The sequence below is a fragment of the Lissotriton helveticus genome, chromosome 2_1 (genome assembly GCF_964261635.1).
Source record: "Lissotriton helveticus chromosome 2_1, aLisHel1.1, whole genome shotgun sequence".
NCBI lineage: Eukaryota > Metazoa > Chordata > Amphibia > Caudata > Salamandridae > Lissotriton > Lissotriton helveticus.
The window spans coordinates 395,431,998-396,585,430 of record NC_136059.1 but is presented as its reverse complement, the minus strand read 5'-3'; the positions used below and the strand labels follow the sequence as shown (position 1 = coordinate 396,585,430).

General features: G+C 45.6%; 2 protein-coding genes and 1 pseudogene across 3 annotated transcripts; 2 read left to right on the top strand and 1 right to left on the bottom strand.

Moving 5' to 3' along the window:
- Positions 1-222,578: 222,578 nt before the first annotated feature.
- SELENOP (selenoprotein P) lies at positions 222,579-248,448 on the top strand. Its single transcript, XM_078675027.1, has 5 exons — positions 222,579-222,673; positions 229,525-229,748; positions 238,417-238,629; positions 239,231-239,348; positions 246,378-248,448. Exons 2-5 carry the CDS (start codon positions 229,543-229,545, stop codon positions 246,972-246,974), a joined length of 1,134 nt encoding a protein of 377 aa, XP_078531153.1. The 5' UTR covers positions 222,579-222,673; positions 229,525-229,542; the 3' UTR covers positions 246,975-248,448.
- On the bottom strand, positions 246,562-1,127,323 carry CCDC152 (coiled-coil domain containing 152). 2 transcript variants are annotated; one of them, XM_078675028.1, is made up of 9 exons: positions 1,127,222-1,127,323; positions 1,115,029-1,115,132; positions 947,797-947,902; positions 946,285-946,353; positions 656,706-656,770; positions 619,956-620,058; positions 528,815-528,942; positions 399,272-399,358; positions 246,562-248,658 (listed from the first exon to the last, which is right to left on the bottom strand). In XM_078675028.1, exons 1-9 carry the CDS (start codon positions 1,127,298-1,127,300, stop codon positions 248,536-248,538), a joined length of 864 nt encoding a protein of 287 aa, XP_078531154.1. In that variant the 5' UTR covers positions 1,127,301-1,127,323; the 3' UTR covers positions 246,562-248,535. The 2 variants fall into 2 exon arrangements, with proteins under 2 accessions (XP_078531154.1, XP_078531155.1); XM_078675029.1 differs by lacking the exons at positions 619,956-620,058; positions 656,706-656,770.
- Positions 391,419-398,690, top strand: LOC144819095 (death-associated protein 1 pseudogene; annotated as a pseudogene).
- Positions 1,127,324-1,153,433: the final 26,110 nt, after the last annotated feature.

The window sequence follows — 1,153,433 nt, the reverse complement described above, 5'->3', positions numbered from 1 at the left end:
GGAGTTGTCATTGTAAACTTGTGTTGTATAATATTCTGTGCGCCACAGATTGAAGTGGCAGTCTCTTGAGAACCTACCTGTGTGGTACTTCTTAGATAACTGTGCTTAGCTGCAGCTAATAAAACTACTTTTCTACGCCAAACAGAGTGTCCCGTGTCTCTGTCGGTCGAGGCAGGTGAACTCGGAGATTTTAGGCGTGCCCTGCGCCGCCTGGCCCATAAGGCCGGGTTCTCCAATTGGCGGCCCAACGTGTGGGCGACTTCAGCGGTAGTAGTTTTGCCCGAGAGTCGTGAGGAGCTTCGCAAGAAAATTCCGGAGGATTTCGCGAACCACGTGAGCGACCCCTGCATGTCGAAGTGGACCAAAGGTCTTTTGAAGCGTGGCTACTCCTTCCCGACGGCTGCTGACGACTGCTGCCCTGACTGTCGCCCTGCCTTGGCCCTTTGGTGATGATTGGTATCGCGAGACGATAGACGGACATCTGTTGGCGTGAGAAAAGCATTTAGATAAGAATTTGTGGGTAGCGCCCACTCTCTTTGTTTTTGTATTTTGTTATTCGATTAGTGCGCTAACCGAAGCCAAGGGGTAAGTACGTTTGTGCTGTGACTCTATTGTCTGAAAAATCCCTTGCCGTTTGTAAGAAAGTCCAGTTTGTTACGAAATGCCTGGATTTAGTAAGTTTAAGAAATTTTGTTGTTTTGGTTGTTCTAGGGATTCCCGACTAGAAGATTCTTGTCCAATTCCTCCAGTTGGAACTCCTACTTACGAACTTTACTCAAAGCACGGTCTGGGTCCTATTGTTTTTAACGTCACATGGATCCGATACACTAAGAAAGACGCTGTTTTACAGTGGCCACAAAATGGGTCCTTTGAGTCAGATATATTAGATAATTTGGAAACAATTTTATTCAAGAGAAAAGCCCGGCCGGCAATGTTTGACTCCTTTCGCCTATGGCGCAAGGAAGCCAAACAGAAAGAAATTAAGCAAATGAAGAAAGATAAGAAAGAGCAGAGCATGTCGATTCTACAGGCTGCACAACAATTTAAAAATGACGAAGCTGATCAGGTGATTGAGGTGTCAGAAAGACAACATCGTATAACAATAGATAGATGCTATCCTGTATTAGCTACCGTATCAAAGAGTAAAAGTCCTGATGACGATTCTTTTATGTCCCATTTGTTGACATTACCTCCGCCTTATGTGTTAGGTGCTAATGCACCGCCATTACAGCCTGTTGTTAATCCAGTTGCTGTAATTCCTGCACAGTTGCCTGTCCCTGTGATTCTGCCTCCACCCCCTTTGCCAGCGACATCGGTACCCCAATCTCCTGTGCCTCAGCCTTCTCCATCTGTCGTTTCATTTGCTACAGATGCTTCGCCTATTTTACAGAATACATTGTCCCCCGTTTTAGTGTCAGATTCCCCTGCAGCTCGACAACGTTTAGTCAACACTGTTTCAGGTCTTTTGTCGCCTTTTTTTGGACCTCTTTTCTTCTCTCCTGCCTCGTCTAGGAGGCAATCGCGTAGTCAGTTTCCAGATTTGGAAGAACGAACTAAATTAGATTCCCTTGCTTATAATTGGATCACGAGTCGCGTACAGTATAGTACACGTGATATTTTAGATACTTTCCTTCAATGGAACGCGCCCACACAGAGATACGTATTTGACGTTATGTGCAATACTCTGATTAAAGAATGGGGAGACGTAGATCTAGACTCACCTCCTCAGGATTTATTTGAAATACAGGATCAATTTGATAAGGGACTTATTGTGGGTCCTGCTGTAGAGCATGCTGTTCAGAAACTTGTTGCTTTTCGATCTACCCTTTTCTCTCAAAATTCTCTTGAGCCTGATCCCGCGGTTCGTCGTAAGACGGCACAATATCCTATGCGAGAAGTTCCTCCGATATGGAGAGATGAGGTTCCTCAAGCAGGTGCTAATCCAGGTATTCCTGCTCACTTTCAGCGTATATGGGTACATGACCCTTGGAAGAGATCTGAAGTATTGGCACTTAAACAGTCTTTACCGGACCCTCGTAAGAATCCTGCTGGGTATTATAAAGAGCTGTCTCAGACTGTTGACGCCTGTATTATGAATTTGGCAGATGTTGACTTACTTATGGGGAATATAGTCCCACAAGCAATATGGACCAAGATTCGTAGACAGGATCATGCGGCGGCTTTAGGTGGTGATTGGGCTGCCATTACAGCTGCAGATGCAGGACAAGTAGGCGGTGCCAAACCGGATGTTTTGATTACGGAATTACCTGGAAAAATTTGATGAAAACTTTGATGCCTGCGGTGCGCGTTAACTGGGATAAGTTAGCAGCGTGTAAACAAAAGACAGATGAAAGTGTCTCCGACTTCTTTACTCGGTTCAAGGAGACTTTCATCGACCATAGTGGGCAAGATATGAGTACTGAAGGTGGACAGCGATTATTCGTAGACAAATTTGTTTTTAATTTACTTCCAGAGTTGTCACATAAATTGAAGCAATCGGAGAGTTCTTGGGCTGTCTCTTCCACTGCTCAGATATTGCCTACTGCCCAATATTATGAGAATAGGGATAAGGAAGATAAGGAGAAAGCGGAGAAAAAGACTAAAGACTTAAAAATGAAAGTCCTTCTGCAACAAGCTTATCCCCCTCGTTCTGCTCAACCCCCATTTCCACAGCCTCCACAGTTTCAGAGGTTGTTGCAGAAGCCAGTACCCTCAGTTCCACGAGCTCCATTGGGCCCTAACCAGTGTGCTTATTGTAAGGAAGATGGTCATTTTAAGAATACTTGTCCAATTTTATTACAGCGGTATGGTGGATCATTAGCGCCACGGGGTCATGGTGATTCTCGATCCATATCCAGAGGTAGGGGTCGTGGTGCGTCGACTCAGGAACGACGTCCCTCTCCCCCTCAGGATTCTATAAATTACTTTGATCAGCAGAATTCTCAATCTGCACAATACTACAATGATGACTATTGTTTCGATAATGAGGATGTTGCTTTTCATACTAGCTAGGACAGCCATAGGCAAAGTAAGGGAGTCGTATCAGTTCCAGTAGATCAGGAAGGACCTTATGTTAATGTTATGGCATTAGGTGTTACAGAACCATTTCTCTTGGATACTGGTGCTATGAGAAGTTCCATAATGCATTCTAAACTCCCTGGGGCACCTTTGTCTGGCTTAACAAATGTTTCTGTGGGATTCTCTGGCGCCCCAGTTTCAAATCCTATCTCTTGTCCTTTGCCCATTTCTGTTGGTCCATACGATTTGGAAGCTCCACTCCTTTTAACGACAGGATGCGGAGAAAATTTATTGGGTTTGGACCTGCTGAAACGTTTACATGCTACCCTGTACTGTTCACCCTCTGGTGTGCACCTCATTTTAGGTGATAAGTTGGCTTCTCCGATGTATTTATCTAAAGAACAGTTACCACCCGAGTTGCGTTCACTTCCTGCTACACTTTGGGCTGTGGGTCCAAATGATGTTGGCTTATTGCAAATTCCGCCATATGTGATTACTGTTAAAGACAATGTTAAGATGCCACGTGTTCCCCAATATAAAATATCCAGTGATGGTGAGAGAGCCTTGTTGGCCATTGTTCATGATTTGGTTCAGAAGGGTGTGGTTGAAGAGACTAGAGGGAATGTTTGCAATAGTCCTGTTTTGCCTATTCTTAAACGTACTGATCCCTCTCAGCCACCTGTGTACCGTTTTGTAATTGATCTTCGAGAGGTCAACAAAATTGTTGTCCCTCAATTCCCTGTTGTGCCAGATATAACAGCTTTGCTTACTATGATTCCTGCTTCGGCAGTTTGGTTTTCGGTTATCGATCTTAAAAATGCTTTCTTTAGCATTCCTATTGCTGAGGAAAGTAGGGATCTTTTCGGCTTCTCTCTCGGAGGCCGAAGCTTCCGGTTTAAGCGTGCACCCCAAGGCTATTGTGAAAGTCCTTCAATATACAGTCAAGCTTTAAAATCTCAACTTGACACCTTTTCTTTGCCCTCAGGTGCCACTCTTATCCAATATGTGGATGATGACTCAGAAAATGTTTGTAAAGCAGCAACTGTATCACTCTTACGACATTTGTCTGATTTACATCATAAAGTATCGTCCTCCAAGTTACAATATTGCCGACAAGAAGTTACCTATTTAGGTCATCTCTTGTCGAAGGAGGGAAGGCGATTGACTCCAGAACGTATTCATGCAATTGCACGAATGCCTGTACCGTCCACACAAAGAGAAGTGCGTGCTTTCTTAGGCATTACCTCTTACTGTAGACAGTGGATTCCAAATTTTTCCCATTTTGCTAAACCTCTGTTGGCACTTACACTTAAAGATACGCCCCAGCCTCTGCCTTGGACTGATGAATGTCAAAAGAGTTTTTCGGATTTACGTACTGCCTTGTGTTCTGCTCCTGTGTTAGGTACTCCAGATTACAGTAAACCTTTCACACTCTATGTCCATGAAAGGGAAGGTTGCGCATTATCAGTACTGACGCAATAATTCGGCGACAAACAAAGGCCGTGTGCCTATTTTTCTGCAACATTAGATCCGGTAGCTAAGGCATTACCTAGTTGCCTTAGAGCAACAGCAGCAGCGGTAATTTCCATTTGTCAATCCGCTGGACTGGTGCTAGATCATACTCTTAATGTTATGGTGCCACATGCAGTAGATACTCTTCTTAACAGGACGAAAACTCAGCATTTAACGAGTGCTCGCTTGTCTGGATATGAGTTGACACTTTTAGCTAGTCACATACACATAAAAAGATGTAATGTTCTGAATCCAGCAACATTGTTGCCTGCTTTGGATGTTAATCATGTTCAAGATCAGCATGATTGTTTTCTTCGCACTGAAGAAGAAACGAAGGGTCGAATAGACCTCAAGGATACACCTCTTGTGGATCTGGATGGGATCCTATGGGTAGATGGGTCTTGTTTCAAGCTTCCTAATGGCGAAACGACAGCTGCTTATGCAGTAACGACTTTGTACACAGTGGTAGAAACTGCACGCATTCCGCACAACTCAGCGCAAGCTGCAGAATTGATTGCGTTGACAAGAGCATGTGTGTTGGCGAAAGGGAAAAGAGTGACTGTCTATACTGACAGCCAGTATGCATTTTGCATCGCCCATAGTTTTGGTCGTTTGTGGAGGGAAAGAGGATTCTTTACCTCCCACGGCACCAAGATACAGCATGGTCAGTTGGTAACTGACCTTCTTGAATCACTTGCCCTTCCTACTCAAATAGCGATTGTGAAGTGCAGCGCACACAAAAAGATTACTGATGACGTGGGTCGAGGAAATGCCTTCGCAGATGAGATAGCGAAGGAAACAGCGAGGAATGTTGAAAGTCGCATGTATGTTGCGGGCCCTGCTAGATGTGTTGCAGAAGCTGGTATGTGTGAAGACACAGTGGAAAGTGTGAAAGCGATCCAGAAGGAGGCCACTGAGAAAGAATTGAGTACGTGGAGAGAAAGTACGGGAATGTTGGATAGTATGGGATGTTGGACGGAATTGTCAGAACATCAACGATGGTTACTACCAGATGCGTATGTACTGCCTGCAGTTACTATGGCTCATGGACCAGCCCATATTAATGCACAGGGTATATGTAAGCTTTTAGCTCCGGTAGGACAGAATGATGGTATCCCTAAATGTGCAGAAAATGTGGTGAAACATTGTATTGTCTGTTTGATGCACAATCCAGGAAAGGGAACTCCAACTCCAGCAGGTCATTTTGTACCCCCTACGTACCCATTCGAGGTACTGCAAATAGACTACATCCATATGAAACACTTTAATAATCTCAAGTACGTCCTGGTGGTGGCTTGTGCCTTTTCCAGATGGATAGAGGCCTACCCCCTAAAGGACAATACTGCCCTGTTTACTGCAAAAATACTTTTGAAAGAATTCTTCCCGAGGTTTGGTTTGCCGCGCATTGTCTGGAGTGACAATGGAAGTGAATTTGTAGGTCAAATTATGCAAAAGGTGTGTGTGGGTTTAGGCATTAGACAGAAATTCCATTCGGCAAACCATCCTCAGTCAGCAGGTCTGGTAGAGTGCTATAATGGCACTCTCAAACTTAAGTTAGCAAAAATTCAGGCCAGCACGGGCCTTTCTTGGCCCGATACTTTGCCTCTAGCACTCCTTTCTACTAGAACTACTGTTCATTCTCGTTTGGGGCTTTGCCTATACGAGATTGTGTTCGGACCCAAAAAGTACTCAGATATTCCATACCCACTGTTGGTTGATTATTTGCATGATCTCACCACTAAATTGCATGTTATTCGTCAACAGGTCCAAAACGCTTTACCAAAGGCCTCTTCAGATCCCAGACACACCATCCAGCCTGGGGAGTGGGTGTGCCTGAAAAACTTCCAGAGGAAAAAGAACTTGGAACCTCGCTGGGGGCCTCCGAGACAAGTCCTGCTTACGACTCGTACAGCTGTCAAAGTCCTGGGAAAGAAACACTGGATCCACGGTGTGCACTGCAAAAGGGTACCATTGCCTTTACCTTATGACCAGTGGGTCCGAGAAGGTAGTGAGTGTGAGAAGGTACCCAGTTTCGTGTGCTGTTCAGCAGTGCACACCTGGATTGGACTAGCTCAGAGAAAGAGGACGATGATTTCTTACAGGAAGCTGTACCCGTTCATTTGAGACTCAACACCACAGATCCCGACCATTTATTTAAGGACGAGACAACGCCTGGAAAGAGATGATATAATTTGAGGAAAAGATCCCCTAAAGACAATTAATTTTGACTTTCTTTTAATTTTGTTAATAAAGAAAAGTTTTTTTTTCCTTCCCTTATCCATCAAGTTGCAGGGTCACGGTAGGAGTCTTGAGCTGTGACCTGAATAGTGACTAGGTCAACAGGACTTGCAGTGTCATGGGACGGCTAACAATCACAGCCAAGTGATTAAGGAAGATTATCGTGAGCAACGCCTTTAGAGTAATGGATAGTACAGGGAAAGGAAGTGATATTAAAATAATGAAGAGAGCTCATTATAAGAAATTATTATTTGGTCGTTGTGGCGTAGCACTATGTGTTTTAGTATGTTTAAGTAGTTTATTAGCATGCATAGGATGGCTTATTCACTTCCTGCAGTTAATACCTGTTCCCGCTTCTGTCCCTCTAACTCCCTCTACTACTGTTTCACCGCATAAATTTTACTCACTCCCAGATCCCGAGCAAATGAGAAGAATGGAATATCTTAACAATTCGTTCATTCAACTGTTACACCAGCATCAACTGATAGTAAATGTTACTGATTGTTGGGTATGTGGTCTCATACCACATAATACACAAAGAGGAATGCCGTATCTAGTCCTCCCCTTTTCATATGAAGGTTCTGCTTGGGCCTATCTGGCTATGTTTTCCAATGCATTCCAGAACTTACTTCGATACCCTTCTGGTGGATCCTATAATGGTGGAGTGGATTTCAGTCACAGTTCCTTGATAAAGGGCATTGTGACTATGGCAAAGATTGCTGACATCATCAAGATTCCCAAAGACGAAAAGAGAGCGTATGATGGGTGGAATATAACTCGTTATACTCTCAGTCTCACTGACAAACTCAAGCAACAGAGTTCTACACCGATTTGGGTACTACCCCAAAGAGGTCGTTTGTGCTTACAAATAAATGGCCAGAATACCAAAACTAAGCCTGAGAGGAGCAACTGTTCCCATACCTATGTCTATGCTCCTTCTACACCTGCACCATTGGTGGCGTCACAAGGTACATATTTCATCTGTCATGACAAAGCTTATACATGGCTTCCCACACACTCTCGGGAACGTGTTATATAGCTTTTCTCCTTCCTCCTACATACACTGCTCCTGCTGATTATCAGAGAAAGAGAGTTGCTAGAGGAGTTATAGACTCGGGAGATACAGCAGGGCAAGAAGGAGGGGATTTCCTGAAAGGATTTCTTCCCTTTTGGGGTACGATGGCCAATAGCAAAAATATCAGACAGTTGATCCGTGTGGTTGATGCCACAATCAATGTAACTTCTGGAGCATTAAAGAATTTGACTGCTGAGCTTCAGGCGGATTGACTTATGACTTTACAGAATAGAATGGTTTTAGATATAATACTTGCAGATAAAGGAGGGGTTTGTAAACTGATTGGGTCTAGTTGTTGCATTTACATTCCTGACAATGCCCCTACAGTATACCAAGCCATCTCTAAGCTACATGTCATCTCTGAGTCTATTCACCAAGATACTGGAGATTGGTCTGTGATGGGATGGTTTTGGGGACTACTGTCCACTTGGGGATGGAAAGTGCTAACTTTCCTTGGAATGATTTTAGCACTCGTCTTTTCTTGTTGTCTTTGTCTACAGTGTGGTCCAGCCATTTGTGGACTCTGTGCCACAATTTGTGTCTCCAAACCAGTAGCACAGCAGACAGAACACATTAAGATGATGGTGCAACAACATCTCAGTGACCTCATGACCATCGATATTGACTCAGACTAACATGGGTTCCTTTGTGCATTGCCTGAGTATGGCAAAAGGAGGGTCTGAGGTTACGTAGTGTTCGGCCCCGCTTCGCTACAGCCGCCATTTTGCGCTTAGTCGCCATTTTATGTTGCCACACTCAGGCAGCACGGCTAACGCGGTAAAATGGTCTTTCTGCCGTTTTCAACTGCTTCATGTTTTTCTCGCTAAAAAACAAACTTCGTCCTTGTGTGCGATACTGATGTCAGGGTCTGGCCGAGTTCGCAAAGCCATGTCTAGACTGATTAATCCATGACTTACTCCACTGTTTGGGTCCCACCATTCTTCTCTACCTTATCTTATTTAACTGGCCTTCACTATTCTCTTTGTGTGTTCTCTTGTTACATAGCCCTTCTTTTGAAGCATTCTACACATGTTTTGCCACCTGCAAATTGAATTACGGGCACTAGTGTTGATTAACCTGATGGGAGGAGAGCACACGGGGTCTGAAAGGAGGGTGTGTTTTAGACATCTGATAGCTTGTTTTCGAACTATTCCTATTTGTCAGTTTTGTGTATATTGGGAGTTGTCATTGTAAACTTGTGTTGTATAATAGACTGTGCGCCACAGATTGAAGTGGCAGTCTCTTGAGAACCTACCTGTGTGGTACTTCTCAGATAACTGTGCTTAGCTGCAGCTAATAAAACTACTTTTCTACGCCAACAGAGTGTCCCGTGTCTCTGTCGGTCGAGGCAGGTGAACTCGGAGATTTTAGGCGTGCCCTGCGCCGCCTGGCCCATAAGGCCGGGTTCTCCAGGGGTGGGGGTCCTGTAGATTTATGTACCGTGCTTATAAAATATGTTTTTATAAGTCGTATTGCTGGAAAAATGGCCCAAGTCACTTTTCCCATTGCAAATCCCATGCCATAGGTTAACATTGGAAAAGGTTATTAGATAATAACTGGAGAAAGAAAAGCCATAAAACTAGGATTGAAGGACTCAGAAGAATGGTAATGATAAATCCAACAATATGGTATTGTTAAATTTATTGTAAAATGTACAGACAAGAAGTTATAAGACTTTTTTTGTCCGTAAGACAACATTCAACCCTGTACTGCTCTACCCTGATTGGTCAGAGATAAGTGGGTGAGCCTGGCTGCTTTGAAGAGGTGATAAATTACCCCTGGGGTTAGGAAGCCTCTCGGGGAGGAGAGGTTGCCGGGCATAGGAATGCCAAAGCAGGGGGAGGAGTCATAAACCATGGACTTCAAGCGAAGGGTAGGACCCCCTCCAGCCAGATGCTAGGATTAAGGAAGGAATGAGAAGATGCAAGGGGGAGGGACTATGGTAAATAGCCATCCATGGGGTCTGTCTAGCCAGGTCTTCTCTCCCTGCTGAAAATTCTGACATATTCAATTTTGGAAGAATAGTGGTTTCTGGGTTATCAGTTTGCCACACTCTGCAGGAAGTGGTCAGACCTTTGGGTGGAACCCTGCAGCTCATTGGACAGGAGTACCCTCCTGCTTGACCCCAGAGGACACTGAATAAGTATCTGAGAGGGGCGATGCCTCTCAGATCTGCTGCTTGAAACTTAAGAGAATCAGAAGGGTCTGTGCTGAAGAGTTTGATGTGTATTTCCAAAGACCTTCACTCTGAAGTTTGCGCCTTTTTGCACCATTTGAACCTTCAGCCCTGTGGATCAAACCTTCTTCAAAAGGACTAAAGAGTGGAGTCCCTGCAAGCTACAGGTTACCAGAGGTCACCTGGAACATCACCAAAAGAATCCCCAGCCTGGAGTACTACCAGTGGATTTTTAAGGGTTTTTGTCAAGTGGAGTGTGAGAATTGAAATCTCACACTTTCAAAAACCCTCTTGAAGATTCCAGAACCTTGGATTGTGTGTTGGGTACTTTGGGACACGCAAGAAAAACTTCTGGAAGAAGTTCTAACTGGACCCAGCCTACTGGAGGGGGCTGCACAAGAGTGGTGAGAGATCCTCAAGAACAATTGCTAAAGGTGAATGTGTCCCTGTCAGAGGCCACAAAATGACTAATAGGGGCACTGTTGGTTCTTAAGCACTAGAAAGTGACTAATCTTTAAAAATTAATATCTCTAGTTCCCTACAATGGATTTTCTTTTCGTTTTGGTGTCATTTAAAAGATAAGAATATTTACTATTTTTATAAATTGGTTTGGGATTTTTATTTTGTGTTGTGTGTTAATTATTTACTAAATTGGTGTTTTTAAATGCTTTACATACCTGTCTTTGAAGTTAAGCCTGCCTGCTCGCAGCCACGTTACCAAGGGTTGAGCATAGGAATAATTTTCTAAGACCTATTCTGAGCCCTATACTGTGTTAGTGGCCTTATTGCCAGTGGCAGACCAACATTTGCCCCTCCCAATAATCAACTTTCCAACAGTATCCATTTCCAACAACTTGCCGTTGGTGGTGGGGAGGTTCGACCAGTGCATGTCCATCATTATCTGCTGGATGGAGGATAATTCCCTGAAGATTAATGCAGAAAATACTGAAGTGCTCATATTTGGCTCTCAAAACTCCATTTGGTCAAGCGCATGGTGGCACGAGAGGTGCGAACCTCTCCCCACCCCGTCAGATCAGCCAAAAATTTCTGGGTCATCTCTGCTAACTATCTGAGTTTTGATGCACAGGTTAGTCGCACTGTCAGCATTTGTTTTTACATCATTAGGACCCATCGGATTTGCACCAGACAGTCATTGTAGCTCTTGTCACATCACGGTTGGACTACTGCAATGCTCTTTACCTGAACATCAAAAGTTCCTACTTGAATAAACTTCAAGTTGTACAGAATGCAGCAGCTCCTGTGAAAAACCTGACTTAATAATGACCACTATAGTATCAGACCATATATCATCATCAGCCTTAAGTGCATCTGTGGACAACTTACCAAATGTATATACTGTAGTGAATTTAGAACATTTTTTAAATACTTATTTTCATCACAATGTAGTTTTCTTTTCTCTTGTGATGCAGACTTTTTTCCCCGCTATTCTCCCACGTAATTTTTTTAAGCCTTGTACCCTTTTACTGATTTAGAGCAGAGTGGTGTATTGGAAGGTCTACCTTTAAATAGTACAAACTGGGGTTTCCTGGTTGAAAAATGAGATGCCATTGTGGTTATTCTCTCCATTCTCTCTGCATTCTCTGCATTCTAACCCATTGACACGGGCTAGTTGAATGCTCTCTTTGAAAGTTGTGTTCAATCTTTCAACTGCACCATTTGTTTCGGGATGATAAGTGGATGAAACACAGCTTATGTTTAAAACAACATATTCCTAACTGTTTTTCAAATTTACTTGAAATAAACTGAGGATCATTATCTGTTAATGGAGAATTAGGACAACTTTACCTTTTAAAAACCTCCTTTACAAATGTAACTACATAGAGGAATTGATACCCTGTACACAAGTTACTTCCACCCTTCTGGAATGCTGATCCAATAACACAATCAGATAAGGGGTCTGATCACCTCTGATGGGCCCTACAATATTCATTCAATGGATGATTAGGTAACCTTTGGCACACCAAGGGAATTTGCCTAGTAACCAAAGCTTGTCACTGTTATTGCATTCAATACGATCTCACACACATCTTTTCCATGCCAAGAGTAACAAGCACACAATCTTTGCGTAGTCTTCACAATACTCATGTTACCTTTATGAGGGAAATCAATCAATTTATATCTAAGAGATTCTGGAGCTATCAAACGAGTACTTCTCATCAATATTCCATTATCAATCGATAGTTCTTCTACAATCCTCCAATGTTTTCTTAAAATGCCTATGTTTTCAGTTTAAATTGCACTCAACACTTTAGACAAATCACTATCTTTCATCAGTTCTTTTTTCACCTCAGTCTCATCCACCACTCCTTCCGTGATTTCACAAACCATCAAGTCTTCTTCATCCACCCCTTCTAGAACATCTTCAATATTGTTCTCTTCACCACCTACCTTGAAGAAACAAGAGACACAGTCTGCTGAAATGCTCCTTATCCCAGGTATGTATTCCAACTCATACCAAATTCTTGCAATGAAATTACCCATCTTTTAATCCTCGCAGAGATAGAATCTGAAGCCTTCTTTTTTGGGAGGGTTGTGATCAGTTAGATTGTGAGAGGAGTACCCCAAATAAAATTCTGACATTTTCTCCAAGCTCAGTGTATGGTAAAAGCTTTTTTTTTCTTGACAGAATTGTTCAATTCAGAGGTTTTCAAACTTTGTGATGCACACAAGACCAACTATTCCACTTGTTAGATCTAGGGGTCTCTAGTTGGCAGAGGTAGGTACCAATGTCCAAATAGAGACCCTTGCTTCTAGTCAGGGTAAGGGTGATACACTCTTTAGGTAACCCCTGCTCACCCCCTCGGTAGCTTGGCACGAGCAGACAGGCTTATCAAAGGCAATGTGTAAAGTATTTGTACCAACACTCACAGTAACACAGTGAAAACACCACAAATGGACTCCACACCAGTTTAGAAAAATAAAGTTATTTAATCTAAACTACACAAGACCAAAATGACAAACATCCAATATACACAGTTCAAGAATATGCTTGCAAAAGAGCTCTAGGTTTGCGTCAAAATAATCCACAGTTGCGTCACGTTTAGCCAAAAGTACCTTTAGATGTGACAAAAGTTCCAAGTGGGGAGGCAATGCGACAACTCCGCTGGACGCAGCAGGCGTGTTGCGACGAATCCGGTCTGTATGAGGAGGGAGGCAATACCTTGTATGGATTCCGGTGCGCAGGTTCGTAGGAAGCGTCTCTCAAAGGCACGATGCGACCATCTTCGTGGCGGCGGGAATTTCCTCGCACTGTCGGGGATGCGCTCCGCGAGCGAGCGGTGCGTGAAAATTTGCAGATTGTCTTAGTTTTTCCGTGTCCAGCTTTCCAAACAACAGGTACAACTTCCAGAGGCAACACAACTGGACCAAGGAAGGACAGAACTCTCTCAGTAGGGTTCAGGGGAGAAGCTGGGGGTGAAGTCCTTTTGTTCCTGGGACTTCTTAACAGAGAGCTAGCTCTACTCAGGCTCTTGGAGATCTCTTCAAGCAAGGGGACACAGCACAAAGCAAAGTCCTTCCCCTCTCCTTGGCAGCAAAGCAACTGCAGGTCAGCCCACAAGTACACAGCAGGACAGTCCTTCCTCTTCCGTCTTCCAGCTTTCTCCTTGGCAGAGGTTCCTTCTTGATTCCAGGATGATCTCATTATCTGTAGTCTGGGGTCCTATACTTATACCCCTAAAAGGCTTTGTTCCCTTTGTGCAGGAGGGCTCTGGGCCCTGTCTGAACCAGTTCTGGGTGTTCCTTGAGCACTTTGTTTTCCTGGCCTCTCCTTTCCTTTCACAGAGAGGGGCAGGGTCGTCAGCCACCCAGCAGGAGGTGGAGCCAGCATTGTGGTAGGCAGGCACAGCCCTATTCAGGCCCAGGTGCTACCCCCTCCCACCACTTTAGATGCAGTTGGAGCTATGCAGTCAATTCACAAACAGGCCAAGGCACACAAAAAGGTCAGACAAAAGAACAGCAACTTTCTAAAAGTGCTGTTCTCAAACACAGGATTTAAAAAACACCTTTCCTAAAAGATGTGTTATTAAATTCTGAGTTCAGGGATACCAGACTTTTATGTCCTATCTTGCTCCTATTCGAAGATATGCAGGTAACCACTGTACACAGCATTCCCCATGATAGCCTATGGGCAAGATAGCCTTTCAATAGTGAAAAACTAAAATGGCTGTAATTCACTACCAGAGTATGTCACCTGCACTAGTACATGCTCTACCTTTCACATACACTGCATCCTGCCCAAGGGGGTACATTGGGCTTTCCATAGGGGTTACCAATGTGTACAGAAAGGGAAGGGTTAGGCCTGGTCAGTGAGGGCACTGGCCAGGTTGACATGGCAGTTCACAGACTGCCCACAGGCACTGCGGTGGCAGGCCTGAAAGTCCATTTTAGGGCTACTCATGTGGGTGGCACTATCAGTGCTGCAGGCCCACTAGTAGCATTTGTATCACCAGCCCTGGCACACTCATTGCACTTTACTAGGGACTTCTTGGTAATACAAATATGCCAATCATGGATAACCAATTACAATAACAATTTACTCAGGGAGCACTTGCACTTTGACACTGATCAGCAGTAGCAAAGTGCCCAAAGCATCTAAACCGGCAAAAATGAACTCCAGCACAGAATCAAAAATACAGGAGGTAGAAGCAAAAAGATAGGGGAAACCACGCCAAAGATGCCAGGTCTAACACTCCTCCTACCTCCTTTTGTAAAAGCACTACAGGCAGTGCTTAATTTGTGCCGGTGCTTGCCGGTGCTTAGCACCGGCACTTATTTTTCAGGGCCGGGTCTACACGCATTTGCTGTGCACGTCACATATAACATTGATGATATTGATGAATGTAATTGACCTCACTACTAGACTCTGCGCAGCCGCAGAGTGTTGTTCTCCTCTCCTGAGTGAGTCACGCATAAGAGTGTTGCGGCTGTGAGACTGAGCCTGCCCTGAGCCAAGAGGAGATTCATATGATAACACGGCCCTTAGTTCAGTGTTGCGGTGGGCGGGACACTGTTTAGGGCTGAATTGTGGTTCTACGGGGGTATGGGCTGTGCAGCAGATTTATTTTATTTGCCACGCCCCAGCATGCCCGCGCAGCTCACCACGAGTCATTGTTTCAGTCAGCCCGACCCGACGATGACGTTGAGGGCAGCAGGCAGCAACCAGTACAGGTAAAAAGCAGCACCAGGCCAAATCAGTTAAAAAGGCAGTGCAGTGTGTCCCGGTCGCCCGGCCCACCGCGAGTAACCGTACGTCTGTTAACTACTAAGTAATAGCCTGTAGCCATGCCAATAATATATGCCATGCCAAACCAACGCTGCTTTTTTTGGGAGGGGCGTGGTGGCGTGACGGTCATCAGATCACCGTGGTGGTAGCTCGCCTCCGGCTCCACAAGATTCGATGATTCACTGACTGCCTGGTCTAGTAACCGTCGTGCCCGCCCGCCGTACACTTCTATCTCGATAGGGCCTGTCGGGGTTAAGTTAAAGCCAGGGCCCTGCCCATCCAGCCCCTGACTTTTCAAAATATGGCGCGCGCCGCACACAAATTTGGTTCCCCAACTAAACGTGGTTTCTCAGGTGTGGTCTCTTACTCTCAAGAACAAACGGTTGGGTACCGGGCATGCATGCTCCCAGTAACCCCGTGTGTAAAAGAAAGGCAAGCGGCATTCACTCTTCGATCAGGGTACAATTATGTATGTGATTTTGTTGCTCACAGAAGGTCATGAGCTAATGGTCCAGTCCCGTAAAATAAAACGCCGTACATAAAGGATTTTGAGGCGTCAAAAATCTTGACTGGAAAAAGTAAATCCAGCGCATGGCATGCGCTCCAAAACTATTTTTTTCAACAGGTCTTTGGGCTCACTCGCCCAAATGCTTAGCGGGATCTACCATACAAGCCCTACTGAACGACCCTTTCCTAGATTTATTCAGGCTTCTTTAAAGTTGAAACCTTGTGCACGTATGGGTCGGGAATTACAGTCTCGTACCCACGTGCAGCCAGTGCTTCATAGCAAATGAATTGTGATTGAGGGGGAGTTGGTTATCCCCCCATCTCTCCTATACCAGCTTTATTTCCATAATTAAAAAGTGGCAATAGAAAAGAGAGGACAGGTCTAAATTTAACTGTCATTAACAGACACCGCTGTACATTTCAAAATCAATCAAATTAAGGTAAATTCCTTTCCTTTTTGTTTTTCTTTTTCAAACAATTGTAAACCAATTTAGGTATTTGTACTACATTGTGTTTCTGCATGCTGGACAGTTGTAGAATATATACTAATGTCACCCCAGTAACTTGAGATGGGGAAATACCACTGTGAATATTCACCAGTTATCCTTCAGATTCTGTGCTGACGTTCCAAATCCAGTGCTCTTTACCTAACCACCAGCGAGGGAGGATGCGTGGAGAGGAGGGGATATATTAGTACCTCTTTTGGATTCAAGCTGCCCACGTCTTTTTATAGCTTAACAAGGCCTATTAAAGGCCAGTGTGGTTCCCACGTGTATAATTGACGCCTCCTTAATGAAGTTCAAGGCTGCATTGTCTTCAATCCACCTCATGCCTTTTTCATTCAACACCAGACACTGCCCCGTTATCTCACACTTTAAGTTTGTTTTCAGGATCAGAAGTAGGGCTTCTAAAAAGTAGTTTCATAATAAAGCTGCATATATTTGCTTGTTTATTACTGTTTGAAGCCCTGGTGAACGCAGTTTTTTCATGTTATGCCATAAAAAGAGTATTAATTGGGGGTTTGCACAGTTGATTCTATTTTGTCACCATTTGCACTGATGGGACAAAACAAAGGAATCCACTAGTAGCACGCCTATTACGTCATAGGTGTGTCACCCTAGGCACAAGTGTAAGCGAGCTGGAACATCCAGCTAATTTTCAACTGTATCAAATATTCAATCATGCTCTTCAAACAAACGTTCAATTCTGCAAAGTTAAATTTATTCTTGTGATAACATGTTTATTCACATCTTTCCTTTGTCAATTCATATTAGGCGTTATTTAAATTCATTCCTTGTTCCAATGAATTTCGGTGCATAATGCACCTTCGTCAGGGAACGCCTGAAAATTAAACAAATAAAACACTCTTAAGTTGTGATATTCCTCACTCACTCATGCCTTAACTAATTTAATTTACGCGCCGTTTAAGTTGATTGCGCGCAATTTCTATGTGCGATATAACCATCTGTAGAATGTTCATCATGTGCTTCTATCTGGGCTTCTGTAGCACTAAAATTCTTGCTCTTAGCCGCTGTTGAGACGCTGCCTGTTTCCCTCATGTGTGTTTCGATGACCGTTATTCTGTCAGTTAACTATCTATCACTGCTACCTACAAAGGCTTGCTATGTCTTGTGCTCGCGTTCGGCTGACAGTTCTAACTGCTTCGTTTAAGTTGCTGCGCCAAGCATATGCGTCTCACCTTAATCCCAGACTTTTGAGTTTTTAGTTTCTCTGCTACGCGAAGCCTTTCTCCGCTCCGCTCGCTACGGGGATGTTAATTCAAACGCGTCTCCTCGCGCATGCGTATTATGGGTAGTTCACGGCATTTTTTATATGCTGCTCGGAGCTAGCTTTATTGACGCTCTAAGCTGAACAGGCTCTACGGGGACACAGAATCTGTACTAGGCACTAGTGGGGAATCAATCTGCGAACCATGCTATATGAGGAGCACTAAGTGCTCATGCATTAACCCATAATGTATTCACAATATTACCAATAATGTTTGTCAGCTATGTTCAACAGATAAACCAACATGGCAATTATTACTCAATTCATTAAAGATAGCAAGTGAATTCAGTCTGTTCGTTTAGCCTGTTCGGCTTAAGGCTGCACAAATGGTAAATCCAATAGTTCTCCCTCTTTAAAAGGTTTTTCTTATTCAGGGGTCCTTCTTTTTTGGGAACAATCTCCAAAACGCAAGCCCTCAATTGGCTCACATTGTGCTGTTTATCCAAAAAGTGCGCTGCCACTGTAGATTTCAAGGAGCCCGTTCTAATGTTACTTTTATGTTCATTCAAGCGGGTCTTGAGTTTCCTTTCCGTGTGGCCTACATATACACATCCGCATGGGCATTTCAACAGATATACAATGTTTGTTGTGTCGCATGTTGCATTGAGGTTTAAGGGAATTTTATATCCTTTCATCGGGTGGTTGACATTCGCACCCTTCATAATGTTATGGCAATTGCCGCAGTTTAAACAAGGCACTGTACCTTTGAAAATCTGTTTGTTGATCATTTGTTTAGGAGTTTTTAACAATTCACCCACATTTTTGCCTCTTGTAAATGCGAACATCGGTTCCTTATTGAATATGCCTTTAAAATCTGGCTCCAATTTGACTATCTACCAATTTTTGTGGATTATCCTTTTGAAATTAGCACTCACCTTTGAATATTTGCTCACACAGGTGATCCGTTGTTCCTTGGATTTTGGTTTAACAGTTAGTAATTCGGTTCTCGTTTTTCTTTGTGCTCTCTCCCTTGATTTTTTAATGATCTCTTCAGGGTAAACTCGAGATTCAAACCTTTTGGCCATTATATTTAACTGTTGTTGACAAGTTTCGTCTTCAGATACCAACCTTTTGACCCTAAGAAATTGAGAGTAAGGTAAATGGGTTTTAAGTGATTGAGGATGGTGACTTTTGTACTGTAAAAGGTTATTTCTGTCGGTTGGTTTACGGTATAGGTCGGTGTTAAATCCTTTGCCAGCTCTTGTCACCTCTACATCCAGAAATTGTATGATGTTGTTACTTATGTTCCATGTGAATCCTATCCTGTCATTTTTAGTGTCCAGAATCTCTAGCTGTTGTTTTAAAGACTCCTCTGAGCCCTTCCATATTAAAAAAATGTCATCAATAAACCTCACATACATGAGGAGGTTTGTCGCCCATTCTTCATTATGGTAAATATGTTGTTCTTCGAACGCTGTCATAAACAGATTGGCATACGCCGGTGCGGCGCAATTACCCATCGAGGTACCATTTAGTTGCATAAACCATCTGTCGTTATAAGAAAAATAGCTGTTCAGTAATGTGAACTCCATGAGCTCCATTAGAAAAACCTGTAAATCTTGGGGATATGTGCTTTGCAACAAAGAGCTTTCTATGGCTTCTAGGACTTCTTTATGTGGTATCAAAGTATACAATGCTTTTACATCGATCGTGGCCATCACTATGTCCTCTTCCACTACCACGTGTTGTAATTTCACCAAAAAATCTGTTGTATCTTTAATATGTGATAGGCTCTTGTAAACCAAAGGCTGCAAGTGTTTATCTATGTATTTCCCCACTGGCTCGTGGATGCTCATTTTTGTTGAAACAATTGGACGACAAGGTGGTTTATATAAGTCTTTGTGTACCTTAGGTACCATGTACATTGATGGACTCTTTGGGTTGTCCTGCGTGAGGTATTTTTTAGATTTTTCGCTAATTGTGCCATTTTCCACTGCTTTCCTGAGTATGACTTGTAAAGTCTTTCTAATTTCTTCCGTAGGGTTAGCTGGGATCTCCATGTATAAATTTGTGTCCTCTAGATGTTCTTTAACTGTGTTCTCGTAAAATTCTGTGTTAAGTATCACCATCGCCCCTCCCTTGTCTGCTTTCTGACATATTATTTTCTCATTCCTTGCTATGCTTTCTATAACTCCAAACTCTTTGCTGGACATGTTCTGTTGTTTGCTTTTTTTGTTGGTGTTGATTTTACTTATCTCCTGTTTACATAAGTTTTCAAACAGATCTATGGTCTTATGAGAGATTGGTGGCATGTATGTGCTTGTAGTTTTCAATCCTCGCAACTCATCTTCCGGCTTAGGTTCGGGATCTGTGACCACATTCTCAAAAAAAATTCGAAGTCTCATTTTCCGAGTCAGCTTAAAGAGGCTGACCTCTAGTTCCAACTGGTTGGTGCGCGCGGTGGGTACAAATGACAACCCTCGTTGTAGTGTTTCTATTTGAATTACATTCAAATGTTGATCTGAGATGTTTATAACCAGGTTTTCTTTATCAGTCAGTGATTTTTCTTTTTGTCCTTCTTTGAAGTCACGTTCCTCGTTTGAGGCGGAGGCTTTTCTTTTAGTTTTGTTACGTCCCCTCCGGGGTCTTCTGTTTCTTCTGGGCCTTCGACTAAAAAAGTCTCCGATGTAGATGGTCTTTCCTTATTTTGGGGTTTGTGTGTTCTCGAGGTACTTCGTGTTTCAGTAGTGGGTTTTTCACTGTCTGTTGAGGACGTGTCAGTTTGTGATGTATATGATTTGGTCTGGCGCCGTTTTGCATAAATTTCAGCCCAGGTATAAACTTCTTGCAGTTTATAATCCAAGGTGTCCCTTTTATATTTTCTAAGTTTCCTCTCATTTACTTCCTGGGTATGTCGAGTCAGTTGACTATTGATATCCTCTAGTATTTTCTTTAATTCATCTTCTGAGACTCCTTTTTTGAGCTCTTCTGTGGTTATTTCGATTTCTTGTCTCAAATCCTCCAGAATTTTGGCTAATTCTTCTATAATTAGCAATATTAAATCTAAACTACATTTATTGAGTATTGCAAACCATCGGTCGGTAAAGGGTTTGAAGTTTTTGCACAAAGATGGTCTTAGGGCAATGCGGAGACCTCTGGGAATTCGCTGAGCCTTATGATATTTCACCATGGTGCTCGCATGAAGCCGCTGATTGATCTCTTTTCTTGTGAGGTAAAGTAAGTGTTTAATTTGTTGTTCCTTATTCCTAGTATACGTGTGTTCAGTGATTTCCGTTTGAATTAATGAATACATTCTTTCACTGGCCTCTGCCGTGAATGCGAAGGTATCCGCTCTTATGTCTGTCGAGTGAGTTATATCTTCATACTGCATCTTTTCTGTTAGGCGTGCTACTTCCCTGTGGGGGGAATTTGCATTCAGCTTCTAGGAAATGGGTTGTGCACCGCCTTTGTTTTAATCCGTTTCAAACCCCAGAGCACAGTTTGAAACGGATTAAAAAAAAGGCGGTGCACAACCCATTTCCTAGAAACAAAACAAAGGAAGCCACTTGGAAGGGTGTTCCTGGGGTTGCAGTCATCTGTCACCAGCCAAGAACACTAGAGGTGGATAATGAAAAGCCCAGCTCTTATTACCTTGGATAGCACATCAAAGAGTAATGGCAATATTTTCCATACGAGAATGCCTGTTTTTCTCTATCACATACACGGTGCTGTGTAAAGGAAAGTGCTATGTTACCAGACTGATTTTCTATAATATCATATATAGGGGTGAAGGGAAATGCTATATTACTCACAAAACACACATACAGAATTTTGCAAATGTTTGTTCAGTCACCTAATCAAGTATGCAATATAAGGCCTGTACTATCAAAAGTTAACTATGAGTAATGCTCCTTTGCTGATATTCAGATCGGTTATTACATATGACGTTTAGCAGTCAGTGATAGTTGAGGATGTGGTAGAGCTAATAGGGTAAGTGGGTGGGCCAGTGGAGGAAATGGGTGGAGCCGGGTAAAAGTAGGTGTGGCCTCCAACAAACATTTGAGCACCTGCTCTTCATATTTTACAAATTAAGCACTGACTACACCTAACCTTTTAACTCTGGAACCGTTTACTATAAAAGTATCTTCTCCAAGCACATATGCTTGCAAACAAGGTGCACTTTTTAGATAATTCTTGATGATATTAAACTCTCTCTTACACTGTTCACTTCAAACAAATTTCCCTTTCCCTCCCAAAAGCACTCTTAGGCATACCAAAATGTATGGCAAATTTCTTATAAACTTACTGTAATATTCAACCGCTCCTAAAAAGGAAGTCAATTCCTTCGTGCTCACTGGACTTTTCAAATCTGCAGTAGTGTCCACTAGCTCATTTTTTGATCTGATACCTGAACCATATATCTGGTAACCAAGTTAATTGACCTTTTCAACCCCAAACTTAAATTTTTCTCTTTCTAATATGAAACCAGTCTGTGGCAATTCTACCAACACCCGACATATTCTTTGATCATGTTCTTCTATATTCTGACCAAAGATTAACAAGTCATTCTGATAACATCTTACACATTTTAGTCGTAGTAAAATCTTAGTTATTGCCCTTTGAAAAACTGAGGCTATTGAGATAAGTCCAAGGGACCTTCTCTTGAACCTGTAAGCACCCATGGGATTAATGAATGGAGTCAAATCCTGTGAACACTCAGCCAGCTCCATCGGATGAAAGGCTGAAGTTAGGTCTACTGTGAAATATATTTTAGCCCCGGCCAATGGTTTTATAATTTCCTCAATATTTGGTAACTGAAATTTATCGACCGTTACCCCATGATTCAAAGCTCTTAGATCACAATACAAGCTAATGTCTCTTCCAGCCTTCGAGGTATGTCTCCATGGCCTCTACTGCTACAGACAACCCCAACTCCACCAATTTGTCCAACTCTACATTGACACTGTCTTGCATACTAGGTGGAATCCTCCTTACTTTGGCCACTACTGAAGTGCCATTGTCTTGTAGTTTAATTTAATGTTTGTACCCCACCAAACATCCTATTTGCTCCGCAACACATTTTAAATCATAGATGGTAAACCAGTAACAATAGTTAATTTATTTTCTTATCTTCGGGTCACTTTTGATTCGCAGGGTTCCAAGTTGGCTTGTGTATCCAGGGCAAGAACTCGTTTTCTTAATTGTATTGAGTTAATCTCTAACCTGACTCCTTTCATTGGTAAGAAACCCATTGCTTCTTATTTAGATGTTTATAGGAGGAAAGGTCTCCTGGTTTTAACTTATGGCTCGAGCATGTGAGGATAACCTCAAAGCGGAGGAAAACAGATTAAGCAGAAGGATTGTAGGCCTCCTGCCAAGCATCCAAAGTTTTATATTGCATGAGGAGCTCAGCTTGAAGTATGTTGAGGATCCATTCATTTGGCTCCACTCCTACGGTGTTGCTCTGTATGGAGCAATCTTCAAGCACTGCTTAATAGTGATATCATCAAGGACTGTTTATCTTACAACATGGGTCTCCAAACTCTATGGTTTGCTTACATAAAGGGCATGTGTTGTTTATTGGGTAAGCCGAATTGCTTCCTTGGGCCCGAAGGGCTGCACAAGGACAACAGATCTCAGTTGAAATAATTGTTTCTTGAAATTAGACAGCAAGAAAGGAAAGCTGGAGAATTAGGATTATATTTTAATCCAAAACACTGTAGGGCTCTAGCCATAGCTGCTGTTACTTAGGACATGATTTTTTTAACTAGATTTAGGCTTGGGTATATTAAATAGCAGCTATGTTTTCCCATTTAGGCAATATGAATCATTTTCTATATTTGTTTGATCATGGAAGGAAAGTTCTCCTCAGAACTTGTTGCATTTCATGTTTTTCTGTAGGTTTCTGTAGTGTTTTACAAGACACGTTCTAATCCAGCATTGAGGGGTTCAGGAATAACCAAATGTAGACCTGCCCTGTTGTACTTACAGATATTTAGCTCACCACTGATTTGTTTTACTGTTAGCACATTTCTTAAAAGCACATTTATTTGAACCTGTGGACAGGCATTTGGGTCAAGCTTAATACCAAGAAGTTTCTAATAAGACATCCAATAAAGTTATCACCTTTACATGAAACATAGACTTGTCATCACAACTGTGAGATCTTAGCTTCATTTTTTAATTAAAGTAACCCAACATTTTGAGTGAAACCCCACCATATCCTCCAGAATTTACATCCATATTCAATAATAGCACACTTCCTTTGTATTTATCCATTAATCCTCAAACACCTTCTTTGAAATTATTGTTGAATGAACAAGAATTAAATCTCAATAAAACTTTATGTCGATTGATTTTGACCTTCTCAGAGGATGAGCATAGTATGTGTTTTCCTTTTTTCCCTTACAAACAATATTACATATGTCATCAACTTGGAGAAGCGTGGCTCAGTGGTTAGAGGCGGCAGACCCGGAACCTGAGATCGGCCGTGGACCAGGGTTCGATTCCACGCCTCGGCGGGTCTCGGGCTCAAAAATTCCACGGACTCGACAATTCTCGCTCCGGTGCCTACTCGACTCACGGGGTCACACTCTGCGACTCTGGGCAATAGCTTGCTTAATCTCCACTACGGCCCCTCGCGGCGGGGTGCCTGGCTTTCACCTTGTGGATACCCTGCCGGGGTATCTCACAGGGGAATACCAGGACGGGTTCCCTAAGCAAGCGCCTTGATACCTTCGGGTGATACGTGCGCTATATAAGTCGCAATACATTTACATTTACATATAACTTCATGAGACACCTCTTGAACCCTTTTACTTCTCTTTTTCTTTATATAGCTTCTGCAACAGTTCCCTACATGCCCTTTGCTCCCAAAAACAATTCAATTAGAATGTAAAGCTGAACAGTCGCTTATAATAGCCTTATGACAAGATCTCCCACGTCTAAAACCTCTACATTTGAACTTCAATGCTTCCTCTTAGCCTACAACCTCATTTTTCTAATCAAACAAATCTCTTCTTTTTTTTGGCTGATTGACTCTTTTGTTTGCCACTGCTGCTCAATTCAGCAACACATTTGACCATATGCCCTACTCCCTTCGTAGAATTAATCACTTCTTCTGGAAGTGGTTCAATGTTCAACCATAACTCCTCCATGATCTTATCGCTAACTGCATTTCACTACAAGCTGATTCTTTCAACTGTGCCACTAATTTACAGGCCACTGCTAACTTTCTTAAGCTGGCTATATAATACTCCACTGACTCATCTTTTCCTTGTTCCCTTATACTAAAGTGACATCTTTCCCTGATAGTACTAATTCGTAGTAAATGGTGATGGTCTTATTTAAACATACACACCTCATACTCATTGAGATTCATTTGCTATTCCATACTCAGTTCTGATACGTTTTCAAGTACTTCTTGCCCCTCCCCTCCCAAACAGTGTAATAAAAGTGAGTATTTCCTATCTGCACTCAGGTTTGTGACACAAACCCTTGCATATATTATGAATATTTTCTTCCATTTGTTCGATTTTATTGGAGTGTTCCCTGGACTGGACAAGAAAAATAGAGGAGGTGTCACATTCTGCATTTTTCACAGTATTACGGTATGCTTTCCTAATAGAACCAACAACTGAAAATAAAATTCACAAGAGTCTTCCTAGGTATGCCAGTCACTGACAGTGCAGGCAAAACCTCAATATATATTATCTCTGTATGTATATTCCAAGTGTGCCTGACACTGATAAATCAGGCACAAACTCTAGGTGCAAACTATGTGAACTCCTTTTCCTCTCAAAGTGTGCCTGTCACTGATAAGCATACAATTCTTCAAACTCCTTATCCTCCTAAAGTGTGAATATAACTGATAGATAAGTATATAGATTTTCACCTTTCTTTCTTTATATACGTATCTCCATTGTTTAATTATTCTATCTTCATATCCCCAATGTCACCTTCACTGTTGCACATCAAATGGCATAAGCAAACTCTCAATACTTCCTCTGCACCGTGTTATCTTTTCCAGCTTCTGCAACTGGCCATTTTCACTATTACACTCCTCCCAAGATGGCCCCCAACACCATTCACTGTTGTTTTTACAGTTGTTTCCTCATTCAACTGAACCTCCTAGGTGTTTCACTCCCAAAATGGCTGTCAACATCACTGAATGTCTACCAACATCTGTTTCAGGCAATTGGCCTTGTTCCTCCCTCTACAGCCAAACTCCACCACAATGTCTTATCCAACATGCTTGCTTCACACAATCGTTTCATCCACTTCTTCTCTCCAGCTTTGTTGATACAGCTACACCTCTTCACCACAACCAATGCTTTTATTGTCCAAGCTCTTGCAAATGTGTGGTATGTTTTAGTATTTTTCCCACAACGTCAATACATCTACATCGCCACTGCAGTGTTCTGTTTCTCACCTTCCTGTGCACGCTTGTCACCAGTGTAGGCAGACAAGAATGACTTCTACACATGAATAGATAACTTTGATGAGAAAATTCAATAAGAACACATCAGCCAGACACTGTTCTCAGATGAAACTGCCAAAACATTTTCATTCCAACATACTACTCCCAATATGCTCATTTGCATAGAACCTTGACTTAAGGGTTCCAATCTACTCAATCCAGAGCATTATATTTATGATACCAATTTGTAGAACATCACACCACAACTGTTCAAAAAGATGCTGCCATGTCTTTGCATGCATGAAAACAGAAGCTGCTGAGCTAGTTGAGTGTACTACACTTATTCTTTATTATCAATGTCCTCTCTACCACACTTATCCCTCTACTACTGGAGCAACTGGACCTCATCCATGGTCTCCCTACTCTATCCCTTGCTAGAATGCTGTTCTCCTCCACACAGTTCTTGTTCAGTTCCAGGGACAGGAAATTGTGTCTAGTGACCTGTGAGAACTGGATCTTGTAGGTTCCTAGCCGCCTCAACGCATGATATCTCCCCTCCTTAAAGAAAGACCACACATGTACAACACAACTTCTCATGACATCTCCCCACTTCATAAAGGATGTCTACACAACATTATTTCATATGGAGAATTTCCTCTTTGTCTTTGCCCACATTTCATTGAGTGAGTGTCGTGATGTCACTCCCAGTTATTTCCAGAATGTTGATGGAATCTGGGAGTAGAATGTACTCAGGGTTCTAGCTGGGTGTTCGAGGCTCTGGCAGTTATTCCGGAGACCTCTGAAGCAGCTGGGTGTGTCGGGATTGTGCTGTGTGACAATTGAATAAAGAAGACTTCTTCTCTCCTCCTACTGCTGTGATTCATTTATGAAGAACCTATCTAACAGTGAGCTTGGCATTCATTGTGTCAGTCTACTTGCTTCTGTTGCTGGGGATCGCATTTGGTCATGTTTTTGCATGGCTGCAGGGGGTGTGAGCTGTTGAGTTGTTTAGCTGGTGGTTGCACCAGATCACCGGAAGACAGTGTACTGCTTTCAGAATGGAGTAGATCCTCTGACTCAGTGTATTTGGTTGGTTGTTTGTAAAGACGTTTTCATGCCCCCTAACAGGGTGACCATACACTTTAGGCAAATAACAGGCATGGCAAGAGGATGTCCCACTTATGCCTCAAGTGCTATGACAGGCCCATAATCATGCCTTTGAGGTTACCCCACACACTTCATGTATGCTGACAGGAAGTTGGTGCCCTCAACAGACACAACAGACACAACCTCCCTGTGGAAATCCACCAGGATAACTATCTCCATCAGTGCCAGGGCTTCTTAGAGGTATGGCCTGAGGGTACCCTGTGGCATGGCCCACCAAGACAATGATAATCTGTAGCACAGGGCTGGCTTGGGTTCCAGAGGCCCCACTGTGTTGATGCCCACCCTCTTACAAAGGGTTCCCATGACAGGGAAGGAAAGCCGAGGAGCGCTCCCCTTTACCCCTCACTTCCCATTGGCCTGGAAGGTAATACTGAACCTATAGACCACATATGTTGTCACTCTCATCTGAAGAAAATAAAAGTGGGCAACCATCCATGCAAAGGTTTGGCCTGCCCCAGATGCCCTGCCAGGGTACATCATGAGCCAGCTCCATTGGAAAGGCCGGTAGCCATGGGAGACCCCCAACACATGGTTGTCCCAGGGACCTTGGACTCGCTTTACAGGACACCATTCTCCCAGTGGATGAGGTGAATACTAGAGATGTCTCCATTTGCCTGGGTGTTGATCTTCTGCCGTCGGCCCTCTAAAGTGGGGCACTCCTTCTGTGTCTGGCAGGACTCTGCCCAGCAAGGGCCTCCTTCAGCTTGTCATCCTGGTAATTCAGGTAGGTCTTCCTAGACAGCAATGTCCTCTCCTGTAGGTTCCCGGGCTTCACCCTCAGGATTAGGTTCCTCCTGGACCGTACACTTGCAATCACAAGGATGGGTCCACTGGTGGGTGGCTGCGTCCCGCGGTGACGGATGGCACCCTCCTTTAAGTGCTCATACAGATAGCACTCATGGCATGTGGGCTCGAAGTGGCCCTTTGGTTTCTACTGGAAAACACCTCTTTTTTCTGATCACAGTTTGACCAGAACTCCCTCCTTTGGAAATATGTTTGGGGGCCTTTAGAAAATTCCCTTGGTTTTTCCCTGCCTGTTTACCCTCTCTTTTTACTGGAGGGTACTCTGTCCATCCTTCTTGTGGTCTCCCCTAGGGACCCACAAAAAAGCATGAAAGCTTCTGGCTTTCCCTGAACTTTGACTTGTACTTCTCAGGAGTCACACCATCTTTCCTGACAAGGGCATCTACAAGAAATTATACTTCATCATGTCGCCATTCCCTACAGCCAACAGAGAATCCATCCTTTTAGTAGGGTTATGGCTCAAGAGACTGATCCCCATATCCTACCTAGAGGCTCCATGCATCTCTAGAGCTGCCTCATAGACCTCAAACACTTGTCTATGTTGTTTCCCACCACACAGCTAGTCACCAGGTCCTTGGGTATGGAGATCCTTTTGTCTCCATTGGACACTGGATTGTCACTGCAACCACTGCTGCTCGACTTTGAGAGTTGTTTGACTTTAAAGTCCATCTCCTTCTGACTCATTTCATCCGCCAGCAATATTTTCTTTTCTTTCAAAGCTAGATTCCTTTATTTCTAGGCCCCAGTAGCCTCCCCCTTATTCTCTGTAAGGTTCTTTCTGTCTCAGCCTTTTTCTCCTCTGTACCTGCTTTCCTTTATTCCACCACAGTGTAGCTTTCAATGTTGCTGAGGTCTCCCTCTATTCTTGCAAAGTTTCACAGGTGCAAAAACATAAGGCAGGAATTCAATTTAAAAAAGGAAAAAAGTGGCCAATCAAAAACAAAGAAGGTTTTCAAATAATTGATTCTGATGTCAGATTATAAGGGATTTTTAGTTGTACACAAATCATTGAGTGGAACTGTACAAACACAAGAACTGGATCCACCACTGAACCTGATGCAAGGAACTGGGTTATTAGTGAGTATGGACGAAATTTGCGAATTTGCGGTCTGCGAAATTGCACGAAAGCGAATTCGCAATCCGCAGAATTTGCGAATTCGTGCGAATTTGCGATTTTTTTTGCGTGTTTGCGGGGTTTTTTGCTTATTTGAGGACCGCCTGCAGCGCACCGACCGCGAGGTTGCCCATGCGGTGGTACATGGGCGCGGCCATCTTGTGCGCGTTGCGTATTTCCATTTCCGGGCGCTATTGGCAATGTCGCGTTGTGTGCAGCGCGCTATTACAAGTTCACGCGTGTTTTTGCGTGCTCGCGGGGAAAATATCGCGCAAACTTACCCACACGGTCCTCAATGGGCGCGGCCATCTTGTTTTTCATTCATTGCTATGGGCCTGTGCATGCTTTTTGAATCCTGCTTGAATCTTTGCCATCCTTTCTTTCTTTGAACTTTTTTTTGCTCTTTTTTGCTCATTATCTATCTCTCTATTTGTCTAGATCTATATTTTGTGTTTTTTTCAACTTTTTGTTACTTTATAACTAGTTTTTTGGTTTAGCTCTCTCTTTCATTTTTTTTTCTTTCTTCCCCCTATTCTTCTCTTCTTTCGGCCAGGACCATGGCAAAGGGAATCAGCAAATCAAAGGGGAAGGGTCCCGCACCCCGTAGCCGGCTCCCTTGCGGGCGATTGAGGGGAGTTGATGTAGTGGCCAGGGAGGTTTTTCCACGGTGGAGGTGGCCGCCCTGATTTTTTTTGTTCTGCGCCACCTCCCTAAGACCGTGGCAGCAAGGGGCAGGCCCGGTCAAGGGTATGGCCTGCGGAAGCGTCGGCAGCGGTAGGATAAGGTGTGCCGGGCCATGCGGAGGGAGTTGGGGGTCCGGCGCACCTATGACCAGGCGACGCACCGGTGGGCTGACCTCCTCGACCGGGAGCGAGACCTGCTCGACCTGCTAGGCGTGGAGATCCCTGGCCTTGGTGAGTAGCTATTTAATAACTACTTTGTTTTCTTCTGCTCTGTGTTATATTGCTAATATATGTTTTTCCCGAAGAGCAAGAATGCTGCAGATTCGATTACATTGCAGGTAAAATAATGTTTAAATAGCTTCTGCGATTGCAGGTGCTCGCCTCCTCAGTGGCGTTGCAACTATGCTTACTTGTTTGCAACTTTGTGCTCATCTGGCCTGAATATGTATGAGTGTAGTACTTTTCAGAACTGCGTAATGCTAGAGAGACTAGAGACTCAAGTCTAGTCCTTCCTTTGTACTCCTGCTGCCACTAAGAAGAAGATATAGTGATGGATTGATAGGTTGAGTATATTATGACTTGTTACTAGTACTAGTAGGACATTTTTTTGTGCTCTGCAATCATGATGATGGACTGTGTCTGTCACGTCGCGTGCTGCTGAGTGCTGGCAGTCGTAGTAGAACCTTTTTGTTGTTGGTTTAGTTGGTGATTTACATAACTTTCCAAGTAGACGGTCTGCGAATCCAGCAATACTGTACTAGTAGTATCCTCTTAGTTGACCAGATCAGATAGGTTAATACATGTAGTGCAATTGTTGCTAATTTGTTTCCCCGAGATCATTTTAGATTGTGGTCAAAGAAATGAAAGGTTTGAAAAAAACAATCATCCATGTTGTGTTTCTTTATTTCATGATCATCAGCACCTCCCGGGGCAAGGCGACTAGCAGCACCATTGAGACTCCAGTGGAAGAAGGTGGACAGTCACAGCAGTCCCATGCAGGGTCTTCTGCTGGCCTCAGTAAGTTGTTCTATTGTTATATTAATACTTATACTTCCCTAACTTTTACAGCTCCTATTCATTACCAACTGTTTCCTAATTCTATTTTTTACAAAATATTCTTTGATCTTCTTCTAATCTAGACTACTTTCTACATTCTTATCCTGCCTCTACCATCACTCTCTGTGCTACTACTATGTACGATTATGAGTCAGTCTGTGTAGGTAGTTAAGCTTGCCCAGTCGGGAAACGGTGTCAAACAAAACTCTGATCCAGCAATAGCTCTAGGCACCGAGTGCAGTCATCTGGGTTGCCCTTGCTGTCTATTCCAGTCTTCTTAATGTAAGTGCTTTGAAAATTTCCAACAACAAAATGTCAATGTTTAGACCAAGAAAAAGGTAGCAGTTGCCTTTTTGATTTGCTAGGAGCACATACCATACTGCTAGTGTTTCAGGGACTATTCTGCACATAAAGAAGTATGGACAACAGAAATAGGACATTATTGATGATAGGTGCAGTTCGACTTTCGACATACCTCAGTCCGAACAGAATTTGAACCCCCAATCCCCTGACCGACTATCTAGTGTGTCTGACCAATGATTTTACGACCCAGAAGAACAGAAGAAGACTACCGCCGAGTACCGGCCTATCTGAGTCACAGAAACATGACTGCCAAGTGCAGTAGTTCAAACCCTTCCGCTCACTCACTCGTGAACAAAAACCACACAGTGTTTGTTAGTTTTAAAGTTTTATTTTCAATTAAGAAATGAAAAAAAAAAGCTTTATTTTTAATAGCGTAGTATTCGGAGCGAGCACTGCTGATAGATGACGTTAAAGTTTAAACAACATTCCCATGAATCAAATTACTTTAACGTAATAGTTAACAGACACATGAAATTATTAGAAAAACTGTGCGGGAGCCACCACCTTCTTTAAAGTAAATAATGATAGACGTACTTTGGAAGCCTGGATGTTATCTTCTTTTTCCTCATCGATAGCAGATGTAGTAGAGCAGACGATGAGTGGATAAAGATTGTTACTTTGAACAGCATGTCCGTGCCAGAGTAACAAAGCTGAGGAAATCCAAATACTAGAATTTGTGATTGATCACAAATACTCCCTGCCTTGACTAACAGTACAGTACTTTACTTTCAAAGCGCAGCATCTATTGTGTATGGATTGTATAGTTGACATTATATCAAGTCAAGTTCCTTCCTCCACCAATTATGGGTTCCACACTCACTCCCTATGTAATAATTTTATTTCAGCTGTGTCATGGGTGGACTATCGCTGTAGTTCACTCAATCTATCAAAACAAAACACCTAAAGGCATCCATCATATAACCAAAGATCATGTGATCGGCAGGATAATGATATATGATCAGAATTGAATAATCTTCATTCTTCTTTTGTTGTAGTAAAGGCCCGGGGGGGCAGTGCGAAAGATATCATTACATTGAGCAGTAGCCCTTGATGTAACCGAGTATGGCCAGTGGCAGAGCCACCCCTATAGAAAAGTAAGAGCTTCCTATCCCCACCTGCATGTACTGCTTAAAGTACTGCAAGTCTGCATCATCATGTCTTGTGTCTGTTTTTCTTGGGTGCAAGCTGAGTGAGCTGCCATGCCGGCTACCACAAGTTCACGTACCACTAATTTCTTTTGCAAAACAAGAGAAAAAAACAGAAGACTTTTTTAGTACTCTCTGACTATGTATGTATTAGTGAGTCCATCCATAGTCCTGCTAGTGGAATTCCTTAAACTCCCAGTAATGTCACAGGCCTACAAAGACAGCGGAAAGATACATGGCAAAATGTTATACTGTGTTTGCTACTTGCTGGTGTTACTGAGAGTCAACTTTCAGTAAAATTATTTTGACTTTATGTTGAAGACTATTGGCTACAGTATTTTTCTTTCTTTCTTCATATAGATGCTACTCCAACAAAGCTCACCAGAAAGGAGATGGCTGTTATGTTATGTTATGTTATGGAGAGATTTATATAGCGCTCAGCTACTCCGTGGAGTGTCCCGGCGCTTAAAACCCTCGGCGGTACAGGAGACGGGGAGCAAAAGAGTATCTACTGAACAAAGAGCAGAGATTTAAGGTCCTTCCTAAAAGCTAAAAGATTACCATTGGTCCTAAGAGACAGAGGCAGAGCGTTTCATAACTGAGGAGCCAAGCGTTTGAAAGATCGTCCGCCGCACCGGGTACGCCGAATCGCTGGTACAGCGGCCAAGGCCAGAGTGGAAGACCTAAGCGCTCTAGATGGCTCATAAAACATCACCCGTTTCCGGATGTACACGGCACCTGTGCCATGAAGTGCCTTAAAAGACATCGTCAGTGCCTTGAAAACAATGCGCTTTCTGATTGGGAGCCAGTGGAGGGTGTTAAGAAGATGGCTGGCACTGGCTCTCCGATTGAGGCCAAAGATAGCACGTGCAGCAGAGTTCTGGATAATTTGCAAGCGCGTAAGGAGGAATTCCTGGAGGCCCAGATACAGAACATTGGCATAATCCAGGCGAGAGCCTATCAGCGCCTGCACAATGATTCTTCTGTGGTCCAGCGAAAGTAGGGGCAGAAATTACCTGATCATCTTTAGAAGACCAAAACGTTTGCCCACAAGTACCAGAACCTGAGGTTTAAGAGAGAGGCCGTTGTCAACCTGCACTCCGAGATTTTTTGCGACCACTGAGTCGCTGGAGGGGGAAAACATAGCCGCCGGCCACCATGACTTCCACCTAGAATCCGGAGGGCAGCCAAAGAACAACACCTCTGATTTATCGGAGTTGCACTTGAGGCTGTTCCGCTGAAACCAGTCAAAAACAGCCTCAAGGCAGCCCCTAATGATCTCACCATCAAAGTCGGAGCCTCTGTTACACGAGAAGAGGAGCTGGGTGTCGTCGGCATATGACGCGATCTGAGCTCCATGGGCCTCCGCCAGTGCCGCCAAAGGGGCCAAATAGATGTTAAAGAGAGTTGGGCTCAAAATTGAGCCCTGAGGAACTCCCCCCTCCAGTGGCGGCATTGTGACGGAGAACGGGGGGGCCCAGACCGGTTGTTGGCGGTCAGCTAGAAAAGACTCAAACCAACTGTACACCGACCCCCTCAGGCCAATCTCCCGGAGTCTGAAAAGGAGACGGCCATGGGGGACGGTGTCAAAGGCCGCCGAGAGATCCAGCATCACCAACATCGCTTTGCCCCCGGAGTCCAAGGTTTCTTTGATGGCCTCGGTGACTTCTAGCAGAGCTGTCTCAGTGCTCATGTTGGATCGGAAACCTGACTGCGACTGGTGAAGAATATTATGCGTCTCCAGAAAATTGGCAAGAGTTAGATGGACATGCTTCTCCACAATTTTCGCAAATGCTGGCTTCCCGCCGCCTGCGTGCGGCCACGCCCCCTTTTCCTTCTGTGCCCTCCCTGCTCCCGCCTCCCAGCTGCTCCTCCCTCCCTCACACTTCGCCATAAATGGCGACCGTGCGTACGCGCAGCGGGCGCGCCGATTGTGCGCCGAAGGCGCGCCAAAGGTAAGCCCGTCGGCGCCCGTCCGCGCCTGGACCGCGCCCAGTGCCAGGACCCCTGGCCCCCACCAGCGGAAGCAGACCCGACGGACCTATGACACCACTGAACTCATCGCACTCAACACCGGCGGGATCCCTGGATGCTACCGAGCCACTCCGAGGCGCACCCATGGACCCTTCAGCTGCCACTCCTGCAAGTTCTCCTGCATTCGGACCTGCACCGCACCCGCACCCACCAAGCCAAGAACCAGCAGCAACCACCTGAAGTGCATCCTGCTCAACACCCGCTCCGTCCACAGACACGCCGTCGAGCTTTGGAACCTCCTCGACACAACATCACCAGACGTCGCCTTCCTCACGGAAACATGGATGAACGCCTCCTCAGCGCCCGACATCGCCATCGCCATCCGAGACGGTTACAAGATCATCCGGAGGGACCGCGGAAACCAGACTGGAGGAGGCATCGCCATCATCCACAGGAACACCATCCGCATCACAACCAACACCGGCGACACCCTCACAACCGCCGAACACCTGCACTTCCAGATCCACACCGACCCCAAGACCACCCTCAGAGGCACCCTCATCTACAGACCCCCGGGACCACGCACACAATTCAGCGAAGACATCGCCGACCTCATCAGCCCGCACGCTCTCCCCTCCGCTGACTAAATCCTCCTCGGGGACCTCAACTTCCACCTGGAGAACAACAACGACCGCAACACCACCACCCTGCTGGACAACCTCGCCACCCTCGGTCTCAAGCAGCTGGTGACCACCCCCACCCACTACGCCGGACACACACTCGACCCCGTCTTCTCCTCCAGCAAGGACATCTCCTTCAGCCACGCCACCGGACTCCACTGGACGGACCACAGCTGCATCCACTTCAGCTACAAAAAGAACACGATACACCACCACCAGCAACAGGTTGCACGCAGAAGATGGAACAAGATCTCGGCCGACCAGCTCGCCGCTTCCCTGAGCCAGGACCCCCCCACAAGCTCAGCAAACCCCAGCCAGGCCGCCAACAACCTCACGAAGTGGATCAGCAACTGCGCAGACGACCTCGCACCACTGAGGACCCCGCCCAGCAGACCCGGCAGTAAGAAAGCACCATGGTTCACCGACGAACTCAAGAGCTCGAAGAGGAACTGCCGTGCCCTCGAGAGAGCCTGGCGCAGAGACCCAACACCAGACAGCATGTCCACCCTCAAGCTCGCCACTCGAAAACACCACCAACTGATCCACACCACCAAGAAAACCGCATTCAAGGAACGACTGGACAACAGCGCCCACAACAGTAAGGAACTCTTCAACATCGTCAAAGAGCTCTCCAACCCCAGCGCCGGAAGCAACGCCATCACGCCATCACAAGACCTCTGCAACTCCCTTGCCTCCTACTTCCACAACAAGATCGCAGACATATACAACAGCTTCAGCACAGAGCCGACGCACCCCACGACAGCACCTGCACCCCCCACCACCACCCTCCGCACCTGGACCCCGATCAACACCGAGGAAACCCTACGCATGATGAACTCCATCCACTCCGGATCTCCAACCGACCCCTGCCCTCACCACGTCTTCAACAAGGCCGACTCCGTCATCGCACCCCACCTACGGGACATCATCAACACCTCCTTCGACACAGCGACCTTCCCGGAGAGCTGAAAACATGCCGAACTCAGCGCTCTACTCAAGAAACCTTCAGCTGACCCCACCGAACTCAAAAACTACCGCCCCATCTCGCTCCTCCCGTTTCCGGCCAAAGTCATCGAGGAGACCGCCAACAAGCAGCTGGCCGCCTTCCTCGAGACAAATGGATCCCTCGACCACTCGCAGTCCGGCTTCCGGGCCAACCACAGCACCGAGACCGCCCTCATCGCTGCAACTGATGACATCCGAGCCCTGCTCGACAACGGGGAAACAGCGGCCCTCATCCTCCTGGACCTTTCCGCAGCTTTCGACACTGTCTGCCACCGCACCCTAGAGCAGCGCCTCAGCAACGTCGGAATCCAAGAGAAGGCACTAGACTGGATCATCTCCTTCCTCGCCGGTAGGACTCAGAGAGTCCGCCTCCCCCCCTTCAGATCAGAAGCAACCGTAGTCATCTGCGGCGTTCCTCAAGGCTCCTCGCTCAGCCCCACCCTCTTCAATGTCTACATGAGCCCCCTTGCGGCCATCGCACGCCAACACAACCTCAACACCATCTCTTACGCCGATGACACCCAGCTGATCCTCTCCCTCACCAAAGACCCCGCCACCGCCAGAGCCAGCCTACACGAGGGGATGAAAGACGTAGCCGAGTGGATGAAGAACAGCCACCTGAAACTGAACTCAGACAAGACGGAAGTCCTCATCCTGGGATCTTCGCCCTCCGCCTGGGACGACTCCTGGTGGCCCCCCGCCCTGGGCAGCGCACCTAAACCAACAGACCACGCATGCAACCTGGGCTTCATCCTGGACTCCTCCCTCTCCATGACCAGACAAGTCAACGCCGTCTCCTCGTCATGCTTCAACATCCTGCGCATGCTACGTAAGATCTTCCGGTGGATCCCCACCGAGACCAGGAAGATGGTCACCCAGGCCCTCGTCACCAGCCGACTGGACTACGGCAACTCCCTCTACACCGGAACCACTGCCAGACTCCAGAAGAGACTCCAGCGAATCCAGAACGCCTCAGCAAGACTCATCCTGGACATCCCCCGACACAGCCACATCTCCGGACACCTGAGAGACCTGCACTGGCTCCCGGTCAACAAGAGAATCACGTTCCGACTCCTCACCCACGCACACAAAGCCCTACACAACCAAAGCCCAAGATACCTCAACAGCCGCCTCAACTTCTACACTCCCACATGCCAGTTTCGATCCACCAACCACGCCCTCGCCGCCGTCCCCCGCACCCGAAGAGCCACCACAGGAGGAAGATCCTTCTCCTACCTCGCCGCCAAGACGTGGAACTCCCTCCCGACCCACCTCCGCCTGACCCAAGACCACCTCGCCTTCAGGAAGCAGCTCAAGACCTGGCTGTTCGAACAGTAGCGGACCCCTCCTCCCCAAGCGCCTTGAGACCCTCCGGGTGAGTAGCACGCTATATAAATGCTATGATTGATTGAAAGGGAGATGGGTCTGTAGTTTGCGTAAACCGTGGGATCTAGATTCGATTTTTTTAAAAGTGGCAGAATGAGTGCCTGTTTCCAGAGATGTGGCACCCTCCCTGTGCTAAGGGAAAGATTAAGCACCGGATTCACTAAGGGGTTAATCACATGAGCAACTTTGGCGAGAAATTTCGCAGGGCAGGGGTCTAGAGGGGAGCCTGATTTTAATTTCATCAGAAGGTCCAAGGAGGCCTAAGAAGTAAGAGGCAGAAAGTCCAAAAGGAGAGGGCCGTCGGCGTCTAAAGCTGGTAGGGATGAAGGCGCTTCCTGTGCAGTGGCCGCCCCGGCAGCAGAGAAAGAGGCCTGGATGGATTTGATTTTATTGGCAAAGAAATTGGCTAGCTCAGTAATCCAAAGCTCGGAGTGCACGCTTTTGGGGGCACACCAAGAGGGAGAGGTAAAATCATTCACTATCCTAAATATTTCTTTGCAAGAGTTGGCGACTGCCTCGATTCTTTTAGCAAAGTATGATTTTTTTCTCTGCAGTGTGTCATGATGGTATTCTCTGATCGAGTCTCTGTATGCCTCCTTGGATATAGAGTCATACTGTCTGCGCCATGCTTTTTCTGCTTTTTTACATTGCCTCCGTTTTTCTGCCAGAGCAGAGGAATACCAAGGGGCCGATGTTCGAGAAGAGTGTATACGATCTGCATGAAGACGGGCCAGTTCATCAGATTGCTGGAGAAGCCAGGTCTGCAGGTGCTCTAGATCAGTGTCCAGGACGCCTGTCCACTGGCACGGGTGGGTGAGTAGGGCCTGCGCCAGCATGTCAGGAGAGACACGATGGAAGGCTCTGACATTTTGAGCTTGGTGGGCCTGCCCATTGGAAGAGACTTTTCCAGAAAGAGTGATCTGAAAGTCCACTAAATAGTGGTCCGACCAGAGAACTGGTACGGGAGTGGAGATATCAATCGGGATGGTAGGAAACACTTGGTCAAGTATGTGACCTTTGCTATGTGTGGGGGCCGAAAGATAAGGAAAGAGCCCTAATGAGGAGGTAGTATCACTCAACTTGATGTTATCTGTGTCGTCCACAGTGTCCATGTGGATATTAATTAAAGTCACCTAGGAGCAAGCAGTGTTTTGATCTTAGGCATAGCGCTGAGATTGCGGAGTAGAGCTCCTCGTGAAAGGAGCCCATTGGGCCTGGAGGTCTATAAACCAGGAGCCCTGAGCACGATTGGTGTGGAGACAGGGAAAACGAGAATCCCAGAGTCTCGCATCCCTGAATGTCATCCGTGTTTATGATTTAACAAGCAAAGCGCTTGTCCACCACCATGGCGACTCCGCCACCCTGGCCACTGGCTCTGTCTTTCCTGAGGATAACGTAGCTGGGGGGGATTGCTGTAGCTATATCCGGACCCGAACCATCTCCCAGCCACGTTTCAGTCAGAAAGAGACAGGTGGGCTTTATATCTGTCAACAGATTAAAAACGTCCAGTGCATGCTTCCCTAAGGATCTGGTGTTTAGTAATAGACAATTAATCTTAGTAGGTATGGGCTTAGAGGTAGAAATGGCACCATTGCCTGGTAGCCAGCTGCACCCAGGGCAGCGTCTATTACCTTTGGGAGGTTTAGGGAAGACCGTACAGCAGTTGTTCCTGTAGTCCCTAAGAGCTAGCAGCTCATCCTGGGTGTATTTTATCATTCTGGCCTTCTCACCCAACCCTGCTCGCACCCGTCCGCCTCCGGGACACCTCCGGGACGCTGACGGGCGCAGACGGGCTTTCCTTTGGCGCTCCTTAGGTGCGTGGGAGGCGCGTCCGCTGCTCGCGTCCGCCAGGGCCCATAAGCTGAAGGCTATTTGTGCCGAGTATCGGCGGCTGTGGGCTCGGGAGCAGGAGGAGGAGACAGCAACCACTGCATCCTCCTCCAGTGCCCCCGTGTCCACCAGCCAGAAGTCTCCAGCCAAATGGAGCCGTGGCCCGACAGCCTCCCGCCGCTGCACAGCAGCAACACGATCAGCTGCCCCCCCCCCAGATCCTGGATGGTACGTCAGCGCTGCCTCCGTAAGAGAGTGGAGTACCTGGAGCGGATGGCCGAAAAACATCAGCGCCAGCTCCAGGACCTCCGCAAAGAGCTGCGGAACGTGCAGCAACAGCTGTCCACACTACGCCACCGGAGGAAGTGACTGTCCCTTGCCCCTTTTTTAAAGACTGTTGGGGGGTTGGGAATTAGGTGTTTGGGAAAGGGGACTTTTGGACTTTTGGACATTGGTTGGGGTTAGGTAGGGGGGTGAGTTGGGTTAATTAATTTTATTTTTGTACTACATAGATATATTTCTTAATAATTATTTTTCATACCAAAACATAGTATACGCGTTCATATTATTTTGTGTGGGGTTGGGCGGTGGTTACAGGACGTTTGGTTTCTTCCAACTTACCAGAATGAATTAAACATCTAGTCCTGAAATGTACCAAAGTGCCAGTAACCGAGTTAGTGAAATCAGTAGCCCTACTAGTACTTTACTAGTAGTACTGCCAGTCTCTGCTCTCCTCCCAGTCCTAGCCCATTATTCTACCTTTCCAAAATGCTTATCTTATCTGTGATTCGTGTTTCAGAATAGGGGTAGCCACAGGGCTGCCTGCATGGCAAATGTTGATTATGGTTGGTAGTTGACATGTATCCTCGACGGATGAAATATCATTGTTGTGCTGGTAGTAGTAGTAGTAGTACACACTGGCAGTAGCAGCATAGAAAAAAAAGCAAATGAAACATTGAGTGGCCTGAGCGTAGCATTAGAAACAGTACGATAGATGGTACGCTACAGAACAGTGCCATAAATTGTAGCCTAAGCAGTGCTAAAGTATTCTAAATATAACTTTACTAGTTTTGTGGACTACGGGTACTATAAGAAATATTATGAAGGCAAAGAATACTTAAACATAAGAATTAACCATTTGATTAGTCATGTGTACGAGCATGATGTTTGATGCTTAATTCACGATGTTGCACATGAAATTCCATTTTCCAACATGTTTCTGGTGCTGCTTAGACCTTATCCTCCCCTGCAAGTGTGTGGAATTTCTTGTTGTCATAGTCATACCTCAATGAAAAACCACACAGCCCGGGGGAAGAGGCTTTAGGGTTTTTGAAGATTGGATGGGAATGGGGTTTTTTGGGAAAAGTTTTGTGGAGAAAATAAAATAAAAACACTGCATGGACAAACAACAAATGAAGAGAAACTAATTTTTGGATTCAAAGATATCCATAAATCTTTTACGGGACATAAAGGTAGTGCACTACTGCATAAAAATAGCAAAGAAATGTATGAAATAGCTGGAGAGATGACTTTGAAGCAGAGAACAAAGAAACACACCTAGTCACATTCGTAGAAGTTCAAGTTTTTTACAACAATAACATTTAGAAGATAAGGAGAAGTTAAGAGAGAATACTGTATCTTTATGTTGTAGTTGTCCTGTTGACTTGGTGAAGTTGCATGCATACTGCCATTCCTCTTATTCGTGATATACTCCTCCATTCCATCTTACGCTCCGTCGATGAATATTGGTGACCAGACACACTGTCCACTGGCTGCCTGATGAGTAATTGCGGATTGCGCCTGAGTTCAGCATTTGTTCCATGGCACATAGTAAAAGCCGTCCTGTAATTTTTGATGGGAAAAAACAGTAAGTGAACCAGTTAAAAAAATATAAGTTACGCTGTGTAGTGCAAAAATCGAGTCGACAGTATTACAAAACATACAAGCATCATTTCGAAAGTGCGTACTCTGAGTCTCCTTTTCAAGGATAAATAAGTGTGGGCGAAATTTGCGGATCTTTCCCGCAAGCTAGGTGTAAAGTGTAAACTGTGATTTTAGTACCCTAATCCTAACCCTAGGCCCTAACCCCCCTTTTTCACCATGGATTTTCTCCAAACCACTTGCACCCGATATTAGACCTTTTCCAGCAATGCCCCAAGACCCGCCAACCCACCCGCAAAAAAGCAGAACCCCCCCAAACAGGCAAAAATGCAAAAACTCATACTTATAATATTTTTGGCCTCGTTCCCAAATCACTCCATGCGCGCTCTGCAGCTAGGCCCTAACTCCCCTTTCCAACCATGGATTTTCTTTTTTTTTTTATAGAAATAGAGCTTAATTTTATAAATAAAACAAGACCAAAATGACAAGGATCCAATAGGCAGAACTGGAGTTATTAATTTTTGAAGAATAAACTGTAAAATATTGCTTAAAAGCATAATGCACCAACAGGAGATATCATGTCAAGCTGGACTAAATCAAATTCAAACGTTCAGGCCAAATGCAATGGAGTGGGGTTGGATACAATTCCAGATAAATCCCACTGTAAGATTTACCTTGTCATGTTTTGTGCCAAGAGTCACTTTCACGGGAGAAATGTTTGCCGGGAGCAAGGATAGTGTCACTGACCCATGGGTATCAAGGGACAAACGGGACGTTGTATTATAAAGGAAGAGTGGTCCTGGTCGCTGATCAAGACATACAACAATAATATTACAACATGGATAAGATGATGCCTATATATGTTGTCCAATAGACAGTTTTAAATCATGTATTTGCATACATATCAGACAAATAGGTGGGTGAAAAAGCATAAACAAAAAAACTGTCAAAATTACTTAATAGACTCAAGCACTTGCACGAGACAAAAATAACAAAATGGGTAAGTCACAATTCAACAGTTATACTACCCTTATGTACATTACCATCTACATTACTGTAGGGTCAAAATACAGGAGTCAAAGACGTTTTGATCCTTACAATGTCATAGAATCATCATCGGGACTTTAGAGAACACATGCCCCATGATTGGTTACACAATGCAAAACAAACATATACTAGAAAGGAAAGATAGGAAAAGGGGAAGGGAAGGGAGGAAGAAAGAAGACAATTAGTTTTTTTTTTTTTTTTTTTTTTTTCTCTCCCCCAACTGAGCCCAGAACTCCCCTCAATGCCCACCCCCCCGTGTCTCTGCCCGTATCCCCAACCGTAAAAAGAAACAAGTTAATCCTGCCCCGCGTCCCGCCACCCTGTTTGGAATCGCCCCCCCCTCCCCAGAATCCGTCCCAGTGTGTGTCTGTGAGATCGCTAATAGCTAAGCCCAGGCAAGGGTCCGAGCCCCGTTCCTACCACTCGGGCCACATCGTACTGCATCCTCGGGAGGAGTTTCACTTTGTTAATGGACCCCTGCCGGAGTGCCCCTCACCCTCTTCAACCCCCCATTCCCTGAGCTCTCCCCCCGCCTTCCCGTTGAGTGCTGTCCACCCCGTGTCCCGCCTACCCCAGGGGTTCATGCCGAAGCACAGTGAGGGTCTGGCATTAATTCGTGGTCAGCGTTATCTGTGGGATTCGTTTCGTCAGTTTGTCGTCTCTGTATGTATGTGTTGTACAGGGCCCAGAAGTTTTTCGGCCGGCTCTTTGGGGGTAGAAGGTCACTGTACACGTCCGTCTGTGTGCTGCAGTATAGCATGTCTCGGGCCCAGCCAGCTTTGGTCGGCAGGGGGCCTCGCATCCAGCATCGCGCCACCAGTTTCCTGGCTATTAGCATCCCCATGTCAGTAAGTTTACGGATCGCTACCGGGAGCCTCCTCGAGTTACCAATAAGAGCTAGCCCCGGGTCGACCTCCAAGTCGACCTCCAGAATGTTAGTCATTTCAGCAAAGATTTCGCGCCAAAACGCCTGAATCCCCGGGCAGTTCCAAGACAGGTGGAGAAAGTCAGCGTCTGCTGCTCTGCAACGTTCACAGTGAGCCTCCGGGCGCAGGCCATAACGGTGGAGCCGCGCCGGGGTGTAGTACACCCTCTGTAGGAATTTAAAATGTACGAGCCGGTGTTTCCCATTAAGGGAGATACGCTTGGTGTTTTCGCAGCAATAGCGCCATGTCACGTCGTCCAGCGTGATTGCCAGGTCGCTCTGCCACTGCAGACGGGCCTTCGAGAGTTGGTGTGCTGCATGGGACCGTGCCGTACAGTAGAGATTAGACAGAAGTTTTTTGGGGTCTTTGTGTTTAATGACGTACGATAATTCCGGGACTTCCGGCGGCTCCGCCATGTCCGGGCCTAGGAGTTCCGAAAGGGCACGCCGGGTCCTATGAAAGTGGAATCGCTGGAGTAGTGGAGGGTCAGCGTTGTCTCCCCGGGTCTGGACCCAGGTTTTGGCAACGCCATCCTGGAACAGGTCACCCGCCTTGCACCACCCCAGTTTGTTCAGCTCACGCGTGGTGGCTGTGTCCGTCATCGGCGAAAGCCATCGCATCCACTCAATCGGCATTTCTGGGGAATAAAGCAACGCTCCGCCTTGGCGGAAGAGGAGTGAGTGCCACGCGTGGTTGGTAGCTGAGATGGAGTCCAGAATTCCCGTCCGGCGATCTTGCGGTTGGCAGATCGTTGCCGGGAGAGGGAGCGGGCGGGCGAAGAGCTGCTCCATCCTGACGTGGGGAATGAGTGCGTCCCCGTGGACCCAGGTGTGGAGGTGTGACGCTTGGGCTACTCTATAGTACAATTCCAGATCCGGTGCCGCCAATCCCCCCAGGGCGTACGGAAGGGTGAGCGTAGCCCATTTGACTCGCGGCTGCTTCCCAGCCCACGCCAATTTTATCATTAGGCTATTTAAGCGGTGAAAGAAAGCCTTGGATAGCACAATAGGCAACGCCTGAAAAAGGAATAAAAATTGGGGCAAAACTACCATTTTCATGATTGCTATGCGGCCCATTAGCGTAAGGGGTAGTTTGCACCATATGTCGATATCGTCCTCCAGCTTGCTGACCGCCCTACCGTAGTTCTGGCTAATCAGTTGGTCCGGGTCCGTGTGGATCTGGATCCCTAAGTACCTTATCGGGTCGTCTGTCCACTGAATAGGGTACTCCGTCTCCACACGTGTGGTCACTGGGGTGAGCGGTAGCGCCACCGATTTTGCCCAATTGATTCGGAGCTCCGAAAGTGCCCCGAAGCGGACTACCTCTCTCAGGAGAGGGGGGAGCGTGTTTGCGGGGTCGTGGGCATACAGCAGCGTGTCGTCTGCGTACATGGACACCACAATTTTATACGTAGGGAAACGGATTCCCTCGTGGCTATGGTACTCTCGAAGAGCACAGGCCAGAGGTTCTGCGGCGAGGGCATACAAGAGAGGGGATAAGGGGCAGCCCTGACGGGTGCCGCGCCCTATGTAAAGAGGGCTGGAGATTGCATTTCCGACTCGGACCCTCGCCGAGGGGCCGTCGTAAAGAGCGCCAATCATCTGGACGAAGGGCTCACCGATTCCCATACGGCGCAATACCTGCAGCAGGAACGGCCATTCGACGGAGTCGAATGCTTTCTCCATGTCTAGAAAGAGCGCCACCGCTGATGTGTCCTGTTTCACATGTTGGATTGTCCCCAGCACCGTCCTAATGTTGTAGGACAGGTTCCTGGACGGGATAAAACCCGCTTGCTCTGGAGCCACGAGGGAAGGAGCCAGTAGCGCCAGTCTATTCGCGAGCACCTTGGCGTATAGTTTGGTATCGACGTTGAGCAGCGAGATTGGGCGGTACGAACTGCAATCGTCTTGCGGCTTACCCGGCTTCAAAATCGTCACTATCATCGCTTCCCGCATTGAACCGGGCATCGTACCTTGCTCAATGATACAGTCAAACAGGGTGCGGACGTGTGGCATCAGCTGTTCCTGGAACGCCTTATAGAATTCGACCGATAGGCCGTCAATTCCCGGCGCACTGCCCGAACTCATGGAGGCTAACGCATCCCTTATTTCGTCCAGCTGTATAGGGCACATCAGGAACTCCCTGTCAGAGTTCGAGAGAAACGGTAATCGGACATGTTCCAGATAATCCAAAATGGCGGCCGACATGTCGTCGCTTTTGGAGGAATAGAGCTCCGAATAGTAGTCTCGGAAAGCCCCGGCGATACTCGTGTCGTCCGTCACCCGAACTCCGTCCGGGGTCTGTACCTCAGGGATTAGCGCCTTCCTCCTCTGGCCCTTGACAATGTTCGCCAGGACGGAGCTCGGCCTCTCCCCCTCGCCGTAAGTCCGGGCCGTGGCATATTTGCCCAGGTGTTGTACTTCCCTATCCGCGGCTTCGTGGTATTCCACCAGAAGGCGCTTAATTTCCCCCTCAGTGGCCTCATCTGGGTCAGCCCTACTCTGCGCTTCTAACGTTTGGAGTCGTAGCTCAAGATCGGCCAAGGTGGCTCTGACGGATTTTAGGACACTGGAATGCTTGGAGATCGCTATACCTCTGATATACACTTTAAAGGCCTCCCAAACCGTCTGGAAGTCTTCCACCGAGCCCACATTCTTCTCAAAGAACACTTCGAGTGCCTCCGCTAGTTCTCCGCGGAAGAGCGGGTCCAACAAAGAGTAAGGCGGGAAGCGCCACGTGAACGGCGCATGCCCCTGCGTCTTGGTGTCTAAAGAGAGAAGAATAGGGGAGTGGTCTGAGAGAGTGCGTGGCAGGACTATGCATTGCTTAATGGCGCCGTCTAGGCCCGTGGAGACGAACCAGTAGTCTATCCTGGTGTGTATATTATGAAAAGCGGAATAATGTGTGAACCCGCCCTTTCCGTCGTTCCTACCCCTCCACACATCCACCAAGTCTAGCATCACTAGTTTCGCCGCGAGCAATTGTGCAGCAGCGGAAGGGCGTCGGGGGGGCCCAGATGACCTGTCCAAGTCCGGGTTAAGCGTCAAGTTGAAATCCCCACCCCAAACCATGGATTTTCTTCAAACTACTTGCAACCACAATTAGGCATGCCCAGCATTGCTCAAAGACCCCCCAACCTCCCCAAACATCAGGAACCCCCCAAACAGCCCCCCAAAAACAGGCAAGTGAGCAAAAACGGAAAAACTTTTTCACCATGGATTTTATCCAAACCACTTGATTCCGATATTAGACCTTCCCAGCAATGCCCCAAGACCTGCCAACCCACCCGCAAAAAAGCAGAACCCCCCCCCAAACAGGCAAAAAGCAAAAATGCAAAAACTCATACTTAGAATATTTTCGGCCTAGTTCCCAAATCACTCCATGCACGCTCTGCAGCTAGGCCATAACTCCCCTTTTCCACCATGGATTTCCTTAAAAACAAATGCAATCAAAATTAGACTGTGCCAGCAGTGCTCCCAGACCCCAAACCCCACCCCCAAACACCAGGAACCCCCCAAACAGCCCCCCAAAACAGGCAAGTGAGCAAAAACGGAAAAACTTTTTTACCATGGATTTTGTCCAAACCACTTGATTCCGATATTAGACCTTCCCAGCAATGCCCCAAGAACCGCCAACCCACCCGCAAAAAAGCAGAACCCCCCCAAACAGGCAAAAAGCAAATATGCAAAAACTCATACTTAGAATATTTTCGGCCTAGTTCCCAAATCACTCCATGCACGCTCTGCAGCTAGGCCATAACTCCCCTTTTCCACCATGGATTTCCTTAAAACCCCTTGCAACCAAAATTAGGCATGCCTAGCATTGCTCAAAGACCCCCCAAACACCAGGAACCCCCCAATTTCAGAAGTAAGTCTGTCAACAATCAGCAAGCATGTAGTCAGTCAGTAATTTCAGTCCCACTTGAGGGGACTCGTCTACGAAGACAAAGTTTTTTTATTCTCCATAATCCATCCATCTGCCTTGAGGGAAATGGATAGGGGGAGTATGGAGGAGGAGGATAGAGGAGCATAATTGAGTTGTGAACTTGTGAACCTCAGGAATGCAGACTGCGGCACCTTCACATCAATAAGGAAAATAAGATGAAGACAGTGCTGATGATGGACTTGTTGTGATTAGGTGATTAGAGTTTTGTTGTGGTAAAAGTTGCAAAACAAAGAAAGACACACAGGAATAAAAGTGAATAAGGACGAGAAAAAAGGAAGTAATTTTCAGGGCTCGGTGTCAGGGAAGTAGAGCTCATCCTCAAAGTCTATGAATTGAGATGGGAGTAGGTCAGGTAATAGAGAAGAACTTCCGTCGGCGTCACCTAAGTCTCTGTCCTCTTCTTCCTGTGTGCATTCACGTATTTTGTGTTCGGTTGGTATGAAGTGCTGATTCATCTTGATTATTGTTAACCTCTCCACATTTTTGGGTGAGAGGCGGGTCCTTTTTGAAGTTACAATGGCACCAGCAGCACTGAAAACACGTTCAGAAGACACGCTTGCGAGTGGGCAAGACAAATAATTTAGAGCCAGGTTGGTGATCAGTCGCCATACAGGCCTTTTCATATACCAACACAGCAATGGGTTCTCATTAAGACAACCCTCGGTTGGGTCATCCAGATAGGCCTGCACCATCGACTCAAGGTTCTCCAGGGTTGCTCCACTTTGCGTACCATCTGTGGCCTTTGCAACAGTGGACCGAGCAAACCCTTGCTGAGTTAGCCAATCCGCTTCCGACAATATTTTTTTGGGGCCTGGTGCAGGTGAGGATGATGACACGGTTGCTGGTGTCGTTAACGGCTGTGAGGGAAAGTGACTCCCTTCGGCCACGGATTCAGAAGTGGAACTTGACGCCGGATGGCCTGCTGATTCAGTTGTACTTGTGCTGCCTCCTTGAAATTTCTGCCGCTCTTTTTTTAACCGAGTGGCTGACACAGCGAGACAATGTTTGTACTTTGAAACATCTGCTTCATCAAAAGGAATGAATGCTTTGCGGCCACTGCCTTTTTGTACCGTGGATCCAGAATAGTGGCACAAATGTAATGTTGTTCTGTATGTATGTTTTTAAGCCTTTCATTGTGAAGTAGGCGCCTTAATAACTTCTCCGCCAAATCATATGCTTCTTGCTTTTCAGCATCATCTCTGAACGTTGAAGACACTTCCTTCAGTTGGTGCTCTAGCATGACCAACAATGGGATAGCTTTGCCCAAAGAACAGTCCTCCCTGCTGACTTCACGCGTGAAGATCTCAAAAGGACGAAGCATGTCTGACAGGCTTGCAATTAGCTTCCATTCCTCCAACTCTAGCCTCATGTCTTTCTGAGTAGAACCCAGTTTATAGACATACTCATTTATTACCCCCACCGCTCAGACAGACGCTCAAACATGTAAAAGGTTGAGTTCCAACGTGTTGCCACCTCCTGGATTAGTCCTTTGACTGGCAGTTTACGTTCATGTTGAATGCTCCTCAGCTGCTTCCGGGCCTTAAAAGAATGGCTGAAATGTGTGCAGATTCTTCGGCAGATGGTCAGTAATTTGATGACTGTGTCTTCTTTTTTCAAGAATTCTTGCACCACGATGTTAATACTGTGCGCCAAACACGGCACTCTGAAATATTCACCATCAGACATGGCCCTAACTATATTACTGCCATTATCCGTGGAAACATAACCAACTATGCGATTTCTTGGATGCAGCCAGTCATTGACCTTCCTGTTAAACTCCTCCAAAAGATTAGCTGCAGTGTGACATTTCTCCATGGCAAACATGCCTACTGTTGCATGTTTGCGAGTAGCTTGAAAAACTGTGTCCGTGTCAACACCTGCTTGTTTTAACTTTTGTTTGAACCCTGCAAAAGAGACCCAGTGTGCAGTGATGCACATGTAATCAAGGGCTTGGCAACTGGTCTACATGTCTGTTGTCATGTGGATAGTGTGAACAGCACTCTTCAGAATAGCTGCGCCAATCACCTCCAGCACATCTTGATGTAGTGCTGGAACAGCAACCCTGGAAAAATAGGACCGGCTAGGAACCTTCCATTTAGGGCAGACTGTTGCCACAAATTCAAGAAAACCCACCCCTTCCATGAAAGAGAAAAGGTCCAGCACTAGCATTTTAGCCTGCTTTGCGTTATTCAGACGTACCGTTGGGTGGTTGCGTTCAAATGGCGCATCCGACCAAAACATGCTGCTAATGGTGGCTGGACCGTTTTACGTGATGATGATGATGATGATGCAGACTTCACACCAGTTAGGCTCATTGATTTAGTTTTTTGCATTGGTGTCTGTCCCAGACTCTTAGTGTGCCTCATACATGTTGCAGGGGTAGAGGGTGTGGGCGCTACCACTGCAGTGCTGCTGCCAGGGGTACTGGGTGTACCAGAAAAAATGTTGGTCGGTTCTTGACTTCCCCCCTGCACAATCAGCCCCTCTTCAGCATCAGATGCAATGTGAATGGATACATTTGGATCAGTTCTACTTTGGACTTCCTGGATCTTACTTAAGTACGCATACCACTGGATAGGGTGGTGTTTTTTGAGATGACCTCTCTGGCCTCCGGTACCATAGTTGGTACCAAGCTTACCCCAACTAACTGATACTTTACAAATCGAACAAACGACCATGTTTTCCACCTTTTGGCTAACAGTAAAGAAGTCCCAAACTGGGGACTGGAGATGTCTGCTGGTGGTGGAGGTGCTACTTTGACTTTCAATGCCAGATGAAGTGGAGGATGGGCGTGGCTGAATTTGTTTCTGTTGTTCACTTACAGCACCACTACTTAAGGTAATGGAGGTCGAGCTGGATGGAGGTCCCTTTTGACTAAAAAAGATGGAAGCCCTAGGTCGTGTTGGTGTTGTAGTTAACTGCGTTGGTGGTGGTACCAGTGCAACGCCGCCCACATCCCGCTCAGCAGCCATTCGAGATAGGGTGAAAATGTCAGTCTGCTGCATGCCCGCTGGGGCTGGAGTGACGTCTGTGATGACTGGGTCATCGTCAGACTGTTCATCAGCAGCAGAAGACACCACTTCTTGTTCGTCGTCATCACACATAAGTCGAAGCCTTGCGGGAACCTTCCTTTTAGGCTTAGCTACCTTTGTCGGCTCATGGCGTGCCTCACTCTCAGACTGCATTTGTGGGTTCCAATCAGGATCAAGGTCATCAGAATGAAGGGGGCTTGAAGAAGAACTTGTAGTAGTAGTAGCCCTCCTTGACCTTTTTCTTGCTGGGGATCTGGAAGACAATGGATCATCCTCAGGAGGAGTGGGTTCCTCGGATGATACCTCCGCTTGAATATCAATTTCCTGATGTGCCCCTACTTCTGGAGGAACAAGCGTTGTAGGCGGTTGTGCTGCTCCATGAACTTCTAGTTGCACCTCTCCATGCACCTCTCCATGCGCCTCTCCATGCGCCTCTCCTTGCACCTCTCCATGCGCCTCTCCTTGCGCCTCTCCTTGCGCCTCTCCTAGTGCCTCTCCTTGCGCCTCTCCTTGCGCCTCTCCTTGCGCCTCTCCTTGCGCCTCTCCTTGCGCATGTACTTGCGCTTGTACTAGTTGCACCTGTGGTTGTCGTTGCACCTGTGGTTGTTGAACTCTCGTCAGCTGAGTTACACCCGGCGCTGATTGGATGGTACTTTCTTGTGATGAGCCAACATCACTGGTGGATGGTGATTGAACAAGCAAAGTGGCTGCCGCAGCAGCACTCATGGTCTTGGACCTAACTTGGCGTGGTGGCACTGAGCCCAATGAAGCGGAGGTGCTGCTTCCAGCTTGGTCCCCGGCGGACACCGCTGCTGCTGCAGGCGTAGTTTTTTTCCCCAAAAAAGGTGTCGGTGGGCCCACCAGTGTCCTTGGTAGGTGGTGCCACTTGCTTCTTCTGCTCCTTCTTACTGGCAGTGACACTGGCAACTTTTTTCGCTGAGGCGCTATGGCCACCTTTCTTTGGGCCCATCTTCTTCAGATGTCAGAACAGCAGGCAACAGTTGCACAAGTTGCAGAGTTGTCTTGTCTGTGGACGTTATAAAAATGAAGGAGGACCCCACACAGACTTATAGGGGACTGGGGGGAAAAATAGTTTTCAAAGAAGAAATGTCCCCACAGAAAATGGACAAATTGAGGGTGTCCAATTTCAATGAGTATTCACTCGAGTAGACCTGTTATCTAAAGGACAGCACGCCATCAATTGGGCGGGAAAGGCAAAGGTACAAGGCTTTGTGTTAAACTTATCACAATATGTTCAAACTGGACAACTAAAAAGTTATTACTCAAATACTACTGTGTTTGATGGAAACCAAAATTAAAAATTGAAGATTGAAAAAGAGAGATGATCCCCACACTATGCGTTTGGTAAAAACTCTGTTAAGATTTATTCTAATACAATTTTTTTTTCCATTATCACAATATTAAAAACACGTCATACATTTTATTAAAAAATACAATTAAAAACACAAAGAATCAAAAAAGTCGACGCGGCGTTTCGGTATTCTGATAGTAGACCTTCTTCAGGACTGATTCTAAATAAATTTAAAAAACACAGAGTTACCATTCTTTTTTTGGTGCAGATTCAACATACATCTCACTTTTCTCAAAATCATGTCTTCATCTCATGCTTGGAATTCGACCCCTTATTTATTAATCTTGTGCTGCCTTCTTCTATACACTAGTTCCTCTTAACACATTAAGGTACTACACATTATGTAGATCCAGTTTGTGTAGCATTTTATGTACATATCATCACTCTAATAAATATATTGATCACTATACCTCCACATAACTACACTTATAACAAAACTAACGATGTTTACCTTTCCCTTGGACTTATTGTCCAATGCCCAATGGGACAGACGCGGCGAACTAGGCTGCCACTGTTTTATCTACCCTCTGTGTTTCTAGACTCGCAGTTTAGCTGATTAATAGCTTTTATCGCGGCTCCTCCGCATTTACTTGTGTTTATGTTTTTAAAACTGTGTTTCACGTTATAAATAGCTATTGGCACTTGTTGTTTCATGTGAGCATTCTCACCTGTTCTCCTCGCTCCTGACCCCGTTCCGCCCCGGCTGAGTGCCGTTTGCGCGGAGGGTCGAACTGGTGAGCGCCATTCCCCGCCTTCCTTGCTCCACTTCCGCCCTGCCGCCCTCAGCGCAGGTTAGCGGGCTAGTGGTTTTTGACCATTGAGTATTTAGTGGGAGCCTTAAGCGGGACACAGTTGACAGACGCGGCGAACTAGGCTGCCACTGTTTTATCTACCCTCTGTGTTTCTAGACTCGCAGTTTAGCTGATTAATAGCTTTTATCGCGGCTCCTCCGCATTTACTTGTGTTTATGTTTTTAAAACTGTGTTTCACGTTATAAATAGCTATTGGCACTTGTTGTTTCATGTGAGCATTCTCACCTGTTCTCCTCGCTCCTGACCCCGTTCCGCCCCGGCTGAGTGCCGTTTGCGCGGAGGGTCGAACTGGTGAGCGCCATTCCCCGCCTTCCTTGCTCCACTTCCGCCCTGCCGCCCTCAGCGCAGGTTAGCGGGCTAGTGGTTTTTGACCATTGAGTATTTAGTGGGAGCCTTAAGCGGGACACAGTTGACAGACGCGGCGAACTAGGCTGCCACTGTTTTATCTACCCTCTGTGTTTCTAGACTCGCAGTTTAGCTGATTAATAGCTTTTATCGCGGCTCCTCCGCATTTACTTGTGTTTATGTTTTTAAAACTGTGTTTCACGTTATAAATAGCTATTGGCACTTGTTGTTTCATGTGAGCATTCTCACCTGTTCTCCTCGCTCCTGACCCCGTTCCGCCCCGGCTGAGTGCCGTTTGCGCGGAGGGTCGAACTGGTGAGCGCCATTCCCCGCCTTCCTTGCTCCACTTCCGCCCTGCCGCCCTCAGCGCAGGTTAGCGGGCTAGTGGTTTTACGTCTCTACACATATTATGACGGCATGGCGGAAGCGCAGCGGACGAGCGCAGCGGGAGCGCCGATGTCGCGCCGAAGTCAAGCCAAAGTCCTGCCCGTCTGCGCTCGTCCGCGGCCGACCGCGACCAGCGGCCGTCCTCCTTGCTAAAAAACTCACCTATTCTTTTCTGGATCTACACTCTTTTAGCCACTCTGTCCCTTTGCCGCCTGAGGCTATTAGAAGAGCCCAGGCCTGCGGCATCGCTCGTTTTCCTAGCATGTCCCCCGCCCCTCTGTCCTGCCCTACCCCATCACCCGCCCCTCTTACACCTGTGTCTTGCACTTTGTCCATTCGTTATTTAAACACACGCTCCCTGGTGAGACACCAATTGGACATTTATCGTCTATTAGATGATACAGACACAGATATTCTGTTTCTGTCTGAGACATGGCTTACCGAGGACTCAGTGCCCGATATTTTAGCCGCTACCCCTAACGGGTATTATATCTTACATGTTAACCGTCCCACAGGGCAAGTTGGTGGCGGAGTTGCAGCCATTATTCGCAAGGAATATGTCTTTACCATCTTAGATTGCACCCCCATTCCCGATACTCAAACTCTTGTCATACAGCTTCGCTCTGTTACTACTTCCCTTACCTGTGCGCTCATGTACAGACCCCCTTCTTATATGCCTTCCTTCCCTCAGTCAGTTGGGGAGATGGTCTCCCAGCTTCTTATTAATCACTCTAGGATTCTTATCCTGGGCGATTTTAATTATTGGCCCAATGACCCTCAAGAAAGTCGACTGTCTGAACGGTTCTCTGAAACCCTCACCAGTCTGAACTGCCAGCAAATGATTTCAAGTCCAACTCACTGTAAGGGTCATATACTTGATCAGGTTTGGTCGGCCAATCTTGATATCGACCCTCCTCTGATCACTCCATGCACCTGGTCGGACCACTATATTATCTCTTTCTCAGTTGACCTTCCCAGTTTTCACCGTCCCCCGCGGTCAGCGAACATCACGGCCCGGAATTGGAAGAATGCCAACCTGCCGAAACTTCATTCTCTTTTGGCAGCCTCTGCCCCTTCAGATTTTGAATCTGTGTCGCACCAAGCCTCCTCTTTGGAGTGCTGGCTGAAGGATGCAGCCGATTCCGTAGCCCCCTTAAAGATCATAAAAGTCCAGCGCCCCCACGATGCCCAGCGCTGGTTTAACGACCAGCTTAAATCTGACAAACTCGCTCTTCGCCAGGCTGAACGTCGCTGGCGCCGCAAGTACGATCCCTCACTTAAGATAGAGTTTACCACTCTACTGAAAAAATACAAATCTTCAATACTTGAGGCTAAAACATCCTATTTTTCTAGGAAAATTTTGGAGTCGGCTTCTAAAACAAAAGACATTTTTTCAATTGTCAATGAGCTCTCCCTCCCTGACCGCATCACTCTTCCCCTGGTGCCTACCCAGGCTCTGTGTGATGAGCTCAATACCTTCTTTCAAGAAAAAATTTCCATCATCAAAACCAACATCTCTCCCCCCTCTCCCTCTCAATCCTTCCCCCTTTCCCCGGTAAACCCTCAGGAATTCTCTTCTTTCCCTCCGATTTCTATTTCCGATTTTCACAGCCTTCTTCATAAAGTCTGCTCTGGCTCTCCTAGGGATTGCTGCCCCCCTCACATACTGAAGGAAATTTTTACGGCCTGTCCCGGTCCTGCCTTGGCCCTCCTCAACTCCTCCTTAACATCGGGAGTTGTTCCAGAGACCTTTAAGCAGGCCGTGGTACTTCCTATTCTAAAGAAGCCCGGCGCAGATCCACTTGTGCTGAGCAATTACAGGCCTATCTCTCTCCTTCCTTTCCTGGGAAAGATCCTAGAAACTTATGTCACCAGGTGCCTGAGCACGTTTGTGGAGACCTCTCTTTTCTTGGACCCCCAGCAGGCGGGCTTTCGCCCCCTCCATTCCACCGAGATGGTGATTGCGGCCGTCATGGACACCCTTAGAGCTGGCGCCGACAATAACCTCTCTCAAGCCCTGGTATTGTTGGATCTTTCGGCGGCATTTGACACGGTCGATCATACTATTTTGATCGACCGTGTCAGAAATGCCAGCATCCAGGGCATCGCCCTGGACTGGGTGCGGTCCTTTCTGCAGGGCCGATCGCAGGCAGTTCACCTGTCGACCTTCACTGCTTCTTTCTCCCCCCTCACTTGCGGTGTCCCCCAGGGTTCTGCTCTCTCTCCCCTCCTTTTTAATTTATATTTGCAACCACTTATGGTTTCCCTTCGTCACTACCCTGCCACTATTTACAATTATGCAGATGACCTTCAGTTGGTCTTTCCCTTGGACACTTCACCTTCCTCCAAACTTAATTTTCAAAACACTATGTTGTTCATCTCTGATTGGATGGCTCACAGCCAGCTCAAGCTGAATCCGTCAAAGACGGAACTTGTCCTGGTGGGTGGCCCCACTAATCCTTGGGATGACAGCTATTGGCCCCCCTCTCTTGGTTCCTCCCCTCGTCCGGTCAGCACGGTGAAAAGCCTTGGAGTGGTCATTTCTGCGGATCTGTCCATGAAACCCCAGATCTCGGCTGTGACATCATCCTGCTTTTTTCAACTACGCAGGATCCGTAAGATCTGTCGTTTTCTCACCCGTGAGGCACTTATTCTAGTCTTACTGGCTCTGGTCATCTCGAGGGTTGACTTCGCCAATCTCCTGTACGCGGGGATTCCTGCTTATCAGCTCCAAAAACTCCAGTTAATTCAGAACCAGGCGGCTCGTCTGGTGTTTCATCAACCCAAACACCAGCATGTTTCCCCTCTCCTGAGGAGCCTTCATTGGCTCCCAGTAGCCCAACGGTGCTCATTTAAACTCGGATGCACCGTTTTCAAATCCCTTCACAACTGCGCCCCTGAATTTGTGTCCTCCAAACTAAAGAGATATCTTCCTACCCGCAATCTTAGATCATCGGCTGATAATCTCCTTTGCACTCCATCTCACCGCCGAAAAAAGCATGGCGGATTGCGTTTTTCTTTTCTTGGCCCTTTCTTTTGGAATTCCCTCCCCTCTTCTTTTCGTCACTGTCCCACTTATGAGTCATTTAGGAAAACCCTGAAAACCTTTCTCTTTAAAGCAGCTGCAGTATGATATCCTTGCTCTTACTCGCCATGTCTGTTATGAGCGCCAAGAAACCGCTTCGGTGTATGTGCGCGGTATAAGAATTTTAACATAACATAACATAACATAATGCTGTTGACCCCTCGCTTAGGCATATTGCGAACATATTTATGGTGTTCTTATCATGACGCATACCTTATTCCAGATGGATTTCATATCTCTACTGGGCAATGTTGTTTCTTTCATAAAAATCCTAAGAGCTTCGGAGTGATAGACCTGTCCCAGGATTCTCTACGCACTTTTCAATTTATGGTGTCACTGAATGGAATAAACATTTTTTAATTCTTTATTTATTCCAAGATCCTTCAGTGATATTTTTCTTTATCTCAAAGAAATTTTATCGGGAACTAACTGTTTTGCATACCTTGTTGGATGAAGAAATATTCTCAACGTTTCTTTGGGTTGTCGTATATATTGTTATTTCTCCTGCTCGACAAGTGTCTCTCTGCTATATGGACCAAAATGAATAAAAACTTATTTTTGTAGCTAACATTTCTCTTATTGCCTTATTCATTTAGTACTTGTTATTAATTAATGTACCTGTCTTTATTGCATGGATTTGTAGAGTATTTAACCACCAGGAGGAGCCACTGTTTTGTTGGTCGTAGTTGCCGTATTTTTACCTATTCAATTTAGGTGACGGATGTACTTTCTTTAGACCCTTGAATCCAATACGGTCCGTTCTCAATTCGGTCCGTTCTGTATTTTGGCGAAAAAAAGACAAACGAGAATAAGGGGTGTCTTATTCTTATTCCTAATGATCTGTTTCACAATTTATTTTATCCACCTCTTTCTATTTCTATTTTTTACTTAAAGGGTGTTTTCAGGGGTTTAAATACTTCCACCCCAATCCCTCCTTTAATTATTATGGACGGGAGTCGGAGCTCAGCCCACATTGCAGTGGGGCTTCGACATTGCTAGTTTAACTCGGGCATGCCCTGGCTTTGCTTTTCTCTTACCAGCGAGCTTGTCTGTGGACACACGTGACGTCATGTGACGTTGTGCTGCACACACCGCTGCAGGACTTCTTCCTGGCACTGGTGGTTGTCTTGTGCACCTAAAAACAATGGAAGCCAGAGGAACATCAGTTAAACACCCCCAAAAGTCGAAAAACACACAAAAATCACCAGAATCTAATGCCACCCATGCCCTCAATGATGTTTAAATTCAAGAAACCCCACAGAAAGACTTGGTCCATGCATAACTGTGTACCCCTGGGCCTAACGGAAGAAAGCAAGGCAAGCTGGGTGCAGGCCTGAGCACACTGCCTGGCTTCAAAATGACCCCTTGTCCCCCAGCCACATGGCCAGGCCCCAACACCACCCCAAAAAGTCGAAAAACACACAAAAATCACCACAATCCAATGCCATCCATGCCCTCAATGATGTTTAAATTCAAGACACCCCACAGAAAGACTTGGTCCATGCACCACTGACTACCCCTGGGCCTAATGGAAGATAGCAAGGCAAACTGGGTGCAGGCCTGAGCACACTGCCTGGCTTCAAAATTGGCCCTTGACCCCAGCTACATGGCCAGGCCCTGCCTGGACCAGGCCTCAAAATGACCCCCACCCACATGGCCAGGCCCCAACACCACCCCAAAAAGTCGAAAAACACACACACAAATCACCACAATCCAATGCCATCCATGCCCTCAATGATGTTTAAATTCAAGACACCCCACAGAAAGACTAGGTCCATGCACCACTGACTACCCCTGGGCATAATGGTTGAAAGCAAGGCAAATTGGGTGCAGGGCTGAGCACACTGCCTGGCTTCAAAATGGGCCCTTGACCCCCAGCTACATGGCCAGGCCCTGCCTGGACCAGGCCTCAAAATGGCCCCCATACACATGGCCGGGCCCCAACACCACCCCAAAAAGTCAAACAACACACACAAATCACCACAATCCAATGCCATCCATGCCCTCAATGATGTTTAAATTCAAGACACCCCACAGGAAGACTTGGTCCATGCACCACTGAGTACCTGTGGGCCTAATGGATGAAAGCAAGGCAACCTGGGTGCAGGCCTGAGCACACTGCCTGGCTTCAAAATGGCCCCTTGACCTCCACCACATGGCCAGGCCCTGCCTGGACCAGGCCTCAAAATGGCCCCCACACACATGGCGCCGCATCTAAGTGTTCGGCATTGTTTACTCCCGCGATGCGTGATCGCGGGACCTTATGATGTACTCGCGTTGTCAAACTCTCGCTGTGCAGGACGGCAGACCGCGATGACGTAATTGCGGTCGAAAAACTCACGTGCGATCAAGCAGCAAGATACAAAATGGCGCAGCACACGCAAACCGGGAGAAAAACAACTCGGCGGACTTAAAATCACGGTAAGTCAACGCCGCGCGCGCGCGATATTGTATCTTTCAAGCGCGACCAAGCAAAAAAATCCGCAGCTTGCGAATTTGCCCATTTTTGGGCAAATTTGCTCGATTCGTGGATAGTGAATTTGCCAAAAAAACGCAAATTCCAGGAACGAAACGGATTTTACGCCCACGCTTAGTTATTAGTTGAGAGGGGTGAGAGCCCCACCCTCAAAATAAACATAATCCTTGTCAGTGTGAACCACATGTCACTAAATAAACCTGTGCTTAACTCTCTGGTAGCTTGATACAAAGGTGTCGTGCATAACTTAGAGGCAATGGTTAAAGTATTTATGCAGCACTTAAACAGTAATAAAGTGAAAACCCAAACCAATTTAGAGTAAATTATAACAAATAAAATGACACTAAAATAAAACAAATCCAATAAGTGGAACTGGAGCTACAAATGTTTTAAGGTTCAGGTGAAGATTGCGTCGAAAAGCACACCCTGCCATTCGTGGTTATCTGGATGCATCAGACAGGGTCAAAGTTTAGGCCGACCCGCGATGGAATACTGGTCAGATATAGGGACCGGGACCAATTCAAGTCCACGTGACGAGCCCCAGTCTGAGCCTCATGTCAGCGGGATCCATTAAAATATCATTGTTGGCATGAAGAGCAGGTCATTGCAGGAGTTTTGTGCCTGAGGGAGACGCAGGCAGTCATTGTTGGCACAAAGAGTTGGTTTTAATCTGAACTTCAAGCTGTCCAAAGATTTGGCGTTCGTAGCTGAAGCGAATAATCTGCTCGCTGTTGCAAAGTGCCCAAAAGTTCAGGATTTTCACCTGTAGCTCAGTCTTTGCAATTTGGAAGACGGAGAAGTACATTCTGATGCTAGCCAAGTCTCCAGGACCTGGTTGGACACCTCTTGAAGATAAGGATTCACTCCAGCAGAGACCAACCACAGGGCTCAGGCAGGCCCAATAGGTGCTGATCAGCTGGGCAGTTGCAAGGCTGGCCTCGGAAAAGGTTGTTCCTATAGCTCTAACAGGAGGTCAGCTAACTGACCCTTCGAGTCACTTCTGGGGGCGTGGCTTCAAGGTCCAGTTTTCCTTCTTCAGACAGTCGGGCTGTCTTTCTTCTTAACCTTTCACAGGTGCAGGAGTGTTCTGATAAGAGTTTTTGAGCGAGCAACTTTTATACCCAGTGATAGGCTGTAGATGGGGGTCGCTCTCTTTGTCTGCCCCTAAACTAGTTCTGGTCAATTCTGCCCCTTTTCTGGGGTTTGACCCCAAACTGTCTAGGGTGACAAAGGGCTGGCAGATCCAGGTGGCAACTGCATTTGCCAGTGACATGGCAGGCAGCTTTAGATGTCAGAAGGGGATGGACGCAGCCCTCAGGCTATCCATTTAAACCCCAGGAAGGCTGAGTACAACCCCCCAGGCCATCCTGCGCTGGAGAGTAACACTTTTCCTCACACCCAAGGTCCTTTTGTTCCCTTTCAGGAAGAAATACAGATCACACCACAGGAGAGCCATTATAGTCATGTGACCCTGGACACTGGCAGAAGCACACTTTCGGTTTAGGCAGGAAAATACCAACTTTGTAAAGGTGTAACAAACAACAACGTCACAACAGGCAAAATTTGTAGGCAAGTATGTTAAGTATAAACACCAATTATATCAGAAAGGAAACCAAGAGACATCAATAGTTTATGAAAATTTTATAGAGCGGTCTGTATTTAGAAAATAATTAATACAATGTGGATATCAGCACTATTGGCTTCCTTTCTGCTGTAATTGTTGTGTACACTTTACATAATTGCCTACAAATATTACCTGTTGAGACGCTGTTGTTTGTTACACATTAACTACCGGGTCTCAACTGGCTTCATGGTTTACCTCCTGTGGGTGTTTTTCTGTAGCTTTGTAAAAGTGGCATTTTCAGGACAGTAACTTAAAATACAACTTTACCATTAAAGAAGATTTTAGATTACCATTTGAATGAGTGGAAGAAGTATTTTTTTATCTGCTCCCAAACTGAAGTTATTGTTTATTAAGTGTAATAAGGTAACACAGTGTTAGTCTATGGGAGAGGCAGCCTTGCTACAGTAAAAAACAACTTTAGAGTTTCTCACTGTCTAGACATGTAGTACTAAAATACACATGTCCTATTTTGAAATAGCATGCACCCTGCCTATGAGTGTATAGCACCTATCTTAGGGGTGACTTGTATGTATAAAAAAGAGGGTTTAGGCCTGGCAAAATATTTATGTTACCAGGTCCAAATGGTAGTTTACGACTGCACTACAGGCTGCTCGCAAATAGTAAAGTTTGATTTACAGGCCCTCTGCACATATGGTACCATTTCCTAGGGACTTAGAAGTAAATTAAATATGCCAATTAGGTGCATACCAATTTTACCATGCTTTTGAGAGAGTGTGCAAGCCCTTTACCAGTGGTTTTGCTCCCTGTGGATCTGTAAACTGGGTGGATCTCTGCCGGATATCAGAATTGCCAGCTGTTAAACTTCATAGTGGGTCCTTATTAGGCTCAATATTCTTATCTGTCTCTTTACTGTCAAAAACACTGATCTATTACTCCACAAAGACTGTCAAAATCCTTTTTCCCCAGAACGAACACCTCGACCATGGCAGTATTTTCATGACTTCCCCCATTGAATGGGGGATCTATTACTGTGGGGTTGGAGGAAAAAATGTGATAATAAAGTGATATAATAACCGGAATTTTTAACACAATTTTACATCAACTTCCACTCTAGTCCTGCACTTTTATAAAGCACATTTCTCCGCTGCATGAGGAATGAGTGTAAAGCCTGAATGCACTTTTTCCTCATGTTGTCTTCGGTATTAACCCCTTCGATGCTGATGACGGAGCGGTTCCGTCATCAGCATCAGTTGGGCTGTGCTGATGACGGAAACACTGTTTCCTCTCCCCTGATGTCCCAATGCAGGGCATTCCTGGTTCAGGATCGCGCACAGCGTCGCGATCCTGCACCAGTAATGCCCCACTAGACACCAGGGATGTTTTTTTGTTGAAAAGGAAGCGACCCCTTGGGCAAGGGTCGCTTCCTGGGGCCATAATATTGCAGGTCAGACTTTTCTGCCCCCCCCCTGGGTCGAGATCGGTCGTTTTAGCGAGCGATCTCGACCCAGGGGGGGCAGAAAAGCCCACTAGACACCAGGGATTATTTATTTTGATAAAAAGAAGCGACCCCTTGGGAAAGGGTCGCTTCCTAGGGCATTTATTATTTGTTTAGACTTTTCTGCCCCCCCTAGGGGCAGATCGACCGTTTTATTCGGGAATCTGGACCCAGGGGGGCAGGGAAGCCCACTAGACACCAGGGATTGTGTTTTTATTAGTAAAGGAAGCAACCCCTTGGGCAAGGGTCGCTTCCAGGGCCATAGAAATGTAGTGTAGACTTTTCTGCCCCCCCTGGGGGCAGATCGCCCATGTTAGCGCGTGATCTGGACCCAGGGGGGGCAGAAAAGCCCACTAGACACCAGGGATTTGTTTATAATTGTAAAGGAAGCGACCCCTTGGGGAAGGGTCGCTTCCTAGTGGCCCATCATTTTTTTTAGACTTGTCTGCCCCCCTGGGGGCAGATCAGCCGTTTTTTGGGCCACATCTGGACCCAGGGGGGTAGAAAAGCCCACTAGACACCAGGGATTTTAGTATATTTATAAAGGAAGCGACCCATTGGGCAAGGGTCGCTTCCAGGGGGCATTATAAATATTGTAGACTATTCTGCCCCCCCCCTGGGGGCGGAGTGGCTGTTTTTTTTACAGTTTCTGGTCCCAGGGGGGGGGATAGAAAAGCCCACTATCCAGGGGGGGGGGATAGAAAAGCCCACTATACTCCAGGTTTTTGTTTTTTATAGGGAGCGACCCCTTGGCCAAGGGTTGCTTCCTTGGGCCCATTTGTTTTCAGTATGTTCTGCCGTGTCTTTATTTGGCCTCTCTGCCCTCCGTAGGGTTGCTTCCAGGGGGCCCACGTTTATAATGATTTATAATCTTCCCCCCTTGGGGACAGACACCCCATTTGTGACATACCCTGTGACATAGCCTGTTGTAATGTGTGTTGTTTTTGTTTCTTCTAATGTGTATTGTTTTTTTTTCTCTTTAGATTGTTGCAGTGTGCGGTTCCGTTACTGGTGGTTCTGTTGTTCTGCTGTTTCTGTAGTTGCATGTGTTTGGTAAGAGACCTTTTTTTTGTTCAATTGTAATGTAATTGTTTATTTTGCAAAGTGTGTAGTAATATGAGTATGTTTGGTTTCTGTTTGTTGTGATTGTAAAACATGTTTTGCATTTGTTTTTGATGTGTCCTTCTGTAGATGTAAGTTTTTTTTTCTTCTTTCTAGTGGGATATCGTTGCCTATTTGCTGTGTCTTTGCAGAGTAGGTGCTGGTGAGTGTAGTTGTGTCTTGTAAGTGAATTGTATATTTTTTCTAAATATAGTTTTTTGTGAAAAAGTCTTACATTTTTTATCTTACTTTGCGCAGTGTTGGCGTTGTTGAGTTGTTTGTGCAGACTCCTTTATTTGTAAGGATAATGGCTAGCCGCCGGATTACTGCTCAGCAAGTTGTTGGAATGCTTTTTGATTCTTCCTCTGACCATGGTCCAGAGTCTGACTCTGATTCTGAGCCAGAGGTGGGAGGTGAAGATTCAGGTAGTGAGTTTTCCCTACACATGGCTTCATCTGATGATGAAGACACTTTGAGTGCTGATGAAGCTACTTTTGGTGTGGATGATGTGCCTGTGGTTGGGGAGGACATTGCTGTGCTTGTGGTTGAGGAGGACATTGCTGTGCCTGTGGTTGCGGAGGACATTGCTGTGCCAATAGTGTGGCAAGAGACATCTGGGCTGCAGCCTGGGGCTGCTAGACTTCCAGTTGGTGTAGTGAGACAAGAGGCAGCTGGGCGGCAGCCTGCGGCTGCAAGACTTGACGATGAAAGTTCTGACCTCTGGGTTGCACCAGGCATGGTGCAGCCGGCATTACCTGAATTTACTGGTGTTCCAGGGTGTAGGGTGAACACTGAAAACTTTTTGCCTATTGATTTTTTCAAGTTGTTTATGGATGATGTGTTTTTGGCAGAGATTGTAGAGCAGACTAATTTGTATGCTGAAATTTTTTTGAGGGTAAACAGTGCCAGCCTTAAGCCCCACGCTAGAGCTACCCGGTGGACTCCCACAAATTTGGAGGAGATGAAAAAGTTTTTGGGTTTAACTTTTTTGATGGGCTTGCTTAGGAAACCATCAATGGCTTCATATTGGTCTACTAGTCCCTTGATGGCAACAGCTATATTTCCGGCAGTCATGAGTCGTGATAGGTATTTGCTTCTGCTGCGGATGATGCATTTTGTTGACAATAGTCTTGCTTTGCCACGAGATCACCCTGATTGTGACCGTCTTTTCAAGATTCGGCCTGTCATTGATCATTTGGTTGATCTATTTTCTGAGATCTTTTATCCTGGGAAAGAAATTGCAGTGGATGAGTCTTTGCTGTTGTTCAAGGGCCGCTTGGTATTTCGGCAATACATTCCTAGTAAGAGGGCACGCTATGGAATCAAACTGTATATGCTGTGTGACAGTGAGACTGGATATGTCTCTAATTTCAGGGTGTACACTGGTAAGGAATCCAGGATTAACCCCCCTGGTTGTCCGTCGACTTTTGGAGTGACTGAGAAAATTGTGTGGGAACTTGGTCGTGGATTGTTTAACAAAGGCCATCATTTGTATGTCGATAACTTCTACACTGGTGTGCGGTTGTTCAGGGAATTGGCCAAAGTGGACACTGTTGCTTGTGGCACAATCCGCTCAAACCGTAAAGGTTTCCCAAAAGAACTTGTTTGTCGAAAGCTTGCTCGGGGACAGTGCAGTGCATTGCGTTGTGAGGAGCTTCTAGCTGTGAAGTTTTCAGACAGGAGAGATGTCTACATGTTGACTACAATACATGATGAAAGCACTGAACCGGTGACTGTTTGGGGTCAGGTTGCAGAAGTGCGCAAACCTGTGTGCATAATGGACTATAATAGGCACATGGGTGGTGTTGACAGAGTAGATCAGAGGTTGGAACCGTATGCTGCTCTTCGTAAGGCTTACATTTGGTACAAGAAGTTGGCTATTCATCTTTTCCACTTGGCAACCTTTAATGCTTTTGTTGTGTTCCAGAAATCTTGTCCCCAGTCAAAGATGACTTTTGTAAAGTTTCAGGAGTCTGTAATAGGCAGCCTTGTTTTAGTGGAACAGGCAAGTGTTCCTAGAGTTGGAGTGGTGGAGGATGTTGCCAGATTGAAAGATCGCCACTTTCCTGATACAATTCCTCCTACAACCTCAAAAGACTTTCCCAGTCGAAGATGTAGAGTCTGTTGGCGAAGAGGTTTGCGGAAGGAGGTTCGTATGTACTGCCCCGACTGCCCTTCAAACCCCGGGCTGTGTGTACCTGCTTGTTTTAGATTGTACCACACGCAAAAGAATTTTTGGGAGTATCAATGAGTGGTCAAGTGAACTGGTTGGTCTTTATTCTGTAAAACTTATTGTTCAGTTTCAAAGTTTGTATTTGTGTAGTCTTTTTAGATTTAGTTGTCGAGTTAGTAGATTTGTATCAATTTGCAATTTGTTTTTGTTTCTCTTTTATTTAAAAAAAAAACTAAAGTATGATGTTGGTTTGTGTGTAGTGTCCATTGTCTGAATGTGTGCATGGTTTGGCACTTGGCTGCCGGTGTCTGTGGACTGGTGCTTGTCTGGCAGTGTCTGCGGACTGGTGCTTGACTGGCGGTGTGCGTGGTCTGGTGTTTGGTTGGCGGTGTGCGTGCTCTTGCGCTTGCCTGGTGTTGTGTTTGGATTTGTCTTTGGCTGGTGGTGTTCGTGGAGTGGTGCTTGGCTGGCGGTGTGTGTGAAGTTGCGCTTGGCTGGTGGTGTGTGTGGAGTGGCGCTTGGCTGGTGGTGTGCGTGGAGTGGTACTTGGCTGTCTGTGCACGGAGTGGTGCTTGGCTGGTGTTGTGTTTGTGGAGTGGTGCTTAGCTGGTGTTGTGTTTGTGGAGTGGCGCTTGGGCGGTGGTGTGTGTGGAGGGGCACTTGGCTGGTGGTGTGCATGGAGTGGTACTTGGCTGTCTGTGCACGGAGTGGTGCTTGGCTGGCGGTGTGTGTGGAGTGGCGCTTTGCTGGATGGTGTGCGTGGAGTGGTACTTGGCTGTCTGTGTACGGAGTGGTGCTTGGCTGGTGTTGTGTTTGTGGAGTGGCGCTTGGCTGATGGTGTGTGTGTAGGGGCGCTTGGCTGGTGGTGTACGTGGAGTGGTACTTGGCTGTCTGTGCACGGAGTGGTGTTTGGCTTGCGGTGTGTGTGGAGTGGCGCTTGGCTTGCGGTGTGGGTGGAGTGATGCTTGGCTGGTGGTGGGTGTGTGGAGTGGTACTTGGCTGTCGGTGTGTGCTGAGTGGTGTTTGGCTGGCGGTGTGCATGGTCTGGTGCTTGGATGGTGGTGTGCATGGAGTGGCGCTTGGCTGGCAGTGTGTGTGGAGTGGCGCTTGGCTGGATGGTGTGCGTGGAGTGGTACTTGGCTGTCTGTGCACAGAGTGGTGCTTGGCTGGTGTTGTGTTTGTGGAGTGGCGCTTGGCTGGTGGTGTGCGTGGAGTGATGCTTGGCTGGTGGTGTGTGTGGAGTGGTACTTGGCTGTCGGTGTGCGCTGAGTGGTGTTTGGCTGGCGGTGTGAATGGTCTGGTGCTTGGATGGTGGTGTGGGTGGACTGGCGCTCGGCAGGTGGTGTGTGAGTAGTTACTTTCTGTTGGTCACTACACACACTGCTAGTTGAGTGACACTCCACACAGTCCATCATTTTGTGTAGTTGCAGTGTCAGAAATGTCGGCGAGTGAAAGTGATGGGCACTTGAATGGCGCTGTTTGCTGGTGTGAGTGTTGAAATGTGATGGGTCCGCGGCTGGCGGTGTGAATGTTTTTTATGTGTCACGCGTACGAAAGGTGTATGAATGGCCTGTAAAGAGGTTGGTGCCTTGACGTGACTTTACAGCTCACGAGCTGTGAGTCAGTGGTTCAGTTTATCATACTTTCAATTATACGCAGTGTATTTCATTTTTGTGAAATTACTTGCGAATACAATTGTATGTACTGAATCATCACTCACCCTCGTGCCAAATCCAACCAGTATGTGTGTGTGCTTGCGGATTAGATGGGTGTGCAGTAATAATTGGTTTTTTTCTCTTTCTGCAGTAGGGTGTACCTTGTCCCTTATTGTGATTGTTGTTATGTGATGCTTTTCCATTCGGATGGTGTCAATGGTCTGGTTTGTATCAGTTATGAAAGGTGCGTGAATGGCCTGTAAAACGGTTGGTGCCTTGTCGTGGCTTTACAGCTCACGAGTTGCGAGTCACTGGTTCGGTTTTTATGCATTTATTTATTGACAGAGCATTTCATTTTTTTGAAATATCTTGTTAATAAAATTCTATGTACTGAACCATCACTCGCCCTCGTGCCAAATCCAACCTGTATGTGTGTGTCTTTGAGGAATAGATAGCCGTGCTTGAATGTTTGACTTTTGAGTAACTCTGTTAAGGTGTGGTATCATTTTACTTGGGAGAACAAGGGGAACGCTGGGTGGTAGGACATTTTTGCCGGCACGGCGATCGCACGCCAAAAAGTTTGGAAAAGTGCTATTTTTACCTAATTTTAAGGTTTGCAAGGAGTTCTGGGTAGGAAAACATTAGGGGACCCACGCATGCCATACCTCCCTGGACTCCCCCGGGTGTCTAGTTTTCAGAACTGTTTGGGTTTGCTACTTTCCAAAGAATACCACCGAGCCCCGGGCCAAAAACTCAGGTGCCCCCCCCCCCCAAAATCAAAGTTATATTGCTTCAGGGTTTTTTTAATTCACCACCGTACGATTTGGACCTTTTCCTGTTGCTGCCACTATGGCTACCCACGCAAGTGAGGTACCGTTTTTATCGGGAGACCTGGGGGAACGCTGGGTGGGAGGTCATTTGTGTGAGCCCAGTGATGCCACGCTTTCCCACACTAAAACGTGTGAAAAAATTGATTTTTTTCTGCTAAAATTGAGGTTTGCAAGGGATTCTGGGTAATGGAACGTTGGAGGATCCACGCAAGCCATACCTCCTTGGAAGCCCCCGGGTGTCTACTTTTTTAGAAATGTGTGGGTTTGGTAGGTTTCCATAGATGGCAGTCTAGCACAGGGCCAGAAACCCAGGTAACCCCTCTTGCAAAAGCTGGTGAATTTGACAATGTCAAGTCCACCAGCTTTTGCAAGAGGGGTTACCCGGGTTTTTGGCCCCGTGCGAGACAGCCATCTAGGGAAACCTACCAAACCCACACATTTCTGAAAAGTAGACACCCGGGGGCTTCCAAGGAGGTATGGCTTGCGTGGATCCTCCAACGTTCCTTTACCCAAAATCCCTTGCAAACCTCATTTTTAGCTGGAAAAAATCATTTTTTTCACACGTTTTAGTGTGGGAAAGCGTGGCATCACTGGGCTCACACAAATTACCTCCCACCCAGCGTTCCCCAAGGTCTCCCGATAAAAATGGTACCTCACTTGCGTGGGTAGGCATAGTGGCTGCTTTAGAAAAAGGCCCAATTCTTACTGTGGAGACCAAAAAATTACCTTTAGCCAAACAATCTTATTTTTTGAGGGGGTCGCCTGAGCTTTTGGCCCGGGGCTTGGCGGGCATCTTTGGAAACTACCAAACCCAAACAGTTCTGAGAACTAGACAGCCGGGGGAGTCCAGGGAGGTATGGCATGCGTGGGTCCCCCAATGTTTTCCTACCCAGAAACCCCTGCAAACCTTACATTTTTGTCAAAAAACCCACTTTTCCGTACTTTTTTGGGTGGGATCTCGCTGCCGGCATAAATGTCCTACGACCCAGCGTTTCCCTTGTTCTCCCGAGTAAAATGATACCTCACTTGTGTGGGTGGGCCCAAGGCATGTGACTCAGGCTGGGGGGCTTAATTTGTAAAACTTAAATACTACTTTTTTCAAAATTCATTTTTGGCGTGTTCTGCTTTGGGGCACCCACACAAGTGAGGTATCCTTTTACTCGGGAGAACAAGGGGAACGCTGGGTGGTAGGACATTTTTGCCGGCACGGCAATCCCACGCCAAAAAGTTTGGAAAAGTGCTATTTTTACCTAATTTTAAGGTTTGCAAGGAGTTCTGGGTAGGAAAACATTGGGGGACCCACGCATGCCATACCTCCCTGGACTCCCCCGGGTGTCTAGTTTTCAGAACTGTTTGGGTTTGCTACTTTACAAAGAATACCACCGAGCCCCGGGCCACAAACTCAGATCCCCCCCCCAAAATCAAGGTAGTTTTGCAATAGGGTATTGTAAATTCACCACCGTATGATTTGAACCGTTTCCTGTTGCAGCCACTATGTCTATCCACGCAAGTGAGGTACCATTTTTTTCAGGAGACCTAGGGGAACGCTGGGTGGGTGGAAATGTGTGGATCCACGCAGATTCCAGAACTTTCCACCACAGAAATGTGAGGAAAATTTGGTTTTTTTTGTCAAATTTTTCGGTTTGCAAGGGATTCTGGGTAACAGAACCTGGTGGGAGGCAGTCGAGTCACCCCATCCTGAATTCCCCTGGCTGTCTAGTTTTCAAAAATGTATAGGTTTGCTAGGTTTCCCTAGGTGCTGGCAGAGCTACGGCGCAAAAACAAAAGGTAGTCTTTTTGTCCAAAACGTGCTAGATTTCACTGGGAAATTGAGGTGCGACCATGTTGCGTTTTGCGCTGTTTCATGTCGCAGCCACTATGCCTACCCACGCAAGTGAGGTACCATTTTTTTCAGGAGACCTAGGGGAACGCTGGATGGGTGGAAATTTGTTGATCCACGCAGATTCCAGAACTTTCCACCACAGAAATGTGAGGAAAATGTGGGTTTTTTGGCCAAATTTTTAGATTTGCAAGGGACTCTGGGTAACAAAACCTGGGGGTAGGCAGACGAGTCACCCCATCCTGAATTCCCCTGGGTGTCTAGTTTTAAAAAATGTATAGGTTTGCTAGGTTTCCCTAGGTGCTGGCAGAGCTACGGCGCAAAAACAAAAGGTAGTCTTTTTGTCCAAAACGTGCTAGATTTCACTGGGAAATTGAGGTGCAACCATGTTGCGTTTTGCGCTGTTTCATGTCGCAGCCACTATGCCTACCCACGCAAGTGAGGTACCATCTTTTTCGGGAGACCTGGGGGAACGCTGGGTGGGTGGAAATTTTTTGATCCACGCAGATTCCAGAACTTTCCACCACAGAAATGTGAGGAAAATGTGTTTTTTTGTCAAATTTTTAGGTTTGCAAGGGACTCTGGGTAACAAAACCTGGGGGTAGGCAGACGAGTCACCCCATCCTGAATTCCCCTGGGTGTCTAGTTTTCAAAAATGTATAGGTTTGCTAGGTTTCCCTAGGTGCTGGCAGAGCTACGGCGCAAAAACAAAAGGTAGTCTTTTTGTCCGAAAAGTGCAAGATTTTACTGGGAAATTGAGGTGCGACCATGTTGCGTTTTGCGCTGTTTCATGTCGCAGCCACTATGCCTACCCACGCAAGTGAGGTACCATTTTTATCGGGAGACCTAGGGGCACGCTGGGTGGGTGGAAATTTGTTGATACACACAGATTCCAGAACTTTCCACCACAGAAATGTGAGGAAAATGTGTTTTGTTTGTCAAATTTTTAGGTTTGCAAGGGATTCTGGGTAACAAAACCTGGGGGTAGGCAGACGAGTCACCCCATCCTGAATTCCCCTGGGTGTCTAGTTTTCATAAATGTATAGGTGTGCTAGGTTTCCCTAGGTGCTGGCAGAGCTACGGCGCAAAAACAAAAGGTAGTCTTTTTGTCCAAAACGTGCTAGATTTCACTGGGAAATTGAGGTGCGACCATGCTGCGTTTTGCGCTGTTTCATGTCGCAGCCACTATGCCTACCCACGCAAGTGAGGTACCATTTTTATCGGGAGACCTAGGGGCACGCTGGGTGGGTGGAAATTTGTTGATCCACGCAGATTCCAGAACTTTCCACCACAGAAATGTGAGGAAAATGTGTTTTGTTTGTCAAATTTTTAGGTTTGCAAGGGATTCTGGGTAACAAAACCTGGGGGTAGGCAGACGAGTCACCCCATCCTGAATTCCCCTGGGTGTCTAGTTTTCATAAATGTATAGGTGTGCTAGGTTTCCCTAGGTGCTGGCAGAGCTACGGCGCAAAAACAAAAGGTAGTCTTTTTGTCCAAAACGTGCTAGATTTCACTGGGAAATTGAGGTGCGACCATGCTGCGTTTTGCGCTGTTTCATGTCGCAGCCACTATGCCTACCCACGCAAGTGAGGTACCATTTTTATCGGGAGACCTAGGGGCACGCTGGGTGGGTGGAAATTTGTTGATCCACGCAGATTCCAGAACTTTCCACCACAGAAATGTGAGGGAAATGTGTTTTGTTTGTCAAATTTTTAGGTTTGCAAGGGATTCTGGGTAACAAAACCTGGGGGTAGGCAGACGAGTCACCCCATCCTGAATTCCCCTGGGTGTCTAGTTTTTAAAAATGTATAGGTTTGCTAGGTTTCCCCAGGTGCTGGCAGAGCTACGGCGCAAAAACAAAAGGTAGTCTTTTTGTCCAAAAAGTGCTAGATTTCACTGTGAAATTGAGGTGCAACCATGTTGTGTTTTGCGCTGTTTCATGTCACAGCCACTATGCCTAACCACGCAAGTGAGGTACCATTTTTTTCAGGAGACCTGGGGGCACGCTGGGTGGGTGGGAATTTGTTGATCCACGCAGATTCCAGAACTTTCCACCACATAAATGTGAGGAAAATGTGTTTTTTTTGTCAAATTTTTAGGTTTGCAAGGGATTCTGGGTAACAAAACCTGGGGGTAGGCAGACGAGTCACCCCATCCAGAATTTCCCTGGGTGTCTAGTTTTCAAAAATGTATAGGTGTGCTAGGTTTCCCTAGGTGCTGGCAGAGCTACGGCGCAAAAACAAAAGGTAGTCTTTTTGTCCAAAACGTGCTAGATTTCACTGGGAAATTGAGGTGCGACCATGTTGCGTTTTGCGCTGTTTCGTGTCGCAGCCACTATGCCTACCCACGCAAGTGAGGTACCGTTTTTATCGGGAGACCTGGGGGAACGATGGGTGGGTGGAAATTTGTTGATCCACGCAGATTCCAGAACTTTCCACCACAGAAATGTGAGGAAAATGTGTTTTTTTTGTCAAATTCTTAGCTTTGCAAGGGATTCTGGGTAACAAAACCTGGTGATAGGCAGTCGAGTCACCCCATCCTGAATTCCCCTGGGTGTCTACTTTTCAAAAATATATAGGTTTGCTAGGTTTCCCTAGGTGCTGGCAGAGCTAGGGCTCAAAAACAAAAGGTAGTCTCTTTGTCCAAAGAGCGCAAGATTTCACTGGGAAATTGAGGTGCGACCACGTTGCATTTTGCGCCATTTCCTGTCGCAGGCACAAGGCCGACCCACACAAGTGAGGTACCGTTTTTATTGGGAGACCTGGGGGAACGCTGGGTGGGTGGAAATTTGTTGATCCACGCAGATTCCAGAACTTTCCAGCACAGAAATGTGAGGAAAATGTGTTTTTTTTGTCAAAATCTTAGCTTTGCAAGGGATTCTGGGTAACGAAATCTGGTGGTGGGCAGTCGAGTCACCCCATCCTGAATTTCCCTGGGTGTCTACATCTCAAAAATGTATAGGTTTGCTAGGTTTCCCTAGGTGCCCGCAGAGCTAGGGTGCAAAAACTACAGGTAGGCACTTTGCCAAAAAAGGGTCAATTTGTAACTGCAAAATTTAGGTGTGACCACGTTGCATTTTGTGCCGTTTCCTGTCGCAGGCACAAGACCGACCCACACAAGTGAGGTACCGTTTTTATTGGGACACTTGGGGTAACTCAGATTTGTAAATCAACTGTTATTACCAATTGAGCTTTTATGCATTTCTCCCTTTCAATGAAAGACATTGTGTAAAAAAAAATCTTTTTGAAAAATGACCAATAATTCTCATGCTAGTATGAGAATTCCAAATTTTGAAAATGTGCAATTATATACTGTTTCTGAACTCTATAATTTGTACCCAATTCAGAAATACATAGGTGTCTTTCATACAGATTATTCCATGTATACATTTTCCAAGACAAATTGCTCTATACCCAGTAAATGAAAAAATACCATTGCAAGTTGCTGCTCAGTTTTTGGATCTGGGTTCGTCGTGTTCTTGGTGAAACTACAAGTCCTATATATCCCCACAACCAGGAAGGTCTAACGGATGTAACGGTATATTGATTTCCAAGAGCTGTCAAAAATAGAAAAAGTTAAAGGTGAAAACGTTGAGACAAAAGGCTGTTTTTTTCAACAAATTTTCAATTATTCCAATATCTAACTGTTAGTTTCTATAACGAAACCTTCGTGGATTTAGACAAATGACCCCTTTCTGAATTCAGAATTTTGTCTACTTTTCGAAAATGTTAAGCTTTCCAGGATCCATTATTGCTTTCAAACTCATTTCTACCATTAACTGGAAGGAGGTGGAAAGCTCTAAAAATAGCAAAAATAGGCTATGTCCCAGAAAAATGCCAAAACTGAGTGAAAAATTTCGGTTCTCTGATAAAAGACTGTCATTCCCTAAAAGCTGAGAAAATTGAGATTTCAGCCCCACAAACCCTTTTTTGATAACATTTTCAGGGAAAAACCCAGAGGCTTTCATTTGTAGCCCATTTTTCTGAAAAAAACAAAAAAATCACTATATTTTGGTTAATTTCTGCGACCCCTCCAAGGGAATCCACAAACCCTGGGCGCCTTTAGAATCCACATGATATTGGAAGAAAAGGACGCAAATTTGGCGTGGATACCTTATGTGGTCAAAAAGTTACAAGGGCCTAAGCGCGCACTACTCCAAAACGCCAAAAAAAGCCTTAGCACAGGAGGGAAAAAGGCCTGGCAGCGAAGGGGTTAACACATTTTATCTGACTATAAGGGAGGCTTTTGGTACTTAGCCCTGGTACTCTCCAAGTAGGCATGGATGTTTCTAATAATACCTTCAGCTTCCAGGTATTCAGAAACCACTGGCAGCAAAGCAACACTGTCAGTCAGCAGAGCAATCAATCGCCCACTGTCAGTCAGAAGAAAGAACGATCTATTTCCCACTGTCAGTCAGCAGAGCGATCTATGGCCCACTGTCAGTCAGCAGAGCGATCTATCGTCCACTGTCAGTCAGCAGAGCGATCAATCGCCCACTACCAGTCAACAGAGCAATCAATCGCTCACTGTCAGTCAGCAGAGCGATCTATCGCCCACTACCAGTCAGCAGAGCAATCAATTGCTCACTGTCAGTCAGAAGAACAATCTATCGCCCACTGTCAGGCAGCAGAACGATCAATCGCCCACTGCCAGTCAGCAGAGCGATCTATCATCCACTGTCAGTCAGAAGACCGATCTATCACCCACTACCAGTCAGCAGAGCAATTAATTGCTCACTGTCAGTCAGCAGATCGATCTATCGCCCACTGTCAGTCAGCAGAGTGATCTATCGCCCACTGTCAGTCAGCAGAGCGATCAATCTCCCCTGTCAGTCAGCAGACCAGTCTATCATCCACTGTCAGTCAGCAGAGAGATCTACTCACAGTCAGTCAGAAGAGTGATCTATTGCTAACTGTCAGCAGAGCGATCTATCACCAACTGCCAGTCAGCAGAGCGATCGATCACCCAATATCCATTAGCACATGTTTTTTACTGATCTTTCTAGATTTTATAATATAACTGCCATACATTGTCGGTATTTGACTAGCGGTTTGTACCTTGAGCATGCAGTATATTTTGCGATTTGATGAACTAAAATAAGTCTTGTGACAATAATACAATATGAATTAAAAAGCAACAGAGTGCGCGTAAATATCAATCATTCCTAAACAAATATAAGAAAAGAACTGAAACTTGTAAGCAGATTGTCTGATTTACATTATTCATCAATCATCTGGCGGGTAATGGGGGAGTTTGCTCCTTCTTTGTTCTAGATGTGTGGGTTATGCTGGGCATGTGAGCACTCAACCAGTTGCCGGGTATTGCGATGTGCTACTGTATTCGTCGTGTACTTACATTGTTTGCGATAATGGTGGCCTATCTTCTGACTTGGGTTCTATGGAATGTATCAGAAAATCCCACTATAATGCACCAGCATTTCTACCTGCTTTAATACAATAGCTCCGCTTGCCTCTGTCTGCACTACTTTGTTTACATTTCTTGACATTGGTATTTTTGATGTTTTTTCATTTCATGCCTATACTTCTTTTTCCTAGTATCATGACTAAGTTGCAGTTGGATTTGTCTGCTTTTGGTGTGGGCATTAATCTGAGCAGGCATGCTTTGTGATTGCAGAGTGTAATTGAACTGTGGTAACTACAGCCCGGTGTTTTCAGTACCCTAGCTACATGCTGCGGGATTACATTCCACTGCCTGCTGGTTATTTCCTCACCTCAGTCCTTTTCCCACCCGCCTCTCAAGGGATCTAATTTTCATTGTATTTACTTAATGGATCTACATGATGTAGTAATTTCAGTTTATCTAGTCCTGTTCTCCAGATTAATTCTCAAAGCAACATGTTTATCTCCCTAAAGAGGGAGCTCCAATGATGTAACTGAAAAACAATATAACTCATACAGAAGTAAGATAATTTTACAAACAGTCAATCGGCCAAGCAGCAAAAGTGGCAGTGGCTTCAAGAAAGCTACAGGCATCGTGGCCAACATCAGTGCCTCGTGGAGATTTCCAAATATTACATCCGCTGGCGCTTTGTACACTAGCCCCAAGACATCTAAACATGTGCCTTTCAAGAGGTAGGCTGTATGAATCCGCAGATTCCAAGACCATTGCCCCGCGTTCTGTCAGCAAAAACAGACAGTATTTCACTTTATTGGCTCAGAACAATCTAATTCCTATTATGTGAAAAGGATTCCATGAGTAAGAAAGTAAGTAAATCTTTATTGCTTGATTAATAAAAATCTTAGCACACAGCTGCATAATAAAACACTTATATAAGTTACAGTGATTTCTTAAAATACAGAAATATAAAACTTACATATAGTAACAAAGATGAAATTATTATTATGTGTATTATGTTAGGCGACAATGTCAGCTGGGAGACCATCTTCCTGGGAATTTGCCTCAGTTCAGATGTCTATGAAATTAGGTATAAAATCCTTACCAGGTTAGTAATGAGTCTAAAATAATCATTTCCAGTGAGTAAGAACCAGTAAATAACCTGCAGCCTGGATTGCTAGCCAGTTTGTTGATAGGCTGCCAAGATTAATTTTGTTTTTACTACGTTCATGAAGCGAACAAAGCTGCAAGCTAGCCGGACATTGTCCCCCTCGAAGCAAGCCTTCACCGCCTGTCTGCATGTTCGTATCTGATTTACATTCAGGCGCGGCTTTAGGAACTGTCTTCATTTCAGATCTATACTCCTACAAACGCACAGTAGTTGTAATACGTCCTCATGGGGTTCCCGCATAATCTGAAGTGGTTAGTTGGATGTGTGCGTTTCCATGGCGGAAAGTGCGGTTTTACCGGTAAAATTCCCAGCCTCATCGCCAAAAGGCTTTCCTTCATACTTCTCGAGCAGCTTCTACCTAAATATGGCTGTGGTGTACATGGTTCACTGACAGAATATTGAAGCGCTTAATATCGAGCTGCCAGAATATCAATGAAAAAATCTCGCGTGACAGAATATCGAATTCCCATCTACATACAGGCAAGTACAAAAATATTGAATCCTAAATATCATTGTAAATAATATAGTTTGCTAAAATATCAACTTTTTTAAATGTCTTAAAAGTAATATCATATTAATTAAATAATAAATATAATTAAGTAAAACACTTAAAAATATTTTTAAAATGTTAAAATTAATAACAAATATAATGTAAACATGCATTCTTATTTTTTATTATACATATTATCTTAATAATATAAAAAATAATTAATATTTTTAATTATCAAATGTAACAAACATAATTTTAAATATAATTACATATATATTTAAATCTATAATATGAATATATAAAATGAAATATGATAAGGATAAAACATTCAAAGATTTTTTTTTTTTCAAATAATGGGGCCAATTCCGATCCGGTAAAATCCCCCACAAATCGCAGTACGAAGTGTTTTTCCCATACGATTCGTACACCTACAACGTCCCCGTAAGTACGATCAAGTACGATCCTAACCCAAAGCATATCTACATACGATTCGTACCAAACATCAAACGAACGAAAAATACATACGATACATATCTGGGTCACGCGCCGTCCGTACGTAAATAGGCAGCAGTTTTCGGCACAGCAAGTACGATTCGTCTCGGCGACACTCCGTACGACCCTATTGCTACGGGAGCCGTAAAAGCAGAGTCCGGCCCGAACAGCACCCCGCTACGCGACAGACACGCCATGAACCCCACGACCGTGTCATCCCAGTCCTGTAGCCTACGACCTGGTGCATAGAAACAGACGCCGGCGCAGATGGTGAGAACAACATACCGCAACAACGAAAGTGTACATGTACGGTGCGTCACACGCTCGCGTATATCACCATTGCAATAGCGATACAAGCCGCACACACGCCGTGAATGTAGGGGTACGGTGCGTCAAACACTCGCGTATATCACCATTGCAATAGTGATACGAGCCGCACACACGCCGTGAATGTTGGTGTACGGTGCGTCACACGCTCACGTATATCACCATTGCAATAGTGATATGAGCCGCACACACGCCATTTATGTTGGTGTACGGTGCGTCACATCTGAGGGGTGTGTGAGTCCCAGCAGTGCCCAGACATAGAAGGGGTGGGTGCACAGGACTCCCACCAGTGCCCAGACATAGGAGGGGGGTGTGGATATGACTCCCAGCAAAGGCCAACAGTATGGGGGTGGGTGGATATGACTCCCAGCAGTGCCCAAACATAGGAGGGATGGCTGGATATGACTCCCAGCAGTGCCCAGACATAGGAGGGGGCTGTGGATATGACTCCCAGCAGTGCCCAGACATAGGATGGGTGTGTGGATATGACACCCAGCCGTGCCCAGACATAGGAGGGGGGTGTGGATATGACTCCCAGCAGTGCCCAGACATAGGAGGGGTGGGTGCACAGGACTCCCAGCAGCGCCCAGACATAGGGGGGGGGTGGATATGACTCCCAGCAAAGACCAACAGTATGGGGGTGGGTGGATATGACTCCCAGCAGTGCCCAGACATAGGAGGGGTGGCTGGATTTGACTCCCAACAGTGCCCAGACATAGGAGGTGGTTGTGGATATGACTCCCCGCAGTGCCCAGACATAGGAGGGGGGTGTGGATATGACTCCACGCAGTGCCCAGACATAGGAGGGGGTGTGGATATGACTCCCAGCAGTGCCCAGACATAGGAGGGGTGGGTGCACAGGACTCCCAGCAGTGCCCACACATAGGATGGGTGGCTGGATATGACTCCCAGCAGTGCCCATACATAGGAGGGGGGTGTGGATAGGACTCCCAGCAGTGCCCAGACATAGGAGGGGTGGCTGGGTATGACTCCCAGCAGTGCCCAAACATAGGAGGGGGGTTTGGATATGACTCCCAGCAGTGCCCAGACATAGGAGGGGTGGGTGCACAGGACTCCCAGCAGGGCCCAGACATAGGAGGGGTGGCTGGATATGACTCCCAGCAGTGCCCAGACATAGGAGGGGGGTGTGGATATGATACCCGCAGTGCCCAGACATAGGAGGGGGTGTGGATATGACTCCCAGCAGTGCCCAGACATAGGAGGGGTGGGTGCACAGGACTCCCAGCAGTGCCCAGACATAGGAGGGGTGTGTGGATATGACTCCCAGCAGTGCGCAGACATAGGAGGGGTGGCTGGATATGACTCCCAGCAGTGCCCAGACATAGGAGGGGGTGTGGATATGACTCCCAGCAGTGCCCAGACATAGGACTGGTGGCTGGATATGACTCCCAGCAGTGCCAGACATAGGAGGGGGGGTGGAAATGACTCCCAGCAGTGCCCAGACATAGGAGGGGTGGGTGCACAGGACTCCCTGCAGTGCCCAGACATAGGAGGGGTGGCTGGATATGACTCCCCGCAGTGCCCAACATAGGAGGGGTGGCTGGATATGACTCCCAGCAGTGCCCAGACATAGGAGGGGGTGTGGATATGACTCCCAGCAGTGCCCAGACATAGGAGGTGGTTGTGGATATGACTCCCCGCAGTGCTCAGACACAGGAGGGGTGTGTGGATATGACTCCCAGCAGTGCCCAGACATAGGAGGGGTGTGTGGATATGACTCCCAGCAGTGCCCAGACATAGAAGGGGTGGGTGGACAGGACTCCCAGCAGTGCCCAGACATAGAAGGGGTGGCTGGATATGACTCCCAGCAGTGCCCAGACATACGAGGAGTGGGTGCACAGGACTCCCAGCAGTGCCCAGACATAGGAGGGGGGTGTGGATATGACTCCCAGCAGTGCCCAGACATAGGAGGGGTGGCTGGATATGACTCCCAGCAGTGCCCAGACATAGGAGGGGGGTGTGGATATGACTCCCAGCAGTGCCCAGACATAGGGGGGGGGTGGATATGACTCCCAGCAGTGCCCAGACATAGGAGGGGTGGCTGGATAAGACTCCCAGCAGTGCCCAGACATAGGAAGGGGGTGTGGATATGACTCCAAGCAGTGCCCAGACGAAGGAGGGGGTGTGGATATGACTCCCAGCAGTGCCCAGGCATAGGAGGTGGTTGTGTATATGACACCCTGCAGTGTTATGTTATGTTAAGAGTGGTCTTATAAAGCGCTCAGCTACTCGGGCAGAGTGTCCCGGCGCTATAAGGACCTGCTGGGGCTGAGCAAAAGGAAGCACGAGAAGCTACTGTCCAAACAACCAGGTCTTGAGCTCCTTCCTAAAGGAGAACAGGTTATCTAGCTTCCTGAGGGATAGTGACAGTTTGTTCCACAATTGAGGCGCCAAGAGTCTATATGAGCGTCCCCCAATGCGGGCTCGTTTAGTTACAGGGACAATAGCCAGCGCTTGTGCAGCAGAGCGCAAGGATCGAGCAGGAAAATAGAAACGCACTCTTCTCCTTAGATAAAAGGCCCCGATGCCATGAAGAGATTTAAACACTGTGATAAGTGTCTTAAAATAAATGCGTTTGCGCACCGGGAGCCAATGGGGCGAGTTTAAAAGAGCAGAGGTGCTGGACCTTCGGCTAAGGCCAAAAATGGCCCTTGCTGCCGAATTTTGGATGGATTACAGGCGGGTCAGTAAATATTCCGGGAGGCCTAGATAGAGTATGTTGGCATAATCCAGCCGGGAGCCAATCAAAGCCTGAACAATGATCGTCCTATGGGCATGTGAAAGAAGGGGAAGAAATTTCCTAAGAGTTTTCAGAAGGCCATAGCATTGGCCTACTACACTAAGAATATGGGGTTTGAAGGTGAGACCATTGTCAATTCTGACACCCAGATTTTTCGCCACAGAAGTAGCCGACGATGGAGGATACATATCAGAAGGCCACCAGGATTTCCAGTTGGTGTCGGGGAGGCAGCCGAAAAAGAGGACCTCTGAGTTACATCTAAGCTGATTCAATTGGAACCAAGAAAAAACAGCTGCGAGGCAGCTCATGATGTTGTCGCCGGAAAAGTCAGTGTTCTTATCGCAAGTAAATAAAAGCTGCAAATCATCGGCATAAGAGATAATCTGGGCTCCGTAGGACTCGACCAAAGTAGCCAAGGGGGACATATATATATTAAAAAGAGTTGGACTTAGGATCGAGCCCTGAGGGACCCCAACCTCCAGCGGTGGAATGGAAGCTGTGAACAGGGGAGCCCAGATTGATTGTTGGCAGCCAGATAAAAAGGACTCGAACCAGCTGAATACCGTCCCTCTCATACCGATCTCCTGGAGTTTTAAAAGAAGACGGTTGTGGGGGATGGTATCAAATGACGCAGAAAGGTCGAGTAAAACCAGCATCGCCTTCCCTCCGTTGTCCAGAACCTCCTTAATGGACTCAGTGACTTCAAGCAGAGCCGTCTCGGTGCTCAGATTAAAGCGGAACCCAGATTGAGTGTTATGAAGGATATCATGGGTTTCAAGAAAATTCGAGAGGGAAGTATGGACATGTTTTTCCACAATCTTGCCAAAAGCAGGGAGCAGCAGATAGGTCTATAACTGGAATGGGCAAGGGGATCCAAATTAGGTTTTTTGAGTAAGGGAAGAATATGAGCCTTTTTCCATGCACTAGGAACAATACCCGTTTTAAGAGAGGAGTTGAGTACAGGATTAATAATGGGATTGATGATATGTGCCATCTTGGCAAGAAACTTCGCAGAGCATGGATCCGACGGGGAGCCGGACTTTAACTTTAATAATAGTTCCAATGATACTTGTAGGGAAAGCGGAGGAAAAATCGAGAGCGTATGGCTCTCAGGAAGGGAAGGAGGTACAGGGAAGTTAAGGTCAGAATCACCTAATGAACAAATTGGTGTGAATGAGGCCTGAATGCTTTTAATTTTATTCGCAAAAAAACTGGCCAATTGTTCAATCCAGAGTTCCGAAGGAGAAAATTTAGATATTTGAGTAGTGGGGGAGGAGAATTCCTTAACTATTGTAAAAATGTCCTTACTGATATTAGCAGCCGATTCAATTCTTTTGGCGAAATAGGCTTTTTTCTCGATGGTAATGTCTTTACGGTAGGTTTTTATGAGTTCCCTATATAAAGCTTTTGACGAAGCATCATAACTTTTACGCCAGGCTCTCTCTGCTTTCTTACAGAGCCTTCTACTATCGTGCAATGCAGGAGTAAACCATGGCGCAGAGGCACAAGAGTTTCTTTTAGAGCGGGTAGAGAGAGGTGCAAGCTCCTCCAAACGTTGCGTGAGCCAGGACTGAAAGAGAGCTAAGTCGTCGGCCAAATCACCTGTTAGCTGACAAGGGTGCATGGCGAGCGAATGGGCTAGCATATCGCAAGAGACAAGATTGTAGGAGCGAATGGCAGTTGACTGCGGGCCAGAGCCAGAAGTGGCCGCTTTGGTCACACGCAAGATGTCAAAATTCAATAAATATTGATCCGACCACACCAAAGGGAGAGGGGGAGAGGTGATGATGGAATTCGTCGAAAAGATTTGATCCAGTGCCCAGACATAGGAGGGGGGTGTGGATATGACTCCCAGCAGTGGCCAGTTATAGGGTGGGGCATCATCATCACCATAAAACAACTACATGAGTGTATGTTTACAGCCCTAACCTGTGACAGTCGTGATAGTGCCATAGCAACACATCACTTACAGCAGTGTCCCACTCCATGGAGGATGGATTTCTGTCAAACACTTCGTGACACACCACATGTGTGTGTGATGTCAGATCCCTCATGCATATCCACCCATGGAGTTTGCAGGCAACCTACACACCCTCCCATCCTTACTTTATGGTGTATAGTCATGAAATTGCCCCACAAAGAAATACACCAAAACGGAAAAACACACTGTCATGTATATTCTGGGCCTGATATGAATGTCCAGGTGGTGAAACGTGTACTCTTCCGTGGAAGGAACAGTGCTGAAAGCCCTTAGATACAAAGCACTACATTGTGAGTCGTCTGCACAAATACCCTGTATAAGAAATCCAAACATTAGGTTAAGGCTGTGATCATACATCAGCATATTGTGTAAAAGGCTGATGGTGTCCATGAAGGAATTACTACATACTACAACCACAAGTACAGTGAGTAGCATGGATGGCACAGACTAATGAGCAGAACTCATTTGTGAGCAGGCATGGCCATTGTTGAAGAGAATGTTTTTTTAAAAAAAGAAGGAAATGTGCACCAAAGTAACCACAAATATTGTGCAACTGTCTGTACATAAGATCGCGTGTGTCACTGAGGAAGTTACACTCTTTTGGACAATGTCTGTAGGCAAACTGAACACACACAAATGAAGATAGTTACCTTCTACATTGTGATGGCACATAGATACCATGGTCCACCTCATTACCATTACAAAATACACATCTTTCACAATACCAAAACGTTACCATGACACCAACTCCAAGCACACAGCACCTAAACCAAGTACCTGAAATGCAATAGTTTGGAATGAAAAATAAAATGCTTTATTCAGCACCAAAAAGACATTTTTTTCATAAATGAGTCCAGGCTCAAATGAAGGCCAATGTCCAGTCCAGAATAAAGTGTTTTTCTGTAGCTGTAATCTTGTGAAGGTTGTCACCCCAAAACTTGCCTGCACATGATGATATTAAAGGTTTGTGGACCCATGGGGGGGGATTATCTGGGTCACTGTCCGGCACCGCAGGGACATCAGAGGGAAGGGTAGGTGTTGTGGGTGCAGGGGGGAGGAATACTCCTCAGCGGCAAAGCTGGAAATATATTCCGCGCTGCACACTGCTGCCAGGTCCGCCAGACCACAACCTGCACCCTGGGACACAATGGGAGTGTAGGTAGAGGGCTCTGAGTCTTGCGGACTGTGTATGTGTCTGCGTGTCTGCCATCTGACCCCAGTCCCTGTGGGAGTGCCTGCATCCCCCTGAGATTGGGTGCCTGGTGATCTGCGCATAGACTTCCGTGGTGGTGTCCTGGGTGGGTCTGTTGGGGTGTGGGATCTTATGTGTCTGCATGTTCTGGGGACAGGTATGGGTGAGGGGGTTGTGGGTGGGTCTGAAGGAGTGGGTGGGACGGGCCGCTGCAGGAGGGCAAGTGCTGCCGTCAGTGAGGAGTCTATGGACGATAGACTCCGACATTGGTCAGACATGTTAGCTGACATGCCCTCCATGAATGACAACAACTGTGACAAGATCTGAGTTTGGCCATGGAGGACAGTCAGCATTGATGTCTAACCAACATGAATCTGCCGGAGTAGGTCCACAGACTCAGCACTGAGGGCAGCAGGGGAGACAGGGGCAGGGGCTGCGGCGCCGGGGACGAAGGAGACATGGGGGGCAGCACGGACGGAAGGGACCCTAGCAACTGGGAGGGTGGAGATGGGTCTGGAAGAGGTGGGGACAGACACAGTGGTGGAAGAAGCTGTCCCCGCATATTCCCCCTCCTCCTGGGAGTCAGAAGCTGAGCTGTCCGCATGATACGAAGTGTCCCCTTTAAAAGGTCCGGCTGCCTGACTCCCCTCACCCTCCGTGCCACTGGCTCCCTCCAACTCCTCAGCGCTGGTGGCACTGCGGCTGGGTCCCCCCTCCTGGTCCGTGCTTATGTCTCCTTCTGTGTCGGTTGATGATGCTGTTGGCAAGGAGAATAAACAAAAATGCATCAGTCACCTGTACACATCTGACACATGAACACCATTTTATTTGGGCACATTGCAAATCATGGCATGCATCATGTGTAACAGCAACATAACTCTGCACATATTTAAGAGTAGAACTGCACAGTTGGTATAGACACAATGCTACTTCCACACAAGGATCCAAATAATAGACCAGGCCACGACTTGAGTGAGAGTCAGACTGAGGAGGTTTGGTTTGTTCACATGAGAGCTGATCTATACAATGAAGTTCTGCCACCTGAAGTTCTCAAAAAATAAACAGTTGTGTTTCCCCTCATGGCAAAGTAACACACCTCACTACCCAAGGTATACACCACTCCCAGAGCCCATGAGGTAGTGTTTTGTGAAAAGTAATGTCATAAAATCTTTGCATCTTCGGACTCTGCATACTTCACAGAATTAACTTGTATAGCCTCTGAAAAATATCCATCTTGTGTACATAACACGTATGTGCCAGCATGAAAGAGCTCTCACAAGGAAATCCACACAAACAACATACACAATGTTATTGAGACAGCTTGCACAATTCAATATGAAACACTGTAAGAAATAAATGGCGTGGACCATATACCATATACATGGTCCAACGGAGTTCTTGTTGTATTGACACACATCAGTCTGTACAATGGACAGCAAAGGAGTCACAAGCACTCAAGACCACTGTGGGGACATGTTGATGTCGATGAAGGCACACCATTAACTACTAACACTGGCCTCATTCTAAACCTGCCTGCTTATTCAACAACATTGCACATGTTGTGTGGTGTGCACTACCTTGTGAGCCAACTATAATGCAGACCCATAAGTGTAACGTACACATTTTGTCATATGTACACATTCCAAACATTAACTAGTTTCAACAAGGATTGGGAGTGCTTAGGGACATTCATCAATGTGACATCACTTCAAATGTGTCACTCCTCACAGGGGCATCTATCACCAGATCATACAGTTGTTACCACATAACACACACTCGCTGTCATGTGAAGTGGACCACATGTCCTAAATCTGGACAATGCTTAAGCTAATGTGACTACAATTGCGAAGATCAAAATCATTGCTGCATAAAAAGACACACCCTTAACCACATGGGAAATGTGAGCACTGTAGTCTGCGCACTAGGACAAAACAGCGTTGCACCGCAACTACATACATGTATCCAAAAATCTTTGAGGTACAATCATCTCTGTAAGCAAACAACATAGACTGTAAAGAGCCCAATGACAGCACTGTCCAGCATCACAGGTGACGTGCATGCTGATAACTATAACTCACAAATGACATCCACAGTTCACAACTGACAAGGGCAAACAGGCAGGCCCACCCCACCTCTCCTGCGCAAGACCCCCATCACTCCATTAATGTGTTTGAAACTGCTCAATAAGTTAACCATCAGAATCAGGGTAGCAAAAACGGAGCAGCATCTTTTTAAAATGTACAGCAAGATCACCTCTTGTGGCTGGCAATCCATATTAGTCACAAACAATCAGCAACAGATTATTGAGAATAGGCACACAGGCAATGCCCAGTGTGAGTATGCACAAGCTAAATCTTGTATCCATGGGCAGTGTGCAGATATAGCTAACACATGATAAAAACAAAGTATGGCAGGGACCAAGGCCATTGAGGCACACCCATGCTGAACCCATATAGAATGGGCACAGTGTTGGATGACACACATGATTAGAATGCCGGGGTTTTTCAGGGTACTGTGGTGGGCACACTGATCTGTGTGTCAAGAAATCAATCAATCAATCAATCAATGGCATTTATATAGCGCGCTACATACCCGTAGGGTCTCAAGGCGCTGGGGGAGGGTGGGTGCCACTACTGCTCGAACAGCCAGGTCTTCAGCTTCTTCCTGAAGGAGAGGTGGTCTCGGGTCAGGCGCAGGTCGGTCGGGAGGGAGTTCCAGGTCTTGGCGGCCAGGTAGGAGAAGGACCTTCCTCCTGTGGTCGCTCTTCGGATGCGGGGGACGGCGGCGAGGGCGTGGTTGGCTGATCGGAGGTGGCGTTTGGGAGCGTAGAAGTTGATCCGGTTGTTGAGGTAGCTCGGGCCTTGGTCGTGTAGGGCTTTGTGTGCGTGGGTGAGGAGGCGGAAGGTGATTCTTTTGTTGACGGGGAGCCAGTGGAGGTCTCTCAGGTGTCCGGAGATGTGGCTGGTTCGTGGGATGTCGAGGATGAGTCTGGCTGAGGCGTTCTGGATCCGCTGGAGTCTCTTCTGGAGCTTGGCGGTGGTACCGGCGTAGAGGGCGTTGCCGTAGTCCAGTCGGCTGGTGACGAGGGCCTGGGTGACGGTCTTCCTGGTCTCGGTGGGGATCCACCAGAAGATCTTCCTTAGCATGCGCAGGATGTTGAAGCATGACGAGGAGACGGCGTTGACTTGTCTGGTCATGGAGAGGGAGGAGTCCAGGATGAAGCCCAGGTTGCGTGCATGGTCTGTCGGTTTGGGTGCGGTGCCCAGGGCGGGAGGCCACCAGGAGTCGTCCCAGGCGGAGGGTGAAGAGCCCAGGATGAGGACCTCCGTCTTGTCAGAGTTCAGTTTCAGGCGGCTGGTCGTCATCCACTCGGCTACTTCTTTCATCCCTTCGTGCAGGTTGGCTCTGGCGGCGGCGGGGTCGTTGGTCAGGGAGAGGATCAGCTGGGTGTCGTCGGCGTAGGAGATTGCAGACTGTCTCATGAATAACCGTCTTGTCACTATGCATATTTTGAAAATGATGTCCATCATGTATGAGTATGAAACATGGCTCATGCATGCTGGTAGGATGTGAATCAAATAAATTGCACTACTATGTTGCTACTCATGATCAGTGCAAACAAATATGAATGCCAAACACAGTGCACAGGTCGTGGCACAGGCAAGGTCACAACACATGTCACAGACCTCCCTCCCACATGATGCGTAAAATAATGTGCTGTCTAATTACCTTGCACCCTAGAAGTACATGTTCAAAATTTTAAACACACAAACCAGGGGTAACATGTTGAGGAGGGGAAGGGATGGAAAAGAGCAGCAGATGAATATGGTGATTTTAAAATACAATGCACAAATAACCTGTCTGACCAGACCCCCCAACTGTGGGAGTGTTCACAGGCTTCAGACCACCTCAAGTACCATGTGACACACAACACTACAAACAGACATGTACCTACCCCCTCCTTGCGGCTGTTCGTCCTGCAACTGCCTACGGAGTTCTGGAAAGATCACTTCCAGGGCCCGGAGCATGTGGGGGGTGAGGGGACGGCTGCCGCCATGCCGGCGTGGAGCTTCCAGCTTCAGCTGGACCCGGGCAATACGGCGGGTCCAGCACCGGATGTCCTGCCACCTCTTCCTGATGTTCATAAGCCGACGGCGAGGGCCCCCCACAGACCTGACAGCCCTGACAATTTCCAACCAGATCTCCCCCTTCTCATAGGCAGTTACCTGTCAGGAAGACAAAGTTAATCAAAATCACTACACCTGCTGCATGTCCCTGAGACACACACGTGCACTACATTGATGATGTGAACAGGGCATAGGATGCTGAGGGGACTTGCATCATTGTCCATCTGATTTTTCTCAGTGGGCACACACGAATGCACTACATGCCTTTGAAAGGCAACAGATGGCATAAGGGGTTCAACACACTCACTGATCATGGCACACACTGTACAACACATGCAACTGCAGAATGTTGGACAGCACCTGATATGCTGCCACATATCCCACTACACCTACGAAACCTCATCAGACCACACATACACACCCTGGCACAGATCCCTTGCCTGCTTTTCTCAACATTGTATACAACCCTCACTTTGCACATGTCACACTTGACAAAGAGGTGACACAGGTGTTGGGCTAACTGTGCAAGTCATGCACATAACACTGCATACTTGTCTCATCAGATGGCTACATCTGATGCATATGCAATGCAGCTGTGTCACAAAACATCACATACACACTCAGCCAGGTGACAAGGAACATTCACACTCTTCAATGTACATGACTCCAAACACAGCATATGTAGAAAATCTCCACAGATCCCAAAAAACCATAAACATCAGTGAGTACATTCAGCTGTCACTCTGGGGTGAACACTATTACAGCTCAATAAATCATGTCAAAAAACCCTGCACGGTGTGGCACAGCAGAATGCGTAAATCAGTATGCTTCGAATGTCACAGTTACCATAATGCAAGTAAGGAGTAAACACACTTTTACCACAACATGCTCTGCAAGGGAGACACCACAATGTACACACCCTGCAAACACAGAGAAACCACATTGCATGTCTGATCCACAAATACACAATGGCTGTAGTGACACTCACACAACAGGGGCACAGTCAAAGCTAGTGCAGTCATCACTCACCTGCTCCCCTGGTCTCCTATACAGCTTGCTGTAGTTTGGTAGGAGGGCATCCAGCAGGGCCTGGTTCTCCTCCTCACTGAATGCAGGTGGCCTCTCCATGGTCAGCAAAATCAGAGTCCAGGGAATGCAGAGACAGCAGCAGTGTTGTCCACTCCAATGTTGTTCAGGCAAGTGCCCTCTCACAGCCACATGCAGCCTTAAATCAGTGCTGTTGAGGGGCTTTCAGTATCAGGAGTACAGTGTGATAGGCCACTTACTTAGCATCCTACGTTTCATCCAATCACTTCCAACATAAGGCCCTGACACACATTTGCATGGTTCACAATTTGAGCTTGAGCTCCACAACAACATTGCAACATTGTATAGTTTTGCCCAACTGACTTTTGCAGGACACCTGTAGCACACACTCAAATCTCGGTATCCATGACAACCAGCCTGCATTCTGGTACTACTACTCATAGCCTAGGTATCCCCTATGTATTTTTTGTGATCCACAAACAAGTACAGTGTGTTTCACGTCGCGTATGCCACTTTTTTAATAGTGAAACGAGGCGCACACACGCACGTAATGTAGGTGTACGGTTCAATTGCGTATGGCCCGATTTCAATAGTGGAACGTCCCGCACACACGCACGTAATGTAGGTGTACGGTGCAATCCCGTATGGCCCGATTTCAATAGTGCAACGTCCCACACACACGCACGTAAGGTAGGTGTAGGGTTCAATCACGTATGGCCCGATTCCAAGAGTGAAACATCCTGCACACACGCACGTAAGGTAGGTGTATGGTTCAATCACGTATGGCCCGATTTCAATAGTGGAACGTCCCGCACACACGCACGTAATGTAGGTGTACGGTTCAATCGCGTATGGCCCAATTTCAATAGTGGAACATTCCCCACACACGCACGTAAGGTAGGTGTACGGTTCAATCACGTATGGCCCGATTTCAATAGTGGAACGTCCCGCATAAACGCTCGTAAGGTAGGTGTACGGTTCAATCACGTATGGCCCGATTTCAATAGTGGAACGTCCCGCACACATGCACGTAATGTAGGCGTACGGTTCAATTGCGTATGGCCCAATTTCAATAGTGCAATGTCCTGCACACACGCACGTAATGTAGGTGTACAGTTCAATCGTGCATGTCCCGATTCCAATAGTGAAACGTCCCGCACACACGCACGTAAGGTAGGTGTACGGTTCAATCGCGTATGGCACCATTACAATAGTGATACGTGGTGCAGGGATGTAGCAGTATGGTTAACGCTAGAATGTCTATCATGTTCGTTTCATTGCATACTTACATGAGCATGCCCTAAGTATGCCAGGCACTGATATAGCAGAGGATATCAGTTTATGTTGCACAATTCATGTGTGATGACCTGTTGACACATGTGATGTGCGATGGGGCACTATGTGGTACACATCACATTTCCACTTGAAGCATTCGTATCATCATGCACATGTTGTCATGCACATAAACACTGGGCTGGCACAGTCATCACTTCCGGAACCTGTGTCATGATGCCAGGGACCGTGGCACTTTTTCACTTGTCAATTTGACGTTCATCATGTCCTTAAGTAATAATGTTATGTGTGTAATTTTACAGATTGAATTTACTGTTTGGGTTCCATAAAATGCATGTGTTTTTGGCGCATCTATAATGTGTCTGTGTTGTGACTGAAATGGTTTTACATGTACGCACACCATGGCACATGTGCCTTATCAATGGCTTTTGGGTCTGATTGCATCATACATCATTGATAACCATGCAAACATGTGTGCATCGTGACAATTCCTGTGGTGTTGCGTTGTCACATACACATCCTCATTAGCAAGTTGGATGATATGTACACTAGACATTCCATGGGACCTGGGTCTGTACCTTGCAGTCAGCTGTCTGTATGGGATGACAACCTTCTAATGCAGGTCTGGTGGTGTGTGTCACTCCAGTGATATCTTGCTGTGCTCACTCAGAGCAGCCCAGCAGTTGTTTTTGTGTGCATGTAATGTGTTTTTAAAAAGACTACAGATGTATCTTGGTTAATTTTTTAAGTGCCAGGAAGCTGGCATATGTGTCCAGGATGTATTGCTGACACCAGACCCCATAGTACCTTGATGTGTAGTAGCAGTGTTGCATGTGCTATCTGCATTGGAATACTATTTGGATGACAGTTGTTCTGCATTCTTCCCAAATATGTCCAGCAGGGCACCGCCTCCACCAAGGCCTTTTCCTGACTTGGAGAGCTGAGGGAATGTGTTTGCATCCGACGTTACAGATTCACTCGAGAGTTGATTCAGGACTTGACAGACAGGCTGGAACCACATCTACAACCGCGACACAGGTATCCAACTGCGCTGACACCAAAGCTAAAGGTGATGGCAGCCTTATATTTTTTTGTCACAGGTACGTTTCAATTTACCATTGCAGATGTGGGGGGTATGTCCGAAACCATGTTCAGTCGTGTCCTATGTGATGTCTTAGCTGCCATGTTAGAGCACATTGATGAATTCATAAAATGTCCAAATCCTGAAGAGTTGAGAGATGTCAAGGGTGAATTCTATGGCCTGGGAGGGATGCCACATGTCATTTGGTCCATTGATGGTACACATGTGGCTTTGGTGCCACCACAGGCTCAGGAGCAGGCATATCGCAATAGGAAGCATTACCACTCAATCAATGCCCTTGTGGTGTGTCTTGCTAACATGCTGATATCCCATGTTTGGCACATTTTCCAGGATCGTGCCATGATGCATTCATCATGAAGCGTAGCAGGGTACCACAGATGATGCTGCAGCTGCGCAACAATCGGGCATGTCTTGTTGCTGGGTATACTGTTTGTCCTGTATGTATAATTTGTTGTTTGCTGTGACGAAATTTGCTTTAGCTCAAATTCAACACGCTGTATATTTGTAGGAGACGCAGGATATCCCAACATGCCATGGCTCATGACACCGCTCCGCAACCCGAGGACAGCAGCAGACCACCGGTACAACAATGCACACGGGCAGACCAGGCGCGTGATTGAGCAAACGTTTGGACTCCTGAAGAGCCGATTCCAGTGCCTTGATAAGACCGGCGGATACCTCCCATACGCCACGGTCAAGGTGTGTAACATCTTCATTGTGTGCTGCATGCTGCACGACATGGCAGTTGAGACGGCCGTGCCACTCATCCTGGATCCTGATGAGCTGGAACATCCACCCGTTGAGGATGAAGGGCTTGGGCACGATGAAAGTGAAGAGGAGGAGGAGGATGATTTCCGAAGTCAGGTCATATGCAACTTCTTCTCTTAATGGTGAGTGACTGGGTAGTTGTGTGCAAACTGGTGGCATGGAGTGGCATGTGTTGCATACTGTGTGTCCAGCTGACTGTATGTGAAAACACTTTGATGTTTGTTGTGATGTCTCACACAAATGATGATGTCACGACACACGCATATGTGCAATGAGTGAATTTGTAATGTACATGTGTACTACATTGTGATGTATTTTCACATGTCCATGTCTGTATGCAAATCTTATTAATGTGTCCCCTTGTGTGCCTGTCATTCACAGGTCGCTCTGCCATGTGTCGAATCAGCGTTCCATGCACAGACATGTGGAAATGTCACTTTGGGTAAGATATCTAAACATGTTTTTTTGGGTTGTATGCTTTGTGAATGTGTGGGAGCTGTTTCTGTGCCTGTTGTTGAAGCATACATACATGTGTAATTAACATGGATCAAGATGCCTGTTGCAACAGTCCCATGACTGGACAGTCACCCTTCTTGTCACTCATCTGTTGTTGATTGATGGCTCTGGTTAATACACATTGCGGATGTCACCGGTTTACATTGTGTCTGACATCACTACCACAGGCTCTGTGTGGATTTGAAACCTCACTGTGTACAGCAGGATGTGTTTGGCTCATCACATTTATGTTCTGGCCCAGTACAGTTTGGTTTACCTATTGACATGTTGTGAAAGTGTGGACCACTGTGTGTCCCACATGTTCTGACAACTGTCCAGTGAGTCTGTATGTATGGATGCATTGCCCCCTATGCCAGTTTGTAATGTTACTTTCTGGTCGCTACCTCAGTGCCGGTGGAGAACACAGCTTTGCAAGCCTTCTTGGTAACTTTATGTCAACTTTCTATTCCCATGATTGCAGGAATGTTGCACTGATGACGTAGCAACGTAGTGGTATTGCTAATGTAAACACTTCCGTTACACCAGTTGATTGACGTGAATCGTAGCTAACTTTTGTGCCTTGCTGCATAGCCTTGTCACGGTAGGGGTGGTTTACTGGGTTTGTTCCTCATTGCTCTCAGTAGAGTTTGGTCACACCTGCTTGTCATGTTTGGCATTGTAAGGCACATGATTGGCTCTTGCTAGGCTTCCTTGTGTTAAAATAATCCCCTTACTCGTTGCATTAGCTAAGTACTGCTATAGCTGGTGATGTGTATCTTACATTCATGACCCTCACTGATTCCCAGGGCTGACTACAGGTATTTGATTTGTGTGAGTAGCACTGCTACACATTCAATTCACTGTATTTTATGAGCCACATTCATACACTGTGAGTAAGTTTGTGTGCGCATGGTTCTAATTGCATTGAAGCAGCCTGGTGGGCGTTAGACCCCCTTCATTTATGAGACAGACTCTGCAATCCTTTTATGTGTCCATGTTAAAACCTCAGCTGTTGTATCATTTCACAACCTGTGCTGACAAAATTGATACAGTGGCTGTGGTTAAAGTACACAGGTGTAACTGTTACAGTATACATCATGAGTATAATGTTATTCAGTGCCAAGAAGTCTTGAATTGTGAAGCTTGTTTACCTTTGTTTCAGATCTCCCTCCATGCTGTTCCCATCCTCTCCTTCCCTCGCCTGATCACCCTTTAGAGTCTGTAATTCATACTCAAACCAAGGGGCTATCTGGAGATGGACCCCTTTCAGCATTGCACAAATTTGAGGATCAAAGGTACCAACTGTCCCTGGCTGTCGTGTGGAAATAGTTTCATGCGCATTACAGGTACCCCTATTGTATTACAGTTATTTCCTTCTGAGCAATGCCACAGGCCATGTACATTGTCTAATGCAGCATGGCCTCAGAACAAACTTGATGCATGTATGTGGTTAAAGTATTCCTAAGTGTACATTGTGCCACATTACTGTCACCACAGATGTCTTTCCAGTGTGCATGCCTCATCTATGGCATACTTTACAATGATTGTGGTTATGTGTAGTGGGGGAACATGCATGGTGTTTGTAATACGTCATGGTCCATTATGTGATTAACAAATATGCCTGTGTATGTATTGTTTTAGCTTAATACCCACAACGGTCATGCAACACATGCTGATGCTGTTTGTCCTCAGCCCCGCTTGTGCTGTTGGTGCCTGATTCTGTGACCATCATACTTAGTGATTGGTTACCCATTTCTTAGCAGTAACCCATGAGTAACTAGACACTCCTTCCTTTCCAAACACATGTAACATGTTGCTATGCAAATATCCTTGACTTTGTGTCCCACTTTTCCATGGTGTCTCACACCTTCTGCCATCATGTTTTCAGACATTACAGATGCTGCATCCCCAGTGACACCGCAACACCCAGTGCCCAGATTCGGTGACACACACGCCTCCAATATGCTCAAACATCCATCAGTCCATTCTTAAGGCAGACCGCAGATTGTACGTGCCACAGTTGCACCACATCCATGACAAAGGCAGGCCTGTCAGCATCTGCAACGTGCACAGTGCACAGTGCACAGTGCAAGGCCCTGTGGTCATTCAGTGACACAGGTTACACTACAGACTCATGCTCCTGCCACCTTCCACACAGTGAACACCACACAATCATGCACCTGGTATCAGGCAACTCTTAAAAGCACACATGACAGTTCCGCAGGCTGTGTGTGCAACTCATACTGCCAACTCCGCACTGCCACACATAACAGTGCATGTCCGTACAAGCAGGTCATGTGCGTCGTTCTGCACACATGCTACTTACATCAACACAACAGCACAAGACATGACCACAATTACTGTGACCTGGTTGTACATAAGGCCAGCACACTACTTCTACATTGCCATCACAGATGGATACTAGACCACCCGCAAGGACGAAAACAACTTTCCAGGAGTATAATTGTCAAAACTTTATGAGGTACACCCCCAGAGTGACATACAACCCCAAGGAGCATTTGTGGTGATGCTCAAATTTAGCAGCTCTGACTGGATTTTAGTTGATTAGAATCAGAAGATCCTCAGCATATGATATCATTTAGACTCCAGACAGCGTGGTAAGTTAAATATTACCAAAGTCTGCATGCTCTGAGCAGAGCCCTGCGGCATTCCCCACTTCTGTGTTTTGATTAAGGAGTCGATGTAGTAGGTACGGACCTGATGTGTGCAGTCAGATAGTTAGGACAATATCCAGTACAGCACTGAGGACCACACACCTATGGTCTTCATGGGGTTCTGAAGATTGTGATGGTTTACGGTGTCAAATGCTGTAGACATGTCGAACAGCACCAACGCCGCCTTGTAACCTCCATCGACCTCCCAGCGTATACAGTCTGCCATTTGTATGAGGGCCACCTGTGGGATGGAAGCTGGATTGTAAGTCATGAAGGAGGCTACTATCTTCAACAAAGTGAATCTGTTTCTTCCATTATAATTTCACATAAATCTCTGCCAGGATTGATAGATAGATCTTGGTGTATGATTGGAAGCTTAAACAGGATCTGTGTTACCTTTACTTAAGATGTGCAGAAGGAACGTGTGTTTCTACACATCCGGGTTTGCGACCAATCTGAGGAAAAGGGTTCCACATGACGTTTCAGTGTTGATAGTGAATCTTTGCAAGGATGTTGTGGTGGTTTGTGGGCAGGGGGTCAGTAGGGGAAGTGGATTAACATATGGTAATTGAGCTGAGAGGCTTCCACATAAATTGTGTAAAAATCTTAAACCACTGGGCTGCTACACAACTTTCCAGATTGCTCCTCAGACATTGGACTAGAACTTCAGTATGCAGGCCCACAGCTAAACATGAAAAAAAAGGATCAGCGTTAAAGCAACTCCTGCCTGGAGGACAAACACACCACCATCCTGCAATGGGACAACAATGTTTGCATCTAGTTCACCAAATCCACACCATCGCTAACTCATGATGCAAGTCCATCCACATGCTGGAACATAACTTCACATAGATCCACTCCTAGTCAAGACAGACAGCCACCCAGGTCCACAACAACAGCCAGCTCAACTATGTCAACAACCTCTCCACAGGAAGAAGAGCCAGACTCCAGGACATGTGCACACCCAGGGCGCATGCGCACACCTCATCATCAACATCCCCTGCCAGAGCCGCATGACCGTCCACCTGAGATACCTACTACAGCCATGAGTGACCTTTGAACCTGCTTGCAGGCCAGGTTGCCCCCCTGCCACCAAACAGCTCCACCTGTTCCCTGCCCGCTACTGCATGAAGCGTGACTTTACACCTGCTGTGCCCACCGTTCCACTGTGCAGTTGTGGTTGCCTACTGCACTTTCCCCGGTGATTTGTGACTTGTATTATCTTTCTTATCTGTGTATGCTGTGCTCTGTTTTTCCATTGTAGCCGCTAAGGCGCGCTCATGCAATTTTTTTCACCCACCCGCCCCCTTGCTTTTGCACACCCCTTTCCGCCTCTGCCCCGGACTCAACGACCCCTACCCACCACGCTCCAGCCTCCCAGATGCAACTCCCTCCACACTTTCAAATTGCAGAGTGTGTGCGGGTGCGCAGCAGACTTGCACAGCGTGTGCGCCACTGGCGCACCAAAGGTGCACCAAATGCAAGTCCATCTGCGCCCGTCTGCGCCTAGACCGCGCCCAGCGCAAGAACCCCTGGACCCCAAAGCTACCACAACAACAGCCGGCATTACGACTCCAGCACCCTTCATGCACGCAACCCCGGACATAATGACTCCTGCTACCGGGCAACCACAAAGCACAAGCAATGGACCGTCACCTGCCGGAACTGCAGCCTCAACTGCATCCAGCTGGCAAAACCATCAAACAGATAATCCACCACCTCCAATGCATCCTCCTCAACACCCGCTCCACTTGCACGGACGCCATTGAACTCTGGGACCTCCTAGACTCAACCACCCCGACGTCACCTCGGCACCAGACATCGCCATTGCCATCCAAGAGGGCTAGCAAAACTCACGCAGAGACTGCACCAACAGAGTGGGAGGGGGAATGGCCATCATCCACAAGGACTCACTCAGAGTCACTAACAACACCAATGACACCCTCAACACTGCCAAGCATATGCACTTCCAGATCCACACCGACCCCAACACCACCTTCAGAGTGACTCCTGTCTACAGACCAGCCAGACACCCACCACAGTTCAGCGACACCATCGCCAACCTCATCATCCCCCACTCCCTTGCATACACAGACTACATCCTCCTCGTAGACCAGAACTTCCAACTCAAAAACAACAACGACGCAAACTCCACCGCCCTGATCGCCAACAGTGCCAACCGCAGACTCAAACAGCTTGTGACAACACCCACACACGCCACTGGACACACACTGGACACCATGTCTCTGTCAACCACACCACCAAACATTACTGGACTGACCACAGATGCGTCCAATTCACCTTCAGGAAGCACAACAAACACCACCGCACCCAACAGTTGCCACGCCGCAGCTAGGGCAAGGTCATCAAGGACCAATTGACTACCACCCTCGCCCTGGTACCACCCACCGCCACCGCACACCCCAACACCACCACCATCAACATTAAACAGTGAATCAACAACTGCGCAGACACCCTTTCCCCACTCAAGACCTCCGCAACCAATGACACCAACAAGAAAGCCAATTGGTTCACCAAAGACCTCCGGGCCTCCAAACGCACCTGTTGGAAACTAGAGAAGAACTGGCTCTGCAACTGAACACCAGACTGCTACACAGCCCACAAGAACGCCACCCGCAAACACCACCAACTCATCAGGACTACCAAGAGGACCGCCTTCAAGGACCGCCTACACAACAACACACACAACACCAAAGAGCTCTTCAACATTGTGAAAGACCTCGACAACCCCAGCTCCAACACCAATGACATTCCATCATCACAAGACCTTTGCAAATCACTGGCCACCTTCTTTCACTGCAAGACCACCGACATCCACGACAGCTTCAACACCGACACCCTCTCATCCACCACCAAGACCACCACCCCTGTGACCCCCACACGCACCAGTCGCCTGACCGCCTGGACCAACGTCAGCGACGAAGACACCATCAAGACCATGAACTCCATCCACTCAGGATCCCCATCTTACCCATGCCCTCAACACTTTTTCAACAAAGCAAGCACATCCATCGCACACCATCTCCCAAAAAAATCAACATCTCCTTCAAGACAGCAACCTTTACGGAGAGCTGGAAGCAAGCCGAGATCAACACCCTACTGAATGAACACAAGGCAGACCACAATTACCTGAATAAGTTCCAGAACATCTCCTTGCTCATTTTCCCCGCAAAAGTCATGGAGAAGATTGTCAACAGACAGCTGACCCGCTACCTAGTAGACACCAACAGTCTGGACCCATCCCAGTCCGGCTTTTGCAGCAACCACAGCACCGAGACCGCCCTCATCACCACCACCAACAACATCTGGATCCTGATGAGCAAAGGAGAACCAACCACACTCATCCTTCTGGACCTATCAGCAGCCTTGAACACGGTCTGCCACTGCTCCCTAACAGCACGCCTCCATGACGCTGGAATCCAAGAGATGTCCATAGCCTGGACAACATCCTTCATCTCCGGCAGTACCCCGAAGGTCCGCATCACACCCTTCCGCTCCAAGACCAACAAGATCATCTGCAGCATCCCACTGGGATCATCCCACAGCCCAGCACAGTTCAATATTTACATGGCACCACTCGCCCACGTCGCTCAACAACACAGCCTCAACATCATCTCCTACGCCAACTACACCCAAATCATCATATCCGTCATCACAGACCACCACAACACCAAAGCCTACGTCCACAGGGGAATGAAGGCCGTTGCAGTATGGAAGATGGACAGCTGGCTGATGCTGAATGAAGACAAGACGGAGGTCCTCATCCTCAGCACCACCCCATCAGCCTGGGACGACTCCTGGTGGCCAACATTGCTAGGAACAGGCCCAGCACCCACAGACCACGCACACAACCTGGGGGTCATCCTCAACTCCGCCCTCTCCATAACCAAGCAAGTCAACGCCCTCTCCGCGTCATGCTTCAACACCCTGCGAATGCTCCGTCGGAACTTGAAATGTATCCCCTCCAACACAAGAATAAACCGTCACCCAGGTCCACGTCACCAGCAGCCTGTACTGCGGTAACACCCTCTACGCAGGAACATCAACCAAGCTCCTGAGACGGCTGCAACACATTCAGAATGCCCGGCACAACAGATCCTCGACGCCCCCCAACGTAGTCACATCACACCCCACCTGAGAGGCCTGCATTGGCTCACCGTCAACAAGAGGATCACCTTCAAACTCCTCACCTACGCATACAAAGCCCTCCACAACACCGTACCAGCATACCTCAATGACCGACTCATCTTCTACACCCCCACCCGCAGCCTCACCCTCGCCAACGTTCAACACATCCAGAAATCCACCGCCGGCAGAGAATCCTTCTCCCACCTCGCCACCAAGACCTGGTACACTCTCCCAACCAACCTACATCAGACCCAGGAGCTGCTGCCCTTCACAAAACCCATAAATACCTGGCTCTTCGATCAGTAGCAGCCCCCTCCCCTACACCCAGCACCTTGAAACCATCACGGGTATGTAGCGCACTTTATCCTCATGTTTGATTTATTGTTTGCGAGTCCCACTGTCAACTGCAGGCAGACCTTCATACTCCTCAGCCACACTCAGTAGGCACTCCACAACCACAACCATTAAACAAATATGGACGTCTCCCATCCCACACCACGTTGCCTGTAGTCCGTCCATTCACCCTTGCCCTGGGCAACATTCATCACTTTCACAGTACAACTGCATGCGGGTGATAGTTATTCCACATCAAGAAACAGACCTGGAAATTCCCTCCCTGGACACCAACACATTACCCATGACCTGTACACCTTCATGAGACTCGTCCGTAACTGTCTGTCAGAGTAGTATGGCAACCCCTCCCCCCTCAGCATATAGTAACCATCAAGTCTGAGCATTTACCACATTGGATGTAGTTGATCATACATTGTGACCTATGTGTGTCCACAACCAGAATCAGTTCCCAGTGTATGGATGGCTTGTGTTTGTTCAACACTCTGGCATACTTTGACATATCCCAACACGTATGTTGGAAAAAATACTTCATCATCAATACGTATTGTGTCTGTGATTTTTTATTCTCCATCTTGTGAGTGAAATGTGAGTAGGTGTAAGGTGCTGTACAAAAATGTGCGGAATCCAAAGTTCACAGAAGGAGATGTGATGCCTTGCAGTTTCAGTCAACAGAGTCCAGAGCACAGTGTTTGGCATCATTGGTTACACTGCGACCAGCAAGTCCATGTGGGAGAGTGTGACAGTCAATAAGGTGATGCTGTTGCACACAAAGGCAAGATGCCATACCAGGTGACCTGTGAGATGTGCATGGCCCTCTGCCTCTCAACGTCTTCTCCGTGGACGACCCACCTTCCTTGGGGGACCCTCATATGCAGGCCTTGACGATGCATGGGACTCCCCGTCGGATGGTTCCACTACCTCCTCCTCCCTCCCTGTGCCTGTAGGCAGTCTTTGCCTGGATGTTTCTGGCCTAGTGATACAGGGAGGGTGCTGCATGTTGTCAGCAATCCAACGGAGTGACTGGCTTATGTCCCTCTGCACCGCCAAGAGCTCAGCCAGTCTTGCCTCCATCCGTCCTTGGTGTCGTCATTGACTGGCGTGTTGCTCGGACTGTTGGTCTTTTACAGTGATGAGGGCTCCCACTCCCTGGCTGAACTCCCTGGTATCCCGCCGGTATCCCTCCATGATGTTTCTGAGTTCAGACATATCGGGCCCGTCAGCTTGCTGGTCAGGTTCTCGCCTCCGCCTTGTGCCACTCCCACCACCCTTGCCCACACGAGCACGGCCTGCTGTTGTGGGCACATCGGGTCAACGGGACCCCTGAGGGTTGACAGTGGTGGGGTTGGCTGCCTCCTCCTGGGTGTCTGACAAATCTTGTCCCTCATTGTCAGACTGGCTCAGTTGTGTATTGTGGGCAGGGCTACGAGCTGTCTGCTGGGATATGGCAGGAATGGGTGTGGTGGTTGGCACAGATGCCCCTGATCCAGCTGCTGCAAGGGTTTGGGATCCAGAGGTGCCAGGTTGGTCTGTGTCATCCATGGAGTGATGAGAGGCGTCGCTGTTGGTGGGATCAGGGTCCTGTTAATGCCATTTAAAGCAAATATTTTTTTAAATATACATTGTCGTTATCACTGTTACACCAGCTTTGTATTTTTCACACTGTTCACTTGTGGTGTCAGATTGATCTGTGTTGAGTACACATTTTTATGTGAGGGTCCATTTACAATGAATGGCACAGCCAGGCATATCAGCAGTGATTTGGCAGTCATTGTGCACCACACCTATGCTAGAATGGATGCAACACTTTTACACTGTGTATCACCATAGTGTGGTAACAGTACAGCTGCTTCCCGCATCTGTGCCATGGAAGTGGCACATTGCTTGAGTTGCGTTGCTGCTGCAACACAGATCCAACAATGCTCTGTGCGGCCCTATCTGCACAATGCTGTGTCAACCCTTACGTCAGCTTCAGACATGCACAGTTTTTTGAGGCAGCATGTTCATAAAAGTGGTTGAGTGAAATTTTTAAGATTTCAATCAGCCACTTTTGGGAGGTGTTGCTGTGCCGTGACGGGCTGCCACCACACACCACAACACGAAAACACCATGACCAGTCCACATACTTCTGCCGCAGGGCTTTAGGACGTGACAGATCTCCCAGGTGCATCACCTTGTCAATACCCAGCACCATTGCAGTAATATGTGTGCGTCCGCTGCGTCAGTAAGGTGTAGCGACGGCAATCGCGGTATAAGTGCTAGTGTCTTGTGAATTAGGCCTGTGCATTTCTGGCTTAAATGCTTACTCAGATCGGTATTTGTAGTGTTACATGACAGTTGTGACAGTGGGCCAATCCATTGCCTGTCCCAGCTGGCTATGTTAATGTAAGGGGTGTGTGTGACAGGCCATGCTGGGAGTTTGAGTGTGCGTTGGAACTGGGCCTCACTCATGGTGTGGCTGTCCCCCATGGAGCATGCTACCATGAGCATGGTTGTGAGTTCTGGGTTATGTTATCTGACCTTGTTGTCCTGATGTTAGTGTTTGCACTGGTCACAGGATGACCTTATGCGGCATACACCATGGCCCAGTGTCAGCTATGTTGTCAGTACTTTCTCACTCCCTGAACATTGAGCATGGTCCATGGGTGTGTACCTGGACCATATGGGATGATTGCAATTGGGCTTGTACGTCCACAGTAGTGGTGATAGTGTTGTCCAAAGTTTAACCCTCTTCACCATCCCCCTTGCAGCCTTCAGGCCCTAAGCCTTGCACCCACCCCCATGCTGTTGAACACTGCTGGGAGTCATATCCACATCCCCCTCCTATGTCTGGGAACTGCTGGTAGTCATATCCACACACCCCCTCATATGTCTGGGCACTACTGGGAGTCATATCCACCCACCGCCATCCTGTTGACCTATGCTGGGAGTCATATCCAGCCACCCCTCCTATGTCTGGGCACTGCTGGGAGTCATATCCACACCCCCCTCCTATGTCTGGGCACTGCTGGTAGTCATAGCCACACCCCCTCCTATGTCTGGGCACTGCTGGTAGTCATATCCACCCACCCCTATACTGTTGGCCTATGCTGGGAGTCATATCCACCCCCCTCCTATGTCTGGCACTGCTGGTAGTCATATCCACCCACCCCCATACTGTTGGCCTATGCTGGGAGTCATATCCACCCCCCCTCTTATGTCTGGGCACTGCTGGTAGTCATATCCACCCACGCCCACACTGTTGGCCTATGCTGGAGTCATATCCACACCCCCCTCCTATGTCTGGGCACTGCTGGTAGTCATATCCACACCCCCCTCCTATGTCTGGGCACTGCTGGGAGTCATATCCACCCACCCCCATACTGTTGGCCTATGCTGGGAGTCATATCCACACCCCCCTCCTATGTCTGAGCACTGCTGGTAGTCATATCCACACACCCCCATACTGTTGGCCTATGCTGGGAGTCATATCCAGCCACCCCTCCTATGTCTGGGGACTGCTGGGAGTCATATCCACCTGCCCCCATACTGTTGGCCTATGCTATGAGTCATATCCACACCCCTCTCCTATGTCTGGGCACTGCTGGTAGTCATATCCACACCCCCATACTGTTGGCCTATGCTGGGAGTCATATCCACACCCCCTCCCATGTCTGGGCACTGCTGGTAGTCATATCCACACACCCCCATACTGTTGGCCTATGCTGGGAGTCATATCCACACCCCCTCCTATGTCTGGGCACAGCTGGTAGTTATATCCACACCCCCTCCTATGTCTGGGCACTGCTGGGAGTCATATCCACCCACCCCCATACTGTTGGTCTATGCTGGGAGTCATATCCACCCCCCCTCCTATGTCTGGGCACTGCTGGTAGTCATATCCACACCCCCCCATACTGTTGGCCTATGCTGGGAGTCATATCCACACCCCCCTCCTATGTCTGGGCACTGCTGGTAGTCATATCCACACCCCCCTCCTATGTCTGGGCACTGCTGGTAGTCATATCCACCCACCCCCATACTGTTGGCCTATGCTGGGAGTCATATCCACCCACCCCCTCCTATGTCTGGGTACTGCTGGGAGTCCTGTGCACCCACTCCTCTTATGTCTGGCGAATGTTGGGAGTCCCCCATGTGACATGAGTTGTTTGTATACTCACCAGGCTCTACGACTCCATCAATTCCATGTACTCCCACCGGTGGTAGCAGGGCCATGACCTTCTCCTCCCAGGGCTGGAACTGTACTAGTCTGCGGGGACCACCACCTCCAGTGTATTGGCTATTGGCTTGGTCCTCATCCATCTTGCGTTTGACCATCCTCCGCAGATCGTACCACCTGGCCTGGCAATCCCTCCTGGTGCGCCTGATGAGTGCAATAGCATTGACCTTATTCACGATCCTCTCCCACAGCCGTGTTTTGTCAGCTATGCTGGTCTGTCTGACCAATGCGCCAAACAGCTGTGGCTCTACTCTGATGACTTCATCTGCAAGGATCACCATCTCCTGGTTTGTGAACTTTGGATTCTTTGGTGCAGACATGTTGTGGGGTGAATGTGATTGGGAGGGTGAGGGTGTGTATGGATGGGGGGTTGTGGGTCTAAATGTGAAGGGGGTGTGTGGGTCTGAATATGATTGTGGGCATGTGTGAAGGTGGATGTGTGCAGTTGTTGGTGTGTTGTCAGTCTCTGTAGGTAAATGTGTATGTTGCAAAGAATGCTGGTTTGTGTGTGTGGGCCCTTTTTATTGGTCCATTTGTGGGTGCGGCTTAATTTGAATTTTTGGGTGGGTGTGTTATAAGGGGTGGGTCTGAGTTGGGCCCTCTGTTTGCCACTTTGAATTTGTCCAGGACATTGTTTTGCAATGGTTTGTACACAGGAGATATGTTTTGAGGTGTTGTGCGACTCTTTTGCACACTCCGTGTGCTGTTTTTGGGGTACGCATGTGTTTTTTGAGGGGGGGTTCGTCTCGTACTTTGCTGTGTAGCTTTCTCATACGCGACGTATTTTCGGGGTACGCGTGTGCTTCGTTGAGGGGGGTTCGTCTCGTACTTTCTTGTGTAGCTTTCTCATATGCGACGGATTTACGGGGTATGCGTGCACTTCGTTGAGGGGGGTTTGACGCGTACTTTGTTGTGTAGCTTTCTCATACGCGACGTATTTACGGGGTACGCGTGCGCTTCGTTGAGGGGGTTTGTCGTGTACTTTGTTGTGTAGCTTTCTCATACGCAACGTATTTGCGGGTACGAGCGCGCTTCGTTCAGGGGGTTCATTTTTTATTACATTGTGCGGCTCGCTCATACGTGATGTTTTCCGTACAAATTGCTGTTCATACGCGGGTCTTGGCGGGTCGTACGGCATGTTTACAAATCGTACGGTTCACTAGTCGAGTCCGTATCGTACGGTTCTTTGCTAGTTTTTCGTAAGGTTTGTAAAAATTTGGACGGAATCTTTGTAAACGGATCGTACTACGCAATTCGGACGGCTTTGTACGAATCGTACGGAAACGGCTACAAATACGAATCATCCGACGGTTTTCTTACTGGAATCGTAATCGACCTCAATATGTTACACTACATTAAATATAACAATACTAAATACGTTGCATAGATACAATTATTATTTCCACTCCAACAAGTGGTACAGTAGGGAAAGTGTTGGATAGCGGGTGGGTAAAAATTACTAATCCCACTCCAGCGAGTGCAACAGTAGGGAAAGTGTTGGATAGCGGGAGGGTAAAAATTAAGATTCCCACTCCAGCGAGTGCAACAGTAGGGAAAGTGTTGGATAGCGGGTGGGTAAAAATTATTATTCCCACTCCAGCGAGTGCAACAGTAGGGAAAGTGTTGGATAGCGGTTGGGTAAAAATACTATTCCCACTCCAGTGAGTGCAACAGTAGGGAAAGTGTTGGATAGCGGGAGGGTAAAAATTACTATTCCCACTCCAGTGAGTGCAACAGTAGGGAAAGTGTTGGATAGCGGGAGGGTAAAAATTACTATTCCCACTCCAGCAAATGCAACAGTAGGGTAAGTGTTGGATAGCGGGTGGGAATAATTTAATATTCCCACTCCACAAAGTGTAACAGCAGGGAAAGTGTTGGATAGCGTAGGGGAATAATTTAGTATACCCACTTCTGCAATATAATTAACATTAATTAACAAGTAATTTGTTTTTCAAAATGTATTTACTTCCCACCATTTTCCCCTATAAATGTCAGCTGCAATATTGTAAAATATTAATACATTAACATAATTAATTAACAATTAATTAGTTAACTAAAACCATTAACAATACAATTAATAACTAACAGATCTAAATTAATTCACACAATTATCACAATAAAATTACTTTTAATAAATATAATAAAAAAAATAAAATAAAATTACATTGAAACTAAATTACTTCCTACCCTACTCCCCTATCAACCCTCAATCCACTCCTTAAAAACAAATTAATTATTAATAATGAATATCTAAACAATTACTAATTAATAAAAAACACAATTAACATAATTACCAATTAAGTATTAATTGTTAATAATCAATTTCTAAGTAATAATTAAAAATGTAATAATGCTGTTAATATAAATTATTAAATACTAAATTATTAATTAATGAATTAATTAATTACAATTACATTACTTCCCACCCTATTCCCCTACAAACCCACAACCCAAAAAGTAATTATTATATAATGAATTACATTTATTTAATTCTTTAAAAATATATTAAAATTAAATTACTTCCCACCCTATTCCCCTATAAACCCACAACCCGCTACAGAATTAAATTACGCAAAAATTAATTCACATAAAATTCCTTACTTTAAAAAAATTCCAACATATATTACAAAAAAATACATACTTTTAACAAATATACTAACACTTAAAACACTAAAATAAAATTAGATATTTTTAACAACTATATTATGACTGTCGATATTACTAACTTCGATTATGACAATCGATATTTCTTACTTGCATTTCGATATTCTGCACCACTACATTTTTGACAGTCGATATTCTGTCCACTCGATATTTTAAACTCAATATTATGCCATAACGATATTTAAAATTCGATAATATGACTGTTCACCCGTATACATCTCGAATAGCTCTGAATCACAAACCAGCTGTAAACCCTCTTCTTTAGGTCTGCTTTATCTTCTTCGAGGGAAACAATCTTTACCGATTTGTTTACCAAGGCCTTAAAGCAGTTATAAGGAAGAACGGATTTCCACAAATCCTGTAAAGCGAGCAACCTTATTCCTGACTGAAGGTAAACCATAGCAGGACAGTCGTTTTTCCTTGTCATTTCCTTCAACAAATATGAGTTTAATGAACCAGACTTAGCACTATTTATTTTATACCAGCATTTGACATAGAAGCCCTTCCGTGCTATTTGCTGCTTTTGTAGTCCGAGTTCCAGCCTTATTTGTGCTGGAGAGGTGTATTGTGGGAGATTGAATATTATTCTAGCGGCTTTTGGAAACCACCTTATCCAAAATTATTTCATCTTTCCCTCTCATTGATTCACTACCATACGTAATTGTTGTTAGAAGCTTTGCTCGAAGTACTTCAAATAGAGGCATAAGATTAAGGCCAGTCATTTTGTGCTTGATATTTTTTAGTGTAACAGCCAATAGGGTCCCTCTACCTTAGATGGCCACTTTTTGTTTGTGGTACGTACCCATACTGTCAAAGATTATTCCCAAATATTAGTACTTTTTAACCTTCTCCAGCTGCCTACCCCCCAGCAGCCATCTAAATTAGTTCTTGGGCTCCGCTGATTGAATACCATAATTTTAGACTTCTCAAGGTTTATACTTAATCCATTATTTTTGGCAAAATTGCTTGTGACATTTATCAGATGCTGCAGGCCAACTGGGGTTCGGCTAATCAGTATCAGGTCGTCGGTGTATTGTAAGTTTGATAGTGTCAGATCACCCATATTCGGGGCGTGGTGATGGCAATTATCCAACTCAGTTCAGAGGTCTGACACAAAAAGGTTAAAGAAGGTTGGAGCATGAACACAGCCCTGGTTTAACCCTTTAGTGGTTGGGATCCACCTTGACACACTGTTGTTGGTCCCCAGCTTAATTTGGACCCATGTCTTAGAGTGGCGTAAGATTAGCTGGTTCAAAAGGGTTGGGGCTATTTTCCACCCAGCTAGCTTAGCCCACAATTTCCCTCTATTAATACTATCAAAAGCAGCTTTGTGGTCAATAAAACAGACAAATAGTGGTTTATTGATGGTTTTTGTAGCATCAATTAAAAGCGAAAGAGCGAGAATATTTGTAGTTGTCCCCAGGTTTTTTTGGAAGCCTGTTTAGTTGATTGGGATTAGAGCTTTTCCCCTACCCACTCTGTAAGTTCTGCCAATCATAGGCCGGCATAATATTTGGCCTCAATGTCAATGAGTGCTATGAGCCTATAGTTATTCGGTTCGCGATAGCTACCTTTCTTATAGATAGGTGAAATGATCGATCCCTTCCAAGAATCTGAGATTCTTCTGGTTTCCAGAATATTGTTAAAAAGTGGTAATAATGCTCCAGCCCAGTAGATTGGGTCTTGCTTATATATAATTGGTGGAAGGTCGTTAGGTCCAGACATTCCTTCATTTCCACTTTTGGAAATTCTATTCACAATCGTTTTAATTGAAAAGAGGCTCTGGACCTTGATGTTTTAGGAACTGTCACTCACTCTGACATACCGCTACGTCTTGTGTGTTTTCACCAGATTCCGGGTTGAAATGACTCTGTAAGTATTTTACCCAGGCGTCTATCGTTATATATGAGTTGATTCCTGGTGCTGTTGGGTTTTCTATACTCTTGACTGAGTGCCAAAACCTGGTGCTGTTGTTTGATTTTGCATCATATAACAGTTTTGCCCTTGGTTTTTCGGCGGGTTCCTTTTTCGCTGGCCAGATGATCTTATTTTTATGGGCCCTGTGCTTCCTTAGTTCCAGCTGTGTGTTGTCGGCGAGGCAATTTTGACGGAGGATACGCATTGCTCTATTTACTTCTTCACTTATTTGTCTTAATTTGGCGTGATGGGTTGCCGATAGATGAATTCTTTGATTGCTTGCTGGCCTGCTAAGTAGTTGCTGTTGGGTTTTTTGCTCTGCTTTCGTTAAGTTCGCTTTAGGGCTAGATGGGCCAAAGCTTTCAGTAAAGCTTTCCCAAGCTGTTAAGATGTTACCATGCAGTAGTTTGTTTTTCTCCCACAGTTTTTTTGATACTGCCAAGAGTTTTCCTGAGTCACGTGTGTTACATTTTATTCTCCTGTGATTAAATGTGACCTTTGTGAATGAGTTAACATTTGAGTAAGTGAGTGCTGTTACTTGCATGGCAAGTATGAACTCTTGCAGTTGATGATCACTATAATCTAGCATGCCGATCGTGACATCTTTTATTAAATGTTAAAGTGGTAAGGATAAAAAAGTATAGTCTATTGCTGTGTCAACAAACACACTGTGGAAAGTTGCAGCTTTGGGACGATCCCCCATCGTTCGACCGTTTGGCGCTACCAAGGACAAGCTTTCTAGATCGTTCAACAGATCTTTAGAGATTTTAGATGGCTTGCCCCACTTACACTTGTCCTGAAGTGGGATCCCCCATGCTGATTGTTGGTCTTCCGCCAGTCAGTCGGAGTCTTTAGGACCAGCTATTTCCAGCTGAATTGTTTTTATCTCATTTGTTGGAGTACTTTTACTTGTTAGTTCCCTAGCAGTTGTTGTGGTTTAAATCGAGGCATTAGTCGTGAGGCCTCCTTTAAAATGGCCACAATTTGAATTTATAGTTGCTGGAAGGTGATATGATTTAAAACCTAGTAGGTGGAGTGGATTTTCCAACCACATTTCTTGAAGCAGAATTAGGTCGAATTGTTGAAAATACATCAGTAAAGCACTGTCCATGGTTTTAGTTCCAAGGCCGTTTATCTTCCAGGAGCATAATTTTAAGTGTGAAGTATTTGCTTCCTGTTCTGATCTCTGTCAAGGGGTCTCCGATTTTGTGTCTATGGTTTTTGCTATGAAGGACCAGTCGTTTAATGTGTCGATTCCTCCTTGACCACGTATGTCCTGGTTGAGGGAACTATTTCTCTCTGATGTCTCTGCAGAGGTACTATATGCCCCCTTGAGCACGTAATTAACAGGCCCAGAACCTCTCATTCTGCTTGGTCTACTGTTGTTGGGCTCTTAACGCTGACAGAGTAGTGGGTCTGGATATCCGACTGCTTGATGGAAATGCAGTCGGACCCCCAAGTTTCTAATTGATTCTTCCTTGAGGATTTTCTCCACTATTTCTCCAGTTGCCCAAACTGTCTTAGTGGCTTTGTTGCTCCGAAAGGTGTTTAAACATTTCTAATTCTACTGATTCCAAATCTTGTGAGCTGATCCCTGCTAGACTGCTAATAGCAGTTAGTATTCAGAGAATATTACCTCTGTTTAGAGTGTCTCCTCGTCCTTTAGATTTATACTCCGGAATAAACAGAATTGACTTGGGGATCTCCCGTCGGGGCTCATTCGGAGGAGTTCCACTATGTAGGGATTTGCCACTTCCCCCTGTGCATAAGAGTATCACGTTTTGTTGTTCTACCATTTCTGTGCAGTCCGGGGTATGTTGTTTTTCCATGCACCGTTCACTGACGCTTTGCTGTTTCACTGGCCTCATTCTTTTTGCTGTTTCCACTTTTAATTGTGCATACCTTTTTTTTAGTTGTTCGATATGTGCCATTAAGGGTATCGCATTTTGTTGTTCTACCCTTTCTGCAGAGTCCGGGCTTTGCTCTTTTTCGGTGCTCCATCCACTGATGCTTTGCTGTTTCACTGGCATTGTTATATTTGCTGTTTCCACTTTTGATTTGGCATCCCTTGTTTTTAGCTGTTCGATATGTGCCATTAAGGGTATCGCATTTTGTTGTTCTACCCTTTCTGCAGAGTCCGGGCGTTGCTCTTTTTTGGTGCTCCATCCACTGACGCTATGCTGTTTCACTGGCCTTGTTCTATTTGCTGTTTCCACTTTTGATTTGGCATTCCTTGTTTTTAGTTGTTCTGTATGTGCCAATCCAATTGCTGTTACCACAGGGGCATCTTCACCTACAATTATAGTTTCCAGTTGATTTTCGGCGTGCTCATTTAAGTTGGTGAGTCCGACGTAATTATGCTCGCTTATATTCACCTCTCCTGCTTGTTCCATCCCTGTTGGGCAGGGGGCTCCGATGGCGTTTGGCTCAGGCTGCGTGCTTGTTGGTCCCCCGCTTGCATTTCGTACTCGCTGATTTTCACTCGGGGATTTTGGTGCGACTTGAAAGAAGTTTTTTATAGATGGATTCTTGTTCCTCCCTTTTCTCCTCTGGTCCGACGCTGTTTGAATGATTGCCATTTATTCGACTGGGCGTCCCCCTCGACTGATTGGCTTATCTGCTTGTTGCTGCTGCTGGCGGTCTGCACCACCGATTGGCGTTCAGGGGAAACTAAAGGCCCTGAGGGGTCGGTGCTCGAAAGCTTATTTTCTTTAGCTCTTCCTTTAGTTCTCGGTTCCTTGTGTTGTTTTGACTCTGAGAGCACGCCTTTGCCTGGCCCGTTGTCTTTCCCAACCGGAGGCGGTGACCAATGTATTTCCATACTTGTCAGACTCGGATCGGGCGATGTCATTTCCTTATAATGATCTTTTTCTAGTTTAATTTTGCTAATTTCAGGCTTGCCAATATTTGAATATGTACTTTTTAAATCCATGAGAAGATCACCCATCACTGTAGGCAGTGTTGCGAGTTTCTCTGCAATTAAATGGCAGGTGCAGCTTGGAGGGATTATTACAGTTTCAGTTTGAGCTCTTTGAATGAAGTTGTTCATTTCCAACAACTTGCTGTCAATGCTTGTGACATGCAGGGCTAGACAGTTAAGGAGGGCAAGTTGAATGTCCATCTTGTCCGAGTGTTATTCCAGAGCCTTTGTTGAACACTGCATGGTGTTTAAGAGAGAGGCCCATATTTTGTTTTCTCCTGTTGGTATGTCCTCCTGACTCCCCTTCATAGCCATTCCGGTGCCTTGAGGGGCTTTTTCTCCTTTGTACTCGGTAGAATATGTGGTGACCAAATTTTCCCATTCTTCAGTTGTAAGTAAAGACGTATTTCTGACCACGTAGTTCAGGGGGTCTTCTTGTTGGCCCCCTGTTTTTCTCCTCTGTCCCATGGCAATGGGGGGGGGGGGGGGGTGTTCTGACTGCAGTCCAGGGAAGGGTGGATTTGGTGACTTGACTTTTGTTTTAATGCCAATGTTAGTGTTATTTACTATCTTTCCCGGGATCTCACTGAACTGAATCTTTGCTGTCAACGCTGTGGTCTTCGCTGTGATCTTCCCGTTAGTGTTGTTAATGTCTTCGAGATCAAGGTCAGTGAGATCCGGACTCAATTGTGGGTGTCTTTCTCCCACTGCTTTAATTAGCATTTCATCTAGAGTAGAGGTAGCTGCAGTGCCCGCAGTTATAGAAGCTTCTGGCACTGAGAGTGCTGGGAGAGCTGCAGCTCCATAGGTCATTACGTTCTGACACGTCCATATTTTAATATCTGGCTCCAATGGTATTCTTGATGGTAATCTTGAACCTCCAAAATAGTGGGGAAGGGCAGGTTTCCTGTGCATTGTGTGGTTTCTTCATTCTCTTTCCCAGAATTTTTATCGGTATGCTTTGCATTTTGCTGAGTTATGAGGGCTACCTGTGGATCAGCAGTCTCTTTTGTTACTCCTTCAATTGTCGAGCTGGGTAGAGCCGTACTACATGCTCCTGAATTGCCAGTTTGGCTGATATGCCTTTGCCTATTGAGTCTTCTGCATGTAGTGGGGAAGGGAGAACCAGTTGTTTGTTATTACTGAGATTTAACACTGTGCCAGCATCTTTCACAAAGGAAAATTTTGAGTATATTTTAGGTTCAAAGTTCTTCTTTCCCAAATTTGCTGGTGGCTACGCTGGTCTGTCTGCCACTCCGCCCCCATCTATATCTTCCAGCATGCTCACTAGGATTCCAGAGTCCTCGTAGGCAATTACCTCTGCTGTTGCCACTGCTGAGGCAGACGCGATGTTAATGTGGAACAGTGACGTTCGGTTTCTCTTCTTAGGATCTTGTTTTTCTTTTTTCTGTTGTTAATAACATTTGTTACAGACCGCCTCTCCTTGCCAGACCTCATCGTCACCTATACAGTATCAGTGTCAGTTTTTTGTTGTTGTTACTAATGTTGTTGCTGTTGTTGTTGTTATTATTATTTTTTTTCTTTAACTTTGATTAACAGTTGTCAATGATGATTAGTTAGTTTTTTGGTTAGTTTGTACTATTACTGTTGCTGTTGCACATATCGAACAACTAAAAACAAGGGATGCCAAGTTAACTGTTGCTGTTGGCTCTGGTCGGTGCTGTTAGCTATTAGATTCCGGAGCTGGACAGTGGGTGTAGACTGAATGAATGACAGTCTTATAAACGCGCAACTTAACCCCAAAAGGCATCAAGGCGCCCAAAATATGGTATAGACTGAGCTCTAATGTCAGCTTTAATGTCATCAGCAACTAGACAGTTCTCAGTTACTGCTCCCCAGGTTAGCGCACCTTAGGCAGATTAATTTAGCTGATGTCCCCCGCTGGGATCCCAATCCAGAGGAGGGGGGGTTCTCCCAGGTGGGGGGTCAGCAGGTGTACTGACAGCACAGCAAGTTACGGCCTCACCAGACTTTAATCCGGATCTCCCTCACTCGTCCCTGTAACAGCCGTGTTGCATTGCTAGAGGACCAACATTCGAGGTGAGTGGGGCTCACAGAGGGACCGCAAGCCGCAGCCACAGCCGACCTGGTCAGGTCGCCTCTGCAGTCTCCTCCCAGGGCTCTCTCTCCGTAGCCGCCCCCTAATGATGGCTACACTCACACACTGTTTACTGTCCTCGCGTCCATGCTGAAGCTCTGAGTCTAGGACTGCCGGTACCCGGTTAGGCTCCCCGCCTCAATTTCCAGTACACTTCGTGGCGTTCAGCCGGTGGCGGTGGGGACTTGGCAGTGGGGATTTGGATCAGCTTGGATGCCAGCTACTTGCTGCTTGTTGCTTGCTCGTCGCACTCACACTTTCCGATCAGCAAGATGTGTGAGATACTCCAAGCCCCAGCCCCAATGCAGTCCTCAGCTTTCACACCCAAAGTCGCACCTTAGAACAGGGTGGAGAAACAGAGAACCGGGCACACACGAAAGCAGCACTGGGAGCAGCAGGCTGGCCACTGGAGTGCCAAATTGCACCGGGGAGCAGAGTGGTGATCAGGGGGGAGAACAGAAAACTGCGCACACTGAGAGCAGCACTGAGAGCAGAGGCCGGCCACTGGAGGTCAATGGCGGCCGATGGTGGCTGTGATCCCTTTCTCGCCCTTACCCTCTGCTTCTTGCGGCTGCTTCTGCCGCTGTTTCTACCCTCAAAGGTCCTCCGGGTCCCGAAGTTCCAAAGTCGTCATGCTGTATGTCTCCACCGGCACCGTGGTGCGCGAGCTGTCAGCACCCGGCTCCCGGTTTGCAGCCACCACTCGCTGCTCGTGGCTTGTGTCTCGCCTCACCCACTCGGCTACAGCATCTGCTTCGGCTTCCACTCCTCTTGCCAGTGCAGGTGATGTGTCAAAAAGAGAAAGGGGGAGCCCTTGAGAAGGGGATCCTTGGCAGTGAAGAAAAATCCCTGGCTGTCCCTTGGAAGCATGGGGAAGGCAGCCAGACCTTCCTCAGAGAAAACTGCATGTGGTACATATGCAACAAAAGCAAAACAACATTAAAGTTTAAATAATGTATTTAAAAATCCCAAGAAGATTAAATTAAAAGGTGTAAAATTCAATTATCAACTTGCCCCCAAAATCAAAACAATCATATGTGGGAAATAGGATTTCTCAACTTCTAGGCAGATTCAACTTCTTCTGTCACCAGGACCTTATGTGCTCTGCCTTGTCAGGAGTAACGTTTCAAAAATCAAGCAAGAGCTAATCCCAGAACCCCAAAGTCAATTTTCCAAACAAACTGTCTTCACTTTAGAAGGTACCAACGTTTTAAGGCAAGATCCCTTGACAGACAAGGCAGACATTTACCCAAGCACCATCTTTGTAGATAGCTGCACAGGCATGGAGATTAGGCAAGGTCAAAATAACTTATTACAGTCTTGCGTCAGAACACGCCAGCATCCTAAAAAGCCCAAAAGAGAGGTAACAATAAGATGGTAACCTGTCTTACCCATGTAACGTAATTAAACATTATCTTTGGACTGCCCATATCATAATCTCCATTATAAACTTTTTCAGGCAGTGCAATCCAAGAAGGAAAATAATTGAATTACTAATTCATTCTCATGCAGGAATAGTAATTCAGGGATAACTCCTCACTTTAAGGAGTCCATATAAATAAAACTGGACTTTCATACTATAAGTACCCTAAAGTACTTTGTAGAGATTTTTCAATTCAATAAACCTGAAGCATTCAACAATCAGCTTGTACCTAAAAAAGAGCATTTCAAACCTGCCCTTCCTTAATGGATAAACACCTCTGGCAACTGAGTAAATATTGGTAGGATCAGTGTTGGACTTGGCCCTTCTGGCAGGTTCACCCCGAAACTTTTTGCTTATGAATGTGAATTGGTGGTAGTGATTTTTGGTTTCTGTGCACTTTTTCCCAGTGTCCCAGGGTAAAGTGCTTGCGTGTAGTGAGGCTGGCCTGCCCTCCCATAGGAATGCATGGGGAATGTGAGTGACCATGTTAGTTCCTGATGCGTGGGGAGTGCAGGTGCGAGTTTGGTATGTGCGGACTCATGTGATTAAATGCTGCGCAATGATGTATGCGGCATGATTGTGTTTAGTGTGGAAGTGCCACTTCTAGAAGTTGGCATGTTTGTGTAATTCGTGTCTGGCGTGTGATTGGCTGGAGCTGGCTGGTGAGCCAGGCTCCAGGAGTCAGGATGGGTCTGCCCCAGTGGTGAATGGGAGATCTGCAAGTGTGATGGCTGGGGAGGAGTGCACCTGGGACCTGAATAGGGCTGGGCTTTCCCCACACAATGCTGGCTCCGCCCCCTGTGGTGCGACTGATGACCCTAGCCTAACTAGTGAATTTGAAGGATGGCTGAGCACATCACAGTGCTCCAAAACCAGCTGCGACTGGTTTTTCCCCCCACCCTGCACACAGACAAAGAGATTTACTGTATAAAAAGGGGCTGTGTCCCCTTGCAAAATGTTCTCTACCTGATCCTGATCTGGAGGGGGGCCTGCTGCTGCGGGGCGCCAGGAGGACCGCCACTAGGACTGACTCCCTGCCTGGAGGGAACAGTGAGCTGGCCCCTGGGCCCAGCCTGCCCCCCCTGCCCTCCTAGGGACTTGGTACTTGAACTTTCCCCTAGCGCTTGGGAGCGCTTTATTTTGTCCCTACAGCGCTGACTAATCGAGGAGGCTGTAATCCCTATCCCAAGGGATCCCCCGTGTTTTGCTTGTTCTCAAAGCAGGTGCCCACCCTGCTTACTTGCCGCCATTTGTGCCCTTTTTATAAGTAATCTGAGCAGGTGCCCGTTTTATTTATTTATTTCGAGGGAGCCCACCCCTCATCTTTTGTTAGGGAAATCACCGCCGCCGGCCTGGGCCACCAAGGAAATCGAAATCGCAAGTCAGGCTGAGGAGTGCCTGAGGTGGGGCGGGACTTCCAGCTGTCTGGAGGAAGCCCCGCGCCCACGTGATCGGCCCGGAAGCAAACAGAGACCGGCTGGAAAGCCTCGCCGTGCAGCCCAGGAGCAGAGAAGTGCTGCGGTCGCTGGCAGGGCTCCCGTGTGGTGGAGAGAGCCCCCGCAGCCCAGGAGAAGAGCCGCCGGAAGAGTAGCCCCCGCCACAGGTTACGGTGAGTGGGGCTCCGGTGTTCAATTGGGAAGAGGAGGGCGTCAGGGCACATTGCCGGTGCCCCCCCCCCCTCCAGCGGGTGCTGTTATCGCGTTGGGCCCCCTTGCCTTCACGAGGGCTCCGGTGTCCATTTTCTTTTGAGTCCCCAGTGAGGGGCTCCCACGTGGCATTTCTGTGGGCTAGTGGAGCGGCCCCGGAACTCCCTGCTAACCTCAGTCCCCCGGGGGAATTATTTTAGTTAGAGTGCACGAGAGGCTCCAGGCGGCAATGTTTAGTCCGAGTCCCCCGAGAGGGACTCCACCGAAGAGGGGGCATTTCCTCAGAGTCCACGAGGGACTCCAACGTTTGGAGGCATCATTTTGTATTTAGAGCCCGAGAGGCTCCCGCTCCCCCAGTGTGGGGCACATTTTTATACCGAGCCTGCCAGGCTCACACGTAATTTGGGCCCCCCTTGTCTCTTTACAAGCCCAGAGGAGATCACCAGCTGCCCAGCACTCAGTGGGCAGCTGCTACGTTTAGGCTTGGTTCTTTGGCGCATTTCTTCTTTGGCTGCCTGCGCAGCCTGCCCTGACATTGGGACACAGGGCGTTTCAGCCCCAGAGAGGCCAGTTGGCCTGGGGACAGTCACAGGTTGTAGCCTATGTGATTTCTGAGCAATTGTTCATTGCTGCACCTCTGAATGTGTTTTTAATGCGTCATGTGCTTTTCCCTACACCGCTGAATGTATGTTTATGCATCATGTGTTTTTCCCTACACCACTGAATGTTGTGATGCTTCATGTGTAATGTTTTCATGCCTATACCCCTAAATGTATAGTGATACTTAGGTGGTTGTTCTTTCTAGTACAGGTGTTGCTAGTGAGGTCCTGGTTCCCTGCGTGGCATTCTCCTAAGGTGGTTAGGGTTGCGTAGGTGGTACTTACCTGTTACCAGTGATTACTGGTTGTGTGCTCTATTTTCTATTTTTGTGCTACAGTGATTATTATTCTATGTACCAAGCGCTATTTCCAACAAGTATTCTAAACCTAAAAGTGCATATTCCTGTCAGTGGTCCATGTGGCCCTGTCGTGTACATATCCCCTGTAAATTCTGCCCGTGCCTGTTGGCACAGTGTAAAGTGAGTGTTCTTTATCTAATGTGTTGGTTGTAATACGAAGGCTATTTTTATACATAATCTTGTGTGGAGTTTCCTTTGTGGTGGGCCTTGGGTGTTGTTGCTGGTGGTGTGTGCGCAAACACTTAACTTACATAGCCTCCGGGATAAGCCTTACTGCTCGCGCCACGTTGCCTAGAGGGTGAGCAGGGGTTATCTTTGGCGTGTAACTCCCTTGCCTTGACGTAGGAATGGTGGTTTCTGCCTGACTTTGGCGCAAGCCTTAGCCAACCGGAAATCCCATTTCTAACAATCAGGTTATATTCAGTGTGTGGAACCAAAGACTCAGGCTAAATTAACATCTTTTTCATATGTGTTCTAAACAACATGCTCATGAAGTTCAATTGCTGCAGCGGTTTAATGCAGCCTACCAAAGATACTGGTACATCAACATCCTGGTTTAAATAACTACACCCAACGCCCAAAGTTTGATTATTCGCAAGCACTAGTTTGGTGTTTGGTATATTCTTTTGTAAGGTTAGAATTTCATTGCATCACGGATATTATTTTATTTCCAATCACCCACAATTTTGGGAGATAAAGGAATTGTTGGAAAACTGTTTTTCAAGGGCTACAACTATCAAGCTAAATGGCAAAGCTGATATAAGTACTACCAGCAGCCGACTTACAAACGAATTTTTTTTATCCTGGATAAAATAATGTGCTGGTTTAAGTAAAAGTGCTGCACTTCCAAAGGTAAGTTATGGGTATGCACTGTTTTGGTTTTGTAGAACCTATTTTATCATTTGTGTCACTCCTGCATATATTATCATTTTTCAAACTACTCGAAATTGTAGGGAATAAGGAAACTGGTGCAAACTTGTTTGCCCAGAGTTACATCAGCAAGGCAGGGGGGTCACGTGTTATAGTTCTACAGCTGACAACTAAAACAACTCTCTGACTACAGCATGAAAAGAATGAATACTGCCCTCCCATGAAGAGATTCAGTAAATAGTATATTCCAAAGCTAATCCCTTCAATTGTATGTAGGAAAACAAGGACCCCCCACCTTAACCTGCCTACAGCGAGTCCATGCATATGTACAGAGTAAAACCTCATTTGTTATAATTCCACATCTGCAACACACACACACACACTCTCTGTCTCTCTCACTCTCTCTCTCTCTCTTTTTTAAACAGATTTTATTGGCATTTAATATCAAGCTGTGTCATTATACATCATGAAACAAAAATATTCTGGCCTTTTTCAATTGGCAATCTATCCCATTACCCAGCTCATGGCTCTTTTCCATTTGTCGTCCGTTTTTCTGTTGTCTCCTCTCGGCGCCCAAATATGAAATGCTGCATATGTTTCATTAGCCCTCTCTCCTCCCCAACCCAACTAAACAATTAAATAGGTCCCCCCCTCCAGAGATCCGAATGGTACCCCCTCGTGTCAGACCGTGTGTGAAAGTCCGCCGCAGGTATCCCCTGGTCAGTGGTTACCTTTCCCTGAAAGCAGGGTATATGTTTATCCCCAGTCTGGATCCCTCGTGCACTCTCTCCCTGTCTCCGCCACTAGCGAAGTTCCCATTGTGCTGGCCTCTCAGGGTTAGAAGTGGCCGATACCTGCCCATCCCGCTGTATGTCGTTCAGCAACGCCTCCCAAGCCCTGGCTCTCTCCTCCCTGCCTATCCCTCGCTGCGCATTCCTCAGAAGGACCCTGCTCTCACAGCCCGCCCATTTTACTTGCTTCTGCTTCCACCCCTGCACATTGGGGCCCCTTGGATCTTTCCAGTCACGGGTAATTTCCTGCTTTGCCAGGACAAAGGCGAGGTCCTGGAACCTGTCTGTGGTTTTAGTTTTGGCCGTGTGTGGAAATAAACCCAACAGTACATGTGTCGGTGTGCATGGAATTACCTTCTCCATGACCCTAGCCATCTCCTGCACCACTTCTGTCCAGTAATGTGCTAATGAAGGGCAGCTCCACAACATGTGGAAGTATGTAGCTCCCACCAATTACACCTCGGGCATCGGGTGTCCTACCTGGCAAAATACCTATTAATACGCACCGGGAACTCTCTCTTTCTCTCATTCACTCTATCTTACTCCAATGTGGGAAGGGCATGGTCATTGCTATCTTCAACAAACAGGAAACTGCACTTAAGGGCACTGGAGTGATCTTCATTCATTTATTTACCTTGATTCTGCAGACTCTCTTAGAGTTGCAAATGTTCGACCAGTGAGTCTCATGAACTCAGCCCTTTCAGATGCTTTAAATGGCTTTTTTCCATTGCTCAATTTGTAACGCATGCTAGATTTCTGCTGATTTTTACATGGCCTGATGATGACTCTGAAGAATTAGCTTAAATTGGAGTCAAAATGTCAACACTTTTATCACTTTGTACTGTCTTACTCATCTTCTGAAAATGATCCCCAGGAGAAATTCAGTTGACTCACTCTGAATGGATGAATGAATGAATCTACATTTCTAAAGCGCACGGCTACCAGAAGGCCTCCCAGCGCTAGGAGCAGAGTTATCATAGAACTACAGATGGTCTTCAAGAAAAACAGAAAAGTTTTAAGAAGTTTTCGAAAAGATAAATAGTTATCCTCAAGACGAATATGATTAGGTAGGTGGTTCCACAATTTCTCAGCATTGTAGGAGAACAGACGTTCACTAACCAGGGACCTTTTCATCCTGGGAACTACTGCAAGATGCTTATTCCCGGAGCGCAGGGACCTCTTGGGACAGTAGGGCGAGATATTAGACCAAAGAATAGGTGGACCCTTGGAAGACATAGTCTTATGGGCGATGCACAATGCTTTAAACTGAACTCTTTCCGCGACCGGGAGCCAATGGAGGGTGACGATAGACTGCCTTGCAGATTCCCAATTGGGGCCCTGCATTAGGAGGCCTGTAGCACAGTTTTGTACAGTCTTTAATTTCAAGAAAGAATCAACGCTTGAACCAACAGTCTCCTGGCATTGGAAGGAAGACGGTCACCCAGGCCCTCGTCACCAGCCGACTGGACTACGGAAACACCCTCTACGCCGGAACCACAGCCAAGCTACAGAAAAGACTCCAACGCATCCAGAACACCTCCGCCCAACTCATCCTGGACATCCCCGGACGCAGCCATATCTCCGGCCATCTGAGGGACCTGCACTGGCTCCCCGTCAACAAGAGGATCACGTTCAGGCTCCTCACCCACGCACACAAGTCTCTCCACGACCTGGGCCCCAAGTACCTCAACGACCGCCTGACCTTCTACACGCCCACCCGCCAGCTACGGTCTACTAGCCTCGCCCTCGCCGCCGTACAGCGCATCCGAAGAGCCACCGCCGGAGGCAGATCCTTCTCCTACCTGTTGGCCAAGACATGGAACTCCCTCCCCACCCACCTTCGGCTGACCCAGGACCACCTCACCTTCAGGAGACAACTCAAGACCTGGCTGTTCTGTGGAAAAGTAAATTCTGCCATGTTCTGTGTCCCTACGCGTTCTCCATCATATGTTATGTGTGCATGATTAATATGCATATGTATTCCCCATGTTCGGTTAAAGACGCAATTATAGTTGTGTCCACCTCTAGTATGCCTGTTTCCAGTTCTCGTGAAAACTACGAATATCAGGCCTATGTAAAGTTACGTTGCCACGTTTCTCAGTGTGCACGTTATTTCTTTGTAAAGTCCCCGTTCCTAGGCCTCAAAAGGGCCCGGACGCCAGATTCAGCTCCTGTCTCCTGAGCCCTCGCTGAGGAGCGATACAGCCCCCACCTGTATCCCTGACCCTTCACTTACTTCCTGCCTCGCAGTGCCCGGTTCAGCCTGGCTCTGCCTCTGAGTCTGCCAAGAGTATGTTATGATTCTAGTTATCAGTTCAGCCCTCCTTCTCTGCATTCCTAAAGCTACTGAAACGCATCAATAGTTTCCGTCATTGTCTAGCTTTTACGTCTCCATGTAAGAGAAATACTGTATTTAATGGTCATTTAATATTCTTCATCACGCACTACATGTAGAATAATGCATGCACCAGTCTTAGAGTCTGTTAGCCTTTACCCCGATAGCCTTTGGATTCTATCAACATGTTCTCTAAACATCAGATACTAGATACTGTTTAGGTACATGTCGCCCTGACTCTCCAGACTTCAGTCTCTGCTCCTAGCACAGAGTTCATAGCCCCCAGCTTCTCCTAGTAACACGTCATTGCCAGTTTGCGCGCACCATTAGGTTAGAGGTCCCGGCTCCTTAGGTAGCCCCCTCCATGTTTCCGCCCCATTCATGACATATTCTGTTACGTTTGCATCACATGTCTATGTATACGCCCTGTTACACCTACTTTCACCCTTATCTTTCGCGACTGCTACGCGTCACACCCTTTGCTCCACCCACTGCTCCGCCTATCATATGTACTGTAATGCAACTGTTTTACTATATATATGCCTGTGTATTGTTATTAAATGTTACGCCAGTCCTTTCTCCAGAGCGCGCTCATCCCAGATCCAGCCCCGGCAGCTGCCGGGCCCTGCCATCCTATTCTTATGCAGGTTGTCCTGTTCCTGTCCTTTATGCTGTAATAAACCTGCGAAACTCCTACTACCTCGAATCTTGACTCTTATTTATTGAGCTATCTGTTATTGCTATGCCTAGACAAAAATAGATCCGGTATTATTTATTTATATACCACATAATGGCGCCCGAATAGGGACTTGCCCTTTCCCCACGCGCCGGTGAAGCCACGCCGGCCCCCTGACCCTCTGCAGCCGTGACGGAACCATACCGTGCACCGGCAGATATTTCTGCTTCAAGTATCCCTCAGGCCCACGGAGGAGACGGAGGTGGCGGTCCAGCATCCAGACGAGGCGGTGGAGGAACGCGGCGAGTCCCGACCAGAGCCCAAGCCGAGAGTCCAAGGTCCGAGGTATCCGGAGGCCCACCCGTAACAGAAGTCCGAAGTTCGTCCGTCCGGCGTCGAAGCAGTCCCGTCCAGTCTGAGGCCTTCCGTTCTTGCTGCCCGGTGAGTACCGATGCTGGGGTAGTATCTAGACAGGGTCAATCTAATTGACTCTGGTCCGTGGGTTGGTGGTACACAGACCCACAAAACGAAGTGTCCACTTCGGTGGATACGGGTCCTGACGTGTCTCTTTATGAGACCGGTAAGTTTAGTACTGTTTTAGCAGTGCATCTAGTTCCTGTTCTAGTCAGTTCTGTTCTCGAGAAAATTCATGTATTCTGTTTTCCGTATTCTAGGTAGTATTCTGTTCGAACTGTTATTTTAAATGTTCTTCATGTACTTTAATGTCGTGGTATGAGTGTGAAGTAATTATCGTGTTTATTGTGTATTGTATTGTGTCCAAATTATAGTTCAGTCATGCCGTTATTTTCAAAACTGCGTCAGTTAAAAACCAGAAAGGGTCTGCTAGAAGAAGCAGTTCCTGTCCCGCCTAGGGACAGTCCAGGTCATTTCATGTATCAGAAGCATGGCATAAGTGCCATATTATATCTAGATTTATGGGTAGAGTATACCAAAGAGTTAGAGGAAAAGTATAGATGGCCCGTATCAGGTACGTGGAATGCCGAGTGCATCATGAGAGTAGAAGAGGCATTATGGAAAAAGAAAGCCAGACAGTCACAGAAAGACGCCATCGAGTTATGGCGCAAGGAATCTCATAAAAGAACCGAAAAAGAAATCAGAAAGTCTGAATTAAGTAGAGAATCCTTAGAGCGAGCACAAGAAAAAGAATTAATCGAGATAGGTGAACGAGTTAAAGCCGAACAGTCAGACAGACAGAGGCATGCTCTTATTAAGGGTATGTATCCTCTTCTTGCCGAGGGCTTGCCAAAAGCGACCCCGGAGGCATTCAGTAATTTTCCGCCACCCTTAGTTCCGACCAAGCTACGTCACAAACCGACCGCAGCTGATATTTTCATTTCGTCCTATTTGGACGACACAGTCCCAGAATATGCAAATCCCGCTCCGCCAGTCCCTGTAAATCAGGCACTTCCCGCTCCTCCAGACACCGGAGTACCTGTTACGGTACCCCCGGTCCAGCCCGCCATACAAGTCCAGCCTGCATTTCCATTTCCCACTCTGCCAGGACGAAGAGCATCAGTAGACGACTCTAGTTTAGGGGCCGCAGGGGGAGGTCCTCCAGGAACCCCGCCGCCACACAAGCGTTTAACGTTAGCCGAATTACATGCACAAGCGTCACAGCGTACGCCCAGGTATCAGTCTGTTGCAGAAATAAGAAAAGCCCTTAACGAATGTGGCTATGATCCAGTCCCAGGCGAGGATAATATGGTTCTATATTCATTACGCGTGAGAAAGGTGACCGAGTATCTAGTCACCCTACCAGATATGAAAGGAGATCTAGACAGAATATATTGTTTCATCCGTACAGGGGATGATCCAGAAAGTATTAGTGAAGTCATGTCTCAAAGAAAAGTTGAAGTCCAGCTCATGCTATTAAAGTTTCTGATTAATTGTCTAATAAGAGAACAAGATTATCCGACCAAAGATCAAGCCGAAATGAGAATCCTGACAAAGTGGAGTGATAATATAGCCGAGGGTAAGCACAAGACTATCAGTAGTATAGAGAGTATGTACAAGAAAATTCGTAAGGAAATAATAAGGTTACATGATCAACGTAAGGCAGCACAAGTAAGCGAAAAAGAAAATGACTCTGCGGAAGAGGTAGAGGACGAGAATCCCGCCAGAATAGCGTATGTAGGAAAATCTAGATTTCCAGATCGCCATTTACGCCTAGAACACAAGTCAACTTTCCATCACCCGGCACCAGAACAAGGTTCTCTAGAACAAGTATTTCAAGCTACCGATCACATTCTGAAATCACGAATCGGTTATAACGAGTTAAGTACTATGCATGAACAAGAACTAGTCCGATCAGCAGTCCGATGGATTACTGATTCTACCACTTTTCCAGACGAAATAGTGGCACAAATGTTTCTGAAATTGCCCCCAGCCGAGCAACGACTGGTGGGTATGTATATGATCCAGCACCTCATTACTCTGTATGAGGGTCAACATTCTGATCCAGGTCCGTTACATGATGTCCTGAACGAGTTACTCCAGTATAAATGGAAAGGTTTAGGTACCGATTTGATTAGTGTCATTCTAGAACAGCGCCACAAATATAGTATGTTCTTGAACCCGCATTTTGTTCATGTCTCACCTCCAGAAAATAAGCCCTTTTACATAGACAGACAGAATCCGTTACGAGAAGTGCATCCAGTTAAGACAGACGGTGGTGAAATGCAACGAGTGTTTGTTTACACCCCGATTACAAAGATGGAACTCTTAGAGATGAAAAAGTTAATTCCCTGTCATGATAAAGATCCAGCAGGGTTCCACCGAGAATTAAAAGACATGCTCCGTATGGGAGAATACACGTATCCAGATATCATTAAAATGTTAAAAGTCTTGTTGCCCGCAGGGGTATATGAGAAACTCAAGGAAAAGGAATGGGAGGTGGGAGAGAAAAAGATCGATTGGACAGTTCTAGAAGCTGAAGACAAGATACGAGTACCAGGTACCGGTCTTGGAGACAAATGTAAAGAATTACCAGAATTATTGATTCAAGTTTTGCCCAGATTATTGACAACTAGAAAAGAAGTCTGGGATGCAATCTCAGCCTGTAAACAGAAACAAGACGAAGACACTAGTGATTTTTATTCTAGATTTGAGAAATGTTTTAGTATAAACAGTGGCCTCAAGACAAGTAGTGAGTCATACCCTCATCTTTTTGTTACCAAATTAGTCGAGAATTCAAGTCCACAAGTTAAAAACCGAGTTTTGAAAGTCGAAAGTACCTGGCAAGCTAATACCCCGTCCCAGATGTTACAGATGCTTCAATATCACCAGAATAGAATCAGAGAAGAGCAAGAACACGAGAGAAAACGTATGAAAGACACGAAAATGAAAGTACTAGTTGCACAATCTGTTCCTCAAGACAGTCAGAAGAGGGGTCCGAATCAAGCCAGTCATCCTACAGCTCCCGTTAAAGGGAACTGCAATTATTGTAAACAGCCAGGTCATTTTATAAACGAGTGTGCAGTTCTGAAACACAACATAGCTACCGGTAAGACTAAAGAAAGACCACGTCCGCCTAGACAAGAGCAAGTTTCACAGACTTCTCAGCCACAGAATGCACCACAGACAGTTACTGTACCGCAGCCCATCGCTGCAACACAGCATGTTACACAGCAGATGTACCAGTATGCACAGTCCGAGTATCCAGAGTATCAGCCATATTCATGAAACAGCCTAGAGAGGGAGGTAGGCTTGCCTCTCATCGAGATACCTGTAGATCAAGAAGGTCCCTATGTTCACAGTCAAGTACTAGGGAAAGACAGAAAGTTTCTGATTGATACAGGGGCAAGTAGGACCACCATCAGTCACGCCGAAGTTCCAGGGGCTCCGCTCTCAGGCTCTAGAAATGTTTCCCTTGGATTTTCAGGAAAACCTATCGTAAATGAAATTTCAAAGCCAGTTACTCTAGAAGTAGGTCCACTGTCCCGCACTACTGATCTGTTACTTACGAAGTCATGTCCAGAAAATTTATTAGGCATTAAGACACTGAAAGAGTTAGGGGCAGTTATATGCTGTTCCCCAGAGGGAATACGATTGTTCCTACGTGACTTCAAGGGTCACTATGTATTACGAGATTTTGATCCGAGATTGTCTAATGTTCCGCAGCATCTATGGGCGCGAGGTCCAACTGATGTTGGCTATATGCAAATCACACCCCATCGTGTGACTCTTAAGCCAGGTGTAGTCCTGCCACGAATCAGACAGTACAGATTGCCACCTGAGGCTGTAGCAGCCTTATCCAAAATTATTGACGAGCTCATGGCTCAAGGAGTAGTTGTAGAAACTGACTCCAATATATGTAATTCTCCGATCATTCCTGTCATGAAACGTACTGATCCAAATGCACCTCCAGTATATCGATTAGTGATTGACCTTCGAGAACTTAATAAATGTATTATTCCCCAGTACCCAGTTGTCCCAGATATCTCTTCCCTATTGACAGCCATTGATTCCGAAGCCTCATTTTTTACTGTCATAGACCTCAAGAACGCGTTTTTCAGTGTCCCCATTCATCCAGACAGCCAGTTTCTTTTCGGATTTTGTTTAAATGGAAGGAGCTATATGTTCACACGCGCTCCTCAAGGTTTCACAGAAAGTCCTAGTATTTACAGTCAAGCACTCAAGAGACAACTAGACAACATTCACATGCCAACTGACACTGCCCTGCTCCAGTATGTCGATGATCTACTGATCACAGCCCGTTCTGAACGTGCTTGCGAGCAAGCATCCCTTACAGTCTTGTATTTCCTAGCCGAGATGGGGCACAAGGTGTCCCCTTCGAAGCTTCAATTCTGTGTCCAGCAAGTGATCTACTTAGGCCACTTGCTGTCCAAGTGGGGTAGGCAGTTGACACCAGATCGTATCCAGTTAATAGCGAGTCTTCCTCAGCCCAAGACCCAGAAGGAGGTACGTGCTTTTATCGGCCTTACTTCTTATTGCAGACAATGGATTCCTCAGTATGCATTTCTAGCTAAGCCACTGATACAGTTAACGACACAGGAGGCAGCCGTATCGACTGTCCTCCCTTGGACATCTGAACATACACTTAGTTTCAATGAGTTAAAGAAAGCCCTATGCCAAGCTCCAGTCCTAGCTACACCGAACTACAGTAAGCCTTTTACACTTTTCGTTACAGAACGTGAAGGTACAGCATTATCTGTTCTCACACAAGATCAAGCAGGACAATACAAGCCTTGTGCTTATTTTTCGAGCACATTAGATCCTGTAGCCCAGGCTCTGCCTGCGTGCCTCAAGTCAGTTGCAGCCACAGCACTAGCTATCAGACAAAGTGATTCCATAGTCTTAGGACACTCCCTGACCGTACAAGTTCCACACTCCGTGGAAGTTCTTTTAAACCGAACACAAACTCAGCACTTGACAATTGCACGTTTAACAGATTATGAATTGACACTGTTCCAGCCACACATAGAAATCAGACGCTGCAACGTTTTAAATCCTGCTACACTGTTACCATCAGTTAATCCAAATCCTGCCACACACGACTGTGTGGAAGTAGTTAATATTACGACAAAGCCAAGACAAGATCTGACAGATATTCCATTACCAGATCCCGACCTGACACTTTATGTGGATGGTTCATGCATGAGAACAAGTACAGGAGAACTAGTAGCCGCGTATGCAGTGACTACTGACACTGAAGTTATAGAGACACACCGTATTGACACCCTGTCTGCTCAAGCAGCAGAGCTAGTTGCTCTGACTCAAGCCTGCATACACGCCAAGAACCTAAAAGTTAATGTTTACACAGATTCACGTTACGCATTTGGAGTCGTACACGACTTCGGAGTGCTCTGGCAGGAGAGAGGTTTCATGACTTCTCATGGAACCAAGATTCAGCATGGTCTCCTTATTCAAGCTCTGTTAGATGCCATACACTTACCGACATCCATTGCTATCATGAAATGTAAAGCACATACGAAAGTTACTGACACTATTTCCCAGGGTAATGATCTAGCAGATCGCACAGCCAAGCTTACAGCACAGACTCCAGACATTCCAGTTAACCCAACACGGACACATACTCCAGATCCGACTACATGTATGACAGTTAAGGACCCTACTCAAGATGTCATAGATATCCAGTTACATGCTACTCCTGAAGAAATCAAGAAATGGTCCGAACAAGGAGGGGTCCAGACAGATCAAGGATGGTTGACGAAGGGTAGAGCCACATGGTTTCTCCCCGACTCTATGGTTCAAGTCATTATCAATACCGCACATAGTCCAGCACATTTAGGAGAAAAAGCAATGTTAGACAGTATCCAGAACATTTGGTTCAACAAGCATTTACGAGCTGCAGCCAAGCAGAAAGTCCGTACCTGTATGATATGTTGCCAGTTTAATCTAGGTAAAAGTGTCCCGGTGGAACAAGGTGGATTCCAGCCTCCCGACCACCCTTTTGAAGTCCTCCAGATGGATTACATTCAGATGGAGCGATGTCGAGGTTTCAAGTATGTCCTCGTAGTTGTATGCGCTTTGTCCAGGTGGACAGAGGCATATCCAGTCCCAGATTACACAGCCACGACTACTGCCAAGCAGTTGGTTCGTGAGTTCTTCCCCCGTTATGGACTCCCTAGAGTCGTATATTCTGATAACGGCCAGCCATTCTCATCTGAGTTGATGAAACATGTTTCCCTTTTGTTAGGGTACCAGTGGAAGTTCCATTGTGTACGCCATCCTGAAGCAGCCGGTCTCGTAGAGAGACATAATCAGACCCTGAAAATTCGAATTGCAAAAGTTTGTCAAGAGAAAGGCGTGGACTGGCTAATAGCTCTGCCAGTTGCTTTGTTTTATATGCGCATGGTCGCACATTCCAGATCAGGTCTGTCCCCGTATGAGGTCGTTTTCGGCCGCCCCCCTAACATGTGGGGTACTCCTAGACCCCGAAGTATTACCGATGTTTCAAGTAATATGCTGACAGATTACCTAGCTTCCTTGATGTCTGCCCTCAACTCTTGTCGTTCACAGGTTGCCGCCGCCTTTCCAGACAATACCGAGGTGGCACCGCATGAAATCGTTCCCGGATCCATGGTCCTAGTGCGAAATTTCGATCGTTCAAGTCCGCTGGAGCCTCGCTGGAAGGAGCCCCGACAGGTCCTCCTGGCCACCCGTACAGCCGTGAAGTTGGAGGGACGCAAAGGCTGGGTGCATCTATCACACATCAAGAGGTTTTATGGATTGAAACCAGTTTCAAAGAACATTTCCGAGGATTTAAAGGACTGCCAAAGTACTATTCTTAAGGACTGTCCCGCAAAAGACAATGTTACCGCACCCTCCCTGTTAGAGACAACTCCGCAACAGGAGTATAAGAAAAAGTTAAGGTCTAGTAAAATAAGTCAGCCAGTTTGATTGCCTAAGTCCTCCCCTAGGTGAAACGGTTAGACCGGTTTCTGACATGTATAAAATAGACCCCCATAGTGAGAGAGTTAGTCAAATCTCAATCCGATGTATCGTTTTTCTAAGTTTCATATTATTTCTCAGCATTATGATTTCCTGCACCAGTTATGCATTTTTCCTGTATTTTCCAGTTTCTCATGTAAATAAGTCTTCTAATGTTACAGTAGAGCACACGTTTAGTGATCTGCCTCCTCATGAACTCTCTTACCGCCTCGCTATGCGTAACAATTCTTTTATCCGCATGTTACACTACTCACACCAGACCAGCAATGCCACTAATTGTTGGGTGTGTGGTCGACTCCCCCCTTTCCAGACCCCGAAGGGAGTTCTGCCACTCTTTCCTTATCCATTTTCACATAATGGTTCGTGTGGAGCATGGTCCACGTTAACGTCATCCTTAACAGATATGTCTTCTCTTAACAGTACATGTTTCCCAGACAAGCAAGGTCTTCCCCACAGAACAGGGTTAGATCTAGAAAATGAAGTTTACAATTTAGGTAATTATTCTTCGAATTTCATGGTCCTGAATGTTTAGTCTGATACTACTCTAGACTTACCTGCTATTTCAGTACTACCAGTCAAAGGCGAATTATGTGTCCGAAATAATGGTTCCGTACATGTAGGGCATAGTGATTGTACTACTATTGTCAAGTATAGTGACAGTGGGAAATCTATTTTCAAAACCTCACGTCATTCTTATTTTATTTGTGGTCAAACCGCATATGTTCGTCTGCCCCTCGATTGGGAGGGAACCTGTTACATTGCCTTCCTACTGCCACCTGTTTTCCTAGCCCCATCCGATTATCATAGAAATACACATCTAGTACACATTAGACATAAAAGGGAGATCGAGTCCCCGATTGTCGATTATACTGAAACTGCTCTAGAACAGTATACAGATTTCAATAGAGGTTTCTTCTTCTTTATAGGACCTGTCCAGAATAGCAAGCTAATCCGTAGGTTAACCAGAACCCTTGAAGCAGTAGTAAATGAGACTGCCTCTGCTCTAGGTAACTTAACCGAAGAGCAATCTGCTATGAGATTTGTCGTGCTCCAGAATCGTCTCGTCCTTGACGTCATATTGGCCGATAGGGGCGGGGCCTGTAGAGTCATCGGATCTAGTTGCTGCATTTTCATTCCTAATAACGCGCCGTCTGTTTATTCAGCTATAACCAGACTCCATAAAATTGCCCATCTGTTACACCAAGATCCAGGCACCTGGACATGGTCCGGTTGGTTCTGGAATATAATTTCCGCTTGGGGATGGAAAGTCTTGTCCTTTCTAGGTATTGCAGTAGCGATCATATTCAGTTGCTGCCTCTGTATACAATGTGGCCCTGCGATTTGCGGCATTTGTGCTACCTCTTGTATTCCTAGTCCCAAGTCCCGTTCTAAATCCCGTTCCAAGACAATTCAAGACGAGCAAATGATACTGCATGAAATGATAGATGGTATCATGAATATTGATGTTTCCTGATGGAAACGTAGTGACAAGGAGGGAATGTGGAAAAGTAAATTCTGCCATGTTCTGTGTCCCTACGCGTTCTCCATCATATGTTATGTGTGCATGATTAATATGCATATGTATTCCCCATGTTCGATTAAAGACGCAATTATAGTTGTGTCCACCTCTAGTATGCCTGTTTCCAGTTCTCGTGAAAACTACGAATATCAGGCCTATGTAAAGTTACGTTGCCACGTTTCTCAGTGTGCACGTTATTTCATTGTAAAGTCCCCGTTCCTAGGCCTCAAAAGGGCCCGGACGCCAGATTCAGCTCCTGTCTCCTGAGCCCTCGCTGAGGAGCGATACAGCCCCCACCTGTATCCCTGACCCTTCACTTACTTCCTGCCTCGCAGTGCCCGGTTCAGCCTGGCTCTGCCTCTGAGTCTGCCAAGAGTATGTTATGATTCTAGTTATCAGTTCAGCCCTCCTTCTCTGCATTCCTAAAGCTACTGAACCGCATCAATAGTTTCCGTCATTGTCTAGCTTTTACGTCTCCATGTAAGAGAAATACTGTATTTAATGGTCATTTAATATTCTTCATCACGCACTACATGTAGAATAATGCATGCACCAGTCTTAGAGTCTGTTAGCCTTTACCCCGATAGCCTTTGGATTCTATCAACATGTTCTCTAAACATCAGATACTAGATACTGTTTAGGTACATGTCGCCCTGACTCTCCAGACTTCAGTCTCTGCTCCTAGCACAGAGTTCATAGCCCCCAGCTTCTCCTAGTAACACGTCATTGCCAGTTTGCGCGCACCATTAGGTTAGAGGTCCCGGCTCCTTAGGTAGCCCCCTCCATGTTTCCGCCCCATTCATGACATATTCTGTTACGTTTGCATCACATGTCTATGTATACGCCCTGTTACACCTACTTTCACCCTTATCTTTCGCGACTGCTACGCGTCACACCCTTTGCTCCACCCACTGCTCCGCCTATCATATGTACTGTAATGCAACTGTTTTACTATATATATGCCTGTGTATTGTTATTAAATGTTACGCCAGTCCTTTCTCCAGAGCGCGCTCATCCCAGATCCAGCCCCGGCAGCTGCCGGGCCCTGCCATCCTATTCTTATGCAGGTTGTCCTGTTCCTGTCCTTTATGCTGTAATAAACCTGCGAAACTCCTACTACCTCGAATCTTGACTCTTATTTATTGAGCTATCTGTTATTGCTATGCCTAGACAAAAATAGATCCGGTATTATTTATTTATATACCACAGTTCGAGCAGTAGCGGATCCCTTCCCCCAAGCGCCTTGAGACTCTTCCGGGTGAGTAGTGCGCTATACAAGTGTTATGATTGATTGATTGATTGATTGATTGAAAGGCAGCAGCGAGAGGATTTTCCTTATCTTCTTAAAAATCCCATAACAACTCCCTGCCACCTTCCGTGCTTGCTCCTTAAAGTTTAGATTGTGATCCAGCCAAAAACCAAGGCTCTTGATCTTCTCTTTAAGAGGGGGCATTGTGCCCAGACACCCTTATCTCCGGGCATTTACCTTCTAATGAAAACCATTGCACTTTTATGTTTGATTCACATGAACACCACACTGTCACTCTAATGACTCATATCACCTTTATACTCTTAGATTAATATGTTGTTGTTACCTAAATGCTGATTTTCATACATTTACTTATTGTGCTTCCTTTGTTTGTATTAAGCAATTCATTTTATACTTGTGGTTGATGTGTATATATGGTGGAACCGTTTTAGGTCCATTGTTTGTAGTTAATGCATCCCTCGACTTGAATTAAATGAGATTTATTGCCCTATGGAGCAATTGTGGCGTTCACGGTTGCAGCTAAAACACTGCAGCTCAAATATTGCTGTACCCATGTCAGAGAAAAGAGCTAGGCCATGTAAGAACTTCTACATTTAAAGCTTTGTGCTGAATGAATACAGGTAGAGCATGTTAAATATTTAAAAAAAGTATTATTCTATAATGAAAAGCTACACAATTATGTTTAAACTGTACCGGTAAAGTTCATATTTTCTTTGAAGAGACCGTGATGTGACTAAATGCTAAAACGTTCATTTAAAGTTCTTTTTGCATTTTTAGCAAAATCTAGTTCCACAATGAAGGTGGATTTTTTGTAATTATCTTGAAAGGCAACTTTTAAAAATCAAACTCTATGATGCCTGCTAGCTCCACTGTAAAATAATTCATTTCTATTGGGCTTACCTTCTGAGAGTGATTAAGCCTTGATGAGGTGTGAAAAGTTTTGTAAACATATTTTGGCTGTAGAACAATAGAGCTATATCAGAGAGTAAAAAGGCTGTGACGGGTCAGTTGTTGATAATGTATCTGGGGGTATACATCTGGGAGTAAATTGGTTCCATGGGCCAAACAAACGACCCTGCATAAGCCTGTTTTTATACATGGTTATACCATGAGAAGGCTTAGATGGCAGAGGACATAACCCTCTCAAACATTCTCCTTGCTCTCAAAATAGAAGAACCATCATTTTCATAGAGCTTGACCTATAAAAGGACTAGGAGCTGATGAGATGGAAGACTGACTCCTCCTGTTATGAGTGAAAGGTTTCAAGAATAGTCTGGAGGCAATCAAGGCAGAAAGTTTTACAAATATGGTGTGGTTGGCATTTTTGGACTTAAAGGAAAAGGCATAACTCAAGTTGTTATCCTACCTAACGATTTTTCTACCATTTTTATTTATCAGCATTTTCTTGATTTTTATACATTGCTTTTGCAATTTTAACATATTTTCTTGACTTAATGTTTCTTGTGAGATTACCAGGATTTTTTAGTGCCTTATAAAGTTGGGGGTCATCCACTTCTAAATTAACAATTTACTTTCCCACTATTGTGATAAGTATTTAGAGGTTCAATATGACACAAAGTTCTCTTGAGAGCTGTTCTTTTTGGCTAAAAACACATAATATTGTTTGGGAGTTTGGCTCTAACAATCATGGCAGTAAGGACTCTCCATGTAAAGGTCGTGCCCTTGCTACCATAGAAAAGAGTCCTGGCTACTAGAACATCAAAGCCAACCTGATAAAATTGAAAGAAATAACTGAATGAATCTATCAAATTCATTAGATACAACTCATGTCTAAAACCAGGATAGGCAAATCATTGAACATCATCCACAAGTGTGTTTGTTGTGCTCTGCTGTGCCGTGTTCACTGCTGACTAGGATCTGCACCGAAGAGGAAAATATTCTATATCCTATTTTTTTGGAATGGCCGAAACAGCTGATTCTTAAAGTTGACAATGGAGACTCCATGATGTCATTACCACCATTTAAAAAATGCCTGGAAGTTAAACTTAATAAAATATCAGGAAAGACAGGCTTTACCAGTATTGATAGTGTTAGGGGGACCGCTTCCTTCAGCTCATTATGGAAAGTGTTTCCAGTGCTGAGGTTTTGTGTGATTATCTAATGCATTCTGGTATTTGTAGTCCTGCATCATTTTCAATAACTCCCTCAACGTTACTTCCTCCTCCTCAATGCCACACGGGCTCCAACTAAAAATCTCCCCTCAGCTTGTTTCGATGGCACACTCACTGTCTCACTTTACAAAAACGGCAAAGTCTTGATCCAAGCCAAAAGACACTTATCTCTCTCTTTCGCCCACCTATTCCATCCCTGATATTCCATTCCCTGCAGACTCCTTATCTAACTCCTCCCTCAATTCTCTCTCGCCTCCCCTTATCCACTGGAACACCATTTCGGAGTCTTCATCTAACTCCTCCCTCAATTCTCTCGCACCTCACCTTACCTTTCAGGACTTCAGTTCGCAGTCCTCCCTTGAGGCACATCTTTCCTCCCTGGAAGGCCCGTTTCCCTCATTCACACCTTGACCTTGACATTTTGTGCAACACTGCTATGTGCACACTTCCAATCTTAGACCCCTATTCTGATGCTAGCGACCTGATAACACAATGTCTCACCAGTCTATCAGTTGCAATTGATAATGTTGCTGGCTGTCAACTCATCAACTAATTCTGAACCCTTCTAAAACAGTTTTCTTTCTCCTCTCGACCTCACTATCTTCTCCTCCTATCCAATCTTGAATGAACAATCTGAACATTCTCAACAACAAACATATCACCTACCTTCAAAAGGGAAAGATTTATGGTTCAGTCCTTCTCTGGTAATGTGACCAGAATCTGTGTTTTCTACATTCAAAATCGAATCATTGTAGTCAATGATATCCTCTGGTGCTCTTTCTTTTGAACATAATTTTGCTCCACGTCGAGTGTGCTTTCGTGTCCCTGGCTTGTGTGCGCTACTCACAAATAAACGTAAACAATTATTCCTGGTGAGTTTTACAAAGGTACTTATGCCACTATTATTAATTCAAAAAGCCTAGTTTTTCTGAAACCTATATTTTTTCTGTTTCTAAAAAACGTTGTGGTCTAAGCTGAATCAAGTTCCATTATAGGAAAGAATAATTATTATTTCTCCTCTTCAAATGTCAGTCAGCCTTTCCTAAATTTCCATCCTCTGTAGACACACTTAAATCTCTTCATTTAATTCCAAGGTACCTTCCACAAAGATTTTGCTATGGGACACCATGACAGGTTCAATCAGAACAGAGTGAACCCAAAGCTCATATATTAGCCACCCCCTTGAACACGTGAGATGACTTAGTTAAATAACCTATTCAGAATGGAATTATTATTTTTTTCTCTATTAGATCTATTGTTCCCCTCAGGCAACGGTGGTGTCCCTGTGATTACTTTGAGACCTAAATAAGAGAACATATACACGCCGTCTGCTCTCACCTGCCCCGATTGTCAGGCTCATCATCCTATCTCTCAAAACATCCGAGTGGGAGGCACTGGAGCATAACAGAAACTCTGCCATGGCCCCAAAGCGGCATGGCTGATGTAATTAAGGGTGTGGCTTAAAAACACATATGCTAAAAATCTGTGCTTAACTAAGTGTGCTGCCCAACTGGTGTTTTACTGCTTCTGTCCTTGCATCCAGAGATATAATACAACAAGAAACATTACACCTACAATAAACCAGGACAGTTGCCTTTGTCCATGGTTGTTAGTTGCATAAGGTAAATAAGCAACAATTATGGCTTCTTGTATATATTATTGAAAGAGCTATAACGAGTCTCTTTAACGTTACATCAAAGGCTGTAAAGGGTGGCACTGCTGCAGGGTTCAGATTTATTTGTCACCCTGAGGGTGAGGGCAAAAATGGAGAGCCCGATAGGGACTCATTTCAGTTCCTGCTTATAAGAATTGCTGGTGCTGAGCACTGGCAGGACCCAGCCCACTTAAAGCCCTGAGTATAAGGCACATTAAGTTCACAGTTCACCTTCTATCTGGTAAATTGTTATAATCTATGCGTAACACCAGATTGTATTTATTTTATTCACCATGGCCCCCAAATAAAACGTGTAAATAAAGCTGGTACAAACATTCGCCCAAAACGCCTGCTTGTACATGCGGCTGCACCGTCCATTCAAATGTTAATGTCAAACGCACAATTACTTTAATTCACTTAAAAAAGGATCTACAGTAAAAAACAAAAAAAGTGTACTTTCTCTGGTCCACATTTAAAGCGCACCTATACCTTGAGCTTGAGTTTGCGCTATTTGCACCTGCCCCAAAAAATGCTGCTCAAAGCCCCTAACACCAAGTAATTTCACTGCACACTATACCACATAATGCCTCTACACATGGCATACATCCACTCCACTCCAGAACACATAGATAAAAAACATTTACAACAGCAATAGCTCTAAATCTCACAAATGCAATACATATTGTATTGAAAATGCTTGTTTTGTTTGTACATGCCAAGAAGCTATACCTTCTGGCATTTGTTGTCCAGAATAAAGTAAATAGACACTAAATGCACGCTGGGCTAAAGATTCTGGCTGTCACACCAACTGCGTCATGGCAATTTACTTGTTTTGTGTCAGGTTATCATGACCTGGGCCAAGGTGGCAGTCTGCGTTTTTGATTATCTGTTCAAGGGACAGAGTATCCACACAGTATCAGCAATTAAGCTCATTCTATTTCAATAGCTCCATTACTTTTTGCCCAGCATCAAAAAGTCGGGTTTACACTATGGCCCAGATTTACAAAACTCTCATACAAGGCAGCACCTCACCCAGAGCTGCTGCACTGCATGGAGGAAGCAAGGACTATGCCACTTCTACAGAGATATGGCACTATCCTCCTCTCTTCCTAGCACTGGTGCAGAATTTTGCTGCCGAATGATAAGCACACATCTTTGTGCCATAGTGCAAAGGTTTCTGTACAAGTCTAGTATAGGTTTTGTACTGGTGTTAAATCGCAGTTTACAAACGTGAACATCACCGGCGCCATTTTGCCTAACAAGAGCCATTGTCCGCACGTAAACGGCATCCATTTTAGGTGCCTCGGCCATCTCGCACTTTGCAACTCACCCACGATTCACCCTGACCTCGCAACCATCCCCGGTGCCCTGATTCAGCATGACCAAATGCACTAAGGTCATAAAACCTTGTCCTCGTGACAAGACCCTGGAGCCACTTCCCGCCCTAAACACGTTTGTCCTTTCATCCTTCACACTCGAGCAGGCCCTTCTGATAACCCCCAACTGCACCTGGCCACTCAATCCAGTCCCAGGCTGTAAACCAAGCCCTGCGGACGTAGTTTATTGCCCCCACACAGCAGGACTTGTTGCACGAACAGAAATGCTTGATCTTATCACTTGCATAACCCTTAGATGTGACTGATCACACACATTTACAGATCCTGTTGGAATGTCCAGCTGCGAGATATCAATCACTAATTAAGACCCGGGTGGGGGACGACAAACTGTTGGGACTCTGTGAGAACCTGCTGGGGGCGGGAATTCCTAGGATGTTTGACCACCAATAAAGTTACTGTAAATTGTATAAAAAGGAGAGCAGCAGAGAAGTTGTTAGAACACCTCCTGAAGACATCCCTTGTGTCAGACCCGACGTGTTCTCCTCTAGAGCAATAAACTTGTTCTTGCTTTCCAGTTCCCAGCGCCGGCCTCTTTATTTTGGTAACTATCGATATTGGGAATTAGAGGCGTCTTGCACCAAACAGACTGGGTGTTCGTTAGAGGTCGGCTTTTTTCCACAAATTGGCATCCCAACGAGGGGCCCATCAGCGACACGAGGTCTGGTAGAGAGGTCCTAACGACGGAGTGAACTAATGCAACGATCGGGAAAGTGCACCTGCCTGAAAGAAACCCTCGTCTAGCAGCCGATCATCCGAACTTCCCCGGTACCGAACGGACCTCTCTCGAGTGACTTACGGTCCTGACTGGGATCCCACAGGAGTGCCGCGGCTAATACGGAGAAAAGAGGACGACCGGGCGCTGGAAGTGGAAGACGAAGAACTGTCCAAGCGGTCCGGGTAAGGTCGTGAAAACGACTGCTGTCGAATGATTGATTGTATTGGAATTGTTTGGATGGAATACTAGTATTGCGCTTCATTGGTTCGTTTAACTTGTTAGCTATTTGGTACGTTGGTTCTTTTTGAGATATTCTCTGTTTGCAAACAACAAACAATAGGAATGTTCTCTCTCTCTTTGCAGGCAGCGAAGGATAGGTAGTGCCGACCTTTGTCCACAATTGTTTGAGATCTTTATTTGTCCGATTATACGTCATGCCTATCTTCTCCCCACTGATTGGTAATTGGTTCAGCCCGGACCGTTTATTAGAGGTCAGTCATCCGGCTCCACCGGAGGGCACCCCTAATAAGGACATGTATATAAAATATGGAATAGTCGCTGTAGCTTATAGCAAACTATGGCACAAGCACACTAAGAAAGATCGAGAAAATCAGTGGCCACTGACGGGATCTTTTGATCCTGCTAAAATAGAAACGCTAGAAATAGCCTTACGCGAAAAGAAAACCACCCCGACTATGCTTGACAGCTTCGGCTTATGGCGAAAAGAAACAACACAGCGAAAGAAAAGAGATGAAGCGAGAATAGAAAGAGAACTACGAAAATCAGCTCACCTAGCTGGCAAAAAGTTAGAAGAGGAAGTTAAAGAAAGAGAAAAAGCTAGGAAGGAGCGAGAGGCAGAGATCTCAGGTCAATACCCGGTTAGAGCTCCCTTAACTCTTTACCCTGAGCTCCCATCGAAAAAAGGGTAGACGACGATCTACTCCTAGGTCCACCGATTATCTACATGCCACCTCCCTATGCCCCTATCCATCCTCTAGTGCAACAACAAGGATCTCAGAATACAACTGAAGATAGCGCCAGGGCCTCGGTATCCACGGCCTCTGCGCCGACCGAGCCTCTCACGACTAATGCCTTGCCAGACAACACATCAGAAAGAATCGAAGTGAAAGGGCTGGTGAGAATGCCACGATTAAGTAAAAATGAGCGAGCAGGCATCGATAGGAGAATTAAAACCCTATTAGACAGGAAAGAAACAGAGGAATACATAACGGATATATGTAACTCCTACACCGACAACCGCAAACAACACTTTGTTGTGCGCTTTTGTTATTACACACTCACAGCGTATGAGGAAAAGTATAGGAATAAAGGGCCCGACCGACTCGTGACTCTGTACAGAAAGGTAGATACGGGAGACGAGAGTGAATGCGATGTAGCGGAACTTTTTTCCTATACATTAGAAGTCTTCCGTCACCTCATGGAGCAAGGGCAGGTAGACAATAATGCAACATCTGCAAGGATAGAACCCCCGATAGAGAGAATAGATAACATGATGCCCATTAAGGAAGCTGCCCCCTATTGGGTCCCCCCTAGAGGACAAGGAACTCACGATGACATAAATCACCAAGACGCTAAGGGAAGGGTGGTCTATAATTGGGTATATCAGCCATGGGCTAGACAGGACATCCTGACGTTCCGAAAATTCCTGCAGGACTTACGAAAGAATCCTACCGCATTTTACACGGAGTTAGGTACAGCCCTAGGGTTTACAATTATGACGCTAGCCGACATCGATTTGTTCTTTGGGCTATGTCTGCCAGCCGATGTGTGGAAGCAGATCAGAAAAGTAGACCACACAGCCTGTTCGGTCATACCTGGGGACAACTCGATGGGCTGGATAAACAGCGAAACCCTGGACAGAAATCCTTGAAAGCCATACTAGACCTCCCTGACAAAATAGTGCAGAAGGTAAAGACCCTGATTCCCAAGAAAAAGATAGATTGGTCTATCGTAACAGTTTGCCGCCAGAAACCTTAAGAAGATGTTTCAGAATTCTTCTCCCGGAAGATGTTTCAGAATTCTTCTCCCGGTTCAAGACAGTGTTCTCCGATTATAGTGGACAAGACATGTCCACTTCGACCGGACACCACTTGTTCGTACAGAACTATGTCAAGGGTCTGTTGCCAGAAGTCTCACAGAAACTACAGACCAGTGAGAGCAGTTGGGCGGCCTCTAAACCAGCGGCCATCCTCCAGATGGCCCAGTACTATGAACTATGAAGAAGGCTCTGGACTACCAAAGTCTAAACACGGTGCACAGCTTAAAGGACAACAGTATGTTGTCTCCCCATTTTTCTACAAGATTTTTTGACAATAAACTAAATTGATTCCAGTATTCATTCAAAACTTTGTTCATTATTTATATGAAAATTTCAACAAAGAAACATAATTAATACATGTTCATGAATAATAAACAATTTAGGCACAAAAGTGTCTGGTGTGTTTCATTAAATTTTAAAGTACCGTTAAACAACAGTACAACGAGGTAAATACTGATTAGAATAAACCACAATCCCAATGCATTTCGGGTTCCAACATATGAACCCTTCGTCAGGGGAAAAGTTAAATAAACAATATTCAAAAAATCAGCAAAATCCTCCAATTATATCATCCGCAGGAAACCCGCAACACAAAAGTTCACATCTATCAGCTCTCAGCTGTATACATTATGATACACAAAACCTTCACCTGTTACAAACTTGTGAAATAGAATTTGCACTCATGGGATGTGTAGAACATGCAAGAAAATAAGGAAACGGAAAGAGAAAAACGACTGGAAAATGTGTGGGGAAACCCAAAGGGTGAATAATAGTGTATTGCATGTGCAGAACACTTATGATACCGAATGCGAGGTGATAATAGTGCATGATTTCCATGCTAATGCCTATATGCTGTGAATGTGCGAGCATGGTTGTAAAACAACAAAAGAGTGTTGTGAGAGAAGTGTGTAAGCACTAGACACAGAGAAGAAATCTCCCTGAAGAAGTCACAGTGGAAATCAGCGGGGTTTTTTTAGGAAGCCCTCACTCACCACCCTGGGTGGTGACATGCTTCATCATCGGGCCCACCAGGAGAAGCCGAATGCCTCCCTGGTGTGCTACAACGCCAGATTACTGCGGAGCAGGTTCTTTGTGGCAAAAGTGTCAAAAAGAAATGTGAATTAAAAATGTCAGAAACTGTACCATACGGAAAAAAATGTATTCAATGGTCAGTTTGACATAAGTAAAATATGTGTGGGAAACTTACCAGTTAATGACTCGGTTGTTTCCACTTAAAGTGGGGTCAACATGTTTCTGCCCGTCTATGTGTCATTTACTGGGCTTTCATCAGGACCGTCAGGTGGTGTACCTCGGCGGTATGGGCACTCTAAGGCCCACCCTTACCAAAGGACGTGAAAGTTAAAAACAAGTGTGTAAAATAAAGTGCAAAAACCAAACAAAAGGGATGGGAAACCTTCAATTTGAGGTCCCTGTACTGTCTGAAAGAAAAGGACATACATACACAAAAGACAAACAACACACAGTTAGTGCGATCCATCTCAAGCGTTTTTTGCACCATATGAGGGCTGAGGGAGGGAGGAGCAGCTGGGAGGCGGGAGTGGGGTGGCAAATGGGAGTGGCGGGGGGCGGGGCCACAGGGAGCAGCGGCAGGAAACGAGGGTGAGGCAGGAGGGCACAGAGGGCAAGGGGAAGCGAGGGGAAGCGCAAATGACAACAAAAAACAATTACACAAGGCTGAATGGAAGTGGAAGGCTAGGGGAGTGAGGGCAAACTAATGGGACAGTGCAGAGGGGTAAAAACGGCGAACCCACAGCGTTAGACAAGCTAAATGGAAGCGGAAGGCAAGGGAAGGAGGGGAGACTAATGGACAGGGCAGAGGGGTAAAAACGGCAAACACACAGCGGGGTGAAAAACGGCAAGCACAGAGAGCGTAGCACACAGCACACGGCACGAGGAGGACTGCGCGGTGGCTAGGGGGGGCGACATGCCTGGTGACAGGGTCAACGGTCGCTCCCTTTACCACCGTGCGTCCTCCATATGAGGGGCTGAGGGAAGGAGGAGCAGCTGGGAGGCGGGAGCGGGGTGGCGAATGGGAGCAGCGGGGGGCGGGGCCGCAGGGAGCAGTGGCGGGAAACGAGGGCGAGGCGGGAGGGTACAGAGGGCAAGGGGGAGCGAGGGAAAGCGCAAATGACAACAAAAAACAATTACACAAGGCTGAATGGAAGCGGAAGGCAAGGGGAGCGAGGGGAAACTAATGGGACAGCGCAGAGGGGTAAAAACGGCGAACCCACAGCGTTAGACAAGCTAAACAGAAGCGGAAGGCAACGGGAGTGAGGGGAGACTAATGGGACAGCGCAGAGGGGTAAAAACGGCGAACACACAGCGGGGTGAAAAATGGCGAGCACAGAGAGCATAGCACACAGCACACGGCACGAGGAGGACTGCGCGGTGGCTAGGGGGGCAACCTGCCTGGTGACAGGGTCAACGGTGGCTCAGAGCACTCACAGACATCATTCAATCACTCGTAGAAGCAGGGGTGGTAGAAGAAGTAGTGAGCAACATTTGTAACAGTCCTATTCTGCCGATCATAAAGAAACAGGGAGAGGGAGACGGAAAAGCCTACCGCTTTATCATTGACCAAAGGGAGGTAAACAAGATCGTAGTGCCCCAATATCCAGTCGTTTCCAACATTACCACCATCCTGACCCTCATCCCATCCACTGCCACCATTTTCACTGTTATAGATCTCAAAAATGCATTTTTTTCTATACCCATTCATGAGGACAGCTGCTATCTTTTTGGGTTTACACTCAGATCCCGCTCATTTAGATTTTGTAGAGCACCCCAGGGGTACACAGAAAATCAGTGCCTGATCTATAGTCAGGCACTCAAAAGACAGCTGGATGCCATACAATTGCCAGACGGAGTAGCACTGATACAATACGTAGACGACATCTTGCTAGCAGCAGACACCACTCCAATAGCGGTCACTGCCACCATTCAGTTACTTCATTTCCTCGCCAAGAATGGTCACAAGGTCTCCCGCAAGAAACTGCAATTCTGCCAACCACAAGTGACGTATTTAGGACACCTTTTGTCAAAGGAAGGGAGAATGCTCACACCAGACAGGATCCAGACCATTCTAGACACTCCTGTCCCCAAAAACCAGAGACTAGTCCGTTCACTGATAGGCCTCACCTCATTCTGTCGACAATGGTTACCAAACTTCAGCCTCATCGTCAAACCCCTTCTCTCCCTCCTAGCCAAAGACACACCCTTTCCACTCCCTTGGACACCCGAATGCCAGTCAGCATTCAAGGAATTACGAGATGCCCTTTGTTCAGCACCTGTTCTAGGGACACCAGACTACTCCAAACCATTTTCCCTCTACACACACGAAAGGGAGGGATGTGCATTATCTGTCCTGACACAATCAATTGGCCACAAACAACGCCCCTGTGCGTATTTCTCTGCCACCCTCGACCCAGTAGCTAGAGCTGTAGCAGCTGCAGTAGTCTCCATACGACAGAGCGAGGGAATAGTGCTCTCCAACCCCATCACAGTGCTTGTACCACATGCAGTCGACACATTGCTAAACCAGACTAAGACGCAACATTTGAGGAGTGCCCCACTGACTGGATACAAACTGACCCTGTTAGCACCACACATTACGATGAAACGATGTTCCACCCTCAATCCAGCCACATTGCAGCCTCTTCCAGAAAACGACCCTAATACAATCTCGCTACACGACTGCGTAACCCTCACTGATGAACGGACTAAAAGTAGGGTTGATCTCCGAGACGGGAACTATGGGTAGACGGCTCATGCCTCAAGCTCCCTGATGGCATTACCTCAGCAGCGTATGCCGTGACCACAGCTCAAACTGTCCTAGAAACTGCCCGCATTGCCCAATGATCTGCCCAAGCAGCTGAGCTCATTGCCCTTACACGAGCATGCATCCTAGCGGCTGGCACGTCAGTCAACATATACACCGATAGCCAGTACGCCTTTGGGGTACTTCATCATTTCGGACTCCTTTGGAGGGAAAGAGGGTTCCTGACGTCACACGGCACACCCATCTTGCACGGAGACCTAGTCTCCGCATTGACAGAAGCAGTCCTCCTCCCCAAGCAGCTAGCAGTAATTAAGTGTCAGGCTCATAAGAAGGTGACCGATCTCATTGGGCAGGGAAATGCACTAGCAGACATTACTGCCCGAACCACAGCACAAGACAGAACCACGACACGCATGTATGTGACCTGGTCACAAGCAGAACACTGGACTGATGCTAGGGCGACTGTAAGGGACATACAGACGACAGGCACACAGAGCGAACTGACTGAATGGGCGCAGGTGGGACTGAAAGATGAGGAAGGCAGCTGGAGGACAAAAGACGGTGACAAATGGCTGTTACCAGACGCCTATCTGATCCCCATATTGACCATGGCACACTTACCCGCACATATAGGATCCGCCCCCATGACCGAACTAATCACGAGGGTATGGCATAACGGCAAGATTGCAGACTCAGAAAGACGTTTAGTACAGCAATGCATGGTGTGCTTGCAACACAACCCAGGGAAGGGGACATCAGTACCACGGGGAGGGTTTGGGGTCCCGGATCACCCCTTTGAAATCCTCCAAATGGATTATATACAATTAGAAAGGTGCCATGGTCTCAATACGTCTTAGTCATTGTGTGCGCTTTCAGCAAATGGGTGGAAGCATACCCCACTCGTGACAATACTGCCACAGCTACTGCTAAGGTGTTGCTAAAAGAATTCTTCCCTAGATACGGCCTTTGTCGAATTTTATGGAGCGACAGTGGCCCCCATTTCGTAGCAGAAGTGATTCAAAACATTCTGAAGGGCTTAGGGGTGAAGCAAAAGTTCCACACCGTCTTTCACCCCCAATCAGTGGGCCTGGTGGAATGACACAATGCCACACTAAAATTAAAATTGGCAAAGATAGTCGCCACCACTGGGCTGAAATGGCCCGACGCACTCCCACTAGCATTGCTATCGATGTGTTCCACCCCAACCAAGCACAGACTGACCCCATACGAAGTAGTCTTTGGCAGGCTCATGAACATTTGGGCGGTACCGAAACCAACCACCATTAATGATGTCCAGGACATACTAATGTCTGATTATCTGTACAAGTTAATGAATGAATTAACGCTTATCCACCAACAGGTGCTGCATGCCATTCCGGACGTGTCCAGGGGCCCAGGACATGATATCAGACCTGGGGATTTCGTCTTGATCAGAAATTTACAGAGGTCGAAGAGTCTGGAACCCAGGTGGACGGGCCCCTGGCAAGTCCTCATCACCACCCGAACTGCCCTTCGAGTGGAAGGAAAGAAAAATTGGCTGCACGCCAACCACTGTCGGAAGATGTCACCAACCCTAACAACCAGCAAGGAAGCGGACGTCCAAGAAGAGCTCCTGACCAAAGATCGACCAGCCTCGAACTGCTACCCACAGACAGAGACTCTAGAACTGGCAGAGTATCCCGACCCTACTGTACCATCCAAGAAAGGGTACAACCTGAGGTCGACAAAAGGAGGGCGTCTCGACACGCAGACCACTAACTAAGTCAAAAGTCTCAGATCGGTATCCAAACACTACAAAGGCTACCAGGAGATACGCTAGACGAAGTATGTGGTCCTGTGAGTCATCGAGTCCCTTGAAAATGATGGAAGATCCCGGACGATCGAAGAACCACCGCAACGACGCCAAGATTGCTAAAATTCGCACAGTAAAGACAATCGCACTCATAGCAGTATCTCTCACCAGCTTCTTGCTAATGGTCGCAATCTGGATCATCGAAGAGAGTGCTCCTGCTTATCGAACATTGCTGCCTACTGTGCAACCCACCACTGAAAAAGAACACTATCTGGTATCACTGTCACCACGCCTCCGAGAACGACGCAGAGAGTTCTGGAATAACTCTTTCGTCCAACTGTTGCTCCAGCACAATCTTGTTGCAAGTGCTACGAACGGTTGGGTCTGTGGGCTACTACCACATGCCACTGAATATTCTATTCCTTTCATCCCTTCATGTTTCTCTGGTCATGGGTCCTGCCTTGCTTGGTTAATGCTCCTACAAGAAAGTTACAAAGACAATCCCACATCCGATGGGACAATAAAACAATTCTATAACGAGTTCTGGCTGAACACAACTGGAAGAACGGCTGCTCCCTTTTGTCCTCTCACTTCAAATGCGACCTTCCCAATGAACATTCCTGCAAAAGAGCGAGTGGAAATGCAAGTGTTCAATGATCCAGCCAGACCCACTTTCTCCTTTCTAAAGAAAAGAACAGCTGCAACCATAACTGTGGCCCTATCTGTGGTGAACGTCTCAGGTCTTGTCTGCATCGAAGGACATGGGATGAATATCGTGGGCCACAGTACTTGTCACATCACCAGGACTCTACACACTGCCGACCCCCTTTCATTTGTTGCATCACCCAATATGCACTTCATCTGTGGTACTAAAGCCTACACCTGGCTCCCAAAAGGCTGGGGGGGCTCGTGCTACGTTGCCTTTGTTCTGCCTCCGACCTACACTGCACCTACTGGACATCACCGAGAAAAGCGGTCCGGAGACACAGACCAAGCAGATTCTACTGCATCCCAGTTTCTTGATGCAGTTAAAGGCCTTGTTCCACTTTGGGGTCAGATGGCAAACAGCCGGGCCATTCGACACCTGTCTCAAGTAGTAGAGTCAGCTTTGAACGTAACAGCTGGCATCCTCACCAACAACACTGCCGAGCTTCAAGCGGTCCGCCTGATGACTTTGCAAAACCGTCTTGTTTTAGACGTGGTACTAGCAGACCGTGGAGGAGCATGCCGCATCATCGGTGCCAGCTGTTGTACCTTTGTCCCTGACAGCTCGCCTTCTGTCTATAAGGCGATTGAACATTTGCACAGACTGGCATCGGAGATCCATCAAGAACAAGAGACTTGGACACTTGGTAGCTGGTTTTGGGGCATATTAAAAGAATGGGGGTGGAAAATATTGATGGTCCTCTTGGTTCCGATTTTTATAAAATGTGGCTGCTGTTTGGGGATACACTGCATACCACCCTTGTGTTCTCTATGTTTGAACTCTTTGTGCCCAAAGACTGTAGATTCTCGCATAGAACGAATTAATGTAATACATGACACAGAGATACAGAACATTATGGGGATCGAAATAGATTAGCAAGATGTCTTGGGAATGTTCAAAGGGAGGACTGTTAAATCGCAGTTTACAAACGCGAACATCACCGGCGCGATCTTGCCTAACAGGAGCCATTGTCCGCACGTAAACGGCATCCATTTTAGGTGCCTCGGCCATCTCGCACTTTGCAAGTTACCCACGATTCACCCTGACCTCGCAACCATCCCCGGTACCCTGATTCAGCATGACCAAATGCACTAAGGTCATAAAACCTTGTCCTCGTGACAAGACCCTGGAGCCACTTCCCGCCCTAAACACGTTTGTCCTTTCATCCTCCACACTCGAGCAGGCCCTTCTGATAACCCCCAACTGCACCTGGCCACTCAACCCAGTCCCAGGCTGTAAACCAAGCCCTGCGGACGTAGTTTATTGCCCCCACACAGCAGGACTTGCTGCACGAACATAAATGCTTGATCTTATCACTTGCATAACCCTTAGATGTGACTGATCACACACATTTACAGATCCTGTCGGAATGTCCAGCTGCGAGATATCAATCACTAATTAAGACCCGGGTGGAGGACGACAAACTGTTGGGACTCTGTGAGAACCTGCTGAGGGCGGGAATTCCTAGGATGTTTGACCACCAATAAAGTTACTGTAAATTGTATAAAAAGGAGAGCAGCAGAGAAGTTGTTAGAACACCTCCTGAAGACATCCCTTGTGTCAGACCCGACGTGTTCTCCTCTAGAGAAATACACTTGTTCTTGCTTTCCAGTTTCCAGCACCGGCCTCTTTATTTTGGTAACTATCGATATTGGGAATTAGAGGTGTCTTGCGCCAAACAGCCTGGGTGTTGGTTAGAGGTCGGCTGTTTTTCCACACTGGGAGTGCGCCCTTCTAATACAAAATACTATACTAAGACTGACTTTACAACGTTTCCTACATTGTATTTTTGCTGCACAGTGCAGCACACATGCAAAGTGGGAAAACAAAGGAGAAATGAAAGCATTCTCCCATTAACGCCTGCCTTCAAGTGGTGTTCATTTTTTACACAAAATCATGGGGCATATTTACAAGCCCCTATCGCCACAGGAACGTCACATTTTGTGACATTCCTGCGGCGATAGGGGTTTCATCTTACTTACAATGCAGCGTTAAGGCACTTAACATGGCTTAATGCTGCCTTGTAAATAAGTCCCCCTTTTACGCTATACTTAGCGTGAAAGGGGCGGTCAATGGGTGTTGCGGTGTACGTTCCACCACAACACCCACTGATTTTGAAGCTACCCCCTATTTACGAGGCTTGTGTAAATAGGAGGCAGGCCAAAATTAAGACCAGGGAAAATCTGGTCTTAACATGGCAAAATGAGGAAAGTGCTTTATTTCTCCTCGTTTTTGCTGTTTCTGTGTGTGCTGCAAATTGCCATGAATTATATGTTCTGTGCAGGAAGGTGTCCCTTCCTGCACATAAATAATCATTTAAAAAAATGAGGATTTGCAACTTCTATATGTGCTGCTCAATGCAGCACACATAGGAGTTGCAAATCGACATTGTGCATTGTGCATTGCTTATGCACAGGAAGGGACCCCTTCCTGCACCTAAACATTCATACCCTCAACACAGGCACCCTTGCACTTAGGTGCTGGCAGCTGAATTTAGTGCCAGTGCAGAGTGATTCGGAGGGGTGTGCAGTATTATTGTAAGTACGGCACATCCCTACATTTCTAAAGTGACGGAGCGTGCCGTTAGCAATTTTGGAGCTAACCCACGGTCCACAACTTTTTGGTAAATATGCCCCCATGTCTACTATTGTTAGTAGATACGTTTTTGAGTCAAAAACCATGGGTGGTATCACGGCAAATTCCATGTACCACTAATGCAAATCTTCTCTGCCGCAGAATATAGCATTGGAACAATTTGCGCTGGTTTGCATTACTCTTTCTTACAAACCAATGTAAATACCGATTTGCATTGTTTGTAAATCACCAAAAAGACTGTGTCGGTCTGCATTAAAAAAGTAACGCAAACCGAACCGAAAACCTCTGTAAATCGGGGCCTGTGACTTCCTAGGATTACAGTCTCAAGTGAACATTGGGTTTAATGGTTGCCAGTTTTATAGCGACTCAGACAAAACCACACTGAAAACATGCGGTCAGCTTGTTTAGACTGCATTTTACAGCCTGACATGTTGACAGGAAAGCCTTCGACAGTTCTCACTTATCAAGCTTCCCCTTTTAAGCCAAAACAGCGGATCGCTTAAAGTCACAATTAAAGCATGAGACCGAGGGCTACCGACTGTATCACACTAGTACCTAAAACACGAAGTTTACTAAAGAAAGCGAGATGCACAAATACATTTCAGTACCTAACTAAGAGAGGACAGTCTTGCATACTATATTGTTTGCTACTTTGGACTTTAAGCTATTTAAATGCGGATTTGGAGTTGTGACATTTTTCATACCTATCTAAAAGTGTATGTGTAGCTGTCCATAATTATGTTTCATAATAGACAAAATGTATTTGTATGCTTTCCATTATTTTTATTATATGCCAGGGCAAAAAAGGAATATGGAAAGAGTCAGCCAGCGGTGGCCAGCACGGATTGGAGGCAGGAAGGCGGGGGCAGGGACAGGAGGGGGGAGGAGGCGGGGCAGGCGGTAGCAAAATATAAAATAAACTTATCTTCTCACCGCTTCCTCGCTGTGTCTCTCCTCCGTATTCCTTCCTCAGTGACCGGAAAAGAAAGCACACTCAGGCTCCCAGTCACCCAATCACAATGCTGCTTTAGCAGCACTGTGATTGGTCTGAGTGCCGTGGTTCGGCGCTCATACGCTGACTGGAAGCTTGGGCATGTTCTCCAAGCAGGCTGTGACGCAGCCTGCATGGAGAACATGCGAAGTGCGCAAGACTGTTTTGGGCGACCCGAGAGGGCTGGCCAAGCAGTCGTTGTGCACTTAGGAGGGTGCTACTACTCCTCCCTTGCCCCGCCCCATCACGCAAAGCTGCAGAAGTAAGAGAAAATAAAATGATAATAACCCAAGTTATTATCATTTTATTCTCTCTTTATTTTGCTGCTAAAAAGCAGTGGGGCGAGCCGCCACTGGCTTTGTATACAGTGCGCATTGCATATTTATCTCATTCTAGTTGCTTAATTAATTCCTAAGGATGGTAGAAAGCGGCTCATTTCAACGGCCACTAATTTTGCGAGGAAAAGCATGCTAGACATTTCACAGCACACTACGATTGTCACTTTTTCTGCTACAGTGCTTTGCATATTATGTAAGGTGTGTGCGTCACATCCTTATTGTTCTCCCAGCACTGTGCAAAGGTCTACTGCAAACGCACATACGACTGGAATGCGTGTTAAATCATTCTTCAATCGTGGTTTGTTTCAATTCAACCAATTCGACTAAAGCTAAAAACAGTTTTTCATGAAAGGAAACCCCGGCAGGGGCGTAACCCAGGCCCCTGCAGACCCTGCTGTGCAAGGAGGTACCAGCCTTTAAGGAGGGGCCCAAATCTTTAATGGGACACCCCATTCAGCCCAAGGTCAATGAATATCTGTGATATATGCAAGACTCAGGGGCCTCTCATCAGATTATGCAGCAGTGGCGACTCCTCCGCTAAGGCGGAGAAGTGTTGCCCCACTGCTATAAGAGCAGTGCAGCTGAAAAATAAAATGATAATAACCTGGACAGGACGGGTTAGGGTTATGGGGGTGGAGTGGTTAGTCTACTCCAAGTGCACATTACTGCTTGGCCGGCCCTCTTGGGCCGGCCAAACAGTCCTGCACACTTTGCATCTTTCCCACTAGGCTTCCTTTACAAAGCCTGGTGAGGCACATGCAAACCCTCACAGTCCCCGTCTCAGCGCCAAACCACGGCACTCAAACCAATTACAGTGCTGCATTGCAGCATTGTGATTGGCTTGTGGGAGGGAGCCTGTGTGCTTCCTGGATCCTTCCGCTACGGAAGCAGAGGGGAAGGCGGCTGAAGGGACCGAAGAGAAGAGACGTACGCTGGCCGGCTGGCAGCAAACTGTAAGCGGATTTTTAAAAACATTTTTGTCTCCCCGCCTCGCCACCTCCGTCCCCTGCCAGCCGCCACTGTTATACAGGGAAGGGAGTGGGAAGAGACACTGAAGCACTTGACTGGAAATATTGTGTCTTGATGTCACTTGGTAATCCTACGAATGCAAGCCTTCCAGTCAAGAGCTTTGGCCACTATGGACTCGATTTCAAAAGAATCACAAAAAATACGCAAATCAATTCATCGCAGGATTCCTCCTAAGATTGCCATTTGATTTCGCCTTTAGTGGACAGAAGTCCACAGCAGTTGTTGTGTCCTGAGATCCCCCCAGTCTGCACATCGTTTCCTGAGTTCATAGTGTTTCAACCTTGTATTTAATGGATAGGCTATCCTCAACTCAGGTATAAATGGAGAGCACAAACAGCGCTGGGGCACAGTAATGGAGCAATCAAGCACTTCATACGTGAGGGTGGATAAACATCTAATGTACAGGTCATTAAAAAAAATAACTTACTGTTGTCTCGGTGTTCGAATAGTTTTATTCAAAAAGCTACTTAAATGCCATCAACATTAAAGACAACAAGCCTCTTGGTACGTTTAGCTTGCTTCATATGATTCTTGCTGGGAAGTTGTCAATGTTGACTAGCCCTCTTTTAATAACCCGAGTTCTAAATTAATTATGTGTTTTAATGTGCATAAACAGACTTCTCATATTGTCAAGTGAGCACCATGTGGTGATCGTCTGTGCGCCTAAGTAAATATGTTGACTGTGTGGACTGGCATATCTCCATATCTTTACATAGTCTCTTGAAATAATTATGGATGGGTATATGCAAAATCCAGTGCACTACTGGTGATACTGAACACCCGAGTTTTAGAAAAAGCGATCATTTTGTGCAGAAGCTCGAATGCTGCCAGAGGAACTCAGTAGCTGTCTTTCTAAAAAAGACTCCTAAATATTAAAATAACGTTGGTTGTCAACATGTACCAGGTTCCAGACAATGCCTAAGAGAGGTTAGGACTCATGTATATGATGAATCCTCCAATTCAACTCCTCTGATTACAACTCATCCATGTCTTTAAGGTCTCTGTGCAGGGGTGCATTCTCACAGATGCAGAGAAGTAGGTGCTGGAGCTTGTTCTTGACGTGGACATGCAAAGTATGCATGTCCCTTCCTAATAGACGTAGGTGCCTCGATTCACATCAATACGGACACTATGTTTGCTCAACTTAGAAACAGACAGTCTATGTTTCAAGAAAATCACTGGAGTGTAAAGGGTGTTTTCAAACTCATCTCGAACATGGCAATCTTGCTGATGATTATGGCATCAATGTCCTCAAAATGGCTACTTTCTTAGTTTCACGTCCCCTAACAGCATGAGTGTTTTCAAAATGCTGCCAAAAACGTACCATACTATATAAAAGTCAGCTAGTTTATCTGACTCAAATGTTCCCTGATCTCTGCAAGGCTTTCGGAAACTAAATACAGGTGCATTCACCTTCACATTGACAACACGGTTCCTTTTATGGTTCAAACTTTTAGAGGCATGCCCTTAGATATGAAAGAGCAAGCGAAGGAGTAAATAACAAACACTACTACAGCAAGACATAATTAAGTCTGTTGAGGGCCCACCCCTTGGGTGCCCCTATTTTACCTGTTTCCAAACACCATCCCAGTTTCTAAACACAATGGGGAGGGCAAGATTGACATCTGTGTGAAAATATTCCACCACAATGTAGCAATAAATCATAAAGACACACTGCTCCTCTAAATAAAGACATGATTCATTAACTAAGCACTCAAATCTAGAACTAAACAAAGGATACCACCAACTTTAAATTGCTGAAGAATCTTGCTATATCACTACTGTGAGAACTGGGGCTGTTGGTTGACTGGGGTGTGAAGCCTGGTCAATCAACTATCACAATCCCTTGCAGGGTGAACCACCAAAAGTCAATGAATTAACCTGTGCTTAACCCTGGGTAGCTGGGCACACAAGCAGTCAGGCTTAACTTAGAGGCAATGAATAGAGCATACAACCAGTAATAGAGTGAAAACACAACACAAGAAAAATTCTGTACAAATTTAGAAAACAAGATTTTAATAAATCATTTGACACAGAAATGACAGAAATCCAATGAGGTAACCAGAGATATTGATTTTTAAAGAATCAAGAGAAAATAGTGCCAAAAAGGACAAAGCACCAACAAAGGCTATCTGGTTACATTGTGCCGGGGTTCAGGTGAGCCGCGATGGAGGGCTGACTGGCTACAGGCACCAGGCTTGGCTCACTGAGCAAAAGTACCTTAGCCCAGGTTGTGTCAACATTGAGGAGCGCAGACAAGGTGATGCGTCGGTGTGGATCCACGCAGTGGTGGCAATGCACTTGTCCTAGTAGCGCAGCAGCGACGATGCATCAGCTCCAATGAGCGGGTTGCTGCGTTGCGGACTTTCAGCATCGGTATTGACGGGGATGCAAGGACCTTGCTTTGAGTAATGTCGTGCAGCAGTGGTTCTGAAGGCGACGTGGCATCTCTGTCCCATGCAACAGCAGAGATGCACTGGTTCTGATCCACGTAACAGGGGAGATGTGCCGTTCCGATCCTCAGATCAGCTGCAATGCGTGGTGCTGACCCACGCAGTGATGGCAATGGACCGGTTCTGTTCTCTGCAGTGGCAGTGATGTGTTGGTTCTGCTAGAGCAAATATCTTAAGCCCACTTACAAGGGTCCAGGACTGGGTTGGCACCACTTGATAGGGTAGTTTCACGGATTGTAGAGTCCATATGAAGCGGCAGAATAGCTGGAAGTCTTTTATGTCCATGAGACCTCAGATTAGGAGACCAGCCAACAACCCCTTGTAGTCACTCTGGATTCTGGGGACAAGCAATGCAGGTCCAACCTTCCTGACCAGGCAAGGAGGGCAGCAGGCAGCAGGTCAACACAGCAAGGCAGCAGTTCTTCCAGAGCAGCAGTCCAGTAGAGTGACAGTCCTTCAGCATCAGAGCAGTCCTTCTTCTTGGCAGAGTATCCACAGGTCAAGAAGTGTACTGAATTGGTAGGATCTGAGGTCCAGTTCTGATATCCAGCGGTGCCTTTGAAGTGGAGGTCCACTATTCCTGCCCTGGCTCCAGACTCACTATAGGGGGGGTATGCAGGCCTTTGTGTGGGGACTGGACACAGCGTATTCAGGTGTAAGTGTGAGGCTTTGCCCAGCTCCTCCCTCTCATCCTCCCAGGATGGCCCATCAAGGAATCCCCAACGTTAATCTATGAGAGGGTAGGCCTCTCTGTACTGAAAAACAAATTTGGGAGTTTTGCACTACCAGGACATGTAGGTCCTGCCTTTTACTTACACAGCACCCTGCCCCATGGGCTACCTATTTTCTACCTCAGGGGTGACTTATGTAATAAAAGGGAGTTTAAGGCTTGGCAAGGGGTCTTAAATGCTGAGTCGACATGGTAGTGTGGAACTGCCTTCAGGCTGTCTGGGTCAAGTTTTGGAGAGTTGCTTAGGTGTGTGGCACAACAAGTACTGCAGGCCCACTAGTAGCATTTCATTTACAGGCCCTGGGTATATAGTATAAGTCTGTACAAGGGACTTATAAGTAAACTAAATATGCCAATTAGAAACAGGCGAATCAAACCATGTTTAGAGGAGTGAGCACAAGCACTTTAGCACTGGTTAGCTGTGGTAATGTGCACAGAGTCCCAAGACCAACAAAAACGAATTCAGCAAAATTAGAGGCAAGCAGGCAAAACATGTGGGAGACCACCCTATGCCTGACAGGTGTAACAACTACGTTTGTCACACACTGTGGTCTTTTTCATTAAATGTGCCTATGGTTTGGCAGTTGATTTGCTGTTGAATCTTCTGAAGAACAAATTTGCAATGTTTTCCAGGGCATTCCAAACTGTTTGCATTCCAGAAGTAATATAGTCATCTTTAGAAAATCATAGGAAGAACACACCACAGCTTTGATAAATCTGCCAAGAACTCCAAGCTGGAAACTTCACATTAAAAAAATGTGACATTGCCAAGACCTCCTAAAGGTTTTAGGCCATCTTTTCTCAAGGATGTTATGTACTCTAATCCCAATAAGGTGGTTGTGTTGGTATGTGCGCTGGTGCCCGATAACACGTCAAGTCTCAGATCCTTCTGGGATTAGTGAACTACTGCACTTGTCATTGATTATGTGCCCATGAGAGATCGCATGAACACCGGCTGTCCTTATGACTATACCCAGGATTGCCAATCTGCTTTTGACAGTGAATGACAGAAGATCTCACCTGCGGAGAATATAGATTTATATTATCCCTTCTGCACACTGAAGTAATTGTAGATGGCAGAATTGTAACCCTATAATCTATGCAGAGAGAATTTAACCATAATGTGCCTCGCTTTATCATAGCTTATTCCAGTGGAAGCCTCAGCAAGATGTAGTCGGCCTGTTCTAAAACAGAGAAGGAGAGCCTAGCTATTGTCTGTACCTGTGAGCATTTACATGTTTCTCTTGGAAAACATTTATGGTTGTCACTTATTATTAAGCTTGTCTATCACTATTTGACAAACCAAAACGAAAATGGCTCCTAGAATAGAGAGATTGGGCAATTGTTTGCAGGACTACACAGTCACAATTGTAAACAGGCATCATGGAAAAGACAACAACTCTGTAGACTGTATGTCCAGCTTCCCCCTGATGAATATCAATCCAGAACTATATTTGTGACTGAGGAATATTTGAGGTATGCCATTAAACAATTTGAACCTTGAAGGCTATCCACAAAAGCTCTCATCTAAGTGTCTTTAAATGACCTAGCAAGCTCTCAGCAAGCCCTATTTGAACTGATCGAAATCCAATGATGAAGAGAACTGTAATGTTTTGACAAACGACACAAGCATAGTCAAATACTGGATCTCCTGTCTTTTAGGCTTGTTCAGCTTACACTGGCCAAGGGCCATCTTGGGCTTATCCTCAGTAGCACATGCTTCGTAACTTATACCTCATGTACTCCAGAGACACATTCTAGAGCTAGCAAGTGAAAACCACCAAAGAGTAGTAGCCACTAACTGGCCACTCAATCAAAAGGTACTGGTTCCAGCTCTTGATGTATTGCTGAAGAATACTGTGAGCGAATGCCATATATGGAATTAATCAAAAAAATGAAAAAGGACACTTGTAACACTTCTCAACCATTGGTTAGGAAAAGTGGTTAGAATACCCTCAAAAACTCAATGTTGTTTGGAATGCGGTATATATGTTTCATCCGCCCCACATTGAAGTTATGGCAGTTATCATAGGGTGTTCCAATTTGTGTTGAATGCCAGCCTCAGCCAGAGGCACCTCTAGTCTCGAGTGCAGTGTCCAGAGATAGAGGGTTTTCCCCACAAAGGTGTGAAACCAAATTTTATGAAAAAAGGAAAAAATTGTTAAAAAGGGAAGAAACACCCAGATTTTTTAATGAGGGGTGAGTTTCCGCTGGTGTAAAATATGCTGATACTTTGGAAAGATCGAGTTACTGGATCTAGTAGTATTATAAAAAAATTGTCGACATGTTTCAGCTCCTTAGGCCCGAGGGGTCTGTGGAGCTTTCGTCAGGACTAACACACATAAATTAATACTCACACGACTTGTGCAGTATTTTTCAAAATGGTCGATTTTTTCTCATTTTGTTAGAAAAATCAGCTCTCCAGATTCTGTGTTGGTAGAACTCGATTCTTCATCGGGGTTCCGCTAGATCCGGAGATCCGGGGGCAGAGTCAGCACCAGTCCGACAAGAGTTCACCACGCGGCTCTGTGCTAAATCTAGCGGAACCCTCGATGAAGAATCGAGTTCTACCAACACTGAATCTGGAGAGCTGATTTTGCTAACAAAATGAGAAAAAATCGACCATTTTGAAAAATACTGCACAAGTCGTGTGAGTATTAATTTATGTGTGTTAGTCCTGACGAAAGCTCCACAGACCCCTCGGGCCTAAGGAGCTGAAACATGTCGACAATTTTTTTATAATACTACTAGATCCAGTAACTCGATCTTTCCAAAGTATCAGCATATTTTACACCAGCGGAAACTCACCCCTCATTAAAAAATCTGGGTGTTTCTTCCCTTTTTAACAATTTTTTCCTTTTTTCATAAAATTTGGTTTCACACCTTTGTGGGGAAAACCCTCTATCTCTGGACACTGCACTCGAGACTAGAGGTGCCTCTGGCTGAGGCTGGCATTCAACACAAATTGGAACACCCTATGATAACTGCCATAACTTCAATGTGGGGCGGATGAAACATATATACCGCATTCCAAACAACATTGAGTTTTTGAGGGTATTCTAACCACTTTTCCTAACCAATGGTTGAGAAGTGTTACAAGTGTCCTTTTTCATTTTTTTGATTAATTCCAGTTCTTACCTAGGGGAAAGAAACGGACACATTGATTCCTCATCCCTCCCTGTTGATTAATTATCGAATGCCATATATGTCAAACACCGAGCTGAGACAATGCACCTGAACCAATCAAAATATATTCTCTACCAACCTACATAAGGGACAAGGTTGCTGCCAACTTATGTGGCCCCCATACCAGAGGTGAAGGCTGTGCCCAGCACAGCTGCCGCAGTGGTTGAGTCTAATGCAAAAAGAACAATTGATGGACAGAATTCTGATCAGTGTCAAACATTCACCCTAGTGCTGAGATCTGGGCCTAAAGGGAGGACCTGGCTTGGCAGTTCGGGATGGACTGTTCCCATGAGGAACAGGGTCAAGACTGATTTGTATATCGCTGGGTCTAAACTGGGGTGGCATGGTGAGCAAAAGAACAATGGATTTAATGCAGATCTCTTGACTGGGGGTGGATGTTTGATTTGTTCTGCATTCTGTCCATCATCTGTGAGTCTTTCGCAGTGGTTGTGCCAGCACTGAACCAAGTGTTGTCTTCTTTTGATATTGCCACACAGGCCCCTTTCAATGGCTAAACCTTGTTTGGCAGCAGACACATGGAGTGGCGGAAAGATTCCTGGCTACATTGAGGAAGGCAATGCAGGTTGCAGAACTTACCAAGGCATCCATCTCTGAAGCACTGAGCCAAAAACGGCGCAATTATGGAAACACACCACACACTATTTCCTACATGGATATAGAAAGCCGTACATCACTGTTTGTTTATTGGGATTCTCTAACATCTTTGGACCATCAGCAAGAGCAACTGGCCAAAGCAGACATACATAATGCCTGTCCATATTGGCACGGATAATCAATATGTAAATAATGTGTGTGATAATAGGCAATGGAGGTTTCAGTCTCCAGCTATTAAACCCACCCGATTTAATACTCGGTTTTAATGACCCTCTGGATAGAATTTGAAATCCTACAGATCTCTGGAATCTGGATAACATTACACAATCATTCTGCAATATTTATGGAAGGCATTTCTGCTTTTTCTGGCTCGTGACAAAAAATCCCCCGCCTAAAAGTGACTAACAAATCCGATTTGACATTCTGAACAAAATATTGCAATATAAGAGCAAAGCAGAACTCTGTTATTCTTGTTGGTTCAAACCCATCTCCTGTCGAATCGACTCTGCAGAAGGACCTCTTGGAAAGCTGAGAAAGTAGTTCCCTAATCTGCCAAATCAACTATTATGGCCAGAACATATGCACCAAATAATAGTGGCACCTCTATTTTTAAATAATATGCTTGGAGGAAAGGAGGTAAAAGAGTGCCTTCGTGAGTAATACTTATCCTTATTTGAAAAGGTATCTTTAAAACATTTAGCAAACATTTATTTAAGAAAAATGGGTTTCTATACTCATATTCCCAATCGGACAAAAAAGAGCAGGGTAGCGAAGTTGACATCACATAATGTAGTTCTTAAATAAATCACTACGCTGATCTCAAGGACTCTAGGTTGGTAACTTCTTTATATTGCTGCTCAGGAGTATTCACAAAAGTAAATGACAAGCTTGATCAAACATGCATGAATATACACAACTTATGACTCAGTGGATATTCTATTAAATTAACCCAGAAAATGCTTCAGTTATCCTTGCTGACAATTAATCAATAGATCATCTGGATTTGTAGTAGATGTACTTTATTCGATAACAAATTTCATCATAAAAGTATGCAATTTATACAATACAATTAAAGATAAAAAACAAGAACCCACCAATCCTTGTATACATACAACATTACATACTACCCAATTATAAAATCATTAAAATATACATTAAAAACGAATACAAGAAAGCCATAAAAAAACTTCCTACCAGGGGGCCAACTGGCAGTTCGGTTATAATGGGGTGGGCTTGACCCTCCTCATACGTGTCTGCCATGCACTACTCAAATATTTAGCTACCCCACACACCATGGCAGTAGAAGATGTGTCAGTGCAGAGGATCCGTAGGGCCATTTTATGGCATCTGAGGCCCAACCCCTTGCATAATGGTTTTAACCTTATCTTCCTGGCAACCCTATATGCCGGGCAGGCGAAAAGAAAATGCGCCACAGACTCGTTAGGGGCTGCACAGCCGGGGCAGGCTTTCGATAGACCACCAAGATTATTCCACCCGGAGGTGAAATCATTCACCGAGAGGGTCCCGAACCTAAATTTTAAGCAAAGTGATCTGTCCAAAGGTTTCCCTATGAAGTCTAGAAAGGGTTCAAATTTCCCTGTCCATTTGGTCTCGAGAAACCGCTCAGAAAGAGCACCCCCTGCACCTCTGCATATGGCCACCTCCTGTGCCCAGTCCCAGTAGAGCTTCTTAATCACTAACTTGGGAGGCGGTGTTTGGCTTATTCATGATTCACTCAAGCCCAATTGCACAACCAACTGCCTCAAATTACACAGCCACTTGATCTTATTACCCGCATTAAGCAGAATAAGTTCATCTAAAACTGCTGCATAATTATGGAGCTCCCGGGTCCTTCTCAGTCGCACCCAAAAAAGTAGTGGGCGCAAGCGCACTATGGGCCCGATGTAGGAGCCCTAATACAGGTCGGAAACGGCCGAATTCGGCCGTTTCCGACCGGTATTACGGTTTTCTAATGTAGGGGGCTACATAAGTACAGATTCGGTAATTTTACCGATTCTGTACATTTACAGATTCGGTAAAATACCGAATCGGTAAATGTACAGAATCGGTAAATAGAGATGTAGGTGGCACTCTGAAGAGTGCCACAGGCCTTCAAGAGTCGGTATTTTACCACCCAATCCAATTGGGTGGTAAAATACCGAATCCAGGTGTGCATGCACATCTGTGCATGCACACCTGTGCCATGTGACACACAGACATGCCCTTAGGGCATGTCTGTGTGCCACATGGCACACAACAAGCCTGTAATTGGGGTGCTAGAGGGTGTCAAAGTGACACCCCCTGCACCCTTGCAAGAATAGGTAATTACCGAATCGGTAAATACCGATTCAGTATTCCACATTGATTCCTATGGGCTTCAAGGCCCATAGGAATCAATGGGGGACCCGATTTGGTATTTACAGAATCGGTAAATACCGAATCTTACAGATTCGGTATTTACCGAATCAGATTTACCTACATTTCCCCCCCTCTAATTTACCACTTCTTAAATACCGAATCGGTATGATTCGGTATTTTAGAAGTGGTAAATTAGATTTACCTACATCGGGCCCTATGTCTTTAAGGGGTAGCCTACCCAAATCTAGCCGTAGTGGGATCAGCGGAGTAGAAGCTGGGAGGGCCACCAAATCTCTCATAAACTTGTTTTCGGATCTAACTAGATCCGTTGTGTTCTCGAACCCCCACAGCTCGGATCCGTATAGGGCAGCCGGTAATACTTGGCCTTCATAGATTGCGAGAGTCGGTGCCACGGGTTTAGTCATCGACTCCCGCTGTTCCCCCAAAACCACCCCTGAGACTCTTTTGTGATTTAATAACATTTTGGCCAGGTGATCTTTCCAATTCATCCGGCTATTTACCCTAACACCCAAATAGTCGAAGGAATCTACCATCTCCAAGGGGACACCATTAAGCGAAACATTATTCCTAAATCTCTTGGATGGTGAGATGGCCATAAGCTTTGTTTTAGAGGTGTTGATGGTGAGGCCTCTATCAGTGCAGAACACACTAAAACGGTCCAAGAGCTTTTGAAGGCCCATAGGGGATTTGGAGATCAAGATGGTATCATCCGCGAAGAGTAGGGTAGGTGTTTTTTCCTCCGCCAGGGATGGCGCATCTGCCGCTTCCTCCCTCAGATGGTCCACCACACCATTCACAAAGAGGGAGAACAAAGTCGGCGCCATAACACATCCCTGGCGGACTCCACTCCTCACGGGCACCCTCTCTGTCAGAAGTCCCTGGGTGTCCCATCTAATCCTCGCATAATTCCCCTCATGGAACTTCACAATAAATGCCAAAAGTGGCCCTGGGAAACCCATCTCTTCCAGGATATCCCACAGCCTTGCACGAGGGACCAGGTCGAACGCCATTTTGAGATCTATGAATGTCAGGTAAAGACTACCCTTGTTAATGGTCACAGCCTTCCAATAGATCGCAAAACAACGGAAGACCTGGTACATCATGCCCACCTTCTGTCGGAACCCTGCTTGGAAATGAGAAAGGACATGCTCCTCTTACATCCATACACCCACCCTGGAGATGATGACCCTGCCAACCACCTTCTGGATCACGTCTATCAGACTGATCGGTCTGTAATTGGCAGGGTCATCTCTGGCGCCCTTTTTATACACAGTTACCACCTCTGCTCCCTTCCACGAGTCTGGCACAGGGTAGCCCTTGGAGATCAAATTCATTATTAATGCAATGAGTCTAGCCCAGGCTACAGGTTCGTCCAAAAGTAGTTCCCCTGGTATCCCATCAGGGCCAGCTGCCTTCCTCGGGGTTAGATGTCTAATGGCCAATAATACCTCAGAGGGCTGAAATGGTTCCTCAAACACCAATGGAGATTGGTCCCTAATATCGGAGTCTGAGGGAGGTGGAGATCTCACTTCTATCCCGCCATACTGTGCAGAGAAGTGGGAATACCATTGTTGTTCTGTTATGTGGTTGGCGATAGGTGGCGTGGTTTGCTGCCTAACCTTGTTCATCAATTCCCAGAACAGCGTGACATTCTTCTTATTGGCTACGGATTTAAGATCCTGCCAATGTTTTTCCTCCCACTCTCGTTTGGCCAACACTAATGCCCTCGCATAATCCTTCCTAGCCGCTCTAACTTGTGAGGGATTCTTTTTAAGCAGGGCAACTGTTAACTCCTTCCTTTTTGCCTTGCACTGATCCGAATACCATGGGTTACTGGATTTGGCCAGGTTGCTATTCCCTCTACCCCTTTTACCCTAGATTGAAAAATATTGTCCTACTTCCTGTATAGCGTTTTTATACGCCAAGGAGAAAGACGGCCCTTTGACACTACCATTTTCCAGTTCGAGATCTTCCAGCTCTACGGTCAGATCTACTACGTGCGCCCTAATCCTCTCAAGATTCCCTTCCTGGAATTGAATCTTGTCCCATTTCAGCCTGCGATTGCCATTATAGGGGACGACCTCATTGGTTGTCCTCAAGGGGGCTTTAATCCCGCTTCCCTTGGATTTACCCCACCTTAGCTTCATACATAAGGGATTGTGGTCGCTATCCTGCGAAGGTATTACCTCCATGTCTATTAGGTCGCGCCACAGTGTAACATTCAATAAGATGTAGTCTATTCTTGACGGGCCATTAAGCCGGTTAAAGGTCATCGCTCCAGCGCAGTCAGAGGTTGTCCTGCCAATTAGCGCTCTTAAATTGAATTCCATGGTCAGGGCATTGATCTGAATTGCCCTTGCTGACCATTTTCTAATTGGGGCTAGTGACAGGGCTGGGATAGACCATCTATAATCCTCCTCCTCTATGCCTAGGGGATCATCCCTACTTAGGGGTTCAAATGTACAATTAAAATCCCCTCCCACTATAATTTTAGATGTTGGGGGGCATTTGGCTAATGCCTGTTCTAAGGTCTCCAATGTGCATGAGGTTAGATCACCTGGAGTCCCTCTAGAATAAATATTAAATAGATCTATCCTGCTACCCTTAATGTGCCCTGCGAATGAAACGTGTAAAATATCCCTACTCGCAGAATTGTGGGTGGTGACATCCCAATTCAATCCAATTTTTACCCATACATGTAAGCCTCCCGCCGGTCTGCCCTTCCCGCAGCTTAATGCGGGGAGGAAAAAGGTTGCATAACTGGATTTGTGCACTGGGAGCAGGCTCCAGGTTTCTTGGAACATGCATACATCGAACTCCTCGATAAACACACATTCCATTCTGGTAGGGCCATCTTTTTTTCTAATCCAGCCACATTCCAAGATAGCAAATGGATAACCCTATGACCTGTAGCGAGCCGGTCAGGGGTAGCCCCATTATTACCACCCTGCGTACAGGAAATAGGCTCGTCAATAGCTTCTAGAGAGCCAGCTAAATTCGGGGGTAAACTGCTATCATCATTGCCCCCCAGGGACTTTTTTTGTGTGGTAGTTATGATCCCACTGCTATCAAAATTGCTGGCAGATATAAAATCCACTTTCCCATTATCAGGGTTAGTAGCAGCTATAGGAACCACTTTCCCCTTACTTAAGAGACTTGATGATTTTGAATGTCAATCGACCATATCCAGGCAGCTACACCTGTTTATGGTCGGAAAGCCACCCCAATTATCCCTAGAAGCTGGCTCTGTGATTTGGTGCTCCTCCCACGGCCCCATTCCTGACCCCAAACTCGATGGCCTGCTCTATACCATTTTCTATCAACTACATGGTGCCGAGTGAGGCCACTCCTAGGGGGGTAAAAGAAGGAGAGTCGCCTAGAAGCTACACCCTCTAACCTATCTTGGGTATCCCATGAACAAACATGGGCAGCAAAATTAATCAGCACACAATCACCCTGAACAGTTTTCCTCTGATGGCCCAACCATGACACCCTCCGCACAGTCAAAATCTTACTTGGACGGTGCGGGGGTAAAGGCCGGTTTTGGTTAAGCCAATGTCGAACCTTATTGAGTAACGACCAATTAGCTTCCTCCCCGGGAACCTCCAATTCCGGGACCCCCGTCATAACCACCACATAGGGTGTGGCCTCTGGTGGGAAGTTCACCACTCTTCCTCTTGCCGGGTCTCCGCCATTTTTATTTCCCTTTGGTTGCGTGATGTGTGCCCTGGGTGGAGTAGCCCCCTCACCAGGTGGGTTGGCAGATGTGTTAATTTTATCATTCTTTTCAGCTGTCTTCACAGTGACTGTGGCTGGTTTGGGGTTGGTGTTCACCACGAGTGGTGGAGGATTTTTGGGAGTTTGTACTGTAGGTTTGTTACTGTTTGGTTTGGATCCCCCTGTTTTTTGGACCCCAGGTGGTCTTTGGTTTTTAGACATGGTGCAGAGATCAGCTGATTGTTTTCCAATGTAGGATAGTTTTTCCTCGATAGGAGAGAGATAAGATTTAAAAAGCTCTTCTATCTTCGTTAAGAGTTGGGTGTCAGCCGCCTCCCCACTGGCACTTTCCCTAACCAGGCTAATTAAACCTTCTAAGTTCCCTATACTCCCAGCCTCTATTATAACATCTTTATCCTAGGGTCGTGATCTATATGTGGTTTTTGTGCGCGGGCCCTAATTATCTTTTTCTGATGCCGACCCCTTCCCCTCGCTTTTTTTTGTCTTCCGTACTTTGGGGATAGCGCCCTCCCTCCTGCCCCTCAATACGGTGGTGCTCTGGTCTTCCCAGGTGATACTGGTAACTAATTCTGGCGTTTTTTCCAAGTCGGTACTTATTTGAGTATCACATGATAGGTGGGACACTGAAAGGTCTACCGTATTGGGGAGACTACATCTATTGACATGAACATCTGCCTGAATATCTATAGGACCCACAGCCCTAGATTGTTCGGGGGTCTTAGCCGTTGCAAGGTGGCCCAAAGACGATCTTTTTTTTGCCAAGGCAAGGTCTTGGGACACCCTGCGCTCCATTAATGTGATCCCTTGGTCTATAAAAGTATTGGCCCTTATGATAAAGTTGTCCAAGGTGCCCGTTGAGAGGATCCCCCCCGCCGCTGTTTTACTTCTATTCCCACGGGTAGACATTATTTTCCAAATAAGGTCACTAAGCTATACAATGAGTGACTGTATCCAAATGTATATTATAAAATGTACATACATGCAGCCACTCAGCCAACCGGGGGTTAGAGTAGGAGTTGGAGAGGGGGCCCGGCCCGGGCTCAAACGGTCTCTAACGGGCTACAACGGGCCCGCCCTTGGCAAGGGCTTCTCCCCGGTCTTTGTCCCGCGCGCGTCCCGCGTGCCACGTGCTGGGGCTTGGTTATATAGGGAGTTGGTGAAAGAAGGGGGCGGGAAGAGACCCAGGTGCGGGCGATGTCCTGCCGCACAGACACATGGTCCTCGCAGTCCCGCTGCTGTAGCAAGGCAGCCGGTCCTCCGCAATTAAAAAGCCCAAGTCGGCGTAGATTCCAGGAAAGGTTTCCAGAGAAATGATTGTCCCGTTAATGATCCAAAAGGTCACAGGGTCAAGAGTTCGATCGCCTCCACAGCTCCGAGTGGATTTGTATAGCACACTCTTCACCCAGAGAATATCCAGGCGCTGAATCCAGGCTGCTCAATGGTCTCAATCGATAAGCCAGGTCTTGAGACCCCTTCTGAATTCCTGGAGGGAGGGATATGTCCTCAGTTGGATGGGGAGGCTGTTCCAAGATTTTGTGGTAAGGTACGAGAAGGAACAACTCCACTATTGCTGTGGCAGATGCTGAGAGTGTGGCTAAGGTACAGAGAAGTGGAGCACAGGAGTTTGGAGGGTCGGTGGAAGTTCATGCGGTGGTTGATGTATGCTGGTCCTTGGTTGTGCAGTGCTTTGTAGGCATGTGTCAGAATCTTGAATTGGCATCTCTTGTATATGGGGATCCAGCAGAGTTTCTTCAGGTGTGGGGTGATGTGGGCTGTGGGTCCATCTGGGGAGGTCAAGGATGAGTCGGGCCTCTGAGTTCTGGATGGCCTGAAGTCTCTTCAGGAGGTATGATGTGATTCTGGTGTAGAGAGCATTGCAGTAGTCCAGGCAGCTGGTGACGAGTGCTTGAGTAATGGTACATACTGGTGGATCTATAAAGCCATTTGAAGATCTTACATACCATGCAGAGGACGAGGAAGCATGCAGAGGAGACTACGTTGATCTTTGTCTTCATAGTGAGTTTGCAGCACAGGATGATTACAAGGTTCCTGGCTTGGTCCATGGGAGTGCAGGGGGTCCCAGGTCGGCAGGCCACCAGTAGTCGGCCCATGGTGGGGTGGTGCTGCCAAAGATTAGGACTTGTGTCTTGTCTGTGTTGAGTTTGAGGTAGTTGTTTTGTATCGAGTTAACGATGCTGGTCCTGCAGAGGTAGAAGTTTTCCTTCGTGGTCTTCAGAGAGCAAGAGAACGAGCTGGGTGTTGTCCGGATACGCAATGAGGTTTAGTTTGTGATTTCTGATGCTGGTGGTCAGGGTAGTCTTGAAGGTGTTGAAAAGTGTGGTACTGAGTGGTGATTATTGAGGGACACCGCATATGATGTTTTTGGGCTATAAGGTGAAGGGAGGAAGGTGGACTCTGAGTTCTTCCTGAGAGGAAGAATGCAATACATCTTAGGGTGTCATCTTGGATGCAGATCTGATGGAACCTTTTGATCAGTGTGTGGTGGGAGATGGTGTTAAAAGCCACCGAGAGGTAGAGGAGGAATAGGGCAGCCTAATTTCTTCTGTCCAGGTGGGCTCTGATGTCCTCCATGGCAGCAATCTGGACAGTTTCTGTGCTGTGGTTGGAGCGGAATATAGATTGGGATGTGTCTAGAAGGTTGTTGTTATCTAGGTATTCCGTGAATTGCTGGTTAATGACCTTTTTTGAGGACTTTGGCAGGAAATGGGAGCAGGGAGATTGGTCAGTAGTTTTTTAGCTCGTTGGGGTTGGCAGAAGCTTTCTTGAGGAGAGGTTTGATCTCAGGGTGATCCAGTCATCTGGGAAGGTGGCTGAAGTGATGAACTTGTTGAAGATGTCTGTGAGTTTGCTGCTGATGGTGCTGTTGCCAAGGTTGGACATGTGGTGTGGGCCGGCGTCTGTGGGAGATCCAGAGTGGACAAAACGCATGGTGTCAGTGGTGGTCTGTGTGGTGAGCTGACTCCAGGTTGTAATCCTGTGTTCAGTGGGGGAGTCTGTGGGGTCTAGCAGGCTGAGGGTGTCTGTGGTGGTGGGTTGGGGTTCGGAATGTTCATAGATGGTGGAGAGTTTGTCATGGAAGAAGTCGGCTACAGTGTAGCTGAGTACCTGGAAGTGGATGATGATATTTTCAGTCACTGAAGGGTTTGAGAACTCATTGGTGATGCTGAAAAGTTCTTTACTGTGGTTGTTGCTGGCTTCAATGTCGTTAGCTAAGGCATTCCTTATGGTGTCTTTCAGGAGCTTGTGGTACTGGCTGAGCAAAATCTTGAATGTGGTTTGGTCAGTGTGCTCCTTCGTGGTGCGCCATCTCCACTCCAGTTAATTACAGTTGGGTTTGGAGGTTCTCAGTTCTGGGGTGTACCAGTCGGCTTGTCTTGAGGGTCTGTTCGGTTGGGAGGGCTTGCTGGGGGCTACTCTGTTGGAAAGCCAGGCTGTGAAGTTTTTGACTGGTTGGTCAACGTTTGAGGAGGTGTCAAAGGGAGAGTTGAGGACATCAGTCCATTGGCTCTTGGATACTCTGTTCCAGCTGTGGTGGGAGGTGCTTAGCAGTTGGGTGGCATGGCTGGGGGCTTTTGTTTAGGTGAAGTGGACAACTGCATGGTCTGAACAGGTGAGCTCAGACGTGTGGCTTTATTTTACTCTGTTGCTAGTGGGGAAGATGAGATCTAGGGTGTGTCCAGTGCAGTGCTTAATTTGTGCCGGTGCTTAGCACCGGCACTTACTTATCAGGGCCGGGTCTACATGCAGAGGCATCTGCATATCACATATTGGCATTAATGATAAGACTGGCAAGACTGCTTTATTGCACAGACGCAGAGTGTTGTTCTTCTCGTGACTCGTCCCCTGACAGAGTCCTGGTGAAGAGTGTTGCAGCTGTGAGAGCTCCCTAAGCCCAGATTCATATTATATGATGCCGGACGCGTCCCTTGGTTAAGTTAGTGTTGGAACATTGATGGACTGGAATCTGGATAGATTTGTTTCTGGGGGCTGCATGCGCAGATTTTTTTCAGATTGTCACGTGACTCGTGTGGCCGCACCCCACCTATGAGTAAAAGTCAGCCTGACGGTAGTTGCGGACCAGAGGCACAGCAGGCCTGTGGCCTGCTATACTACACCCCCCACCACGAGTAAACCGTAAGTATGCCTTTGCCCTACCAATGCTACTTTTTCATTTTTAGGTTTCGGCTACCGTCCCACTGCATGAGCAGTGGGTGGGCGGAGCCGAAATCTTATGTCTCTACATATGGTGCTTTGGTCCCGCCTTGTCTTCCATTGGCTAGCTCCATAAATGGAGGCTAGCCATTGGAAGAGATTGGCTGTCAATCACGCTTTCCTCTGAAAACGCGATTCGGGGGCGTTTCTGTGTCTTTTTTTAAGTCCCGCCCTCTCCTCTTCCCATTGGCTGGAATTTTACCTTCCAGCCAATGGGAAGGGGAGAGCGCGAAAAACACGCCCCCGAATCTGCCGGCCGGGACACCCCCGTGACGTCATTCCCCGGGCCGCGCTGTGATTGGCTGCCGCCCGGGACTGACTTGTTTTTCTTGCGCATCCATTTCGGTGCTCAAACGAGGTCTGATTGTTTTTATTATCCATTAAGCACACCACTCGATTGATCCCTGTATTTATACGGTCCTGGCATACGCTTGGGGGTAGGGTGCATTCTTTGCTGGGTTTACCGCTTTAAATACCGATTTTAGCAGACTGCGCTGAGATGCCCAATCCGAAAAAAAGCATTTGCGGCCAACTGTCCCGCAGGAGGGGAAGCTCTTTCATGGCATGCGTGGGTGGCCTGGGGGCTGACCGTATACACCACTTTGTTCTAGGGGAGGAGCAGACAGGTAAAGCTTCAATTCTAGGCCGGGGACTCGCCGCCTTGTGAGCACCACTGTCCTTGGGTCAGATTTGGAGATGGCGCACTCTGCCGGGCTCGGTGCGGCCATCACTGGAGTTTACATGTATGTTGGGTTGGGGCGTCGCTCTGTGCGTCCAGCAGCTCATGGTCGGGGCAGCCTTCTGTAGAACGAGAGTCTTTCCCAGCAGCGCAGTCCCGACTTCCCTGCTAGCACCTCCGGACGGGAGACCGGACGACTGACATTTCTGCAGGGTGGCAGCCTCCTGCTGGCGGCTCATGTTGAGCTGTAAGCGCTTGGAAGCCACGCTGCTCGGAGCCAGGTGTGCTGGGTACCCGCTCAGACTGTCCAAAAGTGACACTTTCCATCCCAGCTCATGTCAGGTCATAAAACCAGCATTGTTTGGTCTTCTGGAGCACATCTTTGGGCCGTGTCACATCTTGATAGTGTAAACCGTTTTGTTGTAAAAATGAGTTTGGTCACTTCGCCATGCAAGCCTTGTCAGTGTAAGCACTATGTGTTCAAAGGACGTTTGCAAATTGTGTTTTTATTCCCGTACTGTGCAGATCGTGTAACTGCGGGTAAACTGTTATGATTATTTGTTTACATTTTCAAAATGAATAAAAAGTGAAACTTTGCACTGCTTTTTTTGGGATCCGAGTCTGAGCACAGTAAAAACGCCTCATTGTAATGGTTTGTTGAAATGCACTACACCCATCACATGTCAGTTCTTGTATGTCTAGTCCGTTGAGCCTTTTCACTGGTGTTCCAAATACCCCTGTCCGCCTCTTTACCCCAAAGCTCCCTTTACACTGGTGTTCCAAATACCACTGTCCGCCTCTTTACCCCAAAGCTCCCTTTACACTGGTGTTCCAAATACCACTGTCCGCCTCTTTACCCCAAAGCTCCCTTTACACTGGTGTTCCAAATACCCCTGTCCTCCACTTTACCCCATAGCTCCCTTTACACTTGTGTGTTCCAAATACCCCGTCTGCCTCTTTACCCCATAGCTCCCTTTACACTTGTGTGTTCCAAATACCCCGTCTGCCTCTTTACCCCATAGCTCCCTTTAACCATGTGTGTTCCAAATACCCCTGTCCTCCACTTTACCCCATAGCTCCCTTTAACCATGTGTGTTCCAAATACCCCTGTCCTCCACTTTACCCCATAGCTCCCTTTAACCATGTGTGTTCCAAATACCCCGTCTGCCTCTTTACCCCATAGCTCCCTTTAACCATGTGTGTTCCAAATACCCCTGTCCTCCACTTTACCCCATAGCTCCCTTTAACCATGTGTGTTCCAAATACCCCTGTCCTCCACTTTACCCCATAGCTCCCTTTAACCATGTGTGTTCCAAATACCCCGTCTGCCTCTTTACCCCATAGCTCCCTTTAACCATGTGTGTTCCAAATACCCCTGTCCTCCACTTTACCCCATAGCTCCCTTTAACCATGTGTGTTCCAAATACCCCTGTCCTCCACTTTACCCCATAGCTCCCTTTACACTTGTGTGTTCCAAATACCCCTGTCCGCCTCTTTACCCCGTTGCTCCCTTTAACCATGTGTGTTCCAAATACCCCGTCTGCCTCTTTACCCCATAGCTCCCTTTACACTTGTGTGTTCCAAATACCCCTGTCCTCCACTTTACCCCATAGCTCCCTTTACACTTGTGTGTTCCAAATACCCCGTCTGCCTCTTTACCCCAAAGCTCCCTTTACACTGGTGTTCCAAATACCACTGTCCGCCTCTTTACCCCATAGCTCCCTTTAACCATGTGTGTTCCAAATACCCCTGTCCTCCACTTTACCCCATAGCTCCCTTTACACTTGTGTGTTCCAAATACCCCTGTCCTCCACTTTACCCCATAGCTCCCTTTAACCATGTGTGTTCCAAATACCCCTGTCCTCCACTTTACCCCATAGCTCCCTTTAACCATGTGTGTTCCAAATACCCCTGTCCGCCTCTTTACCCCAAAGCTCCCTTTACACTGGTGTTCCAAATACCCCTGTCCTCCACTTTACCCCATAGCTCCCTTTACACTTGTGTGTTCCAAAATACCCCTGTCCTCCACTTTACCCCATAGCTCCCTTTACACTTGTGTGTTCCAAATACCCCTGTCCGCCTCTTTACCCCGTAGCTCCCTTTAACCATGTGTGTTCCAAATACCCCCTCTGCCTCTTTACCCCATAGCTCCCTTTACACTTGTGTGTTCCAAATACCCCTGTCCTCCACTTTACCCCATAGCTCCCTTTAACCATGTGTGTTCCAAATACCCCTGTCCTCCACTTTACCCCATAGCTCCCTTTAACCATGTGTGTTCCAAATACCCCTGTCCTCCACTTTACCCCATAGCTCCCTTTACACTTGTGTGTTCCAAATACCCCGTCTGCCTCTTTACCTCATAGCTCCCTTTAACCATGTGTGTTCCAAATACCCCTGTCCTCCACTTTACCCCATAGCTCCCTTTAACCATGTGTGTTCCAAATACCCCTGTCCTCCACTTTACCCCATAGCTCCCTTTAACCATATGTGTTCCAAATACCCCTGTCCTCCACTTTACCCCATAGCTCCCTTTACACTTGTGTGTTCCAAATACCCCGTCTGCCTCTTTACCCCATAGCTCCCTTTATACTTGTGTGTTCTAAATGCCTCGTCCACCTCTTCACCCCATAGCTCCCTTTACACTTGTGTGTTAAAAATGCCCCCGTCCGCCTCGTTACCCCATAGCACCCTTTACACTTGTGTGTTCCAAATGCCTCCAACCGCATCTTTACTCCTGAGCTCCACGCCCTGCCTCGCCACAGTCCACAGCACTCTTCATCCTTTCTGCCTTGACTGTGGAATCCTTTGCCGGGTAGCACCACAGACTATGCTTCCTCGCCATGCCTGTGACTAGGCTGCTGTTCTGTGTCCGGCGCACCCGCCTGCTTACACTGCCTGTCCCAAATGTGTACACAGTTCACTGCTTATAAGTCTATGCTCGAGGCACCCACCTGCTTTCAATGGCTGTCTCATATACATACACAGTTCACTGCTTGTAACTCAAGTCATTTTATTCAGAAGACACACAAACGGAGGCTCATCCGCTTCTAAAAGTGTGGCTGGTCCCATTCAGCTACAATTCCCACAGCCCGCTGCTTCCAGCTAGAGTATCACCTCTGAGTTCATACACATTAATGAAAAATATTCAATCTCATTACTGTGTCTGGTCCCTTTAAAATAGCTTGTCTGCAACCTCATGTCTGTGAAGTCAGTGATTATAGCAGCAGGAAAGCATTACAGAAACACTAACAAGTAGAATTAAAAACACTTCTGTCGCTAATTGGTAGCAAATTCTTTTGGAGTTCATCGTCTATTAGCTTATTCCAAACATTTAAAGGCTCATGGCGCCTGTATTTTGCAACTGGATAACTCACCAGTGGCGGCTGCCATCTATTGGGGTGGGGGCAGGGGAAGGGGGCTTCACTTACTCTCAACCCAGCTGTCTTAAGACAACTGGACTGAGCAGGTTAAAGTGCGCATGTGTGGCTGGCCGTCACAAGACGACCGACCAAAAAGATATGTACACTTTAAACAGTGCATTAGACAGCCCACCCTCGTATCTGCTGCTGTCAGTCAGGAGCGGCACCGCCCCCCTCTTGACGCTCGGCTCGGGACGGGGGATGATAAATAAAATGGTAATGAACTACCATTTTAGGTTTCATCTCTGGGGTTTGGGGGTATTTAAAGCGAGGCGAAGCTCCTCCGCTCCAATGGAGGAGCCGCCCAGTAACTCACTGGACATCAGTTCCATCAAACAGGTTGTTACCAATCAGCTACATTAAGCAGTTTCAGCGCCACAGTGACAGCCGGCTTATCTCAGGAAGAGGGCGTTTGAGCTGTAAATAGGGATTGAAAATAATTGTACAGACAGGATTAGGTAACGTGATACTCGGACAGAGATGTCTGCCAAAGGGAGCTTAATAAATGTACTCTGTATGAACTTCGCTCGGCAAGAGCGTGGTAAAATTGTTACCTTTTAGTACTTTGGATCGTTTGAGTAATTGCCGACATACAGAATGACAATATCTCCCATCCATCGTGACCCGTGAACACCAGAGTGAGATGTCATCTGCCGGTAAATTCTGGAAGTTTAGGTACTTGCTCTTAATTTGTGGTCTTATTGATAGTGCCATAGAACACAGCAATGCAGAATATTCAAATGTTTTTAATTATTCAGGACATTTAGGAGCAAGTATATCGTTAAAATATCTACGTAAGGACATTCACGATGTACTAATGTGTAAAGTGTAGACAGGTAAAGATCCTCCGCACTCAAGATTATGAGGCAAGGGCATACAGAGATACAAAAGTATAGTGTATATATATTACAGTGCGCATTACTGCTTTGCAAAGGCTTATCATATTTGTTTTATACTGTCCTGCTTTTGGACTGCTGCATGTGATAATGGGCAGCGTAATGCGCTGTTAAGGTAGTTGAAGAGCAAAACAGTTAAACCATCTAGTAGGGCGCTGGAGTTTTGAGCCATTTAAACTACATAGCATTGCGTACCAATAGAGTGTAAAGTTGCTAAAAATTATACTATTGAAAACAATTACCTAATCAAGCCTATGTCATTCAAAGCTGCATCAGCTCTAACGCTAGTTTAAACATTTTTGAACTATCATAAAGTTGTTAATGAAGGTAAAGAACATAACAGAACAGGGTGCTGGTAACCTGAAGAAGCTACAGAGTAAGGAAACTGTTGCACACTTCATATCCTCTTACAAAGATGGGGATTACTGAGGAAAAAACGATTAATTGTGTACTTCCATCAGAGAAAGTAGTCTGCCAAACCAAATGCTGATACTTCATGCCACCAAATACTGTTACTTAGTATGTAATATAATAAAACCTCTTTCTCAGTCAGTGACGTAGCAAGCCCTTAGCCGGCCATGACAGCCGTTAAGTTTTCTGCAGCAGCAGGAATGTAAGAGAGGGGGGTAGGCGGACGATCACCTCCCCCAAAACTTTTGCCGCCCCGGGGCAGACCATCCCCATGCTACGCCACTTTTCCCAGTTTCTTCAGCCTGCAACAGCCTACTACTGTGCTCTTGAAATCCAGAACTGGAACCCACAACGCATTCCTGAAATCTTGCTCCACCATGTTCACTTTCTCCATATTGTTATTTTGGAAAGCCCAAACAGGCACATGGGAATCATTCCACAATATAGAAAGCACCCTACCCATGGCAGGGCTCGCAAGCTTCTCTGTGATTTACAATGACACCATAATATATAGGAGTGGGAAAAAGGATTCAAAATCTCTACTACATTCCAGACTCTCCAACCTTAGACACATGGCCCTCATGAAAATGGGCACATATACAACAGACTACCTTTCCTCCATGAAAGGTCTTAATGCATGGCAAGAAAACAATTATTCCAGTCTTCAACAGAACAATGCTGTAGAAGATCTAATGGGGGAGTAGGAAACACAATTTTACAGAAAGCACAAAACATTTGCACCAATCAGTTCAGTTCAGTCCAGTCCAAAGACAGTCATGCTTCGGGCTAATAAAACCTTTTCTTTCATTCCTAAATTACCAAGAATAACCACCTTAATTCAATTTACTCAACATTTCTTTATCTGTTTTCAAAACCAACACATACATACAAATGTTGTCATTTACAATGCCAATAGCTCTAACTTCTCCAAAGGCGAAACCGTTGCATTGTAAATGCTTGTTTAAGCTTGGTGGTAGCTCCGACTCCACAAGATTCCATGGATGCACTGCAGTGCCCGCCCTGGCCCAGTAGCAGCCAGCAGCCGCCGGAGTACACATTATAATTTAGGGCCAGGGTTAAGTTAAAGGCCCTGCCCGGCCCGGCCTCTGCCCTGAAAAGCATAATGTTGTAGTGGTTGTAACGTGCGGCAGACAGCGCGCGTAAAATGTTCATGTATTGCTAACCAAGTTAATTTCCCATTTCGTGCGAGTTTTACATTGAAATGTTCCTTCAAGGACCTTATTCTACTCTTCTCACCACCCGGGCCTTTTGACTTTGAAAATATATGCAGCATAAGTATTTGTGTGTTCACGGATGTGACGGTTTCGTTTCTGTTCTCTGAACTCTTTTTTTAGCATGCCTGTGTTTGTACAGTGCCTCAAACAAGCTCTTTGAAGCATTCGCAAGTATGAATGTTGCTACTATACACAACAAAATATACATAATAACGTGAATTAAAAAAAATCCGGTTTCTGTTATGTATCCAGTAAAATTGACCAGGTTTTAAAGAACCATTGCTAGAATCTATGTATATTTTAGATTTACAGGTGCCACGCTTTGCAACGCTACTTTAGACTTTCACATATACTGTTTACCTGTAGAGAGCAAGTCAAGTTAGAAGAAGGTAATAAAACTCAGTGCGCAATAGTGGTGAAGGGACTTATTCTGAGTGTTGTGCAGCAGGGCTCTAAATGGGATGAAATAACCCAGGGGACTCTCTTAGGGGCATGGATGATGTAATTAAGGGCGTTGCTTAAAACCCCCTAAGCTAAAAATCTGTCCATGGCATAGTGTGCCGCCCGACTGGTATTTTGCTGCTTCTGCCAGTGCACCCAGATATAACATAACAAGTAACATCACACCTACAATAAACCAGGACTACAGACTTTGTCAAGGACTGTTATTTGCATATGCAAAATAAGCAACTTCTATGGCTTCTTTGTATACAGTATTGAAAATGCTTCAGTAGTGAAATTATGAGACAGTGAAACATCTATAACGGTATCTTTGATTTTGCATCAAAGGCAGTTAAGGATGGAACTGCTACAGAGTTAAAAAAATAATAATAATAAAATTTCACCCCGAGGATGAGGGTAAAAATGGAGAGCCCAATAGGGCCCCATCTAAACACCTGATTTTTAGAACTGCCTGTGCTAAGTACATCAAGACCCATCCCACTTAAAGCCCTGTTGTGCAGGAGAGGTCATGGACAGGGTAAGATATCAAGGTGGGAGATGAGCTATTTCGTCACTGGGGGTGTAAAGGCTTGAGTATGTAAGGCAGGTCTTTGTCGGTAATTGTGTGCTTCCTTTATTATCAACTACATGACTGATGTGGATTGTTTGATATGTGGGAGAATGATGTTTCAGTTTCTGGCTCATACATTGAGGTGGTTTTCCTCTTGTATCTTTTGTTTTGCATTTCTTGATTTTGAGTCTAGCTGTGTTGTGACTCCGTCCGTGGCACTGATATCTTGAGATATGATTTGATTACTGAGAGCTTTCAACCAGATAACAAGGATAAGCAGAACCTTACACTGCAACAAACCAAGTATACCTTTTTTTTAAATTATTGATGGCACATTTGGTTAGCAACACCCCTAAACCAATGAGCTCCTCCTTTGGGACTGTTGAGCATATTTAACAGGTTAGCATAGTTAGCTTGCAAACACATGTTCGATGCCTTCAGAATATTCCATGTGGTGCTTTTTCTTACAATCAATTTAATTGTAGGGTTGTGTGTTTTGCTGTTAAAGTTATGAATATGTACAGCATTTCTTGAATCCTTATCTTGCCTGTGTCTCATGTTTAGATTGCCTTGACAAATGCTCCTTTTCTACAGCATGTAAAATACAAAACAGGCAGCAGAGAAGTTTGCAGCAAACATTTAAAGCAACCTTTCAAAGTTTGCACTAGGTTGCCTCTTCTCTTCACAAGGTGTGCTTGTCACATTCACTGGAGAGGTTTAGAATGCCCCAATACCTGCAACAAGCACACATTTAAAAGGAACACATCTGTGGTGTACCTGCATTGAGATTAAGAATCATATAGGGTTTTGATATGCACCTGATCATTACTGAGAGTGCCAGTGGCAGAAATACGCTCCAGGCTGCAGTGGCACCTGGACCCGGGGTGAAGGGGCTAGTGACTGATCCATTTGTCATACTTTTACTGGTGACCTTTGCAGTATTGTAATGCAACTGATATGTTCTCCACTTGCTCGCTGCCATAGTGGGGTTTTCACTACACAGCAAGTTGTCTTTTATATATTTCATCTGAATTTGTCGAGGAACAGAGGTCTCAATACAGTCTGTTTAACCCCTCATCTATTTTGTGAGAAGTGTCTGTGTGTGTGACGGATGAAATCTCTCTTGTTATGTTACTTCCTCCAGATTTCAGACAATACAAATAAAATGGCAAATCCCATAGTTAGCAAGCACTATCAAGACAAGTTATCATGTTTTATGGTTCTAATACTTAAACCAGTCATGTAATAACAATACATGAGGTTAATTGCCTATGTGCAGATGTTATTCACTTATTTGCTTCACAGTCGAAAGGCTCCCTTGCTGAAATTCAGATCGGGTATTTCATCTGCCAGTTGAAGATGTAGGTGGGGTCAATAGAGTAAGTGGGTGGAGCCAGTGTAGTATGTGGGTGGAGCCGGGCAAAGTGGATGTGGCCTCTGACACACATTTGAGCACCTGGACTTCATATTTTACAAATTAAGCACTGGTCCAGTGATGCATGTGGGGTCAGTGACTATCTGGGTAAGGCGGATGTTGTTCATGCTGTCCAGAAGGTTGATGTGTCGGCATCGTTGAAGACTTTGAGGTGGAAATTGAGGTCTCCGAGGAATATGTAGTGTTCATTGTCAATGGTATGAGGAGCGTGATGAAACCGATGATGGCGTCGTAGAAGTCAGGTCCTGGAGGTCTGTAGGCAAGGGTGCCTTTGATGGTGGTTTAGACATCTATTCTGAGCTGGAAGTTGAGGTTTTTCATGATAGGGGTGTGTTTGACTGTGGCGGAGGTGCAATGCATGTATTTCTTGTGGATGATGGCAATTTCGCCTCCTTGCTTGTCGATGCGGTCGCGGTGATCAATCTTGTAGCCGAAAGGAAGGCCGTGGCAGCATCAGGTATGGATGCAGGGTTGAGCTAGGTCTCAGTGAGGAAGACTATGTCAGGAGTGAGGGTAGTGATGGTGTCCCATATCTCATTTGCGTACTTGCAGAGGGATCGGACATTAAGCGGGAGGCAAAGGAGTTGTCAGGGTGCAGTCATTGGCAGTGGGGTGGTGGCGGTGGGGTGCACTGCTGTGCCGGTGTGGCAGGAGAAGCCGCAACAGGTGAAAGATCCAGCTGTCGAGCGAGGAGACGTGTGGTAGCAATTCTTGTTGTGTGGTCTGGAGTTGAGGGCAGTGAGATCGGCTCTGGAGTAGTGGTGAATGATGGGAGATCCATGGTTCCTTGGGCTGGATGTGGACTAGGTGCGGACGGCACAGACCGACTCACCTTATGTGTGCCAGTGATTCAGCCGTGCTGCAGCCTCCATTTAAGTTGGTCCAGGGAGGAGAGCAGGGCAGACAGGTATATGGCAGAAGGATACCAGTAGGACCAAGATATTGTACATCAGTATGGACAAAGACAGTCCTGACAAAAGATGCTGGAACACAAGGGGAGGCTTATCACAAACATGGAGGAGCAGCGAAGGGGAGCTGATGTGGGAACCTGCGGCACTGCATCCTCCTTTAAGTAGGTCCAGGAAGGAGCACAGGAGAGGAGGGAAGCATGTGGCAGGAATGGCGAGTGAGTGAGGAGTATCGCTGTACAAAGAAGGGCACATAAGGCACGTAGCTCAAACGGTCACAGGACAACTAAGAAGCCAAAGGACAAAATAAACAAAGATAGTCCGAAACAAAGACAGTGGCGCACAATACGAATGCACACAAACATCTAAGAACCCAAAAGGACAAAAATGAGCAAAGACAGTCCTAAACAAAGACACAGGCACACAGCACAAATGCGCACAAAGAGTTAAGCTACCAGTAGGACAGAATGAATAAAGACAGTCCTGACAAAAGGTGCTGGCACACAAGAGGAGGTTAATCACAGACACAGAGGAGCAGCGAGGGGTAGCTGGTGTGGAGAACACACTTCCTTATATACTATATGGATTTATTTATGGAACCTATGTAGAACTGTTCATGATAAGCAGGCACAATTTCAATTTATTTCACTTATATAATTTAGAATTGGAAAGCCTCCAAGCCATACGATCAGAGGATAGTTTTAAGCTGCTCGCCTGCTGATAACTAGCAAACCTCAGCCCAATACCTGATTGGCATTTACCTGTACATCATCTCACTTAGATGAAAAGGCAAAGAGGAAGTCTCCATTGGTGAGAGCCCTGAGATCATCACCAGGAGCCCCTGAAGATACGGAGCTCTGGGGTCAATTTACCCTATATCACTCATATTGTTGCTCATAATCAGGGGCAGCTCCTCCGCCAAGGTGGAGGAGCGTTGCCCCACTGCCTTTCAGCACAGCAAAAAATAAAAAAATAAAATTATGATAATGCAATGTTATTATCATTTTTTTTCCGTGCTGGGGCCATTTTGTGGGGTGGACTGGGCTGGGCAGCGCAGGGAGGAGGAGTGGTGGCACCCTCTTACGTGCGCATGAATGTTTGGCCAGCCCTTTTTGAACATGCAAAGTGTGCATGAAAGGGCCGGCCATACTTTCATGCGCACTTTGCATGTTCTCCACCGAGGCTGACTCACTGCACTCAGACCAATCAGAACACTGCATTGCAGCGTTGTAATTGTCTTAGGGGAGCCTGGGTGCGTCTTGCTCCAACAGAAGTCAGGAAGAAGACAAAGAGGATGGAAGAGAGGCGGTAGACGTCCGGCAGGTAAGTGATTTAAAATTGATTTTTTTTTAGCTAATTTAGCACAGAACATGGAAAGTTCACTAAGAATATCCTCTGTTTATTTGACCTGGATTATTTCAAGTTGTAGAAATGCCTTTCACAATGCTTTCAGAACATAAGGCTGGAGTGATTTATGTACAACTTGCATCCTTATTTCAGGCTTTTTTTTTTTAGCACTGAGTGTAGATGCACAATTTGGAGGCAAAATGTATTATGAAGGTTTATAAATACCTCAAATTTAACAGTTGTAAGGTTGCTCCTTACCTTCCAAATAGCCAGGCCTCCTCCACAACATCTGTGTGCCTGCCTATAATCCTAAATGTGGTTAAAACCTTCCTTTTTGCAGATTTTCCTTAGTTTTAAGTTACATGCCGGCAGGCGACAGAACGAACCTCATTCTGTGAGCTGGACCCGATCCTGTAATGAATGCTTAATTGAATTAAAGAATTATGATCTAAATAATACATTTTTCCACAAAGGGAAACACAAGGACCTACCTTCAAACCGAAGCTGCAGTTATGATTCTTTCAAAAAATGAAAGTTGATGGGAAAAAGCTTTCACAGTCTAAACCGCTAGCAATCACTCTGGGTAGCATTCCAACACACTGTTTTTCGCCAACTGTTCCACCCCAGCAATAGACCCCGCCTTATGAAAATCGGGACTGACCCTGCTACTCATAGGAACAGTCCATCCTGAACTGCCAAGCAAGGCCCTCTCCACAAGGGAAAGCAGACAGTCCCTTAGAGATTTCAGCGCCATTAGGTGTCGTCAGGGAGGTATAGCTTGGATTCTATGACACATCGAGCATGGGATTTAGCTATGGACGCTAAAAAACACAGTCAAACCATGTTTTCAGCATCAGGGCTCACATCTAGTGATGACATTTTAGCAGTCAGAGTCTTGTAGGTTAGATGACTTGCCAGTGATATTCTACTTCAGTAGGTAGAGCTCACAAGCAGGCCAAATAAAGGCTATGTTCTGAAAATGGAGGTTTAGCTGACGCTTATGCTACATGAACTGGAAGAGTAGATTTTTGGCTGAATGAATGGGAAAATTCACCTGCATGACTGAGTCCCCCATAAGCTACCAAAGTTTCTTTAATTCTCTTTGGATAAGTCTAATGCGCAGCCCGGATCATTCCCGACATTGATTAATAGGGGTGAGTTAACTTTTCTGCGTGTACGACCTCAAGTTTCTGTACTTACAGTATGTTATCAAACACACCTAGTATTTCTAGAGAAAACCATGGCTCGTAAATGAGTGTCTGAACACCAGAAATGCTACAATAGCCAGTATGTCGCTTCTTTTGCTTGAATATGCTGTCAAATACAAATCAAGGAAATACCATTTAATGGTAAAACACCATAAAACCCTCAATCAAAAAATATCCTTGGAGCAAATGTTCTAGTTAGATGCCTCCTTCGGGTTAAAGAGTTCTTGTACATGCTTATGTAGCATTATTTTGTACATTTTTTTGTTCTTGTGAAGAAGCGTTGCCTCCCCCGCCAGCAGCAGTAGCTGCAAAACTTGAAAAAAACGGTAATAAAGCATGCTTATTATCATTTTATTTTTCTGAGGGAGAGCGGGGGTGGTACTGTTATCAGTGCGCATGAAGGTTTGGCCAGCCGTCTCAAGCCGGCCAAACCGCCATGTGCATGGATACTGTCTCCGACCCAGCTCAGTTGCCGGGTTGGGGACAGCAAGCACAGGCTCCCAGTCTCCCTGGTAGTGCAAAACGAGGGTGCTCAGGCCAATCCTGGCGCTGCTCTCATGCTGTGAGAGCAGCGTCAGGATTGGCAGCAGGGCAGTCTTGGAGCCTGTGCCTGCAGTGGAACCAGAAGAGTGCTGATGCGGCAGGATTCAGGTAAAAAAAGAAATGTTGTTTGTTTTTTGTTTGTCCCCCCTCCTCAAACCCCACGAGCTTGCCCTGACACCAGCCACGACTGTGTGGAAGGACCCTGCGCCGCACATCACAAGGGCCACTTAGTAGTGATGGAGCAGGATTTCGCTAAAAGAAACCTGCTCTAATGAATACTCCCACAATACATACTAATAGTAAGTAGTAATAGAAAACTAGCATGCACCTTACATAACCACAAGGAAACAGCCTTGCGCATGTATGCAGTAACGTGAAATAATATATGAAAAGAACTAAAACCGTATTTACATTGTGCATTGAAAGAAACAAGAAATAATACATGACTAAGCCGCATGCCCATTTCGTAGTTTGCATGTTGCATCTTGCTTTGAAATAATAAATAATGCCACTTTTGCTTAAGGCTATGCTAGGAAAAACAATAACAGGGAATAGTGCAAAGGTGGGTGGTAAATAGTGAAAAGTGCATTATCACATAATTAATGAATGTTCGTGTTCCATTTGCTATAGTGAGCTGGGTGAGACGCCATTTCCCTTAACTTAGCCGGATAAAGGAGGGGCTGTAATAAGAACGAGAATGTCATGATAGAGCAGCCAGGAGTGCTGTGTGCTGCAAAGAAAGAATAAAAGGTTCAATGCCAATACGCTGAAAGAAAATATTGAGTGCCCGCCAAAGGATGTGATTGACCGTGGGACCAAAGACTCTTTTCGTGGACATTACTGAATAGTATGAATACAAATGTTTAAATGTGTCATATGTCAAAATCGTGAGAACGAGTCAAGAATTAGGCTATGGGAATGGATGTAGAACAATGAATATGCCCAAACTCTGAATGAAGTCACCGTGGTGTGACAGACCACCTCCTAAGTCCACCAGTCATCTGTCAGCTTACATGAAATGCTTCAACTGATGTGGGACGGACATGTAGGTTTTAGGGTATAACTGGGGTGCCTTTAGGGGTGTTGTTAAGGCTTGCAGGGAGGAAGAGAAGAAGGGTGAATGCTTTGCTGTTAGTCGGTTTTCAGAGAGGCCTAGCTGTTCCTGTCCCTGTCCTGCTCCTGCGTTCTGAAATCTTTGTTCCCTGATTCTATTTTAGGGAACCCGCCATCACCTTGGCCAGGGATGTGGTTTTCCACACACCTTTAGGTTGGTAATATTCTGACACGTTCTTGCAAAGTTACTTGCAAATGTATTTTGTCTTTGAAACTTTTGTCTCTTCACCTATCCACTCCGTCATAGGCATACTGACAATATTATTTATTTATAAAGTTTTATTTAGATGAAAATATTGTCTCTTCATCTATCCCCTCAGTTGGATGTATTTTGTTTCGCATGTAGTTTTTGCTGAAACTGATGTCTCTTAATCTATCCACTCCTTCATGCACAATGTCATATTTGTAAGATGAGTTTGTCTCTATTTGAAGTCTCGCATTTGTGAGTTTTATGGTTTGCATTTGTGACCGTGTGGTTTGAGCATTTTATCATTTAATTTGAGTTAAAGCTTTATTAACTTTACCGAGAGTCTGTGATTATTTAGCTGACGGAATAGTTAGTTAGATTGTAATATAATTGCCATCAACTATTCAACTAATTGGTTCATCAACCAAGTAGAAGGAAAGTTGATGTATAAGCTAGATTAGTATTTTGTGATGTCACACATGGATAATAAAAGGAAAAGAATTGAACGTATATAAATTGACCCCAGCGCATCAGGGATTTGGGTGAATGTGTATGGGCCATTGTTCTGTGAGTATTGATCTCTGATCAGGTATTGGCCTTGCCCTCGATCAGTACCTATGCACATGGCTGGGAATGTAAACAAATAGATTTTGTTTTAATAACAATTTGACATGTTCCTATTTTACTGCTTTAAACTTTTCTGTTTTTTTGGTGTCCTGTATTCTGACAGGACACCATACATAAAGGACCCCCGAACCCTACTCAGCCAGTTAGTAGCCCTGGTCTATTGCAAGACCTAGATTATGAATATGGTATTTGTGTGCATATATTTCGAGTCTGGCCCTCTTTAACAAAAGATTCAAACCTTTAAACATACACTTAAACTTAAGGAGTACGCTACTGTGTTTCTTAATTCATATTACAGTGAGCTTCTTGATTAGAACACTGTTGTTCTGTTGCTTTTTAGTCAAACTATGTTTTGCCCCATACACGGTGGCAGACCTGGGGATTTTCCAAGCCTCTTTTTGGAGGGGATTTCCCTAGTTTTAGATATGTCCTAAGGGAGGGGTGTAGTCCAATTGATAATTGCGGTCTGGACGGAGTACCTTATATATACGTTTTTTTTGTTTTTTTTAATCATTCAGCTGAGATTATTTTGCTTTAGTATCACTATATTCCAATGTTCGTAACAAAGGGTGTCATGCAATAAATTACTATAGTGGAATATGACAAAGATAACTGAGACTCTCTGAGGCTTTTCACCCTTGAGCTTGGCACTACCTGACCTACCTAAAGGATTACTGTAAAGAATGTATTATATTCCAGTGCTAAAACAATACGATTCACTGGCAAAGCCTGTCTCACCACGCCACTACTTGTTTGCTGCTTGTTTTGGCTTTGCCAAGGAATGTCTCATTGCAGGGCTGGTGCTGGAAGCGTGAGACCGTGATGGCCACCTGACAAGTATACACAATAACAATTCAAGCTGGCAGTAGGCCACCACGGGCATTGTCAAGGCTTGCACTTAAATTCTACAAGCACTAGCAAAGTCAAGACCGGAGTAACAAACAAGAATTGGGAAAGAGAAGCCGACTGACTTTGCCAGTGCTTTTGTTGTTAACCCCCTCTCGTAAACATACCTTTTTTAGGTGGAAGATGTGTCCTTCCACCTCCATTATAACACGAGGCAAGTCTGTGAGCGGCACATTGCAAAAACATCAGAACAGTCTTCATCAATCGCTTTCATGCTGTGCAATATTTTCAGAACTCTTATGTAACCTGGCAGTGATCCCCCTGTTTGCTTTAACAATCATGTTGAAATAATTGAGTTAGCTCTCAAATACATTTTATGTGGTGTCTTCATGCATTTGCTATTTGAGCTTTATATTTAAAAAAAAGAATACTCCTGGATTTCACTGATTTTTCCATTTTTGATGGCAGGGACATATATGTCGTGTGGCAGTCTTGGGGTCATGCAGGACCACGCCTGGGCTTATCGGGCAAGCGCAGGGGTGGGAACGCGCTAGCAGGCACACAATAACCACACCGGTGGTATGGTCGGAAGTGACCAGCCCCGAGCGGCCGCCTTCCCTTCATTAACTCCCCGCAGGCCACGCCTGGCCTGCGGATGTGGTGGATAGCTGGATAGCGACACCTACACCGCCAACTATTACATCCCTATCCAACTCAGTTCTTTTGTCAAAACATTTTCAACATATTTACACAAAATCACATTTCAAACATTCAGTCCAGTCCATGGCTGTGGTACTTGCGTGAGTCTCCGCTGGTGAGATCCAGGTCTTCATCAGGTATAGTCTTTCAGCCGCTGGCTCGGGTGGGGGTTAGGCCTTAGGCTGTACCTTTGAGTGCCAGTCCGCCATCCTGCTGAGCTCCGGCCGGAGTCATTGGAGCAAACCCCACGTTGTGGCGAGGGGCTTATCACTGGGGCTTCCCCCATCGGATCATTCACCAAATCATCGGCCTGTTCTTCAGGTTCTCCCGTGGCCACGGGACTTGGGGGACTGCTAGCAGTCTCCTGGTGTTGTTCTGGTGGGACTTCTTTGAACCACGAGATGTTTCGGGACACTTCCTCCGCCCCTCTGCGTGCCGTTACCATGGAGCCGTGATTGGCGGTGACACTCCAGGTGCCCGGCTCGTAGGCTGTCTGGAATTTTCCTCCCTGGTGCCGACTCCGTAGGATGACTGTCGCCCCTTGGCTAACGCTTCGCTGGGTGGCTCGGCGTCGAACACTTGCGTCCTGGTTCTGTCGCACCCTCCTCTGTTGTACTTCCTCAACGTCCAGTTGAGGTGGGGACCACCCCGGACAGGTGGGGAGAAGGTCACATCGGGGGCTCTAGAGCATGAGAGCCCCCGGGCTTCGCTGAGTGGTGCAGTGAGGGGTGCTCTGATACTCTCTTAAAAATTCATGGAGCCTCTGTTCAGGGTCTACTTGCTCCACCACTGCTATACGGAACATTTTGTTCAGAGTTCGCATGAAAAGTTCGGCGTCCCCGTTAGCTTGGGGCCATTGTGGGGTGATGCGTCGATGCGAAATGCCTCGTTGTCGGAGGAATGTAGCAAACTCGGCCCCTTGGAATGGGGGACCGTTGTCACTGTGGATTTCTTGAGGGAAACCAAACATGGCGAATATTTTCTCCAACACTGGTCCCACATGGTTGAAGGCCGTCGACATGATGGGTTCGACTACGGGATACTTGGAGTAGGCATCTACGATGACCAGGGTGTGTTTCCCTCCTGGGAAGCTTCCAAAATCCACACTTACTTTGGACCATGGGACAGTGCAGGCCTCTTCTGTGATGATCGGGAGAGGCTTCTCTGGGCCGCTTGTTAATTGGCACAATGAGCACCGTCGAACATACTCCTCTACCATGTCTTCCAGTTCTGGGAACCAGACTTTCTCTCGCATCCGTGCCTTCATCTTGGTTATGCCCAGGTGTCCTCCATGGGTTAATTGAACGGCCCATTGCTTGAGTCTCTGCGGGATCACCAGCCGGGGTCCTCTCAGCAGGATACCACTGCCGGTGGCGCTGAGTTCATGATGGACCCGCCACCTTTTTGTTAGGATCTCGCGATCTTCCGGGGTCCATGAAATGGACTGGTGGAGGTAGTCGTCCACGAACCTTGTTGCACGGCGGCTAGAGTCCTGGCATATACGGCATCCGTGGCAGCCGCTTCTCGTACCTCGTCTAGGGACATGCTCTGGGGGCATGATGCTAGGGCTACCAGGTGGGCATACTCTACGACGTCGTCCCCTTCTTTCTGTTCCGCAGGCTGAACTGGGTGTCGTGAGAGGAAGTCTGCTGGGTTCTTGGACCCTGGGCGGTACACCACTTCCATCTCATATGGCTGTAGCTGGACAGCCCAGCGTTTGATCCGCGGGGGTGGATGCGGTACGGTTCCTTTGAAGAGGGGGACTAGTGGCTGATGGTCGGTGACCATCGGGAACGGATGGCCGTGGATGTACAGATGGAAATTACTACAGGCCCACTTGATCGCGAGCACTTCGCGCTCGATTTGGGCATACCTTGCTTCTGTGGAGCCGAGCGACTTTCTGGCGAACTTCAGGGTGACCCACTGGCCTGGTTCACGCTCCTGGGCCAACACGGCACCTAGCCCTACCGGGCTGGCATCGACCAGCACCTCCGTCCGCTTCCGGGGATCGAAGTAAGCGAGTGTGGCCTCTCCTAGGAGGGCGTCCTTTATTCCATGGAATGCTTCTTCCTCTTTTGTGCCCCAGTGCCAGGTTGCGTCAGCTTTTGTAAGTGCCCTCAGTGGCTCGCTTTGGATGGCCAGCCCTGGTAGAACCGCCCACAGTATGTGGCCATTCCCAGGAAGCTCCGTACCTCTGTCTGTGTCATCGGTGCGGGGGCACACTTGATGGCTTGCGACTTCCTCGGGTCTACCTGTATGCCTTCCTGGTTGAAAACATATCCGAAGAACTCAAGGGAGGGTTGGAAGAATTGGCACTTGTCCTTATGCAGGGTGGCTCCGTGCTCGCTGAGGCGTTTCAATGTGTCGCGGAGGTGTTTATGGTGGTCTGCAGCTGCTGCGGAGTGAATGAGAATATCATCGCTCACGTTCAATACTCCTGGCAGCCCCGACAGTAGTTCTCGTATTGCGTTCTGGAAAACCTCAGCTGCCGAGGAGATCCCAAAGTTCAAACGCTTGTACCTCCTGAGCCCTAGGTGGGTGCTGAAGGTGGTGATGAACCTGCTTTCCTCTGACAGGGGTAGCTGGTGATATCCTGCGTTCAAGTCAATTTTTGAGAACCACTTGGATCCGTTGACATCCGCAATGATGTCATCCATCGTTGGTGTCATGTGGCGTTCTCTTTTAATCGCTTTGTTGGGCAGTCCCATATCAATGCACAGGCGTATGGCTCCCGGGTGTTTGGCTCCCGGCTGTTTGGGCTTTTCCGCATTGACCATCGGGGATACCCATGGAGTTGGTCCTGTTACCTTTTCAATGACCCCTTATTCTTCTAACGCTTCCAGCTCCTTCTCGACGAGTGGTCGTAGGTGGAAAGGAACTCTCCTGTGCCGCAAGGCAACCGGGGTGACCGATTTGTCAATGTGTAGCTTGATGGGATCACACTTGATGCACCCAAGGGCTTTGAACATATCGGGGAACTGTCCCAAGAGCTCCTCGATCTGGTACGCCCGGATCCGCCTCGCGAAAGCGATGAGCTTCAGATCTTCAGCAGTGTGGCTGCTCAGAAGGGTGTCTGCTTCTCTGTCGATGACGTGGATTGTGGCCATCACTTCAAGGTCATCTGCCTTGATGAGTACCGAGATCTTTCCTTTCAGCGGTAGGGGTGTGTCTGCTCCATATGCGTAGATCCTTGTTTTGGATGGTACCACTGGAGGGCGAGGGTGTAGGCTCCGGTATAGTTGTAGGCCCATGACATTCACCATCGCCCCGGTGTCGATGACTGCTTTCACTTCAGTTCCAGCAACCTGCACGATGCACGTGGGCTGTGGTCGGCGGCGTTGCTCGAGCTCCCTTTCAAAAGACACGATGTATACCTCTTCATCGTTGTCTTCTGAGGAGTCTTCTATGGTTGGTAGGTGCCTGGCGGGTCGCTGTGCTTGGTCAGGTGGCGCGGTGTCTGTTACCGACAGCTGCCGAATGGCTCTCGTTGGGGGCTTTTGCCCTCGGCCTTCTCGGTTTCTGTTACGCCTCCTACAGACCGATGCGAAATGGTTGGGTATTCCGCAATTGGTGCCGGTTTTCCCTTGGGCGGGACAGTCTTTAGCCGTGTGCGGCTCGTGGCCACAGTATCCACATATTGACTTGGGGCTTCTCCTTTCGGTCCTCCCTACATATCTCCCCTGGGCTTTGTCCTTACGGCATCGGCTCGCTCTGTCTTGATGGAGACTGGCTTGGCATGGGGCTTGGTCAGGGCTTGGTCCATTTTGTTCGCTCTGGCTGCGGACAAGTCGTGAGATCTGGCCAGTATCAGTATGTCTTCCAGTGTGATTCTTGGTTTGCGCAGTATGAGGCCTCTCAGGGTCTTGTCGCGGCACCCTCGGATGGGCTGTCTCCTAATTTCTGTTGGCTGATCTTCGTCTGTGCATGTGCTGGCCAGCTCTCGAAGTCGTGCGTAGAATGCGTCCATGAATTCTCCTTCCCTCTGACGGGCTTGTCCGAGTTTAAAAACCTCAAAATCAGGATTTAGTTGCGGGTTAAAATGGCCGTTAAGCGCAGCCACTGCCGCGGTGTAGTCGTTCGCAGCCCCGGTGTTGGGCGGGTGTTTGAAGAGTTTGAAGATTTCATCCCCGGCGTAGTGTAGTAGCAGGGACCTCTTTACCTCCTCATCTGTTTCCCTGGTCGCGACAAATTAGTTGTTGAGGAATTCTATCCATGTTCTCCACCAGGGGGAGGCGTCGCGGGATCTTCCAGTGCACTAAAAGGGGGTAGGACCCCTGATGCTGCATGCTGGAAGGGGAAGCGGGCTGGTGCAACTGCGTTATTCTGGTCCACCATGGCGCCTGGTGGTGAGGGTGCCGGTACATTCGGAATGGATCAAGGAACAAAATGGTGTCGGGAGCTGCGCGTGGTGCTGCGTCGCAGTGTTTTCCCACTCCCTGGGCACTCCAGTACTTGGCTCCCCCGCTGTCTCCTTACTTGGCTTGTTGGCCGTCTTGGTACACCATCTGTGTAGTCCTGTTCTCTGTCTGTCCTTTGGTGGTTGTTTTCCTCTGTTTTCTCCCTTTTTTTTTCTTCTTGGAGGTGCCAATGCTTGATGATTTTTTTGTCTCTTGTAGCTGCCAATGCTTCATGACTTTTGTCTCTTCACCCTTTCTTCCTCCTCCTTTGCAGTGTTCAAAACTGGAGGGGCAGCAGGAGGGGCAGTTCGCGGTGGCCGAGGCAGGCAGTGCTGGTGAGGCCCCTACAGCAGCCCGAGCGTTAGGCCAAAAGATCAGAGGCCAGGTGAAGAGGCAGGGCAGGAGTTCACGTGGGCAGCCCGACTCAGGCACTCCACAATGTCAGCAGCCGGTAATTTTTCCCACGGCAGGGAGGGGTCGCGTTACTTCACACGCGGCCGCCAGAGATGCAGGGGGCGCGTGTGAGCACCGCAGACACGCGGCAGCTCAGGCATACCCGTGGCGCACCCCTGCGGTGCCGCATACGGGGGACAGATGTTCTCTTGAGCCGGGCGAGGTGTGAGCGAGGGTTGGGCCCCCTCCGCTCATCGCCAGTGTCGTGTGCCGGTCTTGGGGTCATGCAGGACCACGCCTGGGCTTACCGGGCTAGCGCAGGGGTGGGAACGCACTAGCAGGCACACAATAACCACACCGGTGGTATGGTCGGAAGTGACCAGCCCCGAGCGGCCGCCTGCCCTTTATTAACTCCCCGCAGGCCACGTGGTGGATAGCTGGATAGCGACCACTAGACCGCCAACTATTACAATATACATAAAGGCTAGGCGGGCGGAGGGGGTGCGCCTCCGCTGTGTCCGTGTGGACGACCACTCGGAGAGAGACCTTGCAAGATGGGATGAGATGGTGGACCGAGTGAGAAGTGACCCTAGGGTGGCGCAGAGGACTCCCCTGAGGATCTCCTCCCCTGAGTGTCCATAGATTCCACCTCCCTCACATGACCGAATCATAGACCAACTGACGCACTGGAAGGCCTATGCCCCCGGAGCCAAGTGTACAGTTAGCAGTAATTACCTCCACGTCAGACCTCCCCGTCACAGTCATTACCATATGAGCAATAGCTCCTCCCCAGAACTTCCAAGCAAAACTCATTAGCTCATATAACCCTTAACCCAAGGAAGCACATCCTGTTGTTTTTTTCTGCGAACTACTCCTTGCAAGACTTCATACTGTTTACAGGTGAGTGTGCGGCAGTCTGCTCTAGCGTTCGTTGTGTGGGTGTTAGGGGTCAAGTTCCTGCTATAGTGGGACTTGCTGTAATTTACTGCCTCTTGCCCTTGTAGTTCTTTTTTGGTTTCCTAGGGTTTCAGGTGGTTATGGATTCCCTCTTCCAGGTTCGATCCCCAACTGTAGCAGGGACTGCCTGGAAGTGTGGGGGTTTTGTGGTGCGCATTGCCGCGCTTTCACGGCACGCCTGGGGTGTTGCGAGACAGCCCCTCCTCTGACGAGAGCGGGCTTTGGTTTCGGAGCGCGTATCCCAGCAGTAGCGGGTTTGCGCTGGCTCTGTACTTTCAATTCTGGCTTACTGCCGGTACCTGCGGAGCAAGGCACCGATGTGTTGCCTACAGCTTCCTTACCGCAGCCGGTTTCTGATCTGGTCCACAGAAGGCGATGGTACTCGCTGGGAGTACATGATTGGGCATTTCAGCAATCCCCCTGTCATGGACAGAGGGTATGCATTACCTTGGACTGAATCCCTGTGGCCCAGTGGTTGTGTGGTTGTAGTCTCTGACAATTTCTGGGTTTTTCAGTAGTTATTGGTTTCCGAGTAGTCACAGTTGCCTCATGTTTAGGGTCACAGACTGGTTCCCTATAGGTTGTGGGTTCAAATCCTGGTGTTTCACTGAATGGTGTGCTTAGATTTGGCTTATGGTACTTTCTACACTATCTCGCATTCTCTAGAACAATATGGGTCGTTAGTTTTGGCGTCCCAAGTGATGCGCTCTACTGTTTCAGATGGTTTCACTGGGGTCTGCCTGTGTTTGGCCCTTGCAGAGTCGTGTTTTGATTGGTATAAATACGTCAGTGTGTGCTCCTCTGGCCATTGGTCTCCATGGATGGGAAGCGGTCAGAGGGTTTGGGCTCCAGAAGGAGGAGGGGGTGGTTGCTGCACCTTCCTTGTCGGAGTTGCAGCATATGTTTGAAGCCTCGGTGGCGGAGGCCTTTCTAGCTGGGAGTTCCAAGGGGCCTATGAGGCAGTAATTGGATGCTCCGGCTGTCCCGGATCCTGATGGAGGTCGGATGTGGAGGTGAAGGGTCTGTTTGTCCAGGGGGCTGCCCTCCATATTATTCTGCAGCTTGAGCTGGACAATCTGGGATTCCTCGTTCACTCAGAAGGTGTTGAGTTAGAGGACTGATTTTGGCCTATTGTCTGGGTCAGGTGCCTGAGGGCCTTCCCATTCTTAATTCTGTGAGGAATGTATTGGGAGGAGAGTGGAGGATTTTGTCTCACATACTTTTCCCTGGTTTGCTGGCTGTGAGGTATCCTTTGCAAGGGTTCTCAGAGGGGTCTCCAGCTGGGGTGATGGTGGATTCCGTGCTGGCAGGTCTTGCATCTCAGAGCCTAGTGGTTTTCGAGTATGCGATTCCCTCTGATCCTTGGGAATGGATGGTTGAAGGGCTTTGTAGTGGTCCTTTGCAGCCTCTGGCCTGGTTGTTCGTTCTGCGGCTTTCACTTGCTACCTGGTTCAGTCTCTTCTGTGGGCTTTCAGGGTATTCAGTACGTGTCTTACAGGATGGGGTCCCCTCTGAGTCTTTGGCTATGTTGGAACTGCTGTTGCGCTTCCTGGCTGATTTATCCTTCGATTCCCTTAGTGCTGCGGCTGCAATGGCAAGAGCCTCGGGTGCGGCTCGGAGACAGTTGTGTCTTAGACCTCGGAAAGCAGAGGCGGCTCAGCAGCAGCTGTCCTCATGGAATTTCCTTTCACGAGTTCTGTATTAATTTGGGGATCCGTAGGGGATCTTGCTTGAAAAGACGGCGGAGGGCAGTAAGTTGTTGACTCCGGCCCTCTCTTCACAGACGGGGAGGTTGCTGATTATGGGAAGTCTTTGGGCCGGCATTTCAATATGCATTTGCCACCCAGCCCTTTCGTGGTGGGGGACGTGGCCAGGGTGCCCCTTCCTTCCACTAGTCCTGGGGTCTGCGAGGAGCCTCCCTTCTTCGGGGCCTTCCAGATCGTGTCTTTGTGAGGGGTTCAGTTGAGACGCCGGTTGAGGGTTGCTTCAAGACTTATTTCCGGTCTGGGAAGAGTTTGTTTGGGATCAGCGGGTCCTGCGGATTGTTGCGCTGGGTTGTCAGGTCGGATTTAGGTTTCCACCAGTGAATGTGTTCTGAGCTACCCTTGTTGTCGGATCTCAGTCTAATGTCGGGCTCTGTTGGGAGGGATTCTGGACCTGGTTTCCACAGAGTCTGTGGTGAGGGTTTCTGTGTGTCAACTGGGCTGGGGGGTTCCTCATTCCTGTTTCTGATCCAATCAACCAAATGGGGACTTCCGTCCTGTACTGGATCTGAAGGCGGTGAATTGTGCCTCCCTCATCGGTCCTTCAACGTGGTGTTGCTGCAGATGTCTCTGTCCTTCCTGTCCGTGAGGCATTCCTGGCTTCTCTGGTTCTCGGGACACCTATTTCATGTGCAGGTTCCTGTAGCTTCCCAGATGTTTCTGTGGTTCTGTGTGGGTGTCGATCGTTACCTGTTCCGAGTACTGCCGTTGGGCTGTCTGCCTCGCCTGTGTTGTTTACAAATGTGTTGGCACCCAAACCTTGGTGGGGTTGTTGCATGCTCAGGGGTTCTATGTGTTTTCCTTCCTTGGCTGACTGGTTGCTCTATTCCTCTTTTTCCTTGAGGCTCAAGAACTTACCCTGGGGGTTTGCCGGCTGCTTCAGCAGTTCGGGTGGTTTCGGACCTTGCAGGAGTCCCGTCTATGCCCCCCCTCAGGAACTGCTGTTCATTGGGGGATCTTACACACCAAGATGGGGACGGTTTTCCTGTCAGGGCCTCACACACTGTCTCCAGTGTGCGGGCTACGGATGGTGTGGTAGCCCAGTCTTCCACCATTCGACAGTGGTTGTGGGTTCGGGGGTTCATGTCTGCTGCTGTGTTGATTGTTCCTTTTGCCTGGTTGCGCTTGTGTCCCCTGGTGACTCATGTTCTGGAGCGGACGGTTGTTCCGGGGGGGGTTTATTTGTCCTGGTGGCTGGAGCTTCAGTCCCTCTTGCTGGGCTCTCCCTTTCTGTCCCAGGTGAGATTGGTGCTGACTACGGGGGCCTGCAAACGGGGTTGGGGCCTGTGTTGGCCTAGGCATCTGTTCCAGGGACTGGTCGGTGCAGGAGGCAGAGATGTCCTCGATTGGGAGTGGGTTGAGGGCGATGCTCTTGTCTTTGACTCGCTATCTTCCTTGGGTCCTGCGGCGGGATGTGCTGGGGCGGTCAGACGGCTCAGTGTGGTGTATTATGTCACTCGCCGAGGAATGCGTGAGTGTCTTCCCTCTCCTTGTTTGCGCTGCAGATTTTCTAGTGGGCAGAGTTGAACTTGCTGTCTTTGGTACCGTTGCATCTACTGTGTGTTTTGTTCTCGGAGACGGTTTGCCTGTGCAGGTTGTTTCCCTCCCTGTCCATCATGTGCCTGTCACAGATGTTTGGGGGCCTGTTGGAGAGGTTCGGGAGCCCGGTGGTGGACCTGTTTGCTGCCCCGGGGTCCTCCTTGTGGGAGTTGCTCTCTGGTTCGGTTGGACTCAGTTTGGAGGGTGGATGTGTTGTCCTTTCGATGGGAGGGGGACTGATGCATGCCCTTTCCCCACTTGCCTTGCTTCCATGGGGCCTGCTACACGCATGTTGGTTCGGGTCTCATTTGTCCTGGTGGCTCCTGCTTGGTCTTGGTGGCCTTGGTTCCCGCTGTTGTTGAGGTTGGCGGTGGGTCCTTGCTGGTGGTTGCCTGTGGTACGTTTGTCCAGCGGTCCTGGCGCCCTTCACTCTGAAATCCTATGCGTGGCATTACATTTCGTTTCAGGGTTGGTGTGCAGCTCAGGGTTGGTCTGCTTTGGTGGTTGATCCTGTGCGTGTCTTGAATTCCTGAAGGATGGACTCGACTTGGGTCTGGCTGAGTCCTCATTGTGGGCTCAGTGGGCGGCTGTGTGGGCCTTTAGAAGGTTCGGCTTGTAAGCCTGGGGCTCTGTTCGTGTCCCGGTTGTTGCTAAGTTGTTTCCTCCAGTTGCCCATGTTTGCGACCTTGGCGCCTGGTTGAGGTCTTCCGTTGGTGCTGTGGGCTTTGCGGTTGGCTCCCTTTGAGCCTCTGGGTGAGGTGCCTCTATGTTTTTTGGTGATCGAGGTGGTTTTTCTTGTCGCTGTTGCCTCGGCCCAGTGGGTTTGAGAGTTGTGTTCCTTCCTTTGTTCCCAAAGTTTCTTCCTCTTTTCACTCCCCGGGGTTCTGGTTGTGCCCTTGTTCTGTACTGTTCCTCTTTTGGAGGTTTGGGTGTGGCTGCACTGTTTGGACATTTTTGTAAGGTGGTTTAACGTTTTATGACCTTTGGCCTGGCTGGGCTGGGTCTGTAGCCTTCTGATACTGCTCTCAGTTGGTGGCTGTAGTGGGCTGTGGGGGCGGCCTATGAGGCATGTGGAGTGATGGCGTCTGGGTCGGTGCTGGGGTGCTCCACACAGGGTGTGGCTTCTTCGAGGGCTTGTTTTCAGGGGGCATCTATGGCTGAGGATTGCTCTGTTGCTTTTTGGAGTGCTTCTCACACCTTTATGTCCCATTGTCGTTTGGGGGTGTGGGACTGGCTCGGCTGGGTTTGGGGACGCTGTCTTGTGTTCTACTCAGGTGGGGTGACTTTCTGCCTGTGTTCATAAAGTCGGTTTCATGCTATCTGTGAAGCCGATTCTTGCTTTGGTATCTGCTCATATGGTACTGACTGTGACGGGGAGGTCTGATGAGGAGGTAATGACCGGTTGCTTACCAGTAATATTCATTACCCCGAGTCATAGACCTCCCCGTCACAGTCCAGGTTCTCATCCCTCCCTCCCTGTTCGGATTCTTGTGCTTGGGGGGTACAGGATGTGCTTCCTTGGGTCAAGGGTTATATGCCACAGAATGTGGGAGTGGCTTGGGGTTAGGGATGGGCTAAAGAGTTTTGCTTGGAAGTTCTGGGCAGGAGGTATTGCTAATATGGTAATGACTGTCACAGGGAGGTCCATGACTCGGATTAATGAATATTACCGGCACGTAAGCCGTCATAATGTGTGATGTGGAGGTGAGTTAGTGAGGCGGGGTTGAGACGTTGGATCTCCGCCCTGCTTTGCAGTGTTTGGAACTGTGTCATCCCCCCAGCCCCACCCTTGCCCTTATTCTTAGACTCTCCTACAGGATGTACAAAGTACCCCTGTTTGGATATCCCTGAAGTACGGCAGCTCCTTTCCCTATATCCCCACCGTTCCGTGACTGAATGATGCCGCAGTCCGGTGGTAAGGCAAAATGGGCTAGTATCTGGAGCCCAAATAATTTGTGAAATTCAAAGATAGAAAAACAAAATTGATGCGGGACTTTAGGACACTAACATAGCCTGCATCACCTGTGAAATGTAAATGCTGGGCAGACTTGCACAGCTGCAAGACCGATTCAAATCAGAAACCAACCAACACAGAGGTGAGTAACAAAGGAGATCACTGAGGAGAGAGTGTGACTATGGCAACTATTTTAGTACGTGTGGAGTTATTTTGTAGGCAGGCAGCCTATCAATACTATGGCAATGTCACGAGCCAGTAATGGGCAGAATCAGACTTTCAGTGGAGCACCCTCAACAGAATGCTTTCTGTGACGGTATCATGGGTGGGCACTGTGCGCAACTCACTATACTGATGCTGACAAGAGCCAACAGCAAAACAGCACATTCACTACCCCGACTCCAGGCCAAAATTCTCAGCCAGGAAGTCGGCAGTGAAAACTGCAACAGGTATCAAAAATATCAGCAAAGGAAAGTAAACTCCCTGGTACTCATTTTATCAACCTCTGCAGGATGGAATGCTTAGTGGTCCTGTCACAATTTGAAGCTGTGACCATGAGATCAAACTCAGATAGAGCCCTGGTGCATGCATTAGTCCATAAAGCCCCCAGACCAACAATCCCAAGTGCCAAACACGATGCGCCTGCAAAACATGCAAATACCAGCTACAAGGAAACAGACAAAAAAAATCCGACCATCAGCGAGGAGTAGACCCAGAACCCACTCTAAGTATATGTGAAAGTAATGGTTATATTGGTGCCCTATAGTGAGATCGCAAAAATAACTAATACTGTACAAATCATGTAGTGATTAAAAAAACTCAATACTTGAAGTGTGACATTTACCCTCGAACAATCAGAAAACCGGCAGTTCCAATTCAAGAATCCCCACTAAACTTAAAAAAAAGAAATGACAAAGCCAAAAGATCTAGGTTTTTAATAAGTGGTTTGTATTTTTAATCAGTAAATACATTTAACACTTTTCAAAGTGTAGTTATGTGAACTCCTATGTCTGTGAAGCAAGCATGGGTACATGGTTGGAAGACAGAATCAATTAGTTAGTGTATGGATGGGATGAATGAGCATATAGATAGAAAACTACATGGATGGATACATTAGTGAATACATGGGCTAATGAATATGAGCCTCTGACTGACTGAATGCATGGAATCCAGGGTGAATACGATTAAACATTTTTACATAGCCTGGGGTTGTGGCGTGCCATCAACAAGATAAGATGCAATGAGCCTCTGTTCCTGAACCTTTCAAGTATTGTTCCAAGCCACCATACACAGCTTTATTTGCAAGCACCTAGTAGTGGATGCCCACAATAGGCCAAACAATGCCAATACAGTGCCAACACAATGCCAGGGCTAGCATTTGGCAGAAGTCACTGCTATCATATCAAGGATGATAAGGCCAGAATTACGCTATAGGCTGGCATCATTATGAAAAGGATGCCCACTGTGAACAAATTACCAGCATTTTGCTAAGGGTCAACATTAGCCAGAACTGCCTGCCTCATACCATAATGACAAGATTATATCAGAAAATAACACTATTACACCATCATGATTCAGTGTGAGCCCATGATATGTCAAGAATTACTACCATGAAGCCAGATTCAACATTATGGCGAAAATTGGTGTTTCTATACCTGTGGTGTTCACTGTATGCCAAGAATCACCAATATTATACCAGGGCCTGTAACATATTAAGGGTGGTCATCTTCTTCCATGGATGCCACATGATTTAAATAATAAATCAGGTTTTGTAAAGCGCTGTTAATTGCCAAATAGGATACCCAGGCGTTCCAAGTCCCAAAGGCTCATTTGAACAGATAGGTGTAGAGGGCCCTACAGAATTCCAGAAGCGAGGCGATGGCCTGGAGTTGCTTTGGGAGGCTGTTCCGGGTCTTTGCTGCGATGTGGGAGAAAGTGCGTCCTCCACTTCTGCTTCGGTAGATGTGGGGAGTGTTTGTAATTGAAAGGAAGGCAGCTCAAAGTTTTCTTGATGGTTAGTGGAAGTTCAGGCAGTGGTTAATATAGACGGGTCCTTGTTGTGTAGAGCCTTGTGTGCGTGGGTCAGCAGCTTGAATTGGCTTCTCTTCAGTACAGGGAGCCAGTGGAGTTCCCTGAGGTGGGGTGTGATGTGAGTTCACTGGGGAAGGTCAAGGACGAGTCTGGCTGCAGCGTTCTGTATGGTTTGAAGTCTCTGTAGGAGGTGTGCTGCGATTCCTAAGTAGAGGGCATTGCCGTAGTCTAGTCAGCTGGTGATGAGGGCCTGTGTCCTGGTGCATCTCATATGCAGGGGTAGCCACTTGAAGATATTACATAGCTTGTGAGTAAGGAAGCAGGCGGAGGAGACGGTGTTGATCTGTGATTTCATGGTGAGCTTGTTGTTAATGATGTTTCCTAGGTTCCTCGCGTGGTTGGAGACAGTGGGTGCAGGTCCTAGGTCTGAAGGCCACAAGGAGCCATTCCTTGTGTTGCTGTTGTTGCCTAAGATCAGTACTTCAGTCCTGTGTACATTTAGCCGCAGGCAGTTGTTCTTTAACCAGTCGGCGACACTTGCCTTGCATCTGTAGGAGTAGGTCCTGGTGGTGGTAAAGTCAGCGGTGAGTGAGAGGATGAGTTTGGTGTTGTCTGAATTGGAAATTATATTGAGACCATGGAATCTGACTCCAATGGGGTCATATATGCATAAAAAAGCATAGGGCCTGAGGGATGAGCCCTGGGGACAATGCAGGTGATATCTTTGGGTTCGGAGGTGAAAGTTGGTAGGTGGATCCTCTCGGTTCTTCCAGTAACGAAGAAGGTGATCCATCTGAGCGCGTTCCCTTGGATGCTGATGTGGTGGAGTGTTTTGATCAGAGGGTGGTGGGATATCCTCTTGAAGGCTGCAGAGAGGTTGAGGAGGATCAGAGCTGCTGTTTTTCCTCGGCTGAGAATGGTTCAGATGTCATTGGTGGCTGCGATCAGGGTGGTCTTGGTGCTGTGATTGCTGCGGAAGCCGGATTGGAAACTGCTGAGGAGTTCGTTCTGCTCCAGGTGTGTCAAGACTTGTTTGTTGATGATCTTTTCCAGTACTTCGCTGGGAATGGGAACAGGGAGATTGGCCAGTAGTTTCTGAGTTCACTGGGGTTGTCAGAGTGTTTTTTGAGTAGTGGTCTGACTTTGGCATGCTTCCAGTTGTCGGGAAACATTGCAGTGGTGATAAAGATGTTGAGCAGGGTGGTGAGTTCCTCGCCGAATTCTTTGGTTTTCGGAGATTGAAGATGTGGTGCAGGCATGGATCTGTAGAAGCTCCTGAGTGGATGGATTTCATGATGGAGGTGGTGTCCTGGGCGGAGAGGAGGTCCAGGTGGTCTGTCTGTGGTTCTTGTCAGTTGCGGGCTGGCATATCTGTTGAGAAAGTCTTTAGGTGGAGGGTGGGGTTCAAGTTTCTGTATATGGTTGGGATCTTGTCATGGAAGAAGTCGGTGAGGTTGTCACACATTTCTTCGAGGGAGTGATTTTGTTTTCGCTGGCCGCTGGGCTAGAGAATTCCTTAACGATGTTGAAAAGCTCATTGGTGCTGTTGGGACTGGTTTCGATGCATGCGACTAGGGCTGTCTTCTTTGTTGCCCTGTCAGAGGTGTCCTTGCTGGTGCGCCTTCTTCTCTCCAGCTGTTTTATGTCTTGTTCTGCTGTTCTGAGTTCTAGGTTGTACCAGCTGGGCTTTTTGGAGGATTTTCTCTGATTGGTGCTCTTGATGGGAATAATGCTGTTGGTTCAACTAGTGATCCAGGTGTTGAAGTTCTTAATTCCCTGTTCGAGGTTGGTAGCAGTAGCGGGGCTGGAGGTGTTGAGGGCGTCCATCCAGCTGGTCTATGAATTTTTTTTCCACCTGCGGTAGAGGATGCTGGTCATCTTGGGGGTGGCGGTGCAGGGGCTGGAGATGCTGAAGTGGACAATGGAGTGGTTGGTCCATGTGAGTTCTGTGATGTGACTGTATTTGACGTGGTTGCTGGAGGAGAAGATGGGGTCCAGTGCAATATTCCCTCTAATTCGTTTCCACTGTGTGCGGCTGTGTAAGATCTCTGTGCACTGCAGACAAGTCTATGTGCACCAAGGAACTGATGATGCATGTAAATGCTATGCTCAGCTATATAAATATGTAGCAATACTCTAAACCTTTGTTTATAACAATTGTGAAAACAGGTGTAGTTCACATATACACCTACATTTAATAAGGTCTTGAGACAGTTTTGTAATGTCAATACACTTCGTCATGACATTTATTGTTTACTCTAGTGGCCCCTGCACCCCAGGTTTAGAAAAGGATAGGACTCAGAAGGACATACCATCATAAGATGTTGTTGAAGGTAAAGTGGTGTCCTGTGACAATGACCAGGAAGGGTTAGAGCTAATTAATGCAGCCTTTATGGACCCAGAAGAGGGAGTTGAGGTTAGTGGTATTTGCTACAGCGATACGATTGAAAACATCCTCCAAAGCAATCCTAATGGCGAACAAGTCATAAGTGACTAACAAAGAGAGTGGTGGTCATCTTACCTGCAACAGTGTGAGCCATTTCTCCATGGAGTTCTGAATCATCAGGGTGATTATGGCCCGGTAGGAGTATGGGGTCTTGGCATGACGTCTGTTGTTTTTCTTCTGCTATACTTTCTCCTTCTTGCCTTGCTTCCCTCGAGACTCTTCCACTTCGGCCCCTGAGCCCCCCTTCCCAGGCACTCCTTCTCAGAATCCAGGACCTCCACAGGTGTTAGGTCTGTGGACTTTGAACTTCACATTATCTACTTATTAAATCTGACAAGCAATAATATCAGCGTCCCCTCACTCCTTGACAGACCCACTATACTACTCCCCTCAGTGGCATTGCTATCTGCTGATCCACCATGAAGCTGGGATCGAAAGTGAAATTATTTTTGTCACCATACTGGTGAAAAACAAATAGGGCAAATTGTGTCTGTGATTTTGAACAATTTTCAGAACTGCTTGACTCCGGCTAACAAAGTTGAGTTCAAACAGGTACTGGCCACAGAGTGTGACATTGAGAACCTTTGCTTGGAATTCTTGAAGCTAAAAAATGGCTGTCTCTAATTCACAGACACAGGGGATATTCACAAGGACTCATCTCTGATTTATCCCCACCTTAACGCATCAAAAGTGGAGAAAGATTCAACACTCCATTCACAAGCTGGTGCAAACTGCAGACATCGCCTGTATTCCCGCGATAACTGCTCCAAAATTAATCACCACCGTGGACACAATCAACTAACCCTAATGAGATACTGAGTAGGCGTTCCCGTGCAAAAACACACTAAAAAAACACACCACTTTCACAAAAAACGGCCAGATCTGCAATGCAAACCAAAAACAGGCGACTACCTGCAGCATAAAAAGTAGCCCAACCAAGAGCCACACCTGAAGACCCATAGATGCCATGGAGACAATGATCATGCACTGCCAATACCCCTATGCCATAGCTGGATTCCCTCACATGTCAGGGACAAACAACTGCACACATGTACCCCAGTGCCCCCTGCACACACTACACACTACTTCCTCAACAGAAAACACACACATACCATGAATGTGCAGGCAATAGTGGACCACCCGGGACTCCTCAACAATGTCATGGCCAACTCCCTAGGCAGAGTGCATGATACTCACATCACCCAGCGCTCCCAGGATGGCACACATGGAAATGCAGTGCCTGTTGTTAAGTCCAAAATAAACACACCACACACCTCCAGCCCACAGTCATGCAACTCACAGCACTGTCAATGTGCACGCAGCACATGCCAACCGACCACACACGACAACACAACTCCATTGGGAATCCGGCCTTGCCATGCCCACAACCACAGACACACAATAGCAGGATGTGAGGAGGGGCAAGGAGCAGGCATGTGCGAGAGCGCAAGTGACTAATGAATGTGAACCTACCCAATGTCAGGTGTGGCGTGGAGGTGCCGGACGGACCACAGAGTGCAAACCACGGAAATGGCCATGTGGAGACCAACTGCTGATGCATGGAGTGTAGTGGCCAGTGGATGCTACCATGTCCCCACAGGCTGTGGGGCAGAACGTGGAAATGTCACACATTACTTCCCCCCTGCATGCGCGTGTGTAGTGGGTTGGACCTGCGTACACCAGACCTGCGTAGGGATGGGAACAAAAAGCCCTCGCACTGGTCTTGGTTCTCATTCGGATTGGACAACACGTCTGCCAGGACGGCGCCTCTCAGTCCGCCATGAGTCCTGCTCGAGTGCGCCGAGGCCTGCGTGCATGTGCGCCTACTGCACCCAGGGCTGCTGGTCCCCAAACCCACCATGGCTGCCCCAGTGCACCAACGAGGCTCCGCTCACCTGCCTACACTGGCGTGTGTCAAAGAGGCCCCACCACGTGCAGGTGCAAGCTCCAAGCACCAGTCCCGTGACCTCTGCAGCCTCCGCAGACCATCGCTGGCCCCCCAGACACTGGCCCACATTACTCCTTTCTCATTTACATACTCCACCAGCGTCCTCTTCGGCCCAGTAGGTTACACATGTGGAACTGTATCTTGAGTAAGATGTGGAGGAGTCCACACCATTGGACACGCCTCAACGAAGGTGGTATCCCTTAACAGCACTGGTACCACTAACTCTGTGCGCAATGAGTCATGGGCACTATCTGGTTGGACCTTGGCGGCGTCTGAGTCCATGGCCTGGTGGTTTCTTGCATCTTCATCTGGCTGGACCGGACTTTGTGTCCGACATTGTCTGTTCCATTCATCTCCACCATAGTGACTGTTTCAGCGTGGTCCTGCCCTCTGCATCATGCCCTGGGGTACACCTTCCACTGTCCATCGAGACACTCCGCAACAACCTCCTTTTACATCTACGGAAACCTGCTCTGCACTTGTGACCCTGCCCAAGTGCCCCGTAAGTCAGTGGCCCATGGCGGTAGGCCTGTGCAGGACGCTATGCATCCGGGGCCACTAACTCTGTGCAGCACATGTCATGGGCCTTTATGGTTGAATTGTTTTGTCCTTTTACGATGTACACTGTTGTCGATTTCTGACTGCACCAATCAGCCCTTGCCGGCTGGTGTGCACACACCCCACACACATCCAACACAGGTGTCACTCGGTATGTGTGCCTGCTAATAAATGTGGCCGTACGCAAGTGCCCGTAGCCATTCACAACATCTGAGCAAGTGTGTCCGTGTGGTCATTGTGTGAGCATGAAGGGCACGGGCCCTGCAACATCACAGTCTGCTGTCTTCAACGGACGTTTACATGTCACCTCAGTGTTGGCAGTGACCCTGGACATGTAGCTGCACATACACCCCCCCTGCATGCTCAAGCGGTGTGTGCTGGTCCAGCATACGTCAGGTCAGCGCAGCCGTGTGCTGATTCGGCAGGTGGAGCAGGGTGTGACTCGGACCTGGCCTTGGGCAGGTAGTGCGGTAAGTGTGTCTCTGTGTTGGGGTGTAGTTGCCACCAGTGCCACAGTAGTCGATGTTGCAATGTAGCATGCACCAGGAGGGCGGGCCTGCACGTACGGGGGCATTAAGGAGCACAAAACCGCTCGGGGTCTTGGCACATGCATGCCAAGTGTCATGTGTATCAGCCCTGCGGATGCACGAGTCAGTTGCCTGGCCTCATTTGCAGTGCGATCATAGCCAGCCATGGGCTGTACACCTGTGTCTGCCCTGTCCGGTCCATTGGCCTACACTCACGTGGCTGCACACCTTCAAAGGCCAGCGTCACGGTGTTCCCAGGGTCACAGACATTCCACCACACCCACGACCGACCTCTGTACATCTCCTGTACGCATGCAGATGGCGAAGTTACTGTAGGGATGAAAGGTCCTTTGTCTGAACTATCAGGCAGTAGAACATCTACAGCTCCGAGCAGGAACTTGCATGTGGCCGGCACCCCCTGACAGATACGATAGCATTTGCTTGCGACTCACATACTAAGCACTGCCTAAAGTGAGACCAGCGTGTACACATCCCACACGCAGAAGTCCTTGGTCATAGTTAGCGTGCATGAAATAACCTTCACACATACTCCCACCCCACCCCAGGCCTGCACCCGTTGCACACAAACACTGCTCATTGCACCGAGCTGTGCCATTTCATCCACAGGACTGGCACAGGTCAAGCATGTGCCGCTTCTAGCAGAGCACTGATACAATGGCAGACCATCCCGGACACATGCTCGAATCCAGTCACGTGGACCTGTACCGTGCATGTCTGCTACATGTACTGGGGGCACAGCCGTTGGCTGTCTTGCGGATCAGTTACCGGCTGAGCTTCCGCCTTGCAGACGTCACCTGCGTTCAGCCTGTGTTGCATTGTCGCTCGAGCATATTTGAGTGGTCTATGGATGTCTGTCTCTCCAACGTAATGGTAGCTGACCTGGATTACGACGTGTGTGAAGCCCCCTGTTGGCCCATGACCTGGAGTGTCACTGGGATGCCCATTTATGGCATGCATGGATGTTTGGCATGCAGGCTGGAAACTGGACCTGGGAGATTGCACAAGTCCTCCTGTGCAGTGAGCACATTGAGCCACTACCCGATTGGGCTTTGGTGCACATTGGGGCCAGTGGTGGAGTCAGCACATCTGTCCAGGTCAGCTGATTGATTATGCCGACGACATGTCAGATGTGGTGAACAACGGTCGCTCATCGGAGATGTTGGCCTACGCAGCTGCTATCGCGTTCATAGACGAGTGACAAGGTACCTGCAGCCACAACTGGATGTGACCCATTGCATTTGTCCCGACGCCTGGTTGCATGTTGTGAATCTGGTCACATGTTCCAAGACGACAGTGGACATGGCTGCATTGGCCTCGACTCATGCTCCATGCGCGGGTTGGCACTGACTTGTGTTGGTGATGGACTCCCCGAGGTGGAAATGGGTGCTTTCCTACGTTACTCATTTAGACATGCTGCTGCATTGGTCTGCATATTGGGGCACTTCTCTTGGCCGTACTGACATGCACTTGTTGATAAAGTTTCTGCACTTTCACTTGTCTCCAACTGTGTTGTGTCTTGATTTGCTTTTGAATTAGGTACACTTGCTTTCGTCACTAGATCCAAGGCAGGATACGGTGTAACAACCAACATGCGTTTTCCCTGCGACAGTGCCCGTTCCTTCAGAATTGCCATCTGCACTGCAGTCAAAACTTTTTCCACAGTGGAAAACCGGATTTCAGCCGAAGTGTACCAGTGTGACTTGTAAGCTATAGGTACTGTGTCACCCTCATTAAAAGTCAGGTACGTGAAACCAACTGGGCCTGGCACGATTCTTATCACCAGGCTTGTATGGTTGTCACGAGTCAGTAAGAATTTAGATTCAAGAAGATCAGACTGCAAATATCGAAAAATTGCAGAATGTTCAGGCAGCCAGCAAGTTTTGGTAAAAGTAGGTAGTACCAAGGCATCAAGCGGCTTGATACGCTGGGCATATTCGGGAATGTAGGTACAGCCAAAATTCAAAAAACCCAGCAGAGATTGTAGTTTTTTCAGAGTTGTCGGAGCGCGCAGCAGTGCGCATTTCTCCAGGAAGTGAGGTGCTAAACCTCGACCTTCACTGTTGAGCTCATAGCCCAGGAACAACACTGTGTACCCAGCAATGTGTGACTTTGCAAAGTTAAATTTGTAACCGAAGTCCGCAAACATACAAATGATGCGGTCAACCCGACACAGATGCGGCCATAATTCGTCGTCTGTGAGATAAATGTCATCAACATACGAACACGCATCAGGGTCTAGTGTCTCCAAAAGAGAGACAATGCGGGCGGCAAAGATGCCGGGACTGTTCTTATAGACCATTGCTAATCTTCTGAGCTGTTTTTGTTTACCGCCACAGGTGAACGCTGTCCATTGACAACTAAGAGAGGACAGGTTTTGGCTAACAAAAGCCATTGGATATGTCAAGTGTGGTTTTAAAACGCTTACGCACAAGACTATCCACAAGGGCTGAACTGTGAGTAATTTGTACTGTGCAGGTCCGACAATGAGAGTTCAAGTGCTTGTAATCCAAAACCAAATGGTACGAGCCATCAGGCTTAGTTACAGTAAAAAGAGGATTATTCATCAGAGACACACGTTTCAATCACACCTTGATATTCCAATTGTTCAAGGATTTCTGCCACGGGAGCTTTCGCTTCACGTTGCATGGGATATTGGGGTGGCATAGACCACAATGGTATCTCATGTCTGGGAGAAAATTTGTCCCATCCACATTGAGTACGGTATAACGCCAGTGCAAGCACCTTAGCCCACTCTTCTGCAAAATTCAGGGCCTGCTCCTTCGGCACTTTGTATGCAAAAACAGGGAGGATCACCTCTTCCCCTTGCGGAGCAGACAGAATGAGGGGTGGGGGCCAAGCAGCCTCCGCTAACAAAATGTCGTAGGTAGCAGTAAGATTTTCCCAACATACCCCTTTTATAGTACGTTTATAGTATGTTGTATGTCACCTTCAATTATAAGGACTACTTCATAAAGTCTTTCAGGGGGAGCCACTTTAGTGTCAGCTGTCTCAACAGTAACAAACGTGTCAGTTGCTGTCACCTTCAGAAATGGACGCAATGCTTCCCGCACTACTGTAATTTCCGCCGCGCTGTCTAACAGAGGCAGCGCCCATGTCAGGTTCCGGAGCTGTGTTTTCACTATCCGTGGCATACCTTGCTGTTAAAGCGGCAACTTTCTTCTTCTGAAACTGGGGTCTCTGACGTAGTGAGTCGACCTTTGCCGCGATCTCCTCCACTGGTGGGAGAGATTAATGTATCCTGCAAAGAGCGAGGTGAACGTTCATCAAGAACCTGAAAACGATCAGGTGACCTAATACTAGCACGGTTGTGCAAATCATATGTGCGCTCAGTAGACTCAGGTATTTTCCCTGTTTTTTTATTCTTATTCCAATTCTGCTTTGGAAAAGAGGGCGTTCATCTTTATCAGAAAATGCCACCTTAGTTTGCTTCTGCGCTGCTGTTTTAGCAAAAGGCTTAACACCCAAACTATTGCAGCCAATGGTTTTATAAGCATCAGCATTGATTTTCGGTAACTGTCTGGGTTTATCTGACTGACTGACTGACTGAATTATTTATTAAGCGCACTTATGCCGAGGCGTCTTGGCGCTGTAGGAGGAATGTGACGGAACTACCAATTAGACCATAGAGAAGAGCCAGGTTTTCAAAGCTTTTCTAAATCGGGTCTTGTTTGTATCAAAACGTAGCACAGTGGGCAGGGTGTTCCATAGTTTCTCTGCCTGGTAGGAAAAAGACTTGCCACCCCACCGGACTCTCTTTGTTCTAGGCAGGCAAATCAGGCCCACACTACCCGATCTTAATGTGTGCGACGGCACATAGGGAGAAAAAAGGTTTGTCATGTCCTCCGCCCCCCTTCCATTGAGGGTTTTGTGGACTAGACAGAGGGCCTTAAATTGCACCCTTCGCCTAACAGGGAGCCAATGAAGTTGTCGAATGGCGTCAGATGTCGGGTGACGCTTGGAGAGATCTAGCAATACTCTGGCTGCCGCATTTTGTAGTAACTGGAGTTTTGCAATCTGTTTTTCCCCAACTCCTAAATACATAGCATTACAGTAGTCAATGCGGGACAGTACCAGGGCTCCAACTACTGTTTTCCTCAATGTAAAAGGTATAAATGGTAGGATTTTCCTAAGGACCTTGATTACAAAAAAGCAGGCCGATGTAACTTGACTGATTTGTGAGGTACATGTTAGTTCTTTATCAATCATGAAACCTAAGTTCTTAACTTTTTGTGCCGGGACGGGACAGGTGCCAGCTTCTGGAGGCCACCATAGATGACTCCAGATAGAGGGTTTTTGTCCAAACTCAATCACCTCAGTTTTTTCGGTGTTGAGCTTCAAAAAGTTCTTATTCACCCAGCTCTTTACACTTAGGAGACAGTTACGAAAACGTTCCGCTGTGACTTCCACCGTCTGAGAGAGTGACACCATTGAGTGTCATCAGTGTGAGACACTAATCGCAGGCCATGGGATTTTATAAGTTTTGCCAATGGGGTCACGGACAGATTAAACAAAGTAGGGGAGAGCGCTGATCCCTGGGGGACACCACACGGGAGAAAAAACTCTCCAGACTGAAAACCCTCCCAGTGGATTTGCTGTACTCGGGCTTCTAAGAAGGACCTTAGTAGGGTTAAAGCAGTATCAGTGATGCATACAGCTCTAAGCTTATCTAATAGGACCCCGTGATTGACGGTATCGAAAGCTGCCATCAGGTCCAGCAGTATTAGAACAGGTCTGCCTCCTTCGTCCATGGTCCTGTGAATTTCCTCGGTGGCCATTATTAAAGCGGATTCCGTAGAATGACATGACCTAAAGCCATGCTGGGTGGGGTCTAAGATGTTATTATTAATGTCCACAAATTCCATTAGTTCCTGGTTCATTGCTTTTTCGAGTATCTTAGATGGTAAAGGGAGGCAGGATATTGGACGATAGTGCTTGGTCTCCAATGGGTCCAGAGATTCCTTTTTCAGGATGGGTCCTATGCAGGCCTTTTTCCATCTTTGAGGGAAAACTCCAGACCTTATTATCTCATTGAGTAGAGGGGTCAAAGTAGAGCTAATTACTTCGGGGCCAGGTGAAGTATATAAGGGGGACAAGGGTCCAGGGGTTAGTCTGAATTAACAGGTTTGTGACCAGGTTATCATTTAGGGAGGAAAATTGGGAAAGATGATTCACAGGGGTTTCTGTTCCCTGTGGTCAGTTCCTATTGTTGCTGACAAGTTGTGAAGTTCAAATAAACACAAGAAGAGAGGTTGAAATATCAAAAAAGCCACATAGATGGAGCGAAACAACTAGTGGAACTCACACCCTATTTGGGTGGAGAAGAAAGCCCTCACACACCGACCTAGTCAGTGTCATGCTTCATCATTGGGCCCCACCAAAGAGGCCGAGTGCCTCTTTGGTGTGCTGCGACGCCAGAAGACTGGAAAAGCTAGAAATGCACCGGAATCGGAGTTAGACTTAGCTCGAAAAAGTAGTTCATGTCCGGTCATCCTGGTGAAGTTACTCACGCCCTCAGCGCTCGCTGCCCACTTGAACATCTAGTATTCCCTCAAACCGGACCCCGACGATGGAGAGCGGGGCCGTTAAATGAGTTTAAATGCTCGTTTCTTCCCCTCGGCGCTCTTCCGGGTGGGCGTGGCCTCGCGGAAGCGAGGCCAGGGAGCGCGCCACTCCGAAGATGGGGCGGAGTGCATCTCCACAGCGAGGCTTGGATTCTATAGCCTATGGGAGGGCTGGCTCCTAAACTTGTAAACAGAAGTAAAGTCAAGCAGCAAAACGAAGCCTGCATTCAGAGATCGTTTCGAGATCTTAAAGCATGTGTGTTTCAAGTTAATTCAATACAGATAGTAGACAGAGTGGAGTTATTCACTCGAGTGAATATATGCTGTTACAAACCTTAACTATATATCATTAATGCTAGGAAGAATTCCAGTCTCCATCGGAGTTACTACTATCGAGAATTAAAATTCAGAATGCAATGTCATGTCGCATTTCTTTACAAATGTCAAAGATATCCAAGTCACTAGGTGTAAGAGAGAAGTATAGGTAATACACAGGTAGGGACTATCAACACAGAACCGTATTCCACGGAATATCATCATTGAGCCCAATGATGTTGGTCCCCAAACGATACACCCAGCGCTGCTCTTTTTCAAAAAGCCTGTTGGCGACATTTGTGGTACCATTGATTATCTCAATTATTGTCCATTTCATATCAGTTGTGAAGTTTGTCATAAACAGCTTGTACTTTTTGTTGGAAAAACAGGGCCAAATTATCCACAAAATTTTGATCCGGGTCAAAAATTGTGTCTTGAGGGCACTTCGCTAGTTTAGAGACGGTTTTGAACAATTCCTTTGAGGAATCTGTGGCCTCTTGAATTTTTTGTTGGTAAAGAAGGCCGATTTGGCCTGTTTTATCTTTATTTTATAATCATGTAGGGCACTAGAGTATTCTTTCCTGCGTTGAATGCTGTAGTTGGTTCTCCAGATCCGTTCGTGGCGTCGGCATTTAAGTTTAATGAGTTTAACATCAGCTGTATACCATGGTGAGGTGACTAATCGTCTCCTTGGTTTCTTTATTTCCTCGGGCCAGCTCATTTATCGCCTGGTTAATCCATACATTGAATTTATTGTCCCCTCCATTGCTATCATCTATTGAGGGGGCATTTCTGGACAGGATTTCAGTTAACTGATTTCCTAGAATGTTCTTCCAGGATCGCGTTTTGGCTGGAAGGGAGTGATCCCTTCGGCGAGTGATATGGGAGTTGGTTTTTATATTAAAAGAGATGGCTGCGTCGTCCGACCATGGAACTGGCTGGACCGATGTTACCTCAATGTGGTCATTGTTAGTGAAAATGCCATCGAGCGTATGGCCCGCTTGATGCGTGGGTTTTGATACTATCTGTTCCATCCCAAATCCCTGAAAGTTATCAATAAGGGCGGAGGCGTCAGTATCATTATTTTCCTCTAAATGGAAATAAAATTACCTAGCACTGTAAAAGTGGCTGTGTCTAGGCAAGATTCTAGGAAGGTTTGAAGTGCTCTGATAAAAGGGGCTCTAGGTCCAGGTGGCCTGTACATCAATAGGCCTGACAGAATTTCTTGGTTCTTGTCCTTGACGCTAAAAGTCATAGTCTCAGCCTCCAGGCCAGATTGTGGAAGGACATTTACTTTGAAATGTGAGCGATATATTAATGTGATTCCTCCCCCTGCTGCTCCTATCCTGTCTACCTGAGCCACTGAGTATCCAGTAGGAACAGCAATGTTCCAATCTGGTCCTGATGTATGAGACACCCATGTTTCAGTGAGGAAGACCAGATCGGCAGAGTTATCTGATATTAGGGTTTCTAACTCATACTTGTGCTTGGGCATGGATCTGGTATTTAATAGGATACTTTTTTATTATTTTATGAGAGTGGTCGCCAGATTGGGGGTTGTAGTATTAGTCTTGCACCCGGCAGTGTTTATATGCTGAGGGCCGTCACTTGCATGTACTGATGGATTCATAAGCAATAAGCCACAGGATGGACAACCGTTGGGGTCGGTAGCAAAGTGGTCAGGCATAATGGTAGGATTTAAACAGTTACCAGTATTTAACTCCAGCAGTTCCTCACAGGAGAGGCTAACTTTTGGAAAATGGGCAGGGGTAGTGGCACTGGGCACAGTACCGGCGCGGACGGGCGCAGACGGGCTTGTCTTTGGCGCGCCTTTGGTGCGCCCACTGCGCGGCCAGCTGAGCATTGGGCTAAGTAGGCTCTCCCCGGAAGTAGCGGCAGCTAGAGCGCGTCCCCACGTCTCCCAAGATGGCGGCTATGATCACTCCGAAGACCCGGAGTAACCCTGCTCTCCCTCCGCACAAACGGGACTTCCCGCGGCAGACCAGGGAGACGGGCGATAAGGTGCAGTACAATTCTAATCACATTTACAGCGCATTAGGAATACTTTTAAAATACTTGGTAATCTCGTGAAAGATTTCAAATAGCAGCAACTTTCAAATAGCAGCAATCACTCTTAAAACTCTTAAAAGCTGTAAGCATTAAAATGAGTAGTCATCTGAGCTAGCAGTGTTCAAATGTCAATTCTTTCCTCCTAATGCTGCGCGTCCGGCTGAGCCCTGCCTAAGTAGGCTCTCCCCGAAAGTAGCGACAGCTAGAGCGTGTCCCCACCTCTCCCAAGATGGCGACTATGCTCACTCCGAAGACCCGGAGTAACCCTGCTCTCCCTCCGCATAAACGGGACTTCCCGCGGCAGACCAGAGAGACGGGCGATAAGGTGCAGTACAATTCTAATCACATTTACAGCGCATTAGGAATACTTTTAAAATACGTGGTAGTCCCGTGAAAGATTTCAAATAGCAGCAATTTTCAAATAGCAGCATTCACTCTTAAAACTCTTAAAAGCTGTAAGCATTAAAATGAGTAGTCATCTGAGCTAGCAGTGTTCAAATGTCAATTCTTTCCTCCTAATCGGCATTGAGGACTTCGCGCAAAGCATTAGACACTTGGAAGTTCACCGCATCTCCCTTAACATTAGCAAGTACGAGATCGGAAACAACCTCAAACGCTCCAACAAGTCTCTTTCCCAATTCAACAGCCGCCTCCACCCCGTGTTCATCTTGGACATGCTTAATGACGGAAGGTAGGACAGCCATAGACGGAGTGCCGAAGCACTTAGTATAGACCGTCGCAAATATCTTACCCCAGGTCTCACAATCAGCAACCTCTGGTATTAAGTCTTTCTGCAAACTAATCGTTAGAATCCTGTGTTTCTCAACAGGAGTCGTATTAGGAAATACTGCTTTCAGCTGGTCAAATTTCTCAGCATGCCAAAAAGGTAAATCATCCTTTTCTTGGGGCCGCTTGACCATGACGGGATTCATTTTCATCCCGGCCAGTCCAGCTGGTTGCCCCACAGCGCCAGGCGGCCCTGCCTGGACGTGGTGAGAGACGTATTGCACTAGAGCCCGGTGCACTACGACCAAAGAGGTATAGAGCACAAGCAACTCTTCTATAGTGACTTTTATTTGACGCGGATGTGGCATGTAACCAGCCAAGACCGGCCACGTGGCCCCGGGAATGAACAAAGGGCCCAACCGAACCACCGTCACCAATTGGGGAATGGTGCTATTAAACCAAATGCGATGCTGCCATGCTGAAATAGGAATCTCCAGGGTCCTATATGGGATGTAGTTTAGAGGCATACCCGTTTGAGTTTAGAATAACTCAAACGGGTATGCCGCTTCAGCACTCACCACGAAAACTATTGCCGTGCCATCCACAGTGACGCCATACGTCTTCAAGTGAGTGCGGACGGCCATCCTATTATGTTGGGGAATCTCGACGTCACACATAGCGACACAGGAGATTAAAAGTACAATGTAAAATAAATGTAGCACAAAGGGTGGCAACTCTAGTAAGAACCTTTTTAAATGATCAAACTTGAAAGAACCTATGTAACTATAGGTAGGTTAAACCGTCACCAATATCAACCGGAAACAATAGTGAGGGTGTCGTGGACTGTTATAAGCACTACTCGAGTGTCTCAAAAATAAGACCACTAAGTTAGGTGCGTGATGTTGCAGGGATTCTGCTCATACACAGATCTGTGCACAGAGACCCAGGGCATCAGTGAATTGTGGTGGACCAAAAAACTCACCTCAGTACCTAGAACCCCTAACCGACTAGCATCAGTGTCACATTAGCTCTTCGTCCTATAGCAAAGGTACCAATGATTAGATGACCCAGAACATGTGACTTAGGTTACTCTCAGGAATGGTGGGAATCAAGAACATTCTTTTGTTATATTCTCATACCAGTCCACAACATTGGTAATGAAAGAGACACAATAAAGTTTAAAATATTTATTTTAACAACGTGCTCTAAGATGCAGTATTATTGCGAGCATAAGCAGCCATATGATTAGAAATAATACGATCAGCATTGTTACAATTCCATAAAACACAAAAGGAGAAATCATATTATAATGATGGTGGGAACAGGTTATATAGCACCTTGTATGCCACCCTCCCTAGCTAGGAACTATGTTTTATAAAACATAGAAGGTCTCTTAGGCTTGAATGGGGAACCCCAGACCTCCAAGATCAGCAGAAGTGAATCACATCAGGATCTGCAATAGCTCTCTATCTCTCTGGAAACAGGCATTCTTCAGAGTGTCTAATTCATGCATGCAGTGTGATATTAAAGACGCCAGAATTTTAGCTAGCCGCAGCTGTGTGCATGTTATGTCTAGCGCATGAGCCGATCAGCCCGAACAACACCTAACATTGTTTTGATAACCTTAGAGGCTTCAGCACTCACTGTGCAGACTAAGGTCGAGCTGTAAGTCTAGGGACGTTGAAAACATGCCCTTCTCATGTGAAGCAATTCACGCAGCCTAACTTACAACACAGTTACATATAGTGTCGTGTGCAAAAGCAGCAAAAAGGTAAAATGGCGTTTAAACTTCTAATAAACCTAAGCTAACATAGCAATGTGGGCAAATAAAGCTCTGCCTTCACTAAAGAGCATCCACCCGTTACACATTGACGGTGTCCCACTGCCTATACTTAGAGGTATTTGCAGGCATTTGGGCTTTCGGCGCTGTCTCATTATCCTGCAGGAACAATAGGGTCACTTCTGTCTTGTCCTCAAAGTTAACTGGGACTTCCTCCTCCCCAAGCTGTACACTCGCCAACTCAGATGTCTGCCCACCAGCGGGGGCTCTGCCTTCCTGGGACATTTGGAGTCTTCCTTGGAGTGCCCATATTTGTAACACTCAGTACATTGGGGGACACATTTCCCCATCTGTTTTTTTTTAAAGAATCCCTTCTTCTTAGGTTCAGACTGTGACTGGTTACCACTGTTTCCTTGGGAATTATTTTGGGCGCCTGTTGAGAAATTCTTACTTTTATGTTTTTCTACCCCTTCTTTCTTCTGGTGAGACTCCTGACTGCCCTTTTGAGAGCCCCCCAGATGCCTGTTTTTGACACTCTGGTGCTGACCCATTTGTTGTCCTCCTCAGCAAGCTTCTTGTAATCGGTCAGTTTGCTGTCCACTAGGTGCTGGCGCAACTCTGTAAATAAAAGATTGAGCATGTGCTCCCTGAGAATCAAGGTCTACAGTCCATTATAATCATTTACCTTGCTGCCCCTCAACTCTAGCCCTTCAGTGCCTTGCTGGAGTAGTCCAAGAAATCCACCTGAACTGATTTGGGAGCTTGTTGTTTCGCCTGAACCTCTGGTGATTCTTTTCTGAGGTCAGCCCAAATTTACCTAGCAGGATGGCTTTCATTCATGGGGGTGTACCTATGTTGGCCCTCTACTTCTAGGGTCGGAAGATTGTCCCTCCCCACTGGAGGAATATGCTTACACAGATCACCCTCCTAGTGCTCCTCTGGGATTTTGCATACTCTCAGGGTGACATCATAAGCTGAAAAATAATTTATCAATTTTATCTGCCACCACATAACTGAGAATTAGGTTTTTAGGTATGTGGACCTTTTTATTCCCTTCAAACACCTATGACATTGCTGCTGGAATCTGCCTACTTTGTTATGTTATGTTATGTTATAAAATGCTTATAAAGCGCTCGAATGCCGAGGCGTCTTGGCGCTGTAGTGTGTAAGTGAAGCAGAGCAGGAAGATAGGCTAACAGCTACCCGGCATTAAACAGCCAGGATTGTAAGATTTTCCTGAACGATGAAAGGTTCGGCTGAAATTTGGGCCGCACAGCAGAAAAATAGACAACCAACCCCCCCCCAATCTGGTTCAACTGTACCTAGGAACACAAATCAGGCCAAGATTGGCCGAGCGTAGGTCTCACGAGGGTGTATAGAGCCTAAACCTATTCTGACAGTCTTCTGAGCCACTCCCATACCGTGCTTTATGCACCAAGCAGAGTGCTTTGAACTCAATTCTCTGCTGAACTTTGCTTTCAGTTCCAGCTCTTTAAGGCTTCTTTCATGAGCCAGCCGCTCCAAAGAAGTTTATCCTGCATCCTGAGTTTCTTTCCCTGAAGTTCCAGTATCTTCTCCATTTTTAATTTGGCCTTGTGCAGCTTAAACGCCCTCTCTGCCTTCCTGTCCGTCAGCTCCTTTGAGGTCAGGCCATTTGAGGATACACTGCTTCTTGCTTTGGCAGGGAGCTCCAATTCAGGAGAGAGGTCATTCTGCTCCACTGAAGGCTGCATTTCAGGGCTGATGTCCAGATCATCCTGTTCCCCTGTCGCTGTTGTGAACTGGTGACCTTTGTACAGGCACTTAGAGCTATCTGCAGCTCAAACATTTTCGTGCCCTTCTTCATTGCTAGTCCCCTTTCTTTTCAGAACTGGTTAAGCCACAGTGTAGCTTTCCAAGTAGTCCAGCTCAAACATCATTACTGCAGGTATGGTTTCAGACAGTCCAGTAATAGGAATGAAGGTAGATTTAGAAAAGCAAAAGTAGCCAATTAAGGAGAATTTCAAAACTCTCATTAGTCTTACATTATTTATGTGGGATGAAAGTGTACTACAAAGGTCCAAATCCCATTGCTGCCACCAGTGTAAGAAATTGGGTTACTGGGAGAGGGGGCATAACCATTCTCAAACAGCAACCAAAATTCTTCTCAGGGTAAAGTCACTAGCAAAAAACGTAACTTAACATGCTCAACACTCGAGTAGCTTGGCACAGAGCAGTCAGGCTTAACTCAGAGGCAATGTGTAAAGTATGTATGCAGCACTTCTTCAAACAGTAATACATGGACAACATAACACAAGAAAAAGTCCACATCAGTATAGAAAAATAGTCAAATTTTAAATGACAAAAATTCAATCAATAGAACTGGAGATATTGGGGCAGATTTATGAAGGCCTTGCGCCGCCGATGCGTCATTTTTAACATGGGAAAAAGTGACGCACCGGCGGCGCAAGGCCTTCATAAATCTGCTCCATGGAATTTTAAGGATTTACATGAAAATAAAAGCATAAATTGCTAACTGTGGTTATAACACCAATAATATCAACATGTATTTTTGGTGCTAGCCAAATTGAGCAGCCACGGCCCGTGGAGGGAGTTTCGGTGGAGCGGAGGCGCGGGTGGGGGAGGGGCAGGGTGGGGGGTTCTAAAAACTGGAGTATGGATAATTGAAGGTAAGTAAACAATTAAATTAATAAAACGAATTTTGTAGCGCGCCCTGCATCGCAAAATGCCGAAACTCCCTTCACGGGCCGTGGCTGAAATTGAGATCCTGTGGCATTTCTGACTCTGCATTGGCATGGATTACATCCTATCTGTCAAATAGGAAGCAGGTTGTCTCTTTAGGATCCTTTCTCTCATCGGAACGTACCGTCACCACGGGTGTCCCACAGGGGCTTCTCTTAGTCCACTTCTATTTAATATATATATGGCCCCACTTATCTCGCTGATCTCGGCTTTTGGGATCGAAATTACATCTTACGCTGATGATACTCAGCTGATCCTGTCATTGGAAAAGAACTCCACGGAAGCCGAGGAAAATCTTAAAGCTTGTTTTACGGCATCATCAAATGGATGAAAGATAACCTTCTCTGCTGTAATACTGATAAGACGGAAATCCTACCGATTGGAAAAAACAATCCTTCCCAACCAAAGGATTGGTGGCCGGATGATACTGTGTCCCCCCATCAACGGTGGAGGTTGCAAAAAATCTGGAAGTATGGTTTGACTCCTCTCTCTCTTTCAAAACCCATGTTAACAGGTACTTGTTTTGACCTTATTAAAACTCTGAAAAAATGATTTCATCTGATCCCGCTTGCTGCTATTAAAACAGTGGCAGTGGCTCTTATACTATCACGGCTGGACTACTGTACTAGCCTTCTTGCAGGGATTAACAAAGCTACCCTGAGGACACTGCAGGTAGTACAGCATGCAGCAGCCAGATTGGTCCCTGGGCTTCCTTGTAGAGCGTCTGCCTCTGCCGCCCTGAGGACCCTTCACTGGCTCCCAGTACATAAAAGAATTTTGTTTAAACTACTGTTGACGACCTTCAGAGCAATCCGCCGGTTGGGTCTGTATACCTTTCAACAAGAGTCAAACCATACACTACAGTGAGGACACTCAGATCTAATGCTGCAAACCTGCTCAAGCCGCCTGGCTTCAATTTGATAACTAGAGAAGGGAAATTGGCTACGGTACTAGGGGCATAGGCCTGGAATTGCATGCCAAAGGTACTTAGAATAAAGGAACAAGAAGATCAGTTAAGAAAGGCTCAAAAGAGATAGATCTTTGAAACATCTGTTGCCAGCTGCCTAGCATTAATCTACGTTATAATCTAATACAGCTGATCTCTGATTTTTACAGCGGCAGGAAATTCCGTTAGGACTGGCAGTTGCGCTATATAAGCATCACATTTCATTTTATTAAGGGAGAACTTCCAGTCCTTAAAATTGAGTCAATAGCACACCTTTGCTCTATGTCTCAGGCAGCATAAAGTTGAACAGCACATGGAAAGAACAGACTGCAATATTTTTTTCAATAGGGCATTTCTGCTGCTTACAGGTGATATAACACAGGGTAACAACGTATCTTGATCCACAGTGTTGGACCACTTATCTGGATTTAATAACCTACATGTGCAAGGTAGAAAGAGTTAAGAACAAGCTACATTTGATATTTTATTACCTATGATGATGTATAACTTACTCCTTGACTCAAAGATGAATACATACAAAATGATGGTGCGGCGTTGCAGCACAAAGAACATATTTAATTTACGTACACATCAATGGTTAACAATAAAAGGTACAAATCTATGTCAAGTCAAGTGAATGTATATAAAACAATCATCAAATAAAGCTAAGGGTTGAGGCTTAGGAAAACAAGTACTATATTAATAAAAAAAATATCACATGAAAACAGTAACATTGCCTGACAAGATGCATGCAGAACTAATAGAGTCAGAACAAAGAACATGCTCCTTGCCCTCTAATGTATATGTTTATGAGGTACTGACATACATTTATAAAAATGAAATAGAAAGAATCCGATAAGGACAATATGTAAAGACATTATTTAAAATACATAACACAGCTACAAAGTTTAACAAATCCTTTAATCTTAATCACTCAACAATAACCAAAGGAGCACTCTTTAAATAATGATTTGCCTCCTCAAGTTTACTCGCTACAAGAACATAAATATATCACGGTATACACCCGTTACAACGGATCTTTTACTCCGCACTACCATTACAACGCGACCATTACTCCGCATACCATTACAACGCATTGCGCTGGGGGGCGCTCTAGGATAGGGAATAAGTATAATTTACTATCCAACACCTTCCCTAGGGTCCACGGGGACTGGAGTTTGAATAGTAAATTATACTTACCACTATCCAGCGCCCCAAGGCGCTATGCGTTGTAACGGTATGCGAAGTAAAAGTCGCGTTGTAATGGTCTGCGGAGTAAAAGTATGCGTTATAACGTCATACATCCATATATCACACACCCAATTTAGAATATGTACCTTTTGAAATGTACACTTTAGCCTAGTAACAGCAGGACTCATGAGTAAGAAATTATGACAAATACAATAAACAACCAGTGTAGGGAATGCTATATGTACATTCAAATACCTCTTGCCAGAAAGGATAACGATAATAACTTGACGAAAGTGAAAATTTAATAAATTATGATTTATTCTGTAATCAAGCAAACCTTCCTCGATAGTAACCAATAAAACATTGTAATTCATATCCTTGAAATATTATTATCATGTCATAAAAGATTGCATTGTTGCTTGGAATGATAACATACTGTAGTCAATACATATCTATGTAATGGCATACATTTGACAAATTCCAAAGTTATCCAAAGAAATATTGAAACTGTAAAGGAAAAAACATATTATGGTGAGAGGAAAAACATCCAAGTGCCTGTAGGCAGTAAAAGCATGATTATAATGCAACAAGGTTTTATTTAACACTTACACTGGGTGATGTCTCCAGGTTATCAGTGTCTGTCATTTTAAGATCAAAGAAGAATGAATCACGTGTCAGTAAACCAGTGTCTCACAGGATTGTATTGGAGACCCTCAACCACAGAACCACTCTGTGCGGTATATCTTGATTCTCCGCCAATGTGGTTAGGTGGATGGTATCATCATAGGGCATATCACTTGAGTGTTCCGTTCTCCAAGTGACCTACTGTCCTTCACCTGGAGGGAGACTGGCTAGGTAGCGACAGTCGTGAACAGAGGTTAAAATATGTATTTTCCTGTGAATGGTGATTTATTGAACAGAAAAATGATAAGGTTAAAAAAGATGGCGGTGTTGAAGTGGGTGAGTTAGTGATCCACAACACCTACTGGGCGGTCAACATGTTTCGTCCCAGGGTGGCCCCTACAGGTCGTGTGGTCTACATCAGCACCAATTAGGACGAGGTCTGAAGTTTCAGAGCTCTACAAGCATGAGTGAGGTAAGTAATCTCACTTACCACTCTTCGTTATGTAAGCACAAACTTGGCCAAAAACGTAAAACAAAGGGGCCATGTTTTCTGTGAGGTGCAGGAAGAAAATATATTCCTTTGTGTAGATCATCTCTGCCAGCACTGCTGTAGTTCTCCTGCCTTAAAATCTTCTTTGAATTTAAAATTACAAATCATTGGAAGCTGAATGAATCTCTGCTTCTTTCTCCCTTTTCACTGAAATATAGCAGTGTTAGTACGCTCGACTCCAGCAACCAACTTGGTTGAAATGAGTGATGCCATCATCTCCTCCTTGGGGATCAATTCCGCCCAGAGTTCTAGTCCTCCTCCTCAGTCTTTGCAACTTTCAGATTCTTGCCCAGTTTCTCCTCAGTGCTGCACTTATAGTAAATCATGCCACAGTGGCGGCTGGCATGACTCGTGGGTAGTGGGGCAGGGCAGGAGTGGGCCAGGCGTGGGGGAAGCAGGAGGTTTAACAACGTAAAAGAATAAAAAATTACACACTTACCTTGCCGCCGGGTTCTGCGTCCCTGCTCCTGCTTTCCTCGTGGGAAAGGAAGCCAGGAACAGCCAGGCTTCCCTGACCAATCACAATGCTGCAATGCAGCATTGTGATTGGTAGGCACACAGGCGCCCCTGACCAACCGCAATGCTGCATTGCAGCGTTGTGATTGGTTTTGAGTGTCCTGGTTTGACGCTCAACCAGGGAAGGGGGGTCTGGGCTTGTTCTCCATGCAGGCTGCAAAGCAGCCTGGATGGAGAACGGAGAAAGTGCTCAAGACTGGTTGGGTGGCCAGAAAGGGCCGACCAAACAGTCATTGCTCACTTAGGAGTGAGCAAACCACTCCTCCCCTTCTCCATGAGCAGAGCAGCCCCGCCCACCTGCCCGCCCGCAAAGAAAACATAAAATGATAACTTAAAGTTATCATTTTATATTTAATTTCCTTTCCACTGCTTGAAAGAAGTGGAGGAGCCACCATTGTCATGCCACCTTTTTTGCACTCAATTACAGTCCTGTTTGTTGGTGCTACACTATTAATTATGTTCGCTATTGCTTGCCACAAAGCAATCTTCTTAGAAAAGGGTAATTTGCAGGTGACAAAGAAATATTTTTTTTTGTCACCTCTGAAATCAAATTCGGTCTTACCTCTTCTGTAAAGCTGAGTTTCTTTTTCTGCCATCCTCCACGACAGCACCTCTATCCTTGCTAGAACCTTCCTGGCTTGCAGCAGAATTATTGTTGGCTATTTAAAAGTGGGTAAACAATACATGAAACTGTGTCCCATTTTGTGCAGATGTGCAACACAATTCCTTCTTGCATCACACAAATCTGCCTTACGTTTTGCAACTCTGCTTTACGGCACATGAGCATGAGGTGCGTTGCGGCGCATTGCACCACTACAACAACTTTGTGGCTTCTTTACAAACCCCTTGCAACAATTTTGCGCTGCAGTTGCAGCACTTTTTGTGACGCAGTGGCAGCATAAACAATGCTCCAGGTTGCACCTATGTCCAAAGTGACGCATCCAGACAGATGTGTCACCTTGTAAACCCCTGCGCTACATTATACTGGCGTCAGGTATAATGTATGCATGATGGGCATTCACACGCCAGAAAGCCTCGTAGAAGTGATGCAGTGAAATCTACAAGATTTTACTGCGCTACTTCTAGGACGCCACTGCATCAAAACCTTGTAAGGAGTGAAGAAGTGCAATAAGAATAGGCCTCCCCCATGCATTGCTGGAGTTGCGTCAGGCTTACGACACATCTCCAGCAATGCATGGGTTTTGTGCAGATACATCAGAATTTCTGAAGCATCTGTCAATCCCCACACCATGGTACGCTGTAAGGCGCATCCATGGTGGTGAAAGGGTTTCGCTCGCAGGCGCAAGGAAACCAGCGCATCGCTGCTTTAACGCAGCAATGCGTCAGTTTGCTGTAAATACGCCCCTTTGTATCTGCGATGCATCGAGCTTGTGTCGTGATGTGCCGTATTGAAAATATGGCACATCCATGAAGCAAAAAAGGGCACAACTTTTTTTCCTGCAAAGCAGCATTGCCAGAGTCTTAGTAAACCTAGGCCTAAACCTATAACCCTTATTGAAGAGCCTCATAACCCAGTTGTCTTGACTGTGGCTCGCTGACACAAAGAAGCAGAACCAGGGGAATAATGTTGAGGGAGCAGCATTAAAACAATGTTGGTTTGATGCACCAAGTATCGTTTTAGTTAGAAGGCTCGCAGGATTATATAACACTGTTAGGTTTAACTTTAGTCATGAGCGATTATCTGATTATGGTTGGATCCAATGCTGACGAGAACGTTTAAAAGTCCCAGAGTTTGGAATCTGCAGTTTTAAGTTTTTGCTCTTCTAATACAGTTTAGCAAATGCTATCAAAAATAACTTCTGTTTTACTGCAGTATTGGCAATGCCAGTCAGAGCTTTTAACTCCAAGATAAGACAAACAAAGGCACGTCTCAGCTGTGAATCAAACAAGAGATAAACGAAACAAGAGAAAAGCCTAACACAGCAATCAGGCTTCCAAGTTCACGTGAACAACTTAAGAATGCGAGGACCTCCCTTCCCCTACCGGGCTGTACCAATAACTGCTGCAGAACGGGTGACAACAGGGGCGGAACATTCCTACGAATTCAACTATTTTTGTGTTTGGTAACGCGTTAACTGTTCCAGTCAGTTTAAAACCTGCATAAATAGGTAACAACGTTTTTTTTATAAGCTGTCTACTAAAGATAAAGTAAGTGCTTCGCTTGCAAGGTCATGCCAAATAAAACTGCTGAACTTTGTCTCCCACTCGACTCTGAAAAACAAGCACAGTATAAATAGGACGGGGCAGCTGTTCTCCGCGTGTTTACTGCAGCAGAAGCGAGAGGGGAACGAAGTACAGAAGTGAGTACTGATGTATTCATCTACTGCTGCGCGCTATTCATCTAATTTCTTAACAATGAATTGTACTGGGAGTGTTTAATTATGTCATGCTGTACTTGACGAAGCGATACTGCAAAATCCCAGAAAACCATGATACCTTTCTGCAAAGGTAGCACACGGGTTGCAGCGTTTGCAATGAGCCATCGGACAAGACAGGTTCACGTGCTTATTAGTATGTTTAAAAACGCTATGCATATGGTTTTAAAAAAGTGTTTTGTCGCTAATTTGCTTAGAGAGTTTTTTGGTAAATATAGGTAAAGAAAGACTGTTTGCAGTACATGATGTGGCCAGAACTGCTAGATCGGATAACGTAATCTAATATCGTATGTATTTTTTTTTTTTAAGAATTTTTTAAAGAGTGAGACTGAATCGACTCTGACCTTGTACTGCAGTGGGCATGAGTGCTTTACACGGAGCCTAACGCCTGTTTTCTTGTGTTTGAGTAGGTGTATTTACTTTAAAAAAAAACAAGCATTTGCAATGCAATAGGTCTCGCATTTACACGAGTTTAAGCTGTTGGCATTGTAAATGGCAATGCCTTTTATTTATGTTTTAAAGCGAAAACAAAAATAAATGGCTTTGTTATTTGCAATGTCAATAGCTCAAACTCAGGCGTAAATGCGAGACCAATTGCATTGCAAAGACTTGTTAGATTAGTGAGTAGAAGCGCTCCCTTTTGGCCCTTGTGGCAAATTAATTAAATAAACAAGCGTGGCCGCTAAAGTGAAAGCGTACCGCGCTGCAAATAAAAACAATCATTTGCAATGCATTAGGTATCGCCTTTGGGACCTTATATGTATTTAGCTATACAGCACATTAGCCTGGGCGCTGAAACATCTACTGTTCTTTAACATAGAGGGAAAGTAAGCACCAAACTGCATGACACACCAGGTATGGGAACACATGGAGAGATTATTGCCTTTCAGTGGGAAATGATATGGTCCAAAGCTCTGTTTTTAATATAAAAGCAGGGCCTTCAGTGGTCATATCACTGAAAATACAACATTTGAAAAAAATATTATTGTCTACGGGGGCTTGTGGAAGACAATTTCCATGGACTGGAATCTACAGAATGCTAAAGTGATTCTGGTATTTTACTAACCTCTGTTGGTCGTTTTCTATCAAGAAATTTAAATAGAGGTAGTTGCCAACATTTTTTTTTTAAAAAGAAAGTCCCTGAGCAGAAAGTAATTCTGGTATTTTACTGATCTCTGCTGATCATTTTCTATCAAGACAGTTTAATAGAGGCAGTTGGACAGATAAAAAAAGTCCCTAAGCGGAAGCAGACAAGTCCCAGGGCTGATCTCCAGAACCCACAAAGTACATACACATATAAGTATATACTAAAGTATTTATACTAAAGTATATACAAGAGATCTTGAATGCTCGACCTAAAAAGTTTAAGATAATGTGCCCAAGAAAGGTTTTAAGGAAAAAAAGACTCCAAAAACTGAACCCTGGGCGGTGCCTATTGAATTAATTCAGCTGGTCTGTCTGATGTAGAAACCAGATCATGAGGGATATAGTTGTCAACATTACGCTAGTTGTATCACATGAGTCACAGAGGTCCAGACAGTTGAGGATAATGGATTGGTGCCTGTTGTGGGCCTAGATTATAAACCTAAAGGTCTGCACAACACCATGCAATGGAGAGGTTGCTGGAGTGAAGTACATAGAGAGTTGAGGTAGACGATTTGAGAAAATTAGTCACAGATTCATTCTGAGTTTAAGCACATATTTACAGTACCATACCCCTTCACTTGAGAGGTAATCCTTCAAGTCCAGGCAAAGAGGTGATGTGCTGAAAGACTGATCTAACTTGTGGTGAGGGGAAAGGTGCTGGAGGGGCAAGGAAAAGAAAATCTATACTGTCAACAATGCGAGATACACCGAACACCATAGCGGGTAGCAGTTACTGGGGTGTTTGCAGAGAACCAGCAACAATGGATTTTCTATAGTGGGCCAACAAAGAAATCCAGGCTGCAAGAGCTGTGCAAAGTGCTCAAGCCTGAGATGAGGGAGGGTTGACGAAGAGGTTAGGATAACAATTCTGTGTTTGGGTGGGAGATTAATAATGGGAGTGGGTGGCAGAATAGCCCAGGCTGGAGTGGTTTGCCAAAAGGGTCAAACTGGGCTGATCTACAGAAAGGTGCAGGTTGAGTGCTAACAGAAGTATCTGAGCCAATATTTGCAGACACCAGTGGATGCACTTTACAGAGATGATCAAACGTATATTATATCGAAAAGCCATGACAAGGCTGCCTATTGAGAGCACCTGAGCAGAAGTCTTAGACCAAGGGGGCCGGGGTGGGATAGATGATACCCAATGGAGTTGCCCTTGCAAACCAGACAATGACAGAGTACAAGGCAGTGGAAGATCGAGTGTTTTATGTGGGGGCTTTGCAGAAGTGGTAAAAGGGTAGCTTGCAAAGGGGAGACTATTATGCACCAAGTCCTAGTTAGAGAAATGTAGTGTATACGGGCTGCTTTTGGATCTAGGACTCTGCCCAGGCCCAGAGAAGTGGTGGGCTACCCTTGCAGGCAAGAGACTGTTTGCACAGAGTCATAGAACGACAGTGCTCTGGGGCAGTGGGTTCTGCTTAGATCCGAAGATGGACAAAGGGACTTCTTGCTAACAGGGCAATCAAATATTATTATGCAGGAACATCAGGGTAGGTGGGGTGACACGTCTACGGGCTGCAGGGGGACACTCCAGTCACAGATATTGCGGGAGCCAAGGTCCCATACAAACAAGGCAGGGAGATGAAAATACTTTTGTTCAGAGCCCCAGGCAAAGAGAGCGAACCTGCTGGTTGACTGGCAACCAGCAGTTAGGTGAGGGGGGCGGGCTCTGTCCAGTCCTAGACAAGGAGACCAAAGCCAGTCTGTCCAGAAAGCCGGCCAGGAAAAGAGAGATGCCCGTGAGGCCCTGACAGCCTCGGGGTAGCCTAGGGCTCTGTCCAGGTTCAAGGTGCTTATTGCAGACCTATCCGTTCTCCCCACACAAAGCCCGGGACGTGAAAAGCCTCCGAGCTGGCTCACCTTCGGGCGCTAATGGTCCATCCGTAGCCCTTGTACCCCTTGGCTTCAGGCCGATCCAGGGCCACAGAACAACACCTCCACCGTTCACGGTTGCCTTCGCGCACATACCGGAAGTGTTGCACAGCAGCCAGGCCGCCGCCTTGCGACAGCCCTGCCTTAAAGCGGAGAGGAAGGAATCTGGGTAATAAGGAGAACTCCGTCGACACAAAAGAAGGACTAAGTTGGCTATACTACCTCCAACCGTGTACTTCACCGCGGCCATCGTCAGCTCAAGCAAAGCGTCCTTACTCTCCCCTGGCAGGAAACTTGGCCTGATTGTGCCTTACCATTTGATGTCCAGCACACGGACCACAGCAGATGCGCCATGTTCTGTCAATAAAGTGGTGGTCATCTTTAAAAGTTGTGCTTCACCTACAGGATCAGTGCCATGGGAAGGTCTAGTGGTCAGCATTGTTGGTTCGCGATAAAAAAATTTCACTACTTACGGCTAGGACAAATCACTAAATCTCCCAGTGTCTACCAAAAACAAGCATTTGCAATGAAATAGGACTCACATTTACGCGAGATCTATTGCTTTGAAAACGGGAGTGCGGGCGGAGGGCAGGGAGAAAGAAGGCATGAACAATGAGAGTGGTGGGGCGAGAACGCACGGACTGCGGGAGGAGGGCATTGGGGGAGAAGGCATGGGAGGAAAATAGTTACAGTGCAACACTCGAAGTAAATTGGCCAGTAGCCTTGGAAGGATACAAATGAAGACATGGTCTTCATGAGGAGGGACTAACAAGCCTAAAACCAATCTGAAGAAAGCATTTAGGGCCTAAGCCAATGAAAAAGATGGGTGAAGAGTGGGAGGAGCTTCCACACTACACTGAATACTGCATGCCTCACAAAGCGACAGCGCATGCGCTGCAACGCTAGGCTCGACCAAAAAAAATAATGCTTACCGACTTATGAAGGAAACCGTGTAACACCACAAGTAAAAGATCCACTCGAAGTAAATTGGCCAGTAGCCTTGGAAGGATACAAATGAAGACATGGTCCTCATGAGGAGGGACTAACAAGCCTAAAACCAATCGGAAGAAAGCATTTAGGGCCTAAGCCAATGAAAAAGATGGGTGAAGAGTGGGAGGAGCTTCCACACTATACTGAATACTGCATGCCTCACAAAGCGACAGCGCATGCGCTGCAACGCTAGGCTCGACCTAAAAAAATAATGCTTACCGACTTATGAAGGAAACCGTGTAACACCACAAGTAAAAGATCCAGTCCTCATGGGAGGTAACAAATGGGGAGAGGGCGGTAACAAGGTGGGACTAACAATCCTCATTATCAATCAGAAGCCAGCATTTACCAAGGACAATGACACCAGCCAATCAAATATATGGGCGGAGAGAAGGCAAGTCTTCCAAAGCATACTTAATTACTGCATGCCTTGCAGAACGAGCAGTGCATGCGCGCTGCCGCTGGGCCCGACCTAAAAAAGGGAGAGAGCCATCTCTTTCCCTCCTAGCGCCCGTGCACAACTGGGATGCTTAGCACCACACACACAACTTTAAAACTGAAAATTTAATTCACGAACTTTAGAAAGAACAAGTAGGAAACACAGTCACTCCCTGCTTACTTTTTTTTACTTGTTCGGTTGAAAGTTCAGGCATTAACTCTAAGAAACTCCCACTATGGCGAAGGAGCGTTGCTCCCCACCTCAAAACAGCAGAAAAGGAAAAATTAAACGATAATAAACACGTTTTGTTATCGTTTTATTTTTCCTTTCCTGCCGAGTCTTGGGGGATGACATGCACATGGGAAGTGGTAGTGCACTGTTGTCAGTGGGCATGACGGTTTGCCTGGCTGTCTCAGGCTGGTCAAACCGTCATGCGTACTAAAGTTTTCTCCAACCCAGCTGCGTTGCTGGGTTGGAGACAGCTGGCAAAGGCTCCCAGTCTTCCTGGGAGTGCAAATTCAGAGCGCTCAGGTCAATCCTGATGCTGCTTTTTCAATCATGAGAACAGTATCAGGATTGGCCGCGGGGGAGGCTTGGAGCCTGTGCCTGCGAGGAAAGGAGCCGAACAGCAAGACGCGGGCGGCTGCAGGGAAGTTTTTTAAACCAAAATTAATTCATTTTTTATTTTGTCCCGTGCCCACTCCTACACAACACCGGCCCACTTTTGTGCACCCACAAATCAAAACGTTGTTTCTCTTTTGCATTTAATCACCAAAAAAAGGCACATGACATCTTATATTTCAGCTGCAGAAAATGTACTTCAAGACCACTTCTAATGTAACGAGCACATTGCTGATTAAATCGTCAAGTGTGAGGGGCGCTCTTACTAAGCAGTACTTCGACTGTTGAAGTGGCAATAGTGCAAATAGTATAAACTCCAGAGCCTGACGTAGGAAGAACTGGGTATTTTCTTATTTGTTCTCTTACAATTTCGACATGGCCACGATTTCTATTTCAACACTTAATTCTGTAATGGTGGGAGGTTTGTGTCTCTGTTTTAGTGTTGTCGAACTAGCAAAATTGTTGGTGTTTATCTTATAGTTGAAGTCCTTCAAAACGTTTTTTGCTGATATTTCACAGTAGAGCGGAATACGCAGTATTCGTCCCTTATACAATGTTGCCACCGTGTGGAACTTTTAATTCGAAATTTAAACATCGACTCAAGCTAGTCTTGAACTGTCTTGTTACAAAAAGTCTACTTTTTAAACGTGTTCATTGTTTCAATGACAACTGCTAACATTATAAATTAAGTGAAAGACAAACGTTGTTGAAACTAAAATACACTATTAGACACCAATAACCAAGTTCCAAGTTTCAGCGGAATCAACTGGAATTAAAACCACACGAGTGTATTAGATACCCAAACAAAAGAAGCAGTAGATGGCCCAAAAATGCCTTAGGATTCACTGACTCTATTAGTGTTTTCTTTTCAAAGAAAGTACAATCATTACAACAGGTTTACAAAGAGTACTTGTTATATTACTCCCAACATTAAAAAAGTAAACGGAGTTGAGATAACTTCATTCAAAATCTGCAAACGCTTTTGTAAAACAAACTGTATTGTTTAAAAACGTGCCTAGGGTCCAAATTGCATAGCCATTTGTGCACCTTAGTTTAGCACGTGTGTATAAGACATGCTTTAGGAATACAAATGTAAAAAAAAATGTATTCACAAAACATGAATTAATACTCCTTAATTAATTTACTCACATGTAATATTACACTTGTGTCTTGTAATGGCATGTAAATAATATGTGGGATAAGCTCAACCATTCAATAGGCACTAACACATTTTAATCGCTAATCAACCGGGACACTGTTGGAGATGTGGATGTGTCAAGGGCAGGGATTAAATCCCCATCCACAGTGGGAATGGGGAGAAACACCTCCAAATGTGTGGGGTTTTAGTGCAGAGTTTCTGAACATAGAAGAAAAGTTTTCCCACGCTATAGAGAAAACAGAATGTGTAAATGCATGCTTGCCCAACATTAACAAATTCATATTAGCACAATCACTTACATTTGTGAATGTGTAAATGCTATACATGAGAGTTCTCGTGTAATTTTGTGACAAAACAAATTGTAAAGCTACTGGAGTACATACAAATGTTTGTTTGCATGGTCGGATTCGTAATCGTAGAATTCTAACATTCATTCCTTAGTAACTGACCGACTGGCTTAATAACAAAACACATTGAAGAATCGTTCTATATCTGTGAATCGTGCACTGCAATGTTATGAAATATTCTAATATTTCTTCTCTTGTGCAGGTTCAACGAGCCCCCACAATGTGGGGAGGAGGGCTGGGGATCATCCTGGCTCTCTGTCTCCTCCCAGGTGGAGGAGCAGAGAGTCAGGGTGACAACCCCCACTGCAAAAAGCCCCCAGACTGGTCTGTTGGGGAGCGGAGTCCGATGCTGGATTCTGCTGGGTCGGTGACAGTGGTGGCTCTTCTGCAGGCTAGCTGATATCTGTGCGTGCTGCAGGCTTCCAGGTATGGTTGGTGAATATTGTGGTATTGCAACTCATGAAACAAAAGAGTACCCCCAGAAGAATCCCTTCAGGTTCGGGAAAGGGGGAAAAAACAACAATGATAAATAGTAACACTTCCCGCTTAATCTATATAAATGTATCAAAGGACTTGAATCCCATGTGTAAAGGCCTAGACAGGGCTTTAAGTAGGCCGGGACCTGCCAGTGCTCAGCACCAGCAGTTCTAAAAAGCAGGTGCTGAGACGGGTCCCTATCGGGCTCTCCATTTTTGCTCTCACCCTCGGGGTGAAAAAAAAAATCTTAACTCTGCAGCAGTGCCACTCTTCACTGCCTTGGATGTAACTTCGAAGAGACTCTTATACTTCTTTCACAGTCTCATCATTTCAGAACTGAAGCATTTTCAAATGCTATGCAACAAAGCCATAGTTGTTGCTTATTATGCAACTAATACCCATTGGCAAGCCAATAGTCCTGTCTTGTTGTAGGTATAATGTTACTTGCTGTATTATATATCTGGATGCAATGACAGAAACAGTAAAATACCAGTCAGACGACACATTATGCTACGCAGAGGATTTTAGAGGTGTTTTTATGCCATGCCCTTAATTACACATGCCACGCCCCTCTGAGAAACTCCCTCCCCCCACCCCGTTTTTTTTTACCCAACTTAAAGCCCTGGGCCTAGAGAAACTCTTCACTTGTTCATTTACTTTAGTATGATTTATTTTATATCAATTTTACATATTACAACAAAACCTGTGTATTAATTTAAAAAAAATATATATATATATATATATATATATACAGCACTTAAAATGTGTACATGAATTTGCCATACTATAACAATAAATGAAAATTCGTTATAATATGATACACAACAAATGAAAATTCGTTATAATATGATACACAACAATCCAAAAAGAGATCACCCTACTCAGTCAAATAATTTGTATTCGACCAATGATAGGTCATAAAAGAAAAAGACTTGAAAACACTGTAAAAAAAAACTATACATTATTTTAAAATCACTAAAAGCATACAATACAATTTCAGAAAAGTGGCAACGCCACCGCAAAGAACAGCAACTTCCATGGCTAGATAATTCATGAACCATATCAAGCTGAGCAAGAAAATGGTCTTCTTTAAACATTTTAAAACATTTACAGAGCCTAGTAGTGTGCGTACGAATTTCAACGAATTTCTAGCTCTTACAGCATGTTTAAGAAAAGTGCTAACCAGAAGGCATGCATCAGGGCAGTTCAGTAGTTGCAAAGGTAACAAAGCTTCTCTTTACTCACACACTCTAACATGCACACTATATTCTCATCCTCCAAAACTCAGAACAGCGAATATTGTACATTGATGCCATGGAGACCATTCCTCTTTAGACTTCCATTGGTGTGTAGTGAACTGAGTTTGCAACAATTTGGTCAATGCACGTTTCGCTGAACCTCAAATATTTTTGACCACCTTCTTCAGAACTTAACACTTTTTGAAATTTTTAATTTACCCAGATCGACAAGCGGGGGTATCCCTATAAAGTAAAAACATAGGGTCATAACCACATTTATGATTGAGGATAGCTTCAAAAAAGAAATTTGCTATCAGTGCTCTAGACCAAACAGCATCAGTGCTCCAAAAATGGGAACAACTATGTGGAACATTGAAAAAAGATAAGTTATCGTTTTAGAACCTAACAACCTCAGAAAGATATGGAAACAAGTAGAGAGTGCTATTTCCACCTCCTGCACGCCCACATGCTAAAAATATCCGTTGGTGGTGCCTTTCATACAGGAATAACCACCGGCATCACTCGAACCCAACAAGCTTTCCAAAAAGGTGCGCAATGTTTGACTCACTGATTTCGGAGTCTATTCTTTGTAGGCACAACTCCAGCCTTCAAAACATGAATATTAACCCACAACCCGGGGAATGGATAAGGCGGAGATAGAGATAGAATACAGACACATTATATCTCACGCCTCTTATTTAGTCCATAAGCCATCAATGTTCTGCCTGCAAGAGCAGGACGTGTTATTCTTTATCATTTATTCGTTTATTGTGGTACTACATACATCTTTATGACACACACCCTAAAACACAACACACTGAAAGGACTGAGACACGCAGTGTCCACAGCACTGGGTTAATGATGCATCATAGCTAGCTATACGTTATAATTAATTCAGAAAACACACAATGATAGAATGGTACTTCTTCTAAGAAAGGTATGCTTTCAACAAAACAATACTTACATCAAGAACACAAAGTAAGTGCCGGAGAGTTACTCTAACGTCCATTTAGGATGTAGGAAACAAAAGTGAACGGAGGGGTGAGTACAGCTTTTTAGTCATTTATATTTTATATGGTGATACTACCACCTAATCGTCCCTGCACTATAGAGATCTAATGGGCAGAAATAAAAGTAGCAAAAGAATAGTTTTCGTATGGTGCACACGATTAGCTTAACTAACTTTACGTACATATAATCCAATTTGAAAAATAAACGCAACAAACTATTTGTAAACAAAAAATATGAAACATATTTGCTGTACATGCAGTGATTTGTACATTTTAATGTGGATCTATTCATCTATGTTAAAATACACCTGTGACACTTTGACTAAGGGCCTCAGGGGTGCTTGCCTTTACATAACCGGGTCAATTTGGTATTGCAGAAGCTACCGATGCTAGAGAAGAGAACCCCTTCTGTAGCCCACGCGCAGGTAGAGCAGTGCAAACTCTAGGCGGTGTCACCCCATCAATGAGGAAGCAGGTTGCTTCTGTGCTCGTGCCAGATTACAGGCATGAAAAGAGAACTTGTCACCCAGCCTTCTCTGGTGCTGCCCCTAACATATGGAACGCTCTTCCTCTGGATGTACGCAGACTCGCCTCGACGACTGCTTTCAAACTGGAAGCAAAAAGATTCTTAATGAGCAAATTCCTACCATAAGGGGTTGTGGCACTCATAAGGCGGCTGTCTCTTTGTTGCTAGCTCCATGGCACAACTAACAGTCACGGACCGTATCGTCTGCATAATATTATACCTTTTATGTGTACCATTGCTTACTGTTTTTAATTGTTTTTTTTCTTCTTTTTTTTTTCTTTCCACAATTGCTGTGTATATATAATTTTGTCCTCTCTGCCAAATTATTGTAAAGCGCTCTGATATCCTTCGGGATCTTGTTCGCGCTATATAAAACTTTATAAATAAAATAAATAAATAAACACGTGGGCAAAAGAGTTGTCAGGAGGTGCAGTGACTGTGTGCCATCTAGCCAGTGCGCCCTCACCCACCAAAGGAGTCCTAGGTAATGGGGAAGAAGGTGCCAACCGCGGCATCCACGGGCATCTGCCTGCAGACCAGAGCTGGGCACTGCTGGCCGAGTTGCCACCTGCACAGTGAAAGGCAGACCGATGCTTTCACATGGCCGTACACCCCCAGCAAGCTTCCAGGGCGGGTGCTAGTTTACATCTGCGCTAGGGGAGGGCATTAACTGTGATATTACACACTGTCAAAGCCTGTGCCTGGCGCACCCATGAAAAGTTGTGCTGGGCATGAACAGGGCCTGTGCTGTCTATAGGTAAAGCAGGTTATCCCTAATCGTTAACCAGTGGTCTAGGCTCAACAGCATTTGCCTAGCACAAGGTACACAACTCAATGTGCACCCAGAGTCCTCTCCTTGCTCACTCCTTTGAGGAAGTTCATCGCCTCCGTCACAGCAGTTGCATACACGAGGGAAACGGGGCCTAACCTGACATGATGGCAGCACATTGCTGGCACACAGCTAGGAAGAGCTCCTAGGATCAGGATTACACTTCACCACAGTCTTAGAAATCTCTAATTATAAAGTAGCCCTTGAGCATCAGTGTTGTACAGCAGGGGAAAAGGACGCGTAAAACTCCATTTGCCTTCTCTATTTCAAACTCCTCTGAAGCCAGTCGCTGTGTTGTACAGTCGGCTCCATTACCACAGTACCCCCATTAAAATCATTACTCCCTTCCATGTCCTTCAGTACTGTGCGTTCCTAACTGGTTGAAAATAATAATCAAAAACAAATAATAGATGTCAAAGAACAATGAGCACACGCGCAATGGAGCACAAGTTACCCTTCCTGCACCCCAGCAGTGTGGCAGCCATCTCGGAATGTGTACCAATGTTACTTTGTAAACTGATTGCTGTAAGATGGCTTAATTATTTATTTATGCGATTTTATATAGCGCGGACTTTACCCGAAGGTGTCAGAGCGCTTCACAAAAGGAACAGTAATGATACATAAGGAGAAAAATTACAAGTGAACAAGTTACATGAATCAAAAGTGACAATAGTGAGCAACCAAAGTACATGAGGTAGCAATCGGTACATTACAGGAGGAAAAAGTGATATGTGTGCAGGTTACAAAAGCGTACAAAGTACAAGTAGAGGTATAATACTCCAATAAATGGCAGACACTCCAGCACAAGAACAAACGTTACGTAGGCATTGGTGGCACTTGTGCAAGTATCTAAAGCAAACAAAAAGTGAGAGGTAGCATACAGTGTATTACAAGAGAAAAGTGACGTGTGCAAGTTACAAAAGGGTACCATACACAGGTACAAGGATAATACTGCAATAAATGGTAAACACTCAAACTGCCAGAACACACTGGGAAGGCACTTCCATAGTCATGGACAATAGAATTTTCAATAATGGGAGGTCTTCCTTCAGATGATAGAGAGGGCGTGAATTAGATTTCGAGGTGTCTTTGGAGGAGGAGAACTTTTAGGTCCATTTTGAAGGCCTGGGAGGAGGAGGTGGTCCGGAGCTGAGGCGGAAGTGAGTTCCAGATTCTCACTGCGTTGCCTGAAAAGGATTGGGCTATCGATCTTTCCTTCTTGAAAGTGGGGGGTTCAAGCAGTAGATTTTCTGCATTACGAGATGGTCTAAAGCCTCCAGACAGTTTCAGTTTATTCGACAGGTAGCGGGGAGAGGAGGAGTGCAAGGCTTTGTGGGTGATACAGGCAGTCTTGTAGATAGCTCTAGCCTCGATTGGAAGCCAGCGAAGGGTGGATAACAACGTTGTGATGTGGTCGCTTCTTTTGGCCCCACAAATTAAACGGGCTGCTGAGTGGAGGACAGATTTAAGGGGTGACAGGTGGGATTTGGGGAGGCCAGTAAGAGGAGAATTGCAGTAGTCCAGTCTGGAGAGGACCAGCGATTGCACCAGTGTTTTAAGGTCTTGTTCAGGGAAAAAGTGACGAATTACCCAAAGAAGGCGCAGTTGGTATCGTGCAGATTTTGCAATGGAGTTGATGTGGGGGATTAGATTGAGTTTGTTGTTGAGTATGACACCAAGGGATTTTGCGCTGTCGACAATGATGGGTTTATTGTTAAGTAGAGTCATCTGATCCATCCATGATTGAACCGGGGCAGGAGAAAGTGAGGAAGAGAGCAGGAGGAATTCAGTTTTGGAGGGATTCAGAATCAGTTGATGAGTTGACATCCAGTTTTGAATGGAGTCGAGAGTCGAGCTTAGGATGTCGAGATCATGAGTGGAGGCAACCTTGAGGTAGATTTGAGTGTCATCTGCGTAGAGATGATAGTGGATCCCGGATTTACTTAGATTTCCCATTGGTTCTAGGTAGAGATTGAACAATGTGGGTGCAAGTATAGAGCCTTGAGGAACACCTTGACCTACTGCCAAAGGAGATGAAAGACTGTTCGCTATTTTGATCATTTGGGATCTATCAGAGAGGAAGGAAGCAAACCATTTAAGCACAGTTCCCTCCATGCCCATTCTCTGTTGCAGAGTGTTGAGGAGAGTGTCGTGATTGACAGTGTCAAAGGCTGCAGAAAGGTCGAGGAGAATTAGAAGACAGGACCCCCAGAGTTGAGTATCCTCAGCGCGTCATCAACCACTTGCAATAGGGCTGTTTCAGTGCTGCAGTTTTGGATGAAGCCGGACTGACAATTGTCAAGAAGATCATTGTCCTTGATATGACGAGAGAGTTGTTTTGCTACACATCTTTCTGTGATCTTCGCAAGAAAGGGTAGGTTAGTGATGGGACGGAAGTTGTTGAGGTCATTCGCATCAACAGTGGGTTTTTTAAGCAGAGGGGTGACCTGCCCAGTTTTGAAGGAGACAGGAAGGGAGCCTTGACAGAGGGAGAGATTGACCAGAGTGGTCCAATAGGAAAGAGAATGGGAATAGAAGTCAATGGCAATGGCACTGGTGATGGGGTCAAGAGAATGGTTGGAGGGCTTTGTTTCGAGGATGCACTTGAGGAGGGCATCTTCAGAGATGGGGTCAAAGTTCTGCCAGATGGCTAAGGATTTGCGCTCCTCTGGAGGGGTAGGATGAGCGACCTGAGCCACAAGGGATTTCACTTTTTCGTCAAAGAATATCCGCTGCTTTCTTTGTAGAATCCTCCAGCTTGGAGGTTGGGGGAGAGCGGTTAGGAGCCTTGATGAGATTGAATAGTTTTTTGGGTCTATTTTTGGCAGAGTCAAGGAGGGTTCTGAGGTGCGACGCTTTCCCAAGGAAGATGTTCTTATGGTACTTGGATCTTGCTGAACGAAGCGTGGCCAGATTATCATTGGAGGGCGCTTGTCTCCATTGTTTCTCCAGGAATCTTAGTTGCTTTCTTTCTTCATAGAGGGATTTGTTGAACCAGGGTGCTGAGGGAGTGGGCCTTATCCTTTTGCTTTTGAGTGGAGCGACGTTATTGATTTCGACTGCAAGGACTGTGAGGCATTGGGAGGTGAGTTTGTCAACATCTAGGTTCGGGTCTAGCCTTGGAAGGGATAACAAAGCTGATTCACAGAGGGAAACAACGTCAATATTTTTAGCATCACGGAACCAGGAGGTAGCCCTCTTAGGTTGTCCAAGAGTTATAGAGTGTGATAGGTGAAGAGAGAATGGGATGAGGAGGTGGTCAGACCAGTCTACATGAATAGGGGTAGTGATAGAATGCATGTCTGCTTTAGAAATGACAAGGTCCAGGATTGAGCCCTTAGAGTGTGTTGACTCTGTGCAGTGTTGGATAATATCGTTAGCAGAGAGGAAGGTGGCCAGCGAGTTCGCAGAAGAGTCTTGCGGTGAGCCCCAGTGGAGATTGTAGTCACCCACGAAGGTCTGATTGTCACTTTGCGAGTATTGGTCACTGATGAAGTCAGTGAGTTCCTCCATAAACGAAAGGGCCGCTACCCGGCGGGCGGTAAATGACATGGAATCTGATGGGAGAGCGGTGGTGCAATTGTAGCTCAAGAGAAAGGCATTCAAAAGTGCGGAAGGAGCTGAAAGGAAAAGCCTTCAGTTGATGGGAGTTCCTAAAGATGACTGCAACACCTCCTTCAACACTGTCAGTTCTGTCATTCCTAAGTAAAGAATAGCCTGTGGGTAGTAGGAGATCAAAGATAGAGTGAGAGGGATCGTTGAACCAGGTCTCTGTGAGGATGAGCATGTCTATATTTTGAAAGGTGATGGTATCGGAGATTTCAAGTTTGTGTTTTACTGCAGATCTGCAGTTGTGGAGCAGACAGCGCAGCTCTGTCAAGACTGTTTTGGTGACGGGGGCACCTGGGCTCTGAAGGGTGATCGGGATATTGTGTTTATACGAGGGTGCTCGGGAGGGTTTAGGTGGATGCTTGGTTCTGACAGAGGAGATGGTCGGAATAGAGTAGATAGTAGGGTTACTGGGAGGTGCAGGTTGCAGAAGGGAGGCATTCAAAGGCTTGTGTGAGTTGACGATGTGTGAGTTGACGATGGCTGTGCGGCAGCATCCAGAAGCAACATCACAACCAACTTGTAAGTATATTAAATACCATTCAAGCTGGCAGGACACTGCTTTTGCCATTTCCAGCGCAGGCGCAGTTCTTCAAGCATTGGTAAAGTCAATAGCATGATGCGGACGGATGGTAGAGAGGCATGGGACAAACACTAAGCCGCAGCACTGCTCGGTGTCGGTGGGGGTGGGGGGAGGAGGCTGGGGCAGAGGACGGTCGAGAGGAACAGAACTTGCACTTCTAATGTGTACCAAAGCTCAAATGGTAGAAAAACACAAAAAGAAACAGCTCCCACCTCATCAGCACTGGAAGGCTACACACGCGCAATCAATCAGAACAGGAACTGAGAATTAACATAGACAGGAAAGCCATTCAATCCTGAACAACGAGCACGCCAACACCACATTTTAAGGATATATTAAAGTATTGCTTCTAATGCTGTCTGCAACAGACCGCTAAAGCTGGCTCTGGAGAAGCCTCAACAACACAGTCTTTTTTAAACATGAAACTATTGATTATCATTAAACCACTATCTATTTGTTGGAAATCTGAACACCATTGACATCTTGCAATGTACAGAATAATGCTCTCACCTATAGATTATTAGGACGTTCACAAATTGCTTTGGCGTTCTTTACGTGCATAAAGCACTAAACTCCTTCGTGACGTGTAATTATGAAGGTTTATTACTGCATGTATCATTGGTATTTTTAACTGTGCTTTTCTGCATAGTTAAACTAATTCGGTTCCTGGTCACACCCTGAGAAATGTGTCTCAAGTACAATTATGCCACGTGGTACAAATAAAAACATTGCTAAAAACCGTTTCGTCAGAGAGGTAGTAGCACAAACTAAAACACTTTGGAAAATTTCTACAAGTGTAGCAATTATCTTTTCTATGTCTAGATTGGAAGAACTGCGCTTGAAGTTGGAGAAGGATGGCCTGGTGAACATTTCATTCGTTGTCGTGAATCACCAAGGAAAGCCCTCTCAACTAAAATACCATCTTTTGAAAGAGAGAGTCTCAGAATCCATTTCTGTGTACCAGCAGGATGAAACTCAGCCTGACATTTGGAGCCTTCTAAAGGGAAACAAGGATGATTTTCTGATTTATGACAGGTATGTGGTGTCTCCAAGATACACCCAATAATGGCACTTCGATTATGCTTCATGTAACAGTGGATCTCTAAGCACTATGCCATTTGTACACAACCGCTTCTTTACATTTCTCATCACTGTGACAGATTAAATATGTTTGGAAGACATGTGAAGAATGGTACATGCAAAATATATGTTGTATGTTCATGGCAGTTAATCTCTTTCCACCTCTGTAATGTATTATTTTATTTTAAGGACATTGGCTTTCCCTCTTACACCTGTTGCCACACCCGAGGGCCTTTCAAAAAGGCCCGTTCACCCAAGAGGTCTTATTGGCATCTCGCATCTTAATCGTACTGGCCCAATTTGCTTGATTTTACTGGTCATTATGAAGTTTCACCCTTCCTGCTCCCCTCTGACTAAAGTATTCAGGCCACATTCATCACACAGTCGAATACGAATTAAAATTCATGTGCAAGTGTTGAACTTTTCTTATTTTATAGAAGTCTCCCAGGGCCGTTATGAAGTGCATGTAGGTATGGTGGTGGTCTTTCTAGTATTTTGTACCTCAATAATGTCAATATTGTTTACTTCTTAATGTACCTTCTTGTCTCGTCATTAGGTGCGGCCGCCTTGTATCTCACCTGAGTTTGCCGTACACCTTTCTCTCATTTCCATACGTTGAGGAATCCATAAGAATCGCATACTGTGAAAACAAATGTGGCATCTGCAAAAATACGGTACTTTCATGCCCTAGTTATATTAATATTAAGATACAGTAAAGCAGAAGTGTCCTTTAAATGACACAATAATGAAACACGTGATTGATTTAATCCGTCTTAAAATTATTTTTGCTTCATTGTCCTTAAATATGCCATGCAGACCATAAACAGAGGGCACATTTGCGATGCTGTTTAACAGAGATTTTAGAACACAGTAAAAGCAGTCTTTTCACATTTATTTTGAATTTCAAAATGTATAACAGGGGCTTATTTATGAGAACCCTGCGTCACCTTTGCCCCACGTAAAGAGGTACAGGCCTGACGCAGGGTTCTCAATCCAATTTATGAAGCCATGCAAAGCCACCCTGCATGGCTTTGAGTGGCCTCCTAAATCTTGAGTAAGGCAACTCAGTGCAAATCGCTGTTCAGATGGAGGCAAGATGACTTATACTGAGAGTTGGGGGAAACGCCTAGACGCTGAAGTGAGGAAAGAGGAGGCAAACTTCCCTTATAAATTAAATGCAGTCCTTTTGCTGTAGAGAGCTGTTGATTAGTCTCCCTGAATACTGCAGTTTGGTGGATGTAAAGGTAAAGGGCGGGATTGCAGTTTCTGTGGTAAACAGTGTGAAAGGTCTTTTAGAATGGGATCAGCCGTTTATCTCTCTTCCTGATGACGGCCAGGTGTGACTGTGATAGCCGAGTGCAGAATGTTCATGACTTGTTGTGCCTCTGTTGTGGGTGCTATTGCCTGGATATGCCCCTGCTGTGAAGAACATCACCGTAGACAAAGACTGAGTCTGGAAAAAAGCTTGTGAAGGACACATGAAAGAAAAACGAACCCAAACTGGTTCTAAAAGACAGACAGGTACATCTCCTGTTTGCAGAACTCATATATGAGTGGGAGCTGTTGACCCACATGTTCTCCTTGGCCATGGTGGGGGGTCGCTACAGAAAACCCAGAGAAGATTTGAGCAGCAATGGCTGATATCTGCCTGACAGACAGCTTCTAGGAGGTAAGGAGCTTCACCTGGAGTGTGAACTGAAAGAAGAGCTTTCCCCTAGATATACAATGCCTGGAGCATCTTGACTGGAAGAAGAGAAGGAATGAGCCAACCCTACAGGAGGAGTGGACTACTGTTGTGGGCAAATGCAGATGACAATGGTGCTGTGTGCATCTGATAGACTAGTGGAAGCATGACATGCATGCTCCACACTCTGAGCTGGTCATCATTTTGCACTGGCAAAGTGTGTCTGAGCTGGTTGATGTGCCATCCTTGCTGTCGCAGCCATAAAACCTTGCTTCTAAATGTGACCAGTCTGTGTATCTGAAGAGGAGACAATTGCTAAATCGCAGCACTCACCAAATATGCCTCAAGTGGCTTTTCTATCAAAGTTTTAGCATTTGACCCATGTGTGCCCGAGCGTCCTGCTCCACTGAAGAAGAAACCCATGTACTGTGGCACTTGCTTCAAGTGTGCCCAAACAGATCTATATCATGGCTAGCCTTATGGCACGTACCCAAACCTGTGCCGAAACAAGACTACACCGCTTGAAGTGAGCTACTGACTTGAGGCACTAGTCACTGGGTGCCCAAGTGACTGTATGGGTGCCGAAGTGCTGACCAGAAGTGTGCCAGACCAGACACAACAACCACTGCTGCACTAAATTGGCTTGAAGTGAATCAGCTGTCATCCCTAGACCTGTGACCAGAAGCGGACCATGTCGCCGCCTCAGCAAAGGAGGACCAAACCATTAAAAATGACTCACCTTGTCCTAGAGGGAGGAGGTCCTGGTGCAACCTGATGGTCCATCCACTACCAACACCGAGTTCCAGGAAGAGCAGTACAGACTAAACACAGCAGTCGCACTAAAACACCTGCAGCCGATGCATGTTCCTAGACCGCAGATGGAGCATGACTGAGAGGACAGATTTAGGCCTAATACAAACCCCTATTTCAGCTGAGACGAAAGTTGAGAGCTTGAGTGCTTGCTAGTGCCTACCAGACCAAAAGAAGGGGAGGAGGGGTGCTACATCTGTGCTGAAACCTACACTGCGGTACCTTAGTCAAAGGGAGCTAGAAAAGAGGGCATCCTCAAGGGAGGCAATGGTCTTTTTTTTTTTTTTGGCAGAGTTTTATATAGCGCGAACTAGACCCGAACCGAATTGGGTATCAGAGCGCTTTACATAGCACCAGTTACGTTACATTAGGACACACATTCATTTTTGTTAGGTACGCGGAGATTAAGTGATTTGCCCAGAATCACAGGAAGTTTGGCGTCGTTACCAAGACTCGAACCCAGTTCCTCCAGGTCCGAGGTCGAGCGCCCTAGCCGTTAGGCCAACTCCTCTCCTTCATAAGAGACTGCGAGTACATGACACTTTAGTGTAGTGTGTAGCATTGCGTTTACCTTGTATTAAAGTACTGGTTGTCTGTTGAATGCTGAGCCTGTCATACTCCTACACTAACCTCCCTGAGAAGCTGTTGACTGACTGCCATTGCTACCACTGAGGGTAAAGTGCTGAAAGGGTTGTACTTGGATCAGTTTGCAGATTTATAGTAGAAATGACCCGGGTCCATCAGAGGCAAAGAGCCCCAGCCCCCACAACTGTCACCAAATAGCCCCTGCTTACACAGGGCACTTCCTACCCCCGAAGGGGGTCCATTATATAACACAGGTTTTAAGTCAACTTTAGCAAAAAATATGAGTGCCAATTCAGTCATAAAGGATCCCTGAAAGAAGTTGGAAAGTTGTTGTGTTGGATTTCTCACACATTGGGAACAATGTTTTGAGTCTTTAGAACTTTACTGAAAATGTATAAAGTGTTCAAGGAGTACTCACTAGATTAACAATTTCCAGCAAACAATTGGCACTACTATCAGGAAGCAGCTGCAACAGGTCCTACTACCAATAGACGTTAGACAACCTTTATAGTAAAATTAATTAGAAGTTCTGATGTTGGAATATACTGTAAAGCTCTTTTGACAAATGGAGACGTCTTTCAATAAGATGGTCAACTCAGTTTTTGTGGGGGATACATCTTTTGTGTGTCTTCTGACCTTAAATCTTTTGAAGAAGATCATGAAGCTTCAGAGCAATTCCATATTTACTTGGTTATTCCATTTCAAAACACATGCCAGCCAATAAGTTTTATTCCTGTAACATACGCTCTTTTTAAGGGCTATAAACTCTCGTATGCACTAGTTCTCCAGTTACAATTGTAGCTTCATAGAAAAATGCCTTTTAAATTATTATATCTTACATGTAGAATGTTACTTCATTTCATAGTTTTAAATAAAATTAATGTCTGCTGGTGTTATACTCTCTACAGTCTGCAGAAGATTCCTGGAATGTTTGGTTTCTTTTATAACGTCTTCTTTTGAATGTTGTACATTTTCCAAACTGACTCGTACTCAGCATAGTATCCTGGGCTGTCAGTCAGCTCGTTGCCCCTCCTGACTTGTACTCAATCCAGAATGAGTTCAAATGAGAAAGGACAATGAGCTGTCTGATTAACCATTTTCGTTTTTTATGTCTCACTATTGTGAAAACATTGTCCTCATGTAGAAACCCCATCCACATAAACGTAACCGATTTCCGGTTTACTCATGACCTATTTTCAACATGAAATCCCATTTACTCCTGACAGCAGTACATTTGCACACATTTCAGCACATGAACCTACTTGTAAATATTTGGTGAATAGCACATCCTATTTGCAAGGGTAAAACCTCACTATTCCCTGATTCTGTGAATCATGAAATGGATTTTGCCACTGCAAATTAATTTTATGGCGCAACACTGAATTTAATTACACAAAAAGCTTCTGTGAATGCGGTCTATAATGTCCAAAATAAGGAAATGCCTATGACGTTAAGACTGTAACAACTAGGTCCTACCAACGGTAAAAGTAGCATTTATACCTCAAAGGAGACAAACGAGGAATAGTATCAAAGGAACAATTAGATGCAAATAAAGTACCCACATACAGCGCAAATTCAGGTCTCATTCAAGTCTTTAACAGTAGCAAGATGTTTAGAAATTGTTGGCTTTATTTTAGGTTACAAAGACAACACATTGCTCTCTTGGTGTGCCCTTCTTAACTTTCATTTGGGTGTAAAAATGCTGCGATATCATGAGCACAGTAACACAGAGTTACCCTTTGAAGTTTACAGGTTTAAGGTCTCTCCTGAAGTAAAAGTAAATTAGCATAACATTGGAGTACAGAAGGAATGCATGAAGCACCATACATTGTACCTCCTCACTTGGTATCGAACATTTTTATTTGCACCGCTTAACACAACATTTTACATCAGGAAAAATGTAAAAAGCTGAACATCCCCTAGTTGCTCTTAAACCAACTAATTATTCTGCACAGCGAGACATGGGTGCAAGTCAAATTAGGCTCTGGCGAATACCTAACAAGGAAGATCTCAACAAGCACAGGGGTAGAACAGGGCTGCGTACTCGCTCTAACACTTTTTAATCTTTTCATGGTAGAGCTATCCACGCTGCTAAATGAAAGTAACTCGCACGCACCAAAGCTCGGGGGCTCCCAGCTGTCAAACCTCTTTTGCGCAGACGACCTGTTACTTACTAGCCGGACCCCCGTAGGCCTACAGTAGCTACTGGACATTACAACAATATATTCTGCAGCTAATAGGCTTAGCATCAACAGCGAAAAATCTAAAGTTATGTGCATTAATCTCCCCAAAAAGAAAATAACACAGAATTAGCTCTTGGCATCAAGGAAGCTTGAAAACGATCTGTGAATATAGATACCTGGGGTCATCATAGACCGAAAGGGCAACTTCAAGCCGCAATGTGATGCCATAAAAAGGAAAGGGCTAATGGATGCGGTGGTACTTAGTACCTTAAAAAACATGGTCTCTGGTCCAAGCCTATTACCCGTATAAAGGTGATCCAGGCAAAATTAATCCCAGCCATCACTTACGACAGTAAAGCAATGAGGGGGAGGGATGCTGCTTCAGTAGATGGAACGGTAGCAAAGGTGCTACTCATGATCTTTGCCTTCCTAGGTACACATCGTCCGCTCAGATGAGACTAGAACTTGGGCTACCAAAAGAAGAGCTGGCGCGTAAAGGAACCTACATAAAAAGCTGGCACAAAGTAAGCAGGGGAGATCCGAAAACATTAAATGCTCTCCTATGGAAGGAACTTCAAGATAAAGAAACATTCCCGGCAATGCTGTACTTGGAGGCCGCTATCGATCAACTCAGCTTACGGCAACTATGGGAACTCCCAGGCTCTCCAGCAGGCTATAAATAGTTGGTTAATAAGACAGTCTGAAAAGAATCATTGTTGCAGGACAAAGCCGCCTTGACAGAGCGTGCTCATGGCTGGCTTACAATTCAATTGTACATCAAGCCCTCGCCCCAAGCTTATATACAGACAGGCTTCTCTAAAAAAACAAAAGAGAAGTTCCTGAAATTTCGCCTAGGGTTACTGCCATCAGCGGCCCACCTACCACTGTGGTTACGCCCGCAGCTACCAATAACATGCCGGCTTTGTGGGAACGGCAAAGAGAACACAGTACATCTCATTGCCATCTGCAGTGAACTCATTCAAGAACGTCGGTTCCTCTTGAGGCCACTTTTTAACAACCGCAGGATACGTCCCTGCAGGCAAGCGGTGCTGGCTTGCTTCAATGGCGACGACATCCAATTGAGCTGCAGAATGGTAAAACTCCTTGAAAAGGTGGAAACCCGTTTCAAAAGGCTGAAGGATAGCTAAAAACCTAGCAGCACTGCGAAGGGTGAGAGGATCAAACCACTCTAACCTCAAAAATTAAGCCCCAACTGGCACTGGCAAAGGAATAGGTGACATTATGTCGGCATGAGGTGCGTCCAAATAATCCTAAGCGTCTACAAACCAACTCCAGGAGAGTGTGGCCCCGGCAGGGAATCCGACAGACACCAACGTTTATCGCTTTAACCATCAGGAAAGACAATAGTAGCACTGAGAGAGAGGAACATACTAGCAGCCCACCTAGGATGCAAGCGGATATTGACCCAACAGATGGACCATCCAGTCTCTGCCATACCATCTGCTGAAGAACACCGCACTGTACTTAATCGCATCAACCCCTTGAGTATCGAGATCCAAAGCGTGCTTGCACTAAGGTCTAGCCTGCGCCAGACATTTGGCGAAGACGAATAACATGCTGCATCTCTTGGTCTAATTCAAGCAGAAGTGCCATAATTAAGGCCCGTGAATTTTACCCAAACCTCATGTTGTCACCCGCCAAGCCTTGATTTTTACTAGGTGGAGGTCAATGCTGAAAGCAAATAGCCACTTTGAACTATACTGAATAACACTGACCACATTACAGGGATAGCATGAACTGTCAAAATAACTAATCACCTTTTCTTTTTTAACACAAATATGTTTTTATTGAAGTGGCACTTTCTAAAATGCTCTTATTGCACTGGCACTTTACCATATCGCCCCTCTGCTGGCAACAAGGGTCAACTTACAGCACAACTTACTATGACAAATAGGCTGTCTAACGGAACTCATACTTTATTTTAACTTTGATGCTTCTGCCTTAGTATGTTTTTTACTGAATGATTTATTGTCCTAATATGTACAAACTTGAACTATGTTTTATTAATCAAACTCTTTTCTACATTGTAAAGGTTTTAAATAACCATGCACAATAAAGCATTACTTACTTACATCAGGATTTGTGCAGTTAGGATATGCCCTTCCAATGTTAATATGCAGCAAGCTGCTTTTTTAGATTAACACACATTGTGTGGGATAATCCACACATTTTAATGTGGTTTAAGACTACAGTGTGCAGAAAACCATTTTCAACATCTTTATTCATGCCCATCCAAATTGTATCATACATAATGCATGCAAACCGTTTTAATAGAAATACATAGTAGGAAAAAACTATTGAGATAAGAAACTTGAAGTAGAAAGCTCTTTATTTGTTCAGTTTTATAAATATTTTCATGTTTGTTATAATGTATTTAAATGTCAGTTAATCATTTTCGCTCTGCTATGTATTTTTTGTAGCCACAAATAGCTGATGACGTGTGTAGCACTGCTTTGAAGGTACCAGCAGAAGGTCCAACTGAGGAACTTCAACCTGAGGAGCCCCCCAAAATGAACAACGCTCGCCCGCATGACCCAACTGAACATAGAGGTCACGGACACAGGCGTCACCATCACCACCATGAAGGTGACCGCCTTTCAGAAGACAAGAATCCACAGGGTTTGGTTCATGAGCTAATGCCACACTCTCACAATCGTAACAGGGTAGTGGGTCAAAACAGGCAAGGGCAACAAAGTGGCCAGCAGGTTGTAAATATTTTTCCACAAAAAGATCTGATGGGATCCCCACCACAAAGGGAAATGAAAATTCCGACCCGCATTAGACCTTGAAATAAACAAAAGAGCTGACAAAAGCAGTTATTATGAGACTGGCAAGAAGTGTCAGGGTTAACTTCGTCGAGTTGATGCTGACACTGACGGCAGCTGTCATTGGCCGAGTCATCCAGGGGGATCACCTGACAGTGTAACAGTGGGCTTCCATCTTCCTGTAAATGACAGGAACTGCTGTCAGAGAGTGCCTCTGAATCTTGACAGTGACGTTTGCCCCCAGCTGCTTGACAATCAATAGCTACAGACCAACTAGATGAACAGTTGCCCAGTGAGTCAGAACCCGCTGTTGCTTGAAAGTGACCAGAAGCAACAGGCTCTTGACAATGACAGGTAGTCACAAAGTAAACATGCAAAGTGCACACAGTAATTGGCATGCGTTATTTTAGAATCAAATTAATATGTTTACCACTGGTAAATGCGAAGGCATTTAGTCTTTGGTTGAATGTATTCAAAATAACAAAGCGACGACTGTCAAGCACTGTTCAATTTAGGAGCAGCTAGTGTCCATAATTTACTATTGCTCTTGTGCTTATCTCCTAAAGCATTGTTTGCACTAATGATGACAGAAGCATAAACTATGACCTAGGGGCTTCTGTTTGATACTTAGCAGGCAATCATGGGTGGAAGCCAGAGAATACTCCTTGACCACTTTTTATATCCTACTAGAGTCTTCTCCAAAAGACAATGTTTATTGCCATTAAAAAATATGATGTCTTTGTTTTCGTCCTCCACATCAATGAATGACACCGTTTTTTTAATTTAAATTCACCTATTTAATAGCATCACCCGTTCCTGTTCCAAAAAACCATTACGGGCATAGTGATTTCATCAAGGTCTACTGAAATAATGAACAAGGACAGTTTTTTTGGGGGTAGAATAGCAGGATTTGGTGGAGCACCTTTCACATACTTAAGATGAACATCTGATTACACGTTTACACAAATGAAAGTAAACGAAATAGTGTAAGAATTTATACCAGATAGCTGACAGTATTTAACAAATATATCAGGTAAACACATTATGTTACCTCTTTAAGTGCCCATGCCTCTTAGGACTTAACAAAGAACCTCCACAATTCACAGAAAGAAAAAAAATGTGAACGCTTAAAGGAATATCACAAACCTTATGTATGAAATACATACAGTATCTAAATGGAAGATAGGGTGAAAAAGAAAAAAAGGACCCGAAGCAGATAATAAGGGTTTCTTTATTAATGTAATAACTGTACTTCATGAATGTATTTTCCAAACAAGAATTTAGTCTAGTAATTTGTAAACAAGTACTTTTGTAAGTGGTGTTTGACTTCATCTACAACAAATGACAAAACTGCAGTTGCGTTGTCTGAATGTATCTATTCCTTGGCTTACTTTTTCCCATGTATGAAACACGTCTCTTTTCTATACACAATATAAATAACAGAACCTTCCTGTTCACCTACTTTACTAAACATATGTATGTGTTTTCAACTAGATAAAATGCTGTACCTCTTTCATAAATGGCTTAAAAGAAGAACGTGAATTGATGCTTTTACAGTATTTTCCATATTCAATGATGGTTTGTAGGAAAATCACCCCTCCTAGAAAACTTGAAAAATCATATGGTGAATGCAAAGAAGTACGAGAGATGAAAGGAAAGCAGAATGGCCCTTTTTGACTGAGTCACTTAGTAGTCCTCTAATAAAACATAACATATAAACCTGTAATGTATTGTTTTCACTTTATTTATATTTTGATTTATTTTTAATGTACTGTCACAATTCTTTACAAATAGAGTGGAAAATGATGATTGATTAGAAACGTTTACGTTTTAACTGTGAATCTTGGCAGATGCTAAGTTGCTGTTGCAAATTTTTAATAGAGTTTCGTAGACTTTCAATTTCCTTGTTTTTTTCATCTTGCAAATGTTGCAGTTTCTAGAAAAACGCAAAGGTTACTTTTCTTTACAGATATTGATAAACATCCTCATTTATATAATATTACAAGACATATTGTAAACCTTTATTCAGGATTTTTATAGCATTATATTCTTGAGCTGGCAATAACCTAAGGCTTTAAACAAAAAGTATGCTTCAGCGTTGATGATGCCACGTCTTAGAACTTCCACTATGCTCATAAAATAAAGGAGGCTGCAGATTAGAGAGAAATACAAGACTAGGGGCCAGATGTAAGACCTGCAAAAAAGCGCATTGCAAATTGCGAGTATTTGCGTCTCGCAATTTGCGAGGCACTATTTTGCATGTACAACAGTGTGTTTAACACTGTTTGCGATTCCCAATGGGGTCACAAATTGCGAGTCTCATAAATATTAAGGAGCCTCTCGCAATTTGCGATCCCATTGGGAATGACAGGCCCTCCCAGGGATGGTGGCCTGCTGGGCTCAGCAGACCACAATGTCTGGGACTGCTTTTTTAATGAAGCAGTATTTTTTTGTTTTTTTTTAAATGCAGCCCGTTTTCCTTGAAGGAAAATGGGATGCATTTAAAAAAGAAAAATGAAACTTTTAAGTTTTGTTTTATTAAGGGCAGGCTGCTCTAAAAAAATATTTTCCAACATACTCACAAAGGGACAACATTTCACAGGTGGTGGAGTATAGACTGCGCAATATGATGCACCTGGATGTAGCTACACAATAATTTCAGTTCCCTCATGTATGAGAGTGCTCAGAAAAGTATTAAACAGCGACCACCCAACGGTGTTAGATGAGAGCAGACACTGTCTACACACATATGACATATAACACAGAATCAATGTTCTGAGCACCGCTCATATATTTACGCCAACAATAAATTCTCCCGTATTCTTCTTGTTGCTTTATTTTGCCAGATCTTGTCAGGTGAGTACTTTAGTTCTAATTTTCTTTTCAACAACAGATAGCCACAAAGCTAGCGGCCGGGCGAGCCCGGATTGGTCTTGGTCTGATAAATGCACGCATCCCAGGAGGTCAGCGCTCGTCGGCATGTATTAGCTCTAGAATTACCACAGTTATCCAAGTAACAGATGGAGCGATCAAAGGAACCATAACTGATTTAATGAGCCATTCGTAGTTTCATTGTACCGGCCGTGTGTACTTACACGTGCATGGCTTAATCTTTGAGACACACATATGCGGGTTGATCCTGAATGTAGCATATGCTTGTCTCAGTGTTCCTTTGATCGCTCCATCTGTTACTTGGATAACTGTGGTAATTCTAGAGCTAATACATGCAGACGAGCGCTGACCTCCCGGGATGCGTGCCTTTATCAGACCAAGACCAATCCAGGCTCGCCCAGGCTCTGGCTTTGTGGCTATCTGTTGTTGAAAAGAAAATAAGAACTGAAGTACTCACCTGACAAGATCTGGCAAAATAAATCAACAAGAAGAATACGGGAGAAGACCACTGTGTGAATTTATTGTTGGTGTTAATATATGAGCGAGGCTCAGGACATTGATTCTGTATTATACTCACAAAGGGAAGGGGTCCTCTGGGTACTCCTTCCCCTTAGCGAGTGGTTTACCACTTACTTGAAGAGTGTTTTGCGGCCGGAAAAGCTGTCGCAAAACACTAATACATAGCATGTTGACTTGCTATTAGAAAGAGACGCCCCTTCATAATAGCGTGAGTCGCAAATGCTATTAACCTTTTTTTTGCGGCCGCAAACGGGAGGTTCTCCCATTTGCGGCCGCAAAAAAGGGTCGTACATCTGACCCTAAGTATTAAGGCAGCATGGGACCAGACAGAAAACAAGCAGTAGCAAACCCACAAGTCTGGCTTTGTCTACAGTGCATACACATGGTGTCAACACTACAGCCAAATCAATGCACACTCAGAACATCCAAGAAGGCAGCACATGTAGTCACACATATAAGCACACAAGTGCACAGAGGGTTGCCTGTGTGTGCATGGGCATCTGTATGCGCTGTGTATTGCCTGTATGCATGCTGTATGGGAGCCTTTGGTGTCGGTGTGTGTTATAAGTGTGCTTGGGTGACTGTACGTGTTTCCTTTGTGTACATTTTCCCTGCTCACATCTGTACATTGTATGATGGCACTATTTCTGCACCTCTGAAGTGCTTGGGATGCAGCTCATGTGAAACGCATACGCTTCCAGAAAGTTTGACAGCTATTCCTTTACCCTGGCTGTTTTTCCCCCCCCTTACACTAAAAGTAGGAATGGGGCACATATTACATAGCACAATGCCCGTGAAAGGGAGGGGCAACATCCGTTACAACGCAACTTTTACAACGCACTACTATTACGATGCAACTTTTACAACGCAAGTTATTACAACGCATTGCGCTGGGGGGCGCTCTAGGATAGGGAATAGTTTTAATTTACTATCCAACACCTTCCCTACTATCCACGGGGACTGGAGTTGGAATAGTAAATTAAACTATTCACTATCCACCACCCCCAACGCAAGTCGTTGTAACGACTTGCGTTGTAAAACCTGCGTCGTAATGGCATGCGTTGTAAAAGCATGCGTTGAAATGTCATACATGCGAAAGGGAGCTAGATGTAACTCAATGCAACGAATGTTCGAACAGTCGTGATGTACTAACATAGGCAGCAGCCAAATTCAAGTAAATATACAATGCAAACAGGCCATATGAAGGGGGGAATATATTATAATGTTAAAATACAAAATGCCCCAAGGAATGCAGCCTACTGGTATGGTGAGAGCAGGAAATAATGCCCCAGAGGAATCTGAAGAACATAATGCACTGGAAGAAGATGGGAAACACTATGCACTGATGAAGTGGGGTCACAATTCACTAAAATAGAGCATTAACATGCATTAGAATGTGAGGGGATGCCATTTTCAGGGAAGGTACCCCTTCCTGCACTAAAACAATCCTGCTCGTAACACAGGAACCCTTGCAGCAAGGTGCCAGGATGTCTGCCTTGGCGCTAGGCAGCCTCAAATGCGCCAGCGCAAGGAAGGAGCAGACGTTGCACATTTTTGCTCTTTAGCGGTATAATGCAGGCAAAACTTTACAGAGAACTGTACTATATTCATTGTGTTACTCTGCAGTGGCAATAGGCAGGAAAATCAAATGGCAATTGATGCTAAGAGACATTCAGAGATGCGTTGACGTTCAGGAGGAGGCCAGAGACACGTTGATGCTCAGAAGGGGGCGGAGCAAGGCCCTGCAAGGCGGTGGTCGGTGGACCGGAGGGTGCCGAGTCATGAGTGGGAGGTGCCCTGGTGGTCTCCTGTGTTCTCCCCCTCCCCCCGCCACTGTCGCCGTCATCAGCTGCAGCTATCTTGGGAAGAAACCACTGCGGCAGCTGATTTCTCATGAGAGGCATCATCGCAGACAGGCAAATGTCGACGTAACCCAGTAACCACCGGAAGGAAGGTGAGTTAAGGAGCCCGCTGAGCCTGATGTGCTCCTGGCATAGTGCACTCCATCTCACCTCCCGTGTCCCTACAAGGACTGTGTTCAAACCTTCAAACCTGTGTTGGTGGTGCAGGCGTGGGGAGGGGGAGCGTGTTAAGCACTACAGCGCTGGTAGCCCATTGTGCTGAGGTAACCTCTCTAGAAAGCAGGTGTGGCTTGTGTTTGCGGGACACAGCCCGTATTCCCCCCTCCCAGCTACTTTGGTCTTACTACCCCAGTGATTGCTGGTTCTGGTATCCTTGCTGTTATCTACCAGTGCTGTTTCCACAAGGAATTTCACTTCTACGAGGGCTGTGTTAGCATACTGACTGGAGGCGCTGCCAGCTAAGGCAACAGTAAAGTAACAGAAATATAATTTTTGCAAGTGTTAGAACCACTGGAACCTTTGGAATTATTGGAATTGTCAGAAAACAGTGAGTGAGGAAAGATGTTGTCCCTGGCAAAACCTATAGGGGCATATTCACAAGGAGCTATCGCCAAATTAACGGCACTTTAGCGCAGCCAAAGTCGTGATACATTTACCCCCCATTCACAAGCTGCTGCTAACAGCCCACAGCACCAGTTTACCCGCGATAGCAGCTTCAAAAAACATTGTCACAGAGGACCTCTGCAACTATCGCTAATGAGATGCAGAGTAGGCGTTCCCATGCCATAAGACACGACAACACCACACCACAACATTCACAGCGACCAGACAGAACTGCGATAAGAACACAAAACAGAATTGGAGGCGTGGCTAGCTGCCGGCAATGGTGGCTGCTTGAGCAAAGGGCTCCGAGTCTGAGCCAACAGTTATCCTGAAGATGCCCTGCCTGGCCCCCCCCCTGCTGGACCGCGGATCCTAGCTCGGGGTACACCGGGAGAGCCAAGAGGAGCAGATTGAGGACGATCCAGGGTGCTGAGATGCGCCGGGCAATATGGCGTCCGCGACCCGAGTGAGGATTCCCTGAAGCTGACCTGACTCCTGAGGTGGCAGTAGCGGTGAAGTGCACGGAGGCGGATGCACGAAGCGGAGAGGTGCGGACTGACAGGGGAGGAGCGGAGAGCCTGCTGATCAGCGCTGGGCTGCGGCGGAGGTCTCGGAGCGGGGGAGGGGCACCTGAGCCTGGCTACGTAGGTGAAGGAGCTTGCAGCTGGGAGCAACAACACCGATACATGGATCCGCAATGGAGATCCCCCGCTGCATGATGATCACGGAGAGTGCTCCCTGGCAACACAGAGGCGCATGACCGGCCGGATTGAGAGTCAGCGGGGCGGCGAGAGCCTGGATCGCTTACTAACGCGCACGCCTGAGATAACGGAAGTGCGCTGAGGGCACCGAGGAGCCCGGAGTAAGAGCGGACTGTCTCTGGAGGCCCTCGGAAGCCGGATTGACCTGCCGGCTTTGCCAATTGAACGCGGGGCCAACCAGCGGAGGCTACCGGCTGGAGACCACACGCTTATGGATGAGGCAGCCAGGAGGGTTGTGAGGAGGCGGTGCAATCGCTGATGGCTCGGGGCATGCCTGGAGATATACGGGGAGTGCAGACCCACACGAATGGAGGGTTGTGACCTGCAGGGCAAGGGGGCTGCTGACGTGGGGCATTGAGGAACAAGATGAGAGCTGGCCAGGTGAGGAGGTGATCCTGGACCCGCGTTTGCGGTGGTAGTCTGGTGTACCCCCTGGGAGGCCACCGGACAGACATTGAGGGGCTTGGGGAACACACAGCTGGACTGTGAAACTGAGTCACACTGCCACGAGGAGACCCCCTAAATAGAGTGGGGGGGGGGGGGTAAAGGCACACTGACCGACACTAATTTAGGGTAGAAGTGGCGCAGACTGGCAAGTGGTGGCTTGAGACCCAGATTGCTTGAGCTGCAGCTGCGAGCTGGGAACCCTGAGGCCTGCTGGTGGCACCCTTTGAGTTATTGACTGGGGTGCTGCCCTTCCCTTGTACCTTACCTGGCGGCTGGAGCTGACTGGTATTGACTGGCTTCTGAGAGCTGGGAGGACAGCGCTCTGAAAGGCACAGCCTAGCGAGGGATTAATCGTTGATCGCCCCCACAGTGCCCACTGCTCCGTGAGAGGTGCCCTGGGCCACCACGTAGCTGCCCGATGATGGGGAAACTGAGAGGTCCAAAGAGTGGCGCCCCGCTGCCAGCAGAAGATGACGCACAGGAGCAGGGGGAGCAGAGGGAGGCCGCGCAGGTACGAAACCCCCAGCTACAGCAGCAATTAGATAAAATCCTGCTGGCGATAACAGATACTCGCACAGCGCTCCGGCAAGATATCGCGCAAGTGGCCACGGGATTGGGTTTGTTGCATGCCGACCACGGGAAACTAGCAGATAGAGTCACTGAAGCAGAGAGCGCAACCTGGACCATAGAACCGACGCAGCGGGCCTTGAAGGTCACCCTAGACAATGCACTGGATCTGGGTGCCCTAGAAAGGAGAGCGGAGGATGCCGAGGGCCGCAATCGGCGGAACAACATACGTGTAGTGGGTCTGCCGGAGAAAATTGAGGGAACGGACATGGTCCAATATCTGGAATCCTGGCTCAAATCAGCAGTAGTCTCAGAGGGATTATCTATCTTCTACACGTTGGAGCGAGCACACAGATTGCCGGCCCGGCCGCCCCAGCAGGGTCGCCCCCCTTGTCCGGTGGTGGCCAGGCTGCTGCACTTCCGGGATCGCGACTTGATCCTACAGAATGGACCCTACTAGGTGGAAAACAGCAGCGTCAATATCTTTCCAGACTACACGTATGAAACCCAGCGCTGTCGGTCTTCCTTCTTGGCTGTCAAAAGGGAGTTACGCACGGAAGGACTACAATATTCGCTCTTATATCCGGCCAGACTGAGGGTCATTGTTGACGGCAAAACGTGGTTCTTTGATACCGCAGATGATGCCTGCGCCTGTCTGGAGACCTACAGAGCTGGAAAAGATGGTGGCGAAAGAGCACTACAAGCTGCCATAGAGGGTTTGCCGCAGCGGATATCGCGACGATTGCGGAACAGGCAGCGGGGACTGAGAGGTCCCTCCTCGTTTCAAGCGGCTGAAGAACGACTGGGAGCAGTAGCGGCGGTGTCCACGATATAGTTGACGCTGGAGAATCCATCAGTGGGCGACACGGAATCGGAGAGAGACAATGACAAATCCGATTCTGAACGATCTGACACAAACAGCATCCAATTGCCACAGGTGACACCAAAGACGGCAGAGGGCATGCTGGACGAAGGATAGATGGGGCCGTGAGGAGGACTGGCTGAAGCATTTGAACTGCGATGGACTCCCGGACAGACCTTGCAAAGGGAGGTTGGCTGTGGTGAAGATGATGGGGGGGTGGGGAGGGAGGAGACGTCATTATCCATTAGGGCTCATGGGCTGGGGAGGATTCCTGGAGTGCTAGACCACTGTTTGGCAGCTGGCCCCCTCTCATTGCCCTTAAGGCATGCCCACAGTGACTACTGTCGGGCTTAGTGATGTGTTGAATGTTATGTCAGTTTGGATGGGAGCTAGAAGGTTGTTGCTAGGTCTTGTTCTGGGGCGGGAGGGAACAAGAGGCTGTTTGGCAAGGGAGAGGGGGGTTTATCTCTCTGCAGATATGTTGAGTAGTTGGGGAGGGGCCATCGCCGACGCGGCAGTGATAATTTATGTTGGTTCGCACGGGATGCTATGGGATAATGGCTGATTCAACTAACTTGAAATGTATGACCTGGAATGTGAGGGGGCTTCACACTATGGCTAGAAGACATAAAGTCCATGCTTACCTGGTCCGTACGGGGGTACACGTTGCGCTGCTCCAGGAAACACACTTAACGAAGGCAGAGGGAATCGCGCTGCAGCGTAGATGGAGAGGCCAAGTGTATAACAACACGTATTCTGCATTTGCTAGGGGGACAATAATTTGGATTAGGGCGGGTGTTCCATTCCAGCTGACTAAGCAAACAGTAGACCCTGAGGGTAGGTTCGTAGCTATTGAGGGGAAATTGAGAGGCAGGGATATCGCTTTTTGCAGTCTATACGCACCCAACGTGGATCAATTGGGTTTCCTGGTGCGGGTATCTGGAGCTCTGGCGCAGTATCTGGCGAGTCCTCTATTACTGGGGGGGGATTTCAATTCCGTTGCGAATGTTGTTCAGGACTGGTCACACCCGCCGCTAGCGGATTCTCCGACACACCGTTTATCCAAAGGCAGACTAGATTGGCAGATGCGTTGGGGATTAATAGATGCCTGGCGAGCACAGCACCCGGGCGACCGCGATTACTCTTACTTCTCTAGTATGCATGAGCTGCATGTGCGCTTAGATGAGGTGCTTTGTTCCCCGGCAGTAATGCCCGCTATTGTTCGAACGGAATATTTAACTAGAACAATATCGGACCACAACCCACTCCTGGTTTCTATGGATTGGATGACCGAGATTTCGTGCGTCCCCACCTGGAAGTTGCATCCCGAAACGTTAGCCGACCCGCTATTTCATGCCGCGGTAGAGGAGGGTATAATGCAGTATTTTGCTGAAAATGCTGGTACGACCGCGACAAGGGCGACAGAATGGGATGCATTTAAAGTGGTCGTCAGGGGCCTCTGCATTGGTAAATATGCAGGAGTACGGAAAGTGCTCTTAGGGGATCTGGAGAAAGCAGAATCTAAGCTTCGAGAGGCAGAAAGGGCGAGACCTGGTCACCCGGAATTACAAGAAGAGGTTGGCACAGCTAGAGAGGCAGTAGCGGCTGAGGTAGAACGGTTGCGTAGCTTCGACCTTAAGACATACACGATGAGAGTACATGCAGACGGCGGCAAAGCGGGAACGCTATTGGCTTGGTTGGCCAAACCTGCAAAGAGGAGCTCCCCTATTCTGGCTTTGAAAACGGGGGAGGGAGACACGGTTTATACTCAAAATGGAATCTTGCAAGGTTTTCATCTCTACTATGAGGCACTTTATAAGAGCAACCTGGAGGTCGGTAATCCCGATGTTGATACCTTTTTGGACGACCTGAATCTACCGGGGCTAGATGATGAACAAGCGAAAGACCTGGGTAGAGACATAGAACTGGGGGAAATCCGAGGAGCCATTAAACGCATGGCCCACAATAAAACTCCAGGGTTAGATGGCTTACCCATAGAATTTTATGGGAAATATGTCGATCTACTAGCGCTGCGACTCCAGGAAGTCTATAAGGAGGCTAGGGAGGCAGGGCATTTGCCCCAATCGATGCATGAAGTGCTGGTGATCCCGCTGCTTAAACCAGGGAGAGCCAGTGACAACACGGCGTCATACAGACTGCTCTCGATGTTAACCACCGACTATAAGATACTGAGCAGCATACTGGCGGCCCGCTTACTACCTCATATGACCACATTGGTCCATGAGGACCAGGCTGGTTTTATACCAACACGAAACACCACTGTGAACGTCAGGAGGTTAGTGCGCTTAATGGAAAGTGACCAATTGGCGGCACGTAAACCAATGATACTGTCAGTAGATATCGAGAAAGCTTTCGATAGTCTCGAATGGGAGTATCTGTATAAAGTCATGAGACGGTTTGGCCTGGGAGAGGGCTATTTACGCTAGACGAAGATATTATATATGTCTGCGGTGGCCAGGATGAGACTGGGATCTTTAATTTCATCACAATACCCTGTGGAGCGAGGGACGAGACAGGGATGCTCATTGTCCCCACTACTGTTCGCCTTGGCGATAGAGCCTCTGGCGATTGACCTCAGAACAGGGAGGCATTACCAAGGCTTGGAAAGCAGAAACGAGCGACATTTTGTGTCACTTTATGTGGACGACCTGTTGCTCTTTCTATAGGATGCTGACAGAGGATGGTTGGGAGCGGAGTGTTTGCTCTCGAAGTTTGGGGAGATCTCGGGCCTGAAGGTTAATTGGTCCAAGACATGTTTGTTTCCGGTACGGCAGGGGGAGACCAGCCCGCACTTGACCCGGGCGGTGAGCTGGGAGCCTGATTGCCTGAAATACTTGGGGGTACACATTTATAACACGGCGGCGGACCTGCCGGAGGGGAACGTGGGCCGTGGCGTGAGAGCACTGAAGGGAAGCATGGCCTTTTGGGCCACACTCCCGTTATCGGTAATGGGCCGCATCTCTCTATTAAAAATGGTGTCACTTCCCCGTTTTCTATACTATTTCCGTACGCTACCTGTATGGATACCTAGTTCCACCTTCAAATTGCTGAAGTCTTTAATAGTGTCTTTTCTCTGGGGCAAGGGCAGACGTAGGGTAGCACAGGCGACGCTTGTACGCCCCAAGGTTGAGGGTGGACTGGCGGTCCCAGACTTTGAAATATGTTATCTAGCGGCTCAGCTGCAAGTCTACACACAGGAGATAGCACGGGAATTCAGGGGACCGGAGCACAAGAGAGGCATGGGAACGCCACGCCACGTCCTGTCTTATATAGCTCGAACGCTCCGTCCATCATCCCCTTTTGTATCGCTTTATATAGCGCTGCAGCAGAAACTAGACCTCAGGGACCTTCTCTTTGAGGAGAAAACGTTTAGACTCTGCTGGAATCGCACTCAACGTAGAGCAGGAGTGTTGCACCCGTATGCTCCCGAGATTCCGCTTGGGATGATTACGGCGCTGCCACATGGTGGGGACTGGTCATGGCTACAGGACTGGGAAGACGCAGGGGTGCAAGTGTTAGGTGATATGTTTGCAGATGGGACAATGCTGCCTTATCAGGCCCTCCAAGAGAGGTTTGACTTACCGGGTGGAGATTTCTTATTGCACATGGCAGTGACTAGAGCGATACAGGCACACTGGAAAGAAGGTTTAATGGAACCCAAGACCTCCATGGCCTGTCAGTACACTATGATGGCAGCAGGGACCTTTAAAGCAGTCACATGCTTGTACTCTAGAATGCTCAATGGAGGCCTTCCACCCTTAGAGGCACTGAAAGGGAAATGGGAGGATGATCTAGGCAGGGACATCCCTGAGACGGCCTGGAAGCAGTTAGTGCGGCGAGTGTGGAAGAGCACGAGGAATGCCAGATTCCAACTGGTGCATTTCTATATACTTCATAGAGCGTACCTGACACCGGGGAAAATCCGGAAATACTTTGGGGTCGAGGAGGCAGCATGCCCCAGGTGCACGAGGATGGGGGTGGGACTGGACCACATGCTCTGGTCCTGCCCGGCGATAAAGCTTTACTGGAAGGAGGTGGGTGACACTCTAAACACAATAACAGAGAGGGGGTTGGAGTTTGACAGAGCTCAATGCGTGTTGCATTGGTTCCCCCATACCTCCAAGAATAAAACAACAAGTACATTTATAGATATGGGTCTCCTTCTGGCTAAACAAGAGATCACGAGACACTGGAAGGCAGTGGTGGGTCCCACTAGTCGTAGATGGAAGGGCGAATTCCTGAAGTGGGCCTCCAGGGAAAGTATGCTGAAATATCAACTAGCGCGTAGGCAAAACAACGACAAGGGGTTAGAGGCGGCAGCAGAATGGGAAGCGTCAGTGCAGGCGCTACGAGACACTGACAATGATGGTGACTGAGGGGAGCAGATTGCCGATGAAGGAGAGCCCAGGTCATACCAGGTGCAATGTACGAGCACACACATAGCCATTCCTAGCAACGACAGTCCATTGGGAATTTGTACGAGGAACCGCGTCTGGGCTGGGAGGTTGGGGGGGAGGGCAGTTGTAGTCGTTGGTGGATCAAGAACAGAGCTATGTTGCAGGAGGTTTTATTGCATTTGAGGCATTGATGGCGTGATCCTATTATAAAGTCAATTGATGTTTTGCTCCATTGTTGGGGGGGGGCTTTCTTTGTGGGATTTCTCTGCGATGTGATGACAGCTATTGTATATTGTTTATGTCTGTCTTGAATAAAACCAATAAACTACGTTAAAAAAAAAAAGCACACAAAACATGCGATAAGGCACGTTAGCAGCAGGAAATTAACACCTGCTCTGACCTCATGTAAAGTCAGACCACAGTCTGCACCATAAAAAGGAGCACAGCCCAGAGCCACACATGAAGAACAACAGATGCTCCCGAGCAACTGAACATGCAGCACAGACCTAAAGAGGGCCACAACACCCACCTTCACTGGGAGGGTGTGTGTGGAGGGAGGGAGGGAGGCCTGCACTAACTACTACCACCATTCCCCCGGCCCACACCCCAGCAGCATGGAGGCCTCCCCCACCCACGAGCAACTGTCAGCCATTGCACTGTTTAACAAACAGACTTACAGGTTGGTAGCCATCTTGTATTGGAGCACTGTTTTGGGGTGAGAGGCCAGTCTCGCTGCTCCCACCATTCTCCCTGGCCCACACCCCAGCAGCATGGAGGCCTCCCCCACCCAGGAGCAACTGTGAGCCACTGCACCCTGCACACTCACCTAACAGGTACGTACCTACCGTAATTCTTCATGAAGTGTGTGTGGGGGACCTGCATCTAGAAAACCAACAACAATTGCACGCAATGCATTGACATTCAACATGTATGACTCCATGTGGTCCCTCTGCACTATGAAATGTTACACGGTGTTGCCATGAATTGTACTACTGATGACTTCATATATAACTAGTGTACAGAGATGATGATATGCAGATGACACAAACACTGACCACTCCCCATCTACTCCACAGGTGATGAAGAACTCACTGCTGAGGACCACACAAACGACCAGCAGAGCCAGTCTCCACCCCCGGCACATGGACTCTCAGATGTGGACTCCGAGGACAGTTTGGATGATGAGCTCCAGCCCGGCCCATCTGGTGTGCCACAGACCCAGAGGTCCCAGGCCCCCATCCTCCCCACCACCACCTCTGCTGCAACAACAACGCAGCAGACCCCTGCTATCACGGCCTCTGCCTCCACCACAAACACCACCGCCACCACCGCCACTGCCACCAACACCACCAGTACCACCAGTACCACCTGCAGCACCCTCCCTGTCCCTAGGGATGGCCATCCCACAGCAACACCTGTGGAGGGCAGGGAGAGAGTGCGTGGCCCCCCAGTGGCGAGGGAAGATGTCCGTGGCAGCAGAGCAGGTGGGAGGGGCAGGGTCACCACCAGACCTCGGGAGGAGTGGACACCATCCCTGGACCACTTCACCAGAGTTGTGCAGGCCCATCAAGAGGTCCAGGGACAAAGTGGCCGGTCTGATGAACTATTAAGGGAGCTCATCCTGCTGATGGAGGTCCATCGATAACCGCCTGGGACAGATGGTTGACCTCATGGGCCAGCAAGTGGCGTTGCAGAGGGAAAGGCCTGTGTCCCAACCACCACCTCCGTCCCCTCCTGTTGTGCCGCAGGATGACAATGCACCATCCTCCCCTGCGCCAACAGAGAGGGGCGAGTCCTCTGACGCCGCTGGCCATTCAGCAGGCCCCCCACCACCAAAAAGATCTAGGGGGCGTCCAAAGAAGAGCCCGGGAGTCTCTGGAGGCAAAGCACCTGCCACATGCCAGTCACGGAGCCAGCCGTGAAGACAACCCTCTCCCCAACTGCATTCACTGTTTGGACTGTCTTTCCCCACATTGCCTTGGCAATGGCACCTCTCTGTTGGACTGGGTCACCACATCCATGTGGTGTCTACTCTTGCATATCTGAGACCGTGACTGTCAACTCACTGCTCATTCCCACCCTTCATGTAAATATTCCCGCACAATTCACATGTCCACTCCCAAAATAAAATACCTGACACTCCAGGTTTTGTGTAGTGAATTCTTTAGTGCAGTATTTACATTGTTGATAATGTCCATGATGTGTAAAAAAAATGATGTACAGTATGCAGGGCAGGAACACTCTGTAGCACCTAGGGAGACACAACAGAACAACAGTCACTGGTCTCATTGTGGCAACACACACAGATCACTGCGCAAAAAATATCCAAGACATCACAGGCATACTTCACAATGTCTAGCAGATGTGCACAAATACGGTCCAGCATACATCTCCGTAAGGAACATCAATTTCACCAGTACCACACATAGGTGACAGAACATGTGCCTATCGGTTACATCCGCGCATAGCCATTCACAACAAAAGCAACCACGCCAGACAATGTACACGTTGTACTTCGTCACCCACCTTCAAGTGAAGTAGCGTTCGATGAGCTGCTGGCGCAGGTCAACTCCTTCCTCCTCTCCACTGTCCTCATCACTGGATTCAGGTCCCTGAGCAGGTGGTGGCCTTGGTTCCTCACCATTGTCCAGGAGCAGGGGGATCCCCTTGTGGATGGCCAGGTTGTGCAGCATACAGCATGTCATAACGATCTTGCACACCTTCCCAGGCGAGTATGCCAGTGCGCCTCCGGTCCTGTCAAGGCACATTAACCTTGACTTCAGCAGCCCGAAAGTCTGCTCGATTACCCGTCGGGTCCTGCCATGGGCCTCATTGTAGCGGATGTCTGCTGGTGTCCGGGGATTCCAGAGTGGAGTCAACAGGCATGGCCGACTGGGATATGCTGAGTCACCTGTGAATGACAAACACACATTGCAATGTTGTACAGCCAGAGTGCAGCAAATGACACACAGCACGCCATAGCAGTAGTAAAACTCATCCACAATCCAGGCACGTTCGGGATGCAGATTCTCCATCATCCGTGGCACCATGTTGTTCCTCATGATGTACGAATCATGGGCCGAACCGGGATACTTTGCACACACATGTGATATGGTCATGTCCGCAAGGCACACCACCTGCACATTCATGGAGTGGTAGTGTTTGCGGTTCCGATAAATGTGCTCCGTCGCCTGCGGTGGCAACAGACCTACATGGGTGCAATCGATGTCACCGACTACATGTGGGATGCGCCCAAGGGGATAGAAGTCATCCTTCAAAGCAGCCAATTCACGCCCCCTGGGGAAATGTATGTAGCGATTGCGATATAGCATCATGGCCGCAAGACCATCCCTCAGCACCATGCTGAACATGGGCTGCGACATCCCCCCAGCGTTAGCCACGGTCTCCTGGAAGGAACCAGTTGCAAAAAAGTGGAGTGCTGCCATCACCTTGTAGGTGGTTGTGAATGCCGTAGGATAGTGACAGCGAGGCTGCAGGTGGGGCTCCAATAGATCACATACGATCTTCAATGTTGGTCTGTCCAGCCTGAATTTCCTGATGATTGCCTCATTCTCCATGTCCTGCAGCACTGTCAGGTGACGTAGGAGATTCGGCCTCCTCCTAGTTGAGGAGTGAAATGAATATGTCAGTGACAAGCATCATGAGATGGGCATAGCACAAAGCATCAATGATGTAATGGGAAAACAACGAGTGCCAGAGAGATGCATAGCACATCAGGTTACATGGCTTGCCAATAGCTACACATAGAGGGCACGCCTCTCCAGTGACAATACACAAGTGCCACAAACACATCTGGGACTGTGAATGTGGATATAATGGATGAACAATTCACATGTGCAGACAAGGTGCAGCAAGACCCGCCAATGTATTGTGACTTACCATTTTTATCATACCCATCTGCTGTACCTGCCACACCTCAATGCATCATGTAAAGTCGGAACACATTCATCAACACAATGATCACAGTAGCAGGGACACTTCCGGTTGTGTGCATGAGCAGTTGTGAATGCACAAGTCTGGTCCGATACAATGCAGTGACACCAGCCAGGTCAAGGTCTGCACTGACCCACAACACATTAAACGTCACAACATCATTTACACCAGCTGAAGTCTGTCAATCATCATCAGCCATCAAATTTCTTACTAAAATGGCTGAACCACAGGCCAAAGTGTTTCACACTGAACATGCGTCCACCTGTGGATGACATGGCTGTGTGGCATTGTGTGTTCAATGATGTGCCCTTCACCATGTTGCTGCAGGGTGCTGATACAGTGTCCTTGATTGACATACACAGCAATGTGTACGAAAACGGCAGTACCTACCGCCGGTCCCCTGCGGTGTGACCACAGCACCACCATCTACCCAGCCAAGGTAGCCATTGGCATATGGACATGTGTATATGGCGGTGGGTATGCTCTGCCGCATGAGTCGCGGTACCTACCGCCGGTCCCCTGCGGTGTGACCCCAGCACCACCATCTACCCAGCCAAGGTAGCCATTGGCATATGGACATGTGTATATGGCAGTGGGTATGCTACGCCGCATGAGTCGCGGTACCTACCGCCGGTCCCCTGCGGTGTGACCCCAACATCACCCGCTTCACAAGTGCGGTAGCCATTGGCATATGGACATGTGTATATGGCGGTGGGTATGCTCCGCCGCATGAGTCGCGGTACCTACCGCCGGTCCCCTGCGGTGTGACCCCAGCACCACCCCCTTCACAAGTACGGTAGCCATTGGCTAAATGGACATGTGTATATGGCGGTGGGTATGCTCCGCCGCATGAGTCGCAGTACCTACCGCCGGTCCCCTGCGGTGTGACCCCAGTACCACCATCTACCCAGCCAAGCTAGCCATTGGCATATAGACATGTGTATATGGCGGTGTATATGCTCGGCCGCATGCGTCGCGGTACCTACCGCCGGTCCCCTGCGGTGTGACCCCAGCACCACCATCTACCCAGCCAAGGTAGCCATTGGCATATGGACATGTGTATATGGCGGTGGGTATGCTCCGCCACATGAGTCGCGGTACCTACCGCCGGTCCCCTGCGGTGTGACCCCAGCACCACCATCTACCCAGCCAAGGTAGCCATTGGCATATGGACATGTGTATATGGCGGTGTGTATGCTCCGCCGCATGGGTCGCGGTACCTACCACCGGTCCCCTGCGGTGTGACCCCAGCACCACCCCGTTCACAAGTGCGGTAGCCATTGGCATATGGACATGTGTATATGGCGGTGGGTATGCTCCGCCGCATGGGTCGCGGTACCTACCGCCTGGCCCCGGCGGTGCATCCCTGCCATGGGGCATTGCATTCGACCAATGGCATCGATGATCGCGGTGGCATGATGCAGATTTGAAAATCGCGGAAGGTGTGCTCCGCTACCGCGGAGGCGGTCATTTGATGCTTTTGAATGATGCACCATCGTGGTAGCGCACCCCAGGCACCCGCGATGCGTCACAGCCGTGGAGCATTGCATACAGCCAATGGCAGCGATGATCGCGGTGGCATGATGCAGATTTGAAAATCGCGGAAGGTGTGCTCCGCTACCGCGGAGGCGGTCATTGGATGCTTTTGAATAAGACAGACCCGGACAACCAATTGTAGCAGCTTTTAAGCTTCCTAACGACCCCAGGGGGCTATAACTCTGTGGGAGTGAGCCTCACATTTCCACTGCTCACAGAGCTGCTGCCTGGGATCATCTCCTGCTGCCTCAAGAGCCTGCTTCCTGGGACCCTGTCCTGCTGCTTCAAGAGCCTGCTGCCTGGGACCCTGCCCTGCTGCTTCAAGAGCCTGCTGCCTGGGACCCTGTCCTGCTGCTGCCCCAAGAGCCTGCTGCCTGGGACCCTGTCCTGCTGCTTCAAGAGCCTGCTGCCTGGGACCCTGTCCTGCTGCTTCAAGAGCCTGCTGCCTGGGACCCTGTCCCAAGAGCCTGCTGCCTGGGACCCTGTCCTGCTGCTTCAAGAGCCTGCTGCCTGGGACCCTGTCCTGCTGCTTCAAGAGCCTGCTGCCTGGGACTCTGTCCTGCTGCTGCCCCAAGAGCCTGCTGCCTGGGACCCCTCACAACTCACTTCCGCCACAGGTCTGCCATATCCACAGGGATGTCAAGAACAGATCCATTCATGAGTGAGGAGCTGGCTGTCCTTGTGGACGAGGTGCTGGCACAGTAACCATGGCTGTTTGGTGGTCCCAATGTTGTGGTAAGTCACCATGAAGGGAGCTGTAGGGCAGGGTGGTGTCAGATTTGTAGTCGTGATGCTGCAGTATATGCTTGGGGATGTGGGGTGATGACATACACTGACAGACAAGCTGTTTCCAGGTCGAGGGAGTGTGTGTGTTGCAATGTGACTCTTTCCTAGGCCTGTACTCATATGTGTGAGTGGGGTGTGTTACATTGCCGGGCATACAGAACCAACGGTTGTTAGCCTTTTAGATGCCAGGACAGTGAACGCTTGTGAGGACATTTCAGGGTGCCCCTGTAGTCAGAGTCAGTGTGACCCACAGAGTAGGTTCAGTGCCTGCACAGCCAAACGTTGAACATCAGCCAACTTACATGCTACAGTTGCTTCACACTGATTAGTAGATATGCCCCATCAGTGCCCTGTACAATTTCTGAATTACACACTGCTGTCAATGCATTTGTGTTGAGGCATCATGCATTTGTGTGAATATCATGGGGACTAGGAACCACAATGTGTGCATGCATTCACTAATGTTTATGCCATGCAGAGTGCCCTTGTGAGGGTACCCCCAGTTCGGGAGGGAGGGAGGTTACTGTGAGTCCTGAGTCAGTGTCTGGCTGCTGTACTGATAGATGCTGACATCTGACATTGTGTAATTGTTCATTTGCCCTTCTTTACTCTCATACCTGCAGCTCAAGGTACACCAACGTAAGGCCGTGTGGAGGGCCATAGCAGCAAAGGTGCGAGCCCTGGGGGTATCAAACAGACGACACACACACTGTCACAAGAGGTGGGACGACATCAGCCGGCTGGCTAAGCAAGTGGCAGAGATGACCTTGGGGATGGTACCACGCACAGGGCGTTTGGCACGGCGCACCATGACTCCGCTGATGGGACGCTTACTGGCAGTGACCAATCCAGACCTGGATGCACGTCTGAAGGGGCATCAGCAGCAAGACAGAGATGGTGAGTATCTGGGGAGGGAGAGTTTGTCTGGGAGTAGATGCATGTGTACAGGGCCAGTGGCAGCGGTGACACATGTGATGTGTGTGTGTTGCCATGCTGTGATATGTGAAGTGAGTGGCGACTGTGATGTGTGCCTGTATGAGGCATTGGGCCACCATGGCCTTACTGTTCTGCTCCTGCATGCAGTTCTCAGTCCTTGACAGATTTTTTGTGTACCCATGGTCACTCTTCTTTGTGATGGTGTGGGGAGTCCATATTGTGCCGAACTGCAGTGTCCACTTAATGAGTGTGAGACCATGTCTGTCTACTTTGCATGCACCATGATGGTTGAGGCCCACACATCCGACGACAATGTGAAGCCTGATTGGCACATGGTGATTGCTATGGCCTAGTTGGCATTGTGGCATGTGTAGTCAATACAGGTGTGTGTGGTCCCCTCTGGTTCCCTGTAGGGCTGTAAGCGGTGATGTGTGTTGTGGCTACATCATGTCCATGGGGCAGGTCAATGTAGGTTGGGGTAACACCATCCATGGGCAGGGTGTAGTGCTGTGTGGCATGGACATGCCTCACTCATGACAGTTTGTCTGCATGACAGGCACTGTTGTGGTCTATATAGGGTGTAGCTGCACAGTGATTGCAGGGTGTGGTGGTTACCATGTAGCTCTAGGCCTCTACTGTGCTGCATTGATCTGAAATCGTGTGACCAGTTGATGACACTTACACAACCCTGTTTCTCTCACTAATGCAGATTCGCAAGACCCCACGGCGGTACATGATCCTGAAACAAGTGGTGGCGAGACCAGCACGACAGCGGCAGCGGAGGCAAGTGAGACTGAGCCAAGTGACACTGAGCACACCAGCGCTCCTGAGGGTGACAGGAGTGTGCATGAGGAATCTGTGGCTGAGACACAGAGTACCACTTCATCTGATGCCAGCGGGGATGCGTCCCTATTAGCAGGCACAGGGGATGGGGAGTCTGCTGCAGCATCTGACACCCAGCAGCCACTGCCTAGCCTCCCATCCACTTCCTCTGGTGCTGGCCGTATCCGTGTTACTAAAAGGGGACGTGTAACATTCACACATGGCATCGCTGCCCCTGCACCTGTCCCCCCTGCTGCCCTCAGTGCAGAGTGCGTAGAGCTACTGCGCCAACTTTGCGTGGGCCAGACCGCCCTGCTCAATGCCTTCAGTGCCCACGAGAACAAATTAGGCCAGGTTCTAGCATTCATGGAGGGCATACACTCTGACGTGGGTGGGCTACACCGTACAGTCCAGTCATTGTCAGCCACAGTCATGTCAGCCCTCCAACAGGCACATGCTCCCATTGCAGCTCAGGTGCCTGTGACGTCCACCCATTGTTATTGTAATTGTTATTGGGTTTTTGTAAAGCGCCTGAATCACCCGGGGGCATCTCCGCGCTGCCTAGTCCTTTTTTTTTCCTGAAAGCGAGAGATAAGGGTACCAAGGTGGATCAGCCATAGAGGAAGGCTTTAAGATGTTTCCTGAAAGTCAAGTAAGAGGGAGACTTTCGCAGCTCTTCGGGCAGGGAGTTCCAATATTTGGGGCCTACATACGAGAAGGCTTTAGCTCCCAGACAATTACGGTAGATTTGTGGGATCACTAGTAGGGCTTTACTATTTGACCCCAGATTGCAGGCTGATGTCCACCTGCAGATTTTGGCTTGTAGATATTTTTGGGCCAGTTTCCCTCATGGCTTTAAAGACCAGGCAGCAGGTCTTAAAAAAAGCTCTTTTCTTTACCGGCAACCAGTGTAGTTCCTTGAGTAAGGGGAGTGAAGGGGTACCCGGTGGACGATTCAGGACCATCCTTGCTGACGTATTTTTAATCACTTGGAGCTTTGCGAGCTGTGTGGTTCCTACTTCAGCCAGCAGTGCATTCCAATAGGCAATCCTACTGATTACCAGGGCTTGCACCACTGTTCTACGATGGATCAGGGGTAAGTATGGAATGATTTTCCGCAGCAGTCGTAGGCTGTAGTAGCATGAGCTTACAATGTTACTCACATTTTTTTTCATGGACAGGTCCTCGTCAAGCTGTATGCCTAAGCTTTTCACAGAGTTTGAAGGGACTGGAGCGGCCCCCAATTCGGCTGGCCACCAGTCCTCTAGCAAAATTTCCTGTCTTTTTCCAAGAAACATCAGCTCTGTTTTCTCCGGATTTAGTTGGAGACAGGACTCAGCCATCCAGCTAGCGATAGCCAGCATTCCTTGGGCAAAGCGCGTTCTTTCTTCTTCCAGATTTTTCCCGATTGGGTGTCGTCTGCATATGAGACGACCTCAAACCCATAATGCCGCACTATTCTCGCTAATGGGGCCATATATATATTGAAGAGGGTCGGACTTAAACAAGAGCCCTGTGGGACCCCTCTCTCCAATAGGTATTTTGATGATTTAAAAGGACCCATGATGACCTGTTGCTTCCTATCCGACAGGAAGTGGACCAACCACTTCAGTGCCAGGTCCCCGATCCCGCAGTCCTGGAGCCTCTCCGCCAGCAGTCGATGGGACACCGTATCGAATGCTGCGGAGAGGTCCAGTAGAATGAGCATCACCGATCTCCCTTCATCCAGTGTACGCCTGATGGAATCCGTGACAGCCAGAATAGCTGTCTCTGTGCTAAAGCCCGGCCGGAAGCCGGACTGCGATATGTCCAGAATGTTGTTGGACTCCAGATACTGGCTCACTTGGCTGTTAATGTGAGCCTCCAGTATCTTTGCCAGCAAAGGGAGTAGTGATATGGGTCTGTAATTACTTAATTCTGCTGGATCGGCTGAGGGTTTTTTGAGGATTGCGCGTACATGGGCCTCCTTCCATGTCATGGGAATGTAGCCGCTGACCATTGAGGAGTTCAGAATCTCCTGAATGTGCGGCGCACAACTGGACGCAATCATGGCCATGACATAAGGCGGACAGACGTCACTCGGAGAACCGGATTTAGCCATTTGCAGGTGTCGGATGACTTCCTGCCGTGAAATGGGCTCAAACTGGTTGAGACCCATGGCTGGCTTGCCGTTGGAGGTACCCGGTATGGCCGCGCGAGGACAATTGTTTTTTGGGAAGTTCTCATATATTCGGACAATCTTCTCATGAAAATAGGTAGCTAATGCTTCACACAGCTCCTGTATTTCCACTGGCTGTTGTTTACATACCTGCGGAGAGGAGAAGCTCTATATATATCGAACAGTGTCTTTATGGAGTTCCCTGCCTGTTCAATTTGGGTCTGAATAAAGGTGCATCTAGCCCCTTTAATATTGTGATGGTAATTTGCTAACGCCTTTTTATATTTTATTTTGTCATTCTCATGTTTAGTCCTTCTCCATTTCCTTTCTAAGGTTTTGCAGGCGGACTTTTCCATTTTTAGGGTCCCTGAGTACCAAGGAGCTGAGTCTCGTCTCGGCCCCTGCTTACTAGCTTTTTCCGGGATCATTACGTCCAGTGTCTGAGTCAGAGCCTGGTTAAACTTAGCTACCATTCCTATTCCACCTGGCTGGCGACCTGCACGCTGCTCGCTGCTTTGCCTGACAGCGCCTTGCGCTTTTTAAGGAAAACGTTCGTTTTTGCTTTCTTGTTTAATTTGATAGCGCGCTGCGCTTTCTAGGAAAAACGCTCGCTTTTGGATTTAGTTTGAATTTTACTTAGCGCGTCCCTGTTTTTAACAGGGCACTGGCCCCTACCTTGCACGTTAATAGTTGTACCACCGCTGCTTAGCGGGTCCGGGATCTGGGGGCTCTCAGCCTGTTGCTGCATTTGCGCCGCCATCTTGGGTGTGGGTGCGACGCTGTGGACGCGCCGGACCGAGCGCTCCAGCTCTCTGGGCCTCCTCCGCCCGCCCCACTTAAGGCTGGCCTTGAGCGGGTCAGCCCGACCTACCATTCCTATTCCACCTGGCTGGCGACCTGCACGCTGCTCGCTGCTTTGCCTGACAGCGCCTTGCGCTTTTTAAGGAAAACGTTCGTTTTTGCTTTCTTGTTTAATTTGATAGCGCGCTGCGCTTTCTAGGAAAACGCTCGCTTTTGGATTTAGTTTGAATTTTACTTAGCGCGTCCCTGTTTTTAACAGGGCACTGGCCCCTACCTTGCACGTTAATAGTTGTACCACCGCTGCTTAGCGGGTCCGGGATCTGGGGGCTCTCAGCCTGTTGCTGCATTTGCGCCGCCATCTTGGGTGTGGGTGCGACGCTGTGGACGCGCCGGACCGAGCGCTCTAGTTCTCTGGGCCTCCTCCGCCCGCCCCACTTAAGGCTGGCCTTGAGCGGGTCAGCCCGACCTACCATTCCTATTCCACCTGGCTGGCGACCTGCACGCTGCTCGCTGCTTTGCCTGACAGCGCCTTGCGCTTTTTAAGGAAAACTTTCGTTTTTGCTTTCTTGTTTAATTTGATAGCGCGCTGCGCTTTCTAGGAAAAACGCTCGCTTTTGGATTTAGTTTGAATTTTACTTAGCGCGTCCCTGTTTTTAACAGGGCACTGGCCCCTACCTTGCACGTTAATAGTTGTACCACCGCTGCTTAGCGGGTCCGGGATCTGGGGGCTCTCAGCCTGTTGCTGCATTTGCGCCGCCATCTTGGGTGTGGGTGCGACGCTGTGGACGCGCCGGACCGAGCGCTCTAGCTCTCTGGGCCTCCTCCGCCCGCCCCACTTAACACTCCCCTTCAGCGCGCAGCGGTGACGCGCAGCGGGCGCGCCTTCACTGCGCCTGAGTCGTGCCAGAGTCCTGCCCGTCTGCGCCCGTCCGCGCCAGGAGGCGTCGGGGCGGCGGGAGACTCTGGCCTGGCTTTACACGGGCAGCAATGATTTGCTATTCCTCTGCGTCATTGCGGGATCTGCAGGTCACTTCTCGCTCCTGTTGTTCCGTTTTTCCGGGTCGGTTTAGGGGCAAATGTGGATGGACGCCTGCTTGGACGTGCACTGTCGTACCCCGTCCGGCAACTACCGGCGCGAAGCATCTCTGCCTGCTGTTGAACGCGAGGTCGGTAGGCCGCCATGCCCTGCATATCCACGACCTCTTGGTCGCAGAAAATCCCCTGTGTCTGCTTTTAACGGAAACGTGGCTGGGAGAGGCCTCCAACCCGGACGTCTTCTCTGCCATTCCCCCGCTGTATAACATCTTCCGGGTGGACAGAGCGAGGGGCAGGGGAGGGGGAGTAGCGGTGGTGGTGAAAAAGAGTGTTTCATGCTCAGTGCTTCCCCTGAACTCTATTGGGAATGCCGAGTCGCTGGCCTTCACGATTAGACTGTCACCGGGCCAGGCCCTGAAGGGCTTGTTGGTTTATAGGCCACCAGGCCCGGTGGGCACTTTTTTTGAGGATCTGCAGACGGCCGCCTCTGAGCTGGCATTGACCACACAGCACTGCATTGTGGCCGGTGATTTTAATTTCCATCTGGATGTGGCAGGTGACTCGGATGCAGCCAAATTGTTGGATGTAACATCTCCGCTTGGGCTTGTGCCTTGCGTGTCGGGGCCAACACATGAGAAGGGGCATACCCTGGATCAAGTGTTTTCATCTGTTCCACCTACAGAGGTCACTACCCGGCAGATGCTCTGGACTGACCACCGGTTGATCAGCTTTTCGGTGATGGAAGCAGCGCGCCTGGAGTATAGAGCGCCCACTTTGCTCAGACCAGCTTCGCGTGCACTGTATAGAGTGACACCTGATTTACTCGAGCAGGCGCTGCTGGATCACCCTTGTCATCTTTCGGGTGATTTAGACAGCGATGTGGAGTCTCTGCAGCGCTGGCTTACCGACAGGCTTGATGATCTAGCTCCTAAGGCTGCCCCCCGGTCCACGGTGGCTCGGCAATCGGCCCCGTGGTTTACGGAGGTGCTCCGTGTGGCCCGTAGTCAGTGCAAGATGGCTGAGAGGGTATGGCGCCGTATGTACGATGGGGAGGCAAAGCTTGCCTATAAGGCGGCTGTTAAGGCCTACCATCGGGACATCCTTGGGGCCAAGAGGGATTATCTGGCAAGGAGGATAGAGGCAGCGGCGAACTCCTGTAAGGAGATCTTTAATATTGTGAAGGAGTTTACCATCCCCAGCTCCCATCCGCCCCCGCCAGCTTCAGCGGATGTTTGGGCACGTGATCTTGCTGGCTTCTTCACAAGTAAGATCAAGGCCATTCAGGCCACCTTTGTGGAGGGACCGGATAGAGGCAATGGTGATAGGGTGGACTGTAGTCCTCCGCAGATGTCTGCGGGGACGCTCTCCGATTTCCCTACTATTGCCTGTGATGTCTCTCAGACGTTACTGGCTAATCTTAAATCTGGCTCGCCACTTGACCCCTGCCCTGCCAAATTTTTGGCCGGGATGGCGGCGGTGGTGAATCCTCTGGTCAACTCTGTCCTCAACACCTCCTTGAGGGAGGGAAGGGTCCCCAGCTCCTGGAAAAGAGCGATGGTGATCCCCCTCCTAAAAAAACCGGGTCTTGACACCGAGGTTTTGGCGAACTATAGGCCCATCTCGCTTTTACCTGCACTGGCGAAGATCACGGAAAAACATGCCCACGGTGTCCTGTCGAGCTTTTTGGAAGCTAACAATCTGCTCCATTCATCTCAATCGGGTTTCCGTCCTAATTTTAGCACGGAAACGGCTCTGTTGGAGGTTACTGAGATTATTAGGGAGCTCTGGACGTCGGCGGTAGGGCCATGCTGGTCATGTTAGATCTGTCGGCGGCCTTCGACACCGTCCCCCACAAGGCGCTTTTAGCGAGGCTTTATGACATCGGCCTCAGGGGGACGGTGCTCAGGTGGTTTACCTCCTTCCTGGAAGACCGCCGCCAGACGGTCTGGGTTTCTCAGAGCTCCGCCGAGATGCCGCCACTGGGAGTTGGGGTTCCACAGGGTTCTGTGTTGAGCCCCACGCTATTCAACATCTTTATGTCCCCTTTGGCGGACTTGGTGGAGGCTTACGGGGCCCAGATCGTCTCCTATGCCGACGACACGCAACTCCTCTTCACCTGCGGGAAAGATCAAGAGTTTGATGGAGAGAGAATCCGGGACTGCCTTGCGCTGGTCTTCGACTGGTTCCAACGGAACAGTCTGAGGGCCAACTCGGGCAAGTCTGAGATTTTATTTTTTGGTTGCGTCGTCGAGCCGGATTGGCAGCATTGGTGGCCGTCCGACATGAATCCTCCCGCTCAGTCCTCCCAGGTCGCTAAAAATCTGGGCGTCAAGTTAGACAACCAGTTGGCACTGCGAACCCACATTCTTGGCCTGGCCGGTACCTGTTACGGAATCCTGAAGATGCTCCGCAAATTTTTGCCTCTGTTGTCGGAGGAGCACAGGAGGATTACCGTTCAGGCTCTTATCGGTTCAAGGCTGGACTATGTCAACGCTCTCTTTCTTGGCCTCCCCGATTACCTGGTCCAGCGTCTCCAGGTGGTGCAGAACTCTGCAGCCCGGGCAATCTTCGGTCTTGGTAGGCGAGCCCGTGCCTCGGGCTTGCTTCAGAAGCTTCACTGGCTTCCTATTAGGAAGCGGATCTTGTTTAAATCCCTGACCCTGATGCACAAAGCTCTGCACGGATCAGGGGCGGGATATTTGCAGCAGAGGCTGAACTTTTATCATCCAGTTCGTTCTCTCCGCTCGGAATCCCTCTTCAAAGCTGTGGTCCCACGGGTAAGGAAGGCTCGTGTTGGAGGGCGATCCTTTAGCTGTCGAGCTCCCCAGGTGTGGAATTCGCTTCCGCTTGCGTTGCGTAGTACTGCCAGTCTGCTTCAGTTTAGGAGGAGCCTGAAGACGTGGCTTTTTAACTCCTAGTCTGTTTTTTCTATTAAATGGTTATTCTCATTTCCTTTTAGGTTTTTGCTTTTAACTGTGTTGTGTTACTTTTTATCAGCCACTGGTGGAAAAAGCGTCGGGACACTCCTGTTCGAGTAGCCGTACGCTATACAAAAACAACGTAACATAACATAACATAACATAGTAATGACTCTATGTCGGCCTCCCCTGTTTCCTTGGCCTGCTTATCGAGGCTAGGAAACATTCCTGCAAAAGCTTCTATGTCAAGCTTCTGCCAAGGTCTGGATTTTGTTTTTTTTTGTTTAAATCTATATGGACGCTCCCTTTCCAAATTCACTGCTTCAGGGCAGCAGAAGGAGATCAGATAATGATCAGTCCATGTCAGGGGCCAGGAGTCCCTGAATAACAGGTTTTCGTTATTTGAAAAAATCAAGTCCAATGTATGGCCAGCTGTGTGTGTAGGGCCCTGTACAAATTGACCCAGACCCATGTCTGCCAGTCCTGACAACAGCTGCCCCACCTCCGGGTCTTGGGTGGCTTCTCCATGATAATTAAAGTCCCCCAGTAGTAAAAAACTCCTGCAAGCCACAACCTGTGCAGCAATGAGCTCAGTTATCGTGTTTACAAAGTTCACGTTTGAATTTGGTGGGCGGTACAGGAGTGCGCCCTCCCAGGTCGCGACCACTGGATTACTGACCCTAAACAGGCCAATCTCTAACTGCTCATTACTAAGCGAGTCTAGCCATTGGATTTTTATACTTTCTTTGAATACAACTGCTATCCCCCCTCCCACTTTTCCCCGTCTGTCCAGATGAATTATTTTATATCCCTCCGGAATCGCAATCTTAATTGCTGGTAGGCTAGATGGAGATAGCCACGTTTCCGTCATGAAGCATATATCGGGGGTAAGTGAGGATAACATGTCCCATATTGGGATAGCGTGCTTGATCAAAGAGCGGACGTTACATAGAAGATAGCTCGGTGCTAGTTGTGGGATATTTAAGCCAGTCTCTTCTAATACCCATTGATTCTTGCAAACCCTACAGCCTACTGGCCCTTCCACCGTCATAGGTGGTAATGTGGGGCAGATAGTGCAGGTCATGAGATTTATCGATGAGCTATTCTTAATACTGTGAAGCTTAGCACTCGTATACCTCAGGATCGGTGCATTCTGGGGTGTAATGCCCGATCTACCTACGCTCCCCGACCCCCGGCGAGTCCCGGCGCGGACGGGCGCAGACGGGCTTACCTTTGGCGCACCTTCGGCGAGCCCGCTGCGCGCGCGCGCTGCGCGTCCGAGGGGAGGGTACCATTTTATCCCGGAAGTCAGGTGTCGCGTCTGTCCAATGCGTGGCCTGCTAACCCCACCTTCCACAAAGATGGCGCCCACTAATCGTGCTAGTGCCAGCAAGTACAGCAAATGTTCCCCAAAGTGGCAGAGAGCTAGTAAGTCTGCCCTGCCCCCGAGTTTCGAACACAAGTTTTACGTAAGTGATTCAAATTTACAGAAAAAATAATAGTGCGATTTTTAAAAGCAGTGCGATTTTTAAAAGCAGTTTTTTAAAGCGTCTGCGTTCCCGGCTGCTCGCCTCAGGAATCGGAACTAGGAGTGACGCGGGAAGCCCTCAACTCGGCTTTTATCCCGGAAGTCAGGTGTCGCGTCTGTCCAATGCGTGGCCTGCTAACCCCACCTTCCACAAAGATGGCGCCCACTAATCGCGCTAGTGCTAGCAAGTACAGCAAATGTTCCCCAAAGCGGCAGAGAGCAAGTAAGTCTGCCCTGCCCCCAAGTTTCGAACACAAGTTTTACGTAAGTGATTCAAATTTACAGACAAAATAATAGTGCGATTTTTAAAAGCAGTGCGATTTTTAAAAGCAGTTTTTTAAAGCGTCTGTGTTCCCGGCTGCTCGCCTCAGGAATCAGAACTATTCATCTGATGTGGCCATTCAGTGGCCACATCAGATGACAGTGACCACTTGGGACCTACGTCAACTAAACGATACAACACTAGGAGCACAGGTCAGACCCAAACCAAACAATCCCGTCCACAGACTCCAACCCCAAAGAAGAGCAGGGCCCCCCAATATGCACAGACAAGGTGAAGTCACAGAAGAGCAAGGCCAGAAGATCATTATGGCAGACATCAGGCTCACATGCTGCAGAGGCATCACCAGAAATGGACTCACCTATGCCCACAGAGGATGTGTGGCATGTCATGGCTACACCTGGGGAGAGCACAGGGACACAACCACCCACCACATCAACCGCAAAACAAAGTACATCGAGGCAGGTGGAGGAGAGCCCTGTTGTGACCAGCCCAGTCATTGAGGTAGAGGGGAGCCCTGTTGTGACCAGCCCAGTCATTGAGGCAGAGGAGAGCCCTGTTGTGACCAGCCCAGTCATTGAGGCAGAGGAGAGCCCTGTTGTGACCAGCCCAGTGATTCGGGAAAAGGAGGGCAGTGTTGTGTCCAGGCCAGTGATTCAGGAAATGGAGGGCAGTGTTGTGACCAGCCCTGGCAAGAAGGGACAGGAGGGCACTGTAGACACCACCCCTGGGGGAAGTGGGAAGGTGGGCAATGTAGGGGGTACACCTTCCAGAGAGGGTAAGGTGGTCCGGAGGCGTAGCCAGCCCATGCGTTCTTCATGGATCAAGCACATCACCAGAGGGAGTGCCAGTGTCTGCCCCTGATGTGGGACAGTTGGTGTGTGTGCCTGTTGTGTCACCAACACTTCCCATCAACCCCAAGACAGGGAAGCCATTTCATGTTCTCAAAAAGTGGAAGGGCACCCCTCCAACCTCTCCCACCCACACTGTGTCAGGGGTGTGCATGACTCCACCTCCACGTGCCACGGTGCCACCTGGTCCACACAGCCCTCCACCTTGCAGGTCCTCTGTTATTACCACATCACATGGGCCTCTGTCACACCAGTCAAGTGGGCCTGCTGTCCCTGGCACACAGCCAGGTCCCAGTCCGCATGACAGCCAGGAGTGAGTTGTCAACACCCTCATACGCCTATGCCCCACACAGGTGTGCTAGTCAAGACCATTGTTTGCGACCTGGGTGTGTTGCTGACCCTGTTGCTCTGATGTGCTGTACTCTCCGCCAAGGACTCTGGGCCTGTTGCTCTGATGTGCTGTACTCTCCCCTGCCAAGGACTCTGGGCCTGTTGCTCTGATGCGCTATACTCTCCCCTGCCAAGGACTCTGGGCCTGTTGCTCTGATGTGCTGTACTCTCCCCTGCCAAGGACTCTGGGCCTGTTGCTCTGATGTGCTGTACTCTCTCCTGTGCAGCCTCTCATGTACTTGCTGTCTCCCCTGCCAAGGACTCTGGGCCTGTTGCTCTCATGTGCTGTACTCTCCCCTGCCAAGGACTCTGGGCCTGTTGCTCTGATGTGCTGTACTCTCCTCTGCCAAGGACTCTGGGCCTGTTGCTCTGATGTGCTGTACTCTCCCCTGCGATACAGAAAAGGATTCAAGCAAGCCGGGCCGAAGACGCCTGAAATGGCAGAAACCGGTCCCCGGAAGCTTGTTTCCTTCCCAGTGTAAGAATTGGCTTTTGTAGTCTGGTCTGCCCTGTTCCCATGATGCACTGGGCCAGGGACAGACTCATTTGCATACAGCCAGGTTCTGAAACTGGGATGGTGCAATGAGCTAAAAAACGGTGTTGGATCTAGCCCTGATCTCTTGACTGGGTGAGAGTACTCTACTTAATTCAGAGACTCTGTCCATCACCACCCCTTGTTGTAAATTATTTTGTCCACCCTAAGCGTGGAAGGGTATACTCAGATGTGAGTCCCTTGCTCATTGCACCATCAGGATTCAAGCAAGCCGGGCCGAAGACGCCTGAAATGGCAGAAACCGGTCCCCGGAAGCTTGTTTCCTTCCCAGTGTAAGAATTGGCTTTTGTAGTCTGGTCTGCCCTGTTCCCATGATGCACTGGGCCAGGGACAGACTAATTTGCATACAGCCAGGTTCTGAAACTGGGATGGTGCAATGAGCTAAAAAACGGTGTTGGATCTAGCCCTGATCTCTTGACTGGGTGAGAGTACTCTACTTAATTCAGAGACTCTGTCCATCACCACCCCTTGTTGTAAATTATTTTGTCCACCCTAAGCGTGGAAGGGTATACTCAGATGTGAGTCCCTTGCTCATTGCACCATCAGGATTCAAGCAAGCCGGGCCGAAGACGCCTGAAATGGCAGAAACCGGTCCCCGGAAGCTTGTTTCCTTCCCAGTGTAAGAATTGGCTTTTGTAGTCTGGTCTGCCCTGTTCCCATGATGCACTGGGCCAGGGACAGACTAATTTGCATACAGCCAGGTTCTGAAACTGGGATGGTGCAATGAGCTAAAAAACGGTGTTGGATCTAGCCCTGATCTCTTGACTGGGTGAGAGTACTCTACTTAATTCAGAGACTCTGTCCATCACCACCCCTTGTTGTAAATTATTTTGTCCACCCTAAGCGTGGCAGGGTATACTCAGATGTGAGTCCCTTGCTCATTGCACCATCAGGATTCAAGCAAGCCGGGCCGAAGACGCCTGAAATGGCAGAAACCGGTCCCCGGAAGCTTGTTTCCTTCCCAGTGTAAGAATTGGCTTTTGTAGTCTGGTCTGCCCTGTTCCCATGATGCACTGGGCCAGGGACAGACTAATTTGCATACAGCCAGGTTCTGAAACTGGGATGGTGCAATGAGCTAAAAAACGGTGTTGGATCTAGCCCTGATCTCTTGACTGGGTGAGAGTACTCTACTTAATTCAGAGACTCTGTCCATCACCACCCCTTGTTGTAAATTATTTTGTCCACCCTAAGCGTGGAAGGGTATACTCAGATGTGAGTCCCTTGCTCATTGCACCATCAGGATTCAAGCAAGCCGGGCCGAAGACGCCTGAAATGGCAGAAACCGGTCCCCGGAAGCTTGTTTCCTTCCCAGTGTAAGAATTGGCTTTTGTAGTCTGGTCTGCCCTGTTCCCATGATGCACTGGGCCAGGGACAGACTAATTTGCATACAGCCAGGTTCTGAAACTGGGATGGTGCAATGAGCTAAAAAACGGTGTTGGATCTAGCCCTGATCTCTTGACTGGGTGAGAGTACTCTACTTAATTCAGAGACTCTGTCCATCACCACCCCTTGTTGTAAATTATTTTGTCCACCCTAAGCGTGGAAGGGTATACTCAGATGTGAGTCCCTTGCTCATTGCACCATCAGGATTCAAGCAAGCCGGGCCGAAGACGCCTGAAATGGCAGAAACCGTTCCCCGGAAGCTTGTTTCCTTCCCAGTGTAAGAATTGGCTTTTGTAGTCTGGTCTGCCCTGTTCCCATGATGCACTGGGCCAGGGACAGACTAATTTGCATACAGCCAGGTTCTGAAACTGGGATGGTGCAATGAGCTAAAAAACGGTGTTGGATCTAGCCCTGATCTCTTGACTGGGTGAGAGTACTCTTCTTAATTCAGAGACTCTGTCCATCACCACCCCTTGTTGTAAATTATTTTGTCCACCCTAAGCGTGGAAGGGTATACTCAGATGTGAGTCCCTTGCTCATTGCACCATCAGGATTCAAGCAAGCCGGGCCGAAGACGCCTGAAATGGCAGAAACCGGTCCCCGGAAGCTTGTTTCCTTCCCAGTGTAAGAATTGGCTTTTGTAGTCTGGCCTGCCCTGTTCCCATGATGCACTGGGCCAGGGACAGACTAATTTGCATACAGCCAGGTTCTGAAACTGGGATGGTGCAATGAGCTAAAAAACGGTGTTGGATCTAGCCCTGATCTCTTGACTGGGTGAGAGTACTCTACTTAATTCAGAGACTCTGTCCATCACCAGCCCTTGTTGTAAATTATTTTGTCCACCCTAAGCGTGGAAGGGTATACTCAGATGTGAGTCCCTTGCTCATTGCACCATCAGGATTCAAGCAAGCCGGGCCGAAGACGCCTGAAATGGCAGAAACCGGTCCCCGGAAGCTTGTTTCCTTCCCAGTGTAAGAATTGGCTTTTGTAGTCTGGTCTGCCCTGTTCCCATGATGCACTGGGCCAGGGACAGACTAATTTGCATACAGCCAGGTTCTGAAACTGGGATGGTGCAATGAGCTAAAAAACGGTGTTGGATCTAGCCCTGATCTCTTGACTGGGTGAGAGTACTCTACTTAATTCAGAGACTCTGTCCATCACCACCCCTTGTTGTAAATTATTTTGTCCACCCTAAGCGTGGAAGGGTATACTCAGATGTGAGTCCCTTGCTCATTGCACCATCAGGATTCAAGCAAGCCAGGCCGAAGATGCCTGAAATGGCAGAAACCGGTCCCCGGAAGCTTGTTTCCTTCCCAGTGTAAGAATTGGCTTTTGTAGTCTGGTCTGCCCTGTTCCCATGATGCACTGGGCCAGGGACAGACTCATTTGCATACAGCCAGGTTCTGAAACTGGGATGGTGCAATGAGCTAAAAAACGGTGTTGGATCTAGCCCTGATCTCTTGACTGGGTGAGAGTACTCTACTTAATTCAGAGACTCTGTCCATCACCACCCCTTGTTGTAAATTATTTTGTCCACCCTAAGCGTGGAAGGGTATACTCAGATGTGAGTCCCTTGCTCATTGCACCATCAGGATTCAAGCAAGCCGGGCCGAAGACGCCTGAAATGGCAGAAACCGGTCCCCGGAAGCTTGTTTCCTTCCCAGTGTAAGAATTGGCTTTTGTAGTCTGGTCTGCCCTGTTCCCATGATGCACTGGGCCAGGGACAGACTAATTTGCATACAGCCAGGTTCTGAAACTGGGATGGTGCAATGAGCTAAAAAACGGTGTTGGATCTAGCCCTGATCTCTTGACTGGGTGAGAGTACTCTACTTAATTCAGAGACTCTGTCCATCACCACCCCTTGTTGTAAATTATTTTGTCCACCCTAAGCGTGGAAGGGTATACTCAGATGTGAGTCCCTTGCTCATTGCACCATCAGGATTCAAGCAAGCCGGGCCGAAGACGCCTGAAATGGCAGAAACCGGTCCCCGGAAGCTTGTTTCCTTCCCAGTGTAAGAATTGGCTTTTGTAGTCTGGTCTGCCCTGTTCCCATGATGCACTGGGCCAGGGACAGACTAATTTGCATACAGCCAGGTTCTGAAACTGGGATGCTGCAATGAGCTAAAAAACGGTGTTGGATCTAGCCCTGATCTCTTGACTGGGTGAGAGTACTCTACTTAATTCAGAGACTCTGTCCATCACCACCCCTTGTTGTAAATTATTTTGTCCACCCTAAGCGTGGAAGGGTATACTCAGATGTGAGTCCCTTGCTCATTGCACCCTCAGGATTCAAGCAAGCCGGGCCGAAGACGCCTGAAATGGCAGAAACCGGTCCCCGGAAGCTTGTTTCCTTCCCAGTGTAAGAATTGGCTTTTGTAGTCTGGTCTGCCCTGTTCCCATGATGCACTGGGCCAGGGACAGACTAATTTGCATACAGCCAGGTTCTGAAACTGGGATGGTGCAATGAGCTAAAAAACTGTGTTGGATCTAGCCCTGATCTCTTGACTGGGTGAGAGTACTCTACTTAATTCAGAGACTCTGTCCATCACCACCCCTTGTTGTAAATTATTTTGTCCACCCTAAGCGTGGAAGGGTATACTCAGATGTGAGTCCCTTGCTCATTGCACCATCAGGATTCAAGCAAGCCGGGCCGAAGATGCCTGAAATGGCAGAAACCGGTCCCCGGAAGCTTGTTTCCTTCCCAGTGTAAGAATTGGCTTTTGTAGTCTGGTCTGCCCTGTTCCCATGATGCACTGGGCCAGGGACAGACTAATTTGCATACAGCCAGGTTCTGAAACTGGGATGGTGCAATGAGCTAAAAAACGGTGTTGGATCTAGCCCTGATCTCTTGACTGGGTGAGAGTACTCTACTTAATTCAGAGACTCTGTCCATCACCACCCCTTGTTGTAAATTATTTTGTCCACCCTAAGCGTGGAAGGGTATACTCAGATGTGAGTCCCTTGCTCATTGCACCAGCAGGATTCAAGCAAGCCGGGCCGAAGACGCCTGAAATGGCAGAAACCGGTCCCCGGAAGCTTGTTTCCTTCCCAGTGTAAGAATTGGCTTTTGTAGTCTGGTCTGCCCTGTTCCCATGATGCACTGGGCCAGGGACAGACTAATTTGCATACAGCCAGGTTCTGAAACTGGGATGGTGCAATGAGCTAAAAAACTGTGTTGGATCTAGCCCTGATCTCTTGACTGGGTGAGAGTACTCTACTTAATTCAGAGACTCTGTCCATCACCACCCCTTGTTGTAAATTATTTTGTCCACCCTAAGCGTGGAAGGGTATACTCAGATGTGAGTCCCTTGCTCATTGCACCATCAGGATTCAAGCAAGCCGGGCCGAAGACGCCTGAAATGGCAGAAACCGGTCCCCGGAAGCTTGTTTCCTTCCCAGTGTAAGAATTGGCTTTTGTAGTCTGGTCTGCCCTGTTCCCATGATGCACTGGGCCAGGGACAGAATAATTTGCATACAGCCAGGTTCTGAAACTGGGATGGTGCAATGAGCTAAAAAACGGTGTTGGATCTAGCCCTGATCTCTTGACTGGGTGAGAGTACTCTACTTAATTCAGAGACTCTGTCCATCACCACCCCTTGTTGTAAATTAGTACTCTCCCCTGTGCAGCCTCTCATGTACTTGCTGTCTCCCCTGCCAAGGACTCTGGGCCTGATGCTCTCATGTGTTGTACTCCCCCCTGCCAAGGACTCTGGGCCTGTTGCTCTGATGTGCTGTACTCTCCGCCAAGGACTCTGGGCCTGTTGCTCTGATGTGCTGTACTCTCCCCTGCCAAGGACTCTGGGCCTGTTGCTCTGATGTGCTGTACTCTCCCCTGCCAAGGACTCTGGGCCTGTTGCTCTGATGTGCTGTACTCTCCCCTGTGCAGCCTCTCATGTACTTGCTGTCTCCCCTGCCAAGGACTCTGGGCCTGATGCTCTCATGTGCTGTACTCTCCCCTGCCAATGCCTCTGGGCCTGTTGCTCTGATGCGCTATACTCTCCCCTGCCAAGGACTCTGGGCCTGTTGCTCTGATGTGCTGTACTCTCCCCTGCCAAGGACTCTGGGCCTGTTGCTCTGATGTGCTGTACTCTCTCCTGTGCAGCCTCTCATGTACTTGCTGTCTCCCCTGCCAAGGACTCTGGGCCTGTTGCTCTCATGTGCTGTACTCTCCCCTGCCGAGGACTCTGGGCCTGTTGCTCTGATGTGCTGTACTCTCCTCTGCCAAGGACTCTGGGCCTGTTGCTCTGATGTGCTGTACTCTCCCCTGTGCAGCCTCTCATGTACTTGCTGTCTCCCCTACCAAGGACTCTGGGCCTGATGCTCTGATGTGCTGTACTCTCCCCTGCCAACCCCTGCCAAGGACTCTGGGCCTGTTGCTCTCATGTGCTGTACTCTCCCCTGTTCAGCCTCTCATGTACTTGCTGTGTCACCTGCCATGGACTCTGGCCTTCCTGTTTGTGTTGCACCTGTGCATAGTCTCTACCATTTGTACATGATTTTGTGGCTTGCTGTTGTCTACTAATGTTGTATTGCTACATCTGTGCAATATCTGAATAAATACAGTTACTTCTGGTGTGTGTTTTATCAGTCTCCTTGCTGATTAAAGTCCTTTTCTTGTTTGCATTTGCTTGACTGTGTACCTTGCTCTATTTTTCAGTTCACCATTGCAAGGATCTTTGTGGCCATCTGATTTTTAGACAGGGGTGACAGGGTCTTCAGTCCATTCTGGCCCTGCTGATGTTGTACTCTGTGATGGCTATTTTACAGGCCATGCAGTTTTCTTTTTGGTGATTTGCTATTGATGCATACACTGTTCACAGGTCACCTTGGGGTACACTGGCAGCACAGGGTGTGCAGCTGTTCAGAGGTTTTGTAGCTGTCTGTGATGTCATGAGGTATGTGTGTGTTTTCCTTTCTGTGTGCCCAGGTGTGTATTTGTATGGTCATCTTGTGTTGGCCCTTAATCCTGGTGGCATGGCTTACATGGCATGTGTGGTGTTGGGTGTAGCAGAGGTGTGCAGTGTGAAGGGTGTTAGTTTGTAGTGTATGTATGTGTGCCCCTGTATGGTGTGAGACACACATGTGTCAGCCAGGAGTTGTATGCCTGTTGTTTGTTTTGTCCTGGCCTGTGTGGATGATTGTATGCAATTGTGTGGGCTGTGGGGAGTGCACTGGTGTTGTGTGTTCCTTGTCAGCCAATCCTGCAGTGCCTGTGTCCCTGGTTGTGTGTTGTGTGTTGCAGTGTGTGTGTATTGTGCTTGTTCTTACAGTGCTTGTTGGTGTGCATGGGGGTGCACGGGATAAGCACCTGGCCTGTGGCTAGCTCGGGTGGGGTGCAGTGTGGTTTGGGGTGGTGTGACCCTGTGATGTTAGTGCCCTGCCCGTGCCTTGGTGTGGCCCTGCCTTCTGCATAGTGCGCATGTGTTGACCGCGGCAGTGACGTGACCGTGGCCGGAACGTTGCTGCTGGTTGGCGGACGTTGTGTGTTCGGATGCTGTGGGGTGCCTTGTTGTGAGGTGGGTGATATGTGGGTGCCCATTTGGATGTGTTGTGTCCCCCAGCAGGATGCCAGTGTGGTGCTTGGGCCCTGTGTCCGCATGTATGTTGTGTGGTGCATATGTGTAGTGGCGTACCTGCGGCGGCGTCCGCGGCGGCCCATCTGGCGATAGTGTTGCAGCAGGTACATGACCGGATGCATGTGGAGGGCTGGGTCCATGGGGTTCATGTCGGGTCTCGGCGTTCGTGCTCCGCTGTCGACTTTCCGCCTGCTTCAGCTGTGCGGTGTCTCCGCTGCGGTGCGTCTGCTTGTTTGGGCCATCCTAATTTGTCGAGCGGGGCAGACGTCATCGGGCGCGGCGGAGGGTCTCGATTGGCTCCCGCCGCAGCGGTGGCGGGCGCACTTTGATGGCGGTGCGCGGCGCTCAGCGGCGGACGGGAAATGACCTGTGTTAACCTATCCTAATGTTGCGGACGTGAGTTCCGCTGCTCGCGGGCGGAAAAAGCTGTTTTTCCGCCCCGCCACCACCGCAGTGGTGCCAGCGCCCGACATCCTAATGGACCCCTAAGTATTTGCCTTTGAAAGCTAAAAAATAAATCAAGAGTGAACGCATGCATTAATTCAAAGTCCCGCATTGGTCGCGTATTTAAAAAGAAGAAAGTATAGCAGTGGAGCCAAATGGATCATCATCTTACCTCCGGCGTGTGAATATGCCTCGCTACGTTCTAGCCAAGCCTGCGCTCCAGTGGGGATCTCCGGAAAAGCGCATGCCTTAATTCCTAAATCTAAACCAGGGAGCGAGGTAGATTTCGCGCACTTGCTCAAAAAGGCGAATAAAGTGGTTTACATTCTCCCAATTATCTCTATTGTTAAACCCAAAAGAGGAACCAATCCATTTCTTATGTTCACAAGATATGTGTTCAAATGAAAAAACATTGTTTGTGTCAGTGGCTGATAACAGAACTATTCATGAGAGCTCTACTCCCAATACTTCACTGTGTACATTCTACATGTAAATCCGTATCTTTAAACAATGTTACCTTTACACATATTAGTTGTTAGTCAATGTGTTATCAGCAGCAGTCATATATATGCAATATTTTTTCATTTCTGTGCACACTGAAGTGTCTACTATCATGAAGTGTTAATAAAAAAAATATATATATATGCAATTATTTACATTTGATGTAGACACAAACAAATTATATTAAGTACATTGTATCAAAGCATATTCTGATGTTATTATCACATTGGGGACAATCTTTATATATGTTTATATATATGGCTCTTGATGAGCAATGAGACCAAAGGAGTAGCCATGGGGGCTGGATTTGCTCCAGGTATAGCAAATCTATACATGGACAACTATGAGGATAAGAACATCTACACTCCCGATAACCCTTTCACAGAGAATAAACAATTCAGAAACTTTGACGATACATATTTAACTCCTTGGCTGCGGGGCCGATTCCCCCGCTGTGCTGGGGGGAGGGTGGCACGCACAGCGCCCCAGTGCTCATGACGAGCTCAGCTCATCATGAGCCACGTTTCTCGTGTGCTCATGACGAGCTGAGCTAGTCATGACCACGCCTGTTCCTTAGAACGCCCAGCACAGTAGGGGAATTAGCCCCGCACCTGAGCGTTCTAACGGTTATGACGAGCTCAGCTCGTCATGAGCACACGAGAACCGTGGCTAATGACGAGCTGAGCTCGTCATGAGCGTGGGAGGGGTTAAAACACTTCACACATTGTTTTAATGTAATGTTTGGGTTTATAATGATGTGTTATTTGTGTATTGTGTTGTGATATATATATATATATATATATATATATATGTAATTTTGTGTGTTCACTTCACTTCATTTGGATGTAATTGTACAGTGTTTATCTGTGTGTGTGTGTGTATATATATATTTGTTCATTTTTTGATTACATGATTTACATACATTTTCTAGAAATCTCTAAGAACCACAGGTTTTCTTTTCGATTTTATATTTGATTTGGATGTAATTAACTGACATTAGTATTTTTATTCAATGTTAGCCCTACTAAGAGAGAGGGACACTAATTGAATATAAGCTAGATGCTCCTTTGAAGCTATTTAAGTGGCAGAACCACTCTTCCCTTAAAGTTGAGCAGAATGAAAGCCATGCTTTTACAGCAAACCGTGCCGTTAACCTCCGCTCGAGAAACCTTTGAACTAAAAATTGCAAGGACCTCCACAAAGATACAGGCACTAATCCGCACCAATTGCCCCCTAAATTTTGTAGAAATGGTGGGACGTATCTTTAACATGTCTGATACGAGTGGCATTATACACCTATTTAAGACCATGGGGTTCGGATTCCTTAGCACTTTCCAAAAAATCCTCGGAGTTATTTTGAGGATAACTTCATACACTCCGTGTTTGGGAGCTTTTTTTGGGCTCTACCTCTGATACTGATTGCTGTAGCTGTAATCCTGATTGTCGTTTACCTGCTTCGCAATGGATGAACCATCCGCCAGCGAGATTGCAAGCGATCTCCAGGAAAGATATTACCGTGAGCACATGGTACAGCATCTGGGTGCACCTCGCCTACTGGAACAAAGTGCTTCTTGGTTCCTATCCTTCAGACCAGTCTTTGCCACCTGTTCCTGTAGCGCCGGGACACCTCCTAGGAGGTAGCTGTTCGCGCTTTACAAATTACAGTACTATTATTATTATTATTTGAGGACTGCGTCGTACCTGTCTTCCGATGCCTGTTCTGCGAAAGTGAATGCGAGTTGGACATCTGTCTGACACCTCTGATGGAGACTTATGACAATGGAGCGACCCAAAACCCACTGGGCTTGGGTAGATAATGGTACAAAAGGATTATGTCCCAGTGGAAATAAAATTAAACAGAAAAATCGATAAAGCATATTAATCAATAGAATCTAATCAAAGTCAAACACTACCAATAATTCCTTCCAAGCAATGGGTCTACTGTAATTGAATCATAGTATTTGAATAAATCGATTATGCAATGGAACACAAATCCTAAATGGATATATTCTTTAAAAACAGGTGGACAGAGGAGTGAAGTGATAGGTGTATAGGAAGGATTGTGAAAAAGGACAGTGGTACATCAATCAGATAATTGTACACTATCCCGTCCAATCATTAAATGTCAAGTCATAACATATTTACAGGTAAACATTCGCTGTCATATATGTCTGACATTAGAATACAGAAGTGTCGATGTTTCGACCCCTAAACGGAACAGCCAATTTCACACATTGTGGGCGGGGTCTTCATCAGGACAAATATGAGGGTGGGGAGGGGTTTTGGTACCAGTAGAAATAGCTCAATTGCTTCGGGCTGTATTTGAGAAATGCTGGGCTCGTAGGCTCTCAGACTTCTTAAAGATGATCGAGGTATTCCAAGTAAGGGCCCAGGTTGATGAGTAACCTGTGGCTCCCGGCTGTTGGCAAGAACGGTGATCAGCTGATCACCATTCTCTAATGTTGCCAAAACCCCTCCCCGCCCTCACCTTTGTCCTGATGAAGACCCCGGCAGCAACAATGTTATGTCTCCCAGCCAGGACATTTAATCTGAATCTGGCTCACCATGTGCTGGGAACAAATATGGAACTTTTCCTTTCCCTTCGTTTACTATCGAAATCATTTTTTTCCCTCAAATTGACACTTTCTATCTCAGTGCATGGCCTTCTAAGTATGCTTAATGTAGTTCAACTTGTATGATCAAACTCATTTAAAAATGTGAAGCACTGTGAAACACTACCAAAGAAACTTTTTCCTTGATTTTTAAACTGCTTTTAAATGAAAATGTTAACGTTCTTAAACATTTATAATTTTATGCACTGACACTGATATCAATGTGTATTTTGAAAATGTGTATTATTATTGTTAAGTATTAGGTGGAGTGTGTGTTATATATCATATCAGTACCCTAACATAGATCCAGGGAACATTGTACACTTTTCCAGCATCAGCTCCTGTCATTTCATATGAACGAGCCTTATAAGGACAGAACTTCAAATAAGGAAAGACTAACTTGCATGGACATACTGCCTTACAAGGTCTGCAGCCTTTTATGGACTAAACTTTCACCTAGTTCATGACGAGGGTGGATTCTGCCCGATTGATACTGCTAAGACGTCATCCCTAGCACATATGAATAATTAATGAGTACACTTTCCAGGGGGTACACTTCACCTTTCCCACCGACGCACAGGGTATAATCCCCAAACGTCATTCTCCTACTGAACAATGGGTAACACACATACATAGAATGTACAAATACAGCACCTCTTGCTATCAGTAAGCAGGAGGGACCTGAGACTTCAAGGCTGACACACTGACCAGAGACTCTGCGGCTCCAGCATGACATCACTCCAGCTAACAGTGGTCTGACGATCCATTGTGGGGCCGAAGTTCCACACTCTCACTATTCAGGTATGGGGGTTTGACTAAAGCCTAGCGGGATTCTTGGCTCTTAGGCTTAGGCTGTATAGCACCTGCTTGGATGTATGACGTTACAACGCATACTTTTAGCACGCATACCATTACAGCGCAATTTTTACAACGCAGGATCCATTACAACGAACTACCATTACAACGCATTTTTTTACATCGCAGATGCCTTTACAACGCATACCATTAAAACGTAAGTATTGGTAAGTATATATTATTTTAAAAAATGTAAGTAATTAAAATTAATATTATTTAATTTAATTTTAATTTACTTTTATTTAAAACCCAAACCTAGCCCTGAACCCTAAAAATACCCCTTTACCCAAAAACCCAAACCTAGCCCTGAACAGTAAAAATACCCCTTTACCCAAAAACCCAAACCTAGCCCTGAACCCTAAAAATACCCCTTTACCCAAAAACCCAAACCTAGCCCTGAACCCTAAAAATACCCCTGTACCCAAAAACCCAAACCTAGCCCTGAACCCTAAAAATACCCCGGTACCCAAAAACCCAAACCTAGCCCTGAACCCTAAAAATACCCCTTTACCCAAAAACCCAAACCTAGCCAGGAACCCTAAAAATACCCCTGTACCCAAAAACCCAAACCTAGCCCTGAACCCTAAAAATACCCCTGTACCCAAAAACCCAAACCTAGCCCTGAACCCTAAAAATACCCCTGTACCCAAAAACCCAAACCTAGCCCTGAACCCTAAAAATACCCCTTTACCCAAAAACCAAAACCTAGCCCTGAACAGTAAAAATACCCCTTTACCCAAAAACCCAAACCTAGCCCTGAACCCTAAAAATACCCCTTTACCCAAAAACCCAAACCTAGCCCTGAACCCAAAAATACCCCTGTACCCAAAAACCCAAACCTAGCCCTGAACCCTAAAAATACCCCTTTACCCAAAAACCCAAACCTAGCCCTGAACCCTAAAAATACCCCGGTACCCAAAAACCCAAACCTAGCCCTGAACCCTAAAAATACCCCTTTACCCAAAAACCCAAACCTAGCCAGGAACCCTAAAAATACCCCTGTACCCAAAAACCCAAACCTAGCCCTGAATCCTAAAAATACCCCTTTACCCAAAAACCCAAACCTTGCCCTGAACCCTAAAAATACCCCTTTACCCAAAAACCCAAACCTAGCCCTGAACCCTAAAAAATACCCCTGTACCCAAAAACCCAAACCTAGCCCTGAACCCTAAAAATACCCCTTTACCCAAAAACCCAAACCTAGCCCTGAACCCTAAAAATACCCCTGTACCCAAAAACCCAAAACTAGCCCTGAACCCTAAAAATACCCCTTTACCCAAAAACCCAAACCTCGCCCTGAACCCTAAAAATACCCCTGTACCCAAAAACCCAAACCTAACCCTGAACCCTAAAAATACCCCTGTACCCAAAAACCCAAACCTAGCCCTGAACCCTAAAAATACCCCTGTACCCAAAAACCCAAACCTAGCCCTGAACCCTAAAAATACCCCTTTACCCAAAAACCCAAACCTACCCTGAACCCTAAAAATACCCCTTTACCCAAAAACCCAAAACTAGCCCTGAACCCTAAAAATACCCCTTTACCCAAAAACCCAAACCTAGCCCTGAACCCTAAAAATACCCCTTTACCCAAAAACCCAAACCTAGCCCTGAACCCTAAAAATACCCCTGTACCCAAAAACCCAAACCTAGCCCTGAACCCTAAAAATACCCCTTTACCTAAAAACCCAAACCTAGCCCTGAACCCTAAAAATACCCCTGTACCCAAAAACCCAAACCTAGCCCTGAACCCTAAAAATACCCCTTTACCCAAAAACTCAAACCTAGCCAGGAACCCTAAAAATACCCCTGTACCCAAAAACCCAAACCTAGCCCTGAACCCTAAAAATACCCCTTTACCCAAAAACCCAAACCTAGCCCTGAACCCTAAAAATACCCTTTACCCAAAAACCCAAACCTAGCCCTGAACCCTAAAAATACCCCTGTACCCAAAAACCCAAACGTAGCCCTGAACCCTAAAAATACCCCTTTACCCAAAAACCCAAACCTAGCCCTGAACCCTAAAAATACCCCTGTACCCAAAAACCCAAACCTAGCCCTGAACCCTAAAAATACCCCTTTACCCAAAAACCCAAACCTAGCCCTGAACCCTAAAAATACCCCTGTACCCAAAAACCCAAAACTAGCCCTGAACCCTAAAAATACCCCTTTACCCAATAACCCAAACCTAGCCCTGAACCCTAAAAATACCCCTTTACCCAAAAACCCAAACCTAGCCCTGAACCCTAACAATACCCCTGTACCCAAAAACCCAAACCTAACCCTGAACCCTAAAAATACCCCTGTACCCAAAAACCCAAACCTAGCCCTGAACCCTAAAAATACCCCTGTACCCAAAAACCCAAACCTAGCCCTGAACCCTAAAAATACCCCTTTACCCAAAAACCCAAACCTAGCCCTGAACCCTCAAAATACCCCTTTACCCAAAAACCCAAACCTAGCCCTGAACCCTAAAAATACCCCTGTACCCAAAAACCCAAACCTAGCCCTGAACCCTAAAAATACCCCTGTACCCAAAAACCCAAACCTAGCCCTGAACCCTAAAAATACCCCTTTACCCAAAAACGCAAACCTAGCCCTGAACCCTAAAAATACCCCTGTACCCAAAAACCAAACCTAGCCCTGAACCCTAAAAATACCCCTTTACCCAAAAACCCAAACCTAGCCCTGAACCCTAAAAATACCCCTGTACCCAAAAACCCAAACCTAGCCCTGAACCCTAAAAATACCCCTTTACCCAAAAACCCAAACCTAGCCGTGAACCCTAAAAATAACCCTTTACCCAAAAACCCAAACCTAGCCTTGAACCCTAAAAATACCCCTGTACCCAAAAACCCAAACCTATAACATTTTTAATATAATTATATACTTACCAATACTTACGTTGTAATGGCATGCGTTGTAAAGGCATCTGCGATGTAAAAAAATGCGTTGTAATGGTAGTTCGTTGTAATGGATCCTGCGTTGTAAAAGTTGCGTTGTAAAAGTAGTCCGTAGTAATAGTTGCGTTGTAACGGTTGTTTACCCACCTGCTCACATGTTAGGTACACTTGGGTACATCTAGTCAGGCATCTTAGGAGTACGCACGCACTCTATTTTATAAATGCATTCTATATTCATGTATAGGTTCATGACTGTTGCAAAATGGTAGAACAATACTATACCTTTTTATTCACTGTACTGCCAGTTCTATATATCTATTACTGTGTTACAGTCGCAACAGAACACTTATTCCACATGAGAAGAACTATTGTACAATAAATTCTTATTGTAAACACGTTCAACTGTTTCTTCTCTATATCTCTCTGAGAGCAAAAACAAGCAAGCAAGAGCGATTGGTTTCCACAAGTCTGAGGTTATTGTGTTCTAAAGGTGCAAAAACAAATCTCTCTGATAACAGGAGATTCTAGTGGCACTGCGAGCTAGCTAATGCGAACCATAGGCTAATATATGTGCGAGGGCTGTACAGAGTCAGTCTGCCACCAGACCCACAGAATATGTTATCCGTAATCGTCGTAGGTCCTGCATGACAGGGTACTTTTTGGGACTACAATACACCACTTGTCCTCCAGATCCTGCTGTAGAGAACGCATTCGGAGCCTGACATTGGGGACCAGTAAAATGCAGGACGCCATTGACCCTAAAAGGGAGGCAATCCGACGAACCAACAGCATTCTGTTGTCCAGAACAAAGCTCTAGGCATTGCATGGAATGACTGTAGGGAGAGGGACCCTTCAACAGCCTGTCATCTAGGTACGGGTACACGAAGATGCCTCTACGGCACAGTGAGGCTGCCACTACCGCCATGCACTTCGTGAATATTCAGGGAGCTGACTTCAACCCGAAGGCATAGTACCTTGAACTGGTAGTGAGAAGATCTCACCAGGAATCTCAGGTATTGTCTGTGATGCTGACTGACCAGAACGTGAAAGTATGCATCTTGTAGATCCAGCGAACACATCCAATCTCCCTGCCTGACATGTGGATATATTTGATGGAGAGCCAACATGCAAAACTTCTTCTTCCTGATCGATTTGTTGAGTGTTCGCAGATCCAGAATGGGTCTGTATTCTGCTTTTTGACCCTTCTTCTTTACCAAGAAGTATCTTGAGTGGACCCCTCTCCCTCTTCGAGATATTGGCACCTTCTCCATGGCTGATTTTTGCAGAAAGATGGTAACTTCGCTCCCCAATATTTTGACCTGTTGACATGATGATTGAGCCGAAGGGATTGAGGGAGGATGGCGTTGAACACGTAGAGAGTACCCATTCTGCAGCGTAGCTAACACCCACTGGTCCTTTGTGATAGCTCGCCACTCTTCGAGATGATTTGCAATACTTCCCCCACTGGAGGGGTGAACGGCGATGGGGGAAGTGGGCACTCATTGTTTGGTCTGCGTCTTGGCGGGGGTGTTAGCCTGACGCTGGTTTCCTCTACCTCTAAAGGAACGCCTGCCTTGATATTGAGACCTTTGTTGACCTTGCTGATCCTGTTTTTTCTGCCAATGAGGGGTTTGAACCCTCTGTTGGAAGGATCGCCGATTGTAATGCCTGAATCATTTGCGGAATTCTTTCTTTTTCACTAGCCCCACGGCCTTTAGTGTGTTTTAGCTCCGCCTTCAACCAGGACATTTCCTCATCCATGTGAGCCCCGAACAGAGATGATCCGGAGAAGGGAAGATTCAGGATAAGCGACTGTGCCTCTGGTTTGAGCACTGTGAGTCAGAGCCAGGAGGTTCTTCTAGCGCATATTACACGTGCATAGGCATGGCCGAAAGAGTAGCTCCATCAGCTCCAGTGCTGATAACTTGGTTAGCAACCAAGCTACCTACATGCAAGATCTCCTCAAAGTCCTTGCGATCTTTCTGGGGTACATTTTCTGTGAATCTTTGCAGGGAGTTCCACAGAGACCTGCCATACTGGCCCAAAAGAGACAATACACTCGAAACCTTCCTCATGAATCCTGTGTCTTACTTTCCTTAACTGGTGGAACAGTAGAGGAGGAAGCAATAGCATCAGTCTTTTTTGCTGCAGCGATTATCACAGAATCCGGAGGGAGGTCAGATTTAAGGAAAAGTGGACCCTCTTCGGGAGAACGATATTTCTTCAAAATTCTTGCCGGTGTGGGCTTAAGTGTCCATCACTGGTTCTCTGAGGCCCGGTACCAATGGTAGCAGAGGTCTAGATGCTGCCCTTTGGTGTAAAGTCTCAAAGATAACAGAGGACGAGCTCTGTCGAGTCGGCATAGGGATGTTTAGTTTCGTTGTCCCTCTGCCAAGAACGTCCTGAAAAGTGGTAACGTCATCCACCAGAGACACCCTCGATGGTGGGCTGTCCGTAAGAGTAGGTGAATAGTCTCTGTGTGACGTGCAAGTGGATGTGGAGGAAGGTGTTGGCCATCTGTGCCTTCTCTTCCTATTTCTAGACCTAGATTTCCTTCTGTGAGAGTGCGTAGGAGAGTGGCTGCAATCTCTGGCTCTTGATGGAGTACGTTCTCTATCCACCGCCTGTACCAGTCAAGCCAATGGAGACCTGTGAAGGGCCTCGAGTAATGCTGTGCCCTTGTGGCTGGAGTTGCGGCCCATTGATGCAAGAGTCTGTTCCATCTTGGCGAAAGATGGATGGAAAGTGATCTTTGCCCTTCTCGCCCCTCAGGAGAATGTGTAGGAGGAGGAGAGTTCTCCCTTTCTTGTGCAGGCCTGGTCGGCGAATCTTGGTGTCCCCTGGACACTGGACTGCTGGACGTTAAGATCACGATCTCCGGAGATCTTGGCGTTGAATCTCTGTGAGAGCTGGGAGAACCTTTTCTCAACGTTGGTGATGATGATATGGACAGGCTTACCGGACATGAGGCCTCTTTGGATTGGTGCCTCGACGTTGATCTGGAACGCCTCTGTATAGGCTGCCTCCTCGACATCAACCTTTGTCTCGGTGACTGAGACGCCTGCCTCAACGTCGACTTTCTCTTCTTAGACTGAGGGCTCAATCTTGCCGTTGACCGGCCTCTCTACGTCGAACGTCTACTTGACGCCAATAGAGTACCATGCTTCAACATCAGCTGCGTCTGTTCTGAAGACTGGTGACTCAATGTTGACCGGCGGTGTGCTGCCGTCGACAGAGATTTCTGCCTTGACGTTGAAGGCGGCGGAGGGATGTGCCTCGACGTCGAAGATCTTTGGACTGACTTTGACGGAGACTTCTGCCTCAACGTCAGTGATGGATTCTTACGCCTTGACATCGAAGATCTTTGGACTGACCTCGACGGAGACCTTTGCCTGGACGTCGATCTCCGTTGACGTGGCGACGACGGAGTGATGTATCTCAATGTCGATCGCCTAGCCAGTGTCGACGGAGACTTGCCCCTCGACGTTGATCGTCACCTGGTTGACGACAACAGAGGGCCCCTGTTACCTTCGTTGACGTTGAGATCAGTGTTGATTTCTTAGAAGAATGATGCGCTGGAACCACCGTAGTCTTTGACGCCGATTTCTTCGTCATCGGCAGCTTCAACGTCGATCCAGACTCCAATGGAGAACAGGTCGGGACCTTGCCTCTTGACGTCGACCGAGTTCTCTTTTTCTGCTGCCTCACTGGAGACCTACCTCCTTCAGAGAGGCCATAAAGTTGAATTCTCTCCCTGTCTTTGATAGTCCTTCTCGACAACTTCTTACAATGAGAAGCACAAGAAGAGGGTTGAGGCAAAAGTCTTCAACTGTCACTGCAAGTGGCTAACTAGTATTGGTGATGGTGCTAAGAAACCAGGAATCGCACCCCTCTACACTTCCTATTAGGGAAGAGCCACAAAGACAAAGAAAATGGAATCAGCTCCCATCAATTTAGATTGTTGATAAAAGTTCAAAATAGCATCAAGTGTCCATGATGATTTGAAGAAATCCGCAATGTCCAAACGTTGTCTTTGTTATTCAAAAAATGTTTCCTTTTTTGATCAGTGGTCATTTATAATCCAATGATGCCAAATTTCATTAACCCATCTAGTCAATGCGTTTCGTCTCATAGGAGACTTCTTTAGGGCTCTAAGTTGTATTCTTTTCAAAATCCAATCCTATTCAAAAGGAGTTTTATACAAACAAATGAACTTCTAATGACACACTATTAGTCTTAATGTGACGTTGGTTAAATATGCATCATCAGTAAGTGGCAGGGTGGCCAGCAGCAGTAATCTCGGTGTATGTTCGCGAAACCAATGAAGTTTCGCAAACATACCCCGAGACCAATGATCAATAAAGAAAACATTTTTTGGATAACAAAGACAACATTTGGACCTTGCGAATTTCTTCAAATCATCATGGACACTTGATGCTATTTTGAACTTTTATCAACAATCTAAAATGATGGGTGCTGATTCCTTTTTCTTTGTCGTCAACTTCATACAATGATGAAAGTTGGTAGAAGAGTAAGAATCAGGGAGGCAGAGGATACACACAGGGTGTGTGTCTGATCTAGCCGTCTTCTTGCCACAGGCAGGGTGAGGATCATATAAAGAAAGCATTTCTGACAGAAATCTTTTATGGAACTCAAAAAGGTGTCACTCTCATTCTAAGGCACAAAGACGTCGAGTGAAAGTAAAAAATCTTCAAAAATATCATATATTTTTTGACAGAAAATCAAAAAAAGGAAGAGCTGTCAATCCAGGGTCCTGACTGAAGGAGCCGGAAAGAACAACTGACCTAACTGTCACCCCTGAGGCATGATTGGAAGCTAGGGGTCATGGCTGCCTTAATGGCACGGTGCCAGTTTTGTATGAACATGCTTTAATTTTCTATGCTATTGGTTTAAAATGCAGCCTGTAGGCTAACAATGTCTGCTTTATTTGCAGTTTTTCTTCATGAGGTTTACTCAGTAAAAACAGAGTTGAAGTGCTACTTGCCCTCTTATGATTTTATATATATATATATATATATATATGTTATGTATTTTGCAAAAGCAGTTGATGTGTTTTATTACATTGTTTAGCCTCCTAGATGGGAGCTGCATTGGTATGAGAAAAAATTACATATGTATATATATTACCTACTGGCGGTCGCCAGTAGGTAGTTATAGTGGGAAACAACCATTACAACGCAACTTTTACAACGCACTACCATTACAACAAAACTTTTACAACGCAAAAACCATTACAACGCATGTATTTACAACGCATGTTTTTACAACGCAGGTACCTTTACAACGCATACCATTACAACGTAAGTATTGGTAAGTATATAATTATATTTTAAATTTTATATGTTTGGTTTTTTTTAAAGGGTATTTTTAGGGTTCAGGGTCAGTTTTCAGTTTTTGGGTAAAGGGGCATTTTTAGGGTTCAGGGTCAGTTTTCAGTTTTTGGGTAAAGGGGCATTTTTAGGGTTCAGGGTCAGTTTTCAGTTTTTGGGTAAAGGGGTATTTTTAGGGTTCAGGGTCAGTTTTCAGTTTTTGGGTAAAGGGGTATTTTTAGGGTTCAGGGTCAGTTTTCAGTTTTTGGGTAAAGGGGCATTTTTAGGGTTCAGGGTCAGTTTTCATTTTTTGGGTAAAGGGGCATTTTTAGGGTTCAGGGTCAGTTTTCAGTTTTTGGGTAAAGGGGCATTTTTAGGGTTCAGGGTCAGTTTTCAGTTTTTGGGTAAAGGGGCATTTTTAGGGTTCAGGGTCAGTTTTCAGTTTTTGGGTAAAGGGGCATTTTTAGGGTTCAGGGTCAGTTTTTAGTTTTTGGGTAAAGGGGTATTTTTAGGGTTCAGGGTCAGTTTTCAGTTTTTTGGTAAAGGGGTATTTTTAGGGTTCAGGGTCAGTTTGGGGTTTTTGGGTAAAGGGGCATTTTTAGTGTTCAGGGTCAGTTTGGGGTTTTTGGGTAAAGGGGTATTTTTAGGGTTCAGGGTCAGTTTTGGGTTTTTGGGGTACAGGGGTATTTTTAGGGTTCAGGGTCAGTTTTGGGTTTTTGGGTAAAGGGGTATTTTTAGGGTTCGGGGTCAGTTTTGGGTTTTTGGGGTACAAGGGTATTTTTAGGGTTCAGGGTCAGTTTGGGGTTTTTGGGGTACAGGGGTATTTTTAGGGTTCAGGGTCAGTTTTGGGTTTTTGGGGTACAGGGGTATAAGGTAAAAATAAAATAAAATTAAATTTAAATTAAATCAATTAAATAAAATAAAATTAAATTAAATTAAATTAAATTAAATTATTTTCAATTATTTTAAATAAAAAAATAATAATATATACTTACCAATACTTACGTTGTAATGGTATGCGTTGTAAAGGTACCTGCGTTGTAAAAACATGCGTTGTAAATACATGCGTTGTAAAAGTATTTGCGTTGTAAAAAATTCGTTGTAATGGCATGCGTTGTAAAAGTATGAGTTGTAACGTCATACATCCAGTTATAGTTAGGATTGTTTTCCATAGGAAATCCGCAACATTCTATTGGGAATAACTTTGGCGCTGGTGGACAAATCTTCGCGAATGTCTCAAAGAAGATGGCCTGCTCCGCTCTGCTCCTTCCCTGAAAGTTTGGGGGGGATTCGTGAAGCGGGGGCCGAGATAAAAGGGGGGTCCCAAAATGTGTTTTCTCCATGTTAATTTCCATAGGGCGGTTGGACTCATTTTTAGCCCGAACGGCTGAATGGATTTCCACCAAACTTGGCAAAATTGTAGGGACTGGTAGCCCGATGTGCCTTTGCTATGTCTCAAGATATGTGCTCCAGTGGATTTTGAGTATTTTAGGTTCAAAAAAATATATATATCTATATGCGCGCCTGGGTACGCGCACCGGGGCGCGCACCTGGCGCGTAACGTGAGTTCGCGAGAGGAAAGCTGATTGGCTCTCGGGTGTCTGTCAACATTCTAAACAGTCCGGAGCGGCCGTTATTTTGTGTCTCGGTAGGATCGAGACACAAGAGGTGGCAAAAACAAAGGGGGAAATGACTAAAAGGGGTTAGGGTAGACCCCCTAGGTTTGATGTGGGGGCCATAAAAGGGCCCCGCGGGGCAAAAAACCCCCAAAAATTCGATTTTCGCGGGGGGAGCGCCCGGTACGCGCACCGGGGAGCGTACCTTGGGGAAAAGCCAGTGAAACAGTAAAATAATAATTTAAAGTGCTTAGAGGTAGGGTAGTTGTGAATAGAGTTGTTGTGTTGTGTGGGTGATTTAAGTACCAACATGTAGGTACCAATGCAGAGTCTTAAATTCAATGTACACCGTCTCCTCTGTAGATATCTTGCATGTTGTTACAGAAGTTATTGTGGTATATGGAATCCATACCATAGTCTGTGGAGTTCTGGACTTTTTGGTTCCGTCCAGAGGTGTCAGGGAAAACACCCGAAGACCCCGGAGTTCAACCTGTCTCGGTGCACAAACAAACAGAAACACGGGCTTCTCGATGGTGGCGTCAAAGACCAAAGGTTTATTACTGCAGGGACACAGAAGTCACAGAAACTGCACATGGGCAGTGTCTAGGAGCCTGTTCAATTTGTACAAAGAGGGTTGTTCCTTATATACTAAATATTCTGCTCGGGGCAAATTCTTTACATGTTACCACAGTTCTAAACATTCGTGTCTTAAACAATAAATATTTGGCGTTGCACAGGAATCGTCAACAGTATCTGATGTCAAAACATTACGAATGAGGGGTTCCCACTATTCCATCATAATCCCATGTCAATTTCTCATTCAAGACCCGGACCGCCTCATCGTAAATTTCGTTACCTCCCCCTAATAAAGGCCCAGAAGGAAAGGAGCAGAGCCAGGTGTGGAAGATAGAAAGACAGGATAAGAGATGTTTGTGGGTCGTAAATGGGCACGGTTACCAGCTTCGGCCGCCTAATCATGATCAGGCCAACGAACATAAGAACCAGTATAGCAGGACTGGCCTCAGGCTGGGGAGGCAGTTCTTGCCGAGTCATGCTGCCACAGCGTTGCTGGCCTAAGGTGCACGTGTCACTAGCAAGGTGAATCCCCGGTTAAAGCCTACGTGTCCTTTAGATGAAAAAGAGGTCATTGCGTGTCCATTGACTATGTGAGGGCAAGGAATACAAAATGGCTTCCGTGTTCTAAGATGGATGCCATGGGTAGAACAGAAATGTGTTTGTAACAGGAGTGCTCTTGCTCGTAGCATAGCGAAAACACCAGGATATACTAAATAGATCATTTGCGGTTCACTGATACCAAAATTATGTATTTACGACAATGTTACAAACACGAGTAAAAAAATCGTCACGGAACCTCAGACCCTCCTTTTGCCCTTACATAGGCAATTACTCAGTCTATATCAGAGTCAGAGTCTAATTCTATGCTCATTAGGTCAGTGACATGTTGTTGTATCATCATCCTGTCTCGTGCCTTTTCTCCTAATGCAGGTGGTTTTCTGAAACAGGTTGCAGCACAGAGACTACACAGAGCGGGACCACATTGGATAATAAGACAGCACGAGAACAGAAATACTAGGATGACACCAATGACCATCAGAACCTTCCATCCCCACGCTGATACCAGAGTCCAAAACCACTCCATGAAGGACCAGTTTCCCTTATCAACGTGTATAGAGTCGGAAATCTTGTGTAGCTTAGAGATCGCTTCATAGACTGTTGGAGCATTATTTGGAATAAAGACACAGCAGCTCGATTGGATCATTCTGCATACCCCACCTCGATCTGCAAGTATTACGTCTAGAACCATTCGGTTCTGCAACGTCATGAGACGATCCGCCTGAAGCTCAGCTGTTAAGTTACTAAGGGCACCAGCAGTTTCTGTAATAGTAGATTCAACTACTCGTGTTAGTTGACGTAGATTTCTACTATTGGCCATAGGCCCCCAAAACGGAAGGAAACCTTTGAAGAAGTCTCCAGCTTCCTGACCAGCGGTATCTTCCTTGCTGAAGACACCTCTTGCTACTCTGGTCTTGTGATAATCTGAAGAAGCAGTGTATGTCGGAGGTAACAATCGAGCAATATAACATGAACCTGAAAAGTCAGCAGGCAGCCATGTATATGCTCTGTCCTGACAGATGAAGTAGGTACCCCTAGCAGTCAGAAAGGCAGGGGAGGAGTTAGACGGAAATACGTAAGTCTCAACGCACTCACTCCTCCCTAGCTGAGCTCTCGGATTTCTCCCATTTCCTTGCAAACAGATTTGACCTCGGTGAGGCACGACCCAGACTGAAGTGGAGCTTTTACGCTTGCTTTCTCCCAAACTAAGGCGATACTCTGTAGAGTTCCAACTCAAATACACCCGTAATTCATCTCTAGGGTAAGATGGAGTATTATTGACGTCTTTAATCATGTCAATAATTCCCTGGACTAAAGCTTTGTTGGCTGAGTTGTATTTAGTGGACCGTGGTGGACGCGGAGGATAGGTCTCAAGGGCATATGAAAAAATGGTCTGAAAGGCCTGAAATGATCCATTGTAGCTAAAAGGCAAGACTAGATAGGGAATGCCTTTATCCATAGTGTGAGGTATCAAGCCACACACCCAGCAGTCTGTAGTATTAACTACCAGTTGGTGTTGATGCAAGAGCTGTACAAATGTATTGTTAATAAATTCTGAGCGTCGAGCTTGTTCGTGTTCAGGAAATGAGTGAAAAGAATGCATAGAAGAAACCGTAGAAGTAGTAGGATCAAGGGGAGGTACTGTAGTTACTGGCATAAAAATCAAATGTACACCAAAGACGATTCCACCCACCAACGTTATCAAAACAATTAAAAATGTAACTGCACATTGCATTAGAAAGCATTTGCTGTGAAGTATTCTGTACAGTCTATTTCTGCGAACATAAATTACATTTTCTCGTTGCAGCTCAGGAAGCTCCATCTTCTACGACCGTTCGCGACCACTGATGATGTGTACGTAGATGAAAATGCCTCTATCAGCCCTGGGAGTTCCCAGAACTAACAGAAAGATCGACCTTGTGTCTGACCCCCGCAGATTCAACTAGGCACACAGCCACGACCCTACGGCTACCCAGACGGCAAGGCAATTTTAAAACAAAAAGAAACAATACAAAGTATTAGCAAACTTCCTGGCTGGAGGCAATGTATAGAAAATTCAAATCTGAAAATAGGCAGTTTCCTGCTTTATTTGTCCATATTGCGAGAACGTAAGTTGTATCTCAGTTTTGCAGGAGCTGTCTGATCTGGAAACAATGTATTTTCAGCTGACGTTGCAATGTTCACGTTCGCAGATGGCAAATGTTCTTTGGGTGTGGATGACAAATGTTCAGGGTTTAAAAGAGCAGTTTCAGGAGGAGAGTCAGAATTTGGTGAATCCGTGATCAGTTCTGCATCGCTGAAAGGTATGAACCTGGGGATTTGTTCCGTTTCAGAGGCACCGATTCCTTTCTTTACCCAGTTGTCGTAAGGAAGTGGCAGAGGCACACGTTTGGCATGTGTCGTATGGATCCAGTTCTTCCTTCCGGCCACACGAATAGCAGTTCTCGTTGCTAGTAGGACTTGGAAAGGGCCAATGAATCTGGGTTGAAGATTTTTCGTTCTTGCAAAATTTCTAATGACCACCTGGTCACCTGGTTTCAGCTGATGGCCTGGACTCTCCGGTGGCTTTGGCAATGCATCGAAAACCTGTTGGTGAATAAGACTCAATTTAGCAGTCAAGTCGAAAAGGTAATCAATTAACATTGGGTATTCCAGCTGCTTGAATTCTTTTGGTCTAGGTACCCCCCAAACATTTGCAGGACGACCAAAAACTATTTCATAAGGACTAAGCCCTACTCTAGAATGTACAGTTGCTCTTGTTGATAGCAAAGCCAAAGGCAATGCGTCTGGCCAGGACAAACCCGTGGATGCTTGTATCTTAGCAAGTTTCAGTTTAAGGGTGCCATTGTAACCCTCGACTAAACCCGCGGACTGGGGATGATTCGCACTATGAAACTTCTGTCTAATCCCTAGGCCGGCACACACACTCTGCATAACTTTCCCTACGAACTCACTTCCGTTATCTGACCATACAATCCGTGGCATTCCGTATCTGGGGAAGTATTCTTTAAGAAGAATTTTGGCAGTGGATAAGGCAGTATTGTCCTTTAGCGGGTATGCTTCGATCCATCTGGAGAAAGCACAAACTACCACTAGGACGTACTTTAGGTTATTACAACGATCCATGTGAATGAAGTCTAGCTGGATCACTTCGAAGGGGCAGGAAGGAGGAGCGAAGTGACCTGCAGGTGTGGGGATTCCCTTGCCAGGATTATGCATCAAGCATACCATACAATTTCTCACCACTCTCTCTGCACACTTACTAATCCCATCATTCTTCCAGACCGGAGCCAACATCTTACGAATCCCTTTTGAACTGATGTGCGCTGTTCCATGTGCCATCGTTACTACTGCAAGCACATACGCATCAGGCAACATCCAACGCTGTTGTTCCGACAAGTCAATCCAACACCCACTCGAGTCCAATTTACCCGTGCTCTCTCTCCATGCAAGTTTTTCCTCCTCAGTCGCCTCTTTCTGAATTTCTTTCACGCTTTCCACTGTGTCTTCACACATTCCAGACTCAGAAATCCATCTTGCAGACGTTGAAACATACATTCTACTCATCATATTTCTAGCTGTCTGTTTTGCAGTCTCATCAGCAAAAGCATTCCCACGACCAACATCATCCGTGATTGCTTTATGAGCACTGCATTTCACAATCGCAACTTCAGTCGGCAAGGTTAGAGATTCCAACAAGTCATTAACTAGCTGACCATGTTGAATCTTAGTCCCATGGGACGTAATGAAACCTCTCTCTTTCCACAAACGGCCAAAACTATGGGCCACGCCGAACGCGTACTGACTATCTGTGAACACATTCACTCTCTTTCCCTTAGCTAAAACGCACGCTCTTGTTAGCGCGATCAATTCTGCAGCCTGGGCAGAATTCTGACTCACTCTCGCAGTCTCCACAATCGTACTCAAAGTCGTTACTGCATAGGCAGCAGTCACATCACCATTCTCTAATTTGAAGCAAGACCCATCAACATACAGCGTGCCATCTGGATCTGATAACGGAGTGTCTTTTAGATCAATTCGTCCTTTTGTTTCTTCCTCAGTTTTGAAATAACAGTCGTGTGGTTCGGAATCACTCGACTCTTGACTAGTCGGCAACAATGTTGCTGGATTCAATACATTGCATCTTTTGATCTGAATATGACTAGCTAACAGTGTCAGTTCATAACCTGATAATCTAGCACTGGTAAGGTGTTGCGTCTTGGTTCGGTTCATGAGTGTATCCACCGCATGAGGAACCATAACCACTAGCATGTTGTTCATTACTAAACCAGCAGATTGTCGAATGGAAGCTGCAGCTGCGGCTGTAGCTCTCAAGCAACTAGGCAACGCTCTAGCTACTGGATCTAATGTTGATGAAAAATACGCACAAGGGCGTTGTTTATCACCAACTTTCTGCGTCAAAACACTCAATGCACAACCTTCTCTCTCGTGGACATAGAGCGTGAATGGCTTACTGTAGTCGGGTGTACCCAATACAGGTGCTGAACACAGTGCATTTCGTAACTCAGAAAAACTCTGCTGACATTCTGCAGACCATGGTACCGGACTCGGAACATTTTTCCCAGTCAAGGCTACCAATGGTTTTGCTAAAAGAGAAAAATTTGGGATCCATTGCCTACAACATGAGGTAATACCTAAAAAGGCACGTACTTCTCTCTGCGTGCTAGGAACATTCATCTGTGTAATTGCTTTTATTCTCTCTGGGGTCAACTTCCTTCCCTCCTTTGACAAGAGATGACCTAGGTAGGTCACTTCTTGGCAGCAGTATTGCATTTTTGAAGGTGACACCTTGTGATTCAAATTTGACAAATGATGCAATAAAGAAATCGTAGCTGTTTTGCAAGTTTCCTTGTCATCAGCAGCTACTAGAAGATCATCGACATATTGTACTAAAGCAGAACCAAGAGGAAGTACGAAGGAATCTAACTGGCTTTTTAATGCTTGACTGTAAATGGATGGGCTTTCACAATAGCCTTGTGGAGCGCGTTTAAACCTGAAGCTTCGTCCTCCTAGAGAGAAACCGAAGATATCTCTGCTTTCTTTGGCTATCGGAATGCTGAAAAAGGCATTTTTCAAGTCGACAACCGAAAACCATGCTGCTGTAGCAGGAATCAACGTTAACAATGCAGTAATGTCTGGAACCACAGGAAACTGTGGAATCACAATTTTATTAACCTCTCTAAGATCAATTACAAACCTATATATTGGAGGTTTTGTAGGGTCAGTTCGTTTCAAAATAGGCAGTACAGGACTATTACAGACATTACCTCTAGTTTCTTCTATAACGTCTTTCTCAATCAGATCATGCACTATCAGTAGGAGCGCACGCTCACCTTCACTAGAGATTCTGTATTGTGGAATTCGTGGAAGTTTGACATTTGCTTTCAAAGTTACTACATAGGGTGGAATTTCCAATAGACCTACATCATTAGGACCGGTCGCCCACAGAGTATCAGGGAGTGAACGCAGCTCTGGTGGGAGCGCATCCATCGACAAGTACATCGGAGAGATTATTCTTTTACCCAACGTAAGCTGTACTCCTTCTGGAGAACAGTACAATGTCGCGTACAGGCGTTTTAACAAGTCTAAACCAAGCAGATTTTCGTTACAACCTGTCGTCAAAATCAGGGGTGCTTTCAATTGACAGGGTCCAACAGAAATAGACAAAGGACCAGAAACAGGGTTATGAACAGGGGCGCCCGAAAAACCTACTGAAACGTTTGTTAAGCCAGACAAAGGTGCGCCAGGGAGTTTCGCATAAATGATAGAACTTTATGCTGCACCAGTATCCAACAGAAACGGTTCGACTATACCTGATGTTGCTACTGCGACATAAGGCCCACTTTGATCTACTGGAACTGATACTACTCCCTCTCTTTGTCCATGGCTGTCCTAGTACTCACTTTGCTGACCTTCCTCACTAGCTTCATAATAGTCTTCAACATGATACTGTGGAGACCTATTCTGTTGGGCAGATTGTCCATTTCGCTGGTCGAAATAATTAGAAGGGCGATCACTCGTCTGCGGAGGCATAGCACCCCGTCCTCGACCTCTAGAGTTTTGCATAGAACTACCACGACCTCTCTGAGCTGCCGCAGCATTATTTTGTGCCCGAACTGGACACTCATTTTTGTAATGACCTTCCACTTTGCAATAAGCACATTGATTCCATTGGTATTGTGGCCTTTGAAAATTATAATCCGTTCTTTGATATGACCCTTGCTGCATATTAGTCTGATTCGTGCGAGGCGGATAAGCTTGCTGTAAAAGTACTTTAGTTTTTAAATCTTTCGTCTTTTTATCTGATTTTTCCTTCTCTTCTTTATCCCTATTTTCATAGTACTGGGCAGTCGCAAGTATTTGCGCAGTCGTAGAGACAGCCCACGCACTTTCAGAATTCTTTAATTTACCACTAAGTTCTGGCAACAGATTGTGCACAAATTTATCAACAAATAATCTCTGGCCTCCTTCTGTGCTCATATCCTGACCACTATGATCCACGAAAGTCTCCTCGAATCTTGTGAAAAAGTCGGAGACGCTTTCGTCTTTCTTCTGTTTGCACGCGGACAATTTGTCCCAGTTAACGCGCAATGCTGGCATTAGAGTTTTCATTAAATCGATTATTCTACCAGGCAAATTAGCAATTAGGGGTTCCGGTTTGGAACCACCTATTTGTTGACCATCCGCTGCAATTATAGCTGCCCAGTCACCACCTAGGGCAACTGGATGATTCTCTTTACGAATTTTAGCCCAAATTGGTTGCGGTACTACATTACCAAATAGCAGATCTATGTCAGCAAGATTCATTACACAAGCGTCAACTGTTTGAGCCAACTCTTTGTAGTACCCTGCAGGATTTTTACGCGGATCTGGCAAGGTCTGTTTCACTGCTAATACTTCAGCTCGCTTCCATGGAATATGTATCCAGACTCTCTGGAATTGGGCCGGAGCGGCTGCAATACCAAGGTTTGCGTTAGCTTGCACAGCTTCACGCCAAATTGGTGGAACCTCTCTCATTGGGTATTGACGATTTTGTTTCGTACTACGTTTCTCTAACTCTCTCGGTGAACGAAGGGATGAGTCGGTCCTATAACTTAGAACCAGTTCCATCGCTTCTTTTATATTTTGTCCAACTATCATACCTGCAGCAAACTCTTTCTGAACATTAATTAATTCTTCTAGATTTGATTCAGGGTCATCCTCTTCCAATTCCTCACGTAGAAGGAAACACATTTCATCGAACACATATCGTTGTGTCGGTTCATTCCATTGCATAAATGTATCTAATACATTTTGTACATTATATCTTCCAACTTTTGAAACCCATCTAAGAGCAGTGGAATCTAATATTCCTCTTTCTTCAGTACTGGGAAGCTGGCTACACCTCTGCACAGAGTCAGAGGTAGGAGTCTTAATCAGAGTTTTATAGAAGGGAGATAGAATATTGGAGACAGAATCAGTGATTCTCCGACGAACAGAAAGTGGAGTCATAATATTAGCAGAGGCAGTAAATAGAGTAGCAGTTGGAACAGATAGATTAGGAACAGTAGGAGTAGCAGGCAAAATAGCTTGTGAACTAGCAGGTGTGAGCGACACAGGCATAGGTAAAGAAGCCGGCAACCCTGGAAGAGGGGTTGTCGAAGGAACATTAATATTGACCACATGAGGTACAGGAACTTGATTCAGGGGAGCGGGAACAGGGGCACCAGGTTGTCCAGCAACCGGTAATTGAACATTCGGTATAGGTGGAGCCGTAGCACCCTGTGCATACGGTGGGGGTGATCGTAACAAGTAAGACAACAGGGGATCCTTTTCAGGGTCCTCTACTATCTTAGCTGTACTCGATGGCAAAGCAGGATAGCATTTGTCTATCGCTAAATTACGCTCTCTATTGGCCGCCTCCATTGCCTTCTCAGACTCGTTGAGTTGCAGCTGCTTAGCAGACTGTTCTAAAGTCAACTCTTGCTCTTTTTGTTCTTTCTTCAACTTTTTAATTTCTCTCTGTTTAGATTCTTTTCGCCAATAACGGAAAGAATCAAACATTGCCGGCCGGGCTTTCTTCTTAAACAACCTTCTTTCTAGATTATCGAGAACTTCAGGTTCAAAACTACCATGTAGTGGCCAACTAAGGACACCATCTTTCTCTGTGAAGCGGATCCATACCTCGTTATAAGAGATAGGGCCCACACCAAATTTGCAATATAGATCATAAAGGGGAGTTCCAATCGGAGGAACCAAACACGAGTCCTCCAACTGGGAATCACTGTTGCAACTGAAACAAGACAACATACAATTTTTCCGACTTACCATTTTATAATCCGGAACACAAAACAAACAAGACACAAACAGAAAAGATGCGCACTCGAACCAAGAACTTAGGCCTACCAGAACTGACAAATGTATCGATACCTGAACTGAACAGAATGATTATCGTAACCAGAATAACCAGTGATAATCTTACAGAACTGAACTGAACTGAGAACTAAAAGGATTATCCAAACAGGAGCAACCCTCACAAAATACTTAACTGAGGTACTGAAGACGTCACCAAGGAGAAACCCGTCACGTTTCGCCGTACTAAGGACTGCACCTCGGGTCCAAGACAGGGCGACGGTCAAGGCAACGGACCACTGCAGCCGTCTGAACGGGAACCCTCGTGGAAGAGAACGTCGGGGCCACTTTTGCGATATGCCGGGATCGATGAAGTGGGGCGCCTCCCTCTGAAATCTTCACACGAAGCTCCTCGAACTCTTCAGGCTTTTGGACCGGTACCGAATGACGTCGCCCCACGTTGGGCGCCAATTGGAGTTCTGGACTTTTTGGTTCCGTCCAGAGGTGTCAGGGAAAACACCCGAAGACCCCGGAGTTCAACCTGTCTCGGTGCACAAACAAACAGAAACACGGGCTTCTCGATGGTGGCGTCAAAGACCAAAGGTTTATTACTGCAGGGACACAGAAGTCACAGAAACTGCACACGGGCAGTGTCTAGGAGCCTGTTCAATTTGTACAAAGAGGGTTGTTCCTTATATACTAAATATTCTGCTCGGGGCAAATTCTTTACATGTTACCACAGTTCTAAACATTCGTGTCTTAAACAATAAATATTTGGCGTTGCACAGGAATCGTCAACAGTATCTGATGTCAAAACATTACGAATGAGGGGTTCCCACTATTCCATCATAATCCCATGTCAATTTCTCATTCAAGACCCGGACCGCCTCATCGTAAATTTCGTTACCTCCCCCTAATAAAGGCCCAGAAGGAAAGGAGCAGAGCCAGGTGTGGAAGATAGAAAGACAGGATAAGAGATGTTTGTGGGTCGTAAATGGGCACGGTTACCAGCTTCGGCCGCCTAATCATGATCAGGCCAACGAACATAAGAACCAGTATAGCAGGACTGGCCTCAGGCTGGGGAGGCAGTTCTTGCCGAGTCATGCTGCCACAGCGTTGCTGGCCTAAGGTGCACGTGTCACTAGCAAGGTGAATCCCCGGTTAAAGCCTACGTGTCCTTTAGATGAAAAATAGGTCATTGCGTGTCCATTGACTATGTGAGGGCAAGGAATACAAAATGGCTTCCGTGTTCTAAGATGGATGCCATGGGTAGAACAGAAATGTGTTTGTAACAGGAGTGCTCTTGCTCGTAGCATAGCGAAAACACCAGGATATACTAAATAGATCATTTGCGGTTCACTGATACCAAAATTATGTATTTACGACAATGTTACAAACACGAGTAAAAAAATCGTCACGGAACCTCATCTGTCAGGAAAGCAGAAACAGATCTTTTAAGCACTCCTTGAGAAAGCCTATGGGATTATGGGTAGTCTACCCTGGTCCCTTATGATGTTTTGAAGTATTACATTTTACTCTCTTCTGAATCTACACAAAATTGGTGGTGATATTGTGCATTAGAGACAGACAGTGAGAGAAAGGAGGCTGGAGATCAAAAAGATGTCAAATACACATTCAAGATAATATAGTGGGAGAAAGGAAGTAACTATGAGCAAACTTACTATGTAACACAAAAAAGTTGCGCAGTATACTGTAAGTCTCACTTTATATTATAATCATTTTGGTACTACTTCATGAATTACATATACAAATGAATAATGTCTCAAACAATTTTTAATTATTAAATATACATTTATTGTTCTGAATTTTCATAATTTAATAACACTTGCAACATTTCATTATCCGGAATCTCCTCCAAATTTGTATTGCATGATTCCATATTATCTAAACAGTCAATGAATTATTGGTCAAGAGACTCATCCAGGAAGTCAAGAAAATCTTCTTGAAGAATTTCCTCATCGGTAATTTCGAAAAGAATCTCCTCATTAGTAATTTCGAAAGAAATATTGATGGTCTGTGGTGTATCTTCCACTTTCTTGCTGTAAATTGCATAAAAATAACTATATCAGTAGAGTTAGGGCACTGTTGGGTTTAAGTTCAGACAGGTACTTCTGAGTTTTTAACAGTGAAGTTATCTTTGGGCAGTGTATGGTATCAGGCAGGAAGTAGAAATATAAAAAAGTGTATGTGAAGAAGCCTAAGTAAATTCATAATTATACCAGAGAAGCCTAACTCAATCTATAACTATAACAGAGAAGCCTATCTTAATCTGTAACTATAACAGAGGGACAGTAAATAACTATCAGAAAACGTTTTTACAAATTAACTTAAAGTGCCCCTTACAAATTAACAACTTACCTTATAGAAAAGTGATGAAGATAAATGAGAAAATCCTTTAAAGATGTACCTCAGGTAGTTGTAGTCAAAATGGCCGTGTTTCACTCTCATTTTTCATTCATATTCATGTACATAACCAATCAAATGTCAGGAAATAAAAATAGAAAATGAAAGTAACAATTTAATTGGTTGTAAATTCTAACACTTCATATGTGTTTTTGTCATGTAATTTACCTAAGGATATTTAGACAGGGCTACAGCCCAAATGGCTCAATGGTATTCCACCAAATTTGGGAATATGGTAGGGACTGGTATGTAGTAGGGCCTATTCTATATTTGGTGAAAGTCTCTCCAGTGGTTTTTATCTAAATGAACTTTTAAAAAAATTTGGGAGCGCTTACCGGTGCGCGCCCCGGTACGCGTACCAGCAGCGCTACGGGAGTCCTCCATCTTGTGTTTCGGTAGATTTTAGACACAAGATGGAGGACAAACAACGTTGGGAATGGGTAAAAGGGGGGGGGCGCGTACCGGGGAGCGCACTTTGGTGAAAAACAGTGAAAAAAGTTAGAGTAAAGTAATCATTTTGAGTGATCAGAGGTAGGGTAGCCCTGAAAAGAGCTTTTGGGTTCTGTGGCTGATTTAGGTACCTACAAGTAGGTTCCAATGCACAGTCTTAAATTTAGGAGGAATATTCTATTCCCCTCATCTGAGAAGTGCACACCATCTCCTCTGTAGATATCTTGCATGTTGTAACGCAAGTTGTTGTTGTATATTGAACCCATTCCATAGTCTCTCATGTAAGCAGAAACAGATTTATTCACATGTTTCTGTGCTTTCTCAAATTGTGGACAAAATTTGTTGGACCACTTCCATTTCTGTCTTTGGCATATATTGGAATATACCATGGCAGTTTGTGGAAAAAGTGTCATCAATTGCCCAAAGGTGTCTTTTAAAAGCATTTCCAGAACTACCCCAGTCAAAGTGATGAAGCAAAGCTTCGCATATTTTGCGGCTTGCCGAAGTCAAGAACCTCGTTTATGTGTAATAAGGTAACAAAACGTGTGTTTTACTAACATTTATTTTTGTTTAGGCAAAGTTCCCGAAGCTTGCCTATGTGTATTTCTAATGAATTTAATCCGTGTTCTTTAATATGGCCGCCGCTTGTATTTTAGTTACTGCGCATGCGTCAGCCACACTCACGTGTCCTGACGCGTCTGCAGAAGTGGAGGGAAAGTTATGCGCATGCGTAATTCATAGCTGTGCTTATCATGTGGTACTGCTCGTGCCACTGCTCTTGTGATTGTGTCAATGTAGCTAACATTTAATGCAATAGTTTTATTTCTTGATGATGAGTTAAAAGTACAAACCCTATGATGTATTTTCATAATGACATTATTATGTATTAACTTGTTTTCGCTTACTTTTCATGTACCGCGGGGAATGGGGGTCCAAACTGATTGGGAGCCATATTGACGGTCTCTTCTGCGCATGACCAGGGAGCATTGAAAGGTGGCCACTTTGGACAGTGGAACTCAGCCAGCTGGCAGCCACAGTCAAGATGCGCCTGGGAAAGCCACCTCTGCGCTACGAGAACGGCGAATGTTGCTCCTCATGTGTTACAATGTTAATTTTCACTCGTATTTCTGCACAGTTCTCATGAGAACCCCAAACCTGCTAGGCGGTACCCAAGTATGTTAATGAAGGCTTCAAATCTTGTATTGTGATTGGTGTGTTACCCAAATCCTACCTTAGGACCAATCGAAATTGAGGGATTCTGACACTTTGCAACATTGGGGGGTGGTACACTGTCCCCAAACTGTATATCTACCCTGGGTTCACCTAGTGAACCGTCCGACTTGTCTGGTTTAGCTGACCTGTCACTGACCCAACGCACTCAATAGGTGACTGAAGATACAGAGCGCTGCGAAGCACTCTGTCCGAATTTGACCATAGACTAAGGTTCTACTGAGCCTTAAAGTGCTGGCAAGCACTTAGCTGGGAGTTCGCTGACCCAATCGGGGTCTTGATCGATAGCTGCAGAGCGGGTGGAGCGCAGGCGTTGCTTCCGAACTGTGGGTTCCGGTCCTGTCCTGAAGAGGGTCCTGTCCTGAGGGTTTGCTGTCCTGTCCTGAGGGTCCTGTCCTGATTCCTATTCCGAGGGTATCCTGTCCTGTCCTGGGTGTCCATTCTGCACCTGCTGTCCTTTGAGGGGTATCCTTCCTTGAGGGTTTCCTGTCCTTAACTGACCCGTGGCCAGGGTTTGGTTTCCACACCTTTCTAGGTAAATATTGCTCTGAAAACTCTTTAAATCTTGCACCTTCTAAATTTCTGACTTTTGCTTTAATAAAGTTCATCATTGCATATGTTATATTTTCCATGCCTTTCCGCAACTATTGAAAGTCAATTACATATTTTTCCATAAGTTTGTTCCTATGTCTTCTCACTTGTTAGAAATTATATTTTGCATTGCAGTCTGTAATTTTATGATATGGTCTAGAACTTCATTGCCTAGATTGTTCAAAGGCCCATTCACCTTAAGTGAAGCGTGCTACTCTTTATAGGCCCTCCCATAGTTAATCATGCATAAAATGTCCATGCTTAAACATTTCTGAGATTTTATAATATTTCCCATCTGCATTTCATATTACATTTGAATGATTACCCTGTCATTATTTCTTTATGCCTATGTGATTTACGTTATCTTGGTTATTGACTGCCTTATTTTACTGTACCTCATGCAAGAAAATATTGAATTTAGATAAACATTTTAAAACTTCCAGTTGTCCGTGGTCATTTAAACAGTATTTGAATGTTATTGGTTGGGTTTGTATTTTGCTGCCTTTCCTTTACAGCTAGCTCCCTGATTCATTGTGGTCATTAGGCACCCGCATCGGTGGATGGTAAGTCGGGTGCACCGAAAATTGGTAGCAGGGAACACACACACATCAACTTGGTAGAGCTCGTGAAGTCACCCGATCGATGTATATGGTGATTTGAAAAGTATATGGGCCCTGAAGCCGGAAACGGCGAAAACTATTGGTCGGGTGGCCTCGCGCGCTCTATCAGTTTTCTGGTAGCTAGAGGATGGTTAGGGACTAGTTGAGAGTAAGGCAGGGATTAGTTGGACTAGTTGAGTCGGAAGCTGCTATTATATTGATGCTGCTGGAAGAGCGGCTGTTCTAAGAGACCTGATCATTCTCTTGTGAATACGCTGCTGAAACTCATGATTTTTTGCATTGTTTTTATTCTTGTTCTTATATTGCTATATGTACTAATCCATGCATTTGTAAACCGTATCGTTTCGTGTTGTCCGAACTCCCCGGGGAATTGAAAGGGCAAGTGGTGAATAGAATCCATTGTCCTGAGGTCACAGGTTCGAGGAAAGTTAGGTGCAGGTTAGGATAACCGGGAAGCACTAACTAGGGTTTTCTGAATACATGTGTGAATAAATGACAGTAACGGGGTTCATTGGCAAAATTCCCATAGTGGCGTAACCTAGTAAGGGTCACATCGGAAGAGTAGCAGGTTCCTCGGAGCTAGTGTGAAAGCAGAGGGGTCCGCTGAGAAACCTTAAAACTCGGAATATATCCCGGAAAGAAGTGGATGAGTTTAGGGGAATAACAGGTTCACCGATGCTAGAGTGAAGGGTAGGCGGAAGAGATCTGCCCGTAGCAAGTGAAAAGTAAATGGAAGTAGTTTACTTGCAGTAAAACGATTCTTTCTCTGTCTAGACACTTGAACACTGTGGCGAATGTGTATTTGTTGTAAAATAACCAAGCACTGAGCACTTTAAAAGAAAGAAAGTTTCCGTTACCTTGTGAAGGGAGGGAGTCAGTCGCGAAGCGCCTCTGACGTCACTTTGTGCCGCGCTGGGATTGGTTGAAGCAGCGGGCGGGTAGTGGAGCTGGAATTGTAAAGGAGGGGTGAGCGCCGGAGCGTGGGAACTGTCTCACGAAGGGGCCGCGCACCCATTGGCGGAGCTTATTTAGTATCGCGCACCCATTGGTTGCACGGATTTCAGAAGCGCGTTCCGATTGGAGGTAGTTTGTAAACAAAGTTTAGTGTAGAAGTCGTATGTGGCACTCGCAGACTACAGGAACTCGACCTGATCCAAGGCACCTAGGGTTTGAAAGGGATCAGTGGAAGACTAATAGATACGATATTATGTACGGAACCAAGAGAAAAATGTCCCTTGTAAGTAAGGTGAAAAATTATTTCAAAACGGACAAACCGATAAAATCTAGAGAAGGTGTTCTTGTCCCAGCACCCAATACTCCCGCCTCATTCATGATGTTTGACCGAGGGTACAATACCTGTGTGTGGTTGGAGAATTGGGTGAAATACACAAAAGATGACGGAGTATTGGCTTTTCCGTTAGATGGTACTTTCAATGGTAGGATCTTATTTAATTTAAGAACCCGAATGAATGAACTGCATCCCAGACCGAGACTAACGCAGTATGAGGCATTAGAGGAATGGGAGATTGAGGCTTTTGAAAGAGAAAGACCCCGAATGGACAAGGGTTTGACCAAGTGGTACCCCAGGCAGAAACAGGAATCCAGGGATAAAAGGATGAAACAGTGGAGGCAGAGCATGATTGTTGAGGGTCTGTTTCCCATGATGCCGGCATGTCATAACATTGGAGCAGGTGAGAAAAGTACTGAAAAATGTAAGCATTGGGGGGCCCTGGGGGAATCAGATGATGAACTAATAGATGACATCTGTACCAGAAGTCCGCCACCTTACAATGAGGGAACCCGACCTTCCAGTGTAGGAGATGTTCCCCGACGCCACTTCCTAAAGGAAGAAGACAGGTCCCTGGGACTGGGAGGGGGTGGTCAAGTATTGCCCTATCCTGAAAAACCCGAACCGACGGAAACAAGGGATATATATCCCAAAGTGCCCGCAAGCCAGGAAGAAAAATATTCACGTACGAAAATCTTTTTTCCCAGACCCTTGTATGAAAGCGAAGAGAAACCATCGAATTCAGGACTGCCTTTTGTTCAACCTCCATATGGGGAAGAGCGCAGGTCCTTTAATACTGGAACTTTATTCCCGAAACCAAATTATGGGGGAGGACCAAGTGAAACGCATCCTACTGCCCCGAGTTTTACTCCTCCGTTGACCCCACAGATATTACATGACACAACTTTAAGAAGGGTACTAGTGGAAAAGGAACAAGAGGCTCTAGCTAGACAAAGGACAGAAATAATTCAGAAAATTTCCCAGTTAAATACCAGTCCTGAGGCATTGACTATTCCAGTAACTATTGGACCGGTGGTCCCGTTATACGGAAATGGTCAGGGAAATCCGATTACTCCAGTTATGACCCCAGGCATGGCAACCCCGAGACAGGAACCGATCATCATAGATGATCAGTCCAGTGAGTGCGAGTCTGAAGTTGCGTTCTTGGAATTGCCAAACAAACAGACTGGAAAGGGAATACAGCAGAGGCATAACCCTTTTAATACAAAAGAAATTAAATTAGAGACAGCAACAGGTACTAGGAATGTCTCTCTGGTAACTCCGGATGAAATTGAGAGTTGGAGTCGTGAATTAGAGAAGCAGACTCCGCAAACAAAACCTTTAGACCTCTACAAGCTGAGGGTCGAAATAGAAGAATTAATGGCAGGAAATGTGGGGTTGGATCGATTGAATACCTACTCTGAAGAAGAATTGTCGTTCATATGTAAAAGCTTTACAAGGAACACCAGAGTGCTCCACGAAAAACTGACCGAAACAGCAGTTAGTATGGGGGTAGATATCTCAAAATCCAAGCCCTTACAGAAACCATATAGAGCAGACTTCTCAGACAAGGATATAGAACACCTGAATGTGGCAGGGAAGAAGTTGCAGATTAAAGAATTAATGGGGGTACTGCAGAAATGGGGAGATGTGGAAAGATGGAGAACCAGGTGGGCGAAAAAGAGAGAAGAGGTTCGCTCCCGACAAGTGACTCCTGAGTTTGCTTTAAGAGAGGTAGAAAAGCCTGAGCAGTTATGCCCCATGCGCGAAGTTCCAGGAGGGAAATATGTGCATGTCCCCTGGTCTAGGCAGGATATTGTGTCCTTCACGAACGATTTTCCAAAATTACGAGAGAAACCAGTTGACTGGTACAGGCAGGTGGAAAGGTTCGTGAAGGTACAGAAATGTCTGTGGAAAGACCTGGATGGGTTTTTCGACATTGTGGTTCCAGTAGATTTATGGACCCAGTGTAAAATAAACATAGACTGGCCCAGTGAGGAGTACCCCAGAAACAAGGAAACTGGAGAGCCATCAAAGGATGTCATGCGAAAATATGAGCAGGTAATTCAGCATTTGAAAGAAAAGGTGCCCGCAAAGGAAACTGATTGGACAAAAATAGATAGAACAACACAGGAAAGGGACGAGACAGTGCACTCCTTCTATGAGAGGTTATTGCAGGTATTTAAAACATACAGTGGTATTGATAACATCGACTTGAAGGATATGACGCACTTTATTTACAGGTTTGTAAATGGTTTAAGACCTGAAATTTGTCAGTGGATAAAAGATAATAAAATCTGTTGGCATACTAAGAAAATGGATGAGGTCCTGCGGTACGCTAAGTACTGCGAGGACGAGATGGCAGAGAAGAAAAAGGCCCTTAAGGAAAAGGTGATGTGGGCTCAGGTGAAGCTCGCAGAACAGCAGGAAAAACAATTGAGTAACATGGTTAAAAATGCTGAGAACAAAGGTCCTGGGGGAGGGGGTGGAGGAAAGCCCCGGCCCAAATTTAGCAGGGAAGAGGCTATGAAGAAATTTCCCTGCCATCAGTGCGGCGAAATTGGACACTGGCGAAACGAGTGTCCCCAATTAGTCGATGTTAATGAAAAAACTCCTGATTTAACTCCACAGACGCAGAAAGAAAGACCAAGAAAGACTCAACCCCAGGTAAAAACAGTTCAGGTGCCTCGAGCACCCAAGCAGGTATACAGGGGAAGACAGGCAGAAGATGAAGAGATAGAGGTTTGGGAAAGCGGGGAGAACAGAAATACAGCAACTTCGCAGTATCTGCTAAATGATACCTTCCTTTGTAATGATCAGGACTGACGGGGCCTGAGAGGGGAGGACGAGGAGTGCGTACTTGGCGCTTCCTTGCCGGTAGACCAGTCTGGACCATATATTGAAGGAAGGGTTGACGGAAATGATGTCACCTTTCTGTTGGACACTGGCGCTACCCGTTCTACTGTAAGAACAGTGGACGTTCCAAACCTACCCCTCTCGGGAGAAAATATCCAAGTAGTGGGTGTATCTAATCAATTGATTAGTACTCCTGTTACCGAACCAATGGAGATTTCAATTGGAAATTTTAAACAGATGCATAGATTTGTCGTCTGTGACACCAGTCCAGTGAATCTACTGGGTCGTGATTTGCTGTGCAAAATGAACTGTACCATCTTTTGCACACCAAAAGGTGTTGAAATACAGACCCCAGATGAAGATGGCATTTATAAACTATTGTTACTTAAACCTGACTCAGAAATTAAAAGATTGACCCTGCAGGATTTGCCCCAAGAACTCCAGGAAGCAGTAAAACCGGAGGCGTGGGATTTTACTGGAAAAGATGTGGGGTTGATGAAAGATGTGGACCCCATACAGATAGCCATCAAGGACAATGCAGTATATCCTAACACTAGGCCCTACCGAATGAATGCTGAAGTGAAAGCAGGTGTCACTCTAGAAATACAAAAATTATTAGAAGGAGACATCATACAGGAAGTGATGAGCAGCCCATGCAACTCACCGATTATGGGCGTCAAAAAGCCTAGTGGCAAGTATAGGGTAGTGCAGGACCTGAGAAAGGTTAACAAAATTGTAGTTCCTTGCTGCCCTATTGTCCCAAACCCTGCAGTGATATTGTACCAGATTCCTTGGGATGCTGAATGGTTCACTGTGATTGATTTATGTCATGCATTTTTTTCGATACCCCTGCACCCCGACAGCAAATTTCTTTTCTCATTTGCCTTCGAGGGTCACGTGTATTGTTGGAACAGGGTCCCTCAAGGGTATACAGAGAGTCCCTCTATCTTTAATCAGATCTTGAAAAAATGTCTAGAGACTTTGACCTTACCTGGGAACTCTGTGTTAGTGCAGTACATAGACGACCTTCTACTGGCGTCTAAAAGTCACAGGGACTGTGTAGTTGACACCATTGCCCTCCTAAATCATCTGTGTGAGAAAGGGCATAAAGTGGCCCCTGACAAACTACAGTTCTGTGCGAAATCAGTAAAATATCTAGGACACCAGATAGAAAAGGGTGTCAGAAAAGTCACATCAGAAAGAGTGAGAATAATTCAAAAGATGCAGTTGCCCCGTACTCAAAAAGATGTCAGAATGTTCCTGGGGGTATTAGGGTACTGCAGACAGTGGATTCTGGGATTTGCAGCCTTAGCCAGGCCCTTGATAAAAATGACCACGAGAGGAATGCCAGATGTTGTAGAGTGGGACGATGAAAGTCTAATGGCTTTCACAAGACTGAAAAACTGTCTGTGTACGGCCCCTGCGTTGGGAATGCCAGATTATTCCAAAGAGTTTGCCCTATTCTGTGACACTCGCGATAATTGCGCATTGTCAGTCCTGACTCAAGAACATGGCACGACCAGAAGGCCTGTGGCCTATTTCTCTGCCACTTTGGACCCAGTAGCTGCTGGGTTACCAGGCTGTCTGAAAGCAGTAGCTGCTACCTGTGCAAGTTTGGAACAGAGTGAGTCCATTGTCATGGGACATCCTGTGACCGTGTATGTTTCACATTGAGTGGTAATTCTATTGACCAGAACTAAAACACAGTATCTCACTCCTAGTCGGCTGACTAAATACGAGAGGATTCTTGTGGGTGCAGCAAATGTAAGCATTGTTAGGTGCGGTATTCTGAACCCTGCCACTTTACTCCCCGACCCCTTGGAAATAGAAGGTGGGGATGATGATGAACATGATTGTATTGACCTGACAGAGTTCAGTACTAAGCCACGCCCAGACATAAAAGAAGTGCCATTGCCTGAACATGATAAAGAACTATTTGTGGATGGTTCCTGTCTAAGACATGAACTAGGAGGCCTGAGTGCTGCTTATGCAGTAGTGTCTTTCACAAAAATTGAAGAAGCAGGTTACCTATATAACATCAAGTCTGCACAAGTAGCCGAATTGATAGCCATGATAAAGGCTTGCAAAATTGGGAAGGACTTACGCATAACAGTGTATACTGACAGTCAGTACTGTTATGGAGTTGTGCATGACTTTGGCCAATTGTGGCTGCAGAGAGAATTCATGACTTCCTCAGGTACTCCCATTCGGAATGCAAAGGTTGTTCATGACCTTTTAGAGGCCATCCAGTTGCCCAAAGAACTGGCAGTGGTAAAATGTGCTGCTCATAAAAAGAGCATGGACAAAGTATCACTGGGAAACGATTATGCTGATCGAGTGGCCCAATGGTGTGCCAAAGATCGGTATATTGTAAATCCAAAACGAGGGGGGCCAGGAACCAGCTGCCAGCTTCAGGTGTTTGAAGAAGTGCCTACGTGGGATGAAGTGAGAGAGTGGCAGGAATCGGCTCCTTGGCAAGAAAGAGAGAAATGGAAGGAGGATGGGTGTAGACCGAGACGTGTGGATGGTGTGATTTTGGGCCCAACTGGTATGCCTGTGTTACCCCGACACTTGCTTGGCACAATGGCAAGATTAATACATGAAGGATCACACATTGGTAGGGATGCCATGATTCTGGTATTTCAACAGACTTGGTACAGTAAGAAGTTCAGGAAGGTAGCAGAGTCCCTCTGCCAGAGGTGCCTGTCATGTCAACAGATGAACCCAGGCAAGAGGACAATGGTTGAACTGAGCAAGATTGGGAGATCAGGGGGTCCCTTTGTAAGGATACAGATTGATTTCATCACCATGCCCCGTTGTGAAGGGAAACGATATGTCCTTGTCATTGTTTGCGTATTTTCAAAATGGGTGGAAGCTTACCCTACTCCCCAAAGTGACGCACTGACAGTAGCGAAGTGTTTACTAAAAGAACTGATACCTAGATTCGGAATACCATACATTATTGAATCAGATAAAGGTGGTCATTTCCAGAATGAAATACTGGCTGAACTCTGTAAGGCCTTTGGAATAAGGCAGAAACTTCATTGTGCATACCACCCAGAGGCTTCTGGAATAGTGGAACAAGTAAATGGAACTATCAAAAACAGACTAGCAAAGCTGACAGATGCTACTGGCATGACCTGGGTGAAGGCCCTGCCTCTGGTCCTAATGGGACTGAGAAGTGTTCCTGACCGCAAGACAGGCCTAAGTCCCCATGAAATCATTATGGGAAGAGTGATGAGACAAGCATGGGTGCCAGGAAGCAAACTGTTGAGTATTACTGATGATTTAGTGCTTGAATACTGCAGAAGATTGGGTGACCAAGTGCGTTCTATCTCTCGCCAGATTGGAGACGACGGCATCCTCAATCCAACGACTCCTCTCCACAGCTTGGTTCCAGGAGACTGGGTCAAAATAAAGAAGCACACTCGATCTAATTGTCTGGCACCAAGGTGGGGAAAGAAACGCCAAGTAATCCTGGTAACAACAACTGCAGTGAAGGTCGCAGGTGTTCCCCAGTGGATCCACGCTGGACACACCCAGAAGGTATTACCAGACAAAGAATTTGCAGAAGAAGGGCAACCAGCAGAGGACCCTGCAGGAGCCGGTCCAGAAGCAGCTGACAACGAGCAGCCCAGCACCAGTCAGGTTGCAGGAACAGCAGACGTTGGCCCAGGAGTAGTTGACTACGAACTGCCAAGAATCCAGCCTGCTGAAGAGGTCCAGGAAACTGAGCCAGGAGTAGCTGAAGACGAGCTGCCAAGCATATGGCCAGAAGAATGGATACCGATGATTGATCTGACCGAAGATCCTATCAGAACAAGAGAGCGACTTAGTGAAGGTAGAGAGTGGACTAGTCAGGAAAAGCAAGGCACAGGCGAAGAACCTCAGCCGCTTGAGATTCACATCAAAACTGAGGAAGGAGAAGGTCAGACAGGGACAGAGCAGGTGTTCGATACACCACCGCTAACACCTGATGCAGATAAGGGAGAGACTAGAAATAGAGTGATAGTTCGAGCAGAAGAAAATCAAGAGATCGAAGTGCTTGAACAGGATCAGAGAGGGTTAAAAGAACGGGTTCAGGAAACAGAAACAGAAACAGAGACAATCGAAAGCCAAAAACAAAATATTCCTGAACAAGGCCAGATTAGCAACCAGGCAGAAGAATTTGATGCTAGCCCTGGAACTAGCCAGATAGGGGAAGTAGGAGAAGAAAGTGGAGAAGAATTACCACAAGATAAAGAGAACAAGAGAATAAGAAAAGAAAGTGAAGTCCAAGTACCGACTAAGAGACTAAAGAAAAGAAACAACCTTGAGCCTAGGTTTGTAAAAAGATTGAGACTAAGGATAAAGACAGTGGAAGAAAAACGTGCAGAAGCAAGAAGAAGTGCTCGGATAGCAGAGCAAGAAGAAGACTCTTCCAAAAGAAGGAGTGAACGAATAAAAAGACAAAACAAAAAGTACAAGTCTCCTGAATGGACACTGGTTTTGGAAGAACTTGAAGATCTTGATATAACTGACGTGAGCGACGGAGAGCCCGTCCCTGAGTACTCAGCTGAAGAAGAAGACGAACCACCGTGAATTTGCACAAAGTAAGCTAGTTGTGTAAAGCCAAAAAGAGGGGTTCGAGAAACTCCTTCTGAGCCAAAATGTCTGATTCAACAGTGAATGGTAGACCTAGTTGCAGCCGTTTTAAGACGTGTTGCAAGGTGTGTATATGTAGTGTAGTAGTACTGATAGTTATCTGGATAGGATTAACAATTTTCATTCCCTTTGCTGTAAGTAAAGATACTAACATTGTCCCTACTGAAGTTGTAAATACTGACAATGAGGAGCTAACAACACAGAGTGTAGCACGACATGAAAGAGCTTTGAGACAAACAAAACAGAACTTAGAAGCATCAGATGAGGGAGGACTACATTATCATGGAGTTAAGAACAAGACACACTTAAATGTTTTCGCAAACTTATTAATACACTATGTAGAGACTATGGAAATTGAAGATTGCTATGTCTGCATGAAGCTACCTACTTCTGTGGCTGAAGGCGTGACATACCATCACCTGCCATTGACATATGGAATCTCCTGTAGCATTTTAGCTAGTTTATTTTACAAAAGGGGACCGTTACAGTATTATTATTCTAACAATGACGTGATCTTTTCTGAACTTCCTATACGTGGGAACTTGAATCCTGTACATACCAAAACTGACACCATAAGATATATGGGAGACTACTTTCTGACTATAGGTAACATTGACATAGCAGACGCACACAGAGATAACTTGACTTGTTCTTTGCGTGAGCAGGAAAAGATGTTCCTGAACATGGCAGAGAAAAGGAGAATTAAAATTCAAAAAAAGGCTAATGACGAAAGTCAGAAAAAGCCAAAGTGGGCAGAGAACATGGAAGGCACCTCATCTGGTGGAGCGGGTCCTGCTCTGTTGCTGGATTTTGAAAAGAAAGGCAAGCTATGTCTTCACCGCGAGAAGACTAGCTATTATAATAATGTTTTCATTGGTTCCAGTGAATGCGAACATAATTACAAGGTAATTGGAGGTTGGGGTTTCAAAAATGGGTCAGAGCCTGTGTTTCCTGGAATTTATTATATTTGTGGGGACAAGGCTTATTTCAAATTGCCGGATCACTGGTATGGAAGCTGCTACTTTGGCATTGTCTTCCCGAAAATATACCATGTGAATGGAAAAGCTGGAAGCAATGAAGATACTAATGGCTTAGTGCGTAGTAAAAGAGAAAGTATAGGTGAAATTATGGGTAGTATTTTCAGTGCGCTGATACCTGGAGTGGGAGTGGTTCTGAACACTCACAGAATTTGCAAATTGTCTACTATAGTAGATGTGCTGTCTACTGAAACAGCTCATGGATTTCTGCTGGTCAATACCGAAATGGTTGCGATCAGATCAATGGTTTTACAAAATCGACTTGCTCTTGACACCTTATTAGCGAAAGAGGGCGGAGTCTGCCGGATGTTGAAGGCGCAACATTGTTGCACTTATATTCCGGATAAAAGTGTACAGATCAAAAGATATGTGAAAAACATTACTAATTTGGCAAAGGAACTCAAACCACTCGAGGTTGATAGTGCCTGGAAGAGACTGGTAGATGGTCTCTCAAATGTAGGTCATTGGCTTGCTAGCATAGGTAAAAGCTTATTATTCAAAATTCTGATGCCAATTGGTATTATAGGTCTTATTATACTTTCCATTTTCTTATGCTGTAAATGCCGCAAGCGCACCAAAAAGCACGAGGTAAATGCAAGAGGAGTGAAACGAAGTGTGGATGAGATTGAATTAGAGGAAGTGAATGATCAGATATACAAAAAGGTGAAGACTTCTCACCCTGCTAAAACTGAGAGAGAAAAGTTAGAACGGTTGCTGGAAGAAATAGAACTTTATAAAGTATGAAAGAAAGTTGGCATCTGGTTCCATTATAATTTGTGATGATAGTAAATATCATCAAAGAGGGGATTGATGAAGCAAAGCTTCGCATATTTTGCGGCTTGCCGAAGTCAAGAACCTCGTTTATGTGTAATAAGGTAACAAAACGTGTGTTTTACTAACATTTATTTTTGTTTAGGCAAAGTTCCCGAAGCTTGCCTATGTGTATTTCTAATGAATTTAATCCGTGTTCTTTAATATGGCCGCCGCTTGTATTTTAGTTACTGCGCATGCGTCAGCCACACTCACGTGTTCTGACGCGTCTGCAGAAGTGGAGGGAAAGTTATGCGCATGCGTAATTCATAGCTGTGCTTATCATGTGGTACTGCTCGTGCCACTGCTCTTGTGATTGTGTCAATGTAGCTAACATTTAATGCAATAGTTTTATTTCTTGATGATGAGTTAAAAGTACAAACCCTATGATGTATTTTCATAATGACATTATTATGTATTAACTTGTTTTCGCTTACTTTTCATGTACCGCGGGGAATGGGGGTCCAAACTGATTGGGAGCCATATTGACGGTCTCTTCTGCGCATGACCAGGGAGCATTGAAAGGTGGCCACTTTGGACAGTGGAACTCAGCCAGCTGGCAGCCACAGTCAAGATGCGCCTGGGAAAGCCACCTCTGCGCTACGAGAACGGCGAATGTTGCTCCTCATGTGTTACAATGTTAATTTTCACTCGTATTTCTGCACAGTTCTCATGAGAACCCCAAACCTGCTAGGCGGTACCCAAGTATGTTAATGAAGGCTTCAAATCTTGTATTGTGATTGGTGTGTTACCCAAATCCTACCTTAGGACCAATCGAAATTGAGGGATTCTGACACTTTGCAACATTGGGGGGTGGTACACTGTCCCCAAACTGTATATCTACCCTGGGTTCACCTAGTGAACCGTCCGACTTGTCTGGTTTAGCTGACCTGTCACTGACCCAACGCACTCAATAGGTGACTGAAGATACAGAGCGCTGCGAAGCACTCTGTCCGAATTTGACCATAGACTAAGGTTCTACTGAGCCTTAAAGTGCTGGCAAGCACTTAGCTGGGAGTTCGCTGACCCAATCGGGGTCTTGATCGATAGCTGCAGAGCGGGTGGAGCGCAGGCGTTGCTTCCGAACTGTGGGTTCCGGTCCTGTCCTGAAGAGGGTCCTGTCCTGAGGGTTTGCTGTCCTGTCCTGAGGGTCCTGTCCTGATTCCTATTCCGAGGGTATCCTGTCCTGTCCTGGGTGTCCATTCTGCACCTGCTGTCCTTTGAGGGGTATCCTTCCTTGAGGGTTTCCTGTCCTTAACTGACCCGTGGCCAGGGTTTGGTTTCCACACCTTTCTAGGTAAATATTGCTCTGAAAACTCTTTAAATCTTGCACCTTCTAAATTTCTGACTTTTGCTTTAATAAAGTTCATCATTGCATATGTTATATTTTCCATGCCTTTCCGCAACTATTGAAAGTCAATTACATATTTTTCCATAAGTTTGTTCCTATGTCTTCTCACTTGTTAGAAATTATATTTTGCATTGCAGTCTGTAATTTTATGATATGGTCTAGAACTTCATTGCCTAGATTGTTCAAAGGCCCATTCACCTTAAGTGAAGCGTGCTACTCTTTATAGGCCCTCCCATAGTTAATCATGCATAAAATGTCCATGCTTAAACATTTCTGAGATTTTATAATATTTCCCATCTGCATTTCATATTACATTTGAATGATTACCCTGTCATTATTTCTTTATGCCTATGTGATTTACGTTATCTTGGTTATTGACTGCCTTATTTTACTGTACCTCATGCAAGAAAATATTGAATTTAGATAAACATTTTAAAACTTCCAGTTGTCCGTGGTCATTTAAACAGTATTTGAATGTTATTGGTTGGGTTTGTATTTTGCTGCCTTTCCTTTACAGCTAGCTCCCTGATTCATTGTGGTCATTAGGCACCCGCATCGGTGGATGGTAAGTCGGGTGCACCGAAAATTGGTAGCAGGGAACACACACACATCAACTTGGTAGAGCTCGTGAAGTCACCCGATCGATGTATATGGTGATTTGAAAAGTATATGGGCCCTAAAGCCGGAAACGGCGAAAACTATTGGTCGGGTGGCCTCGCGCGCTCTATCAAAAGTGCCTAGGTCATTTCCACCACAGTGCAAAATTATGAGGTCAGGGTGTGGCAGATGGTAAAAGGTTTTCACCAATGGTATCAATTGATGACATTTCAATCCTCTCTGGCCAATCCACTTGATGTCTACATTTGGTAAATCAAGGTTGTGAAAATTTCTGATAGCTGCATACCTTTGAGCCCAGTGGATGTAGCTATGTCCAATAATCCAGACAGAATACATGGTGAGAGGAGGTTCTGGTGCAGTCAGATGAAGTGTAGGAATGAAATGGCAGTTGGAACAGTAGGAGTTTGCAATAAAATCTGTGGAGTTTCAGTGCTCTTGAATCACAAGCAATGATTGGTGGATTCAGATAGTCGAAAACTGAAAGTTAGGGTGCATGCTTCTGTTCTGTGAAAGAAGTAATTTGAATGGTTAAGAAAAAGTAATTTAAAGAAACATAGCACCGGATTAGCTGGTGTATTGAGAGGTCAAACATCCTTGCTGAGTTCATTTGCAACATTGTAGAATAAACTTTTAAACCTGAGAGTTCAGTGAGGAGGGAGTTGCTATGGTAACAGGTAGAAAGGGCTGAGGGGGGGAAGGGTGTTGGTTTGAAAATAGAGAGGGAAGAGTTTTATTTGGTTAACATGAGGGATATGTGTGTAGAATTAGAGGTTTTCTGTGCCATTCATGGTTGCAGTGCCTGGAGTACATACCTTTTGCTCTGCTAAAGAAATATTGGTGTGTGTGTCTGACACTGTTCTCAATCTCCCAAAGCATTTGTAAAGGTGAGTAATGATTCATTTAATATTGATAGAGACTTGTATACTCTATGGAGAAGATTTGGAAGCAAAATGTGGTTTTTTAATGTTGCTTTGTGTCATGTTTTTTGATAATGCTTGGTAAAAAGTTTTTGCTGCATAGAGGAATTGTATTTTATAAAATTGTGAAGTTTCAGTAGTGACATGGAATGCTTGTACATAGGACCTGTGCTGTGTTACTTAAATGTTATTTAAAAAACGATTTTGGGGCAAATGAATGGCTTTTACATTTTTGAGAAGGAATAAATAGTGTCTACATGATTAAATAAATATATTTGAACCTTTTACAATCATGTCACCTGTGTTACCTCAGATTAGGAAGCAGATTGAGCTTCTTGCTTGTTGGTTTCTGTCATGTTTTTTGATAATGCTTGGTATCAACATTTGCAAGATAGAGGAATTGTATTTTATGAAATTGTAAGGTTTCAGTAGTGAAATTGAATCCTTGTACATAGGACCTGCGGTCTGCTTCTAAAATGTTATTTAAAAAACGATTTTGGTGCAAATGAATGGGTTTTACATTTTTGAGAAGGAATAAATAGTGTCTGCATGATTAAATAAATATATTTGAACCTTTCACAATCATGTCACCTGTGTTACTTCAGATTAGGAAGCAGATTGAGCTTGTTTCTTGTTGGTTTGTGTCATTTTTTTTATAAAGCTTGGTATCAACATTTGCAAGATAGAGGAATTGTATTTTGTAAAATAGTAATGTTTCACTAGTGAAATTAAATGCTTGTACATAGGATCTGCGCACTGTTTATTAAATGTTATTTAAAAAACGGTTTTGGGGCAAATGAATGGCTTTTACATTTTTGAGAAGGAATAAATAGTGTCTGCATGATTAAATAAATATATTTGAAGCTTTCACAATTATGTCACCGGTCTTACTTCAGATTATGAAGCAGATTGAGCTTTTTTCTTGTTGAATTGTGTCATGGTTTTCTATAATGCTTGGTATCAATGTTTGCAAGAGAGAGGAAATGCATTTTGTAAAATAGTGAGGTTTCAGTAGTGAAATGGAATGCTTGTACATAGGACCTGCGCTCTGTTTCTTAAATCTTATTTGAAAAACGATTTTTGGGCAAATGAATAGCTTTTACATTTTTGACTAGGAATAAATAGTGTGTGCATGATTAAATAAATATATTTGCAGTTTTCACAATTATGTCACTTGTGTTACTCTAGATTAGGGAGCAGATTGACCTTTTTTCTTCTTGCTTTTTGTTAAGTTTAATAATAATGTTTGGTATCAACATTTCCTAGATAGAAGAATTGTATTTTGAAAAACAGTGAGGTTTCAGTAGTGAAATGGAATGCTTGTACATATGACCTGCGCTCTGTTTCGTAAATGTTATTGGAAACACGATTTTGGAGCAAATGAATGGCTTTTACATTTTTGAGAAGGAATAGTGTCTGCAAGATTAAATAAATATATTTGAACCTTTTACAATCATGTCACCTGTGTTTCCTCAGATTAGGAAGTAGATTGTGCAGATGAGGTGAGGCATATCCAGGGGTGCAAAGGAGGTGAGGCCTATGTCCATGAGTGCAGTGTAGAGGACTCACATCCTCTGACTCTTGGACAAGACTCATCTCCTCTGTGTCCCCTGGACAGGCCTCAATGTATTGGGTATAATTGATGGTAACAGGGTGCAGATGAGGTGAGGCGTGTCCAGGGGTGTAGATGAGCTGAGGCCTGTGTAGGGGTGCAGATGAGGTGAGGTCTGTTCAGGGTTGCAGATGAGGTGAGGATTGTCCAGGGGTGCAGAGGAGGTGAGGCCTGTGTTCAAGAGTGTAGTGGGAGAGAAGCCTGTCCAGGGGTGCAAAGGAGGTGAGGCCTGTGTCTAAGAGTGCAGTGGGGGAGAGGTTTCATGAAGTCCATTCCACTGCCCTCTTAGACACAGGCCTCAACACCTCTGCTCCCCTGGACAGACCTCACCTCATCTGCACTCCTGGTTAGGCCTCACCTTATCTGCATCCTGTTACCATCAATTATACCCAATACATTGAGGCCTGTCCAGGGTGCACGGAGGAGGTGAGGCTTGTTCAAGGGTCAGAGGAGGTGAGTCCTGTCCAATGCACTCTTCGACACAGGCCTTACCTCCTCTGCACCCCTGGACAAGCCTCACCTCATGTGCACAATGCACTTACTAATCTGAGAAAACACAGGTGACATGATTGTGAAAGGTTCAAATATATCTATTTAATCTTGCGGACACTATTTATTCCTTCTCAAAAATGTAAAAGCTATTCATTTGCCCCAAAATCGTTTTTCCAATAACATTCAAGAAACAGAGCGCTCGTCCTATGTACAAGCATTCGATTTGTAAGCATATTGTGCAGATGAGGTGAGGCCTGTCCAGGGGTGCAGATGAGGTAACTCCTGTCCACAGCACTCTTGGACACAGGACTTATCTCCTCTGCACCCCTGTACAGGCCTCACCTCATCTGCACAATCTTCTTACTAATCTGAGGAAACACAGGTGACATGATTGTGAAATGTGTTAATATATTTTATTTTAATCATGCAGATACTATCTAATCCTTGTCAATAATGTAAAACCAATTCATGTACCCCAAATCATTTTTGAAATAACATTTACAAAACAGAGCACAGGTCGTATCTATAAGAATTTCATTACACTACTGAAACCTCACTCATTTAGAAAATACAATTCCTTTATGCACCAACATTTATTTAAGAAGCATTATCAACAATGTATTAGTCTCTATTATATTCTCTTCCTGACTTACTCTATTTTTCCACCTGTCCCCTTCTAAAACCCTCTCTCTGACTTATTCCTTTTTACATCCTGACTCTGTGTTACACTCTCTTACACTCTCTCTTTGACTTACTTTCTCATAAACCCTGTCTCTAATTTATTCCCTCTCTCTCTTTTTTACAGCAATTTGTAAGTCATACTTTTTCTTACATCCTCTTCCTGATTTACTCCGTCTTACAACCTTTCTCTTTGTTTTCTGTTTTTGTTTGTTTGGTTATAAACTTTTATTCGTCATCAGTGCACACACACAGCTTTTCGCCTACAACCCTGGGGCCGGCAGCAAAAATAAGGCAATGTCAATACTGAGAATAGTGTCAATACATAAAGGCAAGTTGCCATCGATCCGAGGGTCCGGCAAAACATGTCCCGGGGAAACCATCCCTGTCTGTCCTCAAAAATTGTCGGCGACCCCTCACCCCACACCTCCCACCCTGAGCAAACAAGGAAGTGATGTCTACTGTTCCGCCAGGGAGCATTCAGTGAAGTGTGCGTGTACGCAAACCTAACCTTAAGTATAACCTATCTCTCGTAACAAACCCGCCCAACCACCCCCCTCCCTGCCTGCCTATGTGCCACCCACCACTGCTGCTCTACCGAATCAGCTCCCTGCGCCACCGTACCTAATGCTGCGCTGCTTCAGTTCAATTCACTAGCCTTCTACCTGCTCCAGCCTGGCCACCCTTCTCTTCACTCGCTCCTTGCCCGTGTCACCTATGTATGTCTCGTGCCCCCCTTGCATCCCCTGTGTCCCACACGCTTTGCCCGCTATCCCACCTGAACTACGGGGTGCTCTGTATCAAAGCCTCAATACCTTCCTCCCCGTCCCGCTGCTCCTCGCTCTCCTCCTGAGCTGCCTCCGCGGCGTCCTTGTTAGACCTGAAAGTCAGGTACAGGTCCCAGAAATTTTTTGGTCTGCTAACAGGGGGCAGGAGTTCGCTATAGTACTGCGATTGGGTGCAGCTATACAGCATGTCCCTGGCCCATCGGCGCTTAGTTGGAAATGGGCCGCGCATCCAGCATTGCGCCACAGCGCGTCGTGCCATAAGTAGCCCCATATCTGCCAGACGACGCGACGCCGGTGGAAGTATCCTGGTGTGTCCCAGCAACGCAAGTGCCGGGTCAACCGGGAGCTCCAATTCAAGCACTAATCCCAGTTCTTGAAAAACGTCCTCCCAGAATTTGTTGATTACCGGGCAGGCCCACGCCAGATGCATGAAGTCCGCCACTGGTGCATGGCAGCGTTCACACTCCGGCGTTTGTCTGAGTCCGTATCTGTGTAGACGTTCTGGGGTGTAATAAATTCTTTGCAGAAATTTAAAGTGAATGAGTCTGTGCCTGGCATTGAGCGACACTTTCTTAGTATTTTGGCAGCAGTATTTCCACATTGAATCGTCTATTGGTGTATCCAGGTCCCGCTGCCACGCCAATCGGGCTTTCAAGGAAGGCTGTTCCGCTTTGTGCTGCCCTGCCTTGTATAATCGTGAGATCAAGTTGCTGGGTGAGGGCGTCTTTATGACATAATTTAGCTCCGGGATTTCGGGCGGTTCTGCCATGTCTGGTCCCAGCAGCTCACGAAGTGCTGCACGGACCCTGTGGAGATGAAAACGGTGCAGCAACGATATCGAGGTCTGGGAGGTGTCAACCTGCTCCCAGGTGACCACCACTCCATCCCTGAAAAGGTCTCCCAATGTCCGTATTCCTAGTCGATCCAGGGTACGTGTGACCCCTTTCTCCCGTAGCGGCGCCAGCCACAAGGCCCAGTCAATTGGCACTAGAGGGGAGTATAGTAACACATTGTCCCGGCTCCTGGCCAAAGAGTGCCATGCGTGATTCGTCGTGGCGATTGAGTCCAGCATCCCAACCCGACGTGTGGCTGGCTCGAATACAGTAGCCTGTGGAGGGAGTGGGCCCGTGAACAAGGTCTCCAGTATCACATGTGGGATATTGCGTTCCCCATGTATCCATGTGTGCAAATGTGTCGCTTGCGCCACCCTGTAATACCTCTTCATATCAGAAGCAGCTAGGCCACCTTGTTCATATGGGAGCATCAGAACTTGCCACTGGACTCGTGGTTGCTTACCTCCCCACGCAAGCCGCGTGAGGGCTTGTGTCATTGTTTTAAAAAAGGCTTTAGAGATGATCACCGGGATATTGGTGAAGAGAAACAGAAACCTCGGGAGCACAATCATTTTCATTAATGCAATACGGCCCGTCAGGGACAGCGGTAATTTACACCATCTGTCTATGTCCTCAGTCAGTTTGGTATAGGCGACTCCGTAATTTTCCCTCACTAAGATGTCCAGATTAGGATGTAGCTGTATGCCCAAGTATCTAACCGGGTCTTCTGACCACTGTAGTGGGTAATCCATAACAAATTTTCAGGTCACCGGGGTCAGTGGGAATGCCACCGACTTCTTCCAGTTCACCTGCAGGCCAGACAGCGCCCCGAATTGGACTACTTCCCTCAGTACGGAGGAGAGGTTCAGTTCTGGGTCTCGAATATACAGGAGCGTGTCATCCGCGTACGTGGAGATACAAATCTTGTAAGTTGGGAAACTAATGCCCTCATGACTGTGGTATTCCCGTAGCGCACACGCTAGTGGTTCTGCCACCAGGGCGTACAACAACGGCGAGAGGGGGCAGCCCTGCCTGGTTCCTCTGCAGATTTCAAACGCTTCCGTGACCCTATCTCCTATTCGGAGTCTGGCAGTTGGTTTGTAGTACAAGGCACCGATCATTTGTAGGAAGGGCTCGCCCAGCCCCAGCTTTCTAAGCACTCTCGACATGAAGGGCCACTCCACGGAGTCGAACGTCTTCTCCATATCGAGGAAGACCGCCAATGCCTTGTTCTCTGGCTTTACGTGCTGCATTGTCCCTAATACAGTGCGGATGTTGTACGTGAGGTTCCTTGAGGGGATAAACCCAGCCTGTTCTGGGGCGACTAGTTCCGGGACGAGTAATGCGAGACGGGTCGCCAGTACTTTGGCGTACAACTTCGCATCGACATTGATCAGAGACAGAGGTCTGTATGAGCCGCACTCAGAGGTGGGCTTCGCCGGCTTCAGGAGTGTGATAACGAGAGCTTCTCTCATAGTGGCAGGCATGCACCCTTCCATGCAAATGTAATCAAAGAGCGTGGAGAGGTAGGGCACCAATTGATCTTTAAAGGCCTTATAGAAGCTCACCGTCAGCCCGTCAGCTCCTGGGGCACTACCGGACCGCATGCCATCGAGGGCCTCCACTATTTCCTCTTTTTGGATGGGCATCATGAGAAATTCTCTCTGTGAGTTTGACAGTTGCGGCATTCGGATATAGCTCAGGTAGTCGTCTATCGCCTCCTCCATACCAGACGACCTAGACTTGTACAAAGAGGAGTAGTACTGTCGAAATTCCCCTAAGATCTGCTCTTCTTCCGTGAGGATCTCACCCGAGCTCGACGCCAGCTCGCCCACTCTCAGTTGACGCCTTTCGTTCCGAACTATCTTGGCCAAAAGGGAGCCAGGTCTCTCACCTTCGCCATATGTGCGGGCGGAGGCGTATTTGCCCATATGCTTCACTTCCCTGTCCGCTTCTGCATTAAACTCCGACACCAGTTGTTTGATTTTGGGCAGAGCATCACCCTCGGGCTCCTCCCTCTGTTTTGCTTCTAATTCTGAGAGCTGATTCTCGAGAAGTTGGAGTCTTTGCCTAATCGATTTCAGGACACCGGAGTGTTTAGCCATGGCTATCCCGCGGACATAGACCTTAAATGCCTCCCAAAGCGTCTGGAAGCTGTCAACTGAACCCACATTGTTCTCAAAGAAGTTATCTATTTCCTCAGCAATTTCTCCCCGGAAAACCTCATCTAGCAGGGAGTACGGAGGAAATCGCCACGTAAAGGGGGGATCTTGTGCACCGGTTTCTCGGGGGGGCCCCGCCGACCTATCTAGGTCTGGATCTAAAATTAAGTTAAAATCCCCTCCCCAGAGCACGTTCGTGTAGGCATACGACTTGCTTTTCCGGGCTAACCCTGTGTAAAAATCAGGGGAGTCATAGTTCGGACCATATACATTCACCACTAACAAATCATGCCCCTTTCCCCGAAACCTACATATTACATAGCGACCTTCGGGGTCTGCCTCTAGCAGCGTCAATGTGAGTTTGGAGCTTGGGTTGACCCATGTGAGCGTCCCCCTTGAGTGAGTCGTAAAGCCTGCCGCCACACTACAGCCCGCCACGCCTCTATGTGTCAGCATTTTACTGTTAAGGGGTAAGTGAGTCTCCTGAAGAAGAGCAAGGTCTATGTAGTGCCTACTCAAATAACTCAGAACGTTACGCAGTTTTCTAAAGTCATTAAGGCCCCTAGCATTAATTCAAAGTCCCGCATTGGTCGCGTATTTAAAAAGAAGAAAGTATAGCAGTGGAGCCAAATGGATCATCATCTTACCTCCGGCGTGTGAATATGCCTCGCTACGTTCTAGCCAAGCCTGCGCTCCAGTGGGGATCTCCGGAAAAGAGCGTGCCTTAATTCCTAAATCTAAACCAGGGAGCGAGGTAGATTTCGAGCACTTGCTCAAAAAGGCGAATAAAGTGGTTTACATTCTCCCAATTATCTCTATTGTTAAACCCAAAAGAGGAACCAATCCATTTCTTATGTTCACAAGATATGTGTTCAAATGAAAAAACATTGTTTGTGTCAGTGGCTGATAACAGAACTATTCATGAGAGCTCTACTCCCAATACTTCACTGTGTACATTCTACATGTCAATCCGTATCTTTAAACAATGTTACCTTTACACATATTAGTTGTTAGTCAATGTGTTATCAGCAGCAGTCATATATATGCAATATTTTTTCATTTCTGTGCACACTGAAGTGTCTACTATCATGAAGTGTTAATAAAAAAATATATATATATGCAATTATTTACATTTGATGTAGACACATACAAATTATATTAAATACATTGTATCAAAGCATATTCTGATGTTATTATCACATTGGGGACATTGGGGACAATCTTTATATATGTCTATATATATGTCTCTTGATGAGCAATGAGACCAAAGGAGTAGCCATGGGGGCTGGATTTGCTCCAGGTATAGCAAATCTATACATGGACAACTATGAGGATAAGAACATCTACACTCCCGATAACCCTTTCACAGAGAATAAACAATTCAGAAACTTTGACGATACATATTTAACTCCTTGGCTGCGGGGCCGATTCCCCACTGTGCTGGGGGGAGGGTGGCACGCACAGCGCCCCAGTGCTCATGACGAGCTCAGCTCGTCATGAGCCACGTTTCTCGTGTGCTCATGACGAGCTGAGCTAGTCATGACCACGCCCGTTCCTTAGAACGCCCAGCACAGTAGGGGAATTAGCCCCGCACCTGAGCGTTCTAACGGTTATGACGAGCTCAGCTCGTCATGAGCACACGAGAACCGTGGCTAATGGCGAGCTGAGCTCGTCATGAGTGTGGGAGGGGTTAAAACACTTCACACATTGTTTTAATGTAATGTGTGGGTTTATAATGATGTGTTATTTGTGTATTGTGTTGTGATATATATATATATATGTCATTTTGTGTGTTCACTTCACGTCATTTGGATGTAATTGTACAGTGTTTATCTGTGTGTGTGTGTGTGTGTGTATATATATATTTGTTCATTTTTTGATTACATGATTTACATACATTTTCTAGAAATCTCTAAGAACCACAGGTTTTCTTTTCGATTTTATATTTGATTTGGATGTAATTAACTGACATTAGTATTTTTATTAAATGTTAGCCCTACTAAGAGAGAGGGACACTAATTGAATATAAGCTAGATGCTCCTTTGAAGCTATTTAAGTGGCAGAACCACTCTTCCCTTACAGTTGAGCAGAATGAAAGCCATGCTTTTACAGCAAACCGTGCCGTTAACCTCCGATCGAGAAACCTTTGAACTGAAAATTGCAAGGACCTCCACAAAGATACAGGCACTAATCCGCACCAATTGCCCCCTACATTTTGTAGAAATGGTGGGACGTATCTTTAACATGTCTGATACGAGTGGCATTATACACCTATTTAAGACCATGGGGTTCGGATTCCTTAGCACTTTCCAAACAATCCTCGGAGTTATTTTGAGGATAACTTCATACACTCCGTGTTTGGGAGCATTTTTTGGGCTCTACCTCTGATACTGCTTGCTGTAGCTGTAATCCTGATTGTCGTTTACCTGCTTTGCAATGGATGAACCATCCGCCAGCGAGATTGCAAGCGCTCTCCTGGAAAGATATTACCGTGAGCACATGGTACAGCATCTGGGTGCACCTCGCCTACGGGAACAAAGTGCTTCTTGGTTCCTATCCTTCAGACCAGTCTTTGCCACCTGTTCCTGTAGTGCCGGGACACCTCCTAGGAGGTAGCTGTTCGCGCTTTACAAATTACAGTACTATTATTATTATTATTTGAGGACTGCGTCGTACCTGTCTTCCGATGCCTGTTCTGCGAAAGTGAATGCGAGTTGGACATCTGTCTGACACCTCTGATGGAGACTTATGACAATGGAGCGACCCAAAACCCACTGGGCTTGGGTAGATAATGGTACAAAAGGATTATGTCCCAGTGGAAATAAAATTAAACAGAAAAATCGATAAAGCATATTAATCAATAGAATCTAATCAAAGTCAAACACTACCAATAATTCCTTCCAAGCAATGGGTCTACTTTAATTGAATCATAGTATTTGAATAAATCGATTATGCAATGGAACACAAATCCTAAATGGATATATTATTTAAAAACAGGTGGACAGAGGAGTGAAGTGATAGGTGTATAGGAAGGATTGTGAAAAAGGACAGTGGTACATCAATCAGATAATTGTACACTATCCCGTCCAATCATTAAATGTCAAGTCATAACATATTTACTGGTAAACATTCGCTGTCATATATGTCTGACATTAGAATACAGAAGTGTCGATGTTTCGACCCCTAAACGGAACAGCCAATTTCACACATTGTGGGCGGGGTCTTCATCAGGACAAATATGAGGGTGGGGAGGGGTTTTGGTACCAGTAGAAACAGCTCTATTGCTTCGGGCTGTATTTGAGAAATGCTGGGCTCGTAGGCTCTCAGACTTCTTAAAGATGATGGAGGTATTCCAAGTAAGGGCCCAGGTTGATGAGTAACCTGTGGCTCCCGGCTGTTGGCAAGAACGGTGATCAGCTGATCACCGTTCTCTAATGTTGCCAAAACCCCTCCCCGCCCTCACCTTTGTCCTGATGAAGACCCCGGCAGCAACAATGTTATGTCTCCCAGCCAGGACATTTAATCTGAATCTGGCTCACCATGTGCTGGGAACAAATATGGAACTTTTCCTTTCCCTTCGTTTAAATCGAAATAATTTTTTTCCCCCAAATTGACACTTTCTCTCTCAGTGCATGGCCTTCTAAGTATGCTTAATGTAGTTCAACTTGTATGATCAAACTCATTTAAAACTGTAATTTGTGGAACTTTACCACAATATCAAACACTACCAAAGAAACTTTTTCCTTGATTTTTAAACTGTTTTTAAATGAAAATGTTAACGTTCTTAAACATTTATAATTTTATGCACTGACACTGATATCAATGTGTATTTTGAAAATGTGTATTATTATTGTTAAGTATTAGGTGGAGTGGGTGTTATATATCATATCAGTACCCTAATATAGGTCCAGGGAACATTGTACACTTTTCCAGCATCAGCTCCTGTCATTTCATATGAACGAGCCTTATAAGGACAGAACTTCAAATAAGGAAAGACTAACTTGCATGGACATACTGCCTTACAAGGTCTGCAGCCTTTTATGGACTAAACCTTTCACCTAGTTCATGACGAGGGTGGATTCTGCCCGATTGATACTGCTAAGACGTCATCCCTAGCACATATGAATAATTAATGAGTACACTTTCCAGGAGGTACACTTCACCTTTCCCACCGACGCACAGGGTATAATCCCCAAACGTCATTCTCCTACGGAACAATGGGTAACACATATACATAGAATGTATAAATACAGCACCTCTTGCTATCAGTAAGCAGGAGGGACCTGAGACTTCAAGGCTGACACACTGACCAGAGACTCTGCGGCTCCAGCATGACATCACTCCAGCTAACAGTGGTCTGACGATCCATTGTGGGGCCGAAGTTCCACACTCTCACTATTCAGGTATGGGGGTTTGACTAAAGCCTAGCGGGATTCTTGGCTCTTAGGCTTAGGCTGTATAGCACCTGCTTGGATGTATGACGTTACAACGCATACTTTTAGCACGCATACCATTACAACGCAATTTTTACAACGCAGGATCCATTACAACGAACTACCATTACAACGCATTTTTTTACATAGCAGATGCCTTTACAACGCATACCATTACAACGTAAGTATTGGTAAGTATATAATATTTTAAAAAATGTAAGTAAATAAAATTTATATTATTTAATTTAATTTTAATTTAATTTTATTTAAAACCCAAACCTAGCCCTGAACCCTAAAAATACCCCTGTACCCAAAAACCCAAACCTAGCCCTGAACCCTAAAAATACCCCTTTACCCAAAACCCAAACCTAGCCCTGAACCCTAAAAATACCCCTTTACCCAAAAACCCAAACCTAGCCCTGAACCCTAAAAATACCCCTGTACCCAAAAACCCAATCCTAGCCCTGAACCCTAAAAATACCCCTTTACCCAAAAACCCAAACCTAGCCCTGAACCCTAAAAATACCCCTGTACCCAAAAACCCAAACCTAGCCCTGAACCCTAAAAATACCCCTGTACCCAAAAACCCAAACCTAGCCCTGAACCCTAAAAATACCCCTGTACCCAAAAACCCAAACCTAGCCCTGAACCCTAAAAATACCCCTTTACCCTAAAACCCAAACCTAGCCCCGAACCCTAAAAATACCCCTTTACCCAAAAACCCAAACCTAGCCCTGAACCCTAAAAATTAACCCTGGGCGCCCGAATCGGCTACGCCCACGGAGTAGGCGTAGTGTTGCCTCCTACGCATTTTGCGTAGGCAGCGTAGCCGGCAACACTACGCCCACTCGGTGTGTGTAGCCGAGTCGGCCGCCACCCGCCTCCCTCCCGCCCTCCCCTACATACATTATCTAAGCAAAATACCCTTATTAAAGCGATTTTAAAGCACTTACCGTGTCCGGGGCTCGTCCGGGGCTCCCTCTTGGAATAGCGTCCCTTCACAGATACCAATGCGCATGCGCGGCCGCCCGCGCATGCGCATTGGTATCCATGATGACGCGATTCCAAGAGGGAGCCCCGGATGTTATCCGTAATCGTCGTAGGTCCTGCATGACAGGGTACTTTTTGGGACTACAATACACCACTTGTCCTCCAGATCCTGCTGTAGAGAACGCATTCGGAGCCTGACATTGGGGACCAGTAAAATGCAGGACACCATTGACCCTAACAGGGAGGCAATCCGACGAACCAACAGCATTCTGTTGTCCAGAACAAAGCTCTAGGCATTGGGAGAGGGACCCTTCAACAGCCTGTCATCTAGGTACGGGTACACGAAGATGCCTCTACGGCACAGTGAGGCTGCCACTACCGCCATGCACTTCGTGAATATTCAGGGAGCTGACTTCAACCCGAAGGCATAGTACCTTGAACTGGTAGTGAGAAGATCTCACCAGGAATCTCAGGTATTGTCTGTGATGCTGACTGACCAGAACGTGAAAGTATGCATCTTGTAGATCCAGCGAACACATCCAATCTCCCTGCCTGATATGTGGATATATTTGATGGAGAGCCAACATGCAAAACTTCTTCTTCCAGATCGATTTGTTGAGTGTTCGCAGATCCAGAATGGGTCTGTATTCTGCTTTTTGACCCTTCTTCTTTACCAAGAAGTATCTTGAGTGGACCCCTCTCCCTCTTCGAGATATTGGCACCTTCTCCATGGCTGATTTTTGCAGAAAGATGGTAACTTCGCTCCCCAATATTTTGAGCTGTTGACATGATGATTCAGCCGAAGGGATTGAGGGAGGATGGCGTTGAACACGTAGAGAGTACCCATTCTGCAGCGTAGCTAACACCCACTGGTCCTTTGTGATAGCTCGCCACTCTTCGAGATGATTTGCAATACTTCCCCCACTGGAGGGGTGAACGGCGATGGGGGAAGTGGGCACTCATTGATTGGTTTCCTCTACCTCTAAAGGAACGCCTGCCTTGATATTGAGACCTTTGTTAACCTTGCTGATCCTGTTTTTTCTGCCAATGAGGGGTTTGAACCCTCTGTTGGAAGGATCGCCGATTGTAATGCCTGAATCATTTGCGGAATTCTTTCTTTTTCTCTAGCCCCACGGCCTTTAGTGTGTTTTAGCTCCGCCTTCAACCAGGACATTTCCTCATCTATGTGAGCCTCGAACAGAGATGATCCGGAGAAGGGAAGATTCAGGATAAGCGACTGTGCCTCTGGTTTGAGCACTGTGAGTCAGAGCCAGGAGGTTCTTCTAGCGCATATTCCACGCGCATAGGCATGGCCGAAAGAGTAGCTCCATCAGCTCCAGTGCTGATAACTTGGTTAGCCACCAAGCTGCCTACATGCAAGATCTCCTCAAAGTCCTTGCGATCTTTCTGGGGGAAATTTTCTGTGAATCTTTGCAGGGAGTTCCACAGAGACCTGCCATACTGGCCCAAAAGAGACAATACACTCGAAACCTTCCTCATGAATCCTGTGTCTTACTTTCCTTAACTGGTGGAACAGTAGAGGAGGAAGCAATAGCATGAGTCTTTTTTGCTGCAGCGATTATCACAGAATCCGGAGGGGGGTCAGATTTAAGGAAAAGCGGGCCCTCTTCGGGAGAACGATATTTCTTCAAAATTCTTGCCGGTGTGGGCTTAAGTGTCCATCACTGGTTCTCTGAGGCCCGGTACCAATGGTAGCAGAGGTCTAGATGCTGCCCTTTGGTGTAAAGTCTCAAAGATAACAGAGGACGAGTTCTGTCGAGTCGGCATAGGGATGTTTAGTTTCGTTGTCCCTCTGCCAAGAACGTCCTGAAAAGTGGTAACGTCATCCACCAGAGACACCCACGATGGTGGGCTGTCCGTAAGAGTAGGTGAATAGTCTCTGTGTGATGTGCAAGTGGATGTGGAGGAAGGTGTTGGCCATCTGTGCCTTCTCTTCCTATTTCTAGACCTAGATTTCCTTCTGTGAGAGTGCGTAGGAGAGTGGCTGCAATCTCTGGCTCTTGATGGAGTACGTTCTCTATCCACCGACTGTACCAGTCAAGCCAATGGAGACCTGTGAAGGGCCTCGAGTAATGCTGTGCCCTTGTGGCTAGAGTTGCGGCCCATTGATGCAAGAGTCTGTTCCATCTTGGCGAAAGATGGATGGAAAGTGATCTTTGCCCTTCTCGCCCCTCAGGAGAATGTGTAGGAGGAGGAGAGTTCTCCCTTTCTTGTGCAGGCCTGGTCGGCGAATCTTGGTGTCCCCTGGACACTGGACTACTGGACGTTAAGATCACGATCTCCGGAGATCTTGACGTTGAATCTCTGTGAGAGCTGGGAGAACCTTTTCTCAACGTTGGTGATGATGATATGGACAGGCTTACCGGACATGAGGCCTCTTTGGATTGGTGCCTCGACGTTGATCTGGAACGCCTCTGTATAGGCTGCCTCCTCGACATCAACCGTTGTCTCGGTGACTGAGACGCCTGCCTCGACGGCGACTTTCTCTTCTTAGACTGAGGGCTCAATCTTGCCGTTGACCGGCCTCTCTACGTCGAACGTCTACTTGACGCCAATGGAGTACCATGCTTCAACATCAGCTGCGTCTGTTCTGAAGACTGGTGACTCAATGTTGACTGGCGGTGTGCTGCCGTCGACAGAGATTTCTGCCTTGACGTTGAGGATCTTTGCAGTGTTCTCAACGGAGACTTCTGCCTCGACGTCGGCGACGGAGGGATGTGCCTCGACGTCGAAGATCTTTGGACTGACTTTGACAGAGACTTCTGCCTCAACGTCAGTGACGGATTCTTACACCTTGACATCGAAGATCTTTGGACTGACCTCGACGGAGACCTTTGCCTGGACGTCGATCTCCATTGACGTGGCGACGACGGAGTGATGTATCTCAATGTCGATCGCCTAGCCAGTGTTGACGGAGACTTGCTCCTCGACGTTGATCGTCACCTGGTTGACGACAACAGAGGGCCCCTGTTACCTTCGTTGACGTTGAGATCAGTGTTGATTTCTTAGAAGAATGATGCGCTGGAACCACCGTAGTCTTTGACGCCGATTTCTTCGTCATCGGCAGCTTCGACGTCGATCCAGACTCCAATGGAGAACAGGTCGGGAACTTGCCTCTTGACGTCGACCGAGTTCTCTTTTTCTGCTGCCTCACTGGAGACCTACCTCCTTCAGAGAGGCCATAAAGTTGAATTCTCTCCCTGTCTTTGATAGTCCTTCTCGACAACTTCTTACAATGAGAAGCACAAGAAGAGGGTTGAGGCAAAAGTCTTCAACTGTCACTGCAAGTGGCTAACTAGTATTGGTGATGGTGCTAAGAAACCAGGAATCGCACCCCTCTACACTTCCTATTAGGGAAGAGCCACAAAGACAAAGAAAATGGAATCAGCTCCCATCAATTTAGATTGTTGATAAAAGTTCAAAATAGCATCAAGTGTCCATGATGATTTGAAGAAATCCGCAATGTCCAAACGTTGTCTTTGTTATTCAAAAAATGTTTCCTTTATTGATCAGTGGTCATTTATAATCCAATAATGACAAATTTCATTAACCCATCTAGTCAATGCGTTTCGTCTCATAGGAGACTTCTTCAGGACTCTAAGTTGTATTCTTTTCAAAATCCAATCCTATTCAAAAGGAGTTTTATACAAACAAATGAACTTCTAATGACACACTATTAGTCTTAAAGTGACGTTGGTTAAATATGCATCATCAGTAAGTGGCAGGGTGGCCAGCAGCAGTGATCTCGGCGTATGTTCGCGAAACCAATGAAGTTTCGCAAACATACCCCGAGACCATTGATCAATACAGAAAAGAATTTTGGGATAACAAAGACAACATTTGGACCTTGCGAATTTCTTCAAATCATCATGGACACTTGATGCTATTTTGAACTTTTATCAACAATCTAAATTGATGGGTGCTGATTCCATTTTCTTTGTCGTCAACTTCATACAATGATGAAAGTTGGTAGAAGAGTAAGAATCAGGGAGGCAGAGGATACACACAGGGTGTGTGTCTGATCTAGCCGTCTTCTTGCCACAGGCAGGGTGAGGATCATATAAAGAAGGCATTTCTGACAGAAATCTTTTATGGAACTCAAAAAGGTGTCACTCTCATTCTAAGGCACAAAGACGTCGAGTGAAAGTAAAAAATCTTCAAAAATATCATATATTTTTTGACAGAAAGTCAAAAAAAGGAAGAGCTGTCAATCCAGGGTCCTGACTGAAGGAGCCGGAAAGAACAACTGACCTAACTGTCACCCCTGAGGCATGATTGGAAGCTAGGGGTCATGGCACGGTGCCAGTTTTGTATGAACATGCTTTAATTTTCTATGCTATTGGTTTAAAATGCAGCCTGTAGGCTAACAATGTCTGCTTTATTTGCAGTTTTTCTTCATGAGCCTTACTCATTAAAAACAGAGTTGAAGTGCTACTTGCCCTCTTATGATTTTATATATATATATATATATATGTTATGTATTTTGCAAAAGCAGTTGATGTGTTTTATTACATTGTTTAGCCTCCTAGATGGGAGCTGCATTGGCATGAGAAAAAAATTACATATGTATATATATTACCTACTGGCGGTCGCCAGTAGGTAGTTATAGTTAGGATTGTTTTCCATAGGAAATCTGCAACATTCTATTGGGAATAACTTTGGCGCTGGTGGACGAATCTTCGCGAATGTCTCAAAGAAGATGGCCTGCTCCGCTCTGCTCCTTCCCTGAAAGTTTGGGGGGGATTCGTGAAGCGGGGGCCGAGATAAAAGGGGGGTCCCAAAATGTGTTTTCTCCATGTTAATTTCCATAGGGCGGTTGGACTCATTTTTAGCCCGAACGGCTGAATGGATTTTCACCAAACTTGGCAAAATTGTAGGGAGTGGTAGCCCGATGTGCCTTTGCTATGTCTCAAGATATGTGCTCCAGTGCATTTTGAGTAATTTAGGTTCAAAAAAATATATATATCTATATGCGCGCCCCGGTACGCGCACCGGGGGGCGCACCTGGCGCGTAACGCGAGTGGAAAGCTGATTGGCTCTCGGGTGTCTGTCAACATTCTAAACAGTCCGGAGCGGCCGTTATTTTGTGTCTCGGTAGGATCGAGACACAACAGGTGGCAAAAACAAAGGGGGAAATGACTAAAAGGGGGTAGGGTAGACCTCCTGACCCCCTAGGTTTGATGTGGGGGGAGTGCCCGGTACGCGCACCGGGGAGCGTACCTTGGGGAAAAGCCAGTGAAACAGTAAAATAATAATTTAAAGTGCTTAGAGGTAGGGTAGTTGTGAATAGAGTTGTTGTGTTGTGTGGGTGATTTAAGTACCAACATGTAGGTACCAATGCAGAGTCTTAAATTCAATGTACACCGTCTCCTCTGTAGATATCTTGCATGTTGTTACATAAGTTATTGTGGTATATGGAATCCATACCATAGTCTGTCAGGAAAGCAGAAACAGATCTTTTAAGCACTCCTTGAGAAAGCCTATGGGATTATGGGTAGTCTACCCTGGTCCCTTATGATGTTTTGAAGTATTACATTTTACTCTCTTCTGAATCTACACAAAATTGGTGGTGACATTGTGCATTAGAGACAGACAGTGAGAGAAAGGAGGCTGGAGATCAAAAAGATGTCAAATACACATTCGAGATAATATAGTGGGAGAAAGGAAGTAACTATGAGCAAACTTACTATGTAACACAAAAAAGTTGCGCAGTATACTGTAAGTCTCACTTTATATTATAATCATTTTGGTACTACTTCATGAATTACATATAAAAATGAATAATGTCTCAAACAATTTTTAATTATTAAATATACATTTATTGTTCTGAATTTTCATAATTTAATAACACTTGCAACATTTCATTATCCGGAATCTCCTCCAAATTTGTATTGCATGATTCCATATTATCTAAACAGTCAATGAATTGTTGGTCAAGAGACTCATCCAGGAAGTCAAGAAAATCTTCTTGAAGAATTTCCTCATCGGTAATTTCGAAAAGAATCTCCTCATTAGTAATTTCGAAAGAAATATTGATGGTCTGTGGTGTATCTTCCATTATCTTGCTGTAAATTGCATAAAAAATAACTATATCAGTAGAGTTAGGGCACTGTTGGGTTTAAGTTCAGACAGGTACTTCTGAGTTTTTAACAGTGAAGTTATCTTTGGGCAGTGTATGGTATCAGGCAGGAAGTAGAAATATAAAAAAGTGTATGTGAAGAAGCCTAAGTAAATTCATATTTATACCAGAGAAGCCTAACTCAATCTATAACTATAACAGAGAAGCCTATCTTAATCTATAACTATAACAGAGGGACAGTAAATAACTATCAGAAAACGTTTTTACAAATTAACTTAAAGTGCCCCTTACAAATTAACAACTTACCTTATAGAAAAGTGATGAAGATAAATGAGAAAATCCTTTAAAGATGTACCTCAGGTAGTTGTAGTCAAAATGGCCGTGTTTCCCTCTCATTTTTCATTTATATTCATGTACATAACCAATAAAATGTCAGGAAATAAAAATAGAAAATGAAAGTAACATTTTAATTGGTTGTAAATTCTAACACTTCATATGTGTTTTTGTCATGTAATTTACCTAAGGATATTTAGACAGGGCTACAGCCCAAATGGCTCAATGGTATTCCACCAAATTTGGGAAAATGGTAGGGACTGGTATGTAGTAGGGCCTATTCTATATTTGGTGAAAGTCTCTCCGGTGCTTTTTATGTAAATTAACTTTAAAAAAAATTTGGGAGCGCTTACCGGTGCGCGCCCCGGTACGCGTACCAGCAGCGCTACGGGAGTCCTCCATCTTGTGTTTCGGTAGATTTTAGACAAAAGATGGAGGACAAACAATGTTGGGAATGGGTAAAAGGGGGCCCGGTAAACACCCCCTGAACCCCTAGGTTTTCTGAGGGGGGCTTAGGAGGCCCATATAGGCCCAAATAAAATATATATTTTTTTAAACTTTTTCGCTTTGGTGAAAAACAGTGAAAAAAGTTAGAGTAAAGTAATCATTTTGAGTGATCAGAGGTAGGGTAGCCCTGAAAAGAGCTTTTGGGTTCTGTGGCTGATTTAGGTACCTACAAGTAGGTTCCAATGCACAGTCTTAAATTTAGGAGGAATATTCTATTCCCCTCATCTGAGAAGTGCACACCATCTCCTCTGTAGATATCTTGCATGTTGTAACGCAAGTTGTTGTTGTATATTGAACCCATTCCATAGTCTCTCATGTAAGCAGAAACAGATTTATTCACATGTTTCAGTGCTTTCTCAAATTGTGGACAAAATTTGTTGGACCACTTCCATTTCTGTCTTTGGCATATATTGGAATATACCATGGCAGTTTGTGGAAAAAGTGTCATCAATTGCCCAAAGGTGTCCTTTAAAAGCATTTCCAGACCTACCCCAGTCAAAGTGCCTAGCTCATTTCCACCACAGTGCAAAATTATGAGGTCAGGGTGTGGCAGATGGTAAAATGTTTTCACCAATGGTATCAATTGATGACATTTCAATCCTCTCTGGCCAATCCACTTGATGTCTACATTTGGTAAATCAAGGTTGTGAAAATTTCTGATAGCTGCATACCTTTGAGCTCAGTGGATGTAGCTATGTCCAATAATCCAGACAGAATACATGGTGAGAGGAGGTTCTGGTGCAGTCAGATGAAGTGTAGGAATGAAATGGCAGTTGGAACAGTAGGAGTTGGCAAAAACAAACTGTGGCATTTCAGTGCAATGATTGGTGGATTCAGATAGTCGAAAACTGAAAGTTAGGGTGCATGCTTCTGTTCTGTGAAAGAAGTAATTTGAATGGTTAAGAAAAAGTCATTTAAAGAAACATAGCACTGGATAAGCTGGTGTATTGAGAGGTCAAACATCCTTGCTGAGTTCATTTGCAACATTGTAGAATAAACTTTTAAACCTGAGAGTTCAGTGAGGAGGGAGTTGCTATGATAACAGGTAGAAAGGGCTGAGGGGGGCAAGGGTGTTGGTTTGAAAATAGAGAGGGAAGAGTTTTAATTGGTTAACATGAGGGATATGTGTGTAGAATTAGAGGTTTTCTGTGCCATTCATGGTTTCAGTGCCTGGAGTACATAACTTTTGCTCTGCTAAAGAAATATTGGTGTGTGTGTCTGACACTGTTCTCAATCTCCCAAAGCATTTGTAAAGGTGAGTAATGATTCATTTAATGTAGATAGAGACTTGTATACTCTATGGAGAAGATTTGGAAGCAAAATGTGGTTTTTTAATGTTGCTTTGTGTCATGTTTTTTGATAATGCTTGGTAAAAAGTTTTTGCTGCATAGAGGAATTGTATTTTATAAAATTGTGAAGTTTCAGTAGTGACATGGCATGCTTGTACATAGGACCTGTGCTGTGTTTCTTAAATGTTATTTAAAAAACGATTTTGGGGCAAATGAATGGCTTTTACATTTTTGAGAAGGAATAAATAGTGTCTGCATGATTAAATAAATATATTTGAATCTTTCACAATCATGTCACCTGTGTTACCTCAGATTAGGAAGCAGAATGAGCTTCTTTCTTGTTGGTTTGTGTCATGTTTTTTGATAATGCTTGGTATGAACATTTGCAAGATAGAGGATTTGTATTTTGTGAAATAGTGAGGTTTCAGTAGTGAAATTGAATGCTTGTACATAGGACCTGCGCTCTGTTTCTAAAATGTTATTTAAAAAACGATTTTGGGGAAATGAATGGCTTTTACATTTTTGAGAAGGAATAAATAGTGTCTGCATGATTAAATAAATATATTTGAACCTTTTAAAATCATGTCACCTGTGTTACCTCAGATTAGGAAGCAGATTGAGCTTCTTTCTTGTTGGTTTCTGTCATGTTTTTTGATAATGCTTGGTATCAACATTTGCAAGATAGAGGAATTGTATTTTATGAAATTGTAAGGTTTCAGTAGTGAAATTGAATCCTTGTACATAGGACCTGCGGTCTGCTTCTAAAATGTTATTAAAAAACGATTTTGGGGCAAATGAATGGGTTTTACATTTTTGAGAAGGAATAAATAGTGTCTGCATGATTAAATAAATATATTTGAACCTTTCACAATCATGTCACCTGTGTTACCCCAGATTAGGAAGAAGATTGAGCTTGTTTCTTGTTGGTTTGTGTCATGTTTTTTGATAAGATAAAAAGATAGAGGATTTGTATTTTGTGAAATAGTGAGGTTTCAGTAGTGAAATTGAATGCTTGTACATAGGACCTGCGCTCTGTTTCTAAAATGTTATTTAAAAAACGATTTTGGGGCAAATGAATGGCTTTTACATTTTTGAGAAGGAATAAATAGTGTCTGCATGATTAAATAAATATATTTAAACTTTTCACAATCATGTCACCTGTGTTACCTCACATTAGGAAGCAGATTGAGCTTCTTTCTTGTTGGTTTGAGTCATGTTTCTTGATAATGTTTGGTACCAACATTTGCAAGATAGAGGAATTGTATTTCGTGAAATAGTAAGGTTTCAGTAGTGAAATTGAATTCTTGTACATAGGACCTGCGGTCTGCTATAAAATGTTATTTAAAAAACGATTTTGGGGCAAATGAATGGCTTTTACATTTTTGAGAAGGAATAAATAGTGTCTGCATGATTAAATAAATATATTTGAACCTTTCACAATCATGTCACCTGTGTTACTTCAGATTAGGAAGCAGATTGAGCTTGTTTCTTGTTGGTTTGTGTCATTTTTTTTATAAAGCTTGGTATCAACATTTGCAAGATAGAGGAATTGTATTTTGTAAAATAGTAATGTTTCACTAGTGAAATTGAATGCTTGTACATAGGACCTGTGCTGTGTTTCTTAAATGTTATTTAAAAAACGATTTTGGGGCAAATGAATGGCTTTTACATTTTTGAGAAGGAATAAATAGTGTCTGCATGATTAAATAAATATATTTGAAGCTTTCACAATGATGTCACCGGTCTTACTTCAGATTATGAAGCAGATTGAGCTTTTTTCTTGTTGAATTGTCTCATGGTTTTCGATAATGCTTGGTATCAATGTTTGCAAGAGAGAGTAAATGTATTTTGTAAAATAGTGAGGTTTCAGTAGTGAAATGGAATGCTTGTACATAGGACCTGCGCTCTGTTTCTTAAATCTTATTTGAAAAACGATTTTTGGGCAAATGAATAGCTTTTACATTTTTGACTAGGAATAAATAGTGTGTGCATGATTAAATAAATATATTTGCAGTTTTCACAATCATGTCACTTTTGTTACTCTAGATTAGGGAGCAGATTGACCTTTTTTCTTCTTGCTTTTTGTTAAGTTTAATAATAATGTTTGGTATCAACATTTCCTAGATAGAAGAATTGTATTTTGAAAAATAGTGAGGTTTCAGTAGTGAAATGGAATGCTTGTACATATGACCTGCGCTCTGTTTCGTAAATGTTATTGGAAACACGATTTTGGAGCAAATGAATGGCTTTTACATTTTTGAGAAGGAATAAATAGTGTCTGCAAGATTAAATAAATATATATATATTTATCATGTCACCATGAGTGCAGTGTAGAGGACTCACGTCCTCTGACTCCTGGACAAGACTCATCTCCTCTGTGTCCCCTGGACAGGCCTCAATGTATTGGGTATAATTGATGGTAACAGGGTGCAGATGAGGTGAGGCGTGTCCAAGGGTGTAGATGAGCTGAGGCCTGTCTAGGGGTGCAGATGAGGTGAGGTCTGTTCAGGGTTGCAGATGAGGTGAGGATTGTCCAGGGGTGCAGAGGAGGTGAGGCCTGTGTTCAAGAGTGTAGTGGGAGAGAAGCCTGTCCAGGGGTGCAAAGGAGGTGAGGCCTGTGTCTAAGAGTGCAGTGGGGGAGAGGTTTCATGAAGTCCATTCCACTGCCCTCTTAGACACAGGCCTCAACACCTCTGCTCCCCTGGACAGGCCTCACCTCATCTGCACTCTTGGTTAGGCCTCACCTTATCTGCATCCTGTTACCATCAATTATACCCAATACATTGAGGCCTGTCCAGGGTGCACGGAGGAGGTGAGGCTTGTTCAAGGGTCAGAGGAGGTGAGTCCTGTCCAATGCACTCTTCGACACAGGCCTTACCTCCTCTGCACCCCTGGACAAGCCTCACCTCATGTGCACAATGTACTTACTAATCTGAGAAAACACAGGTGACATGATTGTGAAAGGTTCAAATATATCTATTTAATCTTGCGGACACTATTTATTCCTTCTCAAAAATGTAAAAGCTATTCATTTGCCCCAAAATCGTTTTTCCAATAACATTCAAGAAACAGAGCGCTCGTCCTATGTACAAGCATTCGATTTGTAAGCATATTGTGCAGATGAGGTGAGGCCTGTCCAGGGGTGCAGAGGAGGTAACTCCTGTCCACAGCACTCTTGGACACAGGACTTATCTCCTCTGCACCCCTGTACAGGCCTCACCTCATCTGCACAATATTCTTACTAATCTGAGGAAACACAGGTGACATGATTGTGAAATGTGCTAATATATTTTTTTAATCATGCAGATACTATCTAATCCTTGTCAATAATGTAAAACCAATTCATGTGCCAGAAATCATTTTTTAAATAACATTTACAAAACAGAGCACATGTCGTATCTATAAGCAATTCATTACACTACTGAAACCTCACTCATTTAGAAAATACAATTCCTTTATGCACCAACATTTCTTTAAGAAGCATTATCAACAATGTATTAGTCTCTATTATATTCTCTTCCTGACTTACTCTATTTTTCCACCTGTCCCCTTCTAACACCCTCTTTCTGACTTATTCCTTTTTACACCCTGACTCTGTGTTACACTCTCTTACACTCTCTCTTTGACTTACTTTCTCTTACACCCTGTCTCTAATTTATTCCCTCTCTCTCTTTTTTACAGCAATTTGTAAGTCATACTTTCTCTTACATCCTCTTCCTGATTTACTCCGTCTTACAACCTTTCTCTTTGTTTTTTGTTTTTGTTTGTTTGGTTATAAACTTTTATTCGTCATCAGTGCACACACACAGCTTTTCGCCTACAACCCTGGGGCCGGCAGCAAAAATAAGGCAATGTCAATACTGAGAATAGTGTCAATACATAAAGGCAAGTCGCCATCGATCCGAGGGTCCGGCAAAACATGTCCCGGGGAAACCATCCCTGTCTGTCCTCAAAAATTGTCGGCGACCCCTCACCCCACACCTCCTACCCTGAGCAAACAAGGAGTGATGTCTACTGTTCCGCCAGGGAGCATTCAGTGAAGTGTGCGTGTACGCAAACCTAACCTTAAGTATAACCTATCTCTCGTAACAAACCCGCCCAACCGCCCCCCTCCCTGCCTGCCTATGTGCCACCCACCACTGCTGCTCTACCGAATCAGCTCACTGCACCACCGTACATAATACTGCGCTGCTTCAGTTCAATTCACTAGCCTTCTACCTGCTCCAGCCTGGCCACCCTTCTCTTCACTCGCTCCTTGCCCGTGTCACCTATGTATGTCTCGTGCCCCCCTTGCATCCCCTGTGTCCCACATGCTTTGCCCGCTATCCCACCTGAACTACGGGGTGCTCTGTATCAAAGCCTCAATACCTTCCTCCCCGTCCCGCTGCTCCTCGCTCTCCTCCTGAGCTGCCTCCGCGGCGTCCTTGTTAGACCTGAAAGTCAGGTACAGGTCCCAGAAATTTTTTGGTCTGCTAACAAGGGGCAGGAGTTCGCTATAGTACTGCGATTGGGTGCAGCTATACAGCATGTCCCTGGCCCATCGGCGCTTAGTTGGAAATGGGCCGCGCATCCAGCATTGCGCCACAGCGCGTCGTGCCATAAGTAGCCCCATATCTGCCAGACGACGCGACGCCGGTGGAAGTATCCTGGTGTGTCCCAGCAACGCAAGTGCCGGGTCAACCGGGAGCTCCAATTCAAGCACTAATCCCAGTTCTTGAAAAACGTCCTCCCAGAATTTGTTGATTCCCGGGCAGGCCCACGCCAGATGCATGAAGTCCGCCACTGGTGCATGGCAGCGTTCACACTCCGGCGTTTGTCGGAGTCCGTATCTGTGTAGACGTTCTGGGGTGTAATACATTCTTTGCAGAAATTTAAAGTGAATGAGTCTGTGCCTGGCATTGAGCGACACTTTCTTAGTATTTTGGCAGCAGTATTTCCACATTGAATCATCGATTGGTGTATCCAGGTCCGCTGCCACGCCAATCGGGCTTTCAAGGAAGGCTGTTCCGCTTTGTGCTGCCCTGCCTTGTATAATCGTGAGATCAAGTTGCTGGGTGAGGGCGTCTTTATGACATAAGTTAGCTCCGGGATTTCGGGTGGTTCTGCCATGTCTGGTCCCAGCAGCTCACGAAGTGCTGCACGGACCCTGTGGAGATGAAAATGGTGCAGCAACGATATCGAGGTCTGGGAGGTGTCAACCTGCTCCCAGGTGACCACCACTCCATCCCTGAACAGGTCTCCCAATGTCTGTATTCCTAGTCGTTCCAGGGTACGTGTGACCCCTTTCTCCCGTAGCGGCGCCAGCCACAAGGCCCAGTCAATTGGCACTAGAGGGGAGTATAGTAACACATTGTCCCGGCTCCTGGCCAAAGAGTGCCATGCGTGATTCATCGTGGCGATTGAGTCCAGCATCCCAACCCGACGTGTGGCTGGCTCGAATACAGTAGCCTGTGGAGGGAGTGGGCCCGTGAACAAGGTCTCCAGTATCACATGTGGGATATTGCGTTCCCCATGTATCCATGTGTGCAAATGTGTCGCTTGCGCCACCCTGTTATACCTCTCCATATCAGGAGCAGCTAGGCCACCTTGTTCATATGGGAGCGTCAGAACTTGCCACTGGACCCGTGGTTGCTTACCTCCCCACGCAAGCCGCGTGAGGGCTTGTGTCATTGTTTTAAAAAAGGCTTTAGAGAGGATCACCGGCATATTGGTGAAGAGAAACAGAAACCTCGGGAGCACAATCATTTTCATTAATGCAATACGGCCCGTCAGGGACAGCGGTAATTTACGCCATCTGTCTATGTCCTCAGTCAGTTTGGTATAGGCGACTCCGTAATTTTCCCTCACTAAGATGTCCGGATTCGGATGTAGCTGTATGCCCAAGTATCTAACCGGGTCTTCTGACCACTGTAGTGGGTAATCCATAACAAATTTTCGGGTCACCGGGGTCAGTGGGAATGCCACCGACTTCTTCCAGTTCACCTGCAGGCCAGACAGCGCCCCAAATTGGACTACTTCCCTCAGTACGGAGGAGAGGTTCAGTTCTGGGTCTCGAATATACAGGAGCGTGTCATCCGCATACATGGAGATACAAATCTTGTAAGTTGGGAAACTAATGCCCTCATGACTGTGGTATTCCCGTAGCGCACACGCTAGTGGTTCTGCCACCAGGGCGTACAACAACGGCGAGAGGGGGCAGCCCTGCCTGGTTCCTCTGCAGATTTCAAACGCTTCCGTGACCCTATCTCCTATTCGGAGTCTAGCAGTTGGTTTGTAGTACAAGGCACCGATCATTTGTAGGAAGGGCTCGCCCAGCCCCAGCTTTCTAAGCACTCTCGACATGAAGGGCCACTCCACGGAGTCGAACGCCTTCTCCATATCGAGGAAGACCGCCAATGCCTTGATCTCTGGCTTTACGTGCTGCATCGTCCCTAATACAGTGCGGATGTTGTACGTGAGGTTCCTTGAGGGGATAAACTCAGCCTGTTCTGGGGTGACTAGTTCCGGGACGAGTAATGCGAGTACTTTGGCATACAACTTCGCATCAACATTGATCAGAGACAGAGGTCTGTATGAGCCGCACTCAGTGGTGGGCTTCCCCGGCTTCAGGAGTGTGATAACAGGAGCCTCTCTCATAGTGGCAGGCATGCTGCCTTCCATGCAAATGTCATCAAAGAGCGTGGAGAGGTAGGGCACCAATTGATCTTTAAAGGCCTTATAGAAGCTCACCGTCAGCCCGTCAGCTCCTGGGGCACTACCGGACCGCATGCCATCGAGGGCCTCCACTATTTCCTCTTTTTGGATGGACATCATGAGAAATTCTCTCTGTGAGTTTGACAGTTGCGGCATTCGGATATAGCTCAGGTAGTCGTCTATCGCCTCCTCCATACCAGACGACCTAGACTTGTACAAAGAGGAGTAGTACTGTCGAAATTCCCCTAAGATCTGCTCTTCTTCCGTGAGGATCTCACCCGAGCTCGACGCCAGCTCGCCCACTCTCAGTTGACGCCTTTCGTTCCGAACTATCTTGGCCAAAAGGGAGCCAGGTCTCTCACCTTCGCCATATGTGCGGGCGGAGGCGTATTTGCCCATATGCTTCACTTCCCTGTCCGCTTCTGCATTAAACTCCGACACCAGTTGTTTGATTTTGGGCAGAGCATCACCCTCGGGCTCCTCCCTCTGTTTTGCTTCTAATTCTGAGAGCTGATTCTCGAGAAGTTGGAGTCTTTGCCTAATCGATTTCAGGACACCGGAGTGTTTAGCCATGGCTATCCCACGGACATAGACCTTAAATGCCTCCCAAAGCGTCTGGAAGCTGTCAACTGAACCCACATTGTTCTCAAAGAAGTTATCTATTTCCTCAGCAATTTCTCCCCGGAAAACCTCATCTAGCAGGGAGTACGGAGGAAATCGCCACGTAAAGGGGGGGATCTTGTGCACCGGCGTCTCCAGAATCAGGAGGAGAGGAAAATGATCTGACAGCGTGCGCGGCAGAATCAGGCAGTCCCTAATACTGTTGCAGAGCTGTTGGGAAGCCAGCCAGTAATCTATTCTAGTGTGTAATGCATAATATGCTGAGTAGTGAGTGTACCCCCTTCTGGAGTGATGTCGGCTGCGCCACACATCCTGAAGATCTAATTGTACCAGTTCAGACTGGACCACCGCAGCGGCAGCCGAAAGGCTCCGGGGGGGCCCCGCCGACCTATCTAGGTCTGGATCTAAAATTAAGTTAAAATCCCCTCCCCAGAGCACATTCGTGTAGGCATACGACTTGCTTTTCCGGGCTAACCCTGTGTAAAAATCAGGGGAGTCATAGTTCGGACCATATACATTCACCACTAACAAATCGTGCCCCTTTCCCCGACACCTACATATTACATAGCGACCTTCGGGGTCTGCCTCTAGCAGCGTCAATGTGAGTTTGGAGCGTGGGTTGACCCATGTGAGCGTCCCCCTTGAGTGAGTCGTAAAGCCCGCCGCCACATACAGCCCGCCACGCCTCTATGTGTCAGCATTTTACTGTTAAGGGGTAAGTGAGTCTCCTGAAGAAGAGCAAGGTCTATGTGGTGCCTACGCAAATAAATGAGAACCTTACGCAGTTTTCTAAAGTCATTAGGGCCCCTAACATTCCATGTCAGTGCCCTTAGGTGATCTGGTGCAGTGCCCACTTGTGGCATAGAGGGATCAGCCATAACCCTGTCGGTTAGTGTAGGTGTTGCAATGATCGTGAAAGGGTCTCGGGCGACCCGAAGGGACGCAAACGAACAGGTTATGTGACATGTAAGTAGCAGCAGTGTTCAAAGCGGAACCAAACCAAAAGTCAGCAAGAAGCACAATCGCAGGCAAACAAAACAACAATATGCACCCAGCCCCAATCCCCAACATTCCACCCACCACCCACAGCAGACCCACCCCAAATTGGCCTTGCAGATCCCCATCCCTCCCACCCCTCCCTAGAAACAAATTCAACAGTCCCATTTGCATTACGCTCGGGGCAAAGGTAGCAAGCAACTCGTATTCTGCGCTCAACTCTCGATTCTGGCGCCCAGCTCCCTTCCCCCCGCCCCGCACCACCAGTCATGTGACATAGCATCAATATGCAAACCGCAATGATATTTCACTTCGTTTTACCTTAGTTACCCCGTCTCCCCCCGCTACCCCCCGGGTGACCACCATAGTCAATCAGCCCATATATGCGTCAGGGGCACCCAGTTAACGAGTTCAGAAGAGTTCAAGATATGGGGTGGATCAACCATTGTCCCACACCCCGGTCCCACTTATCTGTCACATCGTCCCAATGGATTTCTTCTCCAGTGCCAGTTTCTTCACAACGCCAGGTTATTGAGGTCTTCTTCCTGAGATCTCCGTGCACCATGCGCCGGACCTCCGCTTCATTCCTGTTCGTCCAGTTGGCTGTCATCCACCTCCTTCTGATTATCAGCTTGGCCATCTTTCTTCTCCCTAGCCCATGTTTTCAGGGCTTTCTGCAACTCTGCTGGGTCCGTGAAAAAATGAGAGTGTCCTTGTCTGTTTACTTGCAATTTGGCAGGATACAACATTGCATAATCGAGGCCCATGTCTCTGAGACGCTTCTTGTGAGGGGCGAAATGTTTCCGTGCCTCCTGCACTCTGGCCGTGAAATCCGGAAAGATGGAAATCGCGGACCCCTCGTATTGCAGGTCCCCCTTGGTGCATGCCAACCTGAGCGCCGTGTCTCTGTCTCGATAGTTTAGCAGCTTTGCTATTACTGGTCGGGGAGGGAGGCCTGGGTTAGGTTTTGGGCCAAGCGTGCGATGTGCGCGCTCCACGACAAACATTGCAGAGAACACTCCGTCGCCCAGCAGGGTAGTGAGCAGTCGTTCTATGAACAGTTCCATCTTCCCCGTCTGGGTGGTCTCTGGAAGGCCTGTGATGCGTAGGTTGCAGCGACGGGACCTCGCCTCTAAGTCCTCTGTCTTGTCCTGGAGCGTTCTTATGAGTGTCTCCCCCCGCCGTCGTGCTGTGTCCAGCTCCGTTTGGGCCTCCTCCACCTCCGTGATCCGCCGGTCAGCCATGTCGTGCCGCTCCGTGTGCTTGTCGAGACGTTCCGCCATGCGATCCATTCTGTAGGACATGGCGTCCATCTTGGATCCCAGCGCCGCTATATTCGTCTGAATATTTTGTTCCATGGAGCGGAGCATTGTCTTTATATCGGAGTCTTCGGGGTGCATCTCTCCTGTCCGCGCCTCCTCATCGCGCTGCGCTGTGGGGCTTTGCACTGGCAATCGCCTCTGCGAGAAGGAGAGCTTACTCTGTGTCCTGTCCCCTTTGCCCATGTTCGGTAGTGCCACGTGGTTCGCTGCGCGCCACCGGGAAGTTCGCACAAATGCCAAAGGGACTGTAGCAGTACCGTCGGGCACCACGTCTTCAGAGCGCTACTCACTTTGCCCAGCGTGGAGGGATTAGGGGTAAGGTCTCTCCCCACTCGCCCCCTCACTCTCTCGATGTCTTGGAGAAGGAGTTCGTCTGCCCAGGTCCGGCTGAGGGGCGCCCCACCACGCGGTAGTGCTGTCCTCCTGTAAAAGCGAGGGTAACGCTGGCCTACTCCCCACAAAAAGTGTCACTTGTATATGGACCAGGCGTTCTGGACAGGGAAGCGGGCTGCTGCAGGGGTCGCTTTCACCCCCGACGCGTAACAATTGGATGTAGCCTGGCACAATGTCCTCGTCCCGCCTGGGTTACAGTAATGGAGGGAGGGGGAGGGTGGCCACACCAGTCTCGGGGGTCCGTCGTACCTTCTGTCTACAGAGGCGTGGGGCTCCTGATCCGATCGAGTGCGCCGCAGCCTCCCCTGCTCACCGCGTTGTTTGCAGCAAGAAATGGCGCCGTGAGTCACCTCGATCCCGGCGGACCTGACCTGCGGGAGCCGCCGTCAGCTGGTCGCAGCACCCGCTACCTGCCGCCAGGTCCGCGGCAGCCTGGAGCTGAGTTGGGACCCACCAGGGAGATTGTCCCGCTCGGCGGCCGCACGCCCCCTTACGTAAGCCCGGTCGAGGGATCACCGGAGGCCGCGGTCTGCAGGCCCACTCGGCGCTCAGGAGAGCGAGTCCTCCGCCGCAGTGCGATCCGTTGTGTGCACCTCCCAGCCGGATCGGATCGGTCCCTGGAGGTTCCGCCAGTACCGAGGGTGTCGGTAGTGACTATGAATGCTCGTCGATGCATGATAGTGCAGGATTATGTCGGCGGTGCCTGCGGAGCCCGGGAACTACGCGGCCATTCCTGTCGCCTGCTAGCTCCGCCCCCCAGTAAACCTTTCTCTTTGTAACATTCTCTCCCAGACTTACTCCCTATTACACCTTTTGTCTGTTTTACACCTTCTCTCCCTCTTTCTGACTTTTTTATTCTCTTCCTCTCTTCCTGTTACACCCTCTGTCTGACTTACTCCTTGTTACATCCTCTCTCTGATTTACTTCCTCTTACACCCTCTCTCAAACTTACTGTCTCTCTCTCCCTTTTACAGCCTCTCTGTTTTAGTCTCTTTTACATACTCTCCCCTTCTAACACCCTCTCTCTGTCTTACATCCTCTTACACCCTCTCTCTGTCTTACACCGTGTAACATCCTTTTTCTGACTTACTCCCTTTGTCCCTTTCTTTGACTGACTCCCTCTCCCTATTACATCCTTTTTCTGTCTTACAACATATTATACACTTTTTCTGTCTTACTCCTTCTCTATGTTTTACTTCCTCTACCTGTTTCTTTGTCTGACTCTCTCTGTCTTTTTGTGTTAGTTCCTCTAGTTCTTTTTCTCTGTCTTAATCCTAGTTACATAGTTGCTGTGATATAAACTTAGATATGTTGTAAACTAGTGTTATATTGTTTGCTTATTGTCATTGCTTTGTTGTTTGGTAACAGTGGTCTAAAATGTGTTATTTTTTTCAAGATTTCAATAGTAAGGAAATATGCCCTCAAGGCAGAGGAGAAGAAAAGATGCCAAGCGGAAAAAATCAAAAACAGCAACGGAATTAAAGCACTCGTCTACAACAAATACTTCAAAAAACAGGAAAAAAGCTCCTGCTAAGACAACTAAGTCTTTATTTCGGAACATATGTAGATAAAAAAAAAATGTTGATAAGGATGTGAATATACAGAAGGAGAGAGCAAATTTGAAAAGGAAGGGAGGCCCCCTAAAAATGTTACTACTGGACCAGGAGAGAATAATATGTATAGGAATAGAAGGCAAAACCAATTTAGGGACATTCGTAAACGAATATTTCGCAATAGGGTGGTTTTAAATTTGTTAAAAAATATTTAAAAAAGTAAACAGAGAGCTGCTTTTTATAAGAAAAAGAAAAGTGTAGAGAAGATTGTTGATCAGGCTTTTGAACTTAAGAAAAAATTATTTATTTTAGTAATCAATAGAATTAGGAAACTTAACAAGACAATTGATGTTTTCAAATCAAAGAGTAGATGCAAAAGAGTAATTAATCGGACTAATTTTTGTAAAGTTTTTTCTGGAGAATGGATGCATAGTTCAAGTTGTGAGCCATTTTTTAATGAGGAGAGTTACTTCCAGGAGAATGATTTGGTGCATGCAGTTGACTCCAGTGGTCGAGCATATGAGGTGAAAGACGGTTGTCCGATTGAAAAAGAGAAACTTGTGTCTAGAAATGCAGAAGAGGTGTTAACTGATGAAGTTTTAGGGAGACGTACTAAGGGTCCAGTGTACACTTGGAAGTGTAGTAGTATTTGTAGTGTGCGACAGGATTCAATCGATTTGCTTCGTAATTTCTTACGTACATATAGTAAGAAAAGTCTAAAACAGAAAATGAAGATGTTGCAAGACTTAGATCCTTGCAGAGTGAGAGAAAACCCAGGTTTGCAAGGGCATTCACTGGCTTGTCTTTCTAGAAAAGTATGTCAGAGTGTTTTTCATCATTTCAGGATGTTAGCAGTGCATCATAACAAAATGAGGAAATTAGTGAGAATGTTGTATTATGCAAAAAGTCCAGCACTTAAGCTTAAACAGTTAAACAGTGCTCTTTTGCATGGAACTGAATTAGATGTGAAGAAGATTTGTGAAGATATTGAGATTTGTTACTTTGGTGAAAAAGAGGACAGTGTAGAAATTGACACAGTAATATAAGGTAATGTGGAAGACACTGTACACATTTCAAGTACAGAAAAGTTTGACCAAGAAATTACCAAGTTTAAGGTGAAATCAAGTGAAAGGCCTAATTTTACTTGTGTGTGTTGTCGACGGACTCATTATAAGATTCAGACTAGGTTAGTTGATTTATGTGCAGAAAGTGCAAATGGAAAATAATAGTGAATGGAAGAATTTTGCAACTTTTTTGTTGGTGGAGAATTCTTTTGATTTGAGTTCTGATCAGCGTATTTGTAAATATTGTTATAATAAATTAAACGAAAACAGAATGCCTGCTAGAGCTGTTCATAATAATCTTGAGTTGGTAGACATTCCTCCTGAATTGATGGATTTAAATACATATGAATCTATTTTGATTCAATGTGTCCATCCTTTTCAGGCTATTGTTCGCATGGAGCCTAAGATAGGGAAATTGCCTCCTTCAGATTTACAGAGAGGATTAAAGGGAAGAGTTGTTTATTTGCCTCTAGATTTCAAGAACAATATTGATACAATTGGTGTAGAGAAAGTGGAAGAGGAACCTCTGGTTATTCTAGTTAATGGGGTTCCGACAAAGAGTAAGAATATCTGGCAAGATTTAGTGGATGTTAGGAAAGTCAAAAAGGCAACGTTGTATTTGGTCAAAAACAATGAGTACTACAAAGATGTATGTGTTGGAGCAGAGGAAACAGCTGCAGAAGAAGGCAGTGATTGTTCAGCCGGCCAAATTGAAAAAGTTGATGTGTCTAGAAGTAAAGAAATATATGAACATTATACTGTTCATCCTTTGCATTCCAAAGAAGTAATGGGGAATGCAATTGACTTGTTTCAAATGAAAGCAGCAAAAGAAAGTCCCATTAGTGTATGGGAAGAAAGTTTGGAAGCTCGTTGTTTTCCACAGCTATTTCTAACAGGTCGAGGTGGAAGATATGACGATCGACCACTTCAAATTCCTGCATCTGAATACCGAACTTTAAGATTATATGCTGAAGATCCAAGGTTTCGTCAATGCATCCTGTTAGACCTGTCTGGATTTTTTGCGCAGTCCCTCCTCATTATTCTTTATTTTGTCCCCTTTTTGCCCCTCATACCCTTAATATTTTTCTGTCTACTATTTTTTATAGGTGTTGGTCAAGGGGATAGGTGTTCTTTCTCCCCCCCCATAATCTTTTACCTCAGGCCTAGAGGCCTGTTCTGACAGGAAAGTTGGCACCACCTAAAATGGTGGCCACCAACTGCCCCAACTGTCGCACTCAGAACTTGGCCATAGCCTAACATAGGGCATTCCAGAACCTTCTGGTCCATGCTGGACCATTGAAGGGCAGCCTATAAAAGGCGGAATGCTGGACAGCCATTTTGTCTGTCAGTGAGGAACAGCTAGAGTGAAGGCTGAGGTCTGGTAAGGGTAGGGTCCTGAAGGGTGGTTTACTCCACAAGGGTTGCCCTCTATCTAGGTACTTCCCCCCCCCAGGCCTGTTGTCCTAGCCGAGTTAGTTTTGTCCTGCTGACCCTGGACAGCAAGGAGCCTCCAGTCAAATGAAGGGGTTAATCCCAGTGGGCTGAGGAGCTGCAAGTGGCCCTGCGCTGAGAACTGATCTGGGTGCCCCCCTTTCATTTGCCCCTGTCCAGTACAGAGCGCTAGCAGATCTGTGAGGATTAAGAAGAACTGGGAGCTTTATAAGGGATAAACCAGCTCTACCTCCCATCTGTGTGGTGGAAGCAGGTTCTTGTCCTGCGTGAAGCGGAGTCCCGTGTCCCTGCCTCTTACCGGAGTCTGGACCTACTGAGCGAGGCCGAGTGGAGTGAGAGGGTTAATTGCAGTCCCATTGCAGCCCTGATCCTTCGTGAGCCGGCCCCTCTGGGGTCTCGTCTGTGCCCCTGAGACAGCGCTGTCCGAGTGAGAGGGGAGACTCCGGGAACTGTGGCCAGCGCTACTGCGCATTCTCCCATTTGACCCGCTATTCTCTCAGGAGGGGCCTAGGGTCGAGCAGGCCCACTGCGGAGCCACTACCAGCGCCCTGCCGTCAGAGCAGGCCCCGGAGGCGGTCCGCTACTCTCCCGCGCATGCGTGTTGCGCTCCCCGAAGTAAGAATCCAGTCAGCAGACGGCGAGGGGACCTGCGTAGGAACAGCGGCCAGGAATCGTGTTTCCCGCTCAAGCGTGGGAAGCGACTTCAACCCGGACCCCTGTTCCCCTAAGGAGAAAGGGAGCGGGGCGGTCCGGTTAGCAGGGAAAGCTTAAGCCGAGCGGTTCTGTCCCTTGCCTCCGCATTATCAAAGCGGGAGGTCAAGAGACCACGGAGTTGAGCGGGGGCAGGAGGAGCAAAGGTGTCATCAGCCCTGATTTCCCTTCACTCGAGTGCCACGCTAAGGAGCTAGCTCGAGTGAGGGTCTCGCCGGCCTGATTCCCTGACCCCCCTTTTTGTCAGCTGTCCCCCTAAAAACCGGGTGCAAGACAAATCCAGCCATGACATACAAGTAAGGAGGAGTTCTAAAAGGGGGAGAGTGACGCTGACAACTAACTGAAGGATAACTTATTTAATGGTCATTTCTCCACAGTTGTGCAGCTTACAGTGGGGAGGAACTGGAAGAAATCCTCAATGACTGTGTTTTATAAGTATAGTGAACCACTAGTGGGGCTTAACTGAATGCTGAATTAAGTAGATCTAACCCCATGGTATTTAAATAAATATTAGAAGACCTGTAATGTTTTTCTGCAAATGAAAGTGTTGCTTTGATCTGATTAAGTGCTGTTACTGCCAAATCTTAAAGTGATACTGTACTCAAAGGTAATATAAAGTAAGCTGAATACAGTAATTGCATAATTGAGTTGTAGAGGAGTAAGAGTTTTCTGCCAAATGTATAAGTGAATTATCTATTTTACAAGTGTTGATTGTTCTTATGTCTTAGAATTGAACAGTATTCCTGATATACATTCCACACAAATTGAAGTGTAATTTAATGGTGAATCCTAAAAGTAAAAATACAAAGAAATTATTTTTATAAACCAGAGCGTATTTTTACAACAAATTGGTGTAGTGTCCTTTTTAAGTGCTATTGCGTGGTTTTACTTTTGGGTGGTCTGCAACCTTCACACTGTGCCGCTGTAGTATATGTCTTGCCCTAGGCCAGGCTACCCCAGTTCCAACATTTGGTGCCTAGCGGTGGGATAACTGACTTGGTTGCAGCTACTCACTAGTAAAACAACGCAATACACTAAACCTACACCAGGAGTTTTCTCCTTGCGGCCCTCCTAATTTACATTTTTGTTTTTTCTAAATTTATTTCTGGTGGTGGGTGGAGGTTGACCCTAGGACACTTTCGGTTTCCTCCTGTGTGAAAAGTTTATACTCTAGCAAAAATGGAGATAAATGTGGAAGAGCTGGATAACTATACTGTGACCCAACTAAAGGACTGGTGTCAGCAGCAGGGTGTGTTTTTCAACAAGGGTGCCAAGAAAGGCGAGCTGCAGACCAGCATACGGGCATGGGTGGAGGCTCATTCCGGGGAGGTACCAGTGTCAGAGGGGAGTGACAGGGACACTGTCGTTGAGACTGCAATGCTGTACCAAGCGGAGGGGGGAAATCTACTGACAGGTTCCAAGACACCTCCCAGGGCAGGCAGCAGCGTCTCAGAGAAGGGTTTAACTGAAGCCGAGCTAGAAGATAGGAGGGAGGAGAGGAGAATGAGGCTGGAGTTAGCTAGGATGGATATGCAAAGGGAGGAAAGGAGGTTAGCTCATGAGCGAACCCTCAAGGAGATGGACCTACAGGTCCTAATACGAAGGCCTCCCACTCCAGACAATGGTGGCAGCGAAAAGAAAGTAGACACCAGGGAATCCAGACCCTACTTACCTAAAGATGTCATCGCTAGTTACACCTCAGGTGATGACATTGCCAAATGGTTAGCCGCCTACGAAGTTTCTTTAAGGGCTCATGGGATCCTAGAAACTCACTGGGGAGGTGGGTTGTACAAATACATGCCACCTGCTGGCAGGGACACTTTGTTGGCTCTGGAGCAGAATGAGCAAACCCACTACCCTGCCATGAAGGTGGCACTGGTGAAAAAGTTTGGACTTACCCCTGAAAGATACAGACAAAAATTCAGGGGAAGTCACAAAATGAGTAACCAGAATTGGGTAGACTTTCTAGACTACGCCAAGAAAGCTTTGGAGGGTTGGGTCAAGGGCAGCGAGGTAAAAGATTATGAGGGGCTGTACAATCTATTTTTGAAAGAACACCTCCTCGAGAAATGTTTTCCCGAGTTGCGCCAACACCTGGTGGACAGCAAGCTGACCGATCCCCGGAAGCTTGCAGAGGAGGCGGACACTTGGGCAAGTACCCGGGTGTCCTCCAAGGGGACTGGAGGGGATTCTCAAAAAGCCGGACAGGGCGCCCCCCAGAAGAAAGAGGGAGGAGATAAAAAAAGGGAGTTCTCCAAAGGTCCCCAAAATAATTTCCAAGGTAAAGGAGCAGGTTTCACCCCTAGGGCAAACCCGCCCAGAAACCCTAATCCTGGCCAAAGCCAGCAGCCAAGGGTTCTCCACTGTTTTGAATGCGGTGGTGTTGGACATTATAAGGGAGATGTCAAATGCCCAAAGAGACCACCCCCTCCCACCGGAGGAAAGTCACCGGGAGTAGCTAGTGTAGCGCTCGGGGAGGAGTTGCCCTTAGATAAGGGGGGTGAGTGGGCGGGTGTCACCTTAGTGTCCCTGGGAGAGCGGGAGATGGTGCCAAAGATCCAGGTGCCCCCAAATACTATCAAGTATGGGCAATGGGTTACCATCAATGGCCAAAGAGGGGAGGCTCTGAGAGATACAGGAGCCAGTATGACTATGGTGAGAAGTCAACTGGTGTCTCCAGAGCAGGTTGTTCCTAATGTACTCCACCCCGCCGCGATGGCTGACGGCAGAATGGGCCACTATCCAGTGGCTGAGGTTCCCTTTGAGTGGGAAGGGGTTGCAGGTTCACTTCGAGTTGCCGTAAGCCCTGCCGTGCCAGTTGATTGTCTGTTGGGGAATGACATGGAGCACAACACTTGGAGAGAGGTGGAATACCGGACGCATTCTGCGATGCTGGGTACACCTGACTGGGCCTGTGTAAGCACACGGTCTGCGACTGCCCGGAGAGGGAGTTCGCCTGGGTTGGAGCCTGGAACAATGGCCCAACCCGCTGCCAAAAAGGGTCAGAAACGGAGACAGGGACAGCCTGCTTCGGCTTCCACGCCCCATGAGACAGATCGGCCACCTGCAGTGGTAGGCCAGGAGTCCGTGGAGGGGGGAGTAGACTCTCTGGAGGATTTACCCATCCCTGCTGCATGGCATGTGGAGGGAGGTCCTACCAGAGAGGAGTTCTGTAAGGGGCAAAGAGAGTGCCCTACCCTTGAGGGACTGAGGCGTCAGGCCGAAGCCCAGGCAGCAGGTGATGCTACGGGACACCACCATATTTACTGGGAGGATGGCCTCCTTTACAGTGAACCTAGGGTACCTCTACCTGGCTCATCTAGGGCCTTGGTGGTCCCGCAGCAATACCGAGCCTTTCTGCTGGAATTGGCTCATGCGATACCACTGGCAGGACACTTAGGCCAGGACAAGACCTTTGCACGGCTTGTTCTCCACTTTTACTGGCCTCAGATGAAAGTGGCGTCCAACACATACTGTAGGACATGTGTATCCTGCCAGGCCAGTGGGAAGACAGGGGTGAAGCTAAAGGCTCCCCTGGAACCACTTCCTGTCGTTAGCACCCCCTTTGAAAGGGTGGGCATCGACATTGTAGGGCCATTGGATCCACCAACAACAGCTGGTCACAGGTTCATCCTGGTTCTGGTGGATCATGCCACACGGTACCCAGAGGCCATCCCTCTGAGGACTGTTACTGCACCTGTGGTAGCTAGGGCCCTGATGGGAATCTTTACTAGGGTAGGATTCCCGAAGGAGGTTGTGTCTGACAGGGGGACTAACTTCCTGTCTGCTTACATGCGGACCATGTGGAAGGAGTGTGGGGTGACCTACCGGTTCACCACTCCCTATCACCCCCAGTCCAATGGACTGGTTGAGAGGTTCAATAAGACCCTGAAGGGCATGATAAGAAGTCTGCCAGAGAGCTTACGGAGGAAGTGGGACGTCCTCCTACCTTGCTTACTGTTCTCCTACAGGGAGGTGCCACAGAAAGGAGTGGGCTTCAGCCCGTTCGAGTTGTTGTATGGGCACCCAGTGCGTGGGCCTCTCAGTCTGGTGAAGGAAGGATGGGAGAAGTCTCCCAGAAAACCTCCCCAGGATGTGGTGAGCTACATGCTGGCCTTCAGAAGCCAGATGGCCAAGTTGTGGAAGCAGGCTGCTGACAACTTGGAGGCCAGTCAGGCAGTCATGAAGGAATGGTATGATCAGAATGCTCACCCGGTGGAGTTGGAGCCTGGCCAGAAAGTCTGGGTGATGGAGCCTGGAGAGCTAAGTGCCCTTCAGGATCGTTGGACAGGCCCCTTTGAGGTGTTGGAGAAAAAGGGTAAGGCCACTTACTTGGTGGATCTTAAGACCCCGAGGCAGCCCCTCCGGGTGCTGCATGCCAATCGCCTCAAACCCCACCATGAGAGGCCATAGGTCATCCTGATGATGGTGACTGATGGTGCTCAGGAAGCAGAAAGCGAGCCTCTCCCAGACCTCTTTTCATGTCAAGAGAAGGATGGGTCGGTGGAGGGAGTAATTCTCTCCCCATCTCTCACTCCTGAGCAACGAGAGGATTGCCGACAGGTATTGGGGCAGTACTCTTCACTGTTTTCCCTTGTCCCGGGAAGAACCCACCTTTGTACCCATGATGTGGACACAGGAGACAGCCCCCCAGTGAAATCCAAGACCTATAGGCTGTCGGACAAGGTGAAGGCTAGCATCCATGGCGAAGTTGCCAAGATGTTAGAGCTAGGAGTGATAGAACCGTCCAGCAGCCCTTGGTCCAGTCCGGTGGTGCTAGTCCCAAAAGCCGCCCCACCGGGTACCACACCAGAACTGAGGTTCTGTGTGGATTACCGAGGACTGAACTCAGTTACCAAAACTGATGCTCATCCAATCCCCAGGGCGGATGAGTTAATTGACCGGCTAGGAGCTGCCCAATACCTAAGTACCTTTGACCTCACTTCAGGGTACTGGCAGATCTCCTTGACAGATGGAGCAAAGGAAAGGTCAGCCTTCTCCACGCCTGAGGGACACTTCCAGTTCTGCGTGATGCCCTTTGGGCTCAAGAACGCCCCTGCCACATTTCAGCGACTGGTGAACCAGGTCCTCTCTGGAATGGAGGGTTTCTCGGCTGCTTACTTGGATGACATTGCTGTCTTCAGTAGCAGTTGGGAGGACCACTTGCAACATTTGCAAGCAGTTCTCCAGGCGCTGAAACAAGCTGGATTGACCATCAAAGCCAGCAAATGCCAGATTGGGCAGGGGTCGGTTGTGTACCTGGGACACTTGGTGGGTAGGGGGTCAGTGCAACCCCTGCAGGCAAAGATTGAGGCAATCATGGCCTGGGAACCCCCCAAGACACAGACTGAGGTCCGAGCTTTCCTGGGCCTCACAGGTTACTACCGTCGCTTTGTGAAGGGGTATGGCACTATTGTAGCGCCCCTCACAGAGCTGACCTCAAGGAAACAACCTCGACGGGTAGTTTGGACAAAGGCTTGTCAGCAAGCCTTTGAAAAGTTGAAGCAGGCAATGTGTGAAGCACCGGTCTTGAAGGCTCCCAATTTCTCCAAGGAGTTAATTGTGCAAACAGATGCATCCGAACATGGCATTGGGGCAGTGTTATCGCAACTAAATGAAGAGGGCCTGGATCAGCCTGTAGTCTTCCTATCCAGGAGACTGCTTCCCCGGGAACGGAAGTGGAGTGCAATTGAGAGGGAAGCTTTTGCGGTGGTGTGGGCTCTGAAGAAGCTGCGGCCATACCTCTTTGGCTCGCACTTCCTGGTTCAGACTGACCACCGCCCCCTTCGTTGGCTGATGCAAATGAAGGGGGAAAATCCCAAGCTGTTGAGGTGGTCCATCTCCCTACAGGGAATGGACTTCCGGGTGGAACATCGGCCTGGAGTGGACCACGCAAACGCAGACGGTCTCTCCAGGTATTTCCGCCTTAGTGAAGAGGACTCCCAAGGGGTTGGGTAGTTCTCCCCACTTTCAGCTGGGGGGGACGCGTGTTAGACCTTTCTGGATTTTTTGCGCAGTCCCTCCTCATTATTCTTTATTTTGTCCCCTTTTTGCCCCTCATACCCTTAATATTTTTCTGTCTACTATTTTTTATAGGTGTTGGTCAAGGGGATAGGTGTTCTTTCTCCCCCCCCCATAATCTTTTACCTCAGGCCTAGAGGCCTGTTCTGACAGGAAAGTTGGCACCACCTAAAATGGTGGCCACCAACTGCCCCAACTGTCGCACTCAGAACTTGCACTTGTAGTAGTTGATGCACAGCTAGTGTTTTCCTCAAAGTTTTAACTGAATTTATAAGATTGTTTTTAATGTTCGTTGGTGCTCTACCAGGAGGCGTCGCGGGTCCTACCGACGTCAAATAAACATTATAACGTGATGCTAGAGCAACTCTAGTATCATCCCTGAGTAGGCACACATTGATTGTCGACCTCCCTTAAATGAAGAAAAGACGACTTAAATGTAGTTTCTTATGTTTCTTGGTTTTATTTTCTTTCTCAAAGTATTCTTGTTTCAAAATTTCTTTAAAGTACGGCAGATTCATATAACTGAAAATTAAGTCATTTTTCAGCGTTACAGTTCAGGCGTTGTCTAATGAGTGTGTCCAATGCATTTCGGGCATATAGAAACCTGCCCTTCATCAGGGACTTGACACTAGGAGCAAAAAATAAATATAAACATAATTAAGTAATTTTATGGTGATGGGATAGACAAACATATACGATTGTTAGCATTATATCCTAAAAACATTTTGTCCACAAGAAGGATTAAACAGCAAACAATATGCAACACGGTCAACATTACAGTTGATGCAAAGTTATGTTTCTGACCGTTGGGGCAGAGTTATACATGTGACAAAAAAAGTAGCTCGATGTATCACTTACATGCCTTTGTTAAAGATGTTGGATGAAACCTACAAAAACAAAGGTTGTAGGAAAGCGGGATTAGGACCACTGCGCTAGATGTGAAGCGGTTCAAGGTGGGTTGTTTAAACTAACAAAGGGATATGAACTAACCTGTTTAAGATCGGTAAATGCTTTGAGTCCGGTACTCGTCTCCGCCAAAACGCCGGCTGAACACTTAGGTTTGCCGCGTTCATTAAATTCAAAACAGCTAGGTCATGTGGCCAGTCACATGGGTCTCGAGACACTGTGAAAAGACTATGGTGTTGGGAAAGTCTGCTCGTATTGCAAGAAAAACTCGCGTATGGAGTTTATCTTTAAAAGAGGAAATGTGGACTGACTGCTGGGTTACTAATATATGTTAAATCCTATTGTCGAGAAACTGAACAGCAGACATATAAATTAATCGTTTGTTGTAAAAGTAAAAAAATGTATGAGACTAGGGGAAGGTTCGAACTGCGGTAAAAGCAGTCAGGGGTCCTGTGCACTATTGATAGAGCCATGAGGATGGTACTGGGAATCGGGTTAAAAATCGTGTCAGTGTGTGTGGTGATGGGAAACAAACACAATGACAACAAGGAGGTATTCAGAGCAATACAATCATAAATCATAAATAACATGAGAATTCAATCCTCTCGTTGAGTCCTGTAGGTTTCTGGGTTGATAATTTATGAATCCAGTAGTTCTCTCTTTGGAGCAAAAACTTGTTATTGTCTCTGCCTTCAATTTTCAACACAGTTTCAAGAACTATAAACTTGACTTGGGAGACATTATGGTGGGACTCCACAAAATGTGCAGATAAAGCTGATTTTAAGTTTTTCAGGCGGATGTTTGATTTGTGTTCTGTTAGGCGTACTTTCAACTTGCGTTCAGTTTTTCCTACATACAGCTTACCACAGGGACACTTAATGCCGTAGATCAAATTGCTAGAATCACAGGTTGCACTGACTTTCAGTTTGATAGGATATCCTTGTGTAGGATGATTAATGATATTTCCTTTAATGGTGTTATTACAGTTGCCACAGTTTAAACACGGCTTTGTTCCAGAAAATGAACCTGTCTGTCTTGGTTTGTATTGAACTAGTTCTCCGAGGTTCTTGGCCCTGGTAAATGCAAAAATCGGTGGCTGACAAAATGAATTTTTGAAATCTGGCTCCATATTGAGGATAGCCCAATGTTTGTTGATGATGCGCTTGAATTTTTTACTGCTAGTTGAGTATTTAGAAACAACTACTGTTCGTGTTTGTTCTTTTTTGATGGTAGGTGTTAGGAGCTGGGCTCTATCCATATTTTCAATTCTCTTTTTAGTAGTTTCAACTAGGGTCTTGGGGTAACCTCTGTTGGTGAATTTGGTTGACATTTCTAAAAGTCTCTGTTGGAGGGTGGTTGAATCTGAGGTGATCCTTTTCACTCTTGCCATCTGTGAATATGGCAAGTTACGTATCAAATTTGTTTCGTGAAAGCTGGAATAAAGAAGCATGTTATTCCTATCTGTTGGCTTGACATATAGATCGGTGATGAATCCTTGTGAAGTTACTGTGATTCTAGTATCAAGAAAGTTGACTGAGGTATCCGATATGTTCCAGGTTAGCTGAATCCGTGGATCAATTGCATTAAAGTTGTTCAGTTCTTTTTTTAATGATTCCTCCGAGTCCGTCCAAATGATGAAAAAATCATCAATATATCTTGCAATCATTTTTAGATGTTTGGTCCAGTTGATGTTCTTGAGAATATGTTGATTTTCATACCATTCCATGAAGATATTAGCGTATACGGGGGCTGCTGAGTTTCCCATAGCCATCCCGGTAAGCTGTTGGTACCATTCATTTTTGACCTTAAAATAGCTATGGTACAGAGTATAGTACATGAGTTCCATAAGGAATAGTTGAAATCGTTGGTCTAAATCTGTTTTCAGTAACGCTGATTCAATAGCCTCAATCCCCATGTCATGGGGTATACTTGTGTATAAACTACAAACGTCTGCGGTGCATAGAAGTACTTTTTCTGTGATGTTAAAAGGTATTTTCTGTAGTTTCAATAAAAAGTCTGAAGTATCCTTGATGTAGGTTTGTGCTGCTTGTACTGACGGTTGTAAGTATTTGTCAATAAGTTGACCAATAGGTTGGTGGAAACTCCCTTTGGTGGAAACTATTGGTCTCATGGGCGGATTTTGAATATCCTTGTGTATTTTAGGCGTCATTCTTAAAGAAGGGCTTTTAGGATTTGTAGTGGTTAAGAAAGTTTTGGTTCTTTCAGTAATGGTACCTTCTTTGTGAGCGCGCTCAATGATGTCTTTCCACGTTGAAAGACATCATTGAGCGCGCTCACAAAGAAGGTACCATTACTGAAAGAACCAAAACTTTCTTAACCACTACAAATCCTAAAAGCCCTTCTTTAAGAATGACGCCTAAAATACACAAGGATATTCAAAATCCGCCCATGAGACCAATAGTTTCCACCAAAGGGAGTTTCCACCAACCTATTGGTCAACTTATTGACAAATACTTACAACCGTCAGTACAAGCAGCACAAACCTACATCAAGGATACTTCAGACTTTTTATTGAAACTACAGAAAATACCTTTTAACATCACAGAAAAAGTACTTCTATGCACCGCAGACGTTTGTAGTTTATACACAAGTATACCCCATGACATGGGGATTGAGGCTATTGAATCAGCGTTACTGAAAACAGATTTAGACCAACGATTTCAACTATTCCTTATGGAACTCATGTACTATACTCTGTACCATAGCTATTTTAAGGTCAAAAATGAATGGTACCAACAGCTTACCGGGATGGCTATGGGAAACTCAGCAGCCCCCGTATACGCTAATATCTTCATGGAATGGTATGAAAATCAACATATTCTCAAGAACATCAACTGGACCAAACATCTAAAAATGATTGCAAGATATATTGATGATTTTTTCATCATTTGGACGGACTCGGAGGAATCATTAAAAAAAGAACTGAACAACTTTAATGCAATTGATCCACGGATTCAGCTAACCTGGAACATATCGGATACCTCAGTCAACTTTCTTGATACTAGAATCACAGTAACTTCACAAGGATTCATCACCGATCTATATGTCAAGCCAACAGATAGGAATAACATGCTTCTTTATTCCAGCTTTCACGAAACAAATTTGATACGTAACTTGCCATATTCACAGATGGCAAGAGTGAAAAGGATCACCTCAGATTCAACCACCCTCCAACAGAGACTTTTAGAAATGTCAACCAAATTCACCAACAGAGGTTACCCCAAGACCCTAGTTGAAACTACTAAAAAGAGAATTGAAAATATGGATAGAGCCCAGCTCCTAACACCTACCATCAAAAAAGAACAAACACGAACAGTAGTTGTTTCTAAATACTCAACTAGCAGTAAAAAATTCAAGCGCATCATCAACAAACATTGGGCTATCCTCAATATGGAGCCAGATTTCAAAAATTCATTTTGTCAGCCACCGATTTTTGCATTTACCAGGGCCAAGAACCTCGGAGAACTAGTTCAATACAAACCAAGACAGACAGGTTCATTTTCTGGAACAAAGCCGTGTTTAAACTGTGGCAACTGTAATAACACCATTAAAGGAAATATCATTAATCATCCTACACAAGGATATCCTATCAAACTGAAAGTCAGTGCAACCTGTGATTCTAGCAATTTGATCTACGGCATTAAGTGTCCCTGTGGTAAGCTGTATGTAGGAAAAACGGAACGCAAGTTGAAAGTACGCCTAACAGAACACAAATCAAACATCCGCCTGAAAAACTTAAAATCAGCTTTATCTGCACATTTTGTGGAGTCCCACCATAATGTCTCCCAAGTCAAGTTTATAGTTCTTGAAACTGTGTTGAAAATTGAAGGCAGAGACAATAACAAGTTTTTGCTCCAAAGAGAGAACTACTGGATTCATAAATTATCAACCCAGAAACCTACAGGACTCAACGAGAGGATTGAATTCTCATGTTATTTATGATTTATGATTGTATTGCTCTGAATACCTCCTTGTTGTCATTGTGTTTGTTTCCCATCACCACACACACTGACACGATTTTTAACCCGATTCCCAGTACCATCCTCATGGCTCTATCAATAGTGCACAGGACCCCTGACTGCTTTTACCGCAGTTCGAACCTTCCCCTAGTCTCATACATTTTTTTACTTTTACAACAAACGATTAATTTATATGTCTGCTGTTCAGTTTCTCGACAATAGGATTTAACATATATTAGTAACCCAGCAGTCAGTCCACATTTCCTCTTTTAAAGATAAACTCCATACGCGAGTTTTTCTTGCAATACGAGCAGACTTTCCCAACACCATAGTCTTTTCACAGTGTCTCGAGACCCATGTGACTGGCCACATGACCTAGCTGTTTTGAATTTAATGAACGCGGCAAACCTAAGTGTTCAGCCGGCGTTTTGGCGGAGACGAGTACCGGACTCAAAGCATTTACCGATCTTAAACAGGTTAGTTCATATCCCTTTGTTAGTTTAAACAACCCACCTTGAACCGCTTCACATCTAGCGCAGTGGTCCTAATCCCGCTTTCCTACAACCTTTGTTTTTGTAGGTTTCATCCAACATCTTTAACAAAGGCATGTAAGTGATACATCGAGCTACTTTTTTTGTCACATGTATAACTCTGCCCCAACGGTCAGAAACATAACTTTGCATCAACTGTAATGTTGACCGTGTTGCATATTGTTTGCTGTTTAATCCTTCTTGTGGACAAAATGTTTTTAGGATATAATGCTAACAATCGTATATGTTTGTCTATCCCATCACCATAAAATTACTTAATTATGTTTATATTTATTTTTTGCTCCTAGTGTCAAGTCCCTGATGAAGGGCAGGTTTCTATATGCCCGAAATGCATTGGACACACTCATTAGACAACGCCTGAACTGTAACGCTGAAAAATGACTTAATTTTCAGTTATATGAATCTGCCGTACTTTAAAGAAATTTTGAAACAAGAATACTTTGAGAAAGAAAATAAAACCAAGAAACATAAGAAACTACATTTAAGTCGTCTTTTCTTCATTTAAGGGAGGTCGACAATCAATGTGTGCCTACTCAGGGATGATACTAGAGTTGCTCTAGCATCACGTTATAATGCACTCAGAACTTGGCCATAGCCTAACATAGGGCATTCCAGAACCTTCTGGTCCATGCTGGACCATTGAAGGGCAGCCTATAAAAGGCGGAATACTGGACAGCCATTTTGTCTGTCAGTGAGGAACAGCTAGAGTGAAGGCTGAGGTCTGGTAAGGGTAGGGTCCTGAAGGGTGGTTTACTCCACAAGGGTTGCCCTCTATCTAGGTACTTCCCCCCCCCAGGCCTGTTGTCCTAGCCGAGTTAGTTTTGTCCTGCTGACCCTGGACAGCAAGGAGCCTCCAGTCAAGTGAAGGGGTTAATCCCAGTGGGCTGAGGAGCTGCAAGTGGCCCTGCGCTGAGAACTGATCTGGGTGCCCCCCCTTTCATTTGCCCCTGTCCAGTACAGAGCGCTAGCAGATCTATGAGGATTAAGAAGAACTGGGAGCTTTATAAGGGGTAAACCAGCTCTACCTCCCATCTGTGTGGTGGAAGCAGGTTCTTGTCCTGCGTGAAGCGGAGTCCCGTGTCCCTGCCTCTTACCGGAGTCTGGACCTACTGAGCGAGGCCGAGTGGAGTGAGAGGGTTAATTGCAGTCCCATTGCAGCCCTGATCCTTCGTGAGCCGGCCCCTCTGGGGTCTCGTCTGTGCCCCTGAGACAGCGCTGTCCGAGTGAGAGGGGAGACTCCGGGAACTGTGGCCAGCGCTACTGCGCATTCTCCCATTTGACCCGCTATTCTCTCAGGAGGGGCCTAGGGTCGAGCAGGCCCACTGCGGAGCCACTACCAGCGCCCTGCCGTCAGAGCAGGCCCCGGAGGCGGTCCGCTACTCTCCCGCGCATGCGTGTTGCGCTCCCCGAAGTAAGAATCCAGTCAGCAGACGGCGAGGGGACCTGCGTAGGAACAGCGGCCAGGAATAGTGTTTCCCGCTCAAGCGTGGGAAGCGACTTCAACCCGGACCCCTGTTCCCCTAAGGAGAAAGGGAGCGGGGCGGTCCGGTTAGCAGGGAAAGCTTAAGCCGAGCGGTTCTGTCCCTTGCCTCCGCATTATCAAAGCGGGAGGTCAAGAGACCACGGAGTTGAGCGGGGGCAGGAGGAGCAAAGGTGTCATCAGCCCTGATTTCCCTTCACTCGAGTGCCACGCTAAGGAGCTAGCTCGAGTGAGGGTCTCGCCGGCCTGATTCCCTGACCCCCCTTTTTGTCAGCTGTCCCCCTAAAAGCCGGGTGCAAGACAAATCCAGCCATGACATACAAGTAAGGAGGAGTTCTAAAAGGGGGAGAGTGACGCTGACAACTAACTGAAGGATAACTTATTTAATGGTCATTTCTCCACAGTTGTGCAGCTTACAGTGGGGAGGAACTGGAAGAAATCCTCAATGACTGTGTTTTATAAGTATAGTGAACCACTAGTGGGGCTTAACTGAATGCTGAATTAAGTAGATCTAACCCCATGGTATTTAAATAAATATTAGAAGACCTGTAATGTTTTTCTGCAAATGAAAGTGTTGCTTTGATCTGATTAAGTGCTGTTACTGCCAAATCTTAAAGTGATACTGTACTCAAAGGTAATATAAAGTAAGCTGAATACAGTAATTGCATAATTGAGTTGTAGAGGAGTAAGAGTTTTCTGCCAAATGTATAAGTGAATTATCTATTTTACAAGTGTTGATTGTTCTTATGTCTTAGAATTGAACAGTATTCCTGATATACATTCCACACAAATTGAAGTGTAATTTAATGGTGAATCCTAAAAGTAAAAATACAAAGAAATTATTTTTATAAACCAGAGCGTATTTTTACAACAAATTGGTGTAGTGTCCTTTTTAAGTGCTATTGCGTGGTTTTACTTTTGGGTGGTCTGCAACCTTCACACTGTGCCTCTGTAGTATATGTCTTGCCCTAGGCCAGGCTACCCCAGTTCCAACACATCCCATATTTGTTTCATCTACTGTATGAAAGTGACTTGTCTGGGCTTTCTTGTGCAGTAAACCATATACTGAAAAGTGGAGCACATCTGCAAAATGTTTCGGCGAGGGACTTTATGGAGAAAGTCACTCAGCAAGACAATATTTTGGAATCTCATCTAATCAATCTCATGGCATGTCAGCGTGGTACAAACGAGTATTGGTACCGTCGTCATGGGGAATTGAAATGTATGCTAAGAAACTTAGGAACTCCTACATGGTTCCTCACGCTTAGCTGTGCTGAGTATGCATGGGACGACTTACTTCAATTTCTACGAGAGGCAAATGCAAACATGCAAAATATAGAATTCAAAACACCTGGAGAACTGTGTTCTTTGGATCCAGTGAATGTATGCAGATATTTCAATCATAGATTTGAAGCTATGATGTCTTTCATTACCAACAAAAAAAATCCTCCCCTTGGAGAGGTTTTGGATTTCTTTGGAGAAAGGAGTATCAAGCGAGAGGTGCTCCTCACATACATATGTTGTTATGGATTAAAGATGCACCCAAATTTGGACCAGATTCGGATGACACAGTGATGAGTTTCATTGAAGAGTATTCAACATGTGCTGTTCCGAAAACTACCAAAGAAAACAGTTTAAGGCAACAAGTTTTACGCTTTCAATCCCATCGTTGTGGAAAATACTGTCGTCAAAAATTCAGAAACAAGGACAAGTTCTACACAAAATGTCGTTTCGGGTTTCCACGACCAGTGATTTCTAAAGGAAGAGTAAATAATTTGATGTCTTCTCTGCGACATACTGTGACGAGGAAATCACCAAAAACTACATACAATTTAAAAAGAAAAGAAGAGTCCAAGTACATCAACGACTACAACCCAGTGATTTTGTCCATGTGGAATGCTAACATGGCTATTCAGTTCGTTGCTGACAACTCTATTGCTGTGGCTTGATATGTGACGTCTTACATCACAAAAAAAGAAAATACAGAACTGAAGGAAATGTGGGAGGACAGTTCACATGAAAAGAGTATAAGTAAAAAATTATAGTTTCAGTTTGAAGATGTTGTCGCATCGAGAAATTGGAGCATATGAATGTTCTGATCGGTTATCATCAGCAAGTCTCTACGCCAAGTCTAGAACAATTATTTGGGTGAGTCTAGGTCTTGCTGCAACACGAAACCGAGTTTTGAAATCTGTACAAGAAATTGAGTATTTGGCGGAGAAAGAACCAAACAGTACAGATATTTTGAAGACAAACATGTTGGATACATACTATCCAAATAGAAGTAGTCATCTTGAGAACAGTTGTTTGTATGAAGTTCTGCAAAACTATATTTATAAGAGGACCATCAGAGAAGATATCAATAATGGAATATATGCTATCATTGGGTGTGAAGGATGTCTAGTGAAGCAGAGAAAAGGCCATTTGATTAATCATCGAAAATTGAGTTGCGAAAATCCAGAGAAAAGGGAATTTTACTATTTAGCTCTTTTGCAACTCTTTAAGCCATGGCGTACAGAAGAGGAACTACTTGGAGATTTTCTCTGTTACGAAGATTCTTTTAATGCAACCAAGGATACCATAGAATGTCCTGATTTTCCAAATTATCTGCAAATGTTGAACGAAGAAATAGAGCAAGAAGCCACAATTGCTGTAGAGATTGCTAGAGACAGTTCTCAAGACAGTCAGAGTTCTGCTTCATTGAGTCAGGATCCACTAGGAGGACCAATTATCCAAAATGAAGCTGCCACTGCCATGGATGAGGTGGAAGAGGCGTTTTTTTTTTTTCTTTAATGCAAAAATCCTTCCTGTGAAACTCACCAGAGTATTGATCAGTGGACTACATATCTCTCCTGCTAGCCATACCCAGAGCTCCCACTGGGGTGTGTATTGTGGTTTTATTAATCCACAGCCTTTCCTAGTGCCCTCAAGTATGTAGGTGGACCCCCATACTCCATTGGAAGTGCCTGCTCCACTCTGTGGCCAGTAGTGCCATCCACTGTGCACTTCCCTTAACCCCAGCCCCTTCTGATTCCGCTGGGGGATTTCTGCGTGTTCGGTTCCCGGGGATTTTAAGAGGGGCTGTGTGACCCCCTGTAGGTCTCTTTGAGAATTCCCCCACTCTCCTCCTTCGCTTTCTGCCCTATCGGGTCTAATGAAATCGGCACCAGCCTCTCATCACTGATCGGGTGTCCCACCAATTATTGGCAGCACTATTAGTGATCTGTCATAACAATCGCCACAAAACGCTGGCGCTACCCTTGCTCATTTGCTGTCAAGCCTTTAGCCTGTTCGCTGTCAGAGCCTTGGCCAAAGGGCGGGTGGCACCTATGTACTTGGCGGAATCCTTAAGCAGCCACTGCCATGTTACAATTCTTGCAGGCCACTGCGGCTATCCTTCACTATTCGTTATAAGCGCTTTTGCACAATGCCCGAGTATCCAGCGCACTGTCGGTGACCCGGTCAAAGGGAGCCCCCAGAGGCCTGGCAGTGGCTCATCCTGCCAAACTATTCTGGTCCGGTGAACCCGAAGATATTTGGCCCGGGGGGTGGCGGTGCCCAGGGACAGAACCTAATTCTGTTCCCGCACCAATGCCCCTCTTTTTTTTGGACTGACACCAAGAGGTGGTACAGTCATATTCGTAATTGAGGCACACGAATATCGGCAGACAGAGGTATTCTATTCATGGATAAACTTTCCAGCAGCAAACGCTGTAACAAAGGACTTCCACTATTACAAAATAGAGGAACCTCCTAGTGAGTACACTCCTTTCGAGGAAGTGGAAATACCACTCAAATTCCAAGAGCACCTGCTCTTGTTTCATGGCGCCCTAAACATAATAATCACATCACCAGGCTCGGTCCACTAGGTAGACCAGGAGCAACGTGGCCGGTCCTAGCCGGATACACACCACATCCAGACATTGAAGTAATGACTGCACCAGAGCTTTTAACACAGCTAAAACAATTAATAAAAATACATAGACAATTAGTCCAATATGTAATGCGGACTTCAACAATCCAACCAGCAATTAAAATTCCACAGCTGACCAGTCATCAGGGGAACACAAATAAAATTACACCTCAGAACATACAGTCCTGTCTAGGTAAAGTACCCGCAAAACGGGAACAAATTCCTTTCTGGCTAGCACAAAAAATCACTCAAATAGAGGCGGTGTTTCCAGATACCACCCCTGTTGAGAAACATAGGATTCTGACTATCTGTCTCCCAATGGGAATCGCACCACATGTGGAGGACTGTGACACTTGGGGAACAGTCTTTGCTTCCATTTACACAAAAACACATGGTGTACCATCCATGTCAGTAATACCAGATGTACTAAAACAGATTCAAGATGAATACGGTCCAGAACCCGCTTTAACTCTCGGTATGAAACTACTGAAAGATTTCAAGCAGGTCTCGGCAATATTATTAGCCAACATAAAGAGAGAAGCAGCAAATGTGGCGATTCGCCAGAGGTTAAAAGAGACAAATATAGCAGACCAACCATCTGAAATTGCCAGAATCATAGAAAAATCCTATGAAGAACTAGGAAGAGATAGTTTGGGTGGAATATCAGTGAAACCCCAACTAGTTGAAAGTCCTGAAAAGGTATTTATAAAAAATAATTTAAACAATCAAAAAAAGAGCTGGGATGGAAATAAGCAATCCAATTCTAAAGAAAAAAGATTCCAGTCCAGAGGAAGGTCTCCTTGGCAGAGAGAAAGATCTCCCGACCAAGGACGCAAGTCTCCCCAACGGGAGCCCTCTGTGAAAAAACTACAACCTTAGAAATAGGGATAATATAAAGAAACCTGATAGATATCAAGATATTGATACACGTCCCTCTAAATCTTTTCAGACTTCCTCGCAGAAATCGGAAAGAAGAGGACGATCAGAACAAAGGGAAGAGCACGTCAAGTCCAAAGACAAAGAACCTGCTCATCTGAATAAAAAATTACAATTTCCAAAAAAGAAGGTAGCCAGTATTAAAGTAATCAACAATGCCGAGAATACTGAGGACACAGATGAAAAACGGAGAATGGGCTCAGACAATGCTAGACAGCGCAGCAGAAGTGAGCATAGCTCGCAAAGTCCTTATGAATCATCTGGAGACAGTGGACACGAATCAATACATTCAGGTGGAAACTGCAGATACCAGAGTTAGCAAACCTCATAAAATATATGAAATAACATTGCGTATAGAGGGGGATAAGACTAGAAAAATAAGGGGACTATTTTGTGATAATCTGTCCAAGGGCTATGACATCCTCCTAGCTGAACAAGACTGGCCTCCAGAGTTTGTCAGGGAGTGCCCACATGGCGAAGAAATAATTATGCCTGCCTTCTCAAACCATATTCCAATTCATAAAAAATATACACTTGCAAGAAAGTGGGCAGTAGCTCAAGCCCCTGCCTTATATAAAAATCATGTGGGATGGGATGAGGACTCTCCTCCTCACAAAATCCAGTTAAAATCACAACCTACTGCACAGAGGCAGTACCCGATTAAGCAAGAAGCTAAAAAACAGGTAAAAGAGATCCTAGATCAACTTGAATACCAGGGGGTGATTGAAACTTGCACCTCACAAATGAACAACCCTTTTTTCCTGTCTCCAAGCCAGACAATTCATATCGTCTTGTTTTGGACTACAGACACCTTAACTCATGTTGCAAAACATTTGCAGTACAAAACTCGCACAGTGCTGCACTAATGAATAACATAGTGCACAAAAAATACAAAACAATCTTAGACATTTCTAATGGATTCTTTTGTCAAAATATAGCACCAGAGAGCAGATATTTGACGGCGTTCTCAATAAATGGCACGCAAAAGAATTTCTGTCGTTTGCCCCAGGGGTTCAAGAACAGCCCAGGGTTATTCTCAGCGAGGGTAACAGAGTTACTACAAACCTATGATGACGAGGCATTATCTTATGTCGACGACATCTATCTAACAGATGATGACTTGGATACTCACTTGAAGAGAGTGAACACCATAATACTTGGGTTCGCTGCAGAGGGTTACAAATTTAACTTTAAAAAGTCAAGAATTGCCCATCTAACAGTCCTGTTTTTAGGATATGAACTATCAAGTGAAGGCAAAAGCCTGGCTGACAATTTCCTAGAGAAATGTGCTGTAATCCAAGCACCAAGAACACTAAAAAACCTACAATCAATTCTAGGCTTCCTGAATTTCGGAAGAACTTATATTATAAATTATGCAGAAAGGGTCAAACTCCTTTATGATCTAATAAAACCAGATTTTAAAAGAATCAATTGGACTCAAAAACATACAGAAATTTTGAGATCTTTACAAACAGACATGCTAATTAAAACAAAATTACAAACACGTGACAACACACGCAACCTTGTGATTCGAGTCATCCCAGGAAGATGCGGATTCACATACCTGACCTCTAATGAGGGAGAGAAGGTACCAATAGCATACAAATCACATTTGTACACAGAAGCTGAAAAAAGGTTCAGCATTAAGGAAAACATTGTTCATGCGGTTCAAACAGCTGTAGAAAAAGAAAAATACCAAGCAGACGGTAGACAGGTTACAGTCAGAACAGCAGAATCAGCTTTTGAGGCATTAACAACACCATGTAATTTACCGACAACTGCACTAAATCCAGAAAGGATACAATGGGTAAATTCTGTTGCTACAGACAAAGTAAAATACTATTTTGACCTGGAAATGAAAGAATTAAAATATCTAGAATATGAGAAAGAATACCCTCTGCCAATCGACATTCTGCCTTTACGACAGTACGCCTGTGTAATACATACAGACGGGCATGCTCAACCCTCAGTTTGGGGAGAGCTGGCTTACAAGGCCACATGCGAAATTATAAAAGAAGTGTGGCGCGGAGGTAAATTAAGACCTCTACTTACAAAAACACACTCAGTGGAAAATAATTCAGAACAACAAACGGAAATAATTTCATTAAAAATGGCGCTAGATAATGCCGATCGCGAATTCCCGACACTTATTGTGTGCGATTCGTATTACTGCGTCAAAACATACAATAACGATTTGAAGAAATGGATTCAAAACGGTTACAAAGATGACACAGGTGCAACAATAAAGCAAAAAGTGCTTTGGGAACAAGTAGTTCTTTTACAGAAAGAACTACCAAAAACTCACGTGATACATTCACTGAGTCATCAGCGTGATGGCGTTCACGTTGCAGGGAATTCATTGGCTGAGACAGCCACAGCGGGAGCAACTAAACCGGCTTCCGTAGCTACAAAGAAGCGTGCAGTAAAATACATTGACGGTGAAACTGTGCTGGCGGTGAAAACTTCATCAAAAGGCGACTGTTCAGCACTACCGATCAATTATCCACTCAATTATACATACATAATCGATGCAAACTCAGTCCCTTTTGCTCGAATCCCTGGAGTGGGGGATAGAGTGATTCCAAACACGGACAGGAGAGGCTTGTTAATAGCAGACGCACATATGGGTGAGGGTCTCAGACACCTTAAGCTAAAAGATTCTCTGGAAGAATTACAATCAGTGTACTGGTGGCCAGGCATGAGCCTGCATCATCACATTTTTGTAAAAAACTGCCCAGACTGTAACAGAGATCGCAGTGGCGAGCAAGGAGGACTATTGCCATGGCATTTCACTCCAGATAAACAACAACAATAAGAAAGTACCCATCATGAAAATCCGTCGTATTAACATAAAAAGACTAATTTACACTTATAATGTAGACCCCAGCGCTCGGCTGACGTCTGGACTGTTATAAAAGGATTTGCGAGTCTATAATGGCATATACGCTAGGAGCATGCTACGTTTGACTAATGTATTCCTTTTAGCCTTCAAGCTTATGGGGAAGCATGGCCAAATGAGCATAGCATAGCGGGACTCTTCTCACTTCCTTCCTAAGGGATACGGGATGGTGTAAAGAAAAAACCAAGACATAAAGCAATCTATAACGGAAAAGGTATTAGGTTCGGGTGCTGGGTGCTGGGTGGGTCAAACATCTAATAAGTGTCCAACGTAGTCTAAATAACCTGCCAAGGAATTCTCTGAAAGGGTTCAGTCCGTACGAACTATTGTTCGGGACTAGAATGATGATCCAAGATCTTGATAGTCAGACTTCAGTGGTTAAAGACAAAAGCTTTGATATCAAAGATCGTTTGGCTATTTTACAGGACTTAAATGAAACAAGAAAAGACCTGAGCAACATAAAGTTGAAACAACAGCCAACAACCACTGAAGAGAAACCACCTGTCCCAGCAAGGCCTGTCTGGATTCCAAAAGTCGGGGATCTAGTCAGAGAGAAGATCGCGGTAAAGAAGGAATTTGGGCCTTCTTACAGAAAAGCAGTTCCTGTCTTGTCTGTCAACGGGACAAGATCAGTAGTACTACCGCCCCTTGCTGGTAAAAAGGAGAACCGAGTTGTATCCATCGACCTGGTTAAACCACAATCATGTGGCCGATAACAAACAGTAGGCCAAGTGGACTCCCAAGAAGTAGCAGAACACCAATGTTTGCTACAAATACAGAGGCTCAAACTGGAAGACTGATCACATTTGGAAAATCTACAGTGAATCAACAAGGACTATGCAACAAAGCAATGGAACTTGAACCTCTTAAAACCCAAATTAAATCTTTTCATCAAGAAACAACAACCTATGATGATGTAACTGCAGACTCTGCTAATGAAACAAGGCAAAATCCAAAAACAATTGGAGCAATTGACAGAACAGCATCCGGCTACTTCATCAACTTCGATGATTCATCTGAAGACCTGAGTGAAGCAAAGAAACAGCCATCAACAAAAACTTTTAAAGACAAAGCTAAGGAACTTTTTCAACAGCTGAAAGAAACATATCTGATCTCTCCATGGATTGAATTTTGGGTGGCCTTCGGTGCATTTATCCTCGTTCTTTGGCTCATCTTAGTACTATGTTTGGGACATTTTATTGAAGGGAAATATGCTAAAATGGACACAGCAAGCCAGAAAATCAACTTGGTCCTTAAACCACACACATCTTCACACATCGAGAAAAGAGAACTTTCTTCAGTAAACTTCACAGCCAATCCTATACCAGGCGGTGTAGCATGGGACAAAACTGATTATGAAATATATGGTCCGGTTGAAATCCTGAAGTATCCACACCAATTCAAGATCTCATTGAGTGACTTTGTAAAACCAAGCTCATTTGCGGATGATTGGGACTTTGAAAGTATTAATGACATGATGTCTGATCTTGTGATGTCTGCTAAATTCACAGAACATGATTATTTACAGGGTTCGTCTAATTATGATCAGATGTTCTGCTATAACCACTATGGTAACCATTATCTACATAAATCAGCTCAACCTAGAAATGTTTTAAATTATAACCAATGGGAACATTGTGCTACTCCTCCAAAAGATAGCTCAAAAACATTTTATGATAAATATTCATACTTTTCAGGGTTTAACACAAGCAATGCAGAAACATTTTATTTCAAATTGTCAAATAAGACAGGTATGAAGACCATGCTTACAAACACAAAATTGATATATTCCGATTCATTCTTTGAACAAATGAATACATTTGGGTTTGATTTCTGGAACAATAATATTGAAACAAAAACTGTTTGGGGTACAAGAGATTGGCAAGTACAAGGTATAGAATCATTGTTTAGAGCCTGCATGATCCCAGAACAAATTATATTTTTGAACGACACTATTCAACAAACTACCTGTCTTGGCTTAGCCAAAATCAAAGATTTGAACAAACCGTCTATTCCAAAGCCAACAGTGAACAGTAATAGCTCTATAGATGTTGAGATAGACGTAAACCATATATTAAACCAAAACAGAACACATCCTGAATGGAAAAAATGGTTGATCTGGCCCACAGATACAAATAACTGTCAAGACAGATTCCTGAACAAAGAACAGGGGCTCACATTGACTAGGCCAGACCCTAGATATTCCCAAAGACAACATCCAGGGATAGTAACAACCTACAGCGTGGGCAAGCTCTGCCTTCAATGGCTACAAACGTCCACACTGGCTGAAATTAAGCAACACCTAACTTTACTTACAGAAGGTGCTGACTTGCGTGATTTCATATTGGGACCACGCAAACAGCGTCAAAAACGTTTCATAGCGGCCTCTATATATGCAGCTTATAACGAAGTCTGGAAAGTAACTCAAATTGAGACAGCAGAAAAAATACGGGAAATTGACCGTATTAATTTGGAAAAATCACTTTCTGTGGTGGACAATGGGTTAATGACTCTGTCCTCCAGAATATATTCTCTGGACAGCATTGTGTCTTCAGCAATCGATATAATATCGCAAGACTTACTGATGTTACAACACGGTCAGTCCCAATTGCGTTCTATTGTACAGCTTGGCTGGACGTTACAAAATTTGCGTTCTGGCTATGTGCCCTGGCGTTTAATCAACACAACGTCATTATTTAATATCTTTAACCTCACTGATAAACAAATCAGTTTGGCACAGAAGGGTGCTGACTATACAATTCTGAGCATTAAAAAACTTGAGAGATTACCATTGACAATGTCAGAACGACCTGTCATTGAATGGATAATACATGGGATAATAAATATTCCGATAACTACTTTCCAGTTTCAATTCTGTCAAAAATATATACAGGCAGGCCAGTATGAAATTTTGGGTAAAGGATACATTAAGTCAATATGGAACTTGCCCTATACACACGAATGTGTCAGCAATAAAGGCCAGAAAGTGTTTCTCAGTGGCGATAATTGTGCAAGATCACTGAGCGGTACACTTCTGTGTCAGGGTATTAGTTTGCACGGAGCCTGTGAAGGGACTTCAAATAACCTTTCATGTTACCAGCTAGGCACACCTGCAACACGAATAGAACCATTCTTTAGGAGACTCTCGAACGGGAGTTACATTCTAATAGTAAATCGCAGATGTTGTAGTTTGCTGCCCGGAAAACCTTATCTCATAACTGTGACTAGGAAGGTCATGTGCTGTGAACATGTATTGTTCCCCAGCGATTCTCCAGACAGGGAGGCAAGGTTATGGCCCGATTTGAAAATTGCTTCTATTCGAATAGATACTTTAAGCAGAATGAAGACTGTGCTCCTACAGACGCCGACAAGGCTCACGTCATCAAAAGAAACGTATGATCTCCAAGTTGCAAGGACAACAGAAGAGATTCATTCATTATTATCAACTAATTCCCCCATACATTTCGCAGAAATACTGAACGAAATATTAAATATTTCTGATACCACTGGTATCTCCAGTGTATTTAAAGCAGTGTTTTCGGGTGCTTTAACTCCATTCAAAGCCATCCTGGGTATTTTTCCAGACTTTGTCCATTCCATTTTTGGCGGACTTCCACTCCTTTTGGGACTAGTAGCGGGTATTCTATTTTTGATCCTGTTATTTCGCTATGGCAAACCATGTCACAGACAAAACACCTGCGACAAGGGAAGAAATGATCCTAGCCACTGGCTACCGGGACCGGGTAACTAAAATCCTTGGACTATCCCGGCTCAAAGACCTGAACATGACTTGGTTTCTTTCATTTAGACCAATGTGGCAAAGTGGTGTTATGCCTGTATTAAGCTGCTTGCTATGCGGCGAAGAATGCGTGTTGGACACCTGTCTGGCACTACAATCGGATGTGCCAATGGACGCAGATACCTTGTTGGGTCCGGTAACGGCTCATGCATTGTGCTGTCCCCAGCGGCTACCAATCCTGATGACGGCATTCGTGGAGTCTTCACCACTACGATTAAGGGGTAGTGAAGTACAAGATGAAAGCAGCATCGATCAGGTACGACCTTCAGTCAGCTATGCTGATCCAAACATCAATGGAGGCAAACATGCTCAGGCTCATGAATGCATGGTAACAACCTTTTCCGAATTAGTGGAACTTACGCAAGAAGCTGTTGACAGTTTTTTCAACAGTCTAAATAATATGATGTTTTCACCAGAGCAGCAGGAATAACTTTGAGCAAACTAGCACTTGGAGTTCCCTACATGCTGAATTTGGCCTTCAACTTTTTGAAGAAAAGCGATATGAAAAAAATGTTTCTCATAATTTTTTTTCAGACTGCAAGAACTTTTTCCCCAATTCCACAATATTTACGATTTTTGGGACACTTATCTTCTGCTTAAAGTAGACGTTATTCTTAGAGAACTAAATTTCTATTTTTAGGTAGTCACAAGACATTCGCTATGCTAGCACTGTTATACATAAATTTACGATTGTGATGAAATGGTCTCGCACCTTTTTTCTGTATTAAGAGCCATTTCATGTGTGGTTTTCGCATTTAGATTATGCTGAATTTTTAACATATGAGTAGCATTATTAGACTGCTTGTACTTATAGTATACGTGACAGTACATGTGATTGTGTTTCGTATATTTTATAAAAACCAATTTTCGGAATGCATATAAATGTATTTTGGGGTGGTACGGTATACACAAACGCTACTGATATTCACTATGCCTAGATTTGTAAATATGGACATAGTCTACGTGGAGTGGGTGTTATGTATTCCTATAGGTACTGTATCGATTCCCCTATTCCTGACCCTGGTTTGGTTAATAATTAGCTAGCAGCCATCCAACGGTGCAAAAACCGTTATCTGATTAAGCCACACCACGGCACAGAAGCGCGTTATCTGATTAGGTCATAACGCATGCCATCTAATTAGACAAGCGATATTCCTCCAGCCCCTGATAAGGCATACGGAGTTCTCAAAACAAATCAAACCTACAGCGACCTGGGAAATTCCCATAGCCATTGTTTTTATTTCACCGAGAACTTCAGCAAAAGAATGTGCGAACGAGCCCGTTCATATGACATCCTTATTGACGTATATATGTCCATCCTTACGTCAATCTCGGCACCTTTCAGGTATAAATATTACCGACATTGCCTTAAGCAAACACATGCGGTGGTGACGAGATCGGAGCAGCGAGACGTGCTGAGGAGCCCAGCAGAGAGCGAAGCCCACAGACGCTGCCCCGCCTTCCTGACGCGCTGAGAACGAGACGCTGCCTTTCTCCTGCCGAGAAATCCAGCTCCGGCGCTTCCAAGCAGCCCTCGCAGGCAGCTGGAATATCAAGACCTGGGATAAGAGATACCAGCCCTCCATCATTCTAGATCTCAGGTACAGAACTGAATAACCCCTTGCAGAGAATTCTCGAATCAGTCCCTTGGCAAAACAAACCTAACTTAAACTGCTACTTATTTACTCCCGCCCACGTATTAGGCTTAGGTCAGGTACACTGGGGTAGGCGTGGTTAGAAGCACCAGTTGAGTATGATTAGTCAAATGTATATATGTATGTATCTATTTTAGCCATTTTAAAGTATGATATGGCTCAGAAACCATATCAATGCTTTTACAGTATTATTTTATAATTCTGTCTCTACTGTATGCACTTTACTTAACTACAAGTATTGCAATAATAGCGATTCATTTCTCTTGTATGAGAAAAGAGACTGATCAATAAATAACATCTTTTATTGAACCACGCCCATCTCTTATTTCTCTACAAACTGGTGAAACTAAGAATGCACGTACTGACTGAGTAAAATAAGTTGTCTATTGTTTTCACACGACTCTAGAGATACACTCTTGATTAGGGGAGAGCAAAGTTGTCATGTTCTATGGTTGTCAGAAACTAAAGCCCTTCTTGTCTATCCAGGGAGGTTAAAATCCTCCTTGCCTATTCGAGAAAGTTTCTAGTGAACTCTGAGCTAGCTGGCAAACACAAAACTTTAAGTCTAATATCGTCGGTAGAAGACCTAGTTAACCTCTGCCCTAGGTCTATACTATTGAAGATATTATTCCAATGCGCAGAGCCTATTGGGATAATAGGAACTACACTACACCTTCACCACCACCACCATCTCCACCCTCCCTGCTGCTACCAGTTATAGTGTCCGTGGCTGCTCCCGTGTCAGGGGCAAACTATCATTTGGGCCAGGCACCTCACTCCCTGCGCCTGTCTCCCCTGCTGCCCTCAGTGTAGAGACCAATGGCCTCCTGAGGCAGATCTCTATAGGGCAGACATCAATGCTGAGTGTCCTCCATGCACACACAACTCTTTTGACAGACATGTCATCGTACATGGAGGGCATTCACTCAAACATGTCTGCCCTACAGAGATCAAATCAGGCTATGGCCTCAACACTGACAGCAGCACTATCTGTCTTCCAGCAGTACCTCCCTCCTCCTACCTCTTCCTCATCCACCATCCCAACTACCCTCCCAGACCCAAGCACATGCAAACACACACATTCACTCACTGCAACATCCACACACAGCACACAAACACACAGACCAAAGTCACAAGCCACCACCGCACACACTCATGCTACAGACAGCACACTCACACCAAAGGAAGTGACAGTACCCTGCACACAGGCATCCAGTGACACTCGCATACCTCACAACCCTCTGCCTCCATAACCCCTACCCTTTCCTCTCCTGTACCCACTTCAGCCCAGGCTCCCCACCTTGTTCCCGTTGAATTCTTCCCTCCACAAACATGCACCTCCCCTAAGAAGAGGCAGTACCTACAGGATGTCACACCTGTAGCATCTGCTAGCCCCACCCCGCCAAGGAACAGAAGCCATCAACTCCCCCATAGAAAATCCCCCAGGTCCCAATCCAAAGCATCCACTCCTATATCCCACAAATCCCCAGACAAGTCCAGTATATCTAAATTGGCTAAAATGCCCACAAAAAAGACACATCCCCTCCCCATTTAAGACTCAGCCCTCAAAAAATGTAAGATCCCTAAATTAGCTAAGGCCACCCTATCCTAAGCTCCAACTGCCCATCCCACTACAGCTGCACCCCCCTCACAATGAGTGCCAACCACTGCAGAGTCCCACACCCTGCCATCAGATCCTACCACTGCAGTGGACCGTGACTCCCCTCCTGCTCCCATCCCTCCCAAAACACAACTCAGTCCACAATAGTTTTTCCCCTTTGGGGCCTGGCATGCCCCCAAGATGCCCCTCTCAGGGGAGGTGTCCCCTTGCAGGTATTGTGCTGGCAAGAATATATGGGCCTGATGTTCAAAGGTATTATGAACAGTGATGGACTGGCCAATGGCCTTTTGACATTGATAAATAATATATTTGTAAGCTGAATAAAGCATTTTTTTTAACTTAAAAACATTGGTATCCAACAACGTGTTTCAGAGTTAAATGTATGATAAGTGGAATTGGTTGTTTATATGTACAATGATGTTAGTGTGGCATGGATTGAATATGTTACATGAAGTGTGGGCACTTTGACAGAATGCATTTTAAAATGTGGGGTCTGCATTTCATGACTGTTATTGGCAACTTAAGTTTTTTTGGATCAGAGTGAGAAATGAAGTTACACACCTTTGCATTTTTGAGTACACTTACACATAGGTAATGCTTTCAGTTGTCTACATATTGCAAGTGTCTCAATGTGCAACAGTGTAGGCGAAGCATGCTGAATATGTTTGTGATGGGCATATAGGCACCTGTCTCATCTATCAAGCTAGCTACATAGGGCTGTTGACTCCATGGCTGTGACTTAGCACACATCCAGGTACACAGATTGATTTCAATAGAATTGTATATGACTTAAAGGTGGTGAATCAATGTCTGTGTCTTCTGCGGATCTTGCAGAATAGTGGCAAGGTCAACCTTGCTTAATGTGTGATGCCACTGTGATCAAAAAGCATTCATGGCTGAGAACACATCTTGTGTATTTACTGAGCACATGATGAGTGTAAGCTGAGCAGTATTTTCCTAGTCTTCCAACCATCTGCTCCTACTTGACTCAAATAATTGCATGTTGTTTTTGTTAGGCAAGGATGTTTTTTCTTTGTCGTCTATTGATCACTCATTTAGCTGATGTTCGTGCCATCCTGATTTTGGTATGTGAAATTGCAAATATATTGTGTATGCATCGTTTCAGCTTGGATTGCATTTAGCGTCCACACACAAGTCGTGGTTGAGCATTTGAATTCTGTCACATGTATTTTGAGAATGACTGACAAGGGTGCTGATATGAGCTAAATTGATGCTGTTCCATTTCACACCAAGCTGTATTATGAGTGCTGTGATGTCAGTTGACTTTGAATGTGGTACATGTGGTGAGGCATGTGTACAGTGAGTGAACAGAAACATATGTGTCTGTTTGCTGTGCAGATACTTCCCAATCTTGAGTCTCCACCATGCTCTTAGTTGCCACATATGGAAAGATGTGTTGATGGAAATAAGTGTTTGTTCAGTCTCCTTGATGTTTCAATGGATTGTTTGTGACATTGTTTCAGTGCCAAATGTGGACAACGCAGACTTAATTCTGCACATCCTTCATCCTCACAATGCTCACGTCTCCTGGATTCCTGGTGACTAAGTCACTTGTGTTTTTGATCCACAGATTTAGTCACCACTCCAGCATCCTCACCCATGCTGGCAGCTTATCTTACTCAATGAGCTGGGCATTGGCCACACCAACACTGTTTGTGGATACTATGTCATGTGACTCATGCATACTCATACTCCTATACAGGACACAATCTGCACATTCAAAATGTGATTAACAATTTCAGGCATACACTGTGGATTGAGGTGTTAGATGGATAATGTCTGCAAATGACATTCACAAAAGAGGTCAAAAGACACATGCATTGTGATTTGAGTTTGCGTGACCAGTCCACACAGGGGGACAGTATCCTCCATTTATGTTGGCCCATGCTTCTTTCATAAACAAGAATGTTTATGTCTATGGATATTTCCATGACATTAGTGACACAACCACTTCTATGTTGTTGTTGTTGGAAACACTGAACGCAGTACTGGGTGGCTGTGTCTGTGGACATGTGTCTTATCTGTGCTGATATCCTCTGTGCTTTACTGTACACAGATGCATCACAATGTCTTACTTTTGTTATTACATTGGAGTGGTGTTGTTCTGCAATGTTTGTTTGTGTGTTGTGGTGGACGTATGCATTCACTGTGTGATGGCACATATGGCTGTTTATTCTAATTTCTGGTCTAGCATTAAATGTGCTATTCCCCTAGAATTTAGCGTGCAGAATGTAACTACCTGATGATGAAATTCCCTCAATCTACGTACCCGACATGCTATAGATCCATGTTCTGATTGTGATCACAATGATGCGCAGGCACTCAGAAAGTAATTGCCATACAATCTGTGATCATCTCTTGAACATGGCATCTGTGTATTTACTGGGCAAAGGTTTTGTAGTGAAGTGATCAATGCTGCAGATCAAGGTTGTGGTATGTAGGTAAGACTGTCCAGTTGTGACTTGCCTCCCTGCAAGGACCCTACATTGGATGCCAAATACCTGCACATGAAAGTGAATTTAGTGTGTTTGACATGACACTACCTCTGTAAATGCATGAAAGGCAGTGCACCACGGTGGTTCTGAAGCCTGTCCCCCAGTCTCTATTCAAAGAACAGATGGTGATCCACAGAAATTGTGATCTAATGTTGCATTGTCCTGGTGTGGACTGCGTAAGTGTGTGAGTCCATTGGTGTGGTCTAGGAAGGCCCACATAACCATGGTCCGCAGGTGACCCTGGTGCACCTGCATCTCCACTCTACCCATTCCTCAAAGTTGGCATTTGCTTTTGCTGTAACAGTGTGGGAATACATTTCATTGCAATGACCTGTGAGATTGTTTATGTGAACATTCTGGCAGCATGTACTCTAAATGTCAGTACAAAATATATTTTTTGATCAGAAGTTACATTGTTCAAGTAAATGTTTTGAGCTTTATTTTCCACCCCAACCGAGGATATGCATCTTCATGTATAGGGGTGTTTACCCCCAAACAACCAGATATGCATCTTCATGTATAGGGGTGTTATCAATATCAATATCAAAAAACGCTTTTAAAACATAAAACCGACTTCTTTTCTGCAAAAATCTTAAACTCCTTGAATAAATCTAAGCAGATCTTTGAAATCATAAATGATCTCTGCAATGATGATAGGACAACTCTTCCTATCACTCCGACTCAAAAACTGTGTGATACACTGAATGATTTCTTTCAGGATAAAATTATCAATATTAAACAAAATATCACCAGCTCTCCTATTTTAAGTCCATTAAATTACATATTCTCCAACCCCCAAGCACTGGTTAACATCCCTCCTATTGACCTAAAAATTCTTTCGGAACTCATGGTCCGGGTGAAATCGGGTTCCCCCGATGACATCTGCCCCCCTCATATTTTTAAAGAAATAGGACTTGCTATCCCGCAAAGCATCCTCTTTTTATTAAATGATTCACTTGCCCAGGGTAAAGTACCCAGCAGTTTTAAACAAGCCCTGTTGATTCCTCTGATAAAAACAACGGGTTTGGACCCACATGACCCTGCCAATTACAGGCCAATTTCTTTGCTGCCCTATCTGTCCAAAATTTTGGAGGCTCATGTATCCAACTGTGTCTCGAGTTTTATTGAATCCACTGATTATTTAGAACCGAATCAGGCAGGCTTCCGTCCAGGCCACTCTACCGAGACAGTGATATTAGCGGTCCAGAATACCTTGAGATCCAACGCAGACAGAGAGGTCCATCAAGCTCTGGTGCTCCTTGATTTGTCGGCTGCGTTCGACACTGTTGACCTCACCATTCTTGTCAACCGTGTCGAGCAAGCCGGCATCAGGGGCACGGCTCTGAGCTGGCTAGAGTCTTTCATTTCTGAACGTACTCAGTCAGTCAGACTAGGGTCATTTACAGCTCCAAAAATTGTTTCCACCTGTGGTGTCCCTCAGGGATCATCCCTTTCCCCACTCCTTTTTAATTTATACTTACGCCCTCTACTGTACTCCCTGAAAAACCATAAAGTCACAATCTTCAATTATGCAGATGACCTGCAATTGGTCTTTGCACTAGACTCCCCTAATGCTGTGGCAGACTTTCAGGACACCATGTCTCATATCCAGAAATGGATGAATTTAAACTATCTCAAACTCAACCCGGGCAAGACGGAACTAATCCTGCCCGGGAAGAGTGAAATTAGTTGGGGTCCCCATTTCTGGCCACCTAACATGGGTATTCCACCGATTAAGTCCCACACAGTTAAGAGTTCAGGGGTGACTCTCAGTGAGGATCTCTCACTAAAAAATCATATAGGGACGGTAGTTTCAACGTGTTTCTTTCAACTGAGAAAGATAAAGAAAATATCTCAATTTCTAACTCACTCTGCCTTGATTCAGGCAATTGCTGCTTTAATTTTATCACGGATTGACTTCTCCAATAGCCTGTATCTTGGCCTCCCAGTAGGGCAGTTGAAGAGACTGCAATACGCCCAAAATCAGGCAGCCAGGCTTATTTTTAAACAACCTAAATGGCAATCCATTAGATCAGGGTTGGAAAACTCCACTGGCTACCAGTGGCTCAGAGAGCTAGCTTCAAAGCAGGCTGCATCATTTTTAAAGCCTTACAGGGCAAAGGTCCGAAATTTATCCGGAATTTAGTTTGTAAATACATCCCTCCACGAAACCTTCGATCCGCTCAACAAGAGCTACTGATGATCCCAGCATACAGGAAGAAGCGTCAGGGCGGTAGTAGCTTCCACTATCTTGCCTCTTCCCTATGGAACTCTCTGCCGTTAACCCTGAAACAGAGTGGGGATCTTCTTGACTTTAGGCAGGCATTTAAAACTCTGCTCTTTAGACAAGCTTATTGCAACTAAACTAGGATATGATTTACTCCTGCTTAAGTACCCAAAGCTGTGTTGTGTTCTAAAGATTCAATAGCGCCATGAAGCCTGCGGGCGTACGAGCGCTCTATAAATAAAAAATTAACATAACATAACATAACCCCAAACCCCAGATATGCATCTTCATGTATAGGGGTGTTTACCAAAAACCCCTGATATGCATCTTCATGTATAGGGGTATTTACCCCAAACCCCAGATATGCATCTTCATGTATAGGGGTATTTACCCCAGATATGCATCTTCATGTACAGGGGTATTTACCCCAAACCACAGATATGCATCTTCATGTATAGAGGTATTTATCCCAAACCCAAGATATGCATCTTCCGATTTCCAATTGTTTGGATTTGCTACTACGACCGGATCTTGGATCATGCGGAGTTCACTAAATAAGAAATGTATTCTTCCTCTCTGCATTGAGAGGGCAATTGATTTACATCTATTGCTTAAATCAGCGAACTGAAGACTTCTACCCTGAGAACTTTAGTTTCCTCTTAATTATTAAATCAAGGGGTCAAGAAATTTCACATGATCCACCTTTGTCCTGAAGATGGTCTCACTGATTTGATGCACAGAGACCGACACATCGACGCCTAAACCATCCTTCTTTCTTTAGCTATTATTAATTGTCTTGGCTTGAGTTCTGAATCCTATGTATAGGACAGAATTATTATGAAGATGGTTTCTATACATTGAGAACCAGGATATTTTTGTATGTCTAATTTATATGTTCTCTGTTGTGAATGTATGTTTTCATTTGATAAATGTTATTTCTGTACCCCTATTTTCTTGTTGTTGGAATGTAAAATGTATTATTTTTTTGATACACCCGGCTGTAATGGGTGTCATTAGATGTCATCATATCTAATATAAAGTCATTTTGAAGTATAATCCCTTGTAGGCACCTTTACCTTCTTAATTTATTACCCAACCTCACAAGGGTTGTCTGGGATACGCATTATCTTGCTATCTTTCTAAAAGTGAAATTTCTCAAACAGTAATGATAATTCAACTTTGCCAGCAAATATGATTTAGCAATACCATTCCCATGATATGAAACATGAGAGGGCTACACCTTCTCAATGAGGAATTACAACTTATAAGTGTTATAGGGAATTCCCATTGTCAACCTATGAGGGTGGTAGGCCAGGATGCACAGAATTTAAAAGTACATGTTCTACCTATTAGTTACACAGTACCCTGCCCTAGGGGCTCCTTAAGGCCTAGGTTAGGGGTGACATATGTAGTAAAAGAGGAATTTAAGGCTTGGCAAGGCATTTTAAATGCCACGTCGACAAGGCAGTAAAACTGCAACTACAGGCTCTACAGTGGCAGGGCTGAGACATGTTTAAGCTGCTACTGGTGTGTGTGGCACAATCAATGCTGCAGGCCCACTAGTAGTATTTAATTTACAGGCCCTGGGCACATGTAGTGCACTATACCAGGGACTTATAAGTAAATTAAACATGCCAATTGTAAACAAATCAATCAAACCAGGTTTTAGGGGATAAGCACAGGCACTTTAGCACGGGTCAGGAGAGGTAAAGTGTTTAAAGTCCTATGGTCAACAAAAAGAAATCAACAAAAAGGTGAGGCAAGTAGGCAAAAGGTTTGGGGAAGACCACCTTAACGCTGTCTTGACAATGAGAAACACCAGAGGGTCCACATGGTGTGACTGTTAAGCCCATTGTGTCGAAGTATTGTAAGGAAAGGAAATATGGTCAGCCCCTCTACCCATACAATGGGCTGCAAGATTTACCAAAACAGACAAAGTTACTGTCTGCCGACAGTGATATGCAAACATTGAAAAACTTAAGTCATGGAAGCTGGGCATCGAACCTCTATAGTTGTGGGACCTTCCCACACGGCCTGTCCTCTCCTTTAAAATCAATAATGAAGTGTCAATTAAAGAAATAGCGGTTCGGATTGATCCCACTGTTGGCATACAAATATGGGCGAGGCTACAAAGAGTCTGTAGCTACTAAGCATCTGTGAGAGACTGCGCCCGCTGAGAATATACTGGCCCCGCCCAGTCTGGCGTATTTTACATATACGGACATGTCAAGCTGCCCTAGTCGAGTGCATGAAAGGCGAATCAGTGCAGCTGGCGGCACGCTTCTTGAAATATCTGATGGCAGTAAAGGCAGTTCTGGACACCGACCATCGCACAGAACTATAATTCATAATGCTATGTCAAGTTTTTAATTTCCTTTCTTAAGGCGTCATGTTTATAGTTGCTTAAGCAGTGTTTTAGACTTTTTAGAATTTTTGTGCAACCAACTGAAATAACTCTTTTTACACCCTGTTATAATATTATAACATATGCACTTTATATTGTCGTTTTATATGTGTCCTCATTGCAATGTTTTATTGTGCAATAGAAATTATCTTATCTTATCTAAGGCTGTCAGGTGTCAGCTGTCAATGTTGAATGTATTCAATTGGAAATGTGTCTCTTTTGCTTTATTCTATTTTATTAAATGTATGAAATACTTTATTTAGAACCCCTAAAGAGAGTGTGATTTCTTGATGTGATGGGGAGAACTCTTTCCACTCACTTTAGAAGGCTAACCTGATATTCCCATTTTTAATACTCTGCATTTAGATGATATGAACTTTGGTGAATTCTTGATTGATTCCATACTTTCAATGAGCTCTGCACTTTGATTTATGGACTCTGATTTATGGACTTGACTATTTTGAATGCACTCTTGTATTCTTAAAGTTCTTAAAACAAAACACTTAAGGTTGAGAGTTCATTGTCTGTCGTTCATGTAGAGACAAAGGTGGTCTACATTACTGTTATTTGTAATGGTCACCTTTGATTTAGGTAGCTGGAGAGTGCTGATGTGTTCTATAGCTACTAGATAGATCCATCGGCACACGCAGCAGCTGGCAGCATTCTTCACCCCCCAAGGAGAAAGCAGAGACCAAAGCCGGGCACTCACCAGCGGTGAAGGCTGGCGGCATGCAAATTGTTCAGAAGCATCCACACACCGTTGATTCCAAAGAAGAGAAAGAAAAGGATGATGAAGATTTGGAAACCGGCACCAGCCCACCAAAACCAACGCTGTTCATCTCTGGTGCAGTAGCAAGGGGGAATAAAGACTTCCCTCCAGCTGCAGCTCAGGTGGCTCACCAGAAGCCTAATCCAAGTGTGGAAAAGCTTCCTCCTGCACACCAGGTCAATCAGCACATCCATCAACCCGCAAGTGAAGACTCCGTTATGAATGGCAGGGAAAGGGGAAACAATTGACAATTGTTAAAAATAGCAATGAGGAGGGACTGCACCGCTCACGGTCCATCATGTTGCGACCTGTAGAAAGGTTGAATGGGGTGTGTGCGTCGTCACTAGTTGCCATAAAAAGTTCCAAACTCATAACAACATTTAAACATCGTAGCTAAGATAAACTAGACAATTGCAGTGCTTAGCCCACTCCCCCGTTCGATCTATGGATAGCAGGAAAGAGTAGAAGCATATAAAGTGGTTCTGTCACTACATTGTTTGCCACCATTCCTCTCCACTCTCTGGAAGCATGTACGAAGGGTGAAAGATGGGTGCTGCATTTTGCCTTGTCTCTGCAGTGGTTATGCGTGGTGCCTGTCTACTTTTTAGACTATTAACTCCTTCAAAGATACAGGATACCATACACAATAAATGGTCTCACTTTTCTTTTTTACACAGAGCATGCACCTAATCTTCTCACGTGTTCCTTACATATGTTCCTTCGATAGCAAGTAGAACACATGTTGTCCATAACCATGGACTCTAAAAGAGAATTTCAATTTGCACCAAAAAGTAATCAAATTGAAAAATGTAATTAAATAATACATTACCATCCTGTAGATATGCTGAGGTAAAACAGGCGTGTCTGGGTACGATTTTGTTGATTTACTCTTCTGCCTTGATAGCTTTGCATTAAACTGCAGTAAATTAAAACAAATAATTGTAATTATTGAATGACAACAATACTGATTTTGGTTATTATATTTAAGATAATGTTATTCTTTAAAAGGATTATCTAGAATAACTGAATGGAAAAACAAGATTTTGGTAAAGACACAGAATATGCTTGTAACATGTATACTGCTTGCCACTCTTGCACAATCGAATCTATAAGCTTAGATCCCAAAACACTCAAAAGAATGTCTGTATTGCTTCTAGGTTCAACCTCTTATTTGCTACTAAAAAAGACCTTAGATGGATACTAGCTAAAACACACTCTACCCACAACCAATGACTCCAATTAAGCACTCATCTATTCATCGTACTACAGTTGTTTGCCCCTCTCTTACTCTTTTAGAGGGGAGGCTATTGACTAGTCAGCAAGCTCGAGTATGTATAATGTGAAGTACCAAAACGAGGAGATCCTTTACGAGAGGTACCGACGGGATAACTGATGTTCAAATATTCCCTGTCCAGGGCTTCCCATCATTGGTGTGCTGAAGAAAAAGATAGAAAGGTGTATGTCAACCGTCCGTTTTAGTAGGTAGTGTACCTGGCCTGCTCATCATTAATCATCAAAAGTCTGGCCTTCGTAGAACTTAACTTGTAAAAACACCACCTACTCTTTTGTACTCCATCCTATTCTAAATGCAAGCGGAGTTCCTATCCATTGTAGGTGTCTAGGTCGTCTATCTCATTTAGAGTGTGCTGAAACTGTCACAGTGAAAACCTAAATAAGTGTCTATGGTGTTTATTGGGGGTTTACTTTATTCAGGTAACTCTCCTAGCAAATGATTAAAAGCAAGAGGCATGTTTCGATCTGTATTTAAGGAAGGCTAACATGTTTCACTGCCTGAGAAGTCTGGAAGAGTCTTTAGAATCAGAAGGGTGAGGTGTTAAACAGGTGTCACACATGCCATTTACTGAACCTGCTGTTTCCTCTAACAGGAATGCATCTCTGTGAGTAACAGTGTAACAAGTCCAGTAGAGGAAGTTACTTACCTTTGGTAACGCTCTTTCAGGTAGAGGCTCAGATCTAGCCGCAGATTCCTCATCTTTTGAATATTTGCCAGGCAGAAAGCCTACAAGACGCCAGGGCAAGTTTGGTGGGTTCTACCTGACACCCGGGATTTTGACTTTGATGCAAAAGAAAGTGGTGCAGGTGTTGTACTCTGGCCACACCCCACCCCAAAAGGAAAGGGATAAACCCGCCCTGGCCCCCCCTCCACCCCTCCGGGCATACAGGAGGTGTGGGGCCCCTGGGGGGCAGAAGTCCCACTATATAGCAGGAATATGTATTTTTTAATAAAATAATGGGATGGGTCTTGCCCATCCTAACATCAGGCCCACCCACACCCCTAAAACATCAACAGTCTTTCTACTCCCCTGCAGACTAAAGCATTCCATCCCAATGGCAAGCAAAAGGGCATTTGGGGCCATATGTATCAAGCTAATTTTTAGTCGCAAACGCTGCGAATCGCAAAAAACAAAGTTTGCGAATAAAAATTTGCTATTTTCAATGTATGAAGCAAAATCGCATCGCAAAATGAGAAATCGCAAAAATTGTGATTCCTTACATTGCAAGACCCAGAATTCTGCGAATTATCTAGCGATTCCTTTTTTTACGATTTCTCAGTTAGCGAAATTCGCAAACGGGAAATCGCAAATTAAGAAATCGCTATGGTATGTATGAAAAAATCGCAATTTGCGAATTTACGAAAATCGCAATTTAGAGAATCGCAATTACCACCAAGTAGGAGCAGGTGGTAACCAGGTGCAAACTATTTAAGGAGTCCCAGAATGCAACAGACTCTTTACACAATGGCTGGGCTGTACGTGATAGCCAGGAGGCTGCGACTCAGAGCTGCTGCACAGAGGAGGAGACGCCAGAAGAGGATATTCCGTGCGCGCATTACCATGTTCCAGCGCACTGAGGAGGACATCTATACACACTACAGACTGGATGAAGAGAGTATCCTTGATTTAATTGAGGAACTCAAACCCTTCCTTGAACACCCCACACGCAGCACACACTCCATCCCCACCCACATCCAGATCCTGTGCTCACTGAACCTCTTGGCATCAGGTAGTTTCCAGGGGGTGATAGCCTCAGATGGAGGGGTGTCACAAAGTGCACTTTCGCGCTTTTTCCACACGTTCCTTGATGCCATGGTACAGAGGCTGCATCACCACATTCACTTCCCAAGCACCCCACAGGCACTAGACCAGACCAAGCAGGACTTCTATCAAATAGCCCAATTTCCACACGTCATATGATGCATAGATGGGACACATGTTGCAATATCCCCTCCCTCCCAGAATGAGTATGTGTACAGGAATCGCAAATGCTACCATTCCCTGAGCATACAGGTGGTGTGTGAAGCCAAACACATCATCACGGACATTGTCGCTAAATACCCAGGCAGCACGCACAATGCTTTCATCTTCCGTCACAGTGGGATACACCATAGACTCACAAGTGGGGAGTTTGGCGAGGGATATATACTAGGTAAATGCATTTGAACAGAGGCCACACTTGTTAAGACTAGCATGTGCAGGACAGTGTTTAACCATATCCATCCCACCCCACAGGTGACAGTGCATATGCGGTCCGGGACTTCATACTGACGCCCTACCTGAATCCAGCCAACACTGGGGAGCGGGGGTACAACAGCGCCCACATAGCAACCAGAGGCACCATTGGGGGTACATTCGGGATACTCAAGAGTAGATTCAGATGCCTACACAAGAGTGGAGGGGCACTACAATACAGCCCCCAGACCTGTTGCAAGATAGTGGGAGCATGTGCCATGCTGCACAACATCGCCACCAGGAAAGGCACACCGGTGGAGCTCAGTGAATCGGATTCATCAGATGTGGAGGGGCCTGCCCCAGGGCGTATGCCAGCTGGTGCAGCTGCTGGGCGCCAGAGGCGAGATGAGATTACACACAACTATTTCTAGGTAAGAAAATATGACACAATGCTAGATATCATTTGTGAGACTGTGTTTTATTCCTTAACTTCAGGATGAATGATATCACACAGCCTGAATGACACCCAATGTCTCTCCCAATGTCCAGAACATGTCATTGTCACAGTGCAAGTCTTGAACAGGAGCAAGTGTACTAGTAAAGTGGGTAGCTGCAACCATCCAGTGGTAACATTCGGTGCACCTCAAATGCGGCGCTGTCGTGAGGAAGTCCCTGTTTGGGGTTGCACAGTGCCTTCCTCACTTGGGCCACTAGGCCTACCGGTACGGCCACTACGGTGCCTATTCATGGTGGGCCGAAGGGGGAGGGTGATGATGATCCTTCCTGACTGTGCATCCTCATCTGTGGGAGTCAGGACTCCAGGCCCATTAGTGTGAACTGCCCGAAGCTCGTCTACTGCTGATGTAATTTGAACCAGTGCCCTTACAATGTCCTGGCTGTTGTGTGCCACCTTGCGCTTTATGAAGATGCTGCGCCTTATAGAACATTGGTGGCAGAGGACAGGCGGTTCACCGCCCGTGTGTACAGGTCCAGGCGCAGCATCTCTCTGCACCTAGCAGCACGGTCAGCCTTGAGTTCTGCACAGAGTGCCTCCAGGGCACCGTCATGCCCCTGAAGCCTTCGCTCACTTCCCTCTGTAATGCTTTGATACTTTTTGCTTGCAGGCGTTGTACGTGCAACATGTGCATCTTCAGGCCGCCAAAGACTGTTTCATCCCCTGGATCTGCAGCACTGCTGGATGTGCGCGACCTGCGCCTGGTTGGGACTGGTGGGATTGGGTCAGCACGTGCACGTTGTTGTCACTGTGGCTGTGTTGGCTCAGGGTGCACATCGCCATTGCTGTCCTTGCCCTCGTCCTCCAATGGGGGTAGTGGTGGGATTACATGTCTCCTGTGGCGCTTTGGAGGGTTGACGGGGCTGTCCTCCTCCTCTGTGTCCTCCTCTTGCCCTGCTGCTTCTATGTTTGGGTAATCGCCCTGTCTTCCACTGCCTGTAGGCTGTGTTCCAGATGGTGCTGTGGACGTAAATGCACACATTTATTAACTGTTCTCACTTGCACTTGACAATTATTAAATATCACTGTTTGGGATTACATGTGTCTTGTATTTGCCTTTCCTGAAGTGTTTAAAAGGACATAAAGGCGTCCCCACCGAGAATGGACCGATGATCAATGTCCAGTAGCAAGAGTCATCACTCAAGTGGAAACTAATTATCTTTAACACAGCATGCCATCAATTGGGCGGAAAAGGTAAAGTTACAATGTTGTATCTTAAGTTTCTTGTGGGAGATGTGCAAACTGTGCCAGTATAATCAGGGGCGATAAAATTACAGCTAATGACAAAACCATCAACATCAAAAGCTTCATGAATTGCAGAACAAAGAACGCCATTTATCTTATTCAATGTCCTTGCAGAAAATATTATGTAGGGGAAACATCCAGAGAATTTAGGATTCGCCTTAATGAACATCGTTCAGCCCTAAGAACGAACAAAGTAGGTGCACCCCTTACGGAACATTGGAGGGCGGCCAACCATACGATTAATGATCTGAAATGGTGTGGTCTGGAGAAAATAACGAGTAGTATCAGAGGCGGCAACCAGGACAATAAAAGGAAGCGTAGGGAACAATTCTTTATGTCCACTCTGAATAGTGTGAGGTGTGGCCTAAACTCAAGAGAGGATTGGGAAAGGGTCATTAGATGAGAAACACCCTAGGTCATATTTGGTACTAGCCTTAGAATAATTTCCCCAAGAATGTAAAGTGATGGGGACTTTATGATCATAAGGAAATAAGACATGAGCAGAAATGAGTATTCCCGTGTACTCCACTAAGGAATAGAGGCGGAGAGGGGATGTAACTACACGGTGGTAGTGGCCTCATCACAATTCTACAATGGTGTAATGATGTTTGGAATCTTGTGAGGAGCTGCTCTCAGTGTGTATTCACATTTCCGATCGGGAAAAGAACGCGGTGCTGAACTTAAACGCGTCAAATCGCCATAGTAACACCCAGGTGATTGGACATTATTTCACCAATGAGGGATTAGAGAGGCACCAATGAGAACGAGTCCGCGAGAATGTGATAGCGGAGGTTATAACAACGCAGCACTGAAAACGCGTTCAATCGCTATAGCAACAGCAAGGTGATTGGCTAGTTTCCAACCAATGAGGGACTAGTACACGACGAACCAATGAGAGAGGGCCTTGTATAAAATGACGAGTAAAATCAAAAGCCGGCGTCTTCTAAACTCAGGATAAGCTGACTGTATACCACACGGACGGACTGCCAGGAGAGAAAGGAGCGGGGAGGCCGATTCGAAGGCTTTGGGTGAGTGATAAGACTAAGCCAGGCTATGCAATATTACGAAGAGCGGCATCCCGAGCGCTCAGGTGATCGGGTGAAACTTTTTCAACAACAAGAGTTAGGAATGGCCAGAAAGGTTTTCTTAAAACAAGGGGGAGGTAATAGATAAACCCCAAGAACCTTGTATATATGGGTAACCTTAAGAGAAGGGAAAGACCAGATCGTGATGGTAATGAACTAATATGCATAAAAAATAGCTCATTGGTGGTCATCTGCTTTCTATTTGTTTAGAGCATGAAAACGGACCGAATTTAAAACGGATCCTTGCACTGATCCTGAACCCATACTCAACACCCAAATCATAAAGGGAAAGAGACAGCAACCAGTAATCTGAAAACGGTGGCTCCTCCTGGTAGTCAAAGATACGGCATACTTAATAATAAAACCAGGTACATTAAGAGATCAGAGATGTGAACTATCATAACAGTAGCAAATGAATAGGCCGGAAAAATGGGTTTCAGTTTACATATATATATATTTTTTTATCCTACTCAACAGAAAGATACGTGCTGAGTGGAAGAATGGAGGGTAAAACCAACTACTTCATGGAAGTTTGAGTAAATCTCCCCTACTATAGAGGTAGACTCTTTTGTATCATAGAGTGTAAAAACAGTAACTCTACAAAATCAGAAAACGATATGCAACAATTAAATTTAGATATTGTTTACCCTACACAGGAACAGTATAATCTTACCTGGTGTAACACGGTCTATGATCCCAAAACCCACAATTGATAGATGGGAAGGCAATATGACCATTTATTGAAGGAATAACATCTTCAATGAATAAGGTATTTAAGAACACGAGATCTTTATATACTATGGGTTAGTAAAATGTTAACAGCAGTGGGCATGATGTCCAAGGAAAAGGTAAACTCTGTTAGTTTTGTAACAGGAATATGAATAGGGTTATAGAATGTTGATATGTTGTTTAGATAACTTCATGAGAAAATACTAAGTCTTTCCATAAAATGTACAGTACAGTGTTCAAAATAGTACAGAATAAATGAGAGGAGACCATAGTATATTAAGCAACATGTAAATAGAGGTATGACAATATTTGAGGATAATAGAGATGTATGTTTATCCTATACCCATAAAAGTATGGTAACGCTATGTTTTTTTTAAATTGATTTAGAATCAGTCCTGAGGAAGGTCTACCATCAAAAATACCGAAACGCCGCGTCGACTGTTTTGATTCTTTGTTTTTTTTTAAAAAAGATGAACTTTTTAAATGTGTGATCATGTGATTTTAATATTGTAAAATTATGAAATAAATGTGATGTAATAAAGTGCAATATATATTTTTACAAGACATAGCGTGGAAAATACATCTCTCTCTCTCTCTTTTGAATTTATGCATGCTTTTTTGATATACAAAGTTTTTCCTCTAGCTTTTTAGAAATTGAATTCTATTAGTTTGAAGTTCACTCTTGAAATGTGTATTAGACTATTGCAAGCAATGTGAGTGTGTTCCTAGGGATCTGTAAAAACTTTGAATCTCCCACAAGAAACTTAAGATACAACATTGTAACTTTACCTTTTCCGCCCAATTGATGGCATGCTGTGTTAAAGATAATTAGTTTCCACTTGAGTGATGACTCTTGCTACTGGACATTGATCATCGGTCCATTCTCGGTGGGGACGCCTTTATGTCCTTTTAAACGTTTTTTCCCCCCCAGTCCCCTACAAGTCTGAGCGGGGTCCTCCTTCACTTTATGACCTTTCCTGAAGTGCACATGCTATTGGGGACTGGCTGGGTGTAAATGTACCACTGTAATGTGCATGAGACTAGATCTCCCATAATGCATTGCAGTGTGTGCTTGTGTACCTGCACTGGACTACTAATTTTGTCCTGCCCCTGGGTCACTGCTGGGGGTGTGCGGGGGAAGTGGGGGGTGTCAGGGGTGTGATGGCATGCTTCTTACCTGGTCCTGGTACCGGGTGCTCGGAGCTGCCTATGTCAGCCACGCCCATTACACTTTCAGGTAGCAGGGTCCCCTCCACCAGTTCCTCAAGAGGTGCGGGGTCAGTGGCTGTGGAGGTCCCTCCACCGGTCTTCCTGGACTGCTCCAACCTAGCAGCCACCTTCTCCTTAAGCGCTGGCGCATATCATACCAGTGCTATCTTAGGTCTTCCACACTCCTGTGTGTCACACCAACAGCATTCACTTTCTGCTGGATTTCTGCCCATATGCGCAGCTTGCGTGTCTCAGGCGCCCTGAGTGATTTTTTTCCAAATAGTTACTCATGGCTGACCACCATTTCTTGGATTAGCACCTCCAACTCTGCCTCAGAAAAGTTTTGCTTTCTCTTCCTCTGGCCTTCCCCCTGCTGCTGCTGTGGTTCCTGGCTGGCTGTGTCTGCCATTCCGTTCACCACTGCAGAGTTCCCTCTCCACCACTCCTTCTCTCTGACTGTGATTCAGCAACTCAGGTGCAGCAAGGGTAGTCACACTTCCTGGTTGTGATGTCATCAAGCTGCAACTGAGTTTCCAATTAGCAGATTAGCGAAAAATCGCAAATTCAGAATCGCAAAAGGATAGCTTGATACATATGGCCCTTGATTCTTTTGGGTATTGTTTTTACATATGGTCCAGGAGAGTGTGGCTAACTCCCAAAACTGTCCCACTTGCAATAGTGAATGGCTGTACTTTGTGGGCGTGGGTATGCTGCCACCTGGAAAACCTACTAGACCCAGAAAACTAGACATTCAGGGTAGTCCAGGGAGGTCTGCTTCGTATACATCCCACGCCATTTTCCCATCAACAATAAGCACATTTGCCTCACATTTCCGTGAGGAAAACTTCATGAATCTGTGGGGAACCATACATTTCCTACCACACAGCATTTCCCTAAGTCTCCGGATAAAAATGGTACCTCACTTGTGTGGCTTGGCCAGGAGACCTTGACACAAAGGGCCCTAAAGTGCTATGTGGAGACATCAGCAATAGGGGTAGCTGCACATGGGTGGGGGCCGTGCTCGGCCGCCACCCATGAAAACCTCGCAACCACAGATATTTTTGAAAACTAGACAACCAGGGGGCTCCAGGGAGCTCCAGCGAGGTGTGCCTTGCATTAATCCCACAGGGTTTTCTTACACACAATGCCCTGCAAACCTCAAACTTTGCCTGAAATCACACATTTTCCTTACATTTCTGTGTTGGAAACTTCTGCAATCCACAGGAATCCGCAAAATTCCTCCCACTTAGCATTGCCCCACTTGTGCCGATGAAAACACTGTGCAACTTGTGTGGATTGGTCCAGTGTGCGTGGAGGAACAAATCAAACCGTGGTCAATGGGAGTCCTCTCGCAAGGGTTCCCATTGGACTTTGGGTTCATTGACCCGCAGTAGCTCGTGGCCGGACCCCAGAAACCACAGTCATACCTGGTGGGGATCGGTCACAGGCATTTGTTTGCAACAGTCCTACAGGGCTTAAAATCTGTTGTTTTTGGAGGTGCACACTGAAGAAAATTTCAAAGTACATGTCTCTGAGGACACAAAGGGAGCTCAGAATCCAAGTCATACCAAGGTACTGCTGAAAAAAATCTGGATCCAGTCTGGTACCTGTGGACTATACAAAAGGTGAGGAATTTGCAGATAGAAGTCTCTATAAAGCAGCATAATGCAATCCAGACATAGTGCTCCACTGGCATGCATCCAGCACACGCCACACGAGCCACCTGTCAATACGGGTAGTCCCAATGGTTCAGGATATATGTCAACCCTCAATCCTCAGAAGGAAGTTACAGGGTGAGTTTACATCTCTTGACTATCAGGTCACTCACGCTAGGCACATCGTCGTTTTATGGGAAAAAAGGAAATTAACTTTTTTCATGCTTAAAATATGTCTATTGACCTGAACGATTTTTCATCATGAAAAAAACATTTGTTTCCATTGTACACTTGTAACAGTCAGCCGCCTTTGGAATTCAAGCCTTTCAGCTATATTATTCCTTTGAGGTCTTGCCTCTGAGCTAAATAACCCCTTTTACTATATTATCTTTGAAACGTGGATAAGGAGTAGAATTTGATGGAATTGTAGTTTGCGTCTCTGGGATCCGTGGCAAAGGGTGTATCTGCAAATACAGAATCCTGTGACCTGTCCGCTTTTCAGCCCTTCATCCCTTCATGTCCTGGACAGGGCTGAGAACTAAAGCCCTCCCACCATCCAGCTCCACCAAATATCTTCAAGGGTACATGCCATCTATTCTTGCGTGCAAGGCCTACTATCCTGCCCCCTCCACTGGTTTTCAAGTGAGCTGTTTTTTATGATTATGAGTGAAGCGTGGCAACAGCACTCAGGTGAACTGCGCTCTTACCTCCATTAGAGACAACAGCTCTCATGCTTCCTGGTGAATTGCACTCAATCTTCTGAATAAAGGGTGTCCCTAGTGAACTGTACCCTATGCACCTCACATGTCAGTGAACGGCATGCTTTGCACACTGCTAATCTGTGCCATGTAATTCATTAAATTATGTTTTTGCCCACCGGAGTACTGAACTGTGCTCTACATTTGAGTTAACAGTGCCCCAGTTCTAAGCGGGATTCCACACTTCATTCAAGTTAACTGTGTCCCAACACCTTTTTTAACTGATACAACAAGTGGGGTTTTTAGTGTTTCAGAAAAAGTTGGGCGCACTGCATAGTGAGAACGTTAATGTGTACTGATTGCTAAGTTAAGGCGTGGTGCGGAAAGGCGAGCGGATAAGACCCCTTAACCGCTCTAAAGTAGGTCAGTCACCTAACCTACGGGACAATATAGAACAGCAATGCCCTCGCGCAAAACAATCGCGGTATTTCAACAGTGGTTAAGAAGTTTACAACATTCTATGCATAGAACCAAAATTTAAGACAATTGCAATCCTGTTCGGTTTCTTAGGTAATGGATGTTGTGTGCGAGGGCATTGCTGTTCTACCTTTTTTAACTGAATTTTCCTCCTTTGCTGGCATTTCAATTAGGCCCATGCACCCATTTTATCTATACCACTGCAACCTGTAGAACTCAACTGCGCCCTGAATTTATTGAATGCCATCACGGTACCACAGTGGCCTGTTCCTTGCTGTAAGGACAGCATTTGGCAGCTGTTGTTAATAGTTATCCAACCGCACATTTATTTAGGTTTGGTATTAGCCAAGACCTATTAACTTTACTAAGATTGTATGTATAATTTACTTAAAGGGAATTTCGGCCAGCTCTCTTCATTAATTAATCTTTTGTTGTGTTATTCACATTTATTTAGACCCACTACAGCGTAAAGCATGGAGCAGTGGATCAGCCTGCTTCGGCCACTGGCTAACTTCATTGTGAGTGGCACCATTATCCCCTTTCACAAAAAGCACATCCGCACACAAAGTAATTCCCTTTCTGCCAATGTCAATGTTGCTTAATAATTATTTTAGTGTTACCTTTTCTTTCTACGTTCAGATCCTGATGTGAAAGCAGAAACTGTCTACCAGCTCTTCGTGCTGTTTTTGATGTAGGAGAAGGAGCATTCCAACAATCACATCCTGTCTGCTACTAATGCTGTTGTAATTCCTTTTGGAGAGGCCTGTATTTTATTGCTGCTATTTCACAGCATATCAGCTTGTGTCCATTTGAAACTGTTCTGTATTAGGTTGTTATATTTTTAGCATCTAGTGAAGCACAACTCAATCTATTCAGATGGGTGTGGAAATCAATCTATCTATCTATCTATCTATCTATCTATCTATCTATCTATCTATCTATCTATCTATCTATCTATCTATCTATCTATCTATCTGTCTATGCAGCTCTATCTATCTATCTTTGAAAATCTATTGATTATCTATCTATGCTAAATCTATTGATTATCTATCTATGCAACCCACAATATATATGTAAAACATGTTTCAGATTCCATATGTTCTCGTCATTTACTTTGACAGCCTTATGAAACAACTTGACAACTCAGTATATATCAGAAAACTTGGAAGGCAATGGAGTTTTAGAACCACCTATCCAACCTTAAAGTTATGAAAAGCAACAGCCTTTTTTGCACCATACTTTATCTTGAAAACAGTTACATATGTTTCTTCCTTTCTCATCCCATTTTCACTTTTCCATTGGTACTGTAGCCCTGCCCCCACAACATCATTCCTGGCCTGGCCTGGTCAATCCCGTGTGTAAATCTATAAGCACATAAGAACCTCAATAAACCATCTACCCAATTTCTCCCCACACTGGTCTCTAATTGTATGCATTCCTTGATTGCTCTATAGAGTCTCTCTAAATGGCCATTTCCTTCCAGATTGTACTAAGCTTCTAACTTCTAACTTCCTATTTTTAATCTTGCCGAGCTTAAAAATTCGTCCATCTCCTTAGAAACAAATTGAGACCCATTGTCAGTCAGATTGCAGTTAGGAAATCCATCTTGAGAAAAACCTTTCTCAAGAAATCTGTGACCTTTTTTGTTTCAATGCTAACTACAATACCAACCTCAATCCTCCAAGGGAATTGATCTAGTAAAACCAATAGGTAAAAGCTCAACCTCTCCAACAGCAAGGAACCCACAATATCCACAGCAATATCCTCCCAGCACTTATTGGGCAATGTTTCACACTCCATTGGTAGATTTATTATTTTGAAAATGTTGTCAATACTCATGCATTCACTACAGTTCCTCACAAATATTTCAATTTGAGGGTCTATGCCTAGCCATGACCCTCACAAGCCATCAGCATAACATTTTTCTCTATCAGTATTAAACCATCATCCAGTGACAGCTCATCTCTCATTCTGCAATGAGCCCCTAATTCCAGCAATCTCTTCTCATGCGATCCTCCTTTATGAACATACTTTATGAATGCTACATCACCTTCAAGTGCTTCCTACTATTCGTTTTGTGAGACAACTCCATTGGTAATTGAGCATACTTTCACTTGTTCCTCATCATCCAAATCTGCAAGAATGTAATCTTGACAGACAATATGCCATTGTTACATGAACCTTTAAAATACATTCCTCTAAATTTATAGTGATTCTGCTAATGTGCATGGGTACAGCATCCAACCCCGTTCTCATTAATACTTCGACCAAAAGTTAATGTTCTGTACAACCATACATTTCTTTCCCCAAATTAAATACCTCAACTTCCATATGGCCCAAAAACACTCTAAACTCCTCTCTCGATTGTTAAATAGTCTGACTCTGCTCCACATAAAGATCAAGAACTCTGAGCCTGATAAAGATCAATTCAAAATGGTCAGGCGGCTTCAGTAGAAGTTTCCTAAGTTAAATTTGCCCGGCGTAAAACGCCTCTAATACCATACGAGGTTATTCAATAAAGAGGCAGGCGCTGGAGACAGGAAGACAGGAAACAAGTTTTATTCCGACGGAGTAGAACACATCAGATCGGACAACAAGGTATCGTCTCGAGGTGCTCTCTCAGCCTCTCTGAGACCTGGTCTTTTATACACTGGTTTAAGACATGTGAGCGTCCTTTATTACAACAGGGACATTGTGAAGCATGAGAACGACATCACCGGCACCCCCCCAGTTCCGGCCCCTTCCAACACATGACAACAGTAGGGGCTCTTTCTCCTCATATGATTGGGAGGGGCTATCACGCAGCTGAATGTTCTGCCGATTCCTTTGGAATGTGTGCGCCTGATCGAATCTCAGGGGATGGGGAGGTCGTGATCAATAGTGGCTCCTTTCAGGAAAGGCGAGTGCATACAGTAATGGGCAATAAACTGTATCCTCGGGCTAAAGGATGACCAGCGGTTCGTACAGGCAGTCGGGCTCAGAGGAAGGGGTCATCAAAGGAGGGGTATTCATGGACGGAAAGGAGGTGTTGGTCAGGCGCGGGGTGTGATTCCCTGAGACAGAGTCATGGGAGGGGAGGGTTCATGACTTGTGCATGTGAGTGCGGGGGCAGCCAGGGTGCGCGGGGAAGGCTTGCAAGGTCAGGGAAGTGTGCTGACGGGGCGATCGTGAACAGGGAGACCATGGTACCTAAAATGGCTGTCGTGTATGTTCGTACGTGAATCTGCAAGATGGCGTAGATGATGTTCAGTACATGAACTAAAATTCCACAGTCCTCCCTTTAACATGTCTCGCCAGCTTGTCAGTTTGGATCAATCCCCATGAGACCACGCACCTCTATTTCGTATAGTGGACTCATGTGCTCAGGTTTAAAGTTCAAAGTCTTTGGGCACATACAGTTGGAAATGAGTGCACATAAAGGTGGTAAACATTGAATACCTAAACAACACCCACACAGTATCATGATTGGTATCAATATAAACGTAAACAGTCTCCATCCCCAGTTCTTCAAAGTGTCCCAGAACCAGCCTCCAAGCGACCATCCTTCCTGCTCCTGGTGAACCTCTGAGGACAGTCTGTGGAGGTGTTTGATTGCTTTGTAGACTGAAGGTGAGTTATCTGGCACGTAGGTGCAACAGCTGGAGCCGATGATGCGGCATGCACCTCCACGGTCGGCCAGAACCACATCTAGAACAAGACGGTTTTGAAGAGCCACCAGGCGGACTGCCTGAAGCTCAGCCGTGTTGTTGGCAAGGATGCCAGCGGTGATGTTAATTGTTGTTTCTACTGCCTGAGTCAGGTGTCGGATAGCGCGGCTATTTGCCATTGGTCCCCACAGAGGAACAAGTCCCTTTGCTGCATCCAGGAACTGTGCTCCGGTGGAGTCGGCTTGTTCAACATCTCCGGCGCGCTTTTGCCGGTGGTGGTTGGCTGGAGCCACATACGTGGGAGGAAGAATGAAGGCGATGTAGCACGTACCCCTCCAGCCTTTTGGGAGCCAGGTGTAAGCTTTGGTGCCACAAACAAAGTACATATTCGGGGAAGCAACAAAGGAGGGGGGTCAGCTGAGACCAATGTTTTGGTGATGCGACAAGAACTGTGACCCACCAGCTGCGTTCCTTGTCCTTTGAGGCATATGAGTCCTGTGACATTGATGACAGACAGGGCCACGGTCAGGGTGGCAGCCGTTTGTTTCCGCAGGTGGGAGAAGGTGGGTCTGGCTGGATTGTGGAGCACTTGCATTTCGACCCTTTCTTTGGCAGGGATGTTCGTAATGAAGGTTGAACCTGAAATTGCAGGACAAAAGGGTTTTCCTGTTTTGTTCAGCCAGAACCCATAGTAGAAGTGCGACACTGTCTGACCAGAAGTGGCGTTGTCCTTGTGGCTTTCCTGCATGAGGATCAACCAGGCGAGGCAGGAGCCGTGAACTGAGAAAGGAGAAGGGATGAAGGGGATGGAGTGTCCGGTAGCATGTGGGAGCAACCCACAGATCCAGCAGTTCGTGGCATTCGCAGCAAGGTTGTGCTGGTGCAACAGTTGTACGAAGGAATTGTTCCAGAACTCCCTACGCCTTTCTCGGAGCTGAGGTGAAAGGGTGATCAGGTGGTGCTCTTTCATGGTGGTTGGCTGGACAGTGGTTGGCAACATTTGGTGAGCGGGTGTGCTTTCCTCCAAGATCCAGAAGGAAGTCATGAGGAGGAGGCAAAAGAGGAAGACAATGAAGAAAGCGATTGTCTTTGATTTGTGCAAATTGTCAGTCTTTGGATTCTTGTAGTGGGTATTTCCTGTTGCTTCCGACGTCTTCCTATCTGGCGCTTCCATCATCTTCTTATCTGGCGCTTCCATCATCTTCATCTTCAAGGTGCTCGGTAGTGGGCAGAACCACAGACTTTGTTTAGCTTCTCTCCGGGTAACCCTTGGTTGCTTTGGGTCACCGTTCTGAGATTTTTAACTTAGTCAGTGGCCTACTTAGCCGAAGCTCCCTCCTTTCGACGCAGGAAATACCCTTCTCGAGATGGCACAGTGGGATCAGAGTGTTTTGCAAGTTCAAGTGCCTCGGTAACAGGATAGCAGTTCAGTGATGGTCGGTCTTTGTTCAGGAGCTCTTCTTGGGTGCTGACGTTGTCTGGTGTGGCCAGGGTCGAGGAAACCTTCTTGCAGTGGTGCGCATGTAGCCAATTCTTTTTCCCCTCCACTCGAAGAGCCATCCGAGTGGTGATCAGTACTTGCCAGGGGCCCGTCCACCGGGGTTCCAGACTCTTCGCTCGTTGAAAGTTCCGGATCAGGATGTAGTCCCCCGGTTGGATATCGTGACCGGGACCCCTGGAAGCATCCGGGATGGCCTGCTGCACCTGTTGATGAATGACAGACAATGTTTTAGTTAACTTGTATAAATAATCTGACAGCAGGACGTCGGAGACGTCGTGAATGGAGGTCGGTTTGGGCGCAGTCCAGAGGTTCATAGGCCGCCCAAACACAACTTCGTAGGGGGTCAAGTGATGCTTAGTGGGAGTGGAGCGCATCGACAGTAATGCCAGTGGAAGGGCATCTGGCCACTTAAGTCCTGTGGTGGCCACTATTTTTGACAGTTTCAGTTTCAGTGTAGCGTTGTGTCGTTCAACCAGGTGAGCGGATTGGGGGTGGAAGACCGCATGGAACCGTTGTTTTACCCCCAACCCCTTCAGGATTAATTGGATAACTTCAGCTATGAAGTGGGGGCCATTGTCGCTCCATAAAATTCGACAAAGGCCGTAGCGAGGGAAAAACTCTTTCAGTAGTACTTTGGCAGTAGTCATGGCAGTGTTATCACGGGTCGGATAGGCTTCCACCCATTTGCTGAAGGCACATACAATGACCAATACGTACTTCAAGCCTTGGCACCTCTCTAATTGGATGTAATCCATCTGGAGGACCTCAAAGGGGTGGTCGGGGATCCCAAACCCTCCCCGGGGTACCACAGTTCCTTTCCTGGGGTTGTGTTGTAAGCAGATAAGGCACTGCTGGACTAGGCGTTTGGCCGAGTTGGGGATCTTGCTGTTGTGCCAGACTTTGGAAATGAGTTCAATCATGGGGGCAGAGCCTATGTGTGCAGGGGAGTGTGCCATTGTCAATATGGGGATCAAGTATGCATCAGGCAGCAACCATTTGTTCGCGTCTTTTGTCCGCCAGCAGCCTTCATCATCCCTTAGACCCACCCGTGCCCACTCAGTCAATTCGTGTGGTGTGCTGGCCGATTGGATGTCCCTGATCGTTTCCCTAGCGTCAGTCCATTTTTCTGCTTGCGACCTGGTCACATATATGTGTGTCGTTGTCCTATTCTCAGCTGTGGTTCGGGCAGTGATGTCGGCTAGTGCGTTTCCCTGTCCAACTAAATCTGTCACCTTCTTGTGTGCCTGGCATTTGATCACTGCTAATCGTTTGGGGAGAAGAACTGCTTCAATCAGGGCGGAGACTAAATCTCCGTGAAGGATGGGCGTACCGTGGGACGTCAGGAATCCCCTTTCCCTCCACAGGAGCCCAAAATGATGAACCACCCCGAAGGCGTACTGGCTGTCCGTGTAAATGTTTGCCGTGGTTCCTGCTGCTATGATACATGCTCGTGTGAGGGCAATTAGTTCTGCTGCCTGTGCGGATCGTTGTGTGATGCAAGCTGTTTCAACTACTGTTCGAGCTGTCGTCACCGCATAGGCAGCAGAAGTGGTGCCGTCTGGGAGTTTGATACAAGAGCCATCTACCCATAGCTCTCCATCAGGATCTGTAAAAGCAATGTCTCGGAGGTCAATTCTACTCCTAGTCTGTTCGTCCGTGAGAGTCACACAGTCGTTTTCGGGCAAGGGTAACAGTGTAGCAGGGTTCAATGTCGTGCATCTCTTCAGGGTGATGTGGGGTGCAAGTAGAGTCAATTCGTACCCTGTCAGTCATGCACTAGTCAGGTGTTGAGTCTTGGTCTGGTTCAAAAGGGTGTCAACTGCATGGGGCACTAATACCGTGAGAGAGTTTGAAAGTACAATTCCCTCACTCTGGCGGATAGAGACAGCAGCAGCGGCTACTGCTCGAAGGCAGGCAGGTAGAGCTCTGGCGACTGGATCAAGAGTGGCAGAGAAGTAGGCACAAGGGCGCTGTTTGGCGCCGATGGGCTGGGTTAGAACAGACAATGCGCATCCCTCCCTTTCGTGAGTGAAGAGGGAGAAGGGCTTGGAGTAATCTGGTGTTCCTAGAACGGGTGCCGAGCAAAGGGCATCCCGCAACTCCTTAAAGGATGCTTGGCATTCGGGAGTCCACGGGAGTGGGAACGGAACATCTTTGGCCAACAGGGAAAGTAGGGGTTTTATAATGAGACTGAAATTTGGTAACCATTGTCGGCAGAAAGAAGTGAGGCCCACTAATGAACGGACTTGCTTCTGTGTTTTTGGAATGGGGGTGTCTAGGATGGTTTGGATTCGGTCGGGCGTAAGTTTCCTCCCTTCTTTGGACAGGAGGTGTCCTAGGTATGTTACTTGGGGCTGACAGAACTGCAGTTTCTTTTTGGAGACTTTGTGGCCATTCTCCGCGAGAAAGTGCAAGAGTTGGATAGTGGCTGTGATTGCAAGTGGAGTGGTGTCGGCCGCCAAAAGGATATCGTCAACATATTGGATCAACACCACTCCATCTGGTAGCTGGACGGCGTCCAGCTGTCTTTTGAGGGCCTGGCTGTAAATGCTGGGACTTTCAGTGTAGCCCTGGGGAGCTCTACAAAATCGGTATGAACGTTTTTTTAAAGTGAAGCCGAAGAGATAACGGCTGTCTGGATGGATGGGGATAGAGAAAAATGCATTTTTAAGATCAATAACGGTGAAGGTGGTGGCAGTGGACGGGATGAGAGTCAGAATGGTGGCGATGTCTGAGACTACGGGGTACTGTGGCACCACCACTTTGTGGACTTCTCGCAGGTCGATGATGAAGCGGTACGCTTTCTCATCTCCCTCACCTTGCTTCTTAACAATGGGTAGGATAGGGCTATTGCAGACATTACTAACCACTTCCTCTACCACTCCTGCATCCACCAAGGACTGAATAATCGCTACCAATGCCTTCTCGCCTTCGGGCGATATCCGGTACTGTGGGAGTTTCGGGAGTATTGCATCTGGTCGAACAGTTATGTGTACAGGATCGATCATCATTCGTCCTACATCCGAGTCGTTTCTGGCCCATAGGTACAGGGGTAGGGTATCGAGCAAGGATAGGTCAGCATCTGCTATGGCGTACATATGTCGTGCGGGGTAGGGTCTGGACATGCTCGGGTTGTCGTACAGGATGACTCGGACTCCATCCGGGGAACACCTAATAGTAGCTCGGAAATGTTTCAGTAAATCAATACCCATAATGGCGTCAGGGGAGTTGGAGGAGAGCAGAAACGTGGTGTCAGTGGGATTGTTTCCTAGGTCAAAGGAGAGAGGTACAGACAGGGGATTAGTGGAGGGCGTTCCATCGAAACCTATCGAGGTAATGTGTGAGCCAGACAAGGGTGCCCTTGGAATCAGTCGTTTTGATAATACACTACGTGTCGCTCCAGTGTCTACCAAAAATTGAGACTTTGTACCCAGGACCTTAGCAGTGACGTAAGGACCTTGCTGGTCAACACAGAGCTCGACTGGATCCCTCCCTTGCCCCTGGCAGTCCTATGCAGAGTCGTGAGCATTGTCGCAGTCGGATTGTTGGCACTGATTCTGTCGGGGACGGTCAAATGTGTTTGGTCTGCCAGATCGGTCATTGGTGGTGTCGCGGGTCTGCCCTCGTCCCTGCCCTCCAGTTTTGGAGCCATTTGTCAAGTCCCTTGTCTCTTTATTTTTAATCAATTCACGGAGGGCCAGGCATTGAGACTTCCAATGTCCAAATTCTTTGCAAAATGCACACTGGTTCTCATCGAGGTCGGTTCGTGGAGCGCCAGGTGTGGAGTTTCGGTCTCTAGGGGCCGAATTCCTAGGGGCATTCGACTGGTAGTTTCCCCTATATAGTTCCCTTCCTGTAGTTACTTCATGCAATTGGGCAATCATCACTCGTTCCTTTAAGTCCTTTTTCTTTTTCTCATTCGCCCTTTCGTTCTCGTTCTTTTGGTGTTCGTAATACTGAGCCATCTGAAGGATAGCTGCAGGTTTGGAGGCTCCCCAACTACTCTCACTCGTCTGTAACTTTTGGAAGACCTCTTGTGATAGCCCTTTTACGTAGTTTTGCACGAATAGGTGTTGTCCGGTTGCGGTGGTCATATCTTGGCCACTGTAGTCGGAGAACACTGTTTCAAATCGGGAGAAATATTCTGATACATCTTCCTGAGGTTTCTGACGACAAGCCGTGACTATCGACCAGTCTACCTTCTTTTCTGGGATTAACGTCTTTAGCTTCTGTACTACTTTGTCGGGGAGTTCCAGTATGTCTTTTACCGGTTTCTTTCCGGGCTCTCGCTGCCTATCTAGTTCATCGAGTTTTGTCCAGGTGTGTCCGAACAGATCTGTGTGGTCGGCTTTCCGGATTTGCTTCCACACATCAGCCGGCAGACACAACCCGAAAAACAAATCCATGTCCGCTAGAGTCATTATGGTTGAGCCCAAGGCTGTGCCTAGTTCGGTATAAAATGCTGTAGGGTTCTTTCGTAAATCGGGCAGGGTTTGTCTAAAAGTTAAAATATCTTGCCGATCCCATGGTTGGTAAACCCAGTTGTACACAACCCTCCCTTTTGCATCTGCGTGGTTGATATCATCGTTTGTTCCCTGACCTCTTGGGGGAACCCAATAGGGGGCGGCTTCTCTGATAGGCATCATAGTGTTGGTTGCTCCTAATGAGGGCTCAATCGTCTCAGAGACTGTGATCTTGACCTCTGGTTTCTGTTCCGCGAGGTGGCGGAAGACCTCAAGCGTTTGCATGAAGAGGTCCGTCACATCGCTCTCAGTCCCATCTCCAACATCGACCCTTCTATATAGAGTCGTCAGTTTTGCAGGACCCTTATTCTGGTACCTATCCTCATATGCGTTCAGGGTGTGGTAGCTGAACCGTAAAATGAAATGCCGTCTGTGACTTCCGGCATGTGAATTGTGCATATTCATCGTATATTCCTCGCTCTCCTTCCGTTCTACCAATGTTTTTGCTATTTTGTCGATTCCATCCCGCTCATCTTTGCTCAACCTATTTGGTCTGGCTGTTAGGTGCCTGCTAGTCTCATGTTCATCTGCTGTTGTTACCAATGCGGCTGGTGTGAAGGCCGTAAGAGCCGGGGCACTAGCGCTAGAGTCACCCACACCGGCACTCTGAACTGGTGAATGTTGTGCTAGAGGCTGGCTGGGAGCATAAGGAGGAGGCATGTAGATAATTGGAAGACCGAGTAGTAACTCGTCATTTGCCCGCTGTTTGGAGGGCATCTCCGGGTAGAGCGCAGAGGTGGTCCTGACAGGGCATTGGCCTGCCAGTCCTGATTCTTGCGTTTGTTTAACTTCCTCTCTTCTTCTTATTTCTTCGTCTAGTTCTTTTGCGGCCAGATGGGCTGCTTTTCGTAATTCTTTCACTGTTTTCGCTTCCTCTCTTTTCCTGCGATGTTCTGCTTCTTTGCGCCACATGCCAATACTATCAAGCATAGTGGGCGTTACCTTATTTATTTTTACAGCTGCTTCTAGTGTTTTTATTTTTTTTTCGTCAAAAGAACCTATCAGTGGCCACTGACTTTTAGGATCCTTTTTTGTATATTTATGCCATAACTTACTATAAGCTATAGCGACTAGTCCTTGCTTAGTAAACATGTCCTTATTAGGGGTGCCTTCCAGTGGAGCTGGATGGTTCATCTCTAATAAGCGGTCCGGGTTGACCCAAGTATGAACCAATGGGGAGAAGATAGGCATGACGGGTTACAATGGGGGGCAAAAGCCTGCACTACCTATCTTTTCACTATTTGCAAAGAATGGACAGAATATTCTATTCTACGCTATTTGCAAACAGAGAATACCTCCAAAAAGAACCAATTCCAAACAGTCAATGTTCGGACAATCAATCAATCAATGAGGAATGAAATAGGTACGACGTGTTAAAGGTTTGCGTTACCTACCCTTCACTACCGGCAGAGGGAGGGAGAATATTCCTATTCTTCCCCGTTTGCGGGCAGAGAAGATCCTTCAGAGAACCAACTTCGAACAATTCAATGCTCGATTCAATCAATCAATCAATGAGGAGAAAAGTAGGCACGACGTGTTAAAGTTTTGCGTTGCCTACCCTTCACTATCTGCAAAGACTAAACAGAATATGGCAATTCTGTGCTTGTTTGCAAATAGAGAATTTCTCAAAAACAGTCAATAAGTAATACTAGTATTTTCAAACAATCAATCAATCAATTTCGCAATTTTGTCTTGTGTCACAACCTTACCCGGACCGTATGGACAGTTTCTCGTCTTCCGCTTCCAGCGCCCGATCGTCCTCTACTTTCTGTTGCTATCGTGGCACTCCTGGTGGTTCCCAGTCAGGACCGTAGATCACTCGGGAGAGGTCTGCTCGGAATCAGTGAAGTTCAGATGATCGGCTGTCAGACGAGGGTCTATCAGACAGGAGCTCTTCCGATCGTTGCAGTCGTTCACTCTGTCGTTGGGACCTCTCCCACTGGATCCACGTGTCGCTGATGGGCCCCGCGTTTGGGACGCCAATTGATAAAGATCAATTCAAAATGGTCAGGCGGCTTCAGTAGAAGTTTCCTAAGTTAAATTTGCCCGGCGTAAAACGCCTCTAATACCATACGAGGTTAATCAATAAAGAGGCAGGCGCTGGAGACAGGAAGACAGGAAACAAGTTTTATTCCGACGGAGTAGAACACATCAGATCGGACAACAAGGTATCGTCTTGAGGTGCTCTCTCAGCCTCTCTGAGACCTGGTCTTTTATACACTGGTTTAAGACATGTGAACGTCCTTTATTACAACAGGGACATTGTGAAGCATGAGAACGACATCACCGGCACCCCCCCAGTTCCGGCCCCTTCCAACACATGACAACAGTAGGGGCTCTTTCCCCTCATATGATTGGGAGGGGCTATCACGCAGCTGAATGTTCTGCCGATTCCTTTGGAATGTGTGCGCCTGATCGAATCTCAGGGGATGGGGAGGTCGTGATCAATAGTGGCTCCTTTCAGGAAAGGAGAGTGCATACAGTAATGGGCAATAAACTGTATCCTCGGGCTAAAGGATGACCAGCGGTTCGTACAGGCAGTCGGGCTCAGAGGAAGGGGTCATCAAAGGAGGGGTATTCATGGACGGAAAGGAGGTGTTGGTCAGGCGCGGGGTGTGATTCCCTGAGACAGAGTCATGGGAGGGGAGGGTTCATGACTTGTGCATGTGAGTGCGGGGGCAGCCAGGGTGCGCGGGGAAGGCTTGCAAGGTCAGGGAAGTGTGCTGACGGGGCGATCGTGAACAGGGAGACCATGGTACCTAAAATGGCTGTCGTGTATGTTCGTACGTGAATCTGCAAGATGGCGTAGATGATGTTCAGTACATGAACTAAAATTCCACAGAGCCATGGTCCTATCTCCTTCATCTTCCTTCCAGTAACAGAATGGCACCATCCCTACAGCACTGGCATCCGTCACTATAAAGCAGTCTTGAACAGAACCAAATCTTATTGGTAGTGTTCACAAGAACATTTTTTACACACTTAGATTCTCTCTCCCACTCTTCTTTTTTAAATTTTTATTTATAATATCACAGCAGCAAGATTACATAAATCCATATATAATTCATGAACCATAGATACATAGAAGTTAACAAAACAAATACGTGAAGGCAACTTAGATCATAACCTTCAATCACAATACAGAGGAAGAGAAATAAAAATTAACAATTGTTGGACAAAAACTCAATTCATCCCACTTTTTAAGAATAAACCTCCTAATAATCACGGAAAGCTCCCCATATATTTATACCCATCATTCGCTTCCTGGAACCTTTAACCGAAAATAAGCCCCATTCAAATTTATATAAATGATACATTTTTGCTCGCCAGTGCTCAAATGCCAGCGGCTTTTCCTGCAGCCATTCCGTTGCAATACACAGGCGAGCTACCGTCATAGAAAAAAAAATGGTGTGATATATGCGTCATGACGCATATATTCCACCATTAAATCCGAGGAACTACTAAGTGTGTTGTCAGTTGATACAAGTTGCACCAAATTTGATTCTAATCGGATTAATACTTTATGATGGTTTTCAATTGATTCCTTTTCCTTCTTTCTGTCTCTTATGTACAAATTTGATTATATTATGTATAATCTTTGAGGAGATTTTGTTTTTATAATATTATAAATTTGTGATATTTATGCGCCTTTTTTAATATATGATGTTATAACTGTATAATAAATTCACAAACTAACTCAACATACATTAATTTCTGTTATTTACACCATTTATGATATGTTTGGGTTGGGAGGATTCTGATTTGTGACACTGGAGTGAATGAAGTGTGTTTGTATCTAATATACTATCAGTGTGTAAAATGTTTTTCTCAAGGGGCCCCTCCTTTGTTGATTGCTATCATATCCTATACCAGAACCTTCGTTGAGTTTGGGCATTTTCTCAACAGCCGAAGTGCTATTGCACACCTCCCGGTTTGATGATCCACTGGTACATATCCAAAGATTGCCGTGCTGTTCCTAAGAAGGAGAAGAGGTGAATACAGTCTGTGATGCGAATGGTAATGGGGAGGTGACTCGAAGTTAACCCTGGGGATCCATTTTGTTGGATTTAATGCCCTCACACACCCTTTCAGGTGTCATGCTTCATCATTTGGGCCTGCTCCTCCTTGGGTCGGCGGTGCAATACCCAACGGGCAACACCTCATAGAGGGGCTCTTTAGCGGAGATCTTTTCCCAACAGCGTATAGATGAAGTGCGGGTATGGGGCCAGACTAGAGGGTAGACGTTGAGTAGTGTGTTAAAATAAAGCTAGGGGTACCGGGAACAATTTATTCAGAAGGTCCGCTGCTTTAATTAAAAACGGATTTCTAGAGGAGAGTGCAGGAATATTATGGTTCCAAATATCCTCCAGATCTTATTATTGTCTGGTCAACATGTTTCTTGCTGGCGTTATTTTAAGAAGCGATTCTTCAGGACCTAAATGACTATTTAACAAAAGTTTAAATGTGAAAAAAACTGTCTACTCTAATTCCCTAATGTGTGATGTGTGTACACTAGTTGGGGTACTACAAAAATTTAGGGATGAAGGGGGAACATTCCTATATTACCCTTCTTCTATGTGAACTGTGTTAAACTGTCCATACCTGTTAGGGAGAGAGGAAGAGCATATCACAATTCGTTTATTAACATTCGCATGGGTGACTGTATTCCTTGTGTGTATTGCATGCCAGTCGTACATTCAACAGGTGTGTAACTTCACCTTAACACAAGTGTACATGCACTCTCAAAGGTGGGAACTCGGTGAGAGTGGTGTAAGTGAAACATTAAAATTTATTTCCAGAGAAACATTAAAACATATGGTTAGCAGCAAATTATCCAAACTCACCTAAAATATATAACAGTCAGATAACAACAGTATCCAGCGGGTAAAGCTTCAGGTTTGATCTTCCACCACATGGCTATATATAGGGAGAGATCTTAGTGCCTCATAAACAGTAAGCGGTGATTGATCTGATAGCATTTTTTTGTGGGAAATCTAGTGTATATGCCTCAATCTAGTATTTATTGCCAAAATATTCTAGCACTTAATGTGACGTAAGAGTCGTGAGATATAAGTATTGGGCGTGTAAAAATTAGTAATCGTGCCAATTGCGGGGTCAGCAATGTTGTAATGCCCGGTAAGGACCACAGAAATGTTTTGTGATGATTAAATGAGGAAAGCTTAATCCGCTAATGTGAACACGCATAGCGAGTTAGAGAAAATACAGAGACTCCTGATTATAGCAGGGACACTCGTTGTTGTGTAGGATGCTCTGCGAGTTGTCTGACCCGGTAGAGGTCAATAATGGTTCCAGTAGGAATGTAAGAACCGTTGTTGTAACAAGGCATGGAAAATTAGTATCGCTCACAAGACTCCTCATTTTCAAAGGGCCACCCGCTGAAGTGTATGTCGCTATGCGAGTCGAGAACAGATAACTTTACGAAGAATCCCGTGTTTATGTGCCCGCTAAAATGTCAACATCCTTATTTTAGAATTTCGGGACCAATTGTTGGTTAATGATCACCCCGGATATGTTAATCTAGATAATGTCTAGTCAGGGTTATCTTGTAGACACAATCGGTTGATCGTATCGATGTACATGGTAACGCTGTAATATGTTAACACGGACGAAAAACCAGTTTTCGTTTCTGTATATACAGTAACGCTATCGCTGACTTACTTGGGAGTTCCTGAGCTGCACTGCTCGCGCCTACCCCTCGCCGCTGGATCCGGGTGGAGGTCAGAGGCGGGGTTGCGGCCGGATATAAAGGGGAGGAAATTACCTTCAAGAAGGCGCCGTTCAAGCGGGGGCCATCTTGTAGTGTCAAATATAGAGTATGTAGTGTGGCGATCTCGGGATTAACAACCACTATGAGGTGGGGACCCCCAGTGAGGGGCATGATGACAAAACTCGAATAGTATATGCCAGCATTGCGTGTGCAGGTTTGGAATCAAGGCAAGATAGTGTTGGGTCTGATCTACTAATGCATTAGTGGCGGACATCTTTGAATGGTGCACTAGGATTCCCGGTTATTGTGTGCTTGATAACCCAAACAATAATGGTAGATTTGAGGTATTACAATAATCACCCATACTCCTGAGATGAGTAGCTTCTAGGTATAGAGGGCTAGGGTTTTGGACGGGGAATAATCAAACACTGGTAATCACTCAGAGAACTGACTTAACGGTGGAGTGTTAGGTGAAATATTATGTAAGGTCAATCAGAGGCTGGTCCAGGGGATGTCTTCATTTAGGCCAAGGCTGTCAGAAGACAATCTGTGGATCCATCGTTGTTCTTTGAAGAACAAGCACAGTTTGGATATTTTCTGATTAGCCTCAAGGATGAGCCATTGCAAGGAATCTGGGGTGTGGTTCATTTCGAGGAAATGCCTGCACATTTTTGTATTGTTTTTCTTGCACCTAAAGTTACTTCGGTGCTCCTAAATCCTTGTTTTCATATTTCGGGTCGTCATGCCAATGTAATAGAGATTACAAGAGCATATGATCAGATATATATAGTTCGTGCTATTACAGTTTGTATGGCCTCTCATTTCCCACGTAAAAGAGTCCGTTAGGGTGATACTTTTGTGTTTTTTAGTGAATGGGCACGCTGCGCATCCCCCACAGGAATAGTGGCCAGTCACTGCTGGTAGATTCCACAACGTTGTTTGGTGATTAGTTTTATTGGCCTTTTTAGGTCTGGTATGTATCAAGATGTTTTTGATATTTTTGGATCTCTTGAATGCGAACCTCGGTAGGTTTAGTGCAAGTGATCCTGTGTTGAGTATGGACCAGTGACGTCTCACAATTCTTCTCAAGTGGTTTGATGCCGGTGTGAAAGTAGTCACACAGGTCATAGGTTGAGTAGTCAGGGGGTCTCTTACTTTTGGTTCTAACAAACCCTCCCTGTTGTTGTTCTGTGCTCTCTTTCTACAATTTCTGATCTCTCTGGTAGGATAGCCTCTTTCTCTGAGGTTCCTTGACAGTATAGAGGACTCTGTCTTGTAATTGGCCATTGTACTACAATTACGTCGTATCCTGAGGAATTGTCCGAAAGGGAGATTAGATCGTAAGGCTTTAGGATGATGGCTGGTGTAATGTAACAGACTATTACGATCTGTGCTTTTTTTATATAAAGTAGTACCTAGGGATCCCCCTTCGATACTTCTCTTTAGGTCCAGAAATGCTATGTCGCTATTAGACGCTGTGATCGTAAATCGTAAGTATGGGTTGATGTTATTGATCCACATGAAAAACTCTGTGTAAGAGTCCTTGTTGCCTTCCCAGAAGATCAAAATATCGTCTATGAACCGTTTCCATAGTTTTATGTTGCCATGATAAGGATTTGTCAATGACGATATATGATTCTCTTTAAAATTTGCCATGTAAAGGCAGGCTACACTAGGAGCTACCGTGCTTCCCATACAGGTTCCTTGTGTCTGATGGTAGTGGGTGCCTTTAAACTCGAAGTAGTTTTCGGTGAGGACCTTCTCTGCACATTCCATCACGAAAGTAATTGGTGTATGTGATGACCATTCTGTCTTATTGAGTGCTTCCTCGGAGGACAGACCGTTGAATTGCAGAAATTCTTCAGGAAAATCAGGTTGCATGCCTTCTTTGATGGCAGACCGCAGGAAATTTGTGAAGACTCTGGGTTACACAACCCCTCGACCTTTATCCCTCACAGTGGCTTGGTACCTAGTGAGATCCTCACGTTTGAACAAGCTGTATTGAAAGATATCAACAACCTTACTGACCTTTCACACTACAGCAACATTTCCAAGGTTGAGAGAAATATCCTTGACACACTGGCTAATGACCCGTCCTTAACGATCAAACAGGCAGACAAGGGGGGTGCGACTGTACTTATGGACACCAAAGACTACGACATAGAGTGTCAAAGACAACTAGATGACACTCGATACTACAAGGAAATCGCACAAAACCCCACAGAACGCCTTACACTGTCCATCTCAAGCATGGTGGAATCAGCTGAATGTCATGGCTGGTTGAGTAAAAAAGAGGCAGACTTTCTAGTGAAAAAGAACCCTAGGGTTCCGTATTTCTATACGCTGCCTAAGATACGCAAAGGTGTGACACCAGTCCCAGGGCGACCTATCGTCTCTGGCATTGACTCAGTGTTAGAACCGTTGTCACAGTTCTGTGATCATTTTCTGCAGCCCCTGGTTAAGGAAATTCCTTCTTATATCCAGGACACGACAGATTTGCTGCGCCTACTTCAGGACTATGAAGGGGCCCAATCAATCGATTTCCTGATAACCCTAGACGTTGAAGCCCTCTATACTAACATCCCCCAGAGGGCCTCCCTAGGTGTGATCGAGGAAGCACTCAATAAGACAGAATGGTCATCACATACACCAATTACTTTCGTGATGGAATGTGCAGAGAAGGTCCTCACCGAAAACTACTTCGAGTTTAAAGGCACCCACTACCATCAGACACAAGGAACCTATATGGGAAGCACGATAGCTCCTAGTGTAGCCTGCCTTTACATGGCAAATTTTGAAGAGAATCATATATTGTCATTGACAAATCCTTATCATGGCAACATAAAACTATGGAAACGGTTCATAGACGATATTTTGATCTTCTGGGCAGGCAACAAGGACTCTTACACAGAGTTTTTCATGTGGATCAATAACATCAACCCATACTTACGATTTACGATCACAGCGTCTAATAGTGACATAGCATTTCTGGACCTAAAGATAAGTATCGAAGGGGGATCCCTAGGTACTACTTTATATAAAAAAAAGCACAGATCGTAATAGTCTGTTACATTACACCAGCCATCATCCTAAAGCCTTACGATCTAATCTCCCTTTCGGAAAATTCCTCAGGATACGACGTAATTGTAGTACAATGGCCAATTACAAGACAGAGTCCTCTATCCTGTCAAGGAACCTCAGAGAAAGAGGCTATCCTACCAGAGAGATCAGAAATTGTAGAAAGAGAGCACAGAAGAACAACAGGGAGGGTTTGTTAGAACCAAAAGTAAGAGAGCCCCTGACTACTCAACCTATGACCTGTGTGACTACTTTCACACCGGCATCAAACCACTTGAGAAGAATTGTGAGACGTCACTGGTCCATACTCAACACAGGGTCACTTGCACTAAACATACCGAGGTTCGCATTCAAGAGATCCAAAAATATCAAAAACATCTTGATACATACCAGACCTAAAAAGGACAATAAAACTAATCACCAAACAACGTTGTGGAATCTACCAGCAGTGACTGGCCACTATCCCTGTGGGGGATGCGCAGCGTGCCCATTCACTAAAAAACACAAAAGTATCACCCTAACGGACTCTTTTACGTGGGAAATGAGAGGCCATACAAACTGTAATAGCACGAACTGTATATATCTGATCATATGCCCTTGTAATCTCTATTACATTGGCATGACGACCCGAAATATGAAAACAAGGATTTCGGAGCACCGAAGTAACTTTAGGTGCAAGAAAAACAATACAAAAATGTGCAGGCATTTCCTCGAAATGAACCACACCCCAGATTCCTTGCAATGGCTCATCCTTGAGGCTAATCAGAAAATATCCAAACAGTGCTTGTTCTTCAAAGAACAACGATGGATCCACAGATTGTCTTCTGACAGCCTTGGCCTAAATGAAGACATCCCCTGGACCAGCCTCTGATTGACCTTACATAACATTTCACCTAACACTCCACCGTTAAGTCAGTTCTCTGAGTGATTACCAGTGTTTAATTATTCCCTGTCCAAAACCCTAGCCCTCTATACCTAGAAGCTACTCATCTCAGGAGTATGGGTGATTATTGTAATACCTCAAATCTACCATTATTGTTTGGGTTATCAAGCACACAATAACCGGGAATCCCAGTGCACCATTCAAAGATGGCCGCCACTAATGCATTAGTAGATCAGACCCAACACGATCTTGCCTTGATTCCAAACCTGCACACGCAATGCTGGCATATACTATTGGAGTTTTGTCATCATGCCACTCACTGGGGGTCCCCACCTCATAGTGGTTGTTAATCCCGAGATCGCCACACTACATACTCTATATTTGACACTACAAGATGGCCCCCGCTTGAACGGCGCCTTCTTGAAGGTAATTTCCTCCCCTTTATATCCGGCCACAACCCCGCCTCTGACCTCCACCCGGATCCAGCGGCAAGGGGTAGGCGCGAGCAGTGCAGCTCAGGAACTCCCAAGTAAGTCAGCGATAGCGTTACTGTATATACAGAAACGAAAACTGGTTTTTCGTCCGTGTTTACATATTACAGCGTTACCATGTACATCGATACGATCAACCGATTGTGTCTACAAGACAACCCTGACTAGACATTATCTAGATTAACATATCCGGGGTGATCATTAACCAACAATTGGTCCCGAAATTCTAAAATAAGGATGTCGACATTTTAGCGGGCACATAAACACGGGATTCTTCGTAAAGTTATCTGTTCTCGACTCGCATAGCGACATACACTTCAGCGGGTGGCCCTTTGAAAATGAGGAGTCTTGTGAGCGATACTAATTTTCCATGCCTTGTTACAACAACGGTTCTTACATTCCTACTGGAACCATTATTGACCTCTACCGGGTCAGACAACTCGCAGAGCATCCTACACGACAACGAGTGTCCCTGCTATAATCAGGAGTCTCTGTATTTTCTCTAACTCGCTATGCGAGTTCACATTAGCGGATTTAGCTTTCCTCATGTAATCATCACAAAACATTTCTGTGGTCCTTACAGGGCATTACAACATTGCTGACCCCGCAATTGGCACGATTACTAATTTTTACACGCCCAATACTTATATCTCACGACTCTTACGTCACATTAAGTGCTAGAATATTTTGGCAATAAATACTAGATTGAGGCACATACACTAGATTTCCCACAAAAAATGCTATCAGATCAATCACCGCTTACTATTTATGAGGCACTAAGATCTCTCCCTATACATAGCCATGTGGTGGAAGATCTAACCTGAAGCTTTACCCGCTGGATACTGTTGTTATCCGACTGTTACATATTTTAGGTGAGTTTGGATAATTTGCTGCTAACCATATGTTTTATTGTTTCTCTGGAAATAAGTTTTAATGTTTCACTTACACCACTCTCACCGAGTTCCCACTTTTGAGAGTGCATGTACACTTGTGTTAAGGTGCAGTTACACACCTGTTGAATGTACGACTGTCATGCAATACACACAAGGAATACAGTCACCCATGCGAATGTTAATAAACGAATTGTGATATGCTCTTCCTCTCTCCCTAACAGGTATGGACAGTTTAACACAGTTCACATAGAAGAAGGGTAATATAGAAATGTTCTCCCTTCATCCCTAAATTGTTGTAGTACCCCAACTAGTGTACACACATCACACATTAGGGAATTAGAGTAGACAGTTTTTTTCACATTTAAACTTTTGTTAAATAGTCATTTAGGTCCTGAAGAATCGCTTGTTAAAATAACGCCAGCGAGAAACATGTTGACCAGACAATAATAAGATCTGGAGGATATTTGGAACCATCATATTCCTGCACTCTCCTCTAGAAATCTGATTTTAATTAAAGCAGCGGACCTTCTGAATAAATTGTTCCCGGTACCCCTAGCTTAATTTTAACACACTACTCAACGTCTACCCTCTATTCTGGCCCCATACCCGCACTTCATCTATACGGTTGTTGGAAAAAAATCTCGGCTAAAGAGCCCCTCTATGAGGTGTTGCCCTTGGGTATTGCACCGCCGACCCAACGAGGAGCAGGCCCAAATGATGAAGCATGACACCTGAAAGGGTGTGTGAGGGCATTAAATCCAACAAAATGGATCCCCAGGGTTAACTTCGAGTCACCTCCCCATTACCATTCGCATCACAGACTGTATTCACCTCTTCTCCTTCTTAGGAACAGCACGGCAATCTTTCGATATACATATCTCTTTGGGGCACGCTGTAGCTGGACCTTCTACTTATGTTTTAGTAGTAATCGCCCCCCCCCTTTACTCCTTCTTCTTGACAACAGATCCACTGGTACAGCCTTTAATTATTTCCCCAATATATCTCTACTGAATCACAATCATCTCCACATAATATGCGGTGTACTTACTGAGTTCAACCTGAAACTCCATACAATTATATCAATCAAACATACCTCAGCCTTGAAAAAGTCCAGTGTCAGCTGTTTTTTTTACCCAACTGGAGGATGACATATTAAAACCACAGGAGGGTTTACTAAACCATGAACTGTCATGGCATTACTATTTTGAATTGCACCATAATACTATTTGAAGCATGTGCTCCAATATCTTTGCTATATTGTTTGTGGTGAAAACGTGTTAGCACTCATATTACACCCAAGGGTAGCAGGTTGTCTGATATTGTTGTTTCATTAATATTAAGCATGAGCGCAAAATCCGCTCCGATCGCGGATTTTGCGGATTTTCGGTAAATCCGCGATCCGCGAACTCTCGCGAATTTACCGAGAATCCGCAATCCGCAATCGGAGCGGATTTTGTGGTCAAAAGTTCAAACCTAAATAATTTACGATGGCGCCGGCAAGCTGCCAGCGCCATCCTCAAATGGTTACTTAATTAGCTTCGACAGGAAGCTCTAACAGATAAGATAAAGCAGGGGCTCGAGCGCCTGCTTTATTTTATCAGTTGGAGCTTCCTGTTGAAGCTAATTAAGTAACTTTTGCAGGATGGCGCTGGCAGCTTGCCGGCGCCATCGTAAATTAGTTACATGGTGTGTCTTTCTTCGTGAATAAATATGTGCCCTAGTTGAAGCTTAAATTCAGTGACTCATTCATCAGCCCAAAAATAATCACGTGGCTTTCACGTGCGCAATCCCCGTGCTGTTCCTGTGACCAGGGGCTTCTGTCTCTTAATCTGCTGCTCTGATCGGTCTCTGACCTTTTGTATTCACACAAGGGGCATGTGCGCTCGCATGGAAGCCCCGTCCGTTTGGCCCCGCCCACACACTCGAGGTGTGCACCCACCCGTCTTCCCGCCATTTACCCACTATGATGGACATTTCACTCAAGGGACCCCCCCTGCGCACTTCGGCGCGATTGCATAGTAACACACACTTGGTCGCTGGAACTAGTTGAAGCGCAAATGCAGTGACTCATTCATCAGCCCAAAAAAAATCGTGAGCGTTGGGAGGCTGGGCAGATGTGCCTTCTTCCCAAATATACCATCGGAAATCCGCTGTGATGCTGCCCAGAGGCATTTGCATCTTTGGCTTTCACGTGCGCAATCCCCGTGCTGTGACCAGGGGCGTCTGTCTCTTAATCTGCTGCTCTGATCGGTCTCTGACCTTTTGTATTCACACAAGGGGCATGTGCGCTCGCATGGAAGCCCCGTCCGTTTGGCCCCGCCCACACACTCGAGGAAGCCCCGCCCCCAAATCCGCCAATCCGCAAAATCCGCGGATTTTGCGGATCCACGATCCGTGAATCCGCAAATTCGTGAATCGTGGATCCGCAAAATCCGCCCATGCTTAATTAATATACATTACCCTAGACTATAATTGAGGATGTGCAGTACATGTTTTGACCACTGCTACCTTTGCAACCCTTTATTTCTTACACTGACCACTATGAGAATGTCGTATGCATATTTATATACTATTTATATTTACATGTTCCAAGTAGACTGAGTACATCAATTGGATTCCTGGACCTAAATCAATACTTCAATCAAATCAGAAGGAACACTGTTTTTCATGTATGTTAGTAAAGCTCAATATAATCATGTCACCAAGCAAAATCCAAGACGATTATCACTACCAATACCACTACCAATACAGACAATGTACTGCTGCATTTATCTATGAGGCTATTTTAGAAGCAACACTGTGCGGCTTCTCTTTGTAAACTTTGAATAGGACTGGTTAATTTATCAAATAATGCAGGATAGAATAATGGTGCTCGAAGATTGTCAAAACAAAATAAGACCAGAGAAGAGGATATGTGAATTGAGAAGACCAGAGAAGAGGATATGAAAAGAGTAACACTATTAAAAAACAGTACATAAACGTCGGAATAGCCAATAGATCTCGCCTTTTGATGGCAATAACCATCGGTTTGGACTGCCACTGCTGTTCTGAGTCGAAAAAAGAAAGAAATATTATTTGCAGATGCAAAACAGCAAAAACAAAACAAACAGTGCGAAGAGGTGTATGCACATTAATGCATCATGACGCTTTGTCAGCCACTGCATCATCAATCATGAGCATGCACATGTCATGATGCTGCAAGGATTTTGCCTCTTTTTTTTTTATTTAGAGTTACTGAATTGCAGACCGCCATCTTGGAGTGGTAATATAAAAAAGTATAAAAAATAATAATAAATAATAAAACCATTTATAAAGCGCCTGGTTACACAAAGAACTGTGTGTCCCCGCGCTGTGAATGCTGGTAACCCCCAAGTAGCAGTTAACATAAGCTGAGAGAAATAGCAAATTCCAGCTAAAGATAATTAAATACATGGGAAAAGGTAGGTTTTAAGTTTCAGGCGGAATCTCACTTTTGAAGGTTCCATGCGGAAATGTGCCATATTACTTTTTTGCTTTTAGAAAGGATGGGCTCAGCAGCAAATTGCCGCTCCCAAGCCCTCCAACAAGGTATTTAAACAAGGTATTTAAAAATAAAACAAGATGGGGAAAATGGTGGAGCAAGCGGGACAAGCAGGGAGAATTGTAAACGCCAATGAGTGAGCGAGCCTTTGAGAAAGTGGGTGTAGGGAGCTGGCTCTGTATATATCAGACCAAAATGAGGTATAGTGTGCACGGAGTCCAGTGGAACCCCAAGGTAGGCAGATGTAAAGTTAGATAGCACCTCACTCTCTATTTGTGGTAGTGTGGTCAAGCTGTAAGGCAATATCAGAGGGCAGTGGCAAGCATTTGTTGTACACACTCAGTCAGCAAATGAATTCACACACTCACAGACTGAACTTCAGACCAATTGTTTTTGTATAAAAATATTCTTTTAGTTATTTTATTTTTCTAGAACCAAGCCATGCCTGGCACAGGTAAGCAATAAATACTTTACAGCAGTAATGCAGTTTGTAAACAGTTTGAATTGTAATTGCATATGCACTCTGTTTTGACTTACAGTATGGTTGCAGAGAAATGCAATACTTTGTAAGTACAGTAGATAGACTTGAATGGGCTTTTCAGTAAAATACCAGGCAAGTTAATTTTTGGATTACTTTTCTTACTCAGAGTAGTATATCTAGATACTACTCTGGGACATTTCCTGTAAACTGGTAAGTAAAATAGTTTTTGTTAGTGCAATTTAAAGAATTTCTTTAGGTTTTCAAACTCCACACTTGGACACTTTTCACATAAAAACAGTCAATGTTATCCTATGGAGGAAAATAGTGTTATTGGTTTTGAGGTAGGTATTTGGTAGTGGAGTTAAGGTTCTGGGGGTAGACTCAGGGGTCCTCCAGGGTCAAGGATGCACTCTTGTTACACCCTCAGCAGCACTAGGGCAGCTGGGTTCAGAGTTCTGAGGCCCAATGTTATACAATAGGGGATAGGGGGCCTCCAGTTGGTGGCTGCTGATGAGCAGGCCACTGGGCTGTGGGAGCAAAGCTCCTGGACTTAGCTCAGGGCAAATGGGGGTTTAGGCCAGCACAAAATGTGCATCTCAGCGGCACTGGAGCACCTGGGTGCTGAGTGCTGTTTTAGCATCAGAAGCACTGTAGCTTTCAATGCGGAGTCTCCGGTTTGCAAAAGCACTGCAGGCTCGGGGACGAAGGTCTTCTGGGTGCAACCACCACTTCGAGAGGTAAGTCGGGAAGTTGGGGGTTGGTTAGGCAGCAGCGGTTTGGCCAACCATTGCCATGGGGCGTCGGGTGCAGGGATGCCTTTTGGGGTTGGATCTTCTTACCAGCTCCTGGTTGCGGTTGGGGGACATTCTGAATTTAGGCTGCAGGCGTTGGCTGGAGGCTTGAGGCAGGTCAGGGGTGGCCGGATCTCGGGGCCAGATCCCGGGTCAGGATCACTGGGGTGACCTTTTCGTGGTGTTTCCCGCTTAGGCCGTGGACGGGGGGTGCAGAGTGGTGCGGATTTGCGGTTTCCGGCCAGAGGTTGTAGATGAAGAAATCGGGTGTTCACGGGAGACAAAGTCTTTGTGCTTGAAGGCAGGCAGGTCCTCCAGGGTTTTTGAGGTTGCTGTCTGCAGGACACACCAGGATTTCACAGGAGAAGGTTCGAGGCGGAGACAGGCCGGTAGGGCTGGGGCCAAGTCAGTGGGCGTCTTCCTCTTGTTAGCTGCACTGGCGTAACCAAAAGCGAGGGGGCCCCCCTGCACGCGTACTCAGAGGGGCCCCCTCTGGGCTCAATCAGGAGCTCTCTGGCCACATTGCAGTGCCGAGGGGGCCCCTTGGCGCTAGAGGCCCCCCCTGCGCCACGGGGGCTGCGTGGGCCTGTTTTTCGCCCCTGGTTAGCTGCTGCACGGCTGTTCGGTCCTTCTTCTTCTTCTTCAGGGATGCCCCTAAATACTAGATATGGGGTATTACAGGTAGGTAAAAGGTAGTGACCAATGGGTCCCTTCCCAGGGGTGGGTGCACCCCTATTATGCCACCCTCCAGTGGGAGGGGGCATGAGCCTGTCCCTCATTGGCTGAGTCTCCCCATCGGCAAAATGGCGTGGAGTTAGAGTTGTCCGTCACCTCGCCTTCTCCACCTACGGAGTGGAGTTGTCAGAGGTGGGGACACCTCTCTTCCTTACTTGTTTTTCCCGCCAGTTCTCCTGCCCAAAGTGGGGGTCAGAACCAGTGGGGACCAGTTGCTGAGAGCAGCAAGTGACTGGGCAAGCACACAAAGGCGCCAAGACTTTAAAGCTTCCCCTTCGTGAACCCTGCCCATCCTGGGGGGAGTGGCTTGGCACCACGTCCTAGGATGTGCATTGTTTCAGGCCCCAGAGAGAAGCAGGCTCTTGACCCAGGGGTCCAGAAACATGTCTCGTGGTGGCAGCTGAAAGCAGCCACTCAGCCTGGACACTAGTGGTAGGTTAGTTTTCAGGGGGCATCTCTAAAATCCCCTCTGTGTGCATTTTTCATTAAATCCCACACTGGCATCAATGTGGGTTTAATGTGCTGAGAAGTTTGATACCAAATTTCTCAGTTTTCAGTGTAGCCATTATGGTGCTGTGGAGTTCGCAATGACAAACTCCCAGCACCATATTCTCTTAATGGCAGCAGTGCACTTACAATGTCAAAGAATAGACTTAGACACTGTAGGGGTACAGGGCTCATGTACCTGTACCCTCACCACTGGTATAGTACACCCAGCTAGAGGGGTGACTGGCCTATGCCAGGGCAGTGGGTTATAGGCATGGCACACAGAGATGTGTGCCATGTCTAATCTTCACTTTGTTCTGTACCAAAACACGCAGCCTGCAAAGGTAGTGTACACGTGTAATGGTACAGGACCTCCAAGGGTGGCACAACACATGCTGCAATCCTTAGAGGCCTTCTCTGGTCACAGTGGCCTGGGTACCTATGGTACCATTTACCAGGGGTTAACCTGTGGCCAGAGATGCCAATTGGGTTTAGGCTTCAATGCTGTTTTAGGGAAAGAACATAGGCCCTGGGTACCTGATTAGCAGGAGCCCAGGGCACACTCAGTTAAAGCACATAAGCAATTCAGCAAAAAGTGGGGGCAAACATGCAGAAAGAGGGCAAGTTCTCACACAACCCCCCTCACACCAAATGAAAGAGGATTAGGCTACCCTTTCCCTAGAGAGTCTTCATTTTCTAAGTGGAAGATCCTGGAAGTCCATCTGCATTGGCATGGGCAGTCCCAGGTCTGTGTTCCACTACAAAGTCCATTGCCTGAAGGAAGATGAACCACCTCAACAGTTTAGGATTCTCACCTTTCATTAGCATTACCCATCTGAGAGGTATTTGATCAGTTTGAACTAGGAAGTGAGTACCAAACAAGTACGGTCTCAGCTTCTCCAGGGACCAAACCACAACAAAGGCCTCCCTCTCAACGGCACTCCAAAGCTGCTCCCTGGGGAGAAGCCTTCTGCTTATAAAAGCAATAGGTTGGTCTTGGCCTTCATCATTGGTCTGGAATAGGACCCCTCTTATCCCTAGCTCAGAGGCATCAGTCTGCACAATGAACTGGTTGGCATAGTCTGGAGCTTTGCGAATTGGTGCTGAGCACATAGCCTCGTTCAGGGTGTCAAAAGCTTTTTGACAACTAACTGTCCAGTTTACCTTTTGGGGCATCTTCTTGGAGGTGTGGTCTGTGGGAGGAGCCACAATGGACCCATATCCCTTCACAAACATTCTGTAGTACCCAGTGAAGCCAAGAAATGCCCTGACTTGATTCTGGGTTGTTGGAGCTGCCCTGGATCTTGTACCGGGCCTCCACCAACAAGGAGTCCCAAGTACACCACAGTTCCCTGACCTATCTGGCATTTGATACTTTGGTCTGCAGTTTGCAGGGCATTTAAAACCTTCCCAAGGTGGATCAGGTGATCCTGCCAGGTGGAGCTAAAGACAGCAATACCATCTATTTAAGCTGCACTAAAGGACTCGGAACCAGCAAGGACTTGGTTCACCAACCTCATCTAGATAAACTGCACTAAAGGACTCCGAACCAGCAAGGACTTGGTTCACCAACCTCTGGAAGGGGGCAGGGGCATTCTTTAAACCAAAGGGCATACAGTAAACTGATAATGCCCATCAGATGTGGAGAATGTTGTCTTTTCTTTTCCTCCTGGGGCCATGCCAATTTGCTAGTACCCTGCAGTTAAGTCAAAGGTACTTACAAATTTGCCTGCACCCAATTTGTCTATAGAGACATCTCCTCTTGGGATAGGGAGAGCATCTGTCTTGGTGACAGAGTTGAGTCCTCTATACTCCACACAGAACCTAATTTCTCTCTTTCCACCCTGCGCTTACGATGCTTAGCCCACCACAAAACTTCATGTATATATGATAACTTTCACCCTAGCCATACCACCAATATGGCTACACCATTTGCCGCTTATTTATCGTCTACACAGCACTATAGATATCGGCAATCAAACTGCTTTGTGAATATGTTACCATACTAAGACTCTCCCCTGTATGTGTGTTTTGACATACTTGTTGTATGTCCAGTAATGCTCTAAGAGGGAATCCCCCTCACACATGTAAAGCACCTTAGCGAGTGCTACACATTTTTCAAAATCACACAATCACTTAAAATCAAGAAAATTGCACCTACACACTTTGGTCCTGAGGAAAGTCAGTTTTAATCATAAAGGCCTGGCTGAAACATGTAGACCACACCTGGATGTAGGAGACCCTAATTAACACTCCTATAACATCCAACAGCCTTTCTTTAACAGTGACCCAGTTATTAAAATATAATTTACCCTCGGGTACTGGGACCCCTGTATAGCTTTTAAATTTTCACCTTCACGTCACTACACTGCACACTCAGAAACATACCTGCTCCGCTGTATTCAGGCGTCGAACCACACCCGGGACACACTCGATGTCACTGGGTGGGCCCGATGATGAAGCATGCCACCAACCAGGTTGGTGGGTGAGGGCTTCATGAACAAACAAAGGGTTTGTATCCTGTCTTACAGTCTTGAGTCTATGTAAATTCACAAATAGGCTGGTCCTTAGCATTGCCAGCTTTTGTTTGGTGGGATTGCACCCCTTCGTTATGTTTTTAAGTTTGCATAGGGACAAGTGAAGGTACGGGGTGAGGTCAAACTCCTCCACCATGTCCTCTATTGCATTGTGGTTATTTTCACTAACAGCTGGGTTCTTGTTTTGAGACATTGTTAAAAAAAACTTTTAACCCCTCTAACCCTAGTTAAAGTGACTTTTTATTTTCTCAGAAATTCTAAGGGGACTTACCCAATCCCCTAACAAGACTTTTAGTAATTTTGTAAAAATTGACAATTTGAAAAAATCTGAATTTTGAAGACAATTTATGAGGTCTGTTGTGTGATCAGGTTGTAACCAAGTAAATGTAAAGTTGTATATCCCACCGCTGATCCACCACTGTAGGAAGCTGGCTCTGTATATATTAAACCAAAGTGAGGTACAGTTGGCACAGAGTTCAGTGGAACCCCAAAGGTAGGCAGAGGTAAAGTTAGATAGCAACTCACTCTCTCTTTGTGGTAGTGTGATCGAGCAGTTAGGCAATATCAGAGGACAGTGTTAAGCATTTGTTGTACACACTCAGTCAGCAAATGAATTCACACACTCACAGATTGAACTTCAAACCAATTGTTTTTGTATAAAAATATGTTTTAAGTTATTTTATTTTCTAGAACCAAGCAAGCCTGGCACAGGTAATTGATAAGTACTTTGCAGTAAATATACAGTTGTAATACAGTTTGGATTTGTAACAGTATATGCTCTTTGTTTTGACTTACAGTATGGTTTCAAATACTTTGTAAATACAGTACATAGACTTGAATGGGCTTTTCAATAAAATTACAGGTAAGTTACTGTTGAGATTACTTTTCTCATTCAGAGTAGTATACCTGGATACTACTCTGGGACATTTCCTGTAAACAGGTAAGTAAAATTGTTTTTGTTAGTTAGTGCGATTTTAAAGAATTTCTTTAGGTTTTCAAACTCCACACTTGAAATTTTTTCACAGAAAAACAGTCAATGTTATCCTATGGAGGAAAATAGTGTTATTGGTTTTGAAGTAAGTATTTGGTAGTGGGAGTTGAAGTTCTGGGGGTAGACTCAGGGGTCCCCCAGGGTCAAGGAAGCACTCTTGTTACACCCTCAGCGGCACTAGGACAGCCAGGTGCAAAGTGCTGAGGCCCAATGTTATCCAATAGGGGATAAGGGGCCTCCAGTTCATGGCTGCTGATGAGCAGGCCACTGGGTTGTTGGAGCAAAGCTCCTGGACTTAAGCTCAGGGCAAATGGGGTTTTAGGCCAGCACAAAAGTTGCACGCTCAGCGGCACTGGGGCGGCAGGGTGCAGAGTGCTGTTTTGGCGTCTGCAGCTCTGTAGCTTTCAATGGGGAGTCTCCGGTTTGCAAAAGCACTGCAGGCTCGGAGACAAAGTTTTCTTGGTGTGACCCCACCTTCAAGAGGTAAGTTGGAAAGTTGGGGGTTGGTCAGGCATCGTTGGTTTGGCCACCTATGGCCGTGGGGCATCAGGTGCAGGGATGCCTTTTGGGGTCGGATCTTCTTACCAGCTCCTGGTCGCGGTTGGGGGGACCTTATGGATTTAGGCTGCAGGCGTCGGCTGCAGGCTTGAGGCAGGTCAGGGGTGGCCGGATCTCGGGTCTGGATCACCGGGATGACCTTCTCGTTGTGTTTGCCCACTAGAGCTCGGGCTGTTGACAGCGGGTGCAGAGTGGTGCAATTTCCAGCCGGAGGTTGCAGATGAACAAATCCGGTGTTCACGTGAGAGAAAGTCTTTGTGGTTGAAGGCATGCAGATCCTCCAGGGTTTTCGTGGTTGGTGGCTGCAAAACATACTGGGATTTCGCAGGAGCAGGTTCGAGGGCGAGACAGGCGTCAGTGGGTGTCTTCCTCTTGTTAGCTGCTGCATGGCTGTTCGGTCCTTCTTCTTCTTCTTCTTCTTGTCTCAGGAAGTAAGGTTCAGGGATGCCCCTAAATACTTGATTTAGGGGCGTTACAATGGGTCCCTTCCCTGGGGTGGGTACATCCCCTATTATGCCACCCTCCAGTGAGAGGGGGGCATGAGCCTGTGCCTCGTTAGCTGAGTCTCCCCACATGCAAGATAGCATGGACTGAGAGTTGTGCTTCACCTCGCCTCCCCCACCTGAGGGGTGGAGTTGGCAGAGGTGGGCACACCTCTCTGTCTCACTTGTTTTTCCAGCCGGTTCTCCCACCCAAAGTGAGGATCAGAACCAGTGGGGAACAGTTGCTGAGAGCAGCAAGTGGCCTGGGGAAGCTCCAAAGGGAGCAAGCCTTTGAAGCTTCCTCTTCGTGAACCCTGCCCATCCTGGGACGGGGAGTTTTGGCACCTTGTCCCAGGATGTGCATTGTTGCAGGCCCCTGAGAGCAGCAGGCTCTCAACCCAGGGTCCAGAAACATCTCTGGTGGTGGTAGCAGAAATATTTATATATATATATATGAATTTGGCATTATTTGCATATGATTCTATATTGTTGCCCTTTATGAACTGAAATAAAGGAAATGATTATCTCTATTTCCTGATTTCTTGTTGTTTAACGCCTTATTCAATTGTCAGTAGTTTATGAGTCAAAACTCTGTCACTAAACATTCATATTTTTAACATTTAGGCCATGCGGTAGTGACTAATATACCACTAGTGTTACAGAACACACATACGCCTTCCTTCTTTGTTCACACAAATTAAAATCAAAGATATGAATGCATATTTCAAATGCTTAACTATAATGACCCAATAAAGAATTAAAGTAGAAAAAACTTAAAAGATTTGTTATCAGCTTAGGCCTCATCCTTGTCTTTACAAATGTAATTTGTGCAGTAATAAGAAAGGGACACCATATTTCTGATGCCCTCCTGACAGCTCTCTTCTGCCTCAGTGAAATGTTCTGGACATATACCAACACTGATGGACAGCACTCTTGGCCAATGACTTCAGGTAGCTCAATACAATAGCTAACATCAACTGTCTAAAAGCCCCTTTCTGAATATTTATGTATGTGTAAGCATCCATATGTATTTTATAGGTGTTTAGAGTATGATGACATGAGCTTTCGCGAGACATCCATAGTTGGCTTAACGGGAAGACCGAAAATCCCACGAGAAATCAAAAAGCCATATGGAGGCATGGTACATCCAGGAGATCAAAAAGTAAATAAGCAAAATTTAAATGATAAAATAGATTTCATACAGATGATTAAAGAAGGGACTTAACTGAAAATAGAGAATAAAGAGAAAGAGCTAAACAAAGGCAGCGGAGGTTATTTAAATGTGATGAAACCTACACTTAAAGTAAACATTAAGGAGTATGGGATAAAAAAGAGGTTTTTCCAAGTAAGTTTACAAAACTGACAAGACGTTTTAGGCTGTGCGGCAGTGTGATATTACAAATAGTGTTTTTCTGTAGTACACAATTGTGTGGAGCTCTAATAATGTGTCTTTTAGATATGAATAGATAAGAGCACATTTTCTGTTTTGTAGAATCACTAATACCACAAGTTAGTTTCAGAAGATTCAGGAAGCCGACTTGAAATTTGGAATGAGGAAATAGAAATCTCAATGTTTATGTAGCATAGGTTGTCATTCTGGATGTATCACAGTTCGGCTTTAGGCCGGCTCACGGCACGGAAACTGCATTGGTCGCCGTGCTGGACGATCTAAGGGCGCGAGTCGACATGGGCAAATCAGCATTTTTAGTGCTGCTCGACATGTCGGCCGCGTTCGACACGGTGGACCATGCAGTATTGCTGAGCCGTCTACAGATGGCAGGAGTCACTGGCCTGGCCTTGAGCTGGATCACATCTTATCTTAGTGACAGACAGCAGGCAGTGACTTTACCACCTTATCAATCTGCCACTCATCGTGTGGAACAAGGCGTCCCTCAGGGCTCGGCGATCAGCCCTATTTTATTCAACTTGTACCTCCAACCTCTGGTCGCCTTGATAAAGTCATTCGGCATATCGGTCATCAACTATGCCGATGACACTCAGTTGATTTTTTCATTCGAGGGCGCCAAAAACTTTTCTCTTGGTACTGTGCCACTAGATCATTAAGATCCTCCTCTGCGTTCCTAGTGACGGTCCCAAGGATAAACAGAGCGAGGATGGGCGGCCGGGCGTTCGGCTTCACGGACGCTACACTTTGGAACTCACTCCCGTTGACACTGAGGAGCAGACAGGATCTCCCTTCCTTTAAAAAAGACCTGAAAACGTTTTTGTTCCCAAGGAAAATGTAAGGACAGATCGGTTGTAAACACGGACGCAGTCTTAGCGCCAGGATACCCTCTGGGTGGCAGTTGCGCTTAATTAAGTAAATAAATACATACATAAATACATTCTCTGTGTGGCTCAGGCCTACTTTTGGAGACTAATCAATTACATTCATGAACATTACCTGTTCTGAGATCTAGGATAAGAGTAATAGCTATGTCATTTCTGGAAACCAGAATGAGAGGTTGTACAACAGATGTGAAGCAAGAATAGAAGCCAGTATAGAACCTTGTATTAAAAGCAATCTTTCAACTAAGGTTGTATTAAAAAACAGACATGCAAAGAGGTTTCTCCTGCGCAGATCTAAGTACTTCAGCTTAAGGAATTCCCCAAAAATAAAAATCATATACCTCCTTAGTAACTGGATCTGATTAAAAATATCTTCTTCTTGATAATGTCCTACTGTGAGTAGTGCTGCATACATATCTATATAAGCCCTGCCCTTAACGTTCTTACTACAGGCTAGTTGTGCCATCACTAGTCACCTGTAATAAGAAAATGAATTCGCTGCTCTGGAATGTCTTTGTAACCTGCAGTATTCTTGTAATGTACAGCAGTAGTACCTTCTCATTATTGGATGACATCTATCACATACTACACCAGGAATATTACTTCCTACTTGAATTACTCCTCTTGTCAGCAAAATCTGACATGGTCGATATTCTCAGGCTGTTAAATTGTTACAAAATAGAATGGGTTTTTGCAACCAGATTCTGAACTTGTTCTTTTGCCTTTTCCTCTGTAGACAATTACTGAAAACTGGAAACCAAACATTGTTATTTCCACCTATCAACTTTGCCCCTCAGTGTTCCATATTATCACGAGAATTATTTAATACCTGCCTAGAACCCTTCTGCTTTTTTATAAAGGCCTCTGCAGTGGTCATTCAGCAAAAGGTTGATGACACACTGCTATGTTTACAGAACTTGGGCATTAATGGCATCATAATTGTAGGAATGTAGGATCTGTCTTCATGAAGGCAGGGTGATGGGTTGTAAGTGTGAGGGTGCATCTACAGGAGCAGCGCGCCCCTGCAAACCCAGGAGTAGATTATTGTGCGGTCATCCATTTTTTAGACATATAGTGGCCATTCGTCATTATGCGATGGCTAACTATATTGTGGCTGTGCCGAACCTGGGCATGTTTGGTATCAAACATGTTGGATCAGACCCCAGCACCGTCACCGGTGTTGGGGTATGATTCAATGCACTTGAGGGCTCCTCCAGGAAGCCCCCAGTACTCCCAGTAATAGCCTTTAAGGGTCTGCTAGCAAGCTAGTGCTTCTGCCGACCACACACGTGATTCTGCCCTCGGGCTTCTGACCTGAGCTTGAGCAGGGGAAGGTAGAACAATAGGATTCCTGTCACAGGGAGGTGTGACCACCTCCCAAGACAGGACTTAGTGTATTGGGCTGGGGTGGGGGCGCTTGCCAGCACCACCAGACTGCTTTAGAGGGCACATTTGGTGCCCTTCTTGCGTACTCCAGTTTGAGCCAGATCAGGGAGCCCTTGGCTCCCTGAACTGGCTCAAGGACATGGAAGTATCCTCCCCTTGTCCAGCACATCCTCCGGGAGGGACCCCTGAGTCGGCCTAACCGCTTTCTTAGGGTATAAAAGGGCTTACCTGTGGGTTCGTCATGGGATAAGACTCAAGCCAGAAACCACCCCACTCGTCTACCGTCTGGGCACTTGGAATTTGCTGTTCTGCAAGTCTTCATCATCGTCTGTGTCTCTGCTTCTTCAAGGATCTTCAACAGACCTGTGGGCATCAAGGACACTTGAAGTAATTTCCCTTGGAGTGAAGGAGTCACTACCCTGCATCTGCAGGCACTGCAATGCAGATGACCGGTCTGCTGCTCCTGGCACCCCACGGACTACGAAAGGCTCAGCAACACCGGTGGTGGTTCTATGACTTCCTCGAGACCTGACCTGCAATTTTGAGGCCAGTATCCCTCGTCGGAACCACTGGGACCAATCCCCTGTGACCCATTTTGACTTGCTGTTGCCAAGGTTTGTTTGCTCTGCACTCAAGAGATCTTCAGGCCACAAGAAGCTCCAGCCTCCAGCATCTCTTCCTGCCAAGATCTTTGTCCTCACCGCATCCTCTGCACCGTGGGTCTTCATCTTTGGTGCGCTGCTTGAGGCTCTCTTGCTATTCCTATGCCTTTGGCCTGTGGGTGCTCTAGAGGCTCTTCTCTTGCATCAGTGGGCTCCCCTGCATGCTCAGGCCTACTCTGACTCTCCTGCAGTTGGTGAGTCCCTTGGACCTTGCTGGTCCCAAAGTTGCTCCTTCATCATTTTCCATGTCAGTTGCTGCTGCCAAGGCTTATTGGTGCCTCCGCCAGATACCAACCCCCTGGTTTTCGACTTCCGACATGAGACAGCTCGTGCACAGTTCCTGGTCTTCCTCAGTGGTGCCTGGTCCTCACAGCTGCAATGATCAGGTAATCGTTAACACCCCTGCATCCACCAACATCAGTGGGCATTGCTCTTCCGTGTGTCCTTGTCACCTCCGAGTGGCATAGGCTCTGACCCCTCTGCTTGCAGGGTTTTCTCTTCAAGAATCTACCTTTCGATTCCACTGAACTCTTTCACCGTCTTCGCCAGCAGCATTTTCACTGTAGTCCTTTATTGTGGTGTTCGGCGGTTTCTGACGTCATTTTGCACTTATGCACCCGGCTTCCCTGTTGTAGGTATCCTGGTTCCTGAGGTATCCAGCTGATTGCATCTGTGAGTGTTCTCCCGTCATTTAATTTCTTTGTAGGTGGCTTGCCACCACCTTTTTCGGGAGGTACCTGGCTCCCGGACCTGAGTGGGAGACAGCTTGGAGGGACTAATTTCCAGTTTTATTCATTTTATGTGTTTGTGCTTTCTCACTGTTTAATTTAAATCTCACTGTTTAATTTAATTTGTTTTCCCTTGCCAGTCGTTTCTTATCTCCAGGGGAGCCTGGGACAAAGAGCAGGGGTTGCTGGACCCTGGTTATCTACACCTTTACTTTATCCATGCATTTTTAATTATCTGACTGAAAGATTAGCACGATCCTAGCCACGCCCTTCGCCTCACCTTCTGATCCATGGCAGGCTATTTAGTTAGACGCACAGCGCGTCCGAGCAGCTGATTGCTGCTGTGAGTGTTCTCCTGTCATTTCATTTCTTTGTAGGTGGCTTGCCACCACCTTTTTTGGGAGGTGCGTGGCTCCCGGACCTGAGCAGGAGACAACTTGGAGGGACTAAGTTATAGTTTTATTCATTTTATGTGTTTATGATTTCTCATGTTTAATTTGTTTTCCTTTGCCAGTAGCTTCTTGTCTCCAGGGGAGCCCGTGACAAGAAGCAGGGGTTGCTGGACCTTGGTTATCTGCACCTTTACTTTATCTACGCATTTGTAAATCTCGCACTGAGTGATCAGCGCAATCCTAGCCATGCTCTTTGCCTCGCCTCCTGATCCATAGTGGGCTATTTAGTTAGACACATAGCTCATCCGCGCTGCTGATTGCTAATGTGAGTGTTCTGCCGTCATTTCATTTCCTTGTAGGTGGGTTGCCATCACCCTTTTTGGGAGGTGCCTGGCTCCCGGACCTGAGCAGGAGACATCTTGGAGGGACTAAGTTCCCGTTGTATTCATTTTATGTGTTTGTGCCTCCTCACTGTTTAATGTATTTTGTTTTCCTTTACACGCGCAATCCTAGCAATGCCCTTTGCCTCGCCTACTGATCCATGGTGGGCTATTTAGTAATATGCATAGCCCATCTGCGCCAGTCCGCGTCCGGAACGCGGCCAGCGCTAGCCACTATTTCCGTTTTGTTACCGAAGGTCCCCTGAGATTGACTTATTCCCATGAATCCTTACTACATACGGCTTGATCCCTGTTGCAATCATCTACCTGGCATTGGCCAGAAACAACGGCCTTCTACCATGAATGGTAAGCTCATCTACCAACTGCTGGCGTCATCTGGTTGCTCTGTTAAGGTGTTAGTGCAGGATGCTACCATAGACTCCTGAGACGTGAGCCGGGAGTGTAACCCTAGCGTTTGGCACAATCTATTGCCTGCTAATATTTAAAGCATTTTTGCACATTTAAGTGCCGGTTTTTAGAAAGTATCTTTGTCCATATGAAATTGTCTTACATTGCCTAAACTATTTAAATATCTTAAACTGCTATTTTAATTAGCTTCAGTATACTTACTTTTGCTGCTCTGTGAAGGCTACTGTGTAGGGGCAAACGTCTGCAGTACGCTCCGTGATCACAGGAGTGGGACCGCCATTTTGGGGGTACTGTAGGTCAGCGGGCTAGCTCTCATACCCCTGACACTACATATGGAGGCGATAACGCGATCGCACATTACCATAGACTCCTGAGGCGTAAGCCGGGAGTGTAACCTTAGCGTTTGGCACAATCTATTGCCTGCTAATATTTACAGCAGTTTTGCACATTTAATTGCCGGTTTTTAGAAAGTATCTTTGTCCATATGAAATTGTCCTACTTTGCCTAAACTATTTAAATATCTTAAACTTCTATTTGGATTCTCTTCAGTATACTTACTTTTGCTGCTCTGTGTAGGCTGCTGTGTGGGGGAAAAAGTATGCGGTACGCTCCGTGATCACGGGAGCGGGACCGCCATTTTGGGGGAACTGTAGGTCAGCGGGCTAGCTCACATACCCCTGACACTACATATGGAGGAGATAAAGCGACCGCGCGCAGCGGGCACGCCGCCTGCGTGCCGAAGGTGCACCTAAGGCAAGCCCGTCTGCACCTGTCCGCGCCGGGTCGCTGCCAGACGCCAGTCCTCCTTCCCAATTTACAGCTGCCCAAATCAGGTATTCTCGCACCAAACTTTTGTCGTTGGACATAAAATGCCCTATTTCGACTCGGGCTCCCCCGGCTGATTCCTTTAAGTGCCAGCATTGCTCTTTCCAATTTCAAATAGGTCAATTAGAGCCTTTTCCTTCTGGCCTTACTGAGTTTAAGTTTTTTAGTCTTAGTAACTGTTGGTCGTTTGTGAAGCACCACAGGAAGGACTTTGACCTACTATTGGATGAGACTCCAGATGTACTATTCTTAACGGAGACGTGGCTTACGCAGGTCTCTACTGCGGAATCCTGGCTGGCTCTCCCACAAGGTTTTATTATGAATCAAGTTAATAGATCAGAAAGCAGAGGGGGTGGCATTGCAGTAATTTTTAAGGAGACATATCACTGCAGTTTTATTAAGGAGGATATCCCAGACTGTGAAAGTACCTTTTTTAAAATAACGTTAAATCACAACCTTACTATAACTGGTTTTCTTATCTATCGACCTCCAGGGCCGTCTAAAATATTCAGAGAAGAATTGCTGAATAAAGTCACTCTCTTTGCTAGTAAAGCAGCAAATTTTACGATCTTAGGCGACCTTAATGTACGTGTTGATAATGTTGGCAACTCAGAGATTGCCTGTTTTCTGGCTAGTTTAGAGGCTTGTCAGCTGGCCCAATGCGTTCCTAAGAGCACACACGTCGCAGGTCACTTTTTGGACCCTATATTCTCCAGCCTGGGTTCCTTAAAGGTTGTATCACCAATCCCCATGGCCTGGACAGACAATTTTCTTATTTTGTTTCTCCTTGTGGTGGCTAGGAGGACAGGTTTTGAACTGCCCCACATCAGTCTTAAAACGTCCCTGGCATAAGCTAGACACCAATTACTTCTTGGCTGCATTGTCAAGTCTTAAGCCCCAGTTACCACCTGACATTGAGGATGCACATTTGCGATTTCAAAACTGGCTAACACTAGCTTTAGACAGTTGCATCTCAGCTAAACTGAGTGTAAGAAAAAGAGGGCAATCTAATCCTTGGTTCAATGATTCGCTGATTAAAGCTAAAAAACACTGCAAACAACTGGAGCGCGCCAAGGTGCACTTATGATGTGGAAGCAAAAAACAAACATGGGGCATCTATTAAGCTCTATCATAAACTGGCCTGGAGAGCCAAGGCAGAGTTTATAGCGGAAAAAATCTCGATGAGTAACAACCCCTCTAAAACCGTCTTCACCCTGCTCAAGGTTATGCAGAGTTCGGGGTCGAAGGTGGACTTGGCCATCGTCTCTAATTCAGTGTGATGACTTGGCCTGCTATTTCGTGAACAAGGTGGAAAAGATTTATAAGAGCCTCCCTCTGGCCACTGGCACCACAGTTCCATTGGAAAGGCACGGGAACACTGGATCCACTGGGATCAGTGTTCTCTCATCTTTTCCCTTACTGCCCCTCTTTGATTTTCAGTCCCTCTGTCTGAAAATAAAATCAGGCTCTCCAGCCGATCCTTTGACACCTGCTCATTTTAGGCAGTATGACACTCTTATTGAGCCAGTGAGCAGGGATTTGGTCAATTTATCTCTAACCACTGCGTCGGTACCAACTGCTTGGAAACACGCCAAAGTCATACCCCTTCTGAAGAAACCGTCCTTGGACCCAGCAGAGCTGGGTAACTACCATCCTATTTCTCAGCTGCCCTTTCTTACTAAGACGGTAGAATCTCACGTAAATACCATCCTTTCTGAGTTTATCGAGAGAAATGATATTCTAGACTCCTCACAAAATGGTTTGAGGACCCGCCACAGTACCGAATCAGCTCTGTTGTCAGTGATGGAAGAAATCCGTGGTGACCTTGATGTCGGAAACTCTGTGGCCTTGGTTCTTTTGGACCTAAGTGCCGCCTTCGACACTGTCTCCCACGTGATACTTTTAAATCGCCTCCAGGAAATAGGAATTAGGGGATCGGCCTTGGCCCGGTTGCGTTCTTTCTTGGAGGGCAGATCTTTCCAGGTCCTGGTGTCCCCTTTTTGCTCTCGGGTTTATGCCTTTCAACAGGGGGTGCCCCAGGGCTCAATTTTGAGCCTATTACTTTTTAATATATATGTTCAACCTCTAGCTGCGGTGGCTAAAAGCAGAGGGTTATCGTTGGTGTCGTACGTCGACGACATCCAAATGGTTATTGCCTTTTCAAAGAAAAGTAACCACACCCTTTTGAAATTTAAGGAGGACTTGATGGTGATTGCGGACTGGATGGCTTCAAAATATTTACAGCTGAAAGCCAGTAAGTCTGAAATTCTGCTGTTTGGGAGGGACCAGAATATGTGGTCTGAGCAATAATGACCAGTTCAACTAAAACCAGCACCCTCACCGAAAGAGGCAGTTAAGAATTTCAATGTGTGATTTGACAGTGGTCTCTCCTTTGATACCCAATCAAAGTCAGTAGTAGGGACCTGTTTTGGGCTCCTGCGAGGACTAAAACCCCTACTTGGCTTCTTTGATTCTAAAATTCGTCAGACCATTGTGCAGGCAACACTCTTATCTAGATTGGACTATGGCAACCCTCTTTATTTAGGCACCAATAAATCCAGCACTCGACGTTTGCAGAGAATACAGAACGCAGCAGCCTGTATTCTCTTGGCAGTCCCCAAATCCTGTTCTGTGTCTACATTTTTACCCAAACTCCATTGGTTACCAGTGGGGCAAAGAGTTCAGTTCAAGACACTATGTGTGGCCCACAGGATTCTAACTCCACAAGCACCTCCAGGATTTGCTGACCTATAGACTCTTTATGTTCCTCGACGTTTTTTACGCTCAGCTGACCAAGGGCTGGAGTTTGTTCCCTGATTTTTAAAAACCAGTGCTGGTGGCAACTTTTTTAGAGTGCTTGCGGCCAGACTATGGAATTCACTTCCTGCCTCAATCAGAGGGATCCAGAATCATCTTGCCTTTCGCAGAGCCATAAAGACCTGGCTTTTTCCAACCTAAATCCCCTTCAATCTGCTACAACCTTGAGTCTTTGGTTGTGCTGGGACGCCCCGTTGCTGGGGCAGCCATGCGCACTACAGATCCGACAATATTAATAATAATAATGTGCAGGACACCACTATTCCTAGGCTAAATGGTTCCACTGTGTCTCAAACCCCCATAGAATCACATCTGCCTTGCCTACTTTTAAAAACACGCTCTCTAATAAAGCACCATGTTGAATGTGTGGTTCTTTTACATTTAACCTACACTACATGATTAGATCTGATACAACAAACTGCTTAACACTCTATCTGGACTAAGCCTGAATGCTGCCCTCCACAGCTACCACTTAGAGAGCTCTAAGGATGCCTAAGACCACTAAAATCACCATAAGGGTTGTCTGGATTAGTGAAAGGTGCTTCACTTAAATAAGTGTGCAACATATACTAAGCCAGCGTCCTACAATAATCCACAAGTCATGCGTAAATAAATAAATAAACAAACAACAAATGTCAACCTTCCTTCTGCTAAATCTAAAAAAAAAAACGACATTTATAATAACTTGTTCAAGACAAAGAAGAAAACAAGTTACTTACCTGTAACTTTGGTTCTCCAGTATTGGTACCTTTAATAGATTCCCATAGCTTGTATCATTCCCCGTCGTCGGAATGGGAGCCTCGGTAAATAAAAAAATAACATAGCAGTAGGAACAAAAGATTTTGTAGCATATCTACCTCTTTTTGCAAAAGAGACCAAAACATTAAACAGCCAATCAGATTAGCCTCACCCCATAGAACCCTCCTGAGAGAACCTCAGAGCCTCAGATTTTCGTAGCCGTTGTGTATCAGTAACCACATCTGTTGAAGGCTGAGCTTTCCCAGGGGAGGAGGGTGGGCGCATGGGAATGTATGAAAGTTACCAATACAGGAGAACCAAAGTTACAGGGAAGTAACTTGTTTTCTTACTCCAGCATTGGAACTTTCATAGATTCCCATAGCTTGTATCAGAGTAGCTAGCAGTTAGCAACAAAGCACATTTTGTGAAACAAATACTGGAATACCTCTGAACCCATATTTTCACAAGAAATAAACAGATATTGAAACATTAGTTAGTCGAATTACCAGATACAAAATGTGCAATAACAGGATGAAGGGATAGAAGGGAAAGCTCACCGCTTACTGGAAGTGGTTCCTCAGTACTACTTGTTCCATTGCCGCCTCACTCTGTGTGGAAGAGTCCAAGCAGTAGTGCTTTGTGAAAGTATGGGCACTGCTCCATGTAGCTGCCCTACAATTGTCCTTGATAGGAACTCCAGCGAAAAGAGCAGCAGACAATGATACTGATTGTGTAGTGAGCCCAGACACGTCCTTCTAGTGGCTTACCCGCCAGCTGGTGACAATAGTAAATTGCGCTGGCAAGCCAAAGAGAAATCCCTTGTTTTGAAAGGAGAAAACCTTTTCAAGGAGCACTAAAAGCGACAAAGAGTTGGGTAGATTTCCCGAAATACTTGGTGTATTTGAGGGTTTTTGAGGTTGCTGTCTGCAGGACACACCAGGATTTCACAGGAGAAAGTTCGAGGCGGAGACAGGCCGGTAGGGCTGGGGCCAAGTCAGTGGGCGTCTTCCTCTTGTTAGCTGCACTGGCGTAACCAAAAGCGAGGGGGCCCCCCTGCACGCGTACTCAGAGGGGCCCCCTCTGGGCTCAATCAGGAGCTCTCTGGCCACATTGCAGTGCCGAGGGGGCCCCTTGGCGCTAGAGGCCCCCCCTGCGCCACGGGGGCTGCGTGGGCCTGTTTTTCGCCCCTGGTTAGCTGCTGCACGGCTGTTCGGTCCTTCTTCTTCTTCTTCAGGGATGCCCCTAAATACTAGATATGGGGTATTACAGGTAGGTAAAAGGTAGTGACCAATGGGTCCCTTCCCAGGGGTGGGTGCACCCCTATTATGCCACCCTCCAGTGGGAGGGGGGCATGAGCCTGTCCCTCATTGGCTGAGTCTCCCCATCTGCAAAATGGCGTGGAGTTAGAGTTGTCCGTCACCTCGCCTTCTCCACCTACGGAGTGGAGTTGTCAGAGGTGGGGACACCTCTCTTCCTTACTTGTTTTTCCCGCCAGTTCTCCTGCCCAAAGTGGGGGTCAGAACCAGTGGGGACCAGTTGCTGAGAGCAGCAAGTGACTGGGGAAGCTCACAAAGGCGCCAAGACTTTAAAGCTTCCCCTTCGTGAACCCTGCCCATCCTGGGGGGAGTGGCTTGGCACCACGTCCTAGGATGTGCATTGTTTCAGGCCCCAGAGAGAAGCAGGCTCTTGACCCAGGGGTCCAGAAACATGTCTCGTGGTGGCAGCTGAAAGCAGCCACTCAGCCTGGACACTAGTGGTAGGTTAGTTTTCAGGGGGCATCTCTAAAATCCCCTCTGTGTGCATTTTTCATTAAATCCCACACTGGCATCAATGTGGGTTTAATGTGCTGAGAAGTTTGATACCAAATTTCTCAGTTTTCAGTGTAGCCATTATGGTGCTGTGGAGTTCGCAATGACAAACTCCCAGCACCATATTCTCTTAATGGCAGCAGTGCACTTACAATGTCAAAGAATAGACTTAGACACTGTAGGGGTACAGGGCTCATGTACCTGTACCCTCACCACTGGTATAGTACACCCAGCTAGAGGGGTGACTGGCCTATGCCAGGGCAGTGGGTTATAGGCATGGCACACAGAGATGTGTGCCATGTCTAATCTTCACTTTGTTCTGTACCAAAACACGCAGCCTGCAAAGGTAGTGTACACGTGTAATGGTACAGGACCTCCAAGGGTGGCACAACACATGCTGCAATCCTTAGAGGCCTTCTCTGGTCACAGTGGCCTGGGTACCTATGGTACCATTTACCAGGGGTTAACCTGTGGCCAGAGATGCCAATTGGGTTTAGGCTTCAATGCTGTTTTAGGGAAAGAACATAGGCCCTGGGTACCTGATTAGCAGGAGCCCAGGGCACACTCAGTTAAAGCACATAAGCAATTCAGCAAAAAGTGGGGGCAACCATGCAGAAAGAGGGCAAGTTCTCACACAACCCCCCTCACACCAAATGAAAGAGGATTAGGCTACCCTTTCCCTAGAGAGTCTTCATTTTCTAAGTGGAAGATCCTGGAAGTCCATCTGCATTGGCATGGGCAGTCCCAGGTCTGTGTTCCACTACAAAGTCCATTGCCTGAAGGAAGATGAACCACCTCAACAGTTTAGGATTCTCACCTTTCATTAGCATTACCCATCTGAGAGGTCTTTGATCAGTTTGAACTAGGAAGTGAGTACCAAACAAGTACGGTCTCAGCTTCTCCAGGGACCAAACCACAACAAAGGCCTCCCTCTCAACGGCACTCCAAAGCTGCTCCCTGGGGAGAAGCCTTCTGCTTATAAAAGCAATAGGTTGGTCTTGGCCTTCATCATTGGTCTGGAATAGGACCCCTCTTATCCCTAGCTCAGAGGCATCAGTCTGCACAATGAACTGGTTGGCATAGTCTGGAGCTTTGCGAATTGGTGCTGAGCACATAGCCTCGTTCAGGGTGTCAAAAGCTTTTTGACAACTAACTGTCCAGTTTACCTTTTGGGGCATCTTCTTGGAGGTGTGGTCTGTGGGAGGAGCCACAATGGACCCATATCCCTTCACAAACATTCTGTAGTACCCAGTGAAGCCAAGAAATGCCCTGACTTGATTCTGGGTTGTTGGAGCTGCCCTGGATCTTGTACCGGGCCTCCACCAACAAGGAGTCCCAAGTACACCACAGTTCCCTGACCTATCTGGCATTTGATACTTTGGTCTGCAGTTTGCAGGGCATTTAAAACCTTCCCAAGGTGGATCAGGTGATCCTGCCAGGTGGAGCTAAAGACAGCAATACCATCTATTTAAGCTGCACTAAAGGACTCGGAACCAGCAAGGACTTGGTTCACCAACCTCATCTAGATAAACTGCACTAAAGGACTCCGAACCAGCAAGGACTTGGTTCACCAACCTCTGGAAGGGGGCAGGGGCATTCTTTAAACCAAAGGGCATACAGTAAACTGATAATGCCCATCAGATGTGGAGAATGTTGTCTTTTCTTTTCCTCCTGGGGCCATGCCAATTTGCTAGTACCCTGCAGTTAAGTCAAAGGTACTTACAAATTTGCCTGCACCCAATTTGTCTATAGAGACATCTCCTCTTGGGATAGGGAGAGCATCTGTCTTGGTGACAGAGTTGAGTCCTCTATACTCCACACAGAACCTAATTTCTCTCTTTCCACCCTGCGCTTACGATGCTTAGCCCACCACAAAACTTCATGTATATATGATAACTTTCACCCTAGCCATACCACCAATATGGCTACACCATTTGCCGCTTATTTATCGTCTACACAGCACTATAGATATCGGCAATCAAACTGCTTTGTGAATATGTTACCATACTAAGACTCTCCCCTGTATGTGTGTTTTGACATACTTGTTGTATGTCCAGTAATGCTCTAAGAGGGAATGCCCCTCACACATGTAAAGCACCTTAGCGAGTGCTACACATTTTTCAAAATCACACAATCACTTAAAATCAAGAAAATTGCACCTACACACTTTGGTCCTGAGGAAAGTCAGTTTTAATCATAAAGGCCTGGCTGAAACATGTAGACCACACCTGGATGTAGGAGACCCTAATTAACACTCCTATAACATCCAACAGCCTTTCTTTAACAGTGACCCAGTTATTAAAATATAATTTACCCTCGGGTACTGGGACCCCTGTATAGCTTTTAAATTTTCACCTTCACGTCACTACACTGCACACTCAGAAACATACCTGCTCCGCTGTATTCAGGCGTCGAACCACACCCGTGACACACTCGATGTCACTGGGTGGGCCCGATGATGAAGCATGCCACCAACCAGGTTGGTGGGTGAGGGCTTCATGAACAAACAAAGGGTTTGTATCCTGTCTTACAGTCTTGAGTCTATGTAAATTCACAAATAGGCTGGTCCTTAGCATTGCCAGCTTTTGTTTGGTGGGATTGCACCCCTTCGTTATGTTTTTAAGTTTGCATAGGGACAAGTGAAGGTACGGGGTGAGGTCAAACTCCTCCACCATGTCCTCTATTGCATTGTGGTTATTTTCACTAACAGCTGGGTTCTTGTTTTGAGACATTGTTAAAAAAAAACTTTTAACCCCTCTAACCCTAGTTAAAGTGACTTTTTATTTTCTCAGAAATTCTAAGGGGACTTACCCAATCCCCTAACAAGACTTTTAGTAATTTTGTAAAAATTGACAATTTGAAAATATCTGAATTTTGAAGACAATTTATGAGGTCTGTTGTGTGATCAGGTTGTAACCAAGTAAATGTAAAGTTGTATATCCCACCGCTGATCCACCACTGTAGGAAGCTGGCTCTGTATATATTAAACCAAAGTGAGGTACAGTTGGCACAGAGTTCAGTGGAACCCCAAAGGTAGGCAGAGGTAAAGTTAGATAGCAACTCACTCTCTCTTTGTGGTAGTGTGATCGAGCTGTTAGGCAATATCAGAGGACAGTGTTAAGCATTTGTTGTACACACTCAGTCAGCAAATGAATTCACACACTCACAGATTGAACTTCAAACCAATTGTTTTTGTATAAAAATATGTTTTAAGTTATTTTATTTTCTAGAACCAAGCAAGCCTGGCACAGGTAATTGATAAGTACTTTGCAGTAAATATACAGTTGTAATACAGTTTGGATTTGTAACAGTATATGCTCTTTGTTTTGACTTACAGTATGGTTTCAGAGAAATACAATACTTTGTAAATACAGTACATAGACTTGAATGGGCTTTTCAATAAAATTACAGGTAAGTTACTGTTGAGATTACTTTTCTCATTCAGAGTAGTATACCTGGATACTACTCTGGGACATTTCCTGTAAACAGATAAGTAAAATTGTTTTTGTTAGTTAGTGCGATTTTAAAGAATTTCTTTAGGTTTTCAAACTCCACACTTGAAATTTTTTCACAGAAAAACAGTCAATGTTATCCTATGGAGGAAAATAGTGTTATTGGTTTTGAAGTAAGTATTTGGTAGTGGGAGTTGAAGTTCTGGGGGTAGACTCAGGGGTCCCCCAGGGTCAAGGAAGCTCTCTTGTTACACCCTCAGCGGCACTAGGACAGCCAGGTGCAAAGTGCTGAGGCCCAATGTTATCCAATAGGGGATAAGGGGCCTCCAGTTCATGGCTGCTGATGAGCAGGCCACTGGGTTGTTGGAGCAAAGCTCCTGGACTTAAGCTCAGGGCAAATGGGGTTTTAGGCCAGCACAAAAGTTGCACGCTCAGCGGCACTGGGGCGGCAGGGTGCAGAGTGCTGTTTTGGCGTCTGCAGCTCTGTAGCTTTCAATGGGGAGTCTCCGGTTTGCAAAAGCACTGCAGGCTCGGAGACAAAGTTTTCTTGGTGTGACCCCACCTTCAAGAGGTAAGTTGGAAAGTTGGGGGTTGGTCAGGCATCGTTGGTTTGGCCACCTATGGCCGTGGGGCATCAGGTGCAGGGATGCCTTTTGGGGTCGGATCTTCTTACCAGCTCCTGGTCGCGGTTGGGGGGACCTTATGGATTTAGGCTGCAGGCGTCGGCTGCAGGCTTGAGGCAGGTCAGGGGTGGCCGGATCTCGGGTCTGGATCACCGGGATGACCTTCTCGTTGTGTTTGCCCACTAGAGCTCGGGCTGTTGACAGCGGGTGCAGAGTGGTGCAATTTCCAGCCGGAGGTTGCAGATGAACAAATCCGGTGTTCACGTGAGAGAAAGTCTTTGTGGTTGAAGGCATGCAGATCCTCCAGGGTTTTCGTGGTTGGTGGCTGCAAAACATACTGGGATTTCGCAGGAGCAGGTTCGAGGGCGAGACAGGCGTCAGTGGGTGTCTTCCTCTTGTTAGCTGCTGCATGGCTGTTCGGTCCTTCTTCTTCTTCTTCTTCTTGTCTCAGGAAGTAAGGTTCAGGGATGCCCCTAAATACTTGATTTAGGGGCGTTACAATGGGTCCCTTCCCTGGGGTGGGTACATCCCCTATTATGCCACCCTCCAGTGAGAGGGGGGCATGAGCCTGTGCCTCGTTAGCTGAGTCTCCCCACATGCAAGATAGCATGGACTGAGAGTTGTGCTTCACCTCGCCTCCCCCACCTGAGGGGTGGAGTTGGCAGAGGTGGGCACACCTCTCTGTCTCACTTGTTTTTCCAGCCGGTTCTCCCACCCAAAGTGAGGATCAGAACCAGTGGGGAACAGTTGCTGAGAGCAGCAAGTGGCCTGGGGAAGCTCCAAAGGGAGCAAGCCTTTGAAGCTTCCTCTTCGTGAACCCTGCCCATCCTGGGACGGGGAGTTTTGGCACCTTGTCCCAGGATGTGCATTGTTGCAGGCCCCTGAGAGCAGCAGGCTCTCAACCCAGGGTCCAGAAACATCTCTGGTGGTGGTAGCAGAAATATTTATATATATATATGAATTTGGCATTATTTGCATATGATTCTATATTGTTGCCCTTTATGAACTGAAATAAAGGAAATGATTATCTCTATTTCCTGATTTCTTGTTGTTTAACGCCTTATTCAATTGTCAGTAGTTTATGAGTCAAAACTCTGTCACTAAACATTCATATTTTTAACATTTAGGCCATGCGGTAGTGACTAATATACCACTAGTGTCACAGAACACACATACGCCTTCCTTCTTTGTTCACACAAATTAAAATCAAAGATATGAATGCATATTTCAAATGCTTAACTATAATGACCCAATAAAGAATTAAAGTAGAAAAAACTTAAAAGATTTGTTATCAGCTTAGGCCTCATCCTTGTCTTTACAAATGTAATTTGTGCAGTAATAAGAAAGGGACACCATATTTCTGATGCCCTCCTGACAGCTCTCTTCTGCCTCAGTGAAATGTTCTGGACATATACCAACACTGATGGACAGCACTCTTGGCCAATGACTTCAGGTAGCTCAATACAATAGCTAACATCAACTGTCTAAAAGCCCCTTTCTGAATATTTATGTATGTGTAAGCATCCATATGTATTTTATAGGTGTTTAGAGTATGATGACATGAGCTTTCGCGAGACATCCATAGTTGGCTTAACGGGAAGACCGAAAATCCCACGAGAAATCAAAAAGCCATATGGAGGCATGGTACATCCAGGAGATCAAAAAGTAAATAAGCAAAATTTAAATGATAAAATAGATTTCATACAGATGATTAAAGAAGGGACTTAACTGAAAATAGAGAATAAAGAGAAAGAGCTAAACAAAGGCAGCGGAGGTTATTTAAATGTGATGAAACCTACACTTAAAGTAAACATTAAGGAGTATGGGATAAAAAAGAGGTTTTTCCAAGTAAGTTTACAAAACTGACAAGACGTTTTAGGCTGTGCGGCAGTGTGATATTACAAATAGTGTTTTTCTGTAGTACACAATTGTGTGGAGCTCTAATAATGTGTCTTTTAGATATGAATAGATAAGAGCACATTTTCTGTTTTGTAGAATCACTAATACCACAAGTTAGTTTCAGAAGATTCAGGAAGCCGACTTGAAATTTGGAATGAGGAAATAGAAATCTCAATGTTTATGTAGCATAGGTTGTCATTCTGGATGTATCACAGTTCGGCTTTAGGCCGGCTCACGGCACGGAAACTGCATTGGTCGCTGTGCTGGACGATCTAAGGGCGCGAGTCGACATGGGCAAATCAGCATTTTTAGTGCTGCTCGACATGTCGGCCGCGTTCGACACGGTGGACCATGCAGTATTGCTGAGCCGTCTACAGATGGCAGGAGTCACTGGCCTGGCCTTGAGCTGGATCACATCTTATCTTAGTGACAGACAGCAGGCAGTGGCTTTACCACCTTATCAATCTGCCACTCATCGTGTGGAACAAGGCGTCCCTCAGGGCTCGGCGATCAGCCCTATTTTATTCAACTTGTACCTCCAACCTCTGGTCGCCTTGATAAAGTCATTCGGCATATCGGTCATCAACTATGCCGATGACACTCAGTTGATTTTTTCATTCGAGGGCGCCATGGCAGTATCAATGGACACATTTCATCGCTGTATGTCGGCTACGGCCGAGTGGCTGGGTGCGAACTCGCTACAATTTAACAGCTTAAAAACGGAAGTGGTCCACTGCTCCTTGGATCGTACACCGCGCCCGCTCCCGGTCGATTTTTGGCCTGCATCTATTCCTGGCACGGTAGAGGCAGCAAAGTCGGTACGGAATCTAGGAGTTCTGTTTGAATCCAACCTGCAGCTTGATGCGTCAGTAAACAGAACCGCAGCGACTTGTATGGGCCTACTTCGGGCCTTACGCAAGATTTTACCTCTTCTCCCTGAAAATGCTAGAACGGAAGTAGTGCGCAGTTCTATCCTTAGCCGGTTAGATTACTGCAATGCACTACTTCTGGGGGCCCCTAAACTCCTAATCTTAAAACTACAGAGGATACAAAATATGGCGGCCAAATTGGCCCTAGCGCGTCCTCGATCGGCCTCTTCCACCGGAGCACTGGCTGATCTTCACTGGCTACCTGTCCAGCAGAGAATATTGTTCAAGGCAGCTTGTCTTGTTTTTAAGGCCCTGCATGGACAGGGGCCAATGCCGATCCAAAAACTTTTCTCTTGGTACTGTGCCACTAGATCATTAAGATCCTCCTCTGCGTTCCTAGTGACGGTCCCAAGGATAAACAGAGCGAGGATGGGCGGCCGGGCGTTCGGCTTCACGGACGCTACACTTTGGAACTCACTCCCGTTGACACTGAGGAGCAGACAGGATCTCCCTTCCTTTAAAAAAGACCTGAAAACGTTTTTGTTCCCAAGGAAAATGTAAGGACAGATCGGTTGTAAACACGGACGCAGTCTCAGCGCCAGGATACCCTCTGGGTGGCAGTTGCGCTTAATTAAGTAAATAAATACATACATAAATACATTCTCTGTGTGGCTCAGGCCTACTTTTGGAGACTAATCAATTACATTCATGAACATTACCTGTTCTGAGATCTAGGATAAGCGTAATAGCTATGTCATTTCTGGAAACCAGAATGAGAGGTTGTACAACAGATGTGAAGCAAGAATAGAAGCCAGTATAGAACCTTGTATTAAAAGCAATCTTTCAACTAAGGTTGTATTAAAAAACAGACATGCAAAGAGGTTTCTCCTGCGCAGATCTAAGTACTTCAGCTTAAGGAATTCCCCAAAAATAAAAATCATATACCTCATTAGTAACTGGATCTGATTAAAAATATCTTCTTCTTGATAATGTCCTACTGTGAGTAGTGCTGCATACATATCTATATAAGCCCTGCCCTTAACGTTCTTACTACAGGCTAGTTGTGCCATCACTAGTCACCTGTAATAAGAAAATGAATTCGCTGCTCTGGAATGTCTTTGTAACCTGCAGTATTCTTGTAATGTACAGCAGTAGTACCTTCTCATTATTGGATGACATCTATCACATACTACACCAGGAATATTACTTCCTACTTGAATTACTCCTCTTGTCAGCAAAATCTGACATGGTCGATATTCTCAGGCTGTTAAATTGTTACAAAATAGAATGGGTTTTTGCAACCAGATTCTGAACTTGTTCTTTTGCCTTTTCCTCTGTAGACAATTACTGAAAACTGGAAACCAAACATTGTTATTTCCACCTATCAACTTTGCCCCTCAGTGTTCCATATTATCACGAGAATTATTTAATACCTGCCTAGAACCCTTCTGCTTTTTTATAAAGGCCTCTGCAGTGGTCATTCAGCAAAAGGTTGATGACACACTGCTATGTTTACAGAACTTGGGCATTAATGGCATCATAATTGTAGGAATGTAGGATCTGTCTTCATGAAGGCAGGGTGATGGGTTGTAAGTGTGAGGGTGCATCTACAGGAGCAGTGCGCCCCTGCAAACCCAGGAGTAGATTATTGTGCGGTCATCCATTTTTTAGACATATAGTGGCCATTCGTCATTATGCGATGGCTAACTATATTGTGGCTGTGCCGAACCTGGGCATGTTTGGTATCAAACATGTTGGATCAGACCCCAGCACCGTCACCGGTGTTGGGGTATGATTCAATGCACTTGAGGGCTCCTCCAGGAAGCCCCCAGTACTCCCAGTAATAGCCTTTAAGGGTCTGCTAGCAAGCTAGTGCTTCTGCCGACCACACACATGATTCTGCCCTCGGGCTTCTGACCTGAGCTTGAGCAGGGGAAGGTAGAACAATAGGATTCCTGTCACAGGGAGGTGTGACCACCTCCCAAGACAGGACTTAGTGTATTGGGCTGGGGTGGGGGCGCTTGCCAGCACCACCAGACTGCTTTAGAGGGCACATTTGGTGCCCTTCTTGCGTACTCCAGTTTGAGCCAGATCAGGGAGCCCTTGGCTCCCTGAACTGGCTCAAGTACATGGAAGTATCCTCCCCTTGTCCAGCACATCCTCCGGGAGGGACCCCTGAGTCGGCCTAACCGCTTTCTTAGGGTATAAAAGGGCTTACCTGTGGGTTCGTCATGGGATAAGACTCAAGCCAGAAACCACCCCACTCGTCTACCGTCTGGGCACTTGGAATTTGCTGTTCTGCAAGTCTTCATCATCGTCTGTGTCTCTGCTTCTTCAAGGATCTTCAACAGACCTGTGGGCATCAAGGACACTTGAAGTAATTTCCCTTGGAGTGAAGGAGTCACTACCCTGCATCTGCAGGCACTGCAATGCAGATGACCGGTCTGCTGCTCCTGGCACCCCACGGACTACGAAAGGCTCAGCAACACCGGTGGTGGTTCTATAACTTCCTCGAGACCTGACCTGCAATTTTGAGGCCAGTATCCCTCGTCGGAACCACTGGGACCAATCCCCTGTGACCCATTTTGACTTGCTGTTGCCAAGGTTTGTTTGCTCTGCACTCAAGAGATCTTCAGGCCACAAGAAGCTCCAGCCTCCAGCATCTCTTCCTGCCAAGATCTTTGTCCTCACCGCATCCTCTGCACCGTGGGTCTTCATCTTTGGTGCGCTGCTTGAGGCTCTCTTGCTATTCCTATGCCTTTGGCCTGTGGGTGCTCTAGAGGCTCTTCTCTTGCATCAGTGGGCTCCCCTGCATGCTCAGGCCTACTCTGACTCTCCTGCAGTTGGTGAGTCCCTTGGACCTTGCTGGTCCCAAAGTTGCTCCTTCATCATTTTCCATGTCAGTTGCTGCTGCCAAGGCTTATTGGTGCCTCCGCCAGATACCAACCCCCTGGTTTTCGACTTCCGACATGAGACAGCTCGTGCACAGTTCCTGGTCTTCCTCAGTGGTGCCTGGTCCTCACAGCTGCAATGATCAGGTAATCGTTAACACCCCTGCATCCACCAACATCAGTGGGCATTGCTCTTCCGTGTGTCCTTGTCACCTCCGAGTGGCATAGGCTCTGACCCCTCTGCTTGCAGGGTTTTCTCTTCAAGAATCTACCTTTCGATTCCACTGAACTCTTTCACCGTCTTCGCCAGCAGCATTTTCACTGTAGTCCTTTATTGTGGTGTTCGGCGGTTTCTGACGTCATTTTGCACTTATGCACCCGGCTTCCCTGTTGTAGGTATCCTGGTTCCTGAGGTATCCAGCTGATTGCATCTGTGAGTGTTCTCCCGTCATTTAATTTCTTTGTAGGTGGCTTGCCACCACCTTTTTCGGGAGGTACCTGGCTCCCGGACCTGAGTGGGAGACAGCGTGGAGGGACTAAGTTCCCGTTTTATTCATTTTATGTGTTTGTGCTTTCTCACTGTTTAATTTAAATCTCACTGTTTAATTTAATTTGTTTTCCCTTGCCAGTCGTTTCTTATCTCCAGGGGAGCCTGGGACAAAGAGCAGGGGTTGCTGGACCCTGGTTATCTACACCTTTACTTTATCCATGCATTTTTAATTATCTGACTGAAAGATTAGCACGATCCTAGCCACGCCCTTCGCCTCACCTTCTGATCCATGGCAGGCTATTTAGTTAGACGCACAGCGCGTCCGAGCAGCTGATTGCTGCTGTGAGTGTTCTCCTGTCATTTCATTTCTTTGTAGGTGGCTTGCCACCACCTTTTTTGGGAGGTGCGTGGCTCCCGGACCTGAGCAGGAGACAACTTGGAGGGACTAAGTTATAGTTTTATTCATTTTATGTGTTTATGATTTCTCATGTTTAATTTGTTTTCCTTTGCCAGTAGCTTCTTGTCTCCAGGGGAGCCCGTGACAAGAAGCAGGGGTTGCTGGACCTTGGTTATCTGCACCTTTACTTTATCTACGCATTTGTAAATCTCGCACTGAGTGATCAGCGCAATCCTAGCCATGCTCTTTGCCTCGCCTCCTGATCCATAGTGGGCTATTTAGTTAGACACATAGCTCATCCGCGTTGCTGATTGCTAATGTGAGTGTTCTGCCGTCATTTCATTTCCTTGTAGGTGGGTTGCCATCACCCTTTTTGGGAGGTGCCTGGCTCCCGGACCTGAGCAGGAGACATCTTGGAGGGACTAAGTTCCCGTTGTATTCATTTTATGTGTTTGTGCCTCCTCACTGTTTAATGTATTTTGTTTTCCTTTACACGCGCAATCCTAGCAATGCCCTTTGCCTCGCCTACTGATCCATGGTGGGCTATTTAGTAATATGCATAGCCCATCTGCGCCAGTCCGCGTCCGGAACGCGGCCAGCGCTAGCCACTATTTCCGTTTTGTTACCGAAGGTCCCCTGAGATTGACTTATTCCCATGAATCCTTACTACATACGGCTTGATCCCTGTTGCAATCATCTACCTGGCATTGGCCAGAAACAACGGCCTTCTACCATGAATGGTAAGCTCATCTACCAACTGCTGGCGTCATCTGGTTGCTCTGTTAAGGTGTTAGTGCAGGATGCTACCATAGACTCCTGAGACGTGAGCCGGGAGTGTAACCCTAGCGTTTGGCACAATCTATTGCCTGCTAATATTTAAAGCATTTTTGCACATTTAAGTGCCGGTTTTTAGAAAGTATCTTTGTCCATATGAAATTGTCTTACATTGCCTAAACTATTTAAATATCTTAAACTGCTATTTTAATTAGCTTCAGTATACTTACTTTTGCTGCTCTGTGAAGGCTGCTGTGTAGGGGCAAACGTCTGCAGTACGCTCCGTGATCACAGGAGTGGGACCGCCATTTTGGGGGTACTGTAGGTCAGCGGGCTAGCTCTCATACCCCTGACACTACATATGGAGGCGATAACGCGATCGCACATTACCATAGACTCCTGAGGCGTAAGCCGGGAGTGTAACCTTAGCGTTTGGCACAATCTATTGCCTGCTAATATTTACAGCAGTTTTGCACATTTAATTGCCGGTTTTTAGAAAGTATCTTTGTCCATATGAAATTGTCCTACTTTGCCTAAACTATTTAAATATCTTAAACTTCTATTTGGATTCTCTTCAGTATACTTACTTTTGCTGCTCTGTGTAGGCTGCTGTGTGGGGGAAAAAGTATGCGGTACGCTCCGTGATCACGGGAGCGGGACCGCCATTTTGGGGGAACTGTAGGTCAGCGGGCTAGCTCACATACCCCTGACACTACATATGGAGGAGATAAAGCGACCGCGCGCAGCGGGCACGCCGCCTGCGTGCCGAAGGTGCACCTAAGGCAAGCCCGTCTGCACCTGTCCGCGCCGGGTCGCTGCCAGACGCCAGTCCTCCTTCCCAATTTACAGCTGCCCAAATCAGGTATTCTCGCACCAAACTTTTGTCGTTGGACATAAAATGCCCGATTTCGACTCGGGCTCCCCCGGCTGATTCCTTTAAGTGCCAGCATTGCTCTTTCCAATTTCAAATAGGTCAATTAGAGCCTTTTCCTTCTGGCCTTACTGAGTTTAAGTTTTTTAGTCTTAGTAACTGTTGGTCGTTTGTGAAGCACCACAGGAAGGACTTTGACCTACTATTGGATGAGACTCCAGATGTACTATTCTTAACGGAGACGTGGCTTACGCAGGTCTCTACTGCGGAATCCTGGCTGGCTCTCCCACAAGGTTTTATTATGAATCAAGTTAATAGATCAGAAAGCAGAGGGGGTGGCATTGCAGTAATTTTTAAGGAGACATATCACTGCAGTTTTATTAAGGAGGATATCCCAGACTGTGAAAGTACCTTTTTTAAAATAACGTTAAATCACAACCTTACTATAACTGGTTTTCTTATCTATCGACCTCCAGGGCCGTCTAAAATATTCAGAGAAGAATTGCTGAATAAAGTCACTCTCTTCGCTAGTAAAGCAGCAAATTTTACGATCTTAGGCGACCTTAATGTACGTGTTGATAATGTTGGCAACTCAGAGATTGCCTGTTTTCTGGATAGTTTAGAGGCTTGTCAGCTGGCCCAATGCGTTCCTAAGAGCACACACGTCGCAGGTCACTTTTTGGACCCTATATTCTCCAGCCTGGGTTCCTTAAAGGTTGTATCACCAATCCCCATGGCCTGGACGGACAATTTTCTTATTTTGTTTCTCCTTGTGGTGGCTAGGAGGACAGGTTTTGAACTGCCCCACATCAGTCTTAAAACGTCCCTGGCATAAGCTAGACACCAATTACTTCTTGGCTGCATTGTCAAGTCTTAAGCCCCAGTTACCACCTGACATTGAGGATGCACATTTGCGATTTCAAAACTGGCTAACACTAGCTTTAGACAGTTGCATCTCAGCTAAACTGAGTGTAAGAAAAAGAGGGCAATCTAATCCTTGGTTCAATGATTCGCTGATTAAAGCTAAAAAACACTGCAAACAACTGGAGCGCGCCAAGGTGCACTTATGATGTGGAAGCAAAAAACAAACATGGGGCATCTATTAAGCTCTATCATAAACTGGCCTGGAGAGCCAAGGCAGAGTTTATAGCGGAAAAAATCTCGATGAGTAACAACCCCTCTAAAACCGTCTTCACCCTGCTCAAGGTTATGCAGAGTTCGGGGTCGAAGGTGGACTTGGCCATCGTCTCTAATTCAGTGTGATGACTTGGCCTGCTATTTCGTGAACAAGGTGGAAAAGATTTATAAGAGCCTCCCTCTGGCCACTGGCACCACAGTTCCATTGGAAAGGCACGGGAACACTGGATCCACTGGGATCAGTGTTCTCTCATCTTTTCCCTTACTGCCCCTCTTTGATTTTCAGTCCCTCTGTCTGAAAATAAAATCAGGCTCTCCAGCCGATCCTTTGACACCTGCTCATTTTAGGCAGTATGACACTCTTATTGAGCCAGTGAGCAGGGATTTGGTCAATTTATCTCTAACCACTGCGTCGGTACCAACTGCTTGGAAACACGCCAAAGTCATACCCCTTCTGAAGAAACCGTCCTTGGACCCAGCAGAGCTGGGTAACTACCATCCTATTTCTCAGCTGCCCTTTCTTACTAAGACGGTAGAATCTCACGTAAATACCATCCTTTCTGAGTTTATCGAGAGAAATGATATTCTAGACTCCTCACAAAATGGTTTGAGGACCCGCCACAGTACCGAATCAGCTCTGTTGTCAGTGATGGAAGAAATCCGTGGTGACCTTGATGTCGGAAACTCTGTGGCCTTGGTTCTTTTGGACCTAAGTGCCGCCTTCGACACTGTCTCCCACGTGATACTTTTAAATCGCCTCCAGGAAATAGGAATTAGGGGATCGGCCTTGGCCTGGTTGCGTTCTTTCTTGGAGGGCAGATCTTTCCAGGTCCTGGTGTCCCCTTTTTGCTCTCGGGTTTATGCCTTTCAACAGGGGGTGCCCCAGGGCTCAATTTTGAGCCTATTACTTTTTAATATATATGTTCAACCTCTAGCTGCGGTGGCTAAAAGCAGAGGGTTATCGTTGGTGTCGTACGTCGACGACATCCAAATGGTTATTGCCTTTTCAAAGAAAAGTAACCACACCCTTTTGAAATTTAAGGAGGACTTGATGGTGATTGCGGACTGGATGGCTTCAAAATATTTACAGCTGAAAGCCAGTAAGTCTGAAATTCTGCTGTTTGGGAGGGACCAGAATATGTGGTCTGAGCAATAATGACCAGTTCAACTAAAACCAGCACCCTCACCGAAAGAGGCAGTTAAGAATTTCAATGTGTGATTTGACAGTGGTCTCTCCTTTGATACCCAATCAAAGTCAGTAGTAGGGACCTGTTTTGAGCTCCTGCGAGGACTAAAACCCCTACTTGGCTTCTTTGATTCTAAAATTCGTCAGACCATTGTGCAGGCAACACTCTTATCTAGATTAGACTATGGCAACCCTCTTTATTTAGGCACCAATAAATCCAGCACTCGACGTTTGCAGAGAATACAGAACGCAGCAGCCTGTATTCTCTTGGCAGTCCCCAAATCCTGTTCTGTGTCTACATTTTTACCCAAACTCCATTGGTTACCAGTGGGGCAAAGAGTTCAGTTCAAGACACTATGTGTGGCCCACAGGATTCTAACTCCACAAGCACCTCCAGGATTTGCTGACCTATAGACTCTTTATGTTCCTCGACGTTTTTTACGCTCAGCTGACCAAGGGCTGGAGTTTGTTCCCTGATTTTTAAAAACCAGTGCTGGTGGCAACTTTTTTAGAGTGCTTGCGGCCAGACTATGGAATTCACTTCCTGCCTCAATCAGAGGGATCCAGAATCATCTTGCCTTTCGCAGAGCCATAAAGACCTGGCTTTTTCCAACCTAAATCCCCTTCAATCTGCTACAACCTTGAGTCTTTGGTTGTGCTGGGACGCCCCGTTGCTGGGGCAGCCATGCGCACTACAGATCCGACAATATTAATAATAATAATGTGCAGGACACCACTATTCCTAGGCTAAATGGTTCCACTGTGTCTCAAACCCCCATAGAATCACATCTGCCTTGCCTACTTTTAAAAACACGCTCTCTAATAAAGCACCATGTTGAATGTGTGGTTCTTTTACATTTAACCTACACTACATGATTAGATCTGATACAACAAACTGCTTAACACTCTATCTGGACTAAGCCTGAATGCTGCCCTCCACAGCTACCACTTAGAGAGCTCTAAGGATGCCTAAGACCACTAAAATCACCATAAGGGTTGTCTGGATTAGTGAAAGGTGCTTCACTTAAATAAGTGTGCAACATATACTAAGCCAGCGTCCTACAATAATCCACAAGTCATGCGTAAATAAATAAATAAACAAACAACAAATGTCAACCTTCCTTCTGCTAAATCTAAAAAAAAAACGACATTTATAATAACTTGTTCAAGACAAAGAAGAAAACAAGTTACTTACCTGTAACTTTGGTTCTCCAGTATTGGTACCTTTAATAGATTCCCATAGCTTGTATCATTCCCCGTCGTCGGAATGGGAGCCTCGGTAAATAAAAAAATAACATAGCAGTAGGAACAAAAGATTTTGTAGCATATCCACCTCTTTTTGCAAAAGAGACCAAAACATTCAACAGCCAATCAGATTAGCCTCACCCCATAGAACCCTCCTGAGAGAACCTCAGAGCCTCAGATTTTCGTAGCCGTTGTGTAACAGTAACCACATCTGTTGAAGGCTGAGCTTTCCCAGGGGAGGAGGGTGGGCGCATGGGAATGTATGAAAGTTACCAATACAGGAGAACCAAAGTTACAGGGAAGTAACTTGTTTTCTTACTCCAGCATTGGAACTTTCATAGATTCCCATAGCTTGTATCAGAGTAGCTAGCAGTTAGCAACAAAGCACATTTTGTGAAACAAATACTGGAATACCTCTGAACCCATATTTTCACAAGAAATAAACAGATATTGAAACATTAGTTAGTCGAATTATCAGATACAAAATGTGCAATAACAGGATGAAGGGATAGAAGGGAAAGCTCACCGCTTACTGGAAGTGGTTCCTCAGTACTACTTGTTCCATTGCCGCCTCACTCTGTGTGGAAGAGTCCAAGCAGTAGTGCTTTGTAAAAGTATGGGCACTGCTCCATGTAGCTGCCCTACAATTGTCCTTGATAGGAACTCCAGCGAAAAGAGCAGCAGACAATGATACTGATTGTGTAGTGAGCCCAGACACGTCCTTCTAGTGGCTTACCCGCCAGCTGGTGACAATAGTAAATTGCGCTGGCAAGCCAAAGAGAAATCCCTTGTTTTGAAAGGAGAAAACCTTTTCAAGGAGCACTAAAAGCGACAAAGAGTTGGGTAGATTTCCCGAAATACTTGGTGTATTTGAGGGTTTTTGAGGTTGCTGTCTGCAGGACACACCAGGATTTCACAGGAGAAAGTTCGAGGCGGAGACAGGCCGGTAGGGCTGGGGCCAAGTCAGTGGGCGTCTTCCTCTTGTTAGCTGCACTGGCGTAACCAAAAGCGAGGGGGCCCCCCTGCACGCGTACTCAGAGGGGCCCCCTCTGGGCTCAATCAGGAGCTCTCTGGCCACATTGCAGTGCCGAGGGGGCCCCTTGGCGCTAGAGGCCCCCCCTGCGCCACGGGGGCTGCGTGGGCCTGTTTTTCGCCCCTGGTTAGCTGCTGCACGGCTGTTCGGTCCTTCTTCTTCTTCTTCAGGGATGCCCCTAAATACTAGATATGGGGTATTACAGGTAGGTAAAAGGTAGTGACCAATGGGTCCCTTCCCAGGGGTGGGTGCACCCCTATTATGCCACCCTCCAGTGGGAGGGGGGCATGAGCCTGTCCCTCATTGGCTGAGTCTCCCCATCTGCAAAATGGCGTGGAGTTAGAGTTGTCCGTCACCTCGCCTTCTCCACCTACGGAGTGGAGTTGTCAGAGGTGGGGACACCTCTCTTCCTTACTTGTTTTTCCCGCCAGTTCTCCTGCCCAAAGTGGGGGTCAGAACCAGTGGGGACCAGTTGCTGAGAGCAGCAAGTGACTGGGGAAGCTCACAAAGGCGCCAAGACTTTAAAGCTTCCCCTTCGTGAACCCTGCCCATCCTGGGGGGAGTGGCTTGGCACCACGTCCTAGGATGTGCATTGTTTCAGGCCCCAGAGAGAAGCAGGCTCTTGACCCAGGGGTCCAGAAACATGTCTCGTGGTGGCAGCTGAAAGCAGCCACTCAGCCTGGACACTAGTGGTAGGTTAGTTTTCAGGGGGCATCTCTAAAATCCCCTCTGTGTGCATTTTTCATTAAATCCCACACTGGCATCAATGTGGGTTTAATGTGCTGAGAAGTTTGATACCAAATTTCTCAGTTTTCAGTGTAGCCATTATGGTGCTGTGGAGTTCGCAATGACAAACTCCCAGCACCATATTCTCTTAATGGCAGCAGTGCACTTACAATGTCAAAGAATAGACTTAGACACTGTAGGGGTACAGGGCTCATGTACCTGTACCCTCACCACTGGTATAGTACACCCAGCTAGAGGGGTGACTGGCCTATGCCAGGGCAGTGGGTTATAGGCATGGCACACAGAGATGTGTGCCATGTCTAATCTTCACTTTGTTCTGTACCAAAACACGCAGCCTGCAAAGGTAGTGTACACGTGTAATGGTACAGGACCTCCAAGGGTGGCACAACACATGCTGCAATCCTTAGAGGCCTTCTCTGGTCACAGTGGCCTGGGTACCTATGGTACCATTTACCAGGGGTTAACCTGTGGCCAGAGATGCCAATTGGGTTTAGGCTTCAATGCTGTTTTAGGGAAAGAACATAGGCCCTGGGTACCTGATTAGCAGGAGCCCAGGGCACACTCAGTTAAAGCACATAAGCAATTCAGCAAAAAGTGGGGGCAACCATGCAGAAAGAGGGCAAGTTCTCACACAACCCCCCTCACACCAAATGAAAGAGGATTAGGCTACCCTTTCCCTAGAGAGTCTTCATTTTCTAAGTGGAAGATCCTGGAAGTCCATCTGCATTGGCATGGGCAGTCCCAGGTCTGTGTTCCACTACAAAGTCCATTGCCTGAAGGAAGATGAACCACCTCAACAGTTTAGGATTCTCACCTTTCATTAGCATTACCCATCTGAGAGGTATTTGATCAGTTTGAACTAGGAAGTGAGTACCAAACAAGTACGGTCTCAGCTTCTCCAGGGACCAAACCACAACAAAGGCCTCCCTCTCAACGGCACTCCAAAGCTGTTCCCTGGGGAGAAGCCTTCTGCTTATAAAAGCAATAGGTTGGTCTTGGCCTTCATCATTGGTCTGGAATAGGACCCCTCTTATCCCTAGCTCAGAGGCATCAGTCTGCACAATGAACTGGTTGGCATAGTCTGGAGCTTTGCGAATTGGTGCTGAGCACATAGCCTCGTTCAGGGTGTCAAAAGCTTTTTGACAACTAACTGTCCAGTTTACCTTTTGGGGCATCTTCTTGGAGGTGTGGTCTGTGGGAGGAGCCACAATGGACCCATATCCCTTCACAAACATTCTGTAGTACCCAGTGAAGCCAAGAAATGCCCTGACTTGATTCTGGGTTGTTGGAGCTGCCCTGGATCTTGTACCGGGCCTCCACCAACAAGGAGTCCCAAGTACACCACAGTTCCCTGACCTATCTGGCATTTGATACTTTGGTCTGCAGTTTGCAGGGCATTTAAAACCTTCCCAAGGTGGATCAGGTGATCCTGCCAGGTGGAGCTAAAGACAGCAATACCATCTATTTAAGCTGCACTAAAGGACTCGGAACCAGCAAGGACTTGGTTCACCAACCTCATCTAGATAAACTGCACTAAAGGACTCCGAACCAGCAAGGACTTGGTTCACCAACCTCTGGAAGGGGGCAGGGGCATTCTTTAAACCAAAGGGCATACAGTAAACTGATAATGCCCATCAGATGTGGAGAATGTTGTCTTTTCTTTTCCTCCTGGGGCCATGCCAATTTGCTAGTACCCTGCAGTTAAGTCAAAGGTACTTACAAATTTGCCTGCACCCAATTTGTCTATAGAGACATCTCCTCTTGGGATAGGGAGAGCATCTGTCTTGGTGACAGAGTTGAGTCCTCTATACTCCACACAGAACCTAATTTCTCTCTTTCCACCCTGCGCTTACGATGCTTAGCCCACCACAAAACTTCATGTATATATGATAACTTTCACCCTAGCCATACCACCAATATGGCTACACCATTTGCCGCTTATTTATCGTCTACACAGCACTATAGATATCGGCAATCAAACTGCTTTGTGAATATGTTACCATACTAAGACTCTCCCCTGTATGTGTGTTTTGACATACTTGTTGTATGTCCAGTAATGCTCTAAGAGGGAATCCCCCTCACACATGTAAAGCACCTTAGCGAGTGCTACACATTTTTCAAAATCACACAATCACTTAAAATCAAGAAAATTGCACCTACACACTTTGGTCCTGAGGAAAGTCAGTTTTAATCATAAAGGCCTGGCTGAAACATGTAGACCACACCTGGATGTAGGAGACCCTAATTAACACTCCTATAACATCCAACAGCCTTTCTTTAACAGTGACCCAGTTATTAAAATATAATTTACCCTCGGGTACTGGGACCCCTGTATAGCTTTTAAATTTTCACCTTCACGTCACTACACTGCACACTCAGAAACATACCTGCTCCGCTGTATTCAGGCGTCGAACCACACCCGGGACACACTCGATGTCACTGGGTGGGCCCGATGATGAAGCATGCCACCAACCAGGTTGGTGGGTGAGGGCTTCATGAACAAACAAAGGGTTTGTATCCTGTCTTACAGTCTTGAGTCTATGTAAATTCACAAATAGGCTGGTCCTTAGCATTGCCAGCTTTTGTTTGGTGGGATTGCACCCCTTCGTTATGTTTTTAAGTTTGCATAGGGACAAGTGAAGGTACGGGGTGAGGTCAAACTTCTCCACCATGTCCTCTATTGCATTGTGGTTATTTTCACTAACAGCTGGGTTCTTGTTTTGAGACATTGTTAAAAAAAACTTTTAACCCCTCTAACCCTAGTTAAAGTGACTTTTTATTTTCTCAGAAATTCTAAGGGGACTTACCCAATCCCCTAACAAGACTTTTAGTAATTTTGTAAAAATTGACAATTTGAAAATATCTGAATTTTGAAGACAATTTATGAGGTCTGTTGTGTGATCAGGTTGTAACCAAGTAAATGTAAAGTTGTATATCCCACCGCTGATCCACCACTGTAGGAAGCTGGCTCTGTATATATTAAACCAAAGTGAGGTACAGTTGGCACAGAGTTCAGTGGAACCCCAAAGGTAGGCAGAGGTAAAGTTAGATAGCAACTCACTCTCTCTTTGTGGTAGTGTGATCGAGCAGTTAGGCAATATCAGAGGACAGTGTTAAGCATTTGTTGTACACACTCAGTCAGCAAATGAATTCACACACTCACAGATTGAACTTCAAACCAATTGTTTTTGTATAAAAATATGTTTTAAGTTATTTTATTTTCTAGAACCAAGCAAGCCTGGCACAGGTAATTGATAAGTACTTTGCAGTAAATATACAGTTGTAATACAGTTTGGATTTGTAACAGTATATGCTCTTTGTTTTGACTTACAGTATGGTTTCAGAGAAATACAATACTTTGTAAATACAGTACATAGACTTGAATGGGCTTTTCAATAAAATTACAGGTAAGTTACTGTTGAGATTACTTTTCTCATTCAGAGTAGTATACCTGGATACTACTCTGGGACATTTCCTGTAAACAGGTAAGTAAAATTGTTTTTGTTAGTTAGTGCGATTTTAAAGAATTTCTTTAGGTTTTCAAACTCCACACTTGAAATTTTTTCACAGAAAAACAGTCAATGTTATCCTATGGAGGAAAATAGTGTTATTGGTTTTGAAGTAAGTATTTGGTAGTGGGAGTTGAAGTTCTGGGGGTAGACTCAGGGGTCCCCCAGGGTCAAGGAAGCTCTCTTGTTACACCCTCAGCGGCACTAGGACAGCCAGGTGCAAAGTGCTGAGGCCCAATGTTATCCAATAGGGGATAAGGGGCCTCCAGTTCATGGCTGCTGATGAGCAGGCCACTGGGTTGTTGGAGCAAAGCTCCTGGACTTAAGCTCAGGGCAAATGGGGTTTTAGGCCAGCACAAAAGTTGCACGCTCAGCGGCACTGGGGCGGCAGGGTGCAGAGTGCTGTTTTGGCGTCTGCAGCTCTGTAGCTTTCAATGGGGAGTCTCCGGTTTGCAAAAGCACTGCAGGCTCGGAGACAAAGTTTTCTTGGTGTGACCCCACCTTCAAGAGGTAAGTTGGAAAGTTGGGGGTTGGTCAGGCATCGTTGGTTTGGCCACCTATGGCCGTGGGGCATCAGGTGCAGGGATGCCTTTTGGGGTCGGATCTTCTTACCAGCTCCTGGTCGCGGTTGGGGGGACCTTATGGATTTAGGCTGCAGGCGTCGGCTGCAGGCTTGAGGCAGGTCAGGGGTGGCCGGATCTCGGGTCTGGATCACCGGGATGACCTTCTCGTTGTGTTTGCCCACTAGAGCTCGGGCTGTTGACAGCGGGTGCAGAGTGGTGCAATTTCCAGCCGGAGGTTGCAGATGAACAAATCCGCTGTTCACGTGAGAGAAAGTCTTTGTGGTTGAAGGCATGCAGATCCTCCAGGGTTTTCGTGGTTGGTGGCTGCAAAACATACTGGGATTTCGCAGGAGCAGGTTCGAGGGCGAGACAGGCGTCAGTGGGTGTCTTCCTCTTGTTAGCTGCTGCATGGCTGTTCGGTCCTTCTTCTTCTTCTTCTTCTTCTTCTTGTCTCAGGAAGTAAGGTTCAGGGATGCCCCTAAATACTTGATTTAGGGGCGTTACAATGGGTCCCTTCCCTGGGGTGGGTACATCCCCTATTATGCCACCCTCCAGTGAGAGGGGGGCATGAGCCTGTGCCTCGTTAGCTGAGTCTCCCCACATGCAAGATAGCATGGACTGAGAGTTGTGCTTCACCTCGCCTCCCCCACCTGAGGGGTGGAGTTGGCAGAGGTGGGCACACCTCTCTGTCTCACTTGTTTTTCCAGCCGGTTCTCCCACCCAAAGTGAGGATCAGAACCAGTGGGGAACAGTTGCTGAGAGCAGCAAGTGGCCTGGGGAAGCTCCAAAGGGAGCAAGCCTTTGAAGCTTCCTCTTCGTGAACCCTGCCCATCCTGGGACGGGGAGTTTTGGCACCTTGTCCCAGGATGTGCATTGTTGCAGGCCCCTGAGAGCAGCAGGCTCTCAACCCAGGGTCCAGAAACATCTCTGGTGGTGGTAGCAGAAATATTTATATATATATATGAATTTGGCATTATTTGCATATGATTCTATATTGTTGCCCTTTATGAACTGAAATAAAGGAAATGATTATCTCTATTTCCTGATTTCTTGTTGTTTAACGCCTTATTCAATTGTCAGTAGTTTATGAGTCAAAACTCTGTCACTAAACATTCATATTTTTAACATTTAGGCCATGCGGTAGTGACTAATATACCACTAGTGTCACAGAACACACATACGCCTTCCTTCTTTGTTCACACAAATTAAAATCAAAGATATGAATGCATATTTCAAATGCTTAACTATAATGACCCAATAAAGAATTAAAGTAGAAAAAACTTAAAAGATTTGTTATCAGCTTAGGCCTCATCCTTGTCTTTACAAATGTAATTTGTGCAGTAATAAGAAAGGGACACCATATTTCTGATGCCCTCCTGACAGCTCTCTTCTGCCTCAGTGAAATGTTCTGGACATATACCAACACTGATGGACAGCACTCTTGGCCAATGACTTCAGGTAGCTCAATACAATAGCTAACATCAACTGTCTAAAAGCCCCTTTCTGAATATTTATGTATGTGTAAGCATCCATATGTATTTTATAGGTGTTTAGAGTATGATGACATGAGCTTTCGCAAGACATCCATAGTTGGCTTAACGGGAAGACCGAAAATCCCACGAGAAATCAAAAAGCCATATGGAGGCATGGTACATCCAGGAGATCAAAAAGTAAATAAGCAAAATTTAAATGATAAAATAGATTTCATACAGATGATTAAAGAAGGGACTTAACTGAAAATAGAGAATAAAGAGAAAGAGCTAAACAAAGGCAGCGGAGGTTATTTAAATGTGATGAAACCTACACTTAAAGTAAACATTAAGGAGTATGGGATAAAAAAGAGGTTTTTCCAAGTACGTTTACAAAACTGACAAGACGTTTTAGGCTGTGCGGCAGTGTGATATTACAAATAGTGTTTTTCTGTAGTACACAATTGTGTGGAGCTCTAATAATGTGTCTTTTAGATATGAATAGATAAGAGCACATTTTCTGTTTTGTAGAATCACTAATACCACAAGTTAGTTTCAGAAGATTCAGGAAGCCGACTTGAAATTTGGAATGAGGAAATAGAAATCTCAATGTTTATGTAGCATAGGTTGTCATTCTGGATGTATCACAGTTCGGCTTTAGGCCGGCTCACGGCACGGAAACTGCATTGGTCGCTGTGCTGGACGATCTAAGGGCGCGAGTCGACATGGGCAAATCAGCATTTTTAGTGCTGCTCGACATGTCGGTCGCGTTCGACACGGTGGACCATGCAGTATTGCTGAGCCGTCTACAGATGGCAGGAGTCACTGGCCTGGCCTTGAGCTGGATCACATCTTATCTTAGTGACAGACAGCAGGCAGTGGCTTTACCACCTTATCAATCTGCCACTCATCGTGTGGAACAAGGCGTCCCTCAGGGCTCGGCGATCAGCCCTATTTTATTCAACTTGTACCTCCAACCTCTGGTCGCCTTGATAAAGTCATTCGGCATATCGGTCATCAACTATGCCGATGACACTCAGTTGATTTTTTCATTCGAGGGCGCCATGGCAGTATCAATGGACACATTTCATCGCTGTATGTCGGCTACGGCCGAGTGGCTGGGTGCGAACTCGCTACAATTTAACAGCTTAAAAACGGAAGTGGTCCACTGCTCCTTGGATCGTACACCGCGCCCGCTCCCGGTCGATTTTTGGCCTGCATCTATTCCTGGCACGGTAGAGGCAGCAAAGTCGGTACGGAATCTAGGAGTTCTGTTTGAATCCAACCTGCAGCTTGATGCGTCAGTAAACAGAACCGCAGCGACTTGTATGGGCCTACTTCGGGCCTTACGCAAGATTTTACCTCTTCTCCCTGAAAATGCTAGAACGGAAGTAGTGCGCAGTTCTATCCTTAGCCGGTTAGATTACTGCAATGCACTACTTCTGGGGGCCCCTAAACTCCTAATCTTAAAACTACAGAGGATACAAAATATGGCGGCCAAATTGGCCCTAGCGCGTCCTCGATCGGCCTCTTCCACCGGAGCACTGGCTGATCTTCACTGGCTACCTGTCCAGCAGAGAATATTGTTCAAGGCAGCTTGTCTTGTTTTTAAGGCCCTGCATGGACAGGGGCCAATGCCGATCCAAAAACTTTTCTCTTGGTACTGTGCCACTAGATCATTAAGATCCTCCTCTGCGTTCCTAGTGACGGTCCCAAGGATAAACAGAGCGAGGATGGGCGGCCGGGCGTTCGGCTTCACGGACGCTACACTTTGGAACTCACTCCCGTTGACACTGAGGAGCAGACAGGATCTCCCTTCCTTTAAAAAAGACCTGAAAACGTTTTTGTTCCCAAGGAAAATGTAAGGACAGATCGGTTGTAAACACGGACGCAGTCTCAGCGCCAGGATACCCTCTGGGTGGCAGTTGCGCTTAATTAAGTAAATAAATACATACATAAATACATTCTCTGTGTGGCTCAGGCCTACTTTTGGAGACTAATCAATTACATTCATGAACATTACCTGTTCTGAGATCTAGGATAAGAGTAATAGCTATGTCATTTCTGGAAACCAGAATGAGAGGTTGTACAACAGATGTGAAGCAAGAATAGAAGCCAGTATAGAACCTTGTATTAAAAACAATCTTTCAACTAAGGTTGTATTAAAAAACAGACATGCAAAGAGGTTTCTCCTGTGCAGATCTAAGTACTTCAGCTTAAGGAATTCCCCAAAAATAAAAATCATATACCTCCTTAGTAACTGGATCTGATTAAAAATATCTTCTTCTTGATAATGTCCTACTGTGAGTAGTGCTGCATACATATCTATATAAGCCCTGCCCTTAACGTTCTTACTACAGGCTAGTTGTGCCATCACTAGTCACCTGTAATAAGAAAATGAATTCGCTGCTCTGGAATGTCTTTGTAACCTGCAGTATTCTTGTAATGTACAGCAGTAGTACCTTCTCATTATTGGATGACATCTATCACATACTACACCAGGAATATTACTTCCTACTTGAATTACTCCTCTTGTCAGCAAAATCTGACATGGTCGATATTCTCAGGCTGTTAAATTGTTACAAAATAGAATGGGTTTTTGCAACCAGATTCTGAACTTGTTCTTTTGCCTTTTCCTCTGTAGACAATTACTGAAAACTGGAAACCAAACATTGTTATTTCCACCTATCAACTTTGCCCCTCAGTGTTCCATATTATCACGAGAATTATTTAATACCTGCCTAGAACCCTTCTGCTTTTTTATAAAGGCCTCTGCAGTGGTCATTCAGCAAAAGGTTGATGACACACTGCTATGTTTACAGAACTTGGGCATTAATGGCATCATAATTGTAGGAATGTAGGATCTGTCTTCATGAAGGCAGGGTGATGGGTTGTAAGTGTGAGGGTGCATCTACAGGAGCAGCGCGCCCCTGCAAACCCAGGAGTAGATTATTGTGCGGTCATCCATTTTTTAGACATATAGTAGCCATTCGTCATTATGCGATGGCTAACTATATTGTGGCTGTGCCGAACCTGGGCATGTTTGGTATCAAGCATGTTGGATCAGACCCCAGCACCGTCACCGGTGTTGGGGTATGATTCAATGCACTTGAGGGCTCCTCCAGGAAGCCCCCAGTACTCCCAGTAATAGCCTTTAAGGGTCTGCTAGCAAGCTAGTGCTTCTGCCGACCACACACATGATTCTGCCCTCGGGCTTCTGACCTGAGCTTGAGCAGGGGAAGGTAGAACAATAGGATTCCTGTCACAGGGAGGTGTGACCACCTCCCAAGACAGGACTTAGTGTATTGGGCTGGGGTGGGGGCGCTTGCCAGCACCACCAGACTGCTTTAGAGGGCACATTTGGTGCCCTTCTTGCGTACTCCAGTTTGAGCCAGATCAGGGAGCCCTTGGCTCCCTGAACTGGCTCAAGGACATGGAAGTATCCTCCCCTTGTCCAGCACATCCTCCGGGAGGGACCCCTGAGTCGGCCTAACCGCTTTCTTAGGGTATAAAAGGGCTTACCTGTGGGTTCGTCATGGGATAAGACTCAAGCCAGAAACCACCCCACTCGTCTACCGTCTGGGCACTTGGAATTTGCTGTTCTGCAAGTCTTCATCATCGTCTGTGTCTCTGCTTCTTCAAGGATCTTCAACAGACCTGTGGGCATCAAGGACACTTGAAGTAATTTCCCTTGGAGTGAAGGAGTCACTACCCTGCATCTGCAGGCACTGCAATGCAGATGACCGGTCTGCTGCTCCTGGCACCCCACGGACTACGAAAGGCTCAGCAACACCGGTGGTGGTTCTATAACTTCCTCGAGACCTGACCTGCAATTTTGAGGCCAGTATCCCTCGTCGGAACCACTGGGACCAATCCCCTGTGACCCATTTTGACTTGCTGTTGCCAAGGTTTGTTTGCTCTGCACTCAAGAGATCTTCAGGCCACAAGAAGCTCCAGCCTCCAGCATCTCTTCCTGCCAAGATCTTTGTCCTCACCGCATCCTCTGCACCGTGGGTCTTCATCTTTGGTGCGCTGCTTGAGGCTCTCTTGCTATTCCTATGCCTTTGGCCTGTGGGTGCTCTAGAGGCTCTTCTCTTGCATCAGTGGGCTCCCCTGCATGCTCAGGCCTACTCTGACTCTCCTGCAGTTGGTGAGTCCCTTGGACCTTGCTGGTCCCAAAGTTGCTCCTTCATCATTTTCCATGTCAGTTGCTGCTGCCAAGGCTTATTGGTGCCTCCGCCAGATACCAACCCCCTGGTTTTCGACTTCCGACATGAGACAGCTCGTGCACAGTTCCTGGTCTTCCTCAGTGGTGCCTGGTCCTCACAGCTGCAATGATCAGGTAATCGTTAACACCCCTGCATCCACCAACATCAGTGGGCATTGCTCTTCCGTGTGTCCTTGTCACCTCCGAGTGGCATAGGCTCTGACCCCTCTGCTTGCAGGGTTTTCTCTTCAAGAATCTACCTTTCGATTCCACTGAACTCTTTCACCGTCTTCGCCAGCAGCATTTTCACTGTAGTCCTTTATTGTGGTGTTCGGCGGTTTCTGACGTCATTTTGCACTTATGCACCCGGCTTCCCTGTTGTAGGTATCCTGGTTCCTGAGGTATCCAGCTGATTGCATCTGTGAGTGTTCTCCCGTCATTTAATTTCTTTGTAGGTGGCTTGCCACCACCTTTTTCGGGAGGTACCTGGCTCCCGGACCTGAGTGGGAGACAGCTTGGAGGGACTAATTTCCCGTTTTATTCATTTTATGTGTTTGTGCTTTCTCACTGTTTAATTTAAATCTCACTGTTTAATTTAATTTGTTTTCCCTTGCCAGTCGTTTCTTATCTCCAGGGGAGCCTGGGACAAAGAGCAGGGGTTGCTGGACCCTGGTTATCTACACCTTTACTTTATCCATGCATTTTTAATTATCTGACTGAAAGATTAGCACGATCCTAGCCACGCCCTTCGCCTCACCTTCTGATCCATGGCAGGCTATTTAGTTAGACGCACAGCGCGTCCGAGCAGCTGATTGCTGCTGTGAGTGTTCTCCTGTCATTTCATTTCTTTGTAGGTGGCTTGCCACCACCTTTTTTGGGAGGTGCGTGGCTCCCGGACCTGAGCAGGAGACAACTTGGAGGGACTAAGTTATAGTTTTATTCATTTTATGTGTTTATGATTTCTCATGTTTAATTTGTTTTCCTTTGCCAGTAGCTTCTTGTCTCCAGGGGAGCCCGTGACAAGAAGCAGGGGTTGCTGGACCTTGGTTATCTGCACCTTTACTTTATCTACGCATTTGTAAATCTCGCACTGAGTGATCAGCGCAATCCTAGCCATGCTCTTTGCCTCGCCTCCTGATCCATAGTGGGCTATTTAGTTAGACACATAGCTCATCCGCGCTGCTGATTGCTAATGTGAGTGTTCTGCCGTCATTTCATTTCCTTGTAGGTGGGTTGCCATCACCCTTTTTGGGAGGTGCCTGGCTCCCGGACCTGAGCAGGAGACATCTTGGAGGGACTAAGTTCCCGTTGTATTCATTTTATGTGTTTGTGCCTCCTCACTGTTTAATGTATTTTGTTTTCCTTTACACGCGCAATCCTAGCAATGCCCTTTGCCTCGCCTACTGATCCATGGTGGGCTATTTAGTAATATGCATAGCCCATCTGCGCCAGTCCGCGTCCGGAACGCGGCCAGCGCTAGCCACTATTTCCGTTTTGTTACCGAAGGTCCCCTGAGATTGACTTATTCCCATGAATCCTTACTACATACGGCTTGATCCCTGTTGCAATCATCTACCTGGCATTGGCCAGAAACAACGGCCTTCTACCATCAATGGTAAGCTCATCTACCAACTGCTGGCGTCATCTGGTTGCTCTGTTAAGGTGTTAGTGCAGGATGCTACCATAGACTCCTGAGACGTGAGCCGGGAGTGTAACCCTAGCGTTTGGCACAATCTATTGCCTGCTAATATTTAAAGCATTTTTGAGCATTTAAGTGCCGGTTTTTAGAAAGTATCTTTGTCCATATGAAATTGTCTTACATTGCCTAAACTATTTAAATATCTTAAACTGCTATTTTAATTAGCTTCAGTATACTTACTTTTGCTGCTCTGTGAAGGCTGCTGTGTAGGGGCAAACGTCTGCAGTACGCTCCGTGATCACAGGAGTGGGACCGCCATTTTGGGGGTACTGTAGGTCAGCGGGCTAGCTCTCATACCCCTGACACTACATATGGAGGCGATAACGCGATCGCACATTACCATAGACTCCTGAGGCGTAAGCCGGGAGTGTAACCTTAGCGTTTGGCACAATCTATTGCCTGCTAATATTTACAGCAGTTTTGCACATTTAATTGCCGGTTTTTAGAAAGTATCTTTGTCCATATGAAATTGTCCTACTTTGCCTAAACTATTTAAATATCTTAAACTTCTATTTGGATTCTCTTCAGTATACTTACTTTTGCTGCTCTGTGTAGGCTGCTGTGTGGGGGAAAAAGTATGCGGTACGCTCCGTGATCACGGGAGCGGGACCGCCATTTTGGGGGAACTGTAGGTCAGCGGGCTAGCTCACATACCCCTGAAACTACATATGGAGGAGATAAAGCGACCGCGCGCAGCGGGCACGCCGCCTGCGTGCCGAAGGTGCACCTAAGGCAAGCCCGTCTGCACCTGTCCGCGCCGGGTCGCTGCCAGACGCCAGTCCTCCTTCCCAATTTACAGCTGCCCAAATCAGGTATTCTCGCACCAAACTTTTGTCGTTGGACATAAAATGCCCGATTTCGACTCGGGCTCCCCCGGCTGATTCCTTTAAGTGCCAGCATTGCTCTTTCCAATTTCAAATAGGTCAATTAGAGCCTTTTCCTTCTGGCCTTACTGAGTTTAAGTTTTTTAGTCTTAGTAACTGTTGGTCGTTTGTGAAGCACCACAGGAAGGACTTTGACCTACTATTGGATGAGACTCCAGATGTACTATTCTTAACGGAGACGTGGCTTACGCAGGTCTCTACTGCGGAATCCTGGCTGGCTCTCCCACAAGGTTTTATTATGAATCAAGTTAATAGATCAGAAAGCAGAGGGGGTGGCATTGCAGTAATTTTTAAGGAGACATATCACTGCAGTTTTATTAAGGAGGATATCCCAGACTGTGAAAGTACCTTTTTTAAAATAACGTTAAATCACAACCTTACTATAACTGGTTTTCTTATCTATCGACCTCCAGGGCCGTCTAAAATATTCAGAGAAGAATTGCTGAATAAAGTCACTCTCTTCGCTAGTAAAGCAGCAAATTTTACGATCTTAGGCGACCTTAATGTACGTGTTGATAATGTTGGCAACTCAGAGATTGCCTGTTTTCTGGATAGTTTAGAGGCTTGTCAGCTGGCCCAATGCGTTCCTAAGAGCACACACGTCGCAGGTCACTTTTTGGACCCTATATTCTCCAGCCTGGGTTCCTTAAAGGTTGTATCACCAATCCCCATGGCCTGGACAGACAATTTTCTTATTTTGTTTCTCCTTGTGGTGGCTAGGAGGACAGGTTTTGAACTGCCCCACATCAGTCTTAAAACGTCCCTGGCATAAGCTAGACACCAATTACTTCTTGGCTGCATTGTCAAGTCTTAAGCCCCAGTTACCACCTGACATTGAGGATGCACATTTGCGATTTCAAAACTGGCTAACACTAGCTTTAGACAGTTGCATCTCAGCTAAACTGAGTGTAAGAAAAAGAGGGCAATCTAATCCTTGGTTCAATGATTCGCTGATTAAAGCTAAAAAACACTGCAAACAACTGGAGCGCGCCAAGGTGCACTTATGATGTGGAAGCAAAAAACAAACATGGGGCATCTATTAAGCTCTATCATAAACTGGCCTGGAGAGCCAAGGCAGAGTTTATAGCGGAAAAAATCTCGATGAGTAACAACCCCTCTAAAACCGTCTTCACCCTGCTCAAGGTTATGCAGAGTTCGGGGTCGAAGGTGGACTTGGCCATCGTCTCTAATTCAGTGTGATGACTTGGCCTGCTATTTCGTGAACAAGGTGGAAAAGATTTATAAGAGCCTCCCTCTGGCCACTGGCACCACAGTTCCATTGGAAAGGCACGGGAACACTGGATCCACTGGGATCAGTGTTCTCTCATCTTTTCCCTTACTGCCCCTCTTTGATTTTCAGTCCCTCTGTCTGAAAATAAAATCAGGCTCTCCAGCCGATCCTTTGACACCTGCTCATTTTAGGCAGTATGACACTCTTATTGAGCCAGTGAGCAGGGATTTGGTCAATTTATCTCTAACCACTGCGTCGGTACCAACTGCTTGGAAACACGCCAAAGTCATACCCCTTCTGAAGAAACCGTCCTTGGACCCAGCAGAGCTGGGTAACTACCATCCTATTTCTCAGCTGCCCTTTCTTACTAAGACGGTAGAATCTCACGTAAATACCATCCTTTCTGAGTTTATCGAGAGAAATGATATTCTAGACTCCTCACAAAATGGTTTGAGGACCCGCCACAGTACCGAATCAGCTCTGTTGTCAGTGATGGAAGAAATCCGTGGTGACCTTGATGTCGGAAACTCTGTGGCCTTGGTTCTTTTGGACCTAAGTGCCGCCTTCGACACTGTCTCCCACGTGATACTTTTAAATCGCCTCCAGGAAATAGGAATTAGGGGATCGGCCTTGGCCTGGTTGCGTTCTTTCTTGGAGGGCAGATCTTTCCAGGTCCTGGTGTCCCCTTTTTGCTCTCGGGTTTATGCCTTTCAACAGGGGGTGCCCCAGGGCTCAATTTTGAGCCTATTACTTTTTAATATATATGTTCAACCTCTAGCTGCGGTGGCTAAAAGCAGAGGGTTATCGTTGGTGTCGTACGTCGACGACATCCAAATGGTTATTGCCTTTTCAAAGAAAAGTAACCACACCCTTTTGAAATTTAAGGAGGACTTGATGGTGATTGCGGACTGGATGGCTTCAAAATATTTACAGCTGAAAGCCAGTAAGTCTGAAATTCTGCTGTTTGGGAGGGACCAGAATATGTGGTCTGAGCAATAATGACCAGTTCAACTAAAACCAGCACCCTCACCGAAAGAGGCAGTTAAGAATTTCAATGTGTGATTTGACAGTGGTCTCTCCTTTGATACCCAATCAAAGTCAGTAGTAGGGACCTGTTTTGGGCTCCTGCGAGGACTAAAACCCCTACTTGGCTTCTTTGATTCTAAAATTCGTCAGACCATTGTGCAGGCAACACTCTTATCTAGATTGGACTATGGCAACCCTCTTTATTTAGGCACCAATAAATCCAGCACTCGACGTTTGCAGAGAATACAGAACGCAGCAGCCTGTATTCTCTTGGCAGTCCCCAAATCCTGTTCTGTGTCTACATTTTTACCCAAACTCCATTGGTTACCAGTGGGGCAAAGAGTTCAGTTCAAGACACTATGTGTGGCCCACAGGATTCTAACTCCACAAGCACCTCCAGGATTTGCTGACCTATAGACTCTTTATGTTCCTCGACGTTTTTTACGCTCAGCTGACCAAGGGCTGGAGTTTGTTCCCTGATTTTTAAAAACCAGTGCTGGTGGCAACTTTTTTAGAGTGCTTGCGGCCAGACTATGGAATTCACTTCCTGCCTCAATCAGAGGGATCCAGAATCATCTTGCCTTTCGCAGAGCCATAAAGACCTGGCTTTTTCCAACCTAAATCCCCTTCAATCTGCTACAACCTTGAGTCTTTGGTTGTGCTGGGACGCCCCGTTGCTGGGGCAGCCATGCGCACTACAGATCCGACAATATTAATAATAATAATGTGCAGGACACCACTATTCCTAGGCTAAATGGTTCCACTGTGTCTCAAACCCCCATAGAATCACATCTGCCTTGCCTACTTTTAAAAACACGCTCTCTAATAAAGCACCATGTTGAATGTGTGGTTCTTTTACATTTAACCTACACTACATGATTAGATCTGATACAACAAACTGCTTAACACTCTATCTGGACTAAGCCTGAATGCTGCCCTCCACAGCTACCACTTAGAGAGCTCTAAGGATGCCTAAGACCACTAAAATCACCATAAGGGTTGTCTGGATTAGTGAAAGGTGCTTCACTTAAATAAGTGTGCAACATATACTAAGCCAGCGTCCTACAATAATCCACAAGTCATGCGTAAATAAATAAATAAACAAACAACAAATGTCAACCTTCCTTCTGCTAAATCTAAAAAAAAAACGACATTTATAATAACTTGTTCAAGACAAAGAAGAAAACAAGTTACTTACCTGTAACTTTGGTTCTCCAGTATTGGTACCTTTAATAGATTCCCATAGCTTGTATCATTCCCCGTCGTCGGAATGGGAGCCTCGGTAAATAAAAAAATAACATAGCAGTAGGAACAAAAGATTTTGTAGCATATCCACCTCTTTTTGCAAAAGAGACCAAAACATTCAACAGCCAATCAGATTAGCCTCACCCCATAGAACCCTCCTGAGAGAACCTCAGAGCCTCAGATTTTCGTAGCCGTTGTGTAACAGTAACCACATCTGTTGAAGGCTGAGCTTTCCCAGGGGAGGAGGGTGGGCGCATGGGAATGTATGAAAGTTACCAATACAGGAGAACCAAAGTTACAGGGAAGTAACTTGTTTTCTTACTCCAGCATTGGAACTTTCATAGATTCCCATAGCTTGTATCAGAGTAGCTAGCAGTTAGCAACAAAGCACATTTTGTGAAACAAATACTGGAATACCTCTGAACCCATATTTTCACAAGAAATAAACAGATATTGAAACATTAGTTAGTCGAATTACCAGATACAAAATGTGCAATAACAGGATGAAGGGATAGAAGGGAAAGCTCACCGCTTACTGGAAGTGGTTCCTCAGTACTACTTGTTCCATTGCCGCCTCACTCTGTGTGGAAGAGTCCAAGCAGTAGTGCTTTGTGAAAGTATGGGCACTGCTCCATGTAGCTGCCCTACAATTGTCCTTGATAGGAACTCCAGCGAAAAGAGCAGCAGACAATGATACTGATTGTGTAGTGAGCCCAGACACGTCCTTCTAGTGGCTTACCCGCCAGCTGGTGACAATAGTAAATTGCGCTGGCAAGCCAAAGAGAAATCCCTTGTTTTGAAAGGAGAAAACCTTTTCAAGGAGCACTAAAAGCGACAAAGAGTTGGGTAGATTTCCCTAAATACTTGGTGTATTTGAGGGTTTTTGAGGTTGCTGTCTGCAGGACACACCAGGATTTCACAGGAGAAAGTTCGAGGCGGAGACAGGCCGGTAGGGCTGGGGCCAAGTCAGTGGGCGTCTTCCTCTTGTTAGCTGCACTGGCGTAACCAAAAGCGAGGGGGCCCCCCTGCACGCGTACTCAGAGGGGCCCCCTCTGGGCTCAATCAGGAGCTCTCTGGCCACATTGCAGTGCCGAGGGGGCCCCTTGGCGCTAGAGGCCCCCCCTGCGCCACGGGGGCTGCGTGGGCCTGTTTTTCGCCCCTGGTTAGCTGCTGCACGGCTGTTCGGTCCTTCTTCTTCTTCTTCAGGGATGCCCCTAAATACTAGATATGGGGTATTACAGGTAGGTAAAAGGTAGTGACCAATGGGTCCCTTCCCAGGGGTGGGTGCACCCCTATTATGCCACCCTCCAGTGGGAGGGGGGCATGAGCCTGTCCCTCATTGGCTGAGTCTCCCCATCTGCAAAATGGCGTGGAGTTAGAGTTGTCCGTCACCTCGCCTTCTCCACCTACGGAGTGGAGTTGTCAGAGGTGGGGACACCTCTCTTCCTTACTTGTTTTTCCCGCCAGTTCTCCTGCCCAAAGTGGGGGTCAGAACCAGTGGGGACCAGTTGCTGAGAGCAGCAAGTGACTGGGGAAGCTCACAAAGGCGCCAAGACTTTAAAGCTTCCCCTTCGTGAACCCTGCCCATCCTGGGGGGAGTGGCTTGGCACCACGTCCTAGGATGTGCATTGTTTCAGGCCCCAGAGAGAAGCAGGCTCTTGACCCAGGGGTCCAGAAACATGTCTCGTGGTGGCAGCTGAAAGCAGCCACTCAGCCTGGACACTAGTGGTAGGTTAGTTTTCAGGGGGCATCTCTAAAATCCCCTCTGTGTGCATTTTTCATAAAATCCCACACTGGCATCAATGTGGGTTTAATGTGCTGAGAAGTTTGATACCAAATTTCTCAGTTTTCAGTGTAGCCATTATGGTGCTGTGGAGTTCGCAATGACAAACTCCCAGCACCATATTCTCTTAATGGCAGCAGTGCACTTACAATGTCAAAGAATAGACTTAGACACTGTAGGGGTACAGGGCTCATGTACCTGTACCCTCACCACTGGTATAGTACACCCAGCTAGAGGGGTGACTGGCCTATGCCAGGGCAGTGGGTTATAGGCATGGCACACAGAGATGTGTGCCATGTCTAATCTTCACTTTGTTCTGTACCAAAACACGCAGCCTGCAAAGGTAGTGTACACGTGTAATGGTACAGGACCTCCAAGGCTGGCACAACACATGCTGCAATCCTTAGAGGCCTTTCCTGGTCACAGTGGCCTGGGTACCTATGGTACCATTTACCAGGGGTTAACCTGTGGCCAGAGATGCCAATTGGGTTTAGGCTTCAATGCTGTTTTAGGGAAAGAACATAGGCCCTGGGTACCTGATTAGCAGGAGCCCAGGGCACACTCAGTTAAAGCACATAAGCAATTCAGCAAAAAGTGGGGGCAACCATGCAGAAAGAGGGCAAGTTCTCACACAACCCCCCTCACACCAAATGAAAGAGGATTAGGCTAATCTTTCCCTAGAGAGTCTTCATTTTCTAAGTGGAAGATCCTGGAAGTCCATCTGCATTGGCATGGGCAGTCCCAGGTCTGTGTTCCACTACAAAGTCCATTGCCTGAAGGAAGATGAACCACCTCAACAGTTTAGGATTCTCACCTTTCATTAGCATTACCCATCTGAGAGGTCTTTGATCAGTTTGAACTAGGAAGTGAGTACCAAACAAGTACGGTCTCAGCTTCTAGAGGGACCAAACCACAACAAAGGCCTCCCTCTCAACGGCACTCCAAAGCTGCTCCCTGGGGAGAAGCCTTCTGCTTATAAAAGCAATAGGTTGGTCTTGGCCTTCATCATTGGTCTGGAATAGGACCCCTCTTATCCCTAGCTCAGAGGCATCAGTCTGCACAATGAACTGGTTGGCATAGTCTGGAGCTTTGCGAATTGGTGCTGAGCACATAGCCTCGTTCAGGGTGTCAAAAGCTTTTTGACAACTAACTGTCCAGTTTACCTTTTGGGGCATCTTCTTGGAGGTGTGGTCTGTGGGAGGAGCCACAATGGACCCATATCCCTTCACAAACATTCTGTAGTACCCAGTGAAGCCAAGAAATGCCCTGACTTGATTCTGGGTTGTTGGAGCTGCCCTGGATCTTGTACCGGGCCTCCACCAACAAGGAGTCCCAAGTACACCACAGTTCCCTGACCTATCTGGCATTTGATACTTTGGTCTGCAGTTTGCAGGGCATTTAAAACCTTCCCAAGGTGGATCAGGTGATCCTGCCAGGTGGAGCTAAAGACAGCAATACCATCTATTTAAGCTGCACTAAAGGACTCGGAACCAGCAAGGACTTGGTTCACCAACCTCATCTAGATAAACTGCACTAAAGGACTCCGAACCAGCAAGGACTTGGTTCACCAACCTCTGGAAGGGGGCAGGGGCATTCTTTAAACCAAAGGGCATACAGTAAACTGATAATGCCCATCAGATGTGGAGAATGTTGTCTTTTCTTTCCCTCCTGGGGCCATGCCAATTTGCTAGTACCCTGCAGTTAAGTCAAAGGTACTTACAAATTTGCCTGCACCCAATTTGTCTATAGAGACATCTCCTCTTGGGATAGGGAGAGCATCTGTCTTGGTGACAGAGTTGAGTCCTCTATACTCCACACAGAACCTAATTTCTCTCTTTCCACCCTGCGCTTACGATGCTTAGCCCACCACAAAACTTCATGTATATATGATAACTTTCACCCTAGCCATACCACCAATATGGCTACACCATTTGCCGCTTATTTATCGTCTACACAGCACTATAGATATCGGCAATCAAACTGCTTTGTGAACATGTTACCATACTAAGACTCTCCCCTGTATGTGTGTTTTGACATACTTGTTGTATGTCCAGTAATGCTCTAAGAGGGAATCCCCCTCACACATGTAAAGCACCTTAGCGAGTGCTACACATTTTTCAAAATCACACAATCACTTAAAATCAAGAAAATTGCACCTACACACTTTGGTCCTGAGGAAAGTCAGTTTTAATCATAAAGGCCTGGCTGAAACATGTAGACCACACCTGGATGTAGGAGACCCTAATTAACACTCCTATAACATCCAACAGCCTTTCTTTAACAGTGACCCAGTTATTAGAATATAATTTACCCTCGGGTACTGGGACCCCTGTATAGCTTTTAAATTTTCACCTTCACGTCACTACACTGCACACTCAGAAACATACCTGCTCCGCTGTATTCAGGCGTCGAACCACACCCGGGACACACTCGATGTCACTGGGTGGGCCCGATGATGAAGCATGCCACCAACCAGGTTGGTGGGTGAGGGCTTCATGAACAAACAAAGGGTTTGTATCCTGTCTTACAGTCTTGAGTCTATGTAAATTCACAAATAGGCTGGTCCTTAGCATTGCCAGCTTTTGTTTGGTGGGATTGCACCCCTTCGTTATGTTTTTAAGTTTGCATAGGGACAAGTGAAGGTACGGGGTGAGGTCAAACTCCTCCACCATGTCCTCTATTGCATTGTGGTTATTTTCACTAACAGCTGGGTTCTTGTTTTGAGACATTGTTAAAAAAAACTTTTAACCCCTCTAACCCTAGTTAAAGTGACTTTTTATTTTCTCAGAAATTCTAAGGGGACTTACCCAATCCCCTAACAAGACTTTTAGTAATTTTGTAAAAATTGACAATTTGAAAATATCTGAATTTTGAAGACAATTTATGAGGTCTGTTGTGTGATCAGGTTGTAACCAAGTAAATGTAAAGTTGTATATCCCACCGCTGATCCACCACTGTAGGAAGCTGGCTCTGTATATATTAAACCAAAGTGAGGTACAGTTGGCACAGAGTTCAGTGGAACCCCAAAGGTAGGCAGAGGTAAAGTTAGATAGCAACTCACTCTCTCTTTGTGGTAGTGTGATCGAGCAGTTAGGCAATATCAGAGGACAGTGTTAAGCATTTGTTGTACACACTCAGTCAGCAAATGAATTCACACACTCACAGATTGAACTTCAAACCAATTGTTTTTGTATAAAAATATGTTTTAAGTTATTTTATTTTCTAGAACCAAGCAAGCCTGGCACAGGTAATTGATAAGTACTTTGCAGTAAATATACAGTTGTAATACAGTTTGGATTTGTAACAGTATATGCTCTTTGTTTTGACTTACAGTATGGTTTCAGAGAAATACAATACTTTGTAAATACAGTACATAGACTTGATTGGGCTTTTCAATAAAATTACAGGTAAGTTACTGTTGAGATTACTTTTCTCATTCAGAGTAGTATACCTGGATACTACTCTGGGACATTTCCTGTAAACAGGTAAGTAAAATTGTTTTTGTTAGTTAGTGCGATCTTAAAGAATTTCTTTAGGTTTTCAAACTCCACACTTGAAATTTTTTCACAGAAAAACAGTCAATGTTATCCTATGGAGGAAAATAGTGTTATTGGTTTTGAAGTAAGTATTTGTTAGTGGGAGTTGAAGTTCTGGGGGTAGACTCAGGGGTCCCCCAGGGTCAAGGAAGCTCTCTTGTTACACCCTCAGCGGCACTAGGACAGCCAGGTGCAAAGTGCTGAGGCCCAATGTTATCCAATAGGGGATAAGGGGCCTCCAGTTCATGGCTGCTGATGAGCAGGCCACTGGGTTGTTGGAGCAAAGCTCCTGGACTTAAGCTCAGGGCAAATGGGGTTTTAGGCCAGCACAAAAGTTGCACGCTCAGCGGCACTGGGGCGGCAGGGTGCAGAGTGCTGTTTTGGCGTCTGCAGCTCTGTAGCTTTCAATGGGGAGTCTCCGGTTTGCAAAAGCACTGCAGGCTCGGAGACAAAGTTTTCTTGGTGTGACCCCACCTTCAAGAGGTAAGTTGGAAAGTTGGGGGTTGGTCAGGCATCGTTGGTTTGGCCACCTATGGCCGTGGAACATCAGGTGCAGGGATGCCTTTTGGGGTCGGATCTTCTTACCAGCTCCTGGTCGCGGTTGGGGGGACCTTATGGATTTAGGCTGCAGGCGTCGGCTGCAGGCTTGAGGCAGGTCAGGGGTGGCCGGATCTCGGGTCTGGATCACCGGGATGACCTTCTCGTTGTGTTTGCCCACTAGAGCTCGGGCTGTTGACAGCGGGTGCAGAGTGGTGCAATTTCCAGCCGGAGGTTGCAGATGAACAAATCCGGTGTTCACGTGAGAGAAAGTCTTTGTGGTTGAAGGCATGCAGATCCTCCAGGGTTTTCGTGGTTGGTGGCTGCAAAACATACTGGGATTTCGCAGGAGCAGGTTCGAGGGCGAGACAGGCGTCAGTGGGTGTCTTCCTCTTGTTAGCTGCTGCATGGCTGTTCGGTCCTTCTTCTTCTTCTTCTTCTTCTTCTTGTCTCAGGAAGTAAGGTTCAGGGATGCCCCTAAATACTTGATTTAGGGGCGTTACAATGGGTCCCTTCCCTGGGGTGGGTACATCCCCTATTATGCCACCCTCCAGTGAGAGGGGGGCATGAGCCTGTGCCTCGTTAGCTGAGTCTCCCCACATGCAAGATAGCATGGACTGAGAGTTGTGCTTCACCTCGCCTCCCCCACCTGAGGGGTGGAGTTGGCCACACCTCTCTGTCTCACTTGTTTTTCCAGCCGGTTCTCCCACCCAAAGTGAGGATCAGAACCAGTGGGGAACAGTTGCTGAGAGCAGCAAGTGGCCTGGGGAAGCTCCAAAGGGAGCAAGCCTTTGAAGCTTCCTCTTCGTGAACCCTGCCCATCCTGGGACGGGGAGTTTTGGCACCTTGTCCCAGGATGTGCATTGTTGCAGGCCCCTGAGAGCAGCAGGCTCTCAACCCAGGGTCCAGAAACATCTCTGGTGGTGGTAGCAGAAATATTTATATATATATATGAATTTGGCATTATTTGCATATGATTCTATATTGTTGCCCTTTATGAACTGAAATAAAGGAAATGATTATCTCTATTTCCTGATTTCTTGTTGTTTAACGCCTTATTCAATTGTCAGTAGTTTATGAGTCAAAACTCTGTCACTAAACATTCATATTTTTAACATTTAGGCCATGCGGTAGTGACTAATATACCACTAGTGTCACAGAACACACATACGCCTTCCTTCTTTGTTCACACAAATTAAAATCAAAGATATGAATGCATATTTCAAATGCTTAACTATAATGACCCAATAAAGAATTAAAGTAGAAAAAACTTAAAAGATTTGTTATCAGCTTAGGCCTCATCCTTGTCTTTACAAATGTAATTTGTGCAGTAATAAGAAAGGGACACCATATTTCTGATGCCCTCCTGACAGCTCTCTTCTGCCTCAGTGAAATGTTCTGGACATATACCAACACTGATGGACAGCACTCTTGGCCAATGACTTCAGGTAGCTCAATACAATAGCTAACATCAACTGTCTAAAAGCCCCTTTCTGAATATTTATGTATGTGTAAGCATCCATATGTATTTTATAGGTGTTTAGAGTATGATGACATGAGCTTTCGCGAGACATCCATAGTTGGCTTAACGGGAAGACCGAAAATCCCACGAGAAATCAAAAAGCCATATGGAGGCATGGTACATCCAGGAGATCAAAAAGTAAATAAGCAAAATTTAAATGATAAAATAGATTTCATACAGATGATTAAAGAAGGGACTTAACTGAAAATAGAGAATAAAGAGAAAGAGCTAAACAAAGGCAGCGGAGGTTATTTAAATGTGATGAAACCTACACTTAAAGTAAACATTAAGGAGTATGGGATAAAAAAGAGGTTTTTCCAAGTAAGTTTACAAAACTGACAAGACGTTTTAGGCTGTGCGGCAGTGTGATATTACAAATAGTGTTTTTCTGTAGTACACAATTGTGTGGAGCTCTAATAATGTGTCTTTTAGATATGAATAGATAAGAGCACATTTTCTGTTTTGTAGAATCACTAATACCACAAGTTAGTTTCAGAAGATTCAGGAAGCCGACTTGAAATTTGGAATGAGGAAATAGAAATCTCAATGTTTATGTAGCATAGGTTGTCATTCTGGATGTATCACAGTTCGGCTTTAGGCCGGCTCACGGCACGGAAACTGCATTGGTCGCTGTGCTGGACGATCTAAGGGCGCGAGTCGACATGGGCAAATCAGCATTTTTAGTGCTGCTCGACATGTCGGCCGCGTTCGACACGGTGGACCATGCAGTATTGCTGAGCCGTCTACAGATGGCAGGAGTCACTGGCCTGGCCTTGAGCTGGATCACATCTTATCTTAGTGACAGACAGCAGGCAGTGGCTTTACCACCTTATCAATCTGCCACTCATCGTGTGGAACAAGGCGTCCCTCAGGGCTCGGCGATCAGCCCTATTTTATTCAACTTGTACCTCCAACCTCTGGTCGCCTTGATAAAGTCATTCGGCATATCGGTCATCAACTATGCCGATGACACTCAGTTGATTTTTTCATTCGAGGGCGCCATGGCAGTATCAATGGACACATTTCATCGCTGTATGTCGGCTACGGCCGAGTGGCTGGGTGCGAACTCGCTACAATTTAACAGCTTAAAAACGGAAGTGGTCCACTGCTCCTTGGATCGTACACCGCGCCCGCTCCCGGTCGATTTTTGGCCTGCATCTATTCCTGGCACGGTAGAGGCAGCAAAGTCGGTACGGAATCTAGGAGTTCTGTTTGAATCCAACCTGCAGCTTGATGCGTCAGTAAACAGAACCGCAGCGACTTGTATGGGCCTACTTCGGGCCTTACGCAAGATTTTACCTCTTCTCCCTGAAAATGCTAGAACGGAAGTAGTGCGCAGTTCTATCCAGTTAGATTACTGCAATGCACTACTTCTGGGGGCCCCTAAACTCCTAATCTTAAAACTACAGAGGATACAAAATATGGCGGCCAAATTGGCCCTAGCGCGTCCTCGATCGGCCTCTTCCACCGGAGCACTGGCTGATCTTCACTGGCTACCTGTCCAGCAGAGAATATTGTTCAAGGCAGCTTGTCTTGTTTTTAAGGCCCTGCATGGACAGGGGCCAATGCCGATCCAAAAACTTTTCTCTTGGTACTGTGCCACTAGATCATTAAGATCCTCCTCTGCGTTCCTAGTGACGGTCCCAAGGATAAACAGAGCGAGGATGGGCGGCCGGGCGTTCGGCTTCACGGACGCTACACTTTGGAACTCACTCCCGTTGACACTGAGGAGCAGACAGGATCTCCCTTCCTTTAAAAAAGACCTGAAAACGTTTTTGTTCCCAAGGAAAATGTAAGGACAGATCGGTTGTAAACACGGACGCAGTCTCAGCGCCAGGATACCCTCTGGGTGGCAGTTGCGCTTAATTAAGTAAATAAATACATACATAAATACATTCTCTGTGTGGCTCAGGCCTACTTTTGGAGACTAATCAATTACATTCATGAACATTACCTGTTCTGAGATCTAGGATAAGCGTAATAGCTATGTCATTTCTGGAAACCAGAATGAGAGGTTGTACAACAGATGTGAAGCAAGAATAGAAGCCAGTATAGAACCTTGTATTAAAAGCAATCTTTCAACTAAGGTTGTATTAAAAAACAGACATGCAAAGAGGTTTCTCCTGCGCAGATCTAAGTACTTCAGCTTAAGGAATTCCCCAAAAATAAAAATCATATACCTCCTTAGTAACTGGATCTATTAAAAATATCTTCTTCTTGATAATGTCCTACTGTGAGTAGTGCTGCATACATATCTATATAAGCCCTGCCCTTAACGTTCTTACTACAGGCTAGTTGTGCCATCACTAGTCACCTGTAATAAGAAAATGAATTCGCTGCTCTGGAATGTCTTTGTAACCTGCAGTATTCTTGTAATGTACAGCAGTAGTACCTTCTCATTATTGGATGACATCTATCACATACTACACCAGGAATATTACTTCCTACTTGAATTACTCCTCTTGTCAGCAAAATCTGACATGGTCGATATTCTCAGGCTGTTAAATTGTTAAAAAAAAGAATGGGTTTTTGCAACCAGATTCTGAACTTGTTCTTTTGCCTTTTCCTCTGTAGACAATTACTGAAAACTGGAAACCAAACATTGTTATTTCCACCTATCAACTTTGCCCCTCAGTGTTCCATATTATCACGAGAATTATTTAATACCTGCCTAGAACCCTTCTGCTTTTTTATAAAGGCCTCTGCAGTGGTCATTCAGCAAAAGGTTGATGACACACTGCTATGTTTACAGAACTTGGGCATTAATGGCATCATAATTGTAGGAATGTAGGATCTGTCTTCATGAAGGCAGGGTGATGGGTTGTAAGTGTGAGGGTGCATCTACAGGAGCAGCGCGCCCCTGCAAACCCAGGAGTAGATTATTGTGCGGTCATCCATTTTTTAGACATATAGTGGCCATTCGTCATTATGCGATGGCTAACTATATTGTGGCTGTGCCGAACCTGGGCATGTTTGGTATCAAACATGTTGGATCAGACCCCAGCACCGTCACCGGTGTTGGGGTATGATTCAATGCACTTGAGGGCTCCTCCAGGAAGCCCCCAGTACTCCCAGTAATAGCCTTTAAGGGTCTGCTAGCAAGCTAGTGCTTCTGCCGACCACACACATGATTCTGCCCTCGGGCTTCTGACCTGAGCTTGAGCAGGGGAAGGTAGAACAATAGGATTCCTGTCACAGGGAGGTGTGACCACCTCCCAAGACAGGACTTAGTGTATTGGGCTGGGGTGGGGGCGCTTGCCAGCACCACCAGACTGCTTTAGAGGGCACATTTGGTGCCCTTCTTGCGTACTCCAGTTTGAGCCAGATCAGGGAGCCCTTGGCTCCCTGAACTGGCTCAAGGACATGGAAGTATCCTCCCCTTGACCAGCACATCCTCCGGGAGGGACCCCTGAGTCGGCCTAACCGCTTTCTTAGGGTATAAAAGGGCTTACCTGTGGGTTCGTCATGGGATAAGACTCAAGCCAGAAACCACCCCACTCGTCTACCGTCTGGGCACTTGGAATTTGCTGTTCTGCAAGTCTTCATCATCGTCTGTGTCTCTGCTTCTTCAAGGATCTTCAACAGACCTGTGGGCATCAAGGACACTTGAAGTAATTTCCCTTGGAGTGAAGGAGTCACTACCCTGCATCTGCAGGCACTGCAATGCAGATGACCGGTCTGCTGCTCCTGGCACCCCACGGACTACGAAAGGCTCAGCAACACCGGTGGTGGTTCTATAACTTCCTCGAGACCTGACCTGCAATTTTGAGGCCAGTATCCCTCGTCGGAACCACTGGGACCAATCCCCTGTGACCCATTTTGACTTGCTGTTGCCAAGGTTTGTTTGCTCTGCACTCAAGAGATCTTCAGGCCACAAGAAGCTCCAGCCTCCAGCATCTCTTCCTGCCAAGATCTTTGTCCTCACCGCATCCTCTGCACCGTGGGTCTTCATCTTTGGTGCGCTGCTTGAGGCTCTCTTGCTATTCCTATGCCTTTGGCCTGTGGGTGCTCTAGAGGCTCTTCTCTTGCATCAGTGGGCTCCCCTGCATGCTCAGGCCTACTCTGACTCTCCTGCAGTTGGTGAGTCCCTTGGACCTTGCTGGTCCCAAAGTTGCTCCTTCATCATTTTCCATGTCAGTTGCTGCTGCCAAGGCTTATTGGTGCCTCCGCCAGATACCAACCCCCTGGTTTTCGACTTCCGACATGAGACAGCTCGTGCACAGTTCCTGGTCTTCCTCAGTGGTGCCTGGTCCTCACAGCTGCAATGATCAGGTAATCGTTAACACCCCTGCATCCACCAACATCAGTGGGCATTGCTCTTCCGTGTGTCCTTGTCACCTCCGAGTGGCATAGGCTCTGACCCCTCTGCTTGCAGGGTTTTCTCTTCAAGAATCTACCTTTCGATTCCACTGAACTCTTTCACCGTCTTCGCCAGCAGCATTTTCACTGTAGTCCTTTATTGTGGTGTTCGGCGGTTTCTGACGTCATTTTGCACTTATGCACCCGGCTTCCCTGTTGTAGGTATCCTGGTTCCTGAGGTATCCAGCTGATTGCATCTGTGAGTGTTCTCCCGTCATTTAATTTCTTTGTAGGTGGCTTGCCACCACCTTTTTCGGGAGGTACCTGGCTCCCGGACCTGAGTGGGAGACAGCTTGGAGGGACTAAGTTCCCGTTTTATTCATTTTATGTGTTTGTGCTTTCTCACTGTTTAATTTAAATCTCACTGTTTAATTTAATTTGTTTTCCCTTGCCAGTCGTTTCTTATCTCCAGGGGAGCCTGGGACAAAGAGCAGGGGTTGCTGGACCCTGGTTATCTACACCTTTACTTTATCCATGCATTTTTAATTATCTGACTGAAAGATTAGCACGATCCTAGCCACGCCCTTCGCCTCACCTTCTGATCCATGGCAGGCTATTTAGTTAGACGCACAGCGCGTCCGAGCAGCTGATTGCTGCTGTGAGTGTTCTCCTGTCATTTCATTTCTTTGTAGGTGGCTTGCCACCACCTTTTTTGGGAGGTGCGTGGCTCCCGGACCTGAGCAGGAGACAACTTGGAGGGACTAAGTTATAGTTTTATTCATTTTATGTGTTTATGATTTCTCATGTTTAATTTGTTTTCCTTTGCCAGTAGCTTCTTGTCTCCAGGGGAGCCCGTGACAAGAAGCAGGGGTTGCTGGACCTTGGTTATCTGCACCTTTACTTTATCTACGCATTTGTAAATCTCGCACTGAGTGATCAGCGCAATCCTAGCCATGCTCTTTGCCTCGCCTCCTGATCCATAGTGGGCTATTTAGTTAGACACATAGCTCATCCGCGCTGCTGATTGCTAATGTGAGTGTTCTGCCGTCATTTCATTTCCTTGTAGGTGGGTTGCCATCACCCTTTTTGGGAGGTGCCTGGCTCCCGGACCTGAGCAGGAGACATCTTGGAGGGACTAAGTTCCCGTTGTATTCATTTTATGTGTTTGTGCCTCCTCACTGTTTAATGTATTTTGTTTTCCTTTACACGCGCAATCCTAGCAATGCCCTTTGCCTCGCCTACTGATCCATGGTGGGCTATTTAGTAATATGCATAGCCCATCTGCGCCAGTCCGCGTCCGGAACGCGGCCAGCGCTAGCCACTATTTCCGTTTTGTTACCGAAGGTCCCCTGAGATTGACTTATTCCCATGAATCCTTACTACATACGGCTTGATCCCTGTTGCAATCATCTACCTGGCATTGGCCAGAAACAACGGCCTTCTACCATGAATGGTAAGCTCATCTACCAACTGCTGGCGTCATCTGGTTGCTCTGTTAAGGTGTTAGTGCAGGATGCTACCATAGACTCCTGAGACGTGAGCCGGGAGTGTAACCCTAGCGTTTGGCACAATCTATTGCCTGCTAATATTTAAAGCATTTTTGCACATTTAAGTGCCGGTTTTTAGAAAGTATCTTTGTCCATATGAAATTGTCTTACATTGCCTAAACTATTTAAATATCTTAAACTGCTATTTTAATTAGCTTCAGTATACTTACTTTTGCTGCTCTGTGAAGGCTGCTGTGTAGGGGCAAACGTCTGCAGTACGCTCCGTGATCACAGGAGTGGGACCGCCATTTTGGGGGTACTGTAGGTCAGCGGGCTAGCTCTCATACCCCTGACACTACATATGGAGGCGATAACGCGATCGCACATTACCATAGACTCCTGAGGCGTAAGCCGGGAGTGTAACCTTAGCGTTTGGCACAATCTATTGCCTGCTAATATTTACAGCAGTTTTGCACATTTAATTGCCGGTTTTTAGAAAGTATCTTTGTCCATATGAAATTGTCCTACTTTGCCTAAACTATTTAAATATCTTAAACTTCTATTTGGATTCTCTTCAGTATACTTACTTTTGCTGCTCTGTGTAGGCTGCTGTGTGGGGGAAAAAGTATGCGGTACGCTCCGTGATCACGGGAGCGGGACCGCCATTTTGGGGGAACTGTAGGTCAGCGGGCTAGCTCACATACCCCTGACACTACATATGGAGGAGATAAAGCGACCGCGCGCAGCAGGCACGCCGCCTGCGTGCCGAAGGTGCACCTAAGGCAAGCCCGTCTGCACCTGTCCGCGCCGGGTCGCTGCCAGACGCCAAATCAGGTATTCTCGCACCAAACTTTTGTCGTTGGACATAAAATGCCCGATTTCGACTCGGGCTCCCCCGGCTGATTCCTTTAAGTGCCAGCATTGCTCTTTCCAATTTCAAATAGGTCAATTAGAGCCTTTTCCTTCTGGCCTTACTGAGTTTAAGTTTTTTAGTCTTAGTAACTGTTGGTCGTTTGTGAAGCACCACAGGAAGGACTTTGACCTACTATTGGATGAGACTCCAGATGTACTATTCTTAACGGAGACGTGGCTTACGCAGGTCTCTACTGCGGAATCCTGGCTGGCTCTCCCACAAGGTTTTATTATGAATCAAGTTAATAGATCAGAAAGCAGAGGGGGTGGCATTGCAGTAATTTTTAAGGAGACATATCACTGCAGTTTTATTAAGGAGGATATCCCAGACTGTGAAAGTACCTTTTTTAAAATAACGTTAAATCACAACCTTACTATAACTGGTTTTCTTATCTATCGACCTCCAGGGCCATCTAAAATATTCAGAGAAGAATTGCTGAATAAAGTCACTCTCTTCGCTAGTAAAGCAGCAAATTTTACGATCTTAGGCGACCTTAATGTACGTGTTGATAATGTTGGCAACTCAGAGATTGCCTGTTTTCTGGCTAGTTTAGAGGCTTGTCAGCTGGCCCAATGCGTTCCTAAGAGCACACACGTCGCAGGTCACTTTTTGGACCCTATATTCTCCAGCCTGGGTTCCTTAAAGGTTGTATCACCAATCCCCATGGCCTGGACAGACAATTTTCTTATTTTGTTTCTCCTTGTGGTGGCTAGGAGGACAGGTTTTGAACTGCCCCACATCAGTCTTAAAACGTCCCTGGCATAAGCTAGACACCAATTACTTCTTGGCTGCATTGTCAAGTCTTAAGCCCCAGTTACCACCTGACATTGAGGATGCACATTTGCGATTTCAAAACTGGCTAACACTAGCTTTAGACAGTTGCATCTCAGCTAAACTGAGTGTAAGAAAAAGAGGGCAATCTAATCCTTGGTTCAATGATTCGCTGATTAAAGCTAAAAAACACTGCAAACAACTGGAGCGCGCCAAGGTGCACTTATGATGTGGAAGCAAAAAACAAACATGGGGCATCTATTAAGCTCTATCATAAACTGGCCTGGAGAGCCAAGGCAGAGTTTATAGCGGAAAAAATCTCGATGAGTAACAACCCCTCTAAAACCGTCTTCACCCTGCTCAAGGTTATGCAGAGTTCGGGGTCGAAGGTGGACTTGGCCATCGTCTCTAATTCAGTGTGATGACTTGGCCTGCTATTTCGTGAACAAGGTGGAAAAGATTTATAAGAGCCTCCCTCTGGCCACTGGCACCACAGTTCCATTGGAAAGGCACGGGAACACTGGATCCACTGGGATCAGTGTTCTCTCATCTTTTCCCTTACTGCCCCTCTTTGATTTTCAGTCCCTCTGTCTGAAAATAAAATCAGGCTCTCCAGCCGATCCTTTGACACCTGCTCATTTTAGGCAGTATGACACTCTTATTGAGCCAGTGAGCAGGGATTTGGTCAATTTATCTCTAACCACTGCGTCGGTACCAACTGCTTGGAAACACGCCAAAGTCATACCCCTTCTGAAGAAACCGTCCTTGGACCCAGCAGAGCTGGGTAACTACCATCCTATTTCTCAGCTGCCCTTTCTTACTAAGACGGTAGAATCTCACGTAAATACCATCCTTTCTGAGTTTATCGAGAGAAATGATATTCTAGACTCCTCACAAAATGGTTTGAGGACCCGCCACAGTACCGAATCAGCTCTGTTGTCAGTGATGGAAGAAATCCGTGGTGACCTTGATGTCGGAAACTCTGTGGCCTTGGTTCTTTTGGACCTAAGTGCCGCCTTCGACACTGTCTCCCACGTGATACTTTTAAATCGCCTCCAGGAAATAGGAATTAGGGGATCGGCCTTGGCCTGGTTGCGTTCTTTCTTGGAGGGCAGATCTTTCCAGGTCCTGGTGTCCCCTTTTTGCTCTCGGGTTTATGCCTTTCAACAGGGGGTGCCCCAGGGCTCAATTTTGAGCCTATTACTTTTTAATATATATGTTCAACCTCTAGCTGCGGTGGCTAAAAGCAGAGGGTTATCGTTGGTGTCGTACGTCGACGACATCCAAATGGTTATTGCCTTTTCAAAGAAAAGTAACCACACCCTTTTGAAATTTAAGGAGGACTTGATGGTGATTGCGGACTGGATGGCTTCAAAATATTTACAGCTGAAAGCCAGTAAGTCTGAAATTCTGCTGTTTGGGAGGGACCAGAATATGTGGTCTGAGCAATAATGACCAGTTCAACTAAAACCAGCACCCTCACCGAAAGAGGCAGTTAAGAATTTCAATGTGTGATTTGACAGTGGTCTCTCCTTTGATACCCAATCAAAGTCAGTAGTAGGGACCTGTTTTGGGCTCCTGCGAGGACTAAAACCCCTACTTGGCTTCTTTGATTCTAAAATTCGTCAGACCATTGTGCAGGCAACACTCTTATCTAGATTGGACTATGGCAACCCTCTTTATTTAGGCACCAATAAATCCAGCACTCGACGTTTGCAGAGAATACAGAACGCAGCAGCCTGTATTCTCTTGGCAGTCCCCAAATCCTGTTCTGTGTCTACATTTTTACCCAAACTCCATTGGTTACCAGTGGGGCAAAGAGTTCAGTTCAAGACACTATGTGTGGCCCACAGGATTCTAACTCCACAAGCACCTCCAGGATTTGCTGACCTATAGACTCTTTATGTTCCTCGACGTTTTTTACGCTCAGCTGACCAAGGGCTGGAGTTTGTTCCCTGATTTTTAAAAACCAGTGCTGGTGGCAACTTTTTTAGAGTGCTTGCGGCCAGACTATGGAATTCACTTCCTGCCTCAATCAGAGGGATCCAGAATCATCTTGCCTTTCGCAGAGCCATAAAGACCTGGCTTTTTCCAACCTAAATCCCCTTCAATCTGCTACAACCTTGAGTCTTTGGTTGTGCTGGGTCGCCCCGTTGCTGGGGCAGCCATGCGCACTACAGATCCGACAATATTAATAATAATAATGTGCAGGACACCACTATTCCTAGGCTAAATGGTTCCACTGTGTCTCAAACCCCCATAGAATCACATCTGCCTTGCCTACTTTTAAAAACACGCTCTCTAATAAAGCACCATGTTGAATGTGTGGTTCTTTTACATTTAACCTACACTACATGATTAGATCTGATACAACAAACTGCTTAACACTCTATCTGGACTAAGCCTGAATGCTGCCCTCCACAGCTACCACTTAGAGAGCTCTAAGGATGCCTAAGACCACTAAAATCACCATAAGGGTTGTCTGGATTAGTGAAAGGTGCTTCACTTAAATAAGTGTGCAACATATACTAAGCCAGCGTCCTACAATAATCCACAAGTCATGCGTAAATAAATAAATAAACAAACAACAAATGTCAACCTTCCTTCTGCTAAATCTTTAAAAAAAAACGACATTTATAATAACTTGTTCAAGACAAAGAAGAAAACAAGTTACTTACCTGTAACTTTGGTTCTCCAGTATTGGTACCTTTAATAGATTCCCATAGCTTGTATCATTCCCCGTCGTCGGAATGGGAGCCTCGGTAAATAAAAAAATAACATAGCAGTAGGAACAAAAGATTTTGTAGCATATCCACCTCTTTTTGCAAAAGAGACCAAAACATTCAACAGCCAATCAGATTAGCCTCACCCCATAGAACCCTCCTGAGAGAACCTCAGAGCCTCAGATTTTCGTAGCCGTTGTGTAACAGTAACCACATCTGTTGAAGGCTGAGCTTTCCCAGGGGAGGAGGGTGGGCGCATGGGAATGTATGAAAGTTACCAATACAGGAGAACCAAAGTTACAGGGAAGTAACTTGTTTTCTTACTCCAGCATTGGAACTTTCATAGATTCCCATAGCTTGTATCAGAGTAGCTAGCAGTTAGCAACAAAGCACATTTTGTGAAACAAATACTGGAATACCTCTGAACCCATATTTTCACAAGAAATAAACAGATATTGAAACATTAGTTAGTCGAATTACCAGATACAAAATGTGCAATAACAGGATGAAGGGATAGAAGGGAAAGCTCACCGCTTACTGGAAGTGGTTCCTCAGTACTACTTGTTCCATTGCCGCCTCACTCTGTGTGGAAGAGTCCAAGCAGTAGTGCTTTGTGAAAGTATGGGCACTGCTCCATGTAGCTGCCCTACAATTGTCCTTGATAGGAACTCCAGCGAAAAGAGCAGCAGACAATGATACTGATTGTGTAGTGAGCCCAGACACGTCCTTCTAGTGGCTTACCCGCCAGCTGGTGACAATAGTAAATTGCGCTGGCAAGCCAAAGAGAAATCCCTTGTTTTGAAAGGAGAAAACCTTTTCAAGGAGCACTAAAAGCGACAAAGAGTTGGGTAGATTTCCCTAAATACTTGGTGTATTTGAGGGTTTTTGAGGTTGCTGTCTGCAGGACACACCAGGATTTCACAGGAGAAAGTTCGAGGCGGAGACAGGCCGGTAGGGCTGGGGCCAAGTCAGTGGGCGTCTTCCTCTTGTTAGCTGCACTGGCGTAACCAAAAGCGAGGGGGCCCTCCTGCACGCGTACTCAGAGCAGCCCCCTCTGGGCTCAATCAGGAGCTCTCTGGCCACATTGCAGTGCCGAGGGGGCCCCTTGGCGCTAGAGGCCCCCCCTGCGCCACGGGGGCTGCGTGGGCCTGTTTTTCGCCCCTGGTTAGCTGCTGCACGGCTGTTCGGTCCTTCTTCTTCTTCTTCAGGGATGCCCCTAAATACTAGATATGGGGTATTACAGGTAGGTAAAAGGTAGTGACCAATGGGTCCCTTCCCAGGGGTGGGTGCACCCCTATTATGCCACCCTCCAGTGGGAGGGGGGCATGAGCCTGTCCCTCATTGGCTGAGTCTCCCCATCTGCAAAATGGCGTGGAGTTAGAGTTGTCCGTCACCTCGCCTTCTCCACCTACGGAGTGGAGTTGTCAGAGGTGGGGACACCTCTCTTCCTTACTTGTTTTTCCCGCCAGTTCTCCTGCCCAAAGTGGGGGTCAGAACCAGTGGGGACCAGTTGCTGAGAGCAGCAAGTGACTGGGGAAGCTCACAAAGGCGCCAAGACTTTAAAGCTTCCCCTTCGTGAACCCTGCCCATCCTGGGGGGAGTGGCTTGGCACCACGTCCTAGGATGTGCATTGTTTCAGGCCCCAGAGAGAAGCAGGCTCTTGACCCAGGGGTCCAGAAACATGTCTCGTGGTGGCAGCTGAAAGCAGCCACTCAGCCTGGACACTAGTGGTAGGTTAGTTTTCAGGGGGCATCTCTAAAATCCCCTCTGTGTGCATTTTTCATAAAATCCCACACTGGCATCAATGTGGGTTTAATGTGCTGAGAAGTTTGATACCAAATTTCTCAGTTTTCAGTGTAGCCATTATGGTGCTGTGGAGTTCGCAATGACAAACTCCCAGCACCATATTCTCTTAATGGCAGCAGTGCACTTACAATGTCAAAGAATAGACTTAGACACTGTAGGGGTACAGGGCTCATGTACCTGTACCCTCACCACTGGTATAGTACACCCAGCTAGAGGGGTGACTGGCCTATGCCAGGGCAGTGGGTTATAGGCATGGCACACAGAGATGTGTGCCATGTCTAATCTTCACTTTGTTCTGTACCAAAACACGCAGCCTGCAAAGGTAGTGTACACGTGTAATGGTACAGGACCTCCAAGGCTGGCACAACACATGCTGCAATCCTTAGAGGCCTTCTCTGGTCACAGTGGCCTGGGTACCTATGGTACCATTTACCAGGGGTTAACCTGTGGCCAGAGATGCCAATTGGGTTTAGGCTTCAATGCTGTTTTAGGGAAAGAACATAGGCCCTGGGTACCTGATTAGCAGGAGCCCAGGGCACACTCAGTTAAAGCACATAAGCAATTCAGCAAAAAGTGGGGGCAACCATGCAGAAAGAGGGCAAGTTCTCACACAACCCCCCTCACACCAAATGAAAGAGGATTAGGCTACCCTTTCCCTAGAGAGTCTTCATTTTCTAAGTGGAAGATCCTGGAAGTCCATCTGCATTGGCATGGGCAGTCCCAGGTCTGTGTTCCACTACAAAGTCCATTGCCTGAAGGAAGATGAACCACCTCAACAGTTTAGGATTCTCACCTTTCATTAGCATTACCCATCTGAGAGGTCTTTGATCAGTTTGAACTAGGAAGTGAGTACCAAACAAGTACGGTCTCAGCTTCTCCATGGACCAAACCACAACAAAGGCCTCCCTCTCAACGGCACTCCAAAGCTGCTCCCTGGGGAGAAGCCTTCTGCTTATAAAAGCAATAGGTTGGTCTTGGCCTTCATCATTGGTCTGAAATAGGACCCCTCTTATCCCTAGCTCAGAGGCATCAGTCTGCACAATGAACTGGTTGGCATAGTCTGGAGCTTTGCGAATTGGTGCTGAGCACATAGCCTCGTTCAGGGTGTCAAAAGCTTTTTGACAACTAACTGTCCAGTTTACCTTTTGGGGCATCTTCTTGGAGGTGTGGTCTGTGGGAGGAGCCACAATGGACCCATATCCCTTCACAAACATTCTGTAGTACCCAGTGAAGCCAAGAAATGCCCTGACTTGATTCTGGGTTGTTGGAGCTGCCCTGGATCTTGTACCGGGCCTCCACCAACAAGGAGTCCCAAGTACACCACAGTTCCCTGACCTATCTGGCATTTGATACTTTGGTCTGCAGTTTGCAGGGCATTTAAAACCTTCCCAAGGTGGATCAGGTGATCCTGCCAGGTGGAGCTAAAGACAGCAATACCATCTATTTAAGCTGCACTAAAGGACTCGGAACCAGCAAGGACTTGGTTCACCAACCTCATCTAGATAAACTGCACTAAAGGACTCCGAACCAGCAAGGACTTGGTTCACCAACCTCTGGAAGGGGGCAGGGGCATTCTTTAAACCAAAGGGCATACAGTAAACTGATAATGCCCATCAGATGTGGAGAATGTTGTCTTTTCTTTTCCTCCTGGGGCCATGCCAATTTGCTAGTACCCTGCAGTTAAGTCAAAGGTACTTACAAATTTGCCTGCACCCAATTTGTCTATAGAGACATCTCCTCTTGGGATAGGGAGAGCATCTGTCTTGGTGACAGAGTTGAGTCCTCTATACTCCACACAGAACCTAATTTCTCTCTTTCCACCCTGCGCTTACGATGCTTAGCCCACCACAAAACTTCATGTATATATGATAACTTTCACCCTAGCCATACCACCAATATGGCTACACCATTTGCCGCTTATTTATCGTCTACACAGCACTATAGATATCGGCAATCAAACTGCTTTGTGAATATGTTACCATACTAAGACTCTCCCCTGTATGTGTGTTTTGACATACTTGTTGTATGTCCAGTAATGCTCTAAGAGGGAATCCCCCTCACACATGTAAAGCACCTTAGCGAGTGCTACACATTTTTCAAAATCACACAATCACTTAAAATCAAGAAAATTGCACCTACACACTTTGGTCCTGAGGAAAGTCAGTTTTAATCATAAAGGCCTGGCTGAAACATGTAGACCACACCTGGATGTAGGAGACCCTAATTAACACTCCTATAACATCCAACAGCCTTTCTTTAACAGTGACCCAGTTATTAAAATATAATTTACCCTCGGGTACTGGGACCCCTGTATAGCTTTTAAATTTTCACCTTCACGTCACTACACTGCACACTCAGAAACATACCTGCTCCGCTGTATTCAGGCGTCGAACCACACCCGGGACACACTCGATGTCACTGGGTGGGCCCGATGATGAAGCATGCCACCAACCAGGTTGGTGGGTGAGGGCTTCATGAACAAACAAAGGGTTTGTATCCTGTCTTACAGTCTTGAGTCTATGTAAATTCACAAATAGGCTGGTCCTTAGCATTGCCAGCTTTTGTTTGGTGGGATTGCACCCCTTCGTTATGTTTTTAAGTTTGCATAGGGACAAGTGAAGGTACGGGGTGAGGTCAAACTCCTCCACCATGTCCTCTATTGCATTGTGGTTATTTTCACTAACAGCTGGGTTCTTGTTTTGAGACATTGTTAAAAAAAACTTTTAACCCCTCTAACCCTAGTTAAAGTGACTTTTTATTTTCTCAGAAATTCTAAGGGGACTTACCCAATCCCCTAACAAGACTTTTAGTAATTTTGTAAAAATTGACAATTTGAAAATATCTGAATTTTGAAGACAATTTATGAGGTCTGTTGTGTGATCAGGTTGTAACCAAGTAAATGTAAAGTTGTATATCCCACCGCTGATCCACCACTGTAGGAAGCTGGCTCTGTATATATTAAACCAAAGTGAGGTACAGTTGGCACAGAGTTCAGTGGAACCCCAAAGGTAGGCAGAGGTAAAGTTAGATAGCAACTCACTCTCTCTTTGTGGTAGTGTGATCGAGCAGTTAGGCAATATCAGAGGACAGTGTTAAGCATTTGTTGTACACACTCAGTCAGCAAATGAATTCACACACTCACAGATTGAACTTCAAACCAATTGTTTTTGTATAAAAATATGTTTTAAGTTATTTTATTTTCTAGAACCAAGCAAGCCTGGCACAGGTAATTGATAAGTACTTTGCAGTAAATATACAGTTGTAATACAGTTTGGATTTGTAACAGTATATGCTCTTTGTTTTGACTTACAGTATGGTTTCAGAGAAATACAATACTTTGTAAATACAGTACATAGACTTGAATGGGCTTTTCAATAAAATTACAGGTAAGTTACTGTTGAGATTACTTTTCTCATTCAGAGTAGTATACCTGGATACTACTCTGGGACATTTCCTGTAAACAGGTAAGTAAAATTGTTTTTGTTAGTTAGTGCGATTTTAAAGAATTTCTTTAGGTTTTCAAACTCCACACTTGAAATTTTTTCACAGAAAAACAGTCAATGTTATCCTATGGAGGAAAATAGTGTTATTGGTTTTGAAGTAAGTATTTGGTAGTGGGAGTTGAAGTTCTGGGGGTAGACTCAGGGGTCCCCCAGGGTCAAGGAAGCTCTCTTGTTACACCCTCAGCGGCACTAGGACAGCCAGGTGCAAAGTGCTGAGGCCCAATGTTATCCAATAGGGGATAAGGGGCCTCCAGTTCATGGCTGCTGATGAGCAGGCCACTGGGTTGTTGGAGCAAAGCTCCTGGACTTAAGCTCAGGGCAAATGGGGTTTTAGGCCAGCACAAAAGTTGCACGCTCAGCGGCACTGGGGCGGCAGGGTGCAGAGTGCTGTTTTGGCTTCTGCAGCTCTGTAGCTTTCAATGGGGAGTCTCCGGTTTGCAAAAGCACTGCAGGCTCGGAGACAAAGTTTTCTTGGTGTGACCCCACCTTCAAGAGGTAAGTTGGAAAGTTGGGGGTTGGTCAGGCATCGTTGGTTTGGCCACCTATGGCCGTGGAACATCAGGTGCAGGGATGCCTTTTGGGGTCGGATCTTCTTACCAGCTCCTGGTCGCGGTTGGGGGGACCTTATGGATTTAGGCTGCAGGCGTCGGCTGCAGGCTTGAGGCAGGTCAGGGGTGGCCGGATCTCGGGTCTGGATCACCGGGATGACCTTCTCGTTGTGTTTGCCCACTAGAGCTCGGGCTGTTGACAGCGGGTGCAGAGTGGTGCAATTTCCAGCCGGAGGTTGCAGATGAACAAATCCGGTGTTCACGTGAGAGAAAGTCTTTGTGGTTGAAGGCATGCAGATCCTCCAGGGTTTTCGTGGTTGGTGGCTGCAAAACATACTGGGATTTCGCAGGAGCAGGTTCGAGGGCGAGACAGGCGTCAGTGGGTGTCTTCCTCTTGTTAGCTGCTGCATGGCTGTTCGGTCCTTCTTCTTCTTCTTCTTCTTGTCTCAGGAAGTAAGGTTCAGGGATGCCCCTAAATACTTGATTTAGGGGCGTTACAATGGGTCCCTTCCCTGGGGTGGGTACATCCCCTATTATGCCACCCTCCAGTGAGAGGGGGGCATGAGCCTGTGCCTCGTTAGCTGAGTCTCCCCACATGCAAGATAGCATGGACTGAGAGTTGTGCTTCACCTCGCCTCCCCCACCTGAGGGGTGGAGTTGGCAGAGGTGGGCACACCTCTCTGTCTCACTTGTTTTTCCAGCCGGTTCTCCCACCCAAAGTGAGGATCAGAACCAGTGGGGAACAGTTGCTGAGAGCAGCAAGTGGCCTGGGGAAGCTCCAAAGGGAGCAAGCCTTTGAAGCTTCCTCTTCGTGAACCCTGCCCATCCTGGGACGGGGAGTTTTGGCACCTTGTCCCAGGATGTGCATTGTTGCAGGCCCCTGAGAGCAGCAGGCTCTCAACCCAGGGTCCAGAAACATCTCTGGTGGTGGTAGCAGAAATATTTATATATATATATGAATTTGGCATTATTTGCATATGATTCTATATTGTTGCCCTTTATGAACTGAAATAAAGGAAATGATTATCTCTATTTCCTGATTTCTTGTTGTTTAACGCCTTATTCAATTGTCAGTAGTTTATGAGTCAAAACTCTGTCACTAAACATTCATATTTTTAACATTTAGGCCATGCGGTAGTGACTAATATACCACTAGTGTCACAGAACACACATACGCCTTCCTTCTTTGTTCACACAAATTAAAATCAAAGATATGAATGCATATTTCAAATGCTTAACTATAATGACCCAATAAAGAATTAAAGTAGAAAAAACTTAAAAGATTTGTTATCAGCTTAGGCCTCATCCTTGTCTTTACAAATGTAATTTGTGCAGTAATAAGAAAGGGACACCATATTTCTGATGCCCTCCTGACAGCTCTCTTCTGCCTCAGTGAAATGTTCTGGACATATACCAACACTGATGGACAGCACTCTTGGCCAATGACTTCAGGTAGCTCAATACAATAGCTAACATCAACTGTCTAAAAGCCCCTTTCTGAATATTTATGTATGTGTAAGCATCCATATGTATTTTATAGGTGTTTAGAGTATGATGACATGAGCTTTCGCGAGACATCCATAGTTGGCTTAACGGGAAGACCGAAAATCCCACGAGAAATCAAAAAGCCATATGGAGGCATGGTACATCCAGGAGATCAAAAAGTAAATAAGCAAAATTTAAATGATAAAATAGATTTCATACAGATGATTAAAGAAGGGACTTAACTGAAAATAGAGAATAAAGAGAAAGAGCTAAACAAAGGCAGCGGAGGTTATTTAAATGTGATGAAACCTACACTTAAAGTAAACATTAAGGAGTATGGGATAAAAAAGAGGTTTTTCCAAGTAAGTTTACAAAACTGACAAGACGTTTTAGGCTGTGCGGCAGTGTGATATTACAAATAGTGTTTTTCTGTAGTACACAATTGTGTGGAGCTCTAATAATGTGTCTTTTAGATATGAATAGATAAGAGCACATTTTCTGTTTTGTAGAATCACTAATACCACAAGTTAGTTTCAGAAGATTCAGGAAGCCGACTTGAAATTTGGAATGAGGAAATAGAAATCTCAATGTTTATGTAGCATAGGTTGTCATTCTGGATGTATCACAGTTCGGCTTTAGGCCGGCTCACGGCACGGAAACTGCATTGGTCGCTGTGCTGGACGATCTAAGGGCGCGAGTCGACATGGGCAAATCAGCATTTTTAGTGCTGCTCGACATGTCGGCCGCGTTCGACACGGTGGACCATGCAGTATTGCTGAGCCGTCTACAGATGGCAGGAGTCACTGGCCTGGCCTTGAGCTGGATCACATCTTATCTTAGTGACAGACAGCAGGCAGTGGCTTTACCACCTTATCAATCTGCCACTCATCGTGTGGAACAAGGCGTCCCTCAGGGCTCGGCGATCAGCCCTATTTTATTCAACTTGTACCTCCAACCTCTGGTCGCCTTGATAAAGTCATTCGGCATATCGGTCATCAACTATGCCGATGACACTCAGTTGATTTTTTCATTCGAGGGCGCCATGGCAGTATCAATGGACACATTTCATCGCTGTATGTCGGCTACGGCCGAGTGGCTGGGTGCGAACTCGCTACAATTTAACAGCTTAAAAACGGAAGTGGTCCACTGCTCCTTGGATCGTACACCGCGCCCGCTCCCGGTCGATTTTTGGCCTGCATCTATTCCTGGCACGGTAGAGGCAGCAAAGTCGGTACGGAATCTAGGAGTTCTGTTTGAATCCAACCTGCAGCTTGATGCGTCAGTAAACAGAACCGCAGCGACTTGTATGGGCCTACTTCGGGCCTTACGCAAGATTTTACCTCTTCTCCCTGAAAATGCTAGAACGGAAGTAGTGCGCAGTTCTATCCTTAGCCGGTTAGATTACTGCAATGCACTACTTCTGGGGGCCCCTAAACTCCTAATCTTAAAACTACAGAGGATACAAAATATGGCGGCCAAATTGGCCCTAGCGCGTCCTCGATCGGCCTCTTCCACCGGAGCACTGGCTGATCTTCACTGGCTACCTGTCCAGCAGAGAATATTGTTCAAGGCAGCTTGTCTTGTTTTTAAGGCCCTGCATGGACAGGGGCCAATGCCGATCCAAAAACTTTTCTCTTGGTACTGTGCCACTAGATCATTAAGATCCTCCTCTGCGTTCCTAGTGACGGTCCCAAGGATAAACAGAGCGAGGATGGGCGGCCGGGCGTTCGGCTTCACGGACGCTACACTTTGGAACTCACTCCCGTTGACACTGAGGAGCAGACAGGATCTCCCTTCCTTTAAAAAAGACCTGAAAACGTTTTTGTTCCCAAGGAAAATGTAAGGACAGATCGGTTGTAAACACGGACGCAGTCTCAGCGCCAGGATACCCTCTGGGTGGCAGTTGCGCTTAATTAAGTAAATAAATACATACATAAATACATTCTCTGTGTGGCTCAGGCCTACTTTTGGAGACTAATCAATTACATTCATGAACATTACCTGTTCTGAGATCTAGGATAAGCGTAATAGCTATGTCATTTCTGGAAACCAGAATGAGAGGTTGTACAACAGATGTGAAGCAAGAATAGAAGCCAGTATAGAACCTTGTATTAAAAGCAATCTTTCAACTAAGGTTGTATTAAAAAACAGACATGCAAAGAGGTTTCTCCTGCGCAGATCTAAGTACTTCAGCTTAAGGAATTCCCCAAAAATAAAAATCATATACCTCCTTAGTAACTGGATCTGATTAAAAATATCTTCTTCTTGATAATGTCCTACTGTGAGTAGTGCTGCATACATATCTATATAATCCCTGCCCTTAACGTTCTTACTACAGGCTAGTTGTGCCATCACTAGTCACCTGTAATAAGAAAATGAATTCGCTGCTCTGGAATGTCTTTGTAACCTGCAGTATTCTTGTAATGTACAGCAGTAGTACCTTCTCATTATTGGATGACATCTATCACATACTACACCAGGAATATTACTTCCTACTTGAATTACTCCTCTTGTCAGCAAAATCTGACATGGTCGATATTCTCAGGCTGTTAAATTGTTACAAAATAGAATGGGTTTTTGCAACCAGATTCTGAACTTGTTCTTTTGCCTTTTCCTCTGTAGACAATTACTGAAAACTGGAAACCAAACATTGTTATTTCCACCTATCAACTTTGCCCCTCAGTGTTCCATATTATCACGAGAATTATTTAATACCTGCCTAGAACCCTTCTGCTTTTTTATAAAGGCCTCTGCAGTGGTCATTCAGCAAAAGGTTGATGACACACTGCTATGTTTACAGAACTTGGGCATTAATGGCATCATAATTGTAGGAATGTAGGATCTGTCTTCATGAAGGCAGGGTGATGGGTTGTAAGTGTGAGGGTGCATCTACAGGAGCAGCGCGCCCCTGCAAACCCAGGAGTAGATTATTGTGCGGTCATCCATTTTTTAGACATATAGTGGCCATTCGTCATTATGCGATGGCTAACTATATTGTGGCTGTGCCGAACCTGGGCATGTTTGGTATCAAACATGTTGGATCAGACCCCAGCACCGTCACCGGTGTTGGGGTATGATTCAATGCACTTGAGGGCTCCTCCAGGAAGCCCCCAGTACTCCCAGTAATAGCCTTTAAGGGTCTGCTAGCAAGCTAGTGCTTCTGCCGACCACACACATGATTCTGCCCTCGGGCTTCTGACCTGAGCTTGAGCAGGGGAAGGTAGAACAATAGGATTCCTGTCACAGGGAGGTGTGACCACCTCCCAAGACAGGACTTAGTGTATTGGGCTGGGGTGGGGGCGCTTGCCAGCACCACCAGACTGCTTTAGAGGGCACATTTGGTGCCCTTCTTGCGTACTCCAGTTTGAGCCAGATCAGGGAGCCCTTGGCTCCCTGAACTGGCTCAAGGACATGGAAGTATCCTCCCCTTGTCCAGCACATCCTCCGGGAGGGACCCCTGAGTCGGCCTAACCGCTTTCTTAGGGTATAAAAGGGCTTACCTGTGGGTTCGTCATGGGATAAGACTCAAGCCAGAAACCACCCCACTCGTCTACCGTCTGGGCACTTGGAATTTGCTGTTCTGCAAGTCTTCATCATCGTCTGTGTCTCTGCTTCTTCAAGGATCTTCAACAGACCTGTGGGCATCAAGGACACTTGAAGTAATTTCCCTTGGAGTGAAGGAGTCACTACCCTGCATCTGCAGGCACTGCAATGCAGATGACCGGTCTGCTGCTCCTGGCACCCCACGGACTACGAAAGGCTCAGCAACACCGGTGGTGGTTCTATAACTTCCTCGAGACCTGACCTGCAATTTTGAGGCCAGTATCCCTCGTCGGAACCACTGGGACCAATCCCCTGTGACCCATTTTGACTTGCTGTTGCCAATGTTTGTTTGCTCTGCACTCAAGAGATCTTCAGGCCACAAGAAGCTCCAGCCTCCAGCATCTCTTCCTGCCAAGATCTTTGTCCTCACCGCATCCTCTGCACCGTGGGTCTTCATCTTTGGTGCGCTGCTTGAGGCTCTCTTGCTATTCCTATGCCTTTGGCCTGTGGGTGCTCTAGAGGCTCTTCTCTTGCATCAGTGGGCTCCCCTGCATGCTCAGGCCTACTCTGACTCTCCTGCAGTTGGTGAGTCCCTTGGACCTTGCTGGTCCCAAAGTTGCTCCTTCATCATTTTCCATGTCAGTTGCTGCTGCCAAGGCTTATTGGTGCCTCCGCCAGATACCAACCCCCTGGTTTTCGACTTCCGACATGAGACAGCTCGTGCACAGTTCCTGGTCTTCCTCAGTGGTGCCTGGTCCTCACAGCTGCAATGATCAGGTAATCGTTAACACCCCTGCATCCACCAACATCAGTGGGCATTGCTCTTCCGTGTGTCCTTGTCACCTCCGAGTGGCATAGGCTCTGACCCCTCTGCTTGCAGGGTTTTCTCTTCAAGAATCTACCTTTCGATTCCACTGAACTCTTTCACCGTCTTCGCCAGCAGCATTTTCACTGTAGTCCTTTATTGTGGTGTTCGGCGGTTTCTGACGTCATTTTGCACTTATGCACCCGGCTTCCCTGTTGTAGGTATCCTGGTTCCTGAGGTATCCAGCTGATTGCATCTGTGAGTGTTTTCCCGTCATTTAATTTCTTTGTAGGTGGCTTGCCACCACCTTTTTCGGGAGGTACCTGGCTCCCGGACCTGAGTGGGAGACAGCTTGGAGGGACTAAGTTCCCGTTTTATTCATTTTATGTGTTTGTGCTTTCTCACTGTTTAATTTAAATCTCACTGTTTAATTTAATTTGTTTTCCCTTGCCAGTCGTTTCTTATCTCCAGGGGAGCCTGGGACAAAGAGCAGGGGTTGCTGGACCCTGGTTATCTACACCTTTACTTTATCCATGCATTTTTAATTATCTGACTGAAAGATTAGCACGATCCTAGCCACGCCCTTCGCCTCACCTTCTGATCCATGGCAGGCTATTTAGTTAGACGCACAGCGCGTCCGAGCAGCTGATTGCTGCTGTGAGTGTTCTCCTGTCATTTCATTTCTTTGTAGGTGGCTTGCCACCACCTTTTTTGGGAGGTGCGTGGCTCCCGGACCTGAGCAGGAGACAACTTGGAGGGACTAAGTTATAGTTTTATTCATTTTATGTGTTTATGATTTCTCATGTTTAATTTGTTTTCCTTTGCCAGTAGCTTCTTGTCTCCAGGGGAGCCCGTGACAAGAAGCAGGGGTTGCTGGACCTTGGTTATCTGCACCTTTACTTTATCTACGCATTTGTAAATCTCGCACTGAGTGATCAGCGCAATCCTAGCCATGCTCTTTGCCTCGCCTCCTGATCCATAGTGGGCTATTTAGTTAGACACATAGCTCATCCGCGCTGCTGATTGCTAATGTGAGTGTTCTGCCGTCATTTCATTTCCTTGTAGGTGGGTTGCCATCACCCTTTTTGGGAGGTGCCTGGCTCCCGGACCTGAGCAGGAGACATCTTGGAGGGACTAAGTTCCCGTTGTATTCATTTTATGTGTTTGTGCCTCCTCACTGTTTAATGTATTTTGTTTTCCTTTACACGCGCAATCCTAGCAATGCCCTTTGCCTCGCCTACTGATCCATGGTGGGCTATTTAGTAATATGCATAGCCCATCTGCGCCAGTCCGCGTCCGGAACGCGGCCAGCGCTAGCCACTATTTCCGTTTTGTTACCGAAGGTCCCCTGAGATTGACTTATTCCCATGAATCCTTACTACATACGGCTTGATCCCTGTTGCAATCATCTACCTGGCATTGGCCAGAAACAACGGCCTTCTACCATGAATGGTAAGCTCATCTACCAACTGCTGGCGTCATCTGGTTGCTCTGTTAAGGTGTTAGTGCAGGATGCTACCATAGACTCCTGAGACGTGAGCCGGGAGTGTAACCCTAGCGTTTGGCACAATCTATTGCCTGCTAATATTTAAAGCATTTTTGCACATTTAAGTGCCGGTTTTTAGAAAGTATCTTTGTCCATATGAAATTGTCTTACATTGCCTAAACTATTTAAATATCTTAAACTGCTATTTTAATTAGCTTCAGTATACTTACTTTTGCTGCTCTGTGAAGGCTGCTGTGTAGGGGCAAACGTCTGCAGTACGCTCCGTGATCACAGGAGTGGGACCGCCATTTTGGGGGTACTGTAGGTCAGCGGGCTAGCTCTCATACCCCTGACACTACATATGGAGGCGATAACGCGATCGCACATTACCATAGACTCCTGAGGCGTAAGCCGGGAGTGTAACCTTAGCGTTTGGCACAATCTATTGCCTGCTAATATTTACAGCAGTTTTGCACATTTAATTGCCGGTTTTTAGAAAGTATCTTTGTCCATATGAAATTGTCCTACTTTGCCTAAACTATTTAAATATCTTAAACTTCTATTTGGATTCTCTTCAGTATACTTACTTTTGCTGCTCTGTGTAGGCTGCTGTGTGGGGGAAAAAGTATGCGGTACGCTCCGTGATCACGGGAGCGGGACCGCCATTTTGGGGGAACTGTAGGTCAGCGGGCTAGCTCACATACCCCTGACACTACATATGGAGGAGATAAAGCGACCGCGCGCAGCGGGCACGCCGCCTGCGTGCCGAAGGTGCACCTAAGGCAAGCCCGTCTGCACCTGTCCGCGCCGGGTCGCTGCCAGACGCCAGTCCTCCTTCCCAATTTACAGCTGCCCAAATCAGGTATTCTCGCACCAAACTTTTGTCGTTGGACATAAAATGCCCGATTTCGACTCGGGCTCCCCCGGCTGATTCCTTTAAGTGCCAGCATTGCTCTTTCCAATTTCAAATAGGTCAATTAGAGCCTTTTCCTTCTGGCCTTACTGAGTTTAAGTTTTTTAGTCTTAGTAACTGTTGGTCGTTTGTGAAGCACCACAGGAAGGACTTTGACCTACTATTGGATGAGACTCCAGATGTACTATTCTTAACGGAGACGTGGCTTACGCAGGTCTCTACTGCGGAATCCTGGCTGGCTCTCCCACAAGGTTTTATTATGAATCAAGTTAATAGATCAGAAAGCAGAGGGGGTGGCATTGCAGTAATTTTTAAGGAGACATATCACTGCAGTTTTATTAAGGAGGATATCCCAGACTGTGAAAGTACCTTTTTTAAAATAACGTTAAATCACAACCTTACTATAACTGGTTTTCTTATCTATCGACCTCCAGGGCCGTCTAAAATATTCAGAGAAGAATTGCTGAATAAAGTCACTCTCTTCGCTAGTAAAGCAGCAAATTTTACGATCTTAGGCGACCTTAATGTACGTGTTGATAATGTTGGCAACTCAGAGATTGCCTGTTTTCTGGCTAGTTTAGAGGCTTGTCAGCTGGCCCAATGCGTTCCTAAGAGCACACACGTCGCAGGTCACTTTTTGGACCCTATATTCTCCAGCCTGGGTTCCTTAAAGGTTGTATCACCAATCCCCATGGCCTGGACAGACAATTTTCTTATTTTGTTTCTCCTTGTGGTGGCTAGGAGGACAGGTTTTGAACTGCCCCACATCAGTCTTAAAACGTCCCTGGCATAAGCTAGACACCAATTACTTCTTGGCTGCATTGTCAAGTCTTAAGCCCCAGTTACCACCTGACATTGAGGATGCACATTTGCGATTTCAAAACTGGCTAACACTAGCTTTAGACAGTTGCATCTCAGCTAAACTGAGTGTAAGAAAAAGAGGGCAATCTAATCCTTGGTTCAATGATTCGCTGATTAAAGCTAAAAAACACTGCAAACAACTGGAGCGCGCCAAGGTGCACTTATGATGTGGAAGCAAAAAACAAACATGGGGCATCTATTAAGCTCTATCATAAACTGGCCTGGAGAGCCAAGGCAGAGTTTATAGCGGAAAAAATCTCGATGAGTAACAACCCCTCTAAAACCGTCTTCACCCTGCTCAAGGTTATGCAGAGTTCGGGGTCGAAGGTGGACTTGGCCATCGTCTCTAATTCAGTGTGATGACTTGGCCTGCTATTTCGTGAACAAGGTGGAAAAGATTTATAAGAGCCTCCCTCTGGCCACTGGCACCACAGTTCCATTGGAAAGGCACGGGAACACTGGATCCACTGGGATCAGTGTTCTCTCATCTTTTCCCTTACTGCCCCTCTTTGATTTTCAGTCCCTCTGTCTGAAAATAAAATCAGGCTCTCCAGCCGATCCTTTGACACCTGCTCATTTTAGGCAGTATGACACTCTTATTGAGCCAGTGAGCAGGGATTTGGTCAATTTATCTCTAACCACTGCGTCGGTACCAACTGCTTGGAAACACGCCAAAGTCATACCCCTTCTGAAGAAACCGTCCTTGGACCCAGCAGAGCTGGGTAACTACCATCCTATTTCTCAGCTGCCCTTTCTTACTAAGACGGTAGAATCTCACGTAAATACCATCCTTTCTGAGTTTATCGAGAGAAATGATATTCTAGACTCCTCACAAAATGGTTTGAGGACCCGCCACAGTACCGAATCAGCTCTGTTGTCAGTGATGGAAGAAATCCGTGGTGACCTTGATGTCGGAAACTCTGTGGCCTTGGTTCTTTTGGACCTAAGTGCCGCCTTCGACACTGTCTCCCACGTGATACTTTTAAATCGCCTCCAGGAAATAGGAATTAGGGGATCGGCCTTGGCCTGGTTGCGTTCTTTCTTGGAGGGCAGATCTTTCCAGGTCCTGGTGTCCCCTTTTTGCTCTCGGGTTTATGCCTTTCAACAGGGGGTGCCCCAGGGCTCAATTTTGAGCCTATTACTTTTTAATATATATGTTCAACCTCTAGCTGCGGTGGCTAAAAGCAGAGGGTTATCGTTGGTGTCGTACGTCGACGACATCCAAATGGTTATTGCCTTTTCAAAGAAAAGTAACCACACCCTTTTGAAATTTAAGGAGGACTTGATGGTGATTGCGGACTGGATGGCTTCAAAATATTTACAGCTGAAAGCCAGTAAGTCTGAAATTCTGCTGTTTGGGAGGGACCAGAATATGTGGTCTGAGCAATAATGACCAGTTCAACTAAAACCAGCACCCTCACCGAAAGAGGCAGTTAAGAATTTCAATGTGTGATTTGACAGTGGTCTCTCCTTTGATACCCAATCAAAGTCAGTAGTAGGGACCTGTTTTGGGCTCCTGCGAGGACTAAAACCCCTACTTGGCTTCTTTGATTCTAAAATTCGTCAGACCATTGTGCAGGCAACACTCTTATCTAGATTGGACTATGGCAACCCTCTTTATTTAGGCACCAATAAATCCAGCACTCGACGTTTGCAGAGAATACAGAACGCAGCAGCCTGTATTCTCTTGGCAGTCCCCAAATCCTGTTCTGTGTCTACATTTTTACCCAAACTCCATTGGTTACCAGTGGGGCAAAGAGTTCAGTTCAAGACACTATGTGTGGCCCACAGGATTCTAACTCCACAAGCACCTCCAGGATTTGCTGACCTATAGACTCTTTATGTTCCTCGACGTTTTTTACGCTCAGCTGACCAAGGGCTGGAGTTTGTTCCCTGATTTTTAAAAACCAGTGCTGGTGGCAACTTTTTTAGAGTGCTTGCGGCCAGACTATGGAATTCACTTCCTGCCTCAATCAGAGGGATCCAGAATCATCTTGCCTTTCGCAGAGCCATAAAGACCTGGCTTTTTCCAACCTAAATCCCCTTCAATCTGCTACAACCTTGAGTCTTTGGTTGTGCTGGGACGCCCCGTTGCTGGGGCAGCCATGCGCACTACAGATCCGACAATATTAATAATAATAATGTGCAGGACACCACTATTCCTAGGCTAAATGGTTCCACTGTGTCTCAAACCCCCATAGAATCACATCTGCCTTGCCTACTTTTAAAAACACGCTCTCTAATAAAGCACCATGTTGAATGTGTGGTTCTTTTACATTTAACCTACACTACATGATTAGATCTGATACAACAAACTGCTTAACACTCTATCTGGACTAAGCCTGAATGCTGCCCTCCACAGCTACCACTTAGAGAGCTCTAAGGATGCCTAAGACCACTAAAATCACCATAAGGGTTGTCTGGATTAGTGAAAGGTGCTTCACTTAAATAAGTGTGCAACATATACTAAGCCAGCGTCCTACAATAATCCACAAGTCATGCGTAAATAAATAAATAAACAAACAACAAATGTCAACCTTCCTTCTGCTAAATCTTAAAAAAAAACGACATTTATAATAACTTGTTCAAGACAAAGAAGAAAACAAGTTACTTACCTGTAACTTTGGTTCTCCAGTATTGGTACCTTTAATAGATTCCCATAGCTTGTATCATTCCCCGTCGTCGGAATGGGAGCCTCGGTAAATAAAAAAATAACATAGCAGTAGGAACAAAAGATTTTGTAGCATATCCACCTCTTTTTGCAAAAGAGACCAAAACATTCAACAGCCAATCAGATTAGCTTCACCCCATAGAACCCTCCTGAGAGAACCTCAGAGCCTCAGATTTTCGTAGCCGTTGTGTAACAGTAACCACATCTGTTGAAGGCTGAGCTTTCCCAGGGGAGGAGGGTGGGCGCATGGGAATGTATGAAAGTTACCAATACAGGAGAACCAAAGTTACAGGGAAGTAACTTGTTTTCTTACTCCAGCATTGGAACTTTCATAGATTCCCATAGCTTGTATCAGAGTAGCTAGCAGTTAGCAACAAAGCACATTTTGTGAAACAAATACTGGAATACCTCTGAACCCATATTTTCACAAGAAATAAACAGATATTGAAACATTAGTTAGTCGAATTACCAGATACAAAATGTGCAATAACAGGATGAAGGGATAGAAGGGAAAGCTCACCGCTTACTGGAAGTGGTTCCTCAGTACTACTTGTTCCATTGCCGCCTCACTCTGTGTGGAAGAGTCCAAGCAGTAGTGCTTTGTGAAAGTATGGGCACTGCTCCATGTAGCTGCCCTACAATTGTCCTTGATAGGAACTCCAGCGAAAAGAGCAGCAGACAATGATACTGATTGTGTAGTGAGCCCAGACACGTCCTTCTAGTGGCTTACCCGCCAGCTGGTGACAATAGTAAATTGCGCTGGCAAGCCAAAGAGAAATCCCTTGTTTTGAAAGGAGAAAACCTTTTCAAGGAGCACTAAAAGCGACAAAGAGTTGGGTAGATTTCCCGAAATACTTGGTGTACTCTAGATAAAATTTCAAACATCTATGGACATCCAAGGAATGGAGAGACCTTTCTGCTGGAGTTGTAGGTCGAGGGAAAAAAGATTTTAGAATGACAGGCTCATTCAAGTGGAAATCCAAAGGGACCTTTGGAATACATTTTGAATGTGTTCTTGGAATCAGAGTGTCGTGTTTGAACTGTAAAAAAGGTTCCTTAATCGTGAGAGTTTGAAGTTCTCCAACTCTCCTGGCTGACGTTATGGCGAGAATAAGAGCCACATTCCATGACAGAAATTTAAGATCCGCTCTATGAATAGGCTCAAACGGAGGTCTCATGAGATGAGCGAGAACCAAGTTGAGTTGCCACATGGGAGGCGGAGGTCGAACTGGAGGAAAAACTCTAAAGAGTCCTTTCAGAAATTGTTGGACAATTCTTGCAGACCAGAGGGAAGGGCCAGAGGCTGTCCGTCTCAATCTAGATATAGCCGCCAGGTGTACCTTGATGGAAGAATGTGCAAGATCTGACTTTGCCGGAGACAAAATGTAAGGTAATATTTGATGAGGAGCAGTAGAGAACGGATGAAGGTTTTCTCGGTGGCACCACAAACAAAAACGTTTCCATTTTGAGCGATAGGTTTTATTTGTACTTGGTGCACAGGTTTGAGCTAAAACCTGTTTACATTCTTGAGAAATATTTAAATTCTGGAACTCTTGATGCTCAGGAGCCACGCTGTCAACTGAAGTGAGCCACGCGGTCAACTGAAGTGAGCTCGGATCCGGATGTACCACTTGGCCCTGGGACATCGTCAATAGAGAAGGAATGGGACGCAGGTGAAGCAGCTGATTTTGAGAGAGTAGGAGAAGTTCCGTGAACCAGAACTAGCGGGGCCACACTGGTGCTATTAGAATCATTGTGCGGGGTTCCGTTTTGAGTTTCCTGAGTAATCTTGGAATCAGGGGCATTGGCGGAAAGGCGTCAACAAATGCGCCTGACCAGGCCATCGAAAGAGCATTCCCCAACGATCCTCAATGGTGATCCCTGCTTGCGTAAAAAGAGCATTTCCTGTTGTCTGGGGTAGTGAACAGGTCTATGGACGGAGTGCCCCAACGAGCAAAAATACTGTTGAGAGTGCTTTGATCCAGTTCCCACTCGTGACAGACTGACTTCAGATGACTCAATGTATCTGCTGTCGTGTTGAGGGTACCTGGAAGATGCTCTGCTGAGAGAGCGACTTTGTGAAGATTTGCCCATTCCCAGATATCTTGGGCCTCCTTGGAAAGAAGTTGAGATCTCGTTTCACCTTGTTTGTTCACATAGTGCATGGCCGTCGTGTTGTCTGTACAGACCAGGACTGTGGAGTTCCGAATCCTCGGAAGGAAAGCTTGTAAAGCCAAACGAATCGCCCTGAGCTCCAGAAGATTGATGTGGAGAGTGAGTTGTTTGGGTTGGCAGTGATCGCTTACTTGAAGGTCTTGCGAAACCACTCCCCAACCTTCTAGAGAGGCGTCCATGATCAGTATCAGAGGAGCTGGAGAAACTATGAAAGTGAGGCCTTTTGAGATATTGTCTTTGATCGTCCACTAGCTGACCGCCTCTTTCATAAGAGGAGTAATGATTATCTTGTCGTTGAACGAGCCTTCCGTCTGGCGCCATTGCATCTCCAGTTGTTCTTGTAATGGACGCATACGAAGTCTGCAATGCGGAATTAAGGTAATGCAGGATGAAATTGATCCTAGAAGCGATTTGTATAGGCGGACAAACAGAGACCGTCTTTTTTGTAATTGACAGGTGGAAAAAATCTGCCTTTTCTGTCTTTCATCTGATGGGAAAGCTTTGCAACAAGTTGTATCCAGAATGGACCTTAGAAACTTGGCCGATCTGGATGGAAGAAGGACTGACTTGTCTTTGTTGAGTTGAAGACCCAGATGATTGAAAAGCTGAACGCAACTCGTCCAGGTAGGGAAAAAACTGCAGTGACTGCTTTCTGAGAAACGCTGCAACTGGGGCCAATACCTTCGTGAATATCCGCGGAGCGGATCTGAGTCCGAAAGGCAGGACCTTGAACTGAAAGTGGCTCTTGGCTACTGTGAAGTGTAGAAATCTCCTGTGAGCTTGGTGGATAGGAACATAGAAGTATGCGTCCTCGAGATCCAGAGTTGCCATGTACTCGCCTGGATTCAGGAGACTCAAAATATACTGAAGAGATACCATACGAAACGAGAGTTTTATGAGATAGGTGTTGAGCTCCCTCAGGTGTAAGATTGGGCGCCATTTTTCTTCCGTCTTGCAAACTAGGAAAAACCGGGAATAGAAACCTGTGCCTCGTTGGGATAGAGGTACTGGCTCTATCGCTCCTTTGATGAGCAGTTGATGAGCTTCTAGACGTAGAAGATGTAGATGTTTTGATTCTGTGGCGCGAGAGGCTCTGGAAGGTGGGAGGTGTTTAAACTCTAACCTGTGGCCAAACCGGATGATATTGCGGACCCATCGATCTGGTATGATCTCCCAGCTGTGGAGGCATTGTGATATCCTCCCCCCCCACTGATGTTACAGGGGGTGAAGGTAAAGTAGACAGAGCCGGGAAGCCGCCATTGGCGTTTAGAGGAATCTCTCCCCTGATGCCCCTGTCGTCCTCTTGAAGGCTGGCGAGAGAAAGACGCCGATTGGCCTTGGCTTTGAGAGTACTGGGGTTTGTACGACTGCAAAGACTGCAAATAGGAAGAGTAGCGTTGTTGGTATCCTCCTCTGTATGTCGCAAAACCTTTTTCTCTTGCACCACTAAAAGGCACTTTGCGGTATTGCAATGTCCCCAGGGACCTTGCCGTCTCTGTGTCTTTTTTGATGTCCTGCAGAGCGTCGTCCACATGCTTTCCAAAAAGCATTTCTCCGTCAAATGGCAAATCTAAGATCTTATTCTGAACTTCTGGGCAAAACCAGATAGCCCAAAGCCAGCCTTGCCGTCTTAGAACAGCTTAACCTGCCAAGGCGCGAAAAGCAGTGGTGGCAATGTCCATTGCGCAATCGTTGATTTCTGAAGAAGACCGCTATCCTTCCTCCAGGATCTTCTTCGCGTCAGCCTTGTAACCATCAGGCAGTTGATCCATAAATGGAGAAAACTCGCACCACATTTGGCGATCATATCGTCCCAAAAATGCTAGTACATTGGCTGCTCTAACCAGGAGGCTGGACATAGAGGAAAACCTCTTTCCCACATTATCTAGACGCCTACCCTCCTTATCCGGTGGTGTGGTAAGGGGCGCCAATGGATTTTTTTACTTCCTTTGAGCCGCCTGAGAGTCAACAGAGTCCAGCTTCGGTTTGCCAACCAGGCAAGCAGGGTCATCTTCTGAAGCCTTATATTTTTTCTCCAGTTGCGGAAGAACAGAGATGACTGTAGCTGGAGATTGCATCACTTTTATACCCTCAGTCCACACATGTTCCACAATTGGGATAGAACGTATGGATTTCCTGTAAGGCTCCTTAAAATCATATAGAAAGCATTCCAATTGTACAGTTGGAATGGGAAGACCAAATCTCTTGGACGCCCTCTCCATAAGATTATGGAAACCTCCAATGCCTGCTGGAGGATAATCAATAGGATCCAGTGATGGTGAAGCAGGATCCGGAATAACATAATCGTCCCATTCCCTATCTGGATTCGGGACCTGTTCTGCATTCTGATCATCATCTGTTGAATCATCATCATCATCATGCACAGTGACGATATTCTGGCGACCTTCTATTGGTTCCGGCTCCGGAGGTTGAGGTAATTGCTGAGCCACTGTAGTAGAAGCATAGGTCGGAGGTGGTGGAGGCGGCGGTTGCATTGATTGCTGATCAGAGGCTTGAGATGGAAACCTCCTCTTATAGTCTAGCAACGTGATTTGTAAGTCACTAATAAGTGAAGACGGCATGGCCACCATACTCTGTTGTGATTGCTCTTGAGGACTTGTTGCTGTTCCATGTAATAATTTTCAGAACTTGGGTCCTGGTATTTTACTTGAAGTTGGGATGGACTGTAAGCATCCCCATAAGGACCCTCATCCTCCTCTGAATATTCCTCTTCCAAGAGCAATGCTGGAGGTAATGGTGTCACTCGAGGAGATGTAATTTCCAGTGTGATTTGGCGTCTTTTTATTGAAATTTGAATTTTTTGTGTCGTTGACAAGGTCGTCGTCGAAGGAATCGTCGACGGATAGTGGATCGTCGATGACGGTGGGCTGATCGTCGATTGTACGTCGTGAGTACAAGTACCATTGTAGATGATGTCATCGACATCGTCGCCGTCGTCATCGTCGTCGACACCATCGTCGGTGTCATCATCGTCGACATTGAGGTAGTTATCATCATCGAGGACATTGTAACAGGTACCCGTAGCATCGACGAAGTCGTCGTCGAAGTCATCGTCGGTGAAGCTCTCAAGGACGTTTCCGAAGATGGAGCTGGAATTGACGCTAGGTGAATCTTAGATGCCATCGTTGACGTACCTGATATTGTCATCGTCGGCTGACTGATTTTCTTCTCAGATCTTCCCTCCTGAGGTACAGAAGCTGGTTTCTTGAACAGCTTTGCTTTTTCAGATGGTGGAGAGGAAACAAAAGGTCCATGGCTCACCTTCTGAGTAGAAAGTACCTCAGGAACTAGTCCCTCCCTCTCCTTTACACCTCGGTGATGAGATTTTATGGGACTGGGCCTGTCAGACCTATCAGAGCTCTTTTGGTAGGAGGTTCAGTCAAAGTTGAAGGGGAAGACCTACCCCTCTTTTTAGACCTCCTTGAAGAAGTTGCTGAGGAGGCATCATCACTGTCTCTGGATATTTCTTCCTTTTGTGACTTCAGCTTCTGCAGCCAGGTCAGCAAACGTCCTTCCCTGTCTCTCAGAGTCTTGGTAGAGAAGGTCCTACAGTTCTTACAATCAGTGGCCTTGTGATCAGGGTACAAGCAATAAATGCAGTCCTTATGCTTGTCCTCAATGTAAAGTATTTTCTTAGAACAAGTAGAACAAGCTTTAAATAAATCTTTCTTCTCCTTTTCTGACATCCTAATGAGAACTGTAGAGAAAAGAGATGAAATCCAAAAGTTGTAGAGAAATCTGAGCAGAGCTCAGTGGAGACTCCCTTGGCACAACACGCGGTAGAACATCTGAGGCTCTGAGGCTCTCTCAGGAGGGCTCCATGGGGTGAGGCTAATCTGATTGGCTGTTGCATGTTGCATGTTTTGGTCTGTTTTGTAAAAAGAGGTGGTATGCTACAAAATGAGAGGAGGCCTAGGCCTTTCTTTCTCTTTTGTTCCTACTGCTATGTTATTTTTTATTTACCAAGGCTCCCATTCCGACGACAGGTAATGATACAAGCTATGGGAATCTATGAAAGTTCCAATATTGGAGTAAAATTAACTTAATCGCAGTGACTTCCACCCATCTCTCTATTCATTTATAAAATTCCTGGGCTTCTCCACTGACAATGCTCTATCTCTAGCTCCAACCACCAACATGATGCCCAAATCAGAATCAAAATTTCCTCCAACACTCTATGAAAGTATTAAACATCCACTCATACTCAACTGGAAAAAGGTTCAAGTGTTGATCATGGATTTGGGCAAAGCCATTCTAGTATTCGTCCCTGAGACAACACAAACCACTCACAGCAACCTTATGTCTATGAAGTAAACATTCAACCACCTCATTGGTTACCAGCTCAGGTCAGACGACAATTGAAAATTTCCTGTTTGACATCCAAGACTCAGCATTACCCTCTTTGTCATTAATGCTGCTATATCTTGAGGTCTCTCTGGCACTAATTTGAAATTAAACTGTAGAAAGCCCACACATTTTACTGCACCTCCATCAATCCTGAATCATCTCCTTGCCATGTTTTCCCTCTGCTATATTTACCTCTTATCCTAACCTTTCCTTTTATAAAACTCTGCAGTTAATCATTTTTATATATGATTACTATTATTTGTAAAGTTCGCTGATGCATTGTAGATGCGGTAGCACTATAGAAACTGAAAAACAAATTAATACTGTACCTCTATCTGCAGTTTAATAATTTCATTTTGCTTTTCCTTTTCCTGAGTTTTTAGTTGTCTGGTTAATTCAATGCATTCCATCTCCTTCTTTTTTAATATATCATTTTGTTTTTCTTCTTGACGTCTAACTAACAACAAACAAGAAAGGAAATGTGAAACTGCCATATTTAAAAAGACACTGACAGTTGAACACTGAACAAAAACATAACATGAATGTAAATATAGGACCTCCTTGGTAAGAGAACTCTTTCCGATTTCTGGAGGAGGGTTAAACCTGAAGGGGAATATAACATTTCCTAGCTAACATGAAGGAACGTTTTCGATTCCATTAAAAACACAGAAGCAAGCTCACAATTTCTTTTTTCACTTTATTTTAAACAGCAGTCTAAAGAGAAACAACTACACTTCCTAATAACTAATGGGAAACAGTAGAACACAACAACAGGCAATCAGAGTCCATCACGCTTTTATGTAACTGAGCTTCTTTAGCCTTTCTCACTCTTTCTTTCTGTGAACTCAGCCACCACCCTCCAAGAACTGTTACTCCTGTTTTTGTTCCATACCTAGCAAAAGAAAGCCCTGTAAGCTCTGGTATATTGTACTCAGATCTCTATTAACATAGAACACTAGCTCAATATAAATATATCTTATTATTAATCAGCATGAATTCACCATACTTTCTCCTTAAGACTTCATGGGTTTTTCTCCATACAAGGATGTGACCGCATTACCATCCTCAGGACGATGATCCTCACCTCCATTTCATTAATACAACTGAAAACGTTCCTTCATGTTAGTTAGGGAATTTTACATTATATATCAGGACCAGAGTTGAGCATTATGCTAGTTGAAAGCCATGTCCTCCATTAGCTTGAAATAAAAATGTTTGCAGGAAGAGTCAGAAGACTCATTTAATGTCTTCATGATATCCTCCAGTCTACCCCCTTGACCAAAAGCTTCTGAGGCTATAGGCCAATGTATGTATGTATGTATTTAATGCTTGTTAAGCGCGGCTGTCACCCAGAGGGTATCCTGGCGCTGAGATCAATTCAACCATCCGGTGTATGCTTTAGACTACTCTTGGAAAAAGATGTGTTTTGAGGTCCCTTTTAAAAGAGCCCAGATCATGTTTGCTCCTCAGCGTCAGAGTTAGAGTATTCCATATAGTGGCGGCTGCAAAGCTGAAAGCGCGGCCGCCCATTCTCACTCTGTTTATCCTAGGAATTCTCATTAGGAACGCCGAGGCGGATCTCAAAGGTCTGGCAGCCTGGTACCAGGAGAAAAGATTTTGCAATGGTATTGGTCCTAGTCCATGCAAAGCTCCGAAAACCAGGCATAAAGCCTTATAGGTGATCCTCTGCTGGACCGGTAGCCAATGGAGAACAGCCAAAGCTCCCGAGGAAGAGGCCGAGCGCGGGAGAGACAGAGCTAATTTGGCCGCCATATTTTGAATCCTTTGTAACTTGAGAATCAGGGTCTTTGGAGCTCCCAGAAGTAGTGCGTTACAGTAGTCTAACCTACTGAGAATGGTACTACGCACTACCTCTGCTCTAGCTTCACAAGGAAGGAGTGGTAATATCTTCCGAAGAGCACGGAAGCAGACCCATACAAGTCCCTACGGTCCTATTCACCGAGGCATCAAGTTGTAAATTTGATTCAAAAACCACTCCAAGATTGCGAGCCGATTCTGCGGCCTCCATCGAGCCTGGTATAGACGTAGGCCAGAAATCTTCCGGCAAGGCACGAGGGAGTCAGCCTAAGGAGCAGTCCAGTATCTCCGTTTTCGACCCGTTAAATTGGAGTGAGTTGGTTTGCAACCACTCTGCTGTGGCTGACATACAATGGTGAAAGGCGCCCCTCGAAACTGCCTCAGTACCCTCGAATGAAAAAATCAGTTGTGTGTCATCGGCATAATTGATGACTTGTATGCCGAATGACTTTATTAGTTGTATCAAGGGTTGGAGGTAAAGGTTAAAAAGGATCGGGCTTATCGCAGATCCCTGGGGGACACCTTGGCTCACCTGTCGTATGGCAGAGCGAAAAGGTGGTAACGCCACAGCTTGTTTCCTATTGCCGAGATATGATGTTAACTAGGATAAGGACAGGCCGGTTATTCCCGCATTACGAAGACGGCCTAGTAGGACCTCATGGTTCACCGTGTCGAACGCGGCCGACAAGTCAAGCAGCACTAAAAATGCTGACTTGCCCCTGTCGACACGCGTTCGCAGATCGTTCAACACGGTGACCAGAGCAGTCTCAGTACCGTGAGCCGGTCTGAAGCCAAATTGGGCAGCATCCAGGCAGAAGTTGGTTTCCAGGAAGTTGGCCAAGGCTCTCGTAACCCACTTCTCCAAGATTTTTATCGCAAATGGTAGGAGCGAAATAGGCCTATAATTGGCTGGGCAGAGGGGGTCCAAGGTAGCCTTTTTCAACAATGGTGTTACTATTGCCAACTTCCAACTGTCTGGGACTGATGCTGTCACCAACGATTGGCAACAGATTGAATATAGCGGGGGAAACAACTCGCCTTGAAAGGCCTTCCAAATCTTATGCGGCATGGGATCTAGGGGCGAGCCTGAGGATACGCAGTTAGCCAATGCGCAGAATTCTTCCAGCGAGGGAACAGGGAAACATAGCAACTGGGAAGTCCTCTCTTTAATCTTACTCTCTTCGGGTTCCAGATGACAAAAGGATACCGAAGGAGGAGGCAAAGGTGGTATATGCTGTCTGGAAACTTCTAGTCCATTCAGAATATTCCTGATTTTTTCTTCAAAGGCAAGGGCTAAGGAGTCGCAAAGTTCCTGAGACGCAGGAACAGATGGTATAGCACATGAGGGATTGGATAAGCTCTTAACCAGCTTGAACAAGGCCTGCGATTTGTTAGGAGCTTTTGCCAAGGTATCTTCAAAAAACCTTGCTTTAGCGTTCCTTAGCTGGATCTTATATTCTAACAGAATGCTTTTGTATGCAGCCCTGTCCCGCTCCATGTACCCTCTCCTCCATGTGCGTTCCGCCTGCTTACAGCGGAGCTTGGACTGGCCAAGTTCCTCAGTAAACCAGGCGTTAGTCCCTCTAGGTCTATCCCTCACTTTCCGTAGAGGTGCCACCTTGTCCAATGATGTCAAGATTTGCTGACAAAGTGCAGCATAGCTCTTATCCGCAATGTCTTCCAACCTAAAAGTTACAGACAGCAGCCTAGGTAGAGTCGGCTCCTTTAGGAGACGGGTCCATTGTCGATTAAACTTAATGTTCCTCAGGTTACTTGGCTCTATTAGGGCAGGCTGGGCTATAGTTAAGAGGATCAGTGAGTGGTCGGTCCAGCATTGATCTAAGATTTCTTCCACGGTGACTAATTCCCTCTCCGCAAATACCAAGTCCAGTATATGGCCCTTCGTGTGAGTGTATGACAGCACCAGCTGTTCAAGTTGAATATTACCACATGCTTGGCAGAGTTCTCTATAGGCTAGGTCTTGAGGGCCTGAGGGCCAAAGATTAAAATCGCCCAGTACCAGAAACTTGGAATGGGAATTTGAAAGGTCGTAGATCAGATCGACCAGAGACTGAAGGGCCGCTGTAGTTGACGACAGTGGCCTATAGCATAAAAGGCCAGCGATCAGCGTGCCCCCTTGTACGGTGATAGAGAAGCCCATAAGCTCAAATCCCTGTATTTCCTTTACCACAAGCTGCATGAGAGAGATTGAGTCTTTAAAGATGCATCCGACTCCACCCCCTCTCCCGGAGCCTCGGGGTATGTGTCTTAACAGGTATCCCGGTGGGCACGCCCAACCGAGTTCCACCTCACAGTCTGCCTTAATCCAGGTCTCGGTCACAAACAGTATGTCCAGATGGGAAGATTCTATTACCAGGGCAATTTAGGCATAGTGTTTAACGAGGGAGCGGACATTTAAGAGTCCGCAAGAGAGAGTCTGAAGTTGTTTTCCCCCCGTATTATAGTCTGTAGATGCGTGTAAGTCCGTCTGTGCGCCCGATGGAAAAGAGGTATCCGAAAACGGCGCTCCGGACGCCTCCGGGACGCGAACGGGCGCAAACGGGCTTACCTCTGGCGCACCTCCGGCGCGTCTACGGCGCGTCCGCTGCGCGCATCTGCTGCGCGTCTGTTTACACATGCCTATTTATATTATTACGCCGCCCGGGCTTCCGGCTACTAGAGCCTCTAGCCCCACCTAGTATGGCGCCTTAAGTGGCCCAAGCGTCAGCCCCTCACCTAAGATGGCGGTCGGAGTAGCACCACCAGGAACCCAAGAGCCCCTCTATCTAAGCCCCGCTAAATGCGGGTGAAATAACTATTACAGTGCAGGTAAGCCTTGCTATGCCCCCGCGTTGCTGGTCAGATAGTTAACAAGAAATGCAGTAGCGCGAATACAAGCAGAACAAACGGCGCGATTAAAAACAAGTGCCAAAGTTATACAAGTGCAAATATTAAAAAGTCAGCAGCAGTATTCGGCAGTACGCGCAGTGGTAGAGGATCTGTGGCGCTTACCGAGGGAGCATCTTAAATAAGCTCTCCAATGCCCGGGCTCCGGCTACTAGAGCCTCTAGCCCCACCTAGTATGGCGCCTGAAGTGGCCCAAGCGTCAGCCTCTCACCTAAGATGGCGGTCGGAGTAGCACCACCAGAAACCCAAGAGCCCCTCTATCTAAGCCCCGCTAAATGCGGGTGAAATAACTATTACAGTGCAGGTAAGCCTTGCTATGCCCCCGCGTTGCTGGTCAGATAGTTAACAAGAAATGCAGTAGCGCGAATACAAGCAGAACAAACGGCGCGATTAAAAACAAGTGCCAAAGTTATAAAAGTGCAAATATTAAAAAGTCAGCAGCAGTATTCGGCAGTACGCGCAGTGGTAGAGGATCATAGGCCAAGAGGGGAAAGCTCATTACCGAATGGGCCCCAAATTTTGAGACATCTATTTCTTCCTTCTGCATAACCAATGTCACCCATCTAGGGATGGTGGGTGATGACAACGCCATCAATGGCTTCTTGATCGCAATTAGCAATTGTGAAACTCCTGAAGCCTGAACTCTGCCCCATGGCCTAGTATGACAGTACCACACACAGCAATGACGTACTTCCCACCCAGAATATGATATCACTCTGGTGCTGCTTTTGCTATATTTAGAAATAGAAAAAGTAACACCATTCAGACCAGACATCCTTCCTATAAAGCCATATTAGCCAATACCTTCTTACAAGATGTTAAATGTAGAACCATTACTAAGTTACTTGCTAACTAATTCCGAGAGAGCAGCTTCTTTTGTTGCCAAGAAAAGAACAGATTTTTTTTTAAAATATATTTTTATTAAATCAAAAGCAACTGAAAAAGCAGAGACATCAGGGGATACAGATCAGAGTAATATCTGACATTAAAAGACGTTACATACCATAAAAATATTGTACGGCTATAACAGTGAATGGATCAAGGGGACATGTGCTCTTCAATTTCCTCGTGCCATTTCGGGGGGGGTACAGATATCCCCTCTATAGTGATTCCAGGACCCCCAGATCTTTCACCACTTCCCGGGCAGCCCCTGGTGGAATACACTGCCCTTTCCCTGAACATACACCAGTCCAAATCCTCCCTCCACTTTTCCAACCCAGGCGGCTGGCGAGACCCCCATAATTGCGCAACATTGCGCTTCGCAATCATGAATGCCAGTGTCGCCCATTGCTTCTTGTACGAATTAAGATCAGTTGGTGCCCATATATTCAGAATACACCTGTGGGCTTCCAGCTGCATTTCTGTACCTAGGACTGTGAGCACCGTGCCATGGACCCCACCCCAATACTCCTGCACTCTCGCACAATGCCACAGGATATGCATGAAGGTCCCCAGTTCCCCACAACCCCTCCTGCATTCCCCGGTGTCTGAGCGTCCCATATGGATCAATCGGGGACCCATGACGTACGATCTATGTAAGATCTTTAGTTGCACCAGTCGGAGCCGCATCGGAATTGCCACAACCTTCGGGGACGACACCGCCTCCTGCCAATCCTCATCATCAAGCTCCAGCCCATCGTCCTGTCAGCACCGTCTTAGATCTGCCAGCTGGTATTCCATATTATTAACAAGCTACTTGTATATCAAGGAGATAGCCTTCTCAGGGAGATGGCCGTCTAACACTCTGTCTTCAAGGGGAGAGGTCTCAGGCAGTGCCGTGCCCTCAGGGACGTGAGTGAGCAATGCATGTCGTACCTGCAAATAACGGAAATATTCACCGTCGCTCAGGTGATATTGCAGCTTAAGAGAAGCAAACGGGAGTATCGTGCCTTCCCCCCAGATGTCCCGCACATGCGTGATTCCAATAAGGTCCCACCTGTCAACGCCTTTCGACTTCCACAAGCTATCCAACTTCTCTGAGCTCCATAATGGAGTGGCGAGTGTAAGCCTCCCTTCTCATTTAAGGTGCCCATTAACTGCATGCCATACCTGGACGGCATGCACCGTAGGCCCCGTGAGGGGGAATCTGTGGGGTTTAGCATAAAGTGCCCTAGTGTAGTCACCTCCTGGCATTAACCAGCGGTCCATGGCATACCCAGGGTCATTCAAGGCGCCATATATCCTGTGGTTTACTGCTGCCAGCTGTGAGGACCAGTAGTATTTCCTGAGGTCTGGCAAGCCTACGCCCCCGCCATACCAGGGAAGGGTAAGTTTACAAAATGCAATGCAGGGTATACCATCCCAGAGTAACTGCCTTTAAAGGGATTCTATCTCCCTGAAATAAGTCGCTGGAACGGGATCCATAGCATTCTGCAGTGCATACAAGAACCGGGGCAAGGCAACATTTTAAAGAGCATCGCCCTCCCTAGAAGGGAGAATGGGAGAGCCTTCCATTGCACCACATCATTTCTTGATCAAATGAGCGGGGGAGTCAGGTTCCGGGCATAACGGAGTTTAGGATCTAAGGTGATATAGATCCCAAGATGCTTGAAACCCTCCGTAGCGACCTCTATCGGGCAAGCGCTCAGAACATCTGGCGGGTCCCCTGTAAGAACAAAGAAGATCAACTTAGACCAATTAATGGCAAAGCCCGAGTATCGTCCGAATATGGCCAGCACATCCAAGAAACAGCTCAGGAACCACTTCGGGTTGGTGAGGTAAAGAAGGATATCGTCCGCGTAGAGTGACATTTTATCCTCCCACTCCAAGGACCATCTCATCCCATGTATTGAAAGGTCCTGTCGTACCCATGCCTCCAATGTCTCCAAGGCCAATGCGAATAAAAGTGGAGACAGGGGGCATCCCTGTCTGGTCCCCCTGCTTAAAGCAAGATCGGGAGACTTGCGATTGTTCACCACTGCACGGGCCAATGGGGCCGAGTACAAAAGGCGCACTCAGTCAATAAAATCGGGTCCAAAGCCAGGTATCTCAAGGACAGCAAAAAGGTAGGGCCATTCTACTCTATCGAATGTCATTGTGGCATCTAGGGACACCAGAAGAGCCGGCTCCTGAATTGTTATGGCACAGCCCAAGACCCCATGAAGTCGTCGCAAATTAATGGCAGTATTGCGGCACGGCATAAAGCCCGACTGATCCGGGTGTACCAAGGTGGTGATCACCTTGGTCAGTGTCGTAGCCAATAACTTCACCAGAACCTTGGGTTCTATATTCAGCAGCGAGATAGGCCTGTAGGACGAACATCACTCTCTGGGTTTACCCTCCTTATGGATGACCACGATGTTGGCACTGCGTTGGTCATATGGAAGCTGCCCCTTTTCTCTACTCTCATTATACATCGAGCGGAGGAATGGAGCAAGTCTGATGGAGTTCAACTTGTAGAGCTCAACGGGGATCCCATTCGGTACCATGGCCTTGCCAGAGCTCACTCTCCTAATAGCCTGCGCTACCTCATCATTCGTGAGCGGGGAGTCAAGATATTTACGGTCGTCCTCTGAGAGCCTGGGAAGTTGAATGTCCCTAATCATTGACCTTTTGTCGTCATCTGTGTAAACCCCCTCTGAGCGGTATACCTCCCCGTAATAATTTGCAAACCTGTCGGCTATGGCCTGTGGGTCAGTGATCACGCATGAGTCATTCCCCTGCAGTTCAGGTACCAGCCGCGACGCCCACTCCTTCCTCTCCAGCCACGAAATTAACTTCCCCGCCTTGTCTCCAAGCTCATGTATCCTACTCTGGGTCTCTCCATGTTGCACCCTGGCGCTCTCCCTTGCGAGGCTGCCGAACTCGTCCTGACGCAACCAAAGAAGATGGATACCCTCAGGAGTAACCGCCCAGGCTACTTCCGAGTCCTGAGTCTGTACCGCCTCCTCTGCCCTCACCACGTCCGCCTGCTGCTCCCTCTTTTTCTGCACTATCAGGGACAGGACCTCACCCCTAACCACGGTTCTAAACGCCTCCCACAAAGTCTGGGCCGAATCCACTGTACCCTGATTGTCATGAAAATACCTATCCATGGCCTTGACTATATCTTTCTTGACAGCGGGGTCTCTCAAATGCCATGGGCTGATGGGAGCAATCCTGCCAGCTGGGACTAAGTCAAATTCCAGCTGCAACCATACCGTTGAATGGTCCGAGATGCCTCTCCCAAGGTGCTAGACCTCCTGGACCGCACATACCTGGACGGACTTGGTGTACGGTAGACACGTGTGTGTATATTGCACGCCTCTTAAATTGTACTGCCGCCAACTGTTGACCAAACCGGTAGTGTCCAGATAATCAGGAAGCCACCTCTGCACCGGCATCAGTGTTCCGGCTGGGTGCCTGTCCTTTTCACCATCTACCACGGCATTAAAATCGCCTCCCAGAGCTAGGATACCCAAACGCAATGTCAAGAAAATTGCGCCCAAATCTCGGAATGTATCTGCCTGTAAACCTGGTGGAACATGGATGGAAATAAAAGTGGTGACTTTTCCTTCCCATTGACCCGAGATGCCGACATACCTACCCCGCTGATCAGACCAAGTAGCCTGAATAGTCAGGGGAAAGGAATTTTTGAATAAAATGTCGACCCCCCCTCGACCCAGATGTTAACCCCACATGTGCCACTAGTTTGTAGCCTCCCTTGTGGAGGGCCATACACCTGTTTCCGATGAGATGTGTTTCCTGCAGCAGCACAACGTCCGGGGAGTGGCGTCGAATGAACTGGTTGGCCATCCCTCTTTTGATTTTGTCGCCCAGCCTGTTTACGTTCCAGCTGAGCACTTTGATCCCTGATCCCCTCCTACCATTTGACATTAAGCTGGCATGAAAGCACCGTCAAAGTATCCCCCGATGTCACAAACGTAAAGCAATCTTCGTCACCTGATGTGAAATAAACTGAAACAAACGCGAACAAATCCACAAACCCCAGAACCCTCGAACCTCCCAACCCCCACCCCCCTCCCTGCACCCCTACTCACGGCTTCCACCCATCCCCAACTAGCAGTGTGCCTGTCGCCCCAGATCCAACTACTGACTAACTAAAAGTAGAAAAGAGGAGGAGATCAGAGCCCCGTCCCCCCGCCCCGTTTCAGAAACAGTCCCATCCTCCGCCTGCACTATCTCTTAGTCCACAGGGTTAAGTCAGACGAGGTACTTGAGGGTGAGACCCACTACCTGACAGACTCGATAGTCATTTACACAGCGATCTCCGTCATTGCTGTTCCTGCATGCAGTCACCTTCATCTCGATCTTGTCTCTCTGGCCCACTCAGGGGGTGGCTGTCCAACCAGTCTGATGCCACCTCCGGATTGTCGAAAAACCAAGCTCTCCCCTCGACCTCCACTCTCAACCGGGCCGGAAACATCATTGCATATTTTTGACCCTGTCTCAGAGGTTCTTCTTCACACCAAGGAAGCTTTGAATGGCCTGCGTGAAGTCAGGAAAAAAGGAAAGAGTAGCGTTTTCATATTTCAAGGGGCCCCCAGTACGGGAAGCCTGCAGGACAGCGTCTCGGTCCCGAAAGTTCAGCACCCTCGCAATCATCGGGCGGGGGGGGTCACTCCAGGCCTGGGTCTCCCCCCTGGCACCCTGTGTGCACGTTCGATCGTGAAGAAGTTGCCCAGTCCCTTGGGCTTGAGATGATTGAGAATAATGTCTTCAACAAATAAATCTGGGGCCGGGCCTTCAGCCTTCTCAGGAACGCTAATGATACGAACGTTGTTCCGTCTAGCCCGCCCTTCATACTTATCCATTTTCCGGACGGTGAGGTCACTGGCAGCCCTGAGGTCACATACCTCCTGCTGAAGCAAAGCCACATCATCTGTAAACTTGCTGTCTTGATGTCCAGAGACTTATCTTTCTAACTGCCCTTCGTGCGGTCTACACGGATGAGATTAACTTCGATGGTGACCGTGTCCAGTTTATTATCCAGCAATTCCATCTTCTGTCCAAGGGAAGACTTGACGCCATCAATAGCTATCAACACGACTAGCAACGTCGGCTCAGCCAGTAGACCGGTGGAGCCCCCCCCCCCCAACGATTGAATCTTCCTCGGCTCCAGTGGAGACCCCCTGCGCATCTGTAGCGGTCCAACTTGTTGCTTTGGATATGTTTAGACCCCTTGGCAGTCCTCGAATGCTGCTTGTCCAAGTCGGGTTTAGTCGCCATCAGATATGCCTCTTCAGGGGCCTACGGGCCTCTCCTGCTCACCAAAGCGCAACGGCATCACTAAGGCAATCCAGAAATGTCCACAGTGAGTGTCTAGTCAATGCACTCAATGACTGGAGCGCAGAGCAAAGCACCGGACGAGACCGGCTTCGAAGGCCGCGGATGCCTGGGGGCAGCCGGACCACAGAGGTGGAGAACAGTCCCCAGTCACACAGTCCCCCGGGGAAAGGACAAAGGGCGCTTGTCGGAAATCACAAATTGCACAAGGTGTGACACCAGATGTCTGCCACAGATCCACCACCAACGCCACAAATTCAGCCGGCCAGCCACGCAGATCGGGGCTCTCCTCTGCAACAAAGTTTCTGTGCACCTGTGACGTGCCTCCCGATGGAGGAGAAGGTCCCGCAGATGGGGTCAAGCAGGAAGGCGTGACAGGGGATCACCTCCCGACAGCAAGTTGTCAGCCAATGACTGCGTTCCCCTGTCACCACACGATAGCAATCCGGCCAACCTTCCAGGCTGTGTCCCCTTGGGTGCCAGGCCAGGCCAGTGAACAGGTGGCAATGAGAGTCCAAGGCGTGAGGAGCTCAATTGCTGACACCACGCACTCATCCAGTATGGGCTCCAATGCAGGGCCCACCCTCAGGGCCAAGACACGCCACGGACGGCAGGCGGGGGGGTGTATTATCACAGGCACAATGGTCCCGCCGCCCAAACAATGATGGCGGGCCCCTTCAATAGCGCAGCCTTACCGGAGGCGGTCAATTCACAGGTCTCCAAACGCCCCCGTGCCCCACTTGCGATCGAGTGCCGCCCGTGCTACCACCACAAGCGCCGCCCCTCCACCAGATATCCGCCCCTCGTGCAGGCAACAGGGGTCACACGGCAGCACTCCCAGCCGCTACCACACCGCGGCGAGTGTTCCAGTAGCTCCGAGGCCCGGCCGGCAAATTCCGGTGCCGGCCCCGGTGTTGACGCACTTGCGGCCGGCTCCTGCGGCAATCGAGCCAACGGCTCCAAAAAATCAGCAGGCCTCTAATGACGGACAGTGTTTCTCTGGCCCCAGATAGCACAGCGGGGCCGGAGTTGCGTTGCCGGTCGCCGCTTCACCTCAGCTGACCAGCGGCAGGCTCAGGCGACAGGACAAGTTACAGGATGTTGGGGCAGGGGGACAGGTCCGGCAGAGCCGAGCACTCACACGGCCATCTTGGATCGGTGCGTGACTCCTCCCCCGAAAAGAACAGATTTAAAACCATGTTCATATCCCACAGGCCTGAGTATTTGGGATCTGGGGGACTGCCATTCTGACACCCTTTAGTAGGCAACACAACGAAGAGAGTTCTCTGACAGAGACTCCATCCACCAGGTTATGTCCTGTAGAAATGGCAAACCAAAGGGCATTTACTGACTTGTAAGCCCGACACACTGTGTAAGAGGCTGGCTTAGTATATGGTGCGCACTTGTGTAAGTGCAGCACCCTGCACTAATCCAGACAACCCTTATGGTGATTTTAGGGGGCTTAGGCTGCCTTAGAAAGCTCTCTAAGTGGTAACTGTGGAGAGCAGCCTTCAGGCTTACTCCAGAAGGAGTGTAAAGCAGCTTGTTTTACCAGAACTCAATCTTATAGGTGTAGATTAAGTGAAAAAGAACCACATAATGTATTTATAAAATTAGGTATTTATTATAAGGCACTCACTAACACATACAGATATCTCCTACCCGGAGATATACACAATGCACACAATACTTTGCATAGAAAACAGGTAAGTGGCACAATATACACAGTTGTCATCCGGGTGGGACCAAACGATATACTAAAATAGTGCTATGCGAACCACGACCCAAGTCAAGACTATACCCAGAAGACGTAGACGGGCTGGGGACCCAAGGAACCACCTGAAGTAAGTACCCAGAAATCACACGGAGGCGTGTGCTAAGTGGGAACACAACCGCATGCTCAATTCAAGTCAATGGGTAAGTCACGGTTGTAATTTTAAAGAACAAGGACCCTTCCCAGTGGACTCTGAAGAAACCCCGTGGAAGACAGAAGGTTGGAGAGCCATCCCACCTGTGGATACCCTAGGAACCAGGATACCTACACCAAGGAAGCCGGGTGCATAGGAGCAAAGTGGCATCAGAAACTACTGTCGAACTCAATGGAGGACTTCCGGAAGATGCGGCTGCCAAAGAAGGTGAAAGTGTCCTCTGGAACCTATTGGTGGTTTCATGTTGAGAAGTACCTGAAAGCAGAGGGGACAGAGTCTATGCCACTCAGGAGTGACGAAAGACAAATACCCACCGGTGTTAGGTATCGCAGGAGAGTTGGCGTGACCTTGGAGCTGCAGCTGTGTGGATGACCAGGAGCCATTCACAAGCTTTCCCACGTCAGATGTCGCGAGTTGAGGGGTCGGTGTCCGTGGGAGCACCAACAAGCCACGGCAACTGCAAACAACATGGCATGCGAAAATGGTGCAGTGTAAAGACCAGCAAGGTCCAGGTTACTCACCACAAGCAGGGAAGTCAGAGTAGACCGGAGCAAACAGAGGAGCACCCTAGAATCAAAGAAGACCCTCACAAGTACCCACAGGCCGGAGGCACTGGAGCCGCATGAGGACCTCGAGCAGCTCACCAAAGATGCAGGCCCACGGTGCAAGGGATGCGGTGAGGATGAAGATCTTGTTACCCGGAGATGCTCGAGGTTGGGGCTACTTGGAGCCCGAAGATCTTGGAGGAAGGAAGCCAACAAGCCTTTATAACGGCAAGTCAACGCGTTTCACAGGGGGTTGGTTCCTGCAGTTCCCACGAGGGATACTGGCCTCAAACTCGGTAAGAAGACAATGCTGGCCTTGAGGGAGTTGTAGAACCACCACCTGTGTTGCTGAGCCTTTCGTAGACCTTATGAGCCCAGGAGCAGCAGACCGGTCAGCTTGGTTGTAGTGCCGGCAGAAGCAGGGAAGTGGTTTCTTGACTTCAAGGGAGATTCCTTCAGGTGTCTTGGATGTCCACAGGCCTTGGAAGCTTCCTGTATGGAGCACAGGCAAGGACGTTGCAGCAGACAAGCAGGGCGACGAGACCAGGAGCAGCAAGATTCTTCCCAGTAACAGTCTTGGTGCCCAGAGCGAAGTCCAGTGTGCCCAGGCAGTCGAATATGCAGTTGCATCTTGATCTGAATCTTGTCTCACGAAGAATCTAGGGACTCACCCACAGGTTAGCCCTTAAGTACCCTAAGGAAAGGGTTGAGACAATTCAAGGGTCCCTCCCAGGGCAGGGGCTGGACAGTGGGGAGGATACTCCCTTGTCCTTTGTCCAGTTTCGCGCCAGAGCGGGAGCCAATGGCTCCCTGAAGTGGTTTGAACTGGACTATGTAAGGAGGGCACCAAATGTGCCCTGCAAGCAGTCTCAGTGGTGCCTGCAAGTGCCCCACCCTGCACCTATCCACTAAACCCTGTCTGGGTAGTGGTCACATCTCCATGTGAGAGGATATCTTTTGTTCTGCCTTCCCTTGCTTGAGCTTGGCTCAGCATCAGGAGGGCAGCAACATGTCTCTGGTCGGCCCTAACTTGCTGTCCGGTTCTGGAAAACTGGTACAGGGAGCACTGAGGGCCTCCCAGAGGAGTTTTACGGTGCATGTAATCATACCTCGCACACCTGTTAACCCCACTCGTTGCTAGGCCTCCCCTTGTGCATTTGCCCCTGTAACATTTTAACCACCTGAGGTATCCACGTCAAATTTGCGTGCTTTTCTTCCAACATAATGGGGATTTTTAAGGTACCCTGGGTTTGTGGATTCCCCTGGAGGGGACCCAGAAATTAGCCAAAATACAGCTAAATTGTTTTATTGGGTGGGGGGAAATGGGGAAAAAGAACTGCAGATTAAAGGGTTTTTTTTGTCTCTGCAAATGGTAATAACAAAGGGTTTGTGGTACTGTCAGCTTTTAGGGACTGACAGACTTTTGTCAGAAAACAAACATTTATTACACAGTATTGGCATTTTACTCAGATATAGCCTATTTAGCTATTTTATGTGCTTTCAACCTTCTTCCAGTTAATGGTAGAAATGGGTATGAAAGCAATAATGGTTCCTGGAAAAGTATACATTTCAGAAAAGAATACAACATTTTGAATTCAGCAAGGGGTCATTTGTGTACATCCTTCAACGTTTTTTTTATTGATACTAACAGTTGAAAATAGGAAAAATTGAAAATGAGTTGACAAAAACAGCCATTTGTGCCAACGTTTCACCTGTAACTTTTTTTAAGTATGACAGATTTTTTAAAGCAATACACTGTTACATCCGCTGGACTGTTCTGGTTGTGGCGCTATATAGGACTTGTAGGTTTACCAAGAACCTGACGAACCCAGAGCCAATAACCGAGCAGCATCTTGCAATAGTTTTTTATTGTGTACCAGGTATATAGCAATTCATTTGGAAAAATATAAACAGTGAAAAATTGGTATGAAAGACAACTATGTATTTCTGAAATGGGAACAAAATATAGATTTTAGAAACAGTAGCTATTTGCACATCTCCGAAATTTTGGGTACCCATACTAGCATGTGAATTATAGGACATTTTTCAAAGTGACTTTTTTATATACATTGTCTTACATTTGCAAGGCAGAAATGCATCGAAAGCCAATAGGTAATAATAGTTGCTCTACAATTCTGTCTTCCCATAAGTGTCCCGATAAAAATGGTACCTCACTTGTATGGGTAGGCCTAGTGCCCGCTACAGGACACGGACCAAAACACAACGTGAACACTCCACATTTTTACAGTGAAAACAGACCCTTTTTTTGCAAAGTGCCTAGCTGTGGATTTTGAACCATAGCTCAGCCGGCTCCTAGGGAAACCTAGCAAACCTATACATTTTTTAAAAGGAGACACCCAGAGAAATCTAGGATAGGGTGTCTTGAGTGGATCTCACCAGGTTCTTCTACCTAGAATCCCTTGCAAACCTCAAACTTTATCCAAAAAAAATCATATTTTCTTCACATTTTTGTGATGGAAAGTTCTGAAATTCGATTGGGTCCACAAAATTCCTGCCACCCCGAATTCCCCAAAGTCATCCGAGAAAAATGGTACCTAACTTGTGTGAGTAGGCCTAGTGCCCACAGCAGGAAACGGCCCAAAACGCAACTTGGACACATTACATTTTTACAGTGAAAACTGACCCTTTTTAGGTCTCACGATATGTTTGTTGGATGCGCACAGGCTTTCTTCGCGTTCACAGTGTATTTTGTTGTGTGCTCCTGAGGTTTCACTCTCTACCTCTTGGAGTGTGTACGTAAAATCTGGATCTAGCAACCTCTATATTTAGAGGATGACCCTCTGGGCACAACAATAGTCGCAAGTCTGCGATTAAATCATTAGCCGTCCTTTAATAATCAAATGAGTACTCCTTTGTGTTGAATCAACTTAACGTTCATTTTATTGAAACGTAAATCATATGTCTTTTCTTTTCTTTATCCACTGAAATTTTGTTCTCATATCCAAAATTTAGATACAGAATTCATATGGCATACCCAATGCATTTCGTGCATCCATGTGCACTTCTTCAGGGGAATATCTAAATCAAAAATTAAATAGCTCCCATTAGGATACTGCATAAATCATTGTTCGACATTAATAACATTATCAAGATTGACATATTAACATGGTCTATATCTAATAATCAATGCTCTAATTATGGACATGTGTTCATGCATTATAGATTGATACACAACAGTGTTTATTCACTAAAGTATTGTTATATCTGTATATCTGGCGCTGACCTTAGCCGGGTGAGAGTATAAGTGATCACAGCGGAGGAAAAACGTGCAAGGTGTGTTGTATTGCTAGTGTTGGCCACAGTCAATCTAATACTATTGTGAGAAGCGGGTATGGCTTGCTTTAGCCAAAAAATCCTTGATAAATGATGCGTGACAGAAATATACTGTGTGTGTGCGCTATACCTGAATTGAAAGATGGTATGATACCGGCTCTTCTTACCTGCCGTTCAGTGTTTCTTAGCCCAAATGTGGTAAGATATCGGTGGTTCTATCCGGATCGTGAATTCACCGGCATGAGTGTGAGTGTTGTTGTTTGGAGCTAGATATAGGACTCGTTTCTTCCGGTTCATTAAACCGGCGCCATCTAGGAGTGGTGTCGATGGAGTACTATGTATCGTATTGTTTTTTAAAAAAAAGTACTTTGATCATCAATGGGTCTGCGATTTATCTGTGTTCATGGTTATAAGTGATCTTTCATGGAGAAAGATTAATGTAAAGGGTCTATAGCGACATTCTCATTTAGTTGACTGGTTAATTAAAACTTGAAAAAATTACATAAGCTAAATGACCAACAAGATAAACAAAATAAACAAAATTAGTGGAGTTCAAAGGTGTGGCGTGTCAATAACGAAATAATCACTAAACAATTAATGAGAAGTATAACTAAAAGCTGGTCAGCCAGTGTTAGATGATGTATATCTCTCTGTTTACAGATAGCAAGCGAATTCCAGGCGGTCATTGAGTCCATTCGGTTTCATTGAATTTAAGAAATAAATCCAATTATTTTCTCTTTGTAATAAGAGTCTGTTGATGTCTCTTCCAGGTAGTCTCTCTATCACTTCCAGTACTGTAAATTTAAGTTGAGAAATGTTATGAGATCTTTCATTAAAGTGCATTGCTATGGTGGATTTCATATTTTTTGTTCTTATATTACTTTTGTGTTCTGATTCACGAATCTTGATTTTCCTGGTTGTTTTGCCCGCGTATACTAGTCCACACAGACATTTTAGTAAATAAATGACATTGGTTGAATCGCATGTTGCTGTGGTTTTTAGTTTGATTGATGTTCCTCTCATCGGGTGTGTGATGGTATTCCCTCTTATGATGTTATTACAATTGCTGCAATTCAAACATGGGATTGTCCCCTTATGATTGCTCATTGTGTTGTCTGTAGGATTCTTTAATAGTTCCTGAATATTTTTACTTCTGGTATATCCAAATGTGGGCTGTTTAGCAATGAACTTTTCGAAGTCTGGTTCTCCTGTGAGCAACGGCCAATGTTTTTTGATAATCAGTTTATATTTTTGGCTGTGTGTCGAATATTTCGAAATGATCACCATTTTAGGTCTCGCCTATGCAGCACGCATGCGCTGCATAGGAGACCGTTAGTAATCGATTTAGGTGTGGCCCCAAAAACATACACGCGTTGCATTGCTTTCAATGGCAACGCCTGCATGTTTGGCAATTCCCTTGCGGGGAAACCATCTGTTTGTAATAAACAGATGGGAAACAGGCGCAGGCCCTCTCCTCTCTCCCCTCCCCCTGCTGCCTCCTCCTCTTTCAGCGTGAGGCACGCGCGCTTGTTTCCTCAAGCTATCACCTTCTTTCCTTTCTCATATGCTATGTTGCTACGCTTTCTTCCTTCATTCCTACTTTCATAATCTTTCTTTTGTTTCCTTCTTCCTTGCTTTCATCATTCTCCCTAAGCCTCTGCTCTTTTGTCAACTTTTCTTGCCCATCTTTCTCTGTTTCTTCCTTCCCCACCACTTTCTGACCATTCCCTTGCTTTCTACTCACAAATATTGTTGTCATCCACTGCATCCTTCAAAATCACGTTTCGCCTACCCACTCAGGGCTGCAAGATAAAACTTCGCTATTTCGCTATTTTCAGAATGGTTGCTGTTCAGGTTAGTTCTGCATGTGTAAAGTGTGCACCCTTAGAAGCTCACCATCAACTTTCTCTTATGGGAATCCGGGTTTGAAAAATGTACTCTCAGATATTCTATATAATTGAAAAGGTAAAAAGGTAAAAAAAAGCACATTGGTGCAAACTGTCTGCTCACTTCTGGCGCAAAGTACCATTGTCTTCAAACAGCTCGACTACAATTTTAAGATTGAATTGAAAGGTATGTTGTCCTTAGTGAACCTCACTCTCCTTGGACGACAGTGTTTTTTTATAATTAAATGGAACAACCGCTACTTTGGTTGCACTATAACCTCCAAACATGGGGCTTGATGTTTGTCCCCTCTTTTTCATCTACCTTAAAAAATAGTCTTTAGCTCTTGTACTAGTTGGTGTATCTATGTCACGTTGTTGTGTTCCTGCTCTGATCACACTCCTCTCTAGGTTACTATACTGTGAAAACTATTATTATAATTCTTTTATATTTCTTCCTTTATCAACTGGCTTTGAACATCTTTTCAATTGTCATTTGTCAAATGTGACTTTGTTACGATGGTTTTTAAATGTAGTATTTTTTATATGAATTTTTTTTAGTATGTTAATGACCATTTGTGATTATTAATTAATGTTCGTGTTGTTGTAACATGTCTATGACCATTTGTTCATATTAAGTAATGTTCCTGTTGTATTATACACTATAAGGTCGAGTCCGATCCGGTAACAAACGCTCCGAATAGCCGTTTGGAGCGTTTTTCCCATACGAATCGTACCCTGCATCGTCCCCCGTACGTACGACGAAGTACAATTCGTACCAGGAGCTGGACTCCGTACGAATCGTACAGAGACCATACGAATCAAATCCCCGCACGAATCTCCCACGGAACCCGCTGTACGCGACATTTGTACGGTTCGCGGCTGCTTTTTCCGACCCGGCAAGTACGATTCAGGTTGGGTACGCACCGTACGACCCTTTTTCTACGGGAGGTGAAAACAGCCGTAAAATCAGAGTTTGCGCCGAAACAGATTCGGAACGCCCCCCACCCCCCCCCGGTACAGTGCGTACCCCCCATGATCGCAGGGGTACGGTGCGTAATCCTGCGATCATGGGGGGTACGCACGGTACACCCAGCGTACATGGGGTACACACCGTACCCCATGTACGCTGGGTGTATGGTGCGTACCCCATGTACGCTGGGTGTACGGTGCATACCCCCCATGATCGCAGGGGTACGGTGCGTACCCCTGCGATCATGGGGGTACGCACCGTACGGTGTGTATGTGAATGGGCGCTTTTCCGTACGAATCGCCCTAACCTGACGTGAACTGTACGAATCGCGTCCTGATACCCCGGTCCGGATCGTACTCGTCGGGTCGTACGGTGTGTGTACGAGTCGTACAGAGATGGCTCTGGATGCGAATCGTACGGACGGTAATTTTACCGGATAGGAATCGACCCCCATATGTTTTCTGTATTTACCAGCCCTGATGAAGTCCACACTGGATGGACGAAACGTGTCGGCTGTTTGGCTGTCATTTTACTGATTGTGGAGAATAAAGACGTTTTTTTCTACTAAAAGAACAGTGGATGGACATAATCATTTCTTGAGGTTGCATTCCACATTTGTGTGAATCTGTATACTGTTGTGGAGACTGTCCCTTGGAAACAGCAGGAGTGGTGGTTATGCACACCTTTTGAACAAAAATAGGCTCACAAATTGTGACTTTCTGTTTTGGGTGATTGAGTGGGGAGGTGCGTCACAAATATACAGAAGAATAATTGTTATGGCCTGCTGTTTCATGTTCTGGGAAGGCGCACTCTATATCCGCCTTCGCCATCAGGGCTCTCCTACCCATCACCCTTATGTGGTAAATAAATAAATAATACCCTATTTTTGACTAGACATATATCATAACAGATAGCTCAATAAATAAGAGTCAAGATTCGAGGTAGTAGGAGTTTTTGCAGGTTTAATACAGCATAAGGACAGGATCAGGACAACCTGCATAGGAACAGGGGCCCAGCAGGGTGACAGGGGCCCAGCAGCTGCTGGGGCTGGGTCTGGGATGAGCGCGCGCTAACTTTTAATAACAATACACGAGCTTATATACAAAACGCAAACACATAGCATTACATTGCAGTAGGCGTAGCAGTGGGTGGAGCAGAAGGCGTGACGCGTAGCAGTCGCGAAAGATAAGAGTAAAAGTAGGTGTAACTGGGCGTATACATAGACATGTGGTGCAGACGTAACAGAATATGTCATGAATGGGGCGGAAACATGGGGGGGCTACCTAAGGAGCCGGGACCTCTAACCTGGTGGTGCGCGCAAACTGGCAATGACGTATTACGAGGAGAAGCTGGGGGCTATGAACTCTGTGCTAGGAGCAGAGACTAAAGTCTGGAGGGTCGGAGCGACATGTACCTAAACTCTATCTAGTATCTGATGTTTAGGGAACATGTTGATATAAACTAGAAGTCATGAGGGGAAAGGCTAACTGACTCTAAGACTAGAGCATGCTCTATTCTACATGTAGTGCGTGATGAAGAATATTAAATGACCATTAAATGCAGTATTTCTCTAACGTGGAGACGAGAAGGCTAGACAATGACGGAAACTATTGATGCAGTTCAGTAGCTTAGGAATGCAGAGAAGGAGGACTGAACTGATAACTGGAACTATAACATACTTTTGGCAGACTCAGAGGCAGAGCCAAGCTGCACCGGGCACTGCGAGGCAGGAAGTAAGTGAAAGTTCGGGGATACAGGTGGGGGCTGTATCGCTCCTCAGCGAGGCTTCAGGAGACAGGAGCTGAATCTAGTGTCCGGGCCCTTTTGAGGCCTGGAAACGGGGACTTTATAATGAAATAACGTACACACTGAGAAACGTGGCAACGTAGCTTTACATAGGCCTGGTATTCGTAGTATTCACGAGGACTGGAAACTGGCATATCAGAGGTGGACACAACTGTAATTGCGTCTTGAATCGGACATGGGGAATAACATATGCATATTGGTCATGCACACATAACATATGATGGATGACACGTAGGGACACAGAACATGGCAAAATTTACTTTTCCACATTCCCTCCTTGTCACTACGTTTCCATCAGGAAACATCAATATTCATGATACCATCTATCATTTCATACAGTACCATTTGTTCGTCTCGAATTGTCTTGGAACGGGATTTAGAACGGGGCTTGGGACTAGGAATACAAGAGGTAGCACACATGCCGCAAATCGCAGGGCCACATTGTATACAGAGGAAGCAGCTGAATATGATCGCTACTGCGATACCTAGAAAGGACAGGACTTTCCATCCCCAGGCGGAAATTATATTCCAGAACCAACCGGACCATGTCCAGGTGCCTGGATTCTGGTGTAACAGATGGGCAATTTTATGAAGTCGGGTTATAGCTGAATAAACAGACGGCGCGTTATTTGGAATGAAAATGCAGCAACTAGATCCGAGAACTCTACAGGCCCCGCCCCTATCGGCCAGTATGACGTCAAGGACGAGACGATTCTGCAAAACGACAATTCGCATAAAGGATTGCTCTTCGGTTAAGTTACCTAGAGCGGAGGCAGTCTCATCTACTACAGCTTCAAGGGTTCTTGTTAATCTACGAATTAGCTTACTGTTTACAACTGTACCTAAATAAGGGAACACACCTTTATCAATATCAATGAATTGCTCTGCAGCAGTTTCAGTATAATCGACAATCGGGAGGTTTCTCTTGTGTCGAGTATGTACTAGGAAGGAATTCCTATGGTAGTCAGGTGGGGCTAGAAAAACTGGTGGCAGTAGGAAAGCAATGTAACAGGTTCCCTCCCAATCGAGGGGCAGACGAACATATGCGGTTTGACCACAAACAAAATAAGAATGACGTGAAGCTTTGAGAATAGATTTCCCACTGTCACTATACTGGATAATAGTAGTACAATCACTATGTCCTACGTGTACGGAACCCTTATTTCGGACACATAATTCGCCTTTGACTGGTAGTACTGAAATAGCAGGTGAGTCTGGAGTAGTATCAGACTGAACATTCAGGACCATAAAATTCGAAGAATAATTACCTAAATAATATACTTCATTTTCTAGATCTAAACCTGTTCGGTGGGGGAAACCTTGCTTGTCTGGGAAACATGTACTGTTAAAAAAAGACATATCTGTTGAGGATGACGTTAACGTGGACCATGCTCCACACGAACCATTATGTGAGAATGGATAAGGAAAAAGTGGCAGAACTCCCTTCGGTGTCTGGAAAGGGGGGAGTCGACCACACACCCAACAATTAGTGGCATTGCTGGTCTGGTGTGAGTAATGTAACATGCGGATAAATGAGTTATTACGCATAGCAAGGCGGTATGAATATTCGTGAGGAGGCAGATCACTAAACGTGTGCTCTGCTGTAACATTAGCAGGCTTATTTACATGAAGAACTGGGAAATATAGGAAAAAGGCATAACTGGTGCAGGAAATCATAATACTGATGAATAATATGAAACTTAGAAAAACGATACATTTGATTGAGTTTTTACTAACTCTCTCACTATGGGGGTCTATTTTATACATGTCAGAAACAGTCTAACCGTTTCACCTAGGGGAGGACTTAGACAATCAAACTGACTGACTTATTTTACTAGACCGGAGTTTTTGCTTATACTCCTGCTGCGGAGTTTTCTCTACCAAGGGAGGGGTTGTATCAATGTCATTTGCGGGACAGTCCTTAAGAGCAATATTTTGGCAGTCCTTAAAATCCGGGGAAATGTTCTTAAAGACGGGTTTCAGTCCTTTAAAAGGTTTAACGTGAGAAAGGTGTATCCATCCTTTTCGGCCTTCCAACTTCACGGCTGTACGGGTGGTGAGGAGGACCTGACGGGGCTCTTTCCATCGAGGCTCCAGCGGACTTGATCTGTCAAAGTTACGGACCATCACCATGGAACCTGGAACGATTTCATGCGGTGCCACCTCGGTATTGTCTGGAAATGCGGCAGCAACCTGTGAACGACATGAGTTGAGGGCAGACATCAAGGAAGCTAGGTAATCTGTCAGCATATTACATGAAACATCAGTAATACTTCGGGGTCTAGGAGTACCCCACATGTTAGGGGGGCGGCCGAATACGACCTCATACGGGGACAGACCTGATCTGGAATGTGCGACCATGCGCATATAAAATAAAGCAACTGGCAGAGCTACTAGCCAGTCCACACCTTTTTCTTTGCATACTTTAGCAATTCGGATTTTCAGAGTCTGATTATGTCTCTCGACTAGACCGGCTGCTTCAGGATGGCGTACACAATGGAACTTCCACTGGTACCCTAACAACAGGGAAACGTGCTTCATCAATTCGGATGAGAATGGCTGACCGTTATCAGAATATACGACTCTAGGGAGTCCATATCGAGGGAAGAATTCACGAACCAACTGCTTGGCAGTGGTCGCGGCTGTGTAATCTGGGACTGGATATGCTTCTGTCCATCTGGACAAAGCGCATACAACTACAAGGACATACTTGAAACCTCGACATCGCTCCATCTGAATATAATCCATCTGGAGGACTTCAAAAGGGTGGTCAGGAGGCTGGAAACCCCCTTGTTCCACCGGGACACTTTTACCTGGATTAAACTGACAACATATCATACAGGTACGGACTTTCTGCTTGGCTGCAGCTCGTAAATGCTTGTTGAACCAAATGTTCTGGATACTGTCTAACATAGCTTTTTCTCCTAAATGTGCTGGACTATGTGCGGTATTAATGATGACTTGAACCATAGAGTCGGGGAGAAACCATGTGGCTCTACCCTTCGTTAACCATCCTTGATCTGTCTGGACCCCTCCTTGTTCAGACCATTTCTTGATTTCTTCAGGAGTAGCATGTAACTGGATATCTATGACATCTTGAGTGGGGTCCTTAACTGTCATACATGTAATCGGATCTGGAGTGTGTGTCAGGTTAACTGGAATGTCTAGAGTCTGTGCTGTAAGCTTGGCTGTGCGATCTGCTAGATCATTACCTTGAGAAATAATGTCAGTAACTTTCGTATGTGCTTTGCATTTCATGATAGCAATGGATGTCGGTAAGTGTATGGCATCTAACAGAGCTTGAATAAGGAGACCATGCTGAATCTTGGTTCCATGAGAAGTCATGAAACCTCTCTCCTGCCAGAGCACTCCGAAGTCGTGTACAACTCCAAATGCGTAACGTGAATCTGTATAAACATTAACTTTCAGGTTCTTGGCGTGTATGCAGGCTTGTGTCAGAGCAACTAGCTCTGCTGCTTGAGCGGACAGGGTATCAATGCGGTGTGTCTTAATAACTTCGGTGTCAGTAGTCACTGCATACGCGGCGACTAGTTCTCCTGTACTAGTTCTCATACATGAACCATCCACATAAAGTGTCAGGTCAGGATCTGGTAACGGAATGTCTGTCAGGTCTTGTCTTGGCTTTGTCGTAATGTTAACTACTTCCACGCAGTCATGTGGGTCAGGATTTGAACTAACTGATGGTAACAGTGTAGCAGGATTCAGAACGTTGCAGCGTCTAATATCTATGTGTGGCTGAAACAGTGTCAATTCATAACCTGTTAAACGTGCAATTGTCAAGTGCTGTGTTTGTGTTCTGTTTAAAAGAACTTCCACGGAGTGTGGGACTTGTACTGTCAGGGAGTGTCCTAAAACTATGGAATCACTTTGTCTAATAGCTAGTGCTGTGGCTGCAACTGACTTGAGGCACGCAGGCAACGCCTGGGCGACTGGATCTAGTGTGCTCGAAAAATAAGCACAGGGCTTGTATTGTCCTGCTTGATCTTGTGTGAGAACAGATAATGCTGTACCTTCACGTTCAGTAACGAAAAGTGTAAAAGGCTTACTGTAGTTCGGTGTAGCTAGAACTGGAGCTTGGCATAGGGCTTTCTTTAACTCGTTGAAACTAAGTGTATGTTCAGATGTCCAAGGGAGGACAGTCGATACGGCTGCCTCCTGTGTTGTTAACTGTATCAGTGGCTTGGCTAGAAATGCATACTGGGGAATCCATTGTCTACAATAAGAAGTAAGGCCGATAAAGGCACGTACCTCCTTCTGGGTTCTGGGCTGGGGAAGACTCGATATCAACTGGATACGGTCTGGTGTCAACTGCCTACCCCTCTTGGACAGCAAGTGTCCTAAGTATACCACTTGCTGGACACAGAATTGAAGCTTCGAAGGTGACACCTTGTGCCCCATCTCGGCTAGGAAATACAGAACCGTCAGTGACGCACGCTCGCAGTCACGTTCAGAACGGGCTGTGATCAGTAGATCATCGACATACTGGAGCAGGGCAGTGTCAGTTGGCATGTGAATATTATCTAGTTGTCTCTTAAGTGCTTGACTGTAAATACTAGGACTTTCTGTGAAACCTTGAGGAGCGCGTGTGAACATATAGCTCCTTCCATTTAAACAAAATCCGAAAAGAAACTGGCTGTCTGGATGAATTGGAACACTAAAAAATGCGTTCTTGAGGTCTATTACTGTAAAGAACGTGGCTTCGGAATCAATGGCTGTCAATAGGGAAGAGATATCTGGGACAACTGGGTACTGAGGAATAATACATTTGTTAAGTTCTCGTAAATCAATCACTAATCGATATACTGGGGGTGCATTTGGATCAGTGCGTTTCATGACTGGAATGATCGGAGAATTACATACATTGGAGTCAGTTTCTACAACTACTCCTTGAGCCATGAGCTCGTCTATAATTTTGGATAAGGCTGTTATAGCCTCGGGTGGCAATCTGTACTGTCTGATTCGTGGTAACACTACACCTGGCTTAAGAGTCACACGATAGGGTGTGATTTGCATGTAACCTACATCAGTTGGACCTTGCGCCCATAAATGCTGCGGAACATTAGACAGTCTGGAATCAAAATCTCGTAATACATAGTGACCCTTAAAGTCACGTAGGAACAATCGTATTCCCTCTGGGGAACAACAAATAACTGCACCTAACTCTTTCAGTGTTTTAATGCCTAATAGATTTTCTGGACATGACTTAGTAAGTAACAGGTCAGTAGTGCGGGACAATGGACCTACTTCTAGAGTAACTGGCTTTGAAATCTCATTAACGATAGGCTTTCCGGAAAATCCAAGGGAAACATTTCTTGAGCCTGAGAGCGGAGCCCCTGGAACTTCGGCATGACTAATTGTGGTCCTACTTGCCCCTGTATCAATCAAAAACTTTCTGTCTTTCCCTAATACTTGACTATGAACATAGGGACCTTCTTGATCTACAGGTATCTCGATGAGAGGCAAGCCTACCTCCCTCTCTAGGCTGTTTCATGAATATGGCTGGTACTCTGGATACTCAGACTGTGCATACTGGTACATCTGCGATGTAACGTGCTGGGTTGCAGCGATAGGCTGCGGTGCTGTAACTGTCTGTTGTGCATTCTGTGGCTGAGGAATCTGTGAAACTTGTTCCTGTCTAGGCGGACGTGGTCTTTCTTTAGTCTTACCAGTAGCTATGTTATGTTTCAGAACTGCACACTCATTTATAAAATGACCTGGCTGTTTACAATAATTGCAGTTCCCTTTAACGGGAGCTGCAGGATGACTGGCTTGATTCGGACCCCTCTTCTGACTGTCTTGAGGAACAGATTGTGCAACTAGTACTTTCATTTTCGTGTCTTTCATACGTTTTCTTTCGTGTTCTTGCTCTTCCCTGATTCTATTTTGGTGGTACTGGAGCATCTGGAGCATCTGGGACGGAGTATTTGCTTGCCAGGTGCTTTCGACTTTCAGAACTCGGTTTTTAATTGGTGGACTTGAATTCTCGACTAATTTAGTAACAAAAAGGTGAGGGTATGACTCACTACTTGTCTTGAGGCCACTGTTGATACTGAAACATTTTTCAAATCTAGAATAAAAATCACTAATATCTTCATCTTGTTTCTGTTTACAGGCTGAGATTGCATCCCAGTCTTCTTTTCTCGTTGTTAATAATCTGGGTAAAACTTGAATTAATAATTCTGGTAATTCTTTACATTTTTCTCCTAGACCAGTACCTGGTACACGTATCTTATCTTCTGCTTCTAGGACTGCCCAATCTATCTTTTTCTCTCCCACCTCCCATTCTTTTTCCTTTAGCTTTTCATACACCCCTGCGGGTAGCAGAACTTTTAACATTTTAATGATATCTGGGTATGTGTATTCTCCCATACGGAGCATGTCCTTTAATTCTCGATGGAACCCTGCTGGATCTTTGTCATGACAGGGAATTAATTTCTTCATTTCAAGGAGTTCCATCTTTGTGATTGGAGTGTATACAAACACTCGCTGCATTTCGCCACCCGTTCCTTTAACTGGGTGGACTTCTCGTAACGGATTCTGTCTGTCTATGTAGAATGATTTACTTTCTGGGGGTGAGACATGAACAAAATGCGGGTTCAAGAATGTTCTATATTTGTGACGCTGTTCTAGAATGACACTAATTAAATCGGTACCTAGACCTCTCCATTTATACTGGAGTAACTCGTTCAGGATATCATGTAACGGACCTGGATCAGAATGTTGACCCTCATACAGAGTAATGAGGTGCTGAATCATATACATACCCACCAGTCGCTGCTCGGCTGGGGGCAATTTCAGAAACATTTGTGCCACTATTTCGTCTGGAAAAGTGGTAGAATCAGTAATCCATCGGACTGCTGATCGGACTAGTTCTTGTTCATGCATAGTACTTAACTCACTATAACCGATTCGTGATTTCAGAATGTGATCGGTAGCTTGAAATACTTGTTCTAGGGAACCTTGTTCTGGTGCTGGATGATGGAAAGTTGACTTGTGTTCTAGACGTAAATGGCGATCTGGAAACCTAGATTTTCCTACATACGCTATTCTGGCAGTATTCTCGTCGTCTTCCTCTTCAGGATCAGAGGTGCTTTCTTTCTCGCTTACTTGTGCTGCTTTACGCTGTTCGTGTATCTTTATTATCTCTCTACGAATTTTCTTGTACATACTTTCCATGGCACTAATGGTATTGTGCTTTCCTTCGGCAATATTATCACTCCACTTTGTCAGGATTTTCATTTCGGCTGGATCTTTAGACGGGTAATCTTGTTCTCTTATTAGACAATTAATTAAGAACTTTAATATCATACGCTGAATCTCGGCTTTCCTTTGAGACATGGCATCACTAATACTTTCTGGATCATCCCCTGTACGGATGAAACGATATATTCTGTCTAGATCTTCTTTCATATTCGGCAGGGTGACTAGATACTCGGTCACTCTCCTTATGCGTACGGAATATAAAACCATATTAAATTCGCCTGGAACTGGGTCATAGACACATTCGCCAAGGGTTTGCCTGATTTCTGCAACAGACTTATTACTTTTAGGAGTACGCTGTGATGCTTGAGCATGTAATTCGAGTGCTGATAAACGCTTGTATGGCGGCGGAGTTTGAGGAAGACCTCCTCCCGCGGCCCCTATACTAGAATCATCAACTGATGCTTTTCGTCCTGGCAGGGTGGGTAATTGTAACGTGGGCTGGACTTGTATGGCGGGCTGACTCGGGGGAGCTGTTAAGGGCACCCCGGTGTCTGGAGGAGCAGGAATTACCTGGTTTACAGGGACTGGCGGAGTGCGAACAGGACTTGCATATTCGGGGACTGTGTCGTCCAGATAGGACGAAATAAAAATATCAGCTGCGGTCGGTTTGTGACGTAGCTTGGTCGGAACTAATGGTGGCGGGAAATTACTGGATGCCTCTGGGGTCGCTTTTGGCAAGCCCTCAGCAAGAAGAGGATACATACCCTTAATGAGGGCATGCCTCTGTCTGTCTGACTGTTCGGCTTTGACTCGTTCACCTATCTCGATTAATTCTCTTTCTTGGGCTCGTTCTTGGGATTCTCTACTTAGTTCTGACTTTCTGATTTCTTTTTCGGTTCTTTTATGAGCTTCTTTGCGCCATAACTCGATGGCATCTTTCTGTGACTGTCTGGCTTTCTTTTTCCATAATGCTTCTTCTACTCGCATGATACATTCGGCATCCCATGTACCCGATACGGGCCATCTATACTTTTCTTCTAACTGTTTGGTATAATCTACCCATAAATCTAGATACAATATGGCGCTTATGCCATGTTTCTGATACATAAAGTGACCTGGACTGTCCCTGGGCGGGACAGGAACTGCTTCTTCTAACAAACCCTTTCTAGTTTTTAACTGACGTAGTCTCGAAAAGAGAGACATTGTAAACTTGAATCGGAACACAATACAATAGACGAGGAACAATAACAATCGGGAAAACAATTCAGGCATACCACGATATTGGAAATACATTGAACAACATCATAACATTACAGTTCGGACAGAAATATTACCTGGAATACTGAGAACAGAAACACAAGAATTTCTCGAGAACGGAACAGACTAGAGTTACTGGATGCACTGCTGAAACAGTACGGAACATACCAGTCCCATAAAGGGACGCATCAAGACCCGTATCCACCTAGGTGAACACTTCGTTAGTGGGCCTGGGTACCACCAACCCACGGACCAGAGTCAATTTAGATTGACCCTGTCTAGATACTACCCCAGCAATGGTACTCACCGGGCAGCAAGAACGGAAGGCCTTGGACTGGACTGGACTGTTACGACGACGGGCGACGAACTTCGGACTTCAGTTACGGGTGGGCCTCCGGATACCTCGGACCTTGGACTCTTGGCTTGGGCTCTGGTCGGGACTCGCCGCGTTCCTCCACCGTCTCGTTTGGATGCTGGACCGCCTCCTCCGTCTCCTCCGTGGGCCTGAGGGATACTTGAAGCAGAAATATCTGCACGTGGCCGGTATGGTTCCGTCACGGCTGCAGAGGGTCAGGGGGTCGGCGTGGCTTCACCGACGCGTGGGGAAAGGGCAAGTCCCTATTCGGGCGCCATTATGTGGTAAATAAATAAATAATAACCTATTTTTGACTAGACATATATCATAACAGATAGCTCAATAAATAAGAGTCAAGATTCGAGGTAGTAGGAGTTTTTGCAGGTTTAATACAGCATAAGGACAGGATCAGGACAACCTGCATAGGAACAGGGGCCCAGCAGGGTGACAGGGGCCCAGCAGCTGCTGGGGCTGGGTCTGGGATGAGCGCGCGCTAACTTTTAATAACAATACACGAGCTTATATACAAAACGCAAACACATAGCATTACATTGCAGTAGGCGTAGCAGTGGGTGGAGCAGAAGGCGTGACGCGTAGCAGTCGCGAAAGATAAGAGTAAAAGTAGGTGTAACTGGGCGTATACATAGACATGTGGTGCAGACGTAACAGAATATGTCATGAATGGGGCGGAAACATGGGGGGGCTACCTAAGGAGCCGGGACCTCTAACCTGGTGGTGCGCGCAAACTGGCAATGACGTATTACGAGGAGAAGCTGGGGGCTATGAACTCTGTGCTAGGAGCAGAGACTAAAGTCTGGAGGGTCGGAGCGACATGTACCTAAACTCTATCTAGTATCTGATGTTTAGGGAACATGTTGATATAAACTAGAAGTCATGAGGGGAAAGGCTAACTGACTCTAAGACTAGAGCATGCTCTATTCTACATGTAGTGCGTGATGAAGAATATTAAATGACCATTAAATGCAGTATTTCTCTAACGTGGAGACGAGAAGGCTAGACAATGACGGAAACTATTGATGCAGTTCAGTAGCTTAGGAATGCAGAGAAGGAGGACTGAACTGATAACTGGAACTATAACATACTTTTGGCAGACTCAGAGGCAGAGCCAAGCTGCACCGGGCACTGCGAGGCAGGAAGTAAGTGAAAGTTCGGGGATACAGGTGGGGGCTGTATCGCTCCTCAGCGAGGCTTCAGGAGACAGGAGCTGAATCTAGTGTCCGGGCCCTTTTGAGGCCTGGAAACGGGGACTTTATAATGAAATAACGTACACACTGAGAAACGTGGCAACGTAGCTTTACATAGGCCTGGTATTCGTAGTATTCACGAGGACTGGAAACTGGCATATCAGAGGTGGACACAACTGTAATTGCGTCTTGAATCGGACATGGGGAATAACATATGCATATTGGTCATGCACACATAACATATGATGGATGACACGTAGGGACACAGAACATGGCAAAATTTACTTTTCCACACTTAAGTCAATTGCCTCATCCAGCATGGAAAATGACACTGAGCACCATTTCTGGTCTAATCCGTCATTCACTGATCCTCCGTCCTGGTACAACAGATGCTGAATGAGCCTGAATTGGCCAGGCACCTTTTTGGGGGACTACACCCAGCGGGGATACTATAAAGTCTTTTAGTGGTGGCTTCTCAAATGGACCAGCCACGACCGAGCTCTAGCTCCTTGGCCACCTTCCGTCTAGCTACTTCGGCGTTGGCTGTGACAGACTTAAGGTTGTTGCAGAGCCTCCCTTCCACTGACCCCACGTAGGGTATGCTAAAGTCATTCCTGAAACATTCTGCTAGCAAGAGTGCTCGTCTTTCTCATAGTATTGGTTGAGTAAATACTGTAACTTATTTGGGGTGGGTTCCAGATGCCTTACCCCCATGTTTCCTTCTGGCGACTTCTGGTAGACCTTCTCCTCTACTCCCTTCCCCTTCCTGCACTCGCTGGATGGGTGGCTCCCACAGCAACAGCCACAAGCGTAGTTGAATCTGCAAGCCATATCCCATTTGCATACACTTTTACCAGAATTCCAGCATGCCGCGGGCTGTGACAGTGCATGCTTGCCACAGCATAATGTTTTCCTCTGTTGCCCTGCTGGTAACACTCTGGCTTCTACTTGCCACCGTATGGGCGAAAGGACTGCTTGTGTGTCTCCTCTCACTCACGTGCAGCAACCATGTGTTTAGTGAAACGTGCTAATTCCTGATGGTCCCAGTCTATGATGAGCCAAGTCTGCATTTTTGCCCTAAATCCTTCATCATACTTTAACCAAGCCTCCCGCTGGTGGTGGCGCTGCGCTGCATGCACCTTTTGCTCATACAACAATGCCGCTGCGGCATGCAGAAATTTTCAACAAACACACAAGTCAAAGTGTGAATCTCATGCAACCAGTTCTCAATGGACCTCTTTAACCTAGGCTTGCACCTCTCTCTTTTGTGCTCATTGTTTTTGTCCTGCATCACCAGGTCCATTCCTATCTGTTTGGTCTCAAGCAGCGAAATTATATTGATGAACTCCTTATGACATATTCTCTCCTTCAGGGTTTAGGAAACCAGGCTTGCCAGCCCGGTCTTGTGTGCTATTATAGGTGGGTCACCTTGGAAAAGGCCTAATATATTCGCTAGCCGGTTTGCCATTTGCCCCACCCAGTGCGGTGCTGCCTCCCCATGCCACTGTTGGGTCTGCCTCCCAAGTGTAACATGTCTGTGCCCCTTAGCCCCTTCCTGTGCTTTGCCCCTTTATGCACTCTGCTTGCCTGTGTGGCATGCTGGCTGTGCCAGTTGCATCTGCCCTGTTGCATTTAACCTGGTGCTTTTTTTCTGTATTTGGAGCAGCTGTGCTGCCCTGCCCTACCGACCCCTGCGAAGGCCACTACTCCAAGGCGACAATAAGGAGTGCAAGTATTGCGAGTGTCCTGTGGGTTGCACTGGGGATGTGCTCACAGTGTCTATTACCCCGACCTGCGTCCCATAGTTGGCTATACTGTGCACTGCACCCTGCTGGCCTACCGCCCCTTGTAGGGCCTCGCTTCTGCATCCTTCTGTTGTGCGCCACCTCCCCCATTTGCATGTGCATTGCGCTCTGTGCTTATCTGGGTACCCCCCCTCGATATCTGTGTGTGTCTTACTATCAGCTGCAGGAAATCCGCCCTTTTGGTCCTTGTTGGGCACCACTGTGGAGGCTGCTTGTGCCTGATGGGTGCTCACTAGAGCTGGGTCCCACTCGCTACTGTGCACATCCACGCTATCTGCTGGTGACCGTGGATGCCTCCACCTGTGTAAGGCGGCCAATGTGGCTGCATGCCTCCTTTATGATGCACCTTTGGAGTCTGTGCAGCTGCTTGGCTTCTGCAGTGCCCCCTGCTGTGGCGTCTCTGCTGTCTTTTATCTCTGGGTCCGCTGTTCCCTGAGCTCCTTCTGCCAACAAGTTTTCCCTTTCCTTTCAGTGGCGATCCAATCTGCTTTCTCACGCTACAATGCTGGGGACTGCTTGTCCTGTTTGCTTTTTGGCCGTGTTCGTGTCCTCACACCTTTTCTTAGATTGGGCTAATTAAACCAAACTTCTCGTGGTCAGTTGTTGACCACTTGTTTTGCGCCCTGCTTTGCTCTTTGTGTGACGCCCATGGAGGGGAGAAGTCGGCAGCACCCGTGGGACAATAAGTCATGCACATGCCAGCATGGTGCAGTAAGTGCTGTAACTTCTAACACAATGAAAGACTGTTCACCTCCTACCCCTCCTCTGTCAAATGAGATGGGTCCTCCAACTGATCTAAGTTCAAAAGTTCCACGTGCTCCTCAGTCAACCAGTCAAGAATCTATTTTGAATACAAAGCTATAAATTTAGAAACTGTTCAGTAAATCTAGTTACCTACAGAATGTACATATGTATTTATAGGAATCCCATATATCCACTGCGGCTGTACAGTGTGGTCTGCAAGTCGAAATTAATCGGAAAAAAATTCACAGTGATGTTCGAAACTATTTTAACAGAAATTAAAGAGATAAAATAAATAGGAAATTACATGACGCTGCAGCTAAAGAACCAGCTGGATGAGAAGGTTATAGGCAATCCATAGTGCACTTGGAGGAGATAGAACAAAGGGTTTCAGATTGCGAAGATGCATATCTAAACTTCAGCAACATTCTGCACAGTTTGAGAAAGATATATCAAAAATAAAACTAGAGAAGAGAAATTCGAAAATCACTCTCAGCACTCTAATCTTTGATTTACCGGGAGTCCAGGGCACAAACAAGATTGACTCGGTCTAGCAGGATTCATTTTCTGGTGAACAATCATGCACGCCACTGTGAACCCCAGGCATCCCAAGAGACCCCTTGTCAACTTTGTTGACTTTTGTATAAAAGAGTAGATATTAAATAAGTAAGAGCACAGCCAAAAAATCTTTCAAAGTGAACAATGTGTTTAAATTTAGAACCTTTTCAGGCGTAGCTACTAGCTACTGAATAGCTACTATTATCCAGCAGTCAAAGCTGAAAGTGCAGAATAAAGGATAACAGGAAGGTCAATGTATTTTATAATGGTAAAGATGGGCAAAGTTTTTTTTATCAGATTAGTTTGAAATAATTTGTGCTAATGTCTATCAACTTGAGATCTCTGTGTGGTATAAGAACTGATGCAGTAACAAATTAAATAAAGGTAATTATTCATTTATTTTCTTCTACATGAAGTCCTGATTGGAGTTTGGCAGATTGTAGCGCCGTCATAGATGTGTGAAATGTCCTGCCTTCCTTGCTGGATGTGCCAATATAATTCACTGTGGTGGGGCGGTCGGGGTAATGGTGTGGGCGGGGCCTCTGCTGCATTTGTGGTGGAGTGAGTGTTGGGACGGAAAAGTCCCCTGCACGGCAATGGACATGCACCCCCTCCATCCATGAGTGCCCCAACTGCATGAAAATACGGATCCCTGGTAATGATTTTCAGTCATGGGCAAACACAGATCATGCATGTGCACGATTACCTAGGCCGTCTCATGGTAATGTCTTTTTAGACCTGAAGTGGCACACCAAGCAATCAGTCTTAATGGTAGAGGGCTACTGTGTTTCATAAGTGTCAGTAAAGTGAACAGGGCTTTTAGACTGCGTCACTGGAGTGGAGCCTACCAGCCCACTCATGTAAAGTTTTGCCACTGTATACTTAAAACACACTTGGCCTCTGTGTTGACTGTATGTAGCGATTTGTAGTGTGTGATGCCTGGTGTGTTTGCTGTGCTGCTTATGTGCCTGTGCTTTATTCAGAATCTGGAGGCTGTGGATTGCATTCTGGAAGCGCAGGGTCTGGAAAGGCTAGTTGGAGGTGAGGACTGCAACCTCAGACAGGAGATATGGATTGCTGATATTCCTGAGGCCTAGAGTAGGAACACACATCCTGGAAGAAGTGGAATAGAGCATTCTCTGTGCACATCAAAGGTTTCTTTGATTCCAGGAAGAGTTACTGATTTCACTGGCACTGTGGACAAGGGAATCATATTAGAGGGGAAGGACTAGGCATTTGAACCTTTGTGAGACATATTTTAGTGGAGGCTGTCAACCAGGTATTATTCCCTAGTTACACTCTCGGCCAGTGTTGTGGGTCAATCTAAATTGCAGAGGCTGCTGCTGTGGCAGACGGTCCCTATGAGAAAGAACAGGAGAGAGAAGAGGGTAATTCACACAAGACAACCACAGCACAAATGAAAGGAAACAGACCTTAAAACTCATCTCTGTCTGGAAATCAGCCTGGACAATATCACCATAGCTTCAAGATGCTGTAACAAGGACTGGGGCTAAGCGCTGCTGGTGTCCCAGCTATGTGAAGGGCCACCACCAAGGAAGGTGCCATGTATGCGAGTCTTCAAGACGCCTCGTTAGTAGCTTCTACTCATGCGCAAGAATTTCCCTCCAAGCATTACTTGTCATCCTACGTTGATGTAGTTGACGCATGCGCAAAACAGATTTCCCGTTTAAAGCGGTATTAGTCCTTCTTCAATGTTATCTGTGTTAGTACATCCATATGCAAGCTTCACTAACCCAAAAATGGTCGTTTGAATGCATATCAGTATCCACAAAACTTTATTAATAACTTGTTAATGAGTTAAACAAGCGGATTGCAGCCGAGCAAGGCTCTTTTCTCCGAGACCTTGCTCCATCAATCCCCTCTCTGATGGCATTTTGAGCCATCACATAATTACCCATCCCAACCAGATGCCAACATCAACCATTCTCAGTTTTTTCTCTTTTCCTTTATATTTTCATCTTTTACTTCTTTTCCTTCTAATTTTTTCATTCTTTTATATAACTTCCCTTTCATCTCTTCCAGTTGAATTTCCTCATATTCTCTCTTTCTTTTCTTTCCTTTCCCATCTATTTCTGCACGTATCCTCCTTTTTCCTTGTCCCTTGCAACACTTGCATGTGATCATTATCATTAATACTATTGCCACTATTACAACTTCTGGTATTATTATTTGACCTAAGAAACTCATTCTAAAATCAGAAAACCAATTCCTTATTGCAGTAATACTCTTTCATAGTCTTTCCCATACACAGTCAACCTCCAGTTGGGTCAAACCTTCATGAATTCTTGCAATATTCCCTTTAAGTTCCTTACTTTTATCAGGTATATAGGTGCAACAATGTTGAATTTTCAACATTCCACAGACTCCTCCATCTTCTTCCAATAAAATAACAAGATTCTGTAAAACCATAGATCTCATTGCAACACATTGCTGTATTAACCTCTAAGAATCCTCCAGCAGTATCAGTCGATAGATGATCAACTACTGTTGACAATTTACACATTTTGTGCGAATTCAGAACGACTCCACCTGAGGGTATCAGTGCACCAAAAATATCACCCACTATGTCTGAAAAACTAGCCCTCTTAATCCGTGTTAGTCCATTAGATATTTCATTGATTCCATTGGTTCGGTCCACATTATACATTTTTGCAAATACTATTCCAAAGTGGCAGGTAGTCTATAATACGTATTATTTCCGCATACATAATAGATGCCTGGAAATACAGGGTCAGTTCCCCCTTTTAGTCCACATCCCCCCATGATTAGGAAGTTGTGTTCGCAGTCACTGGAACCAATGAAAATCTTATTATACTCTGTCCTTAACCTATGGAGAAAAAAGTCTAGGGACATCGCAGCATGAGCCTCGCTCTTTGCATAAATTCCCACTTTCTCAACCCAAGGAGGTACATGGGTTTTCTGCTCAGCAGCTTTCTTTGTTAAATCCTGGATTCTTTCTTCAGCTAACTTAAGAAACTCCTTTTCTTCCTCACGCAATATGCATGTTAGATTATTCTTGTGTGCCTGCGCTATATCTATTGGGCTCATTCTTAAAAATAATTCACCCATAAACTACGCATCCTGACTACTAAGTACGGGATTCATATTCTTTCAAACAGGTAATTCTGGAAATACTACATCTATATTATAATAGAAATACTGTAACTTTCCAACTATATAAAATAAGCTTGCTGATACACTACATGACACACCATATGTTAAAGGAATATGATGATAAGTAACCCCTTCTGATACTGATGTGGGTAATTTCATACTGACGTAACAATCACTAATCTCCATTGTATCTACATACTGAAATAACAACTTAGTAAACACAATTGAATCATTATTTGATCCGTCATGAAGATACATAACTTCATCTACTTGTTCTAATTCTGTTTTAGTACTTTCTGTATTGGTATCTATTCTTTCATTAGTGACTGTATTATTAGCTACTATTAATAAAGGTACCACCACTGTTACAAATAACCATGTTAATATTAATAATGAAATACTACATAAGCAAACTCTAAAACATTTTTGTCTCCAACCTTGTTTCGGTTCTTCAGTGACTTTAACTTCTGCCATTTTCAATCAAAGGGAATATCCTTTTCCTCTTTTATTTCATAATCAGTGTAAAGGAACATATGTGATCTTATTTTAAGGTTGGCTTTAATTTGTTTTCATCAATCTGATCAACAGAGTCTCTTTCTGATTCTTCACGTAAATCTAAATTTTCAAATTCTTCAAGTATGATGTAGGTCCACACAGGAGCCTTATATTTTCTATTCAAAATTCTCAATCTTGAGCTTTTTCGTGTGGATTTTGCTAATGACTTCTTTGGTTTAGTTTGACTTGAAACCTCATTTACTGCAGTCTGTACCTTTTTCCATAAGATCCATTAATACATTTCTTTCGAAACCCAATACGCCCCCTTGCTTATTTATGAGACAGCTTCTTATTTGAAGATATTTAAAAAAATATTTTGTGTCCAAACTAAACCTCTTTTGCAGTTCTGTGAATTGTAGTATGCCATGGGGACCCATTATGTCTCCAACTGTTCTTATCCCCCGCCTATCCCATTCTTGAAATACATTATCCGAGAAGACCTCACTAGAAAGCGAAGGATTATTTTTTAATCTAGTGTAAAAACTATACTTCCCAATTCCCACCTTTTTAGATATTCCTTTCCAAATATTATGTGCAGCTATTACAGTCTTGAAACGTGTTCTTTTAAAGTAACTGCCCTCAGAGAATCTTAAAAAAACATTTTCAGCATTCATACCAAGAGCCAGACCATAGATGACAAGCGAACCAAGATCGTGCCAGCCCTCCTCTTCTGCTCCTCCAATCAAACCCACCATACATTGTAATGCCGCTGCCCAGTAATAGAGCCTTAAATCAGGTAGTGACCAACCCCCTCTTTCCCGCGGGAGCGACATAAACCTCAGGGCCCTCCGCGTCTTGCCTCTTGCCCAGACAAAACGGTTAACCATTTGCTCGCAGATTTTGAACCACTTATTATCGAATAATAGTGGAATTGCTCTAAAAATATACAAAAATTTGGGCAATACCAGCATTTTAATGATATTCACACGTCCTACTAATGATAAGTGTAGATTTTCGTGTCGATCTAAATCTTTCTTTGCTTTGCCTATGATTGGAGCAATATTTTTTTCCACCAAGTTATCTAAATCCGCTTAGATATTAATTCCTAAATAGAGCCCTTCATGTACAACACGATTATCATTACAGATAGCCATAGAATTCTTGATTATCTGGGTTTTTAGGGTATTCAACGCGTAGCCTGATACCTGTCCAAACTTGCGGGCCTCCCCCTCTATCATATCAATTGCCTCTGTGGGGTTTGGTGTTATCACCGCCACATCATCGGCATACGCGAGTATCTTGCAGGATCCCAACATTGTATTTAATGGGGTAATGTCTGGGCATAACTCTATCCTGCGGATTAAAGGATCCATATACATGGCAAACAGGAGGGGCGAACAAGGGCACCCCTGCCGTGTGCCTCTCTTAATTGAAAATTGATCCGTATGCCCCCGTTGACTCTTAAAGCTGCGACCGGGTCCCTATACAGAGTTTTTAGGGCTTTCACAAATCCCTCCTTCATCCCAGCTCTTGTTAAAATATGCCACAAGAAGTCCCAGGAGACCCGATCAAATGCCTTTTCAGCATCAAGCAACATTACAGCCATCGGGTCCCCTGTGACTTCTGTGGCATCAAACATGGTTATAACTTTCCGAGTGTGATGTGTCGTCCCTCTACCAGGAATAAAACCATGTTGATTACTACTAACCAAAGGAGATATAATATCTGCAAATCTTGTTGCCAATGCTTTTGAGTATATTTTAGTGTCGCTATTCATCAGCGTAATTGGTCTATAGGACCCTGGCTCAGTTTCTATCTTCCCTTTTTTTAATATTAAAACAATGTCTGCGCCACTCCAGGATTTAGGGATAGATTCCCCAGATTGTGCAGTTTGTATTGTCCTAATTAGATCTTGCCCTAAACTCTTCCAGAAAATCTTATAGAACTCTAGAGGCAGTTGATCCGGGCCCGCAGCCTTTCCAGATGGCAAGTTAACCACGGCTTCTTTAACTTCATTAGGCTCCAGCACTTTCTCAAGATCTTCTGCATCCTCACTAGATACCCTGACCACCGGGACGCCCTGAAGATATTCCCTTATCTCTAAAATATTACTAGGATATTGCTCATCGTATAGAGTCTGATAATATTTCCTAAAAACCTGCCTTATTTCCTGTGAGTCTGAATGTAGTTTCCCAAATTCATCCCTAATCTCCCTGACTGTCCCCGTTGCTGCTATCTGCCTGGTGCGCATGGCGAGTACGTGTCCAACTTTTTCACTAAACTCGTAGCATCTCTCCCGCTTTAATAGTGAAGTTCTGAGCTGCCTTATCCGCCATATCTTCTTCCGCTTCACTTTTTACTTTCATCAATTCTATATTAGCCTCTTCGATCAATTCACCCCTTATTAAAGATTCGTAAAGATGTTCCTCCGCCTGTAAAACAGCCCTCTCTATGTCACTATCCCTGATTCATGCTACTTTCCTTTTATGAGCGCTAAAGCTGCATGTCTCGCCCCGTGCTCCAGCCTTAAAAGCATCCCAAACTACTCCTACTGGGGCACTACCTCTGTTGTTCTAAAAAAACTCACAGATCCATTTAGACATATGCTGTATGTAATTATTATCCAAAAGGAGTCCTCTTTCAAAGGTCCAAGTCCTACTTACTCTGATTCTCCCTCCTAACTTCATTGTTAATATTAAAGGATTGTGGTCACTTAAAATACGGGGAATCCTATCGATTTCTAATCTATTCAATAAATCTGTTGAAACCAGAAAATAGTCTAGTCGAACACAAACACGATGAGGTGCTGAGTAATATGTGAACCCTGTTTGACCCAATTTAGTGCTACCCCAAACGTCTTGCAAAATGTTATTCTCTAAGAGATTGATGAGGGCTTTGTGTACTCTTTTCTTCCTCCCTTTATAGGGCCCGGTTGACCCTACCCCCAACCCATCTACCCCATTAATATTTAGATCACCTCCTATAATTATTTGAGATGGCCAGCCCACTAATTCTGTATCCAGGAATTGCAGGATCTCTGGGTCGTCCTGAGTTGAGCCATATACTGCTACTAATGTTGTCCATACGCCGTCTATTAACGTCTCGACCATGGCTCATCTGCCCCATTGATCCTCTAATTTTCTACCGATCACCACATTTTTGCTCCGTGAGAGGATAGCTACCCCTCTGTTTTTAGCCCCTAGCTTAGATCTTGCTATCAAATGAAATCCTAATTGATTAAGACAGAACTCCTGAGTATTCATTACATGTGTCTCCTGTAAAAATACATAATCTACATTCATCTGCCGGAGACGAACTGCTACCTTTTGTCTCTTTTGTGAGTCATTCAGGCCACAGACATTCCATGTTACGAATCTGACTGTCATATCTGAATATTTAAGGAACAGCCTACTGACTGCACACTGCTAATGCTCAAGTTAGGTGATCTATTCTTTCCAACTTTTGTCTCAAGATCTATCCCAATACGTTTATACCTTTCATTGCATAGTCTATAGTAATAGTTCCTGTCTGAATCATAGTCTTCCTCTTCAATGCTCTTGTGCCCTGCCCCTTTCCTCCCCCTCCCCTGACCACCCTCCCACAGGTTCCCACCCCCCCTACAGGCAAATAGGTCAAACAGACCTATATCTGACCTACGGAGCCGACGGGATGTCGCGCCCTCACCCCCCCCGATGCTCATACTGAACTCAACAAGTGATACCCCCCTTATATTATCCCTCGCTCTCACCTCAACTACCCCTCAAACTTCCCCAACCCCCAAGAAAAACAAATACGAAAACCTCCTAAACCGGTGTATATCCACCCCTATTCCCTGGTCTTCAATTATACAGTAAATCCTATTCTTAATTTCGAGGTTATAGAGAAATATTGAAGCAAATAAGGTAGGGTAAACATCACATCTCACATTACATTTCTGCCTCTATACTCTGTACATTTTTACTGTTATTGACTTTTTATTTCTACTTCTTCAGAGAAAAGTCTCTAACGGCTACCAGCTGTGATCCACGCTCTTCAAGTTCCTTTTGTTGGACCTTCTGTTTGCCTCTAGATTCACGTAAAAAACTTAAGTACTCTTGTGCCACAATTTCAGAGTGGAAGACCTTAAAGTTTCCATTTAACCCCACTTTCAGTCTTGCTGGGTAAAGAAGATAGACTTCGCAACCAATGTTCTGGAAAGGGGTGATCATCTGCCGCATCCGCCAGCGCCTCTCCACAGTGACATGGCAAAAGTCAGGGTGAGCAAAAAATACAACGTCCTTATAAGTACACTTAGCATGTGGCTTTGCCTTGCTTATTATTTCTTCGCGCAATAGAAAGTTGCCTACGTAAATCAATATTGCGCGGGGTTTGCCCTGAGTATCTTTCCGCATAATCGGGAATCGGTGTGCCCGTTGAATCTCATGTTCCCAGACCCATGATGTCATTTCCGGGAAGGCGCCCTTTAAAAGTTCAATCACAAATCCTCGTACATCTCCCCCCTCCTTTCCTTCCTCTACACCAAGTAGTCTTACATTATTGCGTCTTTGCCTATTTTCTGTCTCTTCCAATTTCCAAAGCATGTCATTTGTGGTCTTCTCCTGATCCCTCTTAGTGTCCTGCAATTTCACCACGTCCTCCTCCAGTTTGCCTGTTCTTTCCTCCACCTCAGAGATTCTCCCGACCACCTCTTCATACATTTTACTAATTTTGTGAAGTGAAGATTGTATTTTTTTATTGGCATGCCTAGCTCTTCTCTTAGCATTTTGACTCTCGGTGCGGGCCTCATCCTGTATTTGCTTTAAAGTGGATAGTAAAACTTCAAAATTAGAAGGGCTCCCATCAACATCCTGAGGGTTAGCCTGCGGAGTACCAGCGCTTATATTATCAGTGTTCCCTGTGGACACCACCCGACTTTCCAATGTATTATCCCACTCAAGTCTTTTAGCAACTGATTTCACTGGGGTCTCATGATGCTCCCTAGCCGGGGTCTTGTGTCTAGGGCTGCGTCTTTTGCTCTTACTCTTACTCTTACTCTTACTTTTACACTTGGCTTTGTTTTTTGGTGCAGATTTACTCTTTTCTGTGGGGACGAAATTTAACGCTATCTTGGGCCCTTTCTGTACTGTATCATGCTGTATGGCAATAAGCTCTGCCTCGCTATCCATAGAGGTTGAGGTGCTGTCATATTCCAACTCTTTATCATTATCTGATCCAGTATCAGTTACCGACCCAACAGAAGTTTCCAGCTCTGATTCCGACAATGGGTCTGGGTCCGGGTCACTACCCTCACTCTCGCCCTCATCATCTGCCTCATCATTTCCGGTAAAGAAGACATCCTCACTGGGTGAGGCTGGGACTGATGCTAGCACAGCTGAGACATCTCTATTAGCCACATTCTCAGAAATTGTCTTGCATGCCTCTGTATTCACCGCCCCCAAAGCCACAATCTTACCCTCTCCCCCTTGGGGTAGGTCCAAGAGCGTTGTATCTGCACCGTCTAGTATATATACCTCCTTATAGGCTCCGTCCTGGGGTTGTGGAGTACCAGCTGCATTGTCTGCAAAATCTGTTGTTAACACTGGCTCTGCGCCTTTAAGTGCAGACTTACTCCGGCTGTTCTCATCGCTTTCAGCCGTAGAATCCGCCTTTGGGTTAGCTCCGCCCCCTGCTGGATCCGCTAATAAACCTGGCTGTCGTGCGGGCTCTGTAATTTCGTTTTGGAACACAAGGGAACCCAACAGGGGCCTTCGGACCATGGGTTAGTTTACTTATTATAGACAACAGGGGTCCTAAGGATTTTCAATATGGCAAAAGAATAATAATATAGACCACGATCAGTACTATATTTTTTCTCAACGCCCAGCCGGGCGTGAATTTATTAAGGAATAATATATAATAACAATTGTCTAAGGAAGACAAAAATGAGCAACAGAATAGGGTACAGTCCTGTACCTATCCCAGAGAAGTTGAAAGGCCAATAGAACCAAGAGAGATAGGAAAAGGAAAGACGTTTTTCAGGCAAGAAACAAATTTATAGAGCCAGAGGGTGGCTTGCGATCTCAATAAATAGTTTCATACATTACACCCCACAGTGTAAACATTCAAATATACATGTTAAGTCATATGTTACACTGTTTAAAGCGTCGACGTTTCGATCCCTAAAGGCTCAAAATTAATTGGGATCATCATCAGGACAGTTTACAATTAATGCCTGTTTTACAATGCGAATGCCTGTGAGAAAAAAGGGGGGGAAAAATAGAAACACATAGTAAGGCATCCGCCTGAAATGGTAAGAATTTAAAAATCAATCGACAGGGCCCATGTGCAAGTTAAAAAGGCAATTTATCTATTCCTACTCATGAACATTTGGATATTGTGAGGTGAATTTGTGATATTTTCTCGTCTTAATGACAGCCGAGGTGAAAAAAACGGCGCAGTGACATAGTGATAGAGGTGTCATCCACTGTTAAAAATAATGTATCCATGCGGATAGTGACTTTTTGGTTCGTGTAGAACATGATACGTGCTCAATATTGGCGTGGTTCAGGCAGGGGGCGATTTGGTTTAGTTTGCATTGCAGTGGTAGTGAGGGCGTGAGATTGTCTGTGGGTCGTTGTCACGCCAGGGTGAGGGCTATTACCTTCACGAGCAGAAGATCACGTGATGACATGTTGAGGTGGGTTTCTCTAACCTCAAAGGGCTTGTTGCTATATTGTAAAAAAGGTTACCGTTAGCACGGCAACTGTGGGCTTTGAGACCGGGAATAAGGAAACAGGGTTCCAGCTTACCTGGCTATGCTCGGATCAGTCGTAGGGGGGAGGTAGACCACAAGGGTGGCGGGTTGCCTCCTTTTTATATTCATACAATTCCACTGCAGGAGAGTTTGTGGATCATGGGGTATTCCTGCTGGGTGGTGAGACAGTATTGCCGTTACTTGGCTGGTCGGGGGTGTAGTTCAAGTATTTGGGGAATGGGGTTAAGGCTTACCTGGCTATGCTTTGAATGGCCGTCAAGGGAGATCTAACCACGAGGGTACTTTCCCATTACTTGGAGGAAAAGGGTGGCCTCCTTCGTTTGGATCCGTAGCTTCAAGGCTGAATAACAGAGGTAAAAGTTAGGGGAACGCTTCCAAGGCAGGGGGATTGAGTCTGAGGGCAAGGGATTCAAGTCTAAGCTGTTAGCGAGGGTGGGCTTACAGCTTACCTGGCTAAACTCCGATCGGTCGTAAGGACGAGGTAGACCGCGAGGGTGACGGGTTGCCTCCTTTGTACGATTATACAATTTCACTGCAGGAAAATTTTGGATCACGGGGTATTCCTGCTGAGCGGTGAAACAGTATTACCGTTAATTGGCTGCTCGAAGGTAGTAGTTCAGGCATTTTAGGGAGTTAAGGTTAAGGCTTACCTGGCTATACTTTGAGCGGCCGTCACGGGAGAAGTACGCATGAGGGTACTTTCGTTACTTGGAGGAAAAGTAGGCTTCCTTCGTTTGGTCCGTGGCTTCAAAGCTGGATAACAGGGGTTAAAGTTAGGGGAGCGTTTCCGAAGACAAGGGGATTAAGTCTGGGGGCTGAGTAGTTAGCGAGGGTGGGCTTACCTGACTCCTCGATGGGAGCGGCTGTGGGGCGGTGGGAGAAACGCGATAGTCTCCTCACCCTTCAATGGCAGCGCGAATCGGCTGTGCATTGGTGTTCCGTGGGTTAGACATTTTATGTCGGCAGGACTAAACATAGTGGAAGGACTAGATGCTAATGCCTGCCATTCGGCGGACATCTTGGAATGGTAAATTTGGATTGGCCGAGGTGTAGCTGGGTTTTGTTGCTGGGCTAGACATGGTGGAAGGACTAGATGCTAATGCCTGCCATGCGGCGGACATCTTGGATTAGTGAATTTAGGTTGGCCAAGGTATAGCTGGGTTATATTATAGGAGCCCTCTTTGAAGCTTAGGAGGGACATGAGAAGTGATTAAAGTGATTTATTGTGCATATTGACGTGAGTAGAGAAGGCCATCTGTGCTCCCCATTCGTGCACTTCTGAGCTGACAGTGATTTGAAAACACATTATTTGGTTCAATATTCACATTTACATATTCATAAATTTTCAAAAACGCAGAGTTTGGGAAAAGTCAATTTGATACATTCATTTGAGCATTTCAGAGTAATGATGTCCAATCCTCTGTCCGATTAAGTCCATTGCGGATAGAGTCCAGCAATATTATGCACTTTAACTCCTCTTTATTCAGTAAATGGGGCATACTTCCCCCTCTCGGCGGGAGTTTCACTGACTTCAATACAGTCCAGCGGATGTCGTCCTCATTATGGTTGCATTCCAGGAAGTGTTCCACCAGTGGAGCATTAGGCGTATGGCAGCTAATACGGCTCCTATGTTGGCATATCCTGGTCTTGATTTCTTGAGATGTTTGCCCAACATAATTTTTGTTGCATGGACATTGGATCAAATAGATTACGTTGCTGGTATTACAGTTTGTAAGTGTGTTGCATTTAAAGGTGACATTCTCAAACACAAACCTTTTACCTTCAATTGTTAAGTTACAGACTGTACAGCCACCACATTTGACGTGTCCAACTGTGGGGGACAGACCCCATGCTGACTCAAGAGTGGAAGAATGGGTCGGACTGGGAAGTGCTGCCCGAACCAAATGGTCCTTCAGGTTCTTACTCTTTTTGAATGCAAACAGAGGGCGTTCTAAATCCAGAATTCCCGCATTAATCACTGGCCAATGTCTTAGGATCATTTTCCTTAAGTTGTTGGAAATGGGAGAGAATGTTGTCACACAGGCTATTCTGTCCATGTTTTTCTTTGGGTTTGGGACGAGGAGCGTCTCGCGGGGGCGGTACCACGCCCTTTTGAGAGCATTTTTGACAATTTTTCTTGGATAGCCCCTGTTTTTAAGTTTAGTGGCTAAGGTTGTACTTTCTCGAAAATAATCTTCCTTATGGAACAGTTTCACCTAATTCGTAAGAATTGGGAAAACGGTAAGGAGTCCCTCAATGCCCTAGGGTGATTACTTGAATACTCTAACAGGGTATTTCTCTCTGTGGGCTTTCTGTAAAGCTTTGTAAACAACTCACCCTCCTGGTGAAAAATTGTCAAATCCAGGAAATTTGTGGAGTTTTTGTCAGTTGCGGAGGTAAATTGGAGTCCCAGACAGTTATTGTTCATCCAGTGTAAAAAGTGAGGCAGTACATTGACGTCTAATCTCCATAGCATGAAGATGTCATCAATGTATCTGCGCCACATGATGACACCGGAGAAGAAGGGATTGGAGGGCACAAGGATGGTCTGTCTTTCTATTTCGTCCATGAACAATATGGCCAAGTTTGGGGCAAAAATAGCGCCCATGGAGGTCCCCTTGATTTGTTGATAAAAGTGACCTTGGAATGTGAAAAAATTCTTAGTCAAACAAAGTTCCAAAAGTTTACAGATGAAAGAAGTTGGAATTGCATGTGGGCGGGGGCGGCTGTCTAAAGTTCTCTGTATGACAAGTAAAGCCGCTGTTTGTGGTATATTCGTATACAGGGACTCCACGTCCATAGTGCAAAGGGTATCGGTAAGGGGGTTGAAGGGATGGTGCTCGATCAGGTTAATCATGGACATGGAGTCACGTACGTAGCAGAGTGTCGGAGGAACAAATTCCTTGATAAAGAAATCGACATATGCCCCTAGGGGTTCCAATACTGAACCACATGCCGAAACAATTGGGCGACCTGGCGGGGCACTGAGATTTTTATGAATCTTCGGTAAAGTATATATTACCGGGGTTCTTGGACTTTTTACATTTAAATAATTAAATTCTTTTTTAGTCAAGAAACCTTCTTCCAATGCCTCTGCTGTTATTTTTTGGATTATTTCTTGAATGGCCTTGGTTGGATTAGATGCAAGCCTAAGGTAATGGTCTGTATTACCTAGCTGTCTTTGGATTTCAGCTGTGTAGGAGTCAAGTTCCTGTATGACAATGTAATTTCAGCACAGCCATTCACCAGGTCCACTCGGTAGGTCGCGCCCTTAGTTAATCCCACCACACTCCTCTCCTGCTCCTCTGCCGTGCATTTCTCCCGTTTCTCTGTCGTCGCGCTGCACAGTGTTCTGAGCGACGGGACGGTGAAACCTCGAGCAGGCTGCTGAACTTGTTGAGCGCATGGTAAGGGGGAGAACGTCTCCACAATAGTAGTTTGCCGCAATGAGGTCTCTCTTACTGTTGTCTCTCCATCAGCTGTCTGCGCCTCATTACGCTTCATTGCCAGCATCTTTTTCTTTGCCTCGATCTCCTTCTCACGAGCCTTGCGCAGCTTGCATTCTTTGGCTGCCTCTCGTCTCTGTTGCGCTTTCACTCACGCTTTCCCTCTCAAGTTGGCGGCAGGGGCCCCGAGACCGTCCGATTGCACATCATCATTATCGTCTCCCCATCTGCCTTGTGGCTCCCTGTTCCTTTTGGGCGATCGCATTATCTTGGGTGCCATCTTACTAAGCAAACTCCTCCAGTCAATCCGCCCAGACTGTGCGAGGCGTGCTAGAAAGGAAAGTCCTGCTGTAGAGGGAATTTTCGATTTCACCTGTGCAATAACATCCAGTCGTAGAGGCCAAAAGAAAAGGGCTCCCAGCATCGCCACCATCAGCTGCACCCTTGCGTCCTATCCAATGATAATTACTTTCACTACCATATAGAACAATAGTCGAAGAGAGAAGCAACCCGTGTAAAATAATACACCTCCACAGATAATCCGTTAATCCATTTCAAATTTCAATTCCATAGAGGGTAGCCTTTATCGTCGTAATATCACAGCATCGGGAGGAAGGTCTGGTGCAACTGACCCCTACAGCCTCTCGGCGGCCATCTTGCCAGGTACAGACTGCACGATTAAGAGATTCTATTTAGAAATTAGGAAAATAAGGAAGGATGACTTAGAGAAATGGGGAGATAAATGGTCTATGGATCTAAATTTGGATTTAGATCTGGGCAGGGACATTTTTTCTGAATCAATGGAAATGGGCAAGACAGTGTTGTGTTCATCGTCCCTGCAAGCACAGCATTACAAGATACTATATCATTTGTATTACACACCCGCTAAAATTGCTCAGTGGGGTCGTATGACTGGAAATACTTGTTTTAGATGTGGAAACGTAGATGCAGATCTGTTACATATTTTTGCAAGTTGCCCCCACTTGGATAAATTGAAACAAGACATTGTGAATTTCTTTCAGATTGCTATGACTTCGAATATAGAATTAACACCAGCTGTTATTTTATTGGGGCTAAGTATTGGCGAGCAATTGACTTGTAAATATTTTTTGTTTGTGGCAATGGCGATTCTGAGGCTGATTGTGGCATCGGCCTGGTTAGATCCTAACCCTCCAACATATCATCAATGGTTAGGCAAAGTAATGTCTATACAAAAGTTAGAAACAGCTATATATGCCAGAAGGGGGAAAAATGGTAAGAAAATGGGAATACAAATTTGGGAACCCTTTATTCGATGGAAAGTAGGTTTAGATCCTCAGGGGAGGATGGAATAGCTTATTCATCTGATTTTTGTTCTCTGTCTGTAATACTATGTTTAACTCTCTGCTGCAAAAGGATTGTAATTAATATGCCCTGCTATTGTTAGAAAGAAAATGGGGGGGGGGAAAAAAACAATAAAATATGTTTAAAAAAAAAAAAAGAAACCTCATTTACTTGCTATGGATTCTTCCTTGTTTTTCTTAAATAATTTTTCAGTCTTTTAACTCCACCTGGCCAATTGTCACCTTTTCTAACTCTTTTGACTTGAACTGCACTTTCACCTTCTCCAACTTCCTCTAATGTTGTTTTAATTTCACTTTGTCAAGGCACAATTTCCTCTTGCTCTCCTTCAATTTCTGATTGTCTTTGTTCTGAATATCTTCTTCTTCAACTTGTTCTTGTACTTGTTCTTTTACTTCTAACTGGTCCTGTTCAGGTCTTCCTGTAGTTTGTTCTCCTTCTGCCTGAACCTGTTCTTCTTCCCCTACCTGTTCCTGTTCAGGTCTTATTTCAATTCGTTCTTCTTCTGCCTAAACTTGTTCTTCTTCTTTTTCCTGTCCCTGCTCAGGATTCCCAATAGTTTTGTTTATTTTTTCCTGAGTGTATTCTTCTTTCCCTGTCTTTTCCTTACTACATCCATGTCTCTCTAGATTATTTCTTCTTCTTGTCTTTGTAACAACTTCAGGTATTTAAATCATGGGTATTCAATCTTCTTGACTTGTTCTTGGTTGCTCTTCATCTATTTGCCTGTCGAAATCCATCTCTCTAGATTCTTCAGCTTCTGACGTTTCAGCCTGTTCAGTCAGTTGCTGCACTTGCGTTCAGGTGGACTTGGTACTCTTCTGGTATGACTAGCGTGAATCCAATTGTAGTGTGTTTATCTAGGTACCCATATTGATACTCCTATTTCTGACCCTTGTCCGGTTATTAATTCACTAATGTCCATACACCGGCACAGAAACCCGTTTTCAGATTAGGTCATAGCGCATGCTGTCACATTAAGCAAGCACTATCCCTTCAACCCCCTAGAAAGCACACCGAGTTCTCAAACCAAATCAAACTCCAACAGACCTGGGAAATCCCCCGCAGCTATTGTTTTGATTTCGCTCGAGAACTCCTGCAAAAGAATGTAAGAACAACCAGTCCTTATGACATTCTTGCTGACGTCTTATGTCCATCCTTACGTCAAACACGGCACCTTTCAGGTATAAATATACCGACGCTGCCCTAAGCTAAGACACGGTGGTGACGAGCTTGGAGCAGCGCTACTTGCCGGAGAGCCCAGCTGATGCAGAAAAGCCCACGGACGCTGCCCCTCCCTTTTGACGCGCTGAGAGAGACGCTGCCTTTTCTCCTGCCGAGAAATCCAGCCTCCGGCGTTTCCAGCCGCCCTCGCGGGTAACTGGGATATCGAGTCCTGTGACAGAGATACCAAGCCTCCAGCCTTCTAAATCCCTGGTACTGAACTGACTAACCCCTTACAGAGAATTCTTGAGTCAGATTCTTGGCAAAACAAACTTAACTTAAACTGCTACTTACTTACTCCCTCCCAAGTATTAGGCTTAGGTCAGGTACACCGGGGTAGGCGTAGGTAGAAGCACCAGTTGAGAACGATTAGTCAATGTATATATGTATGTATATCTTTTATCCATTTTAAGTATCATATGGCTAAGAAACCATATAAATGCTTTTACAGTATTATTTTATAATTCTGTTTTTACTGTATGCACTTTACTTAACTATAAGTATTGCAATAATAGCGATTCATTTCTCTTGTATGAGAAAAGAGACTGATCAATAAATAACATCTTTTATTGAAGCACGCCCATCTCTTATTTCTCTACAAACTGGTGAAACTAAGAATGCACGTACTGACTGAGTAAAATAGTTGTCTTTTGTTTTCACACGACTCTAGAGATATACTCTTGATTAGGGGAGAGCAAAGTTGTCATGTTCTATGGTTGTCAGAAACTAAATACCTTCTTGTCTATCCAGGGAGGTAAAACTTCTCCTTGCCTATTCGAGAAAGTTCCTAGTGAACTCTGAGCTAGCTGGCACACATAACTTTAAGTCTAATATCGTCAGTAGAAGACCTAGTTAACCACAGTCCTACGTCTATACTATTGAAGATATTATTCCAATGCGCAGAGCCTATTGGGATAATAGGAACTACACTACATGGCGCCCAACGGTTTGGATAGGCGATAAATCTAACGCAAGACATTAGAGTAACTCAGTCGTGCTTTTTCACACAGACCCTTTTTCCCATAAAACTCCAAAGACGTCTGGAGTGGGTGAAAGGTTAAAATCCGCCAAACTTAGTAGGAGGAGACTCCTATGTATGGTTTTGGTTTATTCAACGTTGAAGGATACAGTGTTCCAAAATATTGTGCATCTAATCTTTGTTTCCGTGGAAACCTGATCTGCAACAAAAACCCTTCTTGGCAGTAAAATGTCAGAAACTGAAGAAGAAAGGGAGACAGCTAGAGTAGCAGCTCAACTCCTAGCGGAAGACACAAGTCTCGTACAACAAGACCCGGATGCAATACTCATCCCGGTCAGCATAAGAAAAACTATAACCTTAAAACTTATAGAAAATGGACTGACACCAAGAGGTGGTACAGTCATATTCGTAATTGAGGCACACAAATATCGGCAGACAGAGGTATTCTATTCATGGATAAATTTTCCAGCAGCAAACGCTGTAACAAAGGAGTTCCATTATTACAAGATAGAGGAACCTCCGGATGAGTACACACCTTTCGAGGAGGTGGAAATACCACTCAAATACCAAGAGCACCTGCTCTGGTTTAAAGGCGCCCTAAAACATAATGATCACATCACCAGGCTCGGTCCACTAGGTAGACCAGGAGCAACGTGGCCGGTTCTAGCCAGCTACACACCACATCCAGACATTGAAAAATGTCAATACCAGAACTTTTAACACAGTTAAAACAACTGATTAAAATACACAGACAATTAGTCCAATATGTATTGCGGACTTCAACAGTCCAACCAGCTATTAAAATTCCACAGCTGACCCCTCATCAGGGGAACACAAATAAAATCACACCACAGAACATACAGTCCTGTCTAGGTAAAGTAACCATTAAAAGGGAACAAATTCCATTCTGGTTAGCACAGAAAATCACTCAAATAGAGGCGGTATTTCCAGATACCACCCCTGTGGAGAAACACAGAATTCTGACTATCTGTCTCCCAATGGGGATCGCACCACATGTGGAGGACTGTGACACTTGGGGTACAGTCTTTGCTTCCATTTACACAAAAACACATGGTGTTCCGTCCATGGCGGTAATACCAGAGGTGCTAAAACAGATTCAAAATTAATACGGTCCAGAACCTGCTTTAACTCTGGGTATGAAATTACTGAAAGACTTCAAGCAGGTCTCGGCAATATTACTAGCAAACATAAAAGGGGAAGCAGCAAATGTGGCGATCCGCCAAAGATTGAAGGAAACAGATATAGCAGACCAACCATCTGAACTTGCCAGAATCATAGAAAAATCCTATGAAGAACTAGGAAGAGATAGTTTGGGTGGGAAACCAGTGAAACCCCAACTAATTGAAAATCCTGAAAAAGTATTTATTAAAAATAATCTAAACACTTCAAAAAAGAACTGGGATGGAAATAAACAATCCACTCCCAAAGAAAAAAGATTCCAATCCAGAGGAAGGTCTCCTCGGCGGAGAGAAAGATCTCCGGACCAAGGACACAAGTCTCCCCAGAGGGAGCCCTCTGAGAAAAAATACAACCTTAGAAATAGGGATAATTTGAAGAAACCTGATAGATATCAAGATATTGATACACGTCCCTCTCGATCTTTTCAGACTTCCTCGCAGAAATCGGAAAGAAGAGGACGGTCAGAACACAGGGAAGAGCACGTCAAGTCCAAAGACAAAGAACCTGCTCATCAAAGTAAAAAGTTACAATTTCCAAAGAAGAAGGTAGCCAGCATTAAAATAATAAAACATGCCGAGGATCCTGAGGACTCAGCTGAAAAACGGAGAGTGGGCTCAGACAATGCTAGACAGCGCAGCAGAAGTGAGCATAGCTCGCAAGATCCTGATGAATCATCTGGAGACAGTGGACACGAATGAGTACATTCAGGTGGAAACTGCAGATACCAGAGTTAGCAAACCTCATAAAATATATGAAATAACCTTACGTATAGAGGGAGATAAGACTAGGAAAATAAGGGGTCTATTTTGGGATAATCTATCCAAGGGCTATGACATCCTTCTAGCTGAAAAAGACTGGCCACCAGAGTTTGTCAGGGAGTGCCCTCATGGCAAAGAAATGAGTATGCCTGCCTTCTCAAATCATATTTCAATTCATAAAAAATATACACTTGCAAGAAAGTGGGCAGTAGCCCAGGCTCCTGCGCTATATAAAAATCATGTGGGATGGGATGAGGACTCTCCTCCTCACAAGATCCAGTTAAAATCTCAACCGACTGCACAGAGGCAGTACCCAATTAAGCAAGAAGCTAAAAAACAGGTCAGGGAGATCTTAGATCAACTTGAATACCAGGGGGTGATTGAAACATGCACCTCACAAATGAACAATCCTTTGTTTCCTGTCTCCAAACCAGATGATTCATATCGTCTAGTTTTGGACTACAGACACCTTAACTCATGCTGCAAAACGTTTGCAGTACAAAACTCACACAGTGCGGCACTAATGAATAGCATAGTGCGCAAAAAATACAAAACAACATTAGACATCTCTAATGGATTCTTTTGTCAAAATATAGCACCTGAAAGCAGATATTTGACCGCTTTCTCAATAAATGGCTCGCAGAAAATTTCTGTTGTTTGCCCCAAGGGTTCAAGAACAGCCCAGGATTATTCTCAGCGAGAGTAACAGAGTTACTACAAATGTATGATGATAAGGCATTATCTTATGTCGATGACATCTATCTAACAGATAATGACTTGGATACTCACTTGAAAAGAGTGAACACCATAATACTTGGGTTCGCAGCAGAGGGTTACAAATTCAACTTCAAGAAGTCAAGAATTGCCCATCTGACGGTCCTATTTTTAGGTTATGAATTATCAAGTGAAGGCAAAAGCCTGGCTGACGATTTCCTAGAGAAATGTGCTGTAATCCAAGCACCTAGGACACTGAAAAACTTGCAATCAATTCTAGGTTTCCTGAATTTCGGAAGAACTTACATTATAAACTATGCAGAGAGGGTTAAACCTCTCTATGATCTAATAAAACCAGATTTTAAAAGAATCAATTGGACTCAAAAACACACAGAAATTTTGAGATCTTTACAAACAGACATGTTAGTTAAAACAAAACTGCAAACACGCGATAATACACGCAACCTTGTGATTCGAGTCATCCCAGGAAGATGCGGATTCACATACCTAACCTCAAATGAGGGAGAAAAGGTACCAAGAGCATACAAAACACATTTGTACACAGAAGCTGAAAAAACATTCAGCATTAAGGAAAACATTGTTCACGCGGTTCAAACAGCTGTAGCAAGAGAAAGATACCATGCTGACGGCAGACAGATTACAGTCAGAACAGCAGAATCGGCCTTTGAGGCATTAGCAAGCCCGTGTAATTTACCTACAATGGCACTAAATCCAAAATGGATACAATGGGAAGATTCTCTTGCTACAGACAGAGTGAAATACTATTTTGATCCAGAAATGACAAAATTAAAAAATCTAGAATATGAAAGAGAATATCCTCTGCCAATCGACATTCTGCCCATACGACAGTACGCCTGTGTGATACACACACACGGACATGTTCAGCCCTCAGTTTGGGGAGAACAAGCTTATAACGCCACATGCGAGATTACAAAAGACGTGTGGCGCGGAGGTAAATTAAAACCTCTGTTTTCAAAAACACACTCAGTGGAAAATAATTCAGAACAACAAACTGAAATAATAGCATTAAAAATGGCGCTAGAAAATGCCGATCGCAAATTCCTGACACTAATAGTGTGCGATTCGTATTACTGCGTCAAATCATACAATAACGATTTACAGAAATGGATTCAGAACGGTTACAAAGATGACACAGGTGCAACAATAAAGCAAAAATTGCTTTGGGAACAAGTAGTTCTTTTGCAGAAAGAACTACCAAAGACTCACGTGATACACTCACTGAGTCATCAGCGTGATGGCGTTCACGTTGCAGGGAATTCATTGGCTGAGACAGCCACAGCGGAAACAACTAAATCGGCTTCCGTAGCTACAAAAAAGCGTTCAGTAAAATACATTGACGGGGAAACAATGCTGGCGGTAAAAACGTCATCAAAAGGCGACTGCTCAGCGCTACCCCTCATGTATCCACTCAATTATACATACATAATCGATGCAAACTCCGTTCCTTTTGCTCGAATCCCTGGAGTGGGGGATAGAGTGATTCCAAACATGGACAGGAGAGGCTTGTTAATAGCAGACGCACATATGGGTGAGGGTCTTAGACACCATACACTTAAGGATTCTCTAGAAGAATTACAATCAACATACTGGTGGCCAGGAATGAGCCTGCAACATCACATATTTGCAAAAAACTGTCCAAACTGCAACAGAGATCGCAGTGGTGAACGAAACGGTGTATTCCCCTGGCTTTTCGCTAAATAAGGATTAGGCTATCGACATAAAATACCCAGTATGAATAATGCGTCATATTAACATGTAGAGACTATTTTCACTTATAATGTAGACCCCAGCTCTCGGCTGACGTTCGAACTGTTATAAAAAGATTTGCGAGTCTATAATGGCATATACGCAATTGGCATGCTACATTCTGACCAGGGTCCTGCTTTTAGCTCTCGAGCTTATAAGACGGACATGGCCGGCATGGGCATAGCATTGCGGTACTCTTGTCACCTCCTTCCTGAGGGAAACGGGGTGGTGTAAAGAAAAAACTAGGGCATAGAGCAATCTATAACAGCAAAGGTATTAGGTTCGGGAGCTGGGTGGGTCAAACATTTAATAAGTGTCCAACGTAGTCTTAATAATCTGCCAAGAAATTCTCTGAGAGGTCTCAGTCCGTACGAACTATTGTTTGGGACTAGAATGTTAATCCAGGACCTTGATAGTCAAACTTCAGTGGTTAAAGAAAAATGCTTTGAAATCAAAGATCGTTTGGCTATTTTACAGGACTTAAACGAAACAAGAAAAGACCTGAGCAACATAAAGTTGAAACAGCAGCCAATAACCACTGAAGAGAAACCACCTGTCCCAGCAAGGCCTGTCTTGATTCCAAAAATCGAGGATCTGGTCAGAGAGAAGATCGCGGTGAAGAAGGAATTTGGGCCTTCTTACAGAAAAGCAGTTCCTGTCTTGTCTGTCAACGGGACAAGATCAGTAGTACTACCGCCCCTTGCTGGTAAAAAGGAGAACCGAGTTGTATCCATCGACCTGGTTAAACCACAATCATGTGGCTGATAACAAGTAGTAGGCCAAGTGGACTCCCAAGAAGTAGCAGAACACCAAAGTTTGCTACAAACACAGAGGTTCAAACTGAAAGACTAATCACAATTGATAAACCTACAGTAAAACAACAAAGACTATGCAACAAAGCCATGGAACTTAAACCTCTTGAAACCCAAATTAAAATCTTAAATCAAGAAACACCAGTCTACAATGATGTAACCACAGACTATGCTAATGAAACAAAGACAATTCCAAAAACGAAAAGGAATCCAGAAGCAATTGAAACAATTGACAGAACAGCATTAGGCTACTTCATCAACTTCGATGATTTTTCTGAAGATCTGAGTGAACCTGAGAAACAGCGGACAACAAAAACTTTTAGAGATAAAGCAAAGGAACTCTTTCATCAACTAAAAGAAACCTATCTGATTTCTCCATGGATTGAACTTTGGGTGGCACTAGGAGTATTCATCCTCATACTTTGGCTCATCATGGTACTATGCTTGGGACATTTCATTGAGGGAAAATATGCTACAATGGACACAGCAAGTCAGAACATCAACTTGGTCCTGAAACCACACAAGTCTTCACACATAAAGAAAAGAGAACTTTCTTCAGTAAACTTCACAGCCAATCCTATACCCGGTGGGGTAGCATGGGACAAAACTGATTACAAAATATATGGTCCGGTTGAGCTCCTGAAGTATCCTCATCAATTCAAGATTTCATTAAGTGACTTTGTAAAACCAAGCACATTCGCTGATGATTGGGACTTTGAAAGTATTAATGATATGATGTCTGATCTAGTAATGTCAGCTAAATTTACAGAACATGATTATTTGCAAGGTTCATCTAATTACGATCAAATGTTTTGTTACAACCATTATGGTAACCATTATCTGCATAAATCTACTCAACCTAGAAATGTTTTAAAATGTAACCAATGGGAACATTGTGCAAACTCCACCAAAAGGCAGTTCAAAGACATTTTTTGATAAATATTCATACTTTTCAGGGTTCAACACAAGTAATGCAGAATCATTTTATTTCAAATTGTTAAATAAGACAGGAGTGAAAACCATGCTTACAAACACAAAATTGATATATTCAGACTCATTCTTTGAAAAAATGAATACATTCGGTTTTGATTTCTGGAACAATAACATTGAAACGAAAACGATCTGGGGCACAAAAGATTGGCAAGTGCAAGGTATAGAATCATTATTTAGAGCCTGCATGATCCCAGAACAAATTATATTTTTGAATGATACAATTCAACAGACATCCTGTCTTGGCCTAGCAAAAATTAAAGACTTAAATAAACCGTCTATTCCAAAACCAACACCTAACAGTAATAGCACAACGGACGTTGAGATAGACGTATCCCATATTTTAAACCAAAACAGAACACATGCTGATTGGAAACAATGGTTGATCTGGCCCACAGACACAAATAACTGTCAAGACAGATTCCTGAACAAAATACAGGGGTTCACATTGACCAGGCCAGACCCAAGATACTCCCAGAGACAACATCCAGGGATTGTAACTACTTATAGTGTGGGGAAACTCTGCCTTCAATGGCTACATACATCCACACTGTCAGAAATTAAGCTACACTTAACTTTACTTAAAGAAGGCGCTGACTTGCGTGATTTCATCATGGGACCACGCAAACAGCGTCAAAAACGTTTCATAGCGGCCTCTATATATGCAGCTTACAACGAATCTTGGAAAGTAACTCAAATTGAGACAGCAGAAAAAATACGGGAAATTGACCGTGTTAATTTGGAAAAATCACTTTCTGTTGTGGACAATGGGTTAATGACTCTGTCTTCCAGAATATATTCACTGGACAGTATTGTATCTTCTGCAATCGATATAATAGAACAAGACTTACTGATGTTGCAACACGGTCAGTCTCAATTACGTTCTATTGTACAGCTTGGCTGGACGTTACAAAATCTGCGTTCAGGCTATGTGCCTTGGCGTCTAATCAACACAACGTCACTATTTAATATCTTTAACCTTACTGATAAACAAATCAGTTTGGCACAAAAGGGTGCTGACTATACAATTCTGATCATTGAAAAACTTGGGAGATTACCATTGACAATGTCAGAACGACCTGTCATTGAATGGATAATACATGGGATAACAAATATTCCGATAACAACTTTCCAGTTTCAATACTGCCAAAAATATATACAGGCAGGCCAGTATGAGAGGTTGGGTAAAGGATACATTAAGTCCACATGGAACTTGCCCTATACACACACATGTGTCAGTAATAACGGACAGAGTGTATTTCTTAGTGGTAATAATTGTGAAAAATCACTAAGTGGCATACTTCTGTGTCAGGGTATTAGTTTGCATGGGGCCTGTGAAGGGACTTCAAATAACCTTTCATGTCACCAGTTAGGCACACCTGCAACACAAATAGAACCATTCTTTAGAAGACTTTCGAACGGGAGTTACATTCTAATTGTAGATCACAGATGTTGTGGCTTGCTGCCAGGAAAACCTTATCTTGTAAGCGTGATTTCCAGGGTCATGTGCTGTGAAAGAGTATTGTTCCCGAATGATGCTCCAGACAGGGAGGGAAGGTTATGGCCCAGTTTAAAAATCTCTTCTATTCGAATTGATACTTTAAGCAGAATGAAGACTGTGCTCCTACAGACGCCAACCCAGTTGACGTCATCAAAAGAAACGTATGATCTCCAAGTTGCAAGGACAACGGCAGAGATTCATTCAATGTTATCAACAAATTGCCCCCTACACTTCGCAGAAATACTGAACGAAATCTTAAATATTTCTGATACAAGTGGTATCGCAAGTGTATTTAAGACAGTTTTTTCAGGCGCTTTAACCCCATTCAAAGCGATCCTGGGTATTTTTCAAAATTTCGTCCATTCCATCTTTGGCGGACTTCCACTCCTGTTGGGACTCGTAGCAGGCATTTTATTCTTGCTACTATTGCTTCGTTATGGCAAACCATGTCACAGACAAGACTCCAGCAACAATGGAAGAAACGATCCTAGCTATCCGCTACCGGGACCGCATAACTAAAGTCCTTGGCTTAGCCCGGCTACGAGATCTAAATATGACCTGGTTTCTTTCATTCAGACCCATCTGGCAGAATTGTGTTATGCCTGTATTAAGGTACATGCTATGCGGCGAAGAATGCGTGTTGGACACCTGTCTTACACTACAATCAGACGTACCATTGGGGATGCAGATACTTTGTTGGGTCCAGTAAAGGCTCATGCATTGTGCTGTCCCCAGCGGCTACCTATCCTGATGACGGCATTCGTGGAGACTTCACCACTACGATTGAAGGGTATTGAAGTACAAGATGAAAGCAGCATCAACCAGGTACAACCTTCTGTAAGCAGTTCTGATCGACCCATCATTGAAAGCAATCATGCGCATGACTGCATGGTAGCGACATTTTCCAACCTGGTCGAACTTTCACCAGAAGCTGTAGACTGTTTTTTCGAGAATCTGTCTCAAATGATGTTTTCACCGGAATAGAGAGAATGATTTTAAACAAACTTGCACACGGCGTTCCATGAACTCTGAATTTGGCCTTCAGTCTTTTGAAAACAAAGTGACTGTGAACTATTTTTTCTCTTCTCCACTGAATAGCGAAAACTTTTTTTCCAATTCCAAAATATTTACCTTTTTGGCACTTATCTTCTGCTTAAAGTAAAACTATTCTTAGAGAACAGAACTTCTATTCTTAGGAATACTAGAGACATTACATTACCTCAACCTCTAGTTTATATGCAATTAATTGTGTTTATATGTGATGAGATGGTCTCGCAATTTTTTTCTGTATCAAGAGCCATTTCATGTGTAATTTCGCAAATCATTCATGCCGATATAAAATGTGCATCTCCTTTTTGAATGATTATACTGCTTGAATGCATACAGTACCTATACTCATTTCGTGCATTTCGCATACACCATTTTTCAAATACAAAAAAATGTTTTTTGGGGTGGTTCGGTATACACATGCACTGTTAGTTATGTTTACTATTGCTTAGTTTAGTAAATATGTACATAAATTCGTGGAGTGGGTGTAGTGTGTTTATCTAGGTACCCATATTGATACTCCTATTTCTGACCCTTGTCCGGTTATTAGTTCACTAATGTTCATACACCGGCACAGAAACCCGTTTTCAGATTAGGTCATAGCGCATGCTGTCACATTAAGCAAGCACTATCCCTTCAGCCCCCTAGAAAGCACACCGAGTTCTCAAAACAAATCAAACCTCCAACAGACCTGGGAAATCCCCCGCAGCTATTGTTTTGATTTCGCTCGAGAACTCCTGCAAAAGAATGTAAGAACGACCAGTCCTTATGACATTCTTGCTGACGTCTTATGTCCATCCTTACGTCAAACACGGCACCTTTCAGGTATAAATATACCGACGCTGCCCTAAGCTAAGACACGGTGGTGACGAGCTTGGAGCAGCGCTACTTGCCGGAGAGCCCAGCTGATGCAGAAAAGCCCACGGACGCTGCCCCTCCCTTTTGACGCGCTGAGAGAGACGCTGCCTTTTCTCCTGCCGAGAAATCCAGCCTCCGGCGTTTCCAGCCGCCCTCGCGGGTAACTGGGATATCGAGTCCTGTGACAGAGATACCAACCCTCCAGCCTTCTAAATCCCAAGTACTGAACTGACTAACCCCTTACAGAGAATTCTTGAGTCAGATTCTTGGCAAAACAAACTTAACTTAAACTGCTACTTACTTACTCCCTCCCAAGTATTAGGCTTAGGTCAGGTACACCGGGGTAGGCGTAGTTAGAAGCACCAGTTGAGAACGATTAGTCAATGTATATATGTATGTATATCTTTTATCCATTTTAAGTATCATATGGCTAAGAAACCATATAAATGCTTTTACAGTATTATTTTATAATTCTGTTTTTACTGTATGCACTTTACTTAACTATAAGTATTGCAATAATAGCGATTCATTTCTCTTGTATGAGAAAAGAGACTGATCAATAAATAACATCTTTTATTGAAGCACGCCCATCTCTTATTTCTCTACAAACTGGTGAAACTAAGAATGCACGTACTGACTGAGTAAAATAGTTGTCTTTTGTTTTCACACGACTCTAGAGATATACTCTTGATTAGGGGAGAGCAAAGTTGTCATGTTCTATGGTTGTCAGAAACTAAATCCCTTCTTGTCTATCCAGGGAGGTTAAACTCCTCCTTGCCTATTCGAGAAAGTTTCTAGTGAACTCTGAGCTAGCTGGCACACATAACTTTAAGTCTAATATCGTCAGTAGAAGACCTAGTTAACCACAGTCCTACGTCTATACTATTGAAGATATTATTCCAATGCGCAGAGCCTATTGGGATAATAGGAACTACACTACACAATTGGGTAAACCTGCACACTTCATTGCTGTTGTAGTGACCAGTAGAGCCTATTGTGGTTTATCCAACCTGGGAGCTAGACATGATTTTCTGGTGTGTTTCTTCACTAACACGCAATCTCCAGGATTCAAATCATGCGCTTAACTTGGATGTCTTGCACCTGCGTCTTCTCTAACCTGATGAGAGACAGAACGCACCAGATCAGCCAATCATTTGCAATAGTTCAATTCTAGATCATCAGTTATATTCTTCAATGTATTTCCAGGTATGAATGCTTGTCTCATTGCTATTCCCATCAGGATTTCGTGTGGACTCAATCCTGTTTTTCTGTCAGGGATGCTCTTGAGACCCATCAGTACAAGTGGTAGTGCATCGGGCCATTTCAGCATTGTGGATGGCTACACCTTCCCTAATCTTGATTTGATTGTGCCATTAACCTGTTCAACTAATCCAGAAGTCTCTGGGCGATAAGCACAGTGCAGTTTTTGTTTAATATTAAATGCAGCACAGATTAATCGGATTATCTCATTATTAAAATGAGGTCCTCTATCTGATTCCAAAGTCACTGGAAAACCGAATCACGGTACCAATTCCCTTGATTTTTGCAAGCTTCAAACCATCATTTCTTCTAGTGGGGTATGCCTCCACCCATCTCGAGAAAAAACACACTATGACCAGTACATATTTCAATCCGTTGCAAGGTGGTAACTCAATAAAATCTAATTGTAACATTGGTCCTTCTGCCTTTTCAATTTTTCCCCAGCTAACCACTGTCTTCCTACCTGGGTTTTGCTGCTGACAGATTAAACATTGTTGGCAAAGGATCTTTGCGAATACCCTAAACTTTGGATTGTACCAATTCTGTCTGAAAAGTCTGATCATTGCATCCCTGCATATGTGTGTTGTTCCATGATATACTCTTGCCATTTAGGAGAGCAGGCAGTCTGACATGACTGGTCTGCCATCTGAGTATACCCACACTTCATATTCTGTCCCTTTTTGTACAACCTGACCGTATCCAGATTTATTTTTCCTTTTCCTCAACTTCTTCCAGCAATTGTCTGACCTCATCACGTTTCTAATGCTGAGAAAAACATCAGTTGGCAGCTGGTTTCATCAATTTCCAATTTTCTATTGATTGCCGATTTGTTTCCTGCACAATATTGAGCAATTTGGTTGGCATATCTATTGCCCACCGTCACATAGTAATTTCCTGACTGGTGTGCAGCACATTTGACCACTGCTATTTGCTTTGGCATTTGCAATGCTTCCAACAATTCTTTCACATTTTTACTGTTTCTGATAGGAGACCCTGAAGAAGTCAGTAATCCCCTTTGCATCCAAAGCTGGCCAAAGTCATGCACAACTCCAAAACCATATTAACTATCCGTGAATATGGTTACTCTTCAATTTTTCCCAATTTTACATGCCTTTAAATGCTACAATTTTGAAGATAAGGAGCTGAGTGCCACAAACATAAAATAAATGGTGAAATATCTTCTCGAAGCCTCATGTCCTACCCAGGGCTTTAAGTGGGAAAAAACTGGGGGTGCTCTAAAAGGGGTTTGGCAAATCCCTTAAAGGGGTGTGGCCTATCCGAGTAGGGGTGAAGTCTAAATCAAGATAACTAGCATTGTGTGCTTAAGAAAATCATGAAGTAGCATCCAGCAAAGGAAAGCTTTTGGGGTGCTAATGAGCAAGAATACCAACTCTGCAAAAGAGAACATAATTTGTGGCACCACTCTAGCTTTTAATGGTTAATGCATATAGGGAAGATCAACCTTATATGGCAAGTTATGGGGGAGAAATCTCTCCCTACTTTTCACAGGACAGGTTACTTGCCCTTGATCCCCAGAGGACAAAAAGCACTTGAAGGTCACGGGCACGCACGGCTATCAAACAAGCATGGCTGTTCGACAAGCAGATCACCTAACCATGCCAATGGCAGACTGGAACGCAAAAATGTCCTAATTACCATCTGGGTTGGCAGGAATGGGAGCAGGAACGCGCTCCATTAAATTTAAGCATTAAGAAATCTTTAGCAAATATAGAGGGGATCGCTGGGTCAACATAAACCTTGATCTAAGTTCTGGGTTTTGCTGAAGTTTGTACAATGGTAAAACCCCCTTTTACTGCCAGAAAATTCGTGAAATCTCAGAAGTCACATGTTCCAATGTAGACAAAACACAGGCATTAACAACTGCATCCGTACAGGTACAGGCACGATCTTGGAAAGATAATGCGCACTACAGCTTGCCACCTGACACATGGCACGGGGAGGACATCAAATTGGAGAAACTACAGGGCTACAGGACTCCCCATCTGTGTCCTCTCAGCAAGATAACAATGATGGATGTGTGTGGCCTTCAGCTCTCCAACTGCCTGGGAGCTTGCCTCTTAATAAACTGAGCAGGATATATGGCCCCAGTGCTTTATGTGGGACGGGTATGTCCGGGTCTGAGCACCAGCAGTTTTTTTGGGGGCGACTTTCTCTTAACTAAAACTGTGCAGTTATTCTGCTTGAACTTTCACGTGAAAGGTAACATCATAGGTCAGCCAAGTATAAATAACATTAATTTGGTGCCTATATCACATATGACGTAAAACTACTCCAGAAACCAATCACAACGCATGCATAAAAAACTTAAATCTGTAACTGGAACCTACAAGTTATACATGCTCGATCTAAAAAACGACCGTAATCAAACTGTGGGGATACGTGTTTTGAAATGTCTGAAAAATAAACACTGGCCTACAGTGAAGACTACATTGCCAAATTGTTAGAAGGGAATTTGGGATCCAGTTTTTTGGATACATCCACCTTTGGTGTAGACGCATCATTGAATGAAAAAATAAATAAATTAGAGAAACTGGAGAAGAAGTTAATTCGTACTAGACTACATGGGTATGGCCTAACTAAATATCTCCAGGCCAACACCATTCCTGTGGGATTGCAGGTTCGTAACGAACCTGCAATCTTCATAGACAATCCTAAGTTTAAAGAAAACTTCAGTTTCATCTCTAACAATTGCAGTAGACATTAGATGGTACTAGGGGTGGAAACAGCCTTGGAGGAAATCAAAAGTCTGATGAAAGAAATTGCAGATTTAAGAAAATAAATATTTGAGGATAAAGCCTTAACCAACGCAAAGGAGGCATTAGAAAGATTGGACCATACCCTGAAGGACTTTGAGACCATTACACAAGCCAATAAATTAGATAAACAGGCATGGGACATACAACAGTACGACAACAAAACTACATAGCCATACCTCCAGGAAGGGTACCACAAACAAGATACACAAGGAAGGTACACAAGTAGAGGAAGAGGAGGGTATAGGAGATACAATGCCTTCTCTAACTCATCATTTAGCAACAGCTCAGACAGTGAAAATTAGAGACCCAGAACAAACACCAATCAATACACACAGGGACCAAACGAACAACAGCCTTCCTCTTCTTCTTTTTTAGAAGGGGCTCAATGAACAGAGCACAGGGGCAGAGGCCGTCCTTGGTCTCATCCAAGTGGGAAGAACGAACCCACATGGAACAGGGGCAAGAAGCAGGTACACTTCCCTCCAGAGATACACGGGGACATCAGAACACGACGGCAGCATTATCAGTGGTAAAACAAGGTGCCTTGAACCCCATTGTTAACATCTCTGGGTATAGTTTGAATGAGGACGAGGAAACTATACTTCAGAAGGGTATTTCTTTCGTACCGACCAATCTACCTGACAGTTTTAATCTTAAATTGGAACTGCACCAATTCTTTAGGAAGATAAGACTGAAATACCGTTTCATTAAGACTCCATACAACCCAGCTTCGACCAGTACAGGCCTGAAACCACCCTCCACCTTCAACCCCCAGCCCATTTGATGTCCAATAAAATCATTGCATTTGAACAAATTGTGATGAGAGATATTATGAACTTGGTACAGCAAAGGGAATATATCAGTTTTAACATTTCCAAGAATGAACGGGTGGCCATCTCCTCACTACGTAACAACGCTGAGATTGTCATTAAACCGGCAGACAAGGGGGGTGGGGGGCGATAGTAGTATAGAACACCACTGACTACAGATCGGAAATTCTCTTCCAATTGGGAGTCATTGAGAATTACAAACTATTAAACTATGACCCCAGCAAAGAAGTTGTCCAACTGATTAAGGTGACAACTGACCTAGGATTATTTGAAGGCTTTCTGAGCAAACAGGAATATGAATTCCTTAACAACAAACAACCACGCATGCCAACCATCTACACATTACCCAAGATCCACAAACGGTTACCAAACCCCCCTGGAAGGCCAATCATATCAGGGTGTGGGTCTCTTCTGGAACCGCTTTGTAAATTTATTGATCATTTCCTTCAACCGATTGATGTCAACACCACTACCTACATTAGGGACACTATGGAAGCCATCAAGTTAGTTGATAACCTTCCATTCAATACTGAGAAAGAAATTCTGGTGACAATGGATATACCCTCGTTGTATACGAGTATCCCGCAGGAAGCAGCTTTGGATGTTACCAGGTTGGCTTTGGAAAACTTACCCAAACCAACTAGAATCCCAAATGAGTTTATCATCGCACTGCTAGACATTGCCATGAGCAAGAATTTCTTTATGTTTCAAGACAACTACTACTATCAAACGAAGGGCGTGGCTATGGGGGCAAGTTTTTCCCCGAATCTGGCCATCATTTTTATGGACGCCTTTGAGCAAAGGTATGTTTTAAACACCCACAACCCGCACAGGAAGAATATCACCCTGTGGCGCAGGTACATTGACGACGTCCTCATGATCTGGCAGGGGTCTGAGATTGAACTAGAAGCATTCCACAGTTGCCTCAATACCCAATCGAAGGACAAACAATTTTCCCTAGACCACAGTAAGAAAGAAATACACTTTCTCGACATTTCCATTAAGTCGGAGGAAGGGAAACTCCACACTACCCTCTACCGCAAAGCTACCGAGAGCAATACTCTCTTAAGATACTCCAGCCACCATTCCCGGAGCTTAAGAGATAACCTACCTTATGGGCAATTCTTACGGTTGAGGCGTAATTGTTCCAAAAAGGAGGATTATTTCACAGTATCCACTGAACTCCTTAAAAGACTGAGAGACAGGGGGTACCCTATCAGGTTACTCAAGAGGGCCCAAAAGAGAGCCTGGTATAACCATAGAGAATTCCTTTTGACACCCCACGATAAAGCTAATACCGTAGAAAACATACTCACGTGTGTTACCACCTTCTCTACGAAAAGTAATCAGCTCAAGAAAACGATCAATAAACATTGGCATATGGTTACCGATGACCTGAACATGACTGAACCCCCCTTACATGCCACCCCCCTTACATGCCAGCAGGAAAGGTAAAAGCCTGAGGAACACACTTGTCAAATCATTACTCCAGTCGAGAGAAATGGGTTTACAAACGCATTTGTGGAACATGCCGCCGATTGTAGGTCACCATAAATGTGGTAGTTGCAAGGCTTGTCCACTAACCAGAGAAATCCAATCATGCACACATAATGACTACACACACACCCTAAAAGAACATACAAATTGCAACTCTGCGGGAGTCATATGTGCCATCCAGTGCCCTTGCAATTTTCTGTACATAGACAGACGACGCAGAAGGTCAAGTGTAGGATATTACAACACTGCAGCAAAATAAGATGCGCAATTCAGGGTGCACCCTTGGTTGAACATTTTATGCAATTTGGACATACTGTGGAAAGTCTCAGGTGGTGGGTGATCGAAAAGGTCCACATCAATCAGAGAGGGGGAGGACTGAGTCACAACCTCAATTACAGAGAATGTAAATGGATACATATCTTTAATACAATCTCAAAAGGATGGAATGAATATGAAGAAATTGCCCGCCAAGCAGCTACTCTGCGCACTTGAACCTTATATAGTCGAAAAACACATTGGCTAATGTGTGTTCTCTGTACATGCTATCTGTTGCTTTAATCACATGTCAATATGGCTGTTAGTCTCTGTACAGGCTATCTGTTGCTTTAATCACATGTCCATATGGCTTTAAGTATCATGTATGGTTTTGTATATAGGTGTTCACCCTCAACTGCCATTGTGATTGTAAATGTTTATTGTACATAATAATGTTTGTTTGACTTGTACATGTAAATATCTTGTAAATACACGCCTTGTACACACATCGCTTTTCGTTTTAATGAGGTAACAATCCTTCACTGTGCCTTTAGACAGTCACGCCCATCTCTGCGTCTTGCCTTGAGATGAGCAGTGAATTCCTTCCTCTTCCCATGTCTGCCCTGACATCACAGCCTCGGGGCTTGACTATCAGGTTACCGACAGCGTGCATGTTACGCACGTTTCCGTTGCTGGATGTATTACCGGCCCCACATGACCTCCCAGTCTTCGCTAGCATCCCGATGGAGCAGCAGGCTGATGTCGTGAGGTCTTCGGATTAAGGTAATCAATCTTGCCGCGTTTAGAACCGCGGTATTTCCTGTCACCGCACCATCATTCCTTTTAGCTCTGGGTAGCATCCAGGTGGTGACGCTAGGCTATTTAACTTAATACACTTTCCTGCACCTCCGTGTCTTAATTAATTTTTGCCAACATGGGTGGTGACGCCGGGCTATTTAACTCAATAAGACTGGCCAGGACTGTACTGCACCTGTGCACCTCCGTGTCTAATTAATTATTTCCAACATGGGATCCCAGGGATTGTCTTTTAGTGTCAATTCAACAACCTTTTTGATACACGTGGGTATACCTACACCGACTACCCACCACGCAATTAGCCGCAAGGTAGCTCTGCCCCCTTACCGGGTATCACTTTCCCGTTCTATAATGTTTTGGCACAGTATGGGACACAATGCGTAGGCCCTGGGCTCAAATATAGGTATGTATCCGAATTAGGTGATGTTTATTATGTGCCACATAGAACTGAACGTTGGGAAGTCGAATTAGACCTCTGATTGTTGTCCTCATATACTTTTCAGAAAGGAGATCTCATACTTGTGGAAATACGTGGTGATGCAACGCTAGCACACCAGATGTAAGATACCCCCGCGACTTTGGGCCATGGGACGTTTTTGAATCATGACTGGTGAGCCAGGCTTGGCTCCAGTTTTAGGTCAGTAGATATAGCACTACCTTAATTCACCTTGACCACACACACTAGCCTTCCATCTAACAGACCATTTTCATTATAGGTTGCATTACACAGTCCTGATGAAGACTCGCAGCTAAGGCTTGAATTCCTGTTTGCATAGTCGAGTCAAAACGTCGACGCTCCTCATCTTATCAAGACCTGTACCTACAGCGTTCTATTGTCCCTCCCTTGTATATTGCATTGAATGCACATTCAAGTTTACAGAATTACATGTAAATCATTGTTGGACAGGCTTGGACAAACTGGTTTCTATTACCAGCATCTGTAAATAACGAATTGAATACCTTTTACTCTGTGATTCACCCCTTCACTACCCTATTCCAACACTTCCTATCCCTTCTTCCCTTTTGCGCGCAACCTATATGGTTGAGTGTCCTAAATAGGCACGATTTGCTCTGAAATAAACAAATCATATTAAGTACACATTTTTTGGGTTTGTTTTGATGTGTGGTCTAGCAAATTCATATGGATGCATAAATATTGTTATTGTGCATGCATAAATTCCGCTTTTAAGTTATTGATTAACCATGTTGTAAAGGTATATACAACGCATTTGTAAATTATTTCTAAACGGTTGGTCACGGACCATTGTTCTCATTCCCAAACTGTGGGGATAACCCAATGCACTTACCTATCAAGATGCAGCTCAAAAGGTGAGAAATGCTGAAACCAATTTCCCCGACCCCTCCAATTCAAAACACGGCATTCAATTAATTAATTGTAGGTCATGCTGGAGCAAGCTGCCTGTGGTCGTCTGCCTCTTCAGTTTTTCATCATCCCACGCTGGCACCACGACGACGTTGCTCCTGCGCTGAAAAAAGAGAATGGAAATCCTGAGAGAAAATGGCTCTCTTAAAGGATTTCCCTTCCTTCAAAAACGCTCACCTGGCGTGACGTCATGTCATCGTGCCATGATCTCCACTACTCAGTGAGGAAACTGAGCTCTCACTGCAGACCAGGAAAAAAAAGGACTACCTTTGCCAGGCCTGAAAATAAAGCCCGATAGAGACCCGTTTCGAGGCCCCCTCAAAAAAACTGCTGGTGCTCAGACCCGTACAGACCGTCCCACTTTGCATCTGCTAACAAGTGGTTTAAGATTTAGTGGCCGTGCATTAAAATGCATTTACAACAAGTGAACAGTGATAAAATGCCCCTGCAATCAATTACAGGGCAGGCATCAGGTAATAGGCACAATTAATTAAGATGACATAGTCAATTAATTAAGATGAAACAAGACGCAATGTTAGGCACAAATAATTAAGATGAAACAAGACGCAACGTCTATGGAGTTCATCTGTATTTCAAATCACGGAAGTTAGACATTGAGCCGGAGGCTAACCACTGTAGAAAAAACAAGAAAACGTTGACGCCTGCTTGCACTTTTCCAGCATGCACAGCCTGCATGTGTAAATACAGGAAGGCAACTGAACTGCCAGAGTGCCGTGGTGCGTCATAGCAACAGCTGCAACCACTGCCTAAAAAAACAAGCATTTGCAATGCATGGGTCTCACCTTTGGGACATTACATGTATTTAGCTATGCAGCACATTAGCTTGGGTGCCGATCCATTAACTGTATTTAATATGGAGGAAAAGTAAGCACCAAACTGCGTGACAAGCCAGATATGGGAACACGTGGAGAGATGTATTGCCTATCAGCGGGATATGGTATATGGTATAGTCCAAAGCTATGTTTTTAATATAAAATCAGGGCCTTCGGTGGTTATTTCATTGAAAATACAAGATTTGAAAAAAATATTATTTTGATAATGCCGTAAATAGATTACGTACAGCAGAGGTCATCTGACCATATGACCATATGAAACCATGATAATCTAATACCAAAAAGCAATCTAGTGAAGAAGGCCTGGCTTTGTCATTAGCCAGTCTGGGGACTTCAGAGTGTTTTTGAATCTCCAGTACCTCCCGTACTTCACTTAGTTTTCAAAACCTGTCACACACCACAAGAAGTGTAGCTCATAATTGAGTCAGCCAAACCCAACATATCAAACAGGGACACCTGCCAAAAACAGTTGTAGGTTTGAATAAAACTGCCAATAGTGCTACTTGAAAAATAAATAGGTTTCAACTTGTAGTGTAGTTCCTATATCCCCTAATAGGCTCTGTGCATTGGAATAATATACACTATAGATTAGACATAGGACTGAGGACAGTATGTCTCTAACAAGTACATTAAACTTAATTGTGTGTGCCAGCTAACTCAAGAGGTCACTAGAAACATTCTCGAATGAACAAGAAGGGATTAGTCTCTGACAACCACATAAACATGACAACTTTGTTTCCTTTAGAGTCGGAACAATATCTTCAGAGTCGTGGGAACAATAGATAACTGTTTCACTCAGTCAATCGTGCATGCTTCGTTTCTACAAAGCTGCACAGAAATAGAGAGACAGGTATTTCAATAAAAATGTTTTATTGAACAGTCTTATTTCTCATGCAAGAGATATGAACTGCTACAATCGTAAGACAGAATGCGAAGTATAATGCATACAGCGTAAACAGTAATATAAAATAATACTGCAATCGCATGGTGTGTTGCTATGACATATATAAAAATACACACATAAATAACACAGGCTAAAATACTCAACTGGTGCTTCTAAAATACGCCTACCCCAGTGTACTTAACCTAGGTCTAGTACGAGGGAAGAAGTAGGTGCTGGTTTACATAGGTTTAGTTTTGCCAAGAATTGCCTATGAGAGAGGTTGGTATCTCTTTCCCGGACTCGATTTCCCAACACCCCGCAAGGAGAGTCAGAAACACTGGAGCTGGATTCTCGGCAGGAGGATGACAGCTTCTGGTCAGTGCGTCAGCTGGGGAGATGGCTTCCTTTGGTACTTGCTGTGGCGAGCTGCGTCGTGCAAGTAGGTAGTCGAACTGCACCGAACCAAACCGTGCTTTGCCATAGCAAGTGAAGGTATATTTATACCTTGAAGGTGTTTAGGAATGCCAGTATTAACGTAAGAGTCGGGCACATGAACGCCATGAATGAACCTCTAAGGAATAGATGTTCCTGCATAATAATGAGTTTCTTGGAGAACTCAATGTTCAAGCAAGGGGAAGTCCCGAACGGCTTAAGAGTCTGGTTTTCCAAGAAATTGTTGTGACGTAGATGAACAGATGTAAGTAGCCATGCCTGTATTTGGTTACCATGGACTATGCCTAAATAAACAACAGATACCCGCGAAGTATCTATACGTGGAAACCGAAGAGCGTATGGTAACACAAGAATATTTACAAACACACGGAATAAACGAAAACGCTTCATTCACTAGTAAAAGGTAAGCTAGATAGCAGGCAAAAGTGCCAATAAGAGATAGGATAAAAAGCATGATAAGTCCGAAATGTAACTGTTGCAATAATTATGTTTAATAGATAAGAATGATCCATAACTCGCCACACTAAGAGACATCTCCATTACCTAGTGAAACTGGTCGCTAGGGGATACTTTAAGTACACTATGGTGTCATCTCGTCAAGATCTTTAAAGGTTAGTAATATATAGAATCTAACTAAAGAATAAAAAACAAAAAATCAAACATTACGTTAAATGTTCTTCTATCATTAAGTAAGAAGATCCTTGAAGTAAATACTGGAACTCAAATGATTAATTAAAAACAGACCCTGTTAGTAAAGGAGCTACTTCACTGTTATCATATTCAGAAAGAAATTAGGAACCAACGGGATTCCCTATACATACCCATTCCTAATATGCCATTGACCAAAGTACAACGGAGGGTCTGAGCCCTATAAAGGAGTAATGTATTGTAAATTTGTACAAATTTATCAGCACAAAATATGTCAGAAATGCCCATATAGAAATGGTTTGGGATCTTGTGTTCTTGCTTTAATAATGGTCATATCAAGAAAACAAAATGTGGAGAACGTAGAGATAATAAAGGCATCCAAGGCAAAACTAATGATATATATTAGTTTACATATGACACTTATATGAATAACTCGCATTAGGATGGAAGTGTAGATGCTAATGCTATCGGTGCATAATTTAAAATTTCTGGCGTACCATAATGACAGATATCTCTTTAATACACAGAAAGAAACCTTTTTTTGTGAAACTAAGGACCCCATTATTAATTGTCCTGAGGAAGGTGTGAAGGTATCCATGGTACCAACACCGAAACGCATTGACGCACGGAAAGATAGAGAATCCAACAAAGCCTAGAAGATACCAACTATATACAAATTTAACAACTGTGGTATTAATATACAAATTGAGTAAGGCTATTGGATCCCACTAATTAGTTGAAACAACATTCGAGCGAGTATTATCATTGGGGTGTTTTTTGTTTTGTATACTTTGTGTTACTGATATCACTGTACTGTATGGTATTTGTTCCGCATTTAGATCCTTATGTAGTTTTCTTTTTTAATTTAGAAAATGTTATTTATGTGCTTTTAAAAAAAACTTTTTATTAGTATGAAATGTAATTTACATTGTTGACACTGTATGTTTTCAGAAGAATTGATTAATTTTTTCTGAAATTTTAATATCATATTTCTGTTTTAATAAAAGACTGTAAACGTCATACTTTGGTTTTTGGTGTGTCCCTGAATAATATTCTTATGGGTGTTTTGGACACAAAAGAGTAATTGTCCCTTGCACACTGCAATCTCTAGTACTATTCCAGGGATTTTCTCTAGACTTACTTGGTCACATAGTACCCTGTTCCCTGGAACACGAGGGGTCTTCTCTTTTACCTTGACTTATAAGTACGGCCTTGTGCTGGAGAGACTTTACAGGTTTTATCTCTAGTTTTCCTTAAAAACTATAATCTCCGATCCAATATTGAGATGGATACACTGAGGACTTTTGGCTTCAGCGAAGAACAACTCACTAAAATCTTGGGCTCTAATCGTAATGGGAACACAGTAACAGTAGTCCCCAATGGGGGGGAAAAGTGGAATCAGTTAGGTAACTTAAAGAAGAAAATTATTCGGACTGAACTGCATGCCGAGTTTATGACCCAATATGTAAGAGCAGGCACCATACCGATAGGGCTTCAAATCCGCAATGAACCTGGGCTTTTTATTGATAACCCTAAATTTCTGGAAACCTGGACATTCATCTCCAACAGATGCAGTCGAGACTGGATGAATTTAATAATTGAGACAGCACAAAGTACCATTCTAATAGAGAAAAGGGAAATGGAAGAATTAGAAAAAAACACTCATAGACTCTAATGCTCTGGATGAAGCAAAGAAAAAAAATAGAAGAAATTAACCAGGACATGAATGGATACTGTGAGTATCTAACGAATAGAAAAACCCAGAAATTAAGAAAAGATATAAATAAATTTAGTCACGAAGTCATCTACCCTTTCCTTAAAAAAGACTATTACACAGAACAGTCGGAACAAACTTGGGGGAGGGAACCGAGGGTTAGGTTCCAACATAGAAGACCTAAACACGCGAACTTCTCTGGATCTTCAGAGAGCAGCGGAGGTGAAGAAGACACACCGCAGAGAGAGGATGTAGGATATACCCACCCCAATAGAGAGTATGATGATTTTTTAGATCAACGTCCCCAAAGACCCCAAAGGGGATTCTCAAACAGGGGACGGGGGCAATACACACGAAAACCAGGCCTGAGAGATCAAGATCAGGAATACCAGAGGAACCCGGCTCCTCAGAAATACAAACGAACAAGAAACAAGGTGTACTGGAGATAGAAAGTACACCTATCATCAATCTATCTAGCAGAATCCTAACAAATGTAGAGGAACAGGTACTCAGGATGGGATTTAGTTTTGTCCCCACGGCGGGCATTAATAAATTCCAACTTGAAAAAGATCTTAGATCTTTTTTTAGGAAAATAAGACTCCGAAGATTTTTTGAAAATAAGCCAGAAAGGGAACCCCCTACAGATTCAGGATTAAGAGCCAAATCGAATTTTACCCCCAGTCTAGGTATGGTGGATAAAAATATTGACATCTTTGAGAGTATGGTAAAACTAGAAATAGGTAAATTGTTAGAGAAAAGACATTTTCAAACCCACAACATCTCTGCTAATCAGAGAGAAGCAATGACCTCCCTCGCCCAGGACACCAAAATAACTATAAAACCCGCAGATAAGGGTGGAAGTGTTGTTATCCTAGACACGGTTGACTATGAGCAGAGAGTAATGTCCCTTCTATCAAACACACAACATTATACTAGGATATCCCAAAGAAGTCTAGATATCCTAAAAAAAGAAGTGGAAACTATGTTAGAAATAGCTAAAAACAATGGAGAAATCACAGAAGAAGAGTATAAGTTCCTTCACAATGAAAGTCCTAAGACACCAGAATTTTATGGGCTGCCTTAGTGGCCTCTATTGACTCTTTACTAGAGCCACTCAGCAAGTATGCTGACAGATTCTTAAACCCCTTAGTGCAACAACGGAAATCCTATATCAAGGACACATCTGATATGATCACAAAGGTTGAAGGGTTACCCTTTGAAGGGGAATGCGAGTATATGGTGACTCTAGATGTAGAGTCACTATATACAAACATACCCCAACATGATACAATAGAAGTCATCAAGAAACTTCTAGAAGAAACTGAAATTATAGGAGGTAGTAAGGATCTTATAATTAAATGAGTGTCAAAGGAGCTCCTCAATAACATCTTTTTGTTCAAAAAAGACCTTTACCTAGAGTGCAAAGGTACCAGTATGGGCGCAACTTGCGCCCCGAGTCTGGCCTGTATTTATGTCAGCGTATTCGAGGAAAAACACATCTATAATGATGTCAGTCCCTTTTATGAGAACATCCGTAACTGGGTGTAGTTTATAGACGACATTTTCTTCATTTGGTCAGGGACAGAAGAAAACCTAAATGAATTTCTCACGTGGATCAACCTGGGAGACAGCAATTTAAAATTTACAGCCTCCCATAGTAACCTAAAAGTAGACTTTCTGGATATTACTATAAAAAATGAAAACGATAGACTGGCGGTGGAATTATATAAAAAAGGGACTGATCGAAATACGATTCTCCACTACAAAAGTTATCACCCTAAAAGTCAGCGTGACAACATACCGTTTGGAGAATTTCTCCGCCTGAGGAGAAACTGTACATCTGTGGAGGATTTTTATAAACATGCAGAACAGACTAAGCTTAAATTTAAGGAAAGAGGATATCCAAATAAATTGATTAACCACTCTCTTAAGCGAGCACGTTATTATAACAGGGACAGCCTCCTAGAAAATAAAAATAAAAAGTCAACTGTAGATCAAATTGTCATGGTGAGCCAATTCTCTGACATTGCAAACCAAATAAAAAATGTGATTAATCACAATTGGAAGATCCTCAATGATGGAGCAGACAACATACTTCCCAGACCACTATATGCTTATAGGAAAAATAAAAACCTTCGCTCCACCCTGGTTCACACCTACAGGGAAGATATCATAGATAATCAAAGAACCCTTACAGGAGAAAAAGCGGTAGGAAATCACAAATGTGGATCCTGCAGTGTGTGCGATCAGTGTCTTGTAACAAAAGAAGTTTGTATCAACTCTGCAAGACATAGGATATGCACATTGAATAACTGCAGAAGTAAAAATCTGATCTATTTGATTTTGTGTCCTTGCGGTCTAGGATATATAGGGGAAACAGAAAGAGAACTTAGAGTAAGAATAGGGGAACATAAATCAGCAATCAGACTGAACAAGGAAAATGCCCTCCTAGTGAACCACTGGAGAGAAAAAAATCATACTGACAAGGACATTAGATGGGTTATAGTGGAGAAAATCAAAGAACAGACCAGAATGGGAGATAGTAAAAAAAGAAGGAAACAACAAGAACAGTGGTATATGGTAAAGTTCAATACCATTAAAGGTGGTTTGAACACAGAGAGGACTGGGACTCATTGATTTATTATACACAGGAAAAACTAGTAAATTGAATTGAGGCGAGATTAGAATTCCGGTTCTGAACCCTGAAAATAACATAGAGATTAGAAATACCCTTTAATATTTAGAGACATAGGTGTATAGAATAGAACTATAATTTGTCAATAAATGTGTAGGTAAATTTAAGATTAAAAAACCTCGCTTTAAATATATAAAGTACACAATTATAATTTATCAAGAATGTGAAGACAAATAAATACTAATAAACACCAGTCTGTGTCTGATACAGTAGATAAGGGGGATTTTAAACAAATGGAAGGAATAATAATAATTCACTATAGATTAGCCAATATGAAAGAGATTTAATAACACGGATAAGTGCCAACCCTTCGTGAATTAAGACAATAAACCCCATTAAAGATGGCCCCAGTTTACGTGCTTTCTATACACGACAGCGCGCATGCGTGAAAAGGTAGCGTAGGAATACCGCGCACAACACAGCTGAGCCGTATTAATGACTCCGCTTTAAATAGATGCAAAACCACAAGCCCGGCCCTCATTGATATACCGGCACACAGGAGGGAAAGCATGGCACGATAAGGCGGCAGATGAGTGTACAAAACCCGGGGGAAATAGATTAGCGAGGTCATTTGGCACCGCCACAAGGTCCTGACAAGAGTAAATATTTAGTAAGATTCCGAGCCCGAAAAGAAGGCTGTTTGTTTACAGGAACCAGGGACCGTAAGAACTAACAAAGAAAGTGCGGAACCTGCTAGGTGCAGTAGGATCATCGGTAATAAAACGCTCCTATTTAAATAAATAGAATAGAAACGGGGGCCAGAGAATATAAGGGGACTCTATCGATAGAAGGGGAACGATGAATATATCTAAGATAACCTGAAGGAATCGCTGTAATTTTAGAATCGAGCAGAGGGATGAGGTTTTACCATGAGGGAGCTAAATGATTTAAGTGGGAGTACATAAGGATGTAGTTTAAATCCTGGAAGCGTAAAGTAATCCACTAACAAACAGGCGAACATGAGAGAAGCTATTGGGCATACTCTTTAGAAAGTGTAGCAGTAGAGAGAATAACGTATATGATATCAAAAGAAGTAGAGCCATTACAACCATGCTCTTCTCCATAGAACATATCTGGTTTGGAACCGCTGAAATACGCACAAAACAGCCACCCCCTGTAGCCAGTGACAAGTGCGGGAAATCATCTTTAAACTAAAGAGAAGGTGAGTTTACCGACATAATGTTAAACACTCGGGGTTGGGATATAGTGTATATATGATCAGAAACTAAGTCCGATCTATACCAATTTTTAAACAACAGATACCCGCGAAGTATCTATACGTGGAAACCGAAGAGCGTATGGTAACACGAGAATATTTACAAACACACGGAATAAACGAAAACGCTTCATTCACTAGTAAAAGGTAAGCTAGATAGCAGGCAAAAGTGCCAATAAGAGATAGGATAAAAAGCATGATAAGTCCGAAATGTAACTGTTGCAATAATTATGTTTAATAGATAAGAATGATCCATAACTCGCCACGCTAAGAGACATCTCCATTACCTAGTGAAACTGGTCGCTAAGGGACACTTTAAGTACACTATGGTGTCATCTCGTCAAGATCTTTAAAGGTTAGTAATATATAGAATCTAACTAAAGAATAAAAACAAAAAAATCAAACATTACGTTAAATGTTTTTCTATCATTAAGTAAGAAGATCCTTGAAGTAAATACTGGAACTCGAATGATTAATTAAAAACAGACCCTGTTAGTAAAGGAGCTACTTCACTGTTATCATATTCAGAAAGAAATTAGGAACCAACGGGATTCCCTATACATACCCATTCCTAATATGCCATTGACCAAAGTACAACGGAGGGTCTGAGCCCTATAAAGGTGTAATGTATTGTAAAATTGTACAAATTTATCAGCACAAAATATGTCAGAAATGCCCATATAGAAATGGTTTGGGATCTTGTGTTCTTGCTTTAATAATGGTCATATCAAGAAAACAAAATGTGGAGACCGTAGAGATAATATAGACATCCAAGGCAAAACTAATGATATATATTAGTTTACATATGACACTTATATGAATAACTCACATTAGGATGGAAGTGTAGATGCTAATGCTATCGATGCACAATTTAAAATTTCTGGCGTACCATAATGACAGATATCTCTTTAATACACAGAAAGAAACCTTTTTTTGTGAAACTAAGGACCCCATTATTAATTGTCCTGAGGAAGGTGTGACCGTATCCATGGTACCAACACCGAAACGCGTTGACGCACGGAAAGATAGACAATCCAACAAGGCCTAGAAGATACTAACTATATACAAATTTAACAACTGTGGTATTAATATGCAAATTGAGTAAGGCTATTGGATCCCACTAATTAGTTGAAACAACATTCGAGCGAGTATTATCATTGGGGTGTTTTTTGTTTTGTATACTTTGTGTTACTGATATCACTGTACTGTATTGTATTGTATTTGTTCCGCATTTAGATCCTTATGTAGTTTTCTTTTTTAATTTAGAAAATGTTATTTATGTGCTTTTAAAAAAAACTTTTTATTAGTATGAAATGTAATTTACATTGTTGACACTGTATGTTTTCAGAAGAATTGATTGATTTTTTCTGAAATTTTAATATCATATTTCTGTTTTAATAAAAGACTGTAAACGTCATACTTTGGATTTTGGTGTGTCCCTGAATAATATTCTTATGGGTGTTTTGGACACAAAAGAGTATTTGTCCCTTGCACACTGCAATCTCTAGTACTATTCCAGGGATTTTCTCTAGACTAACTTGGTCACATAGTACCCTGTTCCCTGGAACACGAGGGGTCTTCTCTCTTACCTTGACCTATGCCTAAATAAGGACTGGATTTCTATGCCTATATAAGGGCAATGTGAATTGTACCTATATAAGGGCATGAATCAGGAAATTCATACGGAATCTAAATCGAAACACAACAAACTTCTTCCAAAAGAAAAGTAGATCACTGAAAAGAAAGTAAGGGACTTATAAATTATAACAGAGCTTGAAAGATCTTGTTGCAAAAATATTTTTTCACGCTAAAAAACGTACCTGCTTACATTAAATCTAACCACAAAGGAAAATGCAACTAAAAGTTGTACTTTCAGTGCACGCTTGGTCATTAACAAATTCTCTTCACCCAGTAAACAGTTTATGATTCTGCGCATGGGAATCTATTTCTGGTTAACACGTATTCATGTTAAATTATAATTAGGAACTAAGTGCTTTTGGTGCTAATAAAATATTCTATGGAAGATGTCTGTCATAAGTTTAAATCCAAACTGTGCTCATGTTTTAGAACAAAAGCAGCAACGCATAGCACCATATTTGAAAGACAACGTGAAGCTGCGAGTCACTACCTTTTGGCTCTTTTCCCACGTAATCGAACAATTCAAAATATTTACTCTGCAGCACTCCCTGCAGGCGGTCAACTGCTGCACTGCTGAGCACAGCCGCGACCAGAGTGTGCTGCTCTTCATAATTCACTCATGAAGAGCTCTAGAACAGTTTCTGTCCCTCGGGAAGAATAAAAGCCTGCTCGGAGAAGGCTTAACATGTCACAGCTGTCCACAAAAGGCTGCATTTGTGTCACAGTGCAGGAGGAAAGTGGGAACACGCTGCAGTATGCAGTCATTTTAATGCCAGCATCGAGTTCCCGGGTGCAGCCTGTGATTCATTCCCCCCATAGTGCCCTGATGCAGTGTACCAACGACGGGACACAGGTGCCAACGCACACGCCTCCCCAGGTGACTGCCCCTGGGTATGCAGGACCTCCCCACCCCCTCACCTTGAGCAGCTCCTGCAGCTGGATGGCGTCCAGTAGCAGCTCCTAGAGGATGTGGCTGTAGCAATAGGTATCCTTGGGCACGGCCAAAAGCGAGCAGTGCCGCCTGTTGATTGTCTTGACGTGCCGGTTCCATCGCTAGAGGGGGATACAGTTAAACATCCCAGCACCGGTCCGGAGCAGCTTCTCATGGGGAGCTGCACCTCCCTGACTACTAACCCCCAGTCGGGATTGAGCATCGGGAGCCCCAGCTCCCGCATTGGCCCCTCGCCTTCACAGTCGGATGCAAGCGTTCAGGGACCTCATCACGGCACTGCCGATTGGCCATCCAGGTATGACTCTATCTATGTCACGGCTCTCGTCTCCATCGTCCCAGATATCCACTCACCTTCGGTCAACAGCTGCATCCCCATGACTTCCTAGACATCTTCACTGTCCTCTGTTATCACTTTAAGTGTAAAGGGGGAGAGGCGTGCATGACTGTGAGCGTGGCTGTGAGGGAACACCAGCGTCAGCCCGCTCTTGCACAGACCACCTTCAAGGCCGGTGCCTAAACAAGCCGCGTTCTGATTGGCCGAGTGTATCCCGCTGATAGCCGCCTGAGAGGGGGAGGAGTGGTGGTTGAGGAGGCGGCAGCATACAGTACACTGCGCCTGTGCAGTCACGCATCAAGGAGGAGCCACGTTGCTAACAACGGGCATCTTTGGGTCAGGCTTAAAACAATCCGGCAGAGCCGGTGAGTGTGTCTACGTGCCACTGGCAGCGAACAAATGAGCTCATTCTCTGCCGTATCCCTACATGGCTCCTAGTGTTCCCGGATGCTCGAGGCTTTAATACTAATATGTAAAACAAGATTACGTGCCTGGAAACACACTTGGCATAAGCTCAAAGGTTAGAAGTTTGTCAATAATCGCGTTTGCCTCAAAGTAAAAAAAACATTTCAACTGTGTCAATATTGCGTGTGGGCGCATTTGCCTCGAAGTAAAACATTTTTATCAACTGCGTCAATATTGCGTGTGGGCGCGTTTGCCTGCAAAAAAAAAAAGATGTATACATGCCTGGGAACTCTGTCCGAAACTGAAACATTTCAAGTATTACAATATCACACGCATGATTCAATGGAAAAAAAAGCAACCCACATTAAAAAAAGAGATCTCGTAAAAACAACAGACCCAAAAAAAAATCTAATAAAAGTAAAGGGGCCAATAGCCATAGGCATGCCCAAAAGCAAAAAAGGAGACACTTAGAACACAATAAGCCAATAGCAAGTAGTACACTATGAAAGACAGACTCAATAACAAATACAAAAAAGGAGGCGGGGACTCACATACTAAAGCAAATACTGCATGTCTCAACGAGACAGCGCATGCGCTGCCTGGGGGAGACCTAAAAAAGAGTTCTGTGCTTTATTAAAGAGTGGCCCCCGTGTTGATAATAAGAAAGCGGACACCATGAGGAAGTATAAATGTTATGAAACTTTATGCTACAGCACAGCGCCTGATTTAATATTATCATCAAACGCGATGTGCTTTATTAGAGAGTAGCTCCTGTGTTGAAAATATGCAAGCGGGCGCTTTGCTGAAGTATAAAACGCGGCCCGTGTTGCAATTAAAGTAAGCACAGTGCAGTAAGAGGAGGAATAACACTGAGCCTTGCAGCCGCCATTGGTGAAGCTAAAGAGGCTGACCACTGTTTAAAACTATTGTGCGTCCATGGCCCCCACGAGCTGTGAGACAATGGACAACGGGAGGAAGGCAGGAGCAAAGGGAACGGGGACAAAGGGAGGGGGGCAGGAGGATGGAGAACATGGACAACACAGGAAACTGAAAAAAGTACACATACGGTGTAACAACGAAGTAAAGGGGCCAGTAGCCATGGGTGGATACAAATTACAACATGGCATTACTAAGGAGGGACTAATAGGCCTCATAATGATTCAGAAAACAGCTTTTACAAAGGACAAACACACAAGCCAATGAAAAATGTGGGCGGGGCTTCTCTCCGTACTCTCTCCGTACTGAACTACCACAGCTCTTTGCAGAGCAGCGCTTGGGCGCTGGCTCATGCTAAAAATGTGATTTCGCCTATAACTCCCTAAGTCCTTTTACCAGTGCTCTCCCTTAGGAAGGACAGGAGAGCGGGAGCGATGGTGATATGAGTGATCCTTTCATCCAGCTGTCTCCCATCAGATCTAAAGTACCTTAATGTGTGCGGAAGGTGGAGATGAAGAAATAAAGGAGGGAATCCAGCTTTGTTATCTTTCCTTGTTTTTCTGACCTGCATCCGAATTTCAGTGAGTAGTGTTTTAAACATGAGCCTACAGCTATTTTTCAATTAAAATATCACTCTTAATGGCAGTGAGCCGATGTGTTCGGCGTTATTATGAACTAACGGACGAGCAAAGAGAAACATTTATTGAAAATTTACGTTTGTTTACTCATATGCACTTGACACAAGCCATCAGTACCCCGCGTCAGTTTTAAGTGCTTTCCGCGCACTGCGAATAAACGCTGCTTCTCTTTGAGCTACATCTTTCATCAGAAGCGCACCTCTAGAATCCCTCATTCACGAAGACACGCCGGCCTTGTTTCACCACACGCCAGCAACCGGCCACCTTCTATCGAAGCGAGATATTGAAAGACGAGCCAGAGCGCTCTGTAGGTGCGTGCGCTGGCCCTTCAGGGCGGGACTGACGATATGCATGCATTCTGCTTCTCATTAAATAATGATGGCTCACCGTGGCTTCTCCTGCACCCATTTCTTATCCCCTCTTGGATGCGCGTAGCGCTCACGGGGAAGAAAGGCAGCAAAAGAAGGAATGCAAACTCCAGACGTGTACAAAGAAATCCGAAATGCAGATGGGTTCAGCTACTTGGACCATGGAGACGTATGTTGACAAGTCTGTTTGAAAGCCCCCGTTTAGAGGATGAGTGAAGGTGGGAGGGGTGTTATCCAGGAACAACATCATAAGGAAGAGGAACCTGTCAAGAAATAAAAACGGTTAGGGAAACTTCTAACGAGTATATTCCAGTCATGATCCACTCAAATACCCAAACCACTATAAGCAATTCGTTGCCGGCAAAGTGCTCTCTGATGAATCTGAACCTACAACTGAGGCGTCCATGTTGATGATGTGCAAGCGGGTGTCGTGCTGCCTGTGTTGCTATTAAAGTAAGCTGAGTGCTGTAAGAGGAGGAATAACATTGAGCCGTGCGGCCGCCACTGGTGAAGTTAAAGCGGTCGACCACTGTTTAAAACAAGCGTGCGTACATGGCCCCCACGAGCTGAGATACAACGGACAGCGGGAGGGGTGCGGGAACAAAGGGAATGGGGACAAAGGGAGGGGCACGGGAACAGGAAACTGAAAAAAAGTACACGTATGGTGTAACAACGAAGTAAAGGTGCCAGTAGCCATGAGAGTATACTAATGATGATATGGCATTACTAAGGAGGGACTAACAAGCCTCATAATGATTCAGAAAACAGCATTTACAAAGGACAAACACACAAGCCAATGAAAAATGTGTCCGGGGCTTCTCTCTGTACTCTCTCCATACTGAACTACCACAGCTCTTCGCAGAGCAGCGCTTGCTTACGCTTCCCCTAAAAATGCTGACAACACTGATGATGGCAGGATCTGGAACAAGAGTCGTGTGGTGGTGCTTGGCTCTGGTTTGTGCAGGAAGCGGTTGCAGTTGTGTGATGATTCAAAGAAAAACTGTGACACATCTGTCAATAGCTCCGGTTCTCTCAAACAGATGATGTTGTGCCAGATCAAAGAAGTACAAGATTGCGCAAAAGACCAGCGTCTCTTAATGACTATGTCACTGGATAATTACATTCTAAATTCTCTCCTTTGGAGTGTTTTGATGAACATGTCAGTGGGTAATTACTATTTATATCCTCTCTCTTTTGCGATGTTAGTATTTTGTTTCCCTGCAAGTTCATTTCAGTTTCCAAATCTGTAATGATTCTTTCTCATTTTAACTCAGTTTAGCTCTGTTACGGAGGGAAAAGTGTTGTGTCTCTCTCAGCATCTTGCTCAGCATCCTTGTATCATCAAGTTCATGGTGATCCTTTCCTCATCAAGTTATATTCTGGTATCTCTCATTTATAAAGATTGTAATGTTGGTGATTTGCACTGGTTGAGGTGTTCAATAAATAGGTGGGTGATGTCAATGACTAATTCTGTGATAAGCAGCTGTGGGTGAATAGGTTGTGTGACAACTGGGTGTGTGGCGATTTACATTGAGAGAATCATTAGATGATGCTGCTGGTAAGTTGTGAGTGGCTGATGGTCAGTGATCAATACACAAATGGTGCCAAGTAGTAACATAAGGTCATGTATTTGTGTGACTCTGCGATATGACTGAACAATGTGAATACCCAAATGTTGAGGCAGTTGCGCGTGAACAAGGATGAATTTGAGTGATTTCCGTGATGAGAAAAGCAGAATAATTTATGGTTTTATATCAGCCAATGTCACATAACAAAAATGTCACATAACATAACATAACAATGGTGCTCATTTGCTATGTAAATAAGGGGCAGGTCGTTGTGGGTACATCCAAGTGAGGGGCTGTCGAGGCAGGAAATTACAAGTGAGGTGATAGAAATGAAACTGGAGTAACTCATTCAGATATCTGCACACTTAGGGGCCCATTAGGATGTCGGGCGGATTGCCTCCGCCAGGCTGGCGGTAGCCACCACCGGCCTGACGGAGGGAATCCGCTCGACATCCACACTAGTTTTCCTCCCGCCATATTAGTATGGCGGGGGGGACCGCGGCGGACGGATTCTGTGCCAAATACGATCTGGAAGCGCTACCTGCCAAGGGCTACCAAAAACTGTTGTTTGAAGCTTTTTTAATCAAAAATCGTCATTTTAAAAAAATTGTTTTTTTCGTCCTGTAATGCAGACAGCACACCCCTAGCACTCCTGCACGCATTTTCGCCGTCATTTCACGGCTCTAGCGGCCGTTTTCGGGCTTTATTGGGCTTCATTTGGGGATTGGGAAATCTTTACACGGCGGCCATCTTGAGTGTGGCCCAGAGCGGTGAGAGCGCTCTAGTGGACCCCACAAAAGGAGCCCTGTGTCAGCGCTCGCGAGATTCTGTGCCAAATACGATCTGGAAGCGCTACCTGCCAAGGGCTACCAAAAACTGTTGTTCTTGTGAGCTGTTTGAAGCTTTTTTAATCAAAAATCGTCATTTTTAAAAAATTGTTTTTTTCATCCTGTAATGCAGACAGCACACCCCTAGCACTCCTGCACGCATTTTCGCCGTCATTTCACGGCTCTAGCGGCCGTTTTCGGGCTTTATTGGGCTTCATTTGGGGATTGGGAAATCTTTACACGGCGGCCATCTTGAGTGTGGCCCAGAGCGGTGAGAGCGCTCTAGTGAACCCCATAAAAGGAGCCCTGTGTCAGCGCTCGCGAGATTCTGTGCCAAATACGATCTGGAAGCGCTACCTGCCAAGGGCTACCAAAAACTGTTGTTCTTGTGAGCTGTTTGAAGCTTTTTTAATCAAAAATCGTCATTTTTAAAAAATTTTTTTTTCATCCTGTAATGCAGACAGCACACCCCTAGCACTCCTGCACGCATTTTCGCCGTCATTTCACGGCTCTAGCGGCCGTTTTCGGGCTTTATTGGGCTTCATTTGGGGATTGGGAAATCTTTACACGGCGGCCATCTTGAGTGTGGCCCAGAGCGGTGAGAGCGCTCTAGTGGACCACATAAAAGGAAAGGGACGCTCTACCGCGCTAGCGGTCGCGTTTGCGGGAGCGCCGTAGTCTCGCCTGAGTCAGCCCGTCTGCGCCCGTCCGCGACAGGATGGGGCACAGGGGCCATGGACTCCGTCTCAGTCCGCCCAGCTCTAACAGATATGAGCGAAAATTATATAACTTATTCCGCCCAAACTTTACGGGATCTCAAGCCACTATTTGAATGTTGCACAAAAATACCCTGGTCGACAGTTGAGGGAGGTTTTTCATGTCTTCAGTGTCGACGTCATTCACTCACTAGTACTATCCAACCAGAGGGAAACACTCCCTTAGATGGATTAAAGAGCTTCCTCCTAAATGTACGATCCCTACCCAAACACCAGCATCAGGTTTGGGATTTAGTTAAAACTATTCAGCCGGATATATGTTTCCTTACTGAAACATGGATGAAGCCCCACACAATTACAGCTATAGCAATGGGGATCCCATCTGGATATAAGTTCAAACATCTAGACAGAGAAGTGAAAACAGGTGGTGGTTTGGCCATAATACATAAGGACGAGATAAAGGTCACAATACTCGAGCAACATCGAAGTCTACAACTAGAAATCATGATCTTTAAAATCGACCTAACTAGCCACACTTCCTGGAAAGGCGCCCTGGCTTATCGACCACCAGGATCAAACCCTGACTTTGCGCTCACTCTCCAAGAGCTTTTAGCTCCCCGTCTTAAATCTAAAGAAGACTTTATTCTCTTGGGAGATTTTAACATCCATATAGATCAGCCAGAACTATCCGAATCCATTTCCCTACTCACGGATCTATCAAATTTAGGTCTAGAATTACAAAATAAAGGACCAACACATAGGGGCGGCCATACGCTAGACTTAGTTTTTTCCAACTGTACTAAATTAACCTGTCTTCCAGCAAAAGAGATTCTTTGGACGGATCATTTCTTGTTAGAATTTAACTTACTGACTCCAAAAAGATCCATTAATAAAGCACCATCTTCTCCTATCTGGCGCCGTCAATGGCATAAAATCTCAGTCAATAAACTACAGGAAATTTGGATACAACCTGCCATATTGGCAGATGACACAGCAGATACAGCGCTGGCTAAACTTAATGATTCAATTAAGCGAGCCATCGACATCATAGCCCCTTTAAAATCACACAAACAGCATCCTTCCTCCAAGCAGGAGAGCTGGTACTCACCTGAGTTAAGAGAAGAGAAGCGGAAATGTAGACGAGTAGAGCAAAAATGGAGGAGAAGTAAAACTGAGGAGACTCGAGCAGTTTTTCTAGATGCCCATATAATATACTATAAAAACATAAAGCAAGCTAGGAAACACCATTTAATGCAACAATTAACAGAAGCAGGTAACTGTCCCAAAGAGCTTTTTAAAATTCTGCAGAATTTTATAAAACCCGCAGCATGTGAGAGCTCTGACGATTTTTTGCAGATTCTATGCGATGAAATCTCGCTATTCTTCGAGGAAAAAATAAATACTATTTATGGAAGAATAGTGGCAGCTAATAATAACATGGGTGATGCCAATAAGCCCCTATCCCCGATCCCGCCAAAGTACAATAAACATCCGCTGCTAGCTATTCCTCCAATTGACAATGCAGAGCTCCTTTCCCTTATCGCCCATATTAAATCTGGATCTCCACATGACCTCCTCCCTGCCAAGATGGTTGCCCCTCTGATTTCTCTCTTAGGACCCTCCATAAAGAGTGTTATTAACACCTCTCTCATGAAAGGACAGGTCCCGGCAGACTGGAAAAGAGCGGTGGTAAACCCAATCAGAAAAAAAGCGGCTTACCCATGGACAGACCTCTCAAACCTGCGTCCCATTTCACTTTTGCCTTATATCGGCAAAATAGCAGAGAAGCACGTGAACACTTATCTATCAGGACATCTAGAAGCGACGGAGGGCCTGGACTACTCGCAATCTGGGTTCAGGCCTAACCACAGCACCGAATCAGCCCTCCAAACAGTGACCAATAACATCAAAATGGCACTGGATGAGGGCAGCTCTATGATTCTGGTGCTGTTGGATCTCTCCGCCGCTTTTGATACGGTGTCTCACACGGTGCTTCTCGATCGTTTAAAGGACGTAGGTTTGGAAGGAGTGGCTCTGACATGGATGGAAAGTTTTCTATCCGGTCGCTCCCAAGAAGTTTGGCTGGGCTCCCATAAATCCATCTATAGGGAGCTCAACAAGGGAGTGCCACAGGGCTCATGTTTAAGCCCGACACTTTTCAATGTGTATGTGGCCCCCTTGGCCAACTTAGCAAGATCATTTGGGTTTACCCCGGTGTCGTACGCTGACGACACCCAACTCCTCTTTCCTTTTAAAAGTCTGACCCCTGCTATAAAAAGATCATTTGCAGATGGAATGAGAGCAATATCAGAGTGGATGTCATCAAACTGTCTTCAATGCAACGTAGAGAAAACAGAGGTCATGCTGTTTGGACAAGCGGCAACACACTGGTCACCTGAATGGTGGCCCTCAGAATTAGGCTCTGTTCCCAGCCCTAAGAGTACGGTAAAAAACTTGGGAGTGTTACTAGATCAGACACTCACGTTTAAAGATCATGTAAACCAGGTGGCTGGTACCTGCTTTCGGGCAATTGGGATGCTAAGAAGAGTGTTTCCCTATTTACCAGATTGCCACAGGAAAACACTTGTGCAGGCGCTAGTCATCAGCAGAGTGGATTACTGTAACGGTCTTCTTTTAGGAGCCAACGAAGGACAACTTAATAAGTTACAAGTAGTCCAAAATACGGCGGCAAGGACAGTCCTGAACGTTCCCTCTAGGACTCCTTCCCGCCCCCTGCTGACTAGACTCCACTGGTTACCGGTGAGGAAACGAGTGCAGTTTAAGACCCTATGCACCATCCACAAAAGTGTTATAGGCGAAGGCCCAAGATATTTGGCCGAAATTTTTCGGCCACATGTACCTGGGCGCTCTCTGCGTTCTAGCAGTCAACAGCTACTGCAGATACCTAGAATAAAGAAGTCCAGACAAGGAGGCCGAGCGCTGGCTCATGTGGGACCAGTGCTCTGGAACTCTCTACCTCTTGAGCTGAGATCACTCACTAGCCACCTGACTTTCCGGAAGACCGTAAAAACATACTTATTTACCAGTAACTAATTTCTTCCCTGTATGATGTACTATCCCTTGAATAAGATCATCTGGAGCTATATTCTGACTGGCAAAGCGCGGAGATACCCCTTTGGGGGTTTATTCAGGCGCTATATAAGAATATAAATAATAATAAATAATAAAGACCGTCTGCTGCTTTTCCGCCCCGGTCGCCTTGCGGCCGGGGAGGAACATGTTTAATATGGTGGCGTTGTCTCATAGACACCGCCAGCCATATTACAATGGGCTTTCAGACATGCCTTTCCGTGGCGGCAATCCCGCCACGGAAAGGCATGCGGTCTTCACTCTAGGGGCCCCCTGTGTGCCCCCAGAGTTAAGGAGGGGTGGGGCCTGCACACAGGGGGGTACCTGTGGTACCCCGCCACATTTGCATAAACAAAGCAGCAGGCACCGCGCGGTGCCTGCCGCTTTGTTTAGGCAAATGCAGAATGTGCCCGCCACTGTGGCGGGCACATCCTAATGCCCCCCACGGGACCGCCGCCCTTATGGCGGGCGGTCCCAATCCCCGCTAGGATGACGTCATCCTAATGGACCCCTAAGTTAAAGTTCAGCGCTTCGGTTCGTCCCATCATGTAAAAAATTAGCAAAGCAGGGACAAGTGTACACATCAGCACCAACGAAATGAACTACTAGAGGCCACCTTGAAACTTAAAAATACAGGAGCCCTCAATGTTTCCGCAGAGCAGAGACGCCTCCTGACGGAACCCATGTTTACACCCCTGTCTTAAAATGTATCATAATGAAGCAGGCTCCACAATTGCTAAACAACTACTATAAATGTAATTAATGGGGTTTCTGTTGCAATTCAATTGATGCTGCCCTGTCCATCCTTGGCCCTGGAAGTACTCTTTAGGCAGACGCGTATGTCTGATGCACCAAGAAAATAGGTATATGATGTGCACAAGTAAAACTCCATGTATCACAAATGGCATTTCAAATAAACAATGACTGCTGAATGGCAACTGACAATATCCAATGGCTGCGGGGGCTGGGTAGCTGCGCTTTTGCCCTGCTTATCTTTGTACATCATGTTGGCGATGATAGGTACAGCTGCCTCTAGCCCAGACCCAATAACATCAGGCCTAAAGGACATATATATTATTTTTAACTATTTTGAAGCTACTAAATATTTTTCAGCCAACACAAATATAATGCAGCTCATTGAAAAACTTACATTCTTCCTGCATCTCAGAACGAATATTTATTAGCTCCACCTTGTGCTCTTCTTCTTTAGCTCTGATTTCTGCAACAAGCAGGTCAACTCGATTCTTATACTCCTAAAAATTGAAAATCAAACACCACATAAAATATGTATGCTGCTTTATGTCTGCAGTATTAAAACCTACAGCATAACAAACACATGCCTGTTTGGGTTGAATGTAATATTTGCAGCACCCTGATTAATAATTTCATATTAGTTGGCATGAATATTTATTTTAGAAATATTTTGAAGCGTGATGAGTTGCAAATTACTGAACAAAAGCAGAATTATGAATTCCCACAAGGCTACAAGGTTCTAAGACCCCTTGTGGAAATAAATGGACTGGGAAACACTGACTGGCACCCTGTTACATTACCTTGTTGTCGTGGCTCCATGAATGCTAAAGGTTGACTGGTGAATCAAAGAGATGAACAATATTGTGTGAAAGCATCTTTTTCCGAAGCATGAGCATGGCCGATGGAAACTTTTAACTCTGATACAGGGTAAATAATGTTAACATGTTAACACACACACCCCAGGATGTGACATCAGGCCACTGTATCTGCACCGGATAATTGACAAAATATCGACCTAGAAAATATCGACCTACAGGAATATCGATGCAGAAATATCGAAGGCAAGAATATCGACATCCTATCTACAACATGGTAAGTACAAAAATATCGAAAAAAATATATAGATGTTAAAAATATCGTTTTTTTTTGTAAAACAATTAATGTAAAATAAAGTAAATAACACTAATAAATAAAGTAAACATAATTAAAAATATCTAATAATGTTTAAAATTAATAAATAATACATATATAATAATAATACATTGATTAAACATAAACAGAAAATATATAATACATACATACTGAACAATAGGTTGTAATAATTATTTTAATAATTTATAAATTAATAAATAATATTATAAATTACAAATATATTTGCAAACATAAAACAAAAAGATGAATAAAAAGTAAAGACTTACGTTTAATAAATAAAAAAATTAAATATACCTTTAATATTTTTAAAATTAATTATATACTACATTATCTAAATTTATACAAAAAAATTAAATAGCTAAATAAAAAAAATACTATTCAAAATCCATAAGTAAAAAAAATACAGTAATAAAATTGTTGGATAGCCTAGAACTTAAAATTACCATTCCCACTTCAGAGAGCGCAACAGTAGAGAAACCGTTGTATAGCGTAGTGGTAAAAATTACTATTCCAACTCCAGAGAGTGCTACAGTAGGGAAAACATTGGATAGTGTAGGGGTAAAAATTACTATTCCAACTCCAAAAAGTGCAACAGTAGTGAAAGCGTTGGATAGCGTAGGGGTAAAAATTACTATTCCAACTCCAAAAAGTGCAACAGTAGGGAAAGCGTTGCATAGCGCAGGGGTACAAATTACTATTCCAACTCCAGAGAGTGCAACAGTAGGGAAAGCGTTGGATAGCGTAGGGGTAAAAATTACTATTCCAACTTCAGAGAGTGCCACAGTAAGGAAAACGTTGGATAGCTTAGGGGTAAAAATTACTATTCCCACTCCAGAGAGTGCAACAGTAGGGAAAGCGTTGGATAGCGTAGGGGTAAAAATTACTATTCCCACTCCAGAGAGTGCAACAGTAGGTAAAGCGTTGGATAGCGTAGGGTAAACATTACTATTCCCACTCCAGAGAGTGCAACAGTGAGGAAAGCGTTGGATAGCGTAGGGGTAAAAATTACTATTCCCACTCCAGAGAGTGCAACAGTAGGGAAAGCATTGGATAGCGTAGAAGTTAAATATAACATACTTATAAATAATTGTTGTAAATAAAATAATTAAAAATTTAATTTTTAAATAACTCTACATCATTTGCAAATACCCATTAATAATTACAAAAAACATAATTACAATTGAATAATTAACAATAAAATAACAATAAATACCAATAAATATTATTGAATACATATAAATTACCAAAGAATAAATATTGAACACTAAAAAAATCGAAACAAAAAACATATTGATAATTAAAAATGGATTAACAATTAAAAAAATGGTAAACAATACATTTATTTTTAAATAAAAAAGAAATTTATGAAAAATTAATTACCAATTAATAAAATAAATTTCCAATGAATAAAAAGTAATTAACAATTAAAAATATCAATTACCAATTGTAAAAAATTCATTCCCAATTAAAAAAATTAGTTGCCAATTAAAAAATGCAATTACCAATTACAAACCTTAATTACCACTTAAAAAAAGGAATTGCCAATTACAAAATGTAATTACCAATTACAAACCTTAATTAGCAATTAAAAAATTAATTAGCAATTAAAATAATTAATTACCAATTAATAATTAATTTGAAATAAAAAAATTATCAATACCAATAGAAAATAAATAATTACTTCATTACAATTAAATTACTTCCCACCCTATTCCCCTTTAAACCCACAAACCGCTCCAGTACTAAAACATAAAATTAAATTAAAAATAAAAATTGTATTATACAAAAAATAGTACAAATATAATTTAAAACAAATAACATACTTAAAAAAACATATAACACATACATATAAAATACATAATAAAATACATAACAACAAATATCGATATTAGTAACATTGAAATTAGTAACATAGATATAATTGATATCGATATTACTAACTTCGATATTACTTACATCGATATAAAAAAAATCGGTATTACTTACCTTAGGGTCGATATTCTGTCCAACGATATTCTTGACCTCAATATTCTTCACCTTCGATATTTTCAACTCAATATTAATGTAGGTCGATAATTAGGAATTGATATTTTGACTGTGCACCATCTGCACCACCTCCACACGCTGACATCAGTTTCTTTCTGGTCTCTGTCCGTGTTGGCGAACACACATCAACTGAAATCAGAATATTGCAATTTGCAGACTTCCACATTGGTATCTTATTAAAGGACTGTGTGAATCTATTCCACAGGACAGGGAAGAGGATGGTTCTGTAGGGAATCTATAGTTAGAAAGAATCTCAACCAGAAAAGGCATTACCGAAAGTAAATAACTTGTTCTTCGGATAGTTTCTTCTAACCACAGATTACTCACCTTGTGAATAGATACCAAAGCAGTTGGTGGGTCTATGGAATGGGTCAGACAGGAAATCCTCCAAGACAGATCTGACATACTGCCCATACTGCCAGACCTGGTTAGCTAGGCAGTAGAGCCTTGTGACTCAGCCTCGCAAATGTCCAGAAATGACAAACAAGTTACTTACCTCTGGCAACCCATTAACTTGTAAAGACAATATCTAGCTGCAGATTCCTTACCTTTGATTTTCCAGGCGTCAGGCTGGAACCGGAAGCTTTCGCATGCGCAGTTACATTGCGTGGCGTCTGGTGGCTCCATTGGGGTCTGCATGACATCGTGTCATCGTTATCATCAGTTATGGTGTCGTAGCCACCTAAATAGGAGCCCTCCAGGCGTGCAGATGTCCGAACTATTCACTTGTCCACGCCAAAGGCACAGAGCCATAAAGTGATTGACTTGTGTTGTGAATCTATCTAGGGCCCTAATTAGATTTCCCCGATTCATGCCCTTATGCGGTTATAACAAAACATACCCTTATAAAGGCATAAGAATCATGTCCATATTCAGGCATAGCCCATGCAGTCCAAATACGGCAAGGCTACTCCCATAGACTCTTAGAAAGCACAACGTGTTCTTTAAACAAACCAAGCCTCCAGCAGCCTGGGAATTCCCGCTGCTTTTGTTTTGATTTGCACAAGAACTCCTGGAGTCCAGAAAGAACTGTTAGCTCTTAGTGACGTCTTATGTCCAACCCTTACGTCAAACATGGTACCTTTCAGGTATAAACATACCAACGTTGCCTTAAGCAAACACACGGTGGTTTGGAGCAGAGCGGCTATCTACTTGCCCGACGCCCAGCTGTTGCGAGAGCCGAAGGAAGCCGACCCTCCCTTACGCACTGAGAGAGACGCTGTCTTTTCTCCTGCCGAGAAATCCAGCTCTGGTGTTTCCAGTCACCCTTGCGGGTTGCTGGGAGATCGAGTCCTGAGAGAGAGATACAAGACCTCCTACATTCTAGAACCAAGGTACGGAGCTGACTAAACCCTTAAAGAGAACTCTTGATTCAGATTCTTGGCAAAAAAACAACTTAACTTAAACTGCAACTTACTTACTCCTTCCCACGTATTAGGCTTAGGTCAGGTACACCGGGGTAGGCGTATCTTAGAAGCACCAGTTGAGTATGTTAGTCAATGTTTTTATGTATGTATATATTTTATCCATTTTAAAGTATCATATGGCTAAGAAACCATATCAATGCTTTTACAGTATTATTTCATAATACTCCTTTTACTGTACGCACTTTACTTCATGATAAGTATTGCAATTGTGGCAATTCATTTCTCTTGCATGAGAAAGAAGGCTGCTCAATAAATAACACCTTTTATTGAAAACGCCTGTCTCTCTATTTCTCTGCACTCTGGTGCAACTAAGTATGCACGATTGACTGAGTAAAATAGTTGTCTATTGTTTTAACACGACTCTAGAGATACAATCTTTATTCGGAGGGAGCAAAGTTGTCATGTTTATGCGGTTGTCAGAAGCTAATCCCTTCTTGTCTATTCAGGGAAGTTAACACCTCCTTGTTTACTCGAGAAAGTTTCTAGTGACCTCTGAGCTAGCTGGCAAACCTAATTAAGTCTAATATAGTCAGTAGAGACCTAGATGACCTTAGTCCTACATCTAAACTGCTGTTTATATTATTCCAATGCGCAGAGCCTATAGGGAAAATAGGAACTACACTACACTTGAGTGTATGTCATAACTAGGGATCTGAAAAAGGGAACAACCATAGCCCAAACAAATGACTCCACAGAGCGGGAAGGCATGGGTGGGTCTGTAAGGAACATGCAGCTAGATATTGTCTCTACCAGATAATGCATTACAGAAAGTAAGTAACTTGTTCATCAGAAAGAGACTTCTAGCTGCAGATTCCTTACCTTTCAATAGATACCCAAGCCATACCATTCTGACGGTGGGCTGCAGACAGATTTCTCACACTAAGAAGTCCTGCATGACCGAACAGGTAAAATGCTCATCCCTGTGGACCTGACTGTCCAGGCAGTAATGCTTGGCAAACGTTTGCAATGATGCCCACATTGCTGCTTGGCAGGTGTCAATGACTGGGACACCTGAGCCAATGCCATGGTCGCAGCCGCTCCCCTGGTGGAATGAGCTCATAAGCCCTCACGGGGCTGCTTGTTAGCCACAGCGAAGCAGATGTTAATGCAGAGAACGGCCCAGCGAGAAATGGTCTGTTTCTGCACTGCCCAAACCTTTTTAGCTTCCACATACCCCACAAAGAGTTGGTCATCCACCCAGAACTCTTTTGTGTGGTCAAGGTAGAACAACAACACTCTTGTTGGGTCCAGCCGGTGGAGACGATCATCTTCCTTAGAGGAATGCAGGGGAGCAAAAAAGGTGGGCAATGTGTATATCGGACCCAGATAAAATGGGGTCACCACCTAATGCAAAAATGAAGACCGGGTGCGAAGCACCACCTTACCTCCAAAGATCATCATATACGGAGGCTTGGATGACAAGGCCTGCAACTCACTCACCCTCTGGGCCGATGTTATTGCCACTAGAATGGTTGTCTTGATAATAAGCAGCTGGAGGGGACAATGATGCAAAGGCTCGAAAGGAGCACACATAAGAAAAGGGAGAACTGAATAAAGGTCCCACTGTGGATTGACAAAGGGCGTTGGTGGAAACATATGTACAAATCTTTTTAAGAATCTATTTACGGCAGGAGATTTAAACAAAGAGGTATCTACCTACTTTGGTGCAGATAGGTCACCGATGATGAAGCATGCAACTAAAATAAATGGGTAAGGATACCTATCCATTTCTTTTGGAAACCTGTTGTTTACTGAAAGTGCGAACAAGCTGTCCAATGTATTGACCTCAGCACCTGTTGTGTGCTATATTTTTGTCAGGGAGGCCAAGCTTAAGTTACCTTTCATCTCTCTCTCTTTGTGTAAATATACATATATTGATATCCTTTAACCATTTGCATAGCAAAGCCTTGCTGGGCTAAGGATAAGCATAACAGGTGAATAACTGTGCATTTAAGAGTTGGATGTCTAGGCAAGAACACCGGACAACACATTTTTCCCAGCATATTGAGTAAACAAGTTTAGAAATAGATGCCTTGCCTCTGGGATGACACTAATCACTATGATAAATGATCAAAAGCTATTCACTGTTCAATCTCCACCCATGGAGGTGCAGGTTGTGCAGGCTCAGGTGTAAGACTCAGCCCTACTGTTGTGACAGAAGATCTTCCAGAAGAAGCAGCCAGATCAGAGGACATGTGCTTAGGGTAAAGAATTCTGGGTATTACACTCTCTTCACCCAGTCTGAAGCCATTACAATGTATTGGTCCTGGTTGGGATATACTTAATCAATCAATCAATCAATCATACCATTTGTACAGCGCGCTACTCACCCGGAAGGGTCTCAAGGCGCTTGGAGGAAGGGGTCTGCTATTGCTCGAACAGCCAGGTCTTGAGTTGTCTCCTGAAGGCGAGATGGTCCTGGGTCAGCCGAAGGTGGATGGGGAGGGAGTTCCATGTCTTGGCCGCCAGGTAGGAGAAGGATCTGCCTCCGGCGTTGGCTCTTCGGATGCGTGGTACGGCGGCGAGGCCGAGGCTAGTAGAACGTAGCTGACGGGTGGGCGTGTAGAAGGTCAGGCGGTCGTTGAGGTACTTGGGGCCAGGTCGTGGAGAGACTTGTGTGCGTGGATGAGGAGCCTGAACGTGATCCTCTTGCTGACGGGGAGCCAGTGCAGGTCCCTCAGGTGGCCGGAGATGTGGCTGCGTCGGGGGATGTCCAAGATGAGTCGGGCGGAGGCGTTCTGGATGCGTTGGAGTCTTTTCTGTAGCTTGGCTGTGGTTCCGGCGTAGAGGGTGTTTCCGTAGTCCAGTCGGCTGGTGACGAGTGCCTGGGGGACCGTCTTCCTGGTTTCGGTCTGGATCCAGCGGAAGATCTTCCGGAGCATGCGTAGGGTGTTGAAGCACGATGAGGAGACGGCGTTGACTTGTCTGGTCATCGAGAGGGAGGAGTCCAGGATGAAGCCCAGGTTGCGTGCGTGGTCTGTTGGCTTGGGAGTGGTGCCCAGGGCGGGGGGCCACCAGGAGTCGTCCCAGGCGGAGGGTGATGATCCCAGGATGAGGACTTCCGTCTTGTCTGACTTAAGCACCTGCGGCAGGAGAGGCAGAGTTCCATACCCCAATTCAAGTTAAATGCATCTCCTAGAGAGAGGAGCATTGAGAACATAACTGAGTGGTCATACACAGAGTTTACCATATTAATACCATCCAGCTTGTTTCCATTATACATCTGAGACCTGTACACATTTCACAGTTATTTATACATTAATGGCACAGTAGTATACTGAGTGCCTTACATAGCTAGGGTGTTGTCCTATTACCAATTTTACATTTTGCTACTGTTGTCAGATCCATTGTCCTATTCACTTTCAATATCCAGTTGGCTTTAACAATTCCCTGCATAACTCTCTCCAGGTTACAATGTCCTCCTCTAACGTCTCGTCCTTACGACAGGCTTTCATATGCAGTTCTTCTATAAGGGGCCACTCTCCCACATCCCTTATTCAGCTTTCGAATGTTGGGGTCCGTTCAACCATCCAGCATATAGCACCCCTCCGTTTGGCCAACATTAATGTTAATTATACTAGCTTATTGGCCATTTTCAGTTTCTTGGGTTGTGGGGCCAGCCCAAGGAGGCACTGTTCTGGTTTAGTATCTAGTAAGATTCCCACCCCTTCACGAATTCTCGCTACTAACGATGAAGTTGAGTTTTAAATTGCAATTCTAAACATACTCAGGTTATACTTATTGGATTTTTGTTGTTTTGATCCTGCTTTGTTCGTTTTAAATTAAGCTCTATTTTCTTATTCGGGGTGGGACTGGGCCTTGAGCCAAGTCGATATGATAGCCCTATATGCGGACGACGTTCTGCTTTTCTTGGCGGACCCAGACTGCTCTGGCCCCAGGTGCCTGGAGGTTCTTTCCGCTTTCGAGCGGGTCTCTGGACTCCGCCTCAATCCGGCAAAGTCAACTTTGGTCCCCCTACACCCCTCCAGGGACTGCTTTGACTGGCAGGCAGACATCCCCCTTAGGAGACAATCGGTCAAATATTCAGGCGTTTGGGTAACCCTTCTGCCAAAGCGAGAATGGGCTTTGAATCACACGCCTTTGGTCATTAGGATGAAGGCGGATCTCAAGAGGTGGCAGACGCTCCCCCTTAACCCCATGAGCAGGAGTGCACTCTTCAAAATGATGGTCCTCCCCTGTTTTCTTTACATACTGCAAAATATTACTATCCACCTCCCGGGTAGTTGGTTCCGCGAACTTGACGGTGCTCTCACCCGGTTTCTCTAGGGAGGAGGAAGATCACGGTTATCCCTGGGGCACTGTTGTATCCCCCCCCCTTGACGGGGTATGGGGGTTACTAATCTCTACCTCTATTACCTGGCCACGAAGCTCATCGTGATCCACGATTGGTATGCGGGCGGCTGGTTCGACCCAGCATACCGCGTGGAATAACACGCCTTTGGTCATCAGGATGAAGGCGGATCTCAAGAGGTGGCAGACCCTCCCCCTTAACCCCATGAGCAGGAGTGCACTCTTCAAAATGATGGTCCTCCCCTGTTTTCTTTACATACTGCAAAATATTACTATCCACCTCCCGGGTAGTTGGTTCCGCGAACTTGACGGTGCTCTCACCCGGTTTCCCTAGGGAGGTGGAAGATCACGTTTATCCCTGGCGCACTGTTGTATTCCCCCCACCCCTCCTTTGACGGGGGGTATGGGGGTTACTAATCTCCACCTCTATTACCTGGCCACGAAGCTCATCGTGATCCACGATTGGTATGCGGGCGGCTGGTCCGACCCAGCATACCGCGTGGAACTCAGCACATCGGATTTCACGCAGATCCAGGCATTTCTATATGGTAGCCCAGTGCCACAGGCTCTGCCCCCGGTCACCAGGACGGTGTTTCTGGCCTGGCGTTCGCCCCTACGTCATGTGAGGTGGGACCGGAAACTCACTCGGCCGACGCCACTCTGGCATGGGTCCTCGATGCAGGAGGTCTCGTCCTTGCAGGGGTTCCAACGTTGGGACCTCATCAGGATTTCACTGCTCGGAGATGTATGGGTGGGGGACCACATCCGATCCTTTGCGGACCTGCAGCAGCACCACGCCCTTCCCCACTCCCAACTCTATAAGTACCTACAACTCAGACACGCCCTTCATACACATGTCTTACCCCATGTCTCCCTTCCAGAGTTCAGCCCACTGGAAGCCCAGGTGATGATGGGGAACCTAGGGAGGGGGGAGTGTCCCGCATATACCGGTCACTGGTGAACAATGGTCCCGCTTCCCAGGATCAGCTCAGGGCTTGATGGGAGGGATGGCTGGGCCCCCTAGAGGAGGCGGATTAAAAACCCTGACCACATCCTCCAAGTTACGCCTGGTCCAGCTTTACTACCTTCATGCGGCATACCTCACCCCGACACGTCTATTCCGGGCCCAGATGAGATTCTCCCCAGCATGCGCGCGATGTGCCTCCGCCCTAGCCGATTTCTATCACATGGTATGGTGCGGTTCAGCTTTGGCGCCGTTCTGGAGGGGGGTGGAGCTTGAACTCACGCACGCCATGGGATGGGAGGTTCCCCATGACCCGTTACGTCTGAGGGTTGGTGGTGTTTGACGGCCTGGATAGCCCCAGGGTGGACAAGCGCTTTTTGGGGACAGCCGTGGCGGTAGCCAAAAGAGACATAGCGGCGCACTGGTCCCAGGCTAAAGCATCTACTGTACAGGGATGGAGGAGGGGAGTGGACTGGTGTGGGATCCAGGAAGAAGCCTGGGGATGCCCTGACTTATTTAGTAAAGTGTGGGGTAAATGGTTCAATATGCTGCCACTATGATGATCTGCCTTCATTTTCTTTTATGTACGATTGTATTTAATGATTGGACTGCCACGGCCAACCCCGATGGGCTGACCCTTGTCTTATCAACTGTATGCATTGTCATGCCTTTTTATTGATTAATGATCTTCTACCAATGAATTTCAATGTTGTTACAAATCCAATAAAGTTGATTATCAAAAAAAAGCTCTATTTTCTAACTAGAGAGGTATCTGTTTGTGTGGTGTTTTCACAGTTTTACCGTTTTAAGTGTTGCACAACTACTTAACACATTCCTTCTTAAGTTAAGCTTAACTGTCCTGTGCCAAGCAACCAGAGGGTGGGCACAGGTTAATTTAGAGTGTGTATCTGACTTACCCTGACAATGAGTGTGGTTCCTTCTTGGGTAGGGTGCATACCCCTGCCAACCAAAAACCCAATTACTAACAGCGACTTTGTGAGAGAATTAAAAAATGTGCATGATGTTTTCTTAAAATGCCTAAATCTTCAGGAGACAAGTTGGAGCCTATCAGAAAATACAGGTTTTGCTAGCAAGATGCCTTATAACTGGGGCTGAGAGTTTGTGAGACTGATGTTAAAATTCAAAATAAGTTAATGGCATTCAAATGCACTGTCAATGATTTTAGGTTTGTTCAAACACATGATGTAATGAAGTGCTGCCAGAAAAAAATGAAAGATTGATTCCCGCCTTCAACACACTTCTGTAGCATTTTCATTGCTTGGGTGCACTGTTGAATCTCCAATTCAAGTCATCAGTGCTGTTGATATGCTATGAGTGTTTTAACCTGCCATCAGAATTTTCCTCAGCTCACCACCCTGTAGCCAGATAGCGTGCACTTTATGTCAGAATATGTGGAGAGCAAACTGTATGTTTACTGGAGTCAGTGCTTAATTTGTAAAATAATAAGTACCAGGCCCCTTCTCATGAAGCCACTGTAGCTCTCACCACTCATTGCCCCGTCTAGCGCTGCTCATGACAGTACCAACACAACTACTAACCATCACACTCCTACATGTGTGACAATTCAGTCTATTTAAGCCTGCCACAACTATAATAATTGCTTGGGCGGCAAGTATTAGATATTTTAATGTATATTTAATTAGAAAACAACTGTTGTGCTCATTTCTGCGTTAGACAAACAGCTCGACATGTGGCAGACTGTCATATGTGCTAGTGTTGACATTTAAGTGCCGGTGTCAAGCACCAGAAACTACCGGATCAAATTCTGCACTGCCCTCATGGTGCCATACTACTTCTGCCAACTATCCCACACGGGGTATGAAAGGCAGCAGTATCAGAAAATAAGAATATGACAATAGGTATAAGTTGACAAGCAAAAACCACTGTATGCATTTTGTGAGGACGGCTGGTTTGGGTGTAACTTGTGAAGAATGGCTAAACTGTATGCTGACTAGGGCTGGGCGTAGTTTGCGTAGTGCCACTATGCACACTACGCAAAATTTGGAAAAGAAATCGTGGGTCCGTGTGCCCGGGACAGGGGTCCCTCATGCCAGGGCAGACTCCCTGATCTCCCCGGCCTGGTTGGAGCCCAAGAGCCCTGCAGCCCCGGAGCCCTGCAGCCCCAGAGCCCTGCAGTCCCCGAGCCTTGGAGCCCTGCAGCCCCAGAGCCCTGCAGCCCCAGAGCCCTGCAGCCCCAGAGCCCTGCAAGGCAGGCGGGAGCCCTCCCGCGGAGGCTCGGGGCAGGCAGATTGGCATCTGAGATACCTGGTACTACCATAGACTGCTACCTTGTAAAGGCGGTTAGTGCCATTAATCAGGAGATTGACAGAGCAGAAAGGAGGCTATCGTTGGGATTAGGTATTTCACCTGATCCCCCAACCATGATTGACACCCAGTTAGTAACTAGCTCTGTGACTACTATACTCCCTTTAACCACCCCAGATATGATTTCACCTGTACAGGTTGCAGATGGTGGCCCTGAGTTAGTGGAAATACCCAGCAATTCAATAAATAATGGGTCCCCTTCCCCAAAGAGAAAACTGAATTGCAGGAGGGCCCAGTCGAAACAATTAAAACAAGGACCGGCTAAGAAATGCACTTCTGGCTCTGTCCACAAACCCATTACAGAAGCACAGTATGGAATACTTAATGAGGAGCTGGCTAGTAAAATTATAGCAATAGTAACCAGCTCACTAGCATCAAACCGTTGGAGGATAGGATAGAACAATTCATAGGAGAGGCGGGCAGATTAAAAGTTACAATTATCTCATGGGGGAAAAAAACGATAGAAAGTGCAATCGGGGCACCAGAGTGCACACAAGGACATGAGGTAGTTTAAAGGAACGGGGGTACCCATGTACCGACAAGAATGAAATGTCTAAATATAAACTGCACCCTAGGTACACAAACCTCGCGAAGTACCCCAATTAGCTTGGGACAAGGCAAGGGCAGGTTAGGGAGCAATAGCGGTCCAGGGAGAAATAAGAACTTACCGCAGACAGACACTAACAGCTTGGGCAAAGAGCAACAGGGATTTATAAGATCTAGATCAATTAATTTGCCCCCAGCGTGCTGCCCCTATGTAGCTGTATTGGCGAATGTCCCCCCTCTTAGCCCAGGCGTTGTAGAAACACACGATTCGCTAAAAAAATAAGGCTGTGGATTGGTTACACCGTAACTGTGATTATCCCATTTCTTGAATAGACCAAATTCTCTCAACCAGGAGAGTCAATTGGATAGGGCCATCAAATAAATCTTTTAAAGGGGACTGCGTAATTGCTAATTTTAAAAACCCGCATTACGCTCGGACAGTCCTAGATAAGGGGCCTACAAGGTCTATCACCGGTGAAAGTATCTCCCTGCTAACGCTAGGGTATTTCTATAGGCATTTGGTAGAAGACAGAATAATGATACATGATTTGAATTGGGGGAGATTACATCTACCTACTCCTGCATTACACTATCCCTCGATCCCGTTGACCAATAGATTTATGCCACTTTCTTCATTAGAGGAAACAGATTGACATAACTTATCCTGACATAACAAAGGTATGGTGGAATTAGAAAGTATAAATTGCCCAGGGGGTGTGGGACAGATAGCTGCATGGGGGCTACCGAGGAACTGGGAATTATCGGCCCTAGTAATCAGTTAGATGTTCCATTGGAACAAAATCTGTATAGCGTCACCAATGTAGCGGCTCGTACGACCAAAGTAAATGGTTCGATCCCGCCCTCGATGATCGAAGTATCTGCCACCAGGGTGAGAGATAACGACCATGGGTACAGCCTAGCCATATGGAATATAGCGGGATGGAGTAAGAAGATAGACTCCTTAGGCTGGAAGGGTTTTGTTGATAGCCATGATATCTTATGTTTCCAGGAGACCTGGTGCACGGAGCAGGTTAATTTTGATGGGTTTGTTTCCTTTAACCTCCCAGCCCTGGCATCCCCCGCAGGTAGGGCTAAAGGGGGACTTTTAATACTCCTGTTCGTAAATCTACCGGTGGAAGTCAAAACATACAAAACATTTGATTGTCACTCACAGCTACTGTGGTTAAAACATAATAATGGTCGTAATGTGCTGCTTATTAATTTCTATAACAACTTATTTGATTCCACACACCACAACGTGGTTGCTGAATTAGAGAACGCATTAGATAATATGTGCACTGATTTATCTGTTGATTTTGACTTTTTATGCGGGGTCATTTTAATATACCTGTATGTCTTCTTTCCCTAAACAAGGTATGTGGGTTTAGCAATGATTTTGGTGATGAACGTATACACTTCCCCCACAGTACCTATGGAGAGCTGCTAAACTCTGTTATGGTTAAATTTGATCTAGAGGTGATGCAGTATGCAAGCGATGAAGAAGGTAATCCTTTGCCAACATTCACTGGCAGGAATGCCCGCACCATAATTGATCATGTATTGGCCTCAGTGAACATTAGTTTATATTGTAGCACCCCAGAGATTATAGATCTATCTATTAGTGACCATAATTGTATTACTTTAGCACTAAGCATCTGGTGACGAAAAGGCCAAATATCACAAACCATAGTAGATGATATTACTCCATGTAGATCTAATCGTGTTAGGATCAAGTAGAAAGGGGAAAATTCGGATAAGCTTTTAAAAAAAATTGTCACGGCATGTCAAGTTGAGATACACGAGAGTTTGGATGACAATATGGACCCTCTAGGTATTTTACTGTGCTTTAATAAGATCAATGATATAATTGATAATACTATGATTATAACCAGGGGGAACAGGCAAATGCAGAATAAAGGATGGTGTGATCATGCCTGTACTCAAGCCCTGACGCAACTGAAGCAAGCTCTGTCAAGTAGAACTAGGGATGGGTCGATTATTAAAAACCTGAGATTAGTTTATAAAGAGCAGCTGAAGCGGAGGAAGAGGGAGCTTCAAGAAGAGGCCTGGGACAAACTTGCATTGGCTGTAGATACTTCTAACAGCAAGATGTTCCTGGGAGACAGTTAACTCCCCCTTCCTAAGGAATGAGGATGCCCCCGACTTAACATCACATGTTGGCTGTGAAGCCTGGGTAAAACATTTTTCTAGTATCTTTGACACTGGGGACTCGGGCAGTACGATCTCTAGGGAGACAGACATTTGGCCTATTCTCCCTCTTAATTTCACACTTGCAGAGGTGGAACATGAAAATTAGCAGTAGCTAGGGCGGGAAAGCGCTTGGTTCAGATGGTGTACCAGTAGATCTATATAAACCCGAACCAGCACTATGGGGCCCCATCCTGACCAGAGTCTTTAATGCCGCAGTAACGGAAAACACACCACCCACATGGGGCGAATACATAATCATTCCCATTTACAAGAAAGGAAAGAGATCCGAGGCCAAAAATTATCCTCCTATCTCACTCTTAGACTCATCTGTCAAGATTATGAGAAGGGTGTTGTTAGTGAGGTTAGAGGAATGGGCAGAGGACAATGGGATTTTAGCCCAGTCACAACATGGGTTTAGGAAAGGGCGGGGCACTTTGGAACAATGCATTAACTTAGACCTTTTATTAGAAAAATATACGCGAGCAAAGCAGGGGTCTCTCTTCCTCTGCTTTGCAGATCTAAGTAGTGCATTCGACCTAGTGGACCATGCTCTGCTGTGGCCGACTTTACTAGAACTTGGAGCCCCGAGCCTATCATCTGCTTTCTCGCCAGGCTCTATAATAAACTATCCACACAAGTGCGTTATGGACAGATGGGCGAATGCACCCCCAAATTTAAGGTTAATTTAGGTATCAAGCAAGGATGTGTACTTGTGCCATTCCTTTTTATTAACGCAATCGATGCTGAATTAAAAACGGTAAAGTCCGATGCACCCCAGGTTGAAGGCAAGGAGGTACCAGTACTGCTATACGCAGATGACGCGGTGCTCCTATCAAGGACACCTTTAGGCCTTCTGCTTTGGCCCACCCACACACGTGAGGTATCATTTTACTTGGGAGAACAAGAGGAACGCTGGGTGGTAGGACATTTGTGCCAGCACAGAGATCCCACGCAACAAAGTTTGGAAAAGGGATTTTTTTTACCTAAATTTAAGGTTTGCAAGGAATTCTGGGTAGGAAAACATTGGGGGACCCACGCATGCCATACCTCCCTGGACTCCCCCGGGTGTCTAGTTTTCAGAACTGTTTGGGTTGGGTAGTTTCCAAAGATTACTAAGAAACAAAACAGGGTATGTGGAGGGTCAGGGGGACAGTTTAATGACCTGTCTGCTCGCTCCCCAGTCTTACAGATACAAAACACAAAAGAGCAGATCAGGTCAGAGAGAAGTGTGTGTCTGCAGTATCACCCGTGCGGCACCAATGGTGAGTCGTGAAACAAGGGTGCCCAACATGAGACTTCTTGGCGACAGGGGGCTGATAAGATTCCCATCAGACCACCCATGTGGTGGAGTTTACGTCATGTGGGAATTTAATGATCATGCCATCCCAAGTCCAACCAAATAGTGTCGGTACGGGAAAAGATGTCATAAAGATATGATCATTGTGTGTATCCTAAAAGTGATGAAAACTAAAGAAAAGAGTGCAGTGCTCAAAAAATAATATAAAATTGGCTACCCAAACTTCAAAGAATATTCTTTATACTAGCAGTCCGAGTGTCAAGAATTAAAAACACGCTAGGTAGTAAGACTACCCTCTGGCGCTAAATAGTGTGGTCATAGTGTGGTCGACATGTTTCAGCCTTCAGGGCATCTAACCCGGCTTTCTTCAGGACCTTGTATGGCAAATCTTGCTACTGCAACTACAGACAAGACGTCATAATAAAAGAAGGACAAACATGCACTTGAAAAGTTACATCCATATCAAAAACTTAGAATACTTAAGCGTCCACTCGAGGGGAAGTAATAAATCTTCTTCCTATCAAAAAAAACCAAAGAGACAAAATGTTGAAGGCACAACAGGTACCACATCGACACCATAGTGCACACACGTGAAGACAATACAGACACACCTGCATGAATAATTTACATTCTGCATTCGAGAAAAGCATACTAGCTTCATCACATTGAGGATTTGCCTCAAAGGTGATATTCACCCAGCTTTGTGTGGGTGATGGCCTCACCTCACCCGGCAACCGCTCGGGAGTATGAGGCCCCGCTCTAAGATGTAGAAAAAGACACAGTAAGCACACAACTTTACCATGTCCAACCAATCGTTCTACATTGAAAATCCAACAGACATATGGTAGTTGCTACTCTGCCAAAACTGTACCCCAACTCACATTAGAGCCTACAAGGTGGATATTTAGTCATGTTAGCAAGACAAAAACAAATCCTATTGTCTACCTCCAGGTAAATCTACCTGACGTAAAGCAATTACAATAATGGCCTCTCAGTCGACCAAAATACCTTGTTACTTGATGGACTCGATTTACACAGAGATATACATAAATATATAATGAAATACATAATGAAATACAGTGCCAACACCCCAACAAAAAAGTAATGGGGACAGGGGGCCACATTGGCTCCCCTCTCTATGCCTGACTCGATTAGCTGCTGCTGACTAAATAGCGTGGTATGCTGAGCCAAGCTATATTATAATCAAACAGAGGAGCAGAGCCCCAACCGTCCTACCTCTCCGTCGGTGCCTCGAAATGAAGGCGAGCGGAAGTGGAGGTGAGCTGCGGCAGAAGCCTACCTCTATAAATTGGCGCCCCGAGTAGCGCACCCCGCCCCTCACCAATGTCTCACACCGGCAGCAAATATTCCAAACTGGCCTCAATCGCCATTACAGTACAAGGACACACAGGAGAAGCTGCTAGTTTCTCGCGCATGCGCGGGTAGATACCAAGCACTGCTCATTCGCGCATGGGCAAACAGTAATTACCGCGATCCCTAATGTTACTGCTGAAAATAATAGTCGTGTGGTATTATAACGGTTGACTCGCAGCAAAAAATATAAATATATCGCCCATCTAGCTGTTAATGAAGTAGATGACTTCCAAAGATAAATTTAAAAGATAAGCTTATGCTTTACATACATATGACCGTCATGGTCAAACATATATATATCTCGCCCATCTAACAATTTAGCTAATGAAGTGGATGACTTTCAAAGATAAATTTGAAAGATAGGCTTTTGCTTTCCATACATATGTCCGTCATAGTGGACAGATATACGTTCCTACGGGAGATATAACCCTGCTTCTGTGGATTTAGTTGGTCACAACGGATCAGTTACAATAGTGTATTAGCACTGTTACTGACAACACAGAATAGCGAGGCCACATCCTTCGTAAAGAGGATTATAATATCATAAGGACTGAAACATTTTGCTCCATCGCTGATATAAGGAATGAACAGGGAGACATAAGAAGGGGAAGAGGAGTCATGGCTATTAGTTTAGAGGAAAAACTATCTCTTGACTTCAGCCAAGGATGTTAACTATGGCACATATACCAGCCTTTTCTTCTTTGTTTTGTAGAAGAAAAGGAAAAGGATAAGGGATGATGGAGAATGGGTAACGGTAGACAGAGGGGCAACACACTTAGTTAAGTTGGATGAGCTCGGAAGGTGCAAATTATACTCTATTTGCTACCTAGTTTAGTAGACCCGCAACCAAAGGCTGCACTAAATACTGAGAAACAAAACAGGGTATGTGGAGGGTCAGGGGGACAGTTTAATGACCTGTCTGCTCGCTCCCCAGTCTTACAGATACAAAACACAAAAGAGCAGATCAGGTCAGAGAGAAGTGTGTGTCTGCAGTATCACCCGTGCGGCACCAATGGTGAGTCGTGAAACAAGGGTGCCCAACATGAGACTTCTTGGCGACAGGGGGCTGATAAGATTCCCATCAGACCACCCATGTGGTGGAGTTTACGTCATGTGGGAATTTAATGATCATGCCATCCCAAGTCCAACCAAATAGTGTCGGTACGGGAAAAGATGTCATAAAGATATGATCATTGTGTGTATCCTAAAAGTGATGAAAACTAAAGAAAAGAGTGCAGTGCTCAAAAAATAATATAAAATTGGCTACCCAAACTTCAAAGAATATTCTTTATACTAGAAGTCCGAGTGTCAAGAATTAAAAACACGCTAGGTAGTAAGACTACCCTCTGGCGCTAAATAGTGTGGTCATAGTGTGGTCGACATGTTTCAGCCTTCAGGGCATCTAACCCGGCTTTCTTCAGGACCTTGTATGGCAAATCTTGCTACTGCAACTACAGACAAGATGTCATAATAAAAGAAGGACAAACATGCACTTGAAAAGTTACATCCATATCAAAAACTTAGAATACTTAAGCGTCCACTCGAGGGGAAGTAATAAATCTTCTTCCTATCAAAAAAAAACAAAGAGACAAAATGTTGAAGGCACAACAGGTACCACATCGACACCATAGTGCACACACGTGAAGACAATACAGACACACCTGCATGAATAATTTACATTCTGCATTCGAGAAAAGCATACTAGCTTCATCACATTGAGGATTTGCCTCAAAGGTGATACTCACCCAGCTTTGTGTGGGTGATGGCCTCACCTCACCCGGCAACCGCTCGGGAGTATGAGGCCCCGCTCTAAGATGTAGAAAAAGACACAGTAAGCACACAACTTTACCATGTCCAACCAATCGTTCTACATTGAAAATCCAACAGACATATGGTAGTTGCTACTCTGCCAAAACTGTACCCCAACTCACATTAGAGCCTACAAGGTGGATATTTAGTCATGTTAGCAAGACAAAAACAAATCCTATTGTCTACCTCCAGGTAAATCTACCTGACGTAAAGCAATTACAATAATGGCCTCTCAGTCGACCAAAATACCTTGTTACTTGATGGACTCGATTTACACAGAGATATACATAAATATATAATGAAATCCATAATGAAATACAGTGCCAACACCCCAACAAAAAAGTAATGGGGACAGGGGGCCACATTGGCTCCCCTCTCTATGCCTGACTCGATTAGCTGCTGCTGACTAAATAGCGTGGTATGCTGAGCCAAGCTATATTATAATCAAACAGAGGAGCAGAGCCCCAACCGTCCTACCTCTCCGTCGGTGCCTCGAAATGAAGGCGAGCGGAAGTGGAGGTGAGCTGCGGCAGAAGCCTACCTCTATAAATTGGCGCCCCGAGTAGCGCACCCCGCCCCTCACCAATGTCTCACACCGGCAGCAAATATTCCAAACTGGCCTCAATCGCCATTACAGTACAAGGACACACAGGAGAAGCTGCTAGTTTCTCGCGCATGCGCGGGTAGATACCAAGCACTGCTCATTCGCGCATGGGCAAACAGTAATTACCGCGATCCCTAATGTTACTGCTGAAAATAATAGTCGTGTGGTATTATAACGGTTGACTCGCAGCAAAAAATATAAATATATCGCCCATCTAGCTGTTAATGAAGTAGATGACTTCCAAAGATAAATTTAAAAGATAAGCTTATGCTTTACATACATATGACCGTCATGGTCAAACATATATATATCTCGCCCATCTAACAATTTAGCTAATGAAGTGGATGACTTTCAAAGATAAATTTGAAAGATAGGCTTTTGCTTTCCATACATATGTCCGTCATAGTGGACAGATATACGTTCCTACGGGAGATATAACCCTGCTTCTGTGGATTTAGTTGGTCACAACGGATCAGTTACAATAGTGTATTAGCACTGTTACTGACAACACAGAATAGCGAGGCCACATCCTTCGTAAGGAGGATTATAATATCATAAGGACTGAAACATTTTGCTCCATCGCTGATATAAGGAATGAACAGGGAGACATAAGAAGGGGAAGAGGAGTCATGGCTATTAGTTTAGAGGAAAAACTATCTCTTGACTTCAGCCAAGGATGTTAACTATGGCACATATACCAGCCTTTTCTTCTTTGTTTTGTAGAAGAAAAGGAAAAGGATAAGGGATGATGGAGAATGGGTAACGGTAGACAGAGGGGCAACACACTTAGTTAAGTTGGATGAGCTCGGAAGGTGCAAATTATACTCTATTTGCTACCTAGTTTAGTAGACCCGCAACCAAAGGCTGCACTAAATACTAAGAAACAAAACAGGGTATGTGGAGGGTCAGGGGGACAGTTTAATGACCTGTCTGCTCGCTCCCCAGTCTTACAGATACAAAACACAAAAGAGCAGATCAGGTCAGAGAGAAGTGTGTGTCTGCAGTATCACCCGTGCGGCACCAATGGTGAGTCGTGAAACAAGGGTGCCCAACATGAGACTTCTTGGCGACAGGGGGCTGATAAGATTCCCATCAGACCACCCATGTGGTGGAGTTTACGTCATGTGGGAATTTAATGATCATGCCATCCCAAGTCCAACCAAATAGTGTCGGTACGGGAAAAGATGTCATAAAGATATGATCATTGTGTGTATCCTAAAAGTGATGAAAACTAAAGAAAAGAGTGCAGTGCTCAAAAAATAATATAAAATTGGCTACCCAAACTTCAAAGAATATTCTTTATACTAGAAGTCCGAGTGTCAAGAATTAAAAACACGCTAGGTAGTAAGACTACCCTCTGGCGCTAAATAGTGTGGTCATAGTGTGGTCGACATGTTTCAGCCTTCAGGGCATCTAACCCGGCTTTCTTCAGGACCTTGTATGGCAAATCTTGCTACTGCAACTACAGACAAGACGTCATAATAAAAGAAGGACAAACATGCACTTGAAAAGTTACATCCATATCAAAAACTTAGAATACTTAAGCGTCCACTCGAGGGGAAGTAATAAATCTTCTTCCTATCAAAAAAAACCAAAGAGACAAAATGTTGAAGGCACAACAGGTACCACATCGACACCATAGTGCACACACGTGAAGACAATACAGACACACCTGCATGAATAATTTACATTCTGCATTCGAGAAAAGCATACTAGCTTCATCACATTGAGGATTTGCCTCAAAGGTGATACTCACCCAGCTTTGTGTGGGTGATGGCCTCACCTCACCCGGCAACAGCTCGGGAGTATGAGGCCCCGCTCTAAGATGTAGAAAAAGACACAGTAAGCACACAACTTTACCATGTCCAACCAATCGTTCTACATTGAAAATCCAACAGACATATGGTAGTTGCTACTCTGCCAAAAACTGTACCCCAACTCACATTAGAGCCTACAAGGTGGATATTTAGTCATGTTAGCAAGACAAAAACAAATCCTATTGTCTACCTCCAGGTAAATCTACCTGACGTAAAGCAATTACAATAATGGCCTCTCAGTCGACCAAAATACCTTGTTACTTGATGGACTCGATTTACACAGAGATATACATAAATATATAATGAAATACATAATGAAATACAGTGCCAACACCCCAACAAAAAAGTAATGGGGACAGGGGGCCACATTGGCTCCCCTCTCTATGCCTGACTCGATTAGCTGCTGCTGACTAAATAGCGTGGTATGCTGAGCCAAGCTATATTATAATCAAACAGAGACACACTTCTCTCTGACCTGATCTGCTCTTTTGTGTTTTGTATCTGTAAGACTGGGGAGCGAGCAGACAGGTCATTAAACTGTCCCCCTGACCCTCCACATACCCTGTTTTGTTTCTTAGTATTTAGTGCAGCCTTTGGTTGCGGGTCTACTAAACTAGGTAGCAAATAGAGTATAATTTGCACCTTCCGAGCTCATCCAACTTAACTAAGTGTGTTGCCCCTCTGTCTACCGTTACCCATTCTCCATCATCCCTTATCCTTTTCCTTTTCTTCTACAAAACAAAGAAGAAAAGGCTGGTATATGTGCCATAGTTAACATCCTTGGCTGAAGTCAAGAGATAGTTTTTCCTCTAAACTAATAGCCATGACTCCTCTTCCCCTTCTTATGTCTCCCTGTTCATTCCTTATATCAGCGATGGAGCAAAATGTTTCAGTCCTTATGATATTATAATCCTCTTTACGAAGGATGTGGCCTCGCTATTCTGTGTTGTCAGTAACAGTGCTAATACACTATTGTAACTGATCCGTTGTGACCAACTAAATCCACAGAAGCAGGGTTATATCTCCCGTAGGAACGTATATCTGTCCACTATGACGGACATATGTATGGAAAGCAAAAGCCTATCTTTCAAATTTATCTTTGAAAGTCATCCACTTCATTAGCTAAATTGTTAGATGGGCGAGATATATATATGTTTGACCATGACGGTCATATGTATGTAAAGCATAAGCTTATCTTTTAAATTTATCTTTGGAAGTCATCTACTTCATTAACAGCTAGATGGGCGATATATTTATATTTTTTGCTGCGAGTCAACCGTTATAATACCACACGACTATTATTTTCAGCAGTAACATTAGGGATCGCGGTAATTACTGTTTGCCCATGCGCGAATGAGCAGTGCTTGGTATCTACCCGCGCATGCGCGAGAAACTAGCAGCTTCTCCTGTGTGTCCTTGTACTGTAATGGCGATTGAGGCCAGTTTGGAATATTTGCTGCCGGTGTGAGACATTGGTGAGGGGCGGGGTGCGCTACTCGGGGCGCCAATTTATAGAGGTAGGCTTCTGCCGCAGCTCACCTCCACTTCCGCTCGCCTTCATTTCGAGGCACCGACGGAGAGGTAGGACGGTTGGGGCTCTGCTCCTCTGTTTGATTATAATATAGCTTGGCTCAGCATACCACGCTATTTAGTCAGCAGCAGCTAATCGAGTCAGGCATAGAGAGGGGAGCCAATGTGGCCCCCTGTCCCCATTACTTTTTTGTTGGGGTGTTGGCACTGTATTTCATTATGTATTTCATTATATATTTATGTATATCTCTGTGTAAATCGAGTCCATCAAGTAACAAGTTATTTGGTCGACTGAGAGGCCATTATTGTAATTGCTTTACGTCAGGTAGATTTACCTGGAGGTAGACAATAGGATTTGTTTCTGTCTTGCTAACATGACTAAATATCCACCTTGTAGGCTCTAATGTGAGTTGGGGTACAGTTTTGGCAGAGTAGCAACTACCATATGTCTGTTGGATTTTCAATGTAGAACGATTGGTTGGACATGGTAAAGTTGTGTGCTTACTGTGTCTTTTTCTACATCTTAGAGCGGGGCCTCATACTCCCGAGCGGTTGCCGGGTGAGGTGAGGCCATCACCCACACAAAGCTGGGTGAGTATCACCTTTGAGGCAAATCCTCAATGTGATGAAGCTAGTATGCTTTTCTCGAATGCAGAATGTAAATTATTCATGCAGGTGTGTCTGTATTGTCTTCACGTGTGTGCACTATGGTGTCGATGTGGTACCTGTTGTGCCTTCAACATTTTGTCTCTTTGGTTTTTTTTGATAGGAAGAAGATTTATTACTTCCCCTCGAGTGGACGCTTAAGTATTCTAAGTTTTTGATATGGATGTAACTTTTCAAGTGCATATTTGTCTTTCTTTTATTATGACGTCTTGTCTGTAGTTGCAGTAGCAAGATTTGCCATACAAGGTCCTGAAGAAAGCCGGGTTAGATGCCCTGAAGGCTGAAACATGTCGACCACACTATGACCACACTATTTAGCGCCAGAGGGTAGTCTTACTACCTAGCGTGTTTTTAATTCTTGACACTCGGACTTCTAGTATAAAGAATATTCTTTGAAGTTTGGGTAGCCAATTTTATATTATTTTTTGAGCACTGCACTCTTTTCTTTAGTTTTCATCACTTTTAGGATACACACAATGATCATATCTTTATGACATCTTTTCCCGTACCGACACTATTTGGTTGGACTTGGGATGGCATGATCATTAAATTCCCACATGACGTAAACTCCACCACATGGGTGGTCTGATGGGAATCTTATCAGCCCCCTGTCGCCAAGAAGTCTCATGTTGGGCACCCTTGTTTCACGACTCACCATTGGTGCTGCACGGGTGATACTGCAGACACACACTTCTCTCTGACCTGATCTGCTCTTTTGTGTTTTGTATCTGTAAGACTGGGGAGCGAGCAGACAGGTCATTAAACTGTCCCCCTGACCCTCCACATACCCTGTTTTGTTTCTTAGTATTTAGTGCAGCCTTTGGTTGCGGGTCTACTAAACTAGGTAGCAAATAGAGTATAATTTGCACCTTCCGAGCTCATCCAACTTAACTAAGTGTGTTGCCCCTCTGTCTACCGTTACCCATTCTCCATCATCCCTTATCCTTTTCCTTTTCTTCTACAAAACAAAGAAGAAAAGGCTGGTATATGTGCCATAGTTAACATCCTTGGCTGAAGTCAAGAGATAGTTTTTCCTCTAAACTAATAGCCATGACTCCTCTTCCCCTTCTTATGTCTCCCTGTTCATTCCTTATATCAGCGATGGAGCAAAATGTTTCAGTCCTTATGATATTATAATCCTCTTTACGAAGGATGTGGCCTCGCTATTCTGTGTTGTCAGTAACAGTGCTAATACACTATTGTAACTGATCCGTTGTGACCAACTAAATCCACAGAAGCAGGGTTATATCTCCCGTAGGAACGTATATCTGTCCACTATGACGGACATATGTATGGAAAGCAAAAGCCTATCTTTCAAATTTATCTTTGAAAGTCATCCACTTCATTAGCTAAATTGTTAGATGGGCGAGTTATATATATGTTTGACCATGACGGTCATATGTATGTAAAGCATAAGCTTATCTTTTAAATTTATCTTTGGAAGTCATCTACTTCATTAACAGCTAGATGGGCGATATATTTATATTTTTTGCTGCGAGTCAACCGTTATAATACCACACGACTATTATTTTCAGCAGTAACATTAGGGATCGCGGTAATTACTGTTTGCCCATGCGCGAATGAGCAGTGCTTGGTATCTACCCGCGCATGCGCGAGAAACTAGCAGCTTCTCCTGTGTGTCCTTGTACTGTAATGGCGATTGAGGCCAGTTTGGAATATTTGCTGCCGGTGTGAGACATTGGTGAGGGGCGGGGTGCGCTACTCGGGGCGCCAATTTATAGAGGTAGGCTTCTGCCGCAGCTCACCTCCACTTCCGCTCGCCTTCATTTCGAGGCACCGACGGAGAGGTAGGACGGTTGGGGCTCTGCTCCTCTGTTTGATTATAATATAGCTTGGCTCAGCATACCACGCTATTTAGTCAGCAGCAGCTAATCGAGTCAGGCATAGAGAGGGGAGCCAATGTGGCCCCCTGTCCCCATTACTTTTTTGTTGGGGTGTTGGCACTGTATTTCATTATGTATTTCATTATATATTTATGTATATCTCTGTGTAAATCGAGTCCATCAAGTAACAAGGTATTTTGGTCGACTGAGAGGCCATTATTGTAATTGCTTTACGTCAGGTAGATTTACCTGGAGGTAGACAATAGGATTTGTTTTTGTCTTGCTAACATGACTAAATATCCACCTTGTAGGCTCTAATGTGAGTTGGGGTACAGTTTTGGCAGAGTAGCAACTACCATATGTCTGTGGGATTTTCAATGTAGAACGATTGGTTGGACATGGTAAAGTTGTGTGCTTACTGTGTCTTTTTCTACATCTTAGAGCGGGGCCTCATACTCCCGAGCGGTTGCCGGGTGAGGTGAGGCCATCACCCACACAAAGCTGGGTGAGTATCACCTTTGAGGCAAATCCTCAATGTGATGAAGCTAGTATGCTTTTCTCGAATGCAGAATGTAAATTATTCATGCAGGTGTGTCTGTATTGTCTTCACGTGTGTGCACTATGGTGTCGATGTGGTACCTGTTGTGCCTTCAACATTTTGTCTCTTTGGTTTTTTTTGATAGGAAGAAGATTTATTACTTCCCCTCGAGTGGACGCTTAAGTATTCTAAGTTTTTGATATGGATGTAACTTTTCAAGTGCATGTTTGTCCTTCTTTTATTATGACGTCTTGTCTGTAGTTGCAGTAGCAAGATTTGCCATACAAGGTCCTGAAGAAAGCCGGGTTAGATGCCCTGAAGGCTGAAACATGTCGACCACACTATGACCACACTATTTAGCGCCAGAGGGTAGTCTTACTACCTAGCGTGTTTTTAATTCTTGACACTCGGACTTCTAGTATAAAGAATATTCTTTGAAGTTTGGGTAGCCAATTTTATATTATTTTTTGAGCACTGCACTCTTTTCTTTAGTTTTCATCACTTTTAGGATACACACAATGATCATATCTTTATGACATCTTTTCCCGTACCGACACTATTTGGTTGGACTTGGGATGGCATGATCATTAAATTCCCACATGACGTAAACTCCACCACATGGGTGGTCTGATGGGAATCTTATCAGCCCCCTGTCGCCAAGAAGTCTCATGTTGGGCACCCTTGTTTCACGACTCACCATTGGTGCCGCACGGGTGATACTGCAGACACACACTTCTCTCTGACCTGATCTGCTCTTTTGTGTTTTGTATCTGTAAGACTGGGGAGCGAGCAGACAGGTCATTAAACTGTCCCCCTGACCCTCCACATACCCTGTTTTGTTTCTTAGTATTTAGTGCAGCCTTTGGTTGCGGGTCTACTAAACTAGGTAGCAAATAGAGTATAATTTGCACCTTCCGAGCTCATCTAACTTAACTAAGTGTGTTGCCCCTCTGTCTACCGTTACCCATTCTCCATCATCCCTTATCCTTTTCCTTTTCTTCTACAAAACAAAGAAGAAAAGGCTGGTATATGTGCCATAGTTAACATCCTTGGCTGAAGTCAAGAGATAGTTTTTCCTCTGAACTAATAGCCATGACTCCTCTTCCCCTTCTTATGTCTCCCTGTTCATTCCTTATATCAGCGATGGAGCAAAATGTTTCAGTCCTTATGATATTATAATCCTCTTTACGAAGGATGTGGCCTCGCTATTCTGTGTTGTCAGTAACAGTGCTAATACACTATTGTAACTGATCCGTTGTGACCAACTAAATCCACAGAAGCAGGGTTATATCTCCCGTAGGAACGTATATCTGTCCACTATGACGGACATATGTATGGAAAGCAAAAGCCTATCTTTCAAATTTATCTTTGAAAGTCATCCACTTCATTAGCTAAATTGTTAGATGGGCGAGATATATATATGTTTGACCATGACGGTCATATGTATGTAAAGCATAAGCTTATCTTTTAAATTTATCTTTGGAAGTCATCTACTTCATTAACAGCTAGATGGGCGATATATTTATATTTTTTGCTGCGAGTCAACCGTTATAATACCACACGACTATTATTTTCAGCAGTAACATTAGGGATCGCGGTAATTACTGTTTGCCCATGCGCGAATGAGCAGTGCTTGGTATCTACCCGCGCATGCGTGAGAAACTAGCAGCTTCTCCTGTGTGTCCTTGTACTGTAATGGCGATTGAGGCCAGTTTGGAATATTTGCTGCCGGTGTGAGACATTGGTGAGGGGCGGGGTGCGCTACTCGGGGCGCCAATTTATAGAGGTAGGCTTCTGCCGCAGCTCACCTCCACTTCCGCTCGCCTTCATTTCGAGGCACCGACGGAGAGGTAGGACGGTTGGGGCTCTGCTCCTCTGTTTGATTATAATATAGCTTGGCTCAGCATACCACGCTATTTAGTCAGCAGCAGCTAATCGAGTCAGGCATAGAGAGGGGAGCCAATGTGGCCCCCTGTCCCCATTACTTTTTTGTTGGGGTGTTGGCACTGTATTTCATTATGTATTTCATTATATATTTATGTATATCTCTGTGTAAATCGAGTCCATCAAGTAACAAGGTATTTTGGTCGACTGAGAGGCCATTATTGTAATTGCTTTACGTCAGGTAGATTTACCTGGAGGTAGACAATAGGATTTGTTTTTGTCTTGCTAACATGACTAAATATCCACCTTGTAGGCTCTAATGTGAGTTGGGGTACAGTTTTGGCAGAGTAGCAACTACCATATGTCTGTTGGATTTTCAATGTAGAACGATTGGTTGGACATGGTAAAGTTGTGTGCTTACTGTGTCTTTTTCTACATCTTAGAGCGGGGCCTCATACTCCCGAGCGGTTGCCGGGTGAGGTGAGGCCATCACCCACACAAAGCTGGGTGAGTATCACCTTTGAGGCAAATCCTCAATGTGATGAAGCTAGTATGCTTTTCTCGAATGCAGAATGTAAATTATTCATGCAGGTGTGTCTGTATTGTCTTCACGTGTGTGCACTATGGTGTCGATGTGGTACCTGTTGTGCCTTCAACATTTTGTCTCTTTGGTTTTTTTTGATAGGAAGAAGATTTATTACTTCCCCTCGAGTGGACGCTTAAGTATTCTAAGTTTTTGATATGGATGTAACTTTTCAAGTGCATGTTTGTCCTTCTTTTATTATGACGTCTTGTCTGTAGTTGCAGTAGCAAGATTTGCCATACAAGGTCCTAAAGAAAGCCGGGTTAGATGCCCTGAAGGCTGAAACATGTCGACCACACTATGACCACACTATTTAGCGCCAGAGGGTAGTCTTACTACCTAGCGTGTTTTTAATTCTTGACACTCGGACTTCTAGTATAAAGAATATTCTTTGAAGTTTGGGTAGCCAATTTTATATTATTTTTTGAGCACTGCACTCTTTTCTTTAGTTTTCATCACTTTTAGGATACACACAATGATCATATCTTTATGACATCTTTTCCCGTACCGACACTATTTGGTTGGACTTGGGATGGCATGATCATTAAATTCCCACATGACGTAAACTCCACCACATGGGTGGTCTGATGGGAATCTTATCAGCCCCCTGTCGCCAAGAAGTCTCATGTTGGGCACCCTTGTTTCACGACTCACCATTGGTACCGCACGGGTGATACTGCAGACACACACTTCTCTCTGACCTGATCTGCTCTTTTGTGTTTTGTATTTGTAGTTTCCAAAGATGCCCGCCGAGCCCCGGGCCAAAAGCTCAGGTGAACCCCCCCAAAAAAAGGTAGTTTTGCTAAAGGTAATTTTTTAAGTCTCCACCGTACAAATTGGGCCTTTTCCTGTTGCAGCCACTATGCCTGCCCACGCAAGTGTGGTACCAATTTTTTCGGGAGACCTGGGGGAACGCGGGGTGGGTGGAAATGTGTTGATCCACCCAGATTCCAGAACTTTCCACCACAGAAATGTGAGGAAAATGCGTTTTTTTGGTCATTTGTTTTAGCATTTAGCTTTGCAAGGGATTCTGGGTAACAGAACCTGGTGGGATGCAGTTGAGTCACCCCATCCTGAATTCCCCTGGGTGTCTAGTTTTAAAAAATGTATAGGTTTCCTAGGTTTCTCTGGGTGCCGGCAGAGCTAGGGTTCAAAAACAAAAGGTAGGCACTTTGCCACAAAAGGGCCCGTTTTCACTGCGAAAATTCCGGCACGTCCACGTTGCGTTTTGCGCTGTTTCCTGTCGCAGACACTAGGCAGACCCAGGCAAGTGAGTTACCATTTTTTCCAGGAGACCTGGGGGAACGCGGGGTGGGTGAAAATTTGTATGAGCCCAGTGATGCCACACTTTTAAACACAGAAATGTTTGAAAGAAATAAATTCTTTCAGCTACATTTAAAGTTTGCTAGGGATTCTGAGAAAAGGAACGTTGGAGGATCCATGCAAGCCATACCCCCTTGAAAGCCCCCGGATGTCTACTTTCCAAAAATGTGTGAGTATGCTAGGTTTCCCTAGATGGCAACCGAGGAAGGAGTGAAAAACCCATGTAACCCCCCTAGCTAAACCAATTAGTTTTGACAAAATTAGTTGTTTACTTGTGCAGTGTGACAATTTGGGCGCAATATTGCTAAGAAAATATGACGGGCATTGTGAGTTTTGCAGGATATTGTGGATACAATTAATTGTTAGATTTCACCAGAGAGACATCGCCATGTAGTCCCATGGGTTTTCAAAAATATCTACTATTGGCAGGTTATTCGTAAGCGGAATGTACACCTTGGCACAGAGACTAAGGACTACGAAAAACAAGATCCCTACACAGCCATCTATTCCTCAAACTCACACACATACTGGTTGGATTTGGCATGAGGGCGAGTGATGATTCATTATATATAATTTTATTAACAAGAGATTTCACAAAAATGAAATGCACTGTCAATTACATGGACAGAAAAACTGAACCAATGACTCGCAGCTCGTGAGCTGTAAAGCCACTTCAAGGCACCAACCGCTTTACAGGCCATTCACACACCTTTCATACCTGACACACAGAAGACCATTCACACCACCAGGCACTAAAGCAACACATCACAACATTTACAAAAAAAGTGACAAGGTGCGTCTTGCTTCAAAAAAATAAAAACCCACTGACAACAAGTTTTCAAACACACACACATACTGGTTGGATTTGGCACGAGGGTGAGGGATGGTTCAGTATATACCATTGTATTAGCAAGTGATTTCACAAAAAATGAAATACACTGTTAATAATGGAAAGGACAAGAAACTGAACCATTGACTCACAGCTCGTGAGCTGTAAAGCCACGACAAGGCACCAACCGCTTTACAGGCCATTCACACACCTTTCATACCTGACACACAGAAGACCATTCACACCACCAGGCACAAAAGCAACACATCACAACATTTACAAAAAAAGTGACAAGGTGCGTCCTGCTTAAAATAAAACAAAAAAAAAAAACACTGACATCAAGTTTTCAAACACACACACATACTGGTTGGATTTGGCACGAGGGTGAGTGATGGTTCAGTATATACCATTGTATTAGCAAGTGATTTCACAAAAAATGAAATACACGGTTAATAATGGAAAGGACAAGAAACTGAACCATTGACTCACAGCTTGTGAGCTGTAAAGCCACGACAAGGCACCAACCGCTTTACAGGCCATTCATACACCTTTCATACATGCGACACATACAAAACATTCACACCGCCAACAGCGGACCCATCACATTACTAGACTTCCACCAGCAGACAACGCCAATCAAGGGCCCATCACTTTCACACGCCAACATTCCTGACACAGCAACAACACAAACTCATGGATTACATGGAATGGCGCTCAACTAGCACTGTGTGTAGTAACCAGCATTAAGTCACTTCCCACACACCGCTCGCAAAGCACCAGTCCTCGCTCACCACCAGCCAACCACCAGACCACACACACCGCCAGTCAAGCATCAGACGACGCACACCGCTAGCCAAGTACCAGTCCACACACACACCGCCAGGAAAGCAACAGTCCACAGACACCGCCAGCCAAGCACCAGTCCAGGCACACCACCAGCCAAGCACCAATCCAAACACAACACCAGGCAAACGCAAGAGCACGCACACCGCCAACCAAACACCAGACCACGCACACCGCCAGGCAAGCACCAGTCCACACACACCGCCATGACAGCACTACTCCACACACACAGCCAGCCAAGCACCAGTCCAGGCACACCACCAGTCAAGCACCAATACAAACACACCAACAGGCAAGCGCAAGACCATGCACACCGCCAACCAAACACCAGTCGACACACACCACCAGGCAAACACCAGTCCACACGCACCACTAGGCAAGCGCCACTCCACACACACCGCCAGCCAAGCTCCAGCCCAGGCACACCACCAGCCAAGCACCAATCCCAACACACCACCAGGCAAGCGCAAGACCACGCACACTGCCAACCAAACAACAGACCACGCACACCGCCAGCCATGCACCAGTCCACAGACACCGCCAGACAAGCACCAGTCCACAGACACCGCCAGTAAGGCGCCAAACAATGCACACCGTCAGACAATGGACACTACACACAAGCCAACATCATACTTTAGTTTGGTTTTTTTTTTATTAAAAAATAAACAAATTGCAAATTGATACAAATCTACTAACACAACAACTAAATCTAAAAACACTACACAAATGCCAACTTTGAAACTAAACAATACGTTTTAAAGATTAAAGACCAACCAGTTCACTTTAACACTCATGGATGCTCCCAAAAATTATTTTGCGTGTGGTACAATCTAAAACAAGCAGGTACACACAGCCCAGGGTTTGAAGGGCAGTCGGGGCAGTACATACGAACCTCCTTCCGCAAACCTCTTCGCCAACAGACTCTACACCTCCGACTGGGAAAGTCTTTTGAGGTTGTAGGAGGAATTTGATCAGGAAAGTGGCGATCTTTCAATCTGGCAACATCCTCCACCACTCCAACTCTAGGAACACTTGCCTGTTCCACTAAAACAAGGCTGCCTATTACAGACTCCTGAAACTTTACAAAAGTCATCGTTGACTGGGGACAAGATTTCTGGAACACAACAAAAGCATTAAAGGTTGCCAAGTGGAAAAGATGGATAGCCAACTTCTTGTACCAAATGTAAGCCTTACGAAGAGCAGCATACGGTTCCAACCTCTGATCCACTCTGTCAACACCACCCATGTACTTATTGTAGTCCATTATGCACACAGGTTTGCGCACTTCTGCAACCTGACCCCAAACAGGCACCGGTTCAGTGCTTTCATCATGTATTGTAGTCAACATGTAGACATCTCTCCTGTCTGAAAACTTCACAGCTAGAAGCTCCTCACAACGCAATGCACTGCACTGTCCCCGAGCAAGCTTTCGACAAACAAGTTATTTTGGGAAACCTTTACGGTTTGAGCGGATTGTGCCACAAGCAACAGTGTCCACTTTGGCCAATTCCCTGAACAACCGCACACCAGTGTAGAAGTTATCGACATACAAATGATGGCCTTTGTTAAAAAATCCACGACCAAGTTCCCACACAATTTTCTCAGTCACTCCAAAAGTCGACGGACAACCAGGGGGGTTAATCCTGGATTCCTTACCGGTGTACACCCTGAAATTAGAGACATATCCAGTCAGACTGTCACACACCATATAAAGCTTAATTCCATAGCATGCCCTCTTACTAGGAATGCATTGCCGAAATACCAAGCGGCCCTTGAACAACAGCAAAGACTCATCCACTGCCATTTCTTTCCCAGGATAACAGATCTCAGGAAATCGATCAACGAAATGATCAATGACAGGCCGAATCTTGAAAAGACGGTCACAATCAGGGTGATCTTGTGCCAAAGCAGAACTATTGTCAACAAAATGCATCATCCGAAGCAGAAGCAAATACCCATCATGACTAATGACTGCAGGACATATAGCTGTTGCCATCAAGGGACTAGTAGACCAATATGAAGCCATTGATGGTTTCCTAAGCAAGCCCATCAAAAAAGTTAAACCCAAAAACTTTTTCATCTCCTCCAAATTTGTGGGAGTCCACTGGGTAGCTCTAGCGTGGGGCTTAAGGCTGGCACTGTTCACCCTCAAAAAAATTTCTGCATACAAATTAGTCTGCTCTACAATCTCAGGCAAAAACACATCATCCATAAACAACTTGAAAAAATCAATTGGCAAAATGTTTTCAGTGTTCACCCTATACCCTGGAACACCAGTAAATTCAGGCAATGCCGGCTGCACCATGCCTGGTGCAACCCAGAGGTCAGAACTTTCAACGTCATGTCTTGCAGCCGCAGGCTGCCGACCAGCTGCCTCTTGTCTCACTACACCAACTGGAAGTCTAGCAGCCCCAGGCTGCAGCCCAGATGCCTCTTGCCGCACTATTGGCACAGCAATGTCCCCCGCAACCACAGGCACTTCATCCACACCAAAAGTAGCTTCATCAGCACTCAGAGTATCTTCATCATCAGATGAAGCCATGTGTAGAGAAAACTCACTACCTGAATCTTCACCTCCCACCTCTGGCTCAGAATCAGAGTCAGTCTCTGGACCATGGTCAGAGGAAGAATCAAAAAGCATTCCAACAACCTGCTGAGCAGTAATCCGGCAGCTAGCCATTATCCTTACAAAAAAGGAGTCTGCACAAACAACTCAACAACCCCAACACTGGGCAAAGTAAGTAAAAAAATGTAAGCCTTTATCAAAAATATCTATATATTGAAAAGATATACAATTCGCATACAAGAGACAGCTACACTCACCAGTACCTACTCTGCAAAGACACAGTAAATAGGCAACGATATCCCACTAGAAAGAAGAAAAAAAACACTTACATCTACAGAAGTACACATCAAGAACAAATGCAAAACATGTTTTACAATCACAATAAACAGAAACCAAACATACTCGTATTATTACACACTTTGCAAAAAATACAGTTACATTACAATTGAACAAAAAAAGGTCTCTTACCAAACACATGCAACTACACAAACAGCAGAACAACAGAACCACCAGTAACGGAACCACACACTGCAACAATCTAAAGAGAAAATAAAACAATACACATTAGAAGAAACAAAAACAACACACATTACAACAGGCTATATCACAGGGTATGTCACAAATGGGGTGTCTGTCCCCATGGGAGGCAGAATAAAAATCATTAAAAACGTGGGCCCCCTGGAAGCAACCCTACGGAGGGCAGAGAGGCCAAATAAAGACACTAATCTGCCCCCACAGGGGGCAGAACATACTTTTGAAAACAAATGGGCCCAAGGAAGCGACCCTTGGCCAAGGGGTCGCTTCCTATAAATAAAAAAAAAATCTCTGGTGTCTAGTGGGCTAATCTACCCCCCCTGGGTCCAGATTCGGCCCAAAATGCGGCCAATCTGCCCCCAGTGGGGGCAGAAAGGTCCCAAAAAATTATTTAGCCCCCTGGAAGCGACCCTTGCCCATGGGGTCGCTTCCTTTACAAAAAAATAACAGTCCCAGGTGTCTAGTGGGCTTTTCTACCCCCCCTGGGTCCACATTTGTCCCAAAAAACAGCTGAACTGGCCCTGTTTGGCCCTAGGAAGCGACCCTTACCCAAGGGGTCGCTTCCTTCATAAATAAAATACTATCCCTGGTGTCTGGTGGGCTTTTCTGCCCCCCCCACCCTGGGTCCAGATTCGGCCCAAAAAATGGCCAATCTGCCCCCAGGGGGGGCAGAAAAGTCTAAAAAAAAAATTATGGGCCACTAGGAAGCGACCCTTACCCAAGGGGTCGTTTCCTTTATAAATTAAATAAAATCCCTGGTGTCTAGTGGGCTTTTCTGCCCCCCCCGGGTGCAGATCGGCCGATCTGCAGAAAAGTCTAATAAGTATTTTGGCTCCCTAAGGATGCGACCCTTGAACAAGGGGTCGCTTCCTACACACAAAAAAAAAAAACACAAGCAATCCCTGGTGTCTAGTGGGGCATTCCTGGTGCACGATCGCGACGCTGTGCGTGATCGTGCACCAGGAATGCCCTGCATTGGGACATCATGGGAGAGGAAACACTGTTTCCTCCCCCCGATGCCTCAAGGCACAAAGAAACGGGCCCCCCACACAACCGGAGCACCAAAGACTCACCCTTCCCGCTGGACGCGCTGGAAACAAATGGCTTCCAGCGCGTCCAGCGCGTCCAGCGCCTCCTGATGACGTCGGCGCGCGCTGTGCACGCTGACGTCACCAGGAAACGTGGGGGGGCCAGGGGGTGGCAGCGGAAAGTCTTCCGCTGCCACCCCAGCTGAAATCAACACGATCGATGCGCCAGCGCTCCCCCCGAGGGCTGTGCTGATGACGGATTGGTTCCGTCATCAGCACAGCCCAACCGGCGCTGATGACGGAACCGCTCCGTCATCAGCGTCGAAGGGGTTAAGAAAGCATTATGAGCCTAAGGTATAAAAGACTGTAAATGACTATACCAGAGGTCTCCTACCGTTTTTGTAATTAGAACTTCCTATGTTGAACAGATATCATCACCAGCTACTAATATTACTGTTGTAACAGTGACCACTTTAGACAAGATTACAATAGTGACCACTATGTCCAAGTTTTCAAGCAGTGATCACCTTCGTGCATCAGGAGGGTTGCTAATAGTAATGTAAACCAGCATTTGCAATGCAATAGGTCTAACAGTTACACAACTTTAAGCTATTGGCATTGTAAATGACAATGCCTTTTATTTATGTTTTTAAAACTAAAACAAAAATAAAAGGCATTGTTATTTGCAATGTCAATAGCTCAAACTTGCGTAAATGCAAGACCTATTGCATTGCAATTGCTTGTTCTTGATGCTTTTGTCTTCTATAGCTCATCACCACATAATCAAGCAATGGCAAAACAAATAGCATGCAGTGCAAATGTCAAGCTATTGGAATGGCCAATGCTTGTTGAATTTAGAGTCATGAGGTTGCTGCACAGAAGGAAGTGTGTAAAAAAGTAGGTGATGCATAACACATCCAACATTCATGAAGCTACCGAAATATACATAATAATGGTTGCATCCTACATACAGAATAATAATGCAAAATATAAAGAGATATTTATGTCAGAGAACGAATGCCGGTTTTCAGAATAAGGATCGAAAGATGAACAATCTGCAAGAGAATGAACTCACCTGTTGACAAGCATTTAATTTTTCCTCCAAAAGGTGTGTCTTATTTTTAAGTCTTTCGTTTTCATCTAGGGAAAAAAAATAACCAAGCATGAGGCTATTTATGATTATGTAGAAGCGGCTTCAGGAATAATACTAAGACACTCCTTTAAAACCCTTCAATTTGACCTTTGTTACTTATATCTATACGGTAACGGTATTCTATGTCAGGAACGGAGGCGAGGATTATGCTTTATCTTTCTTCACTTTTATTCAACAGCAGCCATTTTAAAGTCAGACAAATCAACATTCCCATAAATCATAGGGAATAAACAGTTAAACAATCGAGTGCCAACAGATAGACTGTTCTTTCATCTGCACCAATCAGAGATCCCCCTGGCGCGGATAGTCCTCTGCCTCTGTCTATGCGTCCTCTTTCTTCACTGCTTGCAGCCAAGATAAGTCAGGCATTAGCTTTTTCTCCTTATACTGTTTATTGTGGCATTCTCTTATATATATTCGCCCTAGAAGTTTTCCTTTTCATGTTTGGCTATAGTTTGCCGCTTTGATTATCTGTTTGCCGATGTGCTTATTGTGCCGTTAACCTTGCGTGCCGTTTCCTTTACGGCGCGTTGGTGAGGGGCGCACGCGCGGCATTAGTCGTTTAGAGTCGCGCGCGGCCCCTTGTTGCTTTGCCGCTTGTGGCTTCAATTTCTGTTTACAGGTTGTATTTCGCTTGCGAGCCGCTGCTACTCGGCGACTCACTAGCGGCCGTGGGGGCGTTGTCAGCTCCCTAGTAGCCTTACTGTTGGTGCTCTAGACGGCATGTCCGACACGGCGAGCGCTCCCGGCATTCCACGCATTCTTGAATGCGTTGGAACCGAAGCTGCATCGCCGCGTGAGCCTGGTCTGCGTGCCTGCCCTTTACGCCCCTGACCCGGGTCGGTACAATTGCCGCTAGGCATCTTTTTCAATTCTGAACACCCCAGGCTTTATTAACACCCATCCTGGGTCTGTAGCTGCCATTAGGCATTGGAAAGCTATCTGTGGGGGGGGTCTGTGTTGCTTAGGCCCACATCGCCACGATGCGGGCGATGGGGATGCGGATGACGCTACTGAACCGTCCAGCTCGTGGCGCCCTTCCCGACCTCCAACTTCTCAGGGGAAAAACCTCTGTGAAGATATGCTGGATCCGGATGACATCCTCCATCCGAGGTCCTTCGACTGGGCCCCTTCGGAGAAAGTTACCCAGTATATGGCCAGTCGGATCCGCCACCTGCTGGAGCCTGCGAGCCATAACTGCCTTAGGGCTGAGTGCCCTCGCCCTTCCTTGGAGGGGAAATTAGCCACCACTCCAGATATTGACCCTAGAATGGCTACCTTTCTCCAAAATTTCATTAAAGATCCCAAGAAGGGCATTGACAGGTCCTGGCGGGCCAGTCTTGCTTATCTTGATAAGTTGTTTGATATTTTGGGCCCCATTAGTAAAATACTAGATATGGCGGAAGAAGCCAAAGCCTCCGGATCCCTCATTTCACCCGAACACCTCTCTTCTTGGGCCCAGCGGGTCGTGGTGTTTCTTTGAAACGCCAACTGTGCGGTCTCCACCAAGCACCGAAGATCGCTCCTCATTAAGGTTGACCCCAAGCTTGGGGACCTAGCTGACACTGAGCTGGGTCCGGTAGCACAAGGTGGCCTCTTTGGCGAACCATTTATTAAAGAGTTAGGGAGGTTCGTCAATACCTTCACCTCCCTTGACAGGGCACAGTCTTCTATTCGGAAGGTGTTTCACCCTCTGGTTTTCCGAGGGGCCGGACGGGGTAGGGGCCGCTCGTCCAGCCTTCCCAATCAAAACAGAGTGCAAGGCTCTAACCACGCACAGTATCAAAACTATGCCCACTTCGGGAACTTCTATCCCACCCTTGGACGCCGAGGCAAGAACAGAGGAGGTGGCAACTCCAATCGTTCCGGTGAGTGTTCTCCCTTTTTCCCTTCTAAAAGTGGGGGGGCCGTCTGGTGCATTTTTTCCAAATGTGGACTTCAATCACCGGGGATGCTTGGGTCCTTCAAACAGTAAGAGGGTTTCACATAGAATTTCACGGGTCCCCTTATCAGTGCTCACCCCCACGCTCCCTTTGCTTTTCGGAGGCAGAAACCGTTTTGATCGATCAGGAAGTCCATTCGCTCCTGGACAAGGGGGCGATCGTGGAAACCCTGTCACATCCCAGAGGTTTCCTCAGCAACCTCTTTCTTGTGGACAAAGTGGATGGGGGTCAGGTACCGGTCATCAATTTACGTGAATTCAACGGGTGGTTGGTATACCGCCATTTCAAGATGGAGGGTATCCATCTGCTGCGCGATATTCTTCGTCCCGGGGACTGGATGGCACGACTCGATCCAGGGGCGTAACACAGGCCCCCGCAGCCCACGTGGTGCGAGGGGCCCCTAGCTCCAAGGGGCCCACTCGGCACTGAACTCTGGCCGCGAGAGCTCCTGATTGAGGCCAGCGGGGCCCCCCTAAGTACCGTGCAGGGAGGCCCCCTCACTTTTCATTACGCCATTGACTCGATCACAAGGACGCCTATTTTGCGATCCCCATCTTTACCCCCCACCGGCGGTTTCTTCCGTTTCCTTGGCAGTACAGGACCTATGAGTTCACCACCCTACCTTTCCGCCTGTCCTCCGCCCCTTGGTGTTTCACGAAGGTCCTGCGACCAGCGATAGAATACTTAAGAGCGTCGTGCATGAGACTTATCGTCTATCTAGACGACATCCTGTCAATGGCACAGGATCCGCGTCGGGCATGAGACTTATCGTCTATCTAGACGACATCCTGTTAATGGCACAGGATCCGGGAACTCTTTCTGGTCTGTTGCAGACTACGATCCATCTTCTCCAGAACCTAGGTTTCGTCATAAACGAAACCAAGTCCACCCTGACTCCGTCTCAAAGAATGGTTTTCCTCGGGTTATAGGGGTGATAGACTCGGTGGAATCCACCCTCAGCCTTCCGTCTCGCAAGATGACAAAGATTCAACATGAGATTCGGAGGGCTCTGGCTCGGACTCAGATTTCCTTCCGTTAGGTAGCTCGGCTGGTGGGCCTTCTGTCGGCTTCCTTCCAGGCCATTTTCCCAGGCCTCTCCACTACAGAGCGCTGCAGCGCCTCAATACGGCTCATCTGCGCAAGGTGTACTTGTCATCAGAGGCCAGGGAAGAATTACAGTGGTGGCTCGCCAACATGGAAGCATGGAATGGGCACATCATCTTTGGGTCCACTCCAGATTTAGTCATAGAGTCCGACGCGAGCAGGTCAGGATGGGGCGCGAGATGTGGCGAATTCACCACGGGAGGTGTGTGGTCTCAATCGGAACAACAGTTGCACATCAACTGTCTCGAGCTTTTAGCAGGATCGTTCGCGATCAAATGTTGGACCAAAGACTACATCCATTCTTGCGTACACCTCAAGATGGACAATATATCAGCGGTCCGTTATATCAACCATCTGGGAGGCACACGCTCGACGGCCTTATCGGACCTAGCGGCGAACCTTTGGCAAATTTGCCTGGATCATCACATTTCAGTCGCAGCGGAGTATCTGCCGCGGACAAAGCAATCAGGTGGCAGACTTCCATTCGCGTCACTTTTACAACCAAATCCTCTGGCGAATGCATCCGGGAGTGTTCGCGGATTTACAAAGCTTCTGTGGTCCCTTTTCAGTGGACCACTTCACCTCTCGCCTGGACCACCAGCTTCCCCAGTTTTTCAGCTGAAGACCAGGTCCGTTGGCGGAACAGACGAATGCTGCAGAACTGGCTTGGGGTATCGGGTTATACGTTTCTCCCGTTCGCAATGATAACTCGGGTCTCGGCACAGGTTCGGTGCCAGAGGGCAGAGATAGTGCTCATCTCACCGATCTGGAGGTCTCAAGTGTGGTTTCCAGTTCTTCTGGAACTTTCTTGGGATTCTCCAATCCCACTCCCCCATCTTCTGACTCTTCTCCTCAATCCAGACGTGTGTCCCCATCCATTGATGGAGCAGGGATCCCTGACACACATGGTTTGGCGGATTACAGGGGACGATGGCCGGTCCCCGGCCTTCCGAGAGCAGCTGAGACATTCATGTCTAAGGCCTGGGCGGACAGTGCCGGCAAACGCTACCGGTCCACTTGGAGACGGTGGTGTCGTTGGTGTCTGCGACGGAGTTCCAATCCCGTGGCAGCGGATGTGACTTCTATCTTAAATTTTTTGGCATCCCTGGCGGTAGAGGGATTAGCTTACAGGACCATCAATATATTTCGGTTCGCCATCTCTGCGGAGCATGATATGGTCGATGGCTCCCCGGTTGGTGAGCATCCGTTGGTTTGTCGTTTACTTCGGGGTATACGTCTTTCGCTTCCCCCGGAGCTGCGCTACTCCCAGTTATGGGATGTCAATCAGGTTCTCAACTTATTCCTCTCATGGCAACCAAACCGATTCCTTTCTAGGAAGGAACTGTCTGCAAAGCTAGCTATGCTGCTCTGTTTAATATCTTGCAGACGTGTTTCGGATGTCTGAGCTTTGGATGTTTCCGGAAGGATTTTTTCCCCTACTGGAGTGACGTTTACCATCCGGAGACGCACTAAATGTGGAACGACATCTATTTCCTATCCTGCGTTCCTGGATTCTCCGAAGTTATGTGTAGTTTCATGTCTCAAGGCTTATGAAGAGGTGACTGAGGAACTCAGTCCCACTGGGGAGACCCAGTTGCTTATCGCACTCAAAAAGCCTCACAAGGCTGTGTCCTCACCTACAATTGCTCGCTGGGTTAGGTGGATTATGCAAGAAGCAGGCATTGATATGCAAGCTTTTGGAGCGCACTCGACCAGAGGGGCAATGGCCTCTAAAGAATTTGCCCTGGGAGCTCGTCTAGAAGACATTCTGAATGCTGCAGACTGGTCTTCAGACTCCACCTTTAAGCGGTTTTACTTCAAGCCTGTTATTGATATGGCTCATTTGGTTGTGAGCAAGCTTTAAATGGGCATAATCCTCGCCTCCGGTCCTGACATAGAATGAAAAATTTCCTAGCTAACGTAACGGAAAGTTTCAATTCTATTAAGAACTCGGAGGCGAGGATTATCCCACCCTGGGCATAATACTTATCTCGTTTCCCTTCCTCGTATTGGAGTAAGTAACTTCTACCTTGTTCTCATGTAATGTATTGTGGAATATGTGGTTGCTTTGCATTGTTTTCTCTCCACAGGTTAAATTCTTAACCTTTTCTGGCGCTTGCGCTTTGCTCTGCTTCTTGCAAGAGATTCCAATAAACATGACTCCTGATGCATTTTAATTGGCTGGCCATGCGAAGAAAGAGGACGCATAGACAGAGGCAGAGGAATATCACCGCCAGGGGGATCTCTGATTGGTGCAGATGAAAGGACACTCTATCTGTTGGCATTCTATTGTTTAACTGTTTGTTCTGTATGATTTATGGGAATGGCGATTTGTCTGACTTTAAAATGGCTGCTGTTGAATAAAAGTGAAGAAAGATAAAGCATAATCCTCGCCTCCAAGTCCTTAATAGAATTGAAACTTTCCGTTACGTTAGCTAGGACATTTTTCATTCTCCTTCATAAGAGCAGCAGTAGGGCGCTTTGGAAAGAAACTAAGGAATAACATGCAATAACAATTAACCAGAGAGAATCTTTGTGCATTTGCCATAAGATATGTGAGAAGAAAAGGGTACTTAAGGGGCCTCAGACAAAGGTAGAGAAGGATAAGCCTTCGGAACCACATGGCTGCAGTCTAATCCAAAGATTCTTGCCCACTATCTCATTCAAGCCAAGGGCCATCCATATGTAAATAAACTCGGAACTCCTCAAATGGGAACTTTTTATCACCCTGGTTTCCTGGCAGTCTTGTAGGTTTTTCTACGTCTCTCTCTGTGGAGGTCCTCATACTGCTCTGCCAAACAAAGCTCCCTTTACATAGGATACCAATCAACCTCCACACCAATGAGCTAGTCCAAAGAACTAGTGATTTATTGGTTACCATTGTCTTTGCAGAGCAAGACATTAGGGAAGCATCAATGACTATCATTGCCGGGAGGGTGCAACCTTGAAATTCAGATTCTCAAGGAAAACTGGAAGATTGTGATCGGCAGGATAAAATGTTTAGATAGCTCTGGCAGTCCTCTTTGGGTAATCTTCTGAGGGCGATGGAGAAGGCTCTGATAGTGGTCAGCCCTATCCAAGTGCCATGTGGGTCAGCAAGTGAGGTTGGAGTTGGAAGATTATCAGAGAGGTTCTGCCCTTCTTGTTGCTTGGCTCTGACAGTAGTTTGTAGGTGTTGCAGTTGAGAAGCAGCACATAGAAGGTTTTTTTCATGGTATGGTTTCTGTGCAACGCAGAAGTTTGAAACTGTAAAAACAAGCATTTGCAATGCAATAGGTCTCGCATTGTAAACGTTTGAGCTGTTTGCATTGCTAATAATAATGCAACACCAATAGCTCAAACATTCAGTAATGCCAGACCTATGGACCCGCCCGCTTAAAACCCTGTGCAAAGTGTGTGTGTGCGAGAGAGAAAGAGAGAGAATAAGATAGATAGTGAGCATTCCTGTTGAAATGTATTCGTATAATATGTGTGTGTATGTGTTTTAGCTGTGTGAGCTGTATGTGCATGGAGTATGTGCGTCTCTTTGAGTGTGAATAAATGTTATTGCGTCCGTGGCCGCCACACATTCATTGAGTGGCCGCCGCCTCTTTGCAAACTGCTTTCCCTTGTATTGCACTTCATTTCTCTGTTTATAGCAAGCAGAGGGTCTAAATATATGTCTGGTACATAGCTGTTTATGCATAGTTAATCTTGTTACATTTCTCTGCTGTTTGTTTCTACGCGTTTCTTGCTTTTTATTTAAAGCTGGTATCTGATTTTCTAGAAAAACGAATCAATACATGGCCTAGCATTAAAAACAGACATACCGCCAGATGTCGGTTCTTGTCTCTGAGCGTTTCGCAAATGTTGGAGCAATCGTATCATGACCCAACAAGTAAGTAAATTATAATTTTTCTGTGAAACTCCTTGGCGTACTAAATTCAGGTTTTCGGCCAAACTTTAGTCCGGAGGATTCCTGCATTTGCGTAGTTTGTAAAACAAAAGCAGACTGTCAGATAAAGGCTCTTTAAGCAACATGAACCTTCTGAGCCTCTTGATTGCACTCTGGCGGGCAGATGGGGAGCTGCTGCTCGAGCCTCCAGCTTCTCCCTAAAACGCGCATGCGCAATATCTGGAACTCTCCCGCCCGCATTCCAACGTATCTAGTCAGCCTGGCAGCGCATGGCCTGCGGCTCGTGCCCAGTGGCGGTGCGTGCGGACTTGAAAAGCCGCCGTACTTGAATGAGTGCTGCGCGGCTCGTGCGGCCCAGGGAGGAGCCCACCAAAGCGCCCAAGGCAAAAAAACTTAAGACAAGCAATAGAGGACGTCGAGCGGGAGTCCACCCGCCTTCATGAATGCTGCATGGTGTGGCCAAACCAGGATTTCAGGCGGGGATCCTGTGAGCAAGACGGAGCCCCGCGTGTTGCTGCAGTGACCGGCTGAAGACGCGAGACCAGCCGAGGAGCAGCGCAGAGTCCCCACAAGAGCCGGTAAGTGGGGTGAGTCATGCTGTACATGTAAAGCGTGTATTTCAACAGGGGATACCCTTTATAACCCTTTGGCATCTGGGTCCAGACATGAATATACATGAACAAAATATTGCCTTCGGGAAAAATCAAACAAAAAATAGGTCAGACAGATATTTCAGTTACATCTCCAAGCTCATTAATTCTATTGGAACTAATCTCGTGGTTTCTCACTCACCAAATATTGCCTCAACACAAATATTCACTGTTTAGCAAGTGTATGTTTTATTCTCACTTTGCATTTTCTTACTATATCTGTTTTTCATTCCAAACACATATAAGTATAACATTTACATATATATACACATACATGTACAAACATTTATCACAATAACCATATATATATTCACTGAAAAAAACATAGGTTTCAGGCCTTATATAGTTAGGAATTAGCATTTAAAAAACCTTTAAACTTCACTCAAAAAACTATAAGTTTTAGGGGTGTTATAGTTAGCTGGACATTTCACTCATACAAAACCATTGAAATTGCTCCTATATAGTTAGTTGTACTAACTATATTTCGCGCACCCGCAATCCACTGCTGATGATGTCACATATTACATCATTCATGACATGGTCAGTGACATCACTGATGACATCTCAAATGACATCACTGATGACATCACTGATGACATCATCCAGTGAATGTGGTTTGCTTCGTTATTTAAATATGCATTATATATATATAGCAATTTGCATTGAAGAATGAGTGGATATATAAAAATAAATATTTGGATGGAGGATTTAGTAGCAGTGTAATTGACTGTTTACTTGACCAATTTATAGTGTCTCACTAAATATAGTGGATAGTGACTAAACTGTTTGAATATCTGTATCACTTTGTCAGTTGTTGTGTAAACTGGTTCTCCAGTTGGTTACTAGCTATGTGAAAGTCTGTATTAGTTATTGATTAGTTATCTGAGTATTTGTATGGGGGAGTAAATGTGTGTGTGGTTCGGTGGGGGGTGTGTGACTGCCAAAAGATGTGTGAATAGTTGATTCACTAGATATATGAAGTTAAAACTACATTTTCTAACAGTTGTTTGGGTGAGTGAATTTCTTTATGGGTGTGGTGATGAGCAAATATATTTCTCAATGGTACATGTCCAACAAACTAGAAAAATAAAAGGCAGTGTATGTGTCAGTTGTTGTATATTAATAAGTATACATAAGACTCAATGATTGTGTGAGTGACTATGGATAACTTTATACTTGTAATAATGATTTTATAATTCACTAAGTATGACTTACTATCTAAATGAATAGATGAAGTTGTGTTTGTATAAGTGTGTAGCTAAGTAAATATGGAAGTATGATCCATTGTTTGCATAAGTGAGTAGGATGACTTCATATGTGAATAGGATGTGTGCTGGTGTGTAATGTCGATTTAGGTGTATAAGTATTTTTGATAGTGTTCTATTGTTCATTGACAGCATGTATGAGTGAATCTACAGGTAAGTGATTAGATGTGTGTATACATCTAGGAATCACTGAGTGGGTTTTTAGATACTTGTATTGCTGTAACAATGGATTCAAATATGATACTCTTCATTTTACAAAGAGTGATGAAAGATTTTACTAGTGTATGAAAAGGTGTATGTGATTGTCACGTGGATGATGTCATCAGTGATGTCATTTGAGATGTCATCAGTGATGTCACTGACCATGTCATGAATGATGTAATATGTGACATCATCAGCAGTGGATTGCGGGTGCGCGATATATAGTTAGAAACTATATAGGAGCAATTTCAATGGTTTTGTATGAGTGAAATGTCCAGCTAACTATAACACCCCTAAAACTTATAGTTTTTTGAGTGAATTTTAAAGGTTTTTTAAATGCTAATTCCTAACTATATAAGGCCTGAAACCTATGGTTTTTCACTGAATTTCAAAGGTTTTTTAAATGCTAATTCCTAACTATATAAGGCCTGAAACCTATGGTTGTTTCAGTGAATTTGCAAGGTTTTTTAAATGCTAATTCCTAACTATATAAGACCTGAAAGCCCACCAGGAATCTCCAGTATGCGCCAGGGGACTGCATTGCAGAGAGGTGTAATGAAGCCACGCCCCTTTTTACACCTCTCTGCAACGCAGCCCTGTGCATGTTTGAAGAGGGGGAACTAATTCCCCTTGCATACAGGGGGCCCCTGGGGGCCAACTAGCCTACCTTGAACCTCCAGTATGCGCCAGGGGGCTGCATTGCAGAGGTGTAATGAGCCTATGCCCCTTGTTACACCTCTCTGCAACGCAGCCCCCTGGTGCGTTTGCAGAGGGGGAACTAATTCCCCTTGCATACTGGGGGTCCCTGGGGCCAACTAGCCCACCAGGAGCCTCCAGTATGCGCCAGGGGGCTGCATTGCAGAGAGGTGTAATGAGGCCACACCCTTTTTTACACCTCTCTGCAACGCAGCCCCCGTGCATGTTTGAAGAGGGGGAACTAATTCCCCTTGCATACTGGGGGTCCCTGGGGGCCAACTAGCCCACCTGGAACCTCCAGTATGCGCCAGGGGGCTGCATTGCACAGAGGTGTAATGAGGCTATGCCTCTTTTTACACCTCTCTGCAACGCAGGCCACTGGCGCGTTTGCAGAGGGGAGACTAATTCCCCTTGCATACTGGGGGTCCCTGGGTCATATCTGCCCAAACGCCGAAATTCCGAATGATTGAAAATGACTTTTCTTGAGAAACATTTGGATTTGGATTATCATGTCCTATACTTTGGAATTTTTGAAAGACTGACTTTGAGGATGCTATAAATTACTCAAGTCTGCCCGAATTGTGTGGGTAAAATTGATACCTAGTCACTTTGAATAAGAATGTACTTACGTCTCGTCTATCATTTGGAAGAAATATCTAGTTATATGACAACAGGATACCGACATAACTTGAAGGAAATAAGAACGCCCTGAAGAAGTTCTGTTGTACAGAACGAAACGCGTCAGCTGGCTGTGGTACATAAACTTAAGGAAAATAAAAGCATTTGAATATACACCAAGATTCAGCGCTTCAATAAGGACTCTAAGTGATATGATTTGATTGGACTTATTGTGCAAGTGGTGCTGTGCCAAACTTTGGAATATTTTCCACTACTCTCTACTACTTACTCTCTACTACTTCACTACTCTCTAATACTCATTCTCTACTACTCTACTACTCTCTCTCTACTACTCACTCCCTACTACTCACTATCTACTACTCTCTACTACTCACTCTCTACTACTCTCTACTCTCTACTACTCACTCTCTACTACTCTCGCTACTACTCTCTCTCTACTACTCACTCTTTACTACTCACTATCTACTACTCTCTACTACTCACTCTCTACTTCTCACTCTCTACTACTCTCTACTACTCACTCTCTACTACTCTCTCTCTACTACTCACTCTCTACTAATCTACTATTCTCTCTCTCTGCTACTCACTCTCTACTACTCACTCTTTACTACTCTCTACTACTCACTCTCTACTGCTCTCTACTACTTACTCTCTACTACTCTCTACTACTCACTCTCTACTACTCTCTACTACTCACTCTACTATTCACTCTACTACTCTCTACTACTCACTCTCTGCTACTCTCTCTACTGCTCTCTACTACTCTCTACTACTCTCTCTCTACTCTATTACTCACTCTCTACCTCTCTCTACTTCTCTCTCTACTAGTCTCTACCTCTCTACCGCTACCTCTCTACCGCTACCTCTCTACCTCTACACCTCTAGCTCTCTACCTCTCTCTACACGCACACATATACACACATATATATATATATATATATGCATATATATATGCATTTATGTATGTGTATATATATATACATACATATATAATCTGCATATCTATATAAATACAAATATAAATGCATGCACACATATACATATATGCATACATATGCATGTTATTTACATGAACGTTTTAAAAACACTAATAAAAGCAAAGCTAACAAGCCACCTCATTACAAACAGAGTGGCTTTAACTTAAATGAGGGCGAGATCTATTGCATTTTCAATGCTGGTTTACTTTGGTTCCATCAAGAAGGCATTCAGATGTGTCATACATTTGCCATACATTCTGAATGTTAGCACTCTAGTTGCTCATTAGATCACTGTAGTAAAGCCACTGCTCACCAGGGAAGTCTGCTGCTAATCATACTTTCTATGGCAAAATGAACCCCCTCATTTTGTTCCTTTTTAAATTAAATGTTTTCAGACTTACCACTTCATTCCAATCAAGATGGCTTCTGGTGTGCCATACTTTTGTCATAGGTGAAATGAAATGAAAATTATTTTTATAAAGCGCACGTAGCTGCCCTGAGGCGTCCAAGAGCTGAGACTGAAAGCAAGAGTGTGTTGTAACTTGTGTTTCCCTAATGCTCAGCTTGTATGCATGATGTGTGGAATGTTGGATGATTGGAATGTTGGTGTGCTGTGAATGTCAGTTGAGTGAGGGCTGAGCAGCAGGACAGCTGCTCCTGATGGGGTTATCTCTATAACTTATAACTTAACATCTTATCTAATAAAGTAACCTAAGAACCTACAGTTCCAGCTTCTTTTGATTACTTCATTTGGCGACATTTGGTGATCACTGTCAAGAAGAAACTACGCGTGCAAAATTTTAAAAGTAACTAAAGGAGTTTTGGACTGGAACTAAGAGAAAAAAAAAAAAGTCAAAGCCAAGTTGAAGACTGGGATGAAACTGAAAAATGAAGAAAAGTTAACTACAAGGTAAATGACTTTTATGCTTATCGTACCATTGGCTAAAACGTTATTTGGCACAAAAAAAAAAAAAACCATCAGTGACCATGCCATCAGTCGCCCTAATACCCAGAAGTGCCAAATTGCGCTTATCATAGCCATTAAGTCAACTGATTGGCAATTTGAATGTAGTTCGGGAACAAAAAAAAATCGAGCCTCAGTGGTGAATGTTACACTTTCACAGCTGCTGTGTCATAGTATGTGGACCGAGAGCAGTTAAATCGAGCCTGGGAGGAGAGTGTTGATTAAAAAACTGCTGCTCTGTTCTTCGAAAGTCATCGGGGGCAGAAATCGAGCCTCTGTGTAGGTTGCCAGCTACTGTGTGGTACAGATGTAAAATCGAGTCTTGGAATCTACTTGGAAAAACCAACTGCTGCCTAGTTTGTTTATGTTTGTAATTCGAGCCACAGAGAAAAGTTTAAAATGACAATTAACCCTGATCTGCGTGATATGTCAGCGCTAAAAAGAATGATTAGTACCAGCTGCAGTGTATGTTGAAAACTGGGAGCAAAGAACTAGCCAGTGACATTTTTCGTCTGCGTAATCAAGCTGCAAGCTCATGTGAGATATGTTTATAGCTCGGGGGCAAGAGAAAGTCGTGCCTCAGTGTATGGATTTATTTTCAGTTCCCGTTTCATCGCCTCTTGTGGGAAAGTAAAGTGAGATTAATGCCAAAGTGATGTGAACCTACTTTGCGCGATAAAGTGTGGAGACAGTGTTGTTTCTAAAAAGGAAGAAGAAATACGTCATTCACGTATTTTATTCAGCGAATCTTACTTGTTACCTGAAAGTGGGGCCAGTTACCGTTAGTGCGTCGTTTGAAACTGGGCACTTACCACGAGACTCTGTTGCATGGAGGAATGCTACCATCGTCATCCTTCGTGAGTCAGAAGCCGCAGCTCATAGTGACTCATTCAGTTACGTGTTGACGTCTTCGCGCATCTCTCAATTACGTGATTGCAGCCATTACTCTTTCCACAGCAACAATGACGGTTGCCTAGCAACGTGAAAAGAACACGGAGAAGAGAGGCGGCAAGATCTATCTACTTTTCGTGAGTAAACACCGAAGTAGTTGTTGAGAAGGAGAGACAGTCCATGAGGCCTTTGTACATCTGCAGCGGTTTTGAAAGTAACGTTAGATTTTAGGAGCACGACCCTGCATGGGTTGAGACAGTCAAGACTCAAAAAAAATAAAATAATAATAATTGTGGTAATTAGTGCTGCAGCGTATTAATCCAACACTGCTCAGGGAAATCAATGTTAGACGGCCAGTTCCACAGTTGAAAACTGTTTCGAGGAGCTATATAGCTCAAGTTACAAGAACTGTATAAGGGTCCAAGACACTACACTTGAAGTGACCATTTAAGGAAAGTACCCTGTATCTGCGCATGAAGGGATTATTTAAAGGAAGATGTCCAAGAAACTCCACCAGAAGTGACTGTACCACTGCAACTGTACCTGAAGTGACTATAAAATGGAATGTGTCCCAGACATTGCACCGGAAAAGTCTTTTATGCGTTTGTGTTGCGTATAGATTGCTATATAGTCTTAATTATGAGTTTGGTGGGTTTGGGCGTAGGTTTTGATTTACCAAGAGCTGTTCCACACTTGTGGAGTGTATGTGAGTTGGCGTCAGGGTTGTTAGGCCACTCATTAGCTCATGTTTGTGGGGGCTATGTAGTATATGGTCACCCTTGATTGTGTAGTTTGGGAGTTGGTACTAACGTAACAAGAGTTGTTCCACAACTAGTGTTGTGTGTGAGTGTGTCTAGATGTTAGGCCACTCATTAGCTCATGTTTGTGGGGGCTATGTAGTATATGGTCACCCCTTAGTTGTGCAGTTTGGGTGTTGGTACTAACGTAACAAGAGTTGTTCCACAACTAGTGTTGTGTGTGGGTGTGTCTAAATGTTAGACGACTCATTAACTCATGTTTGTGGGGGCTATGCGGTATATGGCCACCCCTTAGTTGTGTGGCTATGTGGTATGTGGTCACTTGGTAATTTGTGGGCTATGCTGTATATAGTCACTCATTGGTTATTTTGTTTTGGTGTTGGTGATTGTTTCACCAAAGAGTTGTTACACAACTGGTGTTGTGTGTGAGTGTCTCAAGATGTTAGGCGACTCATTACTCATGTTTGTGGGGGCAATGCAGTATATGGCCACCCCTTGGTTGTGTGGCTATGTGGTATGTGGTCACTTGGTTATTTGGGGGCTATGCTGTATATAGTCACTCATTAGTTGTTTTGTTTTGGTGTTGGTGATGGTTTCACCAAAGAGTTGTTACACAACTGGTGTTGTGTGTGAGTGTCTCTAGATGTTAGGCGACTCATTACTCATGTTTGTGGGGGCTATGTGGTATATGGTCACCCTTTGGTTGTGTTTGTTCCCAATGGTTCTTGCGTGTGAGTTGGCGTCAAGTTGTTGAGCCACTCATTAGCACAAGTTGTTTTCCGCATATGTCCAGTTTGGGTTTGTTGTGTGCACGTGGTTTCCCGGCTACGTTGTACTTGTTGTGTGCATGCTGAGGTATGCTTGGGTGTGTGTGTGGTTTCCTGTAGTATGGATGAGTTGTTGCGTTAAGTTTGTTCCTTTGTGTCTTGCTTGTTATACTGGTCTGGCCAACTTGTATAATTAGTGACACAAGGATATAGGATGAAGATAGTTGTTCATTTCAGGAAGTACTGCGGATAGTGTTTAAATTAATTTGTTTGTGTTGTCCATTTGTACTTTGGTGCATTGTTTTAATATCTTTGACTATGTGTACTAGAGTGCATCTTATTGACAACCATTTTATTGCTTTATGCAATTGTACCCATAACGAAGGGAGATATGTTGTAACTTGTGTTTCCCTGCTGCTCAGCTTGTATGCATGATGTGTGGAATGTTGGATGATTGGAATGTTGGTGTGCTGTGAATGTCAGTTGAGTGAGGGCTGAGCAGCAGGACAGCTGCTCCTGATGGGGTTATCTCTATAACTTATAACTTAACATCTTATCTAATAAAGTAACCTAAGAACCTACAGTTCCAGCTTCTTTTGATTACTTCAGAGTGCAGTTGCAAAAGAGTAATATAGCCAGAAAAAAGTTCTATTTATTAAACAAGAACGTTTTTAATTGTTTGCGAAAAGAAGTGAGTTCTGGATTGGACCTTAGCTATTGGGGGAGGGCATTCCACATCTTAGCCACGTTATAGGAGAAGGAGCGGCCTCCCGCTCTAGTTCTCTTTATTTTGAGTACTGTGGCCAGAGTGGCATGGGTTGAACGCAACTGTCTGACAGGGTGGTACGGGGTGATGAGGGAGAGGTTGATTGCTGGACCAGTAGTCCAGAAGGCCTGATGAGCAAGGCATAGGGATTTAAAACTAATTCTCTCCCTAACGGGGAGCTAATGTAGGCTTTTTAGCCCAGACTTAACAGATGACCTGCGAGGAATTTGAATAGCGTCCGAGCAGCACAGTTTTGTATTATTTGCAGTTTTCGCAGGGTAAAGTCAGGTGCTCCCAAATACAGGGCGTTCCCGAAATCCAAGCGGGATTGGATCAGGCCCTGTATCACAATCTGTTTTGCTTCAAAAGGTAACAGAGGAAAGGTCTTTCTAATAATTCTGAGGAGACCAAAGCAGATTGCAGATAGTCTGGTTGGGGTAGCTGTTGCGGTATACAAGATACAAGCTGGTTGCCTGCTGGTCAAATGACAGAGATCTATCTAACCAGATACCAAGGCTCTTAATAGTGTCCTTAGGTGCCGGTGGTGCAGGGTGGCCAGATCGCATCGATAGAAGCTGGCGCAGGCCGACCCAGTAACATGAGCTCAGTCTTGTCTCCATTGAGTTTGAGACAAGACTTGGTCATACAGCTTTGGACCTTCTCCAAAGAGCCCGCAAGATCCACCCCGGCTGAGGAGCCACACTCTTGAGCCAGAGAGACCACCAGCTGAGTGTCGTCCGCGTAGGTAATGATCTTAATCCCATATGGGCGGACGATCTCAGCCAGCGGTCTCATGTAAACGTTAAATAACGTAGGGCTCAACGATGAACCCTGCGGGACTCCACAGCCCAGAGGTTTACTGGAGGAAATGGCGTTGTCTTCATAAACCCGGAAGGCTCTGTTGCTCAGATAAGATTTGAACCATTCCAGAGCTCTGCCAGATATTCCAATGTAAGTAAGACTGTTGGCGCTCTAGTTGTTCTTTAGAACACTCTGGGACATTCTGTCATTGGGCTATACTTGGGCTACATCTGGGTGATAGTTGGGCTACATTTGGGCTCTTTTGTCTCTGGTGGCCATCTTGGGAGACTGCTTGTCAGAATTTTTTAATGAAATAGAAGAGAATTTGGGAAGTCACTCCAAATGTGCCCTAATTTTTCTTTCTGCAGCACTAATCATACTTTCTATGGCAAAATATACCCCCTCATTTTGTTCCTTTTTAAATTAAATGTTTTAAGAGTTACCACTTTATTCCAATCAAGATGGCTTCAGGTGTGCCATACCTTTGTAATAAGTAGGACTGTTAGCGCTCTAGTTGTTCTTTAGAACACTCTAGGAGGCTGCAGTAGAACACAAAGGAATCAACTGACAGTCTCTGTCCTTGTTGGATGTACATGTTTTACTGAGAATGTCAGACTTCATTCTCACATGACTGAGAAAGATAATGTGAATTTACAGAAAATATGCTTTCAGTTTAGCTTATAGATCCCCTTCCAAACCACTGTGGAAAAAGCATGAGATAATAGTTTTCTTTCAAACATGATTCATGATATCCCAGCAGAAGGCTTTTTCACATGGTAAAATCACCTTAGAACACACCACAATTCCTAAAATGAGTATGGTACCATCAAAAAATGATTTATAATGTAACTAAAGTCCTAAAACCCTCTATTAACGACAATGCTTTTTAATGAGGAGCTATCATGTATATTGGTCCCAAGATGGCTGCCAACACTTCTTGGATGAATTGCTGACAGCCAATCAGATCTCACGATGAGATGTGTGGTTTATTTATTTATTTATGTTCTTGTATAGCGCAGGACTCGACCCCCGAAGGGGTATCTCTGCGCTTGCGTTTTTAGTTAAGAATTGCCCAGTTGGTCCATGGTCTATAGGATGATTAATAATTTATAGTTTTTAGGAAGTCGAGAATAGATACGTTTTTAATGATTTCTTGAAGGATGAATAATTAGTGGTTTGTTTCAGAATTGGGGGTAGTGAATTCCAGAGGATAGGGCCCTTGTAGGAGAGGGCTCGTCCTCCCTGCCTAGATCTCCTAATCCTGGGTATCTGAAGTAGTTGTAACTTACTGGAACGCAAAGAGCGTCCCGGAGTATATGAGTTACATTTTCCAATCAAATATTTAGGGCCGGAGCCAAACAAACATCTGTGTATAGTGCAGCAGATTTTAAATTTAATGCGTTGCCGCACCGGCAACCAATGGAGTTTATCCAGAAGGGGGCGTGAGGAGGTCCTGGGCTGGACATTGAGGACAAGTCTCGCCGCAGTGTTTTGGACTACTTGTAATCTTTTGAGTTCCTCCTCATTGGTCGAGAGAAGCAGACCATTACAGTAGTCCAATCTACTGATCACCAAAGTCTGGACGAGTGTTTTCCTGTGACTATCAGGCAGGAAAGGAAAAACCCGCCGTAGTAGTCCGATGACATGGAAACAAGATCCGGCAACTTGACCTACATGTTCTTTAAGTTGTAGTGCCTGATCTAATCGCACTCCCAGGTTTTTCACAGTCTGTTTAGGGCTCGGTGCTGGTCCTAAGTCCAAAGGCCACCATTCAGGGGACCACTAAAGCATGGCCTCCCCAAACAGCATAACCTCTGTTTTGCCTACATTGCACTGGAGGCAATTTAAAGCCATCCAGTCTGACACTGCCCTCATTCCGTCCGCAAAGGATTTTTTTAATGCGGGCGTAAGAGTCTTAAAAGGGAACAGAAGTTGAGTGTCGTCGGCATACAACACCGGGGTGAACCCATAAGTTCTTACAATGTCCGCCAAGGGGGCCACATACACGTTAAACAGTGTGGGGCTTAGGCATGAGCCCTGTGGCACTCCCTTGGTGAGCTCCCTAGAGATGGACTGATGGGAGCCCAGTCTGACTTCTTGTGAGCGGCCTGAGAGAAAACTCTCCAGCCAGGACAGCGCCATACCTCCTAAGCCCACTTCCCTTAGACGACCGAGAAGTACCTCATGTGATACCGTATCGAAGGCAGCGGATAAATCTAACAGCACCAGAATCATAGAGCCCCCTCCATCCAGTTGCATCCTGATGTTATCGGTCACTGAAAGGAGGGCTGATTCGGTGCTGTGATTAGGTCTGAACCCAGATTGAGAATAGTCCAGACCTTCCGCTGCTTCGATATATTTAGATAGATGGGTGTTCACATGCTTCTCGGTCATCTTACTAAGGTATGGCAGGAGGGAGATGGGCCGGAGATTAGAGAGGTCTGTCCATGGGAGTGCTGCATTCTTTCGAATAGGGTTCACCACCGCTTTCTTCCCTTCCGAGGGCACTTGCCCCTCCCTAAGCGAAAGATTTATTACTGATTGGATCAAAAGTCCAAGCAGGGTGCTCAGGGGTGCAACCATTTTGGCAGGCAAAAAATCATCAGGAGACCCCGATTTTATATGACTGATAAGGGGAGGAAGGTCAAGGGCACAAATTGCTGGAAAGGACATTAATGAGTTCTCTCTGCATGCAGGCAGAATAGGAGGGGGAGGAATATTATTCCTTTTACTGGAGGCCACCATGATTTTATCCTAAATCAAATGTATCTTATTTTCAAAAAACCATGAAATATCATCACAAAGGGATTGAGAAAATTCGTCAGGGCTCTCACAGGCTACCGGTTTTACGAAAGCCAGTAAAATCTTAAACAACTCCCTCGATGAATTGCCTGCCTCTGCCAGTTGCTGAGTGAGACTGTTCTTCCTGGCCAGTTTTATGTTTTTTTAATAGTTAGATTGAGCCTCTTGATGTGCTTTCTTGCCCTCCTCAGTTCTAGTTTTCCTCCATATTTTTTCTATCTTACTACATCCCCGCTTCTCTATTCTAAGTACTTCAGTGTACCAGGCTTCTTGTTTGGAGAGGGGATGTTGCTTATGTAGCTTCAGAGGGGCCAGTGTATCAATAGCTTCTATAAGTGAGTTGTTAAATTTGGACAGTGCGGATTCCGCACTGTCCTTATCTGTAAGGATGGGTTGTTTCCATATTTTCTGCAGCTCCTCTAAGGATACCTTATGCCACTGTCAACGCCAAATTGGCGGAGAAGGAGTCATTTGAGGGGGTTTATTCAAGCCCAATAAGATGAACTCCACTAGAGAGTGGTCCGACCAACTAATCTCACTAGTGGATAAACATCGTACCTTGGCACAGTTAGAAAAGAGTAAATCTAGGGTGTGACCCCCTATATGTGTTGGTCCACTATTCTGCAACTCTAATCCTAGGGTGGATAAATCAGCAAGCAGAGATATAGTTTCTGGGTGCGTGTGATTATCTATGTGAACATTAAAATCACAGAGAAGGATAAAATCTTCTTTGGCTTTAAAATACGGGGCTAGTAGCTCCAGGAGGGAGAGGGTAAAACCCGGATTGAGTCCTGGGGGGCGATAAACTAAATCTCCTTTCCAAAAGGTTCTAGCAGCTGAACTAATTTTAAAAATCATAGTTTCCAATAGTGGGCTGTGTTTTTGTTCCAATATAGTGACCTTCAAGTCCTCTTTATACATGATGGCCAAGCCTCCACCTGTTTTTCCAGGACAATCTAAGTTTAGGAACTTATAGCCTAAAGGAACCCCTAATGTTATCACTGGGACTGTATGGGGTTTCAGCCAGGTTTCAGTTAGGAAACATATATCTGGCTGCAACGTATGTACAAGGTTCCATACCTCATGGTGATGCTTGGGCAAGGAGCGAACATTCAGAAGGAAGCTTTTTAGGCCACCTAATTGTGTGATTTTCGCTTTATTTTTCTTGTTAGTGGGGTTAGCGAGAGATGATTGAAAGTGGCAGTTTATACATGAAAAGGGGCCCTCTGGACATGGCCAGGATTCTCTCATACAGCCTACCTGAGGTGTAGATCGAAGATTTAATAGAGCCTGGGCAGAGTACGCTCCGCCCAGAGATATATGTGTTTTTGAAGGTAATTTTCATAAAAACCACTGGAGCAATTTTCACCAAATATAGCAAAGGCACTTCTGCGTACCAGTCCCTAGAATTTTGCCAAGTTTGGTGTAATTCTGTTCAGCGGTTCGGGCTGTAGCCTTGTCAGAACGTCCTATGGAAATTAACATGGGGAAAACACGCTTTGGGACCCCCCTTTTTTCTCAGCCCCCACTTCACGAATCCCCCCGAAACTTTCAGGGAATGAGCGCAGCGGAGCTGGCCAAAATTTTGGAAAATTACACGCAAATTCCTCAACCGGCGCCAAAGTTATTCCCAATAGAATGTTGCGGATTTCCTATGGTAGCTAGGTCCTAACTATATATACCTACTGGCTATCGCCAGTAGGTAATGTATATATATATATTCACAAGCAGCTTTGCCTTAGCCAAGGAAGAAGATGAAGCAAGCATCGAAACGCGTTGGCAAGCAGAGTTAATGACGGACGATGTCTCTCCTTTGAAGCGCAATAAAGAATGGAAATTCCATACCTGCTGTGAGTGCTTCTTTCGCTGCAAGAGCAATTTTGGAATATATATATATATATATATATATATATATTACCTACTGGCGATAGCCAGTAGGTATATATAGTTAGGACCTAGCTACCATAGGATATATATATATATATTACCTACTGGCGGTCGCCAGTAGGTATATATAGTTAGGATTTTTTCTCTATGGGATTTTTGAAAATTCTATGTCTAATAACTTTGGCGTTTGTGGACGGAATTGGCTGAAATTTTCAGGAAAATGGCACATTTTGTTTCTGAGCAGCCCCTGAAAATTGGGGGGGGGGTTCGTCCAGGGGGGTCGAGAAAAAAGGGGGGTCCCAAAACGTATTTTTAACATTGAGTTTTCCATAGGGCGGTTGGCCTCACTTTTAGCCCGAACGGCTGAATGGATTTGCACGAAACTTGGCAAAATTGTAGGGACTGGTAGCCCGATGTGCCTTTTGTAGGTCTCAATATATGTGCTCCAGTGGATTTTGAGAAATTAACGTTTAAAAAAAGATATATATCTGTAACAGCGGACCGGGCAGCGCTCCAGTTCGCGTACTTTTCGCGCAACGGAGCTTTGTGAAGCGAAGCTGATTGGTTCTCCGGCGTCTGTCAACATTCCAAACAGTCCGTAGCGGCCGCCATCTTGTCTCTCGGTAGGATCGAGAGACAAGAGGAGGCGAAAGCGAAGGGGCAAATGACCATAAGGGGGCATAGTAGATCCTCCCTGACCTCTTAGGTTTGATGTACCATTTTGCCAAGTTTGGTGTAATTCCGTTATATATATCTGTAACAGCGCTCTGCTTCGCGTACTTTTCGCGTTACGGAGCTTTGCGAAGCTGATTGGTTCTCCGGCGTCTGTCAACATTCCAAACAGTCCGTAGCGGCCGCCATCTTGTCTCTCGGTAGGATCGAGAGACAAGAGGAGGCCAAAGCGAAGGGGCAAATGACCATAAGGGGGCATAGTAGATCCTTCCTGACCTCTTAGGTTTGATGTACCATTTTGCCAAGTTTGGTGTAATTCCGTTCAGCCATTCAGGCTGTAGACGTATGTAAATGTCCTATGGAAAATTGCATGGGGAAAACACATTTGAAAGTGTTGAAATTTAGAACCAATTAAAATGTTACTTTGGTTTTGTATTTGTGTGTGATGAAAGTTAATTGGTTATGTATATATGTCAAATGAGAGGAAACCACAGCCATTTTGTGATACTACTGTCTGAGGTACATTTGTGAGGAATTTTTGGTGGTGAACTTCTGGTGTTTGATTTACACAGTACTAACACTTCTCCTACTTTTAAAAAGGTGAGTTGTTAATTTGTAAGGGGAACTATGTTGTACACTTGAAGATAATTTGAAAAATGTTTTCTGTTATTTATTTGCAGTCCTTCTGTTATACTAAATACTTGATAAAGTTAGTTTTATATTATGTATTACTAAAAACGATAAATGAAAGTGATTATTTTTTTCTGCAATTTACAGCAAGCAATTTCAAAATAAAATGGCTCACAATGAAGAGACCGTGGCAATTTCTTTGTAAGGGTAACTATGTTGTACACTTGAAGATAATTTGAAAAATGTTTTCTGTTATTAATTTGCAGTCCTTCTGTTATACTAAATACTTGATAAAGTTAGTTTTATATTATGTATTACTAAAAACGATAAATGAAAGTGATTATTTTTTTCTGCAATTTACAGCAAGCAATTTCAAAATAAAATGGCTCACAATGAAGAGACCGTGGCAATTTCTTTTGAATTGTCCACTACATTGATTGAAATTGAGAGCACCAATAATGAAATATTGTCACAAGGAGGAGATGACTTGAATGATTCCACTACATTGATTGAAATTGAGAGCACCAATAATGAAATATTGTCACAAGGAGGAGATGACTTGAATGATTTTTTTGATCAATCTGTTGATGGCGAATTTATCGAATGTTTGGAGACCATAGAGCAGAGGTCTTCAAACTTTTTGATGCCGAGACCCCCTTGTAAAACCTTTTTAGGCGTAAGGACCCCCTTACGACAAAAGATTCTAGAAACTGGTACTCCTCATCATCAACAACTATCGACAACCATAAATGCGCCTGTTAGACCTCATCACATCCATCCATCCATCATTCATCCACCCACACTTTCACACATCCATCCATCCTTCATCCATCCACCCTTTCATCCTTCCATCCTTACGTCCATCCTTTACCTATCCACCCATCTATTCATCCACCCACCTTTTCACACATCCATCCATCATTCATCCATGCAACCTTTTACCCATCATCCATACATCCATCCTTCATCCATCCACCCTTTCATCCTTCCATCCATACATCCATCCACCATTTCACCTATCCATCCTTCATCCATCCACCCTTTCATTATTCCATCCATACATCCATCCACCCTTTCATCCATACATCCATCCTTCATCCACCCACCCTTTCATCCATCCATCCACCCATCATTCATCCCCCCACCTTTTCACACATCCATCCATGCATCCATCATTCATCCATGCAACCTTTTATCCACCCATACATCCATCCTTCATCCATCTACCTTTTTGTCCTTCCATCCATGCATACATCCTTCATCTATCCACCCTTTCATCCATCCATCCTTCATCCATCCACCTACCCTTTCATCCATCCATCCATCCACCCATCATTCATCCCCCACCTTTTCACACATCCATCCATACATCCATCCTTCATCCAGCCACCCTTTCACCCATCCATTCACCCATCATTCATCCACCCACCTTTTCACACATCCATCCATGCATCCATCATTCATCCATGCAACCTTTTATCCACCCATACATCCATCCTTCATCCATCTACCTTTTTGTCCTTCCATCCATACATACATCCTTCATCCATCCACCCTTTCATCCATCCATCCTTCATCCATCCACCTACCCTTTCATCCATCCATCCAACCATCCACCCATCATTCATCCCCCACCTTTTCACACACCCATCCATACATACATCCTTCATCCATCCACCCTTTCATCCATCCATCCTTCATCCATCCACCTACCCTTTCATCCATCCATCCATCCATCCACCCATCATTCATCCCCCACCTTTTCACACATCCATCCATACATCCATCCTTCATCCAGCCACCCTTTCATCCATCCATTCACCCATCATTCATCCACCCACCTTTTCACACATCCATCATTCATCCATGCAACCTTTTTATCCATCCATACATCCATCCTTCATCCATCTACCTTTTTGTCCTTCCATCCATACATACATCCTTCATCCATCCACCCTTTCATCCATCCATCCTTCATCCATCCACCTACCCTTTCATCCATCCATCCATCATTCATCCATGCAACCTTGTATCCATCCATACATCCATCCTTCATCCATCTACCCTTTTGTCCATCCATCCATACATACATCCTTCATCCATCTACCCTTTTGTCCATCCATCCATACATACATCCTTCATCCATCCACCCTTTCATCCATCCATCCACCCACCTTTTCACATATCCATCCATCCTTCATCCATCCATCCACCCTTTCATCTTTACATCCATCCACTCATCATTCATCCACCCACGTTTTCACACATCCATCTATTCATCCCTACATCCACCCATCCATCCTTCATCCTTCCTTCCATCCATCCATCCATCCACCCACCCTTCATCCTTCCATCCACACATACATTCATCCTTCATCCACCCACCTTTTCTGTGCCTCTCTCATGGGGGGGCGGTCAGTATCTCTCTGGTCTTCTTCCTTCTTCTTCCTCTCTCATGGGAGGGCAGCTCTGTGCTTCCCTGCTTGGGGGGGGGGGGGGGGGGGGGGAGCAGACAGGCTGTATAAACACCTCACTGTGAAGAACAGTTTCAGGCACATTTCTCCTGCACAGGCGCCAGGTATGAGGGCTCGTGAGACTTGAACCAATGACTGTAATGTCCTTCTGCTGTTTACTATGTGTGTTTGTAAAGTGCTCTGATACCTACGGGTTAAGCTAGCACTATATAAAACTTTAAAAATAAAAATAAACCCCACAGCTAAGTCCATTGATTGAACTCAAAGGGATACAGCCTCCTCCCCCAGACCCCCCCCCCCCCCCACTCCCCAGCACGTGTAAGTGAGCCCGGCTGAAACAGCTTCGGGACACACAGAAAGGCACACCAGAGTACTTCACAGGTCTTCAGAAGACCTTTACTTGTTAATGAGGCGTGAATTAGGCCTCCGCCGTGATCACCCGGCCTCAATCAGCCTGACGCCAAGAACTGCTGCACGCTCCAACAGAATCTGCGACCCCCTTCCCAGGACTCCACGACCCCCCTGGGGGTCGCGCCCCACAGATTGAAGACCCCTGCCATAGAGTTACAAGAATCATCATTGCAGACTTTTCATGAGGAAATTGCTGATGAGGACATGTTACTAGTTCTTTCAAATTTAGAAAATTCTGAAGAATAAATTTATATTTAGAAATCAAAAATTGTTTGAGACATTATTCATTTTTATTTTTAATTTATGAGGTTGTAGCGAAGTGATTGTAGTATAAAATGAGACTTATAGTATAGAGTGCAACATTTTTATGTTACATGGTAAGTTTACTCATATTTACTTCCCTTCTGCCACTATATTATCTCCAATGTGTATTTGACATCTCTTCTTCATCTCCGGCCTCCTTTCTCTCACTGTGTGTCTCCGATGCATCTTATCGCTGCTATTTTGTGTAATTACAGAAGAGAGTAAAATAAAATAGTTCGGAACGTGAAAAGGGGGCGAAGTAGAGTACCCCTCACCCCCTAGGCCTTTTCAGGCGGTCCCAAAAGGATCAGTTTCTGCTTTCCTGAGAGATTATGGTATGAGTTCCATATACCACAATAATTTGCATTACAACATGCAAGATATCTATCTCCTATTACCAACTTTTGGAGATATTCGCGCTAAGCGCGAATATCTCCAAAAAGTAACACCTGCCCTGAGCAGTTCTTAGCCATGTTATCCAATGGGAGGTGGATAACATGGCTAAGAGCATTAGCTCGGTAATGCATGAATATCGCTGACTTTTTAGCGATATTCATGCATTGCGGCCGTTTTTTATCGCATTTGCGATAAACCTTGATAATAGCAAGGTTTATCTTCGATAATTTCTGACGATGCTTAGCGGTAAAAAATTTGTTGGTAAGCATCGTTAGCGATAAATATTGCTTAACTTTGGTAATATGCACCAACGTCTGTTAACGTTCGATTCGAAGGAAATGAGGAAGTGTTGAAAAACATTGTTTGCGCCATCTTGCCTTTTTTGAAATGCCACACTTTTGTCGTGCACGGCAGCCATTTTAGATGCCTTGACCAGACCCACTCTCTGCACGCTGTCGATTCGTAGCATGGCTCCCCACCCTCGCAAGCATCTTCCCTAGGCACTGGTCACCCCCGCTCTCTGTCTTATGCATGGGCAATAAACCTCCCCCCATCTGCGCTGCTCTTCCCTGAGAATCACACTCTGTGCCCGCCCGACACCTCCCTTTCGCCCTATTCACTACCGCACCCTCTGACACTCCTCTTCCTCTGTGTCCGATTGTCCAGGCTGTCAGCTAGCCCTGCAGATTTAGTTTATGGCTCCAGCTGTAAAGAATCACCCCTCTTCAAAGGAGTTATAGTAGATCAAGGCCCACACCCGATGAGATCCGTCACACCACACGTGTTCCTACTATCTGAAAACCATCCTGTATTGTGATTAGGGAGGGGACCGAGCCTGAAGCGGAAGATTCCAGGAATGACTCTTTGTACATCAAAGTTTTTACAATTATGTGTCACATTAAAAATATATAGCACTCCAACAAAGTAGTAGGAATATAAAACTTTAATAACATATAAATATATACAACAAAACAAAAACAGTAAAAACATTTAAACAACGAAGAGACCGTGGCAATTTCTTTTGAATTCCTGATGAGGACATGTTACTAGTTCTTTCAAATTATGAAAATTCAGAAGATGTTGCCTGGGGGTGGGTCGTCAGTAGCAGTCTGTTGTGCGAATAGTTCCAAGGCAGCAGAACGCGCTGAAATCTAGATGGCACGAAAGTGATGTCTAGTAAGTTGCCGCCCAGCAAATAACGGCGTGGGGCGCCGCGGGGGTGAGTGAGTCCAGTAGGCACCACAGCTATTCTTACCGGCATTGCAGAATTACTGCTGGGGACAATGCCTGTGCTGTAGCAGGGTCACAGCAGAAACAAAAAGGATTCTGTTGAAGATGTTGTTGGTTTTCAATTAGAAAACAGTTCTGGTGTCAACTGCTATGCTAATGTAGTGGTTAATGTTTTGTTTTCTCTAGAAAATGTAAAAGAGGGGGAGGCAGTCCAAAGTTCCGTTAAAAGGGCAAAGGAAAGGATCGGTGGTTTGAACTATCAGTCAAAAAGGGGAGGGGGTGCAACAATTTTTCCTACCGGGTCACACTGTGCTTTCACCGGAACTGAGGTCTGCAGGATTCTAGTAATTCAAAGTGAGGCTGGCGCCAGCATGGGAGCGCCGACGTCCCGCGGATACAGTTTCGTCACTCCACGGGCGATCATGGCAGTCATTCCCCATCGGGGGTGTCTGCGGGGGTCGGAGACTCCCGCGGCTCCTCTAGAATCTTCAAGGTCGTGGAGGACTACGGTGGTGGAGTCAACCAGTGACCGGGCCATTTCTTTATGCTGGGCCCGCTCTTGCCAGGTCTACCGCCATTTTGAGAGTTCGGTAGCTACTGGCGATCGCGGGGTCAAATGAGCGGACGGGCTCCACCCTGCCGGGCGAGACGTTGCAGCATCGCCACAGTGGAAGAACCCTTTTCCGGGCGCTTGGAGCGCTGAGGGTGCAGGTGGGAAGCCTCCACTGGGGAGGCGGGAGAGGCCTGTTCGCATCGTCTCTCCCTCCCAGTGCACCCCACGGCGTCTCGCTTGAGATTTGTTATGGCCGGACCAGGCGATGAGGACGAGGGGTGGGGGGGGGATGGGTCGGAGGCATGTGCAAGACATCCCCCCCAGTGTTGTCGCAGCCATTATTCAAGAAAGAAGAAGTGTCCCGTCCGTCTTCGGGCCGGGCTTCCGGTGGATGTCGGCCGGACGCCCCTGGCTCTGGCCCCATGAACGGGTTCCTTGGTTTATCGGCTGCAGCCGGATCCCGTCGGCCTCGGCCCCCCGACCGTTGGTGGCCGGACCGGAAGAGCATGTGGCGGGACTACCTGAAACTCTCAAGGGCCACCGCGGCCGGACTGGGAGAGAGAGGGGAGGGTCGAGGAGACATTCCCCCCCCTGCAACTCTTCAGCGTTGTAAAGGCAATCCCCTGGCCGGGTCCCGCTGGCCTCGGCCTCTCCTCCGGCTACACCCTACGTTAGGATCTCCTGGCCGAGGCGTGGCAGCAGGACCCGCCTTATATGGGCTGCTCCCGGCTGGGCGTAGCCGCAACCCTGCCCCACCTTGGAAGTTTCCAGAGTGGGGGCGGATGTTCTACTGACTTGCATTTTCCCTAGTCTATCGATTTTTTTGGCGTGGCAGGCGGTGGGACAGCGAGGGGTGATTTGGTTTCTCTTACTGTTTTTCTGGTCTCTCACCACTGGCATATTTCTAACGTTTTCTTGTTTCTAGGACATTAATAGGTTTTATCATTACGTTATGTTATCGTTTCTTTGTTCGTTGTTTAATAAAAGTTCATGTTCATCAGTGGCCTACTGATTTTCGTTTTCCTATTCTTTTCTTTCCAGGTTGTTTCATGCTAAAGTTTCTGTTAACAGGATACAGTGATCACTTCGTTATTATTGCATATGTCCTTTTCACTAGGGGTGCTCTCTGGTCGGGCCAGATGACGTATCTCTAGTAAATGGTCCGGGTGAAACAGGTGCATCAATCAGTGGGGAGTAGATAGGCATGACAGATTACAACGGGGGAGAAAGGTCCGCATTACGTACCCTTTCACTATTTGCAAAGATTTTCCTACGTATATTTGCAAACAGGGAATACCTCCAAAAAGAACCAATTCCCAAACAGTCAATGTTTGGGGAAACAATCAATCAATGAGGAACGAAATAGGCACGACGTGTTAAAGGTTTGCGTTACCTACCCTTCACTATCTGCAAAGGGAGAGAGAATATTCCTATTCTTCCTCGTTTGCAGGCAGAGAAGATTCTTAAGAGAACCAACTTCGAACAATTCAATGCTCGATTCAAACAATCAAGAAGGTGTACTGTGAACACAAATGAACGCCGCTTATGTACATACACATTGGTATTATCAACAGGTTGTTCCTAATGTTTCTATTTTAGGGAGGTCAAAAAGAGATCCCATTAGTGGCCTACTGATTTTGCTCGATTCCTTTTGTTTTTTTACACGATTTTTCGCTATCTGCAAAGACTAAACAGAGTATTGCGACTCTGTGCTTGTTTGTAAATAGAGAATGAACCAAAGAGAACAATCAATCAAATGGAGATAGAAGCAGGCACGACGGATTACAACGGGGGCAAAGGCCTGCGTTAACTACCCTTCACTATCTGCAAAGAGAGAGTACTCCTAATAGAAATGAGGGGTGGGGGGCAGCATTCAAAGCAGATCAGTGTGCATAAACACGAAAATGTTTTTACTTACCACGTACTTGACATTCGACAGCTTATGATATTTGCTATTAAAAAACCATTGAAATTCACTGAAAAAACCATAGGTTATAGACCATATATAGTTAGGAATTAGCATTTAAAAAACCTTATTTTACTCACACAAAACCATTGAAATTCCATATATAGTTAGTTGCACTAACTATATATCGCGCACCCGCAATCCACTGCTGATCATGTCACATATTACATCATTCATGACATGGTCAGTGACATCACTGATGACATCACTGATGACATCTCAAATGACATCACTGATGACATCACTGATGACATCTCATTTGACATCATTCTTGTGCTAATACGATAAACCTCTTAAGACTCTAATATAACCTTAGATACACTCAGTGTATACAGACACTCACACACTGCCACTCATCCATGGAGTTACTCACACACCCAGTCAGTCATGCAAAGAAACAATCTCACCTCCATTTCTTCAACTATACAGTTAAACACACCTTACTTATTGAAACATATACTAACACATATTTACTCTCTTATACAATCCCTGATACAAGTTCACAATGATCGATACAACCACTCACTCATTCAGTGGCTCTCATGCACAGTTATTTATATATGCCAACTCTCACATGTACTGTGTTTTACATATGTACTTACTATGACATGTAGCATTGAGATATCCATTCACTCATCAATACACTCATGCACACAGTCAACTGCCCATGTAGCTGTTTCCACATGCACTCTTGAACTCATACACCTAGTGAATAAACTGCTCACACATCTATGCACAGAGTCACACACCTTCCAGCCACCCCCACACAAACTCAATCTCCCATAGAAATACTTGGGCAACCAATTAATAACACATATAGCCTCTCGTATAGCTAATGATCAACACATGCAGCAGTTTACATCACAACAGACATAATGATGCACAAATTAAGACAGTTTAGTCACTAACCCATGCATTCAGTGAGACACATTTAATCACTCACTCATACAGTCAGTCACGCACCTACTAAATCCTTCATCCAGACACTTATACATCCACTCATTCTTCAATATGTAAGACATATTTTAACTTTACAGAAACATACAGTCACTGGATGTTGTCATCAGTGATGTCATCAGTGATGTCATTTGAGATGTCATCAGTGATGTCATCAGTGATGTCACTGACCATGTCATGAATGATGTAATATGTGACATGATCAGCAGTGGATTGCGGGTGCGCGATATATAGTTAGTGCAACTAACTATATATGGAATTTCAATGGTTTTGTGTGAGTAAAATAAGGTTTTTTAAATGCTAATTCCTAACTATATATGGTCTATAACCTATGGTTTTTTCAGTGAATATATATATATATATATATATATATATATATCCCAACACTCTAGTTGAGCCCTCTGTGGGAAGCAGCAACACAGTCGAAAATTTGCATCCATTATATTCAGGATCAGATTCAGCAGGAGATGCACTCGGGCACAGACATCTCTCCTTCATCTTGCCAGACCGGTTTCGGGATCATCATCCCTTCATCAATGGCAGCTGTTCACTCTGGGAACCTTGCGTGCACTTCCTTATTAAAGAGCCTGCCCCTGTGGGCGTGTCCAAACGGCATTCTGGTTCTTGTAGTGCTTATGATAATACCTCAAGTGAGTAGGTTCAGAGTGGCAGCAAAATTAAAAGTTAGTAAAACCCCTGTGGGCTGATGCACTGTGGCGTTGGGCATCCTGCTGTGTTTAGTCATCTTATCACAGGACTCCGACCTCCCGTCAAGGTGACACCGGGTGGCGCCATCACGGGTCCGCCCTGAAGCGGCATGCTTGATTCCCGCGGCTGGACTCGAGCCGCAAACATCCCAACACTCTAGTTGAGCCCTCTGTGGGAAGCAGCAACACAGTCGAAAATTTGCATCCATTTCATTCAGGATCAGATGCAGCAGGAGACGCACTCGGGCACAGACATCTCTACTTCATCTTGCCAGACCGGTTTCGGGATCATCATCCCTTCATCAATGGCAGCTGTTCACTCTGGGAACCTTGCGTGCACTTCCTTATTAAAGAGCCTGCCCCTGTGGGCGTGTCCAAACGGCATTCTAGTTCTTGTAGTGCTTATGATAATACCTCAAGTGAGTAGGTTCAGAGCGGCAGCAAAATTAAAAGTTAGTAAAACCCCTGTGGGCTGATGCACTGTGGCGTTGGGCATCCTGCTGTGTTTAGTCATCTTATCACAGGACTCCAACTTCCCGTCAAGGTGACACCGGGTGGTCAGGGTTGCCCGCTGTCGCCGCTGTTATTCGTGCTCACGTTAGAACCCCTGACGATTGCACTCCGGACTAGGGCAGCCGAGGCGGGCATTCTGGTTGGAGAAACTCATAACCTGATCTCCATCTACGCCGACGACATAATGCTGTTCCTTCGTAATCTGCAGGATGATCACACACACCTGGCAACTATCTTTGCGCGGTTTGAGGGAATATCGGGCCTGGCAGTAAACCCCGGGAAATCACTGGGTTTCTTTTTCCGCGACGGACGCCAGCCCACCCATATACAGTTTGGAGTGCACGAGATCCAAGTGGCTCCGACTACATTTAAATACCTTGGTATTAATGTATACCGGACCCCCGAAGACCAGATTGAGGGCAATGTGCGGAGGGCAATCAATGGCCTTCGGAGTAGTGTGACCTTCTGGGCGTCCCTGCCCCTGTCTGTAATGGGCCCGGTGGCAATTTCAAAGATGGTCCTGCTTCCCCGAATATTGTACTTTTTTGTGAACTTACCAGTCCTCCTCCCACAACACATATTTACCACGCTAAACTCGTTACTGATCAATTTGATTTGGGGATCGGGAAAGCAACGGGTAAGCCTCAAGAAACTACAGCTATCCACCAGACAGGGGGGCCTGGGGGTACCGGACCTACGAAGCTACTATTACGCTAGCCAGCTCCAGTGGTTGACAAGGTGGGTGGCGGGTAGAAACCTCCACGAGATTGCTTTTACGACAAACAAGCTGGCGCGTGGAGATCTCCATTCCCTTCTGCTGCCTGCGGCCAGAACTCCTAGGGACTGCCACCCCTTATTACTCGTGGCTTTGAAATGCTGGCGGAATGCGCTAAAGTACACGGCGGGTACCCCTCCCTATGCAGACAACATCCCCCTACTTGGCCTCCCAACTCCACAGGGGAACCTATCGAGACGCAGACTACAACCCTGAACGGATGCCGGGGTAGACAGGGTGGGGGACTTATTTGGAGACGATAACCTGTTAGATCATGATACCTTCACACACTCCACGGGAGCCCCGCAACGAATGTACTTTCTACACGCCTCGGTGTCCCACTACGTAAGACGCACTTGGGCTCCACAATGCACCAAGCCGGAACAACACGAACTGGTCCATCTTCTCCACTATATGGGGTCGGGTGGCCATTTAGTGAAATGGCTCTATGTGGGCATTAGAGAACACGCAGCTTTGCCCCTCACCACACTTAGGGAGGCTTGGAGTACAGACACAGGGGAGGTAATTACAGACGGGGACTGGAAGACCTTCCTTGGCCACCCTAGGAGAGTGTCCAGGAATGTTAAATTCAAATTTATTCCGGCCATGGTGCTACACAGGGCTTATCTCACTCCCCAAAGATTACATAGGATGTTTCCCAACACCCCCCACTACTGCCCTAGGTGTCGTGAAGATGATGCTGATATTATCCACATGCTGTGGGCATGCCCGAGACTGCGGAATTACTGGGTGACAATCCGAAACACACTATGCACTATAACTGGTTTACAGATCCCTGAGGGTGCCTTACCCTGCCTGATAGGTAACAGGAAGAGATCCAAAGCCTGTAAGGCGCAATTGAAATTTATAGATTTGGCTCTCTTGTTAGCACTCCGAACTCTCACTATGAGATGGAAGTCACTCAGACCCCCTGATGTAGAAGTATGGAGGTCCGACATGTTGAAATGGGGAAAGGTGGAGGCAGCGGAACTGCGTAGGGAGGAGGAGAAGGGCCACCGTAAATACCCTGTTGCACAAGACTGGGACCGCATGCTAGTGGAACTGGAGGCTGCTGACCCAGAATTGCCCCAGGACGAGGTTACTTGATTACACACCTGTTATGGGGAGCGACTAAATGCACGCCTGTCTAGCCTAGATACACTAGTGACCACGCCTATAAATTGCAGTATCCACTCATGCAGCCACACAATTGTTATATACACCTTCCGGACGACGTACATGGGAATGACCAGAAGACGGGAAAAGGGCGGGGGGAGTTGGGAGGAACGGGGTATGAATGGGCGATATGGTATTCTACTGACATGTAATAAATGTTATCCTGATTTGCTATCTGGAAATTTACGAACTACGGTAGTCGAACTGATGCACGGATTTTTATGCCAAAGTTAAGTTTCAGAAAATGGAAAAGACTGATACTATGCTAAATATTAACATGTACACTGTATTGTTTGCTACAGTTTAAAAAAAAAAAAGTGACACCGGGTGGCGCCATCACGGGTCCGCCCTGAAGCGGCATGCTTGTATCCCGCGGCTGGACTCGAGCCGCAAACATCCCAACACTCTAGTTGAGCCCTCTGTGGGAAGCAGCAACACAGTCGAAAATTTCCATCCATTTCATTCAGGATCAGATGCAGCAGGAGACGCACTCGGGCACAGACATCTCTCCTTCATCTTGCCAGACCGGTTTCGGGATCATCATCCCTTCATCAATGGCAGCTGTTCACTCTGGGAACCTTGCGTGCCTTTCCTTATTAAAGAGCCTGCCCCTGTGAGCGTGTCCAAACGGCATTCTGGTTCTTGTAGTGCTTATGATAATACCTCAAGTGAGTAGGTTCAGAGTGGCCGCAAAATTAAAAGTTAGTAAAACCCCTGTGGGCTGATGCACTGTGGCGTTGGGCATCCTGCTGTGTTTAGTCATCTTATCACAGGACTCCGACCTCCCGTCAAGGTGACACCGGGTGGCGCCATCACGGGTCCGCCCTGAAGCGGCATGCTTGATTCCCGCGGCTGGACTCGAGCCGCAAACATCCCGACACTCTAGTTGAGCCCTCTGTGGGAAGCAGCAACACAGTCGAAAATTTGCATCCATTTCATTCAGGATAAGATGCAGCAGGAGACGCACTCGGGCACAGACATCTCTCCATCTTGCCAGACCGGTTTCGGCATCATCATCCCTTCATCAATGGCAGCTGTTCACTCTGGGAACCTTGCGTGCACTTCCTTATTAAAGAGCCTGCCCCTGTGGGCGTGTCCAAACGGTATTCTGGTTCTTGTAGTGCTTATGATAATACCTCAAGTGAGTAGGTTCAGAGTGGCAGCAAAATTAAAAGTTAGTAAAACCCCTGTGGGCTGATGCACTGTGGCGTTGGGCATCCTGCTGTGTTTAGTCATCTTATCACAGGACTCCAACCTCCCGTCAAGGTGACACCGGGTGGTCAGGGTTGCCCGCTGTCGCCGCTGTTATTCGTGCTCACGTTAGAACCCCTGGCGATTGCACTCCGGACTAGGGCAGCCGAGGCGGGCATTCTGGTTGGAGAAACTCATAACCTGATCTCCATCTACGCCGACGACATAATGCTGTTCCTTCGTAATCTGCAGGATGATCACACACACCTGGCGACTATCTTTGCGCGGTTTGAGGGAATATCGGGCCTGGCAGTAAACCCCGGGAAATCACTGGGTTTCTTTTTCCGCGACGGACGCCAGCCCACCCATATACAGTTTGGAGTGCACGAGATCCAAGTGGCTCCGACTACATTTAAATACCTTGGTATTAATGTATACCGGACCCCTGAAGACCAGATTGAGGACAATGTGCGGAGGGCAATCAATGGCCTTCGGAGTAGTGTGACCTTCTGGGCGTCCCTGCCCCTGTCTGTAATGGGCCAGGTGGCAATTTCAAAGATGGTCCTGCTTCCCCGAATATTGTACTTTTTTGTGAACTTACCAGTCCTCCTCCCACAACACATATTTACCATGCTAAACTCGTTACTGATCAATTTGATTTGGGGATCGGGAAAGCAACGGGTAAGCCTCAAGAAACTACAGCTATCCACCAGACAGGGGGGCCTGGGGGTACCGGACCTACGAAGCTACTATTACGCTAGCCAGCTCCAGTGGTTGACAAGGTGGGTGGCGGGTAGAAACCTCCACGAGATTGCTTTTACGACAAACAAGCTGGCGCGTGGAGATCTCCATTCCCTTCTGCTGCCTGCGGCCAGAACTCCTAGGGACTGCCACCCCTTATTACTCGTGGCTTTGAAATGCTGGCGGAATGCGCTAAAGTACACGGCGGGTACCCCTCCCTATGCAGACAACATCCCCCTACTTGGCCTCCCAACTCCACAGGGGAACCTATCGAGACGCAGACTACAACCCTGAACGGATGCCGGGGTAGACAGGGTGGGGGACTTATTTGGAGACGATAACCTGTTAGATCATGATACCTTCACACACTCCACGGGAGCCCCGCAACGAATGTACTTTCTACACGCCTCGGTGTCCCACTACGTAAGACGCACTTGGGCTCCACAATGCACCAAGCCGGAACAACACGAACTGGTCCATCTTCTCCACTATATGGGGTCGGGTGGCCATTTAGTGAAATGGCTCTATGTGGGCATTAGAGAACACGCAGCTTTGCCCCTCACCACACTTAGGGAGGCTTGGAGTACAGACACAGGGGAGGCAATTACAGACGGGGACTGGAAGACCTTCCTTGGCCACCCTAGGAGAGTGTCCAGGAATGTTAAATTCAAATTTATTCCGGCCATGGTGCTACACAGGGCTTATCTCACTCCCCAAAGATTACATAGGATGTTTCCCAACACCCCCCACTACTGCCCTAGGTGTCGTGAAGATGATGCTGATATTATCCACATGCTGTGGGCATGCCCGAGACTGCGGAATTACTGGGTGACAATCCGAAACACACTATGCACTATAACTGGTTTACAGATCCCTGAGGGTGCCTTACCCTGCCTGATAGGTAACAGGAAGAGATCCAAAGCCTGTAAGGCGCAATTGAAATTTATAGATTTGGCTCTCTTGTTAGCACTCCGAACTCTCACTATGAGATGGAAGTCACTCAGACCCCCTGATGTAGAAGTATGGAGGTCCGACATGTTGAAATGGGGAAAGGTGGAGGCAGCGGAACTGCGTAGGGAGGAGGAGAAGGGCCACCGTAAATACCCTGTTGCACAAGACTGGGACCGCATGCTAGTGGAACTGGAGGCTGCTGACCCAGAATTGCCCCAGGACAAGGTTACTTGATTACACACCTGTTATGGGGAGCGACTAAATGCACGCCTGTCTAGCCTAGATACACTAGTGACCACGCCTATAAATTGCAGTATCCACTCATGCAGCCACACAATTGTTATATACACCTTCCGGACGACGTACATGGGAATGACCAGAAGACGGGAAAAGGGCGGGGGGAGTTGGGAGGAACGGGGTATGAATGGGCGATATGGTATTCTACTGACATGTAATAAATGTTATCCTGATTTGCTATCTGGAAATTTACGAACTACGGTAGTCGAACTGATGCACGGATTTTTATGCCAAAGTTAAGTTTCAGAAAATGGAAAAGACTGATACTATGCTAAATATTAACATGTACACTGTATTGTTTGCTACAGTTTAAAAAAAAAAAGTGACACCGGGTGGCGCCATCACGGGTCCGCCCTGAAGCGGCATGCTTGTATCCCGCGGCTGGACTCGAGCCGCAAACATCCCAACACTCTAGTTGAGCCCTCTGTGGGAAGCAGCAACACAGTCGAAAATTTCCATCCATTTCATTCAGGATCAGATGCAGCAGGAGACGCACTCGGGCACAGACATCTCTCCTTCATCTTGCCAGACCGGTTTCGGGATCATCATCCCTTCATCAATGGCAGCTGTTCACTCTGGGAACCTTGCGTGCCTTTCCTTATTAAAGAGCCTGCCCCTGTGAGCGTGTCCAAACGGCATTCTGGTTCTTGTAGTGCTTATGATAATACCTCAAGTGAGTAGGTTCAGAGTGGCCGCAAAATTAAAAGTTAGTAAAACCCCTGTGGGCTGATGCACTGTGGCGTTGGGCATCCTGCTGTGTTTAGTCATCTTATCACAGGACTCCGACCTCCCGTCAAGGTGACACCGGGTGGCGCCATCACGGGTCCGCCCTGAAGCGGCATGCTTGATTCCCGCGGCTGGACTCGAGCCGCAAACATCCCGACACTCTAGTTGAGCCCTCTGTGGGAAGCAGCAACACAGTCGAAAATTTGCATCCATTTCATTCAGGATAAGATGCAGCAGGAGACGCACTCGGGCACAGACATCTCTCCATCTTGCCAGACCGGTTTCGGCATCATCATCCCTTCATCAATGGCAGCTGTTCACTCTGGGAACCTTGCGTGCACTTCCTTATTAAAGAGCCTGCCCCTGTGGGCGTGTCCAAACGGTATTCTGGTTCTTGTAGTGCTTATGATAATACCTCAAGTGAGTAGGTTCAGAGTGGCAGCAAAATTAAAAGTTAGTAAAACCCCTGTGGGCTGATGCACTGTGGCGTTGGGCATCCTGCTGTGTTTAGTCATCTTATCACAGGACTCCAACCTCCCGTCAAGGTGACACCGGGTGGTCAGGGTTGCCCGCTGTCGCCGCTGTTATTCGTGCTCACGTTAGAACCCCTGGCGATTGCACTCCGGACTAGGGCAGCCGAGGCGGGCATTCTGGTTGGAGAAACTCATAACCTGATCTCCATCTACGCCGACGACATAATGCTGTTCCTTCGTAATCTGCAGGATGATCACACACACCTGGCGACTATCTTTGCGCGGTTTGAGGGAATATCGGGCCTGCCAGTAAACCCCGGGAAATCACTGGGTTTCTTTTTCCGCGACGGACGCCAGCCCACCCATATACAGTTTGGAGTGCACGAGATCCAAGTGGCTCCGACTACATTTAAATACCTTGGTATTAATGTATACCGGACCCCTGAAGACCAGATTGAGGACAATGTGCGGAGGGCAATCAATGGCCTTCGGAGTAGTGTGACCTTCTGGGCGTCCCTGCCCCTGTCTGTAATGGGCCAGGTGGCAATTTCAAAGATGGTCCTGCTTCCCCGAATATTGTACTTTTTTGTGAACTTACCAGTCCTCCTCCCACAACACATATTTACCACGCTAAACTCGTTACTGATCAATTTGATTTGGGGATCGGGGAGGCGACGGGTAAGCCTCAAGAAACTACAGCTATCCACCAGACAGGGGGGCCTGGGGGTACCGGACCTACGAAGCTACTATTACGCTAGCCAGCTCCAGTGGTTGACAAGGTGGGTGGCGGGTAGAAACCTCCACAAGATTGCTTTTACGACAAACAAGCTGGCGCGTGGAGATCTCCATTCCCTTCTGCTGCCTGCGGCCAGAACTCCTATGGACTGCCACCCCTTATTACTCGTGGCTTTGAAATGCTGGCGGAATGCGCTAAAGTACATGGCGGGCACCCCTCCCTATGCAGACAACATCCCCCTACTTGGCCTCCCAACTCCACAGGGGAACCTATCGAGACGCAGACTACAACCCTGAACGGATGCCGGGGTAGACAGGGTGGGGGACTTATTTGGAGACGATAACCTGTTAGATCATGATACCTTCACACACTCCACGGGAGCCCCACAACGAATGTACTTTCTACACGCCTCGGTGTCCCACTACGTAAGACGCACTTGGGCTCCACAACGCACCAAGCCGGAACAACACAAACTGGTCCATCTTCTCCACTATATGGGGTCGGGTGGCCATTTAGTGAAATTGCTCTATGTGGGCATTAGAGAACACGCAGCTTTGCCCCTCACCACACTTAGGGAGGCTTGGAGTACAGACACAGGGGAGGCAATTACAGACGGGGACTGGAAGACCATCCTTGGCCACCCTAGGAGAGTGTCCAGGAATGTTAAATTCAAATTTATTCAGGCCATGGTGCTACACAGGGCTTATCTCACTCCCCAAAGATTACATAGGATGTTTCCCAACAACCCCCACTACTGCCCTAGGTGTCGTGAAGATGCTGCTGATATTATCCACATGCTGTGGGCATGCCCGAGACTGCGGAATTACTGGGTGACGATCCGAAACAAACTATGCACTATAACTGGTTTACAGATCCCTGAGGGTGCCTTACCCTGCCTGATAGGTAACAGGAAGAGATCCAAAGCCTGTAAGGCGCAATTGAAATTTATAGATTTGGCTCTCTTGTTAGCACTCCGAACTCTCACTATGAGATGGAAGTCACTCAGACCCCCTGATGTAGAAGTATGGAGGTCCGACATGTTGAAATGGGGAAAGGCGGAGGCAGCGGAACTGCGTAGGGAGGAGGAGAAGGGCCACCGTAAATACCCTGTTGCACAAGACTGGGACTGCATGCTAGTGGAACTAGAGGCTGCTGACCCAGAATTGCCCCAGGACGAGGTTACTTGAATACACACCTGTTATGGGGAGCGACTAAATGCACGCCTGCCTAGCCTAGATACACTAGTGACCACGCCTATAAATTGCAGTATCCACTCATGCAGCCACACAATTGTTATATACACCTTCCGGACGATGTACATGGGAATGACCAGAAGACGGGAAAAGGGCAGGGGTAGTTGGGAGGAACGGGGTATGAATGGGCGATATGGTATTCTACTGACATGTAATAAATGTTATCCTGATTTGCTATCTGGAAATTTACGAACTACGGTAGTCGAACTGATGCACGGATTTTTATGCCAAAGTTAAGTTTCAGAAAATAGAAAAGACTGATAATATGCTAAATATTAACATGTACACTGTATTGTTTGCTACAGTTCAAAAAAAAAAAGTGACACCGGGTGGCGCCATCACGGGTCCGCCCTGAAGCGGCATGCTTGATTCCCGCGGCTGGACTCGAGCCGCAAACATCCCAACACTCTAGTTGAGCCCTCTGTGGGAAGCAGCAACACAGTCGAAAATTTGCATCCATTTCATTCAGGATCAGATGCAGCAGGAGACGCACTCGGGCACAGACATCTCTCCTTCATCTTGCCAGACCGGTTTCGGGATCATCATCCCTTCTTCAATGACAGCTGTTCACTCTGGAAACCTTGCGTGCACTTCCTTATTAAAGAGCCTGCCCCTGTGGGCGTGTCCAAATGGCATTTTGGTTCTTGTAGTGCTTATGATAATACCTCAAGTGAGTAGGTTCAGAGTGGCAGCAAAAGAAATGCGTTACTTACCTGTAACTGCAGTTATCCAGTATTAGTGTCTTTCATAGATTCACATGCCTGAATCATTCCCCGTCGTCGAGACGGGAGCCTCCGGTATATAAAAAAGTAATGTCCTATAGACATACATAGAAAAGAATAGGCCTAAGGTTCTCACCTTAGTGTCCTATCCATGTAAAAAGAACCAAAACAGAGTAGGCCCAAGGGTCCCACCTTGGTGGCCTATCTGTGTCCTTTTGTAAAAAGGACCAAAGTAAAGAGAACCAACCAATCAGCTACCACCTCCTTCTAGAAACTTCCTGTCAGGAGCCCAAGTCTCTCAGATTTTCGTACGCACCAAGCTAGTTAGGCGTAAACTTGTTAGAGAGATAGGTGAGTCCTTCCAGGGGAGGCGGGAGGGTGCGTGTGAATCTATGAAAGACACTAATACTGGATAACTGCAGTTACAGGTAAGTAACGCATTTCTTATCCAGTATTTGGGTGTCTTTCATAGATTCACATGCCTGAATCAGAGTAGCAAGCAATATATTATGCACATTTTTGATGGAACATCATATATGAGTCTGTAGATAATACATATCACGTGACTGCAAACCACCAAAATGCATTGTCATGTAAATATAAGTAAAAGAATGTGCATACCAGTAAAGGATGGAGGGATGTAGGAAGGCTCACCTCACTGGAATAGATGGCGAAGCACTGCTCGACCCACTGCTGCATCCTTCATCAGCTCAGTATCCAGGCAATAATGCCTGGTGAAGGTGTGCGGGGACTTCCAGGTCGCCGCTCTGCAGATGTCCAATACCGGCACTCCAGCAAACAGCGCCGCAGACGTGGACATGGCTCTTGTCGAATGAGCTTTGACTCGTGAGTCTAGAGGCCGACCAGCCTTGTCGTGACAAAAGGTGATCGCTGAGGAAATCCACCTTGAAATACTTTGTTTCGTCAGAGGCATGCCTTTGCGTGGTCTACTAAAGGCAATAAAGAGTTGAGATGACTTTCGGAAGTGTTGTGTCTTGTCGATGTAGAATTTAAGACATCTCTTCAGGTCCAGTGAATGCAGAGTTCTCTCGGCTGCAGTGGTAGGGTTTGGAAAGAATGACCTGAGTACCACTGGTTCGTTCAGGTGGAAGTCCGAGGGGACTTTCGGAATAAACCAAGGGTTAGTTGGGAGAATGACCCTGTCCTCCCTGAACTGCATAAAAGGATCTTGGATTGAGAGAGCCTGCAACTCACTGACCCTTCTGGCAGAGGTTAAAGCCAGGAGGAGGGCCGTTTTCCATGAGATGAATTTGATCTCCGCTTTATGGATGGGTTCGAAGGGGTGCTTCATTAGTTGGTGAAGGACCACATTGAGGTGCCACGACGGAGGGATTGGTCTTGGTCGTGGGAAAGACCTGAAGAGGCCTTCAAGGAATTGCTTTATAAGTCTGTACGCCCACAGGGATGGACCCTTAGAAGTCCTTGTGAATCTGGAGATCGCCGCTAGATGCACTTTGATGGATGCATGCGCGAGGCCCGATTGCGCTAGCTGCAATAGGTATGGTAGCAGTTGCTGTGGAGTAATGTGGAAGGGGTGCAAGCCTTTAGCGTCACACCAAGAACAGAACCGCTTCCATTTTAGTGAGTAGGTTTTATTAGTGCTGTCCGCTCTAGCCTTTGCAAGGACGTCTCTGCACTCCTGCGGGATGTCTAGGTGGCTGAATTCGCGGTATTCAGGAGCCAAGCTGACAACTTTAGAGAGTTGAGATTCGGGTGGAGAACCTGCCCTTGTGACATTGTGAGCAGGGCTAGATAATGATGCAGGCGGAGAGGTGGCCGGGCAGAGAGGCGATGAAGGTCCGTGAACCAGTGCTGCCTCGGCCAGGATGGAGCGATCAGGATCAGAGTGCAGGGCTCCAACTTCATCTTCCTGAGAACCCTGGGTATTAGTGGAAATGGCGGAAAGGCGTACGCAAATATGTTGCGCCATGCGATGGAAAATGCATTTCTGAGGGTTCCTGGGTGGTGATGCCTGCTTGCGAAGCTTGGGCATTTGGCGTTCTCTCTGGTGGCGAAAAGGTCTATTTGCGGGGTTCCCCACTCCGCGAAGATGTGCTCCAGCACCTCCGTGCCCAGCTCCCATTCGTGGGATGGAGAACTCTCTCTGCTCAAAGCGTCCGCCAAGACATTGTCCTTGCCCGGGACGTACTCCGCTTTCAGCGTTATTCCATGTTCCAGAAGCCAGTTCCAGACCCTTTGCGATTCTCGAGATAGTGAGAGTGATCGCGTCCCCCCCTGTTTGTTTAGGTAGTGCATCGTCGTGGTGTTGTCTGTTCTGACGAGCACCGGGGAGTTTCGAATGCGAGGCAGGAACGAAGGTAGAGCTAGGAAAACCGCTCTTAACTCCAGTAGATTGATGTGGAGCTTGGTTTCCTGTGTCGTCCACTTGCCGTTGATCTGGAGTTCTTGGAGGACCGCTCCCCAGCCTTCTAGGGATGCGTCCGTTGTTATCACGTGTGGTTCTGCTGGAAGCAGGAACGGTAGTCCCTGTGACAGGTGTTTGAGCGATCTCCACCACTGTAAGTGGTTGACCATGGTTCGAGTGACACGTATGCGGTCCTCGAATGATCCCGCAGCTTGTGTCCATTGCTTCGTCAGCTCCTCCTGGAGGGGGTGCATTTTGAGGCGGCAGTGGGGAATGAGCATGATGCATGAGGACATCATGCCGAGGAGGGACTTGAAGGTGCGGACCGGTAGAGTCTTCCGTGATGCCACTGACGTGGCCAGGGAGATGAGTTTGACTTTTCTCTCCTGAGAGGGGAAAGCTCTGACTTGTTCCGTGTCCAGGGTTGCTCCAAGAAATGTAATGACCTTGTTGGGTTCCAGTGCCGACTTTTCGCGGTTGAGGGTCAAACCTAGTCGGTGGAAAATAGCCAGACAGGCGCTGGAGGATGTGGCTGCGGCTGTCGCAGATGGTGCTTTTACCAGCCAGTCGTCCAGGTATGGGAAGACCTGGTGACCCTGTTGACGAAGGAAGGCCACCACAGGGGAGAGGCATTTGGTAAATATCCGTGGGGCAGATTTGAGGCCAAACGGAAGGACCCGAAATTGGTAGTGTTGTCCTGCTACCGCAAACCTGAGGTACTTCCTGTGCCCTTTGAGAATAGGAATATGGTAGTAGGCGTCCTGTAGGTCTAAGGACGTCATGTAGTCCCCTTCCTCCAGGAGACCCAGGATTTCCTGTAGTGTTACCATGCGGAACGATTGTTTCTTTAGGAACACGTTGAGTGCTCTGAGGTCGAGGATTGGCCTCCACTTTCTCCCTTTTTTGTGGATTAGGAAGAAGTGGGAGTAAAAACCTTTCCCTTTGTGGGCATGAGAAACTCTCTCTATCGCTCCTTTTTGGAGCATGGAAGCGATTTCCTGAAGAAGCAGCCGTAGGTGCCTGTGGGACCGTTTGCAAGGTGGTGTTGTTGGGGGGATTGAAACAAATTCTAGAGAATGTCCAAATTGAATGAGTTGGAGAACCCACCGATCTGTTGTTATCTTCTGCCAGTTGTTTAGGACATATGTGAGTTTTCCTCCAATTTTTAAAGAATGCGATGGTGGAGGGACTGGCCATTGAAACGAGTCATTGGTGGTTGCCAGTAGGTCTTTTTTGGTTTTTCCCCCTGAAGTTTGACTTGCCGTAGGAAGTCTGGCGTCCTTGCTGGTTTTGCCGCGGTTGGTATTGCGTTTTGCTCTGGGTGTACGAATAGGAAGACCTATATGAAGATTGACCTCTTCCTCTGCTTCCACGAAAGGACTGGTTTCGGAATTGCAGAGTTCCAAGGGCTTTGGCAGTGTCCGTGTCCTTCTTAATGGTGGTGAGGGCCTCATCAATTTTTTCGCCGAAGAGATGCTGGCCGTCGTAGGGCATATCGAGTATTTTTGTTTGCACTTCCTGGCGGAAAGAGGTGGCCTTGAGCCAGCCTTGTCTTCTCAGTACGGCAGCCCCTGCCATTTGCCGGAAACCAGTCATGGCGACATCCATGGCGCAGTCAATGAGTTCGGAGGCAGATGTTTGGCCTTCTAAGAGAAGCGAATGAGCCTCCTCCTTTAAATCCTCTGGCAGATTAGATAGATAGGGCGCAATGTCTGCCCAGAGTTGACGATTGTAACGGCCCAGAAGTGCAATTGAGTTCGCCACTTTCACCGTCATGGCCGACGTGGTGGAGAAACGTTTGCCGATGGTATCCAGTTTTCTGCCCTCGTTGTCAGGTGGCGTCGACAGCGGCGATGCTGGATTTCGTGAGTTTTTCTGCGCCGCTTGGGTTACCACAGAGTCTGCCTTGGGGTGACCTGTGAGGCATGCTGGCGCCGATGAGGTTGCCTTGTATTTTTTATCTAGCCTGGGCACTACCACTGAGATGGATGCCGGTGTTTGCATTAGTTGTTTGCCTTGTTTCCAGATAAAGTCAATGATGGGGATTGACCTGGTTGTCTTTTTAGTGGGCTCCTTGAAATTGTAAAGGAAGCATTCAGTCTCCTGAGTTTCCATAGACATATGGAAGCGTTTGGCAGCCCGCTCAACCAGATTATGGAATCCACCAATGTCTGCGGGTGGTGATTCCGAAGATTGTGGTTCTGGAGAGGCCGGAGAGTGTGTAACATAGTCCTGGTCTGCATCCGGGTCTGACTCATCGTCGTGGACCTCGCATTCTTCTTGGTCTCTGTCCTCGTCGTCAGACGAGTGAATGTCTAGTGTTGGCTCCTGGTCTTTACTAAGCACCAGTAGAGGTGGCTTGTGTCGAGACAAAGGAGTAGGTACCTGAGCAGCTGGAAGTGCAGGCATAGCGGGTTTTTCCGGAAACCGCTCCTTGTAGTCCTTTATTAGGAATTGCAGGTCCGAGACAATGGATGCTGGTAGGCACACCATTGGTGTAACATGTGTTTGTACTTGAGAGTGGACTGATTGCTCAATTTGTTCCTCCTCTTCCGGCTCCTCGTCTGTGCTTTGGCACTTAAGTACCAAGTCTGATGGGCTAGTGGCTTGAGTATAGAACTCTTCCTCCGACTCTTCACCCTGTAATAGGCATGTTGGAGGTAGTTGCTGCACCTTACCGGGCGACGTCAGGACTGGCGTAATTGGCCTTTTCGTGATCTTAACGGTGATATGAGATGTCTGAGGCGGGAAGGCATCCATGGCATGTGAGAGCAGCTCGGATTCTTTCCATGTTCCTGCAGTCGTCAACGCTTGTGTCGACGGTGCCGTTGCAGAAATTACCTTCGTCGACGGTAATTTACCTGTCGTCGACGGTGTCTCCGTCGACGGTGTTCTCGTCGACGCGGCCTTCGTCGATGGCAATGACTCCGCCGTCGACTGTTTTCCCGTCGTCGACGGTTTTCCCGTCGTCGACGGAACGCTCCTCGTCGACAAGATAGGCTTAGTCGACGGTATGGTCTTCGTCGACGGTGTCGTCGTCGTCGTCTTCGACGTCGATCTCGTCGTCGACAGTAGTATCTTCGGCGTCGATGAAGTGACTGGAATAGTCGACGGCACAGGCTTACTCGCCGACGATGAAGGCGTAGTCCTCGTCATCGAGGAGGCGGCCGACGATGCTGTTGTCGTCGACACTGTCGTCGTCGACGTCGAGACAGTTTTGTGCGCTGAAGAGACCATCGACGCTGTCGTCGTTGTCAAGACAAGCGGCAGCTTCCTGATGACAGGAAGATCCTTGCCAGACACTGAGGTTCTGCCCTCTGAGTACTTTTTTGCAGCTCGAGTCCAGCCGCGGGAATCAAGCATGCCGCTTCAGGGTGGACCCGTGATGGCGCCACCCGGTGTCACCTTGACGGGAGGTCGGAGTCCTGTGATAAGATGACTAAACACAGAAGGATGCCCAACGCCACAGTGCATCAGCCCACAGGGGTTTTACTAACTTTTAATTTTGCTGCCACTCTGAACCTACTCACTTGAGGTATTATCATAAGCACTACAAGAACCAGAATGCCGTTTGGACACGCCCACAGGGGCAGGCTCTGTAATAAGGAAGTGCACGCAAGGTTCCCAGAGTGAACAGCTGCCATTGATGAAGGGATGATGATCCCGAAACCGGTCTGGCAAGATGAAGGAGAGATGTCTGTGCCCGAGTGCGTCTCCTGCTGCATCTGATCCTGAATGAAATGGATGCAAATTTTCGACTGTGTTGCTGCTTCCCACAGAGGGCTCAACTAGAGTGTTGGGATGTTTGCGGCTCGAGTCCAGCCGCGGGAATCAAGCATGCCGCTTCAGAACGGACCCGTGATGGCGCCACCCGGTGTCACCTTGACAGGAGGTCGGAGTCCTGTGATAAGATGACTAAACACAGCAGGATGCCCAACGCCACAGTGCATCAGCCCACAGGGGTTTTACTAACTTTTAATTTTGCTGCCACTCTGAACCTACTCACTTGAGGTATTATCATCAGGGGCGTAGCTAGAGCTCGTGGCGCCCGGGGCTACCCCTCAGATTGCCTCCCCTTGCATCTACAGTCCTGTGATTGTGTGCGGTAAAGTCTCGACTCGAATTTTGAATCTCACCTCATTGTCAAATTTCGGGCACAGATATTTCTCACATGTATCATTGGAATGCTAGTTTTACATTGGTCTATTAACGAGTGCAAGTAAGTGTTAACTATCTGAACTCGCAGTTGTAGAGGGCTGCGCACAGCACCCCGGGCCACTTGTTTAATTATACTGGTGTGATTTTTTAAAATACTTTTAAACATATTTGTCAGCCTGCCTGACTGTTACCGCTATGTGTCTCACAGGCTCTCCTGTGGCTTGACCAGCAATCCTGCTTACATGCACATGCTCACTGCGGCGGCGTGAGTCAGCTAATGAATTTATGTTATAGGCCTGAGGCAATAGAGATTTGTGTTAGGGGCACACCCTGTTAAAGTCTGGGCCCATCTATCATTGCTTTGACCTATGTGTTGAACTGCCTATGTCCCACCCAACCACTTGCGCAGAGTCAGAACAATTCCACAGTTGGGAGCAGCCATTTTAAAATCCTGCTCATTACAGTATTCAACACACTTTATGTAATGAGTCCCCTTCTTACATATCGGTCTGAGTTTTAACTGCTCTTTATTTCAGTAAGTGTGTCATTGTGTGGCAGTCATGTCTGTTTATTGGCTCCAAATCACACAATCAGACAAATCCAAATATGTATATCATGGAATTATTGTGAACAACATTCAAACGCTCTTTCGTATATTTTTGAAACTTTTTACTTACAAAAACTGGAAAGGCCGTCGCCCTCATGACCTCACCCTCTGACTCCTTCACTGCCACCCACCACTAGTGCCCCTCATTTCTCTGTAGCTCCCCCACCCCATGACCTCCTCCTCAGCTTCCCTCACTGCAACCCTCCACCAGTGCCCCTCATCGCTCCAAAGCCCCTCACCCATGGCCTCCTCCTCGGATTCCCTCAATGCCACCCTCCACCAGAGCCCCTCATCTCCCTGTAGCTCCACCCCATTACCACCTCCTCTGATTCCCTCACTGCCACCCTTCACCAGTGCCCCTCATCTCTCCATAGCTTCACCCCATGACCACCTCCTTGGATTCCCTCCACCAGTGCCCTTCATCTCTCTGTAGTTCCCCCACCCCAGGACCACTTCCTCGAATTCCCTCACTGCCACCCTCAACCAGTGCCCCTCATCTCTCCGTAGCCCCTCTCTCATATGCGTGTCATTCGTTGGATAGCCCTACTCACATTAGTGTAGCATGTCACAGTACTTTACATCACGCACACATTATACAGAGACAATAAATCAGTCTACGGGGAATGTCACATAAGCCAATAAGGATTATAAGGTGTAGGAATCACATGTCATCCATACTGGTGGGCAATATATTTTACGACGGTTTGGTCTGGATAAGCACAAACTCAGGATTTAAAGAGTACTCCAGTGGTTGGGAGTTCACTTTACTGATAAAATGAATAACTTCCAAAACAAACTATTTTTAGCAACATTAGAATAACGAAAGACTGGAGAAGTTCTGACTATATCACAACACAAAAAAGCTAACTTTGTATGCAGCTCTTTGATGACAGTTCATAGGTCACTGTCCTATTTTAGGATTGTAACTTCTGAACTGCAAGTAACACAAGCATCTCTGTGACAAAGGCAGTAACCCACTGAGCTATCAACATAACATTTAGTTTATCTGCATTTAAAAACTACCAACAGTCAAATGATTGCTCTCCAGCAGGATCATAAATCATCAGTTATCTAAACATTTGTTATTGTTGTTGTACATTGGTGGCAGATTCCTTGCCAGGGCCAAGGCTGGTCCACCCCCTAGAACTGGGCCTGATCCTCACGCAAACAGTTGAATATGAACCCAGGAAAGTGGCTGGGGCATGGCCTGTGGTGGTCCATATGGCGCTCCTTTTGGTTTCATAAAACACGTGCCATCTCACACACAGTACTCGCCAACATAACTGCATGAGCACACTATCGTTCCAGCGCGCATACTACTAACAAACGCATAGATAGGAGCAGCATTTCATACAGGCTTCACCACTGAACACCATCAGACACAGTATAGCACGCATTTCACGCCCATACTGTCACAAAAGCACACACATCATCATAAACTCCAACGCTCACTCCGCAAAAATGCACACTATTCTCATTTCACACATGGCCTTGTATATCACACCACAGACAGCATCAATCCCACATATACCACCAGAAGCACTGTCAAACACACCCCTGCTTGCCTTTACACCAGCAAACTCCTTCATCACGCCCTCTCACAACAAACCTTCAAGTCACATACACAAGCACACAATAAAAAAAACACATTGCACATTAGGCTAAAAGTTTGCCCTGGTACCGTCTGCGCTTTTACGTTTGGGTTGATTCAGTGGATGTATTAGTTCGGAGTAAGCTTTTAAGTGTGCTTTGTATATTTTGCATCATGAATCACAAACTCACGTGTCGACGAATGCAGTAAAACACCCACGCTGGTAACTACCAAAACAGGTCTGGGGTGGGGACTAGTACTGAGAGCCCAGTGTTCAGGTCTTCATTCTTTCTTCGCCAGGGAGTGGAACACATTCTGTTAAGCACCGAGGGAACGCGCCATCTCTGACCCATGGTGGTCGATATGTCTACTGGAAAAAGACAAGTACCGAAGATAATGGATTGCTCGCCTCATCGGCGTAAATCAATTGGGGCTGATGTTTGGGGCCCGTGAGTAACAGCGAGACCGAGCCCTGGCCGCGGCATTTTGAGTTTGCCGCTCGGCTCCGGCCCGCCTCCAGTGATAGGCGTGCTGGCGGCTGCTGACGAGAGGCTAGCGCGTCCTTGGTGGGGGGGGGCCCGTGAGTAGAGCGAGGGCTGACCGAACATTATGCCCAGGGCCGTCATTGGTAGCGCTTTCGCGCGCTACTAGATTGACGGCCCTGGGACGGGATCCGGATCCGATCCACAAACTGGGTAAGACGTGTCACGTGCATGACGCACTGCAGGCAGCATTTACAAGGTGCGCTTGCTCTTTACACTGGGGCCGCGCGGCACTGGCGGCGGCCTTTATAATTTATTTTATTATAGAATTTGCATGTCTCCAAATAAATTATAAAGGCCGCCGCCAGTGCCGCGCGGCCCCCGTGTAAAGAGCAAGGGCACTTTGTAAATGCCGCCGCCCCCAAAATTGTGCCGCTTGGGGCGGACCGCCCCCCTCGCCCCCCCCTAGCTACGCGGGTGATTATCATAAGCACTACAAGAACCAGAATGCCGTTTGGACACGCCCACAGGGGCAGGCTCTTTAATAAGGAAATGCACGCAAGGTTCCCAGAGTGAACAGCTGCCATTGATGAAGGGATGATGATCCCGAAACCGGTCTGGCAAGATGAAGGAGAGATGTCTGTGCCCGAGTGCGTCTCCTGCTGCATCTGATCCTGAATGAAATGGATGCAAATTTTCGACTGTGTTGCTGCTTCCCACAGAGGGCTCAACTAGAGTGTTGGGATGTTTGCGGCTCGAGTCCAGCCGCGGGAATCAAGCATGCCGCTTCAGGGCGGACCCGTGATGGCGCCACCCGGTGTCACCTTGACGGGAGGTCGGATTCCTGTGATAAGATGACTAAACACAGCAGGATGCCCAACGCCACAGTGCATCAGCCCACAGGAGTTTTACTAACTTTTAATTTTGCTGCCACTCTGAACCTACTCACTTGAGGTATTATCATAAGCACTACAAGAACCAGAATGCCGTTTGGACACGCCCACAGGGGCAGGCTCTTTAATAAGGAAGTGCACGCAAGGTTCCCAGAGTGAACAGCTGCCATTGATGAAGGCATGATGATCCCGAAACCGGTCTGGCAATATGAAGGAGAGATGTCTGTGCCCGAGTGCGTCTCCTGCTGCATCTGATCCTGAATGAAATGGATGCAAATTTACGACTGTGTTGCTGCTTCCCACAGAGGGCTCAACTAGAGTGTTGGGATATATATATATATATATATATATATATATATATATATATATATATATATATATATATATATATATATATATATATATACACATATATATATATATATATATATACACACAAACACACAGTTATAGCTTCACTTGTTGTTTCTCGTAGCCCATATCAATCAAAGCGGATGCTCTACCATAGAGTTCAACTGAGCATTCCTTAAACATAAGATCACCCTTCACAAGCAGTATTCAAGGTAAACGGTGTTGTCCTTATCTTTTTACAACTGCTGATGCACCTATTTATGTTTTTAAATTTATTGGCTGTCTTCATTTATATTGTCGACGCATTTCAGCCCATCAACTTGCGGGCCTCATCAGGACTAGGGCTTCCGATAACCAATTTTTTATACAGAACCTACAACATCAAGAGAAACTCTGTTTACCTTCCACAATATTTCTCATGAATGCACTACTATTTACAATCGATCTAAAAATCTATCAGGACCAATATACAAAAATTCTTACAACATTCCTTTGAAAACAACTTGAAATAAAGGCTGAAGTGACGGCCACTCGACCTATACCAAAATGTGTCTAAAATTGTATATATATCTCTCTCTCACTAGATGTATCAAGTTTAATTTGTCTTACTGTGACCTTAACTACAAACACTGTGTTGATCATAGAAAAAGTGCACCCCGTGACGCCTGTTAGAAAGACCTCAAGTAACCAAACAACACAATAAACAAAGCCACATGAACTAATTTCGTTCATGTGGGCACATCTTGTATAGGAACAATATTCCTGCCAATATTGGCCTTCTTTGGGGTAGCCAAAACACTTGAGAGTGTAATCTCATTTACGAGCGAATAAAAAACAGAAAAAACAATATATAAATTAGATCTCCACAGCCAAGTATCTACTGGTCTATTGCTGTCATGCCTTGTCTATCGGGTCCTACACTTACAACAGATATACTTACTCACGCCAAGAGTGAAAAATAACTGCGCTCCAACTCTTCTAATTAATGTTCTCTTCCTCTTCGTCTTGTATGTGTCACTAGAACAAAAGCGGTATATGCTACCTAATTTCCTTGTAACACGACGTCATCTACAGTTTCAAACTATTAAGATGATAGCGTTCCTCTCTCAAAAACATCAGTGTCACTGTTTCTTACCTATAGGTGCTTGCTTATTGCTTCCATCGGCCGACTGCACGCCATAGCCGTGTTCCTCGCACACGTAACGTCACGTGGTGCGGAAATGGTTAAAAATCCTTCTGGAATGAAAACTGAAGAAATACTACAGGGCGTCCGATACGTACTTCTAAATAACGTATAAACGTTATTAAAATACCTAAAGGTATTGTAATTTCTCAAAAGAGGCCCTAGAGTCTGACAACATCAATCGAAACAATTACTAATATATGTTCACTAGGGAACATGTTTTCCATACCCGAAACGGGAACGCTAAAAAATTAGACAGTGAACAAATGTTAATGATGCGGCATGCGTGATTAGGATGAATCTAGAAATACTAAACTAACAAGACTAGAGGTAGTTCAAATTAACTTCGAACCCCATGTCACTCAACCTTTCAACTAACCTACGGGTAACGTACCATAATTCTTACCCGAAGGCGGGCTAAAAGCCCACCGGAGATAATAAAAATAGAAAATATCTATTGGCGGTTCAAGCCCTAAGTAGTACCTTTACTGCAATGCTATCCCACTGAATCCTATTTAAAATGAACATAAAATACAAAAGAGGAACAAATAAAATCACCCAGTGAGTGTACCGTCACTCCTTACATTCTATTCATACCAAATAAACAGTATAATATGACAGAAACATTCTATTCCATACCAAATGAACAGTTTATTATGACAGTAACATATACATAATCATTATATTGTAACCAGTTAGCCACTCACAGTAAAGATTTAACTTTGTATTAAGGCCCACATCTCATCTTTAGAAAAACAACCAAGGGCCTTGACTCACTTCAGTAAGGCAGAGTCTATGAACTATAACAAACGATACAATTGCCAATACTGAGAATAAATTGTCTTCATTGCTTAAAGCTTGTCATATATGAATAAAACATATAGAAGCAGTTGGATTCTTAATCCAACAATGTTTGTTTTATTAATTACAAACTTCTTAGAAATTAGTTCAAGGACAAAACACAAGCGCTTTATAAATATGTGTAAAACAAGAAAACAAATCAATAACACATGAAACAAATCCTACTAACTGCAATACATACTTCATTTAGACACCCCCATTCAAACTTGCTCTCTCACTCACACCAATACTGCCACTCTACTCTATTGCACCAAACCATTCTATCTTTCTCAACCACTTTTGGCAATTGTATCGTTTGTTACACATCAATCAATCAATCAATCAAGGCATTTGTATAGCGCGCTACTCACCCGGAGGGTCTCAAGGCGCTTGGGGGGGGGGGTCCGCTACTGCTCGAACAGCCAGGTCTTGAGTTGCTTCCTGAAGGAGAGGTGGTCTTGGGTCAGACGGAGGTGGATGGGGAGGGAGTTCCACGTCTTGGCCGCCAGGTAGGAGAAGGATCTTACTCCCGCATTCGCTTTTCGGATGCGGGGAACGGCGGCGAGGGCGTGGCTGGTTGATGGTAGCTGGCGGGTTGGAGTGTAAAAGTTCAGGCGGTCGTTGAGGTATCTAGGGCCTTGGTTGTGTAGGGATTTGTGTGCGTGGGTTAGAAGTCGGAACGTGATTCTCTTGCTGACGGGGAGCCAGTGCAGGTCTCTCTACACATCCCGTCTTTGTCATTGATCCCCTCAGTAGCTGTATGATATTTCTCAATGAATCTGGCCTCCATTCTATTCAGTTTATTTTGCAATTCCTCTCCTGCAGTGTTCACAATTACACTTAGAACTGACCATTGAATGTCACTTTCTGAATGTCCTGCGTCAATAAAATGTTGTACCAAAGGAGCCCCTTGTACTTTACATTTAATCCTGAATTTGTGTTATTAACACTCGTTTCTTTACAGTTTGTGTGGTCTGCCCTATATAGTATTTTTCACATGGACATTTTATGCAATACAAGGTGTTGTTCGAATTACAGTTTGAAAAACTTTTTGATGGTGTATTTGTCCATTTATGTTTAGTTGTTTAGAGTCAACAGTTAATGTACATGCTGTACAGTTTTGACAGCGATAACGTCCAATAACAGGTGGTAAACAGAGCAGATTTCTCAGATCTTTTTTTGGAGATTCAGGCTGTGTGTCTGCTCTAACCAATTGTTGCCTAATGTTTTTGCCTTTTCTGAACGCAAAGAGAGGTTTCTTGAGTCCTAATGGTTCAATCAATTTCCAATTGTTTTGAATTATTATTTTGACATGATTCGCTTTAGGGTCAAATGTAAGCACACATGTCAATGGTGTTGCTTTATTTGATTGTTTAGGTGTGAGCAGTGTCTCTCTTGGCATATACCACCCTCTCTTGAGGGCCAATTTAACTAACTTCATAGGGTAACCTTGTGAAACCAATTTGTCTTTCAAAATATTTGCATTGTGGAAATAGTCTTCCTTGTTGGTACAGTTCCTCCTTATCCGGTGGAACTGTCCATATGGCAAATTTTCTTTCAACATCCTGGGGTGACTGCTCGTAAAATGCAAAAGAGTGTTCCGGTCAGTGGATTTGGTGTATAGACTTACTGATAAATCACCATTTTCGTATTGGACCTAAACATCTAGAAAATGTAACTTTTTCTGATCTTTGGATATAGTGAAATTGAATTCCAATGTTCTTTGAATAAGCCAAATATGAAAATCATTAAGTTCAGATTCTTCTCCATCACATATCATAAATATATTGTCTATGTAACGACACCAATATCCCACTTTAGATTTAAAAGGATTCGTGTCGTCATAGATCCATTTCTCTTCAAACTCAGACATAACCAAGGGCCAGATGTAGGTAGGCTTTTACCGGTCGGTAACGGCCGAATCCGGCCGTTACCGACCGGTAAAAGCCTTTTGAGATATAGGAGGGATTTTACTGATTCGGTAATTACCGAATCGGTATTTACCGAATCATCATTTAATCGGTAAATGACATGTAGGAAGCACTGTAAACAGTGCTTCTGGGCTTCAAGCATTCGTTATTTACCACCAACTATTAGTTGGTGGTAAATAAGGAATGCCTATGTAAATGCATAAATGTGCATTTACACCTGTGCCATGTGACAGACATACATGCCCTTAGGGCATGTATGTATGCCAAATGTGCACACCAGCACTAAACAGGGGTGCAACATGGTGTCAAAGTGACACCCTGCCACCCTTGAATTTTTCGGTATTTACCGAATCGGTAATTACCGATTCGGTAATTGACAGTCATTCCTATGGGTCTCCAGGCCCATAGGAATGAATGGCAAATACTGAATCGGTAATTACCGATTCGGGAAATACCGAATCTTACTGATTCAGTATTATTTACCGAATAATTACGTACATTGGATTTACCATTTCTGAAATACCGAATCGGTAAAATTCGGTATTTTAGAATTGGTAAAACCTATTTACCTACATCTAGCCCCAAATTCGCTATTTCTGGAGAGAAACTGTAGCCCATTGCCACTCTGGAAACTTGTAAGAACAAAGTGCCTTTAAAATTAAAAAAGTTGTTTTTTAAACATAAATATGCCAACGATGTTATAAAATTTGTAGGCACTTGATGGGGCCGTGCTCGTTTGTCTAAAGCATGTTTCATCACTGCCAATGCCTTGTCTTGGGGAATATTGGTATATAACGATTCAATATCGAAAGATACCAACCACTGCTTTTGATGATCAAAGTATAAACCTTCAATTTGTGCTATTAGATCCATCGTATCTCAAACATAAGAACGAGTTTCTTTAACCAACGGGAACAAGAATGTATCGATGTATTTGGCTAGTGGCTCAAGGAGAGATCCACATGCCGATACTATCGGTCTACCAGGTGGTTTAATTATAGATTTATGCACCTTGGGTAGGTTATAAATATTAGGTATTTTCTTATTGTTGCTGTTCAAGAAATCATACTTGTTACGACAAAGCCAACCATCTTCTAATCCTTCCTTAGTAATTTCTCAGATTTCAGATTGTAATTCAAGAGTGGGATTATACTCCAAAACTCTGTAATGTGTGGGATTTGACAGTTGACGTGTGACTTCTTCATCATAACTGTCCCTGTCCCGAAGTACAATTCCTCCCACCTTGACCGCTGGTTTTATAATTATGGCTGAGTTTTCGGATAGGTCTTTGAGTGCCCGTTTCTCTTGTTTACTGCAGTTGTCATTATAGTAAATTTTCTTTCGTGTAAAGCGCGCTGCGCTTGGATAGGAGATGTGCAGGCATATGGTGCAAGAAGGAGTTGTGAGAACGCCACAAACCCCTACGCGTGTACATCTCCTGTCTGTTAAAGCTTCGGCACAGACAGTTGATGTGCAGACGTACGGCTTGCGGCGTTATTACAACTCCTGCTCGCACCATACGCGTGCACATCTCCAGTCCAGGCCTTGCCGTACTCGTGCACAGGTCCTGTCCCCCTTCCGAGTCAAGTCGGTAACAATAGATCTCGCCTATAGCGAGCAGCGCTTTGCGCTGCATCGCTAGGCGAGACCTAAAAAGAATGCTCTGAGTGTAGCTCACCGTCATCAGTGGTAATAAATTTAGGCATCTCAGAGGTGAAGGATCATGATTTTTCTTTCCACTGAAATCCACTGAGCGCAGCATACAAATGAGCATTAGTTAATAAAATGGGAAGCCCTATAACTATTCCAAGAGAACAAGGCACAAATGCATACAGTATAATCAGGGGTGCCACAGGGCTCCAGGGCTCCAGTTTGAGCCCTGTTCTTTTCAATCTATATATGGTACCCCTGATGAACTTGATCGCGTCATTCAGGATCAGTTCTATATCATACGCTGACGATACCCAACTGATTTTGGTGCTGGATAAGGAAAAACCAGGTGCCGAGGAAGATCTTAGGAACTGTCTTGCAGCAATATTCAAATGGATGAATAACAACCATCTAAAGTGCAACGCCGGAAAAACGGAAATCCTACCCATGGGGATCAATAACCCTTTTTCCCCCTTGGTATGCTGGCCATCGGATGCAGAAGCCCCACCCAATACAATTGCATCCGCACGTAACCTAGGCATAAAATTTGACAACTGCCTATCTTTTAAGCCTCAGGCGATAGCAGTGGCAGGCATGTGCTTTCAAATTATCAAAGCACTTAGGAAGTTTTTTGATCTCCTTCCTCTCTCAGCGAGGAAAACAGTCGCAGTGGCCTTAATAAATTCTAGGCTTGACTACTGCAATGGACTCTACGCTGGAGCAAATAAAATCGTGCTCCACAAATTGCAGATGGTCCAAAACGCGGCTGCCCGCCTCGTACTGCGTCTGCCCCGTAGATCATCAGCCTCTGCAGCCTTAAACACATTACATTGGCTGCCAATAGGAAGGAGAATCTTGTTCAAACTTCTTTTAATTACTTTCAGGGCCTTCCATCAGCGTGGCCCGATCTATCTACGCAGGGGGTTTAAAAGATACTACCCAACACGCTGCCTTAGATCTGCAAGCCAGAATTTACTTACCACTCCTCGTTTTAAACTGGCTACAAAAGGCGGCAAATCCATTTTTGTACTGGGAACCAAGGCGTGGAATAAACTTCCCCTTTCCTTGCGGTCCCTTTCCCAAGAGGCCCCTTTTAGGAAGGCATTGAAAACCTGGATTTTCTCTATGTCTGATACTTTGTGTAAGACTTTGGTTTAGTGGATGTGCTTAATAATTCAGGATGTTCTCTTCCCTATTCCAACTATTCCACCGGGTTGTGTAAGCGCCAAGATACTCCTTGGAGTGGTAGCAGCGCTCTATAAGTGTCCCTTACATTTACATTTACATTTACATAATGAGCAACAACAAAACCTCACAAGGACAAATACTAGAGAGATCAGCTAAATACAACCCAGGATGCAGGAAAACAAGCAAAAAAATCAAGCCGATCCCTATCACAGCATACATAAAATGGGCAGCAAACAGACCTAAAAACATAAAACAAAACAATCTTTTTTCTACCTTGCACCTAATATAAATATTAAACAGCTTTCTCATTGGTGTTCAAATATATGATAATTGGAGAAAATAAAAAGCATTCATTATTGAAAACGATTAAAGAATCAGCTGCATTGTGCACCGAAAATAAAGATTAAGGGCCAGATTTGGAGTATTCTGTCAAAAAACATCCGTTTACTCGTCCACTGCCATGGAGCTCTGTCGGTCAGATTTTATGTATGATGGTTTGACATAAGAAAGTCCTCCAACACATTTTCCTTCCTCAGTGAACAACAGTATACTCTAAATACGACATAAGAAGCACACAGAAACCCACTACTCCATCTGCCGTATTTAAAATATAATTTCTGTCAACAAAAACATGGCGGTACACCCTCCATACCTACATTGGAGGAAAAAGCATAAACAGCCAAACCCTATGGACTAGAACCACAAAATCTACTCTAGCAACATGTTCATGCTACTTTAAGGTCTGGACGCTACCTGGCAACCTGGAAACAATTCTTCAAACTTCTTTAAATGCATCGTGTTAATTAGAAAAAGTATACTTTGTTTTAAATCTGCCTTTATAGGTTTAAACAAATGTAAGTACAGCACATAAAATACAATGGATGAAGTACTGTAGTTATAGCATGCTCATACCAATATTTCAGAAAGACATTGTAGGATAACGGCATACACAGTTTGCATATTGCAATGATCATAATAGCAGTATATTGCTTGCATCAAACAGAACAACAAGAACAAGCATTAAGAGAACAAAAATAACACATGACCTGCAGGTGCGCCTGGGTCCGGTACGTCATAGTTGAACTGTTGAGCTTCAACCGGTCAATGTTTGAGACTGTACACATACTGCAGGGCATTGGCCTTTAGTGAAATAGTGCAATCATCCTCACAAGCTTTATTTCGACACAAGAGTCATAAAAGCAACATAAAAACAAGAATAACACAAGAAATTGCAGTGACATAAATACAATTGGTCATCATAAAATCGAGTTAAAACTAATAATAATTCATGGCTTTAAAATGCATGAAAAAGGTTTCAAGATACTTGGGAGGTTGCCAGTGTTCAAAAAGAAGAAATAAAGTGCTTGAGCGTGATAGTGTTTCCAGCAGTGATGTTAAAAGTTTATAGATTTGGCTGCTGGCTGAGGGGTTAAAACTACTACATCTTCTTTACAAGTGCTTTTCTTCGTATCAGCCGTGCTTGGCCGAAATACTTGGCCACACAACAAGCTATAAGAGGTCTGGTGTCAGTTTTAAGAATACGAAGTGCAGCATGGTGATGCCTTGTTCCAAACTGCCGGCAAAGCGGGCTCAACCATTTTTCCCGCGGATGTTTGTTTGCTGGACATGCAAACAGGATGTGTGCAATGCTTTCCACAGGGGCCTGACAACTAGGGCAATCTTTTCCGTTATTGGTGGACCATTTTACCGTCACTTCCTTGGCTTTTAGTCTGTTAGATCGTCACCCAAGTCTTTATTCCATTTTGCTCAGAGAGAAGTCATGTTTTTGACCTTGGGGTCCTGATACCCATGCATGCTGTGCAATGAAATGTCACCCCTTCCCCCAAGTGAAAATGATCTTCATCCGTGTGTCAACCTCTGGCTCTACTCCACCTTCGCCCCATGTGAGTGTAACTGCTTTGGGTAATACTGAATGGATCTAGAAGTGTCCCACTGGTACTTTGTAGGCATCATTAATCTTCTCGAAGACCATGAGCGGACAAGAGTCATAAAGCCCACCAAGCAATGGCACCCCGGCTCTAGCCCAGGTTAATTTATCCACAATTTTTCAACTGGGCAGAACATCTGGAGCACCCCCAGCAGAACCTAGGGGCATAGGGGTCCTTCCTGCGTACGATTCAGTTACAATTCCAACTGTATTTTTCTTTCCACAACAGTATCAAGGTAACTTGGATTTCATTCTGCAGATTCAGGATATGATGCTGAATATCAGTGGGGGCTACTTCCTTATGCACATAGGTGTCTTCTGAGGATGATTCAAAGTCAAACCATCCTGACACACAGGAGCTGAGATGCCATGTAGTAGGACTTGAAGTTGGGTACGCCTAACCCTCCCACATCCAGAGAGAGATACAGTATTTCCAGTTCAACTCACCCCGTTTTTGCTCTTCACAGCAGTTTCCTCAGGGGAGCATATAACTTCTAAAAGAAGTCTCTTAAACTGGTGGCATATAATTGTGAAGAAATAAAGTGATCTGGGCAGCAACACCATCTTAGAGAGGGCCACTCTCCCCATCACCGACAGTGCTAACTTAAACCAGAACACTGTTGAGAACTTAGTTGCTTTTCTTTTGTTCCCCTGTAAGAAGAGCATCTAATAAGTCCACAATCGATATTACATGGTGAAGCAACACAATAAGAACATACAGAGCGTAGCTTAATCCATGCAGGATATTACCAAAACGTCTATTGTAAAGTATGCCATAGTGGAGAAGAACAGTACATGCTTACGCCCCATATACCCACTTCCACGGGAGAGAAAAGAGATAAAACTAGAAAACAAGAGGCTCTCCGTACTCCGGATGCCAAATGGGTAACTTAGTTGCTTTTATTGTCCATCTCAGTTTGTTCTGCACCACATACTGTGAGTTCTTGTATATTTTGACCCCTACTTATTTAAATGTTTAGGATGCTATTGTTAATACATGCACCACTGACAAGGCCAACATCATGGCTCAGCCCTCAGTCAGCAGATTGAGACATGGCTTGGCCATATTCATTTGAATGCCCAGCTACTCACCAAATCTGCCCAGTTTCCCCAACAGCTGTCAGAGACCCTCACTGCAATTCTGCATACATAGCACAATGTCATCAGCATACAACACAATTTCACCAGTGTGTCTACTTATCTGTATGTCTAGAGCACATCCTCCTTACTTTGTGGTAAGTCAGTAGTTCCATTGCTTCCAGGCGAAACAGTCATGATCGCCTCGTTCCCCCTCAGGCATGCCCTACTCAATGCCTGGGTGCCCTCACAGGTGATTAGCCGTGCTCTACAAATTTACAAAACATCACATTCCTAATTCAAAAAGCAAATTTGAAACAGTACACCCCTATCTTGTCCCGCACTGCACCAGCCAGGCATCCAACACTACCCAGCCTGTTTTGATCCAAGCCGGCAATGTGCAATGAGTGCAAGAGGAGCTGGATCTATCTGATGATCTTAACCCCTACAGCCATGTTCTGAAGGACTGACCACAAGAGTTCCCCCTCTAAGGAATCAAAGCCTTTCTCCAGATCATCATTTAAACTGTATTTCGGTTTGGAAAGCCATAAAAGTGCACAGTGCAAATACAATATAGATACTTAAAAACATAAAAGACACAATCACGGACAATAGCAATGTTAGTAGAAAAGAAATACAATCATAAAACCTTGGTTGTTAAAGTGCTGCCCAAAGCTAAGACAAGGAACAAAAGCCTCAGAAAGGTCCTTAAAAATGGGCTCTTAAAGTGTGCACTATGTCACCCAGAGTGTCTAAATTATGTAATAATAGGGGCAGCTAAATAGTACTCATTAGAAGAAATAGAATAAAATTGTTCACTACAATGGTTAAAAAGAGCCATTTAAAAATGGATATATGAATTACCAATGTTAATGTACTTATAAATAAGATTGCCTACCCAGCTCTTAACATCAAATCATTCTCTATTTCCGCTGTATAGTGCCACCTTAGTAAAAAACTACCAGTGTCAGTGCTTCTGAAGATCTGATTAATTTATACAGATTAAAAATTCCTAAAACACATTCTGTGACAATTGATCTATGAGTACATTTGCAGGGAACAGTGTCTTAGCTGTCCCCACTTAAAGTTACCAATATTTAACCAAATTAAATTCAAAATTGAAAACCAAGACATCTGTGTGCCAAATTGTACAGGAACCTTTTTCTTACACAACATATAGAGAACAGATAGCCTGGAAACAGCAAACACTATTGGTTGGATGGTATTATATTTCAATATTCTGAGGGCCATTTGACAGCTTGTTATTTTTAGATTTCTGCAAAGGTAGACTATCCACTTAAGCCTGTGCTTTTTGTAGACAGGGCAGAAGAACAGGACATGGACATCGGTTTCTTCTAAAGCTCCATATGAAGGACATTTCCGATCAAATTCCAGACTTCAGGTACTAGTAAAAAGCTATCACCTGTATGATATGCAGGTCTTGCTCAATCCTCTCCAAAAGCTATTTGGTAGGAGGAAAATACCTCACCTCACCTGGCTGCAGCTCAGGTGTGTGGAGCACCGCTCTCTCCGTCGGTACACCGGATGTCCCTCTGAGCAATCTGAGGGGTCTATATGACATCAGCTCGGGGGTGGGCCAGATTCTACTCCAAAAGAGGGGAGGTCCTAGGCGAATTCCTTCTGTGATAAGGTCTCAAACCTAGATCTAAGCGAAGCGGAGTCAGGGGAGTGCTCAGGGGAAGATTCACTGGCACCCTAATATAACGATTTTCCACCTGCAAAAGTTATTTTGCTGGCCTGTGCCCCCACAACTCGGCCCGTAGGTAATAGCTCCCAGAGATTTGGTTTTGTAGATCTCTATTAGGGGATTAAAAAAGGAGGCCCTTTGGACTTTAGCTAGACCACCAGTGCTTTGCGCAAGGTTCAACCTTTGTTTGCAGATCTGAAAGGACCAGTCGATATGCTCATTAAGGGTTAACCCCAGATAGTCGAAGGTAGAGACCCTCTCCTTGTAAGTTCCATTCAATAAGGGGCTAACTGGTATAGAGGGCAGAGGATTAAGGACCATACTTTTGGTTTTAGCAACACTGAACTTGAGACCCCACTGCCTACCGAGTGATAGAAGAAAGCGGGTGCAGGCAACATCTGCCCATGTGTGTGAACCACTATTTGATGTATCACTGTTTTTGTTTGCTGCTTGGAACAATAATTTATGATTTTTTGTTATGATGCAGGGGGAACGACAGCTAGTTCTCTGCAGAGTTGGAGTATGCACAGCGTGGATAGGGGGCGGGCACAGAGACCTAACATAGGTATTGCTTTCAATGTTGAGTTGACAGTTCTGATCATGAGTAGCTTACTGTGCAATACAATAGAACAGAGAGACACCCCAGCATTAGTATTAGTCGCTGTAGGGCTTTCCATCAGTACACATGGCACAGATACAAACCAGCAGGATTAACATTTTAACCTGGAATGTCCGCAGCTTGAATGATTATAGGAAGCTCAGGAAGGTCCTGGCATATCTAACTAGAGATAAGAAAGACATTGCTCTACTGCAGAAATCGCACTTGCCTATTGATAGTAGAATGCTCAATAGCAGAGGGCTGCAGGGAAATTCACATGTGGTGGGGTTCATGTCTCACGCCCGTGGTGTGCTTACTTGGGTTAACCCAAAAGCAGGGCTAAAACCAGAACCACTAGACACGGACTCAGAGGGTAGATACGCTATCTTGCGATGTACTGGGGAGGGGCTTGACTTGATACTAGCCAACATGTGGCCCAGACTACAACAATCCTAAATTCTATGCAACGTTATTGGAGAAGATGCAGAGCTATAGAACGGTACCCCAACTCTGGGGTATTGACTTTAATTGTGTTTTAGATCCGTGGCTAGATAGGTCGGGAGGTCCGGACAGGCGTCTCACTGATTTTGCTCGGACTATCATGGATGCGACGAGGCAACTGGATTTATGTGATGTATGGCGAACACGATTGCCTGGTAGAGGAGGGTACACCCACTACTCCCCCTACCATGACTTACATACTAGGATCGATTACTGGTTAACTTCTAAGGACTTGTTCACTCAGGTCTGAGACTGCGTGGTACTCCCTCGTGCCTTCTCAGACCATTCACCAGTGTTGTTGGTTCTGGATAGCCCACATAAGCACATTCCCCCTTTCACCTGGCGTTTTCCTCCATACTCTCTGCTAGACCCAGTATTTAAATCAGAGCTGTCGGAAGTTATAGACACTTTCTTTGAACACAACATAGGGTCAGTTGACACATTCTCTGTAGTATGGGAATCCTTCAAAGTTTACATTAAGGGGATCGCTATGGCCAAGCATTCTGGTGTCCTTAGGGTGCTGCGTAAACAGCTTTCTGACTTGGGAAGCAGCTTAAATTTACAAGAACGATGGTTTCTTTCCAGCACTAATGACAGTGCGAAGGAGGAATTTCAAGAGCTGCTGAAAGAATACCACGCGACGGCTGACTCAGAACTTAAACACCATGGTAAATATGCGACGGGCCGCACTTACAGAGAGGGTGAGCGGCCAGGCTCGGTTCTGGCCTATTTGCTAAAGAAGCACAGGGAGACAACAGGAGCTGTCATACTCAACAATGAGAAAGGGAAACCTCTGACTGAATCGACAGAGATAGCGGACAGATTCAAGCAGTATTACACAACATTATATACCTCCAAAACTAAGGAGATAGGTGCTGAAATACTGGATTATTTGGCACATATCAAGCTTCCCTGGATGACGAACGCACACCGGGAATACCTCATGCGTCCTCTAGAGGTGGAGGAAATAACTGCAACACTGACAGGGATGAGATTTGGCAGCGCCCCAGGCGTCAATGGCCTAACAGTCTCTTTCTATAAAGACTTCAAAGACATGCTCATTCCGCACTTAAGCACATTATTCGAGGAGTTCAGTGAAAGGGGACAGATGACACCCTCGATGAGTAAGGCACTAATCGTTGCGATCTTGAAGCCAGATAAGCAGCCGACTGAATGCGCATCATATCGCCCGCTATCGCTCCTGAACGTTGACACAAAAATATACGCTAAGATATCGCTGAACCGCTTCGCTCCACTGGTTCCGTTACTGGTGGCGTCGGAGCAGGCTGGGTTTGTTCCGAGCAGAAATCGGACTTATAATTTAAGAACGGTTTTTGGAGCTATCCAACAACCAAGGCAAGATGTTCAAGCAGTTGCAGTGTTCCTTGATATGGACAGGGTGTTTGATTCTGTAGAATGGACGTTTATGAATCATGTATTGATAAGGATAGGGCTGGGAGGTATATTCTTGCAAAAGGTAGGCGTTTTATACAATTTGCCCTATAGCCAGAAATCGGAAACATGGTCACCGACCCAATCAAAATAACTAGAGGCACGAGGCAGGGGAGCCCGCTCTTCCCGCTACTTTACGCGCTGGTAGTGGAAACCCTGGCAGGTGCACTTGAGGAGTACCACAGACACAGGGGAATACGTTTTCCGGGATATGAACTGATTATATCTACAAATGCTGATGACACGCTGCTATACATAAGAGACCCTGATCATAATCACATCACTCCATGTCCTCACCTTGCCCTCTGAAAACATATCCCCTATCGTCGTAATGTTGATAGCGTTCAATGTCCGAGTTACCCCCCTGACTGTGCATGTAGGCAGCCAGAGGCACCACTCCAAGGAGGTCACTGGGGAGTATAAAATGGCTCCTGCCTGCAGTTTCAGAAAATTATGCCAGGCATGTACTGTTGTGTTAATAGAATCCAGAATTCCAGTTCTACGATCAGGCGGATTGAACAAGAGCGCTGGCAAAGGGAGAGGTGATGCTACCACTTTCTCAATCTGGATGTGGGGAGTACCAGCGGGGCCGTGTATCCAGTAATGAGCATGCACGCTTTGCGCCGCTCTGTAATACAGATCTAGATCTGGGGCGCCTATTTCACCCATGTGATACGGTATCATGAGTATATCCCACTTGACCCGGGCGTGCTTCCCGGCCCAAACTAGTCTGATTAATAATGATGTGAGCGTGCAAAAGAAAGAGCTAGGGAGAACCATTGGGATATTTGAAAATAGAAACAAAAACCTAGGCAGCCTAACCATTTTCATGATCGAGACCCTACCCCCCCAAGACAGCGGCAACCGGATCCAATGGTAAACGTCTTCGTCCAGTTTACTGACTGAGACCCCGTAGTTCTCCTTGAGTGCTACTTCCAAGTCAGTGTGAACTTTGACACCCAGATATCACACTGGTTCTGTCGTCTATCTTAACGGGTAGTCAGGTGTAAAAGGGATTGTAGCAGGAGTGAGCATGAATATGATCGATTTAGTCCAGTTGACCTTAAGGCCAGACATAGTGCAGAATTTGACTACTTCCCGTAGTACCAGTGACAGATTATGATCAGGGTCTCTTATGTATAGCAGCGTGTCATCAGCATTTGTAGATATAATCAGTTCATATCCCGGAAAACGTATTCCCCTGTGTCTGTGGTACTCCTGAAGTGCACCTGCCAGGGTTTCCACTACCAGCGCGTAAAGTAGCGGGAAGAGCGGGCTCCCCTGCCTCGTGCCTCTAGTTATTTTGATTGGGTCGGTGACCATGTTTCCGATTTCTGGCTATAGGGCAAATTGTATAAAACGCCTACCTTTTGCAAGAATATACCTCCCAGCCCTATCCTTATCAATACATGATTCATAAACGTCCATTCGACAGAATCAAACACCCTGTCCATATCAAGGAACACTGCAACTGCTTGAACATCTTGCCTTGGTTGTTGGATAGCTCCAAAAACCGTTCTTAAATTATAAGTCCGATTTCTGCTCGGAACAAACCCAGCCTGCTCCGACGCCACCAGTAACGGAACCAGTGGAGCGAAGCGGTTCAGCGATATCTTAGCGTATATTTTTGTGTCAACGTTCAGGAGCGATAGCGGGCGATATGATGCGCATTCAGTCGGCTGCTTATCTGGCTTCAAGATCGCAACGATTAGTGCCTTACTCATCGAGGGTGTCATCTGTCCCCTTTCACTGAACTCCTCGAATAATGTGCTTAAGTGCGGAATGAGCATGTCTTTGAACTCTTTATAGAAAGAGACTGTTAGGCCATTGACGCCTGGGGCGCTGCCAAATCTCATCCCTGTCAGTGTTGCAGTTATTTCCTCCACCTCTAGAGGACGCATGAGGTATTCCCGGTGTGCGTTCGTCATCCAGGGAAGCTTGATATGTGCCAAATAATCCAGTATTTCAGCACCTATCTCCTTAGTTTTGGAGGTATATAATGTTGTGTAATACTGCTTGAATCTGTCCGCTATCTCTGTCGATTCAGTCAGAGGTTTCCCTTTCTCATTGTTGAGTATGACAGCTCCTGTTGTCTCCCTGTGCTTCTTTAGCAAATAGGCCAGAACTGAGCCTGGCCGCTCACCCTCTCTGTAAGTGCGGCCCGTCGCATATTTACCATGGTGTTTAAGTTCTGAGTCAGCCGTCGCGTGGTATTCTTTCAGCAGCTCTTGAAATTCCTCCTTCGCACTGTCATTAGTGCTGGAAAGAAACCATCGTTCTTGTAAATTTAAGCTGCTTCCCAAGTCAGAAAGCTGTTTACGCAGCACCCTAAGGACACCAGAATGCTTGGCCATAGCGATCCCCTTAATGTAAACTTTGAAGGATTCCCATACTACAGAGAATGTGTCAACTGACCCTATGTTGTGTTCAAAGAAAGTGTCTATAACTTCCGACAGCTCTGATTTAAATACTGGGTCTAGCAGAGAGTATGGAGGAAAACGCCAGGTGAAAGGGGGAATGTGCTTATGTGGGCTATCCAGAACCAACAACACTGGTGAATGGTCTGAGAAGGCACGAGGGAGTACCACGCAGTCTCAGACCTGAGTGAACAAGTCCTTAGAAGTTAACCAGTAATCGATCCTAGTATGTAAGTCATGGTAGGGGGAGTAGTGGGTGTACCCTCCTCTACCAGGCAATCGTGTTTGCCATACATCACATAAATCCAGTTGCCTCGTCGCATCCATGATAGTCCGAGCAAAAGCAGTAAGACGCCTGTCCGGACCTCCCGACCTATCTAGCCACGGATCTAAAACACAATTAAAGTCAATACCCCAGAGTTGGGGTACCGTTCTATAGCTCTGCATCTTCTCCAATAACGTTGCATAGAATTTAGGATTGTTGTAGTCTGGGCCACATGTTGGCTAGTATCAAGTCAAGCCCCTCCCCAGTACATCGCAAGATACGTATCTACCCTCTGAGTCTGTGTCTAGTGGTTCTGGTTTTAGCCCTGCTTTTGGGTTAACCCAAGTAAGCACACCACGGGCGTGAGACATGAACCCCACCACATGCGAATTTCCCTGCAGCCCTCTGCTATTGAGCATTCTACTATCAATAGGCAAGTGCGATTTCTGCAGTAGAGCAATGTCTTTCTTATGTCTAGTTAGATATGCCAGGACCTTCCTGAGCTTCCTATAATCATTCAAGCTGCGGACATTCCAGGTTAAAATGTTAATCCTGCTGGTTTGTATCTGTGCCATGTGTACTGATGGAAAGCCCTACAGCGACTAATACTAATGCTGGGGTGTCTCTCTGTTCTATTGTATTGCACAGTAAGCTACTCATGATCAGAACTGTCAACTCAACATTGAAAGCAATACCTATGTTAGGTCTCTGTGCCCGCCCCCTATCCACGCTGTGCATACTCCAACTCTGCAGAGAACTAGCTGTCGTACCCCCTGCATCATAACAAAAAATCATAAATTATTGTTCCAAGCAGCAAACAAAAACAGTGATACATCAAATAGTGGTTCACACACATGGGCAGATGTTGCCTGCACCCGCTTTCTTCTATCACTCGGTAGGCAGTGGGGTCTCAAGTTCAGTGTTGCTAAAACCAAAAGTATGGTCCTTAATCCTCTGCCCTCTATACCAGTTAGCCCCTTATTGAATGGAACTTACAAGGAGAGGGTCTCTACCTTCGACTATCTGGGGTTAACCTTTAATGAGCATATCGACTGGTCCTTTCAGATCTGCAAACAAAGGTTGAACCTTGCGCAAAGCACTGGTGGTCTAGCTAAAGTCCAAAGGGCCTCCTTTTTTAATCCCCTAATAGAGATCTACAAAACCAAATCTCTGGGAGCTATTACCTACGGGCCGAGTTGTGGGGGCACAGGCCAGCAAAATAACTTTTGCAGGTGGAAAATCGTTATATTAGGGTGCCAGTGAATCTTCCCCTGAACACTCCCCTGACTCCGCTTCGCTTAGATCTAGGTTTGAGACCTTATCACAGAAGGAATTCGCCTAGGACCTCCCCTCTTTTGGAGTAGAATCTGGCCCACCCCCGAGCTGATGTCATATAGACCCCTCAGATTGCTCAGAGGGACATCCGGTGTACCGACGGAGAGAGCGGTGCTCCACACACCTGAGCTGCAGCCAGGTGAGGTGAGGTATTTTCCTCCTACCAAATAGCTTTTGGAGAGGATTGAGCAAGACCTGCATATCATACAGGTGATAGCTTTTTACTAGTACCTGAAGTCTGGAATTTGATCGGAAATGTCCTTCATATGGAGCTTTAGAAGAAACCGATGTCCATGTCCTGTTCTTCTGCCCTGTCTACAAAAAGCACAGGCTTAAGTGGATAGTCTACCTTTGCAGAAATCTAAAAATAACAAGCTGTCAAATGGCCCTCAGAATATTGAAATATAATACCATCCAACCAATAGTGTTTGCTGTTTCCAGGCTATCTGTTCTCTATATGTTGTGTAAGAAAAAGGTTCCTGTAAAATTTGGCACACAGATGTCTTGGTTTTCAATTTTGAATTTAATTTGGTTAAATATTGGTAACTTTAAGTGGGGACAGCTAAGACACTGTTCCCTGCAAATGTACTCATAGATCAATTGTCACAGAATGTGTTTTAGGAATTTTTAATCTGTATAAATTAATCAGATCTTCAGAAGCACTGACACTGGTAGTTTTTTACTAAGGTGGCACTATACAGCGGAAATAGAGAATGATTTGATGTTAAGAGCTGGGTAGGCAATCTTATTTATAAGTACATTAACATTGGTAATTCATATATCCATTTTTAAATGGCTCTTTTTAACCATTGTAGTGAACAATTTTATTCTATTTCTTCTAATGAGTACTCTTTAGCTGCCCCTATTATTACATACTTTAGACACTCTGGGTGACATAGTGCACACTTTAAGAGCCCATTTTTAAGGACCTTTCTGAGGCTTTTGTTCCTTGTCTTAGCTTTGGGCAGCACTTTAACAACCAAGGTTTTATGATTGTATTTCTTTTCTACTAACATTGCTATTGTCCGTGATTGTGTCTTTTATGTTTTTAAGTATCTATATTGTATTTGCACTGTGCACTTTTATGGCTTTCCAAACCGAAATACAGTTTAAATGATGATCTGGAGAAAGGCTTTGATTCCTTAGAGGGGGAACTCTTGTGGTCAGTCCTTCAGAACATGGCTGTAGGGGTTAAGATCATCAGATAGATTCAGCTCCTCTTGCACTCATTGCCCATTGCCGGCTTGGATCAAAACAGGCTGGGTAGTGTTGGATGCCTGACTGGTGCAGTGCGGGACAAGATAGGGGTGTCCTGTTCAAATGTGCTTTTTGAATTAGGAATGTGATGTTTTGTAAATTTGTAGAGCACGGCTAATCACCTGTGACGGCACCCAGGCATTGAGTAGGGCATGCCTGAGGGGGAACGAGGAGATCATGACTGTTTCGCCTGGAAGCAATGGAACTACTGACTTACCACAAAGTAAGGGGGATGTGCTCTAGACATACAGATAAGTAGACACACTGGTGAAATTGTGTTGTATGCTGATGACATTGTGCTTTGTATGCAGAATTGCAGTGAGGGTCTCTGACAGCTGTTGGGGAAACTGGGCAGATTTGGTGAGTAGCTGGGCATTCAAATGAATATGGCCAAGCCATGTCTCAATCTGCTGACTGAGGGCTGAGCCATGATGTTGGCCTTGTCAGTGGTGCATGTATTAACAATAGCATCCTAAACATTTAAATAAGTAGGGGTCAAAATATACAAGAACTCACAGTATGTGGTGCAGAACAAACTGAGATGGACAATAAAAGCAACTAAGTTACCCATTTGGCATCCGGAGTACGGAGAGCCTCTTGTTTTCTAGTTTTATCTCTTTTCTCTCCCGTGGAAGTGGGTATATGGGGCGTAAGCATGTACTGTTCTTCTTCACTATGGCATACTTTACAATAGACGTTTTGGTAATATCCTGCATGGATTAAGCTACGCTCTGTATGTTCTTATTGTGTTGCTTCACCATGTAATATCGATTGTGGACTTATTAGATGCTCTTCTTACAGGGGAACAAAAGAAAAGCAACTAAGTTCTCAACAGTGTTCTGGTTTAAGTTAGCACTGTCGGTGATGGGGAGAGTGGCCCTCTCTAAGATGGTGTTGCTGCCCAGATCACTTTATTTCTTCACAATTATATGCCACCAGTTTAAGAGACTTCTTTTAGAAGTTATATGCTCCCCTGAGGAAACTGCTGTGAAGAGCAAAAACGGGGTGAGTTGAACTGGAAATACTGTATCTCTCTCTGGATGTGGGAGGGTTAGGCGTACCCAACTTCAAGTCCTACTACATGGCATCTCAGCTCCTGTGTGTCAGGATGGTTTGACTTTGAATCATCCTCAGAAGACACCTATGTGCATAAGGAAGTAGCCCCCACTGATATTCAGCATCATATCCTGAATCTGCAGAATGAAATCCAAGTTACCTTGATACTGTTGTGGAAAGAAAAATACAGTTGGAATTGTAACTGAATCGTACGCAGGAAGGACCCCTATGCCCCTAGGTTCTGCTGGGGGTGCTCCAGATGTTCTGCCCAGTTGAAAAATTGTGGATAAATTAACCTGGGCTAGAGCCGGGGTGCCATTGCTTGGTGGGCTTTATGACTCTTGTCCGCTCATGGTCTTCCAGAAGATTAATGATGCCTACAAAGTACCAGTGGGACACTTCTAGATCCATTCAGTATTACCCAAAGCAGTTACACTCACATGGGGCGAAGGTGGAGTAGAGCCAGAGGTTGACACATGGATGAAGATCATTTTCACTTGGGGGAAGGGGTGACTTTTCATTGCACAGCATGCATGGGTATCAGGACCCCAAGGTCAAAAACATGACTTCTCTCTGAGCAAAATGGAATAAAGACTTGGGTGACGATCTAACAGACTAAAAGCCAAGGAAGTGACGGTAAAATGGTCCACCAATAACGGAAAAGATTGCCCTAGTTGTCAGGCCCCTGTGGAAAGCATTGCACACATCCTGTTTGCATGTCCAGCAAACAAACATCCGCGGGAAAAATGGTTGAGCCCGCTTTGCCGGCAGTTTGGAACAAGGGATCACCATGCTGCACTTCGTATTCTTAAAACTGACACCAGACCTCTTATAGCTTGTTGTGTGGCCAAGTATTTCGGCCAAGCGCGGCTGATACGAAGAAAAGCACTTGTAAAGAAGATGTAGTAGTTTTAACCCCTCAGCCAGCAGCCAAATCTATAAACTTTTAACATCACTGCTGGAAACACTATCACGCTCAAGCACTTTATTTCTTCTTTTTGAACACTGGCAACCTCCCAAGTATCTTGAAACTTTTTTCATGCATTTTAAAGCCATGAATTATTATTAGTTTTAACTCGATTTTATGATGACCAATTGTATTTATGTCACTGCAATTTCTTGTTTTATTCTTGTTTTTATGTTGCTTTTATGACTCTTGTGTCGAAATAAAGCTTGTGAGGATGATTGCACTATTTCACTAAAGGCCAATGCCCTGCAGTATGTGTACAGTCTCAAACATTGACCGGTTGAAGCTCAACAGTTCAACTATGACGTACCGGACCCAGGCGCACCTGCAGGTCATGTGTTATTTTTGTTCTCTTAATGCTTGTTCTTGTTGTTCTGTTTGATGCAAGCAATATACTGCTATTATGATCATTGCAATATGCAAACTGTGTATGCCGTTATCCTACAATGTCTTTCTGAAATATTGGTATGAGCATGCTATAACTTCAGTACTTCATCCATTGTATGTTATGTGCTGTACTTACATTTGTTTAAACCTATAAAGGCAGATTTAAAACAAAGTATGCTTTTTCTAATTAACACGATGCATTTAAAGAAGTTTGAAGAATTGTTTCCAGGTTGCCAGGTAGCGTCCAGACCTTAAAGTAGCATGAACATGTTGCTAGAGTAGATTTTGTGGTTCTAGTCCATAGGGTTTGGCTGTTTATGCTTTTTCCTCCAATGTAGGTGTGGAGGGTGTACCGCCATGTTTTTGTTGACAGAAATTATATTTTAAATACGGCAGATGGAGTAGTGGGTTTCTGTGTGCTTCTTATGTCGTATTTAGAGTATACTGTTGTTCACTGAGGAAGGAAAATGTGTTGGAGGACTTTCTTATGTCAAACCATATGGCAAATTTTCTTTCAACATCCTGGGGTGACTGCTCGTAAAATGCAAAAGAGTGTTCCGGTCAGTGGATTTGGTGTATAGACTTACTGATAAATCACCATTTTCGTATTGGACCTAAACATCTAGAAAATTTAACTTTTTCTGATTTTTGGATATAGTGAAATTGAATTCCAATGTTCTTTGATTAAGCCAAATATGAAAATCATTAAGTTCAGATTCTTCTCCATCACATATCATAAATATATTGTCTATGTAACGACACCAATATCCCACTTTAAATTTAAAAGGATTCGTGTCGTCATAGATCCATTTCTCTTCAAACTCAGACATAACCAAGGGCCAGATGTAGGTAGGCTTTTACCGGTCGGTAACGGCCGAATTCGGCCGTTACCGACCGGTAAAAGCCTTTTGAGATATAGGAGGGATTTTACTGATTCGGTAATTACCGAATCGGTATTTACCGATTCGGTATTTACCGATTCGGTATTTACCGAATCATCATTTAATCGGTAAATGACATGTAGGAAGCACTGTAAACAGTGCTTCTGGGCTTCAAGCATTCGTTATTTACCACCAACTATTAGTTGGTGGTAAATAAGGAATGCCTATGTAAATGCATAAATGTGCATTTACACCTGTGCCATGTGACAGACATACATGCCCTTAGGGCATGTATGTATGCCAAATGTGCACACCAGCACTAAACAGGGGTGCAACATGGTGTCAAAGTGACACCCTGCCACCCTTGAATTTTTCGGTATTTACCGAATCGGTAATTACCGATTCGGTAATTGACATTCATTCCTATGGGTCTCCAGGCCCATAGGAATGAATGGCAAATACTGAATCGGTAATTACCGATTTGGGAAATACCGAATCTTACTGATTCAGTATTATTTACCGAATAATTACGTACATAGGTTTTACCAATTCTGAAATACCGAATCGGTAAAATTCGGTATTTTAGAATTGGTAAAACCTATTTACCTACATCTAGCCCCAAATTCGCTATTTCTGGAGAGAAACTGTAGCCCATTGCCACTCTGGAAACTTGTAAGAACAAAGTGCCTTTAAAATTAAAAAAGTTGTTTTTTAAACATAAATATGCCAACGATGTTATAAAATTTGTAGGCACTTGATGGGGCCGTGCTCGTTTGTCTAAAGCATGTTTCCTCACTGCCAATGCCTTGTCTTGGGGAATATTGGTATATAACATGGAGTGATGTGGGGACGACCGGCCAACATGACACCCTGCTTGCTAGATTCCAGTTTAATAGGATGAGGCACTCGTTGAAAGATATTCTGGGTTGTGACTTAGTGGAGCCGCCGGAAGTTGCCCCCCTTACATGTGTGATAAAAACTGACACACCAGTACAGATTGTATCCAAGTTTTATAAGATGGCCCAGGGGTACCGGGAAAACGACTACACTAAGGCCAGAGTGGCTTGGCAGGCAGATCTGGGCAAAGATATAGACAACAAAATGTGGCGATATTACTGTGAGAGCACAAAAAGAATTTCCTTGAATGGGCGCCACAGGATGATACATTTCAAATTCCTCAAAAGAGTTTACTACATCCCGAGATGTTGAACAGGTATGGCTTACGTGACTCTGCTGACTGTGGACGATGTGGTGCACATTCGGCTGATTTTTTTCACCTAGCCTGGTTATGCCCAGGGATTGCCAAATTCTGGGTCAGGATTTTTAAAACCTTAGGTGATATCACTGATATAACACTAGCACTTAACCTTATGCTTGCCCTCTTGGTGTACTCCCTACATTTGCTGAAAGATCATAGAAGACTGGTCGATATGGGGATATTGATAGCTAGACGTAGAGTAGTGCCATGACCCAACTCCCACTATGGTCTGCTGGTCGAGAGACATGGGATACTGCACAGACTGAGAACTATAGTGATCTCCTTCCCCCACGTAACCGTCCCAAAAACCTCTTGGAGTTGTACCAAATGTACTTGGCTATCAAGGATAATCAGAATGGGTGCGCTAACACCCCTGCACACGAGTAAGTCGTGATACGTCATGCAGAGCAGATGAGATGGCTGTGGACAGGACTGCGTAATCCTCTGGGACCTGTCCATATACTGCTGCGCCATTCAGCTGAGGCAGAGAGTCTAGGTTACATACAATGCTGGTGATGTCTATTGGTATTGTTTGATGTTTTTCTGTTATATAAATGTCAAGGCTGCGTAATGTACAGTTCTGATGTGCTAAGTAATAACAACTTGTCCCAAGAATACGTGACGTATTGTCAAATTGTATTTTATACTTATTGATACATTAACAGTATGTCTCAGTCTCTGTTTGTTATTCAAAAACTGTAAAAAAATAAAAATAAAAATAAAACACAGAGTTGGGCGTTGATGGCCTTCTCGATGACCTTGGCTGTGTAGGGGAGGAGGGAGATGGGTCTGAACAAGTTCTTGAGGTCAGTCGGGTAAGAGGATGGCTTCTTCAACAGAGAGTTGATCTCTGCATGTTTCCAGTCGACAGGGAAGGTAGCAGTTTCGATGGAGCACTTGATGGTGTTGCAGAGCTGGGGGGTGATGGCGGTGGCTGCTCTGTGGAAGATGTGTTACGGGCAGGGATCCGTCGGAGCTCCTGGGTGGATGCTGTTTATGGTCTTGAGCGTGCCCTCTGTTGTGAGCAGGGTCCATCAGAGCACGGTCTGTTGGGGTGCGGCACATTTGCGTGCGGTGGCGGCGGGCGAAGTGGCAGGGTCTAGGGTGTAAAAGCAATCGTAGATTTGCCTGATCCTGTGCTGGAAGAAGGTGGCGAGTTTGTTGCAGAGGTCTAGGGAGGGAGGGACATCTATGGTCTCTCTGCTGGGCTTGACAAACTCCTTTACGATGGCAAAGAGTTTGTGGTGGACTGTTTCCTTGTGGTTTTGAGGAGGTAGTGGTTCACGTTGAAGGCGGATTTGAAGGTAGCATGCGTTTGAGGTTTTGTTGTTTCTACATCTCTGTTTGAGTCATCTGCAGGTGAATCTGGATTCGAGGAGGGCAGCAGTGAACCAGTTGACTTTCTTTGCATGTTACTTGCCAGGGTTGCCAAAGTGTCGACGTAGCTGGAGATCCATTGGTGGAGGTTGTGTTCTGCGGTGTTGGCGTCCGTTGGAGTTGGCGGAATGGCTGGGCAGAGGGAGTCGATGAGAAGTTCTTCAGTGGCCTTGATCCTGCACCCACGGGGGGTGGTGAGGATGGGGGTGTACGGTGGGTGTGGCAAAGGCGAGTTGTACGCAGTGGTAGCATGTCCAGGAGAGTTCGGTGGTGTGGCTGTACCTTATGTTCCTGCTGGCGGAGAAGACGGGGTTGAGCGTGTCCGGCTGTGTGGGACAGTGCGGTGACTAGCTGTGTGAAGCTGATGTTAGCACCAGTAGGTAGGTGGTGTTCTGGTCGCTGGGGTTGTCCATATGGAAGTTCAGTTCTCCGAGTGGGATGTAGTTGGTGGAAGAGAGATCCTGGGGTTTGATGCGATCTACGATGGTGTCAGTGAAAGGTGGTCGGGCTGGGGGGGCCTGTGAATGAGGGTGCCGCGGGGGTGGTTTTGGGGTTGGTCTGGAACCGTAAGGGGATTGTGCGCAATAGGGAATAACATGAATACTCCCTCTTTAAAGGATTAATGTAAATTGATACTTGTATAGCGCACTACTCACCCGCAAGGGTCTCAAGGCGCTTGAACGAATACCGCTGTGGAACCCATCCTGGCTTTCCCTGTGAGGTGTCCACTCCTGGGCACCCCCAAGGTGGAGGCCAGGCATCCTTAGCATTGTGGGGGCCGTTGTGGAGATTAAGCAAGCTATTGCCCAGAGTTGCAGAGTGGGACTCCATGATTGGAATAGGCACCGAGGCGAGAATTATCAGGACCGTGGAATTTTGAGCCCAAGATCCGCCGAGGCAGGGAATTGAACCCTGGTCCCGGGCTAGACCTCTGCATCAGGGTCCGAGGCAGGGAATTGAACCCTGGTCCCGGGCTAGACCTCTGCATCAGGGTCTGCCGCTCTAACCATTGAGCCACACTTCTCCAGCCACATTAATGGCTCTTCAACACTCTAAAAGATTCCATTCCCTCACCGCTGCAACTAGCTTTTTGATCAGTCTTTTCGCTGGAGCCCCTGAAAACCGTATTTGTGATCTATCAATGATATCACACATTATGGAGTTAAAACCCCCCAATCATAAACAGAACTTGAGGATATTAAGCTAGCTGTCAGGAATTGTTTGATCTGCTCCTGCCTAGACTGTGACACTACACTTCCCATGATGCCTTGCAAGAGGAGGTACTTAGTGGGAAATCGCGTGATATCTGACGCGCGTAATTCTGATCCTGTGTTTGTGTTGCTGACGCTTGCAGTCAGCGTTCCTGGTTATTTGCCGTGCTGGTTCCGACTTCTGGGCTGGAGTGCTGCTGGAAGTCTCTTTTCGTGAGGCATGGAGTCCGGCGAGTTCAGGCTTTTATACAGAGCGCTGTGAATATTCATGCCACGTGCTACCGTTATTCAATCTGTGTTCTCCCCACCCTTTCCCGGAGTGAGGATAGCGGAGCGTGGTGGTATCTTCTCAACCACACGTTACCGTGTATTCAGAGTGGGTGTTCTGTATCAAGTGGCATTGTGAAGCGGAACGCGGTGATAAGTGCCAACCACGCGTTACCGTGTTCTCATTTCTTGCATCCCGGAGAAGTAACTGGCGGAGCACAGTGGTTTTATCCTAACCACGCGTTACCGTAGTTACTAGTTGGATGCCTTTTGAAACTTTGAGAAGCGGAGCGCGGTGGTGAGGGTAACCATGCGCTACCGTCTTTACTGGCATATTAAGCACTAGTGGATTGTTCACAGAAAGGATTCCTACCTGGCCTTTCATTATCCCAAATTACTATACTGAGAGTTGTGGTGAGGGTAACCACATGCTGTTGTGTGTTGCCTGGATGTGCCTATTTGGATTTATAACAAGAGTGAAGGTTTAAGAGTCTCCTTATTATTTGCTTATACATTTCCAGAACTCTTGTTCGTACTTTCTGTAATTTGGAACCCTATTCTATTTAAGGACTCATACTATTCATTCAGGGAGGTTCCTTTATTTGGAGTGGTGATCATGGATGTCTCTACATGAACGTTATTCTATTTATTATGGTATGTGAATATGTGGCAGACCGGTTGTGTGTAAAAGGATTCACAGAAAGGTTGTCCTTGAGATCACATGTGCCATCTCATATAATTGCAGATTTGTCAAAGGAGAAGGAAGGTTTTGGATGCTCTAGTGCTTTACGAAGTTTAAACAACACACAACAGGTATTGCTGACACTAGTGAGATCATTTTAGAGTAGCCAGGTATTTTCTGTTTTGTTTGTAACCTTGTACTTGTGTTGTTTCAGGTCCTTTTCCCTGTTGTCCCCTTCCCTTTTCCTTCCCTCGCTTGATGATTCGAACACCCTGTATTTCCACTTCAGGGTGTTGGTGACATCAGGAGGTGGACCCCTATTAGCAACAACTGGATCCTGCGGAGAAAACCTGACACTAGCAGTGACGCAATATGTTCTACATAAGCCACTTGACCCATAATAAGGGAATATAAGCCAACTAGACTTAGGACCCTGACATCCATACTAGCACACACACTTACACACTACCATTCCTTGTCTATTATGGGATTTGTCATATGGTATGGTACCACAGGGCCTATCCCTATCAGAATGCCTTGCGCATACGTAGAAAAATATGCCATGTAGTTGCCCCTTCCACCTTTGGTACAATTTCATGCCATCGAGGCGCATAATATATTTCTCTTGCAGTACTGCCACATGTAACCCTTCCATTTCAAATAGGCAGGTATGTGATATCTCTTGTTTGGTACTGTCCAGCCCCGGATATTCCAGGTAAGTATTGTATGGCTGTTGCACTCTCATCATCATCTCATTATCAAATGGACCCTCATGTATTTGTCCTGTGCTCTTTAATGTTCTATCAACCCCTCTGTTTGAACTCATAGCTTAAACTAGTACAAGTGTTGCAAATGCAGTAATCTAGAGGGGCAATGCACTGCCATCCGAACTGGCATCCCTCCCATATCACGTGTAAGCAGCTCAATAAACAGAGTAAACAGGCTGTGGTCCCAAAAAATTAACCCCTTTTCCAGGGCAGGGCTTAGAACTACCCCATGCTCAATGTGCATAAAACAAATTCGGACCTATTGAACTATAAATGCTGGATCAAACCCTACCTCGAAGGAAGAGAACAAGGATAGAAACACTGTGGCTACTCGCTAGGCAGGGGGGAAACAAAAAGTGTGCCCAACTGAGCCAGTGCCATACCAGGTCTCCTATCTGGCTGTCCTGAATCTGCTACAACTTCAAGACCATTACAACCAATTTAGGCACCTAAATGAAATATTGCCTATAAAGGCTGGTTGTGTGTTTCAGAATTGTGTATAAAACAAGCTATATCTTACACACTGGCTTGGAAGATCGGGTTGGACTGTTCTGACTGGAGTAGGGTCGAGACTGATTTGCATATAGCTGGGTCCAAACTCAGGGGACATGGTGTGCAAAATATTGATTGATTGGGATGCAACCTGGGTAATTCACAGTGGCTGAGATTCAATTCAAGCATTCCTTCCTTCACTTTTTTGTATACTTTAATATCTCACATAAGAGTCCAACTATCATGAGTCATCTGCTAATCAGGGCATTATCTGCGAAAGATAGCTGATTCTCCTGGTTCGTCTTTTGCGTTGGGGTCCCGAAAGTGTAGTAGCTTAGCTAGGAGTGTTGTGAGCAGCTCACCTGGCCTTAAAGGTCTGTTGGAGATAAGAAAAAGCAAGTAAAGCCCAGAGTATTTCTGACCCTCTCTTCCATAAAGGTCTCAGGATGTTTGACTTCTTTCCCTTCATGAAAAACCACGAACCTCCGGTTACTGCAACAGGATCTACAGTCAGCATCCTCAGCTCAGTTTTCGAGGAACCACACATTCTTTAATATGTCTGCAGGTTTGCCTTATGCTGTGATAGCTACGGGTTGATCTGTACAACATAATTCTTCATGCTCGTCACCTTCTCAGCCAGTTTCCTGTGGTCTGCTCTCAGCAAAGAGAGTTCTAGCGCCACAGTCTATTTTGTTTTCAAGAACCATTTTTTAAAATTAATTATGGCCTTCAAAATAGAGTCTAGTGTGGTAGAGTCTTCCAGGTCAGTAGCCAATGCCAGTGTAGGGACAGTGTCAGCCCAGGCCAGTCCCATGGGGGCTCCAGTGATGCCAGGTGCGCATTGTCCCTTCAATCTCTCAGTTTTTCCATCATAGAGACCATCAATGAGGCGTCTAGCCCTGGAGTGCACCACATGCCACTGTGGCAAAACGCTAGTCAGCCGTAGGTCAGGATGTTGCTATCGCCCAAAGACATTATCATATGCTTATGTCAGCCAACTTAGAGCTTCCTTCAATCAATCACCAAAATCAGCCACCATACATGATCAGTTGCATCAGTTGTTTATTGAGCCAACAGTAGCCAATTGCCTCCCTCTATTATGAAGGTGATGGGAAGCCGCTCTGTGTGCTGCCAGAAGCTCCTAGAGGTTAATTTGGATTGGCTTTCAAGCAGATGCCCAGCCAGTTCATGACCTTAGGGAGGTGTGAATTTACTCCCAGGGATCAGACTACGGCCTGCGTGTGGGAAGTATTTTTCTTTCCCTTGCAACAAGACGACTTAGGGTGGACCCAGGAACTTCCATAACTTGTAATGGACCTAATCTTTCACAAGTAAATGTAATTTTAGACCTGGAGGAGAAAAGCGTTTGTCGCGCCAGCAAGGTTAGCTCCAGAACCATTCGGAGGGGACCTACCCCCCACACAGATTTTGAGTCACAATTAAGGATGGTACGGAGTGGCAGTGTCTGGATCTCCCAGGCAATCCTACAATCTCTGTGGGACTTAAAACAATTCTGACTTCCAGTTAGCAGAAACTGTTGGGGAGGAAAAGTTCCCGGCATTGATCACCAGGAGTTATTCAGCACAAACGGAGTGGTGGCAGTATACCGTGTAGAGATATGTATTAGTGGACAGGACTTTTTTACCCGGTGTTACTGGAGTGAGGCCTACAGGCTAAATCAGCTTTTTAAAAGTTCTGCTGCTCTGTGCTTAACTCACCCATGACCTGAATCAGGTAGAAGTGGAATGCTGCATAGCGCAGGAGTCGTGGCTCTGCATCGGTAGATAGTGTGCTGGGAAGGGTACAGTACAGGGATAAAGCAGTACTGTGTAGCACATGTGAGATTAATGTTCTGAGTGTAAGATGGCTGTGAGAAATACATGACATGAAAGATGTAGTGCTGTGCAGTGTGTGTGCAAACAGATCATGTCCTGGGTGTATGTGTATTTGTGTGAAGTGTTGTGGAGCACGCACATGATGAATGTGTACTGGAAGCGACTGTGTGTGTGTTTGTAAATAACACACCCTGGTTAAATATAGAAAGGCTTCAGTGCTGGGCAATGTGCACAGACTGACTGTGAGTACTGAATGCATGTGTACATGTAAGGGTACAATGCATTGAGGTACTAGTGCTGGATAGTAAGTGTGCTGTGAATGTACACTAAGTAAGTGTGCCTGCAAAAATACAATATATGGAGGACCCAGGGTTCCATTTTGGGAAGCCCAGGACTGCCTGTTGAAGACATGAGAAGAGGAATGCCCCAGACAGATTTACATATTGCTGTTTTTCAGTGAGCTGGGAGGAACACACACTGGAGGGAAAAGGAAGAGACTCCCTTTACACTTTAAAAGACTACTCTTTGATATAGTGATACATCACAAAGAAACTCAGAAAGACAGATGAGCCTGATACAGGAATCCTAAAGGACAGAGCTGGGCACTGGGATGAATTTTTGATGCACATATCACTGGGGCTGACATCCAGGTGTGAACTACGATCACCTGCATGAGTGGTGTTGTGGGTAAATCAGCTTCAGATTCTTGTCTGCTGTGACAGAAACCTTTCATGAGGAAAGAAGAAAGAGAGAAATGTCCACTTTAAAAAGAAGCAAAACCACAACATAAAACTTCAAAGACTCAAATTCTCAATCCCATTTGGTGTATGGAAAAGGACTATAAAAAAGTGAAAGTTAAGTGCCCAGAAATGTGTCATCTCATGGACTGGAGCACCATCACTTGCCTGCCTGCCAAGACCAGTGCGCCCGTTGAGGGAGAAGCGAGCGCTGGAAGGAGTGAGGTCCAGTGGGAAGCCCTGCATGAGGATTCCCTTAGCGAGGTGTGGGACTACACATCAATCAGGTTGTTGCCCATGTGCAGAATCTGCTCTGCAACCCCTGTATGCCAGGAGAGGGCAGTCTTGGCTTGTTCTGAGCCATATAGGAATCGCTGTGCGAGAAGCACCAGGCCGCACCCCGGTGACTCCGTATGTCAGAGGGTTCACCGTTGGACTGATTATGAGCAAGGAGAGCAGCACTTGTGACTTTCCAAATCAGTGACCCCGTATGCCAGGATCATTATCACGCCATTATCACGTTGAGTGTACATTGTTCGGCATATATCAAGTATGTTGAACTCAGATAAAAACACAGAACTGTAAAGGGGGGAGTATTGTCTCATTGTTTCAGCATTTATCTATTGTTGCAATATGCAATCTGACGCATGTACAGCACAGTGTTTTCTTTGCTTTTTTGGCATGAAGTTAGTTATATTTTCCAGGACAGGTAGCATAGATAATACTTTACATTTACACCACAGTGGTTCAGCACACCATACAATATACAGTAACAGTATTTATCAAATTAACGATATCAGTAGGCCATAGAATTTTCTTTTCTTGCTTTTATTCCAAAAAATCTTCATATACAAGTAGCCAACGCGTTTCGTCCGAAGGACTTCTTCAGGGCGAAAATTATCAATGAGTACGTCATGGATTGGTCATTCCAAGGCTTTATTTCGAAGCACTTCTTCAAATATTAAATGGCAAGGATGGCCTTATTTTTTAAAATACACTAGTTAGTTCTCAACGGGGTTTTGATGGGTAGATATGTAATTAGAATGATGTCATTATTTATATCTCATTCCAGTGATATATGTAGTCACCTTGAATTATCGTAGCGTCTGCGTCTTCCCTTGATCACGGCCTCGAGTTAGTAGTTCCGAACTACTAACTCGAGGCCGTGACCAAGGGAAGACGCCGACGTTACCCATCAAAACCCCGTTGAGGAGAACTAACTAGTGGATTTTAAAAAATAAGGCCATCCTTGCCATTTAATATTCGAAGAAGTGCTTCGAGATAAAGCCTTGGAATGACCAATCCATGATGTACTCATTGATAATTTTCGCCCTGAAGAAGTCCTTCGGACGAAACGCGTTGGCTACTTGTATATGAAGATTTTTTGGAATAAAAGCAAGAAAAGAAAATTCTATGGCCTACTGATATCGTTAATTTGATAAATACTGTTACTGTATATTGCATGGTGTGCTGAACCACTGTGGTGTTTTTGCAAAAGTGCCTTTGGGCATTAGTTTTGTAAGCCATGGGGTATGTGGCTTCAGGTTTCTGGCACCCGTAAACATAACTAGACCAGGAGATAGTGGATGTAGTGCAGTCATTTCTTTTGCCCTATACCCCTGTTGTAAGAATACTTTACATTTAATCAGTTCCTAGTACAAAAGTGATCATTATATTGTTGTTTAAATCACAATCGAAAAATATCTCTTATATACCTGCTTCCTGCATCCCTCAAATTCCAATATCTGTTCATGGAGATGTATGCGGTGTGGAGAATGGTGTTTCTCTGCTCCTCAGTCTAGATGCAAGGGTCATCAATTTCCAGAATGCGGTGAGCTGCTCTTGACAGTACATTACAGCATTAATCAAGGAGTCTATGTTCGACCCCTTTGCCCTACCCATTTTATTGCCAGCTCCCGCTTGGCCATTAGCAGTAGAAGAGCAACCAATCATCTGCATGTTAGGGGACCTCCTTAACATATCCCAGCAATCTCACCTGCGGCATGCAGGCAATGTCCTCCTTGTGATATCCTTTACTATATTAGTTACTTTGTTCCAGTACTCCGCCACCAATGGGCAGCCCAGGTTAAATAGGAGGAATGTGGCATCTGGGGCATTGCATTTCCAGCAATTGCTGGTTGATCTTAGCCTCATTTTCAAAAGTTGTGTAGATGTTCTGTATAATTGATGCAAGTATTTAAAATGGATGGGTCTTAATCTATAGTTGGGGTAAGTACTCTAATTGGCCACAGCAGAATAACCATTGCTCCATGGTGAGTGGACTGTCTAACTTTGCATTCCAGTTTTCCAGCCTTGGGGCACACCACGGAATGTTTTTGCCGTGTGATGTTGTATAGACGGGTAACTAGTTTCTTAGGCAATGGTTCAGTCAGTAGGAGTTCCAGAGAGGCCAGTGTGAGAGGTGGGGCCAGGAATGTGTCATGTAGTTTCTTGCAGGTGGCTTGTAGCTGATAATACAGCAAAGTATCCGCTAAGTTCGGGGGAATCGCCTCCAGTCAGTTTATATAAAGATCTTAAAACTTAGTTATGTGAAGTTTGTTTGCGCATCTATGAGTGTTTCTGCCCGCTAACATTGGGAAGTGTGGGTCCTGTAGATTGCATAGAAGGGGCATATAGGACAGTTGTGTTTGCTCTTTTCCTTGATCATCTCATAGCTTCTCCTGTGTCAATTACCCCAGTGGGGTCTTTGCCACTTTGATATAGGGCTGTGGTCAGTGGCAGAGGCGCAGCATTGTCCTGTTCTATGGCTACATGTGGCTGCTAGAGGGTGGGATATTGCCAGTAATGAAGGAATTGGGCTTGCACACAGTATGCATATATCTAGTGCGCTCAGCCCTCCCTGATGGAGTGGCAGTGTCAGGATCTCCCAGGCAATTCTGGGCTGCTTACCCACCCATATCAGAACTATCATGTTGGAGCGAAGTCTGGCGAAGAATGCGGATGTTAACAATTGAACAGATATAGTAATTTGGGCAGCACCACCATTTTAGCAATCGCCAGGCGACCAGCTAAGGATATGGGTAGTATAGTCCAAATATGTATTTTCTCTTCTAGCCATGTCATAATTTGGCCATAGTTTGTCTCCCATAATTCTTTTACGTCCCTGCTTATCCATATTCCCAGGTATTTTGCCGGCCCGTTAGCCCATTTCAATGGGAAATCTAATGGAAATGGTGTTGTTTGATTCATGAGTGGTAGCAATATAGACTTGGACCAGTTAATGTGTATCCCAGAAAATTGTCTGAATCTCAGTATTAAAACCACAATGCAAGGGCATAGGTAATAACTCCTTTATTTCAGGTCAATCAGTAAATCCTCCAACCTCCTCGACCAGCAGCAACTGCCGCTCCTAGGATTCTCCTCTAGAATTTCCCATTCCCAACATACTGCGTTCAATGTTCAATGATAAACCAAGAAATGCAAATGCAACATATCTCCTCTCCTTAGTAAACAATAAATAATAAAAACATATACAAAATATGAAGGTAAAACATCTTCATGAGATATAATTGTGACATAGAAGGTTCAAAACTATATACACATATAAATGAATTGACATCATGAAACATTACAGTTCGGCATCAAAGCACTTCGTTAACTTCCTGGCATTCCACACCTTCCAACTCCATGGTATTACCGCACACTCTGAAGACCCTGCAAGGTGAAGACCACACTGACTTATCCTTTCCGCCCAACCGCCATTTTCTGTACCTGACCTAATCAACCTTTTTATTTATTTGTTGGTCTTATAAAGCGCACTATCACCTAGCAGGCATCCTGGCGCTAGTAACTCATGAGAGAGTGGAAGAGTGTCAGAGCAGGTTGGCCAGACTACGTTACTTGGGAAACAACCAGGTTTTAACTTTTCTCCTAAAGGGAATAAGCTCCGTAGTGTGCCTGATCTCGTGCGGGAGCAGATTCCATAATTTGGCCGCAGCCACCTCAAAGGATCTGTCCCCCCGAACGAACCTTCCTAAACCGAGACACTTTTACCAGTCTAGCCGATGAAGAGCGAAGCAATCTAATCGGAGCATGCCAGGCAAATTTAGATTGCAGGGACAAAGGGCCCATTCCATGAAGAGCTTTAAAAACCAGACATAAGGCCTTGAATTGTACCCTTTGTCTCAAAGGGAGCCAGTGAAGTTCTGGCAAGGCTGCTGGCGCATGTGCTCTTCTGGGAAGCCCCAAAACCAACCTCGTAGCCGCTGATTGCATTCTCTGGAGCCTATCCAGCAAGAAGCCAGGAGACTCCAATAGTAAGGAATTACAATAGTCATGCCTACTAAGGATCGTACACCTGACCACTTGAGCGCGCGCCTGGAGTGGAAGTAGAGGCAGTATCTTCCGCAGAGACCGCAAAATAGCAAAGCAGCAAGAAGTCGTCTTCACTACATGAGTCTCCATGCTAAGTTTATGATCAAGCATGACTCCTAGGTTGCGGACAGATTCAACAGGTCGCACTTTAGTCGCAGTCTCAGGAGGCCAAAAATTCTCAGGAAAGGGACAGGAGATCTTATTCCCAGAGCAAAAAAGCACCTCCGTCTTCCCAGCGTTGAACTGAAGGGAATTAGCCCTCAGCCAACGTGACGTATCCCGCAGACAATTGTGGAATACATCCACCGAAGTCGATTCTTCTCCCTCAAAGGAGAGAATCTACTGCGTGTCATCCGCATAATTTATAACCTTGATGTTATAAGATTTGATGAGCATGATCAGGGGTCTTAAATAAAGGTTAAAGAGGATAGGGCTAATGGCCGAGCCCTGAGGCACCCCATGTGGAACAGGAGAAAACACAGACTGGAAAGGAGGCAATGATACCGCCTGTTGTCTCTCCTGCAAGAATGACCGAAACCACAACAGAGCAATGCTTCTCACCCCAGCTTCACTTAAACGGCTCAGCAAAATCTCATGGTTAACCGTATCAAAGGCGGCAGACATGTCAAGCAGGATCAACACAGCTGCCTGTCCCTTGTCTGCACGCCTCTGAAGCTCGTCCACAGCGGTAACCAAGGCCGTTTCAGTCCCATGAGCCGGGCGGAAGCCAAATTGCTCGGCCTCTAGTAAGTGATGTTGTTCCAGATGTTTAGAAAGAGCTAGGCTAACCGAACGATCAACAACTTTTGCAGGAAAAGGCAGCAAGGAGATCGGTCTGTAGTTCATGGAACATTCAGGGTCTAAGGAAGGCTTCTTCAGCAGGGGAGATATCAAAGCCTGCTTCCACTGGACTGGAGCCACCCCGGTACCCAGAGACTGATTACAGATCAGGCGGAGCGTCGGAAATATTTCCTCCACATACTCCTTCCAGATCTTGTGCGGGACGGGGTCCAAAGGGGAACCAGAAGAAATACCCCGTGCCAACCCACTGAAGACTTCTTCCGTAAGAAGTGGGAGCTCGAATAAAGGTTCCCCTGACGGCCAAACTGGACCATCAGTCTTGTCCACCAAAAGCCTATGCCCGGTGGCCGAGGGACTGCCACTCTCCGGAGACTCTAGATCATTAATAATTAGCTCAATTTTCTCCTTGAAGAATTTAGCAAGATTCTCACAAAGATCCTGCGACGGGACAATAGAGTTCTTGGAGCAGTCAGGGCTAGTAAGACTATTTAGTATATTAAAAATGCTCCTAGAACTATTAGTCGCATTACAAATCAAGGAAGAAAAATAGTCAGCCTTGGATTTCCTAATGAACTGCTTATATTCCAGAATTTGACTCTTCCATTGCAACCTCTTAGTTTCCTCATATTCACGCCTCCAACCTCTCTCCGCTTGTTTACAACCCCGCCTTAGGTTCTTTAGTGTGTCATTGAACCAAGGAGCAGAGGTTTTCCCCTCACAGCTACGTACTTTCAGGGGGGCGTAAGAGTCTGACGATGCAGTAATATTAGCGCAGAGTGAGACATAGTTCTCTTCTACTTGTTTATCCGCAGCAAAGCACTCACCAACTTTAAACACCCGGTCAGGGGACTTCATGCGGGCAAGGGCCTTCCAGTCTCTGCATTGAAACTCCCTTATTACACGCGGAGCTCTCATCCTAGAGCCATTCATTTTAACATAAAATTTAACGAGGGAGTGGTCAGTCCACTCCATAGGCAGGATTTCCCCCATAACCAACAGGTTGGGGACAGTAAACACAAGGTTGAGGAGGTGCCCCGCCCTGTGAGTGGCGTCTGCAACCTGCTGATAGAGGCCGACACCTTCCCATGAGTGAAGCAGGTTTGATAATAATGAATCAAGGGAGCCATTAGGCCAAAGATTCCCCTAGAATTATCAACTTGTGATGAGTAGCGGCCATATTAGTAAGGGTAGTTAATAGCGATTGTTGCTGAAAAACGCTAAACGCACCCGGGGGTCTATAGCAAAGGACTATAGTGAAAGTAACCACAGACCAGCTCCTTATAGATAGGCCCAACAGTTCCATTCCATCAACCGGATCCATGTTAATAGATCCAATCTTCCAAGATGCTTTATAGATGACCCCAACCCCCCCACCCCTCCCATTAGACCTATGAAGATGCAAAAAGAATTCTTTTAAAGAATGCATTTTTAAAATTAGTAGATATTCCATGTCGCAATTGGTATCCTCGCTGATATTTCTCAACTCTTTCCTTCACCTTATTATTAGTATTTTCAACATCATAAATCTCCATATTCTTTTTTGCACATCCATCCTGGATATACCAGTGAGTGGTGATTTTTTCCTTTTAACAAACAGAATGGTGCAACACCTGTAGTAGAATGGGGAGTTATTCTATAATTCCACATCATGTTCTGCACCTCTTTCTTCCAGTCCAAATTGTTACACACAATCAATTGCATGCACACCACCGAAACACGATTGAATCTCTCAATCAAACCCTTCTCCCTGGGATGTATAGAGCAGTGCGATGATGCACAATACCATTGACTTTCAAAAACTCTTCCATCTGACCAGACACAAATTAAGGACCATTATCAGGAACTATTTCCTTTGCCCATCCTTCATACATAAATATTTAACTTAAAAATTCTACCACGGCATCAGTATTCAATCAATTAACAAACTTCACCTCTGGCCACTTGGAAAAATAATCCATTATCACCAAGGTGCAGTTTCCCACAAATCCTTTAATAACAAATGTGCCACAAACATCCATTCCTAACTTCTTCCATGGCCCATCAGGAACGTTTGTGGGTGTAATTGGTGTCTCTTGGGATCTATGTGTTTTAGCACTCCTAGCACATGGCAAACACCTCCTCACTCTCCTCTCAATCACGCAGTCCATGCCTGGCCACCAGAAATGTGCTCTCGCCTTCCTTTTCATCCCAAACATGATGCCATGACCATCATGTAATAAATTTACCACCCGATCCCTTAGCTCTCCAGGAACCACCAACGTTTCACCCCTGTACAATATACCATCCAACTAAATTAGCTCAGCCCACATTTTTTGTACAACAAAACCATTCTCTGCCTGTCCCTTGGCCAGACCCTCTGACAAACACTCCTTAATAATCATCATAAAACTATCAGAGGAAATTTGTGCTAACCACTCATCTTCTTAAATGACACCTTTTCCACACTCAGTTAAAGAGGCAACCACGGTATCATCGTCCTTCATTTCCTTTTCTTGCATCTCTTTACTATTGCAACAAAATGGTAAACGTGACAATCAATCAGCATTGACATTGTTATGGCCTGGAACATATTTAATCTGAAATGAAAATTCTTGTAAGTAATACAACCACTTGTTAATCTAAGTGTGGCTTTACCAGCACCTCTGGTAGAAAATAAATCAACCAATGGCTTATGCCCTGTCCTTAATTCAAATGAGCGGCCCCATATATCATTTTTGAAATGCTTGATTGCCCACCAACATAAGGCTTATTTTTCAATGCCATAATAGGATCCTTCTGCCCCCTTAAGCATGCGAGAAGCAAAAGCAATAACTCATTCTTTCCCATCCTTTTTCTGCATAAGAATTGCACCTAATCCATACAAACTGGCATCAGTCAGAAACATGGATTGATCATTCATATCAAATGGTTTTAGATGGACAGCATTAACAATACAATCCCTTCTACTCTAGACCCCCGCGCTATCCCCTAACGGGCCCCACTAAACATGGGGTACACGTTAAGTATGGGCGAATTTTGCGAATTCGCAATCTGCGAAATTGCGTATTTTCGGATTCGCAATCCGCAAAATTCGTGAACTCTCGCGAATTTTGCAGATTTTTATTTTTTGTGTTCTCAAGTGTTTCTGCCATTTCGCAAGGGCTTTGTACCAGTTCGCAAACGCGAACTTACTTGTCGGATAGCAACGGTCGCAACCATGTTGTTTCTACGTCTGGTTCATCACAGCACCCTCTGTTTCACCACTGCCACCCTCTGTTTCACCACTGCCACCCTCTGGCTCACCCATGTCACCCTCTGGTTCATCACTGTCGATTATGGGGGGAAAAGCCCACCTGCCCTGCCTCAACTGACATGAATTAATTTGGGGCTGATGAATGTGTCACTGAATTTGAGCTGGCACCTGCTTCCTTAGCTGTAAGTGCTTCCTCATTAATGATGAGCTTGAACGTTTGCACCTGCTAAGTGCTTTCAGTTTTGTAAAATTCGTTAGCACACCTGCCCTGCCTCAACTGACATGAATGAATTAGGGGCTGATTAATGTGTCACTGAATTTGAACTTCCAGTCTGGCACCTGCTTCCTTATCTGTAATTGCTTTCTGTTGCAGTGTAATTTTTTTTAACAGGACCTTTGTGGCATACTTGTAGCTATTCTCTGAGCCTGCTGTGAGGGTCAGAGCAGGGTCATAGAATAATTGCAAGTAGGCAACTGAACTCTGGAGGGGCCCCTCAGGAAGCACTACAGGAATGGTTACTAATGATAAGATTGAACTTTTGCACCTGCTGAGTGCTTTCAGTTTTGCAAAAATCGTTTCTCTGCAATTTCGCGCGATTCCCGGGGCGCGAATTCGCGCGAGATCGAATTTGGAAGCCGCGAATTCGTGCAAATATACGATTTGGTTTTTTTGCGGCGTGTTAGTTCGCGTGATTTTTTGCGTTTTCGCAAGCCGCTTGTAGCGCAATGTTGCGAAGTTACCATAGCGGTCGTACATGGGCGCGGCCATCTTGTTTGCGTGACGTATTTCCGTTTCCGGGTGCTATGTGTAATCTCGCAAAGTGTGCGGCTCGCTAGTACAAATTCACGTGTGATCGCGAGGGAAATCTCGCGCGAACTTACCCACGCGGTCGTGAACGGGCGCGGCCATCTTGTTTTTCATTCATTGCTATGGTTCTGGGCATGCTTTCTGTATCCTCTGTCAATCTCTGCCATCCTTTCTTGTTTGAAGTTTTTTTTAATCTATTTTACAAATTATCTATCCCTCTATTTTTCTATTTTTACAAATGGGGGTGGGGTCGCACACTACTCACACACCGGCGGTGTAGCCCCTAAGGACTCTGGTCAATGTAGTAAAGTGTTTGCGATGCATCATCTTTCGATCTTCTGCTATCTTTGCTGTCTTCGCCATCCCTGGACACGTGTTTCGGGGTATTACCCCTCATCAGCAGGGATAGGCCGTGTACTGGGGTTGCCGATGGCTGCCAATATCTGCCAGGTATAGTACCACTCAGGCGCGTAGGTGCGGGATCCCAGGCTCGTCAGCCCGCTGCTCAAGGGATTGCTATGGTTCTGGGCATGCTTTCTGTATCCTCTGTCAATCTCTGCCATCCTTTCTTGTTTGAAGTTTTTTTTAATCTATTTTACAAATTATCTATCCCTCTATTTTTCTAGCTCTATATTTTTGTGTTTTCTGCTACTTTTGGTTAATTTTAAACTACTTTTTTTAACTCTTTTCTTTTCTTCTTCCCTATTCTATTTCTTATTTATTATTTACCTTCCTTTCTGCCCAGACCATGGTAAAGGGAGCCGGGAAGCAGCCCGAGAAGGGGAAGGGTTCCGCACCCCGTGCCCGGCTCCCGTGCGGGCGTTTGAGGGGGGAGCTAGTGATGCCACGGGAGATCTTTAGCGCGGAGGAGGTGGCCGCACTAGTGTTTTATGTCCAGCGCCGCCTCCCCAGGACCATCATGGCAGGCGGCAAGATCGCTAGCGGCTACGGGCTCCGGGAGCGCCAGAAGCGGTGGGAGAAGGTGTGCCGGGCCATGTATCAACACTCTCGGGTCCGGCACACCTACAACCAGGCCACCCACCGTTGGACGGATCTCCTGGACCGGGAACGCGACTTGCTCGACCTGCTCGGCATCGAGATCCCCGGGCTTGGTGAGTAGTAGTAGCTATTTCATCACTACTGTTTTGTGTGTTATTATATTGCAAATTTTTGTTTTTTAATAAAAGCAATAATGCTGCCGATTACATTGTAGGTAAATTATATTTCAAAATCTTCTGTGCATTTCAGGTGCACTGCTCTCCTTCTCAGTAGCGATGCCACTATGCTTATTTGTTTTCGATTTTGTGTTCATTTCATTGGCCTGAGAATTTATGTATGAGTGTAGTTTAAAGAACTGCGTAATGCTAGACACTAAGGGTCAGATTTTCAATTACCGGCGCATCCCTGCAAAGTAGCAGGGATGCGCCAGTAATTGTGCGCCACGCCCTCACCACCACACTCCTCCCGTTCCCGGCCAAAGTCATCGAAAAGACCGTCAACAAGCCGCTGGCCGCCTTCCTCGAGACAAATGGATCCCTCGACCCCTCACAGTCCGGCTTCCGAGCCAACCACACCGCGAGACCGCCCTCATCGCCGCCACCGATGACATCCGAACCCTGATGGACAACGGAGAAACAGCGGCCCTCATCCTCCTGGACCTCTCCGCGGCATTCGACACTGTCTGCCACCGCACCCTGGTGCAGCGCCTTAGCAACATCGGAATCCAGGAGAAGGCACTGGAATGGATCACCTCCTTCCTCGACGGAAGAACTCAGAGAGTCCGCCTACCACCGTACAAATCAGAGGCCACCGAAGTCATCTGCGGCGTCCCTCAAGGATCCTCGCTGAGTCCCACCCTCTTCAACGTCTACATGAGCCCCCTCGCGGCCATCGCACGCCAACACAACCTCAACATAATCTCCTACGCCGACGACACCCAGCTGATCCTCTCCCTGACCAACGACCCCGCCGCCGCTAGAGCCAACCTGCACGAAGGGATGAGAGATGTAGCCGAGTGGATGACGACCAGCCGCCTGAAACTGAACTCAGACAAGACGGAGGTCCTCATCCTGGGCTCCTCGCCCTCCGCCTGGGACGACTCCTGGTGGCCCCCCGCCCTGGGCACCGCACCCAAACCCACGGACCACGCACGCAACCTGGGCTTCATCCTGGACTCCTCCCTCTCCATGACCAGACAAGTCAACGCCGTCTCCTCGTCATGCTTCAACATCCTACGCATGCTACGGAAGATCTTCTGGTGGATCCCCACCGAGACCAGGAAGACTGTCACCCAGGCCCTCGTCACCAGCCGACTGGACTACGGCAACGCCCTCTACGCCGGAACCACCGCCAAGCTCCAGAAGAGACTCCAGCGGATCCAGAACGCCTCAGCCAGACTCATCCTCGACATCCCACAAAACAGCCACATCTCCGGACATCTCAGAGACCTGCACTGGCTCCCCGTCAACAAAAGAATCACCTTCCGTCTCCTCACCCACGCACACAAAGCCCTACACGACCAAGGCCCGAGCTACCTCAACAACCGAATCAACTTCTACGCTCCCAAGCGCCACCTCAGATCATCCAGCCACGCCCTCGCCGCCGTCCCACGCATCCGAAGAGCGACAACAGGAGGAAGGTCCTTCTCCTACCTGGCCGCCAAGACCTGGAACTCCCTCCCGACCGACCTGCGCCTGACCCAAGACCACCTCTCCTTCAGGAAGAAGCTCAAGACCTGGCTGTTCGAGCAGTAACGGCACCCCCCCTCCTAGCGCCTTGAGACCCTACGGGTGAGTAGTGCGCTCTATAAATGTCTTGATTGATTGATTGATTGACCCATGGTGCGCCGTATTTACAATGCGGCGCACCATGGGCCCAAAACGTCACCGAAGCGTCACGCATCTGTGCCGTAAACGCAGCGCATTGCTGGAGTTGTGTCGCAACGATGGCGCAGCTCCAGCAATGCTCTGGGGTGCCCTATCTCCCCAATGCTGCGTCAAGCCGTACGTCTGCTTCAAGTAGGCGCAGGGTTTGAGTGACGCATCATTGTCCTAAAAGTGACTGATTGAAATCTTGTAGATTTCCCTCAGCCACTTTTAGGATGCGTTCCTGCGCAGGAACACCCTCCCTTGCGCCGGAACGTTCCCTGACGGCGCAGGGCTTTACAACGTGATGCATCTCCCATATGCGTCACGTTGTTAATATACGCCGCACCATGGCGCCTCTTTTGTTCTGCCGCTGCGTCACAAAAGTCACGCAACAAAGGAGCAAAAGAGCCGCAGGGGGCTTGTAAATCTGCCCCTACAGACTCAAGTCCAGTCCTTCCTTTGTACACCTGGCAATAAGAAGAAATAGTGGTGGTGGATTGATAGTTTGAGTATTTTAATGACTGGTTAATGTAGTAGGAAACTTTTTAGTGTTGTCGCTGATCTGCAATCACGATGGAGTTTGTCTGTCACTTCGCGTACTGCGGACTGCTGCCTGCCAGTCCTAGGCGAACCTTTTTAGTGGTTTGTTTAGTGAGTTACATAACTTTCCAAGTCGACGGTCCGCAAATCAAGCAATACTAATATCGTAGTAGACCACATGAGATAGGTCAATATATCCCGTGGAATAGTTGTCTATTTGCTATTTCGCCAAAATATTTTGTTATTGTTCTTTTAAAATGTTTGATTTGGTTGACAACAATCACCCATGTTTTCGGGTCTTTCTTTCTTTCATGTTGTACATCAGCTCCCCCCAGGGGCAAGAGGACAGAGGAGGAGGGGTTATCGGCTGCTGCTGCTGTTCAAGGCCAGGATCGGTCAGGCGAGGGCTCCTTTGCTGGCCCCGGTAAGTTTTAATTTTAATATAGAGTACCTATTTTTTCCTAGCGTTCCTCATTCGATTTTTTCTAAATCGTCTTTGATCTTCTTGTAGACTGTATCTAAATTCTTATCCCGCCTCTACTATGACTCCCTGTGGTATTACTAGATTATTCTTATTAGTCTGTCTGTGTAGCTAACTAAGATTGCACATTTGGCAAAAGGTGTTAAACGAAACTCCCATTCTAGTCAGCAATAGCTCTATGCACTGAGTGCAGTCCTCTGGGATTGTCCATAATGTCTTTTCAAGTCTTCTTAATGTTTATGCTTTGACAATTTCCAACAATAAAAAGGTAAATGACCACCAAGAAAGAATAAGATTACTTTTGGTTTGGATAGGAGGACAATCCATACTACTACTGTTGCAGGGACAAATCTGCACAAACAGAACTATGGACACTAAATAGTGCATTGTTTATCAATTATAATATGCGCAGGTAGACTTTCCACATACCTCAGTGATATCAGACTTTGAAGAACCCCCAATCTCCTTACTGACTAGATAGTGTGGCAGAGTCATTTAGCTCCCGAATTCATCGATGATTGATCCCCAATGATGATTATCCAACGCAGGACAAGAGTACGGAGTCAGAGTCCAGAAGTGTCAGAGGCAAGGACTCATGCTTGCAAATCGCAAAACCTTTTGCTCATTCACTCTTGACTAAAAACCACAGAGTCTATTTAAGTTTTAAAGCTTTATTAAAAGTTAAAATATTTATTAAAATCAAGCTTGTCATAAAACATAAACGGTTGATTAAAAATGGAAAAGTGCTTAGTGATTTATTTCACACATTTATTGTGGGCGAGCCGAGCCCTCACCTGGTTTGAACTTTAATTTTTCTTTTTGGTGCTGAATCGTTGGTCACTCCGTCCTAGTGATGATGATTTGTTCTTAGAAGTGAAGCTTCTGTCTGTTATGAGAAAAATGGTGCGTGTTATAAAGCAAGCATTCATCAGTTGTGCCAAAAAGTGCAGCAAGACAACACCCTTCCCTGGAAAAAGGGACATTTTTACTTTAGAGTAGACAGTCACAAATTATTAGATTGGTTTCTGTATTCACATTTCTTCATTCCTAGACAAAATACTAGTGAGTGGTGTATGTCTATGACATCTAACATTCTTAAATGTACTTTGTAGGTGGAACATCTGGTGCTGGGCCCAGCGCGGAGGTGGAGGAGGACACTTCTGGGGAGGAGGCGGTGCAAGTGCCGGACGAAACTGCTGTGCGGGTTGCCACGGTAATGGCGGGCAGTGGTAAGCTCTTATATTCCTTACTTATTGAGATTGCAGACTGCATAGTGTGCTCTCCGCACGGGTGTAGTATATATGTTCTACAGTTAAGTTACTATACTGTTAAGCAGACTTTCAAATTTAGAACAACGTTTTTATCAACCAGGTAGTAGCCTCCTCTAAATTTACTTCAACTCAGCTGCGAATTTTTTTTCGAGAATCCCAATCAGATCTGAGATGAACTTGATGGATGGTATGAACGAAAAGCGAAAGAAGGGTGTAAGTAAGTGTGGAAGGACGAGCAAGTTAAAAGTAATGATGACTGATAAAGAAGAATGATACGTGTTTGATTGGTGCCCGAGGTGGCTGGGAAGGAATATGATGCATGGCTGGGTGAAGGATGAAGCAAGGATGTGTGGGAGGAGAACAGCCTGGGTGGGTGAAACAGAAACTGTATGTGTGCGCAATATATGCTTTGGTTGAAATTCAAATGCAAGTCAAGCACGGATGTATGGCTTGCGGTTTCCCAAATAAAATGAAAAGGTTGTTTTCCCGTGAGAAAACGTAAGGTTTGTCCAGATGAAAGACATGAAGAAGAATGATTGACATATAGTTTGAATGGACAGATGCCTGGATCATGGTACTATCTGACTCTTAGATAGCATATGTGTATCTAGAGAGAGTAGACAGTCACTGGATGAACTAAGTGTTACTTTGAAGAGCATGTAACACCGCACCCGCACGTCCGTCCCAGTGTAGGAAAGGCAAGGAAAAGAAGTTGTAATTTTGTCCGAATACTACCATGAATAGTAGCAGTAGTTTGTATTGCAAGCACAGCATATATCCGGCTATTACGATGGCCACTCACTATCTCTGTTAATAAGTTTAGTAGAACTCGGTCATTCATGTGTGGATGTATCACTGTTGACTCAATACAAAGCAAAGCACCTAAAGTCATCCCATATGTAAGCAAATACATACCATGTGCAGTGATAGATAATCAGATTATTTATCTTCTTCATTTTCCTTTTCTAGTATTCATTGGCACTGTAGGGTGAAAGTTAAATTAATTAAGCAGTAGTCCTTGTAACAGAGTATTCTCAGTGCCACCCATAATAGAAAAGTAAGAGCATCACCACCTGCATGTACTGGACTGGTACAGTAACGCAAGTCTGTCTCACTCATCATGGCGGGCGTCTGTTTTTCTCGGGTGCAAGTTGAATGTGCTGGCATTATGCCGGCTTGCAGAAGTTAACGTACCAATTTTGCTAAACAAGAGAGAAGAAGAAGAAGAAGAAGACTGGTGTACTGTCATAGTCGACTCTAATGGAGGGAGTCCATAGTGCTCGTAGAATTGATTCCTTAAACTCCCACTAATGTTAGAGCAAGGATGAAGAAGTGGGAGGTTAGATAAATACTGGCCACAATAGTTATGTACTGCGCTTGCAAGTTGCTAGTTCTACTGTGACACAACTTTCTGCTGAATCATTTAGTGTTAATCTTCAAGAGCATTGGTTACAGACTATGTCTTTCTTTCTTCATATAGATGCTCCTTCCAAACCAACACGGAAGGAGCTGGCTAAAAGGGCCCGGCAACGGAGGCTGGAGGCCACTGTCGCCGAATATCGGCGGCTGGTGGCCCAGGAGGAGGGGGACACGCAGAGTACGTCGACAACATCCACGGCGACACCTGCATCCTCCTCCGCGCTCCCTGGGTCAGCCAGTCAGCGCAGCAGGTCTCCAGCGGTACGGAGCCGGGGTACCGCAGCCACCCGCCACCGCCGAGCAGCAAAGAAATCAGCTGCTCCCCACAGCAGGTGCAAGGCACGCGTGCACCGCCTTTCACTTAGGGTGTCCTACCTCGAGCAGAAGCTCCTCAACACCAAAACCCTGCTCGAGGCCCTCCGCAAGGAGCATGCCAACCTGGCCCGAAAAGTCAACAGCAGCCAGCAGTAGGAGGAGACTGTCCCTTGACCCTTTTTTAAAGACTTCTGGGGGGTGGGAATTGGGAGTTGGGTTTTCTACTTTTTTGGACTTAGTTTTCACGGACATTCGTTGGGGTTCGGGAGGGGGGTGGGTTGGGTCTTGCGGGAGATTATTTATGTTAGGGATATATAAATATACTTTAAACTTTATCTTAGCATACGTGTTTTTTACTGCTTTTGAGGCTGGTGGGTGGGGGTTTAACAGTAGGTTTGTTTTCCTGAAACTTAAGTGGCATCTTGATTCAAGTTGTGTAAGTACTAGTAATTGCCCAAATGTTTTCAAAACTAAGTGCCTGTCACAGAGTAAGTGAATTCAATAGTCCTAGGACCGTCAGTCTATCGTCTCTCCTAATACTCCATTATACTACCTCCCCCCAAACGCTTATCTTACCTGTAATTTGTGTTTGGAAATAGGGCTAGGCACAGGGCTGGCTGCACGGGAAATGGCGATTATGGTTGGCAATCCTGGGCGGATGAAATGTCATCATTGCGGTGGTACTTGTGGTTTTACATAGTGGCAGTTGCAGCATCTGAAAAAAAAGAAAATGAAACCTTGTTTGTCCTTACCGTAGCATTAGAACAGTATGATAGAGAATATAGCAGGTGACGGTACACTAGAACAGTGCCACAATGTAGCCTAACAAATGGTAAAGTATTGAAAGTATAACTAGTACTTGCGTTGAATTTCTTTGACATTGGCTACTACTACAAGAAATAGTACTGAAGGTGAAGGAAACAGCAGCGTAATAATTTGCCACGTCTAGGAGGAGGATGTTCTTGATGACCAATCAAGTTGATGGCGCACATGAAAATCTGCTTTCATTTGCCAATAGTGACTCAGTGTCAAGCTGAGTAAGAATATATCCTCGGATTCCTTCACCAGACTGTTGCTATGACCTTATCCTCCCCAGCAAGTGTGTGGAATTATTGCTGTCATTTAGTCACACATCAATCAAAACCACCCAGCCCGGGGGAAGAGGGTTAGGGTTTGAAAAATGGATGGGAATAGGGGTTTTTGGGAAAGTTTTGTTGAGAGAAGAAAACAAAAGCACAGCATGGACAAACAATAATTGAAGATAAACAAATCTTTGGGTACAAAGCTATCCATAAATCCTTTAAGTGACATAAAGGAAGTGCATGGCTACTGAAAAGTAATAGTACTTTCGACAACCGTGAATGAAAGAATGCGACAGTACAGGGCTGCAGTAATAATTATGTTTTCACTTGCCTATCTCTGCACTCAGAGAAACACTTCTTACATTAAATTAGGTTTAAAAAATAGCAGAAGTAATATCTATAGAATGGCTGTAGGGATGAATATAAAAGCAGAGATCAAAGAAATGCAGAGTCACACTCATAGAAGTTCACAGCATTAACATTACTTAAAAGATAATTAGAAAAGAACGGATACTGTATCTGTATGTTGTTGTAGTTGTCCGGTTGAATTTGGTAAGTTGCATGCATCCAACCATTCCTCTTATTAGCGGGACTCCTCCATTCCATCTGACGCTCCGTCCATCAATGTTGGTGACCAGAAGACACCCTGTCCCCTGCCTGCCTGGCGGATGCTGAATTGCGGCACGCTAATGTGAAGCCTGACTTCATCCTTTTTTTCCCATTGCACAGGCTGAAACCCGGCCTGTACTTATTGATGAAAAAACAGGAAGTGATATTAGAACACCACTGACAAATAAATATAAGGTGTGTACGCTGTGTAGTGCAAAAAGTCACACTTTGAGTTTCCTAATAGACAGTACAATATTTTTGAAAGTGCGTACTCTGTCTGAGTCTCCTTTTGAAGGATAAATAAGTATGGGCGAATTAATTTAGCGGATCTTTCCCCTCAAGCTAGGTGTACTGTAAACTGTGTTTTAGAACAAAATTAGACCTTCCCAGCAGTTCTCCCAGACCCTTACTAAACCCAGTCGCAAAAATGTAGAAGACCCCCAATCAGATCTCAAAAACGTGCGATACTGCTACCTGTCAGAGGCCTAGTAGAAAATGGTGACCAAATGTACTTTGAAAGTAAAGTAGGCCCAAATCCCCCCTTACCCACCATGGATTGTATTCAAACCACTTGCAAGCAAGCAAAAGTATCCATACCCAGCATTGCTCCAAGACTCGCAAACCCCCCCACAAACACCAGGAACCCCCACAAACAGCCCCCGAAAACGGTAGAGTCGGCGAAATCTCAGAAAATGCAAAAACTTTTCCCCCAGGGATTGTCTCCAAAACACTTTCTTTCGGGTATTAGACCTTCCCAGCAATAGCCCCAGAACTGTCAACCCGGGCGAAAACAAGTTTAACACCCCCAACAAGCCAAAAGGCAAAACCCGGAAAAAGCCACACTTAGAAAACTTTGGGCCTACCTGGAATTCAGGCCAAATGCGCTCTGCAGCTAGGCCCTAACTCCCCTTTTCCACCATGGATTTCCTGTAAAACAAATGCAATCAACATTAGAATGTGCCAGCAGTGCTCACAGACCCCAAAACCCACCCCCAACAACCTAAAAGCCCCCCAAACAGCACCCCAAAGACAGGCAAGTGATCCAAATCGCAAAAACATTTTCTGCTCCGATTTTCTCCAAACCACTTTAAGCCGGTATTACACCTTCCAAGCAAGGCCCCCAGACCCGTGAACCCGGGCAAAAACATGTTTCACCCCCCCCCCCCAAAAAAGCCGAAAAGCAAAACTGGGAAAAGCCACACTTAGGAAACTGTGGGCCTACCTGGAATGCAGTCCAAATGAGCTCTGCAGCTAGGCCCTAATTCCCCTTTTCCACCATGGATTTCCTGTAAAACAAATGCAATCAACATTAGAATATGCCAGCAGTGCTCACAGACCCCAAAGCCCACCCCCAACAACCTAAAAGCCCCCCAAACAGCACCCCAAAGACAGGCAAGTGATCAAAAGCGCAAAACCTTTTTCTGCTCCGATTTTCTCCAAACCACTTTTAGCCGGTATTAGACCTTCACAGCAATGCCCCAGACCCATCAACTCACCCGCAAAGAAGTAGAACACCCCCACAAGTGCAGAGTCTTTCTTCATTGGGCGTAATCCAGCCATCTGCTTTTAGGGAAATAGGAGTCTGGAGGAGGAGGATAGAGGAGCATGTTCTTGTGAACTTTTGAACCTGAGGAATGCAGACTGCGGCACCTTCAAATCAATAAGCAAATAAGTGAAGACAGTTCTGCTGATGGGCTTGTTTTTGTGATTAAAGTTTTTTTATATAGATTTTGCAAAACAAAGAAAGACAGACACACAGGAATAAAAGTGAATAAGGACGAAAAAGAAAGTTAGTGATTCATTGACTCATTTTCAGGGCTCGGTGTCAGGGAAGAAGAGCTCGTCCTCAAACTCTGCTAATTCAGACGGGAGTAGGTCAGTTAACAGGGAAGAACTTCCCTCATCTAAGTTGGTGTCCTCCTCGTCTTCTTCCTGCGTGCATTCTCGTATTTTGTAATCTGGTGGTATGAAGTGCTGATTCATCTTGATCATTGTTAACCTCTCCACATGTTTGGGCAAAAGGCGGGTCCTTTTGGAAGTTACAAAGTTACACCAGCAGCACTGAAAACATGTTCAGAAGACACGCTTGCGAGTGGGCAAGACAAGTAATTTATAGCCAGGTTGGTGATCTCTGGCCACACATCTCTTTTCCCATGCCAAATCGCCAATGGGTCATGAGAAAGATGGACCTCTGTTGAGTCATTCAGATAGGCCTGCACCATCGACTCAAGGTTCTCCAGGGTTCCTCCACTTTGCTTACTTTTTTCTGGGACCATTTGAGAAGCAAACCCAAGCTCAGTTAGCCAATCCTCTTCTTCACACAATATTACTGTTGTGTCTGGTGCAGATGATACGGTTGCTGGTGTCGTTAACGGCTGAGAGGGAAAATCACTCACTTCTGCCACAGCCACAGATGCAGAAGTGGATTTTTTTGACTGCGGATGCCCTGCTGATGTACTGCCTTTTCCTTCAATTTCCTGCCGTTCTCTTTCAAACCGAGTGGCTGAAACAGCTAGACAATGTTTGTACTTTGTAACATCTGCGTCATCAAAAGGAAAGAATACTCTGCCTGCCACTGCCTTTTTGTACCGTGGATCAAGAATAGTAGCAGAAATGTAATGCTGTTCTGTCTGAATCTTTTCAAGACGTTCATCGCGAAGTAGGCGCTGTAATAAGTTCTCCGCCAACTCCAATGCTTCTTCTTTTCCATCTTTCTCAAACCTAGAAGACACCGCCTTTAGTTGGTGCTCTAGCATGCCCAACAATGGGATAGCTTTTCCCAAATTACAGTCCTCCCTGCTGACTGCACGCGTGAAGACCTCAAAAGGACGAAGCATGTCTGTCAGGCTTTTAACTAGCTCCCATTGCTCCACCTGTGTCCTCATGTCTATCATAGGTGTACCCAGTTTAAAGAAATACTGATCGACTACCGCATACTGCTCATACAGACGCCAACCAGGTTTATACACTGCGTCAAACACGGCACTCTGAAATAGTTACCCTTATCCATGGCCTTAACTACATTGGCGCCATTATCCGTGGAAACATAACCAATCATGCATTTTCTTGGGGACAGCCATTCAAAGACCTTTGTGTTAAACTCATGCAAAATGTTTTCTCCTGTATGAGTTTTCTCCATGGCAAACATGGCTATTGTTGCATGTTTCCGAGCAGCTTTATAAACTTTGTCCGTGTCAACACCTGCGTTTAGCTTTGCTTTAACCCCTGAAAAAGAGACCCAGTGTGCAGTGATTCACATGTAATCAGTGGCTGCGCAACTGGTCCACATGTCTGTTGTCAGATGTATAGTGCGAACAGCACTCTTCTGTAAAGCTGCCCCAATCACCTCCAGCACATCTTCATGTAGTGCTGGAACCGCAACTCTGGCAAAATAGAACCGGCTAGGAACCTTCCATTTAGGGCAGAGCGTTGCCACCATTTCAAGAAAACCCACCCCTTCCACAAAAGAAAAAGGGAGAAGGCCAGCGCTAGCATTTTAGCCAGCTTAGTGTTATACAGATGCGCCGTTGGGTGGTTGCGTTCAAATGGCGCATCTGAAAACAACATGCTTCTAATGGTGGGCTGGACCATTTTACGGGATGATGATGACTTCTTCGACCCAGTTACGCTCAGTGATGATGTACTTTTTCGCATTGGTGTCTCACTCTCTCCCACACTCTTAGTTTGGCTCATATATCTTCCAGGGCGTGTGCTGCTGACAGGGGTACTGGATGTAACTGAAGAAATGTTTGACGCTTCTTCCTCCTCGTCATCAGCAGATGAAACATCAACGGATACAATTTGTTGACTTGCAATTCGGGCTGCCTTGATCTCCCTTAGGTGCGCATGCCATTGGACAGTGTGCTGTCTCTCAAGATGACCTCTCTGGCCTCCGGTACCATAGTTGGTACCAAGCTTATCACGACTAACTCGAACCTTACAAACGGTACAAATGGCTATGTTTTCCCTTGTTTGGCTAACACTAAAGAAGTCCCAAACTGCGGACTTCAAATGTCTGTGGGGGGCGGAGGAGGCGATACTGGGAATGCTGCTAATGCCAGATGAAGTGGAGGTTGTGTGCTTCCGAAATTTAGTACGTTGTGCACTTACAGCACCACTAATTGAGGAAATGGAGGTCGAGGTGGATGGAAGTCCCTTTTGGCGAGAAAATATGGAAGCTGTAGGTGGTGGTGTACTCGTTAACTGCATTGGTGGTGGTCCCATTGACACGTCGCCATCATCACGCTCAGCAGCATTTCGGGATAGGGTACAAATGTCTGTTTGCTGCATGCCCGCTGAGGCTGGAGTGACGTCTATGATGACTGCGTCGTCGTCGTGAGAGTCTTCATCAGCAGGAGTATACGCCACTTCTTGTTCAGCGTCATCATCACACTCCATAACTATGAGACTTTCGGGGACCTTCCTTTTACGCTTAGCCACCTTTGTCAGATCATGGTGTGCCTCACTCTCAGACAGCACTGGTGGTTCCCAATTTTGATCCATATCATCAGAAGGAAGGGGGCTTGAAGAAGATGTAGACACCATCCTTGATCTTTACCTTGCTGGGGATCTGGAAGACAATGAATCATCAGGAGGAGTGGCTTCCTCAGATGATATCTCGGCTTGAATGTCGATTTCCTGATGTGCCCCTACTTCGGGAGGAACAACTATTGTGGGCACTTGTGCCGCTCCATGCACCTCTGCTTGCGCCTCTCCTTGCGCCGCCTCTCCTTCCACATGTACTTGGGCTTGTACTTGCACATGTGGTTGTTGCTGCGGCTGTGGTTGTTGAACACTCGTCAGATGAGTTACAACAACCTGTGTTGATTGAGGGATGCTGCTACTTTCTTGCGATGAGCCAACATCACTGCTCGATGGTGATTGAACAACTATACTGGCTGCCTCTGCAGCACTCAAGGGCTTGGACCTAAGTTGGTGTGGTGGTGGTGGCACTGAGCCCAATGGAGCGGAGGTGCTGCTCCCAGCTTGGTCCCCAGCAGACGCTGCTCCCAGCTTGGTCCCCAGCAGACCCCGCTGCTGCTGCAGGCGTACTTTTTTTTCCCAAAAAATGCAGCGGTCGGCACACCAGTCTCCTTGGTAAGTGGCGCCACTTGCTTCTTCTGCTCGTTAGTGGCAACTTTCTTGCTAGAGGAGCTACGGGCAACTTTTTTTGGGGCCATCTTCTTCAGATGTCAGAACAGCAGGCCGCAGTTGCACAAGTTGCAGAGTTGTCTGTGGCCACACGTGACGTTGTGCTGCACACACCGCAGCAGGACTTCTTCCTGGCACTGATGAGGAACGATGAGGCTGATGATTCGTCTTTCTGCACCTAAAAGCAAACGAAGCCAGAAGAACATCAGTTAAATAAATATTGCATATGTAGCGCTTCAATTAATAGTTTGCAAGTAAGCATTTTCATTATACCGACCCCCCCAAAATGGAAAGACCAATAAAATGCACCACTGACAGAGTACCCCAGTCTGCCATGGATGAAAGCATGGCAGACTGGGTGCAGGCCTATGGCACAACAAAGCACACTGCCTGGCTTCAAAATGGCCCCTAGACCCCCACCCACATGGCCAGGCCCCGCCTGTACCAGTCCTCAAAATGGCCCCCACCCACATGGCCATGCCCCACCAACACCCCAAAAAATCGAAAAACACACAAAAATCACCACAATCCAATGCCATCCATGCCCTCCATGATGTTTACATTAAAGAAACCCCACAGAAAGACTAGGCCCATGCACCACTGAGTACCCCTGGGCAAAAGGCCCCAACAACAGCCCAAAAATCGAAAAACACACATAAATCACCACAATCCAATGCCATCCATGCCCTCAATCATGTTGAAATTCAAGACACCCCACAGAAAGACTCGGTCCATGCACCACTGAGTACCCCTGGGCATACTGGATGAAAGCATGGCAGACTGGGTGCAGCCTATGGCACAACAAAGCACACTGCCTGGATTCAAAGTGGCCCCTTGACTCCCCCCCACATGGCCAGGCCCTGCCTGTACCAGTCCTCAAAATGGCCCCCACCCACATGGCCATGCCCCATCAACACCACAAAAAATCAAAAAACACACAAATATCACCACAATCTAATGCCATCCATGCCCTCAATGATGTTTACATTCAAGAGACCCCACAGAAAGACTGGGCCCATGCACCACTGAGTACCCCTAGGCAAAAGGCCCCAACAACAGCCCAAAAATCGAAAAACACACAAAAATCACCACAATCCAATGCCATCCATGCCCTCAATCATTTGAATTTCAAGACACCCCACAGAAAGACTCGGTCCATGCACCACTGAGTACCCCTGGGCATAATGGATGAAAGCATGGCAGACTGGGTGCAGGCCTATGGCACACCAAAGCACACTGCCTGGATTCAAAATGGCCCCTTGACCCCCACCACATGGCCAGGCCCTGCCTGTACCAGTCCTCAAAATGGCCCCCACCCACATGGCCATGCCCCATCAACACCACAAAAAATCGAAAAACACACAAAAATCACCACAATCCAATGCCATCCATGCCCTCCATGATGTTTACATTAAAGAGACCCCACAGAAAGACTCAGTCCATGCACCACTGAGTACCCCTGGGCAAAAGGCCCAACAACAGCCAAAAAATCGAAAAACACACACAAATCACCACAATTCAATGCCATCCATGCCCGCAATCATGTTGAAATTCAAGACACCCCACAGAAAGACTTGGTCCATGCACCACTGAGTACCCCTGGGCATAATGGATAAAAGCATGGCAGACTGGGTGCAGGCCTATGGCACAACAAAGCACACTGCCTGGCTTCAAAATGGCCCCTAGACCCCCACCCACATGGCCAGGCCCTGCCTGGACCAGGTCTCAAAATGGCCACCACCCACATGGACAGGCCCCAACACCACCCCAAAAAGTCGAAAAACACACAAAAATCACCACAATCCAATGCCATCCATGCCCTCCATGATGTTTACATTAAAGAGACCCCACAGAAAGACTAGGCCCATGCACCACTGAGTACCTCTGGGCAAAAGGCCCCAACAACAGCCCAAAAATCGAAAAACACACAAAAATCACCACAATCCAATGCCATCCATGCCCTCACTCATGTTGAAATTCAAGACACCCCACAGAAAGACTCGGTCCATGCACCACTGAGTACCCCTGGGCATAATGGATGAAAGCATGGCAGACTGGGTGCAGGCCTATGGCACAACAAAGCACACTGCCTGGATTCAAAATGGCCCCTTGACCCCCACCACATGGCCAGGCCCTGCCTGTACCAGTCCTCAAAATGGCCCCCACCCACATGGACAGGCCCCAACACCACCCCAAAAAGTCGAAAAACACCCAAAAATCACCACAATCCAATGCCATCCATGCCCTCATTCATGTTGAAATTCAAGACACCCCACAGAAAGACTCGGTCCATGCACCACTGAGTACCCCTGGGCATAATGGATGAAAGCATGGCAGACTGGGTGCAGGCCTATGGCACAACAAAGCACACTGCCTGGCTTCAAAATGGCACTGCCTGGCTTCAAAATGGCCCCTAGACCCCCATCCACATGGCCAGGCCCTGCCTGTACCAGTCCTCAAAATGGCCCCCACCCACATAAACAGGCCCCAACACCACCCCAAAAAGTCGAAAAACACACAAAAATCACCACAATCCAATGCCATCCATGCCCTCCATGATGTTTACATTAAAGAGACCCCACAGAAAGACTCAGTCCATGCACCACTGAGTACCCCTGGGCAAAAGGCCCCAACAACAGTCAAAAACTCGAAAAACACATAAAAATCACCACAATCCAATGCCATCCATGCCCTCAATGATGTATACATTCAGACACCCCACAGAAAGACTAGGCCCATGCACCACTGAGTACCCCTGGGCAAAAGGCCCCAACAACAGCCAAAAAATCGAAAAACACATAAAAATCACCACAATCCAATGCCATCCATGCCCTCCATGATGTTTACATTAAAGAGACGACCAGGTCTGATATGGTGTGCTGTAATGTGCGGCATACAGGATCACATGGATACATGTGTGACAATGATTGAGTCACACTGGGCTATTACATTTCCCTTCAGACCACCCTCGTGGCGGAATTTCATCATATGGGAAAGAAAGCATTCGCTCCAAATGCAGCTGAACCGTCAACTGGCAGTGCGGAAGAAGGAAGCGACTTGTTAGGCCACAGTGTTGCTCAATGGGTGGTGCTAAATGAGTGCAGTGCTCTAATGATAGTGCAATAACGTGAAGTGTACTTAGAAGAATCCATGTCTGCCAGGAACTTGGAGCCCCAATGTCACGTTATTGTTTTTGATGCAAATATATTCTTTTACAATTTCACATATCTAGTATAGTTTGTTGCAGTAGCTTATTACTAATTAGGTCCTGACGAAAGCTGGAGTATTTTTCCATTTAGCTGAAACTAGTTGACCACTCTGCACTGCGCCATATTGTAGTTTTACTCCCCAACTACTAGGCGTGTTTTTAATCTTGGCACCCATACTTATCTTCATTAATCATTATCTTGAGTTTGGGTAGTTAATTTTAGTTAAGCATTCCGCCACGAGGGTGGTCTGAAGGGAAATGTAATAGCCCAGTGTGACTCAATCATTGTCACACATGTATCCATGTGATCCTGTATGCCGCACATTACAGCACACCATATCAGACCTGGTCTTCTTTCTTGTTGTTGTGCATCTAGATTGTAGGGGCGTGAGTAGACAGGTCTTTAAATTATTTCCCCTTGACCCCCCTCACATTTAATTAGTACATTAAAGAGACCCCACAGAAAGACTCAGTCCATGCACCACTGAGTACCCCTGGGCAAAAGGCCCCAACAACAGCCAAAAAATCGAAAAACACACAAAAATCACCACAATCCAATGCCATCCATGCCCTAAATGATGTTGAAATTCAACAAAACAGTTGCATCATGCACCCATAACTAACCCTGGTCCTACTGGATACTGTGGCTACCCACAATATATTTTATTTAATGTTCTGAAAAAGTTCCAAAATTGTAGTTGCAGCAACTGTAATGCCCCAAACAAACAACATCAACTTACTTGTGAAATTTCTAATCCAAAAGTGATCCAAAGAAAGTCAAAAAGGCCTCAAATCCAAATATCCAGCAGCATCCACAAAAAGTAATCCTTCCAGGTCAAGATCCAAATCAAAGTGACCAGGACATGAACAAAGCACTGGGAGGAGCCTGCTGGACAGGAACAGGAAGTTGGAGACTGTGGGGGACTTCCTTCCTCCCACCCCCCACAAAATGGACTCCTTGCAAAAAAAAGTGCAGGCAAATGTCAACCTGAGGAGTTATTCTGATAAAAATCATCATTTTCAAGGTTTATGCTGCCTGCTGGTGGATTTCTAGTGCGAAATTGCAAATTTTGCAATCTCACAATTGCGAGATTGTCGCTGCCCGCCGCATCTACGTGTTCGCAAGTGTTTACTCCCGCGATGCGTGATCACGGGCCTTTATGACGTACTCGCGTTGACAAACTCTCGCTGTGCAAGGTGGCAAGCCGCGATGACGTAATCGCGGTCGACAAACTCCCGCAGCAAGATCCAAAATGGCGCAGCACACGCAAACATGGAGAAAAACAACTCTTCAAACGCTGAATGACGGTAAGTGAACGCCGTGCGCCGCAAAATTGTATAATATTGTATTTGTCAAGCGCGACCAAGCAAAAAAATCCGCTTCGCGCGACTTTGAGAATTTTCGGCAAATTCGCGAGAGTTCGCGGATTGCGAATTTGCCAAAAATCCGCAAATTCCGCAAGCGGAACGGATTTTACGCCCACGCTTAGTACACGTTTGGCACACGGCTACCTCCCGTTTCGGTTGGCGACGGAAGCTAACGCTTGCAACACCATTATGGGATTCCGAGCAGCTGGGTGACCTGTGGAAAACTAAGGGGTTCGACAGATGAGATCTTATAGGTCTCTCTCGCATAGGAGACCTGTGGGACAACACGGGTATTGAGCCCTTTGCAGCGCTGCAGCGCCAGTATCACAAGGCTGACTCGTACACTTCCACTACATACAGGTCCGTCATGCACTTCTTACACATCTTAAACCTGGGACAGCTCTGCCGGAGTCGACCCCCTTGGAGGATAGGGTACTAGATGGTCATCTCCCTGACAGCACCATCTCCCTGATATACAAAAAGCTGGTCAATAGTAACTCAGACCCTCTCAAGTCACCCAGTGAGAAATGGCTTGGGGATGGCATAGAAATGGACGATGAGGAGTTGCAGGAGGCAGTCTCCTCTCCCAGAGTCGTAGCTATACCAGCCCACCTCCGCCTAGTCCAGCTCAAACTTCTTTATCGTGTTTAGGTCTCGGGGCCTCAGCTGGTGCGAATGGGTAGGGCAGATGAAGTCGCTTGCAGGAGGGGTTGTGGCCAGCTGGGCACCTTTTTCCACATAGTCTGGGAGTGTACATGCATCCAATCCTTTTGGCGCGAGGTCCACGATATTATCAATACTGTCCTGTTAGTGCAACTCCGAGGAGCCCGTAGGAGTCTCCTGAACATTTAGGAGCCGACTGATTTGAATGTTTGCCAGACACAGTGGGTAATGTTGGAGCTAATGCTGGCCAAGAGGAATATAGCCCAGCGGTGGGGCGCGTTGGACCCTCCCACGGTTCAGGATTGGGAAAGGGACTTGGATTTGGCTATGTTCCGAGAAAAGACTGTGTATGCAGCACGAGGGTGCTCTAAGAAATGGTCTCGGGTTTGGGGTCCTTGGAATTCCCACCGGGGTGAAATATGTCAGCTTCTCCATGCCCCTGTGGAGGGCGACCCCTCGACCCCTTAGATGTTCCATTAATGTGTTTTAAACATTTCGGTGAATTCTCTCGATGTACCGATGATGCAGACTGTGATGCCCCCTTTGATTTGTGATGCTTTGCTGATGTTTGTTTGTTATTTTTCAATAAAAAAATTATAAAAAATAAAAACAATACAATCCTTGACTTTTTAAAAGGCATCTTTACAAGATGATGCCCAATTAAATTTGGTCTTTTTTTTTTTTTTTAGAAATCTCTCATATCCTTAGCAATGTCAGAGAAATGATCAATAAATTTAGCATAATATTCTGGCATTCCCTAGAATGATCTGAGTTGATCTTTATTGATCAGTGCCGGAGCATTCTTTATGGCTTCAACAGGCCTAATTTTTGGGCTTACATCATTCTCTGAAATCGTACAACCTAAATATTCCACTTGATTTACTGCAAACTTACATTTGCTCAAACTCACAGTCAAACCAGCCTCATTTAATTTTGTCAACACTTTTCATAATATAACCTCATGTTCTTGTTCATCCTTTCCCCACAACAAGATATCATCTTGGATTTCTTTTACATTGGCTTCATTATCAAATAACTTTTGCATGATTCTTTAAAAACTGCAGAAGCCAAACCAAATGGCATACGAACAAATCTATACAAGCCTTCTGGGGTGATGAACGCAGTTGCATGTTTAGAATATTGATGTAACTTAATCTGATGGTACGCTTGTGATAAATGCAAAGTCAAAAATACCTTGGCATGACCTATGGTTGCTAGTAATTCATTAATGTTAGGAAGGGGGTTTTGATCTACCCAAATGGACTTGCTTAAATCTCGAGGATCCACACACATGCGGACTCCCCATCAGATTTCTTAACCAAAACAATTGGACTTACCCAATCTGCTGATTCCTCTTGCTCTATAATAACCTCTGTCTGCAACCAATTCAATTCATTCTTACCTTATGAATAACTGGTTTGGCATCATCTTGTAAAACTATCTTATGACATAATCCCTTCAAACAACCTAGCTCAGTAGTAAAAACATTTGGAAAATCATCTTTCCACTTATACACTTACTCTTTTGCACAACAACGTTTTAGTGGATAATAAAAATCACCTAATGCATTCAATGATGCACCCTCTATGACTAATACTTCATCACCCTCAGATTCTAACACCTCAGCTTTGTAAATGACATTTACATTTTGTCTACCTTTCCACTCATGCTACCCGCAAACACAAGCAAAACGACCTATGTGTCTACACTTATAAGATCCGGCAGTAATTGCCAGACAATTAGTAAAAGAGGCAACATGTTTTTCACTACCACACTGATAACATTTGGTAGATGATTTCTTGCTAATTTAAAAACCCTGCTTGTGTGACGGCATATCTTCGTCGCGTGAATTGGTAGATTTGATGTCCAATTTCTTTAACCTTTGTACAATATTTACAAATTTTAATGTATCTACATGCTTTTCAACATCTTGCTGTTTCAATTCTTTCACATACTGAGTGGTATTCTCCATCCTTTTTGCTGCCAAAATAGCTTTTTCCAAAGAAGGTTCCTTCATGTTGAGTAATTTTTCTTGAATTTTTATGTTATTTACAAGCGGAAGCCTAAAACTGCAATGTATTGATCCACACTCTCCCAACATCTGTTCTCTGGAAACAAAATATTGGCGCTCCACAACAATATTTATTTTCAGCCTGTAATTGCTTTCCAGAGCTCTCATGGCTTGTGCAAACTAATCAACATCTTCTTCCTCTTCTGCTTCATTGTCTTACTCTATTGCCTCATGGGGAGGAATCAGCAATAATTTCAATATCTTTCTTCCTTCCGCAGCCAAATTATGTTTAAGAATTGCCAATTTGCGTTTAGGCACAAACACATCACCACCAATGGCAGCTAAATAAGTTAAAAAGGCCTCTTGCCAATCTTCTCACAACATAGGTGGGTTGCCAGGAGATGGTAAAAATTCAGGAAGGGGTGCTATAGAGTCTAAATTGGCCATATCCTTGTGGGTTCTGGAGTTTGCAGTTGCTGCTAACAATTAATATAATTACAAAACATAAAATTCACAGTACTGGAAAAAAAATTGTAGCTGTTTAAACGATCCTACTTAGTTACAGAGACGGGTCAATGTGCCACGTCTCTATTTTAATTTTTTTTGCAGAGTTTTATATAGCGCGAACTTGACCCGAACCGAATTGGGTATCAGAGCGCTTTACATAGCACCAGTTACCTTACATGAGAACACACATTCATTTTTGTTAGGCACAGGGAGATTAAGTGAATTGCCCAGAATCACAGGATGTTTGGCGTTGAGAAAAAAACTGAATAAACACTGGATCACGTTGCAGGAATGAGCCTCGTTTGAATAAATAAACCAGCGTATCATGGCAATACTGCAATGACACTGCACAGTGTATCGTGTGAGCGTTTGCATAACGTAACGCTCACACCGCCATAACAACGTCAGGCGGTAGTCAGGCAACGCTATGTCGTAACCACACGCAGCACTTCTCCCAAGTTGATGCTCGTGCTGAGCTTGCGCCACACACCCTCCACCTCGAGTCAATGCTCGTACTTCTCGCGCCTCACCTGCCATTTGCCAAAGCCTCTTGTTCCTCTTGGATTTCTTGGGCAGTCGCTGCTTGTGCAAGGTTGGTACAATCAAGAACTAGCAGTTACTAACAATATCATTAGTAAACAACCAAAGTTATCATGCCACTCTAAATAATCCTCATGGCATAGACGTAGGCGAGCTTGTAAAAACATCTCCCTCTTCAGAGACAGCTTCAGGGATCACAGGAGTCTTGTAGAACCAGTCACCACTTGTCGCCAGTTTTAAAACCATGATGCAAGGTGATAGGTTAGAACTCTTTTCTTTCATTTCAATCAGTACATCCTCCAACCTCCTCAACTAGCAGCAACTGCCGCTCCTAGGATTATCCTCTAGAATCGAAATTTGCCTAGCCTTGTAACGGTAAGTTTCAATTCTATTAAGGACACTCTTCACTCTTTAGTCAATGAACAAAACACACCACCCAGAAAAACGAAAACATAAGCTCTAAATCCCAGAACAAGGATAAAGCTTAGAATACATTAAAGAAAACACTCAGATTTTGCATCAAAAACTACAAATCCCATCTTGTCCATCAAGATAGTACACAGAGTAGTCCTCCGACAATGTCCATAACAGGTAGATAGGACGTCCCTCCTGTGACCACTTCCTCTTTCTTCGCGTGAGTCACGCCATGATCCTACTGGTCTTGTTTCGAACTATCGTTTCCTAGTAGAAAAAATACAACAGCGTAAACGGTGTAAAAATACATCCACACACTCCAAGTAAAACCGACATTACCATTTCAAAGTTCATGAACAGATTAGTAGAAGAAAAACCTGACTACTTACTGTAGTATGGGTGGGATCGCTTCCGAAGGTGGCCTGGGAGGGATAATCCTCGCCTCCGTGTCCTTAATAGAATTGAAACTTACCGTTACAAGGCTACGCAAATTTCGATTCTATGTCAGGACTGGAGGCTTCAGATTATGCTAGTTTAAAGCTTACTCACCACCAAATGTGCAATGTCCACCACAGGTTTAAAATAAAACCTTTTAAAAGTGGAATCCGAGGACCAGTCCGCAGCTCACATCAAGTCCTCCAAACGGGCTCCCAACGAGAAAGCCTTAGAAGCCATGGCCCCTCCAGCCAAGTGGGCACCGAACACTTTTGTATCGATACCTGCTTCTTGCATGATCCACCTCACCCACCTGGCAATGGTGGGAGATGAGACAGCTTTGTGTGGCTTCCGCAAAGCAATAAGCAATTGTCGCTCGCCCGGAGGGTGAAGTTTTAGAGTCAACTCCTCATATGCCTGCAGGATTTGGACACACACAATTTGGGAGCATCCACAAATGCTGGGTACGAAATTGCCCTTGACGCGCATTTTGTGCGACGCCCCAACGTGAAGGTAACCCCTTCCGGTGAAAAAACTCTCGCCGAGATATCCAAGGCCCGTATGTCAGAAACCCCCTGACAGGACACCAGACACAAAAGAATTGCCAACTTTGCCGACAGTTCCTTCAAAGACACATACCTGTTAGGTTGCCAGGACAAAAAAAGATTCAAGACGAGATTGACATCCTAGAGAACCAAGTAACGCGGTTCCGGAGGCAAGGAGAGGCGAATACCCCTTAGGGGGCCTACAAACAAAGGGGTGTTCTCCAACTGGCGCTCCCGTCCACTGGATGAGGAGCTGCCGAAATCGCCAAATGCATTGCGTTAATAGTGCAATATGCTAGGCCGTTGAAGCCGATTCTGCCAAAAATTCAGCACTGGAACAACGCCTGTGACCAGGGGATCCAGGCCTCCATATGGGCGAGCCACCAGGCAATTTCTTCTTTCACCTCGTCCGAAAGGGGAACCAACTGATCGTACGTCAGGTGCCTCCTTAGGTGATGCGCCTTGAGACGTTGAAGGGCCCGATAATGGAGGGGTCCCGGGAAGATTGCCTGGATGGAAGAGGAGAGTAGCCCCACCACCCGGGCAATCTGGCAGAGGGAGGTGTGGGATTTCGAGATCGTTTGACGCAACATGTGGCAAATCTTTCCCCCTTTCCGGGATGGGAGACTTAAGGTGGACCGAACCGAGTCTACCGCAAACCCCAGGAACACAATGGTCTGGGATGGAGAGAGGATGGACTTGTCCCTGTTGATAACAAAACCCAAACCCTGAAGCATGGAAACCATCTGCTGAAGCTGAAGTCCCAATTTCCTGGGACATTGGGCCATCAACAGAATGTCGTCTAAATAGACAATCATCATCATACCTTGGCCTCTCAAGAACTCCACCGCCGGATGGAGTAGCTCGGTGAATCACCAAGACGCCGAGGAAAGTCCGAATGGAAGGGGGGTAAACTCGAACACCTGTCCCTTTCAGAGAAACTGGAGGAATCGGCAATGCGGGGTGTGGATAGGCACTACCAAATACACATCTTTAAGGTCCAAACGGACCATCCAGTCGTTTGGGAGCAGCACGTCCCGAAGATGATGGATACCTTGCATCTTGAAATGACGTCAAATCAGCCAGCCGTTGAACTCTTGGAGGTTGATTACCGGACGCTTGCCCCCATCTGTTTTCTCTACCAGAAAGAGATTGCTCAAAAAACCAGCGGGATGGCTAGCTGATCGGCAAATGGCCCTCTTGCAAAGCAAGTCCGAGACCTCTTCGTCGACCAGCTGCGCGTCGTCCAGAGAGAAAACAATAGGACGTGGAGTCTTCTCCTGGCTGGGTCGATCATAAAACTCTATGCGAAAACCGCAGATTGTCTGTAAGATCCATGCGTCTGCCGTAATCGCGGCCCAAGCCTCCGGAAATAAGGCTAGTTGCCCCCCAATGTGGACTTGATCCACCGAGCTGACACTCACCGTTTGAATTGTTGTTTCCAGGGGGGTTCTGGAATCCACCTCGACCTCTGAAGCGCAGGCCTCTGGTGGGATAGAAGTTATTGTAATTTCCCGAGGTGTTATATTGACCTTGCCCGGAGCCTTGACCCTTGTTGACAAAATGCTGACCGCCACGGCCGGTCGCGCGGCCCCCACCGCGACCGGCCCCTCGGGAGAAACATTGCTGAAAAACTTTTTTAATGCTCGACTGGGGCCTGTCTAGGAACGTAAAAGTTGAGACAAACTTCACTAGTTCCTTAATAAAGGGGTCCCCAAAGAGGCCCCCTTGGGTCACTGCTCCTGCCTCCGAGGACAGAGGTTATCCTCATAGATTAGTCAGAGACTCTTACAAAAGAGCATGCTTTTACGACCGTGATGCTCTCTTGAAGTCAAAAGAACTGAATACCAAGGATCAACTTGTCTGTATAACCAGACATTCGACTCTCAATGATCATGTTAAACAGATCATCAATGCCAATTGGCATATTCTTAACTGCAACCCTACTTCCAAAAATAATCTTGCCAAACCTTTGTTTGCTCATAAAAGAAATAAAAATATTAAAGACCTTATTGTGCATTCTAGATTTGGAAAGAAAGCTGAATTGTTAGGAAGCAGTCAGAGATCCCTTTTGAACAACCTCCCAGTCCGAGGAACAGTTAAATGCTCATCATGTAAATCTTGTGTGAACATTTTAGAAGGTGAGTATTTCTCACATAATGGCTTTTCTGCCAGAGCTAGTGAAATTTGGAATTGCAAGACAGCCAACGTAGTGTATTTTATTTTATGCCCATGTGGCCTTGGCTATGTTGGTGAGACCAGTAGATCCATTCAAATTCGACTGACAGAACACAGATCAGCCGTGAGAACAGGGAAGCTTACAGCCCCGTTAGTAAAGCATTTTGTGGAAATGAACCATAAACCAGACGATTTCCAATGGCGTGTCCTAGAAAAGATCAGGACACCTGATAACAAGGGCGGTTGCGCCATTCGTAAGAAAAGAGAAGTCTATTGGATTTTCGTTTTTAACACTTTTAAACAAGGATTGAACAGCGAAATTCCTTGGGAGAATGCGATATTCTAAATCGCTCCAGTAAATTAGGTCCCCAGTTTGCTGTCCCATTGAAAATCACATGGGTCGTTGAACTTATTGGTCCTCATAAGTTTGATATTTTAATTATATGGTTTGTTGCATTTAACATATTTGTTACAAAATCATCTATTAATTTACTTCAATTTTATTCTTCGGATGATGGTTTATTTTTATTTAAACCAACATTATAATATATCGTTTTTGTATTTAGTATGTTGTTAGTGTATAGATATTCTGATCTGATAAAAAAAAAGTAATCTTTTATATTTTTATTTTTCCTTTAATTAGTCCTCTCCTTTATGATTTTGGTAGCTAGGATACCATTCACACGTTTTCATTATCTATACTAGCTGTTTGTTAAGCTTCATAGACTAAGAGAAAAAGTTCCAGCTACAATCTTGCTTATAGGTCGATATACCTTTAAGAACTTCCAGGTGCTTATTCACGTGACTTGTATGCACCGGCTATTTAAACACCTTACCGGCCGTTTGCTCGTTTGTTTTATCCGTTTTTTGAGCCGTCTGGCGCCAACAACTATCCTTGGTTTGGACGCCGTTTTTCCGCCGCATTTTGCCGTAATTAAGGTGAGCCTCCTTCTGCAAGATCGATTTTAAGTAGTTAAATGTTGCGGTTAACTGCATTATTTGAACAGTTTACGAATCACTTTATAGATATTTCCTTCTTTTAAAATAAATAATTTTCCTAATCTCAGTTTTATTTAGATGGGCCATCGTTAAACAGTTAGCTGTCAACAGGAATTCTCTGTTTAAACGCCTCTACGCGACATAAGCGGTTATGCGCTTGGTGAGTGTTTCAAATATTTAGGATGCACCTCGATGTGTAGCCGATAAAAAGGGCGCATTGATAATTAGATCTTTGTCGTATTTGACTCGCTTGTCCTAAAATGTTACGTAATTCCCATTGTTAAAAAAAAGGTAGCCACCATTCAAGTGGCGTTGACTGACATTAAGGTGTACATATGAAAATAGTTTATCGAAAGGTATCGTTCTAGCTGTAAACATTACATGTTTTTTTTTTGTCGGTTTAGACATGTATATTAGTTTGTGACAGATAATCCTCTACACTCATAAATTACCATAACATGGATTCTGGCTAAATTATTTTTGCAAAACCGTAGGGTAGGAAAACGGTAAACACTGATCACCTATAGAAGTAGCTTGCGAGTCAGATGCGTTTCATTGGAAGCATAAATAATGATTTTTTTCTATACCTACTCTATTCTATTTTATTTTTTCTGAGTAAATTTATACGTTATTATTTCAGGTTGATAGATATAATATCTTATATCTTACAACAACACGATAAAAGCGGCGACCACATCATATTTTAAATCGTGCAACGTTTTATCCTATTTCAAATAAACTTGAACATTCAAATCCCCTTTTGAGTGATTTAGCTACCACGCCTGTTTAGGTAAGTAAGGTTCACCCTAAATACGAATTGGTAATACGGACTTAAGAGATGATCATGGAACATTTAAAGTTCAATATGTGTTCCGTTTGTATCATTTAGATATAAAACGCACTACTTTTGGAAATACGGTTCTCTGGGACATATCTGTGTCAATATCTGAAAATTTGCTATTTTAAACAACTAATCTTGATATAAGGTGAGCATGAACAAGCCTAATAATTTCTGAGTATCGTTAGATTTCTAATCGGTCTGAAATTGTACATAAATATATGTAAAAAATTGAGTACCTTTAAGGGCCATTTTTGAACCTGGTTCTGTTTAATGTCCATTATTCCTAAGTAGCAGGTAGCGTAAAGGACTTGGATAGTAATTTTTCTCATATTGACAGGTGGTCCATCAATTTTCTGTTTGAACCAGTGGATTACATAACGGAAACATAGAATGTTACCTCTTTTAAATAAATTTCCGACCACCTGTGATTGAACTGATATTTCTCCTCCCACTACATCATTTGATAATGTGGCTGCTCCAATAAAGTGTTATATCGTGTGTTGGCATATATGTATAAAACATGTATATTAGAAAACTGTAAAGAAAGGTTTTCTACTAAGGAGGTTTTTCTTAGTTAATGGACATGCAATTTTGTGAAATGTAAACTGTCTTCAATTGGTTAATTATAATTTGTTAGAATGAAATTTGATATGTTTTATTTTTCTATATATTTCAGAATCATTTGTGGCTCCAGAAGAAGGCGTTTTTCTAACGCCGAAACGCGCGTCGAGTTATTAATTGCCACCTTTTTACTATATGTTTTTAAATAGTTTAATTATTGTTTCAAATTATAATGTTTTAAACCCCTTTTTTGTGTTAAAATTATTGTGTAATTTGTTTTTATGTAGTATGATTATAACTTAAATGTACATTAAAATACAAGTTTTTTAATAGTGTATTTTTGTATGTCCATTTTCATTACAACCTTTCTCTTATTTTATTGTTATTATTGCCTAGGAATGTTACATGCAATCTGTTTTTCCCTGCCCTAGGAATTAGATTATTTCTGAATCAGGGGGCCCTTGTTTTTCACGCACCCCTGCCTCTGAGGAGGCCATGACCCCAGCTTTGGGTCTAATTTGATCAGGAGCGATCGTTGACGTTCGGTCGAGAGGGCGCAATTGGCGTTCCCTAGAAAGACGACCACCCTTCGACCGCCCAGTTCGACAGGACGTTGGGGGAGATGGCGGCACCTGTCACCTTCGCCATATCCAGGATTTTTGTTATGGGCCCTATCGCGTCCAACAGTTTGTCCTGGCAGGAGCGCTAGAATCTGTCAATGCCCTTGCGAGGTCTTTAACGAATTTCGCAAGGAAGGTGGCCATTTTTTGGTCCAGCTCAGGCGTAAGGGCCACCTTTCCCTCCAAAGTGGGCCGAGGGCACTCCCCGCGCAGACAGCTCCTTGCTTCTTTCTCCAGGGGTTTGGGGAGGCGTCCCGCAACAAGCTTCGCCACTTTGTCCCCCGGGGTCCAGGTAGCCGACCGCAGATGCAATATTTCATCCGGGTCCAGCATGCCCAAACTGTCCTGGGGCAACTCGGCGGCAGAGCCCGAAGGGCACCAAGAACGCACTGACCCATCTTCATCGTCTGTGCTGGGGACATCCCGCCAGGGGACAAGGGTGCTTTGCCCACAGATTCAGAAGGGCCCGGGGTCGGCGGAGGCGCAGGGGTGGGCGCGGTCACCTTAGCCAAAAAAGCGTCACGTAAATGCTCAAAGGCGTCCCTGTCCACACCCTGCGTCGCTCCAGAAACCCCCTCCCTACAAACCTTTTTGGGGGCTGGGAGGTTATACTCTGCTTGGGTAGAGGGATTCCCAGAAGTCCCTAAATGGGCTTGCGCCAACTTTTCGCATTCTTGTACAATGCGGGCAGACAAGCGCTCCTCCATGGGGCCTACCACTTCCGTGACGCAGTGGTATATGGAACTATCAACAGCGTTGAAAAACTCATCATCATTCAAGTACTGATGAGTCTCTTCCTCCTCATAGTACTACTCTTGATCCATTCTAAGTGTCACTCCCCGCACAACACTGGTATCAATAAGGCTGTGGCACTGGACCAGAGCTGTAGGGCAAAACAGCACTATTTCAGGCTGACCACCGTCTGTAAATCTTTTGGGCCTGTTTAAAAAACGGAAACTGGGGCAGCACCAACCCCTCAGCGCGCCGACCCTCTGTTGGACCGGGTCGCTGCCACCTCCCTGCAGGCTGCCTCAAAGCGGGAAAGGAATTTAAAAAAAATGCAGGTATCTCCCTCTACGAGCGAAACTGCTCGTTGTGCCAAGAAACGCCCTCAGGCGGCAAACGCGGTAAAAAACACTTATGCGAACCCCTCGAGGCGTTCACAATTGATGCGGGGCAGAGTACGGACCCAGGAGCCCTGGGCATTATGGTGAGGCGGCTGGGAAGGCTCCGGCGGGTCGCTCTCCTCAGCGCGGTTCTCCATGTGAGAAGAACCGCCCTAGTAACCAACGAGATGCTCTGGCTCCCCCTGGCGGTGGAAACTGCGCCGCAAGACTGTGGGAGATCGCGTGAGGAACGGAAAGCGTTGCCGCGATCTGGAAAGGGCTCTGAAAGGCAAAAACACAGGAAATAATACAATAAAAGCCTCACGGAGCCCCCAAGCCAGCAAACATTGCTTAAGGCATACTAAATAGCACCAAAATAGTCAGATACTACGAGAGAATAGAAAAACCACTTAACTGGCTGCGAAGCAGCGAAGAAAGAGGAAGTGATCACAGGAGGGACGTCCTATCTACCTGTTAGGGACATTGGAGAAGGAGTACTCTGTGCACTATCTTGATGGACATGATGGGATTTGTAGTTTTTTATGCAAAATCAGAGTGTTTTCTTTAATGTATTCTAAGCTTTATCCTTGCTCCGGGATTTAGAGCTTATGTTGGAGCTTTTCTGGCTGCTGTGTTTTGTTCATTGATTAAAGAGCGAAGAAGGAAAAGCATAATCTGAAGCCTCTGGTCCTGACATAGAATTTCCCTTTCCCAACATGCTGCATTCTATGTTCTATGATAAACTAAGAAATGCAAATGCAACACTCAGCAGCTCTCGTATCATGGGTTTAGATTTTTGACTGGGTTGTTGATGTATATTGTAATGTCGTCTGCATAGAGGGACGCCATGAGGCCCCTAGCTGTGAATTCCAGTCCCTCTTGCGCATGGTGCTGTCGCAGCCATGCAGCCAGCGGTTCTATGGCTATGGCAGGGGGGATAGTGGACACTCTAGCATTGTGCCGCAAGTAATCTCGAAGGCCTCTGTTACAACATGGTTGAATCTGATTCCAGCCGTGGATCTAGTGGACAATAGTTTTATCTGTTGTATAAATTGCGTTCTTAGATCGATTCGGGCCAGCAGTGCACATATTTTAAGGCAAATTATAGTGTGTCAAATGCTTTGTTGGCATCCAGTAATGTGGCTTTTGCGATCTCCTGTTGGTGCAGGTAATGAAGTGCCGCAAAGATCGTCCGCAGTATGTGAGAGGTTGATCTACCCGGTATAAAACCAGATTGGTCTGGGCGGACCACCATTGGTAGCAATGGCTGGAGCCGTGAAGCGAGCAGGTTAGCATATATTTTGTTATCGACATTTATCAGAGACAAGGGGCAGTACAAGTCACAACTATTGGCCGGTTTGTATGGGAAGGCTCCGGCGGGTCGCTCTCCTCAGCGCGGTTCTCTAAGTAAGAAGAACCGCGCTGGTAACCAACGAGATGCTCTGGCTCCCCCTGGCAGCCGAAACTGCGCCGCAAGACTGTGGGAGATCGCGTGAGGAAGGAAACCGTTCCCGCGATCAAGAAAGGGCTCTGAAAGGAAAAAACACAGGCAATAATACAATAAAAGCCTCACGGAGCCCCCAAGCCAGCAAACATTGCTTAAGGCATACTAAATAGCACCAAAATAGCCATACATTACGAGAGAATAGAAAAACCACTTAACTGGCTGCGAAGCAGCAAAGAAAGAGGAAGTGGTCACAGGAGGGACGTCCTATCTACCTGTTATGGACATTGGCGAAGGACTACTCTGTGCACTATCTTGATGGGCATGATGGGATTTGTAGTTTTTTATGCAAAATCCGAGTGTTTTCTTTAATGTATTCTAAGCTTTATCCTTGTTCTGGGATTTTTGACTGGGTTGTTGATGTATAGTGTAATGTCGTCTGTATAGAGGGACGCCATGAGGCCCCTAGCTGTGAATTCCAGTCCCTCTTGCACATGGTGTTGTCGCAGCCATGCATCCAGCGGTTCTATGGCTATGGCAGGGGGGATAGTGGACACTCTAGCATTGTGCCGCAAGTAATCTCGAAGGCCTCTGTTACAACATGGTTGAATCTGATTCCAGCCGTGGACCTAGTGTACAATAGTTTTATCTGTTGTATAAGTACTATGATAATTAGTGCCTCCTGCATTTACATTGGAAGTGTGCCTGATTCAAAGGCCTCCTAACTCAGATCATTTCTTGATGACGATTTTCAGTCGGAACTCCAGAGGCATCATCGTCGATGACTGTGTCCTCGTCAACAGTATCTTCTTTGTTGATGTATTCAACAAGGCTTCTTTTGAAGACTTCTTTTTCTTTGCCAGAGATGAGTCTCTGTACCGCTTAGACAATGGTTTGTCAGCAGAGAAGGTGGATGTAAGAGCTGAACCAAACAGCTCTGGAAACTGCAAAAGCCTCCTCTTGTGTGCTGCCTTCACTGAAGTGGGTCACTTCAAGGAACCTTCCCCTGAAGAGGGGGCATCTACTTTAACAGGAGGAATAATCCCTTTCTTCATCAGAAATGTCATCCTCCTTTCTATGTTCTTAAGAGTTTTAGCAGAGAAAGACTTACAGACCTACATATCGCTGCTTTATGCATAGGATAAAGACACTAAATATACTGAGAATGTTGGTTAGCATGTAATATCTTTCCTGCCACAAGATAAACAGCTTTTGAAAAGAGATGTCTTGTCTTCATCAGACATGGTGACAGGTACTTGTTAGACTAAAGGATCTCCTTGGACCATAAATTGAAACAATCTTCCCTAAAAACAACTTACAATACAGTAGCTGAGGAATGGGGCTGGTTCAAATCTAGAGAGGACCAAAATAGATATAATTTGAGGTTAACTGAAAGGTTAGAGCAGAGCTCTGACAGGGGGCTCCCTCACACACGATGAGCAGTAGAAATTTGAAGCCATGGTGCCCTCTAGGGGGAGTATGAGTGCTTAAGTGTCCACCTCATTGGCTCAAGTTTAGGTCCTTTCAAATGAGGTGGATGTGTTACTAAACATACTGTGTTGTTTCAGGCCTATGGCCACTTCACATCATATGCTGTATGTTATATAACTTTTTACATAGTATACTGCTTTATTTTTTATTTAAAGTGTTTTAAATAGTGCCATCTAAACCCGAGGGTACCCAAGCGCTTAACAGCATCATCAAGGAAATTATCAGTCAATCGCAATATACTATATTAGTGCTGTCTCTTGAAGCATCCAAAGGAGAGGTTAGTTCTGATATGTGCTGGGAGAGAGTTCGAGATTTTGAGGGCATTGACCAAGCAAGAGTGAGAGAGGGTTTTTTGTTTACGTTTTTTTGAGGAGGATGAGAAGTGTGTTGGAGCTTCTTAGATTTCTCGTTTAGTCTGCTTTATTGAGTTTCAATGTGGGGTATTCTGGTTTTACCAGTGTGTATAGCTTTGTGGTTGAGACAAGCAGTTTTGAAGCAGCAGTAAGCTTCGATTGGTAGCCACTTTAGATTTTTCAGTGAGGCAGAGATGTGGTCGTAGCTCTTTGCTCCGGTGGCCATCCTTGCATTCAGAGTGGTACTCAGTATGGTTAAGTATGCTTTCGGTATGCATGTGATGGTGGGATTCCTGCAGACTAGTCTGGACAGAACCAGCTCTTGAATGGCGGTTTTTAGGTCATTTGGTGGGAGGAAGGGATACATTTTGTTGAGGAGTTCTAGGTTATAGGAAGGGCCCTTCCCTGAAGACCATATGTGCATGTGCATGTTCAAACTTGAGTCCAGGTTGATCCCCAGAGATTTGTCGGAGTCTGCCAGAGTCAGCTTGCAGTTTGGAGCGTCTAGGTTGTAGGGAGTCCAAAAGTAGCTTATGGTCGATCATGTTAAAGGCCTCTGATAGGTCTAGGAGGATGATCAGGCAGCATCTCTTTGTGTCTAAGGATTTTTGTTTATCATCGGCCATATTCAGTATAGCTGTGCATCCTTTCCTGAAACCCGACTGGTGTGAGTCGAGTAGGTTATTGGTGTCAATGTATTGGCTGAGTTGGGAGAGAACACATTTCTCAAGAATTTTTGCCAGGGGTGTAAGTTGCATAAAGGCCTGAAATTGTTGAGGTCCTCCGGGTCTGCACCTGTTTTTTTTTTCAGCAGAGGGGTGATTTGGCCCTGGTGAAGCAGTCAGGCATATTCCTGTTGTTCAGGGAGATGTTTATGATCTTGGTCCATAGAGGGGCTAAGGCATTGTTGAGGTTTTTGCCTGGGAGGCTGGGAGTGGGTCTGAAAAGTGGGAGGAGGGCTTGGTACTAGAAATCAACATGGAGATGTCTTCCTCCATGAGTGGGTTGAATGCCTTCCAACTCTTGACAGCTGATGAGGGCCTTAGGCACTCGTTGAGACCGGTAGTCAATGGGGGTGAAGCCTCTGTTTTGGGGACCACGAAGTGTGCTGGGGTTAAGTTAACTTTTGTTATTGAAGAATTCAGCAAAGTTGTTGCACAGTTCTTTTGAGGCAGGGGAGTTTCTTTGGTTGGTTTGGAGGTTTGTTGTTTCATGATGTTAAAAAGTTCTTTCGGGCAGTTTCTTACTTTATCTAGGGCATTGCAGAAGAAGGTGGCTTTTTCTTTTAGTATGGGACTTTTGTATTTCCTGAGTTCTCCTCTGAGCTGGTAGAGGCGGTTTGTGGATGGGTTAGCTCTCCAGAGTCTTTCAGCAGCTCTTGTTTCTTTCCAAGTTGATGTCTTCCTTGACCCAGGATCTTGAGGGAGTGGCTCTGACCCTGATTAATTTCAGTGGAGGCTAAATGGTCAAGGGCAGTTTTTATCATCGAATTGTAATGAGTTGAAATCTTCTCTGTTGTGAGGTTGTCTGTAAGAGAAGGGGAGGGATGATATTTTTTATTTTAGATCATTTAAGGGGATCTGATTGAGGTTGCTAGGCCATTGGAGAGTTTTCCGAGATCGGTTAGGAAGTGAATCCGCTTGGTTGATGTGGAACAGATTGATGTGGTGATCTGACCAGTCGACTTGAAGTATGTTGTTTATGTTTATTGCTTACCTATTAGGCTATAATGGCATCTAAGTTTGAGCCTTTTATTTATTTATTTATGTGCTTATATAGCGCAGGAATTCAACCCCCGAAGGGGTATCTCCACGCTTATGTTCTTACCTAAAGCTATCTACAGAGAGAAAGGATCATCAGGCAGTAAATAGTATCTACGTGGTCAGGAACAGGTGGGTCTTTAAGCATTTCCTAAAGGCGGCTAAATTAGGATTTTGCCTAAGGGTAAGGGGCAGGGAGTTCCAGAGGGTGGGGCCTCGGTAGGAGAGGGCTCGGCCTCCCTGTCTTTCCTTCTTGATCCGTGGTACTTGGAGCAAGGATTGGGTCTGGGAGCGCAGAGAACAACCAGGCTCATAGGGTCTAAAGATTTCTGATAGATACTTAGGACCGGCGCCAGACAGGCATTTATGAATTATACAGCATATCTTGAACTTCACCCTCTGGCGAATGGGTAGCCAATGAGGTTTGTTCAATAAAGGGGGTGAGGGGGATCTAGATGGAACATTCAAGATCAGTCTGGCCGCTGTATTTTGAGCTACCTGTAATCTACCTAGTTGTTCCTCATTGGTTGAAATCAGTAGCCCATTACAGTAGTCCAGTCTACTGATTACCAATGCCTGCACTAAAGTTTTCCTGTGGCAGTCCGCTAGATAGGGGAAGACCCTTCTCAGAAGTCCAATAACCCCAAAGCAGGATCCAGTCACCTGATTGACCTGATCTTTGAGTGTCAGGGACTGGTCAAGTCGAACTCCCAGGTTTTTTACTACTTCTTTGGGAGTGGGGGCAGGGCCTAGTTCGGGAGGCCACCACTCAGGAGACCATAGGAGCGGGGCCTCTCCAAAGAGCATGACCTCCGTCTTACCCACGTTGCATTGTAGGCAATTAGAGGTCATCCAATGGGATATGGCTCTCATCCCAGCAGCAAAGGAATTTTTAACTGCTGGCGTCAGTGTCTGAAAGGGAAACAGCAGTTGAGTATCATATGCGTATGATATTGGTGTGAACCCATATTCCCTCACAATTTCAGCCAAAGGGGCCACATACACATTGAACAATGTGGGGCTTAGGCATGAGCCCTGTGGAACCCCCTTGGTGAGCTCCCTAGACATGGAAAGATGGGAGCCCAAGCGAACACTTTGTGAGCTGCCAGTGATGAAGCTTTCTAGCCAAGCTAGCGCAGTACCGCCTATCCCTACCCTCTTCAGACGGCTGATAAGAATAGCATGCGATACCGTGTCGAAAGCAGCAGACAAATCCAACTGCACCAGAATCATGGATCCTCCTCTATCCTGTGACATCCGGATGGTATCAGTCACGGAGAGGAGGGCTGATTCGGTGCTGTGGTTAGGTCTGAACCCAGATTGAGAAGGGTCCAGACCGTCTGCTGCTTCGATGTATTTGGACAGGTGGGTATTAACATGTTTCTCAGTCATCTTACTCAGATGGGGTAAGAGGGAGATCGGGCGGAGGTTGTGGGTATGCCCTTTGCAGAGTTGGGTAAGATCTTTGCTGAGAAGGATTTCATTTAAGGATTGGATTAGTGTGTCCTTCTCGTTATTCCAGTGGAGGTTAAAGTCACCTAGGATTATGTTGTTGGCGTTAGAGAGGGAGCAGTGCATTATCAGATCTGACAGCTGTTCAACAAAGGAGATCGTGTTTCCTGGTGGATGGTAGAGGAGGTGACATTTTGTCACTTTGTTGTCTTTTAGCGCTGAGGTATTCAAATATGGAATAGGAGAAGGAATTTGTTTCTGCATACTTACGTTGTTCTTGTTGATGATGGCTAGGCCACCAGTATCCCGGTCCTCCCAATCCTTCATAATGATTGAAAAACCTGGAGGGACTAGAAAGTCAAGTATTGGATAGGAGGATTCATTAAGCTAAGATTCTCTGATGAATGAGATGTCAATGTCGTGGAGTAGGATGGTTTCAGCCAGCTCTTGTGGCATGGTTGGTTGCTGACCTACAGTTTATGAGCATGCAATTTGTATTGCTGCTGTTAGTGTGCTTCTGGGAGTGGGGGTGACAGAGGTATTGCAATGAGCTGTGATGGTGGTCTGGCAGCCCCAGGTGGGTTGATGTCTCTGCCAATTCCAGTGATCACTAGGATGTTGGAGGTGGGGGGATTCAGGGTTGTCTTTGGCTTTCGCTAGGTCTGTCGCCTCGCTCACGGACACCTTGACCGAGTTCTTTTCAGTCTGTGAGATTGATTGTTGAGAGGGGTTGTGCACCAGCTGTTCGGATGGGAGTTGGCTGACCTTAGTTGTTGCCTAGTGATTTTGTAAGGGGAAGGAGCGAGTATTGAGTGTGTTCAGAATTGGTTTTAAGGTTCATAATGATGTTGTTGATGCCCTGCGTTGCTATGTCAAGTTGTCTTTACAGACAAGTTAGACATTAATTTATGACATTCGTGGGCCTAAGGTGAGAGTGACTTGAGTTGACTTTCCATGCGAGTCAGATGTTCAATTAATTAGATTGTGGACAGAAGGTTCGATGGAGAGAGTGTGGTATTGTTAAGAAACCAGTTGACCTGTGCGTATTGTTCAGGACCTTGGGGTTGAGGGTCATTGGGAGTGTGAGTCGCATGGCCATGTGTTTCTTCCTCTGTCTGGATGGGTATTTGATGTGAGTTCAGAGTGCACCAATGCAACTGTTATTTTAATGTACTGGGGATTCCCAATCTGATGATGGGAAATGGTTCAATCATGGGTGTATATAAAAGATCCAATGTTAGAGGCTATTTTTTTTATTTTATTCTGTACAGATTAATTATGTATTCTGGTCCCTTTCTGGGCTTTGGTGTGTATAACACTTTTCTATTAAAGTGCAAATGTAACATACTAATATAGATGTAGTTTGTAAAACTGAGATGAGAGTAATAAAAAATGTGTGTTATGATAAAATGTGTCTTACGGGTATACCAATAATGGTTGGCAAACATGAAGGGCCAGATGTAGGTAAATCAGAAATAGCGATTTCTTAATAGCAAATTTTACTGATTCGCTATTAAGCAATCGGTATTTCCTATGTAGATAAAGATTCGGTAAACAATACAGAATCCTTAATATTCCTTATTACCGAATCGGTAATTGAGATTCGGTAATAAGGAATACCTACCCATTCATTTCTATGGGCTTGGAGGCCCATAGGAATGAATGTGAAGACATTCAGTATTAGCGAATCGGTATTACCGAATCGGTAATACCGGGAGTTAGTTCAACGTGGCCAGGGTGTCCAAAGGACACCCTGTTGCACCCCTGAAATGTGCATGTGTGCACATGTGGTGCACATACATGCCCTAAGGGCATGGATGTGTGCCACATGGCACTTCAAAAAAAGCAAACAAGTGTTTTTTAAGGGAAATCGGTAATTACCACCAACTTGAAGTTGGTGGTAGTTACCGGATCCTAAAGGTTTAAATGCACTCTTTAATGTGCTTCCTACATTGCATTTAAGAAATCGGATTTACCGATTCCTTAAATGCAAGAGCAATAAGGAATCGGTATTAAGGAATCGGTATTTACCGATTTCTTATTTACCGATTCCTTACCTACTTTAGGAATGGCTAAATACCGGTCGGTAATGCTGAATTTTACCGAATTTCGGCGTGACCGACCGGTATTTAGCCACCTACATCTGGCCCGAAATGACTAGTCGAATTTATGCTTTCATAACACATCAATGTAACATTTAATTTATTTTGTAAGAAGTTCATTAGAGGTACTATTTTTATTAATCATTTTAATATTTTATAAAATAGGACAAAAAATATAATTTTAGGTTATTTCAAAATAAGTTAACTTGTATGTTGGATGAGGAATTAAAGATGATCCAACAATTGTTTAGAGTCTTTTTCTAGAAAACAGTCCATTAGTTGATTGGAAATGTGTATATATATGATAAATAAAATGAATAGTCCAGACGCTCACCTTAGGACATCGATATTTGCGTCTCTGGGTGATGGTTTCTTGGGTACTGTTCTCAACCGGGCCAGAAGAACAACCCGTACTAATGGCCAACAAAGTAGTCTGAGTGTCAACAGGGGTGGGATGATGACAGATGGCTCCGTATCAAGTGTCCTGCTTTCCGTGGAGCTGCCAGCTATAGATGCTTCTGGGACCCAGCTGGCAGCAGATGATGCTTCACCACAGAATGTAGTGATACAAAAGGGGATGATGGACGGAGTGTTTGAACAAATCAAACACTCACCCCCAGTCAACTGATCTGGGTTTAATCCATCACCATTCTTTAGTTCACTCAGCCACCCCAGTTCAGACATGGCTATATGCAAATCAGTCTGACCCTGTGCCTTATGGGAACAGTCCAGCCCGAACTGCCAAGCCATGTCTTCCCTGGACCGGAAACAAGCATCCTGGGACCGGTTTCGGATTCATAATCCTCATCAGCCAGGCTATCTTGAATCCATTGGCCAAGTGAACAAGGGACTCACGTCTGAGTATACCCTGCCACACTTAGGGCGAACAAAGCGATACAAAAGGGGATGATGGACGGAGTGTTTGAACAAATCAAACACTCACCCCCAGTCAACTGATCTAGGTTTAATCCATCACCATTCTTTAGTTCACTCAGCCACCCCAGTTCAGACATGGCTATATGCAAATCAGTCTGATCCTGTGCCTTATGGGAACAGTCCAGCCCGAACTGCCAAGCCATGTCTTCCCTGGACCGGAAACAAGCATCCTGGGACCGGTTTCGGATTCATAATCCTCATCAGCCAGGCTATCTTGAATCCAGTGGCCAAGTGAACAAGGGACTCACGTCTGAGTATACCCTGCCACACATAGGGCGAACAAAGCGATACAAAAGGGGATGATGGACGGAGTGTTTGAACAAATCAAACACTCACCCCCAGTCAACTGATCTGGGTTTAATCTATCACCATTCTTTAGTTCACTCAGCCACCCCAGTTCAGACATGGCTATATGCAAATCAGTCTGACCCTGTGCCTTATGGGAACAGTCCAGCCCGAACTGCCAAGCCATGTCTTCCCTGGACCGGAAACAAGCATCCTGGGACCGGTTTCGGATTCATAATCCTCATCAGCCAGGCTATCTTGAATCCAGTGGCCAAGTGAACAAGGGATTCACGTCTCAGTATACCCTGCCACACTTAGGGCGAACAAAGCGATACAAAAGGGGATGATGGACGGAGTGTTTGAACAAATCAAACACTCACCCCCAGTCAACTGATCTGGGTTTAATCCATCACCATTCTTTAGTTCACTCAGCCACCCCAGTTCAGACATGGCTATATGCAAATCAGTCTGACCCTGTGCCTTATGGGAACAGTCCAGCCCGAACTGCCAAGCCATGTCTTCCCTGGACCGGAAACAAGCATCCTGGGACCGGTTTCGGATTCATAATCCTCATCAGCCAGGCTATCTTGAATCCAGTGGCCAAGTGAACAAGGGACTCACGTCTGAGTATACCCTGCCACACTTAGGGCGAACAAAGCGATACAAAAGGGGATGATGGACGGAGTGTTTCAACAAATCAAACACTCACCCCCAGTCAACTGATCTAGGTTTAATCCATCACCATTCTTTAGTTCACTCAGCCACCCCAGTTCAGACATGGCTATATGCAAATCAGTCTGATCCTGTGCCTTATGGGAACAGTCCAGCCCGAACTGCCAAGCCATGTCTTCCCTGGACCGGAAACAAGCATCCTGGGACCGGTTTCGGATTCATAATCCTCATCAGCCAGGCTATCTTGAATCCAGTGGCCAAGTGAACAAGGGACTCACGTCTGAGTATACCCTGCCACACATCGGGCGAACAAAGCGATACAAAAGGGGATGATGGACGGAGTGTTTGAACAAATCAAACACTCACCCCCAGTCAACTGATCTGGGTTTAATCTATCACCATTCTTTAGTTCACTCAGCCACCCCAGTTCAGACATGGCTATATGCAAATCAGTCTGACCCTGTGCCTTATGGGAACAGTCCAGCCCGAACTGCCAAGCCATGTCTTCCCTGGACCGGAAACAAGCATCCTGGGACCGGTTTCGGATTCATAATCCTCATCAGCCAGGCTATCTTGAATCCAGTGGCCAAGTGAACAAGGGACTCACGTCTGAGCACACCCTGCCACACTTAGGGCGAACAAAGCGATACAAAAGGGGATGATGGACGGAGCGTTTGAACAAATCAAACACTCACCCCCAGTCAAGTCTTCCCTCCGCTCGAGTTCCTGCCTGGGACCTCTGGGGCGGTGTCCGGGGGCGTGGAGCCTCCGGTGGCTCTGCCTGAGCACGCCCGTGGGCCGGCGGGCCAGGTTGTGGGGGCGGGGCTGGTTGATAGGCCTTCTGGCCTACCGGAGGTCATTCCTGAGGCTGGGGGGGGTGGCCCTGGGCACTGGGGGGGAGCAGGTGGAGAATCAGGTTGTTGTACAGGTCGGGGAGGAGGGTTCTGAAGCAGTGTGCAAGGGGTTGTGTGATGATGCCCCCATTGATTTGTCCACCAGTTCCAGGGCACCTACCACCGCCCCTGCGGGTCGGGAGGCGGCCGGGAGGTCAGAGGGCCCGGGGGAGCCAGGTGTCTCTGGGCTCCTGGGGGCTGGGGGGGTGGGCCCCGGGGCCTATTCAAGGGGGGTTCATTCGTCCAGGGGGGGGCTACTGCCTGCCCCCGCCCCTCCTGGGCTGGGGACACATGTCTTGGGAGGACAGGGCCAGAGAACAGAGGATTCTAGAACAGATCCAGGAGGTCAGGTGGGCAGAGCAGACCATGGCCAGGGTGGGAGCGGTGTGGAGGCCGGTGATGGAGGGGCCGCCTACCCCGACCTCGGAGGAGGAACGGGCGGCGGAGTTAGAGGAGGCGCAGAGGCGCGCAAACGACAAGAAGGGGACAGTTGAATGCCCTAAGAGCAAGATGGCAGGTATAGGGACGGCCAGGACGGCTTTGAGGCCCCATGGTGCTGGGGCCCACTCAGGCTGGAGCGACCTGAGGGGCAGGAGGGGATCCAAGCCGGCGGCTGTCGACAGAGTCCGGGGGTGCCTGGCGGGGCGCAAGACGGCCTAGAGACGCAGGACTGAAGCAGCAGGGTGGTCCGTGGTGGCTGTCCCTCCTCCGCGGGCTCGGGCTCCGGCAGCGAGTGTTGCGAATGTGTTGCATGCGTCCGTGGGAGTGCAGAAAGGTGTGAAGGAGGTGTTGGTAGTGCCTGTTGAAGTGGAACCAGTGCTGGAGTTGGACTATGGTGACGAGAGTGAGGAACTTGAGGATGGGGAGGTGCGGGATGACACAGACGGCCCGAGGGGCGTGGTGGACAACAGCGACCTTGGTGTTTTGCAGGCCCCGGCGACGACACAGAACAAGGTCAAGGCGATGGCGGTTCAGGCTTCGACTCCCAGAGGACGGTCCAGAGAGCGGCATCCAGCAGTCACAGGTGAGGGGTGTTGGTGGTCGGCCTGGGATGGCGGTCCACAAGGGGGTAGGAAGAAGGCGTATAGGTCAGTGGGCATGGGGGAGGGGTCGGTCCGGGAGCCAGAGTCGCCAACGGGCGGTCCACCTGTGGAGGGTAAGAAGGTGGACGGTAAGTCAATGGTCATGGCCGGGGTGCAGACCGACAAAGGGGACGGTAAGGACGAAGTGGGGGTGGAGCTGCCGAAGAAGCTCCCGCACATGGGGCTGGTGATGCCCTTGGGGTCGCATTTGTCGGAGAAGGTCAGGACTAAGATTTGGAAGCACAAATTTGTGGATGTTTTCAAGCTGTTAAATAGGGAGGTTCAAGCAAAGGAGGGCTCGAAGGAGGAGGAATGGGAGTTGACTAGACGGCCCAGGGTCCCGGTGACGATGGAGAACTGGACATCTGCGTTCTTAATATATGCCAGTATTTATTGTGAGAAGTATTTGGATAGGGCTATTGCATTGCTGAAATACATGGATATCATTCGCAAGGCGCAGATGCAGTTTGGGGGTTTTGCCTGGTTGAGTTATGACAAGGGATTCAGGGTGAGGGTTAGTGCGAACCCGGAGAAGAATTGGGGGGAGGTGGACCAGGAACTCTGGGTGCAGTGGATGGCGTCCACACATTCGACTGCATCCACACATACGGCCAGCGGTTTGCCGGTGGCGTGTCGGTCTTTTCCGCCGCGTCCCGCCCACGGCGGGGCAGGGGGAGGAGTGGTGCCCAATACCCTCACCACTGGTCAGCCCGGGAAGCCTGGGGGTTATGCGACGGGGGCCTGTTGGAGCTACAATCGGGGGTTCCTGCTCGAGGTACCCCTGTAAGTTCAAGCACGAGTGCTCCAAGTGCGGCGGGAAGCATGCCCTCACTCAGTGCCTTACACTTGTCACCCCCTCGGAACAGTGGTGGAATGCCAAAGGACGGGGCCACCCTGGCCAGAAGGGCGCCTATACCGGTTAGGGTGGAGGCGATGGCCCCGTGGCTCACGAGTTACCCGGACAAGGAGGCGGTGTCACGGCTTTTCTGAGGTTTCACGGAGGGCTTTAGGGTAGGCTATCAGGGTCCCAGGTTGCGTAGGTGGGCAGACAATCTGCGGTCCGCGAAGGAATTGCCAGGAGTGGTAGCTGCTAAGCTGTTGAAGGAGGTTGAGGAAGGAAGGGTACTGGCCCGTTTACCGATTGGCCTTTGGAAGACCTGATCATTTCTCCGCTGGAGGTGGTGCCGAAGAAAGAGGAGGGGGGAGTTTCGGATCTCTCGTGGCCGGAGGGTCAATCTGTAAACGACTTTATTGCAGAGGAGGACTCGAGGGTGCTGTATGCGTCAGTGGATGATGCGATCTGTTTGGTGAGGGTGTGCGGGACGGGGGCTGAATTGGCGAAATGCGACATCAAGTCGGCCTTCCGTTTTGCTGCCTATACATCCGGCGGATTTCTTGCTCCTGGGAATGCAGTTTGGGGGGGCCATCTACGTGGACAAAGTTTTGCCCATGGGGTGCGCCATCTAATTTGCCGTGTTTGAACTCTTTAGTACCTTCCTGCAGTGGGCAATGGTGGGATCTAGTGGGTGCCGTGAGGTCACCCACTATTTGGATGATTTCCTCTTCCTGGGTAGGGCGGATTCTGGTGATTGCGGCAGGGCCCTGTCGCGGTTCCAGGAGATGGCTTTCTACTTCGGTGTACCTTTGGCGCCAGAAAAGACTGCTGATCCCAGCTGTTGCTTGACGTTCCTGGGGATTGAGTTGGACTCTGTGCAGTGGCTGGCGCGCCTTCCGGGGGCCAAGGTGACTGAGATACTGTCATGTCTCAGGTGGGCGATCGAGGAGAAGCGGATTGCTTTGAGAGCGGTACAGAAGCTGTTGGGCTTCCTGAACTTTGCATGTAAAGTGGTCAGGGCAGGGCGGACGTTCTGTAGGCGGCCTGGCATGGCCATGTCGGGGGCAGTGCTTCCACACCACAGAGTCAGAATTTCCATGGGCGTGCGGGCTGACTTGAGGACCTGGTTGACATTTTTGACGGACTTCAACGGGGTGTCCCTGGACTTTGATGAGGAAAGGGCGGTTTGGCAATGTCAAATGTTCTCGGATGCAGCTGGGTCAGCAGGGTTTGGCATCTTCTGGGACGGGAGGTGGTGTGCGGAGAGTTGGCCTGCTCACTGGTTTGCAACAAGGGAGGAGCATTGCTTTCATTGAATTCTTTTGTTTGCTGGTGGCGCTGGAGGTTTGGGGGAGTGAATTTCAGAATAGATCCGTGCTTTTCCATGTCGACAACATGACGGTGGTGGAGCTGGTGAACCGCCAGAGTGTTGCGTTTGTTGCGAAGATTCATGCTGGCTTGCCTGCGTCTGAATGTGGTGTTTAGGGTTAAGCATGTCCCTGGGGCGAATAATGACATTGCGGATGCTTTGTTTAGTTTGCAGTGGCAGCGGTTCCGGCACCTGGCACCGGGAGCGGATATGTGCAAGACCAAGCTGCCAGACGGCATCTGGGCCTTGGGGGAGTGAGGATGATTGGCCTGGTGGAGCGTTCAGTTGCTGATACCACAAAGAGGACATATCAGCTGGCATGGTCAGAGTTTGGTGCGTTCATGGGGTGGAGGCAGGAGTCAAGTCTGTGTGACCGGTCAGAGGTGGAACAGGGCGTGAAACGTTTTGTGCTATGCTGTATAGATAAGGGATTGACTGCAGCTACGATACGATGTGTGCCCGGTGGCCGAATGGCGGGGGTTCCTGGGGGCCGCACGTGTGACGCAAGGTGAAATTTTCTGTCATGCATCGGGGCACGAGTGACGGCTGGCCAGTTGTTAGCGGTGTTGCGCATGGCATTGCAAGGGCTCGGTTTGGAGGCATCTGGTTTTGGGACCCACTCCTTTCGTATTGGGGCTGCGACAGCTGTGGCCCGCTTGGGGTGGTCCTGGGATAGGATTAGACGGATTGGGAGATGGAAGTCGCGCTGTTGCGAGAGGTACGTGAGGAAGTGAGTCGGTCCTGAGGGGAGTCGGTTGGCTGGAACGTGGGTTGTGGTTTTGTGCTAACATATTTCTCTTTCGTAGGTTGTGTGGGCGGACCAGGGACCAAGACGGTAACCTGGATTGTGGGGCACTCCTTCGTACATTGGGCATCTAAGTACGCGGAACAGCAGGTGTACGGCCGTAACCTGGGACTAAAAGGACATTTACATGAGGTACACTGGTGGGGTAATGGAGACATGCGATGGGGGGCACTACTGCCCTGGCTCGCGAAAATGGTCCCGCAAAAAGGATGCCCGGACCTGTTGATTATTCATCTGGGAGAAAACGATTTGGTGCAGCTGTCAGGTTTGGCGCTTGTGCAGCTGATGCAGAGGGATCTGGAGGTGTTGCGGTCAAGGCTTGTAGGGACTTGCATTGCCTGGACAGAGTTAGTACCCAGGAAAGTGTGGAGGGGGGCAATGAAACACGGTGCAATTAAGAAAGCACGGAAAAAACTCAACAGGGCAATGAGACTTTTTTGCGGGGACAAGGACATTAAAGTGATATCACACGGAGGCATTCGACTGGAGTAACCTTTAGTTTTCAGGGACGACGGAGTGCACCTGTCTTGACTGGGGAATGCATACTATATGATGGAGATTAGAGATGTGGTGAGCAAGTTGTGGAATGAGGCGATATGGGGTTGCAGGGAGTGAGTGCGGATGAGTGCAGTTTGCGGAGGGACAGCTGACCTGTGGGGGGTGGGGCAGGGAACCGCTCTACAGGGGGTTCCCTGGTTGGCAGTACTTTGAAGGGAGAGGGGGGTCAAGAGCGGGCACACCCATCCCTGGGGGGGGGAGTTCGAATGGCAGCTAGAGGCATGACTGGAAGGTCACAAGGATCGGGCAGGATGACAGGTGATTGGTGGATATGAATGAGGTACGGTATGGGGCATGGAGTGGTTCGTGATGATGTAGAACGGGTGAAGCGTGTGAGAAGTGAAGTGTGAGTTGGGGTTTTGAAGTTATTTAGTTGTTGATGTTATTGTTATGTAAGATTACGCAGCCTGGTCTAATAAAATGGCCTTTTACGCTTAAACACTGCGTGGTCTGTTTATTGCGTGATAAGATATAACAAGAGAAGAGAAAAAGAGCGGACGGTTTGGATTTAAGTAAGTGAATGTTCGAACATTTCCAGTGCACTCTTGGGCAGTTTTGCAGCAGACATAAGCTAATAGCAGGCTTTGTCCTTTTTCAGGCATATTGTACTCCAACATCTACAGCGCCAGCAAGACGGGTGCCCCTTTTGAATTATTGATGTAAGTCAATGAGCATCATATATGAATAGTATTTGTTTGAACGTTAGAGGCATGATAACCCGGTCTTGGTGATTTGTTTTTTTGTCTTTTTGACTTAGTTTTCATCTTTGGGTCGAATTGAGTCGAACAAACTTAGAGGTAAGCGCCTTGAGCAAAAGCCACAAAGCACTAGGAGGTATTAGTGAGCTTTGAAGTGGATATAAGACCAATATGTTTTTGTTTTGCAGCTTTGGGGTCCTGATGAGAACTCTGTACCAAGTGAGAGTTTGAAACGCGTAGACCAGTTTTCTTCCAGCCATAGGAATTTAAAACACAACGCAATTGTCTAAAATTGGTTTATCCACAAGTTTCTTTATCGTGTACCATGGCGGTTGTTTCAAATAACAACTAAAAAAGTTTTGTTTATGAAATTCTAATGTATAGGGTGTGTATGTGTGTTGAGTGTTGAATGAAAGAAAAAGAGAGTATGAAGTGAGGATGGTAATGTAGAATGTTATCATTTTGTAACAAATAAGATATAAGATTTTGTAAAAAATAAGATAGTTTTGAAGTACAATGTATATTTAAATGTAATATGTGGTAAAATGTTTAATTTTGGTATGTGAAAAATAAAAGAAAAAGAAAAAATATTAATTCTAGACAGAAAAAGAAGTCTATGGCACATGTTGTTGGATTTTCAATATGTTCACCTACAAATGAGAGTACAAGTGATTTAGCAGTATTGTCAGTTGCTTAGTTTTGTTGCTTAGAGAGGCTTGGCCTTACTGCTGAGAGTCCGAACCCAGTGGTGTTATTGAGCATCTTTCAAAGCGCCATATAAAAAAGTAATGGATATAATAATCACATACATACGGGGGATCTGCAGGGTGCGCGCTCGATCGGATCTATGAATGCTTTTTCCTAGTGCATGTAGCGTCTTTCAAAGCACCATATGAAAAATGTAAATACTACTTAAATAAAGAACACATTCGGTTGAGTTTGCGCTAAATACAAATGCCAAGGAAAGTAGAAATAATACCTCATTTGCAGCGCGAGCAGCGGAGGGACTCTAATTAAGTTTAATTAATCAGTACTTGTGTTGTGATCCACACAACCAACAGGCTGTATTTGTATTTGTATTTGTATTTTAGACTTGTAGAGCGCCTTATCACCCCGGGGTCTCTAAGCGCTTGACAGGCGAGTGAATACTGGCAGGAGGAGAACAGACTAGATGTTACCCCATGCCTCTTGGAAAAGCACGGTTTTTAGCTTTTTCCTAAAAGGCAGGAGTCTGGTTTCTTTGCGCAGATTTTCAGGCAGTTGGTTCCAGGCTTTAGGCATTGTGTGGGAAAATGTTCGACCACCGATAGTGGATCGTTTGATCCTAGGACAGATCAATAGAGCGGCGTTGGCTGAGCGTAAGTTCCTGTTGGGGGCATATGGGACAAGGCGTTTTTTGATGTACTTTGGGGCTTGCCCATATAAGGCTTTCTGCGTAATGCATAGGCCTTTGAACTTGGCTCGTTGGTTTACTGGCAACCAGTGTAGCTCCCGAAGAAGAGGGGTGGCCGGTGTCCTTCTTGGTTTATTGTAAATAAGTCTGGCCGCGTCATTCATGACGATCTGAAGTCTCTTGGTGAGTTTTTTCGGGATGCGGAAATACATGGCATTGCCATAATCCAATCGGGCCAGAACTAAGGCTGTCACTGCTCTTCTGAGGGTGTCTGCCTTTAACATGGGAGCTAGCTTGCGCAGTTGTCTCAGGAGGCCTACACAGGTGCCCACCACCGCCGAGACCTGGGCTGACATAGTGAGATTTGTGTCGATGATTATGCCCAGGCTTTTTACTGCTGTTGCCGGTATTGGGGGTTTACCTAATTCTGAGGGCCAAAGGAGGTCGCACCAGGGGCTAGATGAGGTTGTGATAGGAAGAACCTCCGTCTTATCCGGGTTGATTTTTAAAAAGTTTGCCGTCATCCAATTGATGGTAAATTTTAGAATATTCTTCAGTTTTTGATCAGCCATAGGGGAATTGCCTATCTGAATGATGATCTGGGTGTCGTCAGCATAATTATATATATTACAGTCCATCAGATTCAGCGATGAAATGAGGGGCTGCAGATACGTGTTGAACATCAAGGGGGACAAGGCAGAGCCCTGCGGGACGCCGCATGTAATTTTAGCAGCCTCTGACACCAGGTCATTCAGTTGTACTTTCTGGACCCGTCCACCAAGGAACGAGGTCAGCCAGGCGTGGGCCGTGCCCTTGATGCCAAACTCCCCCAACCGCGACAGAAGGAGGTCATGATTGACCGTATCAAATGCCGCGGAGAAGTCGAGTAGCACCAGGGCACAGGGATCTTTATTATCTGTTTTAAGGCGGAGGTCATCTAGCACTGATAGCATGAATAGTTCCGTGCTGTTGTGGGCTCTAAACCCAGCTTGGTTGGGTTCGAGTAGTGCATTACTCTCGAGGTGGTGCGAGAGGGTAGACAGCACGTGATGTTCCAGTATTTTAGCTAAAAAAGGCAGTTGAGATATGGGCCTGTAATTCTTTAGAATCTTGATGTCGGCACCGGCCTTTTTTAGTAGGGGGATCAGTCTCGCCTCTTTAAGAATAGAGGGGACTAGTCCCGAGGTAAGGGAACTATTAAGGAGTGATAAAATATCCTCCTCCAGCCCTGGCCATGCTTGTTTAAATATCTGCGGGGGGCAAGGGTCCACCGGAGAACCTGATTTAACTTGGTTCATCACTTTTGTTAGAGAGTCCTTGGTGAATAGGGGTAGGGAGGTTAAAGGCTCAGTGATTGTGGGCGGGACAGGTATCGGAGTTACCGGGCAGTCAAATCTGGGGGTGCTTTCGATTTCTGTCAGAAGGTCGGATATCTTTGAGGTAAAGAAGGATTGAAATTTCTGGCAATCTTCTTGCGTAAAAGAGGGCGGTTGTTCCTTCTTTTTCCTCAGTTCAGTGAGAACTTGGAAAATTTCCTTCTGGGGGTTAGATGTTGTGGCAATTCTGCTCTCGTAGAACTCGCTTTTTCTGGTTCTGATGGCTTGTTTATACAAGGCGAGCTTTTCCTTATATAGAGTTTGGCAGTTGAGATCATACCCCTTACGCCAGGCTCTCTCGCACTGTCGCAGGGCACATTTTAGGAGTCTCAAATCGTCATTGAACCAGGGGGCGCCTTCGCCTTTTTCCCTGATTTTTATCTTACGTGCTAGGGCAACCACCTCTATTGCAGAATCCAATTTTTGCGATAGCTTTTGACTAGCCTTTTCTAGGTCATCTTCAGGTTGTCTGTCTAAGTGGGAAGGTTGCTGTAAAGTTGATAGCAAAATATCCGGATTAATACAGTTCCATCTTCTCACTACCCGCCATTTGTCGGGTGTTGACCTATCGCGAGTTGTGCCAAATTAAAAGACAGCAAAGGAGAGTGATTATGCTGTCAACAAAAGGTGAGTGTGGGCTAAAAGTCCCTTTTGCGTTTTTCTTAAACACAACAGATCATTGCCATTTTGACAACGGATGCACGCTGCCTAGGCTCGACCTAAAAATTGCCTGCTCAGTGTATATAAAATACAGAAAACAAATAAAATTCAAACGAAAATTCCTATTGTAGGGATGGTACTGGAGAAACACAGAATTGAAATTAATTGGAAAAAAAGATCACCAACATAAGTCACCAACATAAGTCACCTGGCCCATAGCAGAAGAGATTTATATGAGGACACATGTACAGACAAAAAATTGGATGACTGGATGTTGGAATGGACTGAGATGCTGTGACGCTTCACAGACTCAACACACACTCACCCACCATGAACTTCAGGCTGAAAACAAACATACAATAGGTGTATTGTAACTTAAAAGTGAGCAACTGTTGCGGAGGTAATGGGGCTGTGCTTTCTGGTGAAACTTCTAATAGGCTTTATGTGCATGTGTGTAGGATTGATGAAAAAACAACAAAGATATGTTATAACAAAAGAGGGGCGTGGCCAAGATGGAGACTAGATAGGATGCCTAGGAAGGAGCTCCACAACCTTCTGCCTTTGCTAAAGTATCCTGAGGAGTTCTTCACTGTTAGCTGGGCTCCTGATCCCCCTGCAACACCCTGACGTGCCCGGACAGGTGGTGCTGGACCAGGTGCGTTTTCCCAGGCCACAAAGCCTTGGCAGCTGGCAGACAGGGACTGTGTCTCATAGTGAATGGTTGTGGCAGGGGCTGAAGAGCCTCACCTGCCGGGGAGGGAGGTGCACGGAGTGGAGGCTGTTGTACTGCAGCCTTTGGCTCCCCTCCGTACCGTTCGCCTGAGCGAGGCACCCAACAGTGCAAGTACAGCAGGACCGGAATTATCCGGTTGCGTCAGCTGTCCAGAGCTGAGGGCGGCCGGGCAAAGCTGAGGACTTCGCCACCGGCGCAGCTCTTGCCTAACTGGCTTAACAGGCTGCATTGCCCTCCCAGTTGCTCCTGGATTAGGTGAGTGATCGCTGGGAGAGGCTTAGAATTGCAGCTCTGGGCACCACCCTTCCTCCTTAATTTACATGGACAGAGGCCTCTGGTGTTGTGCAGCCCTGCCACTCTCATAGACATTGGAAGTCTCCTGCTCCGCCCAACCTCAGGCTGATGCACTGGTCACCACTCTCTCTCTGTGCAGTAAGACCACTTTAATTAACAAGTAATTATGGGGATGATTTCTGCAATAGTGGTGAAACCCGAGGGGAACACTCCCTTGCCCTGTAGATTCCTAGGCCCGTGGTTTAGAGACTTGAGACGGCGTGCCATGGCTCATCCTGTGTTGTCACTGCATACTTACCTCCCCACTCTTTCATATCTTTTGGGAACCACGGGGACTGGGGACATAGTGCTGGAGCCTGTATGCCATTCAAATTTGAACATTGTTACAGGAGTAAAGAGTCTGCAAAACCCAACACAACTGGAACATCTCAACAGCGTTGCTTATAGTTGTGGCGCACTGCCAACATGGGACATCCTAAAACAGACAAAACAATTACAGTGGTGCCTGGCGCCCTGGGAGGCGACTGGGAGAGCGAACGATCATACACCTCTGAAGAATCATTGGGAACTACCTTAGGGACACACACGTAGATTTGATGAGATCCTGACTGCTGTGCAGGCTATCAAAGCCACCTTGGAACCAAAAATAGACGTTCTGCAGGTTGGCATGAATATTATAAGGGATGAACCTTAAAAGTTAAAAGAGAGGGCCGAGACGCGATGAGGACGATATGAAAAACGTGCTTTACGATAGTGGGATCTTAATACTGAGAACACCAAATTTTATGATAATCTATCTAAAATATAGAGAGATTGCCCTGACGAAGTTTTTAGGCTGTAAAGCCAGACGAAACACGTGTTGGCAAGGATCAGTTGGTTATTTGTATATGAAGATAATTGGATGAATTGTACCCAGTCACTGGATCTATTTTGGAAGAAATAAAGAAGACACAGAAAACGACATAATTCTGGAAAGCTATTATTGACTGGACTTCTTTTATATTTTCTAGAGTTGCTCAGGTTGAGAGTTGTTGTGCTTAAAAGTTAAAAGAGCATGCTGCAGCCGAAGAACCAACTTTGGCTTCCCTTGGTCCTTCAGTCACTGAATCTAGCACACATATCAAGTACCTGCGGGATGAAGTGGCATATCTCTGACGTCACACAGATGACCAGGAAGGCAGATCCAGGCACAATAATGTCTGGATAGTGGGCCTGCTGGAGCGTGTGGAGGGTTGTAAGGGGCTGTAACTTGAGGACTGGTTCTCTACGTCAATTCTGCAGGGCAAACATTCAACGTGACCACAGAGTGTCAAGAAGACCACCCCCACCCCTCGGAGGCACCCGAGCGTCCAGTGGTTGCACACTCTGCATGTCACCAGAGCTAGGGCCCAAGGCTGGTTAAAAACATCCAAGTCAATATTTTTCCAGACCCTTGAGGTGCAGCAACAGACGCCCTCCTTCATGGCGGTGAAGAGCTGCCTGTGCAAACATGACATAAAGTACATCCACCAATTCCCTGCGACATTCCTGATCATGCAGGGAGACAATACCACCATCTGTGCCACTCCGGAAGATGAGTGGTCCTGGCTGGAACGGTAGAGCATCACAGCCTCGCAAGGAGAATCCTCCTCGACCCCCTCGAAAAGGAAAGTGCAGTGTCCTGCAGAGCTTGTGGCTAGCACCACCCGTAGGACCCTACGGAGGAACAGGCTGCTCAGGAGAGGGCACAGGAGGTTGTAGAAGTGGAACAACAATTCTAAAGCCCCTCTCCAACTGTCTCAAAAGTGGGCTATCAAGAAGGTGCCGCCACAGACATTGATTTACACTTGATGGCTACATTGCATGGGAGAGGGCCCACTGTGACTCCTCAAATGGCTGGGGATGTGCTATAAGAACACATACATTCACAGAGACTGTTCTGCTTTCTATCCTGTGGCTATGTGCATTAGACAGGAAGGCGGACTGGGATATCGCTTTGCTGGTGCAATGACTGGGGGCTGCGTGCTCCTAACACACCGTGACTGCTGCTGTTGTTTCTTCTTACGACCAATTTTGGTGTACCCCCTTAATATCAAATGGACTCCAGTTTGATTGCCCGATCATTGATGGCGCTATCTGACCATGACATGTTGACGGTGTGGCTGGGGTTTGTGGGTTTATTGGGGGACTTGTTATTGGAATGTTCATAATATTGTTTCCTTTCTGTCTTATTTGACCAACCTTTTGCCTAGGCAGATGAGGCTGTTCTCCTGTCACTCCTCTCTCTTGCAATCTGTGAATGATGCCTTCCATTACCTACCTATTACATGACTACCAAAGATTATAATTTACTTACATTGAACGTGAGGGGTATGGGAACATATTGGAAAAGACACATGATTCACTCCTATCTTAGGAGATGTCACATACAGTGCACTTGCGTGCAGATTACACATTTTAAAGCAGGTGAAGTCCAGAAGCTACATAAACGTTAGTGAGGCCTTGTCGTGGGTACTACATATTCCATATATGCCAGGGGTCCTCTTGCGGGGGGCACTGGGAGCACCGTTTGTGCCTGAACATACTGTAATTGACTCTGAAGGCCGATATGTAATTGTGGAGGGCACACTAGATGGGGAACCTCTTACTCTGGTAGCGCTATATGCACCTAAAGTGGGTCAGTCTCTTTTCATTCACCACAATCGCCACATTCTGGTGCAGAGATTTTAATTGTGTTCCAGACCTAAATCTCAACAGGTCCACTCCTTCCCTTTAGATGACGCCATCTCGTACTACCTACAAGTATCTACAGCGTTGGTCCCAGAACGTACAGGGGTTGGATATCTGGTGCTCATTGAACCCGCTTAAACAGGACTAGTTCCATTACTCTGCACTACATGGTCTCCACATAAGGATAGATTTAATTTTGGGCTCTAGGACACTTGTGACTAAATGCAGACATGCAGAATACTTGAGGCAGGCGATCTCAGCACTCTGTCCACTGTTGGTATCCTTCAAGTGGCAGGAGACTGAGCTCGACCATTCCCATCTGGCACCTACAATCAATGCTGGAGGAGTTCACTTTCAGAAAAAAAAGTGAGTCCCAAGGTAAAACTTTTGAATAATGTGACTCCCTCCCTCATTGATAAACAGACCCTACACCATCACTATCAGCCTAGTATCGTACTAAGGATCCGGACTCTTACAATTAATCAGAGCTTTTTGTGTTTTTTTTTTGGTGCTTTGTATCATAAACCTTACTCCTCATCTGTAAGATTCTCTTAATCAGATTTTAAGTATTTTGTAGACATTGTGCTTATTAAAGGTTTCATGATTTTTCTAACTTAGATTGGGAAGTTTACGGTTTTAGTTTCTTGACTTTACTAGTGCTTTAGTACTGTAAGTATCTACCCACTTGTGCACTAGCTACTAGGGTTTGAGCAGATATTTCTCACTGAACTGTTTCATAAATAGCAAGATAGTATTTTAAGGAGTTGGTGAGGTCTCCCTCTCCCAAAATTAATACCCAGCTTTGTCAAAACCCTGCACTACTCTCATCCGTCTTTAAAGTGAGTACTGCATGTCCGATTCTGTGTTGCTCCAATTCCATTCCCTTTGGATACTGCAACACTCCCTCCTCCTTGGATACTACAGTACGCACACCCAAAACCCAGTGGTTTATGTTTTTGTATTAACCAATCTTCAACAACATACAACACAGTACATGTTAATGTTATGTTATGTTAAAGGAATTTGGTACCGCGCGCATTCACCAATTGGTTTCTTGGCGCTACATGCAGAAGGATCACAAGCAATGCAATATATGTGCCCACTAGGGCTATCTTTTCTGTGAACCCAACTGTCCAATATAAGATAAAAGGATTACGCAATAAGCAGACCAGAGAGTGAAGAGAAGAAACAGGATTATTCCATACGCCTCAGCCACCGCATGCCAACTGCCAGTTCAGGAATACGCAGGGTCTGCACTCTATTTCTACTTTCTGTACTGTACTTTCTAGAACTTTGTTGACCTCAAGGTTTCACTGTTCTAGTCTCTTCTACAATGTTCTGGTATCTTCTACAGTGCAAGTAGCATAGGTGAAGGACAGATATCACCCATCTCCCTTTTTTCACAAAATATATTTTTCTCAGATTCCCACATCAGAACGCATAGAAATACATAACAGTGAATAATGCATTTGAAGAAAGACAAGCAAATTTAATAAGCAAAGTAAGGATTTAGTTGGATTTAGACATGAGTACCACATTCCACTTCCAAAGATAAGGGAAAACTAACAATGTAAAACCTCTTGCTATATTTCTTAACTAAGTAATCTTTTAAGAAACTAGGGGGATGAGTGGCTTATCCAATTGATCTGACTCGAACCGCAGCGTTTTCCTCTTTTTGTGACAGTGAATCGTATGTCCACTTGCCGATCTTGCTTCACTGTTGCTTTCAAGTGTCTCCCCATTATGTCCTGGCCAGGATTTTTTCGCCATCCTCCCTCAATTCCATATTCTACCATCCGATGTCTAAGCCGCATTGCGAAAGAGCTTTATGATTTTCAAGAGTACAGTATATTTTGAACATTTTTGTTGCCAGTTGGAGCTTTCACTCTTAACCAATCACCCATTTCAAACTTGATAACTTTGGTCTTATGCAATTTGTCAAACCACAATTTGCGGGCTGCCTGCAACTCCAATTCCATTTTCCTCCACTGTTGACCCACATCGACCCTCCTCCAACCTTTTTGCCACTTCATCCACCAAGGAACCAGGCTAAAATTAGGCTTCCTACTCTTTAACAACTCAAAGGGGGTCATACCTGTTGACTGATGAGGAGTTAGGCAATAAGCCTGTATTCGCCTCCAAACCACATCTTTCCAGCTCAACCCGTTTGATCTTCCCCACTAAATGCCCTCTGTGAAGGCTTTGTTAAATATTTCTACTGCCCCAGTAGTTTCTGGGTGATACAGGGCAATAGGTTTGTGTGTTATTCCATTACATTGCATAAATTCTTTCATTTCTCATGACCAAAACTGAACACCATTGTCAGTTAAAAAAAGTGTTTGATAGTCCCTCTAATAAAACAAACCCTATCAGGAAGTTATAACGGAGGCCAAGCTGATGTTAGAGACAAATTTGATTTCTGACCATCTTGAATGGAAGCCGACTAAAACAAGAATATATGGGGAATTCCTTTCTCCTGTCAATGGCCCAATGATATTCATTGCTACATCCATCCAGGGACCTTCATGTAGGGTGAGTCACTGCATGGGTGGAGTGTGCAATTTTGCTACCTTATCTAGCAAAACAACAGGCTATGCAATTCCTTATCTCGCTCTCTCAACCAGTATATCCATCCCTGGCCACCAAAAGTCTAACATCAACCTTTGCTTGATTTTGGTGATCCCCAGATGGCTGTGTGTGCAATGTCAATCAGTTCTTTCCAAAGGATTTCAAGAGGAATCAATTTTGTGCCTCTGAAAAGGCATTCATCTACTTCTGATAATTCTTCTCTGACCATCCAATATGGCCTCAGCTGCTCTTCATTCTTCTCTACACTTTCCCACCACTGGAATAACAAATCTCCTACTTTACGTAGAATGAGATTAGTTTCTAACTTTTTTCCAATTTTCCTCCTCAACTATCCTTTGGTGATCATATAAATATTTACATTGTGCAATTCTGTATCCTCACTGAAATGAAAATGAAATGAATGAATGAATGAAATGAAAAGGGGTTTTGTTAAGCGCAGCAGTTGCCCTGAGGCGTCCAGGCGCTGAAACTAGGGTAGTGCCTTCCAGTGAGTCGGTCCAGAGATTAGTCTAGCTTAGTTAAAGAGAAAGGTCTTGAGTGGAGGGGGAGTGTGTTCCATAATTTAGATGCATTGTAGGTGAAAGACCGGCCTCCTGCTCTAGCTCTCCGGATCCGGGGGACTTTCGCCAAAAAGGCGTGTGATGAGCGGAGTTGTTTGTTGGGTTGGTAGGGAGAGATCAAAGAGTGACTGATTTCTGGGCCAGATTTCCAATATGCTTGGTGGGCAATGCACATAGATTTAAATTTGACTCTTTCCCTAACAGGGAGCCAGTGCAGAGCTCTCAACCCAGGCTTTATCGGGATTCTACGTGGAATTCCAAGCAGTGTGCGTGCTGCACAATTCCGAATCCGCTGAAGTTTTTGCAGACTGTACTCAGGTGCTCCAAGGTACAGGGCATTACTGAAATCAAGGCGAGAATGGATTAGGCCTTGCATAACTATCTGCTTGGCCTCGAAGGGATGGAGCGGGAGAATTCTTTTCATCATCCTAATGAGGCCAAAGCAGGTTGCTAACAATTTAGTTGCTTGTGTGTTGAAGGTCAATGATTTGTCCAGCCATACCCCAAGACTTTTTATTTTGTCTTTGGGAGTGGGGGGTACGCCCATGCTCATGGGCCATAACAGCTCCAAGGTGGAGGGGGCTGATGGGCCAAGGAGCATAAGCTCCGTTTTTTCTTAGTTGAGCTTCAAGCAAGACTTCGTCATCCATCTTTTGACCTGTTCTAAGCATGTTGTCAGACTGGTCTGTGGTTGGAGGCCATTCTTTTGCACAAGGGAGACCACTAGCTGAGTGTCGTCCGCATAGGTAATGATCTTAATGCCATGCGGACGGACGATCCCAGCCAGCGGTCTCATATATGCATTGAATAGCGTAGGGCTCAGTGATGAGCCCTGCGGCACCCCACAACCCAGAGGCTTACTTGCGGAGACAGAGGCTCCTTCAAAGACTTGGAGGGTCCGGTCACTTAGAAAGGACTTGAGCCAGGCCAAGGCTTCTCCTGATATTCCTAGGTCAAAGAGACGGCGCAGAAGGATTTTATGGTTTACCGTGTCAAAGACGGCGCTCAGATCAAGGAGGATCACTGCCACTGATCCTCCCTGATCCAAGATCCGCCTAGCTTCCTCTGTCACTGCCAACAAAGCAGTTTCCGTCCCATGTTTGGGGCGGAAACCCGTCTGGGAAGCATCAAGCAGGTGGTTACACTCGAGAAACCTGGTTAAGAAGATGTTAATATGTTTCTCGAGGACCTTCCTTACCCAGGGGAGCAGTGAGATCGGGTGGTAACTGTTGGGGTTGCCAGGGTCGAGGGCGGGTTTCTTCAGTAGTGCTCGTACCATGGCATGTTTCCAGGAAGGTGGTACTCTCCCAGTCATTATGGAGGAGTACAATAAATCCATAAGTGTGGGAAGAATAGCTTTATCGGCTAGTACCAATGTGCTCGGAGGAACAGGGTCACATGGGGAGCCAGATTTTTTTTGGTGTATTAAGAGCTCGAGTGTTTCTGAATCCAGCAGAGAAAAATGATCTAAGATGTTTTGACGGGAGTCCTCTATTTCCGCGGCTGGGTCAGATCCTTGAGTGGGGGGCTCTACATCTGGGTCCGGGAAGGAAAGGTAGATTGTGTTTACTTTGTGAAAAAAGAACTTAGCCAAATCATTACATCGGGAGAGTGTATTATAGTTGACGGCCGAGGAAGGTGGAAGCCTAGTCAGAGTTTTTACTATCTGATATATCTCTTTAGGCTAGGATCTGGCCGACATTATTTTCTCGTTGTAATAGGCCGATTGTGTAGATTTTATTTCGGATTTATAGGTCCTAATGGCCTCCCTATAAATGGCCTTGTCCGTAGTGGTATAGCTCAAGCGCCACTTTCTTTCCAGTCTCTTACATAGACGTTTTTTTCCTCTGAGCTCTTCTGAGTACCAAGGCGCTGTTTTGTGCTGCCTTTTTGAGCCAGAAGTACGAAGGGGGAGTATGGAGTCCAATGAATTTGTGATCCAGTTATTATATTCATTGTTATTAAAGAGAGGGTCGCAAAGGAGTGAGGGTCTGGTAATGGTAAGAATGTTGGTCCAATGGTCTGTGCGAAGTTTAGACCAGTTTCGCATTTTACGCGGGATGGAGATGAGAGGTGGTGATTTATATGTGGTCCAGGTAAGGGGGATCAGAAAATGATCTGTCCAGGGCAGGCGACTGATAGTGCCCACTTTGAGATGTTCACAGTTACTGAATACAGGGTCTAAGAGGTGACCTTTGACATGTGTTGGAGATGGAACAAGTTGCTCTAGTTGAACTGCAGCCAGACTTGCTATCATCTCTGTGGCGATGTTGTCCGAGGTATTATCAAAATTGACATTGAAATCGCCAAGTAGCGTGAAGTTTGACGGGGATGTAACCAATTCTGCCAAGGCAGAGGAGAGAGCTGTTTGAAATTGTTTGATTGATCCAGGAGGGCGGTAAATAAGAATGCCGGTAAAGCTATTATTAGGGGAGAATTCAATGACAAAGGGCATGCTTTCACAGTCAGCGATGGGCTCCGACGAACAGTGACATACATATGTGTCCTTGTATATAATAGCGAGCCCCCCCGCCTTTTCCCCGAGTGCGATCTGTGCGGGCTATCTGGTAGCCTGGTGTGAGAGCTTGCACCAGGTCAGGCTCAGAGTCTTGGGTCAGCCAGGTTTCAGTCAAAAATACTACATCAGGTGTATGTTCGTCCAACAGCAGGGACATTTCCAGGCTATGTTTTGGCAGGGACCTACAGTTAAGGAGAAACATACGGTAGTCCCTTGAGTCACTCTTGGTCGGTGGGCTAATGAGCTCTATATTACAATATGGACAAAGATAGGGAATCTCAAGAGGATGGAACTGGTGACGGCAGCTTGCTAATGTAGGGGTCCGTAGTTGGTGGAGGAGCTCTATGCTATAGTGCTTCCTCAGTCCCAGTGAAGGGGCAGGGGGGGTGGCCCCTGGCCCCGGTCGGGCGCAGACGGGCTTGCCGCCCGCCCGCTGCGCCGTTGGGGATAAGCATTCATTTTATAGGGCTGAGGAGGGTAGGAAGCAGCCAACAACTGGTGCGCTCGCCTCTTTCACGCCTAAGATGACGTCCAACCCCGTCTGCGCCTGCGTCAGAGCCTACTCGCCTGATCAAGGAGCGGGGTTCTAGCCACGGCGAGGGAGCAAGGATTCGAAGGTGAGGTTGTAGCAGTCACAATCACACACAACAAACAGTGTATTTTCTTAAAAAGATTTAAAACTAGTTTACAGCCTAACCCCCGGCTTCAGCCTCAGGGGAATGCAAAGCTAGTTCTAAGCGCTTGCGTATCAGCGCACCTTAAGTAGTTTTGGGAGGGCGGGAAGCAGCCAACAACTGGTGCGCTCGCCTCTTTCACGCCTAAGATGGCGTCCAACCCCGTCTGCGCCTGTGTCGGAGCCTACTCGCCTGATCGAGGAGCGGGCTTCTAGGCACGGCGAAGGAGCGAGGATTCGAAGGTGAGGTTGTAGCAGTCACAATCACACACAACAAACAGTGTATTTTCTTAAAAAGATTTAAAATTAGTTTACAGCCTAACCCCCGGCTTCCGCCTCAGGGGAATGCAAAGCTAGTTCTAAGCGTTTGCTTATCAGCGCACCTTAAGTAGTTTTGGGAGGGCGGGAAGCAGCCAACAACTGGTGCGCTCGCCTCTTTCACGCCTAAGATGGCGTCCAACCCCGTCTGCGCCTGCGTCAGAGCCTACTCGCCTGATCGAGGAGCGGGGTTCTAGCCACGGCGAGGGAGGGTGGATTCGAAGGTGAGGTTGTAGCAGTCACAATCACACACAACAAACAGTGTATTTTCTTAAAAAGATTTAAAACTAGTTTACAGCCTAACCCCCGGCTTCAGCCTCAGGGGAATGCAAAGCTAGTTCTAAGCGCTTGCGTATCAGCGCACCTTAAGTAGTTTTGGGAGGGCGGGAAGCAGCCAACAACTGGTGCGCTCGCCTCTTTCACGCCTAAGATGGCGTCCAACCCCGTCTGCGCCTGTGTCGGAGCCTACTCGCCTGATCGAGGAGCGGGCTTCTAGGCACGGCGAAGGAGCGAGGATTCGAAGGTGAGGTTGTAGCAGTCACAATCACACACAACAAACAGTGTATTTTCTTAAAAAGATTTAAAATTAGTTTACAGCCTAACCCCCGGCTTCCGCCTCAGGGGAATGCAAAGCTAGTTCTAAGCGTTTGCTTATCAGCGCACCTTAAGTAGTTTTGGGAGGGCGGGAAGCAGCCAACAACTGGTGCGCTCGCCTCTTTCACGCCTAAGATGGCGTCCAACCCCGTCTGCGCCTGTGTCGGAGCCTACTCGCCTGATCGAGGAGCGGGCTTCTAGCCACGGCGAAGGAGCGAGGATTCGAAGGTGAGGTTGTAGCAGTCACAATCACACACAACAAACAGTGTATTTTCTTAAAAAGATTTAAAATTAGTTTACAGCCTAACCCCCGGCTTCCGCCTCAGGGGAATGCAAAGCTAGTTCTAAGCGTTTGCTTATCAGCGCACCTTAAGTAGTTTTGGGAGGGCGGGAAGCAGCCAACAACTGGTGCGCTCGCCTCTTTCACGCCTAAGATGGCGTCCAACCCCGTCTGCGCCTGCGTCAGAGCCTACTCGCCTGATCGAGGAGCGGGGTTCTAGCCACGGCGAGGGAGGGTGGATTCGAAGGTGAGGTTGTAGCAGTCACAATCACACACAACAAACAGTGTATTTTCTTAAAAAGATGTAAAAATTAGTTTACAGCCTAACCCCCGGCTTCCGCCTCAGGGGAATGCAAAGCTAGTTCACTTTGGTTAGCACAGGCAATGTCTTCCTTATCCGTGTCATCAAACAATCAGGTCATGCAATTTAATGTAAAGTTACGTGTGGCAGGGATATATTCTACATCAAATGTGTATTTTTGATGATTAATGACCCATCTTTTAATTCTACTATAAATTGCACCTTAAGCGGTTTGTGGTTCACTTGAACCCAGTCCCCCAAATAAAGTTCCTGTATTTGTTTACCACCCAGTACACTGCCAATACCTCTTTTTCGATTATAGAATAGTTGACCTCAGATTGCCTAAGTACTCTTGGGGCAAATGCAATGGTTTCCTTAACTTGTCCACTTTCTTTTCTTAGAAGAACAGACTCCAGCCCTTTTAAACCGGCACCTGTTGTAATGATCTTTCTTTTTTCCTGGAACAAATGCTGTCAAGTCTGGTGCGCATCTTTAAATTCTCTCACAATGCACTTCCCACTCAAAGGTGACCCTATTTTTAAACAATTTGTGCATATGACAAAGTTGCAGATGAATTTACTATAAAATTCTATCATTCCCAAAAAGGATCTCAGCTCGTCTTTGGTTTTGGGTGCCACTAATTTCATTACAGTGTTAACCAGATCTGCTTTTAGTTGTACCACATTAGAAGTGAATTTAAGCCCAAGATAGTTTATTTAAGTACATTGAAGTTTACATTTGTCTTTCCTTCCTATAGGCCATACTCTTTGAATCTGTCCAAAACCTGTCTAAGGGGCTCATTACGAGGGCGGCTCCGCCATTGCTGCGGAGCTGGGACCGTCCGCTCAGTGTATTAGGATGTGCCCGCCACTATGGCGGGCGCATCCCGGTCGCTGATCATTGCACGTTCGCAATGCACGAATGAAATGTAGTGCATTTCGATGCACAACATGTCAGGCACCATGCAGTGCCTGCCACCTTATGCATGGAAATATTTGGGGGGGGGTACCACGTGTACCCCAGTTCACATTGCCCTCCCCCACACAGCGGGGGCCCGCAACGGGCCCCAGATCCAAGCCTATGCCAGCCTTTCCATGGCGGTGGAACTGCCATGGAAAGGCTGGCTAACGCCAGCATTTCAATCTGGCGGGCAGTGCCTGCTAGGGACCGCCGCCATTTCACACATGCTGGCCTCTCCGCCAGGCAATTGTGACGATTGCCGTGGTGGAAGCGTGGAGTGCGGTCTTTGTGACCGCCGCAGTCAGTAAGCGATTCCCGCCATCTTAATATGGTGGGGTAAATGGGAGCCATATGGCATTATGTTGTGCCCGAGAAATCTCAAATATCAGCACATCGTCTTGACAACGGATTACCCCTGGGATTCCAGACAGTATATTAGACATGGCTATCTGAAAAACTGCAGCTGCCATTACCAGACCGAACATCATGTAAATTTGTACACCCTTATGAGAGTGTTGAAAGCAGTGAGTTCAAGAGTCAAGATGTAGACTGGTCAGGTAATAGGCAGATGTTAAATCTAATGTTGAACAGAGTTTCGCTCCTGCTACAGTTGTGAACATCATCATGTCAAACGAAACTTATCAACAACTACATCTTTGTTGAGGGCCATAGGGTCAACACAGAGGCATATCTTGCTGTCTGCTTTCCTTGCCACTACAATGGGTGCTAACCATTCAGTTGCTTCCACAGTTTCTATTACATCCAGCTTGCACAATTTTTGCAACTCTTCTCACTCTGCGTTCTGTACACTTAAGGGAAGACTACGTACTTTAACTGACATTAGAACTGCATTCTCTTTCAATTTTATCTTGTGCACATATTGATGGAGGCATCACAAACTTTCTGTGAATATTTCAGATTATTCTTTCTCAAAATCAGATCCCACATCTATATCAGTGTTAACATTCTGGATCATTATTCGAGGTTCAGCATTAGGATTCAGATAAACTCCTCTGAATTTTTGTGCTGGCCATCCTAAAATGTTATCTCCTTTATATGAAACAAAATCTTTTTTTACTGTATCGGTGTTTATACTCAATCTTTCCTACAAAGTATCCTATCATCTTTATTGTCTGACCACCATACCCTCCCGGGACAGTTTATTAAGTACCTACTCTGAAATTATTGTTAGTCTAGACCATGAATCAAACATAACCTTAACCTCGAGGTCTTCTATTCTTACCACATCTTTTGGGTTGCTAGACCCTCCATAAGTCATCTGCAGTACAATTTCTTCGCACACATAAGACATACCTTGTTTCTCAGGTTTCTTGCTACCAGAGCTACTTCTACAGCAAGCCATAAAATATCCTTTCCTCCGACACTTATTACATACAGCTTTCATTGCTGGATATTCTTTACTGTTCGCTATGAGGTCAACATTCCCACATCTGTAGCATTGCCCCTTGAATGTGCTGACACTCCTTCTGTCCTTTGTCATAGGAGTATCCTTCACTATTTGTAATAATTTTTTTCATCCCCAACTAGTTTTACATTTTCCTTACTATTGGTATCTTGCTTAAATTCTTTCATACATCTCATCATGTGCTCTACTTATTTTGCCACAACCAATACATCTCCCAAGGGACGACCATCTTTTAGTCAATATTCCTCCTATATCTTTTCAATTTTGCAATTCATCAAAAATGGGTCCCCGATGTGTTTGTCAGATGTTGCTTCAAACTTACATGAAAAAAAAGACACACAATTGATGGACGGAATGCAGAACATATCAAAACATTCACCCCAGTGAAGAGATCTGGGTTAAATCCATCATTCTTTGGCGCACCATGCCCTTCCGCCATGCCACCTGGCCATATGAAAATCAGTCTTGACCCTGTGCATCATGTGAACAGTACAGCCCAAACTGCTAAGCCAGGTCCTACCTGGACCGGAAACAAGCATCCTAGGACCGGTTTCAGGGTTTGACCTCCCATCAGCCAGGATAGCTTGAATCCAGTGGCACAGTGAGCCCTGGGACCCATGTCTGGGCATACCAAGCACACTTAGGGAAATGAGCCAAAGGCACACTATTGATGGACCAAATGCAGAATAAATCAAAACATTCACCCCCAGTTTAGACCTGGCCATTTGCAAAACAGTCTTGACCCTGTGCCTCATGGAAACTTACATGAGGCTGCCAATTTAGGCAATTCAGACACAAATTCCTCTCCTGTTTCTCTTTCCATTCATAAGCCCTTCCCGAAATGATAACACTCCATGATTGTACTGAACGTAGGAAAGAGATGATTTTCTCATTTCTTTATGCTTATTTTGCATTCGTTTTTCTCCCTAGATTCATCAGCGGTCAGATCAGGTCCCAGGTTTATTGTCCATCTGCTCCTAAATAATGCTGTAGTAGTGCTATCTTGCTGTCGAGACCCACATTGTGCTAACAAACTATGGAATAATTGTGAAAGACGTTTTTTTAATTTTTCCCACTTCAATGGTGGTACCCAATGGGATGTTAAAAAGAATAGGGGAGGAGAAACACTCTGTATACTCATTTCTTCTTTCTGAAGTCACATAAAATATCCCCCGCCCACTTCCTCCAACCCCTCTATCTTAACACCCATATTGGGGCTTAGGCCTCGCAGTATGTGGCAAAGCAAAATGTATTAACACACTGTGTTTCTGTTCTCTTTTTATCACTGCCAACATCAGTGTGATTTATCTCAACTGTCTCCAGGTGGTACTGGCTCTGTTTAGACAGGAAAGACTCTGAAGCCTGGAATCAATGAGAGGGTGCATCTTGCAGGCCTAGGACAAAATGCGGTAAACGCCAGGCAGTAGGTGGCATATCGCAGTGAGTCTTTCCAAGAGTACTCGCTCGACAAGTCACTCCATCCTGGATTCCCCTGGGTTCCCTGGGGTGTCTAGTTTAAATTTTTGTACAGGTTTGCTAGTTTTCCATAAATGTCGGCTGAGCTAGGGCTAAAAATCCACAGCTAGGTGCATTGCAAAAAAAGGGTCAGTGTTCACTGGAAAAATGTGATGTGTCCACGTAGCGTTTTGGGCCGTTTCTTGTCGCAGGCACTAGGCCTACCCACAAAACTGAGGTACCATTTATATCAGCAGACTGGGGGACTGCTTTTTGGGTGGAAGTTTGTGGCTCCCCACAGATTCCAGAACTTTCCATTACAGAAATGTGAGGGAAATGTGTTTTTGATACAAAGTTAAGCTTTAGAAGGGATTCTGGGTAATAGAACCTGGTGAGAGCCACACAAGTCACCCTATCTTGGATTCCCCTGGTTGTCTGGTTTTCAAAAATGTACAGGTTTTGCTATGTTTCCCTAGGTGCCGGATTGAGCTGAGGCACAAAATCCACAGCTAGACACATGGCAAAAAGGGGTCCGTTTTCACTGGAAAAATGTGATGTGTCCACCTTGCGTTTTGGGCCGTTTCCTGTTACGGGCACTAGTCCTACCCACACAAGTGAGGTACCATTTTTATTGGCAGGCTTGAGGGAATACTTTTTAGGTCGTCGTTTGAGGCTCTCTGCAGATTCCAGAACTTTCCATCACAGAAATGTGAGGAAAATGTGTTTTGTTTTTACAACGTTTGACCTTCGCACAGGATTCTGGGTAACAGAACCTGGAGGGAGTCACACAAGTCACCCCATCCTGGATTCCCCTGGTGTTTAGTTTTCAAACAAGTACAGGTTTGCTAGGTTTCCCTAGGTGCCGGCTGAGATAGGGCCCAAAAATCCACAACTAGGCATATTACAAAATAGGGGTCAGTTTTCACTGGAAAACTTGCGTTTTGGGCCATTTCCTGTCGCGAGCACTAACCCTACCCACACAAGTGGGGCACTATTTTATCGGTAGACTTGTGGAAATACATTCCCCCAAGTTTTGGCACCCTGCAGATTCCAGAACTTTCCATCAAAGAAGTGGGAGGAAAATGTATTTTTTTGATAAGGTTTGAGCTTTGCAAGGGATTCTGAGTAACAGAACCTGGTGAGATCCATACAAGTCACCCCATCCTGGATATCTCTGGGTGTCTAGATTTAAAAAATGTACATCTTTGCTAGGTTTCCCTGCATGTAGTTAAGCTAGGGCCCAAAGTCCACAGTTAGGCACAATGCGAAAAAAGGGCCAGTTTTCAGTGCAAATATGTGATGTGTCCACGTTGCGTTTTGGGCCATATCATGTCACAGACACTGGGCCTACCCACACAATTGAGGTATTAGTTTTGTCGGGAGACTTAGGGAAACATAGAATAGTAGAACAAGTGTTATTACTGTTTGTCTTTCTATGAATTTCTGCCTTCCAAATGTAAGACAGTGTGTAAAAAATAAGTCATTTTGACCAATACCCTCTAATTCACATGGTAATACAGGAACCCACAAATTCAGAAATGCAAAAATAACCACTGCTTCTAAACTCCATATCTTGTTTGCATTTCAGATACACATAGGTTTCCTTGATACCTATTTTTCACTCCTATATTTTACCAAATGAATTACTGTGTACCCGGTACACAATGAAAGACCATTGCAAGGTGCAACTCAGTTTTTGGCTCCGAGTACCTCGGGTTCTTGGTGAACCTGCAAGCCTCATACATCTCCACAACCAGAAGGGTCGCGCAGATGTAACAGTATGTGGCTTTCAAAAACCTACAATAGTTTGTGGAAGTTACAGGTGAAAATGAAGGCACCAACAGCTGTTTTTGTCGACTGAATTTTAATATTCTTTTATTTCAACTATTACTTTCCATAGGAAACCCTTGAAGGTTCTACACAAATAACCGATTGCTGAATTTAGAAGTGTGTCTACTGGTTAGAAATATATAGCTATCCGGAATCCATTATTGGTTTCACACCCATTTCTACCACTAACTGGAAGGAGGTTGAAAGCACAAAAAAATAGTAAAAATAGGCTACGTTTCATGTAAAATGCCAAAACGATGTAGAAAGTTTGGTTTCCTGACAAATGTCTACCTGTTCCTGAAAGCTGGGAAGATAGTGATTTTAGCACCACAAACTCTTCATTGATACCATTTGCAGGGGACAAAAACTGATGCTTTCTTCTGAAGCGCTTTATTCACATTTTTCCAAAAACCCAAAATATTGCTGTACTTTGCCTAATTTCTCGATCCCCTCCAGGGGCATCCACAAACCCTGGGTACCTTTAGAATCGTCAGCATGTTGTAAGAAAAGAACGCCAATTTGGTGGGAATACCTTGTATGGATAAAAAGTTATGGGGGCCTAAGCACAAACTACCTCAAATAGCCAAAATAAGCCATGGCAGAGGGGGGTGAGGGAGGCCTGGCTACAAAATGGTTGAGACATCAACCAGATTCTGCGACAGAGAGCTGAGTGAATCCAGTTGCCACATTTTCATGCCGCCCGCAGCTCGCAGCCCGGAGCCCGCAGTGGGGGAGGATGCCGCGGCTTTTTCTGACTTCCCAACCTCACGACCCCCGGACTTTCTACCTTGGGGGTCCAGCGGGATTCCTTGAGCATTCCACGAGCATTTGAGCGCTCCCCCGCATGCTCGCTTCATCAGACCCCCACTTGCCACCCTCCGTGGCCCTTTGCCTCCACGGCCAACAGACAACAGACAATGGCCGCTCCGCCCCCCACCTTAAGTAAGACCTGCACCGAAGCCCATGAGCCACAAGAGGGCTGCGCAGGGGTGAGTGGGGGCTGGGGTCAGAGGTGCCTCAGGAGGTGGAGGTGCGAGTGGTGGGGCAGCCAAGCAGCACGAGGCGTGGCAGCCAATCAGCAAGCAGCAAGCAGCAAGTGGCGTGGCAGCCAAGCAGCAAGAGGTGTGGCAGCCAAGCAGCAAGCGGCCAAGCAACGATACAGGCAAGTGGGAAGGAGCGTTGGTGGGTCACTGGTGGGTTTTCCAAAGTGTACAGAACGGCGAGCAGGAGGAGGCCCCAGAGTGAAGCGCCAGTAGGGTCGCGGTGGCGGCCCGACCTGCGATTCCCAGCGAGACCAGCTACCTGCTTCCCTTAAACCCCCCCCCCCACCCACTGCCGCCGCAAGCAACTGCCATCCGGCCACGTTGCCACTGCGCAACAGTACACAGAATCCAGCCGCCTCGCACATCCCGTGCAACTTGCATCACCTCCTAATTCCCCCTATCTAATCGCAACCACACCCATACCCACTCTCCCTCCCCTAGGGGCGGTGTAACGGAGGATGCGGTCAGGGAGAGTAAGAAACACACTTCCATCAAAGAATAAGGAGAAAGCTAAAGCGGCAGCAGCCAAAGAACTCCAATGTACGACCTCCCACGGCCCCCGACCTCCTGCCAATAATGACATACACCAGGGGCCAGAACATGGAGCCTCAATAGATAAGCAGCCACTGCTTACAAAAGCAACAAATGTAGCAACTACAAGCAACTGGTTAACTTCCGCACAAAAAAAACTATTGTGGCGACTACTGTAGCGAAATGGGGCGCCAGCACCAAGACCATCCCGATAGCCCCACCAAGGCATCACTCAGTACCAAATCACAGTAAACGGGCACTGATTACGGACTTTTAAAAAGTTGTAATAGAATCTACCTCATCCAATTGACTGCGCAGTAAACTCCGGCGCCCTCAACACAAGAGGCGAAACCAGTATCACTCCACCGAGTGAGGTCACAACACGCACCCCGAGCGGGAAAACTTCGAACCTGGAGTGCGGTAGGAAAGGTTCCCAGTCACCACAACGTTTGGAAGCCCCCAAGAAGCACCCACTGGCATCCCTAGCCTTCAGTTCCTATCGTCCAACGCCCTTATCCCTTTTGAACTCAGACATAAGCAGTACAACGAAGTCTTCGAGGCACAAATACACAACCCTCCCACTTCAGTCAATTATCCTAAACATCGGACATCATTTTCATTTTTCCCACGTATAGATGGACCCCAAAGTCACAACGAAGGGGTCCCTGCCGAGGAGACGACCACAAACATCTCGCATTCAACTGGGAACTTAATAGGGAACCAGACCAAACCCCAGGGAGTCAAGTACATCGGGGCACAGGGACTCGCCAACTCCATCCCTATTAACAAGACTAATTTTTCACCATTTTTGTTTGAAGCACAAGCAGAACGGAACCACTCCCAGTACCCCCGTCAGGTAACCCAACAGGAGGTGTAATCCCCCCTACCAGCAATGCAGGACTTAAATCTTTTTCAGTACAAAAGGGGGTGGTGATTAAACCTTTTTCAGCCATCATCCCTAACCAGGGAATCACTTAGCAGGACCTTGTCCTTTCTACACCCTCCTCGGTCAGCACGCTCAACACAAAGTAAAAACGGCGCCCAGGCTTCCCCAACTGAACCAGGCAGTAACTCAACTCCATCAGCCTGGCATCTTTTGCTAAAAACAATGGACACAATTGCCAAAGCAATGTCTTACCACGCAGACAAGCTGGATACCCAAGTGGACCTTCTAAACATCCTAGCAATCCACGTTCAGGGGTAGAACAGAAACTGCAAATTTTCAACGAGATGGACTCGAGGGAGCAGCAAGACAGGGAAACTACATATCAAACGTGTAACTGCCATTGCACCCAAATAATAGACAAACCAGCAGAGGTCCCCACCATCCTCTCAGATCTACTTGTCACAAGTAGGGAAGCCACAGAAGAGAACGCCCCGCAAACAGTGAAAGATAACAATGCACTAAAGGCGACTGACCCCGAACCACCCAGCCACGTGGGCGAACAGACACAAAGCGGCGCTGTTTCCATTTCAGATCAATTACAGTCAGACCTTACAGCACCTAGTCCAGCAACTAATGTTACCAACCTAAACATCTCAGCCCTCCAACCAACTGAATACGTGGAGTAACCCCTTTCCGAGCCACTCACACCAATCAAGTTACTAACCAAGCGTGAGAGAAAATGCCTAAGAAAACCAAGAAAGAAAAGGCAATCTAGACAGGCAACCAATTTATATCCTGTCCAAACCGATCAGGGACTGAATCAGAGCGACCACGATGCGGCCCTCACTCCTCCGAACACAACTCCATATAATGATCAATTGAACCATCCATCCACGCAATTCACCCACGCAGACCGTCCAAATAACAACAAAAGGGAATTACCGCAGCCAGAGAAAGTATACAGTATTTTTGAGCCACCAATGAAAGAAAAACACTTTAAATCCACCAAGGCAATACACTCAGAGATCTCTCCAATTAAACTAAAGAAACCTACAATAGACACAAGTACATCAAGTCCACGCTTAGCATTTTCAGTTACCGAAAACCTAGGGGAAGATATCTGTCAAACCGACTCAATCAAGCAACCCGGATAATTGTCCAAAAACATCCAACCCAAAACAATGCAGACGTAACCTTGACCACTTCTTTGAGAACAACAGTGTCATCACTGGCCGATAATGTCTTGGGAAGGGCAGTACACCTAGCGTCGCACCAGGATTCCTTCCCAAATTCCAACAAATTAGACTTCATCCCCCATTATGTATGAAGGGGAAACCATGACATTTTAAATAGAAGTATCCTACTTAAACTCTATAAAGCTCTGCCCACCTGAGTCACATAACTACCAGCGACATTGTTAGTATTGCATTTAAACAGAACACATACTTCATGGGACAAGAAATCACCACAGCCTCGTTCTCAGCCACCTCCTTTATTGAACAAATTTGGCAGCAGAGGGATCAATTCGCAAAGTGGGGCATCAAGTTAAAAAAGATCGACCCCCCCCCCCCGCTACCCCAACCTGCTCCAACCAGTCTACCAATCAGAGGGTCTGCTAAAGGGGGCAAAAGGCTCAGACCATCAAACTTCCCAAAAAAGAAACGAGTGCACGTCCAAGAACATTACTATCAGCTTTGCTAACCCAGAATCCATTAAGCCCCTTTGACCCAGGGACCGAATCGCAGCCGGATCATCTCAAGATATGGCATGAATCAACACCCACGCAGCTCCCAATCGACTCCAAGGCTGCAACATCTGCTCCTGGAATGTGTTCGGGCTTAGCACAAAACTTGAAGATCCAGGCTTCATGGAATTCATTTTAAAGAATAAAATTCTTCTCTTCCAGGAAACTTGGATGATTAACCATACTCCCATAACTGGATACAAGGAATGTCAGAGCCCCGCCGAAAAGGCAGGAAAACTAGGGAGAGCCAAAGGAGGTCTTTCAATGTTTGTCTCAACCGATACTCCATGGCAAGCTTCAACAATAGACCTCAAGTCTTCTTGGCAGCAATGTGGCAAACTCGAAGCCCCGCCTCTAACTTGCTGATACTTAATATCTATATTCACCCAGTGTTCAGTCGGAAAAAGATATGTGTACACCATTTAATAGCACCAACGACAACCCTAAAACTTGCCTACCGGGATGCAAATATCATCCTGTCAGGGGACTTTAATATGAACTTACTGAAAGTCATTAACGAGCGTACACACGCACCGAAACAACGAGATACACTCGGCAAGAGATGTGCGGCCAGTGTGGCCGCGCTTTCAATGAGAATGCTAAATGGGAGCAGCCCAACAGACTGTCCAGCTGCACACACCAGGATTACTCACAAATCTGCTTCAACGATAGACTACACTTTCACGGATCACGAGTTCTTCCCCTCTATCACGAATTTCCAAATATTGGATAGGATTGAAAGCGACCACCAACCGCAAACATTCACGTTACTAATTAACACTGACAACCCAGTGCCATCCAGAGTATTATCACACCAAACGCAATGCTTTAACTTAAAACGTCTGGCTTGGAAATCAGATTCGATTAACAACATCATGGGGACATGCACCAACCTCTTAGAAAGACTTTCAACAGAACCCATAAACACTCGGACATGGGAGTGCTTTATCCTAGAATTAAATCGAACATTTTGCAAGCAGGCCATAGGAAAAAAAGTTAAGTCATCAAGGGGCTGAATGGTTCACAAAAAACCTCAGGATGCAAAAACAACAATTGAACAAACACCTCAGGAGATTAAGCACCCAGTGCTCTGCCCCCTCCCAGGACCTCCTGCAACTAATCACCAAAGCCAGAAAAGACCTAAAAAAGACATCAAGGCAGCAAAAAAAGCATTCCAAGAACAACTATGGGCCAAACTCCACCATTTAACCAAACAAAGGGACTCGAGGCAGTTCTGGGCAATAATCAACCAGTTAGCAAACTGCAAGAACCTGCACCACAACCCTGACATCATGGAGGACTCCTGGAGTGCCCACATTGATTACCTATATAACGATATGTCAATGGTTCGTCCGGTAACTCACGGCCCAGAATCAGGCGAGAAGCCAATTGTTGCAGGCCCTACCAGAATCACCCCAAACCCTGAAGCATTCGAATATTCTCTGCAAATCCGGAAGGAGCAAGTACTAAAAATCATTAAAAAACTGAGACGCAGCCCGAAAAAATGGTCCCGGATATGGGAGAAATGGAATATATACCGCGGGAACATATGCGAACCCCCACAAGAAATGCCAGACCCGGACACAAGCCCGTAGGGTGAGGTGGTGGTTACACTGGGTATATGGGGATGTCATACTCAAGACTTAAGAAAGAACCATGAGAAATGTACGTAAGGAATGAATGATGTAAATATCTGTTGTAAGACTTAATCTTGGACCTGTGAAGCGCAATGTTTATGTAACAGGATACGAACTTTATCATGAGATCTCATTGACCGACGAATGTGTTCATGAATAAGACTGTAAACTATCGATCCGAGCAGCAAACACACTTTAATGTAAACGTTTATGAAAGAGATGACAATATACGAAGGTATTGTAATAATGCTAAAAAAGCCAAATAAAATTGTTTTAAAAATAAAAAATTTAAAAAACTGAGACGCGAGGGAGCCCCAGGACCCAACGGGTTGCCAAACGCCTTGTTTCGGCACAATCCCCCATTCTGGTTTGAACTCCTTACGCCACTTTTTTCTTCAATTCTAGCTTCTTCTACCATCACAGACTCTTGGAGGGGCAGTATTTTAAATCCAATATACAAGTCGGGTCCCCGCTCCGACCCCTCCAACTACCGTTTGATAGCCTTAATTGATGTGGAGGCCAAAATGTATGCATCAAACTTGCTGGCTGACCTGGAGGACTGGGTCGGAAGCAGTAACCTCATCCTCTACACCCAAACAGGATTCAGGGCAGGGATGGGCACACTCACGAACATCTCTGCGGTTACCCTGCTAGCCAACCAAGCTCTCGAAAAGTCTAGGCCTTTGTATGCATGCTTCATAGACCTGAAAGCAGCCTTCGACAAAGTCCCAAGAGCCAAGCTATGGGTAAAAATGCACAACTGGGGTGTTCTAACCAAAAACCCGTGGACGCCATAATCAACTTGTATTCCCAGACGTGGGTTCAGGTCAGGAAAGGCGACGGGCACAGCATAACCAAAAAGATTCAAACCCTTAACGGGTTAAAACAAGGGTGTGTGCTGGCACCCTGCCTCTTTAACATCTATATCGCCGACCTAGATAACCGACTATGGTCAATTCCATCAGACCCCCCAAAACTGGGTAACGTCCCTACACCCAGTCTTCAATACGCGGACGACATTGTGCTCCTTGCTCTAACACCTGTAGGTGTGCAGCGACTCATCACCAAACTACGAGCTTACACCACCAATGCCCAATTAACCATCAACCATCAAAAAACAAAAGTGATGTGTTATGCCAGACGAGTTAAAATCAAGGCTCATCGCAAATTCACCTGGTACTTGGACGGGCAACTTCTGTCCCCAGTAGACTCATATAAATATCTAGGTTTCATAATAGACCGCAACCTCAACTTCAATTTACAACTGGGGCAAGTCCGTACCAGTGCTAAACAACTGAAGTTCGCCTTCAGTGTCTTACAGAAAAAACATACAGGGTGCTCTACAGGCCATTTGCTTAAAGCTATTTCAGCAACATTTTTACCCTCGATTTCATACCGCTCGGAAATCCTAAACACAAAAGATGTCACCTCCCTAAACTCAGCACAATCAACTCTCTTTAAGGCCCTGTTCTCAATCCCCCGACACATTTCACCATCCCAAATTCATCTAGAGTACGGCCTGAGAAACCAGACCCCGACAGACAAGGGGCATTAGCTAAATACTACTGGAGAATGAGGGATGCAGAGGATAACACACTAGCACACTACTGCTGGAAAGAAATTGAAACCCAATCCAGGCTCAGTAACTCAACACTCAGTGTTCTGAAAGGCTCCCTCGCGGCACTGCAAGTCGAGGAGGCCTGGCTTACCCTCCCCACTTACTCCAGTTTCAAAACCGTAGTGAACAACGCAATCAAAAGGACCTCTCTATTAATGGACAAAACAGCTGTCTAAAAAAAAAAACACGCCTGGACCGTGATTCAAGGCTATCAGCGGCTGAAACCTCAACCATATTTACTTGATCATTTCTCCCAGGAGAGATAACAGTACTTAACGTTATTGCAGCTGGGGGTCATTTCCATCAAAAGATCTGACACCAAAATGGAAATACCCCTGGCAATCCAAAGAATGTCGCTTATGCGGAGGTTGGGACGAGTCTCTCCTACACCTACTATGCATATGCCCTTCCCTGGTAGTGACCCGAAGAACGGTCCTCCGGGAATCCTTCAGGAAGGAACAAATATGGACATGTAGAGCTGCTGTCATCCAATGCTTCGGGGGGCCATCAATTCAACTGTCCTGTAGAGAAATACAATTTCTCAAAATGGCAGCAATAGAACTGGAAAAAAGGAAATCATTCACTAATTTAATAAGTTCCAGCATACCCATCAACGGCATTGTCTTAATGTTTCAAATTCTCCTGTTTTTAAATTTAAAATGTATTTTTACTTATGGTGGTTCCCCACCCTTTTATGATTTTTTTATTGAAATCAAATAAAAGTATTCATGACTGACTGAGACATCAATAAAATATTAATTGATAAACTTCCTGAGAACACTCCTAAAGTGTGGTAGAATGAAACATTTCCTAGCTATCGTAACAGAAAGTTTCAATTCTATTAAGGACTCGGAGGCGAGGATTATGCCTTCTTTCTTCGCTTTATTATCATAGCAGCATCAAGATTAACAAAGGCTACATTTCCCATGAACAATAAGGAAAGGTAGCAAAGAAAAACAACATAGCAACAGCCGATCCCAGCAAGGAAGCAGTGTCCAATCAGGGGCTAATGAGCCCAACATAGTACTTTGCTAGTGTCTCCTCTTCCTCTTTCGGAGCGCGAAGGCAGCCGTCTCGTTCTCTTCAGGCATCCTGTTTGTGAGCATCAGAACCTGCAAACGACAGGGACACATTACCTAAGGAAACCAACTGCTAAAGCCTGTAAAAGAGCATTGAGCAGTTACTCTGAACACAGCATAGTAATACATACAGTCAAAACCTGAAGCAAAGTACTTACTGCAGTCCGGGGAGGATTCTCCTCCTGGAGCGTAGGGCAGGATAATACTCACCTCTGAGTCCTTGATAGAATTGAAACTTTCGGTTACGTTAGCTAGGAAACTTTTCATTCTATGTTAGGACTGGAGGCGAGGATTATGCTTGTTTAAAGCTTGCCCACAACCAAATGCGCCATATTAAGCACCGGCTTAAAGTGGAACCTCTTAAAGGTTGAGTCCGAAGACCAATCAGCCGCATTGAGGATATCATCCAAGCGGACACCCAAGCCAAATGCCTTCGAGGCCCTAGCTCCTCGAGCGGAATGCGCCCCAAAGTGACGAAGGTTGATACCAGCCTCTTGCATCAGGCAGCAAACCCATCTAGCGATGGTCAGCGAGGAAACCACTTTAAAGGGTTTCCGGAGCACAATAAGGAGCTAGCGTTCACCTGGGGGGCAGAACTCTTTCGTCATCTCTTCATATGCCTTGAGACATCTGACCACACAAAGATTCGGGGAGTCGGGAAACTCCGAACAGACGATAACCCTGGTATTGCATTTTGTGCATCATAGTGGTGTGAAAGTCACCCCATCTGGGGTAAACATTATACCGGTGATTTCCAGGGCACGAAATCCAAAAACAATTTGCAAGATATCAGGCACAGGAGCATGGCTATCTTCGCAGAAACCTCCTTTCTGGAGAGGAACCTTTTAGGTTGCCGGGATAGAAAAAGGTTGAGAACCTAATTAACATGCCAGGGCACGGAGTAACGCGGCTCTGGAGGCAAGAAAAGTCAAATGCCTTGAAGCAACCTGCAAACCATGGGGTGCTCACCAATAGGCGTTCCATTAATTGGAACATGGCCAGATGAAATGGCTGATCTGAAGGTGTTGATGGACCTGTAGGCCAACCTGTTGGAAGCGAGCCGCGCCAGAAAATTCACAACGGAACCACGTCTGCCCCAAGGGATCGAAACCCCGTCGCAGACACCAATGGGACCATCTGCCTCACAAGGACCTGTATCTCTTGACAGTACTGTCCGCCCAAGCCTTGGAGATGAACATCTCAGCTTCCGCGAAAGTCCTGGGGCTTCCCATATACCCCTGAAATCCGCCATGTCATGAGAAACAGCGGTTTCGACAACACTAGCGGATGAGGAGTGCCCTTGGGATTCCTGAGGAAGGTCGGAAAGTGGAGGAGTATGATTTGAAAATCTCAAGAAAGTTCCAGAAGAACTGGCACCAAACTTGCGACTTCCAAAGCGGAGTGACTATTACCAGGTCCGCTGATTGCCTGCGGACTTGCAGTCTTGTCCGCGTGATCATTGCGAAGGGAGGGAACACATATCCATGCTCCGAACGCCAGTCCTGGAGGAATGCATCAGTGGCCAATGCCAGGGGATCCGGTTTCCAACTGAAGAACCGTGAGGTCTGATGATCCAGTTTGAATGCGAACAGATACGCTGAGAAAGAACCCCAGTGGTCGCAAAAACGGACTGGTCCAACCTCCAGACACTGGAATCTCGGAAGTGATTTGATTGGAAATCTCCTTCCAAGTTGTCCCGCCTGGGCAGGTATTCTGCTGTGACCGAGATCTGGCTGTCCAGACAATATTGCCAGAAACTCGCCGCCAGGTCCGAGAAGGCTTTCGACCTGGTGCCTCCTAGGTGGTTCACATATCGGACAGCTGAGACGTTTTCCATTTTTAGGAGAACGCATGACTGCACCAAAGTCTCTCGTCCAGCAACGTACGGCAAAGGACCCCGCCAAAAGTTCCAGACCATATATATGCAACTTTTATTCATTCGGTGACCACAACCCTCCTGTAGAAAGGTCTCCACACCTGGTACCCCAGCCAAGCCTGCTGGTATTGGATTTGATCACCAGATCCGGAACAGAACCGAAGATCGCGCGGCCGTTCCAGGCCTCCATGTGGTCCAACCACCAATAAATCTCGGTCCTCGCCTCGGTGGACAGGACGACCATGTGAGAGTATGCATATCTTTGTGGAGGAAGTACGCATTGAGGCTCTGAAGGGCCCTGTAGTGGAGCGGGCCCGGGAAGATGGTCTGTTTTGACGCTGACAAGAGGCCCACCACCCGGACCAGTTGACGGAGAGACACCTGTTGTTTCGACAGGACGTGTCGCAACTCGTGACAGATTTTGGTGACCCTCCTGGAGGGAAGAATGAGAGTAGGGGTCGTGGAGTCGATTACGAGCCCCAAGAAGGTAACTGACTGACTGAGCTGGCTGTAACAGTGGTTTCCACTCGTTGATAACAAAGCAGAGATCCTGGAGGAGAGAGAGGAGATGAGCCGGCAGCTGACAGGGGCTGGAAGCCATCAGGAGAAGATCGTGTAAATCGTGTAATCGTGTAAATAGATGATCATCCTGACCCCCGAGCTCTCAAAAACTCTACCACCGGCTTGAGCACCTTGGTGAAGCACCAGGGGGCTGAGGAGAGGCCAAACAGAAGAGCTGTGTTCTCGTAAATGAGGTGTCACCATGCAAACGAAAGAAACCATCTGTCAGGGGGAACAATCGGGATCACCAAGTAGGTGTCCTTGAGATCTAAGCGAACCATCACATCGTGGGGGCGTAGTACGTCCCGAAGGAGATGAAACTCCCTCCATTTTGAAATGGCGATAAACCATCCATTCATTGAATTCGGTCAAATTTAAGACGGGTCTCTTGCCGCTGTCTGTTTTGCCCACCAAGAAAATATTGCTTAAAAACCCCCTGGGATGTGAGAAGTAAGGGAAATAACGCCCTTGTGGAGGAGGGATGCGACTTCCTCGTCCACCAGGGCCGCGTCTTGCGCAGAAAATTAAATGGGCAGAGGCTGGATCTCTGACCCGGGTGCCCCACAAACTCTACATGAACTATATGGAGTACCCACGCATTGTGTGTTAGAGACAACCAAGCCTGGCAACAACTTGTCAGTCGGCCCCCTATTTTTAATGGGGAAGAAGGGTGAACATTCACCGGTGCTTGAGGTGGCGGCTCCTCCTCTGAATCCTTTTTCTTTGCCATGGAATCCTCTAGTGGGATAAAAGTTCCCGAATCGAGACTGGTCCTGGTACTAACCGGGGCCTCTCAGGTTGCCTGATGGGTTTGCCAACCGGCTGAGCCGCCCCTGCCTCGGCCAGCCCCGTGCAAAACACCGGGGGAAAAGTTTTTTATCGTGGACTGGGCTTTGTCCAGCGACGTGAAGGTATTAACAAATTTGCTGAGCTCCTTCACAAACGGCTCACCAAACAGACCCCCTTGGGCAACAGCGCCCGCTTCCGAGTCCGCCTGGTCCCCTAGTTTTGGTCAATTTTAATAAGGAGGGTCTGGCGACGCTCGGTTGAGAGGGTATAGTTGGCATTGCTCAAAAATATAACCGCCCTCTGCGCCCAGCCAGATAGGGACTCCGGGGAAATGATGGAGCCAGACTCTTTGGCTACCTCGGCCATATCGAGGATCTTAGTGATAGGGCCAAGGGCATCCAGGAGCTTGTCTTGGCAAGCCCTCCAGGATCTGTTGATCCCTTTTTTGGGATCCCTGATAAACTTCTGGAGGAAGATAGACATGCGGGGGTCAATTTCTGGGGCACCTTCCCCTCTAAGGAAGGGCAAAGACACTCTTTTTCTAGAAGGTGACGGATGTGTTCAGCCATATATGTAGAGACCTTATCTGCCGGGACCCACTCCGAGGAGCGGGGGTGGACGATGTTGTTAGGGTTGAGCATATCTGAGGTGTTTTGGGAAGTTAGGGAAGGGCAGGAGGGGTGCCAAGGTCTAAAAGGACCAGGAGAAGTCAGGATCCCCATCTGCTTCCGGGTCAGTAGACTGGAGGGCTGGCGGGGGTGAGGATTCCCTGCAGGCAGCGCTGTTTGGCTATCTACAAAAGCCTGCCTCAAACGTTCAAAAGCGATCAAATCGCGGGGACTTTTATATGTCAGAGACCAAAGGGTATCTGGTTCCAAAGGGACCGTGGGGGGGGCAGCCATCCGCTGCGCAAGCAGCTCAAATGCATGGTTGATCTGTCTGCCAAAGGAATGATAGCTTGATCCACCGCCTGGTCGATGGAAGAGACTACCACCTCATAAAACGCATCCCCCCAAGGCATCTCTGCGAGGGGGTGTTTCTCCTCTTGAAAGTCCTCATAGTACTCCATGGTACTAGGTCAACAGGGGGAAAAAACTGTTTATCAGCGTGGGAACCCACCAGGCCATTAATGAGGGCCCAAGATTTTAAGGGCTGGGTGGCAGCCTAAAATATGGGCAGATATACCGCAATTTTATGGGGGTTCTAGCCCCAGTGGTCAAAGCTGCTGGCTTTAAAATTTAAATATATAGGTCTACGAAATCACTATCCTGAGGGAGTAAAACTAGTCTGGGTACTGTCCCCTGCAAGGCCTTCACAGGCCGATACAAGACCTCAGCTAGGGGTTCAACGTACCAAATACCGACTTTCAATCCTGTTTTAAATCGTGGCAGGGAAACAGAGCATGAAATGCAATCAGGCAGTCAGCGGGAGTAATTAGTGCCGCCGCCTACAGACCTGTACCGGGCGTCCCCCTCAGACCAGCGGCTCTGACTGAAAGCAGGCACAGTGTTTGATCTTCCCTCAGGCATTCAAATGCACTGAGCACGGCCTCCCGCCTCCTGGCGGCGGGAGATCCACAGAGCACCAGCCAGCAAGACGCCGCATAGGGATGGGAAAACCCGTTCCCGTGGTGCAAACAGAGAACTGCAATAAAGCAGTAAAAGGAACAAACAGACCAAAAGGATACGGCGCGGTTATAGAAGCCATCAAATGTGACACAACACGATCGTGCCCAAGTAAAACATAAACGAATCAAACAAATGACCCGGCACAATCGCGTACGAGTGGCAATACGAGTAGCAAAAAAGCACTAACAAAGACCCAAACAGTAAAGTAACTGAAGAGCACTTATCTGGCTGCGTAGCTGAGAAGAAAGAGGGAGAGGGGACACTAGCAAAGGACTATGTTGGACTCAATAGCCCCTGATTGGACACTGCTACCTTGTTGGGATTGGCTGTTGCTATGTTGTTTTTCTTTGCTACCTTTCCCTAGGGTTCATGGGAAATGTAGTCTTTGTTTAACTTGATGCTGCTATGATAATAAAATGAAGAAAGAAGGCATAATCCTCTCCTCCAGTCCTGACATAGAATTAACCACAAAACCTACCATATGATCATGTTAAGGAAGATATGAACAAAAAGTGCACTCTGGATCCATAAATATAAATAGAGGAAAATCAGTGCTGTAAAAATGAAAGTGGGTTATCAAATTATTATATACCCTGAGTAACAATCACTTTAATGATTCTAGTAAATGTTTAATGATGTAGACAAGAATGTCAAAGATTTTCCATTGAATAAAAATGATAGTAATGCTGTCTTTGAAAAGTAATGGTGGCCTTACATTATAAAATATAAAGAACAAGAACAGAGTCTAACCAGCGCCCCCTCTTATAGACAAACAAAAAGAAAACTGTAGCAGGCCTTTTCCATCTATCTACCAGGACCAACACAACGCTGTTCCAATTCAGAAAGTGTTTGAGAATTCTTCTCTTTAAAGAACACTAAATCACAGAGCATTAACAGTCCACACACCACCCAAATCTCCTATTACTCGCTGACTTTGTACGGGTCGTTGACCCTGTAAAATGCTCATATGCCTTTTCGCTAGGTTTGTGCTATAGAAATACAACCTACATTAATACCAACATACATACGTATAGAAATGTAAAGTTAACAAGAACTTTGAAAGCTTACTATTAGCGAGAAGTACCATTTGAGAAGTTTGCATTAAGGATACTAAAGATACAACAATGCAAATTGTTAAAGACACAGGGGCAGATTTATGTCGGACTTGCGCCACGTTTATGCCACCGTTGCGTGACGCAACGGCGCAGAAACGTGGCGCACCCCTGCGACCTATTTACAACATGACACATCTAGGCAGATGCGTCACGTTGTAAAGCCCTGCGCCACATGAAACCTGCATCAGGTTTCATGTGGGCGTTCTGTCGCAGGGTGGGCGTTCCCTCGTAGGAAAGCCCCGTAAAACTGACGCAGTGAAATCTACAAGATTTCACTGAGTCAGTTTTACGACGCTGCTGCATCAAATCCTTACGCCTGCTCGAAGCAGGCGTAAGGAGTGACGCACCACGTTATGTATGGGTGGCGTCTGTACATTGCAGGAGTTGCGTCGCACTTGCGACTCTACTCCAGCAATGCGCCGCCCGTACACCACAAGATGCGTCACGCATCTGCCCTTCCTTGCACCATGGTGCGCCGCATTGTAAATGCGGCGCATCTGTGGTGACGCAAGGAGGGAATTGCGTGACGCATCAGTTCTGGCGCATCCCTGCTGATTTGCAGAGATACGCCAGAACTCATAAATATGCCCCACAGTATTGCAGGATAACATGTCATATTGTCTGATAAGATTGAAACACTTTACTCAGGTGAGCAAAGTGGTTAAATTCAGAAGCCTGACTAAACTTTAATCCACTGAAATTAGAGATACCGCAGTACTTCATCGTAGAGAGAACATTTGAATGCATTTATCTAGAGGAGTGGTTAGAGAGAAAGCAGGGAATGTTATTGTTGTTAATAATATTATTCTTAATTATTAAACAATAAAAAAAGTTTATTACGTTTATTATTTATATGTATATATACACGTCTTCACAGGGGAATGACCTTTAACTATGTCATGAATCCTGTATTGACTGGGAAGAGAAGTTAGATCAGATCTTACCCCCTCTATGCAATAACATATTTTAGATATTTCGAAGAGTAGCATATGGTTTCATCAGCACAGGATGTGTTTAAAGACATACTGGACGCAGGGGGGACATATTACAGGAGGGATGGCCAAAAAACATGCATTTGTACCCCGTTATTGAACCCTTTCCATATTATAGAACGGGCTGAGATGCCTACAGACTCTTATGTTAATGTCATCAATAGGGCACACGTGCCTCCGTTTGATTTCAAGGGTCTTTCTTCATTTACATGGATCTGTGGCCCATTGAAGTGAGAGAAAGTTTTGCATCAACGTCATTTAAACAACATAGGTTGTGGTGCAACAGACTCTCAGAAGGCGCACTAGCTGACGGCCTCTAGGACAGGGAACATTTATCTGCGCGAAAATCCCTAAACCTCCTCTTCATTGCTTTCAGTGAAAGACGAAGCAGTGTTTTGAAATCGAACCATTGTCTTTTCAGTGCTGCACTGCTCAATAGCGTGTGCATATAATGGGGACATATACTTTCAGTCTGCACAAGGCGCACAATATGGGTCCATAAACCTGAATTGTCAACAAATAACAGACATTAGAAGTGCAAGTCGACAAGAAGTTCTCCTCTACAACTGCTAATGAAACTGCCTGTCTACAGCCCCTCTATGGAATTAGGTTATCCTGCGAACGCATAGGATCACAGGAATTAATTTACAATTAAGCAAATTACTGATTTTAATTATCGGAGCACTGAAAATACCAAGTTTCATATGACACCAAAGTTTGTATCAAAAGAGACACTCACGGGGGCGTGGCCAAGATGGCGGTGTGAACAGTCGCAGGTCCCGTGAGCTCCCCGTCCGTTGCCCATTGCCCCCTAAAGCTGAGTTTTCAGCTCAGTGCCCCCCCAAGAAGGGTCACTTTCGGCGTACAGGGGCTCAGCGGAGGCTCGGGGACATAGCGACGCCTAAACGCGAGATTCCGGTGTCACCGGAGGCGCGCTAGCCGCTGGAGAGGCCCCAGCGGGGTCACAGGCGCGGCGGATCCGCGGCGCCAGGGCCGCCCGGTGAGGAGAGAGCGCCTGGAGGTGTCGAGAGCCGTACGCCGGAGCTTCGGTGCAAAAGACGCACGGAGGTGGCGGATCGAGAGACGCGTGCCCCCCTGCCCCCGAGCCTGAGACAGCGGCCACAACACACGTGCTGGCGGCGGAAGCCTTCACCGAGCACAGCCTCCGAGCCTCACCTGCCATTTTGTAGAGGTGAGGAGTCGCGGGTGCGGCGGAGGGGAAGCAGGGGGCCCCACATATTGCCACTGCCGCTGCGCCAAGCCAGCAAGAAATAACACGAGCTAATGGCGCCTGGCAGAGAGATGGTGCCGCGACCGTCAGTCTTAAGACCCTCCGGCTGCGAAAACGGCGCCCAACACCCGGCGTCAGGACATATACCCAAGCCGACAAGCCAGGTACAGCGAGTCAACGAAGCAACTTGGGCCACACAGGTGGGGCGGATAGAACAAGGTCCACACAGGTGGGAGGCCCCCGGAGACGACAGCTGAAGATGTCGGGGAGCCCGTGTGGCAGAGCCCCTCCGAAGAGGTCCTGGGCTAGGAACCACAGCATTGGCATTCACCCGCCGCCACGTGGGTGGCTCCAAACAATAGAGGCCCCGGGCTGAGTAGCGAACCACGGGCTCGAGTCCTGCCTGGGCCACATCGCCCTTAACAGACGAGCAGTCCCGTTGCCGGCCCGCCCAGCATGCCCTCACGTCGAGCATCAGGATTCGGTCGAAGGGGGTCTTCACACAGTCCAAGGACAACATGGCGGGCCAACGCAGGAAGGGGGACTACACACTCCCAGAGATGTTAGCGAAGGGCCAGGCAAAGACCGGAAAAGAGCCACCCTCGCCCGAATCCACGAAATCGCAACCTAGCTCATCGGGAGCAGAAATGCCGATCACCAAGTCCTTCCTGGAATCGTTATTCAACTCGCTCAGGGACGATTTTAAAGCGTTGCAGCAGGAGGTGGCGGGAGAGGTCAGGGAGATAAGGCGCGAAGTGGACAGCCTCGAGTGGCGGCAATCGAAGAGTCGGATCAGGCCAGGAGCGAGGAGATAGAACAGTTGCAGCAAGATGTCATACGGTTGAAGGACCAACAGCTCGACCTACAGGCGCATGCAGAGGACTTGGAAAACCGGTCCGGTCGAAACAACATACGGGTCCGGGGGGTCCCTTTGAAGGAGGAGGGGACGGACATTATGGCCTATTTACAAGATCTTTTCCGCGACGTCCTGGGGGAATCATCCGACTTTGAGGTCCAGATAGACAGAGCGCATAGAGTAGGTCTCCCCAGACGCTCCCCTGCTCCTCCACCAGACATTTTGGCTTTTTTGCCGGACTTCCCCCTCAAGGAGCAAATCCTCAAGGAAGCGAGACGGAAACATCCCCTCCAATTCCGGAACTGCCCTTTAGCTTTATATCAAGACCTATCGGCCATCACGCTGCAGAACCGGAAAGCTTTCAAGTTAGCTACGGACTTCCTACACAAGGAGGGGATTCCATATTCATGGGGCCACCCATCCAGACTGATTTTCAAATGGAAGGGGGCCTTGCAACAACTGCGGTCGCTGCAGGACACATGCGCACTTCTGGGCATAGAGATACCTGAAGACCAGACGCCAGAGCCGCAACTACAGGGGCGAGCCTCAGGAGGATGGCAGAAAGTGGAACGCAGGAGATCGCCCAAATTTCAATCGAAACCTGAAGCTCACGTCATCTCGCAGAAAAGGGCCACAGCCATCCGGGAAGTGGCCAAAGAAACGTCGCCAATTGACTGAGTTCTTACATTGGGGGGTCAGATCAACGCCTTTACTCTGCAAGCGGGGGGGGGGGGGCGAACGGGTGGGCCACGACAGCCGTCACTTGGAGTCGCTCCACTAGGTAAATTTACCACAGCCCTGCGATGGACTCGCAGGACTGGGACATTGACATATCGTTATTGGGGGGTTGGGAGGGGGGGCTTGTTGTTGGGGAGTCCTAAAGTTGGTTGGGGAGAGGGGGGGAGCGCAGGGGGGAGGTTTGGGCTGGGGGGGAGGGAGAGCTCCGGTGTGGTATACCGTAAGCAACGCAAGAACGGTTACATGGCGTGACATGCCCAGATGTAACGAGCAGCTCACTTACGACACTCAGGTGACTGACCCCACAATGCAGGTCATCTCCCTTAATGTAAAGGGTCTAAACAATCCCATTAAGCGTAGGGCAGTAACATCTTTCCTAGAAAACTCCAAGGCGGATATATGCCTCCTACAGGAAACACATCTCCTACCCAAAGACTGGCATCGAATGCGATCTCGGGCCTTTCCTACGCAATACTACTCCTCCACCACAGAGAAAAATGCCGGGGTGGCCATACTATTTGCACGCCACTTCAGGGGCCAAGTAGGGGAGAAAGTCGCAGACTTAAAGGGGAGGCTCCTAGCATACAAAATACAGCTGGGGGGATGGTCAGCAGTGATAGGGTCCATATACGCTCCCAACACTCAGCAGGAATACTTTCTCAAAGGGGCTTTAGCTGAGACGCTAACACATAACCTCCATTCCACGCTGGTGGGGGGTGACCTTAATCTTGTGATGGACTCCAACGGAGACAGATCCGGCCACAGGTTTGGCTCTACGGGGGCCATCACCAAAGAAGGGGAACAATGGCTGACGAGTAGAGGGTACATAGACCTTTGGAGACAGACCCATCCCACCGCCCCAGGCTATACCTTCTACTCACACGTACATCGCATGTATGCACGCATAGATCACTTTCTGGGGACTCCGGAAGTAGCGTCCCTATCCTCGGACATTGAAATCGTCCCGGCAGCACTTTCTGACCACGACGCTCTTGCACTGCATATACATGGCGCCTCAAAGAATCTCTATTACACCGTAAAGGGGTCACACAACAACTTAACACACGCATCACAGAATATTTAAAGGTTAACGACACAGCAGACACTCAGCTAACAGCAATATGGGGAGCGCTGAAGGCGGTGGTGCGCGGTGAACTAATAGCGATAGCAGCGGCGGAGGCCCGGGAACGACGGGACAAGAGACAAGCATTGTCTGACCAAGTGTTGGAACTCGAGCGGGTCCACAGCAGAACAGGAGCCCCCAGGATATAGCGCAAGCTCAAAGCGGCCAGGGCCCAATTAGCGAGCCTAGACCTGGACAGGGCACAATACGCAGCCCTATGCCTAAGACACACCTACTATGTGGGGGGCAATAGAACAGGTCGGTTGTTGGCCAGCAAACTCAGAGCCAAAGTCCTGCGCTCCAAAGTCATGTCCATCCGGGATGGCGCCGGGTGAGAGCAGCAAGGGGACGAGCAGATAGCCGAAACGTTTCGAGCTTTTTACTCTTCGTTATATGCGGCGGAATCGGGCCTTGACAGGGAAGGCGCGAACTCATACCTCAAATTGGCGGCGGTCACGGCCCTCAACGAGGCCAACTCGCGATCGCTGGATGCACCGATAAGACTTGACGAGGTGATCACGGCGATTGCACGCCTCAAACCACTCAAGACACCGGGCCCAGATGGATTCTCGGTGGGTTTTTATAAAAAGTTTTGCCCTTTGATAGCCCCGCTACTGACTAGGCTGTTCAACTCTTTCGACGGCCCCGGCTCCATCCCTCGGGACATGCTAGAGGCGGACGTGATCGTTCTACCGAAACCGGGGTGAAGACAAAACCCACTGCCCAAACTATAGACCCATATCGCTGCTTAACCTTGACCTGAAACTCTTTACTGGCATCTTGGCCGCGAGGCTGGGGCCCTGCCTACCAGGAATCATTGACCCTGATCAGGCAGGATTTATCCCAAATTGGCAATGCGCAGACAACACGAAGCGCCTGCTTCATGTCATCGACAAGTCCCATTTTAACGACTCGGACGCAGCCCTCTTATCGGTCGACGCGGAAAAGGCGTTTGACAGGGTTGATTGGGGGTACCTTGACACCACCCTAGCACGATTTGGGGTGGGGGATCGGTTTTGCACCTGGATCGCCAGCTGCTACGCCGCCCCTCAAGTGGTCATTCGGGTAAATGGGATATGTTCCAAGCCGTTTAACATCCAAAGAGGGACCAGGCAGGGGTGCCCACTCTCCCCATTGTTATTCGCCCTTTACATCGAGCCTTTCGCCCAAAGAGTCAGAGATAACCCAGCAATCACCGGAATCACATTTGGGGGGGAGCCGCAGACCATAAGCCTGTACGCTGATGATATCCTAGCAGCGATGGAGGACCCCGTAAAGTCGATCCCAACGTTCTTAACCGAAATGGAAACGTTCGGGAAGGTGTCAGGTTTTAATATGAATATGGGGAAATCCCTGAAACTACCGTTAGGGCGCAATGCCCGAGGGGCCGGCAATTTGCTTCAACAGCTGGGGGGGTAGTCCTCTTGCATGTCAGTACCCTACCTAGGCATCTCGCTAACGCCTAGCACAGCGCAAACGGTGGAACAGAACTATTCGGCTCTCCTTAGTCAGCTTCTGGACGACTTGGCAAGATGGCGCCAGCATTTGCTGTCCTGGTTAGGGCGTGTAGCGGCAATTAAACTGTCTCTACTACCGAGGGTCCTGTATTTATTCCAGACTTTGCCAGTCACACCTCCGATAGGCCTGCTTAAACAGTTACAAGACGCTATCCATCAATTCGTGTGGGCCGGCAAGCGACCGCGGATGAGGAGAGACCTCACCATGCAGACCACGACGGCAGGCGGCTTGGGAGTCCCAGACCTCCTGAGGTATTTCCAGGCGGCACAACTTAGATATCTCTTGGAATGGCACCGGCCCGAATCCGAGAAGAGGTGGTTGTTCCAAGACCGCGCAATGGCCCAAATGCCGTTTTGGAGGATCCCTTTTCTAAAGCGCCGGGACCGTCCGGCATACATGAAGAAATCACCTATCACACGCACAATCCTGCAGGTCTGGGACAAGGTGGCGGTGGATAGAGGTCTTACTTCTTACCCGTCGCCAATGACACCCCTATTCGATAACCCAGCATTTGCGCCGGGTATGGCCGTCGGATCCTTCCCTCAATGGCGATCGTCGGACTGCAGGTCGGCCGGTCACCTCTTCGACCTGGAAGGCTTTATGCCATTGCACACCCTGCAGGAGACCTACGGGCTCCAGCGGATTCCGCGCTTCCAATACTTTCAAATCCGACACTGGCTCTTGAGCAGAGACACAATGCCTCAGGTTAGTAGACACCTCACTCCATTTGAAAAATGGCTCCACACCAAGACAACAGATAAACACGCAATAACAGAGCTATACAAAATGCTTTGCCCACCGCTCCCCACAGCGCGCTCCGTGAGCCAGAAGAGATGGGAGAGGGAACTAGGTTGATCCCTTACTGACAAAGAGTGGCAGGACATATATTACAGAGCCCACCACACGGCTAGGAATGTAGCTAGTAGGGAAACTGCAGTCAAGATACCGTATTACTGGCACCTAACACCGGCAAGGCTCCATCAAAGTAACCCACGCCGAGACCCACTGTGCTGGAGAGGGTGTGGACAAGCAGGCACTCTAACCTACATACTATGGGAATGCACAGAGGTGCAAGAATTCTGGGAGCAAGTACTCCGGGACATTGACAAATACTTTGACACAGAAATGCCGCGCTTTCCAGCCTACACACTGCTAGGCCTACCCAACAAGATCACCTTCCCATTCAAATCACTCAGGGGGAAACAGATGGGATTGGCAATGGGGGCGGCGACACAGCACATCCTGTCATTATGGGGCTCCACGCGGAAACCCACCCACACTGGGTGGCTCCACAGGCTTTGGTACACAATGGGCATGGAACGGATACAAGCCTCCCTCACCCAAACAAGATGCGTTCCTAGAAACCTGGCAACCCCTTGTGGACCTCCTGTCGGAGGAATTTAGCGAGCTCACTTGCCCCAAATATCTGAAAGTTCTCCGCTTAGCTGATAAATTCCGAAGTGCTTGTGACGTGTCCGCCTGAGGCTTCCGTGCTTCAAGCCGGAACGCCGACCGCTAGAACGTTGACCACACTGGAGGTTGGGGACCATGGGTTGGAGGGAGGGGGGTGGACAAGTGGGATGGGAGTTTGTTCAGTTGGGGTTGTTAGGGGCACCGAAACTCAGCACCGAACAAGTACTCACCCGCATGGACACATTTATCCTTATAAGCTGCATGTTGATCACCTTGGCCGCGGGAGGGTGCAGATCAGAGGAGGGGTATGTTCCCCGGAACTTAATTTGCCTGATTTGTTGTATGTGTTATTTCATGAAAAACAATAAAAATTATTTAAACCAAAAAAAAAAAAAAAGAGACACTCACAAGAAAGACACTAATTCTGAAAAAAAATGGAAATCATCTACCTTTGATTCCAAAGAATGCCTAAAATGGAAGTATTTTAGGTTGAGGGGTGGAGGGGGGTGGGAGAAGCCACCTCAAATAACAGTCCCAATCCTTGCAAGGGTGAACCAACAAAGTCACTAAGAAAACCTGTACCTGTAATAGTTACTTACCTGTAACTTTGGTTCCCCAGTATTGGTAACTTTCATAGATTCCCATGCTTTGTATCATTCCCCGTCGTCGGAATGGGAGCCTCGGTAAAATAAAAAATACCATAGTAGTAAGCACAAAGTGAAAAAATAGGCCTAGGCCTCATCTCATTTTGTAGCTTATCCACCTCTTTTTGTAAAAGAGACCAAATTCTTGCAGTAGCCAATCAGAGTAGCCTCACCCCATAGAACCTTCCTGAGAGAGCCTCAGAGCCTCAGATTTTCGTAGCCGTTGTGAACAGCAACATCATTGGATAATAAGGCTGAGCTTTTCCAGGGGAGGAGGGCGGGCGCATGGGAATCTATGAAAGTTACCAATACTGGGGAACCAAAGTTACAGGTAGGTAACTTGTTTTCTTGCCCCAGCATTGGAACTTTCATAGATTCCCATGCTTTGTATCAGAATAGCTAGCAGTAAAGAGCGGTAGAGCAGAGCGTAGAGCAGGTGTGGGTCGAGGTGGTGGGGTTGCTGTGATCTATCGGGATCACTGGACTCTTTCCTGCGATCATCTGGATGAATTGAAAGAGGCAGAACTGCTCCATTTTTGTTTGGAGCTTAGTCCGCATTTCACCTTAGGCGGCACGCTAGTGTACCGTCCCCCAGGCCATGTTGGAAACTTTATTGGATCCCTGGAGGAGGTTATCGTGCCTCGAGCTTTACGGTTCTCTCGTTATCTACTGCTGGGCGATTTTAACATCCATGTGGATTCTGAGAATACTCCTGAAGCTATTCGTCTCAGTGAGACTTTTAGCATGGCTCACCTTTCTCAATGGGTTGATGTCCCCACTCATACAGGTGGCCATGTTCTCGACCTGGTATGCACCAACTTTGACATCAGTCTGTCCCCCCCGATGCCTATGTTGTGGTCTGACCACTGCCTGATTAAGTTCGCTTGGCAGTTTGATGAAGATCTGAGGAAAATTCCTTCTTTGGTACATCGCCCACGGATTAATTTGATGTCCCTATCTGAGTCCCTTTCCGTCTCCCGTCCGGTCCCTATGAAGGAGCTGGAAGTGACTGTTGACGCATTCAATGTCTGGATAGCGAATGGTGTCGCTGCCTCCACTAATGTGGGGGGTATCCGTCGGATGCGATCGAGACCGTCCCAACCATGGTTCACACATGCACTGCGGGAACAGAAATTGGTTTGTAAGAAATTGGAGCGAGTTTGGAGACAAGCTTACCTGCCAGCCGATAAGAAGTCCTTACGTGCAGCCCAAAAGGACTATTACGCTGCGATTAAGACAGCTAAAAGCAGGTATTATTCGGACAGAATTGAGAGGGCGGATAACAAACGTAAAGAGATCTTCTCAATTGTCCAAATTTTTTTATGTCCATGCGCTGCTCAACCCCGGCTCCCGTCTTCCGCTCAATGGTGTGAAGAATTGTCTTGTTATTTTACGGACAAAATTGCAAAAATTCAATTGGGCTTAGAAGTGGCTCAAAAGTCCTCTATGACTCCACCAGCCCATTTATTATCGGATAGCCGATGTTCAGAAGATCAGTTTGTTGCTTTCCGGCCGGCCTCGGAATTGGACATACGGCAAATCCTGGCAGCGTTGAAGTCCGGATCTCCTTCAGACCCCTGCCCAGCCAGGGTTTTGGGAGGGATAGTGGATATTATTAACCAAGAGGTGACTCAAATCATTAACCTCTCCCTTTCCATGGCCTTGATTCCGAGAAGTTGGAAGGAAGCAAAACTGCTCCCACTGTTAAAAAAGGCTGGTCTTGATCCAGCAATGCCATCGAGCTATCGGCCCATCTCACTGCTGCCAGCTTTGGCGAAGGTGTGTGAGAAGGTGGCTTTTAAACAGCTGGATAGTTTCATTGAGTCCTCCCACGCTCTACATCCTGCTCAGTCAGGGTTCAGAGCGGCTTATAGTACCGAGACAGCTCTAGTCGAGGTTTCGGAGGCAGTTCGAGAGTGCCTGGACGGGGGCGGCAGAGCGGTCCTGATTTTACTGGACCTCTCTGCCGCCTTCGATACGGTGCCTCATGCCTTGCTTATTGCAAGATTGCGAGCCATCGGCATTTCAGGTTTGGCTCTCGACTGGCTGTCATCGTTTTTGAACGATAGAACTCAGCAGGTCTGGATGCCCCCTTACTCTTCGGCCCCGAAAAGACTGACAACTGGAGTTCCGCAGGGTTCTACGTTAAGCCCTTTATTGTTTAACGTTTATATGACCCCTCTACTATATCTGGCGGAACAGCTGGGAGCCAAGATAATGGCCTACGCAGATGACACACAGTTGTTATTCACCTGGCCTAAGGGTGTGTCTGATTCATCAGCAGTCCAGCATTGTTTGTCGGAAGTATTTCGGTGGCTTGCACAAGTCCAACTTAAGTGCAACGAAGATAAGTCCGAAGTTCTGTTCTTCGGCTCTTTTCCCGACAACTTCAAGGATCAGATTTGGCCTCCTGACCTGCCCTGCCCTAGTACGACTGGAGGCCCAGCTAAGAACTTGGGGGTCTGGTTCGGTCAGGATCTGAAGTTTTCGGACCATATAAAAAAATTGACCGGCATCTGTTTTGGTACCTTGCGATCCTTGAGAAGATTTTTCGCTCTTCTGCCCAGGGCAGCTAAGGAGACTGTTCTTCGAGCCCTGATTTTATCTCGGCTCGATTACGCTAATGCCTTATTTAGCGGCCTACCTGCGTACATGGTTCATCGCCTTCAGGTGTTACAAAACGCTGCAGTACGTCTGCTTTTTTCTCTCCCCAGGAGGTCGAGCGTGCGGAGCCATCTACGAAGCTTGCATTGGCTTCCAGTACCACACCGAATCCTGTATAAAATTCTTGTGTTGGCATTCAGAGCTGCTCATGGCCTGGGACCGACGTATTTACAGAAACGGTTTTCCTTCTACACTCCTAACCGTGCTTTACGATCGGCCAGCCAATGCCTATTGGCCATTCCCAAATACAAATACGCACGTTTGGGCGGCCAATCAATCTCAGTTAAGGCAGCTTCTGCTTGGAATGCCCTCCCCTTGTTCCTTAGAGCCTCGCCGACCATCACTGTTTTTAAAAAGGAACTTAAGACTCATTTGTTTAATGCTCCACTTTAATAGTCCGTTCTGGTGCTGATCCATCACTCCTGTTGTCAATTCACTCACCGCGCCAGGATACCCTGTGGTAATTGAGCGCGCTATAAAAGTTTTAATAAATAAACATAAACATAAAGAGAAAAGCATATTTTGTAACATATGTATCTGTAAACGTCATACGTAATTCTGATAAGAAAACAGAACACATTTGCATCACAAAGCAGAACAACAACAAGTAATACAAAATATGCAATAAAGGAAGGCGGGATAGTAAGGAAAGCTCACCGACTTATTGGAAAAGATTCCTCAAGACAGCCTGGCCCACTGCCGCATCCTCTTTCACAGAAGAATCCAAGCAGTAGTGGCGAGTAAAGGTGTGGACACTGCTCCATGTCGCCGCTCTACATATGTCCTTGATCGGGACACCTGAGAACAGAGCCACAGATGAAGCCATTGATCTCGTAGAATGCGCACGAACTGTTCGCTGAAGAGGTTTTCCCGCTTCTCGATGGCAAAACTGGATTGCGCTGGATATCCACCGGGAAATGCAGGGTTTAGAAATTGGACAACCCTTACGTGGAGCACTGTATGAAACAAAAAGCTGGGAAGATTTCCTGAACAGTCTTGTGCGCTCCAAGTAGAACTTGAGACATCTGTGAATGTCCAAAGAATGCAGAGCCCTCTCTGCTGGTGTGGAGGGCCGCGGGAAGAAGGACTTTAAGATCACCGGCTCATTCAGATGAAATTCTGAGGGGACCTTAGGAATAAATTTAGGATTTGTCCGTAGGATGAGAACCTCATTTTTAAATTGTAGAAAAGGTTCCTCAATCCTGAAAGCCTGGAGCTCACTAACCCTTCTAGCCGATGTCAGGGCCAAGAGAAGAGCCAGTTTCCATGAAACAAACTTCATGTCCGCCCTATGAATAGGCTCAAATGGGGCCTTCATGAGATGTGATAGTACCAAATTAAGATGCCAGGCTGGCGGTGGAGGCCGGACTGGTGGAAAAACCCTGAACAAACCTTTCAGGAATTGTTTAATGATCCTCGCAGACCAAAGGGAGGGACCTGATGATGATCGTCTAAATCTAGATATGGCAGCTAGATGTACTTTTATAGAAGAATGAGCCAATCCAGATTTCGCAAGAGAAAGGATGTAAGGCAAAAGTTGGTGTGGTGCAGAAGTATATGGATGTAACCTTGTCTCTGACACCAAAGGCAGAATCTCTTCCACTTTGCCCAATAGGTTTTATTCGTACTTGGCGCTCGGGCCTGAGCTAAAATGTCTTTGCATTCTCCTGAAAGATTTAAACCCTAGAACTCTCTGAACTCAGGAGCCACGCTGTCAATTGAAGTGACTTCAGGTCTGGATGCAGAACCTGCCCGTGAGCCATTGTTAACAGTGTTGGAACAGGACGCAGGAGAATTGGTTGATCTTGGGAGAGCAGAAGAAGCTCTGTGTACCAAAACTACCTGGGCCGTGCTGGTGCAATCAGAATCATTCTGCATGGCTCCGCTTTGAGCTTGCGGATCAGCCTCGGGATTAGCGGAATAGGGGGAAAGGCGTAAACAAATGCGCCGTACCAGGCAATCAAAAGTGCATTCCCCATGGATTCCTGATGGTGAAACCTGCTTGCGTAGGACTGGAATTTGGCGTTCTGAGGAGTCGCAAACAGATCGATGGTTGGGGTCCCCCAACGATGAAACAGTTCATTCAGAACAGTCTGGTCCAGTTCCCATTCGTGGCTGACATTCCTTTGGCGACTCAAAGCGTTTGCTGTGGCCTTGAGTCTGCCCGCCAGATGTTCCGCTGACAGAGTGATATTGTGTTGGATCACCCAATTCCAAAGCTTCTGTGCCTCCTTCGACAGGGTACCAGATCTCGTTCCGCCCTGCTTGTTTATGTAGTGCATGGCCGTGGTGTTGTCTGGACGAACCAGCACGGCACGGTTGCGGATCCTCGGAAGGAAAGCCTGTAAGGCTAGACGAATGGCCATAAGCTCCAGTAGATTGATATGGAAGTTGACTTGGACTGAGCTCCAATGACCACTGACTTTCAGTTCTTGGAGGACCGCTCCCCATCCCTCCATGGAAGCATCTGTTGTTAATACCATGGCAGATGGAGGAAGTTGGAATGGCAAGATTGTCTTTTAGCAACCACCAGCTGCCTGCCTTTCGCATTCCCGGAGTAATGACTATCTTGTCGTCGAAGGAGCCTGTCACCTGACGCCATTGCTTGTCCAACTGTTCCTGCAGTGGACGCATCCGCAGCCTGCAGTGTGGTATTAATGGTATGCAGGATGAGATCGATCCGAGAAGCGATTTGTAGTGGCGAACTGACAGAAACCTCCGTGTCTGTAGGAGGCGAGCGGAGAGAATCAGTTTCGTCTGGCGCTCTTCCGAAGGAAAAGCCAGACAGCACTCCGTGTCTAGGATCGCACCCAAAAACCTTGCTGTCTTGGAGGGGCGCAAGATCGATTTTTCCTTGTTGATCCGAAGGCCCAGCTGTTCGAACAGTTGACTGCAGCTTGTGACAGCCCTGGACACCTCCTGGAACGAAGGAGCCTTTACCAGCCAATCGTCCAGATATGGGAAGACTTCGAAAGATTGCCTCCTGAGAAAAGCTGCTACAGGAGCACCTTTGTAAAGATCCGCGGCGCGGACCGGAGACCAAAAGGCAGTACTCTGAATTGGAAATGGCTCTTGTCTACTGTAAATCGAAGATATTGCCTGTGAGCTGGATGAATGGGCACATGGAAGTAGGCATCCTCCAAATCTAGGGTTGCCATGTAGTCCCCTGGATTGAGAAGGCGGAGGATGTCCTGAAGAGTGACCATCCTGAAGGACAACTTGATGAGATAAGTGTTGAGCTGCCGTAGATCTAAAATCGGACGCCACTTCTCCTTTGTTTTCCGAACCAGGAAGAACCTGGAATAGAAACCTTTCCCCTTTTGGGAGAGAGGTACAGGCTCTATTGCCCCCTTGGTGAAGAGTTGGTGGGCCTTGAGACGAAGGAGCCTTAGATGTTTGGGTGTAATGGCGTCTGGAGCTCTAGTTGGAGGAAGATCTTGAAACTCCAACGTGTGTCCTTCCTTGATGATGTTCAGGACCCACTGGTCTGTTATGACCGTCCAGCTTTTGAAGCAATGGGCAATCCTGCCCCCCACTGGTGTTAACGAGTGTACAGGAACAGTAGAAAGAGCCACCTGGCCGCTATTGTCTCTTGATATTATCTCTCCTCTGCTGCGCCTGACGTCCTCTCGGCGGCTGACGAGAGAAAGACCCCCTTTGTGAATACTGGGGTTTATAGGACTGGCCAGGTTGAGAGTTGGAAGAGTAGCGGTGCTGATTCCCGCCTCTGTAAGATGAGAAACCTCTTCCTCTTGCCCCCTTAAAAGGCACTTTGCGATATTGCAAGGTTCCCAAGGACTTACCAGTGTCCGTATCTTTCTTTATGCCTTGGAGGGTGTCATCCACATGTTTCCCAAATAACATCTCTCCATCATAGGGAAGATCCAGAATTTAATTCTGTACCTCCTGTCGAAACCACGTGGCTCGTAACCAGCCCTGACGTCTTAAGACTGCCGAGCCAGCTAGCGCTCGGAAAGTGGTAGTCGCTATGTGCATAGCGCAGTCGATTACCTCAGAAGAGGCACGCTCCCCCTCCATCAAGATCTTTCTGACCTCGTCCTTAGATCCATCCTGAAGTTCTTCCACAAACGGGGAGAGGTCACACCACATCTGGCGATCATATCTCCCCAGAATGGCTAAAGCATTAGCCGCCCTAACGAGGAGACTGGCCAATGCGGAGAATCTCTTTCCAACATTGTCTAGACGTCTCCTCTCTTTATCAGGTGGCGTCGTTAGCGGTGTGGACGTATTTTTAGATTTACTCTGTGCGGCTTAGCAGATAACCAAGTCCGGTTTTGGTTGACCAAGAAGACATGCTGGGCTGCCCTTGGGTGCCTTATATTTTTTCTCCAGTCTGGGGAGTACTGGGAGGACCGTGGCTGGGTTTTGCATTGCTTTTAAGCCTTCTGACCAAACATGTTCAATGATGGGGATTGAACGAACTGACTTTCGGAATGGTTCTTTAAAGTCATATAAAAAACATTCAGATTGAACTGAGGTAACCGGAAGACCAAATCTCTTGGAAGCTCGTTCCATTAGGTTGTGAAAACCTCCGACATCTGCTGGAGGAGAGATTGCGGTATCGGGTCCTGTGACGTCCGGATCTTGAAGGCTATCCTGGTTCCAGGCCACATTCAGATCTTGGTCAGAATTGCTGATCTACATCTGATGAGGCAGTATCATCATCAGTATCATCCCGAACTGCAACTCTTCACCTCTTGCGGATGATCCACAGGCGCTGGGTCTTGTCCTCTTGAAGGCAAAGAAATGTCTGTCATTGGCTGTGTTATCTGAGGTGGAGGTGAAGGAGGACGTACTTGTTGAACCTCCTGTTGGGCAGGAAAGCGCCTTCGATAGTCCTGCAACTTTAATTGTAGATCCGAGATGAGAGAGGACGGCATCGCTACCATGTCCTGCTGGGACTGACGTGAAGGTTTCTGTGAATGAACCTGCATGTGAGGTCTCTCCTGTTGGGCATAATAGTCCTGTGAAGAATAGTGCTGTAGGTCCATTTCACCTTCTTCAGAAGTGACCTCCTGTAATTTGACGTGTAAGTCATATGGGCTATAAGCAGGCCCATAAGCACTATCAGTCTCGTCGTCAGAGTCCTCATCAAGCAGTAAGGTAGGAGGCAACTGCGAGACTCTCCGTGGAGATGTCATCTCCGGTGTTATTTGTCTTTTCCTATGTGAAATTGTAGGATTTCCAGTCGTCGACGACGGAACCGTCGACGACGGATGAGGCTTTAAAGACTGTTTCGTCGACGGAAGCGCTGTTGAAGAAGATATGCTCGTCGTCGACGGCATCGTCGACGGGGGAATGGTCATCGTCGACGATGGTTGGATCGTCGACGGAATCGTCGACGAACTCGTCGTCAGGATCATGGAAACCGGCGTCGTCGACGTAGTCGTCGTCGACGTTGTCCTCGTCGGCGTTGTCCTCGTCGTCGTCATCGCCGTCGACGTGACTCTCGTTGACATTGTCGTCGACGTGGAAAAGGTCAGCTTCGTCGACGAAGAACAGGCATCAGGCGTCTTAAACGTCGTCGACGGTGTAGATGCCGTCGTCGACGAGCCCGTCGACGAGGCCAATTTTACAGACAAGTCTTTTTTGACAGGAATCGTCGACGTACCTGGGGTTTTCACCGTCGACGAACGCTGTTTTCTGTCAGAAACAAGTTCCTGAGATGAAGTGGAAGGCTCTTTCCTTCTCAGAGGGTGGTGAAGTCATTTGGACGATCTTTTTAGCCTTTTTTGAAGGTTGCGACTCCTCAGGCTGTCCCTGCCTCTCCTTTTCACCGCAGTGAGGAGATTTTAGGGAAGCTGGCCTATCAGACCTATCAGAGGTCCCGGGCAAGGCCTTGACATGGGGCTCATCAGAAGTAGTAGGGGGAGACCTACCCCTTTTCTTTGATTTCCTTGATGACACCACCGACGAAGAACCCTCACTGTCAGAAGACAGAAGTTCCTTGCGTTCCTTCATCTTTTGTAGCCAAGTCAGCAGGCGACCTTCTCTGTCCTTTAAGGTCTTGGTGGAAAGGGTTCTGCAAATCTTGCAGTCCGTGGCCTTATGATCCGGATATAAGCAGTAAATGCAGTCTTCGTGTTTGTCATCAACAAACAACCGCTTCTTAGAGCAAGTAGCACAGGCTCTAAAAAGTGCTTTCTTCTCCTTGTCAGACATGAGGAAAAAAGAAACAGGCAAAAGTTGTAGAAATATTCCTTGAAGTGAAGAAAATTGAGCAGAGCTCAATGGAGACTCCCTTGCACAACGTGCGGTAGAAAATCTGAGGATCTGAGGCTCTCTCAGGAAGGTTCTATGGGGTGAGGCTACTCTGATTGGCTACTGCAAGAATTTGGTCTCTTTTACAAAAAGAGGTGGATAAGCTACAAAATGAGATGAGGCCTAGGCCTATTTTTTCACTTTGTGCTTACTACTATGGTATTTTTTATTTTACCGAGGCTCCCATTCCGACGACGGGGAATGATACAAAGCATGGGAATCTATGAAAGTTCCAATACTGGGGCAAATAAACTTTTTGCTTAACCCTCTAGCAGCTTGGGACAAAGCAGTCAGGCTTAACTTAGAGGTATTGTGTAAAGTAATTATGCAGCACTCAAACAGTAATAATATATAAACAACACAAGAAAAATCCCAACCAATTTAAAAGCACAGAGAAAAGTTTGATGAATCCATCTATCATTACCTTAATGTAATTGTTTCGTGGTAAACATAAAAGAACTTCCAAAAAATAGAGAAAAAAATGTAAATACATCTTAAAAATTCATCATGATATGCACGCGAATAGCATTTAAAAAAAAGAAAAACGCCAATCACTAAACAGCTCAAAGGGAATGTATGAAGAAGTTAAATAAATATGATACCATCTATGCACAAATAGCCTTATTAAACAAGCATTGGCATAGCTAATAGGTCTCGCCATTGGGACCTTATAAGTGTTTAGCCATGCAACAGTTGATGTTGCAACAAGGATATTGTGCTGCATAACTAAATACTTATAAGGTCCCAAAAGCGAGACCTATTGGCTATGCCAATGCTTGTTAGTAGGTTGTCTCTGGGCTTGGCACAGGTACGGCATTTCACATCCCATCTACAGATGGGGCAGTGGATTAGAGTTAGAATGAGGCAGTTAATCTGTGCGGAGAGATGAAGTTGTGTTTTAGTGTCGTTTTTTAGGTCTCGCCTTCACAGCGCGAATGCGCTGCGAAGGCAAATTACCTTTTCAGCCAAGCACGTGCATGCGTTCCATTGCCTTCAATGGCAACGTGTGCACGTCAGGAGATTCACTTGCGGGAGCGCGCGACCCATCTGGTCGCAATTATCAAGCCCGCGAGTGAATCGCGCACGCCCCCCAACCTCTCCCCCCCCGCGTGAGGCGCTCGTGTTTGTTGCTTGTTGTTCTGTTTGTTCTTGCAACATTACCGCTGTTTTCAGATTTTTTCTAACCAAATTTTACCTCATGCTTTCTTAAGAAATGTATTTTGCTTTAATAGGTGTACTTTTAAATGTCCAGCTACGTTTGGTTACTCACACATACATGTCCGCGGCTCTGACTGAAAAGCAAGAGTAGCAGTATAGTGTTCTGTAGCCAAGCTGCAGTTTTCTGTCCTACTCACAAAAGCGTGTTCTGCGCAGGCATACTGTACTCTTGTTTAAAGTAACAGCATGTTCCTAAAACCGCACCCCTTGAGTACATCCGGTATCTAGGAGACGTCACAACAGTGCGTGTTATAGACTGCCTATAACTTGCCTTCTCTAGGTGACGTTCGGTCGCGCGCGTGCGCAGAGGCGCTTGGTTCGCAACACTTTGCGCTGCTTTAGTTTGACAGCGCTTCGCTTCCCCATGTGGAAACAGGTTGCTTTACGGTGGTAAGATGGCGGAGGGAGAACTGGCTAGGGCTTCAGGCCTTCTGGAGAAGGCCGAATCGCTGAAGAGCCAAGCTAATGACTATTTTAAAGGTACAGAAGCTGTTTAATGTCGCTGGTCTGTCAAATCAAAGTTTTACCGGAGGAGGGTCCACTGTATAAATATCTGACATATAAAATTGTATCTCACCAGAGTGGAGTTCGGGCACAGTAACTCAACCCTTGGAAGAACTGCCTTAATATGAGTTGGTATAAAGGATAGGGAGTTGGTGAGCGGCAATGTCATAGTCTTTATCTAATGAACTATAAACGGATGTATGACGTTACAACGCATACTACTACAACGCATGCTTTTACAACGCATTTTTTACAACGCATGTACCTTTACAACGCATGTTTTTAAAACGCATATCATTACAACGCGAAATAGTAAAAGTAATGTAAAAGTACCATTACAACGAAAACACATATAACGCATACCATCACAACGCATAATAAACAAAATTCATATATTTTTTTTTTTTTGTAAAATAAATCCTGGCACGGGATGCAGGGAAAATAGGGGTTTTGGGTGGGGAAGTGTATTAAAATGTGGTAATAAACTGACCGTAAATATCTCAAAATGGAAGGCTTTTTTTAAATTAATACTAGAGTATTAAAATTAATACTCGAGTATTAATATAAATACTCGCTTTTGCCAAACAAATAAAAAAAATTAAAAATTAAATAATATTATTATCAAATTATTATTATATTATTTAAAATGAGACACATTTCTTTAAAAAACAAGAACGAAAAACAAGAACGAAATACCAAACACTTATCCGCCATTTTAGATACTAAGCACAAAAAATAAGTCCTACAACTATTTTCATGAAATAAACACTAGTGACTGGAAACAAAATGGAGGACAAAACGCTATTTCAAACACAAAACACACACTTTTAAATAGATAAATTAAATTACATGTTTTCACAGCAAATAAAACATTTCAAAAAACAGATTCAAACGCATTGTTTCTGAAGATTTTACATTACACACACAAAAACATATAAATACAAGTAAGACACCATTTTAAAATCAGTTGTTTTTCAACTCCCAGAGAGACCAGTCGCAAATAACTGACCCTCTGACCTCTTGCCACAGAGACGACCTGAAGCCAAACAAAGAGTAAACCATTCAAACATACAAGTGAGTTTCCAATTAAATTAAAATAAGCAAAGCATTATTCACTATGATTTTACTTTTAAAACTAAAGGTAACACATTTGTATATTTCAGATTTATAAAATATTACCAAACAACAAATCACACCTTTTCGACCTAAGAACTATATACTCACTGATGTAAGTTCATTTTTATTTAATAAATAACGGTTAAATATATCTGCTAAACCACCATAAAGCAACATTTTCAAATGTCGATACATTAAAATAAATTGACACATGCGTCATGGTTTATAGAATCAATAGTATAACCCACTTTTAAAAAAAAAAAATATCTAGTGACACTGTCTCAGTTTAATTTTAGTGACATAGGTTGGTGAATTAAAAATTTCTTTTTTGAATCACATTGTAATTATTACTTCATGGTTGTCGCATATTAGAAATATTAAAAAAATGTCTAATTTATTATTTTCTCAGACAAACCAATAAATGTGAAACAACCAAAAACAGCACCGATAGAGGGTTGCTCAAATTAAGGAGCAAAAATCTATATTTATAAATTCAAAAAGGTACTTTTTAATAATTACTTTGCAAATAATATTTTTTTTTCAAGGAATGCCGTTCCTTACCTACCCCCAAAAAAATCAATTTTTAATTTTAAAATGAAATTCATCAAAATGGTATAAAACATCTGAATTCATTTGACTAAAATATGTAAAAAAATGTTAAATAACATTGATATTTTTCCATTAAAATTATAGGATTGTAAAAATGAATAATAACATGCTACATTTGTTTTAATCCATATACAGATAAATCATCTTTGAAATACTTGAAAAATTATTCGAACTCAAAACCCAATGAAACAATTTTAAAGGTACATTTTTCTATTAATATAGCTCACTGCAGAAATGCATTGTTTACAAAAAACGTCTTTTAACATCACAACAAGCAAAGGTAGCATAATAACAAATAAACAATAAATAATAAAGTTTTTCTTTCTTTCAACCAGAAAAAGCACTCTTCCATCTGAAGCTCAAAATCAAATTCAAGAACGTCAAATTAAAGAGCAAAAGGTAAAACGCTTTTAAAAACATTTAAAATGGACATTATTATAATTTTTTAAATGCAAACAATCCAAAAATAATATTTTAATCAAAACTGTTTTCTTTTACATGTCATTAAAAAGAAGATGCCAATGTTCATAAAAAATTCGGTGTGTTTTGCTAACAAGAACAATAACGTTTTTAAAAGTGTTTCATAAACAGTGTATGAGTAAAGAAATGATTATTTTAAAATATCAACACAGTTTTAATCTATTTTTTTCTAATTCTTAACAGACAACCATCATAATAAGAAAGCTCATCATAGAAAAGCCAAACAAAATTACATCTTAGACCATAACTGAGAAGGTCCAATCTTTAAAGGTAATTGTGTCCAAAGTACAATATTTTCTAAATAAAGAAATGTGTACCAGTAGGGAAAGTGTAGTATAGTGTTGGATTTCCATTTACTATTGTAACTCCAGGAATGTGTAGCAGTAGGAAAAATGTGGGATAGTGTAGGGGTTCCATTAACTATTCTAAATCCAGGAAGGTGTAACAGTAGGGAAAGTGTGGGATAGTTTAGGGGTACCATTTACTATTCTTACTCCAGGAAGGTGTAGTAGTAGGGAAAGTGTGGGATAGTGTAGGGGTGCAATTTACTATTCTAAGTCCAGAAAGGTGCTGCAGTAGGGAAAGTGAGGGATGGTGTAGGGGTGAAATTTACTATTCTAACTCCAAAAAGGCATAGCAGTAGGGAAAGTGAGGGATTGTGAAGGGGTGCTATTTACTATTCTAACTCCTGGAAGGTGCAGCAGTAGGGAAAGTGAGGGATAGTGTAGGGGTGTAATTTACTGTTCTAACTCCAAGAAGGTGCAGCAGTAGGGAAAGAGAGGGATAGTGCAGGGGTGTAATTTACTATACTAACTCCAGAAAGGTGCAGCAGTAGGGAAAGTGTGTGATAGTGTTGTTAAAGAATAACATTTAAAAAATCACATTATAAAATATTTTTTTCCTTTTTTTAACAGATAATGTCAACTCAAGAAACTGCATCCTACATTAAATCTAAAAAGGGAAACCGCTTGTTAAAACATGCTGGATATATAAATTGTAAAGAAAGGATAAGTGAACCACGTAGACATTGGAGGTGTGTGCAATATTACTCATCCCATTGCAGTGGCAGAGCGGTTACCCTTGGTGAAACCATTATTAAAACAACAAATCATAACCACTCTGCCTCTGCAATGGAGATTGAAGTAAGGGAAACAATAAATGAAATGAAAGAAATTGCATGCACCTCCAATGACACTACCGGTTCAATTTTAAGAGAGGTTGCCCAGCATGTCCCCAGTCATGTTGCTAGTAGTATGCCTATTATTCCCAATTTGCGAAGAATTATTCAAAGACAAAAGCAGGCAAGTAACACACATACTACAACTCCTCATACCTTTTCTGACATTCAAATTCCTGATCAAATCACTATTTCTTTTTCTAATGAACCTTTCTTCCTGCATGACAACCAAAACCCTCAGAAACGTATCCTTATCTTTAGTACACCCCGCAACCTTGTTAAGTTAGAGAACAGTGAAATTTGGATGATGGATGGGACGTTTAAAAGTACACCCCATCCTTTCATCCAAATTTACACTATTCACGCAAAGATTAACTACAATGTAATTCCCTTAGTATATAGTTTGCTACCAGATAAGCAATCTGCAACCTACACTGAGCTTTCATCAGTGATTAAAAGCAAAACATCCCATAAAAGTCCTATGAAGATAATTGTTGATTTTGAATTGACTATGATTAATGTAATCACTAAAACGTACACGGATACCCAAATTCAGGGATGTTTTTTTCATTTTTCCCAGGCATTCTGGCGTAAACTACAAAAAACATCCCTGGTTACAGATTACTCAACTGATAGCAAACTACAATTTGAATTAAAAAAAATAACAGCTCTTTGTTTTGTTCCTCCTGAAAGTGTAGACGAGTACTACACTGCAATTACTGAATCTGAATTTTTTAACGAAAATGAAGAAAAATTGGCACCCTTACTAAATTATTTTGAGGACACATGGATTGGGCATCTAAGCAGATTGGGTTGCAGGAGGAAACCACGTTTCCATGTGGAGTGGTGGAACTGCTACACAAGCTGTTTAGAAGGAGAAGCAAGAACAAACAATACCATAGAGGGATGGCATAACTCCTTCAACCATACAATTGGCAAACCACACCCTAACTTCTATTCTTTTTTGGAAACTTTGAAGAAGGAGCAAAGTTTTCAAGAAATGAGAATCTCTCAAACATTAACTGGTAGCCTAAACCCACGCATTTCCCAAAAATCTAAAGAAATGTGTGAGAGACTATTGGCTATTCTACAACAGTTTTCGTTGTGTGTGGCTTTAGACTACCTTGATAATGTTGCTAACATTCTACATTTCTAAATCTAATTTACACCTTACTTTCCTGCTTTTAATTACTTTTTTTTCCTTTCAATTCAATTGACATTAACATTTTTCTACATTTTTTAAACAAAATTAACGTTGGGTCAGCTTACCTGTAGTTGTCATCTTTCTTTTTCTTCATCTTTTTTTCCCCAAAATAAATCAATTTTTTTGCAAAATCCAGTAACCCAAGCAATTCAAGGATGTCAAAAAATATTTCCTTTTTTTTTAATTAGATCACCTTTTTAAATTTTCCATATTTTTAAATCCATTTTTTAAAATTGTAAAAATGCATTTATTTTCTAAAAAAAATATCTTCTTTAATCGAATACAACATATTCCAAAAAATGCTTCTTTTTTAAAACTCTCTTTAATCTTCTTGTGTCCAAGTCAAAATTGAAACCCATTTGTAATTCAATGTCTCAAAAGGTAGTATTATTTCTTCTTCCTTTTTCCTTTATTTGTATTCTTTAATGCAATGTCCAAAAAATCCAAATACTTTCAAAGAACATCCGAAAAGTAATCAAAAGTCCACTAATTCCAAGATCTTTCCTACTCCATCCAGAAAATATTTCAAAATCCACGAAATTCATGTTCTTGCACAGTCAATTTCTAAAGGATCCCAAAGTCAATATCCTTCCTGTAAGTAATTAAAAGTCCACGAAATCCATGTTTTTTTCAAAGCCATCAGCAAACTTTTCCAAAGTCAACGTACATCCTGATAGTAATCCTTAGTCCACGAAATCCAAGAACTTACCAACTGCTTCCTGAAAATAGTTCCAAGAAATCCATGTTTTTCAAAGTCCATCTTGAAAGGTTGCCAAATTCTATGAGCATCCTGAAAGTAAAACAACGTGCACGAAATCCAAAAACTTTCTAACTCCATCCTGAAAATAATACTTAGTCCTAGAAATGCATGTTCTTACTATGTCTATCTTGCAATGTTTCTAAACTACCCTAAAGCCAATATTTTCCAAAATCCTAAATGCCATAAAAAGTACAATTTCAGAAAACAAAGTTCATTTCTTCAAGAGCAACCCAAAAATCCAAACTCTACGAAACCATTTGTCTTTCAATTTTGTTCACCGAAATATTTCAATAAACATGTATTCGATGTACTTTTAGATATTTTTTTTTCTATGCATTATATAGTAATACTGTCATAAAAACAATCTTTAGATCTTTAGAATCTTTGTTATTTAAGACATCCTTAAATAACATTACTATTTTCCTTTCTTTTTCAAAATACATCCATAAATAACATTATCCTATTAATTATAGCCACCCGACAAAGGCCTACTCTACTGCCATGATCAGCGACATGCTGAAATTACATCGAAAACATTACATTTTTCATATGCACCCTCTCCTTATCCTTTCTTTACAATATATATGTAGTAACTAACATTGTAATGTTTATAAATAAAGTTAAAAGAGTTTCCTACCTGAGCGCAGATCAGCTTCCTGCTGCTTCCACCATCGACGCTGTTCAAAATAGCCGCTTGCATGGACGTTTACGCGTCGACGTCATGAGGAGCTTCAAAAAAGAAAAAGGACTATTATTTTTTTATATTAAACGTATTAGATTATTTTTTTAATAATGTTACTTTACATTAAAATTATCACAAAAATAAAGCAAAGTTTAATATAATTATTGAAATACTATATCAATTTTTGTAATAAAAAAACCAAAAGGAAAACTATTGTCTTTGTTTTTATTAATGAATTTATTTTAAATTATAAATATGTTTTGATTATATTTCTTAGTTATTAATGTTAAATAGTACTTACCTTTATGCTTATTCCTTTTCCCTTCAAAACATCACTTTTCTACCTTTAATGCAGCTTACCAAATAGTTCCGCGGGATTCATACCTTCAACTATAGAAATAAATAAAGTACAAAACTATCCATTGAATTCAATACAAAAGCGTGGGAAAATGTCATAAAATGTCATAATACTGTTTAATAGTTAAAAAAAATGTTTTTCCTTTTTAAATTAATAATCCAATACATTTTAATTATAAATTATATTTTAATACTACAGAAGTTATTTATATATAAAATGTACTGCTAATTTTTCATTAAATATATTTTAAATACATAAATAAATTATAATTAATAAAATTACTTTATCCATGTTAGATTATTATAAAATGTAACATGTGTATTATTTGTATTATTTATTTAATAAAAAAAATCTTCAGTTATTTTTAATTATTTGAGTACTATATTTTAATTACATAAATATATTACACTTAATCAAATACATTTACTCATTTTTCTTTTTCTAAAAATGTTAATTATAAATATACATATAATAAAAATATACCCACAGTTATTTAAAATTACTTCATTATTACATTTAAAATACATTTATTTATTTAACCAAAAAACAAATTTAACTCATATTTTATTTTTAATTACTTGAGTATTAAATTATAAATAAATATATACCGTCTGTTATTTTTAATTACTTGATTTTTATTTTTAAAATACATAAATAAATTAAACAAAATAAAATAAATAAATTTATTTAACAAAAAAAACAAATTTACTCATATTTTATTTTTAATTACTTGAGTATTAAATTATAAATAAATATATACCCTCAGTTATTTTTAATTACTTGATTTTTATTTTTAAAATACATAAATAAATTAAACAAAATAAAATACATTTTCTCATATTTAACTTTTAATTACTTAAGTATTAATTTTAAAATACATAGATAAATTAAACTAAATAAAATAAATTTACACACATTTCATTTATTAAAAATGGTACTTGAGTATTAATTTTTTTAAATAAATATAATATACCCTCAGTTAATAAATTTTAAAAACATAAATACATTAAACCAAAAAATGTAATGCACTCATATTTCATTTAAAAAAATATTACTTGAGTATTAATTAATAATAATAATAATAATAATAATATATACCATCATAAAAAAAAAAAATACTTTATACTTACGTTGTAAAGACTTGCGTTGTAATGACATCTACGTTGTAATGGCATGCGTTGTAAAGTCATGCGTTGTAAAAGCACTTGCGTTGTAAAAGTTGTGTTGAAAAAGTAGTGCGTTGAAAAAGTTGCGTTGTAAAGGATGTTCCCCACTATTAACGTGTGCACATATGTAATTACATAACTTTGGAAAGGGGGACTAGTATTGTGTTGGGATTAGCAGTAGTAGTGTCCTTGAAAGGTGCGCAGAAGCATTCGATCACCCTCTTTAGGGAGAAGTAGGCCATCAACTGAGCTAGGGTTTGGAAGAACTTCACTGTTGAGTGCCCCTCTGGTTTGTCGTCATGTATTTCTATTCAACAGTTGTAAGAGAGGCTCCGTGAAGATGATGGTATTTAGTCTCGAGTGCTTTTTTCACTGACAATTTCAATGCCGGGTTGAAATTGCTGGACTAATGTTGTTGGGTACGTTGGTGCCCAGTAGAGGAAGAATTTCCTTTTAATGACAGCAAAGGTTTTGTTGTCAGGAGCTACATTGATCGCATGCATTAGGTGCTCCAACTAAGCATGATGTCTGTGCACACTGAAATGCTGTTGTCATGTCCAGTGTTTGCAATAATTGAAGCGTTGCTTTGTGTCACTGGAACACATGTCGAGGCATTAAAGAGCAATTAAGGGTGTTATTAGGGCTCTGTATTGCACTGTGTGTTATTACGTGTTTATGTAATTATAGGCCGTGATGGTTGGTGAAGGAGCAAGGTCTAATACTCCTTCACAAGTCCAGAAATGTCAAAAATGGGAATAATGCGCAACGCTTTCTGAAGAGTTCCTCATACAAATACTGAGGTAGAAAGGCTCTGGGTTCCATGATTGGGTTGATTCACTCATTCACTGGTGGTCTGGGGACACAGCATAGTACATGCAGGGCCTTAACCTTTTTTGAAATCGTATACATGTGATATGTTTTATTACCTCTAAAACTGACGTTGGTCTTTGCAATTAAAGTTAACGTTAATGATCATTAAGGAAGCTAGGAGAATGATCTACTTTCTTTGAATGTGTTTGGAGCATGAGCCGCAGATAGCTTGTCAGGTATGCCTACTGAGTTGAAACTCTCCAGAAAAGTGTGGTCCTCTTTTGTTATTGTTTTGCTTATCCGGAGCACAGCAACACAGTGCACCGTAACAGTCAATCTAGCTCCAGACTATCCACTTTCGAGTAAACTTGGAAACAGTGCAAGCTTTTCCCAAGGTTAGTATTTGGGTTTAATTTATATAGCGTTGATACCTGCTGCAAATTATGGAGCACTAGTGGAATAAGTGCCTCTCGTTATGGTAAAGTGTAATATTTCTCTCTAGAGAGCGCATGCAGGTTTTGTTTCTCTTTTTCAGGTGTCACTTAGTCATTCAGTCCTCAATCATCACCACCATACCTGCATGGCTGTGTCCTGATCCATATGTGATAGGTGCACGCCCTTGCGTCACAGGCTTGCTTGTCTAGGCTGTGCCCATCTTTTCTCAGTAACTGGTGCCTATAGCTTGAATAGGAGATCAGCCTTATGTCCCTTTGAGTCCACTTCTTTTTCCTGGGTACAAGAGGGGGAGTAAGTCCAGTCCTTTAGGGCCATTCTTGGGTCAAAAGAGCAGTTTTGGCCTTCTCCTGATCTACCCCAGGTACAGATGTGTTCTATAGTGGGTGCCTGGAGATGCCACATTTATGTGTGGCACAAGCTTGGGACTAGGCACGTTTATTATACTTAATGTTGTATCCCAACACTTTCCTATGGAACAGCCAACCCTGTTACAGTAAAAATAGCTTCGAGGGCATTTTCACTGTAAGGACGTATTTAACACTAGCTTACCCATCGCTCGTTGCTGCGATCTCCGAAGAAAGGAAATACAAGGAAACTCGTTATGATAACATTCAATTTACATTGTTTCATTTTTATTGAAACTTATTCATTTTAATATGGAAAACATTTCAAAGTGTCGTTTTAATTCTATTTATTTATTTGAGTGCTTGTGGATACACGATTTTGTGGTTTTCCATCTGGTGCGTACATCAGTATTCAAAAGATTATAAGGGCACTGGGGGGCCGATATTTAAAAAAAAAATGTATGCCAGAAACCTTTGCGAGAGTGTACTCAACAACTTCCCAAAGTTTCCTGGCGATCGGATGAATGGTGTTTTAATTCTATTTATTTATTCAAGTGCTTGTGGATACACGATTTGTTGTTTTTCCGTCTGGTGCGTACATCAGTATTCGAAAGATTATGAGGGCCCTGGGGGGCCGATATTTAAAATAAAATTGCCAAAACTTTCACGGGAGTGTACTCAACAACTTCCCAAAGTTTCATGGCGTTCGGATGAATGGTGTAGTAATGCATAAAGGACAAACAGACAGACAGACATACTTTCGTTTTTATATATATATAGATTAAACTTTTAGATGTCTTAACTTTTGAATATCTTGCACCTTGCCCTATGGGCAATAATGCCTATTTAGAGGTGACTTATAAATAGTTGAAAGGAAGGTTTAGACTTGTCTGACTGACTGACTTGTCAAAAAGGGGTTATTTTGACAGTTTGAATATGGAGATAAAACCTGTGCAGCAAGGCTACTGGTGGCAGCCCTGTTGTCATGTTTACTTTGTCACTGTAGCGGAGGGCACAGTGGGTGCTGGATTCCACTGTAGATATGTAACTCACAGCCTCTGGGTACACCTTGGAGGCATGTACTACTAGTGACAAATAGGCATGTTAAATATGCCAGTTGGGTGTATACCAAACTCCTCATGTTGAAAGGAGGAGTACAAACAATTTTCCACTTGTAAGTAGGGGTAAAATGGTCCAACTTGTATCGCCTGAAGAAAAAAAGAAAGGGTTCAGCAAAAGGCAAAAACAATTCCAGGGTGACCCTGCAGAAAGAGCAACATTTCTAAAAGACCCTATATAATTCTATCTGGTTGTTTAACAGTGCCTCTAATGGGGATGGCCTTCTGTCGCTTCTGGGTGGGCGTCGTGTAGTATTAGTGGCTAATCCATGCCTTGAATAGGTTAATTATGGGTGGGTTCCACATATAAAACACTCTGTTAGACCTCACTGATGCTTATCCTTGGCAGTTTCAACTTATAATGCAGCCCTCCTAAAGATAGTAAGTGGATGCATGCATGACTGCATCTATTTTGGCACTCTCTGCAACACTGCATCCTTATTCACTGCAATGTTTACTGTGCCTTGCCGATAACCTGTTCTTCAAATCGCTCACATTACCAACATGTCCCATAAAGACCAAAAATAAAACCTTCTCTCAGAAGGGCGCCTGGGACCCCAGTGCAAATTAGAACACTTCACCCCCTGATAGTAATTGCTAAATAAATAAATAAATAATACAAATGGAGATATTTACTATCACTCCTAAAATTACTTTGGACTTCATAGTGGATAGAGAGTGATATAAAAAATCTTATGCAATATTGTAGCTAGAATATTGAAACCTTTTAGTACAGTGCCTATTTGATTGGAAATCAATGCGTCCACTTCTACCCAAGTGATTAAAATGTGCTAACATGTATCACAATCAACATCATGTGCTGCAAGAACAGCAGGTACATTATAAGTTTGAGGGGGGGGAGGGGGGTTATAATACAAGAATTGATGTTTGAAACATTGAAGACCAGTGTGGTTCTTTAGTAATCCTTATTTGGCTGTGGGCTCTGTGTTTTGAAGAGTCAGTGTTTGAGTTTCTTTTCTTTACCGCATACTGCTGCCTTAACCTGATAACTACAGGCTCCACAGGAGAAATGACTTCATTAGTCAAGGCACCATGACTTCATTAGTCAAGGCAGCATTAGTTGAATCGTTCCAACTCTTGAATCTGCCTGAAGAGAGCATATCTCTATACTGGTTCGATTCTAACTTTCAAGGAGTGTCTGTTACAATGTGGTTGCACCTAAGCATGGGCGTAAAATCCGCTCTGCTCGCGGATTTTTCGGATTTTCGGCAAATTCGCAATCCGCGAACTCTCGCGAATTTGTCGAAAATCCGTGAATCCGCTCGCGGCGGATTTTTTGCTTGGTTGCGGCGCGCGGTGTGGTGCACGGCGTTCACTTTCCGTCATTAAGCGTTTGCCGAGTTGTTTTTCTTGATCATATTTTGCGAGTGCTGCGCCATTTTGGATCTTGCTGCGTGATCCCGCGGGAGTTTGGCGCCCGCGAATACGTAATCGCGGCTTGCCACCTTGCACAGCACACCTCGCGAGAGTTCGCAATTGCGAACACGTAGTTGCGGCGGAAAGGAACAATCTCGCACTCGCGAAATAGAGATTTTGCAATTCTGCACAAGAAATCCACCAGTAAACAGGATAAACCTTCAGAAAATGATGATTTTTATCAGAATCACTCCTCAGGTTGACATTTGCATGGCCTTTTTTTTTTGCAAGGAGTCCATTTTTGGGGGGGAGGGAAGGAAGTGCCCCACAGTCTCCAACTTCCTGTTCCTGTCCAGCAGGCTCCTCCCAGTGCTTTGTCCATCTCCTGGTCACTTTCATTTGGATCTGGAGCTGGAAGGATTACTTTTTGTGGGTGCTGCTGGATATTTGGATTTGAAACCTTATTGACTTTCTTTGGATCACTTTTGGATTAGAAATCAACTTTCACAAGTAAGTTTGTTTGGGGCATTACAGTTGCTGCAACTACAATTTTGGAACTTTTTCAGAACATTAAATAAATTATATTGTGGGTAGCCACAGTATCCAGTAGGACCAGGGTTGGTTATGGGTGCATGATACAACTGTTTTGTTGAATTTAAACACCATTGAGGCCATGGATGGGCTGGGATTGTGCTGATTTTTGTTGTTTTTGTCGTTTTTTTGGGGCTGCTGGTGGGGCCTTTTGCCCAGGGGTGGTGGTGCATGGACTGAGTGTGCCTGTGGTGTGGTCTCACTCTCTTTAATGTAAACATCATGGACGGCATTGGATTGTGGTGATTTTTGGCTGTTTTTCTGTTTTTTGTGGGTGTACTGTTGATGTGGACTGGCCATGTGGGTGGTGGTGGTGGCCATCTTGAGTGCTGGCTGGTACAGGCAACATGTGCTTGGGGTGCAAAGGGCCATTTTGAAGAGAGGCAGTGTCTGAGGCCTGCACTTATTTTGCCTACTTTTCATCCATTATGCCCAGGGGTAGTGAGTGTTGCATGGGCCTAGTCTTGCTGAGGGGTGTCTTCTTGAATTTAAACACCATTGAGGCCATGGATGGGCTGGGATTGTGCTGATTTTATTGTTTTTTGTCGTTTTTTTGGGGCTGCTGGTGGGGCCCTTTGCCCAGGGGTGGTGAGTGTTGCATGGGCCTAGTCTTTCTGTGGGGTGTCCTCTTGAATTTAAACACCATTGAGGCCATGGATGGGCTGGGATTGTGCTGTTTTTTGTGGTTTTTGTCATTTTTTGGGGGCTGCTGGTGTGGCCTTTTGCCCAGGGGTAGTGGTGCATGGACTGAGTGTGCCTGTAGTGTGGTCTCACTCTCTTTAATGTAAACATCCTGGATGGCATTGGATTGTGGTGATTTGTGGGTGTTTTTCTGTTTTTTTGGGGGGTACTGTTGATGTGGACTGGCTTGGGGTGTAAGGGGGGGCCATTTTGAAGAGAGGCAGTGTCTGAGGCCTGCACTTATTTTGCCTACTTTTCATCCATTATGCCCAGGGGTAGTGAGTGTTGCATGGGCCTAGTCTTTCTGTGGGGTGTCTTCTTGAATTTAAACACCATTGAGGCCATGGATGGGCTGGGATTGTGCTGATTTTATTGTTTTTTGTCGTTTTTTTGGGGCTGCTGGTGTGGCCTTTTGCCCAGGGGTAGTGGTGCATGGACTGAGTGTGCCTGTGGGGTCTCACTCTCTTTAATGTAAACATCCTGGATGGCATTGGATTGTGGTGATTTTTGGGTGTTTTTCTGTTTTTTTGGGGTGTACTGTTGATGTGGACTGGCCATGTGGGTGGTGGTGGTGGCCATCTTGAGTGCTGGCTGGTACAGGCAACATGTGCTTGGGGTGCAAGGGGCCATTTTGAAGAGAGGCAGTGTCTGAGGCCTGCACTTATTTAGCCTACTTTTCATCCATTATCCCCAGGGGTAGTGACTCAGTGTTGCATGGGCCTAGTCTTTCTGTGTGGTGTCTTGAATGTAAACATCATGGATGGCATGGGATTGTGCTTATTTTTCTGTGTTTTTCCATTTTTGGGGTGTATAACTGAACTGATGTTCCTCTGTCTTCCATTGCTTTTAGGTGCACAAGACTCTAGAGAACCACCAGTGCCAGGAAGAAGTCCTGCAGCGGTGTGTGTGTGCAGCATAACGTCACGTGACGTCACGTCTGGACACAGACAACTCTGCAACTCGTGCAACTGCTGCCTGCTGTTCTGAAGAAGATGGCCCCAAAAAAAGTTACCCGTAGCTCCTCTAGCAAGAAAGTTGCCAGTAAAGAGCAAAAGAAGCAAGTTACCAAGGAGACTGGTGTGCCGGCCGCCCCTTTTTTTGGGAGTAAAAAAAAAAGTATGCCTGCAGCAGCAGCTGGATCTGCTGGGGACCAAGCTGGGAGCAGCACCCCCGCTCCATTGGGCTCAGTGCCACCACCACCACCACGCCAACTTAAGTCCAAGCCATTCAGTGCTGCAGAGGCACTTAGTCTAGTTGTTCAATCACCAGCGACCAGTGATGTTGGCTCATCGCAAGAAAGTAGCAGCAATGTCCCTCAATCAACACAGGTTGTTGTAACTCATCTGATGAGTGTTGAACAACCACAGCCGCAACAAAAACCACATGTGCAAGTACAAGCCCAAGTACATGTGGAAGGAGAGGCAGCGCAAGGAGATGCGCAAGCAGAGGTGCATGGAGGGTCACAAGTGCCCACAATAGTTGTTCCTCCCGAAGTCGGGGCACATCAGGAAATCGACAATCAAGGCGAGGTATCATTTGAGGAAGACACTCCTCCTGATGATCATTCATTGTCTTCCACACCCCTAGCAAGGAAGAGATCAAGGGTGGTGTCTACATCTTCTTCAAGCACACCTCCTTCTGATGATACGGATCAAAATTGGGAACCAGCACCACTGCCGTCTGAGAGTGAGGCACATGATCTGACAAAGGTAGTTAAGCGTAAAAGGAAGCTCGTCCAAAGTCTCAGAGTTATGGAGTGTGATGATGAGGCTCAACAAGAAGTGGGGGATACTGCTGCTGATGAAGACTCTGACAACGACGACCCAGTCATCATAAAGGTCACTGCAGCCCCAGCGGGCATGCAGCAAACAGACATTTTGACCCTAGCCCGAAAAGCTGCTGAGCATGATGATGATGATGTTGTCGACGAGGAGGCAGTGGAAACACCACAATCATTGGAGTTAAGTACACCAACTCGTACCGCTTCCATATTTCTTTCTCACAAGAAGGGACCTCCATCCACCTCGACCTTAATTAGTGGCGGTGAAAGTGCACAACGTACAAAAGTTGGGCAATCCAGATCCTCCACTTCATCTGGCATTAGCAGCATGACCACCACCACCAGTATCGCCGCCTCCTCCAGGCCCCACAGACACTTCAAGTCCCCAGTTTGGGACTTCTTTACTGTTTGCCCAAAAAGGGAAAAGTTCGCCATTTGTACCTTTTGTAAGCTTGCAGTTAGTCGTGGTAAGTTTGGTACCAACTATGGTACCGGAGGCCAGAGAGGACATCTTAGGAGACATTTTGGACGAGTTTAACAAAAAGGTCTTTCACTGGCTGTCCCCAAAAAAACGCAAGATTGGTTATGTTTCCACGGATAATGGCGCCAATGTAGTTAAGGCCATGGCGCTGGGTGACTATTTCAGAGTGCCGTGTTTGGCGCACTGTATCAACCTGGTAGTTCAAAAGTTCTTGAGTGATAAAGACAGTCCAGCGTGCGAGGTAATGGCCACCTGCCGCAAAATGTGCAACCATTTCAGCCATTCTTTTAAGGCCCGGAAGCATCTGAGGAGCCTGCTACTTGAACGTCGAATGCCAGTGAAAGCACTCATCCAGGAGGTGGCAACACGTTGGAACTCAACCTTCTACATGCTTGAGCATCTGTATGAGCAGTATACGGTACTCGATCACTATTTCTTAACCGAGGGTACAGCTCAGAAGGACCTGCGGATGGGTGCGGCGCAATGGGACATAGTTAAAAGCCTGACAGACATGCTTCGTCCTTTTGAGTTCTTCACGCGTGCAGTCAGCCAGGAGGACTGTAATTTGGGAAAAGCTATCCCATTGTTGTGCATGCTGGAGCACCAACTGAAGGCGGTGTCTTCTGAGTTTGAAAAAGATGAAAAAAAAAGACCCTTTTATTTTGTCGGAGAAATTATTAGAGCGCCTACGTGGTGATGAACGTCTTAAAAAGATCAACTCAGAACAGCATTACATTTGTGCTACTATTCTGGATCCACGCTACAAAAAGGCGCTGGCAGGCCAAGCATTCTTTCCTTTTGCTGATGAAGATGTTAAAAAGTACAAACGTTGGCTAGCCTGGTCAGCCAAGAGGTTTGAAAAAGAACGGCAGGATATTGAAGGAGAAGGCAGTACATCAGCATCAGCAGGCCATCCCCAGTCAAAAAAATCCACTTCTGCACCTGTGGCTGTGGCACAAGTGACCTCTCAGCCGTTAAAGACACCGGCAACCGGATCATCTGCACCACACACAACAGTAACAGTGGCTGCTGTAGAGGATTGGCTAACTTTGCTTGGGTATGGTTCTCGAAAAAATGTCACAGGCACAGCAAAAAGTAAGCAAAGTGGAGGAACCGTTGAGGACCTTGAGTCGATGGTGCAGGACTATCTGAATGACTCAACAGAGGTCTTTCTTAATGATGAGCCATTGCAGTATTGGCATGGGAAAAACAATTGTGGCCACAGCTCTCCAACCTGGCTATAAACTATTTGTCTTGCCCACTCGCAAGTGTGTCTTCTGAACGTGTTTTCAGTGCTGCTGGTTGCATTGTAACTCCCAAACGGAGCCGCCTCTCGCCCAAAAATGTGGAGCGGCTGACAATGATCAAGATGAATCAGCACCTCATACCACCAGATTACAAAGTACGAGAAAGCACGCCGCATGAAGACGAGGAGGACGGCAACGTAGATGAGGGGATTTGTTCTCTGTTTGGTGACACTGACCTCATCCTGCCTGAATTCGCAGAGTATGATGACGAAATCTTCTTCTTATTCCCTGACACCGAGCCCTGAAAATGAGACAATGAATCAATAACTTTCTTTTTCGTCCTTATTCACTTTTATTCCTGTGTGTCTGTCTTTCTTTGTTTTGCACAGTTAATTTAATTCAAACTTTAATCACCTAATCCCAAAAACAAGCCCATCAGCAGAACTGTCTTCACTTGTTTGCTTATTGATTTGAAGGTGCCGCAGTCTACATTCCTCATGTTCACAAGTTCTGAAGAACATGCTCCTCTATCCTCCTCCTCCAGACTCCGATTTCCCTCAAAGCAGAGGGCTGGATTACGCCCAATGAAGAAAGACTCAGCACTTGTGGGGGTGTTCTACTTCTTTGGGGGGGAGTTGACGGCTCTGGGCCTGTGATGTATTCCTATAGGTTCTGTATCGATCCCCCTATTCCTGACCCTATTCTGGTTAACAAGTTAACTAGCAGCCATCCCATGAGGCAGAAAACCCCCATGATGCAGGAACCGTTATCTGATTAAGCCACACTACGGCACAGGAACGTGTTATCTGATTAGGTCATAACGCCTGCCATCTAATTAGACAAGCGATATTCCTCCAGCCCCTGATAAGGCATACGGAGTTCTCAAAACAAATCAAACCTATGACAACCTGGGAAAAACCCTGCGGCAATTGTTTTGATTTCATCGAGAACTTCAGCAAAAGAATGTGCTAACGACCAGGTCGTATGACATCCTTATTGACGTATCTATGTCCATCCTTACGTCAATCTCGGCACCTTAAAGGTATCAATATTACCGATATTGCCCTATGCAAACACACGCTGTGGTGACGAGATCGGAGTAGCCAGACTTGCCGAAGCCCAGAGCAGAGCAGACCCCGCTGGCGCAGCCCCGCCTTCCTGACGCGCTGAGAACGAGAAGCTGCCTTTTCTCCTGTCGAGAAATCCAGCTCCGGTGCTTCCGGGTAGCCCTCGCAGGCAGCCTAGAATATCGAGACCAGAGACGAGAGATACCATCCCTCATTCATCCTAGATTCCAGGTACAGAACTGAATAACCCCTTGCAGAGAATTCTTTAGTCAGTCACTTGGCAAAACAAACTTAACTTAAACTGTAACTTTCTATTCCCGCCCACGTATTAGGCTTAGGTCAGGTACACGGGGTAGGTGTAGTTAGAAACACCAGTTGAGTACGATTAGTCAAATGTATATGTGTATGTATATATTTTATCCATTTTAAACCATCATATGGCTTAGAAACCATATCAATGTTTTTACAGTATTATTTTATACTTCTGCTTTTAATGTATGCACTTTACTTAACCATAAGTATTGCAATAATATCGATCCATTTCTCTTGTATGAGAAAAGAGACTGATCAATAAATAACATCTTTTATTGAACACGCCCGTCTCTTCCTTTTCTCTACAATCTGGTGAGACTAAGAATGCACGTACTGACTGAGTAAAATAAGTCGTCTTTTGTTTTCACACGACTCTAGAGATACACTCTTGATTAGGGGAGAGCAAAGTTGTCATGTTCTATGGTTGTCAGAAACTAAATCCCTTCTTGTCTATCCAGGGAGGTTCAACTCCTCCTTGCCTATTCGAGAAAGTTTCTAGTGAACTCTGAGCTAGCTGGCAAACCCAAAACTTTAAGTCTAATATCGACAGTAGTAGACCTAATTAACGTCTGGTCTAGGCCTATACTACTGAAGGTATTATTCCAATGCGCAGAGCCTATTGGGATAATAGGAACTACACTACATGGCGCCCAACGCGTTTGGAAGGGCGATAAAACTAACGTAAGACATTTAGAGTAACTCAGTCGTGCTTTTTCACTCAGACCCCTTTTTCCCATAATACTCCAAAGACGTCTGGAGTGGGTGAAAGGTAATATCCGCCAGACCTCGCAGGAGGAAACTCCTATGTATGGTTCTTGGTTTAGTCAACGTTGAAGGATACACTGTTCCAAAATATTGTGCATCTAATCTTTGTTTCCATAAGAAACCTGATCTGCAAACAAAAGAAATAACCTTCCTGTCGGTAAAATGGTAGACAGTGATGATGAAAGAGAGGCAGTTAGGATAGCAACTGAACTCGCAGCAGCTGATAATGCACTGCAAGACGCTGACCAGGATATAATACTCATCCCGGTCAACACAAGGAAATCTATAACTTTAAAACTTATAGAAAATGGACTGACACCTAGAGGTGGCACAGTCATATTCGTAATTGAGGCACACGAATATCGGCAGACAGAGGTATACTAGTCATGGATACATTTTCCAGCAGCAAATGCTGTAACAAAGTACTTCCACTATTACAAAACAGAGGAACCTCCAAATGAGTACACTCCTTTCGAGGAGGTGGAAGTACCACTTAAATTTCAAGAGCACCTGCTCTTATTTAATGGCGCCCTAAAACATAATAATCACATCACCAGGCTCGGTCCCTTAGGTAGACCAGGAGCAACATGGCCGGTCCTAGCCGGATACACACCACATCCAGACATCGAAAGAATGCCTGCACCAGAGCTTTTGATACAGCTAAAACAATTAATAAAAATACATAGACAATTAGTCCAATATGTAATGCGGACTTCAACAATTCAACCAGCAATTAAAATTCCACAGCTGACCCCTCACCAGGGGAACACAAACAAAATTACACCACAGAACATACAATCCTGCCTAGGTAAAGTACCAGCTAAACGGGAACAAATACCATTCTGGTTGGCACAAAAAATCACCCAAATAGAGGCGGTGTTTCCAGACACCACCCCGTTAGAAAAACACAGGATTCTGACTATCTGTCTTCCAATGGGAATCGCACCACACGTGGAGGACTGTGACACTTGGGGTACAGTCTTTGCTTCCATCTACACAAAAACGCACGGTGTTCCATCCATTTCGGTAATACCAGATGTGCTAAAACAAATTCAAGACGAATACGGTCCAGAACCTGCCTTAACTCTTGGTATGAAATTACTAAAAGACTTCAAGCAGGTCTCGGCTATATTATTAGCCAACATAAAGGGAGAAGCAGCAAACGTGGCGATCCGCCAGAGGTTAAAGGAGACAGATATAGCAGACCAACCAGCTGAAATTGCCAGAATTATAGAAAAGTCCTATGAGGAACTAGGTAGAGATAGTTTAGGTGGAATACCAGTAAAACCACAACTGATTGAAAGTCCTGAAAAAATATTTTTTAATAATAATTCAACATCACAAAAAAAGAGCTGGAATGGAAACAAACAATCCAATCCTAAAGAAAAGAAATTCCAGTCCAGAGGAAGGTCTCCTCGGCGAAGAGAAAAGTCTCCAAACCAAAGACACAGGTCACCCCAAAGTGATCCCTCTGGGAAAAGATATAACCTTAGAAATAGGGATAATATAAAGAAGCCTGATAGATATCAAGACATTGATACACGTCCCTCTCAATCTTTTCAGACTTCCTCGCAGAAATCGGAAAGAAGAGGACGATCAGAACAAAGAGAAGAGCACGCCAAGTCCAAAGACAAGGAACCTGCTCATCTAAAAAAGAAACTACAATTTCCAAAAAAGAAGGTAGCCAGTATCAAGGTAGTTAACAATGCCGAGAATACTGAGGACACAACTGAAAAACGGAGAATGGGCTCAGACAATGCTAGACAGCGCAGCAGAAGTGAGCATAGCTCGCAAAGTCCTTATGAATCATCTGGAGACAGTGGACACGAATGAATATCTTCAAGTGGAAACTGCAGACACCAGAGTTAGCAAACCTCACAAAATATATGAAATAACTTTACGTATAGAAGGGGATAAGACTAGAAAAATAAGGGGACTATTTTGGGATAATCTCTCCAAGGGCTATGACATCCTTCTAGCTGAAAAAGACTGGCCACCAGAGTTTGTCAGGGAGTGCCCTCATGGCGAAGAAATAATTATGCCTGCCTTCTCAAATCATATCCCAATTCATAAAAAATATACACTTGCCAGAAAGTGGGCAGTAGCTCAAGCTCCTGCTTTATATAAAAATCATGTAGGATGGGATGAGGACTCTCCTCCTCACAAAATCCAGTTAAAATCACAACCTACTGCACAAAGACAGTACCCAATTAAGCAAGAAGCTAAAAAACAGGTAAAAGAAATTCTAGATCAATTAGAATACCAGGGGGTGATTGAAACTTGCACCTCACAAATGAACAACCCTTTGTTTCCGGTCTCCAAACCAGACAATTCATATCGTCTAGTTTTGGATTACCGACACCTTAACTCATGTTGCAAAACTTTTGCAGTACAAAACTCGCATAGTGCTGCACTAATGAATAACATAGTGCGCAAAAAATACAAAACAACATTAGACATCTCTAATGGATTCTTTTGTCAAAACATAGCACCAGAGAGCAGATATTTGTCTGCGTTCTCAATAAATGGCACTCAAAAACAATTCTGTCGGTTAGCCCAGGGGTACAAGAATAGCCCAGGGGTATTCTCAGCGAGAGTAACAGAGTTACTACAAACATATGATGAAGAAGCATTATCTTATGTCGACGACATATACCTAACAGATGATGACTTGGATACTCACTTGAAGAGAGTGAACACCATAATACTTGGGTTCGCAGCAGAGGGTTACAAATTCAACTTTAAAAAATCCAGAATTGCCCATCTGACAGTCCTGTTCTTAGGATATGAATTATGAAGTGAAGGCAAAAGCCTGGTTGACAATTTCCTAGAGAAATGTGCCGTACTCCAAGCACCTAGAACACTAAAAAACCTACAGTCAATTCTAGGCTTCCTAAATTTCGGAAGAACATACATTGCAAATTACGCAGAAAGGGTCAAACCCCTTTATGATCTAATAAAACCAGATTTTAAAAGAACCAATTGGACTCAAATACACACAGAAATTCTGAGATCCTTACAAACAGACATGTTAATTAAAACAAAATTAGAAACACGTGATAACACACGCAATCTTGTGATTCGAGTCATCCCAGGAAGATGCGGATTCACATACCTGACCTCTAATGAGGGAGAAAAGGTACCAATTGCATTCAAATCACACTTGTACACTAAAGCTGAAATGAAATTCAGCCCAACGGAAAAAATTCTAACTGCAACACAGACAGCTATAGCAAAAGAACGAGCCCTGGCACAAGGTAAACGAATAATAATCGTGACACCGATACCAGCCCTAGAGGCTGTAACAAAAGCAAGCATTTCAAATGCTAAAGCGCTCCATCCGAGATGGATACAATGGGCTAATTCTCTTGCTGCAACAGACGTGGCATACGAATTTGATCCTAACTTAAAAACACAAGAATTTCTCCAATATGAATTTGAATGTCCTCCGCCGACCGAAATTCTGCCTCTAGACCATTACGGCTGTATAATATATACAGACGGATCAGCACAACCCGCAGTAGGGGGTAAACAAGCTTACAGTGGTGCGTGCGCGATTGTTAAAGGTCGCTGGCACGAAGGGAAATTTAAACCAGCTATCACTAAGACACAATCTCTAGGAGATTGTACAGCTCAGCGAGCTGAACTACTGGCGTTCAAGATGGCGCTTGAAAATACCGATCGAGAATTCCCCACACTCATAGTGTGCGATTCGTATTATTGCGTTCAATCTTACAATGAATACTTGCAGATCTGGCTTCAGAATGGTTTTAAGGATGCAAAAGGAGGCACAATCAAGCATAAGACGCTCTGGGAACAAGTAGTTCTATTACAAAAAGAACTACCAAAGACTCACGTGATACATACGCTGAGTCATCAACGTGATGGCGTTCACGTTGCAGGGAATTCATTGGCTGATGAGGCCGCGAAGGCAGCTGTGCAAACGGCTTCCGTAGCTGCCATCACACGGTCAAAAACAAAAATAGACAGCGAAATATTACAGGCTGTCAGCGCTACAGAAAAGGATTCGATAGAAACGCTACCGATCAACTATCCACTCAATTATACATACATAATCGATGCAAACTCCGTCCCTTTTGCTCGAATCCCTGGAGTGGGGGATAGAGTAATTCCAAACATGGACAGGAGAAACTTGTTAATAGCAGACGCACATATGGGCGAGGGTCTCAGACACCTCAAACTAAAAGATTCTCTGGAAGAATTACAATCAAGGTACTGGTGGCCAGGCATGAGCCTGCATCATACCATGTTTGTAAAGAACTGCCCAAACTGTAACAGAAATCGCAGTGGTGAGAGAAACGGCGTAATACCGTGTCGTTTCACTCCAGAAAGAATCAACAGTAAAAAGCAAAGCGTCCGATTAACATATACAGGCTAGTTTCCACTTATAATGTAGATCACCAGCACTCGGCTGACGTCTAGACTGTTATACAAAGATTTGCGAGTCTAAATGGCATATACGCTAAGAGCATGCTACGTTTGACCATTGTTCTCACTCTAGCACTCCAGCCTGAGTGGAAACATGGCCAAATGAGCAGAGCACAGCGGGAATCTTCTCACTTCCTTCCTGAGGGATACGGGATGGTGTAAAGAAAAAACCAAGGCATAAAGCTATCTATAACAGAAAGGATATTAGGTTCGGGAGCTGGGTGGGTCAAACATCTAATAAATGTCCAACGTAGTCTAAATAACCTGCCAAGAAATTCTCTGAAGGGACTCAGTCCGTACGAATTATTATTTGGAACTAGGATGTTAGTCTTAGACCTCGACAGTCAGACTTCAGTGGGGAAGGAAAAAAGCTTTGATATCAAAGATCGTTTGGCTATTTTGCAGGACTTAAACGAAACAAGAAAAGACCTGAGCAACATAAAGTTGAAACAGCAGCCAACAACCACTGAAGAACCACCACCTGTCCCAGCAAGACCTGTCTGGATTCCAAAAGTCGGGGATCTAGTCAGAGAAAAGATCGCGGTAAAGAAGGAATTTGGGCCTTCTTACAGAAAAGCAGTTCCTGTCTTGTCTATCAACGGGACAAGATCAGTTGTACTACCGCCACTTGCTGGTAAAAAGGAGAACCGAGTTGTATCCATCGACCTGGTAAAACCACAATCATGTGGCCGATAACAAACAGTAGGCCAAGTGGACTCCCGATAAGTAGTAGAACACCAAGATTTGCTACAAACACAGAGGTTCAATCTAAGAGGCTAATCACATTCGAAACGCCTACAGAAGAACAACAAGGACTATGCAACAATGCAATGGAACTTAGACCTCTGAAAACCCAAATAAAAACATTTAGCAGAGACACACCAATCTATAATGAAGTAACAAACGAATATGCAAGAAAAAGTAATCCTGAAGCAATTGGAACAATTGACAGAACTGCATCCGGCTACTTCATTAACTTCGATGATTCCTCTGAAGACCTAAGTGAATCAAAAACACAGCCATCAACAACAACCTTTAAAGATAAAGTTAAAGTACTTTTGAAACAACTGAAAGAAACATATCTGATTTCTCCATGGGTGAATTTTGGGTGGGTTTTGGTGCATTTATCCTCATACTTTGGCTCATCATGGTACTAACTTTGGGATGCTTCATTGAGGGAAAATATGCTAAAATGGACACAGCAAGTCAGAAAATCAACTTGATCCTCAAACCACACACATCTTCACACGTCGAGAGAAGAGAACTTTCTTCAGTCAACTTCACAGCCAATCCTATACCGGGTGGGGTAGCATGGGACAACACTGACTACGAAATTTATGGTCCGGTTGAAATCCTGAAATATCCACACCAAATTAAGATCTCGTTGAGTGACTTTGTAAAACCAAGCTCATTTGCTGATGATTGGGACTTTGAAAGCATAAATAATATGATGTCTGACTTAGTAATGTCTGCTAAATTTACCAAACATGATTATTTGCAGGGTTCGACAAATTATGATAGTATGTACTGTTATAACCACTATGGTAACCATTTTCTACATAGATCTGCACAACCTAGAAATGTTTTAAATTATAATCAATGGGAACATTGTGCAACCCCTCCAAAAGGAAGCTCAAGAACCGTTTATGACAAATATTCATACTTTTCAGGTTTTAACACAAGTAATGCTGAAACATTTTATTTCAAATTGTCAAATAAGACAGGGACAAAGACCATGATAACAAACACGAAATTGATATATTCAGACTCATTCTTTGAACAAATGAATACTTTTGGTTTTGATTATGCCTTCAGTGGCTACAAACTTCCACACTGGCAGAAATTAAGCAACACCTAACTTTACTTACTGATGGTGCTGACTTGCGTGATTTCATTATGGGACCGCGCAAACAGCGTCAGAAACGTTTCATAGCAGCCTCTGTATATGCAGCATACAACGAGGCCTGGAAGGTTACTCAAATTGAGACAGCGGAAAGTATACGGGAAATTGACTGTATTAATTTGGAAAAATCACTTTCTGTAGTGGACAATGGGTTAATGACTCTGTCCTCCAGAATTTTTTCTTTGGACAGCATTGTGTCTTCAGCAATCGACATAATATCGCAAGACTTACTGTTGTTACAACACGGTCAGTCTCAATTGCGTTCTATTGTACAGCTTGGCTGGACGTTACAAAATTTGCGTTCAGGCTATGTGCCTTGGCGTTTAATCAACACAACGTCACTATTCAATATCTTTAACCTTACTGATAAACAAATCAGTATGGCACAAAAGGGTGCTGATTATACAATCCTGAGCATTGAGAAACTTGAGAGATTACCAGTGACAATGTCAGAACGACCTGTCAGTGAATGGATAATACATGGGATAATTAATATTCCAATATCAACCTTCAGGTTTCAATACTGCCAAAAATATATACAGGCTGGCATGTACGAAAAATTGGGAAAGGGGTACATTAAAACAACATGGAACCTGCCCTATTCACATGCATGTGTCAGTAATAAAGGACAGAAAGTGTTTCTTAGTGGCAATAATTGTGCGATGTCACTAAGCGGTACACTTCTGTGTAACGGAATTAGTTTGCATGGAGCCTGTGAAGGGAACTCAAATAACCTTTCATGTCACCAGCTAGGCACACCTGCAACAGAAATAGAACCATTCTTTCAAAGACTCTATAATGGGAGTTACGTTCTAATTGTGGACCACAGATGTTGTAGTCTTATGCCCGGGACTCCTTATCTCGTAACTACGACTGCGAAGGTCAAGTGCTGTGGACGCTTATTGTTCCCCAGCTCCCTTCCAGACAGGGAGGCAAGGGCATGGCCCAACTTGAAAATTACTTCTATTCGAATAGATACTTTAAGCAGAATGAAAACAGTGCTTCTTCAGACGCCGACCAAGCTCACGTCATCAAAAGAAACGTATGATCTCCTAGTCGCAAGGACGACTGCAGAGATTCACTCATTGCTATCAACTAATTCCCCCATACATTTCGCAGAAATCCTGAATGAAATCTTAAATATTTCTGATACCAGTGGAGTCTCAAAGGTATTTAAGACAGTATTTTCGATGGCATTAACACCATTCAAAGCCATACTGGGTATTTTTCCAGATTTCGTCCATTCGATTTTTGGCGGACTTCCCCTCATTTTGGGACTAATTGCAGGAATCCTATTCTTAGTCCTTATATTTCGTTATGGCAAACCATGTCACAGAAAAAACTCCTGCGACAAGGGAAGAAACAATCCTAGCCATTGGATACCGGGACCGGATATCAAAAATCCTGGGACTAACCCGGCTTAGAGACCTGAACATGACTTGGTTTCTTTCATTTCGACCAATGTGGCATCGATGTGTTTTACCTGTATTAAGGTGCTTGCTATGCGGAGAAGAATGCGTGTTAGACACCTGTCTGACGCTACAATCAGATGCGCCAATGGATGCAGAAACATTGTTGAGTCCAATAAAGGCTCATGCTTTGTGCTGCCCTCACCGGCTACCAATCCTGATGACCGCATTCGTGGAAGCTTCACCACTACGATTAAGGGGTAGTGAAGTTCAAGATGAAAGCAGCATTGATCAGGTACGACCTTCTGTCAGCAATACTAATGAAAATATCAATGGAGACAATCATGCGCACGAATGCATGGTTACACCTTTTTCCGAGTTAGTGGAACTCTCCCAGGAAGCTGTTGACAACTTTTTCGAGAGTCTAAATGATATGATGTTCTCACCAGAGCAGAAATAGAGACTTTTGAGCAAGCTCGTACACGGCGTTCCCTGAATTTGGCCTTCAGCTAGAATAGCAAAATACCATGAACAATTTTACCTCCAGTTCACGGACAGCAATTTTTCAGCAGCCCCAAAATATTTTTGCATATTTTTCGGGACACTATCTTCTGCTTAAAGTAAGAACTATTCTTAGAGAACTAAAATTTCTAATTTTAGATAGTTTATAGTCATTAGCTGCCCGCTGGTATGTTCATAATTATTTTATTCTGTGATGGAATGGTCTCGAACCTTTTTTCTGTATTAAGAGCCATTTCATGTGTAAATTCTCATATACAAATTAGTGATAATGTATAGATATGCGTGATTACTTTAGCATTATTCTACAGCTTGAGTGCATATATTACATGTGACTGTTTTTCCGTATATTTGATAATTTCAAAATGCATTTATGTATTTTGGGGTGGTAAGGTATACACGATACTCTACAGTATGTTTTACTATGCATAGATTCGTAAATATGTCCATAGTTAGCGTGGAGTGGGTGTGATGTATTCCTATAGGTTCTGTATCGATCCCCCTATTCCTGACCCTATTCTGGTTAACAAGTTAACTAGCAGCCATCCCATGAGGCAGAAAACCCCCATGATGCAGGAACCGTTATCTGATTAAGCCACACTACGGCACAGGAACGTGTTATCTGATTAGGTCATAACGCTTGCCATCTAATTAGACAAGCGATATTCCTCCAGCCCCTGATAAGGCATACGGAGTTCTCAAAACAAATCAAACCTATGACAACCTGGGAAAAACCCTGCGGCCATTGTTTTGATTTCATCGAGAACTTCAGCAAAAGAATGTGCTAACGACCAGGTCGTATGACATCCTTATTGACGTATCTATGTCCATCCTTACGTCAATCTCGGCACCTTAAAGGTATAAATATTACCGATATTGCCCTATGCAAACACACGCGGTGGTGACGAGATCGGAGCAGCCAGACTTGCCGAAGCCCAGAGCAGAGCAGACCCCGCTGGCGCAGCCCCGCCTTCCTGACGCGCTGAGAACGAGAAGCTGCCTTTTCTCCTGCCGAGAAATCCAGCTCCGGCGCTTCCGGGTAGCCCTCGCAGGCAGCCTGGAATATCGAGACCAGAGACGAGAGATACCATCCCTCATTCATCCTAGATTCCAGGTACAGAACTGAATAACCCCTTGCAGAGAATTCTTTAGTCAGTCACTTGGCAAAACAAACTTAACTTAAACTGTAACTTTCTATTCCCGCCCACGTATTAGGCTTAGGTCAGGTACACGGGGTAGAAACACCAGTTGAGTACGAATATTCAAATGTATATGTGTATGTATATATTTTATCCATTTTAAACCATCATATGGCTTAGAAACCATATCAATGTTTTTACAGTATTATTTTATACTTCTGCTTTTAATGTATGCACTTTACTTAACCATAAGTATTGCAATAATATCGATCCATTTCTCTTGTATGAGAAAAGAGACTGATCAATAAATAACATCTTTTATTGAACACGCCCGTCTCTTCCTTTTCTCTACAATCTGGTGAGACTAAGAATGCACGTACTGACTGAGTAAAATAAGTCGTCTTTTGTTTTCACACGACTCTAGAGATACACTCTTGATTAGGGGAGAGCAAAGTTGTCATGTTCTATGGTTGTCAGAAACTAAATCCCTTCTTGTCTATCCAGGGAGGTTCAACTCCTCCTTGCCTATTCGAGAAAGTTTCTAGTGAACTCTGAGCTAGCTGGCAAACCCAAAACTTTAAGTCTAATATCGACAGTAGTAGACCTAGTTAACGTCTGGTCTAGGCCTATACTACTGAAGGTATTATTCCAATGCGCAGAGCCTATTAGGATAATAGGAACTACACTGCAGGCCCATTGCTGTGAAGCTCTAATAACGGATAAAAGTGTTTTGGACCAAATATGAGGCGGAAATTTCTTGCCGTTTTTGCTGACTTGCTTGCCTTTGAGGTGCTCTTTGGCGGGGTTCTGGGTGTTTGTGGGTGAGTTTTGGGGTCTGGGAGCACTGCTGCAACAGTCTAATGTTGATTGCATTTGCTTCTCAGGAAATCCATGGTGGAAAACAGGAGTTATGATGATGACCTAGCTGCACAGCGCGTTTGGACCGAAGGCCGAGAGATATTGTAAGTATGAGATTTTGCTTTTTTGCTGTTTGGGGGTGTTGTCGCGTGCTTTTTTGCGGGTGGGTTGGCGGGTCTTGGGGCACTCCTGGGAAGGTCTAATAACGGATAGAAGTGTTTTGGACAAAATCCATAAGGAAAAGCCTTTTTTTTGCAATTTCTTCTGACATCTTGCTCAATGTAGCGTTTTGGGGGGCTTCCTGGTGTTTGTGGGTGGGTTGCGGGGTCTCTGTCGAAGCACTGCTGCGACAGTCTAATCTTGATTGCATTTGCTTTTCAGGAAATCCGTGGTGGAAAACAGGAGTTATGATGATGACCTAGCTGCACAGCGCGTTTGGACCGAAGGCCGAGAGATATTGTAAGTATGAGATTTTGCTTTTTTGCTGTTTGGGGGTGTTGTCGCGTGCTTTTTTGCGGGTGGGTTGGCGGGTCTTGGGGCATTCCTGGGAAGGTCTAATACCGGATAGAAGTGTTTTGGACAAAATCCATAAGGAAAAGCCTTTTTTTTGCTATTTCTTCTGACATCTTGCTCAATGTAGCGTTTTGGGGGGCTTCCTGGTGTTTGTGGGTGGGTTGCGGGGTCTCTGTCGAAGCACTGCTGCGACAGTCTAATCTTGATTGCATTTGCTTTTCAGGAAATCCGTGGTGGAAAACAGGAGTTATGATGATGACCTAGCTGCACAGCGCGTTTGGACCGAAGGCCGAGAGATATTGTAAGTATGAAATTTTGCTTTTTTGCTGTTTGGGGGTGTTGTCGCGTGCTTTTTTGCGGGTGGGTTGGCGGGTCTTGGGGCATTCCTGGGAAGGTCTAATACGGGATAGAAGTGTTTTGGACAAAATCCATAAGGCAAAACCTTTTGGCACTTTTTGTAACTTAGGGTTCGTTAGGGTTAGCCCTAGCAGCAGGATTGCATGTGTTTTGGGGTGTTCTATTGCAACTCAGTTCTGGGGTTTTAGAGCACTCTTGGAGCGATGCTGGCTATGGATACTTTTGCTTGCTTGCAAGTGGTTTGAATACAATCCACGGTGGGTAAGGGTGTATTTGGGCCTACTTTTACTTTTAAAGTACGTTTTGTCACCATTTTTCTGCTAGGCCTCGTTTTTTGAGATCTGATTGGGGGTCTTCTACATTTGCGACTGGCTTTAGTAAGGGTCTTGGTGGGAGCATTGCTGGGAAGGTCAAATTTTGTTCTAAAACACAGTTTACAGTACACCTACCTTGAGGGGAAAGATCCGCTATAATATTTTGGCCATACTTATTTATCCTTAAAAAGGTGACTCAGACAGAGTACGCAATTTCAAAAATATTGTACTGTCTATTAGGGAAATCAAAGTGTGACTTTTTGCACCACGCAGCGTACATACCTTATATTTATTTATCAGTGGTATTGTAATAGCACTTCCTGTTTTCCGTTCAATAATTACAGGCCGGGTTTCAGTCAACATCCGCCAGGCAGGCAGTGGACAGGGTGTCTTCTGTCAGTGGTCACCAACAGTGATGGACGAAGCGTCAGCTGGAATGGAGGAGTGCCGCTAATAGGAGGAATTGTTTGCTGCATGCAACTTACTTACCAAATTCAACAGGACAACTCCAACAACATACAGAATACAGATACAGTATCCATTGTTTTCTTCTATGAGTGTGACTGCATGTGGTTAGCTTTAGTTTGTACCCAAAGATTTCTTTATCTTCAATTATTGTTTGTCCATGCTGTGCTTTTTTTTTCTTCTCTCAACAAAACCTACCCAAAAAGAAACCCCCTTTCCCATCCATTTTCCAAACCCTAACCCTCTTCCCCCGGGCTGTGTGGTTTTGCTTGATGTCTGACTAAATGACATCAATAATTCCACACACTTGCTGGGGAGGATAAGGTCATAGCAACAGGCTGGTGAAGGAATACGAGGATATATTCTAGACTTACTCAGCTTCAGTACTATTTCTTGTAGTAGTAGGAGCCAATGTCAAATAAATTCAACGCAAGTACTAGTTATACTTGCAATACTTTACCATTTGTTAGGCTACATTGTGGCACTGTTCTAGTGTACTGTCCCCTGCTATATTCTCGAGCGTACCGTAACCGTTGTAATGCTACAGTAAGGACAAACCAGGTTTCGTTTTCTTTTTTTCCATAGGCATGCAACTGCCACTGTGTCACACCACTAGTACCACCGCAATGAGGAAATTTCATCCGCCCAGGATTGCCAACCTTAATCCCCATTTCACGTGGAGCCAGCCCTGGGCCTAGCCCTAAACACAAATTACAGGTAAGATAAGCGTTTGGTGGGAGGTAGTATAATGGAGTATTAGGACTAGACGAGAGATTGACGGTAGTACTACTAAACTCCTAGGACTCTTCAGGAAAACAAACTTACTGTTACACCCCCACCCACCAGACTGAAAAGCAGTAAAAAACAGGTATGGTCAGATAAAGTTTAAAAAAGTATATTTATGTAGCCCTAACAAAATAATCTCCCTCAAGACCCTCCCTAACCCCAACGATTGTCTTTGAAAAGTCCCAAAAAGCACCCAACTCCCAAATCCCACCCCCCCAAAAGTCTCTAAAAAAAGGGCAAGGGACACTCCACTACTGGAGGGTGCTGGTGAATTTTGCGGCCAGGGCATCATACTCCTTGCGGAGGGTGGCATGCTCGAAGCGGAGGCCCTCCACCAAGTTCTTGTACCTATGGACCTCCTGCTCCAGGTAGGACATTCTCACTCCTAGGCGGCGCTGGCGTGCCTTGCAGCTCCTGTGGGGGGCAGCTGGTCTTTTTGCTGCTTGGCGGTGGCGGTTGGCTTTGTTAGCCCGGCTCCGTACCGCTGGAGCACTGCGCTGGCTGGCAGCCCGTGGGGTCACGGAGGAGGATGCAGCTGTCCCAGTCGAGGATGTTGTGGTTGCACCGGTCGACTGCGTGTCCTCCGACACCTCCAGGGCCACCAGCCGCCGATATTCCGCGACAGTGGCATCCAGCCTCCGTTGCCGGGCCATTCGAGCCTGCTCCCTCCGTGATGTCGATTTGGAAGGAGCAACTATATGAAGAAAGAAAGACATAGTCTGTAACCAATGCTCCTTAACATTAATAACACAAAGTGATTGAGCCGAAAGTTGTGTCACAGTACAAGTAGCAAATTGAAAGCACGGTACATAACTATTGAGGACAGTATCTATCTAACCTCCCACTTCTGCATCCTTGCTCTAACATTAGTGGTAGTTTAATGAACAAATTCTACGACCACTATGGACTTCCATTACAGTCGACTATGACAGTACACCAGTCTTATTCTTCTTCTTCTCTCTTGTTTCGGAAAATTGGTACGTTATCTTATGCAAGCCGGCAGAATGCCAGCGCAGTGAACTTGCACCAGAGAAAAACAGACGCACACCATGATGAGTGAGACAGACTTGCGTTACTGTACCGGTCCAGTACATGCAGGTGGTGAAGCTATTACTTTTCTATTACGGGTGGCACTGAGAATACTCTGTTACAAGGGCTCATGCTTAATTAATTTACCTTTCACCCTACAGTGCAAATGAGTACTAGAAAAGGAAAATGAAGAAGCTAAATAATTAGATTATCTATCACTTCACATGGGATGTATTTGATGACATATGGGATGACTTTAGGTGCTTTGCTTATTATTGAGTGAACAGTGATACACCCACACATGAATGACGTACTACTACTAAACTAAAGTTATTAAGAGAGGTACGGAGTGTCCACCGTAATAACCGGATATATGCTGTGCTTGCAGTTGCAATACAAACTATTGCTACTATTCATGGTAGTATTGGACAAATTTACAATTTCTTTTCCTTGCCTTCCCTACACTGGAACGGACGTGCGGGTGCGGTGTTACATGCTCAAGGTAACACTTAGTTCATCCAGTGACCATCTACTCTCTAGATACACATGTGCTATCTAAGAGTCAGATAATACCATGCTCCAGGCATCCATCCATTCAAAGTATATGCACACATACAGTTTATGTTTCACCCACCCAGGCTGTTGTCCTTCCACCCATCCTTGCTTCATCATTGACCCAGCCATGCACCATACCATATTCTTTCCTTTCCAGCCACCTCGGGGGCCACGCAAACACATATCATTCTTCTTTGCCAGCCATCATAAAATTTCTCGTCCTTCCACACTTACTTACACCCTTCTTTCGCTTTTCGAATATATAGCTTACCTGTGCCCGCCACCACCGTGTCAACCCTCACAGGCACATTGGTGTCGTCCGGCACTCGCACCGCCTCCTCCCCAGAAGTGTTATCCTCCTCATCCACCACCTCCGCGCTGGCCCCGCCACCAGATGTTCCACCTACAAAGTACATTTAAGAATGTTAGAATACACCACTCACTACTATATAATATTTGGTCTAGGAGGAATAAAGAAAGTTAAAAAAAATGAAATACAATGTAATAATTTGTAACTGTATACTCTACAGTAAAAATGTCCCTTTTTCCAGGGAAGGCTGTTGTCTTGCTGCACTTTTTGGCACAACTGATGAATGCTTGCTTTTTATTTTTAACACACAACACTTTTTCTCCTAACAGAAGCTTCACTTCTAAGAACACGATCAGGGTCAAGCTCAAGTTCAAACCAGGTGAGAGCTCAGCTCGACCACAAGAAATGTGTCCAATTAATCGTTAGCACTAAGCACTTTTCCATTTTCAGTTAAACGGTTACTTTTATGACAAAGTTGATTTTAATAAATGTGTTTAGTTTTAATAAAGCTTTTAAACTTAAATAGACTCTGTGGTTTTTGGTCCTCCAGACTAGAGTGGATGAGCTAAAGGTTTTGGAATTTTTGCAGTCATGAGTGCCTCTGACACTTCTTGACTGTGACTCCGTACTCTTGCCCTGCGTAGGATAATCTAATGATCATTGGGGATCAATCATCGGTGACTTAGGGAGCTAAATGACTCTGCCACACTATCTAGTCAGTAAGGAGATTGGGGGTTCTTCAAAGTCTGATATCACTGAGGTATGTGGAAAGAAAGTCTACCTGCGCCTATTATAATTGATAAACAATGCACTATTTAGTGTTCATAGTTCGGTTTGTGCAGATTTGTCCCTGCAACAGTAGTAGAATGGATTATCCTCCTATCCAAAACAAAAGTAAAGTAGTATCTTATTCTTTCTTGGTGGTCATTCACCTTTTTATTGTTGGCAATTGTCAAAGCATAAACATTTAGAAGACTTGAAAAGACATTATGGACAATCCCAGAGGACTGCACTCAGTGCATAGAGCTATTGCTGACTAGAATGGGAGTCCAATGGAATTGCCAAATGTGCAATCTTAGTTAGCTACACACACAGACTAATAAGAATAATCTAGTAATACCACAGGGAGTCATAGTCGAGGCAGGATAAGAATTTAGATCCAGTCTACAAGAAGATCAAAGACGATTTAGAAGAAATCGAATGAGGAACGCTAGGAAAAAATAGGTACTCTTTATTAAAATTAAAACTTACTGGGGCCAGCAAAGGAGCCCTCGCCTGCCCGATCCTGGCCTGCATCCTCCTGAACAGCACCCTCCTCCTGTGTCCTCTTGCCCTTGGGGGGAGCTGATGTACAACATGAAAGAAAGAAAGACCAGAAAACATGGATGAGATTTGTCAACCAAATCAAACATTTCAAAAGAACTATAACAAAATATTTTTGAGAAATAGCAAATAGATAGACAACTATTCCACGGGATATATTGACCTATCTCATGTGGTATACTACGTTATTCGTATTGCCTGATTTGCGGTCCGTTGACTTTCAAAGTTCCTATGTAACTCAATAAACAGACTACTAAAAAGGTTTGCCTAGGCCTGGCAGGCAGCAGTCCGCAGCACGCAAAGTGACAGACAAAGTCCATCCTGCTTGCAGATCAGTGAATACTCAAACTATCAATCCACCGACCACCACCACTATTTCTTCTTATAGCCATGTGTCTAAAGGAAGGACTGGACTTCAGTCTGTTGGGGCTGATTTAGAAGTCCCTTACGGCTCATTTTCCTCCATTGTTGCGTGACTTTTGTGACGCAGCGGCAGAACAAAAGAGTCGCCATGGTGCGACGTATATATAAAAAAAAAACGCATATGGGAGATGCATCACGTTGTAAAGCCCTGCACCATCAGGGGGCGTTCCGGCGCAAGGGAGGGCGTTCCTGCGCAGGAACGAATCCTAAAAGTGGGTGAGGGAAATCTACAAGATGTCAATCAGTCCCTTTTAGGACAATGATGCGTGACTCAAACCCTGCGCCTGCTTGAAGCCGACGTACGGCTTGATGCAGCATTGGGGAGATAGGGCACCCCAGAGCATTGCTGGAGCTGCGCCATCGTTGGCACGCAACTCCAGCAATGCGCCGCCTTTACGCCACAGATGCGTAAGGCTTCTGTGACGTTTTGGGCCAATGGGTGGTGGTGGCATGGCGCACAATTACTGCCGCATCCCTGCTACTTTGCAGGGATGCGCCGGTAATTGAAAATATGACCCTTAGTGTCTAGCATTACGCAGTTCTTTACACTACACTCATACATAATTTCTCAGGCCAATGAAATGAACATAAAATACAAAACAAATAGGCATAGTAGCAAGCAAGGCTACTGAGAAGGAGAGCAGTGCACCTGAAATGCATAGAAGATTTTGAAATATAATTTACCTAATGTAATCGGCAGCATTATTGCTCCTGGTAAAGAACAAAGATTTGCAAATAACAGAGCCGGATAAAACAGATTAGTGATGAAATAGCTAGAAATGGCTACTACTACTCACCAAGCCCGGGGACCTCTACGCCGAGCGCGTCCAGCAAGTCCCGTTCCCGGTCCATGACATCCGTCCAGCGGTGGGTGGCCTGGTTATAGGTGCGCCGGACCCCAGAGAGCTTAAACATGGCCCGGCACACCTTCTCCCACCGCTTCCGGCGCTCCCGGATGCCATAGCCGGTTGCGATCTTGCCGCCTCCCAGGATCGTCTTGGGGAGGCGGCGCTGGACGTGGAAGATGAGTGCGGCCACCTCCTCCGCGCTAAAGATCTCCCGTGGCATCACTTGCTCCCCCCTCAAACGCCCGCACGGGAGCCGGGCACGGGGTGCGGGACCCTTCCACTTCTCAGGGTGCTTCCCGGCTCCCTTTACCATGGTCTGGGCAGAAATGAGTTAAATAATAAAGAAGAAATAGAATAGGGAAGAAGAAAATAAAAGAGTTTAAAAAAGTAGTTTAAAATTAACAAAAAGTAGCAGAAAACACAAAAATATAGAGCTAGAAAAATAGAGGGATAGATAATAAGTAAAATAGATCAAATAAACTTCAAAAAAAGCAAAGGATGGCAGAGATTCAGAGAGGATACAGAAAGCATGCCCAGAACCATAGCAATGAATGAGAAACAAAATGGCCGCGCCCATTCACGACCGCGTGGGTAAGTTCGCGCGAGATTTTCCTCGCGATCACGCGCGAAATTGTACTAGCGAGCAGCACACTTTGCGAGGTTACACATAGCGGCCGGAAACGGAATTATGTCACGCAAACAAGATGGCCGCGCCCGTGTACGACCGCTAGGGTATCTTCGCAAACGTATAGCTACAAGCGCCTTGCGAACACGCAAAAAATCACGCGAACATACACGCCGCAAAAAAAAATTGTATTCGCACTTATTCAAGGCTTCCGAAATCGATCTCGCATGGATTCGCTCCCCGCAAATCGCGCGAAATTGCAGAAAAACGATTTTTGCTAAACTGAAAGCAATCAGCAGGTGCAAAAGTTCAAACTTAACATTAGTAACCATTCACTCTAGTGCTTCCTGAGGGGCCCCTCCAGAGTTCAGTTGCCTATTTGCAACTATTCCATGACCCTGCTATGACCCAAACAGCAGGCTCATAGAATAGCTACAAGTAGACCATAAAGGTCCTGTGGAAAAAAATTGCACTGCAACAGAAAGCAAATTACAGATAAGGAAGGAAGCAGGTGCCAGCCAGACTGGAAGTTTCAAAATTACTGACACATTAATCACCCCCAAATTAATTCATGGCAGTTGAAGAAGGGCAGGTGTGCTTGCTTTCACTGCAACAGAAAGCAAATTACAGATAAGGAAGGAAGCATGTGCCAGCCAGACTGGAATTTTCAAAATCACTGACACATTAATCAACCCCAAATTAATTCATGGCAGTTGAAGCAGGGCAGGTGTGCTTGCTTTTTTTCACCCCCATAATCTACAGTGATAAACAAACCTAATGGGTGGCAGTGAGGATGTACCAGAGGGTGGCATGGGTGTACCAGAGGGTGGCAGTGGTGAAACAGAGGGTGCTGTGAACCTGTGATCATAAACCAGACGTAGAAACAACATAGTCGCGGCCGTTGCGAGCCGAAAAGTAAGTTCGCAATTGCGAAATGGTCCACAAATCCTCGCGAACGCTCGCCAACACAAAAACCGTAAAAATCCGCGAGAGTTCGCGGATCTTGCGTATTGCGAATCCGTAAATACGCAAATTCGCGTACGCGAGATCCGCCCATACTTACCACTAGCGTTCCCAGTCAAATGCCTTTGTGCTGTCAGGAATGGGGAAAAATGCTGGCCTGATATGCCTACCGACCTGGGCAATCTAAGTATTTACAGAGGATTCCTTTGGAGTTATTAATACTAGCACCAAAAGATAATCACCAACGCAATATCTTGTTATGTAATGGAGTAAAGAACGAGGGACCATATTAGCACATTCTTCTCATTTGTGATGCAAGATTGTGTTTCAGCCACCTACTAAATTACATTGCCAGACCTTTCGGTGAGCCGAAAGTTTCAATAAATCCATTTGTGATTCATTAGAAAAAGTCATCTGAAAAAATATGAGAAATTCACCAGGAGGTGTCAATAATGTTTTTGAAAGGTAATGATACAGTACTTAGGGAGAGTGAAGGTAGTAGGTAAAATGTAATGAGTAGAAGCACACATGCAGTAACAGAAATAGAATGTTTCAAAGGGTGCAACATTTCTTCTATTGTGTGGGCAACAGTGACAAGTTTTAATTCTCTTGTACATTTTTTTCAAAATGAGCAGTTTGAAACAAGTATTGTCATTGTTTCAGTCGATCCTCATCAGACAGAAAATTACAAAGTATTTTAAGCAATATTATTATTATTAGATCGGTTTTGTACAGCGCACGGTTACCCTGGAGCATCCCAGCGCTTTGCCAGACAGAATCTAAGAACGAGCAGAGGAGAGAAGGAGATTTAACAGAAAAGAAGGGTTTTCAACTGTTTTCGAAAGCGCAAGATGCAAGGTTCCGCGCGTAGACCTAGGGGGAGAGGATTCCAGAGGGCAGCGACATTGACGGAGAATCTCCTTCCTCCTGATCGGGCCCTTTTTACTCTGGGGACGCAGATCAGGTGTTGCTGGTCCGAGCGTAAGCTTCTGCAGGCTTTATATGGGACCACCAACTTTTGCAGGGCTGGGGGACCTTTACCCTGCAAAATTTTGTGCGTAAGACAAAGGGATTTGAATTTCACCCTTTCCCGTATGGGCAACCAATGTAGCGCCCTCAGAGTTGGTTTAGCCGAGCGAGACATAGGAATGTTATATAGCAGTCGTGCGGCCGCGTTCTGAACTTGTTGGAGTCTGTTCAAGGTGGCCTCAGGAGCCCCGAGGTAGATTGCGTTGCTAAAGTCCAATCTGGACATGATCAGACCCTGTATTAGAAGTTTCCGGGATAGGGGAGGAATCAGGGGCAGTATTTTGCGTACCGATCGGAGGAGGCCAAAACAGAGACCAGCTAGTTTAAAGGCCTGGGTCCTAAAGGAAAGGTCTTGTTCCAGCCAAATACCCAGGCTCTTGATCTCAGCCTTGGGTTCGGGAGGAGATCCTAAACAACTAGGCCAGGCCGAACAGGGAAGAGAAGGACATTTTGTACCCAGCAGCATTATCTCGGTTTTAGACCCATTCAGTTTCAGTGCTGAGTCCCCCATCCAAGAATGGATTTTTGAAAGGCACGCATGAAGTGTCTGAGAGTTCTCCGTGGATTGGGAAAGGGCGAACACCAGTTGGGTGTCGTCGGCGTAGCTCACGATCTTGATGTCGAACGGAGCCACCACATCCTCCAAAGGGGCCATGTATACGTTAAATAGTGTGGGGCTCAAGGATGAGCAAGTGGATGGAAGAGTAGCAATTGGCTGAGATATTCCCATCAAACCACCCTATGTTGGCGGAATTTCGTCATATGGGATGTTTGTGGAGACACCCGACTCTACCGCCCAAACCATCAGCTGATGGTGCGGGAGTGGATGAAGATGATACACTCATGCCAAACTGCTGCTCATAAGGTGGTGATGAAAGTGTACGTGCAGTGCTATAGTGAACAGGTTAAAATTAGCGACTCAGACAAAAACATTTTATTAAAGAAAGTCTGAGTGTTAATGTTAAAAACACGCCAGGTAGTTGGAACTAATGACTACACTATGGCGCTGTGCAGGTGGTCAACATGTTTCAGCCTAAATAGACGTCTAGTAAGGCTTTCATCAGGACCAAGTTGGTAAGCTACTACCACTGGAGTGCAAGTGTTTTGCAAAGCAAAATGTGAAAGTGAGAAAAGAATTGCATAATTCAAGATGCGAATAACTACCATGAGGAAGTGGAGGACCTCCACTTCCTCTCGGACGCCAGAGAGAGGTACCGACGGACAGAGCGGGGCCTCATATTCCCGAGCGGTTGCCGGGTGAGGCGAGGTCCACTTCCTCGCAGAGCGGGGATTGTAAAAGAACATTCTTCCTACGCATGGACATTGGGGCTCCAAGTTCATGGTAGTTATTCGCATCTTGAATTATGCAATTCTTTTCTCACTTTCACATTTTGCTTTGCAAAACACTTGCACTCCAGTGGCAGTAGCTTACCAACTTGGTCCTGATGAAAGCCTGACTAGACGTCTATTTAGACTGAAACATGTTGACCACCTGCACAGCGCCATAGTGTAGTCATTAGTTCCAACTACCTGGCGTGTTTTTAACATTAACACTCAGACTTTCTTTAATAAAATGTTTTTGTCTGAGTCTCTAATTTTAACCTGTTCACTATAGCACTGCACGTACACTTTCATCACCACCTTAAGAGCAGCAGTTTGGCATGAGTGTATCATCTTCATCCACTCCCGCACCATCAGCTGATGGTTTGGGCGGTAGAGTCGGGTGTCTCCACAAACATCCCATATGATGAAATTCCGCCAACATAGGGTGGTTTGATGGGAATATCTCAGCCAATTGCTACTCTTCCATCCACTTGCCTCACAGTCTTTTTGTGCTATCACTCACTCTAGACCTCTCATCCTCTTTTGGTATTTAAGTAGTTGTTGTAGGAGATGGGATGATAGGTCTCTAAATATATCTCCTTTTGACCCTCCTTACATTTTTGGTTTTCAGCTCAAGGATGAGCCCTGAGGCACACCACAGTGGAGGTGGGTGGATGCTGATCGTGAGCCTCCTTCCCAAACCTGGAAGGATCTTTCGCTGAGAAATGATCTGATCCAATTCAGCGCAGTCCCCCTCACTCCAGCATCTGACAGTCGCTGGAGTAACACTCGATGGTTGACAGTGTCAAATGCTGCACTGAGGTCCAGGAGGATCACTGCCACTGATCCTCCTGAATCCAAAATGCAGCGTGCCTCCTCAGTGACTGCCAGCAAGGCGGTGTCAGTGCCTTGGCCAGGACGGAAACCTGTTTGGGAGCTTTTTAGCACACCGTTGGACTCAAGGAAGTTGGACAGTTGATGGTTAACCAATTTTTCTGTGATTTTGCTGAATCCCGGAAGAAGCAAAATGGGTCTGTAATTAGCCATATCTGAGGGGTCCAGGCTCGGTTTTTTTAAGAGAGCTTTCACTATTGCATTCTTCCAGTTGGAAGGAACAATACCCGCGCCTAATGAGGCATTGATAACTTCAGTGACCGGCTCCACAACGGAAGGGGCGATCATTTTAAGAATTCTCATTGGGACGATATCCCGGGGAGAGCCACTCTTAATAGAAAGGAGGACTTTAAGGGATTCATCTTGTGTGATGGGGCCAAAAGACTCCAAGATCTTCTGGGGCAGGCTCTCATTCTCCAGAGGCTCGAGTCCTATCTTGGATTGAGGTAGGGAGCTCACGATTTTTTCAATTTTCAAGTGGAAGTACTTTGCCAGATCGTTGCATTTATCTTCTAGGTTCTCCGAGGGGGCAGCAGGTGTGGGAACCCTCAGAAGTTCTTTAACCACCAAGAACGTTTCTCTTGCGGAGTTTGAGGCATTATTTATTTTTTCCTCAAAGAACTGAGTTTTGGCTAGCTGGATAGAGAGCTTATAGCTTCTTATCGCTGAGCGATATTCCGTCTTACTAGCTACTTCCCAATTTTTTCTCCAAGAGCGCTCTAGTTTTTTACAAGCCCTCCGCATCACCCTCAGTTCGGGTGTATACCAAGGGGCAGTGTGTAGTCTTTTCTCCTTTTTTCCTGCCGCTCTCCTCGGGAGGACTGCATCTAAGGTGTTCGATATCCACTTACAGAGATCTGCTTCTGCTAGGACAGGGTCCTGTGAAAGCAGTGGGCGTGAGGCAACAAGGCTTCGTGAAAATTTTTCAACAGATAGCCTAGCCCATGGTCTTTCAGATGCATTAACATTGGAGGGAGGGAAATTCTTAGTTTCAGTTTCCCAGGTGAAAGGGATCAAAAAGTGGTCCGTCCATGGCAAGGGGATGGGAGGGACTGCTTTCATGGTGGGGATATTTGCGAAAATAGAGTCCAACAAGTGGCCCTTGTTATGAGTGGGCTCCAAGTTTATAAGATCAACCCCGCAGGTTCTAAGATCGTGCAAGAGGGCAGTCGCCGACCGATCTTCCTGATCGTCGAAGTGGAGATTGAGGTCTCCCAGGATAATGAAATTGGTGGCAGAGGCAGCACCGACCATTGCCGTTTCTATCATTGAGTTGGCAAAGTTTCCAATAGTTCCTGGGGGGCGGTAAACTAACAGCCCAGACATTGCGACAGTGTGAGAGATTTGGAAGGAGAACTTGCAGCTCTCGCAGTCTTCCACCTCCCCTTTCTGGGTTCTGCAGGTTAGTGAATTTTTATACAGAATGGTGATGCCTCCTCCACGACCCGATGGCCTGTCCTGGGTCAGGATTAAATAATCAGGGGAAAGGGCATTCACCATATCTGCTTCTGAGCCATGCGTGAGCCATGTTTCCGTAAGAAACAACACGTCCAACTCCTGTTCAGAAATGAGGAGGTTAACCTCAAGCGAGTGCCTGGGGAGAGATCTACAATTCAAAAGACCCAGGCGTAATGTGTGTTTTACCGCTCCTCGGTTGGGGGGGCGGCAGAGAGCACAGCAAGTGAAAGGAGGAGGGTTCGTTTGAAATGATGTGCAATATGCGGGTGGCACAGAGCGAGCACGAAGTAGTGCATCTCGGGAGTAGGTACGAGGGGCACCAGTTGAAATTGGCATAGTGACTGGCCCTGGGCTCGTCTGGGCGCGGACGGGCGCAGCCAGGCTTGCCTTTGGCGCGCCCGCTGCGCCCGCCCGCTGCGCGGACGGGCAGGTTGCTTGTTTATATGCATCTAAAGGAGTGGGAGGAGGGCAGAGGGGCGGAGATCTCTAACGCGAGCCTTCCCCAGGCCAAGATGGCGCCTGAAGATTCTCGTGAGGTGCCTGGTGCCTGGCAATTGGTAATTCAAATAGTAATTTATTTCTCCTAATATATAGGCACAGAAAGCAGGATAAAAAAGTCCCCCCTCAGTGGCCAAAAATGCCTGTAAGTATATGTCGGGGAAATTACTCGAGCAGTGAGACAGAATGGTATACCTGAGAGAGGCCCTGTCTGTGGTAAAGGACTGGTCCCTGCAAGTCTGCTCTAATTTAGCCATTTTGCTTTTTCTCTTCAAACTTAATAGAGTTTGATTAGAGCCCACATATGGAGCTTCAGTATCAAGATGTTACTTCTAACATTTATCAGTATAAATGTCCTGTTGCTTTTTAAATGCAGACGACTTCTGCAGATACCCCCTATGTTGGTATATTGATACTGGGAAGGTTTCATTTTTCATTTCAAAAAAGCTTTATTCGATCATTAAAGTAACAATCATAAAAGCACATGAAATACATCGCAACGTCACAAGCCAGTACATATTAAATATTTGCAATTATTAACAATAGGGAACACGGTTAATATATCTAAAAACAGATCTTAAAAGTTATTCAATAGGGTCAAAGACCATACTTTTCCTGGCGGACACAGATTTCAAAATAAAAACAGCTGTAAAATAACACACATCCGGATCGTCAAGTGCAAATAATAGCCTCATAGCAGTTTTAATAGTTGTCACAGAATATTTTTTAAAAAGGGGCTTAGGATAGACAATACGGAGGTGCAAATACAAGGGACAGATAAGTAGAAAGTGCTCAGTGCTCTGCTTCGAAATTCTATCACAAGGGCAGCGAATAGATGGATGCTTTTTTATCGAAGGGAAACCCACCAGTTTATGTACAATACCGAGTCTTAACCTTGTAAGGACATACTGGTGGGCTTGCTTATTCACCACCTTCAGATATTTTGGAAAGCCGGGGCTATTCAAATTATAGGAATAATAAAATTGATGGGTTGTGAGCTTACTGGTTGCCTCACTACGCAGTATTGCTTTGGTCTCCAAATAAATGTTTTTAAGTTCCTTTTTAGAAAAATCAGTTGCGCTAGCGGGGTCTACAGAGACGTCCAAATCAAAAATGTCTTTGAATGAAGTTATGACATAATTAAGCCATGGGATCAGGTTACAGTTATCCAGGCGTAGGCAATCATTAATTATTCTCTTAGTGAAGCCAGTTGTTTCCTTAGCCCAAATCGATCGCCAGGCCATTAGCGGTCTTAGGCCAATAAGATCCGTCAGAAAGACCAACCCAACTTCCTGGTGTACTAATCCGTTAGGGGCAGATGTTGGGAGACAAAGAAATCTCTTTAGGAAACTATTTTCCTCCACTTGCAGGTCTCCGTGTCGGCAATGGCCCCAGACCCCTGAACCATAAAGTGCAACCGGGGCACATCTATGGCGATAGACGTGCAGCATATCGCTTATACGTCTACTTCCTAATTTGGAGGCAAATTTGAAGACGCCAAAAGCACTTTTACCCATCTTTGCCTTATCATTAGTTATTTCCTGAGCCCACATGCCATTACTATGGAAGGTGATGCCAAGATAGCAGAATTTATCGACCACCTGGATTTTCTGATCTTCAATCTGGAATCTTTGTAGTTTCCTAACATTTTTCCAACACGCCATAATGAATGCTTTAGAGTTATTAATCCTTAGTTTCCTTCCCCTAATGAAATCTGAGAATCTGTCCATTAGTCTTTGCAGACCGATGGGGGTTCTAGAAAGGAGGACTGTATCGTCTGCATAAAGTAGCACGGGGGTCGCATGGCCCTCAATTAGCGGTGCATCAGAATTAACAGATTTCATCTCGGAGTCAATGGCATTAATAAAAAGGGAAAAAAGAAGCGGGGCAAGGACACAACCTTGTCTGATACCCGATTTGACCTTGATGTCATTGGTGCATTATCCCCCTTGGCCAAATCGAATCCGAGCTGATAATTGGGAATACAATCTGGCCAAGAAATTAATGATGGCGGTTGGGGCCCCTAGTTCTAATAGTGTAGACCACAGCAATTCATGGTCCACCAGGTCGAATGCGCTAGACAGGTCCGCAAAGGAAAGAAACAACGAACCAGGCTTGGCCCGTGTATATTTGCCTATAATCAGGTCCAGATTAATACAGTGTTCGATGGTACCAAGGCCCTTGCGGAACCCATACTGGCAATCTGCTAAGATACCATTGTCCTCAGCCCACTCCTCCAGGCGCCCCAAAAGCACTCTACTCATTATTTTCAAGGAGGAGTCTAGAAGGGAGATGGGTCGATAGTTCTTAGCCTTGCATCTGTCTCCCTTCTTGTATATAGGGATTATTATAGACTCACCCCATGTAGAGGGAATGCTTTCCACGACTGCCGCATTAAAAACTTTAGTCAAAAAGGGAGCCCATAGCGTTATGTCGGCTTTGTACAAATCAACGGGCACCCCGTCTGGCCCCGGAGCCGTCCCTCCCTTGCTATTACATATAGCTTTCTCCACCTCTTTGACTGTGATATCTAATTGTAGTTTTTGGCTACATACTTCAGGCCCAAGGTATAAGACTACGTCCCCTCCGGGGTTAAAAATGCCAGAAAAATGCAAAACCCAACTTTCCTCGCTAACCTGAGCTGTTAATACGGGGAATTCCTCCATTTTAAGAAAGGGACTATTCACAGTATCCCAAAAGAGCTTACTATCGGGTAGCTCTGCCGCCTTAGAGAGGTTGTCCCAGGCTTCCTCACGTAGCTCTTGCTTCCTACGTTTCAAATGGGTTTTATAATTTGCCCTGAAAATTGTGATACTGGGAAGGTTAATTAACCTTTGGCTGTTCTTAATACCACATTAGCTTATATGGCAAATGTTTTTTTACGCAATTGGGCTACAATAGACTCTTGTTTATGTTCTTGAGAAACTATTAAAACTAAATGAGGGTCCAGTGTTAATTTGTCTGGATGATGAGTTGAAACCTAGGATTATGTGAAAGGCATTCGAGGAAATTAGCCATTCAATTGCTAACCTACTCACAATTCAATGCAGGATGAAGGGAGAACGTAGGTCCAATTGATGATTTGATAGAAACTCCTACAAGGCACATAGGATCCTTTTGCTCACTTTAAAACAATCCCAAGAGAGCACGGCTGTGTGAGACTGTTATATTTATATATATATAAACAAGCTATTGAACATAGGATGATGACCTCAGAGCAGCAGCTTGAGGCAAACTATATGATGCTAGTTTAAAGAAGGACTGTAGACTCTTTTGGAAGACTGTAAATGATCCCTTGCTTTAAAGATGCTTACAACACACAGATAGGTGTTGTCACATTACAAGATGGCCGCGACCGTGTTTAGTCCAATGACGTCATCATCCACGGCGAGGTCTCGTTTTCAGGTATTAAACCTCAACGAGACTGAGTGTTTCCCACTCGGACTTTCTTAGTTGAGGATTACAGATTCAGAGGCACGGGTCTGTTAGTTGGGAATCAAGTAAGTTTGTCGCGCTAGCTGACTATATGTGTAGACAATAGTTCCTGTAAGTACTGTTGGGCTCTGTGAGCCGTTTTAACTTTGGATTAAGACTTTGGGGCCCATTAGGATATCGGGCGGAAAACCACCCCAACCGCCATGGAGGCGGAAACCACTCGCCCGCCAGGACTGCGGAAATACCGTCCGCTACATTAGGAACAACCGCCACTAAAGACCAACCGCGGCGGTAGCAGGCCAAGCAAAGCCGTCCGACGCGGGCGGAGACGGCAAAAAACTGACCGCGGCGGTCGGATAAGCTGCGAAAAAGGCACAACCCACCGCAGGGAAAGCTGACACACCGCACGGGAAAATTACGAACCGACCGCCGCGGTCGCACCCAGAAGTGAATGGGAGAAATGGCAGTCAAGCAGCAGCAAAGCCACCACAGCGGACGAACATGAAAAACATGGCGGTCGATGTGAAAACACCGCAGTGATGCCTAACATTGCATAAACAAAGTAGCCCTGCCCCCAAAATATACAACACACATACACAGAAACATAAATAAGGAAAATAAATATACAAAACCCACAGAACTACTCCCACAACACACCTGACAACCAAAATCCAATTGGACACACCCACACAGCTGAGTACAAAGTCACCCCCTTCACTGACCACAATCCTTTGCATCACTCCAGAAGAGAAGGCCATACACCACATCTGACAGGAGAGGCAAAAGAGCACAGCACACACACCCACCCACCACCACCATCAACACCACCATCACACCATCACAAACAAACCCCCAGAACACAACACACCTCACACATCATCACCACACCCCTGCACCCACACATCCCTGCACCCACTGGAGTTCTGGACTTTTTGGTTCCGTCCAGAGGTGTCAGGGAAAACACCCGAAGACCCCGGAGTTCAACCTGTCTCGGTGCACAAAAAAAAACAGAAACACGGGCTTCTCGATGGTGGCGTCAAAGACCAAAGGTTTATTACTGCAGGGACACAGAAGTCACAGAAACTGCACACGGGCAGTGTCTAGGAGCCTGTTCCATTTGTACAAAGAGGGTTACTCCTTAAATACTAAATATTCTGCTCGGGGCAAATTCTTTACATGTTACCACAGTTCTAAACATTCGTGTCTTAAACAATAAATATTTGGCGTCGTACAGGAATCGTCAACAGTATCTGATGTCAAAACATTACGAATGAGGGGTTCCCACTATTCCATCATAATCCCATGTCAATTTCTCATTCAAGACCCGGACCGCCTCATCGTAAATTTCGTTACCTCCCCCTAATAAAGGCCCAGAAGGAAAGGAGCAGAGCCAGGTGCAGAAGATAGAAAGACAGGATAAGAGATGTTTGTGGGTCGTAAATGGGCACGGTTACCAGCTTCGGCCGCCTAATCATGATCAGGCTAACGGACACAAGAACGAGTATAGCAGGACTGGCCTCAGGCTGGGGAGGCAGTTCTTGCCGAGTCATGCTGCCACAGCATTGCTGGCCTAAGGTGCACGTGTCACTAGCAAGGTGAATCGCCGGTTAAAGCCTACGTGTCCTTAAATGAAAAGAGGTCATTGCGTGTCCATTGACTATGTGAGGGCAAGGAATACAAAATGGCTTCCGTGTTCTAAGATGGATGCCACGGGTAGATCAGAAATGTGTTCATAACAGGAGTGCTCTTGTTCGTAGCATAGCGAAAACACCAGGATATACTAAATGGATCATTTGCGGTATCACTGATACCAAAATCATGTGTTTACGACAATGATGAAAACACGGGTTAAAATCGTCACGGAACCTCAGACCCTCCTTTTGCCCTTACATAGGCAATTACTCAGTCTACGTCAGAGTCTAACTCTATGCTCATTAGGTCAGCAACATGTTGTTGCATCATCATCCTGTCTCGTGCCTTTTCTCCTAATGCAGGTGGTTTTCTGAAACAGGTTGCAGCACAGAGACTACACAAAGCGGGACCACATTGGATAATAAGGCAGCACGAGAACAGAAATACTAGGATGACACCAATGACCATCAGAACCTTCCATCCCCACGCTGATACCAGAGTCCAAAACCACTCCATGAAGGACCAGTTTCCCTTGTCTACGTGTATAGAGTCGGAAATCTTGTGTAGCTTAGAGATCGCTTCATAGACAGTCGGTGCATTATTGGGAATAAAAACACAGCAGCTCGATTGGATCATTCTGCATACCCCACCTCGATCTGCAAGTATTACGTCTAGAACCATTCGGTTCTGCAACGTCATGAGACGATCCGCCTGAAGCTCAGCTGTTAAGTTACTAAGGGCACCGGCCGTTTCTGTAATAGTAGATTCAACTACCCGTGTTAGTTGACGTAGATTTCTACTATTGGCCATAGGCCCCCAAAACGGAAGGAAACCTTTGAAGAAGTCTCCAGCTTCCTGACCAGCGGTATCTTCCTTGCTGAAGACACCTCTTGCTACTCTGGTCTTGTGATAATCTGAAGAAGCAGTGTATGTCGGAGGTAACAATCGAGCAATATAACATGAACCTGAAAAATCAGCAGGCAGCCATGTATATGCTCTGTCCTGACAGATGAAGTAGGTACCCCTAGCAGTCAGAAAGGCAGGGGAGGAGTTAGACGGAAATACGTAAGTCTCAACGCACTCACTCCTCCCTAGCTGAGCTCTCAGATTTCTCCCATTTCCTTGCAAACAGACCTGACCTCGGTGAGGCACGACCCAAACTGAAGTGGAGCTTTTACGCTTGCTTTCTCCCAAACTAAGGCGATACTCTGTAGAGTTCCAACTCAAATACACCCGTAATTCATCTCTAGGGTAAGATGGAGTATTATTGACGTCTTTAATCATGTCAATAATTCCCTGGACTAAAGCTTTGTTGGCTGAGTTGTATTTAGTGGACCGTGGTGGACGCGGAGGATAGGTCTCAAGGGCATATGAAAAAATGGTCTGAAAGGCCTGAAATGATCCATTGTAGCTAAAAGGCAAGACTAGATAGGGAATGCCTTTATCCATAGTGTGAGGTATCAAGCCACACACCCAGCAGTCTGTAGTATTAACTACCAGTTGGTGTTGATGCAAGAGCTGTACAAATGTATTGTTAATAAATTCCGAGCGTCGAGCTTGTTCGTGTTCAGGAAATGAGTGAAAAGAATGCATAGAAGAAACCGTAGAAGTAGTAGGATCAAGGGGAGGTACTGTAGTTACTGGCATAAAAATCAAATGTACACCAAAGATGATTCCACCCACCAACGTTATCAAAACAATTAAAAATGTAACTGCACATTGCATTAGAAAGCATTTGCTGTGAAGTATTCGGTACAGTCTATTTCTGCGAACATAAATTACATTCTTTCTTTGCAGCTCAGGAAGCTCCATCTTCTACGACCGTTCGCGACCACTGATGATGTGTACGTAGATGAAAATGCCTCTATCAGCCCTGGGAGTTCCCAGAACTAACAGAAAGATCGACCTTGTGTCTGACCCCCGCAGATTCAACTAGGCACACAGCCACGACCCTACGGCTACCCAGACGGCAAGGCAATTTTAAAACAAAAAGAAAAAAATACAAAGTATTGGCAAACTTCCTGGCTGGAGGCAATGTATAGAAAATTCAAATCTGAAAATAGGCAGTTTCCTGCTTTATTTGTCCATATTGCGAGGTCGCAAGTTGTATCTCAGTTTTGCAGGAGCTGTCTGATCTGGAAACAGTGTATTTTCAGCCGACGTTGCAATGTTCACGTTTTCAGATGACAAATGTTCAGGGTTCAAAAGAGCAGTTTCAGGAGGAGAGTCAGTGTTTGATGTATCCGTGATCAGTTCTGCATCGCTGAAAGGTATGAACCTGGGGACTTGTTCCGTTTCAGAGGCACCGATTCCTTTCTTTACCCAGTTGTCGTAAGGAAGTGGCAGAGGCACACGTTTGACGTGTGTCGTATGGATCCAGTTCTTCCTTCCGGCCACACGAATAGCAGTTCTCGTTGCTAGTAAGACTTGAAAAGGGCCAATGAATCTGGGCTGAAGATTTTTCGTTCTTGCAAAATTTCTAATGACCACCTGGTCACCCGGTTTCAGCTGATGGCCTGGACTCTCCGGTGGCTTTGGCAATGCATCGAAAACCTGTTGGTGAATAAGACTCAATTTAGCAGTCAAGTCGAAAAGGTAATCAATTAACATTGGGTATTCCAGCTGCTTGAATTCTTTTGGTCTAGGTACCCCCCAAACATTTGCAGGACGACCAAAAACTATTTCATATGGACTAAGCCCTACTCTAGAATGTACAGTTGCTCTTGTTGATAGCAAAGCCAAAGGCAATGCGTCTGGCCAGGGCAAACCCGTGGATGCTTGTATCTTAGCAAGTTTCAGTTTAAGGGTGCCATTGTAACCCTCGACTAAACCCGCGGACTGGGGATGATTCGCACTATGAAACTTCTGTCTAATCCCTAGGCCGGCACACACACTCTGCATAACTTTCCCTACGAACTCACTTCTGTTATCTGACCATACAATCCGTGGCATTCCGTATCTGGGGAAGTATTCTTTAAGAAGAATTTTGGCAGTGGATAAGGCAGTATTGTCCTTTAGCGGGTATGCTTCGATCCATCTGGAGAAAGCACAAACTACCACTAGGACGTACTTTAGGTTATTACAACGATCCATGTGAATGAAGTCCAGCTGGATCACTTCAAAGGGGCAGGAAGGAGGAGCGAAATGACCTGCAGGTGTGGGGATTCCCTTGCCAGGATTATGCATCAGGCATACCATACAATTTCTCACCACTCTCTCTGCACACTTACTAATCCCATCATTCTTCCAGACCGGAGCCAACAATTTACAAATCCCTTTTGAACTGATGTGCGCTGTTCCATGTGCCATCGTTACTACTGCAAGCACATACGCATCAGGCAACATCCAACGCTGTTGTTCCGACAAGTCAATCCAACACCCACTCGAGTCCAATTTACCCGTGCTCTCTTTCCATGCACGCTTTTCCTCCTCAGTCGCCTCTTTCTGAATTTCTTTCACGCTTTCCACTGTGTCTTCACACATTCCAGACTCAGAAATCCATCTTGCAGACGTTGAAACATACATTCTACTCATCATATTTCTAGCTGTCTGTTTTGCAGTCTCATCGGCAAAAGCATTCCCACGACCAACATCATCCGTGATTGCTTTATGAGCACTGCATTTCACAATCGCAACTTCAGTCGGCAAGGTTAGAGATTCCAACAAGTCATTAACTAGCTGACCATGTTGAATCTTAGTCCCATGGGACGTAATGAAACCTCTCTCTTTCCACAAACGGCCAAAACTATGGGCCACGCCGAACGCGTACTGACTATCTGTGAACACATTTACTCTCTTTCCCTTAGCTAAAACACACGCTCTTGTTAGCGCGATCAATTCTGCAGCCTGGGCAGAATTCTGACTCACTCTTGCAGTCTCCACAATCGTACTCAAGGTCGTTACTGCATAAGCAGCAGTCACATCACCATTCTCCAATTTGAAGCAAGACCCATCAACATACAACGTTCCATCTGGATCTGATAACGGAGTGTCTTTTAGGTCAATTCGTCCTTTTGTTTCTTCCTCAGTTTTGAAACAACAGTCGTGTGGTTCGGAATCACTCGACTCTTGGCTAGTCGGCAACAATGTTGCTGGATTCAATACATTGCATCTCTTGATCTGAACGTGACTAGCTAACAGTGTCAGTTCATAACCTGATAATCTAGCACTGGTGAGGTGCTGCGTCTTGGTTCGGTTCATGAGTGTATCCACAGCATGAGGAACCATGACCACTAGCATGTTGTTCATTACTAAACCAGCAGATTGTCGAATGGAAGCTGCAGCTGCGGCTGTAGCTCTCAAGCAACTAGGCAATGCTCTAGCTACTGGATCTAATGTTGATGAAAAATACGCACAAGGGCGTTGTTTATCACCAAATTTCTGTGTCAACACACTCAATGCACAACCTTCTCTCTCGTGGACATAGAGCGTGAATGGCTTACTGTAGTCGGGTGTACCCAATACAGGTGCTGAACACAGTGCATTTCGCAATTCAGAAAAACTCTGCTGACATTCTGCAGACCATGGTACCGGACTCGGAACACCTTTCCCAGTCAAGGCTACCAATGGTTTTGCTAAAAGAGAAAAATTTGGGATCCATTGCCTACAATATGAGGTAATACCTAAAAAGGCACGTACTTCTCTCTGCGTGCTAGGAACATTCATCTGTGTAATTGCTTTTATTCTCTCTGGGGTCAACTTCCTTCCCTCCTTTGACAAGAGATGACCTAGGTAGGTCACTTCTTGGCAGCAGTATTGCATTTTTGAAGGTGACACCTTGTGATTCAAATCTGACAAGTGATGCAATAAAGAAATTGTAGCTGTTTTGCAAGTTTCCTGGTCATCGGCAGCCACTAGAAGATCATCAACATATTGTATTAAAGCAGAACCAGGAGGAAGTACGAAGGAATCTAACTGGCTTTTTAATGTTTGACTGTAAATGGATGGGCTTTCACAATAGCCTTGTGGAGCGCGTTTAAACCTGAAGCTTCGTCCTCCTAGAGAGAAACCGAAGATATCTCTGCTTTCCTTGGCTATCGGAATGCTGAAAAAGGCATTTTTCAAGTCGACAACCGAAAACCATGCTGCTGTAGCAGGAATCAACGTTAACAATGCAGTAATGTCTGGAACCACAGGAAACTGTGGAATCACAATTTTATTAACCTCTCTAAGATCAATTACAAACCTATATACTGGAGGTTTTGTTGGGTCAGTTCTTTTCAAAATAGGCAGTACAGGACTATTACAGACATTACCTCTAGTTTCTTCTATAACGTCCTTCTTGATCAGATCTTGTACTATCAGTAGGAGCGCACGCTCACCTTCACTAGAGATTCTGTATTGTGGAATTCGTGGAAGTTTGACATTTGCTTTCAAAGTTACTATATAGGGTGGAATTTCCAATAGACCTACATCATTAGGACCAGTCGCCCAAAGAGTATCAGGGAGTGAACGCAGCTCTGGTGGGAGCGCATCCATCGACAAGTACATCGGAGAGATTATTCTTTTACCCAACGTAAGCTGTACTCCTGCTGGAGAACAGTACAATGTCGCGTACAGGCGTTTTAACAAGTCTAAACCAAGCAGATTTTCGTTACAACCTGTCGTCAAAATCAGGGGTGCTTTCAATTGACAGGGTCCAACAGAAATAGACAAAGGACCAGAAACAGGGTTATGAACAGGGGCGCCCGAAAAACCTACTGAAACGTTTGTTGAGCCAGACAAAGGTGCGCCAGGGAGTTTCGCATGTATGATAGAGCTTTTTGCTGCACCAGTATCCAACAGAAACGGTTCGACTATACCTGATGTTGCTACTGCGACATAAGGCCCACTCTGATCTACTGGAACTGATACTACTCCCTCTCTTTGTCCATGGCTGTCCTAGTATTCACTTTGCTGAACTTCCTCACTAGCTTCATAATAGTCTTCAACATGATACTGTGGAGACCTATTCTGTTGGGCAGATTGTCCATTTCGCTGGTCGAAATAATTAGAAGGGCGATCACTCGTCTGCGGAGGCATAGCACCTCGTCCTCGACCTCTAGAGTTTTGCATAGAACTACCACGACCTCTCTGGGCAGCCGCATTATTATTTTGCGTTCGAACTGGACACTCACTTTTGTAATGACCTTCCATTTTGCAATAAGCACATTGATTCCATTGGTATTGTGGCCTTTGAAAATTATAATCCGTTCTTTGATAGGACCCTTGCTGCATGTTAGTCTGATTCGTGCGAGGCGGATATGCTTGCTGTAAAAGTACTTTAGTTTTTAAATCTTTTGTCTTTTTATCTGTTTTTTCTTTCTCCTCTTTATCCCTATTTTCATAGTACTGGGCAGTCGCAAGTATTTGCGCAGTCGTAGAGACAGCCCACGCACTTTCAGAATTCTTTAATTTACCACTAAGTTCTGGCAACAGATTGTGCACAAATTTATCAACAAATAATCTCTGGCCTCCTTCTGTGCTCATATCCTGACCACTATGATCCACGAAAGTCTCCTCGAATCTTGTGAAAAAGTTGGAGACGCTTTCGTCTTTCTTTTGTTTGCACGCGGACAATTTGTCCCAGTTAACGCGCAATGCTGGCATTAGGGTTTTCATTAAATCGATTATTCTACCAGGTAAATTAGCAATTAAGGGTTCAGGTTTAGAACCACCTATTTGTTGACCATCCGCTGCAATTATAGCTGCCCAATCACCACCTAGGGCAACTGGATGATTCTCTTTACGAATTTTAGCCCAAATTGGTTGTGGTACTACATTACCAAATAGCAGATCTATGTCAGCAAGATTCAATACACAAGCGTCAACTGTTTGAGCCAACTCTTTGTAGTACCCTGCAGGATTTTTACGTGGATCTGGCAAGGCCTGTTTCACTGCTAATACTTCAGCTCGCTTCCATGGAATATGTATCCATACTCTCTGGAATTGTGCCGGAGCGGCTGCAATACCAAGCGGTGCATTAGCTTGCACAGCTTCACGCCAAATTGGTGGAACCTCTCTCATTGGATATTGACGATTTTGTTTCGCACTACGTTTCTCTAACTCTCTTGGTGAACGAAGGGATGAGTCATTCCTATAACTTAAAATCAGTTCCATCGCTTCTTTTATATTTTGACCAATTATCATACCTGCAGCAAACTCTTTCTGAACATTAATTAATTCTCCTAGATTTGATTCAGGGTCATCCTCTTCCAATTCCTCACGTAGAAGGAAACACATTTCATCGAACACATATCGTTGTGTCGGTTCATTCCATTGCATAAATGTATCTAATACATTTTGTACATTATATCTTCCAACTTTTGAAACCCATCTAAGAGCAGTGGAATCTAATATTCCTCTTTCTTCAGTACTGGGAAGCTGACTACGTCTCTGCACAGAGTCAGAGGTAGGAGTCTTAATCAGAGTTTTATAGAAGGGAGATAGAATATTAGAGACAGAATCAGTGATTCTCCGACGAACAGAAAGTGGAGTCATAATATTAGCAGAAGCAGTAAATAGAGTAGCAGTTGGAACAGATAGATCAGGAACAGTAGGAGTAGCAGGCAAAATAGTTTGTGAACTAGCAGGTGTGAGCGACACAGGCATAGGCAAAGAAGCCGGCAACCCTAGAAGAGGGGTTGTCAAAGGAACATTAACATTGACCACAGGAGGTACAGGAACTTGATTCAGGGGAGCGGGAACAGGGACACCAGGTTGTCCAGCAACCGGTAATTGAACATTCGGTATAGGTGGAGCCGTAGCACCCTGTGCATACGGTGGGGGTGATCGTAACAAGTAAGACAACAGGGGATCCTTTTCAGGGTCCTCTACTATCTTAGCCGTACTCGATGGCAAAGCAGGATAGCACTTGTCTATCGCTAAATTACGTTCTCTATTGGCCACCTCCATTGCCTTCTCAGACTCGTTGAGTTGCAGCTGCTTAGCAGACTGTTCTAAAGTCAACTCTTGCTCTTTCTGTTCTTTCTTCAATTTTTTAATTTCTCTCTGTTTAGATTCTTTTCGCCAATAACGGAAAGAATCAAACATTGCCGGCCGGGCTTTCTTCTTAAACAACCTTCTTTCTAGATTATCGAGAACTTCAGGTTCAAAACTACCATGTAGTGGCCAACTAAGGACACCATCTTTCTCTGTATAGTGGATCCATACCTCGTTATAAGAGATAGGGCCCACACCAAACTTGCAATATAGATCATAAAGGGGAGTTCCAATCGGAGGAACCAGACACGAGTCCTCCAACTGGGAATCACTGTTGCAACTAAAACAAGACAACATACAATTTTTCCGACTTACCATTTTATAATCCGGAACACAAAACAAACAAGACACAAACAGAAAAGATGCGCACTCGAACCAAGAACTTAGGCCTACCAGAACTGACAAATGTATCGATACCTGAACTGAACAGAATGATTATCGTAACCAGAATAACCAGTGATAATCTTACAGAACTGAACTGAACTGAGAACTAAAAAAGGATTATCCAAACAGGAGCAACCCTCACAAAATACTTAACTGAGGCACTGAAGACGTCACCAAGGAGAAACCCGTCACGTCTCGCCGTACTAAGGACTGCACCTCGGGTCCAAGACAGGGCGACGGTCAAGGCAACGGACCACTGCAGCCGTCTGAACGGGAACCCTCGTGGAAGAGAACGTCTGGGCCACTTTTGCGATATGCCGGGATCGATGAAGTGGGGCGCCTCCCTCTGAAATCTTCACACGAAGCTCCTCGAACTCTTCAGGCTTTTGGACCGGTACCGAATGACGTCGCCCCACGTGGGCGCCAATTGGAGTTCTGGACTTTTTGGTTCCGTCCAGAGGTGTCAGGGAAAACACCCGAAGACCCCGGAGTTCAACCTGTCTCGGTGCACAAAAAAAAACAGAAACACGGGCTTCTCGATGGTGGCGTCAAAGACCAAAGGTTTATTACTGCAGGGACACAGAAGTCACAGAAACTTCACACGGGCAGTGTCTAGGAGCCTGTTCCATTTGTACAAAGAGGGTTACTCCTTAAATACTAAATATTCTGCTCGGGGCAAATTCTTTACATGTTACCACAGTTCTAAACATTCGTGTCTTAAACAATAAATATTTGGCGTCGTACAGGAATCGTCAACAGTATCTGATGTCAAAACATTACGAATGAGGGGTTCCCACTATTCCATCATAATCCCATGTCAATTTCTCATTCAAGACCCGGACCGCCTCATCGTAAATTTCGTTACCTCCCCCTAATAAAGGCCCAGAAGGAAAGGAGCAGAGCCAGGTGCAGAAGATAGAAAGACAGGATAAGAGATGTTTGTGGGTCGTAAATGGGCACGGTTACCAGCTTCGGCCGCCTAATCATGATCAGGCTAACGGACACAAGAACCAGTATAGCAGGACTGGCCTCAGGCTGGGAGGCAGTTCTTGCCGAGTCATGCTGCCACAGCATTGCTGGCCTAAGGTGCACGTGTCACTAGCAAGGTGAATCGCCGGTTAAAGCCTACGTGTCCTTAAATGAAAAGAGGTCATTGCGTGTCCATTGACTATGTGAGGGCAAGGAATACAAAATGGCTTCCGTGTTCTAAGATGGATGCCACGGGTAGATCAGAAATGTGTTCATAACAGGAGTGCTCTTGTTCGTAGCATAGCGAAAACACCAGGATATACTAAATGGATCATTTGCGGTATCACTGATACCAAAATCATGTGTTTACGACAATGATGAAAACACGGGTTAAAATCGTCACGGAACCTCACCACAAACACCTCAACCCCCACACACCATGACATCACAAAAAATGCCCAAATTCACCGAGAGTGAGTTGACAGTCATGGTCAACGAGATTGTGGGAGTAGAGCCACAAATATTTGGTAGCCTTGTCCAACAGACACCATTAGCCACCAGGACACAAATGTGGGAAAGGATAGTCCAAAGGGTGAATGCAGTAGGGGCCACCCCAAGATCCAAGAAGGAGATCATGAAGCAGTGGCATGATCTCAAGAGGGTTGTCAAGGAGAGGAGGAGCAAGAACTGGACGCTGGCAAACGCGACTGGCAGTGGCTCTCCCATCCCACCGAAGACATTCACACCATGAGAGGAGAAGGTGCTTGCCATTCTGCTTCCTGAGAGTCTCACAGGAGTAGCCAGGGAGCGGAGGCTGGTAAGTACAGACAAATGACAACCACCACAATGAGAATTACCTCCTTGCAATACCCAAACACCATTACACTGTCCATCCCCACCCAACATGTAGCCACCCATCCTGCTTAGGAGGCCTCTATGGGGGAGGGAGGTCTGTACAACAACTCACACCATAGCCCCTGTACCACAGCTGAGCAGCATGGAGGCCTCCCCCACCCAGGGGCATGTGTCAGCCATTGCACTGTTTAACAAACAGACTTACAGGTTGGTGTCCATCTTCACTGGGAGGGTGTGTGGGGGAGGGAGGTCTGCACTACTACTACCACCATTCCCACTGGCCCACACCCCAGCAGCATGGAGGCCTCCCCCACCCAGGAGCATGTGTCAGCCATTGAACTGTTTAACAAACAGACTTACAGGTTGGTAGCCATCTTGTAATGGAGCACTGTTTGGGGGGTAGGAGGGTTGTATCACAACTCCCAGCATACCCCCTGGCCCACACCCCAGAAGCATGGAGGCCTCCCCCACCCAGGAGCATGTGTCAGCCATTGCACCCTTCACCCTCACCTAACAGGTACGTACCTACCGTAATTCTTCATGAAGTGTGTGTGGGGGACCTGCATCCAGAAAACCAACAACAATTGCACGCAATGCATTGACATTCAACATGTATGACTCCATGATGTCCCTCTGCACTATGAAATGTTACACTGTGTTGCCATGAATTGCACTACTGATGACTGCATATATAACTAGTGTACAGACAGATGGTGATACGCAGATGACACAAATACTGACCACTCCCCATCTACTCCACAGGTGATGAAGAACTCACTGCTGAGGACCACACCAACGACCAGCAGAGCCAGTCTCCACCCCCAGCACATGGACTCTCAGATGCAGACTCCCATGACAGTTTGGACGATGAGCTCCTGGCCGGCCCATCTGGTGTGCCACAGACCCAGAGGTCCCAGACCCCCATCCTCCCCCCCACCACCTCTGCTGCAACAACAACGCAGCAGACCCCTGCTGTCACGGCCTCTGCCTCCACCGCAACCACCATAGCCACTGCCACCAACACCACCAGTACCACCAGTACCACCTGCAGCACCCTCCCTGTCCCTAGGGATGACCATCCCACAGCAACACCTGTGGAGGGCAGGGAGAGAGTGCGTGGCTCCACAGTGGCGAGGGAAGAGGTCTGTGGCATCAGAGCAGGTGGGAGGGCCAGGGTCACCACCAGACCTCGGGAGGAGTGGACACCATCCCTGGACCACTTCACCAGAGTTGTGCAGGCCTACCAAGAGGTCCAGGGACAAAGTGGCCGGTCTGATGAACTATTAAGTGAGCTCATCCTGCAGATGAGGTCCATCGATAACCGCCTGGGACAGATGGTGGACCTCATGGGCCAGCAAGTGGCGTTGCAGAGGGACAGGCCTGTGTCCTAACCACTACCTCTGTCCCCTTCTGTTGCTCCGCAGCATGACAGTGCTCCATCCTCCCCTGCGCCAACAGAGAGGGGTGAGTCCTCTGACGCCGCTGGCCATTCAGCAGGCCCCCCCTCCGCCTAAAAGATCTAGAGGGCGTCCAAAGAAGAGCCTGGGAGTCTCTGGAGGCAAAGCACCTGCCACACGCCAGTCACGGAGCCAGCCGTGAAGACAACCCTCTTCCCCACTGCAATCACTGTTTGGACTGTCTTTCCCCACATTGCCTTGGCAATGGCACCTCTCTGTTGGACTGGGTCACCACATCCATGTGGTGTCTACTCTTGCATCTCATCGACCATGACTGTCAACTCACTGCTCATTCCCCACCTTCATGTAAATATTCCTGCACAATTCACATGTCCACTTTCCAAATAAAAGACCTGACACACCTGATTTAGTGCATTATCGTTTTTAGTGCAATATTTACAGTGTTGACAATGTACATGATGTGTCCAAATGATGTACAGTATGTAGGGCAGTATTCTTCTGTAGCACCTAGGGAGACACAACAGAACAACAGTCACTGGACTCATTGTGGCATCACAGGCAGAACACTACACAAAACATACACAAGACACAACAGGCATACTAGACAATGGGCTGCAGGTGTGAACAAATAGGGTCCAGCATACGTCCTCATATGGAACGTCAATGTCACATTTACAACACACAGGTGACTGAACTTCTGCCTGTCGGTTACATCCGCGCATAGCCCTTCACAACAACAGCAACCACACCATACAATGTACACGTTGTACCTCGTCACCCACCTTCAAGTGAAGTAGCGGTCGATTAGCTGCTGGTGCAGGTCTACTCCTTCCTCCTCTCCACTGTCCTCATCACTGGACTCAGGTCCTTGAGCAGGTGGTGGCCTTGGTTCCTCACCATCGTCCAGGAGCAGGGGGACCCCCTTGTGGATGGCCAGGTTGTGCAGCATACAGCATGCAACAACGATCTTGCACACCTTCCCAGGCGAGTATGCCAGTGCACCTCCGGTCCTGTCAAGGCACCGGAACCTTGACTTCAGCAGGCCGAAAGTCCGCTCGATTACCCGTTGGGTCCTGCCATGGGCCTCATTGTAGCGGATGTCTGCTGGTGTCCGGGGATTCCGGAGTGGGCTCAACAGCCCTGGCCTACTGGGATATGCTGAGTCACCTGTGAATGACAAACACACATTGCAATGTTGTACAGCCAGAGTGCAGCAAGTGACACACAGCACGCCATAGCAGTAGTGATACTCACCCACAATCCAGGCACATTCGGGATGCAGATTCTCCATCATCCGTGGCACCATGCTGTTCCTCATGATGTACGAATCATGGGCCGAACCGGGATACTTTGCACACACATGTGATATGGTCATGTCCGCAAGGCACACCACCTGCACATTTATGGAGTGGTAGTGTTTGCGGTTCGATAAATGTGCTCCGTCGCCTGCGGTGGCACCAGACCTACATGGGTGCAATCGATGGCACCGACTACATGTGGGATGCGCCCAAGGGGATAGAAGTCACCCTTAACGGCAGCCAATTCACGTCCCCTGGGGAAATGTATGTAGCGATTGTGATATAGCATCATGGCCGCAAGAACATCCCTCAGCACCATGCTGAACATGGGCTGCGACATCCCCCCAGCGTTAGCTACGGTCTCCTGGAAGGAACCAGTCGCAAAAAAGTGGAGTGCTGCCAGCACCTTGTAGGTGGGTGTGAATGCCGTAGGTTAGTGATGGCGAGGCTGCAGGTGGGCCTCCAATAGATCACACAGGATCCTCAATGTTGGTCTGCCCAGCCTGAATTTCCTGATGATTGCCTCATTCTCCATGTCCTCCAGCACTGTCAGGTGCCGTAGGAGATTCGACCTCCTCCTAGTTGAGGAGTAAAATGAATATGTCAGTGACAAGCATCATAAGATGGGCATAGCACAAAACATCAATGATGTCATTTGAAAGCAACGATTGCCAGAGAGATGCATGGCACATCAGGTGACATGGCTGGCCAATAGCTACACACAGAGGGCACGCCTCTCCAGTGACAAAACACAAGTGCCACAAACACATTGGGGACTGTGAATGCGGATATAATGGATGAACAATTCACATGTGCAGACAAGGTGCAGCAAGAACCGCCAATGTATTGTGACTTACCATGTCTATCATACCCACCTGCTGTACCTGCCACACCTCAATGCATCATGTAAAGTCGGCACACATTCATCAACACAATGATCACAGTAGCAGGGACACCAGTTTGGTACGATACAATGCAGTGAAACCAGCCAGGTCTAGGTCTGCTCTGAACCACAACACATTAAACGTCACAACATCTTTTACACAAGCTGAAATCTGTCAATCAACATCAGCCATCAAATGTCTCAATGAAATGGCTGGACCACAGGCCAAAGTGTCTTACACTGAATGTGCGTCCACCTGGGGATGACATGGCTGTGTGGCATCGTGTGTACAATGATGTGCCCTTCACCATGTTGCTGCAGGGTGCTGATACAGTGTTCTGGATTGACATACACAGCAATGGGTACGAAAATGGCAGTACCTACCACCGGCCCCGGCGGTGTGACCCCAGCACCACCCCCTTCACAAGTGCGGTAGCCATTGGTATATAGATATGTGTATATGGCGGTGGGTATGCTCCGCCGCATGAGGCGCGGTACCTACCGCCGGTCCCCGGCGGTGTGACCCCAGCATCACCCCCTTCACAAGTGCGGTAGCCATTGGCATATGGATATGTGTACATGGCAGAGGGTATGCTCCGCCGCATGAGGCGCGGTACCTACCGCCGGTCCCCGGCGGTGTGACCCCAGCACCACCTCCTTCACAAGTGCGGTAGCCATTGGCATATGGACATGTGTATATGGCGGTGGGTATGCTCCGCCGCATGAGGCGCGGTACCTACCGCCTGGGGTGTGACCCCAGCACCACCCCCTTCACAAGTGCGGGAGCCATTGGCATATGGACATGTGTATATGGCAGTGGGTATGCTCCGCCGCATGAGGCGCGGTACCTACCGCCTGGCCTCAGCACCACCCCCTTCACAAGTGCGGTAGCCATTGGCATATGGACATGTGTATATGGCGGTGGGTATGCTCCGCCACATGAGACGCGGTACCTACCGCCGGTGTGACCCCAGCACCACACCCTTCAGAAGTGCGGTAGCCATTGGCATATGGACATGTGTATATGGCGGTGGGTATGCTCCGCCACATGAGGCGCGGTTCAGTGGCTGCACAGCCAAACGTTGAACATCAGCCGACTTACTTGCTACAGTTGCTTCACAATTAATAGTATATATGCCCCATCAGTGCCCTGTACAATATCTGACTTACACACTGCTGTTGTTGCATTTGTGTTGAGGCATCATGCATTTGTGTGAATATAACGGAGACTAGGAACCGCCCGGGACCAGGTGACCCCAGCACCACCCCCTTCACAAGTGCGGTAGCCATTGGCATATGGACATGTGTATATGGCGGTGGGTATGCTCCGCGCATGAGGCGCGGTACCTACCGCCTGGCCTCAGCACCACCCCCTTCACAAGTGCGGTAGCCATTGGCATATGGACATGTGTATATGGCGGTGTGTATGCTCCGCCGCATAAGGCGCGGTACCTACCGCCTGGCCTCGGCGGTGCGTTACCGCCGTGGATCATTGCATACAGCCAATGGGAGTGATGATCGCGGTGGCATGATGTAGATTTGAAAATCGCGGAAGGTGTGCTCCGCTACCGCGGAGGCGGTCATTGGATGCTTTTGAATTATGCACCATCGCGGTAGCGCACCCCGGGCACCCGCGGTGCGTCACCGCCGTGGAGCATTGCATACAGCCAATGGCAGCGATGATCACGGTGGCATGATGCAGATTTGAAATTGGCGGAAGGTGTGCTCCGCTACCGTGGAGGCGGTCTTGGATGCTTTTGAATAAGGCAGACCCGGACAGCCAATTGTAGCAGCTTTTAAGCTTCCAAACAACTCCAGGGGGCTATAAATCTGTGGGAGTGAGCCTCACATTTCCACTGCTCACAGAGCCTGCTGCCTGGGACCCTCTCCTGCTGCTGCTTCAAGAGCCTGCTGCCTGGAACCCTGTCTTGCTGCTGCTTCAAGAGCCTGCTGCCTGGGACCCTGTCCTGCTGCTTCCTCAAGAGCCTGCTGCCTGGGACCCTGTCCTGCTGCTGCCTCAAGAGCCTGCTGCCTGGGACCCTGTCCTGCTGCTGCCTCAAGAGCCTGCTGCCTGGGACCATCTGCTGCTGCTGCCTCAAGAGCCTGCTGCCTGGGACCCCTCACAACTCACTTCCACCACAGGTCTGCCATATCCACAGGGATGTCAAGGACAGAGAAGATCCGTGCCAGGCCATTCACGAATGAGGAGCTGGAGGTCCTTGTGGACGAGGTGCTGGCACAGTACCCACGGCTGTTCGGTGGTCCCAATGTTGTGGTAAGTCACCATGAAGGGAGCTGTAGGGCAGGGTGGTGTCAGACGTGTAGTCTTGATGCTGCAGTATATGCCTGGGGATGTGGGGTAATGACAAACTGTCTCCAGGTCGAGGGAGTGTGTGTGTTGCAATGTGACTCTTTCATAGGCCTGTACTCGTATGTGTGAGTGGGGTGTGTCACATTATCAGGCATACAGACCCAACGGTTGTTAGCCATTTAGATGCCAGGACAGTGAATGCTTGTGAGGACATTTCAGGGTGACCCTGTAGTCAGAGTCAGTGTGACCCACAGAGTAGGTTCAGTGGCTGCACAGCCAAACGTTGAACATCAGCCAACTTACTTGCTACAGTTGCTTCACAATTAATAGTAGATATGCCCCATCAGTGCCCTGTACAATATCTGACTTCCACACTGCTGTTGATGCATTTGTGTTGAGGCATCATGCATTTGTGTGAATATCATGGAGACTAGGAACCACAATGTGTGCATGCAGTCACTAATGTTTATGCCATGCAGAGTGGCCTTGTGAGGGTACCCCCAGTTCTGGAGGGAGGGAGGTCACTGTGAGTCCTGAGTCAGTGTCTGGCTGCTGTATTGATAGATGCTGACATCTGATATTGTGTAAATGTTCATTTGCCCTTCTTGACTCTCATAGCTGCAGCTCAAGGTACACCAACGTAAGGCCGTGTGGAGGGCCATAGCAGCAAAGGTGGGAGCCCTGGGGGTATCAAACAGACGACGCACACACTGTCACAAGAGGTGGGACGACATCAGCCGGCTGGCTAAGCAAGTGGCAGAGATGACTTTGGGGATGCTACCACGCACAGGGCATTTGGCACGGCGCACCATGACTCCGCTTATGGGATTCATACTGACAGTGACCAATCCAGACCTGGATGCATGTCTCAAGGGGCATCAGCAGCAAGACAGAGATGGTGAGTATCTGGGGAGGGAGAGTTTGTCTGGGAGTGGATGCATGTGTACAGGGCCTGTGCCAGCGGTGACACATTTGATGTGCGTGTGTTCCCATGCTGTGATATGTGATGTGTGCCTGTATGAGGCATTGGCCCACCATGGCCTCAATGTGCTGCTTCTGCCTGCAGTTCTCAATCCTTGACGGATTTATTGTGGCCACATGGTCACTCTTCATTGGGATGGTGTGGGGAGTCCATATTGTTGCGAACTGCAGTGTCCACTTAATGAGTGTGACACCATGTCTGTCTACTTTGCATGCACCATGATGGTTGAGGCCCACACATCAGACGACAATGTGAACCCAGATTGGCACATGGTGCTTGCTATGGCCTAGTTGGCATTGTGGCATGTGTAGTCAAAACAGGTGTGTGTGGGCCCCTCTGGTTCCCTGTAGGGCTGTCAGTGGTGATGAGTGTTGTGGCCACATCATGTCCATGGGGCAGGTCAATGTGGGATGGGGGCACTCCATCCACGGGCAGGGTGTAGTGCTGTGTGGCATTGACATTCCTCACTCCTGGCAGTTTGTCTGCATGACAGGCACTGTTGTGGTCTATATAGTGTGTAGCTGCACAGTGATTGCAGGGTGTGGTGGTTACCATGTAGCTCTAGGCCTCTACTGTGCTGCATTGATCTGAAATCGTGTGACCAGATGATGACACTTACACAACCCTGTTTCTCTCACTAATGCAGAATCGCAAGACACCACGGCGGAACATGATCCAGAAACAAGTGGTGGCGAGACCAGCACGACAGCGGCAGCAGAGGCAAGTGAGACTGAGCCAAGTGACAATGGGCACACCAGCGCATCTGAGGGTGACAGGAGTATGCAGGAGGAACCTGTGGCTGAGACACAGAGTACCACTTCATCTGATGCCAGCGGGGATGCATCCATGTTAGCAGGCACAGGGGATGGGGAGTCTGCTGCAGCATCTCACACCCAGCGGCCAGTGCCCAGCCTCCCATCCACTTCCTCTGGTGCTGGCCGTATCTGTGTTACTAAGAGGGTACGTGTAACATTCACACATGGCACCGCTGCCCCTGCACATGTCCCCCCTGCTGCCCTCAGTGCAGAGTGCGTAGAGCTCCTGCACCAACTTTGCGTGGGCCAGACCGCCCTGCTCAATGCCTTCAGTGCCCACGAGAACAAATTAGGCCAGGTGATTGCATTCATGGAGGGCCTACACTCTGACATGGGTGGGCTACACCGTACAGTCCAGTCATTGTCAGCCACAGTCACGTCAGCCCTCCAACAGGCACATGCTCCCATTGCAGCTCAGGTGCCTGTGACAACCACCCATCCAGTGGCCACATCAGATGACAGTGACCACTTGGCACCTACGTCACCTAAACGATACAACACTAGGAGCACACGTCAGTCCCAAACCAAACAATCCCGTCCACAGACTCCATCACCAAAAAAAAAAGGGCCCCCCCAATATGCACAGACAAGGGAAAGTCACAGAAGAGCAAGGCCAGAAGATAATTGTGGCAGACATCAGGCTCACATGCTGCAGAGGCATCGCCAGAAATTGACTCTCCTATGCCCACAGAGGATGTGTGGCATGTCATGGGTACACCTGGGGAGAGCACAGGGACACAACCACCCACCACATCAATGCCAAAACAAAGTACATTGAGGCAGGTGGAGGAGAGCCCTGTTGTGACCAGCCCAGTCATTGAGGCAGAGGAGAGCCCTGTTGTGACCAGCCCAGTCATTGAGGCAGAGGAGAGCCCTGTTGTGACCAGCCCAGTCATTGAGGCAGAGGAGAGCCCTGTTGTGACCAGCCCAGTGAATAAGCCAAAGGAGGGCAGTGTTGTGTCCAGGCCAGTGATTAAGGCAAAGGAGGGCAGTGTAGTGTCCAGGCCAGTGATTAAGGCAAAGGAGGGCAGTGTTGTGTCCAGGCCAGTGATTAAGGCAAAGGAGGGCAGTGTTGTGTCCAGGCCAGTGATTAAGGCAAAGGAGGGCAGTGTTGTGTCCAGGCCAGTGATTAAGGCAAAGGAGGGCAGTGTTGTGACCACCCCTGGCAAGAAGGGACAGGAGGGCACTGTAGACACCCCCCCTGGGGGAAGTGGGAAGGTGGGCACTGTAGGGGGTACCACTTCCAGAGAGGGCAAGGTGGTCCAGAAGCGTAGCCATCCCAAGCGTTCTGCACATCACCAGAGGGAGTTCCAGCGTCTGCCCCTGATGTGAGACAGTTGGGTCACCACCACTTCCCATCAACCCCAAGACAGGGAAGCCATTTCATGTGCCCAAAAAGTGGAAGGGCACCCCTCCAACCTCTCCCACCCACACTGTGTCAGGGGTGTGCATGATTCCACCTCCACGTGCCACTCTGCCACCTGGTCCACACACCCCTCTGTTAAAGGTTAGACTGAACATGTCAACATTATCGGCACCATCTTGCTCTCCTTGGGCCCATTCGTGCGCGTAAGCGGCAGCCATTTTGTACACCATGGCCTCCCTGCCCCTCGCCGAGAGCCAGCGTCTCTCTCTCTCTCTCTCGACCTCGCAGGCAAACCCCCCGCGCACTGACAACCCCCCCTCCGCTCTCACATGTCTTGGGTCATAAACCCCTCTTCAGCGCGGCTCTGCCTCGGAACCCCATCCTGTTCCCAGCGCGACACTTCCCTTCATTCCTTTCATGGTCCCAGGCCCTCTTTGATACAAAACCCCTTTTCCTGTGTGCCCGTTTGTCTTCCTCATTCCCAGGCCGACACCTAGCTCTGCCGATAGTGTTCCTTGCCCCTCCCCGTACAGTAGAAAGCTTCCCTCATCCAAGGACCCCCGAGCTGATCAAAGCCCTCACCCTATGAGATCCGACCAAACCCCCACATTCCATGAATCGGCGGAATGTCCAGCTGCGCGGTAATCATCACCTGTTGTGACCGGGGTGGGGACTTCAACTGTAAATGTGTGTGGGAACGGGTATGAAGGGGAGATTCGGAGGATATCCCTCCGTACATCAAAGCATTACCAAGGATGTGTTGTATGTAATAAAGCAATAAACTTGTGTATAAGAGGCCAGGCCTCAGAGATACGGTTAGAGCACCTCGTGACGATACTTGCTGTCCGAACTGATGTGTTTTCCTCCGGAGAGATTCTGAATAAAAACCTTTGTTTCCTGCCTTCCAGTCTCCAGCGCCTGCCTCTTCATTGATTAATATCTTGTGGGTTTAGGAGGCGACACCGCCGGGCAATAATTAAGGATCTTTTAATCTGATTGGTAGCCTGACCATTAACAATTGGCGTCCCAAACGTGGGGCCCATCAGTGACTCGTGGATCCAGTGGGAGAGGTCCTGACGACAGAGTGAACGACTGCAACGATCGGGAGCGCGCCTGTCCGATAGACCCTCGTCTGACAGCCGATCATCCGAACTTCACTGGTTCCGAACAGACCTCTCTCGAGTGATCTACGGTCCTGACTGGGAACCATCAGGAGTGCCGCGAGGAATACGAGGAAAAGAGGACGATCGGGCGCTGGATTCGGAAGACAAGAAACTGTCCATGCGGTCCGGGTAAGGTCGTGTAAACACGACGAATTGCGAAATGGTTATTTGAATTGTCCAGAAAATACTAGTATTACTCTTTGTTAATTTATTTGGAGATCCTCTGTCTGCAAACGGAGAAACAACAGGCTCTCCCTTTGCAAACAGTGGAGGATAGGTAATGCAACTGTCGTGTCTATCTTTCTCCCCCACTGTTTAATTACTTGAAACTGAACCATTGTTCACAGACTGTTCTCTGGAGATTCTCTGTCTGCAAACAGGAAAGAGCCCCTCTCTCCCCCCTTTTTACAGATAGTGAAAGGGTAAGTAACGCGGACCTTTGCGAGCCTACTTATTCTCCCCACTGAATTGTTTTTTTATTTTTATTGGTTCATGAGGTATTCACTGCTTGCAAACAACGTAGAATAGAAATATTCTGTCTAGTCTTTGCACACAGTGATAAGATAGGCAGTGCTGACTTTTTGTCCCTCGTTGCGAGCCGTCATGTCTGTCTTCTCCCCACTGATCGGTAGCCTGTTTAGCCCGGACCGCTTATTAGAAATGAACCATCCGGCTCCACCGGAAGGCACCCCTAATAAGGACATGTTCATGAAGCATGGATTGATCGCTATAGCCTATAACAAACTGTGGCATAAATATACGAAAAAGAATGAAGGAAGTCAGTGGCCACTGATAGGATCCTTCGATGATGACAAAATAAACGCGCTAGAAACAGCCCTAGGTAAAAATAAGACAACGCCCACTATGCTTGATAGTTTCGGCATGTGGCGCAAAGAAACTGAACAACATAAAAGGAAAATTGAGAGTAGGTTGGAAAAAGAGCTGCGAAAAGCAGCCCACCTAGCTGCTCAGAAGCTAGAAGGAGAGATAAAGGAAAGAGAGAAAGCCAAACAGAAACTAGAAATGGAAACATCAAGCCAGTGCCCGGTTAGAACGCCCTCCATGCTCTACCCTGATTTATCCTCGAGACAAAAACGAGCGAGCGATGATCTGCTGTTAGGCCCTCCGACCATCTACATGCCACCTCCATATGCCCCTTCCCAACCCTTAGCACAACACCCACCACCCCCAGGTGCAAATGAGGGTAGTGCCACAGCCTCGGCCCCCATGGTCTCTGTGCCGGCCGAAACCCTTGTACCAATTACTCTGCAAACGGCAACGTTGGACGACCCTGAGACCCGAGGGACCGGTTCCGCAAGAATAAACAGACTAAGCAAAGATGAGCGAACAGGGATCGACAAGATAGTAAGAACACTGGTAGAAAGGAAGGAAGGTGAAGAGTACATCACGGATATGTTTAAATCATATACAGGGAGTCACAGACGACACTTTACTGTACGACTGTGTTACCATGTCTTGAACGCATACGAGGACCGATATCGAGACCAAGGTACCGAGAGCCTAACGACTCTGTACCGGAAGGTCGATATCGGGGATGAGGGCGAGTGTGATGTGACGGACCTCCTTACGCGTACGCTTGAGGTTTTCCGCCACCTCACTGAACGAGAATCGGGAACTAAACCCACGACATCCGTGGCGACCGAACCACCAACTGAGCAACCTAGCGCCATGATGCCAATACGAGAGGCTGCTCCTTACTGGGTGCCTCCGCGAGGTGCAGGGACTCACAATGATGCAAACCACCAAGATGCAAAAGGAAGGGTAGTGTATAACTGGGTCTACCAGCCATGGGACCGACAAGAGATTCTGACATTCCGGAAATCTCTACCCGACCTACGTAAAAACCCCACTGCCTTCTATACTGAATTGGGTACAGCCCTAGGTTCAACGATTATGACCCTGGCTGACATCGACTTGTTTTTCGGGTTATGTCTACCAGCTGATGTGTGGAAGCAAATCCGGAAAGTCGACCACCATGAGCTGCTCGGACATACCTGGACACAATTCGAGGAAATCGACAAACAACGAGGACCGGGACAAAAGCCTTTGAAATCCATTTTAGACCTCCCAGATAAAATCGTACAGAAATTGAAAACCCTGATTCCAGAAAAGAAAGTGGACTGGTCGATAGTAACGGCCTGTCGCCAGAAACCCCAGGAGGATGTATCGGAATACTTCTCTCGGTTCGAAACAGTGTTCTCCGATTACAGCGGCCAGGACATGACCACTGCAACCGGACACCATCTGTTTGTCCAGAATTATGTTAAAGGTCTGTCATCCGAGGTCTCCCAGAAACTGCAGGCTAGCGAGAGTAGTTGGGCAGCCTCCAAACCTACGGCTATCCTCCAGATGGCCCAATATTATGAACATCAGAAAAATGAAAACGATAGGGCAACCGAGAGAAAGAAGAAGGATTTGAAAGAGAGGGTGATGATAGCCCAGCTGCAAGGGGTGACTATAGGACGAGACCAATACCGGGGAAACTATCAGACGAACGCCCCTAAGTCCCAAGACCGTACTTCGACTCCCCACAGTGGACGTACATACATTAGGGAGGACCAGTGCGCTTTCTGTAAAGGGACTGGCCATTGGAAATCCCAGTGCCCAGTTCTTCTGGACATGATCAGAAACAAAGACCCCAAGGACATAGCAAATGTGCCGAGAAATAAGGGACAACAGCGAGGGCCCCCAAATGACACGACTAACGACAGATCAGGTAGACCAAATACATTTGATCGACCCAGGCAGAACCAATACCAGCAATCTGACTATGATGACACCCACAACTTTGCATAGGACTGCCAAGGGCAAGGGAGGGATCCAGTCGAGCTCTATGTTGACCAGCAAGGCCCTTACGTCACTGCTAAGGTCCTGGGTACCAAGTCTCCATTTCTGGTAGACACTGGCGCAACACGTAGTGCGTTATCTAAACGACTGATTCCGGGGGCACCCTTGTCTGGCTCACTTATAACATCGACAGGTTTCGATGGAACGCCCTCCACTAACCCTTTGTCCGCCCGATCCTCTTTGACGTAGAAAACAACACCACTGACACCACGTTTTTGCTTTCCTACGTGACCAGGTCACAAGCAGAAAAATGGACTGACGCTAGAGACACTATTAGAGACATTCAAACGGCTAGCACACAACACGAGTTGACTGAATGGACACGGGTGGGATTAAAAGACGATGAAGGCTGCTGGCGGACAAGAGACACGAACAAATGGTTGCTACCTGATTCATACCTAATTCCCATACTGGCTATGGCACACTCCCCTGCCCACATAGGATCAGCCCCCATGATTGAACTTGTCTCCAGAGTTTGGCACAATGATAAAATCACAGATTCCGCCAAACGTCTGGTCCAACAATGCTTGATATGCCTGCAACACAACCCCGGGAAAGGAACTGTAGTGCCCCGGGGAGGATTTGGGGTCCCAAACCACCCATTTGAGGTCCTGCAAATGGACTACATCCAGCTAGATAGGTGCCAAGGCCTGAAATATGTACTTGTCGTGGTGTGCGCCTTTAGCAAATGGGTGGAAGCATACCCAACCCGTGACAACACTGCTATGGCCACCGCAAAAGTACTGTTAAAGGAGTTTTTCCCCCGTTACGGCCTTTGTCGTATTTTATGGAGCAATAATGGCCCCCACTTCATAGCCGAAGTCATCCAGTTCATCTTAAAGGGGTTGGGCATCAAGCAGAAGTTTCATGCAGTCTGTCACCCCCAGTCCGCTGGACTTGTTGAGCGACACAATGCCACACTAAAGCTTAAACTAGCCAAAATAGTAGCTACCACGGGTCTGAAATGGCCAGACGCCCTCCCCCTAGCATTGCTATCGATGCGTTCCACCCCCACCAGACATCACTTAACCCCTTATGAAGTTGTTTTCGGCCGACCCATGAGTATCTGGTCTGCACCGAAGCCAACTTCCATTCATGACGTCCCGGACGTCCTAATGTCTGATTATCTGTATAAATTGACTAAAACTCTGTCTGTCATTCATCAGCAGGTGCAGCAGGCCATCCCCGATGCTTCCAGGGGTCCGGGTCACGCCATCCAACCCGGGGATTTCGTGCTGATCCGAAACTTTCAGCGGACGAAAAGTTTGGAACCCCGGTGGACGGGCCCCTGGCAAGTGTTAATCACCACCCGGACGGCTCTTCGTGTGGACGGGAAAAGGCATTGGCTGCACGCGCACCACTGTAAGAAGGTCTCCCCGACCCTGGCCACGGCGGAAAACATCGGCGACCAAGAAGAGCTCCTGAACAAGGACCGACCGTCACTAACCTGCTATCCTGATACCGAAGCACTTGAACTTTCCAAATTCTCTGATCCCACTGTGCCATCCAGAGAAGGGTATTTCCTGCGTCGAAAGGAGGGAGCTTCGGCTAAGTAGACCACAAACTAAGTTAAAATCTCAAAACGGTGACCCAAAGCAATCAAGGGTTGCCTGGAGAGAAGCTAAACTAAGTCTGTGGCTCTGCCCACTACCGAGCACCTTGAAAATGAAGATGATGGAAGCGCCAGATAAGAAAATGATGGAAGCGCCAAATAAGAAGATGATGGAGACAACAGGAAATACCCACTACAGAAACCCAAGAACAGACCGACTCCACAGCTCAAAGACAATTGCACTCTTCATCGCAATCCTTTTTTGCTTTCTCCTCATGACCACACTCTGGATTGTGGAAGAAAATGCGCCTGCTCACGAAACATTCCTGACCACTGCTCAGCCTACCACCATGAAGGAACATTATCTGATTTCGCTCTCTCCTCAACTCAGAGAGCGGCGAAAGGAGTTTTGGAATAACTCTTTCGTACAGCTCCTTCACTAGCACAATCTCGCCACCAATGCCACCAACTGTTGGATCTGTGGGTTGCTACCCCACGCCACTGGACACTCGATACCATTCCTCCCCTCACCCTTCTCAGTCCATGGCTCCTGCCTTGCTTGGCTGATCCTCCTGCAAGAAAGCTACAAGGACAATGCCACCTCCAGCAAAACCGTAACGCATTTCTCCCACGGGGTCCGGCGAAACAAAACAAAGACGCACTTCTGCCCGCAGACCTCCAACGACTCCATCCACATGGACATCCCTGCTAAAGAACGAATTGAAATGCAGGTGTTCAACAATCCAACCAGGCCCACCTTCTCCTACCTGCGGAAACGAATGGCTGCCACCTTGACTGTGGCCCTGTCAGTCATCAACGTCACAGGCCACATGTGCATAGAAGGACATGGGACACAGCTGGTGGGCCACAGTGCTTGTCGTTTCACCAGAACTTTGGACTCCACGGATCCACCTTCCTTTGTGTCGTCCCCAAACATGTATTTCGTCTGCGGCACCAAAGCCTACACCTGGCTCCCCAAAGGCTGGGGGGGCACTTGTTTCATCTCCTTCATCCTTCCTCCGACTTATGTGGCCCCAGCGAATCATCATAGGCAAAAACGAGCCAAGGACATTGAGCAAGCCGACTCAACAGGAGCACAGTTCCTCGATGCTATGAAGGGACTTGTTCCTCTTTGGGGCCCGATGGCAAACAGCCGGGCCATCCGACATTTGACTCAGGCAGTTGAGACAACAATGAATATCACAGCTGGTATCTTCGCCAACAACACCGCCGAACTCCAAGAGGTCCGCTTGGTGGCCCTACAGAACCGCCTTGTCCTAGATGTGGTTCTTGCGGACCGTGGTGGAGCATGCCGCATTATTGGGTCCAGCTGCTGTACATACATACCGGACAACTCGCCCTCAGTGTACAAAGCCATCGAACATCTTCACAGACTCTCTTCGGAAGTCCACCAGGAACAGGAAGAATGGTCGCTTGGTGGTTGGTTCTGGAACACCGTTAAGAACTGGGGCTGGAGACTGTTCACCATTATCCTAATTCCTGTAGTAGTAATATGTGGCCTATGCTTAGGAATTCAATGTCTGCCACCCCTGTGTTCAGTATGTGCAAACTGTATTTGCCCTAAGGCCGTGGATTTTGGGAACGAACGCATGGGAGCACTATATGATGCCGAGGTTGGGAATTTGATGAAGATTGACATTGAGTAGGCAAGTTGGCTAGATATGTTGAAAAGGGAGGGCTGTTAGAGGTTAGACTGAACATGTCAACATTATCGGCACCATCTTGCTCTCCTTGGGCCCATTCGTGCGCGTAAGCGGCAGCCATTTTGTACACCATGGCCTCCCTGCCCCTCGCCGAGAGCCAGCGTCTCTCTCTCTCTCTCGACCTCGCAGGCAAACCCCCCGCGCACTGACAACCCCCCCTCCGCTCTCACATGTCTTGGGTCATAAACCCCTCTTCAGCGCGGCTCTGCCTCGGAACCCCATCCTGTTCCCAGCGCGACACTTCCCTTCATTCCTTTCATGGTCCCAGGCCCTCTTTGATACAAAACCCCTTTTCCTGTGTGCCCGTTTGTCTTCCTCATTCCCAGGCCGACACCTAGCTCTGCCGATACTGTTCCTTGCCCCTCCCCGTACAGTAGAAAGCTTCCCTCATCCAAGGACCCCCGAGCTGATCAAAGCCCTCACCCTATGAGATCCGACCAAACCCCCACATTCCATGAATCGGCGGAATGTCCAGCTGCGCGGTAATCATCACCTGTTGTGACCGGGGTGGGGACTTCAACTGTAAATGTGTGTGGGAACGGGTATGAAGGGGAGATTCGGAGGATATCCCTCCGTACATCAAAGCATTACCAAGGATGTGTTGTATGTAATAAAGCAATAAACTTGTGTATAAGAGGCCAGGCCTCAGAGATACGGTTAGAGCACCTCGTGACGATACTTGCTGTCCGAACTGATGTGTTCTCCTCCGGAGAGATTCTGAATAAAAACCCTCGTTTCCTGCCTTCCAGTCTCCAGCGCCTGCCTCTTCATTGATTAATATCTTGTGGGTTTAGGAGGCGACACCGCCGGGCAATACTTAAGGATCTTTTAATCTGATTGGTAGCCTGACCATTAACACCTCCACCTTGCAGGCCCTCTGTTATTACCACATCACATGGGCCTCTGTCATCCCAGTCAAGTGGGCCTGCTGTCCACAAAACACAGCCAGGTCCCAGTCCGCAGGACAGCCAGGAGTGAGGCGTCAACACCCTAATGCGCCTGTGCCCCACACAAGTGTGCTAGTCTAGACCATTGTTTGCGACCTGGGTGAGTTGCTGGCCCCGTTGTTTTGCTGTGCTGTACTCTCCCCTGCCATGGACTCTGGGCCTCTTGCTGTGCTGTGCTCTCCCCTGTGCGGCCTCTCATGTACTTGCTGTGTCACCTGCCATGGACTCTGTGTCTCTTGCTGTGCTGTGCTCTCCCCTGTGCACCCTCTCATGTACTTGCTGTGTCACCTGCCAAGGACTCTGGGCCTCTTGCTCTGATGTACTCTCCCCTGTGCAGCCTCTCATGTACTTGCTGTGTCACCTGCCATGGACTCTGGGCCTCTTGCTCTGATGTACTCTCCCCTGTGCAGCCTCTCATGTACTTGCTGTGTCACCTGCCATGGACCCTGGGCCTCTTGCTCTGATGTACTCTCCCCTGTGCCATGGACTCTGGCCTTCCTGTTTGTGTTTCACCTGTGCATAGTCTCTGCCATTTGTACATGATTTGGTGGCTTGCTGTTGTCTACTAATGTTGTATTGCTACATCTGTGCAATATGTGAATAAATGCAGTTACTTCTGGTGTGTGTTTTATCAGTCTCCTTGCTGATTAAAACTCTTTTCTTGTTTGCATTTACTTGACTGTGTACCATGCTCTATTTTTCTGTTCAATATTGCAAGGCTCTTTGTAGCCATCTGATTTTTAGACAGGGGTGACAGGGTCTTCAGTCCATTATGGCCCTGCTGATGTTGTACTCTGTGATGGCTAGTTTACAGGCCATGCAGCTATCTAGTTGGTGATTTGCTATTGTTGCATACACTGTTCACAGGTCATGTTGGGAGACACTGGCAGCACAGGGTGTGCTGCTGTTTAGAGGTTTTGTAGCTGGCTGTGATGTCATGAGGTATGTGTGTGTTTTCCTTTCTGTGTGCCCAGACGTGTATGTGTATGGTCATCTTGTGTTGGCCCTTAGTGCTGGTGGCATGGCTTACATGACATGTGTGGTGTTGGGTGTAGCATAGGTGTGCAGTGTGAAGGGTGTAAGTTTGTAGTGTATGTATGTGTGCCCCTGTATAGTGTGAGACAGACATGTGTCAGCCAGGAGTTGTATGCCTGTTGTTTGTTTTGTCTTGCCCTGTGTGGATGATTGTATGCAATTGTGTGGGCTGTGGGGAGTGCACTGGTGTTGTGTGTTCCTTGTCAGCCAATCCTGCAGTGCCTGTGTCCCTGGTTGTGTGTTGTGTGTTGCAGTGTGTGTGAATTCTGCTTGTTGTTACAGTGCGTGTTGGTGTGCATGGGGGTGCACGGGATAAGCACTGGCCTGTGACTAGCTCGGGTGGGGTGCAGTGGGGTTTGGGGTGGTGTGTCCCTGTGATGTTTGTGCCCTGCCCATGCCTTGATGTGGCCCTGCCTTCTGCATAGTGCGCATGTGTTGACCGCGGCGGTGACGTGACCGTGACCGGGACGTTTCTGCTGGTTGGCGGACGTTGTGTGTTCCGGATGTTGAGGGGTGCCTTGTTGTGAGGTGGGTGATGTGTGGGTGCCCATGTGGATGTGTTGTACCCCCCAGCAGGATGCCTGTGTGGTGCTTGGGCCCTGTGTCGGCATGTGTGTTGCGTGGTGCATATGTGTAGAGGCATACCTGCGGCAGCGTCCGCGGCGGCCCATCTGCCGATAGTGTTGCAGCAGGTACATGACCGGATGCATGTGGAGGCTGGGCCCATGGGGTTCATGTCAGGTCTCGGCGTTCGTGCTCCGCTGTCGACTTTCCGCCTGCTTCAGCTGTGCGGTGTCTCCGCTGCGTTGCGTCTGCTTGTTTGGGCCATCCTAATTTGTCGAGCGGGGCGGACGTCATCAGGCGCGGCGGAGGGTCTCGATTGGCTCCCGCCGCCGCGGTGGCGCGCGCACTTTGATGGCGGTGTGCGGCGCTCCGCAGCGGACGGGAAATGACCTGTGTTTACCTATCCTAATGTTGCGGACGTGAGTTCCGCTGCTCGCGGGCGGTAAATGCTGTTTTTCTGCCCCGCCACCACCGCGGTGGTGCCACCGCCTGACATCCTAATGGACCCCTTGGTCTCTATTTATAGGTGATGAGACGCGGAGTATAAACATAATGTGAGTAGATATGGTTGTTACACCCATGTTGCACACTTGGGGTGTTATCTGAGGGGCTATAACTTTAGTCACCGTTTTGACATGGCCAATTATGTAGACTGAGGAGTGTGTCTCTTTATCCTGTCTTTCAGATGAGAAGTGATTACTGATAAAGACAATGTGAGTACTTTCTTAGTTCGGTACATGAGCCTCTTTAGCAGTTGGAATAGGGTTAAGCCTTATAATATATATTTTTAATATTTTTCATCCAGAGTTCTTGCAGATTGATAGTGCTGGATAGGAAGGACATGACTATGGTTACTCTCACGCTGATGTGTAAGTGATACACTACCTTTAAGTGTCTTCTCGACACACTTTGGCACACTGATAGGTGGTGGCATGCTTTTAGGTGTGACACTATTTATGGATTTGGTAGGACACTCTTTATGTTTTGAGTTGGTTGACTCTACTTTGGGGTTTTGTGTTTTCTTTCTGTGTGTAGCGCAAACGATACCTTTTTATGCAGGGATTAAGTGTACGTTTTTAGATTAGATGTATATATGTGCAACTTTATCGTCCTGATGATGGTCCTGCGGATCGGTTAGACCAACGAGGGACCGAAACGTCGACACCCAGCACCGTTTTGCGTATTTTTCCATTATTGAGATTATGTACTAGATGAAATGTTATGGTTGATTTTCATCTGATATGGTATTTCAGTTATCCATAAAATCCAGCAAACGATGTTCTTTACACTATTGTAAATAAGAGTACAATTATCAGTATTGTGTTGGTTGCCTAATATAAAAAAATACATGAAAAAAAATAGATACAAATGAAAATAAACATGATGTTTTGATACATTGGAGTATGTGCTTAGGTTTGTATACTCTTCTCCTGCATGTTAATTAATGATCACGATTGTGACATAATTTTGAACAATAAGGAAGTTGAAATAATTCCTCGGGGGACAATTGTATTTTGTTATTGATCATACCCAGTTCCTGGGGGATAATTGGGTGGCTCTATGTGGTTTAGATTATGTTTTATCCCACAGCATGGCCAGGCGCTTTCACTTTACTTCAATGTATTAAATGCTTTTGTAGATGCATACAGCACGGCGCGCTTGAACTGAACACGCCATGCACAGCAGGCATTGGAGGCTTGAGGGGGAGAGCGGGTAAGTACATCTGCCGACTCGAGCGCGTTGCTCTCCTCCCTCACGCTGCCCCCGAAGCTACTAGCATTCCCACAAACTGGCCAGCCGCAGCCCTTGTTGATTTTTACTAGCACCCATGCGGTGCTTTTACATTCATAGAGGCCGCGCCCCTTTCTTTTGCAAACGGCGTCTAAAGAAAGGTGCGCGGCTGACATTAATGTGAAAGCGTGGCAAGGTCGTTTTTCCCAAAGAAAAAAGAAAAAAACATCTGTTTGTCAACTTGACAAACAGATGATTTTTTTTTTTGTTTACAAAGCCCCCATGCTGCGGTTTCACTTTAATGTCAGACACACCCTTTTCTTTACACCCTGCTTGTCTAAAAAAAGGGGCGCGTCCTTCATAAATGTGAAAGTGCTTCATGGACGCTAGGAATTCGCAATGCAACAGGTCTCTCATTTGTGAGAGTTTAAGCTATAGCATTGCCAATAGCTCAAACTCTCGTAAATGCGAGACCTATTGCATAGCAAATGCTTTTTTTTTTTTTTACTTTTGGTTGTTTGCATCCGTATTAACGTTTATACATGTCCGGTCTGAATGTTATGTTAAGCAAAGTGATGGAGTTTGTAAAATGAGGTCCATATGAGGAAAATAAAATAAGCCAGTACAACTTTAATATTGACTTTCTAATTGTCAATTTCTTTTGGAGCAGTTTATAATAATTCATATGTACTCGCAGACTTTAGGTTGCCTACCTTCATATCTGCCACGCCTGACTCCACACCCTTTAACATCACCTATGCATTGTCCCTATGTTAGAGTTCCCACTGTTCTTTTTTTCCAATTCCAGCACTGTAACTACTTACAATGAGCCTGAATAAAAGCAACTTTAAAACATACCAAAAACAATTTTAAATCATCAACAACCCCCTTAAGCTCTCACATCTCTCCATTGGGACACGCCGGACAACCCCTGCACACCCCTCTCAAAACAGTTTAGTTCTCTTTGAGAGAAGGACACAGCTGTTGCGCTTGGAGCACCTTACCTGATGGGCTAATAGTACGAACTGGTGCTTAAGTATAGCGGTGGTCCTCTGTGTGGGTTATCATGTGCTAAACACGGGGGGCGATTACCTACCTGGCGGTGGACCTGAGTGGACTTGTGTGGGCTGAACTGGCCGCTCCTGGGTCCCTAACGCTTTGTGTCTCCCCTGCCGCCGTTCAAAGATCACTGGCCGCAGTAGGGGGAGACTACAGCTCCCAGGCAGCTTAGCGGCACCACCTCACTTCCGCCCAGAATCGCGCCCGGAGGTGCAGAAAAGCGAGAGGCTCCCTCGGTGGAGCGGGGGCGATTACCTACCTGGCGGTGGACCTGAGTGGACTTGTGTGGGCTGAACTGGCCGCTCCTGGGTCCCTAACGCTGTGTGTCTCCCCTGCCGCCGTTCGAAGATCACTGGCCGCAGTAGGGGGAGACTACAATTCCCAGGCAGCTTAGCGGCACCACCTCACTTCCGCCCAGAATCGCGCCCGGAGGCGCAGAAAAGCAAGAGGCTCCCTCTGCGTCGCGGGACGTGCGCGGGCGGCGCCGGGAGAAGCCCGGGACAAGGGCGGGACAGTCTGTGGCAGTCCGGGGCTGAACGAGGCTGGGCTGGGCCACGGACTCTGGCTTCTGCGGACTAGACCTACCCCAAATCTGTGAGACTACCTATGTCATGTATTAATGTATCTTGTATCATTATATTTAGATCCTTAGTTATCTCAGTTTATATTAGTGTGAGTTATCCATGATAGCTACGGTGTTTTTAAATATTGTTTTGTAAGCTTTACTTTGATATATACCAATGTCCAAACTTAGATCTGCCAAAACCCCCTTAGTGACCGCTATGTTGGATAACTACTTGGTTAAAGTAGTAGATAAAATTAACAAAGACCGGCGTCTCTCATTAAGCCGTGCAAGTCCTCCGGCTTCACCCACAACCCTGTCTACCCCAATAGAAGCTCCCGCTTTAGATCACAGTTCTAATGAAGGTTTTCAAACAATAATTAATAATGAAATATCTGGCTCCCCAGTGCATAGCCAGGTAGTGTTGGATGACCCTTCGGATACTTCACAACAACCTTCCCCGGCACCTTCCCCGGCACGTAGAGTAGTAAGGGCCTGCAGGAAGTTACCGATTAGGCGGGGGATAACAGGAAAACTAAAAGAGTTCAGATGGAGTTAATGAGACCCCGAATAAGGATGGGATGATTAATTGGAACCCGGATCAATTTGATTTGTTGGCCAGTATTATTGAAACTAAATTGGAATTGATGATTAAACCCATAGTGGCCAAACTAGATCAGGTCTCTAAAGAAGTAACTAGACTGGGTGGCGTTTTGACCTCTCATATTGCCCTGGCCAAAACAAATAAGGTTACAAAAGTGGGCACTAACATTTATAAGGATGCAGTCGTACCTTCCAATGGGGGATTAGGGCTATTCAAACAGTACCTGCTGATCAACCACCTACAGTGAGTTTAAGTAACCAACCAACCACAGTAGTGGAGAATAACGAGGGGTGGAATGAAGTTAGGAGAAGACGTTCTGCTAATCTCCCCCCAGATTGCGCACCCTACGTGGTTGTACTAACTAATGTACCTGGGGTGGACTTCAATCCCACTGAGTCTCGGCAAGAAACCCACGACTCCGTGAAAAATAAATCAGTATCATGGTTGAACAAAAATTGTGGGTTCCCGATTGCCTATTCAAATGACATTATCCACTCGAAGATTTAGCTGGATAGGTAACTCTAGAAAGAACAGTAGGGGGGATTGTATTATTGTTAATTTTAAGCACCCACAGCATGTTGCCACAGTTCTGCTTAGAGCGGCTTCCCTACCATTTGCTGATAACACTGTGTGTGTACGTCCTCTTGGCTTCTTTTATAGCCACCTAAGTAACACACCACCCACATATATCAACCAGCCCAAGACATTTTCATCTTTACCTAGGCCTGGTTTTGCTATTCCACCGCAAAATAGATTTCAAACTTTAAATAGCATGGATCCATATTGTGGGCTGCCTAGAAGTGGGTTTAACGCACAGGCTATAAATGAATCCCTAATCCCTACGCAAAATAGATATGGGTCTCTCAGCAACCTTGAGGAAAATGACTGACTGGATCACCCAGCAGTAGATGAGCCTATGCAATCTAGAGGGGTAGCAGCCATTGAGCTGCCCTCTTTATTGAATACGCCGGTCAGGGCTACCCAACCAGGGACCAGGTTTCTTAGCTGGAACATTGCGGGATTAAATTCCAAATCAAATGATCCAAAGTGGAGTAACTGCCTCATAGAGTGTGACATTATTGGGCTCCAGGAAACGTGGGATACCAAAACGACCTTTTTCCTGGATGGATATGCAGCATTTTGTTCACCGGCTGTAGCAACCCACATGGGAAGGGCAAGTGGAGGGCTTTTAACCCTAATTTCTTTGAAAATTCGGGGAACCTACACCTTGGTAGAAACAGGATCACCTTATTGCCTGGCCATCCAAATCTCAAGTAAAGTCGACGGCATTTGGCTTGTGGTCAATTTTTATAACTCCTTTGATAAGGCTTATTTTAACGAGCACTTAGTCAGTCTTCATGATTTTTTAGATTCATACAGTAAAAATATTGCAAGCTGCTATTCGGTCATAGTAATGGGCGATTTTAATGTTCATTCTTGTACAAAAAACTGTTATGTCTGGGATTGTTTGGGCCCGGCTGAGCAAGAAAACATACATTTTGAGCATACCGCAGCGGGGTCCTATTTGGAGGAATTGGTGGTGGGTAATGATTTGACTTCCCCAAGACAATCAAGGGGGGAAATTCCAACCTTTAGAGGAAATGGTCGGGGCTCAAACATCGATTACATTTTTGTAAGCTCCGCCGTGGCAAGAAGGGTTACGCAATACAGTGTTTCCTGGTCAACTTTTAGTGACCATAACCCGGTAACGCTGACATTGGAAGATGACCTAAAGAAAGAGGGCAAAACCCATACTACATTTGGCAAGTTAGGCATCTGACCTACTGACCAGGCCCGGCGACTAAAATGGTGCCGGGTGGTGCCCGAGGAGTTTCATGAAAATGTACGGGCAAAGGTTGGGTACGAAATCTCCCTCTGCCTAACAGACGGCAAATTAGACAATGAGATCCTGGAGGCCTACACCAAAATCTGTACCAAGTTAAGTAGTGATCTAAAAATCTTGGGCAAGGGCCAGTAAAGGACAGGGGAGAAGTGGTTTGACCACAACTGTTCTGCAGCCCATCGCAAGCTGCTGGCAGCATTGAAAGTAGTACCCCCCGACAAACTAGAGATAGCTACCCTTAGGAAACTATATAAAGAGACACTAGGGAAGTGGAAAAAAGAAATCAGGGAGGATGCCTGGAATGAGCTCCTATCTGTAGATGTGGTCAACAACAGCGCCAAATTCTGGGCGGTGGTTAATCGGCCCTTCTTTCAAGACACAAAAAATAGCGAGCTTGATTGCGGGATACAGGAAGAAGGATGGCTCAGACATTTTAAGCAGGTATATGATGGAGAAAGAAACCCTGCAGACTCTGTTTTTAATATTGAAAAAAATACCCTGTCCTTCACAGAGTCAGACGTATTAAAAGCGATAACCCAAATGACGAGCAATAAGGCCCCGGGCCCTGATGGGGTCCCGGCAGACCTTTTTAAATCAGATACTAAGACATGGGCAAAAATATTGTACAACGTGTTTGTAAACGCTTGTCAATTGGGCTTGCCAAACACATGGGCACAATCAGTAATAGTGCCAATATTTAAGAAAGGTAACAGAGGAGACCCAAGTTGTTATCGCCCGATATCACTTATAGACTCTTCTGTAAAGGTACTAGGAAGGGTAGTGCTCAGCCAATTATCCGGATGGTTGGAGGAGACGGGCTCATTATCTGAAGCACAGTACGGCTTCAGAAAAGGGATGGGCACCATAGATCAATGCCTAAACCTGCAGTTACTAATAGGGAAATACACAGTGGCAAAGAAGGGAACACTCTTTCTGGGCTTCATGGACCTGTCCTCGGCCTTTGACCGAGTGAACAGGTCAAAGCTGTGGTGCATCCTCCTAACCCTGGGAGTTGACAGAAACATCGTCCACTTTTTAGCTGATTTACACAGGGACTTATTTGCCACTGTGAGATATGACCAAGAGGGTAGCTGCACTGAAGGGATACCGATTGCCTCGGGCGTTAGACAAGGCTGTATTTTGGCACCATTGCTATTTACATTATACATTAACAGCCTAGACCACACTTTAATTGCCTCCAGTAAGGATATCCCCCGTGTAGGGAAACGCATGACTCCCGCTCTGTTATATGCGGACGACGCCGCACTTCTAGCCAGAACGGCGGTAGGACTCCAGCTACTCTTGAATTCCTTTGCAGCCTTCATGAGATCACTGGACCTGGGCATAAATTTTGCCAAATCCCATGTAATGGCCATTGGGCAGAGAAATTTAAAGGTGAGAACCATGTATTGTGAAGGGAATATATTAACCAAGGTTTCAACTTTCCCATACTTAGGAGTCTTATTTGACGATCGTGGCACGTGGGGCACCCAAATCCTAGCTAAAAAAATGTCCTGATCAGGGCCACGTCGGCCGTTCTAGGATTCACCAGGAAACTAGGAGCAAGACCAATGAAGGCACTTTTTCAAATATATAGAGCAAAGTGTCTTTCACTCGCAATGTATGGGGCAGACCTGTGGGGCATAAAACACGCCAAGGCAATTCAGATAGTTGAGGACAGGTTCTTAAAAAATATCTTATCTGTCCAGCAATCAACAGCCAATTACATCGTCCATCAGGAATGTGGAATTGGCTATGTTGAAGATGCTATTGCAGTAGCCCCGCTCCTGAAATGGATAGTGACCTGGTTAAACCCTGAATTATTATTAAATCACCATATTCTGAAAGACTGCATGGCACTCGAATATGGGCATCGCATTCCCTGGCTCAATTATGTCCATAAGTTGTCGCACAAGCTGGGTAGACCAGAACTCTATTATCACCCAGAAAAATTATCTAAGGCAGATTTAAAATGGACCAAGGTAACATACTATCGTATTGCTACTGCAGATAGAGAAGAGAGAGAGCTGGGAAAGGCAACAGTAAGGCTCCACCAGTTGCGGAAAACCACATTAGACATGGAACCTTACTTGAGCATCGTCACAAATCCCAACCATCGTTTTTTACTGACAAGATTCAGACTGAATCAGCTTCATTACCTGTTTGGTGAAAAGCTAGGGTGGAGGAGGGCCGAAGATCTTGGGGTCTGCTCTTGTGATAACTTCTCTGAGCAGGACACTTTGCACCTCATGTTTTTTTGTGACCACCTCACTGATATTAGGAAGCGTTTTATTATCCCAATCCTAGTCAACAAAGGCTTCATGCAAGCTAGGCCAGCCTTAATCTATCTTCAAATGCTGACAAATGTTTGGTAAATTTTTAATATTGCTAACTTTCTTGCTGCTGCTGTTAGAACTCTAAAGAGACTGAATTGATAACATGAAATTATGTATGTTGTTGCAATATAGTTTTAAGCTGAAATATAAGTACAAACGGTTTTACCTGCAATTTTAACATGTTCATGGTAGGGTATTAATTGTTTTTTATCATGGTCTTTTATTTACTGTGCAAAATTGTTTTATAGCATACTTTTATGGTTTGTTTTTAAACCGAATAAAGTGAATTGACTGACTGACTGACGTGCTAAACATAGGCTAAAGTGACATTGTACAGTCAGGAGAAGGCAGGTGGAAATTCCCAAGCAGGCACTTTTGACACCAAATTGTTAAAAAACGAAATAGAATTCCATGAACTTTAAAAATGTAAGATGACACAGTAAGCTTATTTTTCTAAGTTTGGTATGGGAGGCTGACAAAGCAGTAGAGCAGTTTTTTTTAAAGAAATGCATGGTGTTTAAATAAAATGTGTTAAGGGGGTGGGGGTTGTTTATATTGGTTCTTGCAGGGGCTTGGCAGACAGCATCTGTGCAACACTGCACTGCCAGCTCTGCAATGGCATCTGAGAGGGATTTAAATCACAAGCAGCCTAACCCATCCCGTAAGCCCCATCCTGTAACTGGGAACCGATACCGATCCTGGCAAAGTGCTCAGCCGGCCCCCCTCCCCCCGGGGGATTGGAGGTGCGACCGCCTTCTTTGCTAGGGCCGGTTTTCGGCCGATTTTGTTACAGGGCTGTTTTTGCAACTATGCTGCAAAAAACCGCGCTGTAACAAAACCGGCCCACTGGGGCCCAAACCTGACCCCCACCCATGCGGCCGACAGGGGGATTGCCCTGTGACCAAAACTGGTCCGATGTCTAGCGTGCCCTTTAAGCAGGTGATACAACTCGCTGCAGCAGTCTCACCTGATCCGGTCGAGACGCAGGTATCCTGTAGGGATATTCCAAGTGAAAAGCTGCTGGGGGGCGCAGCACAAAGAGAGGGTGCGACAGCGTAAGATACCAAATATGCTCGTACAGAGGCCGGTAGCTGCTGTAGGACAGGAAGGCGAAAATGACACGCCTGTGACGCCAGTACAGGCCGGATGGGCTGCAATCCAGCACACTGCCCGCACAGAAGTAAACGGGCATGCCGCCATCCAATCGTAGGGCTGAGTGCAGTCTTCCGGGATCACTCAACCAATAATAAATTGGCAGATCTCTCTCAGCCAATCCACAGCAAATGTGTAGTTTCAGAGCACTGTTGGCCAATGAACAGTTGACAATAGCTTCCCAGCCAGTCACATGACAAAAGTTTAACAAACCAATCCCTGATTGTCACAGTACTGCCCTATCTAAATAGAATAGGTTTTCTTATACCTGATTGAGTGTGTATGATTGGAGAGGCTGTTTCGGTCCTCATGCGCAGTGAATACAAGGTTTAACAGTGAGAAAAGCGCAAACTTGGTAGGACTTGCACGTTCAATGCTTGTCGTCAAGAGGCTCTGGGGAATCTGTGTGGCACCCTCGCGTACAGACAAGGCATCTCTGGTTGCTGTTCTCCACGGGAACCAGCATATTGTGCGAAAGGTGGTGCATGGTGGCAGAGATCGTGCTGCATATAGACGAGCCCAGTGAGGACAGTGACATTGGCTGTTTTTGGTCCAGAGCCTTTTGAAAGTAAGCGCACGTACAATTCTTATTTAAAAATGTTTTATTTTAGAGTGAAATAATACCGAGTTGATGTTGTTTGGCGGGGACCACACAAAGCGTTTCCCTTGCGGGACAGAGCCAGGGGCACCATGTGTTTGCAAGTTAATTACAAACATATGGTGCCAAGCTCGCTCCCGCAAGGGAATCGCCATATGTGCACCCGTTGCCATTTAAGGCAAAATGCAACGCGTGCAAATTTTTGGGACACAAACTGCATCGATTGCTAAAGGTCTTTTTCCACACAGCGCATGCGCGCTGCTAGGCGAGACCTAAAAAAACACCCAATCACTGACCATATCAGGGGGCTAGACAGCATACGTAAAAAATACAGTGCATGTTTGTGATGGTAAAAACCATTTGATTTTAAAATTGGTATTAAGAATCTACGCTTAAGAGGTGCATAATATTTACAAAAAAAGACAAAGCGTGTCAAAGAATGTGCAGCGATCTCATCACAGGAGCAAGTTAAAATATACTCGGAATTGTACTGATCTAGGGGAAAGCACAGATGGCTCCTTATACTACCTAACCAAAATGTGGTTAGTAATGACCTTTTTCCACACTTCTTTCAAAAGAAAAGTTTTAAGCCATCACAGTTTTGAGTCTGGACATTTTCCCTTACAAGTGGCTTTTTAAATACTTACTCCTCTCGAATCACATTGCCTAAAATCAAAAATTATTTAATCACCTAAGCAGCATCTTCCTTGACTATTAAATGCGTGGCGGCGGACAGTTAAGGCCTGCTCAAAGAAGGCGTAATTCTCTTAAACTAGTTTAACCATTGCATATCATGGCCTCGGTCAAGGGCAGTCAGTAATTAAAATTCCATTCAGCTGAGCATGCTCATTTCCCCATACAGAGAACCAAAGAAGGAGCTGGGCAAATATAGCTCTCAACATAGAAAAGCCCCAACTCTTTATGAATGCAAAAGTTTGGGCTAGAGGGTGGCAGTCCTAGCCATCCATGACAAAAATCGGTTCTACTCCTGCTATGATTTTAAGCAATGGCAATAACTCCAGATAGCACCTTCATACATACATCAAAACTAGTATACATTTTGCTTGGTATATTTCTAAAATATGTCAAATAAAGTTGTTTCCCACCTTTCTGGCAAACTCAAAAACCACCCCACAGTCTGACTTAATTGAAGACATCTATGACATTTGCAGGGTAAACAGGACCCAGGGCCATGAAAGGTCATCCCTAAGTAAGACAAATTGCTAACTCTCAAAATGGACTTCCCTTTAAAATTAAGGGGTCTGACTTTTGATTTTAGATTACCGCAGACCATATATTGCATTTTAGAGATATTGGTCTCAAGGTCTAAGTTGTCCATGAACCTAACAAAGCACTCAACAAGACCTCTCACAAACCACAATACTCAATTGCCATATGAGAAAATACAATTGGATCAACCATAAAGACCTACAACTTTCAGGCCAAGGTAAGCAACCCCCCCCCCCCCCATTCTTGCCAATGTGTAAAAGATACAGTAGGGTTAATACAACTTGGTTAACCATCCTAAAAATATCTTCAGAGGACCAAGTTTCCTGGAACTTCCAAATAGCAGTGAAAGGAAAGAGAAGGGATAGCTTCCCCCGCCCACCAAACTGTGCAGCTTACAGTACCTTCAATCTGGACGTACCCAGGGGAATAAATGGCACCTGCAGGATCTGATGACATGATGGGTGGCCCTGCCTGGCATCCTCCAGGCCAAGACGGGCGCGGTCTTTCCACGTTTTACTGTCTGATGTAACACCAGGTTCGGAAACTGGTCAATGCTTCTCAAAAATCTTATCAAAGTTCTGCCATCTCATCAGAGTGCCAGGTTTTTTCATCCTTGTTGCTGTGCCTAACCTTTAAATGACTGCCATTCCATTCTGCTCCAAACGTAAACTTCCCACCGATTTTAATAAATAAAATGGCACCTAAACAACAAAAATCCAATAAGTAGAACCGGAGATATGAGTTTTTAAAGCCTGAATTAATATTAGCGCCAAAAAGCTGAAAGCCCAAACTGTGGTTATCTAGTATTCGCGCTAGACACCGCCAGAGTTAAACGTTAAGGCCGACCGCGATGGAGTGTAGGTCAGGTACAGGGATCATGTTCGGCCCTTTGGGAAGTTTACCATCGGAGTTAAAAACTTTTTAGAGGAAAAGTGGTTGCTGAGTCCTCAGCAGGGAAGGCTGCAAGCTGCACGCTATAACAGCAGAGTGCTGAAGAACAAGGATTTCTTGTGAAGTCATCAATGAAGGCAGGGAAGATCCGAGCAGGTGAAGTCCAAAGTCTGTGCCTGGGAATGCCTCGATGTCGATCGGAATCTGCTCAGCATCAGTCCCGATGAAACCCTCTATGTTTGGAATTAGAAACCTTTATGAAACTCAGATGATCTTCAGCGGGGCACATCTGCAAGCTGAGGTCAACTGGTAATTCAACGTCTGCGGCTTCAGTGGCATTCGTACTATCTGTCGGCTCTCAAGGCAGAAAGTTATCAACAAATTTCTAAGTCCCACTTCTGAAAGCCTCAGAACATGATGTATTCACTCCAGCTATGGTCCAGGACCTGTGTGGATCCACCACTTGGCTGTGAAGACTCACTCCAACAGAGGCCGGCAGCAGGGTCTGAGGCAGATCTAGTTAAATCTGATTAGCTGAGCAGTTGCAGGGAGAGACCTGTGGAAGCTTGTTGTGCCCCCCTCAAACTGGAGGTCAGCCAACTGACCATTGGAGCCACTTCTGGGGTATTGGATTCAGGGCAAGCAGGTCCAGTCTTTCTGCGGGTTTCAGACAGAAGTCCTTTATCTGCTCTTCACAGGTCCAGGAGTGTTCTCCGGAGACGTCTGTGGGCTCCATTTGTAATCCCAATGTTATCCTGTGGATGGAGGTTAAGCCTTAGTCCACCCCCTAAACCAGTTCTGGTCAATTCCTCTGCTTTCACTGGGTTTAGTGCCAGACTGACTAGAGAGACAAAAGGGAGGCAGGCCTAGGTGTGAGTACCAGTGACAAGGTAAGCAAGCTCTGGAAGGGGCTGGGTACAGCCCCTGGCAATCTTGCCAAGGAAGTTGCACTCCCCACAATCAAAGGCCTTTGTCCATTATCTGGAAGCAATACACATCTCACCATAGGGGAGGCATTAGGGGTCAGATGAAAGCAAGTCACTGGTAGTAAAGCCTTTTGGTTTTAGGCATCAAGTTTACTTTCCAAAACAGTAATATGGAATCCAACTTGACCATTAAATTGGGGTTTAAATTACTAATAAAATGAGTCCTTGTACCATTATCCTAGCTATTCCCAAACTTAATTTAGCACTTATGCAATTTTATAGTATAAACTATTGTCAACCTATGAAAGTGCCAGACTTGCCACAGTGAAAAACAACTTTGGAGGTGTTTCACTTGCAGGACATAAAAAACATTAAATGTACATGTCCTACTTTCTAAATACCATGAACCCTACCCCATGGGCTTTTAAGGCCTATTTTACTCATGACTTATAAGTATTACAAATGAAGGTTCAGGCATGGCAAAAGATGAATTTTGCCAGTTGAAATGGCAATTTACAACTGCACATCCAGGATGCAGTGAAAGGCCTAGAGACATGTTTTACAGGGTTACTGTAGTGGTTGGCACAGTGAGTGCTGCTGCCGGGGCCGGCTCTAAGGTGGTGCGACCAGGCAGCCGCACTTGGCACTGACTTCGGGGGGTGTTGTGTTTAGAAATAACACAAAATTAAAAGCACCTGCTACAGAGTTCCTTGTGCTTCCTACCGTTTTCAGGAAACAATAACCATGTCAAGATAACTCTGGTGATTAATGTTCCTGCTGGAGAGAGATCAGATTTTGTCTAGTGGCAACTTCTACAGATGGTAAAGTAGTGCAGAGGGTCAAAATGACTACTGCATAGAACATCTACAAAGCAACTCACCAAACTGTATTTTATGGGGCTAGCTCAGTAGGTTACTGATTTGTCACAGGGAACCTTTTGTTACTCCCAGTTTATAAGTAACAACCCTAATATAGCACAGTGAGTTATGAACTGTCATCAAAGAGCTTCTTGCAAAATGCATGGTGTAGGTGACCTTCCTGCCAAATACTTCAATATTTATGTTTTTCCCTAGTCTTTTATTTTCCTAATGTTTCTAACAGGATTAATTTGGGCAGAAGTACATTAATATTAGTAAAGGCAACCATTATGGTACGTTTTAAATCCTTAGTTTGTACATCTCCAGACCAAACTGTCTTAAACTATACTGTCTACTAGTATCGTACATGTGAATCCTACACCTTGTAAACTTTATTTTCTTATGTAACGTTTCCTATGGACTGATTTAAACGCTTATGAATCATTGGCTCTGTATAATATATGTGATGTAAAGTACTCCAACACCCTACAATGGTATGAGTAGGCACTGGTGGCATGTGGTAGCGAGTGAATTCGTGGAGGTGTTTTTTGTTGGGGCGCCTACAAAGACTGTCGTACTGGGCACCACCAGCTCTAAAGCCATCACTGGCTGCAGCACACTATTAGCATTTAATTTGCAGGCCTTGGACACATGCACTAGGGACTTAATGGGGACTTACAAGCACATTAAATGTGCAAATATGGGATACGACAATTTTACAATATTTAACAGGGACAGCACGAGCACTTTACTGGCTGGCGCCATTGTCCAAATAGGGACCCTTCTTCCTAAGTCAGGGCAAGTGGGTCACCCCTTTCGATAACCCCTGCTCAACCCTGTGGTAACGTAGCACGAGCAGTTAGGCCTATATCAGAGGCAGTGTGTGAAGTGTTTATGACCACGTACAATAAGGCAGTAATGACACCACAAAAGGACACAACTCAGGTAGGTATAGAAAAATAATATCTTTATCTAACAGTTTAACTCAACTCTCAAAGCGCTTCAACAATGACAATTCACGTCAACCCGTAGGGACTCAAAGAGATAACAACATCTCCACCAAAGCGTAACACTGACTGGGACGGGTCCTACGCGACCCGTTGAGCATCAGGGACCTGCCGTTGATAGGGGGGACAGCAAGCAGCTTCTCAAAACACTGTGGACGGTAACAGTCGGACTCCCACCGCCCACAATACGGGGCGGCAGAGGTGCGCAGTGTGCACTTACACTGACTCAGGCACTCGAGGACAGGCGGGCTCAGGTTGGGGGAGGCAAGGACTCTTGTTGTGTCGCTCCGTGGTGGTCACGCAGCGGCAGCAGCTCTTTCTTGGCTGCGGTGGCCAACAGGACAATTCCAGAGGGGATGCAAAGTTGTGAAGGGTGCGGGCGCTCAGCAGCTACAGCACTCTTTCAGCTGTGGCGGCCCGCGGGACAATTCCAAAAGGGGGATGCAAACTTGTCAAGGGTGCGGGCACTCACAATACAGCTCTCTCTCAGCTGCGGCGGCCCGCGGAACAATTCCAAAAGGGGGATGCAAAGTTGTCAAGGGTGAGGGCACTCAGAGGCTACAGCTCTTTCTCAGCTGCGGCGCCCTGCGGGACAATTCCAAAAGGGGGGGATGCAAAGTAGTCCAAGGTGTGGGTGCTCAGTGGCTACGGTTCTCTCTTAGCTGCGGCGGCCCACACAACAAAGCACGATGATTCACGGTAACAAAGGGTGGTGGGCGCCCAGCGGCTACAGCTCTCCTCTGGCTGCGGCTGCCCACAGGATGAATCACGATGGTGCACAGGAGCACAGGGTGTGGGCACTCAGCCGCTACAGCTCTTTCTCAGCTGCGGCAGCCCACAGGACAAATCACGATGTGTGGGTTCCGGCGGGTTTCGGTGGCCCTCAGCGACGGCGGCTCTCTTCTTAGCTGCCGCTTCCCGCACAGGTTTAGGAAAGAAAAGGTTCAAAGGTTCAGACTTAGGCGGGTGCTCAGCGGCAGCAGTTCTCTCTGAGCTGCAGCGGCCCGCACAGGTTCAGCAAGGAAAGATTTGAAGGTTCAGAATTAGGCTGGCGCTCAGCAGCGGCAGTTCTCTCTGAGCTGCAGCGGCCCGCACAGGTACAGCAAAAGTTCCAGATGATGCTCAGTCCTCTGACTTTACAGTAGAACTAGAGGTTTCGGATTACTCCTCGCACAGGAATTCCCGGTCCTAGGCCCAGATAGGATGATAGAAAGTAATCCTTAGCAAACACAGGCTATACTAATGTAAGCGTCAGAGTTATCCTACTTCACACAGTCATTTATATACCTGGAGCAATTGCACTGTGGCACTGAGTAGCAGTGGCACGGCACCCAGAACATTTATATCCTGCCAACATACAAGACAGGAAGAGTCACAGAGAAAGGGAGACCTACGCCAATGATGCCAGGTCTAACAGTTTAGTTTGCATTCCGATTTTACATTCCATTGTCTGTGAATGTGAAAAACGAAATTATTGTCTATACAGATTTGGTAAACTGTATCTAATATCATTATCTCTGTTTACTAATTGTTAGAAGGTGGGTCTGACACTCTGGGCCACCTGAATTATTCGCTTTTTGAGCACCTATTTGTTGAGCTTTTACTGTGGGAGAGCCTCATAAGTTGGGACACGTCCACAGTGAACTCATGATGAAAGAGACTGCATGTGGATTTTACTGCTGTCCCGCAAGCTTGACTAGGCCGCTGCACAGCAGATGGAGTAAGGGGCACCGGGCTGGTTACATGCAGACACATGTGTACATGCGTGTGCACATGTGTGTGTGCTGCGCAGGGGAGATTCCTGGCGTGCGCAGCCCAGGAGCAGATACAAAGAGAATGGTGTGGCAGGACTTATGCAGAATTGGGTGGTGACATGGAATAGGTTTTATACACTGGGAAGAAACATGCCAGGGAAAGTCAGTGTGTTTTACTGGTTTCACTTTATTATTCTCCTATGGGGATGGGGAGCCCATGCGCTAGTTTCCTTCTCCTAAGGCCTACCAATTCCAGACACTCACTAAAGTCCACTGTAACTGGTGTGAGAAGAGGTATTCTGCAGAGTCCAAAGTCATATTTGTACTGCTTTTGGGTCATCCCGAAATTTTATATTTCTCTGTGTCAGCCATAACCAGGGCCTGGCTGGGGCTGGATTAATCACCTTCCTTCCAAGAGCAAAGGCCTCCTCTCCAAAGAGAAGATGGGTGGAGCTACCGGCTCATCCATTAGCAGCTGTCACCGGGTGCCAGGCACCAGGCTGCACAAGGGAGAAGGAAGCGCAGGGGAAGGGGCTTTCAGAGACCATGTGGCAGGAGACCCCTGGATGACGCCATCTTGAACCAACCCATAGACGTGGGCAGGAAGGAGGGAGCAGGGGCTGTGAAGTGATGTGTCGCTGTTTGATAGGACAAACATAGACTTCCTGCCAGCCCCCTCCCCAAACTTTGAAAAGTGTTTGCACAGGAAGAGAAGCTCTCTCTGGTGTGTGGTCTGCGGAGGGTGCTGGAACCTGGTGCAATGGGCAGTTGGAAGGAGAAACCCCCTGACTGTTCCAGGATCCTGAACAGCGCCAGGAGAAGAGACCAGGGCCAGGGCGCAGAAGCAGGGGCCTCTGCAGAAGGAGAAGAGAGGCCCAGGAGGAGAGCCTGGTGAAAGGCTGGTGCAGGGAGCCACTGAAGACAGCTCCCTGCTGAATGCACCCTCTTGGAGACCAGGAGGGCAAAGGAGAGTGTTCCCAGTGGCTGGGGCTCACCAAGAGGAGCAGGAAGAGGTGGAAATGGTGAAAATCGGCCGCCTGGGGGCCGAGATATGCCCCCTGGAATGTAGGTGACCTTTGACCTCTGGCTGGACCGACGACAAAGCGTGTGGGGCTTCGCTGCCGGTCTCAAAGATGCCCCCGGGTGGGTCAGGTCCCGGGGGCTGCCCCCGTAAGACGTTTAAGTCGGGGTGCGCCGTTGTGCACCCCGTGAAACAGTGAAAGAGCCCCTGTTGGGGGCCAGGAGCCCACCCTGGCCCCAGACGACCAGGAAGCCGGGGAGCGCCGTTGCGCTCCCCGTGAAGATGCCCAGGGGGTACCAGGATCCCACTCTGGTCCCAGACGGAAGAAGTGGAAACCGGGGAGCGCCGTCACGCTCCCCGTGAAGATCGCGAGGGGCCTGAGATCCCAATGCTGGGCCACACTGTGTGCAAGGAGGAGGGGATAGTGCTGACATGCTACACCCCACCGCGCTCCCCGTGAAGATTTCCCAAGGGGGGCCCGGGATCCCAACTCCGGGCCCCAAAGATGTGGCGGAAGTCAGAGACCGCCGTCATGCTTCCCGTGAAGATTGGCCCCGAAAAGGAGGAGGAGGACAGGGAAGTGCCGCCGCACTCCCCCGGGGACCTGCCAGACTGGAGGCAGCCTCGTGTCTGCCCGCCTGAGCGGGCAGTCAAGAAAAAGAGGTGCTGGCTCCCGCGCAGTGCTGGCTGGGTAAGGGAGACGGCAGGGGCAGCCGGGGGTGGGCTCCCCGGGCTTCCCTCCAACAAAGGTGACATGCGGGGTACCCGGGTGGGATCGGGCACCCGAAAAGCGGCAGGAGCTGCCAGGGTTGGATTCCCTGAACCGCGCAGCACAACCCTCACCTGCGGGCAGTCACGGGGCCCGGGTGGGACTTGACCCCAACGAAGGGCAAAGGCGGTGCAGGGCTGACATCACCTGCAGCGCAGCTCTCCCCAGCACATCTGTAGAGCCACTCATTTGATGTGCAGCGATGGGGGCTGCATGAGAATGCTCATTTTCGGTTGCGTGGTGACCCCAGGAGGATGGGGTCACCGTCAGGTGAGCGCACATGCCGGGGGAGCTGCAGGAGCAGCGCAGTCTCCCTCAGCATGAAGAGGACAGTCCCCCCTTTGCCCCCCAAGTCTCCTGGGGAACTGGAAGAAATAACCCCTAAAGGGCTCAGCCAGCCATTTAACTCTTCCTGGGCAGGAACGTTTGTTCTACAGCTGGAGAAGGGGGAGGAGTGAAGTACACCACGGGATGGAGGACTGAGCTGGGGATGTCTGGAGAAGGGCATCCCCTGGAGGTGAAGGAAAAGCATTTATTAACATTATTTCTTTTAGAGGGACTGAAGATCACATGTGTAATGGGAAGTACCTATGTAAGGTGATGTCATAAGCAAAGTGGGGTTAGATTGCCAGACATTCCTGCTAGGGTGTCTCCCTGTATATGCTTAATCCTGTGATGCCTTAAGGGGCTGTAATTGCAACGCATTCTAATGTCCAAAAAATGTGATGAGTACTGTCATTATAAAGTGATGCTTAAACATGTGTTCTTGCTGCTGCACTTAGGTGAAGAACCCAGACTGTTAGCCCTTAAGACGCAGAGGTGTACATTTCATGGTCAGTTAAAATGCTCAGTCAGGGTTCTGTGTCACCAGGGCAGGTGTACCTGTTTTAAATGCTTGTTGAGTTAATGGTGTGGGTCGCCGCTGGGATGATGCCAGTGCTCATGGCCCTCGCTCTAGGCTAGGTTCAACTAACTGCATTTGGGAGCAAGATGATGTGCATACATGGGAGTGGTGGTACTAGACCCCACCCTCCTGCAGGAGGGGTGGAGATGTTATGCAATGTCAAAGTAATTCCAACAGCTTATGTATATTTGTAAATTAGTGCATAGTATTGAGTAGTGTGTGTGTGTGTTTAATAAATGTACTCTTACTTTTATAAAGCAAAGTACAGACTGAACAATCAATTATTGAGTGTTATTGCTGCGCACCTGTAATGGCAATTACTAGTCCACACCAACTACCTTGAGTAAGCCTCAGACTGCTCTGCAACGCTACCTTCTGAGAGTCAGGGCTAAAATTGGGTGTTTGGTTCCCAGTGAAGGACAAATGAAGTCATGTTATTTGTGCAGGCCTCACAGATACTGCCTCGATTTCCAACACTAATCATTTGTAATTTGCTCAGAGTTCGAAGATCTGGATTGCAATTGTAAGTGGTTTGATATTTATTGCATCCTGTAACTACCAGGTTGAAATTTCATCAGGGTCAACACTGCCGGAATTTAACAAGGGGAAAACCCCAGAAATTACCAGGACAATCCACATATTATTTCCCAAAAAAGCAGATAAAATGTGCATGCCTCAGAGTTAGATTTTTACTGGGTGCGATCATTTAATCAGGCACTTATTTATGGAAGCAGGACTTCAAAACGTTTGCAATTTTTATAAGGTCATCTATAACTAGTCAAGGTATAGGTTGGGCGTTCCAAATACTGGAGGCAAGAACGAGACACTGCATCAATGTCTTACACACTTCGGCCATTCTTGTGATATTCAACATTGCCACACTGTGATTGTATGTTTTTAATTATCTCACCTCTTAAGTTGCATTGATTTGTAATTGCATCTTGAAGACCTTTCGTCACTTTTTGAAGTTTGCCACAATCTGAAAAGCAACAAAATATAAATACTTTAAATTAATTGTAAATAAGATTTGTTCAAAGCAAGTTTTGCAAATTGAAATACTTCAAATTAGTAACAAATAACATGTATTCAAAGTTTGCTCTGCAGATAATTTCTAATACATTTGTATAACAGTTCCTCGTCAGTTGATAGATCTACAATGCAGTCTATGATATCCAGATATAGAAAGTAGACATAGATTTAGCCATATAAAAACACAGGTTTCTTCGCAGAGTACAAGCATTCAGAAAACAGTATTAAGGAATATTTTAATTCTAATTATATATGAGGGTTTTTGTGGCTATATGAAAGAGTAAGCAATGCTGCAGAACTGGCTGAATAAGAAAAATAACATTTTAAAAGTACAAATGGATACCTTAAATGCAGGACATGGATTTGAGTAAACTACAAACTGCACAAATGTTTGCCACACGATTCATCTAACGCTGGCTCACGCTACATCGCCTCACCTTCTAAACGCCGAATAGACTGCCTGTGAAACAAAAGTATTTGCTGCATGGGACACAAGGCCCTAGCCAGTAACTACAAGGTAGTAATTCCATGCTGTCTGACCACACACCTACGGTCAGCTTCTCAGCACTGTCTCCCATTAGTCTGGCCACACCTGAAATAGATGGTGAGGGAAAGTCTTTTTATCAGCAGGCGACTCCCTCTGGAACTCTCCCTGACTGCATCTTTGCAACAAAAGCACTAGACTTTTTCGGAACTAACTACAGACCCACTTTGCGGAAACATATAGTAATACATGTTTTGAAAGAGTTTGTATAAAGATTCTGTTTTCTAATTGTCAATAGAAAATGTTAAAAAAAATACAGACCCACTTCTTTCTGCAAGATTGTAACCCTTAGATTATCTTCACCTCTCCCTCCTGTCCTGTTCTGGAAACATGGAGCACTCTTTAGTAGTGTGAGCATGTCATAACACCCATAAATAACATACCGAAGGAGAAAGTGCCGAGCCTAACAAGCCACATTGCTCCTATATATCATTTAAAAAGGGGTTGTGAAAGAGTTTTTCTTGTCACAGTTGTTTACCCTTGTGACTTTCTAAAAATAGAATTGTATTTTTTCACAAATTAAATAGTTTGCAGATAGACTACCAATAATATCTTTTTAACTCAAAACATTAGCGGGACCAATCCGTGTTTACATCTATCAACGAAGATACTCCGAAGGAGAATAGTTGTGTTTCCTTGTGTCTTAGCAAGGTCCATTATGGAATATGCCAAAGCTTTTTACTCATAGGTAGACCCAAGTTTCCCGATCATGGCTTCCTTATAATACCACGATAAGTTCGATAATTAAATGGATTTGTAAATCAGGCACAGAATATTTTAGTTACTACGAGAAATACATGTCACACCCGAAACTACATAACTTAACACAGTGGTGATGCACAATCTTACCCTCTATAATACTGGTTTCCTTTGTTTCACTTAACTTTAATAGCCTGGTTGATTTTTCCAGCTGAATTTCAAGAATATTATGTTTACCATTAATTTCCGCTATCTTCTGTTGAAAAAAGCAAAACATGTCAAACTAGTGACCAATATTATTCAGGGATGTCATACTAAAGAAATGTCTCACCAAAATGAGTATGTGATGTAAGAGGGAAACGACCTTTACATTGCGGTCATCACACCGCAATGCCATTATAACGCGGTTGTTACAAGACCGCGTTACCACACAAAGCCATTACTACGCAAGTCATTACATCGACTTGCAGTGGATGGCGCACGAACATTAGGAATTGTTTAGTTTACTATTCCAATACCTTCCCTACTGTTTCATAGGCTGGAGTTGGTAACGACAGTGTTGTAATGCCATGCGATGTAATGACTCGCGTTGTAACGAGTCATATTCAATGTAAGAATGTCATTCACTACTACAATAACAGCATCCTTTCACAAATGAATCCTTACATGTTAAAATACACTGTGGGCTTTAGACACTTAAGGCTCCATGTCTGTGCATGCCTAAATATTGTTTTAGAAAGACAAATCATAGGCAAATAATGCAACACATAGCATGATTCAGGACACTACACAGTGACAGTAGCCAGTCTGTAGTTATGTATGAGGCAGTCTCCCATAGGAGGAGCATTTTTTGTTTTGCTATTAACTTTAGTACCATTTAACTGAATCTTCACAAAACTTAAGAAAAAAATCATCCACCTCGGTCAGCTTCTTCCTGGAATGTTTCACGGTGATCCGTAAAGTGGGGCTGGGGAAAAAGGGGAGGGGCCAAAACACTTTTTCCTCATGCAATTTCCACAGGAAAAATTAAACAATGATAGAGAAAAAACGCAGAACAGAATTACATCAAGTTAGACAGGAAAGCTAGAAAATTATCCAGAAAACATGCTTTTTGTGATTTGGTGTAAATCTGTTCAGCTACTTCCAAGTCCTGAAAAGTAAAAATAAAATCGATACAAGGGAGCAAGGTAAGGTCCACGCAGCCCTTGTCAGAAGGACCCCTCAGGAGACAAAAAGCGCCCTACGAGGTGCTGTGGGATTCCCACTAGGCCAATAAAAAAGGAAACTGAAAATGAGGGGTGGTGGTCTGTGGCAGGTTGGCCGTTTGTGTCTGGGCTGTGCCCATCCATGGGGGGAAGCCGTGCATCTTGGGGGTTACCTATGCCATGCAACCAACTCACCTTTGCACGCAGTCAAAGGTCATGCATGGCAGGGTGTTGGCTGCAGACGCAAGAATAACTTGCAGGCTGACATACACACTCCACTTTAACCTTTGTTCTTTTCAGTGAATATATATATATATATATATACACACACTCCTGGTCACGCTTCTTTGATGATTTCGTATTGCTCTCTGATGCTCCAAAATTCTTAACTTTGCCTGTTTCGTTGTACAGCCTATATAAAATTTCTTACACGGACACTCTAGAGCGTAAACCACATACTGCGTTGTACATCAGAGAGCAATACGAAACGAGAATCAGCAATATCCTGTAGCGAGGCATTTTGCGCTGGTACATAACAAAAATCCTAATCTGATGAAATTTTGTGTTTTGGACAGCGTTGAACTCAATGAGAGGGGAGGCAACAGGTGGCTAGAGTTACGGAAACTTGAATCAAAATACATTATAATGTACAATACCTTGCAACCCACAGGACACAATTTGGGTGAGGAGTTAGCCATTCACCTCCAAACATAAAGTATGGTTTTTCTGCGATGTAGAATATGCTGCTGCTTTTTTGGTATCTGAAGTTTAAATTTTAAACAGTTTTTAACAAAACAGATGTTTGCACTGATCTAAAAATGTAAATATCCAATAGTATAGCTACAGTCTTGTTTTCTTTTTTCCGTTACAGGATATTGGAGATACCACCGCCCACATGGGCATTATTGGAAGTCAATTCTGATTAATTTGATGGACTTTGGCCCACTGGGGCAATACAATACATGAACAATGACTCGGGGAATTGTGTGAATCTAACACAGTACCGCACATTATGGCTGGCGTATGGGCGCAGGTTAAATGGACAGTACAAATATTTAGTCTGTCTCTTGAATACGACCATTGTTCCTATAATTTGAATAACAAGTCAAGAATGTGGCTTCCTAATTAATTCCTAATTTTGTTTTGGAAGTGTTACAATTGGTATTTTTCTTTATGTTTATACACACGTGCACAATTTGTAAACACCATGTCTCTTTAAATGACTGTCAGTACCTGCATAGCCCCACCCGTGAGCAAGAGATCGGCGGATCTCGAAACGCGTTGGGTTTGCTCTGCCAAATAAACTGACAGCATCGTAATGCAATTGGGCTCCGACTCTGGTTTTTCATCAAAGAAGCGTGACCAGGAGTGTGTGTATATTAGGGGCTGGCGTACCCCGTCGTGAGCCCGCCGTCCAAGAGGCTAAAGCACGCTAACTCTGTGTGTGCAATATATATATATATATATATATATATATATATATATATATATATATATATATATATATATATATATATATATATATATATATATATATATATATGTTTCCCCTCCACATAACCCACTTGGGATTTATTTTATGTTAAAAGCCGTCTCAGCTCCCACTATGGTTCTTGCAGTCCCATTTGGGCCGGGCTCATCAGTATATAGTCTGCATCTGCTGTTGGGACTTTTTTCATACTGCCAATGATTAAGGGCATGGAGCCGGAAACGCGTCTGGAGCAACTGTGAGGAGGGGACCTACATGCTTTCTCTCGCTGCCTGCATTAAAAGAAGGTGAACTTCACATACTATGTGGCGTCTCTATGCAGGGCAAACTCTGTTTTTTTGGAATATATATATATATATATATATATCAAATTCAAACACAGGAAGCCCCATTGAAGCACAGCCACACGAAGTTCAATTCAGCACGTTTATTTGGATCCATTTCACTGCTCGCTCCTTGGATGCTTTCAGAGCAATCTTCAAATATGTAAAGCCTGACGTGTTTCAGGAATCAGTCCTTTCTTCAGAGGCATTGTTCGTGAAGGGCTGGAGGAGCAGATTTCAGGCAGCGTCTGCTCTTATAATCAATGTCACCTGCCACTGTGGGCGTGGCTACACCGCAAAGCATTCTGTGCTTTGTAGTACGCTGACCTTCTTCCCCCAGTGGGGCCACTCACCAGTCCTTATAAATGGAACCATATATACACACACGCACAACAAGCACACACACATATATATATATCTATACTACTATTATAAAGGAAGAACTTTGAGGCTTTGAGGCGGGTACACTCGGGAACCACAACGCCAATCCACACACCCGATACATCGTTTGAATCCTCAGGGTGTGCAGATGGACATAGGCTATATAAATTTAAAAAATACGTTATATTTAAAAAATTTACATTTAAAAAAAAATAGTCCCCTCAAAGTAGCGCCGGCCGCGACCTGCGTGCTGACGTCGTCCAGGAGCGCGAGGAGGAGCGGCGTCCAGGAACGCGAGGAGCGGCGGACATGGCGCGGGTGAGGAGCACTGACAAGCGGCACACAGGCGGTGAGCAGCAGCAGACCGGCGGAGCGGCGAGGAGCACTGAACTGAGGAGCGGCGGCTAAGCGGCGGACATGGCGCGGGGGAGGAGCACTGACGAGCGGCACACAAGCGGTGAGCAGCAGCAGACCGGCGGAGCGGCGAGGAGCACTGAACTGAGGAACGGCGGCTGAGGTAAGAATCCGGGGGACAATGTCGGGGCAGGCGGTGGTCGGGGCACGCGGGGGACGGGGAGTTACAACAAAAAGGCCCCGCGGGACAATGTCGGGACAGGCGGGGGACCCTCTGGCATAATTGTGCTCAAGCTCCCGACTCCCGACGGCCGCTCCATACTCCGTGAACTCCTACTCTTATCCCTGCAACGTCTGCTCATCCTCTCCTCCCTGCAAACAGAGCGCCAGAGCTCCACTTACCCAGAAAGCTCCCCAGTGCCTCAGGCGCTGCTGCTGGCCACCACTGCAACACTGGGCCTCTGGCATAATTGTGTGAGGTAAGCCTCCGGAGGACAATGTCAGGGCAGGCGGGGGTCGGGGCAGCCGGGGGACGGGGGCCCGGGCTGCTGGCCATTGTCGGGGCAGGCGGGGGTCGGGGAAGCCTGATTGCTCCCGGACAAGGTCGGGACGGGCTGCTAGTATATATATATTTACTGAAAAAACAAAGGTTACAGGGACATTATAGTTAGGCTCAGATTTCACTCGTACAAATCCAGTGGAATTCAGCAGTTATGATTAGCTAAGCTAACCATAACTTACGCCCCCGCAATGCACTGCTTATGACCTCTCATATTACATCACTCATGGCATGGTCAATGACATCACTCATGACATCTCTGATTACATCATCCAGTGAGTGTTTTCTAAAAGATTATATATAACAAGGTACTATAAAAGTTAAAAAAGTATATTTTCTGTACTACTACTGAGTGATACTATGTCTAACATTTATTATGTGACTGACTGTGTAGCTGCCTAGATGTGTGTGAGTGGGTGTCTGAGTGCCTGTATGTGTGTGAGTGGCTGCATGGGTATTTAAGTAGGTGTGTGGGTGAGTGGTTCTGTGACTGACTGTATTGTGAGTGACTGGCTGTGTAAGTGGCTGTAAGGGTGAGTAGCTCTTTTTGTGGCCGTGTGGTTAAGTGAGTTGGTGTGTAAGTGGCTGTATTGTAGAGTAAGTGTGTGTGAATATTTATATGCGTGAGTGAGCAGATGTGTGAGTACCTGCATGGATGTGTGAATGGGTATGTAAGTGTTTTTTTGGTGTGTGAGTGACTGTGTAAGTGCTTGTATGGGTGAGTGAGTGGTTGTGTTAAGAAGCTGTAAGGTTGAGTGAGTGTGAGTGGCTGTATGGGCGAGTGTGTGGCTGTGTGAACGGATCTATGGTTAAGTGACTAGTTGAATGAGTAGCTCTACAATTGAGTAGTGTGAGTACTTGTATGGGTCTGTGAATGGGTATGTGAGTGGGTGTATATATGGGTTTGCATAAGATAGTGAGTGGGTGTGTGAGTGCTTCTGTGGATGATGTCATCAGTGAAGTCATATGAGATGTCATGAGTGATATCACTGATCATGTCATAAGTGATGTAATGTGTGAAGTCATACCCTTCAGGCATTGTAGATCAGCTAACTATAACTGATGAATTTCACTGGTTTTGTACGAATCTAACTCTAACTCCCTGTAGCCTTTGTTTTTTTCAGTGATTTTCTAAGGTTTTTTAAATTCTATTTCCTAACTATAACGTCCCTGTAACCTTTGTTTTTTTCAGAGAATTTCTAAGGTTTTTAATGTTGTTTCCTAATTATAACATCCCTATACCCTAGGGTTTTTTTCAAGTGATTTTATAAGGTGTTTTAAATTGTATTTCCTAAATGTAACCTTTAACCTTTGACAATGAGTGTGTGTGTGAGTGAGTGAGTGCATGGGTGTCTCGGAAAGTCTGTGCGTTGTGTGAGTCTGAACGGGTGTGTGAGTACTCTCTGTTTTGCCCTCTTCTGCTCCGTTTTGCCTTTTCTGCTTGTTTTTCTGACCTATGTTTTGCTTTCCTGCTCGTTTTTCTGCCTCTGTTTTGCCTCTCCTGCTCATTTTTCTGCCCTCTACTTTGCCTGTTTCTGCTTGATGCTAATCCCGATTTTGCCTCTTTCTGCTCATTTCTCACTTTTATTTTGCCTCTTGGTGCTGGTTTCTGACCTCTATTATGCCTTTCTGCTCGTTTCTGACCTTTATTCTGCCTCTTTCTGCTACCCTGTGACCTTTATTCTGCCTCTTTCTGCTCGTTGCTGACATTTATTTTGTCTCTTTCTGCTTGTTTCTTACCTTTATTTTGCCTCTTTCTGCGAGTTTACACATTTATTTTGTCTCGGTGCTCTTTCTAGACCTTTATTCTGCCTCTTTCTGCTAATTTCTCAGCTTTATTGTGCCGCATGCTGCTCCTTTCTGACCTTTACTCTGTCTTTTTCTGCTCGTTTCTCACCTTTATTTTGCTTCTTTCTGCTCGTTGCTGACCTTTATTTTGCCCGATTGTCTCGCACCTTTATTTCGCCTCTTTTTGCTTGTACTCACATTTATTTTGCATCTTTCTGCTCATTTCTCACCTTTATTCTGCCTTCCTGCTCGAGTCTCAACTTTATTTTGCCTTAGAGCTCTTTTCTGACCTTTATTCTGTCTTTTTCCACTAGTTTCTCACATTTATTTTGCCTTTCTGCTCATTTGTCACCTTTATTTTCCCTCTCTGCTCGTTGCTGACCTTTACTTTGGCTCTTTCTTCTTGTTTTTCATCTTTATTTTGCCTCTTTCTGCTAGTTTCCTTTCTTTATTTTGCCTCTTGCTGCTCGTTACAGACCTTTACACTGCCTCTTTTTGCTCTTTTCCCACCCTTATTTTGCCTCTTGCTGCTCGTCTGTGACCTTTATTCTGTCTTTTCCCGCTTGTTTCTCACCTTTATTTTGCTTTTTTCTGCTCGTTGCTGACCTTTATTGTGCCTTTCTGCTCATTTCTCACCTTTATTTTGCCTCTTTTTGCTTGTTTCTCACCTTTATTTTGCATCTTTCTACTAATTGCTATGTTGCCTCTTTCTGCTTGTTTCTCAGCTTTATTCTGACTTTCTAATTATTTCTGACCTTTACTCTGCCTCTTTCTGCTACCTTCTGACCTTTAGTCTGCCTCTTTCTACTCGTTTCTTACCTTTATTTTGCTCTTTCTGCTCGTTGCTGACCTTTACTTTGCCTTTTTCTGCTTGTTGCTGACCTTTATTTTGCCTCTTGATGCGCATCTGACCTTTATTCTGCCTCTTTCTGCTTCTTTGTCACCTTTATCAAGCCTCTTCCTGTTCGTGTCTCACCTTTATCTAGTCTCTTTCTGCTCTTTGCTGACCTTTATTTTGCCCCTTGGTGCTGGTTTCTGACCTCTATTATGCCTTTCTGCTTGTTTCTGACCTTTATTCTGCCTCTTTCTGCTACCCTGTGACCTTTATTCTGCCTCTTTCTGCTCGTTGCTGACATTTATTTTGCCTCCTTCTGCTTCTTTCTCGCCTTTATTTTGCCTCTTGCTGCTAGTTTCTGATCTCTATTTTGTCTCTACTTGTTTCTTACCTTTATTTTGCCTCTTTCTGCGAGTTTCCACCTTTATTTTGTCTCTTGCTGCTCTTTCCAGACCTTTATTCTGCCTCTTTCTGCTAATTTCTCAGCTTTATTTTGCCGCTTGCTGCTCCTTTCTGACCTTTACTCTGTCTTTTTCCACTCGTTTCTCACCTTTATTTTGCTTCTTTCTGCTCGATGCTGACCTTTATTTTGCCTGATTGTCTCGCACCTTTATTTCGCTTCTTTCTGCTTGTACTCACATTTATTTTGCATCTTTCTGCTCATTGCTCACCTTTATTCTGCCTTCCTGCTCGAGTCTCACCTTTATTTTGCTTTAGTGCTCTTTTCTGACCTTTATTCTGTCTTTTTCCACTCGTTTCTCACATTTATTTTGCCTTTCTGATCATTTGTCACCTTTATTTTCCCTCTCTGCTCGTTGCTGACCTTTACTTTGCCTCTTTCTTCTTGTTTTTCATCTTTATTTTGCCTCTTTCTGCTAGTTTCTTTTCTTTATTTTGCCTCTTGCTGCTCGTTACAGACCTTTATACTGCCTCTTTTTGCTCATTTCCCACCCTTATTTTGCCTCTTGCTGCTCGTCGGTGACCTTTATTCTGTCTTTTCCCGCTTGTTTCTCACCTTTATTTTGCTTTTTCTGCTCGTTGCTGACCTTTATTGTGCCTTTCTGCTCATTTCTCACCTTTATTTTGCCTTTTTGCTTGTTTCTCACCTTTATTTTGCATCCTTCTGCTAATTGCTATTTTGCCTCTTTCTACTCGTTTCTTACCTTTATTTTGCTCTTTCTGTTCGTTGCTGACCTTTACTTTGCCTTTTTCTGCTTGTTACTCACCTTTATTTTGCCTCTTGATGCTCATCTGACCTTTATTCTGCCTCTTTTTGCTTCTTTGTCACCTTTATCTAGCCTCTTCCTGTTCGTGTCTCACCTTTATCTTGCCTCTTTCTGCTCTTTGCTGACATTTATTCTGCCTCTTTCTGCTAGTTTCTGACCATTATTCTGCCTCTTCCTGCTCATTTCCGACCTTTACTTTGCCTTTCTCTGCTCTTTTTCCCCGGGACGCCTGGGGGAGCCTTAAGGCCCCTGAACTTACAGCTGGTTCTCGCCCGCTTCCTCCTTCGTGAGCCTGCATTGCTCTTACATGTAGGGAGCTGCTGGAAATGCAGCTTTCTGCTCGTTGCTTTTATTCAGCCTCTTCCTGCTCATTTCTGATATTTATTCTGTCTCTTTCTGCTCGTTTCTTACCTTTATCTTTCCTCTTCCTGCTTGTTTCTCACCTTTATATTGCCTCTTTCTGCTAGGTTCTGACCTTTGTTCTGCCTCTTTCTGCATTTTATTTTGCCTTTCTCTGCTCTTTTTCTCCGGGACAACTGGGGGAGCCTCAAGGGCCCTGCGCTTCCAGCTTGTTCCTGCCCCCCTTCCCCCTGAAGGAGCCGGCATTGCTCTTGCACCTAAGAAGCTGCTGGAAATGCAGCTCCCTGCGTGTGAGAGCAATCTTTCATCTCTTCCCTGCCTGCATGTCTGCGGGCAGGGAAAGAGATGAAACCTCCGCTTCTAACAGGCGTGAGCTCTTTGGCAGCTCCAGTGCGCTGCAAATGGAGTGCTTGCTTTTGCTTGGCTGGGGCTGTCAAAGTTCCGGTGGCCAACCTATTATAGATCCTTCTCAACTTGGCCAAGCACCCCTCCTGCACTTGACTCTAAGTTAAGTAGTGTCAGACGAGCAGTCAAGGCTCCTTTGGGTGGGGGGATGGGGAGTGCAGCCTGCGCCCACTGTTCATTATTGCAGCCTTTCTGTATTGTACTAGAGTGTTATTTTAAAAACACACATTGCCAGCATACATACATTTACCATGTGTGCACTGCCCCAGTCGTCATCCCCTGTGTAGTGTACTTTTTGCATTCACTCACTTACACATCTGTCTGATGTAGGCCATGGGTAAGTTAAACACACAGCAGTAGAACTTTTAAAAAGGTAAGTGGGCCTATAGACATCACATCAGTGATACAGGGTAAAAAGGTTCTGTTCAATACTAATGATCAATACACTGTATGTTGCCACCACCACACTTGTGCTGCTTAACTCCAGATGAAGGTGATAGCCTTCCACTTCTACAAGGCAGCGCTCTGGGCGCCCCTCCCGGTCCAACAAGACCACCATTCATGAGACATGCTTCCTTGATGCCGCACACATGATCAGTGTTCACCTATGACAAAAAAATCCGCATTAGGGATTGAAACAACAGTACAGCTGGGCACTCAGGGCAGGGGTACTCCCGACGGGTCCCTTCATACCCGCAGCAGGATTTTTGCACGGGTTGCAACATCTGGTGCGGCCGGCCCTATCCGGGTTCCGCTCCGCTGCTAGCTACTGTATCATTCAGTACAGGTGGGCAGCTATATAATATCCCTAAACATTGGGGATCACCAGGCCGCCCTCAGCTAGGGGGCGCTGTAAGGAGGCCAATGCTACCCTTCTGCATCCAGCTCCCCAAATAAAGGATATGATCCTTGAATGTTACCTCAGGGATCCACATTGGGAGTGCCCCGAAATAATACAGGAGCCGCGGAAGCGCCGCCGTTTTTAACACCACTACCCCCCAGCTAACTATAATGGCAATGTTCCCCAGAATTCCATCACTGATCTCATCGCTCTACCCACATTCCCGTTCAGCAGCTCAGCTGAACCATGATCTATTTTAGCTCCAAAATATGGCAGGCAGCCAGGCTCCCACTTCAGGGTCCCTAAGTCAGGTGGTGGGGGAGTATTGGGCGTCATGGGGGGTATAGTCGAGATTTCTGCCCGTTAACTTTGAGGCCAGATACACTGCTGAACTGGGTCAGCATGTCCTGTGCCCCTCTCAATCCATCCGCTGTATCACTGAGAAATAGAAGAAGCTTGTCTGCTTGTAAAGCTTTAGTGTGTTTCACCTCCCTTATCTGTAGGCCATTCTAGTCCTGTCCTCTCCTTGCCCTGCATGCCAGGGGTTCCATGGCAAGAGCGAACAGCAGTGGGGAGAGGGGGCATCCCTGCCTCATGCCCCTCTCTACTTTCTGCTTTGGTGAGATTGTCTTTTCAGTATGGGGTGGGTGTTGCATACAGTAGCCATACCCATGCAAGAAATTCCATCCCAGACAACACTTCATAAAGGTAAGTTCATTCAAGGCTGTCAAAGGCCTTCCCAATGTCCACTGCGAACACCGCCGCCTCTTGGAGTCCATGACAGCCAGGTGTCGCCGAATATTTATGGCTGTGTTCCGCCCCAGAATAAACCCGCCTTGGATTGCATGGACCAGTTCTGACATGTGGGGGAGAAGGCGCATCGCCAAAATCTTGCTTAGGATTTTATAACCCATGTTTAGCATGGATAGAGGTCTTTAGGCTGTGTAGTCATGCAACTCTTTCCCAGGCTTAGTCACTGGGACGATGAGGGCCTCCCTAGTACTCTCCAGCAGGACCCCTGTCTCATGGGCCTCTTGACATAGTTTAACTAGTCGGGCGCTAGTTCCTCCACATATACTGCATAGGATTTGGCCGGTAGGCCGTCTGTGCCCGGGGTCTCATTCCTGGCTATACCCTTGATGGCGGCCCACACCTCCTGCAGTGTAATGTCCACTCCCAACTCCTCAGCCTTCTCAGGGCTCAGCCTTGTCATCTGCAAATTTGCAAGGTACTCCCTAGCTTCCATATTCTCACCTTCTAATGTCCTTTTATATATAACTTCGCATAGAAGCAGGTGAAGACCTCATTAATCTTTGCCTGTGTGTAATGCCTAACCCCTTCCTTGTCTTTTATTTCCACCAGCGGCGGGTGTCCTGCTCAGTGGATTTACCAGCCATGCCAGGAGCGATCCTGATTTATCTCTCTCTGCGTGGGTGCGCTCCAGGTACTTCTTGTAATCAAAGCATCTAAGCCTCTCTATTTGTCGTGACACTTCTTCTTTGTCCTCTAATACGGCCTGCTGGAGCTTCGGGTGCTCAGGCCTTTTGCACTCCAATCACTTCTGCCTCCTCAACTTCCCCAGTTGGATGCGCCGAACCGCTGTGGTCTGGTCTCTTCCCGGAAGAACTGGTCTTCTAGGGTGTCTGGCCGGAGCCTCCATAAGGGGATCGAGAGTGTAGGGTGCATCCATGTCAATGAGAGGACCACTGGGTTATGATCCGATATTGTGCGTGAAAGATATTCCGCAGCAGTAACACGTTGTTGCATGTCTGCTGTGCATAGGAAGGCATCTAAGCGCGTGTGCACCTTGTGTACCACAGAAAAATAGGAGTAGTCTTTTTCTTGGTGTTGTAAAGTCCTCCAGGCATCTATCAGTCCCCAGCTTTGTCTCCAGATAGTGAAAGCATGTGAGGCTTTTGCTGCAGGGGACTTCGCAATGGGAGGTGAGATCTATCTAGAAGGACATTGTCTACACTATTGAAGTCTCCTCCCATTAAGGTAGTTCCAGTCAAGTTTTGCATCAGACAATGATTCAGTCTTGTGAAGAAGGTTGATTGCTCTGAGTTTTTGGAGTAAAAACTAACTATACTTATCTCCCGGCCCTCTAACCACCCCGATTGCTACGTACTAACCCTCCAGCTCCAACAGTGAGTCTGTTAATTGGATTGGGACCCGCTTGAATCCATATTAACACTCCTCGTGCGTATGTAGTATAAAAAAGTTGACCCCTCCACCGTCTGTGTAAGCCCTGACCCTCTTTCTGCGTTAAATGTGTCTCTTGCAGCAGGGCTTTCTGGGCTCCCCGCCTTCGGATGTATGAATGGACTTCATGTAGTTTTGTCATTGTGTGCATACCTCTAATGTTCCATGTCATGCATTTGTATATCAGGAACTCAGCCATTGGGTAGTGTCACCTTTCTCAGCCACCCCTCCCTCCTTGCATGCTGTCAATGACCTGCTCTCCCCGCTCATTCCCATTCTGGTCTTTGTGCTCTGCAAATCAAGGTGTCCCCCCACATCAACAATAAACATTACCTCAAACTCTCACTCCCCAGGACAAGTAGAACATCCCCCCATCCAAACTAGTGTTATAAATCTGCAAGTGACTGCTTGCCGTTCAATCAGTCGGTTACAAGAGGGGAAAGCCACCCGTCCTCCACTCTCCCAGAATCTGCAGCCGCCACACAGTTCCCCGATCCCAGTGGGAACCCCCACAGCACCCCCCATCAACCCCAATTCCTTGAAGCTTGATCAGGTGCTTCTAGTGTCTCTCCAACCCTGCATATGCATGTTCCCATCTCGCTCCATCTAGGCAATGTGAGCAAACTCTGCGCCTTGGAGTCACTAGACCCATGTTTCAAGCCAGATTCTGCTGCTGCCTCGCTGCCCTCCGGAGGTGTATAGTTTCCTCCTTTGCCGCTCACCAGCGTCACTACTTGCATCGACTAAGGTCTCCCTCAAGGCCCGATGGCCCCGAGAGCGGTTCTCTAATCTTCTTCACTTCTCCAGATCTCGCAGCGGTTCCGTCACTTCGTGCTTCTCCAGCCAGTCCGACGCCTCCTGCGGGTTCCTGAAGAACTCGGTTCCTCCCTCTGTGGTCACTCGTAGCTTAGCCTGGTATTGTGTTACATACTTGCAATCCAGCTGTCGCAACCTTTGATTCACTTCTCGGTAGGTGCCATACTGCCTTTGCACCTCCCTGGAAAAATCCGGGAAGATTCGCACCTTTGAGTTGTCTATTGGTAAGTCTCCTCTGGACAAGGATATGATCTCTGTCCCTATAATAGAGAAGCTTTGCTATCACCACTCGTGGCATAGGTGGTTTCGCAGGACTCGGTACGCCCTCTCTAAAGCAAAAAAGCTTGAAAGGCCTTCTGGTGCTACCTCTTCACACAGCCATTTTTCAAGATAATCCACCATGTTGCGGCCTTCAATTTTTTCAGGTAGACCTATAATTCTGAGATTGTTCCTGCATAATCTATTTTCATCGTCCTTGGCTCCGAATTCCAGTGTGTGCACCTTTGTTTTGAGCGTTGCTAGTTGCTGTTCCATTGTCACCATGTCCGGGAGGGTCTCGGCGAGCTGTCCTTCATTCGTCGTCACACGTTCCGCCAGTCGCTTGTGATCCTCCCTAAGTAGGCCCAGGTCCAGGCCCGGCGAGGCAATTTTAGCCTTCAGTCGCTCACTGGAGGATCTGATGGCCTGCAGTATTTCCTGCAGCATGGGGTCTCCTGAGCGTTCTGCCTGTAGTTAGGGCTCCCCTCTCTTCTCCATCGGCTTTTGGATTGGGGCATCTTCCTTGTCTTTCTTTTTGGGGACTTTCCCCATCGTGCACTCTCAGATTACCCCACTTTTGGAGCAGTGGACACTCCTACATTGCTTATTTCAGCTCCCGGCGAATGCGAGGTCTTCTCTTCCTGCTGGCGTTCATCAGCTACTGTGTTCTTCCTCTTGCACACGGATTAGTTGCATCCGCTTCTACCCCGATTCTGCACTTCTCATCACAGGTCTCCTCAGCTACATCTTTCCTTCACAGGTAAGGCTTGCGTCTCCCTCCCTCAGCGGTTTCCACAGATCTTGCTTCACGGTGGGGTTTGGCCTCATGCGCCCCCACGTGCCCTTCAGAGTGTCACTTGTTCAGCCAGGGATTCCTGGGCCACAGTCCGATCCATGTGGCCACTGCGCTTGTCCCGCCACAGCTCTCTGTCTCCTCAGACAGCCCTTATGGATCTGTTTTCTTCCAGCTTTATTTCCCGGCCAGCACTCATTATGGGGGCCTTTCCCCTATATCAGGAGCTGGGCCTCAAGGCATGCAGGTCCCAGGCTTGCTCCCTGGCCTCACCAGTGCTGTTGGGCCCAGTCAGATACGCTAGGCCTCTGTAGAATCTTTGACCACCTCGCTACAGCCTCCCTGGCAGCACTGAGGTTTCCCTTCTTCTCTTGTGGTCAAATCCTAAGGCCAAGGGCACACCTGGGGAGCACTTCCTCACTGCCAGCCGTCTTCTGCTTATTTCTCCGAATAGGCCCTTGTTTGCTCCGGTAGACCCCCCCGGAGATGCACTCATTCAGGGGTCCGCCAGGCTGTGCCAGTCCCATGTTTTTAATAGGGGTGTCCCGCCACAACCGCTCCCGCCAGGTCCTCGCTTATGGCCTACTCCTTCGAGCCGCCCCGGGAGACTCCAGGCCGCATCGGTGATGGGAAGTGGGCCTCTCATACCTCCGTCGCGGGCCCCCGTCACTGACCCTCCCATGGATTTGGGAGCCCCAGCCCGCTCACCTCAAGGGAGTCAGCACTGAGATCTCTGGGGGCCGCAGGTCTGCCTTCTTCGCCCTATAGTCTGTCCCCTCCGGCTTTCAGGTTCGGCTCCCAGGCCAGCCATGTGAGGCTCCCGGCTGGTCCACCGCCGCCAGGTTTCCGTGTCTCCGTCTGCATTCCGGGGGTCTCCAGGCCCACCTCAGGATCCCGCAAGGCAGCCAGGAGGGCACCCTCGATTCTCCGCTCCTCCACAGTCATTCCAACGACATCGGCTGGTGATTCTCTGCAGCGCCGCTACCTCCCCATGGGCGCCGCCATCCTGGGTCGCCTCCAGGTCGCAATCAGAGTTGGTTCTTGTCTCTATTCCTCGTCAGGAAGAGGTTTTTCTTCCCTCACGCATTCATCACATTCAGAACAGCTACGGGAGTGCGCAGCAGGAGCTCTGTCCCCATTTGGGAATCAGGATGACACTCAATGGTGGCTGGCCGACCGGTGCTCGCGAGCTGCATTGCTAAATCCATCGGCTACGCCCCCTAGAGTCTTCTGATTCATACAAACTCTCTGTATGCAATATTTTGGATTACAGTATTTTTATTGAAGATTTCTGCGTTTAGAATCACATTTTTTGCAGTGTCCATCCAAACTAATGATGTTTGTATTTTGTTGTCATGTATATATATTTCTGTATCCAAAAGAATCATTTTCTGTTGGCTGATGTAAACTTGAAGTTTGCTTTTGTGAAGTTTAAGATTTTAATATACTCACTAAAATCTTCTTCTGATCCATCCCAGATAATAAAAAGGTCATCAATATACTTTAGCCACATGATCGTCTTATTTACAAATATGTCATTCTCTGGTCGCCAAGCCAATTGTTGCTCCCATTGCCAGGCAGGCATAGCTTGGACTAAAAGAAAAGCTCACTGCTGTGCCCTTTAATTGCGTATATATGTATTCGCCAAATAGAAAGACATTTTGGATTAAGCAGAGTTTAATCATGTCTAGTAACATCATATTGTGTTGGGCATAATATATATTCCTCTCCTTCCGGAAATATTCACAAGCCAATAAACAGTATACAAGGACACCACATCCACTGTGATCAGTTGGTATGTGTCCTGCCAGGGGGTCCTTTGCAGGTGTCTTAAAAGATCACGCGTGTCTTTTAAATATGAACTAAGGCTGAAAACAAAGGGCATTAAGAAATGATCCACTTAGTTTGCCACTGGCTCAAAAAGTGATCCTTTTGCTGTAATAATTGGTCGTCTAGGTGGTTTGGTTGGATGTGCATTTTAGGCAAGAATTAAATTGTTGCCATTATTGGATGCTCAGTTGTTAAATACTTGCACTCGTCTTCATCCAGAAGATTAGCTATTGCCCTGCCCTTTAACTTTTTGTCCAATTCCATTTTTAATTTAGATGTAGGGTTATCCTTAAGTTTTTCATAATAGATAGGGTTGCTCAGTTGGTGGTGTGCTTCCTTTACATAATCTATTTTATTCAAAAAGATTATATTTACTCCTTTATCCACAATTTTTATTTCAATTTGTTCATCCTGTGTCAGGCCTGATAAAGCCTTACTTTCCTCTGTATTCAAATTATCAATGTATCTTGTTTTTTCCATCATGTGTAGGTCTTGTATTACGGCTTTGTGAATGATATCAATCGTATTGCCCGCTGGAAGTTGCAGATAGAAGTGTGATTTCTGTCCTTTTTCCACTCAAACTCGTTGGTTTGTTGTATTCGGCCCGGAAAAATCTTTAAGGCTGAATTAAAGGAAAATTAAAACCTGTCCGAGAGATATATATATGTATATATATTTATATATATATGCTACAAGTTGCCCACACAATTGAACAGCACACAAACACATTTGAAAGGTGGGAAACCTTTATTTACCAGGGTACAAGGAGGCCCTGGTGGCAGTTACAATCCGATAGTCACTGGTGCGAGAGCCTGACGCGTTTCGAAATTTTCTTCCTCCGAGGCAATCGCTGGGTGAATGCCTGCATCTGGACTCTTTACATGGCGCTGTAATCCCGCCCCTTGATGGGCCTGTCCAATGACAGCACAGCACTATGGGAATTGTAGTCCAGGTAATTCTAACCTTAGATGGTAGCACTAATTTCTGTCCCAAATTCAAAAGCCCTGGATGGGCCACCACCGACAGTGTCCGCTTTAAATCCCACAACTGTGTTCCACATGGTGGCCTGCATATTTGAAGCCGCGTGGCCCCCAGGGTACCGGGGTGGTGCATGTTTGGCGGCAGAGCAGCCGCCCAAATATACGCTACAAGTTGCCCACACAATTGAACAGCACACAAACACAGTTGAAAAGTGGCAAACTTTTATTTACCAGGGTACAAGCAGGCTCTGGTGGCAGTTACAATCCGACAGTCACTGGTGCGAGAGCCTGACGCGTTTTGACATTTTCTTCCTCAGACGCAATCGCTGGGTGAATGCGTGCACCTGGAATCTTTACATGGCGCTGTAATCCCGCCACTTGATGGGCGTGTCCAATGACAGCATAGCACTTTGGGAAATGTAGTTCAGGTAACCTTAGATGGTAGCACTAATTTCTGTCCCAAATTCAAAAGCCCTGGCTGGGCCACCGCCGACGAACATGCACCACCCCGGTACCCTGGGGGCAACGCGGCTTCAAAATGCGGGGCCGCATGTTTGCAGCTCTGCTTGTTTGCAGCTCCCTTTGCCCATGAGCAATGCCAGCTCCCACAAGAGACGCATGGAGGCGGGGAGCCGGCAGGGACAGTGGGGGCATTAGGGGTCACCAACGTGAGGCCAAGCCCCGGGGAATGGGGGTCCCCACCTTTAAAAAACGGCGGGCTCAGTGGGCTGGGGTCACTGGGGTAGATATCAGGTAAGGGAACTGGGCAGCATTCATTTTTTTTCTCTCTTGTCATAGGAGTCGCAGCCCTATCTTCGCGCAGCTCCCCCAGTGTAACGTAACACTGGATTTACCTTAAATACATTATTTAATAGTATATAATTCAGAAGCTAGTGTTGCAATTGTGAATTTTTTTTATAGAGTTAGTGAAATTGAAGTTAATAATCACATTAAATTTGATAGTAATTATATAAAAAAAATAAAATTACAAGTTAAACTTGAAAAGTGTATTGTGTTGTAGTACAATGAATTTGTGCTTTTGTGGATTCGCGATGGTTTTGTGAATCCATAGAAAATTTAAAAAGGGTATGTATGTTATAAAAAAAAATCACTGTTGGGTTATAGGGTCGCTCTAAAAAGAGCCCTTGTTTTCATTATGACTTTGTTGGAGCTACATTTAAGTGCATATGCACAGCTTAAGGTTGTTCAGAAACACTCTGTTCCCTTCAACTGTGAAGTGAACTCCATCACTTCTGCAGATGTCATGCATATCAAAACATACATTTTTGTTATAGATGGACCCCATCCTATGGTCTAGGAGGTAAGCAGAAACAGCGTTATTGACATTCTTCCTAGCTTTCTCAATCTGTGGACAGAATTGGTTTGACTACTTCCATTTCTGTCTTTGGCATATATTAGAGTATACAAAGACAGTTTAAGGCAAAAGCAACATCAATTTTGCAAAGGTATCCTTCAGTAGGATTTCCAGATCTACCCCAGTCAAGGTGCCTAGGTGAAGGAGTTCACGTCCCCGACCTCTTATTCACCCCCGCCTGTATCACCTGAGGCGTGGGCGTGTGATCTTGCCACCTTTTTCACCAACAAGATTAAGGCAATTCAGGCCTCCTTTTCGGAGAGCTTGTTGGAGGATGGTTGCGGCTCTGGGGTAGGACCTGGAACTTCGCCCGTGTCCACGGCAGTACTGGCTGACTTTCCACCTGTCTCCAGTGACATGTCTCGGACTCTGCTGGCCAGCCTTAAATCTGGCTCACCACTGGACCCCTGCCCCGCCAAATTCTTGGCGGGGATGGCGGCAGTGGTGGATCCCTTGGTCAACCCGATCCTCAACGCCTCCTTGCGGGAGGGGATTGTTCCTCGCACCTGGAAAAGGGCGATGGTGATCCCCCTCCTGAAAAAGCCTGGTCTTGATGCCGAGGTATTGGCCAATTATAGGCCAATTTCACTTCTCCCGGCTTTGGCTAAGATCACGGAGAAACATGTCCATGGTGTCTTGTCGAGCTTTCTCGAAACCAACAATTTGCTCCATCCATCCCAATCCGGTTTCCGTCCGAATTTCAGTACGGAAACAGCGTTGGTGGAGGTCTCTGAGATCATCAGGGAGACCTTGGATGTGGGTGGCAAGGCCATGTTAGTCATGTTGGACCTGTCGGCGGCCTTCGACACCGTCCCCCATGAGGCGCTTCTCGCCAGGCTTTATGACATCGGCCTAAGAGGGACGGTGTTCAGATGGTTTACATCTTTTCTGGAAGACCGCCGCCAGACGGTCTGGGTTTCCCAGAGCTCTGCCGAGATGCCGCCATTGGAAGTTGGGGTTCCACAGGGATCTGTGTTGAGCCCGACATTGTTCAACATCTTTATGTCCCCTCTGGCGGCTGTGGTGGAGGCCTATGGAGCCCAGATCGTGTCCTACGCCGACGACACGCAACTCCTCTTCACTTGTGGCAAAGGTCAGCCATTTGATGGGGGAGAGAATTCGGGACTGTCTGGATATGGTCTTCGGCTGGTTCCAGCGTAATAGCCTGAAGGCCAACTCCAGCAAGTCGGAGGTTTTATTCTTCGGCTGTGACATCGATCCCGAATGGCGGCAGTGGTGGCCGGCCGCAATGTGCCCTCCGGCGCAGTCCTCCCAGGTCGCCAAGAACCTCGGTGTTAGGCTTGACAACAAGCTCTCTCTGAGAGCGCATGTTCTCGGCCTGTCCGGCACTTGCTTCGGTGTTCTAAAAATGCTCCGCAAGTTTCTTCCTTTACTATCTGCGGAGCACAAACGGATCACAGTGCAGGCGCTAATCGGATCCAGGCTGGATTATGCCAATGCCCTCTTTTTAGGCCTACCGGACTATCTGGTCCAGCGCCTGCAGGTGGCACAGAACTCCGCAGCCCGTGCGATCTTTGGTCTGCATAGACGAACACGGGCTTCTGGGCTGCTGCAGACGCTGCATTGGCTGCCAATCCGGAAACGGATTATGTTTAAATCCCTGACGCTGGTACACAAAGCTCTCTTTGGGTCAGGTGCGGGATATTTGCAGAAGAGATTGGCCTTTTATCGTCCTGCACGCTCTCTGCGTTCTGAATCCCTTTTTACAGTGGTGGTCCCACGGGTGAGGAAGGTCCGTACGGGGGGGCGCTCTTTTAGCCTCAAGGCCTCCAAGTTGTGGAACTCGCTTCCATTGGCACTTCGCAGCACTTCCAATCAGCTTCAATTTAGAAGGAACCTGAAAACTTGGCTTTTTAATCTTTCTGTTTAGGTGGATCTTTCTTTCTTCCTGCTTCTGGGATCTGTTATTCATGTTATGTTTTTACACTGTAGCTGACTGTGGAAAGCGCCGGGACACTCTTTTAGAGTAGCCGTGCGCTATACAAACGCATTTTAACATAACTTAACATAACATAACATTGCCACCACAGTGCACAATCATAAGGTTAGGAGGTTGGAGATGCAAAAAGGTTATAACCAAAGGCATCAATTGGTGCCACTTTTATCCATTTAACATCCACATTTTGCAAACCTAGGTCTTTGCCAATACTTCTGTGTTCAGCAAACCTTTTGCCCTACAATCCATACTGTAGGCATCCTGAAGGGACGTCTGGAGGGAAAGAAAAGATGTCTGTAGCTGAGGTAGTCAGTTGGGAGAGGAAGAGGTATCTAGAATGGAGGAGAAGATGCGGATTTTCAAAAACCTGATAAATGATTTGTTGTTTATCAACATTGTACACTCATAAATAGGATGCATGGTAGTGTGATGTTAAAAATAATACTAGTATTAGTGGAAATAGGTTTTTGAACTCTCTTAAGGGTTCGCGGGTCCATCGCGATGCTACACTACGGCACAGCGGTGGAGTCGCGACTCCTGGTAATTACAGAAAGTTTGGTGAGTTTTTGAAGACATTTAGAAATGGTTAATATGTCTAACTAATAGAAATGTGTTTCACAATTTGAAATAATGTAGGAAGCAATTTGATTAGTCACTTACATTTATTTGTGTGGAGAAAGAGAGGGAAAGTTTGCCATTACTGGTTTTACCTTATTGAGAGTGCTGCATTACATTTATCTTGTGAGAAAAAAAATCTTTTATGACTTCATGATATTTCATATTCTGCAATACTATTACAGAGGTGAGTTGCACATATCTAAGGTGTGTTATGTATTATGTACTAGTGCTTCACTCTTTCAAGTGATATTTTTAGATTTGTAAAGCATTATTTTCAAAGTTATGAAATTATTAGATAAGTGTGATGTTTGAAATATGTTATGAAATGTACAGATGTGTATTGTAGTTAGTTTTATTGTATTGAAATAGTTTGTGCATACTAATATGTGTAGATTAGTAGATGGATTAGTGATTATGGTAGCTTGTATGAGTGTGTGGAAAGGTACAGTTGAAGTACGCCGCATAATGTTAGGTGTCTGTGAAATAGGAAGTGCTGTCTGTCAAGTTTTAACATCTGCATGGTCTTCTGACTGAGCTATGTCTCTACTTGCACATGTATTCTTATACTTATGCATCTGGGAATAATAAACGTAATAAACACAGGCATACATCTATTTGTATGCTTCTTTTATATATAACACTTGTAATTGGTACAGACATATGCATACATGCTTGCATGGATATGGTGAGACTTACAACAGGCACATGCAAAGGGTTGCTGCTTTATATTTGGGTAGGCCCATCACCCGGAGTAGTAGTAGAATGGTGAATCTGCAGCACAAAAGTGAGGTTTAAGCCATGTTGGTAGAAAGATTAGTGATTAGGCTACTTGGTATGACTCTGTGGAAAGGTACAATTAAAATATGCGGCATAATTTTAGGTGTCTCTGAAATAAGAAGTGCAGTCTGTCAAGTTCTAAGGTCTGCATGGTCTTCTGACTGAGCTATGTCTCTACTTGCACATGTATTCTCATACTTGTTATGTATCTGAAGATGCTAGACCTTTTAAAACACAGATATACGTCTAGTTGTAGGTTTCTTTTATATATGATGCCACTAAGAAAAGGTGCAGACACATGCATGTATACTTTCTAGAATATGGTGAGACTTGCAACAGACACATACAAAGGGTTAGTGCTTTATATTTGGCTAGGCCTAACACCCTATGAAGGTGCAGAATGGTGAAGGTAGACCTCAAAAGTGAGGTTTAAGACATGTTGGTAGAGGAATTACTGATTAGGCTACTTTGTATGAGTCTGTGGAAAGGTACATTTGAAATATGCAACAAAAGTTTAGGTGTCTGCTTGAAATGGAAAGTGCAGTCTGTGAAGTTTTAAGGTCTGCATGTCCTCGTCACTGAGATATATGTCTACTTACACAGGTTGCTCCCCACGCCGCAACAGCACCACCTGTTGTGTCTTTGTTCCCCTGTTTGCTGCTGCTGCCACTGCCGCAAGTTCGAGGCCCTCCTCCACTCACAGGCTACCACCAGCGCCTCATCCCTGGTGGCCAGTGGCTGGCGTAGGTCTGCTTGCACTGTATTGCTTCTGTTTTCTTGTTTAATTGTTTCATTTTTCCTCCTTCTGTTTTTATTGTTTAATTCTATGTCCTGTGCCCTCTTTTGCCTTCTGTCCTCTTGCCGCTCCTGCCCCTGTCTTTCCCGCTGCTGCGTCCCCTGCAGCCACGCCCGCCGTGCTTTGTACTATATTGCTTCTGTTCTTCATTGTTTAAATTGTTAATTTTTCCTCCTTCCCCTTTGTATTCTGTGCCATGTGCCCTCCTTTGCCTTCTGTTCTCTCGCCGTTCCTACCCCGTTTTTCCCACCACTGCGTCCCCTGCAGCCCCGCCCCCCGCTCGCCCATTCATCCACTGCCTTCTCCCAGCTGCTCCTTTCTCCCACCTCCCCTTATTATGGCAGCTGCTGCGCGGTGAGGAGAGCGACCCTTGACCCTGCTCCAGACAGGTCGCTCCCCACGCTGCAACAGCACCACCTGTTGTTACTGTATTTCCCTGCTCACTGCTGCTGCCACTGCCACGAGTTTGAGGCCCTCCTCCTCCCGCAGGCTACCACCTGCGCCTCATCCCTGGTGACCAGTGGCTGGCCATAGGTCAGCTTGCACTGTATTGCTTCTGTTTTATTTTTTAATTGTTTAGTTTTTTCCTATTTTTTTTGTTTCATTCTGTGCCCTGTGCCCCCTTATGCCTTCTGTCCCCTCGCTGATCCTGCCCCGTCTTTCCCACCGCTGAGTCCCCTGCAGCCCCGCCCCCCCGCTTTGTACTGTATTGTTTCTGTTCTTTATTGTTTAAATTGCTTGTTTTTCCTCCTTCCCCTTTGTATTCTGTGCCCTCCTTTGCCTTCTGTTCCCTCGCCATTCCTGCCCCATTTTTCCTGCCGCTGCATCCCCTGTAGCCCGCCCCTCACTCACCCATTCGTCCACTCCCTCCTCCCAGCTTCTCCTGCCTCCCACCTCCCCTTCTTATGGCAGCCGCGCCTAAGGCATGCCCGTCTGCGCCCATCCGCGCCTGGATCGCGCCCAGCGCCAGGACCCCTGGCTCCTGCTAACCCCACGAAGCCCATCTCCGCTACGATGCCAGCACCCTCCATGCACTTAACACCAGTCGATCACACACCTGTTTCTGGGCCGCCCCGAAGCGCACCCAAGGACCCTTCTCCTGCCGGAACTGCAGCTTCACCAGCATCCGAACCGCCAAGCCACCCACCGCGAAAGAACGCATTTACCTCAGATGCATCCTTCTCAACACACGCTCTGCCCGCAAACACACCGTTGAACTCTGGGACCTACTCGACTCAACCACCTCAGACGTTGCTTTCCTGACGGAGACCTGGATGAACCCCTCCTCGGCACTCGACATGGCCTTAGCAATCCGAGAAAGCTACAATATCACCCGCAGGGACCGCACCAACGGAACAGGATGAATCGCCATCGTCCACAGGAACACTCTCAGAGTCTCGACCAACATCGACGACACCCTCAGCACGCCGAACACCTGCACTTCCAGATCCACCCTGATCTCAACACCACCCTCAGAGGAACTCCCATCTACAGACCCCGGTCACAGTTTAGCGACTTCATCGCCGCCTTCGTCAGCACACACGCCCTCGCCTCCACAGACTACATCCTCTTCGGGGACCTGAACTTCCACCTCGAGAACAACCACACCACGACACCACCTCCACCACCTTGATCGGCAACTTTGCAAACTTTGGACTCAGACAGATCATCACAACACCCACCCACTCTGGCGGCCACACGTTTGACCCCATCTTCTCCACAAGCTCCCATATTTTTTTGAAAATAGATTTTATTGGTTATTTCCATCATACATTCGTCATTTACCAGAAACCTGTCTCCTTAGATATTCCCAACAAGCCCCAATCGTATCCTCCCCCCCAATTGCCGTGGTGTGATTAAATGCACTTTTACCATAAAAAAACCTTGAAACTCCCCGCGCACCAGGTCATCATTAACAATTCCCCTTATAGATGATCACATGCCCTTAAGTACTCATTCCTCTCCATCATCCGCTCGTTGCAATAACAAGGCTTGGAGCAGAGCCTCCCATGCTCTCGCCAATTCCAGTGCCTTATCTCCTCCTCCCCGTTTGGCTTGCTGGAACCTAATCATACTTTCACTGCTGGCCCATTTACAGAACTCCGCTCGCCAGCGGCTAATAGATGGCCCTTCCCTTGACTTCCAGTGCCAAGTGACCTCCCTTTTGGCTAACAGCAACCCCAGGTCAATGAATTTACTGGTAATCTTGTTCTTAGCTGTGTGTGGAAACCAGTGCAGCAAACATAACGCCATGTCATAGGTCAGCTGTCTATCTGTTAATTCAGTCAGAAGAGCACCCACTTCCTCCCAGTAGTTCCCCATCATCGGACAATGCCACAACATGTGGTCCAATTCCACCTCCTCTTCCCTACATCTGGGGCATGCCGCTGCTTGCACTTTGAAGTATTTCTTAATCTTCCCTGGCGTCAGGTAAGCCCGATGTAAGATAAAGAACTGTACCTGCTGAAATCGGGCGTTCCTACTACCCTTCCATGCTCTCCCAAGGACCTTGTCCCATGTCGCATCAGGAATAGGACGGCCTACACTCGCCTCCCATTTCAATTTCAGTTCCAGCAACGGACTCAGCCCGTCGTTCAGCAACCTCTGATGTAAGCAAGTAATGGCTTTGAAGGTCCCCGCTGCCATCACCACGTACTGGCAAGCCATCGTGGTCTCAGGTTCAGCCTGTCCCGTGCCCCAATGTTTCCTCACCGCTGCCACTACCGCCGCGTGAAGCAGGAAGCTACCCTCCGGGAGCCCGAATGCAGCGTGGAACGCTTGGAACGACAGCAGCTCTCCGTTCATATACAAATCTCCAACCATTTGGACTCCTAACTCCTCCCAGTCTAAGAGGGGAGACCAGTCTCCCCCATGTGGAAGCGCCGTCAGCATCCCTAGGGGAATCTCAGGCGCGTAAGGCCGGACCATATCCGCCCTGCGCAGGCTTATAGCCCAGCATTGTCGCAGCGTCCGCTCCTCCATTGTAAGGTCACGTAGATCGAGCCTCTGCTGCATAACTATGTAGGACAGAATGTGTCGGTGTATCCCTAAACCCCTTCTATCCTCCGGACCCCTGAATTCCGCTGCAATCTGGTGCGTCAAAACCTGCAACTGAGCGGCCAGATAGTAAAGCTCAAAATCGGGCACCGCCATTCCACCCTCCTGTTTAGGTCTCAATGTGGTCAGCGCTACTCTCCGTCTCCCGGAACCCCACAGAAATGACCTCAATGACCTCAATTCCTTAAAAACCCGCGGGGGGATCCAGGCCGGTAAAGTACGAAAAAAATAAAGCAATCTGGGCAGAGCCACCATCTTGAGCAGCGCTACTCTCCCCACCACCGCCAGAGGGAGGGTTGACCAAAACGCCACGCATCCTCTCAAAGCGCTTATACATCTCCCGATATTTCAGTCTAGCAGGTCTGCACTCTCATGGTAGATCCTCACCCCCAAATAAGTAAAGCATGTTGGTTCCCATCTCAACTCGCCTATCTCCAAAGATTCTCGCAATCCAGAGCGGACCGGAAAAAGACACGTCTTACTCCAATTGACCCGAAGGCCAGAAATTCGTCCAAAATTCACAAGCAACGATTCCGCTGCCCGCAAAGCTATCTCGGTGTTTTCCAGAAAAAGGAGCAAGTCATCCGCATATAGTGACACATATTGCGGTGCCCCCTTCAACAGGAGCCCACGGTAAACCCTCCCCGAGCGCGCCTGAATCGGGAACGGTTCCATGGCTAGCGCAAACAAAAGCGGGGACAGCGAACAACCCTGTCTCGTTCCCCTCAACACAGGATAATGGGTGGATATGACCCCTCCCAGCCGCACCCTAGCCGTTGCTGCAGCATGCAACACTCTTGTCCAATTCACAAAACTCTCACCCAGTCCAAATCTTTCAAGCACCCGATGTAAGAACGGCCATTCCAAACTGTCGAAGGCCTTTTCTATGTCGACAGACAGTACTGCAGGCCTCTCGGAGTCAGGCTGACCACCCTCAATAACCCTCAATAGCCTCCTGATGTTTGAAGCAGTGTGCCGAGTGGGAATAAAACCCGCCTGGTCCTTGTGTACCAACGTTGTCATAAACAGCAAGAGACGGGTCGCCAAAATCTTACTCAGGATTTTGTAGTCCACCGTCAACATGGACAACGGTCTGTAAGAGGCCACATCCTCCTGACCACGCCCTAACTTCAACAGCGGTTTAATCAACGCTTCTCTCATGGATGCTGGAAGGCGTCCCCGCTTCCCAGCCTCCACATGGACCTCCAACAACCGAGGTCCTAAAACATCAATATATTGCGCATAAAATTCCACAGGCAGTCCATCAACCCCTGGAGTCTTGTTCCGAGCCATCTGCTTTATCGCGACCCGTACCTCAGCTAGCGATATATCCTGAACCTTCTCCACAAGCTCCCATGTCTCCTTCAGCCACTCCACCAAACTCCACTGGACCGACCATCGCTGCATCCACTTCATCTTCCGGAAACCCACCACATACCACCGAACCCAACAGATCCCTCACAGCAGCTGGAGCAAAGTCACCGAAGACCAGCTAACAACCACCCTCGCGCAGAGCCTACCTGCCGACCCAACCGACACCGCCGCCCGCACCCTCGCCCAGATCAAGAAACCCTCCTACAGAATCACCAGCAAGAAAGCCAGCTGGTTCACCGTGGACCTCCAGGCTTCTAAACAAACTTGCAGAAAAATAGAGAAGACCTGGCACCGTGAACCGACACCGGACAACTACGCAGCCCACAAGAATGCCATGCGCCAACACCATTACCTTATCAGATCTGCCAAAAAAGCCTCCTTCAAAGACCGCCTAGACAACAATACACACAACAGCAAAGAGCTCTTCAACATCGTGAAGGAAATCTCCAACCCCAGCTCCAACAGCAACAACATCCCACCTTCTCAAGACCTGTGCGACTCCCTTGCCACCTTCTTCCATAGCAAGATTGCAGACATCTACAACAGCTTCAACGCCATGACCGCACGACAGCCACTGAGACCCCCGCCCCACAGCCACCATCCGCACCGAACCCCTGTTCTCCTGGACTAACATGAGCGACAACGACACCATCAAAATCATGAACACCATCCACTCCGGATCTCCGTCAGACCCATCTTCAACAAAGCCAGCACCACCATCGCACCCCATCTCCGGAAAGCCATCAACATCTCCTTCGAGACAGCGACCTTCCCAGAGAGCTGGAAGCACGCAGAGATCAACGCCCTACTAAAAAAAAACAAGGCTGACCCTAAGGACCTCAAGACTTCCGGCCCATCTCCCTGCTCCCCTTCCCGGCGAAGGTCGTCAAGAAGATCGTTAACAGACAACTGACCCACTACCTCGAGAACAGCATCCTGGAACCGTCCCAGTCCAGGTTCCGGAGCAACCACAGCACCGAAACTGCCCTCATTGCCACCATAGACGACCATAGACAACATCAGGGCCCTGCTTGACAAAGGCGAAAGCGCTGCCCTCCTCCTCCTGGACCTGTTAGCCGCCTTCGACACATCCTTCCTCTCCGGCAGAACCTAGAGCATCCGCCTCCCGCCTTTCCGCTCCGAAGCCACCAAGATCATCTGCGGCGTACCCCAGGGGTCATCCCTCAGCCCGACATTGTTCAACATCTACATGGCACCGCTCGCCCACGTCGGCAAACTGCAGGACCTCGACATCATCTCCTATGCCGACGACACCCAGCTGATCCTATCCCTCAGCAAGGACCGCCTCACCGCCAAAACCAACCTCCACGGAGGAATGAAGGCCGACGACGAGTGGATGAACAACAGCCGCCTGAAGCTAAACTCGGACAAGACAGAAGTCCTCATCCCCGGCTCCACCCCCTCGGCCTGGCACGACTCCTGGTGGCCGACCTCATTAGGAACAGCACCAACACCCACCAACCATGCAAGCAACCTGGGGTTCATCCTCGACTCTACTCTCGCCATGACTAAGCAGGTCAATGCCGTCTCGTTCTTCAACACCCTCCGCATGATCTACAGGTGGATCCCCACCGAAACAAGATCGGTCACCCAGGCCCTCGTCAGCAGAAGGTTGGACTACGGAAACGCCCTCTACACAGGAGCCTCAGCCAAACTTCTGAAACTACTACAACGCATTCAGAACGCCTCTGCACGCCTAGTCCTCGACATCTCTCACCGCAGCCACATCACACCCCACCTGAAAGACCTGCACTGGCTCCCTGTCAACAAGAGGATATCCTTAAAGCTCCTCACCCACGCACACAAGGCACTCCAGGACATTGGACCAGCATACCTCAACAGACCTCTAACCTTCTACACCCCCAACCGCCAGCTCCGCTCCATCGACCTCTCCCTCGCCACCATCCCCCACAACAGAAGAGCAACCTCCGGCGGCAGATCCTTCTCCCACCTCGCCGCCAGGACATGGAACACCCTCCCCACCCTCCTACGGCAGACCCAGGACCTGCTAACCTTCAGAAGACTACTCGAGCAGTAGCAGCATCCTCTCCCTCCCCCCCAGCGCCTTGAGACCCGCACGGGTGAGTAGTGCGCTTTACAAATATTCTGATTGATTGATTACGTCTTATGCATTTGAAGATGCTAAACCTTTTAAAACACAGATATATACTTCTATTTGTATGTTTCTTTTATATATGATGCCACTACGAAAAGGTGCAGACACATGCATGTATACTTTCTGGAATATGGTCTTACAACAGACGTGCACAGGGTTACTGCTTTATATTTGGCTAGGCCCAACACCCTAAGTAGTTGCAGAATGGTAAAGGGAGAGCTAAAAAGTGAGGTTTCAGACATGTTGGTAGAGGAATTACTGATTAGGCTACTTTGTATGAGTCTGTAGAAAGGTACATTTGAAATATGCCACAAACGTTTAGGTGTCTGCTTGAAATGGGAAGTGCAGTCTGAAGTTTTAAGGTTTCATGGCCTTGTCACTGAAGTATGTGTCTACTTGCACATGTATTATCATACGTATTATGCATTTGAAGGTGCTAGACATATACAACACAGTCATACGTCTATTTGTATGTTTCTTTTATATATGATGGTACTAGCAAAAGGTACAGACGCATGCATGGTTTCAGGCTTATGGTGAGACTTGCAACAGACAAATATGAAAGGTTGATACTTTATATTTGGCTAGGCCCAGCAACCTAAGTAGTCACAGAATGGTGAAGCTGCATCTCAATAGTGAAGTTTAAGACATGTTGGCAGAGGGTTTACTGATTAGGCTACTTTGTAAGAGTCTTTGGAAAGGTACACTTGAAGTACAGCACATACATCTAGGTGTGTGTTTCAAATGTGAAGTTCAGTCTGTCAAGTTTTCTTCGAAATCTGTTTTATTTTCATAAAGAGGAAATTGGGGATGGGGCCCCTGTGTACACAGCGTTAAGCCTACAACTCAGTCTGGGCCAGCCGCGTTCTTTTTGGGATAAGTGCATACCAGAGGGAAGAGTCTGTGGAAGGTTAGGTTGAACACAGCGTTTCGCCTACAACCCTTGTAGGGCCGGCCGCGTAAGGTAGCGTATGGAGCAATAGTCACATATTGTAGGGTCTCTTGATGCCTGTTCAGGAGCAGCTGTATTAGGACAAGTGCTTTGCATGTCCCCATGTGCACAGCAATGAGCTCGCAGCCCATGCAGGGCTAGCCGTGTCGACTGCGAATGCTACTCGGGGGGTGTTCAGGCAACAGGGCCCCCGACGAAGAGGGGATAAGGTGCCTACTGCTCGTGGCAACAAACTGCATACACTATTTGATATATCAACAGGTTCAGGGTGTGGTACATTGCAGGGCCCAATAAGAGAGGAAGAAGAACATTATGAACATGGGCGGCCAGCCCCTATAAAGTGGTTAGCAAGGGAAAGACAGAAGCAGAACAGGGATACAAAGAGAGGAGAGAGATTGGTGTCAAAGGCGGCTACCCAGGTGGGCGAGGGGGCCGGACGTGGGCGGCACACAGTAATGGATTGTTGAAGGCGCTAAGGGGTCCACTGTGGGCACACTGAGATCTGGGTGACTATATGTAGTCCGGGCATGGGACAAGTTTGTTGGGGTTAGGCGGGAGCAGAGCATCTTCGAAGAGGCGGAGCGCTCTAAGCTTAACAGGCAGCTGTCGCGCGTGCTCTATTTTACAGAGGTGTTGGACCAGGGGGCGCCACACAGCATTGAAGCGAGTTTCACGCAATTGCATACGCGCAGTAAAGAGTTCCATGGATAAAACATGCCACAGTCGTACAAACCATGCAGCAATCAGGGGCGACTCCGACCTCTTCCAGTAGAGTGCAATGAGTTGTTTAGCTGCCCCCATCATGTGCAAAGCTATAGCCCAGTCGCTGTTTTTAAGTGCTTTCAAGGTGGCAGGCTTGAAACCCAGGAGAACCGTGGCTATGGAGTCAGGCAAGGGGAACCCCAACACCTCCTTAATGTGGCTAAGGACTTCCTTCCATAGCAGGGACAGAAGCAGACAGGCCCACCAAATGTGAATGAAGTCGCCAGGTGCATTCGAGCATCTCCAACATAAGGGGGACGTTGTAGGGAACATACGATGTAGCTGGACCGGAGTATAATACCATTGCATCATGACTTTATACGCATTTTCCCTCTGCGGAATGCTGCGATAGACCCTAGGAATGTCCCGCCAGAGTCGTTCCCATTGACCAGGTGTGATGTCCGTGCCCGACGCAAGGTGCCATTGGCGTTGGTACGGATGTAGCGTCCGTGTGGGCGGGTGTTGGAAGATCTGGTAGGTTCGGGATATGAGGCCCTTCGAGTCATCGAATGAGCGGATCAGCCATTCAAAGGGGGTGAAGGGTCGGGTAGCTGCCTGCCACATGGCAGGTGACGATATCCAATGGCGCAACTGCGCATATTGTAAGCGCGCTTCCGGCGGGAGACGAAATTCGTCCCTGCACTGGGCGAACGTCTTTATGAGTCCTCCCTCGAACAAATCCCCAATGACTCTGCATCCTCCCCGTGACCATTTGGCGAAGGCTTGTGTGTGGCAGGCCGGCGGGAAGTGCGGGTTATCCGCAATAGGAGTGCGAGGCGATGGGAACGTCGTCAGGCCCTTACGTACTGCAATTTTGTCCCATATGTCTAGGACTGTTTTAGTAGGCACTGCCAAATAGGCACTGCGGGAGCGTGCCATCTGGTAGAGCCATGTAAGGTCCCATATAGTACGCCCCGTTACCATTCGATCCATGTGGAACCACACTTTTTTGCTTTCCATAGTTGTCCATTCCGAGACTATACGAAGGTGTGAGGCCCAGTAATAGTCCAGAAGATTGGAACACGCCAGACCCCCCTGGCCTCTGGGGAGCATAAAGATCTTGTGTGAAAAACGTGGTCAGCGACCACCCCAAATAAACTTGGTAAACTCCCTCTGAAGGTCGAGTATCTGTTGTTGTGGTACAGGGGTAGGAAGGCATTGAAACAGGTACAAGATCTTCGGGAGGAGAGACATTTTGACTGCATTAAGCCTGCCCAGCCAGGAGATAGTCTGGGGCTTCCACCTCCGCATGTCCTCCCTGACGGCCGCCCTACATTCAGGCCAATTGGTCTAAGTCCACGCGTCTAGGGAGGGGGTCAGTTTCAGGCCCAAGTAGCGTACATAGTCTGAGGTCCACTGGTATGGAGCTAGCGCCTTCAGGGTTGGGAGTTCCTCCTGTGGGATCTTGAGGTTCAGTGCCCAGGACTTGGAGTGGTTGATTTTAAGGCTGGAGGCCCTCTCAAAGGTTTGCAGGACGGCATGAAGAGCCGGAAGTGAAGCATGTGGGCGCGACATGGTTAAAATAAGATCATCCGCAAATAATGCCACTTTGTTCTGGCGTCCCCCTAGAGTTAGGACAAGGATGTCTTCGTTTTGCCTAATCATTTCTGCCAGGGGCTCCACCACCAGGGCGAAGAGCAGAGGCGATAGGGGACAGCCCTGCCGAGTGCCCTTGGATATGGAGAAGGGGTCCGAGAGCTGTCCTTTGACCCAGACCTGCGCCCGGAGGGAAAGGTATGGCACCATAATCCTTGACATCATGTTGTGCCCCAGATGAACCTTGCGTAGGACCAAGCGAAGGAACTCCCATTCCACCCGGTCAAAGGCCTTCTCTGCGTCCAGCGAGAGAAGGCAGGACGGGATCTTCCAGTGGTGCGCTTTCCCTACCAGGTGGGCAATTCGCCGCACGTTATCCGCCCCCTGCCTATTACGGAATTATATAGACGCAGTAGGTGGGGCTGGAGCTGTGATATAAACAGACGGTAGAAGGCCACCGGCAGGCCATCCGGACCTGGTGTCTTGCCAGTGGGGAGGTCCCTCAGCACCGCAGTCAGCTCCTCCAGAAGAAGAGGGCTCCCAAGCTGGGCAGCATGGTGCGGGTGGATTGGGGTCCCCGGCCAGTGGGCCAGAAGCTCATCAATATGGGCTTGGGAGGGCGTATCCGCCGTGTAGAGAGCAGTGTAATACGTCCTAAAGGCGTCACATTTCGCTCTTTCCGCTGTGACCCGCCCCCCCTTCTGGAACCTGGATATTTGCGATGTATTCCTTCGCTGCCCGGACCCGCAGGCGCCGTGCCAACAACCGTCCCACCTTGTCCCCCCCCTCGAAGTACCGCTGCTTCAAGGCCAGTAGGGAGCTTTTGGCCCTGTTGGTCCGGAGACAGCGGAGCTGACCCCTAAGGTTTGCTAATTTCCGCATGGTCACAAGGGAGGAGAGCACCCGATCCTGCACTTCGAGTTTCTTTATGTCCGCGGAAAGGCTGTCTTCCAGTTTACGGACTTCCCGAGAACGCGAAATTGCCAAAGACGTGATGTGGCCTCGGATCGTCGCCTTAAAGGCGTCCCATACCAAGGGGAATGGGGTCTCCGGGAGATCATTGTCACAAAATAAGAGTCTATGGCCGTCCGAATCGATTCCACCAAATCTGGATCTCGCAGTATATGCGGCGGTAGGCGCCACCGCGACGGACGGGCAGGGCCGGGAGCCAGGTCTTGCAAAAGGAGCTCGACGTGCGCGTGATCAGAGATCCAAATATCCGACATAGCTATCATTAACACATCCGGTATAAGCGCGTGCGAGACAAATAAGTAGTCTATGCGGGAATACGAGCGGTGTACATATGAGTAGTACGAATAATCACGCGCCTCCGGGGAGCAATAGCGCCAAGAATCTATAAGGCCGAGGTCTGACAACTGATTCCGAAGCACTGAGGACATGGCACCAGAGCCATTCGAGGAGGTTTCACTATGTTCCAAAGCGGGGTCCCACACTAAGTTCAAATCCCCTCCTACTAATAGCGAGGGGTCACCCTGTGGTACCTGACCCTTAAATAGTGCTCCGGAGATAGGAGTCCTGCATCTGGTTTGGCGCGTACACATTACAAAGCGTGAGCGAGCGTCTGCCAACCACCACCCCGGCCCTGAGAAAGCGCCCATCTGTGCCACAGAAGGTTTTTGGGGTTCCCTGCCTGATGCCTCTCCTGCAAAGAATAGCCACCCCCGCCGTTTTAGTATCCGCTGCCGCCCAGAACTGGAGAGGGTATTTAGGATGGGCCATGCGCAGGGTATCATCCTGAAGCAGGTGGGTTTCCTGATGGAAAACAATGTCTGGGCAGTGCAATAGGATATAGCGCCACACCTGCCTACGCTTATTGTGGGAGTTAAGCCCCTTAACATTGAGGACCAGGATCTTTGAAGGGTCCGTAGGGGCCATAGATACCATAGGTCACTGGTGAGGGTGCCAAACCTCCCACATAGCCATACCCTGGACCGCCCAATGTACAGTTAGGTGGGCCCCCCCTATTTGTCAGCGTCCACTGCAGCCTCGCAGACAGCCACTCACCACACACCAGAAGCAGGGTAGAGGGGAGAGAAAGAAGCAGGAAAAAAGCCAGAAGGAAGAGAAAAAGAAGAACTAGCAACTTCGGCCAACAGGGCCACATTTGTCCATTCCAGGCTTGGGTCATCCTACACCCTAGGGTTCGGAAAGACCCAGAGACGTCCCTCTCTTAGTCGATAGAGGGTAGGTCGATCGCTGCCCTCAAGTCCCTCGTGGTGGGTTGCTCCGGCAACAGCCACTTTGTCAAGCACAGGTGGAGGGGGTAGGGACCAGAACTCAGCAGCGGACAGAGAGGGCAGGCCAATGGGAGGATAGAGCGAACAGCGTGGGGATAAAGGCCGACTAGCCAGGACCTGGGGAATCCGGGCTCCCCTCCCATCTATCCCCCTCCAGGGACCGGATATGCTTGAGAATGTCATTCTTGGCCTGCAAGGAAGCATGTTTGTCCTGGGCGGTGACCGTTTACCCCGGGACACTGTGGACCAGGAGGCCTTGGCCGGTACCCGCGCGATTGGTGAGGGACGAGTTGGGCTGGCAGTCCGGGAGGTGGGCAGACGCAGTAGCTGAGCCACTTCCTGATACGACCGTACCACTCTGCGCTTGGTTTCCCATTGAAAGATAAGGGCAAACGGATGGCCCCACTGATATGGGATTTTAAGGATTTGCAGTTTGTCCGTTACTGGCCGGAAGGCACGGCGGCGTCGTAAGACGTTGGGGGCCAAATCCTGAAAAATCTGGATTTGATGTCCTTCGTACGTGAGGTCCGACTTATCTCTCGCCGCCCGGAGGATGGCTTCCTTCTCAGTGAAGAAATGGACCCTGGTCAAGATGTCTGGGAGGAGGCCCGACCTCCCCGCGGGCCAGGCAACACGGTGGGCCCGGCCCAAAGCCGGCGGAGAGGCGTCCTCGTCCCCCCAGACTGTATGTAGAAGCTGCGCTGCATAGGTCATCATGTCCTTCCCTTCCGCTCCAAGAGGAATGCACCGGATGCGGAGGTTGTTCCGGCGGCTACGATTTTTGAGGTCCTTCTACTTCATCTGGAGCTCTATATGTTGATCTTCCAGGATAGCCAGGCGCTGCCAGAGCTGTTCCTGATCCTCCGTACGGGCATCTACTGTCTTCTCCAGCCCATCTACACGATCGCCCAGTTCGTCGACGTCCTTCCTGAGCTTTCAGACGAAGGAGTGGACCTCCGGGGGTAGAGACCCAATTACGGACTTCAGGTCGGTCATAAAGGAGGCCATGAATGCTTCTGTCACTGGTGGCGATGCTTGAGTCGCAGGTTGTGAGGTTCCACCTGGCTGAGAAACCGCCTCCGCCTGGGTTGATCCGCCCGCCTTGCCCCATAGTGTCGCAACCGACGTGTCCTTGGAGGATGGCGCAGGGGCGTCTTTTCCGCGGGTAGTGCGCGTCATCATGGATCTGCTACCAGTCAGCTAGGCAACGAAACCAGAGGTCCAGCGCAGCAAGGGTCCGAGGAGAGCCACAGATGCCCGCAGCAGCCCCACCAGCGAGTGTGGCAATGTTTCGGGGGGAGGCCGAAGGTCAAGGTCTGCAGCGCATTATCTCGGGGGAAGATCGCACAGTCCAGCACAGTAGGGCCCTCAGCAGTGTCTCACGATGCACCACGCCGCCTGTCAATGCAGGCACCAAAGGGCTCTCCAGATCCCCACGCTGAGCGACCCCGCGGCTCCCAATATGGGCCCCTATAACCCTGCAGGGCAGGGAGTTCAGGCCACCGGCATGAGAGAAGCCACAGGCCCCTGTGGGATTAGTGTCAGCGCCTATGTGCCTGTCCACTTAAGAGGTGCTGTCTCCATGCCCCCCCCACCGATAGGGCTACCAAGCGCGGAGGCCCCAGGAAGTGCACAGAGATCCCGGCCGATGCAGTCCAGGGCCCCAATGCGCCAATGTAAGGCCTCCAAAGCTCGCCTACAGCCCGCCCCTCGGCTCCAAGGACGGCTGGGGAAGGAGTCTCAAGATGACAGGCACAAATATGGTGACAATCACATAGAGATGCTGCAACATGCACCTCCAAACAACAAATGGCATCAGATTTCACGCGAAACATACAGACCAGGTCAGCCTTGGAGTGGAACAGCCACAAACATCACACGCCTTTTGGCTTCTGCGAAAGGTTCAGATTTGCTGCCACCGCCAGGCCAGGCCCTCCAGTCCAGCGCTCCCAAGGCTCAATCTTCAACAGGCGGGGGGGAACTGCAGTCCGTCGCGCCTCACACTCACAGACCCCCGCCCTGCCGCGCTGTACCTGTCCACAGATCCGAGGGCTCCGCAGCTCGGGGTCCACTCACAGCCCCACCGAGGGACACCGCCTCAGTCCTCTCAGCATGACTCCCCGCGGGACTCACCAGGCCGGACGGACCTCCTCCGCCTCAGCTGGCCCCGGTGCAGGGTCCGCCGCCGCTGCTGTCCCCTAGGCTCGCCAATCCGCTCGTTGTGGGCGCCCCCAGCTGCCTTCAGCACAAGGCCTGCACCAGGCCCGGACCAGGGGCCCGTCAACACTCAGTCAAAATGACGGGTCCCGCGGCGGCGCATCCCGCTCACAGCCACACTAGCCGCAGCTCACCGTCAGCGCGACCCCCTCCGCCACCAGCCAACACCAGGAGGGTTCGCGTCGCTGGGCCTCCTCTCCTCTGAACCGCCGGCACTCCACACCGCCGAGGCCCCGGAGGATCGCCCGGAGAGGGACTTCGCCGAAGGCATGCAAGATGGCCGCCCGCTCGCCCGGGCCTCCAAGCCCCACGCTTCACTGTCGTCGGGGGCGCCGCCGGCCCCAGCCGCGGCTCACCGCCTGCGCGACCCCCTCCGCCACCAGCTGATACCTGGGGGGAGTCGGCGCTGCTGGGCCCCCTCGCCTATGGTCTGCCGGCACTCCACACCGCCGAGGCCCCGGGGGGATCGCCCGGAGAGAGTCTCCGCCGAAGGCATGCAAGATGGCGGCCTGCCCGCCCAGGCCTCCAAGCCCCACGCTTCTCAGGCACCGTAGACGCTGCCGGACCGGGCACAGCCTCTCCGCTGGCGACCCTGGACACCGCCGCCGCCCCCCCAAGGGTTGGTATTGTGGCACCCTAACTCCGCTCCTAATGGAGCAAAACAGTGGCGGCCCGCCGGAGCTCCCAGGAGTCGCGTCTCACTCCATTGCCAGCAAAACAGTCTGTCAAGTTTTAAGGTGTGCATTGTGTTGTGAATGAGGTATTTCACTACTTGCACATGTATTCTCATACATGTTAAGAATCAGATGATGCTAGACATATAAAACAGACGTATACGGCTATTTGTATGTTTCTTTTACATATAATACCACTACGAAAAGGTACAGACACATGCATGTATGCTTACAGGAATATGTTGAGACTCACAACAGAGATAAGCAAATGGTTGCTGCTTTATATTTGGCTAGGCCCAACAACCTGAATAACAGTAGATTGGTGAAGTCACAGCACAAACGTGAGGTTGAAGACATGTTGGTAGAGTGATTACTGATTAGGCTACTTTGTATGAGTCTGTGGAAAGGTACACTTGAAGTACGCCACATAAATCTAGGTGTCTGTTTGAAACGTGAAGTGCAGTCTGTCAAGTGTTAAGGTCTTCACGGTGTTGTGACTGAGGGAATGTGTCTACTTCCACATTTATTCTCATATGTGTTATGCATATGAGTGTGCTAGACTTATAAAACACAGGCATGGATCTATTTGTATGGTTCTTTTATAAATGATACCACTAGTAAAAGGTACAGACACATGCATACATGTTTGCAGGAATATGTTGAGACTTACAACAGACACATACGAAGGGTTTATGCTTTATGCTTTATATTTGGGTAGTAGTAGTAGTAGAATGGTGGAGCAGCAACACAAAAGTGAGGTTATAGACATGTTGGTAGAGGGATTACTGATATATGATTCCACTAGCAAAAGGCACCGACACATGCATACATTGTTACAGGAATATTGTGAGAATTACAACAGAGACATGCTAAAGGTTGCTGCTTTAAATTTGGTAGGCCCAATACTCTAAGTAGACGCTGAATAGTGAAGTTGCAGCCTAAAAGGGACATTGGATTTAGGATTAGGCTACATACTATGAGTGTGTGGAAATGTACAATTGAATTATACAGCCTGAATGTAGGTGTAGGTGTCTCCTTTAAATGGGAAGTGCAAGTCAAGTTTAAGTGACTTCATGGTCTTGTGAATGACATATCTGTCTACTTCTACAGCTATTGTCAGATGTGTTATGCAGGCTGTTGTTGGTAGTTTGAAAACCTGGTTGGTTTGGCAACTGGTAGACAAATCTTTTAGTTCTGCTCTGTCGTTCAGTTGTAGAGCCTGTGAAGTCTTCTGAATAAAGGTATTGTGGAGCCTCCGACATAGCTTGTTCAATACACAGATGCAATGTTTAATGAGCATGGTTTATTTTTTACACAAATCTAGACAGTATGTGCTCTGACACACAGGTATTCAACTATATCACTGTTAAATCACTGTTATAAGTCTCACCATATTTGTTAAAGCTTACATATATCAGTCTGCGTTTTAGAGACCTGTGTTTCACATTGTATGGCCTCTAAATTTGTGTAAAAAAGTCTATGTATTCCACTTAGCTCGTAAGACATGGCAGCTGAGTATTGAATAGGTTATTTGAGAGGAACACCTATATACAAAAGACATTAGAGTCTGTGCAACCGAAAGATAGAAGAGAACTGAGAGATTTGTCCACCGGTATCCAAACTAACCAGGTTTTCAAACTACCATTTCAGATGAATAATACATTAGACAATAGATGTAGAAGTAGACATATACCTCACTCAAAAGAGCACACTGAGTTATAAATTTGACAAACTACATTTCTCATTTCAAGCAGATATATACACTTATACAGCCTACTTCAAGTGTACCTTTCCACAAACTCAAAGCAAGTAGCCTAATCTCTTATTCTTTTGTCAACATGTCTTAATCTTCACTTTTCTGTTGAAGCTTTAGTTTTCACCAACTGCTGAGAATCTTGGGACTAGCCAAATGTAAAACAGTAATCTGAACCATGTTACTGTTTGTAGGTGCGTGTTCTTCTGACAGGTTTGCTATTGTGTAAAGTACAAAATTCTAAATATTTACATGTTATGGAGATATTTTCAATAAAATTGAATTTATTTGTTTTTTTATTGCTTTGAGTAATAATATATAATTATTTCAAACGTATACAATTATTTAACAAACTATTGAAACTCATCTTTGTTTTTCAGATATTTACATTAATTGGTAAAAAAACATTGAGGAATCGGAAAAAAGATCAAAAGAGAAGACAAGAAAAAAAACAGTACTATTTAAAGGAAAGAGAGAAGAGGAAATTAGATGAACTGCAAAATGTTACACTGAAGAAAAAGTGTTCTGGTAAGAGAACTAAAGAGTTTGGTAAAAGGCATTTAAAGAATGTGAAGCAATTTTAAAATATTGAAAAGAAAAAGAAGAGTTCAATAAGAAATTAGAAGGAAAGGAAACAAGCATTTGCAATGCAATAGGTCTCGCATTAGGAACGTTTGAGCTATTGGTATTGTAAATGACAACGTTTTTATTTATGTGTTGGTTTTGAAAATAGCCAAATTAATAGCTTTGTTATTTACAATGCCAATAGTTTTAACTTTCGCAAATGTGACACCTATAGCATTTGTAAGGCGATATTTGTTGTATTTACGTGACTTAGATGTATTGATATTACAAATAACAATGACTTAATTTTTTTAAATAATTAATACTTAAATAAAAGTTATTGTAATTTATAATAGCAATAGCTTAAACTTTTGTAACTAACTTTTGTGAAGATTATGTTCATTGTATTTTATTGTGAAGAAAATCCAAGAACAGAAGTGAAATATTAACATCTTTTTGTGACATTTGTAATAAAGTTTGAAACATTTAGAGAACATATTTGAACCAGTTGTTGTTGAATGGTTGCACAGATTGATCCTGTGGTGGTGCTGAGTGATGTTGTGGTGGCGACGAGTGATGCTGTGGCGTTCAGAGATGCTGTGGTAGCGCATAGTGATGTTGTGGTGCCCCTGAGTGATGCTGTGGTGGTGCTGAGTGATGCTGTGGTGATGCAATAGATAGATAGAGTGAGGGCGATAGATGGATAGAGGGCGGGCGATAGATAGATAGATAGAGGGCGATAGATAGATAGACAGATAGATAGAGTGAGGGCGATCGATAGATAGAGTGATGGCGATAGATAGACAGATAGAGTGAGGGCGATAGATAGATAGACAGATAGATAGAGTGAGGGTGATAGATGGATAGAGTACGAACAATAGATAGATAGATAGATAGTGAGGGTGATAGATAGAGTGAGGGCGATAAATAGATAAGAGTGAGGGCGATAGATAGATAGATAGATAGAGTGAGGGCGATAGAGTGAGGGCGATAGATGGATAGAGGGCGGGCGATAGATAGATAGAGTGAGATAGATAGATAGATAGATAGATAGATAGAGTGAGGGCGATAGATAGATCAATAGAGTGAGGGCAATAGATAGATAGAGTGAGGGTGATCTATAGATAGATAGATAAAGTGAGGACGATAGAGTGAGTCTGATAGATGGATAGATAGGGTTTAGAAACAAAACCATGAAGAGATCAAATAATTTCTTTTTTATTTTTACAGGTAAATACAAAAAAACTAAAGGCAACAACATTAGGGGGTAACAAGCAGGAAGTGGGATAAGGGAGGGGGTGGCAAATGGTGAGCACTTTCGCGGCCGCTTTGGTGTTCTCATTGGCCACGCGGCTCACTGAGAACATCAAAGCAGCCGAGAAAGTGCTCCCAAAGGCTGCAGGCTGACAAATGATGCGCGCGCCTGGCGCACATGCACTGTACCTCATCCGCCTGCAGCCTTTGGTAGCACTTTTGAAAGTCCCTTGCTATACTCTCACAGAGCAACGGATGCACGTTGTCTCAGCGAGACCTAAACAGGGACAAAATCATAAAGAAAGGAAAATAAACACACAGATGCGACACCTGAGATTGCAGTGGGCAGAACAGCAGACTCCTAAAAAGTAATTTGTATACAAAATAATGAACAGTCTCTGAAATACATTTCCAAACTATGGACATGCATTAGGCATGGAAAAAGGTACATATACAAACCATCCACTTCCGCCACAGATGCCCAGGTAGTCATTAGTCATTACTCTGAAGTCAATGCAAGGACCGAAAGTCTACTTATCGAATTAATTGATGTAGGTGTAGAATGTTGCTCTAGCTTCAAATGATATCTGGGTTTTGACTTAATCTTTGGCATAAAATATGCTGCCAGAAGTTAAAAAACCTTTATAGCTATAGCCCATTCAGCAGAATCCATCACTGAGAACAGGTCAGATGGCAAGCATGCACATATTATTTATATGTTATTCTAATTTATGTTATGGTGTATTTGCTGTACGCATTACCAATTAGAGTGCATTATTAGTTCAAAAAAGGTGGGCATGGTCTGCTGAGGTTCCAGATAGCCACTACATTCCACTCCCGCTTTGTGCCCTCTTTTTCCACCTAGTGAGCCGTTACTAGCCGCCATGTGCTCATTGAAGCATCAGGCCACAAATTATAAATATGGGAAGAAGCGTTGTGACTGCCTAGAATCGACATAATCAACGAGCGCAACATGAGCTGAGGGGACTGCCCACACACATCCCACCACCCACCCTTTTGACTGGTATATACGTGCTCACCCATATGCAGCTGGTGTCTGCCGCGGTACTTCCAATCAGCCCTACCCAGTGACCTAGGCAATGCCAATGCTGGGGGTTATACTGGCAGAAATTATTCAGGGTAGTACCATAGTGGGACCAAAGCCACTGTAAGACGTAAAGTGGCTCCAATGATGCCTTAGAGGGTGGAGAGGTGAGCTTCAGGAGAGAACATTGCAGTTGCAACATCTCCAAGCTCTCCCCGTGGCCTGGGTATACATCTACCATGTTCGGGAACCGGAGAGTGAAGCACACGCTGGCTGGTGTTTGAAGTGATAGGCGGATCAGTCCTCTGGGCTCTCCAAACAGCACTATGAATAATCAGTCCGCAAATGATGAATTCTTGATATGCTTTCTTGCCTGGGTGTGACAAGGCTCATAAGAAAAATAAGTTCTTCTGTGTGTGCATATCAGCTCATATGTGGCACCAAATGAAGATGACATGGAAGAGAGATTAGTCTGATTCAACCACCAGGATCATCACTTTGGAAGGCAATGAACGCGAGCTAAAAAAGATAGTGGCATAAACACTTTTAAAAACTGTTCAACCACGCCCTAAAACGTAATAAAACAAGAATTGGTTTTGCTTATGTGAAAATCTATTGACTTTGTCAATTTTTTTTTAACATGCTATACAGCAGTCAAGTCAGACTTTTAATCAGAAGGACTGCCAAGACTTTCAAGTCTTTTTCATGGATAAGATCAAGGACTTAATTACGGAAATTACTCAGACCCCAAATTTTCCATGTTCTATTGAGCCCCCCCCTATGCTCCCTAGGCAGACAATGGACCTTCTGACTCAACTGCCTGCCCTTACCAAGGAATCCCTGGTCACTTTAATGGGTTGGGTGAAATCAGGTTCTCCAGCGGACCCCTGCCCTCCCAAAATTTTTAAGTTGGGATGGGCTGGGATAGAGGATAAAGTCCTCACCCTTTTGAACCGCTCCTTGAAGTCGGGATGTGTCCCTTCTAATTTTAAGGAAGCACGAGTGGTTCCGCTTCTAAAGAAACCAGGCGCGGACCCAAAAGTCCTAAAGAATTTTAGGACAATTTCCCAACTGCCTTTCCTGGCCAAAATCTTGGAGCAACATGTTCTACATTCTCTCACCCACTTCCTCGAAAGCAATCACCTGCTTGAGCCTAATCAGGCTGGCTTTAGAGCTCATCACAGCACGGAATTAGTTATGCTTTCCGTGCTGGATGACCTGAGGCTTAGGGCTGATAAAAAAACTCTGTGTGCCCTGGTCCTTTTGAACTTATCCGCGGCGTTTGATACCGTTAATCACAGCCAACTATTATCGCGGATTAAGGATCAAGGGATACAGGGCACGGTTCTGGCCTGGCTGACTTCCTTTCTTGGAGATCGCTCACAGCGAGTTCAATTAGCGGATCTAGTGTCCAAACCAGCCAAGTTGACCTGTGGTGTGCCCCAGGGTTCAGCCCTCTCACCCCTGCTTTTTAATATCTATTTGCAGCCGTTGATAGCAGCACTGAACTTGATGGACTGCAGGGTTTATAATTATGCAGACGATACACAAATTCTGATCCAGATTGAGCATTCATCTACAGCTCACTTGAGAATGCAAGACATTCTCAAGTTTACCATCAACTGGATGTCGGATAATTTTTTGAAAATCAACCCGGAGAAAACCGAAGTCCTGGCTGTCACGACAGCTGCAAGTCCGTGGAGTGATCTGTTCTGGCCGGCGGAACTGGGACCTTTCCAGAACCAGCAGTGGCAGTAAAAAGTCTGGGCATCAGAATTGATGCCCTGTTGTCCATGACTCAGCAGGTGTCGGCGGTGGTGGGCACATGTGTTAGTCTACTGCGCCAGCTCCGGAAACTATCTTTTCTGTTGTCATTCTCCACGCTTAGGCTGGCGGTTTCTGCCCTGATTCTAGCACGTCTGGACTACGGGAACTCTCTATATTATGGCCTACCAAAACACCTCTTAGCTAGGCTACAAGTTGTAATGAACGACACTGCCAGGCTTATTTTCAACAAACCTAGGCAAACTCGGGCCACGCCCTTATTACAGGATTTACATTGGTTGCCAATTGCCCAGAGAGCGAAATTTAAGAGCCTTTGCATTGTACATAAGGCCATGTATGGCTCGGCTCCTAGCTATATCAAGGACCGACTTATTAACTACATGCCAAATAGGGCCTTGCGGTCCGCTGAGGCATGTAACCTGGTATGCCCTCGGTTTAACCTCGCGTCTAAGGGTGGCAGAGCCTTTTCTAATACTGTCCTCCTGGCGTGTAACCGCCTTCCAGCTAGCCTCCGTAAAGAAACCAATCTTCTTCCTTTCAGGAAGAATTTGAAAACCGTGCTTTTCCTGGAGGCAGCTCGGTGTTTTCGCTGGCGTTGTGTGTCCGCTGACAGCGCTTAGATACCCCTGGGTGATAATGCGCTTTACAAGCTTATAATAACATAACATAACAGGTACACCTACATGGTTTGTAACACTTAGCTGTGCTGAATATGCGTGGTAAGATTTACTTGAATTTCTACAAGAAGCAAATTCAAATGTAAAAAATATTGAATTGAAGACACCTGGAGAACTCTGTTGCTTGGATTCTGCAAAATGTCTGCAGGTATTTTAACCATAGATTTCAAAGTATGATGTAATTTGTCTTCAATAAAAATATTTCTTCTCTTGGAGCAGTTATTGATTTATTTTGGTGAAAAGAGTACCAAGCCAGAGATGCTCCTCATTGACAAATGCTATTATGGATCAAGAATGCTCCAAAATTTGGAACTGATGCTGATGAAAGTGTTTAGTCTTTCATTCAACAGTATGTTACCTGTGCCATTCCAAGAGAAGCAGGAGGAAAAAGCTTGAGACAAAAAGTTTTACGGTTTCAAAGTCATCGGTGTAGAAAATACTGTTGACGAAAATACAAGTCTAGAGGGACTTTTATACAAAATGTCGTTTTGGATTCCCAAGTCCACTAATTTTTAAAGGAAGAGTAAATAGTTTCATGTCAGCAGTAAGGCATACAATAACTCAGAAATCTCTGAAGAATACATACAACTTAAAAGAAACGAAGACTCAAAGTATATTAATGACTACAATGCAGTGATTTTGAAAATGTGGAATGCTAATATGGATATTCAATATGTTGCAGATAATTCAATTGCTGTTGCTCGCTATGTTTCATCATATATAACCAAATCTGGAAAGACAGAGATGAAAGAAATGTGGGAAGAAATTTCACAAGAAAAGAGTCTTAGCAGCAATTTTTTTTACATTTTACATATTTAGCTTGAAAATGCTTTACCATCAAGAGATTGGATCCTATGAATGTTGGGATCGCTTGTGCTCTGCCAGTTTATATTCAAAGTCAAGAGGAATCATTTGGGTAAGTTTAGGTCTTGCCTCCACAAGAAATAGAGTACTGAAAACATTACAATAAATATGAACCAGAAAGTACAGATATTGTTAGAACTAATATGTTGGATGCATAATATCCCAAAAGAAGTCCACATCTGTATTCATGTAATCACTCAGGCACTACTCTTAAGCTCAACCATTCACTCAGATGCTACCTATGCACTCTTTCAATGACCCATGCATTAGCCTTGCACTCATGCAATCATTCAAACACTACTCTTACACTAAACCATTCACTGGTCTTATGCATACAGTAATCCATTCACCCTGCCACTAATTACGCCCATATCAAATCATACATGCACTATTCATTCACATATGTATTATGCATGCACTCATCCACTCAGTGAGACACTACTTATACACAATCTCTAACATTGATCATACACAAATTCGTACAAGAAATCTTTTTCACTACTTACAATTTTTCTATTTTTAACCTGTTTAGGTGGTTCTATTAGAACCTTTTTTGTTTTTTTTAAAAAACAATTTTATATTTTTTCGTATTTTCTGAATTATTTCTTTTTTTGTGTTTTTCATTTAAAAAAACAAAAAATAAAAGTGAAAGAGTCCAACTCTGCTGTTTCTTTTGGACGAAGAACACAAGGAACAAAACAAAAACAAACTTGTGAGCTCTGACGAGTGCTTCGATGGCGTCAATGGAGAGCTCTTCAACACACATAGTTGTTAAACATTTTCTACAGTGGATGTCAGCATCCGCCAACTCCGGAACAATGAGAGGTTGTGGAGTATTCAAGACAACCCTTGCAGATATTTATGGTTGTGTTCCATCATCATAGCCTGCTTCTTCCCTTCTTCAGCGCTCCACACTTGTGTATTGTATCGAGATGTTTTCTCATGGAAGAAGCACCACATGAGTACTTCTTTTCTGATCCTCTTGAGAGGACTTTGTGACAAATTGTGCACGTCACCTTTCGTGCGTTCCCTTTTTTTCCCTTTCAGGCACAGTGAAGCCAGCCCACAAGATGCTTTCCCTCCTCTTCTTCACTAGCTCCTCCACCTCTTCCATCTCCTCGTGGCATTTTTTTTTTTTGCAAAAATGAAAAACACCCCAAAAATATCAAATAAACAGAGCCTACAAAACAGGTAGTCTTCATGCCAGACACAACCAAAATGAAAAGACCGTAAGAGGACTTGGTTCCACCCACCAACAAAATGAAAACCTCTTTAACCAATAAGAAGCTTTCTTTCTATGTGACATGGAGTCTTGTAGGGGCTGCGCACCCAAAATGTTATAAATGTAATATAAAACTGTAAACTATTATTAGGATATCATGTTTCAAATTATTTAAATGATAAAGTCTTTATGCAAAACAGCAAGCCCGACAAGGGCTCGGTCGGGCAGGCGCTCTTTTCATTTATTGGGTGCCAAACTTTGAAACGCTTTGCCAATATTCATCCGCGCCATGAATAACTACCTGGCTTTCCTTAAGTCTATCAAAACATACCTTTTCCCTCCGCTTTAGTGTTTTCCTTCTGTCATCAGCCTCTATGTTTCAGCTTTTAGCACTGGTACGCCTCTTTGCTGGGGCAGCTGTGCGCTCTATAAAACAGGCTAACATAACATAACATATTTCATACTTTTGAAATTACGCCAGAGTCGCATCCCCTACGTGATCCCGGAAATACATGACGGAAGGATTTGCAACCCCCTACGCATCCGGTGTGCGATGGTGCCGCTTACACAAAAATGTGCTTTTTTAAACATCTTAAAAGTATTGCACAAGAACACGGATACTCATTTTTAGGATAGATTATTAAACCTCTTTATTAAAAAAATATTATTTCAGTGTAAGTATGTATTTTAGGGTTACATTTGTGTAACGGATTTGCGCACCCAACGCACAGATCCGCATTCGGTACGTGATACCTTTGCGCCCACAAAAATCTGTTAAAAACATTTTAAAACAAATTTATAACTTTACTACTATTTTTATGTACTCAGTAATAAACCTCTACGTTAAAAAATATATTAATTTGTTCTAAATACGTTTTTTAGAGTGATATTTGTATAACGGATCCGGGCACCCACCGCGTAGGGTCGTGAACGGTGCGCGACCCTTTTTTTAATAAAAAGAAAATAAATATATATATATATATATATAGAAGATAGTTATAAGAAAAGAACAAAACAACTTTCATACTATTAAAAGCATGGGTATGTAGTAACTGGCATGGGTGTGTTTATAGTTTCAAGAAAGGTAGTCTGTATTTTAGAGTGGGTGTATCAAAGATTTTATTAGGGTGTAAGGAGGTGCATTAGATATTAAGTGGATGATGTCATGATGTCATCAGTGATGTGTCATCTGAGATGTCATCAGTGATGTCCCTGACCATGTCATGTGTGATGTAATATGTGACGTCATCAGCAGTGCATTGCATGGGCGTGAGTTATAGTTAGCTTAGCTAACTATACCGGTTTTATTTCTCTACTTCTGTATGAGTAAAATGTCAGCCTAACTATAACATAATTGAAACCACTGTGTTTTCAGTAAATTTATAAGTTTTTAAAAATGCTAATTCCCAACTATAACGACCCGGAAACCTATGTTTTTTTCGATGAATACAATATATATAGTGTGTATTAAATTTATTCGGACAGGCATGCCATAAAATTTGTCACATTATCATTAAAAAAAATCTAATACAACACACACCCATAAATAAACAACATTTAAAAACATGACTTCAAAATGCAAAAAGTGCATTTACAGGTAAAAGGGTAGGCTAAGACCACCTAAAAGATATAATGCGAAATTATGCAGTTTGTAATCAAATACTGTCCCAAATGCTTCAGGGCTGTTGTACTTTTTTCCTAATATCCCACATATGACCCAACATTTTTGACACAGAGAATGCAAACAGGGGTCTTGAGTCCGATTTTTAAAATTTGCAAGGCTTCAACATGATTGCGAGTTCCTAACTGCTTACATCTAGGTTTCAGCCATTTCAATCTGGTCTTTCTGGTGCGGGGGACCACAGCGTAGGAGAGCAGGGCTGATCGTAGGGTCCTTTGGGGTGCGTAGAATGTGAGTCGGCTGTTCAGGTATGCTGGTCCAGTGTCGTGGAGGGCCTTGTGAGCGTGGGTTAGCATCTTGAGTGTGACTCTAGTTTTGATGGGGAGCCAGTGGAGTGTGCGCAGGTGCTGGGAGATGTGGCAGTGTCTTGGCAGGTTGAGGACCAGTCTTGCGGTTGTGTTTTGGATGTTCTGTAGCTTGCAGGTGGGGTTTTTGTTTATTCCGGCATAGAGTGTGTTGCCTTAGTCGAGCCTGCTGGTGACCAGGGCGTGAGTGACGGTCTTTCTGTGTTAAAGGGGGATCCATTTGAAGGTCTTACGTAGGAGGAGGAGGGTGTGGAAGCAGGAGTACGAGACAGAGTTGATCTGGCGGCCCATTTTGAGCTCTGAATCTAGGATAATTCCCAGGTTGCGTGCGAGGTCCGTGGGGGTGGGCGGGCTTCCGAGGGTCGGGGGCCACCAGATGCCGTTCCAGGTGTTGGGGTTTTGGCCCATGATGAGTACTTCCGTTTTGATGGTGTTTATTTGTAGGCATCTGTTTTTCATCCATTTGGCGACGGCTTCCATGCCTTCTCATAAGTTTTGTCTGGCGGTGTTGGGTTCGTTGGATAGGGAGAGGATGAGTGGGGTGTCATCTCCATATGACAAAATGTTAAGTCCGTAGGTTCTGACGATGGGGCGAGCGGAGCCATGTAGACGTTGAAGAGCGTAGGGCTGAGGGAGGACCCCTGGGAGACTCCGCAGGTGGTAGGTGTAGGGTTCTAGAGGAAAGGGGGAGTCTGACCCACTGTGTTCTGCTGAAGGAAGGAGCGGATCCAGTCAAGGGCCTTGTCTTGGATCCCAGCGTCTTGGAGTCTGCGTATTAGGGTGTGGTGAGAGACTGTGTCGAACGCCACGGAGAAGTCGAGGAGGATGAGGGCGGCTGTTTCTCCTTTGTCCAGTAAGGTACGGATGTCGTCTGTTGCAGCCAGGAGGGCGGTTTCCGTACTGTGTTTTTTTCTGAAGCCGGATTGGGAGGCCTCGAGGATGTTGTGCTCTTCGATGAATGTGGCGAGTTGGCTGTGGATGGCTTTCTCGATGACTTTCGCTGGGAACAGGAGCAGGGAGATGGGTCTGTAGTTTTTGAGGTTGGGGGGTCTGCCGAGGGTTTCTTCAGGAGGGGGTTGATCTCAGTGTGCTTCCAGTCATCAGGGAACGGTTGCCAGGGAGCGGTTGATGGTCTGGCAGAGCATGGGTGCGATGGTGTCGGCGGCTCTGTTGAAAATGTGGTGGGTGCAGGGATACTTTGGGGCCCCGGAGTGGATTGACTTCATCGTCTTCAGTGTGTCTTCAGTGGTAAGCGCTGTCCAGTTGTCGATCGCTGGCTATAAGGTGTCAGGGGTGGTTGGTGAGGGTTCAGTGTGTTGGTTGTCTTTGTCGAAGATGCACTTGATTTTGTGGGGGAAAAAGGTGCTGAGTTTGTTGCAGAGGTCTTGTGACGGAGGGATGTCGGTGAACTAGCTGGTGGGTTGGGCGAACTCCTTGATGATGTTAAAGTTTTTTGCTGTTGTGTGCATGAGTGGAGATTCTGTCTTTAATCGCTCTTTTCCTCGTTTTTATGATGAGTTGTGGTAGGCGTTGGTGGCGGCTCTGAAATTGATGTGGGCTTCTGTGGATTTGGTGTTACTCCAAGTCTTTTCGAGTCAGTGGTAAGTGCGTCTGGCCTCTCGAAGTTCGGTGGTGAACCATTTCGCTTTCTTGTGTGGGTGTTGTTGTTTTTCTAGAGGGGGGCTATGGTGTTGGCACTGTCGGAGATCCATCTGTGCAGGGTTCGGGCTGCGGTGTTGGAGTTGTCGTTTTCCATGAAGTTGGGTTGGAGTTGCTGAGAAATTAGGTTAGCTGGTTGTCGCTGATTCTGGTCCAGTTTCTTCGTGGGAGCAAGTGCTGGTGTCTGTGGATGGTGGGTGTTCTGAAGGTGAAATGGACGCATCGATGGTCAGTCCATGGGAGTTTGGTGTTGTGGCTGAAGGTGATGGAGTTTCCTGTTGTGAAGAGGGGGTCGAGGGTGTGTCCTGCTGAGTGTGTGGTTTCGGTCACAATCTGGTGGGGTTCAATGTTGTGGAGGTTGTCCAGAAGGGATGTGGTGCTGGGGTCCAGTTGGTTGTCGAGGTGGAAGTTGAGGTCTCCCAGTAGAGTGTAGTTGGTGGACACAGTGGCATGCAGGGAGATGATATCAGTGATGAAGTTGGCGAAAGGTCCACGGGGTCGGTAGAGGAGGGTTCCTCGGAGGGTGGAGGTAGGGCTAGCCAGTATCTTGAAATGAAGGTGTTCCATCAGGTCTGTGAGCTCGTCGGGGAGTGTGCTCATGCAGAGGGTGGATTTGTGGACGATGCCGATTCCTCCTACCGGGCGGGTGGGGTGGTCCTTCCTGGAGATCTTGTATCCTTGGGGAATGGCGATGGCGATGTCCGGTCCGGAAGTGGTGTTGGTCCAGGTTTTGGTAAAGAATGCTACATGGTGGTGGTGCTATCAAGGAGGTCCTAGATTTCGGTGGCGTGTTTGTGGAGGGATTGGACGTTGCGGAGGATGCATTGCAGGGTCTTCGGTTCGGTTGTGTTCTTGCGGGCGGGTTGCGCTGGGTCCGTGGTCTTGGCGGTGCTGCAGGTGTGCGTGGGTGACGGCTGGTAACGCTAGCTTGTAGTTGTTGTGTCGGCCTGGGTTGAGAGCGTGGAGTGCTGCTGGGTCGTAACGTTGGCGGTGCAGAGATCCAGAGTTCCTGGCGCTGGTCGCAGTCGGGTCGCGGACGGGCTTGCCTTTGGCCTATGGCACGGCCGCACAGCGGCTGCCATTATATAGGGCTCGGGGAGGGCTGGACAGCTGGGAGGCGGGAGGGGAGCTGGATTGGGCCAGTCGCACTGGCCGCGAGGGCAGCAGCGGCAGGGAAAAATGGGCTGAAAAAGGCAAAGGGAAAAAGAGAGAGAAAAGTGCAAATAAGGCAGTAAAAGTGCAGGAAAGAGTGGAGGAAAGACACAGAGGACACCGAAGGAGAGTGAAAGAGGGAGATTGAGAGGAGGGTAAAAAACGAGGGAAACCGGAGAAAAGACACAGAAGGAGAGTGAAGGGGGAGCTAGAAATGAGGGGGAAAAACGAGTGAAAAAGGAGACAAAAAGCGGAGCAAGGGAATGGAGACAGAGGTCCACTGGACCACCAAGGATGAGCCACAGGTAAAACCCACGGGTGGAGGAGGTTCTCGAACACCAACACTCGAGAGTGTAGGGGCTCCTAATGGTGAAGCTGCGAGGGAGGGAGAGCAATTTCACCGACAATGAGTCAGTGGTCTTGCTCCAACTTGAATTGGTTTAGAAGTAGCTGGAGCCCTCCTGGTGTTTTCGACACAAGCAACGTGCCATCCGCAAATATAAGAGTTACAACTTTCTACATCCCCAGCGTAGGTGCATCTCGTAGGATCTGAGATAAAAACTACAATGTTCAAAAAGAGGGGAAAAAGATTTGATGCCAGTACATATATACTTTTACACTCACTCTTACACCAATAAAGACACTCTCACACCCACACTTACAACGATACAGACACTGTCTCACCCATTGACATATCAATAGACACTCTCACACCCACATTTACACCCATACAGGATCTCACACCTACTCAAATACCTAGACAGACACTCTCACACCCATGTAGATGCCGATACACTCTCACACCCACTCACATACAGACACTCTCAAACCCACGCTTACACCCATAAACACTCTCAAGCCACTCACATACCCACCATACCCATTCACTCTCATACCCACACTTACACCCATACAGGCTTGCACACATACCCGACATACCCATTCACTCTCATACCCACACTTACACCCATACAGGCTTGCACACCCATTGACATACCCAGACAGTCTCACACCCACCATGACACCCATATACTCTCACACCCACTCACATCCAGATATAGACATTGACACCCACACTTACACCCATACCACACCCATACCATACCATACCAAACCTACTCACATGCCCATATGTATACTCTCAGACTGTTGGAATCACTTTCTCTTCAGGTCAAATATGTCCACCTCTTGATAGCATCAAGTCTGAATTGCTATAATAGCACAGAACAGTGAAGCGATCAAGCGAGGAAAGGAAAGGTTGGGAACAGCAGGGAGGCAGACCTAGAAAACACACAAAAAGAGATAGCGTAAATAGAATGTTTAACCGTTCTATTCTCTCGCCCACTCTTTCTCTCTATATATATTTCAATCGAATAAATGTCTATAAATATTTTACCTGTAAAGAAAAAATAACCATACTAACACTTCATTCGATATTTCACCATTAATCATGAACAAAGTATATAGAGTGTTCCATCAACACAGTAGTAGACTCCTACTGGAAGCGATGACTTTGCCAGCCAACACTGTCACGCAATAAACAATATGTTATAATTGGCAAGGACTCTGCCGGACTTTATTTGTCAATAACTGATAGCACATACAGATTCGATTGTTCACATTCTCTGAAAGGGCAACCAGGAAATATCCATCGGTTAAGGATGAGCACCCTTCCCAACGTAATTTGAGAGGAAAATACAAAAACCTGCAATAGACCGCAAACGTGCATCCTTCCATCAGGGAGGGACTTTAGTTCCCTTGAATCTAGCAAGGAAAATGGAGGAGAACTTTTTCCTGATAGACTGAGTGCGAAGAACACACCCCGTTCCTCATGGATATCTCAGCACAAGCAGACACGGAAATAGGGCTAAATGAAGCCAAATGAAATCAAAGGGGGTGCAACCACACCCTTACCCGATCCTTTGCTGACTGATAAATAGAAGGACACAGACTCTCAGACTTGAATTTGGAATAATCGGCAATGCCGGTAGAATCGGAAGCCTCTTTATTCTGTCTTCTGTACTCGAGTGACGCAAGCGTGCTTCTCTGGGAAGTGTAGTACCAGAGGTGTTAGCCGCTACGAAGCCTGCAGTTCCCCAATGATTGTCAGTATACTAAAGCATTGTGTCCACTGCTAGCACACTGGTAGGGTTTCTGACACAGACCTAAACTTACATCCATACAGTCTCACACCCACACTTACCCCATACAGACACACTCACACCCATTCTTACACCCAAAGAGATACTCTTACATCTACTCACATACTCATACACTCACTCACACCCACTGACATACATACACACACTCACACCCATTAACATACCCATAGACACTCTCGCACATCTATTCACATACCCAGACACTGTCACACCCACACGTACTTGTACAGACACTCTCACACCCACTTACATATCCACTTACACCCATACTTACATCCACAGACACCCACACTTACACCCATAGTCACTCTCACACCCACTCTTACACCCATACTGACACTCTTACATCTTCTCACAGACCATACACTCACTGACACCTATTCACATACCCATACACTTTCACACCTACACTTGTACATGTACAGATACTCTCACATCCACTCACATACCCATATAGACACTCTCTCACCCATATGCACTCTCCCACATCTATTCAGATACCGATAGACATTCTCACACCTACGCTTCCACCCATACAGACACACTTGCATCCACTCAAATACCCATACAGACACTCTCGCATCCACACTTACACCCATACACACTCTCTCACACCCATTCACATATCCATACAGATACTCATATCCATACACGCACACCCATACAGGCACTTCCACACCCACTCACTTATAAACAATCTCATACCCACACTTCACCCATACAGCCACTCTCTCTCCCACACTTACACCGATACACACTCTCTCACAACCAGGCCTGGGCGTAGTTTGCGCAGTTTTGCTATGCGAAACTCCGCGAAGTTACAAAAAACTCTGAGAAGTTCCGCGAGTGACGGAGTGCAGAGCGAACTGAAGTTTGTGTTGGTATTCCGCCCGCTAGGGTAGAAATACTATCCGAGCGGCATCTCACGCTCGCAAACTTATCACTCGCGAACTTACTGTTCGCGATCGCGAGAAAACTCTGATGCACATCGCGGAGTGTGAAGTTCAGAAAACTCTGCAAACTCCGCGAACGGAGTGAAGTTCACCGCCCAGGCCTACTCACAACACTTCACATATCCATACAGACACTCACACCCATATAGACACTCACACCCATACAGGCACTCACAGCCACTCACAAATAAACAGTCTCACACCCACACTTACACCCGTACAGACACTCTCAAACCCACTCGCATATCCACAGAAACTATCACAGCCTCACTCACATACCCATACGGTCTGAAACCCACACTCACATAACCAGACTCTTACAACCATATAAACTCTCACACCCATACAGACACGCTGACATCCAGTAACATACCTATAGTTTCAGCCATATTTACATCCATACAGCCACTCTCTCACCCACATTTACACCTATACACACACTCTCACAACCATTCACATACCCATAGACACTCACACCCATACACTCACACCCACTAACAAATAAACAGTCACAGATTCATACAGTCTTAGATGCACTCCGAATCCTCTAAAAGACAATTTAAAACGTGCTGAGCAGCTTTCCGCAAATATGAGACCACAGATTGCTGTAGCAATACCATTAGCCTGAGGCACTTCTTATTTTCCCTAATCATTGTCCCTTATTAAGTAAGTTGGTAACTGGAATAACAGTACCATTAATAATAGTCCAACTTTTGTCTAGTGCAGTAGCAATAATGTAGGACAGAAGGTTAATGCACCCGCTGCGAGAAACCATACATAATATGTCTATAGTTCAGTATGTAAATGCTCCAAAGAAATCAGAACTTTTAGCATTGACAGTTTTGACTCCCCATAAAGTATCCAAAAGACCTTATTATACCCACAAGAAATAAAGTGTACCAGCATATCACAGAAGTGTACTTAATGTGGATAAATCAGTAGGTTAATGCATTTATGACAAGAAAGTGGTTTACTGTTCTTGCATTTCAAGTGCTTTGCAACACTTTAAATTTTTTTTTAGTTTGTTGATGCTCAAATGAGTGTAATTTTTTTATATGTATCTATTTTTTTGACGTCCTTCCTTGATTTTGCTGACAAGACATCCTTACCATAACTGTCACACAATTAGTTTTAAAAACACTAAAACTTTGAAAATTAGACACATAAGGTTAGTGATAATTTATTTAGATAATTGAGTCCATGAAAGTGAGAACCATGTGGTGCAGGTACAATCAAATTGATACGACGAGTAAAAGGCATAAAGAACTCCATAAATAATACAGTTCGGAGATAGTTTTAAGCCAAAGATAGGGAATGATATGTTAAAAAATTCCCAGCTGTTTTCACAGCATGTAAAGCAGACCAGATTCATAGCTTATACAGACAATTCATAAAATAAGAATGGGCTATAACTAAGATAAGACCTGAAGCATGATAGCATCTGTCATGACTGTGCAGATGAAAATCGGAAAAAGTGTCTAGCTATAGTGACAATACTAGTGCAGCTGTCTGCATGCTGCCCAGTTGGGTCATGTAGCGGTACAAAAGGAGGTGGTGAGGGACGGAGCATCTGAATCAATCAAACACTCACACCCAGTCAAAAGATCTGGGTTTAATCCATCACCGTTCTTTAGCCCACTCAGCCACCCCAGTTCAGACATGGCTATATGCAAATCAGTCTGACCCTGTGCCTCATGGGAACAGTCCAGCCCGAACTGCCAAGCCATGTCTTCCCTGGACCGGAAACAAGCTTCCGAGGACCGGTTTCTGGCATTCCAGCCGTCTTCAGCCCGGCTTGCTTGAATCCAGTGGCAAAGTGAGCAAGGGACTCACGTCTGAGCATACCCTGCCACACTTATGGCGGCCAAAAGTGGTACAAAAGGGGGTGGTGATGGACGGAGCATCTGAATCAATCAAACACTCACACCCAGTCAAAAGATCTGAGTTTAATCCATCACCGTTCTTTAGCCCACTCTGCCACCCCAGTTCAGACATGGCTATATGCAAATCAGTCTGACCCTGTGCCTCATGGGAACAGTCCAGCCCGAACTGCCAAGCCACGTCTTCCCTGGACCGGAAACAAGCTTCCGAGGACTGGTTTCTGGCATTCCAGCCGTCTTCAGCCCGGCTTGCTTGAATCCAGTGGCAAAGTGAGCAAGGGACTCACGTCTGAGCATACCCTGCCACACTTATGGCGGCCAAAAGCGGTACAAAAGGGGGTGGTGATGGACGGAGCATCTGAATCAATCAAACACTCACACCCAGTCAAAAGATCTGGGTTTAATCCATCACCGTTCTTTAGCCCACTCTGCCACCCCAGTTCAGACATGGCTATATGCTAATCAGTCTGACCCTGTGCCTCATGGGAACAGTCCAGCCCGAACTGCCAAGCCATGTCTTCCCTGGACCGGAAACAAGCTTCCGAGGACCGGTTTCTGGCATTCCAGCCGTCTTCAGCCCGGCTTGCTTGAATCCAGTGGCAAAGTGAGCAACGGACTCACGTCTGAGCATACCCTGCCACACTTATGGCGGCCAAAAGCGGTACAAAAGGGGGTGGTGATGGACGGAGCATCTGAATCAATCAAACACTCACACCCAGTCAAAAGATCTGGGTTTAATCCATCACCGTTCTTTAGCCCACTCTGCCACCCCAGTTCGGACAGGGCTATATGCAAATCAGTCTGACCCTGTGCCTCATGGGAACAGTCCAGCGCGAACTGCCTGCCAAACTTTTGAAGTTACTGGTAGGAAATATAATTTAAAAAACCTTCACTGAAAAAAGAAAAGTTACAGGGATGTTATAGTTAGGAAATAACATTAAAAAAACAAAGAAATTCACTCCAAAAATGTTATTTTATGTCATCTGTCAGTGATGTAATATATGAGGTCATAAGCAGTGCATTGCAGCAACATAAGTTATAGGTAGCTCAGGTTACCATAACTGCTGAATTGTACAAGTGAAATATGAGCCTAACTATAATGACCCTGTAACCTTTGGTTTTTCTGAGAATGTCTAAGCCAAGCTTTTTAAAGAGGTGACGTAATTGATGTACAGCACACACAAAATTACAACTAGTAATTCCAAGTGTAGCAAGAAAAGGCGCTGGACAAGCACTGGCAAAGCCAATGGAACTCGCCTTTGTTAGAGATATTGGCTTTGTCAATGTCTTTTAGCCATGTTTTAAAGAAGCTATATAACACGGCATTCAAAGCACTTTTTTATAGCGCTAGAATGCAGCACAGCGCTGTTTTTTCATAACTTTCAGCTGTGCAAGTGTACTAAATGGCTAAAAAACACAGACAAAGCCATAAATAAATAAATAAATAAATAGCTCTCGCATAGGCGAGCCTACTGGCTTTGACAGTGCTTCACCTCCCCCAGTTAGCAAACTACAGTTTCGTTTAGTAATTATTCTCACAGAATCGTTGACCTCATGATTTGAAAGGAGAGCATACTGCCCCTTAATTTCTGACTGAACTTCGGTAGGAGTGACATAAAACACATGGTGGTTGCATTAACCAAAACACACTGACATACCGTCAATCCCCACCCACCACTCACTTACAATTATGAGAGAGTTTGTTATGGATTGCAAATACATGACTAGATATATGCAGTGTCATCATTTATAGGATGCACTGTGCTTTATATATCTCTGTTACACACAGATGTTCACTGTAAAATGAGTGTTTTCCTGTCCCACAAGAAGCAGGAGAAAGTCTAGTCCGACCTAAAAATATGTATAATGCTGAGGGATTCATCACAGCAGGTTCCACATGAACTACAATCTCTCTCTCTCTCTGAGCGGGCGAGGGACTTTTGCTGTCTTTTTGGTGGTCACACATTGAATAAGGATTGTGAGGCAGGCTGAGGAGAGCCTCACCGCTGAGAGGGCAGACTTGCAGTGCCCACCCCACCAACCTGTGTTTTAGTTCTGCTATTTCGACACTGGAACGTTATTGACAGTAGCTTAAACATGATTGACACCAGTTTTTTTCTCGAGACTGGATTAACCTAAGGATCAGCATTTTTGAAATGATGATTTAATGGGGCAGAACCGTTAGAAAAACAAAGACAGGCTGACATACCCATTCTTCTGTTCCAACCATATATCTCTCCCTCACACGCACACTCATACTGAAACTCACATCTCTATCCTGGGTACATGCAGGTAGACGGCATCTACCCACTCTTTTCATAGGGTGGACGTAGTTGGGCCCCACAGAAATATGCTGAACTCATCCGGATAACACCGGGACACATTCAGCAGCGCCTGCATGGTGTCTGCTTTCATTCCACGCAGCATGGTTGAGGCTAGGGGTCTTATCAGATTAGGTTCGGCCCATAACAAAGGCTGAAGTTAAAGGAGCCTCTTTTTAGATTTTGCCTGCACAGTGCAAGTGAAATCTACTGTATTTAATATATCTTAACGGGACTTACATCCCGCCTTCACTTCTTATTGGTCCGCGTGCTTGCCATTTTATTTTTCCACTCTTTCAATTGGTTGTAGCCTGTTCTCCCTTTTGTGTTTCTCTTATAAGTGAGCCTTGGTGCAAGTACTCCTTTTCATCTGCGTTGGTGGGTGGAACTTCTTTTATTCGCTTTCATCTGTACTCTGTGTATGCGCATGTAACGTGCACAGTTCGTTTCCTTCATGTTTCCGAGCCTGCTCTGTGTGGCAGTGTCCGTGCATGACGCATGCATATGAATCTCATATTGACCAGTGGTTAATTTGTAAAATAAGAAGTGCCGGGGCTCTCCTCAGGAGGCAGCGCTAACAGGACAAACGTGCTGGTACAAACTGCCTCCTGACTAGAGCCCTGGCACTTACAAACCTGGGGAGGACTTGTCCTAATGGGTACAGCTGCCGATTTCGGAGCTGGAGAACCCAATTCGATTCTCGACGTGGCTCAACATCCTGTGGGCCTGGGGAAAATCATGTGTCTTATAAATAAGTGTGCTAAGTGTGCTATAAGCACCAGTGCAAAGGATTAGGTGCCAGTGCTGAGCACCAGAAAGCCTCCCCTCAAATTAAGAACTGTATTGGACGTTCTTTAACCCCTCCCATGCTGGTGACGAACCCCAGCGGTGGGCGTGTGCTGATAACGGCTGGGGTTCGTCACGGCCCCGCCCTGTTCATTTGTTTACAGCACACGGGGGAAATCGCGGCCGCAGCGAAGGGGTTAAAGATATTTTACACTTCACGTTTCTGAGCCTGCTGTGGTAGCGTTGTCTGTGCACGGAGCATGCGATGTGGTAGCAGAGTCTCAGAGCCTCAGCAGCTGTTGCTTGTCTGTGTTCTGAACATACCGCTGTCAGTGCCCCACACATGTGCGCAAAGGCAGTCCCTTGATCATTATCAGGGGCTGTAAATGCTGTGATAAGCAGTGGGGCAACACAGCTTTCCGAAGCGCTGATGCCACCATCTTCTGAGCAACGCAGCAGGACGGCACTCGGGTTTTTCATCTGCACAACATACTACCACACGCGGTGCATTACACAAGGACTGGACACAATACTCCCCCTTATAATCACACCGTTCCCGGCATGAATTTGTTATCAGTGACAGCACGTATGGCACAAGGTGAGATTTACCTGCTTTTAAATGCTGCATTCTCAAGAGGCTCCCTTTACAAATGTGATCCCTGGCTTCCTTCACAAAAGCATGCTTCCAAGCGTCAGTTGGGAAATTCTGATTCTCAATACGTGCACTTATTCTGCCTTCTCTTTTCCAGGCCTAGCTCACTCTTGTATTGTATTGTATTGTAGTTGCATTGATATAGCGCTTACTACCCCTGACGAGCCGTCAAATCGCTCTTTCGGCACGCTACTCCGGGACCCATAGAGGATTAGTGTTGAATTAGTATAGTGAAACATGCAAGTACATTTTAAGTGGTGGATAGGTTAGTCAGTTATTTGGATTTGGAATGATAGCAGAAGGATAGAGGAGAAAAAAAAGGTTTGTATTTATACAGCGCTTGTTACACTTGATGGGATGTTGAAACATGCTATTCAGGAAGCCCATAAAGGATTAGTGGTGAATTAATATGGTAAAATATTAAAGTAATTTCAGTGGTGGATATTAGTCAGTTATTTGGAGTGAGAAGGATAGTGGAGGGATAAAAGTGGAAGAAAGGTTTGCATTCATATAGCAGATGTTACCCCTAATGGATGTTGAAGCGCTTTTCTGGCTAGTAGCACGCCACTCCGGAACTCAAAAAGGATTAGTGTTGGAAAATTAGTATAGTAAAATATGAAGTAATTTGAGTAGTGGATATGTTATTCAGTTATTTGGGTAGAGAAGGGTAGGTGGCGGGATAGTGAAGGGAAAGAGGTTTGTATTTATATAGCGCTTGCTACCCCTGACGGGGTTTTGAAGCGCAAGTAGCACGCTACTCTGGAACCCATCATGATTAGTGTTGAATTCGTATGGTGAAACATGAAAGTAATTTTGGTGGTGGATATGTTAGTCAGTTATTTGGATTGAGAAGGGTTGGGGAGGGGTAGAAACGAGGTAAGAGTTTAGAAAGGTTTGTTTGGGGGGATCGGTATAGTAAAAGGAGGTGTAAGATGATGCAAGGAGGGGTAGAGTAGGAGAGAGTCTAGAAAGGGTTATTTTGGGGATCATAGTAGTGGTATGGGGTTACATGAGAGAGTGGATGTAGGGTATATATTGAGCGAAGTATAGGCTGAGAAATAGGGAAGTGCATTGGAAATGCTAAATTAGAAGAAAGTGATAAATATATAGATCCATAAGTACATCAAAAGTATATAGATGCATATTGGAGGTATGTATATTGGGTAGCATTTCTGGCCCTGGTCAGTCTCGAACAGGCAACTACCCTTGTCCTCTCCGCCCTTATTGGGCTCAAACAGGTAACTGCCCTTGTCCTCTCTGCCCTTAGATGAGACGCCCTAAGCCTGGCATTTTCTAGCCCTAGTAATCAGGTGACCCCGTCAGCCAATGGGAACCCTAGCTCTAACACTATCAAATCACAACACTAGCCCTAAAAATCTTGAACCAATAGGAGACCAGGAACTTACAGCCAATTTTAGCCCTAGTTCAAGCACCCAATCAGTTAAAAATCCTAATCTCTACGTACAATAGAGACCCTAGCCCTACCAGTAGTCCCACCCCAAGTGCAAGCAACCAATGGCACAGGAAGCCCTTGTCCCTACTTCCAATAGAAAGCCTAACCCTACTCTTAGTCCCACAACCAGTCCAGCAACCATTGAAACCAGAAGCCCTAATCGCTACTTCCTAATTCCATTTAAAAGTCTAACCCTAGCCCTAGTCCCAACAACCAATAAAAAAGGAAACCCTAGTCCCTACTTCCAACAGAAATACTAACCCTAGCCCTGGCCTCAACCCTACATTGATTGAATCACAGACACAGAAACCAATCAGAACACTCAAATACCCAACCAATGAGGACACTAACCCTAATCCAATAGAAACATTAGCAACCACCAATCAGTGTACACATGCACCAATCAATATCAGACCATATAAGGTCCCAGCGACCTCAGACAAGGTTTGCTGGCCAGGGAGTTGGAAGCAGCTTTTCCTGTTCATAATCTCCTAGGAGACATACTGGCTCAATCCACACTCTGGACTTCTGCAGGTAAAGGCCTCACGAACTTGAAATCTAACAATACTGTTTGAATAAAACTTTACTCCCTCTACTGGCCAAAAAACGAAGTGCACAGTCCCTAGTAAATACAGTTTAAACAGCTCACAGAAGCACCCTCCGATGTAGAATATCTCTATTGCTGGGGCAGGGGGCTGATTTCACTGGCTTGTAACAGTGGGAACATGCACACTGTTCAAGTTGCTTATCCCTGATCCGAACTAACTCAATAAAACCGTGTGGCTATAAATATCAAAGCACTGGAAAGGCAAATTAGTAGTGCTAATCTAATTTCACTCCCGAAATTGATGGTCATTTGCTATTCTGACACTAGGCCATGGGAGACACCACAAACACGTACAATTCGAAACATGAGAGGGAGGAAGTTGCGGATGACACGAGTTGCAGAAACCCGTAAGTGAACACGCTCAAGTTGCTCGGACGATTCTGAAAGCGTTTCCATTGCTGAGAACAGCAAAATGAGAAAGAATATTTCCCAATCAATTGGCTAACCAAATAAACACACCCATGGGTATGCCAAATAATAGACCGAGTGGACGTAAGGCACTAGCATCACCCTGAGGCGAGGTGGAAGTGTGACAGAGCAAAGTGTGAGATGCGGTCTGGGAGGAAAGGCGTGGAGAAGGCAAGCGGTGGCAGGGGCCCCGCCTAGCTGTCTGCACCAGGCCAACCAGCTCTAGTCGGCTGCAAGGCGCCTCAACTGCGGCAGGTTATAAAAAGAACCACAAGCATCAGCGGCGAAAGCGAAGGCCAGGCCCAGGCTGCAGAAGGCGAACGTCTGCCCAGTCCCTATTTTCGTGCTAGGACCCTACATGGGTCGGAGGAGCGGCCCGGTCCCATGAGACTGACAGCAGCAGTCTTCTGATACAGGGACTGTGGATACTTGGTAACAGATGGGACGGTGCAGTATGACATGGGGGAAAGTACACACGGGGCAGGGGTGCAGCCTGACACAAGGGATTGGGGGTGATGTTGACATGAGGGGGTGAAAACTGAGAAGAGGGGGTGAAAACTGACAAAAATGTGAATGCAACTGGACCTGCGGAGCGGGTGGTGTCAGCATGCTATGGTGATTGAACCAGACTTGGGGATGCATGTGGAGTTCATGATCTGGGGTGGAGACTGAGGAGGGGGAGGGGGCTCAGCATAAACAAGCAGAGATTTAAAATGGCATGGGGAAAGGTGGCACATCATGGGACCTGAAAGGGTGAAATGTGAATGCATGCAAGGCGCAGCTTCTCACTCTTTAGAGATAGATAAATCGAAGCTAGAATTTCCATTGCAATGCCCATTTACTGAGGATCCGCAATGGGAATGAAAAAAACCAGCCGCCAGACAGGAGGAAACTCCTCAGCTGACGGGCAGTCTGACCACGGCTTTGGTGGTGTGGTTGCGCGGCTGACCCGGCGCCAGTCTGCAAAAGTCATAATTAGGCCATTACATTTTGTCTTGGACCTTGTACAGGGCTCCACTGCCTTTTGGCTAGAGTCCCTTTACTGAAATCACTGGTAGGAAAAGGCAATTTTTCAAAGAATGAGGAAGAACTCCATCCATTGTTTCAGTCTGACACATTTCTCTGGCATGTTACAGTGTGGCACTAGAAGATTCTGGGATAAGAGCATACCAGTACAAGTGCTATGTAGGTGTTTCTACTTGTGCTCTTCTCTTCATTAAGTGAAAATGTTGAAATATGTACTTTACAGATACACATATTACAATAAAATACAATCCCTCTGTTCATAGTCCATGCCTTCCTACCGGTAATCGGCTGCAAAAGTGCTTTCACCTCGGGACCTGGGGCACTGCACAAGATGCAGGAGTGACAGCTACGCCCCTGACAGGGCTAGCTTTAGTGTTGGTGCCAGATGATGTGAGAGTATTTGATGCCCTCTGACCTCCCCAAAAAAATCTCCTTCTCTAAGGATTCAATCAGTGCCACTCTCCAATGGTGTCCCTCATCACTACATACACACTCTCTCATATGTATTTAATTTATTTTATAGCGCTACTCATCCCAAGTGTGTAGGGTAGAGTAGGGTGTTGAAGTGCCTTATATTATACACATATTATACAGAGACAATAGCTCATATAAGTGTGCATGTCAATGCATAGAAAATGTTACTAAGGATCAGGTCCCCTGAAATTATGCAATTGTGCGGCTGCGGCAAATTTTGCATAATTATATATTTGCCACATAATCCATCATCTGCCACATAATCTTCTGATTTTAGCTCAAAAGGTTCAGAAGGTCATAAAAAGGCAGCTATCAAAATGTGCCGCATTATGCTGCATAATTAGTTTTTTCTTGCTGCATAGTTTACTCAACCCGGTCGCATAATTTGGGCCGCCTGCTTCATAATTCAAGTAGCCCTGTTTAAGATAATGAGAACTACAATGTGTAGGAGTCACGTCACCTATACTGATAGGCATTATATGTTCATCAATTAGTCTGGAGAAATACTGTGGAAAACGTGTAATATTATATTTGGCATAAGCAGCAGCCATTTTGGTTGTGGTGTTCATTTCCTTTCCTTCATAATTCTTCCGGCCTCTGCTGCTCGTATTTTCCTGCCTATGCTCTCTATTTTAGTTGACTTCCTGACTCAGCTAAAACTAATGTACGTGCTGAGAGTTTGTAGCTGCCAGTACATCTGTTGTCTGTCAATCGTTTCTGCTGCCATAAGCACTTCTGCTACCCCTCCCACTCTGCTGACCATGTAGTTTTTATCTGCACTTGTTTGCTGATAACTATTTCTAAAACTGTTCTTTTCATTTCTGTTCACATGCTTACACTGCACAAAACCTGTATAAAGAGGGCACTGGTTTGAGAAGCCAGTGTACTACCTCAGGCAGCACTCGAGAGAGCTGTGTGGAAGTGGTCCCACTCATGAGTGATTAATAAACGTGTTATTTATTTCCAACTTCAGTGCTGTTCTCTACTTTGTTGGTCTTTGAACCCGTGGACAAAAGGGTGACCCCGCACCAGTGTACCCATAAAAAACAGGGGTACATTTCCACAGTTGGCATCCGACTCGTGGGGCCTCATTGGAGACCCGGACGTCCGAAGGAGTGGTCTTGACGGAGGATGGGAATTTTGCTGAGGAAGCGCAAAGCACGAGGAGACCTTTGTCTTTGCAGGCCGATGTGACTTTCCAGTTTTCCCGATTTGACCCTTCAGGTGGTCTCAACTGGGGTTTTCTTTGGTGCAGTTTTGGAGAGACCATTAGGTTAACTGGAGATCAGCAGGTGGGAGTTGGAGTCTTCTGTTTGGTAAGGTCGCTAAAGCAGCACTCTTGATTTGTTAAGCCTGGACTTTTTGTTTGAATTTGTTATTTAGTTTTTGCAAAAATTGAAGGCAGGTAATGTGGAGATTTATCTCCTTTTAAAGTATTTTTAGTAGTAATATTTTACTAATATTTGTAGAACATGCCTGCTCTCAGCACACTCTGTAGGTGGTGTTGCTTCTCTTGTGGTACCAAAGCTAGTTTAGAACAAAGTCAGCCGGCTACCCCAGAGGGGACACCTAATAGAGACATGTATTTCAAATATGGTATTTCTTCCATAATGTATGGTCCACTGTGAGACAAATACACAAATAAAGATTCTGTTCTGCAATGGTCAGTGAATGGGTCATTTGATTTTAAAAAGGTTCAATATGTAGAGCAGTGTTTATTTAAAAGAAAAAGTAGACAGGATATGTTTGATTGTGTGCGTATGTGGGAGAAAGAAGTGCGAGAGAGCGAAAAGAGCAGAAGCTATAGCAGAAAAAGAACAACGAAAAACGATATATCAAAAAGCGCTAGAATTAAAAAATAAAGAAAAGAAGGAAAAAATAGAAAAATATATGGAACGTCGATTAGAAGTAAATGGCCAGTATCCTATTAGGCGCCTTATTTACCCCATACTTAATACGCCTCAGGATGGTTGCATCCTATTAGAATGACCCCCACCCCCTTATAAATGTCCTACTCCAAGTGCCCCTGAGGATGAGGTTTCTGACGAGGAGCATTTGTCTTCATACGACAAAGAACAAGATAAACAAGATGGGCGACAGACTCGCTCTACTTTGACTAGAGCAGAAAAAGATAAATTTAAAACCGCTGCTAGGGAGGAAGATCCTCGATCTCATTTGGCATCGCTCATTGTAACTATGGTTCAACAGTGGAACAGTGCAGAGCAATTTTGTTTTGTAGAAAAATTTGTTTGGGAGGTAATATTTGTTTATAGATAAATTTCTCAGGAACTAGAGCCAGCTGATATAAATGCTGATTACAAACAATCAACAAACCTATCTGATATGATTGGACACGTGGCTAAAATACGAGACGCAATATTGGGTTTACAAAACTAGCAAGAATTTGCTAGAAAATAGAGGTGTATGGAAGTAGTTCAATCTCAAGCACAGAATGTAGATGCTCCGGTGGAAGAGGCTACACCCAGTAGTACTACAGGTACTGTACAACCTATCATGAAGCTGTACCCCTGTATGTTCCTCCTAAGGGTGCGGGAACAAAAGATGATAAAACTTCAAATGATGCAAAGGGATATTTTATATATAATTGGGTTTATGCTGCTTGGAGTGGAGCTGATGTGATGGCTCTTAAAGCTGCTTTGCCCGACCCCTGGAAAAATCCTGCCTCCTTCTATGAGGAGGTGGAAGGAGCCATTAGCTCCTGCACTATAATCTTGCCAGATATTGATATGTTATTTGGGTTTATTTTGCCTCCTGATATGTGGAGAACAATACGTAAAATAGATGACAATGCAGCATATGGTGATACCTGGGAACATTTAGAACAAATAGATGCAGAAAGGGAGCCTGCGCAGAAACCTCAGAAGGATATATTAGATTTCCTAAAGCTATTGTGACGAAGTTAAAGAATCTCATACCCCCTAAGAAAATAGATTGGACTACGTTAGCGTCCTGTAAATAGAAAATGGATGAGTCAGTTTCTGACTTCTTTTCAAGGTTTGAGGAAACATTCCATGATTTTAGCGGTCAGTCATTGGCTGATGATACAGGTAAGCATTTGTTTGTTGATAAATTTGTTGCTAATATGTTGCTGGAAATAGCTAGTCGCTTAAAGGCCTGCGAGAGTTCTCAGACCACGTCTTGCCCAATTTTTCTTTTCACTATGGCCCAATATTATGAGCGGCAGGAACAGGAAACAAAAGGCAGAGAGGTTAAGAAGGGTAAAGCATTTATTTATTTAAAATATAAAAGTTATGATGGCTCAAATATATGGTCCACCGTTTCGCGGAGGTGGAAGAGGCGGACGTGCAATGTATACACCTGGATCACCCCCTCTTCCTCAAGCACATGTGTCCCCTGATCAGTGTGCTTATTGTAAAGAGACTGGACATTGGTGTTCCGAGTGCCTTCTTTTGCGAGGTCAGCAGTATCAGCGGGGAAGGGGCAGTATGAGAGAACACCCAGGGAATTCTAGAAACAGGGGAGGAATGGGAGCTTGCCCCAGATTTGAAGCAGTTGAACAAGGAACAAATTACTCTAATACTTTTGATAGACTAAATCAATATCAAATGTCTGATTATTCTGCTGATGCCCTTGCAGATTCTGCTTATGCATAGGAAAGCCTAGGATGGGGTAAGAAACCGGTTGAGGTACCAGTAGATCAAATGGGTCCTTATTTTGATGCAAATGTCTTGGGATCTACTGATCGGTTTCTGGTTGATACAGGGGCTATTCGTAGTTCTCTGTCTAAAAAACTGGTTTCTAGGGCTTCCCTGTCCGGCACAATGATAACATCGATAGGATTCAATGGGACACCTACACCTAGCCCACTTTCACAGCCACTTCAATTCAGACTTGATAAATTTACTGCAGCACGCCCATTTTTGCTCTCCCCTACCACACCGGGAGAAGTGTGGCGCGAATACCGAAGGTGCCAACATTGCTCATTGTATTTTTTTTATTGTTTTAAATCCTGTGCACGAAGCGCGAGGTTGCACTTCACTCACCCCCACTCAACTGACTCAGCCGATTGAGGTGCTGGGCAGCAGAGACACCTTCACTACACCAGAGGCGGCCGGTGGAGCGAGCTGCCATCTTGGGAGTAGAAAAGGGTGGCGGGCTAGTTGTGGAGCAGCGCGGAGGGTATAAAACCACATGTCTGGGCTCACGCGCCTTTGGCGCGCCAAAGGCGCACCTATGGCAAGCCCGTCTGCGCCCGTCCGCGCTAGACCGAGCCCAGAGGCCACAAACCCTGCCCGTTTCAAGGGAAACCCCTCTCCTGCCCTTCGAATCTCCTATACTCCTGATCCTGTTTTTGCTTCGTTTTCTGTGCCCTGTGCCCCCTCCCCCGCCTCCCTCCGCACCACCTTCTCCCGCCGCTGCTTCCCTGCGGCCCCGCCCCCGCTGTCCCTAATCGCCACCATGCTCCCACCTCCCAGCTGCTCCTCCCTCCCACAGCCCTTCTTATGGAGGCTGCGCAGCGCTGAAGGGAGCGACCTCTAACCCTGCCAGCAGGTAGGTCGCCCCCAGCCGCCGCACGGTCCTCCTGTGGCGCTAGTAAGTCCTTTGTGCTCCTGATCTCGTTTTGCCTCGTTTTGTGCCCTGTGCCCCTCTTTCCCCGTTTTTCTCTGTGACCTGATCTTGTTTTTGCTTCATTTTCTGTGCCCTGTGCCCCTCTCCCCCCGTTTTTCTCGGTGCCCTGATCCTGTTTTTGCTTCGTTTTCTGTGCCCTATGCCCCCCTCCCCGCCTCCCTCCGCACCACCTTCTCCCGCCACTGCTTTCCTCCCTCCCTCCCACAGCCCCTTCTTATGGAGGCCGCACAGCGGACGCGCCGCTTACGCGCCTAAGGCAAGCCCATCTGCGCCCGTCCGTGCCTGGACCACGTCCAGCACCAGAATCCCTGGCCCCCGCCGCACCCAGTGCCCCCGACTGAGATACGAATCCGCTGCCCTCACCGCACTCAACACCGGACGAACACCCGCCTGCTACCGAGCCACCCCGAAGCGAACCCACGGACCCTTCACCTGCCAAACCTGCCTCCGAACCTGCAGACCGCCCACCGGACCTTGCAACAACAACAACCACCTCAAATGCATCCTCCTCAACACACGCTCCATCCACAAGCACGCCGTCGAACTCTGGGACCTTTTCGACACAACAGCACCAGACGTCGCCTTCCTCGCGGAAACCTGGATGAACGCCTCCTCAGCCCCCGACATCGCCATAGCCATCCCGGACGGCTACAAAATCACCCGGAAGGACCGCATCAACCAAACCGGGGGCGGAATCGCCATCGTCTACAGGAACACCATCAACATCACGACCATCACCGAAGACTCACTCTCCGCCGCCAAACACCTACACTTCCAGATTCACACTGACCCCAAGACCACCCTTAAAGGAACACTCATCTACAGACCCCCGGGCCCACGCACGCAATTCAGTGAAACCATCACCGACTTCATCAGCCCGCACGCCCTAGCCTCACCAGAATACATACTCCTTGGAGACCGTAACTTCCACCTGGAGAAAAACAGCAACAACAACACCACCACCCTACTCGACAACCTCGCCAACCTCGGACTCAAACAACTGGTGAACACCCCAACCCACATCGCTGGCCACACGCTCGACCCCATCTTCTCCACCAGCAACCACGTCTCCTTCAGCCATTCCTCCGGACTACACTGGACCGTCCACAGATGCATCCACTTCACCTTCAAAAAGAATACATCCCACCACCGCACGCAACAAATCCCCCGCAGACACTGGAGCAAAATCACCACAGACCAGCTCCTCTCATCGCTGTGCCAGAACCCACCAACAAACACCGCTGAAACCAACAACGCGGCCCACAACCTCGCACAGTGGATCACCAACTGCGCCGACGACCTCACACCTCTGAAGAACCCCCCAGGCATGACCGGCTCCAGGAAAACTCCATGGTTCACAGACACCCTCAAAGAGTCAAAGAAGTACTGCCGAATCCTCGAAAAAACCTGGTGCCACGAACAAACTACAGAAAACATGACAGCCCTCAAGACCGCCACCCGCAAACACCACCAGCTGATCCGCACCACCAAAAGGACATCATTCAAAGAGCGACTAGACAACAACACCCACAACAGCAAGGAACTCTTCAACATCGTCAAAGAACTCTCCATCCCCAGTGCCAGCAACAATGACATCACACAATCACAAGAACTCTGCAACTCCCTCGCCACTTTCCTCCACCAAAAGATAGCAGATATATACGACAGCTTCGGACCCCAGACTCTGCCTCCAGTCACCGAACCAACGACCCCCACCACCACCCTCAGCGCCTGGACCCCTATCAGCACTGAAGAAACCACCAACGTCATGAACTCCATCCACTCCGGCTCCCCCTCGTACCCATTCCCTCATCATATCTTCAACAAAGCCGACACCATCATCGCACCCCATCTCCGGAACGTCATAAACATCTCGTTCGCGCCAGCCACCTTCCCCAAGAACTGGAAGCACGCAGAAATCAACGCCCTTCTGAAGAAACCCACAGCAGACCCCAAAGACCTCAAGAACTTCCACCCCATCTCTCTTCTTCCCTTTCCGGCCAAGGTCATCGAGAAGATCGTCAACAAACAGCTGACTGCTTTTCTCGAGACAAACAACTCGCTCGACCCGTCCCAGTCCGGTTTTCGAGCCAACCACAGCACCGAGACCGCTCTCATCACAGCCACCGACGACATCAGGACCCTGATGGACAACGTAGAAACAACCGCCCTCATCCTCCTGGACCTCTCGGCAGCCTTCAACACTGAATGCCATCACACCCCAATAACACGCCTCTTCAACACTGGGATCCAAGGAAAGGCCCTGGACTTGATCACCTCGTTCCTCTCCGACAGAACCCAGAGAGTCCGTCTCTCTCCCTTCCGCTCAGAAGCCACCAAAATCATCTGCGGCGTACCCCAAGGATCCTCGCTCAGCCCAACGCTCTTTAATATCTACATGAGCCCCCTCGCCGCCATCGCACGCAAACACAACATCAACATCATCTCCTACGCCGACGACACCCAGCTGATACTCTCCCTCACCAAAGACCCAGCCATCGCCAAAACCAACCAACAGGAAGGAATGAAAGACGTCGCAGAATGGATGAAGCTCAGCCGCCTGAAGCTGAACTCAGACAAGACAGAGGTCCTCATCCTCGGACAATCCCCTTCCGCCAGGACGACTCCTGGTGGCCCTCAGCACTGGGCTCCGCACCAACACCCTCAGACCACGCACGCAACCTGGGATTCATCCTGGACTCCGCCCTCACGATGACCAAGCAAGTCAACGCCGTCTTGTCATCATGCTTCAACACCCTGCGCATGCTCCGAAAAATATTCCGGTGGATCCCCACCGAAACCAGACAGACGGTCACCCAGGCCCTCGTCACTAGCCGACTGGACTACGGAAACGCCCTATACGCAGGAACCACCGCCAAACTCCAGAAACGACTACAACACATACAGAACGCCTCCGCACGACTCATCCTCGACATCCCTCGCCATAGCCACATATCCGCCCACCTGAGAGGCCTGCACTGGCTACCCGTCACATTCAGGCTCCTCACCCACGCACACAAAGCTCTCCACGACATGGGCCCCGAATATCTCAACAACTGCCTCACGTTCTACACTCCCACCCGTCGGCTACGCTCCGCCAGCCTCGCCATCGTCCCACGGATCCGCAGAGCCACAGCCGGAGGAAGATCGTTCTCCTACCTGGCCGCCAAGACATGAAACTCCCTCCCCGCACACCTACGACTGATCCAGGACCATCTCACCTTCAGGAGGCACCTCAAGACCTGGCTATTCGAGCAGTAGCAGCACCCCCCCTCCCTTCAGCACCTTGAGACCCTCACGGGTGAGTAGCGCGCTCTATAAATGTTTTGATTGATTGATTGATTGACTGGTAATACCCTACTGAGGCTCAGAAGGAGGGAGCCAGACAATCCCCAAAACCACCAGAGTTGCTTCCAGAAATTTCTAAGAACACTGGAGAGACCTGTGGCTTGTAGTCATTGTCACTTTCAAAGTGTCCAGAGACCTGTCAGCTCACAGATTCAAAACAACGTAAGGGAGCAAAATGTCTGTGGCCTCAAATGTATTTTATGTAATGTGAGGTCTCTGGCTAGACACCCTTTTGAAATCTGGGATATGATCTCATCATATTCCCCAGATATCTGCTTTCTCACTGAAACCTGGCTTAATGCCTCCAACTATCCACTTATTGAAGTGGCCATCCCAGATAAGTATACCTTTCTACATCTGGATAGGGAGGGTGAGACAGGTGGGGAATAGCAATAGCCTTTAAAAATCATCTTTCTATAAACTGGATCACCACACTAAGAAACAATAGCATGGAGTTAGGTATTTTCAAGTTCACAACTTCACCCACAGACAGCTGGAATGGTGCACGATTTTACCGACCACCGGGCGTGAAAACTGATTTTGTTGATAAATTTACTGAATCAATTGCTATGCATGTGTTTGCCGCTAACAAATTCCTCCTATTGGGGGATTTTAACTTCCACGGTGAAAATCTAAAGAGTGTGGAGGTGAATAAACTCATGTCCACTCTTGATCTGTTGAGTCTGTCCCAAAGAGTGATTGGCCCTACCCACTCTGTGGGACATACGTTAGATCTTATCTTCTCCAACATGGACCATCTGAACTGTAACCCCCCAGAGTCCCTGACATGGTCTGACCATGCGCTGGTGGGTTTTACCATTAAACTGCCCTGTCCCAAGATCATCACTCCAATCGACTTATGAGCAGACCCTGGCGCAATCTCTCAGTCGAAGCCTTTGAGGAGGTGTTCCAATCAAAAATGAACAGAAAAGTTAGGGACAACGAGCTAACCCTGGAGGGCTTCAATAAGGCATGTGAAACGGCTTTGGATGCTGTGATCCCTAAAAAAAAGATGGCCCAGGCACATAACCGTCCATCGGCTCCCTGGTACACCAGCGAACTTAGGGCCGAAAAATCCAAATGCAAAAGACAGGAGAGAGCCTGGCGCACCAGTAAAACAGTACCTGATAGGATTCAATTCAAGCAAGCCTTGACTTCTTACCACTCTAACATAAAACTGGCGAGACGCCAATTGATTTTCAACCTAATTGAAGGTGCGGCCAACGCCCTTTTTAACATTGTAAAGGATTTTGTGTCTCCACATGCGTGCAGACAATCCCCTTTAGAATCTCAAGACTTTTGTAATCAGCTTGCCAGCTTCTTCCAAGACAAAATTATTAGAATTCATGAGAACTTCCCAGGGAAAAGCACCCAAGCACCGGAGAGACCGAGCTGGCCTGGGGAGCGGGATATACGGACAGGACACACCTTGGACTGCTTTGACCCAATCACCCTAGAGAATGTCTTAATAGCACTGGCCGCAGCTAAATCAGGTTCACCAACTGATCTTTGCCCACCTAAGACTCTGGCGCTCTCTTAAAGTCCACATTTGTAAAGCGCACAATCACCCGTAAGGGTCTCTAGGCGCTGGGGGCCGTCGGGAAGATTAAGCGAGCTATTGCCCAGAGTCACATGGTGCTGGGCTAACCTGCCGCCGGAGCCGGGGATCGAACCGTGGTCCCCAGATTCCAGCGTCAGTCGCCCTGGCCGCGGCACCACACCTCTTAGCCACTAGCTGTGCGCCAGCTATTCTCCAACTATTTAATTCATCCATTTCAACCAGGGTTATTCCAAGTTCCTGGAAGAAAGCTTTTGTGCGTCCTACCCTGAAGAAACCAATGGCAGATCCACGAGAATTGGGCAACTATCGCCCAATCTCCCTTCTGCCTCTACTGGCTAAAATGCTGGAGAGCATGATTAACAAACAACTGAGCCACTACCTGGAGAAGAATGAAATCTTAGACCCCTCACAATCAGGATTCTGACCGGGTTTTAGCACAGAAACAGCCTTACTAGCAGTCACTGACTCACTCAGACTAGAAACAGATAAAGGTGGATCAGCAATACTGCTGCTATTAGATCTCTCCGCAGCATTCAAGACCATCTCACATAAAATGCTTGCGGAGAAACTGGCCTCTTGTGGAATCCAGGGAACAGCTCTAAAATGGCTACGAAACTTCATGTCCGGCAGAACACAAGCTGTCATGCTTGGCTCTCATCTTTCTAACCCAATCAGCTTGGACAGAGGGGTCCCTCAGGGTTCCTGTCTAATCCCTACCCTGTTCAACATTTATATGTCTCCTCTAGCAAGGATTGCAGAACAACAGGGCTTTGAGATCATCTCTTATGCAGATAATACTCAGCTCATGTTCCCGATCGGCACGGACATAGTAGCTGAGAAAGCACGGTTTGCCAAAGGTATGCTTGTAATCTCCGACTGGATGACGCAGAACTGTCTCCAGTTGAATCCGGGCAAGACCGAGATAATGCTAATGAGCGAAGCCACTACTAGTTGGTCGGATGACTGGTGGCCTTCCCAATTGAGAACAGCCCCAGCACGACCCAATGTGTTAAAAACCTCGGGCTGAAACTAGATCAGACCCTATCCATGAAGGACCACATTGCTGCAACAACCAGTGCATGCTACTATAGCCTGCGTCTGTTGCGCAAAATCCTCCCCTTTATGCCGACTACCCATCGTAAAACCCTGGTCCAGGCTATGGTTGTCAGCCGTCTAGACTATGGCAACGCTTTGCTGGCAGGGATTGGAGAGACCCTGCTGAACAAACTGCAGGTAATTCAAAACACTGCTGCTAGAATGGTATTGAATTGCCCATCAGGCAATGCATCGGCTCCACATTTGCGTGAACTCCACTGGCTTCCAGTGAGAAAAAGATCACACTTTAAGTCTGCTGTCTCACGTACACAGCACTTAAAGGAAGAGGCCCCAAATACGTCCAAAAGAGTTCAAGTTCAAAATTTGTATAGCGCACTACTCACCCAGAGGGTCTCAAGGCGCTTGAGGGAGGGGGGGTAATTTACTTATCGAATATCCAAGTTTTTAGTTGTTTTCTGAAGGAGAGGTGGTTCTGTGTAATGCGGAGGTGGGTGGGAAGAGAATTCCAGGTCATGGCTGCTAAGTAGGAGAATGATCTTCCCCCCATGGTGGATCTTTGGATGCGTGGGATTACGGCGAGGGCTTGATTGGACGATCGTAGTTGGCGGGTGGGGGTGTAAAAGGACAGGTGCATGTTGAGGAATTCGGGTCCTAGGTCGTAGAGGGCTTTGTGTGCGTGGGTGAGGAGACGGAACGTTATTCTCTTGTTGACGGGGAGCCAGTGGAGGTCTTTCAGTTGACCGGAAATGTGGTCTTGGCGGGGGATGTCTAGAATGAGTCTGGCCGAGGCGTTTTGGATGCGTTGGAGTTTTTTCTGTAGTTTGGCTGTGATTCCGGCGTAAAGGGTGTTTCCGTAGTCCAGACGGCTTGTGACCAGTGCATGAGTGACCGTCTTTCTTGTTTCGGTGGGGATCCAACGGAAGATTTTTTTGAGCATACGTAGGATGTTGAAGCATGATGATGAGACGGCGTTGACTTGTCTGGTCATCGAGAGTGAGGAGTCCAGGATGAAGCCCAGGTTACGTGCGTGGTCCGTAGGTATGGGTGCGTTTTCCAGGGCCGGTGGCCACCATGAGTCGCCCCAGACGGAGGGGGATGATCCTAAGATGTGGACTTCCGTTTTGTCCGAGTTCAGCTTTAGACGGCTGTTCTTCATCCACTCGGCTACTTCTTTCATCCCTTCGTGGAGGTTGGTTTTGGCGGTATTTGGGTCTTTGGAGAGGGAGAGGATCAACTGGGTGTCGTCTGCGTAGGAGATGATGTTGAGGTTGTGTTGGTGCGCGATGGATGCGAGGGGACTCATGTATACGTTGAAGAGGGTGGGACTGAGTGATGATCCTTGAGGTACGCCGCAGATGACTTCGGTGGCCTCTGAACTAAATGGGGGGAGGCGGACTCTCCGGGTTCTTCCGGCGAGGAATGAGACGATCCAGGTCAATGCTTTTCCTTGTATTCCGACGTTGCTGAGGCGTTGTATAAGGATGCTATGACAGACTGTGTCGAAGGCTGCAGAGAGGTCAAGTAGGATGAGGGCGACTGTTTCTCCGTTGTCCAGTAGGGTTCGAATGTCGTCTGTTGCTGCGATGAGGGCAGTCTCGGTGCTGTGTTTGGCTCGGAAGCCGGACTGTGAAGGGTCGAGGGAATTGTTGGATTCGAGGAAGGCGGCAAGCTGACTTTTGACGGCTTTCTCAATGACTTTAGCAGGGAATGGGAGGAGCGAAATGGGGCGGTAGTTTTTGAGTTCGGTGGGGTCTGCTGTGGGTTTTTTCAGGAGGGCGCTGAGTTCGGCATGTTTCCAGCTTTCCGGGAATGTAGCGGAGTTGAGGGAGCAGTTGATGACGTCTCGGATATGGGGTGCGATACTGGAGTCTGCTTTGTTGAAAATGTGGTGGGGACATGGGTCGGTTGGCGATCCGGAGTGGATGGAGTTCATCAGGCGGATGGTGTCGTCAGTGGTGATTGGGTTCCAGGCGCAAAGGTTGTTGGAGGGGGGTTTAAGTTCGGAGGTGGGTGGGTGGACTGGTCACCAAAGCTGTTATGTATGTCAGCGATTTTGTTGTGGAAGAACGAGGCTAGAGAGTTGCAGAGGTCTTGGGAGGGAGTGATGTCGTTGGCGCCGGCGGTGGGGTTGGTGAACTCTTTGACGATGTTGAAAAGTTATTTGCTGTTGTGGGCGTTGTTGTCGAGTCGATCCTTGAATGCTGTTTTTTTGGTGGAACGGATCAGTTGGTGGTGTTTGCAGGTGGCGTTCTTGAAGATGGCCAGGTTGTCAGTGGTTGGGTTTTTTCGCCAGGCTTTCTCGAGGGTGCGACAGATCTTCTTGGATTTCTTGAGGTCGTCATTGAACCAGGGGCTTTTTTGCTACCTTGCTTGATTTGATGGTTTTTCAAGGGTGCTAATTCGTCAGCGCTGTGGGTGATCCATTGTGTGAGGTTGGTGGCTGCTTGGTTTGGGTCCGATGATTTGGCAGGAGGGTTTTGGTGAAGCGATGTGAAGAGCTGGTCGGTGGTAATTTTGTTCCACTTTCTGCGGGGAATTGGTTGTGGGTGGTTGTGGGTCGTAGTCTTTTTGTAGTTGAAGTGAACGCAGCTGTGGTCCGTCCAATGGAGAGCTGTGGTGTGATTGAAGGAGATGTGCTTGCTGGAGGTGAAGATTGGGTCTAGCGTGTGCCCGGCATAGTGGGTGGGGGTGTCAACAAGTTGATTGAGTCCAAGATTGGTGAGGTTGTCCAGGAGGGTGGGGTGTTTCTGTTGTTGTTCTTTTCCAGGTGGAAGTTGAGGTCTCCCAGTAGAATGTAGTCCTTGGAGGGGAGGGCGTGAGGGCTGATGAAGTCCGTGATGTCTTCGCTGAATTGTGTGCGGGTCCTGGTGGCCTGTAGATGAGGGTGCCTCTGAGTGTGGTCTTGGGATCGGTGTGGATCTGGAAGTGGAGGTGTTCGGCGGCTGTGAGAGTATCGTCGGAGCTGGTCGTGATGCGGATGGTGTTCCTATGGACGATGGCGATGCCTCCTCCTGTTTGATTGATGCGGTCCTTTCGGATGATCTTGTAGCCGTCCGGGATGGCTATGGCGATGTCGGGCGCTGATGAGGCGTTCATCCAGGTTTCTGTAAGAAAGGCGACGTCCGGCGATGTGGTGTCGAGTAGGTTCCAAAGTTCAATGGCGTGTCTGTGGACCGAGCGGGTGTTGAGAAGGATGCACTTCAGGTGGTTAGGGTCGGAGGTCTGTTTGGAGTTTGTGGATTTGGTGTGGGTTCTAGTGCAGTCGAGCTTGCAGGAATGGCAGGTGAAGGGTCCATGGGTGTGTCCTAGGGCGGCGTGGTAGCAGTTTAGGAGTCGGCCGGGGTTAAGTGCTGAGAGGGTGGCGGCGTCGTACGTTATGCGGGTGGAATGGATTTTGCGGGGGCAGGGGGTTTGGCGCTGGGTGCGGTTCAGGCGCGGGCGGGCGTAGACGGGCTTACCTTTGGCGCGCCTGGGGCGCGACCGCTGCGCGTGAACGCTGCGCGTATGATGCTCTGACATAAGTGGATAGTGGGGGGGCGGAGCGAGGGAGGGTCAGCTGGGAGGCGGGAGCGGGGTGGAGAGCCTGGCTGGGAGGCACAACAACAAAATGTCCGCAAAACAAAAGGGAAACAGGATGTGGGCAGAGGCACCGGCACAATCGGGTACAGTCTTCCCAATATAGCGCGATAACAGACTTCCAATAAAGCGCTAATATATCACACAGGCAGCAAAGATATAAGCGCGATGTGGGCTATGAGATCAAAGCGCTACGATAAATATTCAGGCAGTCAATGCAGTATTTGGCAATGAGCGCAAGCGCTATAACATACAATCAGGCAAAATGCAATTTAGTCAAAATGCAGCAATGAGCAGTCAGGCGCTACGATACCACAAGAGCAGGGAGCGAGGTGAGCGACCGCTTCTGAGCGAGTCAGGACGGTCACAGAGCTGGAGAGAGCAGGACAGCCCTTACCTTCAGTGGGAGGGAGGGTCAGCTGGGAGAAGGGAGCGGGGTGGAGAGCCTGGCTGGGAGGCACAACAACAAAATGTCCGCAAAACAAAAGCGAAACAGGATATGGGCAGAGGCACCGGCACAATCGGGTACAGTCTTCCCAATATAGCGCGATAACAGACTTCCAATAAAGCGCTAATATATCACACAGGCAGCAAAGATATAAGCGCGATGTGGGCTATGTGATCAAAGCGCTACGATAAATATTCAGGCAGTCAATGCAGTATTTGGCAATGCGAGCAAGCGCTATAACATACAATCAGGCAAAATGCAATTTAGTCAAAATGCAGCAATGAGCAGTCAGGCGCTACGATACCACAAGAGCAGGGAGCCAAGTATAAGGCACTAGACTGTACTACAATAGTATGAAAGAGGCACAGGCAAAAGATTTTGAGCTAAAGATTAAACAGGCTTAAAATTCCTCGAAGGAACTCTTTTCAGTGGTCAAATCTTGAACACACGACAACCACACCGCTGAGGTTATGGAGGAAAGATGCAACAAACTAGCCACCTACTTCCTCAAAAAAGTTATGGGTATTTATAGCTCCTTCATGACGGGTTGGGAGACATCCTTGAGCCAGGAAAGAGTTCAGGCACAGATCCGCTCTACGGCTACTCTCACTAGCTTCCCACCAGTAAACACAGAGGATGTAAGATTACTAATGGATAAGTCGAAATCAGGCTCGCCTTTAGACTCTGCCCGACCTTATGTTCTTAAAAAGGTTACAAATGTTCTACTCCCGACACTAGCTAAAATCTCACTAGAGTCGGGTGAAGTACCAAGTGCATAGAAAAATACAATACTCAGACCACTGTTAGAACCAGCCCAACTAGGGAACTATTGTCCCATCTAACTCCTGCCGTTTGTTGGTAAACTGTTAGAGAAAAATGTAAATGGAGTGCTGACAGAATTGTCGGAAACTAACTAATGCCTCCATCCCACCCAGATGGGTTTCCGCGCACAGCACAGAATCAGCACTCTTGGCAGTGGTTGAAGAACTAAGAAACAAACCTGGACCAAGGAAGGTCTGCCGCTACACTACTTCTTGACCTTAGCGCAGCATTCTATCCCGTCGACCACCATACTTTGCAAAATAGACTGCTGGATCTTGGCATCCAAGACAAAGCCCTAGAGTGGCTGTCAACTTTTCAGGAGGGCAGAACTTCTCAAGTTATGGAAGACAACCTTTTTTCTATGAGGATGCCACTGACTTTCAGGGTGCCGCAGGGTTCCCCGCTTAGTCCCACATTGTTTAATATCTATATGGGACCACTAGCATGGCTAGCCCAAGAGTTTGATGTCCCTATGATTTCCTATGCAGATGACACACAGCTGGCGGTCTCCCTAGATCCCACATTCAACAGGGACTCTGACAGCTCAGCACCCTGCATGGAAAGGTTTTTTTTTTTTTTTTTTTTTTTTTTTTAGTGGATTGGATGACAAACAGATGCCTGAAGCTGAACGGGGATAAAATGGACCTGATGGTCCTTGGAAACAATGCAGTTCTAAGGCCTTTGATCAGCTGAGCTAACTGCCTTGGTAGTCCACCAACTCCAAAAGCGACTATCAAAAACTTGGGTTTTTGGCTCGATAAGGAACCAACAATGGAGATCCAAGCCAAGAAATTGGCAGGTACATGTTTTGGACTACTCAGAATGCTCAGCAACATTTTGGAACGTATCCCCGCACAGCTCAGAAAGACAGTAGTCCATTCCTTGGTCACATCACGACTATGGAAATTCACTCTTCCTCGGGGCACCAAATATGTCATCAAAAGACACCAAGTGGTCCAGAATGTGGCAGCAAGACTGCTGAACGAGGTCCCAATACAGTAATCAGCCGAAAAGCATTTAAAAGCCCTTCAATGGCTCCCAATTGAGGCCAGAATCAAGTTCAAGGTACACTGTCTGACACACAGAGCCTTACACAATTAGGGCCCAAACAAAAGCCTCAGATCCTGCTCTGAACGGTTGATAAAAACCACCAGAATTAGGAGAGCCAGAAGGGGAGGCAGATCCTTCGCTCAGCTTGCTCCTTAGCTGTGCAATTCTCTCCCGCGTGAATCTAGACTTCAGGAAACAGGAGCAACCTTCCGGAAAGCGATTAAAACCTGGCTGTTTCATCAGTATTACTAATCCCCCTATATTCTCTGTCTGGTATTGGTCTCCTAGTGCTGGGAAGCCTTTGGCCAGCTCCGGGCTCTACAAATCTCTCTTAATCTTAATCATCCATTTGTGGTATGGAAGGTGAATACACGGTTGCACTCTGTAATGAAGCAGAGAGAGAGATAGTGAGAGTGTGTGTGTGTGTCTCTCTCTCTCTCAGGACTCAGAAATCCATTTTGGATCTCATGAGAAGAACAAAATGGAGGCTGGAGAGGGCCTGCCACACAGAGAATGTACATTGGAGACCCTAGAATATAACTTACGGCTTTGTAGTGGATCAGCCTCCTGTGAAAGGGAAGCAGGAGACAGAAAATCCTTTGAACTGTAAGGGCAGTTTCTGCCCTTTTCCTGCTGTATGCGTCCCAAGACAGGCATGTTTTGTGTATTATTCAGGTGAGGGAAGTCTAGGTCCTTTGGTGCCATTCGTCTTGAATACTCCTGTAAAGGAACACCCAGTTACCATGGGCCTTCTCAATCTCCTCTGGAACCAGGACTATTTGGGGTCCTGGAGTTAATGGCGGTTCCAGGGTATTTGCCTGTGGTACCAGCAAAAATGGATTCCGATTTCCAGCGTTGACCGATAGGGCAAAGGCCATTGTATACACCCACCAGAGAGAGCGCATGGTGAAGCCAGCTGTCATTGGGGAACACCAAGAAGCACAAATGGCAACAGGGTTAAAAAAATGAATGATTCAAGACTGTTAACCATTAGAATTCAAGAAATACAAGAGTATGGGATTAGTCTAACCTTTAGTGGCAGGCCAAAGCTACACTTGGGTTCCAACTACTGGGAGTAAATCCACACAAGCCATGAGAGACTGTGACATAGAAACAGAGTGCCTAGTATGGAATTCAACCACTAACATTAGTCATAGACTTCTATTACATTGAATGAATAATGCAGATACAAAAATTTAGTATAGTTCCTATATCCCTGATAGGCTCTGCGCATTGGAATAATATACACTATAGTTTTGACATAGGACTGAGGTCAGTATGTTTCGATCGAGTACATTAAACTTAATTACTTGTGTGTGCCAGCTAACTCAGAGGTCCCTAGAAACTTCTCGAATGAACAAGAAGGGATTTGTTTCTGACACCCGCATAAACATGACAACTTTGTTTTCCGTAGAATCGGAACAATCTCAGAATCGTGGAAACAATAGATAACCGTTTCACTCAGTCAACCGTGCATGCTTCGTTTCTACAGAGTTTACACAGAAATATTTAGACGGGCGTTTCAATAAAAAGGGTTTATTGAACAGTCTTATTTCTCATGCAAGAGATATGAACTATTACAATCATAAGACAGATTGCAAAGTATAATACGTACAGCATTAGCAGTAAGATGAAATAATACTGCAATAGCATGGCTTGTAGCTATGACATATATTCATAAAAATACATACGTAAATAACACAGGCTAAAATACTCATCTGGTCCTTCCAAAATAATCCTACCCCAGTGTACCTAACTTAAGTGTAGTACGAGGGAAGAAGTAGGTGCTGTTTAGCTATAGTCTAGTTTAGCTATAGTTGCCGAAATTTGCCAAAAGTCCCTCTGGGTTCTAGTCCGCTCCATACCTTAGAATAAGTGAGGTTGGAATCTCTTTCAGGGTCTCGATCTCTAACACCCCACAAAGGGATTCAGAAACACTGGAGCTGGATTCTCTGCGAGGAGGATGGCAGCGTCTGGTCAGTGCGTCAGTTCGTGACCTGACTTTCTTCCGAACTTGCCGCGGCGAGCCGCGTAGTGCAAGTAGGCAGCCGAACCGTGGACCATGATTCGCTATGGCAAGTGAAGGTATATTTATACCTTGAAGGTGTTTAGGAATGCCAGTATTGACGTAAAAGTCGGGCATAAGAACGTCATGAATGAACCCCTAAGAACATGTTCATGCATAATAAATGAGTTCTTGGAGAAATCAATATCCAAGCAAGGGGAAGTCTAAAGGCTTAAGAGTCTGGTTTTCCAAGAACTCGTTGTGACGTAGATGAACGGATGTAGGTGGCCATGCATGTATTTGGTTAGCATGGAGAATGCCTAAATAAGGGCTGTATTTCTATGCCTAAATAAGGGCAATGTGAATTGTACCTGTATTTAATATTTATAAAGTTTTATATAAGGGCATAAATCTGGAAATCTATATACAGAATCTAAATCGACACACAACAAAAATATGTGACACTAAATGCATAGTATTGAGTTGTTAGTAGCATAAGGCAAGCGCTTCTTGTACATTAATGTATTGCCTGGTATTGGAACTATATTGAGAACTGAGTTTCTAACTCTACATCACTTTGCTGCGTTAGCTTAGGATCGCTTCTCTTCACTGCACCAAAGTACTAAAGGGGGACACTTAGTACTCAGTTTTGGGTTTATTTAATTATTTATAAAGTTTTATGCAGCGCGAACTTGAACCAAGAGGGTATCAGAGCGCTTTACATTTAGGATCGTTGCGTTACAAGTTACATCAGATACAAGAGCATAGTAACGTACAGTACACATAAACAATGTTTCAATAATTTGTAGGAGGGAGGGGAGGAAGGAGTAATGGCGGGGAGACGAGGAGGTACAATGCCCAATGTCCGAGTGGGTAGGTAACGGTCAAGGGGGAAACCAGGGCCAGACTCCTCATTAGCTGTCAAGCAGCTCCACCGGTCATCAGCCATGTTTCTCAGGTCTCAGCGTTCAGGAAAAAACAGTTTTTGGTTGATTTGATTTGCGAAGGTTATATAGCGCTATCGAGACCCGGAGGTATCAGAGCGCTTAACCAGGAGAACATTGCATTAGAAGGTACATCAAAATGATTATAAAGCGCTGGCTAGACCCGTAGGTATCAGAGGAACATTGCGTTACCAATTACATCAGTTCAATAGCGTAGTAAGGTAGAGTAAACAAACGACGTGGTTGAGAGAATTTATAGGATAGGAGGGGAGGAAGGAGCCATAGCAGGGAGATGAGGAAGAACTGTGACCAATGTCCGGAGAGACAAACAGAGAGGGAAATGGGAGAGGTGGAGTGAGAAGGGAAAGGACGAGGGGGAAGACGGAAAAGAGATAACGGCCAGGAAGGTGACGGCCAGGGAGATAATCCAGGTCAGTCTCCTCTATAGCTCTCTAGGAAGCTTCAACGGGCATCGGTCAGAAAAATGGGAAGAAAGGAGACAAGGAAAAGGCAGAATGGCAGAAATACGCAGAGAGGGGGAGGGCGAGACAGGGAGAAGGGGAAAAACAGTGTCAAGGGTCCGGCTGGGCAGGTGACGGTCAGGGGATAAACCAAGGCCAATCTCCTCATTTAGCTGATCAGTGCAGCCCCACCGGGCATCGGACACATTCTCACACTTGGTTTACAATAGTGCCAGTATGCTGAGACTTTCAATCCAGTTCCCCCAGACCTTTTTAAGTACCTTTTCCAACCGTATAAAAAATATTTAAACATACTCCTCAGTTAAGCAAAGGATGATTTTGGTTCCCTAAATATTTGAATGTAACAAGACCCAACTAGTATGAATTTGAATGAAAGTTCCCTCAGTCTTGCTACATCATCCATGAAGTTCATCACATCTCTCTCCCCAATCCTGGCCTTGCTATTTGCAAGTAAGGTTTCCTAACAGTGACAATAACTTAGCAAATGTACAACATGCTAAATGTGGGAGTAGTTGAAAGCTAGCCTATCCTGCCTTAGGTCAAGGTAGATGGGTCTGTTCTCTAGCTACAATTTTAGGACCCTCAAGAATACGTAGAAAATGAACTAATGAAAATGCACTGCCAAGAAAAAGAGGAGTACCTCAAAGTGGGCCTAAAATCCCTCACAGTATATTTTGTTGTCATCATTCCAGTTCCTAGATAAACTAAACTCAGTGTAGCCAGACGTTCTCTGTTTCCCACAAAGCCTTTATGCCTAGTCCAGCCACCAGGACAAGTTAAGCAATCTGTTTTCCATGCCTAGAAGATAACAAGATGCAGATGGAGACTGGGTATACTAATAGAATAATCACACATTGGCTAGAGAGTGCTACACTGACATTTAAAAAAGTTAAATGAACCATTTCGAGCACCTCCTTCCGATATATCCTCAACTGAGTATAATTAAAGAAGTATAGAGAGATGCTTCCTCATCCCTGCACCCTATCCAGTACCTATTTGATTTTCCACTGTCCTCTTTACGGAATTTAGCTGAGGTGCAGCATTAGCATGTGACTAGTTTGTATGCAAATGCTATGTCTGATACTTGTAGGATGTGTTGTGTGTTATTTTACAAATATCAAGTTTTGTATCTTCAATCAGTTTCAGGCCAAGACAATATTTTACCTGTTTTTATGCGCCAACTCTCTCTTAGGCAAATTAAGGTATTTACATATGACAGAAATCACTTCCATACAGCATGATTAGCTCTACATCCATTTTTCAAAATGTTTCCCCATCCTCAAATCACGGTCCACTTTAATTTGCTCAAAATGTCTCTATTTTGACCTTTTTACACATATTACCTAATTTGGCACTACTCTTGGTCTTCCATGTCTTTAAACCCTAACCCTGTAATGACATAGTACACTGCGACAATAATTCTGTAAGCCAGTTCATCCAAAAATTACTCGTACCACAACACAATTGTAGAACGACAAACTTTTGCAAGCCACCTACCTGTAATGGACTTAAGGAGGGGCGATTTTTTATTATAACTGAAGAATCATGTAGTAGTGAATTGTTATTTACAGACAGAATATTTTCCACTGAAATTGCTACTAAACTTGTACAGACATACAATTTTATAGATAAACTATACAGCACACACATTATCCTGTGTGGAAATTGGGTTTCTGTGAATATTTCTCATGTGTGCATCACCAAGTAAAGTGTTGGGATTTGTTTTGATCCTATTAAAATATCTGTTTCCAGCACACTTCAAATTACCAAACAATTTGCTTCATTTTTGCTTTACCAACTGCTGACTGCATACCGGTCATTTACAGATATTTATATTTTGTTGTATGTGGCAAGAAAACGACATCCCACAGCCTTTCGTTTCACACTCCCTGTACTCCATCAAGCTTGCCACATAATTCACTTTAAGAACTCGTTTCACTTTGCAGTAAGAGAAATAAAATGAAACTTCAATCTTCTATGTTAAGAGAATAATCAGCAATGTGTCAGAAGGTATAGCCTGACATTTAACCTCTGTCCACCAAGCACAACAAATGTGACAAGATAAACACAGAATTTAAGGGCGTCCTTATTTATTGCTCAGACTTTCCCAACCCACCGATTCATATAATCCGGGGCATTCCCAAAGATTGCCTTTCCATTCCAACTGTCTAGTTTGTTCCACCACCACAGAAGGTTTTCTCAAGCCTCCTGTGACATCTAATTTCACAAGCCAGTCCTTTGCTTGTAGAATGCCCCTTAGAAGATGGATACCTTCTATCTTGAAATGTCTGTAAATTAGAAACATATTCAGTTCTATTACATTTATCACTGGGCGCCAGCCTTTTGTCTTTTTTCTTTACTAAGAAGATCATACTCCCAAAACCCTTGTTGGGGAGTGATACCTTGTAAATAGCCCATTTGAGTAACATTTGAACCAGGACTAACTCTCTGGGTTTACACTTTTGATAAGGCGGTTGGATGAACTCTATCTTGAATCCTTTTACGGTATTGAGCACCCAAGAATTGTTTGCAATTAATGACCAATTTTTGTTGAAGCAACGTAGTCTTCCCCCTACTTTTGAGCAGGAAAAACCAACAGAGGTTAGGAATTTTACCTTGGTGTCCACCTCCCTGGAATATGCCTCTGCCACGTCATCCACGAGGGGCTGGGCCTCTTTGTGAAAAGAAGGTATTGGTCCCATGGAAGTTTCCTCTGTAACCATGTTGACTTTGTTGGTAATACAGGGACCTCTGATGTCCACGGTTGACAACCAGTCTCATCCTGTGAGCCCTTCAAAAAACCCTACTGCCTAACATGTGTCTCATATTTATCTGAGCCTTACTAAAGGCCGAAAAGGTTAAGACATAATTCCCTAGTATCTTGATGAAATTTTCTCCAAAGAGTAGGTCATTTCGGGTCTCCGTGGGTATCTTTGTTAGCTAGGTCTCCCAATTTGGGGTTGATCCTCATTAACATAGTTGTTCTACATTCGGAGGTTAGGCTTGCATTGGCGTCACAAAGGAGACATAGAGCTCATTGGTTCCACCCCCTGCAAAATTTATCATCCACATGGGTGCCCTTAAGTGAGGCTTCTTCCGCCAAATCCAATTTTCTAGCAAGTTGACCTAGAATATCCAGCACTTTGTCTTGCCACTGCTTAAGGCTGCGCTCAAGTCACTTTCTAGGGTCCCTACCTGATTTAAACAAAAAATGTCAGGGTCTAAATTAGGTGTCATCCCGGATTTATTATCTAGGAAGGGTCTGGGGCATTCTGCCCTCACTCAATTTCGTGCCTTCTTTTCAAGGGACTTGTGAATCCAGAACTTGATAAAGTTTGATACGTGGTCCATTGGCCACCAGTATGACCTCTCTGGCGTGTGATATGGTTAGGGTTAAACATCTCCACACCTGCCGGGTCTTTCATAGCCTTAGAAGGCTGGTCCACGTCCTCATTGAGGAGATTATTATTTAGGGACCATAGAGGGTCAAAAATATACTCGTCCACCGATCCTCAAGGCCCATGCCAAAAGGGTAGTCTTTATTATCAGTTTGGAAACGGAGTTATTTTGTGCCATAAAGGTCACTCGATCTTCTTGTGCCACGATGGACACCAGAACTATTTGCGTCAATATGTCTGCTCCAGCGAGTTGTGTCGCTATGGGCACCCAGGCCATCTGTAGCGCAGAGGCTACCCACAGTCCTGCCAAGCGTCACGCAACAGGTGTGACACTCACGCATTTCAGTGCGGTGATCCGCATCACCGCACTGAATGCATTTGTCACGCATTTTTGCCACCTGTGCCAGCAGCTCCTGTGCCCGGGCTCTCTCTACAGTTCTGAGAGTGCTGCTCAGCCCCGTGCCTAAACAGTTAACCACCAGACACTGCAACTGAACTCCTCTCTGAGCTCGTGAGCGGCGCCGCGCTACAATGTATCTCTCTGCTCTGCCAGAGTCCGACTGTGTTCACTGTTGCCCTGGAAACAAAACTCTAGAGAATCCGATTTGGTGCAGTCTGCAGGCGGGCCGGCGCCCGGGCTGCCAGCTCAGTCGATACAGCCTCAGCGCTGTCAATCAAGGTGGCGCACCACAGGGGCCAGGATTAATCAGGATGTGCCGGCCTGGGATGGGCCGTCACGTCCGGAGGAAGCAGGAAGTTCAGAAGCGGCGGGAGATTAGAGTGCGAAGTTCAGAAGCGGCGGGAGATTAGAGTGCAGGCAGGTTGTGGCACACGCAGTCTCTCATTCAAGCATCATGGCCACCTGCCACGGCCCCCTGTGCAGCCCCACTAAACACAGCTCCCAGCTGAGACCTGCTAAAGCCATTTCCTGTCTGCAGTTCAAGCTAGCAGTCAATGTATCCAGCTAAAAGGTGGCGGGCTTCCTGTGTTGCTATTTTTGACTATCTGGCGCCATCCCACCCACCCCTATTAGTGTCACTGATTACCTTTTGGCGACCGCCTGGGGCAATTATCTGCCGAGGATCACATGCGCATTACTATCTTTAATTGGCGTCCTCAGCTAGAGTGGAACGCTGGTAACGTGGTGAACAGACTCTGATTAAGTTGCACGGTCCGGACTCAGGCAGGCATCAATCATTGTTATGTCCCCCTTAATTTCCTGCAAATTGACCTGGAGCTGCTGCCGATCGTCAGAAGTTTGAGTGTCCTCGCTCCCAGTGCCCTCCGCCTCGACATTTCAAGGCAGCCACAGCAACAGGATGGTGTAGCACAGAGTTGTGACACTGTCGGCTTTGCTTTTCTCGAAGTGCACTGCAGGGGCCTTCTTTTTCCAAAATTTTAAGTTGGTTCGATTTCTAAGGTAGGATTTTTTTTTCTTTAATAATAGAGTGTTTAACTGTTTGTTGAAGCTGTTGTCTTCTTGAAGTTGTGGTGCAGGGTCCCGCATGTTCAGCTGCACGTCAGGCTTCCCTCTCCTGATGGTGTTAATTTTTGTTTCACTATGCAGTCAGTGCAGAAGCTCGTGTGTTCTTTCATCTGTAAAGCCCAATCACCGTGTGGAGGCCGCAGCTCGGGCGGGTGGCAAATGGTCCCGTAAACACGGCCTCACCTGTTCTCAGCCTGCATTGCCCACTGTGAAGGCCAGTGCCTGTTTATCGTCCTCGTTGGTGGTAGTGCCATATTATTGTCGTGTCCGGAATACCCTCACAGACACCTTGGTATTGTTCTCTTTTAGGCCTTATTAGCCCATTTGAAGACATTATAGCCCCTCTGATTCGCTCCTCTGCCCTCTCAGATGCGCTATTCCCACCCAATCTGAAGCACCACTTTAATTCTCTCGGGCGCCGTTATTGTCCTATCTAATTTGCTGTCCCTGTCTCTGGTATGTTTATGTTGTCACCTCGGTCAGGAATTTTAATGATGGGGGAGGAGGGGGGGGAAGGGAGGAGTAAGGAGTTTTTTTAAGGTTGTTAATGATGGTGGGGCAGTTGGTTGTTGCAATGAATGAAATAAAATAGTTTTTGAATGTTATTTAAAAAATTAGAGGAACCACAGTGCTATGGAACCAGATGCACAACAGCTTTAGAAATCGGAAACTGTCCTATGGTGGATTTGGTGATCTAATCTAGGTGTTACAATACATAGATGATGCTTTACTGTTTTGTCCCATCCAGGCATTCTTTCTAACTTTTCTTGATAAAATGTAAAATGAGTATAAACATAAAAATGTCACTGGTATGCATGCTAAAAACTTGCCAGCTGTGTGAGTTAATCCAATTCTTGATGCGCTGTACTTGGCAGGGCAGGTGTAATTTCTGATATTGAGACCTTTCCCTCGTATTCATGGATTGATTTTGCTCGTGAGAAAGTGTCACTCATAGTCGCTGAAATGTCACTCATAATTACACTGAAATTATGATAATGTCACACACGGCAATCTGAAACCTTGGCAGCTATGTACCCAGGCATTGCTCCCTTTCTCTTGTAGCAAACAGGTTACCAGGAGGGGGAAACTCATTACTCAAATGCTTTGTCTTTTTCAGGGCCTTACCTACGTTCCCAGGAAAAGGGGTTTCCTCCTCTGAAAGGATCACATGTCCTCTTCAACAGGGTAATCCCTTTTCCTTTTATTAAATGCAGCTTTTATTGCCTGCTTTAGGGAGGACTGGAACTCCCTCTCCAAAAAACTCATGAGTATATTCTCATTAAGGGTTGTATCTGCACCACCCTGTATCTCATTATTCGACATGTTGATTCAGGAGGGGATTTGAGGGTTTCCAGTTATGAATCTCAGTACAAGTATAATTATTCACTTATTTCTAACCCCTTTCCTTTTTGTTTTATAACTTAAAGAACTTAAAATCTTAGTAAGTTAGATTCATAGCGTCAAGTAACCTGTTCTAGTTTGTTTGCTGGGCGGTTATCTCCCTGCGCTACTCATGTTGTAATGGGGACACGCAGCATGTTGTTACGCTTGTGACCAAATTCTTTAGTCCTGTTTCTATTTTCAACTTTCTTTTCCCCTTTAAATACGTCATTCCCCTTCACATACGAGCAGGGGTTGGGCTAGGTTCATCCCAATTCTGCTTCTGAGGTGTGTGATTTAAGGCGGTGGAATTAGGTGATGGGGGTGGGGGCCACAGAATCTCATCCTAGCCCCCGTCTCCCAGAGAGAGAGAGAGAAACACAAAACACGCCGAGGACAGCCCTGTGTCTCTGAGGCCTGGAACACCAAGAACGGTGCGTCCAGCCGCGATCGGTAGGGGAGTGCCTGCCGGGGCGGTGACGTGGGGAGGGGGAGGGGCAGGGTGGGGGTTAGTAATGTATGGATAATGGAGGTTTGCAGGTAAGTAAACATTTAAATAAATCAAACTAATTTCGTTGCGCGCACTGCATCCCCAAATGCAATGCAGTGCGCGCAACGAAATTCGTTTGATTTATTTAAATGTTTACTTACCTGCAAACCTCCATTATCCATACATTACTAACCCCCACCCTGCCCCTCCCCCTCCCTTCGTCACCGCCCCGGCAGGTACTCCCCTACTGACCACGGCTGGGTGCGTCACCAACTGCTCTTGTTACACAGCCCTGGACGTCGGGGAGTTAATATAAGCTAAGCGCTCAAGGTCGGTGTGGTAAAGCACTCATACGAACAAGCCCGGTTGTTTTATATTGCGTCTTATGTAAATAGATAGTTTCATGTTCCTAAATTATTCTGTTTAGGACATAATAAAATAATGAAATTATGAACCCAATGTTGTATTTAAAGGAATAACAACATATCAAGGCAGGAGTCTGAATGAAAGATTTATTGAGAATAAATCTGTAAATATATAAACCCACAAGAACAGGCTATGGAAGAGCAATGCTGTCGCGTCCAAGTAACGGAATATAATGACACGACAGCAGTGCTCAGAAATAGAACATGGAATACCGAATATGTCATTATGGAACACAGTACATGTCATAGCAATAAAAGGTACAGATACAACATCTCCTTTCCATAAAAGAAAAAGAAAACAAAAGTAAGTAAAACAAATATTATTAAGCTAAACAAATTTCAATACAAATAATAATCTTTAAATTTGGAAGGAATAACAATGTTTCTTTTCACAGAAGTCAGGTTCAAATCAGAATCAGATAAAGAATTTCGAGTTGTTTCAACCTCCTTAGTTACAGAATTTGCATCAGAATTTACAGCTGTTACTACTTCCTTATTTACAGAATTTGCATCTGTTTCTACATCTAACAGATTACTCTCACCCACTTCCTCACCAAAGCAAGATTGAGAATTAGTTTCACTAACATGTGAAGAAATTTGAGTATTATCAAAAACTTCATGATCTTTAGATGTTAACTCTTGATCAAAATCCAAAGGAAGAGATGGCTGCACAAAATCCAAAAAATCTTCGCAACACAAAAAGGAGGAATTTCCTGAAATATTTTTTCTTTTAAGTTTTTTCAAGATAATGTCTTTTTGATAAGGTTCAAGTTTGATAACCGCACTCTTATTCCACCAACCTTTATTCTTAATCATAACAGATGAATTAGATGATCTAACAACCTGTTGAGGCAAAGAAAACTTAGATTCCCCTTTGACAACTTTTTTTGGTTTTTTAATGATTACCCAATCACCAGTTTTAAACTCACAGTTTGTCAGAGAAATAGTATTCGCTAATTTATATTTTTTCTCAAAATTCTGCCTGACACACTCATCAACTGAATTAGCTTTTGAAAGATGCAACTTATTTAGAGAAGATGATTTTTTATCAAAAAGAGGTTTGATGTTATCATTCGCATCCCTACCTTTCAACAAGAAAAAAGGGGTAAAACCAGTGATAGAATGCGGAGTATTAAGATAACTCCAAACTTTGTCTTTTACATGTTTTCTGACATCCATTCCTGATGACAAAGCTGTTTGTATGCCTTCTTTGAAAAATGTGTTTGCCCTTTCAACTAGTCCATTTGCAGCTGGAAAATACAAAGGACTTTTAATATGTTTTATGTCATATTTATTCAGAAAATCTACCATTTTTTTAGATACAAAATGTGTGCCATTATCGGATACTAATTTCTTTGGAAATCCTTCAACGTTAAAAATTTTCTCTAGAAATTCAATTACAATATCCGTAGAGGGAAATTTAACAAAATCATATGAGATCCATTTAGAATAATAGTCAGTTAAGACAATTAAATATCTCATATCTTCCGGCAAAATATTATAAGGTCCTGAAAAATCAATTGCTAATTTTTCCCATGCTTGTTCAGGCAATAAATTAGTAGATGTAACATTTTTTTTACTTTTCCAATGCTTGTCGGATAGAAGACATTCAGGACACCGGTTAACAAAATTATCAACAAAAGAATCCATACTGGGCCACCAATAAAATGTTCTCAAAATTTTCTTGGTGCCGGACATTCCTGGATGCCCAGAATGAGCTCTCTCTACAAGACCCTTTCTCAAATCACAGGGCGGAACAAAAAGTCCACATCTGGTGATGAACTGATTCTCCAAACTTAATTCAGAGGATACTTGTTTGTAAGGTACAAGATCTTTACCAAGACTTCTAACTGGTGGCCATCCCTTTCTAATGTATTCTTTGATTTTTTTTAAAATTTGATCTCTCTCATAACCATCCAACCAATCATTTTCAGTAAAACATCCCAAAGAATTATCACACGCATCTATTGCTGAAACCACAACACACTCATCATCAAGAACATCGGAGGATCCAATCTGATTGTCAAGAGGAATTCTTGACAAACAGTCTGCCCTAAAATTTGCTCCTCCTGAGATGTGTTTTACATCAAAATTATACTCCTGTAGCTTAGAAATAATTCTGACTAGTCTTGAAGTTGCTTGGCCTGTACCATTCCCATCCATCAAATAAATGAGAGGTTTATGATCTGTAACAAGATCAAAACGAGTTCCCCATAAATAGCACCTGAACTTTTCGATCGCCCATGAGCAAGCTAAAGCTTCACGCTCTATGGTACTATAATTGGTCTCAGCTGCAGTTAAGGTTCTCGAAATAAAGGCAATGGTATTTTCTCTTCCATCAACAAAAACTGTGTTAGTACTCCACCAAGACCTACGCAACTAGCATCTACGGTGACAACACACTTAACACCACAAGAAAATGGCTTCAAGGCTGGTGCATTCTTAATCATATCCTTGACTTTGTTAAAAGCTTCATCATGGATAAAAGACCATTCATACTTTTCATTCTTCCTCGTTAAACACCTGAGAGGTTCCACCACAAATGCATAACCATGCACAAAACGTGCATAGTATTCGCTTAATCCTAAAAAGGATCTAAGAGAGTCTTTATCAATAGGAGCAGGTGCAAGCATGATGGAATTGATCAGGTTCTGTTTAGGTTTAATGCCCTCTTTAGTTATAGAGTGCCCTAAATATTCTAATTCTTGAACCAAGAAACTACACTTCTCTTTCGATACAGTCATTCCTCTTTTACTCAAGATGTTTAATACTTTATCAAGAGTTTTATTATGGTCTTCGACTCCATTTCCAAAAATGAGTATGTCATCCTGAAATGCTTGTACCCCTTTGATGTCTCCAAATAACGAGTCCATTAGCTTCTGGAATACGCTTGCTGCAGAAGCTAATCCAAAAGGGAGTCTCGTATATTTGAAGGCACCAAAGGGAGTAACAAAAGTAGTAAGATCTTGTGATCTCTTTGACAAAACAACCTGATGGTAGGCTGATTTTAAGTCTATTAATGAAAAATGAGTAGAATCTCCTATTGCCATAAGCATCTCTTGAATCAATGGCAAAGGGTGGCAATCCACCAAAATGTTTTTGTTCAGAGAGCGCAAATCTGCACACATGCGCAACTTACCATTTTTCCGTTTGGCTAAGACAACAGCCGAAACCCACTCAGAAGAATCTGTAGGTTTAATTACTCCATCTTTACATAGACCATCCAAATGCTCTTTTAACTCTGCTCGTACACTCAATGGTACATTCCTGACCTTGTGTATAACAGGTATAGCATTTTCCTTTAACTTAATGTCATGCTCAACACCCTTCACACAACCGATTTTGTCTTCAAATACCTCTTTGTATTTACTAAGAATGGAATCTAGGTTATTAGAAAATACTTTCTCTCTGCAGATATCTATAGAAGCTATTGGAATGTCGCCAAGAATAATAGGAGTGTCACTACCAGGTTTTAACATGATGCCCATCTTACCTAGATCACGCCAACCAATAATATCTTTGCCTTTTTCAACTACATAAACTTTTGTTGTAATTTCCCTACCTAGTAGTTCAACTAAACCAGTGAAGTATCCTAGTATTTTGAGGAATTGTCCACCAATTGCTTTTGGATTAACATCTGCAACAGAGAGCTTACTAGGAAAAGGATAATTGGCATAAGTCATTTCATCTAAAATGGTTATTGGTGACCCTGAATCTGCCATTACTTCCAATTTAACATCATGAATAATAGCTTCGCCTAAAGGTGCTTTGAAAGTAATCTCAGAATCAACTAAATTTACATTAATAACAAGGTTACTAATTTCCTCTTCCATGTCATCTAAGGCATTTACACTAGTATGTGAAACATTCCTATTTTTAAAAATAGTTTTACATGCACTCTCAAGATGTCCAATTTTTTTACATTTTGCACATTTCTTTCCATGTGCAGGACAGATAGGATTATTTCCGACGTGAGTTTTAGAACCACAACGATAACAAACAAAATTCTTTTTTGCAGAAGTGGATCCTTTTTCTTTTTTAAAGTCTTGTACTTTACTCTTATTCGTTATAGAACATACAGGTTCCGCATTGTTTGTTCCAGAAATAACCTTAGTTGAAACTGAAGACCTTTCAATCCCAATTGCGATGTCAACGACTTCATTTAAAGTGGGATTTCTACATGCTAGAAGACGTTCTTGAACTTTGTTTGAAAAACAGTGAAAGACCAATTGATCCCTTAAATAAGTATCAAGCATGTCACCAAATTCACACTTTGAAGCTAAAATGCGCAAACTGGAAAGATAGTCTTCAATGCTTTCATCTTGCAACTGTTTTCTCTTATTAAATCCATGCCTTTCCACCATTATATTTGGCTGTTCTTTAAATCTTTTTTCTAATCTTTTTACTGCCTCAGTGTACTCATCCCATGGAATAAACTGTCCAGGTGGTGGTTCACTTTCAGGCATGTTGTCAAAGATTTCTCTTCCAGCATCACCTAAGAGTCCATATAAAACAGCCTGTTTCCTCTCCTTTGTATGATCCTTACCATCAATTGCAATAAGATAGCTTTCAAAAGATTTATGCCACTGTTCCCACCTAACAGGTGGTTTACCAGCATTCTGTAGGAAAGGATTTATTTGATAAGGTTGAATTTGGTAAGCCATTGTTAATAATTCACCTTATTGCTGTTATATATATTTTTTTTTTACAATAAACTCTTTTTTTTTTTTTTTTTTTAAATTTCAACTTCAGATTTGAAATGTTTATATCGAAAACAAAATATTCCGATTTATAAATAAATAATATTTACCAGTAACGATCTTCTTTTTCACATAAAAAGAACCTGCTCGTTATTTGCCGGTGTCTTGAATCGGGAAACTTTTCCTTGTTTACATGTAAAATAAAATGGCCGCTGCGTGGGGTCACGTTGGTCGACCTTGCGTGATGACAAAGCGTAACTAAGCTGTGTTTAGATCGCGCACTGAGCCTTCTCGCTCTCCTCCGCTCGCGCTCAGCTCCCGATGACGCTCCGTGTTCTGCATACAGCTCGCTCCCCTTCACACGCGCTCGTCTCTCAACGACGTTTCAGGTAAATTTAAACGAAAACAGTCTAGCGATGCATACGAAATTGGTAAAAAGATCTTGGAAATTGGTAATAAGATCTTACCATAAGTATGTTGTCGCTGTAAATAAAGTCTTCGTTTTTTTTTTTTTTTGAAGGTAGAATCTTTTCTCGGTGGGTAAATTAAATCAAACTCAAACTGCCAAAAAATTAAAATTCAATCAAAATATCCTCAAGATCCCAATCCATCGTCGCCATATTTATGTTGTATTTAAAGGAATAACAACATATCAAGGCAGGAGTCTGAATGAAAGATTTATTGAGAATAAATCTGTAAATATATAAACCCACAAGAACAGGCTATGGAAGAGCAATGCTGTCGCGTCCAAGTAACGGAATATAATGACACGACAGCAGTGCTCAGAAATAGAACATGGAATACCGAATATGTCATTATGGAACACAGTACATGTCATAGCAATAAAAGGTACAGATACAACACCCAACCAGAAATTGGAAGGTTAAAACTCAAAACAGCAGCACATAACTGAGATTTTTTACGGTAAGAGAGAAAGGCTGTTAAGGTAAAACATAATATAAACCATAGAAGCTTAGAGAGAGTCAAATAAGGCTATACAATAAAAACGATATTAGCTAGAGTCAAAGAAAGTTCTACTTTACTGCCAATAAAAGAGATGCTTAGTTACCATGACGTTAGATGTTAACGTTCTTAATGGACCATTTTATTCATGATGTAATACATGTTCTTTAAAGGGATGCATGTGGGGCAGCAATAGAAGGTTTTGCATAATGGTAGCCTCCGTGCTTATAATGAAATCAAAGGATGCTTTTGCGCACATAACAGTCAAATTAGAGCAGAGAGGCACTTTACTTCATTTCATTTGCGAAGAGCGGCTTGTGTTTCATTATTGGTGCTGAACGCTATGTACTTACATTTCAGACACTTCCATATGGATCTGCAAACAGACTATTAGGATATCCAAATGTGTCAAATAGATAGTGTGAACTAGGAATATGAGTGGAGGGAGCTTTCCTTCGAATTATAGTGTATTTTCTGATTTGGCGAAGAAAGAATTGCAGGTTGTCTTAATCACTGCTGCAGTTCCCTGTTGATTTACATTCTCATCTGAGTCTGTATCGCTCCATTAAAAAGACCTACAAGAGACGAAACCTTCCCCAAGATACCACTTAATGGCTTATAACAACAATGATGATGCATTCAAAGTCAAAAAAATCTTCAAAATGTTGCAAGACCTGCAGATCTAGTAACTTCAGTCAGCTACTCGACCTAAGCATAGGCAAGTTATTGTTGCTTTAATACCTTGTTTTTTTTATAGTGCTTTATATCAAAATGTTATGGTCTCTCAGTGATACAAATTACAGGTGATACTTATTATCCAACTGGCATCAGTTAATAACATATTGATGTCTGCTATGAATATTTAACTCACTAAGCCATCTTCTTGAATCGGTTACAATCATTTGATATCAGCAATGTAAGGATTATTGGGAAAATAATGTGTGAATGATGGCTCAACTTGCTCGAGACTGATGGCAGAGCAATAATGTTATAGTATCCATTAAAAACAATGTGTTCCAAGGACACAGCGAAAATGGTTTTACTGCCCACTATAAAAACGACTAACTTTGCAGCAATGCTTTCATTTTCTGGCACACTTATTTAAGGTTCTGGGGCAAGTCTGAACTAATCAGATATATACCTGCACTGCCCTACCTAGCACACTCTCCCAATACGTGTATCTCCTTAATGGTAGCACTGAACAATCCATGTGGGTGTCATTTGCACGTGTCTCCTTTAAATCCATACCTTGCCTGGTCATCATATAAAGCAAAAACAAACAGTAAAATACATATTCCAAATGTTCACCTACGATATAGGCTATGCTGATAACATGGAGTGACTCAAACTGCTAGATAAAAGGTAGACACCCACATTTAAACGCAACAATATGGTCCAACGCTCGAGTTACAATTGAACAAAAGATGATTAGATGGACACAATGGACACAAAGGAACAAATGTGGAATAAAAACCCTAGGTATCCTCTATAAAAAGGACAAGTTTAAACCATGTGAAGCACTCCATTCAACTCTGAAATAACATGTTTGGAACAATGGCAACTGAAGCATTGCTTGAGGAGAAGATAGGGCACGAATCCACTGCATTACCAGAGTCACCAATACAAAAATACTTGACATCTTGGAGGAGATCAAGAGCTGCAGTCTCTAACATCGATTCTCATTGGCAAACTATACTCGACTCCCAAGGGGCTCATAATCAAGACATACTGGCAAACATGCCTTGGCATAAATTATACCGACAATGAAGTGCTCAACAACTGGAACTGGTCCCCATACAAATTAAGGAAATCCCAACTCACCCAAGATGATATATGCTAGAGGTATAATGCCCCAGAATGTGACATAGTCCAAATACTGTGGCCCAGCACTTGGCACACTAAGCACTGAAAAGACATCTGCCAAATACTACGTAACACCAGCCTCTGACCATTTGGAGAATCGGCCAAATGGACCATCTCACAAAACACTTCAGACATTGAATATGTCACTTTGCATTGGAGACAATGGCAGTCCCCAGATCTCATGGTAGCAAACATTTGTGTTCTGCACTATTGGGGCCCTCTGAGTACACCTACCTATCAAGAATGGTCAAACAAACTTTTTGACTACCAACATATGAAACACAAACAAACAAAATACAAGGCACACTACCCATGTTTGAAACTCTCTTGGGCAGCCGCGGCTAGTGCAGCTAAGAGTGGTGGTGCTAGGGTGGTTACTGGGGGGTGGGATTCCAACAGTTGATGATGAGGGAAAATTAAATAAATAATTAATTTTCCCTCGTCTTCGTCTGTGGAAATCCCCCCCACCCGACCCCACTGCCTTAACCTGCACGAGCCGCGGCTGCTCTGGGCCCATTTCTACATGTTAGAGAACAGCAGAATGCTGACCTATGATGCACATACATCCCTCTGATTAACAGTTGAGCCAGTGACCATTAGCAGGTGCAACTAGAGGGGAAAATTGGACTACGGACCATATTAAAGTATTTCACTCCAGTGGAATAATAGGGAGTAGCCCCTTTGAGGACTGGAAAAGTGTAGATGATATTCCTCTTCTGAATGTTTATATAAGGGTAATAACTACCTATATCTACTCTTTTCTACTTTTGTTTTCAGATCTATCCAAACTGAGTTTTGTTCTACTCTTGCAAAGTAATATGCAGGACTGGGAGTATTTACAAGCTTGATGTTGTGTTATACATATGGGTTTATTGCATAACAGGATTGTCAAAGAGGAAGAAATTTAACAGATCTGTGAGAAGCCTCCCTTCATGTGACAGTAATGTCTTGCTTATTCAACTGAATCGTCCTTACTGTTATTTATATGGATAATACAACTGAGAAAAAAGATCTCTGCTAACAGCACAGGCCCATTCTGTGAGGCATTGGAACCAACCCATCTCTAGGCCCTCGCACCTGATTTTAAAGCGGGAGCAGTTAGATAAGGGCTTATTACAGGCTATCCTGCCCACAGGATTGACAATTGGCAAAAGTTGTGACCACATGTTGGACCTGGAAGGAACTTATCAAGATGGTAGGCTTGGAGAGTGCTTACTTATCTGCTGTTCCTCTTCCCACTAGTATGCTTTCAGAACCTCTTTGGAAAGGGCAGATCTGCCTTTAATGGGACGTCGCTATAAAAAGGGCTGTTTTTAAGCTTTAAACAATATAAAGCGGAGGTGCCATAACAGAGTTGATATCCTCACATAGTGTAAGCTCTGTGTGTTACACAGTTCAGCAAACATTAGCTAACTTCCTGGACATGCCGATAGAATAAGGTCTCCTGATGCAAATTCCAGTCAACCTAAACTAAATGCTGGGCTGCAAAATTCCATGGTCTCATGCAGGCAGTTAGAGACAATGGCAACGAGCAGGGAGGCATTGATATTGATAATGTGCTGGGTGAGAAGTGCTGGGCCTACTGCTGTTCGCAAACCGAAATGGTCTCTATGAATTGCAGACGTAGGCTAATGCACTTTAAACTTCTGCATCATATATATTACACAACAATGTTATAAGATAGGATAGACCCTTTCACTATTCCCAGCTGTAGAAAGTAGCGGATATGCATGCAGATTTCATACATTGAGCATGAAACTGCCTTTCAATATAGAAGTGCTGGGTACAAATCGCTGTCACACTGTCTGAGATGGTCCACACTACACTCGCAGCTATTACACTGATTACACTATTGGGATATGTGAAACAGGTTTCAAGTCCCATCATGAGAATAGCAGCGCTGGCCCTTGCACTGGCCAAGAGTAGAAGTGTAATGTCATGATTCAAATGACCAGCTCCCTCACTGAAAGACTGGCTTAAGGTTTGGCAGTAAGCAACAACAGGACTGAGATGGACTTGCCATTACTACAGGACATTTATAGACCCAGGGGTATATGAGGCCTGATTAAGACCACCTAGCATCAGATTCCAATGAATGTTGCTCCTTGTAAACTGACGCCCATGACTGACAAATGGTGTGATAACTAAATTCCGTGTCATGATGAGAAGAGACTCAAATACTTTGCTCAATGTGACCAATCCTGCAAGCTTGCAACTGACGAACATGTAAAAGAAAATGGTGCTGGTCTGCATTCCACAAGCACATGCAACTTATAATGTTTAAAAGAAAGTATACCATTAACTGCCAGAGATGTTGCCTTCTAGAGGATGTTGGGCTTTTTGACGTTATAGTGTTATATTTGAGAGCCGATACTTGCAATGACACAATGTAGTACTTATTAAATGCAGCCTAAAGTTTATCAATATAACAAAAAGGCTTTGAGATGCCACTCCTCTGTGTCTTAATACCATGATCTGAAAGAGCCTAGGGCATTTAGCTTCTCTTTTTGTGCTGGTCCACTGCTGCAATAAGGAAGGGAGGGAGTGTCGAATTTAGTAATCCATGCTACACGCAGAGCTTGCAAGCCTCTTTATTGTCTGGATCTTACAGGTCACACAGATACAGCTTAATCTGTTATGTTATGTTATGTTATGTTACGTCTATTTATTGTGCGCACAGATACTCCAGCCAAGGAGCGTCCTGGCGCAGAGACAAGGTAGCCCGTAACACAACGAGAGGCTAAAAACAGAAACTAAGAAGCAGCTAGAACAAGAAGGTTTTTATAGCCTTCCGAAAGGTCAGAAGGTCCTCCAGCAAGCGGATTTCAACAGGGAGGGAGTTCCATGCTGACGCAGCCATTACCCTAAACGAGCGGCCTCCCATGCGGCTGATCCTTCTAGTTTCTCAGCCAACCGCCTTCTCCACTAGATTCCATTCCAGAATGAAATGACAAGGTAGCCCTCTACTATGCACACAAGAGGGTCTCCGGGGATCTACTTGCAAGAACTTTAAGCCATGTCTGACTGTGCAGAACAGTGTGAAAAATGACAGGCTTACCCAACCTTCTGTTGGGTAACTGAAAGCCAACATCAAAGAAGGAGAAAGCTCATGCCCAACAGTTTTGCATATGGGAGTGAATGTATTTGTTCTGCCAGCTTATCGTGGCTGGCCTTCAGTGCTTTCAAGCAAAGTCTCACACAGGGAACTGCCTTTCCCTGAAGAGAGGGGGTTACAACCTCTAATTCTCTCAGTCATGCCCACCTCTTCCTTCATATCACTCCTTCTTAAAGGAATTGCCTCTTATAAGCTTTTAAGTTACTTCCTTTAATATTCAGTGTGATATTCAGCATGTTTGAACACTGCCATTGGTGAACTTGAACTCATTATGAATATTTCCCTCTCAGACTGCCTGCTGCTTTTATATAAAAACATCTTCATTATAAAAGTACATACCACTACTTCCATTATATTTAAAACATATTCACATGTCTAACCTTAATCTAATTAACACTCTGGATACTGCAGCACTTACTATTTGTCCACTTTATCCTGAATGCTGTAACTGGAGTTACTTGTATATATTTTCTTTTATCAACACCACCATTTATTATATTAATAATTTCTATTTTACAAGCAACACATTGGAAGCGAAAGCATCCTCAGGTCATACTAACAAACTGATTACCATAAACAGCCAAATCTAAAATTATAGATTAGCAAGAAGCATCCTTGACAAAAATTGTAAAAGTAGTTTAATCGATTCACCTTAATACAGACATTATTTGCTCGGATATTAAACATATCCACAGAGAGATCCTATCTATTTCAATGAAAATCTCAGACAATGAGATAAAAATAAGGAATAACTCAAAAGCAATTTCTGTAGTAACTCCTTTAGTCCACCAGATTTCTCCTATGCAAGCGTCCATTATAGATTTGGAAAACAGAATTTGCCAATACAACCTATGCATTTTTAATGTCCCTGAAAATGTGGCACGTCAAAGCTGTAGAGTTTCTCTGTAATCCACTTTACCTCAACTGCTTAGTATTAAAGATGATTTGAAATTGATTAGGCTCACTGTATCGCTTCCCATCGTAAACCACATCAAACTGAGCCAAGACAAATTATATTTAAAGTACTATGACAACACCATCTCCTCCTTATCAGCAAGGCGGTGAGAGAAATTCCAATGCTACTTATTGAAGGCAACATACTTATTTTTTATCAGGATTTTGTAAAGGAGGCTGTGTAAATTTCTCCCCAGTTCTCAGAACTTAGACCTCAACTAAAGGATGGAGGCTATAAATATGGTCTTTTTGACCCATCTATAATTCGGATTTGGAAATATTATGTCTCTAACTCCTTCTCTTCTGCAGAACTGACCAAATATATTGATCAACATAATCCCATTGCTAAGGAGACGTAGCCCTCAGACTCGGTTGGTTAATATACATCTCCTCCTGGTGTGTTATATTTATTTGTTCTTTATAGCAGGTATATGCAGTATGTTCTATCGTGTTTCGCATCTTTGTCTCAACTACTCCATTTAATATGTGGTCTTGTCACGCGCGCGGCTCTTAGGTTTCGTTTTGACTGGTTAAAGGACAGTTATAACAAGAAACAGGTTATGCATGGAAATGTACACATTTATCTTTTAGTCACCTCGGGGTGCACAATACTTGTCTCAGGAAGTTCCCGGTGTCTCTGGAGAGCTCCCGTGCCCTGCAGTGTTGACTGGCAGCTGTAACCTCTGACGAGGGTTCAGCTTCTCTTTCGATGCTGCCGGTTGGTTTGTGTTCCTGGATGTCTGGCCGGAGGGTTTGGGTCCGACACCTGTGATGGTCTCGGGATGAGCCGACCCGAGCCCCAGCGAGAGGAGCAGCCTGTTGGACATCCGAGCCCCTTGTTTCGGATGCGCTTCTAGCGCCTCGGACCCGCTTCTAGCGCTTCGGACCCTCTGTCTCTGCTCCGAGACTCAGCAGCGCTTGGTTTTGTTGACAGCTCGTGACGTCATGCAGATGACGACTGAAAAGAGACACCTTCATTCCTGCACCTATATTCGACTGACTTGAAATAGGGCGGTTAATGCCTCACTGTTCATTTGTGGGCACAGCTGTCTGTCACAGAATAAAGTCGTTCTTAGACAGCTGCTGTTCCACTTAATGTTTACGGATAGGTGACGTTTTGACCTCGTGTATACTTTAGTATACTTTGTAAATGGGGGAGGTGCACGCGCTGGGACAGGGGGAGGTGCACGCGCTTTCCGTCTCGGATTTGACCTCGTGAGCGCGCATGTGTGCGAGCGCGACTCTGCCATGCGCTTAGAAAAACGAAACCTAAGAGCCGCGCAACGTGAGCTGTCTACGGTAGAAGCTCACGCGCGCGGCTCTTAGGTTTCGTTTTGACTGGTTAAAGGAGTTATAACAAGAAACAGGTTATGCATGGAAATGTACACATTTATCTTTTAGTCACCTCGGGGTGCACAATGCTTGTTTTTGTAAATCACGCGCTTCTCTACCTATGCACCTGCAGAGCCGCGTGCACCCCTCCCCTCCAAAGAGAGCAGGGGGTGGGGTATCCGACCGGAAGCCTGCCCTACGCTAAACACTCATCTTTACTTATTTACAATCTGTTTGTAGGTAGGTGGGCGTGCTGCATTTTCAGATCCTGGGGGCGGTGAATGGGTAGTTGTGGGGTTGGGGTGGAAATTCCAAACCAGACGGCCCTATAAGAAGGAGCTGATACCTAAACGCATCTTCCTGGGGGAGTGGTACAGGCAAGCAGCAGGCCGCGCAATCCTACCAGGGCCAAAGGACGCTCTCGGAGCAAACAGACAGACCCTGAAAATACGACAAACCCTGGAAGGCAGACGCAGGAAGACCGTCCGAGGCACAGCATAGGAAACAACCCCCCGGAGTCAGGTATGGATTCTTTTTACGCACTTAGGCATCAATTTATTATGCCGTCTTTTTAATCTGTGGGTCAAGGATGCGAAAATCATGGAATGGGTTGGGGAGGCTCTAACTCTTGAGGGTGTGAGGCCTTACAGTACTCTGCACTCAGTAATGCACGTTTTAAAGACCGAATACGCCTAATATGTACCCATCTCCCCTCGGTTAATAGTTGTAAAAGGTACATAAAAGTCGTGGGTGAGCGGGGCTATAGCAGGTGTGGTAAATAGATATGTTGGGTGAGGTTGCAGAAATTCGGCCCCATTAAAAGGTAAAACCCGCCTGTAGTGGGCACAGGAATGCAAAATGTGATTGAACAAATAACGCATTGTGGTAGACCCCGCTCATCCCCGCCGTTTGCTTCTCCCAAACTTCCAGGTTCCATCTCGATCATGGAGGCCGCGCTGACGGAGGGCGGCTATGGCGCTGAGGTGAGTTCGAGGGAGGTGCGGGGGGCGGGAATGATTTAGAAGGGCACACTGGTGGGGGCTGCGAAGAAGCGGATCCCGTCTTCCACTCGTTCACAGCCTACACGTGATTGTAAATATGCCTAAATGCCACTAAACTATTTGCAGCGGCCCTTCCCTCTTCCTGGTAGACGACTGACCATTGGAAGCACTTTTAGAGTCCCGAGTTCATCTTTTTATATGTGACTTGTTTCCAGGGGTGTTGGTCCCATTAAAGTAACTAACACCTGGTATGTGTCTAGAAACGTGTAGCCCGTGACCTCAGTCACCTGAGGTTGGTGTATGATTCTTGTAAAGAAGCAGGAGTCTACGCGTTTTGGAAGGGAGCACTCTCCTGACATTAATCGGTTCCCCTTCCAGGACTGTCGCACTGCAGTCTGGGACACGGCTTTTTATGCCAGCCCCGTACTTTATAGAGCGAGTCAAATGCTGCCCCCTCCCCCCCTCTAGTTGCCGGGAACATCAAAGTGTACATGTGTTTTTATAATCTGTACAATATTGCCAAGAGTAGCACAAACCTGCATCGCCATCTAGCGGCCACTCCTCCACACGCTGTGCTACCGCTTGTACTAGGCAGGTCTAACATACACCTAATAAATATTATGACGGACAGCAGAAGCAAGAGTGGGTGGCATCGGGCTGCGTTTGCACTGAGACTGTCTTCGGGTACAACTGTGTAACCATGGCGACTGAACTTACCATGTTGCACAGAGTAGGGCCTCATTCTGCCTTTTTCCTCCACAGGCCTTCACTTTTAGCTTCGAACCAGCAAAGTTCCCTTTCTATCGTTTCGGGGCAGAAAACCAGGAAATCCCCAGAAGCGACGAGGACGAAGGTAAGGTGGCGCCCTCATATGGAGGTGTGAAGGGAGCTTATGCCTTTTCCTGAAACTTCACAGCAGGGTTATCTTAACGTAAAGTAAGAGTTGCTATTACTATCACACCGCTTAGTTGTCTGCAAGCTGAATGTCCAGTATCAATGCCGAGCCTCTTCCTCCGAGGTCACTGAACCAGTAAAAGGGATCTTTTTGCATATAAACCCATCCACCAATCAGGTGCGAGTTTTGCGGGTGTGGGCATATTGAGGATAAAGAAGAGTGGCTCGATACGTCTTTTGCTAAATTGTCCGAACCCATTTTTAGGTCTCCCCTATCCCATTCCGTAAGGAATGGATAGGGAAGAATCAGAGAGGCCAGGTATTGGATGGGCGTACATCAGCCGTGTGATGTGACTACAGGCCAGGTAATGTCCCCCAAGTGACTTGTGTTCCCACTATCTTTCCGCAGCTTGCACCTGTTTAGTCCTCCCATGCACCCAAAATGTGCTGCATTATACCGCATAATTTGGCCTTTTTTTTATTTTTATTTTTTATACCCAACGCTGCCGCATACTATAGCCCAAGCTCTCTCTCTCTCTCTCTCTCTTCCCCACCTTTTCTCTCTCTCTCTCTCTCCTCCCCCTCTCTCTCTCTCTCTCTCTCTCTCTTTCTCTCTCTTCCCCACCTTTTCTCTCTCTCTCTCTCTCTTCTCCCCTGTCTCTCTCTCTCTCTCTCCTCCCCTCTCTCTCTCTCCTCCCCTGTGTCTCTCTCTCTCTCTCTCTCTCCTCCCCTCCCTTCCCTCTCTCCCCTCTCTCTCTCTCCTCCCCTCCCTTCCCTCTCTCTCTCTCTCCTCCCCTCCCCCCAGCCCGGAATACAGTACCACTGTGATCACAAAATTCTTAAGCACCCTGCAACACTGGGGATTTACAGGAATCCAAACACCAGCGTAAAGTACTCGAACAACAATGACGTCTGTCTTATAAATGTCACAAAAAAATGTTAATATTTCACTTCTGTTCTTGGATTTTCATGAAAATACAACACATATTGCATTACAAATGCTATAGGTGTCACATTTGTGAAAGTTAAAACTATTGGCATTGTAAATGACAAAGCTATTACTTTAGCTATTACTATAGCTATTTTCACAACCAACACATAAATAAAAAAAATGTAATTCACAATACCAATGGCTCAACCTTTCCTAATGCGAGACCTATTGCATTGCAAATGCTTGTTATATTAGTGATCTTTGCCAAAGAGATATATTTTACAATTTTTCTGAATTCAGAAAAAAATATCATCTCCTGCAATCTGATTTTTAAAAATATTTTATTCAATTTTAAATGCATATAGTAATCTACTACCATTTGCTAAATTATCCAATATCTAAGCCTTTTTAGCAGATCAGGTCATATCAGATCCAAAGCTTATAAAAAACACAATCCATTACATCAACCCCTTTTGTTAACTTAGAACCTTCTATTGCACATTGGAAATCAATCTGGTTGTGTAACACAGCAGGGTCTCTCCCTGCTACTTTTATGCAAGGTAACATATGTTATGTTATGTTATGTTATGTTATGTTATTCGGAATTTGTCAAGCGCACGGTCACCCAGAGGTTTCATACAAGTGTTGTTGGTCTCCAGATAAAATGTTTCAGGCAAAACTCATTGTTACACCAAAATGCTGGCACTGTAAAACACACTTAGGGAATGAATAGTATATATTTAATGATTGTCCTGTCATTTTTACTTTCAGGATATAAGTATGGAATATTATTTTACAGATTCTTCAACTACAAGTGCCTCTATCATTTAGCTTACTTATCTGTAAATCTCAGGCTCCTCAAAATTTTCGAACAACGGCTGAGTCTAAGCTTTTTGATTTTCTCATATCTAGTGAGGTTAAATCAATCACCTCCAATTGGAAAGAGGCAAGTTTATTATCTGCTAAAAGTTGGTAGAACTGGATAATGTTTCTACACCGTTTTCAATATTCACTATTATATACCCGTAAAGACTATACTACTCTTAACACTAGCATGTAGCATACACTTGACTCTTATATAAGGAACTCTAATGTATATTAAGCCTATAGTATCTTATTTCTTTATTTTCATATTGTTGCCCTTATGTGTTATGCTTTTAAAGTCCCAATTACCAATACTTTATTTTATAAACATGTATGTTATCGTTAGTATGCTTCTTCATTATCTCCCTGGATTCCTTCTTACAGTTACAGTACTATTTTCTGTATGTCCTTTATTGTTATATATGCTGAATTCAATAAGACTTTTTGGACAAAAAAAGAAAATCATAATTTCTATGACCTCGCACAGCTCGGCACTTTCAATTTATTATAACAAGGAAACATCAGAAGCCTTCTGCGTGTTGTGTTTCAGACGCTAGATACTTTTGGCAAATAGTTTCATGTTTTCAATGTTGTCATAACTGAGTCTACACTCAAAAGCTCATAACTGTGTACTGCCTTGTGCTTTTCCTCCATGACATTCTCATGCCCATCAGATGATTTAAAACAGTGCTTCTGCACCTTTGTGCTATACCTGAGCAGCATTTCAAGTTTCTGAGTGTGCAGGATTACACCAGTAAATTAACTTGTGACTCTAGCATCACATCTTTGCTTTTTGTGTAAAGGTGGAGAGCACTGTTTCTCTCTGTGGTTGTTTCACATTGACTGTTTCAGAAAACCGGTCAAGTCACGTTATTTTCTTCTTTGACTTTTGGATTGCTAGGTTATTTCTAGGTACACTGCACCATCTACCGGAAATATCCTTGAATTGTTTAGAAATCATATATATATTGGAGTCGGTGTCAAAAGCGATTGGCACACTTTCGAATTAAATAACAGGAAACATACACCTTGAGTGGCAGGAAGTGCTAACAGTAATTGGTGCACTTCAAAAAACTAATTACGCAACACTAGTTAATATTTTGGAATTACTGATTTCTTTTTTATCACTTTAGAAGTTTTCTATTATAAGGGTCCACTAATTTCAACAGCTTGACAACTGTGTTTACTTTATTTATTTTTTCCAATTTACATCGGTGACCACTTTTTTTTTGATAATTCATTATTTTATTATTTTATGGTTATTAGACATTAATACAATTTGTTCGAAATGTCTAGCATTGTACCGCCACCATCATTTTTACTGTCTTCAGGTGAACTGCCAATGAACTGGGAAACTTTGGAGGCTGTATTTCTTGCTTATGTGGAGGCTTTAGAAGTAAATTCTTGTTCTGCTGATTCTTAACTTCCTAGTTATTGTTATTTAAACATTATTTATGGGGTTATGTACTTATGGAACTATATAAATGTTATTCACGTAAACAGGGTAATGGTGAATCTATAGAAGATAATGTCTTGGTCTTAAGGTCACTTGCATCCACTTATGAACATATTAATTATGAGCAAGTGTTACATGATCAAATCTTGATAAAAATCGATAACATAAAGGTATAAGAAAGGTTATGGGTAACAGCTTGCATGACAATTAACACCTCTATAGATATAGGAGATTGAGCATACTGAACATTTTCTTAATGAAATCAGAGGTCAGCCCAAAGTAAGTGAATATAGTTTAAAAATAAATGGGGAAGAATTTTTTTTTAAAGACACAATTAAACAACAGCTCATCGAATCCATTTCGATATAGATGTGATAGCCAAATACTCTTAGGAAATTATACAAATTGTGCACCTTTAGAGACAATTTGCTTTAAATGTAAGAAGGGACATTTCAGAAGAGCGTGTAAGACAGCAGCCAGCACAAAGTAAATTTTTCTATAGAAGAAGTTGAAGATGAACATGCTACATCTGGATGTTATTAATCCTAATTTGGGTCTCAGTACAGATGACAAACTAGTCAAACCGCCGAAGAGCAAGAGTGTTCCATTGTGTGGTGCACACTACCTCACATTGCAGCTCTCAATGTGAAGTTTCATAGAATACACGTATACATGTTAGCAAACATATCCTAAGGTTGCAACAGGAAATAAGCAAAAGTAACCAATAAGTAAGTCTCGTCCAACAGCCGTCTACAGTGCTACCATTTGGTATCCAGGTCAATCTTAGGAAGAGCGCAAATCTGTGAGCGTGTGAGGCACCCCTCTCCTCCTCACATTGCAGCTCTCAATTTGCCCGAATGCATTATGGTAAATGCAGTGCATGATAACACTTAATTCAGTAGTTGTCTATAATTTTTCTCATTTAACTCATGTTGGTGAAGCTTGACTCTAGACACATTTCTGGCTTAATTCCTTCATTGGTGGAGAGCAACAATTTGTTTTGGGGTGCTGGAAATGCAGCCCAATGTTTTCTCAGGTCTCACAAGCACTCACTGGGCTCAGGTGTATCATTGAAAGTTCGTCAGCTCAGTAGCTCAAGGGAGCCTTTTCAAACAGACAAAGGGTGGGAGCACACGGTCTCACATCCCAGCACACGATGTGCCCCAATGCATCATGGTAAATGCAGTGCATGAAGACACCTACTTCAATAGTAATCTTTAATTGTTTACTCTTGATGGTGCAGCCTGTGCTGTGTAACTATAAACATGTTTCTGGATTCATTCCTTCATCAGTAGAAAGCAACAAGTTGTTTTGGGAATGCTGGAAATGCTGTCTTTTCGGATCTCTGTACCACTCACTCGGCACAGGTGCATCAACGTAAGCTTGTAGGTCAGTAGCTAAAAGGAGCCTTATGGATCTTAAGAGAGGGAGGGAAAGTAGTTTGAAAGTGGGTGATTGGGTGAGACTAACATTGGCTTCTGACTCTCAAAAAGGGTCTTCAATAATACCGTCAGAATTAAAGGTGGTGTGGTATGCAATTTTAATATGTGTTTGTATGATGAGAAAGAGTTTGGGAGCAGGGCAAGTCAAATGTTTCTTGTTCTGCAAATAATATATTTTTGGTATTTTTTTGATCTTTCAGGGGTAGGAGATGCAAGCAGAGCAGCAACATTGGGATGGGTTTCAGGGGAACCCATTAATATGAGTGCCGATTCATGAACAAGAAGTGTGTTTTACATCTAGACCGGAAAGAAGAAAATGTTTCAAGTATGAGGAGGAGTGTACGATGACACGAGTTCCCTGCCAAAATAGAGGACGTCATTGTGTAACACTCGAGAACTAATTCTCGTATGGTTATTAATGTATTACTTAATGCATCTTAGATACAGGTATGATTTATATATGTATGTAGGTACTAAGAATGATATCAGGCATGTAATATTTGTCTTTTTTTTAAACAAACTTTATTGCATTTTATTAGACATAAATGTTGTTTCAATAAGTGACAACACATATAGCAACTAGTGTCAACAGGAAAGCAGCAGCATTATATACCTATGATTACGCAGAAAAAGTGCATACGGGTGTGAAGTTTCATAGAATACACGTATACATGTTAGCAAACATATCCCAAGGTTGCAACAGGAAATAAGCAAAAGTAACCAATAAGTAAGTCTCGTCCAACCGCCGTCTACAGTGCTACCATTTGGTATCCAGGTCAATCTTAGGAAGAGCGCAAATCTGTGAGCGTGTGAGGCACCCCTCTCCATAGTGGTACACAGAAGCCAACATAGTACTCATAAAAAACATTTCAGGCAATGATTGAAGAGTGTGTACCCTTTCGCTTGTGTAGTGGAATCAAACTGCATCTTGTGCTTTAAATTGTTCCAGCAGAGTATCCCACAACATAACTATAGGTTGTGTGTGCAGCCCTGGGTATTCTTCCCTAAGTAATGTGCGGCATTCAAAGGAGACCCAGAGCCATACTTTCTTCTGCTAACCTTTTTTTATTTGTTATTGAGCGTAGATAGCAGACAAAGTAGACATGTTAACCACTTGGATGCTAAGCACCTTGATGAACTTCAATGTAATTTCCATTGAAATGAATGGGCACTCCATGACGAGCTGAGCTCGTCATGAGCGTCCAACATGGTATATAAAAAGAACAAACTTTCATAATACCCAAATTCATATTTCCGTAGACAATAAATAGATTATCATAGAGTATAACCAGCATTCTAAAAAGCCCAACTCAACTTTCATAATACCCAAATTTGTATTTCAGGAGACAATAAATAGATTAGCATAGAGTATAACCAGCATACTGAAAAGCCCGACACAGGGAAGAAACATGGTGCAAACTGCATTGATTCAACAATTAAAAAGCAGGCACAATATGAAATAAAGACCTCACATTTCTCTTTACCCAAGGAAATAGCCTGCCTTACACATTTTCATCTAAGCGTGAAATCAGAGCATAGCCCTCCCAAGTTATCTTGAATCTACGAAGCGCCCCTACCCTTTTTGCATATGCCTCTTCAAATTGGTAGGTCCTGGCTAACTTGTAAAGCCATTGTCCCATTGTATGCACCTTCTGAGATCTCCAGTTTTGCAACACCAGAGATCTAGCTACTGCTATAGCAGCAAAAACAAAATATTGCCTATGCTTTTGCAGCTAACTAGTTGCGAGAGAAAAGCCAAAAAGGGCCAGCGGTGCTAAAGGTAAAATAGCCATTGACATACAATCAATAATGAACCTAAACACCTCTTCCCAGAAATGTTGTAGTTTGGGACATGTAAAGAATATGTGCGCCGAATCGCCTGTCCCGCCAGATTACATCTAAAACATTAATTCCAAAGCGCTGGAAATCATTTGTGTAGTCTGAGGGGGGTATGATACACCAACCACCTCGAAAGAAAGGACATCCTCTTAAAATTTGCCACCCTCAATGCCTTAGTCCCAAATTATCTGTCTAAAACTTAACAAGAGATCGCCCCTCTACGGTACACAATGCAATTCAAAGGCCTCCCACAATATCAGATTGGTGCCATTGTTGATATCTCCCAGTTTACAAAATCCTAGTCTATTATAGGCCTGCAATAGCTTTTGTGAAACCTGGAGACCCCACAACTCAGAGTCTTTTAAGAGGAGTAAATGCGTGGCATAATGGAATATTGTAAGCTTTATGGGACCGTTCTATACAGTTATCAATTATATTTACAACCTGATACCTTGTTTTTGGGTAGCTTCGCAATACGCAGAAATGCTGGTGAATTAATTGCACTATTAGCATCAGATTTTTAAAAAGTTGTCAAATTTCGAAGCAGGAGCCGCCAGCTGCGTTAATAAACTAATCAGCGCAGCTTGATAGTAGGTAGATAGGCGAGGTAATGCAAGTCCTCCCTGCTCCACCTCGAGTTGAAGAAAAGATAGCTTGGTTCGAGGACTTTGTTCTTGCCCATATAAACTCCTGTAAAATTTTGTCTACTTGGTTAAAATAAGGAATCAGTATTTTAAAGGAAGATTTAGAAACAGGAATATCAGCAGGGGACGGATTATTATTTTCACTACAGAAAATCGGACTACTATTTTCAGAGGTAAAAGCAACCATTTTTCTAAAAGATTTTTAATTTTACTGAACATTTTTATGTAGTGTAAATTAAACATTCGAGAGACATCTGCTGTGACAAATGGGCCCAGATATCTAATAGGTCTTAATGGCAGAACTTTTGGCCCTTCAGGAAGATCGGCCTAATGTGAATTGAATAGGAGAAGCTCCGTTTTGGACTGATTAACCTTATATCCCCCTAATTCTGTAAATGCTTGAATTTCCTCAAGCGCCAACTGGATATTTGCCCTCTCTGGGTTCAAATATAAAATTAGATCAGCAGCAAAGAGCTTAATTTTTGTCATTCGTCGTAGGGGAGCCAAGATTGACGTGCTAGCTCGGATCTTTGTTGCCAGAGGCTCGATAAAAAGCAAGAATAAAAGGGGGGGAAAGGGGAGAGCCCTGCCTGGTCCCCGTCTTATCAGTGCTCTGCGTTTATGATGATTTTTGCAGTTGCCCCATGTTGATTCTCCTTAGCATATCTATCAGGGGGATGGAAAGCCAAACTTCTGAAGAATAAAAAAAAGGGCCTGCCAATCCACCAAATCGAATACCTTTTCTGCATCCATCATTAAAATAGCTGCACTGTCCTTCCTGGCTGAGAAATAGTCAACAGCTTGAATCAGATAAAAAGTATTGGCCGCCATTGATCTGACAGGTAAAAACCTTGTTTGGTCCGTATGTATCACGTGTTGTGCTTATCCAGGAGATCCTCTTCTCCCAAATTTTCATAAAAAGCTTGTAGTCCACGTTTAGTAAACTGACTGGACGATAGGAACTTGGATCCGTCTGATCCTTATCCTTCTTCAGGATAGAGATCACGACTGCTTCCTTAAATCTATTAGGGACAAGCAAGCCATCCATAATCTGATTCTACAAAGACACTAACATGGGGTAAAGTTCATCAATGAACACCTTATAAACCTCGATTGGTATCCCGTCATTACCACTAGCCTTCGCACTAGCCATTTCTTTTATAGTATCCATGAGTTCTATAGAAGTGATCGGTTCGGCCAGAACCTTAGACTCATCCTCAGTAACCGTAGGTAGCTGGACTGAGCTGAAATAGTCCTCAAGGACCTGGGTGCTAACTAGCTGGGTCACCGCATATATTTTCTCAAAGTGTGACACAAAGATCTTGCCAATTCTGTCTTTGTTGGTAATCAGATTGGTGGTACGGGGGTTTCTTATTTATGAAATTAGATGCCTACTCTGTTGCGTTTTCGTTGACCAGGCTAAGAATTTTCCTATGTGTTGGCTTTCTTCGTGCACATTCTGTTTGGATGCATTACTTCCTGAGATCTCTTCCAGAGTAAAAAAGAAATGTAATTGCTCTTTTGCCATTGTTAAATACTGCCGCGGAATTTCTTCCTCAGAGTTTCCTGAGGGTTTAGATACAAGTTCTGACCTTGCTTGATACACAGCATTCTGAAGTCCTTGGATCTTCTGCTGTCTAGTTTTATAAAGATGTGCCCTGTATGCAATCACCCTACCCCAAACTGTGGCCTTGAAAGCTTTCCATGCCATAAAACCTGATGCTTAATTAATATTTTCCTCTTAAAACCATTGTATGAATTCACGAGTTTCAGTGATCCAGTTTTGATCTGAGAGCAGTGCTTTATCAAAATATCATCTGTACTGTTATATAAATAAAATCTAAGCGGGAGGCTGTTTTATATCTAGCTGAGAAGGAGGTAAATTGAGCAAGGCCTAGGTGATCGAAGCGCCATGGATCAACAAAGGCGAAATCTTCTTTGATAGTTCTAACAGTCTAACTGTCTTTGGTTTTAGTTTTTTTTTACCCTTATTTGAAGTATCCAGACCCAGGTCTTGGATAAAATTAAAATTGCATCCCATTAGTATTATACCCTGGGCATTTATTAACAGATCACATATCTTATTTTAATTTGATTTAAAACATTTTCAAATGACACTACTGAACATACTTTGGGGTTCAGGTTTGCGCTGACTTCACCCTCACAAGTCACCGAACTAATAACTATGATCAAGTCTGGCTTGCCAGAAGATCCTGGTCCCCCTAAAATCGTACAATCCATCAATAATTTGGCCGGTCAACATCTCTCTAAAATATTTAACCCAATGATAGATCAGGGATCTTTCCCCACTATATGGAAGAAGGCTTGTATCTTACCTCTCTCAAAAAAAAGCAATTTAGAAGCAATGGACACTGCCAATTACGGTCCGATTTCAAGAATCCCCCTGCCAGCTAAGATAATGGAGAAGATCATGAATGCCGAACTGGCAAATTTTATCGCGGATAATCAAGTTCTAGATCATAGCCAGTTTGGTTTTAGACAAAATCATAGCACTGAGTCTGCTCTGATCAAGACCACAGAGGAAATACGTATGTCATTGGATAGCGGAGGTTCAGCGGCCCTGGTGCTGCTGGACCTATCCGCAGCATTTGACACAGTGCATCATTCTCTTTTAGTTCACCGTCTAAAGGAAACTGGTATTGGAGGCAAAGCTCTTGCCTTGCTGACATAGTTCCTATCTGAGAGAACTCAATCAGTGCACTTGGGGAATTTTAGGTCGGCATCATTTTCTCTTCCCTCATTAAGCCCTACACTTTTTAATATTTACGTAGCAGGGTTAGCACCTCTGATTAGAAGCTTCAATTTGATCCCCACGTCATATGCTGATGATACTCAGCTGGTGATTTCTACAGTGGATAAGGACATTAATCACTCTCTTAACCTCTATAACTGTATGTCGTCTCTTAGCCACTGGATGAGTACCCATTGCTTGAAGCTGAATTCAAGTAAGACGGAGGTGATAATGTTTGGAAATCTTTCTCCCCCCGGTCTCCCGTCTGGTGGCCGGATAGTCTTGGACCTCCCCCTACACCGGTGGACAAAGCAAAAAATCTTGGGGTCATTATAGATGGAAAGTTGAACTTTAAGACCCAAGTCTCTAAAGTAGTGTCGTCTTCATTTTTTATGATTAAGACGAGGAAAGTTCTGCCATTCGTTCCTAAATCCTGTAGAAAATCAGTAGTCACTGCTTTAGTTTTGTCTAAACTTGATTACTGTAATAGTTTGTACATCAAGGTCCAGGCTGCTCTTCTCAGGAAGCTGCAGGCAGTACAAAATAAGGCGGCAAGACTGATCCTGGATATTCCAAAATGTCAATCGGTAAGTGTAGAAATAAGGAAACTTCATTGACTGCCGGTCCCCCAGCGGATAAAGTTCAAAACTCTCTGTATTGCACATAAGGCACTACATAGAGAAGGACTAAGGTTCTTAGAGAACTTGTTTAGATTGTACTCCCCAAATAGAGTGCTGCGGTCAACTAATGCCTACCTTATGCAGCCGGCCAGGATCCATAAGATGAACTGGGGTGGAAGGAGTTTAGCATTTAATACTATCAAAGAATGTAAAAGTAAAAATGTAAATTGATACTTGTATAGCGCACTACTCACCCGCAAGGGTCTCAAGGCGCTTGTACGAATACCGCTGTGGAACCCATCCTGGCTTTCCCTGTGAGGTGTCCACTCCTGGGCACCCCCAAGGTGGAGGCCAGGCATCCTTAGCGTTGTGGGGGCCGTTGTGGAGATTAAGCAAGCTATTGCCCAGAGTTGCACAGTGGGGCTCCATGATTGGAATAGGCACCGAGGCGAGAATTATCAGGTCCGTGGATTTTTTGAGCTCAAGACCCGCCGAGGTGGGGAATTGAACCCTGGTCCCGGGCTAGACCTCTGCATCAGGGTCTGCCGCTCTAACCATTGAGCAACACTTCTCCACAATGGAACTCCCTCCCGTTGTATCTGAGAAAAATCAACCTTCATTTGGAATTTAGGAAACAGCTTAAAACCTGGTTATTTCAGCAGTAGTATAGTAGAGTTCAGCAGTATTTGGTTTATTAGCGCCAAGACGCCTGAGGGTATTCGTGCGCTGTACAAATTTTATTAACATTAACATTATTCAGAGGCCCAGTATCATCAAAAATCGGCCCTGAGTAATTCAGCAACACCAAGTCTACACCATTAATTGAAACCTCAATCCAGATCCACCTTACACCTACATCTCAAATCACTTTTCTAAGCTCCCAATATAGAGGGGAAGAGAGTAGAATAGCTACCCCAGAACCGCACAATGGGATGAGGCAAAGTATGAATGAGCATATTTCTTCGGGAGTGTAAAATTAGGGGAACTAGATTTCAGGTGGGTTTTTGAAGAAAGATCACCTGCGGGGAAAAAGTGTCCATCCAGTTTAACGTTGCTCCTCTTTTCTGTGCATACGAAAAACCATTTACATTACATGTAATTACTTTTATTAGTTAAGACATCCCTCAAACTAGCGCATGGCACACAGACGCAGCCCACATAAACACATTTAGCTCCCTCCTTTGCCATACTTCCTTTTGCAACATCACTCTTATTGGAATTGATTGACATCGCCTAGTGGCATAACATCCCCCACATCTCCCTTGCTTGCCGATCTTGATTACATTCTGACTTGATTCTGATTCTTATTCTTACTTTTTACTTGCCTGCTACTACTGCGCCCATTTTTTTATGCTCCAACCCCCAACCCCCACACCCTTCCCTCCCCAAACTACTTGAGGAAGGAGGTAGCCCTTACTTGCCTCCTCAGTTCCTCCATCATACACGGGCTCCTTGACTTGGCGCCTAAACGTGCATCCATCCTTCCTCCCCTCTTCCGTGACATTTAGCATATAAATGTTCCTTTCCAGCCTCCGGGGTAGCTCTGAAAGAGTATCCCTTGCATAAAGTGCATGAAGTGTTATCCTCCTAAAAAAAACGGGAAGTACTTGAGCTTTAAATATATGTATGAGCCCACTTGCGCTGGTTCTGCTTGTCATAGTCTATAATACTCAAAACTAGGAATTCAAGAAACTACCCCTCTTAGTCAAGAAAGAAAAAGTAGGGATCAGCTTTGAGGTGTTCCATAACTATACAGAAATCGATTACTACAAGCTTGTCCCGCCTGTGGCTACAAACTGCCATGTCTCCATGAAACTAAAGTGCCATAGTGAAAGTGACCACTGTGCATAAAGTGCAAATACAATAGAATTACCCATAGAAAAAAGGGAATCCCTAAAACATAGAGAGGTAGTAGTAGCAGCATATACATGACACCCGTGGAAGAGAGCAAAATACGATTGTAAAGTGCACAGAGTTGAAGTGAACAAGTGCTGACCCCAAACTATGAGAAATATCTCAAGTTTGCATTACTATCTATAATCCCAGAGTTCGAAGTCCTGAGAGTCATGCTCTGCTCATATAGCGACCCTTTCCCAATTTGCCATTTGCTTGAGTAATTGTTTGTGGTAGTTCTTGAGCTTCCTCCAGAAAAGAGCAGAGATGGAACTTTCCTTTCCATAAAACTTTCAACTTGGACTGCTGGACGATAGAGACCTGTGCTCCTGCATTCTTAAATTAACCCATCATGTCCCCAAAGTCCCTCCGTCTGTGGTCTGAAAATGCTGACATATCAGAGAACACTCTCACTTTGGCTCCGTCTGGTAGAACAATGTCTCTTTTTTGGATTGCTTTGGTTAGAATAGCCTCTCTAAACCGATAATCTGAGAAATTGATGATCATTGTGTTAAAAGTAGAATCGACAAACGTGACTCTCAGCAGAGATCCATCAAGAACAAGAGACTTGGACCTTTGGAAGCTGGTTTTAGGGGATATTAAAAGGGTGGGGATGGAAAGTATTGATGATCCTCTTGATTCCAATCTTTATAATATGTGCCTGCTGCCTGGGGATACACTGCATACCTCCTCTGTGTTCTCTATGTATGTACTCCTTATGCCCCAAAAATATACTCACACCCAGTCCGAATAAATGTAATACATGATACCGAGATACAGGGCATTATGGGGATCGAAATAGACTAGCAAGATGTCGTGGGAATGTTCAAAGGGAGGACTGTCAAAAGTAGAATCAACAAACGTGAACATCATCGACGCCATCTTGCTTAAACAAGAGCCATCGGCCGCACGTAAACGGCATCCATTTTAGGTGCCGCGGCCATCTCACGCTTTGTGAGTCACCTACACGTCTCCCTGACTTCGCAATCATCCCCGCGCGCTGGCAGCCCCCGAGAACACATGCTAGAGTCATAAAGCATCCTCAGCGGGATGTATGACGGTACAACGCGTACCGTTTCAACGCGTGCCTTTACAACGAGTCTTTAAACAACGCAAGTCGTTACAACGACTTGCGTTGTTGGGCGCGGATAGTGAATAGTATAACTTACTATTCTAACACCAGTTCCCGTGGATAATAGGGAAGGTGTTGGAATAGTAAATATACTATTCTTTATCCTTTAGCGTCCTCCAGCGCAAGTCGTGGTTACGACTTGCGTTGTAAAGGACGCGTCGTAAAAGCACTGCGGGGTAACATCCCCGTTGAAAATGATGTTCCCCTCCTCAGCGCGACCCTGCCCCGGAGCCACTTCCCGTGCCGAACCCACATGCCCTTTCATCCTCCCCGCTCGAGCAGGCCCTTCTGATAACCCCCAACTGCACCTGGTCACTCGATCCGGTCCCAGGCTGTAAACCAAGCCTTGTGGACATACTTTATTGCCCCCACACTGCAAGACGTGTTGCACCCACAGAGATGCATGATCTTATCATCTACATAACCTTTAGATCTGACCGATCCCACGCATTTACAGTCCCCATTGGAATGTCCGGCTGTGTGATACCAATCACCAATCAATACTCGGGTGGGGGACTACCAACTGTTGGGACTCTGTGGGAACCTGCTGGGGGCGGGAATTCCAAGGATGTTTGACCACCAATAAACTTACTGTAAACGTATATAATGTGGGACCGCGGAGATGTTGTTAGAACACCTCCTGAAGACATTGACTTATGTCAGGCCTGTTGTGTTCTCTACTGAAGCAATAAACCGTTCTTGCTTTCCAGATTTCTAGCGCCTGTCTCTTTATTTGGTAAATATCGATATTGGGATTAAAGGCGTCCTACGCTGAACAGCCTTGTTATTCGTTAAAGATTAGCTGTTTTCCCACAATTTGGCGCCCAACTGGGGCCCATCAGCGACACGTGGGTCCAAGTAGAGAGGTCCTAACGACGGAGTGAACGACTGCAACGATCGGGAAAGAGCTCCGGCCCGATAGACCCTCATCTGGCAGCCGATCATCCGACCTTCACTGGTTCTGAAGAGACCTCTCTCGAGTGATCTACGGTCCTGACTGGGATCCCACAGGAGTGCCGCGGCTATTACAGAGAAAAGAGGACGATCGGGCGCTGGAAGTGGAAGACGAAGAACTGTCCATACGGTCCGGGTAAGGTTGTGAAAACGACTAACAGTAAGATGATTGATTGTTTGTTATTGAAATACTAATATTGCGCTTTATTGGTTTGTTTAGCTCGTTAGCTAATTGATATATTGGTTCTCCTTGAGATATTCTCTGTTTGCAAACAACGAAGAGTAGGAATATTCTCTCTCTTTGCAGGCAGTGAAGGATAGGTAGTGCGGACCTTTGTCCACCATTGTTTGAGATTTTCATTTGTCCGATTATACGTCATGCCTATCTTCTCCCCACTGATTGGTAATTGGTTCAACCCGCACCGTTTATTAGAGGTCGATCATCCGGCTCCACCGGAAGGCACTCCTAATAAGGACATGTTTATAAAATATGGACTAGTCGCAGTAGCTTACAGTAAGCTATGGCATATACATTCAAAGAAAGATAGGGAAAATCAGTGGCCACTGACGGGATCTTTTGATCCTGCTAAAATAGATGTGCTAGAGATAGATTTACGTGAAAAGAAAACTACGCCAACTATGCTTGACAGCTTCGGCTTATGGCGAAAAGAAACTACGCAACGAAAGAAAAGACTGGAAGCAAGAGTAGAAAAAGAACTGCGAAAATCAGCTCACCTAGCTGGCAAAAAGTTAGAAGAAGAAATTCTAGAAAGAGAGAAAGTTAGGAAAGAACGAGAGGCGGAGATCTCGGGTTAGTACCCGGTTAGAGCTCCCTCAACCCGTAACCCTGAGCTCCCATCGAAGCAAAGGATCGATGATGATCTACTTCTAGGTCCACTGATTATCTATATGCCCCCTCCTTATGCCCCTACCCATCCCCTAGTACAACAGCAAGAGCCTCTGAGTACCACTGAAGGTAACGCCAGGGCCCCGGTACCCACGGCCTCCGCGCCGGCCGAGCCTCAGCTAAATAGAACGGAAATCAAGGAGTCGGTGAGAGTCCCACGACTCAGTAAAGATGAGCGAGCAGGAATCGATAGAATAGTTAAGACTCTAATCGACAGGAAAGAAACTGAAGAACACTTAACGGACATCTGTAACTCGTACACCGACAATCGCACTTCGTCGTGCGCTTTTGCCACCATATGCTCACAGCGTATGAAGAAAGATAAAGCACCAAAGGGCCCGACCGGCTCATAATTCTGTACAGAAAGGTAGACATAGGAGACGAGAGTAAATGTGATATAGCTGAACTATTCTCCCAAACGTTGGAAATATTTCGCCACCTTATGGAACAAGGACAGATAGGCAAAGAAGCGGCATCAATCATAACAGAACCCCCGATAGACAGAGTAGATAGCTGATGCCCATCAAGGAAGCCGCCCCCTATTGGGTCCCCCCTAGAGGACAAGGAACGCATGAAGATATAAATCACCAAGACGCTAAAGGAAGGGTGGTCTATAATTGAGTATATCAGCCCTGGAATAGACAGGACATTTTGACATTTCGAAAATCCCTGCCAGACTTACGAAAGAACCCTACTGTATTCTACACAGAGTTAGGCACAGCCCTAGGATCGACGATCATGACGCTAGCTGACATCGACTTATTCTTTGGGCTATGTCTGCCGGCCGATGTTTGGAAACAAATTAGAAAGGTAGACCACTCAGATCTGTTCGGACATACCTGGGGACAGCTAGACGGACTGGATAAGCAACGACACCCTGGGCAGAAACCCTTAAAAGCGATATTAGACCTCCGGACAAAATAGTGCAGAAAGGGAAAACATTAGTCCCTGAGAAAAAGATAGACTGGTCTATCGTGACAGCTTGCCGCCAAAAGCCGCAGGAAGATGTGTCAGAGTTCTTCTCTCGGTTCGAGACAGTGTTCTCTGACTATAGTGGACAAGACACGTCCACTGCAACCGGACACCACTTGGTCGCACAGAACTATGTCAAAGGTTTATTATCAGAAGTCTCACAGAAATTACAGACTAGTGAGAGTAGTTGGGCGGCTTCTAAACCAGCAGCCATCCTCCAGATGGCCCAGTACTACGAGCACCAGAAAAACGAGAACGAAAGGGCCAATGAAAAGAAAAAGAAAGACTTAGAGGAAAGAGTTATGATCGCACAGCTACAAGGTGTAAATTCAGGAAGGGAACAGTACAAGGGAGGATATCAACAAAATACCCCTAGAGCGCCACCACCCAGGAATAACGTGCCTGCCCCATACAACGGACGCCGAGACTTAGGGGAAGATCAATGTGCATTTTGTAAAGGGTTTGGGCACTGGAAATCACAATGCCCGATCCTAGCAGAGATAAATAGAGACAAAGGCACGAGAGAAGTAGCGAATGGGCCCAGAGGTAGAGGACGAGGAAGAGGGCACACAAACGACATTAGCGAAGAAAGGCCAGGTAGGACGAATGCTTTCGACCGTCCCCGACAGAACCAGTATCAGCAATCGGACTACGACAACACGTACGACTTTGCATAGGACAGCCAAGGGCAAGGGAGGGATCCAGTCGAGCTCTATGTTGATCAGCAAGGCCCTTATGTTACCGCCAAGGTCCTGGGCACAGAGTCGCCATTTTTGATAGACACAGGAGCAACACGTAGTGCACTATCCAAACGACTGATTCCAAGGGCACCCTTGTCTGGCTCACATGTGACCTCAATAGGATTTGATGGTACGCCCTCCACTAACCCTTTGTCCAGACCCATCCCTTTTCATCTAGAAAACAACATCACTGACACGACATTCCTTCTCTCTTGCAACACCCCAGACGCTATTATGTGCCTCGACTTGCTGAAGCACTTCCGTGCAACTATCCGATGTTCCCCGGATGGAGTGCGAGTCATTTTATATGACAATAACCCACAACAGAGAGATAGTCTACCCCAACACATGTATCCCATTTCCACAGCAGACGCATCCCTACTGGACACTCTGCCCCCATACTTATGGGCTAGGGCTGACTCGGACGTAGGACAGATGATGATCGACCCAGTACATGTGACGATTTGACAGGACGCGATTCTGCCAAAGATACCGCAGTACAAAATATCGCCAGAGGGAGAGAGGGCACTCACAGATATCATTCACTCACTTGTAGAGGCAGGGGTGGTGGAAGAGGTGGTGAGCAACATTTCTAACAGTCCTATTCTGCCGATCATAAAGAAGCAAGGAGAGGGAGACGGAAAAGCCTACCGCTTTATCATTGATCTAAGGGAGGTGAACAAGATCGTAGTGCCCCAGTCGTGTCTGACATCACCACCATTTTGACCCTTATCCCGTCCAGTGCCTCCGATTTTACTGTAATAGACCTCAAAAACGCAATCTTTTCCATACCCATTCATGAGGACAGCCGCTACCTTTTTGGATTTACACTCAGATCCCGCTCTTTTAGATTTTGTAGAGCACCACAGGGGTACACAGAAAGTCCGAGCATCTATAGCCAGGCACTAAAACGACAGCTGGACGCCATACAATTGACAGACGGAGTAGCACTGATACAATACGTAGACAACATCTTGCTAGCAGCAGATACCACTCCCATAGCTATCACCGCCACCCTTCAATTACTGCACTTTCTTGCTGAGAACGGTCACAAGGTCTCACGCAAGAAACTTCAATTCTGCCAACCCCAAGTAACGTATTTAGGACACCTCTTGTCAAAAGAAGGAAGGACGCTCACACCAGAGATCCTTCAAGAACAAGAGACTTGGACACTTGGAAGCTGGTTTTGGGGGATATTAAAAGAGTGGGGATGGAAAGTATTGATGATCCTCTTGATTCCAATCTTTATAATATGTGCCTGCTGCCTGGGGATACACTGCATACCTCCTCTGTGTTCTCTATGTATGTAATCCTTATGCCCCAAAAATATTGACTCACACCCGGCCCGAATAAATGTAATACATGATACCGAGATACAGGGCATTATGGGGATCGAAATAGACTAGCAAGATGTCGTTGGAATGTTCAAAGGGAGGACTGTCAAAAGTAGAATCGACAAACGTGAACATCACCGACGCCATCTTGCTTAAACAAGAGCCATCGGCCGCACGTAAACGGCATCCATTTTAGGTGCCTCGGCCATCTCACGCTTTGTGAGTCACCTACACGTCTCCCTGACTTCGCAATCATTCCCGCCCGCTGGCAGCCCCCGAGCACACATGCTAGAGTCATAAAGCATCCTCAGCGCGACCCTGCCCCGGAGTCACTTCCCGTGCCGAACCCACATGCCCTTTCATCCTACCCGCTGGAGCAGGCCCTTCTGATAACCCCCAACTGCACCTGGTCACTAAATCCGGTCCCAGGCTGTCAACCAAGCCTTGCGGACATACTTTATTGCCCCCACACTGCAGGACGTGTTGCACACACAGAGATGCATGATCTTATCATCTACATAACTCTTAGATCTGACCGATCCTACGCATTTACAGTCCCCATTGGAATGTCCGGCTGTCTGATACCAATCAATACTCGGGTGGGGGACTACCAACTGTTGGGACTCTGTGGGAACCTGCTGGGGGCTGGAATTCCAAGGATGTTTGACCACCAATAAACGTACTGTAAACTCTATATAATGTGGGACCGCGGAGACGTTGTTAGAACACCTCCTGAAGACATTGACTTGTGTCAGGCCTGTTGTGTTCTCTACTGAAGCAATAAACCGTTCTTGCTTTCCAGATTTCCAGCGCCTGTCTCTTTATTTGGTAAATATCGATATTGGGATTGAAGGCGTCCTACGCCGAACAGCCTTGTTTTTTGTTAAAGATTGGCTGTTTTCCCACAATTGTCCTAGGATACTTGGCCCTCGGAGGTCTCTGGAAGAAGAGTCTGTGGCCCTCATTATAGTAGGGTCCTCCGGCGCTTTATCAAGTATGTGGTCTCCGATGAATGACTCTATATAGATTATAGGATTGGACTGGCCATTAAGACAGTCACTATCCTCCGGTATACCTGTGTAATGCAGGTTTGATCGGCTTGCATAGTTTTCCATGATATCCAACTTTAACTGTTAGGCCTGTAGCTTTTACTGGAGAGAGACAATATCCGAGTCACATACCAAGGAGTGGTCTTCGATATCTGATACACGTTGTTCCAGTTCTTAAAAAAGCTCTGGTATTTGTTGTACCATAGACTCCATTTTATCTAATGTCTGATGCAGTAGAGATAGTTCCTGGGCCTGTAAGAATTTGCAATTGCGTATTTCTCCCAAGATAGTTTCATAAAGCTTATGCATTTGATCTGTCGAGACCATCAGAGGTTGGGGTGTGATAATACTTCCTCCAGCAGCTACAGTTGCGCTTGCATCCGCCTGCTGAATAGGTGGATCCTGCTCTTTTGCCAAGGATTTCAGCTGGAGACCGTTGGATACTGAGGGAGAGAAAAGCCCAAGGTCACCTGGTGTCGCTGGCAACTGAATAGGCGCATCGCCACCTTCCCCCAAAGTACCCTGTATAGACCCCTCTGGGTTGTTCTCTCGTGGAGCCTGGCCGTCATGACCCGCAGGGCTGGCAAACACCATACCCAGGGTGATTTAAGCTGTCCCGCTAGGGGATACCTGATCCGCAAAGGGCAGTTTGGTGGCTACCTGGGTTACCTTACGATTTCTTTTTAAAATAGAGGGTAGTCTTTCGAAGGGTTGGCAGACACTGTTGTTGCACTCTTCATCTCAGTTGCTGCCCCTATAGTATTTTCTGAAGCTGGGGTATCGCTCCCCCCTCCATTAAGTTCTTGGTGCATGTTAATGAGTTGTGGAGTTTCTATACCTAATATCCTGCCTGGGACCGTAGCCCACCTTTCCCCACCATTGCCCCTGCCATTGACGGTGCTGGCGACAATTTCTGGTGAGTTCCCTGAGGAGGCTGCGGACATTCCTGGAGGGGTATGCCCGGGAGGGGAAACACCTGAAAGTGCCAATTTGCTTGTAATGTTCACTGCTTCGCCCTTTTTCTGTATGGCTCTTCCTCTCTTAGCCGCCAATAGCCATGCTTGTGCTGCTTTTCTCTTTGCTTATTGAGTTAGGACTGGCAGGGTAGGGGCCTCGGTTGTAGGTTTTGCTCCTAGTCCTCTCAAAACCTCCAGCTAACCTGTCACTAGGGGAGCAGTAGATGATTTCCACCAGCATGTAATTTGCCTCTTGGCAAGGAGGAGTGCTAAAACGACAAACCTGGTTTCAGCCTTGGAAGTTTTAGGCCAAGGGTAGAGGCTTTAAATGCAATGTTTCACTGTATCCCAAAGTGGAGCCCCTATAAGTGTCCTCAGTGAGTCCCAAATGCACATCTAGTAGCATAGTAACATGGGGAGGACCACATCATGTGAGGTAAGTCTGCGTCAATAGCACGGCAGGGCGGACAGGAAGGCGAGATGGCTGTGAATATTCTATAAAGTCTGGAAGGTTTAAATAAACCCTGTGCAATAACAAAAACTGAATAAATGTAGAGAGTGTATCCCGAAGTATCATGCTGGGATACGCTATGAGAAACCTCCATTTCTTCTCATGAACAGCACAATTATGCTCTAATTCCCCTTGGGTCCACAACAGGAGCAGCGAGGTATGTAAATGCACCTGTCACCCCTTGAAGAGCCACTTGACCAGAAACCTACCCCTGCCCATTTCATCTACCTACTGAATCAGTGTATGTGTATGCCCCTTTGTGACCAATGTACACGTATATAACACACGATATTAGCATGTGTGAGGAAAAGTGTCCCTGGGAGCTCATGCTGCTGCTTCAGATCCAGATGCATTAACAGCTCACCTTCACCGAACAAGTCACCCACAGTAGAGATTCCTGTCCTTCCCATGGTGAGAGGCTAACATGCGTGAGGATGCCCGCGGGAGTAGGCAGGCCACGCAGTGGAATTTTTAGTGAGTAGTACAGCAGGACAGGAAGTGTCAATGGCAGCAGCAATTGTTGCAGTGTGCCTGAACGCAACATGCACTGTGAGTAGCCAATCTCCTGCAGGTGTCTTCCAGTAAACCAGTGGGGCAGCGTAGCAGTAGGATTTAAAGTCTGGTGCACCCAACCCACCCTCCTCAATCAATAGTTGAGATTTGTTTGTGTTCTATAAACTTGAAGCGGAAGGTGTGATGGCCACATGTATGGACTACATGCCAAATTGGACTATACCCTGGAGTACAGTGTCTCAGAAGGAAGATGCATGTGATTTAGTGTGACTGACCTGTAAGCCAGCGATATCCCCAAATACACTAAGTATGGTGGCAAAAGGTATAAGGGCTGTGCTTAGGTTATGAGTGTAAACTATCATGACGTCTGCCTACAGGGAAACTGCAAGGACCTTAGGTCCCATCGGGATATTCCAGGCAGTTGATTCTTATCTTAGTTTCTGTGCTAGCGGCTTCATCACTAACACAAACAAACAGGGGGATAATAGGCAACCCTGATGGTTTCCACTGGAAATTGGATACTGTGCGGATGTGTGCCTCATACTTGCCCCTCACTGTGGGATGAGTGTAAAGGAGCTGGGCTCAATTAATGTAGGCTCATTCGCCAAATGGGAATCAGGGCTGGGGCCCTGCCCCATTCAAGAGTGTTTTGCCTAAATAAGTTGCCTGTGTGAATTTCTCAGCTATGTGTGAGGGACAGAAGAAACGATCTAATTAGGTGTGGGGGGAGTAGTAGATATATTCATGCATTCCCTTACTGTGTGCTCTCCATATACCCATTGCAACACCGCGTTGGAGAGGGCCCCAGCCTGTTTGGCTGAGGTTGCGCTCAGCAAGGGAGGGGGTGAGAGCCAGCAATTCTGACATCCAGGGCTGCATTAAAGTCGCCCTCTATCAGCCAAGGGAGATGGGACCAGCCTGCCAGCACTGAGGACACGCGCTGTAGGAAGACATTATTTTCTTTATTCGGTGCATAGAAACTGCCCAGCACCAACAGCTCTCCGTCAAGGAGCCCCTGGACAAAGATGTAATGACCACTGGTGTCAATTTCAGTGGCTTTGGCCTCAAACTGTACCGCAGAATATAGCCAGATGGCTTTCCCACTGGCAAATCCATAATACATAGTGGTGAACAATTGGCACCTCCATTTCACGTGCAACTTAAGGGCTTAAGGACCTGAGAGGCGAGTTTCTTGTAAGCAATCTATATTTGCCTTGTGGCGAAGAAGCTGAGTCAGGACTTTATGGCGCTTATGTATAGTTCTCTGACCTCGAACATTCCACATCAGTATCTTGTAGTGTTGCGGAACAGATAGCATGGCAGTAACTTACATTCATAACTAAACAGGGGGATCCCACTTCGAACATATGGCTACAAGAAGGACCCTGGAACACACAAGGCAGCAGAAAGGGTAAAAAACCATTCCCCAATATCAGGTCGAGCAAAAAAAAAAAAGATCGTTCATCCAGAACAAAACTATCAACAAACCAGTAATAACAAAACAGAACATTGGGCAATCATTTCGGGAGTAGGCCTACGACAGCCAATGGCGAGAGTGAGTGCGTTGGGTACAGGAATCCAGTCTACAATCATTTCAGGACTATAAGCAGTAGCAGTGAAGCAGGTGGGAACAATACATGGAACCCTAGAAAATGCATACATGCTGTGGTATCAAAAGTTTGAGTATCAATCCATTTATTTAGATACAATTTTTCTATAACTTACTGTGAGCAGCTGTAGAACGGAGGCTGTAGAACGGGAGGAGACAGCAGACCATTCCCTGGGCTCAAACAAGAACAACTATTGTACCTAGTAAAATGAACAAGCATTTACAATGCAATAGGTCTCGCAGCCTTAAAGTTTGAGTTTTTGGCATTGTATCAAAAAAAATTAAACTTTGAATTGGTGTAGTGGCAGAAGTACAGGCTACCTGACTCTTCGCACGCACCCATTCAGTTGTTGGCCTCTCAGCTGAGTCTGCCAACTAGACAAAAAAGCATTGGCAAATCCACAAGGATGGTAGCCAATCCCATATCTACTGGCTTTGTAAATGCTGATTAAAACAAGGGGGGCTAAAATAAAGGAAATCGTCTCAAGGATAGCAAACCTGTGCTAAAAGGCGATACAGAAAAATCAGTGCTAGTTCTTAGAAAGAAGAATGAGAATTAAAAAAATCCTAGGAACATCTGTTGACTGCCAAAAGAATACCAAATGTTGTGGTTAAATTTACAACTTCACTTCAAGTTATAGCAAAAGGTAGATTCTGCATTAGGATTTAAACAGAAAGAGCAAATGTAGTTAGGATTTTCTTGGCACAAAAAAGAAATACAAAATACACTACACAAGCAGCAATCATAAGAAGGCCTGAAAGTCAAGGAGTGGTTGGACTGACAATGTTGGCAGGCTTGTAAAACATGACTTCATGCCCTCGAGTATTTCATTTTAGCTTAATTAAAAGCTCTGCTTTCTGGAGGGCGACTGGCCCGCTAAGCTTACACACTCACTTTCTGTTCCATGCTGTTACCAGAGTGTATGTCATCTTGACGAGAAGCCGAGCCAATGACTGCGGGTGAAAAGTGCAAGTGTGGATAATGTGCACACAAAAACAACAAATGGGAGGAGGGACGGGGAATGAAGTAGAACACAGATGTTAGGTTACTTGATGTTTGCATAGCCACATAGTGCAGTGTGGTAGTTCACCTGTATATGATATAAAAGTAATGAGAATGTAAATAGGCCAGAGTCTATGTATACAATGAAAAGGTAGTCTCTGTTGAGACTGGAGGTGACCCGTCATAATACCGTCTGAGATGGCAACAACGTTTGTTGAGAGCTGCTCAACTGGCTAGTCCTGTTGTTTCAGAGCACATAAAATTATCAAATTCACACCCTAATAGCCCCCCTTCCCTATTATCCCCGTCTTGCCATGGACTGACTTTTTTTAGGCCAGATGAAGGCGTTTGAAGGACCACAGTCTACCTACCATGTGCATATCGTGTCAGTGAGCTGAACTCTACATATGTGCTGACGTGAGGGATGTGCACATAATATCGCATATCATTCCATGTGCTGCCCCTGCCATACACACATGAGAATGAGGGGCTAGAATTAAATATTTTGGATCCAACGCCCACTGTTAAACTTTTTTTCGTTTCAAGAAAATTGCTAAGCAAAACTACTGACCTCCATGTTTTAAACTATCACTGCGGTGAAGGGGTTCAGCTGACAATCAACCACAACACCACTCTTCACTGCCCTATACAAGTCCGTCCATCCACAATACAAGCTCTATTTGCATAGGCATATTCTGAATAACCAACCACATGCATGCACAGCTAGTAGAACAAGCATTTGCAATGCAATAGGTCTCGCATTAGGACATTTTGAGCTATTGGTAATATAAATGGCAATTTTTTTTATTTCTATGTTGGTTTTGAAAATAGCTAAATTAATAGCTTTGTCATTTACAATGCCAATAGCTTAAACTTGCGTAAATTCTAGACCTAATGCATTGCAAATGCTTGTTAAGTTTAAAACTGAGCGCCGCGCCACTTCAAGGACACTGCCCTTGGTTTCTTCTTTATTTTTACATTAACACTGAGCACGGTGTCCTTGAAGCGGGCGCCGTGCTCAGTTTTAAAGTAAATACTCCATTGATTGGATGGTACTATCAGTAGAAACAGCTCTGAGATTAAACGAAGAAGAGTTGAAGGAAATTGAAAATTTAGAAAAAGAGATAGTAGGAGACACCACTATTAAGGACTCCAAACAACTGTTGGAAGCTGTAGATAAAACCATTGTTGAATTCACAACATATAACACAAATTTAAAAATCACTAAAGTAGGCAAGGATATAAAGAACTTCAAATTAGACGAGGTATATCCATATCTAAAAGAAGACTTCTTTGTTAACAATAATCCAAGTGCGCTTAACTTACAATATAGAGGTAGATCGAGGAACAAATTTATCACCTTTTCTGAAAGTTCATCAGACTCAGACCAAGGGGCATATAGCGGCCTTTATCCATACGCCCCGTACGGCCAATACCCAATACCCTATCCTCCTTTTTTAGGCAGAGGCAGGTTTCGACCAAGGGGAGGGGGTGGCAGATGGAGAGGGTACAACCAACAAATGAGGATGCCTCAGCCACAAGGGATGTACCCACAACAAGAACAATATCAGAACCAAGAGGCAGAACCCTTCAGGACAAGGAAGAAAACCTACAGACGTTAAGCTTGATAAATACGAACAAAGAAAACAAGCATTGAAAATGCAATAGGTCTCGCAATAGAAGAGTTTGACATTTTTCGTTTTGCATATGGATGAGTGGCGTTGCGTGGATGAGTGGCGTTGCGTGGATGAGTGGCGTTGCGTGGGTGAGTGGCGTTGCGTGGGTGAGTGGCGTTGCGTGGCTGAGCGGCGTTGCGTGGCTGAGCGGCGTTGCGCGGCTGAGCGGCGTTGCGCGGCTGAGCGGCGTTGCGTGGCTGAGCGGCGTTGCGTGGCTGAGCGGCGTTGCGTGGCTGAGCGGCGTTGCGTGGCTGAGCGGCGTTGCGCGGCTGAGTGGCGTTGCGCGGCTGAGTGGCGTTGCGCGGCTGAGTGGCGTTGCGCGGCTGAGTGGCGTTGCGTGGGTGAGTGGCGTTGCGTGTGTGAGTGGCGTTGCGTGTGTGAGTGGCGTTGCGTGTGTGAGTGGCGTTGCGTGTGTGAGTGGCGTTGCGTGTGTGTGTGGCGTTGCGTGTGTGTGTGGCGTTGCGTGTGTGTGTGGCGTTGCGTGTGTGTGTGGCGTTGCGTGGGTGAGTGGCGTTGCGTGGGTGAGTGGCGTTGCGTGGGTGAGTGGCGTTGCGTGGGTGAGTGGCGTTGCGTGGGTGAGTGGCGTTGCGTGGGTGAGTGGCGTTGCGTGGGTGAGTGGCGTTGCGTGGGTGAGTGGCGTTGCGTGGGTGAGTGGCGTTGCGTGTGTGAGTGGCGTTGCGTGTGTGAGTGGCGTTGCATGTGTGAGTGGCGTTGCATGTGTGAGTGGCGTTGCATGTGTGAGTGGCGTTGCATGTGTGTGTGGCGTTGCGTGTGTGTGTGGCGTTGCGTGTGTGTGTGGCGTTGCGTGTGTGTGTGGCGTTGCGTGTGTGAGTGGCGTTGCGTGTGTGAGTGGCGTTGCGTGGCTGAGTGGCGTTGCGTGGCTGAGTGGCGTTGCGTGGCTGAGTGGCGTTGCGTGGCTGAGTGGCGTTGCGTGTGTGAGTGGCGTTGCGTGGTTGAGTGGCGTTGCATGTGTGAGTGGCGTTGCATGTGTGAGTGGCGTTGCATGTGTGAGTGGCGTTGCATGTGTGAGTGGCGTTGCATGTGTGAGTGGCGTTGCATGTGTGTGTGGCGTTGCATGTGTGTGTGGCGTTGCGTGTGTGTGTGGCGTTGCGTGTGTGTGTGGCGTTGCGTGTGTGTGTGGCGTTGCGTGTGTGAGTGGCGTTGCGTGTGTGAGTGGCGTTGCGTGTGTGAGTGGCGTTGCGTGTGTGAGTGGCGTTGCGTGTGTGAGTGGCGTTGCGTGTGTGAGTGGTGTTGCGTGGGTGAGTGGCGTTGCGTGGGTGAGTGGCGTTGCGTGGGTGAGTGGCGTTGCGTGGGTGAGTGGCGTTGCATGGGTGAGTGGCGTTGCGTGGGTGAGTGAATGGTTAGCTGTTGCTTATGCGACGTATAGCACTTAATACTAAAGTAGGCAGACCTTCTTAGCCTTTGTGAGAATAATAGCAAAATAAAAATAAAAACCAGATCAAGTCAAGGACGCAAACGGCACCATGCTATTGTTTATTTACTCAGATGATTTGCATAAAAATGTAACTTGTGAGCACGTTTCTCTAACTCTCCAATAATCCCATTACAACACTTTGTACAAATGAGATTGGGACTCATCCTTCCGAAGTCGAGAAAAATGTGCAACGCTGTGTTGAAGTTAATTTTTTTAATTAACAAAATGCAAATAATGTGGAGAGATTTCAAGTGATTCAGGAATGGGCGCCCTTGTAAAGAGAAAGTACGGCCGGCCTGGGCAGTGATAGGGGAGGAGGGAGGAGAAATGCGAGTCACGGCAGCAGCAGCCTTTGATGTGCCTGCCGGCCGGCCGTGAATAATTAGGGGGTGAGAAATGCGCTCGGAGGGCTGCCTTTGATGTGGTAATGCGAGGCAGGCAGGCAGGCGGCTGGTGGCATTGTGCACGCGCTTTTTAGGGCTTGCGCAAGCGCAATGACCTAAAAAGCACATGCACTTGAAGGAATCGCCAGTGGAATCGCCAGTGGTGGATAAACACTGGATAAGCCCCTATAGAGCTTCGCCAGCTATGCGCTGAAGCGCATCAGCAGGCGAGCCCTAAAAACCTAATGCCTATTCACAATTTATCGGAGTATACCCCGACTGAGATAGAGATAGCAATTTTAAGCAAGGGGCTATCTTTTGTACCTACAAACCTACAAAACCCAATAGAAACAAAAAAAGAAATATTGACTTTTCTTAGAAAAATTAGACTTCAAGCTTTTTTCCTAGAAAGAGAAGCCAAAGAAACAATAAACATCAGTGGCTTGAAAAATAAATCTAAATTCCTACCAGAAAGTGTGTTACTTCCGCCAGATATCCTAGCATTTGAAGATGTAGTTTTGCGTGAACTTGATGAATTGCAGTCTAAAAAAACCTTTTATAATGCCAATTGCAGTAAAATGGAGAAAATAGCACTAAAAAATCTATCAGAAAACGCGACTTTAATTATAAAGCCAGCAGATAAAGGAGGTGGAATTGTGTTGTGGGATGTGACTAAATATGACCAAGAAGTAAATAGACAGTTGTCTAATCAGACACATTACAGAAAATTGGAGACCAATCCTTCGGTAGGGCTAAAAGAAAAAATCTATGATATCACTAAAGAGGGCCTAGATCATGGTTGGCTGTGTAAAAAAGAATTTGATTTTCTAAACACAGAAGATAACAAAATACCTAACATTTATGTACTGCCAAAGGTGCATAAGTCAACAGTAGACCCCCCGGGAAGACCTATTGTGTCGGCGTGTGGGTCTTTATTAGAACCCTTGGCCAAATATACAGATTTCTTTCTGATTCCAATTGTCAAACAAACTAAATCATACATAAGAGACACTATGGATTTTATATCTAAAATTGAAAAACTACCGTTCAACGAAGAAATCCAATTGTTAGTGTCTTTAGACATAGAATCGTTGTATACGAATATACCGCAAGATGAAGCTATAGCGGTAATGGCTAGTGTATTAAATGCTAGAGAGAGACCACATCAAGTCCCTTCAGAATTCATTGTATCTTTGGCCACTATCTGTCTAAAAAACAATTTTTTTAATTTCAAAGGTCAATTATATTTACAAACGTCAGGAGTGGCGATGGGATGTAGCTTTTCACCGGAAATAGCAAACCTTGTGATGGCCGAATTTGAAAATAAATTAATCTATAGTGATACTAATCCCTTCAAAAATTGCATAAAATTATGGTGTCGCTTTATAGACGATATTTTTTTAATTTGGGAGGGAAGTATCACCAGACTACAGGACTTTCACAATTGGCTTAATTCCCGCACAGCTGAATTTAACTTCACTATGGCGTACCATCGAAAGAAATTGAACTTTCTAGATGTTTATGTACAGGCTGACGATGGAGAACTTGAAGTTAGCTTGTACACTAAACCGACAGATCGTAATACATTATTACACTTCTCCAGCTGCCATCCCAGAACCTTAAAAGAAAATTTGCCGTATGGCCAATTCTTAAGAATAAAAAGAAACTCCAGCAAGAAAGAGGATTATTTTGCGAGTGCAGAACTCCTGAAAGAAAAATTGGTTAACAGAGGTTATCCAAGGAGGTTAGTAAAAAACGCTCTAAAAAGAGCGTGGTTTACGCCAAGAGAAAATTTATTAACACCAAAAATAACAGAAAAAGAGTCACCTTTAACATGCGTCTTGACATTTGACCCAAAAGTTCACAAAATCAAAAAGATTATCCAGAAACACTGGAAAATCATAGAACATCTAGGAATCGAAAAACCACTATTCGCTTTTAAAAAGGGCAAAAATATAAGACAAATGCTTGTGAGAGCAGAAAGAAAAGAAGACAAAAAAATAACTGATTTAAGAGGAATGTTGAAATTACCCCCTATAATTGGCCATTATAGGTGTTTAAATTGTGTGGCCTGTACTTTGACATCTGACTCAAAAGAAATTGAGATTAATGGATCTATGCACCAACAAAGAAGCTTTTCTAATTGCAACACAAGAAACACAATTTATTGTGTTACTTGCCCTTGCAAAAAGACTTATATTGGGCAAACCACCGAGTTGGTCAAGAAACGCATCCTGCAACACAAGTCACGCATCAAATGTAAAACTTCAGGGGCTCCTTTAGTACAACATTTTGAAACTCATCGACATTCAGAGGAAGACATAACCTGGTCAGTACTTTGTGTACTAGATAAAATTAGACCAGAAGAGATTGAATCCAAACTGAATAGATTAGAAGCGAGAATGATTGAAAAATACAAAACAGCAACCACAGGGTTAAATGAAAAAGATGAAATCTGGTCCTTACTGTAAGGATGTAATGAATTTGAAGTGTGATACACTGTAGTTCTGTTCCTTGATGTAACATGCAATGATACTACCAAAGAATAAAATAATGAAAACATTGTTTAGATTGTGAGGAGCGACTGACCTTAAAAGATTGTAAATATGAAATCACTTGTGACGTTAGAATTACTAATACCAAGGGCGCAATATCACTAATAATAAGTTCTATTTTAAAAAAATAAAAAAAGAAACTTTGTCCAAATATAGTCGTTTGACTGTATTAATTTGGTCAGCTAGTTAGTTTATAGAACATATAGCTCGATTTCTATGTCAGCTTCGAGCATCTCATTAAGGGTAGTGATCGGGGAATGTCTCTGTAATAGAGAATTGAAATAGTCCCTCGTTTGTGGCAACTCTTTCAGCCAGGAAGTATAACAGTCCTTTTTCATTGTTTACATAAACGAACCCGGAATAGGTAGTCTCTTGTCCATGTCGCCTACATATAGAGGCGGGTAATCTCCAACATAGTTAGCAGAGCGACGAACAACTTGAAAGAAAGAGACACATAAAAACGTAAGTGCCGTTTAAAACTCCTATATATTGGCCAGCACTGCACAGTTATATCGTGAGGCTGACGAGTGCGGGGTATGTTGTATTTTACAGACCCCGGGAAGTGAGCATCATACTTGGCCGGCTTTCAGTAAACAAACGCGAGCGAACAAAATGAAGAGGCGTTCTATGTGACAGCTAAGTAAGTTGGTTCCCCATTTAGTTTGAGGGCGCGTTAAGAACACCGGGCCACCGATACAATGTACTGACAGGGGTTCTCTATGCCCTTTTTATCCAGATGCTGTAAAAAAGTAAAAGGGAGATATATTTCACCCAAGCACCGGCAGAGCGCGAACTATTTCCATTTTCTGGATATAATCCGAGCTCAGTGAGAAAGAGAGGTCCTGATACAACTTGAAAATTACCTCCTACCCCAGATGACTCTAGAACCCGGTAAATCTTAATGCCCTTGCAATAACCAAAACTAAGATTATCTTGTATAATATAACTTTGTTTAAAATAAAACAAGATGTAGAACCCTAGGAAACTATTGGAATACAATATATTAAGAAACTAGTCACCAGAAACATGCCCTTGTTTATTTATTTAATCAATTATTTGAGGGTCACAATGGTCAGTCTGCTCACAGGAGTAATATCCAGAAAAATGATGCTCAATCCAATGTTGATATGTAGATATGTAGATAGGTAATTATGTTATTAGTCTATGAGATCTATAAGTGATGTCTGTCCAATTTTTATTTTTATTTATATAGATGGATTTTGAATAGCCCTAGTCCTGAAGAGGCCAGAATTGATTGGCTGAAACGCGTCGACTGTAAAGAGACAACAGATATATAAAAAACACTTTTGATTAATTTAAATAAATTGTTGAGGGACTGAAAAAAACATTTGGTTTAAATAATTTTTACCTATTTGTTTTCCTCACATTAGTCTGTTTGATCTCGATAGGAATGTCCGGTTTATTTTTTCATTGTGACATCCTAGTTTGGAAATGAAGGGCTTCTATTGTATATATGTAAAAATTACTTGTATATAGAAATGTGTTTGAATTGAAAACAAGAAATAATTTTAAAAAAATCTCTTTACTTTGATAAAATAAAAAATCAATCAGTAATATTCTAAGGCGTGGTTGTGGTTCATGACGAGACAGGAGATTGTAAAAGGTAAACATAGATAAAGTGTGGCCATAGTGATATAAACACTGAATAGGGAATACTTTTGCTTTATTCCTTATTTCAATTCAGAATATATACCGAGAACCAAGGTACCAATTTCATATTAATTTAGCCCCTGCCATACACACATGAGAATGAGGGGCTAGAATTAAATATTTTGGATCCAACGCCCACTGTTAAACTTTTTTTCGTTTCAAGAAAATTGCCAAGCAAAACTACTGACCTCCATGTTTTAAACTATCACTGCGGTGAAGGGGTTCAGCTGACAATCAACCACAACACCACTCTTCACTGCCCTATACAAGTCCGTCCATCCACAATACAAGCTCTATTTGCATAGGCATATTCTGAATAACCAACCACATGCATGCACAGCTAGTAGAACAAGCATTTGCAATGCAATAGGTCTCGCATTAGGACATTTTGAGCTATTGGTAATATAAATGGCAATTTTTTTTATTTCTATGTTGGTTTTGAAAATAGCTAAATTAATAGCTTTGTCATTTACAATGCCAATAGCTTAAACTTGCGTAAATTCTAGACCTAATGCATTGCAAATGCTTGTTAAGTTTAAAACTGAGCGCCGCGCCACTTCAAGGACACTGCCCTTGGTTTCTTCTTTATTTTTACATTAACACTGAGCACGGTGTCCTTGAAGCGGGCGCCGTGCTCAGTTTTAAAGTAAATACACTAAAACAAACGGAGCGCGGTGGCCCTGAAGCGGGCACCGCGCTCATTATGAAAGTTAAAAAATAAAGAAAATAAACAGAGCGTGGTGTCCTAGAAGTGGACGTCGCGCTCAACATTAAAGTTGAATATAAATTAATAAATAAACTGAGAGCTGTGTCCCTAAAGCGGGCGCAGAGCTCAGGATACAAATACATAGCATCCGCCATTGTCCCCATAAGTGCCCATAAACAAAATAGAGCTGACCCCCTAGATAAAGCAGACCGTGTAACGAGCCAAGTAAAAGATCCAGTCGTTATGGGTGGTAACAAATGGAGACAAGGCTGTAACAAGGAGGGACTAACAAGCCTCAAAATAAATCGGAAGCCAGCATTTACCAAGGACAATGACACCGGCCAATGAGAAGTATGGGCGGAGAGTGGGCGAAGCTTACACAGCATACTCTACTACTGCATGCCTCACAGAGCGAGCAGTGGATGCGCGCTGCCGCTAGGCTCAACCTAAAAAGAAAAAGCTACCTCTGTGTGCAAAAAGCATTTGAGGACCTGCTAAGGACAAAGAAGACCCATAAATACACAGACTGATGTTTTCCCTCCGACTTGCCTTGTTTCAGCCGCTAACACACCAAATAGCTGACTGATCTTTTAGCCGCCTTATCCTTCTACAGTCAACATTTGTGGATGCTACAGTCAATATGTTTGTGTAGGTGGATGAAAAGTGGGCAGCTGACAACTCACATCCTTGGGATATCATCAAAAGGCTCTCACAAGACTGAACCTCAGTGGGATTGTGTGAGGCAGGATGACAATGGCGCAACCTCCTAGGAGGCTTCTGGCTTCACAATCAGAAAGGTCACCCTGACACTTGTAAAACAGGAAAGTTGGCAGCTGCAACCTCCATGTATTTGTTGACAGTATAAATACAGCTTTGTCTCTATGTGTATTTGTTACAAGGACATCGACCCCTGGCAAGAGGGGCTGCAGCCTTACAACTACAGTTAATTGCTATGAGTAGATGTGCTGCTAGTTGAAGGAATTACAGGGATATTCATTTGCATGTTGGATAACATTGCTGCTGACTTTACAAACTGCATTAGCATATGATTCATAGTGATCACTGAGCTTACAGATGGTCAGTAAACCATTCCGGTAAAAACCAGTCTAAAATAAGATCATTTTCACACTGTGCTCAGAGATCACGGGAAACACCCCAAAGCTATGCATGGCATGACTGGTACTTTGATATCCAAGCCTTCAGGGCACTACTGAAGCAAACACTACTGCTTTTTGAAGGTGGGTGACTAGGAGAAGGGCTCGGCCAAAGACCGAGCCCAGGAACCCAGAACTTGCTGGGTAAAGCAGTAGTACATGCCTAATGCACTTTAGGTTAAGGGGCTCATGTGCAAGGCGTTGCTAGAGAACATGCTTGGCGCTCAAAGCCCACTGTACCAAACTGCCAAGAGTGGTAGGGATACAGAAAAAGTTCTGGAAGGAGCAGATCATTACACATCTGCAACTATGCACCAGAAAGCACTTTAAGAGAAATTGTGGTTGAGGACAAAGATGGTTACTAATCGATATAACAAATAGAATGACTCCTGCAAAGCTCAGTCAAAAAGTTATTGGTTACAATACAAAAAACAAAGCTATTAATTTGTCAAAGTAGGATAAGCAACCAAACCCGCCCCCCCCCTTTTCCTAGTGCTTTATGGTCCTAGACATTAGATGTAAGAGTAATGCTGCAAAACCACGTTTAAATAGCAGATGGTACTGCAATTGTACTCCAAGAAACAAGCCCACATTTCCACTGTGAGCAAACATGGGAAAAAGATCGATCATTTCAGGCTCATTCATGTCTTTCCTGATATGTTATCACCAGTGATGCGTGACATTGATAGGTCCTCTTGTTACATTATGATTAGTGAGGGGGGGCATATGTTTGCATAACCTGAAATAACTGACACATTTTGGACGCTTTTATGTTTTGGATCGTAAAGACATCTTTCCTTAAATTCAAGTATAACTAACATCCAGAAAACATTGTTGACAAATAAATGGGGGTTCAGCGCAACGTAAAAAGTGTTTTTTTGTGGGGTAGTTTGCAAGAAGTGCAGTTTGACCCAGGTGCATTTCTTTGACTTATGACTGACGTCTGGTCAAATAAGTTTTAATCTCTTGAAAGTGGGCTGATGCAGAGGTGTTCACTGAAATGTTTATCAAGTACAGTGCAAGTGATATATGATCGCATGCACTTCATATGAGTTAATTACTTTCACAAACGTAGGTGCAGGGATGCTACAAAGTTAATTGTATTACAAATGGCCCATAAAGGATCCACTATAAAATGTGGGTTAACTGGATGAAATGCATAAAATATAAACTGAAATTAGACTTACTCTAGTGTATAAAACGTTATTAACACTTTACCAAGTCTTTCTCAGATACCGTTTGCAAAATAATGTTGTTCTATTAGAACTCAACATAAAATTAGCATGTTGTGAACCGAATGCAAACAGACTTTATTAGCAACTTTGACAGTAATCCCTTAAAGGCTTGGTCTCTTTAAAAGTAGCTCCTAGCAGGTTCCTAAACAGAACCTATTTAATATCATAATTTATATTCATTCTTAGCATGTCCGTGTTTACAGGAATTACTTCACGTGGATACTCTGCCAACATCACAACGTCCATCTCCAACAGGTTCCAAATGTTTAATTGAGGGAAGGCTTTTTAAGTCCTTGCAAGTAGTAAAGATTTGAGCACGCAAATATAGCAATGAACATTAATTGTTCTGATAGCAAAGAGAGTAATATGCTTCAAACTTATATTTTATAAACGTAAATTTGAAATTATGAAGGCAAGATGTTTTAGGTAAGTAATGTCATGTGTGCATGTTTATTTTATCACTAACTACGTAAGTGGATTTGTCCAATACGTAGATTTTAAAGGATATTATCAAAACAGTATACAAATGAAGAGATTGTACTTGGCGATATATAGATAATTGTTTGATTTAAAGTGCTATGGAGTTTGGTTACAAAACTGTAGACTACTTTTAGACGGTCATAATTTCTCTTCAATTTGAGTTCTTCGGGAAAGCTCGACAGGCTTAGTTATATCCAAATAATTTATATTCCTGAAATGCAAGAAGCATTCTTCGAGTATGCAGTGGCCTTAGGAGATAAACACCTATAGCTCTGCCATTCTTCATTTCGGTTGTTCAGCAAGCAGGGGGGCCAAGCTGAGGATGCAACTCGGAATAAGTACAGCCACATTGAATTAAATAACATTTATTTTGCTAATGCGCGACTTATTACGAGACGACACTGAAAAGGGTATATAGGTGGACAGAAATAGGCAAGAGCATACTTAAGATTTAAAATACTTGAAGGAACCTATAATTCGTTATATACATACATTTTGGGCTACGTGGAAATAACGGTTACTCGCAAGGTGGTGAGACAACACGAAACATGTCGGACATATTAACAGCTCTGCAAAGGCATCGGCTTAATATCACAAGCTCCATTACAAGCTGCTCAGCGTCCAGCATAAACTCTCTCAATAATAATAATAATAATAATAATAAAGGGGTTTGTAAAGCGCCTGGTGACGCCATCCCGGCGTGTCCCCGCGCTGTGGAGAAAGAGTCAGGGCCAGGAGATGGACTTACAGGGAAAACAGATGGGTTTTCAGAAGTTTTCTGAAGGTGGTCTCTGAATCCGCTAATCTGATGCTCATGGGGAGCAAGTTCCATTCTTTGGCGGCCATTACACGAAAGGAGCGGCCACCCATTCTGGCTTTCTTGACACGGGGAATTTTAAGCAAACCAGTTCCCCCAGAGCGGAGAGTTCTGTTAGGCTCATAGGGAATAGCCAGATCAGTCATGTAAGGGGGAGCTGTATGTGAGATGATCCTATAGCACATGAGAAGTGCTTTAAATAGGACTCTCTTTTTTATGGGAAGCCAATGCAAAGTGGCTAGGGCAGGTTTGGAGGCTCTCAGGCTGCAGGCATTACCACAAATTCCCTGGAAAGACGAGGACGCGCATACAACCTTCATGTTAAAGAGAGGAGGGCAGGAGCAGGTAGCTAAGCTTCAGTGGATACACCTGCCGTCTCAGCCAGGCAGGCTGCACACAGACCTGCAGGCAGCGAACACCATGAGAAGACAGTCCCTGGCGAGGCACCCTTCCCATTCCGAGGACTGGACTAGTAGGAGAATGGCAGACAGCCCTGCGTCTGCGACGGGCAGGACTGAAGCAAAGCCCGCAACATGCCAAGCTGGGGTGGACTCGTTCCCAGCCCTGCGTGGCTTCTAGAGGCGCCTGGTCGTCTATGCAGAGCCCTGTGGCCCAGCCGGCCCCTGCTGCGAAACCCTATAGAGGACGCGAATGGAGAGCAGCACCAGCAGAGGAGAGACCAGCACCTACCTTCCATCATGATGGCAGAATCGCATTTCTCAGTATCCGCGAAACCTTAAAAACCAGCGCAAAATCACGGCCTCCATGCCCTCTTTGCCGGTGGAGGAAGCCGCTCGTGCTAAGGGGGAGGAGAGGCCATGGTCGGATGCCGCTGCTCGCTCGCAATACCTCCAGCAGCAGGCGGAAGGATGCTGAGAGGAGGCGGGGGAGAGGGAGCAGGCAGACCTCGCCTAGCTCTCACGCCCGAAGCTGCCGGCGCGCACGGCCGGCATAGACACGGAGGAAGGACTCGCCCCCGCTAGAGCAGCAGGTGCACGGCGATGTTGTGCTGTTATTGTAGAAATTACTGTCCACAGTCTCTGTAGATGCGCCAAAATAGAACTTTAGAAATATGTTAGTCGACTCTCCCGGGATCTAGTGCATTTAGTTTTGCTACATGATTTTTTGTTTTGCCAAAATAACTCTAAAAAATCTTAGTGCAGCTCTTCGCATAGTTCGAAGCTGCAAAATAATAGTCAGTCGTTCCAGTACTACATTGAAAAAGGTTTTCTTTATTATTTCTCCTTTCCCTTTATGATGACTCCAATATACAGACATTGAAGATGGCCGTCTTTTTGTCTTCATAAATGAGCACCTCTTTGACACCTGTTACCTTGTTTCTAACAGAGCAACCAATCTCCACAGCATGCTGTCTGGTCACGTGAACAGTTGGGATCAACCTGCGTCTCTGCCTGACAATACCCTAGAGGCATCGTGCATGGGGACCCCAGCCCCCAGTTTTCATAGGATTATCTCATCCCGAACGAAACACCATCGTGTGACGCATTTCCGGGCAGTGTAATCGTATTGTAGAAACCAAACTGAGGATCGCCGGGCGCGAAACAGCGCAGTGATGCAGCACGAGACGCAGTCACCATGAGCGTGCACGGAGGCTGAGGATCGCCGACGAAGACACCAGAGCTCCGAGTCTGCCTGCTGCCGAGAATGACCTGAAGAGCCCGGTGAGTGTGGGGGGTCGGTGAGTGTGTGGGGGGGGTGTGAGTGTGTGGGGGGGAGAAGGAGGGTATGTGTGTCTGTGCCTGTGTGTCTGTGTGTGCCTGTGTGTGTGTGTGCGCGTGCGTGCCTGTAGGTGTGGGTCCACAGACCAGAAACGCCGCGCGTGCCCCGGTCTGTCTCCCTTTAGAGCTAACTCGGCGAGCTGTTCCACTGTGAAGCGCGTTCACAGACCTGAATCGGCTCGTGCCCAGACCTGAATCGGCTCGTGCCCAGGTCTGTCTCCCTTGGGAGGAAACACGGCGACTATAAGTCTCGTTGGCGGCAGCGCTTCGCGCTGCAACACCAGCGAGACCTAATAATTTCACATGCACACAACGAAGAGCACCTTCCTTTTGGGACTGGTCCTTGAGCAATCCAGAGCTGAAAGTGGTGGTGCACACTTCCACAACTCAGGTAAGTGTTGATGATGGGCACTCCGAAAGCACAGTACAGCAGCAGCTCCCACCTTCTTAATATTTCATTCACACGCATGCAATACAATACGACAAAGCAGTGTTGGCCTTCTGCTCGAAAGACATTTTTTGACATTGTTGGTGTTGCGACATTAAAGGTGCTATTTTTGGTTGGCGAATGAGGGAGATGGTTTTAATTGGTTTCATTATCCAGGGCCGCAGGCCCCACTATGCTGCCCTGGGTACCACTTTCATTCGTTTTTGATCCACTGGACTCGGTTACAAACCAGAGAAACTTAAAAAAAAATATATAACAATTGTTAGTCTACAGGTGTCTAGATCGAAGAACATTTTGGGGTACGGCTACAGGCCTGAATAAAGCAAAGCACTAGAAATATAAAAAGGTATGAGGATTGGTGTAGTCCATAAACCTTGTGTGGAGTTTGCACCTGCGTTATACCTTCGTATTGCAGAACCCAACGCCCTGATACTGAACAACAGTGGGTTACACTGCTCTGCTCCTTAACAACTGTGGCGGGAAACAGCAATAATTCCCATTAAATGTGGCCGGCAGGCACCAGTGGAAGAGTGTCATCCGGGGCTGCCATGCATAAATCGGGACACGTTCCCGCCGCTCACTGACTGACTGAGGCATGGTAGACTGAAGCTAGAAAGGCAATTAAATCTAAAAAAATGAAATAATTAGAGAGTTGGATGCCCCATTTTCCTTTAGGCTCCCAGATGGTATGCTCTTATTATTCAGTTCATAGACAGCTAAGCGGACCCATTTGCTGATATAAATCATGGGCATGAAATGTATCTAGTCTCTCAATTAAAAGCTTTAAATATAATTTAAATACAAGTCTCCTACTTCAGCCGATGCCAGCAGCAGAAAAAAAACAAGATAAGCAGGGATGCTACATTACATTTATCAGTGTATAAACGAAAAACATAAAAAAGCGGAGGGGAGATGGGAGTTGAAAACAAGTAAGATAGCAAGGCGGACCAGTTGAGGAGAAGCACATTGGGGAGAAACAAATGCGGTGGCGAAGTACACATGGGTGCGTGTAACATGGAGAGGCCAGGGGAGAAGCACAAAGATGACAAAGAACAATGCCGAGCACGAGCAAATGAGAGCAACACGCAGTACATACAACTGGAGGAAAGAAGTATACGAAAGAGACAGTTGCAAAACACATGCACTCTTATAGTTTGTTTATCCTGAAAGAAACAACCCTTGGCAAAGCCATTAGGCATTGACTATAAAGAAGGCTTTGACAATGTGTGTTTTTAGCTATGCTACAAAGCAATGTGACTGCCGGGCTGCATGACGGAAAGTAAAAAAACAAGCATACGCCATTCCATAGCATGAAAAGATCAGGGGATTGTGTGAAATTAAAACAAACAACTATTCATTACTAGATAACCTCGTTTTTCAGAGGCGTCCAGTATATCATTCCTGCTTCTTGCCGGAAAGAGCGGCTATCTCCAGGCCCTAAGGGAGAGCCCAGGTTCCGGACACATGAGTCACCGAAAGGAATGACCCTCACTCATTCTGTATACTTTCACTCCCTGAACTGATGCTGGCAAGCAGATGCAAAAAGAACAAGTTATGGACAGAATGCAGAACAATGTCATACATTCACCCCAGTACAGGGATCTGGGCCTAAATACATTCTTTTTTGCTCCCCATTCCGATCAAGTTTAAACCCAGGGGGGTCACGCTCCTGCCAGAGGACTGGCCATGAAATTGCTTTGAAAGTGAAGTGCTGGCTCAGGTCTGTAAATGGATGTTGCTTTTCACCCAAAGGATAATGCCGAGTTGTGCACTTAACAGAACAATAACCACCAAAGGGAGCCGCACCTGAACAAAGAGTAAAAGCGCTATTCCTGATTAAAGAGTTAGAGAGCTTAACATGAATCAACCTACATATCCACGGAGCCACTGTAAGCCGAGACAGTTCAGTTTCTGCCTAATGGTCCTATGCTATGGTTTAATTACAACAGCACGGCCTATTGTACGGAGGTCACAGCCCACACAGCTATGTAGTTACGGATGAGAGGAATTGCCCAGGATCTATTCAACGGACCTGCTGAGTACTCCTGTACCGGCATGAAAACATTTCCACCGCTCGTACCCTGACCCGGCTGCAAGAATAAGATTTTGGTAAAGTGCAAACAGCCCCGTGCATCTGCAACCCGGTGAGATTTACAAGCTCCTGAAGACGTAAACTGCACCCTGAATCTGCAACCCGGTGAGATTTACCAGCTCCTGAAGATGTAAACAGCTCCCTGCATCTGCAACCCGTGAGATTTATCAGCTCCTTAAGGCGTGAGCGAAACCGAAACCTATCGTGGGGCGGGACTTCCGTCTTGTGAAGCCCGCGCCCACGGAGTGCCTGACCAAGAGAGGAGCAGCGGTGACGCGGGGCTCCCATGCCAGAGGGAGAGCCCCGCAGAGGCTGCAGATGTCCGGAGTGGCGGTAAGTGGGCCTTAGTTGTAGTGGGGGTGGCTGGGGGGGGTCTTGGTGCGCTTGTGTGTGTGTGTGTGTGTGCGTGCGCTTGTGTGTGTGTGTATGTGTGCGACGGCGGAGGGGTGTCTGTATGTATGCATGCATGTATGTGCGCTCGTGTGTGTGTCTCTGTGTGTGCGTATGCGTGCAGGGGGAGGTGTGGCTGTGTGTGTGTTGGTGCTGCTATCTATTTGTTCGCCTAAATTTCTTGGCTAAAACATCTGACTTCAAACCAATGTTTTATGTTCAAATAGTCACTTTTTATTTTGGTTTTCTTACGTCAATTATTCAATTTTGACTTTTTTTGAAAATTGATTATACCAAATTTTTCATTTTACGACCTTATGTACAATGCTTTTGGTAATTGCAGTTCACAAGAACAGAGATCAACTAAAAGGGACCACGGATCCGTCCATCTCAAACAACTAGGACCACAATGCATTGGTCAGCAATGCATTGAGATGGATAGATAACATTAATCCCAGGCGCACACACCATATAAATGATCAAAAATGAAATGACCTAATTCAAACACAATTGCCAACTCTGGACTACCACAAACGGTCATAGTATAAGGCCAATCATGTCCCCTTCAATTGCTGTTCTTAAATGTCAATATAAGCCAATCCACGCAATTATCTCAAACGACCATGACCACAATGCAACAGTCTTGAACGCTTCATAATACAGTTGAAGCTTACACTTTGACACTACTAAAAAGCATCTATTATACACCATGATATGACTCCTAAAAAGAGCATTAATTAAGAATCAACATGCCTCCGTTTGGCTAATAAAAGTGAGCTGTTCATGCACGCAACTATATATCATCGGTAGGCCGAGCGAACGACAGGTTCCATGATTCCTCGTGGACCCGGAAGCATTCACGTCGCGGACGCGGCTGGAAACAAGCTAGACTGAACCAGACACCCGCCTCGTCAGTGCTAAGTAAGAATAACGAATATTAGTGTTGAATGATAGATGACGTTCGCGAGTCCATAGGTCATAATAGATAACTCCCGCATGGTGTCTCTCTCACAGGAATACCAGATGAAGGCACAAGATTTCACAATCTACGAACCAAGACTCCTCTTCGAGGTAAGCCCATAGATCGAGCGCACAAACAAAACACCATTGAGCATTGACACGGAAAGTCATTAACGTGCCCCCACTCACTTACTGTCTTTCAGTGATTGCAAACTGGCATTATACCTCATTACAGCACAAACGCTTGGCCCATTGAGAAAGTAAGTCGCAAAAGAATGATTATTGTGTGGGTGTGAGTAGATTACACATATATACAGCACGTATGAATGATAAAGTGACAACCACATATTTTACAGGTCCCCCTTCCGACGGGAACAATTGAACCCACCACGGTTTCTTGATAATCGAGAGGTAAGAGTAGGAGGCTTGTAGTAGAGGTGAGGGCAGCTTAATAGCAAAAATAGATTTTAAAACTACAAAATTGTTCTTTTTCTCCAACAGACTACGGTCCTGATGAGAACTCTATAACTATACGAGTTCGAAACGCGTAGACTGAAAAAAGCCAGAAAAACCTAAAAGTCACATAAAAATACAATTCAACATCTTTATTTTTGTGGAAAATGTATATGGCTTTGTTGCAATAATCCGTTGTTTCAACTGAAAATAATTGATATATTTTCTTATTTGTTTGTTTTGGATTTAATTGTTGTTTGTCTTGCATTGTATGGAAGTGGTATGCCTGTTGTTTGAATGATTACAAGTCGTTACATATTGTTGTAAATAGGTTTGTGTTGTACATAAGGTCGTAAAATGAAAAATTTGGTATAATCAATTTTCAAAAAAAGTCAAAATTGAATAATTGACGTAAGAAAACCAAAATAAAAAGTGACTATTTGCACATAAAACATTGGTTTGAAGTCAGATGTTTTAGCCAAGAAATTTAGGCGAACAAATAGATAGCAGCACGTGCACTCTGTTTCGTTTACTATAAGCTTGTGGCAAGCTGTGCTGTTGGGTGCCCAGACCCAGTGGTGGTGTTAGTGTCATATTTGCAGGCGGCTGCCTGTGTGGTCCTTCTATCCCTAGTGGACAGTGAGAAATAAGGATTTTTCGATCCTCTGTTTTTGTCGTTGAGTGTCGCACAGTAATAAAGGTTCTGCGTCGAACACTGTCGTATGCTGAGTGAGACCTTATGTGGGAATAAGTGTTGTGAGTATGAGTGAAGAAGATACATTTGCTTATAGTGAGGAACATATAAAAAATTTGCTCGCTGCCCCTCCTTTATTCGCCTCTGCATCTCTGAGCGTCTCGGCACAGAACCAGAACGAAATAGACAAATTAACACGATTGAAGAAAAAGCTAATTCGTACGGACCTCCATGGTCATTTCTTGCTTCAACATTTAAGAGGTGGCACCATACCAATCGGGTTACAGATCAAAAACGTACCTGTTATTTTTACGGAAGATCCTATATATAAAAAAGGATATAGTTTCATAGAAACAAAATGTAGTCGCGATTTAATGGTGCTAACAATAGAAACAGCCCAAAGACTTTCTAAAACACAATTAGAAGAAATTGAGGCTCTTGAGACGGGCATTTCTACTAACCAGTTGATTACTGACGCAAAATCATTATTGGATAAAGTACAAAAGGACATAGGGGAATTCAAGGATTATACAATAAACCAAAAGACTTCACAATTTGAGAAAGATAAAAAAAAACTTCAACCTTGAAAAAGTATACCCCTTCCTCCAACCGGATTTTTATACAAGACCAGAATCCAGGAAACACTTGCAAGATTATCAAGGTCGGTCCTTCAACAAATTCATCACCTTTTCAGATACATCGTCATCTGGTAGTGGAAGTGACGGGGAAAATCCAACTCCCCAGAGAAACAACAACAGAAGAGGTGGCTTTCAACAAGCCCAAGGATTTCAACAACAACAACAGGGAGGTTTTTTAGGGAGAGGCCAAACAAAACCCCGAGGGAAAACAAGGTTTGCACCGCAACCATGGGAGATGTCGACAAGACGAAACAATTACAAGAACTAGCCCCTTCACCGATATTCAATTTATCAAAAAAAATCTTAACATCTGAGGAAGAAAAGGTTTTGGAAAAAGGACTTTCATTTGTCCCCACTAGGAACACAGATTTTGTAAAACTCAAAACAGAAGTTATTGAATTTTGCCGCAAAGTCAGGCTAAAAACATTCTTTGCTGAGAACATCTACCAACCAATAATGGAAACCACAGGATTACGCAAGAAATCATCTTTTTGTCCGCCAACAAACAAAATCCCGAAAGAGGTCATCACTTTCGAACGCTCCATTTTATCTGCAGTGACAGAAATGGAGAAAAAGAAAAAATGTATCAAACATAACTTATCCAAAGGAGAGGCACAAGCTTTAACAAATTTAAAAACTGACTCTTCAGTCATTATAAAGCAGGCGGACAAGGGCGGTTCAATTATCATCTGGGACAAAGAACTTTACATCAAGGAAGTCAAAAGACAACTGAATGACGAAACCTGTTATCGAAAAATTAATAAAGACCCAACACCTGATCTCAAAAATGAATTATACAGAATAATTGATGAAGGGACAGAACAAGGTTTCTTGGGTAAAAAAGAAACTGAATATTTGAAAACACAACATCCAAGAATACCTTTCTTCTATGTGCTTCCCAAAGTACACAAAAACGAAAAAACACCCCCGGGAAGACCAATAGTGTCGGGGTGTGAATCCCTACTTGAACCTGTCTCTAAGTTCGTTGATTTTTTCCTAAAACCATTAGTACTGGAAGTTAGGTCCTACATACAAGATACGACGGACTTCATTAACAAACTAACATCGATTACATTTAACAAACACTCCGATTGGATGGTAACCATGGACATTACGTCCCTGTACACTCAGATTCCACAAGACGAATGCATCAACGTCCTAGAACTCTTTCTCAATGAAAGACAGAGACCACACAAAATACCAACAGAATTTATTCTCAAGCTTGCCTCATTTGCCTTAAAGAAAAATGATTTCTTTTTCAATGGGGAATTCTTCTTCCAGGTAGGAGGTGTGGCCATGGGATGCCCATTTGCCCCTGAACTAGCCATACTGTTCATGTCAAAGTATGAAGAAATGTTTGTGTACAATAACAATCCCTACACACAATGGATATCACATTGGTATCGATTTATCGACGATATCTTCTTCGTCTGGTCAGGTCCAGAGGACGAACTGATCAAGTTCCATGACTGGATTAATAATAGAGTACCATCAATAACCTTCAGCATGGAACATTCGAAAAACAAAATGCCATTTCTGGACGTAGAAGTGTATCCTTCAGAAGGTGGATTAATAACTACACTCTACAAAAAACCAACGGACCGAAATAAGGCATTGCATTTCCGAAGTAACCACCCAAGGAGCTTAAAAGAAAATCTCCCATATGGGCAATATTTAAGAATAAGACGCAATTGCCAATGTAAAGAAGAATATCTGAGACACGCAAAAATTTTGACATTAAACCTACAACAGCGAGGCTACCCTAAAAAACTACTGAATAAATCACGCAAAAGAGCGTGGTGGACCCCACAAGACACCCTCTTGGAAAGAAGAACCAAAAAAGAAAGTGATAGGATGGTTTTCGTATCTACTTTCTGTCCAAATTCCAACGCCTTGAAAAAGGTTGTCAAACAACACTGGCATTTACTACGTAACTTAGATCAAGCATTCAAAAATGAGCCACTGTTCGCTTTCAGAAAAAATTGTAGCCTTGCAAATCAGCTAGTTAGAGCAGCTCTACCACAGGAACAAAACCCCAGTTTACGGGCTATGCTTAACCTGCCGCCTATTCAAGGCCACCACAGATGTGGAACGTGCTCCTGCTGTGACACCACAAAAGAGGGGTCGGTCTTTACACACAACCGGATCAATTGGAAACACGAGCGGTTTTCAAATTGCAAATCACGATATGTGATATACGGCATTCGATGCCCATGCGATTTAGTTTACATAGGCAAGACCAACCAAGAAATTCGCTCGAGGATACAACAGCACAAATCACGTATCAGAAATAATGTCACAACAGCACCTTTAGTTAATCACTGGCGGGACAAGCAACACAAAGAAAATGACCTTATCTGGACAGTGATAGCGAAAGTGGAAAATGACGCCAGAGGTGGCGATTTGGATGCGAAACTAACCAGAATGGAGGCAATGCTAATTGTCAAATTTGATACTGCAATCTCGGGATTAAACGAATTGTCTGAAATATTCAAACTCTGAGCGACGACCATATGCTTTTGGTAATTGCAGTTCACAAGTACAGAGATCAACTAAAAGGGACCACGGATCCGTCCATCTCAAACAACTAGGACCACAATGCATTGGTCAGCAATGCATTGAGATGGATAGATAACATTAATCCCAGGCGCACACACCATATAAATGATCAAAAATGAAATGACCTAATTCAAACACAATTGCCAACTCTGGACTACCACAAACGGTCATAGTATAAGGCCAATCATGTCCCCTTCAATTGCTGTTCTTAAATGTCAATATAAGCCAATCCACGCAATTATCTCAAACGACCATGACCACAATGCAACAGTCTTGAACGCTTCATAATACAGTTGAAGCTTACACTTTGACACTACTAAAAAGCATCTATTTTACACCATGATATGACTCCTAAAAAGAGCATTAATTAAGAATCAACATGCCTCCGTTTGGCTAATAAAAGTGAGCTGTTCATGCACGCAACTATATATCATCGGTAGGCCGAGCGAACCACAGGTTCCATGATTCCTCGCGGACCCGGAAGCATTCACGTCGCGGACGCGGCTGGAAACAAGCTAGACTGAATCAGACACCCGCCTCGTCAGTGCTAAGTAAGAATAACGAATATTAGTGTTGAATGATAGATGACGTTCGCGAGTCCATAGGTCATAATAGATAACTCCCGCATGGTGTCTCTCTCACAGGAATACCAGATGAAGGCACAAGATTTCACAATCTACGAACCAAGACTCCTCTTCGAGGTAAGCCCATAGATCGAGCGCACAAACAAAACACCATTGAGCATTGACACGGAAAGTCATTAACGTGCCCCCACTCACTTACTGTCTTTCAGTGATTGCAAACTGGCATTATACCTCATTACAGCACAAACGCTTGGCCCATTGAGAAAGTAAGTCGCAAAAGAATGATCATTGTGTGGGTGTGAGTAGATTACACATATATACAGCACGTATGAATGATAAAGTGACAACCACATATTTTACAGGTCCCCCTTCCGACGGGAACAATTGAACCCACCACGGTTTCTTGATAATCGAGAGGTAAGAGTAGGAGGCTTGTAGTAGAGGTGAGGGCAGCTTAATAGCAAAAATAGATTTTAAAACTACAAAATTGTTCTTTTTCTCCAACAGACTACGGTCCTGATGAGAACTCTATAACTATACGAGTTCGAAACTCGTAGACTGAAAAAAGCCAGAAAAACCTAAAAGTCACATAAAAATACAATTCAACATCTTTATTTTTGTGGAAAATGTATATGGCTTTGTTGCAATAATCCGTTGTTTCAACTGAAAATAATTGATATATTTTCTTATTTGTTTGTTTTGGATTTAATTGTTGTTTGTCTTGCATTGTATGGAAGTGGTATGCCTGTTGTTTGAATGATTACAAGTCGTTACATATTGTTGTAAATAGGTTTGTGTTGTACATAAGGTCGTAAAATGAAAAATTTGGTATAATCAATTTTCAAAAAAAGTCAAAATTGAATAACTGACGTAAGAAAACCAAAATAAAAAGTGACTATTTGCACATAAAACATTGGTTTGAAGTCAGATGTTTTAGCCAAGAAATTTAGGCGAACAAATAGATAGCAGCACGTGCACTCTGTTTCGTTTACTATAAGCTTGTGGCAAGCTGTGCTGTTGGGTGCCCAGACCCAGTGGTGGTGTTAGTGTGTGTGTTGGAGCTTCCCAGGAGACAGGAGATGGCCACAGCGTGCGCATTCGCGCGCGCCCGGCCCGCTCCGATCCGATTTTTGGATGCGTGTGGCCAGTTCTTGTCTCCTGGAAAGCTGAGTCGCTGACATTAGGTCTCTGGCGAGACAGCGCTGCGCACTGTAAACGCCACGAGACCTAAAAAGGAGGGTGGGAGAAGGGAGGAATGGAGGGAGGGAGGGAAGCAGAGGGGGAATACGGAAGGAAAGGCACAGATTGGAAATTATCTGCTCCGGACATCAGACGCAACTGTACAGCAGTGAAGTACATCACCGAGAGGTGTGTATTAAATCAGATTGTCTGCATTTTGTGACATCATAGAGGGAAAGAGAGCTACGCTCGTGTATGAGTCCGAATTGGAGTCTGCACTGGGCGAGGAGCTTGAGAGGGGTTGATGTCGCTGTGATCCAAAATAGGACACTGTGGCAAAAACTGCTTGTCGGCCCTCCAGTGCCTGTTGGGGGGAGGGGGCAGCCCAAGAAGTAATATGTTCAGGGGGTTGACTGCCATGGCACTGGGGAGGCCTTCCCAGCTACCTGGTCAACTGCTCAGAGGGTGGAAGATGACGCACATTAGGGTACTCTTGTTCCAACCAGCTCCAGACCGCGTCCAGAGTATCAAAGAACAAAGAGCCCTACTTGTGGATAACTTTCAAGCGTGCTAGGAACACGCTTGTAAGTCCTTCCGCTCGCAACTGTCGTTTTGTCGCCATCAAGGATGCTCAACAGCTTTGAACCTCCCAAGTGTAGTCTGGAAAAAGTAATACTGTGACATTGTCCATTAGGATGTGTGCTCTCTCCTTGGCCTTTTGCAACAGTACATCACGATCACTAAAATTGAGGATCCGCGCAACTATGGGGAACAGCAGTGCACCGGGCGGAGTCCTTCGGGTCGGTACCCTGTGCACTCTCTCTACTGTGAATAGGGCGGGGAGTCCCTGTGGGGCTATCATCGTCTGGAGCCTTTGTTAAATTAACAACGCTGGGTTGGACCACGCCGTACACTCCGGCAGTCCGACAATGCATACATTATTGCGATGTGCATGGCCTTCAGCATCTTCCGCCCTATACTGAAAGACTGTAAGTTGTTTGCATAGTGTTGTATGTGTATACTTCATTCAATATGACTACTCGGTGTCTATAGTCCTTTCTTAGTGTCTCTACCTTCTCTACCTCCCATACTACCTAAGAGTGTTCTATCTTGTGTGTGAGGATTCCAGCCTTGGCAGTTGATGGTCTGGTCAGCTGTGAGGTGTACTGCTCTGCTGTCTTATTTTATGTAACTTAATAAATCCATCTTAATAACCTGAAGACGTGTCCTGCTACCTACTTAAATTATCTACAACATTGTGGCGACATCTGAAGCTGACCAGACCACGAACAGACCAGAAGAGAAGACCTGAAGACCAGCGCAGCATGAGCAAGACCTCACAATCAAGAACCCACCTAATTACGGCCAGTAACAAGAAGGATAGAAAGTAAAACCTTCGTAACGCAAGAAAGCCTGTAGAAAATAGCCGCAATTTACAAGAAAAAATCAACAAAAGAAGCTGCAAGTTAATCCTGTGAAACGCATGAAATAAGCTTACAGTAACTGTGAGTGACTTAAATAAGAAATCGTCCCACTGCAGTAAGAGATTTGTGGTGAATACCGATGTCGAGCTACTGTGACTCAAAACTATGTGCCAAGAATTAATCACAACTGCTGTTGAAGACACACTCCAATCTTACAGGTCAGAAAAACTGTTTTCTATCGTGCATTGGGCATCTATTACTGGAAATGAGTTAGTTTAAAGCAAGTGTATGATTGAGGTATTCAAAAAAAGATTGAGCTAATTGGTATGTGCATCCCAGACAAGCTCTGACCGTGACGCAAGCTGGAATGTGAGGGGAACAATTTTTTGAAGCAGCTGTGGAGTGACTGACTTAAAGAGAAGCTATGCGTGCCTAGGATCTTCACTGTACCGTTCGTGAATAGAGAGATCCTTCCTCTGCCCTGCCATCTCCTCACTGATGACGTCTTAGAATTTCCGACTGTATCAGCGGAAGAGCAGCACGCTCCCTGTTCACGTCCGTGTCTTTTAACCTCTGACCCTAGAAGCAGTTTGTGAGCGTCACTGCGCAATAGTGCGCACCGTCGAGCAGACATCTTGTCACTGTACTTCCAAGGTCACCGGAGCACAATGCCACCGAGCTGAAACTAAGGATGCCAAGAAGTTCTATCATGCGGCTGCCACAACCCCTTCTAAATGAGAAATGTAAATTGTAAGTCATTTCTTGTGACTCCTGTGTCTTTGTTTTTCATTAAGAATGTGCTCCAAAGGCATTTCACTTGTTCGTGTCCGAAGGAAGGCGAGAGATAATAGTGTTTTCTGTCTAGGTTGAGCCAAAACCGAGCCACATTTGAAAGACTGTTACAGCGTTATATATGCTACAATACTGCCATCTTGTGGAACTGTAAAAAACGCGTCCAAGAGTTTATTCATTCCGAATTATTCTGTGATTTATTTAAAATTATCGATGGTTGTACTTGAGCAACGATGATACAATTATAGCACTCACAGTTGTAATTTCAACTAGTATATATTTTAAGAAGTTAAAGTACGCAGACCAATGGGGCATCAGACGAAGTACAGCAATAGTTTTTAATTGAATTAACGAACTGCATTACTCTCTAGGACAGTGACTGCGATTTCAGAACTAGTGGAGTGCAATACTGGCAATTAGTATTGAAATATTGACTGGAGTACATTACTGTGGAATATGATACCAAACAAAGACAGAGTCTAGAACCATGATAGTCAAGAACTGGAACAGTAAATTGTTTTAATGGTGATGTGATGACAAAACTAAAGGTGCAAGTTAAGAACTGCAACACCAAATATTTTAATGGTGATGAGATATAGCAAATGAAGCGCGGAAAAGCGACTTACAAGAGATGTGAGGCAAAAGAAAACGTGACTTAATTCAAGAAGAAGAGATGTCTCTGTGCAAAAGTATTGAAAGTCTGTAGATTTCAAGTGATGAATGCTAAATTGAAAATTGGAAAGTGGCAATTACCAAGCGCGCTTGCCATAGGTCGCGAGACGCTTAGTGCGTGCGCAGGTATTAAGACGCGTTACCATAATTATCAAGCGCGCTTGCCATAAGTCGTGAGACGCTTAGTGCGTGCGCAGGTATTAAGACGCGTTACCCAGAATCAGTACGGTGAGAGGACGAAGGATGTCCCAGGACCGGAAAGGGACAAAGATCCCAGAATTAAAACCGGGAGAGGACAAAGGAAGTCCCAGGACTGGAAGGGTACAAAGGTCCCACAATATGTACCGGGAGAGGACAAAGGAAGTCCACAAAAGTAATGACATTTTGAGGGAACTTAGGGGTCCGTACTACAATCAGAGGCCCATAACCCGAGGAGAAGACCCAGATCCTTGACACCTGGTCCAGAACTAGATTTTGGACTGTAAGAATTCTGGCTCTGAATTTATCTTTGGGATAATTTTTTCCACAACTGTTCTATCTTCAACAATTAGCGAGAAGCCGCTATGGACAAACACCTATTAGAGAAAGTGAACTCTCTATTTCCGATTTTGGTGGCCACAATGACGGAGTGTAGAGAGTGGACTGGCTCTTCATGTTTTGTGAATCGAAGAGGAGAAGGTGGTCATCGTGATCTTCATCATCATTTTTCATCTTGATCCTGATTCTCTTCCTTCGTCTCCTGGAAGTTCTTGAGGTCGCTGACCTCCTATGTGTTATATGTTTTCTTCTTCGTGTTTTCTATCCTTTGTTCCTTTCAATGTGTTTAAGTCTTTATTTTGTTTTATTTGTAAAGAGAGAAGATATGCTGTATGTGTATACTTCATTCAATATGACTACTTGGTGTCTGTAGTCCTTTCTTAGTGTCTCTAACTTCTCTACCTTCCATACTACCTAAGAGTGTTCTATCTTGTGTGTGAGGATTCCAGCCTTGGCAGTTGATGGTCTGGTCAGCTGTGAGGTTTACAGCTCTGCTGTCTTATTTTATGTAACTTAATAAATCCATCTTAATAACCTGAAGACGTGTCCTGCTACCTACTTAAATTATCTACAACACAGAGCTTGGCAAGTGTGGTTAACTGTGAAGCCTGCTGGGGGACCATCTCGGCTAATGTTGTCTAGGCAGCTTTCACTTTGTCAGACAGTTTACAATGGTCATCGCGCAGTAGTTGATGATCTGCCAAAAGCGTGTCAATTCCGGTTATCGATGGCGCTTCTGGAGTCCCGGATCGCCTGAAGTATAATGCCCAATTTATCGGGTAGATAAAAGTAGTGGAATGTATGCACTCCTCCAGTGTATGGATGGAGGAGTCATCAAAGTTGCTCGGTTACGCTTGACCAGGACCCTGAAGGGCGGTCAGTCTAGTGGTCTTAGTACAACCCATATTACCATCCGAGTACGATGAGGCATGCACCATGTGGGAGGAGGCGATCTACACCTGGCAGTGGCAAAGCAAACAAGCTAGCACATCTGCTAAAGATGATGCAAACAGCGTTTGAGCTCTGGCACACGAATAATAAAGCGGAGGGTTGTTCACGAGTCTGCAAAGCCACTGTATGCTAAGAGAGGCCCCCAAGGCCTAGTCCAGGTAATAAGGGAGGCCCACACACCATCAGGGAGACCCAGGGACAGTCAAGTACTCTTACAGCAGGAGAGATAGATGTGTTGCTGTTTGTAGGCCATATGACAGGGTTATACAAAGTCACTGTCCGAGACCCAAAGGGCCAGACGGGCGCTGCGTCACCACCGACCTGCTACATGCGGCCTTGCCTCAGTTACAGTTCGGTGGGGGGGCCCACACCTGCAATACAGCTTATCACATCATCAGCAGGGAAGCCAAGGCCCCTGGTCTACTAGAGATAGGACCAGAGGAAGATCTAATGCGGCCCAGAGGTGGTGGAGGGCCTTCAGGTACCCAGGAAAGCAGAGCATGGCAGGTGCAAGGCTTGCTCCAGCCAGGGGCGGGGGGATGCCCAGGTCAGCAGATGAATGGAGAGTCACAATCCAGCACAGCCCCAATGCAAACAACAGGATGCACTCTGGGCCAGTGATACGCCGCCCAACAAGGGCCCCCACCACGTTCCTAAGTGACCCAAACACAGCAGGCACTCTCCGCTGGTGCCGATTGTTTGCTTCTCAGCGAGCCAGGCCGCCTGCACATCACCCAGGCATTTGTCCCCACATGGGGCCACACAGCACACTCAGAGTCCGAGGCAGCATGCGGGAAGGCAACGGGGAACCTCACAGCTGTACCAGTGCTTTTCTACACAGCGGCACTCTACAGGATTCAATGGTCCATCGGCGAACACAGGCTGTCCGCGCCACTTCAATACAGTGTGGCCCAAACCATGAGGCCCTGTTGGCCAGGCTGCATTCGTACAGTCACTGAGCAGGTGACTCTGGCCAGTATCGTCCCCAGAACGCAGTATGGGGTTCTTCTATCCTGTGGGTGCTGTACAGCACTTGGGCCCCAAATATGTTGACGGATGAGAGCAGATTTGGGGCTCCTAACTGGAGCTTTAGAAAGACATGACCCCCATTTTGGCGGCTAACCACGCCCCCTCACAATATTGGTCCTATTGCATTCTTAGTATTCATATTTTTTAAGTTTCAATGTAGGAGGAAGGTGTGCGGTATTCTCTTCTCTTCTATTTTTGATTTGATTTTGATTTGAAAAGAATTTATTAAGCGCGACTAACACCATTAGGTTTCTTGGCGCTGTGCTGGGGCGTGGTGAAGATAAATGAAGAGGAATCAGAATCTAAGGATACGAGATGGTAAAAAGGAAGGTTTTAAGAAGTGATCTAAAGCCAGAGTATGAAGGTGCCAGTCTGAGGGAGAGAGGAAGGGAGTTCCAAAAGGATGGGGCCAAAAGAGAAAACCTCAGGCCCCCGTGTTTTTTCCTCTTGAACCTAGGGACGGATAGCAGGGCCATTTGGGATGAACGTAAGTTGCGGGACGGAGTGTAAAAATGAAGAAGAGAGGAAATAAAAGAAGGACCTAGACCAGAGAGAGACTTAAAAATAGTGCAGCCTAACTTGAATTGGCAGCGGGCGGAAACCGGCAGCCAGTGAAGACTCTTTAAGAGTGGACGGACGTGCTGATCTTTAGGCTGGTGAAAAATCAGGCGCGCAGCCTGATTTTGTATCAGCTGGAGTCTTCTCTGTTGGTACTCAGGAATGCCGACGTATAGCGCGTTAGCATAGTCGAGTCGACTGATCACTAACGCCAGGAGTGCTAACGTAAGCGCTTCGGTGGTAAGAAGGCGGGATATTTTCCGTAGTTTCCTGAGTTGGAAGTGGCTGGCGGACACCACTGCACTAATCTGGGGAGTCATTGAGAGATCGTTGCTGATAATGACACCCAGACTTTTGGCAGAGTTGACTGGAGAGGGAGAGCTTCCAAGACTGGCAGGCCAGATGGAAGGTTGCCATGGGTTGGAAGTTCCCCCGACAAGAATTAGTTCAGTCTTGTCGGGGTTGAGCTTCAGGTGATTTAAGCTCATCCAGTCACTAATGAAGCAGAGTGTTTTTTGAAAAATAGAGATGGAATCCTCAGAAGAATCAATATTGAAAATCAATTGGATATCATCCGCGTAGTTGAACGCAATAACGCTCAACCCGCGGAGAGCACGGAGTAGCGGGGCTAAATACAAATTAAAAAGAAGAGGGGATAATGAAGAGCCCTGAGGAACACCACAGGACAGCTCAACCTGAGTGGCAGAGAACTGAGACAGCCTGACAGCTTGTTGTCGTCCCGTCAAAAAGGACTGAACCCAGTCAAGGGCGGTCCCTCGGATGCCGGCCTCCTCGACACGGTCGACCAGGATACCATGGTCGACCGTGTCGAAGGCGGCCGATAAGTCCAGAAGGACCAGGGCTTGTCGGGTGTTGACATCAGCCCCTCTGCGCAGTTGGTCCATCACGGAGAGAATGACGGCCTCCGTTGAATGCGCAGGTCTAAACCCTGCCTGCTTAGAATCTAAGACACACGAGTCCTCGATGAAGGAGCTGAGTGTGTGGGTCACGTGTGATTCCAGAACTTTGCTGAGGAAGGGGAGAAAGGATATAGGGCGGTAGTTGCTCAGAATGGAGGGGTCTGCTGAGGGTTTTTTAAAATGGCAACCACCTCGGCTTGTTTGAAAGAGCAAGGGACAGTCCCCGTGACCAGGGAGCTATTTAAGAGGGCCAGAGGGGGCTCGGGACAGGAGATGAAAGCTGCTCGAAGAACCGAGGGAGGACAGCAATCACGAGGGGAGCCAGAAGAAATTTTGTGCAGAAGCGAAAGGAAAATAGCCATCGGAATGGGGGGAACAGCAGTAAGGGTGTGAGGATTGGAATATTTAGAGGACTCAGAGGTTAGGGGATGAGCAGGTAAGGTTTGAGCAGCAATGCTGGATTTAATTTTTGCTATTTTTTCAATAAAAAAAATATTCAAGGAATCACACGGGGTTTGGGAGGGAAGTGGCCCTAATGTGATTCTGGCTGGGTTAGATAATTCTTCCACAATGGCAAATATGTCCTTCGACTTATTTGTGGAATCCATAATTTTAGTGGAAAAATAAGTGGATTTAGCAAGAGCTATGGAGATTTTATAATTTCTCAGTAAAGAGGAAAACACCTCCTTGTTCTCAGGGGAGTAACCTCGACGCCAACGTCGTTCTGCTTGGCGGAGGCCTAATTTAAGGGCTCTCAGGTCCTCGGTAAACCACCTTTGAGCGTCGTGGCAGCGTCTGGCTCTAACTAATTTTAGCGGAGCTACTGCATCAGCAGCGGAGGTGAGCCAGCGAGTGAGGTTTAGTGACCGGGTGTCAATAGAGGCAGGTGGATCGGGGGTAGAAGGAACAGAGGAGCTAAGAATAGAGTGGAAAGTGTTTAGATCTGACCTATTCCAATTACGGGCCAGGAAGTTTGTCTCTTGGGGCTTAACGGTGGGGCAGGGAATCCCTAACGTAAATGTGATTAAAAAATGGTCTGACCATAAGCATGGCAGAATGAGGGGAGCTGAAATGTCCAAGCCAGATGACCACACCTGGTCTAAGATGTGCCCTTTTGTGTGCGTGGGCGAATAGATATGCTGAGTGCAATGACATGAGGTCCGTAAAGGCTAATGAACTGGGAGATTCGTGGGGGTCCAAAGGCCAGTAATTAAAGTCGCCTAAGACCAATATATTAGAATTGTTGATGGAGAGCTGGGCGATGAGGTCCCCAAACTGAACAGGAAAGTTGGGCATGGGTGAGGGAGGACGGTAGGTCAGGACACATATAAGAGAGGATCCTGGCAATTCCAGTCGGATTACCAGGCAGTCTACTGAAGGAATGCTGGTAGTGGGCACTATGGAGAAGCGAATCGGGTGCTTAAAGATAGCGGCAACTCCCCCTCCGACTTTGCCGGAGGCACGATTAACTTGTAGTATGTGATAACCGGGGGGGTGGCGGCCAAGATATCAGGGCAGAATCATCAGTTAACCAGGTCTCGGTCAAAAATAAGATGTCGGGTTGTTCTGACTCCAGAAGATAAAAAATGTCGAGTTGATGACTGACCAGAGACCGGGTATTGAGATATAAGACTGAGAGGGGATGATGGGGAGGTTTTGTCAATAAGTGGGGACCAGGTCTGGGATCCGAGATCAGGGGCCTTGAGATAGAATATGGCCGTGTTATTTCGGGAAAAGAGCTGCGGGTGGTAAACAGGCCTAAAGAGACCAACCTGGGAGCAGACTCAGGTGGGGGAAGCGCAGGATTATGACAAGCAACGAGTGATGCGCGGGTGTACGTGAGAAAAGGGACAGAGTGACGCGCCCCTAGCCCCGGTCGGCCGCGGACGGGCGCAGACGGGCTTAACTCAGGCGCAACTCCGGCGCGCCTACGACGCGCCCGCTGCGCTCGTCCGCTGCGCTGACACATGGGGGCCGTTAAAATAGGAGGATGGCGAGGGGGTGTGGCGAGGCTCTAGCTCGAGCCAACCCGTTACAAGATGGCGGCCGCGGCCGCTGGGAAGCCCGTTAGGCGGGGCGACCACAGCCGGCGGCCAGGCACCACGCGAGAGGCGGTGTTATCAGGAGAAGAGCAACCCGCTTGTATTCAGCGGAGAAAGGTAGGAAGTTAAAATAATAGAGGTCGCTGCTAGCGATCAGCAGGACCAGAGTGATTTAAAATACCTGCTCGTAGTCAGCAGAGATATCCAGAAATAATAAAGGCAGCGCACCAGCAGTTGCGTGACAGCCCCCTGCCACAGGGCTGTTTAGCAATTCCATTCCTTGTTAACATATGATTGTGAATAATTTTATGCTTAGAATGCTGAGGTCTGCTATTGGCCAGTTACGCCAGTGTTGCAGTCCTGATTGGATGTCGCTGTTGGAGCCCTTATATTTCTGTGGAATAAAGCTGCTGCTGACAACACTTTTGATTTTTAAGCACCTTTTTCATCCAATTCACACTTCCTTATATACACAATAACAGTCACCACATGCATCCAGTTGAGGAAACTAACAGTTATCAGGGTGGTTCTTCATCTTGTAGGCGCCTCCGGGGACTACTTTGAGTTAGATGCAGACTATCTGGAAGAAATTTTGGATATGAGCTGATATTATATTGGACCAAAAGAGCTTGAATATCTTAAAATTCGACACCCGAAAGTGCCTATGTTCTATGTATTGCCTAAGATACATAAAGACCCTGACCACCCCCCTGGCAGACCCATCGTTGCTGGGTGCGGATCTGTGCTAGAACCAGCAGCTAAATATGTAGACTGTTTTCTAAAAGAATTCATGACCAGTGTAAAATCCTACCTTCAGGATACAACCGATTTTTTAAACCAACTAGAAAGAATTGAGTTCTGTGAAAACAAAGACAGACTAGTTACTTTAGACGTAACTGCTCTTTATACTCAGATCCCTCAAGATGAGGCGATAGCAGTACTTACACATTACCTTGATTCCAGACCTAGACCGATGCAGGTGCCCACCAAATTCATTGTGGACCTGGCAGCCTTCGCCTTAAAGAAGAATTATTTCTGTTTTAATGGCGAATACTACTACAAAGTCAAAGGAGTGGCTATGGGGTGTCCCTTTGCGCCAGAATTGGCGGTTTTGTTTATGGCAATGTATGAAGAGGCTTATATCTACCAGAACAACCCTTTCATTCAATACATCGGAGCGTGGCTCCGATTTATTGATGATGTTTTTATGACTTGGACAGGTGATAGTGACACTCTTGACCAATTCCATCAATGGTTAAACAACAGAACAGCTGATATAAAATTCAGCATTTCCAGTTCTACTAGGAGGATTGCCTTCCTAGACGTGGAGGTTTTCCCTTGTGAAGGGAAACTAGCCACAACTCTATACAGTAAGCCAACTGATAGAAACAAGTCTCTGATGTTTTCAAGTAACCACCCTAGGAACCTCAGAGAAAATCTCCCCTATGGGCAGTTCCTTCGAGTCCGCAGGAACTGCACATTTAAAGAAGACTTCCAACATCACTCAGCTAAATTAACATCTAAATTGTGTGATAGGGGTTATCCAAAGAAACTTGTGAAGAGCTGTATGAAGAGAGCACAATGGACACCAAGGGAAACCACTCTAGAACGAAAAATTAAACCTAAACTGAACCGACAGGTGTGTGTCACCACGTATTGTCCTAATGCCAATCACCTCAAAAAAGTCATAAAGCAGAATTGGCATCTAGTAAAAGATCTGGATGAAAGTCTTGTAGACATGCCTCTTTTTGCCTTTAAAAAGGAAAACAACATTGCAAATCACATTGTTCGTGCTGCGATGCCAGCACCCAAGCCGGCAACATTGCGCCAAATGATGGGGATGCCTCCCATCCTCGGCCACCATAAATGTGGAACTTGCCTTTGCTGTGAATCTTCTATCGAGGGTTCATTGTTCCAGCACAACGGCCCTTTCTGGAAACACGAATCCTTTAGTAACTGCAAGAGTAAGTTTGTCGTGTATGGCATTACATGCCCCTGTCACCTACTATACATAGGTAAAACCAATCAGGAGATCCGTCATCGGATCTCTCAGCACAAATCGAGAATTAAAAACAAGGTCGAAAATGCCCCTCTGGTGCTCCACTGGACGCGGATGCAACATGTTGTGAGTGACCTCAAATGGACTGTGATTTCAAAAGTGGAAAAAAACCCTCGCGGTGGCGATCAAAATCTTGCTTTGTCAAAACGGGAAGCTTTTTTAATAATCAAATTTGACACTTCAGTGTCTGGGCTGAATGAACTGAGTGAAATATTCAAATTGTGAATATTTTGATTTCTCCTATGCATGCAAAAACCTTTTCCTTTTTGCTGAACCACTGAAAAACCTGGAGTGTTTGTTAAATCTGTCCCGGGTTTTCTGTTTCCATATTGAACACCGGAAACTAAGGAGGCGTTTACCAATTAACGACCTGCATATATGAGTGGTTGCACGGCAGCCCTGCTAGCTAAGGCGCCTGTGCCGGAGTGCTCATTTCCTCCCACGCCGTCGACCGAGTGATTCATTTGTGAGTATCAGCACAAGTGTTGTCTCGTAATGTGAGCCAGTTATACTACTCTGCTCCGTAATTTACTTGGTCTCTGTTGTCTTCCTCTGCAGCACCCCTTTTAAAATGATACCAGCGGGTCACGCCGCGTTCATGGTAATATGCCTACCATTTTGTTTCAAACTAAGTTAGACTCGTTTAAATGGTACGTTATCATTTACTATGTTGCTCGTTGCAGGGCTTCTGATCCGTGTGCAAGTAGTAAACCGCGTCTGGTGGACCACGCCCTTCGCAACAAGTCACGGTCTCCTAAACCAACCTAGAGAAGGTGTTCCAAACGATACCAGCGGGTCACTCCGCGTTCTTGGTAATATGCCGACCATTTTTGCGAATTAAGTCAGACTCGTTTAAATGGTCCGTTATCATTCACTATGCTGCTCGTTGCAGGTTTTCACATCCGTGTGCAACTAGTAAACCGCGTTTGGTGGACAACGCCCTCCGCAACAAGTCACGGTCGCCTAAACCAACCCAGTTAAGGTGTCGAGTACAACAAATTCCACCTTTGAATGCCCATTGTTTTTGGTAAGAAACAACAGCAGTTATTGCTCAATTTGCTAGCGTTTTGATGTAATCCGATTAGACCATGGCTTATGTTCCGTTATTCCCCTGTTTACAGACTTCGTGCTCCTTTTATTCCATTTTCGACGGTTGTCGCACTCCAAATTTGAAGGCCCCTTAAGAATAGGTAACGACAGTGGTTTGTTAGTTTTTTAGAACTTGTAGCCCTGCTTTACAAAAATGCATGCCCTGATTAAATGTGTGTCCATCCAAATATAGGTACCAGTTCTGTGCTTTCAAGCGACACAGCCTCCCACATAGCATTTCCGTCTACCGCCAAGGCAGGTAAGACCTTATAATGTCTTTATTTTTCAGCTACTTTGATTAGGCCCCGCACTTTGAGCCTGCTTCCACGATTATGCACTCACTCCAGTTTAGTATTTCGAACATCTTGGTTAGCGACGGATGAGGGGTGGCGACCTGAGTGGGGAATCTGAGGCTGATCCTCTGTATGCATATATCAACTCTCTTTTTAAAAAAAACTTTCTCTTCTTTTTCTCTTGCTATAGATACAATTAAAGGCCCTGATGAGAATCCTCCTTGATCTGCAGGATTCGAAACGCGTAGGCCCTCAGCCACCTTTGAGTCTGCATGGGTGATAAGCACGTTTGAATCGTCCTGTTGCTTTTCACCATTTTTGTACATTACTCTGTTAACTGTTCTTTAAAACTACAAAAAACCAAGAATACCTCTATTGGTGTGATGAATGTACTTTTGTATATAATTTTCAAGTAATATTTTCTAAAATATTGTGCAGACCGTGGCCTTCTCCAGCCTTGCTGTGTTTGTTTGTCTATTATAAATATATTAATCACTGTAATATATTGCACATGTTAAAAAATCTTCGTTGCTCCTGAATGGTTGAATGTTGTGTGCTTGTGATATGCTTGATATGATGAAAGATCCCCTTACCCTTAATTAATTTTTCTATTTAGCATGTAAGATTGTTTATCCGTTTGAATATGTGTTTCTAAAATATAGTTGTTCTTTGGAACTAAATAATAAAAGCAACTAATCGGCATCCATCCTTGAATTTCTTTTTCGGGTTTTGTGTCTAATTGTTAAATAATTTCTGTATCAGTACTGGCACCTACATTTTGCTTTTTTGGATATTATATTAGAGCCAGTAAAATCAAAAAGCACATGAAATACTTTTTTACAGAATTTTTAGGTATAATAGAACTGAAAGTAGGTTGCTTTTCAAGATTCAGATTTGTCCGTGTTCACAGACCATCATTCGACCATCATTCGACTAAAAATACATACTTAAAAAGTTTCCATCCTTTAAATGTCTACAGGAAACATCACATGGCTTGCAAAATGAAAATGCATGAAACTAAACTGGCTAAAGTTAATGCAGCATATTTTAACATTTAATGTTGTATACGGAAAGCATTTGTTGGAATCAGAGTACCTTTCTGCTAGCTTTACCCATGTCAGGTATTTGGACTGGCAAGTCCATTAAAATACACACAGTATTTTACCCATTACTGTTTTTAATGGTCTGTAATTAACATATCTAATGAGACAGTGTGGATTGTCTAACAAATATAATTAATATGTCCCACATTTAGTGTATATGTACATATGTGCACCAATACTTCCAATAAAACTAAAAACACATGATACAGACATAACACAAACCTGTTCTATCAATGAGTAGTCCTCAATAAGTCTATCAAGATTAATTGAACTGCTTTTCTTCATGGCATTGTCAAATTGATTCATGTAGTTCACTATAACTGTATCTAAAGGGCATAGGAAAGAGTAAACACACCCAATGATATATGAAATAAAGGGCTCAGCATTACAAGAACAACATATATGAAAAGACTACATAGCAATTACAATTACTACCACTAAAGGGTCTAATTGAGCATTATTATGTTTACATTTTAAACTGTTTTTAACACAATAGGATTTTAAATCGGAGTTCACACCTGCAATACAAGCGACTCTTTGTACATTATTAAGTCGATAATCATCTCAGCTTTCAACTTAGTGTACTAGGAGGTTAGGGTGATGTCTGAATTCACAAGTAAAAACTTGAGGCATGCTGCAGAGAGGATATCCTGATCATCTGCTTGGGGAAAAAGTTGGTAAAGTTGTTTCAACCTTTTACCTGTAAACAGCCGTCTGTTTACACTAGAGTGTGTAATTCTGTGGTCAAAGCATGTCATGTTGGTCCAGTATGCGCCATGATGGTTCCTTGATAAAAGGGGCTACTGCATGCATACATCTCTTTATAAATTCTCACAACTCACTGATACCCGTCAACGTAAGGCAGACACAACAGAGGAGATCCTGCATCACCACAAGCTCTTCAAGCACCTCACAGTTTCACAGTAGTAATGAAAATCATTAAATATACAATACCCAAAAGAATTTGAGCAGTGGTCATTTTGACTGTGAGCAGGAGAAATATGGGCTATTTCATGATTTTACAAGTATTAAGGATATTGGTTCTTGTATAGATGCTTCACAGTCAACCTCTTATTTGTTCCACACTGAGGCTGAGGTTACAGATTCAGCCTTCTGTTTCAGACTCACTATATCAAGGAGGATCTCTATGTCGAAGGAGGCTTGATCCCGTAGCGAAAGACACATCATGTTTGGCTTTCTCCAGAGCACCAGGAACCCTCACAACAGCTTAGTCTTAAATAGCGCTTGGCCCAACAATGCAGTTGACATCACATGTGGGCCACTCATACCAAACCAAAATCATTAAGCAGAGAGTGAACTCTGATAGGGATTGTGAAACTTTGCATTGCAGGCTAATATTTAACTAGGCAATTTAGAGAAATATAAAGGCTTGTAATGATGAGGCATTAAGAACAATTAGAGAACCTCTGTTAAACAAACAGGGGCTCCAGGTTTTTCTCATTTAATGCTAGCACAGTGCACTGTTCAACTGCCTGTTCAAATGAGACAGCAAGCCTATATTTGCATTCCAATGGAGGGACCATCCCCAGCATAGTATACAGGTGCGTACCCCTGCCCAAAATGCCAAACTGCAAGTGAAATTAGAAGCCTGAATTTTATTTTGGCCCTAGCGTCAAGCTAATCAAGCATGTGTGCAGAGGGATAAGGTTGTCCCTGACAATGCGAGCTCCAGAACCTGTTCTGTGAGGTATAGGGGTGCACCAAGCATTCCCTCATTTGAGCCAGTCAATTCGTGCCCTGTCCAAGGATGTACCACCTAACTTATGGCGGCAGTGTACTTTGTTTTCAGGTCTCGCCTATGCATCGAGCAGGCGCTGCATAGGAGGAGACCTTAAGTAATCGATTCAGTTTATGGCCCAAAAACGTGCACACGTTGCATTGCTTTCAATGGCAACGCGTGCACGTCTGGCGATTCTCTTGCGGGAGCGAACTTTTGAAACCATCGGTTTGTAATTAACAGATGGTTCTTGCTTGCTCCCGCAAGGGAAAAAGGCAGAGGCCGCCTCCTCTCTCCCCTCCCCCTGCTGTCTCCTTCTCTTTCAGCACGAGGTGCGCGCGCTTGTTCTGAAGGCCACTGGCATACTTGTCTGTTTTTTTATTTTATTTTCATGGTGCATCTTAATCATACCCCCCTACTCCCGACAATGTTTCAATACATAAATGGATTTCGCTTAAAGGCTGAGCAAAGGCGAGCTCTGCCTAATATTCCTCTAATAATGAAGATTTTATTATAACTCAACGGAACAAATTTTATCGCACTCCTTAGAATGATGAGCTGAGTAGTTAGCCCTGCTGGTTTTCACACCTGTGCCGTGCAGGAGGTTACACAATTGTTAGCACTAGCAGCCGATTGATACGCAGAGCTGAGCTGTCCCAAAAACGTGCATGCTTTGCATTGCTTTCAATGGCAATGCGTGCACGTTTGGCGATTCCCTTCCGGAGCGAACTTTGAAACCATCGGTTTGTAATTAACAGATGGTTCTTGCTTGCTCCCGCAAGGGAAACAGGTGGAGGCCTCCTCCTCTCTCCCCTCCCCCTGCTGTCTCCTCTTTCAGCACGAGGCGCGCGCTTGTTCTGAAGGTCGCTGGCATACTTGTCTGTTTTTTTATTTTATTTTCATGGTGCACCTTAATCAAACCCCCCCTACTCTCGACAATGTTTCAATACATACACTATTAAAAAGGATGGGAGGGGCGCCAAAATGGGTTTCGCTCAAAGGCTGAGCAAAGGCGAGCTCTGCCTAATATTCCTCTAATAATGAAGTTATTAGTATAACTGAACGGAACTCATTTTATCGACCTCCTTAGAATGATGAGCTGAGCAGTTAGCCCTGTTGGTGTTCACACCTTTGCCGTGCAGGAGGTTACACAATAGTTAGCACTAGCAGTCGCTTGATACGCAGAGCTGAGCTGTCACATGTGTGTTTTCTCCTGTAGATCAGTGCACACTTGCTGGCAGAAAGACACGTGCCTGCTCCTTGTAGTTCACCCACAGGCGCCATCTTGTTATTCTGTGCAACCCTGGAAGCCCTATAGACCCCTCCCGCCCGCACTGTCTGAAACTCAAATGGGCCGATTCTGTGGCCGCTGTGGCAGGCGGGTCCTAGACTTTGTGATACTACGTCAGTCAGCCAGCACATGGAGGGGAGGACGTGCTCTGAAGAAGGCAGCTGGCCCTTTGTGGTCCACGGTGGGATGGGCTTGGTGCAGCGGGAACAAAGCTCAGAGGATTCCCTCCTATGAAATGCTCTTTAAAACCTGAAAAGAGGGAAACTGCTGACTCGTTTCAAGCCCCACTGCAGACGGCCCGAGATTTTGTCAAGCCCCTGCACATTTCCTCCGCTCCTTTTCTTCCTCTGCACATGCACTTCAAGGGATGTGTGAGGGGAGGGGTGGAGTTGTCACATGATTAAAGGGAATTATGAGCACGTGTGATTCACCTTGTCCTGCAGCTGCGTCATTTGCTTCAAGCTCTGTCAATGAACCTCTCAGCCTGGGCCTGCATTTACCTCTGGTACTTCTGCACTGAGACTTACAGGCTACTCTGCCAAAAGCTCCCTAAAAGCGCTCTGATACCCTCGGCTCTAGCCAGCGCTATAAAATACTCTAAATAAATAAAATCCTGCAATGCAACTCTGCCAATGGACCTCACCACTGAAAGGATGCACTGTTTTCGTTAAAGAAACTACAATTAGGAGTCTAGTTTGAGGGTAGAGGCGATAGAAGCGAGTGTCTCTGTGGCATCTTGGGCAAGACACACATGAAGCAGCTGGGGAGTGGGTACTGGGATCCTGCTTTAGGGGGGCTTACACATTTCAGTGACTGTGTCTCTGAAGAGAGCTCTTCACTGATGGTCTGTGACAATCTTCTCTCCTGAGGGGTTGAGCTTTGCCCTCCTTTGCCATGTAAGCTGACAAGTGATGGCATTGCCATGGGAGCGGAGTGAAGGTCTGGAGTCAGTGCGAGGTCAGTGGTTGGCTCAGGAGACAGCAATGTCCTCCTATAGGAGAGAGTTAATAGCAATTAATCTCTGGGGGTAATGGCTAAACACTTATAAGGTCCCAAAGGCGAGACCTATTGGCTATGACGATGCTTGTTAAATCTACTGAGTGACCATTCCATTTTTCTGTGAGGATGCAATCTACTGACCCTTCCTCTTTAAAATTCAACTTTGATGCGAAACCCAGAAACTTGAGCTGACATTACATGTGCATGCCAAATGTGTGTAATGTGCAGTGAGCATGTGTTATATGCATGTATTGTGTGAGTCCAAATACTGGGGCCAGTGGGATCCATTTTGGATGCCACTGGTGTAACATGGCACACAATGGAGGATGTGGGTTTCTTCTCCAGACAGAGGAAGTGTACTACCCGAGTTCTTATTACCTGAGGGTGGAAAAAGGGCAACCTTTAGAAAAACAAGGAGGTCTTCTTTAGCAAATAACTGCTGATTAGTTGTTTTTGAGCCCTGCCATTCGATAGTAAAGGAATGGGCCTACTCAGAGCTTATTCCAACTGGTAGATCCAAATTCACTGCCTTCTCTCTCTCTCTCTCAGCACATGTACAACATCTTGAACCGCCACCAGATATGGCTTTCTTAATCAAAATGTATTTTCTCGGAAAAAGTTATTAAGTGTGTGTTAGACTAACCTGCGGGTCATAGTTGCAGAAGTTATGGTGGCAAGTGACAAGTACACAAGGTTCAGGGTCTGCGGACTAAGTCACTCTGGATTGCGGTGCAGAGGACTTTATCCAGTGTTTCCTGCTTCACGTGGGTCTAGGTACACTCTCAGAAAAATATCTTGTCTACCTTGTCAGTCATCATGTTGGATCTTACGGGGTTTGGGAGTTTCTGTGACAGCTTGTCAGAGCCTGGGACTTCAACTGCTAGAAAATGCTGTTATCAGCAAAGAGACAGATTCAGATCCTGGCAAGCATCAGTGAGCAGGAGAGACTCAACATTGGTAGCAGAGGAAGCGTTGCATCTATCCAGGAGAAAAAGAATTACAATCTGGAATTTAAAAGGTGAGATTATGAAAGTTATGACCCTAATCAATGTTTCAGGGGACATGATGATTGTGTGCATATTCTGAAAGTTTCTGGAAGGAACTCTTTGTAAGTTGATATTGTAGAAAGCATTTGTTGGACAAAGACACAGGTGTGCCCTTTTTGAAAGATTTTCTAACAACTGGTAATGGCACATGGCACATGAAAACGTGTGAGTCTGTGAGGTGTGTATCTAGGACCACCGATTGGAGCTAGATGAATAATTTACTGGTCTGAATACTCAATAAAGAGATTTTACAGAAAGAGGGGTTCTGGAAACCACAGGACTATAAAAGTGTGAGTTACTTGGTGTTGGAAAAGCCCTCTGTGTAAATTATGATTATAATTGGTTCTCCATGATTGGCATATTTGATTTACTGGTAAGTCCCTAGTAAAGTGCACAAACTGTGCTAGGGCCTGTAAATCAAACTCTACTTACAGCACTAGTTGTGCCACCCACGTGAGTAGCCATGTAAATGTGTCTCAGACCTACCACTGTAGTGTCAGGGATGGGTCATTTGTATCGCCCGACACATTAAGATTTATTGCAAGGGCAAGAAGTTTTAATTACTGTTTTGTCCGAAGGGCAAGTAGACTGTAAATTATGGACTGAGATCAAACTATCCTCTGACCCCTTCAAATTAGCAGTCCGTGTCTCGTCCTCAGTGTAATCACCTAACCCAGGCACACGAGTCATGACACAATTTATAGCAGGATGCAGAGGAGACTATTTTTGTTTATATAATTTTCCACATGGAGCTTTTGCAGCTGGAGAACACTTCCAGCAATGGCAGGTAAGAGACAAGCTTCTTTGCTCCTTACTTTTACCAGACTTTTTAAAAAACGTAATTCACCCTTCTGATGGTGCCCTTTCTTGGCTGCACCCTTGGGCCTCTGTGCTGAACCCAGGTCGCTCTCCTCCGCTCCCCTCCCCTCCCCTCCCCTCCTCTCCTCTCACCTCCTCTCCCCTCTCCTCCTCTCTCCTCTCCTTGCATCTGAGGCTTGCATTAAGGTGCTTGGGATTATTTTGTCATGCGATTCTTGGGCCCCTCTCTGCGCACATTGCTTGCTGTCTGTGCTTGAAGTCTCAGCCTCTTTAGTGTCAACCAAATCTACATTAAAGCACCTTACTTTCCCTGTGGGGCTCTCGTGCAGCCCACAGGCCACCCCTGTTGCTTTCATTTTCACGAGCTCTAATTTGTAAACCAGTGTCTGCACTATGCTCTTTTCTTTCCCCTGTGGCTCTGCATTTTTTCCTTCACCAGCACACAGGAATTGGAGGCCAGAAAAAGAAAACAGAAGGGGCAAGGCAGAGTTTGCCAGAAGGCACGTTTGCAGTGATATGTTTTTACCACAAACTAAAAGCCCAAACCTTACTGTCTGTGATATGATGTCACCAAAATCTTGCACCTAAAGCTGGGAGGCTTTATATGCTGTTCTGTGCAGCTCCAAGCATGACTTTAAAGCAGCACTGGGGTGCTAGACCACGGGTGATTTCTTTAAGTCAGAAGAAATGCCATCCATTAGCATCTGCTACATGATGCGACCTCAGGCCCTCACAATGACTATAGCCAGGGCCACTGGAATTGTGCTTGAACGTCCGCAGTATTTGCCACATAATCCATCATCTGCTGCACAATTTGTTTCTAGCTCAAACGATAAAGTTACTAAAAATGCGACTGCGTTTTGCCACGTAGTGAAAGCCTCTTTGTAAAGCCGGACTGGTCACCTTTCTGTTGATTATTGCTGTATTTGGATGTTCACCTCATACTAACGAGTTGCAATCAATGCCCACAGGGTGTTACCAAGTTTGAAAATGATGAAATAATAAACGAATACTATTACAAAATGTGCCGAATTATGTCACATACTTTGCAATTTCTTGCTGCATAATATACTCAAGCCTGCCACATAATTTTGTCCTCTCTTGCTGCATAATTCCAGTGGCCCGGACTATAGCTCTGGTCTGACTGACAACAGGCGTTCCCATATCCCACATTTTACCTCATTTACAACAATAACAGGCAAGTCTCTGAAAGCTCTTTTTGTCCCTACTACCCTTAGCAAACACTTTTAAAGTTAGGCTTAAAAACAGTGTTCCGTTGCTGTTTAGCAATTTACTGCAGTGTTAGGTAGCTCTTATTAAAATGAGTTAACCTTTATGTGAACACTGCTAATCTTGCAAGATTAGGAAATGGAGGGCCAGAAAAAGAAAACACTTGCCGAGGATCACACAATGTAGCTAAGTGGGGGTGAGTCTAGGTTAGAGGCTCAGCACTCTCATTTGGAAGCTGATAAGTCACAAGAAGCTGGTGCACTGCATGCTAAGATAAGGCAGGTATGTGGAATGGTTACCTCAAATGTACCGGGAGGGGTAAATGAACAAAGGAGCATGTATGGCTGGATAGTGTGTTTATGCAGTAAATAGAAATGGACTTCTTAAAAGTGTACAGAATAAAGCGGACATAGTAACGTAAATGTGTCCAAATAAATCCTGCTTAGAGTAGATAGGTTGGTGAGGCTCTCTGTTGCAGAGGTAAGGTCTGTACCCCAAGGCAGTGAGGAAGGATTGTTTTTTATGCTATTGGAAAGTAATCACATGCAAAGCAAGTGAATAGACTACATGTAGAATGTTCCGTTAAAAGCTGCGAAACTCAGAAAGAGTTAACGTTACAAACCTCTCCGGAGATGCAGCAGAAGAAAGTGAAATTGTTCTTATGCTGTGTGCTTTAGTTTATATCAGAAATCACAAAATGCCATCAACAGAACCTCCCCTACTTTACACACCAACCACATCAATCTGTGTTAATGACACTTCCTTTTCATGTTTACTATCACGGCACGCTGTCATTTTTCGAATTCCCTGTCCAACTTGTCTTTGTCTTGCTGTCTCAACCTTCTGCCATTGGTCTGGTGCCCAGTCTAAACCTCATGTTATATTTCTTTCCCCATCTAAGTCACCTTCATTCTCTTCCTTTTGGATCTAAATCCTCAAACATCTCTAGACCACGTTTACTCTTCTTTCTTTTGCTCCCAGTTGGATGCTCACCTCTGTCCCCTCTCAAACCCCTGATGTAAAACCACCATCCCCCCACTTCCCCTCCCTACTGCTCTCCATCCTGAAAGTAAAAACGATTCACAAACTATTGTGGGTGGTCACCTCTACGATGTCTGCACCCATACCCTCTCAAAATGCCCCTACAGTTTGATAGGTCAGTCTCTATTCTACAGCTGAACAGGGGTATGTTTTGAAAACAAAACCGTTTTTACTTCTGGCTTTTTTTTAATAGACCCCTGGTTCTTTTTGCTAGGAGATTTGTCCTGCAAGCTACGTTCCTCATGTTTTTCCTGGGTTTCCTATTACACCACTGTATACTTTATTTAAAAAGCAAGTCACCTGACATGTTATTTTAGATCATGTGCAGGTCAGTATATGAACTGCCCTTGTATTGGTTCCATATAGCAGGCTGGGGCAGGGTAATTCACCTCTGACCTCAACTGTTCGTTTATGGTGTCCTTAAGGAGTGTCTGCCACTGTTTTATGACCCTGTATAACAAATTGAGTCTTGGGCTTGGTGGAAGATAATACTGCCCAGCAAACCAGTATTGAAGTGGACTTTCGAGCTGCTGCAGATTCTTTCTTTGGGAGGCTTAGATAGACGTCTCTGGTGCAGTAAAGATTCAAGCTTAGTGATTTATTTCACATGCAGCTGCAAAGGGCACTTCATTCCCTAATAATGCTCCTAGGACTGACTGTGTAATGTTGGTAAGACTTCTACAGCATAGGTCTAAGTGTGCCTCCCCACCCCAAACTTCCCGTTATGTATCACAATGTCAAAGATTGAGTCATCCAAATGAAAACCTTACACACTTTCAGAGATGATGTTTTGATCTAAGTGGGGCTGAAATCTGAAGACTCGTCCCTTTGGAAAAAAGGAATTGTCTCCTACCCTTGCCAGGAGAGCTAGAAATGTCATGCTTTCCTGAGCAGGACACCCTAATCTAGACATAATCACAGATCACAGTCATATCCACCCCTGACTATTGCATGACTCTTAAATGCATTGTGGGTATCAGTTTGGTTCTAGCCGATATGTGACTGTGTTTTATATTGTTTGTAAATACCTTATGCAAAAATGTTATCCTGTAAATATGGAATACAGACTTACACATTACCATGGTGTACATTATACTGGGAATTTCTGATTCGAATATGCAACCTTTGTTGATACTGTTCTCCCAAATGGAAGCTTCAATGTATTGAATGTCTAAAACGCACAATCTACAACCTAATTTACACTTTTGCCTGTCTCTCTTATTGATTCAGTAAAGAGGTAAGGCAAGTAGATTTTTTTGCAGGACAAGTAGATTTCTATACAATTTTGTCCCTTGGACAAGTAGATTTTTTAAACAATTCCACACCCCTGAGTGTCTTTGCATGCAGTTTTAAACGGCCACGTCGACCTGGCAAGAGTACCCACTTGCCAGCCCCTAACCTTCCCTTTTCTCGCATGTAAGGCACCCCTCATGTAGGCCCAAGATACCCACATGGGTAGAATGCAGTGTAGGTAAAAGGTAGGACGTGTGCTGGTGTGCTTTACAAGTCCTGATAGTGAAATACTGCTGATTTCCTTTACACTATTGAAAGACTATCTGTCCCATAGGCTAACATGGGAGTTACTTTGTAACACCTTGCAAGTATAACTTTCCATTGGGACAAGATAGCGAAGTTGAGTTTAGGCTTTCTGATGTCCGAATTTAATAACGCATCTTTTTAGAAAGATGTTTTTTAAATAGTGTTTGAAAATGGAACTTTTAGAAGTAGGAATTTTCCTATTTAACCATTCTGATCGCCTCTGCTCTTTTGTGTATTATCTGTCTGGTTTTGGATTGACAGCGGCTGGAGATGTGTGTTCACTGCAGTCAGCCATAAAGGGGGTTGAGGTGTCCTGCCTTTCCTAGGTGACTCATACTTGAGCTGAATAGACCTTGGATTCATTTAAAGTGGTGGGAGGAGTTTCACTAGCACCTGAATAGGCAGTGTCTCCTCTGCACAATGCTGTCTCCACCCCTTGTAGTGATACTGCTCCAGAGCGGACAGAACAGGTTTGGACTGGTCTCGGAGATCCTTGCCACAAAGAGAGCAAAAACAAAATGGGGTATAAGTATCATCCTCCATGCCGTGCTGGAACTTTTTTCTCCCGTTCCCATTGCGATGCTTGTTTTTCAGTCACAGCCAAGGGAATGGTAAAAGACCGTCCGCCTTACACGAGTAACACTCGTAATAAGGCGGGGGTCCTAGCGTGGCTTTGGCTGTGCTGTGACGGCAGAAAGCAGGCGCAGCACCGCCAAATTCGAAATTAGGCCAGTCTTCTAGGAACTACTGATAACATTAGTAAGTAGAGTTTCTGTACAATAATCATGAGGACAGGAATGTAGTTCAAATATGTTAATAAATGTGTGTCTGTTAAATAAGGCTCTTTAAACCCTCTTCCAATACCAGAAGTAGGAATTCCACCATCCTTAGTCACAGGACACTAAACCAAATCTAAGGTAGGTTCTTTTACTTTACTGTATAAATATTGGCAATTGCATCAAAAAGAATCTTGACTAAAGGCTTCCAATCTCAACAGGATCTAGGATCCAGAGCCCCATCACTTTACCCCCTGCTGCTCATTCAGTTGCAGCTTATATTTTGAGATTCATTTCAGGTGGCTGTTCCTGGGTGTGGGTGGTATGCTTCCGCTTAAGTATCAGGGTCTTCCTGACAGTGTGAACTTAAAAACTCCAACCAGGGTAAATTCCACAATGGCTGGCCATTTGCGATGTCTCTGGCACGGTCTGACCTTTGGGATTTTCATATTTTTTAATGATGCTACTCATCAAGATTATTCTTTGCTTTCCCATTTAATGACATCTGCCCTGGTTATACGTTTTACTTCCATCAATTCATTTATTTTCATTAAAACTTGGTTTGATCCTTAAAGCGCTCCATTTTTTTAATACTGTTGTTTGCTTGGTTTATTGAACACATCACCACACATGCTTTCATTGTAGAGCCTTGATGTTCAAGTGAAGCACCAACGATGGGCCTTAGTAAGAGTGATTTACCTTTGTGAATGTTACTGATTAGCATGTGGGGAGCTCAGAACTGGCTATATAGCAATGTAGACTCTATTTTGCATACCCTCACATCGCTGGCTTTCTCAAGAATATACCCTCTCTTTCGCATATCCACACAATAAGATACTCTTTCTTCTTTCAGAAAAATAAATAAAACACATATTACTAGTCTACTAACTATTTAACTCAAATCATCGGTTCCGGAGTAAGGTGTTGGTTACCACAAACAGCTTCAACAGTCAATCCCTCGTCAGGGGTATTAAGTGCTATCTAAACACAATATACAGATTACACTGCACTAGCATGAAAGAACTATTAGACTGTCTGTCAAGTAGATTTAGACACCAGGCAAATATTGTATGTACGGAGTTGTTGCGTGTTGAGGTTCTGTTCATAAAAAATTGGGATGTCGTGCAACACCCCCAAGTAGTGCATCTTCAAATCAGTATCTGCAATCTAAATTGTAAAAGCCTTTCGGGAAATAGTCACATACCGCAGCTGGTATATTCTGAACTTCATCAAGGTCACTGTTGGTGTGAACATTCTCAGTAAATAGTGAAATACGCTTTTGCATTCGACATTACGTTACGAAGAAGAATACATTCAAATTGGGGAAACGTTTATCAGCAAAACTTTTGTTTATTTGAAGTTGTGAAATAATACTCTATGTTCGATACCTAATCCGCTAAATGATGTAGTTCAGGTCCAGCCTGATACCGAGATACGATTGCTTCACTGCGGGAGACGACTAACCTCCTCATCAGCAGCAATTGAGGTAACCAAGCTGCCAAAGCTGCAAGATACGTTATAATTTATGTGGGGCCGCTCATCCCAGTCACCATTAAGCAGGTGCTGGCCCCTCAGTCACAACTATGCACAGCACACCTCAAAGTTTTTGGTGAGCAGAGTCCCGACTGTATAACCGGGGCCAACTCCACGAGATTTCTGTATAATTGCATACGAAATATCTGACGGAAAATGATGTGTTTGGGGGTAGATTGAAGGGACTGAGAAGGAGTCAAGAAAAAAGTGCAACCGAGACCCTAAGGGAGGCCAGCGTCAAGGCCCTGACAGAGGCAGAACGACGCAGATGAATAATATACCAATTGAGAAGACGTAGACCTTACTATTGAGAAACCCGAAGCCAACAAGACGGAACCAAAGTCTAATAGTGTGTAACAAAAAAGGAGAGATATTTACTGAAAACAAGGCCGATGGTACAAACCTAAAATGCAACGTACTATAAAGACTGCCCGGAGAAGGACGCAGACGCGGTATTGAGAGGTGAAGGCCTCGGAGCGCATGACGCTTTTGACGTCACTAGAAATGAAGGCAGACGCCTAGAGGCGGGTAGGAAAGAGAAGAAAGACTACTGTCCAAGACGTAATCCCGATTTTGCTCTCAGATTGAGGCTCCCGAGGTGCAGCGCGATCCTAGAGCACAACAAGGTCAGCAGAGCTTGACGAACGTGATTACATGATTAAGGAGAAACCAATGGAGCAGGAGCATACATGCCAAACATTTTTAACAGGAAAATGCGATAGGTCTCGCCTTTGCGAGTTAGAGCAATTGGCTTTGTAAATGGTAATGTCTTTTACCTATGTGTTATGTTTGGAGCGTTGTGGATGTGTGTGGAGTGGAATTAAGTGGGTTGGATTGAAATTCTTAGTTGTGGAATTATGTGGGGTGGTATTGTGTGGTGTGTAGTGTATTTCCGTAGTGGAATTATGTGGCATGGTGAATAGATAGAGAAGAGAGCTGTTGCCAAAGAAAGTACCATTCACCATTCATAGCCAAATAGTAAGAAGTCTCGAAAAGAAAGTCTTTAAAGAACTTCGAAAGATGTAGGGGTACAACTTCAAAGCTATGGGTCCAGAGCCTGTAGGCGTGTGCATATGTACATTCCCAACAGCAACACCTCGAAGTTCCCACATGTTTAATGAGATACGTGGGTGGTAGCGGTACAGTGAAAGTACTGGCATGGACATGAGAGGCAGCAGATTGTTCATAGAGTCTAATGAATTCCAACAGGAGCTGAAGCAGCTTACTGTGAGTGATCAGTGCAATTCAAGGACGAAAACTTTAGTACAGATCAATACTGGCCAAAGGTGCACTGGAATGGAAAATGGAAACACGCCCCTTGTACGTGAAGAATGTGAATGGGGCTAGGGGAAAGAATCACAATTTTACAGGCTTGGTGGCGTTATCTCGTCAAGTTTTGGAGAAACATATTGATCCTGATGCATGCTGTTCCCAACAGTCCTCTGCAATCCTTGAGGTAAAAAGTAAACTGTATACTTCAGACTATTGGGTAAGTTTCACAGTGCACCAAAATGGTGATGCTCAGAGATACAAATGTTTGAATTTTCACCTCACAATTACTTCTGGTAGCTGTATGCCCTGTCCTTCAAAAAGAGGCACATGTCCAGCAGCTGCAGTAACGCTCCCGTACGCCTCTCTGAAGGCAGTAAGGGTGGAGCGAAGTTAAGAGAGCTGCGCGTTCTGCAAGTGTTCCCCACTGCTGTAATGGAGGCTGTATGAGCAGTGACAACTGAAATCAAGGAAGCTGATCTAGAATGTATTTACATAGCACTGTGAGCAATCCTAATGTGACTTCAAAGAGAGGGACCAACGAAGTGATAATTAAAGTGCACACCATGAACTGAATTTAATCTGGGAAAAATAATTTCTAGAAAATGGATCATGCGGCAAAAAAAGTTAGATAGAAAATGATGCATAATATCACAAATATTTTGCGGATGACTATTAGTTATCTGTTATATGAGATACGTCTGGATTATCTACTTCCCTGAGTTTATTGTAGCCACTGAGAAATATTTGCATCAGGCACAAGGAAAGAATAGAAACAAAATCACATATGCAGTGGCCATTGTATGCCTCTTTAAGAAAATGCCTTCAAACTCCGTCAACCACTGTTTAGTCCAAGTAGCTTGATTCTGTTCAAAATTATGGATTAGACCTCATATAAAAGAAGCTTCTCAAGTACAATCGTTTTCACCAGAATGATTAAGTTGTACCTATGCCTCCTCTCAATGAACAGCCATGCAATCCTTTGAGCACAGAGTACACATAGTTGTATGGAGTGGCCAGTAATAGTGTAATACAACTAACGTACTGTAAGTATCATATACACCAACATTAGGCTTCAATCTATTAAAATCCAGTCTGTTTACACGATCCATAGATTTACAGAGATATCATGTTACTGTTTAAAGGTAACTTTGGTGGAGAAAAAGGCTGATCACATATGTATATATGTGTGCCTTTTTATATAGCTACTTCCTAACATGAACTCCCAGTTACCATTAACGGGTGTTGTGCTAAACTAGATACTACTTAGTAGAACAATGATTTGGAGAGCCATTTAATAACACCCAAGCCCCACAAGAGGCGGCATGGCATGTAGGGGCGTAGAATAATTAGGTAGAAGGAAAACAACCAAATAAACTTAATTCAATTCAGGAAGAGTACCCCTCATGTCCAAACAGTTACTTGTGTGTGCACCAATTTAGTACCTCGACAGGTCCTAAGGCTACTTCCTTCATTCATTACAAAAAAGTCTTAACTGGGATAGCACAAATGCATACATTTATACATTTAAGAAGCTACAGGTGTGTTTCCTAATTTCACTCTTAGGAGTGAGTGTGCATGTCTTTGAATATCAAATTAAATCATTCTCTCTTCAAGATGCCAACTGTTACGGAGTTGGCTATGTTAGTAAAGCATCTATATATTGAGCTAGTTAAAGGTCAATAACAAGACATCTGATTTAAAGGAGTGCAGCTCTGCCTACATTTGCTGTCCTATGCACAACTGAGCAGAGGCCTGTGGAAAATAGAATCAGATTCTCACAGGACTCTCAAGAAAAACCTACTAGCAGAAAGGGCTCGTGGTATTCGTCTGGTTATGAGTCTCAGTGGCTGGGTATAGAAAGGCCTGTTTTGTGGGGTGGTTGACTTTGTAGTCCTATTTGATGCTGATTTATGGACAGATAATGGAGGCTGGAGTTTCAACGATACACAAATGTTGTGCACAAAAAGGTGATTTTTTAAGCGGAGTACATCTGGGTGAGCTCTTTTCACATGGCTGTGTGTCGGTCGGCAGTGGTGATCAGCTCTGTGTTCTGGCGACATGATCCTGGGCCGAGTGTTATAACTGAGGATGCATCATAAATTGGGAGTCTGGTGGGATGTGATGATGTCCGCATGGGTTTGGGAGGCTGTATGTGAGGAGATAGCTAGCATTGGCTCAGTCACATCTACACTTCAGCGGATGGGATGGTTTAAGAACCTAAGAGCATTAGTTTTGAGGATTGCCTGTCAGATTCTTATTGGGTTGCAAGTTCTCTGCAACGCTCAGCCCAGTTCTTGTGTCTGAAGTGGCATAGTTCTGGAAGGGACCCTGTGGTGATAAGGGCTGCACTATGAAGAACAAACTTTGATAGTTCTGAGGGAGCCGTTCAGACTAGATGTAAAGTTATGCTTACTAAGGGACTCTGCTCTGGGATGGCCAGATGGCCAGAAATTGCTCTGTGTCCAAAGTCTGAAAAGTGGACCACACACATGCAGCAGCGGCGTGGAGTTACTTTTTGACAGCATGTTGTCCTCCGCAAATGCTTAAACACACGGCAAACCCCCATCCCACACCTGAGATCTTTTTTCAAGCCGTTGGGTGCTGTGCGTGTGAGGGCCCTTAGTGTAAGGATGGGGTTTAGGTGATGATAAAGTGTTGTGTGGGCTAAAACAGGGAACAGAGGTCCACTCAGAACTAATTTTAATGAGACGTGGCCTCTACCCTGGTTAAAAATAGAAAGACGCACCCTCCCACTTTAAGGTGTGTGGGGACGTGTGCTGTTGAAATAGGTCGACATGTTTCTTGCCTTATATCAAGTGATGGCAATTCTTCAGGACCAATAATGAAATGATCTACCTACACTTTTTGGTGGTGGTCATGACCTCATTGAGGTTAATGTGTGACCACCTGTACAGCACCCTAAAAAGTGGCACTAGTAGATCTAGCTCAACCTGCAAGAGATAAAAACAAAACATGACTACAATTAGTAACTAAGGTTATATTACGAATTGGTCTGTGAAAAGCACCAAACTAGGTGTGTGGTGTTCAACGCTTGAGGAACACAGGTGAACAGTGGCATGCATCCTCTGTGACCCAAATGTGTGCATAGGTCACATGACAATCAGAAAAACCTTAAAAGCGGTTTCAGCAGTAATGGTCAGATTAAAAGGACCATTTTTAGAAATAAAATGTAACGTGTACTCTCCTAAAAAACTCACCCAGCTGGAGTTGAGAGCAAGTGGCATCAGTACTGGAGGAGGCAGACACTTAATGAGTAGTGTCCTGAGGGATAAGGGTAGCATAAAAGGCCTCTTAGCTACATCACAAAGGGGTATTAGAACTGTATGTACCCCTCTAGTAGTGTCCAAGACGAGGCCACACACACCCAAGATTGCACCAAGCTGGCACAGTCACAGAGGGGCGTCTAAGTGGATGCTACCACCCGTTTATTGTATTTGAAAATACCGCTCTGAAACATAAGAAGGAGACAGGGTAAATGGTAACCGGGTGGGACCAAGTCCAGAGCCATCAAACAACCAAATCATATTGTCTGCCCTGTACTTAAGAGTTACTTAACCCCCAGCATCGCCAAAACCGCTGTCTCCCGTGTAGTTCATGATGTGGGCTTCACAAGAACAAGAAGATCTGCCATAATCTCGAAGTACACTCTCACATTCCACATACAAGCATACGAACTGGTGATAAACTCATATGAACTGATGCGTCCACAATGAAGTATAGCAGCACCGAAGTTGCCGAACATCAATAGGGCGCAGTGTCCACTCTTCGAAATACTAGTAAAAAGTCTGCCCGTGGGGCGGTGAGTACAAAGCGAGATGCCCGCAGTAGGGACTGAGTAACAAACCCAAAGCGCTAACTCCCCATTCATGTGAGCCCGTGGGCCAAGGTGGTGGGGACACGGGTTCCCTGTCCCTGCTAAAGCAAGTACTCACGGTTTTACCGAACGAGAATCGAGTGTATCCTAACCCGGCGCTCCTTCCAGTCTGGGACGCTCCTGACTCACCAACCGGAGGAGCTGTTATATCCACGCTGGGTGAATGACACAGGAGAACACTTCCTGGTTGTCTGGACCATGTGACAAGGGGAGCACTAGACCGCTAACCGCGGTGGTGGGCGCCAACTTGGAGTTCCTCGCCGTGAAGAATGTGTAGTACACTCATCGGGAGCCAATGCAAAACCACATAACCCCCAACGATGTAGCGGACTCCGTCCCATAACTACCCCGGGGGTGTCCAGAGTGACAAGAAGGATATTATATCCGAGTCCAATCAGAGTGTTCGATTAGTTAGAGGGCTCGTGATGATGAAAGGTAAAGGGAGCCAATTTATAAATCTCGTTTGTGTCGTGATGGATGTATATGATAATATTGTGTCATGTGGAGGCGAGATCAGGGTTAGATAAGCGTTGATTGTCGGAAGCAGGGAAAGATAGACACATTGTACCTATAGAGTAACAAGTGTGTTTGTGTGAGAGGTGATTATGGGGACCTCTGATGTCCGTATGCTCTGAGGAAGGTCCTAAATTAGACCTAGTGAGTCTAAAGAGGCTGGGCAAGTTTCAGGTGTTGCAAAAGCCCACGCCGGTGTCAATGTGCAGTAACAGAATGTCTTGGGCTGTTTATAAAATTTCTGATGTGAGTGTAATTATTTGTTCGAATGATCAGGTTAATGCGCTCCAAGGAATGTCTTCGTTGAGACCTTCCTTGTCAGTGGAGAGGCGCAGCACCCAACGGTGTTCCAGCCGGAACAGAGCTTTTTTAGACATTCCAGGGTGTGATTCAAGTACAGCCCATCTAAATGAGTCATGGGCATGGTGTTTGTCTAGATAGTGTGTGGTCATTCTGGTGTTATTTTTGTGGCAATGGAAGTTGCTTTTGTGTTCCATCATGCGTACTTTCATCTGTCTGGTCGTCATGCCTATATAAAGGAGACCACAAGGGCAAGTCAAGATGTAAATACAATTAGTTGAATTGCAATTGGTGTGTTTCGTGATTGACCAGGTGACCCCATTGTGAAAAGTTACTTCTTTGGTGGTTTTGGTTTGGGGGCACATAGAGCAGGAACCACAGGGATAATGGCCTCTCACTGGTGGCATATCCCACAGTGTTTTTGGGGGATTGACTTTGAGTTGTGGAGGTCTAGTGTGGATTAGAAGATCCTTCAGGTTGCTAGTGCGTTTGTAAGCAAATCTAGGGAGAGGTAATGCTAGAGTGCCTGTGTTCAGGATTCCCCAGTGCTTATGGATTATATTCCTAATCCGATTGGAATCAAATGAGAATGTCGTCACGCAGGTCTTAGCAGTGTCTGGTTCTCGTGTGGTCTCTTCCAAGAGGCTCTTACGGTTGTTGTTTTTAGCTCGTTTCCTTGCTAGAGCTACGGTTTGTTGGGAGTAGTCACGTCTAATCAAGTTTTTCATAAGGGTGTAGGACTCCCGTTGGTAGTCTTGTAAAGTACTACAATTTCTCCTGATGCGTAAAAACTGTCCGACGGGCAGGTTTTGACGCAGTGCCTTAGGGTGGTGGCTGCTAAAAAGCAAAAGGCTGTTTTTATCGGTGGGTTTCCGATATGAGGAGGTAATGATGAGGTCACCATCCAACTTAATCAGCAAGTCAAGCAAGGGGATTTCAGATGTTAAAATTGTATGGGTGAAACACAGGTAAGGATTGAGTGTGTTGATCCATCTACAGAATTCCTCGCATTTAGAGAGGTCACCTTTCCATAGAATGAGAATATCATCTATGAGCGTTTACAAAGCAGCCCGTTAGCAAGGAAAGCGTTCTGTGAGTTGTTGATCTCCCTTTCTTCAAAAGCCGACATGTACATTCATGCTAGACTCGGTGCAAACGTGCTGCCCATTGAAGTGCCCTGCGTTTGATGGTATAGTTGAGTTTAGACCTGAAGAAATTCTCCCCAAAAAAAAAGTTAAATAACATAACCCAAACAAAAATGGAGTTCTTAACTTTGTTTTTGTTTGAGCTATGTAAAACTTCCAAAAGTAAGATGGCGAGGCATGTCTGTTGTAGGGTAGCGGAGAACACCTGAAGAAACACACGCAGACTGAATAAATTCTCTCTGTTAACATTAAAGTTTATTCCATAGAATAGACCCATTACAGCTCCCATCCTTGGCATCCAGAACGGTCTGCCCAAGCTTACAATCTCACCCACATTCTCCCCATGGAACATTCCATATTCCATTACATAAAAGAACACCTTAAAGAAGCACATTGAAATCTGAAGTCTTCCGCCTGATTCAGGAGAGTTGACATTTGTGCAAGAGGTGGCTGGTAATAAAGGTTGTCGCAGGGTGGGGCAAAAACAACATTTGCGAAGACTGCGATGACAAGGGAAAAGCAGTTAGTGCCCAAGTACGGCATTTGACACATGCCACAGCATGTATGGCACGTTACTGATTTCTGACATTTTACTTGATGTTTGATGTGTTAGAAACATCTCAAACAGTGCAAGTGGATGTTTCAATACTGATAGGTAGTCAATTTCATTTGCACTCATAAAATAACCACAGACTCGGGAAAAGATTTAAACACTTTATCTATTTAAATTCTTAAATGACTGTCCATATAAATATGGTTAAAGCGCATTCCATCAGAAAGAATATAATCAAAGCAAGATGAAGTAAAAATATCATGAAATGTTCTTTAAACATTAAAACATAGGATGGGTAAGAAGAGGGAAACAGCACAATGTAATACCCACACAACTTTATATTTACCTAGAATGGTGTGAAGACCAACCCTAGACACGGGCTGGGATAAAGGACAGGACCCCTGATAGTGCAGGTGCCAACAGGATAGAACAGGTGCAGACCAGAATGAGGTAAGAACGGACCAAATTGGATCAGGACAGGACCCCCGCAGGTAAAGACCGGCACCCACAGCTAAAGTGCAATGCCAGCGTCACACCCCTCTCTGCAGCTAACAGTCGGACCACGATTGGGTTAGCGAATCTTCTCCCTCAAGAACCCCGATTGGGATATCGAACTCCTTCCCAGAACCCCGATTGGGGAATCAAATTTTCTGACAGAATGCTCCGCCAGCACCTCTGCTCCCAAATCTTCTGACAGATTGCTTTGCCAGCACCTCTGCTCTCGATCGCCTATTGAGTGCGTTGGGTTAGTGACAGGTCAGCTATTCACACAATCTAACTAGCTAAGCCTACCTTAGATATACCATTTTCCAGGGCAGTGTACCACCCCCCAATGTTGCAAATGTATGAATTCCCTCAATTTGATTGGTCAAAAGACGAGGAGAGGCCATCACACCGTACCAGTTATGAAGTTATGCTCTTCAATATTCAGATCAATGTTCCCGCCCAATATTTTATTTTCCCACGTACTTTTATTCTACCCAGTAATGAATGTTCCAATAGTAAATACAATGTATAATTTGACATCCTCTTGGAGGTTCAGGAGGTCGAGTTCCCAGGGACATCTTCTAGCAAGTCGGGAGTTGGCAGGAATTCAATGCCATGGCTTGTAGACTCAGGTGAATTCGATGCATGCCCAGTTTTAGGACCCAAGATGGAACATCATTATACTCGATTGGTCACAACACGAGCTAATAGTAAAGTCGAAGAGAAACAGTTTTAGAAACTTTTATAAATGAATGCACTGTATACCACTTATCTCTACTCTATTCCCATTACTTTATTTTAACTACAGCTTTAGGGATTATGCAGAACGAACAACTTAGTAAAAGCAGCATTCCAGCATTAGCGCATGAGAACATAGAGCAGCCATCTTTAGTTCTAGTGCGCAGAAGCAAAGTTTTCCCACCAAAGCAGTAAGTACGTCATGTCACGTGAGTGTGACAGACGCATGCGCAGAAAAGTTCCCGCGTTTCTGCGGCCATTTTTAAGCATTCGAGTTACGGTTAGTATAAAAAGCACATTTGCAAGCTTCTTCAGCTTTCTAGAAATGTCGTGTTTTGCATTGTTTTTTTTTTTGGTTTAAATTTGTTTATTGACATTTCATATTACATTACATCAAGTAACCTTGTGAGTGGATATATCTTTGGTACAACAGAATGGTTCAATAATTCATGGCGAAGGGGTACATGTTTATTAGTGTATTACAGTTTATTTCGAGAGGGTTGAGTCCAAGCAAGTCGCTTTACGTGCAGAACCTTGCTCCATCCCAGACAGCCTTCTTTCCCTTGGGAAAAAGGAAAAGAACTTAAAAAAAATATCAAAAAAGAATATCTGGAGGTAGAACTTGAACCCTAGACAAAATCATGCATTAACTACACCAAGTATTCTGTAGTATTATACATTTTCCTAAATGTCTTATTAGGTTATAGATAGTATTGTAGCCCTTCTATTACCATGCTGTATTTCCTTTACAGAACACAAACTTACAAGTGTTTTTCATGCTTTAAAAAAAAATACAACCCTTCCTCCCTTTCACCTTGGCATAATCAGCTTATATTTTCTTTCTCAGACTTTCATTACAGGCCATTCCACAAATTAAAGTGTTTTTTTCACAACACATCACCCTTTCCCTGCATGTCACAGCATGTCAGGGATTTCTGGTGTGCTGTTTTCTCATGGTTTCAAGCTAGACTAGCTGATATGGGGTGATGCCCTGAAACCGGTTCCAGAATGATTGTTTCCGGTCCAGGGAGGACCTGGCTTGGCAGTTTGGGCTGGACTATTCCCATGAGGAGCAGGGTCAGGACTGATTTGTATATGGCTGGGTCCAAACTGGGGTGGTGTGGTGAGCAAAAGAATAATGGATTAAACCCAGATATTTGTGACTGGGGTGAATGTTTGCATTGTTCAGCATTCCGTCCATCAGTTGTTCATTTTGCTTTTGTCTCCCTAAGTGGGAAGAGTATGCCCAGATGTGGGTCTCATTTTCACTGCGCCACTGGTTTCTAACTTGCCTGGTTGAGGAGGGGTAATGCCCCGAAACCAGTCCCAGGATGCTAGTTTCCGGTCCAGGGGTGACCTGGCTTGGCAGTTCGGGCTGGACTGTTCCCATGAGGAACAGAGTCAAGACTGATTTGCATATGGCTCAGTCCAAAGAGGGGTGGTGTGTTGAGCAAAATAACAATGGATTATACCCAGGTCTTTGTCACTGGGGTGAATGTTTGCATTTTTCAGCATTCCGTTCATCCTTTTGTTCCTTTTATTTATTTATTTGAAGGTTTTATTTAGCGCGAACAAGACCCTTGCGGGTATCATAGCGCTTTACATGGCAAATGACGGAAACAGGTACAAGCATAAAAAATCTAAATATAGGTGATTCCAATAGAAGGTGCTCAATAATACAGACTGGTAATTATAGTACAGTAATAAGTAAGTAAACCCAGTGAATTTAGCCATGAGATTCCCTTTCACTTCTTTTTTGAATGAGGCAGTGGAAGCGTTCAGTCTTGTTTCGGAGGGCAAAGCATTCCAGATCCTGGGAGCCATTCCAGAGAAGGACCAGTTGTAAGTTTTCTTCTTGGCAAATCATTGTGGTCTCAGTAGAAGATTCCTGGAGCTCCTGGAGGCTTATTACCAGTTACCAGAGTACCAGTTTCTGAGCTAGATAGCATGGCGTTTTATTATGTAAGGCCTTGTGCCTGATACATGCAATTTTTAGATGAAATCTAGCCTCGAAACCGTAGCCAGTCGAGGGCTCTAAGGTCTGGAGAGATGGGAGAGTTTCTTTTTTAGCAGCTGAGTTGATAGAGGCTCTAAGTGGGGCTGTCGTCGATCTGGGGAGGCCGCACTGAGCTACAGCCCCATTTTCCACTCTTGGAATTACTAGGGCTTGAACAGCTTGTTTGAAGTCATTTGCTGGTAAGAAGGGTTTCAGTCTTGTCAGGGTGTTTATGTGTAAATTTGCTCCTTTTGTGGAGGCGCTGATATGTTTCTGCATCTTTAGGTCTCTGTCGAGTGTCCCACCCATTGATTTGGCTGATTTGACAATGAGAGGTTGCTCTTTGAGTGCTGTTAGGTGCTTCATCCAATCGAGGATGATGTGTGATTTATTGGGGGGGGGAGGGAGAATAGGAGGAATTCCGTTTTAAGGGAGTTAAGTTTCAAATGGTTTTCAGCTAACCATGTTTGAGTTTTTTGTAGCATTAAGTTGAGAGATTTGATGACCTCAAGTGAGTGCATCTTGATGTATAGTTGGGTGTCGTGAGAATACATGTGAAAATGGGCATTAAAGAGACTGAGAAGTTCGGTGAGGGCTCCATGAAGAGGTTGAAAAGTGTGGGTGAGAGGGTAGAGCCTTTGGTACTCCTAACGAGACTGGCACGGGGTTGGACAAGGATTGATTGACCTTGAATCTTTGAGATCTACTTTGGAGGAAAGAGCTAAACCAGGTAAGCACAGATCCAGATAATCCCATTCTGTGTCTCAGGAGCTCTAGCAAGTCGTGTTTGACGGTGTCAAATGCTGATGAAAGGTCGAGTAAGATTAATAATCAGGCTTCGTTTTGATCAAGAATTTTTAATGTGTCGTCTATTATGTGGGTAATGGCTGATTCCATACTGTGACCTGCCCGGAAGCCTGATTGATATTGGTTGAGCAGTTTGAATTTTTCAATATGGTTGCTAAGTTGCATGTGAACACATTTTTCCAAGAGCTTGGCTAGAGTGGGGATGTTGGATATCGGGCGCTAGTTATTTAAGTCAGATGTGTCGGCTGTTGGCTTCTTTAGGATAGAGGATACCTGACCTGTTTTCAGGACTTCTGGGATGGTTCCTTGATGGAGGGAGGTGTTTACAATCTTGGTCCAGAGAGGTAGTAACAGTGAAATGAAGTATTTTAGGTAGTTAGCGGGGAGTGGGTCTGTGAAGTGCCTAAAGGGATTTAAGGCGGTTAGCCTTTTTAGTATAGTATCCTCACTGTAAGTGAAGAAGGAAGACCAGGATGCGCTGTTTTTGAGGTTGAATTTTGTGGAGCCTTTGACTGGGGCACCTGTCAGGGGCAATGAGGAGTTCTTTTGCGGGGCAGGAAGGGATAGAAGGTCATTGAGCAGGTCGGTTTATAAATACTACTAGCAGCCCGTCCCGACGTTGTCCGGGTAGGCTTTGCTAGAGTACTCACCAGCATCGCCGCTCCTCCCCCACCTGCTTTTCCGCTTCTCCCCGCACTGGTCACTCCAATGTTGGGTGTCGGTCCCGCGCCGCCGCTCCTCCCCGCCGCTCCTCCCCGCATGTCGGGTGTGGGTCCCTTGCTCCTTCCAGCGCTCCCACCAGCATCGCCGCTCCTCCCCGCCCTGGGCACTCCAATGTTGTGTGTCGGTCCCGCGCCGTCGTTCCTCCCCGCCGTTCCTCCCCGCCGCTCCTCCCCGCATGTCGAGTGTGGGTCCCTTGGTCCTTCCTGCGCTCCTGTCTGGACAGCGAACGGCGCGTTGACGTGACGCCACACCCACACGCCATTGCGCCTCTCGCAAGCGTTGTGACGATGCCGAACGCCGCGTGCAATCACTGTATGCATACGCCCATACGGACTACTTTTCCCCTAACGTTTCCCCCCCCCCTAATGTATATCGTGTGGTGCTCCATAGCCTATGTCCATCTCCTGGACCTCCCCTTTCCAACCCTGTATTGGGTGTTGTGATTGGTGGTGTACTTTTCGAGTTTACCTGGCTCAAAGGACACAGTTCTCTCTTTATAATAGTAGTATAGATAATGACATAATTTATAAGTGCAGATTCAGAGAAGGGGGTTTGCACCTAAAACCATAAAAGTGCGAGTGCATGAGACATTCATCATCATAGAACATAGAGGCAGAGTATAAAATGGAAAAGTATAGGCCTCCATCAGCTTTGACCTGCAAATTGTATTTTAAAAAATCAAAGATTAAAGCCAAGATCATCAAAATTAGCATTTGTTGAACTACATTAATTTCATTCTACCAGAATCATTTATTTAATTAAGAGTTGCTGTACCCGTTTTCAGAATGTACAAAGAACAATAAAGTGCTATGACGTGTCCCACTTGGATTCCCTTATTACGATATTCACAGTGTGTTCAGCTTATACTATACCCTATCTATACTCTACTACTATTATAAAGAGAGAACAGAAACCTTTTGGCAAGATAAACTCGGGAACCACAGCGCCAATCCACACACCCAATACATTGTTGTAATCCTCAGGGTGTGTAGATGGACATAGGCTGCATAAAATAAAAAATAAACGTAAATTAAAAAATTAAAGTTTAAAAACAAAGTAGTCCCCTAAAACAAGAGCCGGCCGCAGCGCTGACCGCGACCTACACCTGCGTGATGACGACAGGCGGGGAGGAGCGTCACGAGCGGCGACGTGCTGCGAGGAGTGACGTGCGGCGAGGAGTGGCGCGGCGGCTCAGGTAAGGCGAGGCGGGTGGCGGTCCGGGCAATGTCGGGGCGGGCGGGGGCCCGGGAGTGGGGGCTAAGTCCGAGCACGGCTAAGGTAAGGCTGAGGCGGGAGGCGGGCGGGAGGCAGGCGGGCAATGTCGGGTCGGGCGGGCGGGCGGGCGATCGACTAAACACAAGCTCAAAATGCAGCCCCCAGCCCCCTTCTGCCCCCGGGCAACGCCGGGGCGGGCTGCTAGTAAAGAGGCATAAAGAGAAGAAAACTAGACCATGGAAAGATCCACTAAAATCAGCGAAGGAACACTTTTCCACACAACAAATATACCTACTCTGTGCAATCTGTAGAAAAGAAGTGAGAGATATCCAGCAGCGGTTTCACTACTTCCAGGTGCTTAAAAAAGCGTGAGATGTCAAATCACACACCACCCTCATGTAGTACCAGATTACACCAGCTGTTCACTAGCTAGGATGCACTTACAGCACCGAATCTTGGCAGACGTAAGGAATCTGGAACTAGAGTAAACCACCAATCTGCTTGTGCCTGTGTAGACGTTTCTAAAGGCTTCCATGTACCGGCCAGTGCCCATATTCCTACAAAGAGGGACTACCCAATATCTGTATGCTGAGCAAAAAATTAAGATGTTTGTTAATGATTCCGGGGCCTCTATACAGGCAGGGCAAAAAGCACCCCCAGGTAAGGCTACTGTTTTTTTTTCTCAGGAGTGTCCTAAAACTAAGCTTTATAAGCAGGTTACGTGCCAGGGGTAGTGATTTAATCTATTATAGACTTGTAGCATGGGAACGATTTTACATCCAGGAACTCTGATGGCAAGGTACCTCTGCAATCTGTTATAGCTTGAATGGTTACATATTCCCAGTATGTTTGTTTTAGATCTACTCAGTACGAACTTAAAGCTACTCCGTTCCACAGTTGGTACCAATAGATCAGAAGTCTACACTCAATTTTCTGGAAATTAGTCTTTGTGCCAGAACTTTCATATTGGAGTCATCGCGGTACTTGCTTGTAGTCCCAGAATGAATCTAATAAACTAATTTTCCACTATTGTTAAGATTTTGGTGTTCACAAACCCCACATTTTGGAGCCATACAAAGCAGTACCTGGAGCCTTTAGATTATAAATCTTTATGGCCGTTGCAACTTTCCTTAAAATTGTTCACCTGTGGATTTTTGCTATACTCGCTGGGTGCCTATTAATACTGTATGCCTTTTCTGGAGTTGGTGACCCCAATTTAAATTTGGCATTAACCTCACACCAAGGTAATCAAAGTATGCACCTGATCAATTGAATTGCTAGCCACTGATATATTCCTCTTATAAAGCTCTTTTACCCTGCAGGGCTGAATATCATAACTTTTGTTGTCGAGCTGTTCAATTCCAAATCACTCTTAATACAAAATGCGTTGAAGTTGTTTGTTAGCTGTAGAAGCCCCTGGGGAGATTTCGAAAGTATCTGGGTATCATAGGCAAAAAGTACGGCTGGCACCCTCTGACCACCCATCTTTGGGGAGTCACACCCATCCTTACTCAGGTAATACACTGCCCCATTAATGTACATTGAGAATAGGGTTGCGGCTAGCACATAGCCCTGTCTAACTCTGCATTTTTTCCTATTGGGCTTCGCCAATTGCCCATTTTTGCCCCAGCTCTATTGGGCATAATTTTCTGAGGGTGCCCACACCAAGTAAATTTGTAGTGATACCCATTTCATCAAGGACCTTCCATAGCTTAGATCTACACTCCAGGTCGAAAGCGGCTCGCAAATCAACAGAGGCAACATACAGATTGCCCTTGCTGATTACCGACGTCTTCCAAAAAAATAATGTATAAAGGAGACTTGGTCTGTGGTGCTAACGTTGCTCCTAAAACCGGCCAGTAAATCGGATAACACATCGTGTTCTTGGATCCACTCCTGCAAATAGGCAAGCACTTGTTTATCGAAAACCTTTTGGATGGCATCTGTCGGTTTATTGGGCCTGAGTTGCCTGTGTCTTTGCAATGCCCCTTTTTAAAGAATCTAATTTCTTTTACATGCTTCATAGGTGGCACACAACTCAGCGGCACCTCGTTAGCAACATGCTTCCGTTTTACCCATAAAGGTATCCCATGGCACTTTAGGATTAAGCTCTACAGTGTCCAGGCCTAAACATCAATCATCCTGTGACTTCCTCCTGCTGTCAGGAGCCTTACTGCCCCGTCCCCACCCTGTAATAAGAGCAAAAAGATGAAAGTTGGTGGTACCTGTGCATAACTGCACAGATGGCAGGCAGGAGGAAGTGTGTTCATGTTACAAGGGTCCATTAAGCAAAAGTAGCTAAAGATAAGCAAAGAAAAAAATGTTGGATGTTGTGGACATGCAGATGAGAGAGAGAGTCTGTGTTTTTGTGAGTGTGTTTGTTCGCGTTTGCACACGTGTGTGTGTGCGCGCATGAGTGTAAGTGAGTGGGAATGAGTGATCAAGGAGTGAATGAAATTAAATTAAAGTGAGGGAAATTGAGTGAGTCAGTAAGATTAAGTAAACTAAATGAGAATGTGAGAGTGACCGAGTGCAAGTGTGAGTGAAAATGAAAGTTAATGACAGAGGCAGAAAGAATGACTGAGTGTGAATAAATGATTTCATATTTATGATTTAAAATACTTGCCTCTTCCATTGATCAAAATTAGTGCACAAGACTTTTTCTGATTTTTGTTGATAGCCAACCGAGCAACGGCAGTATCTAAGCTTAACATGTACCGTCATTGTAATTGCATTTATGTAGCACATATGCCGGGCAGCAACCTGCTCCAGGAAGTTCATAATATGTAGTTATTGTTGGTTACTGGTATCAGTCACGTGCATTCAAGCACACCATTGCATGCATTCACGCCATTTTCTTTCTAGTAGATTAAGTTAATAGGAGTTAGATGGAATCATTAGTGGAGGGGTCTTTGAGTTCAGACAGATGGCTGGAGGGGTAGAAAATGAACATAAATACAGTAGGTATTGCTAAGTTGCAGGTGTATGACTTTCAAACAAGGGGAGCCAGTGAGCTTTGCTATGAGTTATGAGCAATTTTGGAAATACATTCATAGAGATTAAGTCAAACATGCATTTGACTTTGAGAAGGTTGTGCTCAACGGGAGGAGGCATGCAGAGGTTGGAAAGAAAGGACAGGGCAATTTGAAAGAAAAATGAGGCAACAGTGAGACGTTTTAACTAAAGCTCAGTTTTTCATGCCGGTTTTTAAATAAAAAGGATTCTTTTTGAGATAGCATGTAATTTGAGAATACAAAATTTAAGAAAGAAACAGCATAATAATTACCATGCAAGTAATTGTTATATTAGATGCTTTTGATATACACTAGAATCAGGTCTATAACCTGTCCACTGCTAAGCTACCACTAAGCCACAGCAAGGTCAGTAGATTAGCTCAGGTGTTCGGAGCTTGAGGTAGTGTCAGGACTCATATATTGGGAGACATCAAGAGTTTTAGACTGTGCTCAAAGAATGCAGTAACTACTAGATCGTTGTAATGTAAGAACATGTATTGGTATATAATGCAGATATTAAGCTGAAAATTGGGCAAAGACTGGAGTGAATGTCTTATAATATGCATCCTCAATTTTGCCTCACAGTATTGATTATAAAAGCAAAGAGGGGTCCATATTGGGTGCCCCTGGTTGTGGCATGGCACAAGAGGTGTTAACGAAGGAGACAATGTATATGTGTCAACTGTACCAAATAAAAGCAGCCTTGAATCCCTGATTACTTTCAACCCATGCACTCTACTCCTATTGGGCCAGATGTGCTAAGGCATTGTGCAAAGTCAGACCCTTTGCAACCTTAAAATGGCCTTTTGGTGTGTACTAAACCCAATTTGTGATTCAGTCAGTCAGTCAGTCAATCCACTTTATTCGATTAATTAAAATCATAAAAGTACAAAGCACAATATACAAAAACCACTATCAACTTAACAATCAATACATATGACTAATGATCAAAAGAAGATGAAAAGATAAAAACAGCAACATCAACAATATAATTCATCAATGTTAAAACATAATATGTCAACTTTTATAACATTTCCTTAAGATACAAAAAAATAGGGGCTTTATACATGGTTTATCAGAGAATTTGTCCTTTTCCTGAGACGAACAGCAGCAACAAGAAAACTGGCAATATTAAAAAAGTCCCAAGTAATATTAAACATCTGGAGGTAAAGCAGCGCTGGTCTAACCTGTAAAAAGCCTTTGTCCTTCAATAGAGGGACTAAAAACCTCCTGCGAATTTCATTATAATAACGGCAAATGCTATGCTATGCTATGCTATGGGCACTTATAGTGCGCGCAGCTGCTCCAGCAAAGGAGCGTCCTGGCGCAGGACAAAGTAGAACACAACACCGCTAAAAGCAAAGACAGAAAAAGGAACAGCTGCGGGGCAACATTTTAAATAAAAAGGTTTTTATGGCCTTACGGAACAACAGGAGGTCCTCCAACAAACGGATCTCTACCGGAAGGGAATTCCAGATAGCCGCAGCTCTCACTCGAAAAGATCGGCCCCCGGCTCGGCAAAGCTTGTACCTGGGGACCACAGCGAGAGCCTGGCCCAAGGATCTGAGAGAACGTGTCGGAACGTACAAAGATAAGAGGTTGGTAAGGATCTGGGGAGCAGAACCTTTCAAGATTTTAAAGGCCAGACATAAGACCTTGAAATGAATTCTCATCTTGACCGGCAGCCAGTGCAAGGATCGTAAGGTGTTAGAAACGGGGCAAAACCTGGGCAGGCCAACTATCGCTCTGGCTGCAGCATTTTGGACGCGCTGCAGGCGAGTGATTTCTGCCTGGTTGGACCCCACCAGAAGAGAGCTGGCATAGTCAAGCCGGGACATCACCGTCGCCTGAATCACCAGCTGTCTGGTCGGGGCATCAAAGAATTTGAGGACTGGTCTTAAGCCCCGAAGAACACCAAAGCAACAAGCCGCAGTTCTCTTTGTGTGGCCAGCAAAGTTGAGGGTAGGGTCCAGCCAAACTCCCAGGTTTCTTAATTCCGAAACCGGAGTCGGAGACGGCCCCAGTTCCGAAGGCCACCACCTGTCCCCCCAGAGTTCCGCTCTCTTACCGACAATCATGATTTCAGTCTTTTTTGCGTTAAGCTGGAGACAGTTGGCAGTCATCCAGCTGGCCACCGCCCTTAGTCCACTCTGAAACCTAGGGGCATCCCACTCCGCATCCCCACTGATAGTAACCGCTAGCTGAGTGTCATCGGCATATGAGACCATAGTCATGCCCCACTGCTTGACGACATCAGCCAGCGGTCTCACGTATAGATTAAATAACGTGGGACTCAGCGAGGATCCCTGCGGAACCCCCATGGCCAGAGGATGGAATTTGGACTGGTGAGGTGGGATGGCCACGCAAAAAGAGCGGTTGTCGAGGAAGGAGCGGAACCACTGCAGAGCAAGCCCACCAATGCCGATCTCCTCCAGGCGGTGCAACAGAATGCAGAGAGAGACGGTGTCAAAGGCGGCGCTAAGGTCTAATAATACAAGCGCCGCCGTCTGACCCACATCCAACACCGCACGCAAATGCTCCACCATGGCGAGAAGGGCTGTCTCCGTGCTGTGGCCAGCACGGAAGCCATTCTGCGTGGGGTCCAGGACATTGGCCCGAGTAAGATGGTCTGAGAGGGCCAGATTAACGTGGGCCTCCGCAACTTTCGCCGGCCAAGGGAGCAATGAAATAGGGCGGTCGTTCTCGGGTTTTAGTGGGTCCAACGAAGACTTCTTCAGGATTGGAGAAACCACCGCCTGCTTCCATTTGGCTGCAACCAAGCCCGAGGCCAGCGAAAGGTTAATCAGGGAACACACCGTAGAGCGTCCCAGAAAAGACTGGTCTCTAAAAAGGGCAGGTCTTAACGGATCCGAAGGAGAGCCGGACTTAATTTGCTGGGCCAATTTATTGAACCCCTCAGGTAATAACGGGGGAAGAGAGTGCAGGATGGTATGGCCTTGAGTGCAATCTGGGGCTCCCGGAAATGGCCCAATACTAGGGAAGGCCTGATAGATAACCTGGACTTTCTCCAGAAAAAAGGATGCCAGGGCCTCGCAGTGGGAGATGGTACAAGCTGCCGGGGAGGAGGTCCTTTTCGCCAGGAGGTCTTTAAGGACTTTAAAGATGGTTTTAGACGGGTTCGGACTCTTGCGGAATTCCGAGGAATAGAACGCCGCGCGAGCTCTACAGATGGCACGATGGTAGAGCTAAACGGAAGCAAGATACGCGGCTTTCTTATCGACCTCATAGGACTTCCGCCATTCTCTTTCCGCCCGTCTACAAGTACCTTTTAGAGCACGTAAGGCACTATCATACCAGGGGCTCCACTCTCTAGAGCTCAATTTGCTCAAAGTGATGGGAATCAGAGAGTCAAGCGCCCTGGTAATCCACCGGCAGAAATGATCATAGCCCGTTTCCACGTTATCTAGAGGTCCTAACGGCTCTTCCACCAGAATACGGTGCAAGTCCGCCAGCCTGAGCTTATTCCAGTGCCGCCTAGGGACCAGTCTGGCAGGTGGAATAGAAGGGGTCTCAGGCAGAGGGTACCTGATGGACACAAGAAAATGATCCGTCCACCCTAATGGGGAAATAGTCAAAACGTTAGCTTCAGCTAGATTTGTAAAGAAAGGGTCCAAAATATGACCCCCTACATGGGTAGGCTGGGATACTTGTTGGAATAACTGAAGGGCCTCTAGATCAGCTAAAATGCTGCTAACGGCCGGGATGTTCTGGTTGTCAAAGTGAAGATTCAGATCTCCCAGGATGGAAAAATTGGCACAGCCCATAGCTAACGCGCTGACGGCGTCTGGGAGAGCTTCTCTAAACGCTACATCGCTACCCGGAAGTCGGTAAACAACCATCCCAGAAAGCGAAAACTGGGGGCTGATTAAGATCTTAAAAGACGCACTTTCGCAACCAGCAATGTTAAGACCATTCCAATTACAGGTGAAACAGGACCTGACTATAAGGGCAATGCCACCGCCTCTAGTAGGCCGGTTCAAAGTGTAGATGGTATACTCAGGGGGACAGGCCAGATTGACAATGGCCACATCAGCCTCCTGAAGCCAGGTTTCGGTGATGGCAAATATATCGGGAGACTCGTCCTTGATGAGGTCATGGATGACTTGATGGTGTTTCACCAAGGACCTGGCATTCAGATTCAACACCCGAAGCGTACGCGCGGAGCAATTGCTCCATGGGGCAGATGTAGTATCCCTCTGGCGAATGGGCACGGGGGAATCAAGCAACCATCTCTTGCAGGCACAATGGTAAGGGCCGCATAGAGGGTGGAATGGTGCCAGGTCACACCTCGGGACGGTCTGCCCAATGGACCTGAGGGTCTCTCTAGAGTAGGTGAGCATCACTATACCAGGAAGGGAGCTTACCAAAGAAAAGCCCGCTGCGCCCCGCGCGTCCTTAGCGCGGACGGGCGCAGACGGGCAGGACTTAGGCACGACTCCGGCAGCGCGACGGCGCCCTTACTGCGCGTCCCCGCTGCGCGGGGGGAGCGACTTTAAGTAGGTGTCCCGCGATGCTGCCGGAGCGCTACAACGCTCAAAATGGTCCTCACACAAGATGGCGCCCACAGAACACCAGCCCCGGGAATCATAAAGTGCAATGTGTCCTGTGGGGAATGGTTATCACACTGGCACAGGGCTGCATCCTCTAGTTTACACCACTCCGGCAGATCACCAAGCGTGAAATGGATCAAATTAAAACGAAATCTGGTCAGGAGCCAGCGGTGAAAAGGCTTAATTACAATTCTCAGATAGGGCTCAATTAACAAAGAGGATTTTGTCAGATAATGGGCCCTAACCTGAGGTTTCTGTAGCTCCTGCTCCTCACGATCCAACGCCACTAAATTCAAGAACTGAGATTTAAGCCATTTCACATCTTCTTTTCTAATCCCCTCTGGAATTTAAAAAATTTCAGGACGCCGCAGTTTGGAAAACATTAGTTTAACATAAAACAGCCATGGGATGCTACTGGCTTTATCCATCTTAACACAATCCTGCAGGATCTGGTGATTCAGTGTTACATCTGCGTTAAGCCAGGTTTTAAGCCAGCAGACCAGCGGTGCTAGGCTCAACAGATCGGAAACATAGCCCAGCCCCAGTTCCTGATGATTCAATAACATATTACCAAATTACAATTTGGGTTTGTGACTACGTGCCGAAATACTGCTTGGAAGGGGTGTGCTTAAGGTGTTCCTTTCAGTGATTTCCAATGGGATGTATTAATGTTCTGTGACCATGATCCAGTTTTAAAACATGAATATTTTACAATGAACTACAACTACTGAAAGGTAGTGGTAGTTCATTCTCGAAGGAATAGGTCCTAGAGGGAACCCTTTCCCCTTTGTGAAGGCATGTTTTTTAAATGTATCTCATTTTCATTTTAGAAAAACGGGATGCAATAAAAAAATTGCTTTATTGAATGGCAATCACAGACATGGTAGTCTGCTGACCCCAGCAAGCCACTATACCTGTGACTATAGTCAATGGTAGTGGGTCGCCATATGCAATCTACCTCATGAATATTAATTAAGTTGTTCGGATTGCAACTCACTACGAAATGTGATTGTTAGACCTGTCAGTTTTAGGTTGTCTTCCCTCAATCTTTTTGCCGCCACGTTTTACTTAATTTCATTGTTGGCATTAGGGCTCCGAGCACTTTACCACTGCTAATTAGTGTTAAAGTGCATGTGCTTCTACCCTAATCGTGTGTAGTTGGTGTATATCCGTTTGGCATTTTTAATGTAGTTGTAAGTCCCTTGTAAGGTGGTATACCATATATCCACGACCTGTAAGTTAAATGCTAATAGTAGGCTGCAGCACTAATTGCTCCATCCACAGATGTAGCCTTTCAAACCTGTCCCAGACCTGCCACTGCACTGCCCATGTGCAGTTTATTGCCACTTCCACTTGGCATTTGAAACTACTTGCCAAGGTCCACTTTTATTACATATAAGTCACTCCTAAAATAGACCCTAGGTAGCTCTATGGTCAAGGTGCAATGTAAGTAAAAGGTAGGACATGTACTTTTATGTTTTGCATATCCTGGTAAAGACAATCAGCCTAGCTCGTGTTTCACTACTGTGAGGCCTACTCCTTTCATAGGTTGGCTTTGGGAATTTCTTAATAAACTTATTTATTTATTTTTTATTGGGAAGTTGAAATTTTTATTTCAAATCTGTTTATTGAAAAGAAAATATATTCAAATAACAATAGTCATCACAATTAGCATAATACAGTGGTGAACTCTTACATTATTGACAGGAGTCTGTCAGGTACCGTAGGGGAAGACGCATACAGTATGTAGTAAGCATGACTTATAAGGACTCTGAGTAGGGAGAGCCATAGTATGTGTTTTTGCAGACAGTTCATCTGAAAACCAGCTTGGCAGTTGGGACATTTGCAAAAGGTAGTGAGATTATGCTGGTGAGAGCCAAAGGCGTAAAACAATCAGGCAAACCAAGTATCGCAGGGAGAGGGGACGGAAACCTGGGAAAGGGGGGTGGGGTCTAGATACACTTTTAAGCTGTAATAATTCCTGGTCATAGAGGAGTAGCTTTTTCATCTTTCACATGTTTGGAATTGAAATGATAAATCCTCCTTACTGGTGAAGTTGAATTTAACATTACTGTTTTAGAAATGCCACTTTTAGAAAGTGATTCAGAAAAGGGGACATTTCTCTGCACTTACTCCTCTGTGTGCCTGACAGCCTGTCTTCAATCTACACCTGGGATGGGTGACAGCTACACTTCGTGCATTCCCTCTAGACAGTCAACCCAGGAAGGTTTGTTGTGTCCGAGTATCCGTCTACATACATTTGCATACTGATGGCCTTGCCTGGGCAGGATGGAAGGGAGGGGCTAATACCTCTTGAATAGGCTGTGTTCTGCCCCCACACAAAGGACTTATTACCCCACAGATAGCTTTGCAGACAGAACTAGGTTGAAAGGGATGCTTGTTCCTTTCCGAGAGCTGCTTTGAAGTCACCGCCACATGAAAGGCACTTTTGGGTATACGTAATGGGTCTCAGACCGCCTAAAATCAGTCACTTCTGGATCTTAAACTGAGCCTCTGTCAGAAGGACTGCTGTACTGCTTCAAGGACTCGCCTTTGAACTGCAGTCTTGGAAGGCCGGCTTTTCTCTTGTGTTGCTCTGGTGCCTGCTGCTCTCTGCTTAAGGAGAGCTGGACACTGCCTTCACTCCAAGTGATCTCCAAGGGCTTGTTGGCTTGCCTCCTGTTGCTTGAGACTCAGGGAAATCAAAGTCTGTACCCCTGCTCCTGTGCCTGGTTCACTGGAAGTGGCCCTGATACTTGAAACATGGATTTCGACGTAGCAGAATCGGCGCATCGACCCGGTTGCATGAGTAAAATTAGCGCATTTCATTGTAAGCAGCGGTTTGCCTCCTGGAACCGACACATCGGACAGCGTATCGCAGTGGCTACAGCTTGGTGAGATCGACACAATCCCATAGACTGCTTTGCAAAAACCGGTGCATCGCTCGTCGCCTCTTGACTCGGGCACCGCCTTCGGAACAGACGCATCAGCTACACTGCATTGAGGAGATCATTGCTTTCGATCAGGAAAGGTACTTGGTTCACCCGGGTCTGCGTAGGTCCTGTGGCCAGCCTGCACTTCCACAAGGTCGGTCCGAACTTTCATTTTGCCCCAGTCCAGCGGTACCTAAAATAACCTTTTTAGCGTTACTTACTTCTAAGTGCTTTTATTGCATTATTTTTAAAATTCAATCTTTCAACTTCTATACATTGGGTTTTCGTCGTTTTGGACTTGTTCTGTTTATAATATATTAATTTATTTTTATAAACCTATCTGGAGTCTTTTGATGGTGTATTCATTGTGTTACTCTGTGTGTGTGTGTGTGTGTTGCACAAATACTTTACTCATTGCCTCTTTAGTTTATCCTATCTGTTCTGTGCCACGCTGCCAGAGAGTGAGCATAGGTCAACTTTCAGTGTTTATCTTACTTACGCTGACTGAAGTGGTGGTTTCTGCCAGGCCTGGGTGCATACCTCAGCCAACCAGGTATCCCATTTCTAATAGTGATTTTACAAATCAACCTATTATTAAATAGGTCAGTTCACAAAGTCAGACTCAATATGGCAATAGTCGGTATGCAATTTGTCACCACTTTTACTGAATTTATTCTTAATACATTCAGCCCATGATTTCCTAATTGATCCCAAAGCAGAGTTATTACTGGAAAATAAAAAAAACTATATATGTATATGACTGTCTTAATCATCTTACATCTCTGACACCTAAAACTAGGGTTTAGATACATGTTAGGACAATTTGTGTGGGGTACTACAGGCTTCGTGTATTGTCATAAATTGCTGACAGTGATGTTCAATAATGGAAAATATGTTGTAGGTCATACTAAAAGATAAACACCGAATATTGTTACCCACATCCATAACAGGTGATGTCAAACAAGCTGTGAGTTCTGTTATCCAACTTATGTTTGGGCTACTTAATGTCTTGTAAAATTGTGTCACAATTTTAATAGCATATTCTTATGAATATATTTCCTTAAAAATGGTGTGAAGAAAATAAAAGTTAAGTATGTATGTTATTGATAAAGAAGGTTAGATCACATGACAAATGCACTTTGTTATCCTAATTATTTTTCTGTAATAGCTCATATTATCTGAGCCCAATATTTGCATCCACTACGTGATGCAAATAAACCTTTGATACGTTATCTGTAAATTGGTAGATTATTGGTGGACTAAACCTTTCCTATTAATACATATTTTTGTAAATTCAGTAAACTGTGGAAATTGTAGATACTTTTGGATATCCTACTATATCCAAGCTAGATGGCTAGAAATCTAAAATCTAATGTTTAGCTACTTAGTAGAATTAAACTGAGTGCAAATTGATTTGGAATTGAGGGGTAAATTATTTCTGACAAAAACCTGACTATAGCGACCGCACATCTATGAGGAGCAAGTAAAAACTTGAGCTCATTCACAAAAGGTATTGGGTAGTATGTTTCGTAGTAGGACAATAGTTCCACTATTGTATTAGAAAATGCTGTTCACAAACCTACGTGTGGAGGTAATGCCTCCGCCATTCTTTTATTTTTCTATATGGAGATACCTTCCCTGTCTGCAGAGTTGCATCATATGTTAGTCCAGGTTTTTGTAGTAAATGTGGGAGGGATAAGGAAATAGATGCAAAATTGGGAATACTTACAATTAAACGGGGGAGAATATGGGAGCACTAAGGAGGGCTTTAGAGAAGGTTTAGGGGAAGCTTCGGGTTTAGGGATGTGCACCCACGTATAAATAGAATTCACAAACTCCACTTGTAATATTACTACAGCCAAAAAGGACCCATAAGAGTAGAAAATGTATGCCAGCTGGGAGACGAAGTCCAGCACCACCAAATATTTTAATAACGTTTTTAATTAGTTCATAATAAATTATAATTAAATCATTAATAAATACTTCTATACATTAAGTTTAATAATTATTAATACAAAAACATGATATTGCTTACTTTATATGGGGACTAGCAGCCCGTCCCGACCTTGTCCGGGAGCAATCAGGCTTCCCCGCCCCCCGCCCGCCCCGACATTGTCCAGCAGCCCGGGCCCCCGCCCGCCCCGTCCCTCACCTGCCCCGACCCCCGCCTGCCCCGACATTGTCCGTGGGTCCCCCGGAGCCTTACCTCAGCCGCCGCTCCTCCCCCGCGCTCCTCAGTTCACCCCTCCGCCGCTCCTCCCTGCCCCGACCCCCGCCTGCCCCGACATTGTCCGTGGGTCCCCCGGAGCCTTACCTCAGCCGCCGCTCCTCCCCCGCGCTCCTCAGTTCACCGCTCCGCCGCTCCTCCCGCCTGTCCGCCGGTCCTCACCGCCTGTCAGTCGGTCCTCACCGCCTGTCCGCCGCTCGTCACCACTCCTCCCCCGCGCCATGTCT

Bases quoted from the DNA above. Each gene is read 5' to 3' on its own strand.
- CCDC152 (XM_078675028.1), bottom strand. From the start codon at position 1,127,300: ATGCGCTCCGAGGCCTTCACCTCTCAATACCGCGTCTGCGTCCTTCTC. The intron at 1,115,133-1,127,221 runs GTTTGTACCATC...TATGCCCTTTAG, and splicing joins TATAGTACGTTGCATTTTAG to ATACAGTTATAGTGAACTAC. The intron at 946,354-947,796 runs GTAAGATTGTGC...GTTGCTTTTCAG, and splicing joins GGAAACCAGTATTATAGAGG to ATTGTGGCAAACTTCAAAAA.